Here is a 1,101,697-nt window from a genome sequence, read left to right as displayed (position 1 = left end):
TGGCCATAAATGCACCCATCCTGGCCCAAGTCCTGATGAATAAAAATGAAGATCTTGTCAAATAATAAAGTGACAGGTTAATTTACAGCATGGAATAGTGTGAACGGGGAAAGCTCTGCGTTTCCAATCTGTATGAACGGTGCCACCTATCTGCAGATTAGCAGAAAGCCTCAGATACACTAATTCAGAAATCGGGATAAACACATGTGATGTTGCTTAGTTTTGTAAATATCAGAGGAATGGAATTGATGATAAAGGAAAATGTGAGATTAGACACACACAGTTGCTTTCGAACCTAAAAAAACAAGATTTCCAACAAAGGACTGCTGTATCAAACAGTAATAAAGAGCCTCAAGCAGTTGTCTGTGCTCATGCCAGTTTTCATGCTTTAATTCTGCTGCCCTGTGGTTCTTAGCTTTGACATTGAGATCTGCACGGCCACCAGAGATAATTATTTCAACCTTCAGGCCATCAGGCGCTCATTTTTGATCATGGATATGTAAGAGATTTTTTTTTTTTTTTTTTTTTTTTGCTTCCCAGGCTTGCCAAGTGGATATCAATAGAAGGGTAAAATAAGCAAAAATGGTAAGCATTTTAAGAGAAATTAAGACACTGGGCTGTATGCTTGCTTTTCTATGAGTTTTTCAGGCCTTACTATTGTTTAGCATTATTCAGTACACACTGAAAATACTGACAGAAATATCTGAACTGATTTGAATTTTACATTGCAGCACTGTTACAAATAGAAATTAAAAAATTAGCTTTGACTTTATAATACTGCTGTCAGTAGCGCTGTTCCAATACCCTCTAATCCCCTAACACAATTTGCACACCATGAATCCACATTGGATACACTTTTTACAGCAACTCATAGAAATCACAGTAATTTTTCTCATCCACACCTAACACACGTAAGTTAAAACACACGATTTGCGTTGTTACTACTCTATGGTAAAGTCGTTTTTGAAGAATACTGATTTCAAGAGTTGCATTATTCAGACTGAATCTGCCTTGCAACCCATACAAATGATCAATTATAAATCAAATCTGTCTGATCAGAATTTGGGAATTGGTGTATGTCAGATGTTAAACATATCGCCTAAGTACGAAGCTGGCACGCTATTTAAGTAAGACACAAACCCGATGATATTTGCCACTAACATTATCTTTGCCTAACATTTTAATACATGACATTTATTATAGATCAATGTATTTTCCAGGTATGGATTAAAATATCCGTGTATTTCTAAAATAACAGCATCAGATACTAGTATACCATCTCATTTTACAAACACTACTTAATTGCACCGTTTATCATTTGAGTCACTTATGTGATGCTACACCCATTTTACAGATGTACAAAGCAAAAATTATGTGCTTAAGTAATCAACCATAACACAACAGTACACAGATCTAAAATATTTTGTGTTATGCCACATTATTGATCCCATACGTAATATTTAAAGAAAAAAAAACACCAAGCAATAGTAGGTTAAACCTATCAAACATTCCTCTGAAACAGAGATTTACGGCTAGGAATATCTTTCCTGAATTTTATAGTGCTTCAAAATAAGTCTGAAACTAAAAATCCAAATGCATGCATATTCTAAATGACAATATTTTGCAGTGTGGGAAACTGATAAATGAAGTGGTTGTGCAACAAAAAGCCACTGGAGATGTTCCTGCCAAAAAGCCAGTGGGTATTTTTGCCTTAAGTATATTGGACTTGGTCTTGCAATTACATCTGCACAGGCAGGCCACAGGTGCAAGGGACACTGAACAGAATGTTGTCCACTTTTGAAGATGCAATTTTGCATAAAAATACTGGATAGTAGGAGCCTTTTTCTTTTTTTTTTTCTTTCTTTTTTTTTTTTTTTTTTTAAGAAACTGAAGAAAATATAACAACCTTACATATCCACAGTAACAGCAAAGAGAAATACGATGAAACAGCCTCCTTGGACATAGTCCAAAAGTGCAAATAAAATGTATTGTCTCTGCTTATTGTACATATATTAACAGAAAGATCTGGAAAGACAAAATATATTTAGAACATTTATCCTTAATTTTTTTTTAAATTCAAATTTTGAAAGTAAAATTTCTCATATTATTTCAAGAAATATATTTAAGAAAATGAGCTAGCTTTCAGAGATATCATGTTTAATGGTTTCTGCAACAGCTCTAGTGTGCATTCATTTTCTTTTATTAAACAGCAGGAGTCAAAGTTAATGCCATCCCCAGGCGAAGTAAACTTTCACACCTTCAGTTTTGTAAAACACTAATTTAATAAAAATACGAACTCCCCATACCCAAGCACAAGCCACTTCTCAACTCCACGTTATCCATTATCTCCTTGGATTTCATACTGCTTCAGAAGTCCTTCAGAAAACTGAATTCAGAGATTTAGAAATGTCACTGGCTGTCCTGTGAAAGGGAATGTTCTTTGAGAAACTGATGTTTTTAAGAGTCTGGAGTAATAGTGAGCATCTAAGCAGTTCACTCCAGGTTGGGAAGGGGCATTTATGTGTATTACCTACAAAACTCACGCAGAACTTGCAGGGATGTCTAGTAATGGAAGGAGAAGGAAGAAAGGCTGAGATCCCCAAATGCCTACGCTGCAATAGGAAAACATGAAGCTGTAGCCAGTGCTCTATAAGTAAATTAAAAAGAAAAATGATTTCTTGCCACTTTCTGTCCTTTCTATTAACAGCAGTAGCAAAAGGTGGATCTTTAGGTTAGTGACTGTGACTGCCACCGGGTAAGCTGGGTATCGCAGCTTTTCAGAGGATGTGGAGAACCAATTTGGGTACAGATGCAACCCTGCGGGTCCCAACAGCTTCCACAGATCTGCCTCTCTTCGCCGCTCCCCTCTTCATCGCAGCCTGCGCAGCCCCACGTTTTCTGCTAGCCCAATATGGCATACCCAGCAGTTGCTGCTTTTCTCTCCTTTCCAAGTGGGCACTATCCCGAGAAGCACGGATAAGAGCTGAAGACAGTTTCCACGTCCTCAGCGTTGGCTCCCGGGGATGATGAGCAGTCAGTGTGGAAAATTCTTCACAGACCTTTGCAAGCAGAGCGTTTCAGTAGAGCTGCGAGTATGATGGGAACAGAGAAACTTTTGAATGTTCTGCCCACCACAAGACAGCTGGCACACAATTATCATTCCTCCTATTCTACAGATGGAAAAAATGAAGCTCAGAGAATTGCCTAAACTCTTACAAGAATTGTGTGACAGAGGTCTGAACACAATCCAGATCTCCCAACCCTACTCTTTAAGTAACTATTTGGAGAGTATGAACAACAAGACAAGTAGGGAGGTCTAATTGGATTTTGCTGTCAATAACTCCGAGAGCCACCCGCCAATAAGCAGACCGGATAAAATGGTTTACGGTACAAAAAGGATCCAGTGGTATTGAGAAAGAGTAAGGCTTGTATAAATCTATTCTACTATTCCCCCTCCTGTAGAAATTCTGAAGCTTGGTATGGAAAGAAAAGAAAGGAGTAACTCTGATCACACCATGCCACTTGGGAAGGATGGGCAGAAAACTCACAAGAGTTAATGCAGTCACATTTGACTTAAAACTTTTTGATATTGAGATATTCAGGCAAGCAGCACAGGAATAATGAGATAAGAGAACGCAAGGGTGTGAGTGCTATGGAAATATACATGTTAGTATGCAGTACGAAAGAGCACCCTCTGTTGTTTTTGGTTAACAGAAGCAAGTCTCCCGATACCTCAAAATAATATTTCAGTTCCAGAAAAGATTGAGATAAATCATCACTACCGACACACAGATATCTGCAAACAGTTCCCAGGGAGTTCAGACACTGCAGTTTGTTTGGGAAGGAGGGATATGCATTCTGAGAGTTACTGGATTATGGAAGGAAGAATATGCTGTGCACTAGCAAACTCTAGTTGCCTGGACTACAAGCTTTTTTAAAATAAAATGATTAATTAGCGTATGGAAAATTAGCAAAAAAAATAATCCTACAAAGATCCCAAACTGATATGCTGGGTGATTTTTATTTATGATTTTTATAAGGCACTTAGAATTTTAGTTAAGGGTATACATCATCATTAAATACAGGAGTCGCCAGTACTAATTAAATCAAAGTACAAAATGTCCAATTGCATATTAGACATCCCAATCAGTTAAAAAGATGTGAGATGTGGCTGCATTCTAATGGAAGATGTTAAATCTATCAGTGACAACAGCGGAACTCTTAAGAATGTGCAACTTCTGCAACTGGGAATATGTTTTCCTTATTAGAGCTAAAAATCTCCTATAAATTGTAAATTTTCATTAATTTCTTTCCTGCAACCAGAAATTACTGCTTAACTTAAGGACCCAGAAATTACAGAGATGGATGATGAGCCACATGATTCAATTCCAATGATATGCCAATGATGATGTAACAGAATGAAAATAAATTGTGATGTTATAGTGAATAAGGTTTGATGCATCAGGTGCCTTCAGCAGGTTCTGCTCAAAGTAAAGAGTTTGAATATGAAGAGATTTTAAACACCTAAGTTCCTCTTAAGGTCCAAACCTTAGTGCCTTGCAAAATTATACCATTAGTTAAGAGACCAAATGGATAACCTTAGAAACAGCTAATAAAGTTTAGATGGATGGTAAGAAATATATTGCAAAGGTGTAAATAACACAGTATGCATTTTTTGTGAGAAGAGTTCTCACTGAAGAAATGTGCTGTTGAGAGTTTCCAGGAAAATTAATCTCAATTCGTTTGAGTATTGACCTAGTGAAAAATCCTCTATGATATATTTTACACAGTTTCCATGAAAAATTGTGAAATTTTGTAAATACGGAAAACCACATTGCATATGTATTCAGAGCTATGCAGCTTAACAGTCAACACTTTCATGATTAAGCTTTGCTTTACATAATGTATAGGGAATGAGAGAAAAGTAAAATTTCAAAGAAAAAGGGTTCCTTCCCGCAGATTTCAAAGATGCTGAAGCAAAGAGTTCCTCTAACACACCTCCTGTCTGTTGAACAAGATTTTTTTCACTGGAGGTAGTATGAATATGTCAATTACAGGATCATTTAACAGCACTACCTTGAAAGAAGCTGCTTGCCACAAGACCTGACAACGTACATTTCTTTTTTTTTTCCTGCTTGCCCAGATTTCTGAATATTGAGGACCTATCTTGAAAGGGACACCTAAGAGTTACAATAATAATGATAATTAATAATAATAATTATTAATAATAATAGGTATTCCTTTTACTAGTTTACTTTTACCAGTGAAATATTTTGAGAATATTCTGCCCCAAAATAATATTAAAGATATATTTTGCACAGTAAATGCTAAAAACCAAAAATAGGCAATATCTGAATTGTGTTAGCAACCTTAACATGGTCCCCATGGGGCAATATATTGTAACAATCAATTACAACAGTGCGTATTGCAAGTTCCTGCAAAAGTTCCCAAACAATAGTGGGAAATACATGTTTTCTGTACTACTATCCATAAAACAAATTGTTAATGATTCGACATGTGCCAGAAAAGGGTCCGTCAAAGTACAGCATCTAAGAACTAAAACTACTGATTAGTGCTTAAACAGCACCTTTTTATCCATCATGTTATAACTAACATCCAGTGTTATTAAAACTGCAAGAGGCTGGAGAAAAACATTTCCCCTCTGTTTTTCTAATATTTTTTTTTCCTGTGTTTCTGACATCATCATTATGTGCTATGTATAATCAGTTTTTCTGACTCCCTTCATAAATATTCAGGTTCCAGTTTAACAGGTAGGCAAATGCATAACTTTATACACAAAACTCTATGCAGAGAAATCACGCAACATTCAAGCGTTTGCATGATCAGATTCCCTCTATAGCTTCCCTGAGATTTTGAAGAGATTGGAAAAAGCTCATATTCATTAGAAAACATGACTAAAGAGCACAGTGTGCTGTTTTCTATAAGTGTCTAAATGTTGGGGTTTTTTTTGCTGGTTTTTGTTCTTTTTTTTTTGTTGTTGTTGTTGTTTGTTGTTTTTTTTTTTTTTGTAAATTGACTACAGTCCAAGATGGCAGTCTCCCTTTAAATAAAACAAGAGTAAAAATTAAATTAGCCACTTAAGTTTGCAGCTTCATTAACTTCACAGCTACCTTAGTTACCTGTTCGCTTCCCCAAATTACACCTGAGAAACACTGGACTGCACATCCATGCAGTTAAATAAGCTTCAGAATCAGCTTCTGCATCTTCCAAAATGCCCTAAAGGAATATTGTTCTAGCTGGAAAAAATGCCTGCATACTGCATGTTCTCAATCCCTCTGCTGAAATCATCCCATTTTTTTTACCATCAGCAACATAAATTACAAAGTTATGAGACATGAATTCCTTTTAATTATTTGTCCAGTTTTTTGTCTGGTGTTTCACAAGCTTGTTCCTCTCTTATCCCTCCTGCAGCATCGTTAAAACCACCTATTCTACCCAGGCAGAATTGCAAGAAGCAATTCCGTATATAAAGGCTTCGTATGCTGTGTTACTACTGTTAGTTTAGGTCCTGGCTCGAAAACAGGTATAGACATGACATACTACTTTTCTGCCTACAGCAAACGATTATTCCAGCTGTGGCAGAGGCTCAGAGGCTGCGAGGACACTGAACTGAGCGAGGACAGCAGCTCAAGCTCTGGCATGCTGCTGTGTCCCCTGCCTTGTTTCCAGCCCACGCTCTCCGAAGAGGGCAGAGGCGTTTGTGGCGGAGCTCGGGCCGTCCCCAGCGGGCAGCATGGAGAAGGCGGCCGCCCTTTGTTTTGGAGAACAGTGGGGAGAGGAAGAAGTTTACCTGCACGCACCGGAGTCAGGGCATGTCATTTGCCCTCGGGGCCAGAGAGTGGGCTCTGAGTAGGTTTGAGTACAGAAAATGCCAAAGCGCACCCGGCTCAGAGAAAGCCGAGAGCGAGACACCCATGGGGAGAGGGCTTTGTAGAACAGAGACCGGTCCTGCCCCATCCATGCAGCCGCCCGAAGGAAGGCTGGGACCCATCTTCGTGTGCTCTACCCAAGCATGAGCTACCTTAGGGGAGATTGCTACCCCTGTAGCCACGTCCGTGTGCTCGCCTGCGAGCACAGGAAAGCAGAGAGGCCAGTCTGCTGCAGATCACACAGTGTTCCACAGACCACATCGGCTCACCCTGAAATTTTATTTTCGGGACAGCAGTCGGAAAAGTGGAGGCTAACCTGCAGCTGACTAAAGAGCTGACTGCTCTTGGCCTCAGTGTTTTCTCAAGCATACAGAAGTCTAGAACGTCCTGTTCTTCCCCATGTAAAAGCACACAGCTTTAAGTTCGTGTATTGTTAAAATCTGGCTTGGAGTTTTTGCAACCGTAAGTGCAAGCTCACGGCGGCATGGACATGAGTGTAGCAAGCACAACATATCAGGCCATGTGGAAAAGATGGGCAGTTCTCCCCAGGAAGTGGTAACAGACAGAAATCTTGGGGTGGAAAGATACTTAGCTACTGTGCCCCCACTCTGAGAGCTGCCAATATTCACTACTTAAAATTTAAGCACTTTCCTCACATCCCTTCAGGAAAGCTCCTGAATTTTCTGCCGTGTGAAACATTCATGCATCTACATCATCAATTAAGACTTTCAATACTTTCAATAATGCATTTATTATGTGGCTCTATGCTACTGGCTTGCAATAAAAAAAGTAAATTGAAAAGGAAAAATGAGATAGGGGAGACGATATTAAATGCGGCATATGTTGTTCTTAGGTGTATGTAGAAGTTTAATACAATATTCATCGACACTGCAATTTTAACCACATCAAGAACTATAAATTTTGTTAAGAAATAACTAACAAACTAGTAACTACTCTTGAAATGTATCATTTTTTTGTGTACTTCCTAAAGACACTGCAATTGAATTTCTTCTGAATATGAGCTTTAGCCTGATATGAACAGTAATTTTACTGGATTTGCTACACAACTGTTTTAATAATTCCCTGCGTGGCAACCTTACAGTATATTTCATACCACTAAGAATAGAAGAGAATCTCTGTTTTTTGGTTGTGTGGTTTTTTTTTTGTGTTTTTTTTTTGTTTGTTTGTTTGTTTGTTTGTTTGTTTGTTTTTGTTTTGTTTTTTTTTCAGTTTTATATCACCAACTTCTTTTACTGGTAAATCTAACTTTTTAGAAGAGAATGTTCTTCCAAAGCCTGCTCTGGCATTTACCAATATCTCCATTTATTTTAGCACGGCTATACCCACTTCTTGCCAGGTGCAATTCAATGAAATCAGCAAAGCTAACGAACCGTAGACAATGGTGACCCACGACAGAACTAGTCATGTGAAGAGGGTTTCCACTGGCAGGTTGACATCAGCAACTAGTGCAGCCCAGTGGCAGGGACTTGTAGAGCAAAACTGTTGATGCTGAGGATCCCACACCCACCACACTACACAAATTTGAGCGAAATGCACCTTCTGGCTCAGTTTTATATGCACGAAATCCAGTTTGTCTACTCTTAAAATGCGCTGGGATGACTGTGAAGGCGCGGCAGGGACAACCCAGAGAAATGCTACAGAAGCACTCTACTGCACCAAGCTAGAACACCAATTAGCTGCACTTACCAGCTCCGTTTCTCTAGATATAACTGAGGTCCCAAAGAGCTAATATCCTGAACAGATTTTCACAAACTGATGAGAACCATCAGAAGAAAGGAAAATGATGAAGACGATTGCCTAACCTCGCTATCAAGGTCATGGATGCTGTTTGGCCTTGGATGCCCAGTGCTCTGCAGTGATGAACACAGGAGACAAACTGGAAAGTAAAAATCATCCCAAGCTGGATGATGTGGAAAAGCAAGAGAGGAACACGGGAGGGCTGAAGGACAGAGGGAAGGAATAGCAGAGAGCGAACACCTGGGGGGATTAAAAAAGGAGAAATAAACAAGAGAAACACTGCAGAACACATTCTTGAAGATCTGGGAATAAAATAATAGTAATAAAAAAGTATTTCTGACCTTCACATACTGATTCATAACTGATTTTTGTTGTTTTTAAAGAAACACCCAGCTCAGGGCAGTCTGGATTTCATTCTCTTTAAAACTATGAAGAAAACAATTCCAAATTTCACAGGATTTGTGAACACACTACACCTCTCAAAACCGTACTCGGTGTAACAAAATCAGCATTTGCAAACGCAGAACCCCCTCCAATCAACAGTGACTTTGGTAAAATACTGGCTTTACCTGCGTGCCACAGGTCAAAGCCTCTGAAAGCCAAGGTAATATTTTACTACACAATAAAAGAATAGTGTGAATAAGTGTACTGAAACTTGCAAATAGCTGTGATATATACTTTGGCACCAAGTACAGTCAGCAGGTCAACAATAAAAGCAATAATAATTATTTACGCACAATGGCATTGCAGCAGAATGCTGACAGCTCATTGCATGTCTGTTTTCAATCTCACAGGAGACAATGGTCAGCCAAACGCAGCACCTTGAGGCTTTAATTTTAAAAAATTAACTAAACTTACACTTTTTACAGAAATCTTACACTGCTGCTGCACAATCAACTGACAGAGTAAACCCAAATAATTTACTCTTTTCTGTTACTCCACAAAATTGCAATCATGTTGTCAATGTTTCAGCACTTAAGACAATCATTCCAACTTACAGAACTGACAGATAAAGTTGGAGTTAAATCTTAAGTAAAAAATTGAGATAACTCCTGTCTGAATTAATTTAGCAAGCCAACTTATATTACAAAATTAAAGCATGCAGAGAAAGGTTTTCGCTAATGGTACTTAAACTTTCCCATACTTTATTTTAAAAGATCTGCATTTTTCTTTTCCACTATTCTGAATTGAGTTAGGCAGCAGAAAGAGATATATAATAATAAACAGTCGTGAAAATGTGGGTTATCACATGTTTTGAATTTCTGATTAATCATATTTAAAAACATCAAAAACCACTTTACATGCAAGAAAACTTACAATCTGAGAATGGAGACACCAAGGATGAGCGACATGAAAAGATGCCAGGAAAGTCCCTTTAATGTAGGTGTACTTCATTTTGGAGATCTTTAACTCCTGGCAAATATTTGCGGGAAGATAAGCCCTTGTGAAGGATGGGCTCTACTTGATTGGGAACTGGTGCTCTGGGATGGAGACTGAGCTTTGAGGAAATGAGGTTGGGAAGAACTAATTTGGAAAAGCTCCATTCCTGACTCAGTCCTGTCACCACTGAGGTGCCACGCTCCTCGCCAATCTGTGGCAAACCGTTTTCAACAGGACCCTGCAGCTTCAATGTGGGGAAGAAGTACATGGGATGCTTGAATCACAAATAAAATGTGAGGTAGATTTATGAAAAACAACGAATTAATAAATCAATACCAAAAATGCAGGAGAAATAACTCATCAGAATTTCAGTGTAGACAACTTACAATACCATACTGTTAAAAATAAATTTGTCGACAAAGTCACGTTTTAACATCACTACAAACTGAAAGAGGATAATGACTATGTTAACATAATCAAAGACGGAAAATTCTGAACTGTCCACAGATGTAAATACCGGAAAGAGCAGACAAATAATACAAAACAACCTACAGGGCTTTCAGATTCAGATCTTTGTATAGAAAAATATAAAAAAATTAGATTAGGATCATAAAAATGACACTGAATAAAACAGGGAAATAGATCAGAGACCATACATGTAACCAGAGAAATGAATTTAAAAGGCAGTAAGTGACCTTGGGATTGTATCAGTTGCTAAACTTATATTAAGTTTGCAGAATAATAGAGCAGGTTTGCAGAATAACAAGGGTAGAAATGAGGAAAAAAAAGAAAAAAAAGCTTGGGAAATCACAGGTAATAGACCTCTTTTATATTCAGTTCTGCAATTTTCCCTATCACTTTCAATATCAAGATACTGAAATAAAAGATTATTAAAAAAAAAAAAAAAACAACAAAAAACAAAAATCACAAAAAAATCATTAAATGCTGAATCACCAGTAAATTGTTAGCTTAGCTGAGAGGTAGCCATGCAGGAATGCTTGAAACGTCCAAACACACGGTAAGAAACAGAAATATTGAAATGATAGGAAAACATAACTAGGAATAGTCAGATTGAAAAAAAGGAAAAATGCATGCTACATATCAGGAAAATCTTCCTGACAGTGAAATTGTGGAATAATTTCTCAACAAACTAGAAGAAACACTCAGTGGCATAATGAAGGGAACAATGCTGAACTAGCAGGGGGGCAGACCAAAAGATCTAAAATGTATTTTCTCCATCTAATTCTAACAGACTATTAAAGGAGACAATCAATAGTCAGGGAGGTAAGTTATTTTGATAAGCTCCATGGTTTTCGTTCTTTCAGAGGAAAGACCATGGTTGAAGTTGGGAGAAGAAAAAAAGAGGAAACACCAAGCTGTGTGCTTTCTTACAGTTACTGTTTCCCATTGTGGATGTTACCATTATCTTTACATATGAAGAGAGATTGAAATAATCTAGAGAGGTCCCCCACACCACAATACTGAGATAAAGAAGAACTTAAAAGAAACACCACATGGTTTGGCATCAAATTAAATGGGGAAGAACAGAGTCATGTTTCCTGGGGGAAAGAGACTGAATATTATGAGGTTAGTCACACTATTAGTGGGGCCAATAATGTCACTTAGAAGAAAAATAAGTGTGATATATAACTAAATTTTTCACATCGTTTCAGTTTGGCAGAGAGACATACTGCTGTACTTAAGTTAAAGAGCAACAGCACAATTCTATCAGGTAAAAGCAGTGAATAAGGAATCCAGCCATTTGTGCAGTTTTTTTCAACAATTCAGCAAAATAGCTGAACGGTAGGTGAAATTAGAGCCTAAAACATAACTCTCACAATTAAAAAATACAAACAAAACCAGTATCTGATACTTATTTTAAAGTATAATACAATGTCACAATATGCTTGTATTTGAATATTGTATTCACATTATATTCCACATGATTTTACCCGCAGTCAGAGCACTAACAATTTAGACTGAATGGCTCAGAAAACAGCAGGTTTTCTTTATTATAGATGCTCTTAGTGCTTAATATAATCAGCTGCTTCAGGAACAGTGTTAAGATGCATGAGCTACTGGTAAGTAGTTTAGAAATAGACTGGTTAAAAATATTGCCTACTGAAAGATACAGAAAAACAAGCATGGTCAAATGGCTTATGCACAGAACTGAAAAACACAAACTCTGTAAACCAGCTGTGCTACTGAATTAGCATCTGTATTTCAGTCAAGTCACAAGCCTGTTGTGTTTCAATATCTGTGGCTGTGAAAGGAGAATAAATGATATTTATCTTTTTATTTCATGAAGCTTTGGCTGGAAACTCTTCGGGGCAGGTAATGGGTCTCTCAACCTACTCTTCCAAAAACTGAACAAGTGATAGCACAAAAAAAAATAAAATTACTATTTAGGATGCTGCAAAAGGAAAAATATTTGGGCAGTACATTAAATTAAGTTCTAAATGCATGTCTGGCATCTATCTTATGTCTCAAGCATCTAGCACTAGTACATTGTATTGTACTCAATACCAATCTTTTCTATTCGTTTTGTTCCATGTCACCAGTCCAGAAATTAATGAAAGAACATACTCACTTCTTGAACTCTTCTAAATGCTTTGTAATGATTAAGTGAGTACTTTGTAGACTCATAAAGAGCAGTAATTTCAGGACACTGATTATTAAACGAGCAGAGAGGAGCAGGAAAGTAATTTCTCAAAAAACAGCAATGAGATGAGCTTGGTGGACAGGAAGGGCAGTACAGTTTTCAAGGTATCTGCAGAGGGGGCGTGGGAAAAACATAAAAAGAGGAAAGGAGAATTTCCTATGTGAACTGCGAGGGTGTTTCAGCCAGTCCTCCCAAAGCACCTCAGCCAGGAAGAATTCTGCTCTATGTTTGCACTTACTGCAGGGAGGTCCAGCACCCTTTGATTAGCGACATACATCACTGCTATGCAGACACTTTAGGCCTCCTTGTCCTCCCCTGTGATGGTAGGAAAGGAAAGATCCCTCTCCTAGATCCTTCAGAGTTCAGAAGCAGTTTTGGGAAGGCATAGGAGAAGGGCTGCTTTGGAGAATACAGTCCCTATAACATCTTGAAGAATCACAGTTGCAGCATGCAACCGTTCTACTTTGTGCACAGATTACTACAAATTACACTGTAATGGGCAAGCGCCTTTGGGCAACACCTGTACTATTCAAACAATTATTTGCTAGCCTGAACTTGGCATGAAAACCAGCCCTCCTATCACAGGCACAACATTTTATAAAGTCTGCAGCTTGCTTTTCTTCATGCTTTGCAGACTTCACATTCTGGCATGTTTCTGAAGCAAGCCAAAGACAATGCATATTGGAGTATGCCTTGATGTTTGGATGGAAAGGTTCACCTTCTAACTGATAACAGATGGAGACACAATGCATAACCTACTGCATGATTCATTTAAAGACTCTCTCTCACTAGGCAACTTAGCATTTCAATAATCAAACTACACTCTCAGAGAGCTGGGGAGGGTATAAACGCTGGCTCCTTCCTAGATAACAGTGCCAGACTCTGCAAACAAGGTCAGCAATGAAAGTGGCTTTGGAAAGAATACCAGAAAGGTAATTAACTGATTCAGATAAAACTCTGAACTCATCTCAGAGATGAACTTAGGCTGCCAAGTGTCAAGAAGGGAAAATGCTTTCATATGTTTTCTGTGTTTAGCTTCCATTCCCCAAAACCTCCAGGAACTCACAAGATCTATCACTGTTTTGACGGAATGCTTGGATGAAGAGTACAGAAGACATCAGCTATCAAGCCACACACAAAGTTTGACAAATGATGTCACATACATGCACAACACTTACCTAGCAGCTGCAGACACATATACACCACTGATACTGGGTTCAAGCCCTTGTCAATAACTGAAGGTAGCAAAGCCTGTCTTTTGGCAGGCAGGAGCTGATCAAAGTTCCTATGAGCACTCTCATCTGAAATGCTGTTAGGAGATTATTTCTTTGCTCTCATAAGGAATTCAAGCTGAGAGGGAAAAGAATGGAGTAGATAGTCCACACACAGACAGACCAACAAATGTTCCCTTTGTTAGTAGATGCACTTCCCTTAGTATCCTCGATTTCGTGCCCACTTCCAGTGACGTGGCAGTGCTGAAGGGTGGTAGCCTACACGAGCAGGACCCTACTGCAACTCTTCAGATACTTCATGTGGGTTAGAAATATTCAGCAGTTAAGTCAAAACCAAAGAAATAGCTGGAAAGGTGGAGGCAAACATGGTAATCTCAATGGTTTGGAATACTTGTTGAGTTCAGGTCTAGGACACAGTGAAGACCTGCGTTTTCTTCCTGTGAATTATGATGGCAACTCGTCTGAGGAGTCTACACAAAGCAACAAGACCACTTCTCTTGTAAAAGGCTCTCATGAGAAGTGTCCTTCAAGAGGAACGTGGAAGAGAGGTGGATTAGGGGTAAAAAGTGGATTTACATAGTGGAACAATGGATAATGAACGTTATACTACGTCAAATAAACGGGGCAAGGTGCCTTTGAAGGCTGTGCCTTTTTCCCATCAGATCTCTCAGTGAGGCATACGCATGGCAGCCATTGCTGAGGAAGAGGAAAACCGGTGACTTTTGTTGTACTTTGGCTTTTCTGAAGCAATTTACCTGGACAGACAACAACATTCTCTACTTCAGCTCAGGGCAGTTGAGCTCTTACTTTTCAAGCAATTATCTGTAGGTACCCTTCCATTTATACCAGAAACGAGCCTTCAAAATCCCGGGCCCTCAAAGCCTGACTATGGCACCCGCTTCCCTGGGGATGTCATTATGTTGTAGGTACTATCACCCAGCAACCACTCATTTGAAAGTGGTGGACATGGTAACCCTTGCCATTTCTACAGCCATCTTTGCTACCATCTTTCTTTATTTCCTAGAATTTCTCCTTGATGCCACAAAAAAAATCCAACAGCAAAAGTGCCACTTAGTTCCAGATTAAAAGGAAAGGAATACAACCTTTTTCAAAAGTATGTCCAGCTCTACGGTTTTTGCAGCTGGGATACCGCTGAGTGTTTTCTCCCCTTCCCTTTTCTTCTACCCAACTTTCAACCCATTGCTGAATTAAAAAACTGATCTTGGTATTTGTGAAAAAACTTAGCTTCAGTGACAGAATATAAATATACACACATATAGATGCATCTGTATTACACACAGTGAAAAACTATGTGGCTAGATACATTCACCCAGCTGTATTGTCTCTTACATTTTTACCAAACACATAAATTCTCAGTTATGAACTTGAGCTTTACAGGCCTACATCTTCACAAAAATAGACATGTTTCAAATTCTACTAATAAACTTTAAGGAAAATCCCTTAACTACATTATTATTGTAGTCTGAGATAAACGTTAACGTGCAGTTAAGAAGTGACATAAGATAAAACCTGTTACACTTGCTGCTTGTCTAGTCAGAAATCCCACCACCTTTATCTCTTAAAAAAGATATATTTTTCATGTAAAAAGACACCTATCTCTTTAATAAAGCAAAGATGTTATTAAAAGTAAGCCCATGTCAGCAAAGCTTATCGACTATGTGATATAAACCTTAAATGCAGTAGTAACTATTTCAGAAAGAATACAAAAGCCACATCAAAATGATACAAGACTAAGACTCACAAATGTAAGGAAATTATTTCCAACTGGCCACAGAATATGGAATTATCTTTTTCTACAACTCACCGCATTTTACCTAGGTAATGTGGCTCACATGGCAAAGTACAGTTCTAAAATAATTCATTGTTCAGAGACCCTTATCAGCTGCAAAGCCAAAGCTGGAGCAGGGCCATATCAGCTGCAGAGCCAACACATAACAGAGTGAAGAGTGGAAAGGACAGATTGCAGTGTCTCCCCATTCTACTGCTGCTATTGCAAAATACCAACCTCTGAATTTCCATCCTGTTTGTTACATGAATGCCAGTTTATTATTCAAATGGAACTATGGCATATTAGTATGGAAAAGAGCGATACAGAAAACAAATTTAAGAGATTCTGCTACAGCCTTTTTATCCTTTTAGGAAGGTTCATTTTTGTATGAAACCTTGCACAGTAAGATTTCTAATATTATACAAAGATAAGAGAGCACGAATAGTCTCAGCACCATTTGTTTAAAAAACAAAAAAACAAAAAAACAAAAAAAATCCCAAAAGGACACTGCATAAATCCTTAACTTTCATTTAGAGCTTGAACAAAACAAGCATGCACACCAAACAAGAAAGCGGATGGCCCCAAACCCCAATTCCCACCTCAGTGTCAATCAAAACTCAGCATCTGTAATGTATGTTTTGATTTTTTTTTAAATGAGGAAGGAATGATGCAAATGGTAACATCTAGACTTGTCATCTGTACACCAAAGCTCTCATTCAGCTGAACATATGCTGAAATTTAAGCATATTGAAACAAAGCCCAAGTCTCAGCCAAACTGAATTCAAAGCGGCTGAGGTATTAAGGCCACACTTCTGCAAGGCACACGAGCGCTATGACAAAACTGAAGCGCGACCTTAATTCTCCAGGAGTACGAAAACACGCGTTAATGCGTCACCTTCACAACAATCGATGCTGTTAACGGCGGCTTTCGCCATCAGGCCTCAGCAGAGTTTTACACGGGGAAATGGCAGTTCCCCCGCTGCAGAGCTGGGAGGCCCCGCGGTCGGCCCGCAGCTGGCGCAGTGGGCCGTGGCGGGGAGGCACGAGCCCAGCCCGTCTCTTCCGGCGCTGACCGGGCCACGCCGCGATGGCTCGCGAGGCGTTTTCACAGGCACCCGGCTGCTCCACCGTGCCCGGGCCTACGTCCGTAAAAACCGACGTTAACGCTGCGAAGAAACGCCACGCGGAGATATTTCGGTTCTAGAGATTGTTCCCAAAGAGTAAACACGGGGGGGGGGGGGGGTTCAACGCATCCTTGCGAGGCAGAAGAACGAGCGGACCCCCTGCGCCGTGGCCCTCCCCGAGGGCGCAGGACCCGGCCACGCTGACGGGAGCGAGCGGAGAGACGCCCCCCCCGGGGAGCACGACGTGATCCCCCCTGGGGACACAGCGCGCCCTCTCTCAGGCTGATGCGAGGTTTGGCCCGACCAAGCATTAGGATTTCAAAGTGCGATACAACAACTTCGGAAGCGCCTGCACGCAACAGCATTTCGCTTTTTTGTTAAACACGGCGTCATTTTCTTAGTAGCTCTGAGAAACACCTAACTGCTAGACTTAAAATAGCAACTGTACCCAGTGGTCCCCAATCCACCTGCCTAATATGCGATAGCTATGTATTTTCAGCTACATACATAAAAATGTTTTTTTTCTGTAAGAGAGATCCTTACTATTGGCTGCTCTTTTTGAAGTTTGTGAGATTTCACAGCGTAATCATCAGGCAATAATGCATTTTCGTTTCAATACTGTAATAAGGATTTGGTGTCTAGGTGTCTATGCATCCAAAAATGCTGATCTAACTGCATACCACAGAGCATAAACCTTTACCTAAAAACCCAGGCTAGGTATGTTCTTTATTTCAGTCATTCAATTTATAATTCAGGTTGCACATAATAAAAAGCACATATACACATGATTGGCAACACCCCACACCCCACACCCCTCCCAGTATTTATTTATAACTAATCAACTTTAGAAGTAGAATTCGGAAAAATAAAAACCGCTGGAAACCACTAAACGGCTTCAGAAGTTCAGTGTGTCTGAGCCAGGCATTTTAAGCAGAGCTCGCTCCGCAAGGCAGCTGAAACCCCAGCACAACACGGGGAACCCCTGAAAACACTGGCAACCTCCTGACAAGAGCAGCGCTATCAAGTGACATTAAAGGCAGGTTTCTCCCCTCCTTTCCAGGGCTGGCTGGGATGCGGCTTCTCCTCGCCAGCACCACTGCCAACCAGGACTGCCCTCTGCTGACCACCTGCCTTGCTGGGTCCCCAGCTGCAGCAGTAATTAATTAGCAGACGGATTAAGACGCGCTGCAAATACCCGGTCTGGAAACAAGGTGTTAGGTTCCCGTTCAAAGACGAAAACTTTCGTTGTGCATTTTAAAGAAAAAGGAAAATTACAAATTTTAATCTGTTCTAATGCGTCACACCTGAATAACAGCTCTACAGTTATAGAGCAATATTGCCACTTTATCTGTAGGTGACCGTAAGACATAAACCTAATTTACTGAGGAAGCTTATATTTGAAGGAAAAAAAAAAAAAAAAGCCAAATATACTAACATTAAAAAAATCTATAATTATTAAAATAATTCATAAATTAAAATATCCTCTAAGTGGACTCTTGAAAGATAAAAACCATTACTTTCTTATTTTTCCTGATTAGTGTTAACCTGAATTAAAAAAATTGTTCTGCTCTGTAGAAATGGTAATAGTACATTTTAGCTGCGTATTTAGAAATAACGCATACAAGAATTCACAAATAAAATTTAAAATATACATTACCAATATGATATAAATCACAAAGGTAAATCCAAATAAACATTATAAAAATAAATTATTGAAGCATATTCTGAAATATATACATGCACTGTACCTTCAAGTTACTCTTTATTACTCACTCTATGGTAACAGTACATTTCCCACAGGGATCGATTATGTAAATCTATACATATAAAAAAATGTATGAGCACAGTTGAAACAAAAGACCAGGATTCAGACTCAACTTTAATATATCTAAAAGTAAGTTATACCAACTACTATTTTCCCTCCTAACTTCCTTCAGTCTCTAATTATGTGACAACAGCAAAACCTATGAATATAATTTGTGAAACTGTCTACACTTTAAGACTCTTAATAGAACTGTAAATTGAAAGAGCAAACAAAAAATTCTCCTGCAATGAGTCATACTTTGAGGTAGTATTTTAGAACGAAACATTACATAGTAACAGATATAGGTTCTGATATTCTCTTTGGAGCCAAATTCATCACAAACATCTGAATATTTAATCTACTGACAAACAGTTATGACAACATCCTTGTTCCTATCACACATACAATTTCTGAAGATGGTGGTCTTAGCATGCAACTAAGAAAGTAAAAATAACAACACAGTATCTCGCAGTCTGTGTTCTTACCAAAATTCTCTGTAGTTTTATGACTGAGGAAATACACATCAATCAAGTATTCCTAAAGTGTGTTTCCACCTTTCACACGTCTAGAACTTGATAAATATGTTAATGTTGATCTGCACCATGAATACACACATTCACAAAGACCCATCAAAAGTTAATACATCTGCTATTTGATTATTGTCTGCGTGCTGCAGTGTGTCAATTTTCAACTCTTTAACATCATTTGGGTTTGTCTTTACAGCCTGAGTATTATTTTTATATATGGGAAGGAAGTAGGTGAATTGCTGCCAGAGGTGATACAAAGAACAAAAAATGAGTTCTTTCACTCGAAAGATTTTTATCTCCTCTGTACTGCGTTCAGAGGCAGGAACTTATTCAACAAGTTGCTATCAGTGTTTCTTACGTTGGTAAGGTTGCTTAAAATATTAATCTGATGAGGAGTTAAAACCATAAGCTTACACACATAACGCAGGAACTAGGCTACTTTTCCTTTGTACCTCAAATGAAAAAGCAACCTGTGTTTATCTTGAGAGATTTTCTTATCTGGAATTTCTGCTGTGTACCGTAGGTGTTCTGATATAGAATCTGGTACAAAAATATTGCCCAGCATCAATCTGATCTCAGATGAAGTAACATTAGTACATGTACAAACCGATGTTTTTAGCTTCTCATCAGATTAATATATTGTCGTTTTAGGGAAGACCTCTCATCATTTCAGTATATATTACACTCCCTGAAGTGGATTATGTAAACAAAGAAAGAGATAGCAATGCACTAGCCACCCTAATGCACACAGAAGCTGCTGCAATTTTTCTTTCCATTGAAGAAGCAGTATGAATTACAAGCGAGAGATCTGACAAATTATTATCTAATTTTCTGCTGCCGAGCATTTGTTACGATCCCCGCAAAGCAACATGCCTCAGCCTGACGATTTACCGATTTGGCTGCAGCATCGGCGTTCCCCCACCAAGACGGTTTCCGTACTCCTCTTTCTGAGTTTAGTTTATTTGACACTGCTCTTCCCTCCCTTTGATCCTGCCTGGTACGCGGCTGGCTCGGAGCTACCCTGGGTGGTCTCCTGTCAGATCCCAGCGATCAGTGTCTCTCTCCACCGGTTGCCTTCTGGGGGGACTCCTATCAGCTGTGCTCTTACACGCATCTGACAACTTTATTAGCCGGCTCCGATAGCGCTTCAGAACATCTCCATGGCGCGCACACCCTTCCTCAAACAATCCCACCTTTGTAGTTGACTTAGAACAAATAATTCTATGAGCACTTCAGCTTTTATACTCAATAATAAGGTTGGAATGAAGAGGAATTTCACATTATGTGCAAGCCGGGGGTTGGTTTTCATGTTTGGGCTCAAAAAATCAATCCTGGATTGATTTTTGTGTATATATCGTTATTGTCAGAGGATTAATTGATGAATTTTTCATTTGATGAGTCAGGTGGAATGGGCTCCAAGGCACACAGTGAGGAGAATTTTAATTTACTCTGCTTCTTGGTGCTAAGCAGCAAAATTATCAACTGCGACACTTACTCTGGTAGAATTTTCCTGCTCAAAAACAATGTTTAGAGTATCTTTGAGTGGAAAGCCGAATTCCTGAGTGTATGTGCATCCCACATTAAAACTTGCTTAAATTAGAAGTTTCTGAATGGATTTTCATTTTTTTTTTTGAAAGCACCCTTTAGTTTTAGATCTTCCTTGCAGATTTTCACACTTACCATCATTAAAACATATTTGGAATTCAGACTTTGGAAAAAACAAGCCAAGATTAACACAAAAAAATCTCAATTCAATAGAAGGTATAGCCTCACAAGATTCACTTGCACTGTACCAGATATTTTTTTACCACAGCTTCCAAATGAAAAAAAAAAAAAAAAAAGTCACCACATTTTAAGTTTACCTTCTTGTTTCAAACTCCACAGTAGAAGTCGATCTTTTCACACACAATGAACTGGAGTGGCTTGGTATAAAAACACACAGCGGATGAAATTCCTAAAGCTCAGAAAAAAGCCCCTCTAGCTCATCTGCTGAACACAACGGGCCAGAACTTTTGCGTACAGGTAAAAAACACACGGTGTCTATTTTTAAGCTGGTGCCAAGGTATCACTAACACATTAAACTCCCCCAATCCCGGCTGGCTCCATATGAAATACTGTTTTTGATGCAGCAGAAGGGTTCACTGCTTGCTCTGATTTCCAGACAAGTCTGCAAGGCTTTATTCAATACCTTGGCATGTCTGGGGCATAGGAGGTGCAGCCGTATTTTCCCAGGCCAGGGAAGAAGGCAAAAAGATGGCATGTGAAGTGCCCTTATACACCAGCACAGAACCTCTTGCAAAGCTTTGGCAGGTTTGCCTGAGCATTAGAAAGCAAATCCAGTGCAGCACAGCCTTCAATCACAGCCAAACACCAGCAAGGTAAGGGTGTTTTATTACTGTAGATGAAAGGATATACAGAAGCAAAGATCATCCCATAGCTAAGACAGAGAGCACAAAAATACACAGATCCTTCCCAAATTCTGCCACAAATTTCCCTGGACTCTGTTCTTCCAGTACTCTTCTACAGGATGATGCATATACCACAGAGATGGTGAACAGCCCTTCTTAATTGCTGTTTAATATGGGCATTTCAGCAACACTTAGGAATGATGCAATGCTGCTCTGGATGCAGTGCTGTAGAAACACACCAGAAGTCTTCTCTCCTAGAAAATCAGCATCTGAACTTGTGCTGTGAAAGCCACAGAAGTATCATTAAACGAGACAAAATGAGAATGACCAAGGCAAACAAATAAATGGAAGAAAGAGGAATAAAAGACAAATGAGATCATATTCTAGAAGTATAACCAGAGTTTAAAGATCAAGTTAAGAGCTGGTCTGCCAGTCAAGTATTGGAGGGACAGCCATTAACAGGGGATAACACTACCACCTAAGTAACTAGTGCCTTCTTTTACGGAAAATCATCTACACTTCTCCCGTAGCATTTCACCTCTGCAACACTTTTACATAACCACTCATTTTCCTCCAACCAAAAATGTCCTAGTGGCTCATCTCAGTCCTGCTGTTACTTCTCAGACATGTTGAATATGGAACTGATTCTAGTCTGGAATCTCTTTTCCTGAGTGCTCTTTTTGATCATTTTACTATCTGGCTTCTATTCCTCCAGTGAAACTGTTCTCACTCAAGTTACTCAAACAACATATTGCCATGCCAAATATCAGGCCTTGTCTGTACTTCTGCTGTGCATGACAGTTAAATGAAATGAGACACTACTCTTACAGCTCTCCTTTCACTTCCTTAGCAGCCCCCTTCCTTTCTGAGTTATAATCCTCTCTTCTACAGTGTCTCACTATTCCATTAGGTCTGTCTACATCATCCTCCCTCATCACCACCCAGCCTCGTTCATGCTCACGTTATACTGCACTCAACACTGATGACACCCACCTCTGTATTGCTTGACCCCAGCATCACGCAACACAGCTATTCACGACTATTCTGTTAAAAACTCTGTGCACCTACCAAAGGCCCGCGTTACAGCACCTAAATTGAATAACCTAAGTTCTTCCCCAAATTAATAGGAATTTCCAGAAACAAGATTAAACTCAAATTTCTAAAGTTATACAGGGAAAAAACTGCCTCTGTGTCCTAATTCGTACCCCAAAAATTTCTTGTCCAGATGCTGGCAATAAAGCCTAGCTTATGAAAAATGTCTACCTTAGCTTTGGCTTCATTCATAGACTGGTTTCAGCATTATCATGACCAGTTTATTTACACTTGTTAATGTACTCTTAAAGAACAAACGGAGACAGAGTTTTGACCACCAAATCTGCAGCATCAGCCTCAGACTATCATGACAATGTGTTGACTCCTTTTATCCATCCTCTGAAAGACTCAGACTCTTTTTGCTTTGCTGACCTACAACCCCCTATTTTTGGCCACCCATCAATCCAAAATTACCATTTTTGTAGCTCTCTATCATCATAGAAATCAACCTTAGCCAACTCACTCCTGCCTTTAAGATTTCACTTGATTAACGGCTTCCCATCTTCTCACTTTTTTCTTCCATGTTCTCCTACAATACCGTTCTCATTTTCCTCACCTTGAGCCTCTCCTGCACTCTGACAGCCAGGTCATTTTGTCTTTTTCATATACCTCCTGATTACAACAAAATTCTGTCATATGTCCACCTAAGCATGAAAACCACTTTGAGTAACGGTATTATGCAATTAAATACGGCATGTATTAAGTAATCAGATCTATGTATGCAACCAATGCACATTCTTTGGATCCTTTACATTATTGCCCCCCAATTCACAAATACATATGTGAATTGGGGGGAAGAATGTCTTTTTTTTTTTTTTTTAACTTGGCCTGTCATGAATTGACTTAACTGTGTGTCTTGGAAAACACAAAGTAGTAATAGTGCAGGTGATTTCTCAATGAGAAACAGGTATGTAGTCTTAGGAAGTAAATCCTCCTGCAAACTGGACACCCATTTTCTGGACAGAAATACACTTCATGTATTTCTAGTTTTTTATAGTTATTTTTAGTTTTCTAAAGGGTTTTGGTTTGTTTTTCAGTTTTTGTAATTACTTTTAGTTTTTTAGTAGTTAATACAACAATGTCTATAATAATTACACAGTGCCTATTAAGAAGAGAGGAAATTTACACAGAAAAAATCCAGATGCATAAGATGAACTCCATATATATTCAGTATATGAAAGGTTTTACTCAGTGAGCTGTGTGCTGACAGAGACTAAAAATCTCTCATCTTAACACCTACAGCCTGGAAAAGAGCCGTACAAGACTCTTCACTGCTTTTTTTAGATCTGGAATGACCACACACCAGCGTAATTAAGATAATTCAGTCTCCACAATCATTCACTCCTTTGTCTCTGTAATAAAACCGTTACCAGGAGTGGTACCTGGGGAAGCTCAGCATACTGTTCCCTTTATGGCCAATGAAGGGAGACGAGGATCTCGGGCAGGTGATTCAGAGCACCTGATATTGGGTAGCTGCTCGGCAGTACTCCTGAAGGAGCCTCTCTCTTACCACAGGGAAGATTAGTCTTCACAGCAGCGGCCAAGCAGGGGCCAAAACTGAAGCAGCCTCTGACCACCATGGTCCTGTCCCCTTCTTTGTGCTTGCTTTAGCATCCATCACGCATGTATAAATCATCTGATACACCGCAAGCACCTGAGCGAGGGGAAGGTACCGCCGGAGAGGGGGGAGAAGAGATCCGGTGTCTCTTCCTCTCTGCCATCACAAGCTGCTAATTTACTGCAAGCAGAAATGTGAACCCCTGGTCTCGACCTTTCAAGGGTAGTCTGGATACCCCTCGTAGTGTCCACTGGTGGTGTAGATTTCTGGGATCATTCTTTTAGTGTGTGTGTCTGTGTGTGTGTGTGTGTGTGTGTTAAATATTGACCGATGCATCTACATGGGTAACATCAGGAATACTACAAACAAAATCAATGGTGATTCAGTTCCTAAAATAGGTAGCTATAAAATATTCATATAAATCACTTCATAAATATTACAAGTATTTAAAAAGCAGTTTTTACCCCACGTAAGCAACTCTGGAACTTCCATTTTCCACACCAGACATTTTGTAATTATTTTTCACTATTAAACGAACACCGAGAAGCACCCAAAAGTAGGACAAATATTACTGTACTTCTCACAAAAGAGAACTGAAGCAATTGAATATACGCTTTGTCAAAAATGTCACTGAACTTTTATACATAATACAAATACTAGCAGTGAAGTTGCAACCTGATAAAACTGAGATTTTAAATGAAAGTACTACCCTGCTACTTATAATTCAAAAGAGAGTGACTTCATGAAGTTAAGCTGCTTGTTATATAAAACTGAATCAGTCCAGCATGGGATTTCATGCAGAATTTTCTGGAGCCTAGCTGTATAACTTTAAAATTCACTACAAAATTTTAACTATGGAACTTAACTAATACTAATGACCTGATAAAATTTCAAGAGGCTGTTTGGGGTTCAGGTTTTCAGAGCTGTAATCCAATTCTGAGGGGCCAGACATTTGTCCCAGATGTCAATTCTGCCGAACGGGACACTTACTTGGAGTGAAATTTCTGTCTTTGCACCATTTTCAGCTGAGGGATCCATTTGAGTTTTAACCCAGGCTGGTAATTTTGCTCCGTGAGCACAACTTGCCATCAGTCTGAACTGATCTAAAGGGATGGAAACCTTCAGGGTGGGAGGAGAGGGGAAAAGAAAGGAGAAAAGGTGCTTCTGAAAGAGATAATATCAAGCTAAAGAGAACTGCCACCTGCGAGAAAAGTATTATTTAACAGCCTTAAATTAAATGTTAAATGCCATACACTATTTTTTAATGTATTCCCACAAGAAGTCCCAGCTGCCCTCTTAAGACATACAGGTGTCCCATGGCTGTGGATCTTCACTGATTCTGAAGGCAGAACCTCTGACTTCTTCATTACTATCAGCAAATGTGAGAATGCTGAAAGAAATGTACCATATTACAAACTGTCAGGGCACGGGTCAAGCTTCAGTGCCTTACCCCTCATTCTCTAAAAACTACACTTCATAAGAGATGCCCAGATTCGTAACTATACTTAATGCAAAGGTATAAAGGAAAAAAAGATATAATTCATTACAATGTCTCAACAGAACCAAGAAATTACTATTGTAAACAATACCTATGAGATGGAGATAGGCTGGGCACAAATAATCTCTAAACTCTGATAGCAGGCCTGAGAGATGTAGCAACAGTGTTCTCACCCACTTAGAAAAAAAAAAAAAAAAAAAAAAAAAAAGGAGGATATAAACTGACACTAAATACTGACACTTGAAAGCATAAAAACATCTCTATTTCCTTCATAACACTGTTACTTCTGATGACATTAGGAGAGAGTCATCCTTTGTAACCAGGTTCTTAGAAAATGCCTTCCCTAAGCCCCTGTCTGGCGCCAGGACTGCATACACAATCCACCTCCTGAGATCAAGCCACAGATCTCTCTCTCAGACCAGGTGAGGGCAAAAACACTGAGCTGAGAGACAATAAAAGACAGAAACCAGGTGAGAGGAAATACTAAAGTCAACAGACAATAAAAGACTGGGAAAAAAGCATTTGAGATAAGTTTTACAGAGGATTGAAGAATATATGATTTTAATGATAAAATTGGGAACATTTAGGGGGGGTGGGGAATGTAATCTCTTCAAACTTTGTTACCTCAAATTTCTAAAATGAGTATCACAGTTCTTAGTTTTTATCGAACGATGCAGTTGCTATTGAAAAAAAGGCCTAATTTGGAAATTATGTTACTCCCATAAGTGCAAATGAAAAACACATTTCTCTTGTATCTGTTATTTGATATTTGTCGTAAACTATCCATTACTAACTATAACATCACTGTATTGTATTATCAGTAGTGTTCCAGTCACTGGATTTTACTTAACAAACTCAGAGCCCTTCTTCAGAAGAATGCAATTTCTAATCATTATCATGAACCATTACCCAATAAAACTTTTAATTAAGAGGAAAATCCCTTGATATATCCAAATAATCAAACAGCCACTCCACAATCTCACAAAATAACCTGTGCTGATTTTAACAATCATGTTTCAACCTGAAAAAAAAAAAAAAAAAAAGGGATTCTTTTCCAGAAGCATCAATAACTGCTCTCACTCTTCCATTGCACAATCTGTTGTGAGGCAGACATCCAAAGTCATCTCAAAACACTGCATGAGTGTTGATTTAAAGGTTAACTAGTCATCTTTTTTTTTCTTTTAATCTTTTTTTTTTTTTTTTTTTTTTTTTCTTCCTCTCCCCATGTCTTCTGGTGGAGTTGCTCAATTAACTTCCAAATATCATCTGATATGCAGACTTGGAGTCGACGGAAGAGCACAAAATACGCAACCGCTTCCGCGGTAACATCGGTTCCGATTCCGTGGCCTCTGAACCCAACCTCTGGCGGAACGTGCCGCAGCCTGGGTTCCTCGGAAGAGGACACCTCCAAGGGCACATCTGCGGGTAGTCCAAACGGTGAGTACCGGCCTGGCCTGGCGGGATGCTCCAGAAGCTGCACAGCTCCGTTGGCCCAAGCACGGCGGCCCCGAATTTACATGCCACCAGCTCCGACCATGGGCAGAGGAGCACCCATCTGCGCCTGTCAATCCACAGACCACTTCATTATGGTCTTCAAATTCCTTGGCAGGTCTAGATTGTCTCTCCCACACTAAACTTTCTGTACCATTTGCATCTAGCCGTATACACCAGTCATGCTCTGGACCCATGCCTAAAATCCCATCTCCGGAGTGTTCCTGTTGCACGGTACATTCCCACCAAATACAGAAAGAAGACACTGGCCAGATCCAGGATTTAGTATTAAAATATTCACCGATAACAACATGTTATTTTTTGCCTCCAGGTTCCTTACTTCCTCGTTTTTTTTCTGGTTCTTTACAACAGAATTTCCAAACATCACCTAGCTCGCCTCATTATTTATTCACTTGTTGCCTATCAAATTAGGTAAGAAAAGACACAGTTATTCCAGTTGGCTACAGGTACATCTTCTTGTTCACAGGGTTTCCTTAAAACACTGTAAAGACTTGGCCTTTAACTGTGTTTATAGAATCATTTAGGTTGGGAAAGGCCTCTCAGATGAGGGAGCCCAACCGCTTCCCCAGCGCTGCCAACCCCCCGCCCCCAGCACCGCACCCACCCGCCCTTTAGATGCCTCCGGGGAGGGTGACCCCCCCCCCCCCCGCCCCGGGCAGCCCGTCCCAGGGCTCGGCAGCCCTCGCAGCGCAGAAATTTTTCCCCAGCCCCAACCTAAACCTCCCCCGGTGCAGCTGGCGGCCGTTTCCCCTCGTCCTCCCGCGGGTCCCTCGGGAGAAGAGGCCGACCCCCCCCTCGCTCCGGCCTCCTTCCCGGGAGCTGCAGCGAGCGAGGAAGGCTCCCCTCAGCCTCCTCCTCTCCAGGCCGAAGCCCGCCGTCCGTCCCCTCGGCCGCTCCCGCCAGCCCCGGGGCTCCAGCCCCCTCCCCAGCCCCGCTGCCCTTCTCTGGACACGCTCCAGCCCCTCCCCGCCTTTCCCGCCGCGAGGGGCCCGCAGCTGAGCCCGCTAACGGCGGGGCGGCCTCCCCGGGGCCGGGGCCGGGGGGCCGGGGCCGGGGGGCCTGGGCCGGGGGGCCGGGGCCGGGGGGCCGAGGCCGGGGGGCCGATCCCTGCCCCGGCCCTGCCGGCCAGGCCGTGGCTGACGCGGGCCGGGCCGCCGTTGGCCGCCTCGGCCACCCGGGCGGGCTGCCGGCTCCCGCCCGGACCCCCGGGTCCCTTCCCACCGCGCAGCTCGCCGGGCTCTGCCCCCCGCCTGTCGCCTTGCGGGGGCTTCTTGTGCCCCCGGCGCGGGACCCGCCGCCCGGCCGGGCTGCCCCGCACGCAGCTGGCCTCGGCGACGCGACCTTGCTCCTTCATTCACTGCCTTACAGAAAAACTGGTTTCTCCCATCTCGTCCTTGGAACGGTCAATGAAAAATACTCTGTAGACTGCTGCTAGCGCTGCTGTCACGGATATATTTTTCCTCTCTTTGCTATTTAATGCCTTTTGCTTTAACATAAGGTTTTTAATTTACTAAGAAGCAGCTAGTTATCTTTCCTCCTTCTAGAGACTTCTAGATAAAGGTATTTCAGTACGATGTGTCATTATAACATCATTGTTCATGTATGTATTACATCATCTTAATATTCAAGATTTAATCTGAAGCGTGAGCATACAAAATTCTGAACACACTGTGCTAGTTAGTTAAAAGTTAAGTTTACGTCCTGGAATAAGCCTTTTTCTGTTTTCCTCTAACTTGCATCCACCACTTCTCTCCAAAAGTGAGAACATCAAGAACATTCATGACCATCAGAGCAGGAATGTATTCCTTGTTTGGGTGTTGTTTTTTTTTTTTTTTTTTTTTTTTTTCAGTTTTCTACAAAATCCCTTGGAAATTATTTAGGACATCTCCTCAGTGTAAAGTTTATTCAGATAGTTTTCTCCTAAGATTTTCATAATAATTTGCAGAATTGCTAGCACATAACTCTTGTCTTTCTCATTCACTACATCTCCAATTCACAACGTTTTTATGTACGATCAGTATTAGATTAATTATACAACTAATGTCCAGTAAATAACACAGGAATAGAGAAGAGAGAAACAATATAGGAATTTTAATACCTGGTTTTGGGCTCTCCTTCATTTCTGCTCCATGTCTTACCCACACTCCTACAAAATCACAGTGGTAGGGTTTGGGCTTTTCATTTTCTTAAGCAAGCTGCACTGAACTATTCTTTAAATTCAGTTTGGAATTTATCATGAATAGCTGCAGCAAAAGAAAACAGACTTTTTAAGCTTTAAGAATAAATCCTAATCATCCTATCCAGATCATCCAACACATTTTCTAGTCTTTGTTTACATGGACTTTAAACAAAACATAACTTTTTTTATTCATAGCGAGCAGAATTTTTCTGTGAAAGTGGCTGCTGATTACAGCACTTCTTCAACAACATTTGGCTTGTGGTTTGGGTATTTTTGCAGATCAGCATAACTAAACTCTGGCTTTGGGCAGACACCTTCTATGATTCAGGATTTCTGTATCTAAGAGGTGATACATTTTTGCACAGTAAATCGACTGTAAAATCAGCAATAGGTGTCCAGGAACAGAATAGAGCAGCAATTTTTGCAGTAATTTTTAAGCCATGGAAGCATACAGCACCAAGTGAGTGAAATGCAAAGGATGGTAACTGCTGATCTAGCTTGTCATCTATACAGAATACAAAAACTGAATGACAAAGTCCTCTACTAAATAGAACTTAAAGGAATACATTACATTCTACTTCAATAGTCCCTTTACTCTCATTGTAGACTTGTAAATTATTTTAAATTATTGGCTCTAAAAATATCCTTAGGTGTTTATAGGGACTACAAGCCTATATTTCTCCTAATTGTTTTCAAAAACCAATCTTCTGTAATTATTTAAGAAATAATCTCAGCTCAAAAAAAAAAGCAAAGCACTTGATGGGAAGGAAATGTAAAATACATAGTCCAACAACAACAAAAAAGACAACCAACACTTATATTTTTAATTAATGTTTTCGGTTAGAAGCATAGCAAAGTAAAAATGTGAAAATAAACTTGTTTCTGAATTCTGCTGAATATATAAGACAACTTGTACTTCATAGTTTAAAAAGCAAAATAGTCACTTGAACACAATGCAAAATGTTAAAAAGGAAAAATTATGGATGTTAAAGGTGAGGTTTTCCTTTAAACTGTAACCAGATGCAAATGGCAGTTTTGTGTGACTGGTCTTTGGTCTGTTTGACCTTCCCGCATTTCTGACAAATTTTACTGAACCTCTCAACTGTTTTGGCTCTGACAAAAGCAGTATCAAGGAAGCAAACTCCATTTCACATACAGAATCCATACATCCCTCTATAATTAAGTTTAGTTACTAAGTACAGTCATATAAAAGACAATAAAGTGACTGCCAGCCAACTATTAGAGAATGGAATCTGATAAACAGTAGCCCAGTCTTGCCAAAAGAACCTCTTTGAATGCTGACAATCAGCAGTACAGGGTAGTCAGAAAGGTATATCTCTACATTTTAGAGGACTAGCAGCCAGCAAAGAGAGTTAGTTAGAGCTTGATTGTGCCTGAATCGACAAGTGTTGAGTCAGTCAAGATGTAGCCTCTCAATACCATTTGCTTTTTCAAAATAAGGCAAAACATTGTAAGAACCTATTATTTTCAGATCAACTTTTTCATTGATCAAATATATATCTGTATGTTTATCACCATCACATAATTCTAAAGTACCTACCTGAAAAGTCACTCATGAAAAGTCACTTCAATTAATTTGTTTTAAATTGTAAATTTCTGATCTGACCTGTTTTCAAACAGATGATACATCTCTGAAAGTTCTCCTAATAAAATACAAGTTCTATTCACTTGAAAGGAACCTGCATTTCCTGGGACAAAATAAAGACTTCCTACATTTTCTAATATTTTCCTGATACCTGATTTTCAAAATACTAGCTGGCAACCAGGAAGCCAGTATCAACAGCCAGTCCTCATGCACCCAAAAAGAACACACGTAAAACCAGAAGTCATATAAAAGAAATTATATGTGTCCTTTCTTTTCATAACAAGACTTTTCTGGAGATTTCAGAGGGATTAACACCTACCCTGTGAAGGCTAGCTTGCCATTCTTTTGTCAAGACAAGCTTAGATACTGCACTGAAATAAATTTTATCTTGCATAGGATGCTGTAATAAAACATTTTTTAATTAAATATTCTAAACTCAAGTCAAAAACAAAGGTAGTCTTTCCAACATTTGCTGAAGAGATGCCAAAGACATTTGCAGTGCAAGCTAAAATTAATTTTATGGCAGTCACCTATTCTGCTAAAAAAATCTACTCATAAAGTTTCTCTTGAAACACTGCTGAGCTGAAAGTTGGTTCTTTTACTTGTTAAGAGGATGAATATTCTAAAATATATTTTTTAGCCTAAACATAGATACACACAGAAGTGGCGGCACTGCAGATTTGTGCTAATATTTAGCAATTAATTAAACATAAATTTCCACCTTGCCAACCAGGATGAGATTTTACTGTTTTTTGACTTAACAGTTCAAAGTAAAAATGGAATAGCACGACATTATGATTAAGTTTGTACAGCGAATTGCAGACATGCACTCTTAAGTTACAATAACTGGAAACATGATCGCCAGTATGCAAAAATCAGAAAATTCCTGGGCAAGATATGCATAAGCTTGACCAGATATTACCTACATTTGTGATGAAGTATCACTGTCAACCCCACAGTCAAGTCAGCCACACTGAGACCTCTGGGATTAAGAGAACACTGAAAGCGTTGCTCCTGACACATTGCCACTTTTGAGAAGAGTTTTCAAAGTTCCCTCTCAAGCTTCTTCCCAGCACTGAGTGCTGTTCTAGCTCTGCTTCACAGGGGAAAGCTGCGGAAAAGGCAGGGTCCATAGGATATCTTTAGTTACTACTATAAATCCTACATCATAACAGTGAAAGTTTTAAGACGCAAAACAAGATAAATGTTCAAAACAAAGTTGTGAAGTGCTAATATAAGAATTACATCAATAAATTATGATATGATTTTAACCCTCACCTGATAAGTAACATTCATAACCCCTCAGAGTGCAATAAAATTATTTCAGTAGGGCAAGAATTTGAGCAATGCCTACACACTTCCTCACCCTTTTTACTGCTACTACTTTTTCTCATTATTTTTGCTGGTACGTTTGCACTAAGAGAAATTATCCATATCTGTTTTAATACTAATTTCATGCCGCTGTTAGATTTTCTAAGCGAAGTATTGAAAACCAACATCTGTAAAAAAAAAAAAAAAATTACCCACACTCAGGCTTAGCTGGGTTTATACAAACAAGCAGACAAGAGTAGCGGTACAAAGCTTTTTGGGAACCCAGATGGGTGCCTTTGTAGTGGGACCACAGCAGTCCTGCAAGTCTTCAAGGTGACATGGTTGCAGAGGGAAGGGGGAAGCACCGCATCAGCGGCAGGTGCAGAATGTTTAATCTAGCGTTGAAAGGCCACCATTCCCAACACATGGCAACTGGGCTAACAGGATTGACATCGGGGGACTCGCTCAGCAAGTACACCAACCTCTGAATGGTGGGGGCTTCTCCCAGCAGCTGCTGGAACGTCAATCAGCCGAAGGGGAATGTTACAGGGGTCACCGTTTGGGGCTGGTTCTCTATGCCTGACATTTCTATCCGTTAGTCAGAAAGACAATGAGAGAGCCACAAAGCCCAAGCATTACCATAGTCCCATTCAGCGGCACAACAAAATTGAGGGGAGTGGGAAAGGCCTTCAGACACAAAATGATCAACAGGAGAACAACCCAACCTACCCTCCTCAAGGGAGAGATCAGGAGAGCACCGCGGCACCAAGCAGTCCCAGGCTACAGAGACAGCCACAGCTCCGTGAGGGAAGGTTAATCCCACACAAAGACATCATTTTTCAGTTCAACACTAAAGTTTAGTACAGCTTATTTCTAAGCAAAACTGAACGTCTGCATCTGACCTTGTGGGCAATGACCTTTCAAAGTGAACAGCCCAGGTTTTTTAAAAACTCAGAGGAGATTACAAGTCATAGGAACAGTTACAGAACATTACAAATTAAGAGATTCATAATTTGGTTGTGCAGAATAATTAATATAATTAGGTTAGGATATCTATTAACCCATAAATCCATAACAAGATGGGACAGAATCTTACCTGGGAGATAAACTCTAATATCCAGGGAATACGTTTCTGACAAAACCACAGCTAAGGCAGCATTTTCTATCAATCACATAGGTTGACAGTCTTCACCTTTGTACAGTAGACAAGCTAAAAACAGTGAAGTTTTGCAAACGATTAAAATAAGAGAGACACCAGCATTTAGATGTGGAGCGGGGTTTAAGTAACCTAAACAGAGCAAAATAATTTGAAATCTGCTTTTGACTTTGATGCTTCTCCAGTGTTAAACATATCATAGAATCGCAGACTGGTTTGGGTTGGCAGGGCCCTCGAAGCCCCCCCAGTGCCCCCCCTGCCCCGGGCAGGGCCCCCTTCCCCCAGCCCAGGGGGCTCCCAGCCCCGTCCAACCTGGCCTTAACGTACATTGCCTCTACATTTTACTTTCAAAAAAGGATTTGTAACTTTTACTAAAATACATGTATATACAAAAGGACTGAGGGTCATCCATGGTACAAGTGCTAGCATAAACTCCACGGTTAATACAGGCATATAGTTTAAGAAAAACCCTGCATGAAAAAACTGAGTAGAAACTGACATGAAAACTTGAATTACCTACAGAGATAGAAGATCAGGATCAATAAGTAAGAAGGAGATACTGGTGAAGAGACATGAGAAATTGAACACTGCCTGACAACACAGTTTGTCAGGAGCTGGCATTCCAGTTACACTGGAAATGCATGTGCAGAAGAATATCATGACACGAAAGTGCAACTCCAGCCTTTCTCTTAGAGGAAGGGAGGAACACAAAGGTCAGTGCCACTCGGAAGAATTACTGACCAATTTATCAGCCTGTCTTCATGCATAAACAAGAGAAAATCTAGAAGAACTGCACTTCCACCTGAAAGAACCCAGTCCTGAGATCCACATCTCCTTGAAAAAATGAATACAGCATAGAGTGGCTTATTACCATAGCACTGCTTATAGATTTTGTTCAACACTGTCCCTCATTTGTGATGATTTTTACCCTTCAACCTCTCTTTTTTCAATTAAAAAGGGCTCTGAAGCTCATGGTACTCAAGCAGGTTTTTTCTTAATTCAGTAGTTGAATTCAGCAAAAAATCTTCATAAACCAAACACATAAGAGACATTAAATGCTAGAGTGTGAACATTTTGTGGGAACATTTCTCAGAGAAACTAAAATTGGATTTCTTAACCCTTTAACCTAAAATTCAGAACAAATAGCATACAATTCAAATAGGTGAAAGAAAAATCTCATTCCTCTCTAAATAGTACACTGACAAACACAAAAATATCAAATTCTGATTAAAAGAACATGTGAGAAAAAAACAGAGCAGTTCAGTTGCTTCAGATTTGTTCCTCTTTATAAGATTTTACTGCACATTCCTTTTCTCCCTGTGCAGTGGCAAATAAAGCTTTAAAGGTTTGAATGCATGGCACACGTGATGTAATGTAAAAGCACTATCTTCATAGGGTTTGAAGGGGGGAGATTTTTGCTTGGTTGTACAGTCACATGTTTTTTTTGGGAAGGAATATTCTGCCAGTCTTTCAAGAAAGCAGAGGTTGGCATACGCCCATCAGTCAGGGTTATGGACTATGTGGGTCAAAAAAATATCCTCAATAACTTGTAATAAAAAAAATGGAAATCCAGTAGAAATATTTTGGATTAGCATCCACCATGCATACACTACACTACACAAGTTTTATATACAAATAAAGTTGTTAGAAGTTGTTTTTTCATCTGTTATTGGTGATACAGGAGGAGCCAAGTCAAATGATTCCAACAAAAAAGTGATGGAAACTGAATATTTAGTGTACCACACACTTACAAGGATACATACAAGTACTACCTGTGGACTCATATGATCTATAACCATTCATGATTTAAAGACATGATTAAAAGAAAAGGAGGGAAAGATCCACTTGTGTTACAACGAACCTTGCATACAGAAGAAATCAGGTCAGTATTCTTCATTCCTCACTACAGATAAATAATAAAAAGTTACTCTCCTATCTTTCAAAAATGAGGCAATAAAATAGCTCTTGAGTGTACTCATTTATTTGTTTAGGATTTGTTTTGGCCTATTCATACTATCTTACTAATCTTCTATCTTTTTTTGTTTATTTTTTTCTAGTTAACTTCTTTCTGAAAGACTATTCCCAAACTATTTACAAGAAAAAGTATTTTTCAATAATGTTGCTGTAAATGACAAATTCTTTAAGGAAAAATAAATTATTATCTTTGAATACTATAAATGTTACTCAGAACTGTTAAATTAGTTATTATCAGTACCTAGCATTCACAAAGTGGTACTAGGAAATGTCAAGGAATAACTTAAAACGGATGCAGGTTGAACAGCAATGCAAAGGTAAGCATTATAAATGGGTACCTTCCTATTGCATAAAGTGAATATTCTGTAGCTGGATATGAAAGAAAGCAGGGCTAGACTCTTCTTTTGCACAGTTCATTTTTTACAGCTGACCTTCAGTTTGCTCAAATATATAACATCACCATAGTCTATTCATTTCCCTGTAAAAGCAGATTGCTCAAGTATAAGATATTACGTCTCTGAAAAAAGTAAATCTTCTTTAGTTAAGAACCAGGCAATGGAAAAAAATTATTTAAGAGCTCACTCATAAAGGATGAAATCAAAGCATGAGAAATGACTGGCTACAAACTAAAGCAAGCGTATATCCAGTAACTTCTCATATATTGAGAAAAACAGAACTTCAGCCCTGGTTTTTGGTAATTTTTGAATAGTATTACTGTTTCCCTTACTGTACACTCTTCCACAAAACTGGTCATTACAAATCTTCACCCCATTTCAGAGCTACCCTGTTTCACTGAAATGGCAGATAGGCACCTGCAGACAAATTGTTCCACTTTCAGTGATGACCCAATTCAGCATCCCCCTGGATGTTGAGGGTTACCTGGACAAAAAGATGATGTTGTCCTTTGGGGACAGAAAGCAGTTTCACAGTTTTATCCTAAGAAACTAAAAAAATAAAAGGCATAATATTACACTTAAATGATCCTGTCTTTTCATAAGATTAATATTGCATGACACATGATCTTCCATATAAGTTCACTGGTAAAATTTTATTTTTTTTTAGATTCTGGACAATGAAGAATTTCTTTTCATAAAGCAGTCAGAATATTCTAGAAACTTCAGCTTCAGCTTTAATAACAGTAGTAGAAATAAAAAAGAACTATGGACCTTTTCAAATATCATTAGTACTCAGTGTTCTTTTCCACAAGACAGAGCAAACTGCGTAACACTACAGATGGGTGAACTACAGTATCTTGAGGGGAAAATGCAAAAAAAAAAAAAACCAACAAAAAAGCATGTTTCCCTATCAACACCCACAGTTTTCGTTTAACCAAACTGGTATGTTGGAAAGAATATCAACATTGAGACACTGGCCAGGGTGTCAGAAGAAAGTAGTGTCATTTCCAGGCTTGCCACAGATTTTTTGCATAGCTGGTCTAACAGGCTTAATTCCACTGCACCTGTTACTGCACCTCTGTTACCACTATATGTAAAATACGCTTAATTCTTTTTTTCTTCCCTTTGGGAGTCTTCTCAAAAGTGGGGCTATATGCATTCACTGCATTGAGCGCAGTGAATTCTCCTGCCTTGGCTGTAATCTCCCCACAGATGTAACACAGGGCAAATAGAACAATAAAAAATGCACTTTGAAATAAGGCGATTCAGTTTCAGATTTGCAATCAAAACAGTCTAAGCACCACCATTTTGCACAGCTGGCCAGACAGATAGGCTCAGGCGGCAGAATGCTTCCTTTTAATGTAGGCATTTCTGAAGATTTGTTTTCAGTCAAAAATTCAAAAATCTAATCAGCCTTGCCAAAAGCCAAAGTATTTTAATTCAGCAATGTTGACAGAGGGAAGAGCAGGTTAATCTCTTCCTGGTGGCATCTTCTGACAACAGTAGACTTGGGTCTTTAAAGGCTGTGACCTCCGCTAGTTCAAACAGGAACCTCACTATGTACAGTTTGGATGTCATCCACCAAAGACAGTACCAAGTATGGCAGAGGCTTCTAGACAGAACCCCCCCCTGGGTCTGTGGGGGCCTGAAGGGCTCGTTCATGTCACCTGGCCACCTGGATGCAGCTCTCGACTCCCTTTGTCTCTCTCCAGAGCCCTGAATTTCTTGCTGCTCCTTCCAACAAGCAATGCCAGCAACAATTCTCTCTCTGTGGCAGCAACATCCAAAGCCACCTGTGAAGGCAGCACAGCTCTCAACGCTGATTATTCTTGGTCAATCAATGACCACACTTCTAAACTCTGTTTCAGACTGCACTGATAGGCACAGCATTGTTTTCTGCCACCATTTTTCCCTCTGTGTCTGGACAGCTTGCATTAAATTCTCCTTCAAAAGTAAGGATTTCCTGGCCTCCTCCAGTGACTTTTCCCAAGGCTCTGCTGTTCTATCACTTTCCATCCCCATGCCCTCTTCCTTATGGCTTTATATCAGTATCACACAACAAAGTGGGATCCTATCTTTTCCTTACATACAAGGGGTAGCAGCCATACCCATCCATGCACTTCAGGAGTGAAAATTACACTCTTTGTTTTTTTTAAAAATTTGTCCTTTGCTTGAGCAATCTGATTTTTGCAACCACTGAAGAAGCAACTTTATTCAGAATCTGATTCTTTATGTCTCCTCCTATCACGCAGTAGCCACAAGGTATTACACACGCCATCTGCCTTCCTACTAATCTTTATTAGAATGTCCACACCATCCTTCTCTGCGAGTACCCATTCAGCACATTGCACATGATAGCTGGTGGAGTTTGTAAATCCCATAATTATACTTGAGATGTCCAGAGGCATGTACTGCCTTGCCGTTAGCACACTATAATCATTTAATGTAACAGCTTTAGGCTTAATTTCCCCTCAAATACGAGAAGTCCTCTTTTGGGAACTGTGGTTAGATAGGTCAGCACTGAACTATTTCAGGGTAAGATTTTGGAAGCACCTAGGAGCTGCAAGTCAGAACTGAACCTAAGCACCTTATCTTAGATGATCCCAGCTAAGATTATCCAAGAACTGGACAGCAATCAAGTTGTGGCAGCCTTGCATTGTTTTATGTGGCCAAAAGGTAAACCACAACTTATGATGTACTGCACAGGGGAAGGGCAAGTGACTCTCAACTCATGCTCAATAATCCAGCTACTTCAGTGATCATCACTTTCTAATGTCACATCTTAATGCTTAGTCTCTATCCTCAGGCCAAAGAGTGTCCCAGCAATTCTCAGTCTATGCAACATCAAGACACATGGACATTTAGAAAAACAAAACAAAACAAAAAAAAAACAACCGAAACAAAACAAACCCAGCAAACTGGAAGAGAATACAAAACGAATTTCCAGAACAGATTAATTGAATCCAGAACCTGGTCAAGAGGAGATATCACAAAGGTTTTTTTTTTTTCTCCTGAAATAGCTCCACTGTATTACTCAGAAATTGATATAACTTTCTGATCAAAAATCAAACAGCAAGAACAAAGATTTCAGTCTAATTCGTCAGGTAAACAGTGAACTGTATCCCAACACAGAATTTTTATGGTTAAAGGTAGAAGAATTTCTTGCAGCTGGTCTGCAATTTGATGATTAAGGAACATTCATACTGCAGTGAGGGGTGGCTAGAAATCGATTAATTGGCCAATCCTTAAGGCTGACAAAATTTCAGTAACTTTCCTCCTACTTACTTAAAACTTTACCAAACTTTAGCTATATTTTATATCTGTTTTTGCCTCAGGCTGAACTGTGTGGAAAATTTCACAGTAAACAGTTCATCTATATCGAAGACAAAATATAAATACATTTTTTGCCAACTTTATAAAAATCTAGCAAACTTTGTTACGAAACATTCTAGTGCACCTATGTTTGGAATCAGGGACTTGAAATTTGCCTGGGTTTCACTCCTGTAAGACTCTACTCAAAACTGGGCAACCTATAAACTTTTGAAAATTTACAATCCACATAATCTCAATAGACATTTAAATTTTAGCAGCCAGAGCATATAAAGACTTAATGAGGCAAGTGCTTGCTATGCAGATGAAGGTTTGCACTTGGTAATTCCAGCTCTGGACTTGTGAATGAAAAATTCAGAGATTGTCTTGCTGTGTAATCGGTGTGTCCCTGAATCAGTGTGCATCAAAAAATACATGGCAGAAGAAAGCTATTCAATATAAATTCAGGAGGAGAGGAAAGAATAGAGTAGGAAGGAAAGCAAGCAATCATTTAGATGTGGATATTAGGACACAAAACAAAAGGACTGAAAACTGGCTGGAGGGAATGGCAGACAGAAACATCCCAGGGGATTTACCTCTAAACCAATAATAAACTGTCCAGAAACAAAAGTCTGAAAGACTGTTCCTCCACAGACTGTCCACAGTCACAACTGCTGGCAAGAATAGTGATGCTCCATCCTCAATCCAAAAAGCTGATTTCATAGACATTCACACAACACACATCCTATATATAATTTTTAAAGAAAAGCAGAACTGAGACTACTTCTCCAGACAAGTATCACCTTCTACTGCAAGCAATGAAGATGTATATGCACTTCAGAAACAGGCTGGGAAAATGCCTACAATGGAAAGTGTTTGAAAAGCTACTGCTTTCACATAATCCATTCTGTAAGAAGACGACTGAGTAGTACTGCAAACTGAAACATCCTTGAGTCAAAATACCTGAGCTGAAATAGATTGGCCTCCTTCTTTGTGTATTTGGGAAGATACCCATAAAATTTTATTTGACGCAATTGATACTAAAGTATTTATCCGTAACATTTAAGATGAGGGACTCCAACTTCAGTTGTTGTTACCCATCATCCCCCAAATCTATGTCAGGATAACAATATCCAGAATCTTATTTAAAAATAATATTACTGTTTCATTAGCAGCTCAGAACATGGATAAACACTGTACTGCTTACTCTACGAAGGTAAAGACCTTCCTGCTCCAGGAAAAAGTAGGTCATATCTTTCAAAGCACATTCATAACTTTTATTGTACACAAAATTAATCAGGAAGCTGAAAGAGGACCATGTCACTAAAGGCATACACACAAAATAGTACGGTAGAATATTCTAAAACAGATGCAAAATGTGGTTACAGATGATTCTTTCTAATTCTTAGTGCTTTATTTTGCTACCTGAGCATTCATTGAGTTGATTATATTAAGCTTTACTTTTTAACTTAATTTTTAAAATTAAGTACATTTAACAGACACCTCAGATGTTTTAAACAACACAGCCCCACAACTTGTACAAAATGCATACAAAGAAGCCCAGATTGCATCAGAACCTTATCAGATTCCATGCAGGTACTGATCCCCAGGGGCACGCCCCTCTCCATCCATAAAGGCAGGATCATAATTACTGCAAGACATCATCAGAGGGGATAAAAAAAAAAGCAACAACAATGTTCCAAAACTTTAAAAAAAAAAACCACCCTCACTATCTAACCATCTTTTCTATGTGTTGAAATTTTCTGCAGCTAAGCTACCGGACCATCTTTTTTATTCTTTCCTAGGAGGTTTGGAGGAGCCTTTTCTTCCCAGTAGAAAAACTAAGAACAGTAAGAGAAACTTCCCATTAAATCTGTTGGAGGACTGGATTTAAATACTACCTTCCTAAACCTCAAACTTGTGTTACTTCAGAAAGAGAAAGGTGACAAATTTGCACTGTTTGGTTTGAAAAAGAGTTAAATAAACCCTTCCTGGTAGGATGCTGTAGAGGAGGCCTGGAGTGCTATAAATGCCAGGGGCTGGGGGGATACTGGGCCAAGGGCTCTAAAGATTCTACCTGCCCTGACAAGCAGCAGTTTACAAGCCAGGCTTAAACCACTCACTCCTACTTAGTTTGGACTTTACACAGGGGAAGGACGACCGTGTAAAGCTTGCATAAAGCTGCTTTATGGCAGTTTCTAGAAAGGATCATCCACCCAACAACAAACCTCACCTCACCCTTGCGAGCAGCCTCGCTGCAGAGGAGGAGGGCTGGAAGGGGCTAACGCAGAGCCCCCCCCTTTACCTCCAGTGCTGGTCCTGAGGAGCCAGGCTTCGGGGGGGACACCGGCGGGGCTCTGCCCGCGTGTACCGGTTTGCAGCGATCTGCTCCCCAGGGCTGATAGCCCGCATGCTCTTTACAAGCCAGAAGTTTGTTTAAAATAGCATTAAAAATAGGTCTACTGCCAAACCCAGCACTTACAGCTGTGCCTCAACACCAACTTCATGAAAAAAATCAAAAGGAAGTACATTACAGCGTCACTATTAGCATAAATGTCTTGTGACGGTATCTCTGAACATTAAAAGAAAGCCAAGACACTTGTAAAATTGATAACTGCTGTCTTCTCTTTAAATTTTCTTTTTTTATGTGGACATACTGTATTAAAAATCCCTAGTCTTATGAGTAGTATCTCAACAAATATAGATGCTGAATGTCACCACAGTAAATACCTCATATTTTTGACACTGATCCAGTACTCTGTTATATAGGAGCAGTAGACAGATTTCATTTAACTGAGCACATGGTGCAGCAAGGATATTTCTCCAGGTTCTATATAGTTTTTCTAAGGCTATGTCAACTGTCATTCTTATGAATCTTTTGTTTCAGAGAATTATTACCTATTCCTAATGAGTTCCTTACTTAAAAGTACTTCAATAAGGATGTCCAGAGGAAAAACAAAACAAAACAAAACATACAACAGCTATATTAAATTAAATCACAGTGCAAGTCAACCTGTATGACATTTGAAATACTATTATCTTTGAGGAATAGTCAGTACAACTCCTTTTTAATATATCGTAAATTACTGGGTTCAAGGAAAACAGTAACCTGAAACAGTATTTTTTCAGTGCTGTAAAATATAATCAGAATTTCCAAAAGAGAATCCACGTGCATCTTCCAAACCCCAAAGTCATAAGAAATTAACTACAATTTTCCCTGAATGCCACACATCTTATATTAACATTTATACAATTGAAAAGTTACAACCAACTAGACAATTAAGATGCATCTACCCTTCTCTACATGCACATGTATATACTTGCATACATACGCACAGAGGCACTTCAGAAAGCAGTACTTTTAATTTGAAAAATGTGAGCTAGAGAAAAAAAATGGCCGAAAAAGAAGTATTTGCGTAGCTGTAAATGGAAAATGATCACACCATAAAACTACCACGAGGAAGTAGAAACAAGGTGAAAAACTACTGTTGGGTAAGTTCTCAATTACCCTCTTGAAGAGAAACAGAAGGACTCGAGGGACATGAATAATGTTTTAAAAATATTAATTACATCAACTGGTAACAAACCAAAGTAACAAATACTTACCTTGATCATCTTTGGTGCTTTAAGATTATTTTATATTGGAGCTCTTGTCAAATCCTAGATAACCTCCCCCAAAATATTTGGTACAAGTAAGGCTAGAAGTGACACCATTTCCAGCAGAAAAGCATTAAAGTATTTCTTTTTATCTGAGAAGGGAGATATTCAAACTCTTGCACATAGTTTATATTTAAAACTCACTCTACTCTCCTGTCTTCATACTTGCATGAAACTACATTTAGAAAAATGAATGAAATGTACAGAAAACCTCATAGGACAACACAAGTAGAGAAGGAAAACATACAGTATGGGATCTGTATCAAAAATAGCTGAATGTTGTTATTTTAAGAAAGGATCTGTTTCACAATAAGGCAGAAAGTCAAATATTGATCTAACATGGTGAGTGCAAATACAATGAACAAAATATGAAATGTCAGCACCGGTAAAAAAGACCAAATTAATGACACTCTTTTGACACTGCTTATATAACCAAAGCCCGTAAACGTTTGACTCAACAAGAGGTACTAATTAATAAACAATGTTTTAACTGGTTAGTAATAACTGTTTTCAGTATTTGCTTGACAATAACAATACTGTATCATTAAAATGAAATCCCAGAATAACTTATTTTTATCATCAGTTAGTATCAGTTGAATATCTGCACTCAGACAGTCCTAAATTCAGTATAAATATCACTGTTCATGAGCCAGGGCTGTCAAGTCTTGAAAATCCTGTATCTGATCTCAACCATGCGTGATGTGGAAGATGCATATTCCACATGAGTAGCTTCTGTATTTCATGGAAAAGCCTCCTGTTATCAGCATTCAGGAACTCATTCCAGAAGACTCAATCATATTACTCCCAACGCTGGGGGAAGAGCTGGGATTCAAAACACAGGCTCAGTTACCGAGCGTCAGCACAAACTCAATCACCTGTGCACTGAAGCACCATGAACACTTTCTGCCTAGATTTTTCAAATGATTTTTAGAGTAAAAAGAACGTTTACTTATTAGCGAAGTATACATGCTCTTAAGGAAAACTTAAAATGGCAGTAACTCCCAAGAAAAAAAACTTTAAAATAAGTGATAATATTTAATCCCTTCACTTTTTTAAGGATTCTTATTCACTGGAAGCAAACAACAGTATAAGACCACAGCACTATCAAGTACAACTCTGTCTTTCACAGCTAAAAGAGCAATTAAAATTAATCACTACCAAAAAAAAAAAATATTGTTTTCCCTCATGTATCAGCAATTATTTACACCCAAGCTTCATTATCTGTTCTACCCTCCAAAGCAATCTGAAGTCTCACTGCCTTTGGCATAATAGAGATGGAGGCTGCATGTAGCACACAATATAACAGGTTAGGCTATCCGCGCCAATCTCTCCCCTTCCTAAGAGGATTAGCACTGCAATATGGTATAACAAATGGTTGTGAATAAGCAAGATGGTACACCTGGACTTCCCCAAAAATAATCATCCAACTGAATAGCCTCAAAGCAAGGTTTACTCTTTAAATGTTGCTGAGATGAAAGGCAACTAAATTCATAATCCCAGAATTAAAAAGGAAAAAAAAATCTAAAACCCACCTATGCCTTGACATGTTTAAAAATTCTTAATATTTTATGACTTTAAAAAAAAAGTTAATCAACATATAAGGGATTTCCACTCTTCTTTTTTTTTTTTTTTTTTCCCCTCAAAAGAAATCACTGGAAATGGAATAACTCCACTTTCGTAATGACATATTTCCCACTATTTGTGTACTTCCACTGTTTAATTCTATGTAGAAGCGTAAGGTTTTTTTAATAAACATATCCTATGCAACTCAACTTTTCTCCAAAGGGAACACAAAGTGAATTGCCTGGGATGGGTGATAATAAAAAAAGCAACACCACTTATTAATTTTGTATAAGTTATCTGCCACCCTAGAGATTCCTTGGAGGGGAAGAACATGTCTGAATTTCACCATACAGCGCCACAGGCACAAAGTGAGAGAAACTAAACAAGCACATCCTGAAGGGAGAGAAAATGCCTGCAGCAGCAAATGACCTACTACATACCTCACTCTCAGATTTTTTGATGTTATAATTTGTTAATTTCAGGAAAAAAAAGACAATTACCCACAGTTTTAGTTTGTTCTAGCAGAATTATTAAACTTTTTAAAGTTTTTGATCAAAAGTGACACATATCGTTCAACAGATCTGTGTATTTTCAAAAGATTACAATCCTGAGTAAATTTGCATGACAAAGTCTTTGCCATATCTATTTCCTTATTACCTGAAGCAGCAATGTGCATTATTAGAACAGTACTAAACTATCTAAGGATGAAGCATATCGAATTTTTATTTCAATTCCTATGCATTAAAGTTAATATTTTCCAGCTCAATGCACAGTAAGCAAAAGATAATTTTATTCAAATATGCATTTCATGGCATGAATAAGGAAGTGTTCATCTCCCCATTGAATTGGTAAGTCTTTTAAGTAATGAATCATTTGAAAAATCAACAGGGTATTGGCAATTTAGTATAATATTAAATACATGCATATACCATATCTATACTGACATACATGTAATACTGTTTCTCTGCTATAATTATAAAGAATGCCATTTACACATTATAATGTATTAAGATTAGTTAGGTGATAGTTTAACCATCTGTACATGTAATAAATAAGACAAAAGACAAGTTTAGTATTTTTAAATATGCACTAAATATTTTTAAATGTTAGTGAGTTAACTTCTTGAAGGGATATAAAAAACACGCACGCCTATTTCTCATTCCTGAATTAATATGCTCCTGAATGAATAGAACAAAGGTGTTGGCTACTGATTTTTGTTCATAAAGTAAAATGAAGCTAATAACTTATGATTTAATATGTCACCTAATGAACAATTAGCAGGTCACCCTATCCTCTATGAAAGCAATTTTATCGTTAAGATTATCCCTGTTAAAATTACATTTAATGAGGAAGAAAAAAGTTTGTGTGCATACCTGTACCACTGAGCATGGTGCCAGTCTCAAAAGTTGGCATTTAACACAATCATTGACGAGATCACCCCAACAGAAAAAGTTGCCAAAAAAACCTATATGAGTTATTTAAAACCTCTGTTCCATGATCAGACAAGCATACTTATAAGATAATCACAGTTTCTCATACACATACAAAAAAAAAAAAAGCCAGCCAAGTTCCCATGCTAAATGGTAATATCCTGCGAAGGCACTGGAGCGTTGTGTGAGCTGAGGTGCTACCCTACCACATCTGTACTCAACCACCCCAGCTTGAAACGTGAGGTAAAAATGCTCTATAGCAAATCAGCTGAGATAAATAGCTACTCCTATGTACTGCTCTCAGATATAAATAACCACAAATCTATGACACTTCTACAAACCCAAATTCTCTGAATCAAAACAATGCTGGATTACAACTTAATTTTCTTCTAAACAGGATTCGTACAAAGTAGCCTGTATGGAGTAAAATCCAGGCCACAAATAGCTACTGCATTTCCAAGTACAGTCATACCAGCATGTATTTACCCATTTCTCTTACAAACGCTACACATATCGCAAATTTAAAATTTATATATTGAAGACCTGTACCACAACAGAAAGAGCCTCATCACAATTTCTGAGAAATTAAAAGGTCACGTTTCCACAGCCAACTTCCCACAGGCAGATCCTCAAAACTTCTACATACAGGAATAGTAGTACATTGCTGAACTGAGTCTAGTTAATACCCCCTTGTTAAAAGTTTTGTTAGAACTCTGCATGCAGAATATTCCCTACCAAATAAACTCATCTGTTCAGTTGGTACAGATCTCATTTTGATATAACCCATCATTTGTACTTCTGAAAAACATCGATTATGTATTGGTTAAAGTCTTCTTCAGTTACTGTCCAGTGTGATGTCAGTAGTTTTACTTACTTTCCTTTAAGAAAAATGAAAAGTGCAAATAAGTAAATAATTAATGATGGGTAAGAAGCTTTTATTCCAAAGACATTCATGCATTATTTATCAATACTTTGCACGGTGTGCATATACTACACTGTGTATTGAAATCACCATTTTTAGTGAGATTTTGCCTTTCAAAATAGCTGTTTTAACAAAAAACATGATACAGAATAGTCAGAAAAACAATAAATTTCTCATAAAACCTGAAATTGTGAAAAGTAATTAATGCAAAGTGAGATGAATTTAATTTCATAGAAAAATTGTTCATCTCTATAGAAATCAATTATCCTATGCACTGGATGTTCATTTAATGGTATTTAGATCTAATTTTTAAAATTAGTTAATGTATATTATGTTTTAAGCTTATTTATTTAAGTTCAAAGTTGCAAATGTTTTCAGTTAGCTAAAATGGCTATCTGCAGAATAAGAGAAAGTTAGCAAATCTGAAGTTATATTTTTACGTAGAATTTTTAATCTGTTACAATTATTAGACTACACAGACAATAACATGCTACAAAATTAATGCATTGCCTTAAATAGATGACATTATTTTTGAAGCAGACTGATTTTGTAATACTGCACACATTTACACAAAAGCTCATAGTTTAAAAAACAAAAGGAAGGGAAAATACAATAGAAGTGCAAACCTGACCTATCTCTAATCTTTTCTTTTCAAACCTAGGCTCCTCAAGAATCTTCAACTAATTATTCCATTTTATTGATGGCATTTTTCCCAAGGGAAGTTATTTAAAAAGTTTAACCCCTGAGCAAGTCATGGCTTCTCCTGCCTTTGAAAGTGTCAAGTGCATTGATTATAACTGCAGGAAGTGTTACCTTCTACCCAGAGAATCTCACCCTGCACAATCTTAAACACTGTCTCTCTCCCAAAACGGCTTTGATTCAGCAATTCAGACCGCTTCAGCTGATATTAAAGGCAGAAGCACCACAGAAAAGGGATCAGCAGTTAAAACGAAATACAAAGAGGAAAAAAAACAGATCTTGGATATAGTACCACAAAGCTTGAGAGAAAAGCAGATTTGAAAAAGACATCAGAGTGACTAAAAAAAGAACAACATGACAGAAATTAAACAAGATTTTTATGTTTGCCTTCTATGCATTTAAACTCATCTCAACCTCTATTGAAATTCCGATCATACCCAAACCCCAAGGCTTTTGACATACTTTCAAAAATCCACACCCCCTCTTACTCTTTTCTACGTCTCCAGAGTCACTGTGAGGTATCCAACAAGTTGAAGGGGGGGGGAAAGGACGAATCCTAATATGCATATGATAAAAAGGCCACTTATATTAAACTTTGTTTCTAAAATGAGTGTGATTATTTTAAATATTCAGTGTGTGTTCTTAACCCCATACTTAGCCAGTGAAAGGAATGCTCAAATGGTTTAGGGAGGAGGGAAGAATATTTTCAAGCCGCATTTATCCAAGTATCTTGAACAGTGATTTTCCTAGGTCAGTGACAAAGTAAGAGTAAACTAACTCAAGGAGCTACAGGGTTCTAAAACACGACAGCCAGCAGAATGAAGGAAGACAAAGCAATCTGTAAGTATCTCTACATTATCCAATTAATGTAGCACATAAAACTCAAAAAATGCAATACGCACAATTAATACAACAGTAACATATATCCTGGAAAGGATGCACTAAATTCCAAAGGGTAATTGGATTTTCAGAACTGCAAGTGGGTTTTTTTGCAGTTCAGTCATGACAGGGCCAGAAGGTAATGATACATCTGCCATGATGCAACAAGCAGACCTGTCTTCTGTCAAGAGTTGAAATCATAAAGGAATAAGCTGTCGTTAGCAACCTCTCTCCAAACAGTAGAGCTGTCATCTCATTGTTTTCCTTTGCTGGCATGGGGGCTGGTGTGGGCTTATATACCCTGTCAGCTCAATATTAGGCTAAGCTTTTAACCTTTTCTTGAAATTCTGACTTAATAATTATTAACTCCTACACAGTTTATTATGTATTATTACGTATTTTGTGATCGATTAGTATTGCTTTCAACTAACTATGCAACTTTTACTTCTATCTGCTTGGTGATCAGTAATGCAAATCAGTATTTGAGAGACTATCAATTCCTCATAAATTTTTTTAGAAGGTTTTAAATATATTGCTTTTTGAATTTTCTTTCCAGAGTATGGTGTATTATGCCAATTATACGTGACAAATTATTTAGTAATATATTGTAATATGTTTACATTTTCAGAAAGATCTTAAAAGACCATCCAACTAACTATGTAACTTAAGTTCTCTTAATATTACCCCCCACAGAAATAGGAGTTCTAAATAAGTGTTTTCCTTATTATAAAGTACTTTACAAGCAGTGTTAGTTCTGTGGTCTAATAGAATGAGCAAAAGCAAATACGTGTACCAGAGTCAAAAAACTAGTATTTGAAAGAAAACAATATAGCACATTATTGTCCATTTTAGTGAAATTTTACTTTCATTAATATATTAGAACGCCCAAATAAGACTATGATTACTCTGGCACTGTTACTGATTATTAAATAAATGAAGTATTTTAACATCTTTCTGCAACAATATACTTAGGAGACATAAACAGTACATAAATATTAGTATTCTGTGCAAGAATTGTAATTGCAGTGAAATGTCAGCTCTGGTTTGTTTGTTTTTTTGTTGTTTTTTTTTTTTTGTTTTTTTTTTTTTTTTGTTGCCAGAGTGTCACTTGCCCATGTTATTGAAATTATGCTAGGCATATAAGTGTAACCTGTAAGACCAAATTTTAAATCTTAGGTTCCTAAAATTTGACCACTAGAACAAGAAGGATGTTGTCTAACATGATATTCTATGCTTAAAAGCAAGATATAAAAGTTTTTCAGTAAGAATTCATGTCTGTAAACAAAGCGTAATTTCTTGAAATGATGTGTAAATATCCACTCATGAAACTGACTGATTTTTACAAAATGAAAAGACCAAAATGTGCTACCATACCAGTTACTAACTAGTAAGGTTACTAAATCACAGAAAAGTTATGGTGGGTAAATTTACTACTGCTACACTGAATGATTTTCTTGTTCCATTCAACTGAGTTACAAAACTAATGACATCTTATTGCAGGATGAAGAAAGTAACCACCCTCACCAATTCTCAGTAAATATTACCAACCTGACAGTTTTATACAAATGAATTACATTAATATCAGTGAATAAATCCAATATTCTGACTAAAAATATTTTTAAGAGCAGAAATTGTTAAGAAAATGCAGTAGGAAAAGTAGGATAAACACAAGAGGAAAACTAAATAATGCTTTGTTTGTTTGTTCATAGAAAGTCAGATTTTTGGGTGCTGTTGCGTTTCTTCTGCAAACCTCATCCAGGTTCTCTGAAGAAGCTGTTTTTCTGGTGCTATTACCCCTTTGTCAAATATTAATTCTCCTTTAAATACTAATAAAAATATCTAAGATATACTAAAGTGTGATGAATTTGAAATCAGATGAAAATTCTTAAATGGTTTTAAAAAGTATTTTTTTTTGAAAAATCAAATCACCAACAGTTGTTGTGGCTGAATTTTATTAGCATCCTTTGGACCATGGCTATCTTAGGTAACAAAGGTGCTGAATTTCCAAAGACGCAGAAAACATCCAGCAGTTTCTTTGTACTCACGCAGTAAGGTGATGTCCTCTTTATTCCCTAGAGGAAAGGTATCAAAGGTAAGAGCATTCCAAAACTTGTCTCAGTGTCCAAACTTAGGTTAACCGAGCTCCTGCTTCCCCAAGGAACAAATTTCCTCCGTGATTAGATCAACTTCAGCTTCCCCCTTGCTCAACACTCAGCGGACTTTAAAGCACAGAACCCACTTCTCCAGCCGCTAACGAAGGAACGCTACCGCGCGGAGCCAACTTCTGCACCCTCCCTGCTCCTTCCTCCGTATCACTAGTACATCTCCCAAACCAATCTTTAGATTACCATCCATGCTGTCGGACGGTAATCTAAACCACAGACTCAACAAGGAACCAGGGAAGAATACATCCTGGTAACCTTCTCCTCATCAAGAGCCTGGTGACCGAGGCCCTCACAGGGAACAGGGCAGCCCCTGAACTACCTAAATGAAACCTGCAACGTAAATCCTTAATTCTTGATACCCCCTCATCACTGAATTAAAGAATTTACCTCTGCCTCTCACCATCTCCTCCTGGTGCTGCTTCGGTCATTGTATATATGACTACACAACTGATCTCCGTCATCGTATACGACTAAATAATAACTGATCTGCAAAGAGCCTGCTTCTATGGACAGTGAATGAGACATTTACGGAAAATGTAGAAGAGACAAATTAAAATTCCTCTTCTAATTTACATTTATTTGTTTATAAATTTTACATCTATATGTTTATAAAAAGTGGAATAGCTTCAGTGTGGTATTGTAAGTGCAACAGACCCTCATTCCCAGAGGACGGACTTGAACTTCAGTCTTTCACACATCAGATGACTGTTTCTGTCAAAAATCAGTATTTTCCACTGCAGAAAGTTTCAGTAGGAAATTTCTATTTTAACAAAACAATAAACCTATGCAATACTTATTTTGTACCACACTTACAGGAAATGACCGTCTTTTTTGTTTGAAATATCTTTGTAATATGTATTTGTTTTATTTTAATTAAGCTTTTGTTACAGTGTTACTGCTTTATATTATCACATTTGCCTTTTTCATACTTGTTTTTTGAAAGTAGGTCTTTTACTACAGTGTTTTAACGTATTTACACATATCTGTCTCTCACATTGTATACACTTTTCTCCCTCCTCCTTTTCCTACAATCTGTTCTCTATCTAGTGGCTTGTTTGTTCTCTTCTTTCATATTTCAAAATCTCTTTTACACTATCAAGTTTGAATTTCTGAATTAACACATTAATCTTACCTCTTCACATAAAACCTCGTAAACTGCTTCCAACACCTATTACACAGAAGACTGAATCTACACAACACAGTTTGATATAAAAGATGGAAGGAGATGCATTACCTACAGGAACTACCCAGATGAAAAGAAAAAACACATTACTAGCTACTCGAATTCCCACCAGGTATTTCTTCTTGGATCTTTTCTTTCCAATGTGTATCAGCCCCAAGCCACTAGAAGCATGATAAATTTTAAGCCTTTAAATTGCTCCCTTATTCCACACATGAAAAGTTTGTTGGTTTGTTTTTTTTTTTTTTTTTTTGAAAGTGTTGTAGCATAGTGAAATAGTTTCTTTTCTTTCCTTAACTCCCTGGTTAGGAGAGCACTATCAGTTCATTCTGCTCCATCCACTGCTCACTCATAACTCCAGCTTTTGCATCCCTGTTTTCAGTTTTTCTAAGAAATTAACCGAAAGTTGCTTGTGGTAGTGTCATCATTCTCCACACAGAAAAAGCAGTAAAGAAAAAGATACGTTTTTGACCTACCTAGAGGAGTTTTTTTGTTTGTTTGTTTGCCTGATTTTATTTTAAGGAACGCATAGGTGACATTTCTGAAACAGTTTCTGCACAAAGGCATTTAAGCACTACTTTTTCAATTTTAATTAAAAAAAAAACCAAACAAAAAAAAGAAAACCTAGTCTCCAGCAAATGTTTTGAACTACCTGCATATGTTTCATACACACAACAGATCACTGGAATTTTCAAATCCCAGATACTATTATCCACTTCAAATTCACACAGTTTATTATATTAGAAAAACAATGCATGTTCTCCTGTCATCAGCCCTGTAATCTTATGCTTTGATAAGGTCTGCTGGTTTCATTCAAGGATGAGACCTCCTCTTAGAAGAAACACTGGAAGATCAAGGAAAATAATTCCTTACATCAAACCGGCAACGTTTTATGAGGAGTTACCACAAATTTCATTCAGACCATTTATTGCCTAGGCCAGTTATTTTCACTTTATAAGAGACAGAAGTGCCTAAATCAACTAGAGGAATGAACACCAGAAAACCGAGAAAAGGATGCAATTTTTATTATTATTAACTGAAACTGGAGTCCTTAATATTCACTCTACCATAATTTCTTGCATTTGGAAGAGCAAGTTATATGACCTGTACATGAAGTAGACATGATATCAGCATGTAACTATCTGTATTCTCTTTTTAGTCATAATATAATAATTCCAAATACCTCCAGTGGGGTTTGACTTCCATAAAATACTGCCTTATCTAACCAGATATACACCCAGTTCCCGCTACAGCAATTACAGGATACAAAAAAATTGTACTTAATATAATACAATTGAATATGATCTAAACTTCATTTTTCATGAAAAAAATAATTGCAAATAGTATGTGTTCTAAACTTGTACTACGTTTACCAGAATTTTAAGATCCACAAAAAAGGAGATTGCTTTTTACAGTAGCTGGAATTACTCAACTAAAGAGAACTACGAATTGAAAAACCATGCTAAGAAAGAAGTCAAAAGAGAAGAGCACAAAGTCTGATACCCTAACATGATCAAATGATTACATCTTAAAGAAAAGATATTTTCTCAACAAACTGGATTTTTTCCTGTTTTTTTTTTTTTTTTTTTTTTTTTTTTTTAAAGATGCATTAAAGAAGCATACAAAATGCAGGAATACATAGTATATTTTTGAGGATAATAACCATTTGAGGGAACAGACATCTGATCTCTGTCACACTGGCACGATAATTCCATAAAATCAATAAAAATAACAAAACAAGAAAAAGAACTATAACTCTCCTCTACTAGAAATAATATCTTAAAGATTATCTGTTAATTTAGAGATAGTATTCCAGTTTTAAATGCTCAGCCTCTCACGTTAGTCAAGACAGCAGCATCTCTAGGAAAGAACAAAAATGCAGGCAATCTGAGCATTGCTACAAAAATTTAAGTACAGCTCTTTGGGTTTCTTGGGAAAGGTTTTGGAACTTCTTCTCTAGAAATTAACCTCCTACACTGATCCTACCACACACCTATATTACACACAATAATCCTAAAGTATTTTTTGCTCTGCCTCTGAGTCTTGATTTAAAATGAACAAAAACTTTACGTTAGCAGAAGGCAAGGATCGCCTTCACAAGACCAGGTTTCTTTTTCACACAAAGTGCAGTCTGGTTCTTTGTTAGTGGATCATACAAAATGAAAATAATTTAATGGCCTAAAGTTTTAATATGTTTTCTTTATTTGCATCATTAAAACAAAAAAAGAAAATGTTTGAGGAGACCTGTTTTCCATACTGAATACTTTAAAGCCAACTGCAAAAAGCTAAACTTCATCTAGCAAAATGTGTAACCATCACAGTGACAACACTGATATTTAGAGTAGGACATTAGCTTAACTTGGTAAATATACTAGAAATACTGAGTCTTAAATAGTCTATTCTACAATTTACTACAGGAAGTTTCACTTAGGTAGCAGGATGCAAGAGATTAATTACACCTACAAAGTTCCAGTGTTAAAAACATTACACAAATTGTGCAGTCTCTCACATTGATGTGAAAGTAACAAAATAGTGTCCATAAAATGTAAATGCTTTTTACTGTCAAGTATTGATAGGTGAATCAGAATGAATCAGTATTCAGTGCAAAACTGAAAAAGACTGTGCCTCTAATAAATTCAGTACAAGCCTAGCAAAAAAGCCTGCTGTTATCATGAAAGCTCATGTTATCATGAGATTACAACAGACGTTGAGTGAGAATACGTACAAATTTAATGAAATGTAAAAGAAAACACTTCAAATCATAACAAATTTCTGTAGTGCCTTCTATTGCATCTCATCGCCTGCTAAGGGCTCTTGTCACATTAGCTGCCATATTAAACTACATGGCAGTACCGCCACAACAACATGACATACAACTAAAATTTTTTTTACTGTAAGAGAAAAACTTGGTTGCATCAGAAAAAAAGTTATGAAAAAAACAAGCCAGTATTCTCATCATAAATAAAATTATCATATAGGGAAATACCGAACACTGATTAATAAATTAAAACCACATATTTAGAGCTCTCCATACACAGGTACACACATACACATGCATATGCACACACAACCGTACATACATCCACTTTCGCTTACCTCAGTAGCTCTCTTTATATATGGTATCTGCGTGCCACTGTCCAGATCTTCATTAATTATAAGTCTCCTAGCCCACTGACCTGCTCTGACCACACCATTACCATGAATTAGAACCAACACCTTGTCAGGATTTGTTAATGCGTCTTCACTCATAAAGATAAAGCTCTTTGGTTCACTCTCTGTTGCATCAACCTGCAATGACAGATGTAACATGCACTTTCATGCATCAATAAAATTTTTAAAAAGAAAATCTGTAGTTATAAAGGTAGCCACCAAACTGATATAAAAGCTTTCACCATCTAACAGCTATTTGTATACTTATTATAAGGATGAATTTGTACCCAGTACTAAATAAAAATTAAGCAAAAGTTAATATCTGTGCAATGTACCTTAGAAACATAAAAATATACTGCAGTTTAGAACAGTAATCCAAGGGAGATATAAATCAAAAAAAGGGGGTAAAAAGTATGCTAAAGCTTTGAAACATAAGTTGTTTACACAAATTTACTGGCAAAAAAGAAAGTCCATAAAAGAAAAATCTGTGTGGGGGGGAAAATAATCAAGTAATTTGTCACCTCTAATATGCCTGAAGCAATAATAAAATTCTTACATAATATGAAAAAATCCTGGAGAGTTCTATCTCAGCCACCTCAATGTAAATACCCAATAAGCCACGTATAAGCCAGTACTGTAAATCTGTCTATTATAAATTTAATAGGATAGGCCTAATAAAATATAGAAATCCAATTTGGGTCTAAATAATTGCTTCATTAAGAGTCCTGCACCTGGGTCAATGCTTGCTGTAGGAACAGACCAACAACCAGCTCTGATATTCAGTAAACCATAATCCAATTCCAAGTTTTGTCCTTACTCCAGAGGGTAAAGCAGCACTTTTTGTTCAATAAAACCAGAAGTTCTATAAAACAGGTCTACACTTGGTTTAGCAAGCCAGGCTCAACGCGAAAGAACCGTGCTGGTATAAACAACATGAGGCCAGGAAAAAAACATGCTGTCTTCTTGTTCTTCCCTTTCTACCATATGAATACTTAGAAAAGGAAGAACGGAACAGGCAAATCTCCCTGTCCTACCGTACTCCACACCCCACGACCCACACAGGTTAATTGTACAGCTGCTAAGAACAACCCTGGATTGTTTTATGCTCTGCGACAGTGATGAAAGGCAAGTTGGGATATAAGCCTTATGCTGAGACAGGAGGAATGGATATTTGGATTCATAGAATCACAGCATGGCTTGGGTTGGAAGGGCCCTCAAAGCCCCCCCAGTGCCCCCCCTGCCCCGGGCAGGGCCCCCTTCCCCCAGCCCAGGGGGCTCCCAGCCCCGTCCAACCTGGCCTTGAACCCTCCCAGGGAGGGGGCAGCCACAGCTGCTCTGGGCACCCTGGGCCAGCGCCTCACCCCCCAAACAGGGAACAATTTCTGCCTCAGAGCTCACCTAAATCTGCCCTCTGTCAGCTTAAAACCATTATCCCTTATCCTATTCCATCACCCCCTGACCCAGAGTTCCCCCCCCCCCCCCCCCTCCTGCCCCCCCTTTAAGCCCTGGGAGGCCACTCTCAGGGTCCCCCCAGAGCCTTCTCTTCTCCAGGCTGAACCCCCCCAACTCTCTCAGCCCGGCCCCCCAGGGGAGCTGCTCCAGCCCCCCCAGCATCTCCGTGGCCTCCTCTGGCCCCGCTCGAGCAGCTCCGGGTCCTTCTGCTGTTGGGGGCCCCCGAGCTGGCCCCAGCACTGCAGGGGGGTCTCCCCAGAGCGGAGCAGAGGGGGACAATCCCCTCCCTGGCCCTGCTGCCCCCCCTGCTCTGGCTGCAGCCCAGGGCACGGGTGGGTTCTGGGCTGCCAGCGCACGGGGCTGCCTCACGGGCAGTTTTCCCCCCCCCCAGCCCCCCCAGCCCCTCTCCTCGGGGCTGCTCTCCAGCCGCTCCTCGAGGGCCCAGCCTGGGTCTGTGCTGGGGATCGCCCCGACCCACGGGCAGGACCTTGCCCTTGGCCTTGTTGACCCCCATGAGGTTTGCCCGGTCCCCCCTCTCCAGCCTGCCCAGGTCCCTCTGGGTGCCACCCCTGCCCTCAGCGTGCCCCCCACCACACAGCTCGGGGTCGGGGGTGAACTTGCTGAGGGTGCATCGATCCCACTGCCCCTGTCACCAACAGAGATGTTAAACAGCTCCGGGCCCAACCCCGGCCCCCGAGGAACGCCACTCGTCACCGCTCCCCACTTGGACATTTTGTTGTTGACCGCAACTCTTTGCGTGCGACCCTCCAGCCAATTCCTCATCCTCCGAGTGCTCCATCCGTCACATCCATCTCTCTCCAATTCAGAGACAAGGATGTAGCGTGGGACGGTGTCAGATGCTTTGCACAAGTCCGGGTAGACTTCTGCAAATGATTATATCCGTTTTTCTCTCATACATGGGTATGTATTCTTAATTACCCTTACCTTAGGAAAAATTAATTCTGCATGGATCTCCAGACTTTTTTAAATGCAAATTGTACTGACTACTTTTTTAATTAAGTCAGTGAGGCTACTTGAACACAAGTAGTTCCTAACTGGAAGAGTGGTCACATCTCTCTTCAGCATCTGCCATCCTGCTGAAGACCTTATTCCCTGCTCCAAAATGACTTAACATCTCACATATCTCAGCTTGCACTTTCTGAACCAGGAAATGTACTCACCTTCTCTCACACTTTGTGTGAAAATAGAAAACATGGTAAAAAATACATTCTATTTAAGTCCAACAGGTACCACACTGGGGCTACACTCAGATCACGTTGCTGCTTCTGAAGTTGCAGTATTGATATCTTAAAATTTAACATGGCTTAGGTAAAAAGTCAGATAATACCAAACTTCAGATAGTGCTTGGCAAGATATAATTGACTTTTGCACATAAACTGAATACTTTTGAGACTGTAATTAAGAAAAAACATTGTGAATTTGTATTTACACAAGGATAGATGTGTGTTTTAGTATTTGTAAACTAAATTCATGAAATACTAGCACTTAGCAATCTTATGCACTGAAAGATACAACTATTTCACACTTCTGCATATACGTTAATTTTTAAAAGTTAAAAATTATCTACAGAGATCATAAAAAATAACTCTTCATTCTCTTCCTCAAATTAATTACATTTGGAAACTCTTCTTCAAGCTAATTTATCTACAAACAGCAGTAATTCATTAGATCATGCTTTCACTAAAGAATGCACATAAAGGTCACTCTTGTGCACAACCCTACTTTATTGACAAATCAACTTAGAATACTACTTAGTGCTAGACATACTGAGTGTACAGAAAATCATTTATATTTATTAGCCACTTTCTCCTCTGGACCTACTCATGAACACTTATTTCTGATCTTTTATTTAAACACAAATCAAACAAATTCCGTAAAATACTGAACTTCAATTAGTTTAATTTAATAATTTGATTCAATATCGTTATTCACATGCAACAGCAACCTTCCAATAATCTGTAGCTAAGAATGTCAAACCAATCTAAATTCTGCTGATAATTTACTGTTTAAAAGTACTGTTTTAAAGTTTAATTTTCCTTTTCTCAGATTTATTTTTCCAATGCACAACTATACCTTAAGGTTTATTAATGTATGCAGTTATGGTGAATTCTCTGAGTTATGCACTCTACATATATTATGATGTTCTTAAGGTTTTCAGACAGTGAATTACTTCTTCCATATGAGTTCTGTCTCAGATGAGATATCATCTAATACAGTAGTACCAGCCTACAGAGCATTTCAGCAGCATACTAGTTAGTATTTTGCACAGCTGCTGTCAATATATAGGGTAGGATCAAACTGTATTTGAAATCTAATCTTACTGACATTCATGCTACCACGTCAACATTGACTTAATTTTCAGTTCTTAGCTACTACCAACCCAAGATGCACGAGACCTAACTAGGCTCTGGGGGTCTTTTATTTAGTACGCTAGAAGTTTTTAAGTTTAAGATTGAACATTAAATTTTTGAAGGGGAAAAAACCCCACTAATATTTTTCTTATTCCAGTTAAGAAACACAGTAAAAATTATGAACCTAAAGCCTACAAACAGGTGAAACAGGTATAACTTGTGACTGCAAGAAAGAACATGGCAAATAAATGGAACTGAAACTGAAAAGACTCAAAAAGATTGTGGGAACTGTGAGCAGCTGGTGGAGAGATAAAACTGCTCATTTGCTTCACAAGGTAAGAAAGTCTTCTGTTATGCGGTTCTACATAAAGCTTGCTAATTCACTTATGTTACAGTCTTCACAATATTGAATACCCTGGCTTATAATTTTTCACTCAAAATTGTAAAAAATGAAAACTGCTGATCAATATTGCAAGGAGCTAATTAGCATTTGGTCATTACCACCACTAATTTAACAAACCTACTAGTGGAATTTTTACAAAACAAGTATTGACTGGACTTAGGCAACAAAATAGCCAAAAGGAACATGTAGTGGAGATAACAGACGGTTGTATCTCATAGAAAAGCAGTTCTTGGCTGTCTAGTAGACCAAGAGAACTACTGAATGCAGTTTTACCTACTGAAGTGAAAGAGCGAAGCATTGATAAGTTGGAAGATTCTGCAAAGTGAGACCTTTCAGTGCCATCGTCAATAAACCATGTTAGTAATTATTTAAACTTCCATCTCAAGCCTTCCCAGAAGCTGTTAAAGATGCATTTAATTCAGAAGCACCCTCTACTTGTCCTCAACAGATAAAGAATAGCAAAGATCAATCACTGATTATGCCATTAAAACTAGAGAAATACAAAGACTTCATCTGGATAAAAAAATTGCAGTCGTCTTTATATTCGTAATACAACCTTCAATGGAGCACAAAATGAGAAATTTAAAAGAAATAATTGAACGGCTTCTCCCTGAATATGAGTCTCTTCATTTAAATTTTCAAGTCCAGTAGTATATGTTGAACATTAAGAGAACTACAATACTTTAAAGTAACAATAATGCAATATGCATCTCTGCTTTGCTGTGTAGGAAAAAATGCTCAGATTTATGTTTTGTCAGAGATGCTGACATAATAAAAAATAGGTTAGCTTTCCTGATTCCCAAACTGCTCTTATTTTCGTATCTGAAAAGGAATTTACAAATAATTTTGTCCAAAACTGAAGCTGCCACCTGAGAAAGCAAAATAAAGACAGCAAGTTGGGCTCTGCACAAGGTTGAAATTAAGAAACATGTGAGAACATGAAATGATGTCATCCTAAACCTTTGAGGCGTAGCATTTCCCTACACTAATAAAAAAAAAAAAAAAACAGAAAGTACTCCACTTAACACATTTCATATATGCAAACACCTTTGCACTGTCTACTTCATTATCAGCTAAAAGAAAAAGGAAGGCAAATACATCAAATTTCTGATCACCGGTGATGAAGTTTAGAAAAAACATGGTTTTGTCTTCACCTCTCAAATGTTCATATAATAAGGTTGTATTCATCAGATGAGCCAGCTTGATAAAGGTCCCAGCGTCCTGTTTCTGACAACTGGTTCATTGCTTAGGGGAACAGTGAAGAACAGAGTGGTTATAGAGTGATTCTGCCCTGGTTTTGGCAAACAGTAACTTCGGAGTCTTCCAAGTCAGAGTTTATAACTAGACAAGCATGTAGAATAGTTCAATGCACATATCCCACCTTAGTACTGTCAAATGGTTTTTTTGAATGCATTTATACCTTTCTCCTTGATAGTATTCTGTGGCAATGAGTTCCACAATATAATTGGGATGTATATGAAATAGTACTGTCTCTCTTTCAGTAGGGATCTCCTGCCTGATAATTTAAACTTGATGCCCCTTAGCTCCTCTATTATGAAAAAAGCAAAAAACCATTCCCTATTCATCTTCTCTACACCTTTCATGATTTTATAGATTTGTCATATTCCTTCCTCAGTCATCTATTTTCCAAGCTGAAGAATCTTTGTCTAATCTTTCTTTGTCTGAAAAGCATTTCATGCCTGTGATCAGCCTTGTAACCCTCCTCTGTACTTTTTTTAAAAATTCCTCATATCCTTTTTGATATGGTGTCCAGACTCCATGCAGTGTTCAAGATGAGGGCCCACATAATGAGTGGAATGATGATGTTTTTCTGTTTTGTTCTCCACACCTCATAATTCCTAACATCCTATTTGCTTTGAGGGTTTTTGACTGCCATTGAGCACTAACTGATGTTCGCAGAGGACTATTCACAATCACTCCAAGCTCTTTCCTGAGTTGTAATAGCTCATTTAGAGGCCACCATTGTGTTTACAGAGCGAGTTATTTTCCCCATAATTTCACATTTATCACATTGAATCTCATGTCATTTTATCATCCAATCATTCAGCATCATGAAATAATCCCCCAGTGTGTCACAATCAGCTTCAGATTTACATATTCTACATAATTTTAGAAAAAACATCAAAGTTTGTTCACTTCTATTAATTCCTTTTTTCCTTTTATTTACAACTATGTCAGTGCAGGCCTTAATAATGCTGCACTGGTAACAAATTATTTAATCTGTAAAATATGAACACCTTTCTTCCCTTTTAACCAATTATTAACTCATAAGGGGACTCTCTCCTCCTATGCTGTTTAAAAGCATTTGGTAAGCTTGTTGACAGCTTGTTGGAAATTAACATACTCTTCTCCTGACAAGATCTTCTTCATGTGATCTCTGACTCCTTCAATGAATTCTAGTAGTTTTTTTAAAAAGAAACCTATACTGACTTTTCCCCCCAATATATTATTTCCTCCTTATACACAGTAATCACTAAGAATCGCTCCTGAGGCGCTTCAAAGACTACTGCATTTTCTCTTTTTGCATTTCTCTGATTAAAATAGTTGATTTCAGCAGTAAGTTACATACTAGTTGGTTGTTCTGCGGCTTTGACTTCTTATAGAACCCTGGACTTAAAAAGCGTCACATCCTGGAATTTGATTATTGTACAACATATCAATTTGTCCTAAGATCTCCTCTAATGATGCATCAAATTTCAGACACTTCTTCAGAATTATGTTGTCTTTAAAAAAAATTTAATAAGAATCAGTTGTGGAAACTGGACAAATAACATTGGAAATAATCATGCTAATTTTCCTTAATTGCGCTGAGCATTCCTTTTGCATGCAGCTCATCTATCAGCCTCTTTTATTACTAGCCTTTACAACTGTAACAAGCTCCTCAAATTCAGTTTTGGGTGATCTTACTGTGCTTTTATATGTAACTTGCCAGCATTTATACTCAGTTCTATTTTCCACACTCGCACAGGACTTCTCTTGCTACAGGCTGTCTTATTACTTCTATTAGTCTCCTTTACTAGTTTAAACTAGTTTTTTTTTGTGTTGTTACTTGGATGTCTGTCAGTGGTGATTTAAACATAGCCTTTAGACAGCTTTAATTTTTCAGCTTCTACATACATTGTTTCATTTTTCTCATTTTTGTAGGCCTCTTCATAACCTATTTTTGACTGTGGCGAGGGCTTCCTACGCATAATAGTCATTACTAAAGAATGGTGCTCATACCTTGTGCCAAATTTTCCACACTGCTCACAATTAAACAGCTGCATATATTTTGTGAGTTCTTACTTTGCTCCAAAATGCAATTAAATTATGACACTTTGCAGAAGCTAGAAGTAATACATTTGAGAATAGCTTGAATGTACTACTGACAAACTGCATCAGTACATCAGTGCTTACTACATAATTTATAAATAAGAGTAAACACAGATTAATTCAACAGAGGGAGCTAGACAGGGCCATTCTTCTCCCAGGCCAGACACCCAAGTCTCAGAGCCCTGCAGATGAGTCCCCATGTGTGTGACAGAGGTGATGGAGGTGTTGTAATACTTATTCTGAGTTTGTTCGCCTTCATTTTTTTTGAAGCTAATAGATCAGCCTTAGCATTACATTACTTACATGCATACTCTTTTTTCACAAAGGATACTGGAAGAAAGTTCTATAGCCTCAAAACTCAGGCACTTGAAGGATTTATAAATGATAGCTTCCCAGTTTCACAGAGGGAGGTTGACGCGGCTTGGGGAACTCTTTCGACACGCTACCCATCTGGACCAAAACCTCCCCAACAAAGAAAACTAGTTGTGCAAGGAAGTTAAAAGATCATGACCAACGCTGCAGCAGGTGGACTGCCATGATGAACCCTGTCTTCTGTCTGCACAGGTTGATCTGAAGTGGGGAGATGCCTTCTCAAGCAGTCTCAGGTCCTGGGGCATCAGTGCAGCCTACGTGGTTTAGCTGCTAGCACAGCTCCTTCTACCCTGACCGGGAGATGCTGGCAAAGCCAGGCTGGTAAACCAGGAGTAGATCGGGCAGGTTATCAAAAGATTCACTAAACAAAACTTAGGGAATGGATAATGGGAACTGTGAAATGTTACAGAACTGCTAAAGCAAAGGGCCTTTTCCTTCCTTAGCCCAAATGGGCTTTCCTTGACTGAGTGTGAAGGACTGGCTGAGGACCGCATTAATGCAAAAGCTTCTCAAAGACCCTAAGGATCCTTTATGATAGCAATGGGAAATCTTGTCCTGGGTTTGACTGAGTTGTGCGGTTTTCTTGCTAGCAAGGGAGGCGGCTATAGGGGCAGCCCCCTATGAGAAGCTTCTCGAAGCTCCCCCAGCTCCAAGTCAGCTCCACCTCTGCACCAAAACTGAGCCCATCAGCTGCGCCTCTGCGATAACGTATTTAAGAAGGGACGTGGTGAGGAGCAGTGGGACTGGTGAGGAGGAGTTGCGGCAGCTGTGTGAACACCAAGGTCAGTGGGGGAAGGGAGGAAGAAAGGAGGGGGGAGGTGTGCCGGAGCAGAGACCCCCCTGTATCCTGTGGGGAGACAGCAGGGCGGTGCCCCCCCGCCACTCATGGAGATCTGCGGTGGAGCAGACATTGATTTATGGCCTGTGGCTTCCACCTGATTGATCAAGGTGCTGTGCCTGAAGAAGGCCGGGGTCTTGTGGGAAAAGGCAGCCCTGCTGCTGTAATTCAGCGCTGGGAGGATTGCAGCATGCGGGGGAGTCCCACGCCGGAGCAGCTCGGGAAGGGCTGCAGCCGTGGGAGGGAATCCAGTCGGAGAAAGTTGGTGAACAACAGAGCAGTGTGGGGAACGCTGCGGCCCATGGGAGGGACTCAGGTCAGAGAAAGTTTGTGGAGGACTGTCTCCTGTGAGAGGGGGACCATGATGGAGCAGGGGGAAGAAGTTCCAGAAACTCCCCCCCACCACAGATGGAAGAAGCGGCAGCACTGACTGCACCCCCCATTCCCTGCCCCTGCGCCACTGGGGGAGGAGGTAGAGATATTGGGAGCAGAGCTGAGCCCAGGAAGAAGGGAGGGGTGGGGGGAAGGTGTTCTCAAGGTGTGGCAATGCTTCTCACTGTGCTACTCTGTTATGTGTTGTTAGTGTCTGTAATAAATGTATGTTCTTTTTTTTTCTTCCCCTAATGAGGCTGCCTTTTGCTCGTAATCATAAAGGGGGATTTGCCCCTCCCTGTCCTATCTCAAATCCCAAGACTGGCTCATTTGTCCCTTCTCATCACTGGCAGAGAAGGGAGGAGTGAGTGGCTGTGTGGTGCTCAGCTGCCCTCTGAGCTCAAACCACAACAAATCTACACAGTGCTGTCTCACTATGCTCTCCAGTATGGTATATAAAAATACCTGAACATCATTATGGTATCGCATGTATTTACAAACACTCTCATATGTGTTATTTGGGCCATATTTCACCACTTCCAAGGGTTGATCAAGTATTTCCACTAAAAAGCAGCAGCACTTTATATTACATACATCTTACAAGTTACTGAAAAAGTGTGTTTTAAAAAAACAGATTTGGAATAGTTTACTGAAACTCAATTTGAGTTTATTCCTCTGCCTCTAAAGGCACGTTTGTTCTGTACATCCAGCTGTAGAGGTCTCAGAACATTCACAAATATTTTTCAAAAAGCTATGGTTCCTCTATCAAAGCTACCACATTTTGATAATTCTGGTATCTGGTAAGGCAAGGAAGGCTCATCTGGAGAAATCAAACACGTGAGAAGTGAGGTGGAACCATGTCTCCAGATGCACACACATGCTGCATGCAAAGGCAGTGTCCTGAGACAATGACCTGCACAGAGCCTTGGCACACCTCATCTTTATCTGAATACTGGATTGCAGGCTATGCTTTTTATAGATCCAAACAAACAACATATTCAGGAAAAAAATAAATGTATACTTACTGGGAGAGTTACTTTCTTCAAGTGGCATTCCTTTTCCAGTAATTCATAAACATATTTAGTAATGATCTAGAAAAAAAGAAAAAAGAAATGCAAATAGATATTGAATCACTTACAGTAATGACATATCCAGGGAGACAACTTAAAGGCTAGTTGGTTAAACTTCTAAGGACTTGTATATGTTTTGACACTTATCTGAATCCTTTACTACACAATTAATTATAGAACTTGGAGCTTTACACAAAAAGGTCCTCTTTCCCATCCGAAAAGGCTGCTTGCCAGTACAAAGAAATTGTAACTGTACCTGTGAACCCATCACGTGCTGCTTGTGAATAATTATGTGCCTCAAAACTAAGGATTATAACCAATTAATATATACTCAGGGGTACAAGAAAGGCTCTCCTTTGCAAAGAAATACTTTAAAAGCATTTTTTTCCATAAGCAGGACTCCTGAAACCCTCTCCTCTGCAGGTTCACTTCATGAGCTACATGGAGAACAGATCTTTAGTCACCCTCAGCACAAGTTGCCTTGCCATTTCTATTCACTGAACAGGGGAGGGATGGGTCAAAGGTTTCTAAATAGAAGAAAAACCCTGACTGATTCCCCACTATGGGTGAGTTTAAGTCTCTTGGCTCCATGTAGAAATAAAATTGAAATTTTAGACCTGAAACAAAGAGAATTATTTCAAAGAGCAACCAAAAAAAAAAAATCAACTTAGTCACAACGAAAAGACTTGCTGTCTCAAATATAACAAAGTTGTTCACACACTTCAAAGGCTTGCCTAATATTTAGGGAAATTTTTTTTTATCCTTATATATTCTAAGAAAAATGGAGATGCAGATGTAAGAACTTTCTAACTATTATTAATTTGGGAATTAAACTCAGGAACAAACTAAAGCACTTTGTCCATATGGGGCTGTAAAAACAGTTTGGAAGTAACTGCCTGGATTTCACTGGCTAAGGGAGTTACAAAAAAAAAAAAGAGGGGCAAATTAAAGAGGAAAAAAAGTGCTCATTAAGAGCCTCAGATGGTGCTTGCCTTCCCTTTAAAGCTTGGGGAACTATGTTTAAATTCCAGACAGGACAAGATCTAAGTCCCAAAATATTAATCCAAGAATATCTGGGTACAAACCCAGCTGGTATTCTTTAGTCCAACCCCTCAAGGCCACAATTACAGCCATCTGAACCCACAGCATATTAAGCCACAACAGAAACGTCGCTGTAACAAAGCTCTCGAGTGATGGCATCTTAACAACACACTATGAACTGAGCAAGTAGGAGCCAGGGTATCATAAACTTCAATTTTAATTTTCCAAATGCGCAATTACCAAATAAAGTTTCAATGAAGTCCAAAAGTTTTCATTATGTACATGTGAGCAAACACAATATGCAAACGTTTGGAACACATTTGAACAAATTAGAGGTACTGATGAAAGCTAATTAAAAATGTTGGCGCGTGCCCCTCCCTTCCTTTCACAAAAACCCGAAATCTTTATTAGGATTATGTGAATTCTCTGCTACCCTGCTCAAATACGTTTATTGATAGAATTATGTTCAAAAAACTTTATGGTTTTAAAGAAAATCAGTCTTACTGAACATTACTATCTACCGGGAAACTCCATTTGGAGAAGGAATTTAGCTGTGAGCGATGAGTTGATTTAAGACATGTTTATCCCCAAAGCAGTATGTTAGGAACATGCATACAGTGTAATTTTACCTTCAGGGCCAAACTTTTTATGGTTCACCAAAATCAACTTCAGTGTAATGCCAACAAGTAAAGCAGTTAAGTTCCTGCAGCCTCAGATGCTGATGTTGTACAGACATTAAAATGAGTATAATGATAATATGGCCTCAAACATAGAAATTTTATTTTTCACTCTAAATCCAGGCATCCACTAACAGTCAAAAACACTAAAAGAACACTTGGAAGAGAAAAAAATTGCTACGAAGAAAATCTGTATCAGACACCACTTGCAAAAATCTACCCTTTTTGCAGCTATGTGTTTGTATCTATTTCTTCTATTCTCCCTCATCTATTTAGACAGCAATGTCTTCAGGGCTGAAGTAAACCTTTACTCATTTTTTTCCACAGCCTGGCTCAATAGGGCTCTGATCCTAACTGGCTTTTATGCACTACTCAATTATAATAAATAGTGATATCAGCCTTAAAAATGGGACCGTTCAGTGAGTAGAGGACTCTGGTATATCGAAGATTTAACCTAATGAATGCTTTTAATAAGAGTAAACATGCAGACAGATATAGTAGGCTGGAGGCTCGGATGCAAAGTGTGAGATTACGATCCTCAGGCAGCTCAGCACCTGGATGGTCTCCACGGCCCAGACAGGCTTGAGGAAAAACTGCTGTAATCTGCCCCAGTATATGCAAGATCATAAGAGGGTTTTTTTGGCAGCAGATCAACAACTTCAGGGATATCCTAGCAGTGGCTGGTACGCTGTCAGCTTTAAAGGATGGAAGGTGATACACAAGATTTCTTGAAGTACCATCAGAGTCCCGAATTACCCAGATTTGAAAACATCATTGTAACGGCCAGGCTTCCTGCACCTTGCATGGATGTGCCTGGACAATCTAGAAAAATCCTGTGCTATCTAAGAATATGGCTGCAAGTACTGAAAATGCTACACATCCAACATTACTTTTGGTATTTTATGCTTTTAATTACTTCTTTTGATTTTATGGTTGATCTGTAATTTTGAAAAATTAACTCTTAAAATATCTTTTCTATAGGCATTGAAAGGAGAAGGGAAGTTAGACTTTCTATTACAAATCTATACAATTTAAATAGCCACAAATTATTTAAGTAGCAGTATTAGCTTGTGTATGCTGGCATTTTACCTTTAAGATCTGAAAAATGTTGTAGGATGTTGAAAAGTGTCTTGTGACTTTCTGAATGAGAATGTGAGCATGATTACACTCTACAAACTCTCCTGGACTAATCAATGGTCATATGGTTGCTCACGAGAGCAGGTATTTAGTGACAGAGACTGTTCAATCCAGTCCAGTGTTAACAGCTCATCTGGAACTATCAAGCAACAAATTGTGCAGCACAAGCCACTCTCACGGCAAACTGTAACACTTGCTAGACTGTCCTACTCATGTAATTCATACTAACCTGGGATATTTATGCTTTTTCTAAGGCTCTTGCAACTCATAAGGTGTGCCAACACTGTAAGCAGTACACTGCATTGTAATTCAAGGTAATAAGGTTTCTAGTGAGCAGGCAGCACCATGTCTGAGATGGGAGAGGAAAAAGAACCAAGAGTGAGGCTTGCCCAAAGTGTGTGAAATTAATTGTCTGGTGAATGGAGGCAAAAATAGTATTTCTGCACTTCTTTTATGAGACACTGGAAACTTCAACCCTATTTTACAGTATCTCTGCTCTTCATTCACTTCCAAGTGCAGGCTATCAGGAAAACACATCCCAAATAGTGTAAGTATCTGAGCAAAGCACTATCAAGGTGCTCTTTTTGCCTGCTCTGAGAACTGGGGGGAAAAAACCCAAACATAACACCAAAGAAATTCCATGCCTCTCATCACCTATTCCAATAGCAAGGAAGAAATCCTTTCCAACAACAAAAACGTACTTTGCCTTACAATTCCACCCCGAAAAAGGTTGTATTAGAACTATGGGACAGGAGAAACTTTCTTCCCAGCACAAAAGGCTTATAATTTAATTTGCTTTCAGCAAGCTGAGGAGGAATAGTCCTGCTTTCCGTAAGCCTGAGGATCTTCTGCCCTAAATGAAGTCACAGCTTTTCTTACTTTCATTGGACTAGAAGAATTCCCAAAGTGCAGGAAGGATGATGAGAACAGGGACCACAGCCGAGTGGAGCACATCCTGAACTGTAAAAGCAGTAGATTATCCTGGCCATATTAAAACTGCGAGTACCTAAATCTCTGCAACCATTTCTTTGTTACATTTTTTTTCCTTCATTTTTCCTTCATCTACTGTGGACAAGGCTAAGACCAGTAATGGTTCAGGACAGGAACCAAATTTCAGGACTCACAACTGCCCTTCCAAGGAGCATAAAACAGCTAGTCTTCTGACTTATGTTGGATATAACCGTGTGAATACCTCCAGGAGTACATTTTCAAAGTGCCAGTCACCCCAGATATGACATCTGCAAAATCCAATAGTCTTATGGATAATCTGGGGATAGACCTATGTCGTAACAGTGATGCTTCATACAGATCCAGAATATAACCTATTTTAATTACAAAGAAATTAAATCGATGACTTGAATGGACAGCAGAAAGGACAGAGACGGATAAGACCACAGAAAGAAAAGAGAAATGTATTATCTTATGACAGAGCTGAGATTTTACCCTTGCAGTGCTAAATATCCTGTACAATGGCGGTATAATGCTGCATGCAGTCTGCAGAGGAAAACTGAAACTTCAGGTAGAAACACAGTTCTGGTACACATAATTGTAGTACACATTAACTGGTAAGGTCCTGGCTACATCTGGCTTGTGTTCTTTCTAAGATTATAATGTTCATATAGAGGATTTTCTTCAGGACTGTTTTCGATTACCAAAAAGCACTGAAAAATTCTGTTAGTAGCATAATTTGTAAAATCTTTGCAATACAGCATCCTAAGCTACCTGATTAAAAGAGGATTTAAACAGCCAAAGTCTGGAAAAGAGGACAACCAAAAGCATGCCCACAAAACAAGATGACAACTCCAAAATAACTTAGCTTAAAATAACATACCCCCATTTTAAGTCTGGAAGAAACTGAAAGAAGCCATATAACACATATCCAAAAGGTCAAGACCCAGCCTGGCACACGTGAGGAAGAGCAGAACTGCAGCTGACCCACGGGTGAACTTTTCCATAACAGAGATATCCAGGTATACAGACAACAGATCACAACTCAGCAGCTTGTTTCCTGACACCTACACCCTAATCCAGAGGAGCTGCTTCAGTACATACCACATCAAAAACCATGCTGGGAGGCAGTGAAGTGCACTGAGCCTTGCTCTTGCTCATTGAGCCCCCCCCCCCCCCCCCGGCCCTGTGCTTTACACCCAAGTCCTCTGAATTCTTTTTTTTTTTTTTTTTTCCCCTGAGCGTGCTCCCACTTTCAAAACCAACCATGGGTGATTCTACCCACCACCAGACTGTGTATATGAACAAAGCAGCAAACCCACTGCAGAGGGAAAAAAAGAAAAAGACCACGTAAACTACACAAACTTGCAGAATGTTTTCTCAAGGGTGAATTCTCTGCTAAAAACGTACTAAAGAAAAGGCACAGGCCCCCATGATTTGTGGCCTTTCGCTTCTAAACCGGCACCTATCAGTATTCACTGGAAATCATTACCATGCAACGAACATTCATGGATTCATGACAGATGTGAGGAACCCTTCGGTTAGCACAAACCACAAAGTCTCTTTGAAGACAATCAAATGCCACATGGTCCCTCTCTTCTCCCATATGTGCACCCCTCATGACCAGAACGCCAACAGCCCTGTCAAATGGCTGGTGTATGGCTAACACATGATAAAGAATACAGCACATGTGACATGACAAAGGATGAAGCGCATGAGGGCAGTTGACATTACAGCCACTCACGTGGCAGAGGATGGATTACAAAACCTTGGAGAAAGGATAAGGGAGCACAAACTGCTAACCCCAGTTGTCCATGCCACTGCTTGCTCCGACACCCTTCTAGCAGCTTTATGGGAAAAAATGAAATGGAGCACATTACCAGTTAAATGTATTCCTCTGGTGGACTAGATCCAGCTGGATAGAGCTGAGATTTCCCACATCTCGTTCCTCATTCACAGCTATTCAAAACACAAACAGAACCCCATCACCACCATTACTACTCTTGATACCACTTTTCACTACTCCAAGGATTAAATGCGAATGGAGACAGAACTACTCTCTCAAAGTTAACAGAGGGTACTTCCCACCAGAAGTGAGATGTGTTGGCAATGATACACTCACTCAGCAATAGAGGCTTCTGCCTCTGAGGATGTCAACTTGGGAAACAACACTCCTTAAACACCTTATCAGATCACTTGCTTTCATTAATTTTTAAAGACAGTTTTCAAAGCACATGAAAGCGTGGAGACAGAGAATGTAATGGCAATCATTTTCCTGGTATGTTTTTATTAATGGCCAGATTTTTTAGAATAATATAGATATTACATTTAAAATTAAGGAGATTGTGGCTAATCAAATGTAGGTGCGCTGGCACTTTCCTTCTTGCCTGACTTCCTGTTTTTTCATAAGTCATATAATAAAAAGGGTTAGTACATTATTAGCATCATTAGTAGTTTATTATTCCTCTGTTAACCTTACAAATTAACTATAATTTCACCTTAGTTTAATCTCCTAAACATGTATTACAGAAAAAAGGGAAAAAATTACAATTAAAAATATTAGTGAAAAATAGTTGCTCAGAAACCACTGAAGCCTGACCATCTCTACTTCCTATAATAATTCAATTATAATTTGCTATGCTTTGAGTTGAAGTAAAGAAAAATGAAAGGATTTTTTCTTTTGGGAATGCAGAACCAATTCAACCTTAGGTTCACTTGTCAATTCCCACCCTGTGACAGAACTGCTCTTGAAACATGTCGAACATTACCAGTTTGCCTGGCAAATCCACATACAGAACAAAACCAACCTCATTTGCCTTTGTGTTCTTTTCCTAAAGTAGCCTGTTTGACTTGACGTTGCACAGTACAGCAAGAGATTCACCATCAGCTCCCCAATCCTCTAAAATGCTTTAAACCACAAATTCAGACCTAACATAACAAGTTACAACCTCTTAAATCTAACCTTTTCAAAAACTGGATATTTCATGGGCATAGAAAGGATACGTTTTTCAAGTAATTTCAATTCAGCCTAAAACATTAGGCCCCTCAGCACTACTATTATTTTCTAAGAACTTCAAGGCAGTGTACACAGGTTGGAGGTTTTATCACTAATCTTAATAATAAACAAGTATAAACCACTAGAAGCAATGCCATTACAAGTAATCGATTTTCTTGTTCTGTAAGATTTGTCTCCTCACTGGCAATAAGCACTTTAATGCAAAAAGAGAAAATAAGCACAAGAAGGAAACAATCCTTACAACATACCGTAGTCTACCCACAACTTTTCCTCTTTGCAGTTTAAGAGCAGTAATGTTCAGTGAAACAAATGCAAAATGAATTCCAACTGACTGCCCTGCGGCAAATCTCAAGTGGTGGGACTGACCCGAGGCTTGCGACTGTGGCTGCCATAGCCTTGGTTGAATGAGCTTTATTTTGACCCTCAAGTGACAAACCTGCCAATAAGTAACAATGAGAGATGCAAAGGAACTTTTTGACATATTGCTCTTGGACAGAGCCTTACCTAAGAACTGGGACAAACAAAAAAAATATACCAACGCCATGCCAGAACAAAAAAATCCTAAAAGCTGAGTGGCCTTTCTAAAGGCTCTGTTCACTGCAAGCTAAAATAAAAATCAATGGCATTTTTAAAATCCACAAAAGACCTCACTTGGATTATAGTGTGGGAGAACAATTCATTAAGAAGGAATTGACATTACCTCTAAGGGATTTCTTGCGTTTTCTACTGAAAGCAATTCAATACAATCTTAACACATGGGTGTGATATTCTGGATTCTGAGTTGACTGATCATAAATAGGATCTGAAGATCTTTTGAGAGAATTAAATGAAAAACAACAGGGATTTGTCATGAATGCAGCATATACTGTTGATGTGATTTGACCCAATGTTTTGTTACACGGTCTTTGCTGACACCTGTTGGTTTATATTTTGTTTTTCTTTTTTCTTTTTATCCTTTTAAAGAAAAGCATCTCTAATTTTAGAAATAGCTTGGCAATTAATTGGCTTCAGAAATGGCTTAATTACATAGCCCCTCTTATGAAAATTCTCAACTCTTTTTAAATATGCATACATATACATATATGTATGTATTAGTACTAAGCAGAGGCTTCAAGCAAGCACCTTGTACTAGAAGCAATTAAACACCTGCAGAAAGCATGACCTCTATCCCCAAGATGAGATAAGAAACAAAAGGATGAAAAGGTTACAAAACAAAGAAGGAAACTAAAAAAAGCCCAAAAGAGTAATGGTGGAACAAATATAAATGAAGCTTATAAACACATTTTAATATTCCAATCAAAGAACTGAAACTAATGATTATTACCTCTAAATTTCATATTACAGATGAGTTATGAAAAGGGATCTGGAAGAAAGAGCGGTAGCAGTTTTGATTATTCCAACTACTAATGAAGAAAATGTAGTTTAGGGGGAGAGGTGGTGATATGTAGTTTTCAAAGGTTAAAAATCCATGCCAAACCCAACTGACATATCAGATTAACATAGTTAAAGCATACCAGCTTTTCTAGTCACAGACAAAAAAGTCAGTGGTGTGTCAAGCATCTCATTTTACCACCTTTGATTCCTCAGCAGAAATGACCAGATAAATATTCACAGATGGACTGAAGGCTTAATTTTATGTAAATCCAGGGCAGAACTCAAATTAACACCTTCTTTCCATAGCAAGATGTCTTAACCATTTTGCCACCATGCTCCAGAACAGTACTGGGTAAAAATAAATTGGATTTACATAAATTTAGCTCAAAAGGGCCATGGTGCTGATCATTAGCAACTTCCCCCCACCCCTCCTTTTCTTGGCACTAATAGTAGTTCATACCCTCAGGAACACAAATCACAAAAATGTTTATAGTTTCACTATTAAATAATACCTGCACCTCTTTTTACTAGGTCAAGTAAACCAAATAGAACACACTGGGGTCATTAAATCACTGCATACTTAAGTGTGAAACTCAGGATCCTCAGTTGCTTTTGAGTAACTGACAAAAGCCAGAAGTTAAATTCTAAGAGAAATGGCAAGCTTGCTTTCTGCTTTTCTAGTCTACGGTTATGGTATCTATCGCTCTGAAAGAAACTTTCCCTTAAGGAGAGAAAAACCTGCCCTGAAGGCACTGTCTCTTCCGGGGTTACAAGCTGAAGGTTAAGAAAACATGCTGGACATTGATGAACCTTTTTCTCTTCTTTTTCCTCATTGTTTCTCAAGAAAATATTTCATTTTTCCATTCCATATGACTGAGCTCATCTAACTGAGACTTGAGTTCTGCTGGCAGGCAAACTCAAAGAGGAAGCAAACTACAAAAAACTCCAGGTATGGCAAATGCCAGGAGAACTTTCGATCAAGAGGTAAGGAAGATTGCTTCATATGTGGCATGTAAAATCCTGGTGCTTTCATTCTTGTATAAAATACATGAAAACATTTAATAGAACAATGAAATAAATTATTATTTAAAATGTCTTAATTAAATCAAATTTTGAAAGGTTAATTTATGTGGTTTTTCTGCAATCCTATGAGGAAGAAATATTTTTGTTAATTGAGGTTTATGAAATAAACTTCCTGGTCCATACTACTTCATTTACAAGAAGACAGTAAGGATATGATTAGTTGCTCAGGAATATTTACATTGATGATATCCGGAAAGCATAGCAGATCTTCTCTTCCCATGAAACTGTGATTGAAAAGCTAATGTAGCCAATAATGCAGCACACACATGTCCAAAAACAGCACATCAGTGTAGCTCTGTGGGTACAAGTATCAGAAGAGGAGAAACAGCTAATAGTGAAGCTCTGAAGACTACAATTTACTGTGTTTTAATGAATGTTACCTATAAACTTTGCTTGGGAAGGAATCGCATCTTTCTCAGTACAATTACCAATATACAGTCCAATTACACATAGAATTGATTAACATGACAGTGATTAAGAAGGATCACGGCAATTCATGATTTTATGCAAACTTTGAGTATTAGCTTGTGTCTTTGACCTTCTTCTACTGAATACAAATATTGAGAGAAGAAAAGCCTTTGTCAAATGGGACATTTCACATGCTCTAATGGAAATTTTGCATTAAAGCAGTGTAATACTTTGCATGTCCAACTAATTAAACCGTTATTTCTAAAAAGTCTGCTCACAGGCTATGAAACAGCCCAAGTCAGAAAATACTGTGTAAAAGCCTGTTCTGGTATCCATTTACACATCATGTGACCAGGATTGGTTCATGTTGGTGTTTGTGAATTTCCCAACAGAAGTTTCCATGATGGGACCCTTTGTTCTTTTGGAAGGGTGAGGCATGTGGAAGTATAGCCACGTGGTTCAACACAGTCTTATCAATAACAAATATATCAAGTAGGAGGTAATAGCAATTCCTCCTGAACAATGATATCAAAATATCGTCTGAAAAGGAAACTTCTTCCTAACATCCAGTTTCTGAAATGTTATAGTATTTCATAGGGACGTTAAGCATGGCAGTTTTATCACCTAGATACAGATAAAGGAAATGGACATCAACAACAGTGGGCAGCATGCTTGTGTGCAATGGGTAATTATACCACAGCCACTAGCCTGCAGAGTTCTGCGTTTCGTGAAAGGGTATTATAAAATAGAAAGACATATGAAAGACATTTTAAATTCATCATATATCAAATAAAATAAAGTTAACACAAATAACAGTCAAGAGAATAAAATTAGAAGATGAGATTAGGAATCAGACAGATTTTTGCCTAAAAGCAACTTGTTCTGTGACAAGAGAATTTGATACAATTGTATTTATGCCATGAGAACAGAGCAGAAAATCTGCATTGAGGATGACTTGCGCTCCATCAAATACAAAACTGTATTTATTGGTCTTTACAACATGCGGTGCTGTGATCACCGGCTGACTGCCTGTCTTCATCGCCACTGCTATTATCAATCAGTAATCTGGGCAATGGGCACACAGGCTGATGGGCCTTCCCCCTTTGTTCTGCTCGAGGCCTAACCCAGACAGAAGAGGCAGGAGGAAACCAGCTTGTCACCAGAGAGTTTGGCAGCAAGCGGGCTGACAAGTGACAAGCCTACAGTACCATCTACAGCTTGCCTACAATCTTCTTTTCCACGCTGCTTCTTTTCTGTTTTTCTCTTTTGCAAACCGAGACTAAATTGTAAAGGCGGGACTACCTTTTGGCCAGTGTTCACAAGGTGGCTCTAATCTGGCTGAGTTACTGGGCACTTCATCACACCCAACAGTAGGTCCTGCTGCGTTTGTGACCCGGGCTTGGGAAGATGCTGTTGCAGGCTGCACCTGCACCCAGGAGAACTGGAGCTTGCAGAGGGCAAGCAGCTTCTGCAGAGGCATGGGGAGCTCCCAGCAGCACCCACACCAATTCATGGGCAACATCAAGGCACAAGCAGACATCAACCTACAGCTTGCCACGAGAATCCCATTTTTGTCCCCTAATTGATGGCAGAGACCAAGCCTTTCCTTGAGCTAATGAAATGGAAGCTCTGGGTTTTTTAAACAGCAAAATGCCTCCACTGATACTGGAAACAATTACTGCTGCTCCTTTTGATAGTCAGCCAAATAATTTGTTTTTGGCTGGGTTGAGGGGAAATGAATATTGTGGCTTCTCCTGCTATTTGTGCTGCTGGCTAATGTGACTTATTTTCCCAACACAATATTCCTAAAATTGTGAGTTGTAATGAAGGATCAGGAACATATGCATTCCTGAATATTGGACGTCAGCCCAAAATTATGTTACTACAATCTACGTTAGGACCCTTTCTGTTACGGGATGTAGCCTGTCCAAAAAAACTTGTATGAAATGGTACTAAAAATGTGCATCAGCCTTCACTTCCTACAAGTATTCACCTTATGATTTACTTAATTTCTGTTCACTTTACCCATATTGTCTCTAGGGTTACAGCCTATTTTCATGTCAAAAATTATTAGTAGGTCATTTAATACTGCAGCCAAATGAATTCTGCTTTCTAATGTATCTGACAATATCCTCAGTTGGCTTCCTGTGGAGGCAGAAAGGTAAGCCCAAGAAACTTACAAACACAAGAATATAGTGAGCATTGCGCCAAAGCATTGCACTGTCTAAGACAGTGGAAGAAAAGATGTTTCTAAATTCTTAGGCAGACTGTGACCTGAAATCAGATTTGTCTTAAAGAAAGATCAACGAACACCATCTTATGGATTTACTTTGGAATTATCCAATCATACTCTGTGTATAAAGAAAAATTTGTCTCAGAGGGAAATATTAATGATATATTCTATTACTTTGCAGTTTTAGCTTACTGATATAGAACTGATCAAACCTGAAACCATATACTTAGAACTCAATATGCACCTTGATCAATTTCACAAGCTGCTTTCAGCATATCCACTGTGCAAATTATTTTATCTACCCACAACCATACCCATCCGGAAATATTTCTGCATACAAGACATCACTGTGGCCAAGAGCACTGAATTAAGTCGACATCTCCAAGAACTGATCAGACCTCTCACTTTATGATTAATCCTTACATGGTCCCTAGCTAAGTAGTATCTAACACTCCCCAACATTCCCAAAATACTTAAGTGACAAGAGTTGCGACACCGTAAATTGAATAGTAGATTGAAACCCAGAACAAATGAGAGCTCTGTTCCTGGCTGAATGCTACCAGTACAAGCTCGTGTTATCAAACAAGCTGATTCTTTTCTATTATAAACTGATCACAAGGCAAACACTCTTAAAGTGCTCTTTTGCCACACACAGTGGAGTTGAGCAGGGGTATATATGCTATTATGTAATACTTTTTCAAGTGTGTCATGACACGTGCCTTGAAAAATTGGTTGGTGGAAGGCAATATGCACTCTAAAACCTTGAACAATAGAGGAATCTGGGATCAGGTGGCAGGATCTGTACTAATAGCAGCACTTGACAAAACCACAGCTTTGATACGGCAAGCAACTGTTCTCTATGTCACGTCCCGACTGTAACATTCTGACATTCAGTACCTTTCCAGAACAACCAGTTAACAACAGCTTACGATTCATGGTGCTCCTTCCGAAGTTTTCATTCTCCACCTCACAAAACTTCATTGAATCATTACACCTGACCACTTTACAAAACTTGGAAACCAGCACACTTTCTCCCCTAGAAGTCAGCTTCACAGCTGTCTGAGCCTAGCCGCATCTACCGTGGTAATTTCTCACACCTCAAACGAGCAAGCTTCATTTAGGGTCTCCTGTCTACCAGGAAGCTCCACCACAGGAGCATGCAGACAGATCTCTAGCAACCATTCAGTTAGGCTGCCCCTGCTTAAGGGCAGTTTGCAGTTTTTTAACTGACCAGCCTGATATAAATTCGAAGCTGCCCACGCTTTGAGCAGGGGAGATGACTGCAGAATCCCCACAGGTGTAATCAAAATTATTTCTGTGATTCTAAGACAATATCCAAGATATCAATACCACCTTGTACTGGTTTTGGCTGGGGTACAGTTAATTTTATCCACAGTAGCTGGTAGGGAGCTGTGTTTCGGATTTGTGCTGAAAACAGGGTTGGTAATACAGGGATGTTTTAGTTACTGCTGAGCAGCACTTGCACAGCTTCCAGGTCATTTCTGCCCCTCACACGTCTCTAGCAGCGAGTGCCTGGGGGGCACAAGGAGCCGGGCGGGGGGACACAGCCGGGACAGCCGACCCCAGGGGTGTCCCAGCCCATCCTCTGCCACGCTCAGCGGAGAGAGCTGGGGGAAGAAGGAGAGGGAGATGTTCAGAGTTATGTTCTGAAACGGCGTTTGTCTTCCCCAGTCACTGTTACATGTGATGGAGCCCTGCTTTCCTGGGGATAGCTGAGCACCTGCCTGCAGGTATAGAGGCATGGAAGACTTCAATCTAATTGTCCCAAACTCTAAAACACATAACTTTTGACTGCCTGGGGAGAGTGTGTCTCCCCTCTAAAGATGAACCAAGTAGGTTTCTTCACCCCTCACAAAGATCTCTCTCCTAAAACACATCAAGACGTAAATGGAAAAGACATTGCCCTTTTCACATTAATGGCTTTAGCCACAGTGTAAATTCTTGTAGCCCTTTGTTGGGACAGTGTTATGCCCACACGGGTATCTACAAGAGGAAAATCTGGTCCTCAGCCATTACCATAATAGTGCATGCCAGCCTGAGCTTCACAAGTACAAGCGTGTATGGATCACTATGATCAATCTTGCCTGCACATTTCATACACAGGACAGAGAGACTTGCCTCTGTCCTGCTGCACTTGATTCGGGTAGATAGCACATGTGATATTTACGGTATTTATACTTCAGTAATGCATGTGATGGCTATCAGTCATTTGGCTGTGAGGAACCCCCAAAAGGTGCATTTACTACACCGACTGCTGTAATCCTCAGCCTAAAATCAAATGTAATGACAAACCAGTATAAAACTGGAAAAGGATTAATGAGTTCTGCTGTACCTTGGACACTTATTTAAAAGCTATTCTGGCCATTCACATCTTTTACGCATCTTGACTCTGAGGGTGGTTGCTTTCACAGAAATAGCAACATTTGTGCACATACGTATACGGATGGACACACATTGAAAGAGCTCAGTTTGCACCTCTTGAGTGTGGGTACATGGGGTATGCTATTTTCCAGTGAAGTGCTTGACTCCTGTGAAAAGCATACTCTTTCTGCAAAAAAATGCCAGATCCTTCCCTCAGTGAAAGATCTATGAAGTTTTAGGCTGAAGAAAAACAACGAAGAACTTGTGCGACTATCAGCATTGTGTCCTGACATCTCTGACACTTCATTCTGCCTCAACAAGAGCAATTCCTATCCTAGAGTTTCATCGTTACTATTTTGCTGACAGCTATTTTAGCATTATTCCCCACCTCAACCGCTATCTGCAGTTTCATACAGGTTTTAAGCCAGTACACAGAACAACATTTGTTTTAAAACTTAGAGGTTGAAAGTCTCTGCAAGTCAGCTGTAGCAGAAATGTTCACTTCAACAATTTGATATGCATTTCCACAGTAGCAAGTAAAGCTGAATTAAAAAGTTGTTTCAATAAAAATAATTTTTAAAAATGCATTTTTTGAAAAGTTGCGATCAACTGTAACAATCAATCTTGACACATTTAATGACATAGAGGAAACTCAGTATCAAACCCCTGATGATCAGGCAGTAAGAATGCTTAGCACTTTCCAAGTACTTTCATTTAAAACTTTTTTCTGGTTATGTGTCCTAATTATTTTTTTCTTTTGCTCGAACCTTCTGCCTTCCTACAGTCTTCATAAACTAAGAGCAATTTCCTTCTTTCATTTATGTCATTATCTTCATATGGTGCAACCAACTACAGCAACACTCCCTTTGTGCCTGTTGTATCAATATTATAAGAAAATAAAATACTTAGCCTCCATTTTTCATTTAAGACTATATTTTTTTTTTTATTTTTCTAACCAAATTCATAAAATCAAAAGTACACACAATATCCAGAAAGATGTCTCACATGGAACTGCAGCTTACAGTGGACAGACAACCCCATTTCTTATATTCAGTATTTTCCCCTCTTGTTTAAACTTCAGCTTGAAGTTTTACTGCACCAAAATTCTTATCAGCACATGATGAAGGTACGTGTCTAATATATGAAAATTAATTGTGTCTAAAAACAAGTTCAAGTTCTACAACTTAACAAAACTACTTTCAAATATCTTTTATAAATTTATTTGTACTTTCATGTGAAACTCCCACATGCATTCCGACTGCAATGGAGGTATGTCAGGTTTTATCTTAAAAAGTCCTCTTAAATAGAGCCACCTATACTGGAAATGAGGACAGAAGCTTCATTCCTGAATCTAGAAATTAAAAACATTTTTACATACTTTTCCCACTCTGTGTTATGGGGTTCCAAAATCTGTATAATTTCCACTGCTGGAAAGAAGGTAAAAACATATGCACACTTCCCCTACCCCTAGATAATTCAGTGAAAACAGAAAAATTATTTGTTTTTCTCCTCAAAGATCTTTCATATCTTATTACCAACAACATACTCAGAGTATTCACTCAAGAGAGGAAGGCAAGGATTTGGCAGATACACTGGGAAGAGTTGAGAGGTGCAACCACCCAAAGAGCACAAGAGACAAATCTGGAAACTCGGAACGTGAGAAGGAATTGACATGATTTGTGGAGGAGCACGATGCTTTCCTGAATCGTTACGGACAGGACAGTGCATGAGCTAAGATAAATAACTACGTATTAAGCCTCTCAAAATCCTAAGTAACCAACTTATTGAACTGATCTTCCTTAATAGTCATAACTGCATCTAACAGCTCCAAGCATGCTAACTGGGTATCTCTGCTGCAGCGATCAACAGAAGATAACAGATACCAAAATTCAGTTGTGATTGAGTTAATGAATTGAGCAGCTGGAGCATCTTAAAGTAATTTTAGGTTGTTTGCACATACAGAAATACAACGCTCTATTGATTTATAATTGAATTTTTTCCTTTCAAATTATTCCTATTAAGGACTGACACAGCTGATACAGCTTTATTAAAAAATATCACTATTCTGCTGAATTTTAATAAAAAATATTCCCAGAAAACTGAAAGATACAGGTCTCTTGTTGAAAACACAGAAAGTGTTAAATTCTTTATCTTGGAAATGCTGAAAATACTGTGAAAGAGAACTATCTCTTCCAGAGTTCTGCAACTGAGGTAAAATAAACATATTTTAAGAGAGCTGATTGATGAAGGCAGTAATCTACATATCTCTAGTTTTCAAAAAACTCCTGCTGAAACAGTAGGAAAATACTTTGCCTTTCATAGAAACTTCTAATATCACTGACGGAAACATAGCTGAACATTCACAAGACAAAAGTGAACCAACTGGTTTCATCACATGTAATAAGCCAACTATATCCCATCTTAATTCCTTGCTGCAAACTCTCTGCTGATTTTGGAGTTCACCATTCATTGTTTAAAAATGGGAATAATTGATAAAACCAATGATAATTCAATTTTATTCTGATGTACAATAAATCTTGTCTTTTTCCTATCAGGAAAAAGGAGAAATAAAAGGAATGAATGCATTTAGATAGAAGGTAAATTAGTTGTATTTTTAATTTCAGCTACATGAAAATGGTTGGTACAAAAGTTTATTAAGAACTGAGAGTCTAAACTTTTGCATATAAACTCAGGATGGCAAGAATGGTTCTAATTGAACTAAAGCTGCTGAAGGTTTTATTTTTAAAAAGCTCATGATTAACTCATTGAAACACTCCCCCTACTCCAATTTTTGTCTTCTTTTTAACAATTAGTACCATTCTTTGAATTGCAGCAACTTGCAAGTGCTTTATAAACAACCATCTGCCTTATTGTATCTTCTCTGCTTTTCACTGTTTATCAATTTAAAAATGTAAAACACATTTATCAACACATTTATCAACAATGTAACAAATTCCCATCTGGGTTTATGAGATGCTCATCATTTCTTTCAAGAATCATGCTAACAATAATTATGAAACTATCTCTGAACCTTTCGAGTACTGTCATGTTACTGTGATGAACCAACCTACTGCCAATTGCTGCCTACAAACTAGAAGAGTTCACTGAAGCACATCTGACATAATCATTCCAGTAAAAAGTCTTCACAAACAGCAGATTTTGAAAGCGGGTTTAGCATATGCAAATGAATATATTGCATGCAACAAAGATTCATATTTAAATTTAAATTTCCTTAGGTACTATTAAGTAGTCTTCAGTCCTTGCTGTCTGTCCATCTACTTCACTCACCAAAAAGAAATGTTGAAGATAAACAGATTGTTAAAAGCTGAAAACTTTCTAAAATTCTAAAGATAGTACACATACACGATTTAGATATTTTTTGTGCTGCCCCAACTAGCATTTTCTTTCTGTTATCAAAGGCACTAGTTCAAAAATGAGTGAAGTAAAAGAAATGGAACCTTATGGAAATGTATCACTTACGGTTTAGGCACTGCTCTTAGAGAGAAATTCAATATCCTGCCCCATTTTCAGGTGCTTTATCTAGTTTGCTTAAAGTGTCCTGCATCATGTTTCTGTTTCACACTTACCTATCACAAATTGAAAATAATTAAGTTAGTACAAAAAAAACTATTCCAAAAAAAATTCCTAAAGAATTGCATATATAATTGACATCAATGTCCAAAAATGAAAGGTGTTATTTAAGCTCTTCCTCCAACTGGTGCATTCAAAAGTCTCTATTCCACGTGGATTCTTCTCTGTCTAATAAGAAATGAGATCACTCCTTAATTTATTTTAAAGATCTTGCCCAATCTCTCTTTTCTGCTCAGCTCCCTATTTTTGTCCAAATAGCACACCTCTAAAAACTTTTGAGACATTTACTCCACTATAAAATTCTGCTACAGCAAAAACCTTCTGCAACATTCATTAGTAGATAGGACACAAAATGCACAGAAATAATACTACCAAACTGCTTCCGAAGAAGACCACCCAATATGGTATTTAACCACTTTCAAGCGCAAGGATGGAAGAAATATTTCCATTAGGTTGTTTCACTCTGCCTTTGAAACAGGACATAAATTCAGGAAGAGTTTGTTATGTTCTCAGTGAGGACTTTTACTATCCACATGGAAGTTTACTCTTACTTGACTGTAATACAAGACACTGAAAAAATTCAGTTCACACACGCTCAACAGACACCTGTTAAATATCTGGCATCTAATCCTCTTCAACAGCCCTAGCCAAGCAAGCACCCTATGAAAGCAAATGTCCGTGAACCCACCTATTACATCACTACCAATTTATTTTGTCCTCTCAGTAAAACAGATTTTTCCAACCATTAAATAACTAACAGCTAATACCTAATAATGTCGAGGTACACAAACATAATTTTGCTTAATCCATGGTGTGCAGCACATACTTTATTACATCAAAGTCTCACTAGCCAGAGAAAATCTGGAATATTTAATGATAAACTGTCTGTGCAAAGAAACTGAAACTAGAGTGTAAGGATTTCTACTAATCATCTGCAAATTTTATTTGGAACTTGATCCTGCAGCCCTTATTCACAAGATCAGACCTATTGAGTTTATTCACATGAGCTTCGGCTGCAAGATTGGACCTTAAGTACTATCAGGTGCACGTGCAGCCTATCATCAGATTTTGGGTTATTCATGTAAGAAGCTACCCTTTCAAATGCAGACTACTTAATGCTTCCTTCTTCATTAACTTACATGTCCTCTTCTGCTGCTCTATGCTTTCATTTGTGCTATGTAAATAGCTTCTTTCTCTCAGTCATCCAAACAAATAACGCTCTTTGCAACCAAGGAGGAAATTAGTAGCAGGTGAACGCTTATTTTTTAAATTATGTTGAGACCAAGCTGTTTTTTAACTTAAAGGAGATCAGGAAAAAAAAAAATCGCATTTTACTACTTAGCGATCTTAATTATGGGTTGTCATTGTCATAATTCTACATACTTATTCTTTTTCCTCCACACAAATATTAACCTTGGTGGTTAATCTACTTTATGATGAGCTGGACCTAACATTCTGCACACACTTTAAAGCAGTTTATTTAGTGGGATAAGACTTCTCTGATGATGCAAAATTAACTGTATACATGAAACGTGCAAAGAATTCCTGACTTAGGTGTTCTGTATCTTTGCCTTCTGTATCTGTTCTACATATATATAAAGTATTTTCTTGTGATAGGGTATGGTAACTGTAAAAAATAACCACAATTCTTCTGCTACCTGTTTATACGCTTCTGCAGGTCATACAGTCTGCAATTACAAGACAGGGCATAAACCACTCCTTGAGCAGGACCACAGCAGAGGCATTCATATCATGGTCCTCATTATAATCTACATATTTACAAATCTTGTTTGACTTATTTAAAGACATGGGTAGCCAAGCAAACTGTCAGTACTGGTAAAAGTCTCTTCACTAGTGATGGCACTCACAAAACCATGTGCAAATATTAAATGGCCTCCAAGCAATCACAATCAAATTATAATTACCCAGTGCTAGAGCTGTGAAAGACATGCCGAGGGATAGACAATAACTGCCTACTGTAGGGCTATGGAAGGAGAATGTCAACATAATCTCTCTCATACGAAATCTCATTATCAACACAACCTATATGACTGATAAAATGCAAGGTAAAATTCCAGCAATGAATTTTAGTAGTATTTTCTCTATAATTCCAGGTAACTCCAATGTCACGATGAAGCAAGGCTGAAGCTGACTGTTGGCAATTTCAGCAGCCATACTATCAGTTGAAAGTACAGCACAAACAGTAAACACAGACATCTACTTAAAATGCAAGGAGACATACATCATGTGCGTCTAATCTGGAGTTTAACCTAGAATTCAAATCTCCATAAATCCTGGACAGAAAAAAAAAAAGTAGAATAATTCAACTTTGAACTGGAACGGTACGTCTGCAACAACTGAACTGTTGTCACAAAATTGTTCTCAATCGTACTTCAAACTTGCCACATGGATTAATCGGCAGTTAGAAGCAGCTGCAACACCATGTTCTGTGCACTTCTGTTGCCATTTTAATTTTTAAAAAGCAAATGGAGAGGCTCTCCACAAAATTCAATGCCGCAGTAGCAATGACTGAACCAGAATCACAAAATTATGAACAGTTCACTAAATTGTCTATTAGAAGCACATATCAAGAGGCTGCAGAACAAATTGTGTGCCTGAAATAACAGATCAATGAATGAAGAATAAAGAGATGTAAGAAGTGGAGACGTTGACGAACCATTGTAATTTGTGAAGAATCAATTTCCATACAGCCAGAGTAATGGCAGAACATCACAGATAGTGTATTCATGACTTCTAGCAGCAAAAAATCATGGATTACCAAATGGAAATTTATTAATGCTCCAAGAAAGAGAGAATGATGCTGTAACACGAGGCCAGGAAGTACACCCTCTTCTTAAAATTAGTAAAATACAACAAAAGCAGACCACAGTATATATATACAGTAAAAAAAAAAAGTTGCCTTGGGCAAGATGGGTATATCCTTTAAAAATGAGAAACCCAGCACACAATGACTGAGCTAACAATGGAAACACTGAATACATAAACCACTTCTGTCCAATGATACAAGTCTAGCTACTTTATCATCTTGCTGTATGTCCAGCTACATAAATGTTCAGCCACAAATACATACTAGAGATCTCCTAAAGGATGATGTTTCAAAGCAAAGGCCTAAGGCCAGATTTTGCTACATCACCTTACGAATTACATGAGCTGCTGCTTCTTGAACTATCACAGTTTGCTAAACACATTTTACCCTAGACTACAAAATGGCTAATCAGAGGGTAATATACTGCTTCTGTACTTTTCAATATCTACATCAGTGACCCACCGATCTATGGCACAAAACAAGGTTTTATCTATGTGAACAAACGCCAAAGATTTTTCTGGTCAGTGTCCCCTGTGCTCTCAGATAACTATATAAACACTCATAGTGCCAAAAACAGACAATAGAGCATTCATAAATTTGTGGCTTGTTGGAAGAACTGTGTAGTATCACGCATCTAGCAGACAACAGACTGAAATACAGATGAGTTTCTTTTTTCTCTTAAAGCATAAAACAAATAAATAACTTAAAGCAATTCACCCTGTCAGATTCCTGACCTCAAACCTTCTTTTCCTTTCACCTACCAATATAAACAAAGTGCATTTTCAAAGATCACTCAAACCTGAACATGGAGGATGATTATAACTAAGGCAAAATGCACAAGACAGATCACAGATACAAGGCATCGACTCCCTGAATACACCCCACCTCCTGGTTAACCAAAAATCACAGGAAGTCATTCATACTGTTATGGGCTGAAGCTGTGGCACTCATTATTCAGATGCACAGAATGAGGAATTCAATGATGTTGAGAAACATGTAAAAGAAGGTGTAGTGGCACAGGAACCCACACGGAAACACACTAATCTTTATACTTGTGTCTTGTCCAACTCATTTGGAAAATGGGGACATTTGAACAATACAGGCACACAAAGGTCTGCACACACAGACCATGGAATACATGCCAATCTGTTTCCTGTTGGAAGAAATATGTACCAAGAAAGACAAACAATGCAACAGATTGGGCAATAGCACATTCTCTGTTTTGGAAAACATACAGTTGAGGTGAAAGAAAGGATGCGAGAAGCAGCAGAAGTAGTAGCCCCCATCATCCCCCCCATGACACAGATCTTGCAGGAACGAGGAGGAGGAGGAGGAGGTAAAAAGCAAGGTTCTTCAGTTCCCAATAACAAAGCTCTGGCAGGATAAAGCAGTGCTCAACAGCTGGGCAGCTCCAACACAACCTGCACAGAGCCCAAGCTACCCCTGCAATGAAGTGGAGGGGCTGAGCTCACCACGGAGCACCAGACCACCACTCTGCAGAGGCCTGGCAGGGTCAGCAGTAGCTTTTCATCACCGTTTCACAAGCAGAAAGGCTGTCTCCATCACAAAGCCTCTTTGGGAGCCGCAGCAGGAATTGGGAGATAGACTAATCCATGTTATCTGTCCTGCTAAAGTCACAGCAGTCTGGCCTTCAGTGGTTTTTCATTTTACCTGAATGAAAAAGTAAAACCCGCACCACTGAAAATCCACTATGGCTTGCAATTATTCTCAAAGAACAGGAATTCTTTGTAACAGAACAGAGTACGTGTATTTAAATGGAAGCTTGTATGTGTAAAAATACAGCACTGCACAGCCCTGTGGTGTTACACCATACACATGTGAATCTCCCTCTTTATTTCCTCTCCTGGTGTACTGCTCTCAACTGAACCTCTTACTTCCACTTCTCTCAGGCTGACAGTATCCAAACTAATGCTGGTGGGGTTTCTTGGACCATACCTCACTCAGCTACATGGGCTAAGGACAGATGGAGTGCTATTCCTGTTAGTCAAGACAGGCATAGTACTTCTGCCATGCACTCCTTTCCTGAGCCTGCATGCTCAGTGCCTACAGAAGTTCCCAGAGACTATCCTGCTATACCTAGAAAAGGCCACATAATTAGGTATTTCTTCAGCTTTAACAAATGCACTCTTGGCAGCACAAGAAACTATATGAAAGCACTTGGTGATAAATTTAAGCATATACTTATTTATCCATCCAAGAAACTCAATCAAGATGGTTTATACTACTGACTTTGCAACAGTGTAGGACTAATTGTCATTTCAGACGTTTTGGTTTTCTTTTTACTCTTTAGTACACAAATGTACTGGATGGGGGTGCACGAGAAGTTGGGAGGTGGCACAGCCAGGACAGCTGATCCCAAATGACCAAAGGGATATATTCCATGCCATATAGTGTCATGCTCAGCAATAAAAGCTGGGGGGGAAAGGAGGACGAAGGGGGGACATTCAGAGTTATCTTCTGATAAGGTGTTTGTCTTCCCAAGTCACCGTTGTGCATGAAGAATCCCTCCTTTCCTGGAGATGGCTAAACACCAACCTGCCCATGGAGAGCAGTGAATTAATTTCTTATTCTGCTTTGCTTGCACGTGCAGCTTTTGCTTTACCTATTAAACTGTACCTCAGCCCATGAATTTTCTCACCTTTACCCTTCTGATTCTCTCCCCCATCTCACGGGGTGGGGGGAGCAAGTAAGCAGCTTTGGGGGGGCTGAACTGCCCACTGGGTTTAACTTACGAGAAGAACATTTGAAAGACAAAATGTCTATAAACAGGCACAACCAAACATCTCTCTGAGTAGCCTGAATTAATGTAACAGAAAGAGTAAGTGGGGAATAAATGTGTTTTATCCTTACTAAAACAATAACACTAATGAAAGCAGACAAGCCACAAGGCAAAGGCAGCTCTTGAATGACATGCCATAATGACTCCAACAGAAACCGCTGGGCAACATTATATAGTCTCTAAGAAAAAAGACCCTAGTTTGTGTACAGAACTGTGCATCCCCTTCCCCCAAAAGCCACTCTGACGTGAGCAGCATGACTACCTAGAGGTCAGAGCGCAGCGGCTGTTCTTCCTGTTGGGCAGGGGAGGCTGTGCCTGTGCAAGGGGGACCTCAGCACACGCTGCTTTGCATTCACTGGGGTCAGGTGCCTTTCTTCTCCAGTCAGTGCTCTGACTCCCGAAGCATTATGGTAAGCGTGGTACTGAAATCAGTCATTTTCACATAGAAAAGGAACCAGGGTCAGTCGCTTCTACACCTCATACATGCACAACATCCCTTCAAAAAGCCTGGGAAGTACCAGTAGCAACCAAATATCCAATACATCAACAAATATTTAATCAATTAATCATCAGATCTCTACTTAACCAAACTAGTGGCTACTGGTATCTCCTGGTAACATGAGAAAACCAGCCAGTACAAACATCTTCAACTAGAAGATAAAATGCCGATTTTGTACCTAGCACTTTGCCTTGAGGAGAACAAATTTAAAGAAAATCCTGCACTGTACAATATTCTCTGATTTGTGTAATCTACATGATACTCTGTTTTGAACACATACTGAAGTCAAATTGCAGTCTATAACACATCTTAAGCTATACAGCAAATAATGGGGATTACTGTTAAAGCATTAACACATAACAAATCCTAAAATACTTTTTGTTAAATGACTGCAGACTCACTAAATCTTTATATATAAAAGTTTAATTTCTACAGAGAAATACAACAAAGACCAGCACACCAATACACAGGCATACATGCACACAATTAATATACCTCTCCGAGAGCTTCATAGCGCTTTTGGTTCCATCTATGCAAATCTTCACGATAATTAAAAACAAATGGCTCCCCAGTTTTTATGTGTCTCAACTGCCCTTCTGTAAAAGAAAAAAATCATTAAATTTTAATATACCTCTTCATTAAAAGTAAGACACATTTAATTGCCAAAAATTTTGAAGGAAGTCTACATCTAAAAATTGGTCTATTATGAATTCCTTCTCTTTTGGTTATAGCATTTTTGAGGGAAAACAACTGTAGCATAACAACAAAATACATTCCCCCCTGAATGGTATATATTGCTAGATAAACCTAAACACAAGTGATGACAGTGAAATTATATGTAGATATCAAATGTCAAACTGCTTTGCAAGTTTGTTATGAGTTAACACTGAAATGTAAACATTAGCAGTTACTATTTGATCTGCAGTGTCAATTAGGTGGTCTAATTGTAGCTACAAATCCCCTACTTCAAAACCAACTGCATTTAGGAAGAAATGTGAATACAAATTAGGCTGGAGGCTGGAAGGAAAGGAAACATTTATGTTCAAGATTAACAACATTCCAAATTAATCTGAAAAAACCCACATTCACAATTATGGTAAATATCCCGACTCCTAGGCACCGTGCAATCTGGTAAGAGCTCTTAGATTCAGGGTACTCTGAGACTGCAACAGTAGGACAAAGGAGAATGCTTGATCAGAGCAAAACCACATGCTGATCTGAGATACCAATGCAACTTTCTGCAGTTGGCCTTGTTTATAGCAAAAGTTTACATGACAACACAGACTGAGTTAAAATAACAATAATAATAATAATAAAATGGCAACCAAGTAAGAAGCAAACTGCAGAAAACCAGTATCTCACCTGTGACATTTCAGTTTATCGGACAAAACTCAAGTTATGGTCTCAGAGCATCACAAAATTGCAGTAAATCAGAGAAACATTAAATCCAGGAATATGTACAAGTATCTCCTTTGAAAGCTCAAATGTCTGCATGATGAAAGCAAGGTTTCTCAGCAAAATGTTTCCTCTTGAACAGTAAGAAACTGCTAATTTAGTTCACACCTTTTCAGGACCTTTATATTTTGATTCTTGATGTTATAAATAAAATATTTAACATCTGATATCTGTAATAGTTCTGCTTATCTGCTTATTTAACTTTTTTTCAAGATCTGTCTTACCTTATGTACTAGACATCAGGGAAATATTTCTCCCCAACGTCATATCTCTATCCCAGGTCCAAACAGCATTCTTTTCATATTTTTATCATAACTCTATCTTCAGTTCTTCCTTCTCAACTAATTACTTTTTAAGTGTGCCATTCAGCAGTACATGAAGTTGCTCTCTCCACAAGTGAAGTGGAACAAATACCTGTTATATTTTTAGTTTGGTCTTCTGGAACCCTTGTTTTCTTCAGATTCTTATATCTGATAAAAATCTTCCTTACTTTTCTATCATAAAAAGAAGCATGACTATGACATGAGAGTACAGGACTGAACATCTGAATTAAATGTACAAAAGCAAAATGGAGACCTTTTTGCTTTGCTGACCAGTAGCATATGTAATAGGTTTTGCTACATTCTATGGAAATCACTCAGGTTGTTGAGGTTAGTGATGGAATATTCAATAACATCATTCTAAAACATCATTCCCCAAAATTCAAATTTCAGCCCTTTTATCAACCACATATGAACCATTAACTCTGAAGTCACTAAGGAAGACAGTAGACACTGTGCAGATCTAAAAATAAGGAGCTGAAAAGTGACAGAGCTGAACCCCTCCCATCAAAGAAAGAGCATCACTTTCATGACACTTTTAGTCTCTAAGTACCTTCCTGTGAAAGCCATCAGGGTATTAAAAAGCTAAGTGTTGCATAAATGACTATCATTTAAAGGAAAGATCTTTTTTTTTTTTCTTTAAAAGTGGAAGATGTAAGACAGGCAGATTTAGAAACTAAAGTTCCTCTGTTCACAGAACAGGCACTGCAAGGAAGTAGAATTGTAAACGTCCCCATTTGTCCTACAGGTTTCAAACAATCTTGAAAGAGCCATTTCCTGGAGTCTGGTATTACTTTAGCTCAGAGGCTTATTTCTCATCTGGATTTTAATATGTGTGCACTGGAAATTATAAATACTACTAACTCATTTAACACACAGATTCAGGTAACTGGAAGTACTTGTCACCACACACTTAGCTGTAATGCAAAACCGTGACCCACACCAGAAGAGTAGGAGACAGTCTATCACATTGCTCATCCTTCCATTTATACAAATAGGTGTCTTCCTATTGGTATTAATGAAATTGGAGGGATAAATTATTATCTGAATAATAACTTCTTTATATACATAAAAATTAATCAGAAAATAAAACATTTCTTAAATGAGTGACCACTCTTTATTTTTGCTTTTTAATGCTACTGCTACAGAAATTACTGTCAGAATTTTTGTATCAACACTTCTGTAATAGAAAACAGGATGTAGTACATACAGTACAAACCTACAGCACTGTATAAAATGAAGCATTTTTGTGGCGATTTTATGAAATAAAAAAAAAATATTACTTAGCTAGATTTACAAGTCTGTTAACACTAAGGCTTAAAATTTTATTCTTAACAGAAAAGTGTGAAATTCTAATAGGGTCTTATAAGGCATAATTAAAGTTCTGATAACCTCTCAACATTATTCTAAGTATAGCCTTTACAAAGCATATATGACTTACTTTCATTAAAAATGTACTCAAATCCTTCCAGAGTATCAGGAAATTCAAGTGGTGGCTCATCTTTTTTCATTAGTTCATCCAAGTCTATTCTAGACAATAAATCTAAAAAAGGAAAAGAAAAATTACATAATGCATGCTATGTCTTTTTTACTTCACTATTATCACTGACAAAATGTGTTTGTTCAGATTTGCAGATCTTGAGGGCAGAAGGACATCCTACATATTACTAAACACAGGGCTTCATTATGGGAAATCTCATTCCACATTGAAAAGCTGGGCCTCATTGTCAGTGTACCTTTTTATTTATTTTTTATTTACCTCTCTAACTCTAATGTTGATCAAAAATTGTCCAAGGACAGAGAAGCCACCAAAGACATAGTGATTTGTTTCAATGATTCTTTACCGTCAATGTTAGAAATATGTCTCTGGTAAGTTCATGTTAAAACCAAGATGCATATCTAGCTTCAGTATCAAGTCATTGACACATCTTTGTTTGTCTTCTTGAAGAGCTCAGATTATCAAATGCACGTCATCTCAGAGGCATGTACCAGCTGTGTGATCACAACACTCCTTAACCTTCCCTCTGATACCCAAGTAGACTGAGTTATCTGAATCCTTCTCTCAACCACCCTCCTTTAATAGCTCTCAAGGTAGAGAAAGCTGCCATCCATTTTAGAGCAAGCCATGACATCCACATCCTTTTCCAACTACAATGATATAACCTGGTACAGCCCGAACCCACTAATGCAAGTATGCTGAAATAAGTAGAGGCTGCATTCTTTGACACTAGAGTTAAGGATGACATGGTTTAAACCCAGCTGGAAGCCAAACACCACACAGCTGCTCATTCACCTGCCCCGGCCCAGGGCATGGGGGAGAGAATTGTGGGGGGTGAAGGTAAGGAGTCATAGGTTGAGATAAAAACAGTTTAATAATTGTAATAAAATAAAGCAATAATAACAGTAATAGAAAGTATAAACGGACAATGCACAATGCAATTGCTCACCATCTGCTGACTGATTCCCAGCCTGTTCCCGTTATTTATTATATAATAATAAATGTAATTCAGCAATTCTGAAATAACAAGATCCCAAAAGCACAACCCCAGAAGCGAGAGAGAGCCCCCCTTCCCAGCCACCCCTCCTCTATACAGTGAGCGTGACGTTCCATGCTGTGGAATATTTCACTGCCCCGTTTGGGTCTGGCACTCTGGCCGTGCTCCCCCCAGCTCCCTGTGCGCCCGCGCACAGGCAGGACGTGGGGAGGTGGGGAGTCCTTGAAATCTCTGCAACAACCAAAAATGTCAGCGTGTTATCAGCATTCTTCTCATACCACATCCCATATTGAGTCCAAAACACAGCACTATGCCAGACACTGAGAAGAAACATTAACTCTGTCCCAGACGAAATCAGGACAAATGATTTACATTTAACCAGAGGCAAGCATATAGGAATATGTTTTGTTTACATCTGACTACTAAACAATTACTGCATACACAGGTAATAGTGTAGAATCACCTCTCCTCTCCTCATTGCTCATCGCCCCCACAACCCAGTGCTATCCTTTCAACATACTTTCTGATTATTAATAAAAAAATCAAGAAACGATTCAGCAGGATTCCACTGCAATATATCTTCCTGCTTCCTCATGGATGAATTTGAATGCCACACAAACATTCAGTTCAGGAGTGCTACCCTGACTTTGAACTATTACTGTTTTATAAATCAAGATACCATGTATTACCAAGGAAGTACACTGAGTATTCTAAGTATTTTGGTTTATTACCTTTACCCTCCAAAGTTGCAGCTCAAAGGAAACAGTTTGAAAAGACACGTTTTCTTTAAACTTGCTTTGTTAGACATTAACTACACTTCCACCCTTTATTTACTTAAAATCATTACTTGAATAAATTTTGCATCCCTATTTTTGCTTAGTCTTGTCACCAGTAACCAGCCTACAGGTTACCCACGTTACCCAAGCTTAGTATCAGTACATTAATCCTTTGAAATTTCTACAGTGTTTAAAATGTACTGAAAATTAGCTTCTGCATTCCTGAGAGTTCCTTGGCCTACTCTTTTATAACTGTTCGTGTTCACATGACATTTGCTCCAGCATCCGTATGATTGTCTCCAGTTTCTCCTTCCTGAAGTGATTTCACTCGGTAAAGCTGGAGGACCAAAGGCCATCTTGTATGGCCACTGTAATTCAACATCTCTCCAACCTATACTACAGTATCTGAGCACCTCTGTGATATCTGAATAGCTATACAACATCAGATGTTGACTGGAAGATTTCTAAATGTGGCTTTCTCAACCATAGCTCGCTTTTACATCAAATCTGTTTTAACAGCAAGTCCCATGACATTCAATACACATAAGCAATCATACACTTGTTCTTGTCCATTGTCCTCTGAAAGTTCTGGGGGAGCTGCTTTGGTCCTCAGCCAAATGGTAGGAGAAAGAAAAGAACTTTGTCAGAGAAGTTTTTCAGAAAAAGGACGTAAAAAGCTTGTCCTTTCTTCCTCTGTACTTTCACAACATGAAGGTAGCAAAATAATCTTTAGCACGTCTTTCTCTCCTTGGTGAAGAGACTCCAGTCACACCACACCTCTAGAATTTAATTTCACCAGAGTTTTCATGTCTTCTTACTGTGACCTAGTTGGAAATGTGTTTACACAGAAGTGTCAGTTACTATATAATAAAATATCCATCTTCTGAGTAGCAAGGGCAACAGTATACGAACTACATTAAGCTTATCTGCAGTATGTACAGCTTGTCATGATTTACAGCTGCCATCAGAGTCACTCAGGAAGACTGCAATTGGTCTGTGCTCCAAGCACTGGCACGGCTACTTTCTTCCTGTGCAAATTTTCAAGTTAAAATTAGCTAAAGTGTTCTCATAACTTTGAGATTCTTTCAAGATCTGATCCACCGTTCTCACTTAAGATCTCGGACTCTCCAACTCAATTCGAGACTAGATCAACAGAGCCCAAAGCTGAGTGCTCTGCAGGAGACCTTCCATAGCTCAGTGGGAGTTCACTAGATCCCCTGAAGAAAACATCCTCACAGAAAGTTTTCATTATGTGGATTATTTCTTGGACACTAATCCTTAATGGAGATCAAATTAATGCCAAGTATAAAATGGGAGTTTTACCTTTCCAAACATGAAGCAAAATTTTCTCAAAATATACAAACTTGACAGAATTAGTACAATGTTTGAAAAAAAACACCACATAGGTTTTCACCAAACATTTCACAAAAACACAGTTGTAACTGAAGAAACACCATCTACTATCACTGTATAACAGAAGAAGTATTTCTAATAATAATTCGGTAAAAATAAAATTTTTACACTGGAGTTGCAAGGTATATTATTTTTTCTGTTTTGAAAGACAATTTAGAGAGTGAGTGTGATGCAAGCACTTTAAATCCAACACTTGGTTAACTTACCTGTAGGTCTAACCAACTTCATGTACTTCCCAAACTGAAAAATGCTGTTTAAAAGGTGTCATTTATTTAATTTATTCTTTCCTCAAAAAAATCACTCTGCTAAGTCACTTCAGTCCATTTATTTTTTTAAAACAAACAATACAAAGAAACTTTATAAAATCAACATGGAAATCAGTGTCCTGAAAATGTTCTCCCTGCTAACATCCTAGTCAAACAGATTTTTAAAAGCTGTAATATTGTTGTATAATTATAAAAGTGGCATAAAAATTAAATGGTAACTCCCAGAAACCAAGAACACAAAAGCACCAGTGAAATTCTTCAAAGGATAATTGTGAAAATCTAAAAAATTAATGCATATCTTAATCTGTTACTCCTCACCACAGATCATCATTTTTTGTATCATTTTCTGAGATTACTTATAATGGACACACCATTAGACAAAAAGCATTAGCAGATGGACTAGTAGTCTCTTCCAGTATTGCAGTTCCCAGACTCTCACCCATAGTTACATCAAATTATTTTCCTTTCCTTAATAATTGTTTCTGAAACATCAATATATGTAAAAAAGAAGTCAAAAAGACTCATACCCTTTAATGCAGTAGTCTTCTCTTTTTCATCTGGGCCTCCTTGCTGAAGCTGAGCCATCATTACCCAAAGTGTCAACAGATTTAAAATACTGAGGTAAATGTACATTGATTTTCGAAGTACAATCTGAAAATCAACAGGAGTTGGAAATTAACAAATTTACTGACTTCTTCAACAGATTCCATTTGCTACTGCTTACATCACAAAAAAAAAAATCAGAACTTGTTCCAAAAGCAAAACCTCCCTGAGTATTATAAACCTTTATGATATGTAAGGCAAAATTTAGATATTTTTCCTCTCCTTCAAAGCTTACACTGAACACTCTAAAGTCTCATCCTGGATTAAGACATTTTACAACAGTGTGACACACACTCCAGTATCAAGTTTGGTCAAAGATTCGAGTTCAGAAGAATGAACACTAACTTCTCCCTGACCCTAAAAGGGCATTTATCTATTAGATACTTTTTTTTTCATGATTCCAGTGTAACATCAGTAAATGACACGCCTTTTGGAGAAGCACCACACTTGTAAATCCAAGTAAAGCATACAATTAAAACCAAAATATAATCAACAGAACATCCACAATCTTTCAAGATTTTCTTCATCAGTTAACTCCACTTTATTGTTCTTACTGTGCTATTACAGTTTTGGTTTAGTGAGATTACACAGAGCAGTTTTAAACCACTATGATTTCTACAATACGTTATTGGCATTGAAATGTTTAGAGTAAATGTCCAGCTGTAGAAAGAACTTCAATATATTCGAGGTGAGAATCTACATACAAAATATTTCTAAATTTCTCCTACTGCACAGAAGGCAACCCAGACATTCGAATCTGCAGTCTCTTTCATCTTGAATCTGACACCAAGAGAGCAAACTACATCACAATCACCACTTCTTCCTTCTCAATAAAAAGACTTCTGTGCATTGAATTCTTTTTCCCTTCGTCTTTTTTGGTTCTTTGTTTTATCTGTCAGTCATTAACAATTTGTTTTATTCTTCTCCCCAGTATACTTTATCATAGATGACTTCAAATGAACTGTATCTCTGTAGCAATTTGTAACTTTCAAACAAAGAGTAATAGAATTCACCAACGGTACTACTGGCTCCCTAATACTTACACTTGTAAGAAAGAACCCCACAATTGTTTATTTTAAGTAACAGTAGCTCACTGTGAAGGCAGCAGAGAAGAATGAAAAACAAATAAACAGTATTTTTCCGTTGTCTTTAGAGAAAACCTATTATATGAAACATTTTCGTGTAGATTAAGGAAATATACAGCAATTTAAGGGGGTGATAGTTATTAACTAAGGGGAAGGTTGGGGGTGTGTGGGGTGTTGTTGTTTGTTTGTTTTCTTAAACTGGGGTTCAGGAAAGTTCAATAATCCATTCTACAGATTGGACCTATGGGAGACTGACAGCTTCCTTTGCAGAAGGCTGTTCAGATTAAGCTGATGGGAAATGACAGTACACTGCCAAAAGTCTTTTAAAGACACAACTCGAGCAGGAGAGCTCTGCTTAGACTGTGTAATTGTTAAATTATGACACAACTCAACATGATTCAGTTAAAATGTGCATCTTTTGGATAACACTTTAACCACATTAGCACTCATAAGAAAACTAATCAACAAAAATAACAACAAAACCACAAACTTTTTTTTATTTTCTAGGGGATAACACAGTTAATGTAAATATTAAAATTACTCAAATGTCAATTCACAGATGTGGATGTTATTAAAGACTTTTCTCAGATGTTTCCAAGTAGTTCACTGACAAAAGATCACCAGATACAAAATTTTGTCCATCATCAGTTTGTACATTTGCAGCACAAAATCATGTACATTCTAGTAAATAATTCTGAAAAGAAACTAACCTATTCCAGTGATAGTGTTTTGTGATAAACCCAATGAAAACTATTCTAGTCATACAAATTGGGTAGTCCTCCCCACACATTCGAAAATTCGTCAGTGGGTATAGGTAAGTTAATGCAGTTGTAAAATACATACAGGTGCTCAAAGATTTGTTATTACCCCAGGGAAGAAACATAAAGTTTATCTGAACAGATTTACCTTGATAAAATAACTCCCATCCCCATATCAGATAAATCAATGCGGAGATCAAGAATCCCTAGCATTCTTGTCCCTACAATGGATACTCTTCTTCTTCCTTTAACAGATTAAGACCCTGCCACTCGCAAGAATAGGTAACCTAACGGGTTTGCTTGCCTAGCTAGAAGCACCAAATTAAACAAACAAATAATTCTGAATTTAGCTTTGAGAGAGAGAATTTCCAGTTCTTTCTGACAAGTAAAAAACTGTTACAGCAGCCACTGGAGGGAGGACTTGATATTAGAATGAGGATGAAACAAGCACACAGTATTTTATGCATTGTTTATGTGAACACAGCATTTTGTTGAATCCCTCACTGATATTTGTTTAAACGACAAATAGAAGAAATTAGATGAGAGGGTTGGATTTCCTTTCTTTGACAGACAGATGTCGAATCAACTATAGTCTGATGGTGCAGAAATGAACAGTGGGAAAATCATGAAGCTCTCTGAATGGTTGCTTATAGGCAAACACAGGAATTGCAGTTTATTCTAGGCATCAGCTTCAAGCCCCAGTGATCTTCAGCTGACCATTTCACATAATTCATAAATACCATCATCAAGTTTCTCATAATAAGTACAGATTATTTTAAATGTGTTGTTCTATACAATTAGTAAGATGACTAAAAAAAAAGCATCATTTCTATGACTGTGTTTTGCATTAGCTACAGCAAACATAATTCCTAAAAAACAAGTTATTTCACATGAAGAAATACTTACAGTAAATAAGTTTAGTGCCAAGAGAATATATATTTATTTGTATGTATCTTGCTTTCCCATGCAAACTTAAGTATTCTATCACAAAATATCTTACACATATTCCATGCCTCTTCAACTCTATGCCCAGCAATACTTAAAATAATTTGACAGCAGAAATATTCTGGTTTCATGGTTTCACATGAGACAACAAGGCTGCATTTTCATCATACTCATATTGATGCAACTACAAAACTGTTGTATTCCCAAACAAATGGTCATTTAAATTGAAAAAACAACCCCAAAAAAACAAAACACAGCACACACACACACCCCCCCCACACACACTTTTGTACACTGAAGGGAATATACATACATATTTCATGTTCTTGTCTGTAAAGTGGTACTGGAAGTTTGGACCACCGAGCTTGTGACTGCAACAGTGCTAGTCTTCAAATCAAACTAGACACTGCATCACATATTACAACTCTGAAACAAATGCACTCATACACAGATTTCTACAGACTTCAATTATTCTTCATTGTGTAGATGCAGCTAGAGATGTAGCAAAAAAATGTAGTACATAGATTTTGCTCTAACTTATCAATACCTGGAATTAAATCAATGCTAAAAATGTTCCGAATCAAGACTATAAATAATTGCAGTGCTAACCCATCACAAGTGCAACACAAGAAGAAAATACACAAGTATTTTCAAACAGCACAAGTCCATCAAGTTTATCTGGACATAATCTGAACAGAGGTCATCAGAAAGCTTCTCTGTACAGCACTGCTTTATTAGAATACAGCTGAATCAGAGTCTTGTTCTCTGTAAACTGACATCCCAAGCAAGCTAGGGACATGTATTGGTTAGATTTGTGCAATGTGGCTGATGACTGTGTAAGACCCAGTTTTTCTTCAGAGATGGCTGGGTGACAGTTTGGCTCTAGTTCCTTCTCTCTATTGGCTCAACAAAGCAAAAAATACAAACTTTAATCTTAATAGTATTCTCCTGCTAATTAGATTTTATCTATTCCTGCTTTTAGGGCACTACACATGACAGCAGTAACAACTGCTACAATTAAGTTTGTAACTCACCTTCCTTCACTTCCAACACCCTATTTTCAGCTGCTTATAGGTTTGCCAAACCTCAGCTCTGAAAGTCAATTATTTCCAGTCTGATTTAGATGAAACAGTTTTGAAAAAGTTCAGCTAAAATGTCTACCTTTTGTATAAGAGGGTTCAGAGACAGTATCTTCTGCTCACTACTGCTGATGTTAATGAGCAGCTACACCATCTCCGTGTTGCAGAGATCAGAAATTTAGCCAGAGGATCAGCTTAGCAGTGTGTGCCTCCTGCCATTACCCTTAAAGCCTGCCCAGACCTGCTCAAGTAAAAATTGCTTTCTGCACACATTTAATATAGACTTACTAAGACTTATCAGAATTTCCAGAAACTTTACCTATTTGCCTAAAGCATGCTCCATACAGCTGCAAAAAGCCAGAGGGAAGATGCACAGGGGGGGAGTAATAAATGCTGTAAGAGCAGGATCTTTAACCACTAGAACACACTGGCAAGTGTCCCAAAGTCCCTGAATCTCAGTAGATCTTCATATTCTACCAAATGGTAGTGGAACCTGCTGATAAAGTACATGACTGCAGCCGACACTAAAGGTCGATTTACTTGCACAGCAGCTACTTTCCAGTTTTATTTACCCCGTAAACTTAAAAAGCAGAGGACTACAAGCTATGTGCATTAGCGTCACAACCATGTCAGCAACTCAGTTGTTTACACAAGGCAGAGTCAACATGACTCCACACACTGAAGTTTTAATTATTTCAGTTTAACTTTCTTGAAATGCTGGAAATGACCTCCATCAACATATGCATGTAAACATGATCAAATAAACATGTCAAAATAACACAGAAAGAGGCAGCACAACCCCAACACAGCCTCTGGGGGGTTTACAACCCTATGGTCTTATCAGCTAAACACGAAGTTCAAAATGATCATCAAAAATTCTTTTGTAGTAGCAAAAGCTTTGAATAAATGTACTGGGTTTGGCTGGGATAGAGTTAATTTTCTTCACAGTAGCTTATACGGAGATCTGGATTTGTGCTGGAAACAGAGCTGATGACACAGGGCTGCTTTCCTTACTGCCGAGCAGGGCTTGGGCAGAGCCAAGGCTGCTCATCCCCCCCAGCAGCGAGTGCCTGGGGGGCACAAGGAGCCGGGGGGTGGGGGGACACACACAGCCGACCCCAGGGACATCCCAGCCCACCCGGTGCCCCATGGAGAGAGCTGGGGGAGAGGGAGGAGGGAGGGGGGACGTTGGCAGCGACGGCGCTTGGCTCCCCAAGTCCCTGTCGGGCGTGATGGAGCCCGGCTGGCCCGGGGGAGGCTAAATACCTCCAATGCCTTATTCTGCTTTACTTGTGTGCGCAGTTCTTGCTTTCCCTATTAAACTGTCTTTATCTCCACCTGTGAGTTTTCCCACTTTTACCTTTCTGATCCTCTTCCCCGTCCCATTTGTGGGGAGTGTGAACAAGTGGCTGGGCAGGGTGGAGGGGCTGGCTGCCTCCAGGGGCTAAACCACAACAACACATAATACAGTACTCTCTTAAATACGCAGAATAACAATAATTAAGTGTGCAGAGAACCCTAATTCTGTTAAGGCAGATGGATGGTTATCTAGAAAATCAGGCAAGCAACTCTGGGGACAGAAAAAGTGATCCTGAAATGAAGGCAGAACACTGCCTGGGAGAACTGTGTTCACAGGAGGAATCTGCAGTTGTTCTTCTGGACTATTCAAGTCCTCAAAACCAAAATGTTCTAAGAGAACCTCTTTTTTTTATTTCCCATTTTCTGGGCATTCAGCCTGAATGTTTTCCTTCAACGCTCAGAACTACGGACCATTGCATTCCTGTTTTGAGAAGAACTTCAAAGAACCTTCCCTAGCTTTCCCAGTCTCAGTACCCATGATGAACATACACTGAGGAGGAGATCATTAATTTCAAGACAGCTTTTCGCCACCACCTTCCTCTAAAAGGCCAATAAGGATCCTCCACAAACAGCAGATGCTAGGGAAAATTCAAGGAATTAACGTTTATGAAGAACTAACACCCTGCCACTGAAGCCACGGGAAAAACCCATATAACATGTAATAAAGCTATGTTCAGTGCAAGATTTGTATTGTGTTGTTCCATTAGTGCATGGGGCTACATCTCCGCTGATGAGGACACAAGGAAATTCTGAAGCAATGTAATTATTTGGAAAACAGTTGTGAGAAATGCTCTGTAATAAAAGAATCAGATTTTCCTCTCAAGTCGCAAGGATAAGTCACAAGGACTTGGCACAATATTATTTCATAATATATCTGAAATTGCCCTGTGATAGTTTATTAAAAAAACCTGTTTTGGATGAGATTTTAAGATGATTGTACTAGACTGTTGGTTCTAACAGGATTCTGGCTTGAAAGATGGAGTGGAGAAGACTGGCTCTCAATAGCCTCATCTCTGTACATACTAAGCGGTTACAGGACAAAGCCAGGATTTTTAATCTTTTTTCTAATGTCATCTTCTCTCAAGCAATCCCCTGGGTCAGCTGGAAGAGAAAAAGGCCTCTGAACACAGAAAAACTTGAAGACTATTAAAAGAGCCTTCTCTTAGGAGAGACACCAAAGTAATTTGCAGGACAGCCATAGAAGAAGAGGGAAAGCCTAGAAAACTCTAGGGAAATGATTTCTGCTTAGGGTACCATCAAAAGCTGCTAAAAAACCCTAGACATATGCATATGTGTCTGGTACTTTAAAATCACTTTTTTTTCCCTCTCTTCCTTTGCTCTTAAGTAGCAGTGTGACTTTCAGAAGGACTGTCTGCCATTAACTGAAGACTCCTGAAAAGAAGACAGACAAATCAGCTGGAAAGTCAGTGAAGCCAGGTATGTAGCCCAGAGTCTCGTACTCAGCGAGGTATTTCTAATTCCACTCCAGATTCCGTGCTCAGGAGGTGCACAAAAAGAGGCTAGGGAAAGATAAGAGGTGCACCCAGCATTCTGTGACATACTTGTTTCCTCCAACACCTTCCAGAATGTGCACGTAAAAAGAATAAATATCACCACCCCACCACCTAAGTACTCTGCATTTAACACAGATACTCTGATGACACAGAAATATCCAAAACAGATGGATGCTGTGTGGAATCAAGTCACGTACAACAGAAATGAGCATGCAGGGCCACTGAAGACATCAGTTCATCATCAAGATATCTTATTTCAGAATCAGATTAAAATACTCCAAATTCCCATAGTGTATGTGCCTTCTCTTTGCAGCAGCATCTGCCTCAAGAAATCTGCCTTACAGCTCTACCCACTGCTTTTCCTGATGTAGGACACCTATTTCTTGGATTTCATAATTTCTCCCAGCTTTACTAATACATTATCTCAAACGCCTTTGCTCTGCCCTCCACCTGAGAGGCAGCACATGCCATTTGGCCAGCAGAACCAAGAAATACTGCTTCTTTTCAACTATCTGGAGGGCAAAGCAAATAGCCCTGTGAAACACATGCAGTCCACATATTTGCTTCTGCTGGATTGTCATAAAGCAGCACTACATTATAATAGATAAACAATGTGAATAATGTAAACACATTATCCTTTTAGCTCAATATTTAAATTAACTTGATCTTAAAATACTGACTGCATCATGCCTGTATTTTTAATTTTTTCACATCAATAAAACTTCTTTTACTTTCTATTACAAAACAGTAAAAATAATAAAGTTAAAAAAGTAAGGCAAGTAAATTTTATTTTCCTTACTGATTCAGCTTTAATAATTGAAAATCTAGTATTTATATTTAAAATATTCCATTAATTTCCTAAATCAGTAACTGTAATCAGACTTCTTCAGACAGCTCTGCTACTGCCTAATCTACAGCCTCACTATCTCTGCCCGGAGCCAGAACTGCCAAACAGCTCTAAGTGTGGGACCATAGAGCAGTCTAGGTTGGAAAAGATCTCTCGAAAAGATCACGTTCTGTTGGACCTTACTTCATTAGGCTTTACATGGCCTTATAATAGGTAGGCTGGGACGCTCAGAGGATAAGCCTTCAATATTTCCAGTTAGGGAGATTCCACCATGCCTTTGAGGAACTTACTCCAGCGTTTAATATTTCTAACGGATTTTCTTTTTCTTATACCCAGATGAAATGCCTGCTCTCACCATGCATCCCTGTGAACAGAAAACTTCCTGACAACCACCTTCCAGGTATTAGATGACTGATGAAATCCCTACAAGACTTCTCTCCTCTACAAACTTCCTTGAACCTTCCTCCAACATGCTAATCATCCTTCTAGCATACTAATCATCCTGCTGACCACCTGTTGGACCTTCTCCAGTTCCTCAATGTCTCTACTGAAGTCTGGGGACAAACCAGACACAGCACCTTAGGTGCTGTCACTGTCACGAAGGCGCAGTGCTGGCATTGTTCAGCTTGCCACCCAACAGCGCCTCCCGCTCCTTTTTAGCAGACCTACAGCCCAGCCAGCCCTAGCACAGCCTGCACTGCTGTTTGGGAATTATACCTTTGTCAGTGCACTACTTTATATGTAACTTTCTTAAAACTGAGGCAATTCCTGCTGGCCTAGTCTACCACCCTGCATGATGGATGACGCATTACTGCTGTGCACAAATACAGATAAAAATTATGTCAATGAATCTGGCAGTTTCGGTTGCACCTGTGATTTGAACTCCAGAAGAAAAAAATGGGGAACAACTGTTGTTCTTATTCTGGATCCTTTTGCCATGTGTATTGATAGCTTTTATTTGCCATGCTATTAAGAAAAGTTGCCCAAACACAGTCCTTGAAAAAAATTAAATTCTACTAGTTACATGAACTACTCCAGTGAGATTGAATAGATATATCAAATGGCTTGGTTTAGCCTCAAGCCTGAACACTTGGTCCTAGTAGTAACTACTCCAAGACAAGGGCTAAAGAAACATCACAAACCATTCTAAACCACCCTTGTTAAATTGTCTGTTTTGTGGAAAACATTACATTTCCCAGCAGTGTGAATGAATCCCTACTAAGGAGGAGAACTGTCTTAAATTTTGTAGGTGCAGAATGTGCGATAAAGCAGAGTTCAGCCAAGTACTGCCAAACTTAAAGGTGTAGATAAAAGCAGCAGATGAGTAGAAAGAAAGAGACTGGAGATACAAATCAGTTTGACAAAAAAGCATTCATGACTTTTGCTTGGAAGGTTCACAGTTTCAGGCCAGATGGGCCCACAAAATCAATGAGAATTACCTCCTCTTTAGCAGAGGACTTTTATTTCCTTTAGCTACCAATCTCAGACCGGTAACTTGTGCTTGACCACATCACTTCTCCCAGAAAGGCATTTGTGGGACCGGTTTTGGAGGACAATGGCCATGTTGGACAAGAGCAAGACTTTGGCTATATCACAATACAGTACGCTGCAACCTTGAAGAGCCCTTGAAGATGCTAAAAGAGGAAGAAGAACTGAGAGCGCTGTACAGCTGGGGAATGATGAGGACATCTTCACCCTGGTCGTCCAGAAGCCTTGGGAGCAGCAAACAGGAATGTAGAAAAACAAGATAAGGATGCTGAGCTTTGTCTGAAGAAAACATGCCAGGTGACAGTTAAAGGAAAACGTCTGGCCGTTTCTTAAACAGTGGAAAGTTTTCCGCCTTGAGCTAAAAGTGTATAGAACATTGTGTTTGTGCTTGTAAGATTTAATTAACCAACAGGCTTTAGGACAGCAGTAATGAACTTATGTTCGTTATATGGGTGTATTATGGACTGGGGGGAGTGACCAATCAAACGTTAGCTTTAGGCGGGTGACCAGTGCGTGGAGAAAGCGTGTAACCAACCCAGCCTTCTGTTTGCGGGCGATCAGCTGATCGGAGGAGTTATAAACGCACTTGTATCGGCAGTAAAGGTCTTTAATTTATGACTCTTACAGAGTCGCCTGAGTCCGTTAGTCTCCTCAGGCATTCACTCCTGAATTCAAGTTATTAAGACCTAAAGAGTCCATCATCTGCTGTCATAGTCTGAAAGGCCAGTTTCTGTCTTTCGTACTTTATTTCCAGTTTGAATTACTCTGGCTTAAGGCTTCAGTCACTAGTTATTACTATGTCTTTGTATGTTAAGTTTTGTCTCTACTTTTCCCTTACTTGATTAGATGCTACAGTCAAAAGCTATCTCTTTCTGGTAAACTAAACAAGCTTAACAGAGCCTCTTTCTATGAAATTTTGATTCTAACTCAAAGTAATTTCTTCCAGTTTCTCTGCCCCCTTCCATTTTTTAAATCCCAATTGACAGCATTATGCAAGCCAAACTCCATAGGACAAACACCACTAGAGTGGCAGCTCCTCAGGAAGTTCTCCATTTTTCCCTATTTCCTTGTTTCTGTTCTGAAAACCTGACCTGCTTTTTTAATTTACTTTTTTACACTGTAAACCTAACTTGCCAAATAACTGGATAATACCAAATAAGTTTTTCACTATTTATTATTTTACTGAGCTTAGGTTTAAAACAAATGCTACCAGTAACAATTTGACTTTATTTCCCAAGACCACTCCTATGGTATTTACAGAAGACTACCACACCTAAAATCTGTTACTCAGACCATTTTCAGAAAGGCATTAAGTGCCTCATGATGTGGCTATTTTACTGATACTAAACAGTCTTGAAGTTTGAATAAGGTTTATCTTAAAGTACTCCCTTTACAAAATCTTAAATCTGTTATACTGAGGCAGTAACTGTAATCAAACAAATTAATCATCTGAACAAACAGAGTTTATCCTGTCATTTAATTATTAATAGAATTTTCCATTAGGATCCCCTTATTTTACCCAAGTCGTGACAGTCAGCTAAACTACTATTGTCTGGATGAACCACTCTCTTCTACCAACTGACACACCATCTGCACTTTTCTCATCTTCTAAGATTTCCTTATCATTCCAAGTATTATTTAACATGAGTAACAAAGGGCCTTCCTTAAAACCTCTTTCGTCATTCTCTGGGTTAACATTAATAAATAATCACTCTAAGAAAAGACAATGACTAACGATAAAGTTACAGGAAGTAGTGGACTCTTCATAACTCCTTCAGACTGCAATTAGATGTCTTTTTAGAAGGAATGCTGCTGTTAAGCACAACTTACTGATTTGAATAGTGTGGTAGCTGAAAAATGTAACAGCTACAACAGAGTTTATCGATAAAAGAGCAGTAATTACAGGACAAGGGTAAACAACCCATTGAGTTATTCTACCTTCATGTCACCTTACAATCAGATGGATAATGTCTATCCCTAAAAACTCATGTAAACGAAATCCACGTCTGCTATGGTCTGTCCATGCTAAAGTTCTTATTTTTATGTCAACCTCCATACAGCAGCTGATCATATTGCTCCCCAAGACTGCACAAAAATTAACACAAGAAAAGCAGAGATACATTATCCAGTCTGTTGCACGGAAAAAATACGAACCAGCACCAGCCTCACTGAGTGTAACAAAAGACTCCTGAAAATCACATTATAAGCAATACAAACATTTTCTCACATAAGTGACGATGTTCAATAAAATCTGCACTGAAATAGCACCACCTTTAAAGTATCCTTATGTAAACAATAATTCTTTTTTGTAATTAAATGAAAGCTGTACTGAGCACTAAGGACACATTAGCAGTATAAACACAGGACAAAATGAATCTGGAAAGAAGAATATCAAACCAACTGCCAAGAACCCCACAGTAAAAAAAATATTGCAAGAATCCACGTTAATGCAGCTATCCTCCAATCCTTTATGTTTTTAACCTACTCTCAAATGAAAGCAGAGAAAGATTTCAGTTACAACAAGATGTGATGTAGTTTGAAGAAGTAAAACCCTCTTGTCCTAAATTCCTTGTGCTGAAGAAGGAGAAAAAATTAAGAGAAAGAAAATCTTAGTGAAACCAAAGTTTTCAGGCTCTCTATGCTTTGTTACTAAATTCTACTATGAACCATGAGAAAGGATACACAAAAAAAAAAAAAAAAAAAAAAAAAAAAAAAAAAAAACAACCTAAAGAAAAAGAGAAGGAAAAGCAAATGGCAAATGGAAAGTAATTTTACCAAAAAAAACCCTCAAACCGTGTTAATAAAAGATCAGCCATGTTAGAAAAAATACATGCTTTCTTGACTTAAATGAAGTGTAGCAGACTTGGTACAAGTCTGGAATGTGACACAAAAAATATGATAAATATGAAAAAAAAAATATGGGGAGAGGGACAGGGGACAGAGCATTGTCCTTGGAGACACTAAAAACTAAAAGCACCTAAAAACTTAAGTGGCATGAACTCCACATCAAAAATTATTTCAAATATTAGGACTCAAGTGTTTTAAAAACAAGCCCAGTATAGCAGACAAATATTATTTTTATATTCCCAGTAAAACGTGTCTTAACCAAGCAAGTGTTTAACTATCATGAGAATTAGGTATAGGCTTCAAACTACATGGAAAGCAACTACCAAAATAAGTCTATACCTAAAAACTACTCAGTTTCAAAATATTTCTCAATCTTGCAAGAATCAGCTGAAGCAAATTTCTCCATTCCAGTGGATACACTTTTTGTGTTACCATTTCTGAAACTCCACAAAACATAATGAATATTATTTCAAGCTACTGTAGTTTGGAAAGGGAAAAATCCATGTTTCAGAAGAAAGTAGGAAACATTTTCTAGACTATGTATCTTATGTTGCTCAAAAGTTTAAAATGAGACCTGAATAAGAATATCCTGGCAATGACATCCTGCTTTAGGAAAACCATTTCAGGCAGAGGGACATGAACCTCCTCCTCTACTCTGCACTGCTGAGACACATCTGGAGTGCTGTGTCCAGTTCCAGACTCCCCAGTCCAACAGCGACATGGACATACTGGAGAGAGACTGGCAACGGGCTACCAAGACATTTAAGGGCTTGGAGCATCTGACATCTGAGAAGCTGAGAGAGCTGGGACTACTCATCCTGGAGAAGACCCAGGGTAGGGTGGGGGGCAGTCTTATCAATGCCTATTAAATGCCAGAGGAGAAGAGGCAAGACCACCGAGCCAGTCTTCCCAGTGGTGCTCAGTAAGAAGGCAACGGGCAATGGGCACACATTGGTCATCTGAACAAAACAAAATACTTCCTTACTCTAAGGGTGGTCAAACACTGGAACAGGTACCCAGAGACGTGACAAAGTCTCTGACCTTGGAGATACTCAAAACTTACTGAACACAGCCATGAGTGATCTGCTCTAGGTGACCCTGCTCTGGGCACGGGGGTTGGACCGGGCAATCTCCAGAGGTCCCTGCCAATCTCAACCACTCTGCCATTCTGTGAAGATAAGAAAATTAAAAGTGCACCACAAATGACTATGCAAAAAGTTCGTGTGTGTGTGTGTGTGTGGTGCAGTTGAACAAGAGTTCATGGGCTCAAGGCTTTCAGTTCTGTGTTCTCAGGAATTTCTTTCTGATTCCAATTCTTCCGTGTGTGTGAAACAAAGTTTATCATCATGAAACTGTCAAAAGCACCAGGGTCACAGCCACGACAAATTTGTGAAAGCTGACAACACTGGATATTACTCATTCTACTGGCAACCATTCTTTTAAGTGCATTAAAACATCTTCAAGCTGGTTAAAATCACCTTGCAGATTAACAAAATCTTAAAAATTTCCATAGATAATAGCATACACTTAGTATGTGCATCTTCCTTACAGAAAGACACTATTAATACACTGTCAAGTCTACAGGTATCAGGAAATATCAAAACCAAGATTGCCTGTACAAACTTAGTTCAGCACCCATGCACTAAACTCCAGTCTCATACAAAAAAAAAAATGTGGAAAAATAAAAACAAAGAGGAAAGAAGTCACCTCATTCTCTCCTACTTCTCTAAATTAGTGTCATCTATATCTAAGTTTTCTGTCCACTGCGGTCTTACCTAAATTCTTTAAAAAAAATACCCATGATGATAACTCCCCAAAAATAAGTTCAAGTTGTTAACTAAGTTCTCTCTTGATCCTCTTCTTGTGCCCCAATGGACATTCAAACTGTCATACCTCCTGCCTTTTGCTCTGCTTCCCCCAACTGCAGTTGACATCCCTGAGGAATGGAAGGCAAGGGGAAACCTCCCCCACCAATGCTGTTCTCCCCTCCATGCAAGGTGGGTGGTAGTGCACACTCTGCAACAACTACAGAGAAGCCACTTCCCCCAGTATAACTGACAACTAAACCATCCTGTTTGACCTAGTATGAGTATTTTGGCTGTTAACAGAAATATATTCCAATGTCAAACTACCCTTTTCAGGAAAGCAGTTTTTCCTAACTTTTGCCACAGCCCTTTACTTCCCGACACATATGAAGTTTATGCCCTTTCTCTTTGTAGTATCCCTTCCACTGCTTTCACGTCTGTCTTAGTCTCCTCAAGTCTGAGCAAACTACTCTTTCCACCTTTCCACATTGCACTTTTTTTTCCCCAAAACTTCTGAAGATTCTTGTTGCTTTTCCCTAAAAGAGTCTCCCACGGGCTCAAACCATTTCTTAAACGCAATGCCCAAAACTGCTGAAGCCCAAGCAATGTGGAATAGACTAAAATTATGTGACATGTATAAATATGTCCCTTCTAACTATACATCCCAAAAGAATGATTATCCTTACTGCAACAGAACAGTGCTACTGACGCATGTTCAGACTATGATTCACCTAAAATATCTGGGATTCTTTTTTCTAGAATTATTGCTGGTTTGTATTTATGTAGGGAACTATCTAATCTAAGCAGTGTACTTTGCATTTGTCCTTTAAAACAGCATTATTTCTTTTATGTTGTTTCTCTATATTTTCTAAGCCATTTGAAATTCTAAATTTATTCTTCACAGAACTTAAATCTTCTCCCAGCCTGGTACACTCTGTCAAATAACTGTACTTTCTGTGACATCATCATCCAAGTAATTAACAAAATGATGGTGTGGTGGGTGGACCCTGGCTGGACCCCCGGTGCCCCCCAAGCCGCTCTGTCACTCCCCTCCTCAGCTGCACAGGGGACAGAATACAACGAGAGGCTCGTGGGTCGAGATAAGGACAGGGAGCGATCACTCACCAGTTAGCATCATGGGCAAAACAGACGCAGCTCAGGAAAATTAATTTATTAGCAATCAAATCAGAGGAGGGTAATAAGAGGTAAACCCAAATCTTCAGACACCTCCCCCCCACCCCTCCCTTCTTCCCAGGCTCAGCTTCACTCCCGACTTCTCTCCCTCCCCTCCCAGCAGCGCAGGGGCACGGGGAGTGGGGGCTGTGGTCAGTCCATCACCCTTTGTCCCTGCCGCTCCTTCCTCCTCAGGGGGAGGACTCCTCACACTCCTCCCCTGCTCCGGCTCGGGCTCCCTCCCACGGGAGACAGCCCTCCACGAACTTCTCCGAGGTGGGTCCTGCCCACGGGCTGCAGCTCTCCAGGAACCGCTCCAGCGCGGGTCCGTCCCACGGGGTGCACCCTTCAGGCACAGGCTGCCCCAGCGTGGGTCCCCCCCGGGGTCACGAGTGCTGCCAGCAAACCTGCTCCAGCGTGGGCTCCTCTCTCCACGGGCCCACGGGTCCTGCCAGGACCCTGCTCCGGCGTGGGGCTCCCCACGGGGTCACGGTCCCCTTCGGACACCCCCCTGCCCCAGCGTGGGGCCCTCCCCGGGCTGCAGGTGGGCATCTGCTCCCCCGTGAGCTCCGTGGGTGCAGGGCACGGCCTGCCTGGCCAGGGGCTGCGCCAGGGGCTGTGGGGGAACCTCTGCTCCCGGGCCTGGAGCTCCTCCTCCTCCTCCTCCTCCTCCTCCTCCTCCTCCTCCTCCTCCTCCACTGACCTGGCTGCCTGCAGAGTTGTGGCTCTCGCATCTTCTCGCTCCTCTCTCCAGCTGCAATGGCAAAGCAGGTGGTTTTTCCCCCTTCTTACACACGTAGTCCCAGAGGCGCTACCAGCGGCGGGTCTGTCCTGGAGCCGGCTGGCCTTGGCTCTGTGGGACGTGGGGGCAGCTTCTGGCAGCTTCTCACAGGAGCCACCCCGGAGCTCCCTCACTACCAACACCGCGCCGTGCAAACCCAATACAGAAGACATAATAACATTTGTTTTGCTCAACTGCATTCTGCCTTTGTCAGTGTGTAAAATGAAGATGCTCACTTGATAAGGAGCTCCTCATTTTCTTGCCTGCCCTTCCTCTTGAGCTTTAAGTATGACCCTAACATTTCTGCCATCCTAAGTTCTTCCTCCCTCACATTTAAGTGCCTCTCAATCATCCACTCGTATCTCTCTCACAAGTTCCCAGTCCCACTTGGCCTCATTCCACATGGAGAGCTTCCAGTTCCATTCCACCCCCTCCCCAAGCTGTCCTCACTCGTCCTTTCAAGTGCTTTCACAGAGACACCGCCAACTCAACTCCTCGTTCCAAGCTTCCCCTTGTCCACTCTACTCCAGTCCCCTGGTTTCATTCATCCTGCCATTACAGAACAATCATGGCAATAACAAAGCCACTAAGCATTTTCCTCAGACCAAACTGCCTGTTGTCCACTTCTCCAGGTCACTCTCACCACAGTCATCACAAGTGGAACAAGCATGCTCAGTTGTTCCGTGCGGATGGTGGACACATCTAGGTTACGGTTAGGGCATAACAGGTCTTGTAGAATCACAGGAGATTTTTACATACTAAAACTTGATACCCAACACAAAAGTAGACCTTGCCAAGTATCATGTTTCTCACCCAAAGCAGAGGCACTGCACCACAGCATTATGTATACTGGAAGGACCTTTGGAAGTCAACTTGTCCAACCTCATAAAAAAAGCAAGTCTTACCAGAACAGGCTGTTCGGGCACTTGTGCAGCCAAGTTCTGAACATGTGCAACGACGGTGATTCTACAACTTCTCTGGGTCCCACTCCCATGTTCAACCACCCTCATGGTAAATTTCTTTGAGGGTGTTTTATCTACCAGCATTTCCCATAAAGTAAAACATTAAAATGTATTTATCTGCTATCCCATACTGCTATAGAACAGCAGATAAATGCAATTTAGTACAAGCACACACACACACAAAATACTATGTTATCTATACCATACTCCTTTTCTGGAAAGCTAGATACTTTAACACCACCAGTGTACAAAGCTTTCTTACATTCCTGTTGGTAGTACTCCCTAAAGACTGTAATTCTCAGGAATTTTCTAAACAATGGTCCTTTAAATGTTTCCTCTGGAAATCACTGGGGAGGCAAAATCTGAGCTTCTCAGAGGAATGTGCTACTAGCTTTGAAAATTTCAATTTCTGTCTGATACAAACTAGGTCATAGTTTTCTCTCTCATCCCAAGAAAATGCATGTATGGGTTAGTAACAATAAGGAACTGGACTTCACATCTCAGCACATTTCTATTCCTCCTCTCCTCCCTCAACCAACTACCTCACACAGGCAAGAATTCAAACTTCTGGTTATTTTGGTGTGGTCCTTTCAAAATTACTCCTTAGGGAGTTACCCTGATATTTATGACTTCTTAAATATTCAGCAGAAAGAAAGACAAGGAGAACAGAACTAAGAGAACAAAGAATGAAAAGACAAACATTTTTTTAAAATCTTTTAATTGCCCACAGAATGATGTTGGGAAGATAATGAACAAGAACTTACAGCACTCCTGCAGGAACATAGGTTCAACCTATCCAATATTAGTGAAGTTGGTGGGATGATTCACATGAATGTAATGCTAGAAATCAAGGTACAACCTATGTAGAAAGAGCAACAATGGGGAATAAATGGCACTGTGTGCCAAAAATGTCATTGTCCATTTCTGAGTCACTGACAACAGAAAATCACGTCTTAAGAAATAAAATACAAGTCAGGATACTAGCTGGGGTTTGCTACAGATACAAAATCTCACATTGCACGGTACTTCAGCATCTATTGCATCTTGTTGGAAATAAAAGTTTCATTATCACAGTGGACATAACACTGAGTGAGATAACCTGGAGCTTTCATGCTGCCAGTATCAGAACATGCTTGAAATTTCTAAAAATTGAGGACAATTTCTTATGCTGAGAAATGTTAAATCCACCCCAAGGGAAAGCTGTGTTCGACTTCATCCGGACAGATAACAAGTACCCCACTGTGTCATAGAGAACAAATACAGTACAAAGACTGTTCCTGCCCCCAGGTCTTAGAATCAAAGGACATATTCCCAAACACATCTTTGCAAAACGACTTACGTGGTCCCACCCCCTGCCCACGCTACCCCCTCAGCTGTGCTGACAGTACTGTTTGTAGCAACGCATAGCGAACAGGTTCAGGGAATTAGATCTAAGTTAAAGCAGAACAGGGACCTAATCTGAGTTAAAGCCACCTTCCTTTCTTTCCACCCCTGCCCGCACCCCACTTTTTTTTTTTAAGAGCATACTTTTAACTTATCAATTCTCAGATTTAGTTCATTACCTGGTACAACTGAGGTGACAGAACAAGGCAGCAACATACAGCTGCCACCTGAAAACTTTTTAGATTGATTTGCCCACGTGGGCAAGAAAGAAATACAGACAAAGCAAAATAAGGAGTCAATAAATGATCACGGTGAGAGGCATTAGTTTATTCTTCTAAATTTCAAGCCCTGCTATTCCAAAATACAAACATGTAAAATAAAGTATCAAGAAACCTCCACTGATTTTTGACTTATTGACTAGCATGTTCACACGTGAGTCTGTATTTATAATAGCTTTGATTCTGATGGCTCTGCTTGCTCTGAAATATTTTGCCTTGGCATGGAGGTGGGTAGCTATGTTAACACAGACTTGCAGCTTGGGAGTTATCAACATACAGATACACAATTCCTGAGCGTTCAGATTTTATTTCACAAGATTTAATCGTATGCTTCAGTGGGGAAATACTCTTTCACTACGCAGGCAATTATTCTTCAAGAGAGATACAGTTTGTGTGCATGAGCACACCTATTTATCCCTCATTTCACCATATCTCCATAATGACTTTATATAATGGCTCTCCCACTACCAAGTCTTCCTGTTAACATACTTCTCCTTTGAAAATACTTCTAGTTTTGTTTTTGACTGTGGTACTTGTTTTTATTTAAATCTAGTCCACTTATTCAACATCTTGTTTCTTGAGATGGGTTTATAACACATATGTTTTGCAAGAGGAATTACATGCTTATTTGCTAGAAAAAAAGCTGGGTGTTTTCAAGGTTTCTTGGTTATATTCTAGTGCTTAGGACAAGAAGGAAGAAAGCAAAGAAAGAACATGGTTTAACATCTTCAGTTGAACAAGGATACCCAGATTTGCATGTATTATACTTTAATGGTGCCATGCATAAATAGCACATTCACTCAAATGTGTATTTTGAGGCTTTGTGGAGCCTGGCATGCAGAACTTTAAAAGAACTATAACCACTAGGTTATCTGTTGGGCTTGGTCTTTGATGCAACATGCAAGGCAACCTGGAGTGTACCTGGCACACTGACAGCACGATCAACCAGAATTGGCTTGTCCATCTTCTCAGACAAGCAGTTATTACTCTAAAAACCAAGACAGTTTTCTGTCAAGCCCAGGGGTATACAACGGCTGCAAGTACAACTGAGCTATTAACTCCTAGCATGTAGCAGAAATAAACCAAGAATGAGGTCCACTATGCCTGTTCCTAAGCCAAAATATACTTCAGTTAAGAGATGATGAGAAACAGGAGAACCCATTTTGCCTGTGTCCCACCAGGAGCTTTCGTCATGCATGCTGCATAAAGCTGACATGGTGAAGAAAGCTCAGTAGGCCAGCAGAGTATGTTCATTGCAGCTGAAATGCCTAGAGAATTCAAAACAAATATCTTAAAAGATTTAATTGCAAATGGAAAATGGCAACTTTATGAAGCTTATAATTTAGACAAATCCAGACTAGCTGTCTTGGGAAATAGTTCACAATTTCCAAAGCTATCTTCCTATTAGATTTCATATTTCTTATCTACATCTTGGAGATGCCTAGGGGTACTTAAGAGTAATCAAGAATATTTTCAAGACAGTCAAAATCATTTTTCAGTATGTCTCTCTCAAAAAAAAAATTAGCTTAAACTTTGACTTGAAATTGCCAGTAAAATGGAAAACATCCTTATTAACAACTAGCAATAAACTAAAAAAAAAAAACAAAAACAAAAACCAAAACACAACCAACCAATCAAAAAAACCCAGAAACTGGAATAATGTAGTATGCTGGGCCTGACTTTAAATGCACAAGCACCAAGAAACATAAACACTAACAATTCAGTATCACTGGTGCTTCAGGTATGGATCTGCTTCCAGTCAACACCAGAACTGGCTAATTTGCAGACCAACTGACAACATGTACAACTAAATCTCATTGTCACCATTGTCTCTCTATCTAGACATATGATAGAGAACATTTTCTTTCATTTCCCTGCCTGAGAAAAAAACGTATTTACTGACAGAAGAGTTTCCTAAATTTACCACCATACTAAATATATTGATTCAGCTAATACTACAGTTGCTAAGACAATGCCTATTTCAGGAGGGTATTAAAAATCAGTATCTCCAAGACTCAAATGTCTGTATCGCAGGCTTAGCACAGATTGGTCCCTTCAATTTCTGCTGGGCAACAGGAAGCTGGAAGAATGCAGAAACTACAGTAACTATGAAGAAGAAACACCTAAACTTAGCCTCTACACACAGTTTATCTCTCCTCTTTGGATACCCGCTCAAGAGAATACCAGCTGCTGTACCAGAGAGGTTCCACCAAGCTGGAGGTCAATACTCTGCAGGAGAGTGTAATGGGAATAAAAGCGGTTACATGAAGACTGCACTAGCCCACAGAGGAGGACACCATCCTCACCAGAAGTATCATTAATAATTAACTCACAGGAGCAGACTGCTCAGGGAACTGGTAGAGGGGCTTTCACCATAGTCAGTTCAAGAACAAGGTGACTCAGGCTGCAGATCCATGATCTGCTGAGCCCTTCCTCTCCACTCCCAGCCACAGTCCCACAGCTTTTCTCACGATGGCACTCATGCTAGCGAGCAAGCTGATGCAACCAGAAAGGAGAATTTTACATCTCTAGCTCTGTTCCTCACCTAGCCCACTATGCAGCCAGGTGACCCCTCATACGGCTGGGAGGGTTGAGCAGGAGGAAGAGGAGTGCTACCCCTTCCAGCCATGGGGATGTAACGTGAACTGGCTGTGAAACTGCACCCTGGGCACTCTGGTAACAGTGGAGTGGGTCTGTAGCTGGAGGGAAATGACTAGTGGGTCCCAGTCTAATTCCTAAAAGTAGTCAGCCGTAAAACCAAAAATCACTACCAAAACTGGCACTAATAAGTATCTAATGGTGAGCTCAGCAGAAAGGTAAGGATAATACAAAATTGAATGCTGTATCTTTTTACATTTCAATACGACTCCGTCACACTGCAACAGTGTAAGGAATACCGTGAGTAGTTAAACATTAAGTTCTCGGAGTCCACAAGCCAGGGTCATCCTCTAAAAAAAAAAAAAAATAAAAAAGAGTGTGTATGTGTACATAACGCACATCCTAACCACAGCACTTAAAATATTTAACAACTTCCATGGAAAATAACCATATTAAACCCATTAAATTGTGCTTCAGGAATTCCTCTCAGTGCAAATCTGTAAAACTGGTCTACAGGCTAAGTAGATACATGTACGACCACACTTATAAAGAAAAAAAAAATGCCTTTTCTGAAGCACAAAAAGATTTCATAGGGCAGCATTAAATTTCATAAGCAGATGTTTTCATACCCACTGTTAACCAATTTGTTTCAGTAAGTGAGTGAAAAAAAATAAGATATCCATTCATTCTTTGTATGTATGCTTTACTTCAAACAATTCCAGGAATCTATTGTAAATCTAAAGAACTCCTCAGTCACCACAGCACATTGTTCCCCAAAGGAACAGTGGGTCAAATTCAAAGTACCAGCAATAGAGTCGCATTCAGAACTTTTTCTATAGAGCCTGGAATGGACAAAACCTCCAAAGTCAGTGCTGAGTCTTCAGGGGAAAAAAAAAATAAGGTTGTGAACTTAAAAGAAGAGAGACCAACAGACAAATCCCCACCGAGTAATTATAAGGAGAAGCTCTCCCAAACATTAGCTAACTAGCACATAAAAGGCAATTCAGTAAAAACCATGGTCAAGTCATCTAGCAGATTAACATACAGTCATAATTGGCTACAAGCACTGAAAAAGCAATCTGAAGAAAACAGACAAAATCCAGGCACTGGTGAGAAAACTCAAATAATTAGAGGTATTTCAGTAAGGCAGATACCACTCTGAGCATGCACTATGCTTCTGAAATGATGATGCCCTCGTCCACCTCCAGCTGCTCAGTACTCTTGGCCTGCTGGAAGTTTTCATCTCACTCCTACATCTACCAGCATCTGCTAACCTACTTCAGACAAAAGGAGTCAGGTCAGCTTAAAAACTATAAATACTACATCTGTCTTAACGCACCACGTTTTGGCTGGGGAGTGCCCAGACGAACACCAAGGGTGGCACATCAGACCTCCAGCAGCCAGGCTGGCAGTGACCTCAGCAACGGGCCCAGCCATGGCCTGGGCCTTCTGTCAGGGGACACCCCATGAAGGCCAGTAGTCTCACGAGCAAAGAAGGTGAAATAATACCTGAAACACTCAGAACACCAGATCTGTTCAATTCCAAACCCAGGGGAGCACACAAAGACGTGCTTCCTGTATTTTGCATTGTTATCACACTGCGATACCCTCTAAAACATTAAGCAGCTTCAATTGCTAAGATTTTAGTTTTCCCTACACAAGAGCATTTTTGCCTTTTCCTACATATTTACAAAATACCTAATTTTAACATCCTGCAGGCATTCTCTGATCAATAGGCTATCATCAGGCAGCTTTACCATCAGCAGTGTAACATGCTGCCACCCTCTTTCACCCACAGTGTCATTAAATTCCAAGAAATTCCAAGAAAGCATTAATGATTACCAAAAGGACTGCAACTTTTTGCTGTACTAGTGGTATTTATGCTTCTTTGAAAGCAAATACTGTCACCACCCTACTCTTTATTGTGTCACCAAATCACTGTGCAGTTAAGACCAAAGATAGCCAGTTAGCTTTGTAATTGCTGTTGATTTTGTAACACCTCTTTTGCCAGTGACTGTATGTCCTGATGAACACCTGCCCTGAATAAGGACCTGCTTAACCAAACTGCTTAAACTCCTTAGCCAAAAACTTCATGCAGAAATAGTGTAAAGTGGATGCTACATTTTGTGAGGTCTTGTTAAGCCAGATTGCATGAGAGCAGCTTGGCTCATGTAGCACCACAGTTAAAAGTTAACTACCTGGAAGGATGGAGGTACCTTCTCTAATCAAAAGTTTCAGTATTTAGCTTTGAAAGAAAAAAGAAGCCAACTTTTCTTCAAAAAGCAATGCATGTGTTTTTTTGAAAGGAACTATAGATGTGTAACACCTGATGTTTCAGAATGACGGATTTTGAGTTACCTCATTTCCAAACCAAAACCAAGTAACAGTAATAATTTAAACAGAAAGTTACCTCCCTACATTATGTCTGGATAACTCAGGAATGACAAATGTTTCATGCAGCTTTCTAAGCTGCCAGACCAACTACAAGCAACTTTACTCCAACAATGAGTGTTCAATCACACATAACTGGGAAGGCGAAACTCAGAATGAAAATTACCACTCCAGCCCAGCTGTATTATGAAGTCAGGAGAATTATGCTCACGCAGTAACTTTTAGTCATTTATGACTGTACAGAAAGCTTGCATTAGGTAAAACTGACAAGTCTTCTTTCATGAAAGCAGCTGACAGCACCAAAGAGCTGCAGCAAAGGCTGCGAGCATGCAATTTGGGGTGAGGGGGGATGGGTGGGAAGCTTTAAACTGTTTGGAAAATGTGGTGATGGATATCCTGTTTCCAGCTCACTCCCCACTGTCAACACCAAACACCCGCTCCGGAGGTGCCAACACATGGCACGGCGACAGGCAAAGCGTGGTGACCCTGGGGGGGACACCGGTCCTTGGGTGAAGGGGACGCTGTGGCCACGTCCCCCCCTGCCCGCACAAACACGGGGTTGGTCAGGGCTCAGCGTGATAACTCGGGGGGGGGGACACCAGTCCTTGGGTGAAGGGCCACGTCCCCCACCTGTCCGCACAAACACGGGGTTGGTCAGGGCTGGTGGCACCTCTCCACTTTTAAACCCGCTCCCGTGCTGAGGAGCCCTGGCTGCAGGTACACACCACCTCCTCCTCCTCCTCCTCCAGCCCCGCTGCCTCACACAGACAAGGCCCCACGGGCCCAGCGCCTTCTCCCGGGGCAGGTCTGCGAGGGGAAGCTGGGGTGTATGGGAGGGACAGGCCGGGGAGTGTGTGAGGGGAGGCTGAGGCGTGCGAGGGGAAGGCAGGCCGTGTGTGGGGGAAGCCGGGCCCTGTGAAGAGAAGCCGGGGAGCGTGAACGGAGGCCGGGACGTGCGAGCGAGGGGAAGCCGGGTTCTGTGAGGGGAGGCCGAGCCCTGTGAGGGGGAGCCGGGGAGCGTGTGAGGGGAAGCCGGGACGTGCGAGCGAGGGGAAGCCGGGGTTCTGTGAGGGGAGGCCGAGCCCTGTGAGGGGGAGCCGGGGAGCGTGTGAGGGGAGGCCGGGACGTGCGAGCGAGGGGAAGCCGGGGTTCTGTGAGGGGAGGGCCGGGGAGTGTGTGAGGGGAAGCCGGGCCCTATGAAGAGAAGCCGTGTTCTGCGAGGGGAAACCGGGGTGTGTGTGCGAGCGGAGGCCGGGGCGTGCGAGTGAGGGGGAGCCGTGGGCCGCCACCCCCCCCCCCCCCGCCGCCGGAGGCCGAAGCAGCCGGTTGCTCCCCGCCTCCCCCCCCCCCCCGCCCCGGAGGCCGCACACACGTACCTGGCGCCCGTCGCTGGCGGGGGCGGGGCGCGCGCGCGTGTGCGTCCCCACCCCCCCAACCGCCGCCGCTTCTCGTTCCGGGCTCCGCTTCCGGTGACGTCAGCGCCCGGAGGGGGGGGGGGGGGAAGAACCCGGAAGTGTGGGAGGGTGGAGGAGAGCGGCGGCGTCACGGCGCGGTGGGGCCGCAGGAATTGGTGAAAAACGGCGAGATTTAGGACAAACCCGTTCGTGCCGGGTGTTGGGAGGCGGCGGCTTCAGAAGCGCGCGGGGACGGTGGCCAGACGCCAAATCCGGTGATAAACAAATGTTTTACCATCAAATCCCAGCACGGGTAGTATTTTATTTTTTTTTTTTTCCTTCCAACCATCAGCAATAATTAGTAAGAAACTCCTAACCGGGAGCTGCTGCCCTTAAAGAAGACGGACATTGCGGAACGCGGAGGCTTGTTCAGAATTGTTCACTGTGAATCAGTTTAATTAGGGGTTGGAGTCTCCTTTGCAGGAACTGCCCTTATTATAACAGTAAAAATTACACCCACCGCTTCGGAGACCCCCACCCGAATAACGGCCCTCCCCCGCTGAGCTTCGCAGAAAATTAAAAACCGAGTTTAAATCGAGAGAAGGCACGTGGCTAATCGATGAGGGGGAAAGCAGCTAACGGGCAGTCATTATAGTAAATACGGAATTGTGCGGTTTGAGGCGAATCAAAACCTTGGGAGTTCTTTTGCGTGTTAACACCCGGCACCCACCTCTGCGCATCAATGGAATAAACTGGTGAGACTGGCTTTTGCACACCAGTTAACCCAGTTTGGGGTTCCAGCACCCCCTTGCCCCGGCCTAGCAAGAGGAATCGCGTCGAGTTTCACTTAAGGGGCGTGTGGTCTTGCTCCCTCAAAAAGCTTCCCGGATTTGGTCGGACGGCTGCCAATAACCTGCAGGATGAAGCTTCTCGGGGGAGTTTTCCCACCTGTCGTGGCTCTGCCCTGGAAGGCTGCAAGCTGTTCCTGCCCTGAAACGGGCCGCAAACCCTGCACGCAACTGAAATGTCCCATCACTGATGGCCACGTCCAGGCAAAGGGAGCCACGGACAGGTCTACGAGGGAGAAGATAAAGCGTTTCTCATCCAGGCTGTTCCCAGCTGCTCTGAGTGAAAACATCAAGCTCATATGTTTTGCTCACAATGTCTTTCTGCAACACCCAAGCAAAGAATAAGCAAAATACTTCTTTGCTGCAGAAGATGTTATAATGTCCTGGAGAACTTGTCTATTTAAATTTTACAAATATTGTGCCTCGTTTATTGAGACAGTATTTTCCCTGTATTTGCTATGTTAAAAAGAAGTGCTTAGCTGTCTGTCTTTTGAGGAGGCACTTGTGATGCCATATGACAGCACTGTGATTGAAGTGTAGCCCATCAACTGTATTATCTATAGCAGAACAGAAGAAGTTAGGGTTGGGAATCATTTAATGAACATTATTTTGGTAAATGTATTGATGTTAGCAACCCTAGCCTCTCAATGTTCATGCCATCTGTCTGCTAAGCTGCCAAGTGAACCCAGTTGGGACTGACTCAGGTTAAAAGTAGTCAGCATTTTCTGTTGGGGTCTTACCTGGCTCACCATCATCCTCCATCTCCTGCTGTGTGCAGCAGAAGCAAACCAAACAAAACCCAAACAACAAAAATAAACTGGTAGAATGTAGGAGTCGGGAACAAGTTTCAGGGCTGGCTAGCGTGAGCAGTACAGCTAAAAATGTGCCCTGCCCATGATCTCGATACAGCCCTTTATAACTACAGGGAAGGAATCAAGGAGGAAAAGTTTTAGCAAAACAAGGAGGTGTGTGTGGGGGGGAGGGTTAATGATTTTGGAGATGTTTGACCAGCAAAGAACTATTGACCATAGATTTGATGCTCTTTGTATTCCAAAGAGGTAGCAGGTTGAAAGAGGAGGTTTCCAAGCCTCGTTAGAGGACTGACCCCAAAATTCCAAACATCAGCAGTGAAGAGGAAACAGGTGATGTGTGGCAAATAGTCACTATCTGGAAACTGGGCTTTTTTATCTTCTACTTGAATGTAGGACTGTGGAGTTCTGGTATTTTTAGAGACTCCTGTGACCTACAGTAGTACCAGCAATAGGCTAACTCTAGTAAAAATACTAATCTGCATGCTTACTGTTGTACCTAAACAAATTGAGTGTTTTGATTCTTTTTCAGAATCTCAGTCTATTTTCTTCTTCAGTATTCTGTTCCTCCTAATGCTAGAGCATTCATGGATGGCAGTGGATACTACAGATATGTTACTTAAGCCCAGTGTTTTAGACCTATTTATTTGATGCTTGTTGAACGCCCAGTAAGGTTCTTGAGTTCAGTTTTCAGAAACAATGTGTGAATAGTTACATCTGAAATAGATGGAAGCTGTGATTTGCCTACACAGGGTGCTGTAGAACGTCGGATCTGTTGTAAGTCAGGTCTGCATTATTTTCAATTGAGCACCCAAGATTATTAAAACTGCTTTGCCTTAATTTCAGTTCCCAATTTAAGCAAAACCACCATTTACTTATGTGGATTATGTGAAGATAAAGTTTGAAACACTCAGATGTAGTAGAAATGAGTTCCATAAAATACCTTCAGAAACTATGATTTCACCCATGTCTGGTAAAGAGGGCTGGATTTCAAAGAATGTAGATAAAATAAAGCATTGAACTATTGGTTATTATATTAGCACTAGTCATCCTGTGTGACATATGAAACAACAGTCCCCTGCAAAAAGAGTGTGTGGTCATGTAATTAAAACTATGTTGGGCTGCATGTTGTTAAATGACTGCCAATGTGTCTCGAGTCTGTAGGAGGTGACAGACCTAGTTAAAACTGATGGGATTCAGCATTTGTTACTTTATTCTTCAAACCTAGATCTCCTCTGTGACTCTAAAGGAAGCATAAGGAACATAAAGAGGTTAAAACTGCTTAGAAAAAGCATCCTTTTTGTATAAATTATTTCCAAATCAGTTGGATTGCACCAGCTCATGCCCAGGTGGGATGACTCACCTTGCACTGCCAGGTTACTCAATACTACACAGAGTTAGACCAGATTTTGACATACTTGTGAACATAGACATGAAGGGCAAGTTGCAGAGTGGTGATTCCTGGAGCAGATCATGTCATTCTGGTACCATTGCATTCTCTTTCACAAGAGTAAATCAATGCCCTGGTGTATCTGAACTGAAGTGAAGGAACTGATTCCCCACAGGAGATATTGCTGAAGGTGGGGGTGATGATAATTCAGACCAGAATCACTTGGTAAGGTGGATGTGGAGTGGCTGAGGAGGAGATTGCAAAAGCCTCAGCTGAAGGGCAGTTACCAGGTAAGAGAGGAATAAGCAGGAACACTCTTTGGGGACTGTAATTAGTTTTTGGACACAGTATGTGCAATCTAGTCGTTAATGGACAGAGATAAGAATTGGATGTGCATCTATGAAATTTGAAGATGACACTAAGTTGAAAGGTATTATGAGTAATGATCTTCTTGACTAGCGTGAGAGAAATGGGATAAAATTTAACAGCATAAAGTTCAAAACCATGCACTGAAAGAACAGAAAACATTGTCTATGAACTCATTAGTTAGGATAAATGAGAAGGAAAGAGGTCTTTTTTAGAGACATTAAGATTTCTTGAAGGCTTCAGGATACCTGATTTTCTGTGTCTTGCCACAGTGGTTAAGGCAATAGATGGTCACAGATCTCCAGGAGAGAGACATTTCTCTTTTTTTTTTCTAGAATTAACTAGACATCCATCATGTGTTTGTCTGGACTTGATCCCGAAAGGAGTCCTTTCTGTTGCCATGCCTTTGTTTTTTCCCTCCAAAATTATAAATAATAAAACAAAGGCCAAAGACTCTGTTCCTTTCCCATGAAACAATTAGGAAATTGAATTTGAAAGAGAGGGAGTTTCAAAGAGAAAAATTGTCAACTGCTAGTCATGTGAAATAGTGGTGATACTGCACTGAAAACAGCACGGGGGGGGGGGAAAAAACCTCAGAAACAAGACCCAGAGACTTTCAAGAAAGCCACTAAACTAAAAATGTTCTGGAAGGAAGAGGCCTGGGATGCGCTGGGAACATGAGATAAGCGGGCCAGCCAACTGATGACGGAGGCACCAACCTGGGCGAGTGGCTGTGCAGCACGGAGATGAGAAAAGCTGTTCTTACCGAGGGCTGCAGTCTGCATGACAGAGCATGAAATTTTCAGTGCTGTCAGTATGAAAATGCTTTTTTTTTTTTTTTTTTTTTTTTAATTTAGAGGCAAAAAATGTAACTCAAAAGAACTGTATCGAAGATGGGAGAAGTTATTTTAAGACTTCATCATCATATCTAAAGAGGAGCACACCAAGGGAACCAAATATTTGTCGTGTCTATGACAAGTGATCATGGTCTGAAGACAGTTCTTATTACAGTAACATAAATACTGCTTTAACGAGGCTTATTTCAAATGGCTGAAAAAAATGTCAAGTCTCATCAACTCAAAAAATTGAACAGAAAAGCTGAATGAAAATATTATGAATGAAACCATTTTGAACCCCAAAACACTAGCTTCTGGTGTTTAATAGTGCAGCTTAATGGAAACAGGGAAGAAGCTCTTAAGGTCATAAATATAAACACAGAATAAACAGACTAAAAGGGAATTTGGTCATGGATACCAAGGTAACTAGGAATTATTTGAAACTTAGGTGAGAAAAGAGTCAAAGCATAAAAGAGGAAAAGCTGCAATATGCAGTATTTTTTATTCCCGTTCTCTGCCATACATTCTTTATGGTGTGCTCTTTGTTGTCCTAGATTTTATTTGTTTCTATTGATTTTATTTATATTTTTTGTCTTTTTAAAAGCTGCCTGTAAAACTTCAACTGGCACAAAGACACTGAAACAGAAAGCAAGATAGGACAAGAAATTTGGAATGACAGAAGGCGCCTTGTCTTTTTTTTCTATTTTTTTTATACCACCCGCTCACAATTAAAACTTTATCTCCTCCAGATGACACACAGAAGGTGGGCAGGATTTTAGAAGCAGCTGATAGATGATTGTAGCAAGTAGGATGTCTGATTTTAATAGCTATCCTGCAATGCAACTTTCATAAGCAGTTGTTAAATCCTCCTGTGGTTCAGTGCTGGTAGAACACCACAGCCCTTTCTTCAGAAGTACATACATTTCTGCTTTCAGCACCTGACAGTGTGAAGTATGAACATCTTCAGTTCTCAGTCAGATTGCTGCTGGTTAAGAGCACGCTAAAACTCACAAATGCAGTTCTCAACAGGGGCACCCAAGTATGCCGAGACTGATCACTTTTATTTTACATGAGTTGGGTTTACCGTTGCAGTAAATGTGGTCTATGTATTCCACTTGAGCTCTGCACTGAATCCTGAAACTGAAGGATGTGATCCATTTTAGGAATCCCTTGCTGTGACAAAAAGATGCAAGAGGTATCAGGGTAGAGAAGAATCACATGAAAAAATACATTATACTCTTGCTCTGTCCTACTGACCATCCTATGTCAACTACTTTATGAAAATCTCGAGATGGTATTTAATGCTGAGCAACGTGTTTGTACAATAAAGGCCTCACTACTGAGCAACTTCAACCCAGCTCTCATCAGACACAAATGGGGAAAACATATAAATTTATTTAATCTTAATTTTTTTTTTTGTCAACAACAACTGCTATTTCCAGAGGTTAAAAAAAAAAAAAAAAAGGCATAGCCTTGTCATCTAGCAGTTGCATGTAAGAATAGCAACCTTTAGGATGTGTGATTCTTGGGAAAAGTTATCCTGTGTCTTTTGGGACACAAAAATTCCTTCTGAGGCTAAGCCCAGAAGAAAAGATAGTGGGAGAAAAAAAAAAATCTCTTTAGAATTCCCTTTGTAGTTTCTTTTCATTTGTTCTTTTGGCTTGACACCGATGGAATAGGCTTTTTGTGTACCGTATATAGTGCATAAATACAGAGAATGCATTTCATGAAAAATAAAAATGTTAGCTTTCCTGACAAAGATGATGTGCTACCTTTTGAGAAACACTTTTCACAAGAATTAAATTAGAAACTTAAAAAAAAAAATGTGAAATACTGAAAACTCATGAAAACCCAACATTATTCTGGAGTGCTCTGCAAGGCTGAAAAACCTCTCTTTTGGCTTGAAAGTTTTCTTTAATTCAAAATTCTTATTCAGCTTGTTGTTTACACCCTGAATCTGTTTCTTATGTCTTATTCCTGGATAATTTATTTTGGTTCCTGCTATTGTGCCAAAAGTATGATACACAAATATTCTCAAATTTGTCTTCAGCAGTTTTTGCTGAAACTCGAACATACATAAATCTGTCGTGACATTCACTCTTATGCTTCATTATATGTTCTGAAGAGTTTTACAGTCTGTTATGTCTTTGTTTTTCACTTACTGCTTTTGCATTTGTTGTAAAGATTAAATATATATGATCTATATTTCAAGTTACTACTCCTAATTCTTTGGTCCTGTATATAGTTGTTCAAAAAAATGCCAGACTGATATGAAAAGTTTTGGTGGAATGAAACAAAGATTGAAAGCAATGCTACTGACAGAACTTTATGGTCTGTGTTCTACTATTTACTCTGTAGATATATGGGTTTATGATGTAAACCTTGCAAAGTTATTTCACTGCTGTTACATGTGCAAACAATTTAATTGTACTTTGAATTTTGAAATACTGGATCTCAATATATGATTGCATGATTTATTTTTGAAAGAATGTACTTAGCATACCTATAATTTTTCTGTTCCAAACTATTAATCCCTCAACTCCACAAATGATTTTTGAATAAATTATGCATGTTAGAGCAGATGACTGCTCCAGGGTATTATATAACTTTTTAAAAATTGTACAACTGTCATCTAAACAATTTGTGTACACATAAAATGGAAAAGCAAATACATGTACCTTTTCCATTATGTAATTTAAGTGCACCTTTTGGAACTCAAGTTGGGAAAATGAGTTCCCTAAAAAGGCACAGCACATGAAGTACTAGGATTTTTCTGTTCTTCCCACTTCTAACCGTAGAAGGAATACTGTGGTTATCAGGGAGAGACCTGACAAAGCTTAACTAAGGAATCTTGTTAATGATAGACCATTTTAGTAGAGAGATTTAGATTGAAGTACTTCCTATCGTGCTTATTGCCATGATAGACACTTTTTACAAAGACTAAACTCACAAATTACTGCTGCTACTGGCAGTCAAAGTGACTTTATCAATGCTCAAACTACTTAAGCAGATTGTAACCGTCATGTATTGACCAATCATCAGTCCAGATGGAAGGAAACCAAAACAGCAACAAAAGCAATAGAATTAACATAACAATATAAGCATAATAAAATGCAAAAAAAAACCTTCTCCTTCATGTCCTCTCCTTTAAACAAAAACAAACCCAAGCCACCAAGCTCCTACAAAATAACCAGGTGTGTCTCACTATGAAGCTTGTCAGACTGGAGGTCTGCCCGAATGTCAAAGAGCCCAAAATCAAAAGCATTGACCAAAAAGTGCTTCGCTACAGGTCCTGGAGAACTACTCATTCGTATGCACTGTATGCTCTTTGAGACAGTTAATCACTTTGTATGTATTCTGCACGCTGCTGTGTCAGGTGTGGTCACAGCCACATCTGCAAATGGCAGGAGTGATCATAAATCTTGACAGCTGAGAAAAAATTGGTGAAGGGTGCGAAAGGGAGTGAAAATGAAAGGGTTGCAGGACTGGCCGGTTTTGGTTCAAGAATCCAAGAACAGCACCAGGCATTTACAGCACTTTTAAAACATGAAAAATTAAACCCCATTTTCCAGCTCCTTGGCTTGGAGGCATCGGTGCTCGGGTACCAAAGCCTGGCAGCGGTACGGTCTTGCTCCGGGGTGTCGATCAGGACCCTGGATAGTTGCTGGAAATGAAGACCAGTCTACCGTGTTCTGGTTAATTATTCGGAGAGAAGAGGAGGCTAAATGATTAGCATTACACATTTGCATTAATGCAACAACCTCCATCAATCTGTCCCTACATAAAGTGGATGGGCATGTGTGAAATTTGGGGGCCTTAACTGGAATAGAAACTGTTGCTGTTTGAAGAGACCTCATCCATTTGAAGAAAGTCTTCACAGAACATGCTCAGTCATCGGTTTCCTGAAGCCAATACATACCTGCAGGTAGGATTCCTGCCCAGATTATTTCGTTCCCAAAGCCACATCTGTTTTACTGTAGAAGGTAATCTGTTTGCTAGCCCATATGCCAGAACAAAGATCATGTGCCATTTTAACTTCTCACCTCCCCAGTGTTCATTCCATTCTCTAGAGGGAAAGCATAATCTTAATCTACATAACAAAACCCATTTAAAACATGTTTATTATATAAAATGGAAGATACCAATAAAGAGTCCAGAACATAAACAATCAACTCCTTAAAGGTGTTATTTCTGAAATGTACAGAGAAGTGAAATTCCAAGTGAAAATGACTACAGCATTTCTTGAATGATAACCTTAGAAGTGGTTGGTTTGAATTTTACATTTATTGAATTCTTGGTTCTCTAAGACTCTGTACTGGGTTTGAGAAAGCATAGGATTTATTGATAGATATGTAAATAGGTGTTTGTAGATTATGAAAACAGATATGCTATGGATTTCCAAGTGTAAATTACAAGTTCAGAGTACCTGAAATAAAACCCAGGGCAAAATCCCTTAGTTTAAGTAAAAAAAAAAAAAAATCACAAAAAGCAATGCATACAAATAGCTCCCACTATCCCAGGTAACACAGGTAGCTTAGAACAATGGAAAAACATAGATATTACAAAATGCATGTGGAATATTAGGAGCAGAAGCGTTCAGACAACCCTAAACCTGAAATAATGATCCATATAGGTCCTACACTTCTGTATGTCTGTATGACAGTTAGTCTAGAAAATGAATTATCTGCCCATGTATAACTGAGTGCCAGCAGTACCCACTTTCTACATTATAGCAAACATTAACCAGTAAGGATTTTAAGAATGGTTGAAAGACAATATTGAGGTGGAACACAAAGCTGAGTCAAGATGACATATGAAGAGCTATGTGATACTATTTCTTTATGGAGACCAAATATCCAAAAATGCTTAGACTTTTTACATAGAAAACACACATTATGGGACAAAAAAAATAAAGTAGTTGGATATTAGGTAATGACAAACTTACAAAAGTTACTTGTGTAACCATATTTCTGTCCCTTAGTGAATTCATCTATATGACCATGTCATTAACAGTTATCTTAAGGAACACACATGGGTACATTTGTAATCATTCACCAGGTGTTTTCTAACGACGGAGTGCTTGCTTTACAAGAGTAACTTTAATCAATGTATTTATTTACTGGGATAGCTGAAAAGAAATTATTTTTCTAAAAAAACTGTGCTGAAAAAAAAAAGACTAAGTGACATGCCTTACCACGAACAAAGTTTGAAACCTGAGTTTGTCATGGCAGACGTGGCATGCTCTTTGAGCTAGTAACTGATGAAGATCATACCTGTTGAATATGAGCACCATTATGCAGTTCTTTGCCTCATTTCTAGACAGAGAATGGATGTGACTCAGGGCTGTGTAGATGCTGAGACTGTTTTCTGTTGGAGCTTGGATGGCTTTACCGCAGAAACTGGATAATGAGCTATTTTAACATTCAAATGCTTTCTTCAGTAGGAGATATTATAAAGTATCTCCTCAGAGATGGTTGAAACCTACTCACAGCTGAAGTTCTCATGGATCTAAAGGGCTCAATCTGGTAGTCATTAAATTTAAACTAGCCATGACTTGAGTGGCTCCTTGTCAGCTTAGGGATAGTCATCTACTAAATTTAAATGTACAATCTTAATTCAGATGATCACTTTATTTCATTACTACTCGGTGATTGGCAGTTCTTCCTGAAACACTTGTTCAGGAAAAAGAAAAAAAAGGTTTGGATTTATATTTCTTTGTCTACACAATTCCTTGCTTTTTAGTGTTTTTTGCCACCTCTATTTCATTGTTTCACTTGCTGCAATAATAGCTACCAGTCAGTACTCAAATGCTGTTGCTAGAGAGGAGTAATCTCATTCCTTCATCATTTTGCTGATGGGTGTTACCAGGCCCTCAGTGATACACAACCTGCTCAAGACGTTGCATGCTTTCCTTGTGCTGCCTGCCTGGCAATGTCGGTCAGCTCAGTCTACTTCCCAAGAGCTGGGAGTCCAAAGGTAGAGCAAAAAGCAAAGTCACCCTTGCCCGTTTCCTGGGCCTTACACTTAAAATAGTTTTAGAGCTTCTGCTTCCACTCATACCACTGTTTACAGCATGGACCATTAATTACTACGGAGAAACAGCTTTGCATCATCCAGGATCTCCTCAAGATCTATATGCTCGCTTAGAAATCTCCCCGTTGCCATCAAGTTACTCTCTCATTTCATGCCTAATTGGGCAATGGGTCTAATTCCTCAGTCTTTCGACTATTGCCTTGGAAGTTTGAATAGTGTCTGTCACTAAAAATGATGGTGCATATTTTTAAGGAGTTCCATAAAATAGTTTTATATCAGCATATAATTGGTATCCCAGCTGAGAGAGAAATGGAATATTTCTGTCAGAGGAAGCTAATTGGAAGAAGCCAGCCTCATGCCTACCTTGCACTGCTGTGAGGATGTGGAGATGAATTAGAGAACATCCATTTGCTGCCGTGCGTATTTCCTGAACAAATACCTTTGTTGCCTGCAGTCTCTACTAAAGCCCTCTCCTGGAATAAAAAATCATGATCTACAGGACACTGTTTGTCAGGACAGCAGTCACTAAAAGTCAGGGCTATGTCTTAATGCATATCTTTTAGAAAATTCTCTCTCTCTCTCCTGTCTTTCTGAGTTTCATTACTATTAATGCTATTTCAATTTTGCCCTGCTTCTAATTTTATTAACTACCTTTCAAAAGTAGCAAGATGTTAAGATTTGGAGCACTCTGAACTGGATACTAAACTAATGTAATTAGAGATATTCCATGCCATGAAGTCTTCCATTTAACCCTGTTTCGTAAAAAAGGCTAAGCATACTAAAATGTTAAATTAAAATAATGTATAAGCATTAATCATAATGCACAGTTAGCTAGTTTGTGCTATCTGATCCAATTCATTTCTATAAATATAATAATTTCCATTTAAGCTAACTCAGCTGAGCCAGCTAGGCCAGCTTTTGCCCATTCAGGAAGGTCTGCTGTACACAACAGACTTTAATCCTTATTTTTGACTACCTTTCCAGGGGCGGTTAACATGGCCAGGTTGCACTGGTCATGCAACACAGGGCCCAGACTGCAGCCAGCAAATCTGGCTCCCGTTGGCTGCATTTATTGAGGTTAAATGTAAATGTGAGACATTCTTGGATCCATAAGTAGTGACAAAGAGCCAGGACATAAAACACAAAAGCAAACCATTGAACAAGATGCAAAACAAGAGCCCGTCACTCTCCATAATGAAATTAATCTTAATTTTAGAATCAGCAGAACTTTTTAAAAGAATACAGAACTATTGTTTTATTAAGAAAAGCCAAAGAAAGCAGCAATCTGTTATACAAGTACCCTAATTTTACACACCTTACAATGTAAAAATTATCAGCTCTTTCAAGTGTCTTTCATTTTTCTTCAATTAAAGGTTTAAGTTTAAAGTAAGCAGTCTTGATAAATTAATGGTTAGCAATCTTAGTTATACAACTGTTATTATTACTGCAATTTTATTGAACAAATGTGAATGTTGCAAAAGTATCTATTCAGCATAAGTGATGTTGCCAAGATGATGTTTCTTTTATACCCCGAAGGTCAGTTGATACTACATTGCCAACAGACCGAGCCCTGCTGTTTCTCAGTAAGGACTGAGAACAAGTTTAATTTCAAACATACATTAGCTTTCATTCAGATACTCTAAAAGATGTATATAGAGAGAGGTTTGGATAAGAAAAACATTAAAAAAAAAATATTGTGTAAAGGTTCAGCTTTTATTCCAGCTAGTTATTCTGCCCTTTCAGCTCCACATTGGTAAAGATTATAAAGATACTCTTGCTAAGAAAGACAAAATTGTCCTAGCGCAACCCAGTGGGTTACTGCTGAATTAATCTGGCAGGGAGGAAGGGGCATAAAGAATTTTTTTTTTTTTTCTTTTTTTAACATGACTGTTTACAGGTTATTCCAGAACCAGGTGTGTTGTGAATTTAAAGGATAATAACCAGTTTGGAATAACTTCCCATATGGGCATTCCCATTTCAGAGTAAGTGAGGAGTTTTATTCTGGGTTACCTTATTTCACTTGCAAAGTTTATCCTATTCAGAATAACTGTTTCCCAGAAGGGGAGTTTTTTCATAAAAAGTATTTCAGTCAGTTTCATCACATAGACAGAAATTCACTTTATGTGACCATACAAAAAAGTTAATTACGTACAATGGATTTTGATAAAATAGGAGAGAGTATTCTAAACTCCAGCTTCCACATACACTAATATATTATTAGTACGACTTGGAGCATATCTGCCTTATTTGCCAGAATACTATACCTGACATCACAGGCAATCACTGTAGCCACGTTTTAAGCCTTAAGACCACAACTAATCTTCAAAGCAAAGAAAAATTGTTTTTACACTTCATCACTTCTTTATGATCTGAAATTACTATACCAAGCAGCAGAGAAAAAAAAGTCCATTTTATTATTTAAATAATATTTGTAGCATTTTTGAAGCACCAGTGCCTCACAGCCCTTTTGTTGATGCAGTGTTATAACAAGATCTTTGGAGATTTGTAAGATGCAGCAGTCCCATTTTTATTTTAAATGGTCTGATATTTTATATGCACGATTAAAAAAAAAGAGCAATTAAGAGTAGGAAAAACTGCATTTCAGATTAGACCCTGCGGCAGCATTAGCATTATGGTTACCCATGATGCTGCTGAAGTCTTTAGGAAAAAAATGTGCCTTCCTCCTATTCAGGTGGCCTGAGTTATGTCCATAATAGCATCTGTGAGAAGAAGTGGTGGGAACGGGAATAGCTGCAGCTCAGATTGCAGCCTTAGCAAGATCTTGCCAGGGTCCTTCATCAAGCAGAGGAAATAGTTCCCTTGGACTTCCAGTGCAAGAGACAAATAGAAAAATGATGGATTATTTCTGTAGAGCTAAGGAAATACTAACCACACCTTCTGTATAAAAATTATTGTGAGAGTAGCCACCTGTCAAACTCAGCTATTAGCAGCCTTTGATGAAGAACTTTTTCTAAAAAAGAAAAAACATTTACTGTTTGGAAAATCTGAATATCAGACCGGGCTTACTTTGAAAATTAAATTTTACTATATTTATCAGAAATAAATATTGCAGTCTTTACCATGTTCTCTTCTCAGTTCACTGTTAAGATAGTCCTTTGAGCACTGCCTGTCGATAACTCTTTTAGATAAAAAGATACTTCTCAAAACTTTAAAAGCTGCTAATAAGTTTCTCTATAATGCATCTTTTAAGCCGTAACATACACTGGATGTTAAGTGAGGAGTTGCGAGGGCAATAAAGCTGATGCAGTTTTGCTTGGGAATAATGGCTAAGCATGCTCATCCTGGAGCAGCTCACAAAGGACTGCAGTCTAGGGCCTATACCTGTCCTTTTTCATCCATTTTGGGTGATTTAATGGCAGGGATAATTAGAACACAAGAACCAAGGGGGAGAATAGGTCCTTGAGTGATGCTAATGGAGGGCAGGCTGACTCTGACTCCAAAATGTTTGATGGAAGCAGAGCATAGATGTTTGCTTAGCACGTGTCCAAAGTTGCATTATTTTCAGAGTGATTTTTGTACATTTAAAACAGTTCTTGGTTTGTCATTCAGGTTTATGCCTCCGCAGTATCGAGATACACCCTCCTTGTTTTGTGACATTGACATTTTCATATATTGTTGCTCGCCTTATGCATGTGTGAACAATTGCTGCCTGGATGGGGTGACTAGACAATAACAGGGGAACATTCTTTAGCTTAAAACTCCTACTCAGGATATATATTCCTGAGCTTTCTAGTCCTGTCAGTTATAACTAAGCCATTAAGTTAATCATGTTGAATTCAGAAAAAGGTGCTACCCGAAACCTGTCAAGGTAATGATTCTTCTTTATCCTCTGAGATAGGAGTGCTCTGTGTCAAATAAACATTTTTCAAGTGTTCCACCATAACTTTCTCCTCATCTTCAAGATCGGCACCTTCTTTCATCTCCCACCTGGAAAAAAAAAAAAAAAGAACTTTTTATTTATTTTTTAATGTGTTTTAAACCAGTCTTTAGAACAAGTAAGTGAAGACAAAATCCGTTACTATGAATTCTTTGCCCCCCTCCAACAGTGAGTTATAGTAGTTGAGATTACTGAATCATAGAAAATACAACCCCCAAAAATCTTGCCCCACACAACTGGCATGGCCTTGAGACAGCCAACACAAATTGTCAAAACTACCACAAAATCTTACTTATATTTTTGTGATAGTACTTCCTTTTTTCTGTTTTGTATCATGGACATTGGTAGAGTTGGAAACCTTGTAAAACTAGCAGAGAAAAAGTGGAAGAGCTAACAAGTGTTTTGGAAGTTAAGCAGATGCTCTCTTTTTTAAGTTTGCAGTGAAAACTCAAACACTACATGATGTCCAACCTAAAAACTTAATGTTCCTGGTCATCATTCTCTTGCAGTGACAAGACCGTATTACAAAATGCCATAAAACTGACTGGCTCTTTGTTTCTTTAACCATCAGGTATACCTATCACACCAAGAAATATACATATCAGATTCTTCCCTTTCTCCATGTGAATACTCAATTCTAGTTTATGATAAAGTCCTAATACCATGAAAACTGAAAAACTGAAAAAGTAAAGGAATATGAAGATGATTTTGCTTTTCTTTAGTAGTTAAGTAAATATAAAATGTTAAGAGTCACACAGTATTCCCTTGCAGAAAATCAGGATAATAAATGCAGAAATAGTGCTGATACATAGCGTGATAAACTTTGTATCGCTCTATGCCTACATAATGCTCAGTAATGTGACCCTATCTCTTTTTACAAATTTTGTGTATATTTAAGAGTTATTATATTTAGAGATATTTAACATTAATCTCTTTCTGTTCTAAGTAGATAATGAAGTGTAGGCTTCCAGTTCAGACCAGCTGAAGGCAAAAGGTAAAGTATGAATGCCGAATACAGAAATCATATTTTCAAGTATTAAATCCAGTAGATTATAAATGACCCACAGGATGATCATGTAAAGTAGGAGACATGTAGAGGAGTAGCAGAACAAAGGCTGCCTTTAGGAAACTAGTGTCAGCAGCAATATTTTAATCCTGTCCCCACCTTTGTTAGGTCCTCATTCAGACTGCCAAAACCTGAAGCCACATACAAGTCTATGTTGGTGAATAAATCAAACATAATACAGAATGGTGGGAAGAGTATATATCATCATATTTGCAACAAATGGACAATTGTTATTGGCAATAGAGCATGGCGTGTACTTTTTGTAACTGTATTTTAAACCTTACTAAAACCAGAAAAAGAACAAGTGCTCTGTAGGCCAATCGGATATTTAAAATACAGTTAGGAAAAATATATTTATTGAACTTGTATAAATTAGCATATATCCATTATACCTTTACCTTCAAAACTGAATCTGACAACCCACATTACTGCCTGGAGTGAAGAAGTATCAGAACAAGCAAAGGATAATATGAATAAAATAATAAACACTGTACGTCCATGATCAAAGTTTTGCAATAAATAACTTCATATTACTCCATTCATATATGACCGCTATCATACTTAACTTTATCTGAATATTAACATTAGGTACAATTAATTGCTGTTACATCTGCCTGCCTTATTCTCTGGTTTATGATGTGGTTGTAAAATCTGGCTATATGAGCACAGTTACTTTTGCAAGCATCCCAGGCGAATGCTGTTAAACAGGGTGACTGGTTTCCCTTTTTCCTTTTGCTAATATACCAAGGAGCCTCTTCACACCTAGGAAGAGGTTGTGCAAGCCTTAATTTGAATTTATGGTCCTCAGAGTCATTCTGAAACACCACTTTACCAGTCGAATTGATTCATGTTAATTAATTTGATTTGTTGCATATTTTTAAGTAGAGGAGCTGTTTGCTTAGAAGGACGACAACTGAAAATGCTAAATGGAATGCATTCAAAACAGATATTGCTGGAGGTATAACATAGAAATCTAGCAGTCTTGGCTAATAGAAGCTTAACAATAAATCAGCAGATTCCTTTTAAAGATAGTGACTTCATACTTGTCAGCACATTTCATTGAATCTCAAATGTTAGTGTTGGTAAAAATCTTCAATGTCATCCAGTTTGGACATTCTTTAGTGTTCACTTTATAACAAGTTATTACTAATACATTACATTATCATTTTATCAAAAAGTAGTCTATTTTTAAAGCATTTAAGCAGGTCCAATGAGGATAAGAATGTCTTCTATGCATTCGCTTAACAGTATCCATGAATTAAAGATCTATGAAATGAGCTTGACAAACACCTGGTCCCTCATCTAATTTAGAAATTTTTCCACTCTTATGCTTAAAGTCTGGGGACAAATACTATTTTTCAAAAGACTATTGGGCAGCAAGCAAGAAGGCCGCAGCATATCTTTGCTGTTCTAAATGGGATGAGAAATCAGGTGTTCGTGTTCAGGTGGAAAAAGAGTCAACATTTACTATTCAAAAATTTGTCCAAAATGGAACATGTTTTTACTAGCATATCTAAAATGTGTGACAATTGTTTTGGCAACAGTAATTGGTACAAATCCAACTAGCCAGTTCAAGTAATGTGAATGTGAATGAAATTACCATCATGAATTACTTTCAAAATGCAAGCTTCGTCAGTTGAACTGCCAACCTGCACACCTCTGTTGTTTCAAATTACTAGTAATGTAGCTCCTAGAAGAAATTTCCAAATACATAGGTGGCATATATTTTATTTTAGTCTGGCTATATCTTGGAAGATTAAATAAAATCAGCATTTCAAAAGGGTACTGGAATTATCTGAGCCAATCCATCATATCACCAGCTACATTTTCCTTAGAGTTCATGTAACCACAGTGAGTCCAAGTGTCCAGAAAGCCCAACTTTCTGTATATTCTTCATATTTAAAAGCAAGCATATGTTTAGAATAAAATGCCATCACCTTTGTAATCTTCAGGGCAGAGCTGTAAATTCTCAGGCCAGTGCTACTTCTGTACTTACAGAATGAAACATTTGAAACATTTTCAAAAAATGCTGAAATACCAAATAATGTAGATGACATATTGTGTGCACCTGAAGTGAATTGCCCCGAAATTTTTCTCTGTATGCCATTCCTTTCTGTGCTCCATGTGGCTAATCAAGGGGAAAAAAAACCTAGCAGTATATTTTTTCAGATTGATGCAGCAAAATGCGCCAGCACAGATAAATACAAGAATCACTGAAGTTTTCTGCTGGTCAGCCCAGACCTTAGATCATGAGGTCAAAGAGGATAACTAGCACTGGGAGGGCCCCTGTTTCTCCTCATAAATATGAGGTAAGAGAGGAAGAAGCCTTGGCTCGCACATCCACAAGCTGACAGAGTGCAAGGGGAGACGAGTCCAGCGCCCCAGGAGGATCCAGTGACTCCAGCCCAGGTTTCCCTTGTGCCGTACCCACGTGCTATGTAATCAGCACCAGTACATCCATTTATATAAAGGGGCACGCAGGACTATGGTTTGTGATACTCTTGTCTCTCCACTACGCTGAATTATAAAAGGTAAGGAAACAGGGTGTTTGCGACGGTGCACAGAAAGATCATCTTCCGTGCATCTGTTAAAAAGCACGCCAGACATTTTAGCAGGGCTGGATTTAATCCGTGGTGCTACATGTGCTGCTTTGATTTTCTGTTGCAATATTGCATATATTTTGTAAACTGTAGATATATTTCTATGAAGGTGCTTTTTAAAAACCATATTAGGGACTATGTATTACATTTAGGTGCTTGTTACGTATCAAAAGGAAGTATATGCAGTTGATACCAAAGCAGTAGTGTATTAAATCAGAAATAAAATACGTACAGTAGTATGCGTAAAGAGGGTACCAAAAGTGACACAGATTTTATCTGTAGCAGATTCCCACATTTTAGGAAGTTTCATTATGAGTTTAATTTAATAGATGCTCTTTGATTAGTTACAAAGTTTTTTTTATTACAGTTTATTAGTGATATTGAATGTGTAAAGATTAGAGGGGGAAAATTACGTAAAAAATTACAAGCAAGGATAAACATGAACAAAATTGAAATAAAATGTAAGAATACCTCTCAACTGAGATGTATTTTGAAATTTGAAGAATCTCCTTATTTGTATTATTTGAGAGACCTTTTCTAAAGCTTATACAAAACAATGTCTAAAAAAGGAACAGTTTGGGCCACCCTAATATAATTTTATAGTGGCATTTTATGCAATGTTATGTAGTATTTTGATATCTATTGCATTTCTTACTGTCTTGGAAAATGTTACATCACACATAACTCTATGGAAGGAGGTTAAAAAAAAAGAACCAATGACACCATTGTTATTTCCTATGGAAAAGCTAATATCTCAGGTCCTCTTGTAGGGAAGTGTTGGCAAATGATGAAACATTAACTGTACAGCTGTACATTAGATGGCTGAGAATATGCATTGCCATATTGAATAATAGCTATACTTAATAGTTGCTATATATCAAAAAATAGCAAAGTATTTGATACTGAGCTGAGAAGATGACATAATTCACATCTAATCTAAATCAGACACAGACAGTGCCACTCAAACATCCTAACATGGGTAAATATTCAGACTTCAAGCACTGCAAGCTCTTAAGCTTATCTATTTTTAATGTGGTGAATTACCACTGGAAAGGTTTACAGACACACTATTTTCAAGAGGAATTTTGATAAAAACAGTGAGCTCAAGTAGATAAAGTCTTTTGTTTGCCAAGTATTATGTAAGAAGGCAAGAGTGTGAAAAGAACACAAAGAAGGTGCTTGAACTTAACTTACATTACCTTTCATCTTTATGTGATATGAGTCGTTTCATGTGATTTACATTAAAATATTTTCCATATAGTCACCTTCAATTTCAATAAACTGTTTTGCTGTAATTTTCAAATTTCTGTCTAAATGCATTTATTTCTAAAAATGGCTATAAACTGAAGGGGGCAAAAGAAAGCAATAGTTTGTGCAGAAACCAAGTAATTGATGCAATTTTGTGAAATCGAGATGAAATTCACCCCATTGTTTAATAGGTGCAAATTTTCTGCAAGGGACTTAACCCTCATATGTGCTGCCAGCTGTGGCATGTTCTCTTATGTTGTGTGCTTGCAGCTGTGGAGCCCTCCCAGTTCACTTGGTCCTGGGGTCCCTTTCTGTTTAAAGAGTATTTTTCATGTGCAAGTACTTTTTGTAACCTTTTAAACTTGAGCAGGTGTGAAACAATTAGTTGTATTTTCTCCAAGAGAGGTCTTCATACTTGTCCTTATGCTTGCTCCTTGTAGAATATAATTATGATAAATATTATTAGTGGCTTGGTGAAGATGACACTGACCATTTTTTTGCCAGCCATTGACAGAGAAAGAGGAAAGTGACAAAGCAGGCACGAAGCAGAAACAGGTGTTTTGGTGTTTTGCTTTTGCCTTTTGCAACCTCCACACTGGTTATAAGCCATCATCACACATCCCATCCTCACACCTGTGCGAGACCTTTATTGAATTCAAACACCTTTGGTTGAAACAACCGTAATCCCTCTGTACCAGATTATACTGGTGTTTTTATACCCGAGAAGGAAAACATGTAGAGACTGGTGGTTTTGTATAGTTTTTGAGATTTCTTATCATCAATCAATACATTTAAATTTGCATGTAAATGTTTATTTTAATCCAAAATAAGTTTACGTGTTTAAATGTATTAGAAAACTGCCAATAAAGTCAGCAGTGTTCTCTACACTGAGCTGCAATGGGTAGAGAAATCATGCAGTTGTTAAATAAAATGTAATATATTGCTACCAGCTCATGGAGCATTTTAATGAATTACCTTTTTGCTTCCCGAAGTTCATAAGAGGCACAGCTGTGGATTAAGCTCTTGCAGGCAGTGAAACAATTGTTTTATCAATGTCTAGCATGTTATACTTCACCACAATACAAGAAATCTCAGCAGCTGGTATCTTGTTTGGTATTTTTAAGTAATAGTAGAATATACATCTCTGTAAGTTTCACTTCATATTTCAGCTCTAAATACACTTTTTGTAACATGAGAAATCATAGACCATGAAATGCATTTCACATCAATGGTAGATAGACAGCTAAATCCAATGTTTCTCCATAGTCTCAAATCCTGAAAAATTTTTCAGTTTCTTTGTGGGGCAATGTTTTATTTTTCTAATGGTATTATTAAATTAAAAGGGAAGTCTCTGGTAGTTTTATCGGATTGCCTTTGGTTAAAATAATTTAAGACTGTGACTAACATTTTAACTCCTTAAATATTAACCGTTCAAAAAATGTCTGCATTGTTTCAGTTATTTCTGTAGTAATCTCCTCAGATTTTTTAATCTCTCTTTAATCTAGCTACAAAACACATACTCCCCTGAAGGACATAAAACAAAGAGGGGGGTGACCAACCATCAAGTACAAAACTACTGCATTATTGAACAAGACCCAGAGGAAGAATGCGATGCATGTAAAGGTTCTGGTAGTGATATTCACGCTGAAATCACACCAACAGGGACAATGTCTCCACGTCTACCTAATGCAAAACAGTTCATTTGTCTCTCTTCATCCAAAATAAACAATATCCCCCTGTAGCAGAAAGTTATATTGCTTTCAGGGAAATCTACGTGAAAATCTGTGTCCTTCATCATATTCAGAAATAAATCAAACCTGAAAATTTCAAAAGAGTTTTCCCAAATTCCTCTTTCTTACATATACATAAACACCATGAAAAATGCCCTCCCAGAATTTTCCCAACCAATAACATAAATTAATTTATTTCCCAGAGTATAGGGAGGAAGACACCACAAGAATTATTATTTATGTTTTTAATTATCTATATGCCACAAAAATAGGAGTGCAGGGAAAAAAATTAAAGGAAAACACAGCTATCAGGGATCAACTGTTATGCTCCTGCTTCCAAAGAGCAAACCAAAAGAAGAGACAGTATTTTGATGTACTGAAGAAATCACTACATGGGAAACATTCTTAAAAGTATGCCATGAGAAGAGAATAGAGCTCTGACTTACAGGTTAACCTGTCCCAGCTATGAAGTTAAGACATTAGAAGGATATTTAAGAAGTTTTGAACTGAAATAGAAACTTCACAAGTGTTGGAATAAAATGATGAAAGACACTTTTCCAGGGCAAGAACACAGCTACGAAGGATGTTGTCAAGGGCAGAGGAAGGCACACAGCAAAAAATTTTAGAAGCTTTCAGGCTGCAATAAGAAAGGAAAGGTAGTATTTACCCAGCCTCCCTGTTATTGGTGTTTGCTATCCCACATCTTTGAAAAACGGTGAATCAAGCCTCACAGACACAAAGCCATGAGTTGCAGACAGCAGGAACATATTGCAGCATGATGAAGCTTTCTCTTAGGTCTTTTTTTAATTTAACCTTTTTCGTTCACAATTCTAACACAGCAGAAAATTGAAAGATATATATCCTCAACACTCCAGTTGGTTCTTTTCAAAAAAACATTAAATTAAATTTCCACTTTTCAGTGCATTCTTACAACTCTTTCTTAACGGCACAGCTTTAAATAATGGACATCTGAGAGAATTAGGTTCATACTGACCCAGCTTTGTTGAAGCTGTCACTGTATCTTATTCTGAAGGTAGCCCAGTTTGTTGGGTTTCTGTGGCAGCAGGATGTCTCTTTAATACTACTTTTCAGTTTTCCGAGATTTCTTGTTTTATATAGAACTTGTATACTGCTCCTCTAGGTCCAGCACCATTTACATCACAATAATGTTGGTATCATAGTCAGTGTGTCAAAAACCAGAAAGATGCTCTTAGTAAGGGTTTGACAAGTGTTTCCACCTTGGGTGAGAAATAATATATGTGTATGCCTATGTGTATATATATATGACACTTTAATTAATTAATTAGAACTATAAAGACTGATAGAGAAGAGAGGATGTACTAAAAAATTAACAGAAGACTAATTATACACTTCTGAGAGTGGCAAGCTGTCAGTAGATGAATACAACTAGATTGAAATGAAATCAGAAGTTTCAGGCACCTAGATTCTTACTCCCAAGAGCAACTTGGGATTTCAGTTTGCATAAATCCTACAGTAAGAAAGGGACACAGAAGGGATAAATCACAGATTTCTAACAGTTTTCTTCCACACTGATCTAATCCACTAATATTCCTCTTGGACTGAATTCCCACGAGGCTTCTTGTGTCCTGGACCTTGTCGCTCTTGGTCATGGAGTAGGGGTCTGCTTAAAGAGGGACTTGGTACTGCATCTAAGCGGATTCTGGGGTCAATTACATGCTGGAATGCATAAAGGCATGCAGAAATATATATATATATCAGCAGGATCCCAGAACTGTAATGCTTTTGCGAGATTAAATGAATGCTGGCACATTCCCTGAGCTGGCAGGTTTAGGGAAGGTGCCTGCCACTCTCTCCCTTGCATTTTAATAAATAGGGGGTTTTATCCTAATTGGTGAAAAATTTTGGCTGAAAGATACAGGGCAGATTTTAAATGACCTGTTCATTGTCGACTAATTTTGCTTAAGGTGAGCCTTATACATATAAATGGAAGCATTTTGTTTCAGTGTTTTGTCATTAAATGATGCAAGTTTTTATTCAAAATAATATTTCAGTATGTTTTGTTTTTTGTTTGTTTGTTTGTTTTTTAATTTGACAAATTTAATTTTTTAACCCAAACTGCTATTTTCAGCTTTTCAGGTAACCAAGTATGTGTAAAGTATTTTATGCTAAAAGCATTTTGATTTTTTGCTGTTGCTTTTAAAGTAAGTTAAAAAAAAGAAAAAAAAAAAAAACACAAAAAACCACCCAAATAAACAAACCCTAATAACAAAAATTTATACAGCTTCAGTCTGATGGAATTGTGCCTTACTCAGACTGGGACCAAAACACATTTTATCTTAGTCTAACTTCTTAGAATCTTAAGTGAAATTTATTCACAAAGGGTAATTTCTTACAGTGACATTTACAGAAATCATTGTTCTAGGATCACATGTGCTTACTGACTGCAGATTGTAACCTGGCTGCATTCTCTTATTTCTTTAGACTATCCCCAGCATGCATGAAGTTGCTTGAATTAATATGTGAAATATATATGCATATATCATACCTATATATACCTATTTATATACATACATATACATATACTTATTCAAGTAACGGAGTAATGATGCAGGCATTCAAGAGGGCAGATTTTATGGAAGAATGTGATCAACAACACTTTGTCTAAGCTAAGTGTTTGGAGGTGAATATTCAAAGGATTTAATATTTTCAATAATTTTAAATAACTTGGTAATCATCGTATGAAATGAATGCAATTATTTTGAGCATTAATATAAATTTTCAAGAAAATCAGGAGGCCCAGATTCACTAAAGGAAGTATCTCAAGATCACAGTGCTGGCAACATTTCAGTTCAGTAAACATAAGTTTTACCTGCATATGATTACATGGTAGATCTTAGGAACCAAAAATGCATGTACTAAAAATATCCTGCTCTTCAGATCATGCACTACTTGTTCCCTCTCTTCACCCCTCCCCTTTTTATTTCAATTTACAAAGGCTTTCTATAATGAATGTTGAAAACCCAATGTAAATACTTTAAAGGATTAAGCTTTTAAATGTGGTTACTGTGGCATATGTATGTTCTGTAAATACAAACACATATCTGCTGAGAAATTATATTTGATAATTTGACAGTTTTGTGGCTTAGGAATATAAAAAATTCATATTTTGTCAACAAGGAACTTCCTCCATTTGTTAAGAAGGGGCTACTATGATAGCATAGAAAGATGAATATTTTGAAAACACAGATTATTATGGGAGTAATATAATCCCCTATTTTCCCTATCACATTGAATTTTAAAAAAATACTCATTTTCTTTCTTTTAGAAGAATTCCACTCAGCTCATAACTTGCAGAAAAAATGTGCAATCTAAGCAGAACATTTAGGGGAGCCAGGAGGCCGACTTCTTTGCTACCAAAAGGTTTTATTGAAATTTGAGCAAATGATGTGCTGCTGAAAAGTCTTATGTCCTTCCATGTTTATACCAAAGGTAAAAAAAAAAAAAAAACAAAAAAACCCACTTCTGCCTGGTCTGCAGCCAGAATCCCCCAGTCCCCTGTGAGGACCCGGCATGCCCCATCTAAGGTTGGTGTTCATCTAGAGCGGGGCCACCTGGAGTGGGTTGCTCAGGGCCATGTCCTGTTGGGATATCTCCAAGGACAAAGACTCTGTTACTTCCTTGGGAAACCCAGTCCAGAGCTTGACCACCCTTGGAGTAAAAAACCACATTTTTTTTCTTACATTTAGACAGAATCTCCTGCGTTCCCGCTGCGCCCGTCGCTTCTGGTCCTGCCGCTGGGCACCACGAAGAGACCATCATCGTTACTCCCTCCATCAGGTGCCCATACCCACGGGTAAGGTCCCCCTAAGCTTTTTCTTCTCCAGGCTGAGCAGTCTCAGCTCCCTCCGCCTCTCCTCGTTTCGTCGTATTTCACTGTGCCATGTGGAGCTACCCCAGATGGCACACAAACACCACGTCTCCTTCACACCTATAGAAATCCTAGCAGGCAGCCTTACCAAAGGAAACATTAGTCCCATCATTAGCGCTGTCCCATATGGCATAGTTGTCCCTCCTCGTGCACGCTGCAGCTGCATCTAGCTCCGACTACTACACGCTCGCGTAACTAAAGATGGAATGGTAGGATATTTCTACGCGGCGTGGCAGAGCGCTGCAGACAAAACGCCAGCGACAGCGCCCAGCGAGCTGCCCCCCAGTTCTGCAAGCGGTGCAGCTTAACGGCCCGGCTCAAGGGAAGGATTTAATTTTGGCAATTTACACATTCTAAGCCTTCAGCTTGCAATTTGAATAATTCTTGAAGATAGTACATTTATACACCGGCTTAAAAGTAGAGGGTGCCTTATGGAAAATGCTGACAACAATCCAATACAGAATATCACAAGATGGTACGCAAGCAAAACCGTGTTCCAGGGAATATAATCCCAATACCATAGGCAAGTAAAATAATTATATTTTGTTGGTATTAAAAGGACACCCACATATGTTTGAATATAATCCAGCTGCCACCGGAATGTACTTATTTCACTCCTGACGGGTATATTTTTGGCACGACTGTGTGTTTTTCAGTAGGGCTCCCTGGGAAGGTGTAGTCGATGAAGGAAGTGTCCCAGGCTTGGTGGCATGGGAGATGGGGTTCCCTGGGCGTCCTGGCCTCCTGCCCAGCTCACAGCTCACAGCTTCAGACAGCCGCGGTCATGGTTCTTCTGCCATGCGTCAAATTCTCCTCCCAGTGAACAAAAACTCACTTAACTTCCCAAGGCTTTGGATGACCCCATAGGAATGACATCTAACCACTTCACAGGAGTCACCTGTACCCCGAGAAAACGAAGGACATTGCCTTTACATTACTTTATCCATGCAAACGTCTCCTTGTGTACAAAACCCAAAGTGATTATGACTTTTGCAATAGCTAAAATACTGAAGTAAGCCCAAGCCAGACATCCATACTGCACATCAGTACTTCATTTCCCTGTCTGACACTCACAGAGTCAACGTGCTCCCTCCAGGAAAAATCAGCATGTGAGTAGTGCCTGTATGTGTTTTCCTACAGAAAATAGATGTCTAGTATAGTAAAATCCACAATAATTTTTTTCAGCTACGAAGTACATGAAGTACATTATTGAAAGGCAGCTGTATGGAAACTGTGCACTAAAAGACATGACCGTTAATGGCTAGTACTGAGTCAGGATGAGTTCCATAATGGTAGAGATTTGGGAAGAATATGCCCAAAATAAAATAAGTGATGGAAAGGTTGGGATAAATTGGCTGGTTTCCACTGTTAGATACAAAAAAAAAAAAAAAAAAAAAAAGAATTCAACAAGCCCGGAAGCCTAGCAGCTGCTTCTTATTTTATTTTCAAAACTTAGTAACTGGTTGTATAACCCTGTCTCACTCTCCCTGAGGATTACTGGGGCCAGGCTGAAAATGCAACAACCAATTGATGCAGAGATACCATCTCAAAGAAGAATAAAATAAACTGTAGATAAAAATCTACATAGCCTAACAAATCAATTTCAGACTAGCAAACAGGTGAATAAACAAATACAGAGGAGGAGATGAAGTTGTATAAACAGGATCTCTGTCCACAATATGCTTCATTGTTAGTCACGTAGGTCTTTCACTGCTGTATTGCAACCCTTTACAGAAAGGTTCATGCAAAATAAATAAATAAAGAAAGTATTTGTTTGTGTTTGGAAGTGAAAAAACAGTTATTTTCCCCAGTTTGTTCCATGCAAGATAATATTGCCTATATCAGTGTAACTAATATTTACATCCAGAAATGAGAAAGCCAGAAATGCTAAGAAGAGAAAGGTATGTGAACAGAGGACTGAAAATATTGGAAATTAGTCATGCAGACCAACATCTTGCAACCAAGGTAAGGGAGAGAGCTAGAAGAAAATTTCCACAATAGCTCTTCTGAATAAATTGGCAAAGAGCTTTGCTTTCTCTGCTTAGCTCAGGTCCATTCCTTAAACTGCTGTTAATTGCAAAAAGATGAATAAACAAAGGCAAATTTCATCTGGTTTTGACCCATTGAAAAGACTGGTGACTCGACAGAACAGCATGGAAAGCCGAACAGAGGAAAGCATCTATTAAAAGTTCACTTCATAAAGCTGTGATTTAAATACATTTTAAAATCATGTTGATTAATTAATTTACTCAACATGCATACACATGGAAATCTTTTAACTGTAAATAGTATTTACTATATTTCAAGATACATATTTAGAATAGTTGCTAAATACAGGGTTGATTAAGCAGAAATAGTACATGATGAAATGTCTTAATATACCTCGTATTTGCTGTAGCTTTTTTCTACTCTTTCATTCTTTGGAAAGTCAAATACTACTGTGTAAATGTTGTTTTAAAGATTATGAGGCTCTAATTTTCAAATTAATCCGGTAGAATAATTTAAATTATAATACTGGCTTTACCAATGCAAGCAGTGATTGAGAAATTTTCCTCTACTTAATAGAAATACTAAAGGAATTGGCCTATTACATTATTGTTCATTAATCTGTTAGTGTTGCAACAGTCAGAACCTTGTGGTGCAAAAAGAAAAAAACAAACATGAATATAATATGATAAATAATTTGAGGACAATATATTTAATGCCAGTTTTGTAAGTCCTCCAGTGAAGATTTAATTAATTGCCTGTCGGTCTAGTGAGAATAACATATGGCAAATTACTTTTCAAACTTTCTTGCTGGTATTGTTTTGTAGGGCACATAAGGTAAGGATGGTGTTATTCAACAGAGAATGTAAAAAGGCAGTTTTGCATCTCGTTATGTAAGATACGTATGATGTCAGGAGTGGAAGTCACAACGCAGGGAGGACACAGATGAGGGAAGAGACCTGTAAGAGAACAGTAACACCATGCAAAGGCTTGGTTGAGAGATGTAGATTCAGCTGAACTGCACATGTTTGTTGTTGCTGTCTTCTAAATGATATTGATGCCCCACTGATTGTCGGAACTGGGAACTTGCTCGGGATTACATGGCGTATATCTGCAATCAGGAAACTCGTGAAGACCTACGTTCACAACTTTTACTGACGCAGAAAACACCAATCGGGCGAGTGTTTTTCATGGACGTATACCCATTTTTACATCATTTTCAAAAGGAATACACATTTCAAATCTAGAAATGAAGAAAATCCCTTCGGAGAGTTTAACAGGTTGGCCTTTGCCAGCCGGGACCAAGGCTCACATCCTTACCCTGATGCCTTGGCCAGGGACATGGGGAGAACGAGGGACGATGTGCAGCACTCTATCGGGCTGCAATACAGTGATTCAGCGAGGATTTAATTAATTCCTTAGCACAGGAGAGAGAAAGTGTCGCTGTGGGACGGTCTGTATCCTTCTAATTCAAATGACTCAGAGGAGACATGCAAGACTGACAGAGGAAGGGTCTCCCATGTGCTGGTGAAATCCCCACCTGCCAGGCTCCTGGCTTTGTGTCACTGGGTAATGAACTTTAAAAGGTTCGGATTTCATCTTGATGCGGGATGGGAACATTTTCTAAATCTCAGAAATCTTCTCATGACAGGAATATCATTTCCTCTCCTTTATCTGCCAAGTATATCGAAATCGAGCCGACAAAATCTATGTATCATCCAGATATCACAAATGAAGTTTTGGAAAATGCCCAAAAAGGCAGATACAGGTGGAGCCTACAGTATCTGGCAAAATGCCTATCAGTTAATGCAATTTTCAATATTTGAAACAAGAATCCATAGCCTATTAACTTCTCTGCAGCTGCTTACACATTTGAGAGAGCATAACACCAAGCAACAGGGTTTGATCAACCCTGAATAGGATAGATCTGAGGTAGCAAAGAGTTAAAGAATGTAATAATTCATTGCCATATTTGAACTCCTAGTAATGCACTTCTTATTTTTAAAAATCAGAAATCGGCACAAAGTTCAGTGCTTTCAGAAAAAGAATAATTCCTGCATAAAGAGCTGCCAAAGAAATAAAGAAATTATGGATATTACAATAAATGAGACCATGAAGCCAAAGTTAGTGCAATGTTTCTCTCTTTTTTGAAATTCTAATTCTCTCTATATTTCTGCTCAAGGCAAACAGCATTCTTACTACATATTTGTGGATCATCATATGAACTTTGTTCTAGGATAAAATATTAAAAGAATAAATTGTTGAAAATGTATTGAAATGGCTTTAATTATTCAGTATTTTTAATAAGAATGATAGATTTAGAAATTATAAAGAGCCTTAGGATCATAAAGCCTACAGTGTCTGCTGCAGCTGGCACTTGCAATGTCTATTTCATCCTAAGCAGAGGTTTTTCTGTTTCTGAATGTCTGAAGCAGCCACAGATACGGCTGCAAATGTGCAGATAGAGTGGGCACCAGGTAAAAGTATCCTTTTTTTGTCCACTTACAAGATTTTTTAGTGACTGAGTCACTTCAGAGGAAGAGATGAAGTGCTTGTAATGGCTACATTAAGATTTTTGCGAGCACCAGAACCTTTGAGAGGTCAAGCACAAAATGACTACAGGCCTGGCTCATTTTTATCCTATGCTCATACAAATTGTAGTTACATATATGCCACACATTCTTCTCCTACCTCACATGGCCACTCACCACCAGCCTTTTAACATCACCTATCCTGCCTCCCAATGCATGCACACTAGTGCATCAGCGTTTAAAATCCAACTGTGGTACTGCAGAAAACAGACATTCTCCTGACAGAAAGACTCTGACCTCTCTCTTAAAAAAGATGAAAAATAAGAACAAAGGGTATTTTTGTAGAATTTCATTCTCTGTCTTGAAATTTGTTTTCACTGTGAAGCTGCACGTCCTAAAGTCCACATAGAGAATTTATTAGAAGACCAGGATATGTAGGTATCATGGAAGAGACTAAACCAGGGCAAGTATCTGTAGCAAAAATATAATGGAGTCTGTGTAAAATGCCTTTAAATAGTCACATAAAATTTACATTATGCCAAAATAGAAAAGGCAAGGTTTACGTATACTGCATGAAATAAGTTTTGCCCATGTTCGTGCCAACCACAAATAAGCTCCTCTCCTCCTCAAATCCACAAATTTAAATTCTGTGACCTGGTCTGGGAACTGTGAGAAGCCAAAATGGAAGTGATAGCGCCGGTGACACTGCAAAATGGGAAAAAGGAGAAGGCAGAAACATGGAAACAGACACACTTAAGCAGTTCCCTTCTTGTTGGCAAAGCTGGTAGATTTACAAACAGAGCTATCCTGAAAAATTTATAAACTAGGAATATTTTCACTTGCACAGAAACAAGATGCAACTACTCCCTGCACAATATAGCATCACCAGCAAAGGATAAGGGAATAAAGGATAAGGATTCCTTGTGGAAGCTGTTCAACAGACAGACTTCCCAAGGCTGGGCTCTTCTGGGATAAGTAAGTAATTTAAGTATTTTAAAAGTTGGATACTGGCTGAAAGGTCAGCACAATATCCGAAGATAAAATAAGGGGTTAATAAATAAAAGAATCACAAACAGGTAAACCATAGAACAGAGATTTAGGAGAGTATCTTGGAGGAATATACTCGATGGATGGGAAGATAAGTAAATGAAAAAAGTAAATTATGCAATTATTTCGAGGATGAAAGTATTTCTAGGATATTTTACAACCTCATGGAACCAGCTGAAATCACAAAAAAAGAAGGAATGAAGATAAAAAGAACAAGATTTACATACATAGAAAGTGGAATGAAACAAAAACATAAAAAGTGTAAAGGAGTTCCCAGAAAAGTTTAAGAAGGTGTTAATACTGTTTAAAAGATTATTTTCATAAAAAAAAAAAAAAAAAAACAAAACACAAACATTTTGTTAAAACATAGAAGAAATTAAAAGAAGAAATTATCAGATTCTTATATTCTAATCTTAATTATGTTCATGGCAGCTTTATATCAACGATATAAGTCAGCACAGTTTTTTAAGCCTGAAAAAATAATGTGATGATTCTAAATTAGTACTCTCTATATCAAAAAATGCTATTGCAGACCATAAAGCTGTTTCATGCATGTAAAAATCAGTGTCTACTAGACAGACATACCAACTGAGGAAATGACAGGTCATAGACTACAACTTGATTTAAACTCAAAACAATTTTTCACAGAAAGAATATTATTTTAAGTCCAAGAGGGCCACAAATAAATGGGCTCATGAAAAATTGTAAGTGTGGTTCAATATGAAAAAAAAAAAAAAAAAGAAGAAAAAGTTGTAGTAACACATCCAGAACTATATTTGGTACTACTAAATTATACAGCAGTGCATGGCAAGATAGAATTAGCACCTGCTGGAAAGTTGTGTAGAAATCTGAGAGCCAGACTACTTGACTATGTAATAAATTATGTTCAAAATAAAAAGTTTAAATACTTGTAAGTCCAAGGGACATATACTGTGACAAAAATTAAAAGATCTTAAGACTTCCCATATGACAGCACTCATGAGCTATGAAGATGACAGCACATATGTGATGTGATGCAAGTGTCTGCTTGCAAAGCTTGAGCGCGAGTGGAGTTTCTTGTTACACTTAAAAGATGGACACCGAAGGAACAACACCCAATTAATAGATGTGCCGGTTTTGGCTGGGGCAGTTAATTTTCCCCGCAGTAGCTGGCACGGGGCTGTGATCTGGATTTGTGCTGGAAACAGAGCTGATGACACAGGGCTGCTTTCCTTACTGCCGAGCAGGGCTTGGGCAGAGCCAAGGCTGCTCATCCCCCCCAGCAGCGAGTGCCTGGGGGGCACAAGGAGCCGGGGGGGGGGGGACACACACAGCCGACCCCAGGGACATCCCAGCCCACCCGGTGCCCCATGGAGAGAGCTGGGGGAGAGGGAGGAGGGAGGGGGGACGTTGGCAGCGACGGCGCTTGGCTCCCCAAGTCCCTGTCGGGCGTGATGGAGCCCGGCTGGCCCGGGGGAGGCCGAACCCGCCCGCGGTGGGGCGTGGGGAATTAATCCCTGGCTTTGCTTTGCGTGTGGGCGCGGCTTTTGCTTTCCCCCTTAGACTGCATCTATCCTCAAACCCCCCCACGTGTTTTCTCGGTTTTACCCTCGTGATTCTCTCCCCCATCCCAACACGGGTGGAGCGAGCGAGCGGCTCGAGGGGACTCAGCTGCCGGCCGGGGTTAAACCATCACAATAAACCAGGATACATTTTCATATTTTCTTGCAAGAGGAGGAGGAAATTTTCTGAACCTAGCATTGCTGACACAAACCAGAGTTTGCATTAACTGCTGGCTAATGCTGCAAGATGGAAACCTGCAAGCGGATCCATGTAAAGCTAGCAGCCATGAGCTCTATTTGCTGGGCATGGGCAAGTATTTCAAGCATCATTACTTGTTTACCCTTTTTTTAATAGTCTTTTCTGGGTAAGACACTAAAGCTTTGCTACCTCACGGCCAGTGATCTACAAGTCAAAGTAGATCAAATTAGGGAATGGGAATTGTTGACGTGTGTTATGTTATAGTGAAGTGTTTTCTCCCTGAAGTACTCATTCGGTAAGTAAATGTAAAGATCTGGGGACTGTGGGGAAATGCGACCCTCCGGAGCACTCCAGCAGAAGAGGTCTGACCTGATTGCAGAGAGGTGTTGCAGTCCTGAGAAACAACATGTAAAATTCTTGTTTGCTTCTTTCTTTAGGCTGGTTGCACTACTATTAGCTTATCTATTCTGTATTAAAAATTTGACTAACTATGAGCTCGGTTTTCATTAATAAAAATATATCCAAACACTCACACACACACACACACACACACACACACACACACACAAAAGCGCAATGTAACAACAATTTATTAGATATGCAGGAGCAAATGTGTACTGTTTCTAAACAAGGAATTGTAAGGCTCAGCATGTGACAGTTAGTGGTCTTCATGTAGGCTGTGTGATAAAGTACACGATGCATTTAAAAGCCCATTTTTTTTCCTTTAAGAGGCTAGTTCTATAACCTCCTTATTTTCCTAAATTTGCTGAGCCTCTCTCTTTCTTTATGTTATAGTGAAGGAGATTGCTGATAGCACAATGCCTAGTGCAACATGTCTCCTGCAGCAATTTTTCAGGTAATTTCCTCAAACACAAAAGAGACAACACATATAGGATGGAGCTAGTCTGTAATTTACTTCTGGTTAACAAATTATCAATTTAGTCACTTCTCTAACAAAACCAAAATAATTTTCCTCTCTTAGATTGATTTTTAACTGTGCTATTACAATATTATCCAATACTACTAGTATCATGCATATTTAATTTTATTTCAGAGATAAAACATTTTGTGGAAGGAAGAGGAGGATAAACTGACACAAAATGAAACAATTCTTCATGTTAAAAATAACCGGCATGAAAACACAGTTGCGAGGAAGGTAAATTATAAAGTATGCATTTATCCAATCATTTTAAATACCATAATTACACTGACTGCTCATCAAAAGACTTTTAAGACTCATTAAAATTATAAAACATTTCTAATTAAATCCATATTTAAATGAAGTTTCTATAACGAAACTACATGGTACTTTAAATCAAACAAAAAAGTTCTGGTGAAAAATCCAATTAATTGAAGTTTTTGTAAGAATTACAGCTTAATGATGGGGGCACAGCAGTTGCCTTTTAGTTAAAATTGAAGATTAGAAGGGGAAGAGGGCTTGTGTTCTTATTAGTCAAAATCAGCCTGAAGCATAAGCATCCACTCATAGATGCTCTTAGTCACCACGTTTTACCAGTTTCAGACATGGATGCCTGTTCGCCAGCCAAGGCACTGGGAGAACTGGGCTTTTGTCCAGTGCATTGGGATGGTCCATCAACACTCGTGCAGGGACTGCCTTGAATCACCCTTCTTTTTTTGGCTACAGTCTCCAGTCTTTGAGGATTTACATCGGGCTCCCTCTTCTGATCTCAAATGGCTTCACCATTTCTTGGTTTTATCAACAGCATTGCTCTTAAATTGCATCGCTCCTTCTATGCTTCCTTGTGGTGTTACTCTGGTGTGAGATTAATTGTCTGCCGAAGCTCTTTATTGTCTAAGGTTGCAGACCACACCGATGGGCTTTCACAGGACCCCAGTCTTCAGCCAGGTTCCGTAGGTTAAAGCCGCTTGATACTGTACACAAACATTCTCCATCACAGTCTGAACACATCCATTGCCATTGACCACTGAAGTTGGAAGGAACCTCTAGAGGCCATCTAGTCCAACCCCCCACTCAAAACAGGTGTCACTAGACCAGGTTGCTCGGGTCCGTGTCCAGTCAAGTGTGGAACCCCTCCAAGGACGGAGCATCTTTGGGCAACCTGCTCCAGTATTTGACCACCTCAGCTCCAGCACAAACATGTGCAACTAACCCCAATTTACAAACTTTGCTGAACTGCATATAATGATTTTTTTTTTTTTTTAAATTGTAGATCCAGTTCTAACAATCTAGAAAATATGCAGCTATGGAAGAATTTCCTTTGAGTAAAAAAGGAGAGATGTGGCAAAGTTTCTGCCTTTTTCTCCATATATTTCAAATAAACATCCGCAATTCAAGCTGTATCTTTAAGGATGCAGAAACCCGGTGTGGAAGCCCTCATTGGCATTTGGTGGTACTCAGGAGTACGAAGGCTCCCTCCTGAGATCTGATGAAACAAGGGAAACCTCAGGGAGCAAAGTGTAAACAAGAAGAAGCTTCCTTGCTACTTCTCCCTGTGGAAACATCACCTGCAAAAGAGGTGAAGACATCCTTTTGCAAAAAGAAGAACCTATTCAAAAGAGGCTGAAATTCATAGAGCTCCAGAGGCATAGGAGGAAAGCATGTAGGTAAGATGGAGAAGGAAGAGTGACATGGTAACGTGAAAAAGGAGGAAGGTTTGTACATAGGTAAGGGCAAAGCTTCATTGATCTATACAAATGGGAAGAAAAAACATAAGTGTCTCAGGGGCTCAGAAGAAGGATATCCAGTCAAGAGACTTAAAACTGTTTCCTTATAAGAGTATTGGCAATGCAGTTTAGTTTTCTGTATGGAGATTTCCAGTGGTGCAAGAAACCCATACAGCTGATTTTTTTATATATTCTTCTCTAAATAGCCACGTAGAGAAATATATCTCTATTTAACAGACTGTGAAAACAGGGCACAGAAAGGTTACAGTGGCTCAGAGTCCAGAAACCTCTGAAATGTGGTTTTCACTGAAGAAGTAAAGGAAGGAAAGAACCTTTCAGCTCCAGCCTTTACCATGTGTTCCACTTACTCCCTTTGCTGCAAATGATTTCCTTAGAAACAAGGAGACATTATGTTCATAAGGATCAGTTTGCGCAGTTTTACTCTGTTAAGACAGTGGTGATTAAAGAGATGTTTTCCCTGGCTTCCCCATCCCTCCTGGACGTGGTGCCAGCCGAGGTTCTCTAAAACTGGTCCACGATTCAGCTGGGGGGAAGCTGGTGAGGCAGCATTTCCAGAACTTGATTTCAGAAGGATTTTTAATAAGGGTTCTCAGCACATGGATACTGCGAGAGGTCAGAAGTTTTCTCCTGCCCGTCTGGCTTTCGAGTGCCTGTATTCCAGCAGCAAGAGCTCTGCCCTGACTGAGCGAAAAGAGGGACACCACCTAGCAGACCTCGTTAAATGGTCATGTTTACCAGAATCTGACATTTTGGACAAAATAAAGTAACATACAGAGTAAATGATATCTTGAACTATTCTGCAGGATTTTCACCCTACATTGTTTGCAAACTATGTGATTGTTGCTTTCATATGGGATAGTTACTTTGTCATTTGCCCCACCTCAACCCACCCATGTTTGAAATTGCTGCCCTTCATATTTTTTGTTTTTCTTTTCTCTTTCTTCCCCACCATTCTTTTTTCCAGATGCTCAAGGGGCAAACAGGCAAGAAGTTACACCTGTCTGCCTCTATATGCACCTTCTTATGCGCGTGTTTCCAATCAGAACGCTAAGAATAGTACAGTTTAGCACAAAAAGAACTACAGATCTGAAGAAACAAAAATGAGCTGCAGTTTTAGCAATCAACACTTGTAATGGACTACATAAATTCTACTGTACACAGAAATAACCAGACCTTCTTGAACCCTCCCAGTGATTAATTAGAAAGTCTGTCTTACAGATTTTTCTCTCAGGTGTAGTAACCTTGTGGACCTTACCATTAAGAACTAATAAATAAATGCTTGGTTAAGCACAAACTGGTTGATAGGCAGTGAAAAAGAGTGATGATCTTGGTTTTTATGCAAGACAGTTATCCTGTCGTGTTACCTTAGAGGGCAAAATAATACCAAATAAAAATAAAAGTTTCAGGTGTCTGGTATAATGAATCATTTAGAAAAATTCATTACTATACTTTCAATATTAATGTAACATGCAGGAAGTATAGAGCTGATGCTGCATACAGGGTATACTGCTTTCATACTATTTTTAGATTAGCTGCACTAAAAATCTGAAATGAAAACAGAGACGAAACCTACAAAAATTATTAACTAGTATAAACAAACTCTCTGTATTTTATGTCATAATATGTCTGTATATTGAAAAATGTTATTTTTTTACCTTTAAACCACTGTATTTTCAGTGTGCCTCTAAGTGTGATACGATTACCTTAAAGGAGGAGAGGAGATGGAGATGTCCCTTTAAAGGAAGCTTGACAGTTTATAAAATACTCTGACATAATTAACTCTTCTCACAGATTACCTGGCACATTAAATGTTATATATTTGCCTTTGTATTGCATGTTATGATAATAAACCATCATCACTCTTGACTTTATTTTACACAAATCTCCTGACGTAATATACAAACAGGAAATTCAAGATTACCTAAGAGACATGATAACTCTAGTTCTGATCCCTTTGTTTTGCCTTTTATTAAGTAAGCTATAATTTAAGATGATTAGAAGAAAAAATAAATACAATTCATAGACATTTAGATTGCCAAATATGTATTTGCTCATTAAATTTGGCATCACTTAAGATGTATTACTAGATTTGAGAGCCTTAAACCAATTATGAGTAAATAAAAAAATACTGTCTTAATAGATGAAGTAGGACAATTTTTTAGAGGCGTGACACAGGAAAACCTTAATTCTGTATCATATACATCTCCTGTCATATAGAATCCTTACTTGTATAAGCACAATTTACTTTTTGTGTGTTCAGCAGGGCTTAAGCATTGAATTTCCAGCGCCACGTTAGGGATGCCTGTGTGAGCAGAGAAGTGGGCCGTTACACCCAGGCTCAGGAAGAGGAAGAGGAGGAGGAAGAGGAAGAGGGAAGAGGAAGATGTGCACAGCCAATGGCTATGGGTGCCAGTGCTGGGGATATCACGATGATGGCCATCAGAGCACGGGTGACACAGTGGAGTACGGTATTCGTGATAACACTGAGAACTCCTGCTCATTTACTAATTTCTGAAGTGTTTCAGAGATATTTGCGCTTTTCCTCTCAAGTAACAAACCCAGATTCTCCACTTTTCCAAGTTAAAAATGGAGGGAGACACAGGAGGCAAAGGAGGGGGCTGCTGCGGGAGATTTTGTTCCAGTGCATGCCAGACAGGAGAGATGTCTACTTCACAGTTTTTCTGAAGATAAAAGGAACTTTGCCCCTCTGGTTGTTTCTTCCCTCTTTTCTCCCTCCAGGGCAACGGACAATATGAGAAGAAAGTACAAAACCCCACAACATCTGAAGCAATGCTTAGCTGGTCAGGTCAGGATGCTTGCATTCAGAGGATTCTGCTGCTTAAGAGGATATCTGACTTTAGATACAGACAGCAGAATTTCTTAGGAAACAAAAATCATATTAAAAAAAAAAAAAAGAGTAAAATGTATGCAAAACCCTTAGAGTCAGATCTCAATATTTTTTTTTTTTCTCTCTAGAAATAAAATACAAATAGGGTTAATAAAATAAACGGGGCAGGATTTTCATATCCTGCAAAATAAATATCCATCTGTATTCTGAAACAGCATGAGATGTCAGATGCTAAGCACATCAGTGGGCCTTGGCAAAAGTAAATTTAAATAAGATATGAACTGTGTTATGCACTGGTAGGAAGCACATAAATTAATTTGACCTGTCAGCTGAAAGTTGAAGGGGGTGTGCCCAAGCTTAAATAAATCCTCATGCTGCTTTTACTAATTAACATCTGTAAAAGCCTACCCCTACTGAAAGCACCCTTAATATTTCACTTATTTCTTCTCCCAAGCTCTTTTCCGTACCTGGAGTTATGTGATGGAAATTATATTCCTGAATTTCTGACGTGGCTGCATTTTAATCCCTCTTGTGTTCCTTAATTTTGAAATCCATGTTTTGACAGCTCACACCCCCTCCCCCCCCACCAATGATTAATGCCTTGTAGGAACCCCTATATGCCTCGCCTGTAAGTGATCTAATTTTGTGCGGGAATGCCTGGGCTGGTACGTTGAACCGATTCACCACCCAGGTGGCTACATTTGGACTAAATGAGCTGTGAAGAGCTTCATCTAGGACCATCGCAGTCTTTCTTCATGTAGCCCCACAGTATGCAGCCACTGCTCCAAACATGATTTGTCACAATCCATCAATACAAAATAAATTATTGCCATTCTCGCTTGTCAATGGGCTTGTCTTCACTTCGGCTGGCCTAATGATTGGAAGCTCAAAGGGAACATTTCCAGCCTTTGTGGAGCATGATTATGACTGAGCACACTACTCCCCTATGCATCCTGGCCAGTAAAAACATGTAGGGAAAGCAAATTATTTCAGTGTTTTGCACTGATGATTAGAGCATTAGCCATGAATGCTAGAGGAGCTTATATTTGACAGTCAAGACTTGTTCAGTTCTGACATTTATTCGCTCATTTTAATGCCACTAGTAAGTGCAAGGTTGCAGCACTCATGTATGTGCAAAGAACATATCATAATGCTAGAGTGCAAAAATATGAGCGAGGAGAATGACCTTGGCAAGATCACAAATCTTTAAGGCAAAGAGATAAACTATATGTAAAAGTGAAAAAGCTAATTTAAATTTGTTTTCACAGTTGTAATTTTCTCACACATGTAAATAGATCTGAATAAATATGGCTGCAAAAATGTTGAAGTGGCAAGCTTACTACTTAGAATTTTTCTGCTGAATTTAACAAGAAGTTGTAGCTGACCTCTTTGAATGAGCACTGTAACAATACATCAGCTTTTAAAAATCACTTCATTTTCCTTAGGCCACAGAAAAGAGAATGAAAGAGCTCAAACAGATGGTATTAATTTGGATTTTGAAATTCAAAGACTGCAGGTCAGAAGGTACCTGCTGTAAGTACATGGGCAAAAGCACGGATACGATGTTCTCCATAATGAATACATCTAGATCACAATGGAAAGAAACGTCAAATTGTCTGTTCTAATCTGCAGTATATAAATAGTGTGGCTTGAGACCATACCTGATATTATTTTACATTTGAAATATTATTTATAAGAGATTGACCAGTAGCAGTGTTAAGAAAAGAAGGAGAAATGTCTCCTGTTCCTCTTAGTCAAAAAGACACTGTTGCATTCAAAAGAGATGCATTAGACAAAATGAGGGATGTTCTTTAAATAATTATATGTGCATTTTCAACAATGGCCACCTAAACTGCAGTTTTAAAAAAGGTCAATATTCAAATTAAGGGATTGAGTTTTGCTAATTGAGCACTTGGAACTGTTAAGGGGGAAATCATTGTGTAAGTGATGCACTTAATAAATCGTTACCTGGGATATTTCATAGAAATGTATTTTTTCTTGTTTCTTCTGAAGACAGCAATTCAGGCAAATGTCTTGTCTTTACAATACAATCGTGAAATATTTACTGTTTTTGTTAAAACGGCGGTGCCAGCCTACAACCCGCCAGCCATCGTGAGCCACAGAAGTCGCGCAGGGAGTGGGTGTTAGGCGTGGGAAAGGGCTCGATAGACGACAAGGTCTGTGCTCCCGGCTGTAGGAACCCCCAGCCCCCCAGCGTGGCTGTCACCCACCGTGACCCACTCCCGTCGAAAAAGTGAGCACGGCTCATAGAATTGTGCTCCTCGGAGCGATGAGCCTGGGTAACAAAACCACTCGCGCACTTTGCAGAAGAGGCTGAGTGTGTGCAGGCTAGAGACTCAGCAATAAGAAGACAAGTTAAAAGAAACTGAAGTGAACTATTTCTTTAAGTCTCAATGTACTCAGCTGCTGCTTGGGACGGTAATGCTTTAGATGCAAAAGCAGTATATAAAACCGTAACACAGGAGGTCACTATTTTGCATATCTGTAAGACTGTACAGATACATATTCTGCCGCAGAACTGCAGACAAAAACTGAGCTAGAAACTATATTAAAGAACCAGACAAAGAAATGTCTTCATATATACATACCAACGCAACTACTTCAGTAATCTGAAGTTGTTGAAAACAAGGAATGCAACAGAAAGAAATGGCTAGACAAAAGTTATATTAAAGAGAAACTAAATCCCTCTCCTCTTTTATAAACACTTTCTGAACAGCCTGTCCAGAATACACAGTGTCCTGGTTTCAATTCAGCCTACAAAATGCTAATTCATTTAAAAGTGCTTTCCCCCCCGCCACCTACTAGATAAAGCTACAGCATAATCAGATGCGTACAAATTCCCTCACAGATAGAAACATTTTGATAAAAGGTTTAAAGTCAGGTACTTTAAAAGCTTGAGAATGATGGAATTAAGGTTAACTATGAATTTTAATGATTAAGTTTCATACAACATTTTTTTGGGGGCAGAACAGAGACAAGTCTCTTACTGCATATTATTCAATATTGTATTTTCTGCCAGGCATTAAATGGATGACCTTATAGCTAATTTACCACACATTTCAAAGTTTGTAATAATAATAATAAAAATAAATAATAAACAAGTAATAAATAATAAATAATAATAATAGCAACAACAACAATATTTCTATAATAATAGATAATAGGCAATTAATATTTACCTTAAAAATAATGATAATAACATCAATACTTTTTCCTCGTATTATCATTAATTTTCTCTCATGCTTTTCTGTTGCAGATATCACTCTCCGAGTGTTTTGCAAACACTAAAGAAAATATCTATACAGTGTACTGTGAGACGAATAGGTGCTACCCTATTTAATGTATCGCCAGACTGGGACAGAGATTAAAACCAAATTTGAGGTCCCAGTTTGAGACACCACTAATGCACGCTTGCAGAATACTTAGCACCGCAGAGTGGTTTCCCTTTCTGAAAGAGCATTTTCCAGTGATTTCATCTACATCCGTGGGTGCTCACGTCTGCTCCAGATAACAGGCCGCCTTGCCCCCACTGGAGGGCCCTGGCCCCCACCCTGCCCAAACTGCGCGGACGAGGGGAGGGCGGAGGGGTGGAGCGGGCGGTGGGGGCACGGGGATGCTGCCATGGGCGTGGGGAGCACTCCGTGAGCACGGTCCAACCACGGCACGGCCCGTGCTCTTCGCAGAGCAAGGGTGCCCTTACGCGAAAACGAGGGAGAAGCACTGAATCCTGGAGCTGAAGCTCTCCCGTCCTGCAAGAAGACGCTCGTGGGTCTTCGTGTTTGCAACACTCTGCACAGATGGATGCATCTGAGGATAACAAAGTTTTGCTCAGGTGTCGTGGTTTGAGCCTGGTCGGCAGCCAAACGCCGCGCGGCCGCTCACCCACCCTCACCCCTCCCCTGGGAATGGGGGAGGGAATTGCTGGGGTGAAGGGAGACCCGCAGGTTGAGATAGGAACGGTTTAATAATGGTAATAAAATGAAAACAATGACAGCAACAGAAAATATAAACGGGCAATGCACAGTGCAGTTGCTCACCACCCACCGACCAGTACCCGGCCCGTTCCCGGCCAGTGACCCCGAGATACCAAGATCCCACAATCGCAATCCCAGGAGCGAGAGAAGGAGAGAGCCCCCCTTCCCGACCACCCCTCCTCTGTATAGTGACCATGACATTACATGATATAGAATATTTCACTGCCCAGTTCAGGGTCGGTGCTGTGGCCGTGCTCCCCCCAGCTCCCTGTGCCCTTGCGCACGGGCAGGACGTGGGGAGGTGGGGAGTCCTTGAAATCTCAGCAGCAGCTGAAAACATCAATGTGCTATCAGCATTCTTCTCATGCCAAACCCCATGCTGAATCCAAAACACAGCACTATTCTAGTTACTGAAAAGGAACATTAACTCTATTTCAGCCCAAACCAGGACATAAGGGTATACCAGGGATATACCAAATATCTAATCATGTATTTGGGTGAGCGTTTAACTTTAGATGGTAATCGGATGAAGCTGAATTGGGCATTTATATCTTAATATAGCAGAATTTTAAAAAAATTATCTGATAACAATAGTTATTCAATCTCTTGACATAACAAAACAAAATGTTAGGTATTACTTTTCCTATTATATTTTCCTAATACCCTGCTATTGTCATAAGAAGCATAATAGAAAAAGACTTTACTGTGCATACATTATTTCCTTTTGATTAAACAGGTGCACTGGAATTTCAATCATTTTAAATCATAATTAAATGCCCCATTTTTTTCATTACTTTTTTTTTATAAATACATTTTGGCAATTAAATTCTGAAAGGAGAGGGGGGTTTTCCTCCTTCTTTTTAAAAGTTATATTTCTAAAGAAATAGAATAGACAGATTTATTCACTCTGGAAAGGTGGAAGACCTTACCCAGGCTGATCTGATTGTACTATTCATAAAGAGAATGACTCTTCCACATCATCCTTAGTTTTACTTTCTACCTTCACAGTACCCCTGAGTTGCTTAAAGCTCATAATTTACAGGCTTCTAGACCAAATAAGAATGAAAATTCTAAAACACTGAGGTGAAATGACAACACATTAATATCCACATTATAAGGAAAGTTTGTTTGTGACAATCGTCTGGGTAAAAAAATGGAAAGCACAGCTAAATACTATTCAGGTAAGAAGTTGCTGCAGTAAAATAGGATTCATTTAAATTAATTTAATCTGAAAAAGCCCCAACAGGCTATATGTTCAGAAATTACTACAGACTTTAGAAATTCTAAGAGATCTTCCACAAAGTCTGCATTCTGTGGTTAGGTGCTCAACATCATTTCCTCAAAGGCTCAAAGTCAAGCCTTTTAGAAGGATCTGGAAGGTAACACACACACAAAAAAAAATTCAACAAAAAAGGACAGACCAACTTGACAGCAGTCTAACCACAAACAAAAGATGGGAGCACTTTCTCATTCTGCATTACGGTAACGTGCATTGGCTCTGGACTGAGTTACTGCAACCAGTGTTTGCATACTGTGTTCATAAGGATGCAGAGTTTAAACTTTTGAACAATCTCTGGTTGGCTCATTTGTACTGCCCTGACTTGTGTTATAAAGAAGAAGGAAAAAATGAAATAGCTACCACTGACGAGGCACATGATGGTCTTACTGTACTGGGTTCAGTTAATGAAAAATATCTTACATTTTTATCACAAAAAACCATGATCCACCTCCACCAAGAAATAATTTGTGGCTTTAAGCTTTAGAGGGAGGCCATCATCTCATCTTCTCTAACAGCAAAGACTACTAGTTCTGTGTGTCTGACTATACATGTTGCAAGTTTCATTCACCTGCCTTAGGGTACAAGCCACTACACTTTTCTAAAGGCAAGAAATTTTAGGGGAAGAAATTAAAGAGAAAATTAAACTGGAAAAAAATAAATTACTTGTACTGGCATCAGAACAAAACATCAGTGGGTTGAAGTGGCATGATAATTATAATAAGGATAAATACTCAAGAGAACTTTTGCTTCCATGTCTGAATTTTAGCAATACATAACAGGCTGATCGTGTGCATGAGCAATATCATATGATGAATATATGGCAGCTAAATTAATTGGAGAAGACACATTTCTGATAACACAATGGTCTAGAAAACCTCAGGTTTAGCTGTCCCTGTTTCTTAGACAGAAATGGATTGGTTAATCTTGCATTGTGTTAAAAAGGTCATCTTGCTTCTTGAGATTTTAAGAAGTAATAGAAAGAAAGTACAGGAGGTTATTTACAGGCATACAATAATCACATTGAGAATGGCATTTATGGACCCACCAAAAATAATTATTTCACTGTAACATTTAAGTCTTTTGTTGCAAATTTCAAGTTATGAAAGGTGTAAGTATGTGTTTATACAATAACAACCTAATCCTGAATAAGTAGCTAAAAAAATTAAACTACAAGCATTTCTTCTTGCAGTATTCAGGTGATTTTCAAAGAAACAAAAGAGTCTTTGAAGAACAGTGTGCAGACTGAGACTATTCAGCCTATGTGTGTTTTTCTAAGTAAGATTTTTAAAGGAAACAATTATTCTTCTCAATGTAATGAAATTGAATGGTGCATGGATGCTAAATCCCTTACACCTGAGACTGAAGACAACCATGTTGTTGATATATATGTTTTTATATATGAAATACAAATATGCATTTAAAATAATGCTATTGTATAACATTTACTTGTAAATATACTTCAGGTTTAAGCAAGATCAACCTTTTTGTGATTTGAAGAGGTACCTATAGTACTCTCAGCAGTTCTGAGCAAGAGCTCAGATATTAAGACAAGAGTTAATCACAACTCTCTTTTAAAGGATAAAACTACCTTCTTTAATTGTTACACAGAGGATTTTGTAATTCAACAATATAGTCCTACTAATAATTCTGTCTAGAAGAAATTTGCATGTTTTAAATTGGAGACATTTTAAAATACCATAGTTAAATCCTGATTGTAAGAGAAAGTTCTTTTTTAGATTTATTTCAGCTTCTATCAGGTGGCATTATTTTTCCAATAGTCACTAACTCCATACATCTGATTTGAAGCAGCTATGTCCAACCTATAATTATGTTCTTCTAATTAGAGTAATTCATGGTTAATTATTCAAAACGATTCTTCTTCAAAATCAAACTCATTTCTTGCCATGGCACTTTTAAAATGTAAGATACAAATAAAATATTCCTCAATGCAAATTTTTGCAATAAAAGAATGTCTATTTTGCTTTCCTAAAATAGCATAAAAATCTCTGTATAGCAGTAAGGTCTCTGATAATACCAAAATCATAGACAAAATTATTTGCTGTTGTATAGGAGCACACATTTCCATGCATAGCATCCTACACAGAATTGGTGACTTCATTCTGTAGTGACCAGGCCAGAGTGTTTCTCTGTGTATAAGAAGGCACTGACAATGGCAAGTGATGTCCTGAGACCTCCCAAACACTGCAAGAACTCGGCCTTCCCTACAGTCTTGTGTAAGAGCTCATTTAACTACAGCTGAGATTATTCACAATTGCTGTAAACTTAATTTGAGGTAAAACCTTCACACCTTACATGATTAAGGCTCCAGAGAGATGTTTTTTGTGGCCTTGCAGTATATAGCGGTGGCTTGTAAGAAAGATGGAGAAAGACTTTTTACCAGGGCCTGTAGTGACAGAACGAGGGGGGACGGGTTTAAGCTGAAAGAGGGCAGATTTAGGTGAGCTCTAAGGCAGAAATTGTTCCCTGTTTGGGGGGTGAGGCGCTGGCCCAGGGTGCCCAGAGCAGCTGTGGGTGCCCCCTCCCTGGAAGGGTTCAAGGCCAGGTTGGACGGGGCTGGGAGCCCCCTGGGCTGGGGGAAGGGGGCCCTGCCCGGGGCAGGGGGGGCACTGGGGGGGCTTTGAGGGCCCTGCCAATCCAAACCAACCTGTGATTCTGTGATGTTGTGGGTCACTCTGCATTTTGAAGTGTTACTGGAAAGTCCAAATAGTTATTCACTGTAGGGATTCTTTTCTGACCACCTTTAAGCATGAACTGGTGAATGAATTGAAATTATTCCTTCATTTGGCTGGCCCAGCTGGTGAGTGCTGCTGATCCTCACTTGATGTGAAATATAAATACTCCTGTTTTTCACGGCTAAAAATCCATCACATAAATTTGATAAAAACTTTCAGGAGCTCTGTCCTGCAGGTTTCAGTAATTAAATGATTGGCTGAAATGTTTTACCATATTCCAGTGCACAGTCATCTCTAAATTTACAAGGATGTTACCACTTACAAAGACAAAATTAAGCACTGATTTAATAACCTTGTTTTGACAACCAATTGCATGCTACATTCCTGCAAGTTATTTTTGGACTGTATGTTGCAAAACAGTGTAATTTGCATGACCAAGTCTAAATCTGCGGAAAACAGTTTAAAAAATGGATACACAAAGCAGAAGATACAAACTGCAAAATTGTATCATGTTGCATTTAGTAAAATAACTTTTCTGACTGATTTTTTGACAGATTGAATATTTTATCACATCATTTCCAAAATCCAGAAGCAGCATGCTTTGAGGCACTTTTGATATTGTATTTCTGCTTGTTTTACATTCCATTTCACCTATATCTCTCAAAGGAGATCAAATTAGTCATGAAGATCCAAATTTCAGTAGCATATGGAACAGCATTATTACATGGATGAATTTCTATAGGAACTCAGTGACTTCAGTAGAATATAAGATGATTTCTATTTTTTCAGCCAATTTTAAAAGATGATGTATATCGGAAAACTACTTGTAGTAACTTGTTAGTGCAGTGCCATGACAACTGAATTCAAGAAGCCATGGCTTGTTTTTTTTGAAAGTGTTGATGGTGTTTATAGTCTCATTGACCAAACCTAATGTAAGCACATAAAAATCCAAGCTCATAAGCACATACAACAAACCAAAGTACTGCATTAACAAAAGATATGCAAGAAAAAAAGTCTATGCTATTATCTAGTCAGAAACCTCCTGCATTGTCAGAATTTATTTACAGCTGCACAATAAAGCACAGTGATAAGGCAGTCCCACATATTTTCCAGATAGGTAATATATTAAGAAAAACAGTCAATCTCTTGTCCCAAAATTCAAGTAAATCTGTGCTGAATTTTATTCTACATTGCTATATGTATCTGAGTTATCTAGCAAATAAAAATATTGCTAAGTCCTATAAGAACATGATGCATAACAGAATTTACCATATCTTTTTTGGAGCAAACAGAACTTTTTATGCTCTTTTGAAGCAGAAATACAGGTTATTTCAAGAGATCAGGCACACTGCAGCACATCCGTTTTAAACTTCAACTTGATGTTGCAAAGACCCAAAATAATGAAGATCAAAAGACCCAAAGACCCAAAAATAATTACAGCAAAAGATCCAAAAAGCTACCTTCAAAAATTTCCATGGTAGTATCAATATGAACATTTTCCTCACACTTCTGAAGCACATAATTGCTTGTAAGAAAAAAAAAAAGGAAAAGCTTGTAAGTCCCATATCCTATCTTGGAAGTATTTCTCCATAATTATGCACACACAAATGATGTATGCGCCTGCCTTCAAATCTGGCCCTAAATCCCCAGAAAAATTGAGTACATTTTTAGTTTCCTTGTGGAGTAGCTCTTTTTTGCACCCAAATAAGAGGACTTGCTAGATATCTGCTACTTCTTCCTCTGAGTTGCAGAGTCTTGTAGTTGTGCTCCAGCCACCAGAATGCTTCTCTTAGGCTTTTTGCAGTGAAAGACTCCCAGTAACAAAGCTTTCCCACAAGATGCCTTATATAAGCAGCATATTTTAAACAAAGTTGTTCAGCTTCTTTTGTTACTAGAGATCAACTACTGCAGGAAAAAGGTAAAAAAAAAAATCACTTTGCAGAGTTAGTTTGCTTTAACATTATGGCCCACTCTTATCTATTTAGCATCTGAAACTCTTCCATTACTATGGTGCACGTCATTCCCTGATGTTTAGCCTCTCTTTTAATGCCTTGTGTCCCCTCCCAGCCTTCAGAGGCTCTGGACTTGTCCAGTCTCTAGAGATGTCAACATTTCTTATCAGAATTACACAGTATGGTAAGAAAATGAAAATGGCCTCTGTCCCTGACGAATCAAAGCAAAGGACCCACACCAGATGTTTCCAAGAAGAAGGCTCCAAGAGAAGACCGCCCTGAACTGTTGCTGTCAGCTCTTTTTAAATCCTGACTGGAAAAAAAATGCATCAACCAAACATCTGGCCACAGTCGGTACTGCTGGAGACTAGACAATCCCCTTGACTAGTGGGTTAACAAACCCCAGGTATACAAGAGCTGGTTGTTCTCTACTATTTATCATGGCACCAGGCTGAAGCAGCATTTCTGTTTAACATTCCCTCCTTTGCCCTCACTCCCATCTGTCCACCTGAATTCCTGTCCTAATTCACCTTTCTCCGGCCCTGAAATATTCTTGTCCTGTAGCACATATGTCCAGGAACATTTTGCCTTAAGCTGGTCTCTGATAAAGTTTCCCACCTCATCTTTCTGTTTGATATACCCTTTGGCTTCTCCAGCTTCCCATCCCTGACTTTCATATTGCCCCTGAATAAGAGAAACCTTTGGCTTCTTTTGTAGATAGCCATCAAGGGTCTCTCAAAATCAGATTCAACTCTCAATGCAGAAAGAAGATCCCTCAAAAATCCCTAAGGAAGACAAACAGAGAAAGCCCATGTATTGGTTCCTTTCTACCCCCCGACAAATGTTGCTAGCAGCTAAAATATCAGGAAGCTGGTAAAGACAACACACATAATTATCAGAATAAAACAATCTAGACTCGAGGAGAGAGAGGCTTATGGAGGAGCTTCTACATCTTTTTCGTGGAGAAACTCTCTATTCAACAGCACATGCCATATTATAATATCTCTCACTGTTTGGGGTATGAAGTCTGTCAGTGATAAAGGAAAAATCCCGATATTTTTCTGTGGCTTATTCAGTTTTCTGTTTCATTTTCCGTTTGGCTCATTGTCTTGCCTGTTTATTTTTGCAAGCAGATTAACCCGGGATAGTTTCCCGAGGAAGTATCACAGCACTGACATGAGTCACACCAACACAGCAGTGTGAGAGGCACAGATTTGGGAAGGAGCAGACCCCCCGGTGGTGGTCTCCTTAGTGAAAGAAATGTCAGTAGATTCACATGTTCGGACCCGCAACAAATCATTATGTGTGATTAGCAATATCCACAGTAAATAAGACTCACAAGAGTACGCTCAGACCTGCTTTGTGCTGCTAATTGTCAAGAGTACTGATTTACAGGTCCAGCAGTCAATGGTGGTCAGGGAGACAACCCAGACAACTTCTCAACTAGCCTTTCTTTGCCATCAGATAATCATTATTTCTCACACTCTCTTTCATATCCACAGGTAGAAATGCTATTGCTAAATTTCAGTTACCTGAAAATATCTCTCCAGAGATGTTTTTTAAGGCTTGACTAGTCATTTGACAACTTGCAAAGAGGCAAATGCATACTGATGAAATTGAGAGCTGGGTGTTGTCCAATGGCAAATGAATTTGGCAGGGAAACAGAAAAATCATGGCAAAAGGTTTCGGTTGCAACCCAAGAACAAGCAAGGATGCTGGAAAGAGAGAAGGCACAGGTTTGTCCCTTTCAGAATATAACAAACCATGCTCTGCACTCAGAGGCTGTTGACTACAAGAGCAGTATTTTAAAGAGAGTTGGGGCTTAAAACTGGACCTCCAACAGTTTAAATATAAAACAGGCAAGAGATTAAACTAATGGATTTTGACACAGGCAGATGTAAGTATAACAAAACATATGTTTTATAGATATAAATATATTGAAAGTTTTCTAGGACCTCCTTTCATTATAATTTAAGATTATTATGCTGGACATAAAATTTTAGTCCTGCTCAAACCACCACCATTTTTTGTATTTGCCACAGCAATCTTGGATGGCGTGGCCAAATTTGGTGACCAACTGTAACAAACATCTTCACAGGAATTGTATTTAAATCTACCAAACAACTGGCTATTGGCTGCTAGCCATCAGGGGGGTGTAGTAAGTTTCCAGATAGAAAAGCTGACCAGTAAGGAAATCCTACACTGATTTTCTGACACAGCAGCTCCTGGGAAATGATGTCACACACTTCAGCAAAATGGTCTTCATCCACCCTATATCCTATTGGCGCTGGTAATTCCACTAGTCCTTAGTGCTTAGCTGAACAAACCCAAAAGCTGCTGTTCATCAGGTAAATTTACTCCATGTTGCTTCTCCCTCCCACTTAGCCATAAAGGTGAAGGAAACATAGATGCAAACCCATCCGCCCATCTGCTATCCTACAGCCCATCCATGACTGCTCCATTCATCAGTGAGACCAATGACACTACCCAGGACATCTGTAGGTTTTGATAAGTACCTTGCAATACATCATAGGAAAAATCACAGACAATACTGCTAAGGAAAGGAATGTTGCAGCATGAATTATGTGCTCATACTACTAAACGGTTAATAATTCAAATGCTTACTTGATGGATCCAATGATTAACTGACTCAGTGATCAGTTTTGTTAGAACAATGAAGTGGAACGGAACCAGTTCTCTTTGATACAGTTAAAATGCTGCATTTAGAGCAAAAAATCCTGAACAGATGAACGGTAACATGAGGTTAGTTCCATGTAGGCAGATTAATGGTGGTCCGTCATGTATTTGATACTTGATCCACTAATAATCCTAAACCAAAGATTTACATGGTTCTGAAAGTCCGATAGGAATCAATGAAATCTGCATAAAATTCTGAGTACCATATTTTCACTGCCTATTTACCTAAATTGATGGACGATGACTTCTAGTAGTATTTTAAATCCTTATATTACTGCATTGTGTTTTCGATAATAGCGGTTAGATGATATGTAAGCAGTCTGGCTGAAACAAAAATTGGAGTGAAAACCAAGATGCCCTTCAGTTTTCACAGCAACTGGCAATGCTGTTGTGGTCACTAGAAGCAGAGGCTGTGCGGTCTCCGTCTGTAGGGGTTTTCAAGACCAGCCTAGACAAACCTGAACAACCTGGTCTGAGCTCACAGCTGACCTCCAGAGATCCCTTCCAACCTGAATTAACCTATGAGTCTGCAAGGACTCCAAGTGCTTCACCTGTTACTGGTGGATTATACTATACATATACATATATATAGTTTGTTACTTGATATTACTTATTTTTCCACAAGTCTGTTATTTAACTCATTCTTGCCTTACTAAGCACTGTGCCAAACAGAAGGCACATCTTTCTATGTTAGCAACATTCATTCTCAAGTACTTACAATGATCTTTACATTTCTTCTATGCTAATTAGCCCACATATTCCAGATCCTGATTCCAAGTGGTGGGTGTGGGAGAGAAGGGAATCGCCATCATTTATCAAAGGTTAAGACTACATTCTGAGATAATTTGGCTTGCTCCGTTTAAAAGAAAGTTACTGCACAACTGAAAACTGTTAGTGGCTTGTAAGACATATAAACGAGGAATAAATAATGTACTTTCCAATTTGAACTTTAGGCTAGCAATAAATTACCGAAGAAAGCTGTATACAGTAGAGTGCAGGGTCCAGAATTTTCTTGCTTTTTCATGTCATGAACCATGTTCAATTACTGCTTACTGGAAACAGATTATTTCAGATAATAGGAAAACTTAGCAATTCTGCCTGTTTTTCTGAATTCATGTGCTAGGTACCTTTTTAACTTCTCTGCTAAAATGGATAGCCAGTCAATTTATCCCTCTAGTTTCTCTCTTAAAGTGTGTGCCACTGAGGTGCTTTTTGGTATCTACTGTGATTTTAATTTTATATTTAAACAAAATTAAAGCATCGACAAGCTGTATTATGAGTGCCTTTGAAAACACCATGCCATTTTATCTCTTTCAGCAACAGTAGAATAAGGTTCTGAAGTTTGTAAAGGCATGCTATTTTAACATGCATTTTGACCATTATGACTAAAAAGACTATTAGTATTTGAAATACAGTTCCAGATATGGCAAAATTAAAAAGCTACTGCAATTTCTGTATTTTTCTGAATCACTCTGTATAAATCAATTTTATAATATTTAGCATTTTGATTTAGAGAAAGAAAACAAAGGAGTCAGAACCCCACCTCCTATTTTTACAAAAGAAATATAATAATTAAGACAACTGTTACAATTCCTATGACTTTATAATCAATATAATCTGCGTGCCTATTTCTTAAGAATAATATCACTTAAATTGTTTTTCGTATTTACCACTACTTAACTACTTTACTTTTCTAAAAATTAAGGTCATTGAAATCATCTTGAAGCTTGACTTAGATTTCAGAACTAACCTGCAAGTTGCAAAACCTTTGAGTATGTTCCATTTAACGCATTTAATAGATGTAAAAGCTCACAAGTGATGATATAAAGGATAATTTACGCTTGCAATGCATTTTTGTCCAATTAATAGATTGCCTGTGTGTTGCATATTTTGCATGACAAAAGAGCAGAATATTAAACTGCCATTCATAATGAAAATGCACTTTGCAAATTAAAAGTGCCGAAACAGAAATTTTTCACCCTGTTTAGGAAATAAACAGTCCTTAACCAATTAAACTGCATTGTAATAATTCTATGATTTATTGCAAGTTGTTTAACTTTCAAAACTCGGCTAACCCATATTAAGGTCACAATCCATCATGTCTTGCTTGGAAAGCCAGCAAATAATGGCTGTTGTATTAGCTGCTTTTGATGATAGTATGAAAGAAGTATTAGCACTTGTCAACAAAACTGCTTACAACATAACATTAGCATGCATGGGCTGCTGTACCTATTTATTATTCTGGCAGCTTCACACATATTGTTACAAGCTTATAAAACATTTTGTCGGGTGGAAACCGAATGTACACTGTTTGGTTTTCTGATAGACTGGCAGCATAAATGTCTGGGCTGACTTAGTTTAGTTTAAGTGTAAATAGAGACACAAATTCTTCAACCTGTTCTCTTATTGATACTGAAAAGTGCTGAATTATTCAGCATCCAACTCTTCTGTTTGTGTCTATCACAGTTATCAATTACCCATCAGTCTTCTTGTCAAAACAGAATGGATTAATCTGGCTGAAAACAAGACAAATAAGTGGATACTATAACAGGGGTGCAGGGTTGCCAAACTGTCAAAGGGAAATCCAGGCAGTGACATTTGCCGTCAAAAGTCAGATATCTGGCTTAAGTGAGCAAATTATTTCCCTTTACGAGCCAAGAATGCACTTAGCTTACCGTAAGTAAATTAATCTGCCTACTTTGCCTACTAATGCATTATCAACGGTGATAGTCACAGCAATTTTGTACTTACTGCTCATATGCCTTTATGGCCCAATGCTTTGTCTGTAAGTTGATTCATGAATATAAATATACACAAAATACTGTTTTATTTTATAAATTAAAAGGGGATTACTTGAATACATGAACTTCTCAGTGTGGTGACTTGTGTTAGTTTGATCCATTGTACCCATCACTTGATAAGAGATCAAGTAAATCTTTGAACAGCAGGTTTGTGGAATACACCCAACTTCTCTTAAGTCTAACCTTTCATTTTCCTCCTGAGGTTTAAACTTTGAAATCTTGCTTGGCAAACTCTTTAGGTCCATCTATTACTCTTGAAAAAGCATAAAAATGCATGTGATTTCGTTTGTACTTTTAAGATAAAATGTTAGTAATACAGCACCCAATTTGGGACAAAGGTTTGGCACCCACTGAGTCATGTCTTGGATTCCCATCAGAGGTTTCTGGTTTGTTTGCCTTTTTTTTTTTTTTTTTTTTTTCCCCCTTCTGCGGTAATACTATCAGAAATGACTCTTCTAAACTATTTTAGCTGATCATTGCTCATGCCTGGAGACTGCAGTCATGGCACCAGACATCAAGAACTTAGTGCAAGCCAAATTCTTGTATTATATGTTGCAGTAAAACCTTTTATATTTTATATTTTTTACACTTATTTTGGAAATTATCTGCTACCCTATTTAAATTCCTACATAGACATGTATCTTTAAGTGTCATGTTCTGGACTTCAAAATGCAGGTTAAAAGTTGCCAATATTTCCTGGTATGTACAAAATAATATAAAGAAAGAAGATTATTCACAAAATCTTGGACAAAACTTGCACTGTCTGTTAAACAGTTTGACAAAACAAAAAAATTATATCCACGCATTCCTACAGCAATTAATGTAATTCCAAAAGTTAAAATACAGTCAAGAGTACTATAAGGTTAATAAAATAATTTATGTTCTTTCTCTTGTTAGGTCTCCATTTGTAAAAAAAAGAGACATAAATTAGCAAGGGTATTTTGCAATTATTTCCCCAGTATGCTTGGCTCACTGCTGATCTCTCTGAATATTCACTGAATATACAATGAAAACCATTATACATCATATAATTTCAGTAAAGCAGGAAAATTTACCTGTTATATGTTAATTTTCATTTTTTTCATTTCTGTTAAGCATGAACAGTACACAGCTGGCTCTGTTAACCACTTGATATTAAGCATCAGGATTTACTGACAGACATTTAACAGTCAAGAAAAGATTGCACTGGATCTGCTAGTTATAAAAGTTATTCAGACTGTATAATTCAGCATTGCTAGACATCTGCTCAGTTCTTTGACTTTTAATAACTCTAAGACTGTACTGTCAGAATTGATAAAGAATATATATATTCTAATATTTCTTGTTCTTCTTTTGGAAATATGCTCATTGTGATCTGTGAATTTTTTTGTGAAATTAGTGTCAGGTCCATGTCTGATTTAACTCTCTTGATCAGTTCTAAGTGAAGCAGTGTAAAGAGATCTCAGACATCTTTCAGAAAGATCATACCAGTTCCAACCAGGAAACAATATAAACCTACCCATTACTTAATTCTTGACAAAATGATTCTGTTCTCTAGCAAATTAAGGAATCATTTTTTCCCTGTGATTGGTGAGAGCAACTATTGTTATTATAAAAGATACAAAATAATTTAAACAGAAGAAATTGGTTGCTTCATGTCAAAGGTTTTAAAAACTGGTGACAGAAATCAATCATTACAATGGAAAGAAAATTACAGCAGAAACACTGCTTCTCCACTTTGGATATGTCAGAGAATAATTTTCGTTTTAATATGAGAGTCTCTGTCTTCTTTTTAAGATCCAGTGTATTTATTTGTTTGCCTAAAAAGTTATTGATTATGACTTATGAGACCTATCTGAATGCTTGAAAAGTGCCTCATTCTTTTGCTCAATGACCACTGGATTTCCAGCATAAAGAAAACTAATGTTTCATTACTGTCTGTCATAGGAGAAAACCAGGAGAATAATAACAGTGGCATTATCAACCTATCGAAACACCAGCCAAGATAGAACATTCTTTTAAGGTAAAATTGCATGAGTCAACATCACTCCTGTAACTTCTTAAAATGGTTTCCTATGGTAAGCATCTTTCAATTCTAATCTCACTCTGCTTTCCCACAAAGAAAGGCACATACCTGACCTGGCCTAGAGGAATTTTTTCTTTTAATACCTAACCTTAATAAAGGTTGCTGCTCATGAAGCATTATCTAGATGTGAATATCAAACAACAAAATGGCTATATCTGTTTAGTTTTTATTCAACAATTCAGAAAAATTTGTTAAACTAAAACTAAGGGATGAATGTACATCTGTCACTATTGTGCTTCTGCAATGGAAGCAGAAAAATCAGAATCCAGGTTTCCCTTCAGTGTCAGGGACTCCTGGATGACAAGGCTGCTGGAGTTGCCTTTGTGGCAGTCAATAGCCTGGCCTTGGCATCCGTGCTGGGGATGAAGACACCGCACAAAGCTGCAGAATGCAATGATCTGACCGAGTCTCAACACCTTAATGGAAACATGCATGAGGTAAATACATATCAGAGCAGTTGACAGCAGATTAACGTGAAACAAAGCACATCTTGCTTGATGGTTTACTTCCATGGATTGTCAAAATGTAAGGCAAGTTAAAGCACACTTCATACAAGCCACAGAATTAAAAAGAACTACCTAAAATCTTGCATGCATGTTATCAAGGAGCATTTGAGATCATCAAACTTTCTATTTAGATACTTCAAAATAATATTTTGACATTTTAAGTAAAATGATGTAAAAATAAAAATAGCATTTTTCCTGTTTATCATGAGGTTTCAGAGGAATTTTCTGACCCTGAAAGATGAAACAAAACAGAAAACTGAGGTGATTCCAAACTTACCTGTAGAATTAAAAAGATTGGGATGCTGCTAAAGAACATTTTCTGAGTCCTTACGAACTTTTATTATCTCACTTTCAAAAACTAAGCAAAATTAAATTGTGGCAAATTATATTATATTTCCAAAGTTTTAGTTAAGAGATAGTTTCTGCAAAGAATTAAATTAATTATGCAGAAAGTAGTGGCATTAATGTTAAAAAAGTTCTAAAATGCTGACAGCTCCCAAACGGAAAGTTGTTACAGTACATAGACATTATATTATTGCTTGTCATTATTACAAACCTACCAGGTTAAGAAAGTGCTGGATTTATGCAATGCCCAGAATACCTGGTCCTGTTACTAACCTACTTGTTTCAGTATGGTAGAATCTGTCCTGCTTAAAGCATTATGCCAAGCAGAATTAGTATCAACTAGTTGGTGTTTGAAAACATTTGTGGATTCAAATGGCCAGAAGATATTTTAAATATTTTCTTTTTTTTTAACTTATTTTACAATCATCTAATGTGTTACTTCAAGTTAATTCTATGTATTTTTCTGAGGAAAAAAAGTAAGCAAGTTGAAGAAAATAGAAAATAAACTATCATGAATTGGTACATTTGAATGGTGCTCTATCATAATTCAGTTAGTGCACTTCTGCCAAATCTTCAGACAGGCAATTTCCTTTCTGAATCCCATAAAGAGAGGACAAGGATTGGAACTCCCTCAATGATCAGGGCTTCTGCTGATTTTCATCTTAAAAATACTGATCTCTGACTCTTGAAAGCTTGTATGGAGAGAAAATCCCAAGAAGGGTGGCCTAAATAACCCCTGCTCAGACTTTTAGCGTGTTATAAATGATATAAACAAGATCCTGGCTAAGAAACTGACATTCACAATTGCGGTAATAATGAGATACATGAACTGAAAATTACTTTTTATAAACCACACTGGTCAACTGACCACAGCACTTTTATCACAAGTCAATGTATCCTTTAGGGAAAAGGTGGTAAGCAAAATTTCTCCTTCAATCCAAAAGAAAGTCTACTTAAAGAAAGAAGACAAAAATTTCCTGCTGGGTATTGGAAATTTTGGGTTCTTTTCATGAGGAGCCCACATGGCTATTAATACTGTGGGTTGCATTGAGTCAGAGTCACAAGTCTCTGGAACCATATCTTTGTCAATCTCAATAGGAAGGTCTGCTTTCTCCTACTCATGCTTTTGACTTTAAATGTTTTATTTTGAGCTGTTTCCTTGGCCAAGAGGGGAAACAAATACCACTGTTCCTAATTAGCACTAACTTTCTGAGAATGAAGTGTCTGAGATAACATCATCGTTATGAGTAAGTTGCTTTCAAGAACACACCTACGGGTATTCAGTAGTACAAGATCTGTCTACTTTTGATAACACTGTTACACTTATAATCATGGAAACATTCCAAACTTCTCTCAAAATGTCACAAAGAGCTACTTAGAAAAATATCATTGAAATGAACAGCAAGTTAAAAATTACAATCGTTGATCAAAATGAAAAACACTGATAACATTAACCATCATTAATGAGTAGAGCTGACATGGAGTTTTATAGTTTCTGCTGAAAACTTATCTTGATGGAAAATGTTGTTTAAGCAAAAGTTAAGTCATACACAGAAAATCTTTTTTTCACTGAAATTTCTTATTTTTAAAGTGAAGAACAGAACTGAAAAAAAAATCCCATTTCTGTCCATTATTTTGATTAAATCCAACTGTTTAATTTTACATCAGTTCAGCTGTAATGTAAGCTTATTTCAGCTGCTTCTACACCTTAGATGGACTGTGGACTGAACGCCTCATATCTCCCATTTTTTATGGGGAAGATTTTTATGCTGAACATGAATCTTTGGTTTAGTGAACAGAAGACTGAAGTGCAACATTGCTAAAATGAACCACAAGAAACATTTCCATTTAAGTCAAAATGGAACAGAAGCTATGCAAAGATCAGCTCAGAGATGCTCTATACTGAACTGTGCTTGAAAATGCTTTACAATCTCCTGGTCTGGAAAAACAACAGCTTTCTTTCTCAGTATTGATAAAAATTGCCTAAGTAAAGATTATCACAGATCAGAAGACTAAGCATTGTAGTATTTCTATGTGTAAGAGCAGAAATACATTTCATTTCTCAGCACCCCTTACTGTTTGGAAACTCTGAATCTGACTGGACGTTTCTATTGATCCTTGTTAAAAAATGATCCCAAATCTTATCCCTGGAAAGCATGAATTTTTGGGAAAAACAAAACTCAGTCCATACAGACATTACAGACTTCTATGGTTCTTTTGGATCCATGCAGGTTATGATAGATTTTCTATATTATGGTACTGATAGCTGAGAAAAGTTCCGAATACATCACTGAAATCTGTTGTATTTTCTCACCTTTATCACCATGTAGTCATTCTTAGGAAGCATGCACTTAAAAAATATATAAAAGCACAAAAACTTTTACCCTATGTGAACTGAACTTTTTTTCTGAATAGCTCATAGGCTGAAAAAAATTAGTTGCATTGAATTTAGTAATATTACATTTATAACTATTTATATATTAAACTTTTAATGGATAATACAGATAGCTGATTATTTGATCTATCTACCTAGAATTGATCAGTTTTTTTACTTATCTTAAATTTGTCCTTATCAAGGAGAGGCTAGCAGACAAGAGTTAAAACCCATTTTTCTTTATCCAAAAGCTAGTGTAGGTTTATGCTGAAGTCAAGAGGTATGGTGATAGATTTCACAGTCATAGGTGAACTAGATTTCAAATAGATAGCATAAGTATCAACAAAACCACAGTTATATCATATTGGACCTTAGCAAGAAATACAAAACCTACTGCAGAACCTCAACAAGGACAGCAACCTTAATCTGTCTGCTGCTGTGGCAATGCTGCTATCAGTGCCTAGTTAATGTAGTTTAAAACAGATTAGAATATAGATGGTATGCAACAATAGTCTTGTTTTGGTAGTAGACAGAGATATTAACAAAATTATATGTATGAAATATATACAATAGTTTGCATAAACTGCAAATGGTCCACAGTTTTGGAGCGGAGCAGAAAACAGATAGCAAGGGGTGTAGAGAGGCCACTGGGCTAACCAGCCACAGAAGACAGGCATGGTGCAAAGCTCTACTCTGTGCACGAACATATTTTAGGAGATGAAAGAAAGAGGAGTTTCCTTTCCAAGAAAATTTCCAGAAATATTTTTAAAAGAAAAACCTAGAGTGAAGGCACATGAAACCAAATGTAGGATGCTGACATCCCTTTCTACAAAACACCTCTTCTAATCCTAACTACTTAGAGAAAGGCTACCTTTTATCCAGTTTGTGCCTCCCTTATCACTACCTATTAAAATGCACGGTTCTGAAGAAAAAAGCTTTCTCTCCTTCCAAGGCCTAACTTGCTTACTAACACCATTGTGTGGCAGTTACACACAGGCTAGTTTTGTGCTGTAGGAAAATGTATTTTACACCAGTTAAGTTATGAATTTGCCATCTTTCCATTTCCCTTGTGTTCTTTTCTGATAGGGAAAACAGAAACTCTGAGTGTAACCTCTATACATTGGTTACACACATATTTCAAGTCTGACGAGATACTGCTTTCAGGTACAATACAGTCTTTCTAACCTGGCACCCCTCTTTCTGAGCTCTCCCCAGTCTGGCACATCCATCGTGAGAGAGGTATCCACCACGGGAAGCAACATTCAAAATGAAACAGAGCTCTGTAATGATATTTCTGCTTTATTATCTAGCCTATTCTTTTTACATACCCTAATTTCTTTTTGACAGCAACCTCAGTTTTAACAGAAATTTCCATTCTTCTTGTAAATTAATATCACTAATACAGTAAGAATTAAGGAAAGGATGTGAATGCTTCACATTTTTCCCCTCCTTTACTTTGCACTTCATCTGACACTGTACCTACTATTCATTTAACTTAGTCATGATTCTTCTCTGGACTTGAGTAAAAAACAGGAAAAATGACTAGATCCTCACAAACAAAACAAGACCAAAGCCAAGCTCATAAACATCAGTAAGTTTAAAACTTGTCATCCAAGAGCTGAATAACAAGTTTATTTGAAAGTGTCAGCAAAACCATTTTGTGATCTAAGGATCTTTTACATTTGGAGATCCGTGACATAGGAAACAACTGCTAATACCTGGTTTAGGTATATACTGCAATACTGTATTACTTCTGTGATGACTTCAATGGTACATAACTCATGTATAGGCACAACAGTACTAATCCTGCCCTTATGGCAGCATCACTGGAACTGGGCCAGGCCCACCATCCATGTAAGCCACCATGCAGAATCATTAGAATAACTGACCAAATTTCAAGGTACAATTTAAACAGCCTCTTTGGATTATCTCTTTCCCAGGTCCCCTTCTCAACAAGTAGCATGCTCTATTTAATGTGACATTAAAGCCTGAAACCTCATTCTATTGAAATTAGAAACAAGACCTGCTTCTTTATTCTTAAAGGCAATACATATCAATACATATATTTTTTAAAAGCAACAGGATCTAGCACCAAGGCCACTTAATCAGCTGGGTACTGGCACTAGGTATCTTTAAAAGCTTAATTAAAAAATAATGAAAAAGCACATAGCTGGATATTTCCTGCCATTATTTCACAAAGTATAATTCAAGTTATAATCTTCCTCACTGGACTAGAATGAACAATAATGCAGAGTCTGATTCATCTCAGCTGTTGCTCTTTACGAATTATGAAGTGTAACTGTTAAAAGAAAAAACCGCAAGTTTTATTCAAGAACACACAGTTCTCTCCATACAGTAATAATTTGCTGAAAGTGTACTCTAACACATTATGCGCATCAGCTTTAACTAATTAAATAACACATAACTGAAATAAACATATAATGACAGAGAGGGTTAGAGACCAGCTTCCTCGTTACCAGTCTGAAGATAATTGTGTTTAATTGTGAGTTAGCTTATAGCCCATTTCTACACCTAAAATCCTTCTCAATTAAAGAAATATCTGTTGAGGAAAACAAACATTTTCCTTTTGGTTCGTTCAGACTCACATATTCTGACTGTTTCAATACTTTATTTATACTAACTGTATGCCCATGAGTTCCCAGGTCCATTTAATAAGTAGAATTAACAAAATAAACATAAACACTAGCTGCCTGAATAAAGTCAAGATATCAAATGTGATATTCTGTGCTAACTAAATGGGAATGTATTTGCAATTTAAAATATAATTCATCATAATGAAAATGTAAAGTAGTAGTTCTGCTTTATTCGGTATGGCAGGTTAGGGATCCCTGTGAAGCTACATTGAAGCAAAGAGTAGATTAATAATTTAATTTGGTTCAGAATTGTGCAAGTGGGGCACTGCGAGCTTTTATTCTGTAACCAGCTGCTGACCCTAATATGGATCAACCAATTAGACATCTCTATTTAATTGTTGGGTGACCCATCTAAAACTCACTAGGAATTTTCATTATAAACAAAACTCAGCGGCCTAAAAGAATCCCAGCTATCCCCCTGGTGGAAGCAGTTGGTTTGATAGAGGCACACAAAGGAGCTCAGCAAACGAAAAAATTGCAAGATCATTTTAGGCTGTGTTCTGTGAAAGAACATCTTAATATAATGAGCCTTTTTTCGATATCCCTTGGCGAAGCATCAGCCCTCTCAGATAACCCCACACAAAGCAAATACCATTCGTCTGAAGTTACATTTGCTCCTTGTTATTACAACTTATGCCACTTAATTCATTATTCAACGAATTCACTTTCTTGTTTATTAGATGCAAGGTAGCCGCTCATCCCTAAAGGCCATGTATGCAAAAGACTGCTTGTAATCCTGTCACTTCAAACCTCTCCAGGCTTTTACATTGCTTCAGGAATTAGGAAGAAAGAAGCAAACAATTTAGATTTATTCATGCTGATATTAAATCTGTATATGATAAAGGAAATGAGAGAAATGTTACATAGCTAACTTAAAATCTATTGATACAGATCAACAGAATATGTTATTCCCTGTATTTGTGAAAGCTAGCACATTCACTCCTGTAGTATAAAAAACCCCCTAGACTGTATCTTATGTCTTTAAAAGATCTGATTAAAAAATAAAAAAGTATTTGTTTCTCACGTTCCTTCCTCCCACTGAAAGGTATCTCAGCGTCTTTTCTCAAGTGCATTTGATATATTCAGTCTACCATCACTACCAGAATTATCTGCTCAAGTGCTGAATGCTTGTATTAATATCAGAAATCAAATGCCACAGATATCAAATTCCAAAATGTTTTAAATATCCTTTGTTATATAAATGGACTTTAAGATATATTTCTGCTGATTTTGGTAACTCATTGCATGTGTGTTTTCCAATGCTTTTAAATATGAATTTTGCTAATGATATATTTAAGAGATTTGAGAGCACAAAATAAGAGCTTCAACTCTTTTCACACTGCAGTAACAGTCATCAAGATGTTTCAATTTTACTCTGTAACCTTATGCTGTTAGAATCATTAAAATGCAAATGAATTACTGAATTAAGCAGACTTTCAGTACACTCTTAGCACAATTAATATTGTATAAAATTATCTGCATAATTATACACACTAACGTTTATATAAGGCATTGTAAAAAGCCACAAATCAGAAACTGGATGTAAAACTGGTAAGCACTAGAGAACAGGCTTCTACATATGAAAATGTAATTGGTAGTTTACTGTTAGTACTCTACATGACTGCAAATAGACTTGTACATTTCACATATCAGTTATTAAAATATTTTAAAAATATATTATTTTTCTTAGTACATCAATCTCACGATGCACAATAATGCACTGCTCACAAAAGTTCAGAGCAATTATTTTCTTGATAATAATTTTAATTTCAAAATTATAATTAGTGACCTGGCATCACATAAAAAGTAAAAGCAACAACAACAAGAAAAAACACGACAAAAAACCCATTTCCGGTATGTATCTCAAAAATGATGAACTGGCTTAAAATAAAACATCATTTCGAATATAGCCATTTATGGCTAACGTTACTACAGTAAAAATTATTTTTAAAAAACCTATTTTATACTTTTCAAAGTACATGTTATATGGATTGTCACTTTAAAAACATACATATGTCTCTTAGTAATCCTGCACTTATTACAGAATACACGCACTATGACTGTCACAATTCAGGAACTGATTCACCTGAATAATTAACCTTTTACTCTAGCAGTATGCAAGTAAAAGTTGTATGCCTTTCATTCAGTTTAAAATGAGGCAAGTACAGAAATCATCTTCATAAAATGTAGTGCAAAACCCAACTGTTTTCTCTACCTCACGTAATAGTGTCTGTATCTGGACTGTGTAGGAATGTGTATTCGCACTCACCTGATGTTCTGAAATAATTCTGAAATATTAGTAGTGAATAATAATGAATGGAAACTTTTCTGGTAATATACAGAGTCCTAACTTTATCCTTTATTGTGCAATGTTTGCATTTTTGCACATGGGAGATTTTAAAAGTCACCCAGTGATTTTTATAGTGCAACCGTATGCTAGATAAAGATATTTAAGCTGTCAGTATAAACTGCTTCTGTTTTCATTTTGCATTTAATTTCAATGCCAGACTCAAGGCATAAATTTTTCATCACCTGCAATGCTATGAATAAAAGATTAAAAAAAGAACTGAGAAGAAATTCTAACACATGCGGTGCATGCAGCACATTGTGCAGACACACTGTGCATAACTAGATGTTTAATTTCCATCACTTTTTCCTACGTCAGGAACACTATTATTTGGGTTCATACATCATGCAGCTAATTTCCAACGTTTCAGCTCTGTAGAATTCAAATTTATCTAGCTCTGGACAATAATCCATTCAACACTCTTGAAATCTGGAGTTGATACACATATTGGTACATTCACATAGTACTTTCTTAACATTAAATAGAATATGTCTCTTGCCATCTAGTGTTGGCAAGTTAAGTACTATTAAAATATTTCAACAGCACATATACTTGCCTTGCTTCTTGAACTACCAAATGAATTACTTTTTTCCTAAGTTCAAAGAATTAAGAACTACTAAAAATTTCCAAGCTAATTTCAATTCCTCATTAAGGCTTACTTCATATTTTAAGCCAAAGGATGTGATCAATCCCAAGAGGTGAAGTTATGGGCTCACTCTGACAGAATTTTTTATTTAGCACTTAATAGTGTTATAGTAACACTATGCATCTTCAGTTTTACTTTATTAACACGCAGAGGGCCTTGGATGAAATTCTGTTTATCTATCTCCAACAGCCTCTGCTGGATAAAGAAATGTGCTGTGGAATACACCTTTTTTAGCATTAATTGTAGCCTTCTATTCATCAGAAAATATCTGAGATTCAGAGTTTGACTTTTGCCTAGCAGCAAACTCTCAGGTACACCACATATTCAATCCAGTCCAAAGTAAAAATTTTTTTTTGCTTTCGAACCATCTCTGAAAATGTACATCTGTACACTAAACTCTGTACATTTAAATTAATTTAAGGGAAAAAAATTACCCCATACAATACTTACTTTTAATATAATAGTTAGTCAAAATGTGTCATGAAAACTTTGGAAAATAACTTCAGACAATGGCTGGTAGTGCTTCAGCATCAAGAAGCACTGAAACATCTGTGCATCTATTTCAGTCCCTGGCCTTCTCAAACTGGGGTGAGCACTTTCAATTAGAAAGATACAGTTAATGGGTGGTGGCTGCATTAATGTGATTTATGGCTGCTGGGACTGGTAGTGGGGAAACAGAGTTTCACTAGTTGCTTCTTTGACTTGTAGCAAAGCTGGTGCAAGTCACCACTATTGAAGAACTTTTAGGACTCTGTATAATAAGTTGTCATAAAGAATTTCTAATGCTTCTAAGAGCTCAAGCAGCTAAAAAAAGGTAGAATATGACTACTGGGCTATTTTCGCATCCGTTGAAATGTTGTACATTTGCAATGGACTGTGGCATACTGGTGGAACTGCATGACATCTGCACTCACGACACCCATTTCCACTCACTCTGTACTTTCCCTAAACAAACTGAATTACTTTCAGTATTTCAAGCTGGCAAGGCACAAAAGCAAAATTACATATTTATTTTTAATGGAGCAACACCAATGACAGCAATGTAGTTACTGGCAATTCGCTTCTTGGTTTCTGGCATCAGCTCTGCAAGGTGCTACGTACTTTAGCCTTGATCCAGCAGAGACCTTTACTTCCTTAACTTTACTTCACACTGGATTAGAGAGCAGCACTTCTGAGGATCTGAGCTCTCTTTTAATCAAATTTAGCAAATTATAGTCTGCAGTGACCTTACCACACAAGTCAGCAGGCGATGGTCAAATGTGAAAATGTGGTCATAGCCATTTGCATTTGGAAACTTCCATACGTTTTGCCTTTTCCAATTTAATTTGTGAAGACAAGATATGCAGTTATGTTACAATCTCATTTTATAACGCTGTCGAAGTCTATGAGTAACCTGGACATGGTAACTGTGAGTTTATATATATATATATATATATATATATATATAAACAGAAACACAAAAATGCAAACACAGAAGTGTTGTACTTTAAACACCCTTAGGAGTGTAGGATTCAAGGAATTAAAGTAACAGTGGAAACACATATAAGAAAATATGAGAATCCATCATGTAAAGAATATCTAAAATCATCTCTAGTTCTTTACACCACTGTTTTAAATCAACAGTGGTTTGAAAATTAATTGGTATTTCGAAGGCAACACACTTTTTTCCATGCCACATCCTTAGAGAAACAACTTCAATGTACACTTTTGGACTGTAGGTTCTTTCCTCAATTTGCAGAAAAGACTGGAATTCAAAACTGGGAGGGGGAAGAGGAAGGCATCGTAAAACATTTATGAAGAGGGATGTGAGCAGTCGAAGAAAACAGACCATTAGGCTCAAGGCACATTCTGTTTCTTATATTTTTTCCATCACCAAGACAATTTTTTTCCCAAAACAAGGAAGTGCAGTGTGACTTTTATAGCTGTTATCTATGGATGAAATCAGTACTGCAGGTAGTCCTGTACGTGATGCGACCGTCCTCAGAGTGAACGTGTAGCTGACCCAATATAGATGGACAACACGCCCCTTCCCCGGGGTCAGCTACCAACACCACGTTCAGAATATGAAACCCACCCAGTTTAACCCAAAAGGTCATGAGCCGTCGATGACTTTCCACCACGTGATGTGTGCAGCTTGTCTTCTCTTGAAAAGGATGCTGAGAAAATGAGACGAAGGCACGTGTTCCCACGATGAGTGCTACCACGCGCCATTCACATTGTTTTAGTTGCTTTGAGGTGTTAATTACAACTCACACACACGAACTAAATACAGGCACCCAGCTCCTTTCACAAGATAAGAATGATGTAAAAGTTTGCCTTATTCTCTTGTTTTCCTGGGAAGGTTATTTTAATGTTGCTTAAACAACATTCAGTTCTGAATTTTCTAAATATGAAATTGGGTAAGTTGGAAATTTTAGACATCTTTTGAGTACTTTTGTGCAAGGGTTCGTTTTAGATTAAGATATTACAGATTTATCTGTTTATAACTTTAGAATGATATTGAATATTGGTGGTCAAACAGCTATACGTTATCATTTAATTATAGCATAAGCACTTAATTCCAGAACTCCACAATATAATAAATCTACAGACAGTCGTTTACTGTATTCATAGACCTATTACATCAGCTGGGTACTCATTTTAAAACTGGTGAAGATCTGCCTTAAAGTGTCTAGGCTAAGTGGGATGAATTTAGGAGCTAATTTGTGATCTCATTATGAAGGAGAGCCACAGAGCTTCGCAGCTTCTGTCATTTTGAAATGAATGCTTACAGTGCACTCCTTTAGTTTACACTGCTTTTTAGCTTTTACTTATTCTTAGCACAAGTTCAGGAGACTTCCAAGCTTTGAGTCTAGTAGCAATTTCAGCAAAACAATTCAATTTCTAAAGCTCCACCCTGTCTCATTGCTAAATTTTACTCAAAACCACTATATAGTGATAGTTTATCATACAGTTTAATATATAATTAATATTAATTTAAATTGATAATATAAAAGTGCAAGATGAAGTGCTAATAATTTGAAAAAAATCATTTTTCAGTGTTCTGAATCTGCTTGCCTACCTACAACTCAAAGATTTTCTTTCTTTCATAATACACTATAATATGGTTACAAGTGCATTGAAATTCATCTTGTTAGAATGGTAGTAATATATCCCACCAGGACTACTGTTCCTAGTAGCAATTTAAAATAATTATTGTGAGACTTGATGCTAGACATCAGGTTTGCAATAGAATTACAATGAGGGAAGTGTATTAGAGACAAAACATTGCTGGAAGAAAACTTCATAATGGCGCAATTTGGAACTAAGCCTCAATTTTACAGTAATAGATTCTCTTTATGATGGCACAAAGGAGTAAATGCACTTAGCAAATTTAAATCTATTATTAATCACACTTTGTGGATTGCAGTGCAGAAAGGAGAAAAGAAATTAGCTTTTTAAGTATGTTTCTTATATAAAACAAGTTCTACTACGAAGAACATTTTACAAAAATCTCCTTGTTATAGCTCAGAAATACAGCAAGTCTTCATAACTGCAGAGAGTTAAAGAGATTCAAAATCTTTCTAAAATAGTTTTGCATGTCTTCATTTCAGATTAGAAGTTACTCAAGATGGTGTACTCTACATCATCAAAACACTTTTACTTCTAGGAACAAAATATCCACCAAGAAAGGTGAAATAAATTTTATGTTTCTGTTTGCTTACTCTAATCACTCTTTCTAAATGGATGGAGAAATTTGTACTATCTTTATTTTAATTATGTCAGTTATAGAAAAGCAAAGTATACACATTTAAGTATCTACAGATTGATTCACACTTCTACAGACCACTGGCTGTTTTCAAAAAGATATTTCAAAGAAGGTAACAGAAAGCAACTGAATATGGATTTTAGGAAATTGTCATACAGCAGTGGAAAATAGCATTTCTTATGCCGTCACTGTGAAAAGCTCTAGTTTTTATAGCCTACATTGCAACTTTACATCTAACTTAAAAAAACCCATATAAATTCGGTGTCTCTTTTATTTCATGAATCACATTTTTAATAAAAATTGATATATCATTATATTAAACAGGCAGATGCAGGGTTGTTTTTTGGTTTTTGTTGTTTCTTTTTGTTTTGTTTTGTTTTGTTTTTTCTGTATCACAAATCCTTTAAAAAAAACGTAAGTCTAGCATAGACAGTTCAGATGAAAATAAAACTTCTAATTTCAGCATATGGCAATGGGATACAAATACCTACCAATACACCAGCATATGAAAGCAAGTAGTCATTGTAAATGTTTGTTTTAAACAATATATTTTAGAGTTAATTGGACATTTATTTTACGGTTAATAAATAAATAATTTAAAGTAAACATTTATTATCCTTAATAAATTTGTATCTGTTATCTCTGGGAGGAGGATTTAATTTATATTCACTACATTTTACCTTCACCATTTAAACTGTGTTTAAAATTACTGATAGGCAGAGTGTCTTCTGATCTTTAACTATACCAGTTCCATGCATGCCCCAGCCATCGCCAGACAATAAACGCATGCCCACACAGCAGCTTGCAAAGAATAGCGAGTTCCCAAAGCTATTTTTAGATGAACTAACTTGGATACCAGAAGCACTCTACTCTCAGCAGCACAAGCTTCATGTGGGCTAATTTACTCTGCTTCAGCCCAAACCAGCACAGAGGAGCTCCGGGCTGCTTGAGTTTCCACTACCTAAGGTACCTGATTTATAATACCCCTATACTACTTTTGCTGTCTTGCAGTCTGTAGCATAGACACAGATGGAGAAAGGCACTCAGTGGGTCTACGAGGCAAAAATCAAGAAACGGTTCCGTGTCAATGGCCTAATATGAATGAACGCACATTATCCCACACTTGCCCCATCATTTTCCTGGGGATGCTGCACGTTTATTGAACCAGATGATCATAATAAGGCCTGCAGAATATTACATGCTATAACATTGCAAAACAAAAGTTCAGTTAGTCAAAACAGCTTTCTAAAAGAGAAGAGCTTAAGATAAGCAAGCCTATTTCTTTTTCCACTTCCATCTGCACAGGAAGACGTCACTTAAAGGAAACTGGACAGATGGAACTACCTGATCTTTACCCATCACCTAGAAGAGGTGGTATAGTATTACTTGCTTCAATAATTATTTGTCAAGTCTTGAGATAGTTCATTCTACCAAACGGAAGAAAAAACATTTTAATTTTTCTTAAAAGGAAAATTTTAAACTAGCAGGAAAATGTGACTCACGCACATCGTAGACTTAAAAGAATCACACAAACAAAAGGAGAAAAAACCCCATAAATTAACGTTATCTTCAGATAAATTCATCGCTTTGTGATGTCTGATTCAGACTGTGAATGTTTTTTATTGTCCTTATGCCTTTCCAGAGCCCAGCTAAGTTTAAAAAAAACTACACAGCCAAAATTATTTGGGGATGTTAGAAATTCCAACAGTTACCTCTTCACTAACTTTTCCTTTTTTATGCCAGCATGTCAGTGTCAAATGATCATTTCCTTAACAACAACAAACACTTCCTATAAAGATGTTATAAACATACTGTTATAAATAATCCTATTTACTGTCTTTGCTCAGTCCATATACAGTCATTAGCACAGTTTATGGCATTGGTAATGATGATGCATCTGTGTAATTATAAAGCCATGCCTTATGGCTACTAGATAGAATATAAGAAGATCTGCAGTCTTGCAATAGTCTTTACATCATTAAAAAGTCCAGCCCCAGAGCGCCCTTAAAAAATGCAGAGTTGACCACAGCTGGTGCATGATGTTTTAAAGTCAGCCTGTAGTCAAGGATTACACCCATGCTGTGTGTCACACTGATTCCATGAAGCATCTCTTCATCAAAGGCATCAAAGAATGGCATTTCTCACAGACTTTCATTCTCTTCTCCTCTGAAATATTCTGCCTAATGATCAGAGGTCACCAAACTAAAATACTTATTAGAGAGAAAACAAAAGCCTGTCAGTTTCTCACGATAATTTATGAATTACATAATGTTATGCTAAAGAACAAGAAAAACATAAAATAAAATCTATTCCAGTAGCAGTTCTCAAGATTGATGAAAACAATTCTGATAGTATGCAACTTTAAAGCCCAACAGTGTAATCTTGAATAATACAGAAGAAAAATGTTCCCATAGTGTTCACCTGACAAAATCTATTAAAACATGAGTATACCCTTAGAAGACCATCTTACACAAATTCAAGGCTATCTGTGCAATCACATACTTTTAGGAGACTGCTCTGAATTTTTTTTTTTTCTTTTGACACCATATTGTTTTCAAAACAAGCAAATCAGAATTATTTCTATTTATACAATAGCTACTCCAGGATAGGGGTAGTTGGTCTGACTATATCTTCGAGACTAGACACATGGCCATCCACAATGTATAAAAGGAAAAAGTTTCAGTTAAATCTGGTTTAATAATTCATATAATCTTAGCATATGTTGGTTCCACTTGAAATCTCCAACATTGGTTCAATGACAGCACAAATTTATTTTCCATAATTAAATAATCTTGGGGCAAGTCCAAATTATGTGAAGCAGAGAACCCCACCGAGCCATTTCTGCAGCAAATGTCAGAGGTATTAGACTCTATATCACTTAGACAAAGGGGTATAATGCATGCAGATTATTAATTTCTAATTGGACTAAGAGCAGGACACTTTTTGTCTCACATTATCATAGATTCCAATTCTTAATGTAAAAGTGCATCTGTGTATTTCCCGCAGCACCAGGAACCAGGGTATAAGACAGGACAAGGAGGTTCTGTCACCCTGAGTAACGCTTCTATATATATGAAAGTTGTAAGCATCAAAAAACAGACACTGAAATTAGTTTGGCTTTCCAGTGAAACAGAGTGTAAAGCTTGTTTAAACAAGCTTCATATTTCCAAGCTTGTAATGAGGAAAGATGAGAGATTAGTTTTGCCCCTAAATGAATATGAGTGAAGAATGGATCCATGGAGAATTAGTGGCTACCTATTCAGTATTAGCAAATGTCTTCATTTCTGAAGTTTAAAAAGATGTAGATTACAAAATAAGTCATCCAAAACTTTGCACGTGTGTGATACAGTAACAGTTGAAAATGCAGATGATGTTACCATCCTGAATAGATGAATGGAAAGGCACACAATGATTCTAACTGGCCATCAGTTTAAAACTTTAAAAGGAAAATCGGTGAATAGTTACCATGAAGCTCAAGATCATAGGATAACTGACGCTAATAGATTGGTAAAATTTTAAAACAGATATTGCATGAATAAAACAGTTATCATTGGAAAAAAAGTATACAAACTAAGTATTCTACACAGGACTATTGTGCTGTGGGTTTAAATGAACCACTGTCTTTATACCCAGAAAGATGCTTCCTCTAAAATCAGATTGTCCTTTACTGTCTCTCTTCAATGAGGTAAAAAACCACATCAAGCTGGCCCTTGCTGAACACAGGCTCTTTGTCATGGTGGATCTCTAGCCTCTTCCCATCTGACAGTTAAAAAAAATTCTAAAATATTCCTGTTATGTGTTCCTACATCTCTTAAGCTATATAACTTGTACATAACAACATCCCTAAGTATATCCACTGTACTCCTACTACTCTCATCTTCAGTACTGTGATCTGCTTATTCTTCTCCAGTGTCTTTCCCACCTCTGCTGTCACAACTGCCTTCTCACATGCTCCTTCTACTACTGAATGCTCTTCTCTAGTATCTTTAGTCTGTATCTGTAATGTCTTGTTTCTTCATGTCTTCCCTTTCTTTCTTTCACGGTTGCACCTCTAACAAAATCTTATTACTCTCAATATCATTCCTCTGTTTCTCCTCTCAGGCCTAGTACTCAATTTTGACCACTGCCTCAAAAAAACCTTCCTTGCCTATCTTCTTCTGTGTCTTCTCTCCAATTGTCCCTTTATTACCTCCTTATGAATGTCATATTAATATACGGGAATTTAGGTAAAAAATCATGCTATTCCCTGTAAGAAATCTCTCTCCCTTTTCAAACCCACCATTCTGCCAGCTGGGTGACTATCCAGCTTTATTACCTCAACATCCTCTACATAATTCTTGTTATTTCACTGTTTTTCATCCAGATTGTTACTTGTTCCTGGCACATGCCACTTATATTATCACCGAGTCTTTCTTTTCCATGGCCACAACTGAAAAAATTACAAATTTTCGTACACATCTCACTGCAAGAGGACTCTCATGCAGTGATGTGTCCACTGGTCACAGTGCCACTTTCTTCTGTAGACAGGGACAAACTCTTTCTATTCCAATGGCCCCTTCCAAATCAGGAAGTTCAGGACAAAGTCTTCTTACCTCTCCACTCTCTATCGGGATTGAATCCTCAAAATGGTGCCTCCTTATACCTAGCTACCCTTCTTTAATCCTAATTCATGTGCAATTAAGATCATATCAACATTTTAATAGCATCAGCAGTGCGTTAACCCCTTGGCTGATCCCCTTCTTACCATGTGAGGAAGAAAGTCACACACAAACTCTTTTAATGTTTTTTAAAGGGCTTTTAAAAACTCAATTATTTGTAGGGCATTTTCTGAATTTGACTGTAAATGCCAAGATGGGGACAGTCCTTCAGAAGCACTGTTCTTGTCTGTAAAGTGCCGTGTTACTACTTGTTACTCTGTAAATGAGCAGTAAGATAGAAATAAGAACAGCAAAAGAAGTTAAACTCAGGTGATTACAACTGAGAAGAAGAAAGCAAGGTTCTATGGGATAAAGCTTCAGAATACATCTACTTTTACAGACGCTGCAGTTAGAGAGTTTTGGAGGGATGCTGAGAATCCAGGTTAGTCGGGATATTGGCTCAGCCTGCTTACAAAAAACAAACACATTTGGTCTTGACTGCAGTTGTCTGAAGAAAGATAGATCCTCTAATGATTGAAATTCAAGACCCAAATGGGAAAAAGTTAGTATTGTAATGATGTTGCTGACTGTCTGACCAGAACTGGTGACACTGCCTGTGATATGCCGAGGGAGAGCAGGCAGCGAGAATGCTGCAGTAATGGGAGACTCGGTCTACTCTCTCATGCTCTGAATTGGAAAAATATCACATTGTGACCTGACAATATGACTAAATTTGTAGACATGGTTAGCAATTGATTGATGGAGCACTCTGTTTAGCCGCCTGTGAGAGAAGAAACAACCTTTGACTTGGTTTTGAGCAGAGCAACAGACTTAATCTGAAATGTTATTGTCAAAAATCCACTCCGTAACAGCAGCTACAATGCACTGGAATTCAAGCTTCTTGGACAAACCCCCCAAATACCACGCTACTATGCCTCGTCTCAAAAAGCTGTGCTCAACTTCAGCAACGCTGTAGCTCTACTACATATGAAAACAGAAAGCTTTATATCCCTGAGAGGCGGTTAAGAGAGTTAAATCCTTGTAGGCAGCGCAAAGACAAGGGGCATCTTGTTGGAGGCAGAAAGCAAACCGTCACTTCAGAGAACAGCTATGGCAAGAATTACTTAAAATAATTAGACAGGAGGGGAAAGGAAGTTATTAAAAGCAAGAAGTCATCATTTGGAAAGTTGAAAATAGGGAGTATCATAAACTGTAGTAGGTTAGTTATAAAAACACAGTGAGGCAGTCCAGAAGAGTTTGACTAACAACCCACACAAGGCATTAAAAGCTTACAATACAATAATGTGTTTTCAAACACATCAGGAGCAGGAATTCTGCTTGAATGTTCACGCAGCTAGAAGACTATCAGTGTGCAACTGTCACAGGTTTTTTGTTGTGATTTTTTTTTGCTTCTGAATAAACTGTGGAAAACTTGAGAATGTTCCTACACTTGAAGCTTTCTTAATAAAGGTTTCAGCACAAAATCTATCTCAAATTGAATGTCACTAGAAAACATTATGTGACAAATAGAGGGGAAAAAAAAAAAAAAGATAAGTAGCACATTGCCAGGACCGAACAGTATTCACGTTATAGTTTCAAAGGAACTCAGGAATGTAATAGCTGAACCACTAATTGTAGTGTGCAACCTACCACTTAAAGTCACTTAATTAAGGACTGGAACGTGGTAAATGTGCCACCCATTTTCAAAATGTGTTCCAGGGAGTATCTGCAAACAGGTAAGCCTCAGGCGTGCACTTGGCCAGTTAGTGGATACTAAAATAAAGAACAAAACTTGTGTACAGATAGATGAATTGCCATACCAGGTAAGAGTCAGCCCACTCCTGATAAAGCGAAGTCATGTGTGACAAAGGTATCAACAACCAGGTTTGGTAATAAGATCTGTTCAATATAGCCTGCTTGTGTTTTCAAAAGCTTCTGACAAAGTCTTCCACCAAAGCCTTGTGAAAAAGTAAACAGCCATGGTGGAAAAGAAAGGGATGAGACATGGATAAATCTGGTTAAAACACAAAAGACAGGTAAGGATGGGTGGTCAGTTTGCATGGTGCATGCCAGAGAAACTCCACTAGGACCCACACTGTTTAACTTAGAAATGATGAGAAAAGGGTGAGTGAACTGTGAGACAACGAAGTTTGCTGATGGTACAACACATTTGTCAGTGCTGAAGTCAAGAACTGATGCTGCTAACATCATGAAAGCTCTTATGGCTCTGAACTACTGGGCATTGAGATCGTAGACGAAATTGAGAAAGACAAATGTGAAGTGGCATACAAGAGAATCTCAATCCTAACTGTACTGGTAAAATGATGAGCTCTGAGCTGGTCATTACCAACCATGCATAAGATCTTGAAGCCTTAAATAGTTCTGGGAAAGTCTAGGATCAATGGTGAGTAGAAGGGGGGTAGAGGGGGGAAGAAAAAAAGCAGCCTTCTGATTTAAGCATTTAGATTTAGCAAGAAAATGAGTATTATACTGTGCATGGATATAAATCCATGGCTTGCTCACATGTTGAATATCATATGCATTTCTGGTTCCACATCCTTCTATCTAAAAAAAAAAAAAGGCCACGGTGGAACGGAAGAAGGTACAAAAATAGGTGGGGTTAGCTGATGCTGGAAAAAAGTTGGCAGAACAGGGTATAAAAGAAGTCCATAACACCTCAAGCAGCATGGAATTGGAGACAGAGAATCCACTTTACACTGCCTCTTCCAACACAGGAGCTGGTGGGCCTCAAGTTCAGAGAACTGCAGCAGGTTAAAATGAAACAAGAGGGGTTTCTTCACGCAACGAGCAGCGAAGTTACGCATTGCTGCAGATGCTTAAAGTTTATGTGGATTGAAGTGGTGAACAGACAAGTTCATGGAAGAGAAATCCTTCGTTATCTATTAAATATAAAGACATTTCCTCTGTTTAAAGGAAGCCTTAAGCCAAAAGTTGTTGGAAAATGAATGAATATTCTGGGGTATTTCGGTATTTCAACTGGCTTTCAAAAAGCGTGCTACACCTGAACAATTTTCATTGTAGTAATGGACAAAGTTGAAAAAAAAAGACTCAGTTTTTAAAAAGCCTGTTCATTCAGTAAACTATAAATGAGATATTTTATGTCCTCAATTTTCACAATAGAAATGTGTCACTAAGTTTATTATGCAATATTCAGGGTGGCATCCACTAAAGTCTTCTTTATTTTAATACACGGAGAGATATTCGTACCATCTACTTTGGCTGCTTTAGGCATCTAATTTAGATTAAGAATACCTAAAATTAGTCCTACCTACATATAAAGGAGAAGAAGTAAGAGTTTCCAGATGGACCTAAATTAAATGCATAAAGAAAGAATCCATAAATATTCCTTCCAGTGTTTCTTCTACTTTATTTGCTACGTATTAATATGGTCACAGAGAAGAAACAAAATCTGAATGCTTCCCACATATATACCTACTCAATTATCAAGAAAAAAATTCTTACAATCAAGTATTGGCATTTTTCAATGCCTTCTGTTGACATTTCCATTACAGATCTATCTCAAGGCTAAACAGATTCTGACAATGGCATTTTATGAGGGAAATAAATTGCACTTTTGTAATTCTTTCACTTCCAATATATTTCCTCATAAGCTAACTAAATTAGCAGAGTACTTAAAATATCAGTTTAAACAAAATCTTTGCCTTAAAAAATAGAAACCAAACCCCACCTTTTATATTTTATTTTTTCAAGAACTTCAAAATAGAATAATCTGCACCCTTCAGGTTGTTCTGAGGCACATCAATAGCACCATTTACATGACATGTATCACATGAAATTATAGAAACGATGCTCCACTTGGCATCTGCCACAATTTTAGCTTAAAACAAAGTGCAGCTTCTCCCACATAGCATCCTGATTAAACAAATTAACTATGGCGCTGACTGCAAATGTACACACTAGAGTGTAAAAAATGAACAGATACAATGGCCAAGTCTGTATTTAATTTTAATTAAATTTCATTCTGTAGCTCAATTAATCCACAACTCCAAATGTCAGCAGGACTTAGGCAAATGGAATGACATCTGCTGCACTGCACACTGACTATAAAACCTTCACTGCATGCTAGAGCTCTGGAAATGTACCAGAAAAAAATATAATGAAATGTTCTTATTAAATACATCAATGTATAGAAGTCTAATTTCAACAGAACATAGGAAAGATACTTGAAAGAAAACTTGGGAAAGTTTATTTCACAACTCTGACTAATGATACTGTCTATGTAGAGCTGTACATTGATAATGATTTATTTACAAGGGAATTGTGACGTTTTAAAGTGGTCTACCAAGAGAGATCTCGGAGCGTACTGTGCGACTAAAACAAATCATATCATAAACATTCCATGCTATTATCATTATTATTATAATGATGTATCTGCATAGAAATATTATCCAGAAGCTTCTGCTCATGCTTGAGAGCTATAGGAAGACATTATTTCTGTGACAGAGAAATCGATGCACACTTTTAATGGCATTAAGGTATTTCAATGGCAATCTGACGTCTAAATATGTTTACAGTGCCAGCCACATGACAGGTGATTAAAAGAGGAGTTGAAGAATTTGAGGAAGGGAAAAAGATGACACAAACAGGGAAAGTAAGTTCACAGACTTTCTGAGTCACATCACCATACTGATATCCGTGTTACTCTTTTATCTCCTCTTATTGCTCTTTTTTTATTCTAAAAGAATGGCCCCATCTTAGCCATCATTTTTGATTGACTTTTATTACAAATGACAGACAAAGCAGGTATGGATGAGGGAGCTGGGGACAAGGCCTGCACATCAGAGATTAGGGAGAGGTTTCTGTAATAATGGTTCTGAGGTAAACAACTGATTTTTAATAAAACATCACTACCCATTTCAGTGGACCTTTTAAAACACACAGCCAAGGAAAAAAACAAAAACAAAGGGAAAAGCCTGTCTGCGTTTCACAGTGCTTTAGGCACAAAAGTATATTTAGACGTTTCAATTTTCCAAATAAGGTCCACAGTTTTATTCAAAAAAATATCAAATAGTGCTGACCTGCATGATAATGGCTGCTCTGTTGTAGATCTTGGTTCTGCAAATACTTGAGTCAGTCAGATACTGTGTTCACAGGACAGAGGCTGCCATTTATTTTTCAATTTAATGATTGCTATAATTGTTTCCTCCCCCTATTGATAACCAAGTCATTGAACATGCTAAAAGTGAAACAGAAGCTTCCATGTTTTTCCTTAAAAAAAAAATCATTACAAATCCTTCCAGCACTATTAACTATGTTTTGTGTAGCTCTTGAATATTTTGGATGGTTGTAAAATTATCAGCTGAAGAAAGGAATATATAAAATCATGTATTGAAAACTGAACTTTATTCTTCAAACACCTATTTTTAATTCAGGTGAGTAGATTAAATGACTGTGATCAAAGTGCTTATCTATAATAAGAATACAAATTAAAAAAAATATATACACACACAGTTTCCCGGACTAAATTATTGTTGAAGAACCCAATTATTTCTATTCCTTTTTTCCTCCAAAAATTTGGAGCTTATTTTATGCCAAATACATTCAAGAGATATATTTAAATTTTAATCATTGCACTAAACAAATCTAAATATGATTATACTAAATTATGATGATTACAATTATATAATTAACTAAAGTACTCTCTGAAGTTCCTTAATTCATTTTTTTCTTTCCTTTAACATTGCTTTCTCAAAGACTGCTCTCATGTTTAAAGAAAACATTTCCCTAAAATATAAACCTGCTTTAGAGGCAGCTGTATCTATTGATATTGTTCAACTTTTCAACAACAAGTTTAGGATCGCCATCTAACAGAATAGCTTTAGAATGGCCTAACATTATACAACAATGGCTTCACAATATTTTATGCATATATTAACAATATAAGATTGTATTTTTATGACTATATGCAAGGGTAATATCCCTAAACATTGTAAAGAAATATTTTAGAAATAAATTATTAATATATCCTTAAACATAAACAATATATTCTTAAAACTATAAATCTATGTAAAGTGTTTAACTACAAGTACTTTATCCTTAAGGTTATATAAAGACATAATTATCACTTCAGTTTCTTCCGTGATATTCAGAAGACATGAATCCCAACACCACTGAAGTCAATGGCAAAACAGCTACTTATGTCACCAATATTTAGGTTTGCCCCCAGATCCTGCAAGTTTTAACTTTCAGATCCGCATCCGCATGATTCTATTGTCTGTAAATCTATCCCCTCATCTCCACTGACAATCTGACAGACAATTTTGCTTTGATGACTGATCTAATCATGCTGGGATTTTTTAGAAGGAAATTACGTGACTTCATGTTACTAGCATAGGGCACACACCTGAGCCTGAGGAAAGTACCAGCTTTTAGGTTGAGCATGGCAGAAGAGCCCACGGAAGGATCTCACTGACACTGATTTGGCAAGTGCAGATACACACTTTGTTATGTGATTATTCTGTAATTTTCTTTCCAATGTGGTTTCCCTGTCGTACTCCAGCTTATCCTTAGTATTACATTTTTTTTCTACATCCCTTTTAATTTTTTTTAGAGTATTGTCTTACCCGTTCTCTTCTCAGGGCTTTCTTTTACTCTTTTGACTTCTTGCTTCTAATAATATATGTAACCATCTCTTTTCAAAGTTCTATTTCAAAATTGACTTAGTCACTTTGGAAGCTTTTTGTTAGTGCTCTCAGATAATCATTCCATTGTTAGGAATTCAAGGAAAATTTCACCTGAACATTTAAGAGATGTGACACTTTCTAGAGGTCCTGCTCATAACTCAGAATTAGGAAAACCTACTGAAAAGGGAAGAAAACAAGTGTAATAAAAATACATATCTCCCACTTTCTAGCCGGGTGCCTATTACTCATTTCCCTGAATATCCAGAAATCCCCCAGCTTGGGCACCTTAGTGTCACTGCACGCTTGCATCCAACTGGGATCCAACTCCCCTCCCCATGTATACATCTAATTATGTCTATTCTTATCTAAAGACTGGTTTCTATAAAAATATAATGCTCAGGAATGCTGATTTTATGGTATGTTTTGGTACATTACCCAAACTGAAAATCAATATTCATGGAAAACATAAGTGCATTACTGGAACAGCAGGTAAGACAGTCAACAAAATACTTTCATTTTTACCTTGTGTCACCACACTGCACTATACATAAATAAACATGTTCAGCTATTCAGCCTCCTCTATGACAGTCAACGAGACTGCTGATTAGTAGTACACACCAAGTACACACTTCAGATGTGTGCTTGGTTGTCCTCTTACCTAGGTACAAAGACTGCAAGCTATCAGAGCGACAGAAAAACCTGGATGATATCCATCCATGCTGCTCCAGCCATCAGCAGTCACGAAGGAAGAACTTATTAATGGCTACAAGGACTGCAGTGCCTACTCCAGCAAATACTCCCCGAGCTTCCACTGTGGATATCCAGAAAGCTGCTCCACCACTTCCCCTGCTGTTGTGTCACTGTAAAATTTCAGGTAATGAGGTAAGGGGCACACTTGGGTTCGTTATATGCCAAGATGAGCAAAATTAATTTTAATGCTAAAAAGATGGGAGTACTGGTACAGACGGCCACTAAACACTTCCAGCTGCTCTACAGTTCTCGAATCTGGAAGGGGAATCTTGTTATAAACACAATTACAGAATAGTCCCTGATATTCCATTAGTGCAAAAGGAGCATGGGGTAGAGGATAAAGAGGGGTGTAGGAAAAATAAAATATAAATCAAAGCAAGATATTTCTCTGTGATAGCTGCAACAAATGTAATTGCTCAGGGGAGAGGGGAAAAAAAAAAAAAGTGAAATAAAAGTATTTCTGGAAAGTGTTGTGGAAGAAGTTCATCATCATCATCATCATCATCATCATCATCATCATCATCATCATCATCGTCATCATCATCATCATCATCATCTAGTGTGTTATTAAGGTCAATCTCCAAAAGAGTCTTCTGTTCTTACAGTATAGTTCTACTTCCTAGTTCATAGTTAATCAGAGAAGATCTAATTTGTGAAAAAGTACTAATGCTTTAATGATCTTTTTGTTTATTCATTGACTGGTATGTGTGGACAATGGAGCTCACTTAAAACTAGACAGTGAAAACTTCTGAATTAAATGTATTTCTATTCTTGGTCTTTTGTCAACTTGTTTTTTTTACAATGACAGAAGCAAAAGAGACAGATCATGGATCTGGGTGCTTATTTTTTTCTGTAAATATTCTTCCTTTATGCTTCATATTATGATTTTTACTTATTCAAGAGAAAAAAGTTCTTTTTAACAAAAATTTCTGGGGGAGCTACAGCTTGATATTATCTACATATGCACCACATCATCATTTTTATTGATAGGATGGACAATTTTGCTTCTAGCTTCTAGAATTCTGTAATGATTTAAAAACTGTTGCATCCCTTAGAAAATTTCAGAAAGACTGTGACATATACTAGTGAATTCAAGCTTTATAAATGAAAATAATGAAACCAAAAAGATATTTTCAGAAATTTGCTGCTACCAAGTTTTATAGTGTTGGAAGGCAAATATTAAAAGAAAGATCTCATAAAATACCAGACTTCTACAATTTTTTTTCACGTAAAAACCAACTGATCTGTAAAAACAGAATTAAAACAAATATATTTCTCAATTATTAATAATAAAATTAGTGGACTGGTTAGAAGTCACCAAGTCTAGAATCTAAAAAGTACATACTAAGAAGCTGTAATTTGCCTCTTGTCCAATTTCAGTATTATTAGCAGTAATATTAATACTATAATTGTGGCATCTAAAGTTTAGTAGGAAGGATCCAAGTCTTTACAGCATATGTAAAAAAACAGGTATAAATCTCAAGCCATGAAAGTAATCTAAAGAACATTTACAAGCAGAGCTCATCTGTATGCTTTCTTCTGGTTAAAATTTCACCCTTCTGGATTTTCATTGTTTAATTATTATTTTTTTTTCTCCAAAAATTAAGATAGAGAGGAGTTGTTTTGATTTTACTCTATGAGTCATGTTCTAAATCAATGAGCTGTGCGTACTAGCCAGACAATAGCACTACTACTAATCTGCCTGCCACTGACTGTCAAACTTCTGCCACTCTCAGTGTGAAACTCAGGAGGAATATCACAAACTAATGTAAAGACTGATAAAACGAACACCTAATTTTCAGTTTCAAACTCGCTGTGTAGCCACCATTATGCATTTTGTCAAACTGATTTTTACACTAAATGTTTGTTTTTTAAAAATATGAAACCATTACAGTGCACTATGTGAAAACTGAACTAAGCTGTTCATAATAGGTCAAAAATATGTAGCTCTCATTTTGACTATAAAAGCAATCAATTCTTACTACAAGATACTATCTTTTTACTGTAAGACTCCTAAAAGGCAAACAAAGCATGAGGGAAAAAGAATGAAGTTTTATTTTACTATCTGTTTTCTTCTCTTCATAGGAACAGAACCCAGATAACCAATTGTCCAAATCACTGTGAACTGCATAATATTTTTCATGAAGGTGACAGCTCCAGTTTGACTAGCAAAAGCCCCACAGTCTTCCCAGCAACTCAGTCAGCTTTGGTTTGGAGCTGCCAAATTTGTGAAGTTCTGTTCTGGACTTCAAGCCCCAGTGTTTCACGGTGCCCCAAAATACTTCTAATTCTATTAAACCCATTTTCCTAGGAAAGCCTGTGCACGCTGACTGCAAAACAATAATCCCATTGAGAACGTGATGGCCACAGTGGGCACGCAGGGGCACCTCCACGCAGATCAAATCCACGCCCATGGCACGTGCCGGAGAAGGGGGCACCTGGGTGGAGACAGGATGGTTCACATCACAGGGGACGTGAGAAAAACCTGGAGAGAAGCACACCGAGGGAAATCTCAGCCAGAAATCACTGATGCAATGGCAAAGACGTAGCAGGTTTTACCAGCAGGTATTTGGAATCAACATTTCATTCAGAAGTTTCAAAACAATAAACAAATTTCCCATATATGGGATCAAATTATATTGACGTTACATTACTTTGAGTTTATTTGTGAACAGGTTTTCTTACTGCTTTAATAGTTTTATTGATGTTATTGTCTTCCTTGCCTACTGGTAAACAGTAGCTTTGAAGTTTCTTGGCTCTGTAGACACAAAAGTTTATTACTGTTTTAAAGCCAAATTACATTCTTCATTTGCCCAATCTCCCTGTCTTGCAGACTCTGATAATATTACTCTTTTCTCCTCATCCAGAAATCATCTAGGTTCTTGATTTGCAAGAAAAGTATCAGATTTAAGTGAATTTTCACAGTGGAACCATGTAAAGAGATACAGTTCAAAAGCAACACATTCAGTCTTTGGATAACAAATAACTTTTATGACAGCTGTCCTTATATATGTGTGTGTGTATATATGAGTGTATGCATACACATATAGTTTGAAGTCAGCAGAAAGCTATTCAAGAGTCATATACAATGCCTTAAAATAGTAGTAAAATGAGAGTGTAAAGCTGCACTGTGAAAGAGTCAAAAGGATCACCAGTATGAAGGAAATTGCAACACCAGCAGTACACGGGGCAGAGTGAAAAGATGCCAAAAAACGTCTTCAAATTCTGGTTGCCTCTATGACTCCTATCACTGTTTCTCAGCTTTCATTTCTGCTTCAGTTTGAGCCTTCTGCTCTGTTTTTAAGCAAGCTTCTTATCATTACATCGGCTTAATTTTATAGTCTGGTTCTCCCACGTGTGCTGGAACAGAGTTACCTATCTGTCCTGATGGCAGCTTACCTCAGTAAGTGAATGTGAAGATGTTAAATGTCCTTGTGCCATATTGTTTTATTCAGGAGAAATTTGTACCTAACATAGTGTAACAACGTTAATGGACACAGTACCCACAGACTGCTAGAAGTTAACTGTACAGAGCTCAAACTGTGAGGGGAAACATGAGGTGGACTCAACAAAACAGTGCAAAAGCAAGAAATAAAGAAAAGATAGTCTGCTCACACCAGCATTTTGTTCTGACATCACAGGATTTTACAGTAAAATATTTCCTTTAACATGTTAGTGTTGTGGCCTATGCAAAAAAGCTGTCATATTAAGACCCCCAGTCCAATCGTAGGAAGGATTTTTTTCTGTGAAGAAGGCAACATAAAAGAATTTATGCAGTAACCTATTTTTTATGCACGAGTTCTGAGGACAAGGAACTTCTACCAAAACCTCTGTGACCCCAGTCCTGCTGTCAAAGCTATGCAGGCAGACCTGTCCCGTCCCCACAAGAAATCTGCTGGGTTACGAGGATGCCCCACCTGCAGGTTTCTGGTGTGAATCTGGCTAACAGATAGAGTCCTCTCCAGCACAAAGGATCATATACTGGACTATTATGCCTAATCTTTTCTGTTTCTTCTGAGTAGCTGTTTTTAAAAATGAGACAAAAAGTGTTAATAACATTTATTCTAAGCCTGAAACTGTTGGCTGAAACGATGCAGAGGAACCACAAGAGATATGTAGCTACAATGACCTAAGAAGAAAATACTTTACACAGAACAAGTAGCTTGCATTACAGAAGCTATTGCTTGTCCTTATCCATAGCTGTAACAATAAAAAATTATTCTGTCTCCAGAGGTGAACTGTCTGAAGAATCTTTCTAATGAAACCAGATCCAAACAAAATGTTGGATACCATAAATTCAAGTGAGTAAGTCTCTAGTACGTTCTTAGAGTTGTGCTGCACATGCTACATGGCATTCAGGTGCTCTTTTACACCAGAAAGCAAGACCTGATGGAAGATTTATTAATGTCATATTAGAATTACCACAGATTCTTCCTAAATAATCACTATTGATAGATGATAATGTATCTATACACTGTCAATATGCCAACATCTTGCTAGGCAATAACTGAAAAGTAAAAAACTTACCTTTCTTAACACTTTAATTTTTTACTACACTAAAAGCAAAATATACACAAATACAGACTCCCTGAGGACTCTTTTAGAGATATAATTGTGGCATTACAGATAAGGACATCATCAAAACAAATGCCCCTCAAAATTAACCAATAACTATAAAACTATTATCTCAGCCTATAAGGATGAACCTTGAATTCAAGACAAAAACACACTAGAATCATAAAAATGATGTAAGGAAAAATTTCTTCTGTTATAATTGAACATTCAGTGTGACAAAGGATGTCTCAGCTGTAAATATGTAGGTTTTAATAAAATAACAAAGTAAAATTAAGTACAATTTTAAGTATTTTCAACCTTGTTTTTATTATTAATAGTACTGTGAAATTAATACCATTAAGCATCATATTTCATAAAACACATTTAAATGTCTGAGGTATAAAGGTTATTACTCATTTATACCTTATTAGATGCTTCCCTTTCTTCCATAACACTGTTCATCTGGCTTACACTTCATGCTCAAGTCATGCAGATTGGAGCTGACTCTCAATTACACAAAGTCTTTCTCCAAAGATGACAGTCCAAATACAGTAGAGATAAAATACATCAAGGTTTAAAATAGGTCCGTTCAGCCCCACTGCCGCTTCATCATGAAATGATATAATTCACTGATGCCTCTGCCTAGCCTAACATATGTTCTATTCACAGCCTGCGTCACTCTTCATTTGTAATTATTTCCCTTTTTTTCCCCCCATCTTGTAATACTTTGCTTGGTTGAAGACAAATACTGAAAGGAAAAAAGAGTATTATCATATGATGACCTGTTCCAGGGTGTTAAGTCCCTGTCAAGGTTTGATTTTAACATGGGGTATTGATGACAGTACATCAATTCAGGCATCATGTCCAGAATTAGACTATATTAATTATCACTTGAGTGCAGTATGCATGAAAGTGCTGTTTCATTGACGAAAAGGATTTGACTGAATAAAAATCCATTTCTCATCTGGTTGCTTATGGATAAAGACATTTTTTCTCTTTCCTGTGGATTGTTCTTTATTAAATATGATATTTATAAGATTGAATAGACTGTCTCATGCAACAACAGATATGAATATTTTTAAACAAAGAATATTAAATCCATTGTTTTGTTGACAACTGCTTAACAATGTATCAGAGTTTACAGTTTAGACATTACATAGCAAAATACAAAGATTATATATAATGCATATATAATATGTATATGTATGTGATCAACATACTATTTTAAAGCAACAAGGATTTTTAAAAAAATAAATTTTATAATGACATGCAAGTCATTATTTCATTTCCACTTAGTAAGTAAGCGTATTTTAATGATGAGAATTGTTCCTGATTGAACTGAAGTTCAAGATCACTGAAAAAACTGTCAGTGTAACCTAGTTGCCCAGAAAAATTCCACTTTATAGCACTTACTGTGTAAACTATGAGTGAGCTGCAGAGTAACTGCAAGGAGATCTGAACTTTCAAGTGTAAATATCCACAGAGATAGGTAAACCAGTGTAGAGTAATACAATTACACTCAAAAAATTACCTCTCTGTGATTTTTTTCTGATTTATCATTTTCAGTTATCATCCAGAAAAATGAGTTTCCAGTCCTCACTTTATGTCAGGTTAGCTGCCCCCTATATTTGCATTGCCATAGTGAAGTGCCATAAAACATCACCACATTAAGGCCATTGCACAGATGTTGCTCACAGTACCTAAACTTTCTCTAGTGCATCAGAGATTCTTCCACCCTCTTTTTACCACCCAGCTATGTTGGGAGATGATGTTGGGAGAAATAGAAGTAAAAAGAGTTGGACTTACTGAAGAGCCTTGTACTTAACTGCTGACGTAAGCTGTTCATACATCATACCATTAGAATTATGAATATTTTTATTAGTTACATTTAATTAGTTATGCAACTTGTATCTATCTACTGATCTATCTATATCTGTATTTAGAGTTTTCCTTAGAAACTCCAAACAGAAGAGAACCATATAATGCTGTTAATTTCTAAATCCCATGTTATAGAATTAGAGATCTATGGAAATGGAAGAAACTAATCCCTATATTAGTACCTATCAATAAATTTTGTGGAGACCCTCCAATACGAGCATAATAAACATACTGAAATTAAGAAAGTTACATTCCAAACATTTTAAATGTTGCTTAGTCACAGTACTCAACTACAATCAGAGATCAGCTTTAGCTAGTTTTAAAGAATCAGAAGGATTAAAAATTATAGCCAGAGAGGTACATTAAATTATACCTTATCTGATGTGTCAATAAGCAATGAGTTTCAGTAATGATAACTTTCACTAAAGGGAAAAGCTAGAAGATGATGCTGATCATTAAGAAGGCATCAGAAAAGGCATCACGAATCCCAAAGATCTGCCCATCAGCTAGGAGATAGTATCTTGTATTGCCATAGCAGGCAATGCAGGGATTTCTTTGCTTGTAAATCAGGTAAATTTTATGGATAATATTAAACTTCAAACAGCGGAGCCTGTGGGATCAACAGTCAGTGCTTTTCTGTGTTTGGTAGGAAGCGGGAGTCACCTCATTTTACACTTTCATCTTTTCTAGCACTCGCCTCCCCTTCCCTTTCCAGGCCACAAGCAGCAGCATGCGGGAACTCTTGGCTTGCTCTTCTCAAACATGTCATGGCCAGTTCCTCTGTTCCCACAGTCCTTTCCTAGAAGCCTCTCGCTTCTCTCACGCTTACTACCTTTGCCTGAAGAAGTCACTCTGCATTCCCCCAAAGGGCTTCCAGGCTGCGACTGAACCCAAGCTATGCTGAGCGTGGCTAGATGTGATAACAGCCTTGGACAGTATCCAAGAATTTCAAAAATTACCAGAGGTTAAAACTTAAATCTTGGTTTCTTCCAGAAGAAATTAAAAAAAAAAAAAAAACAAAAACATGTAAATGTGTAGGGCAATGTTTTCATAACTTCTGAATACCTGAAAGACAAAAAAGCCAAGACTGCTTTCCCCTTGTAGAGGAGCACGGCACGTCAAAGTGGCAGATTAATGTGATTACGCTTGCTCTGCCTTCTCCATTGCATGCTCGATGGTGAAAAATTCATTGCTTCTAGCTGATGGGCCTGCAGTAGCAGAGGTGAAGTTAACCAGTCCGCTCCCTTCCTCTCCCCCACCTCTTATTTGATTTGCACGCACACCAAATCCTTTGGCAACAATGCCTGACAATTCCTCCACATTAAAAGCCAACCGCCTGATCCTTGCTTCTGAACGGTACCTGCAGAAAAGTGCGGCGTGAACGAACGGCACCGTTCATTCAAGTCGAAAGAGAGCCAGGGAGCTGAAGGTACAAATCCCAGGCTGACTGACAACAGAACGCTGCATAGGTTATGCAAAATCATCAGGGAGGCGACAACGTGGGAATGAATGAAGGGGAGCTGCGCTGAATGGGTGACTCACCACACCTACGCCCCGCGGCGAGGTGCTTGCAGAGAGCTTAGGAACAGCCTCAGTAAAACATCCTTATGCCAGTGGTTAAACTCCACCACACCGTAGGAAACTACAGAGATTATTTTAATAATTTAAAATGATATTAGGGGCATTATTTTAAAATACTTCTCCTGATTAAATACCAACTGCAATCTGCTACCTCAGAAAAACTGCCAATAGAGCTCCATGGTTATTTGGATGACTCAGTGATCAAATTAAATCACATTATCTTTGATCTTTTGGTTACGGTGATGTAATCAAGAAACTTTTGATCTGGGAGTAACATCTTTTAGCTTGCAGCTGTCTTCTATGAATATTTGCTACATATCCATCTTTGTATGTATAATATAATCATTGCTTCCTGATGAGAAGCAACATGTTTTCATATCTTTCATGAAGTAAACAGGGCATGATATTCAACCAACAGTTCTACAGAGGCTGAAGGAAGATGACAATATGGTTTGGGGTAAGAAACAAAGGTAAACAACCATCAAGACAGGCCGAGAGAAAACATATTCTGACTGATTCAAAATGTCTGAACCCTGGGCTGTTACAGTTGTAGAAACACTGGAGACAAAAAGGATCAAACCTGGAATAAACAAGACAGCTCACAACTCCTTCTCACAGGACCCTGCACTAAAAATGAATCTGAACCCGAGATATAAACATACCAGAAATTTGGGGGCACATACAAAATCATGCACCTGAGACGTCAATCATCTACACTGTATGAAAGAATGAAAGATACTAATATTGTTATTAATATTTCTATTAAATACACAATATAAAACCAAATAACTGTTCACCAGATATATAATGAAAGGGAAATGTGCCATCAGTGTCCCAGCTGCAGCACAGATTATAGGCCACTTCTATCAGCAAGCAAAAGTGGAGCTGAGATAGTCCACATAATTAAATTTTCTTCTGACCTGTTCTCCTTCATTCCAAAGATATTGCTGCTTACCTTCCAACATGTTGCACTACAGGCGAACATTTGAAATCAATGAATCTATAATTGTGTAGAAAAGCTTATGGGAGGGTCAACACAGAAGAATAAGACATTGATTACCCCACTCAAACAAAATCTGCTGGCATGTATACAGGACTTTTGTCCACAGTGTGCTACACATTTTCTTTTGTGAGACACACAAATGGTATGTTTTCATGGAATCCAGCTTCATGTTGAATTTCCTGTCATGCTAGAATTGTAATTACTTAAAGTTGCTGATTTCTGTTGAGGCTGTTTGAACTTTTTATCATGATTCAGGACGGTCTCATCCATCCCAAAATGTTTCTGCACTGTGCTGGCAGGTTAATAATAACAGTTTGCACAAACCTGTTCCTCTGACATTTCTGATTTGATTAGTATGTCTAACAATTAAAAACTTGGAAGAACCATTAAATGATCTGAAACCTACTCCATTAAACATTAAGACACTACTCATTTCTTTACTGGCTAATGACAAGAAGATAGGGATGATTCTTAAAACAAGAAGATTGACTGGCAGCACTGTGGGTAGAAAAATAATAATATTTCTGGACCTGACATACTCAAATCTGTAGTGAACAGGCAACATCATAAGTCGTAACAGAAACCTAAATAATTATGAAGCCTATATTAGCAATGTTTTGAATTCCAAAGCTTAATATGAAGCTTTATGAAAAGTTTGGGTTAACCAATTTGAAATCCACACCAAAAATACTTGGCCTGTTTTAAATTTCCATCATAAAATTATTTGAAAGTCCATACTATTACTCTATTGTTTCCCTAAGTAGTTCTAACAAAAATGCGTTCTTTTGTTTCTTCACTATTCTAGTAGTGAAATTCACATTTTCTTCCATTAAAGTAAAATAAATGGTTGAATCCATGATAATTCTTCAGCAGTTATGAAAAGCAGAACAATCATATAGGAAAAGCAAGAACAGAAATTGGGCAGGTTATTCAAGAACTTATTTGTGAGGTTAGGGGGGGGCTTACAAACCTGGTCAATAACTCTGATCTCACACTGAAGTAACAAACGTAAAATTGCTGCAGCAAGATCAGGTTGAGACATCAGATATTTTTATCTAAACTACTCCTATGAAGGCTTTGAAAAAGAAAAAGCAGAAGCATTTCCAACATCTATATGGTTCAAATACTTCCACACTTAGTTCTTTATATGAAAGCATGTACCCCTTATATTCACATCCTTCATAGTAAATGGATCAAATCACATGCGCCTTTAGCCGTGAGAGTTCTCTATCACTCCGAATATCAGTGCTAAGGAGCTGCCTGGTTTTGCAAACAAACAGAACTTCTCAAGACATTTATGCATCTGCATTCTTATTTCCTTGTTTGGCACCTTATGACTTTATAAACTAACTTCTGACTCCAAGCAAGCAGATAGCCGAACACTAGATCAAATGATGTTTATAGAGATCAAGATCCAGGATGTTACAATCCAGCTACCCTTTTAAACAGATTATTCCCATACTAAAATAATGGCCAAAGATTATCCTCCTCCATGACAAGAAAATCAATTAGTGATTCTGGCTTGACCAGAAATCCTCAATTTCAATACATTCTTTTTGCTTGCTAGAGTTAAACATCATTAAGCCCATAAAAACTAAGGAGCAAGAACCTACTGAATAAAGTAACTCTTGTACACTGGTCTCAGCCATCACTCTGTTCACACTTTGAATGTATTTTGTGGCATTTCATAAGCAGATGATTTTTTTTTTTTAATTTACTGATATTCTGCATTGAAGAGGAATTGTGACAAATTTGTATACAAATATTCAAAAATAAAAGCAAGGATGCAGTCACTTTCTCAAAGGTTGTGTTGAAGCTTCATTATAGACCGAGATATCAGCCTCCACTGTATCCAGCAAGGTGTACATCAAGGAGTTATTTATAATATGTTTTTGTATCAATCAGCTTGCACCAGAGACAAACATCCACCATTATGTGAAACTTAATCTAAGTAGAACAGTGAAAGGGTATTGAGGAAGACTTCTCAAAAAATTGTTTTTCTATGATCTGACATTTTCACAGTTCCTTAACTTCATTCTTCAGGTAGTATTACGCAAAAAAAAAGGTTTCAGTCCAGTATTTGTCAATCTCACTACTGTCCTTCTGCTTTACATCTGAGCACACATACTGAGTACTGACTGGAACTGTGAACACACTACTTCAGGAAATAAAGCTTCCCTTTCTCTTTCAAAAATGAAGGAATGCCATAATGAAAGTTTGGCAAGAAATGCACTGAGATTATACTAATTGATGTTAACTGTTGCTCACCGTTAACCTTCCCCTTCTCAGATAAACTCCTGGAAAGCTTACTGGAAAGTCAAAAGAAGTGGATTTAATGAATAATGTTATAGGGTCAGTACAGATGGGACAGGCAATAGAGATGGCTGTGACACTGCTGTGTAACATTCTCTACAGGTAGATAGGGGTTGACATTCATTTTAACTTTAACTTTGTGATGTCTTCACAGCATTAATGCTATTGCCATAATTCATAATACCATTGACTATAGCTATCCTTCTCAAGAGATACATGAATTCCCAGTTAACTTACCAAAAGGGAGTAAGTCATTCCTCAGTGTGCTTCCCTCTATTACCAGACAATATACTAAGTCCCATAAGTTTCTGTTTCTTTTCATTTCTGCATGCACCTATTGAATGATCTGGAAGAAATATCACAGAAGGAAGGACCAGCAGTATATTGATGATGCTACAGTGCTACCTATCCATCACCACCTACAGCTATATCAATATCACCTACCAGACAGTCAATGGATGAAATCAGATCAGAAATAAGAGAGAACGAGCTGCGTGGAGGGGAATGAAGAGCATGACAGATGAGCAGAGAAAAAGCATTTCAAAGGATTCACAATGAATGTACAGTTTCCTTTGCTTTAAGGGAGACATACATAATATCGGTCAATTCAATTCATAGATTAGAAGTACTCTTGGATTTTTCCCTGACACTAAGTTTCATCCATTACTAATGCCTTCAATTTCTTGTTGCTAGGAAACTTCTTCCAATCCTGGTGGACGATTGTAAGATCATAGGAAAATTCAGGTTGGAAGGGACTTTAGGAGGTCTTTAGTCCAACCTCCTGCTCAAAGCAGGGTCAGCCATGAGGTCAGACCAGGCTTATCCAAAAATGGCTGAATGAGTGATGTCCTAGCCTCATTACATCTACTTCTTGGCTAGGCTATATGCAATAATTGGACACAACATTTTCATTCTAAAAACTGGCTAGTATAGTACATTTTTCCTTAACAAGATATGCATTCTTAGCATTAGGGTTCTTAGCTGGTGTATTCTTAACTCTGACCATCTCCACTTGCTGCAGTGGCTTCCCCTGGAGTTTAAGTGATGTTCAAAGTCTGTTCAAATATTAAAAAGATGTCAGCAGCTTACCTAAAAGACTGACTAAAGCTAGACAGTAGTTCTCTGACCTAAAGAAACTCTCACAAAAGGGAAAAAAGCTTTCTTGGGGTTAGTCTGAGACTGCGAAATGCCTTCCCACAGGAGCTACAGATCATCAGAAATCCCATCACTCCAAGTATAAAGTTCACTTCCGTGATACCATATTGTTATAATTAATAAGTATACTTATATATACTTCAATATGTAACAAACACTATCTATATATATTGGTACATATATCTTGCTCCATAAATTTACAGAGCCTAGTATGTTTTCAGACAAAAACCTTCAATAACATTATAAATATTCAGGTGTTCCACTGAACACACATATTCTTTTGTAAAAGAATGAGAGAAGAAACACACTTAATACCTTCGGAGACTGATACAGTACTAAAAAGTTCTGCTTTGGGTTTCAGAGCCATGACCTTCAGCACATAGATATATTTATATATACCTTGACTCTCATTTACTTCCTGATAAAAGCCCACATTTATCAGGAAATAAAGATTTCATAACTAAAACTTAGAAAAACCTTCACAGAAATGAGGCAAATTTCCAGGGAGAAGCATCAGATAATGAGGATATTTTAAAACATCATATCTGGAATAGAAATGCACATTAAAATATTAGCTTTGCCATCCAGTGAAGTCACTCATAGAAAGAAAAAAATTATTTCTACAAAGTCCTAAATATATATAACTTTGTATCCTAATACATACGTACATCCTTAACTTTTTCTTTACATATTTTGGTTTCGTAGCTATGATGTTCTGGATAAGGAGTAAAATATTGGGAAAAATGAAGGAAATCATCGAGTACTGACAAGCCATGTACTGTGAAATCTAGAGCCAGATTAACCTAAATGTTACCTGTACAACTGTCTTATTCACATATTGAATAAAACTACTAATATAACGTCATCAGCATTTTTGATAAATCTGATGCAATTAGCTGGCATGAATGACAGTGACAATGGATTTTTATTCATACTTAGTTTCTTCCCTATTCTTATGTGTCCATAATAATGATAGACTCTTTTGCAAAAATAATCATTTCGGTTGCCATGCAGACCAGGTAATAATTAAATCCACTTCCACCATTATTAAGTAGTTTTGTTACCTCTTCCTTATGAGCTTCTTCATTCAGCAAAAATGTAACTTATTTCAACATCTGCAATCTTTTACTAGAGTTTCTCTTGTCTTAAATTCATTGACTAGCTCAATTCTGTTGTAAGGGCGTTATTGTCTACTTACATTCACATTTTAGTTCTAATTATGACAATTAAACACTGAGGAAAATACAATTTAAATTGTGGATTATAAAGACTGGAAATAACTAAAACATTGGCTAAGGATTTTTCATCTTAATATGAAGGGAGAACTCGGAATACCTAAAAATAGATTTGATGTCATCCATGGCTTTTTAATGTGCTATGCATCATAAAATGACAAGTACCATAAGAAACACATAACACATTCTTTTAAGTTCTCATTTCTCCTCATTGTCATAACATCCAGAAATGATGTTGATCTATCTATGGGTTTCTGATTATTTCTTGCTGTGATGCAGTTAAGTTCTATTTATAAAGAAATTTTAAGTATCTCAGAAGCTTACTTAAGATGAGAGATCATACTGTCATGGAATATGAAGATTCGGTATGATGTCCTTCCATATTTTCCCATAGTTCCATATTTTCTAGTAATCTACAATTAAACTCTTAATTTCTTTTCCAATACTATGGGTACACTATAGATTCTTCCATTTGTCTAATTTTTACTAATTGTATGTATCTGTTGTCTCTTCTGAGTGAGAATACAGATTGATTGTATATCTTGAATACAGTTTATTTAACTGTGTTACTTTTCACAGATTTCATTCTGGTTTTAGGCATGACTCAGTGATCTCAATGTATACACACTTTTAAAGAAATTACAGATTAAGAATTTTAGTACAATTTTATTTAAATTCATACATTGAGATATCACATTTCTACTGATCACATGTAATCTCACCTTCTGAATGCATTCTGTTGTGGGTTTTTTTGTTTGTTGGTTCAAGTCAAGGAAAAAAAAAAAACCTCATTCTCAATAGTCTAGGACTCTTCCAAAGAAAGTGTTTGAACTGTGAATACTTTTGCTGGGCCACTACTTCATTTTGGCAAGGAAATGGACTGGACTGCTTTAATTGGCAGCTGGAAAGCCTGACTCGCTCATTTTGGCGTGCTGCCAGAATATTAAAAAAAAAAGTCCTTGTTTGGGGAACTGGTGGGAAGGAGTGCATTTCTGTTTCTGAGTCAATGACAAATTCTCCTCCCATCTTCCACCTCTTCATTATCTGTTCAGTTGAAGCTACTAGAAAGGCATCTTTTACTAATTGATGATGATAACATTACATAACATTCACAGGCCTCTTTCAGCATTGTGACTTTATTGTTCCATCCCAACAGAATAAATTCATGGTGAAATTTTACCTTGTTAGCACAACCATGTTGACAGTAGCACATCAGCTACAAATCAGGACCAACTTTATCCTCCAAAAGAAATTCATATTTTACTGAAGACTAACCATGAGTTATGGTGACTTAGGAGAAAGACAAAAAAAAAGGACATTTTCCTGATACTGATTGCACTCTGACAGCTACAGGTTATGGTAATACAAGTCTTATGTAAAGTAATTTTATTGTATGCTTGAGGTCCTTGCTACAGCTCCAGGTTTCTCCTATTTCTATGTCCTGGCTAAGTGGGGGGCTGGTCACACATTTTTCCTGAATTACTTCAGACATTCTGTCCAGCAGTGAAGGTTTTCCCTCCGGGATGCTGGTGGGTTCAGGATTCCAGGTATGTATGTGGGACTTGAAGCTCACTTCTCAAGAAGGCTTCAGATTTGCTTCTAGTACACAAGTTGGATTGCTCGAGTTTCACACTGCTACCCGTAGGTTCCAAGAGTAACTAACACTACCTGAATTTGGTACAGAAGAGAGCTTGGATAAGAAAACACAATTCAAACTTTCAAGTATTTTTTCCAGAGACTATAAGAAATAGGATGATATATCAGAAATTACATTTTGAAAAGCAATGTAAGAAATACAGTCTGAAATACATAGCAGAGGGCAATGGGTATCAGGGAGAACTTTACTATTACAATTACCACCCAAGTACAAGGAAATAATCCTTTAGGTTCTGCAATCCTATATAGATTTTTAGGCAGAATGATTTAAACTAATGGCTTCAACTAATGCAAATAAAGAGCAAATCAATACTTTGGGTCAACTTTGATCCCTTGGCCTCTTTTCCTCTACACGGCTGTCCCACTGAAGGTGACTAGTAAGATCCCATCTAGGATTCACCCAGAATTATGGAAGAGCAAAGAACTGGGATATTCAGCTCCTACACGTCTCTTCACACAGACTCTACTGCAAAGTGAAAGCATCATGTGGAGCAGCATGAAAAGTCTGGATGACAGGTGTTGAGTGATTAAATATCTCCAGCTGGAAAGTCCACAGGATCCTGAGCTAACATGTGCTAGGAAAGACAAATGACTGCCTTTATTGTAGATTAATTTATAAGACATGCTTTGTTTACACTAGAAGTTCTTTGTGGGCAAGTATTTTTTCAAATTTGTATTGCAGTCTAGAGAATAGTAACTGGTGGTACTGGTAGAATGGTAGCTTTCTGCTCTTTCTGAAAAGCAAGAGAAAAGACCTTTTATGGATTTGGACATGAGAAAGTAGCAGGGAATATTTTGTTCTTGGCTAAATCCTCCCAGAGACTCAGGGAAAGCCTGTAGAGACTATAATCTGCTCTCTCTGAGACTTAAAAACCCTGGAGAGCAATGGTGCTACACAGCACTTGTAGCAGCTATTGCATTATACGCATTGGGGGAGCTGCTAAGTTGCTAGGGTAGGAAAAGGCAGCTAATTCTTTGAGTGCATCCAACCAAGGCTGACATTTAGGGGAATGCAAGGCAGCTGTGTCCCCAGTTCCCAACAAAGAAACACAAACCTAGATGACTCTGTTTAAAAATCACAAGATTTTCCAGTGTATTTTCCAATAGATTAGCAATACAGTTGCAATACATCTGCAATACATCTTTTATTATGACAGATATTTTTCCCTGAAAAATTAGATTCAAGTACGAAAACACAGAACTCGGAGAGCCACAGATGGCTCCCCAAAGAAAGTGAATTACTCCTGGTCAGGAGGTCAGTAAACCTCAAAACCTGGGTCATAATCCTGAACCTCACAATGGCTAAATCACAGTTAGCTTATGAGAAAATCCATCACAGCTTCCTCTGAAGTCACTGGAACGAGGTACTGTTAGAGGCAAGATAGTGGTGCCAAGACCAGGAGTTCTGACTCAGTAAAGCAGCTCCTACGTTGCACGGCTGGGCAGGTTTTCCCATGCTGTACTACACTCCTTCAGCTAGCTGGTTGCACAGTCAGATCGTGGAGGGATACGAGTTTGACTTAGCGTGAATTTGTGTGTCTCACTCTCTAAAGAGAAAACACTTGCCACACAGCACCAAAGAATTTCACAAAGGTTTACGGGGTTTTGTCAATTAGTATTCGCCAAGTGTTTTATCTCCTCTAATGGAAGGTACTACACTATGTTTTAGTACCAAATATTTGTATTGCATTTGTTAGAAATGATTAAGATGGACTTTCCATGACTTTAGATTTTTCTGTGAGTCATAAACCTGTCTCTCATGTGACTGACCAAGAGAATATTTTGCTTTAATTTCTTTCTTTCCTTTTTTGTTCAGATCTTGTAGAATGTAGGTTCTCAGTTTAAGACCTTGCTTGGCTGTAACCTGGCAAACACGCCATTTGCATCCTGATCTATCAGAAGGATTTCTGACATAGAAAAGATTGAAAATATAAGGACATTGATTTAATTTTAAACTTCTCCTTTGAGACTCCCATGGCTACAGTGGACGGGCTTTCTCAAGACCTTTCAGCTCTGTTCTTATGCTAATCAACAGTAAAACTTGCACTTTGCTCATCAATTGAATAAAACATTTAATTGTACCTATCTAAGGACATAACAGTTATTTTGATGGTAATTTAATACTTCTATACCGCTATGGGTGGGTCCTCATGGTAATCCTGCAAAGTAACGGCAATTTAGCTAGATGTCCTAGAACCAGCTTTAAACTAGCTTTCCTGGAGAGCAATAAAAGCAATTGCCAGTAGCAGAGGTTTCAATGCAGGCTACAGAATCCTCATGGGACTTTAGATAAACATACTGCCCCAAAAGTTTTTCCAAAGGTCTATACCTATACTGCATATTGCTTAACAAATTAAAGAGTTAACACAATTCCAAACATATACTTGTCTTATTGCTTGAAGCACAGCGTGCATATTAAAAGATACACAGGCTGCTTGCCTTTTTTTTTTTTTTTTTTTTTTTAGAAAAATATAAAAAAATTTGGAGTAGCAAGGGTGACCTCCAGTGTGCAATAAGTTTATGTCATTACATCGTATATCTAACAAAATACTTTCTTGGCCTACTATTAATTTTGATCATCCTGCAAAACCAAATTTTTACTTTATTTCTTGTGCACAGCACAGAAATTCAAAACGTTGCCTTTGAACTGTGATTTTCAGATAGTATTCTGAGCTAGTCTGTATTATAGGGAACACTATAAAAAATAACTGGCTAAACAGAAAAATTGGAAAACTTATTTTGTGCTCCTGTCCAAATGCAGATGATCACAGACTGAATTTTTCATCTAGACTAAGAGTAATTAAAGTTAATAAATGTATTATAGAAGCTTCTGTATATTTAAGAATACAAGACCGTTACAGATAAATAGTGCAACTACTGTGTACAAAACACCTTAGCTCACAGTTCAACTCACATGCATTTCACAGCAAACCTGTGCGAATCTGAAAATATTCAGGAATTAAAAGAAGCCAAAACTGTCATAAGAACTCATGCAAAAGATACGCACATGTATCTTAGTAAGCCTTTGGTACAGTATCTAATAAACCTCACAAAAACCTATGCTGAGTATCCTCTATTCCAGAAAAAAGTAAAGCCCATGTTCCTAAAGGTAAATTCATTATATTGATGAGTTGTGTCAGATGGGTATCTTTGAATGAAACCTTTAGTCAATGGGGTGACTTTAAATGAAAACCTAACAGACGTCATCATAATGAATTCAAAATTACGAACATTATTTTTACATTCCTTTTTATTTCCATCACCAGTACACAACTTACCTTTTGATGATTAATTTTGAAATAGTTTTTCTAATAAACTAGGGAGCATTTTTTAGCTAACTGCAAGCACACAAAAGATCTAATTATGGGTGCCTAGTGGTGCTACTGTCTGTCAACGTAAGTGTCATTCAGGGTCTGTCAGTGTTCCCATTATACATCCCTACTTTCAGAGGGTTATAATGTGAATGTTAAAATTTGCTTCAGGCTGATTCCTGGCATATTGTGCAAGGTATCAGGCTAGAACTGTGGGGTTTTTTCCTTTTTAAATAATTTTTTTAAATTATCAAGTTTAGACATTTTAACCCATACCTACAGAAAAGGAAAGAGCTAGTAGGAGCATATGCTTTTCCAAATGACACTAATATAAAAGCAGCTTATTGTTTTAGAAACTTGAATGCTGCATACTGATTATCCAAATGCAGAAGAAAGACCACCATTGCAGCTTTTAAGTCAAATCATTTCATTTGCCTTCCTTATTCAACTAATCACACTATAGACAAAGAACCCAATTTCATGATTAAGGATAGAGGGAGTTGGCCTTATGGTTTCATTGATCAACAGATTACGTATTTGTACATAGCCTTAGAAATACTCCACTTTCTAATTCTTCCTTTGGACTTCTTGCATACTCTCATTAAAGCATCTTTACACATCACCAGGAGTACATAAATACTATATACCATTCTACTGTAAGCCCTAGGCTTTACGATGTTTATAAAGTGGATTAACATAAAGTCACAAACTTTGACTTTCTCTACACTAGAAAGCACTGTGTCATAAACTCAAGACATCGGTAACAGCACACAAACTGTCCCACACTAGCATCAAATATTCACATTATCCGCAGTGCATACTAAATGCAAGATGTCTGGAGCAAACAGCAAACTGGTCACGCAAGGAGCCAGTGCACGTTGGCTAGTGCTCTGCGAAATCCTCCCCGAGTTTGGCACACATGAACTCGTAGAAAGACCTTCAATCTCAATAAGAGTAAAAGGAACACTGGTTCAGTATATTGTATCAAGATTAAGAAAGATTTAAATGACAGCATTTGAACAAACTTTTTTTTTTTTTTTTTCAAAGACGGACATCTAGTAGCATTCTCAGTATGAAATGATAAACTTATAACTTTAATTTTTGTTAGAGGTAATGCTTTTCTGAGTCAAATTAAAGCAAAAAGATATTAAAATAACTAAATATGTCTCTAAAGGAGTGTTGTTCTCTTACATATTTCTTATCATAATACCTATTTATAACAGGAACCATCACATATTTAAGGCAAGGAACCTGGTTCTTATTTTTCACAAAACTAGGATTTGAACTTGTGTTTCTATATTTTCTTAAACAATAAAACAATCAACAACAAACAAGTAATTGTACTTATGTTTTGGTTTTGACACCTGAGTGTTATTTATTTATTGGGTAACAGGGGGTAGAGAATTCAAGAAAACACACTTTTCCAGTGTCTTTACAAGCTGGATATTGTTGTTTGGCCTACAGTTTCTTGAAGCGTTTGACACCATGAAAATGCTGTAAACTAAATGCACAGGAACATAATAGTCTATTATGAACTTAAATACTGGTTACTTTATTTTCCTTTTACTGGCTTCTTTAGTTTAACAGTGGACATACATGTACATGCATTCACAACATGAAACAAAAAAGCACTGAATTCAGTATGTCACAGGTCTTAGCTGAAATCAAGGCCCAGTTCAAGTCATTATGAGTTGTCTTCGAGTAATATTTATAAGATTTGAGAGTTTTAATTTAATTGCATTATAAACTGCAAATTTGTTGCTGCAATATTAGTAACACATGTAAAAATAAAATTGAAAGGTTGCTCAAAAACTTAGGTGGAGTACTAGAAAAAGATGTCCTAGCAACAAGTTTAAACTATTGCATTAAATTTAATCACATTAGATACTCGCGTGTGCCAGTCTATAAATACCTACAGCAATTTTTGTGCATCCATTTTTCAGAAAACAAACGTTTCTTCATTTTCTCTGAAATAAGTTTATGTCTAACCATTGACTTTAATGCCGGGTTTTAGAAATTTGCAGGTTTTTTAAGGGAAGATCTTCCCCCCGCCCTCTCTCCATGTGTCAGGAGACCATTTTAATTCACTCACCAAGAAATTCTCAAAGGGGCTGGTATATGTGGTAACATAGGAGCCAATATCGCAGCTATCACTTTTCATACAGCCTGGCTGGACCTTTACATTACCGCTGCCCCACATTTATTGTTCTTTCATTGCAGCTGTCAGCATTGCCTGACAGCGTATTATGGAGTACATGGCTACCAAGTCAGTATCAATCAGGCCATGATCATGCAGATAAAAGTAGCAGACTATTGATAATAGGCCTTAAATCAGATCATCATGGCTTAAGTATAAGATTCTTAAAAGCTAGTAGCCTTGCGGGACTTCCTGCTCACTTCCATCTGCTGTAAACCAAACTAACTTAGGTAACACCTACAAACTTTACAGGACTGTGTAAATAACAACACTAAAAATAAGTGACAAAGCCCTACCACATTCTTCAAGTCAAGGTGAGAATTAGCAGAGATTCTCACTAACTGCCTTCTAAGTTATGTACAGGAAAAAAAGTACAAAATACCTGCCATTACATTAATGCTCTTTCCCCCCCCCCCCCCCACTGGTAACAGCAGTTTTGTTGTGCTTTGAAACTCTCTCACTTCAAAAGCACTTCAACTTGATATGGCCATTTAACAAGAAAAACGGGAGAATGCGTGTAGTTTAGCGGCATTCTTCACCAAACTGAAAGCACCATGTTAAAAACAAAAGGATCTAATTTGTCCTAGACATAAATAATAAAACAAAACAAGAGTCGCATGCAAATTTAGTAACATAAAATTTTAGGTGATAAACAGAATGGAGCCTGGCTTCTTGTTTAGTATTCCTTAGTTATCACCATAATTGCTGCATGTCTGTCATCACTAGGAAAAGAAAAAAGTGTCTCTCTCAGCTGCTCCCCTGCTTGTTTTGTTCGCTGTATTCTTGTAAAGTGGGAGAAAATAAGTGTCATTTAATGAATAGTGCTATTCTTTGTCTGACAGCTTCATATCTGTTAGGTGTAGGAGGCCTAGTACTTTCCTTTTCTGATAATGTTTTTGACAGTGTGCTAAATTCCTCCCCCAAAAGGCCGGCGTATATATTCTGCTAAAAGAGGCTTCATCTATCCTGAATGGATGCCCTCTTTTAACCCCCTTCAGCTTCTGTTCTTACATTAATTGAGCTGATCAGATTGAGCATATGAATTTGTCTTTGATGTATTCGTATGTTTAGTTGACGCTGCTCGCGCTCCCATTGGCAGCGGGCAGAGCTCTCAGACAAATAGGGCTGTTGCCATAGTAACAAGCGATAGCTAGGGATCTCTTGAAAAATATTTTTATTTCAAAATTCAAACTGGAAAATTCTCACTGGGTATGGTTCTCGGTTCTAAACGTGTCATATCTAATGATGAATGCAATTAGGAATCCCACCAGTGTTTTAAATAATAAATTAGGCTAATTTTCTAGGCCTGGCATGATGACATACAAATACTAAAAAGGAATCTCTCTTTTTTTTATCCATGACAAAAGACTTATTAATGACTTTTGTTCTTAGGATTTCAAAATTAATTGAATGGTGGAATAGTGATATAGCTGCCTATGTGCTGAAGATGAGAAGCCTAGAGGTAAACTTTTTTTTTTTTTTAAGTACTTCAAGCTGCTCCGATATTTGGTTATTCCATGTAAAAGCAGGTGAAGAAATCATTCTACAAATGCTATAGCAGTTGGTAAATCTCAAAGGATGAAAAATGCCCATAGCCATTTTTAATTACTGAGCATGAAAAAAGGAGAGATGTTGAACATAAGTTTTGTAGGCCCTTACAATCTGAGAATGACAGGATTTTAGCTCTTACTAAAATCTCATTTGAAATACAAGGAAACAATAAGAATACGTAACAGTTAAAAAAAAAAAAAAAAAAGAAAAAAAAAGAAAAAAGAAAAAAAAAAAAGGTCTTCTGATGAGTAGGCTATGATGGTTTGTAATTAAAATACGTATTTTGTATCAATCTGTCTACTATTATTTTCCCTGGAAATTAGCTTCCTGACTTTGGCTTTTAAGATACTGCCTGTCAATGTGCAGTAATAGAGTTTCAGGGTTCTGCTTCAACATATAATTATACTACATTGAAATCCATTGATATTATCATCTTTTATGCTACTTCCAATTAGACTTGTTCCATCTTGAGGGGTCAATCCCTTATATCTCAGCATTCAGAAAAATTCAGTTAAATGTTAAAATTTGACAATTGCTTGAGAAATGAGGTTATGTTTTAAGTACTTCACTTGAAATCTACAGTATATCTGCAGTTGTTGTAAGGGGAAGATAGTTTTAAGAAGTCTCAGGGTCATAATCACACAGAATGAGTCACAATGTGGTGAAGAAAAACTTAAAAAACCTCTTGCACTACATTAATTCTGTGAGTCTTATGTATGGATTTATGTTCTGGAGATGCTGCTTATTGGGAAGAGAAAGCAAGCGAAAAAAAATACCTCCTATGTTTTCTGAATTGTCACTCTTCCCTCTGCTTATTTTACATGTAAGGAATTTTCCACATTTTAAATGCGTACTACAGTTTCAAATAAAATCTTTACAATACTTCAAATGTTAAAAGAAAAAAAAATGCAACAATTCAATAATCCTTTGTCACCTGAAAGGAAATCATGGCCTTACTGAAATTTTTGTCATTGTTTTCATTAGACTCACACTTTCAGTCTGAAAACGTCTCCTATTAAATCACGAGAAAACAAAGTCCCAGGCCATTGTGAAAGTTCATTTAAGAGCAAGGCATTCTGCTTTACCAGTTTGTTGTCTTCTAATGGTGAGATTACAAAATTAGGCTCTAGATTGGTGTCAGATAATTAATTTTCAGTTCTTAAAACAGATTCCCAACATAGTTATTTGTTATTTTGTTGTCTTAAAAAAGAGACATAGATGACATTATAAATCTCTTCGTTTCAGTTTAATAAAGTGGTGCTTGTTTTAGAAATTTCTAGTATTATACTTTTGATCATGGTCAATTTAATCTTTTTTAATTCTACATATAGAGATACCTAGTCTGTTGATAGTTTTGAATGATACATTCTGTGTTTTTAATAAAATAGGGGTTGCTTTATCTCAGCAAGAAAATCTCTTGCACATCATCCTGCAGTGTGATGCAACAGCTGACGTGATATCTTTTCAAGCATCACTTACCAGAGAGAACCCAGTAAAACAACTAATTTCTGGTCCATGTAAACATTAATAATAATTAACAAGGTGGAAGAGCAAATGTAATTTATTTTATCTTCATTAGTAGCGTTCATCAAATTGCAGGGTATAGCCACCTGACTGGATAACGGTCAGAGCCATCACTAGGCTGGAGGCAGTCTTGATGTTGGCCGGAGAGAGGTGCAGGCTTGTGTGTCACGGGGCTGGGGCACACATCCCGCCAGGTAACGCCAAGGGGTCCACATCCCCTCATGCCTCGTTATAAACACACCATCACAGTCCCTAGCAATCTAATTTTGAAATCAGGTAAATTTATTTTGTCCTGGTACAAAATCCAACAGTAACATTATTAGCACATGAGACTGGATCTGAAAAGGAACATGAAGTCGTAATTTATTTCATGAATATAGAACTGTGTGTGTATTTTGTAAGTCTGAATCACATACCCCTCCTTTACAAGAAAATGAATCTCTCAGTAGGGGAAGAAATACCTCACGGCAGTCAAAAGAACTGTTCAAAAATACATTATGCTAACTATTAACAGCAATATTTCATTATACTTGAAAGGTATTTGAAATAGGATGGAGGATTAGGGACTGATTCTGTATCAATGAAATCAATGTGTAACCTACAAAAAATATGTGGATGCTTAATTAATTAAGGCTATTCATAAACCAAAAATATTTGTATTAATTTAGCAGATATAAAAATATTTAAATCATAGTAAAAGTCAAAATAAAACCATCATGTATACAACACAGGATCGGATGCTTTGAAAAAAAAAATATAAGGTACTGGATAGATGGAGAAATTTAAATTTATAGATAGTAAAAGATTATAAGACATATGGTGATGGTTCTGTTTTCTGGACTTAATTTCACTAATTTTATTTTGGTGTTTTGTTTTAAATCGATTCCATCTTGAACTTTCCGTAACTATTAAAAATAGTAGAGGATATTACTGTAATAGGAATTATGTACTATTCATCGTGAAATACAACTACATAATTAAGATAAAAGCACTGCAATTTACTTCTTTCCAAAATGATTATGTGAAGATTAGAATGTGTTTTAAAAGTTGCTGTAACTTTTGCCTGACCTTGCACTAAGACTACACAGCCTATCCTATTTTCAGAAAAATCATCTAATCCAAAGATTAATGGATTTAGTGAGACAGACTTTGGAAAAGAGCTGGGGTGATGATCTTGCTACAATGGAATAAAAGATCCATTCACTATTAAAATGAATCCCAATCAATATTCAGTACTATAATAATAAAAAAAAAAAAAATGGAAAGAATGTCCCTTTACAAAGAGTAATCAGTAGAGAACTTAAATCCATACCTGAATTAGTTTCACCTAAACAACCTTTCAGAATTCACACAGTTAGGAAAGAAATTAAATGACACCGAGTGAAGATTGCTGACAACACAGTCCTGTTCAAGGCCCTTTTAAACAGAACAGGTTTTTAAAAAGTGAAAATAAAAGTTCACTGGGTAAGACAGGGTATTGTGCAAGGCTGAAGTTATCCCAACAAGCCACTACTGATGCATAGTGAAAATCAATAAATTAATTAATGAATTCTTTGATGTCATATTAAAAAAGATTCTGGATTTCAATATTTATTACAAGACCACAGAACTACAGGAGACACCATCCTTAGACAATGAGCCTGTTAACTGCTAACCTGGGTAGAATAGCAGTGTGCTTTTTAGGATACATTTACATTGAGTTATAAAGTTTCAAAACAGGAAAAAAAACTCAGAATTGCATTCCAAGTCTGCTTAACCCATATTTGAACTTGGATGTTGCTGCTCATTCCAAGAATAGTTAAAAGTATGTTGAAATGATGAAACAGAAGGGACATACATCACAGAAAATTCTTGGAATTAAAAATGTATTTCATTGTATTGTATTTTCAGTTCAGTGCAACTATACCTTCCTACAATTTACCTAATACTTACTTTACCTTTCTACCATAACCTTCTTAATTTTCTTAGGATAAAAAATTGGTGTAAGTTGGTCAGTTAGCTCCAAATGTTTCTCTTAAACCCTGAAATAGGGTTGAGATACCCAATTCAGCAACACATTTTTTCCATGTGATTAAATGCACTAAAGTTACATGCCTGAACTTTAATCCAGAAAATATATTAACTTGGTATCAACATAATTAAATACATGTTTTAGGTTAACCATCTGCTTAACAGCTTTTTGGAACTGTTGTCTTACTCAAGCCCTTAGCACGGGGGTAACTAAGTTTTTCCTTACTATTTCTTAAACTTTTATCCATTTTATTATGTGAGTTCACATAAATTGCAATGTAACATTTTAAGATCTTAGTCTATAAATAGGTCAAGATCCACAGAATATTTTTAAAATACACTGTATAACAAATATATGTTTTTATCTTTACATCAAACATTTATTTCCTTGAAAGTATTTAAAGCCAATGGGAATTTTCATTCTTGTAGAGTGTGTAACAACCTCTATAGTGTATAGGCACACTTTGCACTCCAGCTGTAGCAGTAATATTACTGAAACTGTAATTCTCTTAATATTTAAATAATATATTAAAATTTAATTTTCAGCACCTGGAAGAATCTGTTTGTGTGCCAGCAAATGAGGTAGTTGGGCCTGGAGCTCCTATACATATGGGACTCAAAAACAACCTATCACAAATAATTACTAAGCTAGAGCAGCTGTACTCACCACACTAGTCATTTAAAAATCAGGTCAAAGTTGCCTCAATTCTTTTTCCATTTTCAAGGATTTCTGCAAATCAGTTCTATAGTCTTCATCCTTTTGGGTTTTTTACATGTTACAATCATTTTTACTGTTAATTATTATAAGGAAATATCAGATAGTTTAGCTTTCTCGATAATCCAGACATTAAATAGATGTAGGTTTTATGAGAGATTGTAAAAACATGTAATGTTTGTTTTCCAGTACATCTTTCACAATTTTAATAGGACTACAAGCAAACACTGTAATATGAAAATGCGTTTACTGATATAGCACATACATGCATATACAAGTGGTACTACAGCACAATTCACCACACGTGCACACACAGAAAAATTATATACATGCATCTTTTTTAAAAACAAAATATGTCATCTGGCTCACAAAAAAAAGATGACTTGTATTGTAGGCTTTAATTTATTTTTATGTTGGCAGCCTTCATGTGGAAAGTAAGTATTTATTTTAAAAGCATTTTCCAAATTATGTGCTTTCAGACATACTTTGTTTCCAACTGATTTCAAGAAGTTGCTTTCTAGCAACCATTACCAACTTTATGATCATTTGTGAAAAGGCCTATGTGCCACATTTCTTTATCTCATACCTTTTCAAAATTTATTTAGAATAATATAATCTGAGATCACATTTTTCACCACTCACATAGAAGTTATAATGTTTGCACTGAATCTGAAAATTTTAAAAAGTTCAAAAAGATTCAGCTAGAAGTCTTTCTATTCATAATTTTAAAATATTCTAACCTGCATTCCTTTACATAGAATAAAAAGACCCACAATAAAACCCATATATTTTATAATGACATACATAGAAATAAAACACACTAAACTTCAGGGGGAGAGAACCAAGCATTTATACACTATTACCTTCAATCACTTGAATGCAAGTCATTCATACCACCACTATTGCTAACAAGGCATCCAATTTACTAAACAATGAATATTGAAATTACGTTTAAAAGGTACAAATGACTGTCCAAAGAATGACACTGAAAAATATTAAGTAACAGCTCTACCTCAAGATAAGCCTCACAATTAAAGAGTTTTAATGAAGAGAGCCTTCAAAGGCTAAATCAGGAGGCATTGATTAGATTGCCTCTAACTTTGTGTTTTGACACCTTCGTCTTTCATGGCATTATATTGTCTCTGTGCATCTTACAAAGGAAGCATTTTACTAAGCCCACACATGAACAGGAGACAGCAGTGCTTATAAAAGAGACTGTCAAGGGTGTGAGCCAAAATGGGTCTCATTTGGATTTCAAGTGAAGAAAACTCCTAATGCATTTCATTACAATGTATGTGAACCTCTGAAAAGAACGATGGATTGGGATTCTCATCCCTATTAATTTATTGAAATGGATTCAGTTTTTTTCTTGTATATCAAGAGGGACCATGTGTTTCAAGCAAGGTAACAATATTATAGTACCAAATAACCAAATATGCTATGATGCAGTATACCCTTCTGTGAGATAAAGAGGATGCAATTTTCTTGATAATTGGGATATGAGTTCAGAAATAAATCCTACAATAGCTTGGCAACAAATAAATATTCTTTGTTACTATCAGGTTTAAAGATACGATCAGGAAGCTATGCAACATAGGGATGGATTCAGTCTTTGTTACCACAGCAGGTTTTTACTATTTGAAATCCTGTGCCCCCCCACCACACTGCCATTCAAGTATTGATTTTTTATTTCATTGAGGAATTGCGCGTATGATGTAATTAGGATAACGCCTATATAAGTCATATTTTATTAAAAGATAGCAGAACGGGATGGAGAAAAGTAAAAACATTTCAAAAAAATTGTAATACATTCCAGATCAACTTAGCTCGAGAAAGATGCCATAGCTACCATATCACCAATTATCTTATTCATAGTAGAAAAGTTTATATAAATGTCTTTTCCCCCCTTCAACTTCGATAATAAAACCTATAATCTGCTATTCAAAAACTGTAAATCCTGATTTAGCACAAAGAACAGGATACAAATTCTTTATCTATGCTAAATAATTTTACTAATATAACAGTATTAAAAATAAGACATATGTTCTCATTGTTTTTAACACCATTAACCTTTAGAAATGATTGATTGTGCTACACCAATAACATTCAGTGAGTTCAAAGCTCATCTATTTTTTATGGAAATCTTACAACCTGCTAGTTAAATTAAAGGTTAAATATACATAAAGTCTTAGAACAAAACACAAAGTATTCCATATGTATGTAGCTCATAAGCAGAGTACACAAACACACACGTATATAAATCTATCTCGGTTTAAAAACCCATGACCAAAAAAACCTCTCAATTGCCACGTAAAGACTTGAAAGACAGAGTTAAAGAATTTTATATCTGTGGAACATTATGCAACTATGTCTATTAAGTTAGGAACTGCCTTTTAAGTTAAGAACTCCACTGACATCACAATTTTAAGAGTCAAATGTCATCAAAGCCATAATCAGAGATAAAGATGTGCTTGCTTCCACACATCAATTCTCAACAAGAATTTTTCTTGAAGTTAGAGTAAAGTCCAGGGCCTGTTTAACTTGTTTAACAAAAATTATGAAAATAAATATATGCATAACTATATCACTAATTTATTTTTTTAACGTATAACATGGAGAAGCAGAAATATATGTTAAGCATATATATTCCATATAAATTCAAGTAACATTTTGAGCATCTTCAGTGTTTAAATAAACATAATTTATATATATTTATGCATTGTGTGTTTGTGTGGTATATACACATATACCCAAGCAACAGAGAAATTAGCAGGAATCACAGAAAACAAATTCAAATCCAATCTTAGCAATAAAGATTGCACATTTCCACATACAACACAAACACATACGGACACACATTTATTTTATTTTTAAAGAATAATCATAATTGAATTAGAATGATTCATGTTCCATATTTTATCTTGACAGCTTCTGTATACTCAGGCAGAGCCCATTAAACGCAAGCGTACAGCAGGTTACTTGTTGAATAATGTATTTCAAGTACTTAAAATTACTAGGGATTTGACTAAGATCTGCACATGAATACATATTTTGGACTTAATTTTCTGCACTGGCATTTCTTCAGCTGAATATACTTTAAATGCGACAATGAACTCCGTTAATATTAGGCTTTTCCAGGACATAACAAAGGTAATAACACTATCTTTACAATATAAACTTTATGACATTATGAATAAAACTGACAAGTGTAAAATTTGATCCATAAACTAAGTGATATACTTATGTTAATTTACCTTTTAAAGGATATTATGTGTTGCTCAGTTTTTTTGACAGGGCTTCCATTCATACTGAAGACATGTTGAAAAACACTATATTTTCTCTCAATAAGGAAAATCACTTTATCCACTATCATTCTCGTTCTGTCTCAATAAAAAATCAATCATCAAATACTTGTTTCCAAGTTCTACTTGTTAAACTGCCAATTTATGCACACTGTTCAACTCAGCTCAAATTCTTTCAAGACTACTTGTTATTCTTTTTAATGTTTTTTTATAGTATTCAACTTTTACAAGAACAAGGAGAAAATAAAACTATATACACATTATAATAATTTTACATTTAGAAGTTTGTGATCTGATGATGTTAAAACCTTCATTTTTATAAGGAAAAAACCCCAAAACTAAATCTTTTATGTGGTTTTCAAAGTAATAAAGGTCTGATTGATCCCACTGACTAAGGCAATTGCATCGGTTGTCTAAATGGTAGTAACGTCAATGTCAGATATGTGGTTATCTTTTCATCTTGGCCTATTCTCAAATGTAAAAATCAAATGTTTGAAGGACATTTCACTGACCTGTTATGGCCTCTGCAACTCTCAAACACAATACTACTATTCCTCATATAAGTGCCACATTTTGGGTAAAAAAACACTTCATCAATGATGCCTTTGCGACATCTGGCGGTCCTTATTATACACAAACTTCAGGTTTGTTTCTTTGTTGAGTGCTTTCAGTTGCCGTTGGGTACTTGCCGTATATTATTTTTATTCCATTTATTTATTTATCTGCAAACCTACCAGTATGTAAAACTTTAGTCCAAAAGGCTTTGATACCCCCTAGCGGGGGGACAAAAGCAATCTAGTCTGCAAAAACACAACGAGGTCTACCATGAATCCATATGGAGCAAAAGGTCACAAATCTTGAGACGCAGTGACATCATGACAATAAGACACTTTCGAGACAGAAGCTGACTCATTTTGAATATAAAAAGGACGCTGATCAAATTCTCCCACGCATTTAAAACTATGGAGAGAAATAAGCATGCAAAGACCTCAATGTAGATGCTTAACAGAGGAGAGTTAAAGCATACCTTTAGTTTCCACAATTATAAGATGCCACTGAGAACTTGACAAGTTTGCTTCAGAAGATATAAAAGCTTTGTTTTTACGTTATTATCGGATGCTGAGAAAATGCCATTAAAGAAAAAAACGCTCAGTTCACAGGGTGTGCACTCCCTATAGCACCCCAGCTCTTTTAAAATTAATTCAGTTATACCAAAGCTTGTTCTACATGTTTCAGTTTTATTATTTATCATTTCAATAAACTATAAGAAAAGTATTTTAAGTAACAGAAAAATGATCTTCCTTTCTTCATCCCTCTTCCTAAGCTATTTCAATGCGGTAGGAAAAACTCATTCTAATTTCTTTATTACATTAACCACAGGAATATTTGACATCAATTTTGTGAAACCATGACTTTGCTAATCCTTAGCCCAGTGGGAGGAACTAGTATGCTGTTTAAACTCAATTTTTCACTTGTTCTAACAATTAGCATTCCAAAACAACAGATGATAAAATAACCGGAGGATTTAATGTATATTTCTAAATGTTTTTATTTAAAAAAAAAGTCAACAGAATATTTTCTTCAGACTATAATAAAACACTTCAAAATATTTTCCTTGAGATATAGAGCATTGCTTCTTTAAATACTATTTTGCTTCCTCACATTAAATATTCACTTAAATATTTTACTGTTCTGAAACAAGTAACACAGTGTCTTGTATGGACATAGGCTTGTCCTCATATGAACAGATATATAGTGTGTGTTACTGACATTCAAGAATAATTTCTAATAAATCATAACTGAATAAAATTGAAAAAAATAGTCTCAGAACTGCTCCTGGGACTAACTAGATTTAACGGATAGTCTAATGGTATAGTTTACTATTGTCTTATTTTACAGAAAAAAAAAAAAAGTACTGCACCCTCAAAATACATAGTAATCCCCCATAAAAACTATCATTCAACTTTTAGATTAAAAATTATATAGCCTATATTTTCAGTGTACTTACAGGGACAAGATACAGACCATGTACTGTGGGGCACACAAACGTTTTTTTGCAGACCACAGGTAGGCACCCACAGGACAAATAGATGGCCAAACACTTCTAGGTCCAAGTAGTCTCCTTCTCAAGACCCAGAACAGCAAACATACAAGCCAGTCTAACGTGTTGAATTCCAGTTATTATATTGAATTCACAGAGACAACTAATTAGATTACAGATATGAATAAACTATTTCAGGACTGTGTTTTAGTATAGAATGAAAAGATTAATCACTCATTAATTCCCATGTAGGAAAATTCTGCATGTGACAGCAAAAATAGATTGAAATGAGAAAACTAAATTTGACAAAGTTAAAAAAACACAGTAGAAAATGTCATGAAAAGGCCATCATGAAAAGGAAGAATTGTCTCCTAATCACTGTAAGTGAGACTGTTAACATGAAAAGAAGAAAAATACATTTAGGATTGGTAAGAGCGGTAGAGTTAGCAATGTAAAACTCAGGAGTAATATATAAAAACAGGCCTGAAAAACAAAGCAGCCGTCTCCCCATATTCAACAAACTTCTATACGTACTCAGAGAAGAAAAAGGGAGACGCTCCACCTCAGTGCCCTCCCCTCAATATAAAAGATACTACATAGTCATAATGGAACGGTTCATATTTTTGGGAGACAGAATACTCACTTATAAACTACACAGATTGCAACATGATTATGTAGCAAAGATGAACATACAGTGATAAGTCTACTAACTTTCACAAATGAATATCACTCTAGTTGAAACTATGGACAGATTACACGTATGTTTCTAGAGCTACCATACCAGATCCAGGCTTACCAAAAAGGATACTGATTACCTAAAAGAATCAGACCAAGAAGACAAAGTCAATGCTAGTTAGAATAATTTTAGGTTTTGTCATATAAAATGGTCCAATAATATAGTGGTAAATAGTTTGGAAATACAATTTCAACACTTTGAGGGATTATTTCATGGAAGAATTGGTTGCACAGCAAATAAAAGGAAAAGTTGTTGTTAAAATAATCTAATTAAATGCAAGAAGCTGAAATCAAAAAGCAGAAAACTAAGCAATGGGGACTGTACTATAATTCAATTCTATATTCTGCAGAGGTGAAAAATACATCACTCAATTTCAGTAGAAGGTATGTATTAGGTAGCATCAAAAGACTGAAGGTCAGAAAATCTTAAACTGAAAACCTAAAAACATAGCAATTTATCAAGGCCAGAGGGAACACACAGGAGTTTCTGAGAATTGTAAGAACAAAATAATTCTTAGAGGTACAGAGAGTAATAAGATTGATTTCTTTTGAAATAAGAAATGTTTGGGTTTTTTTTTAAACAGGGCTGGAAAACCACTTGCAAAAACAATTAAAATAAACTGATGGAAGAATTAAAGGATCACAGTATAAGGAGCACAGTTTCTGCAAAGGAAACACAATCCTTACTGATCTAAGTATCAATGAAATAAACAACAAATTGGCCACATTTATACTTCTAACAGCATTAGAGCAACTCCTTTATGTTGCTGTAAAATAAAGTATGGTCTTAAGACTTCAGAATTTGTTACTTTTCTAACAGAGATGTTTACCAGTAAGGAAAACTATGAAAACTATGATAGCCTCATCACTCAAACTTTGTTCTATGTTCACTACCTTTACTGGTGGGAAAGTAATAGTGAAAAGTAGTACCCCTTGTCAGCTGGCTATCATGTAATCTTTCTTACTCAGAAAGTTATAGCCTGAAGCTGGTTAGCTCAGGCTGGTTAATATCAAATCATTCTGTTTTGGGCGTGATGCCGGAGAATGATCTTTGAGCCCAACTTCAAAGTATCTGAATGTCACCAATTACCCTGATCTATGACAATTTTGGATTGAAGTTTGGATCGACAGAGGTCAACGATCCCTTTATGACACACAGAGAACAAGTGTCCAGAGAACTGCTGCTGTACCTGTCACCCACAGTCACTCCTTGAGACATTGTTAGGCTATTTGCAGATATTGGCAAAAGTGAATAGAATTGCAGTCTAATAGTCTGTAAGTCTAATACATCCAATTTTGAGAGTGCTTTTAAGTTTTCAGTGTCTGATAATAATTGAAATTACTCCTTTTCCTGCATAGGTCTCACGTTTGGAATCCCATAAAATGCCATTCTGTTATTGCTAACGTTCAAGACAAACAGAATATTTTAGGAGGTTATTAGAAAGAAAAGAGATAGATATTTGCTGTTGGCACTGGCTATTTATATTTGAAAGACATATGACCATGTGTCTTTCGCTCGTCTTTGCTTAATAGAGGTTGATGCTTCAATTAACATTGAGTAGAGTTGGGGCTGGATCTAAAAGAATGAGACTGGCCTTAGCCTGAGTCATACGTATGATTTATTCCGAATAGGGAGCTTCGGCTTGTTTCTCTGAGACCACGTTCAGGGGTTGTGGAAGGAAAGAGCTGGTGAACACGTTTCAGCTTGTGGCTATAATACAAAACAACTAGAAAAATTACACTGGCAGCAAGCATCAATTCACTTAATGAACAGAGTATATGCTTATCAGATGTTCTGTAATCATCATGAAAACCCCTTGGTCTCTGGATGAGTTTAAGGTGATGACTATGACCTAATGAAAGTAATAAATAAGCTGTGCCTGGCCTATTGGAGAACTACCTTTCCCTCTGTGAATTGCAATTTCTTCAGTGCAGCAGAGACATGACGGAGAAGAATCTCTTTTCTCAAAAAAAAAAAAAAAAAAAAAAAAAAAAGAAAGAAATTAATGAACATCTACCGACTAGACTGATTTCTGTACATGGGGCAGTCACACTGTCTGATGACCAGCATGCAAAGAATCAACAAGATACCAAAGACCCGTAATACTGTATTACTGTATTAATGGAAAGTCAGCTCACATTTTAAATTTTGGCTTATTTCTTTTGAAACAGAATGCCTATAACGTCACTGTTGCACATTTTTTCTCCAAATTAATGTATTTACTATTCAAATGCCATTCTTTTTTATTGCTAAAATTCTGAAAATATTGTATCAAAATTTCTTACGCAGCAACCATTTTTCCACTGAGCTATGCAAGAGAACACCCAATTGTCTATGCATTCACTTTGAGACGATTAAGTACATTAAATGCTATTCCTATAGCATGATCTGACAGTCACTCCATATGAAACAATTAACAATGCGATGTTGAAAATACAAGAGAAATGAAAGATAAATTTACTTTTTAAGAAGAGCTACTACTTAACATTTTTAAAGATTTCTTTTGTACTTGAAAGACAATAAGAAAGCCTTTGATTTTCTATATACCATTTACAGAGGTTTAACTATATATCACATAAATGCTTTCAGTTTTTATCCAAATGTGCTGTTAAATTACCCATGTAATTATCCCAAGAGAAATCATTATACTTTTTTATTGTTAATTTCATTAACACTTTAGTGGGAAGAGTTTGGTTGTATTTAAATTCAGCTGTCACAGTCTTTATTAGTACAATTAAAGGGATCATTTCTGTATTATTCTAGAGGGTGTTTTTTTTTGTGGGGGTGTTTAATTACTGAGTTAAAGCATCAACAGAAAGTTAATGGGCAAAAATATAGGCAACAATATATGGTCAAACTTGAAACAAAATACAGTTCTCCTTGGCCCCAACAGTAAAATCTGTTTTAAAATACCCTGCCATTAAAATGAAATTACAACAGTTCTTCCTAAAACAGGTGACATGACATGACAGCTGTATATACTTTAACAAGCCCTCCAATAACAAGCCGTAGCACTACACTGAGTAATCAGATAAAGTCTGTTACAGATATATCTTAAAGACAGGTATATTCAAATATCTGCTTACATAGCCTTGTAAAGGAAAAGCAGATTTCACTTTTGATATACCACTATTATAATACCTTATTACTTCAATAAATGCAGCACCATTGCTTCCTTGCCTTTTGTGTGCATTAGTGTTGCTGAGCCAGCAGGCATTACCCTTATATACGGTTCCATTGATTTAAATTGAGTAAGACCAAAATAACTTCGCAACTGGCAATCCAGGCACTAAAAAAGTGGAGAATATAGAATGAAAACTAAAATATAATTCTAGATATGAAGTTCAAAACTAAGACAGATGTGCCAAAGAGGGAAACAGAAGATCTGACTACTTCTATAAAGAAATGTCACATCCCAGATGAAGGCTTCCTATTATGGGTTTTTCCCATCAATGCAGGTGAAAAATCCACTGCAGGTTGATTAAATAATAAAAACTTCTAAATCATTTCACTTTAAACATTTTATGACCTTCTGTCTACCTTGCAGCACTATGGCATAACTGAATAACAGTTATAATTGAAATCAAAACTGTGTGCTCATTTAAATGAACTTCTTATTGTATTAAAATAAGGAAAAGATGAAAACAGTGTCAGGTTTTTCTTTTGTTTCCTAAACTATGTAGTATTGCTTGGAAAACAAACAAATATTTTTGTTTAAAAAAAAAAAGGCAATAAGGAAAATAAGCCAGCGTTGTGGTTTTCAGCTAAAATGGAAAAAGTTTAAGAATGTTTTTAGATGTGTCTAGTTTAACAATTTCATGTGTTGGATGTGACTTTCACAGTCTGTTGGCAGTTTGCAGGAAAGCCATCACACCTGTGACTTGGTTGTTGATTAATGAGTCTTTCAATTCATCGCTACCATCTGAAGGAGGGCCATGGCCTTTCTAAGCTTCACTGGTTCATTCGCCTTCAACTGTAGTCCTACCAAGGTATCTTCCATAAAGAAAATCACACCTGGTTAAGGCTAATGAAAACCTCAATATGTCATTTTCTAGACAAGTCAAAAAGCATGTAAAACTAGACAAAAGATGTATTCAAGCAACATGAATGCAGTTTTGTCATAACCTGTCAATCTAAAGACTAACATAAAAAAAAAGCCTTCTTCAATGACATTTTCCAGTGTCAACTGTTAGAATGACAATTCTGAATTCCCTCTTTGCTACATGATGCAAGATGCATAATGGTTTCCCACTCTTCACAAAGACTAGATTGTGTTGTTAGATCCCAGAAAGAAGTTTACAGGGAAAAAAAAAAAAAAAAAAAAAAAAAACAACAGACAGTTTTTCAGGCCCAGATTATCAGTCAGGATACATCAGAAGCCCCAAAATCACAGTGTCTATGCAGATTTTAAACTGACTACTCACATCGCAGTCCCTATTAAAAGCACACGTGAAACTGCCCAACTCTGGCCGATCTTCAAAACTGCATCACGACTGTAAAACTTTCGAGGCCAGTTCGACTTTGACAGCTGGGCCTGGGGAAGAGCAAATAAGATCTCTGGGATTTGCCATCCTTCCTTGTTCAATTAGCTGTTGAATCAGGGTGAGCAGGGCAGGACAGAGGAAGTTCATCCAGGGTAGCCATGTGACAAAACCAATAACGTGTGGTTTCATCTGCTAAGGTCTGTTAGCTGCACCCTAGCAGCCACCAGTCCTTACTATTTGCTTTGTGGTAGCAACCACAAATGTTTCAAGGTCAAGAGAAAGCACACAGTTGTTTCCTCATCTCCTTTGGAGGAAAACTAATGTGACTACCACTTCCCAAGAAGACTGTAAGGTAATTAAAAATCAGCTAAACAATTAAGTGGAACTAAAGCTGAGCCACCTGGGACTGTGAACATCAACAATTACGCCAAACAGCTACTATATGGTAACATTTTATCTTAAAATTTAGTCAAATGAGCTAAATTCTACTCTTGGCTTTGCTACAGACTAATCTGTCAGTGTAGAAGAAACCTTAAAGGTGACTTGTAGGACCAGATTTTCCATCTGTTTAACTTTTATATTAATACTTCCCCCTCTACCTTACAAGGGATTTGCATGTCTCAACTCATTACAGCTTGCAAAGAAATTGAGATCCCTGTATGGAAATTGAATTACTTTGCACTACTAGCACTTTTATGAAAATCCCTTATCTAAAAGCAGCAGAAGGAAGAAACAACGGGTTGGTGGGCAAAACAGACTTCTAGCTTGTTGGCTTGTGTCCTATAGCCTCTTCCTTTGTAGGTGTAGCAAGAAAGCCTACAGATGAAATGAGTAGCTAAGCCAGTGTGTACAGTTAGGGTAGTCAGCACTCTGCATGCATTAATACACATTTAGAGCTTTCGTGCACACTCACGATCACTATATATCCATTAAGAACGAAAACTCGGATCAGAGAGGCTCAGAAAGAGGAAGAAGAAAAGAACAGATAAGAAGACAAATGTGATTATCTCCAATTAAGAATCCTTAGAGAGCAACGGGATGTGAGACAGAGTTGAAAGAAAAGCAAATTATTTGCAGATAAAAGGAAGTATCTATTTTTAAGGAAAGTCAGCCAGGTCATGGGATGCCAATCACCAGGCTAATTAAATAGTGACATAAAATGTCGAAATGTCACACTTCCAAATAATGATTTGTGGTTGCAGCATACAAAAATATCTACTTAAGAAGAGTTACATACTTTTAAAGAAACTAGGGAAATGTGAATCCTAACAATAAATGCATATATGCATTATTAACACTAATACATTGCATCTACTTAGCATTTTTTCCATCAAAACATATCAAAGGACAAAAAAATGTGGACAAATGCTACCTAATTTTAAATGGGGAAACCAAGACACAGTGAGACATTTATTAGGAGAATAGGGTTTAGCTCACAGGTCTATGCTCTAGCCAAAAAGCTGTGCTTAATACGTTTTTGAATGCAAAACACGTATTGCCAATAATGTTTGTTCTTTACCTTTTTCTAGAAGCCAGGAAATAGCATCAAATTAGAATGAAACCTTATTTAAGCAATGTTATAGTTGTTACTTCAAAGAGAGCTGATAAGTACGTACTTCCGTATCCTATGTAGGCAAAGACCTTATCATAAAGGACTTCTGGGTGTTAAAAAGGAGCTCACATTAACTCAGGTTAACTGGGATATGGCAGTCCATTCCTTTTTAGCATCTTTTGTTGGAGACTGTTGTTCGAGAATATTGTTTTATTCATAGGATTCATCAACATGTCTGCGGGAGAGAGAGACTGCTAACAACCAGAAAAGTCTGAAGTGTACTGCATATGGGAAGTCTCACCTTTAGCCTCACTTACTTGCAAAATTCATGCTACAACTGTATACATAATAGTGGTTGGAGTGGTATTCAAACAGTATGTAATATAGAGTATCATCTTCCCTCTTGCTTACCCATCTACATTCTGCCACCAGTGCTTTAAAACTGCCAGGCAGGGAACTAAGCCTACTTCTGACAGATCCTTTAAGGTGAGAGTACAGTTTCATTAGGTATGTCAGAACAGGATAAGCAGATGGAGGATACTCTTTACGTTGATGGCTGTGACGTATACCTTGTTACTGACCAACTCATTTATGGAAAAGGGTCTTTGCTTATCCAGAAGTGTCAAAATCAGATTTTCCTCAAAATCCCAGTGGCTTTTTTTTGGTACATCTAGGTATCTTTTTCTTTTGATACACTGGGGTCTACACCTGGCACCATGATCAACCAAGAGACATACTATAACGGATTAATTCCTTTCACCTGCTTTTTTTGATACAGCAACAACGGCACACTGTCTTTCATAGAATCCCATGCATTTTAGAAAGCCTGTTCTCACATGTATTATAAGGGCATCCATTATAATCTCACCAAGCAGGTGGTGATTACTGCAGTATTAATGGCATCCCAGTTCTTCACCAACACATCATTAATAGTTGACTTGTAGCTGTAACAACAATATGGATTTCCAATATCCAGCGATTTGGATACAAAAGGTCTAGGAGCATGTGCAGTTTAGAAGAAGGGCTGACTAACACATCCAAAAGTACACTAGACATAACACTGGCATCATCTGCCATGCAGAGATGGTCTCTGTCTTGGCATCATGCCAGTAACTGCTCTTCCACCATTTGTTTCTTCTATGAAGAAAATTTTTAGAGAACTTCCTGCCTTTTCATACCCTGGGTACTTTCACTCATTTCTCAGACTTGGGCTTTTATAGAGTTGCATAAAAAAATTTTTCACATACAACAAAGCACATGCAGTTTGCTGACATTCTTTTCAATTTCAAAACTACATAATACATTTTTCCATGTGTTGATAAACTGGATTTTAAAGGAGCATTTTCTGGATATCTAGATAATCAACAACACAATGAATATAAACATTTTCTATAAATAGTTCACCATATGGCTACCATTCTCAACAGATGGTGTCTGTGTATCCACTAGAATATACAAGAGCTATGCAGATTTTGCCCTGCAATCATTCAAAATTCTAAACAAGAACTTTTGACTTAATTTTGGTTTTATTAAGCTTAATCAATGGCAAAACATACAATTTTATCACCTAACTGTAGTATGGGGAACAAATGCCACAACTATACTAACAAATTTATTTGCAAAAAGCAAGTAGACAGTCCTCACCCAATACAGTCAGAAGGATTTAAAAAAAAAAAAAAAAAAAAAAAGCAAAAAAAGGAGAGAGACACTAGGTACAAAATCAGCTTCCACATAATAAAGGGATCTTCTTAATCTTAGGGCGGAACCCTGATGCCAAGAATAGTCTTCACCTTCCTAAAAAGAAGTTTCACTTGCAAACAGCCCAGTGGCTTGTCAGAAAGAATTCAGTCTGGGCTATGTTTAAGAAAAATTCTGTAGTCTGAGGAATGTGAGAGTTTGCATATATTTTGCTGCAAATGCTACTAAAAAGTCTACATATTTTACCCAGTTTTAGTAGAAAACAAACTTATTAATTTTTTATAGTTTTCTTAAAGCCAACATGTAAACAATTCCAGGTTTTCTACTCTGCTTTGAGAAGCGGCTGGGCAGTTGAGAATATTTATCAAAGGAACACATCACTAGACGTAAACTACTTGGTCTATCCTGTTTAAACTACGAAAGCTCATGTCACCATGCAAACACTTTCTGGAAAGCTCTTCTTGAGATGCACTGGTTTATCTGTTGGGAAACATCTTCTGATTTCCAGTCTCAGCGTTTTTCGTGGCATTTCTTATCTACTTGAACAAATATTGGTTTTAACATGTATATTTTTTCTAACTTGGTACTGTTTCTTACATCATGCATTTATGGTAAACCAACATATTCCCCTCTCAGTTATTAAGTTGCTGTGCTTCCTATTCTTAAGATCTCGTACCTGACTGTCATGGACTTTGCCAGCCATGAGCTCTTCTCTGTCTGTTCCTGTAGCTCCCAGGGTGCTCCTGGAGCACATGCACCTCCATGCCCTTCCAACCAAATCACTGTTTACCACCCTGCACTGGCACCAGTGCTCCATGAAACTTCCCTAAGCACAGAAGAGGGAATCCTGGCCACTCCTCCTCAAAACAGCAAATTACCACGATATTGGAGAATGGCTTCATATGTTGCAAAAATATGTTGATTGTTTCTTCTAATTATAGTGAGTGGAATGTAGTTACCTTCTATAGTAATGTATTCAATACAACTGAAAGTCATGTAGAACTGCAAAAGGAAGGTCACATCTCAAACCCTAGCAAAATATTAATATAACTATGTACATGTTGCTGAGACACTTCTCTGAAAATAAATGATCAGAAAGTATTTAACTGACATATCTGCATAAAAGAGAGTACATAAACAAGAAGGATAATGTACAGTGCTTTGGTTTGTGCCTCAGCGTTGACAACTCACCAGGTTTTTGGCTATTGCTGAGCAGGGCTTGCACAGCACCAGGGCCTTTTCTTGTTCCCATTCTGCCCCCCCAGCAAGTGGGTTGGGGGTGTGCAGGAAGCTGGGTAGGGACACAGCCAGGACAGCTCACCCAAAATGACCAAAGGGATATCCCATGCCATACAAAGGCCGTGCTAGGCAATAAAAGCTGGGGAGAGGAAGAGGAAGGGGGAACATTCCGGGCTACAGCATTTGCCTTGCCAAGGAACCGCTGCTTCTGATGGAGCCCTGCTTTCCAGGAAGGAGCTGGACATCTGCCTGCCCATGGCAAGCACTGAATGAATTCCTTGTTCTGCCTTGCTTACGTGTGCGCAGCTTTGCTTCACTTATTAAGCTGTCTTGACCTCGACCCATGAGTTTTCTTACCTTTTCTCTTCCAGTTCTCTCCCACATCTATCATGGGGGGAAGAAAGCGACCAGCTATATGGACACCTGGCTGCTGGCTGGCGTCAACTCACCCCCGTTACTAAAGTATTTTCAATTGTGATAATATGCACAGATAGAGTGGCTAGACAGTAAAAAAGAAGACATAGTTGATGTGATAAACAGCCAAAACAGTTTCAACATGCAGATTTAGCCAGACAATAACAATTTTTCCTTTACAAGCAGGACAGTGGTTAAAAGTTAAAAGATATGCAAATTAAACAATAACTAAAAGCACATAGTCTTCTTGTCTTAATATATGTATCAAAAAAATCTCATTTGGTACAGAAATATCTAAAGATGTGGAAGTACCTGCCAAGATTTGAAAAAGCAGCATGTATCTGTATAAGGATGCAGGACATTTTTAAAAACTTGGGTAAATCAAGTGATATAGATTAGCTGAACATTAATGGGCTTGTTATTAAAAGATATTGTTTCAGGTATAATTGAAAAGTATGTTTTAACACTCAAACTACATGTAAAAAAAAAAAAAAAAAGAACCAGAAGCAAAACTAAAAAGGAAATGAATCCATCTATATACCCCTTTTCTTTGTGTGAGGAAAATTTTTTTACAATTTCTAAAGGTATGAACTGTAGATAGGGATGAACATGGAGTTTTCTATGTTACTGCTTACTGCTCAACATTAATAGGCTTTTCTTGATAGTGTTCTATATTTGATAACCTTGAAATAGAATAGTATCATTAACCATCCACATATTTAATTTGAAAAGTTTCCTAGACACTTTGAAGATCATCAGAATGCATGGATTAGATTCACACACTCATGTGGAGCCAACAATGAGTAGTACACAACAGTTCATTCCCTTTTTAACCAGTCCTAAAAGCATTTTACTTTCCCCTAACCACCAACTAATTAATTTGCCTACCACTTGCTGGCTCTGGGACAATGCTCCCATAACCCCCTCCCACCTAACTCAGTCATTAACTAGGTTAGGGGAGCATTTCCCTTGTAAATGAGTCCCCTAAGCATTTTTACTTTTTTTCCACTGAAGAGAGAGCAGAGCATACTTATTTTACTTCATATGCAACAGACAGTATTTCTCTTTAAATCTAAAAAAAAGGAAATAGAACCCAATATTACTGTGAACAGGTAAAAATATTTTTGCCAGAACATAAGTAACTGAAAAGGGAAAGTGTTAGTTAGCATGTGTTAAAGAAAGAAGTAATTAGAGTATTATGTCACTCCACTTTACAAACTGATGGTTTTGACTCTTTTTAAGTACTGCCCTTAGTTTTGTTTAACTCATCTCAGGAGGCAAATAGTAGAAACAGAACACGTTGATCACGAAGCAGAGGTCAAAATAATAAATATACCTATTCCACTTGAAACTTACTTAACTCCTGAGTACAAGTAAGGCTGATGATTACGCAATGTTAGGAAGGAGCATGAAGAATCACTTAAAGATAGGGCTTACTTGAGTCATTGCAAAGCTTACCTGAGTTGCCACGAGACCAGCTAGAATTGGCCTAGCCAGTTGGAAAACATGAACAGACATACTGTAGCTATGCTAAAAATTAAGTCATATAAAGACAACATGTGTTGGAGATGCTGGTCATTACAGCAGATATTGGATTAGCAATTTACTTAATGATCACAATGGGTTTAAACGATCTGTAAAGTAGAGAAGAGTGGTTTAAATAATAAATCCATGAGATAATCATTAATGGCTTGCCTAATGTCACTTCTAGATGAGAATTTCCATATCATGTAGAAGGGCAATGAATGGAGAAATTTTCAAATTAGGAAGGACGACAACAATTAGGGCACTTATTAAACAAAAAAAAAAAAAAGCAACAATAGGTGATATGACAAAGTTGTGAAATACAAAGAAGGACAGAGAAGGCATATGTATGACTTCTTTCTAAACTCGATAAAGAGATCAAAAGAAAAATGAAATGTGTTTCAAGATATCAGAAAAGATGAAATGTCCACAGAAAATGTTCCCTCTGCAATTCACAGCAGTCCTCTCTGCTCCCTTTGGCTCATATTGATGACATCAACATGAAGGGAAGTTCAAGAACCAGCTTGAGCCTAAGACTTTCTATTAGAATCTCTTTTAAAAGGGCAAACTACTTCATTTTTAATGAAGGACAAGTGTTAGCAATCAGCAGGAGAACTATCAAAGAAAAAAAAATTAGTACTGAATTGTCTCTGCAGTTTCACATAAAAACGACACTACTGGTACAGTCAAAAAAAGTCCCACATTCCGGCTGCTAGTGGTTAACAGAGGACATCAAGAGGACAACTGAATGGCACATTTTTGCTAGCATCATCTTTCATGTAAATTGCATTAAAATTTTGGAAAATAAAAATTTGGGTGGGGAAAGAATTAATTATAGCACAATTAAGAAAGAAGACTAGAAATAGTCATTACAAATACTTTCATATGAAATGAAGGAAGAATTAAATTTTTAAAACTAACTGCTAGCGATAAATTGATAAAATGGTATAAAAAACATCAAAACATTTTTGACATGCAAATTCACACACTCTTGAAATTGTCACTCTAGTTTTGAAAGAGAAAAACATTTCAGTTTAAAAGATAAATGATATGACCATATTTTATATCAGGGGGATTCAGAATTAATAAGGGAACGTTAAACTTTTTAGTTTCCAACATGTAAGTTTTCCAGTTTTTGTAAGGATATAATTGGCAACTTTTAGAAAAATTCCCATTTTTTTCAACTTACAATTTTATGAATTTAGCAAATCACTATTTCTGAATTTAACAAGTATCAATTCTGCATTAGAGATATCTCCTTATCAATTAAGCAGTTAAATTTTACAAGTAAAAAAATATTAAAATATTAAAATAAGTTCAATCAGCTCAGAAGTATTAAGGAAACACTTTCTATTTCTAGCTACACTTGTCATGCCCGCAGCTGAATTTAAGATTCATTGCAACTTGAGTAAACATCCCCTAAGTTCTGTGCTACACAGCTGAAAACTCTCTTGTGCAGTATAGGTCTGCAAAAGTCACTAACTTCTTTTCTTCTTTTTTTCTTTGCCCTTAAAGCACTATTTAAGGGCAATATCAGCATATATTCAGGTCTCAGACAGAAAGAACATACTAGTTTCCTCAAAATAGGAATGGAAAGCCATCTTTGTATGAATCAAATACAACAGACAATAAGTAAAGTACCTCCTTTTTTAAATTGCATATTTAGAAATACATGTCTAACTTATTTTATGCATTTCACAGTAGAATCTTTGTGTATGGACTATTATAAAGTAAGAAAGACAACAGAGAAGTGCAATTATTTGCCAAAATCCCATTACCTGTGTGCCAGCAGCATCCTGAAGGTCATCTGATTCACTCCCAAATAACTTGGCAGCAAGTTTGACCAATCCCAGTTCCATTCAGTAATGGTTGACTGTTGATACATGGCAAGAAGCTATTGTTAGTTATTAATCAGTGTTAATATGATCAGTAAATTAAAGCTCCAGCTGTGATATACTAACCAAGAAGGAGGGGGGGTCTAGAACAAGGACTTAGGCAGATGATATCAATCATGTCCATAGAAGAAGGTTTTTATTCCAATAAGATAGCAATTAATTTATAAATCCATTTAGGGATGTAGCCATTATTTATAAAAAGATAAATCAATTTTTTGAACCGTTATTCTTCCAACTGTTAATGGCATTCTGCCCAACCACTTTGTCTGAGAGCTTGACTCTTTGTTTGAAAAGCAAAATAATTGCCAACTTTTTATGTAATAGCAATTTACATTTTCTGCTGCCAGCAAAAAGTTTGTCATGAAAAACTTGGTATAGCTAGAATTCAAGATGTAACCTGTATCATAATTAGAGTGAGGGTTTACTTGTCTATTGTTTTGTAAGGCACTCCAGTCACCAGATGGTTATTATAAACAGCAGTAAGTCTAGACAATATGAACAAATACAATTATTGCTTATTTAATGAATAAAAGCAATCTACAATAATAGTGGGTAGACAAAAGACCATACACAATGTTTTCTGTTTACAAAACAGTAACTCCTGTTGCATAGTATTAATTTTTATTGTCAGTAATGGTCAAGTAGTGACTACAATTCAACATTTTTGGGAGCAAATGATTAAAAAGTTATTGTTGTAACACCAAAATAGCACTGACAAATTAAAAAAAAATAAGCAAGTCAAAACTATGGAAATGAGCCTAAATAAGAAGAGTAAAGTATACCTTGCAGTGCATCTTTTTCTTCTGACACACAGCACTTGGTTCTTCTGCAAGAGCAGAATCAGTGCAACCCCTCCCCTTTCTTCCATCATTATTTAATTCCCTTCCTTCTTTTCGTTTAATTTTCTCCCTAACCCTCATCTTTGGCATGCACTTAAAAGTAAACTAGAAAAGTAAAGGTGAAATACAGAGTAGGAAAAGGAGATGAGGGTAGCTGAAGAAAAAATAATACAGGTGAAAGTGGAAAGTGAATGAATAAGTAACAGTGAACATCTGATAAACAAGAACTAAGGGAAAAACAGTCAATTGAGAGAACAGTGGGAGTAGAACACAGGGGAGAAAGTGGGCAACTCTTCTATACACTGAATTAAAAATGGATAAATAAATATGGAGGAAGCACTTGTAAAATCAAGAGGGGGAAAAAAAGGAGAAGCTAAATAACCAGTAGCAACAGTCATAAAAACAAATAGGAAAATTTAGAAGTATACCAGATAAAAATTCAGTTCGCCAGACTGATAAGTTTCGTGAAAAAATAAAGGATGTTTGAAAAAAGGTCCCTTTAGGAAAGGAAAATAATTTACTTGTGGCATTTTTCTTCATTGATACTGCTGAGGAGTTGCATAGCCTCGAGTTAATCCTATTAGACAATAGAGGAGCAGCAGTACTGGCAGAGATTGAGGTGTCAGGACAAATTGATAAAATCAAGAGCAACAAGTTACTAGGACCAGATGGTGATTATTCAAGATTTTTACAGGAATGTAAGAATGAAATGGCTGAACTGTTAACAGAAATGACACCTTCCTAGAATCAGCTACTGAACTAAAAGGTTGAAAGGTAAGAAATTTACATATTGTTAATCAAAAATGCTAGAGTTCATCTCAAAATAGCGGTTCAGTGGCCTTTGTTTCAGGAGCAGTAAAATTTGTAGAAATTATGATTAAGTATCTTGCTAAATTTGACATGATAGGGACAAATTAGCAAAACTTCAGAAAAGTCAATCACCCTAATGTAGTGCAATTTTTACATATACTAACAAATAATACATGGAATGTTTATTACAAATTATCTTTTAGAAGGTTTTTGTAATAATTTATTTAAAGAAATCCCCTACAGAGGAAGCTCTTATATTGTTTTATATTACATTATTATGTATTATAACATGCTATATAGTACTGTGTAACATAAACACTCTCTGTTTAGATCTGAACCAGCTCTCTGGACTCACAAGCAGTATTGACATGCCTATTTCAACTGGCCCTTCTGAGAAAAAAGTTTTAAAAATAAATACATCATTAACTCATTGACAAAATCTGTTGTGAAACTAGTAGCTTCCTGGGACTTAGGATTTATGAAAGGATAAAACACTAGTTGATGTATTAAAACCACATCTAGATGCAACAGATTTAAAGAAAATCAAGAAATTAAAATGGATTATATATTCCTAAACTTCATGGCAGTTGTCAACCAGTAAGAAATTAATTAAGAAATATACCCTTTGAGAAGAATAATTGTTCATTGACAGTGCTCTGGCATCTTCTATAGGCACTGGTAATGGTCTTCACAGCAAACCAGACACTGAGCTATAATGACCACTATTTTATAAACAGACAGTCCCACACCACTAAATAAATATTAAATTTTATGGTAAAGAGAACTACATTATCTAATAATATTATTAAGCTCATTAAATGTCTGTCATTGTCAACAACAAGGTTGGCACATAGTTCTTTAAGGTCCATGATCTACTCCTTTTTTCTTTTAATTTTAAGATACTTTTCCATATTCAGGTAATAGACTTTATGCCAGAAGTTTACAGAATCCAAAGCAATTTAATACGAACTATCCCTTGTCATCTGTTGATTAACAGAGCACTGCAAACCTGTCATCTAGCAGCAGAATTCTGCCCTGAGTTGTCACTACTTGAAGGTCTTATTCTACCACACTATTAATGAATTGAGAATTGAGGCATGATAAACTATTTTCTGCATTTCAAATTGGAGTAAGTGATTCTGTAGCCCCTTAAATTCTATCAATTTAGATAGACATAAAGGAACTAGTGGAATGAAAAAAAGATACTTTGAAAGCATGTTTCTCTGGAGCGAGAAGCCTTGTGAAATTGGTATTAATCTCCTTTTTCAGATATTAACACTGTTACTGCAATATGACAATGAAAAAGCATTCATTAAACATTAAGGAAAAAAAAAAATACAAGAAAATGAAAAAAAAATAAACAAAAACGGATATAATTTACAGCAATACAACTGGTGAAGTACTCCAAATGCTCAAAATTGTGAAAGGAGATTACAGTATTTAAAAGCAGAGTTGTACTGAAAAAGGACATCTTTCTACCACAAGTAGTTTAAAGTGAATTTCATGCCCCTGTAATACCATTTTTTCTTTCTAAGTATTTGAAATTTACAAGTAGAATCAAAACTGTAGATGATGGATGAGGAAGACTTGAGAAATGACGGTGTAAGATTTTTTTAACTGTCCAAGCACTACCAGAAACTACATACCATTTTGTATAATGAATTGGTCATGTGGTGCTCTGGCAGAGATTTAGGCAACTAGATGTATTTTCTTTAACTTTTACATTATCAGGAAAATAATTTCTGTAAGTAAATTATAACCCTTTACACATCACTAACATGGCTTAATGAAAAACAGAGAAATGGATGCTTTCATTTTTTGGTATGTTTTTTCCACTGCTTATTCTCATTGTTCTGTTAAATCTTTGTATTTCCAAAGCATCCTTTACTTTATTGTTCAACATCACTGTGAAAGATTCATCAGGAAGATTCTAAATGTACACTTGGGAGTTTTGCCATGATTTTCCAAAGGACTAAGATTAGCCCTATGTACCGTTACACAGGTGTAATAAATGTCATTGCCACTAATGGGCTTTCCTTCACTATACTGAACTAACACAGAAATTCCAAGTAAATGCAAATTGCCCTTACATGCAATAATTCTGATAAAAGAAAAGGACAATAATGGCTTTTTGAACATCATGCTATTGTAGAGGGTGTCCTCATTAGACTCCCGAGTAATAATATTCCTTTGCACTTCATCAAAAGTGAACGCATGTGATTAATTTGGTTCTCCTAATTTCAGTCTCTGTCATTATCATGATTATAATAAGACCTGCAAGTTAAAATTATACCATAGCCAAGGTTTACAGATTTTGACAAACCTGATTGAACACTTTTGCACAAGATTGCCTGTACACCTGGAAAGGGTTGAAGACAGGCTGCTCTTCCCTGCACTTCAGTGTCAAAGACAGGCCCGGACCAGGGGCAACACCATCTTCAGAAGAATTCTCACAGGACAGCTGCTCTTTCAAATATTCCTTTTAGAAGAAAAAACAACCACAAAACAGTATATGCCATCTAATTTTCTAAGTGAAACTTGTGTAAATTTCAAGCATAACTTTACAGTGTACTTGAGAGAAGTTCCTTATATTAAAGGAAGAAATAAGTAATCTCTTACAAAATAGAAACTTTATTAAGAGTAACATAATTTTACAATAAATAACCTCTATGAACACCCATCCTGCTGAAACAAATCAGTATAATCTAAGATCTTGTTTTGAAATTGTCATCAGTTATCATTTTATATATATATATATATATATATATGTTAGGTATACATAGAAGTAAAAAGCAAATGTTTTCTATGAGCTGTTCTAATGTAAGATGGCTATTATATTATTTATTTTACATGATAAACAATGAACGAATATTTAAAGTGTTTTTTGGACCGCATTAAATAGTTACTGCATGACAATAAATTAATTGTTTGCTGAACGTGTTCAAATCAGTTGTTCAAACACAGGAAATAAATATTCTCCCACTCTTCAAAGTTATTTTTAATTGTTTAAGCATTCAGAGACTATAAGTCATTTATGATTTACATGGCAATTTTAGAAACTATACTGTAACAGACGCATGATTATTTTGGCCACAATCTTTTCTGTTTTCACTTCTTAAACTACTGTGTAAATAAATCATCATTGCATGCCAATAAAGTGTTTTGATTAAATAGAACCATTTTATGAGGAGCTAGATAATGAAACACTTACAGATCTATTTGCTGGAAGAACTACTGTGATTAAACAGTTTATTGTTATTAAAATGAATCCCATAATGATAGGATTGCCATAACATTGAGCAAGTACTCAAGGTGAGTCTTCATTAAGATTGGTGGATGCAAATGCTCTTACTTTGCAGTACTACTGAGATGATTAAAATTTCCAGAGGCAGGTGAGGGAACATGTAAACTACCTGCCAAGGCATCCTGTGCTCCTCAGTGGGTCTTTCTAAAAGAATAATTTCATCATCATTTTAAACTGATCCAACTGTGGTCTGGCCCGAAAGGCACAAGTTCCCTCCCAATCCACATAGACTGTAGCTGTTTCTCCCTTGTGTTGTCACTAGCATATGTTGTGAAATCAGCCAGAAAAAAGAAAGGTTTCAGCCAGATAAACAAGCCACATGATTTCTAGTCCTTGTACAAAGGGGGGCCTAGGAGTGGGAAAGCACAAGGGCAAGGGAAAGAGCAGGAGGACTGTATCTGTCTGCTGATTGCAGCCAATTGTCAGAACTGCCCAAGACAGTAACGAAATCATCTAAGTGTATTTAAAAACTAAAAATAATGTTAAGAAAAAAAAAGTCAGAGCTTTTTTTGCTTAAGACAACAGCATAACCCAGCTGTAAAAACACATCCTAAGTCTTTTACCTATATTTTCTCACCCTACAAAAATGTCTGTTTTTTTTTTTTCCCCCTATTCATTCATGACTCCACACCATAACAAAGATTTTAAAGTTGTGGTAGAGCAGGTTATTTAAAAGCTACTTCTACACATTTACCATTTTTTCATAAAGGCACTGCCTTCCACGCACATATTTTCACCAGATCTGTAGGCAGCTCGAATGTACATATTGTAGACCCTGAAAGGGTCATGTTTCAAAAATGTGAAAATAGATAGAAATTAAATCACGTTTGTAAACATGTGAGCTATATCCTCACTATGAGACTGGGCATGAAACCAAGTAGACAGTATTATTGAGCCTGACAGCTCAGGAGAGTTGGTTACTCTTTGGTAGTCATTAGTCAAAAATACTTCTAAAAATGATTATGCTTTTTGATAAATACATGAAGGACTGGAGGCTGTTTTGAATTCTACAGTCTCTATTAAAGATCTTTACAACATCATAGCTCTATTTCCAAATACAGCTTCCAAGAATCTGTATCCCTTTTCACCTGCTTTTCTAAGGAAAATTATCAAGAACAACAATTTTCTGTCTTGTCATTTTGTTCTCTATTCACACACAATTATTAAATGGTGTAGCATAAAAATCTCCAAACTAATTTTAAGAACATGATCCCTTGATAGTCCAAGGAATCTCCAAACAAAAGGATGGACCTTTGAACAGACAATCAAGTCTATTTCTTGGTTGTCAGGCACACTAAACATAATGTAAGTTCTGAAAAATAATACTGAAAAGTGCATTATCGTAATACTATGCTAAGCATTAAAATGTTTTGCAATGGGTTCAAAGGCAATTTGAAGTAACATGGTTAAGTCCTTCTGTGAGTCAAGCTGGTCAGGATTTTTTTTTTTCTTTTTTTTTTTTTTTTGGAAAACAAGACAGTTTTTTCCACCGAGAAATGTTCTATATTTAACAAAGCTCTTACTCGCTGCAGAAATTCAAGGAGAGACACCTGGGATATGGCAAGTCAGGCTGAAGTCCCTCTTCCACCTAATTCTCTTACCTCCTCTTGGAGCTGCTCCACTTTGTATAAATAACCAAATACCCACAGGAGTCAGATCTTGGATCAGGGTCTCCAGAACCCAATATGGGCATTCTACCCCTTCAGCTAGAGTATGAGTCTATTTTTGCCCCTAGAAGTTACAGAATGGATTTTTACAGCAATTTCTACAAGGCGAAACAACTCCATCAGGGGAAAAGGACAGAGTTCTGTGCTGGTAGCTAATGGTCTGGTGGAGCGGGGAGTTAGCTTGGATGTGGGAGATACGGATTCAATTCCCTGGTCTAAACCAGGCAGAATAAAGATTTGAGCTAGCGTATCCCATCCCCTAGGTGACTGCCCTAACTACTGGATTATATGCTATTTTCGGAGGTCTTGCTCATCATCTTTTCCTCACTCCGTTATACTTAGAGTAATCCTGAATGTGCTCCAGGTGAAAAGGTTTTGTTTGAACTGTATTACAGTAATAATTTTCACTTCACTTCCTGAACCATTTAATTGTTTGAAATGAAACTTGAAAAGATTCTGTATTATATTAATATTAGGTTGCCATCTCAACATACATGCTTACATTGCTTCTAAAGCTTCCAAATGCAGATGCATAAAGGTTGCTTTTAAGCCTATACTTAAGAACTAAACAGTTGATCTGATTTTCAGAAGCACAGTACCAGCACTGAGCTGTTCTCTGTTGCCTTCATACAGACATAGCTGCCTAACCGTTGGGTTGGGGATTTTTGCTATAATTTTTTTTTTTAAAGAAAAATCTTGGCCTATGCCTATATTTGCATTATTTTGCATTTTATTATAAACACTTCTGTACACTTGCAATGATCTTAACAGCACCTGCTTATGCATTCAAGGAATAGTAATTTAGTAATTAAAGCTAATAAACAGAACTTTCTTAATTAAGCTGTGTAGATCTGTGTTATCATACAATTTAAGCAAACCTGTGTTTATTTCTATGTATAAAATCAAAATGCTTTTGGTAACTTGGGGCAATTTAGTACAGCCTTAGAAATAATGAGATAATTCTTTTACATTGCCCAAATTTCATGTGCAGCAAACAAATCTGAATTTGTTTACTGTAATTTCGAAAGCACTTTAACTGAACAGAGTTATCTAGATTAAGTAAGGTTTTCATGTGGATGCATTTACTTCCTCCGTACAGCTGTAGGGTTTGTTTGGTTGGTTTTTAAATCAGGGGAATTGATTTACCACATTTAATTTTACTTCCTGTAACAGTCAATTTTTCAATAGCCTTGCTGATCTTTTTTTTTTTTTTTTTTTTTTTAATATAAATTTTTTTCACTGTGTGCAAACTCCTAAAATGTATCTATGGTCTCGAATATGAATCTGAAGGAAGTTTATGAGCCATACTACTGTTTAAGTACATAAATAAAATCTACACTGTTTCCCATAAAGTAATCTTTTCTGTACAAATGCAGAAAAGCCTAAACTGAATGGATTCTATTACAATACAATATAGGATTTCATATTGACTTTAAGAAGCATTATCACCTCCTTGACTAACCCTTAGCTGCCAGCAGACGCTGCCTCAGGCCAGTACACACCTAATTGCTCGGTAAAAAGGCCGTTTCCCTACCTCATTGAGCCGGATGATGTGATAAATTTGCCTCAGGTACTCGCTGCCACCTGGTTTGTGGCAGATATCCAGGACCATCATGTTTATTTTCTGCTCAGTGAATCCAAGTGCAATACCTCCTTCCCCTAACGTTGCACCTTCTACTGTGACTGAGGCACTAGAATATAGAAAAGATGCAAATATTCTTAAGTTAAATTTCTAAAAATCAAACACTTATACAAAGTCAGTTAAAACTACATGCTAAAAAAACTTACAAAGATTTGGCTTGCACAAAACAAATGTTGCTGTATATGGACCTCATAAGCCTTTATACAAATACATAATAAATGCTAAATAACATTTTGTTATTATACAAATTTTAATTATTTTAGTCTGAAAGATGAAAACATAAAATATTCTTTACCTTAAGGACATACAAGTAGCAAATATTTTTTAATTTTCTTTTCCACTAGAGAAGTATCTTTGCTACCAGAAATGGTATTTGCATTCGATCTTTTGTACATTTTTCTTTGCCTGTCGCTGCACATGTTAAAGCCTAATTAACATGTCAGAAAGGTAGCCATTACTCTAAGTATAGGTTAGAAGTTTTAAATTGAAGTCTTTTTCTTCCCATTGGTGTGGTGGTAACCATTATAAAGGTACCTATTTGCCACTTGTTGCACTTTTTGCCCTGTACTGTTCCTTGGTTTTCTTCTTAAAAGTATTTATGTGGTGCTGCTACAGAAACATCTGAAGTTTACAGGCCCAAATGACATGAAAAATATGCATTCAAAACTCTGACCACTGTTAGAATGATGTCTCTTCATACAATCATAAATTACCAGCTCTGTACTTGTTTAGTATTGTACATTGATAAAATATTAAGAAAAAAATTAATAAAACGAATTATTTTCCTGAGATAATATGCTGGCACCTTGACACATGTGTCAAGAACTTGAAAGGCTAACAGAATATATTATCCCTTCTACAGTCACCTCCGGATTAATTTAAAATATACCAAAGAAGCATTTTGAATTTTAAAAAAACCTCAGTATTTTAATTTTTTAGAAGTAAAACCAAAAAAACCCCAGAATACTTTGGTACAGTCAGCTGTAAGTTGCAGTTTACTGTTGAAAGTGTGCCATGATTACAAAGTTAGTTCTGCTGAAAGTTGCTGTTTGACCTGCAAACTCACTTAAATGCTACACAGCTGCTGGACATTAAAGCCAATATTGCTTCCACATGCAGCTCCAGAACGTCCTACAGAGCAAATAGTTTCAAAATATAAACTATAATTTTGTACTTTGCTGAATGGAAGTAAGCGATACTCTGTTATTATGGTTTATTTTACAGAAAAGCTCCAAAGAAATTGATCTTTAAAATTAAAGCACGCTTAAGGCTGATCTTTCAATGCCACATACAGGCACAACCTGAATTTCTTGTCAAACTTCTTAGCCACTGACATTGAAAAAGTTGAGGACCTCTGACAAAGGAGTGTATCAGTGTCAGCACCCAAATTGTATCCTTTCCTGTCCGTCACTGTGCAGGTGAAGCAGATGATTGGATTCAGTCAGCGCTGTGATTAATGAGTTCCTCTCTGGATTTGGGACTGCCTATCAATCATGTCATTAGGAAGAATGTGCCCTGAAAGAGACAGACCTCAGCCAAGGAATAACTGCATTCATCTTAATCTGTATATGCACCCAGCCAGCCAAGTCAGGGTCACCATGATGAAAAACAATAATCTTCAACTCAACAAATTACTTTGCAAAGACAGACATTTCTTTTCTTCTCGGGAAGCGTGTTCTTCAGAATCTAACGTGACTGTTTACAGCTCTGGTGCTACCATAAAGTGAAGGTAATTTTAATGAATAGTAATGCTTTCAGGCAGTACACAAGACAGGCAATGCGTACGACTGCCACTTTCTCAACCTTCCACTGAAGATTATTTTTCTAAAAACTAAGCTAAATTTGCGTGCCACAATGGAAGAACCTACCTAGTATTTAGATTTTTTATGTAGCTAGCAGGTCTGATAAGAATAATGTAGCACAAAATCAAGCTTATAAATATCCACTGCACTTCAAAGATGTTTCCACAACTGTGTAGGTGAATCCCAAATAAATTTTTGAAATGTATGGTTTTTATTTTCTTCCACATACTGTATCTATTAGAAGTCTATAAACATTTATAAATAATAATATATATGAATGCATGTACATGCAATTACCCATAAAATCCTTTAATTATGAAAAGGTTATACAGAACATAATTTCACACCAACTTAGATTTTCAAATATAATCATTCCTATTTCAAACAAATCATGCAAACTTCACAAGCCTCCTTTTGAAAGATCTGCTTTTAGTTTAGTGATTATGTGACCAATACTTAGTTTAATTGTTATTTGAATTTCAGCTTTAATATATTAGTTTTATAATTTGCATTTATAATAATAGTTTATCTCTACATTAGATATCTCAGCTATTTATTAACTACATTCTTTTTTTCCAACAAATTGAATCATGATATTTGATCATAAAATGGAAAAATGACATCTATGCTTGAATTGTATTGCAGAAATCCCACTGAAGTCAGGGGACTTAATTTCATAACTGCATCATATAACTACCCACTTGGAGAACAGGTAATGCATTCTTCAGTTTATTAAGCTCAAAATTAGGAGCCTCAGTCACAAAATAGTTCTCACTTTGGTTGATACTACACAGACAGAAAACAATTTTCCCACATTCCTACAGTCTGATACCTGATGGATAATACAGAATTTTTGCTGTATGTTAGAAAAGAAAATGGAGTAGCATATGAATTTAAAATTCTCAGCTTCAGAAGAAGTGCAAATACTAAAGTTTTAGTTTTTAGAGTTTATCCACAATATTGTCTTACCCTGCATTTGTAATTTTTAAAAAATACCTATTCTCTCAGTGACATTAGAAATTGTATTATGGAACCATTCTGCTAAGTATCAATTTACACATTATCATTATGGGGTTTTTATTCTATGACTCTTTCAGTTGCTGGCATCTGGCTTCAATCTTTTAATCACTGGATTAGAGCTTGTAAATTAGTATTAAATGGAAATATAAAGATTACAAAGGTCAATGTCAATGAGCATTTGTGTGACATTATTACTGCTTAGTGCTACTCATGTTAACTGACTGCTCGTAGAAACAGGATATCGTCCCTTAAAGCACTGCTTGAAGTCTGCTCACTGTTATCAGTGATTCTGACCTACAATAGCCATATCCTTTGTTTGTATGGACAATTACTGTCAGGATAGCAATGACTGCAACCTTCAAGAATACTCATTAAAAAAAAAAAAACCAAAACAATCTCACTTGCAGTACTCAACAATTTAATTCAGTAAGTCATGTAGCTCCAATAAATCTAATATTGGAAAGCTGATGAATAGTATTTTTACGGAATGGTACACAACTTCAACATTAAAACAGGCTGGATTAGGAACACATTGACACGTACACAACTCCTTGAAAAACCATTCTAAGGATTTAAAACACTCAAACCTTAATGTCAAATCTGCAGGGAAGGTTGGTATTTCCTCAGAAAGGCACAGCAGGGTACTCTCCTTGTCCTGTTTTGATATATCCTACTTGCCCTCTGGGTTTGTTATGTTTTAAAATGAAATATGCTTACTTTTTAATCACAGATGAACACTGAAAGCTTTTCATAGTCCCTCTTAATTTAACCACCATAGCGAAATTAATTTATAAATAAATCGTGGTGCCTTCTAGTCAGTGTACCTGTTCACATTCTTAAAGATACATCAACTAAACTGTCCACATTTTTGGATCATCATGAAAATATGAAATCTCCAAGTACAATGAAGATACTGTTCTGATGAAACAACCATGGTTTACTGTTTCAACAATGCTATTAAGTGGCAAAAACATTCTATAAACCCATCAATATTAAGGACTAACTCATTTCATATAAAATCCCTGTTCACCTATTGTTTTTTAAACTGAACAATAGCCATGTACATGCCAACAATCCAGTAAAATAAAGAACAAACAACAGCATTTGAAAAATACTACGTACTTACCAGTCTGTGCTCAATTTTCTTGCCTTCAGCAACTGGCTTTCAATCCAGTTTGGTCTTTGCTGTTCAATGCTTTGTATAACCTTCTGGGTCACTTGCTTAGGACCACTTTTCTGTTTTCCCATAATACTTTCTAAGCACACACGAACTAAACTGAGTTTTTCTTTGCTCCATCTGTCAAGTGTTGCACCTGTTAAAAGTTCTGCAGTATTTCCATCCTCAAATATCCGACATATAATTACAATCAAGTTCCAGACAAGCAGGCCAGCTTTCTTCAATTCAGCAAAGTTTCTTGACATTTTTCTCTCAGCCAGAAAAAAGAAGTACTTAATTGGGGGAGGCAAACATGCAATCACTGTAGGTAACTTGCTGATTACAATAGATACTGCCTGAGCTGCAAGCCTTGTGAAGCCTTAAAAAAAGAAAGAAAAGAAGATATGATTAACATTAACATTCTAGTTCTATCACAGCATGCTTCTGAATGTTGTATGATAATTTCTAACTTTCTTTTGTACTGAAAATGGGAAAAAGCTTAAGTACTCAACACTCTAGCTTGACTTCCATTGTGCTTCCTCCACATAATCCCACGAAATCTAAACAATAACATGAATTAAAAACTGAGAACCTAGAAATTGTGGAATTCAGACTGTGACTCTCTTAACAATTAGTCCTACTGTGCACAGTTATTACAGAATAAATGAAAAAGACAACAACCAGGTATTCTGAATAGTAAAAAAGTTGTCTTCAAAATTGTAGTGTAATGTTTTTTCAACTTCACAATTGGAGCATTGCACTAAGTGTCTCAGCATATTGCATACATTCATAATCTTTAGTTTTCTATCAATCCCTTTCAAACCTATAAAACTTCAGTTTATCAACTTTCATGTAAGCATGCACACTAGCACTGCATTTTAAACATTTCAGATATTAAAAGTAGCTATGGAAGTAACTACAGAAAATTTGCTGCTTAAAACCCAAGACATATCTAAAATGAAAAAAATTGTATCAAAATGTGATCTACATCATGGAGTCAAGATTCAAAAAAACACCAAAACAAACCCCACACAAACCAAGGAAACCCCTGACTCATTGCACCTGTATTCTCAACTTGTTTAAAAAAAAGAAAAAGAAAAGCCAGCTCTGTTCTAGGTGCCACATAGCCTATTTAATTTCTCATTAAGTCTGAGCCTCACCTCTCTGCTTGCATATCAGTTCAGGCTTAGTGATAGCCTAGAATAGCCACACAAATTCTAGATTAAAGTGAGATTGCAGTGAGCACACTACTGCATAAATGTGTCTTAACGTGCTGAGAAGAAAATATATGGAAAGAAAGAAGGGATTGGTGCCCAGGCTTGCCCACAATCTACATATTCAAAACTTCATGCCAGAATATACTACAGTGATATTACTGTACTGAAAATAATCAGGTAACATTGTGGTGGCAATAAATTTATGGTGAAATGTTTCCAAAAGCTAGCCTTTTGAAATGGAGGTTTTAGGCACTGAAGACTATGAAAATATATACCAGAAATAATCTTTACATCAATTGCTTTCAAAACATCTCATATTACATATATAATTCTTATTTCTTCACTAACTGTTTCAACAACCAAGCAGTAGCAAATTCCATACCAGTTTCAGTGCTATTCATACATAAATTGCTGTTGTAAAGTTGGGATGAATAAGTAGTTATCATTTCAGACATTTAAATTTAAACAATCTTGACTGAAAAGACGATAACTAAGAGAAGAACTGGTTACAGCCATTAAGACAAGAGCATAAGACATTATGCTTTACTCTGCCTTGAATCCCATCTTGCTACTTCTAGATGCTGAAAATATTTTTCAGTACTATTATTATCAGTACTACAATACTGATTATTTTAAAAAGGTTGTTTGTGTATGCCTGGGTGTAAGCCTCAAGAAAGAGGTACTGAATTTTAATGCTAAGTACTTTAAAAAAACACAGGATGCTTGGAAATTGTTTTGTTTATTGTCAAACTGCATTGTTCATGAATTATAACTTCAATTTTGATATGTACTTATTAAAGGGGTAACAAGCTTTTACGGCAAATTTATAAAACAGTATAAATTTCACCCACATTTCCCAGACTCTTTCCTCTTCATTTCCTGAGGAGTGTAATTCCATTCCTTTGGAACCGTTTTCAGTAAACTTTCAAGAACTATTTGCTTGTGCTGGTACATTCCATAGTTTTCTGTTGCCTCCCATGAATGCATCAAAGAAATCATCTGCTTCACTATACCCTTGACTGAATTAATCAAAGTCAACTTCAAGCATCTGATAACCTCTGGCTCCAACTCACCACAACTGGAAACTTCAGAAGGAAGAATTAATAAATATTCAGTAAGTGTAGTAATTTGTGTAAAACTGTTTCAGAAAAAAGTGTTTCAGAATTCTTATGGAAAGAAAAGTGAAAACATTATGATTCATAATAACTTAAGCCTCTTGGTCTGTTACAAATTAAAGAGAATATAAAACAGAACAATATAGCATCTTGTACCATCTTAATACAGTACTGACAAAAAAAATACAATTTCATTTATTTCCATCATCTTCATTTCTCCATCAATATATTTCTAAAAATTTTATTTAAGGTAACTGATGTCTTCCTTTTTTTATGGAGTACATTTAATTACTTGTTAGGCATCAATAAGGCAAATGGATATACCCATTTTCTTCTATTTCCTTGTCTTAATAGTATTAATGAAGTTACGTTTATTGGATACCGAAACTGTTACACTAGAGAACATCGAAGGAAAAAAAGATATTTTGAAAACAAAAATGCATACAAATAATAGTCATCAACAGAGACATAGCATGTTATCAGAGATTGTATGTTGAAAATAGACCATCCTAAATACAGTTATTGACATTACAACAAGTATCAATCTTCTCCACATTCTTAATGTCACGGAGAATTGCAGTTTCCTCACTGCCATGGAGCAGCAGTTGTCAGGCAGAGTGCTGCAGGACGTATCAGAGGTGTCTTTTGATGTGTTGGGTCCTTCGCTCATACTTTTGCTTGTCTGTACTTTCTGCTGATCTAAGTTTAATTCTTCTCTGCATGGCCTTTCTGGAAGCTTCCATGCAATATTTCGGTATTTTGCTTCCTCTTACAACTTAGACTTCTACTTTTTGCAATCCTCTATTTCTCTTAGGAATACCTGAGCACTTCTACCACCACTATTTTCTATTTTGTGATATTTGTAATTCTATTTCCCCTCTTACATTCTCTCATTCCATTTTCTTCCTTTCTATTTTTTTTTTTTTTTTTTCCCTGATCCTTCCAGCATTGTAGTCATCAGTTGCAAGATCACCCTTCTAAACCTCACCCCTCCTTTCTGGTTGAATACTGTTTTTCCTTGGGGGCAGAGTTAGCTGCTCTAACTGTGAGTGCAGCTCTCCCTCTCCATGGAAGTTCAGGAGCCTGTCTGTCTGTTGACAGCAGAGTCTATATGCCCATCAGACTACATCTGCCTCAATAGGAGTCCCTCCTTTTATTTTTCGTATTTAATCATTTCGTACTTTTAAATCATGCGAAGGTCTGCAGCTATTAAATACACAGAGACAGAGAATATGTATTGGTAGAGAGCTACAGAAACATCTGCTGCCAGCCTACTGGTAAGACAGACACCAAAGGAAATCAGACTCCTGGTTGACCACACTGCTCCATAACCTCTGCTTTCTTCAAAATTTTCACCAATCGCACCATGACCTGGTTGCTCAAAACACTTCGATTATACTATAATTTAAAAGTAAGCGACCATCAGTTCATCTTATGTATTAAGGTAAAAATAATATGTGCTATATGTCTGAAAACTAACAAGATTTAACATCAGATTTTAAATACTTATTAATAAATTAAATACCTGTCATATTGTATAAGTAATTCCACAAGTGCTCTTTTTCCATGTAGGTCTCAAAAGCAATGCCAAGAGATTTGGGTGATAAAGTGCAGTAAGACAATACTGTGAAGATTGTTTCAATCAGAGTAGGCTCTCTGTTATTTATCTGTTCTAGGAGAGAACTTTTTTCATCACGATTCAATACTTCATTTCCTTCAAAATAAACAAAAACATGGTTACAATAATTTCCAAGTAATTCAAGTTCACGGTAATAGATAGTATTAATCAAAACAAACTGCAAACTATATCTGAATAATATTTCAAGCAATAATACTTACAGACACTAAAATCTGATCTTTCTCTGCATAATGACACTTGACTGTCTTCCTGAATTATATGTAGTCATTATAAAAAAAGACTGAAACATGTTTACAAACTATGGAATATGCCTATTTAGTTCAAAATGCACTCAGTATATAATTGGAACTTCATTATTTACTAAATATTAATCAGAAGTAAATTGTACTACTTCTGTAGAATCAGTCAAAAGGTTATTACTGCTTAACTCCTCTTACCAATATATGTCACGTGAAATAACAGAACTCTATTTAATTAAATAAAATAAAATAAAGTATCAGCTGCATACTCCCCAAAATAGGTTGTCTTTGTTTTTCACCATAAGATGAAACAGAGAAGGAATCAGTTCTGCCAAACAAAATCTCAGCCCTGCTAAGGCACAAGATACTTATGTTTTTAAAGACAACTAGTGATTTTCATAGAGTGGTAACAGATTACATAACATGTATTTCTAAATTTTTTTCATAATCATTATAAAACATTCTCCTAGCTGAAAGGTAATGATGTGCTTAAACCTCTTTGAACCAATGCAACTCAATGGCTTCGACCCGTGCTAATGTCAAGGACCTCAGCTTCCCACATTTTTGTGGAATATGCTTTTGATGTTAACAGTCATAACAAATGACCAGAGACAGAATCAATGAAACACATTTTATTTTAATTTCTAGTTTGCAAAACTGAAAGTTTCTGTTAAACTCATTTAGATAAAATCATACTTGAAAAATGTAATTTTCTGATGCCAGTTTGGCTGCCCTTATCTTTAGCAACCTGTGAAAGAGAAAGATGGGAGAGACTAAATTTCTAGGCTGAATTTTTCTAGTGGTTCAAACAGCCTTCAAAATCTACCACAGTGGAAAATTGCTGTTTTCCACCCAGCTCTGAATGACTTGGGAATGTAAAATTCAAAAATCTCATTTTACTCTCCTCTGAATTACTACAATCTAATTCACAGATTATTGTAAACCATTCAGTCTGAGTAGTGTGCAACCTTAATAGAAACAACCCATAGGATGTAGAAAGCTGAAAAACAAGATCAGTGATTTCATAACCAACAAGCTGTGGGTTTTCTTCCTAAGGCAGGAGACAGATCAGCAATAAGATTTTTTTTTTAGTCAGCTTTTTTCTTATGAGTTGAGTGAGCTGGCATATTTTGCTGAGACACCTTCCAATGCCAGATGCTTCTGAGTGAAGAATCAAATGGATTCTGCTAATTCGCTCAAACCAGTGATATGTTGTCTAATAGGGATATGACAAAGAAATAACCAGGAAAGCAGAAAAAGCAGTTCAAAAACAAAAACCCAGAGGTATTCAAATTGTGAGATGAAAATTTGAATTGAATTTTGATTATATGTAAGTATTTTTTTTTAAATTAATTTAACCAAATTCTAGGGATGAGGATTTGCTGAGATTGTAAATATTATGTAAACTGCCTTTCCTGAACATGATGGGAAATTGCTTTGTTTAAAGGGGCTTTTGACTTGAAATGAAGCCTAAATTTGCTTTGTGATTGTGCCATATGGAAATTCTGAGTCAGAACTTATTAATAACTTTTGTAATCAACTTAGCGCTACCAACACATTTAGAGAAATAGAAGAAAGTATGAAAGAATTCTGCAGGGGCTTGTATCTTCTTATAACTAGTGTATAATACAAATCTTGTGCTTTTAACCTTCACAAAGCCACTGGGAAACCACTCTGAGGCTAAACATAACAAGATATGTAAGCTTCCACCAGCTTTTTCTTGTTTTACCCTGTCCTGGTTTCAGCTGGAATAAAGTTAATTTTCTTCCTAGTAGCTGGCATAGTGCTGTGTCTGAATTTAGGGTGAGAATAATGTTGACAACACATGGATGTTTTAGCTGCTGCTGAGCAGTGTTTGTACTAAATCAAGGACTCTTCAGCTTCTCTTGCTGCCCTGGCAGCGAGTGGCTGGAGGGCACAAGGAGCTGGGACGGGCCACAACCGGGACAGCCAACCCCAACCAACCATGATATCATGGTACTCCATACCATATGATATCATGTCCATTATATAAACTGGGGGGAGTTGGCTGGGGGACACGACGACTCGGGGAGTGGCTGGGCATCGCTCAGAGGGTGGTGAGCAATTGCATTGTGTATCACTTGGATTTTTTTATATTTTATTAGTATAATTATCATTCATTTTCTTCTTATTATAATTATCTTCATTTTCTGTCCTCTTAAGCTGTCTTTATCTCAGCCCATGAAGTGGTTTGTTGTTTTTTTTTTTTTTTTTTTCCTGATTTCTTCCCCATCCCACTGAGGGCGGGGGGGGAGGGAAGGAGTGAGCGAGTGGCTGTGTGGTGCTTAACTGCTGGCTGGGGTTAAACCATGACATACCCTGAAGTAAATATTGCCCCTGTTGTAAGAATGTCTGACTCTTCAAAGCTCAGGCTGAACTGTGTTTTCTGACTGATAAATGGGCATGGATCATAACTATTGTAGAACATTTTTGGTTGGAAGGGACCTTGAAGGATAATGTCAGTTGGTTGAAAGGTTTAGCTAGCTGATCAGTATAGCTGGTTAAATATTATGAATTAGGAGTCTACAGAAAGATATGTAGACTTCTCTTGCCTTAGAATTTTTCTTTAACTTTTATTAGCTTACCTGTCATAACATTAGTTTGAACTCCAGTGCAGCCTTCTTGTTAATCATCACATAAGAACAGTATTTATATGATAGGCATCATACTTATTGCCCACTGATGCTTCCCTATATTTATTTCTCTTTTTTCCACTCACTGCATTTGTGTATCAAAAGCTAATCTGTGAAGGGAATCTAAGGCTGCTATAGGTAGCTCAAAGGAGATACTCCTTTTCATTTTAGCAGGACTTACATCCATACATAAATATGGCTATATACTTATCTTAGGTACCTGTTAAAGAAAATCTGCTATTTGCTATTTCCATATAGCATAATGTTCCATAAGCACAGAGGATGCCAAAATATATAAAAAGTTATGAATATTATTAATATATATCTTTATAAGAAAATTATGTATCTAGTGAATAACAGCTACGTACTAACCAGTCACAATGAATCATTCTTCCTATGACAAAATAATGCACTTAACCTCTTGGGATAGTACCATGTATTTTAAAAACATATCTTCAGAGAGGCAGGCTTACAAGTGTAGTTTATCCATATTTCTTTTTTACTGATAGAAACACCTCCCAGTAACTTGCTGGCATTATCACACTCATCCAGCTCTTATCTGCTACCGGTTTAACCATGAAATGAATCTTCCTGAATTTAGAAAATCTTGTTACTGACTCTAGATTTCTCCTTCCCTGGTGAATCCTTACAAGACAGACAAGCTATAAACAGTTATGTTGTCTTTTTTGACCAAGAGAGGTAGTCAAAATTCAAATTTATACATGCTGTTTCATTTAGGAAGAGAAACGGAAGCTGGAGCAAGTTATTTCTGATACAGTTCTTTTATTTGCAAAGAGCATAAAGCTTCTGCTTTCTTTATAGTTTATATCACAGCAGCTGATGAGGATATAAAGAATGCAAAAAGGATATATTTTATTTGTTTATAGAACCAAATCTTTCAGCAGACACTCTATACTACTTGCTTCTTTGCACTATATTCTCAGTGCTCCTTCTGTCACTGGGTTTTTTTTCTATTATTTTTCTGTATCTGTTCTGGTAGATCATTTTACTCGTCTCTCATAGAGTTGCACCTCTCCAATGCAGTCATTCTCCAGTCAGTCTTGACAGCTAGAATCTATTGTAACTTTGAATATGACTTCATTTTGGCAGAAAGTCTATTATTTTAGTTTTTAATTCCAAAAAGAAATTTTAGATCATATTACTTCTATCCTGAATGAAATGCCGATCTTAACGCTACCCATGTCTATTTAGTAAGACCCAAATAGTAATATCCCCTCTATTAGCTGCTGCCTGTAAATCCAATGAATCCTAAATTTGTGACAACTAAAAGCTCAATGCAAGACAAAAAGACTTAAACAAACTTTGTATCACCTGCTCATAAATTATTAACATATCAGCCAACTACTTCTGTGCCTATATATTTATGTGTCACAAATCCCATAGTGTTTTACTCTCATTCAACTCCCTTCAGAATTTTTTCTCCCTAAATATTTCATTTTCAACTATCTGAGAAGAAGCTTCCTCTAATGAATCCCTGGGTAACAGCTTCTGTGAAATCTATTTACCTGTGTCAAATAGAAAAAAATCATTAATATTGGAATACCTCCAGCACTGACTTTATGGGATAGTATGCTGAAACTGTGGCATTGTGGAAGGCAAAATTTGATGAGGCAATATTGAATTTAGTCCTATGGCCTTTGTATTACTCCATGTATTGGGCTGATACTGAACAGGTTATCCTCTTAAAATGTATTCTGTCTAGAGCTCTACAATAGGAAGAAGTTCCTACCAGAAATGATGAGGTCTCTGAAAAGCTATCCGTATGACCATCTACCCCAGTCACAGAGACTATCTTCACACTTTGTCAAGAGGAGGTATATGACTCCTAGCAGGGCCCTATTACAGTCACAATTGGAAACTCCTATTCAATAGTTCAGACATTCTATAAAATCTGTTTACTGTTTTCTCTAGTTATCACTGGAAAGCCATCAAAAGAATAGGATATCTGATTAAGGTCCTTTTTCTATTGATCTTTCAGCTAGAAGTACATCATGCCAGTAAACTCCTCTACCATTTTAACACATAGGTTATGCAGGTATAGTATCCAGTAAATTTACTGGTCAGATGGATATGCTGAGGAGATGCCACTTTAAAAATAATTTTCTAATCTTTTGTTGTTAGGCTACCACGATACAGTTTGCTGTCATGAAGAAGGTAAGAAAACTTCCAGCTGTTCTGAAGTCTGTACTCACAAGCTGCATCCTGATGATCCACAAATATCTGGAAGAGAGAGCTATCTGCAGAAGCATATAAATTCCTCTAAGAGACTTACTTGTGCTCTCCTAATGAGGACAGTGTTGCAGATTAACCCCTACATTTTGTGAAAAAACCTGCAAGACTGTATTTCCCCAAAATTGTGTGTGGTTGAGCCATGGGACTAGCACAGTTGCTGGTTTTTGCAGCTGCCTGATAGACTGCATCTCAGGATTATTAAATCCAAGAAGTTATTACTGTAGTACAAAAGTACAAAAATAATGACCTTCAGGTACTTGAATTAAAAGATTTAAATTGTTATACAGATTTAGCCAATAACAAGATTTTAGTGGAGATGGCAATTTATTTAAAAATGTACATTTTCTTTTATAATAAATCACTGCTGTTGCTGAAAGTTCAGTCTAAGTGACATCAGTTGGTAAAGTTGCCACCTTTCACTGTTCTTTCAGGGTAATTTACAAAAAATCAGTTCTATTTACCTTTAAATACTTAAAATGTATTAAATTTAAGGAAATGTAATTAAATTTAATGAAAAATTAATTAATAAAATTAAGTACTATTTAATTAGTTCTTAAAATTTACCTTAAAATGCCACACTATACATTGTTGCAATTAAAGAGCTGCTTCACAGTGGGCAAAGAATTGAAATGGGGAAAAAAAAAAACAAAACGTTTCCACTCTACAAACATATTTTGAAGTAATTTCTCTTCCCCAGAAAACAGTTTCTAAAAGTACAGTCTTAGAAAACTCTTCATATTTATTGGTGTCTAGGGAGCTGGCTGATACTGCAGCACTGTTTTATTTTCTCAGTGGAAATCCTCCCTTCCCCACCCTCCTTATGTGTGCAAGGTAAATTATCTCTTTTTGAAGCAACTCACATTTCTTTGGGTCCAATTTCAGATCTGCAGCCTTAAACTTATCACAGAATATTTGCAAATGTTACTATCAGTTCTCATTTCAAAGTTTTAGTGGTGACCAGGATATCATCTAGGTTTAACTGTACAGGTTACACAATACCCTCTTCCATTAGTCTCTCAAATATGCACTGTGCAAGCCAAAAACATTAGGTGAAACTGCCAATGGCCTTGTACTGCTGTGAAAGCAGTTTTCTTCCAGTTTATCTCTACATGCCAGTATTCACTTTAAAGTTGTGTGTAGAAAATGAAATTTAATTCCTGTAACAACTGGAGTCTCATGTATTCATTGTAATGAATAAGATTTTTTTTTTTTTTTTAAAAAGGAATACATTCCTTTTTCTGTTGTACATCATTAACTTGGTGCTACCACCTCTTCTTCTTAAATAAAAGTATACGTGAGGCCCAAGGACTGACTGAAGGCCTCGGATGTGCCTTGTTGATGATTTCTCAGTGACCTTTGTCTTATCTCTTATTGGTAAACGGTGAGGTGTCTGTTGACTGATGAGGTTCCCTTGGATATTAATGCTGCGTTGGGCCAGTGTAATTCAACAAAGAAATTGTTTTTTGCTTTATTATGTAAATAATAAGTCCTGCTTCCTGGAAATAAAGAATGTCAAATGAGAGGTCACAGACTGATCTGCTGGCATGTTGTGCATTTAAAGCAAGTCTAGCAGAAATCCTCAGAGTTCACTTTCACCTCTCCTGTTTCCATATCAGCGTTTGCTGGATTCAGTAACTCATATTGTGCAAGCACTACTTTCTTTGTTCCTCTATTATTTGTTGCTTGTCAAAATAATTCATTTCTATTTCATATCCATGGATGATAAAGCAATTCTGGTAAAAAATTCCACCAAGAAAATTGCAAAACAGTTTGTTTTGTCTGGGTACATAATTCTGTAACTTTGTATAAGAATAAAGAATACAATAATTTTATCATTAGATAATTAACCCTACTGAAATTAATTTAGCAGATATGGATCATCGCAGGTTTCAACTTTATCTAAACTGAAAGTGTATTCATACCAATATTGTAATTACAATCATAAAGTTTGTGTAAATAGCACATTTTCTAATTCCAGGTAGCATATATTTTCCCCGAAGCTCAAGAGGTCGGTCAGTCAATAGATTAATACGTTCTGTCACTTAATACCTGTGATAATTTAAGCAGCTAGTAAAATTCAAGGTAAGAATATGATCCTGAAAAAAACATTTGTCAGTCTTTGTAAGACATGACAGGTATTTGAATAGGCAAGTGGATGCAGTGCAGCTCTCGAAAGATGCATGACAGAAGTGGAAGCAGTGTTGTACCTCTGACAAATGTTAGACCACTTTAAAGTGACAGAACTAAATTATGTTATATCTAATATTATGTGGACCCAACAGTTTTGGGGTTTTTTTCTAAGAAGGAAGAATTCTTTTGCTAAAGAAAGATAGAAACTGAGACTCTCGTTCACCTTTACTGCAAAATTATGTCAAACAGGTGATCACACCACTAGCTTTTCAACAATCTGATTATTTGATCCCAAAGCTATTAAAAGGAAAGATGTGATAAAGTTTATTGCTTCAAACACAATAATAGCAGAATGAAAAGAAAACCTTGTAGGGCCATTCTTTCATTTGTTCTACTTTCATAATGGCATCAATGAGAGTATTAACATGAGGAAGCATATAAATGCACTTCTAGAGTGCCTACAGTGACAAACTTATAATAACTTAAACAAAACCTCTAAGAAGCTTTTCACAGTTGAAACATAATTTTGAAAGTGGTCTTTCAGACTACTAATCCACACTTTTCAAAATCTGTGTAAAGCAGTCCTGGTATCAAAGCTCTGTTAAGTTCAAATTCATTTTGACTCCTTTGCATTTACAATAGCAGCCTATTTTATCAAATTGTAGACTGCTTTAAAACTACGAATACTCAGATTGACTGCAAAACATTCTCATTTAAAAAGCAATGATTTTTTCTGTCTTTTTACACATTCAAGAAGTGTCCTACTGATAACTGAATGGCTACTGAAAGCCCCAAAAAATTGTTGACAGCCCTCCTTCAGTATTTAAGTAATTAAAAATTAATTTATGTTTCTCACTGATAGTCTTATAAGGATTGACAGTATAAATACTTACTTGAACTTCTCAGTAAAATTTTCACTAAGAGACAATCATGATGTAGCAATGTTTCCAAAAGCAAGTTCAAATTGCAGTACGGCTGGGATAAGAGCAGTTTCAGCTGACCCTGGGCTGCCATTTCTCTGGCTGATGGAGTCCTTTCAAAATGTAAGATAAAGACAGAATAATGTAGTTAATTTATCTATGAAATTAATATCCTTAAAGTGCAGATGTAATGCTAACTCCCTTAAATGTCAATTCCTCCCAGATTACTCTGAAAACGCTTTCATGCTTGCTTACTTTAAGGCAGCTCAGGGAAAGAATTACATTTAATCTCAACTAGCTAAAAGCAAATTAACATTTGGTAGTCTGCCAAAGTTATAACTGATACAAAGCAACCTTACTTATCTCTTTCATGGAACCATGTTTGCCTTGTTCTACCAGGCAAAAAGGATTATTTTTGTTTTTTGTGCTTGAATAAATTTAAGACTATTATTCGTTAGTTCACTATTACATTAATTGTTTAGTAAGAGCTCTGAATTGTCCTTGATGAAGTATATGAAGCACTTAACTATAAAAACAGAGGATGTTCAAAGGGGCTGCACAATTCCATATTAAGTTGACCAATTCTTACACATCCAGAAAAGTCCACCTGAAATATTAGACTGGTTGGATAAGTGCTTGGCCAGCAGGGAGAGGTGAGAAAGCACAGTACAAATTCATTTGCTTTTAAGGTGACTGCAGTTTGTTTTCTGTTTGCAGTTTCCATGTTCTGCAAAAGTTTAGGTTTCCAAACAAAAATATTTTAGGGCTTCCTCTGAACTCAGCCAATGACCCAACATCAACTGTTGAACTTACACTGGAGCAATAAAATTAAACAACAATAGCAACAAAAAATAATCTTGTCCTACAAGATGTTTATCAACCATTGTATTTACTATTTTCTTCCCCTTGAAACATTTTAAAAAGTTTTCAAAATTGGGTTGTTGGTAGTTTTTTTTCCTTGAGAGCTTAATTTTTCATTATTTTGAAGGTTTTAAAATGAAACTTCAACTGATGCTATCCATTGTACTTATTCATTTTGGCTACAAGTTTATACAACAATAGCTGCTAACCGTGAAAGGTTAGGCACCACATATGTAAAATTTTATGCACATAAATTTTACATGCATTGGCGTAAAAACCACATATGCACTGACGCATTGACTATGCAGGCATAAACATTATCTGCCAGTACACACACACCTTCAGCATCAGTTAAAGCCTTCTTCATCAGGAGCTACATTTTCCTGTCAGAGAAGAGCTAAAATGGGTTCAGACGGCTGTTCTAACGGAGGGGAACTCCTCCGTTGAGTCGCACACTTCCACGACTCAGCCAAGTGTGCCACCACCCAATTCTGCTTGTATGCATGAAAAAAAACCACAGATGACTGCATAAAAACTCTGCTGTTCAGTCCAGGTTGCTAAATAGACAATACACCTAATTCCAACCTACACAGCCTGGGGAGGGAAATCTCAGCTGGTACACTCCTCCAGTTGAGTCCCTCACATGTGTGTAGGTTTCCACTGTCAGAAGAGCAGTATGCCACATACCTTAAAGGGCGACCTTGAAGTAACTTAAGCAAACCAAGATCCCATAACCTCATTTCCCAGCAGGACTTCTACATCACACTGCTATGTCAAAACTTCACAGTTAGTACAGTAATAGTCATCTTAATGACCTCTGCCTCTGGGATTTTAACAGTAAAGCAAACACCTATGAGTTGATAAGCAACATGCCGTGAAAATTTATGTACAGCCTTTGTGAGTTTCATCTGGTACATTATATGTAATCACTGATAATGTAGCATTAGCTTGACAATTGTATATTTGTATATAAGAATATACTGGATTCTAATAAAATTTATAAAAAATATACACTTAATAGTTATCAAAAATATACACTCAAATCTTGATAGAACTTGCAGCCAAAGTAACTATTCCCTATTTAAAACACATATTGCATTCAAACTTTCAACATTAGGGCTTTGTATTCTTAATAGTATTATCTTAATTTCTGTGTGTTCAAGATTAGTTATATATATCTATAAACTCTAATGCATGTTAAGAACTAACCAGTAGCTTGCAATTCAAGTTTAAATTAAAACAGTTACTATATTCACACTAGAATTAGTGCTGTGGCTGAGAGTAAACTCAACATTTCACTAATTCAGATGAAATACATGGGCCAGTCTGATTTTCTTTCTCCCTTGAACGACACATTATCACCTCTACCAAGGTCACTCATTGCCTTCAAACTCTAAGAAAAGGGACAAATATGGTCAATTAGATTTATGAAGGATAATATTTTAAATGACTTTAGAAATAAATGCCATTTTTAGAATATTTGAGTTGAAATAAAACTTGTCTGTCATTGACCAGATGGGAAGTTATCATGTTGTAATATACACCAGTTCTTGGCTCTTTAAGCCTCTTGCAAATTGAAATGTACAATGGTGTGACTCACTTGGAGGAAAAATAAAATATAGCAGACATTCCCTACAGCCATGAAGCTAGCACCAATAAATGCACTGAGAAGTTTTGTAACGTGCATATGGAGAGGCATATGTTCTCCCATCCTCGTAGCTCAGTACTAGTGAAAATAAGACTAGCCTCATAAAAAGTGACAAAAGGTGAAGTACATATAAATATCACACATATAAATGTTCAGTTTTGTACAGTAAAAGAAAAAAATCAGAACCCTGATTTGCAAATGGTATGATTATAAATCCCAAATGAAGCAAAGAATGAATCGCAATTACCACTAAAGGAACTGTAATACAAATGATCAGTAATTATTTAGTTTGATAACCAACTATGTTATTTTGGTTAGTATCCAAGATAGAAAAAAAGAAAACCTCAAATGATAAGTTCAAGATTTTATAAGACAAATAAACATTAACGCTAATTTATGTTAACAACATTGACAAAGATGTTGAAGTCAAAAGAAAACAGACTGTAGCCATTTTTCCACATGAAAAATAATGTAGTAAATCTGGTTAAATAGTGAAATTGTAAACAAAATAATTTCAGGAACTAGCAAAACTTTCTCTTGAAATATCAATCTTAGGAAGGGCAAATAATAGGTGCATTTTTTCCAGGTTGAAGTCTTCAGTTAAAAATTAGGTGGCCACAGCTGGGAGGTGTAAAATGGCCTCTGCTTCCAATTTTGTTATGCATAGTGAAGATACATATTTTTATTAAATGTAAGAAGTGGAAACATAGAACAATCCAGGAGGAAGTAGGATGCTCTAAAAAACAGTTTTCTGCAGTACTTAAACATAATGTGTATTGTTGATAATCTAAATGCAATATTTCAAGAAAGAAAATCTTCCATGACATAAATATGCAGTGTAAAACCTATAACAAAATTAGAACACCTCAGAATATAACCCTCAAATTATTTCATTACATACAGAGTCTTTCACTGTTTTCTTCTGAACAGGTGAAAAGTGTGTTGTTAAACAAAAACAGTAAATATTTTACCAACATAATTCACTAATTATCACCAGGACAGTACACATGGCTTTATATATATGGACCATCCTCACACAGCTACACTAACTATATCTTCTTAGAGGTGTGCTTTCTTTGGACCCATTTTCCCATTTGGTGGTCAAAGAGATGTATATTTTCTCACCTTTCATTCAGGGAAAGTATATGAATGCTGGATAGCTCTGGAATAGTTTTCTGCTATTTATTCAAGACAAATCTGTCCTAAATAGCACCTGTAAAATCTTAATTCCACCTCAAAAAGGAGAATTATGTCAGAATGAAAGAGTACCAGCATTTGCTTTACATACTTTAATGCAGAAGAGAGTACTCACTTTGTGAAGTCATCTTCCAAAACTCATAATTCACGACATAATTCACATTTTGAGTACTGGCCTTGGATGAGGGCATCAAAAAGCTTACAGTCTTTTCTACAATGAGTCTTTAATGAAGCATAAATTTTCCCAGAAATAGAGAAGATCCCTTTTTAAGTGATCATGCAGTCATTCCCTCTCCTATATCCCCGCCTTCTCCTCTCCTTTTTCTCCACCCATGCATAACTTATAAAAGCCACCGACAAATTTCCTCGAAGCCCAACTGAGAGGTAAAAACACATAATCTTTCAATCTTTAGAAAAACTTAAAATTACTGTTTCAAGCAGGGAAAAGGATATATTTTGAATTCAGCAGTTACTCGCTCTGGCATTTTGGTTAGCCAGCCACACAACTCAGCCTCAGCCCCGGCACCTCCCGGCTCTGGCTCCGCAGGTACTGGAGGCGCCGGCGAAGGAGATAACTACTACTGACATGGAGGTAGGGGTGAGGGCTTGTGTGGGGTGATCTGCAGGCTTTGTGTCGTAGGGACAAAATCATAGGGAAGACACGGGGATGTACGAGGCACAAGATACTGCGTGTGTAAGGTAAGAGGTAATGAACCCACAGCACATTGGTCACCAATGGGTCACCAGGGGTCACCACTCATGATAACGTGTTCCTCCAAAATATAAAAATACTTTCTCAGAAAACACAATAACAACTCTCAGAAGCAGCTCTTCATGAAGCTGGAGAGTGAAAATCTCTCAGGAAATAACTTTTGAAGAGGAGGAGGAGGTGAAGGGGTTAGGAGAGGATCTACACTGGTGTGGGAGTGCTTCAGGTTCAAAATTAGAAAGGGAATGACAGCACAGCTGGTAGCATATGTCTCATATGTAACTTGTCATTATATGCAGTGACACAGAAAAAGAAATTAAGCTTTTGCCTCTAATCATGCAGTAATCTCCCAAAAAATCAACTACGACCAAGCAGCATATTTTTCAATGAGTTATTTATATATCGAACCTTTTTTTTTAACCAGCCATCATAAACAGAGGCATACATTCTTTATCTCCCCTTTAATTATAAGTCTTTCAAAACAGCAACTGTGCTGAACTACACTATTGTCAAGAGCTATATACTCTTTAATTAAAGCAAGAAAATCTCACAGATAATTCAAATATCAAACATAATGAATATACTAGCAAAAAGCTGCACAGTGCACTGCTTTCAGCATGACCTTTCTAACAGATCCTTAAAGTTTAAACATTAGGGAAATCTGCAATTAGTTTTAAAAATGTTTCTGTGGTTTTTAAATCAGAATATTAATTAACATTTATTAAGCTATACTCTTTTCAAAATGTTGTAACAGTATTTGATTAATATTGACTATCTGGTGATTCTTTTACTACAATCAACTTTTGATACTCACTTAGGTAAGGAAGAACAGGATGATGGTATGCAAAATAACCAGTGTAATGGATGATAAAACACCTTTGAAAAATCTTGAGGAAGATGTTCATCAGAATTGTTCAGAAATGTCCTGAAAAAAACCAAATACTTCTGAATTACATGGAAGACTGAAAATCCCTTCAGATCACTAGCACTAAATATATATATGAGGAGAAGACAGAAAATCCCCTAAGATACTAATGTATGTATGCATACATATAATTGCAAATTTATTTATCTTATGAACTGTTAAAAATGTCATTCTGTATCTTATTTACTTTTACTTGCTATCTAGCACTGTTAATACTGTTAAAGCAGTTTTCTCCATATTTTTACTCCCATACAGTATGTTTTCAAACTATGAAAATACATTGAGTAAGCAAATTGCTCTTCAGTCATTCATTTCTATAGCTCTGTTCTTTCTACATAATACATGTATCATATTATCAATACTTCTATCATAAGTAAAATACAATTTGAAATGATAGTGGATCTCTTTTGAATAACATGCAAGTACAAATACACTTTGGATTAAACTGGACAAAAATTTGAACCAGAAGCTCAGACAATTACTGGTTTATGAGAGAGAGAATACTGGTTGAAAAAAACACTCATTTCAAATATAAGAACTGGGGAAGAATTAGATAAGGTAGTTTTATGTAATTTCTGCATTACTTCTCTTACCCAAAGGATGTGAAAGGCAAAAATCAGATATGTCTAATCCACTAATACTAAAAATTAACTATTTTTATTAATTAATTATATTATATTATTATAAATACATACAACTATAGTTATGGGATTATAGAATTTAATGTTTGCATTTAAATATTATTTAATAATAAACAATAATAAATGTATTAGTATTTGTACAATTCAGTAGCAAGCACTAGGATGCAATAATGTGTGATAGGAATGGATGTTCCCCGGCCTCTTCCCTTTTTATTGTCTTTACACTGAATACAGTTCCAGCAGAGAGGAGATAGTCTGTTACATCCATCCTCCATTAACCATAATCAGTTATCACTTCTTTTGCACCTTACTTTTCAACTTACCTGGCTGTGAATTTTCCATCTTAATGACTTTCCTTCTTGGAAGCTTGTTTCCTTATGTATCATGGTTGGGATTTTCTAAGTTATATAAAGAAGGTAACTAACTTTAAAAATGCCACTTCTACAGAACCCATTTATGGAATATTTGTTTTAATTTCTGGAGTGATTCAATGTCATTCCCACTTTTGAGCCAGTACTCTTTCTATTGCAGTAAGAGTAGGACATTTAAAAATACCTCAGGAAAAGACATGTGGACTTCCTCAGGACAAGGCTGTCTTTTTACAAGACCTAAAAAAATCCGCTGCCAAGACATGGAAACAGTGAGAGTGGACCTAAATGTTTAAAACTGGAGACAGAATGGAAACTCATTGGAATACAGCCTTCAGGAACTCCTAACCTAAAAAGTAAAATCTCCTCTTTTCTTACTGGGTGCTTTGTCACCATGGTATTAATAGTATTTCTGTTTTGTTATTTAATTATTTCAAATTACTTTTAAACTCTTTTTCACAGCTGCATGTAAGTAATTTAGAAATGTGGCTTCGTGTCTATAAGGTCACTGTCTGCCTGTAAGACCCCAGATGAAAGAAGAGAGAATTACTCTTGTTCAACAAGAAAGACAGGTGTATAGCTTCTGAACTCCTCCAAAAGATAGTGTGATTTATTTGGAAATTAATTTTATTAATCAAATAAAATTAGTAGGAAGAATTGACTTCACACTTCAAAATGATCTTAAGTAAGCAATATCTGAGCAGAAGGATTAGCACATAGTGAATTTGTGCTCTTTTAATTCATGAAAACCTGAAGATTAAAAATAAAGCTGAGATTTCAATATAGATAAACAGATAACTTAAACTAGAAAATAATTATTTTAAAGACAGTAAGTTCAACACTGTGAGCAAATTAAAGAAAAAAAAAAATCTCGTGTCTCGTCTGCTGAAATATTTTTCTAATATAGCAAAGCATAGAGACAATTTCCTACAAGAAAGTCTCCTAAAGACAAGCATAGGACAGTCTTTTGGACTCTGAGGCTTATAACAAAACCACTACACAAATTTTTAAACTGAGATGGAGACAATCTGAGGGTTTTAAAGATTGTTTAAATATTAGAATAACTTAAAATACTATTAAAAATCAAGTGTCTAATGATAATACAATAATTCTGGTGCCAGCATTTCTCAGTGTCCACTGCTGGCTATGCAACTCTTGCCAGGAAAACCCAACTCTGTGCCAGACAGTTTAATTCAACTACTCTTGTGACAAAAGTATAATAATAGCTAGTAGGAAATTTGTTTTGACTACAAGTTATGTTAAAGCAGCTGACTATAGTCTCAAAGCAGTGGATAGCATCTGTGAAAGTATTTAATACCACAGCAAGATTCCAAGTTACAGTAGTTTTATTCTTCAGTAGAGTATGACAAGGTGAGAATTGATCTTGTAAGCCTCAGTGCAGGTGTGAAAAAATGAGATGCCAACAAGAGGCATCCTAATGGTATTTCCTTGTAGACTTTGAAGGATTTGGCTCTGTATAGGGAATAAACATGACTAAAAAGCAACTTCATGAATTATAACTCTTATATGTTCAAATTAAGAGAAATATTTTCAGTTTTTAAAACTGAATGACAGATTTTTACCCAATAGACAGCAATTTTACCAATCGAATCTCTAAATTCTTCTATCGGCATTCAAGTCATTCACCTGATTTCTTGTTGAGAAAGTAAGATATAGCAATTTGTAGTATGAAATCATAAAAAGGTGCATCCACCTTAGTCTTTATGATCTTCCCTAAGAGAAAGATTGTCATCTACTCAGTACAAAAGACTAAAAGACTAAAGAATATAGAAAAAAGCACAAGAATAGATCTGCTCCAACTTGGGCAGCCTTTAAGCTGGTGCAGAAGACAGTCTTTACTCTGAAGGCATATGTGGGTTTGTTGTACTGCACATTGCCAACCTCTTTCTCCTGAATAACCTATTTTGTAAAAAATAATGAATGAAGAACAGCACTGGATTCTCCTACAAAATCCACAAGGAGCATCGAAACTATTAGATCCACTGCACAAAACCCAGCTACTTGAACTGAGTAACTGACAACAGCCTCATCAGTCAGTAAGACTACGATGACTGGAAATTCTGAGGGATGAAAAGCATCAAGAAAAGAGCAACACCTGGTAGTTTTGAGGAGCATGTTGTGGAGACTGCTGTTGTCCAACAGCTTCCTCAACAACCAGAACAAAAGCAGACAGACAGAACATACATTTAGGGCATTGGCAGGTGACACAAAACTGGAGGAAGCAGGCACAGCACTCAATACAACAAACAGTAGAGTGCAAAGTCATAGATGACTGGGCCAACAGAAACTCACAAAGTTCACTGAGGTAAAGTGCAACTTTTTGCTCCAGCAACAGAATTATAATAAACTAGGCTAGGAACCGACTGTCTTAAGTACCAACCCTACCCAACCTCAAGCCTGAGGTTTTATGGCCAGTTGAGTGTTGAATAGAAGGCACATTCTCACTAGAAACAATGCAAACCACACACTGGGCTTGCATCAGCAGGAGTACGGCAAGCAAACTAAAGATAGAGGTTTGCTCCATCTACATGGTAACAGTTAAGTCTTACCTAGAATATTTTGCCCAGGTATCTGGCCTACGGCTCAAGTAAGATGTGAGAAAACTGGAAAGGACTAGACTGCATCATCTGTAACAAGAGACTGAGGGATCTAGGCTCTTTTACTCTGGTGAAGAGGTGGCTAACGTGTCAAGTCATCTAATGGCAGCCTACCACTACCCAAAGAGTAATTACAAAGACAATACTGACAAACTTTTCTCAGTGGGGGGCTGGTGTGATACAGCAAGTCACAGCCAGCAGCTTTGAAGGTTCAGTGCAGCTGTGGAAGAGGTTGTAAAATCTCAGTTCCTGGAGGTTTACATGGGTCAGCTAACACGGTCACATCTGCCTACTCTTGGTGATTGTCCTGCTTTGGGCAGGAGGTTGGACTAGATGACCTCCACCAGTCTTTTCCAACCAACACTTCTATTATGCTAGAGTTACTTCAGCAAGGCCAGAGGAAGTTGGAGGAAAATAAAACACAGAAAAATGAGTATTAAAAACTGATGACCCAAGATTCACAGATGAATTTAGGACTGGGTCTAAGTAGCCCTGTCATACAGAAAAGTGATTGCAGAATGCATGTTTGATCACAAAATTAGGAAGTAGAAAGCACATACCAGAATTGCTTTGTTTGAAGTTAAGGATATTATTAATTTTTCAGCATCCCTACTATTTTGTTGCATTTCAACAACATAATAAAGAATCTTGAATCACTTTAATTCCCTGGAAGCAATAGTTAATACAACATCTCTAGTAAGTTGGAAATGAGCCAGTCCTATTATTAGACAACCCCTGGAAAACAATGTTCTGTCATCACTGCTTTTATGATTACAGAAAACTTTCCCGAGCAGTCTAAAGATTAATTTAAACCTAGCCCCTGCAGGGAAATCTTCTAGTACCAAAAGAGAGCATGATAGATTTAAAAGAAAAATCTTTATTTCACTTTCAGTTAATTTTACCAAAGTTTTGAAAGATACAGAGCCAAGTTAACAGATGGAAATTTTTATTATACAGCTGTAATTGTATAGAGAACTGATGAAGGATTAGCATTCCTTTATAATCATGCATAACTTCTAAATTTGTTATTGAAAGATTCTTAATGTGATGAACTATGCACAACCTAGTAAATAATGGACCTAGGAATTCAGCATAAAATTCAGTACATGAAAGTGTTTCTAACTGGATATAGTTGTTCAAGGAGCTAATTTGGTAAATCTGTTTTTATTCTGTATTCCAGATACTGAGTTAGGTTACCTGACAAATATTGGCTGTAATGAAACATACAATATAGAAGAACTGTTTTGATAACAGAGTCTCACAGGTTTTGAAAATAAAAGTTCTGAATATGGAGTTCATAAAAAATATCCCTTTTTACTTACACAAAAACATGCATCATCTCTCTAACAATGTTTTTTAGTGTTAATATTATTTTTGAAACTATATAACAAAATATGTCATTTTTTTGTATTCTTCTTGAACAAAGCTGCCAGATTTTGGTTATGATTTGCAGAGTACTTTGTAGTAAATTAAATGAGCTGCTACATCATGAGCACATCAAATTTTTGATCCCTAGAAAAGCAAATTAGGATACTGAAATTTATATGTCTAAATATGAAACCTATATCGCCAAGTTGTTAATCTATAGCGTTATACATAAAATAAAAAATACACTGCCTCACTCTCTCCATTTGCACTTTTTTTTCTGAAATTCAGTGAGTTCTCCAGTCTGCACACTTTTTTAATCATTCCAGGTATAGATAAATCTGTAAACAACATGGATTAGTGGAGGAATAGCTAGAAGTAACAGACTATACTACATATTTTTTTTAGTCCAACATTCTAAGGGCTTTCATAAAGGAAAGGTGAAATGTCAAAATTGACAGTAGAAGCAGTTACAGCTACCACAACGTCCGTTCCTGCCTCCATTAATATTGCCACAGCAATCTGTTTTTTGCCACCCAATCTGTTTGTGAGTCACCTTAATTGCTATTTTTTCATGACCCTGCATTGTATAAGATCAAAATCCATTAAACTGAGCCCACACATGACAAAAAATATTTTGTTAAAGAAGCTTAAATGCAGGTCTTTATCCCTCTCTTTGTACCACTAGTATTACCTAGAATATTCTTATTCAGAATAATAAAATAAAAGCCAGCTGATTAGGATTTTACTTCCTTAGTTTTGGGTTTCGTTGCTGCTTTTTTAACTTGCGATCTCACTTTGTGTTGTCTCTTACACCCAGTTTACAGCAGAATTTTCAGCATGAATGTGCTGGTTTTGGCTGGGGCAGTTAATTTTCCCCGCAGTAGCTGGCACGGGGCTGTGATCTGGATTTGTGCTGGAAACAGAGCTGATGACACAGGGCTGCTTTCCTTACTGCCGAGCAGGGCTTGGGCAGAGCCAAGGCTGCTCATCCCCCCCAGCAGCGAGTGCCTGGGGGGCACAAGGAGCCGGGGGGTGGGGGGACACACACAGCCGACCCCAGGGACATCCCAGCCCACCCGGTGCCCCATGGAGAGAGCTGGGGGAGAGGGAGGAGGGAGGGGGGACGTTGGCAGCGACGGCGCTTGGCTCCCCAAGTCCCTGTCGGGCGTGATGGAGCCCGGCTGGCCCGGGGGAGGCCGAACCCGCCCGCGGTGGGGCGTGGGGAATTAATCCCTGGCTTTGCTTTGCGTGTGGGCGCGGCTTTTGCTTTCCCCCTTAGACTGCATCTATCCCCAACCCCCCCCACGCGTTTTCTCCGTTTTACCCTCGTGATTCTCTCCCCCATCCCAACACGGGTGGAGCGAGCGAGCGGCTTGAGGGGACTCAGCTGCCGGCCGGGGTTAAACCATGACAGTGAAGAAGTAATGAAAGACTCAGACCCAACTTCAGTGCAAGTGACGTGTCCTTTTGTTTACAGTTGTGACTTGTGAAGACATAATTTTATAAAGGTGGGTATTCTAAAGTCTTTCTCTTTTAAATTGTATTTAATATTTGTTTAGGTATACTGCTCATGTAACCAGATGACAATTTCAGTAAATTATCTTTAAATTTCAGGAGTTATAGAATTATTATGGGATGACAGCAGAATATTCTAAATTAACTAGAAACTGAATGTAGATAAACCTGAACTAGTAAGAAGACGAAATTCTTCCAGTTGTATCTGTGACTAGGTCCTTGAGAACCTTATCAAAGACTTTTGTATCATAGTAGTAAATGTTTTTAGACTGGTAAGAATGTGTTTCTAACAAAATGTGTCCTAACTGAACAGTAAATAGCAAGTTTGGAATTATTAATGAAATTCTACTGTCTGTGTTACAGAGGAAATCAAATCAGACTTTTACTGTGGTCTAGGTTATGACCAGCCAAAAAATGCACAGCAGAGGAGTTTGATCCAAAGCTAATAAAATCCCAGCACATATAATTGGGCTTTAGGTAAGATCATATATATAAGTTCAATACCAAATCAAGATATGGTCAAAGGTTATCAAAATGTGTCAGCACTACACATTCCATTTGTATTTCAACACAATTATTCAGCTTGTAGATCTATCCATGTAAGCTCAAGAACCAATTTTATCTCAAACTGAATGTTTCTTTCATACTCACTCATACAAATTCTTCAGTGGTGCAGTTAAAATAGCCAGCACAGAGAGCAGACTATTGCAGTGGCTATGTATTTTACAGATCTTGAGATCTCTGTCTTCCTGTGGACTCAGAAACTCCTGTACAGAGCTGCAAACTGACCAGAGCATATCTTCAGTAGACATCAAAATTGCTGCAATATCAATTCTGTTGGGAAAAAAAAAAAAGTGAAAATGTATTACTTAGGACATCAAGATAGTCATAAATTTCAGTTAAATAAAACTTTCGTCTGATAACATAAAATACCCAAATCATGGACTTCAAATTTCATCTTCTGTCAGTGATGTAGGAATTCTGAATCCACTACAGTGCAAAAATTTAGTGCTTCCACAGAAAAGTTGTTACTGAAACTAGTCAAAAGAAGACTCAAAAAATGAGGAGATTTCCTCTTCCAAAGTACAATGCCACTAGACAGGAACAATTTACCTTCTAAACTACAACTCAATAAAATTAAATATAGTTTTTTCCTTTCATTTTATAAAGGGAAAAAAAAGAGCCCAAGGAAGTATAGACAAGTCAGTCTCACTTCTGCCCATCAAGATCATGGAGCGGATCCTCCTGGAAACTATGTTGGGACACATGGAAAATACAGGACACAGGAGGTGACTGGTGACAGCCACTGTGGCTTCACTGAGGACAAATCATGCCTGATGAACCTGGTGGCCATCTACAACGGGGTAACAGCATTGATGGATAAGGGAGGAGCAACTGATGTCAGCTACCCGGACTTGTGCAAAGCATCTGACACCGTCCCACGCTACATCCTTGTCTCTGAATTGGAGAGAGATGGATGTGACGGATGGAGCACTCGGAGGATAAGGAATTGGCTGGAGGGTCGCACGCAAAGAGTTGCGGTCAACAACTCAATGTCCAAGTGGGGAGCGGTGACGAGTGGCGTTCCTCGGGGGCCGGGGTTGGGCCCGGAGCTGTTTAACATCTCTGTTGGTGACAGGGGCAGTGGGATCGATGCACCCTCAGCAAGTTCACCCCTGACTCCGAGCTGTGTGGTGGGGGGCACGCTGAGGGCAGGGGTGGCACCCAGAGGGACCTGGGCAGGCTGGAGAGGGGGGACCGGGCAAACCTCATGGGGGTCAACAAGGCCAAGGGCAAGGTCCTGCCCGTGGGTCGGGGCGATCCCCAGCACAGACCCAGGCTGGGCCCTCGAGGAGCGGCTGGAGAGCAGCCCCGAGGAGAGGGGCTGGGGGGGCTGGGAGGGGGAAAACTGCCCGTGAGGCAGCCCCGTGCGCTGGCAGCCCAGAACCCACCCGTGCCCTGGGCTGCAGCCAGAGCAGGGGGGGCAGCAGGGCCAGGGAGGGGATTGTCCCCCTCTGCTCCGCTCTGGGGAGACCCCCCTGCAGTGCTGGGGCCAGCTCGGGGGCCCCCAACAGCAGAAGGACCCGGACCTGCTCGAGCGGGGCCAGAGGAGGCCACGAAGATGCTGGGGGGGCTGGAGCAGCTCCCCTGGGGGGCCGGGCTGAGAGAGTTGGGGGGGTTCAGCCTGGAGAAGAGAAGGCTCCGGGGGGACCCTGAGAGTGGCCTCCCAGGGCTTAAAGGGGGGACAGGAGAGGAGGGGGGGGGGGGACTCTGGGTCAGGGGGTGTGGGGATAAGATGAGGTGGAACAGTTTTAAGCTGAAAGAGAGTAGGTTTAGGTTATACATAAGGCAGAAATTGTTCCTTGTGCAGGGGGGAGGCGCTGGCCCAGGGTGCCCAGAGCAGCTGTGGGTGCCCCCTCCCTGGAAGGGTTCAAGGCCAGGTTGGACGGGGCTGGGAGCCCCCTGGGCTGGGGGAAGGGGGCCCTGCCCGGGGCAGGGGGGGTGGGACTGGAACATCTGTAAGTTCCTTTCCAACCCAATCCAGTCTGTGATTCTATGATGTTTCTTTATGATAAAGTATAATTAGAATGTACGCAGTATTTTCAAATCCTTCTGCAGCAAAAAAGTAATGACAAGCAAACTATATTTTCAATTTGCAAAACTTTAACTGCCAGGAAACATATTATGATGTGGAATGTTTCTGAGTCAGTCATCTGTTGCTTGTTGATATTGGCTGGCAGAGCATCATGGGTCATTGGCCTAAAAATAGCAAGAACCCAGACTACAACAACGCAATCTCACAAGACTATGCTGACATACAACAGATAGGAAACAGATGGATAACACAAAATATATGGCAGGAATGAAACTGGTCTGAAGAAAGTACCTATGTACCTAAAAGCCAATGGATGCATCTGTGATCATCTGCATTTTTAAGGATCATCTTATTTTTGGAAAATCTAGTCAAACACACATGAGCAGGTATTTTTCTGTATCACAGATCAGATCTCTAACATTTCAAGAGCAATTGAGAAAAAATAAACCACCTCCCCCCTAGAGTATTATAGAAAAAAGTATGTAAAATCTCTGTGATAAAAATATATTGAATGATATTAATTAAAAAATGTTTTTTGTGCATGACTGGATAATTCAACTCATGCAGTGAGAAATTCAAGAATCACCTTATTAAATAAAATAGCTTCTCTATAAAACGACAATGTAGAAAGAACTTTCTTGTTCAGTATTTTGAAGAAAATTTATACAGACTTTATTAATACTACATTTAAGAAAAACTGTATTTCTACATATTCTTCATACTTCGGGGTATTTTTTTTTTTCCCAGGAAATTTCCAGGAAACCTCCATGTACCTAAAAATATAGAAGGCCCTAATCAGGTAAATTAGTGTAGGAATAGAACATACAAATAGGTATTTTGATACATAGAGTAAAACTTTGGGGTTTTTCCCACCTATTCCAAGAATGTGAACCTATACAAGTTACCTAAGCTTCCATGACACTGCTCCTTTTCATAATAAAACTTATGATGACAGCATGTAACTCTTAGCTCACACAGAATATATCTCTGCTGAGTGTGTCACATCTACAAATGACAAACTCCTAATTTTTTAACTTGCATGGCCACCATGGACTATATCACTTCCAAAATCTATAAAGAGGAACATATTCATAAAGGAAATATATATATAGCAAAGGGCCAGGATGAGAAATGCACTGATTTCTCCAGCAAAACAAGACATGGAATAGAAAGAGAAAGGACAGAGGTAGGGTAAGCTTCCACCCAGAGACAATTGCTTTAGTATTTCTTAAAGAGACCTTCATCTCCAGCAAAACATAAGAATCCCAACAAGAACTTCCACTTTCATCTTTCCTAAAATGACAGGAGAAGGAATAGCCTCTTCCTCCTCTCTCCTTCTGCACCACTGGCTTCATCCTGGCAAACCTTCTGATGTGACCTCACAGGTCTTTCACTTGAAAAGCCCTATGAAAACCGAAATTCTATTGCAACACATGAGATTTCTTCATGAATTAATGGCTTGATTCTAATCCTGATGCTGCCAATTCTGCCCACATTTTTGTTTGCGCCATGACTCTGCAATGCACTGTTCATCATGACACTTTCAGCCCAATCAGGCAGTTTATGGAACATTTTTATCAAGAGTTCAAAAGAGGGCTTTGATTCTTCCTGGTTTAGTATATGACTACCAAATGCACTTTAATATACAAAATATACTGAATTAAAATGAACATCAAAATACACAAATTTTGTCTATCTCCTCTACTGTGTTCATTAACATTTAAATTTGAGTCAAAGCAGTGCATAACAGAAAACCAAGACTCACTTATTTTATTCATTAGAAGTGTGCATTAAATATACAAACATTACCTGATCTGTGGTGTTCTCTTGTAACTGGGGCAGGCCTGACAATATCTGGAGCACAGCATAGCCAAAGATTGTTCTAGTACATCTGTAAGAATCTCCTGGGCTGTCTTGGGAGGTAGAATAGTCCACAGATCATGATGAAGAGCACAGCAGAAGTAATGCCACATCTGGACAGAGAATGAGCATCTTTCCCCCTAGCAAAACCACCACACATTAAATAATAAAAACACACCTTCCAAAATGTCAATTTAGTTCCTCCAAGTCTAATTAATTCAATCTGAAAGGAAATAGCTGAAGAGTTTCAGGCACATGATGACCAAAAAATGGTCCTTGACAAGATGTGAAACATCCTTATTAGCAAGAAAACACATGTTCTATTTCAGTTACAAAACTAGAGTTCTGCCACAAAACCAAACCACAGCATTTGACCTCTTATATCCTTAATTAACCTATTCTCAAAACCCATAGTATTGTAAGTCTAGTTTAAAAACATATCAGTATTCTGCACTCACTACAATAGTCAGATGAAATTAATATAACAGTTTCTTTGTCCTCAAAAGAAAATAATTATTTAAATTATTTAAGCATATGTATTATCCCAGATTCATAATTGCCACACATAACCATGAATATGAAACTTTGGTCATATATAATGGATATGCAGTAAGAGCAGAAAAACAAAGAACAACTGAACAATTAAACTGATAATAAGAAATGTCCAGAATTTTTTAGTAAGATATTTTGGTCATGTTATAATGGTAACTCATTGAAAAGAAATATTTTCTATGAAGGAATCATCATTAATATTAATATTTCATTATCTATACAGAACCACCCCAATAAGACACAGAGGTAAATACAGAGGAGTAAAAATCACAGTGGTTAATCTATAATATCTCTAAAAAGTACATAGTTCAACTCATATTTAAATATTTCAACTAATAGAGATTCAGAAAATAGCATTATGATGAAGCTGTATCAGAACAAAGACTTGAATCTTCACTTTCCACCTTCCAATGGAGTTGAGAAATATTTTAAGAATTTGTTGATATTTTAAAACACTGTTAAGATTTTGATAGGCATTCTCTAATAATAGTAGGACAAAATAATCTGGCTTCCTTTTAAACTTACCACATTATCAGACTACTGGAAGTTGTCATTATGCAGTATTTCTCTGCCATAATATTTGAAGTGTATTTTATATTAAAAAGTGGTAAATTGTGACAAAGAAGAAAAGTATCAAACTTGCGACTGCTGCTCTAGTTTTAAAATTTATGATTGGCATAGGCACCTTTAAAACCTCATTTAGGAATTAAAAAAAAGAAAAATCATTAAGATGTCCAATTTTCCAAGTTTCACTAATGCAGATGAGAAAAATGTAATAGAGTTAAGTTTCGAAAGAAAATTACATGACTAATTTTCTGTGTACATACAACCATGGATGTATAATAACTGCTTTAAGCATATTTCTACTGGTAAACCAAATCCCATCACTCTGTTATTTTGAACAATCAAGCAGCTGACAAGTGTTTCCACACAGGCAAAATAGGATTGTCTTATATTGACCAAAAATTGATATAATAAAATAATGGACATATTAAAATAATTTCCTATCTTTCTTATATGAAATAAAATCACAATATTATTGCATGATATACTGAAACACCATCATAAGAAAGTACAGGTCTACTTTATAACTTTGTATAACTCAAATGTTAATACATTTCTGTAAGTTTGTAAGTTCTGGGTTTCTTAGATATATTACCTTGACTATCCTTGAGATATCTTCCAGTAGAACTTATCCAGAAATAAACCCCTAACCCTGCCTTATAGACATTTTACTAACATTTCCCTTTCTTTGCAAAAACATTTCAACTGTTACAGAATCAACTTACTAGGTGAAAAAATAATTACTTTGAATGACTAATGGCAGCTAATTTATTTTGATCATACCTTTAATTTACAAAAATAAGTTAAAAAAATTGCAAAAAACATGAATACTTGACAACCAGGAATATAATTCTATATTGACTTTCTAACATAGGGTATTTATTTTTTTAAGTAACTGAATGTTGGTGAGTTTTACTTTTAAACTATGTAAACACAAACACAAATCACTTCATTTTCCCTGTTTTATTTAATTTAAAGCAGTAAATTGAATAATACCCCATTTCTAACATTGTACCTCCACTGCAGAAGCAACAGCTTCACTGAAGATTTAAATGAGATTCATTCCCCTGTTCTAACCTGTTTTTCTATTTGTTGCCATTTCTAGACAATTCTACTGGTAAACATCTGCTATTTTTGCAGGCTTCGTATAATACAAACAGATGTGAGCTTTTATTTAGCTTATATATCAGGAAACAAGCAGCTGCGCTTTATTACATAAGCCACTCAATATTATCTTTGAACAGACAATTCTTTATTCCTCGGCTATTAGAAAACATAAGTTCCCAAAGCTACAGCAGATGTCAGCCGCACTAAAAGCGGCATCCGAAAGCGTAACCTGGAGAGCCGTCCCTGCGGCACGGGGGGTGCTCGGGGGGCTCCACCCGCGAGATCCTGGACCCCCTGACAGCTCAGACTCGGTGCCAGGTGGGAACCACGCTCTCGGAGCTCCGCTCAGATCTGGCATTGCCACAGATTTGCTACTCGCATCTCACAAAATCTCTGCTTAACTTTTCCTAAAAGGTATTGAAAACTTCCTGTGATCTCGCAGTGACTGTAATCCCTGTGTTTGTCCCCTAACCATGATTGCTCCTTCGGCTTTTCTTTTAATTCCAGTTACCGCTATTGGATGAGTTGTATGTCAGAGGGAGGATGGGTGAGCAGGTACTCAAATCAGTTATGAAAGTCCAAAAACATTTTAAAATACATTATTCTTGCTTTAAGAATGTAGAAAATTCTTTTACAGAATGTAATAACCATTTGCTACCAATCTTGTCCTCAGATGTTGCCATTGTTCAAATAAACAGATAAATGGATATGGAAACTGCAGCTCTGTGTAATTAAACACAGACACTGTCCCCTGACCCTTCCTCCCTTCCCTCTGTCTTTCAGTGGCTTTGTCTTCTTTCTGGATGACTTACGCATCAAGTAAGTCGAGCAGTTTTATTAGTCAATACGTCAATAGTAGGGAATGGAAAGGAAGGCTATCACCTATGCTTTCTAATACCACTTGAATGTCCTGTATTATTGGGGAAAAAGAAGGTGATCCCTGAAGTGTAGGACTGCCATTTAGTTTGTAATTAAGCATCCAATAACAAAAATCAGGAAAGAAATGTTTCTTCCTCTTCCATCTTCCGTACTCATGCACACAAAGCAAAAGGACAGCCAATGTTTTGCTTATTTTGTGTGAACAGAATGTATTTTTTTTCCTTTATGAGATTTCATTCAGGATCTACAGATGAGAATGGAATCTTTTACAGTTGCATGTAATATTCAAAACTGGGGGACAAAGGGAAAAGGGCAGTGAGGGTCCTGACCTAAACCAGATTCAAGAGCTAGGCTACCCAAGAGACAAGCAGAAGAAGACAGCCAAGCGCAGCTTCCCCTTAAAGAAGCAAGATGATGATGGTGATTACAGCAGTGGATCCCACAGAAAATGCAGGAAGGGCTGTGAGCCACTGACTCTCACAAGCACAAGAGCGTGTTCCCACTGAGAGAGGAGGAGATCACACCAGAGCCTGCTCTTGATGACTGGCAAGGTCTTCCGGCGCCTGGCTCCAAGCTACTCTTTTTTGCTGAGCTCAGCAGAATCTGCAAGACTTAAGAGGCAGAGCCTCACAGTTCCTGCTGAGCTTAGACCTTAGAAGGAGCCACCTCTCACTGCCAGAAGTTTCATCAGGATGTTGCCTCTGTAACAAGGTCTTAAGCCAATCTCTTCCATTTGGGATGGATACAAGAGCTCGGTGGAAGTAGCAACTGCTCAGCATCATGCCTCCTGGAGGCACCTGGAGCAGATCATGGTCCATGCTTGGGCCATGGCCCATGGCCCAGTAAAAAGAGCAGAGGGATGAGGTAAAATGACATACTTCCCACTTCAAGTCATTCAAGCATACAGAGCTGAGATACCAGCTTTATTTATCCCTTCCTACACACATCAGTTCTGATCAGATGACAAAATTGTTTAGCAAATCCATGCTTTCTTCTTGAGACACCTATTTCTGACAGCTAGGTTTCCTCCATGGAGAGTAGCTACTGGGTCACTACTAAACAGGACACATCATCATATGGACCACAGACGGTGAAGATCATGTCATGATTTATCAGTTGCCAAAAGCCACTAAATTTCTCATCTTCTTACTAACCCAGGACATCTGGGCTCACATTCAAACAGAAGTAAAATGCTTATTTACTTGTCTTTGAAGCATGGGCATTTTGATATATTACTCATATTAAGGTCTGCATCACCTGTCTAGTACAGATTTTTGTCACTGTCTCTGCAGATTTTTATGTTACACACGTAGAATACATGTATTGCACGGAGTTTTCTCTCATGCAAGAATTCCAGAAAATATTTAACAAAAACACCCTGATTCTCTCACAAAGAAAATGATATAAGGAAGCTCAGGACTTTGTCTCCAGGAGATCTCAGTTATTATTGATTAAAAAATATAATAATTTCACTTAATCCTGAAATTAGTGAAAATAATTCCAAACAGCATATGTCAGTCTATGCCTGCATTTAACTGGGATGAAGAAAAAACCCCAATAAATTATAATAATTCACTTGATCCTTAGGGTTTTTTTTCACATAATCATTAGGATTATAGTTTAACAGCAGACGTGACTTCAAAATGTAGGTGAAATGGCACTAGTTATTTCAGAAATATATTGTTGAATGCTGAAGGTAACTATATTGACCATCTTTCTTTGGTACATCCTTCACTCACAAAAGGTAAAAATGGGAAGAATTGAAGATAAGATTCAAATAATCATATTTCAAATTTCCAGGAGAAAAATAGCTGTCTTTCATTTTCATATGTCACACTTCCTATAAGAAGAAGATTTAAAATGATGGTGTCTTCTTTACAGAGTTCTGTATAAATGCCTTGAACTTGACACACAATATTTTATTAAACAAATGACACAAACACTCCATGGTAATGATTTATCTCATCCTTAAATGACTATGTTTTCCTACATCATTTCTACAGAGACATTTGCCTGCAATCATGGTTATTTCAAAATAGTACATTCCAGTAATCTCTATGTAAAAATAATGCTGATCTTATGCTTCTAATTAGTCAGAGAGCTGGCAACCAGTAAAACACATTTTGTAAAAGGGAGGCACAGTAAACTTAACCTCACACCTCATAAAAAGCTTTGTAGTCATCCCAGTGGTGGCTCTCGGCATCCTGTAAAATGCTTGTAGCACAAACTCTGACGCAGTAGTTCGTAACTTGAAACTGAAGAGTGTTGATGAATTCCTGATATTGTTGGACAGGCACTAGGAACAGGGGTCTGTTCAGAGAGAATGATCAAAGAGGCAAAGATTGAAAGGCTGTGCAGTAGGAGGTAACAATCCCCAGTACTGCAAATGGTTTTGATTATTAGGTATCAATCATTCATTTCCTCTCAGTCCTGGAGTCTGAACTTAGCATTCACTTTTGAAAAATATCTCGTCTTAGTTTCACAAGTTCTTTAAATATATCTGCTCATCTATAAATTCTCATTTAATCAAGTCACTGAGAAATATATGACTTCATCCTATTTTCTGAGATAAAAGTACATTTGTCATTCAGTTATTGGGAGATTCTGGGTTGAAGCGTAACTGCATCAGCACTGAGTGTGATAAAGAAAACATAAACACAGAGTCCAGAGATTATTTCTGTTAGGTATGTACTAAAACTCTTTCATAATACACGTAAGTAGAATTGAGCAATATTTTGGCTCACACTTCCCATTCACAAAGATACACTTTGTGAAGGAGAGAGTAAAACATCAGAGGGAAAGTAGCTCAACAGTGCATACAACCCCTTAGAAACCATATATTCCTTGAAAATTATGCTAGTTCAGGTGTCCCTCCCAAAAGCAGTTTCTACTTTTAAATTACATAAAGCCAGAAACACATGGACCAGTAAAGAGATTCCTAGTATCTTAAGTCAAAATCTCCTAAAAGCACAGCAAATGTAGTTACATTGCCCCCCACGTCAACTACTGTCTTAGACTTTACAGTACTACTTCATATCTCCCCTAATTTTTATTCTGCAGGCAATGAAAAATAAATTCTAAAACTACATTGGATGTGTTTGTTCACATTTCTGAATACAGATGGTATAACGAAAAAGTGCAGAAATGTATATTCATACTGTCCTCTAAGATTGCTATGTGCTAAATCAGATTTTATGAAAATTCAGCTATTGCAAAGGTCAGAAAAGGAAATTAAGGCCTTAGCTCTCTATTTATATGAGAGCAGAGTACATCCAGTTCACTGGACAATCCTTTTTAATCAAGTTTAATAAATAAAAAATATTGATCTGAAAATCAAATGCAGATCTTAAATATAAATAATTTGTTTTGTAATGGCTGCTTTGGATTATCAATAGCTTTGATGCAGGTCTTTTCATAAGTAGTACATGCAGTGCATGTGCTAAAAAATATGACGCAATTTGGAAAACTACCACGATATTGTATCACCAAAATGGAATGAGGTCCTTTATTATTTATGTTTGAATTAAACCATTACAAGTAAAAGGGACTCACTTTTTGCTCGTTTCTCTCATTAAATTGCTATACATTGTAAAATGCTGAGAGACATACATCGCTGTGGAAAGGGCAGCACACAAGTCTTGCAGGGGAGCCTTGGAGGGAACATCTTTGCTTTTCTCCTCCAGTCTTGCCAGGACAGCTGTTGCCACTTTGCTGCAGGCCTCTACAAAGTTTGCTCTAATTTCCTGAAGAGAATCATCTCTGCATGCCAGAGCCAATGGAAGCAATGTGTCAAGTTCTTCCATGATGTCAGAACAAAACTGAGAGAAATAAACATGGCATCAAGTTATTTGTATTCTGACAGCACTGTTTAATTTATACACACTAGGGTCAGATTCTTGAATAAAGAAATTGGCATAAAACATAAATACATTAAATCAGCTTTACAAACATTTCATTCTGTTATACAGGGGAGAAACATTTATCTACATTAAATGAATTATTATTTCATTTCTTCTTCCTTTAAAGCTGTATAATATATGGGAAAAAAATTAAAACAATTTTATACTTGTAACACCTTCATTTTGTTTATGATTTCATTATATGTACATTCAAAGCATAAGGTTAGTTCCTTGTAAACAAAGATAATTTTCCAAACTAATTTACTTTGAAAAATATACAAACATATTTCTTAATACTGAATTTGAAAACAAACTTGTCATCTCTTAGTAAATTCATACATTGATCTCCCAAAAATTTGTATGTTATTTTAAGCAAACATTCATTAACAGCATTCCAAATTCGCTAGAACAGTTGCAAAGCTTACGAAATAAAGTAATTTTCAAACACATATTCCCTTAGAAAAACAATTTAATTAATTGTCATAAATGACCTTTCAGCCAAATCAAAGAACTCTAATTTGGCCATATTAATGGTTATGCTGATTACTTAAATGGCATGTCTAAGGATATGAATAGAGTAAATCCCTTTATAGCTACGCTTCAAAGCTTTTAGCATTTTTTCATCAAGCAACTTGGTAACAAAGCAGATACTAATCAGAATGTTTCAGAACTTTCTGGATGAAAAAAATAATGCCAGTGAAGTTTAGAAGTTAATTCTTTCAAGTATAGACTATGGGCTATTGTATAAAACTCTGTTCAGCCTCATATTGTAATGCCTTTCACTCTATTCTTAATTCCATTTATATAAGATATAGAATATTAATGGTACTGTAAGTACTTCAAAGTGTAGATGGCAAACAGCCTTGGCATTCTGTCTCCCCTCAAACTTCAGATCTTTTGATACCTGCCTTAGCAATTCGTTTTGGTTGCTCCTCCTGTTGGACTGCTCCGCAGGACTCCCTCATTTGCTGGTTGTTTACAAGACTCATTGCATAGCCTGAAGCTGAAAACTCTTCTTTCTGCTCATGTTGAAGAATTTTAGTTGAAAAATCCTCGACTGCTATTGTTATACAGCGAGCCATAGAAGCAGACAGGTCTTTAAATGCATTTCTCCAGCCAAAATTCAGTAAAATAGGCTGAAATACATATTCATGTTAAATCAACCCAGATTCATTATTAAGTGTTGTTATTGTCTGAAACTTACACAAACAATCATAATTAAACTAAGGACACCATCTTTTTTAAAATTAATTTTAATAACTTAAAATTTAGTCTGTTAGCTTTGAAACCATATTAAAAGCAGTATATACAAGCAACAAAAATGAACATGCATAACAGTATTAAACTTGTCACCAAATTTTTAAGAAAGAAATTTATAAAAAACCTTGTTTAAACAAGATTGCTTTTTAAAAGCCACGCTTCATCTTTACATTATTTATAATCTTTAATGGAATATATTTAACAAAGTCAAATACACTTATATTCACTTTCAATAGTTTAACAAGTAATCCAGCAATGGATACCCCATAATAATTTTCATTGGAAGGTAACCACTGGAAGCTACTGACCTTGAATATTAATGGAAAGCATTTAGAGAAGCTGGGTTTAACACAGCCACACTGGATTTCACTCCTCTAGAGCTGGATTTAGCAAAGATTAAAATGTTTAAATAAAGATTTCCAGTTTTCAGCTAATGCTGGCTTTTCCTATCATTTACATAGTAAGTTTCCTGACTTCTATAAACAGACTTCTGAAGTTATCTGAAGCATAGCAGTTGAGAGAAGAAGACACAGTAGGACATCATTACTTTTCCACTAATCTTGCTTTGCATTGCTCGTATGACATACAGCAGACTTAAACCTTACCAGAAGTGGCCAAATGAGAATTGCACCACTGGAAGAAAAATACTTTAATGACATAAGATGTATAGTAAAGATATGTATAGTAAAGATACCCACCATAAGGCATAGTAGGAGAAAAAAAAAAAAAAGAAAGATTCCTAACAAGCTGCAGCTATAATACTAACTGGGAAGACAATGAAGGACTATGAAGTGAACCCCTTCCATCTTACTCCAAATTAGAAGTTGCCTCCTCCTTTCCCTTTCCCACTCCCAACACTCCGCTCGAGTGAGCACAGACAGCCCCCACAGACACCCATTTTTGCACTCCCTCATTTTTTTTATATTTTTTTTGATCTTGGTTCAAGTAAAGCTCGATCTTCTCAAAACATTATTTAAAGATTCGTATCTATAGATATAAGATTCATATCTATAGATATAAATCTCTATATATCTTTAAATCTTTATGTGTCTTTATATGTTTATAGATTCTTCTTAATCTACAAGATACAGAAACATGAATAGCACAAACTAATTCAAAGCACATTTTGAAAAGTCATTTCAGCATTCAAATTGAGCCATTAGTAAATTAAACTCCACTATCGCAAAATATCAGACTTGTTAGGGCATGTAGGTTCCATAAATTCAACAATAAAAATTTGTTTAGTAGTAAATGGAAGCCAGACTAAAACTTAATCTTGTACACACATTCTACAAAGCATAGTGCTTACTACACAGTAGTTGGCATCAATGAAACTGGACAACATGTGAGTACTTATGAATATAGGAAGCCTCATTATAATGAAACACTAGAATTTGATAGATTTTTTTAAGATTCTGCTGTATTTGAGAATATATTTAATACTTAAGAAAGCTATCAAATTTTAGCATTTTTTTACTGTTTGGTTATGAGGTATCTTATACTTCTGATGTTAAATCCGTTCTGTTACTAAATCTTAAATAACAACCACTTCTTCATGAATGCTGTAAGATTTTATTCCATCTTAACTGAGACTTTGCACCTAAAATTAATTGCAGTAGCTAAATAATGAAACTATGGCAAAAGGTGTTTATAATGAACATGGTGACAGACTACACTAGAGACACAGACAAAAGAAAATCGCCTACAAAGTGTAAGACTCTTTTCATACTCACCTCTTCTACCTGAAGTAACTGTTCAGGAAGCACACTGGTTTCATTTGCTCTAGTTTCTCCTATTAAAAGCTCCCCACTAGCTTTCTTCAGAACTCCTGCACAGTATGATAAAAGGGATCAAAGTTAAGATTAATTCTGTAGAAAAGTCAGCAGCCTACCACACCTTCTGATATATCAATATGAAGCATAAAAAAACCCTCAACAAGATGTAGGGGAATACTAATGTTATGATAAAGTCAAATTCAGGTTATACACAGCTCCTTTTATATAACATGATGAAATCCACATCCCATTGTATTCATATTTTATACAAACGCACCTATAATGTGTAAAATATAGTTTCTTTTGTCATTAATTCATTTTTATACTGATTGTGCAGTCACCTATTCCTAGGGAGAACAGATAATGTTACAACAGCTGTGTAGAAATTAATTTCTATTCTTTGTTCAATAAATTATATGAATTGCACACTAATGTATTTTTATAGTTTTTACTTATTTGGAAACGCCAATATGATAAAAATAAAAAGACAGTTAATTAGTACAGTTATTATAAGCAAAATAATGACGACAGGAACAAGAACAAGTGAAGCTCCTTAAGAAGGGTTGTACAAAGCTCACTCATGAATCTTGGATTAATTGGAATACTGCCCCAGTTTTGACATGGACAAACCAATATCAGGGGTAGATATCACTTTCATCAGCGTTTCAAACAATCCAGGAGGTTCCCAGAGTGCACTGATGATAACTTCCTCCTCCAAGTGATAGAGGAGCCAACAAGGAGAGGTGCTATGCTGGATCTCATGCTCACCAAAAAGGAGGGGATAATTGGGGATGTGAAGGTCAAAGGCAGCCTTGACTGCAGTGACCAGGAGATGGTGGAATTCAGGATCCTGTGGGCAGGGAAGAGGGTAAAAAGCAAGCACACAACCCTGGACTTCAGGAGAGCAGACTTTGGCCTCTTCAGGGATCTGCTTGGAAGAATCCCATAGGATAACATCTTCAATGGAAATGAGGCCCAAGAAAGCTTGTTAATCTTCAAGGATCACTTCCTCCAAGCTCAAGAGAGTTGGAAAAATAATGCCAGGAGGCCTGCATGGATGAACAAGTTGCTCCTAGACAAACTAAAACACAAATTCAAGCATAGAGAGGGTGGAAGCAATGATAAGTAACTTGTGAGGAGCACAGAAAGAATGTCTGAGCATTCAGGGATGAAGTCAGGAAAGCTAAAGCCCAAATGCAACTAAATCTGGACAAGAATGTCCAAGACAAGATGAAGGTCTTCTATAAGTACACAGGTGAAAAATGGAAGACTAGGAAAAAATGTGGGCTCATTGCTCAATGAGATGGGGGACCTGATTACACAGACATGGAAAAGGCTGAGGTACTGAATGACTTATTTGCCTCATTCTTTACTACCAAGACCAGCCTTCAGGAATCCCAGAGACCAGGGAGTAAGGAGAGAGCAAGGAAGATGTACTCTTGGTGGAAGAGGATCAGGTCTGGGAATACTTAATTAAACTGGACATACATAAGTCCATGGGCCCTAATGGGATGCACCCACAAGTGCTGAGGGAGCTGGCAGATGTCATTGCAAGGACACTCTCAATAAGGAGGACTCAAGGAATCACAGGTCAGTCAGACTCACCTTAATCCCTGGGAAGCTGATGAAGCATCTAATCATTTCCAGGCACATTATGGACAAAAAGTTCATCAGGAGTACGCAACATGGCTTCATCAAGGGGAAGTCATACTCAATCAACTTGATAAACATCCATAAAGAAATGACTAGCCTGGTAGATGAGGGAAGAGCAGCGGATATTGTATACCTGGACTTTGGTAAGGCCTTTTCACACTGTTTCTGGTAAGATCCTGTTATGGGAGAAGCTGTGGACAAACTCTTGATGTATGGGCTAGATAAGTAAACAGTGAGGTGGGTTAAAAACTTGCAGAACAACCAGGCTCAGAGTGTGGTGATTGGTGGAACAAAGTCTAGTTGGAGGCCAGCAACTAGTGATCTGTCTCAGGGGTCAATACTAGGTCCAGTGCTATTTAATATCTTCATTAATGATCTGGATGATGGGGCAGAATGTACCCTCAGCAAATTTTCAGCTGACAGCAAACTGGGAGGAGTGGCTGATACACCAGGTGGTCTTGTGGCCATCCAGATGGACCTCAACAGGCTGGAGAAATGGGCACACAAAAACCTCATGAAGTTCAACAGGGAGAAGTGCAAAGTCTCGTACCTGGGGAGGAACAACCCCAGGCACCAATGTATGTTGGGGGGCCACCCAGCTGGAAAACAGCTTTGCATAAAAGGACCTGGGAGTTCAGGTGGACACCAAGTTAAACATAAGCCAATAACGTGCCCTTGTTGCCAAGAAGGCTAATGGGATCTTGGACTTCATTAAAGCGTTGCGAGCAGGTTAAGGGAAGTGATTCTTTCCCTCTACTCAGCACTGGTGAGGCCACACCTGGAGTATTATTGTGTCCAGTTCTGGGCTACTCAGTACAAGAGAGACATCGACATACTGGAGAGTGCCTAAGAAAGGGCCATGAAGATAATTAAAGGACTGGAGCATCTTTCCTATCAGGAAAGACTGAGTACTGGAACTGTTCAGCCCGGAGAAGAGAAGGCTCGGGGGGGGATCTCATTAATGTATATAAATACCTGAAGGGAGGGTGCAGAGAGAACAGAGTCAGGCCCTCTTCAGTGGTGGCCAGTGACAGGACCAAAGGCCATGGGTGCAGATGGAAACACAAAAGGTTCCCTCTGGACATCAGGAAACACTTTTTATACTGTGAGGGTGAGTGAGCACTGGAACAGGTTGTCCAGAGAGACTATGGAGTCTCCTTCAGTGGAGATACTTAAAAGCTGACTGGACATGGTCCCAGGCAACTGGCTGTACATGGCCCTGATTGAACAGGGGCTGCTGCACCAGATGACCTCCAAAGGTCCCTTTTGCAATTCTGTGAGTCTGTGTTTCAAGAGGAATATGAGAATAAAACCAAACAATATGGTATTTTTAAAATCTGTCTCCAGGCATAAAGCTAGTAAACAAAACAGGTGCAGATATTCCTAATTTCATGCATCTCATGTGAAATTAAAACCAATAAGTTTTAAACGATTGGGTGCTGTCAAGCATTGTTAAAGATTATTTTCTAGGCATACATTTATAGGTCATCTATAAGCTACTTCTATGAAGCTACTGGCAGTACACATGGCCAAGGTTTAAAGAGTTTTTCTCTTTCTATGAAATAATGAGCATTTGCACATACATAGGATTTCATTTACCCAAAGTGGATTTTATCTTTCTCCTAAACAATTCAGCCTCTGAAAATGAACACTGCTTTTCATACACCTATATAGTGTTCTAAAGCTTCAAGGTTTTTGTGTTGGGTTTTTTGTTGTTGTTTTTTGTTTTGTTTTCCTTCCCCAAGCACTGTTTTCATTTGCATTTTCAAAAGACATATGGAAAATCAGATTTGAGTTGGGAAAAATGAAAGATAAAATTGTGGAATGTAAAACCAGGTCATCTAGCTCCCTGACCATTCAACATATGTTACAGACAGCACCATAAACTTAGTGCTTTTTTCAAAGTTTTAACATGCTTTACGACGAAGTTTCCTACAGTTTTCTTTAGAAATTACTCCAGAATAAAAAAACAAAACCTAACTGACTGGATATTATCCCTATTTTTTATTCTGTGCTTTCCACTTTAAATTTGACTTGTTTTTCCTTGCAATTCTCCTTTTTTATAGATATAAGATCTAACTAAAGCACAATTCAATATCTATATATTCACATTCTCTTATTGTCACTACTGTAGATCAGCTATCTATATTTTTTAACATCTGGACTATAAAGAAAACCTTTAACATTTAACCTAAAATCCTTCTGTATTCGTGGAATTGCTGCCTTACCTGTTGAGAACTCACAGCTGAAATAAACAGGTATCTAACTGATGGTCGATTTGTGCCTCCAGGACCTGAGCCAAATGATGCTTCTGCCAGCATCAGTTATTTTAAAGGCTCCTTCATTTTTAAATGAACAGGTTCCACTCGATCTCCCCACCTCCTTTTCTAACTAACAGCCTGGGCACTCTTGCCCTATATCCACATATATCTATGTGCATGCAAGCTCACACACGTATAAAACTTTTTGTGGTCTTCCCAAAGAAGCCCCAAGGTCAAGCCTCCTATCTTTTACTGAGTGCCTTTGGTTTCCCAAATTTTTGCTTTTCCCAAATCTCATCTAGGTAAAGTTGGCCTTAATCTTCTTCAGTTTAACCTCCAGCTAGCAAGGGCTACCTTCATGCTTTCCACTGATCACTGCATACTACCCATGGCCTCCCCAAAGCCTCTGCACTTCAGATGCTACCCCAACCTTCCTCTCAAACATTGCTTCCACAGAGACACATACTAAATTATCCCCTTCCTGTCCTGCCACTTCCTCACTTGTCTTCTGACTGTCTTGCTCTAATCAGCAAACTCCCCATGGAAATAAAAGTGTAGCTTTATTCAAGTACAGCTGCTGTAGTGAAGCTATTCAGCCCAAATTAGTTTGCCATTGCAGACAGGAAGGCAGGCAATGGTACAGAAAAAGCATCCCTACCTAGATAGCCACAGTTTTCTATACAAATTCCTTGACTCCTCCCAAATTCAAAACCTCCAACTCCATTTGCACGGTTGGACAGAAATGCATGCAATCCTCACATGGCTGCCTAGAGGAGAGAATTTGCAGAAAGACGGCAAAAAGAAGAGAATGTCATGAAAGAAGAAGATGGAGGCTGAAGGATAACTTCTCAGTTTTTTGTACTTGTTCCATTTCCAGATCATATTCTGCACCTCCACTGTTCTTGATTATTAGGGAAGATTCGATCAATCACAAATCCTTGCTATATCTTTCTTGAAACTCTTGACACTCTTGAAACTTTCTACAAACTTGATAAACTGCTCATACTTTGTGTGCTTTCTTCAGTTTCCAGCCAGGCAGTTTGAATCATTTAGATAGTAAATTTTCAAAACAAGATTCTATCAAGTGCTTCACTTAAAATCAAAACTCTTCAACCAACTTTCCTTACATGTATTAAAATTTGTCTGCGATTACTGTTGTCTAAAGTTATTCTTTTTGCCTATGTCCCCTTTTTTGTCAATGTACTTAATTCTTTCTCCAATTCAGTATTTTTTTGTTCTCATAGTGATGATGGCAATGAGGACCTCTTGCATCATTAATATAATTATTTTTTTCCTTTTAAGAAGTTCTATTACATTATTTTTTCAACAAAATTCTACAGCTTTCCTATTTTTTTCATAGCATTTAGGGTCATAAGAACAGTCATTGTGTCATCATCTTCCATGCAGCATGGAATAGCAAAGCATCAAGGAAATCATTTGTATGACAGCTCACTAATTGTGCATAGGGTAAGTAACAGTGCCATCAAAGTGGCTCACTAGTTGGATTCATCTGCTTCAGCCAGAACTGTTATTGAAACTTTACTGGAAATAATGCATCTTGCAGAAATGGGAAATACTACCTCCCAGAAAATATAAATAAGCAGAAGAAACAAAAAATATTTTACTAGCTGTACATTAAAATGCTCCTCCTTTCTGTCTTCAATAATGGACTTTTTATTTGTTGTATTATACTGAGCAAACTGTAATAACACAAATACAGAAAACGTACATCTGAAATCAGACTCCCTCCTAGTATAAATTTCATCTTCACTTTGGATTGACCAGCTGAAGCTATATATTTCTTAAAGAAGCTACTTGAACATCCTGCTTTGAGACCAAAGCAAAAATCACACTTTCTTTTCTTGAATCTTTGTAAACTTCAAAGTCTATTAAGAGGATGCACCTCATAAATTTGACTCCACACTCCTTTTATTGCACTTTCCAGAAATGGAAAAAGAGTAAAAGATTTCTTCTTATGTTGTAAAGGAAAGTCCTTTGCAAATCTTCCCAGTCCCCTGAGGCAAAGCCTGAAAACCTAAGGGTTTGACAACTTTGCCCACAGTGTTTTCAAAGAGCTCCAATGGAAAAAGCTTTTCTTGGTACTCATTATCTGATCTGTCCAGAGTTCACCTTGCTCACTGGAATGGGAAAAAAAAAAGTGAGACAGATGAAAGTATGTTAGATGTTTTTTTATTTTTTAAAAGTCTCAACAAGAGGCTTCTGAAAAGCTAGAGGGAAGAGAAATCTACCTTAGAGATGGGAAGAGAATGCAATTTGGCAGGATTCTAAACCAAAATCTCCTGCTTAACCCTTGACTGCAGCTGAATGTTCCAGATTCCTTCAAAGAGAACAATGCCTGTGATGCTGCATGTACTAGGTATGCCAGAACATCTCAGGAATTTCAGCTGACTGTATATTGAGAAGTAGACTATCCCATCACAGTAGGCATAACAAGATACCTGCAGAAGAAAGGGTTAAATGCCTAGTCAAGAAAAAATAGAAGGTGGTTACTCCTTTAATTTTCTTAAACTTACTGCTTGTAGTGGAATGAGGTGTGGTTATGCAACACTGAGAATACCTGTTTTGTAAATGTTAGAAAAATAAGGATATTCTTCCTGAGAAAGGTACAGTAGCCATCTTGTCCAGGTGCCACATTAAAGTTCAGGGATGGAACAAACCCACATCATCATTTATTTGTCCAAGAACTTTTCATGATTATCTCCTTTTATTTGATGTAAGAGAAAACTTGAAGACTACAGTGGTAGTAGATAAAATGTGTATTTATACTACCTTCTCTTAAGTTGTGTTTAGATAACAGAAATATAATCTGAAATAAAGTGCAAAACTTGGCATGTACATAGTGCTCATTGGTAGTTAGGTCTGGTAAAGGACAGTCAAAAAATAAAATCAGAAAGAACTGGATGGAGAATAGTGAAAAGAAGTTAGAGTGGAAAATGCAATTCATAGAATTTTTTTCAGTCTATGAAAAACAATTTGGGAAAATGAGGATTTAGAATATATTCCAGAAGATGCTGGATACATAACTCTCAAACTGAACTCAGAGAACTATCCGTATCACCTAAAAAAACTCTCTACATCCATCTCCCTACAGAGTTCACTCTGGTTCACTGTTTCCTTTGGTGCTATTGTCTGCCATGGGGTTACCATCAGAGAACACTGGTAGGCAGTACTTCCCTCTAACATCTATTTTCAACCGCCTAAATTGGTCTTCATAGGATTCCATTGTGCACACTGCAAAGAAACTTGTCTTGTTGCCAGCTAGAACTGTGAACTACATGTCTTTCTTTTCTTCACTGTTCTTTTTTTGGTTCACAAGCAACCTCCTACCAAAAGCAGAATCCGCAGAAGAGACTACATCCAAGCGATAATGCAATGAAAAAGTATGAAGAGAAGCCCAGGTGGCCACCTTGCAAATTTCCAATGTGGAAGCCTTCGACCTCTCCGCCCAAGAAGCAGCTATAGTCCTAGTGTAATGAGCTTTACAAACCCTGGGAGCCTCTTTACCCTTAACTACATACGCCTCCCTAATACAATCCCTTAACCATCTAGCTAAGGAACTCTTAGAAGCCATTTGACCCCTCTTAAGACCCCCTAAGAGTACAAACAATCTGTCAGAAGATATGAAATCTTTGATTCTTCTGTGATAAACCCTAAGTGTTCTTCTTACATCCAATTTATGCAGCCATTGCTCTTTGTCATCGCTGGGTTTAGGGAAAAATGAGGGCCAAGAAACCGTCTGGTTTAGATAAAACTCAGATGCCATCTTTGGGACAAAAAAAAAATTTAAAAAGAGGAACCATCCAAAGAACTACTTTGTTTCTGATGGAACTTTACACATGTTCTATATATCAAGACTGAAGTACTATGGGATATGCTGAACAAAAATCAACTAAAACTGCCATTGAAACAGCTATACACATAAACGCAACACTTGGCACAAGCACATGAAAAAACATTATTTTTATTGCATCTCTGCGTGAGTTACATAGATAAAAAGGCTCCCGTGAATACTAAAAGCAACCAAAAAAGAAAAGGAAGCAAGTGCAAGGTTCCAATCTATGTGATGCCTAGGGAAACTTTAGCTCACTTGGATATTAGCCTACTTTTTATGAATTGGCCAGCTTCCCTTAATTTACCATCAGGACTACTTGCAGAGGACTGACACTTCAGATAGGCCCACTCTGCAGTGAGCGCAGGGTAGTTTGGGTACACCCAACCTGGCTTTAAACCAGCCAGAGAGAGTACGGGTAACTGTCTAGCAACAGCAGCACGCCGTTCACTCTGGGCTAATTCACTCTGCTTCTTAGGCTGGTTCTGCAGCCTGTGCTGCACTGCAAACCTGATACTGGTAGCCGAGTTAATTTAAAGCTGCTTTGAACAGATCTGCACTCTAGGTCTTGTTAAATTAGACAAGATTTCTATTAAGAAGGCTCCTAAATAAGTACAGGAGACGGTCATTGTATTTTCTAGTGACATATAATGTGTTCTGATCAAAATAAAGCAAGGATTCTAACCAATCCTTCTTATCAAAACTAAGCATTCATCAGTGAAAAAAAAAATAAGATTATCAGCCCAATATAGGACATTAACAGAGAAAATCTTAAATCCCTTCTGGTACTTAACAGAACCTGGAACTACTGGGAACATAGCTCTCATTCTCCCATATCAAATCATCTTTCACTTCATCACTACAACTGAGATTTCTGACAATATGAAGTGAAAATAACACCAATAAACCCTTCTTTTAGTCAGACTTCTTAAAAAAAAAATTTCTCTCGCCATGTCTTCTCTTCACATATTATCCAGAAACTGATCTATCTGAGCAAAGTTTTACGAATAAAACCACCTGATCAGAACAGCAACAGGAACAAAGGTATGTCAGATGACTTCACTAGCATCACCTGTAAAAGATTTACCTTCACCTGTATTTCGTGGTAAAAGTCATTTTAAGTTTTCTTTAGAATAGGCCTTCTGCCCAGAAGACTGCCTCCTCCAACAAGATCTAGTCATATTTCCCATTCAGATTTGATTAAGTAGAGTTACCTTTTTAAGAACTGACATGTATAGACATGATTACTCTAAAAGAATATTTTGCAAAGAAGAAGGCTTAACACACTTTTGAGGAACAGTTCTGAATTTAGTTAAGCTTGGAGAAATGTCTACAGGATAAAGTTCTAAATACACTTCCTGGAAAACATTTATTGTTAATGGTGAAATCATTAAGTACTCTGAATTATTTGAGATCACGTCTTAGAGTATAGCTAATCATCTCAAACAAATTTCTAATTCAAGAGTTTTTCAGGTTGTTTACATTTTATCACAGAATATACAAATAAAAAGAACACTTAACATTACTCTTTCTGAATGTACACCCTATCCTTCACATTACCCCTATGAGAAATAACACTTCGTACGATCAAGGCTATAAAATGCAAAACCGTAGTGTATAATAGTTTAACATTTCTTGAAAATTAGTAAAACTGAGATATTAAATGAGGCAGACATACATTGAAACCAACAGAAAAACCAGAACTTGAATGCAAGTTTCATTTGAGCTTTGATGTATATTCTAAAAATACATAGGTTAACCTGTATTTCTTTATTTCAGAGTGTCAGTATTTCAGATGAAGAATCCATCAACAAAATGTGTGCCTCAGAACTCTTCTTATTTAATCTTTTTTTATTTTTTATCAATTTAGTACTCCGAGACCACATTCCCCAAACACCTTTCTTCTCAGCCTGCAGCTTGACTACAGAGATATCGAATATTTGACTCCACCTATCCCCTCTCCCTAAGCAGCCTGGCCTCATTTCTAGTCTGATCTTTTCCTGCAATATAATCAAAGCTCTTGAAACCACTTGCTCTCTGGTGACCTGGAGTCTCTCTACTGGCAGAAGTAGCAGAGCAGAAGAACATTTATGAGCATACTGTGACCTGGAAGGTGTTATTCACCTGAATTTTCAGGATTTCAGGTTCTGCTCATATGACATGAATGCAATTAGATGAAAAAAAGAGTGAGCTTGGAATTTAAAGCAAATGAAAACTTGAACCTTGATTGCAAAGCAGTTTACTTTCTGATGTAGAGCATACTTCTACAAAATATCCACTGAAGCCAGTGGGATAAGCAAGAAAGTAAACACAGTACATATTAGTGTTTGTGAGAACAATAGGTAAAGGCAGGACTATATACTAAAACACTTAGTTGCAATACATTAAGATCAGTTAAACTTCTGTTCAAGTCAGTGCTATTCTCTCTTGAAAAAGGAAGCTTTCAAGGACAAGTTCAGAAACAAAGTTTCAAAGAATTCAGACTTGATGTATTGCTTTGTCCTATATGAAACACAGGATTTTTTACAGATAATTCAATAGAAGTTATTATGTTAGCGTTTGACAGTTTTTCATCATGATTCCCCATCAACAACTACTGCATAACACATCTTTACATACAACCATCAGTTCTCTTCCACAAGTCATTGTGCTCAAATGTAAATCTGCATATTTCAAAAAGATTTTCAGTGCATATGGTAATACACTTGTTTATGAATTACAATGACATAAATTAGGTAATTAATGTTGAAAATCATATAAAATTATCCTTTTGCACAAAGTAGAATCAATAAATAAGGGAAAGCGTTCATTACCTTGAACATTCTTTTTCTTCTCCGTAAGTGAAGGCACCAACAGAATTTCTGCAGAGACCTCTTCCATTTTTTCTTCCATTAATAAAAAGAGTTTGGTAATTTGAGAAAGACATTTGAGTTGATATAATGTTAAGCAGAAGTTCCTTCCTTTTTTGTGGTGTTCTTGGGAGGCTGTTCAAGTAAAATCATAAAATACCTTTTACTATAGCTTAAAAAATGAACCTGCAAAACTGACTATGTAAGAAAGTAAAATATATCAAGCAATTTCATTTTTGTCGTACCATAATGTGTTTTTTTTCTCATTATAAAATGCTGTTACATTAGTTCTTCCTTAGTCTTTTGGCTTTTCTCAACTATCTGGGAAATTACAACTGAATTCCAGCCTTTTTTCATTCGTTAACTAGGATTTCTTCCAAGCAACACATCTACTCAGAAACCTCCTCACCTGTGTTTTACAGAAAAACCACTGTGTTGCAAAAACTGATTGAACAAAAGGAAAAACCCACGTCATTACTGTATTTTAATGGTTTGGGACATCACATCACTACACTGTCACTCTGCAAGTCACCTTGTCTGTTTAACAATCTGCTAGCACAATACAGTTGATGAATATGACATTTGAGTGAAAAGAAACATCAATCTAACACTCCACAACTTTAAATATGTGGGGTTTGAAAACAAGTGAGACTGTCAGTGAACAAATATCAGCAAGTATTATACCTATAAGCATTTGATATTTAAAAGAAGAAACTGAACATTTTATTTTGAAAGGTTAACACCTGTAATCATAACATATAATCATGTCACATCAACCAGGGAACTCTGATTTGAGCACAGTCAGACTATAAAAAACTGTGAGCTGTTTCAAATTCAGTATTACCAGACCACATGGGTTTAAGTATTTTAATTGTATAACTTCTTTAAATGTAACAAATTTGCACTTCTATGCAAATTGCGGTGAGCTGATACCATGTTCCTATGCATTTCTGTTGCAGATGTAACATCAGCAGAAGAGTTTACGTAGAGTGAGAGCCAGAGTAGTTTGAAAGGGAAACTCTGAAAGACGAAAACAAATAGAAATTGATTGAAATGTACTTTTATGTGTCAAATCTCTCTTACCTTTGCAATTTTGAAGTACTCAGTACCTCCCTTTTTCCTCAAAGTTCCTAAATATTTTTTTTTAGGTATTCATAAATCACTTTTAAATAGACATAGATCTAAGTAGAAGAGCTGAGCCCTGAATACAAATTCCCTAATTTGCTATTCCAGTTTTGCAGCCTCAGAGATTGAACTGTGAGTTTTGCATCCACATCTGAATTTCCTCAAAGTTCCAAACAGATGTATTCATGCTAGTCCCTTGCATTTCTAAGAATGGCAAAAGAAAGCGTTATGCATAATTGCCTCTGTTAGTGCCTTTACTCTATGAATAACAAGTAAATAATATCTGTATCACTGGATTTCCAATTTTAAGTCTTAAATTTCAAAAGACCCCATCCTGCTATTCAGAGAATTTTTCTTCTTTATCTGAAAACTAGATAATATAAAGTGAGTTTAACTGACACGAAATGACTGCCCGAGTCTGCAGACAGCCAGAAATAACAGACGCAAGATGTAAGAACCACAAATCACACCATAAAAATCAATGGAACGTTAGTTCTGTCTCCTATAATTTTAAAACCTTGTGATGCTCCTGCCCCCTCTCTTGAGGAACAAAGAAACCTTCCAATTATTTGATTGCTCCAAATGATATTGTCCTCATTAGACTGAAAGGAAGTGGACCTTGAAGACAAAGATGTACCACAGTAATACCAATTTTAGAATATATTACCAAACTCAGAAAAAAAGTCAAAATTTTAATTTTTACATTCCATGACCATTCAAAGTATATTTCACCTGCAAGCTGATCGTTCTTTCTTCATGTCATTAAGAAGCTGAGAGACCACTTTAATATATAACAAAACATATTATAGTATGTGCAAATGAACACTTACATAATCAGAGCAAAGGCTTACTATTTAATACTACATATGTTCTACAAGCACCTAGAAAAGTCCTTCAGACTTTTGGGTTGTGAAATATAGACAGATTTCTGGATGCTTGAAGGTAGTGAAGAATAATGGGTTAATTTCAAGGCTGACATAAAATTTTGATACAAAATTAAGAAAAAACCCAGAGGTAAGCACAGAGGAAATTCTGTCCTTCATAAAAAGGCACAAACAAAAGTGCCGTCATCTGATAAACAGCCAACCCTCACATGAAAGAGGAAAGGTGGTAAGAGAACAGTGGTTTAAGTGCACTAATAAAGGCCTGAATCATGAAGTTGAAACCACTTCAATCGGTCAGATTTGGAAGGGTGGTGGGAACACTGTGATCCAATTCAACATAAAGTGATGTGCAAACCTCTGTGACCAGAAGATGGTCAAGATAAAGGCACTAGAAAACAGAAAGGGAAGCTGAGATCACCATGCAATAAATATTATTCTCCTAGAATTGCTGACACTAGCAGAGGAGGGCTAAACAACTATCTTGTACTAAAGCTGTAAAGCAGAGAATCTTGAAGATGGGATGTATCACATAACCCAGATCCTAAAACTTCTCTGGAAGGAGAAACCAACCAACCAACCAACCAAAAACCGAATACCTATATGGGATTTATAGAGAGTTTTTGGTTTGTTTTTTTTTTTTTTTTTTGCTACAGGTAAGCAATTCTGAAATTTTATTTTGTCATTAGGCTTTGTTGTAATAAAGAAAATGTAATGTGACATTTGATATGAAAGTATACCAAGGATCTGGATGTGACAAAGATGTGTGCATTATTACACAAGCTTTTTGTTACAACACTACGGATAGGTAGAGCCACATACTCTCACAATAGCATTCAGCACAAATCACACTGATGTATTGTTGAACCTGGCTATCAACCAAAATTGATGGCAATAATGCAGTAGGCATTTGAAAGGACAAGTGCTGGTCCAGTAACACCTCTCAACTGCTGACCCGCACAGCTCACATTAAGTCATGTGTTATTCTGCACAGCTCACAGTTTCTGAGGTTCTTGACTCAGGGCAGTAATCTCCGAACTACTCACCTGAGGTACCCAGAAGTATCACTGCAAGCCACTGCTCCACCTCATTTTACTCATACAGAAACCAGGGGTCTTACTAAAGAGTGCAGTTTCTATAGCTGCAGAAGCATAAGCGTGCCAGAATCACAGACACAGACTAATCCCTGTGTAAGACTGGGGCTATTTCTTGGGGGGCTGGATAACAAAAGCACATTATTGGACAGTCCAACTTTTGGAAGCAGTTAGCTTGAACCTCAACTCTGCTTAATTCATCCACAGCCGTTTGGCATTTCTCCTCAGACATTGATCTGACTGGACAACCACAGGACAGAAACATTTTAGAACCGTGTAACAGCAAACAGTTAAGTAGGCAATGCAACGACACACAGAAAATGTGTAAACAGGTTTGTAAGTCTTGTAGAAGACTGTCATGAAAAGTACAGGCCTCCATAGGGACAGAGTCGAAACAGACATGAGGATTCACTGTGATACATGTTCAACCAATTCTTATTGTCGTGCAACGATCTGGCCGGAGGAAAATCATCCCTACTCACTGAGTAGTGTATAATTATTCTGAAAAAGTTACTGAGTGGATCATGACTTATGATGTTAGGCCAGAGAACTAACATAACTCATTTACCCAGGTGACATCATATGGCAAGAAAGACATCCATCTGTGATGAAAATGGTCTAAAGCTGTGGATGGCACCCTACCCAGTTCACAGAGGACCATGCGCAGGGTGACTGGAAGCACATGAAGCTGATCTCAGCCAGCCACAAACCAGTTAGCAACAGCATTCCAGTCTAATTGCAGATTAGAAGGAAGCATGTAGCAAGTTACATGATACAAACCAATTTTCTTCATGAACCACCTGCAGTTTACTACTCCCATTCTTCTGAACTTGATTTTCAATGCGTGTCTGAGTTTAACTAATGTAGACCTTGTGCAAGGAAATAGCTCCAGCAGAATCTTTAGCTACAGGCATACATCAGCAGGACCTCACAGTGTCTCCTAACAACAGAAATGTTGACCTGTTAAAGCACTACCTTGTGAGAAGAATTTCTGAGAAGGGGCAGGAAGGCTGGTACAAAGGCTACAGAGAGGCAAAGTGGACCATACGGCCATTGTCAATGTGCCGAGCTGATTTTGCAAGTATTGCTCTAATCAGAGGTGAGGTCAGGACCAAAATACCTAAACAAACCCAGTGGAATAAGAAAAGGTTCTGAGGTCCTGAACAAAGCCTCAGGCTTCCTTCTGTGCTGAACAAGAATCACAAAAATACTGCTGTACAAAACCATTGCCTATACTGATGACTTCTGAACTGCTCTGGAGGCCAAATCTGCCAGCAAACAAATTCTAAGCCAGTATCTTCTGGCACAAGAGACCCCAACCAAGCACAGTGTCAGGGACCACTGAAGGCTAGATGCTCCCTGAGGGACAGAGAGTAGAGCATAATAATAAGACCATCAGGACAGGTTCTACACCAGCCAGGGCCCCATTCCACAATCCCCAAGCAAGGCAAGCAAGGAAGGCCCAGAGATGACAGTCAGGTTTCGGCCAAGAATCCAGATCATCAGCCAAGCTCATGGCACAAATCTGAGGCTGAGCCAGGAGATTAATTCACAGCTTGGAGTCAGGATCAGGTCTGGTGAGGGTAACCAAGAGTCAGATACTCTTCAGTGATCACTAGGTAGGACCATGGTAATAAGGCAGGTTCAAGCTCAAGCCAGGAAATCTGAATCAGTGGGGTCCATGGCTCTGATGGAGATGGACATCAGGACACCTGTGATGTACCTCAGGCAAGGACTGACGACCCAGGCCTCAGCTGAAATAGGTTTCTTGGGCAGGCTGTGGTGGAGGCCCCAGAAGATGCTGGTCAGGACCATTAAGGCCCATTAGTGCACCCAGGGTTTTGTTGCATGGCGCATAAGGAGCTTCAGTTTTCAGACTAAAACCACAGAAGAACAGGAAATTTCTGCAAAACTGTCTTTCTGCTTCACCAAACACAACATAATTATTTTGCTAAGAAGAAAGAACAGAAAGTACTTTAGGCTTCTGCTACCTAGACTGTGGTCCTTTCTGGGGGGGTAGAGGGAGGATGAGGGGGAAAAGACAAAAAAATTTACTTGAATTTATTTGAACCCGCACTGCATTTACTTGTAGCAAGTAAATAAATGTTGATGGTTCATTACACAAAACTAGAAGGAATCAGAGGAATAATCTAAAAACTTTAATCTTCTTAACATCCCTACGTTTAGAAAATTGGTACCCTTGCCTTCCTATCACACAGAGGCAAAGGGGGCATAAAGGTTACTTCATTTCCTCTAGCACACTGATTTACCACCCCAACCATCAAATGAGAGGCAGCATGATTCCGCCATCCCAAACAAGGTGACTCTTAGAGAGCTTTGCTTATAGAACAAGAAGCCCGAAGTAAAACTAATATTGAATATCTATCAAATTGTGCAAGGTTTGCCAGACTATGCTGGTGCCGAGGCAGCTGATGCAGTCGTGCAGCATCAGAGAAACTGGGAGCACTGATTGGCAAGTTTAGCCTTTTGCTTTAGCAGAATGGATTGAAGTTGAAGAAATTTTCCTAAGATCCGAAGGACATGCCACATTTGTTGACGAATGAGGCAGTCCATCACACCAGAGACCATGTGGCTGGTTGGATCTGGACAGAAGCACACTATTAGTTCTCAGGAGGTAGGAATGAAGACTCTGACCTAGCTGATCAACCATCCTGCTAAACTAGGGGTTAGAGATGGACTACACCAGATCTCAAGTTTTGGTTCAGATCTAATCAAAGCCTCATGACATCAAAAAAGTGGCAAATGCACAGTCCTTTCCAAAGCAGCAGGAAAGCCTCAAACGCTGGCAAGTCTAAGGATGAAATATAGCCATTGCAAATATTACATACCTAAAAGGCCCTGAGGGAAGGCATCAATGCCAAAACCATATGTAGTAAAAGCTATTCACTTGCAAGGGGACCGTGGAAAAAGCCTGGTAGTAAAAAATGTAAAAATACATGAAACAAGCAGAACACTTCAGGTCCCATGTCCTCTTAATTAAGATAATTATTCCATACATCAATAATAAAGCACAAATCATGATTGATCTACCTTTTTTTTATACAGCCTTTCAAAACAGTCTAAGTTTCTGCTCCATCCTTGCCTATTATGCAACCTAAATACTAATCTAGTTCTCAAAATTGTCACAAATGTGCTTTAACATCTTAACATAAAATCTATGGGTCTTGCATTCTTTAACATACAGTTAATCCAAGTTCTTATAAGTTAAAGACAAAACTGTTCTACCATCCTTATGAAATAACTCTTCAGTTGCATTTTCATATATTCTAAACCCAAATGAGTTTTCTCAGCTGTTGTGTAATTTAGAACAGAAAAAACACTGTAGCCCAGGTTATAGGTCTTCTTCCCCTGTGCTAACTTGCTGAATCCCTCAAAACCTGAAATTCTTGCAATGGTCATCCCACAATTTCTTGCTTTTCTCCCTCCTTCTTCAGACTAGAAAATTCTCCTGCAACTGGAGAACCTATAAAGAAAAGATTATGAAAGAACCTAGATAGAAAGAGCATAGGTAGCAATCAGAAACAAATTTCTGCTGAAACAGTCAAGAATCAGTAAACATACACAGGGTTTTGCTGTTTCATGGCATAAATGACATTTGGTTAACAGTAAATATTTAGATTCAGATGCTGATAATTTGAGATGAGCTTGTAGTGCAAACACCTCCTACAAAAATGTAAGCACTCTCATTATAATTTTCAACAAGATTTTGTGATACACTTATGAAGAAGATTAATTAGAAAACAGCAAAAATGGCATTTGTTTTATGTAGATGAAGTTACACATACACAGAAAATTCAGACAGCCTTTTATTTAGACTTTTAATAGTGTTCTAAGGCTTCAAAACTTCGAAAATGCAGATAAGCATGCTGTCTTAAATTATTTGTATTCTTATATCTTAGGCTTGAAAAGCTAGAATGAAAACAATTTTAACTTAACTAGTTGGCAAACCACTCTTTCTACCAACAAACAATATGCTTGCCTTTTCCTGGAGTATGAAAAACACAACACTCGAAACAAGTAAATGGCAACTTTACTGAAGTTTTTAATACAAAGTCCTAAGAATACAGAGTAATAAAATATGATTTTCACTTAGACTGATTATAAGAAATGTTAGTGAAAAACATATCTAATTTGAAAAATTACAAGCACCTCAAATAGGGGTGGCTAGGAAATGAGAGTCTCTATGTGTCATAAACATAAGAGCATAATATTGTAAGAGTAGCTATACTGGCTTCAGCTACAGAGCCTTGTATCTCAGTATCCTGGGCTTGGGCGGTGACTGAAAGAGGAAGACTAAATAAAAATACAACAAGAAAACCATATACAATATTTTCTCCTCAGAGATTACCTAGCTCTTGACAGCTTGCAGCTGGGCAGCTCACACAGACAGATGTGGCATACATTAGTAATCTGTAGTGGGTTTCTATTTCATCAATTTCTCCAGTTACCCTTTCACCCCACCTAAATTTTTGTCATCCATAATATTTGTGGAAAGAAGTTCCACACTCTACTTATACTCTGGGTTAAAAAATACATAATATTGTTTGCTTGAATATTTAATCTTCTAATACCTATTTATTTTTATAATGCCACCCTTCATTTTATACACATCTACAGTATCCTACCATTTTTTTTTTTTTCCAAACTGAAGAATTGTAGCTTGCTTATTTCTCCTCATATGGAAGATGTTCTACATTTTTTATCAGCTTCCTGCCCTTCTCTAAATCTTTTCTGCTTTATTCTATTTCAACAACTGAAAAATATGTGTATATAGATACAGTCCAGTGAGACAGTATCAATACTGTAAGAAGAGACACATAAGGATTATTAGTGAAATCAGGGGCAACTTTGCAATACTAACAGTTAATACCTCATCTTCTAGTAAGATAAATTAAATACACTGAAGAGCTAATTCTACTCAATTCTAACAAAAAATCAGCATGCCATTCAAATGTCAAGGTTAAATTCAGTGTAGATGAAATATGTCTTAAACACTGAATCTCAGTCTTCTCTTACATATTTGTATACAAAGATACTTTCTGCAAGATAATGTGACCACTTGGGACTTTTAGGAGTAAAAAAAGATGGTATTAGAGAATTTCACTTCACCAGTGATGAAGCTGAGATGTGCCCATATGAATTCTAAACCAGCTAATAAGTTAATTAAAGCATTTTTCAAGCAACATGGAGTGAAAGACAGACATTCAATAAAGGACTTGATCATAGTATCCGAGCTTCTCCTAAATACTTAAATTCAGTAGCAAGGTATCTGCCTTTATCTTACCACTTAAAAAGATTTGCCCTCATCTCTAAAAATGAAGCAGCATGAGATATAAGGCTGTGCTAGATCTAAATGACCTGTGTACACCTGCTAACTTGTGATTTTACAGAAAGTTTCAAAAGTGGTACTTTCCTCAAAGCTGTAGCTCTTGAAACCATTAAATAAAGTGTTTCAAATTTCCTTGGTTATAGCCTGGAAGCATTTAAAATTTCAAAAGGCATAAGAAAATATGCATACGAGTGAATCCCATAACTTTAATGTAACTTTTGAGATTTTTTTTTTTTAATGAATGTAGCACCTTATATGTTTTAAACAATGACACATTCATAACATCTCAAAAAACTGAGTGGCTAATTCTGATCGTTTCAACCCATCCAGGGATGTGACACAGTAAAGTGTGGTACAGAAATCCCTGCATCATAGGTGAGCTGGCTGTGTTATGTTCAAGAATAGCTACACAATGACAGTGTTGCTCTCAGATTAATTATCCTTACTACTCAATGTACAGAGCCACATGGCTAAACTGCTTCTGAGACTCATGATGGAATCCTTGGAAAGCAACCTGATGACTGTCTTCTTCAGTGATTACAGTGGGGATTTCTCCCTCAGCAGGAACCAAGGGTTTAAAACCCTTTTAATCAATTTTACTATAAAATACCTTCCCAATACATTAAATATAATTCCCCTGCCCCCATTTATAAGGCTTAATTTCATATAAGATAGATCTACAATATTGTTCTACAAGGGACACAAGTAAGCGATGTCAGGGATTTCATCCAATAAAGCTATATGAGGAAGAAAATTGAAAAAGTGTAATACTAAACTTAAAATCTAGATACAACTTGTCTACAAATAAAGTCTTTTCATAAATGGAACTAACATTTTGTTAAAATCTGAAAAGAAATAGCCTAATAAAGCAACAGAAACTCACATGCTGATAGTCACTGTGTATAGGGATATTTCAAGGGGTAAATTTTCAAAGCAGTGCACAGGGAGTTACATACATAAATTCCATTAACAATAATGTGTTCCTCAGCTCTCACCGATATTAACTTTTAAGTGATGCTATAACTATTATAACAATCTTGCATTTATGACAGCATTCATCTGCACACTATCTCCTAAACAGAGCTTGTATATAAACTGCATTATTCTTTCACTTGCATTTAGTAATGATATATTCAATTTTTATGGACATCTGCTCACAGTTTTCTCAAACTGCATGTTGGTGTATGTTTTCTAATGTAACTGCTAGGTTTAAATAATTAGTATAGCTGGATATAATCACTAATTTCCTCATACTGTAAGAGGCAACTTAATATTTCTGCATAGCAGATGTAATACACAATATTACACAGAACTAAATTATTGCAAACAGTGCCAGCAGTTTTCTATACACAGTACTTAAGATAATTATAAAAAATCATCTTCATTACTGCATGCTAGCATTTTTTTAACAGTTTAATTTGGATAGGTTACAAGATACATTCAAATCACACAGATACAATTACTGCAAACCCAAGAAGCTATAAAATGTTCCTAACCAAATCCCTTTGACCCTGTTAATGTCTGTTCCTTGTTAATCTAAGGCAAACATTGTTTGTAGCATGCATTTGTTATGGAATATGAAAAAAAGAAAGGAAATCCCTTAACAGTTGTTATTGATTCCAGCATTTACTGACTGAAAGTTAAGTGCCGTTTACAAAACAGAACAGATGCAGATGCTGACAAAAAGGTAAACAATTGTTGCGTGGCTTACTGCCAGATTCTAAGCCAATATATTAAACTCCAAGTGAAGCACATTTCCCCTATAGATTGCACTTATTGCCACTTCATTTCCTATGTGCTCTCTCTCTCTATTGCTGTGCCTGGCACTAAGCTATTTTCAGTTCTTTGGTGACCCCTGAGGCCTACTGCTACCTCACATAGCCATTAGTGAAGGGAATTGCATGTGTCTGACATGGCCTGAAACCAATTATTTGATATTTTCTTCAGAATGATGCCCAACTCTGTTGGGAATGAGCAATCATGAAATAATTTACCTCCTGATTTAATTTTTTCCTGCACAAATTAGTTGTAGCCTGAGCTAGCTATACACAGCTGCCTGTGACATATCTCTGTCTTATCAAGATTTTACTTGAAATGATGAAAAAGGGAAGAGGGGGTGGAGAGCTGAATAGAATAGGTTGGGGAATCCTGCTTTAAAAAGGCATTGACAAGTTTATCAGATATACTGATCACACGTGCTGTCTGCTGATTGAAACTGACAGACCCATAAAGAACTATCAATGCAGCAAAGGAAACCACATGGATGCAAACTGTTACCCAAGTGTTTAAGGTTTTTTAAACACCTGTCTTGCTTTGCAGCTCCCTGTTAGTTCCAGAGAAACCCAGGAGTGCCAGGAGAATCTGATAAAGCAGCTTACGCAAACAGGCTACATGCTGGCTTATTTTTGTCCCTTTAAAAAAAAAAATGGTCACAGATCCAAAGATAGCAAACATTTTTTTATTAGACATCACCATTAACTTGTGACTTTTGTAAGTGTTTATACTATACATCCATACTGTGCACGTGTCAAAAAAATGCAGTGAAGGGATCTCAACTTATGTATAAACATGGCAAGCATGTATAAATTTACATATATTTAATCAAGAGAGCATGTCTGTCATAGTAAGAGATATGTCACTGCCAGCTATTAAACAACCTCAGTGAAGACTACACTAATCTTTTGAAAGAGGTTCGCTACACATGAAATTTTAATCAAATCTGCTCCATAATGTCTTCCCAGTTAAATGAGATCACTTTTCACCTCATCGTGAACATTGATTCCATATCAGATTGCTAGATGTTTGCTACCAAATGCTTAAGTCTTTTGTTGACACTGAGTGTATAGATCTGTCAAAATTAAATCTTTACTTGAAATCATATTCACTGACCAAGTGATGAAAGGGCAGACCACTGCAGGAAACACAGGTTGGAGAGCAAGAATATCAGATCATGCTCTGACACCAAATTTATGTACTAATCTTGAGCAAATCATCTCACCAATCTGACTCCTTGACAGCACACAGCTACTTTACAACTCTGTTGAAAAAATTACAGACTTCCTCAAGTGCTTTGAGGATGAAGTGCCCTGTAATAACATTTAATAAAACTACTCTATACACAGATACCTATCTTAGCTAGTTCTGAAACCAGACTCAACCTGCTCCTTGATTTTCAAAAACACATGTATCCTCTAATAAATTGCAAGACGTTCTGATTTTACACTGCAATTTCTGTTAGACAATGACATTTTAAAGAATTCAAATGTAAACAAATTAATTAGTCTCTGAATTAAAACTAATTAATGATGTGTCCATTTAAGGAACATAGCAGCTGGTATCCAATCATTTTCTGATAATTATCATAATAATGAAATAGCAGACATTCTTGAAACTTCCCTTTAATTAAAATGGTCATGAAACTCGTAGATAGAGTACATTTGCAGTTGTTTATAGCATTTATGGGGTTTTTTTGGTGCTATTCTGTATTTGACAATTTCTTCTGAAGTAGTGACTATAAACAAACAGTCCTCTTTAGAAAACTGCATGAATTAACCAGTGACAAAACGCTAGTCTTTGTAATATTTCTCAGTAGAACTGAAGCCATGTTTTGTCCTTACCAATGACAGAAACTGGTTCCACACACATTTTTTGAATTTTCTTGCCTACGCTGTGGGCTGAGGGGGTCATTGCATTCCCTGAAGTCTTCATGCACACACAGAGGAAACACCAAAGTAGAATTTTTGAAGAAACCATAAAAGCTGAGGGAGCTTGTAGCAAACTGGAGATAGCAGCTATTTTGAAACAGAGGAGTTCTTGAAGAACTCTAAGAGCTTGATCTTCAGTCTATGCTGAAAGAGAAATTAAGTACTGCCAGGTCTGTCAAACCTCCTCATGAATCCTAACTTTGATAGGACTTGCGTATGTTTTGCTGTAAACCATTTAAAACACTTGGTTGATAAAAGACAATTGTAATTTGTATTTGAAAACACAGTAATTAACATATTTATTTTAATCTGATATAAATTTCTTTAATGTCTGCAAATATAAAAATGTCTGTTAGCTTTGTTTCTGCCCTCTGCATTTACATTCACAGTGGAATGGTTAGGCGTCTCACAGATTGGTTCACTACATCAGACCTACTCGATTAAAATTAGATTGCTAGAAACTTTCAACCAATCAGGAATTTCTATCAAGTGTTCATCATTCCTTTGTGTAGTCTACGCGTGATATTATGTATTTCCTTAAATAATAGATTAAAGTGCCTCTGTCATTTTTGCTTCTCTTACTCCTTGGAATTTCCAAGATATAACAGAGGCAGATGGTGACAGCTTTTGTTCTAATAAGAGAAAACACCTGAAAAATTACTTATAAAGCTGGAGTCAATACTCATATTACTGCTTCCTTTCTCTTTATATTTCAAAACCCTAGTTAGGCAAAGTCACCACAAAGTTCTCATGATTACTTTTACAAGGGACATAAAAACCAGAAATATGTCTAGGCATACAGAAAAAAAGGGCAGACACTGACATTTTAAAACTTCTAGAGAAATAAGTTTGGAAATTCATAACCTTTTAACAAATATTTTATATAAAGGCTAGAATACAAATGAAAGATTGATCATATATCAGCACATATGTACATATTCCTATTTACTGAGGTGAGACTGCATTATTAAAACACTTCTTTATAGATAAACTGTTAGTATTGTGTGTTACAGAACATCTAATATCTGAGTTACAGAAATTGCTGGACCTTCCTAGCACATGAATAGCAAATCAGTACACAGTCTTTTGTACCTAAATACAAAGATTTGGATCTTAGCCAGAAAGACTGATCACTGCATGAAGCTACCAAGGAAAAAGGACCTCCTCTTGAAAGTCTAAGACCAGTAACTCATCCAATTCCAGACAGTCCACAACGTTAGGGGTACTAAAACTCTTCAGGGCACTATCTGCTAAATTTCTAACTAGGAAGTTGGACTGGGTTATAACCACCCTCATTCTCTCTAGTTCAGACAGACAGGAGTATCTCCATCACTTTGCTATACTCAGCAAATGTAGTGAAAAGTACTATAAAATGACTGAAAACATTATTTTTGAAAAACTCAGTAGATACAGCAGCCCCTTGATTGAAAATGGAAAGCTTTTTAAAATTTCTAAGCCTAAGGTACAGTGAAAAGGAGAGTCATGTTCTCACTTAGCAGGTAACATCCATCTTGCAGATGTAAAACACCTCCAATTTAAACATGTAATTTTTTGCAAAACAAACTATTGTGACTAAAATTATTTTACCCTTTTAAATTTAAATTTGCTCTCTGGATACACATTTGCAGCAGCAGAAGTTCTCTGTCTTGACAAAAATCACAGCCAGGACAATTTAACTAACTTGTGATGATATGATGATAGATACCTATATTCAAAACTCTCCTGTAATAATTTTCTTTTCAATCAATACTGCAGAAGCCTCTTTAAAAGACATTTTTGAAGTCATGTCTGTCATAGTTCTACACACTTTTCTTCATACAGGCCTAGATTCTGAAGTGAAAGAGAGCTTAGTAATTCTCTCTCAGATTTTGTCACTTTTTATTATTAAACAGGATGCTACAGTACATAAATCTCAAATTGACCTCTGATCACTCAAAAAGTATCAGACTGGAGAGTAAATCACTTTCATCTTTTAAACTTGGGAGGAGAACACAATAATTAGAGGACATAGTGAGTTAAATGCTCTCTTCATGCTGAGGAAGAACATGCAGGTGTGCTTAGAGAGCAGAAAGGAAGATAATTAGTTGGTGTTTGCTAATTGTGGCCATTTTGAAAGAAAAAACCCTAAACAACAAGAATGTAACTATGCCCCTTTCAACCTCTACAGAAGTCAGAAAACAGATTTGAATTCCTGTTGGAAAAGATGAAGTGGAAGAACTTCGTTAGCACACTGCAGTCTAAAAAAATATAACCCAAAAGAACATCAAGAATTTAATGCTTTTAAAAAAATACATATATACATGTAATTTGAAAAGTAAAGTTAGTGTTTATTTACCTTACTAAATAAACAACATGACAATAAAATTCAGGATTGAGCATCTTTTCAATAGGACAGAGTCAATAAAGAGATTTCACTGCCTGTCTTCATATTATGGGCTTAATAAGTAATTTCAAGTAACTGCTCTAAAAAGAAGGAAGATATTCAGGCATGCTACCAGCTTTGAAATTCTGTCAGTTCAATTGACATTTCAGTAACTTAGATACTGTTATCTTACCCCCTACTATAAGCTTAAAAAGTAACAAGCTTAATGCTTTTGTAATCTTCACGAAAATGTCATTCTCCCACTAGAAACACATTTGTGGTCCTAGGGTATTATGTTCATATGGCCTTTAAAAGAGTACCTCTTTTTTATTAAAACTTCAACTCTGTATGTTCAAACAGATGGTTTTATTTTCTCCTCAGTACTACTCATATTTCCATTTAATATAATTGTGCAGTAGAAATCAAATACAATACTTGCAAGGATAAGAAATAAATAATATGTGACAAAGAGGCTATGAAACACATTATTTCCTATATTAAATGCAAAGACATTTATATTGTTGCCCCTGAGTAATAGGATCTTGTTTTGGCTGTCAAAATTTTATAGCCTTCCCAAGAAACAAAGAAAACTGCAGAAATCTGCATCATATCTGTATGTCCACTGGCTTTCAGTTTTAACTTTCTATTATATATTCCTTCTAACACTGTTTGCTCCATTATTTTAAATAGGTGACAATTAAACCTATTGAATATCTCAATATTGATTGGCTCATAATACAAAATTAGGAATGTTTGGTATTTAAAAGTAAAAAATATAATGACGACATCTGTATTTTTACTCAATCCATATGCAGCACCCATGCCATTTTTGCTGATGTCCTGATGTTTTCTGTGAAGGTTATATATGCATAAGAGAGAAGTGCTATAGTTTTACCTGATACGTGTTACTTCCCCATCTTTCATGGATCAAAATGGCAGGATTTTCCACTCCACCTGTGTAATTATGAGGGAGATTGTGCCATACATAACCATGTGCAGTGCAGCTCAAGGAGTCATTAGCTGCAAAGCCCATCTGCATACAGGTACCATCCTTTCCAGCAACTGCTCCAACTTTTGCTTTACACAGGTGCCTAAAGCCCTGTCCCTAAAAAAGCTATGTTACCAGGCACTCTGCAGAGTGACAGAGCAAGCAGAAATAGCAGAGAGAAGGAGATGCCAAGCAGGAAGAAATACAATGGATGCACAACAGCTACTGCTGTCGTGCAGAAGCAGAAGCAAAACCAGCATGTCCATCAGAAGGGATGAACAGGTTACTCTGGGCCTGCTGGAGTAAGAAAAAAGAGAAAGATACATAAGGAAGTAAGGAGGGTGAAGTACCAGTTTCTTTTATCATTCCCTTACTTTTGTCTTTATAACAACTAAAAATCATTACAGTAGGTTTGTAGGTCTCAAAGTATTTTAAAGCTTAAATTAATGAATGAAAAAACCCCTTTAAATAAACATCCATAAATATGTTTTAAAATTGTGTTTTTCTAGAACATTTGGCCCCTACCAACACATTACCTGGATTAATGCAAGGGTGTGGGCAATATAATGAACTTGAACTGCTGAGGCAGGATGTCATCCTGGATATTATAATCTGTAATCCATACGAGCTATTTTACATCAGCATGCCTTACCAGCACTTCAGAAAGACATAACAGAACTTTCTAGGGCAGTAAGCCAAGTGCTGAGACACTTCTCTCTCTTCTTCCTAAGTTTCCTATAAAGCCAGATTTCAACAATGAACTACACATAAGAAAACATGATGGAAAAGGAATCATAACTACAACATAAATATTGTAAATTATCTGCTATAGATTGTAATCTGGACAGAAATCTCAAAAAGGTGCAAAGACATAAGTATTAATTACATGAAACCAAGCCTGGAATTCTTTAATTTCCAGATATAAATGGGAGGATAAATTATAGTAAAGTTATTGAGTCCTAATTATTCCCAGACATGAATAACTGTTTTTTTTTTTCATCATACAGTCACTGAACCAGCAGGTATCAATGCTATTTTAGGCATATTTTTGATAGATAAGATGAAGATCATAGAAGATTGGTTGCAGGCAATAACTGTGGCTCAAGAGATCACAAACTGAGTGAATTTAAATTAAATGGAAGGATAAAAGCAAGTCTGAAACTAAGGTTCTTTATTTCAAAGAGAGGAAATGATAAACTAGGGGAAATAAAGCCATGTGCACATGAATGTAGAGGAGAAATCAAATTTAAGTCAAATGTGCAAAAAACAAACCTCATATTTCAAGTTAGCAGGACAGTAAATTGCTGGGAAACGTAAGCATAAGTGACCTCAAAATAGATATTCCTTGCCAGGTATTTTCATTTAATATCCCAAAGTTACCGTCATTTCAACAAGTTACTCTAAAGCCTGTTTCTCTTCTTGTTCTCAACTCCACTGCACAAATGCAGCTCCTCTAAACAATATAGAGTCCTTCTATTCAAGTTTAGATATATGCCATATTCACATTAGGTGTTCTATGAACACAATATATTCCTTAGGAACTCATGAATATTTAAGGAAAATAAATTAAGACTTTCATAATTTAAATCACAGTTTGTATTTGAATACATATGTAGAATAGAATGGAAGTTGGTCATATTCTGGAGAAAGGCAACAGAAAGGAAGTCTGGTGGGCACGTAAGAGGATGGCATACTGGGATAAAAATGTAAAATATTAATATTAAAATACATCAGTGAAAGTCATTTAATTACTTTGTAGCTAAAAATATACTTATTCAAATCTGCATCACTTCAGTTACATCCGCTTTGCAATAATATTTTCTTAAAAGTAATCAACTACTGATTTTGATGAACACACTATGTATTGCCTCAGATTTTAAAAACAAATTTTATTTAAGATTTTTAAGGTTATTAGTTATATAAATATACTGAAAATATATTTTATTGGCAGATGCCATTAGATTTAAGAACCTATTTAAGGGTCTTTGGCAAGTTTGTGACTAAATGAAAATATTATGACGCTGAATTTGAGTATGTCACAAAAAATAAAACTCAAAGCTCTGTTTAGTTTTAACCTTAGGAAATTTTAAAATAGGCTAATTAGTCTACAAATCTTTATGCTCTCTCTCTGTATATATATATAAAATTATATCAATAAAACCAAAGAAAATCATCCACTAATACATAAAATGTGTATAAATTAATGGGGTTTAAGTTTCTTTGGCTGATGTCTTATCATTTACGGGAGTAGCTGTTTCTTCATCTAGAAGAGACAAAGGATTAAGATAGGTTAGCAATGCCTGATTAAAGTATCTTAACATTTTTGTAAACAAAGGAACATGAAAAAGGTCCAAAAGGTGTAAGTGCAATCCACATTTAACAGACTTACTGCAAATAATTTCTGAGAAATATCACACTGAAAATCGAAGCAAAAAATCATAAGAGATAAGCTGAAAACCAGCTGTCCGGATCACGTTATAACATAAAACCACCTGCCTCCACTAGAGTTGGCAATCAAAGATGCCAAGTTCCAAAGAATTTGCCTCTCTTCACATACCATTTTGCCAGCTTCTCTCTCAAACCATGCTCATCCTCAATCCTGATAAATGGATACAATCTCATTACAGTACTTGACAAATAACTGTTCTAATACAGTATGAAAACAAAAATGTTAATTCCTTACTTCACAAATAGATTGTTACATATGAAATATTTTAAAGATTTATAACTCTGTTAAAGCTTGTTATAGACTACCTATATTTTCCTGACAGAAGTAGGTCATCTATGTAAAATTTTCTGAGGTTTTAGCACTGTTTTGTTATTTTCTGTTATTTTCTTTTCTCCTATATGGTAATATCAATTACAGCATTTCTTATAAAATAAAAATAAAAATAAAACAGAACAAAACAAACAAATAAAAAAAAAATCCAAACCCCACATTTCTCTGAGGGTGGACTAATTAAACACAAACTCTTTTTTCACCTCTGGGATAACAAACCCAACTGAATGCCCTGGATTAAATAATTTTGCCTCTTTGAAATGTGCTCATTTGGTGCTGTTTTGGTGGTTCCCAGAGGGCAAAGGCAACACATATAAAAAAATAAGAAACACATTGGTATAACTGTCTTTCAGCTAAGAAAAAAATCTCCTTCCTCTTCTCCCCTTCCCTCTGTACTCCAGCATGGGTTTTTTGATACTCAGCAAACTGAGTATCACTGTCAAGGCAACCTATTAAATCTGTCTTTTAACTTAACCTATGTATAAATACAGACTTCCACTCTCAATTGTGGGAGAGCAGCAAAGGCATGAGAATTTAATAAGAGTTCCAAGCAGGAAAATTCACTTGACACTAAGAACTTGCCTACCATTATAAACCTCCCAAAATAGTTATTCTCTAGAATTTTTTCCAGAATAGTTATTTCAGGGTGAACTGCCTTGTGAACACTTTAATTCCAAAGGAAAAGTGCTTTTTTCTGGCTTAGTGTGGTACAAATGTGGTATATTCAAACATTTAGAAGACAGAAGTCTCTTTCCAGAAAAGGCTCTTCACACATGAGCTCATATACAACAAAATATTCAATAATAATGGTTTTGGTAACGATGTAAGTATAATTTTTTCTTGACTTGGTTGTTTGAGTTGCTTAATAATACCAAATAATAGGCTATGACATGTCCACAAAATGAAAAAAAAAATCCCATGTAATTTCAAAATGCTGACACCCTATTTTGCTGTAGCCTGTTGACTTCACTATTGTCGCTTTATTGTTTGGCTGACTGCAGTCTATAAACACAGATCATCTAGAACTGTCTGATTCTGCAGAAAACTAGCAAGAGAGACTGCAGGCAAATCAGTGCTTGCCTCCCAAACCAACCTCTTGAAGTAAAGTAACATGGAGTAGTATACAGTCAAGAGATGATCCTGAAAGCCAATCTGAAGAAAGTAATTTTGAGAATTAAATGAGGTTAACAAACACTACATCTAAAAACATTTTATGAGTGCTCAGGGGACACCTGCTGTGCCTGCAAATCTGACCTTTAATATAGTTTGAATAAAAATAAAAATCTTCTGTGGGATTTATGAAATACAGAGATCTTTTTCTTGTTTTAAATTAACTGCAGCAAAATTTTTAAAATTTGCAAGTAGATCCTAAGATTTATTTTATGTATTTTCATGTTCCACTGTTCTTTTGAATATATAATAGAACTGTGCACTGTAAATCTGTCCTGTTATATGTGCTAGCACAAAAACACGTAAAGACACATCTTGTGGCAAAGAAAATTTAAGCAGAGGAATTACTGTCTTAATAGATTGAAGGACTGTTCTCTTCCTTGTTCTAATATAGAAACGGTTAATGTGTGGGTTTTTTTAGAAAGCCACCCTTGTGGTAACTCTAATGTCCATATTTTAGATGTAAAATGGAGATAACTGATCCTCCCCATCTTTGTGAGCTGTTTTGAGATTGAAATGAAAAATAAGTTACAAATTTCCAGTTGCCTACCAGTCATCTTTTGTCAGTGAATTCTTCCACTAACTCCCATCTTACTATGTAACTCACGATACACCTCTTCTCATTTATTTCATAAGTCAATATTACTCTCATATTACTTCTCCTTGTTTCCCACCAACACTCCATCCAACTAATATATCAGCTTTATGTTGAACTTCTCATCCTTTCACATTATTTGTCTGCATGCCTTTTCCCTTATCTTTCATATGTTCCACATATTCCTCCATATTTCAGCTCCTGCTGAAAAATTATTTCTGCATTTCTTCCAGTGGAATTTCTAGTTGACTTGCATTAACATGTATATTGATTTTAAAACTCACAAGAGTATAATTTTCATCTGTGTAGACCTGGCAAATCATCACCTCACTCATCTTTTGTGTATGTTGTACAACCTGAAGATCTATCTTCAGTTTCTGTATTTTTCATATGATTTGAAACTTTTAATATTTCCTGTCTGCAAACTACTTCACCTCTATGGAAGGCTATGTTTTAAACATACAGCTCTTGCACAGAGGAGTGCTCAAAACACTGCATTGAAAAAGCAATTACATACAATCATGCAATTATGTTATGAAAGTTTCCATCCTGTATGATTTTTTCCTAAAGCTCTGAAGCTCTGATTCCTCCCATTGGAAATTACTATGTCAGACAAAACAACTGTAAAAAGAAAGCACAGAGAATACCATATCACATCAATAACAGATAATTTTCCAGCCTTAACTTCCTTACAAGAAGAAATGACCAGGTAGCATTAACTCCAACTTACTGTACTTTCACAAGACTAGAAAATGTAAATGAATTTTTTTTTTTTTAGAATTAGAATCTGCATAGAAATCTTTTGGGTCAGCTCTGATGTATGAATCTGTGTCTATTTCATGGTCACATTATTGCCTGATCTTTTCTATAATTTCCATTAAACTTCTGGGAATTCGAAAAAAGTGGGGGTAAAAGACTGAAGATTTGTGTTTTTTTAAATCTGGATTAAATAGTTTTTATTCTATTATAATATCAGCATTGGGAAGAAGTTAGACTGAAAAACTTTACTATGACATGACAATTATAACCATTAAATTATAATGGGGTTTCTATACACATAAGATACTTTCCCTTACTTCAAAACCCTTTCCATCAGTCACAATTCTGACACAGTCCATAACTCAACTGCAGTAATACGGTTAAAACATAAAGACGTAATTAATAATCTCAGGCCTCTCTCTTCATAGGAAATAATCAAGCTTATTGAAAAAAAAGAAGTATAATTAAAATAATATCTAACTACAATAAAAATAAAATAAGGCTACTAACCCACAGCATGAACTGTTCCTCTATGCTTCTTTGAAATCCTGTTTGCTTTAACTACATGTAGAGCATTTTCTTTGAACTGCAGCTCACACAGTCTTTCAAGAAGAACTGTCATTTCTTCAGTGATGGTATCCAGGTAAGTTTCATTAATAAACTTCAGTGATGAAGAAGGATCAATAGTTCCACTTAGTATACACAAATCCTCTTTTATCATTGAGCACAACGTGGGTACAGAGCTTTGGTAACCATGAACCACCTTATCAAAATCTGTTTCACCACAACCAGACAAAATACAGTTCTGTAGAAGATCACTAACCAGTTTATTCTGCATACTCTGATACTTCATTAAAACTTCTGATTCAGGATAAAGAAACAAAAGTTGCTGTATGCACTGAGTTTTAAACTCCACTTGCTGTTGCAAACCATTAGCATTTGTTTCTCCTTGACTCTGCAGTCTATTTACTAAATATCGTCGAAGATGCAATCTCACATCATCCCAGAGAGATTTCACATCCATAGCTGAATCATCCTCAATGGCATGAAGGGAAGATGTTAACTCAAAACACGTCCCGCTTGGAGTACAGGGAAACGAGACACCACACTGACTCGCGAGATCCAGAAGGAAATGGAGTATCATTTCTTCTTGATTTTGCTCATTCTTCAGCAAGTTTTGCTAACAAAGGTAAATCAGACAGTATTTTAGAAAAGTTTTGTTAATTTTCATTCATAAAATGAACAGCTTCATGCTAAAGTATCAATTGTTTCCAATGCTAATTTATTACCAGCAAATAGACTTACAGAAACTGCTATAGAAACAACAGAAATAACAAAGCCTGATTTCCTATGGATTTATGTGCCAACTGATCTCTTTGTCTACCTGCTCCAATAACTCATGTTCCTCACCCTGTCTTTCTTACACCCTCAAACTCTTTTCTCAAACAGTTCTAACCCACAATTCAAAGGAAGGCCTTGGAAAGCTCATTAGGTAAGCCTTGGCAGCCTGCTTGTTGTGGTACACACACACATCTTTGAAAGAAAATGGTATGAAAAATTGCTCAAATTTACACATTATGACAGGGTTTGCTCATAAAACCAAGACAGGAATTTATGAAATTAAACATTGTTGCTTTCTGTGTTCTTGCTCAGCAGACAACTACCAAAAAGGCCATTCTAAGGATAAAACAATCTTCCTACAACCCCTTTCAGAATAAAAATTGAAAACTTGTTAAAAACTGAACAGGCTTAGGTCTCACCAGGCAGAAGAATAAGAAGCTGTGTATCCTGTCAAACCAAGAAGCAGACCAATACATTAACAATATAGTGACCTCTACATACATCTCAGCTACATGTGTTGCAGAAAAAAGAAGCCAGTTAACAAAGCAGGTGAAACCACACTGATGCACACGCTATTCCTACTTCATCTGGGCCTGAAGATCCCTCTTGGTCCAGGGCCAGGATCTCCAACCTTAGAGCTGCTTCAAGTTCAGGAGGCCATACAGCAAGTAGCAGGTCCTCTTGCCACAGCTCAATGCTTTCTACTTGGCCCAGAATGACACAGATTTAAACAGCACTGCAGCTTTCCTTAATATCGATGAGATGTATCATTTGCATGAACAAGCTGTGTCCAATATATGAGAAGAAGACAACCCCGAAGTCCAATGATCACTGGACGCCAAAATCTCCTTCCTCTCTCAGAAGAAAAAACTTGCCTGCTATAAACTAATTTCCCATTTCCTCAACATCTTTCCTACTGCTGACTGGCTTTGCCCACAGTCCTAGGCCCATCAACTTTTTATTTGTAAAGACCTGCTCTCCATACTCCAGCTGCACTAGAGCTGACTACAGATTTCCCCATCAGTCACAAGAAAACTGAGTGAAATTGGTGCTACTCTTGGTTTTCTGGGTTTCAGGAACCAAGCAGGCAGGCCCTCAGTGAATCAGGATCTAGAAGGCCTCTCACTTGCTCCCCCCACCTCCTATTGCTTCTCTCCAGCAGAGAAAAGCATTGTGGCTAATCAATTAAGGGTAGCTCTTTCCATTCATGACCTTTATCCGGGTCTCTCCACTAGACTCCATGCTATGAAGTGAGGCTGGTAAAGAAGCTGTTGGAAACTTTCCACCTTCAGAACTACTGATTTATTTAAAATACCTGAGGAAATTATTAGCTTTATTTCTTTTCCTATTTTTAAAAAGAGAGAAATAAATAAAATCTGAGTATGGTATTGCTTAAATATAATAATTTCCAACACAAAATGCTCATTTTTTCTACTGTAGCAAGCTTTTATCAGTAGATAATTTATAAAAATACAAAAAAGACAAAATTTAGAAGAAACACTTCTGTGGGCTTTTTTTTTTTTACCCCCCTCATGCTTTTGAATCACAACAATTTTCAGTATCAGAACTCCTAACCTTTGTTCTGGATGATTAAAAACTCTTGGACTCTCATGGGAGAAAACAAGAGTTTAACCTTCCTATTGCCCTTTACTCTGGAGTATTCCGTGATGAAAAACAAAAAATAAAAGACTTGCACCACAATAGCTAATTCTGAACAAAAGATAGAGCATGACTGCCTCCCATAAAGGGAAGTCTTAAAAATAACCGACTAACTATTTTTCTTCCATTTTACATCTTTATTTCAGAATGTTTCCTATGAATTTTTTTACTTAGAACCAGGAAACACATGTGGAAATTATCAGTCAAATATCATACTATAAAAGCATGTACATGTGATAGAAGTATGTATAACTAAAATTTTAAATCATACATATCAATATGCACATACATAAGGCTGACCTGATCTTTTATTATCTATTGAAGTATTCTACAAAGTTTCGTGTCCCCAAAGAGAATGTGTCTTAGTGTGTAAACTGAAACCCTGATCACAAACCACTGTGTTGAAGAGTTGAGTCTCCACAGGTATAATTCTGGAGTTCAAAGGTTAATTTTTTATATGAATCATGCTCAAACACTGTATACTGAAATTAACAAAACAAGAGAAGCTGTCAAAACAGTGAATGTAACTGATGCCTCTGGATGATGAATCCAAAATGTCTTCGAAGTAAATCCCTACTGTTGTTTTTTAAGGTTAAGCAGAAACATTTTTATTCATGAAAGTCAGTCAGAAGCTAAGTATTGTTTCAATCCCTTTGCAACTTAAACTGAAGCATTAGAAAGAGGGAGCTTGCAGATGCCATCTTAGACTTAGTGTTACTCAGAAAAAGAGCCCCTGAGGTGAACTTTGAAGCTCTGAAAGCACAGTGTCATCACATCTCTTTGAACACTGCCTATATTGACACAGGCTTTTCTATTTGAAAATTAATCTGTAAAAATACTTCAAAAGATGATGCCAAAACTATTCAAGAGAAAAAGATCCAAATTAGTACCCAAAGGTTTTAGAGAAATATGAAAGGTTCTCTTATGAGTACAGAAAGTTAGTGACAATAATATACCGGAAAGCATTTGTGGTCTACCAACTGGACCACTACCCACTATAGACTACTACATAACACATCAAGAAACAAATCCAATATGATAAAGACTTTGTTAAAAAAATGATTTTGTCATTAGTTTAGCAGGAACAGAATTTCATGAAGATGTGTTCATGTACATATTCAGTTTTTAAATATTTAGAATTACAAAACAGTACACTGAAAGATGAAATTTCACATAATTAATATTTTCAGGCTTCATAAAGAACCTCTCAGCATTTTCATGAGAGTTCACAAATGCATGAGAATACCACACTAACAATAAAACTAAATATAGCACCTCAGCCAAAGAACTTACAGAACTTTCTATTGTTTTTTTAACTGTTCCAGCAGCTTAAAAGATAAATAAAATCCCTAACAAAATAAACACATATAATAAGCAATAAAAACAAATAGGGATATTGTCCTGAAATAGAAGGAAGGTTACTGTTATTGAAGATGTATTATATGATACTTAATTAAACGCTTGCAAGTGAGAAATTAAGTCAACGGAGAAATTAGTTCAATGGATGGAGATACACATTTAAGAAAGGTTAGACTGCAATAATTGCATTAATGCTGAATATTACTGAAAATAGTTTTCTGCAGATCAGCTTATGGAGCTAAAGATTATCTATTGCGAGTATAACTTCTTACAGATGGATTGTCCATGCTAATATATTCACACTTCTCATCTGTAGTCTCATCTACACAATAGGCTGGATTATCTGAGAAGCCATGAGCCTGGAAACAGCAGTGCCCCAGTTCCTGAGCTCCACAGATATTTTCCTGATAAGTTGTGCAGAACTGAGACTTTAATGTCTCTCACACTTTGCTGCCTGTTTAGCAGCCTGCTCAGAGCCACTCTCAAGGCCTAACTGGACTCTACAGCCCACAGCCAGGCTGCCATGCAGTCAGTATGCTCCTGGGAAGCCAGAAAGCACGTTTTTCTATAAGATATACCCGAAGTATTCCAGAGATGGGGACATTTTGGTGTTTCCCAAACAAATGCCGCCACCTGGTGTTCAGGTACATGGCTTGAATAGACCATGGAGAAGGAAGAAAGCAGGGAAAGGATGCAAGTAAGTCATCATGGCCATGCCCTCTTCCTAAGGAGGTTAAATAAGGATCTAACTCAACTAAGAGGAATAACAAAAGACCTCATACGTCAGCATTTTTGGGTATTCTCTCATTTTGTCTAGATCCAGTACAACATGTAGCAGTCTCTGATATCCTTGAGTAGGGTGATTATTTAGAGCAACATTCATACCAATCGCCTGTGTTAGAAGGGGACAAAATCACTTCTTCAGCATGTGAACGTGAAAGGCCCAATGTTTCTGGAGATTACTTCCTCATTTGACACAGCTTAATATCCAGTGGATTCAAGGGTGACTGAAAGATCAACAACCAGTTTTAAGAGCTAAAAACTGAGAGGTGATTTGATGAATCTTGAGCTCTAGCCAGGAGATAGTGTCAAAGGAGAAAATATTCTGCTTCTCCACAGCAGTTTTTCTCTGCCAATGCAGACAGTCTTAGCCTAAAGGTGTTCATGTCCCACAACTAAACCATGACATGGAAGTGACAAAGAACAGTCCACTGGATATTGTTTATTTGGTTTGACATTCATACATATGTACATCATATAAACACACATATACATAGTTCATATATAAATGTCCAAGCTGTTATTGACTAAGGTATCATCCTTCACTTATATAGCCAATTCAGTTTTCTAGACTTCCATTTCCACACATATATTCTAAGGTTAACTTTTAAAAAAAATTTTGGATAAAAATTCCTAAATGATGGAATTTTTCATTGAAGTGAAATATGATTTCTGGTTACATCTAGTTGTACAACTTTCTAGGACAATGGATGTTGTTACCACATTTCTAATTAGAAAAAGCAGATATGAATTTGTGGGAATACAATGGAAGATTGGCAAGGAGCATTGTAAACGTGCTCAAGTCACTTGCAGCTGGGATGTCAAAAACCACAAATATCATACTAATTGTTGTTTAGCTCTGTGTGCTTGATGAGTAGAATGTCTGCATTTAGGTAACACAGGCCTGAGAGAGACTCAGAGGCACCTTATTGAACATCCTTGAGATTCCTGCCCTGCTGTGGGAAAGATCAAAGCACAGTGGAAAACTACGCCTGCAAAAATCCCTGATATATACAGGGGAAAGCGGCAGGTTCCAGGTTTTTTCTTTCTTCTCCTCCTTCTGGCTAGCAAGGACCGAGCTCCACGGTGCTTGTGTCCCCACTCACGTGCCTCTGCCCAGGTGCTGCTGTGGAGATCCCCTGGGTTGCAAGGTAATGAGAATAAATTTACTCTTTGTATTTCACCCGTGGTTTTGTGGCTGTCCCTGTGTCTTGCCTGTACCAGCTCACACAGAAGTTAATGCTTAAATAATGTGCAAAGGACAACAATCTGTATTAGATGAGTTAAATTCATACTGATACAAGTGAAGAGCAAGCAGTAACAGTAACAGCCTGGGTATAGGCAGATGTTTTTTAGCAACATGTGTTTATAAGATAGTTCTAGCAGTGCTGAACATGTGGTAGTATCAGTGAAAAGATTTTGTCCCAAGTTTGTCCATTTAAGGCATGATCAAAAGGAAGCATAACCCCCTGCTGCAGACATAAAAATAGTACTAAGCCTTATAATAGGATTTCTGAACTATCCTCACCACAGTGAAGACTGAAATGAGAAAACCAATGAACCTCAACACTCTCCCCACCTCCATCATATAACCAACTTTCCCAAACATTAAAGTCTTTAGTAAACAATTTTTACCAGGGTCCTAAGGAACTCCAGCAGCTCTCCGTGGTGTGTAGAAGAAGGTCTGAGAGAACTAAAATTGCAGTTGTTTAGCCACTGAACGCAGTCAGTTGTGCTTTGTAGTATTTCATCAGCAGATATTTCATTTACTTCTGATTGCAGGTCTTTAAGACACTGTTCTATGCTAAAAAAAAAAAAACAAAAACAAAAACAAAAATCACAGGCTTTTTTTTTTCATGACTTGGAGATAAAACCATTTTATATACTCCATATTTCAAAAAGAAAAACTATTTCAAATTAATGTAACACTAGTCTTTCTTCTTTATAGATTAAATTACTTTCACAAAATGAGGCCTGAATTTGCAGGGTTAACATTTAAATATAGTTGAGCTAGAGCTAAAATAAATTTCCTTCAGGCCAGACTGTACCATCCTCAGTAAGAGTAAGTGCTGCCTCAATTCTCAAATAATCTTGTTCTTAATAAAATTGTTAGTGAATAAGACATCATCCAACCTAAGATCTGGTCCTCAGTGCTTAATTAGATAAAGCAGAAAATATAAAGTGAATCAACTACCATACTCAAAGGTGAATGTGTCATTTTGCCACTTCAGCAATCAGCAGTTGTTTTATAATACATAACATATATTAACAACTTCCTAAAGACCCATTGGCATCACCGAAAATGCTGAAAAGAATTTGAGTCAGTTGTGCTGAGAAAGCAGATCTTTTCTTTCTTGATTTTGTCATTAGAATACTTGAAAGAAAACAGAGTTTGTTTTCAAGGGGCTGATCAACTCCTTAGCATTCATCTAGAATCATAATCCTGTTTATGAAATCAGGTGTAGCTGGTATGGTTATTACAGGGATTTCAGCTGCAAAAATAACAAGAACAACTGAATATCCAAAATTATTTTATTTTTATTTGTATGGACACTTGAATGAAAACAAAACAAAACCAAACAAACAAAAAAAAACAAACCCAAACCCAAAACACAGACACAAAAAACCAAACCAAAACAAAACCAAACTACAAAAAAACCAAAAAATCCAGAAACAATCTAACTCTATATCGTTTCCTACAAAAATATGTTTTTAGTATTTCTGGATTATTTTTCTTTTTTAAAGGCAATGCTTAATATTTTATATGGTTTCATATGGAAATGTAGTATTGACTAGATCTAGGCAGATCTAGGTTTAATATAAACAGAGCCAACAATAAGACTGATGCCAGTTTTGGTTTATTGAAGTGCAAAGTGATTCTCACTACTACTTGAATTTTATTTTGGAGTATGCTAGTTATTCCATTTATGGTCTTACAGCTGATAAGAGATGCAAGGTTTAACAGAAATTAAAATGTAGTTCTTTCTATCTCTGAAGAGTTACGGGATTAGACGAGACTCAGCTCTTTACAGTTATTTCAGTGTCTGATACTTTTGATCATATTACTTTCTATTTTCCTGACATGAACCAAACAACAAACTTGACTATTATACTGCCACTTGCCTCTATTTTCTAGAGATGAAGTCTGGCTGTTAGTTCTAACTGCTCTCTAACGTTTTCAAACTTGACTAGTTTTGGCAAAAGAAAAGAGAAGATTAGAAAAGAGGACAGGAAGAGGAGAAAAGGGGAAGGAGTGGAGAGGGAGGAAAAGAAACTGGAAAACAAATCAAATTATAAATTTGTATTATAAATTGAGACAAAAATACCAAATTAAAGACCTCCAGTTTTGTTTTGTTTTTTTTAAAAAGAAAACTGGATTTTCTCCTTTATCGAGTGACTTGCATTTTATTTTTTTACAGATGTTATGAATCTACCCTAAATACCTACAAGCTGTCTCATACTGATCAACATCAATAAAGTAAATCAGTGTCAGCCACACCTCTGGGAAACTAAGTCTGTTAGTTTGAATTGACATTTTAAAAAAAACAGTGGAAAAAAATAAGCAAACAATCACACTAAATTAAGGTCAGAGATAAACAGTAGTCTGCACTTTATTTTTAACTTACATACAACAATCACAAAAGAGAGAAGTATACTTTTTCTAAGAATGACATCAAGACGTATCATCTATGATAGGTTTTGCTTTGTGCCTTTTGTTTCTTTAAAATACAGTACTAAATAACAACCTGAATATGAAAACTGCATCAGTTACAATTATAGAATTCAAGCAAGATCATAAGAATAAAAGTGCAGAAAAAGTGTAGCATTTTGAATGTCAGAAAAAAAGAAATATAAATTGTTTCCCAAACTATGACTATGAAACTTCTAAAAAAAGTTTCAGCAAAATATGTATGTCCTTTAGAACAGTTTATTTTCCCATACTTAAGTATATTCATTAAAAACTATGGGTGTATTTGTTTTATGCTTAAAAGACATAAGATAAACCATTCAAAGTGTATCTACTCTATTAAAATGAAGTCACCACATTTTACAGCTGTATTATCTTCAGTAACTAAATTCAGTAACTACAAATAATGCTAAAATAAATAAAAAGTTTTAAAACCTATGAATACATAGGTGACCTGTAAAACACTTCTATAAAATTGATGTAAAGGTCATAAGACTTTCCTGAGCATGACTGAGTTCAACATTAAGTGCATTGTAACAAGTATCTTCCCATCATCAAAGGACCTTATCAGGAGCACAAAGGACCTCCATGAAAAACAATCGTCCTCTGCCTGTGGCCCACTCAGGTTCCTGATGGGATAGCCCAGCCATGAATGCAAATTCTAAACCTGACAAAAGATTGTCATGTATCTTTTTAACTTGTGAAATCTGTTCTCAGCACTATGAAACTAAATGCCTTGTTCATACACCTTGACTCCTGGGACACTATCAAAGGCTTCTATTGTGGTGTGTGGATGTGTCTCATTCAAACATATCCAATAGATTACAGCATTGTGCATTGTGAAAGGGACTACTGTTAGTCTGTGCCAATCTGCTTCAATTACAAACCACTTTTTACACTCATCTTTAACATACAGATTTGTGTGCACGCCAATAAACTACATGCTATGAATAGGCTACAGCCTTCTCAAAATGAGATATTTTGGTAATTTGTCCCAGTGCTGATAAGGGGATTAGGTGGATATGTTTCAGTGGCCCTCCCTGTAGGTACAAATCATGATAAATCTGTTCATTTTATTTAATCTTTTTACCCCAGTAAAGTAAACATTGAATTAGGACTAAAACTAGTTTTCATTGAATAAAAGTATTTTCACCCTGCCTACTTAGAGCATACTGTCGGTAAACATGGTCTCAAAAACACTGCTATTTTTTTAAAGGTTTTTGTCAACACTTAGTATTACAAGGACATGGTTAATTATAGGTATTTATTCCTTTCCGTGAATTACATCACTAAATTAAATATTTAGAATTTGGTTACTGCTGAAAAAAACATTTTAATGTCTATTATCTGGGTTTAGAAAGCAATCATTTTAAATAAAATACTTCTGTCAAATAGGATTAAAATTATTCTCACTATGTAGGCTAGAATTTAAAATTTATATTTCCTATCAGTGTAGGGAGACTGAGAATTTAACTTCCTTTCTTAGAAAGGAAATTTGCTGAAGTTTTATAAACTGTAAACAAAATACGTAGTTTTGATGTGAAAAATGTGCTTAATGTATTTAATGAATTTTATTCTTAAAAAAACAATCACAAAAAGCCATTTAAAGTGCTAAATTCCTTTTTTCCCCCCACAAATTATCTCTTTTCATTAAGCTTTAACTACAAATACATTTTATTAAGTTCAGTGCAGTAAATAAGCTCCTTTTTTTGAACAAATTGAGGCATCAACCCAGATGATGTCAACTGACAATATCTGCATACAATGGGAACATAAATTGTCTTAAAATCATTTGCAGTCAGTGTAAAAATACAACCGTGTCTGTGTGCAACACTACCTAAATCAGGAATACAAGACCTGGATTACAACAGGGAAATCAGACATAGCTCAGTATATAATGATTTTTCCCTATTCATTATTGTTAACTGGTTCTATGCTCTGTATGTATGTTTTCTGAACATTCTCTGAAACACTAAACCTTAATGATGAGGTGGGGTATACAATTCATGTTTTTGTGCTCAGGTTTTGAGACACTGATGAAACTAACGACAAGGTGCTTAACTCTTCTATTGGAAACTAGTCTACTGGAACTGCACTAGAATAGCTGTTTCTGGTCAGGTGGAAGGTCTTCAGGCCTCTGACAGCGGTCATTAGGAGATGCCAAAGCAGAACAAAAACCACCAAGATAAAAAAATATGTTAAGATTTCCCTGAATATTTTCATCGTCTCTAACAGTTTGTGACATAAGAACTTAAATCAGATAGTCCTAGTATTTAACAGCCCTCAATTAATTTTTCTTCTACAGATGCTTCCACCACTCTTTGAACCTGTGGAACTGTGCATAAACAAACATAAATAAAAAAAATAGTCACCAAATTACTAAACAAGGAGTGGAATATAAAAGCTCAAAGAAAAAAAATAACCTTTCTCTGCAGCAAAGAAATCTGATAGTTATGCCTACACAGATTTTTGTAAAATTGACAGATTTTTCAAGAAAGAAATATATAGCCCTACACAATATCTTGAGCCTTTGTGGGAACATCAAAGCTTGCAGTTAGTACTATGATATGCCATTGTGCCAGTGAAAATTATTTCACTGAAACAGTTTATCTGTTTTATGGGTGAGAGTTGGTTTGTTTGTTTTTTTATTCACAAACTAAGCAAAGTCCTGTTATGTCATCTGTGTCCACACTGGAGTGCTCTCCTGGAGTAGCATGACAATACCATTTTGCAAGTATTCCCACTGTAGACAGTCAGTCTAAATTTGAGAACTCCTAGGTGCTCTTATTTATTAAGTTAATGACAGTTTTTAGGAATAACTTAATCATGTGGAGAGACTGCTTTTTAAGTGGCTGCATCAATGGACAAACAGTTACAAACCAAGTACTATAACGGAACTGATAGTACAAGCACTGTCATACAACATTATTTCGAAAAGCACAGTATCAAAATGAGGGTTGCTGTCTCCATATATAATTTTCCATTGCCTAAGATTACTATGAGTAAGTTGAAGGATGATCTTCTAACTTGTTTCAATTTCTAACAAGCACTGTTTCAATTTATTTCATATAGCATATGGAACAGCTATAAAATGACAATGAGATTGGTTAAATTAAACTGCTAAGCTATAAAGTGAAATTATCTTTAAATCTCATGTTACTTATGCTTAAGATCCTCATATTCATGGAGATGTGCTTTTAGAATCAGTTTACATGTCTTTTACTAAGGACAGTTTGTTTTAAAATTAATGAAATAATTGTTTCCACTGTTTTTTCAAAATAGAAGCACTAACATAATACTACTTTGTTATTATCACATTATTAAAAAGCTTGACTGCTAAAGATACAGGGCATTTTGTGCAAAATCGGTCATATAATTTGGAAACCTGTGTGTCAGAGGACCTGCTGCACACTTTGAGAAGTAAGAAATCTTTGAGAAAGACTTAACAGCGTAATTCCCACAAGCATTTGCATTGTTACTTTCTTCCATGATGAAACAGCTTATCTCATGAAAGCTCACCTGGCAAAAATTAAATATTAACAAAATTTCGCACAATCTACAGACAATTTCATGAGGTTACTGCTGATGCTTCAGCACTACTGTGGGTTAATAAATAGCAATTTAACCAAAAATATCAATAATTTATTTTCTAGTAACCTTTAAACTGGTAGATACAATCTAACTGAAGAAACCAAAGATTCATGCAAAGAATGTTTTGATAACCTTATCTTGAAAGGAAACAAGAGGTTTTACCAAAAATTGAGATTTATCATTTTGCATGTTCCTGCAAAGTTTATAACCTACAGTAGCACTCATGGTACAATATATCTCTTAGGTTTCTAAAATTCCGAAAAAATTTAGATTATTACAATTCCAGGTCAATAAAGTTTATGATGTTCCATTCTAGTCTAGCTGACCATCATGTTATTCTTTCTGGCATGTCCATTTTCTTACTTTCATTAAACCAACTGCATAAACAGATGAAATTCCTTTCCATGTTTTATGTTCTTTACAATGGTTACTTCAACAGCACAGGAGAAAACCAGAAAGTAAACTGTTACTGCTAATAACAACAACAATAATAATAATAATAATAATAATAATAATAATAATAATAATAATAATAATAATAATAATAATAATAATAATAATAATAATAATAATAATAATAATAATAATAATATATGTTTTGTTATCAACTCATATTTGTATGTCAACATTTTTTTAATTGTTTGACTATATTATTCTCTTATTTGTATTTTGTATCTAAGCTCTACTGAAAATAAAATAAGATCAATAAGAATGAAGTTAAAACATTATGTTGTAAGCAACAATACAAAACTGATGGAAAGACTGATTACAAAAGCTTTACATCTTTAGAAAAATAATGGTAAGACAAATATGTCTTGATACCTGTTTTTAAAACCATCAATTCTTTAAAATATGAGTCTGAAAGTTACAAGGTTATTAAAAAGCTAAAAGCCCTGAAAAAAATTCACTTCCTCAAATTCTTCTTATCGTGCTCTTGGACCTTAAGATGTAAAACAAAGATGCAGCACCTGCTTTAAGGGCTTTGCGAGCTACTTCATATCTCTAATTTAGCTACTTACAAAACATATCCACTGAAACTGTAAAGTAACTATACCATTGAAACCAAAAAGAAATAGAATGGTGATGACTTTACTACACCTCAGCAAGAGAAACTCAACAGCTTAAGCATATGAGAACTGCCAGTTCTAACTGAACCAATGCCCACCTTTAATTTCCAATTTGTTTTAAAGACTTGAGATATTTCAGTCCATAAGATGTAGGCTTTGCCTTGATAAGTTATTCCAAAAAACTGGCAGTGAAACACAGGAGTCTTTCAACTCCATTGACTAAAACATGACAGTGACAAACAATGGCTAAAAAAAAATATTGTCTCATGTATTCTCATATGAAATGAACTGGGATATTTGGAGTATAGTCAAAAATCTGATTACAGCTTCCGTAGATGCATGGGACAGCTAACTAACTACCTAAGATACTGACACAATTATAATCACCATATATTGGAGTAAAGAAACTGTGTAACTATTAAAATAGACAATCTCTGAGAAACTGCTGTCTAGCTAGTAAAGTTTTAAGATCTATTCTGAACTCAGTGATCACGCACAAAGACAGCACAGGCTGAATAGGAATAAAACAACATTCCTGTCTCAGTTTAATTGCTTATTCCTGGCAATTAGTCCAGGGTAGTGGGTAGAAAGATACTATTTTGACAAAGATTTTAGTAACATTATTTTAATATCTTTGTAGGTACTAAATTCTCAACTAAATACTACAGTATGCACTTGTACAGCAAGCAGGTTACATTCACACAGAAGTCAAATTCTTTTTAAGAGCTGTGACAAATATTGGTCCCAAGAAAAACTGATAATATTATCAATTTTATTTCTCTGCTATTAGCTCTAGTTTGACATTCTCCCAAAGACTCGACCACTACTGAGATTTTGGAATTAAGATGTCAAGATTTTGTAAATTCTCTTGAGTAACAGGAAAGTGAGGTGTAGCTGCTTCCTGAAAATTCCAAAGAGGAATAAGCCAAGATTTTCTCCAAAATAAAAGAGATAGATAACTCTTGCAGCACATCTTAGTTTAAAAACACAGGACACCTTGCACACTCCAATTCTGACACAGGAAAATGGAATAAGACAGCAGTGCTTAACACCCTGTATGAAACTCTTCCACCCCTTTGATGTCAGGTATTTATAGTCGGAAGTATTTCCATGCAAATCAGCATATTTATGATCAACAACTGAAAAATGTCATACAAACATCCTTATTGATGTACTTTCCTGATAGCCCTATTATTTGCAAGCTAAGTATCTTGTTAGTTGCTCAAATGATTACAATTTACATTGAACAGTTATGGGACAAGATGCAACGCTATAAGCATTTATTAGTATTGACCTCACTGAAGCCCTTCACCAAAATCCCAGATGACTGAATTACTGTTAATTAGACAGAGGGTGAGGTTGAAGTTTATCAAATTGAAGTCAAATTAAGCCTTTGTGAAATGCCTCACAAAGATACAGTCTCCAGTGTATTGCAATTATTAGTAAATTATTTTGTTGAGTTCAGAGTAATTGCTCTGTTGAAGATGATCTAGAATACCTCACACTGTCCTACAGCCTCATAGAATCTATCATCACTTTATCATCACTAAAAGGGAGTCAACACTCACTGAAGAAAGAACTGAAGACACAAAAAAAAAAACCAACCTGCTGAAGAGATTTCATGCTTAGAATCACTTTCAAGTTACGCACTATAAACTAGGTTTAAAGCTCTGTACCTTAATTTCTGTTCAGGAGTATTAAATACCAGCTGAAAGTTCAGCTCTGTGTATTGTTCAAAAATTAACTCTTACTAATTCTTAATCCTTCAATTAGGGAAAAAAATACAAAGACTCGGTTTTGATAAACAGTAAGGTCAAAGCAAATGTGAGGGGAAAGACTGAAGACAAATGGCCGTTCTGATGAAATTATGAATACAACTTCATGCTTTAGAATAACCTGAGACTATCACTGCACATAAAACTGGCCAGCAATGACAATAGTTTTGAGAGTTCATATTCACCTGCTTCGATAAACTGCTGTAAAAATAAAGTCAACATTCAAGTGTAATAAGAGCTCTGTTATATAATAGTGAATGAATGAACCACTTACTGCCCTAAAACTTACAAATAAAACGATTTCACACAGATGGGCTTTTTTTTTTTTTTTTGTTATAGCACCAAATAGAATTGGTACAATACAAAAATACTGAAGGTAATTCAACTGCTGGAAAGCATATCTGATTTGTCGTGTCACACAATTTTATAAAAGCTATTCAGTTGGAAGGCAATAAATGAGCATTCAAGTGATTTACACACTTTCGGATCATAATTTTTTACACAATGTTTTATTTTTAAAAATATATCTATGCTGTATACTATTATGTTTATTCTCTGTGGTATAATAAAATCATAAATCTATCTGATGAAAAATGGATTGTATTCCAATTGTATCACCATAGCGCATAGAGCTGCTCTTATCATACCACTTACAAAGATCAATGGTAACTTGAAAATGATTTCATTCCATGCTACCTCTAATATATTAGCAATAAAAGGACTCTTTTTAATTTAAAAGTCACATCAGCTGCTGTCCATCTTCTTTTAAACTCCTCTCCATTTCTGAAACTGACATATTACAAGAGCAAAATATCACCTGGTAACTACAGGGCTACTTTCCGATTTTCCTTGTGAAAATTAGTTTAAAAACTAGCTTAAGTGTCAATTCAGCAGAAATATAAAGCTTTTCCTGACATGCGTTGCTGTGTACCACACCCTAACCCAATTTCCTGCTCTTTTTGGATAAAATACCATTTGGATCTTACAAAATGTCCAGTGAAAGGCTCTTCTAATTTGAGGAACTATGTACCTAAACCAGGGACAATCAGCCTTCTTGAACATGTACAAATAGTTCCACTGTGATTATGTTAACATAAAATGTAACATAAAATGTTAACTGATTTAAAATACCACTGAAAGGAACAAACAGCTGGCCTGCTTTCCCACAACCAAAAGTTTTCTCAACCAGCAGCATACATTTTGCACACACTAAAAACAAAAATAGTAGCAAAGCATGCATTCCAAACACTCATCTTGGTAATAATCTTTCTAACTCTCAGGCTGGCTCTGGATAATGACAACAAAACCACTTTTATTTGGTAGCTGAAGAGGTGACAACACATCTGTCAAAAATGCTGATGCTGTTTTTTCCCAGATATACAAGACCATAGCAACTCAAAACTTCAGTATCTGTAACTGTTCAATTGAACTTCAAGTAAGTATCTACATTTCACTGATGTCAACAGCTGGAAAATTGTAATATGAAATTGCACTATGCAGGGGTCCACAACAGCATATTTCCCAGATCATCTTTACCATTGCTACTTTGGGATTATTACTATCACAACTACATAAACACCAAGTTTTTAAATGAAAGTGTTCAAAATGTGAGATAAAAGTAATATAAATAAAAAGCCTGAAAAATTTCTCAGCCTGGCATAAGCAATATAATTCAGAGATGACCTCGATCAGTTTTCAGTGAGATACAGTAATGGTTTATCTACATTCTTCAAGAAGCTGTTTGGGAGCAGACAAAGACCTCTCACAAATGTGGGCTACATTAAAATTACACAACCCTAAAACAGATGTCATGAAGGGCATTCTCTGAAATCATAAGACTCTGTAACATGCACTGTTATCCAAAGGTGAGCATTTTCAAAATTTAATCCCTAATTATGCTATTTCTTATATCTCTGAAGGTACACTTATTTTTTTAAAGGGGCAATTAGTTTATTTGCTTAAGAGTATCTTCCACAGATCAAGGTATTTTAAAGGTCCTAAAGAGTTCAGCCACAAAACACTGTCACCACTTCTCAAATAAGGCACAAAACCTTGAGCTGGATTTTTTGCAGTCATGCAAATTATCCATATCAACAAAAAACTCTTTCAGTACTCCACCGTTTCTATAGCATTGATTTTTGGAAACCAGTATGTTACAAAGAAGTGGACAAGGAAATATGTTACAAAACAAGTTCTAGTTAGAAAATCTTCTACTGCAGCATAATAATTTTAACTGAAATAGGTAAAATAATGGCTTATATAATAAAGGTTACATATATTAACTTACTTGCTTTTTCTACTGCCATTAGAAATGCTTAATGAAAATACTGAGTGCAAATTTTGCTTTTTTGCAAAATTCTGTAGCTCTTTTAGTGAATAAAAATTCTATCTCATAGCTGTAGGAAATACAACTGTCATGGGTATACACATTTTCTTCCTCCACTATCACACCTACTGCAATAATTCCTAAGATTAAGATGATTCAACTGTTAAAAATACCATACAGAGAAATACTATAGCACAAAAATTATAGTGCATTAAGAATTTGTTAAATGCTCAAGTGGTTAAGGTAAAATTACTACTGAAATAATTATCAGAATTTTAACCTACAACTAGAAAAGGAAAAAAAGAAAATCCACATTTCTTCCTAAATGTAATGACTTTCACTAATATTTTGGATACAAATAAAATACTCTTTACCTAGAAGAGTTCTTCTTTATTTTTTCATCAAGATCACTAAGGATTTCTTGAAACTCCAATTCCCCAGGAAGGACATTCAACAAACAGTCTAAATCAGAAGAATCAGGAGAACACTCTCCTCCCCATTCCATTTTCAGAATCTGTAAAACAGATACAGAAAAGTAGTTAAATAATGAAAAAAATCAGTCTAGAAGTACCAAAATAAACAATATTTTGTTCCTTGGAAATACTTAGATTAATAAGAGAAGCATTTATGTAGGGAATTATAAAACTGTGTTGAATAGTAACCCTGCTTCATGCTTCTGAGTGATACAGAGGGACACGTGTAAAATAAACGTAGATAAATTTCATAATATCTTCAATTTTGTTTTAAAAAAATCAGTTCCTGTACTTTAATCAGTGTAGTAGACTTTCTTTTTTTTAGATTTAGAAAGAAAATTCTCACTATTGTAACTGAACACTATAAAAATAAATACATTAGAGAGTAAATTCATTTTCTGTGTGCTTATAATTTCTGTGCAAGGAGTAACAGCTTTCTGGAAACTAAGCTCATTATTGCAAATAATTAGAATGTAAAAATCCAGACCAAAACACTACAGTCTACCAGAAAACAAGTATCATCTTGCTTTGTGCATATTTCACTCAACAAATACTTTGCCAAAACACAGATAAATCCACTGGCTTACACAAACTAAGACACTAAATCCTGGGAGTCTTTATATCAGAAGCAAAACATTAGCAGAGTTATTTTTTCCTGTTTTGGTTTTTTTTTCCTGTATTCTCTTTTTGGAGAAATAATGAATTTGATTTTACAACCAGTAATGGCTTGCTACTGAAGTTAAAGAAAAAATTATATAAAAAGTGGAAACTTCTTAATAACCAGTATATTTCATGTCTACTATTTAGTATTTAATAATACTATTCATACTGCAGTAGCAACACAAGGAAGAAACATAACTATTCAGATTCATACAATGTTTGGGCAACAAAATATAATGAATTAATAAATACAGTATTTTTCTTACAAGCAATATTCTTTTATGAAGCAATTACAGTGTTGGTTGGTAATTTACCTAAAGGCATTACTAGGAAAATGGATTGAGACTTTTTCTAAGTGAACAGTCTACAAGATATATGCTCCAAAAGAACATCAGGTTAAAATGCAAGGTCAAGATGATATTTTTTGGTCAAATGAGAGTGTAGACGTACAAGTAGCAGAATAGCACATTTCTTCAGCAGAAATTACACTACTGATTCTGGTTTTGTTCTTTCAAAACAAAGTTAGAACAAACGTGACCTCAACCCAGGACATACACATTTTATGGATATATCATTTTCTTGAACTCTCAGAAGAATACCCCTTTGCAAATAACAATTCAAAGACTTTCAGTATTTTGGAATGTAGCTGAAACTCAAGTCACCCTTCTGGTTAAAAAGTCTGGATGTAAACCAAATACATCATGTATCACATTGAGGGAAGATCAGTCTTTGAATATAAGACTCAAAGTATCTTAACAGATGTTGCTGCAATTAAAGACACTGTAATTAAAAGTAGAAGTTAAAATGCACTCTCGCAAATGCTGAAACACTTGTCAGTTACTCTGGCAAAAAAACAGTAGGCTAACTTAGGAAGGTTCTGCAACCAATGGAAAAACATTAAATAACACTTTACAGAATTGAGATAAAAGGAATACTGAAAATACAGTTGTTCACTCATGTATGATACTACTTACATTCACACATGGTCACACAAATCCATTCCCTTTTCTCTTTAGAAATATCTCAGAGTTTATAAAGAATGTGATGCTAACTCCATTCAATACCTATAACTCAAACTCATCTTTTATTCATCTGTGCTTGCAATGATTGGTGTAAAATGTACTGTATAATAGATACATGTAATGCAAAAATAATAACAGCTTGGAGTGATTCAGTTTTCATAAAATAGCTGCACAATCAAAATTTTATATTTATTCCAAACTCCCTTACAGGATAGCCAAAATAAGCTTGTGTTCCTCAGAAAAATATCAGTATAGTTTACAGACCACTTACTGTTTGAAAAATTCATCATATGAAAAAAATCACCTTGTAAACATGACAGCCTAGTTTTCATGTATGTATTCCTGTAAGACTTCTATGCTATACTTCTTCAGTTCACTTGTCAAAACAACGTAATTATTCTTTTCAGTCTTGGTTTATGGGGGAAAAGCAACACTTCATTATTTAGTTTTCAAATATTGTTTGATGGTCAATATTGGTTTCTTCTTATGAAAATCTAATAATTTCTCTAATATAAGACTATCATATGAAGGGGAAAAACACACAAACGTTTCAAAAGTAAAAAATAAGTACAACAAGATACAAATTAATAGATATTGAGCAGAAATTCTACTGTTATTTAGAGTAACCAGTGTCAGGGCCCTGAGTGTACTAATAGGCTTTAACTGCCTGATGAGCTGGACTAGACTACCCCGCCGGTGCCTGCCCCACTTGCTTCCCTTGGGGGCAGTAGGATGGGGGTCACCTGGCAAGGTCCCTTCCCCCGCACTTTGGGGTTTGCCCCTTCTCTTCCAGCCCTCAAAGAGCAGCCAGGCATCGCTGTCTCCTGATAACCAGTAGGATGCAGTCCTCCTCCGGTGGTGAGAAGCCAGTATCTCTTAAGAAAGAAATACATTTCCAAAAATTTTTATTATTTGTAATGACATGAGGGGAAGAACGCTGTTCTGAAACTCCAAATTCTTTCAAAGTAGTTTAGACAGTAATAACCCATTTCTTTTGCAAAGGAGATTTATTTAACACTTGTTATTTTGCTGCATAAAAAGTATCATTCCATCATATTTCTATTTACTATTACAGTGAAATGTTGTCTGTTTTGAGACAAATGGACTTAGAGAACCTGCTTCAGATGCAACTCAATGTGTCCCTATCTCTAACAGGTATAGTTCTTTCCAAAATATACCGGAGGACCATTCATCACCATTAAAATGATGCAGCTGTCAATCTTTTTGGGAGCTACTCAAGAAATTTAACCTATGTACAGCATATCTTAAAAGGAAATTATTTTCAGGTCTCTCATTTTAGCCCACAGTATCAATGCAATTTAACTTCACTGTAACAATTTCCCAATTCTGAGAAGCCTAACTTTAAGAATCTATTTTTATCAAAAACAATTAGGCGTATTTGGAAAAATATGATGGAACATTTAAGTTGATACAACAGACGCTTCTTGCTCTTTCAATTCATATAGTGTTTACCGCTGAAGAGCACTTTTCTTTTTTTAAGTGTTTTCTTTTTCATTGTCAATCAAAAGGAAGCAGTCTTCTCACAGAAGTCCTATATAAAATTTTACTTATTTCAAATTGGATATTTCTTCATTCTGATAAAATAATTTAATAAGTATCATTGTGAAAACCTTCCACCACAAACATACATGGGATATTCCACAGGATTTCTAAGATTAATTTGTAATCTTTAACTATAATAACCATTATTTCTCAGACATACAGTTTGTAAAAGTTGCAAGGACCTAAAACTTGAAAAGATTTTTGTATAAGCACTTTTGTTGAATTTACACATGTACAGTATACATCTGTGTATGTACAAATTACAATATTTAACTAAAGATTCAGTCTAACATACTGTAGACATGCAACTAACAGACGTCTCTCACTTTTTGACACAAACACTATTCTTTTTAAATATAAATTATGAGTCCTTCATTATACCGGGTAAAACATTACTAGGTCATGCTTACAGCATATAAATCCATTCCAGCATTTTTAGAAACTTTATAAACATTGACAGACTTATTTATTGGTAAATACACAGTACTGTAACTCCTTTGTTTCCCTATGGCACTTCAGACAGTTAAGATTCTAGTTTTGTCTTCAGTGGGTTTCAGATATCACAAGACAGCATCAATCATGGAGAATTTCAGGCAAATTTTGTATTACAGTTACACAGAACACCTTGAGGGGAAAAAAAAAAAATTTAATACAGTTTTAAACTTCACCTGGAGTTTCCTCTGAGCTAATTGCCTAAGTCTAGTGGAAAATTAATCAGATGAGCTGTTAGGCCCTTTGAAAAAAAATTATAGTCCATATGTTTTCAAGAAAATCATAGCAGAAGTAAAGCAGTACATGTAAAGTTAGACATGATTTCTCAAAATAATTGATCACACTTTGTAAAACTTCCAACTTTAAACTTTAATGGGTTTTCAAATGCCCTGTACACATTTTAAGTAAACTAAGAACCTTTAGGCAGTATATCATTTCATACAATTCAGATCCAAAGAGATCTGTCTTTGAGCACTATAGGACATACTTGAGCAAATTACATAGTATGTTTTCAGAAAGAATACAAAACAAACCATTAAGGTTTCAATAAAATCCAGAGGTAGGCTTTTATACACACACTACTGTGTATGAAATAATCTAAAGAAGTTATCTAAACCTAAACAGAATTTACTACTTAAGCACTGATAGATATTTAATGGAACAAACAATTTATGGGGTGTCACATTAAGTAAATGATGTATACTTGGGTAGGTGGTCTTAATTCCCAGTCTTTCTAACCTGCTAAGGCCAGAATATGAGGCAATATATAACAGATTTATTCCAGAAGACTGAAAATTAACAAATAACAATCTTAATTAAATGAAACCCAAATAATTTTAACATAAATGGTTTGACAATTAGAGAACTAAATACCAACTTTGTGTCTAAAGCTGAAGAATAAAATAAAATATCTTAAATTTTGTTATGCTAATTTAGGTTGCTGATGTACTACAGAAACAATGTTTTGGTTGTATCATAATTTCTGTTATTCACCACAACCAGCATACATGTGTAAAGAAATGTCTTCAGTAGATAAAGAAACGCATACTGATACTGTTGTGTTCAAATCACTGATTTCTAAACCACGATTTGTATAAACTGAATCTCATTATTTTACAACTCCACAAATCAGTCTTTACAAAGTCATTCAGGAGTTATAGAACTCATGACCTGCCATTAATTTCATTCAGTTAATGCCAATGTACTATTTTAGTTCTTGTATAATGAGACACTTATTTCTAAGTACTTCAAATATTACCTTCAGTATATTTCAAGACAACTTTTAAATAACTATTTATATTTTGAATTTAAACAATAACTTGTACATATAAAATATTTAGAAACTATTACCTAATACATATATTCATTTAGCAACATTTTTTCCACATATAATATTCCACAATTCAGCACAAAATGCCTTGTCTAAGTGCAATCCAAGCACCATGGCAATCAAATTTTCTGGACTGTTACTTTACAGTCAGTCTAAATATTTGAAAACTTACTTTAACATTATATGAGTTTTACCCCTAGAGCTCTCATTCCACCCATATCCAGGACAATAAAGGAAAATTGTTACCATTAGAACTACTTTAAAAAGAGGATGTCAATGTACTCGTGATTTGAAAACAGGGATATTTCAAACTGCAGCACTATATGTACAGAGAGCTAGACAAATCATTGAAGCTTTTTTTCTGATACTGCTTCTTATCTTGCAGGAGATATCTTTTTATTGCCCTAGCATCCTTGCAAAACTAAAAGGGGATGAGAGAATTGACAAGATTTTTCATCACTCAGCTTACACTTTCAAACCATCATCTTAACAATGATTTCCTTTATCTATCTTTAGTTGCACAACTGTTCCCAGCCGCTTTACAGCACAGAAGATGTCATCTGCAATCGCACAGCAGGCAGCAACAGTGATGGCAATGGCTTGAGATAATACTATTCAACGTGAAATTCCTACTGTTCTGGACTCCACATCGTCTGAATATTTAAAGTTTTTTTGGAAACCACATAGAGCTTACATAAGAAATACATTTAAAAATTATCATTTCTTGAGCTCTACTCTGACACAGTAAATGCTTCTTACACAATTTTCTATGGTAAATATCCTTTCAAACTTGTACCACTGTTTAAAATAAAGACTGGTAAAAGAAAAGGAATAAATTAAAAATTCTATCTATAAAAGCACATAACCCATTTTTGGTTCTGCTAATAGGCAGGTACTGAAGATCTCTATTTAAATTTCCCAATTTACATTTCATATTCACCTGTTTCCCATACTTCACTGACGCATACTCAGCTTTTACAAAAATACCATATTGTTCCTGTAAAAAAATATTTAATGCATATGAAAAATAGTCTTCATGAGGGTCATATTTACAAAATATTTTGAATGCCACAAATAATATTGAAACAAGTTTTACTAAAAACATCTTGTAATGTTTGCCCTACAGACTTTCCATATTTGCTGTTGTCATAAATGTATATTTAAATGTTTTATATTCATCAGTTATTATTCACCACACACATAACACATTTTCCTTTATATCTTTCAAAGAGAGATTCTAAGTCTCTATAATTAAATTTGTAACTGTATTGAATACAGTTTTTCTCCGAAATTTCGCCATTATAAGAGACAGCAAATAAGAGAGTGAGAATAAGATACAACCCACAGAGAGACTGAAGAAACACAGTGCTCATTGTGGATGAAACAGCAAGCTGTGCCTTCTATCTAAAGCAGTAATATCAGAATGCAGTGCTCTGATCTAGGGCAGCTATATCAGCCATTGAATCATGAATACTGCCTAAAGCCTTGAAAAAGGAATGTGAAAATGCACATTTCTGACAAATAGCATATGCTATTATTTTTAATACCTGTAGGTTTTTTCAAACTATGTTGCTTAGTCTTGTTTTGTAGGCATATGTACATGCAAGAATTCAGAACTAAGATCGATGAGTTCTCCCTACTGCCTCTCCCCCATTCTTTGAGTCACAAGAAGTGAAATGTTGGGAATATAAAGCAAAGGAATCAGCACTGCTTTTTTAGATTTCCTGATACTTAGGACTGGTAAGGGATGTTCAAAGACAAGGAGAGAATTCTCATTTACATAAACTTAATCAAACACTATTGGTCAAAGGCAGTGACTTCAAAAGAGGAACATGCCATCTGGAGTTGCAAGGAAACTCCTGAGGAGTTATGTCAGAAGAAAGGAATAAAGCATAACATGATTTCATAACCTTCAGAAGAGAAGAAATGGCCATTTTCTGAGTAACTCTTGAGTGAAACCATCCTACACCATCCCTGTCTCTCTGCTAGTTACCCTGTAGCTGGAATCCTATGGTGTACAAGATACAAGATTCAACATTTATAAACAAGCCATTCTTAAACAAGAAGTCCACAAACATTAAGCATCCTACCTGTGAAAAGTCAGTGGCCTTCCCTACTTTATTATTCTTACAGTTACTAAAACCATTAAGTGTGACAACAACTGTTTGTATACAAATGTACTTTTTTTTTCCTTTTTCCCTTTTCTGGCTTTCTTTAGTAGAGATAAAAGAAGGATTCAAGATGCCTCTCCTCACAGAATTCTTTTTATGTGCCTGTAGTTCTATTATATTTAACAGGCTAAAAAAATAGACAATCCTAGTGCAATGTTGTATTCTTTAGATATGGTTTAATGCCTTACCAAAAAAAAAAAAATCAGTAATTGACTTTTCTGCCATTACCACATACACACAAACACAGCATAAAATTCTCTTCTGCCATTGTCCTCAGTTAAGACTACTTCAATCAACCTCACTGTCAAACGGATACACTTTATGAATGATGGATTTTTAAAAATACTTTTCATTTACAAAAACAATTACCAATCAGTAAAGTAATCGTTAATGCAGAGACAAGAGATTCTTATAAGCCTAGTAAGAAATACCTACTGTTTTTTCTTATCAAACTTTTTTTTTTGACTACTGGTATATGCCAAGAAAATATACAATAACTGGAATAATTTCATATAGCATATAGTATTTATTTTCTACAGCTACAGCTGAAGATCACAAGTATTGAGTAAATTTTGCATACTAGTATGAGAAAATGGCCAAGACCAATAATTACCTTCCCCAGAAAGACTGCGTAGCATTGTGTTTTTTCATGAAGGACAAGAATATAAATTATCTCCTACACGTGAGAGAAATGGTGCATCTACTGCAGAATTCTCTGACCAACTGTGGCAATAAGAGATGCTGTTTAGGGATAATAAGTGAATTTTCTCATTTTCTGTCACTTACCAACTCAGAAAGAAGAGGCAACATCTTACAAACCCTCAAATCCTTCTCAGAACTATGCTCTCAAAAACACCTGCTTCAGCCTTCCTGTCTTGCTTGTCATTAATGTCTAAAACTGCACAGATTTATCAGGACTGTACTGAAGGAACTAATCTTTTAACACACTGGCAAAGAACCTAACATATACCATTTTCAACTAAAAACTTTACAAATACATACTAGCTACTTCTATACTAGACCATAAAAGCCTTTTATCTTCTTGTTTATTGGAAAAATCCTCCATCTTGACACAATACTCTTTGATGACAATGGTATTTAAAGGAAAGAAATTTCAAGACCTTTGAGGTCTTACAGTTCAGTAGATCAGATACAGAGTTGTTAGAATTTTAAGAGGAAATAGCCTTCCAATGAAAGTATTATATTTAAAAAGAGTTACAAAAAAAGTCTGTGACCACAGCTTTTATACGCTAGGCTGCATTATAGCCCCTTCACTCCCACACATTCTATTCCATTACTTCTCAATTTAAAGCCCAGAGTTTGAAAAATGTCAGTTTTATAAAAATGAAATACAGTAGCTCTCCATAGAGATGTCTCTTAAGTGGGTCCAAGTTTGTAGTTACAGTCTTAAAGGCTTGTTTAGTAGTGTAAATGTCATGGATTTTTTTTTCCCCAAATACTATTATTAAACCTTCTTACAAAATTCTACACTGGGTCATATGAAACATTTTATTGGCAACTGTAAATGTCCAATAAATTTCCCTTTTTTTTTTTTTTTAATTTAAATCTTTCATTTCTTAAATCAAAAGTTTAAATTAGCTTTTCCTGGTATAACTTAACTTGTAAAGTTTCATGCCATACTGCCCAATGCTCCTCAATACATCATTAAGACTATAGGGTAATGGAGTCACATACTGCTTCCTACTCATCTAAGATTTTCAACTTCAAAAGCACCGTTATGCTTCTGTTTCTTTCTCCTTGAAAAAGAAACCTGTAAGCAAAGTAATGACACTACTTCCTTTTAATATGTACAGAGGAGTACATATACTGGAGTATACATGACCTAGAACGTGTTAGGTATTTTCAAGCTTGCAAGACAAGGTCTTGCTTGAATGAAAAACATCTGCTTGCTTCCCCCATACTCCACATCCAGGAGTATGAAATGGAAAAATCAAGCTGCTTAGTCTCTTAGCCAAACCTTCAAAGCAGTCAATATATCAAATCAGACTTATCTTTCCATCTCCAAATTCAAAAGAAACCTTCACTACTTATTCAAAGTATACCAGCAAATTCATGATGAAGCCCAGAAGTGAGAACTATTTTGGCTGAGAATATTTGTTTACATACAAACTGTAAGAGGACAGCAAAGCAAGAGTAAATAATCTTAAAGACATCTGCATCACTTCCTTTCTGAAAAAGGCTTTACACCACAGCATAAGTGACAACAGTGACACACCACCTATAATAACATCTTCCGCCTCAGTGTCTATAGCCTTTCCTCCTTTAAAGCACAAATATGTGGAATGTAGGTTAAAAAAAAAAAAAAAAGTTATTTCCCACTCTTTTTTATACAAAACGCCTTTTTATTTAATACATTAATTGCCTTCTCACCTTCTATTCTTCTACTTCAACTTTTTTTTTGTGTTCCTGCTTTTCAGTCTACTTTCCAAAGAAAATGGGGCTTATGCAACCATTGTCTGTGCATCTGTCTTTCTCCACACTGTCACAGACACACCCTATTCTCAATTTCCGCCAAGTTTTTCAGAGGGGTAGAAAACTCAGAGATAAAGTTATAGTAAGCTTCAGGAAAACAGTTGCACAAATGGAAGAGAAATTCCCTGTAACTGACTGCTGAATTTAGCCAGAATTTGTAATTCAGTATAAGAGACAAAGCCTTAAAATATTAGGTGTTCCTAATTAAGGATGCAGTCATGCTGTGATGCTGGCAAACATGGAAAGTGATGACCCTAGATCCTTAAATGTTAGGGAGAAGATGAGGTTTGTACTTTGCAAAGATGTATGACAAGCATCAATCCTCCTGGAGTAATCACTATAAGACACACAGCTGTGTCCTGATTTCAGCGTTCAGTAATAACAGCCTGTACCTTCTGTGTAGATAATCCTTATTCTGATTTGTGCTATCTGGAGGTCTCGGGAAGCAGGAAAAGAAAGTGAGTCTCCAAAGACTTTTTGCAAAAAGGAACGGGATGAAAGTGTGAGTGAGAAATGAGCAAAATGTGACTTACGGTAAAGGCATCTACTAGCTAGGGACTGCAGAGACATCCAGATAAGGGCACTTGGAAAACACCATACCAAAAATGAGGAAACATCTCTAAAAGCCTCCCTATTGTCTAATTGCAGGAAAATGAAAGGATTGTCCTAGAACAACTCAATTGCACATAGGATGCTAGCTGTTTGGCAGATGAATCACACTTGGAATGTTTTAAACAGGAAATACCTCTGATAGGCAGAAGTGGAAAAGGCAAGATGATGGAGAATCTGAGACATTTTGGCACCATTTATACTAAACATGTAGGTTCTAAGTGGTTTTAAATACTGATGTCTAACTTCTGTCACATCCAGGAGCATCTGCCTGACTCCTCTCCTCCTTGTACCAAGGAAAACGATGAGAGGCTATCTGTGGTCCATCAACTTACTCAAAGGCATGATTAACCTGAGTTGCAAGTTCTGTGTGAACAAATTATACTCAGAACACAGCATGAATGACCAGTGGAGTTGGGGAGACCTCAGCACACTCAAGACAGTGTTTTAAAACAATCACAGAAGGTATTTCCTGACATGAAACCTCTTTGAAAATGTCAGCTACTGCAGTCAGAATGGTCTGCTGACCGAAAGGATGTGGACGTTGACAGAACAAAGTCCCAAGGCAGGATTTCAGGACTCAGGTTATGATTAAATCCCGAGGTACAGCTTCATCAGGCAGTTTTGAAACCTCACTCAGAATGAGAACCTGAGTGAGCAGCACACAATATACTAGTCAGAAAAATGCTTCTCCGATGGATCTCAGAACCATGTCACCCTCTCCTTCTGTGTTTCTGAGTAAGTTCTCAAACCATTTATTTGCATATTGCTGCCTCATGTTGCATAATAAGTTATGCAGAAACACAGGCACAGAAGAAGGAATAAAACAACAAAAAAGTCAAGAAAACGATGGAGGTATGTGTGGATTCTTCTTGAAAATAATGAGAAAATTAAGTGCCAAAACGGCAGAAGACGTGAGACCCCCCTGACTACGATGCAGTTGAGAACAGCATCATTGTTTAACATAACCGAGAGAGACTGAAGCAATGCCAGGTACACAGTGGCCTAAACATTAATACATAAAGTATGAGAAATGGGAGGGCATAACTGCAAGGGATATTGCCTTCCACTAGACTGCTTGCCAAATGCTGCCCTCCAGGTCTCTCCCACAAGAATTCTAACTCCTTCAGCTGACAATTAAAAATCAAATCTGGGTTGCTTAATAAAAGCTGTTCACTCGAGGACTTCCACCTTAGTCATCACTAAAGTTGGAAGATACATGAGAAATAATACAAACAATTAAAAAGGATGATCTGGTTAAGGCCTATGTGTTCTTTCTTATAGAAATTCCTGTGCAAAGTTGGATAAATTATCAAAATAAAAATGTCGTTCTGTGACGGAGGTTGTTACTCATTTTCCAGGTGCTTAAAATGAAACATAATCATGTTACATTTCTAAAAATTGCCAGATGACTTACTAATACTTGTCACACAAATAAGATTTTAAAAAGATTATAAAAGAGATTTTTAGATAGTACTATTTCTCGGTTTACCTAACAAATAGGCAGCTTTTAATTACCAAAATGGAACAGTACTTTCATTTTTACTTTGAAAGATCGTTACTGAAAATATTGTTTACACCTTAACTTAGATATATTCTTCAAAACAAGTTTTCCAATATCTTTGTAATTAAGCAGTATGCAAGATGCAAAAGTGAGGAGGAAGGCAAGGGAGGAAAAGGGAAAGGGAGTTGTATATCCTTCTGATTTGTTCCTCTTGCTTTCATTTTTTCCCCTTTAACAGAATTCTTAAAGCCTACTTAAAAATCATACTATTGTACTAAAAAGTCTGTATTATGTCACCTTCAATTATATTGAATACATTATTGATTATATTGTGAATGTTTTATCTAATACTTTGCACATCAAATTACTTTAAATAATCAACTTTTTGTTCTCTTAAAAAATAATATTTGACTACCAATTTTTTCAGTGTTCACTTTTTTTCAAAAAAGATGAAAGTGAGGCACCGAGAGTAGTTCTTTAGATAAGTCAATTTTTCTTTAAAACTCCTGTATTACATAAGAAATAGTACACTTCTGTAAATAAAATCCAATTCAGTAAGTCATATACATTTTGCAAATAAAAATTTTAAATATTTATAAAACTTTTTTTTAAAATTAGCATTTTATAAATAAAATGTCATTTCTTTCTCTCTTCATAACCAAATGTTGCCACACTGACAGAACCATCCAATTACACCAGTTGTTGGCATTCCCCAGGGTTATGGAGCCTTTCAAATTATACGATGCTTTTCACTGGCTGTGTTCCTCACATCCAGCTGCAACTCTACTGAATACGGCAGACTAAATGGGCAAGCGAATCCTCAAAAGTCCAGTTTTCTTGCCTAGCATTTCATTCTATCTACCACAAAACTCTATTCCCTAGACTTCCATGTTAGCCAAAGCATAGGTAAATTGGACAACACACTCTGGTTGCCATGGTATGAAAGATATAAAGCATGGGTGTTATAAATAGCTCATCATGAGAAATTAAGATCAGATGTTTCTGTGTTGGGAGCCTGAATATTGAAAGACCATTCAGACATAATCTCAGTACAGTACTTAATAGGGAAGATGTAAAAACTAAGAAAAATTAGATAAACTATAACTTTAAAGAACTATTACATAGTTTTTAGAAAGATGATTACAAGAGCAAACATTGATAGTTCATAAATACACACTTTCTTAAACTTACACACTTACACACTTAGGCTTTCTTACACTTATACACTTAGTCTTTCTTAAACTGTTGTCGTGGTTTAGGCCTGGTTGGCAGCCAACCACAATGCAGCAGCTCTCTCTCCCTTCCCCTCCAGCAATGAGAAGGGACAGAGAGCCAGGCTTGGGGTTCGAGATAGGACTGGGAGGGGGAAAAAATCCCCCTTTATGATCACAAGCAAAAGGCAGACTCGTTAGGGGAAGAAAAAAAGACATACATTTATTACAGACACTAACAACACATAACAGAGTAGGACAGTGAGAAGCATTGCCACATCTTGAGAACACCTTCCCCCCACCCCTCCCTTCTTCCCGGGCTCAGCTCTGCTCCCGATATCTCTACCTCCTCCCCCAGGGGCGCAGGGGCAGGGAATGGGGGGTGCAGGCAGTGCTGCCACTTCCTTCATCTTCGGTGAGGGGAGTGTCCGAAACTTGTTCCTCCTGCTCCATCGTGGTCCCCCTCTCACAGCAGACAGTCCTCCACAAACTTTCTCCGACATGAGTCCCTCCCACGGGCCGCAGCGTTCCCCACACTGCTCCGTCATGGGTCACTAACTTCCTCCGACTGGATTCTCTCCCACGGCTGCAGCCCTTCCCGAGCTGCTCCGGCGTGGGACTCCCCCGCATGCTGCAATCCTCCCAGCGCTGAATTACAGCAGCGGGGCTGCCTTTTCCCATGAGACCCCGGCCTTCTTCGGGCACAGAACCTTGATTATGCCGAGCAGGAGCAACAGGCCATAAATCAATGTCTGCTCCACTGTAGATCTCCATGGGTGGCAGGGGGGGCCGCCCTGCCGTCTCCCCACAGGATACAGGGGGGTCTCTGCTCCGGCACACCTCCCCCCTCCTTCCTTCCTCCGTTCCTCCACTGACCTTGGTGTTCACGCAGCTGCCCCAACTCTTCCTCGCAAGTCCCACTGCCCGTCACCACATCCCTTCTTAAATACGTTATCGCAGAGGCGCAGCCAATGGGCTCAATTTCCCAAACAGAAGTGGAGCTGACATGGAGCTGGGGGAGCTTCGAGAAGCTTCTCACAGGGGGCCGCCCCGATAGCCCCCTCCCCTGCCACCAAAAAACTCCACCACTCACTCAACCCAGGACAACTGTGTAAGTTAAAGATCTGGAAAAATAATTTTTTTGTAGCACCGATTGTTTTTTAGATTATTTTAGAAAGATATCTGTGTTGTGTTCATGTTATAGTCAGATCATTTCAAATAGCTGACTAGAAGAAAATACAGGAGGGGAAGGTTTTAGCAAACCTGTGAATCCCATTCAAGCCACTACTGGAGTTCTGTACAACTTTGTCGTTCAGTAAAAAAACCACAAAAACTGTCTTAAATATTTCCAAGCATAAGTGAGCAAATTTTCTGTTCCTTATTTTGAGACATATTTATGAAAAGTGTATTTCTGTTTGAGAACATCTATAAAGTCAAAGTAAGTCTCCTGGATTTGCTAAAGTACCACAACAAAGGCAGAAAGAATACAACTGTTCTGAATCTCCTAGTTTGCCGTATGTTGGGAAAAAATAGATAGTAACTATCAAAAAAGAGGCAGCCCAAAAAGATATGTAAGTGGTTCTGAAAGGGTATTTGTTAGCTCTCTAAACATCCAGCTAGTATTTCTACCTTGGAATAGCTGCTGTATGACTGAATCTCAAGATTTTTCATAGACAACCATATATTCTTGTACTCAAACTTAACTGGAATCACGGTTTAAAGAAGGAAGGCAATAAGATTCCACATGTAACTTATCTTGGCATCCTAGACCACAGCACAGTTTGTGGCCAACAGCTTTTCAATCTACAGGCCTATTTCAGCTTCAAAAAGCTGTGTCATAAACCACTATCTGAAACTGAATACCCTCAAGGACATGGAAAAAGACAAGTTAAGCTAAAGATAAACAGAAATAGAAAAGACAACTCTTGACAAACTTTACTAATACTTACCTCACTTATGTGGAAACTCAATCTCCTTGTTCATGTAAACTTAGTCTTCCAGCACCAAATAGTAATCAACACAGATTACAGTATTTTTTGCATTAAGCTTACATTTTATTAGTTAAAGTTCAGCTTTTAACTGTAATCAAGATAAAATGTAAGACTTGATAAACACAAAGTATTTGTAGATCAAACTTTATAGCTCTTTTCCAAAAATATAACATGAAACATGGTAAGAACCCACACAATTGGTATAAACAAGGAAAAGAAGAAAACTTAGGCCTTGTCTGGGTTATAGTCCAAAGGACTTTATCCTTCAAATTTTAGTCCATTTACTGACAATAAAGTCTACTCTCATTTGAAGCAACTCTATCTACTAATACCACATATTCAATGCCATCTTTTTCACACATTCTCCTGTTGATTTTGACTCAGTTTTTAGACTTTTATTTCTCAGATCTAACATAAATCACCTGTAGTTTCAGGCTGCTACTCCTGATCCCTTCTTAACATGCAAGTTAGTTATCGTGCTTGCATCGTTATAATGGACACCAGAATAGGTGCCAGAAAATAACTGTAATTCTCTCTTGAGTAACTGGTCAAAAAAATGTAATTAGAGATTTTTTATATTATAATTTAGGAAGTCAGCACAGGAATCCCTTCGTTCAGATACTAATTTTTAGAGCTTCTCTGTTTCAATAAAATCTCAGTTCAAAACTATTAAGAGGTCTCAGCATTTTCTCAAAATCCTTGTGACATATACAGGAGTCCCTGCTAGACAAATAAGAAGCAGAGCCTCTATGATACAAAAATAATTATGATGGGGCAGTAACATTTAGTAGAGAAAAATACAAAATGCTGATGTTTATCACTTTTTACTCAAATTCATTTAAGCAAAATTTCATTTATATGGCTTCCAAAATGTGGAAATTTATTTCGTCAGCCTACCAAGATGTTTTAAAAATACTGAAAATGTTTATTTAGTATAATGCCCTTGCTTTAAAATTTTTTTTCTGCTCACATTACTTAGATATTTCAATAAGCTTTTAATTGCTGGTATCACAAACAGGCAGTAGATTAACATGCTACCTCACAAAAATATAGCATTAGTTTCTAGGTCCAGTGGTTCTAGAAACAACAGCCAACACATACTATCAAAGCAAATCGGTCCTTTGCATAAAACACTGACAGAAACATAAAGGGTAGGTTATCCCTTAGAAATCATCATGGAGTGTTTAATCACTGTGTGTGCTAGATTTAGCTGACCATGGCCTCTGTAAGGGCCCACCAAAAGCCTTTGGAGACCTTTTTCTCCATTTCTTAGGAGATGTCTTTAGGAAAGATTCCAGGCTCTTGCCCTTACCTTTGGCTGAATGAACCTTTGGGGAAAGGAGGGGGTGGAAAGTGAACTTTTGCTAATCACAAATACCGGTACTACGTTATGATTGTTTCTTTGGAAAAAAAAAAAAACAAAACACCTTTGCCACAACTGAAAGCTCTGCAATAAAAATTATTTATACAAGAAAAGGTGTCTCAGCTAGTAACTGAACTACACATTTCAGTAGGAACTGAAATGCTAAATTACATCTTCATAGAATAACCTATGCCAAAATGTAAGCAAGCACATGTATCACACTTGCAGTAAAAATACTACATTGTATAAACTGTGAAATGCATTTCTGTTGCTTATATTAAGAATAACTCAGTACAACCATTTTGCACTAACATGAACAAACAATGAGAAATCTGAAATTAGCTCTGGAACTACATAAAATAATTCACATTCACTTTTGCCAGGAGCATCTCTTCTGATCTGCTGTGTTCTGAATCTCTAAACAAACATCTTACCTTTTGTTCTTGAAAGCACTGTAAATACTGAAATGCTCAGGTTTGAGTTTATTATTTCTCTCTCCTTGCTCTTCAGACTAATTCCACAGACAGCCATTTGAAATGTAGCCTGATCCAACTAAGCTCCCCTTTGATGAATACTAGACACCAGGAGACAGATATGGATTCCAACAGAATAGCGATGTTTTCAAAATGATGAGTAATATGGTAAAATCTGCACGTTCAGGAAGGGCAGCACTCCTCCAACACTATCTAACATAGAGGAAGTCCACGCAAACAGTAAACTGAATTCTAAATGTTCCTCTAATTAATTATCCTGTAATTTGTGCTATTTTTTTTTTATTTCTGCACTTGGAAGTACTTGTGCACACAAAGCAGTTCAAGAATGCCACCACAGAATGACAACATGGAAATACAGAAGTAAGCATGTAGATAAGTAGTTAGGATTTGTCACTTTTTGTCCCCAAATGAAATTCATTTACCATGGGGAAAAAAGGAAAATCCTTCTGATTTCCTTCAAGATGACTGTCTTTCACTTGTACACTTTTATCACGATTAATAGTTAACAATAGACTACATAATACACAAGTATAACACAATGGTGTTTACAATGAATTACTCCCTAACAGTAGCTGAGGGAGGTAACAGAGCATCTGTATTTCTAAGAACCAGTAATGGTTTGCCACGAAATGGCTGATATCTGGCTTGCTTCTCCCTCTCTCTGGGTAACCCCACTTGTCTCCAACTTCTTCATTATTGTTTTTTTGTTGGGTTATGAACTGCTGTGGCTCAAGTGTACTCTGTCACCTCCCATTTGGTATTAACATCAGAACACAATCTCACAGCTGCAATCTACTGGTGAACCCATGCTTCTAGGCACAGCAAACCCACCTCTACCATTTTAAGTACAACATAATTAATAGTTCCTTGCACTGAAAAGAGACACAAGGTCACTAAAACAGCATAACTGCTGACAGTGAATAAGCATCCTACAGCACTGTAACTGCTAACTACTACCTGTGAAAATGTGTAAGCATTTTGTAACTCAGCTAAACAGAAGCACACAACTGCAAAGGGGAAAAAAAGAAACTTATGGTATGGTTGCACTCAAGAAACATGTGTAAACAAGAACATATGCAAGATTAGACAAAAGTATACAAATAAGGCTGGATATATGTCTGTTGGAACCAGAAGAATCCTGCAGAATAAACAGAAAAGATGCCTGGCAAAACCAGAACCAGTCCTGATCCTAAAAAATAGAACCAATTATATTGAGAGCAAATGAGATCCTCCCTATCTCTTTGAGGAGGAGGCTAAGAAGCATAAAATACAAAGGAAAAAATCTGGGGGGAAGTTGCTTATTGGGTTCATGCCTTCCCTCATTAAGAGGTTGAGGCTGGCTGCTTCAGTAAGTAAGACCATCAAGGACCCAAACCATCAATGCTAACTATGCTTTCTGGTACTATATACTCATAGTTTAGTAAAACTTGTTAAGGACCAATTGTTTTAATCTTATGTGAGAATGACTGGTAACAACTAAGAACTATGTGTATTGTTTATTAATGTCAAACTATTAAAGTATTCCTTCAAAGCGTGAAACTGGCCTGATTTATCTGTCTTCTATACATTACCAACACAGCCATCTCTAACTCCTTAAATGACAAATATACACACACTTATACTCAGTTGCAAGGGTCACACTCTTGTGAGTAGAGTTCAATTTCTACTTCTGCTAGACATGACTAACTCCACTAAAGAGCACAAGTTGGGTAAATCGCCAACACCTGTTCTTTAAATTTGATAAAATGGGAATACTATTTCCTTCCTTCTCTTTCATTTGTCCTACTCATATTGTGAGATCTTCTGATTAAGAACTGTCTTGTACTATGCCTAGCATCAAGCACAGCTGAGGCACGTCCTCAGGTTGGTAGGTACTGTTTTTATCAAGACAGAAAACTGTAAATTCTAATCTGACTTCTTGATAGTACAAATGCATGCTTCTGCAACTGTGCATTTCTCACACAGGAGTAGCTCACTGCTGCATCTTTTACCTCCCTCTAATATTGTCATGTGGACACATTTTCAATCCTCTCCCATTTCAGGGTGGTTGCCTGTGTTTCACATTCTCCCCCTCAAGCCCACATCAGGGTCTGGCACCCTCCCCTCACATCACAAGTTTCATGTGCTCTATTATCAGAGCACTTCCTTTACCACTGTCCCCACTGTGTTTTCAACACCACCCTATTCTCTCATGACAGTTACTTTGCAAGTCTGTGAACAATTCTGCGTAACCTCTTTTCCCTCAGTCATTCTGCTCCCTTACCCCTTTTGTTCTGGGAGATGAATCACTCTGGATGCTAATATGCTTCACTGCTGTAAAGACAGGTGAAGATGAGAGACAGGACTTGCTATACTGACATGGCTTAACTGTTCAAATGTTGCATGACGTTGTTTGAAACAGACGAAGCTATGGCTATGTTAAACAACAGCAAAGGCTTTCATGTGTCACCTATTTTCCTTTCAGTTCTCTACTTTCCTATGAAATCCTAAACTACACTGAAAAGTGCCCCAAAATTGAATTTTTTGCTAAGTTCCCTTATGGGAAAACAGAAAAGGAAACCATATAGAAATGAGAACAACCTTCAAACTTGACTAATCTGATGTCTTACTTCTGAACTAAATTGACTATTCAAAAATTGAAAGTTTACCTATATAACCAAGAGATAAAACAAAGGATTAGGATTAAATAATACATTGTATATTCACTAGACACCAAAAGATGCATACAGTGTGCGGCTAATGTATCTTCAGCAATTAAAAATTCAGTTATATGAATATTGCAGTAATTTAAGTTTTTCAATTATTTATCTCAAAGTGGCAGAAAAGATCACTATTTAAAAATAACATGCAAGATGCGGGTCATGCAAAATTGATGTGAAACAGCAATCTTTAAGACTTGTGCTCAATTCATGCAAAACTATTAATGCCAAAAAATTCCTACAAAAATTCAAGTCATTGTAAAAAGAAATTTGATAACCTGTTCCATCAATTCTTAATCCTCAGTTTTATTCCCACTGAAGTATACTAGCAAGCTGTATGAACTCAAAAAAAAGGACAGAGAGTTGCTCCTTAAATCAAATCACAAAGGAGAAAATTAAATTCTTTCTGAACCACTCCCTTTTTCCTTCCATTTGTCCCTCTAGTCTTTCATTTTCTGCTACACTCCCCTTCTCAAATTTCCCAATGAAAATAAATGCTGGAATGGCTTCGTGTTAAGTCAGGAAAATCATCTATAACTACATTTTACTGTATTTGCTGCTTAACATATCCCAACAGTGAACCTAACATTTAGAATCTATCATATCAACATAGTCATCATGATCCAAGCTGCAAATAATAGAGAGTGTCACTGTCAATTTTGTTTTCTCACACTTCCTTCCCTTCACTTCATCTGATTTTAATAATCCCTGTCAAACCACAAACAGTCCAAATTACCTTCTTGACACAGAAGCTTTCAAGGAAGAGACAGAATCTCAACTTTCATTTAGCGACTACAAAAGCAAGCTGTCCGACTGGACAAATATTATTTCCACTCTTGACAATCTCTACAGTAAAGCATGCTTTTTAATTTTCACTGAAGCTGCCAAGGGTTTGAGATAAGCTTCCTGTTTAGTGTAGACTGACTCACAGGATTAGCAAACCAACAACTGTAATTGTATTTAAAGAAGCCAGCATTTTCAAGTCAAAGAAAAAATTGCTTGCAAAAGGTGACAATTGCATGTCATAAGCTAACTGAATTAAGAAAAAGATTATACAAATAATTTCAATTTCGTAGATCTCATAGGATCTGTTTCAAGATCATTTTACATTTCTAAGATTGACCAAATGGCTGCTGCTAACATGTAATATAAATCAGAATTTCAAGGAAGACAACTTTATATTCAACTACATCAGCAACAGTCTAGAGAAAGGTTAGCATTTGACAACAGGAAATATGTTCAAGGCAAATAAGCTTCTGCAGAAGGATATGATCTGTAATCATTTTCCTCTCTGTTGGCTTGTCTTCAAAGTAAGGTTGATAACATAACTCGCTACTTCACATATATCAGTTTAAAAATAATTGATTTCTCTGATGAGGCACGGTATTGCATAATTAGCATTCTTTTTGAAGTTTATGTGGATTAATCAAAGCATAATACATTTTTATAGAAAATATTTTCTTCACATAGACACACCAGTCTCTCTAATCATCTGGAAGTCTATTGCTTCTTAATATTTTGACTTATTTAAAGTTGCAATCAGGTTTTGAAGTGTTACTAGCTATGAAAAAAGAAAACAGAATAACCAAGATGCTTCCCATCAGAAGCCTTATCTGAAGTTCTTGTTTAAATATCTCAGACTCCCTGTCCCATGCACAGGTGAATTTAAGAATAAACAAAGCTGTTGTAAAAGATTATTTGGTAACTAGTCAGAATACACTAAAACAGTAAAAGCCTATCTTTGAGGAATCCATAAAATCACTATGAAATACAGATATATGCCTAGATGGTATTTAGAGTTCTACATCAAGAGAATTATGCTTTCGACTAATACATCAGCATTTTAGTGTTTTAAAAGTTTGGGCTGGCAAATGGCTCTCCATAATAACTCATCTTCATGCCCTGACAACCTCCTGCTTGCCTTTTTATTTTGTTTTCCTTCTTAGTGAAGAGTAAGAGATTTAACAGTTTACTGTATTTTGCTCCTTTAGCACTGCTAGTCAAAGTACAGCAGTACATTGATTCTACCATGGGTCTGCATCACATTGGACCTCTAGGTTCTTTTATTCTAAAAAAAAGGGTCTGATCAAAAGATCACTTAAAGGAAGAAAAAAACTTATATAAGTAACACACTGATGAATGGTATTCTCAGTTCTAATTAAGAGGACATGGATTTAAGCCTCTTTATGCGAAGTGCTTAGTCTTGACTTCTAGTAAACTACCAGTTTGAATCCAGAGCAGAACTCATAACTGATACCAGCAAGCTTTATTCACTAAAAAAAGCACAGATTATATTTCATTTAGGGTTTAAGCACTACCAAACACAAAGGAAGGAGTAGATAGGGAAGACATCTATATAACAATATATTGAAGTACAAATATCCTGGTTGATATGAAAGTATGTCTATACCACATCAACTTAACACTAATCAAAATAATTGTACAAAACTAAACCTTGTGTCTAACTGGTTTGCAGTTCTGTAACTATCAGGGAAGATAGATTTTAAAATTATTTTTAAAGACAGGATCTTCTTACTAATTCATAAGCCATATATAAATTGTTTTTTTAACTAGTGACTCAGAGGTAGCCTTTACCTTCCCAGAGCATCCCCTGTATTTCGATCCAGTTTTGTCTCACTTGATGACTTACATTATCAGATGTTACATCCTTATTTATTGGCAGGAAGTGCAAGTCAGCACAACTATCATGCTACAAAAGCAAAAAACAATGCATAACCAAGTGGCACTTTTAAAGGATATTTATCCACAATACCCTTTCATTGCTGCTGAAGAAGAAAGAAAGGGAAATAAAGAATAGTTATAGTGAAATGAACATCCATCTTCTCAAGGATGTCTTAAACTATACTCTCACACTCCAGCCTGAAAGTCCTTATTGCAGGGCAACTAAGCATCCTGCAGCTGTCAGCTCATGAAAGAAACATCTTGTACTCCATGGTGAAGTTCATTTACCCCTATACTGTTAAGTCTGTATATACCATGGAAATGCCATGCAGGTATGATTCAAGGAGAGTCATGGAGAGCTCTAATACATTTTACCATATCTTCTGGAAAGATGTGTCAAGAATACTACTTCAAAATATGATAGAGGCAACAGTGTTAAAAGTTGGGAGAGGGAACCATAACAAAATGCATTCACACAGGGGAAAATAGATCTTTCTTTGGAACCAGACCAGGTCATAAATTACTGTGTAAAAAGGACAGACAATCAGCTGATTTGTGATGCAGAAAGGGCTTCCTTCTCCCTGTCATCTTAAACAACTACTGTAAAGATATTATATTAAATTCTCTAGTGCAGAAAGCACTTAGCCTTTGGTTTCATGATTAAGAGGGCAAGTGTTCATAAATATCTTACGAGTGAACACCATGCGGTGTGTTATTTCTTGCATAATTACAAGGCTCAAATGAGTTGTGCAACCAGCCAAGAAGTGGAACTACAGTGTAAACAATGTGCACTACTTGCCTATCATGAAATAAATCTTTTGCTTCAGTACAAAACTGGACTGAAAACTGAAGATCTAATTTATTTTTTTTAAGTAAGACTACATTTCAAGTTTCTAGAGGGAAAGAGTGGGGACATCACAGACTGAAAAAAAAGGAGTAAAAACTTTTTTCTAGGGTCACAGTAACATTTTTCTAAATTTCTTTTGCCTTATATTAATTTTATAGCATTTTGCAGCTTTTTTAAAGTTAAAAATTAATAAGCCATATAAGATTCAAGCTGGAAACGTACATTACAATCAAATTTTTAAGGTTCAAGCTATATATTTTTTAACTGCCTAAAACTAAGTATAGTAACAACTCTAGCAGAATATCCTTCAGAAGCATGAGCTGTGACCAAATCTATTTTTATATAAGAGTTCTAGAGTGAACCTTGAGTACAAGTTTCAAATCTATTCTATTAATCTGTAAGATAAATTATGCTTGTTGTGACCCAGCCAACAGCAGGTGGTCCCAGCCTAAGATTCCCTTCACTGGTAAACCACCAGGGAACAGTGTGGAGGATGTTACAAGCACAAACAAAACATCCAATGAGAAAAATAGTTAATGGTATATATTCTGAATAAAGAAGAAAGAGTTCAGGGACAGAAAAGGGAAGAAGCATTTACTGAAACAACATATTCTTCCTAGAGAAGCTGGTAATAAGTGACATTACAATATCCCACCTCATATTAAACTTTGGACCTGAATATTATTCAGAAACTTTAAGTTTATTCCAAATAAGAGAATCAAAAGTCTATTGCTTTGCAAGTGCGTATCACGGAATGGCATGGAACAAATAATTTGATTTTTAATATTAAGGCAGACTGGAATGATTTTTCCATTTTTTTCTTCTATCACAGTATGCACCACGGATAAGTTTATTACAGGAAAAGAACTAAGCAGGCTCTATTCCTCACCACCCTCTCTGTCTGCATTACCTGACATAACTCACATGCTCCCAGTCAAACTGGCATAGTAAGAATTAAAAACATTGTAGAGCCTACTATTTGTATTTCAAATAATCCACTTCTTTATCTGTACTACTGAATATAGGTCCCTAAACCACTTCTTCCTGGAATGATTAAAAGTTTTAATTCAAGTTAGATCTTTGTACTACTAGGCACTAACAGCAGCACAATAAAAAGAGTGGAGACAAATCAATTGATTGTAGAGAGAAAAGAGTTTCAGACAACTTGAGAGACAGTCCACATTTTCTGACCCTTTCTTCACAGGGTCAAGAAAGCTTCTGTATATTGCAGAACAGACTGTATTCTGCTCTAAGTGTAATAAATATTAGGGACTGTTGCACCTAAGCAAATGCGGCAAAGTATAATATGCATTTTGGTCTCAATTACCTTCTGCAATAACTGTGTAAGTCCTTACTACAAAGAGATACCTTATTCAGACTTCTTACAAAATTACACTAATCCAAAGTTCATACCTATCCATTTCTTAACAGTTAAAACAGCTAGTCAATTTTTAGAGCTGCTGTAAAGAGCAAGAATTTACAAAATGGTTAATCAGAACAAAGCTTGTTTGGAACTTTTTTTAAACTCCTAAATTTAAATCTCCTACATTTTCTTGAATCAATAAAAATTCATATATATCCTTGATTAGTACCAACAAGCACTTTCTTATAATCTTCACAGGTCTCATCTAACCATCCAGTTAGAACTTTTTAAGCATTCATAGTTTATAGCAAGTCAATTTCAGAACTTAACAATGTACAATTTATATATAAACATACCTTCAGTCAATATGTTCTCGCTGTAACTGAAATCTTGTTTTCATTTTTAAGGGACTATGCATAACATTCAGTTAGTTCACCCATGATCCTATGTAAAAGGAAGGTATTAAAAATTACTCATAGGTAGCATTTGAGTAACAAACATTTTGACAGATAAAAATCCTAATTGCTTAAGTATTATGTAAAATTGCTTGTACAGCATAGTAAGCTTCTTAATTCCACTGGTAAATAATAGTCCACGTTCAAAATGTTAAAAAAAGTTTTAACTTTAGGAGCCTCCATTTCTCTTGATACTTATTATACAAACCACGGTGCTACATAACACTTCATTTTGTTGTTCCAAAGGTGTAAGAGCAATGGAGAGAAGATACGTAGAAGATGGGAAATTATAAGGCCACAGAATACCCCAAAATAGCATATGGCAGCTATAAGAAATGCTTAGGGAAGATCCACATAGCTCTGTAGTTTCATTGAGAATAATCTACCTTGTGGTCACCCACCTGTAGAACAAGCAGCTTAGAAAACAGAAGAGGTAGAAGTTTGAGATGAACATTCCATATATAAAGGTGGCTTATAAGAAAGATGGAGACTTTTTACCAGGACCTGTATGACAGGACAAGGGGCAAGGGTTTTATATTGAAATTGGGTAGATTTAGGTGAGATCTGAAGCAGAAATTGTTCCCTGTTTGGGGGGTGAGGCGCTGGCCCAGGGTGCCCAGAGCAGCTGTGGGTGCCCCCTCCCTGGAAGGGTTCAAGGCCAGGTTGGACGGGGCTGGGAGCCCCCTGGGCTGGGGGAAGGGGGCCCTGCCCGGGGCAGGGGGGGGCACTGGGGGGGGCTTTGAGGTCCTTCCCAACCCAAACCAGTCTGTGGTTTTATAACTCTATGACTGTATTAGAAGAACTGAAGATTGACTGCTGCACCTGGTAGTGGCTGTGGACACTAACCATAATGAATCAAATCAGGTAGCTAAAAACTAGCTTGGCAAAAATATCCTACCAACCTTCTGTACCAGGCACTTACCCTCTGCAAGCCCATTTATCCCCATTTACCAGGCAGCTGTATAAGCACTGATGGTGGCATGGAGTGTGCGACTGCAGTGAGTGGCTGGTGCAGGCCTGCCCACTTGGCAGCAGTGCCAGTTTGTGCTAGATTTAGTTAATAAAACTATGATGTAAATGATAGATTGCCTACATTAATCTTACAGACCTTGAGAGATTATCTCTACAGAGGAATTGAATGGATTGTGTTTACACATGCATGCTAACATACCTGAATAGAAAAATCCATTTTGTTTAACAGCAACAAAATAGGAAGCATATATAAGAAATAACAGGAAGTATCCTGTTCACCTGCTTTTGTTTCACGATACTTCAAGTAATTAAAAATATTTTTACAAGGCTTTCTACATGTAATAAACTCTTGTTTTATTAAGTACTGTTTATTGAAAGTGGTTCTTTATGTAGTAAAGGATTGGGAACTCTTAGCACTTTCCAGGGTTTTAGCTAAAGTTTCCCAGAACTAAAATTCCTGTAGCTCAGAAGTTCTGTAGAAGAATCAGCAAAGACAAGAGCAAAGGAAGTTTAAAAGAACCGTATGTAAGTTTGACAATGGGGTAGCCCCCGTTCTTTGACCAATACTTTCACATCTGTGTTTTAAATTAAGAACAAAGCCTGTGCTTTTTCCATTGCTCTTACTACTTTTCTGAAAACAGAGGCTATGCAAAAAAACTGTATCAAAAATGACAGTAAGGTTGTAACTCCAGCCCACAAAAGCCAAGAAATTTAAAGTTAGTCTGACATTCAATCCTTAAATCATGCAATTGTGCTTCTTTTTTAAAAAGCAACAATGCAAGTTAATGACAAGTTGTCAGCCCTAACTTTGAATTGCCTGAAGTTTGTCATTTGGTGTTTGTGTCACAACCTTAATGTTATTTAAATGTAGTTTTTAGTATCTATTATTTAAAAAGGTCTACTTTACGACAGCAAAAAGCTTTGATGGAATAAACCTCAAAGTACACTGTAGTGCTGGTATGCCACTTCATTAGAAGTAGTGCATAAAACATATGCTGTTGACAAATCTAATTCATTGAAGGTGAGGTAGATGTACTTTAAAACAACTGGATCGCATCATTATCTACGGTTCCTTTTATAAATTATTCTTCTTTTCCCTTTTGACTGAACTTGTCAGTGCTCCCTTTTCAGACTGTGAATGTTTTTGCCTTAAAATTCAATACCTTCAACATGTTTGGACAAGTTAAATAAGTAGCATATTTGCTAAAACTGAAATTGTAAGCAGAAACATTCACACTGATAATTTCAGCTATATCAACTAATGAGAAATAAAATTAAGCAATGGTGTATAAAAGTTTCAGCTTTATCAAACATAAAATTTAAAAAGGAAGAACAAATTAGAAAGTACAACAGAGTAACATTCTGGCAGCATTTTGCATTGCTATTCAGATGACTTGGATCTGATACTGAATTGAATTCTGCAAGAGAGAAGATCAGGCACATCACAGAGCTGACAGCTAGCTGACATATTTAGTTATAAAAGGAAGAATTGCTAACTATATCACTCAGACTTTCAGGTAAAGACCAATATTGCTGTAGGAACTAAAGGCTATAGAAGGTCTATAAATAAAGTTAACTTGGTATTTGAAGCATGGCCCGTAAGGGGTGAACTCCTTGAGCAGCCCTCCAACAGATAAAACACATATAACTAGTCAAAAACTGATCAAAATCAATCTTAGAATATTGTTGTCTGTGAGAATGTGTAAATTTTTCTCCTCGGCCCAGAAAGAATTAAGTCCTTCTAACACTGTGGTCTTTAAAACCCAAATCACAGTGCAGGAGTTTCACTGCATCAATTAAAAAGTAAAGTGAGAAAGAATGCTTTTGAGGACTAAATATAACACTAGTTATGGTTAAATTCCACTAATCACTTATTCAACAGAATTCTAAATTACACTATAGACAGGGAAACTGAAAAAAGAATCAAAGATTCGTAATCAAGGATTCTTTCTGAAACATAATTTTCTTTTTAATTCCTTATAAAGTGACCTAAATCTATCCATTAAAAAAAAACAAACAAACAAACAAAAAAATCTTTGCATAGAATGCATTATCATACTTCAATACGTCAATACTCTGTACAAATACTTTGCAATGAATTAGTTGGATTAGAAAAAAATTTACCTTGTTTAAGAAAAGCCCATGTTTAGCACATAATGCCATGGTATGTATTTCTATACAGACACATGTACACATACATATTTTTAACTAGATGTGGTATCTCAGATTAACTCTATATTGTCTCTTGCAGAGACAAATTCATTCCAATACAACATTTATCCTGAAAATGTAAGAGGTGGACAATTTGCTTAGAAAAAAAATAGTATAGGAGTAACTTAAATATGGAAACACCTCTGAATATAATTCACTGAGGCCTATTTTCTGCCTCCACGGATTGCAGCAAATCAGTTTCTGCAAGCAACTCTAAATGTTTAAACTGAAACCTGACAGATTAATTTACCACATTTCAATCAGCATCTACGATTTACCTCAGAATATTTACATCATGTGTGTCCAATATGCTACACATGCAATACTCCTAATTAGTCTTCCCATTAATCCTCATCCTGCTCTTTTTTTGTTTTGTTCCCTCTCCTGCCATACCGTCTTTACAATCCCATTAGTAGAAGTCATCTTTGTTTAAGCTTTCCGCCACCAAAACATGGGAAGAGTTGGTTGCAGATGGACAAAAGTACAGCAGTACCTCCGCTTGAGGAGATACATCTCAACGGCCACCTGTCTCTGGAATTCCTCAGTAAACCGAATTCAAAATCATTATAACATTCCTATTACAGAGATGATCCCCATCCCATTGACTGCTGGTACTAGCAACTCTTCTTGTAATTTTTTAGATTCTGTGCAGGAGGCTTGTGTTTACCTCTAAACAACAGGGAAGTGGGTACCTGAATTCTACTCTGGTCTGCCTAATAAATCCCCAAGGATGCTGCTGGGAGCAGGGAGGCAGGAAAAGGAGAGAAACGGGGATTGGCATCCTTAGAGAGCTTGTGCTTTTACAGAAGAGCCCATAATGCCTTCCCAAAGGAAGTCTTCATGCTCCCCAGCGTTTCCCAAAAAGATGCTCTGTTCCCAGTCAGGGATTTCAGTCCTGCTTTTACTTCAGCCCTTACTGATGATCTTTACAAGCAATAATGTTGCTAACCACACAGCCCTTCTGTCAATACTGGCACTCCAGATGGGAGAAACCGCTGACAGCAAAAAACTTCTACACTAATAAATGTCATTGCTTCATTGGGAAAGTGGAAGAAAAGAGGGAGAGACCTTATCTATGTCACTGCTTCAAAGGAAGACTTTTATGTTTCTGTGCATAAGGGACTGCTGAAGCACTTCTGCAAAAGGTGTAGCCACTTTTTCTGCAATCCTTAGGTTATTTTCAGGGAGATGTTTGGAGGACTTCACCAATTCTCATAAAGCTCCTGGGACTACAGATCACAGAAGGATATTGCTGCCCCTTTCCTTGAGTGAACATTTCCCCATAGCATAGAGTGGTATCTCTGGATGGGAGAATGACATACATGTCTAGTATCTGGGCATGCTAAAGCCAAGCAGAATCACACAGTAATCTTCATGGTAACAAAACTCCACTTCTCTTAACTCCCAACCCTATCAGCATGATAGGAAAAAGTGATTAAGCAAAATTTCTTGTTCATCTAAATGAATTCTTCACAAGACAGTGAGAAAAATAAAGATTATGGATGTTCAGCTTATTTTGCCTTGAAAGAGACTCAGAGCCTATCTAAAGAGAAAACCACTTCCTTATGGCAATAGATTACTACATTAATATGATCATTTTCATTAATTATATATTCATTTATACTATTTTATATTGTCATTGATATGACATATACCTACGGCTATTACTCTGACAGTTAATTTCAGATGTATTCTTTGGTAAATGCTGTCTGCTTTTTGAGTCTTGTAGAGAATGATTTCTGATAAAATAAAAAAGCCACACCAATTAACATATTATTTTAGTAGTGAATGCTTCTACTACAACCTTCATGAGACACTAAAGAGACACTGATATCCCAGGGTAAGTTGCTTTTGGGCAGCAACCTGGAATTCTTAGGGATGGATGACAAACATCGTTGTAAGAATACAATAGATATCTGCAAGATCTGCCAATGACAGGAGTTTCACCTTAACTTAGGGGACAACTAAACAGTTACAAGGAACTGCTACAATACTCTCTTAACCTTACCTTAATTACCAAATCTATGTCTGATACCTGTACATCGCAGTTTTATACAATCTTCCAGTTACATATTGATAAAATGTAGATAGAACTGCAACGTAATATAGGGTATTCTGATACTAGATTGTTCTTGTTGTACCTTCCTTATCTTCCCTATTATAATCTATGACATACTTTCTCCTAACTTCTTTTCAGTATTTTTCTTCTCTCCTTCCATCCACAATCACCTACACATTTGCCTACCCTCTGTACTGACCTCAAGTACAGTGAACAGCAGAGAAGGTAAAAAGTGTGCATGCAACACGTTATCCCACTGCTTACATCATGTCTAACTCGGTTTTCTAATGTCTGTAAACCAGGGTTCATGTTTATCTGCATTGTGGAGCATCAGTTATGCTGTTAGCAGTTGCCTAATAAGAAATAAAACTGGGGGAGAGAGGGATCATTGCAGAGAAGAAAGAATTCTAAAATATTCTGAGTATACACATTGCTATTTAACAACATACAATTATTAAGAAAAATTTATAATTTCTGATACCACTACACACATTCACCATACTGTCTGCAGTTACTTAGGAAAGGATAATACAGAAAAGACAAAGAAAATGCATCTTAAAAGACATCTCAAACAAATAATAATTAAAAAACAAAACAAAAACAAAAACACAATCTGAATGAGCTTATGTAGATTCTCAAAAAAAAAAAAAAAAAGGTGAAAGGACTTTGATGAAGGAAAATTTGCTGATCACATCAGAGTGGATCTACTAATATGAAAAAATACTAGAAGGTCAGTGCGGGAATTAGGTCAATTAAGTATTCCAGGCAAGTATAGCTGATTTAGGTCAGGGCAGAACAGTAATATGATTAAGAAAGAAGGTCCAAGTAGCCAGTGACTAACTTATGTCAGGTTAAGACAAGAAATTTGAACTTTACATGGTAGGAAAGGTAAGTATTAAATGCAAAATTAAACCATTCCACTACCTATATTTTAAAGGAAAGAAACAAACAAACCCTTATTTCAAGTCATGAAGTGCAGCTCACTAATTCATAAAGTATATAGCTTGGCATCATTTACAGAAGAGCTATTGAAGAAGCTGCTGAACACTGTCCTGTGCTCTCTACATTTGTCCCACAACACTGATTTGCGGACACACATTAACGGAATGTGAGTCGGCAGAAGGGCAGTCGCATGCCAGGAGGTAAGAAGATAGGCTGAGCTTACAACAATCAGAAAAATGAATGTTCTTCCTAAAAAACATAGTTACACAAAAGAAATACGTTACTTCCTGAAAAGACCATAAAGAAGACATTTACAAATAACTACAAAGTTACGATAACAGAGAGTTTACATAATCAGCAATGCTTGAAGAAAAGCAAGAGTTTCCACAATGTTTGTTCTGCCATTCCTATATTCATCAGCTCATGAAAGAAACTACAGGTACGTTTACAGAAGAATGATTATTAAGAAGCTATTCTAGCTTCTGTGGATTTATATTATGTTTACATTATTTCTAATTCTTGTAATGCCTTATCACTATAGAAGAAAATTTAAATTCCTTCACTGTTGCAACAGCTAGTCAGTGCTTTGTACTGAAGACAGACTTACAAAATGGACTTAAAACAGGGCACAAAGTTAGATTTTTCTCCACATGAAGGCAGTATGGAGACACTTCATACTGTTTTAGTTTTTATGACTAACTTTTCAGTGTAGCTTCTGGGGTTTTTTTTTACAAAGCTGTGATTACTAAATGTTCGACCAAAATTTGCCTACAGCATTGTGATTTTTGTTTTGTGAAAGGATATCGCTTAAACAAGTATACACACTTTATGTTGAGGCAACAGGAGAAAAATGCTCTAACGAATACTTTTTCAACTCTGAAATTGTTAATCAGTCAACTGATAAGCTTTGCACAATGAAGAATATTTTAAGAATATAATGCCAAATATCTTCCACTAGATACAAAAAAATCTATCAGATCATATTTCACATTGGAAGAGATGTTTATGCATGGATTATATCACTATCACTGCACGAAACTATGTATCACTTTCAACATAGGAAGTCAAAAGGCTAGTGATGGACAAAAAAAAAAAAAAAAAAAAAACCATGAAAAAAACACCCAAATGCTAAGTTGTAAAGTTAATGATGAAGTGGTGAAGTCTTGCAGAAAGAGGTTGTGAGATTTAAGGACAAGGTTCAACAGCATTCACATTGATCATGGCAACACCAATGAGGCCCAGTGAAAGAAAAATGCACATATTATGTAAAATAAAATAGCTATCTACGGGAAAACGTAGGAAGTAACATTTCAAGCCAAAAGACAGGGTGGTAATACAATTATGTGTAGAAAATAAAGGAAACAAAAAGTATAAGGCAAAAAATCTAGAACAGTGGAATGAATAAGAAATTTCTCTTTCTAGATCTCTCTAGAAAATAAAATTAAGAAAGAAGCAGTTACAGAAGTCTGAAAGAGATGGGCACCTGAAACAGTGTAAGTAAACTCTTTCTGTAAAAGAGTAAAAGGAATACTTATTCCTCTGATCTTGGCTTCTTAAATAACTGAGGACATGGGAGCTGTACATCCATTCCTGATAGACCTTAAAATGTAATTAGAAATTTTACAAGTGAAATACCATTTCTATAGCACTGGAAGTCACTTCCAAACTTGAATAAAGATGTCACGTTCACTGTAGCAGTGTAAAAGTGGATATCCATCTAAGACCCAGAGACAAACAGCTTAAATGTAGTTTATAATACTGAGCAACTGAACCACATATTTGACAAACACATTACAGGAACAAAGAAACTCAGAGGTACTGAAAAATACACCAGTTAAAAAGACTGCTCCCTAGACCTCTAAGACTTAATATTAACTCTTGTAAATAAGAAAAACCTTAATGAATTAAGAGATACTCAGCTACTGTAGTAAGATCACAACAAGGATGGAAAAGAAGAAAATATTTTAGGCTTATTATGAAAAAAATAATAGCAGGAGATGCTAAGCGAAATCCAAACTTAGGAGACACCCCTAAAATGAAGGTAAAACATGTTCTTAGTTTCTTAAAGCTACACTTCAATAACAATGTATTTTAAAGTGAAGATAGGCATGAAATGTTTGAGGTCTCACTTATTTTGATTCCACATATTTCATGTGCCAGAGACAAAAAGATAAAGACTAGGAAATATTTAACTCTCAAAGGTAACAAATGGTCATCATATAAGTATGCAACTTTTCACTGGTAGCTAGTTCACAGTTTCGTGTGCTGAAATTTATGGTACTGTATGCTGAAGACTTCTCCAGCATGTTAAGAGCCCTGTGGCATAAAACCACTATTAATTAGCAGTTAAGTAATGGTTAGTAGTTAGTAGTAGCTACTAAGAATTAAATTGTAAAACTTTAACAATATGAATCCAAAAATTATTTATTTCAGCTTTACCAGAGAAAATAAACCCAGAATTATTTATTTATATGAACTGTATTGCTAGTTTTTAAATAAGATAAATTTTGATTATCAAATAAAAAAAAATCAGGGACAATAGATTAAGTGTGGTCTAAACTTTAGATTACATCTATAAAACAAACACATTTTTTATTTTCAGCACTTCAGTTACAATAATTAATACCCTTACAGTGCAGACAACTCAACAGGGAAGGTGTAAAGGTGCAAGAGGTACAAAATAGAAAATGCAACTAATCATCATTGTCAATCAGGAAATGCAAGCAATAAATACTGACATTCAACTCTGAATGTTCAAGTAGATGTTTAAAGATTTTTCAGTACCACTCAATTCAAAAACTAATGAGACTGTGTTGCTGGTTACTTCTTCATGCTCACATACAACGATATAGTGGCAATGTTAAGGAAAAGGAAGAGGGGAAAAACTTCAGTAAGAGTTAAGGGCACCAGAATATTTTGTAACAGCAACACAAGACCCATCTGAGGTACAGCAGAACTGTTTATTTATTCTGATATCTGGGAAACTCAGACAGATGTAAAACCAAGTGTCCAACGTGCTAGCAAATTTTAGATGCCTGAAGCTATGTGGGTTTGATTTTCTTTCCACAGGAATACCTATGTTGTGTAGTACAAGTAAGTTCAAAGTATTGCTTCTATTGATCTAAACTGCAGTGACAAATACTCAGCACTTGTAAAAGTTTTGCTGTACATATCTCGGTTTACAGGTCTTAAAACAGAAAGCAGCTACCTCTATGAGTACAAAGTGACACGTCCACTAGCACGTAAGGATTTTATGGAGGGGGAGAGAACATCATTCAGTTCTCTAAGGAGGCAATTCAATCATCTGTTTTTTGCTTGAATCAGGATGTGTGCCTTCTACTCTCCAAGTGTATCAAAAAGGAATAAAAAAGAGTGTTCTACAAAGCTAATTTTATTCATTATGAAGCACTAACAGATCTCTTGTGTGCTATCCATTCAGTGCATCATATGACGCATGAATCAGGTCAAAAGTCACCTCTCAAATACGCGAGGGATCAAAATAAAGTTTCACAAGCAATCATGACCTTGGCATTTTTAAATTCTAAGTCGAGTCCTTGAGGTACAATCTGAATAATGTTTTGTCCTTCCCCCGTTGCTTTGTGATTTAAAAATAAATAAATAGATAAAAATCAAGCACAGACTTCCATAACGAAGAGTCAGTACCAACTTGGTCAGCGGGCCAAGTTCACCAAAATATGTGGGTTATCTGGGCTGCAGCCGTACCTATAAATCTTCCCTGAGGATCAGCCATCATGGGGCAAAAGACACTTGGAAAGTTTCTCTGGGAACCAGAGAAGAGGGTCCCGAGGATGAGAAACCCCTGGCCCCTTCCCTGCCCCTCACAGACAGCCTGCTCCAGAGGGGAGACGCTTCACCTACACCGAGCTCCGCCTGCTTCCCCTCTCAGTTTCCTCTACTCAGCGAGGTCTCTTCCGTCTTCCAGCCCCGCCTTCTACTCTTTTAACTCTGCTGAGCAACAGAAACGGTGATTTTTTTTTTTTTTTTTGATTTTTTTTTTTTCTTTTCTTCTTCCAGAGGCTCTGAGGCGGCGCCGGCGCGTTTCCCATCTCGCCCCCCCTCCTATTCGACCACACACCCCCGGCTTTCCCTCGCCCCCTCCCCACATCTCCCGCCTCACCCCATCCCGGCGGACCCGGCTCCTCTCGCCCTGAGGGAAGCCCTCCCCTTCCCGCCCCCTCGCCGAGGCGCGAAGCCGAGCGCCCACTAGCCCCCCTCAGCCTCCGGGCAGCCTCGGAACTGCGCAACGCCCGGCCGAGCCCCTCCGGGGAGACGAGGAAGCGGCCGCAGGGAGCCCCGGAGAAGGAAAGGTGGGGAGGGGGGAAGCTCCGCGGCGGACCCCCGCCCCGAGCACTGCGGCGCTGCGAAGGGACCCTTCCCGCCGGGGCCACTTACCCGGGGCCGGGCTCCGCGCCGACAGCCCCCGGCGACCGCGGAGCGTCAGTGACAACGGCCCGGAACGGCCGCGCCGCCACATCCGGGGGCGGAGCGGCGGGAAGGCGCGGGAAGAGGGGAGCGGGAAGCGGGGTGAGAGCTCGTCGTTTCCCCCCTCGCAGCTCCTGCCCCGGGACCTGCGGAGAGCCTGCCGGGCTTCCCCTGAGGGTGAGCGGCTTCTTCACGGGAGGTGGTGTGGGGGGCGGGGGGTGTGTGGGGGGGGACACGCTCGTGCCTACCCCGGCGGGGCTCAGCTCCTCGCAGGCCGGGTTTTGGGGGGGTCTATCCCACCCCGTCACCACATTTCGGGTGTCCCGGCTGTGGCAGGCAGCCCCAGCTTCCAGTGTGGCACACTGCCGCCGGGCAGTGTTGGTTCCTCAGCGGTGTGTTTTCCCTTTTTTTTTTTTTTTTTTTTTTTTTTTTTTTCCAACGAAAACAATTGGGAAATACTAGTAACATCACGCATGCAGCGTTTCATGGTGTACGTCTTGAGTCCTAATGTTTCCTTCTTCGTCTGTGTTTCTTTTAACAGATGGCAAGTGGTGCCAAGAAACCGATAATCCAGTTAACAGGGTTTAAAGAACAAGAGAAGGCGGCACTACTCCAACACCTATTCAAACTGGAGTGCGTTTTTTTAGATAGTAAGGTATTGTTTGCTAAAGTACCTGGTGGGAAGAGCGGAAGGAAAAAGTGCAAACTTGAAAAGAAAGGACTGTGCAGTGGTTTAGAGTTGTGTATAAGTAGCCAAGAAAGTTAGACAGTTTCTTGTGATACAAGTGTGTTGTTTCATTTTTGTTTTTTAGAAATACAGAAGTTGTACCACACATCTTATAGCAAAAAAGCTGTGCAAGAGTGAAAAGTTCTTAGCTGCCTGTGCTGCAGGTGAGTAAAAGATTTACTGTAAAATGTCGTAGGATCACAACACAGGACTGGAAAGGACTCTTAAAAGGTTTCTAGTTACCTGTTTTCATTTTGTGCATGAACTGTCTTATGAACCCTCATTCTTGTTCTATTAACTTTGATTTTTAACAGTATTATGTTCAAGTTCTGATTTACATATATTTGTTTTGGTCTTTTTCCTAAATTATGTTACTGCCATCTTCTTTTTTAAAATCAGCACCTGCTCCCAAACAGAAAGATTTGTTATATATTAGTTACATCTTGAAGTCATACTGAAATTATATGGGTGCTAAAAAATGGATTGCTTGAAAAGGAGGCAGAGAGAGTATGGACACCTGTAGTCAGCATAGATTTTTTGGCACCAAATTCACACTCAACATTCAGTGGTAAAAGTCACTGTCTGCAAGTTTCTGTTTATGCAGAAAATTCCAGGCTTTTGCCATTTTGACACAAACCTCTGGTCTTTCCTCTTGGTTGTTTTCTTTTTGTTTTGTTTTGGGGTTTTTTTGTTTGTTTGGTTGTTTTTTTTTACCTAAGGCCTGGTGCTGAAATCCCATACGTAAGCAACTAAGATGCTTTCAGAATAAAAATCCTGCATTTTAAGATTTCTTTTATAGACAGATTACCTGGAAGGATTTTATGATGAATTTAGAAAATCTTATGGCGTTATGAGATTTCACAATACCGATCTATTAACTGGTTAAATGTGATCTTTATTTTCCCTATATCATATTATACAAGTTAAAGTGTTAAAGCAATTTTTAGGATGGATAACCTTAGCAGACAATAGACAGAAATAACTGAACGTAGATTTGGATTTAAAGATACATCTAAATTCCTTGATTTCCTATTTGTACTTACATAAAATATTAGTAGGCACTGTCAGTCATTTACTGCTGCTAGAATGTAGGGATGTGTGTGTTTTTTTACATATATATGGATGATTCCTTGTACTAGTGTAAAATTCTGATCATACTCCAATAAAAAAAGCAAATAGACCAAAAGTTTCCATGAGGGATACAGTATTACAGTGCAGGTACGTTTGTGGCATGGCACTTCATTTTAACCGTTATAAACGTTTGAGCTAATGTTTTCTTATTTTGGGGAACTTAAAACATCTAGAGATGTTGTGTTGAACTGAGTAGAAATGATATGTGTAGTGTCCACATGGCAATGCAAAACTCTGTCATGTTTCTATACTTGCAAATCTTCCCCAATACCATCTAGTACTTTTTAATCGCGGAGGAGGTGCTATTTTTGTGTAAATATTGCTCTTGCTCTTGGTGGCAGAGATAGTGTGTTCATTCCTACTCCAGTTTTTCCCAAGTAAGTGTAAAAGATCATGTTTAAACCCATTTAGAACTCTCTAGAAGTGAACAGAAATACTAATAAGGATGCCAATCTTCATGGACCTCATAGCTGACAGAAGTTTTGAGATGGAAACTTTGAAATGAAAGTGATTTTAACATACAGGTTGTGCACAGCGTACCTTTTCCAGTCATAAGTCTACTGGTACCTATGCTAGGTTATGTAGAAGTACCATCTGTGCTCCTGCACTGAGACATTTTGCCAGTCAACCCTGCTGTTCTGTGAAACCAATTAGGTTCACACAATTTGAGTCAGTTTCTCTTGCAGTATCTTCTGTAGGTAGTGTTTCTATACAGGAGCAGGGTACTAACCACAGCTCTTGACCTGAACCTGTAAGAAGAGAGAGACAGAGAAAAAGGGGAAGATCATTACATTCAGTATCAAAAGCATACATGCAGAAGATGAAAGAGGAGAGGCAGAGGAGGTGGAGCCAAGGGATGAGAGAAAAGGATGTGAAAAGAAGAAAGGGGAAAGACAAAAGTCTAAAACTGTATCCCCCTAATATTGGTATTCACTACACTCGCAGTGCAAGTAATATTAAGAATATATGAAAGAAACAGCTTATGTGCTAAAACCTTTGTACCTCTTTAATCATTGGTGGTAAAATATTTCTTCATTTTACTACATTTTGATACATTTGTGAAAGTGTCAAATGATACTAAAAATAAAGGATTAAGCAAGGTTCTGTAGAAGTCATAAGAATAAAATCTGGGAAGCTGAAAAATTCCATTTGCAGATTTTCGAGGAGATAGACAAGTGTTTTATCTAGGAAGGGTTAAAAGGTACTTCATCATTAAAAGAAAACAAAGCGATCATTTTCGGTGGCATTGTGAGATTTCTGATTCTAAAGTGTGAAGAGGAGAACTCTTATAGTAGGAAGAAGTTTTTAAAATGGTACTTATAATTCCAGCTTTTATTTGCACAAGAAAGGTTGAAGTTAATTTTATATTATATCTTCAGTTGATTGCCATTTGTCTGCACAAAAAAATCTTTTGTGGTTGACAGTTCATTTGCTTTTTAGGAAAGTGGATACTAACTAAGGAGTACATAATTAATAGTGCTGAAAGTGGCAGATGGCTTGATGAAACAACGTACGAATGGGGATATGAAATTGAAAAAGACACCGATTATTCACCTCAAATGCAATCTGCACCTAAAAGATGGCGCGAAGAACTGGCACGCTCTGGGGCTCCAGGGGCCTTCCACAGATGGAAAGTTGTCCTTACTGTTATGGAAGGATATAAACAAATGGAGTCTATTAGAAGGTAAGAGGATATGTTTTAAAGATTAAGTAATAAACGATGGAACACTTATTGTATGGTTGAACACATTTTTGGTCCATAACAAAAAAAAGAAAAACGTAAGAAAAAAAACCCACTTAATTTGGTCCATAACAATCTCCAGCTCTTCAAATTCTGAATTGTTTTCAATAATATACGTCCATATTTCTTATAATAAAATTATTTTAATTCTTTAACATCACTGCTTTTCTTGCTTTCTTTTAGTATAGTGTCAAAACTAACATGCATTCACATATGCTTGCATCTTAAGTAAACTGGTTACAGAAACTTTCCTCTTGAGGCTTACATAGGCTTCTGTTTTTTATGAGTAGTTGTTTATTTTGTGTGGATGTTGTAGTCAGATAGCAGCTGGAACAATATTTTACTTGGATGAGTGAGCTGAGCCAGCTGTGAATTGTCTCTTACGGATCTGGGCCACACTGTGACTGATCTGGTCGGGTTTTGCGTCCCATCTATGTCACAGCTTCTTGTAGTTCTGAAGACCTGGTTTATACCGTAGTAGATGTTTCTGATACAATGTAAGTACAGATAGTTCAGAAGGGAAAGGGTAAAAGTGTAAAGGAAAAGCAGAGAAAAGGAAAACAACTGAAGTGCAAGAATTCTGTGACTGCGTTTTTTTTCCCCCTGTACTCTTCCTACACATTTAGATTCCATGGTTTAAATACTATACTGAATTGCAGACAGAGTATTAAGTAATGTTTGCTTCTGGTACCGCAAAAGCAAACATCCCCTGACACTGTTTAGAGCTTTACATTCATTTCAGGAGCAGACACTGTCCTACCCTCCTCTGTTGGCCCAGTTAGTTAGCAGTACTGGGGACCGGGCATGCCACAGATGCACAGGCAAGACGGGAAGCACAGTTTGTCTGGTTGGTGATGGTACAGGGCTGCATGCTGCATCGCAGAATGCCTGTCTGTCTACAGTTCATAAAGACAAATTGAGGTGTAACTGAAGTTACCATCTTCTGGTTTTGCCAACTGAAGACATTCTAAGTATGCTCTTTTCTTGGCTGAGCAGAAGAGTTTACTATGTGCTGTCTTGCAGAAAGATGCACTCATCCTGCTACACTTGTGAAAAATGCTGTTTCTTTTTCTGTACAAACTGCTTATGCAGATCTTCATCATAACACTATTGAAATGCTGTGTTGCACAACTCTCTCTTAGCAATAGAAATAGCCTTTAACAGGCACTACATCAGAAACACAGGTGAAACAGGTGTTTTTGTGGAAGGAATCTCTTTTTCCAGACTCTTTTCCATGCACCAACATTGGGATCCTTTTACTCAGTCAGAAAACATTGCAAGGTAGATATATTTTTGTCTCCAGCAAGTACTGTTTTCAGTCATAAAGGCCACTGTAGCTTTGGGGAAAGATTGATTTTTCTCTAATATTTACAGCACTGTGCCTTTTTTCCCCCTTTTATGTTTTTCCTTCCTTTAGTGCCTAGCTGTTGGATGGTTGCGTGAGAACAGCATCATTTTCTTTCTACATACCCAGATTCTGAAAAACAAAACTTGTATCCAGCAAGTAAAGAGACCTTATTTCTTCCCCCATTTTTTTGTATGGCATCTTTTCTAAAAGATAGGAATAACTGGCAGTACAACTCTGGAAATTGCCCCTGGGAAACTCATATGTGTAATGGTGTCCCAAAGACAAACAAATCTGTTTTCTGTGTATGATACTGGGCAGCACCAAATGCTGTAAATGACTCCAAAATGAAGTGAAAAAGTGTATTTGCATTATGAAAATTTCATGTTACAGTTCAGAAAAGCAGTGTTCCAATTTTGGTAAACCACTTAATGTATTGCAAAACGTAATTGAAAGACCATCATCATTGTAGGGAATGTAATGCAATAAATTATAGCTGCTGTCACCAAATTTGATCTTTGAAAAACTGCACAGTAAAGCCTTCTATCAGATAGGTTGGAAGTATACATTGATTTTAATTAATAGTGTTAAATTGTGAAGAAAAGGATGTCTTAAGTGGGTTCTTTCCTTTTCTGAAGGCTATTAAGCACTTTTTTATCCTCCTAATGAAGGTTGGGCAGTGCCATACACCTAGAAACCTTATTCTCTTGCACTTGCATGCTTGTAGTTTGTGAATGATAATGGAGCTTTAGGCACTTATGTCCTGGTTTGGGCTGGAATAGAGTTAATGTTTCTTCTCAGTGTCTGGCATAGTGCTGTGTTTTGGACTCAATATGGGATGTGGTATGAGAAGAATGCTGATAACACGCTGACATTTTTGGTTGTTGCAGAGATTTCAAGGACTCCCCACCTCCCCACGTCCTGCCTGTGCGCGGGCGCACAGGGAGCTGGGGGGAGCACGGCCAGAGTGCCAGACCCAAACGGGGCAGTGAAATATTCCACAGCATGGAACGTCACGCTCACTGTATAGAGGAGGGGTGGCTGGGAAGGGGGGCTCTCTCTCGCTTCTGGGGTTGTGCTTTTGGGATCTTGTTATTTCAGAATTGCTGAATTACATTTATTATTATATAATAAATAACGGGAACAGGCTGGGAATCAGTCAGCAGATGGTGAGCAATTGCATTGTGCATTGTCCGTTTATACTTTCTATTACTGTTGCTGTTTTATTACCATTTTTAAACTGTTTTTATCTCAACTTACGAGTCTCCCTTTACCCCTTTGATTCCCTCCCCTCATCCCCAGGTGGGAGAGGGTGGGCACGTGGCTGCATAGTGTTGGGCTGCTAGCCAGGTTCAAACCACGACAGTTCATTTTGGCCCGCAATGTGGGGCTCAAAGGGTTGAGATAATGACAGATGACACCACAAGTATTAATATAATGCAGTAAATACATATTTTCAAATATGTTTGTTTAGAGTTCTTCAAGCTGGAAAGGCAATCATACGTTCATCTCAGAATGAGGACTGTGATATAACTCACCTATTTACCAGTAATAAAACTCTTCCTATACAAACCAGAAAGAGTCTTTCTGAAGCTCGATACTACTCTTTTCAATATATAGGAGATTATCTTTTTCAGGTAAGTAAATTAAATTAAAAAACATACATAAAATCAGTTTTTCATTGTCATTGTTAGCAACTGATGTCAGGTTTACTGATTACTGTAAATAATGTGGCATTAATAATAGAGGGGAATACAGTCATCCTGAATGTTTTGTAATTTGATTAAAGGTAACACAACTTACTGTTGCACTGTTTATCCCAGAGAAGAGAAGGCTCATGAATGTATATAAATACCTGAAAGGAGGGTACAAAAACTACAGAGCCAGGCTGTTGCCAGTGGTGCCCAGTGACAGAACAAGAGGCATGGAGCACAAACTGAAGCATAGGAGGCTCTGTCTGGAAATCAGGAAACCCTCTCCTTTTTTTGTTTTTTTTTTTTTGTGTTTTTTTTTACTGTGTGGGTGATGGAGCACTGGAACAGATTACCTGAAGAGACTGTGGAGTCATCATCCTTAGCAATATTCAAAAGCTGTCTGGGCATGGTCCATGGCAGCTGGCTCTAGGTGGCCCTCCTTGGGCTGGGGGTTTGGACCAGGTGGTCTCCAGAGATCCCTTCCGACTTCAACGATTCTGATTCCATAATAGAAAAATTGTCTTTCCAAAAGTGGTATTTTGTTTCAGACTGGGAGAAATAACACCAAGGAAGCATACATTATTTCTTCTTCCTCTTCATGTTCTTCTTTGGCTCCTGCTTTGTGGTACAATTACTGGAAAAATTAATTAGACTTTGTTAGGAAGTACCAGTGCAGGTGACCATCAACAAAACGGTTATTCACAAAATACTAAGAAAAAAAAAATATTTTTTCATTTATATTCTCTTTATTTTGGTAAGGATTTCAAATGTGCAAATGTATCTATCTATCTTTCTACCTATGTATGTGAATATATGTATTTTCTACTTTGTTTGGCAGTATTATAATGGTATCTTCATGCTTTAAATTCAATATAATTTCTTTTGTCAGCTGACTTCAGTTATTTTACCTTATTTTTGTAACATTATAGATAGACTATGGTAAAATAGTCTGTAGCTTATTTTGTTAAAATTCAGATTCTTGACTCAAAATCAGTTTGCTAGCCATTCTTCATAGCTGGGAAGAGCTGGTGGTTGCAGTGTGAGTTTTGTGAGGGAATGGTACACCAGGCAGAGAAAATTCACTTGGACTATTTCTGTGCTAGGAATCTAATGTAAGCTGGTCACCTATATTCCCTTTTAATGTACTGAGCCCAATGCTGCAAGAGTAAAATTTCGTAAAATAGTTGTATGAACTGCTATTTGAGTGTACATTTAACTTTCCATTAATGTAGAAAGATAGTTCCATACTTGTAGACAAAATTAAACAAAATTAAACTAAAGGATTCTATAAGCACCAGTAACTTTATGAGAATATATTAGCATGACTGGAGGACTTGTTAAGAATGTCTTCTATACCAACAGTTTATATACTGTAGGGTTCCTTCATTTGCAGAACTCCCATCCATGGAGTCTGAAGGGACGTTACTGTCTGCATTTCAGAAAATGTTAATGAGTCCTTACAATTCAAATCCCATGCTCACATGTGTAAAGACGAGACTCAACTTTGTCTCTCTTCATGTTAGAAAACCTGTTGCCAATCATGAAAAAAACGTTCCTTTACTAGTCAAAAGTGTTAAATTATTGAGAATGCAAGCTCTGTATTTCCTGTTTGGTAGAAGAGGATTCCCTGTAACAGCTTTCTTATGTTAACTAAACGAGAACATGAGACAGTACATCATCATATCCACTAAGATGTGAGAACCTGGATGGACCTTATTTGAAGAGAGAAGCCACACTAAAAGCCATCATTCCAGAGAGACGGAGTATTTTGTTGGAGTGGCTAAGCCAGATGAAGCATACAGCACAAATGGTTCAGTGTTAGGTTTGCCATTCAGCTCCAAAATTGGATCAGAAGCTAAAATTACAATGATGCAAAAGATAAGGCAGAGCAGGAAAAGCAGCTTATTTCTCTTTCATCTTTCCATCTGAAGTGTGAGGGGACATGTCACTGTTCAGTGAATTTTCTTGTATGTTCAGAATTCACTAGAATTTTTTTTTACTGTTTCCCTTGAGACAGGTGTCTCGTGATTCATAGTTGTTTGCTTACCAGATGCACTGTTCACCATTGATGCAAATGCTCAGTTCAGAACTTCTTAGCATTTTGACCTGGAAACTACTCAAAGGCCTCAGAAGATTGTTTTTAGTCTGGTAGTTTCTGAGACTATGGGATGATTTTAGTCAACTGCTAATTGAAAATGCTACCTTTGCAAGCAAGTAGGAGCTAAAACTGCGTTTGTTACTGGGAGTGCCTTACTTCACTTGAAAATCCTTTGGATTCTTCAGATTAAACCATATACTTTGCTCTTCCTGTTTTAATGACCAGTAAAGCTGTTACAAAAGGGTGAGAAGAGGGTTGAAAGGTCTTAATGTTTACACCCTGAACAAAACACTCATCAACATGGGATGTTAGTCTTGTGCTTACTCTCTTAATGAAACCTGTTCAGGGAAGCTGTTCTCTATTACACCTTTCAGCTAAGATAGACATTTACATTTATTAGAGGAATGAGTGTCAAGTTTTTATGGCTACCTCACCTTTTATTGATCTCTATGAGAATAAAGTGTTTCTTACTATGCACCCTGAATTCCTCCCAGGTGTGATAACAGGTTTCCATCTTAACCAGTCCATTAACTTGCACATATCTTTTTTTTTTCCTTAGATTTCATTAAGTAATTCACCTCAGAGGCCAAGAGAGCATTACCTTTCTATTTAAATGCATCTAAAGAACTCTGAAAACTGCCAAGACTCCTAGTCTCTGAAAAGGAGAAGAATAAAACATAGGCAATCAAATCACAGCACTTGTCCAAATGTATTAGGCATTATCAAAGAATGCTAGACATGCTCTCTTCTCCCCCTCTCAGAAGTTCTTGGCACATAATTCATTAGAATGTTCTAACTTTGTAAATTTGTAGCCCTGCTATTTGACTGCCACTTCTAGCAAAAAATAAATACCCCTCTTCCTCTCCGAAACCACATATATGTCCAGATGCTGAATTCAGCAAAACAGTATTATTTTTTTTCAGTGGAACTGCACTGAGGTTCAGACTATTCTTGCTGTGATTTTTTCTGAACCAAGTCTTTTCTTCATCTTTATGTTTCAGTATATGTTTTTATAATCTCAGTCTCATAAATCTAGTGTTAAAATACTCTGTGAGATTGTCATTAATAATTTCATCATGCAAGGTGTCAAATTTATTGGTTCAAGATAATAAAGCACATGCATAAATTTAGGGAGATAGTCTCAAATTTCAAGAGTGACTTTAAATGCTTTGTTGAATACATACTGGAATTCATAAAATTTTGCTAATATGGTACTATAAATTGTTTGAATATACGTATTTTTATAAGCATGTTGAAAATAATGTTCAGAATATGCTATAAGAAGACTAGTTAATACATCAGAGCTCAGTTACCACTGGCTTATCAAAAGCTATTTGGAGTTCTTTTCAAGTTACCAAAAATACTTAGATCTCTTCTGTAATGTGTGACAAACTTAGTATTTGTTTAGAAATAGTTATGCACATGCCAAATGCTTTTGATCTGAATAACACATTTAAGGGAAAATCTGCAGACAGGATGAAACGTGTGGTGTTTGAAACTTTATCTTAAAAATATAAACTCTTCATGGCTTGCATCTTATGATTGCATCGCTAGTGTGGTTTTTGCCTACTCTTATTTCCTAAGCTTAACTCACCTATCAGATTTAGGTGTTTGAATTAGATGGCAAGCTACCCTGAGCCTTCTGCATCTGTTCTCAATTAAAAAATGCCCGTCAGCACTGCAAACAAGGGGAACACTTCACTTGTATCTGCATTCTTAACTCATCATGCTGCAGGAGGAGGATGGTTCTGTAGCTATATGTGTGCTTGCCTAAAACGAACATGGTATTTTATTCTTAGTCTGTGCATATTTGATTAAAAGGATACAAAAAGTATACGTTGAAGCCCCTATGGAAATGTGCTGTTCTCATATCCTGAAAAAACATTTAAATGTTTTTTTGTAGTTATTTTTTTACTAACAAAAATGATGTGGCTTTACTAAGAACCTTTTCAGAATGAGTTGGTAACCACTTTGATAAATACTTCCTCATTCCCTGGGCTGAAGAAGTAGCTGGAGACAATAGGTGGACTTAGAGAATAAATTGTTGAAAAAAAGAACCTTTAAATTACTAGTTTGGTTCAGGCTTATAGCCAAGAACTGAAAAGTTTTAATTGTAGTAGGCTTTATAAAATAAATGCATGGTCTTAGTCAAACTGATGAAAGAAGTCTTAAAAAATCCTTACTAAATTTTTGACTAATTGAAAAGGTGTGGGCTTTGTTTTTAGTTTTTGAAAAGTTTAAAGAGAAAATCCATTATGGAAACACATCTCTTGTTTCAGCCACAGGGTTTATGTCAGAGTTAAAGTCAGCTAGGAAAATAATTATGGGAAGTTTGCATTGATAATTCCTATGGTATAGCTTCCTACAATGTCAGTGGTTTGTTTCCAAACCACCCGTTGTTGATCTGGCACATCATGTAGACCCTTGAACAACTACATAAGCATGCACATGCACTCAGGGGTTTACAACAGAATATATAGAAAGACTTAGCACATAAAAGCTGGTTTAGAGCATTAGCTTTGAAACTAAAAAAGTGGTATTTTTTTTGCTCTGCACAGGAAGAAATGCAAAATACTGAAGTTATCCAAATGAATCCTTGCCTAGCTGCACAAGAAACAGACCAAATCATACCTAACATGCAGCTTGCTGAAATGAAAAATGCTGTTATAAAACATATGTATTTTTCTGTGGTAAGTAACAGTTAATGCTTTCTTAGAGTAAAATGTATATTATTAAATTTATCCTTCATTACAGTACTGAGCTAGTGAAGTAGATATTTTAACATCTTTTGAAATAGTAATAATGCATTTTAACCTGCAATGTTTAATAATCCCACATTTACTACATCTACTGTTTGTTAAAATACAATTTTGTAGTGGTAACTGGTAGGCATGGGTGTGTGGAAGACAGGGTTGGCTACTTGAAATCTTGGCGTAATACATGAGATAAGTAGTAGCTAATATTGTTTGACAAAATTTCTTTGGATTACAGTGTTTCTGTGAATTTCCTGTTATCTAGCTGAATTACACTAACACATTTTTAACACTAACCATATCCTAGAGGCAAGTATTTTGTTGATTCATATGAATGCGTTTTATTACAAGTGAAAAGTAGAGCTAAATGCACTCCTTTATTTTAATGTTGTCACATATCTAATCCTGATAAAGGTGCCACATTAGTAATTAAAAACACTGTATATAGAAAAAACAGTTACTTTGGGTTAGGTTATATTACCTCTGTAAGTTACAGTGATGCAGGTGATGGTGTGTCAGTATTTTTGTAGGAGCTTGCTTACATGAAGTGCTGTATGGTTTTGTAACTGCAAAATCAGGTCCTCTATGTATATTAATATTAAGTTCTTAGCAGCAAAAGAATTAGAACTTTTAAGTCCTCAATATTTAAACAAAAGGTTAACAAATAGAAGACTCATGCTGCTTAAGTCTATACCCCTTCAAATGCTACATCTTCTATCAGTGACATTTTATCAAGACTTTATGCTTCAGACCTTTAAAAAAATAAATGTGTTGTTGATTTTTCATGTATACTACACACAACGAGCGCACTATCAGGTTATCTTTCCCTCAAACTATGATGTTATGTGCAGATGGAGTGATCATCATCCTAAACACAATCTCTCCTAAAAAGACTTTTTTTGGTAACATGTATTAGTAATATTGTAACACTAAGCCATAACTAAATATAGCAATAATAGTAAAACATTTTTGCATCTACTGCCATATCTTCACGTTATAGGTAACTTGCAAGAGGAATCCAAAGTTGGCATTTTGCCATAGAAAACCTGAAAACCCTTAATATTTTTTAATGTGGTTAAGTGGACCAAATCTAGTAAAACTGTCCTTAAACATAAACAAGAAGAAGAGGAATAACAGGAGAATAACAAGAAAAATGGGGAGAAAATTTTCCCATACTATTTTCCTTTTTGTTCACTAATCCTCTGTTTTATAATTTTGCCATCCAAATGTTGAAAAGATAAATATGAATAGATCACTATGTTGAATGTTTTGGTTGAACTGTGCTTAACAGAAGTTGCCATTTGGGGGGTTCATACAATATTTATTTAGTATGTTTATTGGTATCCAGTGTGCAGGCTGACTTTATCCTGTTTTACAGGCTATTATGCACAGGCTCGCTCAAAAAAACGGCCTGGATCAATGCAATTTGGAGGTAAGGATTCTCACAAAGAGAACAAGTTGCCTATATGGAATTTTATTATGAAGTTAGGCAAACATACTTTCATAGTGAAGTATTGATGAAACATTCAAAATTATTTGTTATACAAAACTCTGACAAAATTATTGAGAGTTATAGAGCACCACTGGAATATTTTTGAATTTTGTTTGTTCTTCCAACGCATGCAGGGTTGTCGCCTTTATTACAAAGAAACTCTTTAATCCTGCTGGCTAAGAGAACTTTACCTGTTAATGTTAGAAGAAAAGAAAGAAAGATGCCTTAACGTGATTTAGAGCATCTTTATATTATTCAAGAACTGTATTTATGCAGTAGCAATAAAGAGAAAGTATACACAACTGTTTGCGGTGCTCACCTGGTTTTGCTAGTAGGGACAGACTTTAGCTAAAGTCTCACTGCAGAAAGAAACAGTAGTTGTTCTGGCAGCATAAGCCTTAAACATCATCATGTGGGTTTCAGAGTCCACAGATTGCAAGTAGATTACATTATGTTTTCCAGTCCTATTTTCATAACAATTTTGACTTAATTTATTTTTTTTTTTACTATTTAGCTAATTTCTCATTTTTCTTCCCATTGAGCCAAATATATGCTATAAACCAGATACAGGTCAGCAACAAGTTTTTGTCGTGGTTTGAGCCTGGTCGGCAGCCAACCATCCACTCTCTCTCCCTTCCCCTCCGGCAATAAGAAGGGACAGAGAGCCAGGCTTGGGGTTCAAGATAGGACTGGGAGGGGGAAAAATCCCCCTTTATGATCATGAGCAAAAGGCAGACTCGCTGGGGGAAGAAAGAAAAAGAACATACATTTATTACAGACACTAACAACACATAACAGAGTAGGACAGTGAGAAGCATTGCCACATCTTGAGCACACCTTCCCCCCACCCCTCCCTTCTTCCCGGGCTCAGCTCTGCTCCCGATATCTCTACCTCCTCCCCCAGTGGCGCAGGGGCAGGGAATGGGGGGTGCAGTCAGTGCTGCCACTTCTGCCATCTGCGGTGGAGGGAGCTTCTGGAACTTCTTCCCCCTGCTCCATCGTGGTCCCCCTCTCACAGGAGACAGTCCTCCACAAACTTTCTCCGACATGAGTTCCTCCCACGGGCCGCAGCGTTCCCCACACTGCTCTGTCATGGGTCACTAACTTCCTCCGACTGGATTCCCTCCCACAGCTGCAGCCCTTCCCGAGCTGCTCCGGCGTGGGACTCCCCCGCATGCTGCAATCCTCCCAGCGCTGAATTACAGCAGCGGGGCTGCCTTTTCCCACGAGACCCCGGCCTTCTTCAGGCACAGCAACTTGATCATCCAGGCAGAAGCCACAGGCCATAAATCAATGTCTGCTCCACCGTAGATCTCCATGGGTGGCAGGGGGGGCTGCCCTGCTGTCTCCCCACAGGATACAGGGGGTCTCTGCTCCGGCACACCTCCCCCCCTCCTTTCTTCCTCCATTCCTCCACTGACCTTGGTGTTCAGGCAGCTGCCCCAACTCCTCCTCACCAGTCCCACTGCCCGTCACCACGTCCCCTCTTAAATACGTTCTCGCAGAGGCGCAGCTGATTGGCTCAGTTTTGGTGCAGAGGTGGAGCTGACTTGGAGCTGGGGGAGCTTCGAGAAGCTTCTCACAGGGGGCCGCCCCTATAGCCCCCTCCTCTGCCACCAAAAAACTCCACCGCTCACTCATCCCAGGACAGTTTTATTAAGCTTTTGTTATCTCTTAAGTAATAAATACTTGAAAAATTTTCCCTTTTCTATTTATAATACTAAAAATAAATCTTTAAATAATGTTGAAACATTACCTCTTAGTTCTTAAAGGGCATTATATGTAATATCTATGAGCTACTGTATGTTATATGGTAACTTGTGTTATTTAAAAGATAAAACAGGAAACAAATAATATCTAGTAGTTTCCTGTATTTCTTGGTAACTGAAGATTTATTATCTTCATGAGCTGTACTATGTAAATAGTTACTAGATATATAAATGAGGTCCCAGTCTGACAAAATGAGCACTCAGGCTTCACAGAAATCTCTTTTTATCAGATTTCTTTCTATTGACACAATAGGGAAGGGAGGAGAAAAATATTTTTTAAATATGAGCACTAAAATACCTTTGTAATCATACAACACTGCTACTAATGGGAAAAATACTGTGTGCATTTCTGTTACTGAACAGATTTGCATTGAAATTTAATGTTGATGTTTAGTTTATTGAATTTATGAGAGAAAACTGCAGCTTTCTTAACACATGTAAGCTGAAATTGTTACTCTGTACTGTTAATATAATTTTTTGTTTGGAATTTTAAGCCAAATTCTAGTACTTTTCTTGTGCATGACCTGCCACTGTCTTCTGTTGTTTGGTGGAATATCCATTGCTATCCTTTGCATCTGATATGGGTTTTTATAGGCAGTTTATTTATGATTTTCATAAACATTTCCAATAATGCTAGTGAAGTAAAGTAAAACCTACAAACTAAATTAACAGGAATGCATACTATATTCGGTCATCTCAGCTTGCATCTGCTAGGAAGGCTTAATTCGGCTAAATGTTCTGTTATCTATCATCTTCCGTAAAATAAATATTTCTCTTTTGTCAGCTTCTTTGCTACATTATGCTATATAAAACACAACTTATTGTCTGTGGACCTTCAATTCTTATTTGTTTCTGCTCAAAGTTTTAATGTTTGTGCTAGCAGTGCTTCAAAAGAAACTGCTAGTTCCTCATCAGCTGGAACGTGGGCCAACGCAGTGTCGTACAACTTGCTGAATATTAAGGCCCTACAGTAGGTCTCTCCTGATACTGAAGGAAGTTTGTCACCTCAGTTTCCTATCATCCCTTCTTACTCCTTACAAATAAGCTGAAAACTGGTTCTCCAGTTCCTCCTCCTTGTCTTGAATGTAATGCAAAAGGCCTCACACTCTCCCAAAACAGCTTTGTTTCAGTGCACTTTCCTAATAATGCATTGATGTTGCTGTGTCTTCTAGTACCAGAATTTTCAAGAGATAAAAGTTTCAATCACAATATAAAAAGAGGGACTCTGGTATGATCACTGGACGAGGGCCAGGAGTAACGTGCTTGTACAAGCACAATATACTCAGTCATCTTCACACATCTTAAATCCAGGCAACAGAGAAGTTGTTCTTTGACTGCCATTAAACAGTTTATGATTGCTCTTTAGATGTGCTGTTTGCATATAATTAACATTACAAAAGTATGAATGCAACCATTATTTCCAAAGGAAATAATGTGAAGATTTTAATAGTGCATATATGAATGGGAAAATTGAAATAAATGTGAGTTGCAAATGCCAGATGCACAAAGACTTGATTAAAAGAAAATTGTCTAGATGAGCAGCTTTATTTATTGCTAATGTAACAACGGCATACATTAGGAATCTGAGAAGTGAAACATTTGAAGAGAAATTAAGTATCTAATGCTAAGGTAGAACTCATTCACTGAGACTTTAGCTGTGATGTAAATATGATTAAAATTTCTATCAGAAGTTTTTCAGGTTTGACCTGAGCTCCTAATATTCTTAGTTTATAACTGAAACACTTAGGAAAATGTCTTGCTAATATGAGTGTACTCCATAAACCTCAGAACCACAGTTGCACTCAAAGTCTGTGTTAATTTAAATTTTAAACTAATTTTAAAACAATTGTTATGATGTCTTGAGTAGCTTTATCTAATGTACATTAAGAGTCATATTTTTTTTGTCAGAGATCATAAAGTTGTCAGGGACTAGAGCAACAATAAATTTATATAACTGTTTAATTCCCAGCAGTCCAATCAATAAGCTTCCTGACTCTACTTCTCAGTTGTGACTCCCTATCCCAGTTTCTTTGAATTTACTAGAGCCTCAGGCGGTATGATCAAACAAAATAGCTGGATTTCAAAACAGAAGTTACCAGGCAGAGGGAAGCTGTTCTTCAGTTAGCAATACGGTTACAACTAGTTTGTGCATCTTAGCTTTGGCTTGAACCTGGGCTGAAGGAAAGGTGTAAATAGCAGTGTAGCTAAGATCTTCAATAGCTCCTCTTTCATATCATTCATCCGTGGAAATAAAGGTTTGTAAAGCTGAGAATAGAGACAATAACAGGGAAATTGCAGGGCAGATACAGCATTTCATGAAAGCCATTAGATCCTTCTGGGTCCTCTGAATGCTCGCAGAGTTAAGTGTTTTGCTGTCATGAGTGGCAGAGAATAAGAAGGAAGCCCAGTGCCATTAAGAAGATCTTCAGAGCTTTGAAATCCACTGGGATCAATACTTGTGCTGTCTGCAGCGTTAGCTGCCTCTCTGACATGCTATATGGGAGTAGGACAACTAGGGAGATAGAACAGTTATATGGTTTATAGGTTTATGATATGTACTCATAAAGGATGCATTTCATGATTCTATATTTTTCTCTATTTTTTTTAGCTATTCGGTGGTACTAATTATATTACTGCTCTGGCCATATACTGTGGGATTTACTCTGCACTTCTAGAAATATTAACATGCCTTTTCATACCCTTCCAGAATAAATTATAGAAAAGTTATTGTGTGAATTGTAATTTGTTTTTTAAAAGGGTAGATGTATTCAGATCTTTTAAGAAGAGAAGCACATTCTGAAGCCTACTATCTTTTCAGTGAAAGCCCAGGTCAATGAGAGTGAAGGCCTTGCTAGATGACAGCAGCTTATTGGATCAGGCAACAAGTAATTCTCCTGGTTCAATATATATCCTTCTCCCTGTTTTATTATATTACTGACATTTTACTTAGAGATTTCCTGTTATTTCTTGTAAGTTTTTTTTTTTCCAAGATGTTCTTTTACTTACAAAGGTGTCTCATTCCTAGGTTAAAGGTACTGTTGTATCCAAAAACAGGTGGTATATACTTGAAGGATTAGTGGAAGAGTATTTATTTCATGATGTCATCACAGAACTTACTGCTGCTCAAAAGTATGCTACACCTCCTGTGCAAGTTCTTCATTCTCTTCTAGAATATGCCCTACTGGTGAGTGATAAAGGCTAAAGCATTATAAATGTTAAAGCAAGAAGTTGAAGTATTATAATCTTTGCTTCTGACATTGTATTTAGTGTTTTTTAGTGATGTATTCACCCTTCACTTAGTGTTCATCAGTGTGTTTGTGTTATAAAGGGAAGAATACTTAAGGATTTTTAAAAATTATTATTTATTTACAAGCTGTGTGAATGTAGTACTTTAAATATTGTGGGAAAATTGGCCCAGAATTCTTTTTTTGTTGCTTTTAGAAGCAGCACTTGTATGATGTTGTTTTTTAACCTAGTAGGCCACAGATAGCTCAGCTGAGAGGAAGGTTTGTTCTAAGCACTGATACATTCAACTAGAATAGCTCACTAGAGCAAGCTCTCCTTGTTTTTTTTTTTTTTTTCTTGTAAACTCTGAATTTTGATGCTTGTAGTTACGCATTAAATTGCACATCACTGATTAAGTTTGGTCCCTTGGGATTGTAAGGAATAAAGAAGATGTATAAACTCTTAGTGATTATGGATCTGTGGCCAGTATAGAGCCAATATTATTTTCTCATTTTATTACAGGGAAATACTGATGCAACATTTTGTGCTAAACTTCAACACATTTTGAACCTTATTCTCCAAAATGATCCTCCTTGGAAGTCCCCATCTATGTTAAAGTACTATTTGGATCTTCTTCAATGTCCTGTCTGTAAGGAAGGCACATGGTCCTTTTTACAGGTGCTTGTAAGGTAAGAAGGTTTAATGATATGTTGGATGCAATAGTTATGTTACTCCAAACTCAGGAAAGGAAGAGAAGGGCTGGAATTCTATTGTATCAAAGTTGCATTTTCAGCAGAACAAGTTAATTGTATGTGAAGATCTAGAATTGTAACTGGAATTTGGACCTTTCACTTTATGTTCCGCTGTTAGCTCACAGGCAAAGAATTTTTTTTTTTTAAAGAAAAAAAAAATTAGATTTTCTTGTCCTCCTTCCTTTTTTAGAAATTATTTACTTTATTTTTTAAGCTTTCCACAATTTATAATAATCTATGTATTATTGCTGTGCTGATGTATATGTATATATACACACACACACGTATGTATCTGCAGTTACAAAGCAAATCACAGTCTTGTTTTATCAAACATGAAGCTTCATGCTGTATTTTGATTTTAATCATAAACTTTATCATCTTGTTCAGAAGGTCTGATTATATCCTACACATCTACAAATACAAGACTCAGTACATAGGAGCCGTTTGGGTCGTTAGTCTATGCTTTAGCTTGACAACTCATTTTTTGTAATTTACATCAGTAGAAATCTTCTGATCATTTGGAAGAGAAACTCTACCTCTTCTTATTGCTGTCATCAAATCTTAAGTAACACTTAACTACTTTGATACAACTGCGATAACATATATAAATGTGTGTGATTGTAAGCATGTCTGAAGTCTTAAAGGGCATTAAATCACTGTACTTCAATCACTGTAATTGGACATTTAATAGTTTTTATTAGGAACATGTTGCATGGAATGGAAGATACTTTATCTTTTAGATAGAGTGTTTTATCTTTTAGTGCTTACTAGCAGAATGTGAATGCCCAACAGTTGTATACCTGGTGGTTCCAGTACTCAAAAGTCTAGCTAAAAAAATGTGTTTGCACTTTATTTCAAAATTATCTCCATCACATTAGACAATCATTAGGCTTGATCACAAACTGTAGTCCCATCAAATACTATGTGTGAACTGGTTTCTGAACTAAGGTTTGTAGGATGTTATGATGTTTATAAATTATTACAAGAGTAGCTTGTAATTAAAGGATTTTAAAGAAGTTCTGTTCAATTCAGTAATTGTACAGAACCTCAAGTAGTGACAAAAAAATTAAATAGGGTTAAATTGTTTAGTTTACGCTATAGTATAAAATCTTCATCTGCAACAAAGCCCGTCACAAATGTGTTAATTTTTTTTAGGAAAATGCAGCTTTAAACCTGCAAAGTTAGGCTTTAAAATGATGAATGTTGCTGGGGAGCAAGGTATTTCCTTGTCAAAATTGTCAAAAGTCAAAGCTGACTTTTTTGCCGATAGATCAGGCTATGATTTCTGTCATACAAATGGATTTTTCGGTGTTTATTTTTCAGGTCTTGCCTTTATTGCAAATCCATTTGTCATGCAGTCCCAGTTTCAGGGAAAGAAGATGAACAGAGGATAGTTCACAAAACATTATTGAAGTTTTTCTTTGATTTAGTAAAAGCTGAAGTACAGTTTCTGACAAAAAGGTGGGTTTTATAGGATAATGCTTTCTTATTACTTTTTCACAATTTCACATGGATTTCTGCATCTACAGCAGGTTGTATCCTGATTTTAGTATGTCCCTAATAAGATACTGTTCTACAGAGTTGGCAGTTTAGCATTTCCTTTTGTATTTCTCAATTCTTAGTTTGTGTATTGTAATGTGTATATGGTTTTTTCTAGTCATGTTTTAAGGCCTCTAACTTTTCCCAGCCTATTATCTTACTATATTACAAGTTTCAGTGAGCATTGTGATTTTGCTCATAAATTTGTATTTTAGCTTTACAATGCTTCAGTATTTGTTCTTTAAAGTAGACAAGCAGCATTTTGAACATACTGATTTTACTTTTTTATTAATTCAATTAACTGCTATCTTCTGCTGCAGAGACAATTATCCTTCTTTAGTTTACGAAGTACAAAAAAGTTTTGGTTTCGCTCTGCCTTTTATATAGTAAAGTGTGGTGGGTGGACCCTGGCTGGACCCCCCCAAGCCGCTCTGTCACTCCCCTCCTCAGCTGCACAGGGGACAGAATACAACGAGAGGCTCGTGGGTCGAGATAAGGACAGGGAGCGATCACTCACCAGTTAGCATCATGGGCAAAACAGACGCAGCTCAGGAAAATTAATTTATTAGCAATCAAATCAGAGGAGGGTAATAAGAGGTAAACCCAAATCTTCAGACAACTCCCCCCCACCCCTCCCTTCTTCCCAGGCTCAGCTTCACTCCCGACTTCTCTCCCTCCCCTCCCAGCAGCGCAGGGGCACGGGGAGTGGGGGCTGTGGTCAGTCCATCACCCTTTGTCCCTGCCGCTCCTTCCTCCTCAGGGGGAGGACTCCTCACACTCCTCCCCTGCTCCGGCTCGGGCTCCCTCCCACAGGAGACAGCCCTCCACGAACTTCTCCGAGGTGGGTCCTGCCCACGGGCTGCAGCTCTCCAGGAACCGCTCCAGCGCGGGTCCGTCCCACGGGGTGCACCCTTCAGGCACAGGCTGCCCCAGCGTGGGTCCCCCCCGGGGTCACGAGTGCTGCCAGCAAACCTGCTCCAGCGTGGGCTCCTCTCTCCACGGGCCCACGGGTCCTGCCAGGAGCCTGCTCCGGCGTGGGGCTCCCCACGGGGTCACAGTCCCCTTCGGACACCCCCCTGCCCCGGCGTGGGGGCTGCAGGTGGGCATCTGCTCCCCCGTGAGCTCCGTGGGTGCAGGGCACGGCCTGCCTGGCCAGGGGCTGCGCCAGGGGCTGCGGGGGAACCTCTGCTCCCGGGCCTGGAGCTCCTCCTCCTCCTCCTCCTCCTCCTCCTCCTCCTCCTCCTCCTCCTCCTCCTCCTCCTCCTCCTCCTCCTCCTCCTCCTCCTCCACTGACCTGGCTGCCTGCAGAGTTGTGGCTCTCGCATCTTCTCGCTCCTCTCTCCAGCTGCAATGGCAAAGCAGGTGGTTTTTCCCCCTTCTTACACACGTAGTCCCAGAGGCGCTACCAGCGGCGGGTCAGTCCTGGAGCCGGCTGGCCTTGGCTCTGTGGGACGTGGGGGCAGCTTCTCACACCTCACCACATGAACCCAATACGTAGAGGCATCCTTTGCGTTATATAATATTAGCACAACATTAGAATTCCTTCAGTCTGACTGTAATAGTCATCATTATTTTACTTATTATTCATCAGAAATTGTGTCTGATCTTTCCATACTTAAAAATTGCCAAACCTGTGTCTGTTTTGACAGAATACAAGGTTTCTGTCTGGTAACTATAGTAATCGAAGTGGCATAAAGATTTAGGTTTTTCACTTTACTTTTTTTTACAGTTTGGTTGAAGGGACCAATTCACAGAATCAGCAAGTCATGGCACAGACAGTTCTTCTGAGGACCTTTTGGCTGGAAGGTGAAACCTCATTGCTTTTTACCAAACACATAAATATTCTAGCAGATTGGGTCATACTTTCCCATAGAGAATTTAAGAGAAAAAATGTGAGTATGAATTTTATACTTTAAAATAATGAAGACTGACATATTTTTTTTAAAGGTGTTCCTTTGTTCATTCCTTTGTGAGGAATTATATGTAAGTATCACAGCTGCTTGTTATAGCTGCCTTTTGTTGTGAAGCATGCTGGTTTTTGCTCCACTAAAGGAAATGAATTGATCCATAAGATTCTCATATTGATCTGTAGAGAAGAAACGAGTCATGAGTAGCTTGTTGGCTACATTCAGATGTTCACATGCCCTTACCAGCAGGTATTACTGTAGTCATTAGGGACACCAGCTTAACACATCCTGTCAAACAATAAGGTGTATCGAAAGAGGTGATTATCTTATTTCACAGCAATTGTATTCAGGAAATGTTGGAAGGAGAAAGCCAACAAAACTAATAGTTTTTTGCTGTTCTCTACAGATATGCATTATTTTATTTTAATAAATGTCCCAGTTTTCTTCCCAAGTCCTTTAGTTTCATTTGGTATCTTCCCTGGGTCTTTTCATAAAAATGGAATTGAAGGCAACTTAATTGCTGTTCTGTGACCTGCTGACCAGCAGGACACTGACCTGAAAGATACTGAGTGTCCTCTATACCACCTCTTTCTTTTCAGAAGCTAGAGGCCTTGTAAAACATCTTTGACTTCTAGATTCTCACATAAAATACAAACTTACTGCTGTCTCTGCGTTCGCTTTTAAATTATTGTGAAAGCACAGAATAAATAGGTACTTCATTCACTTTTTCAATACAATAACAGAACAACAATAGAAAATCAAGTATTCCAGAGAAAAAAGCACTTTCAATATAATACCTAGTAGTTCTTCATTATGTTAAGAAAGCAGAAAGATTAAACATAATGAGAGTTTCAGTCATCTTACCTAGCCAGACCTCCTACCTTTTTTGAGGGCTATCAAAGCAAGACATTCTGAAACAGTGCTGCCTTTTATCCTTGGTCAAGATATTTAAAAAGTGCCTAAAATTAGGCTTCTATACCCATATTTATATTTAAACAACCTACCTTTTCAAAAGTACTGAGCACCAAGCGGGCTTGCATTCAGTTGGTGTCAGTGGCCATTCTGTTTCTTTGGAAAATGAGACTGCTTTCATATGTTTCCTGGTGTTGAATCTGCAGTTAAGGGTAGGCACCATTTTCTTTTTTCTACTATGCCTTCTTTTGACAAGTTCCAGCACTGTAAGCCATACCTTTTTCATAAACCATTCTTTGCATAAGCAGAATAATCACTTGTGTCAGATAGAGTGTAGTACAAATATGAAAAATAAACTTAAAAGAAAGAATAAAACATAACATAAAACATAGAGGCCTACCTCTTATTTAGATCCTGTTTTCTTTGTATAAATATATATAAGAATTGTACTTTCAGCACAAAACCCAGATGCCTATTGCTTTCCCACTTTGATCTTATGCACTGTAATGTACAATATCCCTGCAGATAGGAATTCTAGCCTTAAAAAGCAGCTTGTTGCCTCATAATATCTTTAGTGTTGTATGTTTTTTCTTACAGCCTTATTCTTTAACTTCATATTTATATACTGCATTTTCTTTCCCTTTGCATTTTTGGCAAAAAATAAACTCTGAAACAAAATACCATAGTTTTACATTCAAAACTTGTCATTATCCCTTTCTGCAGTCTCAATTTTGTTAAACTAAAATTTTATATACTGATTTTTCCATATATTCAGAGACTCCATTTAAAATTCTATGACGTAGTTGGAAAGGTCATGCAGAAATCCGGAGAATCAGATCCTCCCCAGCTATGCAGGCAGAACTGTGTTTTCTTTTCTCCTATTTTTATTATTTTAGAGATGCATAAATGAAGCCACAGTATTTCCATGTCATTAAATATAGCATATTGAGTGCAAAATTTTCCTTCCTGTCTTCAACTTAAGGGTATGAGTCATTGTTACCAGTTTTGTTTTTTAAAAGCTGTTTGCTTTAGCGGCAACACATTGGCAAGAAATGCATAAGCCCATTCAGGAAAAAAAAAAAAAAAAGGAATGACTTTGAGTATTCTTATTCTTACTATCTGCATGGGCACAGAAATTTATTGTTTTATAGCACAGTGTAAAGGGGTGACCATGTTTCCCACTTTACACAAGCATATTAGCTCATGGGAAGAAACTAACATGCCAATTGCGATATACCAAACTTCTGTGCAATTCTCTAACGAAATTATCTGTAAATAAAAACAGGTGAATAATTTAATTTAATACTTTTTTTTTGTGTGTGACATATCTAATGTTTTTTCTAAGTGGTAAAAGTAGGCAATTGTGGGTTTTTTAGCTTTTTAGAATTAGATTATCCTTTTTTGTGATTCAAAGAGATGACAGCAAATCAGCACTAGGGTGGAGGGAAAATACCTGTATATGTTTCCTCTCTTCTAATGGTGATTTATTACAAAATTATGGGGTTTTTATATATGTGTGTAAACACAGATGTGTGGGTGTAAAAAGAGTAATCTAGAAACAGTTATAATATTCTAGGTGAGAAAATCCATGCTGAAATTCTGAGTTACTGGTTTCCTTGGTTTACCTACTCAAAAGGTATTTCACTTTTCAGGCCTACTATAACCTACATCAGAAAAAAAAAAAAAAAGAAAAAGAAAGAATTAAGTGCTGTAAAAACTCAAGTTACATATATGAGCGCATTTGCTTTCTTGTGTTAAGATAGAATTTATCTTAAAAGTAGCAGAATAAAATTAGTGACAGGAAATTGTATGCCCTCACTCATCACTGTGTCAATGTGCTGGAACAACTTGGTGGAATAAAACTGACACACTATTCTTGTAGTTCAATATGTACTGCCAAAGAACATAGAGGTTTTTAATTCACTTGAGATATTCAAATCAATACTGAATATGATTTTAATATAAATAGCATTTTTTATTTATTATTTAAATAGGATTGATGCAGAAACTCCTGGTCAAGGTTTCTTGAATCAAAGCTGTTAATTCAATTTTAGAATTTACAAAGGAATGTGTATATTGCTTGTAACAGGGTAGCATTGACCTATTGCATGGCTTTTCATGATGTCACAAATAGTATCAGAAATGGTTTTGATCCCTGATTCTACTGGTGTTTTTTTTAAAAAAGCTGTCTTGCATAGCCTGACAAAGGAGTGAAAAAGACATTCATCCCATTTTTTAATTTCATCATCTTGCATATATCTAATTTGTTTTCTTCCGTGTTTCAAGTATCATTACCTGGGTAAGTTTATGTGGTGTAGATTTGTAGAACTAAATGTCTTTCCGGTCTATTTGTCACTTCCAATAGCTTTCTTGGAAGTACGTTTTAGTCACTTTTAGAGTACTGCATAACCCTAAAAACATATATACCATGTGAAAGAGATCTCTAAAGAACAACTCTAAAATAACTTTAATTCAAAGTGGAAAAGTTAAAATTAATTTTCCTCTGTCTTAAAAACTTTCTTATAAGAACTTTTATGTTAGTAAAATGCACTGTGAAACTTCTGTCACTGTAGCACTGTACTTGACTTGGCAAAGCATTAAATGGAACAGCAATGTAGGAATTGCATTTGCTAAGCTGGCAGACATCACTTGTACTGATGTGACCTTTGTATGCTAACACAGTCAACAGTCTCTTCCCACTTCAGTGCTTTTCTCGGTGAGATAGCTTTGATTCTCAACAATAAGAACAAGGAACAGAGTTTTGAAAAAAGGCTTAACTGGATCTTGCTTACTTTACTGTGCACGGTGTAGTGGGTTGACCCCAGCAGGCAGGTAAGTCCCCACCCAGCTGCTTGCTCACCCGCCCTGCAGCAGGTTGAAGGAGAGAATTAGAAGGGCAAAAACTTGAAAACTCATGGGTCGAGGTCAAGACAGCTTAATAAGTGAAGCAAAGCTGCGCACACGTAAGCAAGGCAGAACAAGGAATTCATTCAGTGCTTGCCATGGGCAGGCAGATGTCCAGCTCCTTCCTGGAAAGCAGGGCTCCATCAGAAGCAGCGGTTCCTTGGCAAGGCAAATGCTGTAGCCCGGAATGTTCCCCCTTCCTCTTCCTCTCCCCAGCTTTTATTGCCTAGCACGACCTTTGTATGGCATGGGATATCCCTTTGGACATTTTGGGTGAGCTGTCCTGGCTGTGTCCCTACCCAGCTTCCTGCACACCCCCAACCCACTTGCTGGGGGGGCAGAATGGGAACAAGAAAAGGCCTTGGTGCTATCATACATGGTAGCAGTTCCCATGTTTGATGGAAATGCTTGCTTCTTTCTCCTTTTTAAGATTGCATGGGCTTTCATTACTGCATTTGTATTGTTTTGTGGTTGAAAATTAAAATAGTCTTAAGATGTTGTAGTGGTTTGAGCCCAGAGGGTAACTGACTACCATGCAGCCACTCGCTCACCCCTTCCCCCTCAGGAATGGGAAGGAGAAAATAACACAGAAGGCGCAGGAATCGAGATAATGACAGGGAGGGATGACTCACCCATTACAAAAAACAGACTCTTTAGGGTCCAAAAAAAGAACATCAATTTAATTCAAACAAGAACACTTAACAAACAGTGTAGGACAGTGAGAATTATAACCAAATCTTCAGACACCTTCCCTCCACTACTCCCTTCTTCCCAGGCTCAGCTTCACTCCCGACTTCTCTCCCTCCCCTCCCAGCAGCGCAGGGGCACGGGGAGTGGGGGCTGTGGTCAGTCCATCACCCTTTGTCCCTGCCGCTCCTTCCTCCTCAAGGTGATGACTCCTCACACTCCTCCCCTGCTCCGGCTCGGGCTCCCTCCCACAGGAGACAGTTCCCAATGAACTTCTCTGATGTTGAGACCTTCCCACGGGCTGCAGTTCTTGACAAACTGCTCCAGCATGTGTCTCTCCCATGTGCTGCAGTCCTCCCAGCAACAAACTGCTGCAGCATGGGCTGCCCTCAGAGTCCCAGCTGTCTTTGGGTACAACTACCTGCTCTGGTGTGGGCTCCTCCACAGGCTTTAGGTCGGCCTGTGCTCCACTGGTGACCTCCATGGGTGGCAGGGGGGCAGCTCTGGTGCACCTCCTCCCCTTCCTCCTCTTCCTTCCAGTGATTGGTGTTTGCAGAGGTGTGTGTCCTCCTCACAGCTCCCCACTCCTCCTGCCAGGTTCCCCTTCATAAATAGGTTCTCGCAGAGGCGCAGCCACCGTCGCTAATTGGCTTGGACTTGGTGCAGAGCTGGGTCTGATTTGGAGCCAGGGGAGCTTTGAGAAGCCTCTCACAGGGGCCACCGCTGCAGTCCCCTCCCCTGCTACCCAAAAACCTCAGCCACGCACAAAAACCCAACACCGATTTAAATATTTTTAGAACATATTTTAACACAGATTTTAAATATTTAAATATTTTTAGAACAGATGATACTTTCAGTAAATTAGAGCATTTCCCACTCATTTGTAGCACTGAACCATTTATTTCAAAGTATGAAGGAGAAGCTCTTGGTTTGTGCTACCGTTTTTCCAAAATGTCAACCAAGCCTGTAGTAGTTGACAGTATCTGGTTTGTCTTTGTCAGTGTGCAGAGGTAGTTAGCTGAGCAAACATAGTTGCAACTAGTGTGTCAGCTATGTTTAGTATGCAGCTATGTGTCCAACTGCAAAACATGATTGATACTTGCAGTATTAGCAGTCATTATTTCAGTCTGCTGCCTCAAGGTCAGTTTTTGTTCCCTACACCTTTCCTTGAAAAACTTTCATAGATTAAATAATACAAGCAGGTGATTTAGAAGCAAGAAAAAAAATGTAAATACTCGTGCTTTGCATCTGTATATACCTCAGAATACATCTGTATGTCCTTGATCCTGTCACTTAGCTCTGTTAAAATTGTGCTTATTTGCTGCATTTGTGTAATTCATTTCCTGTAAAGAACTATTGATGGAATTAAATTATTCACCCAGTATTTTGCTGGGTGAATATACATATTCAGTTCAATTTCCCTCTTATCCAAAATTGTGCATTTTGAAATACGTGTTCCCTTTCACTAGGGAACTAGGGGACTATCCACCGGTGCTCTAGTGTACCAGCTTCTCTGGTAGAGCCTCAGGCAGGTGTCTTTGGGCACATGGGTTTCTTGTGTTCCTACTACAGTGCATGTATTTTTCCAATTTGCACTCTGAAAACTGCCATACAAATACTGAATTTTCTGTGGTTGTACATGTGACCAGAGGATTAACTTATTTCAGAATCATTGCATAAAGTATTTCTATATGGCACAGAAAGGTGTTGAGTAGACAGATTTGACTTTACTTTGCACAGACTAGCTCAGACACTAGGAGCACTGCTTTACCCAACCAATGCTTGTCAAGGTGAACAAATATTTTCATCTACCTCACAGTACTTTCTGGACAGCATGTTAAAGTGCTGTATATTGTCTTGATGCCTCCTGAAGAAAATAGGCTTTGGGTTTTTTTTATCTACACATGACCATTTTTGTGCAGGTTTAAGGGAGAAAAAGGTTAGGCTAATACCCATAAGTATGTTCCTTCCAAATTTGCAGCTGCTAGTCTCTTTGGAATTTCTGGTAGCAGAATAAAGTTTCCCAATCTCACAAACTGGCTGCCAAAGTTTTTTCTGTGCAGGAAACTAACGCTTTGCATCCTTGTCTCTTTTGGCACAGTCCTACATGGTTATCACAAAAGGAGCTTTAAAGTCATGATGAAATCTTTAGGAAAAGAGAATCCTAATAGAGCAGGAATAAGATCCCTGTAATTGTCAATTAAGCTCAAGGTTAACTAGCATAAATGCAGTACTTAAAATCTTACAGTTAAACAAAACCTAATTTAAAAATAAATCACTTTGTACTTGTAAGCTTTCATCCCATTTTGCATGTTGTTTTAGACAGGATGTTTTCAAATTACTTGTATTTCTCCAACACCAAATCTTAATTAACGACATATTAATTTTGCTGACCTGGCTGCAAGAGTTAGCAAAGAAAAGCCAGTGAGAAGTGATGTGGCAACAGAGTGGGCTTTTATCTAAAGAAGGTCTCTAGTGGTATTACTGATACATTATCAGTGTGAATTTGTTATACAGTACAGGTACATAGATATTATTTTTTTCTTTTTTTTTTCATTTAGGCTTTCAGATGTGAAATAACTGATCTGTTAAATTCAATTCTCGGAACTGTAGTGGAATATTGGATCATCTCAAATTTGCTTATGGACAGAAATGTATTTCATCAAATAGCTGATGGTTTGGCACAGCACCTTGCCATTTCATGTGATGGTGAGTGTTTAAAAGGCCTTTCAAAGTCTTTTAATCAGGTACACTGAAGTCCTAATTAAAATCCTTCATTTACTTTCAAGTTGTATTTTACCTTCTGTTGCAGCTGTGCAGTCTTATGGTGTGTTGTGTACATATGCAGGAAGCTATTTTATTGTGCATATGTGTCTGTGTGTTTGTCTGTCTGTCCCAAGCAAAGACCAAACACAACAAGCTTTCTTACCAAAATCCCTCTAAATAAATCTCAATATGTGTTAGTGCGAAAGCAAGATTACACAGTGGGAGAGGAAGAACAATCTTTGGAGCTCTCCTGTCGGTTTAGGAAGAAATTTAAGCATATCATAAGCCATAACTTCAGAGAGGCAATTGGCAACACCTCAGCTCAGGCCAGTTCTCAGTTGAAATTTTTTACTCCACAAACTTGATCTTGTTTGTTAAAGACACTTCAGCCATAACTCCAAAAGCTACGCTGAACTCTTTGAACCATACAGACTTCAAATGAAACATATCAATGTCTCATTCCAAATCCTTAGAATTAATAGACTTTGTTTGGAGGGTGGGGGAAAATAGCAACTCATCCCATGAATCACAATTTTTCCTGTTCATTAAATGAAGAGAAACGTCATGATTCAAATGAACCATTGTCATTTAACATGGAATGTCTGTTGAGATATTGGTCCTTTCAGCAGCAAGGGGCTAAGGAACTGAAAAAATAAATAAAAGAGTAATCTCAAGAAAACTACAGAATGTTTTAAATTTCTTTTTCAAACTGAATTATCACCAAAGCTGCTCTTTTTTTTTTTCCTTCTTCTTCTTCTTTTTCTTTTTTTCCCTACTAGGAAATAGTCAGAAAACTGTAACTCAGCTGTTACACCTGCATGGATATCCTGGTTTCAGTCACCATTTTCCCTAGAGACAGGTGTACGTAGGCTTCGTTTAAAGTGTGTCTACCTTCTCCTACCTGAACACTTGAAAAGAACAATCCTGAAAAAATTAAACTAAAATTTCAGTCTTTATACAAGTAGTCCCACTCCAGACTTACAGAAAGCAAATTATCAGAACCATTATAACCTGCCTTAGATCTTTGAAGGCCAAATCAGTTGGAACTTTATAATACTTAAATCAGTGGAGCTTTTAGTATCTTACTACTATTGCTGCCTCTCCAACAGAGTTTCTAGCTTTCATATAATAGGGAGAATCTTGGATAGTATTTCTGTAAGACTTTCTTACTTTCCTGTGCATAAATGGAAACTTACCCGTTCTATGTTGTCCATTCATTCACAAGAACAACATTCACAGTCTGGTTATAAAGAGTAAATATTCTTTGACTTATTTTTTTGGCTTACTCTTTGACTGCCACTTGATTCAGACCACAGCACTTAAAGCTCAAAAAACTGTTGCAGAGTTCTTCTAAATTCTGTCACTCTTAGAGCAGAAAGTGCCTGTAGTCTCAAAACTATGTTTATGTTTTGAGTCTACAGATCAGTTAATGTATGAGTGCTTCTTAGCCAAAAGAATATTCTCTTAATGCAGTAAAGACTTTCTTCCTCATGGCAGACCTTGCTTTCTTCACATACTGAGATAGATTTAGGTATGTATTCTTCTGCCACTGTCTGTTTTGTGGGTTTTTTTAAAACAGTATGAACTGTTCGGTACATCTGAATGGAGTTGAAATTTGCTTACAGTCACTTAATGTAGAATTTGTTGGTCACCCTGCATCACTTGCAGATTTATTTGTTCATGTGTTATACATTGTGTCTGAATTGTGTTTGTATTGTGTCAATTATGGATTTTAAAGACGATCACCTGCATAACTTGCCAAATACACAATTTTATTCTCAAAATCAAGGTGTATAGTTCATAAGATTGTACTTAGAGCCTTTTAAAAAAAAATCTATATGAAAAGTGGTGCTTTGCCTTTTAAAATCTTGACCATTTTCTTGGAAGCTAGACTTATTATCAGATGATGGATAGAATCTTTTTTAATATGAATATTTTTAGTAATTATGATGGAGAATAGCTTCTGAATCTGCAACAGTAGGGGAAAAAAAGTCTTGGAGAGCTATCTTCTAGACAACTCTAGATGTACAGGTTTGTATATTCTCATTTTAAGGCTTTTTTCCCCCCCCCCCCTTTGTTTTAATCCAGTTTTTTTGGTAGATGAATTTAAAATGTTCATTTGTTCCATACCATCCCCCTGGCTTCAAATGTTTGTTGCAGAAGCAGTTTTTAAAAAAATGTGTTTACAGAGGAATATAACTATTTCTACAGAACCACTTTCTCTTCAAAAAATAGTAAGTAACTCTTCTTCTCCTTAATAACCTATCATACTTAAGTATTTTATAAGTAGTTGGATTCATGAAAGTCTTGGAAAATCTTTCTTTTGAGGTCTAAGGTCATGCTTATTGCACATATTGTCTTCCACCTGTATATAGACTCTACTGTATTTAAATTTCCCTTGCCCAAGATCTGGATTCAAAGCAATAGTAAGATTTTTCTTGCCAAAGAATTTGTAACACCTGATAAATCTGTTTTTCTGTAGTTAACATGAAAAGTAACACTGTGAGCTTTTTGAAATAATCTATGATGTAAATACTTTATTGCAATCTTACATTTGTAATTAAGGAAAATGCCAAATACAGTGTGATTTTCCTGGGTTATCTCTTCCTTCAAGTTTTTTTGAAACTATAGCAGTCTATTATTCTGCTGAGTCCAAGCATTTGTTACATGCAAGATTTTATGATTTTGAACCACACTGTATTCCTGTGAATTTCTTCTCTTAAAAACTTTCTCCTGCTTGCAAACCTTCTCCTGCCTTCAAATCACAATTTGTGATAGCTGGTGATGAAAGCTGTGAAAGAAATTCTCAAAACCATGACTGCTGGCAGGATGCAGGCAAGTCAAGGAGATCTCACAGTAATGACGTGCCCTAGCTTAGAGCATTTCAGTAATCTCAATACCAACAGCTAAATAGAACTGTTTCTGTAAGTCCTAGAATTCTACAGGTAGAGTCAAAGAAAAACAAATTTACACTTTTATACATTTTCCATACATAAGTTTTCCTGAATTTTACAAGACTTTGTTGTGAACAGAGATCATCGTTTATTAATGCATTGTGTTTAAACAGAGTTTGAACAAAAGACTGTCAGAATTTTAAAAATAAACCGCCTATATATCTAATATTTAATGTTTGTTGCCAACACATACGCAGCAGCAATTCCTATTTTTAGTATTGCCATGACTACTGATCACTCTCTGCAAGTACTTAAATGTGAATTTTTGTAGTGCTTGAAACAAGTTAATGAGCTTTTTGTGTCTTTCCTTAGCATTCCTGTGCCTCCTTTCTTGATCCATACAATAAATATTATTTATGATCCAATTTTGCCAGCTAAAGAGCATTATCAACTAGGCTTTTCTATGGGTTCAAATAGTGACATCCTACTCTCTGGTGGTAAATGTACAGTGAAGGTGCAAGTAAAGTGTCCCTCACCCCTTGCAAGTTGCCTGCAGAATCCACGGTGATCTGATAGATACCGAAAGCCTTCTTTAATATCTTTCTTCAGATATTGTGTAATCATTGAATGTGTCCCCCCACTGGACTTTTTCCCATGCTTTTGCCAAACTGCAGAAACTTTTATGACTTTTTAAAATGCATGTTACAGGTGGGTTGGAAGGTCTGTATTACTGGAAAGAAGCCAAAATATCTACAACATCCAAAGCTACCCTAATAAAGAGAGAGCACCTAAGAGATAAGTAGCTTATTGCCTTCACAAGGCTCAAAGGCTTAATCCAACTCCTCATCTTAGAAGAGATGAAGGAGAGGATAGTGAGTGTTTCTTTACCAAATTGCTCCCTGGGTTTTGCTGCCTGGGTTGGGAGCAGGAAGCTTTAAAATATTTTCATTAAGTACCTGAGAATCAATTCTCTTTACTTCAGTCTTAGGTCCAGCTAAAGTGACCAAAATTTTCTCAGCTACCAAAAACCCAAGAGAGAGGTCTAGAATCTCCCACTTTCTGGCCCAGACACATTCCACTCATCTCAGAGGCCAGCAGAAAGAGTGAATTACAAAAACATAAAAAAAGATTGCAGAAGACAACTTTCAACAATCTCTACATGCCATCATTTAGAGATCATATTGTTAAAAACTTAGATAGAGCAAGCTATGGGTGGTGGTTGACTGCTTTGCATGAAGTACAACAAAAGAAAATGACTGCACTTTACTGGATACGAAGTTACTGAAAATGTTGCTTTTGCAACAGGTCTGCTCCTATTCACCTGCTTTGCGAGAGGTAGGGATGCATGAGACAAGAAAGAGAAACAAGGCAAAGCAAAAGGAAACAGGGAAGGGGCCGTGCCTTGAGTCTCAGAGGACATTACAGGTGCTAAATGGCAATAAGCAGAACCAAGTCAAAGTGCTGCCCGATCTACCGTAAGTAATACCTATAACATCACCAGTTCTATTCTGCTTTGGGGGACAGCTTCTGACCCAACACATTTCTTGAACTTTGTGTGACCTGTTTTGTTGTCTACAAATTACTGCAACTGACAGAAAGCTCCATTGTAAACCTGTAACACCGCTGGGCTGGGGTTCCCCCTTCCTCCCCATCCTCCATCTCAGTGTATATGCAGACTGATGTAGTTATATTTTCCCAATATCAAATTTAAAGGGTTTGAACCTTTCATAGAATTACTTTTAAAGAAAGTTTAATTGTGGGTAATTTAATTTTATTACTGTTTTAAATACAGCTATAATTAAATGACATGGAAATTAGATAATTAAGACATTTCAGAAATAACTCTGAAATGGATAGATCTAAGTATGCTGTACATACACATTTAAAAATATTAAGTACATATTCATTATCTTAAAATACGAAATAGTGATTTTAGATGTGTCCCCTTTGCTCTCTTTTAAGTGGCTTAAGCTTTAATAAGCACTCTTCATTCATGAAGCTTAAAGCAAAACCAGAAGTTACAGCTGTACGCACCAAAGAGAATTGCTACCCTTTGGCTGAAGAGGGACAGAGAAATATTAAAGGTACTCTATGTATCTAATCTATGTTAAGAACTCTATACAGTTAGAATCAACAGTGTCAGGTTTAAAAATCTTGTCCTGATAAATGCTGAACTAGCATGGTGGCTTATGCCCAAGAATTATTTTCTTATGGTTCGTGTTTCTTTTTTCCAACGTCTATTTAAAAGGAAGAATTGTATATATGGTGGAATAAAGCTGCCTTCTTCGTTCCCCTCCCCCTCCCAGATATTAAATACAGTGTACAGCTTGTGTGAGCTCATTCCAGTCTTGCCTGCCTTACTTTGCTAATCCACCTCAACCTGTGCTTGGTAGGATCAACGTCTTCTGATTTGAAAGTATAATTCAGTCTTCATCTCTTTCAGTCCTAGACATTTTGTGAACAAAGACTGAGGAGTATGCTATGTTACATAGCTGTGTTAAGCATATGGACTGTTTTCTTCCAGGCATTCAGCCCAGACTATGAAAGGCATTTGGCTTTTGTCTTAGCTATACTGGAACCCAAGTACCTAAGGAATAAAACAGCACTGCAGTAATTCATTCGGTTGCTACTTACTACACAAATTTAATAAATTGTACTTTACATGAGCCTTTACCTGAACAGAGTTACTTGCTGGAACTACTTTTTGTCATCTGCATCATCAGAAATTTACCTATATCACTTAAAACACAACTATATTAATATGACACCCAGGAGAAACCTTAGAAAAAACTGGAAAAAGCAAGCTGGGATTGTTCAAAAAATTAAAACCAGAATTGTATCACAAACACTGAAGGACAAAAAAAACCTCACCGTCTTTTGGGATTTAAGAAAGCTTCAGTAACAGAGCCAGACCATGCATTTTTAAAATTGGTTCCCTTTCTCTTTATTGCTTTTGCAAGTAAAATTGATGTGAATTATTACATGCTGACTTCTACAAAGAAAAGTGAGCTGAAGGACTAAGGGGAAAAAAAAAAAAAAAAATTACTTTTTTTCTATTCTTCCCCTGCCAAAATTGTAAGTAGTATCTTCTGTTGAAAGAATGAGTATGGAGCTGACAGATTTACATAGTGAAGGTATTAATATAACAAAATATACCATGTAAATCTTATCTCAAAGACTGAGAGATTTAGCCTGAGATATTTTTCATTTCTAAGATGTTTGTTGCATCATTTTTCACCTGGCATCAAGATTTTCCTCTGGCTCTTGTTCAAACCTAATCATTTAGTGAAAAGAGAACTAACGTTTAGAATGGGTCTCAAGTTTTTATCATGCAGAAACTAATGGTATCTTTACGTATAAGCAGCAGTTCTCAGTTGCTTGCTGTTCAATTCTTTGCACTTACTTCAGCTTTACATGATACTAAGGCTTGGGGTTTGTTGTTTGTTTTTTTTGTTTTGGGTTTTTTTTTGGTTGGTTGGGTTTGGTTTTTGTTTTTTTTTTTTTTTCCCAAGGATTTACTTAAAAAAAAAAAACAAAACAATAATAACTATTATTATTATTATTATTATTGCTATTATTATTATTGTTGTTGTTGCTATTATTATTGCTATTATTACCCCTTCATTTATTTCTCTCTCTTTCCCCCCTCCCCTGCTACTGTAGCCAAGGCAGACAGCCTATTGAGAAACAGCAAACCATCTGTTAACAGATTTGAAGTTCTGAATTATAGTTGAGTGTGTAGAGGCACTCGTGCTTAGCCAGAAACATTCATTTGAATTAAGCTATAAATGCTGTGTAAAAAGAACCATACATTTTAACGTAGGTTCATGAATAAATTTAAGGGAGGGCAACTGCACTCTAAAGTTTTATTGCTTCAAAACCCAGTATTTTTGGTGTTCTGTGATCACTTGGTGCTTTTATAGTGTGATTGAAGCTTTAAACCTTGAACTGGGGGGAGATAATTCCTGTGTTAAACCGTTTGCAATACAATTTCATTGCTGGATCTCTGGTGGAACAGAAGCTCTGTGGGTTTTTTTTGAATTTTCTTAAAAGATGGTTAAACAGGATAAAGGAAAATCTTACTCATTATTGAATTTTCTGGCATATAGCCAGGTCTCCTAGTTCCAGGCACTTTGATTATTTTCTTTAGTTGCTATCTTGCCTAGTCTAGTGTAATCTATTAATTTTTTATGGTAGGAGAGGCAACCCTGCATAAAGCTTGCATAAGTAACAAAGTGGAGAGATTGATTCAGCTTCTCTCTATCCCTGGAATAGACATTAATGTTAAAGGTAAGTTATTCATTTTCTCTACAGAACTAAGAAATTAAGCCAGATAAAGAACTGTATTAATATCTGTTTGACAATAAAGTTTATATTTATACTATTAAAACTGTCTTTGTTATTTTAAACAACACAAAATGAGGACTTTATAGCAGACATTGAAGAAAGGCTAATTTATGACTAAAGTATGTTTTAACATCCCATTTTCTGGTTTTTTTTTTAAATGCTATTTAATTTTTTCAGATGTTTTTCAATAGAATTTCTTGTTTTGAAATCAGAAGCTGCCACTGTGCCACGATGAATACTAAGAAGTGAAGTGTTTTGCTGTCTAATGAAGTACATTATTAACGTTTTAATACTACTTCTGCTGTTTTAAAACTTCCCTTGATTTATAATTCAGACTATGCTGGCTGGACGCCTTTGCATGAAGCCTGTAACCATGGCAGCACAGTGTGTGTCCGTGAAATTTTGCAGCGTTGTCCAGAGGTAGACCTGCTCAGTCAAGTGGACGGGGTGACTCCTTTGCATGATGCACTGTCAAATGGACATGTAGAAATTGGCAAGCTGCTACTTCAGCGTGGGGGTGAGTGCATTTATGCTAAACTGGTTTAGGGAAACTATCCACTGTTCCGAGTCCATATGAAGTTCGTGGTGTTTTTCTTAATGGTTGCTTAAAATACAATGTTATTATGAAATATTTATTTAAAAACAATTTTAAGCCAAGCTGTTTTGGTCACAATAAAAATAATACTGTTTTCACACTTATCTTGATCAGCTGAATATGAAATCAACCAGGATTTTCACATTTTTTTCCAATATGGTAATGTTTTTATTCTGCATTTTACACCATATGCATTGTAACTATATTCTCCAAACTCATTAATGAAGATAAAGATTACCTAGTCACCAAGCAAAGCTCAGGATTTTCTTTTGTTTTGATCTATTTTTACCATGATGCAAAAATAGATCAGTAAATCTCTATATAATCATGTATTTCAATATAAATTTGTTCAGCATTTATGAAAATTGATGTGATAGTCTTTGAAGAACACAATTAGCTTGGTAATTAGTTTAAGAAAGGAATCTATATTGTAATCGTGATAACTGCTGTTTAGGGATAATAGTGGGAGGGATGCCTTAGTTTCTAAAAAAAGATACATTGCCCCTTAGGCAGACACATGATAAATGTTTTGAACAATATTTTCTGTTCAGTAACAGGGAGCTTGTATCTTGTCTTGAAATACACTGTATCAATATAATTAACTTAGCATGTTTTTTTAAAAACAACTGCAAAGAATGGTCTTGGATATCAACTATTCCTTCTTTTAATTCATTTACTAAAATGAGTATTTGCGATATCCTTACCATTGACCTCCAGTGTCAGTTTAATCTCTACGCAGTATATGCTGAGTCCAAATTTTTTCAATAAAAATCATTCTGCGTGTAGCCACGAGGCAGAAGAGTGCACTGTATTTAGATGGCCTATTACTTAATTAAGGTAGAGAAACAAAATTTTATTTAATTCTTGGCATAAGACCCTCTGTATTTACAGTCTTCTCCTGCCCCCTAAAGGCTATTTCTGTGTCTGTTGTGCAAGCACCGGCTCATAATCAATACCTTTCTCGGCAGTTCCACCTCTGTGTTTGCTGAGCTTCACTTCTGTGGCTCCCAGGTGTTTTATATATCTGCTGAACCATGTATCTGACATGCCAAGCCAATACCTGGGCTCAGTTCAATCGGTCTAAGTGATGCAATAGCCAATATTGTTGGAAGCCCAGCTCCTCAATTGGAAATGGCTTCGCCCTGGCAGATGTGCATTTTTCCTAGGCTGTTGTGAAGAATAGGCAGTGGATGATCCTGTTGTCCTAGGGGAAGAGCTCTACTTGCACTTGCATTCATCAAGGTTTTCTGGCAACTGTAAGGCTGCGTGTACCCTTATCTTTGCCTTTGTCACACTCTGGGTTTTGGCCTGTCAAGTAGCTGACAAGAATGCGGTAGAAGGCATGTTACCCATTCAGTGTGGATTTACTCAGCTCAGTAATCACCGACACATCTCCGCAAAAACTTTTCACTTTCTTTCTCTAAAAAAACCTTCAGCTTGCAAAATTTAATTATATAGCATATTCAGTGATGGAGTAAAACAATATAGCTTCAATCACGGCAAAGTTAAAACCTGTAGTATAGATATGTAATGCGGTGAATTAGCTATTGTAATGAAAATATATTTCTGAAAATGTATTCAAGTAAAAATGACATCATTACTTTAGCATAGTAATCCAAACTTACATAGGAAGATTCCTGATGCATTCATCTTTGAAAAACACCACCTGCAGTGTGTTAACTGACTTCATTTTTTTCTTTCTGATGTGGCATTTCTTAAACTTATCAAGGTGTCTGTAAACTGTTTAAATATTGATAGCTCCATTGTACTAATAAACAGAAAATACCAAATGAATGTAATATAACCTGAACCAGTAAAACATGTCCCATTTACTTACTTTAAATCTGTTTATTAGAGTAGTTACTTTTTGCATTTCAGACGTCTGTCAAAACCAAATTTTGAAACTCAGTTGTTGAGGGAAGACTAGGATTCCTAGTCTAACTAAACTCAATAGTTTACCTTGCTGCATAGCCTAGGATGAGATTGGCCACACAATCCAGAAGAGTAAAATAAAGACCATCACAGTAACGTGCCTTTAATTTGGAGTCAGTGTCAGCAAATAGCCTGGTCTATAATATATAATAGAATTTTACAACAGTAATAACATTACAATTTTACATACTCTGTGTATTGCCACTTGAAATTTTCGGATAGGCAACATTTTAATTTCTTTCCCATGTATATACAATAATCCTTGGCTTTCAACCTAGCATAACTGGGAAGAAAATTAAGACAGTATCATAACAAAACTGTTACAAAGGGTCTGTCTACATGTTCTAGATTGTATTGCAAGTGTGTAACTCATTACCTACATCAACATAACTTAGTACAAAAATGAATTTAAACAGACTCCTAGCTTCTGGCAAAAAGCAAGCCCAAAATCTTGTTCAGCTGCCAAATTGAATGTGCTGGTTTTATTAATGTTTATATTTTCCCTGCAGGACCAGTCCTTCTACAGCAGAGGGACTCCCATGGAAAAATGCCACTGGATTATGTTGAATCACTAGCAGTAAAGCAAGAACTTTTGCATATTGTTCATCCAGAAGAGAGCATTGAAAGCCTCTGTGAACACACAGAACAAGATTTTTGCCGTCAGCAGGGAGAACTGTGGTTGATTTTATTTAGTAAGATGCTGCTGAATTTTTGTTCAGTTTATAATCTGTCTTCACCCTTTAGTTTAACTCTCAGAGAGGTAGCTTGTTCAAAAGGACTTTCAGTAATGGCTCATGATACCTGTAAGATGAAAAATGAATTTTCTGCAGATTGGTTAGTAGGTGCATATTTTAGAGAGCTAGAAACTTTTCAGAAGCTTCCACAGTTTCTTCCAGAAATAGCTGAAAACATGGGTTTTTTCCCTGAAGAACAGGTGAAGGCTCTATTAGCAACTCTGAAAACTATGGTGGAGGCATATCAGCTCTATACTTAAGTCTTTTTAACAGTTAGGTTCCAAACAAGCTGCATGGGTTGAATCTTGACTGTCAACCCTTGGTATTGGGCCATTTTTCCAGCAACCAAAGTACAAGTTTCAGAGCCCTACAGCAGTGCTACATGTTATTATTGCCCATGTTGTTAACACTTCCCTCTACTAGAACCTGGAAGTTGGATGCATTGATTCAGTGCATTTTTTTAGGCAAAATTTTAACAATACCAATGCCTTCTGGTTTTCTGACAGATCTGGATGCCTGTGACCACCTCAGGAGGGTGCTATGTCATTTGCACTAAGTTAAACTTTGTATTTTCTGTCCTGGAAGTCTTTGATACAAGTCTTACGCCATGGTTCACTTTTTGGTTTCCAGAGGTAGTGACCCTAAAGTTAAACAATAAAACAAACAGTTTTTCCTTGGGAAAGGCATGTGCCTATATTTGTTAATATCCTCTAATAAAACCGGTGTTATACATATCTGGTTTTAAGCAAAAATATATGGAAAACAAATTCTTTCTATTTTTTCCTCGTTTATCCTTGACTTGTCAAAATTAAAATTACACTGTGTAAATTAACTACGTCTTGTAGAACTCAGCACAGCTCACGTCTATGGATAGATTGTAGAATGTACCCATACTTACAGAATCAGCGTGCTAACATTTCCCAGGTCTCTGTTAGCTTGATAGAAACGTTCACACGAAGGCGCGTGGAAAACCTTCTTCTCCCCCATCAGCGCCGCGGCGCTGGCGGTCACGTTCGTTTTGGTGCGGGGTCTGGCTTGAGGAGGCTGGCCCGGGTGCTGGGGCGGTTTGCAGAGCTCCGGTGGGTCAAACAATCATCTCATCTCGCCGATTCCCAGGCCGGGGAAGCCGCCGGCGAGGGGCCAGATCCACCCGCAGCATAACTTGCGGTGTCCTTGGCTCTGCTCTGACTCGTGGTGGCTGGCAGGGGTTTGATAAATCCATTACAGTGGCAGGGTACGAAATGATCTGGTAACGCTCCTGGGATTCCCTCCAGTAAAGATGCCGATGGAAGCAGTGGCACAAATCTAGTTACGTTGGCAGGGGAATTTACAAAGGATTAGGCAAGACAGTTTAAGTATGCACTGGGCATCAGATTCTGACGCTAAGTATGGATCTCCTTAAAAATGACACCCCATTTAATGTGAGAATTTTGTTCTCCATTCTGAGAATACATGCAAACTACACGTGATAAATCCTCTAAACTAATCCTCTAACCTAATTTAGAATTGTGTGCTACATATTCTATCAGATGGTCCTTCTAATTAATTAAGAAAAAGAGAAAATCCTGTGCTGTTCTTTAAAGGTATCGAGGCTCGTGAGGCAGCTGAACTACATCACTGTGCCGCACGGGGCTGGGGATGCAGGAGGGCTGTGTGTGTTGGAGAGTCCTTGTTGCACATTTATGCAGCAACGACTGCTCTTCCTGCCTTGCACCTTTGCAGAGCTCCAGTGCAAAATTCATTTCAGACTGGGGTCTGGGAACGTGAGACACACTTGTAAGGGAAGTTTATCCCTTCCTCTTCCAAGGGAAGAGAAGGAAGTTCTGCTTTAAAATGAGGATACCTGATTTTTTTCTAACAGATTCAGTAATAGATCGGTTTAAAATCTTAGCCTTCAGAAGGAAGGTACTAATTAGCAACGCTTCCAACTCCAATTCTTCTGTAATAGCAATTTATAATATTAAAAGAAGAACTCTAAAAGAAAGGGTGTGGATAATAGCTGCTTCAGAAATTGATGTTGCTTGACTAGAGGGACTAAGTTACGTTGATGCAGCACATTAAAACTTCCATTTAGCCTTTCTGCAGCTGAGATAGATGGTCTCACTGTAATCCACCAGAGATGCTCAGACTGAGTTGGTTGTGGAACCAGGCCTTCATTACAAATGTTCAGTGTTTATTCATGGCCGATTATTATTTTTATACATGCATGCAGAACAGCCTGCACTAACAGAATGAAGGGTCAGCGCATACTGCATTTGTTTCTGTTTGTGCAGTTTTTATTTTTCTCTAGTAAGAAAACAACACCAAAAAAGCCTTTGTCATATATGAGAGGGACTAATAAACATCAGTATTCCTCGTTGCAGGACATGCTGAAAGAAATGCTACACACATATTTTGTAAAGAATACAAAATACGCATTTAAGTTGGCAATATTAACATTTTATTTAGTCATTAATTTAATAGTAATTGGGAATTTAAAAGAATTGGGACTCAGAGAACCACAGAAGAAGAATTCTGGTGGACCTGGAAAAGCAAATGCTTCAGAATATTCATATATATTCCTATATAATACATTAGTGAATGAAATTAAAGCAGGAAAAGCATTATTTTGGTCTAATAAAGAGAGTGATTCTGCTTATATATCCAAGATACTTTCACAGTTATTTGTTATCATGTCATTTAGATAGCAAAAAAAAGCACATAAATCATTTATAAGTCCTACTTACCTACTTAAACTAATTTCAAGTACATCCCTCCAAGACACTGTAGAGAAAAGTAGATAACGCACACTAAACGAACACTATTAACATTGCAAAATGAAACACTGAAAAGTTAGCAAATGTCTGAATTAATACTCCACATGTAGCCCCAACTTAAGTATTGTCTGTGTGCATCATCAGTCTTTAATTATATGGTGACACAATTTTGTTCTCTCTAATGTTCTCTCAGTTTAAGGATCATCTACTGAAAATTTTCCTGTTATTTCCCAGTTACGCTCTTAACAAAGTTCGGTTTTATACATATTCAGTTTTATATATACTCAAGTTTGCAAACTCTGTGCCCTTAAAAAATCTTAAATATATCTCAGTCTTATTTAACATAAAATTATGCGCTTCATCTAATTTATTAGAGAGTACCCGTTCTCTTTCAGAATGGCAAAACTCTCCTGTTAAATCATGACTGCAATAAAGTGAGATGTATTAAGTGATTAAACTGTCTGCTTTTTAAAATCCCTCTTGGTATGTATGGTATTTCCCACTTCCTGCCTTAGTTAGAAGAACAAACAAAATCAGCCAGCCAGCCCCCTCTCCCCTTTTGCTCTCTCTGCCCACGATTCACACGCCGACATGCTTCACGAGCACGAGGGAACGTCTTCATCCTCAATCAATCCTATTTTTCCCAGCCCTTTGAAACGCTCATTATTCTCCACCTCCGGCATACAGTTGGAGAAGATCACCTCTGCGCGTGTACCAGGAAGAGTGGCGGTGCTCAGCAGCACCGTAACCGGTTAGTGCCAGTAAAACAAAAGGTAGAGCAGGCCGGGGTACTCAGTCGGGAACTATAACAGCGCGCAGAGGTGTTGGTCAACCTTCAAAAGTTGCCAGAAAAGTTGCATTAAGCAGAATTTCAGTGCCGCGTGTTCCCCGACACACACTCTTTCTTTCACACTGCTGCCGTTACTAGATAGGAAGCACATCACTTCATGTGCGGTGGTGTTTGTGAGATGCTTTACGGAGTGTTTCTTCATTTCCAAATGGTCAAGCTCACTGGCGAGTAGATCGCTACTGGCCGCATGAGTCTGGGCTCAGGGGTTTTGCTGTTGATTTGTTTTATTTTTGTTTAGGAGCAAAGGTTAGCCTACAACATTTAAATATTCCTGTGGCTTCAACAGCCATTTAAAATTTGTTGTAACAGGGAGGAGGTTCAAACCTCAGGCCCTGAGCTCTCTAAACTGGGCAAACAGCCCTGAAGCTCTTCCCTGTGCCACCCACGATCCCGAGTGATGCCACATCGCTGCGCTGCCGAAGGGGCCGCGTCACAGGCGCCCGGTGCAGAGTTAGTGCCAAACCGCTGCCTCGGCCCCCCCGGCCCCGGCCCCCCGGCCCCCCGGCCCAGGCCCCGGCCCCGGCCCCGGCCTCGGCCCCCCGGCCCCGGCCCCGGCTCCCCGGCCCCCCGGCCCCGGCCCCGGCCCCGGCCCCGGCCCCGGGGAGGCCGCCCCGCCGTTAGCGGGCTCAGCTGCGGGCCCCTCGCGGCGGGAAAGGCGGGGAGGGGCTGGAGCGTGTCCAGAGAAGGGCAGCGGGGCTGGGGAGGGGGCTGGAGCCCCGGGGCTGGCGGGAGCGGCCGAGGGGACGGACGGCGGGCTTCGGCCTGGAGAGGAGGAGGCTGAGGGGAGCCTTCCTCGCTCGCTGCAGCTCCCGGGAAGGAGGCCGGAGCGAGGGGGGGGTCGGCCTCTTCTCCCGAGGGACCCGCGGGAGGACGAGGGGAAACGGCCGCCAGCTGCACCGGGGGAGGTTTAGGTTGGGGCTGGGGAAAAAGTTCTGCGCTGCGAGGGCTGCCGAGCCCTGGGACGGGCTGCCCGGGGTGTGTGGGGGGGAGTCACCCTCCCCGGAGGCATCTAAAGGGCGGGTGGGTGCGGTGCTGGGGGGGGGGGGGGGGGTTGGCAGCGCTGGGGAAGCGGTTGGGCTCCCTCATCAGAGAGGCCTTTCCCAACCTAAATGGTGGTTCTGTGACAAGACCGTCCCTTTGCCCGTAGAGCCTTTTTGGCTGAGCACCGCGCCGGCCGTGCTCCCCTGGGGTCAGCAGTGCCCGGTAAACTCAGAGGAACCCATCTCCAGTTCATTGTCAGGTAAGTACAGCCCTCATCGTGTGGTGTTTCAATTTAACTCGCACTGGCTGCATTAAGACACTTGGCAGGGCTCCACTGCAGTGACCGAGCCAGACCAATCTGTGAGAGTGGTCATTTCATCACCTCCTGTGCCACGTGCAATGCAAACATAAATCTGGATTGCTGTATATTTACTCTGTTGGTGAAACATGCCAGTCTGAGTGCCAACCCCAGAGGAACACCACGAGAAACATTTCATGCTCAGTGATCATTCCCAAACGCATACTCTATAAAATCTGTCAGATAACTCCTTTTTTAATCTGTTAAATGCACATTAAATAATTACAGACATCAAACTGTAACACGTAAAGATCCTTACAAGTTCATAAATTTGTCATCATATTTACCAGGATATGAGATGATGCTTCTTCAGGAAAACATCTCTAAAAATTACACTTTGCAAAATAGTTGTCTCTTCTCATATTCACATGAAGATAGTGAAAAATGCACCTAATTTATCAAACTTGTAATCTCTCTGAAAAAAATAAAATGCATTTTGGTTGTCTAAGAAGTTGCTTTAGGTCAGGTTATCAATAGATACTATTATAGCAGCGTATTTTAGGCAGTTGAGTAGATGTAAAATGCCTTCTTTTTAAAAAGGATGAACTGAGAACTATTTAGCAGACTTTGTCCTGCAGGCAGGTTGGGAACACCATGCAGAAGAGACGAAACAGAAAAGCTGCAGAGCTCCGGTAACACTATCTACACAGGCACCTGTGAACCAGGTGCTTGGAGACCATGATTAAATTCCTCCAGAAATAATTAGGAATATTAAGAAACAACACTTCTATTTGCCTAAAGCTGATGATAACATACATTAAAAAAAAAAAAAATAAAAAGGAAAATGAGATTGTTTTGTTGGTCTTTAAGAACATCAGGAGTTACTGTTACCAGCCACACTCAAAGAGACTGCTGGCTGGAGAGGGAAGAAGAAAGAAGGGCACAAAAATACTTCATTCAAGTTCTGTTAAGAAATTGAGATCCAGCTTCAGGGTTCTTTCAGTGCGAGTTTCATTAATCTTTCAGGAGAGCTATCTTATTGATGCTGGAAAATTATCATTAATCTTGAATGTAGGAGAAGTGAAAATAAAACAGTGGAAGAGTGAACAGTCAGCTTATACAAATTGTTAAGGAGTGCTGACACAGGGAGGTTTACCTGTTGTGGCTTGTCACTTGCACACAGCCGAAGTCTAATTAATCTAATTCTTGTCGTACCTAAATGAGCATATATACATTTGCTAAATGTCACGGTTTTTCAGAAGAGTCATGTAAAGAAGGTCTCATTCTTCTTTAACTCCCAGTGCACCTTCCTCTGGTATTTAAAAGTAGTAGATGTTTTGCTAAGATATGTAACTGTCTGTATACCAGCTCACCTGTAACCAATGGTGATTTGGACAATTTAGGGAAGGCAAAGCTAAGTTAAAAAAAAAAATATATATATATATATATATATATATAAAAAAAACCCTAACATAAAGAGATCTATATTAGAAAATCATAAAACTGCAATGTCAATAATTCAGCTTGTTGGCTTGTTTTTTTACCTTACTTACCCATTTAGTCTCAAAATTTGACATTTTCTAATTCTCACTAATGCTCAAACCCCAATTTCCTTTAGGGATGTTATGCTACCTACCCCAATATACGCGTGCTCGCCTGCTGTGAGAACAAATATGATCTGGCAGTCTGAGGTGGTCACCACATTCACCTGTTTGCTGCACACCCTCTCTGCGCAGGGGACGCGCTATCTGTAATGGCTCTCGAGCTACTGAAGATCGAACTTCATATGGAATCCATGTGGAGTGACGATAACCTATCTTCTCTATCAGCCCCTTCTGATTTCAGGAGTGTTCATAGAATGTGGAGAGTTTCTTGTTCCCTGATGTGCCTTTGCAAACTACACACACACAAAAAAAAAAATAAAAGCAGGGAGGGAAATGATAAGATTAAGTGATGGGCGCAATTATCAAAGGCTCTACCACAGCTACGTTTGCAGGGACTCCACCGCCGTTATTAAGCGACAGCTCAGGTTAGGGGTTGTTTGGTTTTGGTTTGTTTTTTTTTCCACAAACCCAGAAGACTCCTTTCACATGCATGCTGTGCCCACAGCAGCCCCGGGTTTAAGACACAAATCTCTGATGTGGTGTTACCGTGTTCGCCCACGGCGGCTGCTCGCCACCCCTGAAACAGGAGTCTGCTGTGCTGCTGGGGGGGCCGTCGCGGGCTGCCCAAGGGGAGAGAAGGCAAACTCCTGCTTCACACGGCAGTCTACATATAGGCGAGCAGGATGCCATTTCAAATATTTCCCTTTCACCAATTTGAGCGCAAATTTTCTTTTTCTTACCCTCTGCAGCATCCTGAAGTTAAGGCCTGTAAGTAAAAGATGAATAGCACGCCTTGTGGCTAACAAGTGCCAGAGCCAAGGTAAAACTTCCAGGTCCCCCCTAGGCTTCTGTGTAATGACACTGGCAAGAGAGGTCCCTGCAAAGCACAAGGATTATACTTATCCTTCAAAACCGTACCCTCCCCCATAAATATCTACAGGCCATCTCCTCAAGGTAAGGCGACATTTGCTTTATTTTATTCTGCAGGGCAGCACATACACATTCTTGTCTCTGCAATATCTACATGAAAATTGCATAAATATATAATGAAAATTGCATAAATATATACCAGTTTTATTTCCCAGTTTTTCTGTTACCTGCTGAAATTACCACCCTCGAGGCTCCAGGTCATCTCCTGCCTCTGCTGTCTCTTGTACAAACAGCCCTGGATCCTCTTCTGCACTGAGCTGCAGCTGCAAGAGGATCAATCAGAACTCTTAATTAATTAGGTCCCCTCTCCCCCCCCATCTGAACAGCTTCATGTCTACTGCGTCAACCTCTTTGGAAACGTGCAGCGTGGGTTTGAAGCCCAGTCAGACTAAGCAGAAAGCAAAACTGAGATCTCTGTTCCACCTCGGGCAACCGCCCATGCCCACCGGCCCGACGTTCGGGTGCTGCGCCCGGGGTCAGCTCCACGTTGCCCGAGCTGTGGTCGTCACCATCGCAGCTCTGAACGTCTGTACCTGCCCTCCGGCCGCCAACCCACCACGCAACCCTGGCGTGAGGCAGGTAGAGGTCAACACTTGCAGAGTGTTCAGGGCCTTAGCAAACACCCCTCTCAGCTGCTGGCCCCCGCCTCTGTTAGCAGAGCCAGACCTTTTTCTGACGTGGGAAGGTGACCCCAAAAAACCTTTAAAGTTTATGAGAAACTCTAGGTATTTTATCAGTCCATATGGGGATATGGTCTCCACTTTAGAAGATGTAAGAATGCCTTTCCCATCCATGTTTCTTTTGATGAGTGGAAAGTATGGAAGCTTTGATGTCACCTGCTCTTCTGTCTGACCCCTTGTTAGTGTTTCAGCAGTGGGGTTGGGAGGTAGGATGCTTTCAGATCCACTCTGAACATAAACCCTGAAAGTTTTTAAGATTTCTCCTTCTTCCATCAGTCAAAAACCACTTGTTTTTGAAGATCTGGTATGCATTCTACAAAAGTCTTGCAATGACGTTTGCTGCACATCTACCTGCTAAATCCAACTGATTAATGTTTTTATGTCAAGTACCAACCGGGAAATAGGCTTCCCCTGCCAGATGTGCCAAGAGCAGTCATAAATCACAGACGGGTTTGGGTTGGAAGGGCCCTCAAAGCCCCCCCAGTGCCCCCCCCTGCCCCGGGCAGGGCCTCCTTCCCCCAGCCCAGGGGGCTCCCAGCCCCGTCCAACCTGGCCTTGAACCCTTCCAGGGAGGGGGCACCCACAGCTGCTCTGGGCACCCTGGGCCAGCGCCTCACCCCCCAAACAGGGAACAATTTCTGCCTTAGAGCTCACCTAAATCTGCCCTCTGCCAGTTTAAAACTGTTAGCCCTTATCCTATTCCATCACCCCCTGACCCAGAGTCCCCCCCCCCCCCTCCTGTCCCCCCTTTAAGCCCTGGGAGGCCACTCTCAGAGTCCCCCCGGCCCCTTCTCTTCTCCAGGCTGAACCCCCCCAACTCTCTCAGCCCGGCCCCCCAGGGGAGCTGCTCCAGCCCCCCCAGCATCTCCGTGGCCTCCTCTGGCCCCGCTCGAGCAGCTCCGTGTCCTTCTGCTGTTGGGGGCCCCCGAGCTGGCCCCAGCACTGCAGGGGGGTCTCCCCAGAGCGGAGCAGAGGGGGAGAATCCCCTCCCTGGCCCTGCTGCCCCCCCTGCTCTGGCTGCAGCCCAGGGCACGGGTGGGTTCTGAGCTGCCAGCGCACGGGGCTGCCTCACGGGCAGTTTCCCCCCCCCCAGCCCCCCCAGCCCCTCTCCTCGGGGCTGCTCTCCAGCCGCTCCTCGAGGGCCCAGCCTGGGTCTGTGCTGGGGATCACCCCGACCCACGGGCAGGACCTTGCCCTTGGCCTTGTCGAACTTCATGGGTCTCCCATGGGCCAAATTCTCAATCCTATGGGTGACATCCCTTCCCTCTAGCATATCAGCTGCACCGTCTGCAAATTTGCTGAGAGTGCACGCAATCCCACTATGCCACTGATGAAGGTATTAAATAGTATTGGTCCCAGGATGGATCCCCTGAAAGACATCACTTGTTACTGATCTCCATTTGGAGATTCATCTGTTGACTATAAGTCTTTGGATGCTGCCATCCATGATTCTTTATCCATCAAACAGTCCATCTGTCAAATCTCTCCAATTTAGCAACAAGGTTGTTGTACTGGTCATTCCACAGGCCTTATAATACTCTCTGTCCACCTTCTAAGTGTCCTCTGGCTTAAGTAGACTGATGATGGGTTAATATTGAAAATTTACTTCCTCATTTAACATCAGAGTCTATTATATGGAGTTTACACATGGCTGATGCCTGTAGATATTCATTCCATGGCTAAACATCTGTCTCTGGTAGAGCCCTGAACAGGGCTGAAATTGAGACAAGCTGCCAACCGCAATTCACCACTGAATGTAGGGACTGGGATACATATTATTTGGAAATAACAGAATCTACACGTGTTTCTCATCATTGGATGTACTTGATGAGAAAATTTGAGACGCATGGGCTTTCCTTGAATGGATATGTGATGTAAGGGGAACGGCTGCTCTCCAGCGTCACTGGATGCGCGCTCTGTAGGGATTTGTGCAAATGAACTGAAGTATCAGTGTAGGAACTGATGTTTCTAAAAGCTCAGAACTTCTCAAATAGCTGCAGTGGTGTATGTCACATTTCCTCAGCTGTGTATGGAAAGCAGAAAGAGGGTTTATCATTCAGGCTAAGAGGTAGAAAACCCAGGAAACTCAAAATTAAGGCTGAGAGTCCCTGTTTCCCTTGCATTTTCCTATTGCAAATTGGTCATTTGAATTAGTGCTCACATAAACGATGAACTTACGCACCCATTTGAGACAGGGCAGCAGGGCAGATGCTCTATAAAGCTCTTCACGGAAAGACAACAATGCATCTCGTGCCTCCCCTGTTACGACCCTGACCATCTTGTCTCGGTGTCTGCGGCTCCGGCACCGTCGAGCACACAACTCCCTGTGTCCTGCACTGTACGTGAGGCCAATTTCCTACCACTGCCAGGTGGGTGCAAACTCATTGCCTGGCGCCAGCTCCTCTCTGCGCCTCTCCCTTTGCTTTATCACAACTTAACCCAAAAGTTAAACTGGCTTTAAACTTCCTGGCATTTCGCAGCCTCAGCATCAAGGATAGGTGTCCACTACTTCAAAAATTGGTTTCTCTTTAAAAATGGCACTATTTGTTCTGAAATCATCTGGTCAAAGTGCAGCCCTCACATTACCCTGTAGAGAAGGAATCCAAAGTGCAAAAATCATAGCACTGTGTTTAATTTTCAACCATAGGACTTCATAAAGAACTGAAAATTGCACAATGAAACCCCATCTTCCATGATGAAGAATACATTAAACCAATCCTCCTCCACCCCAAACAATCCATGCTTACTTGCAATTGCCAGTTTTAACCATAACTCCCCTTCATAAACTACAAGGTTTCTGCTTTAGTATTACTTCATGATTATTTTTTTTTTTCCTCCAAATAAAATGCCCATTATGATTTGATGCAAATCACATGGAGGTCCAAATCCTTTAACTCTAAGCTCATTTGTTTCAGAACCAAGAAACTGACAGCAAGATGCACGTATCTTGTAGAAACAGTTATACAACTTCCAGAAGATAATTCCTTCCTTTAAACTCAGATTTTTATTTCCCATATTCTTCTTTTCTGCACTGACTTTCATGGGAAACAGTTTCAAAATATGCCACAACCAGGGAGTGGGGAGTCACCAAAGCCTGCATGTAGAGTAGCAAGAGGAGTGTGGTGAAGATGGGAGTCACTGGAGGCCCAAGAGGAGCAGGACTTGCTGAAAGACAGGAATGACTCTGGTTAACACAGTGGCGAGAAACCAAACAAACATTGAGCTTCAGAGGCAGGAGGTACATAAGGAAAACCTGAAGTGTTGGCAAAAAAAAACATCAGCTGAAGCTCTGTGACTATATTGCTGAGTAGGTAGATCTATAAGAAGCAGAAAAAGCTGAAGAGAAATTGTGGTTGAGGAAAAGAAGCCCAACAAAAAAACCAAACAAACAAACAAACAAACAAACAAAAAAACCTAAAACAAATAGGGAGAAACAGTGGGAGAAAGTGCAATGGCAAACTGCAAGATTTCCCAGTCAGGTTTAATTGCTAGTATCAGTGGTGGCCAGGAAGCAAAGACGACATATGGTGCAGCAGCTTTGAGTCTGCTCACCTAGAGACCGCAGGCCATGGTGGAAGGACGGCCAGAGCAGATCTTCACACCGTCAGGTGTGGGACCAACTCCACAGAGTGTCATCAGCAGCGTCTGCAGTTGGGAAGAGCTGGGAAACGGGGCGGTAGGTGGAAAGGAAGGACTGGATGTGAATGTGGATTTGAGCTGTGGATCTCCATAAGGACGCCCGGAGAAAGGGTGTGTCTGTAGTGTGAAGGGAAAATGCAAACCAGCTGGTTCCAGCGTCATAATGCACTGTAATTCTTCCCCAGCTCTTCCCCAGGGTGCCACCCAGTCTCCCCAAAACTGTGCACTGCCTCAGCGAACTGCAGTGACTGAACTTTCTTTTAAGACATTTACTTCTGGCAACATAGTGCAGGAAGACTTTCATCCTTTAAATAAATCCCAGTCTTTAAAAAACTATTCCTTAAAGAATTAAAGTTATATTTAATAGTTATCCAATTTATGAGTAAATCTTTTATTTAAACAACCCTGGCCCTTCTCCATTTCTCCTCCTCCTTCCCCAATAGATGTGTTCAGGGAGTCTCAGCCTGAGGAATAGAAATGTAGCTGAGGGAAGGAACCGCTTTAGTCTCCAGGCCCATTTCTTCTGATCAAACCATTATCTCGTGCCCGTGAGCAACAGCTCCTCCCGATACGAGTATGACTGCTTGTCGAGCTTGTTACGTGTCCCAGGGCTAGCAACCCTGCGGGGAAGGAAAATATTTTTTGCTTTTGTTACCATATTTGTTCAGGAGGCAGCAAAAAAAAATCTTCCTTTGTGTCGGAATTCAAGGATAGATGTGCACCGAGCAGGCTGGTTTCTGAGATGTAAATTTTTGCAAGTGAGAGAAACGGCCAGAGCGCCGCACTGTGAATTAGCGAGGCCAGTCCTATAATGCAGTTAAAAAACACCACTGGGAAGGAGATTTCCCAGCACCCAGTTCAGAGGAAAGACAATCCTTTTTTTTAGCTACCTTTTGGTGGGGTGGTGGCAGAGGCTCAGAGCAGCCCAAGGGAGCGGCGGTGCAGATTAAATTGGGTCAGTGTCAACTGGGGAGCTTCTGCTGGGAAGCCTTCCAGCTGCACCAAGCCACCAACGATACCAGTTAGTTAAACCCCTTTCCTTCTTTCTTCCAGTAACATCTAGGAATGGTATGATACGACAAGATATTTATTTGATATTTTCTTTTAAAATTTCTGGTACTTGCGGCAGTTGCAATGTCGTGCACCAGGTAACGTTGGGAAGATCCTGAGTTGCAGCTCTTGTTCTTTTCTGAGCAGCTGCCCGTTGCTTAACACTCCCTACAAAGTTGACCATGTTTTTGCACAGTTGTTCAATATGTTTGACTTTACTACTTTTGACTGGGGAATTTTCTTCATCACTTGCAGATCTAAAAGGGTCTTGTTTTATTTTGTTTTGTTTTGTTTTGTTTTGTTTTGTTTTTTTGTGACATGCCTAAAAGCAGAGCATGTGCAACTATGCAAATCTAAACTTTTAGGAATGTGTCTTCATGTCAGGATAAAGCAGGTCAGGCTATACTGACAGTAAATTATTCCAGAAAATACTAATCTCTACTCCTTAATCAAAACATATATCAACGATCAACATTTCAGGCTTCCTTTAATCACCCTCTGTAATTTAAGTAAAAATTGATCCAGAAAAGTAGTTTTGAATTTATTTTGATTATAATAAAATGGGGAAATATTTATTACCATATGATGCATAACTAAGGGTTTCAGGCATCTATATTGTACAATGTGAACCATAAAAAATTTTTGGCATTTAAATTTTATTCAGTATTAAGTCTGATAAGGAGAAACCAACATGGCTATACTCTTTTTGGCCCCTTTGGTAAAAGAACTCAATTTGAAACTTCCAGAAATTTAAGTTGGACACTCCCATCATTCATTGCTAGGGAATTCGTCCTGTTTGAAGAATGGCTAAATCTGACTTCATCTGAGCATTAAACTCTTACAGAGAAAAAAGAAATCATCCAGAAGGACAGTGTCCTGTGCAATGGATAGTTTAAGATTTATCTAATTTTTTTTTGAACAATGATAGTTTGCAGATTTTTATTTTTTTTTAATTAAGATCTAAAATCCTTGGTCTATGAGAAACAACCCTTCTCTTGATTGATTACTATGACACAAAAGGAGAAAACTTCTAATGCCTCTTGCAGCAACAAGTATCCAACCTCCTTGAGTTGGGTGTGAGTGAGTGGTGGGGTTTTGGGTAGCAGGGGAGGGGGGTTACAGCGGTGGCCCCTGTGAGAGGCTTCTCAAAGCTCCCCTGGCTCCAAATCAGACCCAGCTCTGCACTGAGGCCGAGCAAATTAGTGATGGTGGCTGCACCCCTGTGATAACGGATTTAAGAAGGGGAACCTGGGAGGAGGAGCGAGGAGCCACCTGTGGAGGTCACCAGTGGAGCAGAGGTACCTGCGCTTAAAGGAGGCCGGGACTCTGAGGGGAGAAGCAGCCCCCACTGTCGTGGTTCAGCACTGGGAGGACTGTAACAAGGAGGGGTGTCCCATGCTGGAGCAGCTCTGGAAGGTTGTGCCTGTGGGGAGGACTCACTGCGGAGAAGGTTTGTGGAGGACTGTCTGCAGTGAGAGGGGAGCCCCGGGGAGCAGGGGAGGGATGTGAGGAGTCCTACCCCTATGGAGAACTGACTGCACCCCCTCGTCCCCTGCCCCCTGCACTGATGGGGAGGAGGAGGTAGAGATACTGGGAGCAGAGCTGAGCCTGGGAGAAGGGAGGGGTGGGGGGAGTGTTTTTGGGGATGTGGTGGCACTTCTTATTGTCCCACCTTGTCTGATCAGTGTTGTCTTTTGTTAGTGTTTGAATTAAAGTGATGTTTTATTTTCTTCCCCTAACAGGTCTGTCTTTTGCCCATGACCATAATGGGTGAGCACCCCTCCCTGTCTGTAGCTGGATTCCTGAGCCACTTCTGCTTCATTTTCTCCTTCCCATTACTGATAGGGGGAAAGGGTGAGTGAATGGCTGAGTGGTGCTCAGTTGCCCTTTGCGCTCAAACCAGGACACTCCTGATCTGATGACCTGACCTACCTTTTGTCTCTTCTTCTGTGGTGTTTTGATGACCCCGAGCTGTGTGGTGGGGGGCACGCTGAGGGCAGGGGTGGCATCCAGAGGGACCTGGGCAGGCTGGAGAGGGGGGACCGGGCAAACCTCATGGGGTTCAGCGGGGCCAGAGGAGGCCACGAAGATGCTGGGGGGGCTGGAGCAGCTCCCCTGGGAGGCCGGGCTGAGAGAGTTGGGGGGGTTCAGCCTGGAGAAGAGAAGGCTCCGGGGGGACCCTGAGAGTGGCCTCCCAGGGCTTAAAGCGGGGACAGGAGAGTGGGGGGGGACTCTGGGTCAGGGGGTGATGGAATAGGATAAGGGCTAACAGTTTTAAACTGGCAGAGGGCAGATTTAGGTGAGATGTAAGGCAGAAATTGTTCCCTGTTTGGGGGGGGAGGCGCTGGCCCAGGGTACCCAGAGCAGCTGTGGGTGCCCCCTCCCTGGAAGGGTTCAAGGCCAGGTTGGACGGGGCTGGGAGCCCCCTGGGCTGGGGGAAGGGGGCCCTGCCCGGGGCAGGGGGGGCACTGGGGGGGCTTTGAGGGCCCTGCCAACCCAAACCAGTCTGTGAGTCTGTGATTCCATGGCTGGCAGCTGCTGTGCTACATGAAGTTTCGTCCCTTTCCCAAGAGGGAGGTCGCTCTTAAGGGAAGTGCTGTAGCATTCACAGCAAAGGCCAAATCCAGCCAATTGAAGCAGCTTGCCATATTTGCGATGTGGACAAATACGGAGAGCTAAAGCTACATTAGTCTTCTGGTATAAAGGACCTTTTCTTTCTCTACCAAGAGCAGAGGGACAGCACTGCCTCAAGGCGAGCCCTTTTGAATGTCTCTGAGTCTAAATACGCTTCTCCAGGCTGCTCCTCACCCTAACTGATCACCGATTTCATGACCCTTTGAACCAGCTGCATCTCACTCAATGCTGTGAGAGAGTAGAGAACAGTATGGTTTGTTAGATCCTTCACATTTTTCTAGGTTGATGTCTAAAGTTTGCATTTTACCTGGGAGTAGCTGAATTTCCCCTTTGAGAGTCAGAAGCTACACTCCTTTTATGCTATACCTTAATTAAGCAGAAAGCAATGGAAATACGGTGTTCCGCACTGAAAAAATAGCTATAATTGCAACTGTGTTTGATGTAAAAAGTTCTGGGTTTTCACTTTTGCAAAATTTCAGAAAAAATCTGGAGGAGGTATTTATTGAAAATTTGCAATACTGGTTTTGGGGTGTGAGGGGGGTGGGGAGATGAGCTGTCTTTAACAAAGCATCTGCACAGCAGTCTGGAAATTAGCCCAGCTGGGAGGGAAAATTTGCCCTCAGAAGAGTCTCAGAAACATAAAGAATTTTGTGTCTGGCTGTCAGCAAGGCTCCTGCAGCCGAGCAAGGAAAGGAGACATGGGTGGAAGCTGCCCTTCTCCTGCAAGGCAGGGATCCCCGGGTGCTGGGCAGACAGCTGCAAAGGTTTTATTAGGTTCTGTGTGGTGGGTGTGTGTGATCTTGCGCTGATGAGAGAAATAATTTCTCCTTCCTCTCCTTTGCTTTGTGCTCCTGGGCTCTCCTAGACTGAAATACTTCAGCATCACGTAGAACATTTGCTGGCAGGTCAAGCAGCTCTTCCTCTTCTTGGTAGAGCCAATGCTTCTCAAGGCCCACATTAGCAGATACATGCTATGCAGCCTGCTCGATTACTTCCTCACTATTCCACTGTTGTTTTGATTACAATAGTAAAAACCTGGGCTTTATTCCACTTGAATTTAAAATGCCAAGTTGCAGTACAGTAGCTCTTCAAGTTAAAGCTCATTGCTATTATGAAAAAAACATAGTTGTTGCTTGCTACAAAGATAAACAACTGTAAACACAGGGCAAGCAACCTCTGTACTCTGAGTGATCAGCAGAAATGCAACTAGAACCTCTCAGACAATTAGTCTTGATGGATCCTGAGTGCTCTGACACCTGCTTGAAGTGTGGACCCCAATTAAGTCAGCTACTCATTTTCACTGGACACAAATAAAGTTGTTAAATTTTATTTTCTGAGAGCAGAAAGAATTTCATGATCATGAGATGCGTTATCCTTTCATGGTTGTTTATGAACGGGCAAGTTGCTTAGGGATAAAACAGGGCGAACCAGTTTAGAAATTTACTTCAGAGCTAATCTGGAATTGGAAGAGACATTGAAATATTTCCAACATAAGGCAGGACAGATTCTCTACAGAGGTCTCCCACACAAAGCAGAATAGACAAACTGAAAACAGAGAAAATGGGTTCAATGACAAATTATTTTAAAATGTCCTATTGTGGCAGGAGAATCATATTTAATCAACATGCATTCTTATCCTTGCCTCTGTGCGTTTTGTTTTCAGTGAGATCAATTTTGAGTGACTGAGGCATTAAAAGTAGTTCACCAGTTTTAAACAAGCAGATGTTTTCCTCCACCTGACCCCTCCACTTACATGTTTTGGGTCTTAAAATACCAAAATCCCGCACACAGAAATACGATGTTGTCTTTTGCTTGCCCTTCACATCACTCATGGGAAAATGACCGCACAGGACTTCAAAGAAAGAGGCTTCCTAAAACCTAGTAGAGAGATGCTTAAAACTGTGTTTAATGCTGTAAATGTGTATAACTAAGTCAGACATTACCACCAAAGTAGACATTTGAAATTGAGTACAGAAAAAGAACACAACAGGAAATCGCACGCAGACCGATGGGCAACATTAGGAGGGCACAAGGCTTGCAGTGTGTCAAAGAACTCTGCAAAACTGACAACTGGCAACAAACATTTGCACATTGTCAAGTCGGAAATTTGGCTTTTTTTAAACAAAATAGGCTCATCAGTGATTCTGACTTCACCAACAGTACGTTGCTGCTCTTCAGGTGGCATACAGTGGAAAGGTGGTTACACAAGCTTTGCAAGTAAGTTCTTTTAAAGTCATGATGTAACAGGGGCATATTTAGGTCCAAGACTTTCTGCAGAACAGTCATATTTGATTGGCATTCTTTCAAACATACAAACAGAAAGATCAAAATAACCGTCACATCAGAAACCAGCTACCAACATGTCTGTAAAATAAACAAACCCACGATGATCCTTCATGAGCAATGCTGCTAACATAGAATTCTTTAGACAAATATATATACATCTGCTTGCAAAGTATTTCTAAATAGTATTTTCAAAAAGTATTGTTAGAGTAGTGCAATATAACTTTATCATCAATTGCAACCAATGAGAGGTAACCCAGAGGGGACCACAGGAACACCTCCCCTCGAGGATGCAGTCCTGCTGTTCTCCCCTGGGCAAAAATCCCCTTTAACATCACCGGGAGCTACGACCAAGAGCTGTGCACGGGTACTCCCTTAGGAATGAAATCTCTGCTCACTACGCGGGGAGCTGAGCGTGGAAGTCTACATGCAGCTGTCAGAATATATCCCCAAGTACTCGTTATGCAGTGGCCACTAAGACATTTGAAATGTAAACGTTTCTCCGTCTATGTTCCATGTAATTTATAAAATAACGCAGTTTCCATGCAGTAGGGCACAATTGTATCAGAAGAACTGACTACATTATTAACTAAGGAAATAAAACCGGTATATCAATCAGTTTTACCACAACTGCATTTTTTCCTCTACACTATATTTCACATTGGTAACAGGTAATGTGTAATATCATAAAGCGTATTAATACGACCTTGTGATTTGAAAGCAAAAACACTTCCTGCAAGATTTCCATGTTAAAATAGTTATGTGCACAAAAGGTGTTCATAGCATGACACCCAAAGCAATATGGAGTTCGTCTGATAGTATTTCCATCACAGCAGAACTATGAACTTCATTCACTAAACTATGTAGTACAAATGAAGATTACTGGTACATATAGAAAAATCAGATAGGCAATCAGTTACAAACCTGGCAGTATTTTGAGAGAGACAGAGATTTTTAGGTCTTATAATGGAATGATAAAAACGGCAGGAACTTCTTTTGGGAGCTCCAGGAAAAGATTTGCACTTGGTGTTTCTCATTATCTTATAAGCAGCCCCACTGCACAGGAAAACATTGCACCAGGAGTTAACATCAGGGTCTGGAGTTCAAAAAAATCTACTAAAACTTAAGTGCAGTAGGCTCTACTACATCGTATTTCTCTTGAAATGTATAAAACATAGAAAATTGTAATGGTGACTTACTGGATAAAAATATTAATGCTCACAGATAAAATCTGACGGAATTTTTGTGTCAGATTTAAATTTACACCTTTTGTAGATTTAGTCGGCATGATTTGAGTATTTCAGGTAACTGTGACCATCAAGTAGCAGTACATATTTACCATTTTGGATCGATTCTTCTAATGCGCTATGCTGTTTCTAACAAGGCTTCCAAACGGCAAAAACCCTACTCGAAACCTTCGTCAAATGTGTCTTTACAGTGTGAAATATATCTTCAATGAGAAATGCCTTTTTACAATATTTACAAAATCTCCGCATTAGATAAAAAGGCAAAATAAATAAAAAGCTCAGAGAAAGGAAATGTTGCTTAGGCCGTAGGCTTTTTCTTTTATCTTCCCCCAGCAGATGCTACGCTCCTCAACACGTGAAGTTGGCTAGCCAGGATTGTTTTTCTTCCTCTTGCTCGGGCTGTGACTGGGATCTTGTTTCAGTTCATGGTATTGCACCTGTTTAAACACAATGTTCAGAAAGAAACCAGTCAGGTGGTGCTTGCTAGAAAAAGAAATATTTCTATTTTTTTTTTCTTTTTTTTTCCAAGGCAAAAAAAAAAAAAGAAAGAATAAGAAAACTATCCCCCTGCAAGCTACACGGCATCTGCAGCTGTGATTCAACATCAGCAGAAGGACAGGTCTAGAGTAAGAAGGAAAAACAGCACTAGGAAAATCCTGCCAGGAAGTATCACTGTGTGCTGACGTAAACTTTAAGAAGGCTATTTTTTTTGTTTTCTCCATGAGCTCTAACAGACAATAAACAGTATCCTATTTAATGAATTGGATGAATAGTCTTTGTAATGTTTCTTAAATTCTTGCTTATTTTCAAAGGCCTACCACAGAGGGGATCAGATTCAGAGTGAGTACGTGCCACCCATATCTCCTTTTTATTCCAGCTCTGAACTGAAACTGTTACCTAGAAATATGGAAAATATATGATCTTTGTGATACTGGAGGTGATTTATGCGCCTGACATTATCTTAACGCTTGCACCTTCTCTAGAGATTGTGCACTGCATTACAAAATCTTGTAATTCATAACCAGCTTATTTTTAAAAGGGTTTATGAGCACGGTTGAACTGCGGCCGCAGCAGAAACTTTCGCCCCGGGACCAGCAAGGCTGCAGTGCTCAGAGAGCTGCCACGAGGCACTGGGCAAAGCCCCAAATCCGTGTTGGTGCTGCTCCTTCCATCCTCCGACCTCCCCACTCCCTCTCGGCGTGTCCCGACAGCCCCAGCTCCAGTTTTTGACGCACAGTGCCTCATCCCGGTCACATTCAGGTGGTGCTGGAGGCTGCTCAGTGCCAACTCCAGCACCCGCTACCATCTCCTAAATATTTGTGGTTTTACTGACTGCTCCTAAGGCACGAGCAGGGTAGTAACTACTTCCTCACTGGAAAAAGGTCTAGCAGCCCCCTTAAGGTTCACAGACTGTCCCCAGCTTGAGTTTGCAGCTTCTTTGTGCCAAAGAATATAATATTGAATCAAAATAACTGCTTTAAAATCTGTTTAAAAAACAGCAGAAAGTCATGATGCCATGGATCAAATTAACTACCGTAAGGACACTTCAGAAAATACACATACCACTTGCACATCTGAAGGAACTCTGGACAGAAAGTCGAGTAGCTCATTGTTATCAATTGCATATGGACTTCGAAGCTTCTTTGTAAATTTATTGATGCCTGCAAAAGTCAAACTTCAAATGTTACTATCATCATTTAAAAAAAAAAAAAAAAGTGTATGTTTTTCTGAAAAGTTCTAAAAAAGATTTTAAGATCCATTTCAAAGTCTGATATCAACACTGAATTAATGAACGAATGAACTGTAAACTCAGGGTCTAAAAGTCAGAATGTGCTGCTGCGGTTCCCTCTGCTTCAAAATGCCAAAGTTCTAGGGGCATTTTCAAACTCCTCCAATACTTTTTTTTTTTTTTTTTTTTTAAGTATCAGAAGCTGTGGTTACTATGTGGAGGTTGCAAAAAGGAGAGGAATTAAGTGTACTCCATTTCTGTTGCAGAGAGGATGAGCAGTACTGGCCTTAATCACAGGACAGAAGATTCAGGCTAGAGGCATGGAAAATCTTTCTGATGCAGAGGATGGTGAAGCACAGGGGGGGCAGTGAAAGGCTGCATCACGTGAAGGCTTTAGGATGAGTTTAGACAAACCTCTGCCTGGGAGTGACAGATACAGAGGAGCTGATGGCAGTGCAGAGAAGGGATGCGATGTCTCCCTTAGACAATGCCCGTTGACAATTAGTGTTCAGAAGAACCAAGAAAACCCTCCCCAAACTAAGCAGAAAGCAGGCTTTTAAATTAAGACTCATTTTATTATTACATACCAGGTCCAATTCATGCACTTTTCACGTGAGAACCTTGTTTGTGGCCTCTGGGAACACACCTCTAAAACACGGGCAGGAACAGTACAAACTGCACAGACCCTCATGTGAGCAGGAGAAAGCTGGGACAGCATTAAAAATGTGCTGCTCCGTGTAATTTATCCAGGCTGTATCAGAGATAAGATAATACAGTTTATCTTCCACGAAGTCTTTGGTGCCCAGGCCTTTCAGGAAGCTTTAGCAAGGACATAAAGCTTCGGGATGGAGCGTGCAAGCCGCGGTGTCAGTAACACCCACGGCCTCCCACTGCATGAATTCTCAGTTCTGCGGTGCAGATAGGAGATGCTGCCTCCCCTTTATCTGGTGACTGAACTGTGAGTGTTGAGAAAGGGTATCTGAGATTCAAACGCCCGTGCTTAAGAAGATCCCTTGCATCAGCAAGTGACTGAGAAATTCAAGGTCTGCTCCACTGTTCTTTGCACGCTGCCACTGGACCACCCACGGGTGAATTCAGGAGTTGATATGGTCTCACCTTGTCACATCTGATAAAGAAAAGTACCAGTCACCCCGTGAAAGTAAATGCATGAATAAATCATGGTCAAGGCTCAAGAAAAGCACTGAACAGATGAGATGGGACACTCCAGGAGAAGTAAAATATAACAAGAGGATTAGGTCTTTTCCAAAAGCTTGGAAATTTTCTGATTAAAATAATTTTCTTTATACTCTTTTCCACATAAACAGTTGTAGCTGTTACCAGGACTCTGCACTTTAGAGAATGGGATCAGAGTGCAGAGGTGGTTCCTGCTCCACCATGGTTAGCACACCCCATGTTCAAAAACCAGTAGTCTCTGTGGGGAGGAACACGGCCTGGAGGGAAAGAATAGAGAATTTCTTGCCAGGGTGGTCTGAAAGAGGCAGTTCCTATGGATGCGTAGAAGAAAGACAGCTATACAAAAGACCAGCCATTAAATGAAGGAATTTTCAGATAAAAACCCCCTGTCTTCTCCAAAAATGAAATGGGCAGATGCTGCTACAGACCAGCTCAAACTTTCCTACGGACAACAGCCAGACAACAGAGGTCACTGGCTTCCAAGAGAAGGATGGACGAAGGGGGATGAAGAAATGTGTATCGGCGGGAGGAGGCTGGCAACACGCAATAATGGGGAAAACAGGCAGGTGTTTGCAGCACTGCCTTTTTTGAAGGGATGGCCGCTCAAAGCCCCACGCAGCGCAACGCGGCACCGTGCGAGGGCATTTCACCCCGAGGAGGTCGGGGCTGCTGGAGCTGCAGCTATGCGGTACCCGTCCCGTGTCCCGGCGCAGGGGAACCCGGAGAGGGGAGCCCCGTGCACTCGCTGGGTAAGAACCCACCTGAACTGAAACGCAGGAGAAAAAACGTGGAGCTGAAACCTCTCGTGAACGAAGGCGCCTGAAGCCGCGTCTAGATTGACCAGATAATTTGTGGGCAGGGAGGGAAGATCAGGAGGGAAAGGGGGCCGGGTGCATTGCCAATGCTTGGTGCGTGTGCTGTCCACCCCTGGTCTGGGAGGCACGGACTCCAGTTTGGGAGTGGGGGCTCTGCCTCACCCGAGCAGGAGTTTCTGGGGGAGTGTGACCCCCCCCCGGGGTATCGCAGGGGTATGTGTCAGGGGCTTGTCAAGGGGTATTACAATTTTGTGGGTCTCGGAGGGATATTACAATCTCAGGTTCTTGTATGAAATCAAGGGGATGTATGAAAGCAAGCGTACAAGATGCCAGATCTGTCCGAAAAATGACAGAAAAAGGACACAGACCGAGTACTTCAAACTCCAGTAACAAGCAGCCTACCATCGTCTGTGCGCGCTAGGAAGAACGAAATTTTAGGAACAAACTAAGAGTCTGGATTGCACACAAAGTAGGGAGTAAGTAAAATTCCAAGACTGGAAAGGACGGTAAGCCCACACACTTGCTTCTTCTGGTTCCACAGAAATACTTTTGTTCAAATCCTCCTTACTGCTTCTTCTCCATTTTGCATATTCTGCTACAATTATTTGTGAAGATTCTGTAAGAATATTACTAATACTGACTGAGATATAACAAATATATTCTTTGGAGTCAGTTCACCAATTTTATGTTGTCTCTTGAGTTCAGGAGTTTTTACAAAAGCAAGATTGTTATTCTTTTCTTCAGAGAGAAAATCTAGCCATAGATTTAAATGGGACAGTGCTCCTCAGCAGTCTGAACTACTGAATAAGGCTCCAGCTGCTGGTGGCGTCAGATGTATAAAAAATGTACAGATGAAAACTCGGAGCATTATTTACAACAGATGTGGTAACGGTAGCTGTTTAAAATCAGTATAAAAAATAAATATAAGGACAAGCAGTGAGAGCTTGGATCAATCACAATTCCACCCCCCCTGTCCGCCCCCCTGTTTCTGTTCATTATCAACCAGCCAAATACCACAAATACCTTTCTGTCCGACTAAAGGTGACCCTTTAAACAGGTTTCTTGTTGCTATGTTTACATACGCTTTCACAAGATAAAGTACTGCAGTAAAAAAGGCATATTGTGCTAAATGCACTATATAGATTGAAATGCCTCTGTTTGTGTATAAGTGGTGAAAATAAATCAGAGTAATATCTAGACAAAGCTACACTTTGATATATGAAGAATCCTCATGGCTACATGTTTATAGTATGATGAAGTCTAGAATGCCAGCCAAGAAAATGCATTTTGCAGGTAGGCCTAAATCTTTACGCAGTTGTGATTTTTAACTAACCTGTCTGTTTCCATCATGGGCCGGCTTCATGACCATAAATACAGGAAAGTACTGACAATGTAAGTCATCCCTTAAAAACCATTTTTTTCTAAGTGGCACAGACAGTTAAAGGCGGCTTCACTTACCCCAGACAAGGACAATGTATCTCAGGGGAATGAAATACAGGATGATGGTGAACACGGAGAGGGCAACAATCGCCAGCCAGCTCAGGAACGGGACAGTCCAGTTGAATGTACTAAAAGCAAAATTAACAGAAGTCAGAACTGCGGTCACCCGACAGAGCCAACAGAAGAAATAACGGGCAGGGCAGGGGGAGAAGTGCCGGTTTCCATCCGTGAGAACAAACTGAAACTACAAATGCATGTGCTGTTTAGCTCCCCAGAGGTACCTGGACAGGCAACCCACAATCCCTTCTTCAATACCAGTGTGGAGGTAGGATATAACAGTTTTCTAGATAAAATAAAATAAAGATTATTTCTTTACGGGTACAGGAAGAGAACCTCTGGGATCCCATCAGAACTTCAGGACATTGCCTTTCCAAAAAAAGCCTCAGATTAAAATGTCCTCATTAACAGTCCCAAACTCTACGCTGTGATAAAAAACTGCTGGTGACCTCATTTTGCAGAGGTTGAGGTGTGGGCAGAGAGGAAGTGAAAGCTAACGAGTCTTGAAACAGCCATGCTGTGGCTCGGCAACCTCTGTGTGCAGGGAAGAGAGAAAGGCCAGATGGCCAGTCCCTACAGATGTCCCACAGGAACGCTGGCTAAAGGGAGCTTGGCTCAACGGGATTGTTCCATGAAGGCACCACCACGTCAAAGGTGTTGCATGACATTTATCCAGAAGGAAAATGTGGCTTTGGCTGTCAATAGCCTGATGACACTCTTTAAAGTATTACGACTAGCTACATCCCCAATCAGTGTGATTACATTATTTTGGCTTCTCTGGCTGAATAATTGCAATTATCTGAATTGCTAGCCATATTTTTCATAATGAGCTCTGGCTTCCTATGTTTATTTGTCTTCTTTTCTCCCTGGCAATTTTGACATGTCTCCAGAGTGAACATTATGTTAGTGTCGGTTGGTGTAGGATCACTCTCTTTCTCCTCAGGGGACACCTGCTCTTTTCCCCTCTTCTGCATAGATTTGAGATGAACAGAAGGTTGAGGGTCTGCTCATGTTCCTGTGACTCGGCTTTGTGCAATGGATCACAGACACACCATGTGTGGGAACACTGGCTCCTCACTTCAGCAAACCTCCTTATGTGCTGTGTTAGCACAGCACTCAGTACAGGTTTCCCATTATAGTTTTAGGAACAAATTACAAAGATTTATAGGAAGATGCGGTCTCAGTCGGTTTAGAAAATTCTGTTGCTCTCATCTGGTATATAATAGAACAAACCCTACTTCCAAAATGCACAATTAGAAAAACTTAATCATCAAGGCGACTTCCACGAACAGCCCTTCGATAAAAGACTACTTTCAGAGAGAGGCTCATTTTGCTTCTCTGGAAAACCCGTGCGATATAATGTGCTTGCACCTGCTGTGAACATGGCCTGCCTGGAAGTGTCCCCACGGGAATGCTTCCCGGGCTTTCCTATTAGGGACTCTGCTCTTAAACGCATAAACGGCAACCTCCTCTTCATTCTGATTCTGATACGCTTGCCACTGATGCTAGATTTGGGAAAAAAAAAAAAAAAAAAAAAAAAAAAAAATGGGTAGAACAGCATCATGAGAGACAATCCTCATGTTTCCTGCAGGCTGACCTCCACCCGATGCATCAGCTCCCCAGAATTCGCTTCCAGAAGTCAGTATTTGTTTTGGGGCCGTACCCCTTGCGCAGGCTTCGGTCTCGTCGGTGCGGTCCTCCGTTACGCCCGCAACGAGGGAGCGGACGGCTCGAACGCTCCTGCAAGATGCCCTGCCTCCTCGCAAAGCCCCCCGTGAAGGTTTTCCAACCCCGGGGTCGCCCCCCTGCCCGCCCCCCTCCCCGCTTCCCACCCGGCGAGGACGAGATGCTCTCGAGGGGTGCCAAGCCAAGCCCATCCCGCCCCTGCTCCGCGGGAAGACGTCTTTCTGGAACCCGTCTGATCCCAGAGAATAAACCTCACACCACTGTTCACCGACCATCCCAAAAATACACCAAACCTCCTGCAGTAAATCTCAGAACCTCTCCTGCTTCAGGCCTAAATTTGTTCGCCATTCTTATATATCATGTATTAGGCGTTACAAATACTCTAGAAGGAAAGGTTTTAACTCACAAAAATATACCACTTCCAGCAAATGAACGTATGTACATCCTTAAAATCCCTAAAATTCAGCTCTGCTTATTTCCTTTATCAAAGCTGCATTTTTTATTATTCCTTTTAAATAACTACTGTTAGGCCTCACAAAAAGATTCTCATACTTCAAAGCCTTAGTTCTGATTTTTTTCCCCACCTAATATATTTCTAAATTCCAAAATTAATATGACAGGATTTTCATTAACTTAGGGCCTCCACAAAGGCCCTTCATAAAATAAAAAGTAAATGTAGATGAGTTTCACCAATGAATCATCCAAAACAGGAGTCCCCTGCACAAAGTGGAAAAAAAAAAAAAAAAAAAAAAAAAAAGGTCTAACGCTCGTACCTCAGCTTCGAAAACATTTGAACAGTACTGAAGAGCAATCCAGCACCTGTGTTGGAACTTACTTCTTGATCCTTTCTCCAAAGGAAGCCACTTCATCAAGAATATTCTGGACACTGACACACACCTCCTGGATGGCATAAAGTCTATTCATAAATCCTTTTTTTTCACTGTCCTAAAAAAAAAAGAATAGGAGTAGTTGAATAAGAGAATCTCTGACTGTAGGAAAAGGACCATCTATCCACCCGTTAGGTTTGAAAAGTACACGCGTTACAGATTCATCCAAAAGTAATCGGCAAGACCTGTCAATCATAAATTGTCTTCTTGCCCTTAAAGCAGTGCATATTGACAACAGGTATGTTTTAGTGTATATGCTGAGCACCACACCATTTCGTTTGTCACTGCATTAGTTTCTAAATGCACATTCCAATAAGCCAGGCCTCCGGTTTAAAAACACGTTGAAGGTGCCAACCTCGCAAGCTGCGCGCACTTTCAAGTGGTAGGAGTGAAAAGGTGGAATAAGGGCCGTCGGTCGAAATGCTGGTTCTTGAGCTGATGCGGGCACCAGGAAGACAAACATTCCTAGTGGGAGGCACTGGGTGAGAAACCAGAAGCTCCTCAGCTCCTACCGGGATGATCCCCTCCGGCTCCAGTATGCGTTTAAGTTGTCAGACGTACCCGTGCCCCCCATCATCATCTACCTTTCTGCTTGGCCAACGAGCAGGCACTCTCTCTTGTTTTTCCTTACCAATACTCGAGCGCCGCCACGCATGAAATGTAAGAGAGGTGTAACTCTGCCTTTACAATATGATTAGTGCAGACCATGGCTTCAGAAGCACACCGAATGCCAGCCGTGGCCAAAATGAAAGATGCAGGGGAGGTGTCATTGTAGGAAGTAATTTAATGACCTCCTTACTTACTCAGGTTTCCATACACTACTGGAATTTTATTCACAAAGCCATCAATTTATGGTAATGTAAACATCTAACCACAATTTCATTTTTGTTAAATTCATCAAGATTCCTTCTGCCCCTAAAAATGTGGGAGTTTCTTCAAACGCAGTGGCCATTCGTTCCTCAGAAGCAGGAACCACCCTCAATAAGGAGTTTTTTGGGGTCTTTGACAGATTTGCCATCAGTGGATGTTGTCCTTTCTGCCAACTCGAGTAGACTTTGCCTCCTAGAAGAACCCAACAAGGTGCTGCCTGGGTACATCAACACACTCCATGGACCGTTCCTCAAGGGAGCCTCCTCCCGCTCTGACAAACGGTTCTTTCCCCCAAAAAACTTTCTATCTCTAAATCCAGTCAGGCTGCAGCATCAAAGCCACGTAGAGCCAACAACACTCTCACAAAAATGCTGTGTTAGATGGGATTAAAATGAAGCATGGAAAAAAAAAAAAAAAAAGACAATTTCTCTTCATTTTTTTCCCAGACTACACATAAGTCAGAAGTTTATCTTCAACATGGATCAATGCCATATTACCTTATCTAGTTTGAATGTGATTAGTGTTTTCTCAAAATAAGAAGCTGAAAGAAAAATATTTCAGGATTAGCAAAATATTTGATAAAAGAAGTTGTTCCACATTTTGTCATCACAAACCACACTCTGTAACTGACTCCCAAGTCCAGCACCCAAGAAATTAGTATATGTTGCATTTAATTTTTCTTTTCTTCTCGTGATGCTTAATTAGCATACAGTATATTGGTTCACTTATTTTGTTGTCATTTTCGCTGTTTTAATAAACCAGATAGGATGAGGAAAACAACATTTAACATTTAATCATCTGAAGTTACTTCAGTGACACTGGTTCTGCAACTGTGTTGTCAAGTTTTCTGTTAGGATGTTGAAAGTATTTAGCTACAGAACACAGACTGTCTAAAAATAAACAATCATGAGAGACAGACAGACAGAGATGGCAAAACTACTTCCAGTGACCGAGTGTAATTTAAAAAAACAAACACTTCAGAGACAGCAAACTCACCAGTTTCTCAGGCAATGTGAAAGAGCTATGTTCTCAGTTAAGTCTCAGTTAAGATTAATAATTATTCGTATCAAAAAAGAGTATTTTTGTTTCTTTGAGGATGACCATAGCTGCAACCACTGATACCAACTACATCCAGTGCTGCACAGCAACGCCAAGTCATTTGTGAAGTAATTTCCTTAATATTTATTACATTCTTGAAGCCTTGGCAATGAAAGCATTATTGTCCTCAGGTACACAGCTGCTGAGGAGGTGCAGCATATATCCAGTATGTTTCACTTGTCATCAGGAAAGAGATATCTGCTCTATTCCTTCACGTAAAACACATACTTCCAGTACTGGAGAAACATGAAAACAATCTGTTTTCTTGTATAGCAGAAGCAAACAATAAGCCATACAGAAATCACAGGTATTTTTCCGTTTTTCAAATATGTATACACTTTGCCTCTTCAGTTTTATTTAACAGACTCTGACCTCTCAGTAATGTTACCATGGTTTATAATTAACTTGTGTGAGAAAAGAATTATGTCACTGTAACAAAACCAGTACCCTTCATGACATCTCCAGAACTCAACTGGGATTACGTTCAGAGGTCCTGAGGCTGTTTTGCTTTACAAATATTTTACAAGACAAACTTGTACCTTTTTTTTGAAAATACATCTGTTTTAAATCATTCCCCTAAAAAAAATGCAGAAAACCCCCAAAGACAGAGAGACAGAGAAAGAATCACTATTTCCACCCCCCTGCACCTTCTGAGCTTAAAGAAAATTTGTTGACATACTCCGAGGCAGGAATAGACAAAACAGCACAGGAAAGAGGAGGCGGTCAGAAGGATCAGGGTTCGGCTTTGCTTAAACTAATTCCACATGCCCCACAACTATTAGCTGTTTTTTATTTCCTGCTCTGAAGATTTGTGGAGAAAATAATCTGGGCTAGGGAAAAGCTGCACTTTTTTTCTTCCAACAAGATGCTGCGTTAGCAAATACAACATATGAGCCACCTTGAGCAAACCCAGGTTCTTAATAATCCATTTTTCAAACACTACTGGTATTTCCGTTCCAAAGAAAGATGGGCTGTGACTGGAATCAATTTCATCATTTGTACAGCTACAATTGCCAAGTTTCTGGAAATAATTGCCATTTAAATAGTGGATAAAATTTATTATACAAAGCTAACAACAGCTTTATTACTATTTAATTTCCATGATTTGTTTGTTTGCAGTAGGCTTAAGGTATCTGAAAAGCAAGATGTTTGCTAGGGGATGGCTTTAAGCATGAACTGTGAAAGTAAAGTTAAATTGATGTTGATAGTCTGACCTGAGTTTACAAAAGTGAATGAACCCAAAGTAAAGACTGAGTCCACATCCTCTTCCTCCTTCATAGGAAATTGTAGATCACAGATTGATATAACGCTTGGCCAATAATAATACTTAATTCTTGTACAGTGATTTTCAGCCATAGCCATATTTTACGTTTTGTGAAATCGAAGCAAAACAATTTACTTGCTCTAGACAATGTGAAGCTAATTCACATGAAACCCTGAATACAACCCATGTTGTGTGAGTCTCTTTATTTAGTGGACTATGCATCCAATCTCATGATAAAATAGGGTGATTTAGGAAAAGATTATATCTTTAAACCCAAACCTCTCTCTTCTCCAAGTTAAAGTGCATTTACAAGACAAACATTTCAAGAGACAGGGAAAGCAGAAGAAATAAATAAGACAGACTCAAAAGTAAACTTTGATAAAGTTAGTGAAATTAAGCCAGCAAAAAAAAAAAAAAAAAAGAGCTTTAAGTGAAAGGAGACATTTTTAGTGCAGAGAATAGAACTCTGAACATTTTATGGTGGATAACTGTCCTATTAATAACTGCTAATTTGGTGAGAAAGGCACAGATCATAAAAACAAAGTCACAGCAGCGTTTCAATAGAAGTTAATGTTGAAATTTTTAGGAGATGCTGTCTTGGAAAGACAAAGCCTCCAGGTGGAGCTTCCAAAAACACCCCTTGTTGCCCAGGCTGGTATGATAAAGCTCCTCTGTACAAACCGAAGTGACCGAGACAAAGCCAGACTAACTTGTGATAGGTACAGAGAGAGGACACGAAGCCACCACCGAGAGCAAGAGCATTCACCTGGTATGCAGTAAATGGTCCTCCTGCTTGGCCACCAGAAGACACAAGCACTCTTCTTTGCTCGTGTCACACTGGGCTACCTGTGGCCACAAAAGCATAGCCCCACAGCTATCGGTGAGGAACCCCTCTAGTCACCCCTTGACCTTTAGTAACAAACCTGTAAACCTCTTATTACTTCGACAGAAGAATACTACTTCCATGAGGAAACACTACAGATTATTTCTACTAATAATTGGTCTCCAAAGCCAGGCCCCATGTCGTCCCCTGGCATGAGTCTCAGCCACACACAACGTTCCTGGTAGACCTCCCTTTGGAGACTAACAAAGTAGACCCAGAAGTGTAAGCAGGAAATCCATTAGCCCTTTACCGGTAGGACTCGTTAGTAACTCCCAGGGAGGGCACTCAGACACCAGCTCTTGAATTCTGTCCTATGGTCTGGCCAGTTCTCAAAAACCTGTCACTGGGGATCAATGGCCTCAGCAATTACCTCCCAGATTCTAACCTCTGCTTTCTGGGAAGGTCACTAAGAAGAAGATAGTAAGCCAACACCATTCCAGCTCTGGAGTCATTTGATCTCCTCCAGATTCCTAGCAAAAGGCTTCAGATCCGGTGATGAATACATGGGCAAGTCATTATTTTATCATTTTCTCAGGGAAATGGGGATAGGTCAGACACCCATAATGATATTGTTATCTTAAATCGGACTGTGGAAGCATGGTCATGAGCTGAATGGTCTACAGGACCTGGAAAGGTGCATGGGGAGACCTGAAACTGGCCTCCTCCATTATGTCTATAATAAACTGAGAGGGCCAGGTTGTTTTAACTGCTCTTCCCTCTTGAAGGCTGCTACTTGTGGAGTACCATAACCATCTGGTCTTGCCACTTCTTAAGCTGAAAAAGTACGGGAAGACTCTTGCAGACATGAAAACCTTTCAGTGGGACCTTAATGATTTAGCAGTTTCCACCCTTCCAGTAAGCCAGCTCACAAATCTTCAGGCTTTTAGTTATTTTAAATAGTGACTGATGGCACTCCAGGCAGATAGGTACCAGCATATATTCTCCCCTTAACACCAACAGAAGAGAAGGCCTGGCTGGTACTCACACCATCCTGAAAACTGGCAGTGGGAGCTGACTCCTTTCATTTTGGACATCAAATCACGGGGTTGCGCAGATAATCAGAAATGAGATTTTAAACCGTGGCCTTCACTTTTGCCCATATACCTGGCACCACACCTTCAGTGACCACACTATTAAGACACAAATCAGTTGTCTACAAATGCTCAAGATGTCATCTCTGAAGTCTACTTGCTGATGTGGGTCTTTATGCGTGTGTGGAGAATAAGTCTGAAAATAATTGCTCTTGCTCAAATGGAGGCTGAAGACTTTAAGATATGGAGAAAACCACATAATTATTAAAAGATCAGGGTTTCACAGAGAGAAATGGCATTTGTGGTCAGAGTTATTAAAGAAAGAAGCAATAAAATGTTATTGCCTAGTAAGCATTCCATATTTAAAACAGCAGAAAGTAGGCACAATAGAAACCATATAAACATGCGGACGAAAACACTGAAGATTCACTGTTTATGAAGACACCATGCCTGTGAGCATGAATATTACAACAATCTGTTCTTCCTCAAACATACACTGAGAGTTGATAAAAATCATTTTGAACCTTCTGTGACTTTTTGGCACTACCACCTATATAATGAATTAGAATTTTGCGTGTAATGAACTGCTGCAGTGCTAGAACATAAATATAAAATCAGAAAAAAAAAAAAAAAAAAGTCAAGAGCTACGGTAATAATTCTAGGGAAAAAGATGAAACTGCAAGCTTTCTACAAAGTAGAGAAATAACACTTTAATGGCAATTCTTATGTAAATTCTTACTGAATGGAAAGTTTTTTGCCAACGCTTTTTATTTTCTCTTTCTCCCTGCCACATTCCACAGTATTGCCCAATGTTCTTGAAATCTCTTCCTTCCTGATCTCTCCTTCACTGCACGTTTTCATACCGTAAAGATAACACTCCAGATGAAACACAGAAACATGAACGCAACAGAGCCAGTTAATGGAGTGACTGCCATTTCACCGAAGGGCCATCTACTGGGGGGAAACAAAGCCTTAAATTTTCCTTGCACGATACCTTTTTGGCTAATGCTAAACCTTTATGAGGTGTTCATTCTATCAGTATTCTCAGCAAATACGTTACTCAAAAAGGATGGAGGCTTGTCTGTTCATGGTGATACATGCAGGGGCAAAAAGTCAACTATGCCAAATACTGCTGTGCCTTTCTTGACGTTATTTTGGAAGGAAACTTAAAGAATTAATGCACTGTAGGGTTAAGCATTGCGGTGATGAGCATCCACCAGGTACATCTGCTTTATGTTAATATTTGAAAAACCTAGAAATTTTCTCTCTGCCATCTCTTTTTCCCCCTTCACCCTGTTCTACTGTATTTAAACAAGGCAAGAGAGAGTTTCTTACTTTACGCAAGACAGAACTACACTGGACCTTGACAGTGATCTCATTAATATTCCTCTTGCATCCTGTCACACTGATGTCACCCAACAGAGGTTAACCCAGAAATCTCAGTATATTGTTCAGCAGTTGTTTGCAATAGCCAATTTTGCTAGAACATAGTCCTGAGTTTCTACTAACAAGCAAACTTTGACCATGACTTTAGAGTTGGATTTGTGAATTCCAGTGGTTCTAACAGTGTTCACCCGCTATGTACGCTGATGGCAAAACTGCAATTAACAGTTCATTAAAGCAGATCTTCAAGTCTTGTGATACAAATGTGAGGGATGACAAATTTCGAACTTAAATTTGAAAGCTTTAATAATCTTAATAAGGTAAGGAAAGGACCTGCTAGTTCTGGAAAGGGTTATTTTAAATAAGAACAGACCTACTATACAAGAGCCTGGAAGGATGATGGGGTGAAAACAAGTTGTAACAGTTATTATAAAAATTCTGCATTCAGGTGGGGTTGAGAGAAACATACAGAGAAACCAAAAAGGGAATGCTGAAAGACTGTGGTTAGCAAAACACCTGAGTTTTTGAGATGCTTATCTAAATCATACCCGGACATTTTTGTTGTCTACTTGTTACCAACAAGAACCTCATCAAAATAATGTAGTGCTCTGTTTTCAAAGTTTAAAGTAGCCTCAAAATTTATCTTTCAACAAATGTCTATACAGCTGTCACTGACTGTTATGAAAGGAAGATTATGGAGTTGTGCTGGAGTTAGAGTAATTTAAAATTTCAGTTGCAGTGCTGGAATACATCGGCTTGAATGTTGCAGATGTAAAATTTAATTTGATGTTTTAGTGTATGTAAAATATAATTTTCATTTTTCCTTATACAGATTATGATAACGATAAACATGCTTTTGGGCAAAGAACAATGACTGACTATTCAAGACCATCTCCATACCAGGCTAGGACTCTGCCTCTGCACCAAAGCCTGCATTTAGATTTACTTCACTGTCTTTGGATGTTTCCCAGTCCCGTGTGGATAGGATGTTATGATCTTGTAATTCTTATCTAAGTCATTTACCTAAACAAACAGAGGTAATGATTTTACACTAAATTATCAGCCGGACCTGTCAAGCCTAAGAGAGCAGCAGTAGCTGCTCCTGCTGCCAAAAGACCTGCACCTCCAACACAGGGCTAACGGGGTAGCCTCAAAGGTGTCACCACCACGATATGAACTGCCACCACGAGAGCCCCCAAAAGGAGTCAAATATTGATCTAAAAGATGATTCAGCACTCCCGCCTCAGATTTCTGTTTTAGAGTTAATATGAACTATTCTCTAGAAGTGCTTTCCCTCCCTAGGAGGAGGAATGGGGTCTTCCCCTAGCCTCCTCCGGTGCTGCTACCCTGGGTTACACACCTAAATTGCGTATCACTAAAGATCGGTGGCAGGAGTCTTGCTCCCTCCCTCCTTTGGTTGCCAGGCTAAAATATCCAGCTCCTTTTTAAGCAAGGCTATTGCTCTGACAAGTTTCTCCCACACTCACCTCTATTAACAATACGTTTAGATCAAACGCATACAAAAATAATTTTCTATTTCAAAATTCATGTGATTGCGCCTTGGAGTGCTGGTGTTTTTGGTTCGCAGAAATTAAAAGGGATTTCTTCCCCAGAATTTCCTTACCCAAACTGGCACACACAGTTTTAGTACTAAATTACCTGGGCCTGGTCAAGCAGGCTGCTGAGCAGAGGACTACAGAAATGCCTTTACCATTGGCATTTGCTGCCCAGACAGTGCTCTTTTGGAACAATCAATCCAAACTTTCCAGCTGCTTTGGATTCCAGTGACTTAACTCAATGGCAAGTTGCTATGAAAAACATTAGGCCTTATGCTCAGCTAAGCCAGCAAGTTTAGGTTATCTGAAATATTTAATTCCAAACATGAACCTATAGCAATGAAGATGAAAACAGTAATAAGTGAGATCTGTGTGACATTCTTTGCATGAGTTGAATGTTTAAAGAAAATCATCTTGAAAGCAGTTTAGGATTGGATTCCAAACTGGTGAACAAGGTGATGGTCAAGAGAACCATGAACACTTGAAACCAAAAAGCACAATACCACAATCTTGTCACTATCTCTGCTACTTCAGCTCAGAAGAAATCCTACCATGTCTAGAGCAGGAAAGATTAAGTAATGTTCCAAGGACAATGCATATATAAATACTTATTTCAAACAGCAGCTACAATTATTCAAGGAACCTATCAAATATTAATAAATTGAAAAAAGAACGAAAGCCTTTCAAAAAAACCCACTTTCAACAAAATTCCCCTGGATAAACGTTCAAGCTGTGCTTTTGCAAAATTACATAGTGTAGAAAAATAGTTTGGCATTTGAGGCAAAACAATATAAAAAGGAAGAGAAGAGTAGCAGCTAGAATATAACCCTGCAAGTGGGTACAGTGGGCAATGAGTGATGAGTGAACCAAGAATACTACTGTCCCTTTGGAGAAAATCCAGAGAAAAGCCTGAAAAGGCTCCACTGCCGTTTTTCTCTGTATGCTTATTTCACTGAAATGGGGGGACACCCCCACACTTTTTTTTTTATTAGGAAGTACTGAAATTCTGGAAAAGATCTAAAGCTGAGCCATGTAGTGAAGATGGGGTGGGCCCACGGGTATGCAAAATCACAATGAAGGGCAATTTGTAACAATGTTATTTTAAGGTCTTAATCACTACAATAGTCTGTTCTACATTCATTTTAAATATGCTTCAGCATGATAACGTCTCAGAAGGAAAAAAGCACATATTTTTGCTGGACTATGGTAAATGATACTCTGAAAACTTTGTAAGAGGTGCTCACATTCTGGTAATGTACTGCAGTCTACAATAACAGAAAGAAAAAGAGTAGCTGAACGGCAAATATTTACATAAAGCACAAGCTCTGACCTTGTACTGTATGTATATATCTGTTACTTTACAATAAAAGACATTGTAGAAAAAGCTACCAGCTTGTCTTCAGTCACCTTAGGTGGATTTACTGTTGAGAAATGAATAATGAAACTTGCTTAGCTGAACAGATAACGAATGGATATGCTTTAGAAGGAAAAAGGAAAACAAAGTGTTGTTTAAAATTAAATACAAAATACAGATGATTACTGTAATGTTGGAATGACAGCTGAAAACATAAATGGCAGGAAACGCAAAAGCCTGTCGTTCTTCAAGCAGTATTAACTTGACCACTGAGCACTCATGACATAGTAAGTATAGTGGATCACAGGTGATACTATTTATAATAAATCCTGAAACCAAAGAAGAAAAAAACAGCAGAGATGCCTAATTTGCTGAAGATGAAATCTAGACATTCAATGGAATTTATCTGCTTTCCTAAAGAAACAGATAAACAACATACTTTAAACAGCCACCATGTGACGTGTGTTTTCCCACTTTACTTCTTTTTCTCATCACCTCCTAACTGCTATTTAAAAATATTAAAGTACCAAGATCCACAGATATAAAAATGTTGGCAGAGGAAGGCTGGGAAGCCTGTAGGGAATAATGAGCCTGACAGCAAAGTAACAAATCCTTGCTGTTTAATAATTCAGAATGGATATTGGGCATTAAGCACACGAATGAATGAGAGTGACTCTAGAATGAGCAGAGGGGGTCACCCAACAGCATCTAGCTTGAAAAGCTGCAGAAAGAGTCGGCACTCAACCCCCATCCACCCCTGTTGGAAGTGGAACCTTTTGAACACAGAGTCATTTTCAGGAGAGAAAACAGGAAATTGTAAAGAGGATGGGAGAGCACCTCTTGCTTCCTAAGCCCCTGACTCTTTCCTGACATTTTCACAAATGCCAGAGATCCATGTAGGATGGCATCAGCTCCAAAGGTTTCCTGGCATCAGATGTTTGCCGATGCACGAGCGCCGTGCCACCTCCTGTTTCTCCAGCACCACCACTGCCCCCTAATTGAGGGTGTCGTATAGTGCATGATCTCTAACACGGCAAAGCCTCTTTGGAATAACCTATTTTATTCCCATAGGCCTTCTCAGCAGAGAAGACAAATTAGACCTCCATATTAAAAAAACAAAACAAAACAAAAACAAAACCAAAACAACAACAACAAAAAAAAAAACCAAACAAGCAAAACTCCAGGCTGTTTCTTCCAAAGCTTTAAACTCATTGCTTATTTTAGTGACACTCAGAAAAGCAACAACCACCAGCCAGAGTGCAAGATTTCAACGACAGCTCCCTTCTACTTTCAGCAAACAGCCTTTGTATTATTTATTGTCTAGTAAATAAAGTTTAAACGCTTTTCAGCCTTGGTTGCAAACTCGGTACCCATTTGGAGTCCAACAACAGCAGGGAATAAAGCTGCCATCGTAAAATGTCTTTTTTCTCCTGTATGCCTGCTTTCCATAGATTTCATTATTTCTCCTGGATCTGCACACATTGTCGTATCTAGGGCACAGCGACACTAAGTAAACAGGGAGAAGGGTTGTGAAATTGTTATCATCACTGAAACAACTGGCTGGGAGGTTATACTGTATTCAACCTTTTTTCAAAGAAAACACAGACGAGAGCAGGAGCCGTTCCTCTGGAAGAAGAGCTGAGCTATTCTAGCCTGACCGTTTGAGATTAAGCACACAAACACTTGAAGTATTTAGACTTTGCGGCCCAACGGTTAGCAAAGGGAGCGCAATAAGCAACCGTGCTGGATTAGAACAGCTTTTTATAAAGGACCAGATGTGTGTGGTATTTAGAAATACGCAGACTGTTAAACACAGTGAAGCATCGGATGGGCATATGCCTGTACAGAAACAGAGTGGTCAAGTGCAGACACCCACAGAAACGGACAAGCAGAGGTCAAACAGGTACTTCCACCTCCCAGAGCATTTCTCAAGCTTTCAGAGAACCGTGTTTCAGAAGCTTCTGGTGCAAAGGGACATCACCTTGTTCCTAATCACTTTCAGTGGGCTTGTCTTCCATGAGTTCGTCCACTCTCGTCTTGGACCTGTGTAAGCTTGAAGCACCCACAGCACTTTTAGTGGTTCAACCATTATTTCCCCCCAGGTTCCTTCAGAGCTTCTGGGCAAACACCATACAGTCCTGATAAACTGTTATTGTTCATTCTGTTGATTCTTTCTGCAACTTCTTTTACCAACACTTGATGTGGTGCAGATCCTCTGTCACAAACCCTGTGGAAACCTCTCCAAGCTGTTCCACAATGAATACGGATGCAAGAAATTAGGAGTAGGGCTTAAATCCAAGGCCCTTGGGTAGCTTGTTTTTAAAAGTCCCTGGTACCGTACACAGAACTTTTAAAATTATTTATGACGAATTTCTTGAAACTTTCTAGAATTTAAAATCAGCCAGATCAATACTGGGAAAGAAAATGATAAATTACATTGTGCTTAAAAGAAATCTTTTAGACTGTTCCTAAAAGGATATTAAAATAACTAAGTGAGGAGAAAGAGGTAAAAGAGTAGATATATTTCAAAAGATTAATAGTAAACCATCGTAAAATTTGGTACTGAAGCTGGTATTTAATATATTTATTAATCTAGACTAAAAAGAAGGAAGGTTGAGATGCCAAGTTTATAAGGGACAGAGTTACTTAAGGAGGTGATGTCAAATTCTGAGGAGTATAACTGGGTTAGAATAATGACTAACACTGGTGGCTTAACTTTGCCTACCACCATTATACAACCTGATGAGATAATGTGAGCTGAAGTACTGAATTCAAGTTAAAAAAATAAAAAAATAAAAATAAAAAAGCAGACCCAGAAAAAAATGCAGACACAAGCTGCTGAAATAATGAAAATTTTGTGGGGAAAAATAAGACAATGAGCAACAGAAAATACTAGGACATTTTAATTTACACAGAAGATGAATGAACATAATGAAGATATTTAAAATAATGAATGGTTTAGAGAAAGTAAAATGGGACTCTTAATTACTCTCATAAGGCGCTAGAGAGAAATGTTCCATGAACTTGAAAGGCAGCAGAGGTAAAACTGATAAAAGTATATTCGTTTTTCCATACTGTGCAAAACTCATTGGTGGAACTTGCTGCCAAAACAGCATTAATATGAAGAGCCTATAAAACTAGCAGCAGAATTAAGCACATACACCATAATTTTCCTGGAAATTATCAAAACAGTGAGTAGAACAACTATCCATCATTTCAAACAAAAAAAATGACAGAGTTAAAATCTCTTGTGGAGCTCAAGCAACAAGAGTTGGAGCCAGAAGAGAGTGCAAAGGTTACGATGAAAATTAAGCATATACGATGCATACATGAGCTGAACCCCTTCCTGTTTATTATTTGAGATACCTGCATCTTTGTTAAAATGTGTCAGAGCAGGAGCAGGGAAACAAGAAATCAATAGGTAGAATCACAGAATCAGAGAATCACAGAATGGTTTGGGTTGGAAGGGGCCTTAAAGATCACCCAGTCCCAACCCCCCTGTCATGGAATTGCTAATACTGTAGACTAGAAAAAAAAAGTACCGAGAAGTGCAGTCCATTGCTTGCTAAAAAGAATTGCACTGATAGGCACAAACACACACACACACACACGAAAGTCTCCTTTTTTCTTCACCTCAGCTAAATAGTGAAAATAAACTTGCAATAAACCTTCTTAACAAATAGGGTCACAGTAAGTGTCCTCCAGCTACAGCACTGATTTCTTCTAGAATGAAAAAACCTTGTGAATTCTACTTTTGGCTAACCATTCCTATCCTTGGTGCATAAATGGTTAACTTTACTGTGTTTTTTCTGGATGCTGGAGACTGGGGCTAGGAGAATTCATGGCATGCCCAGGGTTGTAACATTAGTCACTTACACCAGTGCCTATGTCATAACAGCTACTTCATGTTTCCCTCTGTTGAACTCTGCCATTCCATGCTTTGAAATAGATTCATTTTTATTACATGGTTGTACAATAGCACGTACGAAAACAAACATGTAAGAAGATCTCCAGCGTTCTCAGGGAGGAGGGGAAACCTGAATACCTTCAACCCTACCTCAAACTGAAAATCATCCGAGAACCTCCTCTTTACAAAACACAAGATCATTTTCCTTTGAGTTTGCTTACTTTTTATTTATACTATAGAAGAGCTTAGGAATCAGCTGCTACCAGTCAGTGCCGTGAAACTTTGCAGGAATTTCGTCCTCCTCCTGAGGCATTCAGCTTCCCTCTCTCTTGGATGCCAAGCTTTGGAGAAGCTGGCAATCCTGAGCACACAGCTCCTGCCCGGCCCCGAGATCTCCTTCTCTTTGTATCGACTTTAGTGCTTTTGATTCCTGCGCAGTCGAAAATGTTAACGTATGCAGTGGAAAATATTAATACAGTGCTACAGGGGGGAGAGAGACAGGGAATTCACTAACGAGGCTTACTGAAAAAACAGGGGAGCATCAAGGTGTGTGGCGTGCAAAGCATTTCCCTCCAGAACCTGGCTGCACCTGGGTGGTAACTACCCTGCTGTGTTATGGTAATGCAAAGGGAATGTAAAGAAGATCCTGTGGCAACTGGAGGTGGCACCCCCTGACTGGGTGCCCTTCCAGGGCTGTGCTGGGGGTTGCTTCCCACTGCAGGGAGATGACTCAAGGTCTTTATTAGTAGCAGAATTAACTTTAATAAGTGATAATATTATTAATATTAATAATTAACACCATCATCATTAAGACTTTTTTTGTTGTTTGCCCTAGGAAGGGGAGGGGGGACCTGTCAGGCCAGAGCTTGGTCGGTCCCAGCATCTCTCGAGGATGAGTCTACCTTGAATCAGAGGGCAGAAAAACCATCAGCTGCACCAGAGAAGGCAGGTGAAGAAAGTGAAAGAACATTAAATACCAAGTCTTCGCTTACCTCTGAGCGTGCAAGGTAACAAAGCAAGCCCAGTTAAACTGAAGCAAAATGGGCACCACTTTTCAGAAAAGTAATACAAAAAGTTAGACACCTTCACAGATGGTAATCATAATTATTTTAAATATTTCATGCACGGGCTCTATTTACCCTCGGTTATTTCCATGCTGTGTGTCCTTAGCTGTATTTTGTGAGTGCCTAAAAGACCATTTCAAGTATGAAGGCACAACCATGTGCAGCACTGTGTCCTTACATGCAGTCCCAGAGTCAGAAGGGTTGAGATCTGCTCAATGGCAAGAGGTCATTGTTTATTACACCCTTTCACGTGGTCATTTGTTTCCAACTTTCTGATATTCCATTTATGTGGCATAAATCCTCTTGGCTGATTCCAGTGACAGAGTTGCACTGAACTCTCCCCTCCCTACCTTGTCTAATATTAAGGAGCAAACAGAAGTATCTTAATTAGAAAGGATGTATATTATTAAAAGAAAGATCCAAATTATTCACCTGAAGTATCTTTAAGAAGTAGTATGTTTTAATCTCATCCGCACCACATTCAATTTTCCTTACTGTTACTAAAAACGTTACTTTCAATAAACATTTTTAAAAACTCGGCCGCCATTAAAGCGGTTTAAATAGACTTCTAAACCTGTAAAACAACAGCAATAACTAAATGCTGCAAATTATATGGTGGAGATAATTTAGCATATCCAATCAGAATTCCAATTTTCTCCTACAGCGTAAGAGTGGGAAGAATTATACGTGAAAAAGAGGAGAGAGAAGGAAGGAAATAAAGATTTCCTAAGCATGAAAACTTTCAGAAGTCCTAGCAGCAGATAGCCTGTGTAGTATATCATACTTTATCAGCTCGTGCCAGGGCTGTGGCGATGCTGCTGCCTTCTGTCCTCACACACTTTGCCAGAATGCAACTCTGAATAAAGATATTAATAGTGCCCAGAAGAAATGTATAGCGTCTGGATGCTGTTAACATCTCCGCAGGGAAAGAACTCCACTGCTCGTATCGAGGTGGTGGAGCACTCCTGGGCTGCTCCTCATCCTTGACCAACCCCTCTCTAGACCAATGATGGAGAAAGCAAAGCGGAGTATTATTACTAGAGCATAATTCTAACAATATTTCTGCTGTTTAGTTTCATCCTTGAGGAAATACATCCTTTTTGACTTCCTGGAAGGCATTAGAGACCTCCTCCTTGTAAAAGACCTTATTCAAAATGAAAAAATAAAAAACATTAGAAAAATTAGAAAAAACATAAGAAAATATTGAAATAAGAACATCGGGTAGGACTCCAATGTCTGCAGATTCTTGTTTTATTTAAGAGTGTTTTTTTAAAAGATAATATTATATTTTCTGAATGTTCTTCGTGTTCAAATCATGAAAAGTATTTCCTCCAACTCTCTTTACCTTCCTGGGAAGCTGACAGGAGGCACAGAAACCACCTTGGCTGTACAAATCCTGATACTGATTTTGGGGACCATTTTGATCAAGAATAGTCATCACAGGCTTTACAAATAGAGGCATAGATTTATATCATAATAGTGGTGACTGGGATTGTAAATATGTGCAGTAAATCTCACGATCTGCAAATAATTTCAGGCTTTTGGATACAAAAGTGCATTTTACGATGGGCAGCACACACAGAATGTGAGGTGCTCGCTGATGTTAGTGGTCCCAAGGGTTCATCGTGAAGTGCTCTGAGTTCCTCTGTCTGAATATGGGAATAAACCCACGTTTGCCCACTTTTGTCTTCAAGACTGTTCTATCATTTACGGAGAACAACAGATTAAAACGATAGTATTTGTGAGGATCAATCCCCTCTTCGGTTTTAAAAATGGAACTACAACACACTTCAACCTTTCAGCACTTTTGTATTTTGCCGTGACTTTTGAATAATAAACATAGCAGTAAGATTATTAATTTCCTTAATAGTCTAAGCATCACTTCCAAGTATTCCTCAAAACAGTATTTAGAAATGTAGCATGCTTTCTTTACAACTGGTATTTTTGACTGTTTTCTGTTGTTGAAAACATATTTAAAGGATGTCCAAAATCAGGTAGTTTTTAAACAATTTTCTTTCCTTCCTCATGCAGTAGGGGTACACTGGCATTTTCTTTTTCTTTGTTAAAGCAGAAGTCCTTTCCTATTCCCGTTATGTCTTTCAGCTGATGAATTTGGCCTCTTTTCACGATCCTTACCTCTTTTCTAAAAAGTCTTAATTGACTCTGTAGTGCAGTTTGGTCTAGTTATTTTTATGTATTTTCAATACAATTTTGTTTTAACCTTGGTTCTTCATCCAATCTGTTGTGAAACTAGAGAGACTGGATGCTTCTGGCCATCCTTTCCAGCCAAAGGATTTGTGCACAAAGACCACTCAGGGTTTCTGAACTTCAGTGTATTTTATGGGGCAAAACCCCCAAATCTCTTGCATACTGAATTGTATTAACTTGGCCACAAATTCCAAGTCGCTATGTGCTTATCATCTTAGAGACGTAACTCACACAAATTATATCTATACATTGGAAATGCTCTACAAATACAGAGCTCTGCAGACCGTGTCCTCCTGAATTCTTCATCCACTGTCCCCACCTACCCCAGTGAAACACAAGAATATAGCTATTTTCTTTCTTTTCTCCTCTCTGCCTTCCCAGTACCTTTTCCGCTGACTCACCCTCCCCGTATGTGCTCAGTTACTCCACTGTGCTGCTCCTTATCAAACAGTAATTTCCTAAAACTATTAATACTTCTGACAAATGACACCATTTCACAGACTCGCTCCCCCAGGGCTTTGCCACTGTGCTTAGCCAACGCAGAGGAAACAGATAGGAGAAGAAATGTTTAAAGGAAGGAGAAAAGACCTTTCTCCACTCTAGTTCAAAACACATGGATAGAGTGCTGAATCTTAAGAATGTGAAACCACACATGAAAACGTCTCAGGATTAAAATGAGAATAAAGAAGGAAAGTCTGTAAAGCATTCCTGTGCGCTTCAGGTACTTCCAGTAATACTTGTGAATGACCTGGAAGTACAATATTAAAACTGTTTATTTTCCCCAACAAATTTTGAAGAAAATAGATATTCCAGTGTCCAGGTTAAGGACCTCAGCAGCTGGCATCAAAACATGAATTGTGGAACAAAAATCTGAGGATTTGGGGGTTGGTGGGAAATCAATGATTTGATCCCCAACCCACAGAAAAGTAAAATAGCATCAGCAAATGAAGTTTCCTCCACTGTTCTTACAATAAAAAATAAACACTGTGCTAGCAGGAAAAGTAACTTAAAAACCCAATATATTTCATTCAGTCTCTAGGGTTCAAGAACTACTTTCTATCTTTTATAGCTACACTTATTTGGCCATCTGGAAAAAAAAAAAATCTGGCTCCGTTCTACATGCTTCATCAAATCTTGTTTAATGTTCTACTTTTCCTTGCATCTTGATGCTGACCTGCTTTCTAAAGCAGGTGGTATTTCTTCAAACTCAATAGACTATGCCTACCAGTGGTGACACCCAAGGTCCTTCTCAAAACAGTCATGTGGAGATATAAAACACGTGGAACTTTCCCCGTATGACTCTTCCAGCAGGCTCCTAAGGAGGGGCTGTGCTGTTTTTGGACACTAGGTCAACAGACGCAGAGTTGAAGAGCTGATTTACTAGCCCAGGGGTTTCTCACCACATTTTTGGGGGGAGCTTCGACGGTGCGAAGCGCTGCTCTTGAGCCTGCTGGCTTTGGTGTGGGGCTTTGTGGGGCTACGGCCCATGAGTGAGCAGGGCCTGAAGCCTGACTGGAAAACACAGTCCTGGTCCAAACTGTTGTGTTTTCCACTCAAAGGCAGCCAGTCTGAAGAACAAGGAGCCTCCCATGGTCTCTGTGCACAGGGTTCCAGTCTCCTGAAACAAGACGTCCCCAGAAGACCGGCATTTTTCACCTTCAGGTGGCCTTTGCTTGGTGGGCTGTGCTCCAGCACAGTGGGAATCACAAATCACATTCCCGATTAGGTTATTTCAGTCTTGTTTGGAAACAGCTTTCGGTGTTGAGCCACTGCGGTTCCTCTCCTCAGTTTGCTGGCATTGATTCACAAAAGCAAACCAACAAAAGGACTATATACAGCTGTCATCTGAACGCTTTTAGTCCATTATCAAATAAACAGACAACATTTCACTGGGGAAAAAAAAGTCCTCAGCACTTTCAGGAAATGACAGTTCTGTATTTATGCATTAAGACTTTGAAATTCAGCACAGAACTTTTTTTTTTTTTTTTTAATATCAGAGTGTTGGAACACATTTGCTTTTAAATCAATATATCCTGAGGAAGATGGGTGAAAAGGATTACACAGCGTAAGAGCTGTTTGAAAAAAATATTTAGTAACAAACTGGCTCTTGGCCTATAGCATTATATAATGTAATTTCTGATAATGCAGCTTCAAGTGTTCCCTGAACACACTATAAAATCTTAATTTTTAATAGACTGTCCAGAAACCACACCTATTACTATGCAAACCATTCCTCTATCAAAATGCAAGGGTGTGTATTATACTTCAGAAAAATAGCTGAGTAAACTGCTTCTCGATCTTCACTATATGCTATATATTGATCTAAAAACATTCAGGCAGCGTTTGTTTTTTGAGAGTGGGAAGGGAAGTAACCCTGGGACTTCACAGAATAGACAAGAAGATGCTTTGGTGCACACAAACTTATGTACAAATTTCAAATTCCCCGCAAAATTAAAAAAAAAAAACTAAAAAAAAAAATCCAACCACAAATTAGCCTTCTACTCAGCAACAGAGAAGGTATTCCAAAGGATTTCTATCTACTGTTTCCCTATTGGTGTTTAAAGTTTTAATCAAACAGTAATTAAAGGCCAACAAACAGCTTTTCTACACTTAATTTTAAATAATAGCTAATATCATACATTAAAGGGATAACAATGCACTGCTGCATATGCTGAAGGTAGAAGGAATTGCACCATTCTTTTGTGCAAAATACTAAAAAGCACATCTGCTGAGCAATCGATCTTAAATTACTATTTCTGATTGTAAGAAAGCTTCAGATTAGAAACGGTGTTCTGACTTTTTCACACTGCTAAAGAAAAACAGAAAGCAATACTTTTTCGATAGAATGCCTTCCTCTCAGACCTCTCTGTTACCTACATGCCATTAGATATCTGTGACATTACATAAATGAGTGGTGTCCATTTTGTTTTTCTAAACTTGTTAGCCTTCAGAACAAAACCAGTTTGCTAACATAAAATCTGTTTTTCCCATCCTGCACTTTGTTACTTTAGCACTTAAGCAGGCCAAGAAAAGATAAAAAGGGAGAGGAAATAGGAGAAAGAGCAAGAAGGAAGAAACAATACTTAAATATTTATTAGCTATTTTTCTTATGTGTTTTTTGAGACATAGGAAAATAATCCGTATACATTCCTCGGCTCAATTACTTACAAATAACTTTTATCTGTAGAATCAAGTAAATCTGTCAGTTGTGCAAGTTTATTTTTCCATGTGCTATCTCGAGATAAGCAGGTCTGTAATATTAGATTTCCACTGACATAATTGCGCATGAATTCTGATCTGATTTAGTATTACATGGTGCAAAAGGTGACACATTTTCTTTAATATAGCCCATTAGAAAAGGAAAGGAATTGCCAGTGTATGAAATCTGAGGAGTTTGATTGAAAGACTCTGGGACTTTGGGGTCAACTCAGTGGAAAAGTAACTTGCTCAACTACCCCAGGCACTAAGCACTGTGACAAGCAAACCTAATACCCGGTGTAGTTACTCAGTTAGACAATCAATAAAAACACTGCATTATCAGACTGCTACAGCTGTATGTTAACCTATCGTATTACCTCGTCTGCTCCCAAACCAGTCAAACATGCATTTGCTGATCATGCAGATAACACAGATACCACCCCAGTCCTTAAGTCACATTTAATACTAAGCCAGAGCGCTAAAACAACCTTTTATTGCTTTTCCATATGCCATAAATTCTCATTTTCGCGTCTATCTAAATTGTACGCTGAAGACTACATTCAAAGCACTACTGAGATGGTGAACCCAACTGCTCCAAGATTAACGTATGTGAGATGTAAGTTAAGGTCTGCACATTCCCACAGGGATGCTCAATCCACCCCCGTACCCCCAGCCACACCTCTCCACCCAGGGCTTTGTGGACATTCCCCGACTCTCTGCCTTCCCCGTGCCCAACACCCAGGCACCCCTGATCCGTAACTTGTCTCTGTGTATTTTTCTTTTTTTTTTTTTTTTTTTCTTTTTTTCTTTATGTCTGCATTTCTTTCTGCCTGTTCCAACTCTTGCCCCCGCAGGCTCCCCGACTCGGAGCTGCTCCCACAAGGCTCACGGGTGGGCATCTGTCCCCTCGGTGTGCAACTCAACAGAAAAGTCAGTAAAACCACAGAAAAAACACTGCCCTCCCCAGCACTTGGTTCCAGTGCTCAACCTCTCATGAGCCCACACCAGGCAGGAGCACCCGTGGCAGGTCCCTGCCCAACTGTAGGGATGCTCTGAGAGGATACAAGTGGGAATTCATAAATCAGCTACTTAGCTTCAGGAAATTTCTACTGAGGGTTGGCAGACTGCTGCCTCCTCCCTCAGCCAGACCTCCCACCAAGCCACATAAACTGTCCAAACAGAGATAGAATTTCACAGCAATTAGGGAAGTCTCATCCTTCACATAGCAGTCACCTGTCTCTCTGGTTATTTTCAAGCCTCTGCTAGCAGATGGGTAGATATCAACAGAAATATACACCTTTTTCCACACTGAAAACCAATATATTCTTCTCTGCACTTACGCTTTAAAACCTACAGAGCTTTTTTAATGGAAAGTTCCCTTGATTAAAGAACCATCTCTAAAGCTGGATTGTGAATACTGGAAAATAAACACATTTCATGTGGTTCACACCTGATGCCAACAGACACCAAAACCAAGAAGCTAGAAAAACGAAGCAGCAAAGGGCTGCTTTAACCTCGATTCCAACAGAAAGTGAAAAGAGATAGTGTGAGATGGAAGACCGGGCAAAGCTTTTTTTGGCAGAGATGATGTCATCGGACTTATCAGTACTCTAACATATTATTTTTTTTTCCCCAAACAGCATGTATGCTACAGGGCAGTGGAGGGGAAGATGCCTGGTAACAAAACTCCTGTTGGAAAGTCTCTAGGCATCTACAGATATCTGCTAGTTACGAGGTGTATGTCCACAAATCTCTGCTGGAACCAGTTGCCTTTTCTGAATGGAAGTGTAATTTAAAACTTTCTGAAGCAGATGATCACAGTAATTCATTTAGAGGACAAACTGCTCTGGTAAACTGCCACAGCTTAAGAGCTTTTCTAGTAATTATCAGTAAATGCATAAAACTCGTATCTATGAAATGAAAAGGAAGTAGAATGAGGCTAGTTATATGCTCTGTTTGTCCACAAGCTTTATTTATGCCAATTTTACCTCTTTATTGCCAGCAGATGAAACCTGAGTAGAGGCAGACTCTGCTCTCCACCACGCCGCGTTGTGTCCTTTTGGATGCTGCTGCACAACGCCAGCTTTGTAATTCCACACCACACTGCTCCAGGAGCAGCTCTGCACTTCAATTCCTCGGGGCAGGGGTGCCTCTTTCATTTTGTCAGGATTATATTTTGCCTGGATGATCTGTCCAGCAACTCCATCACCGTTCCACACATCAACATTAAGTAAACAATGTAAAATCTTCTACTGGCACTTCAAACTGCACACAAAATACATGCATACTGTTTGCAAAAACTTGCCATTTGTTCTCTCATATTCCTGTAGCTTCCTCTATAGAGCACAGCAATGGCTGATTAACTGTCATGGCAAATTTTTGTAGTTGAGATTGCAATTTTTCTTACAAGCATTTCAGTGAAGTCAAAGGCACACACCTAGCTGAAAAGGTAGATTTTTCAGTTGTGCTGTGCTGAGAGCCTCAGCATCCAACCTCAGCTGAAAACCCAGACCATGACATGCCATCCATCCGGCAAAGAGACGTGTTACTGGGCACCATCCTCTCCCACAGCACCATCTCTGCCGGTCCTTCATTCTCATTCACTGAGTTGCTGCCTGGTTGGGGTTGGAAGGAACCTTTCAAGGTCATCTATTTCGACCCCCGTGCCATGAGCAGGGACATCTTCAACCAGATCAGGCTGCCCAGTGCAGGTTGGTTCACGTGTACCGTGTCAGCCACACGGACTGGGTCCATGCAGCACTCATCCTCACGCTAGAACATCTCAACCATCACATTTCTTCTACTGGGCTTCTGAGGTTCTGCCTTGCCCATTACCATCTCTGCTTTCTGTGGGACTTCTCAGGCAAAGACTCATTCTGTATGGTGGGCTCTACACTTCGCTGTGGAACAAGTTCAAAGGGCACCTCTCTGAAACACGTGTGTGGGGCTGTTCTTTGGAAGGCTAAGATGGGGAGCTATGAATAAAATGGAAGAAATACTCAGGCAGCTGGCAAAGACTCATGTATCAGTGACCGCATGGCTTGCTCAGAGTCACAAGTGGTTCATGGCAGCAGCTTGAGAAGAACCCGGATTTCAAGATTCCTTTCGAAACTACGTTAAAAAATTCTGTTAGAGAATGAGCAATGGTCTACTGTCACCACTTCCAAAGCCACAAAGCAGATGGATGACTCTGGAGCTAAGGAGTAAACCAACCTGCACACTTAGGAAAGTTTCGAACGGAACCCAGCAGTAAAAGCTTTTGGTTCTTTCCTTCAACACTCATCATTTCTCTCCCATGAGTCACAGAGAAGACCATACAGACATTTTTACTACACGCCAGTTCATAAAGTTACTTTTTGAGGAGCTAGATGAAAACAAATCTTTGCTTGGTCTCAAAGAATTTCAATCTACTTAGTTATATTAAGAAATAATATTAAGGGTAGAGGAAAACTGTAGGGCAAAATCATGTCACATTCTGACACAGCTAACATAATTAAGACATATTCTTCATTTGATTTAATAATTTATTGAATTATACTTGAATTACTTTATAAATTAGGAACATTACCCACACTATATTAGTCACAGGTGAAAAAACCCACGTACATGGATGAGTGTAATTCATTCAACAGTTTATAGACCCACGGTCCCCCAGGGACTATCTCACACACATCTCCTTGAGTGCCAAACTTCAGGTATAAATCTCAGATTCTGATCTCGCTAACACTCATGTTACTCCACTGATTTTCACAGTATTTCAGGACTGCGCTGGGATGAAGAAGCCTGATCTTGCTAAAACCGAACCTCTCAGAGGGCTGCCCGAGCTAGCTGTTTTCAGACACGAAGCCCGTGTGATGCCCCAGGACAGGGCGGGATGGAAACTGCTCTTCGTGGGAGCTCCTGTGCAAAGGCTCCACGTGACCCAAGGTGCCTCCAGGCAAAAGTCCCTCCATGGCTGTGACTTCGGGGTGATCCAGCGATCAGAAACAGCACCAACCGATATTCCAAAATATGAGTTGAAGCAGTCTACACCATCCCTCCTATTAAGTGCAATTTTGATAAAACCGACACGCCTCTTATCACCATCTCTATGTGAATAACTAAGTTGAGCTGAAACCAAACTGCACTGCGAAGTTTGACTTTGGCAGCTGTGTACTCCAGGGTGCCCTGTGGTAGGTTGGTTTGATAAGCACACAGAGTCTAGCTGAGCTTTTAGGGAACAGCAGTTTCATATGAACCTACAGTTTTCACTAGAAGCTGTTGTTAGTTTTTTATTTACAATTAGTAATTAGGTGCTGTGTTCATGCAGAATTTAATGGTGGAATCAAGCTGTAGGTGAACCTACCGATTTATTCGCCCTGGAATTTTCTCTTCACCCCACTCACTCCCTAATTCTTTATTGTTTTTCCACCATTTGTTTTATAGGAAATAACTGCCACTACAATAGATTACAATCTTCTCTTTTATAGAATATAAAAACATAGGCTACATCAGAGTTATCTTTCCTCCTCCTCATGATCTACTCTTGCTAAAAATGCAAGGCATGCTTCTGAGACAGGTTACAAAGGTGTCTTGGCATGAAAACAAAGTTGGTACCTCTCAACAGGGATGATTAAAAGCTTTAAAACATATTTTAATTTGACTCAACTATCATTCATTATAAAAGCTTCTACTTATCTCGAAACATACTAACATTGACTGAGAACTGCAAAGAATTTTTAGAAGAATGAAAGCCTAGAGATAGAGTAGCCGAAGGTGCAAATGATTTGAATATTTCGTATTAATAAAATATTGTTACAGTTAATAAAAAGGTAAAATAAAATACTGCTCATACTGTGCATCTTCTGCAATAGTAGCATTACTTACTGGCCTGATTCTGTGGCATGCTGAGGGCTTCCCACAAAACGCTGAGCTGAAATTCTTTGTGATTATCTGAAATCTTATCTGGAGCTTGTTCAAAGAATAAAGCTATGTGAAAAGCATACCCAAACTTCTTAAATGACAAACTAAAATTTTATATACATAGATTATGCATATTGACCGCTACATTATTATAACATAACTGTGTAAAAATCCTTTTGATAGGTTGTTGATAACTTGACTTCATGTAATTTAACTGACCCTTATTTGCTAAAATACTGTGTAAGCCAGTGTTTGGAAGGGAGCCAAAAAAAAAAAAAAAAAAAGAAAGAGAGAGAGGAGAGAGAAATCAGATTAAACTGTAGATCTGTGGTTGGCATTGGTTTAGCAAGTGGTACAGAACATATGGAACGCAGAATCCAGTGCTATTTCTTGGAAAAACTAGTATTAAACTAAGGACAAATGCTTGAGCGGAACAAACTACAACATCTTTTTCAGTCTCTACATACATAATATGACAAAGAAATGAATTTAGAAAAAAAGTGTTCCACTGCTAAGCACCACTTTGGAACTGATATAACAAGAAGTATACTTGACATTTTAGTTTATTAATCATATTGCAACTGAAGATGAAAGTTAATATTACCCAGTAAAAAAAAAAAATACCATCCTATGACCTTAAATTGACGGTCCTGTCTACCTTAATTGCAGCAGAGGTTGAAAAAAAAGTTTCTGAAATCCAGAACATTAGAATCGGACTAAGTAATAAGTTAAGTGCAAATCTGCCTTGTCAAACTCCTCTCAGTATTACACACCACCACTAATAAAATGCATTACTTTAACTAATTACATACATTTGAGCATTCATCAACCTCGGTTTATTGCTCCTCTAACTCTACAATTCAGGGTGCCGAGCAGCGTCCCTCCATCACACATCCCATAACCTACATCAGTGCATGCCCACATGGACCTCATCAAGTAGCCAAAGAGTTGCCCTTTCACTGTGAGCAAGTGACTAATATCTAAGCTGGCTCTAAAGAAAGACACTTTTCATAATCGCCCAGCAATCTGCTAAGTGAAAACATATGGATAGGCTTAGGTAAAGCCTGCCAGGGGTCTTTACTGAATGGAAAACAGGTGCTCCAGTTCTGTGCCATGTAATACCCCATTTACCGTTAAGTCCAAAGGTTACAGGACTAATAGCTGCCTTGTGGTAATCAGGGAAAGCAAAGACACTGGCCATGGTCAAACATCTGGGACATATTTTACATACTCGCAACATATGCTTCAGTTTGAATTAAAGTGAGGCTTTGGCACATTTATTAATCTTTTTACTTTTATCGCATAAGAAGACCCATTTACCTGACTTTTCTATTATACCATATGAAAAAACAGAGAAATAATAAAAGCCAGAAGCCACTAACAGCTGGTGTTACAAAATGTGCATTTGTTTTCTCACCAAACTTCATTTTGCACATAGCTTTAAGAAAACACATATATGAATTAAAATAATACAAAACTGCACCCTTCCATTTTGACAAAAATATGTAAGAGGAACAGCAGTAGTTAACAGTGTCTAACGCACCAGAAAAGAAGAAACACCCTACCAGCTTCTAATAACAAACAATGCAGTCCTAACTATGCACTTATATTTCACCGTTTAGCCCAGTGCAAATTAATGTCCACTGCGAAGAGTACTGACTATACATGGCAGCCTATACATGCTTATTTTACAAAGTGTCATTTTCTTTTCCATTCAAACAGCATAGTCAATCATGAGATCTCAAAATGTTTGCAATAATGAAGACAGCTTTGAATTTGTAAAAATCAACCTAAACACCTCCTGTATAGAAAGACAGCTCTTAAATATCCAATAAAAGGGCTCGCCGAACGCACACGGTGACGTCAGTACTCACTTTTATTCAACCTTGGTAACTAGAGCTAGAAAAATGCTTGAACTCTGGTGTCAATTTGAGAAAGATTAATATTAGATCACAACATCGAAACCTTGAATGATATTTCTAATTGGGTATGTTTTGCCCAGCATCTGCTAATCGCCAGAGAATTGGAGGGTGGAGGGGGCTGATCCCCACCCTCATCTTCCCTTTTAAAGGAGTTTGTTTAGCAATTGCCAAAAACCACTAAGCAGTAACTACATAGGGTGCTTTAAACTACAAGCAGTCAAGCACTATTCTTTGTGCACTAATCACAGTGATTAAAATATCCAGGAATACACACTCTACTGGGATGATACTTTTGCACCAACTCTAATAATAAAGCAGGAAGAAACAGGAGAAAATGGCCTCAAATGGATGTCAGATCAGTGTTTATCAGAAAAGAAATGATGATTCAAAGCCAGCATGTTGAGTTAAAATACAAGCTCTCCACAGCTACATGACTGACCTTTTCAATAAATCATATATTTTATTGCCAGAAGTGTATGCTCATATCATTTAGTGTTAAAAACCATCACATACGTGTTTTGTAAAAGAAGGTTTTGTTAGTACAGTGTTTGCTGATTCTGAAATGATGTAGCTAACTATTTAAGTGATGTATAGAAGAATTTCACATAATAACTTTCTGTCAATTGTAAAATGTTTGAGCTGGCGATGGAATGAGGAAAATACTCTTTTTTTTTTTTATCATCTCACAGATCTTAGGTGTTAGCTAACAGAAAAATAATCATTCAGGGGATTAACTAATCACAGTGAATTTTCTGACATTTCAAATGCTGCTGCCAGCATATGAATTCTTACAGTGGTATATAACTGTACATCTCAACTAGAAACAAAGGTCAAGGGCATAAATTAAGATACACTGTTTTTCTCCTCTCAGAAAAAAAAAAAATAGAATTCATTGCTTTACTACAACAGAAGTGGAGGAACATCTGTGAAGGTCAAAATCGTCTGTGTTTTAATTCAGAGTTCTTGTAAAATTACTGATTTTTTTTTCCCCTTTTCTTCCACAAATATCAGCTTCCTGGTATGAAAATACCAGCGACAACGGGGCTGCCTTCACTGCACTCGCCTCACCAGAAAGCTGTCCCGCCAGCGCCAGCCATTGCTACAGCGGTGCAAGGTCATTCTAATTTCTTTTCTCTGGTTTTTCCTTCTCCCTGGGGGACAACCAATCCAAGCAGTCCCATAGCTTGGCTCAATAAGATGTGGAAATGAGCTGTTATTTACTGTGGTTGCAATTCTCAGCCCAACCAGCAGCCTCCAAACTGAACCGCGTTTGGTCAAACAGCTGAATGATCCGCAACGGTTTCCCGTCTTGCTGGGCCACAGTGCCAGCTTCAAACCAAGTGGACGTCTACAGGGATTGTGATTATTTAAATGTCATACAGAGTGCAAAACATTTCAGCTGTTCTTCTATCAAGTAACTCTTTGAAAATTATAGATGTCAATATCCCATCTTTAACCAGTATGGAGTTGCTATTTCTACACCATTTTTCCCCGAAAGTGCAGCCCTATTTGTAATACTCAAGACAGGACAAATTTTTGTCCTTCAAAAACAGTTGTCACTGCAGTTATCTTCACAAGAGCTATCAAGTTTCAGACAGGCTGAATTATTTTTGTTCCTGGCAGAAAAAATATTTGACCCAGCTCTGGACCAAGGAAAGAAAAAAAAAAAAAAAAAAGCAGGATTTATAGTCCTCTATCCTTTCCTGCAACACACTGTAGCATTGTTAGGATGATAAACAGCTCTGTCCAATTTTCTGGACTAAAACACTTCAACTCCTTTTTTAACTGTCTGTAAAAACAGTGTCATGTCTAAATTCTCCCATCCCCAGATACCCAAGTGCTAGGAAAGATAATTACCTTGTCATCTCTGTCATCCTCTTCTTCCTCGTCCTCTAGCATGTCCTCCACTACCTGCAGACAGAAACAGTAGTAGTTGTCATGATTTAAAAAGGAAGAGTTTTGTTCTGTCAATTCTAAACCTTTTGTAGATGAAAACTTTATTAACATTTGAAATAAATGCACAGAAGGAAAATGTATAACCAGGAAAAAACATCTGATCTAGAGATTCAAATTTAGGAAAGCGTTATAGCTTTAATTGACCTACATTAGGGAATTACATACTGAAAACCCTTCCTGTACAAAATGCTTGCTTGACAATTTAAGTATTTAAAAGGTAGTTCAAAATTCAAGATATGATTGTTTTAACTAAAGGAATCCTTTGTCAGCTCCACTGGTGCCTGTGCAGCACACACAAATGCTTGCTTTAAATTTACTGTTACCTACAGAAACATGCAACATTTTTAATAGGATTTACAGCATTCACCGAGAGATTTTTGAAGAGCACAAAGCTGGGAATGAATTCATACTAGCTTATCTCCTTATGATCTACAAGATTAATATATACCATATGATCTATCAGCATTAGCACTGTGTTTCTTAATAGTGATTTTATACAATCTGTGCATCTAACTTTATACACATTCATTGCTAGCTGCAGTTGTCACATGTCTGCATCTATGTATTTTTCCATTTAAACATTTTTTTCAGTCTAGCACTATGAAATATACATTCAGTTCATTCTATAAATGTTCATCATTATTAATCACACCACGAGCATGAAATGAACCACTATTAAATCTAGTTTACAAAGAGATTATATGACTTTCTAAAGTCTAAAGTCAGTGGCAGATTCATACTTAAAACTCACAAATACCTCTCTCATAACACTGCAATCAAGTCTTCAGCCTAACCTTTGGAGAAAATGCTCTGCTGGTGGAATTGAAGTAAAGTTTCACCTCCTTATAACCAGATATAGATCATTATTTATATGTAAGCACATTTTGGATATGAGAACAGCCATAATGAAGGTCAGCAAAGATCCACCTAGCCGAGTGTCATGTTATGGATGCAAAAAGTGTATATTATGTATTATAAAACATGCATAAAAAGGACAAGAGAAGGAAAAATTCGTTGACACGAAACATTAATACTTTGGCCTATTTTACAGACTTGCCACCAACTATAATGACAGTTTGTTGTACAGGTGAAACTAGAAATGGTTTTAGCGTACTCGTCATTTAAGACAACACATTAAAATCGTAACCTCGTAATCACCCCATCCAAACACAGATGCAAGGGTACTGTCATCAAGCCCAAATCCATGTCTGGGAACTAAAGGAACTTTAACGCTATCCAAGAGCCAAAATCAGGAAAGAGAACTTAAAGATGAAAAGCGTGTGTATCAGATGTCTCTGAGTTAGCTCAACCATCAAGAAGATCCCAGTTAACCATGTTACATGGGCCCGCACAAAATCTAAACAACACGTGCACGTCCAGTAGAGCACTCTGCATACACGCAAGTCAACTGCACGGTTCAAAACATCAGCCGTTGCAGCTGCCCACCCTTGTTTGGGCCCAGTCCCAAAACACCTCTAACAATGAGCCTGGGACTTTGGAGGGGAAGGAGCCTCCAGTTCTGGCTGCTGGCTGCTCTGTCACGGAGCTTAGAAACGAAAGAGAAACTAGAAACAGTAAAGAGTGAGCATGTCCAAAAGCACAAGGAAGAAGCATGATCTGAGCAATTAAGGAACAATCACTCTTGGATTCTTTTCTGCCCAGAAGAACAATTTTATCAGGAGGAGCCTGACTGACCAAATCTTCTGCAGCTTCTGACCTGATGCCAGCCAGGCAAGATGTATTTGTGAGTTCTCACAAGCTGAAAAAGGAATCAAGGCTGTGCTCTAGCCATGCTCCATGAGGAAGAAGCCTCCCTTACCAGTTTCTCCTCTGCTTCCTTTTTAGGCCAGCTCTACTCCATTTCTTAAAGAAAGGGGATCAGAGACAGTGCCCAGCGAGTTTGGGACAGTCAAACCTCTCAGCACCGAGAGAGGGAAATGTTGAGAGCATGTTGCTGAAATGCTTGTCAGCTCCTGCTTAGCTCAGTATCCCATTTTATGCATCCCCTCTGGAGGTGTCTGAGAGGTCCTGTCTTCACAGACCCCGATGTGGAAGCAAAGGCTTTTTCACTTCCCCACGCACCTGCACCACCTCCTTGCTCCTCTCCTCCCCTGGTAGCTCACTCTCATCTTCCCTGGGCTGTTCCAGGTGTTTGGGGGACCTGAGCTGTGAATTACATCAACAGACTGATCGAGTTCTTCCAAAAAAACCACCCTAAAACTTTTACTGCTTACCCAGTTTACAGAGCAGCTCCAGAAATGCTAGCATCAGCTCTACCAAGAAAATGGTAAGCTGAGAAGAGAGGATGAAAACAAGCTGTTAAGGGCTGCAGTGAGATGGAAACTCTCTTAAATCAGTTTTACCACACACACAAAAGTCTGTCATTACATCATTAGGTGACTAAAGCCCAAGGTATAAACCCGAATCTGTTGACTCAGATACTGCCTACGCCTGGAGCTGACTAAACTCAGTAGGTCTCTTACTTTTCAACATTAATATTCCCCAGACACTTAAAGATCTCTTTTATGTACATCCAGAAATTCCTTGTCTTGACAGGATTGAACAGCAGAATGCTTATCTCACATTAGTGCTAACGTTAGCATGGAGACAATTAGTTGAATTAGAAACCTCTAAATTGTTGCAAATGATGGCACCTCACTGAAATCACTTGCATGACAACACCCATTCTAAATTATCCGGATAATAATACTTCAAACTCACATTTTTTTTTCCTTCCCCATCTAATGATCTCAAACTACTTTACAAGCTCCTATAGAGTGGCAAAATGTTAACTTGTTCAAAGGACATAAAAAGTCATTTGAAATTGCTTGAAGCCCAGGACTGAGCCCAGATTTCCAGCTCCTCCATTCCACTTTTTAATTCAAAAGCCACTATCAGTCTATGCTTTTGTTCTAGGTTAGTCATATCACCAATTACATTGAGTTTCGTAGTACTGAATTGTCTGGAAAGGAAAACAGAATTCAATTATTGTAGCAAAATAAAATGCAGTAAAAGTGTTCCTATGCCCAAGATGCATAAATGATTCTCTAAAGTGTGTGAAACATACCCCATGCTTTCACTTGTCTTGAAAGTCAAAAGGAAGAGTTAAAAGAAGAAACAAAACTTGTACATTCAGACAAGATGGACACAAGAATAACATTTATTAAACCACCAAAGCAAGTGTTTTCCGAACTCTGAAATAAATTAAAAGAAGGAGAGTCGATTCTTCATAATCATATGATACATGAAGAATCAGTATGCTGAAGCCTTACAAAAGCAATATACTCAAGTACAACCTATTTCTGCAGAACAAAGCAAGGCTGTTCAAGAGAGGTACAGTGAATCTGAGCAACAGATTTCAGTTTAACATTGTAGTAAGAATACTGTAGAAAAAAAATCCACAATGGAATTTTTTTTCTCCTTTGATTCTGCCTCATTGCTGCTCAAATAAAGTGCACGTGTGCTGCTTTGGTTTGGAGGAACACCGTGGCTATTCGGATCTCTATGTCAAGCCTCGTACCTGGGGGAGGTATGATGGGGGGAGGGAGGAGACAGGGAATGAGAGAGAGGAGAGAGAGGGAGGACAGGAAAAAGCGTATGAAGATAAAATGAAACATTAGAGTTATTTTATTAAAAGTTCTATGGCAAAAATCTTAGATTGTCCCTAGAATACGCACTCTAAATTATGCCTTCCGATACCTTGCTTGAAATCAAGTAGTATTAATCAAACAAAGGAAGGGCACTGGGGAAATCAGAAAGATCTAATGCAAGCAGTTAAAAGTGACATGACCTTCTGTAATGTCACTTGTCACAGACTTATATGCCGCATACTGGTAGAAGGTCTTGAAAGAACCTGTTTCTTGGTACTGTCCCTTGAATGTAATACTAATACAGATGACATTTTAAAAAACACACGTAGACGGCCTCAAATACGGCATGTCAGCCACTTCACGGCCAAACAGTAAGCAGATGACATTCAGATGTTGCAAGGTAAGATCTTTCCTGTGCAAAACAGCCCTACTGAAAGCTTTTTAAGGAGAAGGAGCATGCGGTCCAGTTCCGACGTACCGCCACTGCTCTGGATCTACTCCCACCCTCTTAGAGGAACTCAGTGCACAGATTCTGCACGATTCACAGCCCAGGGGTGGCCAGAGGATCACCAGCTCTGTCGCAGCATCACTGGGGCACAGTGGTGGGGCACCAGGCTGCTGGGAATAAGGACAACCACCACGTTGGCACGCCGAAGAGAACCCCCATGCGCGCAGGACGGAGACCAGTCTTCTGAGGAAGGCAATTAAGTACACCTTGAGCTTGTTCTAAAGGTTGTTAGTCTATTGACTAACAAACCAGGTAGGATTCCCAAGAAAATAATTCATTTTGACTTCTAACCTCAACACCTGCAAAGCCTGGTTGGATACAAGCGCGCTGAATCAAAACCCCGCGACCGCAGAGAACTTTAAAATACCTCCTGAATCTAAAGACTCCGTGGAAAAATGACACATTGAAACCTAACACCACTTTTAATGAAAGGTCCTTCTCTCTTAGTATCAGCCTGCCGTTTCTCTACAGAAAGTGCAAACCGCAAGTCACTCCATGAATTGTCTTCTGTTCTAAGTTCTTTGGCTGATCCAACAGAAACACCTGCACAGAAGACACTTTGATGTCTTTACGTGTGAACAATACCAAGTATCTGCTCTTCACTCATATGCAAAATAAAGAAAAAATAAAAGGAGAGGCACTACCTCTGCAGATAACCCTGATGACTGTTACCTTAGTACTTTTCTTTAATGTGAAGCAATGCCCCCTCCCCCTGCATTAGCACTTCCCCAGATTTGCTGCTATCTTCCTTGATGCAGTCCTTTGAATGTAGGTGGTTTCAAATGGAAAACAGAAGAAAACACTTTTTAGGTTCTATCACATGTTACGGTGTCAAAGTAACTGCAGACATTTGTATTTTCACGTACAGGTATTAAGTTTTGTAAGACAAAGTGAAAGAGAGAATGAGACTTGGTTCCGAATTAAGCACGTTATAGATGTGCAGTGAATGTGGTCAGAATTGGGCTGTTCAGGACTGTTTGGATTTCATGATGATTCACACTGTCCAGACATAAACTGTACCGTATGCTTGTGTGCCTCTCAATTCAGTGTTTGTGTGTAAATGTAACGTAAAATTGTGCAATGTGTACGGATTGAAGAAGGATGCATAAAAGCACTTGGGCTCTCTCGGGCCATTTCAGGTACTTCAAACTGAGGCAAAGACATCCGTTATCAATAAGCCAACTACAGCAGCAGTTTTGTGCTTATTTTCACAACACGACGTCTGCATCCTTCATGGAATTGCCGCAAAGAAACTTTACAGGAGATACAGCTTAATTAAAATGTCCACCTTTTTTATACCATATTTATAAGGAAAATAAAAATCAAATTAACAGATTCTGATTTAAGAGTGGAGTGTATCTGGAATACAGCCGATCTTGATTTATACTATTAATGTTTTGACCTTGGGGTGTTTCATCGGCAGTAATCATCAAGATAACTGAACCACTAGATGTAATAATAATTAGTGTGATAAGCTTGCCAGTAAGGTTGAATATATTGCAGTACAGAAGACAGCAGATTAAAAAGAAAAGCATTAGTACTTTACTGCTAAAGTACTTCCTGATTTTTACAGAGACACTCAAATACAATTATTTCTTCTTACAGAATGCATTTTGTTAGCTTATTCTGGGAAGTGCTCATGTTGTAATTTAGTCTGATTCTTAATAGGAAATGAGACTTTAATATGGCTATCAGATGCCTTTTGATGCATGCTACTGATTACATGTAGTTCTGTAATGTCAACAACAGAATTTTTATTTGCAGTATAATAGATTTCTTGGCAATATGCATGGGCAGTAAATACAGTTTATTATACAAGAACATGTAACCTTTTTCCTGTTGTCAGCTTTATATGCCCTCAATATTCAGTTGCCAATGTAGTTAAGACTAAGACATTTTTATCATAAAAGTGGCACAAGCAGTAGGCCTTTTTCTCTATATTTCTTTCAATATTTGGTTCTTATATATTTTAGCTCTTTCTTGTATTTACACAATGCACTGTGAACTGAATATTAGGTGTTTATTTGAAGTATGTCTCCATCTAAAGGCTTCACCATGTAGTGTACACTTGAAATGCCAGATGTCTCTCAGAATGCTTCATTTTCAGTTCAGCAGAATGAAAGAAAAAAAAAAAAAAAGGCAAGCATTCTTTGCTTGACAAAATACCGAAGGCAAGTTTACTGTGCAGGACTATTAAAAATAAAATCTTCACAAAATTTTGTGAGCTAGAATTCTTGGGCAAAACCTCATGATACACTATCTTATTAACAACACAATGGCTAAATATTGGCTTTCACTGTTATTACCGCTTCTCTTCAAATAGTTTTCAGATTCTAGCATGACCAGATATACTTCTCGTATAAAACAGCATTTATCTAAATAATTTTAAGGTTGTGGGCATGACACAGTCTGTTACATTCAACTTTGGAGCTGACAAGCTTTTTGGCAGAAAAAAGCTGTGTTATGTATTTTAGGTGACAATGTAAGTAATACACATATTATTGTAATTCCAGTTAATTTTTCTCTTTGTTCCAGGTATCGATACTTTGGTAAATACAGTATAGATACAAATTGATATTTTGGTAAATACAGTAAAACAGCAGTACAATCCCAAAGTCCCTAAAGTCTAGGCTGAATTAAAATGTGCTAAAGCAAAAGAAAACCAAACCAAAGATGAATGAAAATCTCACATAATAGTGGGAATTTTTACTAGAAACTCAACTGATGTTAGTTTATATAATATTGGTTATTTATAATAGCCACTACAAACTGTCAAGTGAGTCTTGTTGCCATGTAAATCTTGATACAAATGCAAAAAAAAAAAAAATCATTAAAACAGTCTCACAGAAAAAAAGTCTCTATGTGCATTGAACTTCAATTTTATTTCAGATGCCCACAATATTAGAAGAATATATTTGAAAAAAAAGGTGGCAAGATTTAAATTAAAAAATCAATTAATTTATGATTGATAGAAAAAAAAAATCCATTTCCTTTAAATGCTGGGGGATTAGCTAGTGCAGAGTTTTGGTTTGAATGTTTTGCTTTCAGGTGACCAAAACCAGCCAAAATATTCCCATTCTGTAACGCACTGGGTTTTTGTAACTGCTACTGGGATGAGAACAGCCACGTAAAGTTTTAGCAGGGGGTTACTGCGTAGTCTGGTACTGAACGTAAACCTCTGGTGCAGGGACTGCGACTGCAGTGCGGACAGTCTCGTTTAACGGCAGCCCAGAGAGCCACTCGCAGTTTTGCATTCCATTATGCTGCACGAGAGAAATGAAATACTTTCTGCCCAACTTACATCTTTATACAGTGTAGTGTGTGACTGTTAAATTAGTGCATAATGCATTTAAAATATTTATAGTACCAACATTTAGTTAAATAACCTTTATGTAAGATTTATGTTGATTTGTTCATTTCTCATTTAATGGCAAATTATGAAGAGCATGTTTCATAAAGATAATTCTCCATTTAAATTCAGCAGGCCATTAAATATTAAAATTATGTTTCTGATGCAATCTAGAGCAAATTTGTCCAGCTTCAGTGATTATTTGCACTCATAAAAATTAGACTTGATTAATAAAATTTAAATGCTTGATTAAGCTGACATTTTCATGTTTCTTTTCTGATTTATTAAAAAAACAAACCCTGCCCCGTCGTGGGGCACTATAGTGTATTTTTCCTCCCTGGCTATATGGAACGTATAGCGAGAACAAACAGCTGCGTGAAGATGGCAGTGGTTGTCAGCAGACCACTTATAACATTCAGGCACGTGTTGCTGGGGGTCTCCGTGCCCTGGCAGCGCCCGCATGAGCGCACAGACAGACTCTGCACAAGCCTCCCCAACTTAACTCTGTTGGTGGTAGCGAATGCAGAGCAAGCGTGAGATGCTGAGGAATTTGGCAAAAGTAAGGCAGGCTGCACGTTTTGAGACGAGCCCCACGGACTGCTGCACCGCTCGGAGCAACGTGCGAAACTCATTCTATAAAAACTACCGTATCTTCCTTACTTTTCGAGGCATCACAATCGAGATGGGTTTTGCCCATAGGCTGTTCTACCCCTAACTCTGCGTTCTCCCGCCAGCCCTCGCGCTTCGGGGGTTTTGTGGCTGCTGCTCTCGCCATCATACTGGAGGCAGAGCTTCTCAGGAAAGTACGGTCAGAACGAAACCAAGATGTAATTGCCAACCTGACAATGTCCTTTTGTACAAACTGTCCGTCTTGTGCAAATTACGCATTCCAGACGCTGTCTAGCTAAATACGGGGACAATGATGTTTATTGTCACCATAAATTCATAGCAAGAATTTAGTCCTCAGCTAGGAATCACTTCTGACTCCCCAGCAGAAGAGGACTTCTGGACGTGAAGCACAAACTGCACTGAATATGGATCTGAAACGCCTGGTGTGTGTCCTGTATTCACCTGCAGATGAAACCCTTTGAGGCACTTTCAAACTAAGAGCTTTACAGATTCATGCTTCCACGCTTTAAGACCATAATGCAAAGAAACACAGAAAAATCAAGTTACTACCTTGCTTATTTGCTCAGTAACTCAGTTTTCAATTTGCAGGAAAACAGGTGGCTAAAGTCATGCACTTTCCTGGTGGGGTTGGTTTCTGTATTGAATGCAGAGCAAAGTGGCACTCTCTGCCCCAAAAAGGAGCAGCCACAAATTCACCAAAAGCTCTGACAGACGTGGCTGCCTTGCCCCCAGAAGACAGTGATGGGACTCTAATCCGAAAAGCCCTTCTAGCTGCAACTGAGCTGGGGTTGCACAATCACCTCAAGCTCACTATGCTTAGCACCCTCCCTGGAGGAAAGAAAGAACCCAGTGAGATGTATATCACAGAATCACAGAATGGTTTGTGCTGGAAGGGACTTTAAAGATCATCTAGCAATAGATGACCACATAAGATCATACATTCACAAGCTTCCTTCTTCCCGTTCCCCCTTTCGCTTCTCTTCATGTGGCAATTTCCAGAAGACATATGAAGATAAATAAAAAATCAGAGTATATGTATTGCATTGGGGACTTTATAAAGAGTACCCACAGAAACTGGTTAAAATCTCAAAATGAAAGGTTGTCTTTAACAAAAGTTATTTTTCTTCTTTTCAAAATTTCATCCTAAACGTGTCCACCCCTAACTTTTATTAGAGACATATACTCTAGAAACATAAGTCATCAAAGCCTACTTTGCAAAAAATTTCCAGAGAAATTAAAAGATGTATCATGCCATTTTATATCACTCTTACAAGATTAATAATATGTGTATATACTCTATTCTACAGATTCATAAGAATTTGTGTATGGTACATTAACTCCCAGCTGCTCACCATCATCTTCTATGCAATGACATGTGCAACTTGAAATTTCAAGAGGAAATTAGCTATTTAATATTTCCTTAAAGGCTCTAAGTATTAACTATAAATGCAGGATGTGAACCGAAGTGACTAAACCTCTTCTCCATAGGGGTATATATGGCAGAAGAACATTCACAGGTAACTCCAGGCATGTGCATTGTTCTTCAAATTTTAAATTGTTTAGAAAAAAAAAAAGCCTAACAAATAACAGATGAAAAGGAGAGAAAGATTAGTATCTTCAGTCAGAGAATCACAGAGTGGCAGAGGTTGGGAGGGACATCTTGATATCACCCCCCTAATCAAGCAGAGATCATCAAGTCCAACCCCCCTACTCAAGCAAGGTGAGCTCCGAGCAGCTTGCCCAGGAGCATGCCCAGTAAGGTCTTGAATATCTCCATGGATGGAGACTCCACAACCTCTCTGAGCAACCTGGTCCTGGGTGCGACCACACTCACAGTAAAAGTGCTTTCTTGTGTTTAGATGGAGTTTTGCGTAATCTGGTTTGTGTCTGTTGATACTGCCCTGTCACTGGGCACTACCGAGAAGTGCCTGTCCCTCTCTTCTGCTCCCTTCAGGTACTTATGCACATTGCCACCATCTCCCGGAATCTCATCTTCTCCACCCAAAGTAGTCCCAGCTTCCTCAGCCTCTCCTTGCACGCCAGGTCCTCCGATCCCTTCGTCATCTTCCCTCTGCTGGGCTGAAGTGCAACTCCTCCTCCTCACCTTCCCACCCAGTATACATCCATTGCATGACGGTCGTGAGACCAGTCCCACCACGCCTCGGCAATCGTGCACGTGTGCAGCTGCACATGGACCTCTCAACTCCTACTGTGTGCACTAATGGACAGGCACTTCATGGAGAGACCCCCCCCTGGCATGCTGGCTTCTCAGAAAGGGTGTGAGAGCCTCTTCCAGCTTGGTGTTCCCTTATTCCTGTGCCGACACCTGGGGTGGTGGGCCCCCTCTGCCCTGTTTGGATGGTCTTGAGGTCTCCTGTCCACCTCACCCCCCCTGCACGCTCTGCTTGCCAACTCAGACCACCACTTCCTCACACGACTGTGGGTCACCGTCACCTCCCTCCCCCATCATTTCTAATTTAACGCTCTCTTCATCAGGTTGGCCAAGCCCTCCGGGAAAGATTTTGCCCCACTTGGTGAGGTGGATCTCGCCTCTTCCTGGCAGTCCTCAATCCTCCATAGCTGTAAAAAACAAGTCCCTGTTGTCAATAACAGCTGTGTAACTGGTTGGTGACCCACCAGATCTGTCCACCCCTCTTCCTTCCCTTCCTCCTCTATGTCAGGGTTGAGGAGAAGATGGGCCAGGCTACCTGTCTGCTACCTATGCAGTCAAGGAAGAACAAGAACTTGCAGTGTCACCAGAGGAGATCCAACGCTCCTGCTACAGCAGTTAAGTGTTACGGCCCAACAGCTGAGAGACTGTCACAGTTTGTCCTAATTGTGGCAGTCAGGCTTACATACACGGGGAAAAAAAAAAAAAAAAAAAAGAATTATAACTATGCAAACCAGGTTTCATTCACCATATGACGCACTCCAACCACACAATCAACTGTTTCATCTCAGGGAAGGGGACAAGAGCAGCTGGAGAGTGGGAACATTTTTAATCACTTTGAGGGATTATCTGACCATTCCTTAAGTTAGGCAGCTCCAGCAGGCAGTCAGAACACAGCCTGAAGTAGAAAAGCAGAGGGGAAAAAAAAAAGACATTTTTTTCCACTAACTTCCTGCAGTTCTAATAACTGTGACTTTTGCTTAGAAATAGAAGTGAAAAAAAGACCTCAGACAGCAGTGCTGCTGTTTTCTCCAAGCTATAGAAGTGAGGGTTTTTTGTACAACACATTTGAAAACATCAAAATATTAAGTAGTTTCTTAAAAAGACTGAAAAGAAGCTTTAAACCCCGGCATACTTTCTGTTAGTTTGGATATATCTGGAAGTCTTTCAATTACAGCTGTGTGGGATGATCTTTTCTGTTCATCCATCTATTGTAAGATGTGATTTGGGGTTCCCAGAGAGTCCAGGCTGCTATGAAATAGGTTGATATCGCTCCTCTCCCTTAGAGGATGTGAAAAAATGCTGGAAAAATAGTCAGGGCCGGGGGTGGGGGGGAAATAAAAGGAGTAAGATCCTCTCAGTTCTAGTCTTGTGTGTTTAGGTGGTGATGGTTAAAGACGAGAACGGGAGTTGTGCTAAAAATACATTATTTCACAAGGTCAGATATTTAGGGGTGCGGCTATGAGGAAGTGCAAGGATCCTCCAATAGAGCAGCTAGGTAAGCCTCAGGCTGAAATGCTACTGCAAAACTCAGAGGCAGGCATTAAGAATGCCGTTTTAGTAATTTTTTTTTTTTTTTTCCTTGCTTAACACTGGAAGGAAATATTTATTCTGTGATTTTTTATACCTGCCACATGACTCAATGCCATAAGTTAATTCATTTTAGATCAGTTCTGAATTCTCACAGATTCATTTAGAGAACTGTCCACTAATTCTACATCTATCTGCATCTACCCACACAAACATTTAATGCAAGAATTCGTTTTTCATGAAAGCGTATCTTTCAGAAACACAACTAATCTTGATCTAAATGCATAAAAGACAGGGAATCCAATGCTTCTCTTTGAAGTTTGTGCCAGTGTTCGCCTAAAACCACAACGATGATCAATCCCACAAAGAGTCCAGCTGAATCCATGAAAGCAATAATGCCTAACATGCTGCTTCACCTCTCTCTTGGACTTTCCAATAGACTTATCTGCTATCAGTAAATACACTTGGGGCTCCCCTTTACCTCATCTTCATTGCACTTTTAATTCAAGAAAGGACTCACGCGTACAAGTTATTAGGAGTCAGAATAAATGGCAAAATAATCACACTTGCACTCAAACAAGCAGCACGGGCCCACGTTATGAGAAAGTAACCCAGACTGTTTGGCAGGTGAATTATTCCACAAGAAAATAAGTTCCAAACTACTCTGAAGAAACAGATGCCCAAGAGAACACAGCAAATGATACCTTGTCCGCAGAGACCATCAAACCAGGATGAGGTAAGGCTGGCCCGTCTGCTCTATCTGAACAGAAACTCAGTGATCACTATTTCATTGACCTACAGAAGAGTGCCTGAATTGATGAGACAATTGATAATTGTTTTCTTGTAGGGGCATTACAATGGAAGCTAACTGTTCTGAGATACTTTTGAAGGTCCCAAACTTAAGTATTTTCCATAGACATTAAACAAGTATAAACTGCATACGAATTTTAAGTATACTTGTCTAGTGCTAACTGAGTAAGAAAAGTTAATAAATATATTTAAATTTTTATCTTGTCATTAGCTTGAGGATTTCAAAGTAACATCAAAAGACAGATGATATTCCTAAGGTAAGTAGTCAGTGATGTCACTGAGGCACACAAGCAATCTCTGGAGACCTGGGAACAGAAGCCAGATCATGTGGATCTTGAAGCATTCTCTAGCCACTAGGAAACACTCCTTAATTAATTTAGTTAATATTTACATGCTGCATAGGAAAACAGAAATATTTAAATGACTCCTAATCTAATGATACTGTGCTAATGACCTGAGCTAAGGACTTGTGATATTACTGAAGATTTGTGAGTTAATTAGAAAGGCATCCGATAAGTCTGCAGATCACTTCATAGAAGACAGATGCTCATAATGATGATAACCAAGCTCAATTCATTAAAAATGAGGAGGCCCAACTTACTTGTGGTAAACCTAAACAAAAAATATTAATTAATGGCACAGATGTAAACTATTTGGGAAGAACAGGACTGGCTGATTTAAGCTGTATAGCCTGGTCTGAAGCAGTCTCAGCAAGAAGAACATTTTTAGAGCAGAATTTGGTGTCCTCAACAGAGAGCCCATCAATAGCTTCATTATTTTGTTAGAAAAGTTACATGACCCAATTAATCTCCACAGGCAGGTTGTATTTCAGAGAGAGAAAAGAAGTGCACTGCAGCTCACAAGTGCAATCTTTCCTTTCACAAGGGATTTCAGTTACTCATAAAATCTTCAGGTTGAGAAGCTTTAAGCGTTTCAGGCAGCAGGAGACTAAGGGCTGCGATGTAAGTAATGCCCCTTTTAAATCTTGATCTTAGGCTTTTTCCATAAGTGTAACAACCTTTGGGATTAGAGAATACCTCTATCACCCCCACCCTTAATTTCAGATGACCCTTGGAACTGTAACAGCCTTAGTGATGCAGACAGGTAATACCAGTGCCAGGATCAGTTCCTCTGGCGACTAACAATGGCAGTTGCTGGACGTTAGTGACACGGCATCATGCCGGTGGAAGGGACCCCCAGCCTCCTGCCCAAAGCAGGGTCAGCCGTGAGGTCAGATCAGGTTGCTCAGGGCTTCATCCAGTTGGGTCCTGAAACCTTCCATGAGCAACCGCACGACCTCCCTGGGCAACACCCTCTGCTGCTTAACAATCCTCACAGCAAGAAGTGTTCCTCCAGTCTCAGACTCTTTTGCCTCCAGTTGTGCCTGTTGTCTCTTCCACCATGCATCACTCTGAAGAGTCTAGCTCCACCTTCTTGCTGACCTCCTTCTAGGTAGAGGAGGGCTGATGTCCGGGTCACCTGAAGCCTTCTCCTCTCCAAGCTCCTTTGAGCCCATTTCCCTCAGCTTCTCCTTACAGGGCAAGTGCTCAAGCCCCGTTACCATCTTGGTAGCTCTCCACTGAACTCGCGCCAGTTAATGAATGTCTATCTTGAACTGCGGTGCCCCAAACTGGACACTGTTCTAGACGTAGCCTAACAAGTGCTGGGCAGAGAGGACGATCACCTCTCTCAGTCCCCTGGCTGTGCTCCTGTCAGTGCAGCCCAGGGTGCTGGAGGACCCCTTTCCTGCTGGGGCACACTCCTGGCTCATGTTCTCCACGATGCCCAGGCCCAATTTAGGCTGATGCTTCCCAGACGGTCAACCCCCAGCCTGTGCCATTGCAAGGGGTTACTCCTCCCCAAGAGCGAGACTTCAGGTTTTTCATTCTTGAATTTCATGAGGTTCCTCTTGGCTCGTTTCTCCAGCCAGCCCTGGTCTCTGTGGGTGGTAGACCCAGGGTATCAACCAGGGTATCACACACCTGGTGTCACCCGAAAACGTGATGGGAGTGCACTCCGTCACCTCCTACAGGTCACTGACAGAGATGTGAATCCAGACAGCTCCTCGTGCACGGTGGTACTCCACTTCTTCACAAACCCCAGTAATCATGATCCTCTGAGACCAATTATCTAACCCATTCTATTTTTTTTTTCCACCCATCCAGATCATAATGTCCTAGACACCACACTGCTTTTGGAATACCAACACCGATACAACTATAAAATTCATCAGGCTCAGCAATAAAACACATGCAAAATCTTTAAGCTGCCTGGATACTAGCAAATTTGCACAGCATAGAATACAACTTCAACTTTTGAAATGTGCTTATGAAAATCTGAGCCATGCTTTTATTATTAATAAATGTCAGTTATTAGCAAATGTTTCCTACTTTATATCCCAACTACATGCATTTAATTAAATGATGGCATTAGATGAGAAGAAAATAAGAAAAAGGCTTATATTAAGCTCAATGAATGGTAACATATTAATGATAAACTGTGAAATCCAATAAAATGTGATACATTCTGAAACTGTTAACAAATTGCAATAATTTCAACCTTTAACTTCAATGTGTGAAATTAAAAATGCAACATAAGGACGTAACCACACAAAACCATTTTCAAAGAATTTGCTTTCTCCTGACCAATAAGCCTCTCATCTCTGCTCCCACACAAACCAGATTCTGAGGATAGTACATGTTCTACTGTATTTTTACATGACATTTTCACCAAAACCAGACACATTTATTGGACAGCTGGAGAAAAATTAAATTGCAGGTGAGAAAACTGTCCATCGAGCATTGTGAACTGAGACATTTTCAAAAAGATGTCATATTTAAACTCAGTTACAAAATTTTATCTAGTTAAAAAAAGAAAAGGACACATATGCGCTTGAAGTAAAGAAGACTTACTGTATCATGTTGCCTGTTATCTTTCCCTGATACGATCAAGAAGTAGTTCCATGCCAGCAGCAACAACAAAGCCAGTGGTATCATGTAGAGCTCAAAGTTCCAGACCACAAAAAGAAAAAGCTAGAAGACAGAGCAGGAAAAAAAAAAAAAGTGAATCCAATCAGCATTACATTAAACTCTTGTGCACAGCTAAGACCAATAAATTAAAACAATTCTAAAGAAACCCACCTCTCCTTAGTCAGGAAAGTTGTTAAGCCACTTTGCAGACTAGCCACCTACCTGGATAAAACAACTGCTACACTTCCCATTGCTTTGTACCTTAGTTCTTGCAAAAGGAAAATTGATGGAATGTAGTCTAAGAGGAATATTAATTGTTCTCTCATAAAATAATGCTTATGTCAACAAAATAGTGTGAAACGGCATAAAAATAATGCCACAATGTAAGAAAGAAAAGCTTAGTTATTTCCATGGATAGAAATTAATTTGCTGTTCAGGAGAAAGAATTTGGTCAGTAATGTCACACAAACGAGCAGAAGCCATAAAGACCACAACTAAATCTGAAAAAAATCTTTTGCATAGAGAACTAGCAAAAAAAAAAAAAAAAAAAACCACGCTAAAAAGGTGAAAACGTACAACTGTTTTAGTGCAAGCAGAGCAAAACTGCCCTGACCACGGAATCGTGGGAAACGGGATTAATAGCAATGCTGAGAGGCCACCGAAGTCCACCCCTCTGGGAACTGCGATTTGCTGGAGCGTCTCCTCGGAACACCTCGAGCGCCCGGCACAGCCGGGTCCCTCTCCCAGCGGTGTGCGCCCCAGAAACTGGTGCTGCCCCCCAGCCCGGGGTGGGCTGCGTGTGCTGGGACGAGGCCTCGGCTTGCTCAGACCCACCAAGCTGGGCAGAGAGGGATTTTTCTGAAGCCTGGAAGTTCCAAGTGTTTGTCAGAGCCCGCGGCTGCCTGGCGGAGATGTGTCCAGCTCGACACCGGTGCTGGTACACCGAAATTATTGGCTTGCAGGAAAGAACTAAAAATATTGGGACTTAGATGGGCTCAAACTAAAACTGTTTTTACATCCAGTTTTCCCTATGAACAAAACACCCTTTATTTCAGCCAGCTCTAGCTGTAACTTGGGTTTGTTTTCTTCTACACGTTCTTCCCAAAAGTGAACGTATTACAGCAAATCACACTACGTGCCACAGCTGGATATACACCCAGAAACCTTGCTAAGCCTTTTTCACCCAAATAGTTAGGCTTTTGAATGCCTGTCTTTTTAATAACTACTAAATTGAATGAAGGTGTGGTGCCACAGAACTAGCAAACCTAAAGCAACACCAATACGTGGGTAAACTAAAACGCGGATCATTTTCCCAAATCAGTCACTTATACATACATATAAAGCCGACTAAGAATAAAATGGGGATTTTAATAGCCTTCTGCTGGATTTTTGTTTGGAGTTAAAACAAAAATCTCTTATCAAATGCAAGCTCCCACATAAAAGAAAAAAAAATCTGGATTTTAAGTAATCTTCTCTCTCAAGATCAGCTAACTTATCTCGCCCCCCTGCTTTCTACCACTGAATGCGACGTATATGGAAGTCCTGTGAGACTGCAAGACAAACATGATAAATACTGAAAGAACTGAAAAAGCAGTGTGTGACTTACATAAGAGGATATTGGCACTTCTAACAGTTAATATTTCATTTGAAAGAAAACTGCCTTTTTTAGGTTGTTTAGTTTAAAAGGAAATCTGCTAGAAATGGTAATGAGTAAGAAGCAAACAACAGCTCACGGAATTTGAGAGTTCTTCTATGAGCTTGCTAACTACCCTTCTGAGAGCAAGATCTGTGGGGATTTGATGTGGTAAACTTGATACAGCCAACTTACAACAGAATTCGCATCTCTAAAGGAAAGCAAATAATCCTTGTACCCTTTAACCCTAGAAATGCCCTGAGTCAAAGGATACATGCTGAAGGGAGCTCTGGAAGTCGGCAAACAGCACCCAAGTGTCAGAAAAGCAAATACTAGAGATTACCTGTTGAGAAATGGCAATGCCAACAGTCTTTCTTATGGTCCCATCTGAACTTTGGTCAGAAAGACAGAAAGAAAATCAAGTAATACCCAAACGACCCCTGGCTCCAGAGAAAAGAAGCCAGCAACCTAGACAGTCTCAGGCGATACAGACCTGGCCGGGGACTGAGGAACACAGTCATCAGGTACCCTGTACCCCAGGACATCAACAAATTCTTGTCCAAACACTCCTTACTTTAAGTTTTTAAGTGCCAAATGATCTTTAGGAGTATTACTTACTTACAGTACTGTACTCCGTAGGCCAGTAAAATATCATATTAAGACATTAGCTCTTTATGACTTGTATGGAGATACCTTTCAAAAATGTGGATATTACACCCACCATCTCCTGTAGGTGACTTCACTGACCTGCCACCTTAAATTCCACCTAGTCTGGTTGAATTTTAACCAGCTCCTCCTTTCAGGCACCTGTCTCAGCCAGGCAGTAGGAAAACGGGGACCCTGTATTTGCAACACAAATGAGATGTGTGCTGAGCGAGACCAGCACAGCGATGGCACTGCAAGTGAAACGGCCTCACTATCTCCCCCAGAAGAGAAATGCAGCCATGAAACGCGCGTGGGAGAAAACAAGCAGGTCCCCAGCATTAGACAAAACTTTTAAGTAAACATGAGCAAACCCAAATTCGGGTGCAGAACAGCGAGAAAATCCAGGGACTCAGTCCTTAGGCATAAAGGGCCTCATAGCTGGGGGAGAGGGAAGAAGGGACGTGGTATGTAGAAACCTTTAGTTCACTTCATGCATGAAGGGAAGGAAAACCTACATATCCACCCATTAAACAAGTACGGGGGAAAAAAAAAAAAATCCAGAAAAGCTAAGGAACAAGTATGAAAGGGCAGTTCTGGGACTTGCCCATGCCTATAAAGCATCCAGTGGAACACGGACTGTATCTGGTACGATCTCTTCCAAGGAAATAATGGCTCTAACTCTGTCTAAAAAAAGGATCCTCATCACTACTGAAACAAGCCAACTATTTTAAGGGAGGAGTGGGAGTCTCAAAGGTTACAGTTTAATATAGCTGCCATTTCCTACACAGAAGAATATAAGGGAGGACTTTTCTTCTTCTCCCCCATGAGATCAAGATTTTCAGAGTCACAGGCATGAACTGGCCATTTACAACATCACATCAGTTGATACTCTTAGTCAGAGACACATGCATTAAATGATCATTCAGGGAGACACACGGCACTATCCCTGGTGTACAACACTTCAAAAAATAATTTAAGTTAGAATATTGAATATCCTATTCTTTTGCAAACTACAGTATATTTTAAAAAGAAATCTCATCCAAAATGATTAACACTTCCTACTGTTCAGAAAAAAAGCCTGCCCTTTCAGACTAGCAGCTGTGGATCATTAGCTTTCCAGTGATGAGATGTGTTTGATGAGTATTTTTCTTTCTAATTAAGAGATGAGATTCTCTATTTGACGCTCTCTTCAGACAGGAGTGAAGAGAAAGATTTCTGCCTGTGTGGAAAGGCCATATTCTACAGAACAATTATTTCAGATTTCCTTTTATCTACCTCCACCCAATTCCATCTAATTTTTAACAGAACCCTGTTTGCCCCTACGGGCTTCGCGCCATTAACCCCCGCGTTCCCCAGCTCTCTTTATTTCCCCTTTCGCCCCCGCTCTGACTGCCAGCCGCGGCGAGCGCTGTGGAAGGAGGAGCACCCCACGCAGGAGCCGCTCGACCCACGTCCTCTGGAGCGGGGTGCAGCCCCCGGCCCGCGAATCGGCGGCCGTTCCGCAGCCTCCCCTCCGGGCTGCGCCCCGCTCCCACCGTCTTCAGGGCAGAGCCCCTCGCGCATCGCAGCTCAGCCGAGCCCTGGCTGCCCTGCAACGGCGAAGGCTGCCCGCCCCGCGCGCTGGCACAGCCACGGAGCCGACGTCCTGCAGCCCCAGCCACCGCGCCCGACGCACAGGAACATCCCTTTACCCTTTAAGCTTGAACGGACAACTGCATTTCCCGAGGCTTTGTCCCTCGGGTGTACTCTCAGAAGGCTACAAAGAATGAAGGAGACCCCACGCATCTGCACGGTACGGGCTGTCTACTAAGTACGGCGGGTTTCAAGGCCCCCGTAAAATCCTGCATGGTGTTTATACTACAAAACACTTGAAAATACTTTTCGCTGTACCTTGACCAGCCAGTAGCTCCTTCCATTACCAAATTAGTCAGTTACCCCCTGGTGATCACGGCTCCTCTCGTCTTCTATGACACTTCCATTAAAAAAATTAAAAAAGGAATTATTTCTTTTAGCTGTATCAGATCTGCAACACGCTAGTATTAACGTAAACACTTATGGGAATCCATTTCAAATGCGTTGCCCTCGTTCAGGTAAGTCGGGAAGAAATGTGCCTTTTGAACATATTCTAAAGCATCCTCCAACAGTTTTTTTTCAGCAGTCTTGCAATTTCAGTTCCAATTACATGAGTGCCAGGAGAAGGTGCAATCTGAAAGATCTGAATCTGAAACACATTATCTGTTACTCCGTTTCTTTAAATAGTCAAAAGTCAACTTGAAAATAGCAAAAGCATTGAATGTATAAAAAAAAACGCAGAAAAAAAATCACGTCATTCCTGCCTGCATTATTTTGACAGATTACCAGTGCAACCTTGGGTTAGGGTTGGTTCTCTTTTTTAAATGACTGAGGTCTTGGTAATCTGAGAAATACTGAATGATTAGTATTTTTGATCCTCTAAGAACTTTTTCTTTAACTCAGAAACAAACTGACAGGATTTCCTGCATCTTTTCTCTCTTTGCTGGAATCAGAACAATCCAGTTTACTGAAATTTAGATTTTAACTCTCACTCTTTCTGTTTATTTCATGTAGAAAAAGAAAATTGAGATATTTCCATGATGAATAATAATAGGGTCTTAACAGACTGGATGAAGTATTATTTTAAACACAGTCTCGATGCACTATTTTTTGGTGTATTGAAAGACCTATGGTAGTTCTCATTACAGCATATGGGTCCCATACCTAGAGGAACACTCAGCCAAAAAAAAAAAAAAATCTATTTCTTACTAGGTAGGACATTTCTGGTCATGGTTTTCCCATGCTGATAGCCTGTACAACAAACCCACGGTTCTATTTCTTCTGTCTTCTTTCATCTAAGCATGGTGTACCACTAGTTATTAAAGAAACTAGTCAGACAATTGGATATGACTCACTCGATGTGTTTCAACCCACCCAGCTTGTTTCTGAAACACACCTACAGCTAGTTATTTCATCTGAACAAACTTCACAATGATACTACTGTCCAGTCACATCATAATGTAAGCTACCTGATTCCGTACAAGATTGTCACCACCAATAAAACGTTCTAGTTAAAAGCTGGAAAATTTTAATTTAGTTTTTGTTTACTTTTCTCCTTGCAAGTGTTAAGTGACGTTTCGCATCATTTTCCGCAAGTGCTATGACTTTGCTTTCAGAATGCCAACAATTCCAAGAACGCGAAGCTCAAAGCAGGAATGCAGCGCCATTTTAAGCAGCACATGAATTACGGATATAAAATTTGTATCACTAACCAGTTTCACATAGCAAAAGTTAGGTGGAAAGAAAAATCACACACACACACATTCGCCCCCTCCCCTGTAAATATTTACAAAATGTAGAATCTCTTGGGTACATTTTTTTCCCTTAAGATTTTCTGAGCTGCGTTATTACAGCTGTGTAGTCATTATCCAGGTTAAAATTAGAAGGGCAAAATATGGTTCATTGAGGCCATTCCCGTAACACAGCCTCTTGCCATTCTCAGGGCACTTCAACACAGATTTGTTCTCTCAGACTGCGAGAATGCAGACAAACTAAGAGAAACTGATAGTATTTTCCCTATGAGCAGTAACTCCTGGCATCAAGTAACAAATGCCCAACTAGGATACTTTAGATCAAAGGCATGTCTGAGAACGGGGCTATTAGGTTCATTGAACCTCCGTCCCATTTTAATACTGCATTTTCTGAACAATACCCAACTGTTCACTGAATGACCCATGTCTCTGTTTCAGCGACATTACCTGCAAGACCGTTCTACACATTAATTATTTTCCAAGTAAAGAAGTGCTTTTAAAGCCTGTGCCCAGACTGATTTTGCTCTGATTTAATATATAACTCTTAGGTTGACCTATTCTTTTTAGCAGAGTTCTGCTGAGAGGGATAGTCACCAGCTATAAGATTCAATCCATTTTGTAACTCCAAGTGTCCAATTTTACTCTGGGTTTTTTAAAAAGATGTACTTTGGGCCTCTCCTCATGGCACATACCTCTCCCTGTCCTGGAAATCAATCCCATCCTTCCCAATTTTAAAATTCCTTAAAAAGTGGCTAACTGTTACAGAACCGTACTTGCCATTTCTGTTGGAAGTGTCATACTATGAAATGTATTTCTAAAAAATATAGTTCACGTAATTCTTTTTTTTTTTTTTTTTTTTTTTTTTTTTTGCACACACAGATTTTTGTCACAAATCTATGTCTATGTTCCTTTTATACAAAAATTTGGAATCTGGCAGATTTCTCCTCTGTTACAATTGCACTGCTATGTTGAAAGTGTAAATGTACGTGTCACTTTAGAAGAAAAATCTAAAGTGTTGACTTTGTGAGAAGCGTAAAATCACAACATGGATCAGGCTAGATAACTACAGCTATTTATGTGTAATGGATTGCCCCCTTCCCTTCTTACAGCTTGAGATACTGAGCAGGAACTGATGGGCTTTGAACCTGCCTCCTGTTCCTCCCAAATTCCTGAAGACTGTAAAATTACATTGTCTGTCAAAAGTTATTAAGCTGGGTGTAGTGAAAAAAAATTGGGTATCTTCTTTAGCTTACTGAGAATAGCTTCATTGTATGTCCACTGTAGACCAATCAACAGATATATGCCCCAGACATCTGTATGGAAGTTCTTCCAAACGTTGTGTTCTCATCTACATCCCATACTGCATCAGATTAACTTTTTCTTGACTTGCTCCCTTATGTCCATTTCTGCAGATGAAGGAAAATCATCCAGCATTTTAAGAAAACACTATAAAAAGTTTAACAGGGTAGAAATAATCACCATTACCCAAATACTGGAAAATAAAAGGCTTGCAGACTTACTTAAAAAAAAAAAAAAAAATAGGTCACTTACTTTAGAAAGCTGAATGTGAACTACATAAACCTCACAAGTCTCTAAACTGTGCTCATCTTTATTGGTATTACAGAAAAACTGAACAACCCCTCCTCACTATTAGTTCACAAATAACCACCATCAAAATAAATGGACCATTAGGATATTAGGAAAACTAGCCATTGAAAAAGTGAGTCCTTTGGTTGTAGGGAAACCTACACTTTGCCAACTGTCTGTCAGAAGTCAAAGGGACAGCAATAAAACTTAAATCGTATGAATGAAGACTAAAATCATGCGGTTAAAGGTATACGGGCAGTCTGTGATTTCCAGTGATAAAATGTAAAAAAATACTGACTTTTGGTTTGATAACCACCCACAAGTCTGGAACAAACAGAAATACTGGCTTCCACAGAGGAGCAGAGACACTTCCACAAGCTGTTCTGAGGGCTCATTCCTTTCACAGACTCGAACTGTACGGCCCTTATTATATTAACGGTACACTGGCTGAAACTTTTAGTTAGGGCTAAATCCCATAATTTTGTTTTCACAACTATTTGGAGATAGTTGCATCAACAGACTGGTTTCTCTGTCCAGGAGATGTCCACTGTTCACACCCAGAAATCCCTTGATGAGTCTGTCCCCTCACTCAGAGCTGAAGTTAAGGTAGAATCAAGCAATCTTTCTGCTGCTTATTTTTTTTCTCTGTTCTTAAAAACAGTCTGATACGGTTTGGGTTGGTTTTTGCTTTGGTTGTTTGTTTTTTTTTTTTTTTTTGGAAGAAGACATAGAGGCACAAAGGAATAGGATGACAGAAGAATCAACAAAAGACAGGGTCATTGCTTTTCAAAATGATAAGAACTTGAATTCATTAGAGCACTAACACATGTAGGGATTCAGATTTCCCCAGCGTTTTCTTTAAAATATTTTTTACATATTAGGAGTGATTTTAGAAGGTGCCACTTGCCATCAGCTATCACTCAGTATCAACTAACTTGGTCTAATGTTGGCTTACTTAACTTTTCAAGACCATTAGTGAGCTCTCCAAGCTGATTTTTGTACTTGTGACTGATCACCTGCTTAATTTTGTGGTTCTTTGATGTCTGAAGTATTAGTTGGATATAACTGTAAAACAATAAATAAATAGAAGCCTAGGATTTGTTTGTCTTTCACTGATCAGCTTTTCTTAAGTACATATGGCCTAACCCGCAAGCTGTTCACACAACGTATGAAAATGTCTTTCTAGTTTTTAATGTACTTCCTTGTAAATAAATTTTACCGAATAATAATACATTTCAGCTACCTTACCACTCTTTGTAACTTCATCTTCCAGTCTGTCTTGTAATTTTCTAATTTTCTCCTTCACTGATCTCAAGACTTCCCCCCTCTAAGCTTCAGTTCCGAAAACTGGCAGTTACATGTAGCATCTTTAGCAATGCGAGCCTGTTTCTGTTTGCAAGTCTAGTATTAATCCAGGACTGATATTACCTACTTCTTGTTTCTTTACAGTGTTCTACTATTTCCCTATGGGCATCATGTAGTATTCTCCCTCTTCTGCCCCAAATGATTTGTTTAAAGTTATTTAGATGCCAGAGATAGCTACACGTTAGCATGCCAGGTACGTGTTTTCCTTCAGTATTTACCAAGTCTCTAAATTTCCTTGTGCAGAGTAAGACTGTAGGTTGTAGAAATGAGAAGTCAGCAGAGAATACTGGTTTAGACAGCAGAGCAAGGCAGCTCCAGGTGTTTGAACAACCTGAATTCTGTAGTTATAGACTGTCCCTGGGCTGAGGCCACTGAGACAACTGCGTATTTTTACTTTGCTGGTAAGATAGCTATAATTATATTCTGCAATGCTTTCTTTAAACGAAATGAAAAATACAACTCGCCAAGTTCATTTTTAGCTGGCAGTTTCCTCTAGTAAGCTACGGTAGATCCCAAGAAAGCTAAAGTATGTTCACATCCTTCCAGGTAGAAGTTAAAAAATTGCACTATAAATAAAACAATGACTTCTGCTACTAGCATAAACAGTATGAACTCAAAACATTTCAATGAGATAAATATGACAGTAGTTAGAATACAGTCCATCAAATGTAAGGCACCCCACACATTTTCAGTTTGACTCTCTTAATTGTGAAATGCAGCACAAAGGAGTGGAAAGGTGGCTATCAGCAATCCCTTTACAGTCTGGTAGAATCAGTCATGAATGAATAAATAAAATTAATTTCAACCAAAACTAAGATAGTTACCACCGTATCAACCTCTCAGTCTTGGGCTGAGTTTACTTCTTGATGCCTTTGCTAAAGCTCTCTGGTTTGAGAAGCTCCTTCCAGGCGCATTTAAGAAGTGGCACGAGATTCATACAGGAATTCCTGCAAGAGCATCACCCTGAACTGCTGAGAGTTGTACAAGAAATGGCATCAGACACCTGGTTAAGCACTACTCTGGTCACACCTAATGACAGCTGATGCAATTCCAGTCTCGTCAAGAGTTTCTATCAGTGCCCACACAACTGCCCCGCTTAGCGAGGGCAAGCGCAGAACTGACATCTCAGAGACACCAAAGGTGCTGCATGAAGAAAAAAAACGTCAGGGGTAGGCTTGCAAAACAAAACTGAATTCTTTTTGTTAAGAAACTACAGGAAAAAAAACCCTTATGTTCTGGCTAGAGTTAAGTAACTGTTCAAATAAGGCGCTGGGAAAACACAAGTGAGGTGAAGGCTGAAAGAAAAGTAAAGGTGGACAGCAATGAGAAGTTCACAGCAGTAACAGCGAGCTCTGTGGGTACCGGGGAGCCAGGTAGGGAACAACCCACCCAAAACAAAGAAAAAGCATACCACGTAATTAAACAGCCTACAACATTTTTGTGATTTTGAATCTGATTTTTAAGGTTCACTGTTGACAGATATATTGGGAAATACATTTTGTTAATCTATAATCTGTAATCTAATTTGTCAAAACAAACAAATTCAACAAAACAAGATTTTCTTTCTTATGATCCTAAGTGGAAAACTGCTTCCTGCTGCTTTTGTTGAGGTAATGCTTCTGCGGGGAAAAGTATATTTTCATGCTATTAAAAAACAAACATGCCCTTCCAATTGTTTCTCTGTAATAAATTTAATTATATTTCTATTTCCACAAACTACATTAAATCGTATTTAGCACAGAGAGGTGTGTCCTGGCAACTCTCCTATTGTTTTTACAGGTACTTTGTCCAGCCAGTAAATGCTGCAACCCAAGCTGTCTCCCTTTTTACAGTCATCTTTCTCCTTGCTGTATTAGCTCGCAGGAAGTGCAGCTGTGCACTCTGAATATATGATGTTTCACAGAATCTGCCTCACCTTTCGGTAGTTCACTGTTTCAGCAACATTACACTTCATTTATTTAGACGTCTGCCACTCCAACATGTTTAGCTGCACTTTAACATAGAAATGTTCCACAGCTCTAAAAAACCATTTATTGAGCCAGAGGCATCATCAATAACCTTTACTAACCAGCGAAGAACAGTACATTTTATAGATGCTCATTTCAAAGCACATCCTTAAAAGGTGAATAGGGGAATACAGAGTATTTTATTGCTTTCTACAGAACAGTGTATCATCATTCTTAATAGCCATTGCTACATTCTCAACTTTTTTTTTTTTTTTTTACAAAATAACGTAGCAATGAGAGCACTGGTGTCAAAACAAGGACAGAATTTTTTGGTGTGTGTTTTTAAAAGTGCTACACCTACCAGGGAGAGAAGTATTCTCCTTGAAAGGACCAGACTCTGGAACTAGACATTTCATAAATTCAAGTGAGCAGAACTCAAGACTTGGAATTACAAACACATGGTTTCTACACCTTAAGAGCCTATCCAAGCCTCAGAATCTTTCAGTCAAACCAAAACAGCTGAATATGGTGTTACAGAAGCCCTCATTAAGTTGCCTACAACCTCCCTTTCTAAAGGATTTTTTGCAATTCTATACAAGTTCTAATGCAGTTATTAATAATAAAGTGTCTTTGAAACACAAGAAGTTGTCCTTGGGGCAAAAGGAGTACATTTTCTTTCCCTAACACAAAATCACCAACGCTTAGTTGATTTACACCCTTGTGAAAAACCTCACTTCCCTACACCCTTTTGCTTTGCTAGTGAGCCAAAACAATGACCTTGAGAACCCAAGATGGAGACCTGACCCTGTGATTCTCATAGCTGAAGCAGCTGAAGTATGTGTGGTATAATTACAGACCTTGTATTTTTATTAATATACAGCAGACCAGACTTGAGGTTCGAGCAGACCTTCCTTCCTTTCCTAACTCCCCAGTGCCTGACTCCCACCTAAGCTTTTGCTGGCGTCAGGGAGAGGAAGGCAGGGGTGTTTTCAGCTGGGATTTTAGAAGCCCTGCAAGGTACCGTTGAACAGACCCCGAAGCAGGGGGGCTGCTTGTGTGAGCAGCCCTGGGCTCTCCAGAGCTGCCGCTCAGTGTTCACCCACCCGCGGCAACGCTCTGCGTAACGGCAGCGCTTGGCCGCTGTCTTCACAGCAGCACGCGAAGGTGGGCTAGATCTTTTGCTGATGCTCACCAAAGGTATTCCCAAGACCTGAGAATTCAAGTACCTGTTCTCTAGGGAAGTGTAATCAAGCAGGTATGGACCCCTCTACCCTTCTACTGCTCATTCTCACCAGACCTCTCACCAGCTCTGATTGACGCCTTTTTTCTACCCATTCTGTCTTTACCTAACTCCTGGGACGGAGAGTTAGGTAAAGGAAAAGGGGGAAGGAAACTGGCTCACTCTTCGCTGCTGGGTCTCTCCTCACTAACTGGATTCTCCTCTCTTTCTCCTGTTCTCACCTCTCTTCCCAGATTATCATGATGCTCAGCAGAACCCTACCTTGTCCTCTTTCCCATCCCTTCTGTAATGCCACGCCTCTCTGTTCCCTTCCTCCCCCCCCCCTCAAAAAAGCCCTAATTTCAAATCAGGATCCCTATTCTTTTTCCTTGCCCAGAGATGAGAAAGAAAACAGGGGATTCTGTAGTTCTCAATTCCTGCATGTGGCTGTCCCCCACCCTGGCTCTGGAGGAGCAGCTCTTGGGTGTTTGAGGATGGGCCTGCTAGGAGGAGAAAGGTGTGTGTACAAGAGGATGGTAGCCAGATGGACACGTTTAATGTGTCTCTCGCCACACACAGGCAGGGCAGCCTTCAAGACCTGGCCAAAACGTGTCAGTGCACGGGCAGAAAACAACCAGCAAAACACCAGTGTCAGAAATGGACCCCTTCCTAGGAGGCCCTTGTAAGTTTAAAAATGTAGGAGTACATCCTCAAAATGGTTGCAGATACGTTAAGGTGAGCATAATTTTTGTACATCAGAAACAAATAAGCTACATTACTGTGTTGGCTTAATGAAAAGCATCAACCCCAGAATTCGAAGACTGACAAAGTCAAAGGCAACTGAGGAGATTACAGACGGATCTTAACCGCAGACAGCACTGCTGAAATAACCTATAATAAGCATCAGGCAGAAAGAAGGAATTTGGGTGTATAACCAGAACAGGATCTGAGTTATTGGAAAAAGTCTCTGTGGAGATCTGAGATAATCACAAAACCTGTCTTCCTCATTAAGGGTTTCACAGCTGCACTGTTCGTCCAAAATAGAACAAACTACCAAGAGTCCCTTCTCACAGTCTCTCTTCACATCTTAAAAGCATGAAACTTCTTCTTGGGTCTTTGAAAACCCTTAGTGGAATTTAACTAGTAAAGTTTGTTCTTGGTGTCTGATTCCACATTTTCTTCTTTTTTTTTGAAATACTGGTGAGGTGGAAATCACCATAGCTGTAAGATATCTGTCATGGCACCAAAAATAACACATACCAACTACAAACAGAAATTAATGAGCTCCAAGTAGAGACATAAATATACATTATGTGCATACATAATTTTATATGTATGCACACAGAGATACAACTATATATTTATATAGCACAGTAACCTTTTCTCCACACATTTTTTAATTCCATTTCTATACCTTTTACATAGGTCCTTTGGGTCACATACATCATTTAGTAATATCATTGTTGGGATGAGGTTTCACTGCTCTGTGCCTCATCTGATCAGTTACATCTTTGCACAGTTAAGAAATGAGACAAAGTAGAAAACCTGTCTACTACCTTGTACTCATTCTGCTGGGGTGAAAATGATACATAACATTTACCAAAAATAAAACAACTCCAATTTTACAGACAGGGCTGGAAATTTTTCTTTTGGTCTCATTCCTTTTTCTTTATTAGAGTATCCTTTTTTCCTACAGGATTCAGAGTGTGTAAGGCAGTAGTAAAATGTCATGGGGTTTTTGTTTCAATGCTGCATCTACTAGTCAGTAGTTAATTTTGGAACCTTGTATGAAAACATCAAGGGAAAGACAACAGATATGGGTAAAGACTGATAAAAATACAAATTGAATGACAAACAATTGGTATTTTACCATCTTCTCTGAACACTACAGGGTTTTTATCGTGATACAGGCAACAAAGCTCAGTGAAAATCTGTCTGGATGCCCTTCCATCCTGCAGTGCATAGGTAAAACCATCCATAAACTACTTGAGTTTCTTAAAACGCTATTTAATTACTGTCCAGAACATTTTAACATACTTCTTTAAATATTTATATATATCATAGTAAGTTATAAGTTATATCAATAAGTTATATCAATACCAATAAGTTATATCGAGGCCCACTGCAACAAAGTTTTCTATATTGAGGGAACGTGAATAGTTTAACAATAAAGAGTTGTCAGTAAGGTATAGAAACAAGGTAAAAAACCTTTTTTTTAAAATAAAATGTAGATCTTGTGAAAGCATTATATCCTTCCAGGCTCGCTTATACAGCTTTTCTACCTTGAATTTCCCACCAGTGCTTCTCCATGTGTGTTAACAGTACAACTTCGAGGAGAGAAACCACCATGATGTCTAACTGACCGCTACACAGGTGGAAAAAAATTAAAAAAGCCCAGGTCCCAAGACACAATCCCACTACGGCCCGTAACAGCGGAGTGTAAAATCCTGCAGCACCCGCAAGAAAGCGCCTGCCGGAGATGTGCGACGGGACTCGCTGCCACCTCCTCCAAGGCCTCCCCCCACACCCCTGGAAATCTGCATAACCCCTTTTATTTCTGCATTGGAGGGACAAAGGCATGTTCTGACTGTGAAGCAGGCTATGTAGGGATGAGACAGCATGCCGTGAGTTATTCACCTTGCCTTCAAATCATTCAAGACATGGCTATACCTCCCTGAGTCTGTACCGCCTAGAGCACTGCTTCTCAAGCTTTTGAAATGATAGGCCATTTTAAGTTATCACATTTTCTTCCAGACTACCACACATCCTTATCATCAAACTTTTAAACACATGCTGCTTAATATGGATTTATAACTGGGAAGCACTTGCTATGGAAGGCGACTACAAATCACAGCCTGAGAACTAGTGGTGTGGCAAGTCGTTATACAGCACAACAAAAGAAAAAGAAAGCAACAGAAGAAATACAATCTGAAACAAAGGAGGGCATAATGCTGAAGTAAAAATGAGAAGTAACACCAGTAAGTATAAAAACATGCTGAAGCAACAGACGCTTTGGAAAGTTGTATGTACTCCTTATGTTTTAAAACTAATCAACCCATGCAGTTACAAAAATAAAGGCAGTGTCAAAACCCCACCAGATAATTATATCACTTCTTTCATTCCTGTCACATTATTACATACTATTCAGTACTACTACACAGTATTCATTATTTGTGAAATAACATTAAAATTGATGAGGTATAACATCTTATGTTGAATGAACCTCAATTATGAGATACTTCCTTTAATTTTCCTTAATACAACTTCAGAGCAGGTAGTGTCAGAAGCTAGAGAAAACCAAATTTTTATGTATGTATATTTTGCAACTATGTCTATGCATAGGTTTAGTTGTATCTCTCCATATGAATAACAATTTTGTTTCCAAGAATAAAAAGAAAGACAATTGGTTGAATTACTTCTACAGTGTATTTTTATACTTGAATACATTACTATTAGTTTTACAGAGCTTCTTCTTGAGCTGTGATGGTAGTCTTTGAATACTTCAGCAGGTGGGTGTTTTTTGTTGTTTTTCTTCTGCATACCACCACCACAAAATTGTCATTCCCACCTCAAGCAGAAAAAAAAAAAAAAAAAAAAAAAGCCGAACAAATTTTCTAATGGTACACTAAAGTGAAAAATAGTATGGCAATAATGACGGCTTTTTAAGCCCCGAAATGCAATGTGAATGACAACTAATTGAGAGGAAAAGATTTACTGAAACACAACTTTGGCATACAGGTAGACCAGAAATTCCAGAGAATAAAATTCTCATAAAAAGTAGTATTTAGTGGCTGTATGAATTCCCTGTCTTAAAATCTCTGCAACACCTCTCTCCGTGTTTCTGGAATCTCTGTTTCAAAGTTCTTCTGGAGGGTGACTCTTGTGCTACCTAGATTTAAACATATAAACCAGCGTAACGGAATGCTGGTCTCGCAGAGATTGAGGAACGTGTCCCACCTCCAGTCTGGGACAAGGGTGTAATCCTTTCCTCTTGCAATTCCCTTCAGCGAGAGCACGCACCGAGGAGGAGGAGGAGGAGGAGGAGGAGGAGAAGGAAGAGGAGGAGGAAGAGGAGGAGGAGGAGGAGGAGGAGGAGGAGGAGGAGGAGGAGGAGGAGGAGGAGGAGGAGGAGGAGGGGGCCCGTGGGTACGCCGTGCTGCGCTCTGTGTTACAGAGCCTGTACACAAACGCTGGTGTCCAAGCGCCCACGTCGTGGCTACTGCCTTTGAAAAGCAGAAAGGAAGTTAAGTTCGTAGCTCTTCAGCGACTCCCAGCCTCTTCCAGAACCCCCAGCATCAGGGAGAATTCACTTCAGCCACGAAGATTGTGACATGTCTGGAGAAAGCTCTATTTGCGGTAGCTGGAATATCGCTTGCGCTGACTGTGCCCTCTTCAAACGTCAGAAAACAAAAGCCTATCTCCTATGCTCTTGCTTCTCGCTACCATATGAAGGCATGAAACGCCCCAAATGCTGTAGAATTATTTTCAGTGTCAATTTCTTGTTTATCACATTTTCCACCCTATCTATTTTTCAGTATCTGATAAGTCTCCCTGGGATCTAGCTACATCTCAGATAAAGAGCTGTTTGACGACTGCATTCTTGACACAAGCTTTCTCACACACATTTTATCTATATGTAAATACACAAAAAGGGCATAAAACATATTTACAAGTAAAGGTGTTCCCGATACCATATTCAAGCACGTACACAAAGTAAATGCATGTATGCGCTCATATACATACAGTAATACAATGGGATTTCCATAGGGAAATGTGAAAGTTATTGTTAAAATGTCTGTCATTCATGTAAGAGAAACAGAAATGAGCTGGGCATTAAATTTGCATACAGCCCCAAGCAGAGAGGTTCCTGCATGTGTAGTGTTCTCCTGTTCTTGATGATGGGCATATCTGGCAGGGAGAGTCTGTCAGGATTAGCTCAGGAAAAAACACCCCCAAGGAGATAATTTGAAGACATACTGAGAATTTGCCTCACTACATGAAAATAAACATGAAATTCACTGCAAACTATGCACACTAAAAGTTACCACAAACACTGTGCCACACACCAGGGGATAATCTATTTCAGCTAATTAACACACAGCCGCACACAACACTGTGAGAAGTGGTTGCCACTTAGGATTGATTTAGGTCTTGCATTGCTTAAATAGACTTGGAAAGAAAAGGTCTTTTTAAATGTTCAGTCAGAGAGGGAAAAAAAGGTAAAATTAAAGTAGCTGTGAAATAAACAGCCTCAGATTCACTTCATGGCTTAGCTTTCTAGTGAGCAACAAGACAACGTAAAGACGTTAATACTTCTTTTAAAATAAATATCCACAAGGAACAGTCCCCTTCTTGATTTTAATGCTGCTTTTGACAAAGTCAGTACTAACACCCCTGCTCTGAGTTACAATCAATATTAATTCTTTACTTTATAGGCAAACCTGTGTTAAGGGAGTGTATCTTTTAACAACAGTACTGGCTGCTGAGCTAGAAATTACTGTAACTTAAAATTCAGGTAGAAACCATTTAGGTATTACACTACATGCGTTTTTTTTTTAATAAAAGATTATATCATCAATATGTGAAAACAACTTGGCCTGAAACCTCCTAGCATAAGAAAACAAAGTATTACTCTTTCCTTTCCTTCTCCTTCTCCACAACCCAATCCACTTTTCCTTTCAATTTTTCTTGTTATGAGTGAAAGCATGATGCCATTTCATAACTTCTACTTTTTAAACACGTACAAGAAGGAAATGACTTGTCCTATCAAAAGTAGGACATGAAAGCACGTTTCCAAATGTTCACAGCTATACATCTTATTAATTGTCTTTACTACTCTTAAATAGTAACTGAAATTACTCCGAAGGTCTCATGCACTTCTGCACTGGCCTGCTAACTTAACTCTAGTTATATCATGGACAGTTCACAGATACTGCTGAGGAGTAAATAAAATAGCTTTGACCGAAAAAAACCCCTGAAGATTGCTCCCCCGCCCACGATCAGTCTGAAGAAGGAATGTACACCAGGGCAATACGGGGCGGGGGGGTGTCACAGAAGTATCCAAGGAGAACCGAGGAGGCATCTGCAGCACTTTTGGGGTGTGCTCAGCTGGGGTTGGCTTCTGCAGCGTGGCTGCAGGGGCAGGGCTGCGGTCCGAGCCAGCGACAGCCACGTCCGTGTCCCCCCCCCCAGGCACCTCCGTTTGGCTCATCAACTGTGCGCTCAGGACCAGGACACCCAGACTGACGCCCGGCCCACAGCACGGACAGGGAGCTTGGGCTGGACTTCGGGCTTGAGACCCCAGCAAACGTGAGAGCACCACGTGCATTTGCAGCGGAGACAGAGAAGGATAAAACTATCTGCTGCACGAGAACGCCGAGCAAGTCTAAGTACTGCCAAGCCTCCTGAATCGAAGAGGGTATCTTCCAACACATGTATGCAATGCTGAAACGGAACATTAACGTTCCAGTACTTAAAGGGGACCTACAGGAAAGGTGGGGAGGGACTCTTTATCAGGGGGGTGGGGATAGGACGAGGGGTAATGGTTTTAAACTGGCAGAGGGGAGATTTACATTAGATATGAGGAAGAAATTCTTTACTGTGAAGGTGGTGAGGCGCTGGAATGGGTTGTGCAGAGGAGCTGTGGTTGTGTATTTTAATGCTTTGTCTTACTGAACTCTGAAATTTGACATTTTGGACATACGGAATTCACAGAATCACAGACTGCTTTGGGTTGGAAGGGACCTTAACCCACCCTCCCGCCCCGGGCAGGGCCCCCTTCCCCCAGCCCAGGGGGCTCCCAGCCCCGTCCAACCTGGCCTTGAACCCTTCCAGGGAGGGGGCACCCACAGCTGCTCTGGGCACCCTGGGCCAGCGCCTCACCCCCCGCACAGGGAACAATTTCTGCCTCAGAGCTCACCTAAATCTGCCCTCTGCCAGTTTAAAACCATCACCCCTTGTCCTATCCCTTTGCACCCCGATCCAGAGTCCCTCCCCCCCTCTCCTGTCCCCCCTTTAAGCCCTGGGAGGCCGCTGGATGTCATCCCTCTGGATGCCACCCCTGCCCCCCACCACACAGCTCGGTGTTGGGGGTGAACTGGCTGAGGGTGCCTCGATCCCACTGCCCCTGTCACCAACAGAGATGTTAAAATAAAAATTTGCTAAGCACCTCTGAAGGTCTATAAGCAACCAGTGGGAAAGCCAATCCGTTACGCTTCAGTCCAGCAAATTTGTTCCATCAGAATTTGAGCCAGAGCTGATTGCCCAACCAAACTTTGATCTCCTGTTCTCATATCTGGGACCATCACTATCCCGTCACTTCATTTCACCACCAGCTGTCTTTCACTTCATGTCTTTCTTCATGTAGTTTCTAAGAACTACTGACATTTTATTTTGTCAGAAAAGCTGTTCCTTCATCATAAACAGTCTGAGGAAAAAAATATGGTCAACAAAATGAACGATGCTTTGCCATTTGGTCAGTTAAGGCTAACAATGTGGGGAGAAAAGAAGAGTCTGTTCCGGGTAACCAGGATGAAGGGGAACCATTAGTTTTCATCCCAGTAGGAGGAAAAAGTAAACTAAACTTTTTGCTGGAGGGCCCATTTGATCTTCCCAGTAAAAGAGGATTAAAAAGAGGATGTTTCACATTAGATATATATATATAAAGAGGACCAAGGTTTAGAACTAGAAAAAGCAATTTTGGAAAAGCTGTTCTGCTAATTACAGTATCATTAACTATGATTATCCTTAAGTTAACTAAAGGGTGGGGCTATTTCTGCACCTGCAGGGAGATGTTTTACTGGTAAAAATGGAAAAGCTGGATAGCAAACTCATTGACTGATGGCAGAAATTAATACATTTCATTTCAGAGTAAAATGATTGCTCTGGTCTGTGAGCAGGACAATTTATAACATGGTAGTACTGCTGATTGGTTTTCTTCTGACATCAGGTTAGTAAAAAGTTCAGTAAGTAACTGGCAAAAGATTTTAAAAACAGGAACACAAGGTTTTTTGATTCCATCATGAAGAATTCACTCAGCTAAAAAAATAATTTTAAGATTTCTTTGGTGGGATTGCATGTTGGCACCCCCAAGACGCATGGTAACTTCCGCACAAACACCACGGATCAAGGAGAAACTGGATAGGAATGCTCTAAGAAAGGGCTTTCACAGATCAATGTGTAGTAACTTTTAAGAACTGTGAGGTTTCCAAGCAACCCTGTTTGTTGCTTTTTTAAATAGCTGAATATTTTACAGTAGGGGCTCTTAGTTAATAGATTTCTCGATACAGGTGGGTGAAAAAAAATCTGGTGACCTTCCTTTTATGAAGGCACAAATAACCTGAAAGGGTCCAGCTATTTCAGAGAGCAGAAAGACAAAACCAGAGCAGCGTTTACATCCCACTCTCAAATACCACCACACTAAGATCAAAGATTTCAGATCACAAAGAACTGCCTGTAAGCCTCTTCAGTTCTCTTCTCTTGGATCTTTATTCCACTGCAGTACAACCTGAGGCAGCAGCATCCCAACTGTAGCACACGAAAACCCCTTTTCTAGCCAGGGCAGCACCACGCAAATGACAGAAATGCACATGGTGGAGGAGACCCTGCCACAGCCCTCCCGAGGTCAGAAATCCAGAAATCTGTGACTTCTGGATCCCGCCAGCACTAACCTGAACTGAACGGAGGTGCCCCTGCTAAAACATGTCTCCCTTTCTCCCCGAAGAGAGTGACACCAACTGCAGTCTGCCCCAGCAAACCGCTCACAGCAACAAAGCACCTGAAACTTGATCAAAAAAGGGTGAAGGCAAGTGGAGACTCCAATACAGTTAAAATCCTGATGTTAAAGTAGCCTAATGAGAACAGAATCCGGCCGCGGGTTTCTCACATCATACAACAAAGTAATACCAGTAATCCCCTAAAACAGTATTTCAATAATGTTTATCCGTGTCAGATTTCAAAAAGAAAAATACATTAAAAGTAGGACCACAATACTCAGTGTCTGCTTTGTGAAAGCTTGTGATTGCATTCCAGTTTTCTCCTTTGAAAATTTGATCTTGTGTCTTGACAGTGACAAATCGCCGGTTCTTCGCTCAGTGGACCTTCCTGATAATAGAAGATATTCTTCCCCAAGAGAAGGAATATTTCAGGTAAACACATTCACATGGACTGAGCCTGCCCTTTACTGAAAAGGAGTTTGATCTAATTGCTTGAATGTCATCATAGGACAGAACACCTTACAATAGATTACCAGGTAAATTTTAAATGACTCCAAACATTAAAAATGCCTATTTTTGTTAACGTATTCTTCACAATCATCTGTGAAACGCAAATTTTACACCGCTGTAATACCCCATGCACAGTAAGAGCTATGTAGTGCTCATATTCTGAATAATTCTTGAAAAAGAATTAGTCCACTTTAAAAAAGTTTAGAGGAATCTACTGTAGAGGCATATAAGTGTATTTCTCTGTAATCTTTTTGTCACAGACCCCAGCAGATTTCTACCTAGTGCTATCTAACTGTGAAAAGGTAAAAAAGATACTTTATAGCATGTCCTCCAGACAAGCAGTTAAATGGTTTCCTGTCATGTTTTGTGTAGCCTTACTTTTGCACAAACTGAGAACAGAAATACAGAGAATGCACTACACAGAAAGAAACCCTACCAGCCACACCTGCATACGGTTAGTTTCTCCTTGCTACACAAATTGATACCTATGTACAACCAGCATATAAAATATCTGACATGAAGATGTGCATTGCTGTGAGGGCGTAACAGAAGATTTAAAAAATAAGATGTCATTAAAACAAGATTTGTTTTTTAATGTATAGCCGGAGAAGTCTCCTTCCCTCACACTGATTTTTTTTTTTTCCCTTCTCCTATAAGAGTATATGCTTCAGTTGGAGAGAGGTCAGTCGCGATGGGGTCCTCCTCAGGGACCCCCACACTGGAAAATGACTCCCTTGCCTAACGAGTTACGGTATGAGCATTTGTTATGAACTGCAGATGTCTTTTCTAACTCGGCCACTGACACGACAAATTGAAGCAGGGCCTTCAGAAACAAGTCAGCTTTTCTTGTTAACCACGCGGCACTTGCCCAGGCAAAACAACCAATAAAAAAAATACTCTTTTCTCAGTTTTTTCTAATGCTTGGGTTCCTGTAACAATTTGAAAGATGAGGAGGTTTGCGTTTTACAAAAAAAAAAAAAAAGCCAAAAAAAACCCAGACAAAGAGTGGCTCGGTGTGTGTGGGAACTCAATCTGTGCCTCTCTCCTCCACGACAAAAATGCCTTCTATTCTAGAGAAAAAGGGAAAGGCTGGAAACTCCCATGCTGATAGTCCTGATCTTTTTCTGCTGCTACAGCGAGTCAAAGGTTAGTTCACTCCCACCTGCATCGCACTTTGCTGCTTCTAATACACAACCAAGCATTCAGACAATACGATTAAAAACCAGTTTGTTCATGGGAGGCTCTCTCATACATTCAGTGTCCCCTTCTCAAATATCTCAGTCCAGCACACGGACAAAATCATTAACTTCTACATTAAGAAGAGCTTTGTATGATTTTTTTTTTTAGTTAAACTCTGCTTACTGACTCAGTAATATTAAATACAATCTCAGTAAAATAGAGTAAGTGTCAAAAGTTTTATCCAGCATCCTGTGATCATGGGTAAGAGTGATATTCTGATCTTCTTTGGTGTGACCTCTTAGGAAAAACATAAACCTCCAGATAGTCTGCATTAAGCGACATGGGAGAAACTCCGAAGGAAAATAAACTGTCATTTTAAGAGATGGTATGCTTTCGCTGGGTTCTGGAAATGGAAGCAGTGATATTATGAAGCATATACTGAGGAAAAAAAAAAAAAAAAAAAAAAAGTAAAGTTAAACTCTGAAGATAATTTGCAGAACAATTTTCTAACTGAACAGCCCTGGATTTAAAAATAATGCCTATATCACATTTTTTTGCTGCTGCGTATTTTACAAGTCGAAAAAGCGAGTGACAGCAGCACCAGCAATGGGTCACCTCCCCCGTGCTGACAGCAGGGCCCGTGTTCTCCCCGGGCGGCCCGATCCTGCCCAGCAGCGGTTCTGGGGAAACGCGGTCACCCCCCAGCCGGCACCCAGCAGCTGCAGGGACAGCTCCTGAGCTGGACAAGTGACGGGTCAACCCCACGGCGAGGAGGAGGAGGAGGAATAGAGTTTGCTTACAGTCGCGGCGTTCACCTTACCAGCCGGCTGAAAGAGACCGCGGGTGTCATGGATTTTGCAGAACACAGAAGAAAAGGTGCGACAGAAATGTGGAATTATGCTCGTGTATTGCTACCTCATGGACAGCACGTTAAAACAAATAATTATGAGAGAACATTGGACCTCTGAGGTCTCTCGTGAGAGAGATCTGTTGTGCCTTCCTCGACCCATCCCACATTAAAAAAAGGATATGTCTTAAGAGAGAAGTGAGTCAGAAGGCCAAACAACTTAATGCGTAATCTTCAGGCTACTGTTTTAAGATCACAGATTGTCATCAAAGTCTGGAAATTATGCAAATAGTACTAGCTACATTTAGAGGTCTGCACAAGTAAAGACTTCCCGACCTAAATAGTAATTGTGTCTCAGAAAAGGCAGTGATTTTTTGCGTGATGCAAGGGTGCTACCTACAGGCTTGAGTGGAGAATGACATCCAGGGAAGATTAGGACAAACTACCATATCTTCATGAGCAAGTATCAGAGAACCAGCATGAGCACTAAACTAAATCCTTCTTAATTTCAGGTTAAAGAACATATGTTTTACCGAATTTTTTTTAAAATCCATAATGCCACAGCTTTTGGTTAACCCAATTTAATCCTAGATCTTACAACGGTGCTTATGTTTTTCCATTTTTCCGTACTTAAAGCATTTCCAGTATCATGAAAAATAGGCTAACTTTCTTTTTTAATCAACAAAAATTAAATAAACTCTGCACTCTTCTGACACACATATTTCAGACATATTTTTGCTGACAAGTGATTTTGGCCATAACTATTGAAAGACCACATTCAAAGATCACAATTAGTGCTTTGTCTTGTAAACACGTTAAGTTGCTAGACAGGAGGCATTTGTTGCCATATTAGATATATTTCTATCCCACACCTCTTGTGTAATCAATGCTTCATTCAATACGGTGCAACTGTACTGAGAATTACTTAAAATAGCCTAAATGCAACAGTATTTTCAATATTTTTGAGAGAATGAAGCGCCACTTATCTAACTGCATGCTTTTTCCTCCCTGCGTCTTTTACACAGTCATCTCTTCCCCAAGCAGGTCAGATACAGCAAATACTTACACATATGTGTAAATTTACTCCTGGGGACAGCCCTACTGAACTTAATGATACGAATTTAACAGCACAGGCTCAGTTTGTTAACTTTTCAGAGCCAAGGTCCCTACGGTGCGCCCACCACCCTGCAGACACCACTGCAGTGCGCAGCCGGCAGGCCATGACAGCAGCAGCAGCAGCATCCTCCTCCTGCATTTATGAGCTACTAACACTCAGGCAAGCCATGCAATTCAGGAAGACTACACTCTGGACTTTAAAAAAATTCTGACATCCTTTCTCTTTTTTTTTTTTTTTTTTTCCCTTGGAGGGGGGAACAGTTTCACAAGTAGTATAAAAACAGAAAAAAAAAAAAAAAGATGAAGATTATTAAATGCATTTTATATTACATTTCAGAGTAATAACTGATAATATTTTTCTTTCCAGATACAGAATTTAGCACTTCTATATTTAAAGGCTGTGTTTTTATATCCATAGCGACAAAAGGACATCACCCTGTCAAAGTACAATTAGACACATTTTAAAATCACTGCAATGCTATGAAAGAGGCAATATTAAAACAGGTCTTTTTTGCGACCATTTGTCCGATTCCTGAACACCTTTTAGGGAGTAAATGTCAAGATATATTTTTACTTGCATCAAATAATTATGACACTCAAAGTTAATAATATGATGAGCTGAAAAAAAGCTTGATTTTACTGTCTCAGTTCAACAGAGCATCTAGATTAAAACACTCTTCTGAAATAGTTAGGATACATTACTAATTAATTCTAGCTTGTCTAAAAATGTTATTAGACAGAAAAAAAAGCCCCCCACAACATAAGCTTTGGTTATAAAAAAAAAATCTCAAAGAAGAGTCAACAGTATTGATGTACGCTATAGAATGAAATAAAAAGCATTCGGCAGTGATGCGGAATTTTTGTTTTATTCTTAGGCAACTAAAATATCTCTTAAGGACAAAATATATTGAGTCTATTAACATTATTACGATTTGAGATTGAAATTATTTTGCAAAATATTCAATTATTCATGATTTTCAGACGAAATTTAAAGAACAGTTTTATCAAAACCTATCAGCTATTTTTTTTCTTATTTTTAGAAACTGGGAAAAAAATGTTTACATTATTTTAATGACTTTCTACATATAATAATATAATTACATCACAAATAAATGAACTCAATTCTATTTTAATTAAAAAGATAATCCTGAATCATTTTTTTAATAGAAGTGTCTCACTATAATTAAACTGTTGAGAGGACATTTAAATGAATGTTGAAGAGAGAACCACACAAGCTGTAACATTATACCCATAACAACTTTGCTCTGAAATTAATATTTAATTAATTTAAAAATACTTTATGCCTCCTATATAGTTGTCTGTAAATTATTTTAAGTTGCCTTTCCCACTGATTGAACTTACTCATATTTTATTCAGCTCACCCAATTTTTAATTGCATCAGAAAGTTCTGTGAGCACAGTTAACGGTAATGTTCACGGGTAGCTAGAGAAAGGAAAAGTTTCTACTAGCTTTCTCATTAGGCTAACTAAACTTTAAATCATATGCCAACATCTTTTTATCAATTACTTGCCTGTGGCAAACTGTTGTATCAACATATAACCTCATTTGGTCCCTTCTAATTTTTTAGATGGAAAAATAGGTTTTCCATCCCCATTAGATTTCCTTAACCTGTATCCGATACTAAATTCTTCTAAAAAGTGGGGATGGCACATGTCTACAAACCTCCTAGTTTTATGGTAGAAGGGAAACAGTGGCTTGCTGATCACTGCAAAAATATTTCTGATACGGGAAAAAAATCAAAATGAATCAGTCATATGCAATTATCATTCTTAATTTTGCTTCATGCATATGCCATACATGCATTTCTCACTTTTAAAACTTAACCACTATTACATAAGTCGTAACTGACTTTTAATGTAAAATAATTCTAGTTAAGCATTTTTACCCTGCTGTAGCACTTCATGTGTGTCCTTACATCCATTTGTTCTTTGAATGGCTGCAACATTATGTTGCATGAAGTTCCTACCAGGAAAACCGCTACCACTTTTTCATTTTGTACTTTTCCCTGAAATGATCACAAAGTTCTTCAGAACACCAATCAAAAGTTTAAAAATAAAATAAAAAACATTTCCTTTATGAAAGCTCGATGACCTTTGACATCATTCACTATTTAGAGACCCATAAAAGAATAGATAACAAATATATGACTCACAAATTATCAATTATGAAAAACAATCTGGGGTAGAATGCTGCACTAATGCAAAAAGATGGATTACTTGTCATAAACCAATAAAGCTTTTGTTTGCGAATCCAATATCTCATTTCTTTCCTTCGTGCTGGGAAACTTAAAATGATTTTTAAACTGCATTAACTTAAAAAAATACAACTATCATAAAGGTGAACCCTGAAAACACCCCACAGAAAGAATCTGTAATTTTTTTAACCAATTTGTATTTTATATTCGACTATCGGTTCTAACAACCAAAGGCCAGCAGAGACCAGATCCATCACTGAGCAAGTGGACAGTCCTGCACTTCAGAGGTGCGTGGGGGTGCTGGCTCTACCACCCGGATCGTACCGTGGTCTCAAAGAAGTGCCATATTTGTCATGGCTAGGCAGACAACAGAATTTAATTAGCCCGTAACTACATTTTAGAGTGCAGACAGCCCGTTTTAAAGCGCTCCTCCTGCATGAGAATTCTTCAGGTTTTGGGGTTTACTTTGCTCTCTGTAACCTGGGGGAGGGGAGTATTTCGGGCTTTTAACAGGAGGAACGCAGGAAAGAGTGGATGTCTGCGGAAAAACGAAATAAATAGCAGCCGCAGAGTACCCCAGTGCGGTGTCGTCAGCTGTCGAGGGGCTACCTACGAAAAACGCTGGCCGGTGATGGAGCAGAGAATTCATCACACTCGCTGACCTGCAAATGACAGGACGGCTCAAACCAGGAGATAAACCGGGGTGAGCGTTATTTCCATCCAGAAACCACAAACTCCCTGCTCAGCCTTTCCCCCTCCCGGCCAACGGCGGACCCGGCGCTGGTGGCACAGCGTGGAGAGGTATGCGCCGGCAGGAATGCCACGGGTGTCTGTGAAAATAACTGCTATGACCCTCAATCCGTGTGTTTTAGTTTGTGACTCTCTTCTCACGCGGACCTTTTGCTCTGCCCTGCCAGAATCCAGAGGCACCCCCGGCTCACTAACTTTGGTCCCAGCAAGCGGAGACACCCGACTTAAAACGCCGCCAGCTACGGTTCTAAGCTACCTTGCACTGTGAGAAACAGTTGAATGATTTAATTAAAATAATTTAATTTAAATTAGGCGTATTAGACATTGTAAGTAAAGGAGCAGAAGGGTGAGCGCAGTGATCCGGAGGCAATGAAGCATACTAACCAGAGATTCCCAGGTTCAGATCCTGGGGTCAGATACGCACCCCCAGCTCCCAGCTTCAGCTGGGAGTGTGCCTGGAGGTGTCTGCCTCTGCTTTTGGGAGAATGGAGGAGCAGGGTTGTGTGTCGGGGGGGGGGGGGGGGGGGATTAACTACATTGTCACTCAGTAATGACAGCTGCCAGATGATGAGAAACCACATTCTTAACTTTAACTTTGCTAATCAGCAGGATCAAACTCCTACAAGTGGATTGGATTTATTAAAAAAAAAAAAAAAACAAAAAACAACAAAGAAAAAACCAAACAAACAAATAAACAACAAAAAAAAAAAAACAGAAAGAATATGAAGAATGTAGTTTGCACATTTGCTACCTCATCAGGCTGTACGGCAGCAAACAAGCACAGTCGTAAAAATGAACTTTGATGGAATAAAGTACTCAACCGATTTGGCCCAGCTTCAGCAGCACCATTTGCAAAGGCTAAGCTTTCCTATGCGTACCGCACAAAGGTTTTTAAGGATTAATATTATTTCTTCCTAACAAATGCTGACAATCAACAAAAGGGAAATGTTATTTAAGAATTTTGACATCATATTCTTCACGACAGTGGAACCTGAGAACCGCAAAGCTCTGGTACATTTACTGTGAGAAAGGAAAAAGAGTAAGCCCTGCAGAAAGAGATCTGAGTAGCCCTTACCATCACCATTCACTGGGCAGGCTGTTGGTCAAGGCAAAATACGGACATTCACTTTCAGGAAACTTGCAATTTTGCCATGCTCTCCATATAGACAGAAACCTTATTTCTTCAATACTGCTTTTAAAGCAAAATCAAAACAGATGGTTAATGGTAAGGCTGAGACTTTTTTTTTTTTTTTTTTTTTTTTTAAAGCTATGACTCTGATAAGGCCGCTTTCGGAAATATAATGGTTAGCCAACCCTTTTTTACGGCTTTAACAAACCCCCACTTCTGCCTCCTATTCCATACAATGTCGACTCTATTTGCACCCGTGCAGGACTGAATTACAGATAAAGTTACAGCAAATTTGTTTTCTCAAAAAATCAGTGAGGCCTTATATCCCTAGAGTAATAACAGCCTTGTCTTTCATTCAGGAGCGGGACCGGCCTAATTTCCCCCCAGAAACAAGCGCTTCTCCCCGCGACAAAGGGCCCGTTCTTGCGGGGCTGAATGGGAGGCGGCTCGGCTTGCAGGTGCGGGGCGTCCCGCCCGTGCCGCCCCGCAGCCCTGCCAACCCGGCAAAAAAATCCCTCAAAACGTTAAAAAAAAACCCCGCACCCCGCACCCGAAGCGACTCAAACAATGAACACAGGAGCGAGCCACCAGCGCGCCCAAGTTATCTTCCGAGCGCGCCAGCTAATAGGCTGCGATGAATAAATAACTTTTTAATGTCTTTCACTGGAGTTGCACTAGGGAATATTAATACCCAGTCTTAAAACCGCTACTCAGATTCATGTGAAGCCGTAACGCTACGAAGATAGTGACACAGCACAGAAACAAAGCTCAAACAAGAGCCCTCATTCATCACCTCTTCTTTAAAATAAATCACCCCAAAACGTTTCCATGTTTACTTGCTACAGTGTTGTGACACTACTCCTAAAAGGTGAAAATCAAGCGCATTCAGGGAATAAGCATTAAGTGTTGCTAATGTGGCCTTGCGCTGTTAATCATTATCTTGGGGAAATTATATTGTGTTTTATATACTAACACTATGACATTTTTATTAACTCATAATCCCTCTGCTAACAGTGGTGCTTTAAGCAAGTAATAATTAAGATGGCAGCAAATATTAAAAATACCTTCTTTTAAATTTTTCAGTCACATTAAAGCGATATGGTATCTACTGGTACTAGAGGTTCTTTAAGGGCAAACAGCAAAGAGAATGCTGTATACCAAGCAAAAAATATTAATTCTTTCTTTCTTAAGGAGAACAGGCTTAAATAGTCATTAACAGTATCCCTTGCAGTACTGATGAATCATCTTCAAAGGAATTGGCGGGTTTTAATTATTAAAACCACACCTTCCCCAGAAATTGAAGAATCTGTCATTGGAAAATAGAGTTTCAAATATGTACACCTCTGCCTTCTGGTCTGAGATAAGGAAGAGATTTTTCCTCTCCCTTACAAATGAGCACCAGAAACAGACCTCAGGAGAGACACAGTGAGAACAGAAATATCATACAAGCTGACTTTATTAAGGTGAGAATAGTCCAGAAAGGAGCATCTCAAGCTAAACAGATACCACACACGTGTATACTCAGACTGAGAAGAAATACAAGGAAATAGCAAAAGCTCATGCATTAGTCCTGCCAGGGCTACTAGCAGAGATTTACCTTCAGCTTAATATGTTTACCCCTCCAGTTACGATTTAGAGGAGATGGATAGAGTGCAGAGAATCACAGATATGTATTAATTGTGGTGGTTTTTGTTTTTTTTTTTTTTTAAATCACAGCTTTCCCAAGTACGCAATGCCACTTCCTGTAGCAATGAATGCAAAATATGTATTCAGTGTATCAAACCAGAATTAATTTTATTAATTTTTGAGCACATTTCTTCACTACCTTTTTATTTTTTTTAATGGGGTTAGGAAGTGTCTGTCTCTGTTCATTAATGAGCAGTGTCTACTGACGAAGGCCAGTCAATTAGAACTGGAATACAGGCACGTCTAATCACAGCTACTATACAACTGTGGAGAGAAAATCATGTCTCCTGTTCAGCCAGTGCTGCACGCTAATTGCCCAAGAAGTTCCAATTGCATAATACCGGTTTTAACAGATAACTTTTCAGGGATAACAATAGCTGTGAGAGCAGCGGTCAATCTCAAACAAACAAGACCAAACTATGCCAATTTTTTGCTTTTGCAAATGACTGGATTCTTCTTAATGAGTACTTGTATCTCTGGAAAGCAGTCGGTATCTTGTAACTTCAGAGCTACAGTAATTGTGTGGATGTTATTAATGGAAATGTTCAAACTCCGACCTGCCATGCAGTTGCACGTCTATTCGATATCAGTCGCAACCATTTGGCTTACAGTTATTAATTTTTTTTTCTGTTCAGTAACAATTCTGGTCACAACATTAGTTACCTCTACTGGAAGAGTGCTAGTACTTATTCTGGAATAAATAATACCTACCAGTGAAACCAAAATAAATTATGCTTTTAAATGATGTCTCCTTGTTTATTGCAAAGTAATAAACTGATTTTGGGCTACCCACACCTATTACTTTGCTTATTTAAAAGTCAAATTGAAAATTAAATAGCCTAAACTGGAAAAAAAAAAAAAAAACAAAAAACAAAGACTGTTTCTATCAAACAAGTGGCTACAAGATTTACAGGCTTTTTATTTCAAGGTGACCTGAAATTCTCCTTTCCTCTAGAAGCTAAGTCACTTAAGCATGACACTTGGTAAAAATTTAATATTCTGCACACACTCTGATTGTTTCACGTATTACCAAACTAACTAGACAGCGCTGTTTCTTGTATTCATACTTAACTAGAAGGATCTTCAAGGCAGTTTTTGCTCTTCTTTACATCCCTGTGACCTGTACAAAAAGCTGCTCTGCAAGACAGGCCACTGCAAGCACCCAGCCCTTACCAATAACACGGCGAAGGCTATGTGAGGATTTTCTTCACAACTCTGCAACCATCGGTTTGGTCTTTAATTAAGAAACTAAAGCAAATATTCTGCTTAGATAGTAACCTGCTGGATGTATCCTTGTCACCAAGATGTGCAGCCACAGCCTCGGGCCAACACCCATGAGGGAAAGCACGTGGAAAGGTAGTTCAGGGAAGCATCATTTTTTGGAAAGAATGGATTTAATCCTAGTTCTTCAGGTATGGAAAACACCCTGTGTGGAAACAATGTTTACCCTGACTAAACTATATAATAAAATTCACATTAATAATGCGCCGTGTAACTCGTGCCTTATTTAGAACAGAAACAAAAAAAATCTGCCACTTTTAAACTCAAGTGTTCTTCTGTAAAATCACCCTTTGTCGCCTGGAAATTAAGACGGTCCACTCAGTACACAAAGGAACGGACACAAAGCATTATCCCAAGCAACGGACAACTTCTGGTGCTACTGCTTTTTCACACCCTGTCACAAAGAAGTTTCCCTAACTGTGAAAATAAGCAGCTTTCCTATTTCAGCTGTAAATGCCCATTTCCTTCATAGGACTTTCCTGCATAAATCTTAATGGAGTTCAGGTGAAAATAAAGCTTCTTGCGTGGAAAGTCCACCTCTCTCTTTTGCCAGAAATGTAGGGCAACGCTGTGTGTGGCAGACAGTCCCTCCTTAGAAAAAAGGGACAAAACTTCCCGTGTAACTTTTGCAATGGTTACTTAGGGGCCGTTTTCTTTTGAGGCTTTACTTACAACACCAATAAAACCAGTGACTGTTAGTCACATAGCATGTGTGGCACTAGTAAAAACAAAGTATGTTCTAAGACTTTTTTATATTAGTGCTCTGGTTTTCACATTCTGCGATCAAAACTGAAATTATAAAACTGCGTGTTAAATAATATAAGCAGGACAAATATCTTCATGATGCATATTTGAAACGTTACGAAGGTACCCGAAGTGTTTTCACTCCAGTAAAACCCAGAATGTTGAAAAGCACTTGTTTTTTCTTAATTCTTCCACCCAGGAACAGATGCTTTTAGAATTACCTACTGGCTATACACCTACTGAAAAAGCAACTACTCTACAGGGATAAACACACTGACTGTCCCTGAGGAGCATTAGGAAGAGGCTGGTAGCTCCATTTCTGAACAGGCTGTCCTTTCCAAGCCTTTCGCACATCACATCTTCAAAAGCTTTGAAACACTGCTTCTCTGTTTGACTTTTCTCACTAGCATGCGACATAGCTGGTTATTGCTTTTCTCTTTACTGCACTGAAACTTTTTGCCAAACATTACATTATAGTATTTTAACTATTGAAGGGCTCAGTAAAATCAGTGTGTCCCATAGTCCTTCCACTTCAAAGCAAACCACTGTAATACCTACTGTTGCTAAACAAAAAGTAAAACACTCTTAGTAACATGATTTTATAATGTGTTAATTCTCATATGACTCATAACTAAAAGATGATGAAAAAATAAGCTATTTTATAATCCACCCATGTCCACTATTTAAGTTACGAAAGTTTAAACGGCCAAGATTTCCTGCAACGACTGTGAAATGGCAACCCATGATGACAGGGTACACAACTACTTTCTCCTGACAACACCACTACTAAATAATTATCCAAATGTAGTATCAATGCTATCTGAAATCTTTCAAGCGCGAAGTTTTTTATTTAGGAGAGTTTTGTGCACTCAAGAGTGTAAGTGTGAGTAAGAATACACGATGCAATGCCGTGCTGGGTCCAACTCAACCGCCCTGCAACTCTTCCAGCAACACAGGGCAGCCGGGGATCGCCTTGTACACGACTTGGGTGGTGGGAACGTACTCCAGAGCAAGACTGCAACTCAGGCAAACCAGCTGCCTAGGCTTCTAGCCACACCACTGTCTTAAGAGGGAAGCTAAGGTTGGTTTTGGAACTTTTTAGGCAACACTAAATACTGGACAGTAACTAACAGTTTTTCCTATTTCTACGATTTTTGATCAACCACATTTTCGTGCGTCAGATCTTTTGGCGTATCAAGCTATAGCAGCGTTCTAAAAGCTCTGATAATTAAGTATTTCCAGTGCAAAGTTGTCAGTTTTCTAAGTATGGGGAAAATGACAATAGGTGGGAAGAATGATCTGGCAGTGAAGGGAAAAGTCCGAGACTTTGGATACCGATGCTCTATTCTGCTACTTCCTGTTTGAGAAATCATAAAGCAAGGAAATATTTTCCCACACCGCATACATGTTTTTGAGATTGAACACTTAGGATTATGCAGAACTCAGAATGGAACGTAGGTAAGTACCTAAGACAAATATAAAGGTAAAATAAACACCTAAGGGATCAACTAAAGTAACTAAAGGTGGAGCTGGTGCCATTTTAGACACCCTGGGTTGGGCACCCCAGAACACAGGGGTGACACAGAACATAAGACAGACCCACGCCCTCCTGGAGCAGCAGCTGGGTGGCACACGGGATGCTTGAGGTTACCAAAACCAGCACCAAGCCTGCTCTTAGGCAATGAATCACACTGCTAAACTGGTTTAGCAAGCATGTACTCACTCCATGAAGAATGTAAAATGAAAGCGATTTTTTTAAAAACAAAATGAAGTACTAAAAGACATTTTTAAGTATATTAATATTGCCTAGTCTTTCCTTGTATCAGATTTGTATACACACAATGTGTCAGACACAAGATGTGGATTGATGACACCCAGTAATTCCACACCAGCACCATTCCTCAGTTGCTATAGTTGAGTACACAGGGTGGTTTTACTCACTGCTGGTGTTGGTATGTTCTTTAGGTGTGAACGGTGAATGGATCTCAATGGTCATATATTCCAGGATCTGCTGAATTATTGTTTTTTTTTCTTTCCTACCCCACTTTCTAAAACCTGGCGCACAGTAAAGTGTTGCAGAAAGCTCAAATCCCACCGAATTTTTGCAGCAATCTCACATTAGTTCTGCTGGTCTACATAAAATCAGGAAAGAGGAAACAGGACTTAGATCACATTTCTTTCTGTCTGCTTCACTTCTGAAAGCAACAAAAGCACAGCAGACTGGTCTGCTTCACTCTCTTTCCTGCTGGTGAAGATGCAGCCGACAAAAAACTGGAAGACTCTTGCACATGTGTGCAACCTGCATCAGAAATGAATCTTGTTCCCGGCCTTGCCACTGCCATGTCACTTTACCTCTGCAAATCCCTCTTCTGAGAACAGGCAGTTTTGACAGCAACAGGAATTTCCAGAAACACTCTTTTAGGATGTAAAAAGTTTTTGAACTACCTTAGCAGCACCAGTTTCTTCCAATTTCCAGTTCTAGACAACAGGTAGCAAAGGCAGCCTGATGGTCCACTTTACCCAGGTTTACTAAAAATAAATTTGAAGACGTTTATATGTTATATCCTCAATAATGGTATCGACAATGGCAAAATCTGTGAGCTCTTAAATAAATCTGCAAAATTCTAATTCTCCTACAATTACACTGTGGGGAAAAAAGGAAAATACTTAATAACTAGCCCAAGTGTATTGCTGCTCCTGATGGTAGCATATCAAGTCTCTCCCAAAACGTAATTTCTGTCCCTCGACTTTGAGTGAAAGTTGCTTCTGAAATACACAGTAGCGACCATTTCCCTTTTTAACAGGGAAAAGCTAACCAAGTTGAAAAAATTACTTTAGTGCCTCACTTCCTGCTAGGGACCAGCTCGTTTTTCTCCCATTTCCTTCTCAGTTTCCATTAATTAGCATGACACCGCCACAACTAAATGGTGTACGTTCAAGAGAACTAACACTTAATCAAAGGCTAGGGACACTATTATGTCATTTTCACACATGAATTGTGCAACGTTAGAAGACAAAGTGAGGGTGAGTTAGACCTGACAAATGACTTGGATGCAGGGAGAGTCGTTTTATCAATATTTCAAAGCCTAAGAAAGAAAGTGTTTTCTGTGAGCAGGCATACACACGTATAGCAGGTTTCAGAGGAATAACAACAGGAATAGGAGAACATGTTCATAGAAAGCTTTAATTTGAGGACATACTGAAAACTATGTGTGATTGGGTGTGGACACTGCTTCAAAATGAGAAAGGAAACAAGTTTATTTTATGAGTAACAGTTAAATGTTCAAGCAGGCAATTACAGTGCTTTACTGAGGCCATTTTGGGATACCAAACACTTTGAGGATTATATATTCCCTCATATTTCATGTTCAATGTTCCTATAAGTAAAATATGTGGTTCCCTTTAGTTACTCAGTTATGAATTGTACTTTAAAGGCAAGGGGACATTTTTGATAATGCACATCTTAAACTTTTCATTAAACTACCAAATTTAAATTCTACCTTTTTGTGCACTCTGACATTTTTGTCTGGCATTTTCATTAATTTTGCGACATACATAAATGTAGCTGAAATGTTAACTGATCAATACTTTGTCTCTCTCATGTAGCACTAGAGCGAAGCTCCCCAAGGACCACGCAGCAGTACAGAAATTAAATGTGTAAAATATCAAATGTTAATGTTAAACACAGCAGCACTTACTGTATAACGACTGAAAAGGCTAAAAGAATTCCAAATGGACAGATGGTAGCACAAATTATCTACAATCACATTTAAAGATTAAAGTTTGTCCCGTAAAATAATTCATTGACTCACGTTGAAGTGTGTCCTTTTACTGATAGCTCAGTTGTCCAATTATTTTTGTGCTCATTACAGTGAGAAATGACAGTATTGGAAAAAAAGAGTGTACACTTTTTTCCCCTTACATTGCATCCACTGACATCTGCAAGAACACAAATGTCTGGTCAAGAAGCTGATGGAAATTAGGCCCAATTTAGTAGACATTTCAGTTCCCACAGTAGATTAATCTAAAGAAAAACCATCCGCTTTTGCATACTCTAATATAAAGTTCTTCTGCCTGAAACATACCATATTAATTACTGAATTTAAAATTATATAAAAATTAACTGCTAAATAAACCAAAGGTCCGTTTTAATTATAGAGTATCATATGAATTTACAGCAAACGCTCTCTCTATGTATTCTATTCCTTTCCATTGCATCTGGGTGCTTAAGAAGCATAAACACAAAAGTGTTAACACATTCCTCTAGACAGCCCCTAGACATAACAGGGCTATATGTGATATAATAAAGCTGTTCTGGAACTGAAACATTAATTTAACGTTATTGCTATACACTTCCTTTATTTAATAGAAAATAGACATGGAAAAGAAAGTGGTTATCAAATCTTCTGATGGTTTAAGTCCAAAGTCCTATGCTAGACAGATCAAACTATGTTTCATGAGCTATTTATAAATATCTTTGAATATCTGAAAAATAAGGTAATTACATCATGGTTATATTAGCACAAAAATATTAAAAATTATGTCTGGATAGCAATTCTTCTGCTGTGAATTACTGAGGCACAGAAAAAAAAAGAAATTGGAGTCAAAACCTTAAGTTATTTAGACAAAATCACCAGTGAAGGCAATGAGCTTATGAAGTTCAACATAAATGGGTAAAATGTTGTTTATTCGAGGAAATGCATGAACTAGAAACTGAAAATTTAACTTCTAGGTTTCTGTACTTCTAGGTACAGCATGGGCAACAGCGGTCATTGAGCTGGTGCCTTTGGACAGACTCAAGAAAGAACCATCCTAAACCTTTAATAAAGCATTTCCTTTAGTAAAATGTCCCCCATAATGTAAAGGTTTGAGACAGCTAAGTTCTGGAGTATAAATAATCAGCAAGCCCCTTCGATGAACACTTTTAGTCTTGACGACTAATATGGTGACTCTCCAAGGAGAATGACTTTAAAAAGAGCTGCAGCGAACACTTCAGTGTGCGAAGAGCATTAAGCAGGTAACTCTAGCTTATTACAGAGTCACCACATTAATCAAGGCTTCCTGTGCATTTCCAAGAGTAGTCCTCCGCTTCAGATCTCTCATTAATTACACCTAACTTACCACATTTATGAAAACTGAGCTAGTCTGTCAGAATTTCTTCACTTGTGGTCTTCTGTAGCAGTGGCCCCATCAGAAAGTAAAGACACGGGGTGAGGAACAACCAAATGGTACCCGTAAATTGTAACGCCAAGAACTTGTTTGAATGGGACACCTGAAAAATCAACCCTCATGTGTAACTTGTGTAAAGTGGCTGTAAACACATATCAGGACATTACCCATCAGGGTACGTCTTCATATCCAACATGGAAGGAAAAAAATGGTTAGTTTCAAAGTTTACTTCTCGTACATTATTTATTAGTCTGCCTACAGAGCTGGAAACCTCCAGAATGGCCTATTTCTCATCTCCTTTCTGGCACTGACATTTCACTGTGACATTCTCCAACCTCTGGGAGTCAACTTCAAGAGGAGATACGATTTGTATGATAGTGAAGAGATGAAAATGATACATATAAGTAGAGATTTTTTTATAGAATCTATTAAATTCCAGCGTAACCTTAGTGCAAGCATAATTCAGCATTATACGTGTGAGTGAATCACTCTCAAGATTTTTCAAGGGCCTGTGATAACTGTGGAACTCCAGAAACAGTCTAAATCCAAAGCTTACAATCATGATAGAAGTTCACGTAGATTTGACTTGGCTAGCAAAACCTTATGTTTTTCTCAGCAGAGGGATGATTTGGTCCTTGGATGGAATAACATCAGGTTGAAAAGCACGGGATGCACTTTGGATGCAGAGCAGGAACACATCTGTGAAGTCAGAGCACTGATGCAGATGAAATGTGTCCATAACTACCACAACAACCACACAGCAAAACAAATACTAAAAGGAAACTAAGAAAAGCAGGCTTTTGAGTTATATATATAAATATACATATGAGTGTATATATAAGTAAAATCACAAACTCGATTCTGTTGTAATACAGTATAACTACAATAATGATGTCTACTCACAGCAGACCTCCCCACTCAAATTCTGTTTTTTATGTATTTCCAACTACTTATTATGACATCAAATTTCTTCTATGATCAGAAACAATTACATTTTCACAGCCACACCACTTATTCTATGGCCACAGCAGCGCACCATGAGAAAGAAGTAATTTCATTTGCCCCAAAGAGTAGGTTGTCTTTCCATTTCCTTTCTTCCACTGACGACAGGTTGGTGTTTCACATCCACATTAAAATCAGATTTGGACAGATGAGTATTTACTAACTGGAGCAGTAATAGCAACATGAACATTTGAGTTTTGCGTAGAAACACGTATTTTCCTATGAAACTTTGATCATTTTAAACTGAAATTGTAACAGATCACCTTTCTAAATGCAATGGTAGTCAGTGTATTTAGATTTCTGCACACAGTGTAGTTATGACAGACATCAGGAGAAGTATAAAAACTCTGAGAGTTTGAACAACATGTGTATCTCCTGTACTCTTGATGAACACTGCAACCAAGGACTGACAGCTTGCTGCTGTCCTTTGACAGGATACAGTGGGGTTTAACAAGCCACTTTGTGCAAACTGAGCCCTGACAAAAGAAACTTCCTGCAAAACAGCAAGATTTAGTGACAGACCAAAGTGCCCCATTTACCACTCCCGTGCGGCCAGCTCCAATGCCTGGTTTGATGTCTCCAAATTTGAGGGAGATGAGCTTTAGGTACCCAAGCTCAGGGTACTGACAGCAGACTCTCTCTTTAATTATTCAAAGAAAGAGTGAAAACATTCCCTGTTCATATTCACGGTGGAGAGGCTCACAGCTTCAGTATTTCAGCCAACTTAATAAATTTAGATGTTCCAGAAAGTGTGTCCATGCATACATTTTTACTCCTAGTGAGACTCCCCCAGGCAAAAAACAAATAGGGACTCTGGTCTTGTTTGTAGTTCATATGATTTTGGAAAAAAAAATAAATATATATATTCATCTGGGAAACACAATGTGATCTACAATAATGCTTGGAATTTTCAAAATTTAACAGGAAAATAAAAGTTAATATTAATGAAGCTAATGTTTATGGAGAAATAGCAGTTTCATTTAAATCGCTAACAATTAATTCACTAAATAGTGAACTATGACTTCACAGAGTCTGATGTCTGAAAGGTACTAGTTTGTTTGAATTAACGCTCCTAAAGTTGGTTTTATTTTATTTTGGTTTTGGTATCGCTTTTCTTAACCAATAACACTAAATATTAGTAACAAAGCAACTCCTTGGGTCTAGAGCTTTGTACTTCTAAAAAAGTTACAGGTGTAACATATATTGATATGTGGAAGTGAGAACAACATTAATTTTATATTCATGATATGTAAAGCATTCTTGAAATATTCAAAACAAATTTCGGAGTAAATATGCAGTATACAAGGGGGGCGAACAAAACTTAACAGAGGTAATGTGTGAGAAGCTCAAAATAGATCCGTAGTTCCCTGACTGCATTTTGAGTTGTATCACTTGCTTATGTTATTTGTACAGCCGTAAGTTAAAGAAAAAAAAAACCAACTTTCCATCCCGTTTGTGTGACATTTAAAACTTTTTTTTTTAATGTGAATAAACGTGATTTGCAGTATCTTCATAATGCAAAGTTTTAAATACAAAAAAAAAAAAAAAAAAAAAAAATCAGATCCACCCCCCTACCAACACTGTATTACCTCTCAGTCTAGAACACAAGTACACCACAGTGACTGACAGTAATATGAAGAAGATCATACCAAAAAAGCAGCGAGACTTCTTGGGGGAGAATCCCAGTCAAAGCAACTGCTAATGTAGTAGGCGGCATTTATGAGCACCATGATACAACGCTTCATCCGGATAAAGTTTCTTAACAGTAGCTGTTAAACAAATGAAAGAATAAAAATGTGTCACAACTCCAAAAGCTTCAGAAAAGGCTCTTGCTTACATTACCGTCGTCCTTAATTTCAGTCACAACTGAGAAAACAACATGTGAAGGTCTCTGGCTCACAAATTGAGAAATATAGTTTAAAATTTGAGAGACTTGGAAGAGAGTTGGTTGTGTCAATTGATATTTGTTGAATATAATTCTAAACGGTACACAAACTGTTGTTCAGTGTTAAAAAGCCACTTGCAAAATTTCACAAATTATTTTGTTACTGAGGTTTTGGAGTTTTGTTAAGTAGGCAAGACTTTCCCCATTCTCAAGTATATAACAAATGTTGGCCTTTCATAATGAAAAGATGCTATAGGACACTAACCTGAAACCATGCAAAATTACTGCTCTAATGTAATTAAGATCACCTGCTCCGTTTACATCCAATTTTTCCTTCATTCATAACAAATTTGTCTGATGTGATGTATTATGTTTTTAAGTATTTATCAAAGTAACTTTAACTGCATACATTCAATCTATATAGAGATGAGATGCAACAGCACTGGGCTTTGGTTCAAGATAACCCTTAAATCCTCTAAAATGGCTATAGACTTGACCAAAAAAAAAAAAGTGAAGAAACCAGTGAATTATTTAATCTGTGTATTGAGTAGCATAAAAAATGCTAGGTAGGTAAGACACATTCACTCTCAGAAAATGTGGATGTTTTAAAATGCAATCACATCAGTCATACATAAAGATTCCTTTTTTCCCCCCACCATAAGTGGTATTGTGTTGGGGTATCCCTTGCAAGCTAATTTAAAAACAAACAAACAAACAAACAAACAAACAACCCCGAAAGTGAGTATTTAAAGTCTACTCCTCCTGCCATCTGCAGAAAGCACAATTCCATTTTCTGTTATGAAAGTGGTTAGAAGAATGAATCTTGAATAAAGGGCCTTGCTGTTTCTTTGCTGGAATATTAGCGCAAAATGCAGATCTAGCAACCACCTTACAAGAGTAAAGAAAAAAATATTTTGCCTCTTGAAATCCTTTTTAACAAAATACAGCATAGAACTGATGCAAAATTCATCCAGCAGGTAATTTAGTTTATGCTCAAGTCTATAAGCTTTCAGGAAGATAAAAAACTGTTTTGAGACCTCTGCCTTTTCAGTGAAAACAAATACCTTGCTCCCACAGTCCAACCAAAAGCCCAGCTCTCTCCATTTAAAATACATCATTTGTGGAACATGAAAAACTGACTCAAAAGTAGACTAAGTGGAGGAAAAGGTAAGATGTGTGTTTAAATATTCTGTACCAAAAGATTTAAAATGTGAGTGGCAAAAATATCCAGGAAAAGAAGAAAAAAGGTTCAGACATTCTGTACCCACAGGACTCTCAAAAGTAATGCAGAGTCTTAGTCGGCTTTCACCATTGATTCCAACCTCACTCAACTAACTTATTTAAAATTTGGCTCAAAGAATGCTGAAAGACTCTCCACCCTGCAACAAATGGAGATCTTTCGGGTCAAGGTTAACAGCAAAAATTTATGCAAGACTTAGTTTACATGCACCTGTGCTATAATCTGATATGTGTGGAACCTGATGGTTTCAACTGTGTTCTTATTCACGTATTTCATGGAAATTAAGCTGCAATTTATAGAGGAGACACAATAAACCCATGTATTTTGTTTCTGCCTTTTCCGACCTATCATATTCTTTTGTAAACAGGTAATGAAAATGTTATTCTTTACCCTCAGCAGTATGATACCAGATATTTGGATGTGCACACTTGATATTAAGGCTTTCGGAAAGGATTAGTGTTTCCTTACTCTTTACCTGCTTAGACAGTCTGTTTTCCTCTTCAATGTACTTCTGTTCTTTGGGCATTAAGGTTCGTATGCTGGCTTTCACCTATGCATTGAAATGTGTGTCAGTATTTCAGGCTTACTCGCTCCTTACTAATAACACATGCTTCAATTTGCAAAAATTACGAAGTTTCAAAGTCATGGCTGCCAAGCTGGCGACACACAAACGTACACAGAGGCATGAGTTGCTGCTCTTTACATTAGCAGCAATAGCAGCGGCAGCAGCAACAAAAAGAGTGGGTGTGCCAGGCAGTGGCAGAAGAGTATTCTGTAGTATACATCAAGGTTTAGAGAAAATGAGGAATGACAGAAATTCTCTACAAATCAGGAACAAAAGCCTTCATGAAACTGAAGTCTTTAGCAGTACAAAAAAGCCAAAGTTAAGACTTACAGCATTAAAAATCACATCTATTTCAAGATAGATGACCCCCTTTGTTGGCCCTGTCAGCTGCTTGTTTTTCAAGACGTAGGCTTTCTGTTCACCATTTTGAATCTGCAGGAAAAGGACATGACAGCCGTCTGTCTCGCGGTCTCCGCTGAATACACCCCCCCGGTGACCCCTGACCCCCAGCTGCTGAAACTGACAGAGAACCCAAAACAACTGTGGCAAGTCTGACAAGTACCTGTTCATTACCAGGACCGAGTCTGTCAGGAAAAATTAACTATCATGGGATTCAACATGGCCGTGAATTGAGTATGTTAAAATTTTAGTGTTCTTATTACAGACCTTGGTTGAGAAATGACAGACACAGAGCTGCAAATCTTTTTTTTTTTTTTTTTTTTTTACCCCCCTTTTTTTTTTTTTCCCCCCTCACCCCCCGCCACCCCCCTCACCCCCCCCCTTTTCAGCAGGAAAAATTCAGAGCGCTATGTCAGGTGAATGAAACTTACAGACAGCAACGGTATAGCAACTTTGCCTAGAAAGTCAGCACTCCGATCGCGGTCTTCGTCATAAACTGTCACTTCAAGCACCGAGTGGATGTCTTTAATATTGCTGCAAAGGGAGAAGCGCACACAGAAGACAGAAGTCACCTACACCAGCGGGTACCAAGGACAAAAGCGTGAAAGGTTAGCAAAAACAGACACCCGTCCGTTTTTCCAAGCCATGGCAGAGAACAGAACTTAAGTAAACGAGGCACATCTATACCCTCCCTATAACCGAAGCGCTTCCTAAGGGCTGCGGCGACTCTCCCTGCGAGGCTTTCCCAGCAGAACTTCTCCGAAGGATGTTGCTTTAAATCTCCTACCTGGGGTCTGCGCCGCCAGAGCTGCAAGGAGAGCGAGCGCGGGGGGATTTACAGCCGCCAGCAGCAGGACCGAGAGAGCCTTTAAACACTACCCCTTAAGCGCTGCTGCCCTGGCAGCAATTCTTGCTGCAAACGCTGCGAAATCTGCAGGTTCGTAAGCGAGGATGGTTACGAGCTCGGCCAGCGCATCCCCTGCACTGGGAACGAGCGCTTTCGTTCCGTAAATCCTCGCTTAATTACAGATATGCAACGGTCATTGCAACGGATCGGGAACCAGCAATACGAAATGATGCATTTTTTTTTTTTTTTTTTTTTCAGCCACCACTGTTTTTCGCCTGTGAGCAAAACCACACAATGCACGACAAATGTCACTGTACATTGTAAACTCTTGAGTGAAAAATTCACATTCCTTATTCATTCAGACAAAAAAAAAAAAAACAGAATTGTTTGAGAGAACTCATCTTTGATCAAATGGCTGATCCAGGAAATATTAGTTCAAGCAAATCAGTTTATCTTCAGTAAAATACACACCTCCAGATGAAACTGGATTGCTAGCCCACAGTTAATGAACAAATCTGAGGACAAATAAAATAGTCAATGCGAACACACGTAGAAGAGAGGTGAAAACTCTCCTTGAAGGCCTTTTGAGTTTTTATGTTTGATTCCTGATTAGTCTTTTGTCCTCTATAAAACCAGGCAATTTCTTACGCAGAGGACACTGGTGAGCAGTAGAGGTTGATTACTTATTGGCTCTATTTGTAGATAATTAAAAATAAATTAATGAAGAATTTAGTATGGTTTTGCAGATACGTAAATGAGAACTATGCTAATAAGCTAATGAGAAGTACAACTGTTGTGAGTGTTTTTCTTTTGTTCCGAGTTCATTCCTGAGAGCTCACTGCAGGGCAAGAAAAGCTAAGGATGCCAAATACATGAATGACAAATTTAGAAGGGAAAAAAAAAAAAAAGAAAAGAAAATTAAAATCAGACTGAGTCTTGAGATCATGGGCAAAGTATAGCATTTTCATTCATGATAAAGTGAAGTAAATGTACACAAAGTTAAAGCTGCTTTTGCAGTGGATTGTTAGCCCATTTCAGCAGCAGGGAAACCTGCAGCTGATCAGCCTTCTACCCATTGGTGTCACGCTGCAGTCACATAGAGACGAGCAGGGAGAAAAAGAAGGCAACTGAGCAAGACAGAAAACAGGAACATTTTGTTTGGAAAGGACTTTTTTCTACTGTGTCAGAGCCTTCTACCGTCTCCAAAGTAACAGAAGGATAAAAAAAAAAAAAAAAAAAAACAACTGCATCACTTCCCAATAAATTAAATGTTTAAGACTGCATTTGACCCAGCAGCAGTATTGTACTTGTATGGTATTATATGGTATTGTGAGAACTGCAGTTGGTAAGTGGGAATAAGAAGTGGAAACTAGCTGATCATAATTCAGAGAAGTGTGACTACATTTAAAATTCCTTCCTTTATATCGTTATCTAGTGTTTATTAGAGTTAACAACCACATTTTAATGAAGGCCATAATCACAATATCCCTTTTTTCCACCCAAACCCCACCTTGAAACTCTCACTGAAGCTGGCAGGAGTGCTTACCATTTCTCCTACCCGGTTTCCAAGAAAGAAACCTTGCTTTTTTACTTTTAAAATGGTACCTCTTCTCTAATTTTCTTCATGTTTTTAATCCTCAGGCAAGTATTAAGCTGTTTGGTTTAGAAATATCAGTGTGTCATCGCTATCCTTCTTCGGAATCAGCAGTAGGTATCTTTGATTCACATGTATATCCCCTTCAAAAAAACTCCACCCCCCCCACACTCACAAAATCCGAACACCTACAATGTGAAGATTTTGTTCCATTCTGGATTGAGGTTCTTGTAGACGGTATGGGTCAGCAGTCTGTCATTGTTCAATTCAACTACACAAAATGGGTCACTTTTACCTGTAAGAGAAAATTTGGGAAAAAATTTATGAACTAAGAAAACCTACCATGAGCAAGGTTTAAATCAAAATTAGTTTGGGGTTTTTTTTCTTTTCCTAAGCTGCATTGTAATACTCTCAGGAATTAATTCACGGAAGTCCTATGGTCTGCATTATATTCAAGATGATCGTAACAGGCTGTTCATCTCCGTAATCCTAAAAGAACATCTTTTTTGTCTTTAAAAAAAAAAAAAAAAGAGAGAAGAAAAGGAAAAAAAATCACCATACAGACTTTTCTGATGAAAAAACAGCATGTTCCTAAAAGGTGCCAAGCACCCTTCTGAGACAGCTAAGAGAACTTTACTTTAATGGTGCCAATCCTACACTGACTGTAATGATAACATAATTAGAGCATTTTGATATGTAGGAAATGTATTATTCTGTATTATTTGTAATAACATAGCACCTATGATACTTATCCAAAGATTACTATGCCCTACATGTTTCATGCTGTACAAATCCTCTCCCCAAAATCAAAAAGCCTTAAAGACAGTCTCAGATAAAAGCCTAACACCAGAGAAAACGGGCAAGTACAATTAAACAATGAGGCGATATCAGCTGGAATGATGGGCTGTAGTCTCAGCACAGCAGAAGCTCAAACGCGGTTGAGATTTTTGTATACATTAAAGCACAATGAAGTAGCTTTGCATATATTTACACGAAGGTCCCTCAGCATGAAAGCCACCACAGGAGAAAGTATGAACACACTGCTTTGAAAATGTAATATGTAGATAATGGAAACGGTATCCTAGACTGGATATGGAAGTTGATTTTTTTTTTTTTTTCCCCCTAAGCTAAAGAATGGGGAAAGGAAGTATGTGTGTGGGGGGTGGGGGGCAGTGACCCTGAATGTGAAATAAGCAGCTTATAGCCGATGACTGCAGGTGAGCAGTGCTCAGACACCAAGCAAAGAGCAAGAAAAACCATCCTGACCAAACGTTCAGGGGGAAGACATGACACCCATCCTGGGCTTTTTCTTAGATATCCACCAGGCCAAGGTTTGTGTATGGAAACGAGAAGAAGGAAAGTAGACACCTGAATCTCGTGCTTAACAACGGTGTGTTTGTGTAAATAAGGAGCTCTCTGAAGAGGGAGCAGGCAAAAGAAGGGAAAATTGGTATCTCCAGGGTTTCGGAGCAACCCTGAAATTTCCGGGAAGGGTAAGAAGGTGCTGCGAGGGAGATCTGAGGAACAGTTATGATGGAAGGAGGAGTAAGGAAAACATGAGGGGCATGGTGAGAAGCCAGCTGCAATACAGAGGCAATAAAGGGAAGAAATCACAGTGTGGAGTAAATTATTTAACTCGTATTTCAAATTATGACAGCAATGACAAACACTATAAATGCTGGCCAAGACAGAGAGATGCTATCCTTCCTACCTATTTTGATTTCCTCCAGTAACTGAAGAGAACAACATTTGCCTTCGGCACAAAATACAGAAGCATGCACTATTTTCATGTAAGGCTACAGATATATAAGTAGAAAGCTGTAGAGTAAATTGCTGCTCCCAGAACCCAGGGGAACTTTTCTGATGGGAATTAACAACTGAGTTGCATGCTACAGAGTGGTTCGTTCTCATCTGGACTTTCTCTGGACAGGAAAGTGTTTGAAAGTTATTGAGTGTTGGCATTGGCCTTCCACAATCAAATCTAGCACACTAAGCAATTGTATTTCACAATGTCTTCAATAATTCTGTAATGCTTTGTCATGCATTGTAAGAAGCCATAAATTGAGTAGCTCAATAGGGCTACATTAATGATATTAGGGAGGCATGTAATTTGTTTCATACCTTATACAAATGACAATGAAATCAATATTTAGACAAAGCTGTCTAGGGGTCACATCTCCCAAACTGCAGTATTGATTCAGACTACATCAGAGGTTAATGTGCATATTATTAACTTTAATGATAAAGAATAATTGTTTTAAACACATTGTGAATTACCGTTAGAGTTGATGTTTACCTTCTCTAGCAAACAATATAACACTGAATCTTTCCCATTAAACTTGAAAAATTATTAATTCATTAGTCAGCAGAGATGGATATATCACACCTCTCAATGTTTTCCTATTTCACAAGCCTAAAAGGTGGTAGGAAAGTAAAACATGTTTATTTAGGTTCTTCAGGTTTCAGTACTTGAAGAAGAAAGGCCCAGAAGATAGCTAAAACAACAAGGCAGAACTGACACAGCAGGTGAGCTAGGTGATATTTTTTTATCTCCTTTTTTAAAGTATCATCAATCATATTTGCATATGATGGTACAATGTGATTTGTGCTTATTAATCACAGACAGACACAGGAAAATGCACTGCAGTGTCTAAAGGCCACCTCCTGTAAACAAAGAGAAAGTATTTACTACATTCATTTATTTTCTGCATCTGTTGACATGCACTTTTTCAATGACTCTCCTTATAGATTTATATGGATATCAATCCACTTAAGAACGATAAATAATATGTAACATCAATCACAGAGGTCCTCGATCAAAACAAAGACAGTGTTGAGAAATAAAAAAAATCCCCCTCTCACACTCAACATTTCATGCCTCCTCCCCCCTATAACTTGAAAAATAGTTCGAGGTGAAATATGACAAAAGGAAATATTGTGAAATGGTACCAGGGAGGGCCCAAAAACCATGGTTGACAAGTAGAAGGTTCTCCACTAGAGAACACTGATTTTACCATAGGAGGAGGCTATGAAGTTCCCATATGCAAAGCCCTTCACCATTGCCTATGGGCACTTCTTCCATATGCTAAAACACTCATAACCAAGCTGGGTATCTGAAAGGCAACACTCATTGCTGACGTGCTAAACATATGGTATGTGCAAACGTTATTTGGATACCAACCCAAATAAGTGAACATGATCCAGAAAGACAAAGCCAGAGCAATGCACAAGTACTTGGTGAAACTCATATCCATCTGTCATCTTTCAAGTTCTCGTTATTAGAAAGAATAACTGCAATCTTAACTCTCACTGACAGCCATGGCAACCTGCTGCATCGCAAGCGTGTTCAAAATAATGGGATCATTACCAAAGAAAGCCTTAAGAGAGCACTAAAATATTAAAAGATGTTGTCTTTAGGTCTCCTTTGTCTTTAGGAATACCAAGGAAATCCGAGAATTTACACTATATTATTCAGAACCAGTACCTTAAGCACAACACATACTCTAACCAAGGCAGCCTCAGATGACTTCTGTCAGGTTAATGCAACTAGCAATTTCAAACAGGAGATAAGTGGTTTTCCTCATTTTTATGTAAAAGAACCATGTGTTCAGAAAAGTATGCACTGTCCATCTAGCGGGTCTAAAAGTACACTTGAAAACATTCAATTAGACTGCCTAAGCTCAATTACATCATTCTAAATTATGTTGTCAGCACAAGTATGCCTTTCACTACAGACTGAATCACGACTGTCAAATATCACCATATATCACCTGTCACATGTTAAAAAATTCTGCCCAAATCCCTGTGTCTGCTGAGGATCTTCCAACTAGCTCCCTGTTCCATGAGTTTTGTAGGCTTCCAGCTGCTGTTCCAGGGACTTCAGAGGTGCTTAACTCTACTGACCAGGAGGACATCCACAAACTTCTCAACACAGCCCTAAAAGTGTGCTCAGTGCTGTGCAAGGGTAAGATGACCACCACCTACTTAAGGCACTTACACATTAAAAGCGTGCTCCACCACCGCAGAAAACAGCACCTACCATTTTGAGTAATCCCATGACCTCAGTGGGACTAATCACTATTACACCTAGGACTGTTTGAAGGAACTCATGATGCAAGTACATAGTAAAAACCAGTGAAGGACACCTTCCAACTTACTCAAATCAAACCTGCAGTAAACCTCAATAAGAAGTAAAACAAGTCTCATTAATCCATTCTGTTGCTGTAGTATCTTACGCTTTTTGGACTTTACTTGTACAGTCCTAAGGGCTGCTTAAATGACAGAAATAAAGTGGTAATTTACATAATATGCATAATGATCTGGTAGGGAAAGCAGCTTCTCTTTTGACAGATCTCCCTCACCTTTTTTCACCCTTTAGCCATTACAGACCTGGACTATCTGAGAATGTCCCCTAGAAGGAATTCTACTTTGTAATGTAAGCTACCAACAAAAAAAATTAAAGAACTACTTACCTTTTGAAGCTTCCCATTTTATTCATCATGCCACACATTGCATCTAGTTTGACAGAGATCCTTTTTGTGCTATGCTGTATTGCATTTAATCTTTAGATAGTTGGCAAGACCAGAGACCAAACTGAGATTGCTTTACTTAGATCTAAGTAAAGTATGTTACTTCAATCACCACCGTGTCCCTCGCGTTGCACATTATATACACATTAATTAAAATGTTAGCCTTTTACTTGTCACCTTCCTTCTCAGAACTACCGCATGCCCCTGGATGAACTGTACAGCCATCAACTGAATCCAGACCAACCCTAAAACAGTGGTGAAGCTGCAAGAGAGGCTAACGAGGAACTAGCAAAGTCTTATGTTATTTGCTTCAAATCTCAAAGTCCCCCACAGCCAGGGAAGTCATTCACAAAAGAAATGAAGTCAGTTTGGAGCTCAGATTCATTATCCGGATCTCAGAATGCTGGCTGCTGGAACAGCTTTTTTCTCCTACAGGTATATAAAATGCATTTTCCCACCATAGAAAAGAGACATAAATAGTGACAGTTTTTAATTGCTTCTCAAAAAATTTAGGATATCAAAACAACAAAACCTCAACCTCCACACAATTTTAGCTTCTGAATTTTCGTACCAAGCAGCTACAGGACCACATCACCTCACAGTTTTGCTGTGTTTTTCACTTAGAAAAGTTTGGGAAAGGCCGTTTCCACCAGCTGCAAGGCCACGGGACTTCCACATTTATAGATCAGCTGGCTCTCTCTGCTGGAACTCCTCAGCAAGCACGAAAGATGTTAGGCGGGTTGTGAAGCCCTGTGCACTGATGCTTTAGGGCTGGTGGACCCATCTCAGCCCATCTTCCAGGCTGGAGGTGAGCTGGGCTCTGCCCAGTCTGGTGGGCAGCAAAAACAACAAAATGTTGGGCGCCATCCCCAGTTCAACTCTGAAAGTACCGCTTTTTCATAAGAAACCGAATGAATGACATGTGACCAATTCAAGTATCTTTTGTTTGTCTAAATATGAACTTTACTGGAATATTAGACCTGTCAAACCGCAATACAATATAATTTGTATTTCTGGGCAAGTAAAACAGATACGTCTTTCAATGGTCCCCGAGAGGGAAGCTGTCCAATAAACAGTTTTGATTCTTGGTTGATTGTTTTCCCAGCAAAAATTCATTGTGGGGCCCAGCAATTCTTCCAAACAGGGACTTCAATTCAACATAATTGCGCTTTTGCGCTCACTTGCTACCTCCAAGTGTACACAAAGCAGAGTTTTCCTTGATGAAAAGCTATCAAAGCTTAGTTTAAATCTCTTGCTTGCCATGTTTTATACAAGTTAAACTACGATGTCCTTTTATTAGAAAACTATTAAATACATGCACTTGTCTCCAGAAAACTGCATGTCATCTGCATATTATTTGGTTAATATTGTAAGAAAGGAGACTTTATTAAACATATGGAAACACCCATATTTTATGCAGTAAGATGATTCGCTGTTTTAGAGAGATAAAAACACCTGTGTACAGCCATAACCATCACACTTTTCTGTTTTCAATCTTTGAAAACCCAGACTGTAGGAAAGAAAATCAAAAATCAGAAAGGCCATCAGTCACTGTAGAATGCCTCTGTCTTTCTTAATCAGGGCTGCCGTGGGCTCTTACAATAAACTATCACTGATGCAATTGCTTTTCAGAGTAGATGCGAGCCGGGAAGCATATGGCAGACCTACCTGTCTGCTGAAAAACTTACTGTACTTCATAAGGATTAACTCGCAAGGGACAGCAGAGAGCATGGGGCTGGCTCCCCGCGAGCCCTGTGGAGATACTCCTACCATGGTTATAGAAAGCAAGCATTGCTTCAGCCATACGTCCAGAGACACAAAAAATTTCCTAGTTTTGCTTCTTCAACAGTTTTTCTCAACAAAAGGAACCACGTGGCAGGATAAATACAGATTGGCATTTAACATTTACCCACCACTGATCAGTCTGTAAAGTTATATAAACTGACAGAAAGTCAGCTCCAGCACTGGCTAGACCATGAACTCATTTTAAGCAAACCGCTAACTTCATTCTGAACTAAGTATTACATTAATTTCTGCATTGTTCAAATTACATTACCAAAACTGAACTAGAATCACAAAGACTACTAAAAACGTTTCGGATAGTTTGAAAATTCAATATGAGATTTCGATTCCACTTCTACTTCTAAAAGTCAAGTTCACAAACCACAACTGCACAAAGTTCAACCAAGTTTAATGTGGTTATGAAAGCTGAAATATTGTTTGAATATTTCATAGGCTATTACGGCTCTCCCCCCACTGCTGGCCATGCCTGTCCATTACAGATCTAAGTCTCCACAGCCAAAAAAAGGCCTTTATTTTTTGGGAAGACAAGACAGCCAATTCATGACTCTGGGGGGCAGTGCCACTCATGCAGGCGCTAATGTCACTAATGTTGTTCCAAGCTCCCTGCCAGCCAGCTGCTTGCAACAGAGCAGCCAGCCTGACCTTTGGCCAGGAGGAGGAATGGCTCAATAGCATGAGAAGCTGCCTTATCTAATGGATTAAGTACAGGACCCAAGCCAAATGCCAACTTTGACAAGGACTTGCTCTGTCGGCCTTAGCTGAGTCAGTTAACCTTTCTTAGCTTTCCATCTTTAAAATGGAAATTATAATTCCTCTTTAACAGTGCTGCTGCAAACATGTTGCAATGGACTGACAGCATGAGTGTGTGAGGCATCTTACCAGGCGGTTCAGTCCGGTGCTATGGTTCGTGTTAAACTCATTTCCACAGAATATTTGCAGAGAAAAAGAAAAAGTTAATAATCACAAGTCATCCTTTCGCTGTATATTTAATTCCAAATGCTGTGGTTAACCAGAAATGTCTTTTAAATCCTGATCTTGCCATTAGTAGACTAAACCTGCTACTTCCTTAAAACGTAGCAGTTTCTCAGTATAAGATATTGGACTGATGTCTTCAGGCAACCTACGTGATAGGACCAGGTGAGATTTTATCTACCATAGAATACAGCCCGTCTAGTAGATTTCCGTACTTTGTGAAGATAATTCAAGTGTATATTGAAATCTGGTTGCACTAATTGACAGAGAAAATTACTTCTGGAACCATATTTCCAAAGGGCCTCTGAATTTATTCCTTCAATTTTACATGCATGGGCTTCCATACCTTTGTGAATTTAACGTTTGTGTACATCACTCTGACATTTCCCAGCATTTGAAGAACAATTTCAAAGACTATTTTTGCACATGTGGTATTAGGACATTTTAGTAGAACAGATTTTATAAAACTCATTTACATTCTGCACATATAGCCATCTTGGTATCTTCATCCTACTTTCAAGTACTTTAATCAAAATTTTAACATGGAATTTTCTTAGAAGAGAGACTGAATTCCAGACATAAAACTGAAAAATAAGAAAAAAAAATTCTGCCTCATTTTCTATGCTTAGTTTCTGTTCCTCAGAGGAGGAGAAGCCTGAAAAGCTTCTGACTGTAAACAGAAATATCACTGAGCTCTTTAGTAAAATCTGTCTGATATACACCAGCTTCTGAAATGACGGTACCCAAAAAAATAACGCAGGCAATTGATTAATAATGAGGTCAGAAATACAAATAAATTTACTTCTAATGAAGACTGGAGACACAGTAATCAAAGTGTTAAAAATTCATTTCATGCACATCTCATTTGCCTCTTAGCTGATATTTATCACATAATTCTGTGAGAAAGTAGAGGCCTAAGATGCTCCAGATAAATGTCTCAATTAATTGTACAGAGGTAGCCCTCTTTGAGCTGAACCAGAGCTGTGAGCTCTTTATTAAAAGCACTATTCTGTAGCCTGTAACCTTGTTCCTTGACTCCTCTCTAGTTTCCAATTTAAACAAGTCCCCATGCGGCCCGCTCTAAAGGGCTTTGTCTCCCTGTCATTGTTAAGAGAGCCGAGGCATCCTGGAAGTGTGAAATCAGACCTCATGAGCTGAACGGTTCCCCAGGGAACGCCGGACCGCGCAGAAGGTCAAAGTCATGGGCTGGACCATCTGAAAGGGTCTGATCGCCGGCCTGTGACACAGCAAGCGGGGTGGGGGCCGGGGGAGAGGGGAGCCAGGGGGCTAGAATGGAACACGTCTTAATTAAAGTCCGAAGACAGCAAAACAAACTGTTTTCTAGGCAGGCCTTCACATGGAGCTCGGATGGCGCTCTGCTAACGAATCGGAGTCGCTAACTATTATTCCTTAAAATAACAGCACTTTCGCTGAAGTTGGTCAAACCCGTGGCGCGTCTCTTCCCACCCTGCTTGCCTCCCAGCAGCAAGGCGGAGGTTTGGAGTTTTATTTGGTGGCCCAAGGAAAAGGCGGCCTGCACCCGCCGCAGTAAAGGCGATGCAAGCACGGCCCGCAAAGCCAGCAGCCTTCCACCACGACCCGCCTAATTCTGCTGCCGGAGGCGCGCGTTCACCCGACTGAACCGGCGCTCTGTCACGGGGAACGGCCTGGTGCTCCCCCAAAACTCACGCTCGTCTGCACCATCTGAATATTTCCCCGCGCCCTCGAGAAGGTCTGCCCGTCCCCCCGGGAACCACAAGCGAGCCAAGACGCGGGGAACGGGGAAAACATAACTTCTTCCAGCTGAGGAGGCAGGGAGAAAACAGCCCTGCTCTGCGTAGCTAAAACACCGTGGAGGATTTAAACGAAACTTTCTTCTCAGGAGGAGAAGGAAAAACTAAGCACCACACCCAACGTCTTTCCATTTGTTAGACTGTAGTTTCGAAAAAACATACTAATACATACATATTCTCCAGGTAGGGCTATTTGCTGCGACCACAGTTTCCAACAGAACGGAACTTTGCATTGGTGGGAGCGCTAAAAATGTGTTTTGGCCGTGGAAAGATGTTTTTTTTTTTTCTGGGAGAAACGCCCTCATAGGCCTGGCAATTCTCTCAAAGGACCCGCTCCTAGAAGATGCTGTATTTCAGCTGTCCCCAAAATGAAGGTGAGCTTTCAAGCTCCATCAGGGAATCTCTCAACTCCTCAGCATCCCTCCCTTTCCTAGACTTCCTTGCAAGCGGGCTGAGCGAGGAGAAGTCTCACTTTGTTCTTTTTTCTGGGGCATTTTCAAAACCCAGTTATGGCACGTTCCAGCAGCGCCCCATTTTCAAACTGGCAGTGCCCACCTGCTCCCCTGCCCACGATTTCACTGAAATTTCAGCCCACCCTGGCACCTGGTTGAATGCATGCCTACGGGGCGGGGGGGGTGTGCTGTGTGTGTACGGTAAACCGAGGCCTGAACCACCGCCTCGATCTCGCTCTCTTCCCAAAAATAAAATCTGCACTAACCTTAACGATTTGAAGTGCACTGTCCGACACTGAGCTACTGAAACTGGAGGAAAAACTGCCCTCAACTATCAACAGTTTATTAGGGGCTTAACTGAAGTGACCTACTGTAGCAGCATTCAGGCTATGGGCTTTCTGTGGAAAGGAGAAGAATTGAGGGTTTCATTAAAAAGTAATTTGTGCTTTTTACTCATTCATTCAACGGGAGTCTCAATTGCTCTTTATTCACACAGAGTTAATACAGTATTACAATGCTGCTCAATGAATGTATGGTAACAAAAGAAAAATTTCACATTTTGAAAGGAAAAAAAAATCCTTGCAACTCTACTTAGATTGATGACTACTTAAAACATTACAGAAGTCTTTTTCCGTCTATGCTTATGCTTGATCATGGAATATTAAGGATTGTTTAAAACCATTCAGCCCAAACTAATCAATTTTTATTTATTACTTCACATGAAAAGATTCCTGAAAGGGAAATGGGATACGTTCAGCAGACATGAAACAGAGAAAACCACACAGGTACTATACAGGTGTTTCAGCTACTTTTCAGACTCTGGGGAGGGCAAAAGATTAACTCTGAAAAAACAATATAGTAAGAAGAGCAAACTAGTCCTTAGCTTTTACTAACACAAGCAATCCTTAGTTGTGTAAGTTATGCCACTGATGACAGCACTCTCCACACTAACTAATAAGCGTTGCTCAGCTGAACAAAGGTGGAGGGTCAAGCTTTATACAAGTTTTACAAACATGATTTATTGGCAATCATCAAATAACTATTTTGAGTTATTTCTGAATATTGATATTCAAAGTTTAATCTGAAATGAAGGATCTGTACATACACACAAGTTACTAAAAATAGCTATAAATTCCCGTGGTAGTTAATAAAACCCCTTTGTCCTCTTTTCAAAATACCAGGTATTTTTTTTCTACAAAATATGCAAAGATTTCTGTAATTTCTGCAATGCACAGCTATCTTACAAAACATATCTGCCATATTAATGTTTCTTCTTGCTAATGAACAGAGTATGTGGGACATGGGAAGGTACTGAGTGTTTTTCCCATCTTCCTGACCGTCATTTTAAATGTAATTTCTGGAAATTTTTGGTAGCTCTGTACATCTTTAATTGAATCCAATGTATTTCCAAAAAATTTGTTCAACCAGCACAAATGACATGTTGATCTGGAAAAGTCGAAGACTGAACGAGGTCAGGGACTGAATTATCCCATTTGCCCCTGAATAACTTAATCTCTCTCTCTGTTCAGACCACATTGGATTATAAGGTCAAAGCTGAGTGAGGAATCTTTTTAGAAGCATTTCTCCAACCTCCCAAAAATAGAATCTGTTGTTTTGTATGCCACAAACTGGATGATCCGTTTCAGCAATAAAATGTTTGCTCTGTTACCTTGTCTGAGAAAAAAAAAAAAAAAATACCGGTACTCATGTTAATTTACAAAAAACTGTTAAAAGGGGAGCATGTTGCTATGTATCTACATCTGCTCCTACAACAGAAAGTTTATGTCCACAAATTGCACTTCAGTTAGCTAAAACAGTATAGTTTCCTTTTCTTTCCCCCCTTCCTTTTTTTTTTTTTTTTTTTTTTTTAATTTAAAGCAGAGATGGCTATTTTCTGACACAGAAGCAGGTCATTTTGCTCCACTCAATTCGTGCAGTGTGAATGTGATTGTACTTACAGGAGGTAACTTGGACGTTTCTGAAGAAGTATGGTCAGTACAGCTCAAATACTTTATTTTCAAAAGCAAAAGGTTAAATTATCCATTCAGCTGATAGCACATAAAATAGAAAATAGTTTTTTACTTCCCTTCTTAAACAGGTAAGTGATAGTTACAGGAAATTGCATTTATTTGAAATGTCTGAAATCAACAGCAGTCTTGCTAAATATCTGGAAGATATCAAGCAGTTATTCTGGCAACAACTTTAAAGTAGTATCTAAGTCTAGCACCTTTCATTTCCCTTGTTCTCTTGAATACAGATTTAATTTGGATAATTTTGTAGATTTTTATCTACCAGAAAAAGAAATCTTTTCTATGACTTTTTTCCAGGAGTTCTGACGGAGAAAAATGTGTATTTCATCTTTCTAAGAAATAACCTATATAGGGCTCTGCTAGCATGAGAGCGACTTGCTGTATTGCTTAAAAAAGTTTTGTTTGTTTTTCTGCGTATTTATTCCTTAATGAGCAGAAGGTGGGGCTGTACAAACAGACAATAACCTTTAGATAAACTTCTGTTCTAACTATTTTTATTTTTTTTTTTCCACTTCTGAAAAGGCTCGGTCTTACTATGGTATTTACTGTCAACAGAAACTAAATGAATCCTTGCCTGTGACATCAGCTGCCATCAATGCTTCTGCCCTGATGACCTTCACCTGAAGAAATCCTACATCCTTCATGTTACGGAACATCATCATTGGACTCTGAAAAATAATAAAAAGAAAAATAATTCTGGATTGCAAAAAAGACAAACCAAAAGCAGTATTAATAGCCTCCTCCCTAGGCCAGATATAAGTCAGTGTAATTCTGTTGAACATACTCATACTTTTAAATATTATTTTATGAACAATGTACAGCTGTCAGTGTTTCTTTCAGTATTTTGCAACTTACCAATGAAAAATGCAAAGGAAAAATTAGAATATGAACGATTAAATCTAGCACTAATTCTACTGAATTAATCCCCTAATAGTACATGAACAACTGTCCATTCAAAAATTTAAGTGATAGCAGTATATTAACAAAATTAATACAAACAATAAAACACTTCCTCTCCCTGAACACTTCTGTGAGATCTATGTTCACATTTTCCCTTTGGTCGCTCCAATAATATTCTGAACAGTGTCTTAGGGCCAATATTGTTTTTGTTGCAGTTGACCATTATATGCAAGCTTGCATATAGCATGTATGCATATGTAAGCTTGCAAAGAACATTAGCAAAAACAATCAAAAGACGATTATAACAACTTAATAATTTTCATAATAATCACATGCAAAAAAATAAAATAAATGCATTCCAATTCCATGGCAGAAAACTATTACCATAGATAATAAATTAAAAAAAAAAAAAACAAAAACAAAAACTTAAAATTCTGCAATATCTACATATATTAAAAAAAAAAATAAGAGAAAATTAAAGAGTAGACTAACACTTGCATTTGTTCATCCACCACAGTTTTAGAAAGCTGCTTGGAAAATGTGTTCTGTTGCTGCTCTTTTTTCAAATAACTAAAAGTAACAAACTGGGAGTATTGCACCAGTTAGGTGTGATATGCTAAAAACCTACAGCTCTAACTTTGAATATAATTTAAAAGTTACAGAATTTCAAATGACAGAACATCAAACGGAACTTTAAATCTGCAATCAATTAATAAGAAATCTGGTGTTATCATTCAGTTTTTAGATAACCTAGGGGAGGAACTCCAAAAGAGGAGACTAAAATTAGATTTTCAAATCCATTTAAAATCATATATATAGAGAGATACATGGCCTAATTTCTGGCTGGTTTTGCAAGTCTTGCTCATAAATACTAGCATATACCTTTATTGTGAAGTATTTTGAATTCTGGACTAATGCATTTAATGCCTGTGGCCTTTTCTAAAATTTTAATGTAGTGCAGGTGAAACCTTTTCTACTGCATATGATAATGTCCAGATTTCTAGAAAATGCAAACATCAGGTAGAACACCAAGTCAACTATTCTTTAATTTATTATGAAGGGAAAACTGACTGGCATGGAAAACCAGAATAAATAACATCACTGATCTGAAAACCACATGTGCTGCTTAAATGAAACACTGAATGTCAGCTGGCACAAACTACAGTACGCTTATGCATAGATAACCTATCCATTAAAATGTTAAGACATATCATATGCATCCCTGTCTCTACACTAATAAGACAATTCTAACAGTTAAATCACCCTCCGATATTAATTTGACAAGCCCCAACTGACCATTTTCTGTTTACAGTGAAGGTCTGACCTACCGAACTGAGGAACCCAGTTGAGTGTAGCACCCCACGCACCACACACACACAAATACACGCATGCATGCTATCACGGGATAACGCTTAATAAATTTTTGTGTCATTTTTAAGATGCCAATCATCAGAAATACGGCTTAATATTACCGATGGTCAACTTTAATCAACACACGCTCAGCCCCCTGCGTATGCGCTTACGAGCTGCGGGTGGCAGGGACGGTGCTACAGATAGCGCTGGTGTAATTCAAAAGCGTGTGTTGGCACCAGCCCTCATTTATTACAATAACGATCAAGGTTTGGAAGCTTCTTATCAGAACTGGTACCACAACAGAGATAATTCTGCCCTAACACCACGGTGAAAGTGAAAGGATTCACAAAACTGTTCCCACATTTTACCCAAGTTTCCCAGTGACCGAAACAAACACCAAGCTGCAGAATGAAAACAAACACACGGCAAGCCAAGCAACTGCCTCCCTCCCTGCAATGCCGTACAGTCCCCTCTTTCCAAATTTCACCCTGGTAAGCTCATTCTGCAAAGAGGCACCAGTGCTGTATTTCACTCAGCTGCCTTTGTTAGCATCCCGCAGGATAATTATTTTTGAACTTTTAGTTCCAGCAAGTCGGCTGGCTTAGATTCATTTACTGCACATCGTGACTGTGGAGACCGCTGAAAAAGTGTACAGTGCCACAGCAGAGACTCTGGGAGAAGCAAACGACTTTACTACATTACTTTAAATACATAACTTTAAGTAATGATTTATCAGATGATACTCTGTCTTCTTATTTATGATTATTGTTGAAGGCCTCAAAACCCGCATGGTTTCTGAAGCCTGAAATTTCCATAGCAGAGGAATTCGTGATTTGCTGTGAATCTTTTTCAGCCCTCAATAGATGGGAAAAGATTGAAATGCTCTGGAGATGAGTCCTCTTTATTTTTTTAATGAAAGGCTGTATAATATATTTTCTGTATGGCTGCAGCAGCTGTCAGGGAGAGCATCTCAGTTCAGCTCTATTATGGGAGAAGCAATACCCCATCCTATGGCATCGAGATACACTGAGGGGCCAGTACTGATTGACAGCTTGTCACCATGACGTCTTATTCCATCTCTGTTATGGAGAAAATTAATGTCACACCACCAGCCTTATGACTCGCTGTCATCTTAGAACTGCTCACCTTTTATCAATGCTCTAAATAACATTTCAAGCCCATCGTCTCACGGTGGACAATCTGGTCAAGGGACATTAAATCGGATGACTGTGAAATGTCATAATAAAAATGGAATGCTAACAACTTCTTCTCTAAACTAGCTCCTCTGGTTTTTAAACTGTGACAAGGGGGACCGCGGGTTCAGCACACCCGTTCTGAAAAGGTCATACAATCTCTCTTGGTCTGTACCCATTAATGCGCCCCCCTCCTCACCCCAAAAGGAATTAATCTTTTCAGACAATTGTGGTAAAATAATGGTTCAAACAGTAATGCCTGTTTAATTTGTAAGGCTCTGATGTTCAGCTACAAATGGTTAAATGACAGTAATAGAGTCATTTTCCAAGGCTATTTGATCTGATGGCAAGGTCAGCTCATTAACTGTTTTTGGCTGCAGAAAGGGTGCAAAATAAATTTCTCAAATGGAAGCTAGATTTTGTAAGAGGACAAAAAATAAACCCCAAAATACAGCCACTCAGTGGGGAACAGTACATCTTGCTAATTGCGTACTCTTTCTTTGTATCAGTTCTGATGCAGAGATACGAATACAAAAGACAAATCAGATGTCAGTGAAAAGAAACTATCTGAATTTTGTTGATACTCGTCATTTCTTTCTTCTGCTGTCCACTGGTCACTTTAATAAAAACAGTAAAATTTATAAAAAAGATGTATTGATGCTACAATTTTTAAAAACACATAATGAGAAATTCATGCCTCTGCAACATGAACATCTGCCAAAAATATATTTTCAAATGCATAGTCATGTAAATATAAGAAAAGACACATATCCATGAATATGCAAAAAATGGAAATAAATAGATCAATCTTACACCACATAATCATGCTTTACACTGGGGACAAAATATTGAGAATTTAGGAAAAGCAATTAATAATACACAGTCGTAACATGTTTCTATACTGCTACTAAATTATCATATCCATCAGTATCACTTGACTGCCATATCTTCACACACAATAATCCACAGAAATACAGTATTGTTGCACTTGGTAGCAAGAAGTATGTCACTTCAAAAACGTATCCATCAGAAATTTATTGTATTTATAAAGATCTATTCTGACAACCACGGACTGTCTTGGTGAATTCCATAATGTGCAATAACTCTCTTAATTGTAATTATTTTTCAAAGATGGTGCACAATACCTTAGCTCTCAGTTGGTTTAGGAATATTATGTTTAGCCTCACTAAGTCACCTCTATTAAACTGTGTTTATGATAACACTATTGGTGTATGAGTTGTACAAGCATTAGCAGACAGCTGATTCAGTGGAGATAGCCAGAATAAATTTGCTGAAGCGCACATCCTGCTAATCTGTTTGAAGAATATTGTACAGCATTAGTACTAGCACTTCATGTTATCTGCACAGCCTGATAAGGTACATCTTTATTAAATTCAGTTATTGAAAGGATGTCAGTCATGGAATAGGAATATTTTAAAATCTAAAAAAAAATTAAGCGGCTCTTTGTTAGTCAGAGCTTGGTTTAATGGCTGAGTGTCTAGAGAAGCCTTTCTAAACACCTGGCAGCATTGTACAATAAAAGCTTTGTAATTTTAAGTGGAAATAGCTTTTTTTTTTTTTTTTTTTTCTCCTTTCTCCGTGTGTAGTAAGACAGTTACTTTTAGTGATTTAGGTATTAGCAAATGCTGGAGTAAGAGCTCCCCTCTCTGTTGCTTTGATAGAACTACACAGAGTCTGTGTAACATGAGGATGCTGGGAAATGAAAATAATTTGCTTCAGAATATTCTGAAATGGAAATATTGTTTAAAACAATTATTTTGATGACACAAAATACTTGATCCACCCTCTAACCTGCAGACCAAAAAAAAAAAAAGTTTCCTTGCTCTTTAGCAGATGCTCAGAAAAAGGCCAAAAACTATTGGCACCTCAAACCATTTGGCATAAAAACCCACCAGAAACTGTACAGTCACCGAGTGACCCCTTAGTTATTTTGTGCTTGACAGAAATTATCTGAAAGGCAGTAAAATTAACTTACGTCACATGATCATACCAAATAGCCGAATTACTGTGTAAAAAAATACCTTACTGAATAAGAAGTATTTGTAGCCTTCTTGGTGTCACCTGTACCAGCTGCGACAATGTTAGTAACTGCTTTAAATGAATGTCACTGGCTGAGCGTGATAAGAATATAAGGGATATATTTAGAGTTTTTTCTGCCGATAATTAGCATTTATATAAGCAAACATTTTGCAAACAAAGGGCAAAAGAGAAGAGCTCCATACATATCTCTTCAGTATCTCCTCTCGCTCCTTCTGGTCCTCCAGGGAGTTGACGGAGAGGTCAGAGATAGTGACGGCAGCTGAGGCTGTGAGAGTGACCAGCAGCACCAGGCACCCCTCTCCCTCCTCCAGCGGCATCTCCAACTTGTGGGTTTGTTCTTTACTCAGGGTCGACAGGTCAACCTGGCACCTGGAAACACATTCTCCATCAGCATGTGGTTTTCTTCACATCAAACAGGAGCACACTGGCTTACTTGCATTCAGCTGGACAAAAAGCCCAATCAGTAGAAATTCCTTCCCAGCTCCTGGAAGGATTTCTCTTCAGCTTCGACCCATGCTGCTTGCTTGACTTTTTTAAATAAAAAGTGATAACCTGTTATGCATGTGAACAATAAATACTAAAAAGCACATACAGACACTAGAAACAAGGTTATTATGCCTGATATTATGGCTAATATGCCTGACTTGAATGCAGTCAATTTTAAAAATCCAGCTTTGGATTCAAATCGTACTTTTTAATCATGCCTCTTGTACAAACACAAAACGTAAGTTTTGATGTGAACGTTTTTGATACCATTCACCTAACGAGAGTAAAAATCCTATCTCTCTCTCAAAAAAAAAAAAAAAAAGAAAAAAGAAATCTATGTGGACTCGATTGTGATGGAGTTAACGTGACTGAGCGAGCACCACCCAAAAGGCTCAGCTCTCTTGCAGTAAGCTGCGCGTGGCTCAGGGTCAAAGCTTCATGCAGGCATCCAGGATAAAATTTGATGCTGCAACCCCCGATATAATAAGATGTCTCACGTTGTAATGAGCAGGGAGTGCTTATAACTGCGCAGAGTGGCTGAAGCCAATCCACACTGCTTGATCCCTTTCTGAATAACCCTGGCTGTACCATGCACTGAGCTAATGAAGAATGGCTCCGTACGTGCTGGCCAGCAGAAACGGCTCTGCAACGTCTTTAAAAATAAAAGGTAGAGCATGGATGGAAAAGCAGTATCACTGCTAACAAAGAGCTGACCGCAAGCTTCTCATTAAAACAAGAATACCTTAGGGTTAGTAGTAAGTCTGTGCACAGTTCAGAAGTTTAATATCTTAATTTGCCTAATTCACAAGTTTCGACTTTCTTAGGTTGCAACTCTGAGCATGTCTGGAAATTCAACACCTGTGTCAAATGCAATGCCAGCCTGCACTGCATAGGAATTTCTGTGAAAAAGCACTGTTTGGAATACTTCTACTTACAGCATCCCCCAGTAATGCTTTGCCAATTCACTGCTCTAAATAAAAACAAGAACAATATTGAAATAAAGCAAATGAATATATTCTATGTATAGTTAAGTCACTGAATAGTCTACTTTTAACAGCGATTATTTAATGTGACAAGCACATGTTCTATATGCCACTCTCACTAAACTAAACATCTAGCAAACTCGTTTCATAAAATGTCAATTGATTTTAAATAGAAAGATAATGTGGTGACCACAGGGCCAATAAACTGAGAAAAAGGTGGCAGACATGAATAAATAGGCATTTAAGGACAGGAAATAGCCAATTATGAGAATAAATGTGGCCTCATAAAATGGGTGCTGTGCTATCACAGGCAGATTAAATTTGCTACAGGAGAATTTCCTTTTAATTTTTTTTTTAAACTTTTACTGTCTGTTACACAGCCACCAAGATTAAACTACTGCAGAGCTCATACAGTAGCAGGGTTCTACTATTTTACAATGAAAACAATTTCTAACTTACACAGCATTCAGATCTTAACGCTTACCTTTTATTTGGAACTCTTGGGATGATAAGGAGTGAGAAATGACATTAGCAACAGTAAGGAAAGATTAAAGCTGTTGCTGTCAGTGCAGGCTGAGGGTCAATACAAGTTTTGTGCACGTACATAGGCTGTCAAATTTTTATTTAGGCTGCAGGGAGGAGCACAAAGCCCTCCTTAAGATAACAAATATAGTAATCAAGCATTCAAAGTTGGAGTAGGTTAAGATGCTCCTGGTGTTAAATATTCTTTGATAGCCTCTTTCAAAAGAGATATCCCTCAGAAATATGCCTCTGCAACAATATTGAGTCTTTAACCAATAATCATTGAATGAAACCATCTAAACTCTCTTAAAGTCAGTAAAAGAATCAGGATCTCATTATGATACAAATAAGGCAGAAATATTCCATCCCTCGTGCTAAAATAGGCAACAAAAGCTACCCCCACTGGAACAAAAAGACCCTACATGCATCAGAAAACTGCAATGGCTGTAAAATTACAGGGTTTACATCAAAGATAGAAGATCAGAGTTCTCCAATTCTTGAAGTTACAGCACTTCTGCAACATCAGTAGTCCGTACTATTTTTTATTTCGGTTAAATGAAGCAACCGACAACTCGGTTTTACCCGTGCACTATCCCTACAGCTATAAAATGTTCCTAAGAGCACCACATCTAGAACAGACTGCCAGAGAAACACGTCTCTATTGTCTGCTCGACAGATCTCCATGAACAGCCCGTCACCAGCTTGTTATTTCCTAGAATCTTACAACGGGTAGGGAGCGATCTGGAAGCTTTTTCCAGTGAAAGCCCCAGCTACTTTTCAGGAAAAATATCCCCTGGAGGCCCCTCAGATAATCTGCTGAGGGAGTAGGGTTGTTCTGCTGAGGAGGGTCACCACCACGCTGTACAGGAACCCCGGTCACGCAGCTCGCGCCGTCTCACTCGGGGCCGGTGCCCGCGCGGCGCACTCGGCGTGCAGCCCAGTCGGGAGGTGAGGGAGACTTCCCAGGTTACAGGCACTGTGAGGTAAAAAACTGCCTCTTTTTTCCTTTTTTTTTTTTTTTTCCCCCTCCCATTAATAGTCAAGTTTTTCACGGGGGCGGGGGGGGGGGAATTAAAATTAACTTTGTTTGCTCTCACACCACGTTTTCCTGCAAAAAAAAAAAATTAAACCATTTTTTGTTAGATCTACTTTGTCCTCACCGTATATTTTCACGGGACCTAAACAGGGAAGGAAGCCTGGTTTTATTAAAGTATTACCTAAGCACTCACACTATCCTAGAATAACCTTTACAGACATCAGTAGGAAACTCACAAAACTCCTTTTTGGATTAGATTTCCTTACAAGCACTGAAGTTAACAAAGTATTTCTAAAGATAAATAGCTTTGGAAAGTTCAAGTTGACAATGCCCCTTTACAGAGTATATACAAGTATTCCAAGCTTTAAAGCTTTAGCAATGCTGACTTTTACATCAGTTAAGATGTTCTCTTAAAAGACATTTGTCACCTACAACTGTTTCCATGGAGAACAAAGATGCTTTGAGGATGAAGGTGAACTTGAATGTTACCAGAAAGTGGTGCAGAATGAGCACTGTGGTGGTAGAAATTTTTGTCTTGCATTCTCAAATTGAGGACCATGAAAGATTACAGCCATTTCGAGGAGGCCATAAGTAGCGTATGACCGGCGGCTGTCACGCTGAAAGCAGGAGATAATAGTAATTTTGGAAAGTTCAGTTTCTTAAAGGAATTATTATTTACAAGCTGCTGCTAGAAGAAAAAGTTCTCCACCTGTGTTGAGATCAGCCTGAAGAATTACGGCAAAAATAGCCATTAACTCCACAGACAGATTTTCAAGCACAGCTATAAATCACATTTCAGGGAATTCTAGTGCTTAGGGCAGTCTGAGTATTTTGCATTACTGAGCTGTTCCACGCTGTATGGTCCCTTCAGTGGAGACTGCTGGGCACTCGCCAGATCAGGATTTTCAGCCCCTGAGAGATCAGAAGGCAGAAAAAACACGCGAGCACCTCAAGATCCTGCGCCAAAGCATCACAGGTAAGTCGCTGCAGAAACAGGGAACGGCTCCCAAGGAGAAAGATTTGAAGATTCAAGGGGGATCCACCACTTCTCTGAAACTGTGTTCAGTGTGTTAATCACCCAAACTGTTAGAAATACATTTCTGATTTATTTTTAATTTGAATATATCTGGCCTTTGGTTCTTTTTATGCCTTTCTTTACTCGGTTGAAAAAGCCTTTAGTGCTCCGTATTTTCTTCCAGTGAAGGTACTCATATACCATAATCATATCTCTTCTTGATCTTCCTTTTGATATGCTAAACACCTTCAGCTCCCTATACATTTCCTTGGAACACATCTCCTACAGCCCTCAAATGACTTTTTGTAACTTTTCTGATCCAGTGAAATTCTCCTGCATCCTTTTTGAAGTGTGGAAGCCAGAACTATATGTAGTATTTTATTATCAGCATGTCTAAGAGGTAAAAATCACCTCCCCTCTCTAGTTCTAACAGAACCTGGAATGTAAGACCGCGTTGGCACCCTGGTGAAATATCCTTGCTAATGAATGAATTACAAAGGTAACGACATGACATAGAAGGCCTCTTAAAAGCCAGGTGGCCAGGCAAGGGAGAGACAGCAGATAGTGAGATCATTTTCTCACATGACAAAATAAAGCATAAAAGAGGAATTGGCACAATCCTAAGTGATAGGGACAGAAAAGCACCACTTGGCTACAACCCAGGCAACTTAATTATCATCATGACTTGTTCAAGAAGACAGCCTTTTAACTCCACTGTGATCCAGGTCTATGCTGCTCCAAAGGATGCCAAGGAGAGGAAACTGTGCGATTCTGCAATTAGAACTGAGCTGGACACACATCAGAAGCAGCGAGGCATGAACTGCTACAATTTGTGAGACTCCGTATCCTTTATCAGAGGAGTACAATGTTCCAGTAAAACCAAGAAACAAACGGAGAGGGGAAATTCTGCAAAGCACCGAGAGAAAATGACACGGCTCAGAAAGACAGGACTGCAGTAACGCGAAGTTCTTGGAAGAACGAGAGCGCGGCATTTTTAACTGTAAAGATAATGAGAAAGAAATAAAATGACAGACCCCACACGATGCTTGAGATAGGTGGTGGATAAAGGTGATAGACTGAAAACCGGGAAAGCTCCCTAAGGAGCTGGAGACCGTAGCTCAGCTGAGTAGGACAGTGAGTGAGGGGGAGCGTGGTGGCACGCCTGGGAGGCTGTGGGGGATCACTGGGAGGCCGGGGGGGATCCCTGGAAGGCCGGGGGGGATCCCCAGGAAGCCAGGGGGGATCCCTGGGAGGCTGGGAGTGCCCTGCCTCGCTGCACAGCTCAGCAGCACCTGGGAGCCAGAGCTGCCCGGTGCCACGCAGCAGCGCGCGGGAAGGAGGAGAGAGCCCTACAGCTTGGGGTAAATCCGTTTTGGAAAGGGAAACGGGAGAGCTGCACGAAGCACGGGGCAATCTCACCGGTCACCGGGCAACACCGGAGTGCGGAGTAGTGTTTATTGCTTGCTAAAAGAAGTAAGGTCTGTGCCACGAAATCCCGTTGGTGGATTTTGGAATGACCGATTAACATTTTTTTCCCACGCATAGCTCTCCACAATAAAACTACAGATTTACTTTTGAAATTGCACGGACGGAGAAAAGTACCTGGAGATGTTTCACGCTGTGGCACTTCCTGTGCTGTCCCGGCGGCACAGCCACACACCACAGACACACGCTGTTCGTGCCCTCACAGTGCAACTTCCCCACAGCAAAATTAACGCTCTCCGCTGCTGAACCAGCCCATTGCTTTGATGAACATTTTGTTCTTCTACACAGTTCTCCCCTCACTAGTCGGTCCGGGCGACTTAGCAAGGGCTTTCACACAGCTCCAACCCGTGCCTTCCAGAAATCCTCACAAACCCCCACCGACATCCCTGACCACTTTTTACACTGACATGCTCCTCATGCCTACGCAGCCATTCCACTTCTCCTTCTCCCTTCCTCTTATTTCTCCACTCTTACTTCATGCAGTGGAATACATTTCCATATGTGGGAGTCAGAAGAAGGATCCATAAACATAATCAAGCTCGTGTTCAGCATTCTGCATTTCACAAAACACTGGGGAATACTATTAATTTTGCAGCGGTATGTGACAATAACAACTGTCAGTAAAAACTGTAAATACTAAAGTATCTGTTAAGAGAAAGTTACTGAAGATTTGTCAGCCAAAACTGGGCCTTTTTTGGCTTTCTAGCAGGACAGCAGTGTCTCTGCATTAATAGAAGTTGTTAAAATGGGAAGAGATAGGAATAAATAAGGTGTGGAATACCCAAAGGCCAAATTTTGAGATGCAGTATTTACCACTAACTCCCTTTGACAACAATCAGAAATGGAGATGGCTCAGCACATCTCAGGATTTGTCAAGGGCAGGCCTGCCAGTAGCATTTTTAGATTCCAATGCTTTGGGCAAAACCTTCACTTTACATAGAGAAACGCATCTGCAATCGTGTAAGTTTAGTCATCATGTATAATCAACAAACTATTATACACACAGGCTGCTGGTTGTGTGCTTGTCTGTGTTTGCACAGAATTACTGTGTGACTCACATGCGCACACAGTTCAAAACTCAAATTACAATAGCATATTGACCATTATGTTTAAACTTTGGAAACAATACATCCCTCCAGAGTTACTTCAACATGCAGAAAATTTCAAAGCATCATGCGAAAAAAATATTCGAAAGACCAGCATAATAAAGTACTATTTACAATTCCAGAGGAATCCATTTTGTCTCTATAGTTTTGCAAAAAATCAGAAAACTTCAAGATTCATCAATTTCAACATTAACACAGACCTTCACACCCACTAGTCAAACCTTTTTCTTCCGCAACGGTATTTAAAAAAGAAAATTGCCAGTATTTCAATATAGATCACAGTCTCCGCAACATCTCTAGAAAAAATCTGGGAAGAAACATCAGCAGCAGCATATTTAGTGTCCTTCACTCAACTTTATATGCACGCTGGAGTACCCATACACAGCTTTACAGCACCACTCAGTTCTCTCAGATAACATTCAGTCTCTCATAGTTAAGTTACATAAATTTCAGGGGGAAAAAAATGAAACCAAAAGAGACATAAATATTTTATGTAAAAAAATCTCACTTCAGTTTAGAACTTTTGAGTGGTGTATACCTGTGCTTTCAGATTAATAATGCAGTAGCACAGGTCGCATACTGCTTGTATTTCTGTGTACCCAAAAAGCCCTCTCTGGCTTCACGACTATGAAAAAAAACTAAACAGACAAGACATAACGGATTAGGTATGGAAAACATAAATACTTCATTTTCAACATATTAACTTTTATATTTCATAATATCCATTATATGGTGTGTTCCCATACACAAACACAGACAAAATCAAGTCTGAATTTTCATGAGAGTATTCAGATTGATTATAGGACGTTCCAGTTTTCTACAGATAAAAATTAATACATTGCTTTAATGAATATACTACAGACAAGGTCTCTTGTCCTTAATTTGCATCAGATGGGAAAAAAGATAGAAGCATCTATAAATACTGATGAAAATAGATATAGATGAAGTCAATGGTGATTTCCTGGCGCAAAATATGAGTAAAAGTCAATGTCATTTTAAAGATAAACACGCATTTTTCATAGCAATAAATAATGCTATAAATCCTGCCATACTGGATTGCAAATAACTTCAGCTGAATAAAACTGCATGACATGGGATTTACTTATCCTGTATGTTCACAGAAACAACTTGTTCTCTGACAGCACTCATTCTTGGCAATTTATTGCAGCTGTCAGCAGCCAATTTGTTCAGATTACTGCTATGCATAAAGGTGTAACAATCATGAGGATTTATTAGCTGATTATCGTAAAGGTGACAGTCAGGATCGCCTTCAAAAACGCAGATGATAGGAAAGTTAAATAATTACATGAAGATTAGAATCATTTCACCTTCATTTTCATCTTAGTATTACCTACATAAACTTACTGCACTATATGTTTTTAATCACGGGAGTATATTGACTCAATACAGAAGAGAAATGATTTACTGATAGCAAAAACGTGAATACTTAATGCGAACAATATACACACATACATATGTATTTCTACTTATCAGATGAAGTAATGACTAGTACTGCTCATGCAAGTCCACATGCTTACTTGAATGTAACAAGGCTGTCCCTGTGGGTTCAACTCCTGGTGCTTTCCAAAAAAAGAACTTCTAGACCTCACGTCTCTGGTCCTGTAATGTTGTGGGGTTTTCTTCAAAACCGTTGTTCAGAAGAATGCCAGAGCTTAAACTCCTGAATGATGAAACTCAGCTCTGGTCAAGCCCAGTGTTTCCTCTTACAAATAACTATATCATCGGAGATACGTTTTCCTTGAAGCTACTGTACGAGGTCTTTTCCCAGGCTTTTGAAATCCCCAGATAAACACTGAAATGGCTCTAGGATTTTGGTTTGGTAGGGTATTCTAAGATGGAAGTTCACAAGGCACTACACCCTTTAAACTCTCATGGAGAATGCACACACGTGAAACTCAAATGAATTGTGCAAGCACACAACGCCCAAGGTTCAGAATGGAAATCCATCCATCGGTCACCATCTCATTTCAGGACCTGCCATGCTGAACGAGCCTGGGCTCCAAGGTGAAGATGGAGCTTTATGCTGGTTCTGTGACAGACCTAGCTTTCTCCTTCTCTGAATTAGGATGCCATGCTGTCACCTCCCTCTTGCCAACCACCCCTCCCAATTCCACCCTCCTCCTACCACGTCATCCCAAAGCCAGAATCTCGATTCCGTGTCTTCAACCTTCTCAAGGATCTTCCCTTCATCTTCCTGCCCTCAAAACAGGATCGCAAGCCCAAGCCCTCGCAGTCTGAGCACACATGCCATCGATGCCTTGTCACGTTCCCAGCTTCATCCTGGCCCTGACCATGCTCCAGCCTAATGAGTACGACAACACCCGCAGGGCCCACTGAAGTCTACGCTCCTAATTTCCCACTTCTTTTATTTCACTGAAGTGCAGCTGAGACAGAGTACCATTCCAGGAGAAGCTACGCTCTGGAATAAAATTTGCAAGTTACAGAGCTGAGCACAGTAAGAACATTTCAACCCAAGGGGTTTTCCTGTGGTGTTTTCCAGAAGGAACCTGGAGTTTGTCCCTTCAACCTTCAACCTGCCAACCCTCTCCTCCTGCAGCCAGCTCTGTTTGGAACTGTTGAACCAGTTTTAGGGATGGCACTCTTGAAAGAGGTCCCCTGGCAAACCAGCTCAATAATGTCTATTTTGCACAGGAAATTCTGCTGACTTTCATGCGTGCTCTGCGAGCAGGTGGATATGGAGGACAAAAAACCCCAATACTGTGGCTGAGAGGTGAGAACTGCTCCTTAAACAAACTCTTTCCTCTGTTTTCTCAATTTGGTCCCTCAATGACTAGGATCTCACTCAGGCAAGCATGGCCTCTCCCTAATCATGCTTTGGCCGGGCAGGACATCTTCAAGAAATCATTATTTTCATTTGCAGTTAATAAAAATATTCCTATATAATGTAACAGCTGGTGCTTGCACATTACTCAAGAAATTGGGAAGATCACAGTAAGATGAAAGGGATTACTCTCTATCACTAAGCGATGCTAGAATACTAGCAGGAACTCTTCTGTTTCCTTCCCACACCCTCATTATCACTTTTCCTGGAACCTGAATGGAAATACTCAACTTATTACATGAGCCTTGAGAGCCACAGAGCCCTAGTCATGGAGCATGACTCAGTCATGCTTTACAAAATTAATATACATTTAGCACAACACACACACATACAGAGTATTGTCTGTACCAAAGTATTTCCAGCTTTTAGAGGCAGCCTCGAAAGGAGAAACTGGGGAAAAGAGGTCAATGTAAAGCAGAGCTGTCAGATGTCGATGATTTTTATCCACAGTGACTGGAAAAGAGTATCAGGGAGGGGGAATATTAAGACCTATTTTTGTATTCAGATTGAGCTTGACAAATGACAACGTTTTTCATGGAAATCTTCACGGAGAGGAATTTGTTTGCAGGTTGCATTATCCAGAGATAAGGTACCAACAGAAGGTGAAATGAGAGAGTGTCTGAAAGGACAAACTGAAGAGGGATTATACACACACCAACAGCAGAGAGGTCACAAAAATCAAGAGCAGGAAGATTTGGGGAAAAACACAACTGATTTTGTTAGTAACAGCTATATATTGAAGAAACACTACAGATTAGCTTTGTACAAGAAGTATCTTTTTCGGTATATACAAGAATTACATCTATTTAGGAAAATTACAGAAAACAAAAGGAAACAAGGTTCTCCCATTGAAAAATGCTAAAGGCTTCAAGCATTGTTTTTAGACAGATTTCTCATGCTATCAATTTGATGGGGCCTCAATGAAATGTAGAAATAATTTGTTACTTGCATAATATCATGCAGTTACTGAAAAGAAAGAGATGCACACTTAGGACAAACAACATTTTAAGGTATCTGAAAAGTTACCTAAGTAGCTCTTGTGTTTGAAGTTACAAATTTTTCGTTCGCTAATTTCTCTACTGCATTCTTATTTAGGTTTCAAGTGCCTTGGAGCAAGGCTCTTAAAAATACTTTATAATTACTGGTAACAGTAACAACGTAAGTGCTGCTTTGATGACAGTGTTCTGAAAAACCACATGTGAAAACTCTGAATTTCACCATCTTTTGGATAAGAAGGCTGAAGTTAAGCAGAAAACAGGAATAATTTCCCAAGGCATATCACGTGTTGACATAGGACTAAATGATTGTTACTTCAGAAAAATAGTTATTGTTACCATATGCACCAAATGAATCAAGCAAGGGAAAAAATGCACTGTAAACTTCAAATATAAACATACCATCCTATCCATCGGGTTTTGTCATACAAAATAAAATCTTACTGTGTATACTTTTGAAAAGTGGCTTTGTCAATATTAAAGCTGTTTGCTTGCCACAGACTCTGTATGTATTCTGAGTTCCCACAATTTATGGTAGGAAATAAACACAGAATATTATCCAACTGATCTAATTTGATAAAGAAAGCCATTACCCTAAAAGGAACGAGAGGGAGGAAAAGGTCAGTAGAAATATAACCACACTGACAATAGAAGTACATGGCTCAGTCTGTGGGTTTTCCATTCCTGATTTTAACTACCAAAAAAAGCAGTTTCATTAGTTAATAGTATCAGTGTCCTAGCGAAAGCAACTACAACCAATATTCTAACAAGCAATCAAAATATATGGGATTACTAATAATTAATATTGTTATGACTGTATGGATAGCAATTAAAGTGTGATGTAAACCAATATGTGAGCTTTCCAAATAGCACCTACTTTGTAGTATCTATAAGCACAAGACAGTGTCTTCCCCTGTGAGCTTACAGCTAATGCCATTGTTAAAAAGCAATAGCATCTTTCTTCTTCCTACACAGTAAAATGGAGCATAACCACACAAATTTGTTCCGTTTCTTGAACTCTAAGACAGATCCCAAAGATTCACTTTTCCTGGAAATGAATTAGGTGAATGATCTTATTTCTTTGCCCCAAAAGCTGCACGTAGTCTTTTCAAGACTCTCATTTCATTTACCAAATAGATTAAGTACGTAATTCTGCTCTTATGCACCTATTACAAGTCACAGCTGTTATTTCTCCTCCGAGCCGGACGTTGCCGTATGGAACCTCCTGCATCTTGATTATTGCTCTAAAAGTGGGATTTTTATTTTGGAAAACCTAAATCTATCAATTGGTAAAAGCTGCCACCTACTGGTCAATAAAATTTATTTTACACCATTAGAGTAAAGAATTGCATCAATGCAGCAAACTGTACTGATACTTTGTAAAAAATTCTCCCCCACCTTAAAAAAAAAAAAAAAAGCAAGAACAAATGGTCACAAGAAATAGTTTCAACAGCAAGGTTCATTTTAATCATCTGCTCTCATCCCCAGGGAACAAGAAGGCTGTAATTGCACAAACCTGCCAATAAAATCATCCTTTTTGCCAGCATCTTTGTCCCACACGGTAATATCAATAATTCCACCTCGTTCTTCATAGAGATGAAAGTCAAACTGCTCTCTCCACTGAGGATTCAAAGTTTTTGGCACAATCTGAAAGAAGAGCAAAAAGAAAGACATATTGCATTGTGCAGGCATACACTTTCTTGAATTGTAAATTTGATCTTTAGAGTCCATTCAGGAACTTTTTTCTATTTGCAGTGTAAGTACCTTAAGCAGTGAGAATTAAAAAATAGTAATTAGAAAAGAGTACTGTCCAGCTCTCTCATGCCACTCTAACACAACAACAACCTCCAAAATCCTGCAACCTGTCACCTTCAAAAGCCTCCCGAACAAAGGATTTACCCTGGGAATGGTTCCATTTTTCTGTAGAATAATTATGCCCTCTCTTAAGTGACAGTTAGCTTCAAAGTTATGTGTCTGAGCCTAAAAGAAAACAAAGCATCTGCAATGACAAGTAGATGGTGACTGTAAGGTATTTGAACCCACATAATTTTATCACATCCTCTTTCCCCAGCTGCACTAATACTGGGAGAAGGATGATACTACCGTTTACTTTTTATGGAATAATACTCTCTTTTTTTTTTTTTTTTTCCCAAAACGGTACTTTACTTCCTTTCCTTTGCAACTGAGATGAAAGTAGCTTTCTCAATCATTTTCAGTCCAGTTACTTCTGACAAAAGTAACTTCAATGGATTTCAGTCCATGTACTTCTGACCACAGTCTTGAGAACAGAAAGCTTGCAGGTATTTCCACCATAACGCAAAAGCAGTAGTCACAGTAGTCACATCTGTCCCGAGCAAGAATGGAAACTGTCTAGTACCTTCCCTATGAAGCATTTGCTACTTTCTACATCCACCAGTTCCTCTGGCTTGAAAAAAAGGAAAAATCAGGGAGGATTAAAACATAGAAATGCTATGACAATTTGTAAGTCACAAAAGCATTAAATCTGGTTTCTTCTAATTTCAGATGACGAGGCCCTAAGGGGGGCTCAGAGGTCTGCAAATGTGGCACCTACGGGCTCATGGCCTCTTCTTCACTCTGCCCTTTGGCTGTGAAAACCACGTGGGCTGTCGTGGGCGTTGAGAGAAGAAGGTCATGTGCATCACCAGCAGTTCCAGCATCTTCCACAGACAGCAATGCTCAAACCGAGAGGGATCAGGGAAATAAAAGATAATGGCGAGAAAGACAAGAAAGTCTCCACAATCATTTTCTCCCTGATCAATCCTCTCTGCCTGCTAAGCTCACACATATGCAAAACTTCAATGACGCTTGCTGTAAGGACATGATGAGGAAAGTGAGAATGCAAGTATGACATGGTTTGAGGGTAAGACCAGGCGAAGGGTCCAAGAGGCGACCAGCATCAAGCCAGAAGGCACAACGGTGATATCTACTTGTCAGAGCTACTCCACATCTCTTTCCTGCCATGAATGACCCATAACAGTAAATAAAAGCCAACATGCTCTGTATGGAAAATCAGGTGTGCCTCCCAGCACCCTGCCTTTTTCAGTGCTATATTTTTCCCCATCTAGTATGATTTTTGTTTATAATGAAATAAAAAGAAACCATCAAAACAAAACTTCAGGTGCTCTGACAGCTAATTAATATCATGAATATCTATCACTATTTAAATAGTCACACAAGCCAAAAAAAAAAAAAAAAAAACCACAAAGAATAAAACATTACAAGCTCATTTTAGGCCACAGCTAAAATTACCTTGCTCTTGTACTTCTGATGCCCCAGCCGGAACTTCACATAAGGATCGCTCAGTCCATTTGCATCCATCGCCTTCAGTTCACGACCTTCTATCAAGGTAACACTAACTATCCCTCTCCATAGCTGAGATTTTCTGTGCAGGTCTGAGAGACGTAAGCTCTGGGTCTGAAACTTTAGGGAAATAAAAACACAGATTTAGTTAAAACTATTTCAAAAGCTTCCCCTGCATTTTAATGTTCAATTTCATATAACTGTGAATGAAAATCAACCATCCTAAGCCATTCTGAAGTTATTTGAGAGTACAAATGTAAACTATATTACAAATAAGTACTTGGAGAGAAACAAAACAGTGACAAATACGCAGGTAATGTCATATGCTGCACTTGAAGAAGCAAGCAGTACAAATGCTACTTAAGGAAGTGTTCAGAAAAAAAAATAAGTGGTTTTTCCTGCTTCACTTCTCCCTCTGCTCATAGAAATAACAACATCACAAATAAACGTTACAGAGCCTCTTCTGTTAGTAGCATACGATTGAATGAACTTGAGCAAAGACTAAAATGAACATGAAAAACGGTGACAAAATGAAACTTTCATTAAAAATAATATAAACACACCATGCATGGACCAAGGGAAAATATGTCAATAAACTCCCGTGCATATGACAACTATCTCAGCCTCTAAAATTATGTGGTATTCTCAGAAATAGCGTGGAAAACTGAATTAAATACGAGGACATTAGTTCAAGAGTTTCAAAGTGAGATGCTGCAGAGCCTCTGATCGAAACTGCGTGGAAACTTGTGGACTGTGAGCCCTCAGCCGCTGACTCTGGGGGTTAAAAGAAAATTCACACGCACCCTCACAAACCAGATGGCCACAGCATTCATCAGTGAACCCCCACCGTGGGCGGGTTATAAATTCGAGTAACTTCAGATCAGCTCCAGTTTGCTCCCAGCCACAGGGCGTACAAGGTACCAGAACCGGGAAACCCCCTTTGCACTCCTGAAGCAGGCAAATGCGCCTCGGGCGCATCTGCAGAGCAAGGTTGCCAAAATCTCTCCCTTTTGTTCTGAAATTTTATTCGTTCAAGGTTACCTTATCTAATATCAGAACACTAGGTAGCTGAACAATATTTAAACTCACAAACTACCCTTTCTAGGAATCAAAATAAGCAAGTCTGCATGTATACACAGCTGTAAATACATCAGACATACGCATTTTCTTTATTATGCAATGTAGTTTGAGCAACAAAGGCTTCATAGGCTCAGCAACCCTTCATATGTGAAGGGCTGCATGGTTGGCTCCATCACTTGCACACCTCCCGTATCTCTGTTACGAGGTTTTCAGTGCAAATTTGTCTTGAGTCAAAGAGGGCAAACACTGCTCGATTGTTACAGCTGTGCAAGTGCCCAGAGCAGGAATTTACCCAGAGAAGATTCTAGAAAGTACACTGAAGGATAATCACTGGATTATAATCTGCATTCACCAGACTCCAGAATTAAGTGTTATACGTGAGGACCGGGGCCACTGGGGATGGATCAAATCTGAGTAACGTGCTTTTAGCAGCATTTCAGGTATCACAATGGCATGTATTTGTGTTTCCTAACGGCTATTCATTCCAAGCAGTGTGGTTACTCCCAAAATATTTCACTATGTTTATTAAAGATTTCTCTTCCTGAAGTGACGGATCTGACTGCGGAGAAACTTCTCACAAACTTAGTGTTTCTCCAAAAACAAACAAGGAACTGTGCAATAACTTTTAACTTAACCTGTCACATGAAGCAGCAGTGGGACACCAGAAAACAGAAGCTCTACAAAAATTTGGGGACAAGTGGGAAGCTCAGTTGCCAGAGGAGATTTCATTTACAACAACATGGGAACATTATTAAACTTTGTAATATTTTTCCTGGCACAAATACTCTGTCACTGCTGGTATACAGTTAACATTGCCAAAGACTTGTGAAGAAGCGGTAGATTTTTTTTTCCTTTTATTTCTTTTTTTTTTTTTTTTTCTTGTTTAGAACAAAAGAAAGACTGAATAGTAAATAACCAAAACTGACTCTGCCCTGAATAAAGGGTGATGAGAGACACTGAAAGAAGAGACAAGGCATGTTTAGGAAGATATTTCATATAAGGACAGAAGCAGTGATTAGTTGAGACTTATTTTGTCAAAGAATACACAGTTGTTGGGGTTTTTTTAAGAGTTGAGTGGGAATGCAAATGATTTCCAGGGTACTATCATGGAAAATAAGCATGAGTTTGCATTTACAACTCTCTTCAAGTAAAGCTTAAGCACAACTGCACAGCTCTCTACTTCACTAATCGCAAATGAGACAGCGAATCATTTACAGACTATACTCGATCTGAATTCTGTAGTTTCAATGGCTCTTAAAATAATTTGCTGCATTACAGCAGCTGCCACCATACAAAACATGCTGATTTTTTATGACCAGTAGGGAGTTTCATCAACAGGGGTAATTTACATGCGAGGTGGCAAGGCAAGATCTAAATGGCCAAGCGTAAAATGACAGATGGGTCAGACAGGAGTTCACAAGAATTGGGGAGAAAACCTGGGAACAAGCATCCAAGTCTTGCTGGAGAAAGCCCTTCAGGTCAGAGCCAGCTCTCTCAGCCTACGACACGCGACGTGCCTTGCCGAGCCCGGCGGCACGTTGACCGATGGCCAAGCTGCAGAGCCTACGCCTCAACCTGCTGGAAGAAAAGCAGCCGGCTGCTAAAAGTGAAGTGGTGTGGGCTGGATGTGGCTCTTTCTTCCCCGAGGTAGGGAATTTGGGCCACAGCAGTGCTCTTTTCTCCCCGTCTTTATCAGCAGCAGGCAGATCCGTGGAACAGTAAAAGGGAAACATACTGAAAGGAGCAGGGCACAGCTCGCGGGAGCTCAAGCTGTTCAGATTCCCTGGACACAAAAGACACGGGCTACGTGGCCTCTTCCAGCTAGAGCAACTTCCAGCTGGAATTCTTCTTCTTTCCAAGTGAGACTGAACAGTATCTGAATAGACAACTGAAACATGCCTTCCTTCCAGTCAAAGTCATCCTTATCCTCAGAAATTACAGATACTGACATAATCTCTAACTCCCTATAGTCTTTCCCGAAGGAAGTAAAATAAATAAATACGAATGTTTAGATTTAAAGTCAAATTTGGGAAAAAGCTAATAGCTGAAAAAATGGGAAAACAAGACTGATTTCACATTTTAGATTTCTTTTATGAACTTAATTTCACAGTGTGAGAGAGGTACATAATTTCTAGAGATGCCTTTAGTAAATGATTTTGAAAATCCTGTAAGTATTTATCTTGGGTACCTAAGTGACCTTCACAACTCCAGCCCATAATGAGTCGGAGAAACCCCACCATCTGTCCTCTGCCAGCCTGACCTCACCTCTTCACTGATCAGCCCTCATGCCCTGCAGAGCAGCACCCCTCCCGCCTGCATGTGCTCGTGCCCATGCAAACAGACTCTGCTTTTACTAAATCTCCTCCTTGTTGCACACACCGCCAGGACACACTCCTCCTTCTCCGCGCCCTTGAACACCAAATCTGTTCTTCAAGAATAGTTGAGCAGACAGAAATAGAACAGTGTGCCTACCACAAATTTATGTAGGGAAAAAATAAAAGTTTTAAAAAGCAAATGAAGCTCTATGTCCTGCAGAGGCACCTCTATCCAAAGAGTTACTTTGACTTGGAAGCTTTAAATAATATACCAGTCAAGAAAACAATGAAAGAATGTAGGAAAGAATGATACTGCTCTCCATTACTGAACAGGGGGCAGATGAACAAATACAGCAGAGTGAATCAAGGACAGTGCTGTAAATGACTACCGCAAACTCAAGCAAAGACAATTCTTCTCCCCCAGTTTCTAGGATGCTTGCATGGCATGGACAAAACATTTAAAATAAAGATTGAGAATGTCAATAGAGACAGCTGCTAGTTCTACATACCTTGTCCACGTGATGAAAACATCAAGGGACAGTCATATGCCTTCACGGTGCTTTTCCTCTATCAGAAACCACACAAAGCGTAACGCCTTGCAGAAGTCATCAACATGTAAACACAGAACTACAAAAATGCCTTCAATGCAATCACAATGATTCCTTTTTAATGTTTGCTCGTTGTGACTAAGCAAGTTCTGTAAATGGTAAATTCTGTAAATACTATTGATAATTACTGTATGAAAGGACATTTACCTTAACTTTCTATCAACTATATTTTAGGATATTTTAATTCTAGGTGAAGCTAACTGAATTTCTGTAGGTGAGAAATTTACAATGCTCCGTACCCTGTGTGTTTCCAATACGAATGACATGTCAAATCTGGTTCAGGACGTTTGCTTTAGCAACTCAATACTGTCACTGCAGTAGCAATCGTCTGGTGGCGTTACAATATTTGCAGTAAGAGCTGATACTTCTGCAGCACTTCACGCATTTTTTGTAGTTTGCTAAACCCACCTGTTGTGCATTCTACTTAAGTGCACTTGCTGGAGCCAGCTCAGGTGTAACACGTTGAAGGTTGTGACTCTATTAAGCACTCGCCATGGTTGTGTTTTCTGGAAAACAGTGGCAATATTTACGCGGTGTTCGGGCAGGAGATGTCAGAGATGTCAGAGTGGTAAGGGTTAGGGTAAGGGTTAGGTTTAGGGTTAATGTTAGGGTTGGGGTTAGGGTAGGGTTGAGGGTTAGGATTAGGGTTAGGGTTAGGTTTAGGGTTAGGGTGGGGGTTAGGGTTAGGCTTAGGGTTAGGGTTAGGGTTAGGATTAGGTTTTGCGTGAGTGTTAGGGGGTTAGGGTTAGGTTTAGGTTTAGGGTTAGGGTTAGGGTTAGGGTGGGGGTTAGGGTTAGGCTTAGGGTTAGGATTAGGTTTTGCATGAGTGTTAGGGGGTTAGGGTTAGGTTTAGGGTTAGGGTTAGGGTTAGGGTTAGGGTGGGGGTTAGGGTTAGGCTTAGGGTTAGGGTTAGGATTAGGTTTTGCGTGAGTGTTAGGGGGTTAGGGTTAGGTTTAGGGTTATGGTTAGGGTTAGGGGTTAGGGTTAGGGGTTGAGGGTTAGGGATAGGGTTAGGGTTAGGGTTGAATTATTGTAGAATTATTGGGTTTAGGTTTTTAAGAAGAATCTTCTAGGATTGAGAAAATACTTGGTTTTGTAAGGCATGAGGTTCTAGATGTCAGTTTATCAGCTGTAAAGAGTGCTTGATAGAAAGCTACTAAATAATGGAATAGAAGCAAAAAATGTCTTAGGGTTAGGGTTGAATTACCCAATAATTCGTCAGTACAACCCCAACCTTCGCCCTCGCCTTCCCCCCAGCAACTCCTCTTGGAAACTGGCTGCAGCACGGGGAAGTCAGCCGGCCTCCTGATGACTCCGCTATGGCCCGGTGTGACCGGTGCCACCACGGTCCTGACCCTGACCCTGACCCTGACGTGAAGGTGGCTCGCAGGACAGCGGCCACCGGCGCTCGGGGACTCCCCGCGCGTTTGGAATTGCGGGCGTGAACCCCGGGCGCCTCACACTGAAATGCTACTGCACCCACTGGATCGTTAGCGGTATCAGCTGTTAACGCTCACGTACAAGTAATGCAAATATGAGCCTCACCAAATATTTGCATAATTTTTATAACCAGATGTCTAACAGACAGGTGTATCTATTCTGACATTTTTTACTTCTATTCCATTATTTAGTAGCTTTCTATCAAGCACTATTTACAGCTGATAAACTGACATCTAGAACCTCATGCCTTACAAAACCAAGTATTTTCTCAATCCTAGAAGATTCTTCTTAAAAACCCAAACCCAATAATTCTACCTTCTATTCTGAAATCTCACGGAGTTTTGGTTGAAAGACCGAACTGATTGCAAATTCCTTCAATTAAGAAATATCATACAAATCTATGTTACTGCTTGTCTTTTCGACCCTTAGACCACGATTTGCTATTTCCAATTCTATTCTCTACTCAAAAGGCACCGTATTCCAGTGGAAAAGCATTTGTTTCAATTTTAACAGTAAAAAAGGCTTCACAAGGCCTTTGATATTAGGAAATGGCAAATCAGGAGTTACACAAACTAAATATTTTGAGTTGGGCATAAAAGCATCAGTTAATAAGGCCACAGCTTTTGGCACTTTAGTTTGTACAACTAGAACACATATATTTTTAGAAAAGTTTCTAAAATAAATTTTGAAAAGTCAGCAGTTAGCAACTGAGAGCCTTACATTCTTCCATTTGGTTTTGTATACAAATCATGAATAGAGACAGTGAGAATATTAAGTAGTTCTCCAGGAACGTAGGATTTGTTGAAATAAACTATTAATATGGGATAGCACCTCACTCATCCTCTAGCTAATCTGGCCCAAACTTTTCCAGATAAACGTCAGAAAATACTGTGCAGGGAAAATCAAACCTCTATGTGGGAACACACCAATTTCACCAGATTTTTTTTTTTTAAAAAGCGAGGAGTATAAATAGCTTGGTCAGCCAGTATATTATGGCTTTTGGTTACCCATCCTCCCTGTGAGTTAACTAACTCATCAGTACATTGTGTAGTGAATAGAGGAGCTACACCAGGGTTACTCTTCAAGTTCACAACCGGGGGGGACAAATGTTGCCTAAGAGGCAAAAATTACACTGACACCTTCTCATTTTCAGTTTGGAAGACCTAAATTAATATTGAGACAGAACTTGATCACTCTCATACTCCTGTCTTGTAAATTAAGTAAGCAGAAAGGGAAGACATGTTGACAACTGATCAAGCCAACCTTAATTTCCAAATGTTTTCCACCCTGACATCTTAGGACAAGAAGACTCAGGTGTTGCACCTTCCTCTCAACTATTGTGTGAAAAAATGGGTATTTTGCTCATTTGAGTAGCACACTGTATGTGCCCTCTATAAGCTACCAGAACTTTTCAGCAGGTACCAGAGCTCAGCACTCTCATCTTAGATGGTGTATTCTGTTGTCCTGCAGGACTACAAACACAATGAAGCTTATGAAGGTTGTCTGATGAAAGCAAAATACATTTATCTGACGCATCTATTTTCTCTGGGAATGGCCAGTAAATCCACATTGTGTCAAGTCCCTCTATGCTACAGCAGCAGTGGGAAGACATATGGAGTATCTGTGATTGCTAGTGAAGTCCCTGTCCCTAGGAAGAGGCTTCCTCCCCCCTCTGCAGCAATCAGCGAGCGAAGGTCCAGCAATGGTTGTCAGCAAACCAGTCTGACCACAGAGCTTCGCCAGACCCTGCACTGGGTCTGGCTGGGATGGAGGTCTCTTTCCTCACAGCACTCTGGGCGGCGCTGGGCTTTGCATCCGCGGCTAAACCAGCGCTGGTGACACCAGGTCTTGGCTCCTGCCAAGGCTTCGTGCTGGCCGGGCTCAACCCACCACACTTGCTGATTTCTCCCATCTTCTCACTACTCACTCTGACCTATTTCCTGCTCACGCTAAAACTTCATCCCAAACAGCGCTGTTTTGTTTCCTCTTACACGCCCCTCATCGTTAGCACCTGAGCACCCAGACCTTCCCTGGGAATGAAGTATACACAAACACACGCACATGTATTTCAAAGGATCGTTTTTTTGCAGACTCACTCTAAAATGTGTATACAAATTGCGCACAACTCACTGTGATCAAACATATCCATCTGTGTTGTGGGAAGAGATGAGCTTAATCTGCACCATGGGAGATACTGCTAGACGCAAGGGAAAAAAAACAGCCTTTAATGGAAATGATAGTTAACCACTGGAACCGGCCCTCTGGGGAGGCTGTAGAATATCCATCACTGCAGATTTTTAAGGACAGATTAAACAAACACCTGTCAAACACAGTTTAGTTGTCATTATTCCCACTTTAAGGTAGGAAGACAACTTTTCAGGCTGTTAATCCTATTTTCTGTCTTTTTCATACCTGCCCTGCACACAGGTAGATTTTTAAATACTCCAGACACTTGAAATTCTGGCAAGTGAGGTTTGGTCTGTGCACCAACACTGCCTGCCTTGACATCAGCCTCGTCTTCCAGAGATGTTCCAGTTACCTTCTGAAATTCCTTGTCTTGTATTTTTTTGTCTTCCTTTTCTCCCACCCCGCACAGCAAGGATGAAACTTTCAAAGCGAGCTCTGTGTGCATTACCCTGTAAGTAACTAGCACCAGCTGAAGCCACTACCCCTCACCCTTTTCTGAATTAACCTCCTGTAATATGTACAGCAGCAGAGGGAACAGGAGATCTTTCACAAAGTATTTATGGGTATCTTCAGGTTCTACGCAGAAAAGTGCCCGCTCTAGATAAAATGGAATGCTCTTTGAGAGAGGTTGTCCAAATAAAGGCTTCTGCTTAAGCTGAAGCAAAGCATTAATTGTCAAATGCAAGCAGAATTACTTGACAACTCTAAAAAAAAAAAAAAAAAAAAAGTAAAAGCTGTGGGTTGTTTTCTTTTTTTTTTTTTTTAAAAAAAAAGCATATAGGTTCTTCCCCTTCCCCATTTCCAGCTATAATCAAGGGGAAGTTTTGATTTTGGCTGGAAAACACATTTGTCAGTGCTGAATTGTAACTGCAGCTTCACTGACCCCAAGTTTAGTATTTATGCTTTTGATTTTACATTTAAACACCATTTCACATTAAAAAGTTTTCGAAGCAGTAAGATTTTATCTTTTAAATATGTTGGTAGTAAAGGCATGGCAACAGTAATGAAATTTCACCGTTAAAAGCTATGAGAAAAATGAGGACGAAGTACTTAATTAAAGAGAACACAGTTTTTACATGAGAAAAAATAGTGCATTTAAACAGTCTCTTCTTTCCTCTGTTATCACCTTTAGGCTTCATAATGGTAAAGAAAACTCTAAGATTTTTTTATTATTATTATATTTGACGCATTGCACTGAACACTAAAAAAATGACAAGGAGAAAGAGGGAAATATGTGCATTTCCAACTCAATTTTATGCTGCCAACATTTTAACAAGCTCCCTTCCTACACCCTTTCCTCAGCTATTGATTAAGCCCCTGTGTTGCGGAGAATTAGTAAATAAGAAGTCAGACCTGATTTTTTTTCTTGTTTTCATAACCAGAAGAAAAAGGAGAAAACAACTCTTCCCAACTAGTCTGCACTGGCTCGTGCTGGAAATAGCAATGATTAAATTCTCATCCCATGGATAGCTTGCACCTCAAGGATTTTGTCATGGAAATCACTTCAGCAATTAGCACTACTCATCTCGCCCTCAGAGGTGGTGTTGACTATTAGTAATAAATTACCTCTCTTGCAAGCGTGGTCTTCTCTGTGCTCCTTTTATACCTAGACTGCAACAACTGTTTCAGCAAATTAGATCTGGTATCCAGACGGTTTAAAAAGCAAGAGAGAAGCAGGAAGTTTGCTTCCCTCAACCCAAAGAATGAGAGCTGTCAGGGAAGTCTGCATCTTCAGCAGAGGAAATAGGGCTAAAAGGCAAATTGGCCCTAAAGGAAAACTGCAGTGGATGTGGAGAAGCACAGAACCAGAGCATGTCAGATCCATGCACAGAGAGGAAAGCCATTCCGCACACGTCAAAGCTCTTCCAATAGCTTTTTTAAAATAAAAAAGACGCTAAAAAATCCTCTGTTTGGTTTAACGGAGCCTACAAGCACTGCGAAGCCGTGATCACTGGCCACCAGTTTGCTTTAATGCAACACTAAGCTTGTGCTGAATGAAATAAAGCAATCAATTCGAAACCAAATGCAAATTGTAACTTCCCAGCAGAAGTTGTGGTTCTGGTTGGTTTTTGTTTTTTAAATAAGTAGCTTTGGGTATTTTAAATAGCCCACCAGGAGTCTCCTCCACTGAAGACAGGAAATTTGTGTTTCCTTTTCACAGAAAAAAGACATAAATGCTCTGACTTCAAAATTGTTTGAATGCAATTTTTGCTAGATTCAGTGAAAGATGAGCATTCCCTCTGACCTGGACAGTGCGGGGAGTGATGTCGCTCCTGTGAATTTTGATGAAGAGTATGTTTGGTATAAAGCAAACATGACAGGGAAAAGTAAAGAAAAAAAAACCACCAAAAAACAACAGCAACAGAAGAAAAAAAAAAAAATAAAAACAAAAGCAAAAGTGGTGTTACAATTTTGCAACGCCACTAACAAATGTTTACAACACTAGTAAGTTTAAAAAGACTGGTTTACACACAAAATAAGTAAAATGACAAAGCTTCATTGACCTGGGTATTTCATGAGACCTTAACTTCATCTCTAGGGTGCACAGAGGGGCAGTATTTGAAGTAGAGACTCAGAATTTGGCCAGAGTAATTGTCTGCAAGTACGTGAATACCATAATACAGTAGTAGAGATGACTAGTTACGGTTCTTTTCACAGCTACTACACGTGCCCAGGGAACCATGGGCAAGCAACGCAGCCCATGAACACAAGCAATGCCAGGGTGGTCTGCACTGCTATGTCTTAACTTCAAGCTACGTGTGTCACAGAAGAGGTCGGCTTCAAGTACAGGAATTTGAAAAAGTAAAATATACTGTCATAATCTGTAAAATCAAATTAATTTACTAGAAGTGCCATTGTAAAGACTCTAGAGAGCTAACAGGTTTAGAAAATTTTATAACAGTATCTCTAAAAAGTTTTAATACTCTGTTTTTTCTCAGATCTCAGGAGAAGCAGCATCTCCTGAAGAAGAAGGATCTCAAACAGGGCACTTTCTCTATTATCTATTAGCATTAAGCACCTATTTCTAGACTTTTTTAAAATCTGCAAATGATGTCTTATTTAATATTGATCATCCTGCACATCAGAGAACAGCATTTTTTGTGAAGGGATTCTTTGTATATAGAAGATTTTTTTATTTGTTTTCCTGACAGCAGACCAAAGATTTGGAACTCTGCGATAGACCCACGAGGCAAATGAGCTCCTGTGGTTTAACTGAGATACTTCTGTATATAAACTACACACACAACAGTGAATGTAGTACGTCGTACATACATTACATCTCCAGGTAAAATTACTACTTCAGCAGAGATAGATGTAGAAAAATACAGCATTTACATTCATACATTCGCTCTTTGCCAAATCTTCTGATACAACCCTTTGCAAAAATGGCAACTACCGCATGAGTTGTTATCACATGAATGTAACAAAGGAAAACACAAGATAAATAATTCACTTAAACAGCTCTGAAGAATTCCAAACTATCGTGTTTCAGGAAAAGCTACATGAACCGTATGAGAATCAAAATTCTACATATCATCACTTTACAGATTTCAAAAAGGAAACAGAGATTGAATACTTTTCTGCACCACAGAAGCAGACCGTGTGAAAACCCCATCCATAACCCCAAAATTATGAACCCTGCTCTCTTTTTTTATCGAAAGGTTAAAAATACCGTGCAAATATCTGTCAATGAGTACTATATACAACACTGTTTATTAATAAACTTCTATTTGAATTTGTGCATCAATATGCTAGAAAAGTAAATCGCTTTACAAAGTAGGTGAAATCACCCCACATAGCTATTTATTTTTTCCCATTTTAATACTTTTCCATGATAATGTCTCAAAAATACCCAGATCTACCACAGCAGCTCAAGACTTTGAGAAATTTTAATTCTATTTTTAATTATGCAAATAACAATAAGAAGGCTTAAACCTTGAAAGCTGCATAGCATCATTATGGAAGAGTGGCCAGGAAACTACTGAGAAACTATACGCATTTTCTCTACCTTTTTGGAGACATATACAGGAAAAAGGTAAAAAATGGACTGCATCCCGCTACAGTCAAACTCCCAGTCTTTCCCTAGTGGAAAAAAAGCATACACTGCCCCGTTTTTGTCACTTTCATGACTCCTCCTCAGAGGAGAAAAACCAGACACTGAATTTGCCTGAAGAGGCACCTACAGAGCTGTATGAAGCGGGGATGGAGAACGGTTTGTTAGGTTGGGAAGCCGCTGCCATCTGCGCACCACCAGCGACCAGGCGGATCCACCTCTGGGAGGCATCGGGAGATAACTTCCACACCCAGAAACTCTAATCAGTAGTAAGAGTAGGCAACATGAAACCTGAAGTTACCCTTTGGTGTGAATCGCCTGTTAACGTCAACAAGTAAGCTTCAAGGAAATTGCTTCTGCATGAGAAGGGTCTTAGAAAAAGCATCAAGATACGTTTGCCACTTACAGGAAGTTACTAGATGACTTCAAGATAGGCTAAAATGCTGTAACAAAGTTGAGAGGTTTCATGATTACATTCAAAGCTCAAGTGTTTCATGATTTTGATTTGATGAAACATGAAACAACGTCATTAAAACACACTTTGAAGGAGAACGAATCCTGTGCGACAGGTTTTCAGATCTAGATGGCATGTTTGGTAAAACATCATAGCTCTTCTAAAAAAAAAAAAAAAAAGCCAGAAGACCACATGCTAAAAGTTACCTTACTTGATCTTTTCCAACTCTTCCTCATTAGCATTGTCTGAAAATAAAATAGAGCATTTTAATTACCTTTCCTCTGCAATACAGAGAAGGAGGCCAACTGTCTCCAGTGGGACAATCCACATTTAACCACCACTACAACCGAAGCAGCAACACGTACACTCCAGTGACAACTACACAAGACTGAAATAAATCCAGACAACTAGCAGCACCGTTCCACCCTGGCATACTTTCCGGCGTGGTATGAACGTCTCATTTCCAGAGATAATGCATTACGTGAAATCATTTTTTTTTTTTAAAAAAAAGAAAGAAAGAAAGAAAGAATTACATAAGCAAATGAAAAAAATTAATGTGTCATTACTGATAGTGACTTCAGTTTTGACTGATACCTGAATGATAGTTTTTTTAATATTAATGTACTCCAATTTTTTGGAACACAACTGTTTAGCTCACAGGTTTAGCCATGTAAGAAGAATCCTGTATAGGGCTCTTTGCAGAACATGCATCTATTACAAAATCCTTAAGGTTACCACTGCTGATTAGTTTCACAGCAGTAAAAATAGCTCTTTGACTTGGTAATTATGCACATGGGGTAGAAAAAAATTCATACCTTGACTCTTTAAAAACAAAACCAAAATATAGTAGCTCCATCCCATTACCTAAATAATCCATAAAGCCTTGGCACTGCTAGAGACAATGCTCTGACATGCTGGGAGGCAAAGTGTCCAGTGCCCACTGACACAGATTCTTAATCATTAACTAAAAGAGACGTATTGGTCAAGATGAATGTGGGCAATTTATCTGTGAACACAACAGCTGCTTAAAGCAGTTATGTGGAAACACGTTGAAATTAATTTATACAGTTCAGTAACATTTAGCAGCCTGCTGTTGACACTGAACAAGAATAAATCAAAGGCCACTAATTTCTGTTGAAACTTTGTCATGTAAAGCAAACTTAATTTTTCGTTTTTATTAACTACTGCAAAAACACTTTTTTTTTTAGATAATGGAAATAAATTTTGAAATGCAATCATTTTCCTTGCAAAGAAATAAAAGCATTACGTGGGGAAAAAATGAACATGGGAGAAAATATGTGGGTTTTATATTTTTGAAATATCCAGAAATTCTTCAAATAGAAACAGGCTTTTTTTATACAAGAAAAACAACTAGCTGCTAAGGAAAATTTTTAAGATGCTGTGGTCAGTTAGGCTCGGCCATAAGTTAATGATAACTGTAGCACTGTGGCTTTGGAAAATACACATAGATAGTAAATGTTTTATAAAGCTGGAGAAAGCCGTTTAACTCATTTTTACAGGAGAGGCTCGTAAGAATTAAGCAGCTTGAGTCCCACAGCTGGCCCTGGAGAAAACCTCCGAGGTCCTGGGTCCTGTCCAGCACAGCACAGCTCCTCCCTTCCCCGTCGTTGCTGAATCCTACGCAGCTACAAGTCAGAGCTCAGGCTCACTGGGCTCCGGACCAGGCTGTGAGCAAGGAGGAGGATACGGCCTGACAGCTGAATTAACTACACATCGAGTGCTATTTCAACTCCGGGGAGTTCAGTTTGGGTAGCAGCTGCAGAAACGTATGGCCATACTTCTTGAGTGCATCAGCATCACCACCAGCTGCAGCAGGACAAGCTGAAGCCATCATAACCATCCTCAGAAGCCAATAAAACAAATCTATAGCACGTGGCAGATTAGGATGGATGATCTACATGGAGCTTTTCCATGTGAAAACATTCCATGCCCCGAGTCCATCTCTGTCATTCTTTTTTTCTACAATGCTATTACCCCTCTGGCAAATTAACAAAAAATAAATATTGCATTGTAAGATTTAAGACAGCAAGGAAATTGACAGCATATGAATGTTGTTAATACTTTCATATGAAACAAAAAAATATTAAGCATCACTTGGGATAAATTATTTAAGGAAAAAAGCAAGGCTGTGAAGCTGTGAAAGTTATTAAGTAACAACATCCAAGTAGCACTCATACGTTTCTTTCTTTCTTTCCATTTTCTGTGCTGCTCAGGCCGTTGGCAGCGTTGGAACAGCAGTCCCCAATCCCTGCTGGCCTCAAGGCAACAGTTCTCATCAGTTTTTTCATATCCTGTAGCTGAGAGTTGCCCCTAAGGCCAAGGTTGGAAACAACTGTTGTGGAGTAGCCAGGGGAGGCGTGCGGCTCTGAGGAACTCAGAGTCACTCTGCAAGTTCCCCAGGGGCGAAATCTGCGCGCCAAAATCTGCCGGGGAAAGAGCCGGAGAAACCCACATGCGCCCCGGCACCCGTGGCTGCACCACCAAGCACACGGTTCTACACCAGCATGCATGCAAACGGCACACGGGCATGCACAGCAGTACATGGATCCGCAGGGAAACATTAGCAGAATACTGTCGGAATTAAAAGAAACAAAACGAGCTTCACTGGAGAAGGTCTAAGGAAAAAAAATCAAATCGTTGCTGGTTCTGACTTCTTTTAAACTGGTCATCCAAAGGAGAAATTAATGAAAAATACAGAAAGTACATCATAAACACATTATTTTTTAAAAGAAGAGTTAAAAAATATTGTTTAGCGCTCACAAGTTTTAAAGTTTTTATATATACGTACTTTTCCCATACTTATTTACTTCGTGTCTTCTTGGTTTACTTATCTAAACTATCTGTCCTCCCAAAGCAAAATAATTAAAAATGCTGCATTAATGTAAAGGACAACTGTTATTAACAGCACAGAGCAAATGCAAATGAATTATTGGAACTAGTGCTACTGCAACTTAATCGTGTTGGGCCAGAAATAGATTATACTTTTCGCGAATACTAAAGACATTTTTACAGCTGTAAAGGAATAATTCATTCATCAATTTTGCTTTGTGATTTATGATTCTTCAAAACTCAGAACAAATCAGATTCCCTTCATTTGTCAAAAATCAAAAGAATAAGACTTCTATTCATGTACACAGTTTAAATGAGATATTACAAGATTCTTACTTTTAAAGTTCACATTTTTATGCTGTTAGAACCAGCACTGGGTTGCAAAAGACAAAGATAATTATATACAAGGTTTGCTAGAAATTTTCATTTGCTCACCTGCCTATACTCTTACATTAATATTCAGCGATAACTGCAGGCTACTTCTGCATTTTCTTCCAATAAAACACACCACAAAAATCAAATAGTGTGTTCTTATTTAGGAAACTATTATACTGGAAGCCCTTTAATTGAAACCGTGTTGAATATTCTTCTACTGGAAAAACACAAATTGTAAATTACTTAAGCACTGTTTTTCACCATCTACCACGACTCAAAGATAAACACTCCCGTCTCCTAGTCTATAATACATTTTTACATACAGTTATACATTCTTAATTGATATCTGAATCCAGAGATGTAATCTATTTTGTTCCTAGGAAACTGGACTGTCCGGTTATAAATTCCAAAGAACACCTCATCAGTCAGCACACAGAAAATCTGCATTTCATCAGAACTTCTTCCAGAAAGATGAGAAAGAGAATGTTCCTGTGTGTACCAAATCTCCCCCTCATCACTCTGCACACCTCAAGACTTCACAGGAGATGGTTCCACCCAAAACAAAATCAGCTATTACTCAGTGTGACTGCTTATTTTTTGAATCATTTGTAGTAATACCTCTCTCACTGACAGGCAGCAATATACAAGGCCCCCAGCTTTGTACCATTTAACTTAAAATTTCCAACTGGAGTATCTTATCATCCACCAGCATCAGTATTTCTTGTGCAGTGTGACAAGATGCATCTTCCTGTAATACACAGCTGCATTATTCTGACATGCCAGTAAAATTCTCTGCTTCAAGACCTGTCCTCTAGCTACACAAATGCATCCCCGAAAGACTTTGCCTTTATCTGCGCATCAGCACATGAACCCCAGAACACCCTCAGTCGCCCCAGGTCAGGCAGTGAAGGGGGATCTCCTTCGAAAGTCTGATCCGCACCAAAAACTCACCCAGCAAACACATCGCAAACAGCAAGTCTGGTCAACGGGACTGGGGCTGGATTTCGGCTACAGAGCTGCCCAAAATACAGGATCAGACACAGTGCTGCTTCTACAGCTACGTGGGAAAGCTGACACTTCTTTTGTTGAAGTTGCTTCTTTTTTTTTTAATTTCCCCAATGGTCTTAATGAACACTCTCATTTTAATTATATAGAAATAGGGAACCTGAAAATCTAAGTACTATCAGTTAATTTCTGAATCCTTCAGCTTGATGATTTTACCATTTCACACCATTTACATGGGATAACACGTACAAGCAATTTAGAGTTATCACCTGAACAAACTAAAATTTACTGAGAAGAAAATACATTTTTGAAATGTAGGCTATATAGGGATATCAAACCAACCGGATCTGAATAAATTTGCAGTGACTTAGGAAAAAAATGCATGTGCTGTAAAGAGACAGTGTTTCTGTGTCTTCTCTGCAGCAGTCATTAAAGCCTATTTAAAGGTGCTCACAGGTTTTTATCTATAACTTTCAACTATACTATTTGAATTATTACCTATATAGAGATATCCAAGTAGAAGGGAAGAAGTAATCATTCAATTAGAATGCAGCACAAATCAGGAGTAAGTAAAATTACTACTTTATACAGTGTACATTTGCAGAGTGGACAAGAATTAGCCTCGTTCCTCTAACATAACATTTGAAAATTTATTGATCTCAACCATATTAAAGTCAATAAAAATTATCCTCATTATTGCAAGACCTTTTAAAAATAACCAAGGATGACAGTTTAATTGAGGCAATACATTTTGTAATATATCTACTCCTTAGAGAGTAAATAAAATCTAATAAATAAATAAATAAGTACATGTGGTAACTGAATAAAAGATAATTGCGCCTTGAATTATTAAACCCCTAACAAATTCATATACAGCAATTTGTTATTAATTTTGTAGGCCATCTTCCCTGTATTGTGACACAAATTCTTTGATTTTACTGCAACTGTGTCAGAACCACTATGAGATCTGTATCTTGGGAAGGCTGGTTTCTAACAAACTCAGATTAGGAATCAGAATTTTAATCTGAATCTTGGACATTTTCAGAATGAAGTCCTAAGTAACAGTTCGAATGGGAGGAAAAATTGGTCAGTTGAGCTAAACTAAAAGGATTACCTTACTAAGTAGAAGGCAAATAATGAAATGCGTAACAGCACAAAAACAATTCTTCCTCCTACTAAAACCAGTCAGCTGGATATGAAAAAACCTGCTCTCCAGCAAGTCAGTGGCGCTCCCGTTACTTCAGATGTCCAGTTGCTAATTCATCAAGTAAATACCCATACGAAAGAGACGTTACACTGTAGTGTCTTAATTTCACTTTCTCACCTGTCACTTTCTTGAGCTCTCTCTGTGTAATAGCTGATAGCACTGAGCGGCACAGCAGCTACCCTATCTGTATCATGAAAAAAGAAAACTAACTTGCTGTCCACGTAATGGTTTCCTATGTAAAAATATAGTATTTCTGGGCTGCATGATTTAGAATTATGGCAGGACAGTACCAAAGCCACTTGGAAAAACAAGGATGTTACCAGCTGACTCAGAAATGCTGGTCTTACCCAAACACACACAAAAAAACCCCGTTAATGAAATATATTTCTCAATTTAAGTGATAAACACTCTTGTGGTACAAATTTGCAAGATAGTGTTCTGAGTTGTCTGGAAAAAACATATTGCTAAAAGAAAGAAAAATACATCATTTAAATAAACTTCCTGCATATTACTACCATATTCCATTATTTTTATCAAGTTCTAACAGAATGTCATGAAGAAATTTCAAAACTCTACATCTCTGTCATACCAAATGCCAAACACCTGGTTCTAACAACTGACCTACTAGGCTATTTAATAAACCATAGCAAGCAGAAACACAGAAAATGAACAATATTACCACCTACCAATACTCCTCAGGTATGAAACAGGATGATGTGTCACACTGCAGCATACAGAAACATCGGTGCTCTTACAAAAGCCATATAGTTGGCCATATCCATGGAAAACTAAGTAATACTTTTTTTCTTGGCCTCTCTGAAGCCAAGGGAAACCACGTTATTTTACAACCTCTGAGTGAGATATCACCTCCTGCCTTTCTGCCATAGTTATACTACTGCTGCTTAAGTCAAAAGTCAACTGACAAAAAACTAGTAAAATACATCCAGCTAGAGACAGAATTTGTCACAACTAACAGGATCTATAAAACCAGAAACCGTTTTCACTTACAACTAAGCAGCTCAGAAAACTAAGATTGATGAAGGAATTACAATAAAACTAGAAAACCACACAATTTTGTAATTGAAATCTAGTCATTACATTGAAAAACATCAAATACTACTTCATCATTAGATGCCAAAAAGCAGAATTACAACCTTTCTTCAAGTTTCTTTATTTTCAGAGTGGAATAGGATTCAAATGTTCTTATCTAGAGATGGCAGCACTAGGTCCAAAATTCTTCACCAGTGGTTTACTGATATTTTCCCATATTAATCAGCACCGTTCAGCTGCAACTGACTTTATTGGAAACTGCTGAGCATTTATGATCCATCTGGATCCCTCAGTCCTATCTCAGGGAGGATTTAATTCATATGAACTATGCTGTACTATACCAGAAACACTGTTCACTGTTATTTTAAGAACTGGAAAAATCAAATTAATCTCAGAATATGTGGTTTACTCTTGTGCTTTAACTCACGCAACCACAGAACAATCACAAGGGTGATGACATGTATTAAAATATTTAAAAGTACCACTTCTCGCTGTTCTTCTCTAGGAGCCAACAGAACTGATAACAATATACTTCCCAGGTCATGGTCAGGGTAATGAGGATCCTTCAGGCTCAACGTAACATCTGTTTGCCTAGGAGACAAAAATGTATGCATTTATCTTGATGTCAGGCTCTCACATAATGAAATTTCTGAATCATGAGAATTAAAGGCATCTGCATTTATTTGAAACTAGTTGAAAACGATGTCACAGATTTACCTTATTTGTACATTTAAGTTTTGCAGTTTAAACCCTCATAAATAAATACTAAAGCCTGTTAGTCCGTGTTAAGTACTTAAATGTAGTGAAGTAATTACATCTGAACTGTAATATTAATGGATTAAAAAACAGAAAAATAAAATTTAAACGCTAAGTGGTAATGCTGTGAATGAGGGTAATATAAAGACAAGATTAAAGTGGTTGTAAAACTAATGTTTCCGTAGACACTGTAAAATATGTGGTTCATTATCAGTTAATATATTAACATTCATATTACAGTAATTCCCTAAACAAAAGTGGTTTTCCTCAGCTAGTTGTATGCGGTGTAGGCTTGTATAGTTATTTTCTAGCATGACGTTCTACTTGCAATTCCACAAACATGGTGTCAGCAGATAACCATAAAGAATTACTGCATAGGCTTGTTTGTGGCATACCTGTTTAATTCCAGTGAAGTGAGATCCAAAAATGCTGAACCAATAAAGTCATCTTGAAGTCCAAAGTCATAGTCAAAGACCTAAGATGCACAGGAGATAAATGCATTTTTCAGTATTGGAAACATTTTTTTGATGCTTTCTGGCTTTACGAATGGTTCCGGAAACTCCTTTTCCAGAGTTAAGCCACGTGTTTCTTGCATGTCAAACCAGGACTATCAGAAAGTAACCTGCAACTTCCTGGCCACAGAATCAAGTTTGAAACTGCTTATGTAAAAGTCAGAATGCATTGTGTGCAAGTACAGGGGTATACTATTTCCAGATCACGTATGTGAACATCAACTTTATAAAAACAAAACAAGCATTTTTATAAACATAGGCACCAAAGGGAAGAAGAGCAAAAGAATAACAAAAGCTAAGCAGAATCATTGATTTGGTATACATTCATTGACATCCTTATCAACTTTGCAAGAGGACGACATATTGTGAAGAGTGGGTTGTTACAGCACTTGCATCAGTATTAGGAATGATAAAATTGTAGGTTTTGCAGGTCGTATAAATTTCTAGGGGTTTAGAAATACTGTAATCTAAACTGAAAACTTGGTGGATATATGCAGGCAAATAGTGACATTTATTATGCTACTAGGAGGATCCTGCTTGCTAACTTGCTACCTAAAAGAGAAATCATCTGGACAAATTTACTGACATCCAGACAGGAATCCATGGCCAGTAAATGGAATAGTATCAATGATTTGAGATGGATTATGCCTTCCCAAGTCAGAAAGAAAAATAACAAATAAACTGGGGATGACTTTTAGAGGGAAATAAACAAGGAGAGCGGATGGCAACAAAGAAAATTTGTGATGTAAAATTACCAAAAAAAAAATGGGAAAATGTCAGTTATCAAAATCAATTTTATTGGTAAGTTAAATCTTCTTGACAAACATTGAGGACCAGAATATACCTTCAGCTCTAAGTAACAGTGGGATCAGTGAACAGCCAGCAATGAGAACATTTAACTGAGATGTGACAGGCCTAGCTTCAAGATCTTCAATTCTGATGTAAATACTTCAATTTTTGTCTTAAAGAAACTCTTCCAGGAGGCAGACAAAGCTGTTCCTCTTCTACAAATACCTTAGTATGGACTGGGTTAAAACAGTAGTAACAGAAATCCTATGGCCCAAAGACTGCAGCACTACTGTGGGAATGAAAGGGTTGAATGCAAGAATCTGAGCACAGGTCTCTCATATGCATTGATCCACCTGAGTGTACCCTCATATTTTCTGTCTAATATTAATACTAATGGAAAAAAAAAAAAAAAAAAACACAAAACTAATCATGAAATCTAAGGTCATGTTGCAAAGTAAAATTGATTTCTCCCCCTACAAATTATCAAGATGAAAAGCCAAATAAATATTATCAGATGACTTAGTACAGTTTAATTATGTCTTAGAATACCTGAAAAAGGCATAAAAATTGAAATATTTCACACTGTGTTCAGAGAATAAACATTACTCCACTTGACACAACCTTCCTAGAAAAAAAAAAAAAAATAATACACACATATATTCCCTTGTGACCCTACTGCAGGTTTGGTATTTGGCATAAGTAAACCAGAACAGGTAGCTATGTTGTAATTGTCCTTTTTATATTCTCCTCTCTTTCACAGTGCTGGGCATGTGCTCACTCATTATGAGTCACTAAACTTAATAAAGGCAAGAAAATGCCAACTGAGAATCGAAATTAACGTTACGCTTTTCTAATAATGATGTACTTTATCTGATCAGAAGACATGAAACACGTTACAGATCAATACTCAAGGGCTGTTTAAGTGGCATTGGTCTACTAAAAAAAAATCTACAATTTGGTGTTTCCATTAAAAACTTGTCATTTGTTTGAGATTAAGACTGGTACTGGTCTGATGTATTGTATCATTTCAGAGCAATTAAAAGGATTACGTAGGTAAGACTTAAGTTTCCACACCTTCTTGAAGTACTTTTGATCTATGTACGTTCTAACTAGAATGTTAAGACTATGGTTTTTCCGATACCATTTCTAGAGTTTAATCTTTACCTACTTTGTTTTACAGATTTAAGGAACACTGTTGGATATAGATCACCATAAACTATAGCAGTCAGAAAAGCGCCTTTTCATTCTGTGCCTTATAAACCAATGATCACAGCTTTACAGTTTCCATTCCAGTAAGGTTATCTAGAAAGTACCCGTGGCACCGCTGCTAACTACTCTGGGCATTGATGGCCCCTCTTTGATTTAAACTCAAGCTATCTGTTATTTCGGAATGAGTAATGACTCTATTATGACACAATCATCCTCACCTGCGACATACTAAGGAGAGTTATGAAGTTAGCAAAAAAAAAAAAAAAAAAAAAAAAATGCAAGCACATAATCAAAGTTAATGTGTCCAGGTAAAATAGAAAAAACCCAAAACCTAGGAAAATTGCACACACACATCTTGGTAACTTCTCAAACTAACCTCAGCAAACAATTGCTATTAACGGGACAGATTATGCTTTATAACAGAATTATGCAGTGATCTTTCCATAAATAAAAGGGATACCATCATCACGAAACACATTTTACTTCCTCTGTCTTTCTCCTGAGATGACACTAAAGAAATATAAAACAATTATGGTATGAAATAAACATAAATGCCTGTATTTACCTTTTTTTTAAAATTTTGACATCACCATTCTACAGCTGTAATTTAAATAATTTTCATCTCTAAATAGTCTCTAGTAAAGCAATACTGCACAATAAATTTTTCAGTATACAAAAAATTACAAAATAAAAATGATTTCTATCACTCTTCTGTTGTAATTTGACAGACATAAGTAAGATAGTGCCTCACCTTTATATACAACGGTTCTCTTGGGTTATCTATAAGAATGCAAGCTTTTTCTTCCCACACTGGATTGAGGTTCTTGTGTATTGTTTTACTTCTAAATACTTCTTTTCCTCCAAGTTTAAACTTGACGTACGGATCACTGGTTCCTGTTAACAACACAGATATACTGTTAATCATGTCCTGTTGGTACGGTACATTAAATGAATGAAGATGAAGTTACCTTAAACATAACTAAATATAATTTCTACTGATAGTCAAATCGAAAACAGCAGTTAAGGAAAGAACTTTTTATTGACATAATTTACTATTTTCCACAGTGTCATTACTCAGGTTATTCACTGTGGCAACATCAAATGGGTGTTTGCATCACCTTTTGTTGTTTGCAATCCATACTCAAGGTCATACATGAAATATTGGCTACTGCAGTGCAGTTTTTAGCTAACAGAATTATGCCCTTATTAGGACTAGGATTTTGTCTTAATGCAATCACAAAAAATAAGATTATAAAGTTAAAGTGACTTCTGTAAAATATTAATCTAATTATCTTATGCCTTTGAAAATGCACAGGATCTACTGACACCACTAGTGTAACTCTTCATTGACTTTGTTGTGTCCAGGCTTCCCCATTCCATGAAGACACATTTCCTACAACACTCACGATGGGCAAATCAACTCTAAAGTCAGTCCACAACGTTCACACTCTTCCTGCAGCAACCACCTACCCGCAGGACAGCACGGGTCTGAGCCCCCTGGTAAAAATGAGGAACAGCTCACTATGACCAGAAAAACAACCCTGAAGGGAACTATAAGAGAAGTGTTGAACGTGGCATGAGCGGAGGATGGGTGGGACGTGGGTGTGGAAGCGTCGGAAGGCACAACCGGTGGAAGGAGGACTCTGGGGGTGGCACGTGTTGGGGGGCACGGAGATCAGCGGCCGTCCAGGAGCTCGTCTGGGTCCTCTTCTCAAGACACCCACGTGGGGAGACAAGGAACAGCAAGCAAAAGCCCGATGGCACAGAGCGAGGCGTGACTGGACGGAGAGATAAATCAGTGCCAGCTGCCGGAAGGTATGAAGTGGCACATCCAAAACCAGCACAGACACGTACTGGAGCTCCACGGGCGTCTAGCAGGAGCCCCAGAGATGTGAGGAGGACCTGCCGGCTGGCATCCGTCCTCTCCCCATCGTGCCTGGCCCAGCCAACACACCCGTGCTTGTGAACGCGAGCGTGCAGGCCTGGGAGTGCGAAAGCCAACGGCCGAAACCAGTTTGGGTTTAAAATAAAATCACTTTCCCGTTGCCACAAGGCTTCACACCGAGACCTGTTACGTTGCCCCTCCACCAGCATTTCAGGGTCCGGCCAGCAAACGGACGCGGGAGCTGGTCCAGCTGAGAAGGGCGGTTGTTTGGCGACGGGGCGGGCTGTGGGGCGCCGCTACAAGGCACGGCGGTTGTGCCTGCAACAGTCCTCACGAAACCACCGCCTCCCTGGTGGGCTGGGGAGAGGCTACTCGTCCTTTCCCACTTGTTTTGATTACAAAAAAACACAGTCAAGTTTTTAAAACAAACGAAAAATGCTGGACGGGAAATTCAAGCTAGTTAGTGCCTTTCCTAAAATCCCAGTTGGTAAGATTTCGTTGTCACAGAAGTGAAATTCATTTCAGTGAAAAACACTGGATGGGATTCATATTTCTGTTTCTCCCCCAGCTACCTCTGAGCCTCAATAACATTTGAGTCTAATTGTTCCAAGATATAAAGTAAACAATAATTCAAGCATGAATAATAACTGCATCTTCATAAGCAACGGCAAAATTATAAGACAGACAGGCTTTTTTTTTTTTTTTTTTTTACTTTTAACACTTTTCACGAGACTGGCACATTCTAGCGGCTTCTGTTTATATCCACTGGGAAATGTAGTCATTAGCTTTTGTGAAAATTGCAACACTCTCTTCTAAACATAAAGGCTGGTGTGACCAGAGCTCTTTGCACTATTTCATGCAGCCACAAGATGTCAGTACTCCTTACCTAAAATTATACATCCCTTTCAAAAAACTACAGTGGTGAAAAACTGTGATCTCCAGTGTGTGGGGGTTAGGGCATTCCCTTCTGTAATTACTGGGGCAGAATTTCAGTGGCATAAAAATATTTTGTCCAACACAATTAAGTTGGTCCTTGGTTATTCAAGTACTGGTGATGCTTTTTAAGGCAAAGATCAGACATTTGCATTAATTCTGTAAAATCTGAAGTATACTTTGAACATGGACACCAACAAATCAACAGTAATACAAGCCATAACTCTCCCACAAGCTGCAATTCTCACACTGATTTTCCTCATGATTGCCTTGAAGCACAGATATCTGTCCTTCAAGCACTATCTTTTATTGAGCAGACTTCACAGATCTCAAAAACTCTTTTGAAATTTTGAATGGATGTAAAATACGGTTGTGAGATACTATACCCAATGCATAGATGAGCATCCAGATCTCAAATAATTTAACATTCACTCTTTTTTATGTGTAAATTTAGTAGTAGGGTGGGCCAAATGTTAGTTCCACTTACAATATGTTGCAAAACCTCAGGGTTTGCATCTCTGCTCTATGAATGCTGAGAATCAGTAAGAAGCTTGCTTTGACACATCTCTACTTTAAAGCTGAGAATTCATTCAGTCCCCTTAGTTAAAAGCTCCACGTCCTTCACAGACCTCTCCCATTCCTTGAAGAGACACCATCAAATTTTAAAAGCTACATGTAAGAAGAAAGGCATGATTAAAAAAAAACAACCTAATCAGCCACGCAATCATTCAGGAGGAGCAGAACAGAAACCAAAACTTGGTCCTCTCTCAGTTCTGTTGAACTGCACCAAGACACCTCCAGCAGTGCTGTGTCACATGGTTCCAATTTTAATATACAGTAACAACTGTTCTCACACATATTATATAATTGTAATATTATAATTGTGTATTAATATTAATATTACACTGTTAATACATCAAACTTATTTTAATGTATTTTTAAATGTTTTATGTTTATTTTAATGTTTTAGAAGTTTTATATACTAATATAGAATTTTAACCAACAATTTGATTCACATATTTTTGCTCTTTCAGAAAGAATAATAAATTCACTTTACTTGCGATCTTATTGCTAACAGTGATTACGAGTTCAATACCAAAAAAAAAAAAAATTTTAGAACCTCTTAGACTGAGCCCGCAAGAACCTGGTATCCATCACAGATTCTTGTTATTCAAGACTCAAGACTTTTCAGTGGTTTCCTGCTTACCGAGCCACTGAGATGAACCTGACGCACCACGGCCTAGCTGCACAAACATCTGTCTTATCTACAGCAGTTCAGATCACTGTCACGAGCCTTCAACGCACGAGCATCAAGCCTTCCCTCAAAAAATCAGATTTTCGAGACGCCGCCCCCTTGCCGAAGCACCACGGCCGCCGGTGTGAAGGCAGTAAGGACTCCTGGCACAGGGTGGCAGCCTCTCTTTTCCTAGGAAGCATCATCCTGGGAGACACGGAAGGATGCTGCCAAAGCCCAGGAGAGAACCTGCCCATCACCGCCCGCACCCCGCCCGTCCTGCAGGTCCAGCTCGAGCACCAGCACCAGGGCCTGGCACTGCTCCCCCTCCCCGGGCAGACACCCCCTAAAACGGATTTTGCTTTCCAAGTTTAGGACACGGATTAGGTCTTGTAAGGAGACAGGAGAGAAGATTAAGAAAATATTTTGCTGGAGAAATATTCAAGATGTTTGTTCGGAGTAATACTAAACTGCTTTTCAGAAAGAACCAGAGCTGTGTAATGGAGTGGAAATACAGCAAAGGCAAATTTACTCAGAAAAATAATCAAAGTTGTATCGGATAGAGAGAACATGCATTCCCAATAAATTGTATACATTTACTTAATTGGTTCCCAAGGCTTCATAACAGGCTTTTCAGCATTATTAGGACACTTGTTGAACAGCCTTTTTGCCTTAATGAAATCCTATTTAATATAATGTGATAAACTGCTAACAGAACAAAACTCAGCAGTGAACACAGGGGCAAATGTAACCGTGAGACGGAGTAATGAGCTTGAGACTGTTCCCCCACACCTGGTGCTAATGAGACAGAAAGGATGAGTCAAAAGTCTCCATTCTCCTCTACAGTATTTTTGCACTTCGCTCAGTGTGAACAAAGTCAGACTACCAGCATGTCTAGAACACCTCAGCTGAAGATCTACCTATAGCATACGGTAACCAGACACTGAAATCCTTAAGGCAAATTTTAAAATTGTACACTAAAAAGAGAATACAGGCTGTAAAAAGCCCAATATAATACAGATGAATGTTACTGAAAACTGGCACTTCCAGCTGTCGCTTCAGGTAGACATGTTTTTATACTTCATATAACAAGAAAGAAATTTCATTTTAGAAAAATAGTGAGTTGGCAAGGGCACTTACTACACAATCTAATTAAAACTGTTTAACTATAGCATGGTTAAGTGCATTCATATTTCCACCACTGCTATTCACTCACAGTTTAACTCTTGAAACAGAACTGAAAGCCATATGCAAGTCCATTCTGAAAAACAAGTGACTGTGCCATAAAACTTGTTGCTCAAGACTATGCAATTCAAACTCTACTTTAAATTTTTTTAAAAACTTAAAGAACTAACTTTTCCCGGGGGAAGACCTGGTTTCCAGCCTCCTGATAAAAAGCTTTCAGAAAGGAAAACAGAGCAAATCAGTTACATTTTCTTCTTCTCCTCTCCCTATCACCCTAGTCTGGGGAAAAAAGCAAACCAATCAATTCATTAAGGTCTGCCCTGTATCACTGCTGCAAAGAGGACCACTTGGACACAAGACCTTTTTTTTTTTTTCTTTAAACTAGAGAAGTAGTAAGGCTAGGCTGTAATAATATAGAGGTTGCAGCCCGTCCAATTCAAAACATAAATCACGAGTCTCCTTTGGATTCATCACACATACACAATAAATAACACACCTAGACCAATTTCAGCCTAGTGGTTTGAAAAAATAGAATCTTCAAATAGTATTATCTGGAAATCACAGTAATTAAATAGGATGTGATGCTGTGCAGGACATGGGAGGAATACTTCAGGGATAAGCTCAATCTAAAAAGCTGTAAACACCCAATAAATATGGGGGAACAGAAGTTTTATCACTGCAAGTAATTGGGCAACGCACACATTTCTAAGAGCAAAAACAAAGTAGAAGCATGTTCTTAATTCTTTTATGCTCAGAACTATAACTAAATCTGTCACAGCTTTCTACTATTCCTCCCATTTTACTTTCAATCTTGGAGTTGCTTCATTCGCTCTACAATTATTTGAAAAGAAAGGAATTCACTAGAGATGTGCAGAGATGCACAATAACCTTGATGTCATAATTCCTGAGAAGCTTAATTATTAATACAAGCATTTGTTCCAGATTCACTGCATGAAGAGCTCTTTCACTGACACCCAGCTCCTTCCCCTTCTCTCTCATTTCATCCACACTCATTCCCTTCTTAATAAAGTTTCTCAGCCTCCGGTTAGTTCCTTCGTTCCAATCCAGGTAGAAGAAAAAGTGGGTGGAGAGTTCTCAAGTATGTCTCAGGTATGTCAAGCAAAACGTATATCAGTTCATTGCATTTTACTTTTTATATTTCCAAACTGCAACATGAAGCATCTCATAAAACAAAATACAGAAGAATACGTCTGCTCTGTCCAATCTTTTATTCAGAAAAGTAGGGAAAAGACTTACCACAAATTGGTTTATATTCATTTAACAAATAGAATAGTAATTGTTATTATTTATCTTGTACAAGAGCTGCCAAGCCTATCTTCACGTTGGTCTTCAGCAACCCCCTAAATACCACAACACTAAAAACTACAGCTTTTCTGTAAATAATCCTACTTTCTGCCCTTCTACCCACCTAGCAAAGAACTATCCACCCAAATAACCTAAAAATAACACTAATTAGTTTAAATGATAGAAAGCACTTCTGGAAAACTAGTATTGTAAGAATGAAGATGCCAATTACAAATTCACAGTGAGCACATGGATGCTACAAGATGCAGAGAAGTTCTACTCAAAAGTCAACAGGGAATACAAAATTTTAATTATTCAGTGCCCATTAAAAACTACTGGTCATAACAATCATGGCTTTTTATCTTTCTTTTGAAGACTCATTCCTGTCACAGAAAATGCAGTTTTAATATTATATTTCAGTGTAGCCCATGATAAGTACTTTTGCTTATTTTAGTAAATACTCAGTTAAGCAAACATTAGTTATGTTTGTGAAATAGAAAGAATGAAAAAAAAAAAAAAAACATACTGGCACAGAACACAACAGACAAAAAGCAAATGTGCAATGGTCAGCCTAATTACAAGAAAACACATTTCAATTTGAGCATGGATGAAGTGAGATCCATTTAAATAGGATTCAAGCGTGCTACAGAAATGTTTTCCTTGCAACTCGAATTATTATTCTAGTTAATATACTTTAATACAAACAGAATTACAGCCCTTACTCAAAGGAAACACTATTTGCTCTGCCCCTAAGACCTTAGGACTGAAATTACCATCTTCCTGAAATTGTTTAAAGCATGACCTTTTGTTTTTCAAGACAGACAGCTTTTGTAAAATCAGTAAGAAGTTTCAGCTCTTCTGGGACAAAGACAAGAGAACTCTGATTTGCTTTCTCTAAAAAAGCGCAGCTCACTGTTGGTCCTACGCATTATACCTTCCAGTTTTACAGAAATAATCTTTTTGATATATACTTGCAAGTGACAAACGTGAGTTGCCCTTGTCAATGTAACAATGCGGTCAATGATCCTTCTCTCCAGTAAAATGTGCAAGTTTTTCTCCATTCCCCAGGGAAAATTTACTTCACATTAAATGCAAACGGAAATAAAAGCAGAATCTTAAAATGTAAAATATAAATGCTAGGTAAAGCAAAAAGAGAAACCTTAGCAGCGTGAAGCCCACATATGTTTGGCACAACAAAAAAAGGTACCTTGGTTGAAGCTGATATTCATTGCATATGCAAACCCAGTTAAACTCCCACGAAGGGAAACCTGCATTACAAAGAAACATTAATAGAAATATACTGTGTGAGTCTTGCCTTAAAGTAACTTTTGGACTTAGCTAGAAAACATCAATGTTGGTATTTCCTTATTTGCATACAGTCATCCAAAAAAAAAAAAAAAATGACATAGCAGAATTGTGCTAACAAAGCAGGACTTTCTGTTGTCTTCCAGCAACCAGACACAGAGGTGTTTGCTGCCTTCTAATGACTTTGAATTAACTGACCAGAGTCCTCTGCCTGAATCATCAGAGGACAGTGGTCTCAGAGTCCCAAGCCAAGCTGCTGCTACCAACCTTCTGTCAATTTACCTGCATTAGCGGGTCAAGGCTTCACAGGGATTTGGGCTACTGGAGTAGCAGAGACCACTGAGGTGCTACATGGTCTTCCCTGGCCGACAGGTCACCTGACTGGAGGAATCTCTCTTTTTAATCCTGGCATAAATTCCCACTGCTATATTCTACTCGGGAGCATCACTCACGCTTTTGACACCAGCATCTTCATTTGCCATAGCAGTGCAGGGGCACGGTATTTCAATCACTAATTTACTAACATATTATGCATTTATGCATTACCGACTATAGGTGACTTGACAGTCTACTAAACTTTCTTTTTGTACCCTATTGTAGCACTGTCAAGGTCCTCCTGCTTTACCTCCACTGCTTTATAGCTACAGGAACAAGATGATTCCAACTTCCCGTGAGATGTTTACAAATTGGGAGGACTTAATCTGTGATCACCTACATTCATCCAGGGATCCAGGGATGCATCCAGCAACATACATGCTTTTCCCCCTCTTATGAATATTCTTGAGAACAAGAGCTACTAAAAAGAAATGAAAGCTTAGCCTCTACAAATACCAGTGGTAAACAAGCACATTTTGTAATCTGCAATGTTAGCACTATGCTCCACATGTCTGGCAAAGAAAAAACCCATTTAACTACACAATACATTGACATGTGACATTGATGATAAACTTGTTCCTACAACACTTAAAGCAATAAGGGACACAGCAATGAAACTGAAAGGGAAATAATTTCAGATTCATTACTAAATAAATTTATTTGTGGAATAAGCAATTCCCTGGTGCATTTACCATGGAAGAGAAAAAGAAGAAACATGCTTTATTCTCAGTACTGATCTTAAAGCAGAAATAGGTATTTCTAAGCGATGGTAAAAAAAAACTGACTAAGGCTAAAAGAGTAAAAAGGACTAAAAAGGTATAGACAAAAAACCTTGATCCCTACCGTTACTACTAGAATCTGCAAGCAAGTTTTGATTATTCTTATCCTTTTTGAAACTAATAAAAATGAAATCACAATTACAGTTTTATAGTTTGGGAGAAAAGAGTTCCAAATTATGCCTCTAAACTATGACAATTGGCAAGGAAGAACCTGAACAGGTACACAGCCATGCCATGCGTGCTTTGGACGACGTGCATTGGTCAATCAGCAGGCAATTAGCGTGACTCCCACTTCAATGAGCCCTGAGGGACTGGAACAATGGCAACACAACAGGGAACCTCACCTTGCATCCTGTATCTCCGGCTGCTCCTAAGTCACTGGTAGGAAACTTTTTGGCCTCCAACAAGAATCTGTGCTCACCTCTAGTAGATTGTCCTCACCTAAACCCAGCTCTTCCTTCCTTCTCAATCTCGTGCCACATAGTTCACACCTAAGCCTCCATATGGTGCTACTGCTATGAAAAGTGGGGCTCTCCTGCTGATTAAATGAAGTTCCTTACAGTTCCTCACCTGCCTGCATCTGTCTTTGTCACATGTCTCTGTCACTGGGGAATGGATTGTGCCCATGATTCACTTTCCTGTTTGGGACATGTCAACAAATAAAGAAAAATGTAAGCCTACCAGGAGCTTTGCATAATTTCAGAAAAAAAATACAGCAAGTCTTTTTCATAAATCTGAGTAGTCCAGTTAGGGCTGTATTATAGAGAAACACAGCAGTTTGGTTTTCCTGGGTTGAAGTCAAATTCTTAGCACAGTCAATGCTGAAATCATTTTTAGGCAAAGAATAACCAGCTCTGAATTTTTACAGTCACAAGACTTCAAAGATGATGACACAGCAGAGATGGAAACAGCCTCAGGAATGCAAAGTTCTCACTCATCTAATTATTCTGCCAGGTCTGAACGACAGACTTTTATTGCTCCGAGCCAGAAAGTTCACTTCCCATGATTGCTGTTCTTACATTACAGCTTAACTTACATGGCAACATTTGTTCTCCATCCTCTGTAGGATAAGAAAATAACCGTATCAATGACAGACTGCAATCAGAAAAGGACTACTTACAATAGAACCATTAACCTCTCCTACTGGCAAAAGTCCTATTTCTTCTTATAGCGAGAGCTACCAAGAACATGACTATAGCAAGTCATCTAGAAATCAATCTAGAAGGCAAACGTCATCAGAAGTCAAGATACAGTATTCTGATTGAAAATTAGCTAATTTCTTACTCCTGATATGAAGACGAGTTAATACTCCCAGACAAACTCATTTTCGTAACAATGAAAAATAACTACCCTGCTTATCATCTTGCCTTGGTTTATTTCTTAAACATTTTGCAAGGATATTGATGGAGAAACCTGTCCAAAAAGACTGTAGAAGCTGGGATTAATGGACCACATTCTTTTATTAAAAAAGGCCTTCTTGAATGCAAAGAAAAGGGAAGAAACATTTTGCAATTAGAAATGCTATTCATAAAAGTGTAAGTAATAAAAAGTGTAAGGCGGTGAGAGACTGGGATAACAGACAATCTTTGTGTGGCTCACTGATCTCCACACATACTATAGTTCAAAGTACTGTTTTAGGTAGTATTAAAGCATTAAAAAACCAGAAGCATAGGTAGGAAAAGGTACAGAGGGAAAACAGGGTTAGGTTACAGGACAGAAGGATTTTTGTCTCATTCACTCTTCTGCAATACTTTTTTTGCCTTTAATTACAACAGCATTTGCTAAATTATCAGCTTAGACCAGAATGACTCTGTTCTAAAAACTGCTCTTGATAATTTTTCTGTATTGATCTGCTAATCCAAAAGCATTCTCCATCTGTAATTAACAACAGTAGCAACAATGTGATTGCAGCAGTGTCATCTAATAGTTACACTGTCAGGAAAGTTTCGCAAACAAAATCTGAACATCAATTTCACTCTTCCTCACACTGCATCGTGAGATCAGATGAACAGGCACTCAAGACCAGTGACGCCTTAAATGAGGGGAAAGAAAATCCCTGACTTCATACCACGGAGAAAACATTTTCAGGGAGCTGGACTCCTCTAAATTTCAAGTTACAGTATACTTGAAGTTGCAGCATAGCATCACAGACTGGTTTGGGTTGGAAGGGTCCTTAAAGCCCCCCCAGTGCCACCCCCTGCCCCGGGCAGGGCCCCCTTCCCCCAGCCCAGGGGGCTCCCAGCCCCGTCCAACCTGGCCTTGAACCCTTCCAGGGAGGGGGCAGCCACAGCTGCTCTGGGCACCCTGGGCCAGCGCCTCGCCCGTGTTTTGTCACCTCAAGGTATGCTGCTGTACCTAGGTGCATCATTTCTTGCTGACGGCTCATGTCAGTATGTTACACTCTATGTGTACTTCAGCTTTCATTAGCATTCCTTCATATTCTCCACTCCTATTCTTCTAAATTGACCTGTAACCAAAACACAAAAAAAAGCCCCAAAGATCACCCCTCAGCAGCTATTTATGAGTGATTACTGGAGAGTTTCTCCAGTTTCTGTTGTGAATTGTAAAACTCAATCCCCTCAAACGGCCTTTTCTAGAAAAAGTGAGAAACCTATTGACAGCATTTCTCTCAAGTCGGTAAGGTTTATTTCACTGCTTCCTTTCCACTGCATTTGTACAGGATGCTAGTATATTTTACATACTATTTTACACATGTGACTGTTACAGAAGAGGAAATTCTGGCCCACTCAGACTGGTGGAGATTCTATTACCAACTTCAACAGAGCGGAAAAAAATCAAGTATTCACAAAATCTAGAGTGTACCTAAAATGCTCAGGAAGCCTGCTGTTTAATATGGCCTGTGGTTTCTGAGCTTACAGTAAACCTATTTAGCCTACAGTCCAACTCAATACAACTGCCATCTTTGCTGCATATGAATTTTCCCAGTTTACTGCAAACTGACAGTTTCAATTTTGAATGCCTAAAAGCAACTAATCAAAAAATGTTTGGAAAAACTGGAAGCTTTTTTGTACGTTTCAAAATCATATTTTTTCAATATCCACTGTGTCATACCAATAAACATTTCAGCGTATGCTCCGTAACTGTCATAAAGAAATCTCCATTTGGGGAATTATTATTGTTGCATTTTTTTATTATGCTTTTCACTAAATTAAATAGGCTGATATGCACAGTGGTAGATTCTCGCTGAAAGCACTCTGCAGCTCCAAGAAACTATCTTTTATTTGTATGCCTAAATAGCAGGGTTGTGAGGAAGCTGGTAAAGTGTATGAGCCTACTGACAGCAGTGTTTGAAAAATGCTTGTACTTGCCAGTTTCTGCTAAGGGTGGCACAGAGCCAGCACTCGCAGGCAGCTTCTGCCAGACCTTGCCATGAGGAGATTCACAGCAACTGCTGCTGTCTACAAAGGTATCAGGAATTAGTTTATTTCTGAATTCTTGTAGAAGTTTTTATTGTAAAATGCCAGTGTTCTCAAATTATTTAATAATCCCACCATTTACTGAGGCCAGTCCAACTCCTATGGGAGTAGACTCCCCCTTAAAAGGCTTAGGAAAGGGCATTTAGTCACCCTCTTAGAAGGATTCCATGAAGTTTCTTCAAGTGTTTCCTTCCTCTTGGGATGGAGAAATGAGGAGGAAAACCAAGGGGCACTGTATGTTAAGAGAAACACGACAGGTCAGATGCTCACCGAAACACAAGGGAGAACAAGAGATCTGAAGGCTGCAAGTGACGGACTGACTTTTTTTTCACCTTCCCATGCAAAGGGGAGAAGCTGTTCCCTCCGGAGTTCTCAGGTAGGGTACCACCAACAGGAGAGGGGCTTCCTAGAGCGCGTAAGCATCCCCGGCTATGACAGAAACAGAGGAAAACGCTGCGTGTAGACCTCATGCAAGCTGCCTGCCGGGGGAGGAGGTGCGGTGTCTCGCTGAGAGCAGGAGGAACCAACCCAACCCACTGAGCCCGTCCTGCAGCGGACGCTGGCTTTTCCACATCACGGAAGGACACGACTCCCCATCACCATCGGGGGGGGGGGGGGGAACCCCGGCTGCCAGGACCCTTGCCTGAGATCAGGCTGCCTTCCCCCCAGCAGAAAGCATCGCTGCCGGCCCCCCCCGGGTGCGGCGCCGCGGACGAACGGCACGCCGAGACGGGTTCAGTGTGGGCGATAGAGCATCAATCAGCGTGTGTGTTTATTGGCCCAGGGTACATATATTTATCCAGACAATGATAATTATTATGCCTACTAGTCACTAGCTGATTGACTTAAGCTCTAAAGGTCGTATTCGCACGGTCCACCTACTTGCAGTCAGCTAGCAGCACAAGCTTCTCATAACACTAAGTTTCTCATGCCACTATTTCTGATTCCTCTTGACTTGTTTTCGATACACGACAGTACCGTAACACAGTGTTTCTCAGACCACCGTTACCATAACACTGGGTTTCTCAGACCACTATTCCTAATTCCCCTTAACCTGCTTTCGACACACCACGGTACACAGGGCTGAAGCGTCCTTGACATTCCCCCTGTATCAGCAGCTGCCAGCAGCTGCAGGCAAACCCTAGTGAGGCTCAGCATCAGCCCCTAGAACAGGCTCTGATCATACAATTGCTCGGTGGGCTCAGGACCCTTGTCTCTGAGCCATTCTCCAACAATTCCCCCTTTTTCTTTTTGTACGAGCAGAGCCTGCGCCAACGTTCGTTCAGAGATTTTCTTAATACATGACAAGGCACAACTCAGGCACGCAGGCTTACAATCTACTGGCTAAAGGCACAGGACCCTTGTCTCTGAGCCATTCTCCAACACCCGGGCTGCAAGGGGGAGGGAAAACCACTGCGCCGCTGCAGAGAGACGAACAGCGTCGGCGAGGCTCCTGCGGGGCCGAAAGGGAACTGGGAAAAAGCGTCTTCACCAGCTCCCGTTTTACACTGGGCAACGCTGAGCCGTAGCTGCGGACAACCGGGATGAAACCCGGGGTCGCAGTTCTCCTCAACAAAAAGCTCTCTGCAGCAAAAAAGGAGACACAACTCCAGCGGCCTCCTCCCAGATCTCAGGCATCTTTACTCAAATACACACAAAACGCACTGCCTGTTAGGTAGACATACACCTTTAAATAAAACATCCTGTAAATGTTTTTTACACGCTGTGAATGCTGCCACACTTATCCACATATATTTTCATGAATTCCAGAGTAGCAAGCACGCCAAGCTCTCATTTCTTGTTTCAGCATCTTACCCTCGCCACCTCTGTAAGATAAGAAGGAAACTGAGCACTGAAAAATTAGTTCTTCCAGACGTTCGCATCCCCAAGAGTCCTTAAAAAATATTAAGTGTATTTTTGATTCAGGTAAAACTTATTATAACACTTCTGAAACACCTTCATATAAGCTAACATTCTTGCCCATTTTGATTTAAACTAAATATAAACCCTTTGACTTGCATTCAAAACTAATGATAGCTGATGATTTCCCTTGTGTTAAAGATTATTCAAATTCCATACCTAATTATACGCTAAAAAAATTATCATTAAAGAGCTACTTTGATGAATGATCACAATTTGTAGCACGAAAGGCCTTTTAAAAATAATGTCGCAACTGGCTACCTGTTATACCATGAATAACATCTCTCTTTGGTTATTGCCTTGTGACATTATTTGCCACATTCAGAAGATGGTGCAAGCACTACACTACTGATTTACACCAATAATCCTCTCATCTCACCTCTCCGGGAAATGGAACTGGAGCATGTTCCTGTCATCCTCAACTGCGTGACAGATTCAGCAGTATTTCACAATTAAAAAAAAATTATTCCATAATCCTGGTCTACCAGGAATCATAAGTATGAAGAGTTTCTCCATCTGCAAAGCCACACTGTGTATACACTGCAAAGGACTGAATTTCAATACCCTACATCAGTGAAACCCATAGTTCAAACATAAACAGCATGCTCTGTAGTTAGGCTTAGATGAAAAGTCTTTTCAATAATTTTAAATGCAATTTTAAATACATTGGTTTGCTTTCAATATTGTGTCGCCGCCCAACATTAGGAGTATCTTAAAGAGTTACTCAATCATCTCATTTTACTTGTTATCCCACTGGCATTTACTTTTCTTCTAGACCCTAAAAATGTAGCTTTATACAGAGTTATACACCAGACAAAATGAAAAGTGTATGTTCTTGCACTATTACAGTTCTCCAGATTCTTCTGGTTTTGACAGTCATCTCTCCCAAATATTCTCAATTTAAGCAGCTAGTTTCTTACTGATATAAATATTTCATATCGGAAATGGTAAATTTATCAAATTGAAATGCAGTCTTTGCACTGCACAAGAATACTAATTGCACACTATTTCTGGCTTACTTCTTGCCATCTTTGGGTGCAGGCTTCAGTACCAGAGTCAGCCACTTAAGGATCAACCCCTCAGCTGTTTCTACACAGACTTTTATGAAGCATTACTGAATTGTCTCCTGCAGAGAGAGACACAGATCTGGTGATATTATCCTTTTAGAGGTCAAGGCCTTAAGACGACGATAAGCATCTGTTTTTAAGAACTCTTCCTGTAAGATTTCACACAGAAAATACACTACTTCTGAATATAATGGAAAAGCTAACAAATGTTTCACTTCAGCTCAAAGAAATACTTTCCTTCTGCTATTTGACAAGATTGGGTCAATCTTCAGGCATCTTGTAAAAAAAAAAAAAATATAAATTTTAAAGCCATAATGGATCAAATTCATCATGTATCTAGCCCGTTTTTTGACATGACACAAATCCCTGGGATTAACCTGTTCTACTTATTTCCAATTTTGTCCAAAGTGGAGCAGCAAACCAGCATTGCACATTCCTCAAAAAACATGGAAGGGAGTGGACTCCAGGTACCAGTAAAGTAAGACCACTGTGAGGAAAACGTATTTAAACACTTTTTGATGTCTTTCTTTTGACTGAAGAGAATCATAGAAAAACAATGACTAAGATGAAATTCCCCTCTTCATTAACTGTGCTATAGCATTTCAGTTTGCATCCCAAAATGAGTCTCTTTTAAAGCAAAAACGGATCAATCACAAACCTTTTCTGTTTGTTTGTTCATTTAAAAACAATATTTAAGATACTGTAAAACATCTAGAGAGGCATGTTACCAACATGAAGTAGTCACATAAACTCCACGTGCAAGAAGTCAGAGACCAGCAACAAATCAAAGGGGTCTTTTTAACCTGAAAATTTTTACTCCAGAAAAAAACTCTTAAAAAATATACATACTCCAGACACTGTATATGGCAAAAAGCAAATGAGAAATCAAAACCAAAAAAGAAAACATAAAGATGTAGGTGATACAGTTAACTTGTTAATATTACCAAATTATCAGGTCCAACATTACAAAGTTCTTCCCAATCTGATGGGAAAAGGTCTTGGAAAACAAATTTTTAAATCTAAGTATATGGTTAACTTTAGGATGGGCTTAAATAACCCATATTATAAACCACACTTGTGGCCACTACAGGATTTTGCCAGGAGCCAAAACGTAAAGTGGTTCATCACACAGCTGAGATGGAGTTATGGTACCACAGCTTCACAGTACTTGGAAGGAAAGCTGGATCAGACTGAAGACAGGATTTCTTGTGAAGATGAAGAGTAAGAAAATGAATAGTTAAATTTCCTTCTGTCATACTGCACACACCAGAGCATAAATACTGCCTGTTAAAATGAAGGATTATTTTCAGACATTTGAGAGGACAACAGCAAGATGTTGGTCCTCTCATGAAGAATGTTCTGTTCGCCTTTTGTTGTGACTATCCATGAGGCTATTTATCAACTAATAGCCATGATTAATGCTGGCACTGACAGCTACAGAAATATAGCTTCAATCTTTCTCCTTTTACTCTGAAAATGCTGTGGTGTCTCTTTTTATAAATTTGGGGAAGACAAAGTGTGCAGAACATTCGTGACATGAGAATTCAACTTTGAATTCCAAGACTGCAATATGTTCAGCAGCAGGTTTCTAAAAAGATATGTGAAACTGCAGTTCAAAAATTAAAGAACAAAAAAGCTAAAATTAAAACAAAATTATTTTCTACCATGTAGTTTAAGTATTCTTTTAGTGTGAAATTCACAGCTCTTAAAGAAAATTCAATTCTCAGGCTTTAAGCAGAAGACCTGGAAAAAGTTTTGGAGGAATGGGTTGTTATGCACTGATACAGACCTGCAGTGTAAGACTCCCCAGAGATAGTTCTGGGATAAATCTTCCAAGCTCTGGTTTTAATATCTATATCTGTCTTAGCAGCTCCATTTAGCATTTGGATATATGTTCCTACACAGTGTTTCCCACGGACTGTCCTGTAATCGCTTTCTGGCTCACAACCCCTGACACAAGCACTGCTGCAGCATGCAGGCAGTGCAACAGGAGCACTGGTGATGGATCAGAGCTCTGGCTCCACCTGGGCTATAAACAGATGCTAACAGAGAAACGAGAGGACACGCACATACATTATTTCCCTCCAACGTCCTCCTAGGCATCAAGAATTTGGAGCAAAGATCCTCTGAGTTAGACGTGTTCTCTGCGCATTCCAAAGCCCTTCGTGGATTTTTCTTCCATGGACTCACTGAATCTCCTCAGGCATCCACACCAACCTCCAGCAACAATTCAGTTTTGCACACCCAGTTTCATAGTGAAACATCACTGGGACTACCACAAGCATACTTTAAACAATGAATAGAAAAGAACTGTTACACTCAAGACAGGATTTACAACAAAACTGACTTAACCCAATCAAGCCTCGTTCTGTGCACTTCCCATTCAGCAGCCATCTAAATACATTAAGTGCCAGCCTAATGCCTGTAATTAATTGAATCAATTAAAACACTGCAGGTGCTCCTAAAATCTCACTCCGAGTAGCTCCAAGAGAAGAGGAAAACAAGCAGAAACACAGTGGGTGGCAGCCAGGACATTCAGTCATGAGTGGATGGATCCTAGCTTGGAGTCCCAGTACAAGGTGCTGGTTCTGTATTTTCCCCCTTAGGAAACAAAGGCTCAGTCCTGGAAGCCCAAACTCAAATGAGATCTGAAACCTGGTCAGTGCGGGAGGGAGCACACCTGTAGCTCCCCACCTGGTCTGAAGGATATTCTACACTTCACTAGGACGTAATGCACATTCTCCTTCCTGACAACCTTGCAGCGGCTTAGTAAAACATTCCCTTGGTTGGTCAAGATGGGAAGGCTGAGCTTTTTCAGGGGCAGGAAAAAAAATTCAGAAAGGGAGCAGAAAGTAACCCAGGCATCTCGCTTTTTTTGGCAAGAGTTCAATCTACAAGACTAGCCTGCGAAACCAGAGCCCAACAACTACCTTCTTCCCCAGTATCTTTTCAAAAGAAAAACCAGTACCTGCTCAGCCTTTTGAAAGGCGACAGGTATAGACCATCCAAAGTGAGCTACAGGCCACGAAACAGGGTGGGCCACAACCTTGCACCACAACCCTCACGTCTGGGCTCCAGGACCAGTAAATACTGAGGAAGCACCACTCTTGCCCTGTTGTCTCCCGGGTAGCTTGAGGAGGTTCCCTCGCTGCTCAAGCAGCAGCAATCTGAACAGACCCTTTAAAGCACCTGGCCTTTTATACAGCACCTAATATTCATTTCACACCCTGGGATTCCACCTCAGGAGACAGATCTCCTACCCTGTGTTTACTCTAGGCCTAGGCTCTTGTATTATGTGGGAAAAAAAAAATCACAGATTTTTTTCCTTGCATACAAATAATCACATTTACATTCACATTTTTGTTCATTTATAAATAGTATGAATGGCAGATATGACTGAATTACAGCATGTCATTCAGAAACCGGGCAAGTCTCCCTAGCTCATGGAGCAAAAACATTTGACTATCTATTTTAATGAATGACAGGCAAAGCTTGGTAGAATATCAATATATCTAGAGGAAGAATATACATAAAAGCTCATTCTTGCAACAGTGAGTATATTAAAATTTCAGTTTCAGTGATATAAATATCAAGGGAGTAATTTCCTACCAGCGTAAACAACCTTCCAGGTTTATGCTACCATATCTGAGATCTGAAATAGGTCAGGTAACTTCATCAGGTAAGCATGGAAATGTCCTGTGCAATACTATTTTTGCAGTTAAATTTTTACTATGGCTTTTTCTCTCTCACAAAGAATATATTACAGCAAATCCAAAATAGGCTGTTAGATTTATCACGCTCACATTGCTGTTCAGGAAATGAATTACTGATTTATCTAATTTTAAATATGAGCTGCAGTTGCATGTACAGAGTCACTGAGTCAGACTGCTGCATTCCCATGGGTCACAATACCTTTCAGGAATCCTTTCTACACCTGAACTGCGTGTTCAGTGCATGTCTCAGAGCAGACAGTAAAATGCCAGTATGTGATCAGCAGACTGGACAACAGGTAAAGCCTGGACACATCTAATAGCAGGAGTTTACCACTTCTGTCTTTAAACACAGCATCAGTATTTATCAGTTAAGCAGTCAACAAAAAAAAAAAAAACAAGTAGAAAGACAGCACTTGTGTGAGCAAGACAGCACAAATGCACGGTTAAAGTACATCTATCATGCTTTTCTTAGTTTGAAATATTCAAAAATGGGAGGAAACTAGCCAGCAGAAGAATTAAACCAGTGTTAATAGATCTTATTTCTCTTCCTGTGTGGGTTTAGCTGACCCTAGCTCCTTTTACTTCATGCTTTGCAGTCAAAGAATGTCTACACAGTTTTAAGCACAGTTTAACTAACTCACTTACAATTCAAACCTGAACTATAACTTTAATACCCTCATATAAATTTACCCAATGGACATGTAACTTCCCAAACCTTAGGGCAGTGTTTACCAGCACGCTTACCTCCACGGTCCCGTGCCGCTAAATTGTGTCCTCTTCTTAGAGTAACGTCCAACTGGTACATTCCGGGATCCCCAGAGGGAAAATCCGCATTACTCGTTCCGACCAAGTTTGTCCTCTGGAGTGGGAAAAAAAAAAATAATGCGATAGCCAATGTTAGTAAAAGCTTCATGTAAGGTGTATTTTTCTTTTGTATCCCCATTCTGCTGAGCTAAGACAAGGCTGTATCCCATTCCCTCACCTCAGAGCTAATACCCCAACACCAAGGAACCTACTCCTGTTATGACAACTCCTGAGCATCCTTTTTTTTTAAAAAAAAACCAAAAAAACCTGGTTGACATCTCAATGATTAATTTTTTTATTTTAAAAAGGTGGCTGAACAATGATTCTTTGATACATGTATTTATTATGGCAACTTCCATTTTTAATTACATTCACATACAATCCTGGCCCACTAGAGCAGAATAAGTAAGGAAAAATAGAGCTGGACCTTACAGTACCATTCGGACTAGTCATTTTTAGTGCTCTCAAACTGTGCATCTATTCAACAGTGATAATCTAGGCATTGAATGAACATATAGGAGTTACAATTTTGTCAGCCACTGCAGTACTTTGCAAGATAGGTGTTTTTTTCCACAGAGTTATGGGGGAGACTGAGGAAGGGGGGAAGGGGCAGTGGAATCATAAAGACATTAAATGCAGCTGTAGCTCTTCATTTCTAATATATGCCTTCTTAGTTTGCTGGTATGCTAGGGCAAAGACTCATAGCGTAGATATTTGTATAAACAGTATCATATAAAAATGTAAATAATAATAATGAAGTAAGTCAGAAAGCAAGAAACTCTCTGGACTGCATGAATAGTAAGCACATTTCTGTCCCAAATGACAAAGGAGAGAAAATATATTTATCAGTTGCTTTTAACACATCTCCCTGCAAATAGTGTCTAATTACAGTGCATGCTTGGAACACCACATTTAATTCTAAGACTAGAACAATTGCATCGATTATACCTTCACAGTACATGCAGGAGCTTCATATATTATATACACTGAGCACCATGGTTACATAGCCTCATGCTAGGAGCTAAATCTTTTAAGACCAGTGTTACTAATATTTTACTATGCGATTAGGGGTCCTCTGCAAGGAAAAAAAAAAAATGAGCACGGTGGAAACACCTGAGAGGTCACTTCTGTACTAAGTGCTACACCACTTCAACAAGCAACTTTCGCTGTTTGTCCTCCTACTAATCCCCTTTTCTTTTTAAGGTAGTAATAAATCTAAAGCACAAAGGAAGCCACAAAATTAAGGCATTTTAACGTATGGGTTATTCTTGTTATTCCAGAGACAGAACCCTGAGCCTCAGCATATTAACCTTTGCTGCAACATGCAGGATGCTGGCCAAACCTCATACAGACATGCTCATGACTTTCGCAGCAACGAAACTGTGCGAAACTAGTGCAGTTTAGAGAAAATGGTTCCATCAGCTTTGATTTGGCAGGGGATGTCATTCTTGAAATCTCTCAACATTTATCTTCTGATTTTGTTCATGTAAATTAACTTGCTGAGGCACGCCTGAAACAATCAAAAGACCTTGCACAACTCTTTCAGAAGGCACCTACCACCTTCTTCTAACTGATGCCTCACTCACCATCTATTTTTTTTTTCCTTAAGATTTTAATGCACTGACTGCAGACAGATACAGGATTGGCAATAGTGAATTTCCACTCCACCCCTGCAGTGCTTAGTACCTAGTCCGGCCAGACATAAGGAGAAAATTACATGCCTGCCTGACCCTCAGGCTCACCCTAGGCCCTGTTGTTCATCAGGGTATTGCAAAAGAATCATCTTGTGTTCTGAAGTAAATAATAAACACCAAAACTTTCCTTCCCCTTTCTTGCCCTTCTACAAGAACTTGCAGGCACAAAAGAAACATGAAGTCTTCCAACATTTATAAACTCCATCTCCCTTTTTTCCTTATGGTGTCCCCTCTCCCTTCCCCCCCGAGGTACAGCACAAGCTCTACATCAAAGCTCCTTGCTTTAAACAGTGCCATGCTGCTCCACTCTTTTCCCTTTCACCTCATTTTCAAAGCTTTTCCTTCCTGTTTTCTTGCAATGATACTTCACTTTCTTTTTAACCTTTCCGACCTGATCAAGGAGGCTAGGCACACTTAGGTGAGCAATGTAACACGCCTACAGGCCATAAACAGTTACACAAATGAAATAAAAAGCAAATAGATACTAATCATCCCTAGGTATTAGAAAGTCAAACCAGTATTTCTCCATCAGAACAGCAGCATTTGAAGTATGCAATTAAAACTGGAGATTGCCATCATAAATGCAACTATCAGTAAGTCATTTTTCAATCACCTTTTTTAATTAAGGAGTTCAAAAGCTAAAATGGCAACTGGTAAATAACAAAGAACCACTTCTGTGTGGTCTGTAGTAATAAACTAAAGTTAGAAATGTTTAGACGAGAAATGTGAGAGCATTTACGAAAGCCTACAAGTGCCCTAACCTTAGAACAGTTTCAAATAGAAATTTTCCAAATTTCTAGATTGCATCTAACAATGTCAAGAAAACAAGTTCTCCATAGCTAGAAAAAAAAAAGAAAAATAATCACAACTAGAAGTACAGGGCTGATTGCTGCAGGATGATGACGCCAAGCCTGACAAAGCAAGGGCATGCCTTCACTTTAAGTGTGTAGAATGTATAGAAGGTCTAGGAATTACTTTTATTAAATTTGTAACAGACATGTTGAGATGCTGGACAAAGACCATAAAGGTAGTTAACCATATTTTCACATTTGCAAAATTGCCTGTGGGAAGGCAATGCCTGAATTAATTCCTTTGAATTAATTTTTAGTAGTGGTCTGTCATTATTTTACTTTAGAATATTCTTTTCAGCTAAACTAAATCTAAATTCTTGGACTCTGGAATTTCCCGTAAAATCCAAATTATTCTGGTTTAAGGGAAATTTATTATTTGGCACGAACACTGAAGCCTTGAATGCAGTGAATTCAATGCAGAGGGTAAAGAATAGTGATGGTCTTGGAAGCAGGCCACGTGCTGAGGTCAGGGCAGGGGTCGGGACGGCCGTGCCCATCCTCGCTCGCACCCGGGTGTTTCAGAGACAACAAACCCTCCCGGGCTGCTCTTACCCGACAGTGACAGCAACAACAGGAGCTGCTTTCACTTTCAGTGAGACCTGCGGGAGAGGTGAATCTGCAGCTCCAGCTCACTCCTGACTCGTGGCGTGTCAAGTGATGCTCAGGCGCGCCCAGAAAATCATCACTGGGTCGAGCCGAGGTGAACACAGAGCTCACGCTGGCCACGCTCTGGACGGACCCCACAAGTGGCACTCCACCTTTAAGTGTCCATTCTTCCAAGAACTACCTCTGCATTTTACAAACTCATCCGAAATCTGAAAGACTATTTTCAATAAAGCCAGGAAGCAAAAATAAATTAATTTTTCCATTCTGTTCCAAATTAGCCCAACAACCGTTATGCAGCTGGGTTATTTATTAGCTGTAAGTCAGCTTTACATTAGAGGGGTACACAAGGCAAGCCCATGATGGACATGGGATGCTCTATTAGAACAACTGCCAACAAACAGCAGAATGGACAACTCCTCTCTGGAAAACACTCAGTACTGTATTTTAAGACCAAAAACCAAAGACAGCATTACTACATGAGCGTGTATTAAGCACACGTATGGAGCTAGACTGTTAGTCTAACAGCATGAAATAATATATTTGCTCACTTTTAGAGAAGCTCCAGGGCTTAGACATTTACTGAGACATCTGACATTCTGGAGACAGACAAGACTGAGAGGAGCTGAGGAGGAACATGCCCTTACCTAGGCCGTGTGCCACTATCACATTATGGGCCACACAAAAAAAAATGCAAAGTCTGTGCATCTTAGCACCAAAAAAAATTGGTTTTCTGATGCCTGTGACTAGTATCCATGAGGAGTTCCTCCGACACAAAGCCTGAACTGTTGTCAAGAGGGTAATAAAAGGTTTTGAATTTTTTTTAAAAATGCCCATTTATGTGGCATACTTATATATAAAAAAAAAAAAAAACCAACTTCTCCAAAAAGATTTCTAGAGCAGCTGGAAGCTCTGGCTGCAGCTATGCAATGAAGCTGTTCTCTGCTAAACCATTGAAGATATACTGACATGAAAAGTTAGGCAAGTACTTTCACTTCTGTTGTTCACACCATGAGAGACACTTCTCTGTGTTTTCCAGATTTAGCAGCTTAACGACTAGATGAACAAACTATTTTTTACAGCTGAACAAATGCTGAGCATGTAAAAGGACGGTAAGCTAGCTGATGGGTAGGTACATGAGAGCAGCTGCACCCAGCATTAAAGGAAAAAGCTATCCCAGTTCTTGTGCACCCAGTGCTTCCATGGTATGAAGTGTTCACTGGTCAGAACCCAGTTCCACCTCAGCATGCTAGAAAAATGATGCTGCTTTGAAACTGACAGGGTGGCTAAAATCACCACCATTCCCACATGACTTCTTTTTTCACAGTTAGTTAAAAACATACTTTAAAACAAAAAGACAGTGAACTTGATTCTGGTCACTAGACATTACCACAGCCCTGGGTAAATCTGTTGAAGTCAGACTAGGAATTTCCAGCTAAAAGACGAGACTCAGTAACATGATTTGTATTATCTTCTTAGAAACCACAACTTCAGGCTAACTCATTAACTTCTCCCAGACAAACACGCGGAAGATTACAACTATTTTCGACCCTAAAATCCATCTATCGCCCTTTTATATCACCATGAATACTGACATTCTTCTCCAGAGCTCTTAATTATTTCTAACAATTAATCAGCTAAACCAACCCAAGAAATCAATGGCCTTGCTGCTCTCCCACAGTTTATATACCATACCATACACTAGCATGACTCTGTGCCAGCAATTCAGGGGATACAAGAGATTTATGAAACTCTCTGCTGCAGATAATAATTACCACTTCATAGAAACAGATCCTAAAATTTGATACGGTTTATTCAATGACAAAACTGAGAACATTCTGCAGGTTTTTTAAAAAAAAAAAAAAAAATCTACACCTGTAACACAATCTCCTCTTCCAAAAAGGGGAAAAAAAAAAATCTTTAGCAATACAGTTAAAAAAAAAAAAAAAAACTGACATTTTCCTACAATGAAAAGTATGTTTTGGAAATGCATATGAACTAGATTGAAGTAATACTCTTATCTGAGTTAATTAAGCAACAGGTTACAGCTCTGTTGATTTGCTGTTCCTCTGCAGTATTCTACCAGAACACACTGATAAGAAAAGCAAGCAGCATTTATTTTTGCCAGCATAAAACAAAGGCATCAACATCAACACTTCCTTCAGTAGGTGAAGGAAAAGGAAAAGGTAACGAGTTGTATAAAAGGAGTGGAAAGGGGAGCTGGAGATCTGGCAGCACCAACTGTCCATGTGTCGGGGTCATTGTCAGGAAATGGAACAGTGAAATAAACTGACATTCCTTTCATAGTTGCATACAATAGATGAAATTAAATCAAAGTGTCCTTCAGGGAGGAAGCAGCAGAACATCAACAGTCAAGAGTTCACAGCATGGCATGAAATATTACCAGCTTTCAGTCAGAAAAAAATAATCAAAAACTTTGAAGTAATTTCAGTATTGCATAAGCAGAATTTTCCACTTTATTACTGCCTGCCTCAAACTGGTTTCTTCAGATCATTTCCATTTGTCAAAGCTTCATGGTTTGCAAACACCTGCTTGCAAGAAACTTGGAAATTCTGAATATCCAAGAGGCTGTCAACTCCTGTTGGTGCAACTAATGGTAACAGACTGTGCTTCAAAGTTATGACAGCAAAGTCAAGTGACAGGCAATTTTTAATTTCACTGAAAGTATTTACTTACCTAACAGAAAAGTTATAATGATCATGTCCTAAGCAACACTTTCTATGCTAGTGGTCTGGTTGATGGCAAGTCAGGAAGAATTGAGGAACTTCTGAGTAAAAACAATTATACGGATCATTTCATCTCATTCACTCTATTTTCCTTATTCCTTGAATAAGAAGGGAGGTGTATAATGTGAATCCATTTCAAAAGCAATATAAAAGAACATTCTGAGACTTTAAATGTTAGAAAAGTGCAGAAAGTATTAGTAGCCTTTTATGTGCACTACGTGGTTTTTTGATTAGCCATCTATGTGCTTTGGAGGAGACTTGCTACTTTCTTAAAGCTTGTCATGAAACAGATGCTTCTCATAGACAAGGTAGGAGTATTTATAACACATGTGAAAAGCCTCCATTGTTGTTGTGAAGATTTTTAATTGGATAAAACATACTGATGAACTGTGAAAGTCAGATTTTGCACATGTATGTATCCCATAATGCCAACAGTGAATACATGATAGTCTGGAATGTCTCAGTTATGAAGAACTATGAATTCAAGATTATTTCTGCAGAATAAAGCCATTTTTAAAGTTAGCATTAATCACATACATACTCACACACACACTCTTCTTTATATATCGGTATGCTCTGAATATGACCGTCAGTTTATATTGTCAGGAAGTATGTGGCTAAATAAGAGTCATGAGAACATGAAAGACTCACCCTCTCTCCTGAGCTTTTTGGCTATGGCTGAAAAAGCTATTTAATCTGCTTATTAAAGAATCAAATAGCAATACTGGCCATTTTTATCTGCATAATAATGGGAATATTTTTGGTAACCTCTGTACTAACTGTTGCTCTTTGATTTTATTTGAAAGCAATCAAAACCAAATGCTCCTTTTCAGTATCAAACTGATCACTGTTAATAGCTTGTTACATTTTCTTCTGAAGACATAATGAATAGATGAAGAGATAACAATAAAAGATGTAAACATGTTAACATTTCGAAAGTTCTGATATTCAGAAATACACTTCGAATCACTTATTTCAACTGAAGCACCAATCCTGTCTGGCAGCAAAAGAAACCAAACAAATATCAATATTGACAAAGCAATCAGAAGGGATTCCACCAAGTTGTTCCTCCTTCCATCTGTCTCCATATCCTGTTTTTTGGGATGGAAAAATCAGCTTACTGTCACTTATTCATTCAGAACTACTATAAAATGTTATTTCTGCAGCACCACTTATAGAGTTTAAGATAATAACACAAACAGAAAATAAAATAATCCCTTCTCCACCAAGATTATAAACGGAATCTTAAACAAAGCAACCACACCCTCACTCCTAGTTTTGCTGCACTTCATAGTGGCTTCCCCCACCCTCCCCCCCACGTTATTATCCTCCCTTGTTATATCACAAATTAAAAGCGCTTGTCTGGTCTCTTCTGTGCAGAGCAGCTGCTGTAACCATGCCAAACCCTTCTGGGGTTATCAGTGTTTCTCACAGACACAATAGTTCACCTATGTACCACGAACTGTAAACACGGGGATTTAGAGTGTAAGCTTTTCAAGCACTGAAGAAAGTCTTTGTTTTCATGTATTAGTAAGGATGGATAACTCATTGCTGTATTTCCCAGCTCTTACTCCTCTATTTATCCTCAGAAGTATATTGCTTCAACCTCTTTGTAATGGGTTGTGTGACAGTATTTTTGAAAGTCCAAATACATTTTACCACTTTGTTTCCTCTTGTCTGGTACTACTTTGATAAATCCAAAGCTTTTTAATTTCTTATTGATGAGCAGTTCTTTTGTAGACGACATGTTTTAAACGACTATGTGTGTTACTTCAACTACTGAGTTATGAGTTTGATCAAGATCGTCAGCACAGAAATGTCAGTCCACTGTCTTTCAGAGTACCTATTTTTGCCCAGCACTCCAGTACAGCTACTGATTCTAGCTGAACACGCGCTTGCTACGAATTCTGCTGCTTTGACACTCGGATTTTACTCTCCGAACAGAGTGATTTGTCACAACTTACTGGTTGGCTCTGGAACCCTTTCTTTTAGCACCTTTTTCGCCGGCAACGCTTCTTCCCTCAAGCCAGGAGACAGCACACCCAGCGCAGGCTCCTCTCCCACAGCTCTCGTGGCGGCGGTGGGCACAGGGCAAGCCCTGCACGCTCGCCCGCGGCCACCGAAGGCTTCCCCGACCCTGCCGGCACCTTTCCAGGAGAACCCGGCTCCCCCAGATGCTGAAGGTGAAGGGAGGGGTGGGCTGTGCAAAAAAAAAAAAAACTCCCTTCTCAGTAACGCCGCAGAGGAGACCGGGAATAAGTTAACCAGGTGAGCGAGGAAAATCAGCACGCTTCTGATTTTACCTATCTAATTACAACTGTAGATCAGCACTAGGGTATTCCTACTGCTTTCTCGTCAAGAAATCCGTCGTAACACAGCATGAGGAAACTACCCACCCTGTTTAAAATAAAACAAAACTGATTTCTACAAAATACGCCCGCAGTTCCAAGTCCCGCTATTGGCTGTTCAGCAGCAAACTACACAAAACATTCAACAAAAGTAGCCCCAACCCTGCAAACGTGTATACAAATAGAGACGCACCTGGATACAGCCAAACAGGGGAGTATCAACCCTCTGTCCTTCCACAGCACTGAGCTCTTCTTATGTTTTTATTTGCGTGAAAATTGACATTGTGAGCCACCATTTCAGAAAATGAGCAACAACAAAAGAACACTGACCCACAACACGGTTGCAACATCCAGTATAAATGGAAACTTCACATGTATTGGAGGAAAACATTTCCTAGATATATTATCTAAACTGCTTTACCTTTACAGCCGATTGCTGTAATACAGCTATATGTATAGCGATAGCTTGAAAGCTACGTCAACAGAAATATAATTTATTCCTGGCTGTGTATAGTTACCTGGGGTTATCTCTATTAATGAGTAAGAAAAAACTTTCTTTTCTGGCATCCAGAAATAGCTTGCTTTTCAGAAGCAAGACATAAAAACTAGGAGGAACTCTTTTTGATATGTTCCCAGTGCAAAACTCCTCCAGTTAAACTGATACCTGTGAACTTAGAAAATAGATATTTGTGGAACAGAATTATTAAGATCAATTTAAGCTGGTTTAGCTATTTAACCATTGTGCTGTAGAACAAACACTGATCTTTTGAGGCATAGTTGGAATAACTGTAGGATAAGGCACTCATAAATAATCTTACCGGAGATGGTTTGGCCTTGTAGTGACAGCTGCAAAGAAACATAAAGAAGCTGCAAATTAACAACAAAACCAGAGCAGGCCAGCCTGGAAGGACAAGGTGTACGTGACCACAGGGCTGAGTTTGCACAGAAGTCAGGGTCAGCTGGCCAACACAGTGAAGAAGACTACGAGCCTTCATCTGAAGACCCCCAACCACCACCTGAAGACTCCAACACACATGCACGAGAGACATTAACATATGCCAATGAGTTCCCAGAAAAGTTATGAATATGATAAAAATGCAGTGAATATGTATGATTAAGGTCATATAAATGCTTGTTGATTTCATTCTCACACACACACATCAGGAGGAGCCACCCCTGTGTGTCCGGCGCTGTAATAAAGAATGCCTGCTCTCTAAAACTCCAAAATTGAGTCTTAGGGAGTGAATTCATTACCACCTTCCAGTAGCAAAACCAGTACTATTGAAACGTGCTAGAGATACCTTTCCATAAGTATGTTTCCTTGCTGCATGGAAACTAGTAACGGTACTGAAGACAGAGTACAAAAGTTTTCAATATAGTGTCATAAACATAATTACTTGCCGGGGACTTCAGCTGTACAGGACAAAGACATCTGCAGGCAGCAATTACCAAGATCACTCTGGTTTGACCTGAAGAAAACATTTCCAAAACCTGGAAATTAAATTAATCTTCACCTGTATTCAGGTAATGTCTACTCTCAAAAAACACAGAGCAAGATTCTCCACTAATGAAGATTTCATAGTCTCTAAACAAGACTGAGAGTGTCTAACTGGCCTTGTTTCTTTAAAGGCATTTTCTTGCATGATTTTTAACAGTCTTCGTATCAGCAGGTCACAGAAAGGCTTTCTGCTACCAACAGTTAAACTGGTATGTCCAGAAATAGTTAAACCAAAATCCAGTGTAACTACTGCAACAAATAATGGCAAAGAAGAATCTGCTAGAAGAAAACAACTTGCAGTGGGAAGGACAGTCATGTGCTAAGCATGCAACTTTTAGGTTCCATGGGAAAGCCTATAAATGTAAATGGGTGTTAGTTCTGAAAGGTTTATGCACATTATTTTTTTTTTCTAAAAAACCCCAAAGCCTTACAGCTATTATATTGCTCACGCAAGCTCCTTAATTCAACAAAGGCATCTACTGCATAATCTTTGATACAAGAATGAGATGCAAAGTCATGACCACAGACACATTTTCTGCAGTCATCTACACAACAGCTATCTGAATGTCTCTTATCTGAGCATCTTGGAGGATGGGAACCTCATCATGACCTGCAAGATGCCAGTTAAGGAGTAATTCAGGGTCTCCAATTCTGAACATGGCAAAAAGTAGTTTTTTTGTATTGAAAATGTATGTAATACTATTAGGCTTAGCAGTCTGAAAGAAGTTGTTATTGAAGCCACTAGGTTTTCTTCCTGTCTACAGATACTTTTAGATATTCTCCATTTGTCTTGACTAATGCAAAAAAAGATTTAAGTACAGAAAAAAAACCCAAAAGGATACTTTCCAGAGATAGAAGCTGCAGTGGCCAAGGATGCTGTAGCTAATTCTTGTGTTACTGATGACCAACAATGCAGAACTCCACGCTACGAATGACGACTGATGATGACATGTGAGACCATGGTCCCATTCGTAAGATTTGCAGCTCTTCACGAAGGTGAACATTTTCACAACTGTAGGCATGGATTTACTGCTGAGGCCCTTCAAGAACTTCATGGAGGCTCCACTGATGGCAGCCAGCTGCTGTAGTCATTCCGTGGCCCTGAGATGTGGTTGGGGATGGCAGAAACCACCAGTTTCAGGGTGGATACAAAGGTGGTGAGATGAGAAGTTGTAACCACCTTGGAGGTGTTACTGTAGGTCTGCTGTTCTTTAACCCAATTCTGATATATGCACACAGTTCCCAGGAGAGATATCAGCGGCGGGATGGAATACAGTTTGCAAAGAAATGTACCAGTGGTGGTTTTGGGTTGGGGAACAGGAGGAGAACCAGTTCTCTAATTGCAAACCTGTTGCCTGGTCTATACCCAACACAGAAAAATCACACCTGTCTTCCAGGGACCTGACAAACTGCTCACATTTTAGCTCCATCACTGACTGCTCTACGATAAAACAAGTGAGAAAGTAATCTGCTCAGAATTTCTCAGAAAGGTCCTGATACTCTGTGAAAATGGGGACTGGACTGTACCAATCTCCTCAAGAACCCACCTGGATCTTGAATTGATTCATCAAATATCAGAGGGGGAGAAATACCTTCTCAAACAGAACAGACAAGCCCCACTCACCAGAGTCATACTGATTTCCTAAGCTGAAACGAAGCCTTTATGAGCAGTGGTATCCACCATGGGGCACAAGTCTCTGGCAGGGCAGATGCCTGATTAGGGGCTGGTATCACCAAATGCCAGATAAAATGGGAAAGTGCTTTGCCTGTGGGCATTACTCAGTGTGTCTCTGGCAAGCGTCAGAGGCTGACAAGAGAAGTCCCAGCTCCAGAATATACCCCTACCATCATAAATAACTAATCAAGGGCCAGAAAAAATGAAACAAAATGCAGGTAACTTTCCAACAGAATGCCAGTTTGCTGACTGGTGGGGCAATGATGAAGCTGTTCAGGTGGGACAGTAGCAAATGTAGAGCCTTCTCCCTCAAAAGTTTTACTACTCCTTTCCCTCTGGTAATTTTCAGTGGTAAGTTCCTTTTCCAGAAAAGATGTAAAATCTTTATGAAGCTGTGCATTACAATGCCCAAGTTTCTGGCAGGGAGCTGATGCATAACTTTTGATAATTCTTGGAGGCCGGTTAACCCAAGGCTGTGGATCAACCAGTGGCTGCTGCTTTTTTGGGAGTCTGTATTGAACACCACCAGTAACTGCCCCCTCTCAGGCTGCTTCAAAGCTGCCTCTTTTTCAGGCTGATGCTGGTTCTCTTCTAGCCATCCAACAGTTTCTCAGTAAAACACAATCTAAAAGAACTTCATTTATTGACGAGTGTGGACAGTTTACACGGCCTTAGAGCAAACAGTTTTTCAGTGGGTGTATGAGGCAGGGTCACTATTCTCCTCTGTTGGTTATAACATTGTCCAATTAGGCAGCATGGTCTGTTACCACAGCTTTGTCAGCCAGAGACAGATGAGGAAAAAGGAGTTATTAGCTGGTTTAGCCCTGGAGCTTTTTATGGGGGCAGCTCACAGTTTAGGAGTTGACTCTTCAAAGATGTTTCCCTTCTCAACTCATAAAGAGATACAGCTCTGGTTTGTTAGCAATCTGTAAATGTAGTTTGTTCTTACAATGATGCCCAAGGAGATCCAAAAGTTTGCAAGTGCTGGAGACTATTCCTAAATTACACTAGAATAATGAAGCATATATGAACCATTATCACATTTATCAACTCTCAGTTTAAGAAACTTCCTAGAATGGGGATGACAAAAATAGCTGACTGTCATCTTTGAAGTGGCAACCACTCACTTTCTTGAGTTTGTACTATGAAAAAATTTTTGGTTCCCTCCTTAATGCAAAAAGTCCCCTTATCACAAAAATCATCACACACAACTCTCAAAGGATTAATTTGTTTTAGCATCTTTGAGTAAAATAAGAGCATGGTAATAAAAAAACTTCTGGAAGAAAAATAATCTGTGACCCCCCACAAGGCATCCTGACCACTCAGCTCAGTAGACCCAGTATCAGCACTGGTGACAAGTGATCATGTCCTTCCTCGCGGTGTCTTTTGTTCACACCACCTACACTCTCCCCATCTTTGTGAAGCACCCAAATGCTGTGACATTATCCATCCCCCCTGGGAGAACGTGTGACCATTACAGGGCTCCACCGTACAGCTGGATCAGCACAGTCCCTGCCCAGACACAGCCAGCACGGAGGGAGAGGAGGACGCCTGGTGATGGGCCCAGGAGAAACTGAAATGACAGACACCTCTTCTCCACACCCCAGACGCCTGCCATGAAATCCACCAGTGTGTTGACCAGTAGCCTCTGCTGAAGGCTTTTCTCCCAGGCTTGAGCTGCAGGCAGACGACCTGCTGTTCCACCACAGGCACACTGGTGTCCCATCAGAGGAAACAGAGATCTGGTGCTTCTGTCACTTAGCCCCACAGCGCATCTCACGACAGGAGACACAACACCAGTTCCACAAGGTAAAATAGAAAACAAAGCGTCCTGGGAGTGAGGCATTCTCCTAAAGCATCAATGTTGGGTGTGGTAGCTCCAGGTTTGACTCATTCACCACTTCCAACTAGGAGGTTCTTCAATCCAAGTGGACCGGCACATGCCCGAACACAGGAGATTAAGAATTGATTTTCTCCCACAAGCAGACAGCTTGCTAGAAATCACACAGATGTTCCCAGGTAATTAGAGCTGTCTCAAATGTAAGCAGGCTCCCAGAGGAGATGCTTTCTTTGCACCATTACTGATATACCTCAGTTGCCCTACCTATATGTGCATCTTGGTGGTTTCTCCACCTGGGTTAATCCCTTCAAGGAGGACGGTTAAACAGAATGGGAATTACTTTGAAACTCAAGGCAATTTGGTTAAATCTGCTGAAATTTGTTGCAGCATCCTTCTCCCTAATTTCATTCCCTACCTTGTCCCCTTCATTCGTTTTTATTTTTGAGGGAAACTGAGCAAAAATTGCTTATAATGAAAATCTAGAGTCACAAGGGAAAAAGGTCTACTCATAGCTCTGGAGAAAGGAGGATACCACTCTTCATTGACTCTTAAATAAAAGATAGTATGCAAAGTATTTTTAGAGTGAATTTTACTATCAGATTATTCATTTTACTTGTGAAAAAAGTTACCAACAGGCTATCTTATCCCACAGGAAAGTGAAGCTGATTACTGGCCTCGCTCTTTAGTTACCAGAATTTCCCACAACTGTTTACAAAATGACCACCTCTAAATGAAACGTAATTTTTAAAACAAACTAAATGTGTAAAGAGTCTTGATTAAGTGATTAAAGACTAACACTCGAAAATCTGTTTCCAGTGTGAAATAAAACCCTAGAAAAAATTAATTAAAAAGTGAGTTTTTCATGGCCCTTCCTCCTTTTTCAGCAGCTTATATTCAGTTTTAGGAGGTGACTCGACGCTTCTTTCCCTTCTACTCAGCACCGGTGAGGCCACACCTGGAGTGCTGAGGCTGCCTGGCATGAGACAGACACAGACGTACTGCAGCAAGTCCACCGACATGTCACAAAGGATTGGAGCATCTGTTGCATGAGGAGAGGCTGAGAGAGCTGGGGGTGCCCCACCTGGAGAAGAGCAGTTTCCTATCCAAGAGGGGGGTCCTACTCATGGATGTAGTATCACCCGGGCTCTTCTCAGTGGTGCCCCATGACAGAAGAGACAATGGTGTTACACTGAAATATAGGATATCTCATCTTAAACATGAGAAAAAAACATTTTTCCTCTGAGGGTGCTCGAACACTGAGCACAGGTTGCCCGGAGATTGTCCCTGAAGATACTTGAGACCTGCTCTGACATGGTCCTGGCAACCTGCCTGAGATGATTCTGATCTGGGCAAGAGGTTCAGCGGGGCTATCCCCTGCAAACCTCAGCCGTTCTGTGATTCTCTGTTGCTTTGAAATATCATAATTAATAACGTATATGCAGACCTCCGCTACCTTTCCTCAAAATACTGGTTTGCCTCCCACTTTCTGGTTGCACTGGTGCAGCAGTGCTGCAGTCAGCATCCACAACGAACATCCACCCCTTAGAGCAGAGTATGTCCAAGATATCGACATACTCTCAGATGTTTATCGACATAAACCCTGAACACTTCAAAGCAAGCTTATACACAAATATGCCTTCAATTTATGCTGGAGTGCTCACATATGTTGTAACTTAAACCCTTCCCCCCTGCACACTCCAGCCTTTTCTGTAAAGAAATCCATTATTTTCAAAGGTACAGCAACACATTGTGTATGACTATATAAACATGAAGCTGCTTCCCTCATGCACTTGAGAGTGCATTTACCTGCACTCTCAAAAATCCCAAGACTATAATCTTTTTCAAAAATGAAAAAAAATGTGCTTCTTTAAGCAGGATAAACAAAAGCCATCATGAAATGCAGTAGATCTGACTTTCATCTGTGCAGAATTACTCAGTCCCCAGGACAAGCAAAAAGAATGAGTACTGTTGGGCCATTCTGATTTTAAGAAGATTATGGGAAGTTATATGGGCTGTGTGAGTACATTTTTGCAAGTACACGGGCACTTTCACTCATGAACATGTGATGCATACACAAAGTAAACAGGGAAATAGAAGTAGTCTGTAAGGGGATGAAAATACACTGAAAATACAAAAATCACATACTTCTGTCCAAAATAAACCTTAAATTCCTAACTGTAAAGCATTTTTTAAAAAAAGCATTTACCAAACTGTAAAGCATTAAAATCATGTCTGCATTTCCTTTTTCTGTTTTTTTTCAAAGACTCGGTTTCGGGCAGATGCAGCAGTATCCTCATTTCTGACAGCTAGCATTTCTATCACCGCTAGAGAAACTTGCAGTATCACACACAAAAATCCTCTCATTTGCCTGAAGAGTGCAGAATTACACTGCAAGTTATGTCAAACATGGCACATGAAGAATAACTCAACTGGGAGTTAGAGACAGGTGTCACATCCATATCAAGGATGATATGTGAACAATTAGCTGTCTCCATTTCAAAATGAGATAAGTACCTGAAGTCAACATATATGCCATATGCATCATTCCTTCAAAAAAGAAGAAATCTTCAGTCACTGTATTTAAAAATACACTCTCCACATTTTCACAACAGAAAGCCATACTAAAATTTTCCCAACTTAATTTTCCACAATAGTAATCATAATAAATTATATACATAAATATACACACATTTTACATAACCTCGGTTATTCAGAAGTAGCTTTATATTTAAATCATATGACAAAGATATACTTTAAATTTTGGGAAATACAACTATCAGAACACGGCATTTGAATTATTCTGAATTGATTTTAAAACAAATACAGCGACAGTGTCGCTAACAGTAAAACACTCAACTCCTTCTAAGATGAACTTCATTAGTGCTTGTTGTACTCGTACTTCAAAAGATCAATGTTATGAGGATAACACTGGTCTGTTAAATACAAATGGCAAAAACATTTTAAAAATAAGATTACAGTTTTACAGGCAACTAGATTTACTGGACTATGTGCTGCCTAAGTATTTAGCAATATTCAGTTGCCATTAAGGAATAACAGCGTTTTACAGCCACAAAAATCTATAAAAATCCACAAACTACTCAGCAGAAGACAGATATCTGAGAGCAATTGAAAAGGAAGAAGAATGGTCTTCAAACTACTGAACCCTCAAGTAATTAAATAGACACATTCTTCTGTTAACATGGAAAATTGAGCTAAAGAACGACAACAGTGAGATTTCAGAAAATCTCCTGTATTCCAAACTACTGCAGACATCAGTCTATCAGTGAGTGATGCTTCTCTCTGTGTCATTCTGTAAACTCTAAACTGAAGAAACAGTTTTCTTCATTCTGTATTATCAACTTAGGGCATGCAGTTTCCATCAAAAGCAAACATTTAATTATTTTCAAGACAGAATTTTAAATTACCTACATTTTAAAGCAGGACGCGTATAGTACTATATCACAGCATGATCGACCTTGTAAAAAAACCTAAATTCCTACCTTACCAGGTCCAAATTGAGAAGTTCCTCCAGCTTTCACCTATCTCAAATAGTATTACAGGAGTGAGTTAACTATCTTTTGCTTCACAAAGACACTTGCAAATCTGAATTAGCCTTTCGAGCTGACAACTGCTCAGTAATACTGCTCACCTCCATCTGGTAGCAACAGCTCTGTGCAAATATCATTTGACTACTGCTGTGAACTGCAGCTACTCAGAACGAAAGTAAGATAAATCTTGATATGTGAATATGTTTCAACACATATTCAGAGGAAATGACTCAACTATCTCCACATCTTTAAACACTGAAAGCTGCTTCCTCCCCGCTCCCCCACTGCAGATGATGGTGTAAACTGAAGGGTTCTGTGGTTTATCTATTAAATATTGGTATCAAACAAATATTAAAGTTCAACTGGTGAGCACTACATTATAGATCATCCCTACCGTGACTTTTTTTCGCATAATACCTTCAGCAGAGAAATACTAAACTTAAATGTTTGTTTTAATAAATGCATATGTAAATATTCCATGGAAATAAAAGAGAACACATACTTTCTATCCTAGGATGCTTTCTATCCCAGTATATTAATTCTGAAGATATTCTGAGATTTAAAAGCAGTATTCAGATACCACATGACAGTAATCTCATAAAATTTCAGAAAAACTCCTTCTTGACAGTTATAGAAATATCAGGAGCTGAAAAAGAAGGAGTTGAGATAAGGAAGCAATAAAAATGCAGATTTCATCCAACTGAATTTTAGTATGCATTCAGTTATAACTGAAGAAGTATAACTATTCCACAACCAGATATGTATTATTATTTGTTTGACATTTCAGCCTGTCCAGTCTTACATACCTTTAGTATGACAATTTATTCCTTCATTCTCTACCCACTGAAGAAACTTGATTTAATCTAGCTTGAATCTTGAATATAGAAGAATCAGCTCTCCTTGAAACCTCTACATGTCCTGTACATTTTGTAGTCAGTATCAGACTGCTTAGGATCTATGGGTTCTCAGTTTTCTGGGGTTTGGCTTCTCTGCAGTAAACATAATATTTCACAGGTGATGAGAAACAAGCACCATTTGGAAACACGTATTCTCTCTTTCTAGACCTCTCCATTCCACAAGGATGCCTCTGGATGCCTGGGACCCCCTCTCAGATTCGTGCAGTTCACCCAGGAATATGCAAGTCTAAATTTAAATCCAGTGGTGTGAGTCTGAAATACTACTTCTAAACTTTATGCATAATCAGAAAGCACACAGCAGCCTGCAACCAAGCAGGCAAACCACTTTTCTCAGGAAGTCATCTTTTAAACATTGAAATAACTGGTTTAACGTGTATCGCTAATGGCTGTAAGGAAACACTGTTAAGGAATTCCAGATTCTTCCCTCAACAGTCCCTTACTACAAAGCAGAAGAGTTTGGTCAAATTACTTATATCACATAGCAGCCCAACTGTACACTAGACTTGGTCAGAGTCTTCCACCTTTTTCTTAATTTCAGCTTCATTTACCACTTCAAAGTTGTGCAGTTAAATATGCTTTTGGCATTCACTTCAGGAAAAAAAAATATCACTCAAAGAAAAAAGAGCATGTATCAGAATCACTCACCTAAGACTGTGACTACAGGTCTTGATAGACCTGGATGAGGTGTGAGACACTGAAGTAACAGAAAGGGGTGCAGAAGGAACCTCAAGAAGACATCACCCCCCTGGCATGAAGAAAGATTATATAGGTGACATATATATGACACACATGTGACTATATGTATGTGACACTACCAAAATCTCCATGCCAACAGGTGAAGACAACTTCCTTTTTGGCAGACCTCTCTTCACTACCAGCACCCAGAAGAAACTGAGGAGAACAGATTAGTAAGGAGTAAAGCATCTCCTTTCTCTACTATAAGATATATTTTCCCAAAACCAGCAAAGTTTTATTTTAAAAAATGATAGGGACTTATGGTTTTGTTATTAAGATAAGTATCTGAGTAGCTTTTATGGCTTCAGATACAAGCACCTGCCCTTGCCCATATTATTTAATCCCTCTTATGCCTCATTTTCGACCACCAGAACCAGCATAATAATTCTCCCTTACTTTGCAGACGAACGGCAGAGCACTCAGATATTGCTGTGATAGGGTCCACAAAAGGAACAGTAACATTTGTTATCTCCCCAACTGCAGCTCTGGAGAACAATGAATTCATTTTTAAATAGCACATATGTTGCCATTCTCATTTAGCAGCAATTTCCAAAGAGCTTCACATATTTTCCATAGAGGAAAAGCAAGCAAATGAGGATAGAACACTACGGAAAGCAGGAATTGTAAGGTGCACGTTTTTTAAAGCAATGTCACCTATCACTGCTGTCTGCCTTCAAAGCAGTGAACCCCATCTGCTCCAAACTAATAAATATTAAAAGACAGATTCTTATATATGGTCAAAAGCCAGCTGGGAAGAGCTCTTTGCAGAAGTGGCCTGAAATACGGCAAAACAGCCATCACTTTTCATGGTAAAAGAAAGCAGTTTTCCACTCAAGACCAGAACATGCTGGAACAGGGGTGCTGCTGATGAGGACCCACCCCAACGAGCCCCTCAGACACGTGGATAAAAACAGGGAGGTGGAGATCAGCACACTTCCCATCAGGAAGGTATCCCCTCCCTGACTGATGCCTTCTGGCCTCTCCATCACCTGGGCAGTCCCAACAGCCACTCTCCTGGGTCCTCACGCTGAGGGCTTCCCCCCAAAACCACTGATGGCTTCTCTTCCATGCCAGCAAAGGGACAAAGGAAATGGGTATGGACTGAAATGCCATCCAGAGCGGTCCGATGGATGCTTGGATGCAAAGCTGTGATACTGAGCGCCCCACGCTACCACATACACACAATAGCGTGCATCTCCCACAATGGTGGGAGAATATCTTTCTTTTTGTCTCTTTTTTTTTCATGTGCCTCTCTCCTTAGTTTCTAAAGGCACATGACGAAGTACTGTTACACCAACAAATGTTTTGCAAATTTAGTTTTTGAAGCCCTATTAGGATCGATGAGAAATCAGTTATTTAGAATGAAAAGCAGGTCTCATAGCTCTCTGCTATGAGAAATTAAACAGCAGACAATGGACCTGCAACACTCAGTGAAGTGTGTTTAAAATGTGCATTTTCTGATGAAGCTCATATGCCAATAAACACATAATAAAAACACTTTCTACAGTATCCACGTGCACATTTCAGTTGGATGACTTAGCTTTGGAAACAATCATCTGAAAAGGTTCTTTAGTCATATTAAGAAAAAATAAACTCTGATTAACAACGCCCTAATCTAGTCATTTGAGCAACGCATTGTACATTGACCTGAAAGAGTGGAACAACTTACTTCAGCTGTTCCACTTAGACAACAGTGGTGATGCTTTTCTTCAGAAAACTTTACAGCTTCGTGGACAGCATCCAGTTTCCAAGAGTTTGCTGCACCATTCAAAAGGAAAATACTACAGACAAGAGTTTTGTAACGTTACTTCCTGATTTAGAATTCTAAATTATTACAGAATTAATGAGAAAGCTCTTGTTAGTATTGGTATGGTAAGGGGAAATAATCTTCAGTTCATGAAAAGACAGTAATTGTAACACTGCAACGATGTCTGATTAGGATAGAAGCATATTGAATTCAGTATTAGACTGACAAGTACTGTATTTCTTTCAGCTCAAGAACTTTGTTTAATGTGATAGAATTTTTTTCTTAATTTCACAGAACGCAGATACTTTCGCTGCTGTTGAATGCTTAATCTTCTAATCACAGGCACATTGAGCAGCACTTGAGCTGCCCGGTGTGCAGCAGAGCAATGCTTCAGGCTGGCCACCCGGCCAGCGCTCCTTCCTTCGTTCACTCTGTGGAGCCTTAATTTCATAACCAAGAGACAGAACAGCAACCATAACCATTAGCGACAATGGTTAACTACAAATAATGGCACCAAAACTATGATGCAGCCAGGGTGAATAATTTACATGAGTTAAACTGCTAATGCCAGTTTCCCTATACCTTGACTAATGCCTCTTGTTTTTCTCTGCATAGTGACAGCATACTTCACATGAATTTCTTATTAATTACATCTGCCTACATGAATTATTTCTGCAGATGATATCAAATACACTTTACTAAGATACTGAGTTTCCTACTGAAACGTGAAAAAAATACCAAAAAATAAGTAACAATTTTACTGAGTATATAGGCTCCAGCCTTACCCCTACAGACCACTAAGGAGTCAGTAGCTGCCAGGTGGAAAGAAAACTGAAGCTGGCTACTCCTTGTACGTGTGGAAGTGTGGAAGCCTTGGAAATGATTGCTCTAGTCCTGCCTGTTGTGAACACACTTCTCCACCCAAACAGCAGCCATGAGAGTGCATCTTCCAGGACGAGAAGACCAGGCTTCTCATGCCTGTTGGCCTGTTAGACAAAAGAAGGGTGATGAGGATGAAGAGGCCCTTGATGTAAATCAGAACAAAAATTTCAAACACAAGGACCACAACTGTCCTTCCAAGAACATCACTACAAACCCGGGTAGAGGAGATTTCTCTAGAGATAGGGAGCAGCAAACCTGGAATAGATACAAATGATCATCTGTGAATTTCCCTGAGAAAATACTGTCTACCTGACAGCCTGCTAGAATGGAGTTATCAGGCACCATCATTTACACTTTCACACTACCAGCCAACAGAGAGTAAAAATGCTTCTCACAATATGCTTTTCACAAAAGAACTGCCTGAGGCAGGGATACTGGAGAGGCTGTTAAATCAATATTTAAGAGTGAAAAACACAAATAACACAGTATTTTGACCAACAAGAGTCCCAGAAGGACTGGAAGAGCTGCTGCAAATGGGCAGTGACACCAGCACCCTGTCCTGTGCAGAGACCACAGCTTCACTGAACTTCGGCAGCAAGCCCACTCACCTGCAAAGAGTCAGCAGCCAATGAAACAGACAAGCTGACAATAAATCTTTAAAAATCAGAAAGACTGTATGGTAATATGCTTGTATAGAGAGGAATATGTGGAAGAATAAAAATGAAAAACAACCAGAAAACCAGACAGAGAGGTGACTTGTTTTTCCACATTTTACATTACTAATGCAGGTTATACCAGGGATTAGATCCTCTGTGGTAGATAAACACTGAAAGATTTCGGCAATTCCACAGGAATACAGCAGTTCTGCTCCCCTACTGCTGGTACAACTGTGCTTTCCTCATCTGAAAAAAGTGCATTTGCATGCCAGATGCACCAAAGCTGGTAAATTCTAAATGAGGTCACCAAAGCCAAGCTGACGGCCTGCTATGAGGAGAGGGCTGGCTTGCTGGGTGAAGGGAGGGCAGCAGGTGGAGTTCATCTCCACATTAACAAGGCTGTTGGCACCATTTCCCACATCTTCATCAATGAGCTGACAAAATATGGACTGCCTAAATGGACAGAAATTTAGTTTCATTGCTCATGTAAATGGTAGATAATATCTATAGTATTTATATCAATTCCTGGAAATATTCCTCCAGGACTTTCTAGATTATGTCCATTGAAACCCATTCTAGAGCATCATTACAAAAGCAGTTTTGATTCCTGGCTGTGAGACAACTAAATACAACTTCAGGTGATTTTGGTTACACTAGTGCCTCGCCGTATAAATGAGGCAATCTGCTCAGGTATGCCTACACACAGGGCAAGACCTGTCAAAAATCCCTAGCCAGCCATGAACAACCTGGTTCCAAAACGAGGAGCTCAGAGTTGGGCATGGATGAGCAACTCAACGATACAACACATATAAACACCTTAAACATAGACACCTTAAAATGTTATTTTTCTACATTGTTTTTTGATGATCTATGGAGCTCTACAGTGACATGTAAATGGGAGCAGCTAATCCAGGACAACACTTACAGTTTTTATATTCTCCCATAACTACACTCTTGAATCTCTATCACAGTCCCCATGCAAACCAGGTTAGTACCTCTTTTCACATCTTCACGCAGATGGGCTAAGGCAATTCTTATCGGCTGAAAGATCTGGCAGCATTTCTGGCAGAATTCACATCCCAATTTTTTTTCCTGCCCTGTGGCTTGGAACGTTTCTAGCGCAACATACTTGATATGTTTCTTGTAACCTCCTTTGGGTATCTGTCTTCTGTGTATTCCTTTTGCCTACCCTAACATCTTTCAAATCGTGAGAATTCCTGGGGAAAGAAATCTATTGTGATAGCAGCTTGACAGGCAAAGCTACTATATGACTTTACACTTATTTCACCTATTGTATGGAAATTACAGCTTTCTTCCCCTTATCCAAGAGCTGTCTAGCTTTTTGCAGGTGGATTTGATAGTCAGACCCGTAAGTGTTCACTTGGTAGCACAAGTCATCGAATTCTGCCCTGAAGACCTGAAAAAGTCAGTTTGCCCTCAGGAAACTAAGTGGACACCACAGATAACACGCAACAACACAATATCAGATTAAATCCTTACTCTTCCCATATTAAAAAGCACATACTTTATTTGAAATTTCTGGTTCTGTTCCTGTCACCTGTAAAATACATCTCTCATCTCAGCTGAGTAAAGAACTACCCAGACACCACACAATAAAGAGCTGTTGAAGTACTTATGGAAAAGGAACCCCTGGTAAAGAATAAACCCTTATGCAAGCACTCATTTAAAATTTACTGATGTTGTATTTCCCCAAATGAGAGATTATCTGCTCAACAGAAATTCTAGGTCTATAAACACAATCTTGAAATAAGCAGTCATTCATGTAAATGAGAGACTATCCACTCATGTACTTATGTACTAAGGGAGCTACCACCTTACTAAATGATAATGGAAGTTAAGAAAAAGCTCTGTGAAGAACTGAACCACCCCGGTTTAGACTCGCAGCCCTGGTGCAATGTAACTGCTGAAGATATCAACTTTAAGAAATATTCTGAACTTTACCGTCAGCCATATCTGAACTGGACATGTGTTATGACAGATACTTGGTTGTAACAGAATCTCGCATCAAGAGGGAAGGAAGGGGGCCCAGAAAGTGGCATGACATGGGACACTTCTGCTTCAAAAAAGGCACACAAAAACAACAATAAAAAAGAGGTCTTAGTGCTGAACTAAAATATCCTGAAGTCATGCTAAAGCAACTGAAAGTAGGGGGTTTTGAGTAGCCTTTTAGACTTGTGTAGACCCCCTTGCAGAATACACCCTGTCCATCAGTTACAGTGCTTATAAACTTAAGACAACTATAAGACATCTTTCCAGAACTGATTAAACAAACACCTCAGGCAGCACATTCAGGTGCCCCTTTGCATCCCTTGACTTTATAAAGGGGGTTATACTTTGCCCTTTACTATAAAGCAGTTTTCTTCAATACATCAAAGGAATGACCACCATCAAAGCGCTCCAGTTAACCTTCAGGACTTTCCTTTTATAATAACCACAGTAAAGGGGATGAAAGCTGGGACACAGCCACTGAACAGAAAGGGACATAAAAACTGTTAGAAGTAATACAAAATTCATAAACATATTTCCTCCAAATCAATTTGGCACCAGATTTTCACTTCTGTATTAAAGTGCAATTTTGTGTTCAATTCTGTGTGCAATTTTGACAAGGAGGGCGTTATAAATAGCACTGCATTGTGTAGAGGTAAGGAAGGAGACAGTTGAGACTTCCTCTAGATGTGGTATTTTTTCCATTGTGTCTCTTTTTCAAAGAGAGAGCAGAGATGCCCACTTGCAGAAACAGTCCTAGTCTGTGACTTCCAAGGGCACCTCTCTGACATTCAGCTCTTCAGCTTACGGAGGTGCAGGGTGTTAAGTTTCTTGTCAAGAAAATATTAATAATGAGATGTTAATACTGACTAACAGGTTAGTACTAGGTGCCTCGCTGGAGCCTCCTGTGCTAGAGAGCCTAAACGTGCAACTCAGGACCATGCATTCTGGCATCAGGCCAGGCACTTCTGGAATTTGCCGTAAATATTTTCAGAAACATTTAAGTGCTTCAGTGACTTCTGAAATCTATGTGTACTGTTTAATTGTTGTTACAAAGCTCCAGTATTACAATGCTTAACCTTCTTTCAATTATCACCTTTCGATGAATTTTTAGGTAACTCCTCTTGGACAGTATGAACCATGTAAGTGCAAAAATGTAAAATTAATCTACCAGAAAAATTTATTTTCTGTGCTAAGTCTTATTCTTGAAGAAGGGAATGTGCATTTTCTCATTTTAGTAGCTTGAATACTTTTGGTTTTCAAAGAGTTTCTCTATGATTGTCTGTATGGCTTTTTCTTTATTTCCGTAATGATTTCTTCCAAACAATCAAAGAGCAGAATTTTTCATGAGCTCTGGGGAAAGTCTGGACCCAAGAGGTTTCAATAATTGAACAGATTGAGCAAAGCTTTGATTTGCAACAATAGCCATTTCCCAGTGTGGAAACCTGAAAAGCAGCTCCTTTTTCTACTCATATAAAAATGCATTTATGATGCTTGCCCAGTCTTCGTTCCCAAATCTTCCCAAATCGTTGTAAATACAAATATTAATGATGGACTGTTGGAGACAGCACCATATCAAATAGTTGCTTCAGTGTTTTTCAGAGCAGAGTCACTGCACAGTACAGCAGATTTTATTCACTGGAACACTGCAGGCTTTCCTGGAGGAGAACAGAGTGCAAACCCTCTTCATCCCTAGTGAAGTAAGACACCTTAGAAAAGCATCATTTTAACTGGCTACATTTTAGGACTGCATTTTAATTTGTTCTTTGTAGGTAGGAAGGCATACAATTTGTACAAACACTTCATCTCAGGAAGAAATGTAGAGATCGCTTTTGCTTGAAAAAGTCCATAGCTTATCACACTAGTAATCATTTACAAAAGTCTTCTGAACGTGTAAGTGCATATATTTGCATCTTTTCTTGAACAGAACTGAGATTTTATTTAGAAAGAAAACATTCCTACCTCATGCACAGCTTTCATCTGTCCTCATGCTCTAATGAGCCAATTAATTTAGCAAACAAGACTTAGAAGATATCAAAGAGCCACGCAGGCAGTTTGTTTTGTGGTCACATGGCAAGCTTATATTTACACTTCCAAATGTAAGATTTTGCTTAAGAAACAGACCAAACACAGAAGGATTCTTGCTAAGATCAGCAATAAGTACTAGATCAAAATAAGAATTAAGTCCTCTGCAGCAGGTGGGAATTTTTCAGCACGTAGGCTGAACTCAGACCTCGCAGACTGAAGCGCATTGCAGCCCCATGGGCCCTCCAATTGCTCCTTCCCTGCCGTCAGTCCTGGAGGGCACCTGCTCTCAGTTGCTACCTCCTGCTGTCCTTCTGAAGTCAGACGGAAGCACAGACCCTCCCACCTGCCCTGACAACTGGACACCTGTGTCTTGCCCCCGCCACCCAAACCCGGCTTCTCCCCTGCGCAGTTCGCTCGGCGCTGTCAGGACTCACCCGAGACTCTGGCTTTCATGGAGTCATCTGAAAAGCGCGGGAGGTGGCTGGGATGGCAGGGGCTGACTTTCCTAACACGGTGTCCCCCACCCCCGGATCCCTCGCAGGGCCCCCCCAAGGGGCTCCGCTCCCACGGCTTGGCCCCGCTGATACCACCCCAAGCGCCAGCCAAGGGGACCACCGCTCCCAGCCCCTGCAGCGGACACCCGCAACCCGCCCCTTCCTCCCTCCTCTCATCTGCCTCCTCCAGCTTACTTCAGATTCCCATCCTGGGAGAGGAGAGTGGAAATCAGCATCCCCTCCTGGGAGGCACGCCACGCCGCCCGCGAGTCACACCATCACGCTTTCCCTCGCGCGCTGCTTCCCTCCCCGACTTTTAAGCCTGATCTGTGCAGAATGAGATCCATCCCCTTTAACTTGGCACAAGGGGAAGGAATGAGAATTATGAATAACGTGGTGTGACCAAGGGTAGGTAATTCAAGAATGCGACTGAATTAGGTATTTCATAATTGTGGTTGACATTCTCACAGAAATCACTTGCCCCCACATGAAACCTGACACTGCTAAGAGATGTGTGAGAATAGCAACTTTTTTAACAAAGAAAATAGAACTGTGTAAGAAACCTTGGGGTGCTAGAAACACTTCAAAGAAGTGTGAGCTCTTCAGCCAAAGCCACTAATACGCGATGTATCTTTCATTAGAGAAAGAGAATTCAATAAAAATAGGAATGTATTTCTTAAATTATGATTTTTACTAGATTTTTCAGTAAACACATACTGCAACTACCAATATTTTGTACAAACTATGATCACTCTCAGTAACAGTCAGTTATTAATGCTCCACTAATGTTAATTAGTCCAAACCCAGAGCACTACTACCATTTCTCTATTCCTTAAGGCACAGGAGTCACATTAGATTTCCTAGCATTTTTCTATCATTTAAAAGTAAAATTAATTTTCCCTGTCCTCTTTTTATTCACACAAAAAGCCATTTCTGCAAAGAGTTAGTCCAAATATCTGAACACAAAACATAAATCGACTACTATACAAATGTGAAACTTACAACTATTTTCAGCAGCCCAAGGTGATGGAGAAGTAGCACAAGGCAACTACAGGCAAGACGCTCACAGATCATACCCAGCTCCTTGTTTTACCTAGAGTTCATACTGGCCAATCATGCAAAAATCACCTGTTAGTATGACCAGTAACTGCTAAGATATACAAGAAAAAGCACACTAACAGTCTCAAGCTTCTCTTTGTTGTATCTAGGTAAAACTGCAGTGACAGTTATTGCAAAGCATTCTGTTTTAAAAAAATACAAAGTTAAAGGATTTACCACCTCTGTACATTCTTCTTGAAGTACAAATTTGGAAAAAAATAAAAACAAAAACAAAAACCACAATAGTAGTACAGGTATACAGCAGTAAATCACTACTAAAGGCACAGTTTGAACACTCACTGCTCAATGTGCAAGCTGTCACATATCTCAGCATCTTGTCACTTAAGCATCACATCTGAAGGACACCTTATCTAAGAAAAATACCTTACAAAAACCATCAAAATACCAAAACAAGTTGCCTACAATCTGTTATATTGCTTTCAACCACAAGCAATTGATTCAAAACCAATATATGCACCTTGCAGACAGTATAAACAGGCAATAGTTGTCTAAATGCTTCCTAACTAATACACAAACCTCGCCATCTCAATACAGCCATTAGTGAGAGTGAAAAGAACAACTGGGGAGGAGATATTTTGTCTATATTCCAAGTAACACTGAGTCTCTTCTTGGACGGCAAAGCTGAGTTTATTCCAAAGTTGTGGTGATAGGCAGGAAAGAGAAGCCAGTGTCTTGATGGATTGATGACGACGACGACAATAAGCGATCTTAATGACTAGTTCCAACCTTTCATTAGGGTAAAATGAAGCGATTAAGAGTTTGAGCAATGGATTCAAATAAACCTAAGAACCTGACAGTCCAGCTTTTCTACAGTTCACAGGACAGCTTGGCATAGACCTGCAGCAAGGCTGAAACTGAGAGGTAGTTTTCTGGCTAGCAAAAACCCTTCTTACGACTCCACAGTCCGCAAGGTGCAAACTCTGTGTAAGAGAAGCCCAGCTTCGTGTCTTGGGGCACATCCTGCAGAACAATACCAGTTCTGCGTCCAACACCTGTGCAAAAAAACCAAGACTTCCATTTTTGTTGGATATAACTTATTACTGTCCCTAAGACATTTGAGAACATAGGCAAAATTACTGAAAAAGCCAAAGAAATAGAAAAGGCAAATGTATGACTTTCGCCCATATAATGCAGGAAGGGAGACCAGAACCACCCTGCAATAATCAAGGCCAAGTCGTTCAGAACTTGTCCACGGGGATTATAATGGCAAACCCCTCTGACGGGGCACTTGTTTGGAACAGTACAGAAGCAAGCAACAGTTCTCAAACACTCCTGGGCACAGTCTTTTTGATACGTTTATTTGATCTCCTGTGAGGTCAGACGCTGCTCAATTAGGTAATGCTTTACTGGGAAACTTTTTGATGTGTTTATGTAACCAATTCAGTTTCCCAGAAAAGCATTACCTAACTGAGCAGTGTCTGACCTTACAGGAGGAGTTTTGCCATGATCTTCACTATCAGTTATGAATTACACACCAATATAACAATGGATTATCCGGTTCTTAAGGTACAAAATAAAATAATAGGCTGCAAGCTACAAGGTACTCATAAAGCAGTAGTAGTGACAGCAGCCTTGTGAGTGAAATGGGAAGTTTTCTGTTCTAGGGCTTCCTGTCTCCACTCTGTAGTTGTCCTGCAGACAAGTCTGATGAGAAGCAGCAACACATCAGTAAGTGGAAGGGGGGGAAAGACAATTATTTTCTCTCCCCATCCATTGTTTTTTCAAGCCTCACTGACTCTATGCCTGTAAGTTTTAATAATATTATACTTGGTAGTGCCACGATGCCTTTCGTTGGTTGCTCCTTCCAGGAGCTGCCTCTCGTCCCAGTTCAGGGCTGGAACTGCTGGGGACCACAGTCACCACTTGAGCTGCAGGGTAGAGTAAGGCACAATTAGCTGTTCTCAGGCCTGTTCATCTCCTCTCAAAGATCAGGCTTGCTTGACTTTAACTAACCACACAGCTGGACTTCACCCCGGACGTGGCAAGAAGGCTTTGGTGTTGTATACGTGCAGAATTCACCTTGAGATGCTACGCCCATGACCAAAGAGCACACAGTGACCTCCACCCACCCACCCAACAATTTGAACCCAAAGAATGCAGCCTATCCTACCCCTCTGTGTATGCTCAGTAAGTACTTTGTGCACCGCATCTCGCATTTCTTACTGCTTACCATCATCTGTTGTGTGTCAGTCAGTTCCTAACTGGTTAATTGCTGTATTCAAATGCAAACCACTGGCTTTAGCCTGTATTTTTGGTAACCATACCACGAAAACCAAACTCGTACTTGCTGTCTCAGAAAGATGTGGGAAGCCTGATTACAATCTTGCTGGACATACTGTTTTCTCCTTCTCCAAGGCAAGGCAAACAAGAAGTGAATGAGAAGAGCTGCCAAGTCTAAACTTTTCTCAAGGTCTCATCAGAAACAATGCACTGATCTAGCAAGATTCCAAAAGAAGCAAACCGCAAAAGGACACTGTCAATCTCTTTACCACAGACCGAACATAATCTCTGTAAACCCAAAACCATTGTGTTCTATTTCAAAGTTTTCAGAGGACACAAATAAGAAGGTTGGCACTGATCCTTTATGAAAAGTCTGACATGATTCTTCATTTTCTAGCACTTCAAGAACTAACAGACAGTTGTGTGCTAGCCAAGACACAGCAGAGAGATCAAAAAAACCCCAAACCCCAACAACCTGCTACTGCAAGCAAGTGCATGTCTTCTAGCAAACGAAGGGATAGAGATCAGGAAAAAGTCCACATGCTGCAAACATCTTTTAGTCATTTATCACCAACAACATATTCTCTTTCAGGATGTCCTCTGTCTGAAGGAAATTAGTTGTTACACCGACAATCCACATTCCTGACTTTTTCCTTGGTGAACAACTTTCAGAGTCACCAACATTTACCAAAGAAACTTTTCAAAGTCACTGAGATTCCCATCTAACGCTCAACTTCTCAGTCTCAGCTCTTTTGATTTTTAATTTGCTTCTGTTCTACCTTCACTTTCTTTCACTATTTATTGCTCCACTTCCAGCCTTTCAGACGGTCACCCATCAGTCTTACATTTTATAGCATAAAACTGGGCTAAGGAGGGAGTGGGGGAGATAAGAGCAGGGAAATAATGCAATCCGTAACATCCATTATCACCCAGTTTGGCAAAAAAGTTCCTGTATTTTATATATTTCAAAAATGTCTATGCACACTTGACAGAATCTTCAAAATTACAGTATAAATGCAGAATGGTTATAAACTTTTGCACTATTTTTTTTTTTTTTAATCTGAACATCCAGAAATCAGTGCTCTTTCATACTAGCAAACTGAAATTTTGCACTATAAATTAAAACTTTTAATACATTTCATAATTTTGTTCATGAACTGCTATACTTTTCATTGAAGTGATAAGACTTTCATATCCTAAGTGACTAAGCAGAGAAAGATTGTATATATAATACTCTTCAGAAGTACAGTTTAAGTGATGCATCTGTTCCCAGTGACAATCAACCAATAGGTTTGCATCACTCCCTGACCAAAATAGTTCTCAAAGGCAAACAAGCCTCCCAGAAGCAATCTGAGTTGTCTGTATTAAGGCCACTGAAACTATGGGAGAGGCAGGGCAAGAAAGGTACTGCCAAAACCCAGAAGATTCACAAAAGTCTGTTACATGAAACAGCAGTCTTAGATTACAGGTAACAGGCAAGACATATACCGGTTTACCAAATGCTACTCAACAAATTGCTTTTCTTGTCTACTCTTTTGTCTGGAATAATTAACTATCAATAATAGTAGATTTGGAAATGAAACATTTTAGTTCCATCTTGTACCATGCTCACAGCATGCAGGCTCATGTAAAAAAGGTAGATTAATGTCTGTTATTTAGTTCATCAGCCAAGAATTGAATTTGGAACTCATCCTCAAGTGTAAATACTGAAATAGTATCATGCACAGATAAACAAAAGCACCAAGTATTTCTTTGTAATAATTATACTATGCGCTTTTATTTTGACAGCAATACTTTCTTAAGATGTCTCATTGCAAACAAATACCTATTTATGTGCACGCACACACACTTACATATATTGTGACACATTTCCAACAAAGTGGATATATTTCTCCTGGTTTCCTATTATTATATATATTCTAAACAACACAAACTTTGGTCCTAAAAGATTAGTTTCTATCACAATACCACCTGCATATTCTTATTTCATTTGGAGTTTAAAACGGTAAGATTTATAAGCAGAGAAAAAGATAATTTGGAAAATTAATCACTGTCCCTTAGATTTACAGTAACAGAAGCTTAACATGGATTCGACAGTTTGCCTCACAGATGGAGAGAGTACACGCAGTAGACAACTTAAATAAAGCACACTGAATTACTCCACAGCTCCATTTTGTATGGGTGAAAGCAGCTAGCACATGAATAGAGATTCATTTGTTTCATAAAATGTTGGGGTTATGTGGATGCAGTTGTCTTAAGCACACTGCAGATACTTGCTATCCCCCTTAAGCAAACGCCCAGCTCTGCAGAAAGTTGCACATAAGCAGATGCCACGGCCTGTGTGTGGACGAAAGAGTCTGCTTGACTAAATCTCATAGGAAATGAGAGATCATAGCCTAGAAATAGTCTGCATGGATTTCGTTCTGCAGAGTGCTAAGAAACAGTAGTTATCTCAGCAATTAGAAGTGAATATCCCTCACCGCTATTATGCATTAGTGAAATCTTTTTATTACACTGCACTGACTTCCTCTTAGGGAATAAAAGTCATTACCAAAGCTATCACTGAGATGACTATTTTGGAGTGCTATCCAAGAGTCTCAGATGTCTGGCAAGAAAATATGTCATATATTGTAACTATCTAAACTTCTATGATACTTTTCATACTTATGATAAAATGTGCCACAGAGTTTGTAAAATACTGTAAAAATCTTTGCTTTCACATTCCTAATGCTTACTTCTATTCCCTCCTTGAAGAAGCCTAGTCATTTTTTCCTATGTATTAGGAAATGCAGAATCATTTCTCTCAAAACAGACATCTGAAGTGAAAAAGAAAAAAATCAAGATATATCAGGGGGGGCCTGCCTTCTATTAGGCCTCTAGGTCTCATTCCTGAAGTAAACACGCATCTATAAAAAGCAAAGTGAATCACTGAAATGCTATTGCCATATAACTTTTAAGTCACCAGAATGTTTTGTCAGTCAAACAACACTCAAATATATTTTGAAGTCTGGAGCATGAAAAAGGATGCACAACGACTGTTAAACTTTGCAAGTTGTTATTCAGGGGTCTTTTCTTCATGTGCATTTACAATTAAGAGAAAGCTGAATGCTAGAAGTACGTAACTGCACATCAAGATTTCACAAGATCATTGTACTAGATAAGGTAAGAACATGCACATAAAACCATAAATTTATACACCAAAAATTTGTGACAGTAGTCTTAAAAAATCTCTTCTGAGACAAACTGAAGTGTAAATTTAACTCATGCATATGAATTCATAACTGCTTATCTACATATACATATAATTTACCTGATATTCTACTCATTGACTGCTACCATCCAGTTCTTGACCTTGGTGCCCAACAAATCCACTGCTTTATCACTGCAGTGGATCTGTTCATTTCTTCCATTAAATCTTGCCTAACACAAGAGATTTTTCAGGCAGCTACACACCAACACGTTCCAATCCTATCTCCAAATGGTAGAATCAAACATAATGGAGACACTTTATTTCTGTGTTTCGTTAACTTCTATCTCCTGTCAATGTTAATCCACTTAAATCTCATTAGTCATTCATGTTAAATCACTTATATTTCTGTTTTACACTCTCAGCACTATAACACTTCAGAAGCCTCTGTAAGCTTCTGGAGCCTCATCTTCACTGTGCTTAGTTCAGACCATTGTTAAGTATATCTCAGATCTTGGCCAACAGTCATCTAGACAGTTTTCTAGCTGTAAGAATGAAGACGAACAGTAACAGTTTTAATGTTTCGAATCTGCAGTTGCTCAAGTCTTTCACGCTCCTTTCCTGCATTCTTTCTATTGACAAAAAAGCTTCCTTGACTATTAGATTTTTTAGAAAATATGATAGAATGAGACTGAAGAAAACGCATTCTTCTGTAGGGCATTTTAAAATCCAACCAGTATGTAAAAAGAAGAAAACAATGATATTATACGAAAATTACACTGATTTTCATAATTTCTTTAAATAATCTTTTTTCCTGTATGATACAAGAGTCTGCAAACAATCTTAAATACAGAAAAAAAATAAGCAGAATTTGTCTTTAAATCAGGCCATTATTTTAGAGTATACAGTGTAGTAAATGACCAAGCACTGTCTTACATTCAAAATGATCCAGGGAACAAACAAAAAAAATGGGTTCTGTTTCCAATAGTTTTCCATAAATTCCATTAGATTTCTCCATGGTTTTCCTACATACCTATGATTGAGAAATCATGATTAAAACCTCAGTGAAGCACGTTATGGGGGTTTCTTGTATCAGATAGCAAATGCTAACTCATATGTGCCTGTCAGTACCCACTACAGAGAATACTCTTCAAACTTGCTAAACAGTAGAAAATCTTCTCATGAAGCAACTATTAAATCATTACTATGCTTCTCTTTCTACCCACACTGCATTTAATGCAGTTATTTTAAGTGTCTATGAAAAACCATGAGGCGAGATCATCAGAATTCACAATTACTGCTTTGCTTCACCCACACATTGTACCTACACTGTACTTCCTCCACTCATCTGAGGACCGACTTCAGAGTCAACATCCTGATCTTAGATGTTCCAGCAAAGGCTAAGCATTGCGCTCCTGGCCAAGACACCTAGAGTGCCCGAATATTATCTGCAGTTTAAGCATAGTGCCAGTTTAATAAATAATGTCTAAACATGTACACAGAAGACCTAATATATCACACAATTCCAGTTACTGTGGTTTTCTACAAGAAACACTGCCTACACACCAAGTCCAAAAAGGTCAGTTGAAGACCGTGCCGTAAGAAGCCATGCCAGAAGTCCTGCAAGGACCTTAGCTCTGCTTCACTCAAAAAAAAAAAAACAAATGTCAACATTTAACTATTTCACTGAAGTCTGTAACAACTTTCAAACTACAGTGGCTGCCTATTCATCACTGCTGCCAAAAGGACCTGCTGCACGCTTTGCCATAGGCCTCTGGCAAAAAAACACCAGATATTTAATGCACTCCTCACCCTCCAAACAGCAAGTTCTGTTCTGGAGCGGAAAGGAGAGAATTTTCCCTTGCCACACTGAAAACCTCAATCACTGCTTTGGTGCCTGAAGCCTTTTACTAAATATAAAGCAAAAGCATGCCATAAAGTACAAAATGATAGTAGTATTCATATTAAACTCGGCAAGTAGCTGGCACGCTGCTTCCAGCCTGCCACACCTCTGTCTTGGAAGAAGAACAAACTTCACACCACTTCGATTTTGCTGCCAGGTGCCGAAGGGCCGTGAACAACACTGACACAAGATGCTTCCAAGACCCTCCTGCAGAAATGGTTTGCGAATGCTCCAATACAGTATCGTTCTTTAAGAGCCAGAGATGCCTACAGGAACTCTGAGAAGTACCCCCTAGTACAAATTAGTTGAGCATTTTATTGAAGTGTTTTGGAGCAATCATCTCTAAAGTGTTCACGTTGTTGCCATTCACAGTTACATTCAGTGAAACTCAAGTACCTTCAGCCCTACAATGTTACTAAATCCTCTCAAGTACAATTTTTCCTCAGCCACCTATCCTTTTCCAGTCTCAGTATTTTTTCTACTATCCAAAAGTAATTCACGCAGCATTTAATAATCTTCATGGTTAATTCTAAACAGCAGAAAAATAAATATTTGATACTTAAAACCTGCATTCCACAAAAGCAAACTTTGTAAAAGAAACTGTGCCTGGATACAGAAAAGTGTATAAATTACCCGTGAAAAAGCAGGCAGCTATCAGAACACACTGATGCAGGCAAATAAGCACTGAATGAAACGAAGTAGTGGTGTTTTAAGTCCTGAGGAGCTGTTTGCTTCCAAACAGTACCTTAACAGCGTATCTGTTAGAAAGTGCTACACAAAAGCTATACGCTAATGAATACTCTCTCGCACGTACATATCAGTAAATTACAGAAATATGTTTAAATGTATTCTTATTAAACTCCTACTAAACTGCAAATTATCTCAGATGTTGTCCAGACTTTTCAAATAGCACAACCAGTGCACACTGCTTAAATAAACGGACGAAAGGGGAACTGGGCGGACGGCAGATGTCAGAAATAGTTTCTTTACCTCCGCCTGTAGCTGCCGGCAGCAGCGGGCAAGGCCAGGGTCCCACAGTAACGTCCCAAACACCAGCAAATCTGACACCAGCAAATCCTTATGTCCTCCTTCTCCGGCTCTGCTGGCTCTGCAATGCCTCTGCAAACCCTCCGGCCCTGGCAGGGGAGGGTCCCCCCGCCAGCAGCAATCCCCGGGGGGCAGAACGCCAGCTGTACTGGCCTGGAGACCCCGGGGAGGAGGGGAGCGGGGACCCGGGCCCCGACAAAGGGCCGGAGATCAGCCGTGCTTGCTGGCCAAAGCCAGTCCGAAAATACAGGCACGAGCACCTCGGTGCCCACGGTGTCACCACCGGCCAGGGCAGCAGCCCTCAGCTCCTCACCGCTGAGCAGGCGTCTCCAGGGACGGCCACACTTCTGCTGAAAGCCACAAATTACTCTTTTTATAAGTCAAATTCAAAATAACCTCAGCACCAAGAGGAGGTAATTACTCACTGAAGCATCAAGGCTCAGTTCTTCACATCTCTTAATTAGCTGCCACTAAAAATACAAATTCCTCATGTGAGAATGACACTCAATAGCCCTCAATCCAAGATATTACAGAAGACTCCATAAAAAAAACAAAACAAAACAAAAAAAAAAACTCAGATCAGTGAACCAAACACAAGGCCATTGACAATGGCAACATATGTTTTCTAGCACTTAATCTTGGTACAAGTAACAGTGACCCTAAAATTTGAACGAGGCACAATAAATTAATTTTCCAAAAAATTAATTTGTGAGATTAAAAAACACTGTGGGAGTTTGAATCAGTCAAGAGCATGAACCAACAACTAGAATATTCATAATTCAGAAATTAAAATAATGTCATCATTTATTTCAGAATGTGATATTATTATTGTATATATGTGGACTAACTTTACAGCTCAGTTAAATTGTGCTGAGATCATAGTTCCATCTAAAACAAGAAAGAAACCTTTGAAGTGTATGGTTCTTAAACAACTTTTGATTGAGAGAATAGTGCAGAACAGAGAGCTTTTTGCCTTTAAAAAGATAAAGACAGCTAAAGAAACTTCAAAAATGGGCAATTAGATTTTAGCCTTTATTTGAAGTAGTAATGGAAAATGACGGTGAGTAATTTTCTACAACATTTATTTCTTCCCTGTCTTCACTGCCCATAACTTTCCAGCAAACCTCAACAATTATCAGATCAGCACTTAAACATAAAAAGGTCGTAGTGGCATGTAATAAGAATTTTAAAAAGCATTTTTAAAGTTTTTCTAAAAGATGTTTTCTTATTTTCCTGTCGAGAATTCTGATTAGACTGCAAAAAGAGAATTAGTTAAGCATAAAGGCAGAAAGCATTATTTAAGAAAGACTGTCAGAAAAATCTCTTATATTCACTGCTGCTTACTCCAAACGTACAAATTGAATTACACTTGTAATGAAAACATGAAGTCTCCATAGCTCATTTATTTTGTATAGGAACCTGTATCATTTCTTCAGAAATAAGCTTACCTTGTAAATTATACTGCTAAACCATCAAATTCACACGGTAGAGTAGGTACAGTTTTATATTCATTAGGGATTCACTTATAAAACTGACAATCTGGCACAGTTTGTACTCAGCATAACAGGACAAGTTAGAATAAAAATTGAATCATACAGAGCGACAAGTTCAAGTCGGTGAACATAAAGAATACTGACAGCACAGCAATAAAAGGATACTCATTTTTTTTCAGTATCTGGCTTACAACTCTCCGAACTCATCTATTTTGTCTCAGCACTGGTATCTTCAGGATTATACACTAAAATGAAACTTAAAATGTTCCTTTCATAAATATTTAAATGGCGATGGTCACAATTCTGGAGTGCTTGGATTCAAACTGAAATTTCAGCATACCTACAGAGAGTCCTTGGGATTGAAAATACTTGCTCCAGCACAACAGAGGGCCAGAATAAGGCTGAAAGGAAAGCTGTTCCATTACAGGCAAAGAGGACGGCAGAAAATGGAAGCTACGCTACAAAGGCAGATACGTGGATGCATTTGGAAATGTAACTGGCAGCCCAGAACAGAACTTCTCTTTCAGCTGAACACCTCCAGATACATACAGAGAACAGATTAGTTTGGAGTTTCAACTAGACAGGAAATTCTACCTTCTCCCAACAGCGGAGATGAGGCTGTGTTGATGGATTTTGTATGCTGTTCTTCTTAGAAGAAACCTTCAAAATTTAATTTTGGCTTGAGCTGATTTTCGAGCCCCTGTATAGAGTTCTATCTGTCTGTTCAGAAAGATCATATTGGAATGTCCTGCATTACCTTGATGGATTCAGCTACAACTTTCATTTTACATATTTTTGATGGTTTCTTTATATTTGTTTTTTTAAAAGGCTGACTTCAGGAAGTGTGTTACCTTTCAAAGAGAAAGTGATGTGTAAGGGAACCTAATTAATTTCTCATCTCATTCTCACTCTCTCCAAAACTTAGTATGTTTAAAGTTTATGCAAATTCAACATAGATTCCCAGCCGAGGAAGCAATAAAAACAGCAAGAGCAATACGGTGAAAACGCTATTACATTAGTGAAATAATCTTAACTAGTAAATTATGTGCATCTTTAATATTCTGTAAGTAAGTAATCTCACATGCCTTAAGACAACGTGCTTGTTCAGAAAAGTCAGTCTTCTAATCATCAGCTCAATTAACTCAAACCCACCATTTGCTGTGTTTGAACATGCTATTCATTCTTCCACCGATGTGATGCAGAACAGTCAGAAATGTGATGAACCACTACAAAGGAGACACATTCAGAATCACTTATCCAACTGAAAAGTCAACTAAAGCTTCCTCCAGGAGGTCACTGACCGAAGAAAACTAGACAAACAAAAAGCAACTTGTCCCAAACACACACAGAAAGTGAAACAAAAAAAAAAAGTGCTCATTTAGAGGGCATTCGTATCCATTCCCATCCCCCAGAAGCAAGCATCAGCTTTTCAGTTCCTCGGTTCTGTATTAGTAGCTCTGAAACTGCTCAGAGAGGAGAGATTTTTGAGCTGCTCCGAAGAAAAGCAAGACCCCCCAAATGGCTTATTCATCAAGATCTCAGTCTCAAAGGGACACAGAATACATCAACACCCGTGGTAGCCACAGTTGCTTTTACACCCCTCCCAGTCAAGCTTTTCACTAATTATGTCATGACACATTATCCAAACCCCTCAGCACCTTTTTGCACTTCTCTACTCCCCAGGAAAGTCTTGAAGCTTTCTTATTTTTCTGGCTTCATTTTCCACCAGAAAACACACACATCCAACCACACAAAACACAACCTCAACTATAAGAATATTCAAACCTGAGTATTACCTGCTCACGTGACTCTTTTCCCTTCAAATAAAAGTAGGCAATTGATGTTTACCTCAGTTTCCATATGAACTCGCTCAATCCACTCCATCTTAATTACATAGTCTTCATATCATCTGGTTCTGATCGAAATAAAAACCTTGCTGAGATTTTCAAGACTGACCCATAAAGACAGAGGAAAACAAAAAGGAGTCAAACATATTCACTAGCCTCAGGAAAACCTGCTCTGTTTCAAATCTTTCCTTCCAATTGCATTTCCATAGATGCCTTCAAGATGCTCTTCCCTAGGAACATCTAACAGAGACCTCCTCAACAGCAGTCATACAACACAATTAATTGCCTAATAATCTTCGTTGTTAAAATAGAAAAAATAAAATTTAAAAATACCCTTTATTGTGTTAGATCCATCTCTTTTGTTAACTCTAAGTGAAAGAGTTTAGAAAAGCCACTGGCCTTCAGTATGGATGCTCTGCCTGGCATTATTCATTACTGTCAACTTAGCTTTATCACAGGACACTTAACCTTGAACAGGGCAGTACAAAACATGCACAAAAATACACCTAATATAAAGATGGATAACTAACTTAACTACCTAAATTCTCAAAACTGTCATACTGGGGTCTGTGTTTCACTCATTTATTTCTCACGGGTGAAGAAGGCTGATGTAGCAAATAGGTTAAGCCTTGGATTCAGAGTATGCAATCAACCAGATCCTATGGGTGACAGAACAAAATAAATATATTCTCCGAAGGAGTGGTTCTGAGTGGTTTAGAAGAACATTATGGAAGACAATGTGAGGAGAGGTGTATCATAGTGTTGCAGGAATCCTCACCTGAACCATATACATCATGTATATCCTCCAGCAGGAGAAACATGAACTCAGTTTGCTCTTCCCTGTTCCCAAACTGGCAGAAATGAGGAAAAAAAGAGACAGAGATGTAGCAGGGCAGCACACCTGGTCAAGAAGCAGGACACATACTTCATGATCAGCCTTCCACCCCCACACCAAAAATACCTGGCTTGGGAGTGTACTTGCATTCTGAGCTTTTTCAGAAAATTCATGGACAAGTCATGATGACTATTCTCAGCAATTTGTAGTAAAATTACATCTGTAGTCAAATGTGTAGTAAACATAAATAGAAAGGTGAGGAATTTAAGTATGAGTAAGATTTTACTTCAAAAAAAGGAGAAGCAGAGGGAAAATGAGAATATTTTCTAATTAACCTACTAGAAGTATTTAAGAAATAATTTACAATATATCTTTGAGTGTAGCTTTTTAGACAGTTTCTCCAGTGAAAAACATGTAAACAGCTGTATTTTTTTAACCATTTAGAGGCCACAAAACAGATGAGACAGGAGACTATTCTCAATGGGCAGAGTAGCCAAATCCATGTAGCACCACGGGCACTGCTGCTTTGCAGAGACGCTCTGCAGCACCTCTGCCTTAATTTGGCAGAGAAATATAACATTCCCTAAATGATACAATATCTAAAAGCAAAAATATAACCATCGCAGAAAAATAGCTTATTAATATTATTCCATCCTTTAGTGTGATGTGGAAAATGGTAGGAGAGCTGCAACTAGAGGAAGTGTCAAGCGGCACAGAGTTTTAGCAAAAGAGAGGAAGGAACAGCTCACGGGACAACTACAGACAGATGCTTTCTCATCACTCTGTTCTCACTGTTTAACCGCCGTTTCAAAAGCAGAATATCCTCCATTCTGGATGGATGCTCTGTTATAGAAAAGGGATTAACACCACATTTTATTTGCTGGGTAGCTATGGATAAATCCTATGTAACAATGCTCTCTGGTTGCGTACAGCATGGTGACCACACCTGACTTGTGCATCTCTACTTCCTTCTACTTTATTCTACTCTAAATTCAGTTCACTTCCTAGCTGACTTGAATGATGACGTTACTAGGAGAAAACGAATCATAGTAACAGATACAGCCACTTCGGATTAATACAGTTTGACAAAGGCTTGGTCTGACCCACAGGACCACTGCCTCCGAAAGTGCCGTCCCCCAGCCACGGCACGAGCGGTCCTGGATCATCTGTACAGATACAGGACAGAAAAGGTGACAGGGATGACTTTGAGCTGCCCTCCGGGGAAGAGGGGCAGTCACCCGAACCCACCCTGTGACATAACTCGGTGAAAAAAGCCGGGAGCATCCCTCCCAGGCTGCGCCCTGTCTCTGCAGGCTGGGCATCTTCACCAGGGAAGCGGGTGGCTCTGAGCACGATCGAAAGATCGAGCAAGTTTTCAGCACTGCCAGAACCCCCCCAGAATATATACAGTTCATGTACCTCCACCTCACTTCACAGTTTTCATATATGGTGAGTATTTTTGCCAAAATAAATTAATCTCTGTTCCCCCCACCCCACCCCCTTAAAATTGCTAGCAATATACTAGGCCTTTTATTCGATCACTCAGTAACAAGCTGCTGGTTTTGATGTTGAATCCTTTCATGTCTTTTTGAAAACGTGCTAGAACTTAAAAGTGCTAATTTCGTATTCAAGTTGCAGAGGCTCCATATGCTTCCATGTACGACCAAGTAATTCATCTGCAGCTGTTTAAGCACCAAATTTGTCAGTGACTAAACACTGAGACCAGTTTATGTCATATACAACTGTCTTGTTTATAGTCTAATATGTTCAATTACCATCCAGACCAATTTAGGGCCCACATTTATGCTCCACGTAAACTTTATTCACTTGAATATTGTCCTTGATCTTAGACATAAAAAATAGCAACAGATGCAATCTCCCCCTTTTCTTTTTTTTAGTGAACATTTTGTCTACATTTGTTAATTTTCCTATTTAACATAAAAGGATAGACATACACTATGGTTTGATACTGCAAACATCACCCCAGGCAAATGAATAATTTTACTTAAAGAAGCAGTCTTCTTGGCACTAGAAGATGCAGCATCATGCCTTAACACACAAGAAAATAGAAACACTAGCAAAACTGCATGACAGTCCTCCTTCTAATCAGTTTTGGAGACAACTGAAATCTTTCGGAAAACAAAAAAAAAAAAAAATCCTAAAAATTGAGGAAGAGAAGCATATAATGCACTGGCTGACTTGCTATGGGTCTGACCAGAAGTTGGGTGAAAAAACTAAACGTACTGATGCTACAAGAAGCAAGCTATTACAACTACAATACTTCAAATTCAGATAATAGCTAAACCAGTAATTTAAGCCATAAATTAATGCTCACAGCCTAAATTATGCAGAGGAATGTATTACTCAGAAATACTGAAAAAAAGTCTAATTCTAAGAAACCTAGAAGTTTAATGTTACAGAACAGGAGAATAATGCAGGAAAGACCTTGTCAATTACAGTAATTCAGAATTATAACAGGACATTTGATATTTTGCCTGGAAAAACAGAAATAAACGGTTGAGCTGGACAGCATTCAGTAGTCAACCAACTTTGGAGACTACTGGGTCCTTTTGAGAAAGTAAACTGCACAGGCCAAATCTCCCGGGATCATACTGTAAATGACTACCACAGATCTACATAATGGTACTGGAACATGATTATCTAAACCAAACAGATTTCTACAGCTGCCTTTATGAGTTCTCTGCACCTCTTCATTTACTTGCAACATTCTTTAGTCATGGCAGAGCATCTTCTAATAGCTTGGTGCTTTACCAGATAAAATTTAACACGAGCGAAATGCAAACATTTTCCTCAATTTGCAGTCAAAGCAGAGTCTCCTATTTTAAAGAAGCAAGCCTTTGAATTGTTAGTAAGAGCTTTTTTATTTCATGCCACTGGGTGTACTAGTAGGAGAATTACATTTAATTACCTGCATTTGCAATAAAACAATAGTTTAGCATGGCCAAGAGCATAAAAAAATTACATTATTCATTGTATAAGACTAGCATATAGAAAAAAAAAGATTCCATCAGGAAAGTTAGCTGAAGGCAATATGCTAGAAAAAATGAGTTACAGGGAAATGTGTACAGATAGATATTCCTGTCAAAATTATGGTGTATCTACAAACACTTCTATGGTATCTTAAAATTAATCTGTCAAAGGCAAGGAATGGCCAAAATAAAATGCTCATTCAAATTTATTCTTTCAAATTTTCCTCCTGATGCATATTATCCAATAGGCACTCAGTAATTATTTTTTCACCACATTATTTTACTGTCGCAGAAACTCTGTGACAAATTAAGGTATCCGTATTTTATGGGTGGAAATTTTCTGGACCAATGAACCCTGTGTCACTGGTGCAAATGAGAGTCCAGGCACTCCAAATTCAGCACGTGGAAAGAAAGTGAAACACCTTCTAGGAACTCTGCAACAAAGTAGGAAAGTAATATATTCTCCATGTTAGCACTTAACTACTTTAACCTTGTCCATCACTCTCTTCATGACCTCCTTTTCTCATTTGCTTCCCTATCTCAATTTTTTCAACAGATAAAGGATTTACAGAAAAGCATCAATCATAGCACCCCCAGCTCGTTTCAAACTACTCACTGTGTCTTTAGTAAGTGTGGCATGATACCACAAGAAGCAAAAAATAAAAAGCGCATGATCTTGTATCTAAAGATAGTATAACCCATAAGTCATTTTTGAATGCTTGACTGAAATTATTAATATGCTTTAGTTTTTTAAATATTATAAAAACTAACTGCACAGTTGCATAACATGCCATATTTTATCACATTGTCATCTTCATGTACAATTACTAACAAAATACTTCTGCTATACACATGTAAGTATTTTATTAGAAGTATATATAAAATGTAGCTAAAAAATAAAAAACTAATTGACTTATTAAAATTAATACTTCCAATCTAATATGTGGTCATAAATGTTTCACTTTTAACAGTAGGTTTTCATTTTTACAAGTAATACTTGATGCTTGCTGCGTATTGCATTCCAATTACCACACAAAATAAGTCATTAATTAAATCAGACAATAATTGTGAGATAAGAATGCCAATAACGCTGCAGAGTCTCATTATTATACTGTAATGTTTGACCACTCTTAGAAAATTCTGCAAAACCTGTGCTATCAAAAGTCACATATAAGCATGGTACTCTCTTACTTTGCTTTCTACAAATGGCCACTCCTGACATAAATCACATTTATTTGATCTGTGTGGCCAGAAAGAATCAGGAGTCTTCAGCCACACCCCTCTCCTCAACAGCAATACCCCTGAAGGGCTACAAGATAGAAAAGTGATTGCCAACCAGCAAAAACAGATGAATGCCTGGAGAGAATACTTTTCCTGATAGTAATTAGTAAGTAAGTAAATAATTAAAGAGTTTACAACAGACAATACTATTCACTGAGTAAGATCTGGATAGGGTGCTCAGACACTCTACTTATGTTGAACACCTGACGTATCTTGGGGTTTTGAGCGTATGGATTCTGGCAAACTGCAGTTATCCAAGCAGCCTATTGACTTCTGAAACAGCTGCCCCATTCCTGTACGGAGAAAAGAATCAAAGGGTTATATGGCAGGGAAATTCTGGTAAGTTCTGCTAAATGTGACTGCACTCAAAACTCATCGCTCAACAATGGCAGTCATTGCCATGCAAAAGCCTCACCTGCCACAACTTTCATTTCACATTTTGTAGGCAGGCTAGCCAAATTTCTCCTTTCTAAGTAAACAGGTCTCAATTTGTTTTAACAGGAGTCAATTTTTCATGTTTTAACTACATCACAAAGGCTGATTAGAATGACAAAGGTTGTGACTCCGCCTCTGGGGATGAACGTTTTTGTGTGCACTGGTGTCTCTGCGTATGGGCTGGAGAGGAAGATCATAGCTCACCCAGTGGACACCATGAGGGAAAAAATGTCCCAAGCCACATTCAGTCTTTCCTCACCACCCAGAGGCTGCAGAGGCTGCTTAAACATGAGGACAAAGACAAGACACTTGACATTTTGTTTGTTTTAAAGGGAGGTTTGGGATGGTCCCTCCTTTCTCTACAGGTGAGTAATGATTTACTGCTAGCACATGGTGATTTCAAAAGAGGCCAAACAGCTCTCCTTCAAAGTTAAAACTTTTCTTCCTGTTCCTCCATCATGTGTCTCCACCATTTTTCATTCCCTGTAGCAAGACCCTCCTTCAGACTGTACTTCTACTTCCTTATATAAAATGGTAAGAGTAACCAAGGACTATAATTTCATACTTCCTAGAGGAATACTTCAGAAAGATTGCATCTTAGAGTCTTGCAGAAGTGGGTGCAAACATTAAAAAGCTCTGTTGTCCTAACCTCTTCCTGGTAGAAAATAGTGCATTTCATGTTCCTTTCTTGTTCCTCCCTCAAACATGAGCTGCGAGTCTGGCAGAAGATTCTGAAAAAGGATAGGAAACCCATCATGCAGCTATGCAACAAAAGCAAAGGCACACTCAAAAATCCAGGAAAACAAAGCATGGACAAAGAAAACAACCAACAACCAAGACGGATACAAAACAACCTACAGAAATTAAAAGCTCAGTTGTATTCTCGTGGCCACAGTACTGAGGAATGCAAAAGTCTGGGGAGTGGGGGGAAGTAAAATTTCGTGAAGAACATCTTTCCTATTGAAAAGAATTGAATGAGTAGAACAGAAACATGACTAGAAAAGCCTCTGCTCCAACTTTCACCTAGGACAAAACAGGCAAGACAGACAGGCTGCTGAGCCAGTGATGTGAAGCTTGGTGCCCAGTTTTCTGAGCTGCTGTAGACCCCAAGGCAGCTACTGAGGGGCTGCCGAAGCAAGCTTTGTTTTGGAATAAAAGGATTCGAGCACATGAAAAGTTCAGTGCTTCTAGAACAAGATACTTGACAATAAGAGCAGCAAGAAAAATCCCAAAGTAAGGAAATTTACAGCAGGCTTTTTTCACAAAGTGAAATCTCATTTCCTGAAGTGCTTTGAGGTCTTCTCTGTACACAGAACCCAAGTTTCATCTTAGGTAGACAAGTGTGCTTTTCCCACCTCTGTTCATATGTTTATATTTAAGGCATGTCCCATTCCTCCTTTGGAAATTCCTAAATTCTATGAGTCTCTTGATGACATATGCACTCTGGTACCAGAAACAGCTGTAGTAACTGATAATTGCTAAAAACACATATGTCTGCAAAATTATTAAGTAGGTTGAAGCAAACCTCAAATAATGCATGTTTTATTTACAGACGTTTAGCAGTATGGGCTCTTGGGCTCTTGACCTCTTTTTTTTTTTAATGACAGCTGAGCTTTTTGAATAAAAATTTTACCTCAGTTGAATGTGAGATGAATAATAAAACTTCATAGTACAGAAGTTACCAGATTTCAGACAGTGAAAAAAAAAAATTGTTAAAAGTTACTTTAAATCCCTGAAGTCATCAAAACACCCCTACCTTCTCCAAAACCACAAACTGTTATACTTCTCATATTCTGAACAAGCTTTCTTTTTTCTTAGCAAACCTCAGCTCCTTGTAAGTTCTCAGAAACTTCCAAAAGCTTCTTTAGTGGAATGTGCAAATTTTGTAACTGCCATGTTAAGTAAAATGTCAACCCACACCTGAAAAGGAGATTGTAATAATTCTTTCTTTTCCCCCTATATCTTGGACTACACCTACATTAAGACTTTCATTCAGTAACTATTAAGTCCTTACACTGATTACACAGTGAGAGAACCAAGCAGTCCAGGAAAGCACACTGCAATTTTCAACATAAAGCAGATTCTTGGCCAAACCTAAAATTTATCTGTCAACCCAGTTTTTGATCTCCCTCAAAACAAACTCTCCTCAGAAACTGGTTCTGTGTTTCCAATCATACCCCCCTTAGCTTTCCTTACAAGAGCTCTTTAACCAATCTCAGGCAAAACTGCTGCCTCACTGACCACCAGAAAAACAGTCTGCGCCTCATTAATACTGCACTGCTGCAGCTGAGTGCACACACCCTGCAGCCACCGCTCCTGTGAGCAGAAATACACATGCACCTGGAGTCTGGGGACAACTGAGCATCAGTGATGCATTACACTGCATGTCCTCCCTACATGGTGTTTGCAATAATTTAGCAAAAGTAAAAAAATTCTTCCAAGTGTTGCAGCTGAATGCCGCTCCACACAGAACGATGGTTTCTTTACAAGGTAAATTCCTGTATGCCCGCAGAAGAACTTTCAGTTAATTCACCTTCAAATCTTCTCCAAATACTTCCCCTACATTAATAGACAAAAATTCAGAAAGCAGTGACATTCATTCTGTCTTGACTTCCCTTTGAACAATGGGTTTTGTATTTAATGAAAGACTACAGTGTCTGAAAATAAAAACTTTTGATACACTTATACACTTTAGCTCATCTATAAACTATCTTAATTCCTAGAGGACCAGTAAAGCCCATTAGCAAAGCTAATGCTAATATTCTGTGAAAAACAATACGGTAAAACTAAAAGTTTTATGAGTGTTTAATTTTATACCAAAAGCAACATTACCATTATTAAAACACAGCCTCTACAGTACATTAAATGAGCTATTCTGGAAGTTTATTACCTGACAAGTGACTAGAACTGATATTTAAGCTAAAGTATGTTTTCTGCCTTTCAATTATGAAACACTGCACAGAGGCCAGCAATGCCATCTGAACTGTCTCCAGTACAGGATGCAAACCGCTGTGCTCACACGTACGGATTACTCTGAGGTAAGGATGCAGTAAGACAAGAAGCATGCAGAATCACTCTGCAGCTAAAATGATTACAGCCAGATTTAGACATGCCAGGGCCACAGACAGTGATTGGATCGGAGCCTCCCGTGCACAGGAACAACAGCTGGGGAGTCAGCTCCATCCCGCAGCTCACACTGCAGCGAGGCTCTGCTCCAAAGACGCCCGCAGATTTATCTCGCTCTAATTATTCATTCCCACAGTCCAACTGGAAACAGACTGACTGTGAGTAGCCTATGCTAATTTTAGGACCTTAGATCCACTAACTGCATACCCTCCAGTACGTTTTTTCTGTCCCCCCAAAAAAACTCTTACAAATATTTTTTTATGCTGCAAACCAGAAAAGCCAGCACATGAACATAAATAGAAGCCACAATCATTAAAAAGACAAGACAGACTACAGGAAAGAAGTACTTGAATGGATAGGGAGGAGAGTCTGTGTGAAGGGAATCATAAAAAAAGAAAATAAAATTCATTTTGATTCACTACAGCAACGTCTACTGTTCTGTACTGGTCTGTGGAACGCACAACCCTGAACTACTTAACATCTCACTTCCACGATTTAGGAGAAATTTAAACACCTCTGCCTGAGATTTCACATTAACTGGCAGCTAAGTGGGAATTTTTTTCACAGCCAGTGCTGGAGGGGGAAGGCAATTGCTTATCCCTTCTCATGGATCTAAGCACCTCATCTGGTGGTGCATGAAAGCCCCTGGCATGGTCCAGGATCCAAGGCTCCAGAAATCTCTTCCAAGTTGATGCACCAGACTCCCTGTAGCTGGAGGGAAAGGGGCCTCCCCCTTTTCCCTGGAGCGTCTTCTCTGATAAAGTTATTCACCTGAGCAGCCAAAGATTCTGACTTAAGTGATTTCTATGTTTGAGGAACCTGAACCTGTAATTCCCATCTTAAAAGGGAACTTCGAACCATCAATCTAATAAGCAGGTTAGTATGAAACACCAGATTTACATGTTTGGACCGGGCAGACCAAATACAGAACCACCGGATCATTTAGGTTGGGAAAGGCCTCTCAGATGAGGGAGCCCAACCGCTTCCCCAGCGCTGCCAACCCCCCCCCCCCCCCAGCACCGCACCCACCCGCCCTTTAGATGCCTCCGGGGAGGGTGACCCCCCCACACACCCCGGGCAGCCCGTCCCAGGGCTCGGCAGCCCTCGCAGCGCAGAAATTTTTCCCCAGCCCCAACCTAAACCTCCCCCGGTGCAGCTGGCGGCCGTTTCCCCTCGTCCTCCCGCGGGTCCCTCGGGAGAAGAGGCCGACCCCCCCCTCGCTCCGGCCTCCTTCCCGGGAGCTGCAGCGAGCGAGGAAGGCTCCCCTCAGCCTCCTCCTCTCCAGGCCGAAGCCCGCCGTCCGTCCCCTCGGCCGCTCCCGCCAGCCCCGGGGCTCCAGCCCCCTCCCCAGCCCCGCTGCCCTTCTCTGGACACGCTCCAGCCCCTCCCCGCCTTTCCCGCCGCGAGGGGCCCGCAGCTGAGCCCGCTAACGGCGGGGCGGCCTCCCCGGGGCCGGGGGGCCGGGGCCGGGGCCTGGGCCGGGGCGCCGAGGCCGGGGGGCCGATCCCTGCCCCGGCCCTGCCGGCCAGGCCGTGGCTGACGCGGGCCGGGCCGCCGTTGGCCGCCTCGGCCACCCGGGCGGGCTGCCGGCTCCCGCCCGGACCCCCGGGTCCCTTCCCACCGCGCAGCTCGCCGGGCTCTGCCCCCCGCCTGTCGCCTTGCGGGGGCTTCTTGTGCCCCCGGCGCGGGACCCGCCGCCCAGCCCCGCAGGCAGCCGGGAGCCGGCCTTTGCTGAGACTTCCTATCCTCAAGCTGATCAACACTCCCGCTCAACTGGAATTTGTAGAAACAAATCAGGCAACTGTACAACTTTTTAATCTCTTTATTTCTCTCATTAGCCCCTGCATTTGAGAAAACTCTTTTAAGCAGCAGGTAACCAACAACTGATGGTGAAAGTACAGCATTCTCATTTTAAGCTCATGACTGAGAAGTCTCAGGTGCTGAAAATTTATCCTCAATTATAGCAAACAGCAACTGACAGAAATGGAAACAGAAACTGCTTCCTTTAAGAACCAAATCCATTAGAAAAAGTTCTAACTATCTTATTTCAAATCTTCAATATAGCAAAAGATACAGTAAATCAATAATCACTTTGCTCTATTGTAACTTTACAACAGTTTTGAGGTAACAGTGAGTAAAACTACATGTCAGGGAGCAACGGCTGCTGAAAGTCTCAAGTTAGCTTTAAAAATAATAATGCCTTTATTTTGCAGTAATTGTAATTTAAGAAGACACTCCCACAAATCTTTAGCACCTCTTAGAAGAAAACATGTGAGAATTCACAGTGGTGTAAAAATCATGTATTCTAAGAAAATAACACAACATGAGAAATTAGTGTGAAGTTTTGCCTAATGAAGAAAAATCAGAGCTCAAAAACACACAGCTGACTGTCTCCTTTGGTGATGAAGACACACAACAGATACACTGAGGAATTACCCATCTCATACCTTTGAATTTCTAGTCAACCTAGAACTAACACATTTAAGCCCTGAAATATCTTATGTTAGTGGTCCCTAGAAGCCCGTGTGTATTTTTAACATTCATAATGTGCCCTGCTGATTCCTCGATTCCCAGGACTTCTATGGAGGACTGCTGTCAGTAATTGCTGCTCTCCTGCCACTCAGCTAATTACATTCTTATGCCCAAATGGAGTTTGGAAAGGTGTAATATCCTGCAACATGTTTGTTGCCAAACAGAAGTCATACCTTTGAAAGAGTTTTTTGGTGATGGTTGATGAAAGAAGCCCTTTAGGAAGGTTGATTTCTACACTTCAGAACCTAAAAAGGTTCCTCTTTAGCATCGTCTACAGTCTGCACCTGTTACCTGCTGTACTAACTTTGCTTTCTGTGAACTTCGGACTAGAAAACAAGACTAAAATAGCACTGGGAAATCCTGAACAAAACCCTAAAGTTTAAAAAATAATATTCTGTGAGAGTACTAACAGCTTTAGGAGCTTACTCCTGAATACCCGAGCCAGCTGATGACACTTTTGTTGTAATTACACGCTCTTATATTTGTATTATTATCTGAGTTTTCTGGAAATTGACAAAGTAGTATGTGAAACAACCGTTTGTTCTCAAACTTTAAGGACAGATGCAAATTAGCTATCACGGACAGTTTCCAATCAAGCCAGCAGAATACATCAGAGAGGCCTGACATGTGGGAACCAAAGGAGATTGCTGAGAGGTGTTTGCATTTGGACCCATCAACCGCAAGATCCAAAACAGACTCAACACCTAAAGCAGCTTGTGTCAGCTATGCAAAAAGGACAGAGGTAGCAACAGGGAGCAGGTCACTTCAGTCAAAATGTACATTGAAGTGTCTACACACAGGACGTACAGACAGAACACAAGCGGGTACAGAGTTACAATGCCTACAGAAATACAGGCCTATGTATTTTACTGTGGTCAAGCAGTCAGTTCCACTCTACATACATTTATAACAGGGGATCAGTAGATGGTAGAGTCAACACAATTATTTGGTAGACTTGTAAGTACAGCTCCTTTTTTTACTCTCCTGAGAACACTTGAATGCTAACGCATGGTATTTTAATAGAAATGATACACACTTTTAACCACCATATTAATAGAGCTACATTCATACTATATTCCCAACGATTCACCAGATGAGTGGCCCAAGGAATCATTAATCTTTCAGCATTCTCAAATGTAAGTTTTCTGATAAGGTGTTTCGAGGGTTGACCACAATAACGATTCAAGAACTCTGGGAATGTTAACAAAGCATTAAACCTGGCAACTGATTATTCTCAAGCACAGATTAAGAACAAAACTGATTAGAGGCAAAATGCTAAGATATAGTAAGTGAGATATGTCAGCTAGTACTGAACAGAGCTGAATTTTGAGACCATTCAAGCTTATTTATACTAATTTCCACACAGAGGGAAAAAAAAACTGTCCCAAATCCAAATCTCCTACAGGTTTTTGTTGTGTTTTTTTTCCCCTTTTTCAGGCACTGAATTATATCAGGCATTTCAGGGTCTTCATTTACAAACCCTTCCAAGTCTCTACTTTCATGTATATAAAACTGTAACATATTAAAAATTAATGCCCTTGCTCTTAAAAGCTAGACTTCTAGTCTGCATTGTCTCTGAAAGAAGCTGGAGATGAACAAGAGTCTGTCATATGAGTTTGGGGAGTCCTTATCAAATATTCAGTTAATCTAATTCCTGAGAGAATGTGAATTTTTGAATATAATTTTAAATGTACTCCTCTGCTAAAATTTTTATGAACCACTCATTTTGAATATATACATGATGCATTTGTTTATGAATAGACAATTCAAAGTGCATTATATACGTATACATTTTAAAGATGAATTAAAGTGAGCTTGACACACATACTAAAAGTGATATAAAAACAGTTACTGTAACTGTTTAATCAGTAGTTCTGGACAGGGAAGGGGCTGGGTTTGCTATTTTCAATTCATTTACTCCAGAGGTATAAATTTAATTATGATATACCAAAACAGCTACTGCCCGGTAAATGCAAGAAAATTTACCATAACAGATAGGTGGACTAGACAGAGAATTGTAATTGGGCATTTAAATAACAGATGCATCTCTGATGCTTATAATTTGTGATATAATTTGATCCTCAATGTCTATAATGGATCAAACAATGAAACATCTGTAAGATTTCCTCACATTTCAGCAGAAAGGACACAAAAGAAAACAACAAATCAGTTTTGGAATTAGAGTGCCTCAAACACATTTTAGGCAATTATAGTTTTGAAGTATGTATGAAACTGTGATGGCATAAACTGTGAGTTGAAATGTGCTGTATTACTGTTCTCTTTTCTTACCAAGCAGAAAGAAAACATAGGACAGACAGCTTTTTGTGTCGAGATATCACAAAAACCTCTGTGGAACAAATCAATGGAAAACTGTTCAGATTGCCTTACCCAGGCAGTGAGGTAACCTGGGTCTCATGACAACGCTGTGAGATCCTCCAGTACTTGGGGTATCACAGGAACTGTATGAAGCAAGTGGATCACAGTTTACAGATGGCAGACACTGGAGCAGATCTGACAACGGCGAGTCCAGGAACAGATTCTGAACTGATTCCTGCTAGAGTCCCTACAAACAGATCTGCTGGTGAGCGAAGCCACTCCTGAGGGAAGCTGAACAAATCCAAAGTCCTTTCATTTCTATACATGGGTGAGGGAACATAGAAGGGAGCTGCTCTGATAAGAGATAGTTTTAAAGGAATTACATTATCCATAATAAACTCACTTGTGCTGATGAATTCCCAATCAGCTGAAAAAGCATAACTCCTGCAAACCAGAATAAATTCCAACGCTTACAAAAATGCCAGGCCTAGATGGGACACTGTAAGTACAGTGAAGGACAGTGGGCCACACCTTCTAAGACTGAAGATTGAGCTTTCTGACCTATCTTTATTCTGCTTTTACCTGTTCCTATTATTAACTGTTTATCTTCTGATCAGTGCCTAACTTTATTTGAATGTTTTTCTGGCCAGGCAACTATCAACTGTGTATGCTTCTAAATGTATCTAACCACTAGCCATAAACTGGGCACAAATTTATGTATTCAACTCAAGTAATCTGCATAAGGTACAATATAGGCAGTAAAACTCATTATATGACCTAACACATCCAGAATGCAGGATATTAATTTAAAAACACTGCATCACCAACCACTGAAGCAAATGCTTTAGCAAGCGATATCTTCCCAGGTGCTTTTTTGAGTGACAGTTACACTAAGTAAACATAGTTGAGAATGACTCTGTTTGCTGTTTACTATTTACTAAATAGCTGATTACTATTTAAAAGGGTTATTCCTCTAAACTCAACATGCTTATCAGTTCCACTTTGCTGATTCATTTGAACTCATGAGATTGAATAGGAAAATAAAATGAAAAGTGGTAGCAACAGCTGGTGGAATTACCTTCAACTGCACAGTCTGCTCTGCTTGAAGGAGCACTAAGTGGGAATTGGGCATTTGTGGTGTTTTCATGCTCCAGTCATCACCCAAGCACCAGGGTGATACTGACTGGTACTCAGACTTCCTCACACTATAAACAACTGCTAAGACTCCTTAGGTATAGTTGCCAGGTTTTTGTTTATAATTCATTAAATAAAATCTTAGAAAACTTCAATACCATTAACAGATGGATTAAAAAAAAAATAAAAATAAATAATACACCTAACAAATAAAAGATGTTGTTATATATGCAGAGAGGGAACCATAGTATTACTGTTTGTACAGAGCCCAGCAATATGCAACTGTTGCTCCTAAGCATTATGCCAATATGAGGAAACATGTATGAAAAACAACCTGTAATAAGCTATCCAATATCAAAACATTTCTTCATCTTGCGGGGTGTGGGGTGGAAGTTATTTAGAAAAACCCCAAAATAATGAAAACTCTGCCATATACATGGTGGTCTGTATACAGATCATACAGGCAAAGACTATTTTTTTAAGTAAGGTATAACACTGTCCATGAGCAGGAACAAATCTGGGCTGTAAAACTTCAGTGTCTCATTACCCAAGGAGTATGGTTCTAGGACAAGAGTAGAAACAGGAGATAGAAGATGTACCTCGTTTCCCAGGTAGTCTCTTAGTTCTCAAATGTGGTAAGATGACATGGTTATAAACCATACTTGAAGGACTGCATCCAGGAGGTATCTCCCAGTCCTGAATTTCAGTATTTCTGCTCTACTTACTCTACTAATCTCAGGTGTACTGTATGCCAATTAGTTACATCTTTGATAAAGTGTAATAGCTTCTCCTCTGCACTGCATATGCAGTTTGAAATTTCTTTCCCACATTCCTTTGTTTTGCAAAGATAATGCTTTAAGTCCAGTCTCTTTTGTAATTAAGTCCCAACTGGAGGCATGTTTTCCCCCTCAGTTCAGCATGCCTTTGTAATAGGAATTTATGAACACAAATTGTAAACAAATACACCTACGTATGTGGGAAATCCATCCTTTAAGAGTCCAGCAACACCCCACTAGTGTCAGTCCCTGTGGGTGCTCAGCACCTCTCTGACAGGGCCCTCAGCAACTCACAGCTTGGGACACCGGGGGGGGGGGGTGGGGTGGCAGGGGGCAGGGAAACAAACAAACAAACAAACAAAAAAACAACAAACCAAACAAAAAAACAAGGAGTGTATTTCATAGTCCAAGCTCTTAAACACAGAATGATTTATCATTGCTGTAAACAACTACTCTGTTTACAGCGCATGAAGATTTCTTGCGCTCCAAAGTTCTTCTGACTTGGGTATATAAATTGCAGGATTAAATGTTATCTGCTTATTTAAGTAAGGTACAGATCTGTCAAACATGCCATGTTGATATCAGTGAGCAATGCAAGTATATACCTGCTACACTCAAGTCATTTTTAGAAATGTCAGAGAAAGTTTCTGAAATAATGCGGCTTTTTTAAAAGAATCCCCAAACCTATTTAGGGTTATCCTATGCCTGATGTAGAAGAATGCCCTTTAGACACAATCAGGTTTAACATACATTGTAATACACACATAATGAAAAATAGAGCAAGCAAGCATGGCTTGATTCAGTAAGTTCCATGGTATAACATTTGGGGGGGGAAAAAAAAAAAAAAAAAAAGAAATAAAAAAAAGAAAAGAAAACTGAAAAAAAAAAAAAAAGAACCTGTACAAATTTCCACTGACCCACCAATTTCAGAACTTAAGACTTCACAGGACTACAAAATCAAAGATGATGACCGCTCTGCAATACACTGAAATATATTGGTCTGACACTGTGTCCATCGCGTTGCTTGAACAAAACAGATCTTCCTGAGGTCCAAAGAGACAGGAAGCCTGCTGTACACCTTGACAGGTTGCTCTCAAAGCTAAAATCCTAATAAGATAGATATGCCTTTTTACGTAACATAAATCAAAGGCACTTGATTGACATGACTACATTTATGTAATGTTGCAGAATCAAGCAAGATACTGTCTCCCTCTCCCCTACTCTCATCACCAGCAATCTTGCAGGGAAAAATCTACTGAGGTGACCCTTTTAGCTCTGCTGAGCTACTCCTGGATTACAATCATTCTCCACCTTCTTTAAGGTAAACTGAGTATATTGAACTCTAAGGTTTTCTCTGTTCAGCATTTTCTTCAGCCTGCGAATTGTATTTACGACGACCCAAGACAACCCTGGTTTTCAACATATTTCTAAAAATGCAGACACAGCGTGCAATATTTTAATGCCCTTCTCCTTACACACAGGAGGAAATTAACTCTCCTCAGAGTCAGGATTTTCAGTTTTATAAATCTCAAGGTCACTGTAGATCATTTTGCTGCAATGATTACATTAGGTTCTCTTGCTGAATTGCTTGCTAACTATGACTCCTTTTCAGGATACTGTTCGCCTCTTACAGACATGAGATCTGCATTTCTCATCACTCAGTGTATAGGCAAATACCAATTTTGACTGTATTTAAAAACTGCTCTTTGTTTAAATGAGGCTAGTTTCTAAAGTCACTCAAGCTGTCAACTATGCCTTTCTGCAATGTGTCGCCTGCCAGTTTTATTAACAGCAAATATATTTACTTCTGGATCATAAAATAAAGTGTTGGAAAGCACTGGATGGAATGCCCTGAAAAACCTCAGTGGAAATATTTCTGTTCAGTCATGCTAGAATATGACTGTTTTTTTTGTGCATGACTATTTTTAACATGAGTTTTAATGATACTGTGCAGCAAAAACTTTTAGATATAGTTGTGCGGTATTAGATCAGCTCCCCGTACTGCTGTCACGGGCACGGAAGGAAAAGGCTAAGTTTATGCCCCAGATCTCCCACTCCTGCCCTCAGCACGAGCTCACTAACATCAGAAGCAAGGTAACCGAGCTCTCCCACGCAGCTCCTCTCCTCGCCCCTGCCCCACCAACCACCCCCGGGCTGCGGGCCCCGCATCCCCGGGTGGGCTCAGGGCAGCGTGGCTGTGCCTTTTTGCACGTGCAACGCTCAAGCGCAGCAGGCGGCACTGCAAAATACATCCCGACGCCTCAGACGTGCAAGGGGAGGACTGCACCTCGCGTTTTAAAAAAATCACACTGCCAATAAACGCCCCGGGCATAAGCCTCAGTGATCCCTTTCCTGATACGCTTCAACAGCGTTACCAGATATATGCCAACGGGAGCATCAGTCACGGACTTCTGCTCAGCTTGCAACCACATACTGTACTTAAATAGACCAGACTTATAACACAAAGGCACTAAAGTTTCTTTCATGTTTATCTGAATAACACACTCCAAGAGAACTGCAAGTCATGTTTTGCTTTTGTCAACATTATTTATCATACAGATCGTTCTTTAACACCTGATATTTCTAAGTGTTTCAGCAGTCACTTGAACATATGTAATTAAAACCAGTTTCTGCTCCCAGACAAAAAAAAAAAAAAAATTGTAATAAGCTACATTACCTCACGAACTTTACGTTAGTGAAGTATTCCTCATTAGAGAATGTATTCCTAAAGTCGCAGCAGAAAACGTTACAGGCCATGAATATCAAATTATGAACTCCAACATAACATGTTGAGCACATTTTGGCACATTCAATGACAAATCCATTTCAATTCTTTATAGAAAACTGCTCTGTCAATGAGGTTTTCTTTTCCTAATTCATCAGTGACTAGAACAAAACTTACCAAGATCTCACAATGAAGATGCTGTCTGTGGATGGTTTGGTTTATAGTTTCCTCTACAAAGGTCAGTAGCCTACAATTACCCAAAGGGGTAGCATCTGCTCTGTGTGAAATGTGAATGGGTATCACATGCAGAGATTTGGATTTTTTTTTTAAATATTTTTTAAATAGTAATAATAATAAAATGCCCCCTCCCCTACAAATAACCTGAAGAAGTAAAAAAAAGTTAGAAACACTATGGTAAGATTGAAATACTGACAAATTTCAGTCTCCCATCAGAAAAGCTGAGGTCAAACCTAAATGAGCATGCACCTCCAAAACATCTTGTAAAAATCTGCAGTTGTCAAAACATGAAAGTTTCTGGGATTAACCCCATTTGACCTTGGCTGCCGCCACATCATCTTCAAAGACATTCAATACGCCCTCAGCGCTGCAGCGTACGTGAAGGACTGCGTGCTGGAAAACTGGTATCAGGGTACGGGGCAGCATGGCAAAGTCCATGGCCCAAAGGAAAATAACAACCAGGCATGAATGAAAATGAGAGAGAACGTGAGGTTGAGAGAAAATCCTCTTGTCTAACAACAAGAAGCTGTGACTGGATGCTACCAATACAAATCTTGCTGGGAAAATACAGCATCCAGACACAGGGCCATCCCCACGAGACCAGGGACACTGCAGTAAAACACTGAACATAATCCAACCAGAAAAGGAATTCAGAGACTAAAAGAGCTGACCAAAACCATCAGAGAGAGTCTGCAGCAATGAACGCAGCATGTGTTTAGACTAGTTCCCATCCACTACCTAGTAACTCTGGTTACGATAAATTTCCTATGCAAATGTAAGGAGAAGCACACCACCTATACGCATCTGAAATGTTGGCTAGTGCTTCAAAAAGCTGCTTAATTGTGCTTGCCAGTAAAATATACAACTAAAGAAAGCAACATGCTTGTTCTGTTAAGAGTCCGTCCAAATAAAAGATGTATAAGCATCAGAGAAATAGAAAATCTGCAAGCAAACTTTAAAGACTGTTATTTTCATGTATTCATCCCTCAGGTAATTTTAAATGGCTCACGAGATCTTTTTCTACTTTTTCATGAATGGTGTGAGTTTATCTAGTAGTCTAATCAGACCTAACACCTCGAAAATCACTTTGCGGATGGGTTTCTATCTTATTGCAGATATTCTTATAATCAGATTTTTAAAAGAAATAAGGAACAAGAAAGAAAAAGTCAGCAATCATAGCAGCGGAAGTTGAAATCCCATGACTATAGTTCTGCTTTTAACTCCACAGGTCATCAACAACTTAGCTTCATACAAGAAACCGTGCATCACATCCGCTAGCTAGCACTGGCTGTAAGGCACACACAGCCCTGCAGTCACTTCAGTAGGCACTTAGGGAACAATTTCAGTCATCTGCTCACTGGTGGCACTGAAAGACACAGATGTGTACAACAGTAAGAATTAATTACTGATGCTTATTAAAGTACTGCTACAGTGTGACAATTTTGAAACTGTACACATTACCAGTAAAAGCATCATCATTCACTTATAAATTGCCACTGAAACCACCATAAGAATAATTTAAAAAGCAACAAAACAAAACAACAGAAAAATGCCAACCATTCATTTGCTAGAAACGGAGGATAGAAGTAACAGAAGGGGTGTCAGATTAAAATTCCAGGGTCAGCAGCATACTCTTTTTAAGGATTAACATCTGTGAGTTAGAAGAGAGTAATGTTAGTATTGTGCTCCTCATCAGTCACAAGAAAGAGTCTGATGACTTAGTCCTCTATGGCTACCCAAAAAGCACGTTCAAAATATTTTCTAGAAATATGGCTACAATACAGCTTTGCTCCTTTGAAAAGTAAGTAGTACTTCACTCTGCTAATGTTAATCTTCAGGTGACAGGCAATATAAAAGAGCTATTTGTAATCACTCTTAAAGAACTATTTTCTCTGAAAGACTTCTAGTAAATTTAATTAAACAGATAATTAGGATGAAGAAGCATAACTTACATAACACATTAGAGTTTCTTTCAGAACAATTATGTAACGATACAGCTAAATTCAACTGAAACAATGACAGAGTTTATTCATGTGTATCACTGCTCCAGCAGATCTTCATCTCCCTTGAACATGCTTTACGTCCTACAGGAGAGGAGAGTAAAGCAGTGGCTGAAAACCTCTCCATCACTACTACTGCACCTTGCCCATACAAGTGAGATACTTGCTAACTGGGGTAATACGTGGCATCTACTCTGCTCATTCTAAACTATTAAATAGAATAACAGCGGATAAATCACTGATTTAAGAATGTTGTGGTCAAAAGAAAGAACCAGGAGATATGGGAGTTACTCCAACTTTGTCCAAACAATGCATGTCTGGCTAACACTAAAATGACTGATAAGCCTGGAATATCCTGCCCCAGAAGTTGCCAAAAGATTGATGATTATCTGCAAAAATTGGCAGTAACTGGAAAAAAATGAAGACAAAACAGGGGGAGACTACAACTACCGACTCAATGTAAGACCAAGAAAACAGTGCTCCCCCCTCACCCTTTGAGTTTGTGCAGGAAAATTAAGACACTGTAACTTTAAATTGAGATGAGGCATGCTGCTAACCAATAAAGGGGCAAAGTGTGAAGAAACTAATCATTGGTTATTACAGTAAATGTGTATTCATGTAGTCTGACAAGTATAAATACACTGAAGTTCTTTTGTGTGGTGTGCTAGCTTTGTGCAATTACCACCTAGCACCTCACTCTGCACAGACGTGGAATAAATAAATACCTTTGCTCTGTGTGTACACTGGTGTCGTGCACACTGGATAACCCGACTGTGCTTGTGGGACTGCATTACTAGGTTAGAAATGTCAAAAAAAGTTTTGATTTTTTATTATAAGTAAGGCTCTGGTTTAAATCTTGCCTATTTAACGTTTCTCCCCATCAGATCTAGTTTCTGAGAGGCAGCAAGCTGCGCCTGTCCCTTGTTTAATTTAAGGAGATTGCTGCCAGAGTATTCTGCCTTCACACACAGGATTGGCTGCTCAAGGATACATGGAAGAACCTTTTGCTTTCACATCCAGTTATCCATGGCATTAGGAGCATCACTGTCCACAGAGCCTCTGGATCTAGGCAAACTTAAAAGTCATGTCACTTCTCCCTCATTTGGACAGGCAGCAAGTGCATCAGTTTCTCCACTTGCATGATTTTACCACTAAAATCCAACCCAACTGTATATATTTAACGTATTAATTTATATTTTAGGACTGCTCACCTGTTTTCCACTACACTTAAGATATATTAAAACGTCACTGGTGAACAGAGCACTCCAGCTTAAACAGAAAAACTATTTGCCAGAGGTTGGTCCTGGTTCTCTGAGGACCAGGTCTAAATAAAAACAGCACACTCATGAAACACAGCCACCTAAATTATACAACAGTTACCTTGGGGTAAGGTAGAGAAGACTGGTGGGATGTCTCACTGCCCCCCTGGTGTCACATGCAGCATATGCTCTTCCTCCTCAGTTCTGTAATAAGCCATTTTCATTTCTTGTTGCACAAAAGAAATTCAGAGTTTGACAGTGGCACAGAAAATAACTAATAAAAACATGAAACCACCACTGAAAAGAGACAAAGATTTAGAGTAGACTCTTTCTAATGCCATGTAACCGAAGCACAGTGAAACCTCAAGTTTAATTGTAGCACACATGTACAAAAATGAAGATAATTTATGCATATGCACATGGATACCCCGGCATGTAAGCATACAAACAGACATGCATACTAGTTTAATTATTTCCAAAAACCCCCACATCTGAAAGGGCCAGAAATCTCTCAGTGGAATAAATTTAAATTTAAGCACATTGATTACCTAGCTGTCACGTTTATATGGCACAAAAGCACTCGGGCTTCCCGAGGAAGCGCTCCACTCAGACACCTTTCTGTTGCCCGCTGGCAACTCAGCAGTTAAAGAAAAAGCCTGCATTCCCGTGGAACACTGATCTCTCCAGATTCCTTCTATCGCAGGAGACAATCGCCCCCAATACAAACCCGTGGGTGAACGCATTAACGCCTCCAGCACTGCAACAAAGACTTAAAGAACGCTTCTTAATGAACTACTCCAAGCAAAAGGTAATGGAACTGGAGCACCTCCCCGCAAACAGCGGGGTACTGCAATCACCACGCTGTCACCCATCACCAAAACGCCGGGATGGAAGGCACCTCGAGACACCCGTCACCTGTGACTTGTGCAAAAAGCGCCGAAGGTTTAACTATGAGAGATCCAGAAACTGTAGGATCACTCTTAGCGAAGAGCATTCCTTCTCTAAACAGCAGACTTTGCCTTTTTCTTAGAACTCGGACAAAATGTTTGCTCTACTTGTTCCCAACTATTTGACCAAATTCTCAAAATCTTAAAAGATGGTGTAATTATAGTCAGGTAAAATAACTAATACAGCATATACTCAATTTGCCACCTCAGATAAAGAACAGCCTTGAAAAGTGAAATAATATCCTGACTATACATTTTGCACACTAGAAGAACAACAATATAAACCTAAATTAACAACCAGGATCTGGAATGGATCTGCTTTCAGAAGCCGATTGTGTGATATGTCATCTTATATAGAAATTAGCAACACAAACATGCATATATACTTTTTTTTTTTTGTGATATTCCTGCATTGTAAGAGATTATATACCTCTTCCTGGAACTGAACATTAGCGTTGCTTTTGGGGACTTTCTTTCATAGATAACATTTGTTGAAGAATTATTTTAAAGGCTTTCATCCCCCAACTGCATTATTCTTAAACGAAATAGAAATGCTCTAGCTGTTACACATAAAGCTGGAAATGTCTCAGGTGTTACACGTAAATCTGAAAATATGTGCTACACGTGCATTTTTTTAAAAGCAATGTGCATTTGTTTCAAGTTACTATTGAGACATTATGTTTAATATAAACTACTTTTAAATTAACTTTAAAAATACAGAACCAAAATTTCTCTGAAGCAGCATAAACAGAACAATGTTTGCTTTCAGGGAATCACCACAGCAGAATTACTGTAATTCAGTGAAATTCACTATTTGCATCATTTATCTATTCAACATAGATTCAGAATACACTTACTGGGTTTGAGTAAAAAATCAACAGAATCAAAAATACCTCTCAGAGTGAAGAAACAATGGGGGACTGCTGTTGTTTGCCAGAATACAAATCCATGCAACTCCTCCCTTACCTGCTTAACATTAAGTACCTGTTAAAGCATTTTACTAGACTGAGGTCAAAGTCATAAATTAAACTTCCACAGTGGAGGACTTGCCTCATTCAAGTAAAGATCATTATTTTGAGACTCTATGCCATCTAATGAAGTAAATCTGTACTGCACTTCATTTTGAATGCTGGTACACTGACAAGTTCAGCATTTATTGTTATTTAAGGAATACGCTACACAGTTTTCCAAAAGCAGAATCAAGTCTCCTAGTTTTGGCTGAAATGCCACCAGTTTTAGGTGTGATGAACCTTGCAGTGGCTGCAGCTGGCTGAGATCTAACTCGAGCCAGCTCGGTAGCTCAACTGTGGAGCAAACTTAGCCCCAGATGAATAAACTGCCAAGAGAACCTGCAGCAATACTTGCGCTGCTTAACCCAAGCCGAGTGTCTTCCTGTTGAAGCTACAATACTTCATAGAGAAATAGGTGGTTAATAATTAACTGATATTTACCACTATGACACCGATGAGGAAGGCATACTTTTATCATAGAAACAGCAGCAAAAAGACAGGACTTGGTGAAACGATTTCAGGGAGTGAGTGGTGGCATCCAGTTTTCCCAGCGTGTGGATTAGCACCCTTCCCACAGAAACCCACAACCTATTAAGAGCCTTAATGCTACTGGAATCTACACAAAGAAAATACATTCATCACAGCACAGGAAAAGTGTAGGAGAAAGATTTAAAAAATAATAATAAAAAAAAAAAAATCCCCTAAACACCAAACAGAGAAACAATTATTAAATTATTAAGTAAGTTCCTGTGAACGTATGAGCAGGAATATTCCGACAGAAAAGTTCACACAGGCTCTCATCAGAAGCAGATCATACAGTTATTTCAGTTTACCTACTGAAACCACTTACTCCTCTTAGCAAGGCTCTTTTCCTCATACGTGCCCGTAAAGCCCCGAGAACACTTCTGGCAGCGCACATGTATTCGTGCACATTCATAACACAGCTGCTCCCTGCACACACTGCTTCCTTCCTCGTTCGGCAGCGCAGCCAGGGTAGAGGCTTTCACTTATCTCGTAGGCAAGAAAAAATAAAATTAGCTTGAGCCTATGGAATTAAAATTCACTAACATACTCCCAGCACGGTTTGAGTGGTGTTTGTCTTGAGAGCAAAGGAGGTACAGGCTCTGCTATTCATGCTCCGTGCAGCAATCTGACAACTGTTAGGTTCTGGCTGCTCAGCAGCAGCTGTGACCTTCAAATAAGCTAAACTTGGCAAGTGAGCCACAGAGCCCACCTAGGAGATGGCGTTTGGACACAGCGCAGCCCAGTCACACGATGGAGTGAGAAACTCCCTACACAGATTCTGTCCTGCGAGTATTTTTTTCTGAAAAACACTTTATAAAATAAATAAATGAATAAATAAAAAATGCTAACACAGAAATTAAATCCCTGGGAAAGTTCTTCATAAACAAGCAGACACACAGTCACCAGGTTGTATTTTCACTTCTCCCAGCTGGAAAAAAAAAAGCAAAATCATAACTGCAGTGCTTGGCTGATGCAGATTTTTAAAGTTTCACTCAAATGCAAAGGTGCAGACAGTAATAAACTTTGCCAAATGTAATTCTGATTTTCTGATACAGAACTCCACCTGGCCATGTGTGCTATCAGCAAAGACACGTACATGGCTGCTAGCAGGTGAAGAGTTCCGGACTGTCACATCTTCCACCAAGGGATGATCCTGAGCTCTACACAGTGCATCACTAAAGCACTTTTAGGCACACTTTGTCAAATCGTCTGCTGAAGTGGGATCTATTGCCATCTCTTCCGAATGAGCTGTTCAGGGGGAATTATATATATTGGGGCTTTAGAAACAGCGGTCAGACACTTTCCAACACTTACCTGACACTGGTATGTGAAAAACGGTAACAAACAGGGACTCAGCTCACACAGATTTGAGCTGATACAAACAGGAATGCAGGCAGATAAAAACAGTGCTGGAAATTTAACAAGTACTCCCAATCTGAAGAATGTCTGTTTATATTACGCAGGGTAATGTCCCAGTCTTCAGGGTCCTATAAAAGTCTAAATACCAGGGGATCATTCGAATCACCCCTTCTGTTCATTTTCTTGGCAGGGTTCTTTCTTAAACATTAATAGAAGAATTCAGAGAAAATCCCCTTCCATTTGTTTTAAAGCTTGGTTATTTTACTTCCTTAAGGTCAACATGTTTTTCTACATGTTGACCTTAAAAAACAAACCAAGCAAACAAAAAGCAAAAAAAAAAAAGTAAAAGGTGTTTGAGTTCACCCTCACAATGAAGGGTCATTATTAAGTAATGAATTAGTAGTATTAAAACATTATTTTGCATATCAAAATTCTAAAATATTTTTCATTTTATTAATTTACTTTTTTTAACAACAAAAGCATAGTCATGTTTGGATTCCTTTGCCCTTATTTACCTCTACAAAAATGTACAAAATATCTCTCATCCCTTTTAACATGTTTTATGTTTTGTCAATATCAGTTTTTATGAACTGAAGCTGGAAGGGGGACCTTCAGAAGTGTTACATTTTTAAAACAGCTCACTGAGTTTTAGGGCACAGACTTTTCTTCCTGCATCTGTCATGTCTGGCCTCTTGGCCAGATGTGTTCCAATCTACTTATTTGTTTTTAATTGCAGTTAATATTTCATATTTCATAATATCCAAACAGCTTATGTTCTAAGAATAGATGTGTTTGCTTGTGTTTTCAAATCTAAATAATTCAGGAAAATGAAGTGGTAAAAACTTTGCTTTCTAGCACATAAGAAAATGGTTGAAGAAAAAACATTCTCTATGCTTTTTAAAATAATTTTTCTTCTTGGGCTTGCAAGAGATTAGCATACCACATACTTATTTTTAGGCATTTATCTTCAAGTACACGAGTTCTCCTTTTTTCTATTTCTTCCAGAAATTTAATAATGCATAGTACTGGAAAGTATGACAGAATTTTCTGATCTTCGATTTTATTGATTTTCCAAAACTAAAGGACACCATTTGCTAGTCATTGGTGAAGTAAGTCCTCTGGATTTCTGCTTCTTGCTCAAGCATACTGCAGGTGAAAGTGAAGCTATAAACATTATTTCAATTCTTTTTGGTTTTGTTTGGATTTGTTTTCTTCTTTTTTAGCCATCTCCTTTAAATCCTTCAGGACACAGCAGGAGGTCTCCTAAAGCCACATACACCAGTCTCTGCCTCCACATTACTAAAGTTTGTATCAATATTGCTTTTGCCTCCCCTGCTCCCCTTCTTTGCACTTTCTTTGCTCAGAAATCTCAGCCTCCCCCATTGCCAGGATTTCCTCCACAGTTTATTGCTGTTGCTTAATGAATCTTGTCTACTTAAAACTTTCAAAGACAAAAATAACTCCTGGTGTTACATTAGCACATCAAAAAAAGGTGACTCAATTTGAACACAATCCCCTCACTCCCCCCTCGTTCAGAAAATTTCTGAGTCCAAAATTAGTGGAGACCAGTAGGATTTACCAGACTAAACTGTAATTATTTATTAAGATCAAAGTTCTTTATTTCTGTTGGCTTTGTCTTGCTAAATGACCACATGAAAATATTACAGGAAGTTGAGTTTTTACCATAAAAATCAAAAGAGTTACCCAAATTCTTTGTCTAAATTAAGGTCAGAAGCAAGGTACCAAGACATCACCTGTAAGAAGAGCTTTCAAGAACCACTCCAGCATCTCCCCCCCTCAGCTACCATATTCACCTATTCATTGGTTAGTCACATATGGTATATATGATCCACAGTAAATTTGGGATAAAATATTCCATTGGTTTAATCTAATGTTTGCATGAAAACCGAGTTCCACTTAACTTAAACATACATGCCAAATATGTTATCAAAGTAATTATCCTAAAATTTGATCCTCAATGCCAAATTTTTTTCCTTTTATTTGATATCATAGGCTTTATTATCCTAATAATAAAAAAATCCCTTCATGTCAAATTATTCATATAACAGTATCTTATATTCATCAGATTCTAAAACTCATTTTGCTTTTGCATTTCAAAAGCCAAATGTTTCATGAATTTTAACAGAATGAAAACTCTTAACAGCAAAATTTCAAGCTACGATTTTGAAATATTATTCCATTTGATTTAGATGAATCTTCAGTTTGAACTGCCCCAGTAGTCCTCACTTTACCAAGTCTAATACAGTTTGTACATCGCCATCATGATATATCCCACATACCAAATTCCTCCCATATATATGAGAGTTTGTATAAATGGTACTTAACAAATTAAACATCAAGATTTTAATCACTGTTTTTCTGAAATCTTGCATTCAATTACTATTTTTGCCACACTTTGTTTTTATGCCACTCCAAAAATTCACAGTACAAATCAGTACAGGGAGTTCATACAAGAAAGCTGGGGGGGAGGTGGTGGCCTTAATGTCATCCTGCAAATTACAGGGTAATAATCTTCAAGACTGAAATTTTGTAACTTCTCCCTCCAGGAGATTAACTGAGAGCAACCCTTACAGATCAGCTAGTGCTCAGCACTTCCACAGCTGGACACGAAGACCCCCACATTAATGACAAGGAAATAATTGACACCCTGACTGACAAAAGCAGATTTTTAACCCATTTTTGGAAGAGACTTTTTTTTTTTTTTTAATGTCAGAAACTGGAATTCTGCTCCCTTACCCCAAGTTCAGAATAGAGAGAGTGACCCGAACATCTTTTGGCCCTGCTCCCGGACCTCAGGGGCTGCCCCCGCGGAGCCCCCAGACTCCAGCTCCCGTAAAGCTCTGGCCAACAGTAACTGCAGCTCCTGCCTTGGATTCTGCTCCTCAGACAAGCAGCCTTCTCTGGGCAACCACTACAGCATCCACCAGAATACAAACACATCTCCCCTTGGTCTTCTTAGGAAATGGACCCGGGCGGGGTGGGGCAGGAATATTCTTCCTAGACAGTAACGCCTCATGCTTTCCTTGGAGCATAGCAGCATACAAATGAATTCCAAAGTCAGACTGCACAATCATTCAGCCTTGAGTCTCTCTGCAACTAAGACCAACAGTTCATATATTGAGCTAAATCACATTACTTGTAAGTTTCCATACATAAAGAAAATAAATGTTATTAGAAGTCAATGTAGAGTCTTCACTGTCCAGGTGGGGCTCAACAGTAGGCAAATGCTGGCAGGTACCCGTGCTGAATGTGGAAATTTCTACATTACAGTTATGAAATGTATCTATCACTCAGTTTATCCACACACTGATACACTGTGTAACAGAAGGGTTAAAATCCTTTCCCTTGGACAGAGAACAAAAAAAGCAGTGGGTAACACCCAGCCTGATCAACTCCTGGCTGACACTAACCGGTCTAAACTATCTCAAAATATAGCTGCTGAAATATTACTTTTTATCATCTGCTCAAAGAAAGAACATGCAAACAGACTTAAGACATGAAACCCGTATCTGGCTGAGGATTTGGCTGCTCCGCATATACCAAGGCAGACAAAATCCTGGACAAATCTGTCAGAGAGGCAGGTAACACTGCCAGCACAGACAAAAGTTCTTCAACACTGGCTCAGGAATGGAACGTGCTGTATTCAAGTTGACTAATAAACATCGGCTTGTTTTGAAAAGGTCACCATGTGTTGCTGCAAAATTTCTGCTCTCTGCACACCTCCCAGCGAGGCTAAATCTTGCAGGGGAGCCCAAGTTCTTTTGCTAGAAGAATCGTGAGGTGATAAAATGAAGCCGCTAAAACCAACGCCCAGGACTCTGATTATGGAGTTCATCCTTGGGGGAAAATAAAACAGCATGCCAGGGAGGGCCCCAAGGCTAAAAGAGCAGGTTCTCAGTACAAAGACCAGGAACACAGTGCTCTCTCTGGCACCCTGACAATCACCTAGAAAGACTGCATTACTTGGCAAACAGAAAACAGAATACTTTCCGCTACTACCCTCTATTCCTCCTTGGTGCTTCACGTGGCCATATTGCTCTGCCTCTTCACCTTCTTCCTATTCTTCCACCACTTCTTTGCTCTTGATGAAGGACCTTCACCAAACAAAACGTATGTGAAAACAGCCCAGAACCTGTAAGCATCAATTTAGGACAAGTTGGTCTTCAAAGTTTTTAAGAAAAAAAAAAATTTAAGGAAACTGGTATCTAGGATAGCTATTCAGAGAATTCACTAAACGTGAAATTGTGGTCCACTAAAATCCCGATTAATGCTTAAATGAGAGCTTTTGCAATTGCTAAAAATCTCAGCCTCTCAAAAGCTTTATGTGAAATTTGAAAATACAATCACCAGAAGCTGGTATGATGGCTTATTTTCTTCTTTCACATCACTTTTGCACTGATGACTACTTTACAACATTAAGCTTCCTGTCCTTGAGTTCCTGTCCTTGATAAAGTTTGTTGATCTTTATTTTATATTTATGAGACAGAAGGTCGGGAGGGGTGACATAACACGACACAAGAACTTGAGCATTGAATGCACATACCTTGCCTCACATAAATAGCAAACCCAAGTTTAGGAAGTTAGATGTTGTCACAGCAAGTTAAGCATCCGGCCTCACACAGTGCTAATACTCAGCAACTGTCAAGTAGTATCTTTTAAGGAATAATCAACAAATATTTTAGTAAACACCACTTTATTTTCTGAAGAGGAAAGCAACAGTATCTTTGCAAAAGAGAGAAGCAAATTCCTTCTCCAGTTCCAATCTTGTTCATCTGCACTTTGTCACGGCACTGCACACGTGTGGACCGACAAGATACGAAGACAGATTACAGAAGTCCAGAAGCCAGCAAGGGATGGGTCTATCTTTGTTCCTGTCTTCAGTCTACTGGTGAGATGGACAGGCAAAAATTGCTTCTGCTTTGTAAGTATCTTTCTGCCTTGATTTCATAAATTGTATCTGGAGCTTTATTATGCTGATTCATTCTTACACTGGCAGCACATTTTTTGGTTTTGTGGTTGAGGAAGTTCCTTCTTTCTGGTTCGTGCCATGCAGACCTATTTCTGTCTTTTCTTACTAGCCTCAGACAGTTTGTTTAAAAACTTTTAAAAAAAGAAAAAAATCACTCCTTTTGTCACCTCCCTTGGTTAATATGTATGTACCCAAAAATGTAATTGCCATAACTTTGCAATTGATGTAATGCAAAGAACAGAAAGAATCCATCTACAACCAGAAGTGCCTGAATTACCAAAAATTCCAGACAGTACAGGTTTGCCATGCTAAGCCTACTAGAAACAGGTGGGATGATTTCAAACTGCAGTTTGTGAAAGCCAGAAGGGTTTCCAAGGGTATTTTCCGTTTGTTTTAACAAAGCTCCTTCTGGAAAGTTTTCCAGTCTAGACAGCCCAGGGGAATAAACAACAAAACACTGTAAAGCCTAGAATTTAACAAGTCTGGTGCAGTCTGAGAGGACATGCTAATTTATTTAAATGTACACGGCTATCAGAAAAAAAAAGATGCTTTGCTACAAGTTCACTTTCAGAGAAAAATTTTATCCTCAACTTCAGCTCACACCCACTTGCCTCTGGTGTGCTGCCCACATTTGACAACCGTTCGAACCTTTTTCCAAGGGTAAAGAAAGATAACATCATTAACACCTGCTTGCCACTGCAGTTAAATTCCTTAATTGTGAGAATTATTTGTAATCCAATGCTTATTTGTGACGCTTTGCTTTACAAGAGCACAGTAACTTGCACGAGCAAATGCAAACACTTTTTGCTTGATGATCTGCTAACCTATGTAGCATACTTCAATGGAAGTATGTGCCGACCTGTGACAAGCAGTTTATATTTTTTACTGACCGTGCTTACTTGTACAATAAATTCTGAACATGCTTCTTGTATGTCCCTGTCTGCTGGGCAGACACACCAAGGTAGCATAAAGGTAAGGGATACTTGAGGAGGAGGCAAGGGCAGCAGTGCCACACTCCACAGCCCCGTATGCATCACCCCAGCCTCCCAATCCACAGCAGGGCCAAGACACCTCCAGGAACTTGGAAACCCTCCTCAGCAAGCAGCCAGAACTCAGAGGGTAGGGGCAAATTCTGTGCTGCTCCGCCCTCATCTGCCACCCAGAAACAAATGCACTCTGCATTTGGAAAGCACAGAATGACATCGAGGAGCCACAAAACTAGTCTCTGAAACAAACATATAAACCTTTTTCAGGGATTAAAAGACTTGAGCTAAATGCCATTCTGCAAAGGTAGTTGGAAAGCTAATTTTTCTACTTCAATAGAAAACAAAAGATCTGCAATAGTCAGACTGCAGCACACACCCTCTTTCTTTTATGTGGTTCCTGATAAAAGGAAGTCCCCTCAGGGGCCTCACCAACAGTCCCACGGTCAGTCACTCACAGAGGTTTCTCCAGACTTCACCCCTCTTTAACTAACCTGCCTACTTCAGGAAGATCCATATTGCCTCAGAACTCAACTGATCCGTTCCTCCACTTGCACTGATGAAACTCAATCTTTCCATTTCTTCTATATCCAAAGTAACACAGAATTTAGAGATTCTAATTACAGTAATGAAGGAGGTCTGAGATCATGACTTAAACTATCTTCCAGTTTCTCCTTTCTTAGGACACGCCCATACCTTCCTCTGGATGTTCTGACCCTAGTGTAGAGATCTGAACTACTTTCGCAGGACAACAACAACTCCAGAACATGAGATAATATGTCTAAAGATTGCATGAACATGTCCATTAGCCCTTTCCAAGGCAGGACTTTTTTTTTTTTTTTTTCCCAACCCCAAACATGAGCATGTATCAGAGTAAATGGATGTTTCCACTCTGCAATAGCATTGGAGGTCTCTGTCCTGTGCCCCACTGTACAGGAAAATATTATGTCCCTACTTACCTTACCATGCCACAACAGGCTCTGGGCCTTATCGGCAAAAACTGCACGCTACCTATCTCCATCAGTAATTTTCAACAGAACCAAATCTCACAATTTCATGCTTTGCTGTTTCAAATATCCAGCTTCGATTTTAAGACAGAAAACACATTTTGACCAATTTCTACCTTATTACATCTACGGTAAAGAATAGTGCAAGAAACAACAATTTACCCCACTGCTCCTTTTCCTAGACGGACAGATTGAAGCAAGAGTTAAATCCATGAATTTATACCACCCACATCATAAGAGTAGTTAGGCAAATGAGTCATGTTCATGGATACAATACAGATGTCTTCCATGTTCTCCACATTACTACACAGCAGCCAGAGTCAACTGTCACCTTGTAAAGCATCACAGTTATTTTTTCAGTGCCATAAATAGCGCAGCAGTGTTTATAGAAAGCAACTAACTACAGATGGTCCTAGGGCAATCTGTGTTACTCTGCAGACATAAGCAAGGTAGACATTAAAAAAAAAAAAAAATCCCATAAAGTAACTGGAAAAAGTATCCCCTTGATGTATAACTAGTGGTCCTGAAGTGAAAATACCTCAAAATTTACAGATCTGCTAATGTTGCTCAAAATCCCTGGGAAAAACACTGCCATATTTTGCTGAACAAACAGCTCAAATCCAGAAAGAGACACATGACCTCATCAGCTCCTCCAGCTGACCTGGTTCATTAAGATATCCATTTTGCTAGTTGCAATTACAAAACACACAGAAAATTGCTAATGGCCAGCTGGTATCAACTAAAATAAGAAACATGGCATTATTTTCCTTTTTCCACCATGTGAAAAATCTGTTAATGTCTGAAGACATGCACATCATCTTAACCTTTAAAGGAACAAAGTAACACAAATATTTCAACTCAATAAATAAAGGAGGTCCAGTATCTGATGCTGGAGATAGTTATAACAATTTTACACTGTTAAGTCTCATTAAATGTTTAAGGTGTATTTTTATTTTTAAAAAATAACATTCCTTGCCTGCAACCTCTTTGTGGTTCAAAATTAGTCTGCACAAAAAAAAATGCAAAATAACCTTGCATCACAGGCACAAGAGATTAGCAGATTAAACCATATATCCTTTTCTCAGACCACCCTAGAACATACTAGGTGAAATATGCCTCTAAAGCATCAAAAGCTACATCTTCAAAAGCTAGGGACAAAAGAGACCAGAAGTAGTGAGTAGAGAATTTCAGGGGTTTTGTTCTACTGCTTTGATTTCAGTGTCTGTGCAATGCACTGGAATCTTTTTGGAACTCTTCTTATGTTCAGCAAGAAGTAAAGATAAAGCTGACAAAAATTAAATGAAGGCTCCTACTATCTATAATAAAATGACAGCTGCAGCCAACCTCAAATAAAACTTAACAACAAACTTGCCACCCTGAAGCCTTAAGATAGCCTGAAAATCTTCAGCTCCACAGCTGATCAATACAACCAACAAAATTTTTTAATTCAGTCCTTGGTCTAAACATGTACCATATTCTATGGAGTGATTGGTAAAGTCTTTAAAAACTAAATTACTCAGTTATTTTCACTGTATGAAGTTTCTGAGCAATCGTCAGGAGCAAGAAGGAAGAAAATAACCAGGTTAAGGGGACAAGGAAAATGAGTCTGTATCAGCCACTAACATGAGCAGCTAGCTCCCTTTCCTTCACATCTGACTTGTTCTCAGAGCTCAATTTCACTATTAAAACAAATTAATCCCTGGCCCCTCTAGTCTCTTAACACTCATCTCTGCAAATGTGGTATTTATAGAGTCATCAGTAACAACAGATGAACAGAAGCAGCAATTCCCTTGCATATTATTTGAGATACAGGTATGTCTACCCTCTGTTTCCACCATTCCCAGTCACTAGAAGAGGGCAGCAAAGGGCACTTTGCAACCTCCACTGAAAGCAGGAAGCACAAGGAACTGAGTGCACCTCAGAGCTGCTGGTCTTTCTCCTACTTTACGCTTTCTGCTGCCTCATCAGCAATCCTTTCACTCTCCTCAGACTGAATAGGCAAAGTTGTCTTGCTCAGCAGTTCTTCCTTCTCTCTCTTCTCACTGATGTACATACAAGTCACTCAAATATTTTTGACTTACTGTGGTTTAATAAGGGGCTCTTAGCTGACCTATATTAACTGACCCATGAAAACATCCTCAGCCCATTGCAGATGTAAAATAAAATACGCCCTAGTAACCTCACTGGCTGCAGCTGTCTGTATTCTTTCCACAGTTTTGCAAAAACATAACAGCGATTTTCCCACATACAGAGGTAGGCTTTTTTTCTTTAGGGTGCTTGCTTTGTTGACTGTTCCCTGCACTAGCAAGCGTATGGCATTGTCAAGCTGAATGATGCAAGGCCTCAACAAGGCTTGTGGCTACCTGTGATCCATGAGCAGCCACCAGCCTTGGTGAAGCTGAAAATGCAGTAACAGCATTCGGTGTGGTTAAATGACAGAGAAGTTTGATGTCTATTAGCCAAAACTGTGTAAAGTACAACCCTAGGGACTCTTGACAAATGCCACATGACTAGGCTGAATACAAAACAGAAGCTAGAAACTGATTTGGATGCAGCTGTATGTGTGTGTGGCAGAAGCAATCATAGAAACAGAAAACCAAGGTGACTGCCAATGAAGATTTGGGAAAAGTAATGGCTAGCAGAGCTAGCCTGAAATTATAACTAAGGAGATCATCTCTTTTCTTTGTTTTGGCTCCTACTTTGTCCAGGAAAATGGAAGGGCAGAAGGGACTCTCATACATTCTTTATAAATTAACAGGATCTTACCTCAGAAATACCTGACTCTTACTAACATCCCCCAAGGCTCCAAGCAATGGGCAGGCATTCAGGTCTAAAGAATGGTAGAATTTGGATTGCATCAGGTTTTTTTTAAAACTCAAAAAAATATTTCTAAAGCTTAAAACAAGTTTAGACCAGAGATTTGGACTCTATTATCTCTGGGATTCACACTATTATGGCTTACCAGCACCTACTAAATACATGTCTTCCATTTACAGTGTTATGTGTAGCCCATATATGAAGTGTGCAATGGCATTAAGCATCATACATGATATGTATACATACCAACATATTTACTTGTATTATTTGCACAGCTCTGTAAGTATGCAGGGAACCCAGCAAGCACACATATAAAATAGAGGCTGTATGATAAACAACAGTATATATTTTTTTTTTTTTAAATGCTGTGCTTGCATACATAAATTTATGCCTCTATGGTTCCATGACTCCTTGCAGCTCACATTATTGTTATGTATGGCTGCACTGTGGTCTTTGCATTATTTATAAGTTTTATTGAACATTTGTTTCATTTTTCTCCATAAGCCTTTTGATAAATCACTTCAACTTGAATAGTTCTGGCTTAATTTTCTTCCCTTTAGCTCCCTTCTTAACAAAGTCATTTCATGCTTTAAGATAAATCAACCAAGATAAACAGCTAACACCTGGTTAAGAAAAAAACCCCAACACAATAAACCAAAAACCTCAAGAACTAAAAAAAAAAACCCAGAACCTAACTGGCTTTTCTCAGATATCTTTAACATGATTACATGCAACAGTTTAATACTACTGTGTAATCTAATAATTCATTAATGTTACTTTAGTTAATGATTACAAATATTTAACTTAGGCAGTTATCTGCAGCATCTGTAGCTTTGTGTTCAGAAATGGCCTAAGAGACAGAAAAAGTGGTGGCTAACCTTTGACCTTGGGCATATCGACACCATCAGTTTGAAGGATTATATGAACTTCAAACCAGCACTCTAACTGGATTTTAAATAAAGTGCTCGTGTGTTTAAGGACGTGAGGCCACTGTGCAGAAGAAAAATTTGGAAGCTACTTACAAATACTTTTGAGATTTCCTATAAACAGGGTTTCTGCAAGGGATCCCTCAAGCTCTCCTTCCTTCTGCTTAGCTGAGAAAATCCTCTGCCGCATGTGTGTTTTAAAACTTTTTCTTCCCCCCTTCAAAAAGCTGTAATTCCCTTCCGTCCCCCTCCACAGCCCAGGGATCAGGGTGTGTGGAGTGGGGCCCTGGCAATCCCTTCAGGTTCCACTTGCAAATGAGCGAAGGGTCTGAGCTGCCAGAACCACTCCGGGGCCCAGGTGCGGTGCAGTGGGAGCCGTACGGACAGCAGGGAGGCCAGGACTCCCCCACAGGCAACGTACAGTAGCTGGTGGCACAGAAAACCTCAGCAGCTGCATGAGGGCTTCATATCTGTGCCCTTAGGACATTACTGGGTTTTTTTATGAACAAAGACACAGCTGAGACAGCTCCCGTTCAAAGGTTACACCAGATGAGAAAAAGAGTTCTAGCATGGAAAGCTGCAAAAATGCATCGGAAAGTTCACCCTGACCTGTGTTTCATTTTTATTCCACTAAATGCTTTTCTACATCTCACTCATAAGATTTTCATGAGTATCTTCTTCAGAGAATATACTAAAATACCTTCAGTCTGTCTATTAGCATTTACTCAGGGTTTTCTGTGGAATTTCCTCTACTGTACCACAAAGGATCATGCACTACATGCTTGTTCAGTGTTAAAGATGCCTCAATTGTTATCACAGGTCTTCTGATATTCTGAGGTTTTCTTCAGAGCTCCTTAAATCAACACATTACAGTGAAATATTAAACCTTAAGTAAAAAAAACCATATTTTTTCTTTTTTTTTTTTTTTTTTATGCCCATTGTGCTTCTGCATCTGAAGATTCAGGAGAAATTAATGTTTCCTGAAAGTCAAAAGGAAGCCTCAGAATGCAGACAAAACAAAACATTAGTTCACTCTCACAGTTCCTAAGTTCTAAGAAGCATGAGTCATTCTTGAACACTCAAGGACAGCAGTGCAACACTGCACTTCAAAATCAATGCATGATTACCTTTTTTCTGCCCAAATTAGTTCTAAGAGCACTCATGGTGCCTGCAGTGGTTACTGTTAAGTCTCAATCTACCCTGTAACAGGATAGCACTTTTGCTCCATGCATTTCTAAGTAATTGTTTCAATAAGTCTTTTCCCAGCAACTTATTTCGTCTTCCCAGTGACAAACATGTAGCAAATGTTTAAGAGGAATGTTCCATTTCTATAACAGTAAGAAACCTGACACCTCTAAGCACCACTGACACAGTGGAAGTGTGCTCCACAGCACACCTTTGACAATTACCTTGCACGCCCATACAAAGCAGCTAGTCCACATGCTACTCCATGTGAACAGCATGAGTTTACATTTTCCGGAGCGGTGTGAGAACAACTTTTACATATACAGCGAATTTTAAGACCAGATTCTCTGGACTGGTGAGCTGAATGTGCTACAGGATCTGTCAGACAAAGGACATGCAGATCGATAACTTTATACCCCTCTGGCTCGGGGCTAGCCACACCAGCCACACTGCTGCTCCAAGCAGCCTTAAGATCAAGTTGCAGGCTGATTTCTGGGACAAGAAGAGCACTGAGGACAGCAGGGGCTGCCAGGATACACAGCTGCCTATGCACCTTTTTTTCTCTGCAAACATCTCTTGTGCTACAGACTTAAGAGCTGACAGTGCTGTGGGCCTTCAGCACCCAGGAATTCCTCATGTGCAAGGAGTTCGCCATGAACTGGCACGGATCATTCCAGCAGCTTGATCCCATTACAGTAATGCAAAACAGCAAGACTTGAATTTTAAAGACTTTAAGTAACTGACAGTCACAGCAAGAAGTCTGGATTAACAGAGGTACGTTTTTAAAATCAGGATGTGGATTGCTCAAAAATTAGATAATGATAACATAAATGTTTAGAAGTGTAGTAAGTAGGATTCAGTAACCTTTTGTTTCATTCTTACCTATTTAGAATATCCTACTAGATCCATGTAAAATTCTATCTTTCTCTCCTATAGGAATGCCTGTACCAACTAATTCCTTCTAAAAATCAATTTCTGGTCACATACTGAGAGGCAGGTGTTCCAGAGAAGGAGAGAATAGCTGAGGATATATCTAAGAGTCTAGAGGGAAGAAACAAGTAATTCCTTTTGGCTCTTTCTTCCTCTATCCTTTCCTCTTTTACACTCACACCCTCCTACCTCCAACAAGAACTTTTTCAAAACTTCTTGTGCAATATCAGAGCTGGTCCAGACGAACGTGTCCCATGTTAGGGCTCTCACTGCTTCAAGGTGTTGCTGACAAACAAGCAGGAAGGATACCCGTTGGCCCCCCTGTGGTAAACAAAAGAAAACGCTTAAAAAAGCATGTCAAGCCTTGAAACAGCCACACAGGACTGTGGAAAGCAGGAACTCAAAGATCCTAAGTGGTGCCTCTCGTTTTTGCTTATGAAACCTCCAACCTGCTCCACACACTGACACAGGTATGGACACATCTGCTCTCTGGCCTCAACTTGCATCCCTGTGGGCTGAGCTGCCAGGGGGTCCCCGAGTGTGACGACCCACACTGACTTTTCTTCCCCAGATGTACACGGTCCCATCCTGACCCCAAGCCCAGCACCCCTGGGAGGGAGCATTTGCCCAGCCATCTGCCCTCCGCACCCTGCACCAGAGTGCTCCCTTTCCCAGCAGCTGCTTCCAGCAAGGAGTTTCCCTCACTACCCCCTGCAAAATCCACCCCCAGCACAGACACCCTCTGGGACCTGGCCCTGCTACCCAGCTTGGCCTCTCCCAGACAGGGGACAGGACATTCTGGATCAGAAGATCTGCCCTGCAGAGGAAGACAGGAGAAAATACAATGGGAGGAATAATGCCTGCCCAACACACTGCCTTACTGCGTACACACACACACAAAGTATACCAAGGCTTGAACGTAGCCTTCCTCCCCTTCCATCCTCACACCAGCTCAAAGTAAACTATGCACTCTTCACAGAGGCTGTGGGAAAGAGAGGAGAGGAAGAGAGCACAGGAGAGAAAGAAGAACACGGGGGGAAAGGCCAGATAGATTTTTCTCACACCTCTCTCCCCTAAGCCCTGGCTGGATCCTGGTGGTCACTCGCATACGGGAACACAGAGACCTCTCCCAGCCTGACTCTGAGTGGAAGCGAGGGGAGCAAACAGCGTGGGATGCACTGGGTGGGGAAAAAGAGACCCAGCCCTCCCCACACCGCTACAGCATTAAACAACACTCATTATGCTCTCAGGTGTTGAGGGATACTTTTACAAAAGAAAAAAAGAAAGAGAAAGTCAGTACCACTGTAGCAGAGGAACGCTGTTCCACTGAACTGTATCAACTGAAGTGAAAAGGAAAGCTGAGAATGTCAAGGGGTATCTACTCCCTGACACCTTCTTTTTTCAGATTCAGTGTTCCCAGCACCTGAAGGGATGCAAAATTACTTATACTACCCTTTTTCCTAAGAGTTCTGGCTCCAACAGAGGGCATTTTAACCGATACTTCGGAGTGCCATGCTTACTGGGGTCGTAACAAACCAGCAGCTCCAGGTACAAAACAATGTAATTGATGTGACAGTGGAAACCACTATATTCTGCATATCACACTCCTGCCACAAGCTGTTCCCTTCTTATTCTGTGCTGCAGTTTCAATACATTAATTGGATCGGCTGCTCTAAAGGTAATTTTCCTCATAACATAATTTTACTTCAAATATAGGATGCAAATATTGATAGCAACTGATTAAAGCTTATGATTATATGAAGTATATGAACCAAACTGTGGAGACAGTTCCTTATTTTTTTTATCCATTACTGCTCTGCCTTTTCACTAAATAGTTAGCTGTATTACAAGGAAAAAAGAAAAATTAAAAATTTCTGTGCAACCCCTGCTAGCACCAAGGGCTGCCAATTTATCTCTGGGGTAAAATTTCAAGGCAGGAAAACATGTTTTGGATCAGTTACAGAATTTTCTAAGAATACTTTTCTTTTTAAGCAGAAGTACTGCCTAACAATGAGTACAAATTATACATAAGATCTGGCGTTTTTCAAATGAATGCCTAAGTCAGACATGTCTATATTTCAGAGCTTAAACAAGCAGCTTGATTTTTGAAATTCAGAGCCCTCATCAACTGCATTTGTCATACAAGTTGATGAACACTTTTCAAAATCAGGTCTCCTAATGAAACATTAAAACATGGAGGTACAAACTTAAACAAACCACCTCTATTTAAAGAGTGTTTCACATCTAAATAGGTATCACAGTGTCATAGGTAATAAAGAGCGTACATATACTAAACACACTGAAGTTTAATAAATATCACATGCATATGCTTGGTATAATACATTAAAAAAATCACTCTTCTTTTGAGGTATCATATTTGTGGCTCTTTGGTACACACATATCCCTGGTCCAAGGTAAAAACAGTTATTGGCTTCACAGTACAGAAAAAGAGCCACTGTCTGGGTGAATGGGGTAAGTAGTCTGAAAATACTTTCCCCAGAGAAATAAAGCTACTTAAAAATAAAACTTATCCTAAAAAAAAACGGCTTTAGCTATTTTTCATTTTGTCCTCTGCAACCCATTACCACCACATTTTCTATGTAATGTTATCTCAAACCAAGGTGTAAAAACTCCATAATACTTAGTATTTAGTATTTGCAACATTCACCTGATATTCTTAAGGATCACTCAGCAGTGAAAAAGAGAAAACCTATAACACCAAACTTGACATTCTGATATATTATTACCATATTCATTAATTAGTACTATGATAATATAGAATGCAAACAAGAAAAGTTATCAAAAATACATCTACTTGAAGAGGTTACTATGCTTACTTAAGTAGTTATCCACTAGATATAAACAGCAAACAACATTTAGGTAGACAAGAGCTTCAGTACCTCAGCAACTCCAGCACACAACTTACCTCGCTTCAGTTTGCAATTAATTTTGCATAATGTATCAAGTGACATTTTAAGTTGAAAAAAAAAAAAAAGTGTGTGTGTTTGTTGGTGTGGTTTTTTTTTTTTTTTTTTTAAATGGACTCTAAGTCATAAGTAAAATGGGGAAGAGAGAAGAAATCATTCACCAGAACACGTCACTTCAGCAACAGCAGTGACACACTGAAAACTAGCTAAAGAACCCATGCACGTTTGGGTGGAAAAAGGTTCATGTAAGCAAAAGCAGAGTTTCTTCAAAACTCAAGTTTCTGAAATTGAGGAACAAAAGAACATTATAACTGGTGGTACAGTAAAGGTACATGAAATTCATGAAGCTTAAATAACTACAAAATTGGGGAAAAAAATAGACGACTGCTATGTAGTGCTAGTTATCTACAAAAGACTGAACTGTTTCTCTGATATTTTTAGTTCAGCTCTTCCTTACAAGCCAAAGCCTTTTTCCTAAAGCTTTGTAATGAACATTCACAAAGGAATAAATTAGGGAGATTAATCTAACTCTGCAGCTCAGCTCTGACCTAAAAATGCAATGATTTTGAATTGATTGAGATGAAACATACAGCCTTCAGAACAAATCCTCATAGACCATTGGATTAAAAAAAAAAAGTCTTAATCTACAGACCTTCTGCTTCTCAATATATTATAGTTTTGGTCTGTCCCTATTTATCACTATTCCATATTCTTAAAAATCTCACTTCAATGTACTCCAAGACAAACCCCAAAATGTTGGCTTTTTTCCAAATCTCCAAGGCTATCTACCAGCATATTTCCAGGTGAAACTCTTCAAAATCAGGCTCTGTACTTTTTTCTTAAAAAAAAAAAAAAAAAAAAACAAAAACAACAAAAAAAAACCATAGAATTGTTACTTGTTCTTCAATGTTTATCATACACAATGCTTGCAGTTCCCCCCCAATCCTATAAAAAAAACTTCAGACCAAAATTAAGTTTGGCTCTGCCTACTGCATTATTAGCAGCAATAAATACTGTTACCAAGAAGAGAATGACCTTTTTGCCCCAATAAAATTAAATAGTAACAACCAACATAAGGGGTGGTTCTTCAGGCCAAACTTTGGCTGCCAAGGATGCAGAACTGCCACTAGAGAAATATGCAGGCAGATGGAGATCTCCTTGAACCAGTCTTCTCTTCCAGCTCTGGCTCCCAGACAAACACACCACCAGACATCCTGAAACAGGGCCGGGGCACTAGCCAGATCGACACACAGGCAAGGATGGAGGCACATGAGAGGTCTTCTGGCACCCACACTGCAAAAGTAAGTTGCAGAAGAAAGAGCCTTGTTTGCCTGAGCCTAAACGCGTGCACTTCTACGAGTAACACCAGAGAAAGGAATTTGCTTCAGCATCTGAAGTGAAAATAGAGACTAAAAGACACTGATCAGTTTGAACACTAATGGCAGTGGCCAGCAGGCCCCAAAATCTGCCTGCTCGTCTTAACTGCTACTATGGTACAAAGGCAGATTTACTGAGATATGTACGCTACACGGCTATTCTTTCTTTTTTTTTTTTTTTTAATCAGAACTCAGTATTTGCCAATAATATTGAAAGGTAAGTATGACTAGAACGCCTGACATAGCTAAATAAAGGGCAGGTTTTGGAGCAGGTAGAAGATACCTGAACATATCGCTCAGAAAAGAGGCGCATCAAGCTGCTCAGTGATGCTCTACGATTTTCAGAATGGTGCAAGGACACACAAACACCACGGAAACCTATTTCTGGGCTGCCTTGATCACCTAGTGAACACTTTACCAGGATATAAAAGGTCATGAAAGGCTAGTAATAGGACATAACCCACAGATAAAAAGAAAGGCGACTCTCTCCAAGTTTCTCCAGGAGGAAAAAGAGATGGACTCTAAAAATAAATCAGTGGCAATTCAGAAGCCTCTTACAGTTTGTCACTCAGCAGCTAGCTTGTCATATATTGCTGGGGGGGGTGGGTATGTTGAGGTTTTTTTTCTTTTTTTCCCCTGGTTTCCAGTACTAAATCATATTAAAACAGAGATAAATATGATATAAATATTTTCTTTTATATGCAAGCAACTGAAATTGCCATAAGGCTGTTAATCATGACACAGGTAAGTGAGGCAACATGATAGTCTAAACAAGGAGACAGCAGTATATTCTCTCCAATAAAATATAATATAAAAATACATAAAAACTTTAAAAGCTAGATACTAAGAGGGAAAAAAAAAAAAAAACAAAAAAATGACAAAACAAACAACTCATCCAAATAAGTAGCTCTCCACATAGATGTGGAGGAAAAAAAATAAAAGGTTTATTGCAGCCATCCACCTTTTACAAACACCAAGCTGAAACACATTAAAATGACAAACAGGCTGCCTTCAGCAAAATACTTTAGAAAACTACTCATCCATGACAGGACAAGCTTCATTTGATGGCAAAGATTATTAAATTGTACAGGGTTTGTTACTTAAATTGCCTAGTTTTAGATAATGTGCACACACAGGAAAAAAAAATTTAACCATTCCAGGTATCACATCCTAATCAAATACATAAGAACAGTTATCAAGAATTACCTACATGTAAGTGGCAAACAAGGAAATTAGTCCTCATTTTTCATTACTTTGTTATAAAAGTGATAATGAGAACACTGAAAGTTGGATGTGAGTATATAATTTCTTTTCCTTCTGAATGAAGATATTTTAACTTTGAGTAAGTGAAGCGGGCAAGCTCTAGCATTAAGACAGAAATAAAAACACATGGAAAAACCTATTATTAAGTAGGTGATAGCTTTGACTATTAATTGGCTACGCATGCATCTGATGTCACGTGTACGTACCAGTGACTAACAGACCACTTCAGTGACGTCATAAATGAAATAAAAATGTATCTTCCTTTTTTTTTTTTAACATATAGAACTTAACATACAAAAGAAACAAAGATTATTTCACCTGTCTTGTAAACTGGTATTGAAATGGTAAGACAGGTACTTCCTGCAACCAAGCTTTTCCTTCAGCACAGTCTTTATTTTCTTTCCTGCAGACTACTAAAAATTTCAGTATCATCTTGCACAAAAAGGTAAACCAAGATCTCTTCCTTAAACCAATTCTTGCTACATTTCACATTAAGTACTCTTGATGGGAAAAAAAAAAAAAAAACACACACAAAAAACCAAAACAATGAAACAAAAAAACAAAGAAACAAAATACCAAACCAAAGAAATAAAACACCCAAACCAACAACCCCACCCCCCAAAACCCCAGAAATAATTAAACAAGTATTAGCATCTACATTCTTAGTTTCTAGGTGATGGATTAATGTTTACTCATGTGTCTTCTCCAACAACTTCATCCTTAATTTTTTTCCTTTATTGTAGCATACCTTTAACCAGAAGCACATAAAATGACTATCTAGGAAAGACTTTAGCTTGGCAGAAGATGAGAATTTCAACATATTCTGTATAGGAAGGCACTGAACCATGGCCTCCCAACTCCTAGATGACAGGTTTTACCTCTTACAACACGACGGGCTGAGAGGCAGACACAATCACATCCTTTTCCACCACATGATTTAAAAGACTGCTTCTCTAAATTTCTTTCAGGGATCCCAATCTCACTGCTGGGCACTTCCTAACAGTCCATCAAAACAAGCTCTTCAGGACACTTAGACACAGACCCACTTTTTTTTTTAGGCCCACGGTTCAGATAAAAAACCTTGCAGGGAGCTGATCAGACTGCAGTAATTCCAGAGTAGCACAGTGCAGGCTCACCTGCCTCTGGAGAACTCAGAAGCCAAACAGAACTACATTTCATGGCTTTGAACACCTACTATGAAGGGACTCCTTGGATATCGGTTCCTGACTGGTGGAACTAAATGCCTTACCCTTGCTTATAGTACCTGTATCCCTAGAGCGTGACTTAATTACACCAAGCCCAGACCGAACCGTGAGCAGGTATAAACTGGTCTTCAGCCTTGTGTATCACAGAAGTACACCCATTAACACCAGCTGGAGGTCTAACCTTATACAAAAATTAATTCCAAGTAATAGAAGCAGTCTACACTAAGAATAGTAATTAATGTAATCAGGTCAGGCATAGAAGGGAGTTCTTCAACCCATAGTGAATAAGCAGAAGCCACTTAAAATTCAAAACAATTAAAATGCTAATTAGCTTTTCTTCAATTGCCTGCTAAGATATTCCTCCATTTCATCTGTGTTTCTGCTCTGCCTAGATCAACCACATGAGGCAGAAAAAAAAAAAAGAAAAAAGCATACACACATAAATCAATGTAAATCAAGCCTGTCTGAAGCTGCAGACCAGGAAGAGATGACCTGCAGTAAATCTGCCAAATGCACAGCAGCATCACAGGACAGGACCAGTCTGAAACACAAAGACCACAATTTCCATGGCTCAGTCTAGGACCATCAGAGGCTGAACGCTTTGCTGTCAATGCAACTTTTTACTTCTAGCAGGGAAAAAATAAAGGGGGGGGGGGAGGGGGAAGTAGGGTGGTGGTAAATTGTAAAAATGTTAATCGTGTATTAAGTAAGTATCATCTTAAACATAAGCATACATTTAAACCACTCACCGTATTTTCATTCACATAACCCACACCCGAAGTAATAAAACTCAGGAGAAAAGCAAATTATGAGAAATCCGTAAATCCCACACAATGCAAACAAAACTTAAGATGTGTAGGTGGAAAGGAAGGGCAAGGAAAGAGAATCACTGAGACTGAACAACAGAATATTAGAGCTCAAAGGCAAGAGGGTCCCCCAGGTTACCAGAGGCATGCAAGCTCCTGGGTGAAAAGGCTCTGGAATAAATTCTCTATATTACCTGCACACACGTGCTGTCAAGCTACTGCTAGATCACAGGGGAGAGAGAGACAGTATTGTTTCATTTTTGCAAACAATCCATCGCATTTTACACATAAAAATATTGAATCTTCCACTTCAAACCTCCCAAGTTCCCCTCTGACCAAGAATATATGTGATTAACTACAGCAACTCCTTTGTTTTAGCAGAACATTGCCTGCACGACAAACAATAATATTAAAAATGTCAGATACTACATCAGCATATAAAAACCTACAGTTATTTAGAAGTGAGATGATATTAAATACAGTGCACACAATACTACAGACTACAAAAAAATACACCCTCTCAGGTTTGGGTCAGAAATGTGACACCAATTTTTTTTTTTTTTTTTACAATCTTATGGGTCTGCAATAGGGCAAAACAGGTGATAAATTGTTGATGAAAGACTGCAGATATCAAATTTTTGAAAGTCTTTTGTAGGACAGGGTCATTTCAAATTCCTGACACAATCTAAAGATGATGCTGGCTAAGTAAAAGCTCTGGGTGAGGGAGGCAGTGTAAACCAAGCATGACCTGTGTATCTCTCATATCTCTGCAGGCACTTCTGTTATACTGAAGCGTTAGAGATTCTGGGATTTGATGTTACTCATGTTCATACCTATTCTTTCTCTTCATGTCATAAGTCCTTATACATTACCCTCAACCGAACCCAACAAAAATAATTATTCTCCTATTTATCAAATTATATTCCTGACAGCCTTTTGGCTCAAGGTTGTGTCTTAAAACTTACCCCTGAAGGAATTTCATGAATCACAGCTGAATTTGAAGGAATTCTTATCCAACACTAACATCAAGCATCTCTGGTCAAGTGCCATCTAAATGTAGGTACACATGAAGTCTGCATTTTGATTTCCAGCAGCAAAGCCTTCCAGATATCCAGGTTTGAGATAATTGACACCACAGAGCTGCTCTGAACCCCAACCCTTCTTTGAGCCCTCTCAGTACTTTCACAGAAAGCATCTCCTCGCCCAGGCACCCTGGGCAAAGCCATAAGGCAGGAATGCTTGGTGTATGCCTACCCTTCAGAACATCACAGAAAATGAACAGGAGGAGGTAACATACTCACATGCAGCTGAGACATGTTCAAATGCATCTTGTTCTGCCAAATAGGGGGCTAGAATTTAATAACATTGGCTAACACCTACCTAACTGCCCTAACCATCAGACGGAGATACCTCCCAGGAGGGGTTTTCTTCCCATGCATTAGATCAAACAATTTTGTGACCACTAAATGAAATGGACTCATTTTCCAGCAGCTCAAGTGGATTAACTCATCCCGCTGGCATAAAATGGATCCTATAGAAGGCACCCAGAACATGCAGACAGATGGGAAAGTGTAATGAATGAATATATCCCAAGACCAGTGATGGATCCAGCACTCCACTGGTTGAAGCACCCTTTTATATGGTCCAGTTTTGAAGAACAAGCACCCTGGGGCAAAAAGCCAGGTTTCATTCAAATTAAAATCTAGTTTTCCTTACTTATCAAGAAGTCCATCATTAGGTTAGCAGTATCTTTCCGATCCTGAAGGGAAAGTCTGACATATTTTCCATATATCCTATTTCACTGGCAGACAAGGAAACAAATTAATCACAGTTTTACATAAGATATCACATATGTCAGTTTCTAAGCAGCTTCCTTAGAAACAGAAGTTACTGAACAGAGTAGCTGTTGGCTGTTTATTCTGCTTTTAACTGTCTTGCTGTCCTCCCCTGCTGTTTGCTTGTGACTGCTATCACATTTCATGAGATTACATCTCACCTTAAACTTCTGTGGACAAAACCTTCCACTTCCCTATATGTCTGTGCCTTACCATCCCTATGTAATAACACAAAAATTGATTACTTCGGTTTGAAATTTAAAATAAGAACTTGGTGCACATCTGATAAAAGCTTTTTAATTGGATTTATTGATCTGCTATGAAACTAAAATGCCAATTATCAGAAAACTTCTCTCCCTTAAATGAACCAGTAAGAAAATCCATAGGTAGTTATTCTTGACAAAACATGTACATTATCACCATTCAAATCATATACTTCAGGAAGCACAAAGATTTTTCCCAAACCACAGCTCAACCTCATAGGTACAAGCAGAGCACATTAATCTCATGCTGCCATTACTAGGTCATTCAGCAAGTATGTTTTATGTTTAGAAAGCAATTGTACTGGAAAGCTGCTCTGTAGGCTGGAAAGTGCTTGACTTGGAGAGTAACTTATTCCCAGGCCAGTTTACTACATGCCTAATTTTCTTTTCTCAGCATTTTACAGAGATGGAGAACTCTCAGAAGATCTCACTGAAAAGTATCAGAAGACATTTAAGAAAAGTTCTGCTAGATCAGCAGAGATCAACATGCATGTCTATTTTAAAAATTACATTAATACAACAAAGATAAATTTAATATTCTTGTAAAGAGAAGTCAACCTCTAAAACAGAAACATTTTACATACAGAGACAAGCAGATCAGATGAATCATAATACAATCATAGTGGATTGCAAAAAAAATTCTTGCCACATGTTGGCATAAAGTACTATGAAAGCCAAACCTACAAAAACAGTGGAAGTGGTTGGGATTGAAAAAAGGCGGGAAGAGAGACAAGGGCTGATTTTCTGTTTTTTAACATTTGCCAATTAAAAAAGACATTATATCTGGGCACCAAGGTTTTGGTTTTTGAGGTGATGCAGAATCTAGTTCAGATTTGTAAGGAGAGTAGTCTAACTGGCCACTCTTTACAGAAACTGCAGCTGCACTGCAGAAAACAGTATTAGACATCTGCCACAAAGAAGCACAAAATATTTCTCTTCCTGCTTATTGTTATAATGACTAGTGCAGTAATAATCTTGTCTTTCACTTTTTGCAATCACTTCACCCCGACACTGCTTGTGAACTGATGTGACTTCCACATGGGGAAAAAAACTGACATATAACTTTGTTCAATTATTTTTTTGGAAGTCACAGACTCAATTTGAAAAAAAAAAAAAAACAACCCTAATGTAGTTTAGGCCTTAAGACATTTTGCCATGATAGGCAAGCAAGCAGCACAATTAAAATGTAAATGTTACTTACAGCAGGTTGGCCCTTTCTGGTATTAAATAAATAAATAAATAATGCTAGTTTATTCTCCCATGGGTTACAATATTAGATTATTAGATTCCTAAACAGAAGAAATTACATTGGTTTTCTGTTTAGCTAAGCAAACTAAAACACAGTGGATTGAGATTCACAACTCAGCTGACATTTAGCTCTATTTAGGAAAGCAATTCCTCTGACAGTCTAGGAGGAGAACTTTATTAAAATGCTTCTTTTTCTGATGAACAAATACAGTGAACACCAGAAGCCCCTCATTTTGCTGAACAACTGGAGCAGACCTATTTTGCTTGTTATTGTCATCAGTGCTTTTGCAATTTTTCCCACTTCTTTAAAATCAAATTTAGAATAGCATAAAATAAAATAGCATAGAATAGGCTATTTCATTTGGAAGAGGCCTACAATGATCCTCTAGTACAAGTGCCTAATGACTTCAGGGCTGACCAAAAGTTAAAAGCTTGTCATTAAGGGCATTGTCCAAATGTCTCTTAAACACTGACTGGCTTGGGCTGCTGACTGCCTCTGGAGGCAGCCTGTTCCAGTGTTTGGCCACCCTCTCAGTACAGAAATGCTCCCTGACGCCAAGTCCAAACCTCCCCTGATGGAGCTTTGAACTGTTGCCAGGCGTCCTGTCACTGGGTACCAGGGAATTTTTGAAAACTTGAAGATAAGCTATGAAATACAACTACAGGTTCCCACCTGTAATGAAGAGACAAACGATTATTTCCATTGAATTATATGACATAACAAGAACCCAATAACCTGGAAAATGAGCAACACATTAACCAGAGTAATACATAGCTAATGAGAATTAAGTAACAATCCTGGATTTTGTGAAAATTTATACTCTTGCCCTGCAATAGCTATTGCTTCTTTTAAACACGAACATCACCATGTGACAAGGTGTATACATGATATAAGCACATATAGCACAGGACAAATTATTTTGTACACCTTTCACAAGATAGGTAAGCTTTTCCCTAAATATCAAATACGTCAGACAGAATACAATATATAAAATCTCAAGTTTTTATAGGTAGTGGTCATAAATAACTCACTTTTCAACAAAATCTGTTAAAAAAAAAAAAAGCACGCTCACGTTGCTACCTTCTCTAATCTCAATCTCCATTTTTAATACCAAGAACAAGGATAACATCAAATAGTTTTACACTGTAAGTCTCTAATACCCCAGTCTTATGCCCAACAACAAAGATTTCAGCAACATGGTAATAAACCTTTCCATATTTTAAAAATAAACTCATGGGTTGTAGTTCTGCCCTGCTCCTAACAAATTTAGTCAATAAAAGATGTCAATCCTTTTTTCTGCCAAACCTCAAAGTGCTGAAATATTGACTTCATCATGCACTATATATAGCTGAAAACCAGTCCATTCCCTGATGAATTCATAAAAAACAAATGATGACTGCCTCTGCCAAGATGCCCTAGAAAGTTGCAGTGAAAGAAAATCTCTCCTGTCTCCTTTCCCAAGTGCCATCCGAAGGACAACAGGCCTGCAGATCCTGGGCAGTGAAAGGGAACAGACCAGTAGCTTCTGAAGGCTGTACCCAAATAATATGACAGTGACACACTAGTGCAACCTTTCCGCAATCTGGCATCACTATGCCATCTGTCATCACACTCTTGTGCAGCAGAAGCCTGCACTGTTTTAATAACTGAGACCTACAGATCTGCCTTACCAAGCAACTAAATTGCAGGGCACATATGGAAACCCATAACCTGTAACACTAACTGTTAATAAGGGTGTTACATAAATAACACAGAAAGACTGAAGAGCCACTGATGCTTTAAAGTACTGCAGTACCACTGCAATGCTATTAAGACAATGACAACATTTGAGATAAATGGTCCGGAATGGGCCCTACTATAAAACAAGATTAAACACTCATGATGATAACAGCTGGTACACTGAAGGTCCCCCATTCCATCCAGAACTTTGAATTAAGAGATGAAAACAAGTTACCAGAACAGCTGCTGGAATTCACTAGGTAAATCTCTTGGGACTTTATTTTCCCTTTGCTATTAGCACACAAACCATTAGTATAGAAATTATCGCACCAACGAAGACAAACGGCAATAACAGAGTGCAGCAGAAGGGACTTCTGTCTAATATCAAAGTTCCTCCTCACCTTCCCTGTGTGTTCCTCTCCCCTTCACCCACTTCTCTCCCTCTTCCATGCATGCAACCAGACACATGCATAATGTTTTCACCTAACTCTGAAACCAAATCAAACCTGTTTTGCTAAAACAAATTTCCCTGCAACAGCTGACAGCAGTCTTACAGACCAAAGCACCTGTCTGTGACTGGCCATCTCCCCTTGCAACCCAAGAATGGTACTTATAATCCCACTTTTACTACCCCATCTCTTTTTCACTTCATTGCTCTTATTAGCTATCTCAACAGCAATAAAAGTAACACACATTACATCAATCATATCAGAATAAATCAACAGAATGAAGTCATTCTTCTTTGCTAAAAAAGGACTGAGTGATAAAGCAAGCAACTGACTGATATCCTTTTCCTTAGAAAGGGACTTGCAAAGATTCTGAGTTGCTCTGTCTTGCAGAACTACTCCATCTCAAAACGCTTTTTGTGTTGTTAAGGACCCATTTCTCCTGGGTGTCATGATCTCTCCAAGTAGTAACTCTCAAAAAAACTTTGGTATGGATTCTCCAGTGCATCTGTCAAGGAAATAAATAAGTCAAAATCTCTGTGCTTAGAAAGACAACAACCCATACTTAACTGTAGTTAAGTCATGCCAACACCTGTTGTTCATTTGTGTCACTTACTACACCAGAAGTGAACAAAATACACTACTGTGCACAGTATGTCCTCTTGGTGAGGGCTGGACTACTGCGTCTGCAATGCTTTCAGTGCCTGCTCTCAGACACATACCAATCAGATCTAAGGACAAATAAAAGTTCTTCCTTTTCTGCCAGATATTTTCAATCACTCGTAAAAATAGAAATATTCTTATGTTCTATAAGCAGCTGCTTCTCCTTCCATGACCAAAGCAACTGACATCAGAATTTTGACAAAAGCTGTCATCTGAGTATAGAACATGTAATATGGTAACTGGTCAATAAACCTTTAAGTGGCAGTGCAAGTGTTCATTTTTGAAATAGTAAAATGTACCACCACCCAAGTTTTGTCATTTGTGATCACCATTACAGCAAAACAAAAGTATCAGAAGAAACAAGCAGGAATAATCATAAAGAATGCTTTTTTATGCTTCTGCTTTATTTTTGTTAGTCAATGGTTTATCTACCATATGGCAGGTGTTGAATGCCAAGATATGCATAGTTAAAAACACTATCTAGAAAGGTCAAGTAAATTCAATATTAGCCTGCAGTTCCACAACTGGCAGAGGCTTCTGGCAATACATGACTCACTACAGCTTGTATTACTCAAAATGTTGTTACAAATAGGCCTGAAGTTAAGGTTTGTGGGGAGGACCAGCACATCAGAACACCAGCAGAAAGAGCAGAAAACTGAACAGCTGCAGTTAATATTTGGCTTCTAAACATCTGAAATTATTTAACAAGGCTTGACATACATGCTGTCCTTCAATATACCATCTTTGGGGAACCTCAGATGTCCTTGAAAAGCTCCATTTCTGTGTATATATTATTTTAGAGACAATTTTTTCTAGTGCTTTATACTAACAGGAAAGATATAGAATTTTCTCAAATTTCCCAAGTTTTAAGGAAAATTAGAAAGCAAAAGAAGCAACAATTTGGAAACAAAATAAGGCAGCACCTTGCATGTTGACATAGTGCTAAAAAGGGTCTACTGGGTGTTCCGAGTTTGAGTGGTGGGGTTTTTAGTAGCAGGGGAGGGGGTTACAGCGGTGGCCCCTGTGAAAAGCTTCTTGAAGTTCCCCCAGCTCCAAATCAGACCCAGCTCTGCACCAAGGCCGAGCCAATTAGTGACGGTGGCTGCGCCTCTGTGAGAATGTATTTGATGAGGGACCTGGGAACAGAAGTGGGGAGTTGTGAGGAGGGGTGGGGAAATCTGTGTGAGCACCGAGGTCAGTGGAGGAACATAGAAGGAAAGGAGGGGGGAGGCGTGCCGGAGCAGAGACCCCCCTGGATCCCATGGTGAGACAGCGGGGCGCCCCCCCCACCGCCACCCATGGAGGTCTGCGGTGGAGCAGATGCCGACACACGGTCTGTGGGGGGCCCCACGCCTTCTCAGGTGACAGCTCCCAAAGGAGGCCGGGACTCTGAGGGAAGAAGCAGCCCCCGCTGTTGTAGTTCAGCGCTGGGAGGATTGCAGCATGGGGGGGTGTCCCACACCACAGCAGCTCGGGAACAGCTGCAGCTGTGGGAGGGACTCCAGCTGGAGAAAGTTGGTGACCCATGAACGAGCAGTGTGGGGAACACTGCGGCCCGTGGGAGGGACTCATGTCAGAGAAAGTTTGTGGAGGACTGTCTCCTGTGAGAGGGGGACCACGCTGGAGCAGGGGAAGAAGTTCCAGAAGTTCCTTCCCCCCACCGCAGATGGAAGAGGCAGCAGCACTGACTGCACCCCCCATTCCCTGCCCCTGCACCACTTGGGGAGGAGGTAGAGATATCGGGAGCAGAGCTGAGCCCGGGAAGGAGGGAGGGGTGGAGAGAAGGTGTTCTCAAGGTGTGGCAATGCTTCTCACTGTCCTACTTACTGTCTCACTGACTGTTAAGTGGCAATGCTTCTCACTGTCCTACTCACTGTCTGTTAAGTATTGTTGTTGTTAGTGTCTGTATTAAATTTATGATCTTTTTCTTCCCCTAACAAGTCTGTCTTTTGTCTGTGACTGTAATGGGTAATTCATCCCTCCCTGTCCTATCTCAAATCCCAAAACTTGGCACATTTTCTCCTTCTCAGAGCTGGGGGAGAAGAAGGGAGTGAGTCACCCCATGGGGCTCAGTTGCCCTCTGAGCTGACACCAAGACATGGTAAAAGCAGAAAGAGGTCTAATTCATGGTACTACAAACATACCTTTTACTATTACATCGAAAGTTTTAGGACGATTCCTATTTCAGTTTTCTAGTCTTGATTAACATACGGAGGTATCTGTAAACAGGGAAGTTGCTCAGTTCTTCAGCATTAGGTGACTAAGAAACACTACCTCTACAGGAGAAATACAAAAATTCCAGATTAGATGACTGATAAACTTTCTAAAGCTGAGGAACCTATTTTCAGCATATCAAAACAAACCCTTCTAAATCACTTATACCTAACACACCATCTGAAATCCTAGATGCAACACGCTATATGCCCAAATACTGCTACAGCCTCACACCCAGTGTGTCTTCCCCACACAGAACCACATAGCCATACACCATATGTTTCTAGTCTGAAAGCCAGGCAATCAAAGCATCTGACTGCTCTAGCAGAAAGAAAAAAAAAAAAAAACAAAAAAACAACCAAAAAAACCAAACCAAAACAAAAAAAAACTCCCAAGTCCCGCCCCCCACAACTGTTAAGATACAACTTCACAAGGAAAATCCCTTCATTCTGTAGATCATTTCAGAAATGCATATTTCCAACACATCATGATGATTAGACAATTTCTATTGTTATTTTGCACTAACTCACAGAAAACACTGGAACATAAATCTTAGCAGTATATAAATTGTATGAGAAGATTAACTGTTATCTTGCATACTGAACTACATTTAGTAGCTGAATCCTAGATAATAAAGAATAAAATTCCCTATTCTTGTAACTTAGAGAGGGATTTTTACATATCACACAAGGGTTACATTATGAATGTGCATTTATTCCTCCACATTTCCTGGACTCCAGCTGATTCCCACATTGTATTACTATTATTTTGATAAAAATGTAGTAGAAGGCCAAACTGCAAAAGCCAGGTCTTGTGGCAGGAAACAGTTTTCACATTACTATACTGTCTACAGTAATGCAGAACATCAAAACACTCAACTAATGTCAATAATATTCAAAAGTTAAAAATGGAATTATTAAAACAGTAACAGAATATAAAAAGTTGGTGTCAAAGAGGGCAAAAAGCCTTTAATTTTAAGAGCAAGGATGTCCTTAAAATGAAAGGTGGAAGCTCCATTTCTTACCTTCAAGTAACAGTTTGATAATTCTTTCTACATTTCATCAAGCATCCTAGAACTTCAGACTCTCTCTGCTGCACGTGAAGTTTCATTTGATAATCGTTCCTCACCCAAGAAATACAGCAGTAGGAAGTTAGAAACTGCTTTTTTCTGCTGGAAAGAGTTTTGTCCTCTCTCTCCAAGAATTTAGAGCCCTTTGTTAGACAGAATCAGCTACAATTTTTTCACCCAGTGCTTAAATTAATAGGTAGAACTTTCTAGCTTTGAGGATCTGAGAGTTCCTGGAAGGTACTTACATTTTGTGGACGGAGAACAGGAGCTTTGCCATAGCTGAAAATCAAGTCCTGTCCCAACTGGACAAGAACTAGTTTCTGGAAAAAGCCTCAAGTTCTTCCCCACACATTGCATCTGACAGCATATAGAGAACCAGCAGAAACTGAAACTACATTTCAAGCAGTAACCTCTGCCATGTACTTTGTTCTGGGCTCCAGAACTGGCTAGAAAACACTTGGAAAGAGAACTTGGCTCAGTTACCAACAATAGCATTAGGTGTAGATCTCCTTTTCTCATAATGAACTGCAGCATAAGCCACCTTAACCAAATGCAGCCAACAGTATCTGGCTTCTCACTGCTCTGGCACTGCACAGAAGATTTGGGTATTTGTCTAAAAAACTCCATAAAATATTTATTATTACCTACAGGGCAGTCTAGCTGCTGATTTAAAAACATGTATCAGAAGCAGCAAACAAGTGTCTCACCGGTACGTGCATCTCTTACATGAGAGATATGAAACAGAACAGCTCGCACAAGGTGAGAAACCAGTAAAGATATTCATTAACTGCAAGGTAATGAATGGTTTAATTGGTTATACTGCACAAAGACTCTGTGAGGCACATTAATTTTATCTTGTTCATCAAATGTTTGCAAGCCTTCAAAGGAATATTCATCTTTGCCTAACATGATCACCTGATCACAAGCACAGCAGAAATAATAAACTGAATGCCTCCAGATCACATCCATCAAAACCAAATGGCATCCTACCCATAGCACGCCTGGTGTTCTGACTAAAGCCAACTTCCTTATGTAAATAGCACTCAGCTTTTCTCAAAAAAAAAAAAAAAAAAAAAGCATCTAATCCGCCTGATATCACATTTCATGACTCACTCTTGAATATGATTTTCTTGCGAAACAGTTGCAGAACTTCCCCAGAATAGGACTGAATGAGGAGAGCAAAAGTTTGAACACTGCAGCATTTCAAAAGCTGTTTTGATACTGAGTTTTATAGAGCATCTTAAGAGTGCCAGTGGTTAAAAGAGTAGTTAAACAATTGACTACACTGGCTTTGTTTTTCTGGAAATAAATTTACTTCCCCCTTCCCCTTTGAAATGAGCAGAGTGAAGCTAGAGAAAAATTACAGAGCTATAAAGAATTAGATTTAGACATATTTGAGCACAGTTTGAAATATTAGTATTTCATTTAAAAGTATGCACTGTTGTTGCCTCTGGACTTTCTGCAGCAATTCATGATCTTAGTACGAAGGAGGTAATACAGATGTGGGAAAAATAGGAAACGTCTGATCTAAAAAAATATTTATAAAAAGACCTAAAAGAATAAACAGCCAAGAATGACAGAGAATACAGGCTGAAGAAAGGAATAAATTCTGCTCACAGACATTTGCACTTCCCAATATCAAAATGAAGAGACAGTTCAGAGAAAGCGTTTCTGATACTTGTAACATTTTGACAGCTCAGCAAAATCTGTCCCAAAGCTGAAGTTCCCTTCCTACTGACAGCAAAAGCTCTAGATGTGTTTCTGCTGTGCCATTACCTGGCCTCAACATGGTCCAACATCCATGGCATACATTTCACCTGTGAAAATACACATTATCAGAATAGCATGTCTGTAATTCAACTCGGACTCTTGCTCTACTACATTTCTGAGGGAAGAGAGGGGGGGAAAGGAAAGCAACAGTCCTGAAGACATGTACTATTTATCTACATAAGGTCAGTAAGAAAACAACATTTATCTTAGTAAAGCAGAAGCTGGGGGGAAGTGGCAGAAGAAGGGTAAATTAATGAAAATCCCTTTGACAAGAGGTGGTTGAAACATCAGTCATCTATTCTAGAATTTCCCCACTTAGTGGGAAACAAAAAATTGTTCGGCCTTGCAATTACATAATCCCAACGAACAATAAAGTCAATAATTTCACCTTTTACCCCCCCATCTTATGATCACCAAACAGAACTTGCACTGTGTTTAGAGTTCCCAGCATAAACAACCTGTCAAAATGCTCTTTTAACCCATGTCTTCAGGTCAGAAAAATTTCACTAGGGACATGAAACACTGGGATAGGATCTTTCTGTGATGGCATTTACACATCATCCTCAACTCCCCTGTGGTGTTAGGCCATATCACCTGGGGTATAAGACACGGGTCCACAGGGAAAAATTAATTACCCAATGAAGAATTCAGCAGCCATTGCTTGGTACCTGCTAGTTATAGCACCTGCTACCCAACTTGGCAGTTAAAGGCTTTCCCTGCTGAAGTAAGTGGGAACATGTAAAACACGAAAACCACATCATATCCAACAACAGCTGAAAGTTTTTATTTTAAGCATAAGTGATGCTAAGTCTCAGATGCATCAGAGCAAGAACAGGGTTTAATGGGAAAAAGTATGCTCTAAACACAAACCCTCATTTGTAAGGATAAAATGTCAAGTAATTAGCATGCTGCTATCAGTGCTAATGACTCTTCTGACCATCCACAGAAAAATCTGATGACAGAGCAACACAAATAGATCCATAAATCATCACTCTCTCGTGGAAAGGTTAGCACAAACCTTACATACATTTAGACTTTTCTTTAAAAACAAGTTGAGAAATCACACCACTCTAGAAGCAACAGGATTTAATGGACAATACACCAAAAGTATTGATGCAATGCCCAAACATGGTATGGTGTACATAGTGCTATTTCCTTTCCCATTTTCTTATTGAGATGCAAAACTGAACCTAACCATTTTAACCAAGAAGGCTACAAGTATCACACAGCCCTTCCCATGACATGCTCTACCGATGGGCCAGGTCAAGTTACTGGATTTGTCCACCTGGAAAATCAATACATTTTTTTTTGAAGAATATTGTAGTATGCTTTGTTAATGACTTACTGCTGAACCTCTTCTCAGAAAAAATGCAGAATTATGTCAGCTCCACTTGACAGAAAAGCACAGAGAAGCTACAGAAGACCTCAAAGAAGGCAGACCTGGATGCATTGCTACACAGACAAAAATTAACTGCTTACCTTACACCACTGCTACCCTGTGGTGGTAGATACAGCATACAAAAGAAATACGGAAGGAAACATGAAAAAAGAATAACAAGAAGACAAGTCCTTTCAACATTAATTCACTGCATATCTTTCAGCACAGTGTTAAATACTACCCTTCAAGAAAATCTTTATCCTATATTGCACTGTTCCATGTTAACCACTGTAAACCGTTCTGTTTGGAACAAGCAAAGGAATCTATTTTAGGGGTTTTATATATACTTATCACCCTCCAGTCACTTATACAGTTAATTCTTGCTCTTCTCTTTAGGGAAGAAATTAAGCGCTTGGTAACTTTTAAGAACTGAAAACATAGATTTTATTTGGTCAATAATCTGAAGCTATAGATTTGGTCAAATGACTACATGGGAAAACATATCAGCAACATCCAAGCAGAACACAGAGGAATGGAAGACTGCTTCCATCCTTATTATTTACTTGATTTTCTAAGACATATTCTTCCTCCTCACCAGAAAAATCATTCACATGAAACATGAGAAACAAGGTGGCTTTACTGACAAATATGCCAGTACTGCAATAGCTTTATCCCCTGGTCCCACTTCTCACATGCAGAATCTGAAACTTTCAAAACTAGAGTTTTTGACAGTGATGCTCTATCATAGTTCTAAGTCTTTGAAATAAGAAACCTCTGGTTTGGCGGCAAGGTACGAATCAGCTACCCCACAAGACTTCAATACTTACAAGTTCAGGGGCATCATTTTTCTATGCACTTACTACGGTTTTTCATCAGTTCATCAATACAGAAATATGTGGAACACACACTGCTATTTCTGCGAGCAGAACACAAACTCTACATGAAACTAAACTCCATACTGAACTAAAGGTGATCTAGTTTGTAGCTTTGGTAAATTAAGTCTACCACAGATAAAATTTGGGGGAATTCTGCCTTCTTTTACAAGGGAAGAGGAAAAAATTTCTTTTTTACACTTAACAGTTTCAGGGCTTACATTATAGCTACCTTCTTAAAATTCCCTAGAAGATAACACTTATATTATCTGAGATCTAGGATCAATGCTAAGATTAGAAAGGAAAAGCCAAATTCAGTCTTCAAATCAATGCAGAGTTCTCAGTCGTCTTGCCAAAGACCATCAGTTCACCCAAGAGGGAAAAAACAGATGACACTTGGGTCTGTTAACATGTTAGCACCACATCACAAGACAGAACAGTTAAATTAGAACTACCTACAGAGCTGGGTGCTGAATTACATACTGGCAGTTTTAAAACTGCTTTAGTCATATTATTTCAAATACTAAAAAAGTACTCTCTTTGAAACAATATAGTAACTGATGGTAACTCTTATTGGTATGCCTAATAATTTTCTGCATCCAACATTTCAACAAGAGGGAAAGAACATTTTTCAGCACTTCTTGGAAAAAAACTTTAATGCTGTAAGCATGCTTAGGTGTTTGTCTTTTTACATTAAAAAAGTTCAACAGAATTCAGTAGGTTATGAAATACACACATGAAGTACGCTGAAGTAACAGAGTTTTGACACAGTCACTCGAAATCCAACTAGAATCCCTATACTGCAGAATCACTTCACAGCAGAGTCACTCAGCAGAAAATAAGCATTTTTTTGTTGCTCCAGTGTAAAGATTGTTGTAATTCCTATTCACCAACCATGTATTATTCTCAATACGATTATTTTACTATGAATACCTTTCCACGAGACCAGTAAAGGCAGGGAAAAAAAAAAAAAGGAGAAAGTAAAGCTCACGTAAGGTCATAGATAAACAGTAAATCAACAGCTGCTACTAGTTCATTTTTAAATACCTAAGTACTTCATACAAAGATAAATGTAAACTGGCCAATTCTGAAAAATGATGCAGCCTACTTTGAAAACTCTGGAGAGATTCTTTAGTTAATTAAGCAAAGGTTACTCAAGAGATAATTAAATACAATTCTGTTGTGCCATCTCTTGATTTTCATGTTAGTGATATACACACGCTGTATTAACATACTGTAAGTTGACAGAGTGGTCAGAGGCTGACAGAGCACAAGAAACAGATTAATGCATCTCAACCTGCTGAAAGATAAACCTTTTATCAGAAATTAATACAATGATGAAAAAGGGCAATGTAGAACACCCCTTGATAAGATCAGATGTCTAATTAAACTCCTGGAGAAACAAACAGCCTTGAGAGACTGCAACAGCTTTCTTTAAAAGAAAATAACTTTAGCAACAGCTTCTTACTCCTGCTTGCTATTTCTACGTAATTTCTATTAACAAGCTCCAGGCTCTTCTGACCCAGCCTAAACATCTACTCATCTGCTTACTCCCTATGTGTCAGTAGCCAGATTCCCAAAAGGAAGCTTTCCCCTGTTCTCTAAAATTTTGCCCTCTTATTTGCAGAACACTGATGCCTTCAAATCATGCTCCAAACACCTATGCAAATTAGCTCTCTCCAACTCTTCTTGTTTTATATTAGCAATATCTCAGGAAAAGGTAATCCTTGACAGTCAGGAGTGTTCAATTTTCCTCACCACCTTCACCTTTCCCAAAGCAGTTTTCTTAGAAATCTGAAGTAGCAATTAAGATTCTCTTGGGTGACATTACATTTGTAGCTTTTCACTGACATTGTCTGCCTTTTCTTTTGTCTTTATTTTGTTCTTTTGCCTTCATTGGCTGGATCAATTAGTGAAACATGGCCTGTGACATATGCCAATTAGAACAAACAAGCCAAATTTTTCCCTTGTGTAACTTCACTGACTCTGGTGGTTCTAAACCAGATACAGATTTATTCTGGTATAGGCAAAAAAACATGCACGGTATGCCAGTCAGGTTTTCATTGGCTCTGCAACCCTCTCCACACCAAATTCAAAATTATCCTCTCTTCTCTTCAGGCTTCCTCACAGCCCTGCCTCTGCCCCTATTCCACCACTTCTCTTCCCAGACATCTCTACAGCACCTTGCTCTTTGCCTTGAAAGTGCAACCTGTCTTCATACAAGCTGGTTCACTAAACTTCCCTTTTTTCCTCAGAGCCCTCATGTGCCACACAGCTAACCTTCTTACACCAACTTTAGTGAGTAATACTTACATATTATCAAGAGAATGGGTGACACCCTGTATCTGGATGCATTATCTCCAGTCTTTCTCCTCTCAACTCTTTCTTGCATCACGCTGTGTTACATAATCTAGGCCACTGTTATCCAATCTCTGACCCTGAAGACCCACAAATGTAGGCCTGAATGATGCTAACTAATTAAGCAAATAGTTCTGTGTGCAGCAAAGATAACAAACCTTCATATACTATGGCTACGCATCTAGAGGTTGAGCAGCAGCCCCAGAATTCTCCACCTCCTCCCTCTGCAATAAACCAGGAGCTCTCCCACGTCTCCTGTTTTCCCCCACAACCACAGAGCTGGAGAGGAGACAGGGAGGGAAGCAGTTAAGAACCAGGTCAGTTTGGTGGATCAACCTATGACATACTTAAAAAAGTCACAGAGCTCATTGCTACCAAATCATTACTTTCTAAGAAAATACACCACAGAAATGTACCCACAAGAGCTCTCATTGCTGTAGCAGCCAGACTGCAGCCTGGACACCCCTTCAGCTGGCAACCCTCTCCTTAAGTGCTCTTCACGTCCACTGTTGAGTAAAGGTGACATATGCCTATACCCATGTTCTCTGATTAAGATGATGAAATGCTCACAGGTGAAGTTCCCACTGACTGGAAAAGGAGAAACATAACCCCCAGTTCTAAAAAGGGGAAAAAAAAAGAACCACCCAGGGAACTATAAAACAGTCAGTCTCACTGCTGCCCAGCAAGAGCATGGAATGGATCCTCCTGGAAACTCTTCTGGGGTGCATGGAAAATAAGGAGGTGATTGGTGACAGCCAACATGGCTTCATTAAGGGCAAGTCATGCCTGATGAACCTGGTGGCCATCTACAACGGGGTAACAGCATTGATGGATAAGGGAGGAGCAACTGATGTCAGCTACCCGGACTTGTGCAAAGCATCTGACACCGTCCCACGCTACATCCTTGTCTCTGAATTGGAGAGAGATGGATGTGACGGATGGAGCACTCGGAGGATGAGGAATTGGCTGGAGGGTCGCACGCAAAGAGTTGCGGTCAACAACTCAATGTCCAAGTGGGGAGCGGTGACGAGTGGCGTTCCTCGGGGGCCGGGGTTGGGCCCGGAGCTGTTTAACATCTCTGTTGGTGACAGGGGCAGTGGGATCGATGCACCCTCAGCAAGTTCACCCCCGACCCCGAGCTGTGTGGTGGGGGGCACGCTGAGGGCAGGGGTGGCACCCAGAGGGACCTGGGCAGGCTGGAGAGGGGGGCCCGGGCAAACCTCATGGGGGTCAACAAGGCCAAGGGCAAGGTCCTGCCCGGGGGTCGGGGCGATCCCCAGCACAGACCCAGGCTGGGCCCTCGAGGAGCGGCTGGAGAGCAGCCCCGAGGAGAGGGGCTGGGGGGGCTGGGGGGGGGAAAACTGCCCGTGAGGCAGCCCCATGCGCTGGCAGCCCAGAACCCACCCGTGCCCTGGGCTGCAGCCAGAGCAGGGGGGGCAGCAGGGCCAGGGGGGGGATTGTCCCCCTCTGCTCCGCTCTGGGGAGACCCCCCTGCAGTGCTGGGGCCAGCTCGGGGGCCCCCAACAGCAGAAGGACCCGGAGCTGCTCGAGCGGGGCCAGAGGAGGCCACGGAGATGCTGGGGGGGCTGGAGCAGCTCCCCTGGGGGGCCGGGCTGAGAGAGTTGGGGGGGTTCAGCCTGGAGAAGAGAAGGCTCCGGGGGGACCCTGAGAGTGGCCTCCCAGGGCTTAAAGGGGGGGCAGGAGAGGGGGGGGGGACTCTGGGTCAGGGGGTGTGGGGATAGGATAAGGGCTAACAGTTTTAAACTGGCAGAAGGCAGATTTAGGTGACATCTGAGGCAGAAATTGTTCCCTGTGCGGGGGGTGAGGCGCTGGCCCAGGGTGCCCAGAGCAGCTGTGGGTGCCCCCTCCCTGGAAGGGTTCAAGGCCAGGTTGGACGGGGCTGGGAGCCCCCTGGGCTGGCGGAAGGGGGCCCTGCCCGGGGAAGGGGGTGGCACTGGGGGGGCTTTGAGGTCCCTCCAACCCCAAACCATTCTATGATTATTGCAAATCTTAAAAAACAGTGGTATTTCCACCCTCCAGGTTTTCACTACATGAGTATGACAAACTGCAAGTGGCCTAAAGCTTTTCATGCAAAGCTACATCTCACATAGAGGAGAAAGGCCATGCTGGCACAGGCACTGCTGGATAAATCCAAGCTCCTGCTGGCAAGGAGATGTAAATTGTAAGGGGCAAGTGTAAAAACCCTTGCTGCATTGCCTTGGGGCACAGTAGCACACTCAGCCACTTCCATGGAGCAGCAGAACCCCTGGAGGGCTGCTGTCACCTCCTGCCCATGAAGCACTCCAGGAAGCTTCCATCACCCTTGGCTTGCTCCCTCAAGGATCCAGCACATGTCCCGCTGCTCTTGGCTAAATGAAGGTGACTAGATGCCATGTCTAGGGTTAGGAAAGGTTTGGCCAAGCAAACCTGCCACAGAGCCTTTGGAAGCTGAAAGGAGGATGATGTTTAATTCCATAAATGTTTATTTCTTGGTCCTAATAAACAAAATTTACACTTTGGCTACTCTTTAAAAGGAACCTAAGTTTCCTGCTAGCAAATATAGTAATTATGATGCCCTGCTCTCCCCAAAACTATCAAGGACAGCTTTGAGAAGTATTCAGTCTTCGGGGGAAAACTAGATCAATATTTAGTGCTCACATGTAATGGTTATTCTTTGCATAAGACTCCACCCTTAAGTGTGCACTTTTACTCGAACCAAGATATGAATCCTGTTCACTGCAACAGAAGCATTATTCAATGCTGAGAGAACTAGGCCTCTGCTAGATTGCCCATGTCCGATGCTATATCACTATATCACATTTTATTTAGTTCAAATTATTTTTAAATCGTTTGACTATGCCAAAAAGTACATTCCAACATTAAATCCACAGAGTACAGAATATTACATTGTAAGTCTTCCCATCCACTAACTTGTGCTCCCTTTCACTGATGACAACTGTATTTAGCTTAAAAGCACAAGAAATTTGAATTCTCATGAGATCTTATTTTTCCCTACCATCTATCTCCCTTACAATATCTAGTGGGTCTTCTTGTATACAGATTTGCTAAAAAATTCAAGTGTCTTGATCCAAAAGCAGCACTAGTATTTGCTACTGTTTTTCAATCAAATTTTAAATACATTTTAAAGCAAGTTGTAATTCTAGTATTTTTTTCCCTTTTAGATAATTTAATCTTATTTTTGTGATTCTGTTAGTTGCTAGAATTTTTTTTGATCTTTGGATATGTAAGGCTGCTGGGCAATAGAAATCCACACACTGCTGCTGCAAGTAAAACACTGATTTGGAAAATATAAATGATTCCAAACTCGTATTACCAGACTTCTAATCCCAAATACTCAGAGGGGCATTAAATGCCAACATTGAAGTTAGGCAGGGGTCTTACTGACCTGGGGTACATCATGTACGTGTACCAGACTTGACTCCTGAAATATACTGAATTGGAAAGTCCATCTGCCCACAGTGGAAGGTACTTGCTCTGTAACAGACCACTGAAGAATAACAGACACAACTGAAAACAGCCCAAGAGACCTTCATAGTCCAAGTCTCATTTCCTCAACTATCCCACAGCTCAGTGAAGCTGCTGAATTGTATCAGATTTAATAATCTGAGTGAGAGTATACCTCTGGAGATGAGAGGAGCAGAGTATGTGCTGATCATGGAATAGCAGAACAGCTGTTTCAGATCATCTCTTCAAAACAAGCATCATGATCATCAGCTCTGCAAACTCCACCAACATGCATGCAAGGGACAAAACGAGCTTCATTTAACATCAAAACCAGCAGGTTTGGTATGCAGGCACAGCCCAAGTTAGTACTAGAAACTGATTGGAGGAATTGGCCATAATCCTGCTAATTAAAGACAAGTGTTAGAAAGCTGGGGTACCACTTTGTCCTTATTAGCACTATCCTTTCCAAATGTTATGACTGTACCTTGTTCAAAAAAAAGAGTAATGCCCTCACAACTAAGTAACAATTGACATGTTTTGCAAATACATGTGCTGTTTCTTTGCTGAACACAACAGCAGAACTGTAAAAAAACCCACATTTTCCTATTTATTAATTGCTAAATGTAGCAGTTTTTAAAACAGAACAATATCCTGTAGTCCCAAACAATACTTAAAATGTGCAACACGTTTTTTGTGAGCCAGTGTGGAGAAAGGGACTGACTAATGAAGGGAAGAACCGACTTTGCAAACACCTCTCAAAATAACCCCACCTCAAGAAGCAACGATCTAAAGCATTTACAAACGTGATTTATCCATGGGATAACCACAGTAGGCTCAATTCAGCACGGTGCTTATCAACAAAACAGCACCCTGGGACGGAAGGCAAAGTTAGGTCTAGGTCCCAGGTTTGTAAAGACGAGGGCTGAACTCTGCAGAGGGACATGAAAGTCCCGCTGACCCCGAGGGATGCTTGCGGGTCGTCACAGAACCACCAACGCTCATTGCTGGACCACGACCACAGGTTCTGCAGCCCTGACAGACGCCACATATTCACACAACTTCTTTCTGACAGCAAACAGAGCGTGCCTTTTACTTCAGTTATTTCTTCCTAATTATGACAGAAGACAATATATAATAATACGTGCTAGTCAACTATTCCTGCAAAAAGTGGCTGACAGCTTAGAATTACACAAACTCCAGAATGACTCATGTGTTTTGCACTTTTCTCACTGGAAATTCATTCCAAGATCCGGCAGCCCCTATCAACGCTAGCTTCACCACTTAATTTCAAAACTGACAGTCGGAAGAGCTATGGCTGTGTACACCGCCTCCCCCCAACGACAAGGGAGGAACGACTACTTCATCAGCCTGAACCGACGGCTGCGCGCGACGGTGTCTGGTATGTTCTGCCAATTCGCTTATCTACTGGCTTAAATTTGTACTAGTGGTCATCGTGCGGGTGTCCTGCAGAGATGAGAAGAAACAGATATTCAAATGGGATAAGCAGGCTAGTAACTGAAATGGGGTTAGGCAGGCAAGGAAAAAGCGGAGGTTACCTGAGGAAAAAGTGTGCTGGAAGCGCCAAGGGCAGGAACCAGCAGCGAGGGGCTCCCACAGAGGTTAGGAGAAATAGTAATTCAAACTGGGGTAACCAGGCAAGGAAAAAGAGGAGGCTGCCTGAGGAAAAGCTGTGCTGGAAGTGCCAAGGGCAGGAACCAGCAGCGAGGGGCTCCCACGGAGGTTAGGAGAAATAGTAATTCAAACTGGGGTAACCAGGCAAGGAAAAAGAGGAGGTTACCTGAGGAAAAGCTGTGCTGGAAGTGCCAAGGGCAGGAACCAGCCGCGAGGGGCTCCCACGGAGAAACCAGGCGGCTCCGGGGGTAAAAAGGGGGCAAAAGCGAGGGAACCAGCGCCACGGGTACGCAACCCCAACCTCAGCCTCGGGGTCACCTTTTCCCCGCGCGGTTGACCCAAGGAAGGCGTGAGGGAGGGAAGGTCGCTCCTGCTCCGGAGTACGAGCGCACACACTCCTCCCCAACCCGCCGCGGCCATGTCGTGCGTGTGCGGACCCCCCCCCCCCCCCATCCCGACACCGCCTGTCGCGACAGCCGCCACACACCCGCCCCTCCTCCCCCCGAGGCGACGCCGTTTTCCCGCCTCCCCCCCCCCCCCCCCGCCGAGGGGCCACCCGCGGGGGGCGACGGGGTCCGGGGTCTCACCTCGCCGCCCTCCGCCCGCTGCTCCTTCCTCCGGCCGGCGGTGGGCGAGCCCTGCAGCAGCTGCTCCAGGCAGGCGGTGCTGGGCAGCGAGGAGCTTTTCTGGTGGGACAGGTGCGCTCCGGGCCTCCGCCCTTCCTTCCCGCCTTTGGGCCCCTCATCGCCGGCGGCCGGCTCTTCGCGGCGGCCGGGCGGCGGCCCCTTGCCCTGGGGGAGCAGGTGCTCCCTCAGGCGGCGCAGGGCGGAGCCGGGCTCCCCGCCGGGCTCCAGGGGCTCGGCGGCCGAGCAGCAGAGGTTGGGCTGGGAGGAGGAGAAGACGCGGTCCAGCACTTGCCGCCGTCGCTTGAAGCCGCTCCGCTTCCCGCCGGGCGGTAGGTCCCCCTTGGCGCCGGGCGCCGGGGCGGGGGGGTCCGCACTGCGGCGGTCGGCTCCCGCCCGCCCGCCGCCGCTCCGGCCTTTGCCCCCCAGCTGCAGGTTCTTCCACAGCCGCGCCTGGAAGGACACCGCCGGCTCGGCCTCGCCGGGTTTCTCCCCCGCGGCCGCCCGCGTCTCCTTCCCCGGCTCCATCCTCCCCTTCTTCCCCCTTCCCGACTGCGGGAGGCGACAGCAGCGGAGCTTCCCGCTCCCCTGCGCCCCCCTCCCCGCGCCGAGGCGCTGGAGCCGCGACGTGGAACCGAAAAGGGAGGGAAGGGGACGGAGCGCCGACCCCGACAGACGGAAAGTTTGAGGCCGGGAAGGGAACACACACACACACCCCCCCCGCCCCAAACCCCGGGCGGCCCCTCGGTGGCCGCGGCGGGGGCGGGATGCGCGGAACCGGGCTGCGCAGGGGCGCGGAAAAGTTAACGGAGGGGCGCGGAGCGGCTACGGCGGTGCGCGCTGCTGCCGGCTCGCCTATATATACAGGCGGCGGTGCAAGGACATAGCGGGAGGGGGCTTATCCTGCCCCCCCCCACCTCTTTCTTTTTCTTTTTTTTTTTCTTTTTTTTTTCTTTTTTTTCTTTTTTTTTCTTTTTTTTTCTTTTTTCTTTTTTTTCTTTTTTTTTCTTTTTTTTCTCTTTTTTCTTTTTTTTCTTTTTTCTTTCTTTTTTTTTCTTTTTTTTTCTCTTTTCTTTTTTTTTCTTTTTTTTTTCTTTTTTTCTTTTTTCTTTTTTTTCTTTTTTTTTCTTTTTTTTCTTTTTTCTTTTTTTTTCTTTTTTTTCTTTTTTTTTAAATTTTTTTCTTTTTTTTTTCTTTTTTTTTTTCTTTTTTTTTTTTTTAATTATTATTTTTTCTGTTGTTGCTGTTGCCTGTGTGGCAGTCGCATCGTCGCACCTCGGGACTGAGGGTGTCCGTGGACGAATCTGTGCTTTGGCGGCTGTGAATGCAGCGTGGGTAGCAGGTCCCTAAACGTATGCGGAGGAAGAGAAGAAAAGAAGAAAGACGAAAAAAAGTCAGTTCGTCTGCCACGCTCGTATTTTTAAAGGAAAAAAAAAAAAAAAAAAGGAAATACATTGTTTGCTCATCATAGTGCCCCCATCACTGCATGTTTGGATGTTTAATACCATCTGCTATCTTAATACTGTATAAGATACACTATAATACTATATAAGAAACCTTATGCTGCTGTCTTAATACTGCTATCTTAATACTGCTTATTTATCAAGCACATATAATTATATGTATATTTCTTTTCCAAGTTAAGTAAAGGCGGCTTGTCCACCTGGGTCCAGGTTGGTAAAATTTAGTCAAGTTCAATAATAAATGTCAATTACCAGTTTTAAAGACGCTTCATAGAAGAACAAGATGTAAATCCCTACATACTATCATATATTTTCAGTAATCCTAATCCTTTCCCCGACTGTTCTGATCCTTCCAAGATCCTTCAATATCAATCTTCCCATCATTTTTTTTTTCTTTTTTTACTTTAATATAACTTTTATTTTAAAGTTTCTTTTTAAATTAAAATAATATCAGCAGGATGACTTGAGAACAGGTTTCCACACTGCTGAAACAAAATATTTCTTGCACACAGTAACCCATACCTTTATCCGGTGTACTTCTGGGTTTCATTTCCGAAGTTGCTTCTTTATACCATACAGGATTTGGCCACCCATCTTCTGATTCAGCTTTCCCCCAAAAAGTTTGCAACCAAGCATTTGACAATACAACTTTTGCTGAACAGAACAGGAAGAACACAAATTAAAAGTAGTGAGATAAAATGATGCTTTCATATCACCAGGGCCTTGACAGCTCAATCTACAGTATTTGAGAAAACAGCCAGAATAACCTCTGAACCACTGGAGATTATTTTTGAGAAGTCCTGTCAGATAAGTGACATTTCAGGACCAGAAAAAGCCAAACATGATTATAGCCCAAAAAATTTAAAAAAAAAAAAAAAAGTGAAGATAGAGAATCACAGATAAGTCAACCTACTTGATCCCTTGAAGTGAATACACATAATCAGGTTCTAACCACGTAAAAGCAAAAGCATCATATAGAAGAGCTCAAATGGATCAAAGCCTGGAGGAAGCTTCTATGTCTCAATTTCTGAGATGACGTCTTTAAATTGAAGAAATGTGCTGAAATGGAAGCTCTTTGAAAGGTTTGCTTTCTTGTAAATAATGGATTTACTCAGTGAGCAGGAACCAAAAGAGTAAAAGGAAAAATTAAATTGGTTCTTCATCTATACTGGGGAGTGACAAATGCTATCAAAGTATTTCAATACGTGTATCTGCCTTGTGTTCTCCTCTTGATTTTCACGTTACAGTTGAAACAGCTGTGAAATAAGCAGCTTTTCAGATAAGGAGTAATGTCTATTAAAGTTATGGAAAAGTGAATACTCTTTTCACAAAGCCAATAGGTATAGGAAGAACACAACATTGTATTTCGAAGAACTTATTTGACAAAAGACTGAACTACTCCAATATCTTTAATTGACAGTTATTTTCAGTAGTGATCACACTTTCCTATCCAAAAAAAAAAAAAAAAAAAAAAAAAAAAAAGATCAGAAATTTGTTGTTTGTATAGCTACAGATTCCTTCCAGCAGCCAGTCTTGTGAGTGCAATACTGCATGGAAGCTGGTGGCCTAGGAGGAGTGGACAAGCCGCAGTACTGCAGGCTGGTGTTTTCAGTCTGGCTTCTGCTGCATTTTTATGACCCCCTGCACTGAGTGGTCCCAAATCACATGCTGGCAGGCTTCCTGATTCTTTTTCCACAAACACCAGCATAAGCTTTCCTTACATTAAAATTGTGTCATTACATCATCATTTCCAAATCCATCTAATTCAGGTCCATTTTATCCAACCGGAAAGTAGATTTACTTGGAAAAGGTCAAAGTAGCTTAGGCTGTTCAGTTGCAGAAACACTCATTGTCCTGGGGGCGAAGTGGATGCGGGACCGGAAAGCATGTATGGCCACACTAACAGGCAGAGGGGGAATTTTCTAGAACTAATTCAAATCAATTCACCATAAACAGTTTTATAATAAAATGAGTCATTCTGCACATTCTCTGAGCTATATTCGTTTATTAAAGTTGAAGCTGAACCTGGCAGAAAGATCACAGCAAGACTTCAAGCAACATTCAAATGGAAATCTCAACATTTAACGGGAGTATGGGTATAACACCTGTATAGATCAGAATGACACTTTTCAAACTGTACAAATAAGCCATTATTAGCCTTGGAAATAAAAGTGGTAACATAGAATAATTTCAGCTGGAAGGAGTCTTTAAAGCCCCCCCAGTCCCACCCCCCTGCCCCGGGCAGGGCCCCCTTCCCCGAGCCCAGGGGGCTCCCAGCCCCGTCCAACCTGGCCTTGAACCCTTCCAGGGAGGGGGCACCCACAGCTGCTCTGGGCACCCTGGGCCAGCGCCTCACCCCCCGCACAGGGAACAATTTCTGCCCTAGATCTCACCTACATCTCCCCTCTTTCAGTTTAAAACTGTTAGTCCTTATCCTATTCCCACACCCCCTGACCCAGAGTCCCGTCCCCCCTCCGCCCCCCCTTTAAGCCCTGGGAGGCCACTCTCAGGGTCCCCCCGGAGCCTTCTCTTCTCCAGGCTGAACCCCCCCAACTCTCTCAGCCCGGCCCCCCAGGGGAGCTGCTCCAGCCCCCCAGCATCTCCGTGGCCTCCTCTGGCCCCGCTCGAGCAGCTCCGTGTCCTTCTGCTGTTGGGGGCCCCCGAGCTGGCCCCAGCACTGCAGGGGGGTCTCCCCAGAGCGGAGCAGAGGGGGACAATCCCCCCCCTGGCCCTGCTGCCCCCCCTGCTCTGGCTGCAGCCCAGGGCACGGGTGGGTTCTGGGCTGCCAGCGCACGGGGCTGCCTCACGGGCAGTTTTCCCCCCCCCAGCCCCCCCAGCCCCTCTCCTCGGGGCTGCTCTCCAGCCGCTCCTCGAGGGCCCAGCCTGGGTCTGTGCTGGGGATCGCCCCGACCCACGGGCAGGACCTTGCCCTTGGCCTTGTCGAACTTCATATATGAAAACATTTACATACACCGTATTGCTTCAATGTTTTGTAAGCTAAAACAAAACCTAACTTAAATTAAAAAAAAAAAAAAAAAAGAAAGAATGATCTGGTATTTCAAATGTGAAACCAACGAGATTCATAATAGAAAATGTTTTTTTCATTTCCTACATATCAATTATACATGTCAAAAAGGAAGAATGTTTTCTGAGGAAAGCAACTATCAATCTCAGAACTCTTATCTGATCTATCTATATATGTCATTACTTTAATTAGTTTAATTTAAACTGATAAAACAAATGTACCACTCTGTACTTAGCACTGTGCTTTTTAACAAATTTATTTTTCAACAGCTTTGCAGACTGACCCAAAGACCCAGATTTCTGCAGAAATTTGGATCAAATAAAGATCTCTTGGTTTGGTTTTGATTATTTCTTGAAAAAAAAAAAAGTTACTTCGTAGCTTCTGACATTTAGGGCATTCTCTATATATGTTTATATTTGGAAATATACTTCATTTGTCAGTTAACTCCTCATGAAACACCCTCCCTTCTCCCATCACTCAGGATCTAAAATACAGCAAAGATGATAATATTATGATACAGATACCAGACAACTATGGAGGCAATATTTCCTTGAAGATGGCCTTAGGCTCAAAGGCTGAACATGATTTTGGCCTTCTCAGCCTGGAACCACATTTTAACACCATTTGCACATCTTCACTGCTGTAATTTTGTCTTATTCTTTTTCAATGTCTCTTCAGTCTGAATTGTTATGAATTTCTGTCTCCTTTTTTATCTGAGTTATGTTACAAATGGCAAAGTTCTTGTCAATAATGTAATTTTTAAGTACAGCCTTGAATGTTGTTTTTCGCTTGTTTTTTTTCCCCACAGTAACAGTGAAACTTAGGCATCCCACTGATGAATTTTATGTCTTGGCATAATAAGCAATATCTCAGGCAACTTCTCCCCAACTTGTAAGAAGTTCCATATTATGCAGACAACCACATGTTCTTTAACTCTTCATGTCTGTGACTGAAGTATTTTTACCTGAAACTTTCTAACTGGGATTCAGCAAAAGGCGGAAAACCAGTGTAGAGCACTGTATCCAAAATAGCTAAGAGCTCAGAAATTTTAGAAGTATTGAAACCGTGTCATATGATTTGAAGCTTCAGTCAACCTTAGCTATAAGCAGTACTACAAGTCCTGTCTTCACCCACAAGTACACAGTAATGAGTACATTTCTTCTTGGATTTTATACAGATAATTATGCTTCTACCACATATGGCTCTTCTAATTTGACAAAACACAGCATCTCACAAAGCCAGTCGAAACTTAGCTCTGCAAAATGCTTCATCGTCAGTGCAGTTTTGAGTATTTTTAACTAGCTATGGAGTTTTTTGGGTGTAGCAATGACAATACAGATTCAGCCATTAATCTGGGATAGTCCAGGCTTCAAAACATTTTCCTGAAGTGAGATAGCACGCTTAACATATCTGCAAAGTACCATGAAGATTACAGGATGCACTCTTATGAGAACTTCAGTCAATTTAGTGGAGATTGATTTCCTTTCATTTTGTGTGCACCTTTGTCTCTAGTATTTTAACCACATTGCTAGCTTTCTGCTAATGTTCCTTAGCTATGTGTGTAATTGTTGGTGTTGATGCCTGACACGGTTCCCCTATCAGCAAGTGCGGGAAGGTCTAATGCAGCTCCTGGGACTAAAGGGAAGGAAAAATAAGAGTCCCATCACCGGCATGTCATAAGCCACGTGCAGCACTCCAAACCACGTAGCCAGACCACAAACCAGTCCATCTGCAATGGTGGGAAATCCAGCGAGACATCCTCACAACTGGGAAGAAGCTCTCTACGAGAGGACAGAGCATCAAGACACGGCAGGTATTTTTCCCCTTCAGATCCTCACCGCTGAGTATACAGCTTTCCTTCAAGTGGCTTCCAGCTCACTTTTTCATCATTAACATCAGTGCTAAGTTGCAATAAAGTTAGTGCTAAATTGTAGTATTAATTCTGAAATGTTACAAGGCTTCAATGTTATTCTAAACTTGTCTGACATCTTCAGTATTTCCCCAGTTAATACATATAAACATTGACAAGCAAGTCTTCGTTTGGTACAACATTTCAAACTACCTTCTGAAAGCTCTTTCTAAGGGGGTTGCTTTTAGGCCTTTGCCTAGCTTCCAGGGAAATTCCATGATTCTCTCTCAGGCTGGGACCTGTGTCTCCGTAACTCCTGTGTCTCTCTGGGTATTAAGATCAGGCTTCTTTGTTTCCTTCCTTCGCACACACTAATAGTAGCTACTGAGTTGAGAGTCTTGTTAGAACCAGAACATCATTTATTTTAGCATTAGAAACAAAAAGAAATAAAAAATATGTTTCAAAACTGCAGATACTCTCCATATTCATCTTATTATAGCATCTTCTGTTGCTAGGCATCTCATTCTTCAGATCCTGCTTGGTTCCTTAGCCACCTTAACACAGTGCCTCTTAAATCTTCTTACAACAGCTTTGCTTTTTGTCACTGTCTTGTATTTTTATCCTTATGGTCAAAAAAGCATCTCTGCCGTTTTGTCTGGATGTTAAGCATCTCGGATGTTCAGAGTGAATCTTTCTGGCAGTAGTCCTTGACAGCTTTCACGACTCTGTTGAAGCATCACCAGTGGTGAGCCCTTTTTCCCTGTGCTGCTTGTTCTTTCAGGTGTCTCCTGTTGACCCTGTATAGTTATACAGGGAACTGACTACACGTATCAGAAATGAGGGTTCCAAATACTGCAATGCCCAGAACATTTACTGACCTTTGTAGTCAATTCATTTCACCTATTTCAACTACCATTGAACAAATTTAGAGACTAAGGATTTTTTTTTTCTCTCTTAAACTTTTACTTATTTGCTGGTCATCTCTGCTTAAAATCATCTCCCTTCTCAAAAGCCTTCTTACTTTGTAAACTCTCAGTATCCCAAGAAGATATAATCATTATGATTTCTTTTTTCACACTAACGTTGTTCACATTTAGAACTGCTTCCTGATTCCTAAAATGGCAGTGGGGTCCTGCAACACAATGAGCAATTTCAATTCCAGTTGGAATGAGAGATCACAGAGGGCTCATATCGTCTCCTCCATTTCCTCCTCCGTGCTAGCACTGGCATTAGGAAGAGCAGGAAAGGAAAAGCTGATTGGAGAATCATTTGGAGCTTACATACGAGTATAAATATATATATATATCTAATCTGAATCATACTGCCTTATTCTGTTATTTCAATCACCAAAATGTCAAGCTCCTTTAATTATAATTTCTCATACAAATATCTTCTTTGGTTCCCTTCTATTCTGGAAGTATTAATAATCAAGGAAACAATCTATATGAACTCATATTATCGCTCTTTCTGGGTTTGAACATATGACTTACATCTTTATATTGTACAGACTGCCTTTTACTGAATAAATTCTTCCATAGACCATAGTGATTTCAGGCACAGAATGTAAATATTTCATTTTTTAAGTCTTTGGAGCTTTTTTGCTTGATCTTATGTTATGCTTTATATAAGACAAGTAGTGCATTTTAAATAACAAGCAATACTTCTTGACTGCTGGACTTTTGGAGTATGAGTTTGACATACAATTGCATCAACCCTAAACCCACATCTTGTCTAGCCTTCTTAAGCTATTTTAATGAGTTCAGTACTATGTCTGACTGTCCCTGTTGTTTGACCACAGATACCTCTCTTTACTGCTTCTCAGTCTGAACACGCTATGATCCAACAGTAGACTAGCCCTGGACCTTCCTTGTTTATCTATCCATCTGCTCTGCATTTCCCAAAATACCTAATTGCTGCTTTTTTCCTAAACCACTCCACTATTTCCTTGAGTCTACCCAGGGTCTCCAACACAGTGATTAGTATTCTGTGTAACTTTTTTCCTCCTCCTTTGCAAAACTTTTGTTCTAGGAAGACTCTTGTCTGCATTTCTACTGCTGTTGTCACGTTTTTAATTTCTTGGAGCAGCAGTTTAGTAGCCATGTTACACTGCTTGTACAAACTATAAAGCTGGTTGTATACAGCTGCCTGATTTTTTCTCAAATTTTTTGAGCTGTTTTCATGACTAAAGACATAGGAAACTGTCTGGTGTGAAGTTAAAAAATGCCTTGGTTCTTAATTCTGATTGAGAGGTTTAGTGTCTTGGTTGCCTGTAAATTCATCCTTTTTCTTACAACTGCCTATCAAGTTACCCAAATAAAAGAATACTTGGCTGTCTCTGTGCTTATTTTCTTCAATTTGGCTGTCTCCATACTTACTTTTTTCGATTTTCTGGCAGCACTGAGAATCAAAAGAGGTTTCTATAACTGTATAAATGCGCTCTAATTGAATGTATTCTAATAAAGTTTTTGTTCTGATCTATCCTACAATTGCAGATTATCAACTGCAATTTTATTTGACTGCCACCTTCCAGGCTTTGTGAACCTATGTTTCAAGCTGCAGTGTGGACGATTTGCTCTTGGCTGCTTGTAGCAGTCCTAGAGTAATAATATTTTCATCACAGCCCTGAAGTTCCAATATTTGTCTCAGATGCTCCAGAGCTATTATTATCTTTATATCTTATAACTCCAAAGTCCTCTTCAGTACTAGGAACCATCTTTGTCATTGTCATGACTAGTTTATTCAACTGAGTATTCACTACTGTGAGTTTTTCTTTTTTTTTTTTTTTTTTTTTGTAATTCTCATTTTATTTTTATTTTGTTCTGGCTCCCAAAACAACCGCCACCTTGTCAGAAGTTACTGATGCCACACTCATATTGCCCATCCCCACAGCTACTGAACCTTGGAACCTCTGCTCTAGCGCAATTTCCTGAGTTTACCTCGTTGCTTTTCTGCTCTCCCTGGTCTTTGCATCCTTCGGAGAGGCTGATGATCACCTGCATGATGAATAAACGTCTGCCGCTCCTCTTTGGCCTGCAGCCGTTATCCATCTCATTCGTGACTGCATTAATCCAAACTTAAAGCACATTTGGGAAAGTGGACAGGAGGGAAAGAACTATTTCTAACAACTAAGTCGTTATGACCATCACATCCACTGATGCCCTGTGACCATAGTGGTCCCCCCTGTTACCACAGAACTAGCGAATTTGGGAGAATACGGGTCGAAATAGGCCTGAGCCTATCTTCTGCCCCCAGAGACTAGAGAAGGAAAATAATAACTTTATTCTTTTCTTTAACACTCAAACATTTAAGAAGGAGGCTGCCTCCATCAGCTACGCTAACACTGAATTGGATGTGCCAGTGGCGGCAGGAGGCAGAGCCCTGGTCCTGGCACCAGCCCTCACCGGTCCCGCACCAGCGGGAGATGCTGTGGGGCGCTGCACAGGTTTCTCCAGGAGGAACACCCGTACGCGTGTGCCCCAGGAGGGTTTCCATCCCAGTGCATCCTGACCGGTACGCCCAGCTGCTAACACGCAGGAGGGCACAAAGAGCCTCTCAGTCACCGCTCTGCTCTGTTCTCTGCACAACGGGGAGACCTGGTCTCCCGCAGCTGCGCTATCGCCTTGCCGTCCCTCCTGCACTGCGTTGGAGCCTGGTGAAAAAGGCGAAGCTCTCTCTTTCCCCTGCATACTCCAGTACTGAGGAAGCTCAGCCTCTTCTTTCCTTCTCAGTGAACATGTCTTGCAGGTTGAGGTGGAGTTCGAAGGACTCCCACTCCCCCCCCTCACGCCGTCGTTCCCCATCCTTGTGTCCCCCCCAGACCTAGCAAGGACTTCGCCGGGAGCACGCGGAGATACGGAGCGGTTTTGGAGGTCAGTGAAGCTGCTTCCTCAGCTGGGAGAGGACATTCAGAGGTGAAAAAACCCCGGTGCAGAGTACAGCTGAGCCAGAGCCACCCATCAGAAGTCTGGGCAGCACCAAGTGGCAGACGGACAAGCCTCCAGCGGCGCAGGGGGGTAAGATAATGCGGTGCTGCTCCTCCTGCCTGGTCAGGTTGCACCTCTTGTGTGTTGCCTGCGCCCACTCCCACGCGGGCAGCGTGGTTGCCCGCTGGGAATCCAGCAGCTATTCCCCACGGCTCACCGTCAGGTGTTCCTTGCTGCCATAGTTTGGAGAAGGTAAAATCGGAAACAACGTCGTGAATAAGTGTCCGCAGGATGCCTGCTTTTTTTTTTTTTTTTCCTGATGGAACTGCAGTTAAACATGAATACATACTCTGATGGAATCCCAGGGAAGCTCATGTATTTTGTAAAACTGCAATGCCATATTTAAGATCATAAATAGTAATTTTAAGTGCTGAGAATTGATTTTTTTTTTTTTTTTTTTCATGAGAAGTAATCGGTACACAACTGCCTAATGATCTGAGTTGCTTTAAAGTGACTGCACTACGGTTTTTAACTATTTTTCTGCTGTGGACCTTGATCATTCTGTTGGTATTTTGGATATTTTCTCTTTACCTTCTGGCATCTGGGTAAGCTTTGTAATGTTAGATCTTATTCTGAAGTTTCCCTATAATTTATATTTCTCTGTCTCCATGTGGATGGCATTTGATCTGAGAAAGGAGAACACTTACTGACTCATTAAATGACTGACACTGGAAATGTAAGAGGTTTTCATCATGCTTCCTTAATGTGTTTTTGTGTAAGCCACAACTATACTGTGTTCTAATACACTAGTAACATACGTAAAGCTTTAAAAAAGAGGCTTATTTACTTGTCTGAAACATTACAGTATTGTGCTGCTCTTAACAGAGTAGAAGAAAAATATTTTATTATTTTACTGAAAATGAGATAGCAGATAAACATAGATATTTCACTTACACATTATTTCTTTACCAGACTTCTCACAAAAATCTCATACAGCCCCATTTAAGAGTTACCACTTATTGCAGCGATGAACATAGCATTCAGGACAATGTACGTAGCCAACTCTACATCTATACTGTATGCTTAGAAGAGTATCAGAGCTTTCTGAAAAAAAAAAAAAAAGCAATTTGATGAACTTGATTATTGGGGATTTACAGGTGTGTTACAGAACTTCAATATGTCAAAGCTAGCCTACAGAAACCAATAATAAAAGAACCATTATAATCTAAAGATTGTTTTACTGCTATCTGAAACAAGGTTGGAGACAGCCTAGTTTTCATCACAAGACAGACCAAAACAAGTGGCTTTATTCAGCACCAGCCATTCCCTCCCAAAGTGTCTTTAGACATTGCTCCCTCGGGAGCATTTTACAGATAAAAAAAAAAAAAAAAAAAAGAAAAAAGACATTTTCTGAATTAGCATGGGGATGACAGATAATAATCTCAGGAAGTGATTTGTGGTTTGGGGTTTTTTTAAATAAAAGATCTTCTAAAAAAATCATACTACAACAGGCAGGCAAATTAGGCAAATGTATTTTGCCTAAATTTGTGGTTCAGTCAGATGGGATTCAAAACTGTAGCTCAGCTTTAGATGTCATTAGTCTTTCGTGATTGTAGATGAGAAAGACAAAATGAAACAAGAAGTAGGAGATTCAGTGTTCATGAGGCAGAATCCAGTGAAAAGAAGTGGAGAGCAATAAGACTAAAAAGTATCACAAAGAAGTCTGTGGTAAGATATTAATAGGATGTTAAAAACGACAGGGGAAGAAGGAAGATATTGGATAATTTGTGAGGTGAATTTCTAGGAAAAGTTAGTATAAAATTAAGATGTGTCTAAAACACTAAAATTTCTGTAGGAAGAGTAACTGCAGTCACAGATAACTAACTCCGGCATTGCTTTTGCCCGTCTCTGAGAACGGCAGTGCATCGGAGGTGGATGGAGCAACTCCTGACTGATAATTCCCCCTTACGTCTGGGTGGGAGAAGAGGCACGAGTACACCTTACGCACGCAGGACATGTTACACACTGGGAAATATATATATACACACATTGGATCCATAGCTTTATGGGCTAGACTTGTGGTTCTTGACTGTGAAATGCAATGGGCTTGCTTTGAGCCTTACACAAGTGACTCTTTAAAAAGCTGTTGCTTTTATCTACAAGGAAGAGGATTCAAAAATAAACCTAGTTTCTATCAGATGTGACATGTGTTTCTGGATCTATTTAGTACTATATTGCACAGGCTTGCCCATTTCTGAACAATAGACACTTAACCTGATAGAATGAATCTGATTTTGTTGGACCAAGTCTATATCCACAGTACTCACTGGGGACATAAAACATATAGCAGCAGATGAAAGTGAAACTTCTGATGTGGATGCAAATGCAGTGGGGACAGTCTTAAAAATACAATCCCATGTTCGTTCTGCTTTGATTGATTAAAGATCCATATAATCCTGACAGAATGCACACGTGCAGATAGGGAATCAAGTCTGTAACTACTAGTGCCTGCATCCACAGACAGCGTAAAATAACCAATGGGAAATGCAGGTGTCATTTCTGATAAAGAGAAACTGCAATAAACAACAATAACATGGAAATGGTTTCCTGTGATTGTCTAGACTCCTGGAAAGCAAAGACTTTATGGTCTTGCTGGACCAACCTTATTTTCCAACTACATTGCTAGATTTTTCCTGCAGGTGAAGTCTATATTGCCTATCCCTAGTTTAGACAAAATACTTTAGAACGGCTCACTATACTTTCAGTATACTTTCAATGGACAAGGATACTTAAAAAATAATAGGTATTTCCCTTGTATATAATGTTGTCTAATACAATTTTGACCTTGTTTTTAATTTTTTTAATTAATAACTTCATTATGAAGCTCATAATAAATACAGTGTTTATGGGCTTGATTTGTTCACTTGGTTTTACTCTACATTTTTTTATATCAACTTTGTCAAAGTTCACAAATGCATTTATTCAAGGTGCATGACTGAAGAACTACAAATCAAGAGAGAGTAACAAACTTCAAAGGTAAGCTAGTTACCTTAAATTAACATTTTTACAACATTGATAAAATGCATAGTAATTTGTGGCCAGCTACTTGAGAGCCAAGTTCAATAAAAGTGCCATCTGGTGCACAGGATCCTGCACAAGCCTATACAAAACTGATTTTTTGAGGGTTTGCAAAGACATCTACAGCGCAGAAGCCAGATGGCAGATTTAATGTTCATCGACAGGCAGATTTTCAGAGCTGCGAGTGCAATCTCATACTTTCTGGGTATTCTTTTTGCATTTGGACTTTTAAAATGAGGGATGCAAACAGTAGTAACTTGTTACCTAATTACCTGCTTGCACATGCAAACTTCTAAAGAAATGTATAGAACATACACTTTTTTAGGGGTTTTTATATTTTGAATTGAGCATTGAAATTCTACAGCTGGATGTCTACCAACCCGTATTTGCACACACTTTAACTGCACGTGCATCTATTTGTAAATGACGAAACTGCAAGCCACATTGAGAACTGAACCCAAAAAGTACAAGTCTGGGAGGTCTGAAAATTTAAGCATCTGTTGAGCCACAGACCTTCTACTATTTGGGCAATGGGAATAACTTTTTTTTTGAGATCCCATCTATTTGAGGAGGACTTCTCACAGGAACTAGGAGACTTTGTAGCCCATATTAATCCTGCCAGCTATCTGTTTATCAGCTGGAGATGATTATGTATACAGTTCATCTGAAATTCATTTTGTAGGTATTTAATACCTCTGAGTGTTAAAATGGTTTTGTATGTAGGATCTTATCTACATTGTATACATTGAAAAAAATGAGTGTCCTTATGTTGAGGGAAATATTTTTTTCATCACCAGTCCTTTCAATCTGTAGCAATCTCCTAGCATAAACAAATTCATTTCCCTGCTCATGCGAGATGCTGTAATCTGAATATCTTATTCTCCAACTCTTATTATCCACTCACCGAGATTAGGATTTCCCCATCAAGGAAAATGTTTCAGGAAGCTGATCGGTGTCATGGAAGTGGCCTGTGAGCAACTGAGATCACACTTTTGTCAAATCCAAGGAGTCTAACGTGCAAAAAGAGCGCTTCATTTTGCATGTTGAGTCCTGGGTATGTACGTTCTTAAGTCAGCTTGTTTCATAACGTACAGGTAACTGCAAGCGAATACTTTCTATCATGCGGCTGTTAATGCAGAATTTTGCCTTACACAATCAAGAATAGGTGTACCTACTAATATTCAGCACCTGTTTTCCTTGATGTGTTATTAGAACTACGGCTTATCCTTCTTTGTACTCATTACTGATTGCAGATGGCTCATTGTCAGGCGGGGATAACTTCTTGTCTTGTACAAGAAGGCACCAATAAAAGACAAAAACCAACGTAATTGCCTTTATGCTTAAGCAACTGTTGTAATTACTGTAGGTTTGTCACATAGGCAGCTAAGAGAGCAGGATTTTCACATCTGTGAATAGAAGTGAAACACTCTGAAAATGAAGCTGAAAAGCCTTTTAACTTCTGGCTGAACAATTTTATATGCTAGGGTATACTATAAAGCTTCAGAAGGCAGTACTCAAGTGTTGATGGAAGTTTCTGGCCCATTTACATCTGTTGAATTGTGAAGCATCGTGGAGCTGGGCTGATGCGTCATGGGTGTACAAGTGGGGCATGTGGCAGCTGCAGTAACTCATGGTTACTTGATGGAAAGGAATTCAATGTCTTTATAAGGTCATATGTTTTTATAAACATATTTGACACTTGTATAAGGTTTATTATTTACATTTTATAAGTTTTATATTTGATTTATTGTCTTTATAACGTTTACAATGAATTAATAGAGGTAGCTCTGTCTGATATTTTCCTTATCAATTTTAAGCATTTAAGCAAAAACGCACACAAATACAAATTTATTTCCTACATCTAAACTTCAGCATTTCAGAATTTATGCTGTCTTTGGAAGCCCGTGTGGTATCTCTGTATATCTCTGTTTATCTCTGTATATCTCGGAAGAGCTGATGCATTGCAAATGAAAACATTTCATGAATCTGATTTTTCCCTAGGTTTTGTTATAATCTGTTTTCAGCAAAAGTAGAGAAGACGCAAAGACGACTGCCATACTGCTGAGGTTTCTGCTGCATGAAATGCAGTCAGACAGTACTGCAAATGAGCAATAATTTGGCTTTCAGGTTTATAGTGTGTTCACTGGAAGATCATAAAGAGATGCCAGAGCATTTCACTTATTTACCTGGTCTTGGGGAGACAATAATGAAAAATCGGGGATAGTCAAAGAAGAGGAGAGGAGCTGTCCCGGTAATCTGGAGGCAGACTCATCATTCAATTCAGGTAAACTAATTTTCTGCAGAACATATAGGTCATTTTTCTTGTAAAACTATTAGAAGGAAATTTACCAGTTATTCAGCAGCAGAGTAAGTATTCCCAACCCCTGTCTGCTACTTTGCAGAACAGCATTCTTACTTTGAGGAAATATTTTAAGAAATCCCTTTTGTCTAGAAAGTTATGATCAGAGAAATTCAGTTGGAAAAGCAGAAATTTAGAAAAACTAGAGTAGTGGAAAACGAGGAGTTAGGGAAAAAAAAATAAAAACATTATATATCTGTGCAAGATGACCTGCTTGGTATAGTAATCTGAATTGATGCTACCTGTAATGGGAATATTCTCAAGTGAAAAAAATTAACCTTTATTCTGAAGCAAAGAACTACTTCTTGAATATGATAGCTTATTATTTGTCTATTATTTATATAAAGGCACATTTTTTTTTCCACTAAATATGTGGAATTATACCCCTGTATGTGTGCATATGTATATGTACACAGAAGAAACCCAGAACCCAGAAGGGTTCACCTGTTTCCCCCTCTTTGTGCCACGTTTTCTGCTGAACAAGGGCCAGTTTTGAAGAGAACTGAGGATCAAAACTGTTGTCTGACAGCAGTGCTGTGTGAGAAATCAGTCCCACACCTTTCCCTGGGAAGAGCCACCCCTAATTGTACATGCTGCTTATGGCAGGACTTTGTAATTATGCAAAAAGCCAAAGTAGCTGGCATTTAGAGTACAAGCATGCATTATCTCTTCTAGGACCAGCTGAATTTGGTTGCCCTACAAGAGGTTTCCCTAGCACCCGTCCTTTTATGGACTTTGTAAGGATACAAGACATCAGTGTTTTACTTGAAAGATTTTCCATGCCTTACGGTTTTCACAGGAAGAATTTGGACTTTCAGGGTTACTCCGGTGCTGCCCATTCTGCTTTTATAGGTCGAGGGGTTGCAGGATGACGAACTGCCCCGAAGGGATTTGTTCCTTCCGCCAGCCCCCGTGGAGCAGCATGGTGAGCGTGTGGTTCCTCTCCTTTGGGCCGTCGTGGGCAGATGTGGGGTATCACAGGCGTTCAAGGGCACATGCTTGTGTTGAGCTCCAACTCCACCTTACAGCGCGGTATGCTCTTCCAACAGCATCCCAAAATATGGGAGATGAGCAAGCTGCCTTCATCCTCTGGTACCCAAATTCCTCGTGTGATGATACGTTCTTACCCACTGTAAGTGCTCTCACTGCCCACATACCTCTCCCATCACTTCACTCCCACTAATCCTTTCGAGCACTGTGATTACTCTCTGCCTTTTTCTGTTTATTCCTTTCTGGGTGTTATTTCATCTCTCTCATTCACTCTTCTTTTGACTTGTTTGCGTTTTCAGAGTTGTCTTTGCCTTTTCATTTCAAGCGAAGTCACAGATTCTGTCAGATTCAGTCCTACAGTCTGTCATACCACATTTTAACTCTGAGTGGCAGATTTAAGAAGTTTAAAGTGTCAGAACACTTTAGGGAATATTGTGATAAAAAGTAAAAAAATAAAATCCATCTAAGCAACACTTGCACATTTCCCTGCTTGATTACAGTACATAGATATTTAAAGATATTTTTAAAAAAGATATTTCATTTGTTTCTTACTTGTGACAGATGTGCTTTTCCTCTTGGTTATTTTTGCTTTACCCTTGAAATTATCCATGAGAAAACCCAGTCTTTGGTGGGAAATTAGAAATGAGGTTTAAGGGTTTTTCTTTCATAATTTTAATGTGGTTTTCTCAAAGAAATAGTGACAACAGCTGGTCAAAGAGTTAATTATACATAGAAAAAAATATTTTTTTTGTCTAATGGAATTAATGTGCACATTCTCAAATAAATCAAAAGGGATGATTGAATTTTGCTGGAAATCATTTGATGCATAAGGCATTCCTGAAATGGAGACTACAGTCTATGAAACAAATTGATTTTAAAATATTTAATTGTGTTTAAAACACACGTGTAAGTAACTACGAGCAAGGATCGCAGGTAGCTACTGCAATGTTCGTTTTTGTAGACTTTGCACTCTTGAAGGGTGGTTGGGTATGCACTGTTCACATGACGACTTGCAGAGCTACCATGATATGAATGCCGGATCATTCAACCTTGAGGCATTTAACTACGCGCTGGCACATACGGAAAACTCATCCAGAAAAACTTTAGGAAAACCTGGAAATTATTTTCAACCAAGGATCCGAGGTGCCAGGGTCCCCAGGTCCCTGCTGAGATGCTGCGGGAAGCCTGCAGCCCGGGGAGCCCCAGCGAGGGCACCCCGAATAAATCTCACCTGCATTTCCACACGCTTTTGTCAAATCCGTGCATCCCTGTTCCCAAAGGTCTGGTGCACCCCGGCGGAGTGGTGCCCCGCTGACACCACCTCCCGTCAGCTTCCACAGAAGAGCAGTGGCGCTTCTAAATCCGGTGTGAAGAAAACCTTGTACGTATGCCCCCAAAATACCCCATCTGTTGAGCAGTTGCAGCATCTTCAGTAAGCCCAGAAATAACTACAGGACACGGGAACACTCCTTTTTGTCTGATTTTTCTTGTGCTGCAATGTGGGTTGGATGTATCTTCGTACCAACACCGTATTTTAAAGGGCTTTAAGGATATAGCATCCCCCATCTCTGATATTTTGGGTTGGTTTTAATACTACCCAGGCAGTAGTAAAACCCGTAGTATTACTAACCCGAAACAGCTGAGATGGAAGAAAATGTAGACTAGCATCACTGTTCTCTGAAAAAATCCCTTGGCATGTTGTTGAGCTGGCCTGAAACCAGTTTATGAAAAAATGCAATATGAATAAATAATGTTCTTTATCGCTGATCATAAGGAGTGGGATGCTGAAGTACGCCTAGTCTGCCATGACCCTCATCTGCTAGCCTCCAAAGCTAATTAATCCACCTGCCTCTGAGGCAGTCATGGTTTTAAACACAAAGAGTAAAAGGTCTTGTAAAATTCACACTCTCTGTGACACGCATCATTTTTATTTTTAAATTAAGACAGACTGACCAATTAGTTTCCCAAAAAAGAACCCTAGATGGATGTAAAAGTACATATTTTTCCTTTTTATTCTGAGGTTAACAATAGCTTGCTCTTTCTAGTGTCTTGTTATTGGTATGGATTTCCGATGGAAAATGACAGTGTGGAATAGAGACTATAAAAAGCATTTATCTGCCTTTGACTTTGAGCTCTTTATTAAGCTGCTGTGCAGATCCATTTCTCATTTTGGTTTCATTAACGTACAGAAAGCTGACCTGCGTTTTGTCCTGTTACAATATGAGTTCTTAGATGTGTTGTAGCCTTTCCGGGGTCACGCATGTTTTAATTAATATAACACTTACTTCATAGGGATGTTGAGAGGCTTAATTAATTCAGTCTTTCACAGTCAGGTGGAAAACAATGAGTAATTGCAAAATACTGCCAACAATTATTTTGTCCAAAACTTGATGGCTGTGTCTCTTGGGAAAAGGACTACATTTTTATCAGAAATATAATGTGAGTACATAATACTGCAAGGGGAGACTAATAAATTCACTGCTACAACAGTAATTCTGCAACAGGAACCCGCGTCCACGTCTTTCCCACCTGAAACAGCCCCGCGACCCGGGGCTGAGATCAGCAGTGATGTGCGTGGGCCAGGCTGCGGGCTTTGCTTATTTAATAAAAGCGGGCTGTCACATGCTGAGAAAGCCTGCTGCCCACATCCATCATTACCGCCGCTCCGCAGCTCCTGTAATTAGAATTCACAGGGGATCGCGTACAAATGCCGCTCCCTTGCAGAGACCTACATAACCCGCCGTCCACCGAGGCCTCCAGACTGCCCGTGTGCGGGCAGCAGGCGGGATGATGCCTGTTCGGACTAAGTCAAAATGACATTTCTCTTCGCCGAATTCAGGTCAGCCTGCACTTCGGGGTTAAGCCAAGCTGGGGGAACAATAAAAGTAGCAACGTTCTGGAGGAATTTCTAGTGAGTTTTCCTGTGCCTCTTCTCTTGCTGCAGCTGATGAAACCTTCCTAGGCATCTTCAAGCATTCATCTGAATTAATCTGAAAAAATAGACATTTTAAAGCAGGACCTATTTTCTTTAGTGAGTATGTACGACGCTGCTCACTGTCACGTTATGTATAGGAAGATAACCATATCCAATATCTACATAAATGTGTGGGCCACCTCCTGGTACTAAGTGGTTTGGGACAGCATAAAGAAGCCATTAAGAAGACAAATGCAGGCCTTTACAGGTTTCCTAAATAGAATATTGATCAAAGGATAAAGAGGTGTCAAGACAGTAAAAGAGTTTGAGTCATTTTGTGCCTGGAATGCTTCAATGTTCAAATATTTTTTTAAAGTAGATCTCCATGTTTACTGTTATCACAGCGTTGGAAAGTCACTGTTAGGTAGGAAAAAATAATATAGCCCTCTGCATTGTACTTTGCACCAGGAGTCAAGGTTACCCCAGCAGCCTAGCACTGTTTGGGGATGGGAATGGGAATATGTCGGTTCTTCCTGAACGCCAGAGGAGGCTACTGGCAGCGTCTGGTTGTGTCCTACGTGGCCTTCTGGAAGGGACACCGGATCAGTGGCCTCCACAAGTCTGGAGGAATGAACCATCAATTTCTTTTGGAACGACAGTTTCACTGAAAAGTTGTTTGACGCGTGGTGAGTAGATTAAATATCCTAGATCTCCGGGGAAACGTGTTGTTGAGATGTTTACTTAGTAATGTTTAGCAAAACATCAGAGTGGATTAGTAATAAACACCTCCATCTGAATTAAATCCATAATACCTACATCCTTCTGATTTTCATAAGCCAGTGATCTGTTGTCGACAGGGACTTAGATGCTCCAAGCAGTGTAATAAAAATATCATGTCATAAGAAGAGCTAAATAACATTATCTTCATTACACTGTATATCATATATACTTTGGTATGCTTTTTTGTACAAGAAAAGTATTAATTTACATTCACAGCATGTTTCATCAATTTCAGCAAAAATCAACTGAAAAGACAGAATCTTCTGAAGCAGTATTTAGAAGTGCAGCAAGACTCTATATGATTTTCATCACAGCATTTTCCTCCTCTGGATTGCATAATTCTTGCTAAGCATCACTATGTTCAGCCAAAAAACACTGAACTATAAATGGAAGAACAACGTGAAATCAATACACTCAGAGGTGTCTCCTCTTTTTGAGCTGTGAGGAAGGTTAATGTTTTGGATACCCATATGTAAGTCTGGTACTTTATTTTTTCTGGAACAGGGACAGGATTTGAGAGGTCTTCTTTCTTCTACTTTCATCTAGCATGATGGCAATGGGCAAGCTCCCCTTTTCTTTGGCAGCTTTCACTACTTTCGTGTCGGTGGTGTCTAGGCAATGCTCCCAGGCTCCCCTATGTTTATCTTTCTTTGCGCTTTTTTTCATCCTGGACTCTGTGCCAGTTTCCATCAAATTTGGTTTACTCCATTGGCAACAAAATGTTCTATATTTTTTGACTGAAAATATTTGAACCAAATATATTTAATTTCTACCATCAACTGTAAGCCAAATTGCTTCCTTCAAATACATTACAAGGTACTTTTCTCTGAACCAGCTCCTGCTTTCTGCACTAACCGAAAAGGGCTCATTCCTGTCAACATTTTTTTTGTGAGTCTCATGACGTTCAGAGGAACGTGACTCATGTCCACTCTCTCTGTGGAGATGATTTCATACTTGTTTTACTCCAAGCTTTAAATTACATTAATTGTTCTTCTCCGTGGCTATCAAGAGGGTCATTTTGCACTACAGTTTATACAGGCTGCCTCATGCTTTCACTGAATCACTCAAAAAAACGATACTGAAATACAAGTGTTGTCCAACAGCAGAGATCACACCAAAACTGACCCCGCCTCAGGCACTGCAAGTGCTGCAATTTATAAAATAATTGCAGCATCATTCTTACAATAAATATTAGGGTTAACAAAAAATTCAGCTGCCTAAGTAAGCAGCAGAATATTTGAGTTATAGCACAGAGATGTCCTCACACACGCAGGACTGGGTTTCGAAGCCGGAGCCGCTCGTTACCTGCAGCAGCCGGTGACGACCCGCCTGCTCCCATGCCACAAGGACCAGCAAGGATCAGAAGGGTGATGAATAAATTGTTTTTTTGAAATCAATTTAAACTCACTGCGCTGAGCTTCGTTGTATATAGCATTTTCCACTCCTAAGCATCAACTGGAACAATATATGATTTTGAACGAGAGCAGAGATTATGGGAAGGGTGGCCGGTTTTAGAGCTGCTCGGCCTTTCCCCTTACGTGTCGTAGTTACATGGCCAAAATTTAAAGTTATGTGTTTATATGTCCAGTGTTAATATCAGTACTCATTCAGAGACTAATAAATTACTGATAAAAATATGCTGTGGGATCAGTTATACAGGACTAGCAACTATAAACCAGCATATTAAAATACTTCTTATATTTAAAGCAGTCTATTTAACAACATTACTATGTCACTAATATGAAATTAGACCTTTATTACATCTCAGATGCAGAGCTCATATATTCATGACAGAGCACTCTTGCTGATAATACGGGGATTAGCCAACTGTGAGGTTTTTTACAGCATTGTACCAAACATGCCCTCCCTGCTACCTGTTTGCAATACCAGTAATGGCTACAATAGTTTTCTCCTTTTAGGATTGACTGAGGTTGGCAGCCACATTTTTTACTATTTCATCTACATTAGAGCTGCTAATATTAAACAGGTTTCATAACCATTTTTTTTTTTCAGAGATACATGAAGCTCATAAAGTGCACTCATTTTGATAATAAAACCAGAAACAGCAGTCTATGCTGCTGAAAGAGCACACTTAGAAAGAATCTAAGTTAAAGTGAATGAAGAAATAATAATTGAGAGCACATTTATTTTTCTTTCTACAAAATAAAATTATTTCCCAATCTCTTTGTCTTGGATGATGCTCAGAGAGGATTTTCCTTCTGAGAACACAAAGTGCAGAAATTATTTTCTTGGCCATCTACTGCAGACTCAGTGCTATTGATCAGAGGGTAATAAAAGACTGCGGGTGCTTGAACAGCCTGACACATGCCCCTAAATATCTGTTATTTTTATAGATCAATCCCTAAAATTGTTATCGCTATTACTCAATATTATGTCTTCTAATAAATATCCTGTTATTAGCATAAAAATACTAAAAATAGGTAGAGGCTTAATTACTTAGCAACTTCATGCTTACACAAAAATTTTAAAATTTGCCACCCTCTCATTCTATCAAGAAATAATTCTTGTTCATGTTTCTTACTTTCAAGGAGAATTTACAAGACTTTCATGGTGATAGAAAGTTAAGAGGAGGATAAACATACCTAGAGAAACAGGGTAAACTGTATTAGTGATATCTGCAAAAGAGCACAGTCCCAGGGAAGTTCTGTGTTAATGTAAATATACAACGATCTTTCTCCAGCAGCAACATGTAACTGACCGCAGGCAAAGTATCCCCTTCAGAAGAGTCAGGTAACAATAAAAAGGTATGAAGTCAAGTTCCTTAATCTGTTTACAAAGTGTATCTTATTCCTAACTAAAAATAAAAAAAAAAAAAAGAAAAAAAAAAAGAAAAAAGCATTAGCAGAATTTGAATTGCTCATTATGATATCATGTGTATAGCTATACTTGGGTTTTACTACATTTCATGTGCAATGTAAGTCTCCACTTAATTTAATCATGGGATAGAACAGTTATATTCTTGCTAGATTCTTTTATGGTGCTATTTATTTGATTATTTTGCTGTGTTATGTATGCTAGTGTATTTGATTTGGTTCACTGAATTTAACAAATATGTCTGTTGTGCTCATCGCTGAAAATATTACGATCTTATGTCCAGCTAAGAAAATTGAAACAACATTTCCTACTTATGTGGAGCTAATACGCTTCAGATAGGAAGACATGAAATCTAATTGGAATAACTGTCCAGTCATTCAGCAAATAAAAAACAGTAAAACAGCACACCACACTAGACCTAGTAGTCTGATGCATGGGAATAGTGGTATTACCATGCTACATTTGTCTTCCAGATGTTTTAACATAAAGTGACCTAGGTTGTCAAGTACTTAACACTCCAAAATTTTGTATTTTACACTGTTTGAATTTGTGCACACACACATACAATCTGCTGTGGTATCATCTTTGCTTCCACTGACACTCTCCTTTTTTGTATTCTTGCTACGTATATTTTCGTAGTTTGACATGTTCAATTATAAGAGAATGTCACGACTCTTGCTTACAGAAGCTAGAATTGCTGAAGTTTACATTGAACTAAGAGCAGCTATAATTTTAATTGCGTTTGGATTGTGAAAGAAAACCCCCAACCATCAAGTCCAAGTTCACAGAGCAGGTCTGCACTAATGGCCTGCTCCCAGATGAAGCCAAATACAATCTTTTCCTTTGGAGCAGCTGAAAGCCTGGTGCTATTCAGATGCAAGTAATCCATCTGATACCAGAAAAAAAAAAAAAAAAAAAAAAAAAAAAAAGTGTCTGTAATGTTTTTAGCTCACGCCCCAAGCTCTTGTGATTACAGCTGCAAGTTGGTGATTCCCATACGAGCGATTCTCTCTGATCCTTCCCCCCGAGGGTTTCTCCAGGGTCCCTATCCTGATCCCAGTGGTGGTGCTGGTGGACTCTGCTGGATTTGGGCATCCTGGGGCTGGAGGAGCTGATGGTGCCCACGTGGGTGCCCAGCCACTCCAGGCTGCCCACCCGAAACCTCTGCCCTCCGACAGCACCTCACCTCTCCCTCTTTCCTCCTCCTGAGACCATCCTGGGATGGAGACAGCCACCAGGTTTCATTCCCTTTTGTGGGTTTTTCCTTTGCATGATGTTCTCCAGTTTCACACACAAAACTGGGGTCCGCCTCTGAGCTAGCCATACTGTATCTAAGTGGTTTAATCACAGCATGCTTTTCTGAACTTTGGATTTTGCTTTACACAAATGGGAGCCCACACCCCATTTTGCTTCTCAAATCCTCCAACTTTGTAACTGAGAACTGTCTTAAAAGAACATGGAAAGAGTTTATCTGATAAATTTATATGGCTCACTACTGAAACACATATCAAAAATTCATATTTTTATTTTTGCTCTTACTGCATTTGTGGCTTATTGGGCTATCTACAATGAAAGAATTGCAATAATCTGCATAGGTAAAATTATTGAGGAATACAATACCAAAGGAAGTCCAAAGAACTGGAAAGAGTAGAAACAAAGGTAGAAGTACAGGATGCCGCGCACAAGAGTAGACAGCACCGTCTACACAGAACACAATGAAACAACTGAGAAAACTTCCAAGAAACCTGATTTCTGAGCAGCCCACCTTCCTGATAGAAGCGCACCACCAGTGAAAACCAGGCATGGGAAAAGCCAAGCAGCTCTTCCACAAGAATCCTTCCTGCCTCCATTTAAGCCAAGATCTAGACCAAATCTGCGTCATTTTCACGCTGAGGGAATCCAACCTGCCCGTGCAGGGGCTGCCTTCAGAAACATGGGGTTGCCCACCGGCTCCCCGAAGGGTTTGGCCAAGGACTTCAGAAGACTTTGAAGGTGCCGGTGGAGGACGGCGGCACAACCCGCTTCGCTGCACCAGCCCCGGAGGTGCTGGCACTCGCTGGGTGTGGGGTCGTTTTTGGAGGACAATGGCCACGTCAGACAAAAGCAAGACTTTGGCTGCATCGCAGAGAGGATGCGAAAAGGGGAGGAGGAACTGCGAGTGCTGTGCATCTGGGGAATGATGAGAACATCTTGACCTTTGTTGGCTAGAAGCCTTGGGAGCAGCAAACAGGAATGTAGAAAACCATGATAAGGATGCTGAGCTTTGTCTGAAGAAAACTTGCCAGGCGACAGTTAAAGGAAAGCATTTGGCTGTTTCTTAAACAGTGGAAAGTTTTCCGCCTTGAGCTAAAAGTGTATAGAACATTGTGTTTGTGCTTGTAAGATTTAATTAACCAACAGGCTTTAGGACAGCAGTAATGAACTTATGTTCGTTATATGGGTGTATTATGGACTGGGGGGAGTGACCACTCAAACGTTAGCTTTAGGCGTGGAGAAAGCGTGTAACCAACCCAGCCTTCTGTTTGCGGGCGATCAGCTGATCGGAGGAGTTATAAACGCACTTGTATCGGCAGTAAAGGGACTTTCGATTTCTGACTCCTATAGAGTTGCCGGAGTCCGTGATTCTCCTCAGCTGGGCACCTCTCGTTATGTCTGTTAGGGGTCAGGGAAAGCGGCTGCTCCCTGGGGAGCGCGGGGACCTGCCCACCCAGCCCAGCGGCTTGGGTGCCGCGCCGCCAACCCCATGTCTGAAAAACAGGGGTTTCGGTCACTGACTTAAGAAAACAGGGACTCTGCCCCGTTATCTTCTATCCTACCTGCTTTAGGATAGACTGCTCTATCTGATTTCAGTAATACTTACCCTGACATCCAGATGTTGGCAGGTGAAGTTACAGCATTGGATTATTTTCCAGTGCAAATAAAATATTGCATTGGAAATATTTTCCAATGCACAGTAAGTCCACAGGAATATTTGTTAAAAGTACATTCCTGCTCCTTTTGGGAGAGGCTACAAAAGAAATAAAGCCCCTTCTCAAATGCTGAACAAGTCTTGATATTTCCTCTTTTTAAAAAGACAATATATCAGTAACAATGTATATTAATAAGAGACAAACCCAATATCTTTAAACTCTCAATACAGCTGTTTAGAAGTAAATTAAGAGAGATAATCCTTCTTATTTGAAAACACAGATTTTCTAATGTAACTTCAGGGTTTCCAGTTTAATATCTGAGTGTGATTAATTTTTTCTTAATTCTTTTTTTTTGGAAAAAGAATTTCCACCACTGGATTCGAGCAATAAAAATTTTTGTCATGAAAGAGAGACCAGCTCTGTAAATAAGATACTTTATTATGATAATTATTTGACTCAAGCATTTCTTATGCTCAGTCAGTCAGGATTTCCTGATCATCACTTCTCTCGGTTTTGTTGCAAATGTTGTCCAAAACCCGTATGATCCATTAGGAGAACAACAAGTTGAGGACATATTCTGGAAAGCTCAAATGCGTGTGGTTCACCTTGTAATTCTCAAGGTTATTCTCTGCTAAAAAATCAGAATACAATAGCTATTGCCACATTTAATAACAATTTTCAGTTACTCTATCTTCTCTATGGATTCTCCTTAATAAGCAAAATATTGGCTTTTGACTAGATTTCAGGTTCTCTGTTCAGCACTTTTACTGGGTTCTGTTTGCCACCAAAATATAGTTGTCGGGGTTGAGAACACAGCTCAGATTTATTCCATGGTTAGAGAAACTGGAACAAAAAAAAATCAAAAACAAAACAAAACCACTTTCTCCTTTTGCAAGAGGCAAATAAATAAATTAAGTGTGAACATCTGGCTTCCCATGAAAAACTACTCTAACTCTTTATTTTTGAGATGATTTCTCTCAGGGCTTTCCTTGTCTCAACCTTATCATCCCACTACTGACCATTGCCTGTTATGCCTCTGCAGGGTGTTGTTACTGAGAAAGAAGTATATATGTACATAAAAGAAGCATAAAAGAATATTTTTATATATAAGGAAGAGGTATATATATCTCTATATACCAACCTTCTGTCTGAGAAGTAGGTTAAACCTTCTGTTAGCTGCAGAGGTGCACAAAGAGTCTTGAAATAAGACTTGGAAAACGTACATAAATAGTTTTAACTCCTTATTTAAACATATCTTTTTATTTTTTTATATTGGTGATGAATTAACTTTTAAAATCTTACTTTCTATTCACAAGCTTTCCTTGCAAGCTTCTCCTTGCAAGTTCTCAATGGATCTGAGTTTCTAATAATAACTACCCTTCAGTTTGGTTGGTAAATTAGGCAATATCTTTGCTTCTAGGATGTTCCTTTCCCTCAGCAACTGATGAAGTACATATGGAGTTCCTCTTCTGGTCACCCTAAAAGGTTGTATTTTGGAGAGAGGAAAGGAGGTCCCTGGGGATCAGATAGGGCGCAGGGATAAATTTGAAGCAGTCAGAGAGATAATTTTGAAGCACTGTATTTTGGATTTGACTCTGCTCTATCCAAATTAACGGCAAAATGCCGTCTGTCCTTGGAGAAGAGACAAGCTCCGTGATGCTGCCCAGGGGGTGCGTCACCCCCGGCAGTGTCACAAGGCAGATTTTACCTCAGCCCGGAGGCTGATTTCCACACCATCCTTCCCAAAATGGGTGCTACGAGGCAGAACTCTCACCTCTTCCAGAATTCAGCGCTGCTGAACTTCCAAATGCTGAGCTGGGGTGTCTCCGCGGGTGGCTTTCCCTGGAGCAGCACCGAGAAGGGCTCCAGAGCATTTCGGCTGCCACCATGAACCACTTTGCCTCAACAGTGCCACGGGGAGGATTTAAACTGATTTGGGGGCCGCCTTCCCAAGCTAAAATATCGCCTGCATTCAGCGGTATTGCCCGAAAGGACTCTTAGCTTTCTTACGTATTCATCTCTTGCTTTTGACACGTGCTTGTAGAAAATCACAGTTGTTTTCCAGCCGCAGAAGCATCAACAAAAGGGAAGGGACTGCTGTTGCACATTTCACATCTTGACGTGATCAGCTCTGTGGTGTCCCCTGCGGGTCCACGCTGTGTAACACAAGACACCGCAAGATTTCGCTGACAGGGAGGAGGCGGTTCAACGCGATCCTCTGATCACTTACGCTGTGATCTGTCCGGGGCTGACCCCTCTCTGTACCCCGAGATGCTGATGGTGACATGCACCATCTACGTGCAGCCCTGCGGCCGCCCCTTTACCACCAGCTGCCCCCCGTGCAAGACCTCACGTGGAAACAGCAGCATTTAACATTTCTTGGACATCCATCTCACGTATACCGGCTATGGCTTTACATTTCTCCAGACCGCTTGGAAATGAAGAATCGGCCTCGGGTGTTTCTGCCAAATCCCCTCTCAAGCCCTTGGACGAAGCTTTGACACAGCAACTACCTGGTGAACAGCAAGGACAGCAGTCTTCAGGAGGGGTTCTTGTGAGGTCTTGGGAAACTTGTCTTGGGGAAATCATCCGCAAACGTGCCAACGTGCTCCCTGGATCACCTGTAATTTATTTACCTGTGAACATATATTTCACTTGAAGGGCAGCCCACTGCGCCGAAGCTTTGCCATGTAGATGTTGAACATGGAGATGAAAGGGTCTTCTCAGCTGGAGGTGGAGGGACCCACACGCCTCCAGAGATGGGGCCAAGCCCCCACCATGGAGCCGTCAGTGTGGTGCTGCTGGGGAGGGTCCCTCACCCCCAGCCCCCCCCATGGCTCCTCTCCTGCCAGGCTCCTCAGCCCCACCACCCTTTCCTGGTTGAAGACGAGAGATCTGGACTCACGCAGGGCAATTTAGAAGGGTTGGGCAAGAGACAGGCAGCTACAAATCCTCAGCACACTTCCTCCTCGGAGCAGGCACTGGGGTTTCCCGGAGACAAGAGCAAACACAAACCTCCTGCCAGCATCAGTCCCCATCGGCCGGGGACCCGGTGGCCCCTCTGCCCGCCTGCTTCTGCTGCAACATGCTAAGGAGGCAAGTTCTGTGCACCTTCCGAACCTCACTTTTCCTTTAAAGCGTTTTGCCTGCTCACGGGGGACACAGGATTTTGGGGAGGTTAGCAGCTGGCGTGCCTGCGGTTTGCTTGCTGGTTTTCTGGCCCGCCCAGCAAACCTGCCAAGTGGGGCTGCTGGCTGGGGTGGGGTGGGGGGGGGGTGGGGGGAGAGCAGAGTTTGGTGCGGTTTGGGCATGACCTTTGCTGCCTTGGCAATGGCTTCTGGAGCTCCGGCCGGCTGCCATGAGGGTTAGTTGAAGTTTTAAAAGATAAATGGAGAGGAGACTCTCAGTTTCAGGGTAAAGCAGACATGCTTTGTAGCTTTCCTGAGGCTTTCGGCTGCTCCTGTGGAAGGGGACAATTTGGGGCTGTTCTGGCACTAGGGTGGTATTTGCACAGGAAACCCCAGTCTGCAGCTGTGTCATTCTCTACACTTTTAAAAACTTTTTTTAAATTAAGAAACTGATACATAAAACTGCTGTTGCCTCAGCAGGTTTTACATATGCAGCACCAGCTCAGACGTTTGAATTCCAGAAACCCTTTACCATTGTTTTTCATACAGAAGCATAACTATGTGCATTATCAAGCTTAATTTATGCATTTGTAGTTCACAACGCAGTGCAAACAATGCTGTACAGACAGACAGAAGTGTGTTATGTTTATTTACTCAGATTTCTCATTAGCAATGTTAGGAAAATGTTTACTACCCAGTCTAAGTCTTATTAAACACCTGTATAAGTTTTTACAGTATTGGAGTCACTGTAGATGTTTATGGGACAGAAGTGTTGTTTCTGACAACACTGGTGCAAACATACTGGTTTTGAGACAGTTGTTTCTGAATGACTAAGAACAGAATTTCTTCCTGGTACAAGTGATTTTAAACCATGATTATTTGCCAGCTTTACCAATCTGAATATTCTGCTCTTTGATGTGCCTCGTCTGATGTCAGCCAACACATTTTGCGATGTTTGTGCTATCTAATGAAATCTTTCGCTGACGCTCTTTGAAGACGAACGCGTCTGTGGGGTTGGCAGCCCTGGGAAACGAGGACCTCGCTGCTTGTTTGCACAACAGGTACACACCCTGGAAAGCTGCACCTCTTCCTCACCGCGTGGCCATCACCACCAGCATCCTCCACGTGGGGAGGATTCAGCTGGACAAAAGCAAAGGTCATTCCTCCTGGACCTGAAATCAGACTTTTCCCTGGGAAACCAGCCCCGGTTCCACCAACATGCTGGGTCTGGAGGTGCTCATGAAGTCATAGGAGCGAAAGTCCAGGTCGACACAGACACTGTCCTGCTCTCAAAAATGTCCAAAACATCTTGTGGGTGGACTGAAACTCACCCAAAACTGTCGAACACATCACTGGAGTCCCAGCCTTCGGTGTGGGGGTGAGGATGGGCTCTGTGCCCCGGGCAGCAGCAGGCAGAGGCACAGAGGAGCTGGCACCCCCAGGGCCAAGGCACAGACATCTCCTGGGGGTCTGCGCACGGGAGTGCCCGCGTCCAGACACTACATGCAGAAAACCACAGAACTCCTCTGAGCCTCTCCTTTTCCCGGCCTGATCGGCGATCCCTACTTCCAGCTGCATTTTGAGAGGCTTTTCAAAGGTCGCTGAGCACACCTGTATCTTCTGAGCGTGCCCACAGCCAGAATAAGGAAGACTCTGACTCCAAAGCATCTCTCCTCAAAAAAAAAAGAGGAAAGCCCTGGAAGGTGGCGGGGTGGACGGCTGAAGACAGTCCTCTTTGTAAGTGTTTTACATTCAGCGCTGGGACGGTCGCAGGCAGGCAACGGGATGATGTTTTGCAAATGCAATTAATTGACACAGCTAATAAGGCCTGCAGTTGGATTTCTTAGAACAGATGAGTTAAAAACATTTGCAGACAGCATCCTCCTCACGCTCAGGCAGAGATGTGCAGCCTCAGACTAACAGAGCCAGCTAGTTAAAGTGCTTGCAAGTACTAATTATATTTCTACCTTTGACTTTGTAAATAGGGACTGAAACTGGTCAAGGAAAAATTGGAAACTACCTGCAGTTACACAATTTTGTACTAGCTGAAGCCATATTCTGCACAACATTGCAGACTGAGTTCTCTCAAAAGACTTTCTATTTTAAAATGATCTGCATGCGTTTGGTATCTCTGCTTTGAGATAATTCTAGGCATATGTGCCACCAATTTGCTGTGGTGATAAAAAAGTGAGGGGAATTATAGCATTAATGTTTTTATATGTTGTGGACAGGCAATAAAATGTCATGTTTTGGCTTCAGTTCTGGAGATTTGATCCTGTATCAAAACATAGGTTGAGATCGACTGCTGAAGGTTGTCTCCTGTGTTTAGCCACTGCAAGATGGCTTGATGAAACATGTTATATGTGGGAAGCCCAGCCAGGCTTAAAAGTCCAGCCAGTTTTAAAACCTAGGGAAGCTGGAGTAAGCAAGCTAATGGATGAACCAAGAATGATACCAAGAAGGAGAAATCTAATCCTCCCAGCCTGACGCCCATGTTCAAACCCCACCAAGCAGCTGCCCACTGCCCCTGGAACACAGCTTTCAACTTGACAGCAGAGTATCTCTCCCAGTCTGAGCCATTTTCCCAGAAAGTTCTTGCTGATGATAGTTTTCCCTGCTGTTAAATGGTCTTCCCAATGATGCTTGATGTTGCTCACTAAACTCAGTAAACTCAGCGACTCTAAACTCAGCTCTGCAAGGCATCCCAGCTTGTCAGGGTTTTATTTGGTATGGGAAGAGACAGCTCATGTTTCAGCCTGGTTTAAATAAAAATTCAGGAGACAGCTCTGAGCACAGTAGAGGGCTGAGAAAGCCGTTTGCTGAACTCCTTAGATTGTTATCATTTCTTAGAAACCTCCTGTTCAACAGATGTTATCAAGAAATTGCTAACAAGAGCACCAGGATTATTTAATTCACGACAGAAGCAATTAGGCAACACGGACGAATCATTATTGTGGATGCGCTGCAAAACATTTGTTATTGGTTTTTAGCAAGGAACATGCCTGGAGTTAAACTCGTCAAATATTTTCTGCTCGCCTCCGCGTCGGGTCGCCCGCCCTTCGCCCACGGCCTTTTCTCCTGCGCCCCAGACTGCGCTCTGCTGCTTCTTGAGAAACAAGGTGGAAAAACAGCTGAATGAGCCCAAAATCCCCACCCTCGTTACTCCAGGGTGGCCAGGAGCCCCCCCCCGGGAGCGTTGTGGCATGGGGGTGGGATGGAAAAGCTGAGACCTTGGCTCTGCTGCTGGTCCAACCCATCTCTCAGCATTAGAGCCCCGTGAGATAAAAGGACATCGGTACAAATGAGTGCACTACTGAAATCGTAGCTGAGCTGTGCTGCACGTACAGTACTGCCTTTCACGTTGCTTTGTGGTACTAATTTTATGAGGAATTTCATGCATTTTGTTCTGCGCCGGTTATTTAAGAGAGGTATGCAATTTTGTGCTTATTTTATAGTCTCTTTTCTCTCAGTGCAAAGGCCTTCATAATGATTTGTTTGATTAGCAGTAGAAATGAGGTAAGGGCTCTGTAATACGTAAAATAAAAATCAGCTAGTAATTAATAGAATTTATATATAGATGAAATTTAAAAATGCACTAAATGCACATTCATATTAAATATATTAAATTAAAAATAAACTGCTTGACGAATTTTTCCTTGTCTTGTTCATATAAGGGATAATAATTTTAGAAGAGGAACCTTAAAGTCTGTGTTCTCGGACATATGTCACCATTTACATCCCTGTTAGATAAATACCAAGAGATGAGTCGCATCACCGATCATTTTATTCAGCAGGTGGTTCCGAGGACGACGTAAATAAATTCAGCTCACCGCCTCGGGAGTGTTCACTGACTCCCAAAGGTGCTTCCCGGGGTAACCCGGGTTATCACCCCACGGTTATGAGACGTGCTGCTCCCTGTACGTGAGCGTTTGGGTCAGCGAGCTGGTTTCTGCAGCGTCCCTCCCTCCGCGGGGATGGGGGGGAGGGGGGGGGCTGTTATTAAGGGCTGAGTGATTAACTCTTGGGCGCTACCAGCGCCTGCAGCCCGGTGATGTGTGTTCTCAGGACCCCCCGAGTCCCCCCTGGAGCTCCGCCTGCCGCTCTCTCGCCCCGCTTGCGGTTCCCACGCCCATCAGATGGGTTTCAGTCCCCCCGGGGATGAACCGGTGCCCACGCTGCCTTTTCCCACCGCCCCACCCGGGGCTGCCCCAGGCTCTGCTCCTCTCACTGCTGGAACCAGCCTGGAGGTATTTTGCTGAAGCCGAATCTCCATCATTTCCACGACCTGCGCCTCCGGGCGAGGAACGGCTTCCCACCCCGTTTGGGGGAGCTGGGGGGCACGCGAAGCTCCTGGCGCCCCGGTGCGCTTCACCACCAATGCCTTTCGCGAGCTTTTCCCAACGCCGAGCTCCCGGGCGGGCTCGTGTCTCTGCACCCCCCTCCGCACGCCCGCACTGGAGTTACTGGGGCCACCTGCGTGGCCGTCGGTGGAGCAGCTGGCCTTTCCACCCCCCCGCTTCCCACGGGCCACGCGTGTCCGCGTCCGCAGCGGCAAAGGCTCCGCGCTTCGCGTTCCCGCTGGAAGCGTCGCAGTGCTGGGGGCAAGGCGGGATCACGGCACCGGTTTCACACTGGGGTTATTATCAGAAGCCCTCGCCGGAGCTCCTGCCCTGCGGAGAGGCCAAAAGCTGCTTCTGGCACCGGTTGTCTCGGCGCCTGAAGCTCCAGACTCACGAGTCCATGCTTTGCTTGGCATCCTGCGGCTTCTGCTTTGGGGATCAGCACTGCCTCAAGCCCTTACCGCAGACACCTGACCTGCCAATTTCACTAGCTGGGAGGATAAGCTAATAAGAACTTTTCTTAAAATGTTGGCGCTTTTGGTTTTTTTTTTTTTCATTTTGTTGGCCAAAGTGGGATGCTTTCAGCTCTTCGCCTCAATGACCCTTCAAGGTCACCTCTCTCAGAGCAGCCAAGTCTCTCAGCTCACCCGGCTCCTTCCCTCTGGACTCTGGAGCTGCTGCAAGCACAGAAGCTGCTGTGGGTAATTGCTGCAAGTAGGGAAAAAAAAAAAAAAAAAGAGAAAAGATGATACAGGGCCAACTTTGCTGTTTTTCATCCAGACATTTTTTCTCCATGCTGAAGTTTGGGAAATGTTTATAGAAACCGAGCAAGGAGGTGAATAGCGATCACTGTATTGCAACAGCAACTGTGCATAATTTACGCTGTTGTGCAGTAAATTTCTACAAGGTTTGGAAGGCTCCTTCAAGACTGGTGTTAAAATACTTCCAGTGAAACTATTCTGCGTGGCCAGATTTACTGTGTGTTTCAGACAGTTCTTAAAACCGGCCTTTTTTTAACAGAGCTGCCGCACAGCAGGTACAGTCCTTGGTTCTCAGGAGGGATAGAAAAAAAAAAAAATCTGCAGCGGGGTTATAATGAGGGAAGAAGGGGTGACTGTGGTGCTGCAGGAAGGGTGCAGTGACCTACATCGAAAGTGCAAACTGCTCTACCCCCAGCAGGTGAAAATATTCAGGACACACAGCCGCTGGCAAACCGTTCATCAGTGCTTATAAAAAAAATCCTTCCTCGGATATGGATTTCCAGAAGCCAAACAAAAATAAATGGTTGATACGATATATGAATTAATTCAGTCGTGCAATAACTCGGGTTGGAGGGGAGCTGTTTTTCAGCTCTGGGGAACATCTCTGCTTTCTCAGCCCTGCCCTTCAATCAGGGAGCACCGTGCAGTGCAGGACTCGGTTTTGGCATTAGCACCATGCAGGGGTGGTGGAGGTGACTGGTCAGGGCAGGACACGCTGCTGAGAAAGTCTCTGTGTCAGGAGTGGCAGCAGCATCCTGGAACAATGCACAAAAAATATATTCTGTGTTCAGGTCAGATGTATTTTCTCCTACGCCCCTATCAGCAGCTTGGCCAGAAAAAGTCCAGATTCACTTCGAGCTGTATCCTTGCCCGCTCTTTGCTGAATAAGCAGAGAAATGAGGATGGATTTGCATCTACTGCAAACATTCAGGGTTTATGTGAGTTGAGGGTGCATGTTGATTACTCACGACCGTGAAGTGCCATGGAGGCAGATTACTCTTTTTTTTTGTTCCATGGAATCAAGGGAACAACTTTAAGCAACAGCAAATTGATTACCTGCCCTTGATGTCACATTTGTAAACATTTCTATTCAGATTTTTCTTGATATTTTCTTGCAGTCTCTTTAACCCTGTGGGCTACTGACTTAACTTGGTTTCCCAAAGTTGAAACTGCAGCTGTGCCACCAGAAGAGTCTGTTAGGAAATGCTTATAGTCTAACTGGCAGAACAATGAAATTCTTTTCTAGGAGCCAAATGCCCCTCCTTTTTTTTTTTTTTTTTTTTTTTTTGTGTGTGTGTGACTAAAACACTCTCTGTAGTAACAAAAATAAAGAAAGCAAATCCAGGAAATGCGGCACCCAGAAGTATTTTCCCCATTTGAATCTTTTTTCTCCCTGTGTGCAATAGTTCCCTGCAAGTGTCCCTGCATTGCTGTTAGTCTGCTTTTCAAGGAAATTAAGGCAGCTCTGCTTTTAATAATTTTTCAATTCCTTGGGCATTTCAAGCAGATTTGATGGAAGGTTTGTGCTCAAATTTTTGAACTTCCTGCAAGTTTACAGAGAATCAGTAGCCTTACAGAGCTGCAGAGAAGCGTCACTGCTGATCTCCAGTGTGAAGTGAGGGTCATTTATTTAATTTTGTTTCATTTTATTTGGTCTTCTGACCAGCAGCACACAGAAGCACAAACACAGCTTTCTCCTACCTGATAAAATCAGGGTGTTTTGACCCATACTGCCTTCGGCTACCTCTTAGGTCCCCTCTTCCCACCTCCACCCAGCTCCCATCACCTCTGCAAGCCTCAGTCTTCAGACCCAGACTGTAGACTTGATCCAACTAATCTTGCTTCCCCACTTTGTTTTCTTCTTCCAGTTTCTTGACATGCTTTCTCTTGAACATCTCATGAGCACCTGAGCTCAGGGTTGAGATGTCTCCTGATACAGCCAGTTCCTCCTGGCTCTCTAAACCCCAGCCTCATGGGAGCAGCTTTCTCAGGACCAGGGAGCTTTTATTCAGTCAGCTTCCTTCATTTTCTAGCAGTATCTCTGCTGGTAATACCTGGATACTCAAGGCAATTAGTGTGTATGCTTTAGCACTTCAACTGCGGACTGGAGCATCTCATCCGCGTTGGCCCTGAGCCGCAGGAGATGGTTCTGTCTCCAGAAAGCGTCCTGACATGGTGGGAGCGACTGGTGGAAAGTACTTTTAGGGTGTGAAGTCCTTGGAATCTGAAAACCTTCTTGGCTTCTCCACTCAGCGGTCAATTATGACTGAAAACAATAATGGATGTATTTAGAGCAGTAGGTTGCAGGGTGCCGTGGTTTAGGCCTGATCGGCAGCCAACCCCAACGCAGCACCTCTCTCTCCCTTCCCCTCCAGCAATAAGAAGGGACAGAGAGCCAGGCTTGGGGTTCAAGATAGGACTGGGAGGGGGAAAAATCCCCCTTTATGATCACGACCAAAAGGCAGACTCGTTAGGGGAAGAAAAAAAAAGAACATACATTTATTACAGACACTAACAACACATAACAGAGTAGGACAGTGAGAAGCATTGCCCCATCTTGAGAACACCTTCCCCCCACCCCTCCCTTCTTCCCGGGCTCAGCTCTGCTCCCGATATCTCTACCTCCTCCCCCAGGGGCGCAGGGGCAGGGAATGGGGGGTGCAGTCAGCGCTGCCACTTCCTTCATCTTCGGTGAGGGGAGTGTCTGGAACTTCTTCCCCCTGCTCCATCGTGGTCCCCCTCTCACAGGAGACAGTCCTCCACAAACTTTCTCTGACTTGAATTCCTCCCACGGGCCGCAGCGTTCCCCACACTGCTCCGTCATGGGTCACTAACTTCCTCCGACTGGATTCCCTCCCACGGCTGCAGCCCTTCCCGAGCTGCTCCGGCGTGGGACTCCCCCGCATGCTGCAATCCTCCCAGCGCTGAATTACAGCAGCGGGGCTGCCTTTTCCCATGAGACCCCGGCCTTCTTCGGGCACAGAACCTTGATCAGCTGAGCAGGAGCCACAGGCCATAAATCAATGTCTGCTCCACCGTAGATCTCCATGGGTGGCAGGGGGGGCTGCCCTGCCGTCTCCCCACAGGATACAGGGGGGTCTCTGCTCTGGCACACCTCCCCCCTCCTTTCTTCCTCCGTTCCTCCACTGACCTTGGTGTTCACGCAGCTGCCGCAACTCCTCCTCACCAGTCCCCCTGCCCGTCACCACGTCCCTTCTTAAATACGTTATCGCAGAGGTGCAGCTGATGGGCTCAGTTTCCCAAACAGAAGTGGAGCTGACGTGGAGCTGGGGGAGCTTCGAGAAGCTTCTCACAGGGGGCCGCCCCGATAGCCCCCTCCCCTGCCACCAAAAAACTCCACCACTCACTCAACCCAGGACGCAGGGTTAGCTTACTGCACACACTCAGATCTTTTGAAGGAGGTTATTAATAAATCAAAGCGGCTTAGACTTCCTAAACCCATGTTAGTTCTACTAAAGCCAAACAGAACCACACCTAAAATTTTCATTAAATTAGAAGGCCAACGAGGTTTGCAGCAGAAGTTAATTTCTGTAAATGATGGATCTAAATCTTTGGAAAATCTCCCACTGCCGACAGAGGATCGAGGGTGTTTTACTGCCCTGAGTATGCAAATGAGCCTTCAAAGTGACACAAGGTGACAGAGTGAGGGTAGCCCCAGCCTCGTAACGAGGAGGAAGATATTTATGGGAGCTGACGAGAAGTAGCCCTCTCCTGTGCTCCCAGACATTCTCATTTAGAGATGCTGCCCGAGCCGACGGCAGCTTGCTCGGGGTCTGGCTGGCCGGCGAGGGCTTCCAGGCCGGTGACATGAAAAGGCTCAGAAATCCTCAGGATTCGGGTGCTGGCTGTGACAGGCATCCTGCAGGCTCCATCCCTTCACGCAGGGCTTGAGACAGCAGTCGTGACAGCAAAACTTCTCGTTAGCCTGATGAGTCACTGCTGTTTTCCAGGTTTTCTGTGTATTTTTTTGCTTTCTCTGCCTCCTCATCTCTCCTTCCTGTGCTGATCTGGATGCAAAAATGGCAGTGAGTGGCTGGGAGCAGAGAATAGGGGCAGAGGAAAGAGCAGGAGAGAGGGACAGGAGAGCAACCCCTGTCTCTTCTGGTCATGGGAGGCACTGGACCGTGTTCAGATCTTGTTGTTACCCGTGAAGGGTCTGAGGGGAATTCCCTGGGACTCCTCAGAAGGAACCTGGTTGCAAGGCAAGTGAAAAGGCAGAGAGAGTAAGGGGAATAAAGCTTCAGAGATCATATATTTAAGTCCTTTGCAAGTCCTCAGCAGGGCTCAGGCTCAATTCGAGTACAAAAGAACTCACACAGCCTCAGCTGGTCATTTTGATATTTAGAGTTTTTACCAAGATGAGGTTGAAATTAAGGATTCGGATCTTGTTGGTACGTCATGGCTGCCAAAGGCTACGTTTATTTTAAAACCTTAATTCCTCAGACAAATATGACGCAGCTCCTGGTACGTGCAGATGTAAGCCAGCTGCAGAACATCATTTCAGCCCATATGGCTGAAAAACTTGCCGCAGAGTATCCTTAGGCACACTTCAGTCACTAAACTGTCATCTTTGCATTTTGTGTATTGATTGGGTAGGGTGCTCGAACTCTCGTCTCTTCGCCTTTCTTTTTCAAAAATTATTTTTACATCAGAACTTTTATTTATAGCAGTCTAAAAGCAGAGATCAAGAGAAAACATGTATGACTTCTTTCCCAAATGACTAACCGGTTATTTTTCTTCATCATTGAGCTGCAGGGTTTAGCTAAACTGCGTGATGAAAGGGTATTTTAGCACTGAGAGCATAAAAAATATGCCATTCAGGTTAAACTAAGACATAAAACAAACTTCATTTTCTGCATAACAGGCAAAACCAAAGTTCTGCAGTTATTAAATCAATCTCTGGATTTTTACAAAAAAAGTGACTCCAGTTTCCCTCAAACTCCAGATTGTGCCTGTCTAAATTGAGCTTCATTCTGTACCTGCCAGTTTCAGATCCTTGCAACATCCTTCCTCTCTTCTATATTTATATGCAGTTCCACTGAGTGTATCTGAGCCCCTGGCTCATTCCCCTGGGCTTCAGCAGGCGGATGGGGATGGGGTGGCTGTAAGGAGACCGTTGGGATTTCAGACTTCTTTCCAGTGTGTAGGTGTAAATAACGCAAAGGAAAACCAAACACAGGCGTTGCTGTACTTGGCACGAGCTCTCCTTCTGCCCGCTCTCAGCCAGGGCGTGTTCTGCACGCGCATCTCTGTACGTACTGGGGCGTTTTGGAAGGAGGTGGCTGCGTGTGCTCACTGTTGCCTTGGTCTAAAAAGAAACAGGAAGAACTTAAAATGAGGATTGCAATGACAGCACATCATGGGAGTGCCTCGAGGCTTCTGAAAATAAGCCCAGGTCATTAAGCCGCATGGGTTTTGCTTAATTGCTGCAAAAATGTCGTTTGCATCTCCAGGGTCATTACTGAGGCCGGTGCCCAAATGTTCGCCCCGCGTGGAGAGGTTGTTATTGCCAGGGGGGTTGGCAGGGGTGCACAGGAGCACCAAAGCCCCTGGTACAAGGGACGATGTGGACACAGCCCCGGGCTGGGGCTGGCCCCACGGTGGGCAGGGGATCACCAGCACCCACGTCCTTCGGCTTGCGTGCCGTGACCGGCGTTTTTTGGTGTTCGCAGGAGAGACCCTTCCCCTCCTCCTCGCCCCAGGGACAGGACTTGCCTTCTGGAAAAGCGGTTATCCAGCCAGGAGAGGACCACGGCTTTCCTCCTCCATCAGGCTTTCCAAATCCAAGATGACATCGTCTCCTACCTCCGGGGAAGCAGAGGTTACCGGCACGGGGAGGACGCTGCCCGGCAGCTGCTGGAATATCACATCCAGACCATTACGAGCATCGTTAAAAAGCTCAGCCAGGACATTGAGGTAATACATGCCGAGGAGCATTTCCCTGCTTTAGTGGTGCAGCTTGAGCCCACGTTCCATTCAGCGCTGATATTGGCCTCAGGAGCAGGAAAGTACCTGACGTGACCGCTGTGTTCTAGTTAAATTTTGATTTTTTTTTTGTGTTGTGGCACTTGAAGTTGCCTCTGAAAACAAAAAGGAGGGGACTAGAGAAAGCAAAGTTGAAAAAAAAAAAAAAAAAAAAAGGGAAAGGAAAATGTAGTAAAAAGCAGACTAATGAGTTTTGGTGGTGTTTTCATTCAAAAGTCCAGATTCTATTTGCTTTCAGTTTGGTTGGAGTGCCAGAGACTGAGTTCAAGGGAAATAGGAGAAACCTGTATTTTCATTTTCTCGTCTCATGTATAACATCAAGACTCAAGTTTGGGTTTACTTCTGAGTTTTCCTGATGCAGATTTCTACTACTTTATATAAATGTCTGTATGCAAACATAACCAAATATTGCGGAAACTCTTCACAAAGCTCAGTGCAGCTCGGAATGTAGGTTCAGCTTCACTTTTTCTTTAAACCGACCGATGGCTGTATGCTGGAAATGCATGGGATACCTCTTTTCTGGCTAAAGATCTTTGATTATTTGCTCTTGCCAAATTTGTATGTGAAATTTACCAACACCTTCTTTGGGCAAAGATTGAAAATACAAAAATATTTTGAAATAGACTTCTCCAGATATTTGTTTTGTCCTTTGAAGTGTTAAATGTCTTTCAAATGCCACTAAATTCACAATACATTTGGTTTTTCATGTACTTGAGGAAATATTTGATCTTCTGTAGATTTATTTTAAGAAGCATGCAATCATGGCTCACCTGAAATTAGTCTGAATTAAAACTGAGCTCTGTGTTCATTTCATACTGACTTTATTTTTGAGATTGTGATACTATGGTGATAAGCAGTGCTGTAAAACCACTTATTTATTTTAGATCATCCAATTCCTCTAACCCTATCCAGATCAAATAAGTACAGGACTGTTTTGACAGAAAAATGCCTAAGATGCTATCAACATCTAAATCTAATCTTTTCCCTTGGTTGTAAATTACTCTTCTCTAGGTCCTAATCTCAGATGTGTGTTTGATTTGTGTATTTTGGTTGTGAGGATTTGATAAGGGCAGAGCACTGGCAGCATAGAGAACAGCACAGTGAGACGTGTCAATCAAAGCCACTACAAAATTTTGGAGAATTGCTCCTGGCGTGCAACAAATGAGGGTGGTTGAACAATGTCGATTTCTCAAGCACTTGAAAAAAAAAAAAAAAAAAAAAAGAATCTGCCAGGAAATGTGACTCACTCGTACTCCAAATCTTCCTCAAAGCAGGAAGAATGTCCTTCAAAGAAGTCTGATTTGGGCAAGATGCTGGCTTGCCATTGCCACCAGGAATGAAGGTGAGCCTGAGTCAGCACCCCTCTGCCAGCGCCGGGAAAACACCCTGGCTGATGCTGCATGAGGGACAGCAAAGCGATCAGTGCCGGGTGGGAAAACAACCAGACCCTTGACAAAAACCTCCCGGGAGAAGATTAAAAATTGCCAGAGAAAAACATCAATACTAAAAACGGAGGGGCGGAGGGGAAGCCGCGCCTGGCTCCACCTCTGACAAGAGGTGCCCGTGTCCGAGCCGGGGGGCTGCACGGAGCGGGTGGTCATCGGTCACCTGCCCCGGGGAGGGGCTGAGATCTGAATTTGAATTACCATTTTACTCCAGAGTTATTACAGCTTTCTCCACTCGCCCGTGCCCCACTTTGGAAGGACGCTGAAGCGTCTCCTCTTGCTGGAGAAAGCGGGGACAGCAGTGCCGCGCGGTGCTGGGGGTACGTGCATGTTCCTTGAGTGCAGCCGACCCTGAAATGTTTGCCCTGACCCGGTTTTCAGGGGCACGGCCGCAGGGGAAGGGGCCCTGGCACTGCCTCCAGACACACGAGCCACGCTCCTGGGACCCCGGACCACCCTGCGCCCTCCCGCAGCCCCGGCGGTGGGACGAGCCTGTGTGACCCACGGGACAGGCAAACCCACCTGCAACAGCTTCGATAAACTTTAAACATTTACAGTTTACATTTTCCCTCATGTTTTTCCTTTCCTGTACTTATTTTTTTTATTTTTTTTCAACTCACTCAGTGGGGAACATTTCAGATTAAAAGCCAATAAAAGCCACTCTATTTTTGCACAAGTAAGACATTTGCATAAAAAAAGAATAAAAGCTGTGCTTTGACCAGGTGAAGAGCTGTGTGGTGCTGAATGATGCTAAAATATCAACCCCAGGACTCTCCTTTCAATGGGAGAAGTAAAATCTGGAGATTTTAGTAATTATGCCCCCCCCGCTCTGCTTCTGCATCCTTGAAAGGTCACAGTAGCTGCACAAGGGCTTCCTAAAATTGATGCTTGTGACACAGTCAGACACCACCAGGATGAGCCACTTCAGAAGACTCTGCAGGGTGGTTACTCCTTCTACCTTTATCAGACTTTTAGTACGGTGCAGTAGATCAGATACCAGGCCACATACTGGGCAACAGGGGTGGAACAAGACATGGAGAAGCTGATTACACTGACCCACATCCTAGCTCAGGGCTGGGTGGGTATGTCTGTAATGCAGTTTAACAGCAGGTCCATGCTTTTGCTGCAGCCAAAACCTGCCCCGTGCAGGGCTGTCTGTGTTAAGAGCATCTTTTTGTGCATGCCAAGTGCGGTGAGTTAGCTTGGACGTAAGGATTCGTGCATTTGCAGCACGGGCAGGCTGGGCTGGGGGCAGAGGTCCTGCGCCCACCTCCGCGCCGCGCCTCGCTGCAGAGCCCCCGGGCTGCTGCAAAGCACTCAGATTCGCTGTTGCCTCCCTCCTCGAAACACCTGGCAGACCCTGTTGAAAGGATCCTGACTTGGAAAAATTGTGTTATTTATTACGGGCTGCACTGTACTGCGGCTGTGAACAGTACTGGAGGGAGAGAGTGAAATTAATTTCCCAATTTTTACATTTCCTAATTTTTGCGTGCTAGACTTTCCATCATAAAGTGCATTGTTAAGGGGAAAAATGGGCATATTATTTATGCAGATATAGATTTTTGAAAGAAAAATACACTGCTACTTTCTCCAAGAAAGGAAAACAAGATTTCAGATATGCTGTCATAAGTAGTGCTTTGAGCCCTATTGTGAAATGAAAAAAAAACCCAACAAAGTAAAAAACCAAAATTGCATTAATGGTCTTTAATTTACAGGTTTTGGAGAGGCAAATAAGAACGAGGGATGGTGCCGCAGTGGAAACTAATTTTGCTGTTCAAAGCCTGGACAATAAATACATGCAGGGTTTTGGAGACCTGCGTGGAAGAGTGGCAAGGTAAGGAATGCGTCCTGGTCCCATTTTCATCTCTGATAGTCCACTTGTGCAGAGCAGATTCAGAGTGGGCATAAATGTCCTTTGCACTCACTTTATATCTCCATTTTAGTGCCAGATCTGTGATTCTCACTCTCTGTGTTAGAAAAACTATCAAGCCAGGGGAAAATAACTGCATTTTCTTGTCTCATTCTTCATCACACACTTACCATTTTAGAAAATTTTTTCTTCTCCAGTCTGGCTAGACTTCAGCTGAAGTGGTTATTTCCTCCTACTGAAACTCTCCTGTTGTTTCAATAAAATCTTCACTTCCTCTCTTGGAAACTAGGTCTTGTTGAGCAAACTTGATTTCTTCCTTGGGTGAGATGATAAGTTTTCGTCACTACAAGTAATTGCACGTACATAACATAGGTGGACTTCCATGGGGCACTTTGTAGCACATTATGATTAAAAGAAAGACAAAGTTGAACTCTGCCATGTAATATCAAGAGAGCACATGGATTAAGAGCAGTATGAACTGATACATCAGAAAAAAAAAGTCATTAAGGAAAAAATGTCTCTGAACTGGCATATTTCTAATGTGTTTTGGGTTTTTTTTTGGTGTTTTTTTTTTTTTTTGTTGTTGTTGGTTGGTTGGTTTTTATAATTTTTTTTTCCTCCAGAGGTCAGTCATATGCTTTTCATATAAAACACTGTTATTGACATTTAGGAATAACAAAATTTGGTCAAGTGAGGAAAAGGGGGTAATGAATAATATCCAGGATTACTGGTAATGTGGGCTGATTGAGAAAATAATGTATTTTATAAACCCAATGAGAGACCGTTCCACTACTGAGTGCCCCTGAAAAGTTTGGGGAATATGTCAGGTAAATATCTTACCATGATCTCTTACAATGACACAACATCAGAAGTGCCAGGAGTATGGTCTTGGACAAGAGAAGCAGAGGATCAGTAAATAGGGAGGTTATTTTAGTTCTGTGTATGGCACAGAGATTGATAGCAGAATACTGTACCGAGCCCAGATCCCCCTTTTTGAAATGAAAAACTTGATACGGTATAAAAAAGAGCCAGGAATGTGATAGTGGGAATAGGAAAATTTCTGGCTGCGAGGAGTATACATCTATGTATAGTTTACAGAAAAAAATAAAACCAGAGATGTCTTAATTTCCATGTATAACTACTGGGAGAGAAAGGAAAAAAAATCACAGGGTACTGAAGGGCTCCAGACAACTGCAGAGAGACCCAAGAATCCAAAACGAGAAGCTGAAGCCAACGCTTTCAAAGTTGGCAGGAAAAAGATGGGGTTTTTTTAACCTTGTGGCTGATTAGCATGGGAACAAAGTAGGAGGTGATCCTGCAAGAGCCTCCTGATGTTTTCCAATGCGGGTTGGCAGACTCTCCAGACGATATGCTCTTCGTGAAGCCACAACATTCCACGGGTGACGTGTCTCGCTCTGCTTGTCCCGGCGTTTTCCCTGGCGTGATGTTTCCCTCCGCCAGCTGCGCCCGGCTTGCTCCCACCCTCTGGGCTTGAGCATTCGCCTGCAGCAGAGGAAAGCAAACGCACTTGGGGGGAAAGTGGGAAAATTGTGGGGAAAGAACTGACCACTCCACCTCTCCTTGCGTAAAGAAGAAGAAAACAACTGGAAGAAGCAAGAGGTCAAGCACTCACAGACGCCCACAACAAGACATTTTATTGGGTCCCTCTTTTCCCCTTCCCCTTCCCCTTCCACTTCCCCTTCCCCTTCCCCTTCCCCTTCCCATTTCCCTCCCCCTTCCCCTTCTCCTTCCCCTTCCCCTTCCACTTCCCCTTCCCCTTCCCCTTCCCCTTCCCATTTCCCTCCCCCTTCCCCTTCCCCTTTCCCTTTCCCCTTCCCCTTCCCCTTCCCATTTCCCTCCCCCTTCCCCTCCCCTCCCCTTCCCCTTCCCCTTCCCCTCCCCCTTCCCCTTCCCCTTCCCTTTCCTCTTCCTTCCTCGCCCATTTTTCAGGTGCACTGGTTGGCCTTTCCCACGGGCAGAAGGGAGGATCCCAAAACACATGTGTGCAACCACACATAAAGAAACTATCATCAGGGGACCAAGGTCATCGTCATATGATGCTGGAAACTAAGTCCTTAGACCCCAGTTATTTTTAAGGAGAGGAAAAGGAAAATGGCAGTTTTTCTAGCTTCATCTAAACATACTGTTATTGCAGAGCCAGAGCTGGTGTTTTAGCAGCATTCCAACATCAATATTATAATGTAGTTTTCGGTGAATGATTGACTTTAAGCTAAAGCATAGTATAGATTTGTGTGGTGCATGAACCACCAGCACTTTCTTTTCTTGCTGCTGAAGTTCAACTTCTGGAAATGCCAAGCCTTGGCTGCATACCTGTCCCCAGCTCCGTGGTTGAGGAGCGAGCCAGAACTGACAGGCATTGCCATTACCTTGACAATTAATATTCTGATTTTTTGCATTTCTTTGATCTTGACTTTCAGGACTTTAAATGCCTATGTATATTAGAGAGAGACCGGAGTGGCTGGAAACAAACGCATGTGTTTGTATAATTTACATTTACTGAATGAATAGAAATCTTCCAAATGCAAACATGCAATGAGAGTTTTCCTCTTGATTTGTGGCCTAACCTTCATCCAAGGCTATCTGGGATGGAATGAGCCTTAAATGGAGCCACTGATCTTTCTCACAGCAGATGATTCATCCTCCTGTATCCTGCCATGTGTAAAGGATTAATGTGGATTAGCTCTTGTAATTCAAATTGTGTCTGTTCTTTTACTCTACCTTTCCCTGCAAAGTAGACAGAGACTTCTTGCCAATTACTGATGTAATTATCCATTAATTCTTGGACCTTCTGACTACATTTCTACACCGTGTAAACATTTATGCGTCAGGTAGCCGTGATCTTTAAGAAAAACAGCCTTCAGCATCTCAGCAATAGTGGCTTTCCCATTGAATTAACTATATTTTATTTGTATTCTAACTCTTAATGAGAATTCCTGTGGGCATGGAAATATGTATTACAGTAATAAGACTTAGGTAATCAACTGTAAAAAAAAGGCACACTTCTGATAAATATTAAATCATTCTCTTCAGCCTCACCAACAAAAGACTAAATGAATGCACAAATGCATAAACAATGCACTTTACACAGATGGTTATATGGTGTTTACTTTTCTTGTGAGCGTTTTTGTTTCTCAGAGAAAAAGTCCAGCAGGAAAAGGACCAACTAGACAGCCAAAAGCCCTGGTGTGTATGCGTGAGGTTACACGACCCTTCGCAAAATTCAATACTTAGTCAAGTACAGCAGCCCATAATATACTGCTCCCCCCGTGACTTTGGAGGATAGAGCCCCTCGGGCATATAGCAGGTAGCTGTGTTCCTCTCCGTAAATGCTTTGATACAGCCATCAGAGCCTTTTAGTTCTTCACGCCCCATAATTCGTACGCAAATCTCCGGGGAGCACAGCCTCCGCCCCGCTCCCAGTGCCCCCGCGCTGGAAGCCGGGACCCCCCACCCCCAACCCCCCCACCCCCCAAAACTGCAGAACATCTCCAGCCTGGCGTATCGAATTAGAGCAAGACTTCAGCCGTCCCCAAGCCCCCCGCTCCCCTCCTGACGGCTGTGCGCGCAGCGGTGAGGGTACGCGGGGGAAAGTCAGCTCTGAGCAGTGCTGGGGGGGTCTTTGCAGAGACCCCCACATCTGCAGGCCCCCCGGGGTACCCAGTCATGCACCTGTGCTTGCACTAATCCCACGCTGCAAGCCTGGGGTTTGGGTCCTGTCATCAAATCCTCTATTTTTGAGTATTCTCCGTGTAGAATATTCAGGTTTCTTTCTCTTGTAACTGAAGCAATGTCTTGCTACAGCTACAGAGCCGTTAATCCTCCTCCTTCTCACACTCTGCTCTTCTGGCAAAGCCTTGCAATTCTTGCCCTCCCTCTACAGATCCATGCTCACGCTTGCAGATATTTTGTACATGTTTTCCAAATCAATGTTTCTTTTGATCAAAGGTCTGACCTTTGTACAAAGCCTCTAATATCTGCAGTAACTTTTGTTTTGTTTTGTTTTGTTTCCTTGAGCTACACGCTCTGTAAGGTGTATCACAATATCTAAGCATCATCAGGAGATGACAAAAGGCTGGTCTATTTAAGGTGTCAAAACTTCCCTTTAGAACTTTTATCTGTCAACAGCACTGGATTTGTTCTGTGGTGGTGCTTTGGAGGGTAATTTCTCTGGCATTTTAAAACTTAGCTGTTTTCCTCGCTCAACTTCTATTCTGTTATTTATATTAAATTGTGCTCTACTTTGTGGCCTGAAGGTATTTTCTCCCACACTCTTGTCCTACCTGCAGTGGGGCTGGCTGTTACTCCTGGGGGCACAGCGTGAAGGAGGGATGCAGAGAGGGAAATCTGTGTCTCCTTGTTCCTCTTAAGTGTATGTATAATGTTATATGTATATTTAAATACACACTGAAGAAAACCTTCTTGCTCATGTTAAAAAATTTAATATATTTTTATATATCTATTTACTTATATACATATATACTATACATACACAATGTGTGTGTATGTATATATATACACACACATATAGATGTATATACACACACATATATATACACAAATTTTTATATATATATATATACATATACACACACACACGCACATACACACACGAAAGACACGGGTTGAAAGTCATTCATTCTACCTGTAAAGGATAGCTGGTTGACTGTTATTCAATCCCTGGGCTACTCAATTAATGCCACCACTCAAATAATTCGTTTGTCCATTTTAAATGCAACGAGGTATTTCTGTGGATGCGACCAAAAGACTTCAAACAGCAAATGTCAAATGCCCCTTACAAAAGAGCAGGTTTGTTTTTTTTTTTTTTTTTAATCTAAAAGTGACCTTCCCCAATTTACGGGTCCAGCTGGTGGAGGCTACAGGCTGGGGTGCCTGTGGCATCCAGAACCTGGCGGTGCTTGGAGTCCAGATTAGCTTCTTCATTTACTCTTCGGGTTTAATTTAATTTATTGAGATTGGACGGTGGGAAGTCAGGGGGGGACTCGTTTCGGCGGGGTGAGTTTGGGCGGCTCCTGCAGCTCCCCTGGACCCCGTGGGAGCTGGTTTGTGGTACGAGGAGCCCACGGGCATCACGGCCGCAATGGTGTGCACACTGTGTGTGTCCCCCCCCCCCCCGCTTCCTCGCTGCCCCTTCCAGCAGCATTTTAACCGCCAGTAATACCTGGCAGCAGACTGGGGATCAGGGATGTTCCACCGGAGTGTCTCTGCCTGTTTTGCCACTCGCTGGGGTGGTCCGGGACGGGGCTGGATTCGGTCTGGTGGCAGCACGTGGAGACCAGCATCTGCCTTGTGCCGCCCCCCCGGCACCCCCCCCGCAGAGGCTCTGCTCCCCCTGGTCTGGCTGCAGATGCGAGGCGAGCATGGCGAAGCTGGCGGGAGACGTCGGGGTCATCAGCCGCGAGGCCCGGGAGACCGATAAAGAGATTTATGGCCTTCGCTCTGTCCTCAAACATTGTGTCGGTGATGTCGAGAAGAAGGTGAGTAGAGAAGCCGGCAGCGAGGCACTTGGTGAGTGGTGACCGTGCGTGTATAGGCGTGGCTTCTTTTCCCAGCTGCTGAACAGTACTGAAGACTGATATCAGGATTTTTAATTAGAAAAATATGTTTTCCGTGATACTGTGGAGGCAGAGAATCAAATAATATTTTCAGTTCAAAGGGACCTCGAAGCCCCCCCAGTGCCCCCCCCCACCCCGGGCAGGGCCCCCTTCCAGGGGGCTCCCAGCCCCGTCCAACCTGGCCTTGAACCCTTCCAGGGAGGGGGCAGCCACAGCTGCTCTGGGCACCCGGGGCCAGCGCCTCACCCCTGCACAAGGAACAATTTCTGCCTTATGTATAACCTAAACCTACTCTCTTTTAGTTTAAAGCCATTACCCCTCGTTCTATCCCCACACCCCCTGACCCAGAGTCCCTCCCCCCCTCTCCTGTCCCCCCTTTAAGCCCTGGGAGGCCACTGGATGTCATCCCTCTGGATGCCACCCCTGCCCCCCACCACACAGCTTGGGGTCGGGGGTGAACTGGCTGAGGGTGCCTCGATCCCAGCGTCTGTGTTGTTGACAAATCCAGTAGACAGTACTTGGTCCCAGTACGGACCCCTGAGGGGTGCCACTTGTCACCAATCTCCACCTGGTAGTGGCATTGTATAATAGACGTAAGGCAATAACAGCTAATAAAAATATTCCAGGATTTGAGGGATCCTCAGATCATAAATAACCCATTACTGCTTCTCAGTATGATTAATATTCAAGTGCATCTGGAAATTTCAGTTGCAGGCATTTTGGAGGTAAAAAAGGCCATTTAAATCCTTTGTTTTTTCTTTGGTTTTAAGGTGGTGGCAGGGAGTCATCTAATAGCATACATCTAATTCCATATTAATTTTGGTAGTATTTCAAAGCCTTTTGAGACAGTAATGCTGGAAAAGTTTTGTCAAATGGTGTTTTATGTGAGAGTGGTTTTTTTCCTCCATCGAGAAAGCCAATAGCAGGTAACAACTGTTATTGCCTACTGTTCCCTATAACTTGCTTTTCCTTGCATGAGGATCACTACGCTCAGTAGCAGTTTTGGAGCCTCTAGCAGGATCAGGAGCATTAGCAGTAATATTGTACGAGAACCCAGCTGTACTGGAAAATTCAGCTTTCTAAACCTGCAGCATGATGGCTCACTGCTCCTGCTCTGAACTAAACATCTCCCGTACCTGCCAGGATGGAGCAGATGTGGGACACTCAATTTCTCACACACTCTGGTATTGAATATAATCTCTTTAGTATATTTTTACTGCATCTTCTGCTGCACAAGACACAGTCCCAGTCATCATGTAACGTGCCTACCCAAGGACCAAGAAGGTGCTCTTCTCCAGGGAAAAATTTCTCATGACAGAACTTAAACAAAGATACCTTACCTGGACTTCTGTTAAAAGACACTCTGGACATCTGTCTCCTTGGATACCTATGAAAAACATTCTTCTTCACCTGGAAACAGGGAAGAGAGCAGGTGTGTGTGTGTGTGTCAGAGTTGCATGAAACAGCACGCAAAGTAATGTGAAAATGAGGCAGGGTAGACATGGAGCGGGATGCAGAAGTAAATTGTTTGGCTGAAAAGCAAAAAAATTGTCCTCACTTGATTGTAGGAGAGAAGAAAATAAAGGATTTATGAAAAGGAGTCGTTCACTGCATTCAAGGAAGAAGGTACCAACTCAACTCAATGAGTCTTTTTGACATTGACGTGCCACAGCTACCAAGCGGGCGGTGGCATCTTCTTGCCAGGAATTTTTCTGTTCATTTGGTGTAAAATCTGTGAAGAAAACCACTGAGATTTCGCATCCCCTTTCATTTATTAATTAACCAGGGGTAGGCAGGCTGAATCCCTCATCCCTCACATCAGACTGCCCTTCAAGGTGAAGTGTCGACTTGCAGCAGCCGGTAACGTAGCCCAGACTGCACAGGAAAAACTGCTGGAGGGCGAGGTCGTGTGAGAAATGGGTTTCTGGTGGCCTCCAGTCTCCCGAGTCACTCGCCCTCCCTCTTTCAGAGGCACACGGACACCCAACTTCTCCTGAAATAGCGGCTGGAGTCGCTGGAGCGCCCAGTGTTTCCAAAAACTGTGCTGCATCACTGATGCGTGGGGGGCCCCTCAGCACCACGGCTTGGCACTGACTGCGCAAAGTCAGATGTGTGCAGGTGGTGGGCGGGCAGCTCGGTGCCCTCGACTCGCCAGACCTTCCATGGGCGGGAACTGCAACTCTTGGGTGGGGTGTTTCCAGCTTTTCCCGGCCCGTAGGGCCCAGTGCCCTCAGGCCACCCCACCGCGTGGCCGTGGCCGTCCCTGCAAGACGTGGGCTGCTCGGCTTCGCCTCTCGAGTCCACCTTGTCCCCTGCCTCCCAGCTGAGGGCCCTCAGCCCGTGGGCCGTGTTGGTGAAGCTGTCTCTCTTCCTCTCACCCCAGCAACGGACGACCCCATGAAAGGGGGCATCCCCAACCAACCAAGAAACGTGGGAGAGCCTTGGGTACGTGGGGAACCCCCCACGGGGCTGCGCAGGATGGGGATGCAGACCCCAGCCCGGACATGGTGGGGTGGGGGGAGATGCTTTGAAAGGGGGGTTCCCCCAGGTGCCATCCTAGTGCTGCAGCCACCGAAGCATCTGTCACTGCGGGTGAGCCTCTCCTCCCTCCGCTCTTCTTGGGATGCCCTTAGCCAAGGCTTTGCAACACACGCGCGCTTTCAAGGGTTTCAAGTTTTCAGCCTTAACTGAATTAAATTATTTATCAGAAAAGTTCATTTTTATGTAGCTGCACCTCAGTGTTAGCTGTTTTTTTTTGCTTTTTTTTTTTTTTTTTTTCCATGCTTGCAATCAGAGTGCGTATTTAAATGTAAGTGCTCACAGTCTGGCTCATAAAGGCATTCTCTGTTGAATTCTCATTAGGTAATGCAGCTATTAGGCAAGATAGAGACATCCAACTCTGATCAAAGCTCAAATTTAAAGACAGTCCGGGGAGATCAACATCATGAATTGCAACTTCTGGATTTCAAGTAGGTGTTGGGGGGTTTTTCATTATGATAATTCACACTGGGTGTTTTAGTGTGATGAACAGGTTGCCATGAAACAGCAAAACAAACCTGTTAATTAGCATCCATTCAAAACACAAAGAGAAGGTTAATGAAGATCTGTGCCATAAAATAATGAAAATACATAATGAAAGTATATTGTCTTGCAAGCTAATTGTTAAAATGAGGCACTAAATGCCACCCTGTAAGAAGAAAGGTATGAAACCAATTAACTTTCCATACTTAAAAGAAAGGCACCAAATACAAAGACGCTATTTACCATTATAATTGGGGATAATTTGTGACTTGCCTAATGCGCAGAACATGACATTTTCTTTTGCACCCTCTGCCCATTTCTGAGAGAGATGCCCGGGGCAGGGGTGCTGCTGATGAATAAAGGTGGGCACAAGGCTAGTGTAGCTGCACAGCCTCACGTGCCCACAGATTTGTAATTTATTTCCTTCTTTCTTACCCAGTACGTTTTTCCTATTCTATCTGCATAAATATTTTTAGGGTGCCATTTTAATCTTGATGGGTTTTAGAGAGAAGGGAGCTCCAGGGAAGGATGTGATGAACAAAAGTATCCGGCATCCATATTCAGAACAGTGCAAAACAGCCCAGCATTGAATAGCAGAGCCAGCACAAATAATTGAAAATCTAATAATCCTGCAATAATGATATTTCAAAGGCAATAGTTCCACTCCTTAAAATGGTGAAGTATTTGAATAAATAATTATTTTAATTAAGATTTTATCTGAAATGTATTCAGAAGTAAAAAGTCAAGAACTTTAAACAGAAGAAAGTTCTCATCAAGAGAAGAGGAAAAGGAATTGGGGTTAATGGGGAAATAACAGCTAAAGTGGGCAATGAATTAAAATAGGGAAAAGGGAAGAAGGAAGAGGGAGACAGAGATCAGTGAATGATGGAGATCAAGGTGATGTGAAAGGGACAAGAAATGACCCCAAAATAAGAGGGAAGGAAAAAACAGAACAATGCCAGAAAAGAAAGAAATTGTCAAACTGAATTGAAGCAAATGCTGAGTTTCGCAAAAGTTAATGAGACCTTACTGAAATTATCAGAAATAAGAAGCTCGAAAAGATATGGCCTTCAAGACACTGAGATGTGCTGGCATTGTGCGTTTAACATAAAATCAAAAATACTTATTTACTAAACGTTGAGCTTTTATTCCAGTTAATATAAAATTTAATTAAAGTAGCATGCCCTTTGGGGAATGTCTGTCTCCTTTTTTATTGCTCCTTTAAAAGTCTACCAGATTTATGTATTCTTTTTATAGAGCTGAAATAAGATTTAACTTCTGGAACAGACTGGAGCTTCTGCATATAACTGGCCATGTTTAAATCAGCTTTAAAGCTCAGAGTTACTTCTTCAGTTGACATGTAGCTGTCTGGGATGCAGTCGTCTTTGACTGCGGGCTGGCAGCTGTATTGTAAAAGTGAAAGTTTATATTGTTATTGCAAACCAGATGAATTTTAAACGTATTCCTGGATTTCATGGGAGTTGTGTCTTGCTCAGAAATCTGGTCCTTCACAGAGGAGTGGGTGCTTCTCTCTCAGGGTAGGCTAGGTTGGAATAGCTGCATTCAGCTGCACAAAGACAATTCGGTTGCCAATAGGTCTATTTTCACATGGGAAAACTTATTGTAGCACTGCTGGAGTGTGTCCTTATTAAATATCCACACGTATCCCCTTATTAATATTTCAGGGCTTTGCTGAAAAATGGCAAAATCATCTGCCTCTGGAGCGTCACTCCTGGTAGATATATTTCTGTAAGCTCCATGCAGGAGGGGTGCTAAACAAGGAAAGAAAAGAAAACATGATCGTTTTATTATTAAGAATAAATGATGTAATAATACAAAATATCAATATTACTAATGATAATTGTATTATTAATCATCATCTTGTCACTGTCAAGCCTGTCCCTCGAGGCAGGCCCCAGCCACCTTCCTCCTCCTCAGCAGAGCCTCACACCAGCTGCGTTTTGCAGGATTTGCATCCCAAAGAGACTGTTGTGATCTTTTTGGCCTGAACCACACAGGCCGTGCAACCTCACGTAACCTCTAGTGCTCAACGCAACCACTTGTTAAATAACTTTTTTATTAAGTCAGGAATTTTTGTAGTTCCCCCTTTTCTCCCCAAGGCGGAGTTTGCCAAATCTTTTCTAAGTTGCCTAAACACAGGCTCAAATAATTAATTTTTATGTTGAAATATTTCTTTCTTCCCCCTTTTCCAGCTTCGGAGAAACTGAGGCAAAGTCAGACGCTGGCTGCCAACTACACAAAGTTTCGTTTTGAGCCTTTGAACAAAGCTGTCACTCATGGTTAATTCATCTTCACCCGTTAAATGATATTCCCTCAATTTGCTCAGTGATCTTAACACGAAGAATGACGTGACAGCTTTGTTTTGTGCCTGACGGATTAAAATCTCCCGATTCTCCCTCTATACATTTGAAAATGACCACACGGAAGGTCTGTCTGAAGAGGTGCCAGCCCTGTAACTGCCGGCTGTGAGCTGGAGCCCTCGTGAGCACCGGCCCGTCCGCTCCTCCGTGGGCACGGACATCCCCCACTCATGACCATCAGCCACGGGGTGGGCAGCGGTGGCTTGGGCAGAGCGCTGCCCCCATCCCTGCCTGGCCTTCCAGAACAGGGTTTGGGTGGAGATCCCCCTTCTTCCCGGCGGGTGTCTCGCCGTGGGGTCTGAGAAAAGCTCAGTGCTGCTCCCTGTCCCGCGCTGGGGTCGGATCCTGCTCTGGACCTTTGGCGGACTATCACAGCATCCTTTTATTTCCTCGTGAGCAAAGATTAGTGCTCCAGGAAGCAAACTCTGCGTGCGTGTTCACACGTGCGTGGTAGGACTAAAATTAACAAACTCGATACTGAAAGTTTTTATTCTTGAAAAATCGAGTCTTAGAACTACTGAAATGAGTAATAGTGATAAACTGACATAACACGCTGCTTATGTAGAAGATCTTGAATAGACACTGTCTATAGCAAACTGCAGTAACGTATCACTGAGAGAGATTTTGCTATCATTAATTTTTTTTTTTTACCACATTTACAGTGACTGCTGATGGTAATTATCACCTCATTAGACTGATACAGAGCTGTTATCAATCACCAGGTATAAAAACCACTTTAACTCAAACACCCTTTCAAAAATTGGTATCAAATATTAAGTATAGCTATAAAATCCTGCTCTTTACCTGCTGGTTTGTATCCCGAGGCCTGAACAAATTTCCAGTGATTGTTTGCACACAAGAGTGTGTTAGAAATTAATACAATTACATTAAAATTTTTCCCGACACTCCTGTAAGTCAGGTCATATGGATAAGCATGGAAATTTAAATACATGACTACAACTTGGACCTAAGCTCACGTCTTGCCATGGTTCATGCTGTAAACTACATGTTGCAGCATAAGAAAAGCAAAATCTAAATCATATAGTTCCCTTTAACTTCACATTTTGCAGATTTGATCCCACTCTTGCCTGCAGTTCCCTGTCTCCTCCAGGAGCCGCCTGCCCCATTTGCTTTGGGGGGGCTTTCATGCTTCTATCCAACTGCTGCCTCAAAGGCAACACTTTATTCTCTTTTTGGTTTAGTTATAAACTTTTTTTGTCCTTATGAACTTCATTTTCAGACCACGAGTGATTTTTGCTGCTCTCCCCAATGCCCAGCAATGAAGTCAATGTTCAGTGGGATAGTGTAGTTTCTTCATCCACTTTGAACAGAGTTAATGCAAACGGGAAATTAATATTTTTCAGCCCTCAGATATTTTCCTAAAGTAGACCACACTACAGAAATAACATTCTGGCACGTAGGTGCAACCTTCAAGGTAAGGATTAATAAGATAATTGAGTTTAGGGCTTGTTAGGAAGCTATTGAGGGGATTTGGAGTAATTTGAACGATTTACTCAAGTGGCTCAAGACTCCACCATAATATTGACTAAGCCTTAGTCTTGTTACTGAAAAAATGATCATAATTTTAGGTTGGCGAGTATCCTAAGTGACTTCAGGGATCAGATGCAGGCCCATCGGAAGTGGACGGAAGCGCAGCTGGCACGGTCTGAAGAAGATCAAGCCCAGCGCAGGCACCAGCTGCTTAACTCCGTGCAGGAGAGACTGGTAAGAGCCCCCAGGACGGCAGCGCCGGGCACTGGGGTGGCTTCCAGCCCCCCCAGGACCCGGAGCGAGAAGCACCACTCCTGCCACCTTGACCCCACCAGGCGCCAAATCACACACACACAAAAAACGAGATCTGAAACACAAAACCAGGTGCCTCGGGGCACGGCCAGAAAAAAATGGAGAGTTATGGAAAGCGTGCAGGCTATTTTATTTTGGAAGGGACACCTGGAAGTCATAAGGTTCAACCCCTGGCTCAGACAGGGCCAGCAGCAACGTCAGGGCTCGGGGTCTCGTCCGGGTGATTTTTATTTGTGAGGATGGAGATCCTGCAGCGCTCTGGGTGTCCCGGGGCATCAAGTCTTGCATCACTTCACATCTGTGTAACCCCAGCGTACCCAGCAATGGCATTTTCCTGTCCCAAGGTGAGCACCGGTGCCACCACGGAGCACCACCCCGTTTCACTCATCGGCAAGCTCGGAAGACTAAGGGATGGTCTGCGCAAATTCTGAAATTCTGCCTGGTTTTAAACAGGGACAACCCCTCCCCACCCTTTGGCTGGCACATGGAAAGGTGGTGTGTTTCGGCTCCACAGCAGCGGTTACCACTTGGCACGGGACCAATGCCTTTTAATTAATTCCTCCACAGCTTTTAAAGCTTCTCCTCCTTTGCTGTGTGCGGTTCATTCCGCTTCAGAGTTCAAAAGCAATCGAAACACCATCGTCGTGTCTCAGCACCAGGACGAAGGCTGCTGATCAAAGACCAGATTCAGGAGTTGCTTGGAACTCAAACACTCCTGAACTTTAATCTCCGTTTCTTGTACTCAGTGTAACCAATACTTGGCGCGGCCAGGAAGATATTAAGAATATTTCTGACTTGTCTCAAAGCTGCTGTTTGAATTCCCTTCCTCCACTAGTAGTTTTTGTGGCTGTTTCACAGAAAACACACCAATATATGTGGTTAATCTGGCTTCAGGGAGACCGCTGTGTCAAAAAAAAAAAAAAAAAAACCAACCAACCAACAGAGTTAAAGGAGTGTAAGCTTTCAAAGCCACTCTTAAATAGGTCGAATAAGGAATGCATTTATTTTTCTGTGTAGGCATGCCTGTACAGAGGCACGCGTGGTGGTTCTCTGGGCGTTGTTATCTCAGTGGAAGCCCAGCTCAGAGCCCGGGAGCTGAAGGAAACCTCAGCATGGAGAAAAGCAGTTGGAGATGAGCTTCCACCTGCGCCGGGAGGGCGCTTGGCCCTGCTCAGCCGCGGGCCCTGCCTTCAGCAGAGCCCCACCGACATCCTTTGTCGGGCTGAGAGGATGTGTGGGGCCGGGGCTGTGGGGCCGGGGGGGGTGATGATGGACCCGGCGGGCTCCGTGCTGGTGATGGAGCAGTTTTGGGAACGCCGAGCAGCAGCCCGGTTATTTCCCGCAGCCGACATCAGCCGCCTGCACCGCGCGGCGATGTTCGTAAACGCGGGGCCAGCTTCACCCCCTCCCCTGCCAAACCCCGCTCAGGTCCAGGCGGCTCTGCCAGGTTGGCAAACACCTTCCTCGGGAGGCAGAGCCGGTGCCCTGGGGCCACAGGAGTAAAGACAATCGGGGGGGGGGGGTTGTGACCACACTGACCAGATTTATTGTTGACCAGGGAACTCGGTGCGGCTTGAAGGCCAAGGAAGGGGTGGGAGGCTGGGCGGAGCAGGTTTGAGCATGCCTCCGAGGAAGGGGAACTGCCTCCAAGAGCTGTGCTGAGCTCAAAAGAGGGAGAGGAGAGCTCGCCACCCCCCTGCTAGGCAGCTCTGCCAGGGGCTCAGCCTCCTTGTGCATGCCAGCAGCTGAGCCGGGTTTACACCGCGGGGCTGCACCCCGTGAGTCGGGAAGTCTGGGCTCGGGATGGGTGCACGAAGGCCACCTGAAAGGGGCTGCTTGGGTTCCCAGCCTCACAGCGCAAAGTGTGACAACCAACCACGGGGTTGAAGTGAATCGATCAATAAAACAGCAATTTAAAAAGTGCCTTGGTCCTGGCCCAGCCCCAATTTCCCAGTTTATTTGGTTCAACGGGGAAGAGAGGACTGACACATCCTCCAGGGTATCAGACCTCACCTGCGTTTATTCAGTGCTGCCACGCATGGGATTGGGAAGCAAGACCAACTGAAAGGCTGGTCGGCAGGAGGGAGGTTAATGTGGGCATACATGAAGCGTCTTACTATAAACCTGTGTTATATTTTTGAAGGAAAGAACAGAAAAAAGAGTGGAAGAAAAGCTCCTACTTCTGTCACTAAAGCTAGAGCAAATGGATAAGCCGCAGAAATACGAAAAGCAGTTGAACCAGATGAAAAGTGATGAAAAAAGCCTGCATGCAAGAATCACCAGATTTGAAAGACAAATGTTGAAGGAGCTTGAGGAAATCCAAAATGAATACAGATCAGGTGAGGATGCGCTTTCATGCAATTAGTTTTTAAAATAAATTTCTACAGTAACTTGCTGTTCCAGAAAAAACTTTTCAGTCAAGACAGAAAGACATTAAAAATGATGGTTTCTCTCTCCCAGAGCCCATATACAGAGGTGTGTGGGCTAGCTGCTTGTCTTTGCAAACAGCCAGCGTGACATTTGCATTCAGGTTGCTTTCTCTTCCTAAGAGTCTCAAGGTAAGATAATTTAAAAGGCAATTTCACAACCAGCTCTCAGACTTTTTAGAGCACCTGTTTCTTCTGTAAGCAAGGAAGGCACAAGTCATTCCCTTTTGCACAGATCCTGCTGCTGAGACTGTGTTTGATGGTTTTGTACCGTTTCCACCCTTTACTCCCCATTCTCAGCCAGCAGTAGCTGGAAAAAGAGGCACCTGGATGAGTTACAGCTACTGGGCTCTGACCCCGCACTGTGGAAGTGGAGAGGGGAGCGGTTAGGTAAGACAGCAGCTGCTTCTCATGGGGACAGTCACGTTGGTGGATCTCTCAGAGCACGAACCACTTTACCAATCTGAGATGATTCTGGCTGTTCAACATTCGGCAGCAATGAGAAAGGCTTTCACCTGGCACTGCGCACATGGCCTTCCAAGGAAGGTTCTGCCCACTGTGTAACCCATCCTGTGTCACTCAAACCCAAACTATTGTAATTCCCTCCACTTGCAGCTGATCATGGAAATACTGTGGACACATCAGTTTATCCCAAAAAAATAAAAAATAAAAAAAAATCACTCAGCCCTCTCTCCAAGGGAACAGATGGCTGAAAATCATTACACAAGGGCTTCACATCTTACACGTTCTCACTTGAAACTCAAGCGTCTGGTTGTCATCTTCCAAGCTGTCTGTGATCGAGGACCCCAGCTCTTTACTTCAGCTCCAATTCCTTCATCATCTGCAGCCCACCTACGAGCCCTGCTCCAAGGCTGCAGCAAACCAAGCTCTAAATTAGCCAGGGTCTGTGTGCAGCTTGACACGGGAAGGCTTGGCTGTCTACAAGACCGTCTGAGTGAGCACAAGACAGCATCTCAAAGAAAGCTGTGGCTAAGAAATTTCAGAATAAAAGAGTCTGGTGCTGAAAGGGGAGAGTTCTTAACTTCAAATTCCCGCCTGCAGAGATTAATGACAGAAGAGATCTGTTTATACCAAACTCCAGCCACGCATGTGCTCACACTCAAGTCCAAGGATTGCTCTTTCCCCTGCCCTCTGGCAGGGGCTGACCCCCAAAAAGGTGGGAAAAAGGGCCAGTGAAGAGGTGCAGAGCAGCATGAAGGGCACAGAGGCAGCCTCTAGACTGCCTGAGCAGCTGTTTGTGCTTCAGCACAGATTGGCATCTTGGAAATCAGAGACATGTCTGGAATTTATAAAATTCTAAGCACTATGCAGTGATTTGGTTGGACACTATCTAGACTGTAGCAGCGACAAAATTAATCCATATTAAACAACTGTTCCAAAAAGAAAAAACAGGTCATCAGCTGTCTTGTTAGGACAAGCGCTTTAAGAAAAAAACAAAGAGCAAGAGAATTAATTTTAATCCACTGTTAGGCTGCTTGCTTGCTAATACATTAGCACCTATGCGACACAGTGGACAAATGTAAAGAACCACTATGTTGTAATTTGTAAATTACTGCAATCTGGAAACAGCAAGGTATCAGTAGTTTACAATTCTACTATTCCAGACTTCGTTGACAATATTTGACAGTACAGTGGTCCCAAAAAGGTGCATCAGGTGCTCTGTAGCTCTCTTGGAAAGAGCGTGTCTGTACACTCCCACCTTTCTTGTTATACACCCATACACAGACGCACAAACACTTCACCAGTGAAGCTGAGCTCCCATTCTCCCAGAAGCACACGACGAAACTGTGTCCATCTCAGATGAAGCACAATTCTTAATTACAGTTGCTACAACTCTGGGAGATCGTGGCACAAACCCTGGTATCTGGTGGGCAGACTGGAGAGCAACAGTGTCAGTGGCTGATGGGAACACACAGACTTCAGCCCAAAGTAAGGACTGCAGGCGTAAGAAAAACAAACCACAACAAAACCTCCAAAGCTCAATGAAAGAACAATAAGCTTTAAAGCTAACAATACCCTTGGTTTTAAAGGCAGACATAGTATTTTCTTTAGTCCGTACCACAAAACTGATGTCAAATGCAGTTTATGGCTATGCATAATCATACTTGGAATTGTCCAAGGTATTGGGAGATATGACTCCTACAACAAGGGGCTTGCAACCCAAGCAGATAATGCATGTCTGCAGTATTCAATAAAATGATGAAATAGATTGGATTTAATGTGCCCTGTGTTAAACGTGGCTCAGAAACTTTTGCAAAGAAAAAAGAAGAATCTTTTAATGTATTGAAAGCAGCCACTCTTTAATTAATTGTTCCTATTCTTCCACCAGGATTTCAATCCATCCATGAGTCTCTGGAGCTGCTCAAGCAAATACAGAACACAAAGCTGAAACTTGAAAAAAAGAAAATTCAGAAAGACATGAAGAAAGTCCAATGAAAGTGACCTCCCTTGGCTGAACAAGAGCAAGCCGTGTCCACTCTTGCAGGCGCTCTCTCCAGTGAGAGGCAGCACTGAGTTAAAGGAAGAAGTAGGTTTTACACTCATCTGATGTTGTTTTTCCCTGTCCCTGTAGGATGTTATTGCTAGCTATGGTATTGTGCAACCACAAAAATAACAACTCTGTAACACCAACAGTAATTTTCACACCAGTTTTACCACGGAGTACTTCACCGTAGAAGAAAAGTTAAACTTTAAGTATTGACTTAAAATTTTACAAACGCACTTCACAAAAAAGCATTCATAGCATTTAAAGGACTTCCAGAAGACAAGCACTCAGTCATCAGTGATGGCTATCCCAGTCCTGACATAAGCTAAATCGGTTTTAGATTAGTGTAACTACTGAAATCAGGTCTAGTAAATACCTCCAGCCACACACAAGGTTTATGTAGTAATAGCATTATGAAAACTGGTATCAGAATATCTACTGATGCATGATTTGCATCTATTATAATAAATTACTGGATTAGCTAAAAGTTGCTAATAAATTGGGTACAGGTGACAAAATGCAAGTTAATTATTAACAGATGCGTTATTAAGAAGGTTTATTTCTCATCTTCTCTGTTTGACTGAATAAAAGTTAGTGGTAGTTTGCAGCGGAATGCTCAAAAACGTAACTGACATTGTGAGTTTTGTGTTGCTTCAAAAACCAGGAACAACAATCTAGAAATAAGGAGAAAATCTCTGGGAGTAGGGCAAAAGAAACACAGCAGAATAATTTCTCCACAGAAGCTAATAGGAGTTCTTTGGCAGGGAGGCCAAAAACGGTCACAATGCAATTGCAACAGAAACCTGAATTTCCATAGTACATTTGTTTCCAGAAAGCCCAATACCACGCAGTGTCCAGAGAAGAAAATTCAAAAGGGATCAGACAATCCTCCCGCAATAATCCCAATCTCCAGCCTGTTGTGCTTTTTGCTTTACAGAAAAGCAGGTTTCTCAAAGCCACGGATTTCACGTGGCTTCTCGGAGAAGCCAGACCTGCACGGCGTGACAGCCGAAACCGAAGGGGCGCGGTCAGCCGGGAACGCCACCTCGGCAATTAATCACGTCGCTCCCGCAGGCAGAAACTTTGTGTGTGAACGTATAAAACCTCCTCCAGTGAGTAGGAAGTCCCAGAAATCGCTCCCCTCCTGCAAAAGCCAAAGAACAGCCGCCCAAGCCGCAGACGGCCTTTCTGCACGGGAACGACCCCCCCCCCAGCCCCACGCCCGCCTCCAGGGCTCCGCATCTGTCGCGTTTCCCACGAGCAGCAGGAAAACAGCGACTCCAAAACCCCAACGACTTCCAGCAGTTTCTGAGCTACTCTGAATCCGTATTTCGGTCTCACTCGACATTCTGCCCGTTACGGGGGGGGCTCTGCTTTCACTGTAGATGTAATGTCCGTTACTCACAGCGAGACGTTTGGGGTTGGGGGCAGCCTCCCACGCTCTCCCTCTCGAGCTGCTTTGGGGAACTCCTGCTATTTTTTGGTCCATGTACCTGGCTGATGGTGAAGCAGCAGCTATAGCACGGCTTGGGGTGCATCTGCCTCCCCACCGAGCACCCTGGATGCCGCGGTTCTCGGTATACCGAGGAACAACAGAAAAATGAAATACAAGGTTATTGATGAACTTGTTTCTAAAAGCGCACGGTATCAAAAAAAAAAAAAAAAAAAAAAAAAAAAGAAAGAGAACCAGCCAAAACAACCCTGAGAGTCTGAACCTGTAACAAAGGACAGAAGTATTGCTGCACATTTCCTAATTTATCCATCCACCCACCCATCTATCCATCCTTCCTTCTACATGGCAGGACAGCACAACCCAATGTCGCTTTGTCCAAGCACTGACTCGTGTGACTATGGCAGAAGGGTCTGAGGGCCTAACTGTGAATTCAGATCACACATGAATATATATTTGGAACGTTGCTATTGTTTGGATGACTTCACCGCATGAAGGAGTTATCTCAGTAGTCATCACTCCAAACTGCGACCAAACTCAAAATCACCTCTCTCCCTTGAGAACACTAACCTTACTAAAACTTTTATTTAACTGTCGGTTGTTCAGATAAATTAGTGAAAAACAAATTAACTGGGAGAGAATGAAAGCTAAATTCTGGACATCCAGGATGATATTCAACTGGGCTATAGGATTATGGATATATTTTTCCTTGCAAAGGTGCACTTCCAGAGCATTAAAGCAATTCTCGAGGGTTTTATATCTAAGAATTCATATAAAAGGTATCAAACAAAAGCAGCGGGGAGAGAGAATTACAGTTCTCTTGTTTTTCTTAAACTCCCAAGCTTAGGAAGACTATATAAATTAATACAATTGCCCACTGTATTTTGTGAAACCATTTTGAGAGAAATTCAAATGTTGAGTAGAAATCCTATCCAGCAGTTCTTGGGAAATACAGAGAATGAGATGAACACACATAACCCAAAGAAAGAAATAAAATTCTCAGGAGCCTTTGTCTCACAGCCACGTAACAGGAAATGTAAGAAACGTAAAATCCTTCATATCTAAAGCAGCAAAAGGTTCTACTTTGAAATTAATTAGATCTCATTCCATTCTGCTTTCAGCATAAGCCAACAAAATAAAACAAATTACAGTTGGGGAATGTTGTTTTTTCCCCTTCAGAGTTACAGCAGCTGAACATACGACTTCCCAGGCAGCAAAATCCACAAACAACTCTCTGTGCCCCAAATCAGCGATGCATATGTGCCTTTGCACAGTACTTTGCATTCTAAAGCTGAGCTCTACAATAGTATAAAAAATAGGGCTGTCTCAACCTGAACGAATTTAGATGTGTTTTCAGTGTTACAGCAGACTTTCTACAAAGTGCTGATTTTGTAGAGGCTGTACATTGTTAAAAAAAAAACGAGGAAAGTAAGACTTTTACCTCATATTGTTGGATCTTATAGAAGTTTAAATTTAAACTCATGTTCTCTGAGCACTTTTCACTGAGTAGGTGGTAGCGATATGTGTTCGCTTTTTTTCCTGCAGGGCATGTAATACAGCTTTGGGCTGTATAATTATCTTGTTCGAGGAGTTCATCTCTGATCACAGTGAAAGTAACTTCATGGTCTTCTGAAGAGAAAAAACACTCTGCTATTTTTTTTCCTTCCTCATCGGGAATATTCACAGTTGAGTCTATTACTCTGGCCTGCTGTTACTTGCCTGTTCTCCTAGGTGTTAGAGAGTATTTAAGGTTTAGTGCTGAACAAAGCCCAGGCTAACGCTCAGAGGCATTCCTGCCTGGTGCATTAAAAGGGCAGGCAGCTGCTTAGGGTGCTGTCGTCAGGCTGGTGATGATGGCTCTCCCACCACCAGAGTAGGAGGCACAAATATCAAGACCATACGCCAAGGATACGAACAACGGGGCTGTAAGAACTCTTCCAGGCTTTTAATAGCAGCAAGCTAAAAAAAGTTACAGAGAGCCTTGAGAGTCACGAGTCTGGCTTTTGCAACGTTCCCTTTTAATATTTGCAGTTACTGATAGTTCAAGACTATGTGACAGCAGGCTGTGAAGGGAACCACAGTCAATCTAAATTTACCAAGAAGAAGTCTTTTTAAGGAAGGTCTTTTGCACTGAGATGGGTGGGAGAATGAAAGTGTGGGAGACAAGGAGGGATTCTTGCCATTCAGAGAGGTTTCTACTCACCTCCGCAGAGCAGAAACCCCGGCCTACCGAGCTCAGTTTTCCTCTTCCAAATGCGAGTGGCACGCTTGTGTCTCTCGCCTGCTTTCCGGAGATCCCTGCACGTGGCCGGTCGCAGGGACGCACACCCACACCCCCGGCGCAGCACGCCGCGGAAGGGCCCCTTCTCCTCTGAAACACGGGGCCGTACGAGCCATCGGGGCGGACAGCCAGCAATTGTAAGAAACCAACCCAGGAAACAGCCGTCGTGACTCTTGTCATCGGCGTGAAAACCCTAATGGCGACACTAACAGAATACAATTGTTGCTTTTTTTTTTTTTTTTTTTTTTTTATTTTCACATACATAAAGGCAAAATAACATCACGTCTTTGGAACCACTGTCATGTTTCATCCAATTAAGCAGTCAGCAGTAGAATTACCGAGACATAAATAGAGCCTGTTATACACATTTATAAATATGACCCTGCCCGTGATGATCACAAGTTTTTTTTGATGGGAATGTTTACTGAAGCCTGCAGTTAAGAGCATACACTGATGTAATGGAAGATTAGCTAAAAAAAAAAAAAAATTTAGAAAAGTATGAACTGACACCACATACAAAGTTTCAAGTGGACCTGGGTCTCAATTGCAAAACAAAGTGTATCAGAGGAACACAGGCATTTTAAATCTCTGAATATTTTACAATACCTGGGAGAGAAGAGTTTGCTGCTACCTAGCTAGTAAGACTCTGTGCCAGGAAAACCTTGCATCACTGACTGCGCAGTTAATATTGTAGTTCTCTATGTGGCCCAGGGGGAAATACAGACAAGCACTCTCCGTTGTGAATAGCAATGAAGTTTCAGTGAAGAAGAAAACAAAAGCAAAATTCAGGGGTTTCCTTCCAAATAAAGTACATTGTTATGGTGGAAGCCATGTCAACAAGAAAATAACCTACTTTTGTTCAAGAAAAAGTTAAACTAAAGACAAAGTTGTAGATGATGCAACTAAAAAAACAAAGCCAGACACAAACAAATAAAGCCCAAATCACATACGCTCCTGGACGATAGACTGATTAAGTTACATGGATGGAACATTTTTCACTTCAGATAGTCCATACTAGGCACTTGATGACAATTTCTCATTTAGCTCCAGAGTTCTAACATCTCCATTAGCTTTGGCATTTTCTACAAGTACCTGCAGAGAAAAACAATGAACAAATGAGACGTTCATAATTTTATTGTTAGCATTTTACTGGCAATCTCAAATGCATTTCACTTTCTGCTATGCGGTTTCCCTATAAGATTAAGTAACCCATAAGCCCGGATAGGAAATATTCAGCATTACACATCACCTTGCTTAAAACATCAGGCACTTAAAACCCCCACCCTGCAGTGACTTGCTAAACCAGCAGTCACTTGCAATGCACTGCTACAGCACCATTTGTTACTTGAGGCTGAGAACAAGTTTGACAAGTAAGTTACCTGCTGACAAAGAAACAACCTGAGCTAGATGAGACCTATCCCCCTGCCAACACACACTTGTCTCCTGCTAGCACATTAGTATAAATCTAAATTTGCCAAACAAGAGCATTCCCTGCAGCTACTTAAACAAAACTGCCACGCTATCCTTTTTCCTCCTCCATTTAAATTTACCCTTCCCTGATTTATTTTCCACAACTTGTATGTGCAGCTTTTCTACTAGTTAAAAAAGCTCCCATGACAGCCTAATGTTCACAGATGTTCATAAGCTTCTGGCAATTCTCTTATAATCCACTCACATTATGCATATTAAAAAGGAAAACCATTAGGTAGCATCAAGCAAATCTTTACCCATTATTATTATTGTACTCATTGGCAGAAAGTACAATGACTTTGCAGAAGGCAAGTGATCACACCAGGATCATCCAAACTCATTAATTCTAGCTTTTTTATGAACCTGTATGTCTGTGTATGGATTTTTGTCAACGCTGAGCCCACGTGATGTGCTGTACCTCAAAATGTACTTTGTTACAGATTCAGAGCCTCCCCAGGGAACAGCAGTTAATCTGGGCAAAAGAGCTCACCATGCCAGTGGCAGCAGTGAGGTTATTAGGAGTTTGAGTAGCAAAGTGATTCCAATTACAAGACAAAATGAACCACCTGCCTTTGCATCTCCTGTAAGAGCTGTGCGGATTTGTGAGTTTGACCAAATCCCTTTGTGAAGTACTGTCAGAAACTAATGTGCCATTTACTATGTACTGAAAATAATGTACCATTACAGTTATAATAGAAGGCTTAAGTACAGAAAGTACAGCACTCTAGTGTTCAAACCTTCTGGGTCAAGGACACCACACTGTTCCAGAAAGGCTAGAGGAAATTAAATATTTTAAGTGCATTAATAAGTTCTGGTAAAATTCTGATAAAATGGTCCTCATGTCTACTGGAGAGTCACTAGTATAATTCTTGCCAGTTTGGATTATAGAGAGATTTTACTGCTTGTTTTTCATTACTATTGCACAGAGGAATGGAAGACTTTCAATCAAACTAGATGCTTCAAAACAGGTACGTTTTGTCAGTATAGAATCCTTACACATTGCAACCTCTACAGCAGGCAAGCCAGCAACTCCCTGGCTCCCCTCTACCCCACTTTCAAGTGGCAAGCACAATATTTAATGTAAACAGACTGAATTTCTGTATAAAATGAACTGTCTTACATCTATTAATTCATAATCATCTTTGGCATAGAGATGTCGCAGGAGGTACCAGCGTGCCACTGACACTATGGTGTCTGGATTCCCCGGTTGATAAACCACTCTTTCCAACATTCGACGAGTCTCCCTGGAAGCACAACCAAAACACAGACCGAAACACATGTAGCTGAGGAGGCTGCATGTAAGGTACCAGTATCACAGAGCAAGCAGCAATGACCAAGAGTAACATAAGGGAAGGTCCTTCTTTCCATACCACCCAGGAAAGTGAGGGAGTGGATTGTACATTCCTTTGTTACCTATGTAGTTGCATCTAGAATGCGGGGGAATACTGCCACCATTATTGTGCTTCATACTTTACACTCAGGTTAGTGCTTCAGCTGGCAAGTAACCCAAGTTAGACTGACATAGCAGGTTTTATCACTGCTGCAATAACATGATAAACATCAGGATATCTGTGAACTCATCACAATCTCCAAATTCGGTATGTGACCTGCTGAACAAGTACAGCAGGTATTCTGTTTAAGACATTATTTATGAGATAAATCTTTTGAAAGACAGTGCACCTGAGAGAAGTAGGTACTACAATAGATCTTAATAATCCCAACAGAATTTAATATTATACACCAATATATTTAATCCAGGTGTTCACAAAAGGTACTGCAGTTCCTGCAATCACAGATGCAAGATGTGAAACTGCTGAAGAGAAGGAAGAGTGCTACACAAAGGCTGAAATTCCATTTGGCTGATACTACCTTCCAACACCACCAGGTTACACCTAACCAAGACATTTTCAAATTCACCGTGTCATTAGAAATCTGCTAAAAACTGGCAATTAACTTTAGGGATGTCACATTAATTCAGCAGGAGTGCATCAGCTTGGGCTCTTGTTTCAAGAATTCTGTCCTTTACAACCAATGTGATTTACCAGTACACTGTGATTTAACAGGCTGTTGAGAGACTACATCTGGTTTTGGTTTGCTATTTGTACTCCAGATCAATTTCTTGTTTCAGGATTTTGAAACACCTAGGCAGATCAACTAGATCTGATATACCTTACTGTTCATGTAAATTAACATCTAAAATTGTAGCAAGATTGATGTTAATTATGTTCTCAGCCCAATTTTTTTATAATCTACAACCATCACAGTCACATTAGGCTGCCTAGAACCTTCGTAAAAGCCCACAGATAAAGTAAACCAGTTTGTTAGAACTACCTATAAAACCAGATGAAATTATTGAACAAAATCATCACAAATATTCCAGTTTTCCATAGCTTAAACACCATAAAATACAAACTCGACTTAATAAACAAACCCGCAAAGCAGGAGGCTTCCAGCCTCTGTCCCCCAAATCTTCCTCCCCTTCCTCAAAAAGCCACAGTGAGCACCTGGCTGTTCAGGAATGAACACAACTGTGACTGTGAACCCAATTTGGGATCAAAATGAATCCCAGCAGTAGACAGGGTAGTGATGGCTGTTTCGACTGTGCTATTTAACAAGATCTTTGAGAATGTATAGCCTTCATGATTAACTTATTTAGGCAACATGCTATTAAAATTAAAGCTGTCTTACAGCTGCTTTTCTCTTGGTATGAAGGTCATATACCTTTTTTTGAGAAAAGAAGGAAGACTGCTGCTTCCTGCTCCCCACACTATTAACCCCTTCCCTGCCCCCCCTCCTTTTTAGCTGTCAGACTACTTCACAAATTAAATCTTGTTTTCAATTTTCTTTCGGTTCTTGGAGTTAGATCTGGGGATAATGACCACTTGTACTTCTACACAGTGTGTTCCACTTCAACTTAACAGATCATGCATACCTTGCTCCCATTTTGCGATTATACTGCAGCAGCGCTTGTAGGAGAACTGCCAGGGGGCAAGAAGAAAGTTTCAAAGCTTCAGTTGTTGCCTCCTGAACCAAGGATGGCCAGTGCTCATCTGAAACATTAGCCTATGATAAAAGGAAAAAAAAAAAAAAAAAAAAAAAAAAAAGAGAGAAAAAAATAAAAGGCTTTATTGTTATGCGCAGTTGAAATCAGTTTTTGTTCCCAGCCCTCTAGAGAGCAGGTTTAATTCAAGCTATTCTGAGTTATATAAAGTATTTGGCATGTTAGAAGGAGATTTCTTAAACAAACAAACAAACGAACAGTGGTTAGAAGAGGCTGGAAAAGTCACATTAAATATTCTAGGACAAGCTTTGCCAGCAAATCACTTGCTTGTTTATGCAAATAATCCTTTTATTTTCTCCATACATGTTTTAGTAATGCTTGTTTTAACCACAAACCTTTGTCTGCTCTTCAGCTTGCCAATTTTGATCCCATGTACAAGACTACTCTAGAATACAGAATTTATCCCCAGAAGTGACATCATATTTTACCAGAAGTGAAAACCAACTCCAAGATGGTAATTACCTAATAGAGTAACTATTGAGCAAACCCCTGCATTTTTTGGCTTAAGAAAAGTCTTATTATCCCCATTGTGTCCAGATAGCATTAAAATTACTGTATTTGAAGGGGTGCCCAGATTTCAATTTGGACAGATAATTGGGAGACAAGCAATTTTCAAACACAGAGTTTTCTTGGATCTAAGCAAGGTTTTCACCAGGCTTCTGCACATTTCATTAAGCCACTACAGATTACAGAGGCTGAACAGAAATCCACTGATCAGCTGTTCTGCTCATGCAAAAAGTAGAGATGAGATAATAAAATTCATACTAATTACATTTTTAATCAGTCTTGTATATTCTCAGACAATTCAGGCCAGCATTTGAGGAAGTAGTGTTAATTAAGTTAGAGGGTACCTTGTGACCTGTGGAGACATTTAGGAGCTAAAGGAAACAGGGATCAGGCCACTAGAAAATGGACAGAATAATCACAGGAGGAAAAATCCTGACATTTGTCAAATTCTGCCTTTTGAAGCACACGGCTTGTGAGAAAGAAACTTGTCTACACTGAGGGGAATACCTTTCCCCACCAGGAACAACAGCATTGCAGCTTTATCCTTGGTAAAACTGCCTTTTCTTATATGAGCACTCAGGATATATGGGGTTCCTTTGCCCAACTTTGATTAAGGGTCTTAGCTCGACCACCTGTTAAAACACATGAAAAAGCATCAGCCAAGATCACAGGAGCATCCACCTTTCTCACCAGGCTTTACTAAAGTCTGGTAGTGTACTTCAAACTTCTAGAGTGACAATGCTTAAAGAGAACAGACACTCGCCAAGAATTTCAGTTATGTTCACCTGGCCCCTCTGTGCAAGGACTAGAATAATTTTCTTTATACTACAAGGTAAACTTCCTTTAGATTGTCTTTATACTTCCAGGCATGGCATCACCATGTCTAGAAATGACCATACAGCATAAAGTTACATGAAATATGACTGAAGTCTCCAGGCACCAGTGCAGGAAAAACATTTATTAAGGCAATTGTCTGAACAAGAGGATATAGACTTGAAGGATAAATCAATTTGGATGATCAAACTGAATCTGTTATTAGAGAAATAAGCCTGACTGAACAAGTTATTCTCTTTATATACACAGTTGCTCTATGTGTCTATTTCACAGCAACTTCTCTTACAAAGAGACATTCTAAAATCAGTCCACTGCCCCTTGCAGTCTCATTTTATTCTCTAATTGTCATTCATAAAATGCAAAGTCATTTAAACAGAGGCTTCATTTAAATACTGCAGAAGCCCTACATCCCATGAACTCCTGTTAAATCATGCAGTTATGTAATTCTGATTATCCTACCATGCAGATTTCCAGTGCGAGCATAGCTAGCCTGAGCAGACTGGATAACTTCCCATTCCAGCTGCCCTGCTGTGACGCCAACTGCAGACTCTTTCTGTAACACATCTCTGCTGCAATCATCATTCTTTGAGATTGATATATTTTTGCCAGCCACTGAAAATAAACATCCAACAAAATCAGTTATGGAGCCACCAAAACACACATCCATTAGGTAATATCATTTAGTTCAATTTATGAGAGTACCACTGCATACTATTAGCTAAAACACTACCACCCACCCAGCTCTTATTCCAACAACATACTGCACGCTGCCCTGCAGGAAAATGTAGTCTGCTGCAGAGCTGGCAGTACGCCTCACCGCAGTGACTTATTTCAGAGTTCCCTTGACCACCCATGGACAACTGTTTGACAGCTGTCTTCATCTAGAGCTTGCTCACAGGTGAACAAGTAACACAAGTGGCTTTGTGAAAGTCATCCCTCAGACCAAAAGAGCATCGTGTGGCGCCTCATTTGTCTCTAGAAGTTCTGTAGAGGTGAAAAGGCGAATTTTCGTCCGGAACAGAAGTTTTTCCAGCCCATCTGAGTAATGCCAGGAACATGAAAGACATTACGATGTGAGACTGAACTCAGATGATGGGTTGGGCTACACGGTTTCTGACCCAGCAGGGTCATGCTGGAGGACGCAGATGGGGCTAAGGAAGCAGACACTGGGATCTGTGCAGAGTTTCGTGCTCCTGCTGCCTGCTCTGCCAGCACAAGATGCCCTGGATTTGATCATGAAAAGAAGGAAAAGGATTCTAACTCCTCCCTCTTTAATTCTGTAGTCATGTCACATTTTTGAAGCAGATATAGCCACAAGTTTGCAAATTCCTGACCTATCAGGATGCATAAACCACATTTAGAAATAGCAAACAAAGCAACTTCTTATTAAAAAACCAATTCCTTGCTTTTAAGCAAAGGCCTTTAGACTTCTGCTAGCTAAAGACTGACTGGTGTTAGAAGAGGCAAAATTCTTAACCCTTTCTGATGCATGGAAGATATTAAGAGGAGACACACTAGGAATTATTTATTAGCACTAGTGACATTGTGCATCCTTGACTTCAAGCTGCAGGACTTCTTCGTAAAGTAAAACATCCATTCACGTGCAGAAGAAAAAGCTTTCCTTGCTCTCAGTTCTGTGCAGCTGAAGATATCTAGCACTGAGGATGTGAAGGAGAAGAGAACACTCATGCAAAGGAACAACGGCAGCTCTGCCAGATGAGCTTTTCTCTATTTTCCTGGTAAGCCACAGCAGAAAAAGTAGAACAGCCATCAGAGAAGTAGTTCAGCAGCACTCTTAAAGCTTGCAAAACCAGCACCTAGACAAAAGCCAAAAACTCAAGCAAAAAGCAAAGTTGATGGCCTCTCTAACTTTGTAAACCTGTAAGCATCACGATGGATACTTCTGAGTAAGACGAAAACATTTATCTAAGTCTCAGGAAGTCTAGAGCCAGAAAACATAAAAGCATAGACAGATCTATCTATTAGGAACAGATGTAGCAGCCATGCTTTTTCATCATGCTATCCAAGCCCTGAGAAATATATTCTTTTAATTAAAGACTGAAAAGATCTTTCTCAGAGGTATCTTATCCATGGCCTGGATTAAAAAAAGAAATCATAACAACCCTTCCCCCCAGCCCCAAAACACATACACTTTCAGCTGACTTCCCACGGCTTGTAAGGAAGATGACACTTGGCTATAAAAGGGATGCTTGAAGATTGCATCTAAGCCCTAATTCCGTTTTCAAAATGTATTACTAAAATAGAGGACACAGTCATGTCTTGCATGCCCCTGTATTTTGCAAATCCAATCTGAATGAGTTCAGCAGTTCAGAAAGATGAAGTCTCACAAGCCAAAGAAAAATGCATCAAAAAAACCCATTGTTCCACAAATGATACTCATATGTTCCAAAAGGGACGAAGATCTGCAGCCTTCTAACAAGCAATATAATGATCTCTGCAGCAGCCTCACACTGATTTTCTAAGACTGAAATCTACTTCAGTGAATTGTACCATAAGCAGGGTTTTATTTGTTTGACAGGCAGAGGGAGCACCATAAATGCTGCAACTATATAATGGACTCTGAAAGCTCACAGAATTTTTTTAAATACTGTGCTGCTAACATTGGTAGAGATACTAACTAACTAACAGCAATGGTTAGGAAATAAATATGCTGCATCACTAGAAGGCTCTCTTGGCATGTGTGAGACAGACTTCTCAGATTGTCTCACAGAAGCAGCAAACGAAGCAAGTTATAGCACCTTCATATTAACCAAAAACGATCTTTCATGATGCTGTGGAAGGGAATGAGTGAACACTGTTACTGGAAGTGATTTCTCTTCCCTGCAGACTCAACTTACTCAAAAGAATGGTGACACCTGATGTCAGGAGATTATGGAGATTTATTTGGATTTTCAGATCCCAAACAAGGAACTGTATATTACTACATTAGGAAACCATTTACTTCCATCTATTCTTATGAGTTATGAAGTATTTCACTGGTTTCTGCTCACATGCCATATCACAGGTCCCTAAAGACACATATGCCAGGGGTTTATCTCAAGTTTTTAATTCTGCTGCCTCCATGGCTGCTGGCTCTTACTAACAGTCCTTATTATTTGTGCTATTACATTAAGTTATAATGTCACAACTTTATAACGAACTGAATATAAGCTGTTTTTTCTGTCACTGGCTACCGGTGAACAAATAAAAGCAAACAGTGAAACAAACTGTCTCCCACTTACAGTGCATAGTTTGCTGAGAGTAGCACACAAAGACAGGGAGAGGATCCACACTTACTTGCCAGGCTGCAACTGAAGTTGAACTGGTCATGACCGTCTTATGAAGCTCCTTCAGGATGTTGTCTGGAAGTTCTTTGTGAGACTGCAAGAGCTGCTTACACTGAACTTGCCTCAAAAGCAAAAACAGAGCTGGGTGCTCAGGGAAGCTTTTTAAACCCTAAAACCAAAACAGGGTTCAACATGATACCAGAGTTATCATTTCCAAATATCAGAAGATACTTTGATTTTTCCATTTCAGTCTTTACAGAAAACTGCATTGAAAGTGTTCTCAGGGTGCTTGCAACACGGCATTTTCCTCCTACTCTGCACAAAGGAGCGCTCCAGGAACTGACACATGAAAATAGGTAACATTTTTTTCTGCCCTCCAAATACATTTGAAGTCTATTCTAAATTTTGCACCTGTCCTACCCTTAAAGGTTTCTTAAGATAGATAGGTAAATGGCAGACCTCTAGTTCTCCTTTGGTTTCACAATCACTACAAGTTTTGGGCTAATGGAGGCAAAATATTTTGTGGCTAAAAGTGATCTAGTACATGTTCCAAGCAATTTCAGTTCTCTCAGCCAAGGTGCTTTATTCTCACTGGAACAGAACCACTTTACTAGACATTTCTTGTTCAGTAACAGCAGATACTGAGAGAGTAATTTTTGGAACAAACTCATGCAAAAAAGCAAAGACAGAAAACTAGCCATCTGCTGCTTTATCCTTCTCAGGTAAAGTATGTGAAGCTTCTGCAAATCACGTTACATGTTATTTTACCTGTTCAAATCACAATATTTCCACAAATTCTAACTCAAACCAGATCTATTCTGACGCTGGTACTTTTCACCCATTTTTTAAAATATATTGTGAATCCTGAAGTAGCTGCTACTTTGTGAATAATGAACAGACATAGACTTTCTGAAACACAATAAAAGCTGTAAGTATTTGCTGCAATTTCCACCCATTAGTAAGTGTGAAATCATGTTGTTTGTCTCAAATTGAACAACTGCAGTGCCTGGCTCATCATACCCAGTTATACTACTTTCTGAGAATCGTGGGGTCCAAAACTGTCAGTGAGAGTTTGTGGTATCAGTGTTACTCTTGTTCCTACCCAAACTGCCCGTAACGACTGTCCTCTCCCCAAGTAATTTAACTAACAAAAAAAAAACCCAAAACCCACCATAACCTTCCCCCATGCCTAGATACCACCTTGTATGTCTAGAAATCTCTGATCCTTGCTAATGTGAGACAGGTCTGTAGACATGCTACCCAGAAAAGGAAAACACCTCCTCACCAAGCAAACAAAGAGACGAGAAAGTACTTCCCCCTAGAAAGCCAGTATGTTCACTGAATCTGTTTGTTTTGGGTTTGGTTTGGCTTATTTATTTATTTTTTAACTCCCCCATTAATACAGAAATGCCGTAAACAAGGAGCACATAATTTTCTTTAATGAAAGCTAGGGAAGTCTGCTGCTGAGCCCAGTTGTTTTTCTGCTTATCTTTTGCCAAGTCTTCTGCACATGAAACACACACTTGAGGCCTGTTAACATCCCACTCCTCTTCCCCAACTGTGTTGCCTCAAGACTTTTCTTTCTAATAGTTAAACCTGTAGCATCCACTTGTGGCTCTGAAATGGAGTACCAACACAACAGAGCAGAAGACATTGAAGCCCCCTGCAAGTCTCATACTTTGACATCTTGACTTGAATTTCTGTAATGTTTTGCTTAATTCTGTGTTAATGAATAAAGGCAGGACGAGCAGATTTAGCTTTGTCATGTCATATGCTGATTGTTTCAACTATTAACACAGTTTTGATGTTGCAAACAGAGTAAGTATTTTGGGGAGGGGAGGAAATTCCAACAACTTTTGCATCTTGTAGCTCTGATGGAACAGTCAGTTGCTATTTCAAAGTCGAGATAAACCGTGATTTTTATGCAATGCTACTACAATCTGTCAGAATGATGCCACCATACCTTGGTACAAAGAGCTGCAGCTTCTGAGAGCTTATCAGCCTCCTCTAGACTGGTAATAGCTTGACATAGACACCAGTCTTCCAGAGTCTGAATATAATTATGTGGAAGGTTATTTTCTCCAGCTGCAAAAACAGATAAAGCACTTAACCAGATTACTGTGTATGATGTAGTGCCATACCATGTCACATGGTCTAGATCTGCTAAGTGAGAACTTTTAGGAGTAATTCACGTGACATAGCTTCTTTCATTAGTAGGATCATTAAAAGACTGTAAAATTGAAAGCAAGAAGAGGGGAAAAAAGAATGCACTGCTTGAGTTAATGGTTTGAGAACAATCAATCAAACACGGAATTTTAATGCCAGTTTTCAAACACCACGGATACTGAGCAAAACTGAGACTGAGGTTATCCCTCTACTGGAAAAGTTACAGAACTCAAGAGTACTTCAGCTTTCCATTGTAAGCAGTGTTCCTGAGCTGCAATACAACCATCCATCCATGCAGGCATCAGAGTTCAGAAGTCCTATGCTAAAAAAGCACTTGAGGCTTTGGAAGGGAAAGCAAGCTGCAATTAAGTAATTAACCCTATCTGTGCATATTAGGATTAGCATTTTTATATGATAAAATACAGTTGCAGCTCAAACCACTATAGAGCAATTCTCAGCTTATTTGCAAGTTTCTGAAGTTAGAAGAGTATTGCAAGCTTAGAGCGTTTCAATTTTATTTTACTTTGTTAAGCTAGAAAACTTGTGTAGCTTACTTTTGGCTGAAACTGTAGATAAAAGTATCATCTCCAGATTCATTCGCTTTGGCTGAGTGTTGTTTAGACTGGCAACAGTGTTTTCAGCATGACAGGCAGCCATTAGCACTGCCCAGGCAGCAGGATTATCTAGAAAACAATGGTTAAAGGCAACTCGTGCCCATTCTAAACATGCTGGTAGTTCATTTAGAATGGTGTTTTCCAGATTAAACATAACAACATAGCCATCAACGGGAACTACATACTGTAAGTAAGAGATAGCAAGAACAAGGCAAGGAATTCAATCAGATCCTTACACCAGCTCAGCCCAAGGCAGCTGGTAACTATTTGTCTCTAACTAGTAAGATTCTTCTAACTCTAAGATGAAGATGTGTTTCTAAAGCCAGCTAATATGCTCTTCACACAGTCGCTGTTGTGCTAACCCGAAGCTGCCAGTTTACTTCTGACTACACAGATTAAACTTGGCTGTTACCTAGTGCGGCGTAACAGTGGCAGCAAAATCCCAGGATGCCATCCACAGCTTTCAGTCATACAGACTGAGTCTTGCCTGACCACCAGCATGACAGTTACAGCCGTAGGTGTCTACTTCTAGTGCTACTTCAGCTTTATCCTGACCCAGCCCCGTGAAGAGCACCTACGACTGGAAGAGTGTTCTCTGTCCTGAACTGGACAGAGGTCAGTTAAAGATTTCACTCGTGTAAATCCTCATTCCAAAGATAATTAATTTTGCCAGCAAAATGAAACAAAGCTTGAAGGTCTAACACAGTAAAATGTAAAGCATACTACTTTTGAACAGCAGTCATACTTTGGTGTGTACCTGTAGGAACATTAATTGAGATTTTTTAACTTGCAGCCACACTAACACATCAGAGCAAAATTACTGCAGAAGAAACAGAGTTTTGGTATTTCACCATCAAGTGCAAATGAGCACTGGAAAACACCAGCAGATTTGTACTTTATACATTTAATGAAGAACACCATTTAGTAATAGGAGAACAGTTGCCTATAGTTCATAACCAGCATATTGTAACAGCACATTTCCAATCCAGTTTCTCAAGCTAGATGAATAAATCTCTTCTGCTTGGTGTAGCACACTGACTCCGAGTGAAAAATGTGTTTTTCTTTTTTGTCTAATTACTAAATAATACTTTTCTCCTGATGAGGGATTAACAGATTGCTCATGTTTTCAGAACTTAGTGACTTTTTTCTTCCTGTCTGGTTTAATTCCCCACGTATAAACTTGGAACGATACTTGAAATTTCAACTCTAAGCATTCTCCCCAAATTATACATGGATAACACAAAACAACAAAACAATCCAAGAAAAGTAGGGGGTTTCTGTTAGCACAGTAATTTCATTTCTGATGGGTAAAATAATCACTGAAGTGTTTGAGAACAAGACTAACCTGGACAGAGATGGATTGCCTTCTGAATATTTTTCAGAGAATTGTTTTTCTCATCTTCTAACATGTGGCATCCTGTTGCCAACTGATTAACTGAAATATTCAGCAGGGCTTCCTATAAAGCAGAACATAAAAGTGACTTAACACTATAAAGTGATCAGGTGGAATTAATTTTAGGATTGTTTATGGAATGATAAACTCTGCATTTTAAGAAAGCCAAACCTTTCCACAGTTTACATCAAGTACATGTGCGACATTTCCTGCCACAGCTCCCCCCTGAAAGATTAAAAAAAAAAAAAAAAGGTGATTTGGTTATGTGATTGATTAATTAAGGGATTTTATATAAAATGTAATGCCACAGTCTTTTTATCTTTGTTAATCGGAAATACAAAGTTTGCACAATGAGATCTTTTCCTTGCCTTGAGCACAATCTCTTTATAAAGAATTAGGAAGAGACATTCAGGTTTGATCTTATCCATACCTTGTGTTTCTAATTTTAGCCCCACAAAGAAAGGAGTTTCTTTTCAGGTGCTATTTCTGCTTACAAAATTGACATAAAGTAAGACAAAGAGTATTTATTTGGAGAAGAGCTAATAATAAACATAGAAGCAGCAAGGAAGTCTGGCTAGTGCAAAAAGTTAAACTGACTAGGCTAACCAAATCCAACATATGTAAATCCTAATACATATTTATATGCATGCAGACATACATACAAAACTTAAACAAAAAAATCATACATAGTACAGCCTTTTCTTGTTGGCATAATTCTAGCAGATTTCTCCCTTAAGTTTATTTCAAGAAGATAAAGAATTGCTATTGCATGAAAGACGCAAGTAAGTGGATATATAACTTCAGTATGTACCTGTTCATTGCTCTGTATGCACTTGTGTATGGAAGCCTGAAGCTTTTATTTTAACTAGTGAATGTCCATGTACTTTAGAGTGGGGTTTTTCTTTAGTTAAGATACAACACGGACTACTCAGGTTGTAAACTGTGCATGTACTACAGCAATGCACTTACTTTTGCCTTTTGTGATGCATACAGTGGAACTAGTCGAGACAGAAGAGTCCAGAGGGCAGGATTCTCGGGGTTACTGGGAAAAGAAAAAGGATATTAGAATTTCCGGTTTAGATATGAACCTGGTCTTCCATGATTCGGCAGGCAGTTGCTATAAATCCCCAGTCAATCTTTTTCTATTAAGAAAACAACCCAATGTGGTTGAAAATAGACATGGGTAGTCATTTAAAACGAACAACATAATACTGATGTTATATTGCTAGCTAAAGAAATAAAACGTACAATATGCATATCAATATTCATGGGAAGTAAACAAATAAACTTTATGACCACAGGTCTTGTCCTCACAGTGTGAAGAACAAGCAATTTTAATTGCAGTTGGAGAAAAACAATTTGTGTAAGAAATAGCTTCCAAAAACGCCTGGAGAGACGATGAGGTGTGTCTTGTTAAAGGCATTAAGTTCCCCCTTTCTAGAATGCTAAGGCTAATCAAAACACATTTAAACACAGACATTTACCTAACGGAATGACAGTTTTAGAGGCTGTTAAATATGAAATACAAGCCCTGAAGACTTTTCTAGGTTGAAGGTTCTGCTACATATGATGAAAAACACTGTATGATGAACTTATCTAGCTATCAAAGTCACCAAAACAAAACCCAGAAAAGTGCAAACAAGCCATGAAACTTCTGCCATTTGATCCCATAAATCAGAAAGTAACCTTCTGTCAGCTGATGCTACAACCATAAGTGAGGACTTCATGCTTGAAAAACAATTTTTATTTTTGTTTTTAGAAGAATGCTGCGAGTGAACAGAGGTTTGCTTACTATTCAATGTAATCAAATCAATACATTTACAAGGCTACCTAAAGAAAGACAAAACGCATACCTGTGTATTGCTCTGGAGACTTCTCTCTGGACCTCCACATTTTTACCTTGCAATGCATAAACAGCAGATGCAATAAAGCACCTCTCAGAAATCCTATCATTCCCTTTTTCATGCTTCAGTAATTCTTTTAGGGCTGCTGTTGCAAGTGTAGCATCCTGCTTTACCAGTCCTAGTGTGCACAAAGCCATCAGACTTTCCGTACTAGGATCCTTTAATGAGCTGTTGAATCAGAGGAAGGGAAGAAGACACTATTTTGGAGCACAAATTAAACTTACTGTTAACATTAGTGTACTTGTTACTTCTGAGCCCCCTTTTATCATGCAAGGTATACAGAATTAACAGCCTCTCACTGTGGGATCATGGATCAAGCTAGATCAGTATCCTTGAGGTCTCAGGAAATGGAAAACAGCAGTGGTTATGTGCCATTTCAGTGCTCACACTTATAATGTGCAATGACTTGGCAAGCCTCTGACACATTAATTGTCCTTCAGCAGCAGCCATAAAATGAATGGTAAGAGACTACATGTAACACTGATAACTGTTTTCTTTAAGACATTTGTACTTCTAACTAGTAACAAAACAGAGTTGTAGTGTGCCTATTTACAGCTTTGCAACAGAAGTTCAGACACAAGCCAGAAATGAGCCTGCTGCATAGAACTGCTCTGAGAACAGAGATATTCTGAGAAATTATGCTTTGTTTACATCAAGTTTTGTTCCAATGTAAGGTAGAGCATGGTTTCCACCATCTATCAGTTTCAGTACTACTATCAGTGTACTGTTCCATTCATTTCATTATAAAAGGCAGTTTAACCTCCTTTCAAGTATTCCAAGCTTTACTGGAGACCTACTAGATACAGTTACTGATTTTTTTCAGCAAATTTTTCTAGTATAAGTGAATTCTTAACTCAAGTTGATCCCCTGGTCTTCAACTTCGGTGAAAACAAATGGTGAGCTCAGTACAACCAACCAAAATCAAACACCTTTACTGATGTATTAGGTGAAGGTGTTCTTATAATCAAGGCAATTCAATAAACTGCAATACAAACTGAATGGAGGCAAATAACAAAATAGTGCATGGCAAGAGCGGTTTGGAGTTACTTCACTGTAATGTCCTAAACATAACTACAGAACAAAGTGCTGCTTACTTTCACTTATCAGGTAACTACAGGCTTCGAATCACGATTCTAATGATTATTTTTTCCTTCAAACAAAATACAAGAATGTAAACTTCCAATTCTATGTTTTGTTTTCAGTCCCTAGAAAGAGAAATTTCTAAGAACTGTTAAATATAGACTTGAATTGGCAGCACTATATTATCTGTTGAAAGGGAGCTGTCCTTTGATGTGTAAGAAGTGGGATTCTATCATATTAGCTATAAAGACACACTCATTGCTAAAAATCTATGTGCCAAGCTGGCCATGAGAAAAGAAGAAAGGCAGCTTCTTGTTCAAGGTCCTACTTGGGCCCTTTAAGTCATCTAGCATGAATTCCACTCAAAAAAGACATCTGTCTATCGGGCTAGAATGCAACACTTTTGTTCTTATTACTAAAATCCACTTCATACCTTTGCAGCACTGTGCTTCCAATTCAGATCTAGACATATTCACTGTAGTGGTACTTCCCTAAAGCAGTTATTACCTTTTTTTTTTAGTTAAATGGAAACGACTAAAGTAATCTAGAAAACTCTCACTGTTGATGTTTATGACAAAAATAGAAGTCTGCACTGATTAACAGGGTGTAGGAAATACCATGTTCCTAGCTAGTTAATCATCATTTACTCAGGATTTAGAGTGTACTAGGTCCTCGACCTTCACTCTTTCAATAACTTCAGGAGTCTGCTGGCAAGATGGAGACTGTACAGCCACTATCGGAGTTTTCTATTGACAGAGAGTTGATCCTGGGAGGCTGAGATGTTAGTTCTTAATCCATAGCTACCAGGGAACTAACAATGATGCACGAGCTTTTAGCCTCCACAGCTCTGAAAAGAAAAAAGATTCATGACTTAAGAGAACAACTGATACAGATCTGTTTCTTTTCATGGTGAAGCTACAAGATTGTCCCTGTCTATGACACTTGGAACACAATTTTCTGGAGATTCCTGACTATTTAAACTGAAATTGCTTTTATTAGTCATCTAGATTTCTGACAGCTAAAGACCAAAAATACTGCTTAGTGATGAGGACAACTACAGATTAACATTATCTTAAAAGATAAACCTATTGAAACTACAATTCAAGGATATTAGACATCCAAACTGCCCAGCCCACTAACCCTTCCACTCCACACTGCTTTAAGATTATGGAAGATGACACATGCCATAAAGCAAAAGAGATATATCACATGAATAAGCTTAGAACAATACCACATCCACTCCCATTTCTACTCTGCAACACAAAGAGAAAATAAGCACCTGAGATCCCCCACAAATTAAATCTGAGGATTCAGCAGTACAATAAAACATCACATACTGATTATTATTCCCTCCACTCACCATTTAAACAGCAGTGCCTTTGCAGCATCAACTTTGTTCTGTTTATACTCGATTATTGCCAAGGCAGTCTGGATATGTGCTTTATCTTGTTCAGACTCAGCAACAGACAAGGCTTTTTCATATGCTGGTAAAAATTCAAGACATGGAATTGAAGTAGGAGAAGAAAACTATATATTTATAAAGCCTCTAGAGAGGCATGGTATTAGAACACACATGCAAGTGCACTTTGGTTTCAGGTTCATTGTATTTTCACACCTCAAATCATAGGTGGAAGACAAAAGTTGACTAAGACTTCAGAAGTAAATGTGTTGGTAAATGCTGGATTTACAGGGCTGTTTAGAGCCTAGAGTTGTTTAATATGTAGCAAATGGAATCAGAACTGAAAAGCTGTGTTGGGATATCCAGAAAAAGCCTGAAAGAACACAGTGTTAATACTCCTCTGTGATAGTTTATTTATGAAATAGTACTTCAGATGGGCATATATCATTCCAATTAAAAACTAAGTTATTTGAAATGCTGAGCTGGCAGCTCCTTTGCAAGTGCTTACACTTCTACACTGACAATTCAGGATACCTTTCTGTGAAGTCTCACATCTTAGCAGTGCAGGATGTGACAATATATCGCTTACTTTTATCACCAAAGCTAAAGTGCTTTGAACGACACATTAATTTCCTACCCAGAACTGATTTTTCCAGGAAAACCATTTTATTTGAGAACAGGGGAAGCTAAGAGCACAACAGCTTAATGGACAAGAATTAAAACACTTGAAGAAATGTAGCTTCCCTGTGTACGTTTTAAGAGCTCCAGCACCCTGCTGAACAGCCTACTGATTATAATAGTTGTGGAATTTGTACTTATGCATTAGGACTGAAAGAGCGAAATAAACTGAACTACAGCTAGGTTGATCAGACAAATTTTGGTAAGATTCATCTCAAGAGAAGTGTCCCACAATGCTCTCAATTAGGCAGATGCTTACCTTTGATACTTTCTTGTAAGAGTCCTTTCTTGAAGTAAGCTAATGCTATCCCCACAATTCCATCAAACTCAGTTAGGGGTGTTGATGTGTAAACCTCAATGGCCTTATCACACTGACCAAGGGCACTGTAAAAACATAAACAGTCACTGGTATGAAGGATGTACCAACAGCTGCTATGATTCAGACAAGCTATCTTTGCAGACCAGTATCCTTTTTTCCACAGCAGTTGTAAGCAGATACCTGGAAAAGAGCAAGATTAGGACAAGAACGTACAATATTCCCCACTTTCCTTCTGCTATAGCAGTTACTCTCTCCAACTGTCGTATGAAGGACAATGATTCAAGAGTCCTCCACATCTGCATGTCAGCTATATATGCAAGGATGTCACTTAGTGGTCAGTACAACAGAGTTAAAGAAAATAGTAAAGGAGAAGCATGAGAAAGCAAATCAAAGTATGCAAGCACACAGACAGGCAAGAGCACATACAGAGATACAGCATTGTTCTAAGACCACTGTCGAAGAAACAGTACAGGATTGTTTTTATTAGAGCTAGTTATTAGTTACTGGAGCTTTGCTCTTGTGTAAGTTGCACACAGGAACCACCATACATACAGCTTGGATGTGAGACTACTGGAAACTGAAGACTTGCTTCCAAAATCTTCCCTGAAGTTGAAGAATGAACTATCACATTATCACAGCCTAGAAGTTTCAGTGTCATGTACATAAATTTAAGAATATAGGAAGTTTCCCTAGAGAGCTGACAAATACCTAACTTGCAGAGCTTGACCTATCGCATATTAAAGAGAAGTTTGAAAGTCTTCATCTGTTAAGAACTGTGTCCTGCATTCCCTCAGGACCAGAAGGGAACTGTGAAGGGAACTTACAGTTGTGAACAGGACTGCAGCAGAGAGGGTCATCAGCAGAAAGATCACATGCAGGTAACACAACACCCCAACACCACATGTTTTAGGTTTTACAAGTCAATACTGGTTCAAAGGTCAGGTAGAAGGGATTTCAAATAAACCCTGAAGCACCTATTTTATTCACACTAAGCCTACTGCATATCTGAAGCGTGGAGATTGTAAAAAAAAACAATGTATTCTGGTGACCATAAAACAACTACATTGCGTAGACTATGTTAAGGCACTTAAGTATCAAGCTCAGGATAAGGAAATCACTGATATAAACGTGAAGACATATAGCAATTCCTTGACATATGATTATTTACTTTTTTAAAATATAGTACCCATTTCTGGAGCACACACAAAGTTCAGTCAAACTCCTCTACAGTTAAGAGTGATGTTTAATAGATTATTTTTAGCAACTACCTTTCACCTCTCAACATCAATCACGTTTTGAGCCACTGCATTCACTACATCTGAAGCTGAAGTTAGGGGCTGGAAAAATGTGTCAACAAACACCTACCACAGTGACCTGCCATAGTTCTGCATTGCCGTATTGTATTTCTCAGTATCCTCAGAGTTTTTCAGCAATGAAGCTGCCCTGAAAATAACAGCAATTAATTACCATCTGAATATAACACACATGTTTTGACAATACTTCTCAGCGCAGAATAGACAAATGTTTTATGCAGAAGATTTTCTATACTAATTAAGCACAAACACAGCCTATTTTACAGTTTTAATGCATCAGCAAACATGTTCAAACATGGTTTCCTTCTCCAACTCCCCCTACGATTTGACAAGAAGAGAGAAGAAAAAAATAAAACCAAACTCAACCACCTCCGTCAGTTAGAATGGGGTAGAGACCAAAACTAAAACCAACCTTACCAACCCTCAAAATTTCACTTAAATACCATACAGTCAATTAGTTAAATGTCCTGGTAAGACACGTAAGCCTTGGAATGCCTTTACTTCTCTAGTTCCGTCTTCTGAATTTCCAAATTTGATATAAGAACATCTCCACACCTTCTCTTACAGTATGCTTAGTTGAAATACACTGTTGAATTGACAAAGTTTACTAAAGGAAAAGAAAAACCCTTAAGTTTTTCAGCTGCTGCACAGAAAAACAGGTTAAGGAGCTTCTATCAGTAAACTTTCCAAAAGTTTATAGTTTACCTCTCATAGGCATCTGCTGCCTGCCTTTTTAAATGCAGATACTCATTCAAATAACCAAGCATTGTGAAAGCAGATGCATCGTCTGGATTTCTTTCTAGAAAATCAGAATTGACATTACAGGAGAACGTGATCAGAAAGAGCTGTGAAAAAGCATTCCAAAAAACATTATTTCATTGATGCTACAGTGTATGCATATATATAAAACACATTGCCAAGTGTTTCTGTCAGTTGCTCACTGGACTAATTTGGACAGCCTGCAGGCAAACACAGGGGAGATACAACACCACATGACATCAGGTTAGCTCAAAAATGTTTAAAATCTTATGGCACAGCACTAATGCACCCAATATATTTTAAGTTTTTCAGCACACAGTGGGTTGGGGTTTTTTGTAATGAAATAAGAAACTATTCAGCTTGTACTGACTCTAGTAAATACTAGTAGAATCTTATGGTTTACTTCTAATGCTACAACTTTGAAATGCTTATTAGTAGCCAAGGCACAGATTTGTCAGCTGTCATCTCATCTCAGACTTCTAACCTTTTTTCCCAGACTAGGAAGAATCATCTAGGCCCTTCCTACAGTCCATTTAAGAACAGGGCTTGCAAAGACAAAGAAATACAGTCTCACATTTATCTCATTTTAAGTGCATGCACCTTATTTTGTAGATCTCAAAAATCAGCAACAGATTGCTCATCAAAGGATTTATTTACAGTAATAGATGCAGATTAAAGAAAATCCACATTTGCTCTATCTACCTTCCAGGCTAGACCCTACCCCAACAGGGTGGCCACGCTGGCTTGGAACGACGCCCAAGAACACGGTCTGTCTCCTGCTGAAGGTTAACACAATCACATGCCTGAGGTTATGGAGTTACACAGCATCCAGGAGCACGGTTCTGCCAAGCATCATGGCACAGGGGCAGAGGAGCTAGTGTCTGCCCGCACCTGTGCATACAGACACACTCAAAGGAAGTCTGAGAGCAAACACCTGATGACAAGCATGACAAGGCTCTGGACCTTATTTTGATCAGCCTTTGAAACAAAATCTACTGGAATGAGTAGGTAGAGAGAACTCACATCTATTTCATCCTTGTGTGATAATAGAAATCAGTGGCCCACATACCCTGGTTTAGTTACTTTACAGTTCAGAAGCCTTTCCCCAACCCAGCCAGATCACTCTTTGCCAGAACTAGTACAGATCTATCTGATCATTCTGAATGCAGCTGTTAGGCTTGACAGGTTAGTGAGATATTTAAATTACCTACCTGTGTATTTGCTCAAGACTACCTGGGCTGCTGGAATAGCATTCATTTGAACAATGTTGTACAGATATAATTCAGTGTTTCTGTTGCTTTTATCCTGCAGCGTTGAACATACCCAATGGGCATAACCTTTTGCTCCCTCGATCTCAAGAAACAAACAAAAAACCCCAAAATAGGAGTCATTAAACCTGCTCAAGCAACAGTGAAATAATTAAAGATTATAATAACAATTATGTGTTTTAAGGCAGAGTCTTGGCTAAAAATCTGCATCAGCGTTGAGGAGAAGAAAACACCAAACTGAATTACACCACACAGTTTAACTTGTCCTTTGGACAAGGAGAGTTCTTACATTAACATCACCCTGCTGCACCACTGAAGGGATGACAGACAAAAATAAGGTATAAGAGAACATAAAGTCCTCCACTTTCTCAGAACTCAGGGTACCAGCAATATCCTTGCTCTCATCTGGAATAGTTATAATTTATATGTTTTGATCTCTGTCCAATTCTGTGGAACACTAAGAATGTTTTTTCACTACTTACAGAGGTGATTTCTTGGACCACTGGACTCATACATTTAATAAAATAACTGCCTGCTACTCAGTGCCACCATAGGCCAGGAACAACATCGAAGTCATACAAACTCATCTGGAACATGACCATAACTGTTTCATCACTCAAGACGTGCTTATTTTTTTTTTAAATTACATCACCGAAGTAGACATCTTAGCTATGCAGAAACTTCATGACAACAGAACCGTTATACTTACATGCATACTGAGTTCAGTTGTGTGCCTGAAGAGATCCATAGTATCATAGCTGCCCACCTTCTCTGCAATAAGTGCCTGCAGAGAAGCAAGAGTTGCTGTGGTCAAGTATTTTAAAATTTTTGACATCGGTAAGAAACTCAGCACATGTTACTTCAGGCATGTCTCAGGTGTTTAACATGAAGACACTTTCTTTTCCTCATACTATCCAAGAAACATCAGTTTTATGAATAAAATGAACACAATTAAGGGGAACACAAACAGTTTCCACTTGTACTTGAAACTTAAGGTTTTCTGCTTCTACTTCATTCTTCAGGACAAAAACCTAGTGTGTGTTAACGCAACTTATCATCTAAGAGGAGCTGAATTTCAACATGTGGTGATGCTAGTTCTTGCCTAGAATCCAGTTTCAATTGAGTATTATTAGCAGGTCAGCATTATGAAGATTACGATTACAAAGTGCACCTATAGCAATCATAAAAGTATGAGTCACAAGTATTTCTAATATTCACGGATGGCTTAGACCCCAGTGGGAGCATATCCAACCTTCAGTGGTAGAGGGAAGAGGAGACCTCCCAAGAAGTAAGAACAGCTGCTGTCCCAGGTACAATGGAGACTTTCTAACAGTGGCATTAGAAGTGGGGTGCTGAGAAGAGAGTTAAGCAGTGCCATATAATGAGCTAGAGGTAGAGCCAAAGCTAGAATAACTAGCACCTTATGAAGACAGTACTTTGTTGACAATGCTCAATAAAAAGCTTCAGAGCACAAACAGTGATTGCTTTTTTCGATAGCTAGTTTCTTACAGAATTTGCAACATCAGCCAGAAAAACATTATATAAAGACATCTGAATTAATGTAGCTTCCATAGTACTACCAGTATGAAAACAGAGGGTCCCATCCACCCTCAGGGGAAACAGAAGCTCCTTTTACTCAAATTTTTTAATTTTCAGGCACATGCTTGAGTGCCAATTATTAGGACGAAGTCCAAGTCCTCTCTTTGACTAACAACTGGTTTTGGTGCACAGTATTATATTTTTCATCATCTTACCTGCCCAATCCAACACAGTAAGTAAGAAGGCTCCAGAGACTGGGCTATCTTGAAGGCTTCATGAGCTTGCTGTAGAACCAAAGATAACAGTGCTATTGTACTGTCTGGTGTCATAGCAGAGTACTTTTCAGTATACACAGGTATTGACATGCAGCAGTATTGGAAGAGATTTCATGGACAAGATTAGGTCACTACCAAAAATACCTATTGTGACGTAGGGAACAACACATCACCCAGAGAAATAAACCAATTTAGTCTTATTTAAAAAAAAAAAAAAACAAAACCAAAAAACTTTACAACATCCAAGTTCTCCTCCTTTCCAAATATATTTCCTTCTTAAAACAGTCCAGCAGCTAGACTACCTCTTAGAACAATTACTATTTTAAATTTAAAATCTCACTCTTAGAGGAGCCAGTTTTGGAAATTTACTTTTCCTTCATGAAAACAGTTAAAGAAACACATTTTCAAAATGGTAAAACTGATTAAGACCCACAAATTATCTTCTCCCTATGAACTGCTTCTGTTTAGAGTTCCTTCCTCAGTGTGGTGTAAGGTGACCAAACTCTTAGCAATAAGCAGTATGCAGTATGAAATTGTTTTTATTAAAACTAATTCTGATCATCACATTTCCAATTAATTACAATTTCTGTAATTCTGACCAGCAAATAGGATAGGATATAGTTCTGGCTCCATGAGAACTCGACTTCACTTAAGATGTACTCCAATTCTTTTCCAGAAAAACTCTGAATTATGGAGTTACACAGATTTACAGTAAGACATATAACAAGCTAATGAGCAGAAAGTAGCTACCTATGGGAAACTCAAAGTTCAATTTGTGATTTACAATTAAAAGAGCTCTTGGTCAAACCTGGTGTGTACCAGTTTGATTAACTACTTCTCAGTCCTTCCAAATACTTTTCACTCCCATCCACCTGGGTGGAAAGCAACCTCACCAATTCAGAAAAAGTTCACTTATCTCCTCCAGAACAAATATTTAATTACTTAATCTGTGTGCCTCAAGTAAGGTATAGGTGCCAATTCAAAAGAAGTAAGTTTCTCAAATCTGAGGGGCGTTCTTCACTGTTTGCCCACACCCCTGCCTCCATATGTTCCCTTAAAAAAATAAAAGGAAAGAGAAACTATATTTGAGGATAGGAAAGAGAGTTACCTCAATGTTTTCAGTTGCCAGATACAAAACCCCCAAGTTGGTCCAGGCAACAACATTCTAGACAGAGCAAATAAAGTTAAAATCAACGTATTATTACTATATTCAGAAATAACACTGCATTGGGGGAAAAGAGTTTTAAATGCCCACTTAAAACAGATGGCAGCTGCCTACAGCACTTACGATTTGCTCAGCTTGAACAGATTTGATGAACGAATGTTGAGCAAGTGCATAATTCCCAATAGCTGGGGGGAAAGAGAAAAAAGGAGAGCTAGTTCTAACTGATTTTCATAAACACCGTTAGTCAAGTTGCCTTCTAATTTAGGATAATAAGGAGCTAGGGCTTTTCCTGAAGACTTACCACTACAGGAAGCAACTACACCAAGTGCATTCCAATAAAGATGATTTTTGCTGTCAAGCCTCACTGCTTTTTTGAGACACTGGAAGAAAATCAAGTGTGGATTATATCACTAGAGGAGCAAAAATTAAGACCTTACACACTTACTTATTCAGAGAGGTAGGCTTTACTGAGGACAGAGAGAGTACGCAGACAAGAATGAACACCAATTTAAATTTCAAAGAATTTAACAGGAGAACCATGCAATACCTGTAAAGACTTCGCTAGCAGTTCACTGATCTCATTCATGTCAGTGCCCACTGCTGTAAGGTGCTCTGCTTGTCGATAAATATTTATTCCAAGATCACACCATATGCTAGGCAAAGGCATCAGTTTTAAAGCTGTGCCATAACACCTACAGAGACATGAATCACAGAAGCATTATTCCAAGCTCCTCTACATGAAGAGCAGAAAGCTGAAAAAACATTCGAAAGAGCTTAAAAACCTAAACCAAGCAAACATGCATAAATACAAAAAAAACCCAGACAAGAACAGAGAGCAAACAACAACTAACCAATTTTCATTCAGACAGTTATCTTCACAGAATCTATCCTGGTCTAAAGGCAGCCTGTAGTGCCCACCACTTGTGAAGCCACAAATATGCATTAAATCAAAGCTGTGTCAGTTGCAGTATGCATGCTTTTACTTAAAACAAACATCAGTCATTTTTACAGTTAATCAGACTTCCCCTAGGAAGTATTTGACTTCATATAACATGGATTTATTAAGCAGCTGCATTTCCTGCCTTACACACCTAACTGCACAAAGCTTAGAGGGAGTCACAGAAGAGGCTACAGAAATACTACAAGTATTTTCTACCATCATGAGCTTCCAGGGCCAGAAACAAGGAACTCCCTCTTCCAATGTACTCTAGTCCCCATACCTAGGGCAAAAATTGATGACATTTTTGTAAGAAAGTACTAGAGACAGAAAGCTTAAAGTGTTATCTTGGACTTTAGCAGTCCTGGGTGAATTAGTTAGCAAGTAATGCAACCACTCCATTTAAAGAGGTGCAATTTGTTGCATGACAGGCAGGGTGTAGCCTTGTTGAGACAGAAACAAGGAGAAGAGCTTATGCTAGAGGAAGTAAGTGCTGGCGGCCACTGTGGCAATCCAGGAAACCCACCCTGAAATGAGTAGTGTAATTTGGAAGAAGCATGAGACTATTTACCACCTCATTAATCTTTGCTCAGTAGGTACGTGTTGACAGATCAGCATGTCTTTCATTTTTTAGAAATGAAATAGTCTAGAATACTTGAGACTCTACACAGTCTCAAGCTGCATAGAAGCTCTTGATAATAAAAAATTACTACCTTTCTCCCAGTTTGAGCAGCTCAATTTTCTTCAGTGTCTCTTTGCCTGTATTTTTACCCAGGAGGGATCCTAGAACTTGAATATTCACTTTGGCTGGTGAAATAACATGCACACTAGTACAGGTATCTCCAAGCAGTTTCCAGAGGCAAGATATATCAGGACGGTGCTTTGTTGCTCTGTAATTAATGATATTGAAAACACACACAACACCCATTCAGACACAACAATATTATTTTCTGAAAGTTAACCATTTTGAGCAGTGGCACAAACTCAAATGTAGTTAATCGATGAGCTGTGTGAATTGTTTTGATTCAGTTTTCTTCCTATGCAAGCTATAGGTCTAGAAGGCCAAAAATAACAAAAAAAAAAAGAAACTACAGATGTATCCCAACCTTGTTGGGACTAAGAGTCAGTTCTGAAAATTAACTATTATCTATCAAAATATCAGCTGACTACACCCACTCTTGCATTTCAGAGCACTACCATGCTATATTACAAGACATGACTCATCTGCAGAATGGATGGACCTTCTCCTGGAACAGCAACTATCCCAAGGTTTAATTCAGAACAGTAAAGAATTCTCTACAAAATGCAAAACAAAGACTGAGGAAGGGAAGGAGCAATTTCTTCTCATTCACCGTTTTTAGTAGAAATGTCCTCCTGCCAGACCCATATATACACGATGACTGCTATAGAGAACTGCGCATCATTTCACACTTGTGTTATAATCAAATGACTCTATCTTTAAACATAAAAAGCAGAACTCTTGATTACCCTTCATTTAAGCAGCCTAAGTTCAGAGTGTATTATTCAAAATATTTTCAATAAGTATACTTACTTCTAGATTAGAAGACTGGTCCATTCTATTTAGTTTAACTGAAAATCCTCAAACGCTTAACTCTTATTCTGCCTGTCAACCCACAATCCCAGTGGAAATTAACTGAATATTTAGTACTAACCTGGTAAAAAATTCAAGGGCCTGCTCTATGTAATCCACAGCCTTCCTATCAAGAAAGTTATCAAGGGCTGATCTTGCTAGCATGAGATTGCACTCACCAAGTCCTGAAAATAAGAGAAAATATCCTCTATGAAAAGAGACGCTTTTATGATTACGCTTGATAAAGAAGGTGGGGTGGGAGGGTGGAAGCCTGTTCAGTGTTCTGCTTGATATAAAGCTTTATACCCTGTGCAGGTTATGCCAAAATCAAAAGACCCACAGTGCTCACAGCAGAGCCTTTGCTTTTAAACCTATCCGGTCAAGTATGAGCTGTAGAATAATTTGAATATTAAAATAAACCTAATTAATTATAAAAACAACAGTGCTTAAGCTTTGGGTTTGTCCTCAAATATTAAGTAAAGCCCTCCTGAGAAATCTGCTCTGAATTGTTAAGTCTTTGGCAAATACACCAACTTTCACTTCACATATGAGTCAGAAATCATTGACAAAACAGAAAAAGAAGAATGTCAAGCTAGGCATAAGGGGAAGTCTTCTTTGAAAAATACTTGAAACCAGCATTATTTAATCCTATTTAAGTAAGATTTTACTTCATATGGTGTATTGGCCCTGGCTGAGATGGAGTTAATTTTCCATACAGCAGCCCTCATAGTGCTGTGGTGTGTGTTGGCAGCTAGAAAGGTGTTGATGAGACAGCAATGTTTTGGCTACTGCTGAGCAGTGCTGCACCAAGGCTCTCTCTAACGTTCCCCCACCACACACCAGCAGGCTGGGGGAATGCTAAAATCTTGGGAGGGGACTCAGCCAGGAGAGCTGAACCAACCCGGCCAAAGGGATATTCCAGACTGTATGATGTCTGCTCAGCAATAAAAGCTAACAGAAAGGAGAAGGAGAGGGGCATTTATTATTACAACACTTGTCTTCTGGAGCAACCACCATGTGTACTGAAGCCCTTCTTCCTGGCAAGTGGCCAGACGTTGCCCACTGATGGGAAGCAGAGAATAAATCTTTTGTTTTCCTTTGCTTCCACACACAGTCTTTGCTTTTGCTTTATTAGACTGCATTTATATTGACCCAGAAGTTTTTTCCATCTTATTTTCTCCCCGGCTCCCATCCTGCTGAGGAGGGGAATGACAGGGTGCCTTGGTAGGTGCCTGGCATCCAGCCAGGGTCAACCCAATCACATAGAGCAATAAATCCAACTGTTAAAAAGGAACTGCATCTAATGTCACAGGTTTCAGCATTTTGTGATCAACAAGAAAACTGCTTGGTTCATACTCCTGCTGGCACCAGCAGTGATTCTGTCTGGCAGTAAGTCACTGGTTGAGTATCCTTCATTCTCAGTATTATTTTTACAGTTCTGAAGCTATCTTTTGCATGCTATTATACCCTGTACCTATACCAAACTACTAATCACAGAAGTCATGTTTTGCAAGCATCTTTATCTTGCCCCTGCTAGGTATTTGTCTTGACCACACAGAAGCCCCAAGATCATGAGCTTCTCAGATGGCAAGCATCTCTTATCTAAAAACAAAATTTATTTTATTCCCCAAAGTTGTACATTGAAAGATATGCTGAAGCAGAGACAGAAGAGGTATACCACTTAGTAACAGGAAAATGAAATACATCGAAAGGATCCATTCAAGTAACATCAGTATAGTTATTCTCTCACCTACTAGGAGACTATGTTTCCAACAATTCAGAAAATAAACTGATCAGCAGAGTACTGAAAGAACACTGACATATCTTTCAGAGAGTTTTAAGAAGGCCCACAAAAGACAGCATACCAGACTAAACATCAAACAGTCTCTAAGAAGGTGAAGACTGTTTTGAGACTCAAAGTAGGATCTGGAGCTAACAACTCAGAGATTAGGATAAAAGGGATTATGACAGAAGATTTAGGAGATTTAAGAAAAGAGTAAGTATAGAGGCAACTAGAGGGGGGGAAGCCCTGATACTGTGTGTTTATGTCCTCTCTAAGCATTTTATTCCAGGTAATGCTGTCAACTGTCACCTACAGACACTAAAAAAGACACATACACATGCACACTTCTATACGACACCTCTGCAAACTGTTGCTGCAGAGAGCTGTTGCCTTCTTGCCTGACAATTAGGACAACTGCCTATCCACAATACTCTAACTCCATCATGGAGCTTCTGCCATGTCACTTCAGTCTGGCAAACTCTAAGAGACACGAATATCCTGGCAGAGGTAAAGGGACAACCATGCTGTAGCCCTTTCAGATGAAAAACTTACTGTTGCAACAGTAACCCATCACTTCTGATTTACGTCTTACACAAATCAGCTGACATTCACCCCAAAATCAAAAGGCACAATGAAAGAACACTCTCTAACTTAAAAATTCATACCAGTACCAAGCAGCAAACAGCACCTATTTCAGATGGATGTATGGGGTGCAAATGACTGAAAACTAAGTGGCAGGGAGAATGTGAACCAGTTATTCATTGGCTATCAAAATGTTATATGCTCCCAATATTATGTATCTTGAGAATCACAGTTCTATCACCAGAAACGAGTTCCAGTCCCCCTATTTCCTCCTGCTCCCAGCTATATACTGAAGACCTCTACCTATTGCCACCTGTAACACTTGTGAACCTCTTGGGATACTTTACCGCAATTTTTCATCCCTTAAAGAAGCTCAGAAGGGTCTGAATCACCAGAGCTAACACAAAAAGTGAGGAATGCATGGTCAAGAGCAGCAGAAAATTAGTATAGCCCAGCTTTTTGAAATGGCAGCCTGACTTCATTGACTGCTGAGCCAGTGTTTGACTGCTTAGGTGACATTGCAGCACTGTTAGCTGGCTTCTTCTGTGTCTCTTCAATTCTTCCCCACATGTGACCTGGTACCTACACAGGAATAATTACCTTTCATACCTGGAAGAGAAATAATCACTCCCATGCATCATGATTTAAGAGTTTGCAGGCTACTACACATTAGCTTTCATGCAGGGGATCACAGTGCTCTACACACCCAAAATCCAACCCTATCCTTCCATGCATAAAAATCTCAGTACACCAAGAACCTCTCCACAAGATTGAAGCACTACAGTGTGTGGAAGGAGAAAGAGTTAACACTTTCAAATTCAGACATATTACCTTTCAGTGCAGGCACATAATCTTCTGTCTTCTTCAAGATTTGCTGATAGGTAGCTATAGCATTTTCGTATTTGCCTAGAATCTGCTCAACTGCTGCAGCTTTGTAAATGCTGTACACAAGCTCTGGGTTCAGCTCGCTTGCTTTCCTGAAGGATTTTAGAGCTGTTGAATAGCTACCTCTGTTCAAGTAAGCCTCTCCTAGAGACTCCCAGCAGTTGGCATCCTTTGGATCAGCCCTGAGAGCTGCCTGCAAACTTAAAGTATCAAGATACAAATTTATTTAAATAAAAGGCGATACACTTTAACATAAACAAATTATTTCCTTGAATTATATATTCTCAGGACACTAAGGCACAGTTATACAAAACTTTAAAACACAGCGCAGTGTTTTCATCTTCAGAGCAGACTATAGAAGTTTAGACATTGTACCTAATCTTGGCTCATTATTCAGTGCTATACCATGCTTGTCTGTGACAAGCCTGCCACCAGGCTTGTTAGTACAGAACACTGCTATGCTGAAAAGAGTACATTGTGCTAACTCTGGAACTGAAGATAGGCACAGCTTGCTCAGACCCATTTCCTATTGTTTAGTGTGAGCCATCCTATAATCAGGCAACTTATTTTCAAAACTTGCTAAGATCAAAGACGGTTTTATTGGCATTTATAGAAAATGGCTTAAACCAACCACTAGTTCTCTTACTCAGCCACTGCTTGTGACGGCTGACCAGTTCTCAGGTAGTAAAGTCCACGATGAAGCCAGGCCCATTTTGCTGTACCAGTACTTGCTTTTTCAGTTACCTCATTCAGGATTGACAGAGCAGTGTCCTAACAAAGCACCAAAAATGCCAGGTTAGTAAATATATGTATGTGTAAAGAACAAAGTTCTTGTTAAAGACAAACACTCCTAGTCCAGAAAACCATTAAACTGTCTAATCTGTTAATTACTGTAATGAAGAAATGTTACAGGGGCTTTTTAAAACTGGCAGGCTGAGTGGCAGATTAGAGAAGGAAATTATCACATCTAAAGATGTGATTATTTCTTATGTTCCTGTCTTTGCAAATAGACAGTAGCTTCCTGAAATTTTGCAGAGACAATTTCTTAAATTTTTTTTAAACCAGGAAAGGATACAAATATTTGCAGCAAGTCAAATACTTAGCCTGACTTTCTAGATGTTCCAATGGAGTCTGTCAAAGTATGGGTTATGCTTGCTCTGTAGTATCACAGGCTAAGAACTTTTTATACAATGCTATATAAGAAATATTTTTTAAAATATTCTGATGACTTTGTATGCTTTTCCTGAAAGGAGCAGGCTGGAGGATGTAGAAAAGAAGTGGCACAAGCTAAATATGAAAGGAAAATGAACTTTCTCTTCATGCTCCCTACTGAAAAAAATCCTTCATCTAAATCACACATGTGATGACTACAATGTTATGCTTGGTACCCCCACCCTTCTCCCCAGATTTAATGTGGCATTAAAGCATAGAATTGAAGCAGGTCAAACTATGAAAACCGCTACGCAATGACAAAACATCTGTTTTCACATCTTAATTCTCAAATACAGAGGAAACCTGAAGTGATTCCTCAAAGAGCAGAATTAACAGAAAAACCAAACAGCAGTAATCCAAACCCCCGAATGTACATTACCATGTCTCCAAGTTCCACACTTAAGTCTACAGCTGCTGTTCCAGATTCTTCATCGGTTCCATCCAGTTCAAAAGCCTTTTTATAGCAACCACAAGCTCTACTTTTGTCTCTGGCAATGTCTCTGTAGTAGTTACCTAAATAATAAAAGACACTTCCCAAGTAGCTGTCCAATTTTGCAGCCTATAAGGAAATATGAGTAAAATATAAGACAGCGTTTTGAAGGCTTATACTGATGGACAGGTCCAGTGATAACTACTACTTCAATCTCTGCTTATCAACTTATTTAAACTCCTTTGGTGATACATCTGAGTAGTCAAACTTTATTTTAAGATTTCAGAGATAACTTGAGCTTCAAATATTTGCAGAATCTGCTACAAACCCCAAGACACAAAGCATTTTGTACATGAAGTACTAACAAGCTAGTTGTCCTAGGAAAAAACAGTTCCTTACTACCTCCCATCATTTTCATATTCTACTCTGTTTCAGCTGTTATGGGCATACTCTTACCATATTACATCACAATTAATGCCAGCCTTTTCTAAAGTACAAGTTTCTTTTTAGATACACTTGGCAGATTTTTTTATACTTAAACACAGAGCCCCCAAGCAGCAGAAAACAGTTTTGACAATAATAATTACAGCACTCACATAAAACAGTTTAAAACCCAAAGTATTTTTAATTTCAACTACATTGTCCAGTATACTCTGCTGCTACATTGCTGTAGGCAATGATTTGATTTGCCAACACCTATCATGAAGCTATATGGTGAGTTTACAATGTCTAGAGTCTTATTTTGTATATTTCCATGTTTATAATAAAGGTGTCAGACAATCTTTTGGATTCACATTCTTACCTATGTTCAGAGAAAAAGCCACAACCACTAAAACCACAAAGATCAGGACAGGTATATACGTTGTGGGGTTTTACAGACTTACTTCCTTGGGCAGACACTGAAACTTTAACTCCATTCTCATCTTTTTTCCTTCCTCATTTTTTTTTTTTCCCAATTTCAATTTTTCCCTCCCCTTTTCAAAGATCTATGCTGGTCACCTAGAGGCCTTGACTTTACAGCCCTCAAAGAGAGAAGACTGAGAGAACCACCACTCCGTTTGGCTAAATCAAAGGCCTTAAGAATTAGGTAAAAAGAGGAAAACAAAAGCAGGGAGATTCCAGGTAACTGCACAGCTCCCTGCAATGCCTTTTTGCACAGTTCAACTTGGTTTACAGGCTCTGCAGGCTTGTAAATGGTAACAAGCAGAGCAGAATATTCAAGTCTGCTATTCCAGTCAGTGTACTTTCCATATTCGGTTTCTGACACATGGAAACATTAATTCTACATGAATAGTTAATCCAGACTTTACCTTCAAGAACTGAGTGACTGTTTTTCCTTTGTCTTTTTTTGTCTCATCACTCATGAACCAGTATGTGAGCCCCAGGTACTGATGATACTCGGCAGTTTCAGCATTTCTTTCAATAGCATTTAGAAAGCTAAATAAAAGGAACAGAGGTCAGATCAGACAAATTCTCAAAAGTTGCAAAACACTATATTCTATTCTCCCCCAACATTTCCCTGTTTGAGGAAACAAAAAGAAAACAAAAAAACAACTACCTTCTTTCTGCCTGTTCATAGTTCTTTTGGGAATAATGGATGAAACCCTCTAGAGCATGGGACTGAGCCAGATCAGGATGGGACAACAGAAGCTCCTGTGAAATCTGCAAAAGGATGTCATTCTTCCCTAGTTATTTACTCTATGAAACCAAGAATGCTACTTAGCTTACAGGAATGACAATACAGTACTAACCTCTGAAGCTTGATCCATTAAACCTTTGATTAGATAAGCCTGACCTTTGATTGCTAAAACCACTGGATCACTGCTTGCATCCACAATCTAGAAAACCAAGTAATAGACATGATCAAGTTACTCTCTCCCCACATTAGGAAATCAAAGGTGCCAAAAGCAGGCTGGTGGCACGAAGATAAAGACAAGAAAACATTTATATAGAATACCCTTGGGAAGCCTTAGACAGAGTAATTTTGATGGAGAACAGGCAGAAGATTGTAGAGAGCAAGGACAAAGGTACAGAAGACTAAACAGCAAAGAATGAAACTATGAGACAACAAAGAGGGGAAGTAATTTCTGCTTAAAGTTTAAACCATTCAATTTTAAAAGTAATATGCTCTGTTCATGACTAATGACAAGTGAGTAAAGGACATGGGAAGTAGGATTGTAACAAGATGAACAACAGCCACAGACCTAGCAAGAACCCATCAGCACTAAGCAAGACCAGACAAGGTCAAAAGTGACAGCTTCTAATATTAGAATTACAAGTGAAAAAGAGTTGGAGCAAAGCCTAAAAAAACAGAGAAAGAATGAGTGTTTGGATTACACCATAGCTGGTAGGAGTTGTCTAAATTACACAGAATGTAAAAAGGAGGCAAGAGGAGAAATACACAGATTGAATTTTTAGTACAGAAAGTTGAGAGCACTTTTTAAAGTTAAAACAAACAAACAAACAAACAAACAAAAAAAAAAAAAAAAAAAAAAACAAAACCAAACCAAACATATTTTAGTCAGTGAAAATACCTGTTCAAGTGCTTTAATGGCTTCTTCTGCAGCATCAGCATTAGCTATTTTAATCAAAGCCTCTGCTTTCAGCTGAAGGATAAGATTCTTCCACTGAAGACTAGGACTCTCATGAGTTCCAAGAGCCTCAAGAGCTGTTGACAAGTGAAAAGTTTCATCAAGTAGAAATAGAAAAAGGAACTACAAAGAGCACTCCTGTTCCCAGTATTTTTAAAATCCTGTTAATTATAATTTTTCAGTCCAGAAGAGCAACACTTAATAAAACAATTTTTTTGACCGCTTTCCCCATGTTTGAACAATCTTTCTGTAAAATTTCTACCAATTCAACTTTAAAAGTTAAATCAATTTTAGAAAGGTCCTCTCAGACACATGGAGAGACTGATTGCTTTCTAGATGCTGGCCTTATAAATGGAATGTTACATTTTTCTAATCCATGTTCTGAAACAGTAACCTTTCAATAAACAAATTGGTTTACAATTCAGTGTCTAAAGAAAAAAATACTACTGAATCCAGGGATTTAACTCTGCGCCTGTGCAAAGGTAACTTTGTACCTTTCTATGCAGTATTGATTATTTCTCTAATACGCAGCATAATCTCACCTCAGAGATTATAACTCAATTAACTGTATTTATTTTCACATATGATGAACTTCTGTCTGACTTGATACAGTCAGTAAGACAGGTCAAGTATAAAGCAATGCTTCCCAGAATTCTCTCCCGCTTTTCTCACATTCTTTGGACTCAAAGAAACTTTCTACATCAACAGCACCTTTTAGCAAGGCACAACATCTTAACTTATACCTTGCATTGAGAAACAAAACTTACTTTTTTGTTTGGAACCTGCCAGCTTTTAGTTTGGTACTAACTAAACCTTGCACAGGAAAATAATACACTTGACCTTTATCCTCCACATCACTTGCAACTTCACCTATTTCAGAAATCATCTCTTCTGCAGGCTGCAGAAGGACTTTACTGGGTATTCACTTGTTCCCACATGCTGCATTTTCCACACATTTGATCACCATTATGACTAGCCTATTAACTTCTACTATTATCCTCTTTTTAAGAAGGGGTGAATGGGTACAAAACTGCACACAGATTTCACCATGGTGTTAAAAGTTCGTAAAACAACTGCATGTTGGTACTATGCTTCACTAGCCATTGCCTTTCCAGTAATTCCTAATATTTGACTTTCCTATTAAGCACAGAAGGAGAAAGAAACAGTCCTATTTTTTCCATGCAAAATTAGGACCTTTCTGCTCTCTACTTCAACAAGACTGTAGGATAGCTTTGTGAGAACATTTCTTCCCAGAACTGCATGATTTTTCATTTAAGACTATGGCATCTTGTTCATTATTTTAATACCTAGTTATCCACTCCAGTAATTTCCTTTTAGCTTTTTAATCTGCTTTGAGTAGCAGCAAACTTTATAACCTTATTACTCAACATTCATAGAGGTCTAGAAAAGTGGATGAAAACACAGGTACCAATGAAAGTCTCAGAGACTTCTCCTTTCAGTCTGAAAATAGATGTTATTACTATACCGTGCTCTAGCTTTTAACTTATTTAAAACTGACAAAATCCACTCAATGCTACGACTGTACATCTTAATCCAAAGCTGCTTAGCTTCTATAACAGTCTTGAAAGAGATCTTACATATTACCACCTGGAAATCAGAGTAGACTACATCCCATCTCCCTTATCCATGTGCTTATAAACTCCTTCAAGGAGTTCTAAAAAAAACAAACTTTACTTTACAAAAGCCATGCTGTCTATCCCCCAGAATAATTCTTCTACATGAATTCCCCAACTCTGTCCTTTCAGTTTTAACCAATTTAACCACTAAACATACCAGCCTTGTCAGTGGCTTCCCTGATCTTTCCTAGGAACCTTTTCAAAAGTTTGGGTCACACTACCTACCTTCAAGCATTTGGGTGCCAAGACAGTTTAAACAAGCAGTTACATAAATCACTTAGTACTTCAGCAATTTTAAGTTCCTCAGTCAATTCTGAGGTCAGTACCTCTTAGTTCGTTAATGCTAATTTTTCTTGTTTTATTTATAGCATTAATAGAAGTCGCTGTAAATCACAGACAAGTTGTTTGATGAATCCCCTGAAAAGAAAGGTCATGGTGCAGAAGTCGCACTAAGCTCTTCTACATTGAACACAGATGGGAAAAGATTCACCTAATTCTCATCCCTTCTGCAAGAAATTTCTTTTTACCTGCTTTGTTCTGTTTTCACATTTCCTCCACTCAAATTTGCCTTCTGAATCTCCCTCACTAGCAAGTACTTCCCCCTGTTTTTAATAATTTCTCATGACTGTTTAGCCACGTCTGCACACTTTTACCTCCTCAAGTCTTTCTTGAGAAGTTTTTCACTGCATTTGTCGCTGTCAGAAAAAAGTCGACTTTGGCTGTCCATTTATAACCATGAGATAATGGCTCTATTCAGGTAAGTTATGATCGCTAGATTTTAACAGCTGCCCTCATTCCCAGCTAACACTGATGAAGGTTTACACTCACAGTGAAGTTCCTCAAGATGCAGTTGCACTATGCAACATTTCTGCGTTTTACATTAACTTGATAAAAATATTATCTTTTACGTCTAAATATGAAATCTACCAGACTAAAAATTTGTGACACCTACCCTTGTGGTTTCAGGCAATTATCTGCCGTTTGGTGGAGTTGGTCAACCACCAACTGAAGAAGCACATCAGAACACGCGAATCTTCTAAATATTAACCCTCAGAAGGATTTCTAGTTCTGACTAGCCAAGCATTTTTTTTCCTGAAACTAAGCAGCACGGGGTGCTTTTCAGCTGCCATAAACCAAGAGAATCAGGGTCACCACCACAAGCTGTGAGACTACAAAAAGCAAAGGACTGTGACTGCTGCTAACTGAGACCTACCACGCAAAGGCCACACTGGCTGGACTACAGAAAGTGGTATAACCCTGCAGTTGCTCCTTCAATTAGTGGGCAGTTACCTTGATTGCAGGACAGGACAGCATCCTTGTATTTATGAATTTTTATCTGTGCCTCTGCCAAATAACGCCATGCTGCTGGACACTGGCTAGTCTTCTGCAAACCTATTAAAAGAAGAGTTTAAAAAAGGCACAAAAAAAGTTACTTAGGGCTGCAAAGACACTGTAGCTCGCAGATGCTGTATTGCCATATGCTATCAAAAATATATTATCAATCAGATAATAAGACATGCAGTTAATTTTTTGAGTCTTTAAACTGTTTTAATCATACAGGCCTCCACTAAGTAAGACAAAGACTAGGAAGCATGTGAGCTTCTGTTATGCCTAATTTTCATATAGCATTACTTACACATAAAAAAAAAAAGGGGGGGGAGTGAGGAAATATACACTAGCTCAAGGTGCACTTTTGTTTCAAAAAGAAAAATGTCCTTCATTTTGATCAGATATTAACATCAGCATCCTGTAGACCACTTTATGAAGTTTTTCTTAGAAACCAGAGAATGCTATAGAACTTCAAGGCAGAAAAAAAAAATTATTTAATCATTTAAATAATTTAAATTAATTAAAGATTCAGTAATAAAACTGAAAAAGTCTTCTGAGATATACAGAGATACAGATATTTATCAATACCAATATATGCCTTGAAACTTCAATGACTAAAATGCAAACACTTGGCTTAATGGGCAAGACATGATTTCCAAGCTTTGTATGTCTACACATATTTGTACATACTACACATTATACACATCCTTGCCTTCTGCATTTTCCCCTTCATGATCAGACTATTACACATAAAAATAAAAATTAAAAAAAAAAAAAAAATTGGGAGATGTATCTTTTGTCAAAACATCCAAGGGCTTTTAAGCTAGAAGAATTTGCTTTTCGTGGAAGAATTTTTTCCTCTTAAGCATCTGAAATTTTTATTTCAGATTTCAGGCAAGACATGTTATTTCACTGTGTGTAAGCTACTGTACAATAGTGGAGAATATTCTGAAATCGAGTTTCAGAAACAATCTTATTCTAAACCTGGGTGAAAGGATGCAGCATATCTCAGCATAGCCTGACTGACTCCCAATTGCTTAGATCCCAAATGGTTTGAGTTTTCCATGGCCAGCAAAATGAGAGTGGAGACTCCTATTTTTCCATTAGTTTATTTATGAATTGTTTTCAAAGTCCTTTCAATACAAGCAAGATAATTACAGATTAGTAAACCAACTCTTCAGAAAATGTGACTACTGTAAAAAAAAAAAAATCCTCCAATATTTTTTAGATACCCAATACAAGTGTTTATCCAATGTAGGTGTTAAAGAGGTCTTGAAGTGATGTAACTCTCAAGGGAAGTCATCTTTGTTCAGGTACAGAAATGCAGTAACTAGATTAAAGGAACTGCATTATATTTTACTTGATAATTTCCACATTCCTTTATTAATTGCTATTTCTGTATTTACTGCTTCATCAATTTGCCCAATAACAGTCAGACTGGAGAATCAGTATTTCTCCAATAACAGTCAGATTTTAAAAAAAGTTTAAAGTTGATCACATTAAAATACTACAGAGCTGATTATAACAGCAGTCACAGACTAAAAAGATGTTATACTTAAAGCTGTATTTTAAAAAATTTCAGTACCAATCAGAGGAACTGTTAAGTATTCTTTTTAAATCTAGCTGGTCTTAGAACTAGCAAAGAACTATGCAAATGTAAGGTTCCCAAAATATCAATCATAAACTACCCAGTGTTCAAATTATAGAGTACTTATACCTCATATTGCACATTTACCTTCAGTAAGACTGTTAACGGCCTCCTTGTATTTCTTTTCCTGGAAGCATTTTATACCAAAACCAATGATGCCTGCACCACTACTTGTGTCCATCTCCAAAAGCCTAGAAAAATTGTGCATGACCTCTTCTGATAAAGTACCTGGTTTCAGAAAAATAAATATTCTGTAGTGGTTTAGATTAAAAAAAATACAACAGCATAACTTATCTACATAAATGTGACCCTTATCCTTTGAACTCAATTTAATGAATTTATTAACTAAACCTTTTTCCAAATGTACTACATGCTTATCACCCTTCACCGCCAAAACCAAACCCCAAAACCAAGCAGTGTTTTAAATAGCCAGTACCACCAAACAAAATAAACTGTTAGTCTGAAACCTGAATTTTTACCTACTCGTGTTAAATTATTACAGGTATACTTCCTTTATTAATAAAAACTAATTCTTTCTAATGTTTCTCACGTAAGCCCAGCTGAATGCCCACATCTCAAAATCTGCCAAATTTTCCAGATAAATCAAAGTAATTTCCTTCTGAAGTAAGCCTTGTGTACCTCCAAACTTACTCTGATGAGCTTGCTGAAACAGACTTGTTGTGAAACCACGTAATTTAATGTCTTGGCTTAATTTTACCTGATGCCACTAGCTTTTTACACTTGTGTTTAGCTGCGATTGTGGACTTCGCAGTCCTGGCTTAAAGCAACTGTTGTGACTTGCAGCAAGTCTCTAAACCACTGTTTTCTTTAAAAAGTTATGGACCCATTTGACATAAGGGTTGCCTTTGATTTTGCATTTGGTAAAGGTGACTAATAATGTATCTAAGTTACAAGTCCCAAGTTTGGGACATGAAGAACTATGACGTGATTGGAATAACTCAGATATAAGCAGCCTTACTGAAATGTAAGCATCATCCTTCCCACCCCAAGATGGCTGTGGGATGGCGACATGTTGTCAGAGCATTGGTACATAACTGTGACAAACAGATGCTCCTTTTCCTTTGGAAATTAGTTTCTGCACGTTTCTCTGAACTGCAAAGCATTCTCATGTAGAAGTGAGTATGGGCCTCATTTGCCTTCACACTTGAGGGTGAAGAAATTCTCTCATTTTATGTTGTTACATTATTTCATGAAGCCTACCTTCAAAACTGGAGAAGGCTTTCTTCTGCCTAAGCTCAAAGCTATTTATCTTTATATAAACCAGAAGGGGTTTTTTCCTGATTTTAAAAATAAATCAATCCCTGGTTTTAAAAGGAAATAAAATCAACTTCTGACATCTTAAACAATAAAATCAAATAGCAAAATTTACCAGCTATCTTTCAAAACGCTGAGAAAGCGTCCAACACTATTACAGTGCTGTTCAGGGAACTACTGAAAATAGCAATTGCATACTTTCAGATCCCTGCACTATTGAACACAACCATGGTATTTTTTTTTCCATGGAGATTCTCCTTTTCTACTTAGAACAAATATCTAAATAGACCTATTTATTCCCTATGCACCAGGCATTCTTTTGAAGAAAGTTTCAGAAATGTTTGTTTCTTTTGCCAAGAAAGATTTCCTGTGTCAAGAATAACCAAAGGGTAGCCCATCCTCAGCAACAGAGCACTGGTCAACATTCTCCATTCTCTCTAAGCTTAGGAAACTAGCCTTCATTTATCCAGAGTCTACTTTTGAGTCTTCTAAGGGATGTTTCTTTGTGACTTTGTACATTACCTATCTCACATAAGTTTTTTTGCCAAGTCACCACTTAGTTACAGAGCTAGGAAACAGCAAATCATAGGACCACTTTTCATTTCCAGTCAGGCAGAAATATAACACAGAAGTAATTAGTGCACATGCTTCGAGTTGTGAAGGGTAAAAACTTGTAAAAAGATTGTCACAAAACTAACTATAAAAGAACTAATTTAAGCCCCCAAAATGTCTAAATTCATCCTACTCACCTGACTGAACAAAGTGCAAGCAAAGTACTTCTAGAGGATAACTCACAGTAGGATACAAAGCCATCATATCATTACAGGCTTTTTCCAACCTAGCTGTTTCATGAGGAAACTTGAAAGGAAAAAAAATAAGTAGTTATTTGTGTGAACTATCAGACGTGGAATATTACATCTATTCACTGATGAAGACAGATCAACATAACCTTACTTTTGACAAGCACTGGATAAAGTCCTTGTAAAGGTTTTGGTGGTCTTCACCAGGAACAGTATCAGCAGAGTTCACCGCTTGTTCAAATGCAGTCAAAAGCTGAAATAAAAAATAATTAGGAGTGCCACAAACAATGACTCTAGAAAATGTTATCTTCATGGAATAAAGTATTTCAGTTGGGAGGTACCAACAACAATCACCTAGTCCAACTGCCTGATCACTTCAGGGCTGACCAAGAATTAAAGCATATTGTTAAGGGCATCGTCCAAATGCCTCTTAAACACTGACAGCGACGGGGCACTGACCCGTTCCAGTGCTTGACCACCCTCTCAGGAAAGAAATGCTCCCTTCTGCCCACTCTGCACCTCCCCAGATGCAGCCTGGAGCTATTCCTGGACGTCCTGTCCCTGGAACCCCGAGGAGAAGAGCTCAGCACCTCCCTCTCCACAGCCCCTCCTCAGAAAGCTGCAGACAGCAAGGAAGTCACCTCCTGGCCCCCTCTTCTCCAAACGAGACAAGCCTCATGCCCTCAGCCGCTCCTCTGTCATGGTTTAGGCCTGATTGGCAGCCAACCCCAACGCAGCAGCTCTCTCTCCATTCCCCTCCAGCAACGAGAAGGGACAGAGAGCCAGGCTTGGGGTTCCAGATAGGACTGGGATGGGGAAAAATCCCCCTTTATGATCACGAGCAAAAGGCAGACTCGTTAGGGGAAGAAAAAAAAAAAAAAAGAACATACATTTATTACAGACACTAACAACACATACCAGAGTAGGACAGTGAGAAGCATTGCCACATCTTGAGCACACCTTCCCCCCACCCCTCCCTTCTTCCCGGGCTCAGCTCTGCTCCCGATATCTCTACCTCCTCCCCCAGGGGCGCAGGGGCAGGGAATGGGGGGTGCAGTCAGTGCTGCCACTTCCTTCATCTTCGGTGAGGGGAGTGTCTGGAACTTGTTCCTCCTGCTCCATCGTGGTCCCCCTCTCACAGGAGACAGTCCTCCACAAACTTTCTCCGACATGAGTTCCTCCCACGGGCCGCAGCGTTCCCCACACTGCTCCGTCTTGGGTCACTAACTTCCTCCGACTGGATTCCCTCCCACAGCTGCAGCCCTTCCCGAGCTGCTCCGGCGTGGGACTCCCCCGCATGCTGCAATCCTCCCAGCGCTGAATTACAGCAGCGGGGCTGCCTTTTCCCACGAGACCCCGGCCTTCTTCAGGCACAGAACCTTGATCAACTGAGCAGGAGCCACAGGCCATAAATCAATGTCTGCTCCACCATAGATCTCCATGGGTGGCAGGGGGGGCCGCCCTGCTGTCTCCCCACAGGATACAGGGGGGTCTCTGCTCCGGCACACCTCCTCCCTCCTTCCTTCCTCCGTTCCTCCACTGACCTTGGTGTTCACGCAGCTGCACCAACTCCTCCTCACAAGTCCCTCTGCCCGTCACCACGTCCCTTCTTAAATACGTTATCGCAGAGGCGCAGCTGATGGGCTCAATTTCCCAAACAGAAGTGGAGCTGACGTGGAGCTGGGGGAGCTTCGAGAAGCTTCTCCCAGGGGGCCGCCCCGATAGCCCCCTCCCCTGCCACCAAAAAATGCCACCATTCACTCATCCCAGGACATCCTCACAGGACGTGCCTGCCAGGTTCCTTATCATGAAGTAGGATCCAAAGCATGTTAATTGTCTAGTACAAGGTGAAGCAGTAATATATTGTTTCAGAATGTAAGATGGATACAAGGAAGAGAAAATCTGTGAAAACATCGATTCTTATTCATACCTAATCCCAATTCAAAGAAAGACTTGGTATCACGAAATCTAGGTTTCTGTCCTCTGTGGCTAGCTGTCAGCCCTCTGCACTGCTCTGGTCTAGAAATACAGAGTTTTATTTCACGACTCCTTGTATGTTGGAGAAGACAGGCACCAGAGTGCAGGCTATCACCCAACAAGCACACTGAACAAAAAGTTGTCCACAGCTTGTCACAAGTGAAACACTGAATATAACGTTGCGTTCAATGCCACTTCCTTCCAGGTTCAGGTGCTTTACTTAATGCTGTAGCAAAACGAACAGGAGATCGGCACGCGAAACCCACTCCTCATACTTATGCAACTTTTTTTGTTTTTTAGACTTGTCCCCAAGAAAGAAAGAAAGCAGTGCTGCCTTCAGCACCTCTTTTCTATAATAGCTTGTAAGTTAAAGCATTTGCCTGCTCAAAAAGAAATCCAGATTCAATTTTCTGCTGTCTGAAATTATTTCAATTTATATTTTCTACCTTTCTGGAGCACTGCTATCAACCAGAGTGGTGAAATTTCTACCCTTGCGGTTGAAGGAGGTTCATCTTGCAGGAACAGATAAATCAGATAAGATTAACTTCAGCCATAGAGAACATGGGATCACTGTAATTCGTTATCATTTAGTTTGCTCCCAATTAGCTTTGACATTCTCCTAAGAAGAGAAGGATTAAAATATACAAGACAAAAGAAAACTTGAACCAAAAAAATTTCTATCCAGGGTAAGCACTAGGTATGAAGAAGCACACCCCAGAGGAAAGCTGGCAGGGAGTTCCTTGTTTTGAAGAACACCTGTATTGGTCTTGTGTGGCGCGGTGTTGGTAGCAAGGGGGGCTGCAGGGGTGGCTCCTGCCAGAAGCTGCCCCCACGTCCCACAGAGCCAAGGCCAGCCGGCTCCAGGACTGACCCGCCGCTGGTAGCGCCTCTGGGACTACGTGTGTAAGAAGGGGGAAAAACCACCTGCTTTGCCATTGCAGCTGGAGAGAGGAGCGAGAAGATGCGAGAGCCACAACTCTGCAGGCAGCCAGGTCAGTGGAGGAGGAGGAGGAGGAGGAGGAGGAGGAGCTCCAGGCCCGGGAGCAGAGGTTCCCCCGCAGCCCCTGGCGCAGCCCCTGGCCAGGCAGGCCGTGCCCTGCACCCACGGAGCTCACGGGGGAGCAGATGCCCACCTGCAGCCCGGGGAGGGCCCCACGCCGGGGCAGGGGGGTGTCCGAAGGGGACCGTGACCCCGTGGGGAGCCCCACGCCGGAGCAGGCTCCTGGCAGGACCCGTGGGCCCGTGGAGAGAGGAGCCCACGCTGGAGCAGGTTTGCTGGCAGCACTCGTGACCCCGGGGGGGACCCACGCTGGGGCAGCCTGTGCCTGAAGGGCGCACCCCGTGGGACGGACCCGCGCTGGAGCGGTTCCTGGAGAGCTGCAGCCCGTGGGCAGGACCCACCTCGGAGAAGTTCGTGGAGGGCTGTCTCCCGTGGGAGGGAGCCCGAGCCGGAGCAGGGGAGGAGTGTGAGGAGTCCTCCCCCTGAGGAGGAAGGAGCGGCAGGGACAAAGGGTGATGGACTGACCACAGCCCCCACTCCCCGTGCCCCTGCGCTGCTGGGAGGGGAGGGAGAGAAGTCGGGAGTGAAGCTGAGCCTGGGAAGAAGGGAGGGGTCGGGGGAAGGTGTCTGAAGATTTGGGTTTACCTCTTATTACCCTCCTCTGGTTTGATTGCTAATAAATTAATTTTCCTGAGCTGCGTCTGTTTTGCCCATGATGCTAATTGGTGAGTGATCGCTCCCTGTCCTTATCTCGACCCACGAGCCTCTCGTTGTATTCTGTCCCCTGTGCAGCTGAGGAGGGGAGTGACAGAGCGGCTTGGGGGGGTCCAGCCAGGGTCCACCCACCACACTGTCAAAGCTTACGAGTGACGTTTCTTGTAACATGCAAATGTAGAACTGTGCTACAGTGCAAACCTGGACTTGCAGAACTTAGGAGACAGTTAATGAAGGAGTTCCAGGACAACTGCTTGGATTTAGGTGCCTTATTTCACCTAAGGTCCATCTCAGGCTGCTGCACCCCAGTTTTGACAGAAAGTCACCCGCCTTTTCCTGAGAAGTTTAGTACCACTGAACATTAATGAGACAAATAATCACAAGTTTTGCAGTTTTTATAGATTCATTTGAAGTCTAGCTGCACTGTACAAATATATGTCTCTAGATGAGTAGGAGTGAGAAACATTACCGACTGCTCAGTCTTACTATCCTGGTTCCGTGTACTGTCTTTCAGTAACTGGATCATCTTCTTCCAAAGCTGATGGAGCTCTGCCTTTTCTGCACCTTCCTCCTGTTTCTTTTGTATTAGTTTCTGCCATGTTTCAGCCACCTATCAATAGGAACAAATGAACCACGCTGTCATTAAATAACTGGAGGTCTGAGACAAGCTTTCCAATTACCACAAACTTTATCATACTAGGGTACACAACAGAGTAATGTTTAATTAATTACCCAGATTTACCTGCTTTCTGATTAAAATATGTAAGTCCCAAAGCATTGTGTGGGACCTGCCCCCTTTCCACAGTGCAGTAAATAAGGGAGGCAACATCAAAAGTTTGAATTCTGACTATCGTTCCTGGAGGAAATCAACAGTACAAACAGACCTAAACAGTCCTCTGACAAACTCTGAATTGAAAATGGAAGCCTGGCTTGATCTACAGCACTAAGAACAGAAAGAGAGCAGCAGCAGCCCATGCTGAAATCCCAGTGTGTAAAAATGAACAGAATTGAAAAAGAGAAAATAGAACCCTGAAGTCTAACTTGCTGTTTATTGTTGAACATAGAGATAGCCTGCCTTTGTATGCTAAGCTATTAGCATTGAATTTAGTTTCAGAAAGTGGTATACAAAGAGGCTTTGGAGCTAATTAATAGTCTTGAGCCTGATACTAAGTGGTACGTAAAATTTTGCATTTTCTGTTGTTGGAGGAAAGGGGAGGAGAGGACATGGAGTAAGATCATGCACCACTTGCAAGAAAACAACCTTTTTGAAGAGTAAAGGAAGAGTGAACAGCAGAACTGCAAAAATACGTATCCTGTAACATTACTACAGAGACTGCAGGCAGTGTTACTGTTGAACCATTCAAGCATTTAACAGCTCCACCTCCTGGTAAACTCGTAAGAGCCATGACTATTCCTGCAAGGGTCACACTGACGCAGACTTTGGGAGTGCTAGGTGGGCTGAAGCTTGGGTTGCCCTGGAGCAGCTTTGCTTGTCTTCATCTTTCTGTGTGGGATGCAGTATGTGCACAAATTCCACCTTATCCTTTGGCATTAAGTATCAGGGACAGTCTAGGAAGGTCTATCAGGTACCTAGAACTGGCCAAGCCAGGCAAAGCACACTTGACTCACACATACTGCATGTCAATGCGCATTTAGGATCATGCTTGATTTCTAGAAATAAAACAGAAGAATGATGTTCCACCTTTTCAGCCTGTATACTAATATTCTTTATTGAGCTTTGTGATTTTAATGGATTGCATCCAAGTTTTACACAGCGGAAAAGTAAATAATATAGTTAAAATCACTTCTTTCTGGCTATGGTTCACAAGGAGATCTTAAGTGGTCTTCACCCTAAAAAATTGCAGATTGCTTGGTGAAAAGTAATTAGTTCTGATCAAATGGAAATTTCTTATTAGGAGAAAGTAAAGTACTCAACCTACCTCTGAATATTTCTTTTCTTGATGATATAGTTCTACAAGCTTGTTGCATACATCATACCATTTCTGCTTGTCATCACTAGAAAGAAGGAAGAAAATCCCACAGAAACAAGCTAAATTTTCCATAAAATAGTATAATGTTTTTCAAGTTATGACAAATAATTTTTTAGTAGATTCAGGTGACAAACAAATATTTAGAATAAATACTTCAGATTGACCTAGAAGTTTATTCATTGATGCCGTAACTGAGTAAAAAAAAATACTTTTCTTTCTGAACAATTTTTAAATTAATGGAACAAAATAAACACTCTAGTCAGCTACAGTGACAGCTGAGAGTTAGATTTATTTAGAACTGTACCTACATGAATTGGGTGACATATATTCTGTGATCTTAAAGCAGAGAAAAATAAGACCACTTATTATTGCAGACAATAAACCACCAGAACCAAATGCTTCAAGGCAGTGAGTTTAGACAGAGGACACAGGGTAACATTTAATTCTCTAAACTACTAACCTCAAGTACAAGTATTCCAGTAGGTTTTGCCCTATCAAAAGGGACAACATCAAGAAATCTTATACAGGTACAGAAAACCTTAGTAACAAGTGCTGACCCACTGATGTGACAAGGCTTTAAAAAACAAGAAAAGCCTATCCTGTCTATCAGCAATGGCATACGCTGAACTAGAATCTTAGACTGAATTATGGTATTCAGCATCCTTTACCTTTCATAGAGCTCCAACAGCTTTTGGTAAACATCTGCTAAGTCACCCTTGACATCTGTTTCATTGGATTTCTCATAGAAATTTGCTAATCCCTTTAAACAAACAAACAAATAAACAAAAGATAAAGTCAGATTTTATGTCAACAGTTACGTGTTATGAGAACACTGCAAGTTCCACCTACAAAAATTACTCCACTGCCTTCAACAGGATCAAATGCAGTAATCTCTGAGCAGAATCTACACTGATACTTCTGAATCTACCTATTTTAAATGAAAAGCTTTCCTCACTTTCTTAACTGATATAAAAAACTATTTGAAACTTGTATGTATTGAATAATCTTGTTTGCTTAATAGGCAATATAAAAAGCACACCATGTCATATGATAGAAGTTTGATAACCAAGTATCATACTGTCTTACATAGTAAGAGAAAGCCAGAATCTGACTGCAAAACTGAGGAAACTTCAATGCCTTGAAACCAACAGCTACACTTTAAAAAGGTATTCATATTGGAAATACCAAGAACCTTACTACCTTAGAAAAACATCGGTCGTTGGTATCAGAGGCAAACAATATTCAATCTTATGCTTCACAAGTCTCCAAATAACACAGCTGTACGTTTTAACTATATACTGTTCTAGGTGGTCATGTACACACCACCCAGCACACAGCTATTTAAAATACATACTATTGTTTTAAAGTAACAGTAACAAAATTCAGTAACAATACACTTGATGCTTAAAAAATAAGTTACTAGCCAAAAGACTTTCTTGCCTATGAGAGAAGCACTATCAAATGTTTCTTGAGCATGGAAAGTCCTAAGTATGGACAAATTTACTGTCATGGTCTCCCCTGCATGTTTCACTGCTATTTAGTCTACACAAGAAATACAAATTTAAATATAATGAAACTAAATTTCATCCTGCTACACATATGCAGCCACCCATGGCTGTACTTTGGACACAAATAATACGAACCTCACCTACTCTAAAGCTTTAGCAGAACTAAGGGCCTCAAGAACACAATGCAAGTCTCAACTCTGCTTTGTTCCTGTATCTCACTCCATAGTGACACTTTTCAGGGAAAGAAAAAGTGAATCTGGACAGTCACATACCTGCCATGCCAGTAACTGGTCTGGTTCAAGTTCAATAGCTTTCATATATGCTCCTTTGGCCTGATCAGGTTTCTGTAACTCAGCAGCTGCCAGGCCAATAAATACCCAAGCATTGTAGTTATTTTTTTCTTGCTTCAACACTGCCTAGAAATACACAATTTTAAAGTGAATGAATGAAATGTATCGTATAGATTGGCATATTGAATTTTATCATTACAGTTTGGTGAATTAGTCTGTATGGTATACATGTTAAGTAATTCTTAGGAAAAGGCTAATATTAATAGCTTCAGCTTTTCATGCCAGAGAATGCTTCATATCTGAACTGTTCTGCCAGTAACCATATCTGTAGCTCGGCAACTAGAACACTCATGTTGAGGTCTGGACTAGGAATGGATTTTTATCTCTATCATTCTAGAATTAATAATCTTATTGGACTAGGAGTGGATTTTTATCTCTATCATTCTAGAATTAATAATCTTATTGCCACATATAAGCAAATGCAAAATGCAGGGAAAAAAGTTTACGTGTGGGCAACTAACCCGAATGACCAATGAAGTTAAATCTGAGAATCAGTCTCAACTATTATGTCAGTAAGGTACTCCACACTCTGCATTATTATACAGCTGGGATATGGGGTATGGGAACAGCAAACAAAATGTGCAAAAAATATTACCTTCCAAGTAAAAAATTAATTACCTTGCAATGTTTTAAGGCTTCCTTATATTCTTTATTTCGTATTGCTTCTCTAGCACTCTTTAATGCTGCCTTCACCTCCTTATTTGACATTGTGGCTACCAAGTAAAAAGGACACATAATCAGTTTTTATAAAAAGAAATACTGAACTCAAAACATTTATATCCTACTGTAATTGCAAAGAGAGCATTTTAAACACAGAAACATAGTGAAATATGACAAAATGCATACGGAACCAAAAACTGCTGAAATGAATATTTACTTATGCTTAGCCCCAACATTGGATTAAGTCAATACTCCAAACAGTTAAATGATACCATGTAGCTACCCTAGAGTGAAATTTTGCTGAAGGTTTAAGCTAAATTTAATTAGGAGGAGCAGTGTTACGTGACAGTCACAATTAGACTCCTAGGAAGACACCCTGCATAGTTTCTTTTGCAAGAGGAATTACTGCATTGAACTGTGCTTAAGAGGCGCATTGCACTGGACGTGTTCCTAAGGATCACAGTTTTTTCTTGTGTGCTATCTACACAGTAGTCTTGCTGTGCACAGGCAGCGATCTGCATCTATCCACTGGGACCAGTCTGACAGTCAGGAGTGGTCCACAACGCTCCTCTGCCTTCACACACACTTAGGGCAGACCCTGTTTATAACCACAGCCGTGTAGCGAAAAAAATAATATGCGTTTAAGGACATAGCAAAGACGCCTTCACGCTTTTGAAGTCTGACATCATCATGCGCTATTTTGATGCAGACGGTATTTTTGCCTCAAATGAAGTCCAGAAGCTGCCTAAATGGGATGAGGCTGAGAAACAACACTGCTGATGCAGGCACTGGAAAAGACTGAAAAAGCGACAAACAAGTACAAAAAAAAAAGGTTTTAGCGGCTGAAAGGCAAAATAGAAAGAAGGGGGGAGGAGCCTAGTGATAAATTTGTAATGAAAGCCCAACGGAAAAGAGCAGATTTCAAAAATTCCCTCAGAGCCTAAAGAAAAAAAAAAAAAAGTCAAACTTACACGGCTCAACAGCTCCTGGAAACAAATCTCCTTCCTACGAGGGCACAGGCACCCCGACCATCACAAACATGCCCCCTCGCTGACATTCCCAAGCCTGAGCTCCATTTTCCACCTACAGAGAGAAGAGACACGACGTCAGCGCCGAAGCGGGAGAGCCAACCCCCGGCTCCGCAGCCCAGCCCGGCAGCCGGGGGCCCACGGACCGTGTGGGGAAACGGCTCCGCGTCCTCCGGGCGCAGCCGCTCGCCCCGCCGGGGGGGCAGAAAGAGCGGGTCAAGCTGTGCCGCCATCCCCTCACCGCCGCCTCACCCTCGCCACCTCAGGCGTCCGCCCCACGCGCATGCGCGCTCCGCCGCCATTTCGCGGGTGGGCGCCGCCGTTGCGGCGGCCCCGCGGCACGCCGGGAGCTGTAGTCCTCGCGGGTCACGCTGGGAGCTGTAGTCCGCGGCGCCGGGGCGGGAGCGAACGGCTCCGCTGAGGCCGCGGCCCCCCCCCCCCCCCCCGCCCCGGGATCGGCGTTCGGGTGCTGCCGCTTCCCTTCTCCGCCCACTCCAGGATCCCGGCGCTGGGGTGATGCGGGGCGGCGGGCCCCTGCGGCGGGCCGGGCTGGAGCTGCCGCTTCTCCTCCTCATGGCCGCCTCGCCCTGGGTAGGGGCGAGGCCGCGGCCCACCGCCCGCGGGAGCCAGCCGCGGCCTAGCGTGGTGCTGGTGGCCTGCGACTCCTTGGTGAGTGGCCAGGGCGGGATGGCAGCGAAAATAAGGGTGTTCTTTCACTCCCCACCAACCTCCGCAGAGCGGGGCGGCTTGCTTGGGACAATGAGGGCAGGCCTCCCCTGCGGCTGAGGCAGTCGGTAACTCCTGTACTCTGAACCAAACTCGGCTTTTTTTCCCAGGAGCGTGCTGTACGTTTTTATTTTACTATTTTATTTTTTTCCCCGGTGCACCACAATAGTCAGAAACTTGTGCACAGGTCATTCTCGCGGTTGGCTGTGGCTCATACGGCTTGCCAGCAGGGCTGTGGGGCAGTGCAGCAGTTAATGGGACAGACCCGGTGTGTGAAATGGACTCTTATATCTTGGCTTGAAAAGCGAAAAGGAAAGGGAGGTCACTAAATCCTGTTATGCTTGCCCTTTTAAATCCTAGGAACGTTATGCCTCCGCAGCAGATGGGATGGGGGTGTTTCTGTAATCGTGGATTAAATGATGGAGTTAAGGTGTTGGGCATCATATATTGACTTACATTGACTTTTATTAGGTATAACAAATATTACAATGAATTATCAAATCAATATCTAAAAGGATACAGGAACTAGTAGGTATGGGTTTTTTAAATTTCTAGTGTCTTTATTACAGTGATTCATTGTTACATTTAACGCCCGGAGGTGTAGAAAAGATTTTTTTCATTCACAAATACTAAGTATCTTTCCTTGCTCACAGCTAAAGACAGCACATTTTTCACCCTTTTCTCACCTTGCTTCTATCTGCCCGCTCAGCATACTGGAAGTGTTTTTATGGGGGTTTTACTCTGAGGAAAGGAAAAGCCTTGGTTTCTCTGTCTCATCTGAGCTCTCCTTCCTGTTAAATCAAACTTAAGCTCCATGGTATTATTTCCAAGGACTCACGTCTCATGGCTTCTCATTTACTACTGAGAAATCAACACTTGTCTCCCAGTCATCTCAGAATTCCATCCTGACTGCGCAGGTAAGAGCACTTCTTGCCTGCTGCCTGTTACTCTTGGGATGGATGAATTCTTCCTAAGTATTTGGTAAACATGTGTTTCCTTCTTCAAACCCTTTCTTAAAACATGTTTGCTGTGATTTCAGAGATAAAGCAATAGCTCCGTATTTACTTTACTTCCTTTGGCTCCATTGTTTGTTTATTTTGAGAATATAATCTCTTTTAACATTCCGAAGTAATGTGTGGTTTTTGTATATGAGACTTTTTCTCCAAACTTTCAGCTTTTAGTAAAACTTATATTTACAAATAAAATGCTGAATTTATAGAAGTGTAGCTTCTGGGAGTTCATCAATGGCCAGTTTGTCTCCAGATACTAACAAAAGCTGCAGATGAATCTTTGTAGGGCTTCTATATGTCCTGTAGACATGAGGATTCTCATGGCTATCTTACAGGGATTAGTGAGGTAACCCTTACAAAAATGAAAGACAAAGACCCAGATGTTTGTGATGTTCTTACAAAAACAGTTAAGAACAAGATGCTGTGTCTGAAAAGTATTGTATTTATGTAGTGCATACAAAGAAGAGTATGTTAAAAGAATCACTGTGTTGCATAAGTTTTTTATGAGATGGATTTGAAGACAGATAAATCATTTTGGTTACATTGCTAGTAGGGAACAGGAGGAGGTGGGTACTGTTGAGACTTGACAGTTTGTCTGGAAAAAAACCTTAAATCCTGTAGGCTCTTAAAAGGTATGAGCTTTCATTAGAAAGTGTGCCTGCCTCTGTTGTGGGTGATGCTGTCTATGAAAGACTCACACCAGTTTTGTTCAGTGTGACAAAAGTTTTCTTGGTGATGCTGGACTGCCTGTGGTCTCCAGGGCAGTAACCTCTTGCTTGAACAACCACAGCAAGTGACACAGAGCACTGTGCTTCTTGCAGGGCTTGCTGGTGGAATGTGCTAGATAGTAGCCAATTCAGCTCCTGAATTGCTACCTAAGGTTCACTGGGTGATGACAGGCTTTCTTTGCAATGCAGCTCAAGTTCTTGGATGAAATGCGCTTGCTTGTGTAACTCAGAATAACTGTATTTCCTCAGGGACTTCAAAATCTGCAAGTCCTACACAGTTCTTGGGGAGCGGATTTCCAGAAATAGCTGTAGAGCTTTCACCTTCTCAGCCTGTTAAAGCAGCTTACTTCTTTCACTGAATAGACATGTCACTTGTCTGTCCAGTATTGAAAGAATGAACTCTTGTCTCCAGCTGTTCAGACAAACAGTAACTTTGTTGGAGAAACTTGTGGATGTGTTGCTGGCAGGATGACACATCAGTCATGTATTTTCTAAAAAGCACTTTCAGCCCCAAGTTCCATTCATGTTGCAGATTACGGCTTTATTTCCAGTTTGTCCTACTGAATGCTTGTTCTGATTGCCATTTGTTGTAGTGTCCAAAATTAGGTGATCAGTCTTTTACCGTTGTCTGATCTCCAGTGGCCTGGTTTACTCTGTAGTTGTCCATTGCAGTGTGGTGCTGGGATGCCACAGTTAGCTCTACTGGTGGCAAATGAAGCTACAATGCCATGTTATCCAATAACATTTTCTGCCAGAAAACAAATGGAGGGAATTGTTTTCTTCTGCATGCAGTCCCTGGATTGAACTCTAAAGAGTGAAGAAAAAGACTTTAGTCTCTGATTGTGGACTTAATATATGAACGGTGGCTGGGTAGCTAGTGAGCTAATGAAGTTCTTTTGCTATAAAGTTAAAATATTTTAAACAGTGACAGAATAATTGTAATCTTAAAATATTTCAGTAACTTATAATAATTATTTCCTACTGTGGAGCACAATTATGGTGTGCTTAACTATGTTTTCTGGGTTCTTTCTGAAACCTTGCAAAATCTGATTATGTATGTGCAGTATTCTTTGTAAATTCTCACTTGGACGATTAGTGCCTACCTCTGCAGAATCATGTGTAACGGAAGCAGTAGTAACACAGCCTGTGAATTCTTCAGGTTTGCTCTCACTTATTTTTGGTGTTGTTTTTTAATGTCCTCTCACAAATAATTTCAGAATATTCAACTAAAGTCAAAATTTGGGAGTATATCTGCTGATGTGCAAAACAGCATAATATGAAATTGGTAAGTCATCTTGCATTGTCTGACCTGTGTTCTTGAGAAGCTGAAGATGGAAGGAAACTTATTGTTCTTTCCATGTAAGCTTGTGTAATGTTTCATATAGGGGAATATTATGTTAGGTACGAGGTTTCAAACAGCTCTTTTCAAAACAAATGCAGTCTGTTTTTTTAAAAAACCATTTTCTTAATTACAAACTGTAGCATCTAACAATTCTCATAACTCATGCATCCATATGCCTGTTTTTTTCTAATCTAATAGCATTTTCTGTTATATATTGGAGTTTTCACTGTGACTCGGATGCCTAAGAAGTGTTTGTACCTGTTTCAAATGTACTGTTATTTAAAGGTGAGATTGCACAGAAGGTTAGGCCTTCGTCCTGCATCCCTTGAGACTGTACATGTTCTTTAAGTTTTGAAGTAGATGATCAAAGGTCTCCATCTGAAGCAGTCATGGAGTTTTTATGAATAAAACTACCTATTCAGTATGAAGAGAAAGTAACTGCCATGATTCCCCACTGGTCAAATCTGCTGATCTTTCGTTATGATCAGCAGGAGCAAAGTGGTTGCTCAGTTTAGTATTTTCTGTTGAAGAGGTCATATCTCACTAAATAATTGTTTTCAAGATTTCTCACCTAACAAAAAAAAAATACAGTAACAGCCACAGTACAGTTTTGTACTTAATGTCATGTAATGATGACTATTATCTTCAGCAGACACCAAGAACCCATTGTGCCAAATTAAGCTTGCTCAATGTATGGTGTGGAAAGCATTTTTTGTAGGCTGCTGATGCTGATAGGCTGCATGTGGATACAAAGAAGTTAGTGCAGGGTTACAAGCAATCACATACCACCTGTTCTGCTATGGTTTCTTGTATAGGAACTATTCTCACTTAATAAAAATAAAGTAACTTGATAGGATGGTCCACTGACCATATATGGATTAGAGGGAAGAATTTTCATGCTGGCATTTATTGTGCAAAGGCTGATGTGGTAGTTTGTACACTGTTTTTGGAACAAATGAGCTGGTAGCTGGTGAATTGTAACTGGGGTTTGATGAACTCTTCTGGCCTTCTTGTCTGACTGTTTGAATGCTCTTGCAAACTAAATGCTGTGCCAAACACAACTTCTAAGCTACCCATGCTTTAAGGTGTTTGTGCTTCTATCACAAATCTAGACAAGGACTACTCAGATGCCCACATCTGAATAATGTCTCTGACTGGGAGATCTATTAAAACTGCAGACTCACTTGAAGAGCTGACCGGTAAGGCTGAGGCTGAATTGAGACATCTTTCTGAACCGAGGAAAGACATATGACTGACAGAAGACAGTGACCTGAAACAGGGCAGTCTGCATGAAATATGGCTTCACGACATCATAATTTTGTACAATAGAAATACCAATTCAAAACTCTGGATCTTTTTAAAGTTTATGGTTAAATACTCTAGCTAAAGAAAAGGTAAAATGAAGGATCAGTAAAGCATCAAAAGGGAGCCACTGCAGATGGCATTTCAGTGGGAAAATAGCCTTCCTTCAGCTTGCTGATCACTTTTCCAGTCCATAGTTTAAAATAAGTTCACAGAGACATGGTGTAGATAAATGTTTAGAAACAGAAGACTGAGAAATCAGTTCTGTCTTCACAGAAATATGGTCCAGTGCACACATCTGCATTAGGATTCAGACTGATTCCCTTTCATCTTTCACCATACCTATCCCTGTTGAATGCATCATGGTAGGACCCTTCCCCCGCAAGAACTGGAGGTTAGAATATGTATAGAAGTGGAAGGAAGTAATCTTACCAGAAATAAGTCCAGTTATCTTTTACATTACACTTTTTCACAAGTAATCCATTTTATATTGATCTAATTAAAGATTCTCAACACTTTATTTTCCATACCTAAGTAGAATTGCCAACATTTGAATAATACAAGTTCAAGGTAACAGGCCTATGAATTAATGCAGCCAATATTTTGAGTTAATGCTGTTTATATACTGGTTTTCTCTGATTGCAGGATGGACGCTTGACATTTTATCCAGGAAATCAGACTGTGGATTTGCCTTTCATAAATTTTATGAAAAGATATGGCACTGTCTTTCTCAACGCCTATACCAATTCTCCAATTTGTTGTCCTTCCCGTGCAGGTAGGACCAAGCAAAATGTCAGATAAATACTTGCACCTGTCAATTTAAATATGTGGTAATGATGGGAAATTTCAAATGATTTAATTCTGAGGAATTTGTTTTGTTTTTCAATAAGACTCAATTTTTTTAGTTTGTGTCTGAATTTATACAATTTTCTCATCTTTTTTTTTTCCTCCTTTTTCCACCTCTATGTGAGCTCCCAAATATTTTTGCAAATTCCACTGAAGCTTCATTATATTTGAAAAATCTTCAGGAGTTGTAGAGAAATCATCAGTTTGTCTGCTGCAGTGCTGTAGCTGCATTCAGAACTACTCTCCCTTCCCCATACAAAGTTAATGAATCTTTCCTGTTCTCAGGAAACAGCTGAATAAAGCAGTGACTGTTAGCACTGCCTTCCAATGACATTTATTCCAAACACTCTTAAATACATAACATGTCATTCAGTAGCTTTAATTTAATGCTTCAGTATTTTTCTTTACTTTTTGCAATCATTGTCCTCTGTTCAATTTCACACTTGCAGAATTTTCTGGGAAGTTAGAGGGAAGATATACTATTGAATCAAAGGTTACATCTTAAAGCATTTCTAGCCTTTTCAGTTGTTGCAAAGACCTTCCAGGGGTGAGGTAAATGAAATTTCATCTGTATCCAAAAGGGAGATCCCCCTTTCTCTCAAGTATATATTGGAAGAAGCAACCTGTCCTGACTGCAGCAGGCACAGATTGTCAAATTTAGTGTTAGTATTTAGTACTGCATTTATTAATAAACTGGTCCCCTTTTCTGATTCTGAAGGTCCCATTTTCAGTGACTGAGGTTACATGAACATGCTGTCAGTCTTGTTTTCTTTTTCTTGATTTTTGTGTCTTTCAACCAGTCTTCGTTGCTGAGAACAGTAACCTCGTATTAGGTTATTTAATTTTAAGAAGTTTTGTGAAAGTAGCAGCTAGTCCTCCCGGTGAGAAAGAGGCTGCATGATGAATTCAACAGTTCTTCAGTTCTGTTTAGCATTTTAGGTGGTCCATCAACATCATCGTGACCACTGGTCAGTTACCACAAGTGCAGCTCTGAACCAGTGGGTCATCTCTTGTTTAGCCAGTAGCGTAGAGACCTGCAAGGAACTGAGGGTACATCTATTGTGGAAGTGTCAGGGATGACACTAGAGGAGATGGTAGGAAGGAGAACTTTGGGGTGGGGAAAGTCAGAGTATGGCCATGGTATGGGATTGGGGTTGGCACACTGTGGTTACAGGATATTTCCATTGCTTATAGAACAGCTTAGACTCTAAGTTAGTATTGGGAAGAGTGAACGATTCTTGATAAGCTGCAAAGAAACACAGGAATTTGCTAATAAAAGCTTTCCTTATAGTTCCTTTGCAACTCTTCCTTTGGTTTTCTTTCTTCTTGGCGTCTTCTTTAATAGTCTCACTTTGTATCTACAGCCGGTAGTGAAGTAGGTTACCTAAAAAGGATAAAACTGAGGGCATATAGTCTTTACAGAAATAATATACTCTAATTCCCTCTGCAAACTTACTTAAATATAAATTCACATTAAAATCTAACTGAAGTAAGGGGAGGTAATACTCTGGAACACGTGTAAATACATGACTGCTTCATGAGGATCTATAGTACCATGACATTTTCTTTCTGCAATCAATAAGAATGTTTCCTGATCTACAGACAGCATTGATTTAATGATTATATAGCACTTAGAATGATGGCACCTTCTGCGATTCTGGGGAATATTTTAGTAAATGTTATTCATATTGATGATGAAAATAAGATTTGGAAGAGTAATACTTTGTATTCCCTGTTCTATTGGATCACAGCCTGGACTCCTTACCCCTAACATAATAAAAAGATTGATCCCATCTCAAGTATATTCAACTTATATTTAGATAGGAAGTACCACCTACTGATCAAAAACTGTATATCTTTTTTTTTTTTTATTTTCCTTTTTTCCCCAGCTATGTGGAGTGGTCTCTTCACTCATTTAACAGAATCTTGGAATAACTTCAAAGGTCTCGATCCAGATTACATAACGTGGATGGATCTCATGGAGAGGCATGGATACCACACACAGAAATATGGGAAACTGGACTATACTTCTGGACATCATTCAGTAAGGTAATGAGAGAGATTCTCCTGCTATGAAATGAACAGGAGTGAATAAGTCATGTAATGGTCTGGCAAGGGGTTCCTGTCTCTGATTGAAATGGCAGTAGCTTTAATTTAAAAGAAATTGTGTTAGGAAGCTAGTGAGGGTCTGTCCTGCAACTTTATGCTAAGGCAAGCATATCCCATGCAGATGCACTTTTACCTGTAACGGTAGGTGAGTATTAAGACTATGGTTTTGCTCAACAGGGATGAAGGTTCTTTTTGATCATTGGTATTGCTCTCTGACAGAAATTCATGAAATGTTTTTGCCTTACCTTGAGACTTCCTGGCTTGATTATGTTAGCAGTGTAGGCAAAGCAGAGCAAAGAAACATATTTGATAATACTTGAATATTAAATCTGCCATCACAAAGCATGAGTTGTTTGGGTTAAGACACCTCCCCCCCACCCCTCCCTTCTTCCCAGGCTCAGCTTCACTCCCGACTTCTCTCCCTCCCCTCCCAGCAGCGCAGGGGCACGGGGAGTGGGGGCTGTGGTCAGTCCATCACCCTTTGTCCCTGCCGCTCCTTCCTCCTCAGGGGGAGGACTCCTCACACTCCTCCCCTGCTCCGGCTCGGGCTCCCTCCCACGGGAGACAGCCCTCCACGAACTTCTCCGAGGTGGGTCCTGCCCACGGGCTGCAGCTCTCCAGGAACCGCTCCAGCGCGGGTCCGTCCCACGGGGTGCACCCTTCAGGCACAGGCTGCCCCAGCGTGGGTCCCCCCCGGGGTCACGAGTGCTGCCAGCAAACCTGCTCCAGCGTGGGCTCCTCTCTCCACGGGCCCACGGGTCCTGCCAGGAGCCTGCTCCGGCGTGGGGCTCCCCACGGGGTCACAGTCCCCTTCGGACACCCCCCTGCCCCGGCGTGGGGGCTGCAGGTGGGCATCTGCTCCCCCGTGAGCTCCGTGGGTGCAGGGCACGGCCTGCCTGGCCAGGGGCTGCTGTGGGGGAATCTCTGTTCCCGGGCCTGGAGCTCTCCTCCTCCTCCTCCTCCTCCTCCTCCTCCTCCTCCTCCTCCTCCTCCTCCTCCTCCTCCTCCTCCTCCTCCTCCTCCTCCTCCTCCTCCTCCTCCTCCTCCTCCTCCTCCTCCTCCTCCTCCTCCTCCTCCTCCTCCTCCTCCTCCTCCTCCTCCTCCTCCTCCTCCTCCTCCTCCTCCTCCTCCTCCTCCTCCTCCTCCTCCTCCTCCTCCTCCTCCTCCTCCTCCTCCTCCTCCTCCTCCTCCTCCTCCTCCTCCTCCTCCTCCTCCTCCTCCTCCTCCTCCTCCTCCTCCTCCTCCTCCTCCTCCTCCTCCTCCTCCTCCTCCTCCTCCTCCACTGACCTGGCTGCCTGCAGAGTTGTGGCTCTCGCATCTTCTCGCTCCTCTCTCCAGCTGCAATGGCAAAGCAGGTGGTTTTTCCCCCTTCTTACACACGTAGTCCCAGAGGCGCTACCAGCGGCGGGTCAGTCCTGGAGCCGGCTGGCCTTGGCTCTGTGGGACGTGGGGGCAGCTTCTGGCAGGAGCCACCCCTGCAGCCCCCCTTGCTACCAACACCGCGCCACACAAGACCAGTCTACTTCTTATGCTGTAAAGCTCTCTTTAAAAAAAAAAAAAATTACTACAATTACAGAAATTTATGAAGAAACATTTAGAAACTGACTGCTTTATGTTCAAAAAATAGTAAGTATAGTATGTCTGCACAGTGGGGACAAAATGTGGTGTCGCCTGTCCATGTGTTTTTATGAAGATGCACTATCTTCCTGATTAATAGTGATGTCCATTGTTGAAATAATAATAAAGAGGAGCTTTTTCTTTGTTAAAAAGAAAAGGTTAGAGTTCCTTAAATTTTCCTCACTTCTCTCATTAAAATGAGCAATCAGAAGTTGAAAAGTCACATTAGTAGTTAATAGTATGTTGCATGTACATACTGCTTTTCATCTACAAAATACTTATAAATAGTATCCACTTTAGAATCTGGCCAAAGTAATAATTTCTTCTCCAGTTTAAGACTGTCAAAGAAGAAAAGGAAGTTCTTTTCCCTTTCTCAATGTTCCAGTTGTACACTGTATGTAAAAGATTATTCAAATACAGACTTAGAGCAAGAACTTAATGTTTACTTACTTTACCAGGCAGTGTATTTGTGTACTACTGATGCTTCTCTCCTGTCTCTGTCTGCAGCTCTTCTTTGTGACTTAACATCAACTATAACAGATGCATGTTCAACCTCTGCTTTTCTAATTTTTTTTTTCCCAAAGTCTGTATTATTCTGCATTATTCTTAAAACTTTTTTTTTTTTTTTTCCAGTAAGACACAATTACTTGTACAACATACTGAAAATTCATCTGCTATAGGATTATTCTGATTCTTTATGCTTGCTTGTATGAATGTTGAGAAAGTTTCCTCTCTGGCAAGAAACAGCTAAACATTAACACGATTGTTTACAGGTGTTTGTATTACTGTAATGTAGAGATGATTTATTGTGATTGCTTCAGGAATTCATGGTTTTCAAAAGAGCATAGTTTTAACAGCACACTATAAAGTGCCAGTAACAGACCATTCTTTGAGAAAGCAAAGGGTCAGATTTTGTTCTGTGTAGTGAAGCAAGACAGAGATGATTCTCTGGGTGCATCATTAAGCACGTCTAGAACAGTTTTTCATTAAATGAAAATTACTCCAAAAAAAAATAAAATTATCTGCATTATTATGCAGATCCTTACACTTTTCTTCTCAATCACTTTTGTGCAGAGAAAATTCTGTATTGTCTAACTAGTATATAGTATGCACTCACCCTGCCCTTCACTGAGATAGAAGAAATGTTTAATAACTTTGAAATCTGTTTATCTCTAATCTAAAGTCACTTCAGGTTTAAAGAAGAGCCGCTCTAATTAATTCCAGAAGTTCCTGGCTGTTCATATGATAACTGGAACACAAAGGTGGCACTGAAAAAAAGGTTAGTTGCATATAAATATCTTGTTTCCAGAAGTCTTGCTTTCATTTGCCTGAGCTGAAGATCATAGGTGAATTCTGGTTTCGGTACAAAGGCCTTCACATGGGGAGTGCAAAGCTAAGCAAACATATAGTCTTTAGTTCCCAGATAAATTTTAATGTGTAGGAATTAATGCAAAGAAAACTTTGATGTCAGACTATACAGAAGAGGAACATAATTTTTATGTTGCTTAATTTTCTAAGTTGGTAAACTCTGCCAACTCACAATCTCATATCCACAAACATACTCACAAATACTAAGATTTGTGTTCAAGTAGTCTGAACAGGATTGCTAGCATGCGATAGGGCAAGGGATGTCATCTGATAAGCTCTTTCCTATTTTTCTGCTGATTGGCAATGATGAAATGGCATATTGCATAGGTATTTTACACTCTTTAGGAATGAAAAGTTGCTAATGTGCGATACTTTGCCTTGAACTCCTGCTTACTTTGGTCTTCGGGAGCATTAGGCAAATAGCCTTTTTGTTTCTTTCTTGTGGCTATCTAGCTGTATTTGGGTTTTCTGTTCCTGTTGGAATACACACAGTGCGCAGTGACCCGGTTGCCATCCTGCTATGAGGATGCTGCTGATAAGTTGTCTGTAAGGTGATCTTAACACTGACAGCCCCTTCTTCAGTACTGACCTGTTTTGCTGATGTCATTCGTGTTCTTGGCTATCAGTGCACACCTTTACTTTAACCTTGATTTATACTTATTTTGCCTGGTACCCTCACATTCGAATGGTTCTACTTGTAACATTCTAAATATTTTTGTTACGGATCTCCATAGATGAGAAATAAATTAAGATAATTCAGGGTTTTTGCAAAACTGTAGCAACACCAGTATCAGTTGAGCTACAATCATGTACTCTGATTCCTCTCATTCTGCCCTGTTCATCTACTTTAGTGATATGGTTAAAGTCTCACAAACAGAAATTACGATGTAACCATATAATCACATTGTATTTGCATAGCTCTTGGTCCCATGAGGCTGAATTCTTAGCCACTTCAGAGATAACAGGAAAATACTGCAAAGTCTATGGTGTTGCAGTTTTTTAATTGTCTTTTGCCCTAGGCCTTTATCCTACATTTTCACCTGGTGCAAATTTTTGATATTTTTTTTTGCTATCTTTCTCTTCAGCGAGAGATTGAGATCTGTACTTAACCGGATCAAATCCTTATTGCTGTTGGAATAAGTGTGGGTAGGGGTTGAGAATAAATGAAAACAAACACATGGTTAGTCAGCCTTTCTGTGCCTACATAAGAGGAATTTGAAAATGGCAGTTTACAGTTTTTAATTCAAAAAATGAAAACTGCAAATACAATTCATCAGTCAGAGCAAAACGTACATCTCATTCCTAGCATGCCATCTGTGTAGAGATTTAAAAACCCTCAGTAGCCAATTAAGCAATCTATAAGTAGTGTAGAAGAGTTATAACTAAGGTTCTTGTTCATTGTGGAGATAATTAAAATGTCCTGCTATTTTAATTTCTTGTTAAAAAGGAGACTAGCAAAGGAATATAGAACATTTCAGCTAGCTCAAGATTCAGCGGGCGGTATTATCTCTTTAGAAACTTTACTCGAGCATATGTGTTGTCTCTTTAAACTACAAAACCACCACTGCTCCCTGTTCCCATATTTACCTAATAAAAAAAGAGTTGTCAGCTTTTCTCCTGCAATACTGCAGTTCTGTAACATGCATTGATTCTGCTTTGTCCTAACCTATTGCAAATAGTGCATTGCTAATACAAATCATCTCTGTAACTAGGAGTTACACATATCTTAAAAATACAAACACACAATGGAATATACTAAGTATACATTTGAATGTGACTTATAAGATAGTTATAAGTTATGCTCCATGCTGGAGCAGCTCTGGAACGGCTGCGGCCTGTGGGGAGGACTCACTGCGGAGAAGGTTTGTGGAGGACTGTCTGCAGTGAGAGGGGAGCCCCGGGGAGCAGGGGAGGGATGTGAGGAGTCCTACCCCTGTGGAGAACTGACTGCACCCCCTCGTCCCCTGCCCCCTGCACTGATGGGGAGGAGGAGGTGGTAGAGATACTGGGAGCAGAGCTGAGCCTGGGAGAAGGGAGGGATGGGGAGAAGCTGTTTGTAACAGGTGGTAATGCTTCTCATTGTCATACTCTGTCTGTTAAGTGTTGTTGTTGCTAGTGACTGAATTAAAGCCATGTTCTTTTTCTTCCCCTAACGAGTCTGTCTTTTGCCCCAGACCATAACCGGTGAGCACCCCTCCCTGTCTTTGCCTCAATGCATGAGCCTTTTGTTTTACTTTCTCCTACCCATTCCCGAAGGGAAAGGTTTGAGTGAGCAGCTGCATGGTGCTCAGTTGCTCTCTGAGCTCAAACCACAACATTCACTCTGGCAAAGAAACAAGGGCACCTGCAGCTCAGATTTTTCAGGGTTTTAGAGAGGCAACAATTGTCATGATATTAGAAAATCCATTCCAAAAATATTTTGTCATCAAAGTGTTATAAGTGTTATCTTTTTTTTTTTTTTTTTTTTTCTTGTTCTTGCTTTCTCTACACCCTCCTCTGTTACTCCCTTTTCTTGGTAGCGTTTATCAACTGTCAAAAGCAATTGTACAAGATAAATCACACTTAAGAGGCTTTTGTCATAAGTGTTTAAAAATGTTGTAATAATACAATTCAAAACCAGAATGTTGCTTCTAAAGTCAGCCTTTCCAGGCAAGTTATTTCCCACGGGACTTTTTCAAATAACAAAAATCTAAGTCTCTCTTTACCAGGTAAACAGCGTGTGAATCCATGCCTGAATGGGGAGCAGGGTCAACAAGATGGAGATGCTATTTCTAAAAATTATTTTGTAGATGTGAGAACTGTTCTGACATGAAGTTATAATAAATAAGAAAGAAGATTCAGAAGCAGAAAAAAAATGGCTAAAACTTTGAGTATAAAGTAGATGCAGAATAGCTATTGATCAATTGAATGACAATTCTCCTTTATGTAGAAATTACAAGTAGATTGCAGCTACAAGTATAGGGAAAGTTCTTCAGGAATTCTTAACTGTCTTGACTTGGAGGAAAAGTGAAGAGAACATTTTCCACTGAGTATGTATCTTGTGTATGTATTTTCAGTAACCGTGTGGAAGCCTGGACTAGGGATGTTGACTTCCTGCTCCGGCAAGAAGGGAGACCCATGGTAAATCTTACTGGTGATAGGAAGCGTGTGCGAGTGATGGAAGCAGATTGGCGGAATACAGATAAAGCAGTAAATTGGCTAAAGGAAGAAGCCATTAACCTTAGTGAACCGTTTGTTCTTTACTTGGGACTAAATTTGCCACACCCATATCCATCACCCTATGCAGGAGAAAATTTTGGATCCTCTACATTTTTAACATCTCCATATTGGCTTGAAAAGGTATATGAAGATGAAATTTAAATATAAATTTATTTATAATTGTACTTACTATGAGCAGTATTTTATTCCTCACATGATTTTTCAAGTCCCACCCAGTTCTGGTATTTCAGTACACAGTAAGAAATTACTTGGATGAGATGTTAGATTTCTGATTTAAGTCTAAGCAAATAGAAGTGAGGATTCTCTGTCGTAGGAAAGGGTTTGTTAGCAGTAGTCACAATCAATAAAGAAATTTGGAGTTCAGTGGCTGGAAACATTAAGTGGAGATTGAAATTTTTGCTATACTTAGCTGTAACTTTTTTTCAGTAATGGTCTGAAGTTCATTGTTTATGACATTCTGTATAATACTTGTTATAAGTGATGCTATATTTGATCATTCTGTCTGAGTTTTATAGTGAGAGATTGACTTTTCTTACAATATGAACCTAGAACGTGAAGTAGTAAGACACAGCGGAAGGCCCTCTTTTCTGTTAACTTCTTTCCATGCTATTATGGCTTTTCAATGGTTTTAGAGTGTGGAAAAGTCCCATTATGTCCATATGTGGAAAGCTAACAGATAGCGCTTCATTCCAAAGAAGTAGTAAATATTTTTTTTCTCTGTCTTGTGTGGTCTCCAGATGCCATTATCTGTCATAAAAATTTAAATGGGTTACAACAGCTTTCACTGCATAAAGGCATTAAGATTCTCTGCAGCTGAAGAACTGAGAATTAGGTTGAAAAGATTTTATGCTTCCTTTGAAAAAACACATACACAACTTATATCTCATTTGACCTTTTCAACTGGGGAACTGCAAAATCTCTTTTTCTGAGTGCAACAAAAATACAAAGACATAGGAAAATGGGTATACAAATGAAGGTTGAGAGATGTGAATTTCTTTGTAATAGTGAGGGTTGTGGGTTCTTTTCTTCCAGGGATAGGGAGAAATTTGTGAGGAGAGAAGCATGGGGGAAAAATCCTTCATTTGCAGAAAACAAGATCTAGCACTGATATCTCTGACAAATTTTTGTCATCCTTAAACCAGTTAGAGTTCTTGAGCTGCATAGTTTATTGAGGTCCTTTCTGCCACTACATACACGTACTCAGTTATGTGACCCACATTTTACCGTTTCTTGACCATTAACTGATTCTTCTGGAATGTATCTGTGTTTTGACCATGGAAGAAGTAGTGTTTGAAAATGGCAGAGATCAATCTCATGAGGAAGTTTGAGTGCATAGATGAAGAACTTGAATTAGATTATGTTTACTGTGGAGCTAATACAGAATGGAGTATCAACATGGTATGTTTATGAAACCCTGTGTTGTTAAGCAGATGGTCCCCTCTATTTTGCACAAGGTGGCACTTTTTCAGGGCATGTGGCTTCTTTCCTAGCTATGAATTATTGCAGACAGGCAAAGGGATTATGACTTTGTGAATCCTTAAAGCCCTGTAGAAGAGGGTTCAGCCTTCTGACAAATTGTGGATGGAGAGGGACATTTTTTGCTCCCATTATATCTTAAGCAACTAATAAATAACATTTGAGGAGTCCAAAATGTGACTACATAGCCAAGGGCCTTCAGTAAGAGGAAGATGACTGAAGCAGTTGTCTGCTAATACTTTATCTTCCATGATTTCTTCTTGCAGCCTATTTTCTATAGAGCCTAAAGAAATGTAGGTTTTGGTATGTCTGTTTGAGTATTACTAAGCTGGGTTTTATCCCTGTGGGCATTTTATCTCCTGCTGTCTTACCAGCTGTTTAGCTGCCTGTCTCTTCTCCCAAGTAACAAGTGACAGGATGAGAGGAAATGGCCTCAAGTTACACCAGGGGAGGTTTATGTTGGATATTAGGGAAAATCTCTTCACTGAAAGGGTTATCAAGCATTGGAACAGGCTGCCCAGGGCAGTGGTGGAGTCACCATCCCTGGAGGGATTTAGAAGATGTGGTGCTTAGGGACGTGGTTTAGGGGTGGAGTTGGCAGTGTGAGGTTGGGCTCAGTATTAAAGGTCTTTTCTGACCTGAATCATTCTGTAATTCTATGACTTAATACATCTGCTAGATAACTCAAGAGGGAATATTGACAGTTGTGGAAGGTGGAACTTTGTGGGTAATGGAACACACGGCTGTAACAGCACTGGTGGTCAAAGATACACCATGTGCTTGACAGACAGACACCATGCTAGTCGCTGCCCAGACAGCTCTTAGTTATCCATGCCACAACTAGGAGCAAAACCGAATTGGGTTCAGCAGGGGCCAATACTTAAATTGCTACACCAATAAATAGGGATGTAATGCTCCTAGGGACAACTTTGGTCTGATTGCTTTTGTACTGCGTGGAGCCCCTTGGATGGTAAGTGTGCCCATATTTTATCAGGAACCAGTGCTGCCCGTGTTTGGGGCCAGCCCAGGCGTGGAGCCCTGGGAAGGTGCTGCACAGGCACTGGAGCTGCTGTGCCATAATCTAGGTCTCAGCTCTGTTAGAGAAGATTTTCAGAGATAAGTGGGAGCAACAGGTGTGGTTTTATTATTTAATAAACTTGAGGTTTTCCTACTGAGCTTATATCTTTGCTATGTAGTTTGTGCTGTAAGACTACAATATAGAAGTAATTAACGCTGTTAAATGCGGCACTTAATTAAGGGTATGCTTACAAGTATGACTGCCTAGGCTAAATGTGTATCTCAAACTTTGAGGCTCTAAAGCTGGCACTGTAGCACACAGTATCTCTGGCTATTCCAGTTTCAATATACAAATCCAGCATTATTTGTAACCGATTAGCTCCTGCTTTTTAGTTTCAGACTGATCTTACACTTTACAATTAAATGGATTGACATCTGTAGAAACAAATAGAAAAGTATTAGAAAATTGGACTAATGTAGAGAGTTATTTTTATCACCGTGTCAAGACCTGTCATCCACTGCTGTGGAGACCTTCCCAGCTGAAGTGAATTTCCATGTTGTTCTGTAGGCTCACATAACACCTGATATTTTTGATACATATGGTTTATAGTTATCCCATAGTTAATGAGACACTATGCTGATGCTTCTGTACTTACTCTAGAGTACAGTTCTAGAAGGTTGTTCTGCAGTATCTCTCTTAAAAAAAGACATCAGGTGGTAAAGCACATATTTCTGGCTCCAGGTCTTAGTTTCTAGTTGATTTTTATAGCTCTCTTTTAAAATGACTTGACACCTGTGGAAGCAGAGGGGAAGTATGGAGGAGATAGCAGCACCATGTAACAGGTAAGCAGCTGGTGTTTCCTGCATTACAAAATGAGAACAGTGAATTTATGCTAAAAAATTTTAAATTAAATCTATTTTTTAAAAATTTGTTTAATTCAGTTGCTAAAGTAATGTTAATTTCTTCTTATTTTAGGTAACTTATGAAGCCATTAAAATACCCAAGTGGTCTTCTCTTTCAGAGATGCATCCAGTAGACTATTACTCATCTTACACCAAGAATTGCACAGGAGAGTTTACAAAGCAAGAAGTGAGAAACATTAGAGCATTTTATTATGCTATGTGTGCAGAGACAGATGCCATGCTGGGTAGGTAATGTTTCATTATTCAGTGGGTTTTCTTGTTTAGATTTTTTTTTAAGAAAATGCTGATAGAGTTGGTCTGGAAAAAAAAAAACAGTTCAGACCTGGGAGTAGGTCATATGGATGTTGCTTAATCAGTCTATGTGATAAATAACTGGGTAGCTTTTAAGGCTATTGCAAAGTGAATTCAGAGCAGTCTGAAAAGTGATCACAACCACTAGTCAGAGACCCTGTAAAAGCCCATGAACTGCAGCAAAACATTGTACAAGAGGAACTAAATACTCTTTGATTTGATTAAGTGCTAACTGAAATAATGGAAACGATTATGAAGGGGACAGACCAGCAAAGCAGAGCTGGAAGGAAAGATAAATTTTAGGGCATAAGCAGTTTCCTTAGAGATTGATTTCAAATGTGTAGACTGGGTGACAGCCGTTACACATAAACTAAACAATAAAGTTACCTTTGAAGTCTCCCTTAGTAGCATATTATTGAAAGTTAGGGAGAAAAATTAATTAGGCATTCAGAAATCTTCCTACTTTGCAGTAAGGTCTACATACATAAAAATTATAATGCAAATTGGTCTTCATTTACAGTATTTTATTTCTTAATTTGAAAAGTGGTCGTGGAAGAAGAAGAATTTCATTGCATGCTAATATGAAATTAATGAGTAAATAAGCTATTTTTTTTAGCAATGCTAGAATGATAAAGTAATTTGAAAGACACAGACTTACTCTTCCACATTTTATGGAAGGAAAGAGATCAACAGGAGCTTGACAGTTTTAGGGAATTAAAGTGTTGCAAAGTATGGAATTACCACAGAATCATAGAACGGTTCAGGTTGGCAGGGACCTTACAGATCATCTAGTTCCAACGCCCCCCGCCATGGGCAGGGACACCTTCCACTAGAGTAACTGCACTGGGGTTTAATTTGGTAACATATTTTTAGTTTTTAACTAGTCTGTTTAAACAAGAATCATTCTGGTGTTTTAATGTTAAAGCTACGTAAGTGCTTTGTTTAATTACCAACTTCACTGATCTTGGCCCTGTGTTTGTTGCACAAATCTATGTGTGAGGGGCTCCTGTGGGGATGTGGCCACAGGAAGGAGCAACTTCCACTGATTATGTGTGAGGTGGATACTGTCAAGAGTCTTTCACCCTAATTCTAATGTCAGGGCTTCTGCTGGCCTATTTTACTGCTGCTGAAATAACATTTATTACTTATGCTAGAAATTAAGCAAAACTGACAATAGCAGAAATGCAGCTTGTCCTGTGGTGCATCCTTGCCTTTTGAAATGTTTATGGTTGTTGTTCAGTGCCCTTTACACTTTGTTGGGAGCCAGACCCTTGCAACTCATTGGCGACTGTACATTATTCTGGGCTGAACATTTCAGGCGCTGCCTTCTGTGGCAGAGAGTTTCCAAACCTCTGACTGGGATTCCTCAGGGTTTGCATGCTGCTTTACAGGTACAGAAGTTGGGAGGAATATTTTGAAGGTGTATCTTTTTTCTTGTTGCAGGCGAGGTTATTTCAGCTCTGAGAGATACTGGGCTTCTTAAAAAAACAATCGTCATATTCACTGCAGATCATGGGGAACTTGCTATGGAACACCGGCAGTTCTATAAAATGAGCATGTATGAAGGAAGTTCCCATGTTCCTCTTTTAGTTATGGGGCCAGGTGTAAAAGAACAGCAGCAAATACCAAATGTGGTATCTCTCGTGGATATATATCCTACTATGCTTGGTGAGTTAAGGGAGTTTCAAACTAAAATCTTTTTTCTCAGTTACAGTTATTATTATACATTTGTATTATAGTAAGAATTATGTTTTCACTTTGTGAGACAACGTAGCGACACAACAGGAGATAACAATTTATCTGTGGAGCATACTTACAGACTTCACACAAAATGCAAAAAAATTACATAAAAATTACTGTTACTATCATCAGCATAATTGCAGTGAATGTTTTTTATCGTCTTTTTTTAATAACAAAAAATCTTATATATAATCAATCAGATGCATTTTAGATATGAATAATCCTTGCTAGCCTTCATTCCTAACAGTTTACTGTAGAAGTTACAGTGTAAATGCATCCAGAGATGAATTTAAACTTGAAAGGATGGCAGGTTCACTAGTTTATCAAAGGAATGTTCTTTATGAAGGGTCACATGGAAGAAACATGATAAAGACTTTGTATAGGAAACATACAATTGGTCTGGGCAAGCATAATAGATATATAGTAATGGATATCCATTATGACCTTCTTGGACATGGAAATACTCATTATGGGGCATAGAACCATATGGAAAGAACTGACGTCAAATTACATACACATGGATGGAAATTACTTTTAAGATTAAATTTTTGAACAATAACCTGTGGTGAACCGTACAGGAGATGAATCTTACTGGAACTAAACATTAGGTGAAGTTGGCATTCGAGGCCTTTATCTGGGATCTTTTAGGCTACTGATCAGAAAAATGTTCTTTTCAAGGCAGTCTACAAAGCTTGGTCTTTAAGAAGTGTCACTTGTACACTGCAATTGCCTGAGAGAACATGGGACAGTAGATAAAACTGTACTCCTAGCAGTGAAATTCAGTGAAAAACCCTTTTCTGTATTAAGTTGATTCTCTAAAAACAGAACAGAAGATACTCACCTGCCTGTCTCTTCTCAAAACTTTTGAACCAGTTATGCAGTTGAAAATAGGATATAATCTGAGTAGCTTTCTCTTCTAAATTCTGATATAAAGTCTTTTATATATATATAAAGTAATCTGTATTAGATATGGCTCTTATATATGTTGCAGTATGGTATGTAGAGTTAAAAATCTCTTTTTTTCTCCTCTGTGTGCCATTTCCCCATATGACATAAATGGTCAGGTGGTTTAACAGCCTTCCTTCTTGTTCTTTTCCTCCTTTTCTTTTTCCTTCCAGAACTTTGTATTTATAAGGCCTTTCCTTCTGTTCTGGCAGTTCCCCTTTCCTGTAATCTGAATGTCAAAAAAGGCACATACGTCAAGATGAATGTAAAAACATGAAGGATCATCTCTGTCATCTAGTATCAATTCAGGCTGCATGCTACTGCTGACTAGTGAGGAAACAGATTTCAAGTCTTTTTGTGATAAATGTAATCCCTCTGCTTTGGGTTGTCTCAGGGCAGTAATCTCTCAAGACATCATCCAAATGCTTTGCTCGAGACTTCCTCCTTTACTGACTTTGAGATTAGGTGCACCCTGTAGCAAGGGCACTCCAGATGTTTTGATTCCAGCAGAATCTGTGTGATACAGATAATTCAGCCAGAAGTCATTTTTTAACAGGATGTAGCATAGCCTTTCCTCCAGACAGCACTGGCTTTGTTGGTCTGTGTGGAAGTACCTTCGGGTCTCTGTTGGAAACGCAGGAGCTACTGAAGGTGCCAGCCTGGAGCGTTGGCATGTGGAGAAAGCAGTTACTGCAACTAACAGCATTACTGGATTAAGATGTCAGAGGAGCAAGGCCTATACCCCTTTTTAACTTGTTCAAATGTAGTATGTATTTGTTCAAGTTTTGAGTCCACACACTGGAAGCTGCTGGGTTTACATGCTACAGGTCTTCCTAGTGCTTATTCAAATGCTGGCCTTTTTATTTACTAGAGGAAGAACTACGGATTAGTGACAGGTATATATGCTGCAGAAGCAGAGGAGAAAAAGGAAGATACATGCTGATAAAGGAAAAAGTCACCTGTGGACAATTTATATGCACTGAGTATCACCACTCGGCATAGAACAGAAGATAAAATAGTACCACAGTACTCCGTGAAGTGTTGAATTTTGAATGGCTATATGCTGTGTTCAGTGGAGTGATTGAAAACAGCGATACTGTCATACCCTGTTTTTAGGACACACCTAAGATTAGGTAACATCCCTGGGATTCTCAAGTATGTTTTTCAGAATGTCTCAGAGAGATCTTTGCAGATGCTTGATATTGACCTGATCTTTGGGAGCTAGAGGCACTTGTGATGTAAATTGATACTGAGGAGCTTATTCAAGTTATAGCATCCTCTAGGGGCCGCCAGTAGGCTATAGAGTCATCCAGTGTTCCATACGTGCACTGTATTGGTACCACCTCTGATACCATCTTCATCTCCAGCCCTACCAGAGGAGCAAGTGACCCTGTTCCTCAGTTTCCCCATCAGTTTTAGTTGGTAACCATAATGGCCACCTTTTGTAAAGTGTTTTGTTATTCACCGGTGAAGAATGCTAGACAGGAGCTTAGCACCATTATTATCAAAGAAATGCATGGTTAGACCATGTTGGATATGAAACTTTTAGGATCCTTTCATGCTCTGACAATCTGTTTCTCTTGCCTGACGTAGTCAGAGCAGAAGGGAAGGGCATAAAATCATGATTGGAAAAAACAAACAAACAAACAAACAAACAAAAAACACCACCCATCACTGGAGGCTATTGCAATCAGTTTTAACATCTGTTAAAGACTGACTTGGACATAATTGATACTGCTTTTGGTCAAGGTGGTGGGGAGCTGACCTTGGTTCCTTAAAGCTTCTTTAATTGTGTATTTTGGGGTTCCTGTGATCTACAAGGAGAATAATTTGGAACGCATGTTTTATGACTGAAATAGAATTTATGTTCAGCGCCTGTAGCATTACATTAGTCTTTCCTAATCATGGTAACTGCAGTACCGTTTTGACTTTGTGTATCTTTGCTTAGATATAGCAAGAATTCCTGTCCCTCAGAACCTCAGTGGATATTCTCTTATACCACTGCTGCGTGAGAAGGCTGAAAACGAGGTGTCACCCAGAGGGCCCCGGCCCTCGTGGGTGCTGAGTGAGTTCCACGGGTGCAATGTGAATTCTTCCACCTACATGCTGCGAACTGGAAAATGGAAATACATCGCGTACTCGGACGGCCGTTCAGTACTTCCACAACTGTTTGGTATGTTACAACTTCTGTGTCCTAACTGACTCAATAACTTACTTAAATGCAAGTTGGCTCTTCACTGACTTTTTGTTTGTTCCAGACCTTACTGCTGACCCAGATGAGCTGACAAACGTCGCCATAAAATTCCCGGTAATTGTTCATTCCTTGGACAAAATACTCTACTCTGTAGTAAACTACCCAAAGGTTTCTTCTTCTGTTCAGGAGTATAACAAAAGACAGTTTATCATCTGGAAACAAAGTTTGGGTCAGAATTACTCAAATGTTATTGCCAACCTTAGGTGGCATCAAGACTGGTTAAAGGAACCAAAAAAATATGAGAATGCAATTGACAAGTGGCTTAGTCAAAGTACGTAAATAAAAACAACCTAGATTTAATATGACTGAGGATATGAAAACATTCTGCATTTGTAATCTTATACTGTGATTCAAGGGTTAGAATTATTGTCTTATATAAGCTACTGAAAGCAAAGATGCCCAAACAATTACTGCTGTGTGTTAGAAAGCCAGAAGCATTTTATATAACTAGCTGGCACAGCAAATCTAGGTTTTTACACGTTATACTTCTGTAACAGTTATGCACAGGAAGGGATAGTACCTAAGTACTAATTGCATGTATGGAATATTTAGCTCTTTGCAAAAATGCAGAGTATTAAGCATTAGAACTCAACAGGAATTTCCATTTCTAAGAACAAACTAAAGCAAGGATTACAAAATTTAGTGTAGTGGGGTACCAATTATGGTGGAAAGTGCTGGAGCCACCTTTGCATCAAGGCGGATTTTAAGCCCACAGTGGACGCACATTCATTCACCTTAGAGAAGCTATAGTGGTTAAAATATAATCCAAAAGTTAACAACTACTGTTGGTCTGAATGTAGATGCAGTTTATTCAGGTACTTATTATGTCAACATTCCTGTTTTATACATGATTGACTCTCCATCTTTTCAAGATCTGCCTTCTAATCTTTTGGTTTCTGATCTGGTACTTACTACTCCTTGCTGTTTAAAATTTCATGGTAGGCATTGGCTACTAATTGGACATGTGTGTAAGTGAAGAGGAATCTGGTCTCTGGTCACTGCCAGAAATTAAAAAACAAACCAAACAAACCCAAAGCAAAACCCTCTGACCAAACTGTGAGTAGAGCAGTTCTCTGAAAAGGGATGGTGTGATTAACATAGCACGAGATGAAAACTGCTTGTCTGAATCTCCATCATGCAGTTAGATTGTGCAGGTAAATGTGTTAATGTGCATCAAAGAGTGGAGAACTGGAACCTGCAATGTACATAGAGGAGATGCAATTGTAGCTTTCAGGAGAACTTAACGTAAAAATACCATTTCACATTTTTCCAGGGGTGTGACAAAAAAAACAAAGCTGTTTTGGAAGAAGGTAAGATTTAGCTAATAACTCTTCTGCTGAAGGAAAAATGTAATTGTAGCAGCACTTAGATTTGCTTATTGTTGATCACGGTTGTTGCTGCTATAGTAACAGTTCAGGATGACATTATACTTCATACCTAAATGCGTTCTGTAATGAAATACTCAGTGGTAGGAGAAAACAAGTAAAATAAACATGAAAAATACATGTATTTTCTGATGGCTAAGCACTCCCTATGCATTTCGGAAACAGCTTGCCACGCTACAGTTAGGTACATATGTATGAATGCTGTAGCTGTTTTATATTTTTGTGTTCATAGAACATTAAAGCTTGCCTTCTACTACTTAGTGCTATGGTAGCATTTTTTCTTTTTTTTTTTGATAGGCAAGGAACAAATTAATAGTTAAAAAAACTTTGAAACACTGTAGCACATGTCATGATAATTTTTGCTAGAATAAGTTCAGACAGCAGTGAAATTATTTAGACAAAATCCACATCTTAGCAGTGTAATGTATAAGTTGCACACGTAAAAAAAATAAATATAGTCATATGAAGGCTTGTTCAGGCAGAAAAAGAATTTAAAAATTGATCACTTTCCAGAGGTCTGGACAGAATGAAGTATGTTGTACAGAACACAGTAAAATAAAATTGTGGTGAACTATATGTGTTTTGTGTTTGTGCTTTTTTTTTTTTTTTTTTTTTTAATGACTGTTTACATTACTAGGGAAAATTGTATTTTGTCAGTTCTGTGCTTTCTTTAAAGACAAGAGCTTTTGGGATGTACTTCCCCTCACAAAGCGTTAGGCTTACAAAAGTGCGGTTTGTGGTACTCCGTGAAACGGGGGGGAAAAAAAAAAATAATTAAAAAAAAAAAAACAAAAAAAAAAAAACAAAAAACAAATTGGGAAAACAAACTTCTTACCGTAGCTGCTTGCAACAACTTCTTGTATGACAGGCTGTTGTCCCGGGACAACGGGGGCAGGTTTGCAGAGGATGCGGGAACCCCCAGGAACGCGCCGGCTCAGGGAGCGGGGTTACCGTGTCGGGGGGTGGGGACGGCCCCTCGCCGGGTGACGCTGCAGCGTGAGCCCCCCGGGCATCGCGTCCTGAGCCACTGTGTCTAGGCTGGTGCTTCTTTGTGTATCTGGGCTTCTTAAAGTGCTCGTTTAAAAATAAGGCAGCGACTTGTTCGTTGAGAGCAAAGATTTTTTTTTCCAAGTTATTTATTGGTTTTGTATGAGCGTTTGTCCTGCAGAGTTGGAGAGAGACAGCAAAAGCCCCCCGGTGCCCCCTTCCTGCCTTCGTCTGCAATAAACAATCTACCTGTGTTGGTACGGGACTGAGCTAATTTGAGTCCAAGGCAGAATACATTAACCATGTGATGGTGCTCAGTTTCTCTGCATTATTATGACACGGATCAAACGAGGTTTGCAACACCCAAGCTTGGCCAGCTAACAAGGGAAAAAAATCTGCTTTCCCAACATGCTGAGCATGTTACGTGGCATTAACACTGCGGAGGTGTTGGGGAGTGAGAGGGAGAAGGGGGCAGGCTGGAATTCCAGCAGGGTCAAGCCTATTGATTAGATGTAGGCAAGTCAACCCAGCCTCCTGAGGTTTACAGGAAGCTACCAAGGGCATTGGCCGGATCAGCTTCTGAACCTTTCTTCTTCCCTTCAAGCGGTTACAAAGGCAGGAGAGGTACCACTGTCCTGGTGAAAAAAAAATGGGAGTTACTGTGGCAGGTGCAAGGTCCTAATGGTCACTGGAGAGGCCAAAGACCGCCACTGTGAATCTGCTGACAAATCACATTAAAATAATCATCTCCTGGCTTTGTCAGGATAGCTGGCCTGGTGAGTAAGGAAGAAATCAGTGGGGAAATCAGGACTTCGAATGCACAGTGGCAGTGGCCTCGCTGATCTGATCTTCCGCAAGCTATGGAAATGGAGTCTAGATAAAATTACTGTTAGTTAGGTTCACAACTGGCTAAAATCAGACTCAGTAGTAGATACCAGAGATTAAAAAGCCAGAAGACTGATCAAATAAGGTCTACAAGAATGATGTAGAACTGTTTGGTACTTTTTCAGTAACTTGAATGCAGGAGTAAGTGCTTTTTTGTTTAACATGAGAAAGTGCACCCTGGGAGAGCTATCAGTGCTTCTGAGAACAGCCTGAAATTCAAAAGTACTCTTGATTAGCTGGAAAAATGATTTGAAATCAATCAGGTAAAATGCAGCATGGGTTAATTAAAGGTCGAAATAAAAGGGAAGGGGAAAAACACTGAAATGTTGAACAACAAACTGTCTGGTCTGCAGTTTTCCAGAGGAGGAAAAAAAAAAAAAAGCAGAAGCCCCACACACCTGGAGATTTTAGAGAACCAGGAGCAGTGCATGAATCAACAGCATGCTGTGATGACAAAGGAAACAAGTGAGGTTCGAGGGTGATTTAAAGGAGCATTGTATGTAAGACAAAAGAGGCAGTTATTCTTCTTAACACCAGTGAATCCTCAGGGGCTTGCCTGCGCTTTGTGGCTTTGTCTTTTAAGAAGGACATAAACAGATGATAGAACAACTATAAATGAGGGACTTCTGAATCATATTAGATTTGTTTCAGCCCTCAGAAAAACACGGCCACGTCCTCAACTATGAACAAGGCTCATGTAAGAGCATGGCAAATGCTGCCACTCAGAGCAGAAAAAGAAGTGTCTTTTTCAGACAGGGCTGTTCTGATGAGCTGTTTGAAGGAAAAAAATAAGAATTCTTAGGTGGTTAAACATTAAAACCACCTGTAAAGTTGTCTAAACTCCATCACTGGAATTTATTAAAAATAAATTGAGAATATTTGTCAAGAATCGCCAAGGTGATCAGGGAGCAGGAACGAGTGCCCCCGGTGTTCTCTTTACAGCCCCTTTCTGCGTGCTGAGCGGGGGTTTAGGAGCCACCACTATTTATTTCTCACTGAACACTTCACTCCTGTTCACACAGCATGGTTTCAGCTTCAACCCACTTCTTCAATCACCCTTTATCAGCAGCAGTAGTGATGAGCGCGCGTGGGCTATCGTAACGGGGTTCTGTGGAAACGCCACGCGAGGTCACTGCTTTTGGCGGTGTGTCATCTTCTGGGGAAAGCCACCCCTCTCGGAGGAAGCCTGTTGAGGCTGAGGTGCCACGGGCTGCCTCAGGCAGCATCTCGGTGCCTCTGCCAGCTGCTGGCACAGCACGAGCTTTGATACAGGGCGTGATACCCGTAGGCAAGAGTGAGACTCGGAGAAAAGAAATAGAAGATGCCTGGGTAGGTCGGTGAGAGCTAGAGAGCAAAGAGCCTCAGGTCCCGTGTCCGTGGGCCAGTGCTGAGTTGTCACTCGGAATAAGCGAGGAAAAGCTGGAGAGCCAGCGAGACCCTGCACACGTAGGAGCCTTGCCCCGAACCGACCTCCCAGTGTCCGCGCAGAAAACCACAGCCAGGGCTTTTGATGGGGGAGGAACAGCTTCACGCGATCGCACCAACAGCAGTTTTGAGCTCATGTTCAGCCCCTCGGACCCCCGGGGGGGGGTGTCAGACCGGGAACCCACCGCGGGCGCGGGGATGGGGGGGAAACTGCTCTGTCAGGTATTGGTGGGCTCCCCCCCCCCCTCCCCGGGTCCCACAGACACGTCCAGCAGGCACAGAGCTCCCGCCGCTACCTGCTCCGGGTTGTCTGTCCCTTTCACACACGTGGGCCATCACCAACGTTCTGAGGGTACCGACACGCAAACATTGTGCATCGTTCGTGCCCAGCCCTACAGAAACGGAGCCTTCAGACCGCGGGAAAAAACGTAGGTTCAGCTTAATTTGTAGTGTCAGGCTGACAAAAAAATAGCTGGTGAGGTGGGCGCAATGGAGATCCTGTGAATACAACCAGAGCCAGCTGAGAAGGATACAGCCTTACAGCAGCATTCCTTCATTGCTCTGCCTTAAAACATGCTAGGCAGGAATAAGTATTTACAAGATTTACAAGCAATGATTTACAAGACTTTTGGCACGAGCGGGGGTGTGTTTTATACACGTACACCCCATTGCAGTGTGCCTGTTGCAGCCCCCTGCTCAGTCTGTACAGCTAATTAGTTAACTAACACAAGAACTAGAATGGCCTGCCTGAAACTAAGTAGTTTCATAGTGGATTTAAACAACAGCAATGACCAAAAAAAAAAAAAAAAAAAAAAAAAAGCAATTTCTTGGACTGACCATGACCAGTTTTATTTCTGAATGAGGTATCATGAAATCCATGACCAAAATACTCATATGGCTTTGTAAGGACAAGTTGGGCTCTGAATGGAAACAACGTTCCAGCACTTTGCATAACAACAGCCATCCAGGTGATTTTGCCCTCTTCTGTAAGCATGTTTGACATGAAAACACACCCAGAAAAGTTAAAAAAAAAAAACAAACAAACAAAAAAAAAAGTATGTATATATCTGCCAAGCTCAGCCGATGTTAATGTCAAAGACCAGGGGCAGGGTCCTGCGGCAGCCCGGGCGGTTCCCAACGCACAGCCCAGCCCCGTCCCGTCCCCTCGGGGGGGGGGGGGGGGGGGAAAAATGGCCATTTTAACTTGCTTTTGATAGTCAGGTGATTCTCACCAGCTCACCTATCTCTGGATCCACACCTAGTGCCCATGACTGTCCTGTTTAAAGTGGAGGAGAAAGCAGATCTTCGTTTGTCTGGTTCCAGAGGAGAAGGTGACGTTGGGTGAAATCCACCTCACTTTGGCGGTCTGGTGCCCTTCCCTTATGCTGGGTCCTGTCCCAAACTCAGAGGACTCCCCTAAGCAAAAAACTGCTGCCTCCTCCTGAGCTCTCACTGCTTCCCGGGCTGCTCTAGGTTGGCATCGCTCATGTTCTGATCATATTTGGCAGGTACATCTCCACTTCATGGGTGAGGAGGTGGCCAACAGTAAGGGGGTCTAGTTACAGGTCTTTCATGGTGAGAAGTCCTTAACTGCACTCCTTTTCTAAGGGGAGAAAGTCTTTTGCCGCTGTGAATTTAACAAACTCAGTTAAAATTAGTGTCAAGTGCACGTTGCAGCAAGGGCTTTCTTCTGGGGGACCTCCGACGTGCCACGGCAGTTCTTCATTCGCAGCTGGCTGTAGATAAACATGCAAATCTTGACTGTAAAATGAAGCTGTGGGCTACTGATTGCTTGCGTCAGTTGGGCCGTGTAAGGCCCACAACGTGCTGATAGTCTGAGCCAGGTTGCAGAGTGTAGTGCCTGGATAATTAATGTGTAGGAAATCCAGGCTGACTGTAGAAATGTCATTGCTAAATGAGCTGGAGGTTTGGTGCCAAGTCTGATTTTAATATTCATTTGGACATACATATATATGTGTGTGTGTTGGTGTATGTAGATACAGGTATGTGTGTGTGTCCATATTTCTATATGCATATGCATATAGAAACACAATGTTTTAGAAGTGTCTTCATAGGAGCGTTGCTAACTACAAGCTCCTGCATTTCAAGATTTCGGCCAATTTGGGAAGTTTATGGGCAGCGTCAGCGAAAAGGTGGTTGTGAAAAATCAGGGATTTCCTGCTCTGGTTCTTGTGGTTAGCTTGCTACATGCTATGCTTATTTTCCAAATAAAATTTTAAGCGTGAACGCCTCACTGGGTTGTGCTGTGAGTCTGGCAGTGACATTTCACTTTCTGGGTAAGGCTGGGTGGAAGTCCCTGTGAGCTGGGAAGCAGAGAGCCGCTCCTTCCGTGGGGTGAGGTACAAATCAGAAGAGAGCCGGCCTCGGAAGCGGCACGCCGTTGCTCGTACCAGCCTTCCCGGCGTAACGGCTTGGGAGGGAGCAGGCGGCTGCTGATCCCCAAAAAACCCGTAACGTCGCGCGCGGCCCCGAGCAGGGCTTCGTCCCCCCGTGGAGGAGGTGGCGGCGGCCCGGGCTGATGAGGAGGATGGAGGCAGGAGGAAGCTGGAGCTCTCTTCGGCTGTTATCAAGCCAGCCCCAGCGCGTCCCCGCTCCTTATCAGCCCCCGGCAGAGCTGTCCCCTGCCCCGCTGAGCCTCCACGCGTCCACCCCGCCGTGGGTCGCGGCGTCACGGCGTGCGCGTAACGCGGGGGCCGCGGCGCTCGCCGCCGACACCGGTGAGCGAGGCGGGACGGTCGCGATAGGCACGGCGAGGAGAGGCAATGCTGGACCTCGTGCTTCTGGGCCTCCACTTCTTCCTCTGCTTCCTCATCTCCGCGGCGATCTGGCGCGGGAGCAAGGTACGGCGCGGCTCCGCGGGGCTCCGCACCCCCCCTGCCCGAGGGTCCCCCCCCCCCGCCCGAGGGTCCCCCCCCCCGCCCGAGGGTCCCCCTTCAGCCTCAGGGCTCGCCAAGACCCTCTTCAGCCTGATTTTCTGAGGAAGAGAGGGTAGCATGGCTGCACTGGGGATTGGGGGGCAACTGGAGCACTGTAGCTAATTGTAAGCAAATTTAATAGGAGGGCAGGTTCCGTGGTAAAACTACTCATGTCCTCAGCGGGGGGGAGGGAGAGACTATTACACATTTGAAATGTGGAAGAGGAGGAAGGGAAAGGCAGACACATTTGCTAAAAAGTCCGGGTTGAATACAGCTTCTAAATAAACATTTTTTTTTTTTTTCTGTTTTGCAGGTCAAATTTTTTAATCAACTGGTATCAGTTTGTATTTCTAGCCATAATATTATTTAAAGAATATTGGATTGGGATGTAAATGCTGCCCATTGCATAACTAAATTGTACAGTAGTCTACATTTGCCATCCTTGTGTTTCTTTGCACGTAGGTTTTGTGGGGAGGTGGCGATTAGCGTGCAGAGTAAATGAATAGTGATTGAGAATTTATCTTGCCTCAGCCTCAGGTATCAGGTTTGCAACAGCCGGTTTTCCTAGCCCCGGTTCTGTTAATGAACACGTTGGCCAAACATTATCACCAAACTCCTGTGCTTTACGTCGTGTGCATGTTGATAGTCTTTTACTAAAACTTCTGCTCCCGTCACCTCACGTGTTGAACGGGTTGGGGTTTTCTCTGGGATCGAGACATCCATTCTACACGTGGAAATCCAAACGTGAATTGCTTTCTAACTGGATTTTGGGATTTTTTTTGTGTTTTAAGGATGTGGATTTGCACAGCTCAAGCCCAGGAACTGCTGAAATGGAGCCAGATGGTCTTATATTAATTGGCAAAGAAGATGACATTAAGAAGTCCCAAAGAATAACAGCCAAAGTCAATGGCAGAGAAGTTGTTGTTTTCTACCATGAAGGGAAATTTCATGCGTTGGACTCTCGCTGCTACCGTAAGATACTTACACATATGATCTCAGGGTTGCAACAATTAAGTATGAAATCTTCTGTATAAATTAATACTGTGTTCTACCATGTTTCAGATGAAGGAGGCCCTTTATGCCTTGGAGAAATAGAGGTACGTAAGCAAAATAAAAATAATGTAGCAGCATAGAATCATGTGAAAACTCTAATGCATTTTTAAAATACTTCTATGTGAACATAACATAGAAAGAAATGGTTATGTATGTAAATACTAGGCAGCCATAAAGCCAAATCACCAGACACCTCTTTTGTCCTAGAGATTCTTCCAGGAGAAGATTCAGAAGCCAATAACTTGCTATTTTTATCTTCTTTTCCTTCTTGCAGGATATCGATGGTCAAGCATGCATTGTTTGTCCGTGGCATAAGTATAAAATTACTTTGGAAACAGGAGAAGGATTATACGAAGGAATAAACCCTTTGGAGCCATCACCAAAACCACAGTGGAAGTCAAAAGGAGTCAAACAAAGGATTCATAAAGTCACAATAGACAATGGAAACGTTTATGTGAGTCCTCCAGATTTGTCTGTAAGCTTTGACTCCGATTATTTTGCTGACAAGCACAAAAATAGTGGTGATTTAGCTGCGGAAAAACAAAGCAATTCACAAACAACAGAATAAGTCATGGCCAGAAAGCAGAATCCTAGTGAATGCCCCAATGAAGAAAGAACCATTATCGTGAAATAAAAATGTACCGTGGCTGTGAAGATTGTCTTCAGATTAAACTCTAGCGCTAATGTTAACTTAAAGCACTGAAACACATAGAATTGAGCAAGATAAGAAACTCCATTGTCAGAAATGTGACTGATCTTGTGCCAAAGTTTTTTTTTTTTTTTGCACGTGCATTTGAAAAAGACTTTTTTACAGCAGAATGCTTCATAATATTTGATATTTTAGAAATCCTATTTTGATAGAATTATTTTGATTTTTAGGAGGGAATGTAGTATATTACAGTTTATAAAATACATTATGTAGTTTAAGGCAAATAGTCAGGTGTAAAGGTTATGTTTATATACTTAACAGTTTATACTTATAATGCCTTCGGTAGAAATGATATGGAAATTTTAAACTTTTTAGATAGGCAAACAATCTCTAGATGTGTATTAAGCACCACAACGAGAAGTACAAAACTTGATCATATTTTAGTGACTTCCTTCATGCCTATTTGTGTATTGCTACCATGAGTCCACAGAAAATTTATTTTCTTTCTCCTCGCTGAACTCATTTTGGTAGTCGATCAAATAATGCGACAAGCATTTGTCTTGTATGGCTTGTTCTCCTGAATTCTGTTGGATAAAGAGGAAGCTGCTGGGTAGAAAAACCTGATACATAACACAGTGGCTCTGGTTTGGTTGGTTTTACTTACTTTAAGTGCATTTTCATACATTCCTTTGAAAAAGTGTGCTTTCTGCTTAGAGCCAGAAGTTAGGTGTCTCTGTGTGTGCTCACTGTATAACATCAGATTTTCTCTGATAAACCCTTCCAAGAAAGTTTCCCCCCGAGCTGTGCGGGGCAAGGGTGGGTGCCCCTGCCCAGCCTGCGGGGTCCGGAGCGCACAGACACCGTGCAAGCTCTGAGCATTGTCTTGCGTGGCCACAATTGCTTGGCTGCAACACTTTGGGGTGCATTTTGGGGGGGATTTGTTGGCCATTCGCAAAGATCGGTCATAATCGGGTTCAGTTTGAAGTTGCCTGGTCTCTGCCTGTAAGTTTCTCTTGTGCATGCGGTGGGCTGCCTTGTTTTCAAGTAGGTCTGTGCCAACACCATTGTTCGTATAAATGTCTTTAAAAGTAGTGAGGCATGGGGAGGTATCAGAGGAAAACTTCTGCGCCCGATTGATTTCAATGGAAAAAGCAAAGCGGACAATCAGTTTATTTCACCCCATTCAGACCTAGATGTCTACCTCTGATCATGCCTCCTAACATTGTTTTTGTGGTTGACAGGGAGAAGTGGCACCTTCAAAGTGCGGTTGACCTGACCTGTTTCAGTTTTGTGTTTTATAAGAACTACAGCACAGAAATGCTTTCCTTCTCCTCCTCCTCCTCCTCCTCCTCCTCCTCCTCCTCCTCCTCTTCCTCCTCCTCCTCCTCCTCCTCCTCCTCCTCCTCCTCCTCCTCCTCCTCCTCCTCCTCCTCCTCCTCCTCCTCCTCCTCCTCCTCCTCCTCCTCCTCCTCCTCCTCCTCTCGCTGACCACTCAGCCAGCCAGTGCTGATGAGATCCGATGGAAATGCCTCCTGTCAGATGAATCACATCTCAATCATCTGCTAGAAAATGATGTTACCTACTGACCAGTTTGGGGGGCGGGTGTTGTTTTTTTTGTTTTTTTTTTTTTTTAAGGAACACATACATTTCTCTCTTGCAGGCGCAGGGCAGGATGGTGGGGCGGGTGGGGAGGGATACGGGTGACTCTCCAAGAGGCCTGGAGCACACACCCCTTTGCAGAGAAGGATGGAGAATCTCTTCCTTCCCTCCCTCCCCACCCAGCTACCTGCGCCTGCAACAAAACTTAAGCATGGATGTCTTGTCCTATTGAGAGGCACAGATCATTAAAATAAAAGTATTGTAAGATCTCCAGATACACCTGCATTGACTCATGTGACTGCTTAGATAGTATTCTTACTGCTTTTTAAAGTTTTTTTAAAGCACTGCATTAATGTAAATTGACTATTTAAATTAATAAAGATGCAGTTCTATTTACAAAAGTACCAATAATGAGGAATATATACTATTGCCTGTACGGCATTTAGTAGAATGTTAGTAATAGGAAATCTCACCTGAAAGTTTCATGAACATGTTCATGTTAGTGGAAGAGTGCTCAGGCTTTTGCAGAATTTCATTTTCTGGATAAAATCCAGCAAAGTTTTTAATTGTATGTTTGCTGTTAACCATATGAAATCAGTGGAGCTGCACATCCAGGCTTAGATAAGTTCCTTTTCTTCAGTACTTCTCAAGCATAATAACTGTCTGCAAGCTTTTAAGGTGTTTTTGCTGTTACTTTAAACATGTTCTCATTCTCAGGGAGAGTGAATTAATTTAATATCTAAAGTTTGTCAGTTAGTTGCCTTTCATTTCAATTCTCTTGTTGATGATCACAGAAGAAACAGAGAATTATTAGCGCAGGTGTCTGTGAACAAAGGAGGGAGAGTTGGCTGGCTGTTAGATTTCCTTTTTTTTTTATTTAAATTTTCTCTTTAATTTTTTGACAGCAAAGAGCAAAACCTAGTGTGTTAAAGCTCCTACCTTTAAAAACAATTATATGGGTCATTCTGTTTTATTTGTCTGAGCTTTGAAGTGCAGCAAAAGGCACTTTTGGGAGCAAGGAGACCGAAGCAGGGTGGGGGACTGAGGGATGTGGCTGTTTGCAATTAGAGAGGAATGGTGGGACAAGGAGGGGGATGAGGGGTGTTTAAGTCAAGGCAGTGAGACTGGGGTGGCATTTAAGGGACTATGAAGAGACAGAGGGAATGTGTGGTTGTGGGCAAGAGACCAAAAAGTCACTGGCTGGGTAATTAAAGCTTCCTGTAGAGACGTGTTAATGAGGCTGATGTTAAGATCAACCTTCCAAATCATTCAGGAGGGGTGTTTCGTTGGTGATAGATTTGGGGGTTTAGCTTAATTTGACAAATGAGCAAACACCATCTGTTTTCCCATCATTAATCAGCCAGGCAAAGAACAGAGAAATATATTTTGTGCTTCGGCTTGAAAATTTTCATGATGACTCTGCGAGACATTCAGTCTCTGTAAGCTGCTTTCACAAGCAGCTTGAACAAAATAAACAAGTTATGTTTATCCTATCATGGAACCATCTTTTCAAGGAAGCCAGGTGAAAACTATTACTGGAGCAGTTTGGACTGCAGCTTGAGCCTTCACCTGATGTAGCTGCGCCGTGAGCCTTAATTAGACAATATTATCTGTAAGGCTGGATGCTGAATGTTTTCCTTCTGCGTGTAGTGCCTTGCTCTGCAATGTCCCCTGGGCTTTATGCCCATCAAATAGAGGACACCTTCAATGTAAAAAGTGTTGTAAAGTCAGGATTGAGAAGTTCATGAAGGTACCCCGTGTGGAGCACATATGTTGGTGAGAGCAGTCTTTGCAGGATAAGTCAGGGAAAAACATCGAGGTGGTAGGAAAAACATCTTAAACCCAACCTTTCACTGCTGAAGATCTTTTCAGGAGCGTTGTACAGCTCCCAATTTCATGCTTAATTTTGGAATTAAACCAGGCCTGAAGGTCACACCTGTGCTTTCCAGGATGATTAGGGAAAATAATGCACCTTGTTCCCCTGCTGATCACACGAAGGGGGGCTGCCGGAGTCAGCGCTCACCGGGTCCCACGTGTCCCATCGCTCTACCCACTGGCCTTGGCAGCTGCTCCCGAAGGTTACGGGGGGAAACAGGGGATGGGGAACGGGAATAATATTGCTGGAGGTGTGCTTGAGGCTCCGTGAGTGCGTGGGGAGAGGGGATGTGTGTGGGGAGGCTGCCCTTTGCTGGTTCCCTGACAGGCGCCGGCTCTGGCGCTTGAACTCCTAAAAGAGATGTTTGAGAAGTATGGTTTGTGGTTGCAAACCACAGCAGTCAGAAAGCCAAGGCTTATGAAGGAAAGACTACTCCAGAAATAGTTATCCCACATGAAAGTTATGGCAAAATGTGTGTTTACCTTACTTTTTCAAAAAACTTATAATCGCTTTAACTCTTCAGGTTGCAATGAACTTTTTCTTGAGGCCGTGGTTGACTAAAGACCCAGACAACACAGATTACAAGCAAAGGCAATATCTTTTTATTAAGTCAGCCACTGTAGTTGGGAAAACTACTGGAGCTTTTAGTCACACTGAATTAGGACTGTAGTGCTTGAAGGCTTTTCTGATTTTTAAATGTATATGTGTGATTTGTTTAATAGGATATTACCACTGCTCACAAATGTCCTGCCTTGATTTCAGTTAACATCCAAGACATACATACATCCCTATTCAAGTAAAAATCATATTTTTTTTTTTATCATAGTATATACTGATTATCCTGGTAAAATTAGGTGATTATTCGGCACAAATAGCTCCAGGAAAAAGCTGCATAATTCTGTAGCTGAATTTTGGGACAGGAAAGCAGAGCAGAGCAGCGCAGTGGTGGCCTTCCCCTGTACTGCTTATATGGCCTTGCAGTGTTCCTGGCACTCTACTGGCTCAGCACCCCAGAAACCAGCATCTGAGTTTGAAAAGCAGTAGATGTTGAGGATGAATTGCACCTCCCGGGAGGCTGTGTCACCTTGCAGTGCTCATGGTATTTTTCATGAGACTCAGCACTGAAAGAAAACCTGAAGCTCACTATCGGTTTGGAGATGCAGGTGTCCACATGAATTTTCAGTATCAGTTTGCATGTGCTAAGCGGAAAGGAGGTTTGATGTTAGCTAAATTCATGTGCAAGGCCAAGGGCAAGGTCCTGCCCGGGGGCCGGGGCGATCCCCAGCACAGACCCAGGCTGGGCCCTCGAGGGGTGGCTGGAGAGCAGCCCCGAGGAGAGGGGCTGGGGGGGCTGGGGGGGGGAAAACTGCCCGTGAGGCAGCCCCGTGCGCTGACAGCCCAGAACCCACCCGTGCCCTGGGCTGCAGCCAGAGCAGGGGGGGCAGCAGGGCCAGGGAGGGGATTGTCCCCCTCTGCTCCGCTCTGGGGAGACCCCCCTGCAGTGCTGGGGCCAGCTCGGGGGCCCCCAACAGCAGAAGGACCCGGAGCTGCTCGAGCGGGGCCAGAGGAGGCCACGGAGATGCTGGGGGGGCTGGAGCAGCTCCCCTGGGGGGCCGGGCTGAGAGAGTTGGGGGGGTTCAGCCTGGAGAAGAGAAGGCTCCGGGGGGACCCTGAGAGTGGCCTCCCAGGGCTTAAAGGGGGGACAGGAGAGGTGGGGGGGGACTCTGGGTCAGGGGGTGGGGGTAGGACGAGGGGGGACGGGTTTAAGCTGCCAGAGGGCAGATTTAGGTGAGATGTAAGGCAGAAATTGTTCCCTGTGCGGGGGGGGAGGCGCTGGCCCAGGGTGCCCAGAGCAGCTGTGGGTGCCCCCTCCCTGGAAGGGTTCAAGGCCAGGTTGGACGGGGCTGGGAGCCCCCTGGGCTGGGGGAAGGGGGCCCTGCCCGGGGCAGGGGGGGCACCGGGGGGGCTTTGAGGTCCCTGCCAACCCAAACTGTTCTATGACTCCGTGATTCTATGATTTTATGTAATATTGTATTCCTAGTTGTTTTTTCCATTTATTTTTTAATAACTGATAACTGATTAATTTTAACTATAGAAACAAAACATACTGGTATTTAAAAACGTGTGTTACTCCTGCATTGATCTCTTATCCCAACGGGCTTTGCTTCCATAATTTGGACAATGAAAGCTTTAATGGTAATTATTTGCTAATTTCTATGGACATCTTTTACAAAATTTTTCTTTGCTGAGTAGAATTGAAGAATCCTTTCTGAGAACATTCATAGCAGATAAATACAGTAAATCAAGATTATTACCTCATGTAGCCTGCATTTTAAAATTTAATCAGTCAGTTCCTTGGTGAATAATACTATCTGTACTTCATAGCTGTGAAACTGAGGCAGAAATTAACATTTGAAATGGTCCCTAGTTTTGGCGTAGATGAGCATTCCTCTAGGAAAAAAGCGTGAGTAGTGAAAATGAAACAAAAATACTACTATGTTTTTGGCATTTACCCAATCACTTTTCCCATATCTCCCCATTGCAAAATGGAAGCAAGAAGGAATCCAAAAGTTCCATTGGGCTAAACAAAATAAACGTGATTTCTTGTCTTTTTAAGTTCAAAAGTGGCAATACCAGGGCTGTTTTAAATCCTCTTTCTGCGATTTCAGGTAAGCAACATCGCGTGTAGTTGCTGCCCCTCGCAAAGGACAACAGTTGTGGTCCTTAATGGAGATGACTAGCTTTCCCATTACTTAAGCAATAACACGTTTAGCCACTTTTTACACGCAGGAGGCTTTTTTCCAGCAAGCTCCCGAACCCTCCCCGGGCCCGGCTGTGCAGAGCTCACCCCGGAGCTGTGCTCAGGACGGAGGGTTCAGCGTTTTCCTTCGCAGAGGGTCACCGAGTTGTGACGGAGTCCGTACACCCCTGAGAAGTGGCAGCTCCTGCTCTCGCTGCAAACGGGCCCGGTGGCCACCGGCAAAAAGCTGGAAATGCACACGGATGCTGTGTGTGCCCTGCTCCTCGGGCGACGTTGCTCGGGGTATTTTGCAAAGAGCTGGTGGGGCTGGACCTGCTGCAGGGTCCTGGTTGATCACAGAGGAGGATGGGGCTCCCCCAGACCCCACCAAGTCCCTTCAGAAAGGCGCTTTAAAAAGGTGGTGTAGAGCAACAGTGAGAATATCAGTTTATTTAGGCAGGGTTGTTCCAGGAGAAATAAAAAATTGAGCATCACCTTTGGGCCCCGGACGAACTCCCGGTGTTTAACCTAAAACAGGTTCCTGCAATGTCATCTCTATACCCCAAGAGCAACATAAATATTAGTAAAGAAGGAATACTGCTAATGCAGTCGCTGTCAAGGTCCTTCACATCTCACTCACCTCCAAGTGCCCTTGCAGCCAGGGACGTGGAGCAGCGGAGGGCAAGGTGCCTGACAGCCAGCAAACTTCAGGTGTTTATTTCTAAGGGGAAGAGCTGCGTTTCCAAAACAAGCAGCCCTCCCTCTTTGGCACAGCAGCCCTCGGCAGCGTGCACGTCTGAGAACCGACCGTAGCTGTGTCCTGCCCTGCTGGACGTGGCACTTGCATGATGATGCTTACTCTGCTGAGATGGGCTGTGAGGGGCCTGGGATGGTGCCTAGTCACAGGCTTCTTTTAATTTGGACTAAGAGGAGCTAAGGTATATGGCTATGCATATGTGTGCATATTATACAAACTTTCTCTGCAAATAAAGCTCTAGCTGCTAGGCTTTAGCACATGGTGAATGGCAGGTGAGGTAGCTGCAAGATCATTTCTTCATTCAGATGTTCATCCTTTGCAGATTTTGATAATCCAGGTTCCAATACAGAAACACAAGCCTTGTAATTTAAGAGTATTGTAGCAGCTGAACATCAGTTATTGTTTATGAGGGCATCACTTGGCAATACTTTCTGAAACAGTGCTTTCACTTGGCTGCAAAGCGCAACCTCAGCTGCGTTAGAATCCCGCCAGATTAACACACACAGTTCATCCTCTCCTGGTGTGATGCAGTAGAGCAGTTGCATCTCACACCACCTTTTTCCCAAATGCAAAACCATGACAGCCTTGAAGTTAGGGGCAAAACTTGCAGACCGATAAGAAGACTAGGAGATTTTTACAGAAAGTTTGTATGCCAAGGTATGGGAATCTCATACCTGTCCCTAATTAGTTAGTGCTTGCTGATCCCAAGGCAAGTTTAGCAAAATTCATTAGGTGAATAAAGACACAGGTGCATATGCTGTTTTGAAGGATTAAAGACATAATGTCCAGTAGTTTGCTGCTTTACTTATGCGTTAAATATTCTCTGACTGTTGAGCTTTGTTTTACCTCGATTGCTCTGTGTATGTCTCAAACTCTACCACTGTGATATTCAGGTTTACATTGAAAAACACATCACAATTTTCTAGCAAGATCAAAGGATAATGACCCCCATTATTCCTGGCAAATGAAGCAAAATTGAAATAAACGGTGCTTGTTAACTTCAGGTCCAGCCCCATATCTCTGAACCAAGATACTGAAAACCTGGGTGTTTGTTTGTTTGTTTGTTTTTCTGAGTACATAACAGCATTCAACTCTTTTATGTGAAACAACAACTTTCTTCAGTGATGGTTTCAGGTAGGCACTCTGTACTTAAATGAATTATATCATGAACTCTCAAGAAAGTGAGAAATTCATAGTTAGTCATTGCCCATTAAAATTTGTTTCAAGTGACTTGCCTAAATTTATTTCAGAATTCTAGCAAGGAAAAAAAATTTTTAACAGTAACCAGGAATTTTTCACGTCTATAATGACCTCAGGAACTCAAGCAGTAAGTGACAGCATACTGGAAAGATTTGAGAAGAGAAGCTTTTTAATGCTGTCACGGTCACAGCTGCTGTCCCCACCCCGTGCTATCACCTTGGTAATGGATTTGAGAGGCTTCATCCCCATTTCCTCTTAATCTGGGATGTAACGGGAGCTTTAAGAAGCTGCAGAGAAGAGGAGAAGGTGGAAGATGAATGTTTGTGGAGACCCAGGTGGCTTAATGGGAGCTGCAGCACTAAGGGATGACCCAGGTGCCCTCTGGTCCCCGAGCATCCCCCAGGCCCCTCGGGAGCAGCCGCGGCTTCCCGGGACCTGGGTGCAGGGAGAAACTCTGCTGGAGGTCTGGGGGTGAGGGGGGGAGGCCACGGTGGGGGTCACAGGCATACAGTGAACAATTAGTGTGCAGATAACGACAATAGAACGTGTAGCCTCTCAAGAAACAGAATTCCGTCCGCAAAATGTCTTTGGCGTGCTCAGGTTGTTCAGCTTTTATTTTAAACTTGCTTGAAAACACGCAGCTGTGGAGGTGCAAGGCGGTCTGGCCAGAAGGAAAGGAAAAAAAAAAAAAACAAACCAAAACAACCCCAAAGCAAAACCCCGATACGGGCAGTCAAATGTACATTAGTTGATTCTGGTAGAACGGAGTTTGGAGAAAGTCTGGGAGAGTCAGGTGGGAAATAATTGAACAAGAAATAAGAGCACAAGATCTCTTTAAAACACAGATAGCATTTTAACACCACTCTGCTGATGTTTCCCATTCTTACGATTAACTTTTTCACCTGCATTTCCCAAAATTAATGTTAATTACCACACTTTTAAGCCCCATTTTTACCATTATGCTTAATAATCAGAAATAAGTTTAAAAAAAGAATTTTGCTATCATTTATGGTATTACATAAGAGGCCCTCCTTCTAAAACATAAAAAGTGTCATTTAAGCTATATGCAAGACCTCTCAGAAAATCCTGTCATTCTTCTAGCTGGTGGCATTACATCCTAACCAGGTGTCTGGCATGATTTCCAGTTTCAAACCATCTGATATTACTGGCCCAAATCCACCAAAATTAGCGGTAGGACCTTATAATGACTTAGTAGATGAAATGATAATTACAATCTATTTTCTGGTAGATGGTGTCAAGAAAGAAATCAAGCATAGATTCATCTCTGCACAATGCAAGATGTTTCAGTGCTAATAAATGGCAAATACATTACCTTAAAACAAACAGTGCAGAATCTGTTTGAAGGTCTGAGAATTTTTATTTCATTAATTAAGATGCAGTATCGTTCAGAGATTTTCTTTAGGCTTGTTAAAAGCAAATACTGAGGCTAAAATAGCTAGGCATGGTATTTTTACACTTCGTTATTTCCTTTCAGTACACTAGATTAATAAAATGCCTTATTAATTCTGAGCATCCTTAGTACTTGTAATGAGATAGCTTACATCTGTGTTCTTACATCCCTTACTTCAGGCATCAAGACTTTTAGCTAACATCAGTGGCAGGTACTTGTTCAACATCAGATATGTGTCATTTATTTAGGTGCTTAATTTATACATCTATTTCCAAAAGTCCACATTACATAATGGGACCATGAATCTATGTGATCCTTCCTTTTGGCAATTTTCCTGACGTGGAGTCTTTTCTTCCTCCTCTCCATAAGAAGGTCACAGATGAAACCAAACTGATTTTTCAGACCGAACTTTTGGAATGATGTTCTGAGAAGACAGAAGTGCAGAGAGACGCACTAATATTTTATTTTTCTGCCATCTGGGGATCTGGCTAGGAGAGCCAAATAAACTGTTCTGCAGGGTCTCCCTCTGGGAGCTATGGCGTTCAACAGGAACCTATTTGTAAAACAATGGTGTTTTCCCAAATGCATCTCTGTCTTGGCATGACTTTATTCTAGACCAGCACTTACCTGAGAAGCCTCTGAGGAACCACGGTTTTGTAATAGCCTGTAAGTATCCACTGAAGATAATTTCACAATACGGGTAGCTCATCACCCAAAGGGAGACAAGAGAAGCGAAACTTCTGCTGGTTGCAATCATAGAAAATGAATGTGCTAATCTGGTTGTTTATTTTGACACAATAAAGCTAGTATTGAATTACTTTTAAAGTCACAGAAGTAAAGATGGATTGGTTTGCCCGCCCCTCCTTAATATTCTAATAAGAAATGACTTTGTGAACTTGTTTTAATTCTCTCTCAACACCGTATACCAGTGGTTATACCTTCTAAATTGATATATTTGAAGTTTCTTACTATTTCATCATTCTTTGCTGTACTCCATTTGAATTTTTGCTCGTGCATCACTGCTGTTCTTCTGCAGAGCATCATATGGTTTGTGCAAACAGAACCCACCCCAGTCCTCATCCTCACACAACGTTGTACAAAAAGACCCTAAAAGGTTGATCCATACAGAAACTGATGCCATTCTTCAGTTACTTTAAGTGTCTCAGGCTGTTAAATAATGAGTCCAGATTCTGCAGGCTAGTGGGGAGAATTTCTTTTATTGATATCAAAAATTGTGGTCTTGCCATCAGAGTGTACATGGCAACTGAAATGAGACCGAGGACAAAGAATCAAAAGATTGGCAATTAGGAATGAGGGAAATCCATCTTTACCCTTTGCAGCCTGCCTGATATGAGCTTAGAGATCAATATCAACGAGAAGTCTTTGTATTTAAGTCCCTGGCTTGTTGTTTTAACGCATACATTCTATATACATCCACGGCGACCGTTTGGATATTTGCTAGGGAATAAGGGTCGGCGTTCCGATGCTCCTTCAGTAAAATCCATCCTCCATAAAAGTCCGTTTCAGAATTTCTGTACAGACCACGAGGCAGCAGCAGGGCACAGCCCCTGGTTTTGGAACACCTCCTGCAGCAGCAAGGGCTGAGGTCTGACCCCCCCCCCCCCCTCCCAAACCTTGCACCCCATCTCAGGAGGGTTTCGAACACCAAGAGAATTCTGTGATGTTGGTAAAATTTCTAAGATTCATGGGAATACTCCACTTGCAGTGGAGTAGCAGGGTGTCTGGTACTGCTTCTATAAACTTCATTTATAAAAGGGGGGCCTGGACCTCCATCTCCCCAGGAGTGCTCAGGGTTTGCTTGTGAATGACCATCACCCACAATAATCAGGCTGAAGGATTTACCATCCCTAATGAGTGATGTGATTTTCATGAAGATAACAATGAAGGGCTCATCCTCATCCTTGCAAAAAAATACTGTCTCGTCACAGGCAAGATATTACACTGCCCATTTTCTTTTAAGTTTTCTTCATTACCCTCTTAAAAAAGTTGTTTTACTGTGAGTGAGACACAACTTCAGACAGATGCAGAATACTATCAGCAGAATTCAAAACATCAAAACCATAAAATGTTCATTTCTCATCACAGGCAAATGTCTTGATCACTCACTGTGGAAAGTTCATCTTTGTTCAGTCTAGAAATTCTGGAGCTTCTGAGGAGATGTTGTTAATGGTAGGCAATTACCATATATGCTCCATACCGTGACACAGGTCGCAAGAAGGTGGGTAAGGTTTTTGAAGCGCCTACTCTCACTCCATCTGAGGTTCCTGTGGAATATATCTGGCTTGAACTAATTACTTTTTAGAGTTCAGAAATTTTGTAGGTGGTATTGTCAGATTTGTTGATCTTACTGACCGGTTGTTTCAAGCTTCTCTCGGTCAGGAATTAAACTCATAAAAGGAGTGGATTATAAAACAACAGGTTTGCTAGTGGAGAAGTACATATTGAACCATAGATGTCCCAAAATAAGATTAAAACTCAATTATTTAAATCCCATTTAGCAATCTGTAGACATGTGTCACATAAAATATTTCTATATACTAACTCATTACTTTGCTGACAGCTTAGTTTTAAATTAGTATGAATGTTTTGACTGATACAGAATGTAGAATATGCTTAAAGACCGAATCTTTTCAAATAAGTTCCATTTATGTTTTTTCTTTTAAATTTTGATGTTTTCATGTAATGGATAGGAAATAAGAGGAAAGGCCAGACATTAAGTAACTCCATTGCTGGACTTAAAGCACAACTTATTTTTGTTTTAGTAAAGATGCTGTATAGTATTTTGTTTTGAACTCACTTAAAAATGCTTTCGTTAATAAGCACAAGCTGCGTAAATCGTTGCACACAGACTTTATTGAGCATTGGCTCTCTGAGGGGGAAACTAAATGTAAAACCAGAATATATTTTCTGGGCAGAACACATTTTTGCCAGAAGCAAACCAAAGAAGAGAATAGAACTGTCTCGTAGGGATGTTCTTGAATAAACTACTGTCTGTAAAGTCTATGGGAAAGTCTATAAACCTAGAAGATAGTAGAAAACCCCTATTGCTATTAAAGACAAAACACAATTGATATTGTTCTTTATAACTTATTTTACACTTCGTTCTACCTTGCTCCCAAACGTTTTGCCCTGCTTAGTCTTTTCTGAACATCATGCCCCTACTTTCCTAATTTTGTTAGACAAAAAAGCATTGTTTGGCAACGCTGGCAAGATTTCTGGAGATACCAATCTACATTCAAGACTATAGCATAAGTTGTTGCCAAATACGTAACTGAAAATTACTATGTAATTAAAGACCTTCCCTGTAGAAAACTGAGTGAAGATCACCGTTGGTTCAAATATATATAAAAATAATCACAACCAAACCAAGAACTGCCAAATCTTTTCTGGGAGAAAAAAAGACTGAATTTTATTGTAAATCAGTTCAGAGAAGGAAAAAAAAACATGTCAAATGTGTGCCTAAAATCTTACCCTTTAACAGTATTTACTGTTTATACTTACACTGTAAGAATGCCAGAACATCTTAATTATCTGGAGACTTATCCAGTGCATCTGAAATGAAAGTAAGGAAAAATAGGACCTTTGCCATAATAAAATTGATGCTATTTGTTATATGCAGCTTCTGTCTTCAGTTTTAAACTGGGACGTGAGATCTTAACAGGCTATGAACACGATTTTTGAAGACAATTTTATTCTTTCTTATGATTCAATAGAGAAAAAGTTAAGTTTAAGAAATGAAGAAGAAAGATTCAAACAAAGAAGAAAAGAGGGGAAAAGTTCAAATAAAATCACATTCGTCTATATTAACAAAGCATAACTTTTTACTGTGAAGTTAATAGAAGAGAAGTAGATGGAAATTTATAAAGCATCAGAAAAGCAACACACCTGCCATGAAAAAAGAAAGCAGAAGTAGTAAAAAAGAAAGTTTAGGCAATGTACTGATTGCAATGTTTGCTAGACCTTTGTAGATGCTAAGTGGAAAACAAACCTGACACGTAACTTGTATGTGTGTTCTTTTTATCCAGCTCAACTAACTCTCTCTGCAATTGCTTGCTAGCTCCTTTCCCAAACTATTTGACAATTCTTTCCATTCTTCTGCAGTCGCAAGAATAGTATATTGCCACAATACACGAAAATTCCTCTTCTTGCTCTTTTCTGTAAGTGATTTTTTTTTTTTTTAAATATGAAAAATGTGGGTCCTTAATGCTAATCTATTTTTATTGTCTCTGAGCAGATCATCTTTCACACTGTTCAGTCTGGCCTTCTGGTCTCATTTTTCTTGCAATTATAATACTGTTAATAAAGCAATAAACACTAAAATTAGTTACCAGCCAGTATCTAGTGCTAATCAGTCAGTTTATATCTATGCAAACTCTAGACCAACAGCAAATACAAGGTAATTTGTGGTTACTTTTATTTACCTCAACTTAGAGAAAGTAAAGCATAAAAGTACAGTACTGATTTAAAGATTAAAACAAGGTTTCATATTCCATTTGGAGAGCTGGAATTCAGACATGTCAACTTTTTATTGAAAACTTTTAAAGTGAAAACTTACCATATTTGTCCTGGTCCTTGTCCTTATTCCAGATGTGCACTTCTAATACAAAAAAAAAAATTAAAAAAAAAACCAAACAAACCACAACCCAACCCCCAAATCAACAGCAATAAAAATTCAAAAAAAACCTATTATGAAAATAAAAAATGACACAGTGCTGTGACTTTCCATCTCCCTCCTCTTCAGAAGGGTCTACTGCCAGCCTGATTTCCAGAGGAAGCAACGCTTAGAGAGCCACCTTGTCCATACCATCCATACATCAGCCCTTAGTAGTAAACTTTGGCCTCAATTAACACCCAATTAACACCTCACTTAACACTCCTTTGGAGACAACAGCCAAAACCAGAACACTTGTGTGACTATCCATAATATACCCAGGGTCTGTGTCAGGAAAACAGTCATTCGTTGGCTTCTGTTCTTAAAAATAATCCATTTATAGAGACATTTTCATTTATGTCCTTTTATCTCGTGCCATTTCTCACATCACATGCACAGTTGTCAGCCAGCAAGGGCTCCTGGACAGCCAAATACCTCTTGAGAGTGGGCTGCCATTCTGGAATAAGTAATATAAGAGTGCAGGAGAATGAGAGAGGCTATGAGACTAAGAGTAAGTGATTTTCTGTTACAGTGAAAGAAATAAGGACAACATTCGAATCCACGACGAACATTCAGCTACCACACACAGATCATCCTCGATACATGCCTCCGTAGTTAGAGGTATGTGGAGAGCAGAGGAGGCTGAGAACTAGGAGTATTAAATGGAAGTGAAATCGTGACAGAAGGGAAAACAAGAAAGCAGAAATCAGCAAAATAGAAATATAATAAAAAAGAAACGGCCGATTTAAAGTCTAGCTCTGAACTGGGTCTTTGGACTTTTGGAAACCAAAATTGCTTTTTTAAATATGAAATGGCCATCCAGTGGCCACTTGGAAGATGCTTAACATCTGTATAAGAAAAGGTAATTAACAAAGTGTTCTGTCTTTTAATTCTGGGGTTGTATAGAAAGGGCTAGAAGGTGACTTTAAACAGGAAACTTACTCGTGATGAAGTTTTATTTATGATTCATTGAGAACTTACAACTTCAATAGGTGAATAACTGTTTTTGTTATCTGTATACTATATGGCAGATATATGCATATCTAAATATGTCCTTTGTTCTTTAATTTTCTTATGCACATTAACACACATGTTTAGCTGACATTATTAGATCATTTTCATTTACCTGATGTAATGAATGCTACCCGCACACCTGTGGTATGTTTTTAGTAAGAAAAACCAGAAACTTTACGCATTAGTGGACAAAACTGTGGGCAGGCAAAGGGCAGAGCCTCTGCAGGAGCACGTTAAGCAGTCTGAGGCACGTCTCCCTGCAGAATTCACGCGCTCGGTCACTCGGTCTTAAGCGCTTATCCAGGGGATCATAAAGTGGATTAAAATAGTCCAGAAATTTCAAAACACGCTGAGCGTATGCCATCCCTCCCCTGCCCCCAAACTACGGCAGCATCTCCTGCCGAGGTGCTCCCGCCTCCCCCCCGCACCCCTCGTGGGAGGGGACACCCAGGCAGCAGAGACCTGCGGAGCAGTTTGATCCCCCACCCCAGAAGAGACCTTTCCCCCCCGCTCTGGCGGGGAGCACCTGCCCCTTCCCCAACCCCCTTGGTGCTCGCTCCATCCCCGCCTCTCCCTGCAGCTCAGCCTCGGCACCAGCCCAGGCCAGCAAGCCTCGACCAGGAGAACTGGGCCAGACTGGGGTGGGGATGGTCCTCCTCTGCACGACGTGATGGTCCGTACCCACCTTGGGGCAGTGGCTTCTGTTTCTAAAAACAGCAGGAATAACAGATAAACTACTTTTTTTTTTTTTTTTTTTTTGATCCCTTGAGCTGTGTTCCAACGCAACTAGTGACACTTCTTAAACAATGGCGTGAGAATTACGTGGTGCAGCTGTCCACCTACCGCTGGGGATTCTTACCACTGTGGATGGGTTGTCTTCTTCTTCTTCCGCAGCAGGCAATGTGTTCAGCCCTTCATCCCTGCAGCAGGCTGGGGCGTGCAGGCACCAAAGGGGTCCCCTCCTCCTGACGCTGGACCTCGCTGCCTTCGCCGCTGCAGGGGGCAAGCTCGGAAGGCAGTCCTCGGGCTGGACTTCTGCAGCAGCAGACCTGGCTTCTGGTAATCCACGGCTCACCCTCACAGCGTTAGCAGCTTTCCACAACTCAGTAGTTGCTTTCGCAGCTCTGTTCTGCTACGAACCGGATCTGGTTCAAATTAAAAAAAAAAAAATGTCATTTTTCTTCCGCATCCCATCTTTTTCCGCCTCCTTCATACTTTTGATTCAATATTGGGCTGATACTACATTACTCAATCTGATACAGGAATGCTAGAAAAAACCCAGTTAAAGTAGATATTAATAAGTGGCCAGCAGCACATAACATTTATGAGCGTGTTCCTCAGAAACTCAAATAAGAATCCACAAACTCTGTCTGGGGTCTGTGTATCACTGGAAGTGTCATCGGAGGCTGCCAGTATGTCCAAAAACTTCCTTAGCAGGGTCTGGGGAATGCCAAAGCAACGGGGCTTGCTGCCGTTCCTGGTGGCATGACACAGTCTGTGGTAGAGACTGAGATCGAGGGACATGTGGTGGAACATAATCTGTTGGGAAAGTGTTGGAGAGTCTGCAGTGAAGTCCAGCATCCCTGGCATTTGGAGGAAGGGCGGTAAGTATGCCAATAAAGAGGGTCGTGTGGGCATAATAATCCTCTTGCATTTTCAAAAAGCCTTTGAGAGGCTTTTTGCAAAGCTTATTAAACTGTGCAGAGAAACTAAGTTGCCACAAGATTGGACGAGAGGTTGGTTTTCGGGTTGAAAGCTGGTGTAAGAAGAGGAAGTGAAGGACAGGGTTTAGTGGTCACTCTCCAGGAGGGAAGGGATTTGTGGAGTCAGGAAATAATTCAGATCGGAAGAGACCTCTGGAGGTCATCTAACCCAGCCTCCACTCCAAACATGTCTAATGACCTCAGATTGCACAAGGACTTTTCCCATGAAACCTTGAATGCCTCCAAGGATGGAGATTCCACAGCTTGGTACAACAGTCTTGAGATCTGTGTTGTTTTCTTTTGATGTCTCCACCAGTGACTTCTAGAAAGCAGGCGACAGTGAAATCTGCTGGGCTGGAGGGACAGAAACATCTGTCTGCGAGTGCCTGTGCCATCTCTGGAACTGGCTCGAGTATTCGTGTGGGGGAAATAAAAAATGTGCTTCCAAGACCAATCCACCCTACACCACTTTTCTGGCACAGTTGTACAGAAAAATAGTAGTGGTCCCACCGTTCATTGCTCACTTTCCCACATGCAGGAGGGGTTTGTTGGTTTGGATGTGGCAGATGGCTATATCAACAGAAGAACTCCTTTTGTTTGCTGGTGCTTTGTCCGTGCAGGAGGTTTTGGCTGGCAGATCTCGCTGCAGTGAGCTCTTGTGTGGACAACCACCGATAAAGTCCAGACTATCACAGCTTGTATTTTGCAATGTTAGGAGGAAAAACCTCTGTTCAGCAAACTGTACTACTGTTACCCGGGGCCATCTTCTATCTTTGAAAAAAGCTGCTGGAAATTTACCTCTCCTAGAAAAACGCAGTTTCTTGTGCATCTGAAGCTGCTCAGAGCATCTTCATCATCAGCTCTGTGCAGTGTGCAGACTCAGCTAACGAGTGGGCTTGGCAACAGCTTGGATTCCAAGTGCATTAAATCCCCTCACTGTCGTGAATACACGGGCCTGTTAGTCGTGTGTGGATCAGTACAACTAAGGCTACATGTTCCACAAACTGGAAATCCTTCTCCTTGACTTGGTGGCAGTTATCTCTTTTCATCAGCAAGGACTGCGTATTTGTTTTCATTGCTTTAGCTGAGGTACTTGCTAGAAATCTTCAACAGAAATGATTTGAACTCAAATAATAGTGTTCCAGTGTAAAGTGCACAAGACAAAATTTGCCATTGTTTTCTGAACCTTGTCAAAAACTCCCTCTTCTGCAGGTTTGTCTTTGTATGTCAATAGCAATGGCAGATGCCTGCTGGCCGAAGTGTTTGAATATCCTAGTTGAATATCCTCAAATGGGTATTCAACTTCTAATTTTCCAGAATTGATGCTTCTGGCAGTCCTAATTAGTTTCCCAGGTGGTTTGCGGAAGAAGTGAGAGGAAAACCAATGTTTTCTGGGATTCTCCATCTCTGTTGGGACTCTTGACCGTCGCACTGTTGGGCAGGGCTAGGTCCGCAGGAAGGGCTAAGGTGTGCTAATTGGCATTCGCATTAATTGGGTCACTTTTCACTAGGGCTGCCTTATTTACCAGCCCAGTTTTTCTTGGTGTTATAATTCTCTGTGTGCGTGCATGCCTGCCTGTGTATATGTGTATGTATTCATGTATGTTAATATATGCATGGATATATATTTGTGTATGTGTAGATGTGTGTGCATATTTCTTTGTTTGTTTAGTTACACGAGGTTATGCTCGCTGGTGTTGTAAAGAACTTTTCTCTCAAGCATTTCCTCACTTTCAATATCTAGAACACTACAAGTTCAAATTTAAGGATTCCCAGGGATATCCAGTGCCCTTTAAAGAGTACGCTAATAGACATGTTTGCAAGGGTGTGATGTCTCTGAGTATGCTGGCTTTCACAGAACGAGCCTCATATATCCAGTGTTTGGACACTACTGAGGATTTGGATGAGGAGGACGATGCATCCCAGTCTGAGGGTCATCTGGGGGAAAAAACAGTGGCTTCCTTTGACTGCCTACTTTTTAAACTCACCTGAGAAACATTGATTCAAAGTTGTTTGGGGGTTTGTTGTTCTGTATTTTTTTTTTTGGGGGGGGGTGAGGGGAGGGGAGAGAACAAACCCAGAACCTCTACCTGTCATTTGTCTTTTATGTTTCTAAGCAAAGCTAGGCTAAAGAGGAGGAGAAGCTGGCATGTGATAAAATGTGGGGGAAATAATGTTGATAAACTATCTGTCGTTGTTTTCTTTTGTTTTATAGTGTGGGTTTTATTGTTTTTTTTCTTTTTTGTTTTTCAGTAGGCACTGCAGAATTTATAATAAAAATATAAAACCTATTTGACTTAATTATCATACAACAGATATTAATGCTTACTATTTTTTAAAATGGCCTGGCCATTCAATACAATATAGGTATGAAACTTTGTCAGTGACATCAGTTGTTGTCTCCCACATTTGCCAATAGTGAAATAGCACCTTTTTCGGAGTATGGGCTGCTGCAGGGAAAGATCTGTTAATTATTCTGTTGATAATTGTATGAAAACCTGTGTTGAATGAGTTCTTGCCCGCGGGATTAACAGCAACTTGTGTTCACCTAACAGAGAGTGTTTATTTATGATTTAGTGTGCCTCAAATATTTTTACTCTGTTTTTTTACTCTAATGTGTATAGTGGTATCTGGCAGAGAACATGCCATTTTAGAATGGATTTGGTTCCAGGTATTTGTGTTTGTTTTATTGTAGTTACAGATTTTTAATTTTTTTTTTTTTTTTTTTTTTTGAAGACAGTGCTTTAAACATTACATGAATGCTAAGAAATCTACGTGGCGTTTAGGAAATTATCAGCCTGCTATTGAAAAAACAGATAGTATTTAACTGCAAAAAAAAATAAAAAATAAAAAAAAATAAAAATAAAAATGTTTAAATACTTTAAGAGAGGGTCTTCACGCCGCTCTCCCCTTCAGCTGTGGCGGCCCCCCGGGGCTGGATGAGCTGCGCCAGCGACCTGGCATCGTGATGCTTCGCCCCTTTTCTGCAGCAGAGTCGTGCCCCGCCGTCACGGCCCCCATCGCCGACCCCCCCCCCCCCCCCCCACGGGCGGCGTGGGGGGCTCCGCGGGAGCATCATCTCGCTCTGCCCACGGCGGGTGCGGGGCTCCTGCCTCCTGACGTCAGGATGCGATGGCCGTGACCGAGCGGCCGAGCGCCCCCAGTTCACCCGCAGCCGCCGAGGAGCGCAGGGACATCAGCGCCCGGGCTGCTGCCACCGCTGCTGCTGATTTTACTGCTGCCACTGCTACTGACTCTACTGCTGCCACTGCTATTGCTTCTACTGCTTCTACCGCTCCCGCTGCTGCCACTGGTGCCACTGCTGCTGACTTTACTGCTGCCGCTGCTCCCGCTGCTGCCGCTTTTACCGCTCCCGCTGCTACCACTGCTGCCACTGCTATTGCTTCTACTGATTTTACTGCTGCCACTGCTGCCACTGCCACTGATTTTACTGCTGCCGCTGCCACTGATTTTACTGCTGCCACTGCTATTGCTTCTACTGCTTCTACTGCTGCCGCTACTGCCGCTTTTACCGCTCCCGCTGCTGCCACTGCTGCTGACTTTACTGCTGCCGCTGCTGTTGCTTCTACTGATTTTACTGCTGCCACTGGTGCCACTGCCACTGATTTTACTGCTGCCACTGCTGCTGACTTTACTGCTGCCACTGCTATTGCTTCCACTGACTTTACTGCTGCCACTGCTATTGCTTCCACTGATTTTACTGCTGCCACTGCTGCCACTGCTACTGCTTCTACTGCTGCCGCTGCTGCCGCTTTTACCGCTCCCGCTGCTCCCGCTTTTACCGCTCCCGCTGCTGCCGCTGCTGCCACTGCTGCTGACTTTACTGCTGCCGCTGCTGTTGCTTCTACTGATTTTACTGCTGCCGCTGCCACTGCTTCTACTGCTGCCACTGCTATTGCTTCTACTGCTTCTACCGCTCCCGCTGCTGCCGCTTTTACCGCTCCCGCTGCTGCCACTGGTGCCACTGCTGTTGCTTCTACTGATTTTACTGCTGCCACTGGTACCACTGCCGCTGACTTTGCTGCTGCCACTGCTGCCACTGCTGCTGATTTTACTGCTCCCGCTGCTGCCGCTGCTGCCGCTGCTCCCGCTTTTACCGCCCCCGCCGCCGCCGCTGCTGCCGCCTTTACCGCCGCTGTCCCTGTGGCCGCTCCCAGCCCCCCGCGCTGCGGCAGCCCCGGCCGCGGTCGGTGCCCCGGGGCCGCGGGGCCGCGGGGCCCGGGCCGGCCGGAACGCGGCAGGAGCCCCGGCGAGGCGGAGCGCGGGCGACAGCAAGCGGGGCGCCGAGCCAGCCGGGGACTCGGCATGCAAGCGGCGTTCCCAGGTCGCTTTTCCGCTTTGCTCCCATCCTGCCGTCGGATTTGAGAACATGTATGTGTTTTGCTGTTGGTCGTGGGGGGTGGGTGTTGAAATCTAGGGAGGGAGGAGGATTCTGAAGGATTAAGGTGTTAGTTTTGATTTGCGGGGATTTTTAATTTTTTTTTTTTCTTCTTCTCTTATCCCTGCACTTCATCTTTTCGAACACGGCTTTGTCTTTATTATTTCTATTTTAGGTTGCTTAATATTGTAGCCTTTGGGAATGAGAGAGATGGGTTTTCTGAAGACAATCAGCAGTTGAGCCTGATCCGGAGCTACCTCGGGAGAAGTGCTCTCGTTTCCCAGATCGACAGCAGCTTGTCTGCCAGTCACGTTGGAATCCCAGTTTTCACAGAGTATCAAGCCTGCGTGTTTGGAAATGTCAGACTGGTGGTGCGCGACTGTCCTGGCTGGGTAAGATACTGGTCTCAATATTTTTAACCCCTTTTAACAGTCTAAGCAGTTTTAACCAGATTAAAATGCACCCCCACTTTAAATTATTTGCATTACTGTGAGATTTTATTCATATATTAATTATTGTAAATAGGGAAACCATATAAATTGTAACCAGGAAAATGCTGTGAAGTCTTGAAGGTGCTACAGAAAGTTTCTCATTAAAGAGCAAGTGCCCATCTCCTCTGTAGGAAGGTGATATTTTAAACTGTGCCGTTGAGTGAAAACTTTATTGAAGATAGTCCACAGGTAAAGAGAACCCTCTTTTTTTTTTTTTTTTTTTTTTTTTTTTTTGTCACACTGCCTCACAAACGTTGTCTCCAAATACTTGTCAACAATAAAACAAAATGTATAGATTTTTCTGTAAAAATTAAAAGGCAGCCAGTTTTTCAGCTTTGAAAAATGACAGATTATAAGGCTTGGTATCTCAAAATACAGTATATGGGGTCATTTCACTTCAGTTATAATGAATAATCACGGTTTAGTATTACTTCCTTTATTTAAAGGTAAATAAAGAGGATTTGGGCACTGCTCCAGGTTGCCAGCACTTTTGTCACTAAGTGAGATAACTTAGTTATGACTATGAGCAGATCAATGATTATGTAAGAATTGATACTGATAATCTAAATTAAAACATATTTAATGACTATTTAGTAGCCTTTTAAAAAAATAAAGCTTATCAGCTTTTAGAAATTAAAACAATAATCAGTTTCAGCTCCATAATTCTACCCTTATATTGATTTTTGCAGTCCTGTAAGGGAAACTTGTTTTGGAATCTGCAGGAATCCAAACAGTTCCAGAAATACACGATCAGATGTTTGTAATCTTAAAACGGAGTGGTCTAGTTTAGCTATCAGTCTGTTCTCTGTTTCTGACCCTTTTCTGTCAGCTGCACGTACAGACACGGGTTCAGATGGATGGGGGGGACCCTGTTCTTAATCTTTGAAGCTGCATGTGACCTGCACGTGCAGCTTGCTGGAGTCATTGGAGCGCAGCAATGAGTGAAACCTCTGAATATAAATTAAGGCTGTCGGACTTCAAAGGGAGTTTCAGGGGATTGGAGATTGGTAAGGGAAGGCAGGCAGGGATAGCTGGGGAAGGGCAGAGGAAAGGACCTAGGGTGGAGACGAGGTTCATGTGTTTTTATGCTGTTTTATTTGTATTTGCTCTTAAACCAGACAAGGTTCTTCAGTTCCGGGGACCTTATTACTTTTACCCTTGAAAAGCTAGCTCGTTACTGCCCACAGCATTATGTTTCTGAGCCCTCTTGCTTTCCTCCTTTCTCAGCTAAAGGAGGCAGGAGGTTTCTTACTGGGAATGGTGAGGAACAATTGGCGTTTTTTCCTTAGCAGAAGGCATCTCAGATAGCTGCACTGGACTCTGCAGGAGGTTATTTGTTCTGAGCAAAGCTGTGTCCTTGCTGGGGTTAGGCAGAACAGGATTGGTTTCCACAGTCCAGATGCTTGAGGTTTGCTACTTCGTGGTGGTCTTTTCCTCTGGTAGCCTGGGGAAATGGTACAGCACAGTCCAAAATGCTGACTGACATTGCCTTAGGTCACATTCCTCATGGGAATGATTCTTCTGGCATGTTACTGAAACGCAGAGGTGGTGGTGTGCTGGGCCCTGCATTATTTCTACCTTGTCTGAGCATAACATGAAGGTGGATTTACATTTTACCTGAGATCTGTATCTCTCCTAGATTGAATCCTTATTATTAAGGCAAGTCAGTCTTTGACATAATCTTGGCAACTGAGCATGCTGATAGCTGTGAGTCTCCAAGCTCAAGGGTGCCCTTGAGCTCTTTGTCCTCTACAGCTACCAGCCTGGAAAAGCAGCGTGGATGCAAGTTTACCAAGCAGAGCTCCCTTGTGCTTGGGGGGGGGGACCCTCTCGTGAGATAGATGGTGGTACAGGGTGAGTTTGCTCGTGTTTCGTTCTGCTGCTGCGGTGTCTTTGTCAGCCCAGGACACCTGCTCAACTTCTGGAGTCTGCAGGAGGAGCCAACGGCTCCGAGTGACTTTGGTTGGACTCTTCCTGGTGGCATTATGGGCATTTTACGACGTGTTGCATGCCTCTCTGGCAGTGCTGCAGCAAGGTTTTCCAGCAGCTGCCGAAGTCCTTATGCAGTGATGGGCTGGAGAAGCACGAAAGGTGTGGACCGTGGGGTCAGCGCTGCCGTGGTGGCATTGTCCCGGCGGGCACGTGGTCGGTGAAGTGGCAGCAGCGGTGCCGTGAGAGCACGGTGTTTTATAAGCTGAGGGTGACTGAAGGCAGATGCCAAACTGCAGGGAAGGCAAGCAAGGCTTCTGCGTGATCACCCAAAGCAATGCCCATCAAATGCTACAGACAGGCGCGGGGGAACCGTGTTTCCAACCTGCCGTGGGACTGCTGTTTTCACACAGCGGCTCTGTAAATATTTTAGCCACCTGTCCAGGTACTACATTCTTTGGTATTGCTTGCTTGGACAATTACAGGGATAAATTCATGTTTGCCAACGTGCAGAACAGCGGCAGCATGCTGTGAGAAGCTCTTTCCCGTGGCAGTTGCAGGGTGCAGGATGGAAGTGCTGGCGTGGGAAGGATGTTTTCATTCATGCAGGTGACTCGGGGTTGTAGAGAAGGTCATGGGGCATACTTTTCAAAATCTGGGGGCAAAATGTCACTGTTCACAGCGGTGACCTCCGTGTGTCAGTCACTGGGTATGTCACTACGGCCCGCCGTGTCCAGCGCTGCGTTGGCAAAGCTGGATCCCAGTATCTCCCACACGCAGGGGACAGACACGTGAGTGGCCTGACATCCTTGTGATTCACATGGCTGGAAAACATTTTCATAAAAAATGCAGACCCAAGACGAGGAGAGATATAAAGAGCTAGGGAAAATGTATATGTGTGCTAACATCGATGCTGAATATTGTGATTTTAATAGCTGATCAGTTGCTAATGCATGCTTGAGTTGTGCTCTTGTAAAGCATGTTGAATTATGATGTCTAATTTTTGGGGGGTAAAACTCAGCATGGGAGTTAGTATCTTAGAAGGAGTAATTTGCAAGAGGAATTTTAAGATTTGCTTTAAAAAAAGGTGGCTTTACTTAGCACTCTGTTTCAAATTTGACAGTTTTTGGGACTGAGTTGCCGTTCTATTGGCTTGCATGTAGTTTGCGTCTTTGGGCACTTTACACTGAATTTTGTTACGCTTCTGCATATGTACAAGTAAAAACTGAAGAAAAAGTGCAGGCAAAGTTTGTAATATCTGATGGCAGGTGAATCTTCCTCAACTTTAGAATGAAGCATAGCATAAGAGCTAGAGTTCATATTGTGATTCATTTAATTATGATGCTGGAAAATAAATGGCAGAATGAAAACTTCACTCTGAGTGTCCCCTACCCACGTCACCTCTCTTGATCTTTCCTCCCTTATGTGGATCAGGATTCTGAGGATATGAGAATGTTTTGATCCTGGGCTGGGGGTCTTGCTGTCCTTTTGAGATTTTTGCCTCTGTGAGCCACCTTATTTTGTGGTTTTATTTGTTGTTTTTGTCTTTGTTTTGTTGTTGTTTTTTACACACACACACACACACACACTCCCCGGAGGAACCATCTCTGGAAATTTTTTGTTCTCCCTGCCCAGTTTCTACAGAATCACTGGCATCATCACATTCGCAGCAGCAAAAATGTCACAAAAGACAGGCTGAGAGAGTTGGGGGGGTTCAGCCTGGAGAAGAGAAGGCTCCGGGGGGACCCTGAGAGTGGCCTCCCAGGGCTTAAAGGGGGGGCAGGAGGGGGGGGGGGGGGGGACTCTGGGTCAGGGGGTGGGAATGGGACGAGTGGGGGGACGGTTTTAAACTGCCAGAGGGCAGATTTAGGTGAGCTCTAAGGCAGAAATTGTTCCCTGTGCGGGGGGTGAGGCGCTGGCCCCGGGTGCCCAGAGCAGCTGTGGGTGCCCCCTCCCTGGAAGGGTTCAAGGCCAGGTTGGACGGGGCTGGGAGCCCCCTGGGCTGGGGGAAGGGGGCCCTGCCTGGGGCAGGGGGTGGCACTGGGGGGGCTTTGAGGTCCCTCCAACCCCAAACCAGTCTGTGAGTCTGTGATTCTAAAAGGAGACAGCAGAGCAGCGGGGTTTTGGAGAGTGCCTGGTGCTGGGTGAGGCTCTCGCGGAGGGAGGGATGCTGTGCTGGGTTTGTGCCTGCTCAGAGGCTGGCACAGAGCTGCAGACCTCGATGGGACTCTACAGTGCTCAAATATATTAACTGTGATTTTAAAAAGCTGTTCTGTGAATTATTTTTTTCAAATTCTACCTTTCAACAATCTCTTTCCATGAGTGTTTTCTTGTTTTTCTGTCTCTTTTAGATTTTTTTTTTTTTTTTTGCACCAGCAGTACTAGTTCCTTGAACTCTGCGAGCTTCCTTATCTCCATGGTATTATCCATGGTGTAGTTACTTGGGTTTCCTTGTGCTTCTTGCACTGTCTAGGCTGGCCAGCCCTTAACATGTCTAAAGGTAAAGGAATCTGATTCACTTTTAAATTTTATTTATTACTTTTAGTAATCCAGTACAAAACCACAGCTTTCAACTTTTCATTCTTTAGTATGTTATCCCTTTTCATTTTTAAGCTTGATTGTCTGGAGTTGGCAGCTTACAACAAATGATCATATCCTAGTAAATGTTTTTCCCTACTGTGTTCTTTATTTTTGCTTTTTACAAATATTATTAAATTACTTTATGAGAGGACATCACAGGACAATGCTATCCTTCATTAATTTTGTTTCTGGGTCAACTCAACCAGTTAAAGCTGTTTTGGAAAGCCTCGAGTGAAAAACAAATTGGCATTCCAGGGTTGTGGAATAAATTTCATTGATTTCTGAAGAAAATACTTCCTTCTATGCTTCGTGTTACTTAGCTGAGTAAGTTCAGGGGTCTAGTAACTTATGGAGAGTACACCTGCAAAATTTGTTCTGCTGTGGACCTGGCTGATGAGAAAATGCAGAGAAACCTTGAAAAACCAGGGAAGGGTCTGATATGTCATGCGGAAAGCGTTGCTGGAAAGAAGGCTCTGTTAATGGAGAGTGGGTTTGTAGGGGGAACTTATAGAGGGATGAGTTTTCTAATATTCCCAGTGCAGCCCTCTTGTATCCCCGGGAAATCCCAGAGGAATGGTCCTCAGGGGTGTCCAGGCTCCCTCGTCCCCCCCAGAGAGCATGTGCTGCCCCAGATCAAGGGCTGGGCTGGATGGACATGGGGACATTTGCAAGCAGCTTTTAGAAAGAGTGTGGGCATTACAAGGGCACAGTGGATTTCACTGCCGTTCCATAAAGGCATTCATAAATTATTTTTAACAAAGCAAGTATTGTCCTCTCGAGAGGTCATGTGATTTTGTAGGAAAATCGGGTCTTCATTGCCTCTGGAGGCTTTATTTTCAACGTTAATGCTTGAGAAGTATGATTTACTAATGGGAAGAATATATTATGAGGCGTGTACAATGGAGACATGCAAGGAAAGAATGAAGCTTTTTTCTAATAAGTCCTCAGAGGAATAGTGGCAGGAGTATAATTATAATTACTAAGGTCATATTATAATAACCTTAGCTATGCAGTTACTTTTCCCTTTTGTCAATGGCTCTCTTGGGAAATGACAAGAGCAGGAAGAGCAGTGAGAAGTAGCTGCTACATAAATTTCATAGAGGGAGCCTGGAATTAACATTATTCCTGGATCTGAACTGTTGTTCATCGTCTAAAGAAATTCCCTCTGTCATTTCTGCATGAAAGCTTCCCTAAAAGTGATAATCAAGGGGGCTCCAGATGCTCTGTCTCGGTGATGCCTCGGGCAAATAACCCTTTGTTGTTGGGGATGTTTTTGGAGGATTTTCCCAGCACAGAGCAGCAATCCCAGCAGTCTATGTTACGCTTGATGCAATGTGAAAATAATTGCAACAAGACCTCTGGAAACTTGTCTTTCTCCTCTGTGTTTTTAAACATGACATCCATCTACAATAATGGGCTTTTGGGGCTGTTAAATCAAGTAAGTGAGGGCACTGGGAGACATCACGCAGTAACAGAAATTGGGTGTCTTGAGACGTTGGGTTGGCATATTCTGCATTTTTCACTTCTCGACGTACGCAGGGCTGGCCCTTGCCCTGGGAAAGCGGGGTCCATCCCCACCAAAACTTCATAAACTTTGGTAAAATCCTTCTTGATAGGATTAACAGGGACGCACAGTGGCGGCACAGGGCTGTGACGGAAAGCACAGACCTCCACAAGCCCGCTGCAACGTGCAGCCACACACACCTGGGAAGCTGTAACAGCCCTCACCACGTTTCCGTAGGATTTATTTTCCCTAACAGTTAAACAAAGGAGCACATTTGCACACCTGTGAGGCTGTTTTCAGTAAGGATTTTACTGGTTTTCCCCACACCTCCAGAGATGGAAATGTACTAAGCTGGGCTAAGTACAAAAAGGGTAGGGGAATCACACGAGGTAATGGCCATATTTTCTTTTTGTTATTGTTTTGTTTTTCTAAATGCAGCTATTTTTCTGATTAGCATTATTCTCATTAGAAAAATAAAAATCACAAAACCTTGATGTGGCTTTGCTGTACGATATTGACCTCTTGAGTCACTCTTGCGTGGTGTGCGTGAGCAGGCACGCGCAGACCAGCGCCAGTCAAACTCCGTTGAGATTCCCATCAACAAGAAGAGCATTAGAGCTGCCCCTGGTTGAGGTTAGGGCATGGAGGGTCTTCCAGGCTGGCATTTTACTGGATGGTGCTCTCCCTGGAGAGCCAGGATGAGGGCTGGGACCACAGCAGAGTGCGTGTCTGGGTGGTATCAGATACCTGGTGTCCTGTCCTCTGGTGGGGCTGGTGCCAGGATGGAGCCACAGCTTTGGTACCCAGAAGCCCTGTCCTCTGCTGTTGATCAGGACTAGGCTTGTACTGAAGCTGAACGTGAGAGTCAGAGCTGGTTGTCTCCTTGGGAATAGGTGTGTTCATATGGACCAAAAACTTGGAAATCTTTCCAAAATATTTCCGTTTGGCAGCATGAAATGGTGTCATAATGCACCGCATGTTTAGCTCCATTGTAAAATGGAGGGAGCTACAAATCGTATACAAACATACCACTACCTGTTAAAAAAATACCTATTACGTTCTCTAAGAAGCTTCCACAAACATTTTTTATTATTAATGCTTAACGTTGCGGTTAAGCTCTTCTGTATTTGTGCGCCTGTGCTCTAGAGCTCGCTGGTGAAACTGCTGGTTATCACCAAGCTCACAGAGGTGGGCATGTGCCAGCCTGGGCTGAGCTTGAAAACCAGGAGCTAGGAGGAAATTACAAAGCAACAGGCGTGCTTTCTGTCTGACGGCACAGAACGACTAAATATTCTCTATTAAATTTTGGGTTGTGTTGCATTTTTCCCTTAAATCTTTGTTGCGTTAAATGCATACAACCTTACTAAAAATCCTCTTGAGATCTTCATCAGCTAAAACATATCAAAGCTGTCTCTTGACAATTCTCAATTTTTGCCTGACCATGTGATCAGGTTCTGCAAATGCCCATCTAGCCGGCTGTCTCAAAGCACTGGAGCTGATAGTTCTACTACTAGAGGTGCTAAATATGTGTTTATGTGTTTACTTTATATTCTTAACACAGCCTAAATGATTTGGTTAAATGCTGGAGGAGATTTTCCTCAGTTTGGGATTATAATAGTCTCTGACTGAATTGACTGAAAAAAAGAAATACCAGGACCAGTCCTCTTAAAACTCTTGTCAACATGGTGAATCATAGACTAGCTATTCTTGATAATTTCTTATTGTCTGTGGTTTTCTTATTACAGAACAAGGACATATATTAAATAAATTAATGGGAATGCCTATTATACTTTAAGTTTATTTCCCGATTTATTTATTTGTAAAGGCAAGACCTAAACTGGGTATGACGTGCAAAGACAGTCTAGGCAAATATTTGCTGACTAATACACTTCTGTCAAGTTCATGCAATCCTTGTAGCATTGCAGCTACCTCACCACAGATTTGAAGGAATGACTCCTCTGAAGTGATCAAAAATAATTATATTGGCAATGCAAGCCGCTTGTTAATATTAACAAACTTTTATATATTTCTCTGGTTCCCATCTGTAATAATCTTATTCTGTGGCCTTCAAAATCATAGTGACCATTTCCAACCCCAAATTTGTGTCCCTTTTGTCACTTCTTCCATGCTCACTTACTCCTCTCTTTCACATCTTCTTTATTTCATCATTGTTAATTTCCATTTTTTTTTCTCAAGATCCCAAGTTCTTCTAGCTCTGCTGTGCATTTGTACAGGACTGTTACAAAATCACAGAAAGGTTTGTGTTGGAAGGGACCTTAAATATCATCTAATTCCACCCCCTGCCCCGGGCAGGGCCCCCTTCCCCCAGCCCAGGGGGCTCCCAGCCCCGTCCAACCTGGCCTTGAACCCTTCCAGGGAGGGGGCAGCCACAGCTGCTCTGGGCACCCGGGGCCAGCGCCTCACCCCCCAAACAGGGAACAATTTCTGCCTCAGAGCTCACCTAAATCTGCCCTCTCCCAGTTTAAAACCACTACCCCTCGTCCCATCCCCATCACCCCCTGACCCAGAGTCCCCCCCCCCCTCCTGTCCCCCCTTTAAGCCCTGGGAGGCCACTCTCAGGGTTCCCCCGGAGCCTTCTCTTCTCCAGGCTGAACCCCCCCAACTCTCTCAGCCTGACTTTTGTGACATTTCTGCTGCTGAGAACGCCTTATAAGGCCTTTTCAAGTATTGAAAAGCTGCAATAAAGTCTCTGTTCCAACACATCATGGTATTTTAGGTTTTTGGGTTCCAAAATTCTGTCAAGAATTTTCAATTGAGTATGTGTGCAAACAGTGGTTTTCCGTGGTATTTATGAGCTGCCTGTAGGTAAAGTAGAAATGATGAAATTATAGTTCTCATGACAAATACACAAGTAATAACTGTATATTACATGTGGATACAACACAGTTGTAAATTAACAGGATATGAAATAATTTTAAAGTGTAAGTCTTACACTCGTAACACAGAACAATGTCAAATTGAATGTGAAGTCAAAAAAAGAAAGTTAGTTATATGATTATAAGCCTTATCCTGGAGACATTAACACTGGTTGAAGCTACGTGGAAGCTCTTGTGAAGCAGATAAAAATGACACTCAGCTGATGAAACTTGTATTTAAATGTTCTTAGGCACATAACATAGTTCTGTGTAACCCTTTCCCTAAAATAATATGATAAATAATGGTTTTGTATGAAATGCTGGAATCCTGTACCACTGAAGCGGCTTCTATTTCCTTAATGAACACATTGGAAAGTTAATTAAACCAGTAAAGTTTCTTCCTGCAAAGTATATTCTTAAATAAACCCTATTTTTCTTCTTCCTGAAGAATTCCTCAATTCATAAAAGAGATTTGTTGTTTATTATAATGAACAACTTGTTCTCCAAACAAGGAAATGACAAAGCATGAATTCTGCTCTTTGTTTCATGTCTTCAAATAAGAGATTAATTTATCAGTTAAAAATCCTTCTGTAAGGTTTTGCTTTAAGACTGTTGAATAGTTTACCTTTTCCTTTATGGACAGGAGATTTTTGATCAGTGTTTTTTCTGTTTAGGATATATTTGACAGCGACTGGTACACCTCTCGCAATCTCATTGGAGGAGCTGATATCATCGTGATTAAATACTCTGTCAATGACAAGACTTCATTTCAAGAACTAAAGGACAGTTACATCCCAATGATAAAAAAAGCACTAAACCATTGTTCAGTTCCAGTAATAATTTCTGCTATTGGTGCAAGAAAAAATGGTATGTATCCAGTCTCCTGTAGAAATTGTTAAAAATATCACTTGGAAGTTAAGAGATTGTGTAGTTTCTCTAGGAGGTGGTTTTTCTTCCAAGTCATTAACAGAAACCATTGGTCTGTCACGATGACAGTAGAACGTGCATGTATTATGGTTCTGTAGACGGGGGTATTGGCAAGAATATTATGCTTAATTAACCCTGGTGATGAAAGGCATCCTATCCTGCTTTGCCCTCTTCTTGAGGAGCCATCACACACAGAGATTAAGTCCAGTGCTTCGGGTTAAGCAGCGTACGTCTGAGCGGAGGAGATGAACCCGATGGTTATGAGTTCTCTCGGGCCGCGTCCCAGGTATAAAATATCTCCAGTGTATGAGGTGATTAAAGCTAAGCCCCGCAGCGTGCAGCCACTGCCGAGGTGGTGGGAAGAGCCTCGAAATTCTCGAGGGTGTCACTGGATGAACGGACACACCGTCCCCCTGGGTACCAACGGAGTGCCGCGCGCTGCCGCGCCAGCGATGAGAACGGTGCAAACTGGTTTTACACTGAATACTTAGCGAGCACAGAGCTGTGGTGGTTGGTGCCTAACTGACGTGAAAAGCGGAGCTGCGAGCGTCCAGCAGCCCGTGCGGGCAGTGCTGCTGAGAACACCGTCACCATTTGGGCAGACGTCAGAAGCTCCTGCCTGCTCACGCCAGAGAAGCAAAGTTCAGAATGAGTGCTGCTGATACCGGTAGAACAAAGATGCAAACTGTGCTCTGCATTTCCAGACGTCTTGCGTTGGGCTTTTCTTGATTTAGTTTAAACCCGTCACCCCTCGTTCTATCCCCACACCCGTTGGGCTTTTCTTGATTTTCACGTCGTCTATTTAGACATGGGGCCTGATTTTTCATATTTTTATTTTCCTAAGACGACGAGTGCAAAACTCGAGCCTGGGAGTTGTCTTTTACTTTATGAATTTGATGGAAACAAGTGTTTCTGAGCATCCCTCCTCCTGTGAGTAAGAGATATGATGGATGCAGGTGTAGACATCTATTTTATAATATACAAAGAAAGATTAAGCTTTATGAAGTGTGTCTTCTGGGGATGTAATGCTTAGTTTTGCTGGTGTCTACTTATATATCTTTTTCTTCAGTGATTGAAAAAGGACTGTTAAAGAACTCTATAAGAATTAAATCTTTATTTTCTTCCCTTTGGTAATTAATTTATAATGATCAAAGGCTTTTAGGCTCTGACTTACACAGGGGTAACAAATATGCCATTCTAAGTGCAAGGTCTTGCTAAAAGATTGCTTGTCTTCCCCAACACCATTTCCTGCACTTTTTATTTAAGTGCATGATATCACCAATCTGCGTGACTCCACTACTGGCATTTTTCTTTTCCACCTTTTTTTTTTTTTTTTTTTTTTTTCCCCCCCTGTCTTCCTCCCTAAATAACGTGACTGTGGGAGAAGTCAGGCTCTGCAGCCACAGTTTCTCTTTGGGACCTGCCGGAGCAGACTGCTGTGCACACACAGAACCCTTTTGTTTCTAGGAGGTATTTGTGAACACAGCAGTTTGCTCATACAAATTACTAAGATCTTAATCCTCTGTAGTAACAAATGCTGCTGCCAAAAGATATATAAAAAAAATTTCTGCGCTATTACATGTTATCCATAGGTCTGAGCAGAGGAAATTAATGTAGAGCATGCACAGCACATTTGAGAGCACATCCATGGCCAACAAGTTCTTGCCCACCTGAAGCAAAGTTGAGCTGGGGCGGCTAACAGATTTTTATCGGTTAAACAGCATAATCTTAAAAATACCTATTTTGACTTAAAATAGTTTTAGGCAAAATAGGTGCAGTTGAATCCTATTCTGCAGTACGTACATGCCTGTAACAGCTGGGACTGCAGTGGAAATTTTTCCCTTCTTGTAGTGTGCGTGCTTCCTGCATGGACGGGCCACAATAATTAAACAGGTTTAAGGGTGACATTAATGAATGGTAGCACCTGCAGGCTCGTACAACACCTGTGCATATAAGGATTCCGAGGCCCTGAGGCAAACCTGGCCTCTGGAAATTCTGCTTGACTTTCCCACCTTAGCAAAACTCAGTGTAAAGTAGTGTATGCTGAGCACTGTATAGCAGCTAGTATTTTGAACCGAGTATTAAAAGTTTGAGGGTTATTGCATTAATTATAGATTTCTTACCATAAAATTACTCTGTTACCATTTCCCTCTTTGTTCTTTTCTAAATAATACATCTTCACAATTATTTAGGAAGCTGAGTATTCTGGATTTTTTGACGAAAGTGGCTTTCTTTGCATCACTTTTTCCCCCAGGAGTGCCTTGCACCTGCCCCTTGTGCGCTTCAGACAGGAGGAGCTGCGTCACCACCTCCGAGGGAGTTCAGCTTGCCAAGGAACTCGAGGCCACTTACCTCGAACTGCACGCTCTGAATGACTTCTACATACAGAAGTACTTCGGCGGAGTGGTGAGTGGGAAGCCCCGGGTGCCGAGAGCAGGGCAGCACCCGTGGGAGGTGCGTGGTGGGTGTCAGGGCTTTGGGGAGTGAGTGCCCGGTGATGCTAGGTTTAGGTGAGCTCTAAGGCAGAAATTGTTCCCTGTTTGGGGGGTGAGGCGCTGGCCCAGGGTGCCCAGAGCAGCTGTGGGTGCCCCCTCCCTGGAAGGGTTCAAGGCCAGGTTGGACGGGGCTGGGAGCCCCCTGGGCTGGGGGAAGGGGGCCCTGCCCGGGGCGGGGGGGGCACTGGGGGGGCTTTGAGGGCCCTCCAACCCCAAACCATTCTATGATTCTATCCAAATTGTCACTACTGAGGTTACTCTGGTTTTAACTACCTTCTAGAATTTCCCCCCCACACACACTATTCCGTTCCTTTTATCTCGGTTGGGATGGGAAAATCAAAACCAGCTTGATGAGGCACTCACCAACCCAATCCCATTTGAAGACAAGTCCGGTTTTGAGCAGATGCCCGGAGTGGGTGACCTCCACAGGTTCCTTTCAACCTGAATTATCCCATAATATTCCAATATCTTAAATTTTATTTGCTGAAACTCTCACAACTGTTCTACTTGTAAAGTAAAACAGGTAAGATTGTTGAATAGCCTGATTTTTTTAGCACATTCTTGTGGTTGCTCCGTTTGCAGTCGTGACACAGTTTGCAATCCTGAGCAGATCCTGGGGTCAGCCACAGTGAAGCTGAACAAGGCAGAAGCTGTGAAGCTTGTTAAAATGTTCCACCTCTAATGAGCTTATTCTTTTTCCACTCTCCTGAAGACAGGGAAGCCCACTGAGCTGTTTCTAAATAGAAGTCTTTCAGATTTATTCGCCTTCTCCACAAAATCATTTCACACTGGTGCTTCATTTTCAGTTTTATGAGGTTTTTTTAAGCTCAGCCTTTTTTTTTTTTTTTTTTAACCTTTTGGTTGCTTTCCTGGTGGCATTTGGGCTTGAACAAAAAAAATGCAGTTCTTTTGGCACAGTAATTTCACCTGGTCTGTGCTGGTGTTGTCCCTGGTGCGTAAGTACGTTGTGTTTCCATGGGATTTGATAGTAACTTGGAGTATCTGGCACAACAATTGGTTTTCATTGGATCCCTTCCCACTAAAAAGGAGGAAGCCACTCAACACCTGGTCCAATCAGAGTATTTTTCTAGTTCTCAGAAGCACTGTGCTACAGTATTATCTTGGGTGATAAAAGCATTTAAGACATGCATTAACTTGTACTAAACCACCATTTGGGCCTTTTCATTCCTGTAAAAGGGAATGTTTCCCCTCAGGTACATTTTTTTCTTTTTTTGCAGTGATGAAGCTCGTAGTCTGTCCCAGTGAAACAAACCTTGCTCACAAAGGTTGCCCAGTAATGTGACTTTTTCAGAAGTCACGGTAGCATTGTGTAGTGGTGGTGGTTAGCTGCAAGCTGAAGGGCTCCCATATGATTTTGTTATTTCCAGCACTTGCACCTGGTCGTTATCCATCAAGTCTTACTATCCTCTGTAATTCTGTAATTAGCACCTATGGAAGTTGCTGAATTAAGTGTCTTTGTGCCTGTCATTTCCAGGAAGGTTAAATACAAGAGGATTAGTCACCATTGTTTGAATAAGTAGACATTTAAATTGTGCTAATTCCAACTATATTTGGTACCTGCTCTTAGCAAAGGGGTGCTGGGACTCTCCTGGATGACTGTTGATGGTGGCAGTGGCCTCAGTCCTGCAGACAGCGCCCGCTTGTTCTCCTCAGTTTGCTGTCTAGGTTGTTCTTAAATAACTTGGATTTTTTTTTTTTTAAAAATACATTTTGTGTTTTAGCTGGAATATTTTATGATCCAAAGTTTGAATCAGAAGTCATCTGAAAAAATGAAGAAGAGGAAAAAGACGCAGAAGTGCCATCGAGTTCAACCGCCTCAGCTTGAACAGCCAGGTGCTCGCTGGTGTCTGGGCTCCGGTGTCGTTCGTTATGCATGTCATGTCCTTTGTGCAATTAGCATTTTGTAATCATTACTGCGAGCTGTGCTCATCAGCTATTCTGGTTATGTTGCTCTAGTTGCATCATCTTTCAGTGGTGGTTTAATTAATTTGAGGAGATTTGTATAGCAATATGTAACATGACAATGGACTTCTAATTTATTTTAGACAAAAACAGTAGGAGTGGTTTTTCTGGTGTGCTTGATGAAGTAATGCAAAGGTGGATTAATAAAAGCTTTACATAAAAGTTTTACAGACAAATTAGAAAATCATTACATCGTTCTTTGATGTTCTATGATATCATCAAGCAATATTTTTATTTGCTGCACATGAAACGAGAGGTGTAGGCCCCTGCACGTGATTTCCTGTATGCAATTTCTGAGGATCTGATGCATTTATTCAGTGAAATAACTATTGACAAGTAGTCCTGTCTAAATACATGGTTGTCTCTTCTCACACATACTAGAAATTCGCTCAGATCGCTTAAGATTTGGATTCAGAGGCGAGGTCTCCTCCCAAGGCGAGTGCCTAAAGAGGTGTTGTGAAAGGATGGGCGCTTTTTACTAAGCTAAATATTTCCTGTGTTTCTTATTTTACCCTGCGAAGCATTTCCGTTTTTAGAGTATTTTACTAATTGAATGCCCTTACAAGCCGTTTTCTCCTGGGATGCTTCTTTCAAGAGCTGTCCTTCGTTTGGGCGGGTGTCTGGGAATAGATTTTCTCATGGGATGCTTCTTTCAAGAGCTGTCCTTCGTTCGGGCGGGCGTCTGGGAATAGATTTTTCTCCTTCCCCCGCGGTCGGCGCTCGCTCCAGCTCTACAGCCCGACCCGTTGTCTTCCGCAGAGAAGATGCCGATCCTGAAGGGCGAAGCCTCGCACTACGAGGCCGACCTGCACAACCTGCTCTGCTGCTGCCAGTGCGCCGACGTGGCGTTTTGCCCCGAGGACCCCAGCACGGCGGCGGTGGAGGCCCACAAGGTCATCCTCTGCTCGGCCAGCCACCTCTTCATGCTGCTTTTCGGGGTGAAGAGCCCCGCCGACATCCGCGACGCCTCCATCGTGCGGACGGCGCGGAGCCTTTTCGCGGTGGAGGAGGGGGAGGCCCTGCCCACCCACCCCCACGGCCGCCCGCCCCGCGCCCCGCCGGTCAGGGTGGTGGTGAAGGACCCCGTCTTCTGCTCTTGCCTCCCGGACATCCTCCACTTCATTTATTCAGGTACCCCAAAGCCGGGCCCGGCTTACTCACCCCTCCTACGGCCGACGCCTCAGCCCGCGCGTCGCCCCACGGGACGCGCCTGCGCTGCGGGGATCTGGCGTCCCGTCCCCTGTCACCCTTGCCAACAACACCTACTTTTTAAAAAAAAAAAAAAACCAAAACAAAACACTTCGCCTAGATCTAACAATAATTAAATGGGTTGCCGTTCCAGATTGAAGCAACGTAAATCAGCCGTAATATTTTACCCAACAAAACCTGTGAGCTAACATCAATAATACCCACAAGCTTTGCCAAAAAAAAAAAAAAAAACCCACAACCCAAATCCAGAGTTTGAGACAGTTTCAGATTTTGGGCTCTTCACATATTTAAAATGCTTGTGTGTTCCAAACACATTGACAAGAGTGCAGGGTTACTTAAGAAAGCTCAAGTGCTTTCTTTTCTGGGCATGGTGCTGCTGAAGAGAAAACAGTGATAACTGGTTGGAGGACAGGGGGCTCTGACATGTTGCATGAATTCTGCTAGAAATTCAGCCCAGGCAGTGACCTCACCTACATAACTCCAGCTATCTATTAAAATGACACTGATATTTTTCTAAATTTTCAAATGTTGCTTAAGAATCCTGAAGTGAAAGTTGTTTTGTTTTGTTTTTGTGTTGTTTTTTTTTTTTTTTTTTTTTCTGGAAGTACCTGACACCTGTTTCTTCTTTCTAAAATGTTTTGCAAGCTGTTGGTAGATAAGAATATAGATTTTATAGCTGTTGAAAGAATCAGTAGGGTTTTTAATGATGCATTCTGATTTTAACTGAAATAAAAACAGCCCCCAAATGATTATAATGTTAGAGCTGCATCTATAAGGAAGCTTAGTCAATACCTGTGGGCTGATACCTGCCTGACATGTGAAAAGGATTTCTGCCTCAGTAGCTGAGACCTGAACACTGGCTTGTGAAGACACAAGGGAGAGTCTTTCAGCTTTCAGTTAAAGTTTGTGCACTGAAATCATCCCTTTCAGTTCTTTCCAAGCCAGTGTCAAACACAAAGAACAGATGCAGAAGTTTCTCAGTGTGAATGGATTTTTCTTTATTTATTTACTGGGGACATGAATAGAGGACTAAGCTTGGAATTTCAGCAGCTGATAGGTGAGTGCAGTGCCTTCGTCTGTTACCGTTTACAACTCGCTTCTGCTGCCGTTTGTGCACCGATTTTACTTTTTTGCTTCTGCTTATGTCAACCCAAGGGGTTGTGGAGCTGCGGGCCGCGTCTCACACAGCCCCCGGCCCGAGGGGCATCGCCCGAAGCCTCTGGGAATCGGCGAGCCCTTTCGAGGACGCTGGAGGCACGGGCTGAGGGGAGACCAGATCAGGAGGCAGGGCCGGCGTTTTCAGCTTTTCAGGACCGTGACGTTATGCCCCTGAGGTCTTAAGCACTCGCCATCCATAGGGTGCACGCAGGAGCCTGCACAGACGCAGACAGCCTCTTCTGCAGCAGAGTGCCACCAGCGCCGTGCTGAATCGTGCTTCACGCTGAGATTTACCTGTCCCTGACCCTTCCTTGCTGCGTGACCCCGGGGATCGGAGCTGAGTTACCAAAAATCCCCATGGGGTCTTTGAGACTTACTCCAGCAAAGCGTATAAAGATAAATAATAATGATGACAATGATAATAAATAATGATAATAATGGTAATGATAATAATTATGATAGTGATGATGATAATAATAATAAAACCAAGAACGATATTTATTACTATTACTATCGTTACTGGCAATAGCAATAGCAATAGCGATAGTAATAGCGATAGTGATAGGGATAGTGATAGCAACAGCAATAGTAATAGCAATAGCAATAGTAATAGCAACAGTAAAAGTAATAATAATAGAAGTAGCAATAGGAGTAGCAATAGCAATAGTAACAGTAACAGCAACAACAACATAATTATTATTATTATTTTAAAACTGATCAACATGTTTCACTTTTCCAAGAAAGCTATTGAGACACCCAAGAGAGTATCATGCTTTGACTATGAAAACAATAAAGAAAGAAATTCCCCTGCAGGCTTTTTAAGCTATCAGTGCTCCAGAATGAAACTGCGAATGAGACATTTCTGGTTCAGACACCTACAAAGAAATGCAACCAGCAATATGAGCAGAAGCAAAACAACTTCCACAAATACTGAAACTTTCGGGATTTTTTTTTGCTGAATGTCTACCTGCAGTATGTAGTGATTGAACTGGGAGGAATTCCGAAACTGATTTTGAGAGCAACAGAGGTACCCTAGTCTGCCTGTAATTGATTGCATTCTTGTAAAGTGCCATGGAAATTTTATTGTGCAAGAATTGCATCTTGCCCTTCCAAAGCAAGGGGATCCTGGCTGATTTATGTGCAAAAAAAAAAAATACAGTTTCTGCAAGATCTGTTTGTCATTGATGTCATCTTTTCTCTGCCTGCTAAGGCCTGTGCCTTGTTGATTTATAATCCAGCTTTACCTGCTCTTGTGACAGGTGCTTTCCAGTGGGAACAATTGGAAGAGGATATCAAAAAGAAGCTGAAGGATCCAGAAAAAACTGAACACGTGCTTGAGAAAGTTAAATGCATTCTGAAAACTCCAGGAAAGGTACATCTAACTCTCTTGGGGAAACTTAGTATTAGTTACTTAAGTTCTTGGGAAATCATTTTGTAGTCAAGGTTTCCTTGTCAGTCTTTGCTTTAAACTCACTTTGGCTTACACCGGTTTTATTGCTTTATCAGCGGGCTGTTCACAGGCGCGCACAAAATAAAAGCACAGAGATGCAGATGCAGTGTGCAGAATTAATGTAATTGGTAAAAAGCACACAAGTAGGTACCCTGGAAGGACTACTCATGTCCACAGCTTTACACATTGTCTAGCAATATGATTACATGTGGCTAATTCTCATGTAACAGAGGCTGCCCAGGAAAGGTTTGTTTTCCTGAGTATGTGCCAAAAGTTGTGCTTCTGTAGTAGATCAGGACAGGTGGTTTCTCTTAGAAATGCTGTGATGTGGAAAGCTGTAATAACTCAGTATATTAAATTCATCAGATGACTTCACAGTAAAATGTAATTCATATCAAGTCATTATGTTAATAAAAAATTACAATGTAGAATTAATGTTAACAGCTGTTTGCTGGTGGAGTTTATACATTCCTTGATACTATAGCACTTGCACAAAGTATTTCTGTCAATTTAAATGGAAAATAATCTTGGACTGTCTTGAGATTACAGAAGATCAAAAAGTTATTTAGCTGTTTAAAGCGATTTGGCTGTAGGCTTGTCAGTCCTAAGTGTCCACAGCTAAAACGTTCATGAGGTTGGACTTAGAAAGTCCCAAAAACTTTTAAGATAATGAGCCTGAGTTAGGGTTTTTTTGGTTGGTTGGTTGTGTGTTTTTTTGTGTGTGTGTATTTTTTTTGTTTTGGTTTGGTTTTATGCCTTTGGGATACTTTTATATCATGTTTAAAAGTTTTTCTTCAAAGGCATAGAAATTAATTATGCATTTTCTTGATAAAATTAAAAAATAATTAATAAACTGGATCGTATTTTAACCATAAATTCAACCAAATCTGAATTTCAGTTATTGCAATCTAGCAATATGACTTTTGATGTTTTCCCTTCCGGTAGCTTTAGATTCCATTTTTAAAGTAAGAAAAACAAAACTGAAAACTAACTGGAAGTGCTGGGTTTTGGAGGGTCGTGGTGCGAGCATGCCCGGACTATTGTGAGAGAAGTCTGTGCTCCAGCCTGCGAGCTCCCTCTGCGTCTGAGGAGGCAATACCAGGCTGATAACAAGAAACACAACTTTTAGCTGCCCTGCATCTCTGCAGATGTGTGTCCCGCCAGGGATCCCCCCCAGAGCCCTTGACCCTTGTGTTCCTGCAGCCGTGGGTCCGAACAGGGCATCTATGAAAATATGTGGAGCCCAGAAAATTCGTAATGCAGTCAAACCTGCCCAGAGGTGCTGGAGGGGGCGGTTTTGTCGGAGGGTACCAAGGGGAGAGCTGGGGTGTGACTGCAGGAGGCAGGGACACCTCGGGGCTGCTGCGCTGTGGGAAACAGGAAAATGAACAATACAGGTGGTTGCAGAGGGTTGCACGTGTGAGAGGCATGGCTGGGTGGCATTAGCAAAAGAACATAAAAGAGAAAGCAAAAGGCTGTTGTTTAGTTTCCCCATGTAAATGATGTCTTGTAAGCTTTTATTCTGTGGGCAACTACCCATGGCGCTGTTTCATTAATAACTTACTTTGCAGCTAAACACTGTAAAGGACTGCACATCTCACCCGATAAAGCGGCTGTGTAATAATTCCCTCAGGCTGTTCTTTAATACGCCTGTCCTAGCTGATGTCATCTTCAAAATACAAGGTACGGTACCTCTGCCTCCCGTGGACACGGGCACGGCTGTGCCTCCAGCATTTATCCCCTCTCCAGGATTGTTGTATCTCCAGCATCCCACCTCGGGAGGGATGCACTCGGGGGGGCCACGTCTCCACCCCTTGCCCTCGCTGAAAAGGCCAGAGATGCTGGCAGCTCGCTCCTGGCCGCCCTCCCTCCGCCCCTCCGAGGCTGTGGATGTGCCTTTCTCTACCCTCCAGAAGCCGACAGGGATTTCTGTCCCATTTCTGTGCCTCCTCAGGCTTTACTCACCGCCCCCTCCTCCCCCGGCGTGGGCATCCCTAGGGGCGTGTGTGGATGCGCTGGGGTTTCGGTGACCTGCTGATCTAGGCGCCACCAACACGCCCCGTATTTCACTGCTGCTCTACTGTTCCCTCCCCGAGATGCTCCCGACACAGATCTTCACGTTTCTGTCACTGATTTCTGTTCCCATTTTGTCTGCAAAGAAAGAGCTTGGGTGCACCAGTCTGCTGCAGTGCCACGGGTGTTTTTTGTTTTTTTTTTTTTTTTTTCTTCTCCCCTGGAAATTAAATGCATCCACCCTTAAAAATAAAAACACAGGAGGTAAAAAGTGCAACGCGCTGTTGTGACAATGAGACAGATTTTAAACGCTAACTTTTCCTGATTTGTGCATGCTCACCCTACCTGTGGAAATAGTTCTTTAGGATTAGACAACTGTTTAACCTTTTTCAGTTTTAAATCCCACAGCAAAATTTGAAGCATTAATCCCTCAAAAGTAAGCACACAAGGACAAGCAAACTTTTTGCTAGGTGTTCTGTGTAATACACAGAAAAAAGCAAAAAGATCTATGAAAATGAGAACAAAATTCCAGTGCTGAGCTTAATGACATGAACCATTCCTCTCAGGATCCCACTCCTGAGAGAAGCTTTGTGGGAATTTGATGAAACCATATCACTGCTATATACCTCACAGAAAAAAAAGTTGCTGTCGAATGGGTTGACATGTATTTTAACAAAAATAAAAATAAGCAAAACTAGCAAAGCGTGAGCGTTTTTCCCATATGCTCAGTAAATCTTCAAAGCCTTTTCCCCTAATTCATCAGCCACAGTAATTGTATTACAATTAAATAACTGCTAAGAGAAACTGAAGGCTTTAGTCTTGATTGGGCAGATACATTTTAAAGTCTCCAACTAGTTCCTGCAATACTGGGAGTTGCTTTGAGCTTTCTAGCTTACAAAAGTACTTGGGAGCCACTGAAGATGGAAGCCCATTATGTCTGTGTAAAACCTCATAATTTGGCTGAACCTCCTCGTTAGTAGGTACATACCCAATTACATGAACATACAAAACTCCATGCATATCTTACATCACGTCTGCATTGTGAATTGCTCATGTTACACGCGTAAATACATAATACAACTTACCTGTGTTCTCTCTACATAAATATATAGACATTTTTTATGCAGCTTAGACAATTTGGAAGTCAAAGCACAGGTGAATAGAAATATAAGGAAAATGAAAAAGTGCCAGATGTCTTCAAGGAATTAAGTAGGTGGCAGGGTTGTGGTTAAGGAGGAAATTAAGACAGTAACTTCTACCTAAGTATTTACAATATATTTACCTTGCATGTCAGTTGATCTGTTTATTATGATTTTGATTAAACAATTTACATCTGACTGTAAGCTCCCCCTCTGTCTTGGGTTGCTGTCCTGCCCGGCACTTGTTTGGCACTTTCTTGCTTGCAAGAAAGTCGGGTTCAGCTGGACTCTGCAGAAGTCCGAGTGTTGGGGATGGCAGCTCAGGCTGTCTACTTTTTTGTTAAAAGCCTGTAAGACCTCTGCCACCCCGGGCTGTTAACCTTACTAGGTCTTCCAAAGGCTGTAGTAAAGTAAATTGTTCACTTGCAAATATTAAAAAATGGAAAAATTTCTGTAAAGATTTATCAGCTGTATTTTTGTAAGATGACCCTCAGGAAATTCGCTTAGGCAAAATACTCAGCATGGTTAAATTCGTACTTAATAGATTGAATGGAATTTCATCTGGGATAATTTTCCTTTTTCTGCTTTGTGTGGCTACGTGTAAATTTGACTTCTGGAACACACATTCATTACCAATGGGATTACTGATGAATACAAATTACTCATATACATAATAATTCACAGCACTGCATATTTATGTAACGGGTCAGAGGTTCAGTTGGTGTAAATTGGTGTAACTACAGTGGTGTCAGATTTTTTGCTAGCTGAAAGTGTTTCTGACTGATAAAAATTTGCCCTATTTGGAGCACCTGGTGTTGGGAGCAGTGTGTCATAAAAAATCTGGTATTTTTTTGTGTTTGCTGGTGGCTACTAGGCAGATGTAAACGACTGGTATAAAGAGAGTATGTTATTGGTTATCTGCTGGGTATTGTTAATTTTAAACACTTTAACCATGTTCAGATAAGAAAATGGGAGCTTTATAAATCAAGCTCTTTCCGTCCATGTAAAATCTTCATAGTTTTTTGTCTGGTGTCCTGCAGATGCAACTGTACCAGCCCACAGAGCGGTTCTGGTAGCTCGCTGTGAGGTGATGGCAGCTATGTTTAATGGCAAGTATCTAGAAGCAAACAGTATTCTGGTTCCAGTACACGGAGTTTCGAAAGACACTTTCCTCTCCTTTCTAGAGTATCTTTATACCGACTCCTGCTGTCCAGGTAAGAAAATTTTTAAATTCACATATATCCGTTACTAATTTTTCTGCAGTGGAGCATTGATAGAGAGTAATTTAGCAGCATTTATTTCATAGAAAAATACCAATATTTTCATGTATAATGTCTCAAGAAAGAGAACTTATTCACATTGTGCAATAAAAAAATTATTCAAGCAAAACCAACTGCAGACAGAACAAATATCACTAATAAAATGCTGTATTTCTTTTGTGCTTACGTAGCAAGACTCAAAAAACTGTGAAATTTCATTTCCGGTCCATTAAAATTTTTGGAATTTTGTTTCTACATCAAAATAATACTGCTTTTTAATTTTAATTCTGGGTTTTATTTCAAAATTGTCATTTAGTTTAGTGTCTATTTTGTTAAGTTTAATATCAACAAGGTTAAATTTCAAGAGTAGCTTATTTATATACATAGATATGTCATTTGTATGTAAAACCAGAAAAAAAGTCTGTTAGCTGGAGTATTTGGCAAGAAAGATTGAGCCAGATTGTTCTTTTTATCTTAACCTTTGACTTTTTTAATGAGAAGAAAAATCTACGTACTAGATAAATATGAAATATGATTTAAATATAATTTTCTTTTGATGTTGAGTGAATGACGTTGTGATATGTATTTTTGCTTTTATTTTTTTCTCAAATAGTTCTACCTTACTCCCATGTTTTCCACATGTTTCTTTTTTTAAGTCTGTCTAACATTTCCTTGTCCATCAGCTTAAATGTGAATCCACTGTACCACATTTTTTTAAAAATACAGTTGTTATATTTTCTTTTTGGCCTTTTTACTATACTTTTTGTACATGTGTCATAGAGGTTATTTTTAGAAAGAGAAGTTAGAAAGCTAAATCCTCTTATTAATCATCACTTACTTTAAACAGATCAGCAGCACGTGACTCAGCATCTTCAAGATACAGGATATGGATAACACTTTATTACACTTAGCTTCTAAAAAGTACCAACTACTCTTTTCCTGTTAGTTAAGTAGTTTATCTGGAAAAAAAGAGAGTGATATAGCAAACTTATGTTGATAATAATGAAAAATAAAAGAAGATGATCAACAGCAGTTTGATTTTGTGTTCACTGTTAGGGGTTTAAAAGATGACTTGGAGAAAAATGGGTTTGATCCTGTTGTCAGAAAGGTAAAATACATGTAATTTATGCTTTCTTGTTTTTCAGCCAGCATTCTCCAGGCTATGTCTCTCTTGATCTGTGCGGAAATGTACCAAGTAATGAGACTCCAGCACATTTGTGAGCTTTACATTATCACGCAGCTTCAGAGCATGCCTAGCAGGGAACTGGCATCCACAAGTCTCAGTATTGTTAGCTTGCTCAAAAAAGCCAAGGTATGTGCTGCCTATGTCAAGTAAGAATACATACGCTAGATTATTAAGATTTTTTATGATCTTAATAGTTTCTGTTCCCATGGGAAAACACTGCTATACAGTCTGTTATTTAGAGATATCTGGCGGCACAAGGCTGGCTAAAATAAGGCCTTCAGCCTTTTATTGCAGAATGTGCAGTCATACCATAATCTCTGCAACTTCCCTCATCAAGGACACATTGCAGTAATTCAGTTTAATTGCAGCTTCTGCCAGAAAAGATGTGTTTTAGGCAGGTGAAGATGCACTACTTCCTCTGTTAGTCAAAAAGAAAATTGTATGATATGCAAGTGGCAAAGGAGATATAACCTGATAGAATACTGAGTAGAATACATAAAAAGCTTGAAAATAAAATATTAGAGGCTGAAAAAAAACCAGAGAGACACAGTAAAGACGGATTTAGAAAACAGAAGAGGAAAATAAATCCTGAACTTTTTACAAGTATCAGGCAGGATACTGTCTTAAATAAACAAGATTTTGTGGAGAAAGAGGAGACAACAAAACCACCACGCCGTGTTTCTTACCTTCCTTTTCCTAAAGCTCTGCTTCTGTGCAGAAGGCAAAAATTTCCAAGATTCATGACCAAAGGAGCCCCAGGGTTTAGGTCAGACCTTTGGGGAAGGGAGTTTTATCATTTATTCTTGGGTCTCCTCTGTTTATATATATATCCATCAAAGACTTTTCCTTTGTCATCTCCTACAATCAAAACCTTATTTGGTAAACTGCTATGTTGACAGTGAAAATCTAAAATATTTTGACATGAAAGGTGTGGTTGTGTTTTAGACATGGTAGCATTAAGAGCTATTTGTGTTTTCTTCTTCCTTGTAGTTCCATAACTCTGATTGCCTTTCAACTTGGCTTCTTCATTTTATTGCCACTAACTACCTCATCTTCAGTCAAAAGCCTGAATTTCAAGACCTTTCAGGTAATTTATCAATTAGTTTTAAAACAAGAAATGTTTTTCAGCTCTGCTTAGATCAGAAACAAGGTACTGGACAATACTATTTCACAGAATCGTAGAATACCAGGTTGGAAGGGACCTCAAGGATCACCTGGTCCAAACTTTCTTGGCAAAAGCAGGGTCTAGACAATATGCCCCAGCACTTTCCAGCTGAATCTTAAAAGTCTCCAATGTTGGGGGGAAAATTCTGCGTGAGAAGATGGTTAGGACTTCTTTAGGCTGTACCGTCTAGGCCAGTCCAGAGTCTGTTTGAGCTGGATGGGTCACCACCCTACGGTGGGACCAGCACGTGGCACATGAAGAGCAGCACAGTCAGCAACCCTCCCCTCCTGCATTTTGGTTCCTGTACTGGTGGCCAGGTTCCCACCCGTAACTGAATCAACTGGGACAATTTAGTCACCGTATGTCGACCCCTCCACCCTATGTATATGATTTTGTTTAGTTTGTACATTTGAATGAAGGTCACTCCCAATACCTGCTCTTTCAGGGTTGGGGTTTTCTTTGAAGAAAATAAGATTCTTACAGTACTCTCTAGCAGATCTCATGAAATCAAATAACAAATGTCCACTCAAGTAAAAAACCCCAGGTTCTTCCAAGGAACTGATATTTATTTTCCCAAACAGTGTACTTGTTTCCTGGTATGTGTCTCTAGAAAGTCTTGCTCCTTGCCTATGGGAATTTTCATCACCCTGATGAAGGCAATCTTAACAGATGCGTCTCTCTGACCAGTGGTTTGTATTCAGGCCGTTGGTGTGGGGACATTCTATTCCAGACAGGGATTTTTCTTACCAGTGAGCTGAAGTTCTGTTTGGTCCAAAGTAGATTGAAGGTCCTCCTTCCTCATCTGCAAGGCTCAGATGTGTCTGTGTGATGATGGGTGGCCTTGTAATTGTTATGAGCAAAGGAAGGAGAGCTAGATCCTCCCTGCTTTGTTTGGACATGGAATTTGTCTTCCCGTGGCCCACCTGTGCATCTTCAGAAACGTCCATTTTGTATAACCAGGTCTGGATTAAACACAGGAGAGCAGGGCAGCTGTGTTGGCAAGTGTCACCCACCAGTGGGTTTGGTCCACAGAGGAGTTGCTTTGCTTCCCCTCCCGCAGGATCAGATGACAGGGTGTGTTTGAAAGCACTTCATGGCATTTTCCTCGCTACGGGGCTTTGGTCTCAACAACCCTGAGGTTCTCCTGAAGCTGCAGGAATCAGGTTGTCCTTTCTGTTTGGGGAAGGTGGGAGCTGCCCCTGGCTTCCCCTTGGTGATGCAGGAGAGCACAGAGACCTTCCTGACTTGGGGTCACTGCAGGGCTCAATCTGGGCACATCTACTTACCCATTTTACGGTTCCCCCATGAGACATCAATTTATCAGTATAGCTTATTAAATATATTGGGGGTTTGTTCCTTTTGGGTTTTTCCTGCTGTGGAAAGTAATAGTAATAACACTTCTGTCTCCACGTTGCAGTTATCCTGATGGATACCAGGCTGCATATGAGCCTGTTGTGAAACTTATGCAGTGATGCTTCTGGTTGTATCAATGCAATTGGCTGTCAGATGAGATTTTTGCAGCCTCCAGTGGCTGGCTGACACCAGGCTGGCTGTTTTGGAGCTAAGAACCTTTGGGTTGACTTGAAGGAAAAGGGAACCATGCCAGTGGGCTGGTAGCCTTTGAGGTTTGGTGTCCACATGCCTGGCAGCCTGTCCTTTGTTTTCTCCTTTATCTGAGTCATGGAATCCCAGATTTACAGAATGATTTGGGTTGGAAGGGACCTTAAAGATCATCTAGTCCAACCTCCCTGCAATGTCTCCAATTCAGAGACAAGGATGTAGCGTGGGACGGTGTCAGATGCTTTGCACAAGTCCGGGTAGCTGACATCAGTTGCTCCTCCCTTATCCATCAATGCTGTTACCCCGTTGTAGAAGACCACCAAATTAGTCAGGCAAAATTTTCCCTTAGTGAAGCCAGGCTGGTTGTCACCAATCATGTTATTTTCATGTGCCACAGCATAGTTTTGAGGAGGATCACCTCCATGAACTTGGTGAACTTGGCAGTGCCAAAACCCGCGGAGCAGCAGAGGGGTGAGAATGTTCCGGGGTTCCTCTCTGCGCTCCTCACCTTGCGCTCCGTAGCGATCCTGAGAGGGACGCTTGGCAGGGGGGTTGCAGAAGCCCCCTCCTCGAGCTGCACCCAGCAAAACCCTCGCCCTCGGCGGCCGTGCCCGGCTACCCGCTGAGGAGAAGGAGCATCGGCGGTCAGGGCGACCCCTCTGCTCTCTTCCACGAGCGCCGTGCTTATTCCAGCAACTCACTCGCCGCTCGCTTTCCGGGGCGGGAGCCCTTCTGTCCGTGCCCTGGCGAGGTCGGGGCAGCTGGGCGGCCCTCACCGGGGGTTTCTGGCCGCAGCGGTAGCCGCCAGGATTTCTGACCTGTTCGAGAAGACTCTTTGCAGCCTGCGCGCTCGCGCCGCGCGTTTGGGCATCGCTTTCATTGCCTCCCTCGCTGTGTGCAGTGGAGGAGCGCAGCTTCGTGGAGACGCACCGATGGCCTTCCCACGTGTACCTGAAGCAGCTCGCCGAGTACCGCAGCTACGTCCACTCCCACCAGTGCCCCTGCACGGTCATGTAAGGAGAGCGAGCGAAGGCGGGCGCACCTCGGCCGGGAGGCCTCAGCCGGGAGCGGCACGGCGTGCCGAAGCGATGCCGGGAGCAGAGCCGGGTGCTGCTCTCCCCGGCAGCACCCTGGGCCTGCCGGGGGGCACCCGCGACCGCTCCCGGCTTCGGCGACAAACCCCGCTCCTTTGCTGCCGAAACGCTCGGAAACGGCTCCGGAAGACGCCTGGCAAGCCCGAGGGTCTCGCGCCTGGGGGTTAAGCGCAGCAGGGGACAGGGCCACGGGTGCCACCCGCCCGCCCCTCCGATTTCCTTACGGGCCAGGCTGCCGCTTCGCCCGCTTGGCTTCGGCTGCTGAACCGGCTCCGGCGGAAAGCGGATTCCCTGGGGAGCCGCGCGGCAGCAGGAGCACGGGCGCGGCGCCGGGGAGCTGAGCAGCCAACTCGCGAGTTCCCTCAGTGTTTCAGAAGGCAGGCTTTTACTGCGGTGTCTGCTGCTTTGAGAAATAAAGGTTAGGCTTGACAAGCATTTCAGTTACCGTTCATTTTCTGTGTCAGGTGCCGTGCTTTGGGCCTGGTCGGCACCCGACCCCGCAGCTGGTCACCCCCCTTCCCCTCCCCACCTGGGAACGGGGGAGGGAATTGGAGGGGTGAAGGGAGACCCGCAGGCTGAGATAGGAACAGTTTAATAACGGCAATGAAACGAGAACTATGACGATGATGGGGGGAAAACAAAAAGAAATATATAACCAGGCAACGCACAGCGTAATTGCTCCCCACCCGCTGACCAACCCCCAGCCCGTTCCCGGCCAGCGACCCCGAGGTACCAAGATCCCACAGTCGCAATCCTGGAATCGAGAGAGAGAGAGAGGGAGAGCCCCTTCCCCACCCCCCTCCTCTATACAGTGAGCATGACGTTCCATGATATGGAATATTTCCCTGCCCAGTTTGGGTCAGGTGCTGTGGCCGTGCTCCCTCCCTGCTCCCTGTGCCCTGGCGCACGGGCAGGACACGGGCAGTCGGAGAGTCCTTGGAGTCTCGGCAGCAGCTGGAAACACCAGTGTGCTGTCAGCATCCTTCCCATAGCACCCCCAAAGCTAAATCCAAACCACAGCGCTCAGCTAGTCCCGGAAAAGGAACATTAACTCTACTTCAGCCCAGACCAAGCCATCAGGTCAAGTCCAGGCTGAGTCTGCAGGTCCTTTTACTGAGACCCTCAGGGCCGTACGAGCAGATACTTGAACTCCAGAGGAAGGCTCGCGCACCCCTGCTTTGTCCAGCGCCTCCCAGTCTGCACCAGCTGGGAAAAGCCCTTTCCTCCCGCTGAACGGGAGAAGCAGGTCTGTTTGGGTAAGCTGCAGGACCCCGGGGCTGTTGCGGTTGCACTTCTGCCCACGCGGGGAGCACGCAGCCCGCGGGGTGCGGGGGGGCCCCGGCGGAGGGGAGGGGGCCGGCGGCCGCGCGAGGGGTCTGCGGGAGGGACCTCCCCGGCCCCAGTGACACTGCTGGGGGCAGCGGGTCCCGCCGAGCCAGGTCCCCCCCCCCGCAGCCGACAGCCCCGGCGCGCGGGGCGGCCCCGTGGGTGCGCCGGTCCCGCGGGGAACGGGGCGTCTGGGACGGGGCTTGGAGCCCGGCCCCCCCGGGGGGACCCGGCTCCGGCGCAATTCTCGCCGTGCGCTCCCCCGCTGCGCCCCGGGGGGCAGAGCCGGGCCGGGGCGCCGGCCGCGGGGACCCCTGCCCGGAGGAAACGGGGAAACCCTGAGTGACCTGCCGCGAGCGGCCCGTGGCGGCACGGCGGAGGGTTTGCTTGGCCGAAGTCACCCGTTTGCTGCGCCACAGCGGTCCCGGGGACCCGCTACCCCGACCTTTACAGAAGGGGTCCACCGAGCACGGGTGCCTCTCGGCCGGCGAGACCTTGGCCAGGGGCCGAACGCTTCACCATTCTTGGCCTTTTGGTTCTGCTTTTTCGGCTGCCTGCAGGTTGGGCGTGTGGTCCGAGCCTCGGAAGGGCAAGACACGGAAAGCAATTATTTAGTGTTCCCCCAACGCCCACAGCAGGCCGTCTCCACTGCACCCAGAAGCTGCAGCTGTGAGCTGAAGGCAGGACAGCAAACTGCTGCAGCTAAGTTGGGTTTTGGTTTGGTTTTTTTTTTTTTTGCTATCAAGAATTGCTTTTATCTTTTAATACACTTTTATAAGCAAACCGTTCTTTTCAAATTCCATGCTAGTGCCATAGGGATTTCCCGCCCCGCCGGTGATATTTTGCAGAGGTTGAGTGGGTATTTCTTTTGCTATTTTAGGGGACACACACGCGCGTGCACACACACACACACACACACACACAAAACCCCTCCCAAAAAAAAACAAAGAAAACCCCTCGTGCCTCCGATGACTGCTGCAGGCTCCAAGTTCTGAGGTCAGTTTTATGTAAGAATGACAATTATTTTTTGTTGGTTTTTTTTCAAAAACTTTTCATCCGGACATCCAAAACTTCTTTCAAAGATGAGATCCACCTACCTACATCGAGCATATAGAGTCTGAAACACAGAGCGCCACACTGATTTTTCAAGAGCACTAAAGAAAACGGCAAAGTGAAGGAATAAAGTGAAATGGAAAGCCATCTGTGTGGAAATTAAGTGCGAAAAAATGTAATTCCCCGTCATTACAGTAGAAATCTAAATTTTCAAGTTGACTGGCCAGATACGAACAAAACTTCCCGTGTTCCGAAGCCTAAATTCTTGGAGAAAAGCGAGAGCACAGCTGAACTGCAGCTTGCCTGGGCACCTGAGCGCGTCCTGGGCCACACACGCGCGGAAGCCGGCAGCCAGCGACCCCGTTCAGAGTGGGGACCAGAGGCCTCCGGCCGACTTCTTGGACACAGCCGGCACAGGGGTGGCGTGGGCGTTCCTCTGCATTGCACCCACCCCTACCTTTTAACACCTGGGTGCTTTCCCAGGTTTTTTTGCTAGAAGGTAGACGGGGAGCAATAACCTAAGTATAGGTAGCAAATAACAGCAGGCTATTTTTACCTTTCTGTAAAGGGTTTACGGGCATTTAAACACGGCCTTGATGGAAATACCAACACTTCATATGCAACCAATAGATCTCTTGTGCTATTCTCTATTTTAGCCAGTGGCAACCACAGGTTTTATGCAGAGAAGCCAGGCAGCGTAAGAAAATCCACTCTTTATTCACAGAACACTGCATACTGCTGTTCAGGCATTAAAACAGCTCTCCATTTTCCCGAGTGGCCCATACCGCTCTCTGTAGCGGGTGAAAACGTGCTGCCCCTGCAGACACAGGCCATCTGACCAACTGCAGTTCTCGGAAGAACTCTTACTGGAAATTCTTATTTTTATTCTCTCGGAGAGTTTTCAGTAGAAGTGTGCGTGACTGGGAGTAGCTCACGATGCTGGGGGAGTTGCCGTCGGCGAGTTTTTTTGGCGGAGGCTTTAAGACCGTACCCATCACGGAGAGCCGGGAGTTAGGGCAGTGCTGGGATCGGCATTCCTGGAAAACTCGGTCTGGTAGGAAATCAGAGTTGCTCTGGTATAAAACAACCCCCCCTCTATAGTTAGGTATAAAGGAAAAATCAGGAACCGGCTGGAGAAAAGGTTATTTGAGCCAGTGGTTTTGAAAAAAAGTAACATGTCTGAGGAGGAAGGCTTCCCCTGGCCCCAGCATCTCCCCGGGCACTGTCAGCGTTGGGGTGGAAGGAGGGGGGCAGTGGTGAATTCGTGGGTCCTTAGGCAGGTGCTAGAGGGTTTGGGGTTACCTTCCCAGGCTTGGGTTTAAGTGGAGTTCCAACTCCTCGCTCCTTCCTTAGGGCTAGCCCTCTAAATCCGCTGCTAGAAGACAGTTTTTTGAATCATGGATTGCACTGTATGATTCCGGCTCTACCGACACCCGGGTGCGCTTGTCCCAGGCGAGCACTACGCTGTGCAGAGACTAACAAAGAAAGCTTTCCGCGCTAACGATGCTTTCCACGTGGCAGGTCAAAAATCTCTGCCGGTCACCCGGTAAGCCTCGGTAGATCTGGTTGGAAAAAAAAAGTTAGGAGGAAGAAAAGCTGTTCTGTGACGCACGCGCTGAATCGCCGCAATGTTTCTCCTTTAGTGCGCCCTGACTAAATGTTTTTGGCGTGAACATGTAAGATTTGATTGCAAAACAAAAGCTCTTCTCTAGTCAGGCTCATGGGACGGTTCACCCGCGTGCATCAGGCCTGAGCGTTACGCTGGGAATACTGCTTGTAGCTTACGAGAGTCACGGGAGGGCTGGGGCGGGCGGGGACCCCTCCAGGCCACCTGCTCCACCCAAGCCCCCGCCGCGGGCAGGGACGTCTTCAGCCGCTCCAGGTCGCTCGGGGTCCCGTCCAGCGTGGCCGTGATGAGCCTCCACGGCCCGGGTGCTCCCCACGTGTCGCACCGGCCCAAGCAAGGCGTCTTGCTCAGCTCTTGGGGCGAGCACCCGCCGCCCAAGCACCCCGAAGCTCAGCCCGCGCGTCCCTGGAGCGCCCCGCTAACCTTTTCTCGCACCGGCGGCCAGTGAAAGCCACTCCCGGTTCTCCCCGCTGGCCCAGCCCGCGGCAGCACGGCAACTTTTAGGGAATCCTTGCCATTCCAGTCACCTCTCCCCCGACCCCGGTGGCCGTCCCCGGGGGTCTGCGGGAGCCCAGCAGCAACCCCCCCGGCCCCCGGCGCAGCCCTGAGCCGTGCTGGGACCCGCAGGCAGCTCCCCGAGGGCAGCAGCGTCTTCCCGGCAGCGGGGGAATTTGGGAGGGGGGGCAGGAGAGCCCGGCCAGCTTCGCTACGGAGCGACATACTGAAAGCAGAAACGGAGTTCCCAGCAAGAGGGGACTGGTGGGACCGGTAGCACGAAAAAGCCACAGAAAGTGGAAGCAGATTTCCAGGCTGACGACGACTGGTGGGACGTTTGCCAGGGAGAAGAGTCCCTTACTGGAAGCCGAAAGCGCTTTCCCGGCAGCAGCGGGATGGGGGAGAGGGGCGGCCGGCACCGGGGAGGACAGCGGGGCGGCGGGGGCCTCCGGGGACGGGGTGTCGGGAGAAGAGTGGCCTCGGCTGCTGCCGGGGCTCGGGGCAGCTTGGTGTCGGGGCGCTTTGTTCACCACGCCGGGCACGCAGGAGGAAGAGCAAGCTTCTGCGCCCTCTTCCCAGCCCTCTCCCCTCCCAGTGCCACCCGCAACGCAGCGCTTGCCCTGCCCGCCCAGGCGGGGGGGTGCTGCGGGGCTGGAGGCGGCCGTGGGCCCGCTCAGCCCCTCACCTGCGGGTGCAGAGTCGCTGCCCCAGCTCGACGCGCGGAGCTGGGGCAGGATTTCACCCCGCGGGGCTGGCTGCCGGCTGCCTCTCCCACGACTCCAACTCGACCAGGGACTGCAGCCTTCACACACGTCCCCTCTGCCGAGTTCGCAAAGTCGTACTTAACTGTGTCATCCTGTGCGCGTCCCGAATCCCTCTGGCTCCGTGAACGTGTTCCCGGAATGCGTTTCCCACACAGTACCTGCTAAAGTCACACTTTGGGACTTCTTGCCGATTCTGGCACTGGTTCTCCGGACGCTTTTGCTTCTCCGCTCGTGCGTGGGGTAAAGCACCAACCCCCCGGGAAGAGAAGCAAGGCTGCCCGGCTGTGTAGGCACTTGCGGAAACTCCAGGCAGGGAGTCCCACCCGCTACGGGGGGCTTGCAGGTAGAAATGTGGAGCCACAAAATGAGGGGGGGCTGGCTGGCTTTTTGTTCCCTTCTTTCTTTGTTTTCTTTTTGCGTTTTTGTTTTGGTTGGTTTTGGTTTGGGGTTGGTTGGTTTGTTTGTTTTGTTGCTTTTTTTCCGTCGTTGTTGGTGTTTTTCCCTTCTGGGGTGGGAAGCCTGTGTGGTGAAAGGATGGATGTCAGTGAACTCACCCGCAGGTCTCCTGCTGTCTGGCCTGTCCCTCCGAGGGGGTCGGAGCATCCAGCAGCGGGTGAGGTGAGGGGAGTGTCACGACGCGCTCCGGGAGCCCCGGCAGCCGTAAAGGCTCTGTCCTCCCTTTGGGTTAACTTCAGCTGAAAGGACACCAGGCGACCGGTTAAAATGCTCTGCTTGCTGTAGAAGCAGCTTCCACTCGGAAAAGGACACTAAGCGATGTGGTCTCTTGCTCACAAATCTGACGGAAAGGGAAGGGAAGGGAGGGAACGGAAAGGAGAGGAAGGGAGAGGAAGAGAGTCCGGCTGGCCACGCCGGTGACCGGCGCAGCCTCAGCGCCGCTTCTCCCGGGCGCTGGGTGCACGCACGGCAAGGCTCTCCGTCGCCTTTTACGTTCACCTGAGCGGCTGACGTGCAACTCGCCCGGGCGAGGCAGAGGATCCCGGGCCCTCCCTTCCAGGAGCGACGCGGTGGTCGTCTCCCCGGCCACCACCTTTCGGTCCCCCTCGGGCTTTTTGTCCCTGGGGAACTGGCCAGCCCTTGGCTCACCAGCCTTCTGGGCCCCAGCACCGCGTCCCCTGCGAGCCTCGTGCCGCGGCGCGAGCGCCGGCATGGCACCCGGCCGCCGAGGGCCCTCCTGCTGCTGCGCTGCCACTTGTCTGGAAACGCGGGTTTTCCAGAAAGCCCGAGAGGAAGCAAAAGCATCGCTGCTTCCCAGCGTCTGGCCCGGCGAGGAGCCCCCATCCTCCTGGGGAGGAGTCTCCGGGGAGGGAGGCACTGCGCGGCCCATAAATACCGCGGCCGAGGGCGCCGGTGGCTGCTGTCCCACCCGCGGGTGCCCTGCCTGGGGAAGGACAGCGCTCCTGCTCCCCCCGAGAGCGCAGCAGCATGGCTGAGAGGTTTGTGGAGAGCAGAATCAGGGATGACGCCGTGACCCTGTTCGTCGTGAACGGCTGCCCTTACTGCAGGAATGCCGTGGATTTGCTCCGGAATTACAACTTCAGGCCGGGGGGCCTGCAAGTGTGTGACATCACTGGCCTGGGGAATGTCCAGGATTACTTCCAGCAAACAGCCGGGCAGAGAGCGGTGAGTTCTCGCAGCCGTGCTCCGCGACGGGCCGACCGCTGGTCCCAGCCGCCCCTGCTCGGGCGAGAAGCTGCAGGGGCCAGGGCGAGGTCTCGCTCCCCAACACCTTCTGGGCTGGTTCCTGCCCCCTGCTCTGTGCCGATCCCTGCCCCCTGCTCCCTGCTGATCCCTGCCCCCTGCTCCCTGCCGATCCCTGCCCCCTGCTCTGTGCCGATCCCTGCCCCCTGCTCCCTGCTGATCCCTGCCCCCTGCTCCCTGCCGATTCCTGTCCCCTGTCCCCTGCTGATCCCTGCCCCCTGCTGATTCCTGCCCCCTGTCCCCTGCTGATCCCTGCCCCCTGCTCTGGGCCGATCCCTGCCCCCTGCTCTGGGCCGATCCCTGCCCCCTTCCCCGGCTAATTCCTGCCCCCTTCTCCACCTGATTCCTGCCCCCTGCTCCCGGGGCCCGTCGTGCCCCCTCCAAGCCCCTTTGCGGCGGTGACTCGCAGAAGCAGGGAAAAAGCCCGGTGTCGGGGCTCGCTTCGCATCGCCCCCCTGGCTCAGGAGGGGCTGCCGGAGGGGGCACCTTCGGGCTTCTAGGTCCCCGCCAAGGTCCCGCCAGGAGGCTGCCCGAGGCAGCGCGGATTTGCAGAGGGGGTCCCCTCCCGAGGGCGGGCTGCCCGTGGAGCGGGGGGCCGGGGGGAGCAGGAGGGCTTCCCGAGCTGCCGGCTGCCGCCCCCCCGGCTCTTCCTTCGCACTTTGCGCCCGTGCTGGCCCGCGGCCCTCGGCTTGGCCCCCCGGGCTCTCGCCCTCCCCCCGAGGTCACTTCTGCCCGCGTTTGCGCTCCCCTCGCCCCCCCCGGCTCCAGCTGCGCTGCTTTTTCCCAGCGCGGCGACGGTTTTCACTTCCTTCTGCGGGGAGCGGCCCCTGCCCGCCCTGGGGAAGTCTCGGACGCTGAGCTCCGGCGGTCGCTCCTCGTCTTCGGGAGCCGGCCGTGCTGCCTTCTGCCGTCCCCTTTCGCCTCGCTTCTTCCGAATTCGGCTCAGCCCGGGTGCCCGCCTGGCTGGCACCCCGGCGACGGGGACGGGCCGGGGGGCGGCCGCGGCCGGGGGGGCGCGGGAGGGCGAAGGGCGCGGGCAGGGCTGGCGGGGAAGGGGCTGTGCCCGCGGCGCCGCTCCGCTGCGCCCCCGGCCCTGCTTTTCCAGCAGCACGCGGGGGGCCGGGGGCGCGGCCGGGGGCACTGTGCGGATCCGGGGCTCCCCGGTGCGCAAGCGGGTCTCCGGAGCGGCCCCCCCCGCGGGCGGCCCCGCTCGAGCCGTGAGCCCGCGGCGCTGTTTTCGCCCAGGTCCCGCGCGTGTTCATCGGCAGACAGTGCATCGGGGGCTTCTCCGACCTGCAGAGCATGGGCGGGAGGCTGCCCGGGATTCTGCACCGCATCGGCGCCCTGCAGTAGCCGAGGGGTAAGTCGGGGGGGGCTCTCTGCCCAGCAGCAGCGCTTCCTCGCTCGCCGGGACGAGCCTGGGCGCCTGGGGGAGCGGGGCGCGGCGCTGTGCCCGCTCGCAGCGCCAAGGTGGGAATCCGTTCCGGGGATTCCCAGGGGCAGTGCAGACACCGCAGCGTGCGACCCGCAGCCTTGAAAGAGGCGTCACCAAAATCTCTGGCGACAGCGCTCTCGGCTGCGCGCCTTTGCCTCGGACCTGGGCAGAACGCTTCGGCTCCTGCACCTTCCTTCCACTTTCTTTTTTTTTTTATTTCCACCCCCCCCCGTCGGGAAATGGGGCCCGTTGCTCTAACACAAAGCGCTGGGCACGTTGAGTGCTGCCGGAGGGGGGGATGTGACCCTGCACCCCCCGACCCGCGATGCCCGGCCGTGCCAGCCTCTCACCTCGGGGATGAGAAGCTCCTTGGCAGCCGCTGCGCGACTCGGTGAGGAAAGGGAGAAGGGGGGCAGAGCCAGGGCAAGGGCCCGGAGGGGGGGCACCGCCGGCGCTCTCCCGCCCGGCTGCGCGGTCCCAGCAGGGTCACGGGGGGGGCCCCGCGCGGGCGTCCCCCCGCTTTGCGAGGAGGAGGGCAAGGGACGGGGCAGGGCGGATCCGCAGCCTTGACAGCCGCCGTGCCACCTTCCAGGAGGAGGACGACCGCGGGCTGTGACGGCCTCCCTGTGCCACAGGCGCTTCCCGCAGCAAATTCCCGGCACCCTGCTGCTGCGGGGGGGCCAAACGCTCCTCTTTGGGGGCTGCAGCTGCTTTGCCTCCCACCGCCCCGCGCGTCGAGACGTGAGCGTCCCTCCATCCTTCCCGTGGCTCCGGAGAAAGGTTCGGCCCGTGATCTGACCCAGCCCAATAAAATACGCTTGCTCTAGGACGCTGCGCTCCCCGTTGTGGTTCTTGCTCCTCCGGCCCCGTTCACGCGCTCATCCCAAACGCCTCTGTCCGCTCCACCATCCCGTTCCTCCCTGCCCCTCCCCAGCGGCCGTCGGGAAGCTCTCGGTGTTTGCCGTGGCCGGTAAGACCGTCGCTGCGCTGCGCGGAGCTGGTGCCAGCGCCCCGGCCCCTCTAACGGGGGGTCCTGCAGCAGCCCCCGCAGCCTGCGCACCCCCCTGCCCCGGCCGCCCCCGGCCCTCGGCTGACGGCCCACGGCAGGGTCGCGGCACCTTGTCTCAGCGGCGCTTTTGGGGGGAGGGTTTTGCTGCTGGCGGGCAGCGATACAGCTCGGTGCTTCGGACCGTCGTGGCTGGGAGCGCAGAGCTGCCTGGGACAGCAAACACCCGTGTCCTGGGTGTGAGCGAGTGGCGGGGGTTTTGGGTGGCAGGGGAGGGGGCTACAGCGGTGGCCCCTGTGAGAAGCTTCTCGGAGCTGCCCCGGCTCCAGGTCAGACCCAGCTCTGCACCAAGGCCGAGCCAACCAGCGACGGTGGCTGCACCTCTGCGAGAATTAATTTAAGCAGGGGAAACTGGGAAGAAGGCTGGGGAGTTGTGAGGAGGGGTGGGGACATCTGTGTGAGCACCGAGGTCAGTGGAGGAACGGAGGAAGAAAGGACGGGGGAGGCGTGCCGGAGCAGAGACCCCCCTGGATCCCATGGTGAGACAGCGCAGTGGCCCCCCCGCCACCCATGGAGATCTGTGGGGGGCCCCACGCCTTCTCGGGTGACAGTGCCCAAAGGAGGCCGGGACTCTGAGGGAAGAAGCAGCCCCCGCTGTTGTAGTTCAGCGCTGGGAGGATTGCAGCATGGGGGGGTGTCCCACACCACAGCAGCTCGGGAACGGCTGCAGCTGTGGGTGGGACTCCAGCTGAAGAAAGTTGGTGACCCATGAACGAGCAGTGTGGGGAACGCTGTGGCCCATGGGAGGGACTCACGTCAGAGAAAGTTTGTGGAGGACTGTCTCCTGTGAGAAGGGGACCACGATGGAGCAGGGGGAACAAGTTCCAGAAGTTCCTTTCCCCCACCGCAGATGGAAGAAGCGGCAGCACTGACTACACCCCCCATTCCCTGCCCCTGCGCCCCTGGGGGAGGAGGTAGAGATATCGGGAGCAGAGCTGAGCCCGGGAAGAAGGGAGGGGTGGGGGGAAGGTGTTCTCAAGGTGTGGCAATGCTTCTCACTGTCCCGCTCTGTCTGTTGAGTGTTGCTGTTGTTAGTGTCTCTATTACATCCGTGTTCTTTTCTCCTTCCCCTATCGCATCTGCCTTTTGCCCGCGACCGGGATGGGTGATTCGTCCCTCCCGGTCCTGTCTCAAAGCCCGAGCCTTGCTGCATCTTCTCCTGCCCAGTGCTGGGGGAAGGGGCAGCGAGCAGCCCTGTGGGCGCCTCGGTTTCCCTCTGGGCTCAGACCGCACCGGCCCGTGGATCAAACCCTTCTGAATTCTCAAATTCTCACACCCTTTTGTTTGTTCCCCTGTGTTCTTTTTTTTTTTTTTTTTTTTTTTTTTTTTTTTTTTTTAACAAAACACTGAGTGCTTGGGTTTTTTTCCTTCTCCTTTTTATTTTTTTTCTTTTTTTTTTTTTCTGTGAAAGTTCAGTTAATACCTGTGGTATTAAAACTTCTGTTTTTTTGTGGCCTGAAGCACACTTGGTATTTGATAACGAGTTTACCCTTTGGGGTTTGGGAGCAGAGGAGGCCCGAGGGGCAGAGCCCAGCCCAGCCCTGGGGCAGCCCTGCCAGCACGGCCCCACGACACCCCCGGCAAAGGCTCCCCCCAGCACGCTCCCTCTGTCCCAGGGTCGCGCCGGGACGAGGCAGCACCAGCCCGTCCCCGCTGCCGCCCAGAGCCAGAAGCCCTGCAACCTCTTCCTGCTGCAAAATCCCCCCGTGACGCCGGCTGGGGCTGCTGGTCCTGCTTACCCCCGCCGGCGGTGAACGAGAAGAAATCACGGGCTTTTCCCGTCCTTGGAAAGGAACAGGAAAGCCAAAGGCTTCATTCTTGGCAAGTGTACGGCCCCTTAACTCTTGGCAGGACAGCAACCCAGTATTTCAGCAGCCCCTCCAGGTCTTCAGCTGACCCGGGCTGATTTCTGCAGATTTGTGGTTATCTTAGCTCTCTCCCAGGCAAAGGGCAGACCTTGAACGTGAGAAGTTCACTGCAGACATTTCCTCGACTGCCGCTTCCCATCCTTTTCTGCAGCTCGAGCTGCCGCTGGGTGATCGCAAGGTTTAATGCTGTGACTCTCCAGAAACGCTCTCAGATGAGGCTGCTGTAGGAGTTTTCTCATTCCTGGGCACACCGTGCACATCGGGAGGTGCATCAGAACCACTGCTGGAGGGTGTGTCGGACAGAAGTTCAGACGATGGGCAGTAACTCTTGCTGTCAATGAGGACAAGATAAACTGCTCACTAGCAGTGACAACTTCTCTGAGGAAGAGTTTGAGCATTTAGTGCTTGCTGATGTAGGAGCGGGGCTTTCATCACACTGAAAGTAACTCCACATAAATCCAAATATTTGGAATTTTGTTGCACAAAATCTCCCTGGATCAGGTGTGCGCAGCATGCACCTCCCAGAGCAATTTCTTTGACTTGCACCACTCTCTTTTTTTAAAACCCTTCAAATTCTCTCAGGCTTACCTCGCTGCATCCTCCTTAGCTCCCTGGGCAGCAGCTCGTCGTCCCATGGTTGGGGTCAGCCAGGCTGTTGGAGAGATCTGAGGGCAGCTCCAAGGGTTGTTCTCTGCAGGCTGGGCAGTGGGGCATGGGAGCCCTTTGAAGATGGGTCGGGGGGTGTTGGTGTTGGACTGGTCAGATGGTGCTGGGCATGGATGGAGAGGTGAGGTGTGGAATGAGAAGAAGCAAGGTGGGAAGGTGAGTGGGATGTATTTATTGAATGTTAGGCTCTGCTGCAAGAAGAGGGATTTGGAAGAGAATTGGGAATTGATCTGGCTTACCAGAAATGAGAGGCAGCATGGAAAGTAAATAGAGAAGCAAAAATTGGGGAAGAATGTAAAAAGCCTCCAGCAGCCTGGGAAAAAAACAGGAAAGGGTTAGAGTGAGTGGTTTGTCCGAGGACTGAAAGAGAAGGCGAAGAAGCAAAGCAGGGGCTGAGTGGCAGTAGTGACTCACAGTGCCTCCGACCTCAAGTTTTAGAGGTATGAAGGGTGATCTCAGGGAAGTTCAGGTCGAGGTGCAAAGACAGGGAAAGCATCCTGTTCCTTTAAGTGGATGGGTTTTGTCTTAGTGGTATGGAAATAACCCAAACACACCCCAGAGCACCTGCTGAGTATTAATTATCATGCAGATCTCTTGCCCTCAAATTAAGGAAATCAAGAAGAATCACTTTATACTGGTACTTAATTTCATTCTTTTATTCAGTATTAAATTGTGACATTTACATGGTACTGAATTTGCCCAGAAATGACAGTTTCTGAGGAGGAGTCCTGCGCATCCTCAGTGGTGAATCACGAAGAGGAAAAGGCAAAAAATTCCCTCTCTGATCTTCACATAGCTTCCCTTGCCTTGCAACAGGTTTAACTGAAATCAACTTTGTAGAATTTGTTTTAAAGTCAAAATGGATTACCTTGGGAGATGTGAAAGATTTTGTAGTTCCATAAACTGCATGTTTGAACATGCCCCTTCAGTAGGGTGAATTTACAATTATCTACACTTCTACAGTTCATATCATGATAATCTCCTTCCATGGGCAACATTCTCTACCTACATTTATCTTTTAAAGTGGTGTTTCAGCTCTGTGTGTTGACTGTAAACTTTTCATAGTCTTAAGAAAATCTTTCAAAATCACTGTCAGTTTTCCTTATCTACTTTCTCTCTTACGTTAGTTTTGCCTACCGAATAAAACCAAGAGTTCTAAATAAGACTATGTCCAAATGTTATCTAATCCAACCATAAAATCCTTATCATGTAACAAATTTCAAAGCCTAACAGACTAATATGATTAATTTTGTCCTTGCTGGAAAGATGATGAAGCCCATGGCAAGTGCAGATCTATGTCTAGGTTTACTTGCCAGGTTGGGGTACCTTGCTGCACGTATTTCTAAATTACTGTACAGCTTCTGGAAGTTGGAAACCCTCTGCCATTCAGCTCGCTGAGCACTGTTTACCCAGTGAGTTACCGGTCTGAGTGGTGGTGAAGTTTGCACTCAGCCTGGTTGGCTGGTGGGGGTCATTTCTCTTTTGAAGCATGAAATGTATGAGAAGGGAGAGATTTTGCTTTCTTGGAGTCGTTTACCAGATGAGGCTGTGGGTCATGTAAGATTGCAGAGTGTGGATTTAACCTGTGAGTTTCCAACAGACTCATTAAAGTACCAGATATCTGCCAACGTGCTTTATCAAGATAAAAATGGTCACTGACCATATTCACTGTTGTGTTTCCCCTTGGCTATTAGGAATTTTGATTAATATCCTGATTGCCTTATCTGTAACAAATAATTCAGAAACTATCCTAATATCCGGATGTTTTGACAATTACAGTTTAATGCAACTCCTTGTGCATTTGTCATGCACACAAATAAACATTTCGCTCCAGATCCCCGAGAAAACTTAATTTTTAGAGTAAACCTTATAAACACAAACCTACCACTTGTCTGCAAAACTGGTGAAACCCAGAACACCTCCAGGCTGAATGCTGTGGTACCCAGGCTGTGAACAAGGAGAAGCACTGGAGGATGTATGCACCAGCACTGTTTAGTGTAAAGTCAAACTGTATTACACGAACAATAAGCATTAAGGCTTCATAGGACATAAAAACACAGTATTGCACAAGACTAAGGATTTTTGACCTAACATCTATATTTAGCTAATTATGATTTCCCGTCACAGTGCAGATTGCAATATGCATGCAGTCACATGGCTGAGTAGATAAACTCTTTCCTGTCTTTGGGAAAGAGTCACGCACCAGGAGCTGTTGGAGGCCAGACACTCCAGCTCTCCAAAGAGAGCTCCAATGCCAGAGTATTGGATCTATGGCATGGGATTTAACTTTGGCAAAATTATCCCCATATACTATTAAATGAGAAGGGAAACATCATGGCTTTTTCAAACATTAAAAATAGAAAACTGTGGCTGCATTTGTCACTGCTAGTGAGCAGTTTATCTTGTCCTCATTGACAGCAAGAGTTACTGCCCATCGTCTGAACTTCTGTCCGACACACCCTCCAGCAGTGGTTCTGATGCACCTCCCGATGTGCACGGTGTGCCCAGGAATGAGAAAACTCCTACAGCAGCCTCATCTGAGAGCGTTTCTGGAGAGTCACAGCATTAAACCTTGCGATCACCCAGCGGCAGCTCGAGCTGCAGAAAAGGATGGGAAGCGGCAGTCGAGGAAATGTCTGCAGTGAACTTCTCACGTTCAAGGTCTGCCCTTTGCCTGGGAGAGAGCTAAGATAACCACAAATCTGCAGAAATCAGCCCGGGTCAGCTGAAGACCTGGAGGGGCTGCTGAAATACTGGGTTGCTGTCCTGCCAAGAGTTAAGGGGCCGTACACTTGCCAAGAATGAAGCCTTTGGCTTTCCTGTTCCTTTCCAAGGACGGGAAAAGCCCGTGATTTCTTCTCGTTCACCGCCGGCGGGGGTAAGGAGGACCAGCAGCCCCAGCCGGCGTCACGGGGGGATTTTGCAGCAGGAAGAGGTTGCAGGGCTTCTGGCTCTGGGCGGCAGCGGGGACGGGCTGGTGCTGCCTCGTCCCGGCGCGACCCTGGGACAGAGGGAGCGTGCTGGGGGGAGCCTTTGCCGGGGGTGTCGTGGGGCCGTGCTGGCAGAGCTGCCCCAGGGCTGGGCTGGGCTCTGCCCCTCGGGCCTCCTCTGCTCCCAAACCCCAAAGGGTAAACTCGTTATCAAATACCAAGTGTGCTTCAGGCCACAAAAAACAGAAGTTTTAATACCACAGGTATTAACTGAACTTTCACAGAAAAAAAAAAAAAAAGAAATAAAATAAAAAGGAGAAGGAAAAAAACCCAAGCACTCAGTGTTTTGTTAAAAAAAAAAAAAAAAAAAAAAAAAAAAAGAACACAGGGGAACAAACAAAAGGGTGTGAGAATTTGAGAATTCAGAAGGGTTTGATCCACGGGCCGGTGCGGTCTGAGCCCAGAGGGCAACCGAGGCGCCCACAGGGCTGCTCGCTGCCCCTTCCCCCAGCACTGGGCAGGAGAAGATGCAGCAAGGCTCGGGCTTTGAGACAGGACCGGGAGGGACGAATCACCCATCCCGGTCGCGGGCAAAAGGCAGATGCGATAGGGGAAGGAGAAAAGAACACGGATGTAATAGAGACACTAACAACAGGAACACTCAACAGACAGAGCAGGACAGTGAGAAGCATTGCCACACCTTGAGAACACCTTCCCCCCACCCCTCCCTTCTTCCCGGGCTCAGCTCTGCTCCCGATATCTCTACCTCCTCCCCCAGGGGCGCAGGGGCAGGGAATGGGGGGTGTAGTCAGTGCTGCCGCTTCTTCCATCTGCAGTGGGGGGAAGGAACTTCTGGAACTTCTTCCCCTGCTCCAGCGTGGTCCCCTTCTCACAGGAGACAGTCCTCCACAAACTTTCTCTGACGTGGGTCCCTCCCACGGGCTGCAGCGTTCCCCACACTGCTCCATCATGGGTTGCCAACTTTCTCCAGCTGGAGTCCCTCCCACAGCTGCAGCCGTTCCCGAGCTGCTGTGGTGTGGGACACCCCCCCATGCTGCAATCCTCCCAGCGCTGAACTACAACAGCGGGGGCTGCTTCTTCCCTCAGAGTCCCGGCCTCCTTTGGGCACTGTCACCCGAGAAGGCGTGGGGCCCCCCACAGATCTCCATGGGTGGCGGGGGGGCCACCGCGCTGTCTCACCATGGGATCCAGGGGGGTCTCTGCTCCGGCACGCCTCCCCCCTCCTTTATTCCTCCGTTCCTCCACTGACCTCGGTGCTCACACAGATGTCCCCACCCCTCCTCACAACTCCCCAGCCTTCTTCCCAGTTTCCCCTGCTTAAATTAATTCTCACAGAGGTGCAGCCACCGTCGCTGGTTGGCTCGGCCTTGGTGCAGAGCTGGGTCTGACCTGGAGCCGGGGCAGCTCCGAGAAGCTTCTCACAGGGGCCACCGCTGTAGCCCCCTCCCCTGCCACCCAAAACCCCCGCCACTCGCTCACACCCAGGACACGGGTGTTTGCTGTCCCAGGCAGCTCTGCGCTCCCAGCCACGACGGTCCGAAGCACCGAGCTGTATCGCTGCCCGCCAGCAGCAAAACCCTCCCCCCAAAAGCGCCGCTGAGACAAGGTGCCGCGACCCTGCCGTGGGCCGTCAGCCGAGGGCCGGGGGCGGCCGGGGCAGGGGGGTGCGCAGGCTGCGGGGGCTGCTGCAGGACCCCCCGTTAGAGGGGCCGGGGCGCTGGCACCAGCTCCGCGCAGCGCAGCGACGGTCTTACCGGCCACGGCAAACACCGAGAGCTTCCCGACGGCCGCTGGGGAGGGGCAGGGAGGAACGGGATGGTGGAGCGGACAGAGGCGTTTGGGATGAGCGCGTGAACGGGGCCGGAGGAGCAAGAACCACAACGGGGAGCGCAGCGTCCTAGAGCAAGCGTATTTTATTGGGCTGGGTCAGATCACGGGCCGAACCTTTCTCCGGAGCCACGGGAAGGATGGAGGGACGCTCACGTCTCGACGCGCGGGGCGGTGGGAGGCAAAGCAGCTGCAGCCCCCAAAGAGGAGCGTTTGGCCCCCCCGCAGCAGCAGGGTGCCGGGAATTTGCTGCGGGAAGCGCCTGTGGCACAGGGAGGCCGTCACAGCCCGCGGTCGTCCTCCTCCTGGAAGGTGGCACGGCGGCTGTCAAGGCTGCGGATCCGCCCTGCCCTGTCCCTTGCCCTCCTCCTCGCAAAGCGGGGGGACGCCCGCGCGGGGCCCCCCCCGTGACCCTGCTGGGACCGCGCAGCCGGGCGGGAGAGCGCCGGCGGTGCCCCCCCTCCGGGCCCTTGCCCTGGCTCTGCCCCCCTTCTCCCTTTCCTCACCGAGTCGCGCAGCGGCTGCCAAGGAGCTTCTCATCCCCGAGGTGAGAGGCTGGCACGGCCGGGCATCGCGGGTCGGGGGGTGCAGGGTCACATCCCCCCCTCCGGCAGCACTCAACGTGCCCAGCGCTTTGTGTTAGAGCAACGGGCCCCATTTCCCGACGGGGGGGGGTGGAAATAAAAAAAAAAAGAAAGTGGAAGGAAGGTGCAGGAGCCGAAGCGTTCTGCCCAGGTCCGAGGCAAAGGCGCGCAGCCGAGAGCGCTGTCGCCAGAGATTTTGGTGACGCCTCTTTCAAGGCTGCGGGTCGCACGCTGCGGTGTCTGCACTGCCCCTGGGAATCCCCGGAACGGATTCCCACCTTGGCGCTGCGAGCGGGCACAGCGCCGCGCCCCGCTCCCCCAGGCGCCCAGGCTCGTCCCGGCGAGCGAGGAAGCGCTGCTGCTGGGCAGAGAGCCCCCCCCGACTTACCCCTCGGCTACTGCAGGGCGCCGATGCGGTGCAGAATCCCGGGCAGCCTCCCGCCCATGCTCTGCAGGTCGGAGAAGCCCCCGATGCACTGTCTGCCGATGAACACGCGCGGGACCTGGGCGAAAACAGCGCCGCGGGCTCACGGCTCGAGCGGGGCCGCCCGCGGGGGGGGCCGCTCCGGAGACCCGCTTGCGCACCGGGGAGCCCCGGATCCGCACAGTGCCCCCGGCCGCGCCCCCGGCCCCCCGCGTGCTGCTGGAAAAGCAGGGCCGGGGGCGCAGCGGAGCGGCGCCGCGGGCACAGCCCCTTCCCCGCCAGCCCTGCCCGCGCCCTTCGCCCTCCCGCGCCCCCCCGGCCGCGGCCGCCCCCCGGCCCGTCCCCGTCGCCGGGGTGCCAGCCAGGCGGGCACCCGGGCTGAGCCGAATTCGGAAGAAGCGAGGCGAAAGAGGACGGCAGAAGGCAGCACGGCCGGCTCCCGAAGACGAGGACCGACCGCCGGAGCTCAGCGTCTGAGACTTCCCCAGGGCGGGCAGGGGCCGCTCCCCGCAGAAGGAAGTGAAAACCGTCGCCGCGCTGGGAAAAAGCAGCGCAGCTGGAGCCGGGGGGGGCGAGGGGAGCGCAAACGCGGGCAGAAGTGACCTCGGGGGGAGGGCGAGAGCCCGGGGGGCCAAGCCGAGGGCCGCGGGCCAGCACGGGCGCAAAGTGCGAAGGAAGAGCCGGGGGGGCGGCAGCCGGCAGCTCGGGAAGCCCTCCTGCTCCCCCCGGCCCCCCGCTCCACGGGCAGCCCGCCCTCGGGAGGGGACCCCCTCTGCAAATCCGCGCTGCCTCGGGCAGCCTCCTGGCGGGACCTTGGCGGGGACCTAGAAGCCCGAAGGTGCCCCCTCCGGCAGCCCCTCCTGAGCCAGGGGGGCGATGCGAAGCGAGCCCCGACACCGGGCTTTTTCCCTGCTTCTGCGAGTCACCGCCGCAAAGGGGCTTGGAGGGGGCACGACGAGCCCCGGGAGCAGGGGGCAGGAATCAGGTGGAGAAGGGGGCAGGAATTAGCCGGGGAAGGGGGCAGGGATTGGCCCAGAGCAGGGGGCAGGGATCGGCCCAGAGCAGGGGGCAGGGATCAGCAGGGGACAGGGGACAGGAATCGGCAGGGAGCAGGGGGCAGGGATCAGCAGGGGACAGGGGGCAGGGATCGGCCCAGAGCAGGGGGCAGGGATCAGCAGGGGACAGGGGGCAGGAATCAGCAGGGGGCAGGGATCAGCAGGGGACAGGGGACAGGAATCGGCAGGGAGCAGGGGGCAGGGATCAGCAGGGGACAGGGGACAGGAATCGGCAGGGAGCAGGGGGCAGGGATCGGCCCAGAAGGTGTTGGGGAGCGAGACCTCGCCCTGGCCCCTGCAGCTTCTCGCCCGAGCAGCGGCGGCTGGGACCAGCGGTCGGCCCGTCGCGGAGCACGGCTGCGAGAACTCACCGCTCTCTGCCCGGCTGTTTGCTGGAAGTAATCCTGGACATTCCCCAGGCCAGTGATGTCACACACTTGCAGGCCCCCCGGCCTGAAGTTGTAATTCCGGAGCAAATCCACGGCATTCCTGCAGTAAGGGCAGCCGTTCACGACGAACAGGGTCACGGCGTCATCCCTGATTCTGCTCTCCACAAACCTCTCAGCCATGCTGCTGCGCTCTCGGGGGGAGCAGGAGCGCCGTCCTTCCCCAGGCAGGGCACCCGCGGGTGGGACAGCAGCCACCGGCGCCCTCGGCCGCGGTATTTATGGGCCGCGCAGTGCCTCCCTCCCCGGAGACTCCTCCCCAGGAGGATGGGGGCTCCTCGCCGGCCCAGACGCTGGGAAGCAGCGATGCTTTTGCTTCCTCTCGGGCTTTCTGGAAAACCCGCGTTTCCAGACAAGTGGCAGCGCAGCAGCAGGAGGGCCCTCGGCGGCCGGGTGCCATGCCGGCGCTCGCGCCGCGGCACGAGGCTCGCAGGGGACGCGGTGCTGGGGCCCAGAAGGCTGGTGAGCCAAGGGCTGGCCAGTTCCCCAGGGACAAAAAGCCCGAGGGGGACCGAAAGGTGGTGGCCGGGGAGACGACCACCGCGTCGCTCCTGGAAGGGAGGGCCCGGGATCCTCTGCCTCGCCCGGGCGAGTTGCACGTCAGCCGCTCAGGTGAACGTAAAAGGCGACGGAGAGCCTTGCCGTGCGTGCACCCAGCGCCCGGGAGAAGCGGCGCGGAGGCTGCGCCGGTCACCGGCGTGGCCAGCCGGACTCTCTTCCTCTCCCTTCCTCTCCTTTCCGTTCCCTCCCTTCCCTTCCCTTTCCGTCAGATTTGTGAGCAAGAGACCACATCGCTTAGTGTCCTTTTCCGAGTGGAAGCTGCTTCTACAGCAAGCAGAGCATTTTAACCGGTCGCCTGGTGTCGTTTCAGCTGAAGTTAACCCAAAGGGAGGACAGAGCCTTTACGGCTGCCGGGGCTCCCGGAGCGCGTCGTGACACTCCCCTCACCTCACCCGCTGCTGGATGCTCCGACCCCCTCGGAGGGACAGGCCAGACAGCAGGAGACCTGCGGGTGAGTTCACTGACATCCATCCTTTCACCACACAGGCGTCCCACCCCAGAAGGGAAAAACAACACCACCACCAACAGAAAAAAAGCAACAAAACAAACAAACCAACCAACCCCAAACCAAAACCAACCAAAACAAAAACGCAAAAAGAAAACAAAGAAAGAAGGGAACGAAAAGCCAGCCAGCCCCCCCTCATTTTGTGTCTCCACATTTTTACCTGCAAGCCCCCCGTAGCGGGTGGGACTCCCTGCCTGGAGTTTCCGCAAGTGCCTACACGGCCGGGCAGCCTTGCTTCTCTTCCCGGGGGGTCGGTGCTTTACCCCACGCACGAGCGGAGAAGCAAAAGCGTCCGGAGAACCAGTGCCAGAATCGGCAAGAAGTCCCAAAGTGTGACTTTAGCAGACCTGTGTTGGAAACGCATTCCGGGAACACGTTCACGGAGCCAGAGGGATTCGGGACGCGCACGGGATGACACAGTTAAGTACGACTTTGCGAACTCGGCAGAGGGGACGTGTGTGAAGGCTGCAGTCCCTGGTCGAGTTGGAGTCGTGGGAGAGGCAGCCGGCAGCCAGCCCCGCGGGGTGAAATCCTGCCCCAGCTCCGCGCGTCGAGCTGGGGCAGCGACTCTGCACCCGCAGGTGAGGGGCTGAGCGGGCCCATGGCCGCCTCCAGCCCCGCAGCACCCCCCCGCCTGGGCGGGCAGGGCAAGCGCTGCGTTGCGGGTGGCACTGGGAGGGGAGAGGGCTGGGAAGAGGGCGCAGAAGCTTGCTCTTCCTCCTGCGTGCCCGGCGTGGTGAACAAAGCGCCCCGACACCAAGCTGCCCCGAGCCCCGGCAGCAGCCGAGGCCACTCTTCTCCCGACACCCCGTCCCCGGAGGCCCCCGCCGCCCCGCTGTCCTCCCCGGTGCCGGCCGCCCCTCTCCCCCATCCCGCTGCTGCCGGGAAAGCGCTTTCGGCTTCCAGTAAGGGACTCTTCTCCCTGGCAAACGTCCCACCAGTCGTCGTCAGCCTGGAAATCTGCTTCCACTTTCTGTGGCTTTTTCGTGCTACCGGTCCCACCAGTCCCCTCTTGCTGGGAACTCCGTTTCTGCTTTCAGTATGTCGCTCCGTAGCGAAGCTGGCCGGGCTCTCCTGCCCCCCCTCCCAAATTCCCCCGCTGCCGGGAAGACGCTGCTGCCCTCGGGGAGCTGCCTGCGGGTCCCAGCACGGCTCAGGGCTGCGCCGGGGGCCGGGGGGGTTGCTGCTGGGCTCCCGCAGACCCCCGGGGACGGCCACCGGGGACGGGGGAGAGGTGACTGGAATGGCAAGGATTCCCTAAAAGTTGCCGTGCTGCCGCGGGCTGGGCCAGCGGGGAGAACCGGGAGTGGCTTTCACTGGCCGCCGGTGCGAGAAAAGGTTAGCGGGGCGCTCCAGGGACGCGCGGGCTGAGCTTCGGGGTGCTTGGGCGGCGGGTGCTCGCCCCAAGAGCTGAGCAAGACGCCTTGCTTGGGCCGGTGCGACACGTGGGGAGCACCCGGGCCGTGGAGGCTCATCACGGCCACGCTGGACGGGACCCCGAGCGACCTGCAGCGGCTGAAGACGTCCCTGCCCGCGGCGGGGGCTTGGGTGGAGCAGGTGGCCTGGAGGGGTCCCCGCCCGCCCCAGCCCTCCCGTGACTCTCGTAAGCTACAAGCAGTATTCCCAGCGTAATGCTCAGGCCCGATGCACGCGGGTGAACCGTCCCATGAGCCTGACTAGAGAAGAGCTTTTGTTTTGCAATCAAATCTTACATGTTCACGCCAAAAACATTTAGTCAGGGCGCACTAAAGGAGAAACATTGCGGCGATTCAGCGCGTGCGTCACAGAACAGCTTTTCTTCCTCCTAACTTTTTTTTTCCAACCAGATCTACCGAGGCTTACCGGGTGACCGGCAGAGATTTTTGACCTGCCACGTGGAAAGCATCGTTAGCGCGGAAAGCTTTCTTTGTTAGTCTCTGCACAGCGTAGTGCTCGCCTGGGACAAGCACACCCGGGTGTCGGTAGAGCCGGAATCATACAGTGCAATCCATGATTCAAAAAACTGTCTTCTAGCAGCGGATTTTGAGGGCTAGCCCTAAGGAAGGAGCGAGGAGTTGGAACTCCACTTAAACCCAAGCCTGGGAAGGTGACCCCAAACCCTCTAGCACCTGCCTAAGGACCCACGAATTCACCACTGCCCCCCTCCTTCCACCCCAACGCTGACAGTGCCCGGGGAGATGCTGGGGCCAGGGGAAGCCTTCCTCCTCAGACATGTTACTTTTTTTCAAAACCACTGGCTCAAATAACCTTTTCTCCAGCCGGTTCCTGATTTTTCCTTTATACCTAACTATAGAGGGGGGTTGTTTTATACCAGAGCAACTCTGATTTCCTACCAGACCGAGTTTTCCAGGAATGCCGATCCCAGCACTGCCCTAACTCCCGGCTCTCCGTGATGGGTACGGTCTTAAAGCCTCCGCCAAAAAAACTCGCCGACGGCAACTCCCCCAGCATCGTGAGCTACTCCCAGTCACGCACACTTCTACTGAAAACTCTCCGAGAGAATAAAAATAAGAATTTCCAGTAAGAGTTCTTCCGAGAACTGCAGTTGGTCAGATGGCCTGTGTCTGCAGGGGCAGCACGTTTTCACCCGCTACAGAGAGCGGTATGGGACACTCGGGAAAATGGAGAGCTGTTTTAATGCCTGAACAGCAGTATGCAGTGTTCTGTGAATAAAGAGTGGATTTTCTTACGCTGCCTGGCTTCTCTGCATAAAACCTGTGGTTGCCACTGGCTAAAATAGAGAATAGCACAAGAGATCTATTGGTTGGATATGAAGTGTTGGTATTTCCATCAAGGCCGTGTTTAAATGCCCGTAAACCCTTTACAGAAAGGTAAAAATAGCCTGCTGTCATTTGCTACCTATACTTAGGTTATTGCTCCCCGTCTACCTTCTAGCAAAAAAACCTGGGAAAGCACCCAGGTGTTAAAAGGTAGGGGTGGGTGCAATGCAGAGGAACGCCCACGCCACCCCTGTGCCGGCTGTGTCCAAGCAGTCGGCCGGAGGCCTCTGGTCCCCACTCTGAACGGGGTCGCTGGCTGCCGGCTTCCGCGCGCGTGTGGCCCAGGACGCGCTCAGGTGCCCAGGCAAGCTGCAGTTCAGCTGTGCTCTCGCTTTTCTCCAAGAATTTACGCTTCGGAGCGCCGGAAGTTTTGTTCGTATCTGGCCAGTCAACTTGAAAATTTAGATTTCTACTGTAATGACGGGGAATTACATTTTTTCGCACTTAATTTCCACACAGATTGCTTTCCATTTCACTTTATTCCTTCACTTTGCCGTTTTCTTTAGTGCTCTTGAAAAATCAGTGTGGCGCTCTGTGTTTCAGACTCTATATGCTCGATGTAGGTAGGTGGATCTCATCTTTGAAAGAAGTTTTGGATGTCCGGATGAAAAGTTTTTGAAAAAAAAAACAACAAAAAATAATTGTCATTCTTACATAAAACTGACCTCAGAACTTGGAGCCTGCAGCAGTCATCGGAGGCACGAGGGGTTTTCTTTGTTTTTTTTTGGGAGGGGTTTTGTGTGTGTGTGTGTGTGTGTGTGTGTGCACACGTGCGCACGTGTGTCCCCTAAAATAGCAAAAGAAATACCCACTCAACCTCTGCAAAATATCACCGGCGGGGCGGGAAATCCCTATGGCACTAGCATGGAATTTGAAAAGAACGGTTTGCTTATAAAAGTGTATTAAAAGATAAAAGCAATTCTTGATAGCAAAAAAAAAAAAAACCAAACCAAAGACCGACTTAGCTGCAGCAGTTTGCTGTCCCGCCTTCATCTCACAGCTGCAGCTTCTGGGTGCAGTGGAGACGGCCTGCTGTGGGCGTTGGGGGAACACTAAATAATTGCTTTCCGTGTCTTGCCCTTCCCAGGCTCGGACCACACGCCCAACCTGCAGGCAGCCGAAAAAGCAGAACCAAAAGGCCAAGAATGGTGACGCGTTCGGCCCCTGGCCAAGGTCTCGCCGGCCGAGAGGCACCCGTGCTCGGTGGACCCCTTCTGTAAAGGTCGGGGTAGCGGGTCCCCGGGACCGCTGTGGCGCAGCAAACGGGTGACTTCGGCCAAGCAAACCCTCCGCCGTGCCGCCACGGGCCGCTCGCGGCAGGTCACTCAGGGTTTCCCCGTTTCCTCCGGGCAGGGGTCCCCGCGGCCGGCGCCCCGGCCCGGCTCTGCCCCCCGGGGCGCAGCGGGGGAGCGCACGGCGAGAATTGCGCCGGAGCCGGGTCCCCCCGGGGGGGCCGGGCTCCAAGCCCCGTCCCAGACGCCCCGTTCCCCGCGGGACCGGCGCACCCACGGGGCCGCCCCGCGCGCCGGGGCTGTCGGCTGCGGGGGGGGGGACCTGGCTCGGCGGGACCCGCTGCCCCCAGCAGTGTCACTGGGGCCGGGGAGGTCCCTCCCGCAGACCCCTCGCGCGGCCGCCGGCCCCCTCCCCTCCGCCGGGGCCCCCCCGCACCCCGCGGGCTGCGTGCTCCCCGCGTGGGCAGAAGTGCAACCGCAACAGCCCCGGGGTCCTGCAGCTTACCCAAACACACCTGCTTCTCCCGTTCAGCGGGAGGAAAGGGCTTTTCCCAGCTGGTGCAGACTGGGAGGCGCTGGACAAAGCAGGGGCGCGCGAGCCTTCCTCTGGAGTTCAAGTATCTGCTCGTACGGCCCTGAGGGTCTCAGTAAAAGGACCTGCAGACTCAGCCTGGACTTGACCTGATGGCTTGGTCTGGGCTGAAGTAGAGTTAATGTTCCTTTTCCGGGGCTAGCTGAGCGCTGTGGTTTGGATTTAGCTTTGGGGCTGCTATGGGAAGGATGCTGACAGCACACTGGTGTTTCCAGCTGCTGCCGAGACTCCAAGGACTCTCCGACTGCCCGTGTCCTGCCCGTGCGCCAGGGCACAGGGAGCAGGGAGGGAGCACGGCCACAGCACCTGACCCAAACTGGGCAGGGAAATATTCCATATCATGGCACGTCATGCTCACTGTATAGAGGAGGGGGGTGGGGAAGGGGCTCTCTCTCTCCCGGGATTGCGATTGGGGATCTTGGTACCTCGGGGTCGCTGGCCGGGAACGGGCTGGGGGTTGGTCAGCGGGTGGGGAGCAATTACGCTGTGCGTTGCCTGGTTATATATTTCTTTTTGTTTTCCCCCCATCATCGTCATTGTTCTCGTTTCATTGCCATTATTAAACTGTTCCTATCTCAGCCTGCGGGTCTCCCTTCACCCCTCCAATTCCCTCCCCCATTCCCAGGTGGGGAGGGGAAGGGGGGTGACCAGCTGCGGGGTCGGGTGCCGACCAGGCCCAAAGCACGGCACCTGACACAGAAAATGAACGGTAACTGAAATGCTTGTCAAGCCTCCTTTATTTCTCAAAGCTGCAGACACCGCAGTAAAAGCCTGCCTTCTGAAACACTGAGGGAACTCGCGAGTTGGCTGCTCAGCTCCCCGGCGCCGCGCCCGTGCTCCTGCTGCCGCGCGGCTCCCCAGGGAATCCGCTTTCCGCCGGAGCCGGTTCAGCAGCCGAAGCCAAGCGGGCGAAGCGGCAGCCTGGCCCGTAAGGAAATCGGAGGGGCGGGCGGGTGGCACCCGTGGCCCTGTCCCCTGCTGCGCTTAACCCCCAGGCGCGAGACCCTCGGGCTTGCCAGGCGTCTTCCGGAGCCGTTTCCGAGCGTTTCGGCAGCAAAGGAGCGGGGTTTGTCGCCGAAGCCGGGAGCGGTCGCGGGTGCCCCCCGGCAGGCCCAGGGTGCTGCCGGGGAGAGCAGCACCCGGCTCTGCTCCCGGCATCGCTTCGGCACGCCGTGCCGCTCCCGGCTGAGGCCTCCCGGCCGAGGTGCGCCCGCCTTCGCTCGCTCTCCTTACATGACCGTGCAGGGGCACTGGTGGGAGTGGACGTAGCTGCGGTACTCGGCGAGCTGCTTCAGGTACACGTGGGAAGGCCATCGGTGCGTCTCCACGAAGCTGCGCTCCTCCACTGCACACAGCGAGGGAGGCAATGAAAGCGATGCCCAAACGCGCGGCGCGAGCGCGCAGGCTGCAAAGAGTCTTCTCGAACAGGTCAGAAATCCTGGCGGCTACCGCTGCGGCCAGAAAGCCCCGGTGAGGGCCGCCCAGCTGCCCCGACCTCGCCAGGGCACGGACAGAAGGGCTCCCGCCCCGGAAAGCGAGCGGCGAGTGAGTTGCTGGAATAAGCACGGCGCTCGTGGAAGAGAGCAGAGGGGTCGCCCTGACCGCCGATGCTCCTTCTCCTCAGCGGGTAGCCGGGCACGGCCGCCGAGGGCGAGGGTTTTGCTGGGTGCAGCTCGAGGAGGGGGCTTCTGCAACCCCCCTGCCAAGCGTCCCTCTCAGGATCGCTACGGAGCGCAAGGTGAGGAGCGCAGAGAGGAACCCCGGAAGATTCTCACCCCTCTGTTGCTCCGCGGGTTTTGGCACTGCCAAGTTCACACCCCGGCGTTTTCCGCAGGATTGCTCGGATGAATCCCCCTTGCCTGGGCAGAAAGCTGCATTCCCCCCACCCCACTAGCCCAGGCTTCCCCATCATCAGCCAGCTCCCATCACAACGTGCCCCAGAGCGCTGGTGCCCCAGCAAGCTGGGACAGGATGGTTGCCCCCCCACCTCCCTGTCCTTACTCACTCCCATTTCTTTCTCCCGACTGGCTCAGCACCATGCAGAGCCACAGAGCCTCTCAGCCCCGCAGTGTGATGTGGGGCAGGGACCCATACGGGCTGCTGGCCACGGGGAGAGCTAGCGCAGGGACCACCACAGGCAATCCGAGGGCCACCAGCCCTGGTCTTCATGGGGTCTGCAGCCACCCCTGCCTCTGTCGGAGGGACAACGCGGCAGGGCAGGAGCAATCCAGGAGGTTCCTGCATGAGAACTTCCCTCTCCCAGTGGTAGTGGAGCCAGCGAGGAGAGCGGCTGAGCTGGACCTTGTTCCCACCAGCCAGGAGAGGGGCTGGTGGGGTCTGTGAAGTTCAAGGGCAGCCTTGGCTGCAGTGACCAGGAGATGATGGAGTTCAAGGTCCTCAGGGCAGCGAGGACGGTGCACAGCAGTGTCACTGGACTTCAGGGGAGCAGCCTTGGGCCTCTTCATGGATCTGCTTGGCAGAGTCCAGTGGGGTAAAGCCCTGGAGGTAAGAGGGGCCCAAGGAAGCTGGCTGATATTCAAGCATCACCTCCTCCAAGCTTGGGAGTGATGCAGCCCAGCAAAGAGAAAGTCAGGTAAGAATGCCAGGAGGCTGCATGGATAGACAAGGAGCTCCTGGAGAAGCTCAGTCACAAAAAGAAAGCCTACAGAGGGTGGAAGCAAGGGCAGAGAGCCTGGGAGGAGCGCAGAGAAACTGTCTGAGCAACCAGGGATCAGATTAGGATAGCCAAAGGACTGATAGAATTAAATCTGACTAGCTACGTCAAGGGCAGCAAGAAAAGCTTCTCCAGGTATATCAGTGATAAAAAGAAGTCTAGGGAAAATATGGGCCCTTTGTGGAAGGAAAGGGTAGACATTGCTACCTGAGATGTGGAGAACGCTGAGGTACTCAATGACTTTTTTTTGCCTCAGTCTTCACCAGCAAGTGCTCCAGCTGCACTGGCCAAGGGGCAGAAGGCAAAGGGGACTGGGAGAAGGAAGAACTGTCCACTGTAGGAGAAATCAGGGTCGAGACCATCTGAAGAACCTGAAGGTTGATACGTATACATGTTGGAAATGTATTTCAGGAACACGTTGATGGAATCAAAGCGGTTCAACACACTTGGTAGGTGACACAATTAAGTGCGATTCTGTAAACTTGGCAGAGGGAAAAATCTAGACTGCAGTCTTTCGTAGCTTTAAAGTCGTAGGAGAGGCAGCCGGCAGCCAGGCCCTCAGGGTTAAATCCTGCCCCAGCCCTGCGCGTCGAGCTGGGGCAGCGACTCTGCACCTGCAGGTGAGGAGCTCAGCTCAGCACACTTTTCTTATACCATCCACTCACCAACATAAAGCTGCTTTATTACAGGGGTGGTAAACAACCATATGCAATGTATCGCACCATGCAGTACAGACTCAGCCTCATACTTAGCTCAGCTTTTGTTAAACTGCTTGGGCACACTCCACTTCCTTCCGAATTAAATTGGTTTATTGCCTAGCATTTTCCACCTGTTTAATTTGCACAGGGTGACAGAGAGCTCTGAACATCACCCAGGCTAAGCCCCTGCTCAGGCAGGGCCACCTCGAGCCAGTTGCTTAGAGCTGTGTCCCATCAGGGTTTGAATGTCTCTGAGGATGGAGCCTCCACAGCCAAAACACAGAAAACATTTTCCTTGTAATTAGACAGGGCCTCCTGTGCTTCGGTTGTGCCTGGTGACTTGTGACAGGCAGCACAAGAGCTCTGCCCCTACCCCAAACAGGGCTTTCCAATTTCAGTTTTCTGCAGCATCAGAACTGTTGAAGGAAACTTGCTCCACTGCGCACAGGAATATATACATTTCGAGCTCAACCCACTCCTCTGCAGTCCTCAGAAAACATAAATTCGGGCAGTTGGGTTTAGGCAGTTCTTTGTGCACCACCGTACCACAGCTCCTTGTCAGGCGCTGGGTGCGTGATTGCTACACCACAGAAAGTCCTGGGCAGCATAACTTCTCACTTCCAACTTTCAGTATTATTTTTCATTCTCTTATTTATAGGAAGACAGAAGAGTCCTGAGACCGGATGCTCTTCCCAGATTGCTTTCTCTGCTAGTACATTTTAGCCAGTGTGCATTAGCCTTCAGAATAGGTGTCATCTGGTTAAGTACCGGATTTTCCATCTTGAAACTACAGCAAAATTTAGGCACTACCTAAGTGCACCTATGAAGTCTGCATACATCAAATTAACCGATTTAAAATGTGTCTGGTTTTGAGAAAGCTCAGTGGGGAATGTTAACTAAGTAATCCTGCCTGCATTAATAGGAACACTGAACTAGTATTGCTTGCAATTTGTCTAATTTTGGCTACAAGTGCTTCTCTCCCTGAAGAAGACAAGACAGCTTCTGTTCTTGCCATCTTTTAAAAATATCCTAAAGGCAAAATGAGGAAAAGATAAAAGCCCAAGTGGGCTACCTAAATATTTTGTTATACCCTTTGCTCCTGGTGCCTTTGGGGGCACAGCCCCACTTCTGGATCCCTTGGTGTAGGTGTATTGGCAGATAACTTCCAATATCCCTTTTTTTTTTTGGGGGGGGGGGGGGGGGGGCGGGGGGAAGAGGGAGACGGAGCAGGGTGGGAGCGATAGATGATGAACATATCACTTATATTTGCTGTTTTTTTCTTGTATGGATTCAATAGTGAATTTATTCTTATTGTATTGTTTGCATAATAAAAGCACAAGGATCCTGGCTGGACAGATGACAATATCTGGTGAAAATTAAGTGAACAACAAGAGGGATGCTACTAAATCTCGATAAGCAAAATGTCATGGTCCGTAGCATCAGCTTGCAGCTTGGAGTTAACTGGAGCTCTAACCCTTTGTTTGACGATGTATAAATGCTGCCATGTCATAAAGCAAGAAAGTAGGAATTATAATCCAGTGGTGAAAAGTTTGTTCCTCCTGGCATGTGGTGCCCACACACGTTCAAATTGCAGGTTGTGTTTCCAGATGACAGGCTGGCAGCTCGCTCTCTGTAGAGAGCCTTGGGAAGGCTTTACTCATAGCTGGTCATACAAGACAGGTCAGTGTCAGTACAGGCATCATTTTTAAAAAAACACCCCTCAAAAAATAGTCTGCAGACATCTCCCTGCTGTGATGACTGCTAGATAACATCAGCTGGGGGTGGAGGTGGAGAAATACAACTGGGGAACAGGGAGAAGAGGAAAAGGAGGCCCGACATGTCCGAGGGAGAGAGGCTCGGGATGCGGTTGCCAGATATTTTCCTTTAGAGCCTGCAGACACAGTGGAGAAAATCAGGGTGCAGGAGAGTTCCCCCCTGTATGAGGTTGTGGTGTTAAATGTGTGCTGTGTCTGCAGGGGTGCACTTTTCTGCGTGTGCCGTGGGACAGCTGCATACGGTAACCGAGAAAAAAAATTATGGCTTTTGGTTTAAAATTCTCCAGTCCCTCCCGTGGGAATAAGCAATCCTGCTGAGATTGCAGGGCTATTTGATTATTTAGTGGGTGGTGTTCTGGAGCTAAAAAGTTCTGTAATAAGCACGGATTTTCATCTGTATGTATTTCTAGGTTCTATAATCTTGCCTAATCTATAATCGTGCTTGGCACCTCTCCCCCCAGTGTCCCGTTCCTTCAATAGACAGCTGGCAGGAAAATTAACAGTATCACCGGACATCCCAGTGACATGGCAGGAGTAAATATGTGCGTGTATCTATGAAAATATTCCCTTCAGCTGGGGGTGTAGGATTGCTGCCAGTCTGCACACACGGACAGCTTGGACACAGGCTCTCTCTGTCTCTCTCCCTGTAATGTCAACCACACTTCTAAAAAAATTATTTTCCCAGAAACATAGCGTGACAATTGTCTGGGCTTGGGAAATAACCAGTAAATTTTGTGTTTTCACCAGGGTTAGGCAAGCCTTCTGCCACCCCTGTGTGTGGTCAGGGGTGCTGTCAGGCCGTTCTGGCAGGGGTGACCAGGGGAAAAGCTCGTGGGGACCTCGGGGGGCCGTGGGGGTCTCACAGCATTCGGTGAACATCTCGCCCCTCGTGTCACTCTTTATACCTGCTTATAGCGAATTTCAGGGGTTGCCTGGTCAGGATGGCTGTTTTAACTCCTGTTGGTGGAGAGGAATGTGGCTGTGGGCTGGTGCAGGCAACGGGGGCTCAGACCCTGGGGGGGGGGCAATTGCAAGGGAGGGCGGGTGCAGGGAGACCCTTGCTGGGGTTCGGGCTGTGCCCCCCAAGACCCACAGCTGCCCCTGCCCGGGGCCAGCACCTGGCTCGGGCACTTCGTTTCTTGGAGGTTTTTATTTTTTTTTATTACTTTGTTTGTTTGTGGGGGTTTTTGTTGTTTGTTTTGGTTTGGTTTGGTTTGGTTTTTTTTTGTTTGTGATTTGTTTTGTTTTGTTTTGTTTTGTTCTGTTTTGTTTTGTTTTATTTTGTTGTTGCTGCCGGTTTTGTGGGGTTTTTTTGTGCTTTTTTTTTTTTTAATTGTTTGTATTGCTTTGTTTTTGTTTTGTTTTCTTTTGCTTTTTTTTTTTTTTTTTTTGTCCTTATTTTGTTTGGTTGGTTTGGTTTGGTTTTTTTTTCTGTGAGAAGCAAAGAGAGCCACTCAGAATATTTCAGCGCCCTCTCCTGCCCGCAGCTTCCATTGAAAACTCAAATCAAAAGCAATGAGAATTCTTTATATACATATCTATCTATATATTCATTATTATATTTATGATAATATTTATTATAATTTATCATTATAATTTATTATTATTATTATTATTATTATTATTATTATTATTATTATTATTATTATTATTATTATTATTATTAATTATTTTAGTACTCCTTTGTCGCTATCGTGGGTTTCTGTAACTACCATCCGCCGTGGTACCACAGCCCCTTGTGCTCTGACGCTGCCCCCTGAACCCGGGACAAAGCCGCCCCCTCCCCCGACCCCCCCCCCCCCCCCCCCCAAAAAAAAAATGGCCGGACGGGGAAACTGGGGGGGGACGGGGACGAGGGGACGGGGGGATCCGTGGCCGCTCCCGGGCTGCTGCACGGCGCGCAACTTGCGCCCGGCGGCTGCAGCGCCCCGCGCATCGCGCCCCCCCACCCCCCCCCCGCCCAGATCGCTCCGCGCGTCGCTGCGCGCATGTCTCCGCGCATTCACGCCGCGGATCTCCCCGCGCATCCACACCCCGCGCACCGCACCTCGCGCATCTTCCACCCCCCCCCCCCCCCCCCCCCGCCCACCCGCGGTCGCTCCGCGCATCGTGCCGCCCGTCAGCCCCGCTCCGCGCATCTCTCCGCGCATCACGCCGCGGATCTCCCCGCCCATCATAACCCCGGCGGCCGGTACCAGGCGTGGTCCCCGTTTCTGGGTGGGGGACGCCCCGTGTGTTGGGGGCGCAGGGGGGGGGGAAAGCCCGGGGTTCCCCAAAATGCCCGCTGCTGGTGTTGGGGGGCGCGACCTGGTGCCACGCAGGGGGTGAACGCCGGCCCTTTCCTCATCAATATCTCTGCAGCCACAATTCACCGTGTGTGACCCCCAGAGGAACCCCACTCTGTATTGCACTTCTATAGAGAACAAAAGGAAAAAAAAATAAATTAAAAAAAAAAAAAAAAAAAAAAAGGGAAACTGTTTTGTGCTTTCGTTTTCCCTGTCTGGCACATCTTGAGCCAGGTGCTTTGACGGGATGACTTGAGCAGGTTTCACACAGGCACCAGGACACACCACCTGAAAAATGGGGTTTTCTCAGCAGGTCACTGCCAGTGCCACACAAGCGAAGTCTGGTGGGTGGGAGGACACCACTTATGCTCTGGCATTGTGTTGGGCCCTTTTTTTATGAACTTAGAGCTAATCAAAACCGTTGAATTTCTCCTCCAAGTCTCCTGCAGGATACATCAAATAAAAAGCAGGAATTGGAGGACTAGGTGGAAACAAACAAGGCTGAAAAATATGTAAGCAAAAAGGGCATGAGCCCAACCTAATCTTGTCTTCCTGTGCAGCAGCTATTAAGTGCTGAGTGACGTGTCTGGTATCTTGTTTGGTTTGAACCCGGCCGGCAGCCCAGCACCACGCAGCTGCTCTCCCCCACCCGGGGCATGGGGCAGGGAATTGGAGGGGGTGAAGGGAGACTTGTAGGTTGAAATAAAAAGAGCTTAATAATGGTAGTAAAATAAAACAGTGACAATAATAGAAAATATAAACGGGCAACGCACAATGCGATTGCTCACCATCTGCTGACTGATTCCCAGCCTGTTCCCGTTATTTATTATATAATAATAAATGTAATTCAGCAATTCTGAAATAACAAGATCCCAAAAGCACAACCCCAGAAGCGAGAGAGAGCCCCCCTTCCCAGCCACCCCTCCTCTATACAGTGAGCGTGACGTTCCATGCTGTGGAATATTTCACTGCCCCGTTTGGGTCTGGCACTCTGGCCGTGCTCCCCCCAGCTCCCTGTGCGCCCGCGCACAGGCAGGACGTGGGGAGGTGGGGAGTCCTTGAAATCTCTGCAACAACCAAAAATGTCAGCGTGTTATCAGTGCTGTGCTCATAACAAACCTCATCCTGAATCCAAAACACAGCACAATTCCAGATATTGAGAAGAAAAACTAACTGTCCCAGCCAAAACCAGGACATATGTGAGGCAAAAGACTACTGGTTTCATCCCGTCTCTTTGAAGAATTGTTATCTGAAGGAATTCAATAAACCTTGGTGTAGGGTAGTTAAAAAACTGGTTTGCCTTTTTAAAGAAATAAAGCCTTTCTAGTTATAGTAATGTATATATTCACCAATCTTAAACCTATTAGTCATGATTATGAAATCTTGGGGCATCAGACTCATAGTCTCATTTAGGTGCTACATTTTTGTAGATTTATTTTATAGCACTTGCACCGGTTTGGTTCCTTCCCTTTTAGAAGACTCCAAACAGATGCAGAAAGGTTAAAGGAATTTACTACAGATAACACAAGAAAACAGATGGAGATCCCCAGACTCTTCCTACCCTATTGACACTGTGCTAACAGCAGATCTGAAGCCTTCTTTCCAGTGAACTTAAACCTTTGCTTTTTTTTTTCTTTTTTTTTTGTGCAGATTATTTTCAAAATCTGTGGCTAAGCCTATTCTGTGTTTCTTCAACAGTGTAAATAAACCTGATGTTTGTTCTACATATGTAAAAAAAAAAACCAAAACCAAAAACCCCATACCTTTCTTGTTCACATTTGCTGATTGGGCAAATGCCAGTGTTTTTGTCTGGCTGCACTGCTCAAGGCAGGAGCCCAAATTAACCTTTTGTGTCCCTACGTGGATTTCGGTGCAGGGGCACTGGGAATCATTCTGGTCAGGCACCTCCTCCTTGGCCTGGCTTTGGTTAGTGATTTCCCATCCTCTGTTTCTGGCTTGTGCTCGTCTTGCAGAGTAGATTTCCTGTCTTTATGTTTTTCTAAGTGTAATAATGTTCCCTGGGTGATGGAGTATTTGTTTAATTGAATAATATCGCAGCTGAGAAGTGCTTGGAATCATTTATCGCACTGGACTGCTGGAGGGCTGGAATTTACTATGTTTTCTCTTGCTTTTGTAATTCTATAGAAATGTCAAAGCAATTTCCTAGCGACAATACTTCTGCTCAGCAGCGTGTTGGGAGCGTGTGTGAGACTCTGTCACTGCATTATCTTGCAGGCTTCTTGCATCCACACTTCTCCCTTTCACTCCTGTGATACACATTGGCCGTGAAGTCAGCTGGGCTACTTGAGTGTAGAAGAAGAATTGGGGCCATAAGATTTGTAACAGGTGAATTGAACAGAGCAGAGTGAGAGGGAGGAAAATCTTGTGAGAAAAATAAACAACTCATATATCAAACTAGTATTGCATTTGAATTCTATGCCAATAAATCTTAAACCTGTGTGCGTTTCTGAGGGCAGCATAATTGTCCATAGTGCTATTACGTAGTATACATTTCTGAGAATTCTTGTAAAACAATCAAGTGGGACGACTTTTTTTTTGTTTTGTTTTGTTTTTTTTTTTTTTTGTTATGAGAATTACCATGTTGCTCTGGTAAACAGAGGCATCGTTCTAAAGAGAAAGAAGGAGACATGGTCCTCTGCTCTTTTGCTGTGGAGCACAGAGAAGTTATTTGCAAATCAGTTTGCAGTTGGAGCTGGGAGCTCAAAGCTAAGGATAATCCTTACTGTCAAATATAATTTTGCTTATGTTACCCAAGTTGAGAAGACTGGAAAATCCTCACAAAGCAGATCTTAAGTGTTTGAGATACCACCATCCTTGAAAATTGGTCTGAAGCTGGAGCATCCTATTAATATACTCCAAAACCTATGCTGATCTTTTTAATTGAGAAAAAAAAAAAAAAAAAAAAAGTGGATGCAAATGGGTAAGAGCGCTTGCATATGTCAGTTCTGCCTGTCTGGGCCGTGACTAATGCTTCCCACCAGATTTCCTCCCATTGCTGCCAGCCAGTCGAGAACAGACCCAGTTTTTTTCAAGGACGTGCCTTCAGCTGTTGCGAGGCATAGCACCTCCATGGGTGTTTGCTCTTCATGGTGGCTGCGGGATGTGCACCCAGGTAATGATGCTGTCACCGATGCTGGGACAGGGACAGCAACGACTAGACGCTTAGATAATATGCTAGGAATTTGCAAAATCCTTTAAAACCTTTTGAAACATGCACGAAGTTGGGATTTATTTTTTTTCTTTTTCCCTCCCCTCACGTTGAAATGGTAGGCAGGCTTCACTCTCGTCAGGTACATCCAGGAATCCCAGCCAGTGCTGAGAGTGGCTCAGAAACCTCCCAGCCGCCGGCTCTGCTGGCAGCGTAATGCCAGTGTGGTTTGGTTGCCAGTCTGGCTGAACCTCTGAAAAAAAGAAAACTCCAGGATCAAATAACTGGGTATGAAATGGCATTTCCCTTACTGCATTTGTTATTTGTTTTTTTTGTTGGTTTGCTGGCTTTTTTTTAATAATTTTTTTTTTTTTTTTTTTTTTTTTTTTTTACTAGTCCTTAATTACTGAAGCACCTGCAGTGATTTAAGGGGGTCCATCCCCTGGATGCTAAAGCATCCGAGCAGAAGGTGATGATGCAGAGGGACATGTCCAGCTGTTTCTGTTGCCTCATTAGGAAGTAAAGCAGGAGATTTCCCTGTGAAGTGACTGTTTGCTCTTTCTGAAAGGGAATGAGGAGGTTGGTTATCATCCTTGAAAACTCAGTGGATTGAGATGCCAATTTACTTGACTATGTCCTTGAAGATCTTAAACTTTATTAAAATGGAGCTTTTTCAGGATTTTAATGCATTACCAGGGACGGTGGGTCCCCTTGCCCCTGCCATGTAGGCAGGGGGGGAGAGCCCGGTGTCTTGGGGCGCAGCACCCCTCAGGTGCCACGTCAGCCCAAACTCTGTGCCCGGCTCCCAGCCGTGCTGAGTCCATGTTTGGCCCCCCATTTTTGACCATTCCCCCCTCTTTTTCCACTGCTGCATATCTCAAAGGAAGAGCAGAGCTCAGTGGGGCACTGGGAAAAAGGCTGAGACTAGCCAAATCTGCCTGATGTGTCAGAGAAATTCCTTTGCATCATTGCTGTGCAGCTCACAACACTCCTTCTGCGTTAAGAGGCATAAAGAATATGATTTTTTTTTTTTTTTTTAATTTAATCTGCATTTCAGGAATGACTCTGCCTGAGACATTGTCAGTGGGGAGGAGAAGGAAGCAAACCAGGTTTTTAGGGAGGTTGTCCATGGAGGGATGACCTGCTATTGTGCAAGGAGGCTTTCCACCCGCTCCTGCTGCACAGCCTTTGGCAGTCAGAGCCCAGCCTTCCCTACCTCCATCGGCTTGTTAGATCCCTCGGAAACAAAAACAGAAATTCCCCAAACTGACCTCAGAGTTGGAGTGCCCTGAAAGACAGCAAGACTGAAGAATTGGGGTGGCTTTTGTCCTCCCGTCTATCAATGGAGGGACTCCAGCATCATCCCAAACACATCCTGCTCCCCATGGTAAAAAACCTGGGAGGGATTTTTTTTTTTTTTTTTGTCCCAGCACAGGGTGGATGTGCCAAACTCCAAAATCATCCCTGCAGAGGGTTGCAGCGCCTGCAGAGAAGAAGCTGTGCCCACCCAAGGTCACACCTGGGAAAGGTTTTCTGCTGAGGTCAGATGCAATTCTGCTTTTTGACATCCGAGCAACGCGGAGGCGGTGGGTGGGGGGCTGGCTCTTTGCTTTCAGGCACAACAATCCCCCACAGAGCTGAGGCACAGGGTGTCCTCAGAGGCTATTTTAAAATTATGAAGCATTGTCAAAAGGGAAGGAGAAGACATGCTGTATCTCTTAGGGAGAGATGATGTTCACACTGAGAATTTCATTCAGTTTTTTTTTTTTTTTTCTTAGTATTACAGAGGGCTTTTTGTGTGACAGTGACTTTACCGTTACAGAGAAAATTACTTATTTTTAAGTATTTTTGACCAAAAAGGAAAGTTGTGCCCTACCAAGGTGATAAGCACTTTGTACATACAGGAATCAGAAGCAATTCAGATTGTGCTGTTGCTTAAAGTAATTGCTGTAGAGAGAGATGGTGTGTCATTCAACATCACAATGGTAAATGTCTTTAATGTGGAGATAATTAGGGGGTACGATCAGTGGCGGCGCCTACCTTTCACTTTTAGCTGGAATCAGCAGGAGAAAATACGTTTGGCACAGGATGTGGTGAGGTTTGGAGGAGTTTAATCACATTTCTCTTTGCCCCTCTACCATGACATGTCTCCACAACATGTCATGATAGAGGATGCCTTTCCAGCAGCCCATGTGGAGAGCCTCGGGCTGGCCTCAGACTTGTTTTAGCAGCAGATGTTTAAGTAAGTGGTCACGGAGTTCCAGAAGTCAACCTGTAATTACCCTCGAACAACAGGGTGCCCGCTGCTGCACAGGTAGCCCGGCGGTTAATTACCGACCGGCTCGCCAAAACCCCACGTGGGATTTCCTGGCTTGCCGGCATCTCGGGGCTGGGCACTGACGGCAATTGCCACGGCTTGTGTTGACATTTACTGCCCTGCTTCCTGCCGGGAACCCTCAAATGTGAAGCAACAAAGCCGCAGTGCAAGAAGTGGTAAAAAACTATTTCAGTGATTCCAGATCTCCCTGTGGCCGGGAAGCTGAGCCGCGGCTCCGGCTGGATCCCAGCAGCATCCTTGCTTTTCCACGTCCTCTGTGCTGCCAGAGCTCACTGCCTCGGGGTTTCCCGGAGCTCGGTGTCGCTGGCAGCAGCACAGCATCTCTGCCCGGAGCCGTCGGTGCCTCTGGATGTGGCAAAAGTGGTGACTCAGCAGGCAACGCGGTTCCCTCATAGTCAGTCCCCAAACCCTGATTTAGTTCTGGGGTATTAGGAAGCTGGAAAAATGAGGCATAGCTCAGAGATCCTCCTTTGTTCTTTGCAAGAGGTAAAAGCACTGAACTCCAGTCTCAGTTTACTTCTGATTTTCAGAACAAACTTCTGTCTAAAGTTGCCATGGAAATTCTGTAGATATCTTTAAAGTTACTCTTTTTTTTTTTTTTTTTTTTTTTCCCCTACAAATTTATACTCTTCTAGGTGTACCCAACAAAAATCTGATTTCTTCTGGTCACAGAAGGTTGGGGCTGAGATGTGAGGCAGGGAGAAGCTATGGGGTGAGTGCTACATATTTTGTAAAGGCAAACTTATATTGGGCTGAAGGTAGAAGCCCTGGTTTCTGATGGGGTAGAGTTAATTTTTCTTCTCAGTAGCCGGAATATTGCTGTGTTCTGCATTCAGTATGGATTTGGTATGAGAAGAACGCTGATAATACACTGATGCTTTTAGTTGTTAAGAAATCCAGGACTTTTCAACTCCCCACGTCCTGCCTCTGCGCGGGTGCACAAGAAGCTGGGAGGGAGCACGGCCAGAGTGCCAGACCCAAACTGGGCAGTGAAATATTCCATGGCACGGAACGTCATGCTCTCTATATAGAGGAGGGGTGGCCAAGAAGGGGGGGGATTCTCTCTCGCCTCCAGGACTGTGGTTTTGGGATCTTGTTATTTCAGGATCGCTGGCCAGGAGCAGGCTGTGTATCCATCAGCGGGTGGTGAGCAATCGCATAGTGCATTGCCCATTTGTACTTTCTGTTATCCTTATTGCTTTATCTTATTTCCATTATTCCACTGTTTTTATCTCAACCTACAAGTCTCCCTTCACCCCCGCAATTCCCTGCCCCATGCCCCGGGTGGGGGAGGGTGGACGAGCGGCTGCGTGGTGCTGGGCTGCCGGCCGGGTTCAAACCACGACAGTAGAGAAGTGCAAACTGCATCATTAATTTAAGGTACAGTATAGCAGGCGGCTCAGAAAGGAGAACCACGTTCCTCTGAAATTCTGCTTTTACACTACATCACACCGTGGTTCTGTAGAGGTTTGTACCCTGGACACCATAAGAGTTGATGTACTCTTTATCAAAGTTTTCCTCCTATTTCAGACCAAGCCAGGTTGCTGAGAAGCAAAATTTGTTTTGTTTTTAATGGCATTAATATTAATGTTCCTAATAATTAGTCCTGCGAGGCTCATTATCTGTAAAGAAAGAAGACAAAACTGCCGCCCGTGGGGGTTCATAACATACTTGGGTCGTTTGACACCTTTTCTCAAGCAGTGTGCAAACTGTAAGTATACGAGGAGCACAACGTTAGTGCAAAGGTGGTTCTGTGAATCTTATTATCACGGCGTCATTAGGGCTGAAGCACCCCCCATGATTCTGGTGTGTGGTGCTGCAGCAATCTGAAGTGTTCGTGTTACTGACAGCATAGCTGTCTGATGTGTCTGCGCATGAATAGGAAGAGTTTTTTCAACCAGAACAAAGCACAATTAATAAATTAGGTGATTTGGGTTTTCCTTTTTGTCCGTGGTGGAGCCGCATCACATCGCAAAGTGCTGCGGGTCAGGGTGCAGCTGAGGTAGGGCAAGGTGTGCAAATATTTATCAGTGTGGCTTTTATGTGTAAGAACCACTGACAAGAATAAGCTGGTTTTAATAATCATGGAAAAAGCACCTTTGCTGAATGGCCCAGGAATGGCCCCTTTGCTGCCCCTTCCCCTCCAGCCACCTCCACACAGTGGGATGGTTTCCTTCCATGTTGTGCATCACAATTTGCATTTTTTTTTTTTGTTTTTTTTTTCCCCCCAAGATTTTTCTAAGGCCTGGGATTTGTATGCAAGAAAGTTGCACTTGCTGTTCCTGTGGTTTAATTCTCTATACACCCTGTTACCCTGCCAGTTCCAGCACTTACTTACAGCGGGACCTTTGATGTAAAGTGCTTTTATGTAGCCTGGCCACCATTAGGCTGGGTGTCAATGGGCAACGGGAGATCTGTGTGTTATGGGTGCAAGCAGCCATTCAGCTTTGAAAAGTGAGCACACAGAGTTCGGGGAGATACAGCGAGATGCAGCTTGACCTCTACTCAACAAGCCATGCTGTCCCTCTCTGAGACTGACCTATTTTCTTTTTATATTATGCCTTTTTGGAAAGCTCTGGCAGTTTGTTTTTGTTTTTTGTTTTTTTTTTTTTTTTTTTCTGCAAGCGCTGGGTCACTGCCTTAAAACATCATCGGTCTTAGAGGAAACTTTCTATGGGTAAGATTCTAGGCAGCTTTTACAGAGAATTTTTGATGCCAGCGCTCTGGATCCAACACCACATTTTGAATCGGAGGAATTTTACTTTGACTGTGGGAAAAAAGCAGACGCAGGCTGACCAAATAGCTGTGGATTCCTGCTCTCTCTGCCGGAGGCAATCAGGGTTGCTGCAAAAGTACCTGCCTCCTCAGGAGGAACAGAATATTGCCCAGGAAAAATGGGCAGGGCAGGCTGGTCAGCATCACACCCAGCAGATGCTCAGCTTGTCCTGTGCCAGGCACGGCAGGAGAAGGGGTGAGGGCACTGACTCGGCTATCCAGCGCGGTGAGCTGTTTTTCAAGACCTGGAAAACGTGCTGAATTTTGCGTTGCAGGCGTTCTCGCACACCTTGGTGCTCTGGGGATCCGGCGGGGATCAAAGCTGCTGTTGTAACGCTCCTGGCTCAGCCGCAGCCCGAGCCTCCTGCACGGTCTTTCCACGAGACTGATCTTGCCAGCAGATCTTTGAGTAGGAACAGCCTGAACTGTGGGATACCTGGGGAAAATGGAACCTTTTGATAGTCAGCGCTCAGCTAATTTGTGATGAAGAACAATGATAAATACTGTTATAGCAGTCTGCCTGGAAAATCATGCAAGCCTTGCACATGGCTGCCCTGATAAACACTGAAAAAGTCTGGATTCTAGCAGGGAGCATGCCAGTTCTTGGCAGCGTGGCTCAGGAAGGCAAGCTACCGAGTGCCACTGGTGGGAGCAGGGAGATTATTGCTGTGTGCGTTTCTTAAACTCTTCTTGTGATTATCTTATATTCATTGCTCTTAATTCCCTTTTCCTATGGTATTTTTGTCTCTTGCTAAGTGCTTCTCAAAGCATTTCATCCAGCAAAGAGATGACCAGCAGGGCCAGGGAGGGGATTGTCCCCCTCTGCTCCGCTCTGGGGAGACCCCCCTGCAGTGCTGGGGCCAGCTCGGGGGCCCCCAACAGCAGAAGGACACGGAGCTGCTCGAGCGGGGCCAGAGGAGGCCACGGAGATGCTGGGGGGGCTGGAGCAGCTCCCCTAGGGGGCCGGGCTGAGAGAGTTGGGGGGGTTCAGCCTGGAGAAGAGAAGGCTCCGGGGGGACCCTGAGAGTGGCCTCCCAGGGCTTAAAGGGGGGGCAGGAGGGGCGGGGGGGGGACTCTGGGTCAGGGGGTGATGGAATAGGATAAGGACTAACAGTTTTAAACTGGCAGAGGGCAGATTTAGGTGAGCTCTGAGGCAGAAATTGTACCCTGTTTGGGGGGTGAGGCGCTGGCCCAGGGTGCCCAGAGCAGCTGTGGGTGCCCCCTCCCTGGAAGGGTTCAAGGCCAGGTTGGACGGGGCTGGGAGCCCCCTGGGCTGGGGGAAGGGGGCCCTGCCCGGGGCAGGGGGGGGCACTGGGGGGTCTTTGAGGGCCCTGCCAACCCAAACCAGCCTGTGAGACTGTGAACTGGACATGTAGTTGAATGCTCTGTGGTACTACAATGAGCAGGGGGGGTCATGTGAAACGGGTGAAGGGACCCTTGCACTGGCACAAGCCCCTTGGTAGAGGTTGTCTCCTCTACAACCTTCTGCGTGCTGTATGTGGGTGCCTGGACTCTCAAGGATGTGCCATCGAAAGTACCTCCTCATAACTTTTTTTTTTTTATTATCAATAATTTTCTTCCACAGCTGAGGCAAAAGGGGAGGGAACAAAAAGTGTTATTAGCCACTTCTGACATATGAGGTAATCTGAGTTGAAAAAATTCAGGCTCATGACTACTAGAAGTAATGAAATCTGACTTTCTAGTGATTTGTCTTTTTTGGCTGGTTATCATCAGAACATCCAAGGAGAATGAAAGCTCCAATTAAGATTTTTTCCTATGGCTAAAGGAAATTATATGGGGTTTTCCCCCTGGGTTTTCCCTCTGAAATGTAGTGGGGCAGGAGTGTGTCCTGCTGAAGTCAGTGCACAGACAACAGCAGTTATGTGGATGTCCCCAGTGGGAGGGAAATAATTTCTGAAACAGGCACCTTCAACAGGGAAGGGTGTCCCTGTGTAATCAATTACTTTTGAGGAGAGAGCATCAGCCTGGAAACGGAGGGAAGAAAAGAGATCTGGGAGAGGCATCATGCACAAAGGTGCTTGGAAGGTCTGGGGATTATGGCCCCTTCTCCCGTCCTTAAAAAATAGCAGAAGAAAGGGAGGATATCACTGTAAATGTTGTTAACATTTTGAGAAAATAAAGGGGGACGGCAGGCCTTGGGGAAGGGGTTTTGCTGTATGCCAGCTCGCCCCCGGCAAAAGCTTCCAGGTGGGGGTTTTCGCCCAGGCATCACGCCTGAGAGCTCCACGTTGGCTTTGCAGCCCTGAGCACTGGTCACCTCCATGGTGGGGTCAATATCGGCTAATTAAGGGCTTCCACTTTCTGTCCCTTCGGGGAGATCCCTTCCCTCCCATGGCTATGCGCTCTCACAGGATCCCTGCTCTAATGCGGCCAAAAATCCATTGATAATGAAGTTATCCTAGCGCCATGGTGGGGATTTGATGAATTAAGCAGGAAATCCTGTAAAAAAAAAGAAAAAAATGAAAGGATATGGAGATACTCTTTTTAGGAAGCAAAGCCACCTCATTTTCAATGAAATGCGAAGGAAGGAAAAAATAATTTCAGGTTTTCCATAATTGGTTGAGGTTGAAGGGGAATTAAATTTAAGTAGAATCACTTGCCTACTCAGATCTGCCTCTTACTGTCAAACGCTATCCCATTTGCTTTCCATGGTATATTTATATATATATATATATATATATATGCACACACTTGTGACTTGCAGTTCACACTTGTTCATGAGGTTGTTTCTCATAGTGATGCCCCTGTTCTGGTCTGGGCTGAAGTAGAGTTAATGTTCCTTTTCCGGGACTAGCTGAGCGCTGTGGTTTGGATTTAGCTTTGGGGGTGCTATGGGAAGGATGCTGACAGCACACTGATGTTTCCAGCTGCTGCCGAGACTCCGAGGACTCTCCGACTGCCCGTGTCCTGCCCGTGCGCCAGGGCACAGGGAGCAGGGAGGGAGCACGGCCACAGCACCTGACCCGAACTGGGCAGGGAAATATTCCACATCATGGCACGTCATGCTCACTGTATAGAGGAGGGGGGGTGGGGAAGGGGCTCTCTCTCTCTCTCTCTCTCTCCCGGGATTGCGATTGTGGGATCTTGGTACCTCGGGGTCGCTGGCCGGGAACGGGCTGGGGGTTGGTCAGCGGGTGGGGAGCAATTACGCTGTGCATTGCCTGGTTATATATTTCTTTTTGTTTTCCCCCCATCATCGTCATTGTTCTCGTTTCATTGCCGTTATTAAACTGTTCCTATCTCAGCCTGCGGGTCTCCCTTCACCCCTCCAATTCCCTCCCCCGTTCCCAGGTGGGGAGGGGGAAGGGTGGGTGACCAGCTGCGGGGGTTGGGTGCCGACCAGGCTCAAACCACGACAGCCCCATATAACACCAGGAAGGAATCACAGAAATGGTCACTACTGGAAAAGGTGTGATTATAACCTGCTCAAGTCCTTCCCTGAACTGCCAAGTTCATGAGGAGGACAGAAACAAATGCAAAAGGCTGCATTTACTTAGAAAAATGTCCTTACCTCCAAGAAAGATGCTGGGTGTTGGGTGCAACCTGAAGCCCCTCTGGTGGTATAATAATAAGAATAATATTAATAGTATCAGTAAATTTATTCTTCGTATTATTAATGAGAGTATTTTATAATACTATTTTTATAATGATAACTATTATAGTTATAATTAATATTAACTTTAAAAATCAATATTATTAATAAAAATAATAATAGAATAACAATAGAAAACCCAAAGAAACCCTCTTCAGCTTAAAAGCACAAAGATCAGTGTCTGGAGAAGGGACCACCGCAGTGCAAAGTCACCACTTTTAGCTAGTTTTTGCAGCAGACCCAAGTGGGATAAACTCAGCACCCTCCAGGCCAGGCCCCGTGTGATGACAGGATTTTAGCTTTTATTGGCTAATTTAGTTAAGATGCATTTTTTGTGTTGAGACATCATTGCTCCAGCTATACCTTAATTCTAACCACACGCGTTTCCACCGGGCGAATGGCTTTGAGGAGTTTCAGAGCTCTGATCAAGAAGGGCTGGCAGTTCCAGTCTGCTTTTCCTTCCCGAGTGCTTTATCTCAAAATTCTGTAATGGCAGAAACACTCAGAAATTGAGTTATGCTGTCTTGTCAGTCAGAGACAACACACCGGGTAAGAACATGGCTTTGTGCTTCATCGTAACCGCAGCTTTTAACTCAAGCCCTCAGCTAATTCTCTTAATTAGTGTGGTCACAAAGAGAACAACGAGCAGGCACAATTCTAGCTGGTGGCAGCAACGGGCGATCTGCATAAGCCTTCTTTGAGTCATATAAAACTTTAGTGCTGCTTGTGGGAATCACTGTCCTCAGATTTTAATGTTTCTCTTAGCAAACCCTGGAATGAAACATTTGCAAAATGTAAGGACATGATGTTTTGTTGTTTTTTTGGGGGGTGATTTTTTTTTTTTTTTTAATAATGTTGCTAGCATAATTTCTGGATTATCAATGGGACTAGGATGGAGGGAAAAAGGAGGAGGAAACAACTCTAACCAGCAGAAAACCTCAGAACAAAAATACCTAGTCTGAGTGTGCTTTGGGTGACAGATTGCTGATGTAAGAGGTGCTTGAGCAGAGCATCGGGAGAACAGAGGTGCAGTGCAGATTCTGTCATTCACAGGAAAAGCTGGTTATTTAAAATGTGAGCTGATACAGTGAGCAGCGAGTGAAAACTCCTTTTTATGAACAGTCATTGGCAGGAACCGGAGATAAAAATGCCATATTTTGGGGAGGCGCTTCTGATATCCTGCTCATAAGACACTGTAGTGCACGGGATGACCATGCATCTTTTTGGACAGTCAGTCTGAAGCAGCTGTTTATGCAAGATGCCGACTGACAGACTTTGAAGACAGACATCTCCTATTTAGTAACCAGTCTGCTTCCTCACAGTGCTTACCAAAGCAACCCCTACCCTTTTCGAAAGAAAAGGTAGGCAAAAGGAGAAACGATGTCTGTTCTCCATGTCTGCCTTCTTATCCTCCTCCCCTTCTAAAAGTCAGGTGTTTTGAGAGGAGAGAAGAAAACAGGCAGTGCCCAGGAGATTGCAGTCAGCGCCATCCCGTAACCACCTTCTCAGACGTCCAAGCCTGAGTGTCTCTTGTTTATGCTCTCTTCTACTCATGACAATTCTTGCTGGAGCTTACACACAGTGTGTTCTGAGCACGACTTGCTGGTGCAATGAGTAAGGGATGCTTCTGGAATGCTTTGTGGAGTGTTGTCTTACCCCAGGACCTCGGTGCTCTGGAGGCCAGCTTCCATAATTTGCTTTCTCTATCAATAGCTCATGTGTTTCCCTTATTTTCATACCAATAAAATTCCTACAGTCCTTCAGCTCTGGTCTCCAGCATGGATGCTGAACATCCTATCGGGTAGCTTGTGACTGCATCATACTTGGCCTCATCCTTTCGCTTTTGCAAACCTTGAAGAATTTTGTAGCTCAAGCAGGAGTGTGGCCATGGCCACGATCAAGGCAGTGGTACGAGCAAATGAACAGGTCATGTATAGTGAGAGCAGGTGCCTGCAGTAACCTGCTCCCTAGCTGGATGTGGTGGCGTGGCACTTGTGGGTGTGAGACATGATCAACAGGCCACCCCAGCTGTACCACAATGCTGATCTGGGATGCCAGCCAAACTTCTGAGACAGGAAAGACACTTCCAGATGCAGTTGTGGTCCTTTTCTCCCAGATAAGTAGGAAGATGCTTTCACTGGGAAAGCACACAGCAAGCCTGCCCCAGAACCTGACCATTGTTCTCACACATCACACCATTGTTTTGGCTATCAGTGTGCCTTGAACGATGCTAGAAGTGACAACTTTGTGCGTATTGCTCCACAATTCTCTGCCTTACCTGCATTTGCTCCTTACAGCACTGCAAGACATCCTAAGGGCCACCTTCCTTTTGCTTCTCTTGAAGCACTTGCTTTGTCTTTTCTCTCCTGATCTGCAAAATCGTCACTAGTTTCCAGTTCCCTGTTCTGCCCTTCTTATCCTGTGCTGGTTCTCCTAGCACTGTCCTGGGTGTGGAGGAGCTTTATGGCCATCACCCTCTCTCCATTTTTCATTTTCTGTCAGCCTTTTTCAGTGGTCCTGGAAGCAAGAGGCATCTCAGCCAAGGACACTGTTAAGACTGTTTTATCTTCTATTTGCTGTCACTAATCTAAACCCGTGAGAACCTGCTCATCTTCTTTTTCCTAAAAGCTTGTCTGGTGAAATTTTGGCCATGGTGTGACAGAAATGTGCAACTGCCAGTGATTTACTGTGGGAAGGGATGGATGGATGGATGGATGGATGGATGGATGGATGGATGGATGGATGGATGGATGGATGGATGATTAGAAATCATGCAGTGGATTGGCATTAAGCTTACTGCTGATCACAGTGATAATAGCTGGTATCTTGTTTCTGTGGTTCTGACATGGTATTCAGCCATCAGAGGTTGCCTGGGGCTGGTTTGTGCCCATTTCACAGCAGTGGTAGCAGGGGAAGCTCTGCTCATAGTTGCTGTCCTTAGCAGTCTCATATAGGAGAAGACCACAGTCTCTTTTAGAAAATGCTGCATGAAGTGTTGTCAGCAAAAAATCAGACATATCAGCCAGCCCTATCTGCTCCAGAAGCCTCAGGTTGCAAGACGGAGAAGACAAACCCCTTAGGCTGCGACATTTCAGCCAAGCATGATGGGTTGTTTGGGGTGAAAAACTGAATTTTGGTCAAAGCTTTATCTTTGAAAGGCTTGCAGTTATTCTTCCTCTCCAGGTCAGTATTTCTGGCTTTTCAGTGAAGACATGTTTTTGCAGATGTTTTTAGTGCAGGGGTTTAGTATTCAGTTTTATTACTAGTAAAATGGCCATTTTAAAAGCAAGCATTTTATTAAGTCTTGAAACCGCTCTTAGCCTGTGCACCTTGTCTATTCAGAAAGGAGGAGGAGGTTCAGTTTAGTGATGATTTTAGCTCAGTTTCCTTTTCCCAGTTCTGCTCTGCGCCCGGCTGCTCGTTCAAGCGCTGCCCAGGGAGAGCAACGAGGGTTGGTTTATCTCCCCCCATCCCCGCTGAGCACCTGGAGGGTTGCAGAGCTGGGTGCACCCAGGGTGTCAGAGGGAGCTTGGACTGACCGTGCATCTTTTTACAGCAGGGAATTGCTCGTCTGAGCTGTTCCCCTTCGTCAGAGCAGCACGGCGGAGAGCTTGCAGGGTTGCACGTCTCTGTCTCTGCACAGGCTGGGGAAGCGTGTAACGTGCAAGTGATCTTTGATGCTTTTCTTCTCTGCACAAAGTTGGAGCTGTGCACTCACGAGGGTGCTCTGAGGTGGACAGAGCCTTCAGCAGGGAAGGGGAGCAGTAGACCTGTGCTCTGCAGGACACCTGGCCGGCAAAATTAAAAACGACGTCTGAGCCTAACAAGGACATTTCTGCACCCATCTTCATCTTGTGCAGGACGCTGGTCGAGCCCCTTGCGGGTCAGGGTGTTGGACTTGGCCGGAGGAAAGCCAGCCCTGCTTTTGACTTCTGTGGCTGGCGGGGAGAAGGCTGGGTGTTTCTTAACCTAAAAGATTTTCCCTGTGTTCTGGAAATTGACCTGGGTGCTCCAAGGTGAAGAGGAACACACGAAGTTCTCAGTATTCTTTGATCAGGATAAAGACTCACGGGCTGGCTATGGGTAGCCAGTGCACAATCAACTACTACATAAATGTTTTTAAATGTCCAGCCATGCTCTGCTAACATGAAAAAAATATCTGGACAAGCCTGGCCCCCGACAGCCCCATCTTCTGTTAAGGGTAAAGAAGCTCCAGTTCATACATGAGAAATTTCTAAAGACTGGGTAATCTTTTTATTTATGTACGTGTCGCTATCTGCTTTTTCCTGCTCTGAAAATCTTACAGGTGTGTGACCACCTAGCTGTTTCTGTGATGTGATAATCATTTTTTGAGCCGTGAACTAAGGCAGTTGGAGCAGAACCGGAGCTGTCAGAGCCTCCCTTTATCAACCTGGCAGAAAAATCCCACCGTTTTGCTGCCAGATACAGGCGTGTCACACACGACCTGACCGCAGCCAACCCCAGGGTAAAGCTGAGGAGGGTCCTGCGACCTGCTCCGTGGCTGCAAAACCACCCCGTGCACCCCCAGAGCTCTCCTTGCTGGCAGCAGGTAGGGACCACCCCGTTCGTCGGAGCAGCATCACCCCCAGCGCTAAACGCTGCGATGCTCAAACGCTGTTTTGCACCACAGCTGGTCCCAGATGTGGGGCGGTGGGGGGCAGAGGAGAGGGGACAGCCTCCTGGTGATGCCAACCCCCCCTCACCTCCCCACAGGGACACTCTGCCCTGCCCCAGTCCTGGGGACCCCCAGCTACTACTGGGCATCAGCAGAGTTTGAAAGTCTGAAGAGTTTAACCATTAAAAAAAAAAAAAAAAAAACAAAACAAACCAAAAAACCCCTAAGCTCTTGATCACAGCTGTATCTTGCGGTGCTGTTCCCAGATAACAGCTTCACATTGTCTTCAGGTTTCATTTTCAACCAGGCTTTAGAGGAAATACTCATGGGGATGCCCTCGGCACCTGAGGAGATGATGCAAGCCCACCCATGCATCTCAGTGGAAATGTCCAGCTGGCCACCAAGTCAGTGAAAAAGGAGGAGCAGGGATGTTTCCTCCGGGATGTGTGACCAGCACCGAGCTGGGCAGCCGGGTCACAGCCCCCGTCCTGCTCCCAGCCCTCTGCTTTGTCAAAATGAAAAAAAATGAGCATTTCTATACCCGTCCAACATCAGACTTTGGATACAGCTTTCAGGAGAATGAAAACTTGCTCCAGGACTAGGTCTGAAGTAGAAAACTGTATAGAAATATACATGCAATAGGAGCACGGGGAGTTCAGGAGAGGAAGGGGTTAGCTCCAAGCTGCACAGAGCCTACTGAGCTTACAAAATTAGTTTTACCAGGGTTGTACAGCAGCTTCCCACCTTTCAGGCAACTATGACTTACTGGATTGGTGACTTTTTCACTGAAAACATTAGAAGTGTTTTCTGGTTTAGGGTTTTGAAGGCTGGTGATTTTTTTTTTATTCTTTGGGGCAGGGGTGTTTTGTTTCTGGTTTGTTTTTTAGGGATCTGGATCAAAACGACTGCCAGAAAACACACGGGCTTTTGAAGCTTGTGGAGATCACACCTCCTAAAGGCAGTTTATGGGCACAGTGAAATGTCAACCAGAATAAGGATATCTGCTTGTAAAACCTTTCTCCAGCCACCAGTTTCATATTTATAACCAACAATTAGCTGCTGGGGGTGATGCAACCCTCTTGTACCCGCAGTTAGTGAGGAACAGATAAGCAATATCTGCTGAAGAGGAAGGGCTGGGGATTCAGCAAACAGCCAGGTCTGGGAGAGCAAGGCTGGCTTCCTCCCCTGGGTGGTGGTGCACATTTCAGGGGGGGGAAAAAAAACCCCTGGCCTATGACAGTTTCCCAGATGCTTCAATTTGCTGGTTATGGAAGTGTTTTGCCAGGACTGTGCTTTGTGACGAAGGGCAGGGAGGAGCCTGTAGCTTGGAGGAGTGAACAAAACAAGAAACACAATTTAGCACGTGAACATGTTGCTGGTTTAGGTTAGCGATTGGTCCCAGCAGCAGACAAGGAACACGGGTCATCTGCCAGCACTGGGAAGGGAAGTGAAAGAGGCAGGATGTTAAACTCGAGGCAGAAAGAGGGAGGGCAGTTAGAAACAGGACAACCTGAAGGGGAAAAAAAAAAAAAACAAAAAAAAACCCCAAAAAAACAACAAAACAAAAAAACAAGACAAAACAAATAAACAACAAAAAAAAACCAAACAAAAAAACAAAACAAAACAAAAAAAAACCCAAACAAAAAACCCAACCAAACAAAACTAAACCTTCATGGGTTTGCTTCCAGCGCTGACTGAAGCAGCACGCTCGCGCGAGCGGGCCGGAACACTGCTTCACTGCAGAGACACCCCCAGACAGGGAAAGACCACAGCAACAAGACTGTAAATTTAACAATTTATTGAACTTGAAATGATGTAGCACAGAGGGGCAACAATGGCTCAAGTGTTCATTAACGAAACGCCCCAGAATGTTTCACATACAGTCTTAATACAGCTTATACAGAGACAACTGGAAAAGTTGTAAAACACTCTCGAAGTAAGAAAGGGGGATTCACAGCCCTGTTTTAAGCCTTCATGTTCCCAAATATTGTCCTCCCTTGAACAACTTCATATCCTTCACGGCCCCAAAAAAAGGTTTATGTCCTTGGTGGCCACATCCCTCCCCCATCAAGTACAGAAGCAAATAACAGTAAACTTACGAGGAGAACTATACTTCAAAGTAGCCACAAGTCTTTGCATGAATCAACACATATCTAGAAAGACCGTTTGCTACATTACTACTTTTGAAAAGCTAACAAATGAATAAAGTTACAATATCGATACTTGAATTTGATTTCCGGTTAAAACCTGCTGAAGAAAATTGCCTCTAATACTTGTCTACATGTTTTACAAAACACTTCCAAAAGATATGAACATTAGTTTGTTGTTTTTTTATGACAAGGAGAACTGAAGACTTAAAAGTAGTCAAGTGAACTCCAAGTTTAGAGTGTATATAGGATTTTATTTAAAAAAAAAAAAAAAAAGAGAAAAAGAATTACTTTGGGCACAGTTTTTTGCCCTCAAACCCCAACAGGTTGGAAACCATTCTTAACCTATGGTTTGTTTTTTTTTTTTTTTTTCAGTCAACTGTAAAGGGCTATTACCTCCCTTTCAACCATATATGTTTTTATAAACTGAAGTGAGATTCACAGCTTCCACGAAGGAGATGTGCAAAGTTGCCCCTTCTCTGCATCAGTCATTTGCTTCAGATTTGTAGTAGTGTATATCCCCATCCAAGTTGCCACCACGGGCAACGTTTGTTTCTCTGAGTGAGCAGGCCAGTTTCACAGGAAAGGCAACAAATACAGTCAGACACAAATACAGCCCCTACTTCAACGGGCTCTCAAACCTTTGCTGAACAGGAACGTCAACTCCAGGGAAACGAGAGATATGTGCATTTACAGCACTATTTTGCAGCACGCAGGCTGCCTGGCACGCTCGCAAGGCTTCAGAAACGCTCAACGCAAGTGGGCAAAACCTTAAATTAAAGGCCTTTACAGTAGCTGGTCAGGTCTGATGATGACACGCAGTGCTGGGCGGCTAACCTCGAGCTGCAACGGGTACGCAGCCTGTAAACAGCAAAACGCGGCGGGCAAAAGAATTAAATTAGCTGTTATTTAATAACAGGGGCCTCAGTTATGCGGTGGTAGCCCGGCAGGTGGTCTCACAGCACGTCGGGACGGCTGCGGCAGGACCGGGTGTCCCCCCCCCCCCCGTGTCGGTTAACCTGAGATCCGGGCACGCGGTTGAAGAGCAACAGCACCGCCAGAACACGGGTCCCAGCACCGGGAGCCTTCACGCTCGTTCCAACCTGAGCAGCCGCCCCCGTTTCTGGGTTGAAATGAAAGCCGCGCCGCCGCGTGAACCGGGGCGAGTTCGTGGTGGGTCTGCCCCTGCACTCGCGCCGGGGCGGCCGCTCAGGACCGACCCCAGACCCAGACAAACGGGCCCCTTAACGGCGGGCGACAAACCCTTCCCTCGTTTCGCCCTTTGAAACGCGGAGGAGTCGAAACAGCCGCGCCAATCCAAGGGGCCCAAAGTCAACCTGGCTTCCGCCGGGCAACACCGATACAGCCTTGTCGTGCAACAGAAAAGGAGGGCGCCTTGCCCGCGCTCCCACCCTCACGAACGCAACGTCTACTGAATGCACGGATTTAAGGCAAAAATTACATCGCTCCCGTTTACCCCAAAGCATGTTTTCTGCGAGGCAAGCACTTTCCGGCTTACAGTGGTAATGCAACGGGGTTCTTCTGATGCTGCAGATAAAGTCTATCAGCAATACTACCGAAATTTTGGCAGAAATTCCAAAATCGGATTTGTAAACATAATGCTTCCCTTTTCAGTTGCCAGTATGTTGGAAAATACACACAGTACGAAACACAAAGATTTTGCTCCATTTGACCAAGTAACCTGCGTTTTCATGTGACAAAGTAAGCAATGGTTTACATCAAAACAAACAAAAGACCTGCATGAAATAAAAGCTTGTGCTGTTTGGTGATCACAGTATTTTATAATTAAATACATCTGTTCTTTGTTATATTCCTGGCACCCAGGACAAAAATCTTTAAATATATATTTCATGTAGGCAATAGCTTCTTTGCATATCTCTCTTCAAAAAAATACTTTATAGTGCTATATAAATAAGTGACCTACATGTTTAATTTTATAATCTTGCCCAAAAACTATATATCTGTTTCAATTTTGTAAAGTATCAATTTCCCCAGTATTATTAAAGCTGACAATCTATTGAAATGGAAATGCTCTCGTCTTCCACAACAGAAGTGGCAATTTTGTAGGAAAAACCTACGGCAACACTTATCAGTTGTTTTAACCTGAGCATTTGGCCTACTTAAGAGTAGCAGCTTTTTGTTTGGTTTGTTTGGTTTTGGTTTTTTTTTTTTTTTGTTTTTTTTTTTTTTTTTTGTTTTGTTTTTTTTTGTTTTTTTTTTTTTTTTTTTGTTTTTTTTCTCTCCCCACCACACATGCTCACACCCACACATCCTTGCACACGTACAGTACAAACACATACTCCCAGCCACTGACAGGCCACATAGTGCTTCCCAGGTGCTTCAGCAAAGGAGGAAGCAGTGCAGCTAATAATTTAACTCCACTAAATATACATAACCAAACACCTTAAGGCAACCACTGAAATGGGAGGTTTAAGTTGCAGGGGTGAGTTTCTTTTGTAACAAAACGTGCCATATACAGCACATATACATGCCTCTTTAAACCTCCAAAACAATGTGATTTTTTTTTTTTTTTTTGTGCAAATTTCTAAACCTTCTACCATTTAAGGCAAAGAGTTTGTATTAATAAGAAAAGTCAGAAAACAGTTTATCCAAAGGCATTTCGCTTTGCTACAATATTTTCTTAATATGTGCGCAACTTCGTAGTAGAGGTACCGGATCCCGAGTATCTACTAACAAACAATATTATTTAAACGAACAAACGTAACTCTCAAAGAAATGAAGGGACTTGAAGAAAGCAGCTTCAAATATTCATATAAGCAACATCAACAACAACAAAAGTAGTTAAATCTGCTAATACTGAAACTTCTGTAATGTAAAAGGTCAATACTAACTTTTAGAATCTTAGAGGAAATAATCTTAAGTTTTAAATAAGTAGGCTTTGGTTCATTCACATGTCCTGGTCAAAGCAGGAGAGTAGTGCTGTAACTTGGCTTGTTGTTCGTCAAATTCCCCTATTAGTCTCTTAATGTGGGACAGCTTGCTGTGGAGGTACTTGCATCTACACTTCTGTTCAAAGTAGCTGGGTCTAGCCTGTAAAGCGAAGACAGAAAGAAAACTATGGCGTGAAAACTCTTCTGCAGAGTTTAATATTTCACGTCCTTTGCTCACTTGAGTGAGTCTCAATGATTACTATTTCTGACCAATCTGGTGTTACACATACCTCTTTTAACTTTTGATACTCTTCTAAGACTTCCCCACAAAGCATCTTCAAGAAAAAAAACAAACATGAAGACAACATGAAGCACGTTTCACTACCACCAGAAAATGCAGAAATAGACCTCAAACCCCCCATATATCACCCAAGATCTGCAATAAACCTGTAAATAGGAAACAAATGGAGCACGTGTTTGAAGAGTCCTTTCGACAAATCACTCAAGCTCCTGCGTCTTCACAGACAGCTCAAATAGGTGGAGTCTGAGGGCTGAACAACTTTTTGCATGGTTTTGTCAAGCTTCAAAAATCAGAGCTAGCCCACGCAGGGCCAGAACCTGCCTGCAAATTATGCATGTTTCACTTTGATTGAGTAGTACCAGGGATTTTAAAATACTCCTGCTCACAAATACATTTGCAATCTGGCCAAAAACTAAATAAAAACCGACCAAAAATCCTCAGCGTGCCCACAGAATTAAAGAATTCTGGTACTGAACATGCGGAATTTGTATGTCCAAATCAGAGAAGCCTAGGCCAGAAGAATATCAGGTTTTTAACACCCTTCTCTGCTAAAATCACAGCTAGGATCAGCCACCTGGAAGATGAGTGAATTGTGGCTGTAGGTTTAGCTAGCTGTATGAAATCACGGGAAATAGAGGGTCAGGAAAGCTTTGGGATTATGCCTGCTGACTTCCATGAGCTTCTCCCTGCTCCATGTAAGAGCATCCCTCACCTCACCAGGGTGCTGGGGTGGCCAGCAAAGCCTGAGCCAGCCTGGCAATTCCAGCTCTGAGACCGGTTGCTCCGTCTCAGACATTGAGCCTGGCAAGTCTTTTAGAACCACGTCCATATAATTTAACAGATAAACATACTGAAAAGTTCTGCCTGTGCTGAAAATGTGGACTTTTAGAAGGGATAAGAGGGAGATGAAACAGCCTCCTCAGTTTTATCCTTCCTTACCTGATATTCTTTGGACCCTGGAGGGAGAAGCTGCCGTTGTGCATCAAGACTCACAAATTTCTGGCTGATACTCTCCATGTGAGCATACAAGTTCCTGTATTCATCATACTCTGCAGTGAAGTCATCCTTGTATCTCTGGCGCTGCTCGTATGAGACTATAGTGGTGTATTTTCTAATGGAAGAATAAGCACACGTGCAATTCTACACCAAAGGCACAGTGACTATCAAGTACAGACGCCCAGGCTTTAAGTCAATGAGCTATGTGACTGACTGCTGCTACAAGCAAGCACACGTGCTCCAGGAGAATGTATTCAGGTAATTACAGAAATCTACTGTATTTCTGTGACAGTTATTTGCTAATATTTTACTTGTTAGAGCTCTTATTCAGAAGGTGCACAAAAAAATTGTAGCATACTTAGAAAACTTAAGCAATCATTCAAATATAGGAGGACTAAGGACTAATAAATGCATCAGTTTCAGTGAGAGAAGAGAAACTGCTAGATCATAATGTCTTTATATGAAAGAATAGGTTTTAATTAGGTTATATTTACTTTTGAAAATTCACTTTCATTACATTTTTGGAAGGGACTGCATTTATGGGGTTGGATGCAGTTGGGTTTTTGGCAACATTGGTGCCTATCTAACATCAAACCATAGTTAACGATAAGGATTTATTATTTTAGTGTATGCCAGTCCCATTGCCATCCATTCACCTGAGGCACCTGCAATACAGCAACAGAAACAAACTGCAGAGAAATGTGAAACAACAACAAAAAAAAAACAAACCAAAAACACCACAAAACAAAACAAAACCAAACACGTCACCTCCTGAGGAGGGCAAACCCCTTAAATACTTAAAGCCACCAATGCGATTGAAACTTTCGTCATTCCCCTCTACCTCAAATCAACATGAGCGGGTTTAATAAGCTCATTATGCAAATCCAAGATGAAGAGGCAATGCGAATAACAGATACTATTTCCCACCACTACCACACCAGTACTTCTGGCCCCCCTAGCCTAAAGACCTGGCTCTTCGTGGATGACACAGGCACCTCCACACAGGGACAAACCCTTCAAACCACCCTCAGATTAATTTTAACGAGCAGCGAAAATTTAACAAGTTGAAGGTCTGTACCAACACAGACGACAACTTTTGTCGGTGATGTAACCGAGGCACCTGATCAGTGCTAGATGTTTTTTAAAAGAAAACTACAAACGCCCTTCAACATTTTGGGAGGTACCTGTGAAGCAATAGTGTGGGATACTGGCTTATGCCCAGTTAAATCCCACAGCAAGAGTCCTATAGCACAGGGCAAGAGCCCAGCCAAGCGCTCGCAATGTAAGTGTGTGGAGGGGGAAGAAATGAGAGTAGAAGTGGGGAGAAATGTGAATCCGTTTTGTTTTTCTAGCTTTTTCTTCAACTTGGCTTAAGAAGCTTGGGTTCCTTTACTCCCGTAATCTTTGTACTCAGATAGAAAGTATTTTTATGCTGAAGCTGTGATTATAGTGATGAATTATGTAGCACTTAGACAGGAAGAGAATCTGCAATAAACTACCAAAGTCCTTTAAACTGCATCAAATTGCAGGTGCTCTCATGTTTCAATCTTTCTGCAACGATCAGGCAGATGTCTGAAACAGTGCAACCTAATTTTTTTCCAGGACACCGTGGCCAGCAGATTATCTGTGAGATTGCTCCAGATGTTGCTCCTTTCACAAGGAATTCTTCACTAAAAGTTTTTAGACCTAATCAGAACTAAACCGATCTCATGAAATCTTGCATGAAGGCTTTTTTCTTTTGGCGCTTTTTTTTTATTTTTTAATTACAAAAAAACAAAAACATAAAAACAAAACAACTTTTAACAATGGCTATTGGCATCCAACTAATATTAGATTACATCAAGTAACCATATCCCTTACTCCTCAGTACCATTGCCCTCAACTGATTGGGAAGCAGACAGCAAAGAGCTGAATCTGTCCATTTTCACCGAGCAGTCTGGGAATTAAAGGTAGGTTTGAGTTCCCAGCCTAACACATGAAGCACTAAACTGCTTCCCTGCGGGGCCAGACTTATTTCCAGTCTTTCCACGGAGCACCACTTACTGTATTAAGCGTGACACAGGGCACCACCACGCCGTGTGCTTTATCGCAGGCAGAAGATGCACCAAAGCCCCAGTGCAACGGGGAGGCCTGACCTCCCTTGCTGACGTGACTCCTCTGACAAGCAGCTGGTGGACCTGGGGATTTGCAGCCTTCTGACAGACAGCCCCCGCACTGCCAGCACGACAAGGGGGCTCAGCACCACGGCTGCGGCTGACGCTGCGCAACTGCACTGCCAGGAAGGGTCAGGCTCCTCCTGGCTCTACCTGTCGCGGTGCTTAATCCATCTCTGAGCTCTGAAAGCCCATCAAAGCCCTCGAACTCATCCTTCCGACTGAGGGGAGAGCTTTAGATGGATCCCCACTGTGCCCATTCCCACACCAAAAAAAGGATTTCATTAGAAACTCAGGTCGCACTGACCAAGTTACTCCCGTTATTCCACTGCAGCCTCCTTCAACTTTCAGATTTTTCAAAAAAGGCCACCAATAAAACAGTGGGGAAAAAAGCCCAGACATGGGGCATTTGCAGAAGCTATTTCTCTGGTTTGCAACAGTAAAGAAAAGTCCTCCTGATAGAAGAGTTCTAATATTCTAAAACAGTATTTAGGCAACCAAATTATTCTGTTACTAGAGCTACTGCATTTTAAAACAATTTCTTTAATGCTTGTCATGGATGAAAAACTTTACATAGCAGGTAAATTTTAAATTTTGGGAACGTTAATCTCGTATGTGACACTTGTTAAGGAGCTAAAATTAAGCTTACTGGGAAGCTCCTCCATGATTTTATGGACTGCAGTACAGCAGTCATTGTAGGTATATAACATTTCACATGCAAGTTTAATGCATTTTTATCTAGCTTTGTAGTCAAAATTAAGCACCTAAAATTTAAAATCTGAATTGAGGTTTTTCTATTTTCTCTAGCTCTTTGGTCTGCAATTTTAAGGTGAAATTGGATATTTCGCTGTAGCTTCATGTTAGTGCCCATTTTACATCAAAGCTTTAGAAATAACTCTGAGGGCTAACTCCTGTTAGGTCATATATGAGCTTTGTACGTCCAGACTTTAAAGTCTGCTATCTTCCTTCCCCACTTTCCACCTTAGATGCATTAAGCAGTGAAAACACAGGAAAGATGTTCAAATTTATGTATTCAGTATTTCAGTATTCAGCTTCCCTCCTGTATTGACTCAGCTCTAAAAAGAAAACAGCGCGGGTTCATACTCCTTTTTATTACGGCATTCTTGAAGAATTAAATTAAACGTTCTAAGTTTTCTTCTATAATATATATATATAAAAAAAATTTCTAACACTTCTCCTCCTCCGCAATAATTAAGGTACAACCCCAGTTTAAAATCTGCAGGTACTTGATTAAGGCAGCTGGGTGACTTATATGAAATCTCATTATTCTAAAATTACATTTTGGTAAACTTTCAATTTTGTAGCTAAACAAGTTTTGATAGGTGATTTTTCAGCTGCTTCAAAGAGTGGCAAGAGAGTTAATCATTATTTTACTCACGTTAAGTAGTCCGGTGGTTCACTTGCTGATGAAAGAGAATGTGAGGAGGCAGAGAGAGTTTCTTCAAATTCTACAAAAAAAAAAGCAGAATTTTGACACTTGCGATAAACAGATTTTTAATATAGCCAAACAATACCAGCTTAATGGGCTTGAAAAAACCCTTCGGAGTTTTATTCTCACAGTAAATTACTTGGAGTAAGCTCCGTAAGTTAATAATAGGCTCACAGGGCCTCCTCCACAGTAGGCAGTGCTGGGGTTTAGAAAGAGGGCACGGCTACTTTATTCTGCAGGTTCTGGGCTACCGCAGCAGTAGCCCAAGGTCAGCTTTTCTTATTTGAAGACATGACGTGGCATCTGCACAGCAATTCAAATTACGCAGCAACAGATGTAGCTGCACAAAAGACAACAGCTTGAGATATATCTATCACTATATAGATGTATCTCCACATCCAGGTTCCAGGGAGAAATACAGTAGAAAGCTGAAGTTCTTTTCATGCCATGCTTTTATCCCTCCTTCCCTGCCAATTACAGATATCCAGAGTTAGACTTAATTTCAGCGCTCTTCTAAGCAGGAAAGTCAATAGCATTATATATGGGTTACTGGCATTCAGGCTTCAATAACCTGCAACAAAGACTCGTTCCTCATTAACATGGCAATAGTGGGTTTGAAAGTTATTTGCTCTTGTAAATTGCTCTTTTGCTCTTTTAAATGACATTATGAAAGCACAGTACGCTTAATCTCTAATCCCTCTTTTAAAAGGAATATTTCAGGAGCCTCCTATCTTTTTGCTAAATCAGAAAAATAGCTGCCATAAGGAAAAGTTAGCTAGAACAGGAAGGAACGCTCACCATTTTGGTAATCTCTCTCTGCTTATCATTTGGGGTTTTGTGGTTAAAAAAAACCACAGTCCTATATATTCTTTATTATCTTACATTGCCACTGTTTAAACACAGTATTTCTGCTAAAGCTCAGACATTCTTGATATCTGAGCTTTAAGTCATGGGGAAAAAAAAAAAGTTATCATGTGATGCACTATTCTATTCTTTTGCTTTTAATATTAGAATTATTATGTGGTACAGCAGGAGTATAAAAAGAAGTGTAAAAGTGGGAACAAAACTTGAGAGAAATGCAAACAGCAATATTAAAAGTTGTATTGTACATACTGTGACTAAACAGTTTTACTGTGAGCATTTCATTTCCAAAAATTCAAGTGCATTTGTCAGCATGGCTCAGACCATTTGAAAGGTTCAGTGTAAGCACCAACTTCAAATGTAGTACAGATTTTTCCTTCCCTAGCTGTTCAGAATTTTGTTACTGTCTTCTGGAGAAAGATGTTCATGTTTATAAATTCAAGCATGAACATTTGCAAAGAAATCCCAAGCCACGTGGACACTGTGTCGTGTGTCCAGGGTCAATGTGAAAAGACCATCTCAAAGCATCCTTATCTACAAGCACAACCACCCTGCGCAGTCCAAACATGCCTGTGGGCTGTAATACAGAACGGCTAAACACTGAAATTAGACAACACACAGATTTGACAAAGGAACTGAACCCTGCCCTAGTGTCTGTGTCTCTGTTAAGAAATCAAGTATTTTTCGTGCATTTCTGTTTAGTTTTTCAGTACTGTTTTAAGTGTGCACCATTTCTACATCTTCTGAAGCAGTAAATTCTGCAGCTAAGATGGAGTGGAGCTCACAGCACAGTTCAGACCAAAACTCCCATAAACCACATGTCAGTTCATGTGGGTTTTAGACTTTCCATGAAAAGGCAGAGGTTGATGAACCTTGTGCTGTGATACACAATGAAATAAGTTTATGTCTGATCTATGCGTTTCAGGAAACTAGCATGCAATAAACATGTGACAGGTTTTTATCGTCAGCTCACAGACTTCAAAACTTGCTGATAGAAAAAGTAGAGTAAGTTTCAGTGAACTGCCATTTTATTGGAAATCAAGCAAAAAAAAAAATCCATTCCTTGTGTTTTTCTAGCACCTAGCTCTTCCTTTTAACCAGTTTCTGCCCAACCTCAATCCATTTAAAATTTCTTTCTAATGATTTTTGTGCTGCAGAGTGACATTTCTTAAAAATGAACCTAATTTTAGATAAGGTTCCAGCAGAACAGTTTATGGGTTTTGCTGTTGCTTTTTTTTTTTTAAAAAAAAACCAACAAAACAAAACAACAAAAAAACACCCCAAAAACCCTAATAATTATAATGCAATGCAACAGCAGAAAAAAAAAAAAAGTATTGATTCTTCATGACTGTAAAGCAGGGATAATGGCAAAGCACTTAATATGTAGCAAATGAAACAACAGACAATTTGTGTTTCCAGTCCCTGGTTTTACAGGTGCCTTTCCACCAGGGTTACCCATACAGTAGCACGGAAAAACAGCGTATTAGTACCTTCATCTGAATCCAGACAGGAAGGTCTATTCAGAGTGGCTGCTGTTTCTTTTCCAAGGTCTTTCTCCTCTCCGCTCGCGCTTGCAGCGTGCTGCGTCTCGCCTTCATCCTCCGCACGCTCCTCGACCTCGTGCTGTTGGTGCAGCGCCGGATGCTTCTTGCCCGTGGACTTGCGGGACCCCCCCCACACCGCGGCAGGCCCTGGGACCCCCGAAGGAGACCGAGAGGCATGGTTTTGTCCCCGGTCTTCGGAGGACTGGCTGCCTTTCAGACTGAAGCTGTCCACCGGCCGGTTTTGTGTCCTGCACCTCTCAGCGAGGCTGGGCAAGGTGGAGCTGGCAGTTTTCGGAGGGTTGGAAGTGGGAAGGCGTGCCCTACGCATGGAGTGAGTAGAGGGAATGGAGATAGCTCCAGGGCGGGGAGGGGGCGGAGGGGCGACAGTGGTTTTCTCCCTGAAGGCAGACAAGCGGTCATGGAGCGGTGACTGGACCCCCTTGGCCAGGCGAGAGATCCTCCTCTTTTTGTTCAGGGGATCGATAAAAGAGTAAGTCAAACCCCGCTTCTGTAACAATAAAGAAAAAATAAAGTTAAAAAAAAAAAAAAAAACCAGCAGAATTAAGTTTTGCTCCCATTCTGAAAAAGGAGCATTTACGAACTGGCAAATGTTGAAAACACATCTTATCTAAAAACAGCTGTCAAACAAGGAAGTACTGCAGCTAAAAAAAACCACCACCAGTGCTAGGCATGGGTCTGCGCCACCCAGCTGAAATAAATCCAGATTCTGTGTGTGTGGAGGCAGCTGTAAAGAGGTCCCTGGGACCTGCACCATCTTCCTGCTCTGGCTGGAGGAAAGTTAGGGAGAAAACAGAGGTGTGCCCTCCCTCCCCTATAGAAACATAAATGTCAGTGGTGAAAAGACTTTCTGTACACTGCGTGCACTGAAGTGCAGTCTCAGTCACAGAAAGTATCAAGTTTTTCCTTAAAGTATTATTGCCTTCTATGCAGAGTTTTCCAAGCCTCTTCTAAAAGGGTTTGCACTGTCCTCTTGCATTGATAGGAAAAAGGACATATGCATTTTAAGTCTGAAAAGGCTGGGGGAAGGCAGAAGAAGACCTGCTGATTCAAATCTGCCTTTTCACACCTGGGCTACCTTGAATCAAAATTCCTCCAAGTGGATCACTACTGTAATTCATCTTTATTCTAGACTTTCCTAAGCTTTACATTTCAACAGTAGCATAAGGATATTTGTGCTTACTTTATGCATTATAACTACCATATCACAAAAAAACATTGAACATAAGCAACCATGTAATAAAAACATACATATCTTGTCTTTAGAAGACCGTCCCATGAACCAGGATAAACAAGCTATGTGGCAATACAAAACAGCTTAAAGTATTTAACCAGAAGGTACAGGGTTGTGTAACAATAATGGGTAACCAAGAAGCTCATCAGGCAACTTTAACCTACAGGCAAGTCTAGGCTTCTGCAAGGTCAACGTGCTATGGATGGACAGTTATGATTTAGGCCAAAGTGTCGGCTGTTCAAACACAATAGAGGTTGTCTATTGGAGATCTATGTGTATTTACAAAATACTGTGTAGATAGGAATTGTTTATTTTCCTGAATATTTTAATAAACATCCTGAAATACAGAACACTAAATTTAGCAGCCCTTAAGCTACATGACTAAGTTTTCTGCTGTCCTTGACTGTGCAACCACATTTTAAAAAAATCCAATTAGAAATAAATGCTTCAATTTTTCACGTGTTGAAGACAATATTAGTGCTTCACATCACAGGTTTTACATCAAGATAAAGCGTGATCAATCTTAATACACTGTAAATAGCGTTAAAAAAATTACAGATTACCTGAGAAGTTGATGGACTATCTTTATTAGAAGTCACAGAAGATCCCAAATGATTGGTGCTGGTGGCATCCTCAGATGGTTTTAATTTTCTGTAAGGATGACCCAACATTTCAGGTTACAAGGCAAAAATGTCTATGTCATAGTCCTTTCATGACAGGGAAGGCAGACAGTCATTTCCCAGAAAAAGTGTTTTAAATGGCAATTTTCCTTCCCCTAGAGACTGAACTTACCTAGAAAGTATTAACTCCAATGACTGTTTATCTATTTCATTGTATCCAGGCCAATCTTTTTGAATGTCTTTAAACAGATAATCCTTCAGACTGTAAGAATTATCCTTTGTATTCAGGATGGCTACCTATAGGCAGACATTTAAGAAAATAAATGTTCATTATACCTAAACGCAAATTACAGAAATAAGATTGGTACTGCAAAGCTAAATTAAAGCTGAAAACAAAATCACATACCAGTTTTCCAGATTTTTTAGATGTGAAGATCAAAGTAGCTCTCATGTAACGAGCACCAATTTTAAAAAATGCGGTCAATTTGGGATGTGGAAATTTGGAGTTAAGAGAATTCCAAAGTGCTGCAAGCATGTATGAAACGTACTTTATGAAAATCTCTCTCTGCATCATGCATCTGACGTCTTGTCTTTAATACAGCATTAGGAAACAAGACAAAACTTTATGCCAAAACTTTAAATCTTCACTGCATGAAATACACTGAGAGGTGCCTACTTGTTTATTTTTATTTCTTTTTCAGGAACTGAAAAACACTACCTGTACATACAAATTCAGATTTGTTCAACTTCAGCAGGACACCTGCTGTTCCTTTGTTTTACACAGCTATACTGTGATGGCAGAGCACAGACTGTGCCTGGAACAATGCATATTTTCCATCATCACATTAACGGCCACGGTATGTTGTCATTTGTCTTGATAAACAGAATTGCTTTTCTTTCTCAAGTGCCTAATCCACAAGAAACTACAGCTTTCTACTGAACAGTTGTATGCGATAACCTAACCAACACTAAACTACTACTTTTGGTACAAAAATGGATTATTCATCTGTCCTATTAGTTTTAAGCCATATCAAATTTTTACTGATTGGGGAAAAAAGTAACCATACTCATATCTAACAAGGTATATTTTGAAAACAGGATTTAGTGCTAAAATGGTTAAGGAAAGGTGTACAGGCCCAGATGCACTCTTCATTTTGCAGACACAGGGCTCATTGTCATGAAAGGGTCACACGCATGCCTTGCTCTATACCTCTGAAAAGAAAAAGGGGTTTCTATTTTCCTTAATACAAATACAAAGTATACTCAAAAAGGTAAAATGAGCTAGTAGAACCTTGAGATCATTGACACATAAAGTGCTGGTTTAGACTTTATCATCTGACACCTGTTCGGAGTTTCAGAGAAAACCCTGAAGGAAAAGTCTCCATTTATTCGCACAATACAAAATGCTGAACTCATCAAGACAGCACCGCCGCTTTTTGCAGCTTTGCCTATTTTTTTTCCTCCAAAACATGGTAAATACTGCAAATTCGTGTATGTGCCCATGTCTGTCTGTCCTCAGCTAAAAAAAAAAAAAAAATTAAAAGTAACAAAGGTACCCTGAAACAGTAACTCACTCGTTAAAAATCTAACTAAAGCCATATACTAAGAGAAGCAAATCCGTGCCTATTACATCTTAGCAAGTTCAGGCTGCTGATTTTAAATTTGTACCAAAAAGCCCTCATTATGGAGCTAAGAAAAATGTGAGCAAGGTTTTTCTGGGTGTAGTGCTGCTAACATGACCACTTCTGAATGCAAATCAGTATCTCGAGGTAGTTCACACCACATACAGGAAACAGACTCCAAGAAAGTCTCCTTAAACATTGCCAAGCGTAATGGAACAAGAGAAAATTTTTGCACCTTTTATCCTCTAGGGAGCTGAGCTTTTAGATTTTATAACCAACTCGAAGTATAAATTGACTACTTCAATTTGTATGTGAGAACATGGCTGTTAAATTGCGTGTCTTCAGAGTGAAAAAAAAAAAAAAAACAACCAAACTTACCATTGCACTGGGCAAACAAAGTAATAATACTTAACATATTCACGGAATGAGTTTCTAGAATTCAGTGTAAGATCAACCAAAGCTGTATAAATGTTGAATTTACCATTTTTTCCTAAATAAATAGGAAATATTCCTACTTTACATATTAATATGGGCATAATTCAGCCACAGTCTATGGATACAGGGAGTATTTAAAAAGTAAGGAGGGAGTCACTGCAACTTATGATACTTTAAGAAGCCCTTTCTGAACTGTTTTAGTAGCAAATTAGTGACACTCTCAAACACACAGCTTAGAAAGTTTTACCTGTACAACATTACAGACTTACCAATAATTTTGATGCATATGATAAAGAAATACAAGTGGAACTTAACTCAAAGGAGCACTGGAAAAACTACTGAATAAAAAAAAAGTTTCAAGTAAGATGAAGACACAGTCCACATGACAGCAAAGAAACACCATGTTCAAAATTGGACCACCACCTTTATCTTTTATGATTTGACTGGAACACCTTTCCTTGGATTGCACTTCTAACAGATCCCAAGAGAAGCCAAGGACCATTTACAGGCCACCAACCATGTCCAAATAAAATACTAACTTATGTGATTGCCAAATTTCTCTCCTCAAGCTCATCACAAAAAGTATGAAGTACTATGACAAACTATTTCACACAACTGAGAGAATGCATGGTCAGTTTCTCTCAATTAAGCAGTCCAAGTAAAAGGGAGGAAAAAATAAGACACTAGGAATAAAAAAATAAGACATTAGGAGCAAAGCTAGAAATAGTTAACTATTGCCTGTCATTCTAGCAAAACTAAAACACTCCCTAAAAATTTTTAATCTGTCTTTCCTCACATTGACTTGCAGCTTGGGGCAAAAGCTTGTTGGAAAAATTAAACAAGAAGGATTACAAAAGTTGTTGATTATTTTCTAACTTAAGCACTGAGGTAAGACAGCTCAAAACTACAATTAACAGAATAGCAGGAGGGGAAAATCGCTGGCCCAAACTCCATGATCTCACCTGCTGAAGGATCATTCCAAGGCAGTCCTTGTCCTTTTGGTTGACACCATCTTTCTGCAAGCGAGTGAGTAGCTCTGGTTTCTTGTAACTCTTCAGTGCCAGTAAGTGAATCACCCGGTCCCTGTACGGCCGCTGAGTAACAGCACTCTGTGTGTGAACCCTCCGTACTGTGCTTGCAGGGTTCATGGGCATAGATCTCTTCCTCACAGGCACAGGATCTGGAACGTTTTGTGGTACTCTTCTGACCTGTGCTTTTCTTCCTACAGTAAGGGTAAAAGACAAAAAAAAAAAAAAAAAAAGTGACATGGGAGGTTGGCAGAAGACAAGGAAGTTGATTTAAAAGAATTTACCAAGACAGAAAAACTCTAAAAACTGTAGTTAGTTAGCATTTCAAATCTGCAATAATACAGGTAATGAAGATGCTTCAAGGCATTAATGAAGAAATACTCAATATTAAAAAAAGCTGGTGAGTGATTGATACTGGTAGGAAGACTTTACTGATTACTTATATAGATGGTTCTTTTATTATTTTTCCAGTTTATAAGCTCAAGCACTGAATACCCAAAATCAGGCATTTTTTAAAGAAGTGTACTCTAAAGTGTGATGCAATGGTCTTCCATATGACTAAAAGATTCTCCATTAATGCCTAGGGAGACCAAGGCTACACACTGAATCACATCACTGCTTAAAGAAACTACCAACACTTGGTGTTAATCACTTTTGAGTTACCATAAGTTACACCACATTTTAAGCTGAAATAAACGCTCCCCTCTCACTAAATAACCCCAGGCTTGTCAGAAACAATACGCCAAAAATTTAACAATTCTTGGGACCAGGGCTAGAGAAGTTTTAAAGCATGGTCTGCACAGCATTTTGGTTCAAACTCCATAAAAAATATGTGTTTCTCAACTGGAGAAACAATGCAAGTGTTTGCAAGCAATGCATCCACATTAAAAATAACACTACCCAACACGAATCTCAGTTTTCCAGAAGAAGACTCGAACTTCTCTACTCTGTGTTTTTAAATAGGATTTGCTATCAGGCGGGGGGGGGGGGGAAGATTTATCAGAATATAACAAAAAAATCATTGTAGTAAATACTGTTTGCAATCCAACAAAGAATGTGACACAGACCAGGCATTTTTTCTGAAACCAAAACCTCATGTTTAGTACATGAGGAAGACTTAATGGGTATGGGTGAGAAAATCTGGAGCTTGGTCTCTTGGATCAGACACACAGAGACTGAGCCGTGCTTATAATACTGCTTGTCCTCGGGAATGTCAGAAATTTGTTTCTATTTTACAGTGGAGGCCAAACCTTTATAACCTTCCCACCTTGAATATTCCCTGGACTTTGCCCTTCTGTTTTTTTGAGAACAAACCTAATCACGCAAACACACACATTTACACTTTTAGAACAGTATGAACTCACCAGCTGTTTATTGAACGCATTACAAACGTTTTGACAAGTTAAATTCAGTGCAGATACACAAACCTCTGGCACAGCCCATGCGTAAGCAGCATTTAAACAAAACACCTCAAAGTCATGTCTCTGAATCACTTAAAAAAAAAAAGGTAACTGAAAACATAACCAAGCATTAACATGATTGGCAACCGCAGTTCCTAATTTGTGCTGCACGAAGCACGGTGCAAAGTCACCCCTGTACCCTGCCAGCAGCTAGACCTGTCCCACCTGGCCTTCCTCAACGCCAGTCTGAAACAGAAGGACCCCCAGATACCATAACTGTCCTACTGCCCATCTTCAGACCCCATTCATTTACTGCTACATACTCGCTTAAGATCCCTTTAAACCACCAACAGGCGTCACGCAGATCATTCACATGTAAACTCGAACTTCCCCAGCGAGAAGTTCTGAAATACATGAAAGTGGCTCCCCCCACGCCGCTGCTAAAGAACAGTTTGGACAGCACAGGAGCAGCACTCCCAGTCCCGTGCCCTGGTGTCAACCCGCGCCGAGCTCCCTTAGCATCAAGGCCACACACACCTAGCTCTGTATCTGCAAAAAAAAAAGCCGTGGTGACGCTGGCTTAAAATGCCCTGCAGTATGTTGAGGCAGAGCAAGCGCTGCAGCGTCGCTGTCAGGGGCACCGGGGCGGGCGGAGGGCTGCAGCCACAGCCGAGGGAGAGCCTGTTGCACTTAATGAAGGTGGAGGTACCTGGTTTAGCTCGCTGCTGTGGGCAGGACCGCCGCTGCCTATACCAGCCACTGCCCATAAGGTGGGTGCTCGCCTCACATCTATCTGCAGCTGGCCCTGGGCTCCTCGGGGAAACGGTACTCACAGCTGCTGAATAATGGACCGTACCACCTAAACTCGTTTTGCTTTGTGGAAAATGAGGAAATCCATGGGAAGATGCCACCGTTACCTTACTTTAACTTTAAAAAAAAAAAAACAAACACCCAAACACAAATGAAAAAAAAAAAAAAAAAAAAACAAAACCCAAAGACAACCCCCCCCAAAGACAAAGAAACCAACCCCCCCAAAGACAAACAACCCCCCCAACAACCCTCCCCAAAGACAAACCCCCCCAAAGACAAACAAACCCCCCCCAAAGACAAACAAACCCCCCAAAGACAAACAACCCCCCCAAAGACAAACAAACAACCCCCCCCAAAGACAAACAAACAACCCCCCCAAAGACAAACAAACCCCCCCAAAGACAAACAAACCAACCTCCCCAAAGACAAACAAACCCCCTAACGACAAACAAACCCCCTAACGACAAACAAACCCCCTAACGACAAACAAACCCCCTAACGACAAACAAACAAAACCCCCCCAAAGACAAACAAACCCCCCTAAAGACAAATAACCCTCCCCAACGACAAACAAACCCCCCCAAAGACAAACAACCCCCCCAAAGACAAACAAAACACCCCCAAAGACAAACAAACAAAACACCCCCAAAGACAAACAAAATAACCCCAAAGACAAACAAACAAAAAAAATAGAAACAAAGAAACAAAAAAGAAAGAAAAACAAGCAAAAAACCATAAACCGAACACCCCCAAAACCAACACCACCAAAAAAAAAACCCAAACAAACAAACCCAAACAAAAAACCCCAAACCATGGTCTTGTGGTAGCAGTTGCTTACTGATGTCCAAGACATAAAAGTTAATAAAATTGAATCAGCATTAGCAAGTGTGAAAGTGAAGTTTTCCCTATTAAGCTTTTGAGTTTGTATATGAGACTTCCTCAGTAATAATTCTTTTTTTTTTTTTTTTGTGGTTTACAAATTAAGACTAATGGTTTAACACAGTATTTAGGTACTCAAAAGTGCTGTTACAAAAACAAAACATTAGCTACTAAACCAGAGAACCTCAGTGCATGGGGTGGTATAAATGCTCACCTTAATGATCAAAACTTCAACCAGTCAAGCAATATGGGAACAAGGAATGACTGGCAGGCTTTCTGGGGGAAAAATGGTTCATTTCTGAAGGCAGCCACAGAGGATTGTAAATCTGTAATGTGAGCGCAAGCTATCTGCACCTGAATTCTCTGAACACACCACCTTCCCCAAGAATATGCTGAAAAGATGAATTACTGAGTTTAAAAACTTAGACATCTAGTAAAAAATTAAATACCACCATACCTAAAAATGGTCCACCAGGTCTAGTAACCTTTGCACTTCCACTGCGCGACTCCTCTTCTGTCTGGGTCATGTGATCTTTGGACGTCACATAGGAACCAGTTCCACACACCGTAATTTTATTCTGTATAAATCCCAGGCAACAATGTTGCGAGGCTCCAAAACTACAAAAACATTGAAAAAGGTTGAGCCCAACCAAGCACCAGTTCACGTTTAGAAGTACGGTTGTGTCTGGAACTTTAAAAACCTGTCTTAACAGGAAAAGAAAAACGTTTTCCAGTTCTGACAGCTAGCTCGGGCGCAGATATATTTCAAATCGCCTCTGTACGTCCGAATTGTGTCAGTTTTACCCGTCTGCTTAATTGCAGTTTGCTCGTGTGACTGCGCTGGAGAAGCAGGCTCAGGGCAGTGTTGGTGGGTCTGCTGGCGATTGCTGCAACCACCGGTACAGGGACAGCTCGGGCACCGCAACGGTGGGAAGGTTCCGTCCCGGGGAGGCTTTTCTCTGGCTGCCTGGCTCTCAGCTCAGCACACTTCTCCTCTCCTCTCCCCCCCCGAGGTGGCTAGTGGTGGCCCAGGGAGGGCAAGCCCGTCTCCCCCCATCTTCCTCCCAAAGACGCCCACCCTCATCGTCGCCCGCCGTGCACCTTCGGCAGCGCCGAGGAGCGCTTGGGGCCACCCGCCCGGCTGCGTCGAGGACGCGCGTTGGAGGAGGGGGGAGCACTTAGAGCAAAACCCTCCTCGAGGGGAAGGACCCTGAGGTCTCCTCAGCGGCAGCAGGGTGGGCGCTGGGCTTCAGGAGCCCTTTCTGGAGGAGCTGGCCCTCCGTGGTCAGTCTGAACTCCAGTGCCTGCAGCGCGCTGCGCCCTTCGAGCAGCCGCTTCCTTCAGACTGGCCTAACGACCGCTGCCCTTAATGAGCGCGCTGTGCGGCGCCTGCCGCTGTAACAGCTCTGACCAGAGAGAGGACACCAGCCTCAGCTCACCTGAAAACACTTCGGCCACTCTAGAACTCCCCATCCAGCCTCAAAGATAAAAGGTCAAGGATCTCATGACTCAATTTACCACGTCATTTCTGAGAGTCAAAGCTGGACCAAGCTACTGACAAGTATTTCAAGATGATACAGCTACAGTTCTGTCCATAGCCTAGAGCTATGTATTGATTCCTTGCTCCGAAATCACCACATTTACAACAGAAATAAAGGTCCTTCTTGCCATCTAAAACACAGCTTTTACCCTTTGCCCGCTTACTTAAACGTCACTGCTTTTATGCGCTTCACCACAGGAACAGTCGAGCACTGACTGAGACACTGTGTAATCCCCCCCTCCTCGGGCTGGGCATTTTCAAAACCCAAGCCTGTTTTGAAGCTAGACCTGCCTTGAGCACAGAATTAGAGTAGACACCCCGTAAAGGTCCTTTTTGGTTTTATTTTTTTTAAGCGACTCTGCGTGTCACACCACACAAGTTTTGCATCAACTTCGCAGGCACTTTGCACAAACCGAGAGCTGGCTACAAACAACCTCACGAAAGCTAGTCTGAAGTAGATTTTGAAGACGATTAGTAAAACCACATTAAAACCACCTAGGCACGCTATTCGGAATTATTCAGAGCTGAAGCAGCTTAAATTTAATCATACCTAAAAAACACATTTTAATTCAACCGAAGGTATTCCTTCCTAAATAAGGGAGTGCCCTCAGAGATGCTCATGAGAGGCAAGCCAGGAGCGGAGGCAGGACCTCTCATTCTCAGCACACACTCCTGCAGCATGCTTTATACCAGCCCTGGCAGCTGTCTGTCCCCTTTCAGTTACAGTTTAATCAAACAAAAACCCCCAAAACACCACACTGCCCCAGGCTCGCCCAGCTCTGCCACTAAACCATTCGGCATTTTGCCAATCCCATCAGTTAAATGAGCTCACTTGAAAGGTTGCATTGTAGTAGAAGAGACAATGCAAGGGGAGAAAGAGAAGGATGAGGATGCTGAGAGATCTCCTGCTAGGCAAAGAGCTATTAAATCAGCTCATTTGCTTATTGCTCCCAAAACCCACTATCTAGACAAATCTCTGTTCTGAAATTGAGGGCAGAAGCTCTCCTGTGACTGAAAACCTGAGCAGCGCCTTTCGGAGACGCGTCCATGTGCCTGTCTGCTATCAACTTCCCAGATCAATACACAAACTCTGCCTATGATGTCCTAGTTAATCAAATGGGACAAATAGTTATTCAACACCACTGGACTACATCGATACTACGCTGAACATAATATTCCAGAAGCTGAAGCAAACTTGTTGTAAAAGCACAGTATTTTCTTGCCTTTTCGGTAGATGTTAACACGGTTCACTTCGTCTCAAAGGACCAGGACAAGGCACTGCTGCATTACCTTTGGGTTCTGAAGCACCATGGTCATGAAATTATGGATAAGGTCACTGATGTATGTGGTTCTTAAAATAAGATGACTATCCATCACAGCCACCATGCTAGCATGCTGGCAGCCATAGCCATGTTTACATAAGGTTGTAAAATGGATCTGGTCTAGCTTGGATGATGCCAGACTCTAATTGCTTTTAAAAATAGCATGAATAGGTGAGAAAGTACTCAAAAGGTTACTTTAAGAGCGAACCCCAAAAGAATTCTAGGTAAAAGCAAGTATTTATAATTAGCAAGAAATCATGCTGTTGCTGGGAATTAATTTTCTACTGCAGCTCATCACTAGGAGCATGCTTCTGTTAAAGGTTTTTGCTATATGGTCAAAGCCAGAAAATCTACTTAAATTTGCCATGAAAGAAAACATTAAGTACAACTTACCTCGGGTCCATTTGCTGGACACAGTCAACTCTTCCCTGAGGATTCTCTTTGCCAATATTTGACAACTGGAAGTTAAATGTATTCACTTCATTTGGCAGATCAACTTTGGGAATTTTAATAAGCTAAAAGAAAAAAAAAGTTTATGTAAAAACTTTGATCTGCAGTCCTTTGCCTGCAATTAACTAGGACCATAATTTTAAAATGGGAAACTGTATTTCAACAGTTTTAGTACTATTTCAGTCACGTCACTAAAAAAGCTGCTTTGCCAGAATCCTACCTCTGAAAGCAGCGCTGGCCACGTGTCTGTCACAGCAGTAACAGCACTGGAAAAGCTACTGTCACTCAGCCTCTAACTCAGCAAAGCATTTAAGTAGCAAGTCATCCTTTCCAATTTAGTGGAACTAATATGCACATGCTTAACTTTAAATGCAAGCGCCTGAGTATAATCAAACAGACTGAAGCTCAGCTGACAAAACAGACGAGAGAAACTCCCACACACTGCATCGGACACTGCCCCAGCATTGTGATTTATTTGGTCTTAAATGAAGCACACATGGGAGCCGGCTCCAAGAAGGGGGCTAAAAAAAAAAAAAAGGCAAAACAACCCAAAACAAAACAAAACCAAACCAAACCAGCAACACACAAAACTACAAGAGTAAAACTTCTTAAACTATAAAAGATTAATTTAAATTCCAACAGGTGCTAAAAGCATTTTTCTTTTAATCAGCTCTAGATGCAATAATTTGCATAAATGTGAAATGTAAATAGTTTTTTGTAAGCCTAGTAGGATCTAACAAAATTTGATTCCTTGGCTGAACTAATCACTTAGTACAGAGTGTGCTGCATTCTGCTGGAGCTTAAAAATGTAAATATGAGAAATCATTAAAATGTTTATTGGCATAAGCATATTTTTCATGTGCTGCTATACAAAACAATAGTGAAGCACAAAAAACCTACTGCCATCCAACTACTTATTCTGAGCATAAAATTAGCTTGCAGCAAATCTAAACAGCTATTATTCTCAAATTTGCTTGAATTTTTAATGGAATATTGAATACAACTGACAAAGAAAGACAAGTTCAGTAGTCTCTTAGAAATCTTTCTCTCAGTATTTTGCTTGTGAGATTGCCCGGTCTTCATAAACGTCAACATCATTTGCACAGAGTGCTACTATAAAACCATTCCCTTACCATTTATATTTTAATTGTCAGTACTGGCAGAGTTTACCAACAGCCTGGGACAGTGACTGGACATGAAGGAGGAAGACAAGTCACCTGAACACCATATTCTTTTACTTAAGCTTAAAGTACTAGTACACTTAAAAGATCAATCTGTGCACCCTGTGTAAAAATGGAAATAAATTGGTTAAGTTGCCAAAGACATCATCTTGGATTTTATAGGTATCTTTACCTTCTAATGATTATAAAAGTTACCATTATAATGGTAACTTTTATTATTTTATATAATAAGTTACCATAATGATTATAAGAGTAACCATCAACCTAAGATGACCACAGAGGCCTAAATGACACTAAAATTCATCTACATTCTATAAAATTAACTATGACTGATTGAATGTTTCAGCATACCGGTTTTAATATTAACACAGCAGGTGAGTATGTATGAATTTGACAATTTGAACTTAACCCACTGTACAAGAGCTAATGTTTTTTGGTCTGATATACTTTTTTAAAAGCCAATAAATATATACTCTGATTGACCTAAGGCTGGCCCTCAATAAATACAGGTGAGCAGAGAAAAGCAGGCAACTGTTGCTGTGTATGCTTGGACTTCATTCTCAAAGCTGATTTTGAGCAAATCTTTATTTCCATTGATCAGCCTAAAGAATGTATGTGCATGAAATCGCCTTAAACATTAGGAATTTCTGTACCTTAATATGCATATTTAAAATTCTGGAAGAATTGCCATAGCAGTTGCCAGGGTGTATGGCAAGCCACAGAGTGGCTCGAAGCGTTCTGACACAGTAACTTTGCAGAGAGAAGCCAGTCATGGAGCACACTTACAAGCACATTGTTGCTGTTCCACTAGCTTCAGCAAGGTCTTTTTTCTTCCAAATATTGAAAAACACACTGATAAAATACGGAGGAAACCAAATCTGTCATCTTACAGGCAGATGCCCAAGAACCTTATTGCAGACTCAAATGGGAACACTGAATGTTTTAAAGCTTCCCCCCAAGACATACAAACTTTGTGAGAAAGACACCAAAGGTCATGAGGGAACCAGCTACTTCAACCACCGTGACAGGTTTCTTTTTTTGCTTTTTGTAAAACTTGTTGTATTTATTATTCCATTAAATATTCAAGCAAATTTCAGAATAGCAGCTTTTTAGGTTTACTGCAAGCTAATTTTACGCTCAGAATAAGTACTGATGGCAGTAGTTTTTTTGTGCTTTTCTCATCCAAAGAAACAACTGTGTTACTTTCCTGAAGGCTGCTGAGAAGCCAGGCAGCAGTGGGAAGGGCAGTGAGGACTGCATGTGCTGGGTGGGATATACAGGGGAGCTCGCACTCTTTGCATGAGCAAAGAAAAGGCCTAGAAATTTACTTTCTTCCTCAAATGTTTAGGATATATTTTTCCACAAACATCAGAAGAACAAGACGACCATTACTCAGGCATTCATTAATTTGGATGAACAGAATGCAGGAATGGTGGGGGAATATTTCTCTGCTAGAAGATTTCAAAAGTGGTAGTGCACCTAAACTGAGAATAAAAAGCTAACTCTCTCATCCTCAGTTCCAAAGTTTTAGTACGTAATCTGTAATGCAGCAGACAACCTTTTCATTTTTGTGAACTTTTTTGGGGATCCATTCAGAATATCCACAGAGCCAAAAGCTTTGTCCCTCAAACAAACAAATTTAGTGAAGTCTGTCATAATTCAGATAACCCAGTGTATTAAACTTGGGATAAGCTCTGAGTGAAAAAAAAAAAAAAAAAATGACATTTTAAGTTATATAAAATGCAATTAAATCAGATAAGCCTATTTCCCATTTTATGGTTCAAAAGTGAAAGCCCAAACATTTATGAAACGGAATGTACAATAATTATTGAATCTGTGGGTAACACAAAGCTGGCAGGCACAAAAATGCATGCGTTAAAATTCATATCAGTCTTCAAAAACTGGAACGGAGGTCTAAAACCAGGTGTACAGTACCCTCCAAAGGGGCTGTGCAAGGTACCTCATTTGGAGTAAGAGCCCAACACGGGGAAGCAGCCGTATGGAAAACGATCTGCAGGTTACAGTCGAACGCCCAGCCGCCGCAGGCGCACAGCATCACGCTTTTGGGGGGGCTGGGGTGCACCAACGTGACCACAGCACCAAGGGACAGCAGGCTGAACTGCAGGGCGATGGCGTGAGACTCGGCTTTCCGGCTCGACAGAGGTTTCCACCACCTTTCCCCCCCCCCACCCCGTCACACACCAGTGCCCCAGAGAAGCACGGTGCTTCAGCAGCCAGCTCGGCACCGCAGACCCCAGCCCCCACGCACTGTCCTCCAAACACCACCCACCAGCTCCCTGCTTCTTTGCAAAGACAACCTCATCCCCTGATAAATCAAGTAAAAACTTATCTTAGAGTCACGCTTTTAAAGCCTGGGGTTCTTGCTAGGCAATATGCAGCCTAGTAAGTATTCCTAAAATATTAACACATTTTCAGCAACCTAGAGAAAACAATACTTGAACCACATAAACTTGCTAACAACAAGTAGGTTTGCAAAAACTACTGTCACCTCAAACCCTTAAGACAAAGTTTTACTGCTGTTGACATATTTGCCATTTCTTTCTGTATCTTGCAAGACAAAATAACACTAAGTAGTTTATGGACTCAGCAACTTCTGCAAATAAGCCCCTTCTTTTAAATAAGCAGTCCTATTTTTACATTGTAAATTTATATTATATAGTTCTGAAAACTTCCAATAGGCAGTTCAAAGATTTTCAGCTTAATCAGAATTAAGATACTCAGCTTGAGATAAGCACAGTGGTATAAAGTTTGGTTTTCTTATTCGAGTGATACTTGCAGAAGAAGGTCAAAGAGCCATTATTAAGAAAGTACTCATTGCAATGACATTAATCCATAATAGAAAATAAACTTTTGTTTGCATCAGGAAGCAGCGCAGCAAGCCCACTGTCAGCACATTTGTTTTGGAAAAGCTGTTTTTGATTTGTATTCAACCTTCCACAGATAAAGAGCATCCTGGCTGGTACACAGTGTGCAATGCATTGAAAAGGAATTTGCTATATTCTCTCACAGCCAAGAGGGAAATTTCTGAGCAGCAACCCCCCATCATTATTTATAGCCGATCTACACTCTTCTTCCAGAAACAGCGAAGTCCTTCATACAATCCTTCACCACATCTACCATATCCTCACCAGCAGAAAACTGAATGGGGCAGTGAAAGGAGAGGAGAAAGCCCTGTAGAGAAGCTGTCTGTTTGCATACCTTATCCAGAGAGCCACCCCGGTGTCCAGACAAGGCAGAGGAGGTGTAGATGAACACAGCTCACAACAATGTCTTCCCCTGGCTTAGGCACCATCCTAACGCATTCTTCCCTTCACATTGCCCATCTTCAAACACGTTAACTGGCCTGAGTTGGCAAGTCCACTGCCTACACCCTCCCCAGAATATCTACTGTCACATTTTCCTCCTCACACGCCCAGACACACTGATCCTTGCACGTACTTCTTTCCCCATCTATGTGAGAAGCCTGTCACGTGAAATACTCTTTCCACCACCAGAAGATGGATCCACACAGGCGGCTGTGCTAAACCCTGCCCCGGCTCCCCCGTACACCCCACCCACCACACGCAGCCCCCACTGCCCTTCCACCGCCGCCCGGCCGCTCGGCAGCTTTCAGGCAAGTGACCCAGATTCAGCCAACACCCAGCTCGGGTCTTAATACCCGTCTTACCTGCTACCTTCTAGCTAAGCCCACAATAGATCAACACTCAAAGAACATCAGTGATCTGGTTCGTAAGATAACTTAACACAGATAAATTGTGATGGACAGGGATTTACAAAGCAGTAAATAATGCCTACTCATGCATAAGAGTCTCAGCATCCCTGCAGTGCTATCAGTACCACCCACATGTGCTTCTCCTGCACGGACGGGAAACAGTATCAGGAGAATGCAGGCACCAAAGGAAAAAAACAAAACAAAACAAAAAAAAAAAACCAAAACAAAAAACACCAAAACAAAACAAAAAAACAAAACAAACAAACAAAAAAAAAAAACAACAAGAAACCCCACCAAGGTAAGATGCACTTAAGGCACAGACAGGTGAACACTCAGCAGTTTTCCCTACCAGGTTTGACCAAATTTTCTGCTGTGTAGCAGCCAGCTGTTTGTTACAAACCCTTCTCTTCTACATTTCCTCCATGCTTTGCTTCACAGCTGGCTTCTCAAACTGCTTTATCATCTGTACCATTGATGCCTTCCTTTCCCGATTAAGAAAAAATGTTTATAAAAATCCCATCTTTACACTGATAAACAGACTTTGTCAAAGGTGACATATGAGAAAGGTAGTGTCAGAAGCCACTGCAGAAGACATGCTTCCCAGTTTTGTAAATCAAGTAATCGCTTGTTTAGACTAAAGAATTTGCATTATTTTAACAGAATTGTGAAGGAAATCTTCTTACCATTAAGGTCAAATGCATCTCTCTAGGCTAATGGAAATGTGGAAAGCCTATTTTCTAGATCCATGCTGAAAAGACAAGAGTGGCTGAACAGATCATTCTTAATTGATGACAGCTGCAGGGAATTTGCTCTTTCTGCCTCTGTTCTAAACTTCCATAAAGAAAACCATTTCATCCATGTTTGCATACAATTCAAAGACAAATTTAATCAACCCCCAAAATCTTGCCTCACTGGCAGATTTCTCAACCGAGTTATGTAGTAGATGATAGGGTAAGGGACCTCCAGCTTTCAAATGCCTGAATTTCCAGCACTGATGTGACTCTTTAGGACACACATATTAGGAGAGACTTTAACAACACAGTTTAATAGGACAAGGTGTGCTCTTAAAACACAGTGAAGCCAACCTGGTGGCTGCCAGCAGGAAGCCTGACTCCACAAACAAGTTCCTGCTGCTTTTGCTGGTCTGGCCAGGGCATTTGACTGTGCCAGTCCCACACAGATGTAGAAAGCTAGCCTTGCAGAAAACCACAGAATATTAAAAAAAAAAAAAAAAAGAAAATTTTTCTTCTAGAACATCCTCACGAACAACATCACTGCAGCAAATGTACAGTGATGGCATTCACAGAATGGTCCTACTTTCCTAGAGCATCACTAGCTAAAACACAAACCAACAACTGCTTTGCTGCAGTTAGATTTAGCACCAAAGGGCAGAGAGAGGTGTTGATAAGTATAGCAGTGTACAGGACAGTAAGGACACCAAACCTACTTATAGATACACAGTGATGAAGATGCAAGCTTGGATATGCTGAAGGAAATCCCAGGAAGGAAGGACTGAGCTGGTACAGTGTCCTCTTGAATATATATATATATATATATATATATATATATATAAAAGGCCTTAGCACAGGATACTGAAATAAAAGTGGAAGAAGAGACATTCTATAGAGGCTAAGTCAAAATTTTTATGCTTTTGAAATTTGAGACTTCAGGATAAAATGGTAAATTTCCTTTACTGCAAGATGTTTGGAAACAAAACAATGCAGAGAACATTTCTAAATCCTCTCAAATGAAAATAAGCTTCCACTTTTAACTGACCAAAAAAAAAAAAAAAAAAACAAACAACCAAAAAAACCCCAAACAGTCAAGACTTTCAAGACTTAAAACAAACTCAGATGAACTCAGGCAAAGCTCTGATCAAGTGCCTGTGCGACCTGGGGAAAGCCAGGCAGATGAGGGTATCAACAGAAGCATGCTCCGTGGCACACAGGGGTGCCCTGTTTCTGCCTTTCGCCCCTTCGCAGGGGCAGTTTTCCCAGCACAACCCATGGCTGCAGACTCTTACACATGCTCCAGCACACTGGTCTGACACGCACATGGAACAGCGTGCTGTGCCTCGACCCGGCCCCGCCGGCCAGGCTGGAGCACTTCAGAACGAGCGTTGAATGCTCTGCAGCCTATTTTAAAATGTCATTTTAAATTCTACATCCTCAAATTGGCTCGCAATTTCTTATCTAATGGATTTAGTAATAGGGAATAACCACTAGAACAACTCAGACCCTTGACTTTAATCCCTTCCTCTTGGTAATTGATTTCCGGATCTATCATTACCGTCTTTTGGTCTCACAGATCACCCTCATTGGCTCTTTAACGTAAGAACAGTTTTCATAACTTTCTCCTAGAGCTCCTGTGCAGACTCAGTCCAATTTCTCTGGCTCATAGCTTTTTGTCACTTCTGTTCTCTGCTTTTCCATCATTCCCACTGATACCATGCGCTGTTACAGTACCCTCAATTCACGCCAGATGTATTTTGCTCTCCAAGCCTGACTCACATAATCTCTTCCCATTCTGAACACATCTGCCCACTCTCTCCTCTTGTGCTTCCACAGCACAGCATCACGAGCACTGTATTTTTAGGTGCCTCCGCTCAAGAGATGTATTCAAGTCCTCTGTCTCCTTTGTCTCTTCTAAGAATCAGTCCAGCTTTACCATCTCAGCAGTGGTTTTCCCCCAAAGCCTTACTTTTAAGGATAAGATTTGGTAGCTCACAAGCCTCAGCTGGAATCTGCTTCCTGCCCTGTGCAGGTAGGTATCCACACCAGCACCCAACTCATGCCATAAGCCTCAACAACAGGTTTAAAAGGATTTAAAAATTCACAGTTGCAGGGCCCTCCAAGTTAGGCTTTTGAGAGACATTTCCAATTAATCCATTTCCTGAACTGAAGTTTACTCACAGTTTCTCTAGAGCAACACTTTATTTGCCAAGAGGCAAACCCTTGCTACTGGGGAAAAGCACTGCTCTGCTCAGTAGGCACATTCTGCTATGTTTCATGTAACTTCCCCTTTTACAAATTCCAAGAGGGACATTTTTTGCCATAGTATCATCTGGATCTTTGCTACAGTGGCTTCTGCCCAGGTAAGCCTGATCCCAAGCTTAAAACTTTGCTCCTTTGTCTGTGTTAATGCAGACATCCAGCCTGTACCTTCAAGGAGACAAGTGTGCTCCAGAAACCCACTCAACAGCTTGAAACTTCAAAAAACTGCGTTTAAACACGAGAAAAATCTCGGCACTCATTTAATTTTAATACTAGTCGCCTTTTGGCAAAATGCTTTTTCCTTCAAGTACTAAACCTCCTCTTCTTCCTTCATTAGATCTAATCTGCAGAACATAAGTGGCTAATGTCCCTTTCAAAAAGGAAATTAAGATGCATTTCTACAGAAATAATGTGATTACATGTGGCTGCCTTGCAAAAAAAAAATAAATATTTTACTACATAAAAACCATTTCAAATGTATACATTTTACTGGTTATGCTGACCTGTAGACAAATAGATAGCCATGAGAGAAGACTTCCTTTGAGGTTCAGTCTTCTCACCATCTCCTTTTTTTTTTTCTTTTAAGAACTTAGTACTTGCTCCCACGAATCCATGCGGTTCACCTCCATGCACCAATCCACTCACGTGAACCCGAGTGCTGGGCACCACGCTGGTTTCATTGCCACCCAGCAGGAATTTGTCACCAACCTGCTGCAGAAAAACTCCTCGCTTGAGGGGGGGGTGGGCCGCGACCGCTGTCCCCGACACCCCCACTGCTGCACCATCCTCCGGCGTGGGGACCAGAGGTTTGCAGGGGGACAGAGAAGCCAGGCAGGCAACAACCACCCCTAAACTGAGGCCAGAGGATTCAGGGTTCTGCTAAATTCCCCCGGCCAGGAAAGAGGTTTTGTGCTCGCTGCGGGAGGGCAAGATGGCAGCAGTGGGACGATGTCGCCGGCTGCGGGCACGGTCCACGCTTCGCCGTTTGTCTCTCTAATAAGAAATGCATTCGAAGGACACAGATGAGAAAATTAAAAATACGGGAGGGAAGCCATACCAGGGAAAGTGCGGTTGCTTGAAACACTGTCGCTACAGAAGTACACCCGATTATAAACACTTCCCCCCCCGTTTAAACATATTGCTACCGCATTACAAGGCAATAGCCAATATTCACACTGGTCAGGGTAATTGTATCTAGCACAGCATAGCCGCTACATTCTCCAGGCTACCTAGGTGTACTCCAAAACGTTTAATTACAAGGTATTTCTTGAAAATTAATCTGTATCACTGCAGTGATCCATTCCTTGCAGTCCCCGGGGGTCCGCCAGCTATCCCAGCCACCAGCAGAACTCATCGTCCAGACTGTCTGGGAGTTAGGTGTTCCAGGATGAAAAGTTCTCGCTCTCAGAGGCCAACTTGCGCTCTGGTGCAAAAGTTTGTTTTAACACTCACAGATATTTTATTAATTCACAAATCACAGAGTTCTTAGATGTGTTTTGTGCAAACTGTTCCAGCACAGTTTCAGTGGTTCTTGTACCGAGAAACATGTAGAGGCCAATTATGCATCAAGCACAGATGATTTATGATCATACTGAATGCAAACCATCTTACTGCATCACTGGATTTGCCAGTGTGCCTTCTGAGACCACCTATATACTCCCAACATTTTTCAGATCCCTTCAGAGCAACTCTACCGTACAACAGAAAAAAAAAAAAAAAGCTTGCTTTTTTTTTTTTTTGGCAAAGCAACTGCAGAACCCCTTTGACACCAATCTTAGCTTCTTGTTAAACATATAGATGAAAAACCTCCTCTTTTAGTGTAAGGCTCCTTTTCTCAATTCCCACATCTAACAAAACTGTAAACCACCTCAAGCCAGAAAGTTCCTTTTACTTCTCCAGTCCAGCCCTCCCCATCATCCATAGAGGACTGGAACTAGAATGTGTGTAACTAGAGATGGATTTTTTTCTTAATTACCTTTTTTTTCATGCTAATATTTTATCCTCAGCTGGCAGTTAGATAGTTGCCTGGATTACAGAGGAAGTACTTTCAAGAGACAAATAAAATCATTATTTGTTTTCTCAGCATTTAAGGAAACATCTTGCTCTTGTAGGTAACCTGCAATGCCTTGGCGCTGACAAACGCATCTTGAGTACTCTTCACTCCAGAGACCTCCGACTGGAAACCAGTCCAGAAGAAGGAAGACCTTTCAAAAAGCCAGGTCAGTCCTCTGCCATGCAATTTGTGTAGTCTGGAAATACTCAGAACATGGCTGCACAATATACAGAAATAATAAGCTAACCATTTCCCTCCCACTGTATGTACAGTAGCAAAAGTTCTATTTTAACCTACCATCTGCCTTAATGACCTTAAATTTTTCTCCCTGTTGCAGAGACTGAGGATCTAGGAATCACATGCAATAAATTCCTTAGTTTGCTTTTCCTTCATTATGGACCAATTTGAGAAACACCGTAAGAGATTACTGCTTCTGCAGCAAGCAACAAAGATCCCTGCAGATGTTTCCATCTCATAGAGCATGGGAGCAGAGTTTCATAATGAAAAAGCACATATCTGGATTAACTTTTTTCATTAGAAAGAAGGGTGACACCATTGTAAGTTAGCATTTGGTTCTTCAGCAGTCTTGTGATCCCAAGATTTTGACCACTTTTGATAAAACCACCAGAATATTTACATCTGAGAAAGAGTATCCCCCAGGCTAGTAACATCTCAAATCTCACACAATACTGCTTTAAGGGTGCTACTAGAGAACATGGGAAAAAGCAGCACATCAACTTTTGCAGAGGAAGAGAGGGTACGGGGTAGACAAAGCGTGCTGGTGATTCTTCTTTCACAGCGTACTACTTGCAGAACTTCACGCTAACAGTTAGGTTAATTATTTACACTCCAAGAGCTTATTTTGAACTTGGCTCCTGCTCCATCCCGCAGCGCTCATGCGCCTGCTGCCATGGCCAGTGGGTCAGGAAGCTGGTCAGCAGGGCTGGCCAGTCTGTTTTACTGGGTTATGTCCCAGCCAAATTAGCAAATACGACTTCCCTCTTGATGGCAGCACAAATTCACATTGGTCTCTGCTCTCAGCCATCCTCTCCTCATGGAGTGATTTTGGCTGACTCTATTAACTAAGATGGTTATTCATTCTAGCAAGGAAATTCTTTTGCCAGTAAAGTTTAAATATTTGCCAGTATAGTTTAAATTGCGAATAAGATATAATGAGAAAGGATTTTCTTACAAGTGCTGTGTTAAGAGACTTTACTGCACAAGTGGCTTTGTCATAGATATGATTCCCCCTTCAGCCAAGCTGACACTGGACCAGGACTGTAGCTTCACACCTGTGGGCAGGAGTACCTCCTGACACCAGCATAACCCATCCTTCCTCCATCCCTTCCCAGCTATCTCTACACAAGCACCACACAGATGCATGGAAAACTGGATCAGTTAATGGATCTGAATCAAGGCTAACAGCATAAAAGGCACAATCCATACCTCAGTCTTTTAAAATGAGTCTTTAGGCATTCCTTAAAGTTTAACTATTAAACCCAAAATCTTAAATCATTCTATTTAGACATCATAGCCTGTATTTAAATTTACCTTCAACTTTACTTCTCCAATTTACACCACTGACTGATTGTTTAACAGGACCTGTGGCCTTTAGGAGGCCACATTTCCTCATATTTTCCTTCAACAGGCTTGAAATGTTCCATTTCATTAGAGTTTCAGAAAAGAGTCATGAACCATCAGTAGTCTATGATATACAAAACCCCACCCCTCAAAACTGCAGTTCTGCTTCACACCTTGAAACCAACCACTTGAAGTCCATTTTAAAATACTAAATTTCCACTGCTCAGCTGATGACTTACAAGTTATTCCCATTGCCTTCAAATGTAGGCTGAGAGGTGACAAAAGCAAGATAAAAGATAAGGATACCTGAAAGATGGTTCTCTTCTACTTTCAGCTACAACTCTTAAGTAAATATACAATGAAACATACCTGGCATTAAGCAGATCTTGATGTCTGTGGGATTTTTTTTTTTTTTTTTTAATGTGCAAATGGTTAATCTGCTCTGCATCTATTTGCCAATATAACAAGCATACAAAATGCTCACCGCTTGGGATCCTTGAAACTGAATCAAAGGCCAAGAACGAACGTGATTCTACGAAAGAAAGAAAATAAACAGAATGTCAGTGAAATGCCAAACCCCCGTGCTTCGGCAGAAGCTATTTTGCTGTACCCACAGCGAACTGCAGGGCTCCTTGTGCCTGTGCCATGGCGCAGACCCCACCAGGCAGCAGCGGCCAGGGCTTCTCACAGCACCCAGGCTTTCCATCGCCCTGCGCCGAGCAGACCCGGCGCTGGTGCTTTATCGTGCTCAGCAAGGACACCCAGGTGCCACGGGGCGTCCAAGAAAATGTTGAAAGCTGTACAACGGTATTTGCTGGCACGGAAAGGAAAAACAACCCCTCCTCTGACCAAAGCACCACTGGATGTGGTAGTGCAAAACAGTGCTTCCCCCCCTCCCAAACCCTGCCCTGCTGTCCCAGTTGCTTACAGATTAGGCTTGGCTTTGTTTCTGAAGAGACTATTCAGTTACACCATTTTTACATATACCTGAGCTCTCAGTATCAGCTGGAGTTGCATGACTAACACGCACAACCTGCTTACTCAAAAGGTCTTGATAATGATGGCTTTCCTCGTTAGGACAACGCTCAGGCCCCCGTTGCTCCCCACTGTCACAGATGACCTGCTCTTTGCCCAGACCCCCATGCAAGCACCAGTACTGCCAGCAGCACTTGCAGTGCTGGAAACCAAGCCTCCCACCACACCACCTTTCGTGCTACTCCCAGCAGCGCAGACAGCCCACCTGTCCTCAGGGAGGCAGGGAACAGCACGCCTCTCCTGCTCTTACACTCTTCAGCTAATTAACCTCAGCTAGCACATGTCTTAAAGATGAAAAGAGATTCAGTACAGTCAAACTGGCTCCAAAAAAACTTCTGAGCTCCCCCAAACAATCCTCACCTCTTCAGCTACATACCTGCCAAGAGAAATACGCAATATGGCCAAAAATAATAAAAGCCACCTGCACCTTGTCTCTATAATTTCACAGCACCAAGTGCAGCCTGTTCCTGACCTGCAAGAGTGGAAGTGTCCTGCACTGCTTCTGTGCTGACACTGCAGTCCATGAAGACTTGCAAATGTTAAGGGGAGAAAAAGAAAAAAAGAAAAAAAAAAAATAATCAAGGAGCCTGCTAGTTGGGAAACTACTTTTGTCTGTCACAAGCTGTCTTCTGGTCAGATCTGCTCCTTGACACAGCTCAAACAGCAACCCCACCAGTACCAGCAGGAGCCCACTGATAAGACTATCCCATTTTAGCAGCAATGCTGACTTTGCTCAGCTTTACTGAATCCTGAAATTACACTGCTGGACACAAAAAACATAGGGCAGCTATGCTGACAAGCTCAATTTGCCAGGCTTTGTCCACAGGGTGTTACAGGGAGTTTGCCAACCCACTGCAAACACTTATACTAAAGAACTTGCACCCAAGGATGAAATCCTCATGAATACAGGCTTTATTCCAACATAAGCAAATGCTAATGGACTTAAAATTTAGGTACCATTCAGGAGCATTCAGGACTTGGCATTGCTGGAAAGGCAAGTTAGATCCAACCCCTGTCCTCTCCTCCCTCCAGCCACAGGTTCCTCCTGCTTCCCTTGCACTTGTCTCACCCTTTTGCAATAAAATCCATCCCACTCATCCAGCAGAACACTCCCCAGGCTGAGCTGGGCAATGAGTTGATGCTGCTCACAGGTGAGCCTCACCGGTGCTCCACACTGCCTGTGAGCATCAGCCCACACTGCAGAAATAATACCACTGGAGAGCTGGAGTTCCCACACGAATTGGCAGTGAGGTCTTTAAAAATGACTACAGCTTGTTTTTCCACAATCAGAGGCTTAAGCCTTACAACCTTAAGCCCTGAAATGGTTTGCTGCAAATTTGTCTGCTCCACAAACCTTACGACTTAAAGCTAGGAAGTTTTAGAAGTCAGCCAAGTTTGAGATTACTAATATATGTGCTGGTTAAGCAGACAGGTAAAAGTAAACTAATTTAAAAAGTGTCATAGGTCACATATGCAAAGTCTGGCGCAGAGTTATGAATCCCAACCCTTATCCAAGGTTTTCCAGAAGGAAGCTTAATGCTCCACACAGAAAATAACATCTGAAGGCAATTCACAAAACACTGAGCCAAACAGGTGATGCAGTGACTGGGTAGGATCACGCAGCTACCATCACCTTCTTACAGCAGCTCACAGAATTTGACACAGGCTGGTTTTTGAGATGGAGAAACTGTGCAGGTGTAACCAGCCACCTCCCCCTGCTTCAGTGAGAGGAAATGTCATTAAAAAAAAAAAAAAAAAAAAAATCAATCTGAATTTAGCAGGGCATCAAGCAGAAAGGTCTCGCCTACCTGCTGGCAGGTGGTCTAGAGCAACAGGCTGCTGCAGCAGGGAGCAGGGCAGGGGACCCTGGCCCCCCAGACAAACCTTCTGTCACCCCCCACGTCCAACAAGCTGACTGCTCTGAACAACTACCACAAAGACCTTGGGCTGCAGCACAGATGCAGGAAGCGCTTCTCCAAATCCCCCTTCCCTGGGATCACCCAGTTTTCCTGCATTTCTTTTCTCACAGCAGAGAGCATGAAGTTTTAGAGAAGTGGCTCTCTGCAGGAGACCGGGACTCCCACCACATTCCCATGCCCGTTCCCCCCATACTTCCCTACCAACCACCCTCATTAGAAGTGTTAAGAGCGTGTATCCCTCATTAGCCCTGTTCTGCATCCATTTACACACTTTCTGTCCACAAATTAGCCTAGTGCCTGTGCAAACTCCCTGACGCTGCCTGGCCCCAGCCTCCTGTGACAGCAAGGTGCAGAACTCCACCATCCAACTGGTGAACAGAGACATTTGCTGGTTCTATCAGCTGCTGCCTCACTCCAGTATTGCAAGACACTGCGGTATCAGTTCTACCACCACATCACCACTGATTTCCCCAAGCTGCAGCCCTACATCCTTCACTCCCCAGTGTAGAGCCCGTCTCTGCAGTCCCTCCTTGCAAGGCAGATGCTACAGCTGGAGAGAGTAAGCAGAGGACAGCTCTCCTCCCTCACAAGCCAGGATTGCGTGGGGGGAGCTCAAAACATGGGTGCCCAAAAGCTTTACACAGCATGAACAGGACCCTCTCCACTACCCTTAACACCCTCTCAGGCAGTGCCTGGCTCTTTGGTAGCTTTTCTGGCTGATGCACGCTGAACAAATGATCTCTGAGGCCTAGAAACAGTGAAAACCCTATGATCCCACACCTGGGGCATAAACTCCAGAGTCCTACCTAGCTAATCCAAGGAAGTGATCCTGAAAGAACGGTTAGCACCTGAAAAAGCTGGAGCAAGGTGCACATCACCTCACTAAGGAGCAGGAATAATCTGGCATCAACCTAGCTGAAAAAACAAGCTACAGAGAGCTCCAGGCACACTTCAGTTAAGTAATTACTCTTTATTTGCATCTGAAGATGTTATTTAAGATAAGGATTAAGTTCCCCTACACAGGACTGGGTAAAAAAGAAAAAAAAAAAATAGCTAGAGGAGCAGTGGCAGACAGGTCTTAAATTGCTAATCTGGGGGACAGAAACTCAAGAGCTAGCAACTTTCTTCTCCAGGTCCACTATTTTGCTTAGTCTTTGGGCAGGGACTGAGTCTGCTTGTAAGACTCGAGATCCGCACACACGCTGCACACTGCAAATAACTCAGATATTTATAAAGCACCATCCTTGTGCATAAAGCTAATTATCTAGTGGGTTTTCAGGCACATTGACTCAGAGTGAGCAGAAGATGCCCTTCGTATCAGCACATTAGAGATTGTGATGTATAACAAAATTTTTCATATGCTTCAGTAATTTTCAAAGATCTGTGTATTATGTAGGAGGAAGCTAGAATAAGATACTGGTGCTCTCTGGCAATGCCATCCTAAGGATTTCCCCACTCCCCTGCTCCTCCTTTCAACAGCTTCTCTTCCCTGCCTCAGGGCTTACAGCCACCCACTGAGCCCAAAAAAAGTTACTTGTCAATTCAGAGCATGGCCCTGTATCAGCACAACTTCTGCTGATGAATTACAGAAGTCTCCTCACAAGAAGAAGAAAAAAGCATTTGGAAGGAAAGACTACCTGCACTGATGAAGTCCATTAAACTACTACAGACAGAGCATCACTGCCACGCAGGATCCCACACTGCAGCAAGTACACCCGTCACATCACACTTCCCCATGGCTGCAAGGACTGAGCAACCAAAGCTGCCAGCCAGGCTGCACTTAACGAAGTTCAGATCACAAACTGACCTCCAAATGTGTTACATATTGAAACAACCATGCTGTGGGGCGGCAGAGCCATTCTGATACGTGGATATGGAGACACAACAGCAATTTAGCCTCCTTTGGTGAATTAATTCTAATTAGTTTTGAAGTTAGATTGTTTTCTTTGTGTCTGTTTTCTTTTAATATACTATATCTTCACACGATCTGGGCAGCAGTAATCATTAAGCAGGAAAACCCCAAACATTGAGGAGACCTTAAAACACAGCTCGGTGACTTGATTACTATACAAACCCCAGACACAGCACTCATCGTTGCACCAAGAGCACTTCACAAATACCAGTGCATTTATCCTTCCATTCACCATAAGCAGGCACCACTACCATTTTAAAAGCAGTATCAGAAAAAGATGATTACAATCTGTGCTAGCAATCTGGTGTCAGGTGAGAAAAATCCAAGTCCTGATTTTCACTGAGGTTTGCTAGCACTTGATATTCTCGCCTGTAGCTTCCTGGTTCCCTTCACTATCCCCACGACCAGCACGCAGACATTGTGGTCTACACGAGGGACGCTGCCAAAGGGAGCACTCGACCGTCTGGTGCCAAAACCAGACGGTCAGCACTGGCACCGGGACGATGTAAGCAGAAGCAGCGTGCAGGTGCAGAGGGGAGTGGGCCTCCCTGGAGCATCTCATCAGCTCGCCCCATCTCCTGCAGCCACAGCACTGATGTTGCAGCCTGGGGGACAGACAGGAGCAGCCTTGGGAGAGGAAAAGCGTTAGAGGTGCTGTCTCAGGTGGGGCTGCCCTTGCTAGGGAAGCTGACAAATAAATCTACTTAGCTGTACTAGAAAACAAAGTTGTATTCTTGCTGCGTGGCCATCAACGCCTCAACAGGCCACAGTGCCTGAAAGAGGAAGGTCTGGCTCCTTCCTCTATCTGTTCCCTCCAGCACTTGTCTCTTTCTTAACCTCATTCAACTCACTAACTTAGAAGATGACATTCCAAAAAAAAAAAAAAAAAAAAAAAAAAAAAAAAAAATGTTAAATGGGTAGTTTTCTCCAATGGAAAGAAGCGGAATATGACTTTCCCCTTTCAGCAGTCATAAAACCTCAAATCATTTCAAGACATCTCAAAATTTCACTCTGGACATTCAGCTCAGTTGCGTCTCTAGTAATCACCTTTGCAAGGTGCAGGCGAGGCACTACGATCAAGCAGTCACATTTTCTAGGACATTAATTGGTCTAAGCTTTTCCTGCAGTCCCATGTCTCACCAGCCACAACCTTCTGACATCTGAAACGGGATACACATCTTAAGTCACTTCATGGCAGACCTGTGATTTATCCAGAGCCGTCCTGTGCACTAAACGAGGTAGGAAGTCTGCAGGAAGATTATGCATCAATACCACTGGAAGAACTACAACTACAGCTCAGCTACCCCAAAGAAACTGTAGCGATTAATATTTTTTTCCCTACTAACAGATTTGTCTGAAATTGGACTCAGAACTAATGACAACACAAAAGCACGCACAGTGACGTCACCCAGGCCTTGCTGCCATAAGAAAACAGGTTCAAAAGAGCTTGCAATCAACCAGTCACTGATGAAAATGTACTTATAGTAAATACTTGTGTTGCTCAAATTGATTAACTCTGCACTAGGAGTTACATCATACCTTAAGGTACATTCAATCTTTGATTTCAAGAAATCAAATTAAAATAGACACACAACTTATCATCAACTCTCTGTTAGTACATTTAGACTGGCGACTTGGAAGCAAAACCAGCTGTCACATAGGCACATTCTTTCACACAGAAGTGAACACCTCCCCCGCCCCAGCAGTTTGGATATTGGTGGCAAACATGATAGTGGCAGATTCTCATTATGTGCTGACGGCAGAACGGAACGACTTGGGCTCTCCCTGCTGCACTGTAGGCTCTATGAGTGCCCTGCAGGAACCAGACTCTCCTGCACACTCCTGTTCCTAGGAGGATCTTCAGTTTCTTCTCTCAACCTCCTCCAGCCATGCTTTTGCTCACTGTTGGCTCACTTCAGCCCATCCCCTTCCCCAGGAGATGGGAGCCAACCTCAGCCCTTGGCTGCCGACTCACTACTCCTGATAATTCCTGCTCACAGTCTCCTCCACCGCTCCCAGTTAACCTCAGTCTGCTCTTCTCTTTTTCTAGGGCTTATCTTCCCAGTCTTCTTGTGCCATCACTTTTAGTTTCCCCTCCAGTCAAGTCCCACATTGTTAATTTCCCCGTTGCTCATCTAGGGTAGTATCTCCTCACTGCAGATCCCAGAGCCCGTCCTTATACACCTTAATCTAAATTCAGCACAGCTGTGGGGACATGCAAGCTACAGTTTTTAAAAGACTAACAAGACATCCACCTGAGAGGTGACCTCAAAAGCAAAAAAGCAAAACCTAAAACATCTTTCCCACCTGTGAGCAGAAGTGCATCCTCATTCCCAGCAGGACACTGCCAGAGTTCCCTAAAAGGCCAAACCTTTCAAAAAAGTGTTTCCCAACTCCCAGCCCAGATCCTGGTCATCTGAGGCAGATATAAGCCATGGGAAAATTCGACCCTGGTAAATGAAATATGGCAGGGCCCTATGACTCCATTTCAATTGCTTAGAGTGGGGGAATATCAGGCAAAGATCCTGTTTCATATGCTTACTGACTCAGCAGCTCCACAGCTGGAACATCCCAATGACTGTTTGAAGAATAAAAACTTAAATGCAAAACAGATTCCCAAGAGTCACAATTATCCTTTGGTTTGAAAAGCTCAGATTTTACAGGCCAAAACCTTTGCTTTAACAGTATGCAGAGTAAAATATACACCCCCAGCTGCTTTTACCTGAAGAAGCAGAGCTGAAACATGGCTGTAGACAGACAGGCATCCTGCAAAAAGCCGCATCAGTCGAAGGCAGCGCTGTCCCCCATTGCTCTGCAGACACTACTCAGTGCAGTATTCTCTGATCTGCTTCAGAGTAGTAAGCAAATTACACCAGGCCACCACAGCAAGACTGAAATTATACACTGTAGCCAAGGCAGCTCCACCTGCACCAAGGTAAAACAACTCAATTTCTCTTCAGCCTGTTCTCTTTATCCAGCTTCTGAGGATCATACAGTAAGCCAATTATACAGCTAAGCCAGCAAAAAGCGATTTTCGCTTCTTTTGCTGGGCTAAATTGCTGCACAGAAGGTAGAGTTGCATGCTATAACTTGAGCTACTTTAATCAGTTAGCTGCCACTGAAAAAAGGAGGTTCTGCTCACACCGCTTACTCTGGCCATGTGCTCTGTGTGCACTCCCCCTGTGTTAGCTCTCACGCTTCTCCATCCAGCACGAAACCAGTGTGTAAGAAGAAATAAAAGAACACAATAACTAAATAAATTGTTTCAAAAAAGTCCCAGAGGACGACAGAGGGGATGGAGGGAAGTGATATCCCAGGGCGAGCAAAGCCACGTCCAGCAGCAGCGCGATGTCAGAGCAGCTGAGCCCCGGAGTGCGGTCACACCGGCAGGCATGGCTCTGCCCAAGGGGGGCAGGGACCCCTCAGCCTTGTTTTTAGAGCAGGACCCCGGACATCCTGCCTGCCTGTGGGACATAGGCACTGCACCAGGGCAAGCCATCCTGCACTGGCTGCAGCTCTGGCCTCTGAGGGCAGCACGCAACACTCAAACGAACTAAAGCCAAAGTGCTACTCCCTCCTAAAGAGAACTTCATTAAAAAAAAAAAAAAAAACCAACAAAAAAAAAACAACAAAAAAAACCAATTAGCCATGCTTTAAATTAATACTGCCACAGATGATGTTCAAGGATCTTAAAGCATGCTGCTCAATACTGTCCAAGGAAATCTAGGCAAGGATATCCTCCATCACCTGAATCCAGTCGACCCTGGGCCATGACGATGGAGCACATAAAGTGAGCAGGGGATCGGGATTTGTCCTCACTAAGCTGCAGAGATCAGGCCTGCCAGAGGTAGAAACACTATTTTGTATTTCTGGAGGTAGAGGTGAAGTCAGATATTTTTCATGTAAGAGTTAAAGAGCCTTTCAAGTTTTCTTCAACTGTCATGCCAGCTAAGAAAATCCTTATCAAACTTAACACAGAGTGAGCACCTTATTCTTTATGAAGAGTGTTTAAAATTGAACATTAAGCAATTAAGTATACAGAGCCTGATTATACTGTGCCTAGGTTCTACATACAGGTGACAGGATAAGCAGGTCATCAGAGAGTTATCCTGATTTCTCACTTCAGCACACTTTCTGTGATATTACTTGTGCTACACAGATAAGATCTTCCAGCACAGAACAGAGGCAGCAGCACAGCTGTAGGTTACCTTCCTTGCATTCCCCACTTCTCAGCAATGCTGATTTTAAGACCTCTTCACAAATTTTTCAGCTGCACAGTCAGAGCTGAAACAGGTCAGCAGCGTAGCCGAGCATTAAGCTAGAGAGAAGGAAGGTATCACCCTCTACAGATCACCAATCCTGCCCTCCTCCGGCACCAGACAGATATGCGAGCTAGCAGATCACAAGCAGACCCGGACCTGTTAAAAACGGAGACAACAGAGAGTTTCTTCTCCCTCCCTTGCTCCTCTCCCTGGTGCTGATATTCTTGTCACATACTAACAAAAGAAACCAAAAAGCATCTGCAGTAAGGTAACTCGGAGGACCACCTCCTGAACAGTGTCACAGGAGGTTTTTCTGCCAGTGCAAAAGTTAGAAATGTGTGATTTGGTTCAATAGTTTAAAATATGACCCTTTCTAAACCCAGAAGTTCCAGAGGCTAGAATAACAATGCTTGTTTTATATTCTATTATTCTTCCGCTTGTCACTGCTCAAACAGCACGTGCAAACTCCAGCAGGACCAGATTACAGAAAGCAGACCTGCAGGAAGAGTTGGAGTCTCATTTACAGTTAGGGAGGTGAAGACACGGTGAAATAGGGAAAAGAATTTCAATTATTTTCTTGATCATAATTACCACAAGTAGTTCTTTACTCAGTTTGCAATATTCTGATGATTAGGCATGTATTGCTCATTTTTTATGCAAAATTACACTAATGTGGTAATTGATCCTGGTTAAGAAAAACACAGGTAAATAATTTACCCCAGTTCTTTCATAAATCAGAAATAATTAAACCTCTTCCAAGATGTATTTACCTGCACTAAGAGAAAGCAGTTTTATTGCAGTCAGCACAGTTTCCAGCTTGCCACGCGTTCCAACATGCAAAACCGCCCGCTTTCAACCCGCGACACCGCATCTCGCCCTTCCCCAGGGCGCGTGCAAAGCCCCTTTTTCGGGACGTCTGCTCCCGAAATAAAGAGCCACGGAATACCCAGGGCGGGGAGCGAAAGCTCCTTGCTGCTCGGCTCCGGTTGCAAAGGCAGCGCATCCCACGGGCTGCCGGGCGAGCATCTCCTCCCGGTGCGTGCAAAACTTGCTCGTCCCGAATTAACAGCTAGGGCGGAGTGGGGGGGGGGGTGGGGTGTGGGGGGGGGGGGGGGGGGTGGGTTTGGGGGTGCTGCGGGCACCCGCGAAACGCGGCGGGAACTGCAAATACCAACTACCTGGAGTCGCTTTGACAGGGGGCTGGGACGCACGGCGGCTGCCCGCGGCGCTCGGGCAAACGCTTGTCCCAAATAACGCGCCCAGATGAAATTCGTTAATTTATATACAAGGGGGAGCGGGGGGGGGGACACGGACACACGGACGACACACGGGACACACACGCGAGCGAAGCGCGCCGCTGGAAGTTGGCGGAGCGCGGGGAAGGTGCCGCGAAACTTCCAACTTCCAAAGCGCGAGCTTTCCGACCCGCTCCCCCCCCCCCCCCAAAAAAAAAAAACAAAAAAAAAACCGCCCCACCGGGAAAACTGCGACTCTCGGAGTGGGGGTGAGGGGGGCACCCATCCCTGCGCAGTGTGTGTGTGTGTAGGTTTTGTGGTTTGGGGTTTTTTTTTTTTTTTTTTGGGGGGGGGGGGGGGGGGATGTGGGGAGGGCACCTATCGTTTTGCAGTGCGGGGAAGCGGGGTGCCCCACGCCACCTGCGCGCCCACCCGCGGGGCGAGCACTGAGGGAGCGGACCCACGGAGAGCGGAGTGGGGACACACGCACGCATTGGGACAACGCGGGGCGCGTTGAGGAGGGTCTTGGGGGGGGAGAGGGGAGGGGGGGGGGGGGGGCGAAGCTGAAGGCACCGCGGTGAACCCCACACCCCCCCCCCCCCCAAAAAAAAATACAAAAAGAAAAAAAAAAAACCCGCTCCGCGGGGAGGGTGCACCCCACGCGCCGCCCGCCCCTCACCTTGCGCGGCTGGCAGCTCTCCAGCGCCCGCAACGCCGGTTCGGTCGGCGCGGCGCCCAGCAGCGAGGCGCCCGGCTCCTCCCCGCCGCGGGGCAAGGGGTAGCACCCCTCTCCCCTCCGCCCCGCCATCTTACGCGCCCCCTCAGCCTCAGGCTCAGCCTCCCCCTTCCCCTCCGCCGCCGCCGCCGCCGCCGCCGCCGCGGCCATCCCGCCGCCCTCCTGACGTCGCGCAGCCGCCTCCTCTCATTGGCCCGGAGGGGCGGAGCCGCCGGTGAGGCTGGGGGGGGGGGGGGGGGGGGGGGGTGTCGGCGTGACGTCAGAGGGGCAGCCGCTCAACCGGCGGTTCCCGCCGCGGGACGGCGGTTTGCCTGAGGGAGCTGAGGGGAAAGGGGGGGGGGGGGGGGAGGATTTGGGGTAAAAAAACGAGGGTGCGCGGGTGTTGTGTGAGGCGCCGATCGCGGGGGAGGGGTGACCGGGAGCCCCCGCCGACCGCGGGGGAGGAGGTTGGGGGAGAAGGTAAAAAGAGAGGGGGGGGGGGGGGGGGGGGCGGCACCCCGCCTTCCAAAAGAATAAAAAAAAAAAAATTAAGAAATTAATGAATTACCCCGAGCAACGCTGCCCTCCGCGCGTTTGGGGCGCGCCGCCTTGCAACGAGGGGTGTCAGCGCCTCAGGTGCGGTTTGGCAGCTTCACCTGCCGCCCTGCTGCGGCTTCTAATTTTTTTTTTTTTTTTTTTAATTTTAAATCCTGCCCGTTCAAATGGTTGAGGCAGCTTTCTAGCACCGGTCAAAGATAACAGAGTGCGCCTGTGGAAAACTGCTCCTCTTTATCACGCTGTGGGTAAAGCAGCAGCTTAATACCACTAAACCAGAACAGCCCGTCCTATCTTGGGTAAGTCACTCTGTGGACTAGCACAGGCGCACAATCATTACGATTTAACAAAATCCCCCTGGGTCTTTCCTCACCCCACAGTTTCCTAAGAGGAGGCAAACCCCAGTAGCACCCAAAGGCTCCCATGTGCTTTGCAGGAGGAGCTGACATGAAAGTTGGTATAGCACCGACCAAAATTACAGGCTGATAACTCTTGCTGGCTCCAGGTTGCCATCTAAGTTACTTACATGCATGGAAAATATTTTATAGGCAGCTTAAAATAGTCTTACTTTCATTTTCCCCATACCCAATCTTACTTCTGCTCCACAATTCATCTCAGTCAGCTGCCACCAAAAAAAACACTTGTCCAGTCTTTACAGGGTTAGGGTTTAAAATGTGTTGGCTGTTATCTGCCAAAGCACATTTTTCATGTCACAAATTAAAATCTTGTCTTTACCTTCAAGACCATGACTGTATCTGCCCTGGTCTGGCCTGCTGGCTGTCATATTCAGATTATAATTTACTGTTTCAGTTTTCATCTCTACTATTTTTGTTCTTTACCTCCACTAATAGTTGCTCTTTCTTCTATATTGCCCTAGACCAAAGTATCTTTCTGATATGTACACACCCCCCCTCACATATATATGTATATATATACACTCTCATATATGCGTACATGCATATATTTCCATATATATATATACACACACGCACCCTCTTATAACCCCCCTTTCTTCAGGTCATTTCTCAATCTATACCTGCTTAGCTTCACTTTTTTTGTGATGATTGTTTCCTGGCCAAACTAAGCAAATACGAGAAGAAAGCTAATGGTCACGATCTCTTGACCATATAATGCATAATTCTACCCATGCTCTGTCATTTCTTATCTAAATAAGGCTTAAGTAAGTCCTATAAATGTTATACCTATAGGTGTGTCTATGCAGCGTGTTCTGTCGTAATCAAGGTCGCCTGTGTATGTTTCTTTGCAAGACTGGTTCCCTGGCGTGTGAATCTTTCTTAAGGTGACTAGTTTATTATATAAGAACATCTCAGGGACCACTAGAGTATGGAGAGCAGACATCACTCATTTCTTCAAAACGCCTCAGTGGGTACCTCTTGAAGTATTCACCAGGTCATAATATATGCAGCAAGTGGTAATGCAGAGTCTGTGCAAAAAATAAAGACAGTGAGGTAGAAGAAAGACTGTTTGTATGAGCCCCTTGAAGAGAGTTCATGCTTTTAGTAAGCCACTGCATTCATCCTCTGAGCTCTCTGTTCCCTTAACTCATTCTGCCATTGCTCAGCCCTTTAGAGTTTTTTTTCTTTTTGTTTTCCTTCTGGTTTTGTTTGGTTGTTTGTTTGTTTTTGGGGGGAGATGGGTGGGTGGTGTAAATAATGATTTTCCCTGTATTTTCAGGTATCAGGTGAATGAAAAACTGAGAATGGAGCCGTCTGCTTCAGCTCCCGACTTTGAGACTTTCCCATCTGTTTCCCCTTTATTAAGGTCCCAAACATATCACCACAGGAAGAAGGTGGCAGATCCTCTCCTCCGCCAACAGCCTCAGGAATAGCAGAGAGAACCTCGTCTGTGAGACACACAGCTAGGAGCTTTAGTAAAACAAGCCAAAGGTAATAAACACCTTCAGCAACTGCAAAAGCAAAGCCTAATTTATGCTCATTTCACCCGCTTGTGGATTTTCTTTCTGCTGCTAGTTTTCATATGTGAAAACACGAAGAGTGTAAATAATCTTTTGTAGGAAATGAAACATTTCTGGTCATTCAGTTAACTTAGGATCTCCTCCAGCTCCTGTTATTATCGGGATCAAAGTGAACAAGGATACAATATGAGACTGGCATAAAAATAATGGACAGTTTACCGGGTTGATGATGGTATCGCAGGTCGCTCTTTGGTTTCACAAAGTGAGATCGCAGGCCCCATTCCCCAAAACAGCCCCCAGAAGAAAACCCTGCATGTGTCCTGTGGGAGCCAACAGCCCTGCATTCTCTGTGCTGCAGGTTTTTGGGCTTGCCCATGGAGGGAAGAACCTGTGGTCTTGCCAATGTATGAAGTTGCACCTTTTTAGTTAAAGGTGTGACTGTATGCTCAGCTACTTCTACTGGTGCAGCTTTGTAAGTAGACACTTAGGCTAACGACAAAGGTTTCTTTCACAGCAAATTTTTTCAGCTGAAAAATTTTTTCACTGAAAAAGTGAATTAAGAAATGTTGACACAAACTGCTTTAATGACAAACAATAAGTGAAATAATTTCTTCCACCAGCACAGGTAGATATGGAAGAAGGCTTATTTTTTTCCCCCACTCATTTAAAATGCAAATTCCAACATTTGTGGGGTTTCTAGATCTTTTGATATTTAGAGTTTTTTCAAACAGTGTTCTGCAAGTGTCAAGGTGAGAAATCTATTTTTGTCTTTAAAAGCTTAAAGTCTTACTTCGTTCTGATAGTTGCTTTCTGTCAGCAGAGGCTAGTCTCTGGATGTAAGCTTTGGGGGGGGGGGGGGGGTGTTGTTGTCGTTTGAAGTGGAAAAGGAGAATGTATAAAGGAAAGGAGCTGACTGGACTGCTAGTTTTGTATACTATTTCCCCTCCCATGGTCTACTTTGCCCTGGAACTGCCGCTTGGAGAAAGGAGCTGTAAAATAAGAAGCTTGGTAGCTGGGCAACAGCGTCATTCATCCTTTGCCTGTTGAGGTGTGACAGAACAGCGTGTGTGCCGAAAGGAGGCAGGGTGTGCCTGTGGAAAAAAACAGATGTGGTTCAGAGGTGCGCAATTATGATCGTAAAAAATACAGCAACCAAAGGGAAACAACAGATAAAAGAAGACTATTTTCATTCCTTCGACTGCTTTTCCCATACTTCATACCAAATGAGCAAAAATGCTTTGCAGTTTTCCAACACTTTTGGACATTTATACGCACGCACACAGGCAAAATTAAAGAACAAGCATCAGCGATGATTTTAAGGCATATGGCGTGTCACCTTGCACACTCCTGTGGTATGTGGTTTAGCTGACAGGTGTCAGGAATCGGGCTATTGTTCTTGGGATGCCGTTGCCAAAAATCAGCATTTTGTTGATCTGCGTTCAGGAAGGGAGGAAGGAGATAGCGATGCTTGGCAAACCCTTCGCTTCTGGCAAGGGTTCCTCTAGAGCCCTGCTCTGATGAGCAGACGGCAGCTCAGCACTCCTGAAGTGCCACTGCTGCAAGAGAGCAGAGCACTGGGGACATGGGGCGGGCTGGTAGGTGCCTGATGAAGGTGACTAATTGCAAAGGACCTTCACAGCTACAAGTTTTTGGCATGATCTTCCTCCGGCTAGTGCCAACCGCAGGACGTCCACACACTGTTCAGTAGGATCAGATCTCACAGGTGGTTGCCATCACCCAGCTCGTGGGGTTTTGGTTATTTTTATTTTTTTGTGCTTGGCAACTGATGGAACTATAACCAAAACTCACATGGCTTCAGTCCTGCACACTCATTATGGTGCAGAATCGAATCCACTGAAACACGTGGCCAGCTTGGATAAACAGAACCCCTCAAGTTCTTATGGCTAGCACTTCCTCTAATGAACATACTTCAAAAAAAAAAAAAAAGTAGCCAATATGTGGGGAGAAACAGCCCCTTACTGCTGCAAAGCAAACAATTACATTATTTTTTCCTTCATTAATGCACTGTGGTCTCTCTGTAGTTTATGGAGCAACGGAGGCTGCAGTGATAATTCATGCTGCTGGAAGAGTGGTGAATGATGTGGATGTATTTTGTGGCCTGCCAAGAAATATCTCCATTTCCTCATTATACAGGTTAAAAATATACTTCCACAGATAGTGGAAATAAAATTTTTAAGTCTGCCTAAGAAATGGTTGTACTTGGCTTTCGTTAGTCTTCAATAGTAAATCAGTTATAACAATGTCAAAATATTGCTTTAAAATTCAGTGCAGTATTGACTTTTTCATCTACTTAACCACTTATGTGGTCTTGCACTGCATTTGTAAAATGTCAGTGTAAGTTAGTGAAATACTGTCTATCATACAAGGTATGCCAAATTACACATCGTACAGTCTCTGTTTTTATAGCTATCATTGTAATCCCTAATCCCTGTTCTACATGGGATCATTCATCACTGTAGCAAAAAGGGAAACACTCCCATCCCTTTCCGTGGACCCCACAACAAATATCGTATAGGGTCCAGGTGAATAATTCCTGTGCAATCCTACCTAGTCCTCTGTACAGCTGCCTTCTACAACTGCCTAGTGCCAAGGCTGAGCATGCATAATTTCTGGTTTGTAGATTATTTTTACTACTACGCACTGGCTGTGTGAGACTGAGAGGCGTATCATTTCCAAATTGCCCAGACGGGTTATTTAGGTATATTATTGCTCCGTAGGACACACAGGAAATATCAGGAAGCGTTGAGAAAGTAGAATTATTTTATTTAACCTCTATACAGTTTTAAGATGATGGCTGTTTTCCATCAGTCTTAAAGCTGTGCTTGTGCCTATGTGTGTTTGTGTATATATATATATATATATGGTATTTATTTCTGTGGCGTATCTATCAAAGCATAGGCAAGAGTTCTGTTTTCAAAAGCCTGTTGAAAATATACAAGAACAGAAAAATGTTTTGTGATAGCTTAGATCTACTAGTCATCGCTGTTGCTTTTTCCCCTGAAATTCAGCAGAATTGTGAAACAGAAATATACCTGCACAATGTACACTGCAGTCATTCTTGACTCTTGAGTTCTTCCCTTCCATTGAATACAATCTTTTCTTCATCCTGCTTAAAGAGGGAAAAAAAAAAAAAAAAAAAAAAAAAGAAGAAAAAAAAAAAGCTATAGGCAAAGAATTAGTTGGATATACACTGTGTACTAGTGACATGCCATGCAGGCATGGTAACTGCTAGGAAGCGCCCACCACGTACAGCATGGCATGCCGCCTTTGTTTTAGCAGAAGTCACACGGCTGCGATATATTTTAAATTCCCTCAGATAATGTGAAGTTGCTAAGGTAACTGAGATTTGGACAAAGAAGTGGGAGAACCACTCAGTAATTCATTTGGCCAAAAGACATTATCCACTTCTGTAATCAATTATACACAAACGTAATCGTGTCATGACAATCTGACATTTCTGAAGCAGATGATGTGCTTTTGTTAAGGAATAGCTTCAGACACAAAAGGATGAATGTGTATGCTTCTTGGAAATTATCTAGTGGTTTTTAACTAAATTATTGCTTATTATTAAATAGAAGGGCTAACGCTGGTATAATTCTGTATAAAGCTGAGACAGAAAGAACTATAATTTGTCTTTATGTTAAAACTAATGTTTGAAAGTGGTGAATAGAATGAAAGACTAGTTCACAGAAAGTTCTGTAAGGTTTTTGTTGTTGTTGTTGTTGTTGTTGCTGCTCTGTTTTGTATAAGTTTGTGTATTTTAGACCATGATCCCAAAAGACCATTTCCACTGTCGGTTCACTATGCACATAGGTATTTTCAGGATGAAAGGTAAGCTAAAGTCATGTATGTCTAAAGAGGAAGCACTGTCAAGTACTTGCTCTCTGCCATGAGAATTTAATTAACCTGGTGTTCATAATGTTAACATGCTGTTTCTCTTCCAACTTCATTAATTTTCTTGCTCAGTCATCAAGGCATTGACATTTGTTCCCCTGGTTGGTTATGGTGTTTTTACTGGGTAAAATGATACACCCATGTGCTTTTTCTTCATGGTCAAAGACATGGCCCAAAGCCACGGTGGATGCTGTGGACACCATCATGGGACCCCCCTGCTCGTCGTCCAACTTGTGACATCCCCGTGGGACCCCCTTCTTCAGTGCTGGGCCCCGGAGCGTGTGGGTGTTGTGGCACGGGGTGCTCGGCACAGCCCTAACACGGGCATCAGCGCGGTGGTGCCCGAAACTGAACCTGTTACCAGGCCCGTTTCCCCACACCTGAATTCTGCCTGGCTTGCAAAGCGACGCCTCTTCTCCCTCCGCTCCTCCCTGGAAAGAACGAGTTTTGCCCAGAATAGTCCTGCCTGGTTCCCAAAGAGAAGGAGGTCAGTCCGCTGTGTCCATCCCTGCTTTCGGGGCACGGTGCTGTTCGAGCAGGACTGGAGCATCACTTCAGGGCAGACGGCCGTCTAGGAGGGAACTCTCCCTCCACACAGCTGCAGTCAGAGGAAGAGCTCACGTGCTGCCCTCGGTGGTTTAGAAACCTTGTGCGTTCTCAGCGAAAATTCATCTAATTTAGTACATTAATTACTGTCAAGATAAATATAATTTGCGCTGGCGTATGCTGGCCCTAGAGGTTCACGCCGGATCAGCCGAATTCATCCCTAGCCCGTGGCTCTGTGTGATACGACGTCCAACCCTGGGAAGCCTCGCGCTGAACGAAACACAGAATCAGTGTGAGGATTCGAGGGAAATCAAATCTGGAAACTGTGCTGGAAAATGGTGTTTTCTTTCCGTAACCGGCTGGGGTATCCAGGAGCCAGCGCCAGTCCGGTGCCGTGTCTGCTGTCCGTGTGTCCATACAGTGACGCCAGCACTTGCACGGGGAGGGAAGGTGAACAAGACAAATACAAGCTGGCCTGTGTTCTGAAATCATCCGGTGGTTTTTAACTAAATTATTGCTTAAAGTTGTGTGGAAGGGGTAGCACTGGCATAGCACTGCTCTAGACTGAGCAGCGAGAACGCTGCAAATACTGGTTTTGAGTGAGTTTGGTTGTATTTCTGACTAGCCCGGACCGTGTTTATAGGGTTGGCTTGTCCACGAACGCTCTGGCGTGGCCACGCTGGCTGCTAGGGATATTCCCACTGAGCGGAGAAGAGCTCGCCTCTTCACATCTTCTGTCTTGTAGACATCGCTGATCGTCTTCCTGGTGTCTCTGGATCCTGCCTCGTATTTCCAGATTTAAAAACGGGCATAAAATTAAATCAGAAGAAGTCTTGTTATTTCATGAAAATTGGTACCGAGGACAGACCTAAACTTTGGCTTCCATTCACTTTAAAAATACAAGTAATAATCTGTAATATTCCTATCTAATGAATGGACTCTTTGTGATTATACTATCTGTAAATAGCCAAATACAAGTCTAATGTTATTAGAAGAAAACAAACATGACTTTTTGTGTCTCTCCTTAGTTTTGGCTTTAGAGATGGAAAAAGGCTATAATTGCATAATTTTCCCAAAATGAGGAAAATAGGACTGTAGTAGTGAACTTTAGGAAGTAAAACTTTTTTCCTTATGAGAGTGATGACACCTGACTTCCAAATTCCTCCCTTTATTTGGAGTTTATAGAATAAGTAAAAGCTTCCAGATTTCTTGAAGTTTATTTTTATATCATTTTTTATGACACTCCATATCAAGTATCTTTTTTTTTTCAAATACAGACAATTATAAGTATGACGGATTTTTTATTCTGCACTACTTTTACATGGTTTGAAACACACCAGCCTTGGTGGGTTTTCTTATGGAATAGTCCAGTTGCTAAACTTGCTGCTTGCTAAAATATATGGTTGAGTCTTTATTGTAGTTTGAGTCCTTATTGTAATTTTATTCTATAAATAGAAATACTTGCCTCTTTGCAATATAATACATGTCTTATATGCCTCTGTTATGCTGGAGAATCATTAAAGGAAATAGAGACATGTTTTTCCTGACTATAATTTCTTTGAGACTTGCAACCTGCAATTTATATGTAACTTAGTAGGTAGCAAGACATTTATTTTCTTTTTTCTTCTCTCTCTTTGCACCATTCTTAACATTGTCCCAGATGTTTAGATGCAGCTCTTGAAATAGGGACATGCAGCACTTGGTTTTTTACAAACTAGCAGTGTTAACTGCTGCAGTAATAAGATTTGTTTACCCTGCTTGCTAGAAATAGTCACAGTCACCATTCAGACGCCTTCAGCTCTGCCAAAATACCAGAGTTACTGTAATTTTGACAATTAGAATTGTGCATCCCACTTTGCCATTGTTTATACTATCAAGTAATTGTTAGCTAGTCACCTCCTCCTATTTTCTATGTTACATTCCACTGTTTAAAATGTTTTGTTTTGTTTTGATTTCTCTTACATGTATTTTAAACTAGTTTTTCTTTTTCTGTGTTTTTTTTTTTTTTTTTTTTTTTTTTTTTTTTTTTGGTGGGAGGGGTTCTTCTTTTAATTGTATGCATGGAGTTTTTTTCTACTTGGTTGAACGGAAGTTTAAATTTAGTCATAGGCTGGAACTGCTGAAACTAGCTTATTTATTTTCAGTTGGTTTTGGTTTACATTTGCTCTGTAAAGCTTATTCATTCATCCAGAACAGTTAAGTACGACTTGGAATGTTTGCCTTCCACATTAGTTTCCAGTTTTTAAATTTCTGTCATGCATTTGAAATGGAGACATGAGTTTTGGTGGAAGAATCAGGTACTCCATGTGATCCACTGCATTAGGCAATGGATTACACTGTCCTGTATAAATGGTAAATTAATAAATATATGTCCACACTCAAAACCACAGAAAGAAGGAAAAGGAGCCATACACCAATGCCACTATCATTTGCCGTTGGTGAGATTCTGGTTCCACTTACACCGTTGGAAAAGCTGCCCCTGGCTGCAGAGGAGCACAGATTCCATCCTCAGGACCATGAGGACATGGCAAAAGAAAATAAAACCAGCCTCTCCTCACTTTGATTCTTTCTCCTCACACCCCTGACCCACTGAAAGAAATGCTTTCTGGCTCAGACTGCAGCGGAGGCAAAGGCAATTTAGTTTCATGACAAAAGCAAACGAAAAGAAAACACCAAATTGGGGACTAGGGTTTCAGTGATGCTTAGTGTGAAGGAAAACTGGCTTATGATTAGGAGCTGGTAGATGCTACAATTATGCAAGTATATAATAGCAAAAAAGAGTCGTTCCTGCTCCTGGCAGTGACTTGCAAGGAAAGTAATTTCTTGGCACATAATACTGATTTACCTACCTTTGCAGTGTCTTGAATTACTCTAATGGAAGTTATTCTGTAAATGCAAAAATACAATTACTGTAAAATCTCTGCCTTACTACAAAACTAAACAGCAGAACAGGAGGTTGGGATTAACTGTATTTTTGTGCCCGACAATAATTAATTTATCCTTGATCCTGAAAACCTTTTCACGTATGATTTGTCATTTCTGGTAGTAGTTTCGTTGCTGGAAAGCCACTGAAAACCCACAGTGGAATTAATTTGTAATTAGTTCTCCAGATAACGTGAAATGAGCATGAAGAAATGCCCAGCCTTCAGAAAGGGACTTTCTGGCAATAACATTATTCCTGAGTGACCTGTGTTGCCCAGGTGGTGTGTGTTCTGGGGCAGGCACAGGGCTGTTTCACAGGGAAGGACTGTACGTTCACGACTGACCCGAGGTATTATTTTGCAAATAATTCCGAGAAAGGAAAATGCATGAGCTCTTTTCTGTTGAAGTATAAGACATCCCTTTTAGGCCATTCTGCAGATTACGCTGCTGGATGTCATTGCTGTGGCACCGTAGGAACTAAAAAGCAGCTTCTTGGGGAACTGCCAAAATGAACAGAGTAGAAAAATTAATCAGCGGCTGCCACTGAGTCATCCTATCTGTTAGCCCTCCTTCTGTATCCTGAGGCAAACTCTCTGCCGGAGTATTAGACTGACATAGTCCCAAGAACTATGTTGGACCGCTTCCTTGGAAAGCCCTTGCGTGGAAATGGCACGCTTGCAGGCTCCTGTTTAAGAGCCACCATATATATATATATATATATATATATATGTGTGTGTATATGCTTTCTATTTCCAGGACACCCATGGAATAAACCTTGCAGCTTCAGTTGCATAGTAGGTCCCGATGACATCTCATCAGCATCTTTCTAAGGCACTGTCATCCAAACCCATAATGACTTTGCTCAGGATTTCATTAAGTTAGGAGCAAATCTAATTAGCTTCTTGGTGTTAACCAGAAGGGCCCTGTAGCTCTTTCTCCAGACCAAAGGCTTCACTGACAAGATAAAATTAATGTCCTCACCATTCAAGGACACGTGGCATGCAGGGGACATAAATGCTGCCGGTCACTGTCCTGAAGGAATCCTTGCAGGGATCCCCAAATCCAGGGGGGATCCTGCCTCTCCCCATGCCTCCTCCAGGCGTGCACTGCCTGATTTCTCAATCTGAAGCTTTTCTGTGTGGAACAGACAGACTCTCCGGTCCATTTATGCATCCCTCAGCCATCCCGCCCGTGCGAGCAGATGGGCAACAAGTCTCCTTCCAGCTCATTCTCCAGAGGTGACAGAGGTTCAAACACCAGAAACTGGTATTTTTTTAAAGCTTGAGGGTTTCTTAGTGCAATTTTTTTTTTTTTCTCTCTCTCTCTGAGCAGCATTATATTACATAATCTCCATATAGTGGAGTTTCCTTTCTGGATACCATTCAGCTGCTCCCAGAAATGGTGCCATGGGGTGAGCCCTGCCAGGACGGCAGGCTTTGTCCTCGCGTGGACCGCTCAGCGATGTCCACATCGCCGGGGAAAAGTCACCCGTTGCTCCCTGAACGCCGTGACTTCTTGCCAGCACCTGAGATTCGATTTTTCCACGCTGGCAGGAGGCAACTCAACGGCAGCTGCGACGAGCCCTGGGCTTCTGCTCGGCGCACATCAGACGTGCAAACGCCGCCGTGGCTTTCCGTGCGGGTCTGGGTGTCACGGAGCCCCCCGGCGCGAGCCGATGTTCATGTTCCGTCGGCAGAGAGGTGCTGCTCTCCTGTCCTGGCTCTGAGAGTTGGGAGCATTGGCTCCTGCCACTGGCCCAGCCAGCGTGATGAAGCACGCGAAGCTGCAAAGCGCAACCTCATTTTACTCATGTATGTGACAAGAGCAGATCTACGCACACACCTAAATAACCTTTAGCTGGAAAACATGGTGGAAACATGAGCTATCAGTCAGCGGCTGTTCTCTAACCACTTACATCTGGCTCCTCCGAGGGAAATGCAAACACAGGTTCTCATGGTGGGTTTAGCCACGGACTCATTGATCGTCCTCCCCTCCCTCAAGCAACACATCGCTGGTGCCTCAGCGACGGTGCGACTGCGTGGTCATCCAGACCGGTTCACCAACCCTGAAGAAAACTGACCTCTCTGAGAGTGCCAGTTTTCACTTAGAAGCTGAGTCGGGTGACTGTGCAATCACGGGCAGAAGGGATGTAATTTACAGCTGGAGACTGGGCAGAAAAATGCATCCAGCCTCTTTACTAAATGGCCTTATCTGGGTTGAGTTGAGGTGATGGACAAATCTCAGACACAGAAAGAAGCAGGTAAGAGCAACAGCTACAACACTAGACATGAAAGCACTATCGAATAAACGAGATATTGAGCATTTGTACTTTCTCTTGTGATGTCACTTCACTTTATCTCCCTTGCGTTGTTCCTCCATATTGCAAAACGTGATCTTTCAGGCTTAATGCATTTCCAATCCAACAGAACAGCTTTTGCAGAGCCCCCTGAATCTCTCTGTATGAAAGAACTAACCTGACTGACTGCGTGAGCATAGTAAGCCTGAAAATATAGACTGGTGTGAGTAGACACCAAAACTTTGAAATGGTAGTCTTGTTTCAGGGAACTACACTTCCAAGAGGGAGTCATGGCAAGAGGCACGGTGGAGACAACAACATGTAAGTCCCACATTGCTTGTAGAGAGTGCTGACTCTGGGTGCAATGCACTCTCCAAACCAGAGTGGCTTATGAGCTAAAGCCTCTTCTGATGCTCTGGCAAGCTCGCGTCTGTCTAATCACTGACAATTGATTATTTTGGGACAATTGATTAAACATGGGGACTAGGTTAACAGAACAGAACAACCCAGAATTTAGTACTGCTACTAGAAGTATGTATTTGACACAGAGCTGGTAGACACTGTGGATCTTTCCAGCTTGTGCAAGATCCCCTGTAAAACTTCTGGTGCAACCAATTCCAGAGGTTTTATGAGACACTCTGGCAGATGGCTTTGCTACAGCCAAAGGGTGACCATCGCTTCGGAATCCCACGCTAGGGTCTTTGCGTAGGGTTGAGACCACAAAGGACATAGGGGACACCCTGGGGACTCTGGCAGCCTCTCACAAGAAGGAGACAAAACTGGTTCCTACTCTACGCTGGGATGGGACGGTGCTGACTGTGCACCTGGGTCTCCTGGGGAAGACGCTGATGTTGCAAGGAGCTTCTTCCCAGAGCTGGGGTGTGCTTTGCCCAGCAGTCCCCGCTGACCTCGTGGCATGACCCCGTCCGAGCTACTCACGAGCCCTCGTGACGCTCGGGAGCCCGCCGGCGTGCCGAGCTGCAGCAGTCTGCAGGTTGACATCTAGGTTTCTAGGCAAACCCCTGGAAACGCCTCTGCACCTCTCCAGGGAACACCAACCCGAGTGCAGTTACAGTGACAATACGGTCAGATTCTGGCTAGCCCACCACCATTTGATTGCTTGCAATAGCTTATTATTATTAGGTTTCTACTGATGCAGAAGGGGTTTTGCAGCTGTAGGAAATGTCTTCCTTCTGGCTGAGGCCTTGTAAGATTAATCACAGTGAAATTCTTTCAGGAGAGGGCTGAAGTGTGAGAGTGATTCCGCAGAGCTAGGCAATATTTTTAATAAAGACAGTGGTCTTTCTCTAGAAAATTCAATCATCTGGATGCTCAGATGCTCAAAACTGTAGATATTTATTAGTACTTTTAACAACTAAACCCTTTTTGGAGTTATGAAGTCTTCCTTCCATTAGCAGTAGAGAGCACTCAGCACAGTGTGATCTCATAATAATAATAAATATAAATATAGATTTAATTAAAAAGATGGCCATCATTTGCAAATACAGCAAATAATGTAAGTACGATTGTTAACCTTTTAACTGTGAAGTCCTTCTTTTGGGATCTGGTCCATAACCATAGCTGAATGAAGTCAAAATAGCTGTTCTTTGGAAACCTGCAATAGCTTCCACACTCCTATGTGGGTGTTCCTCATGGGAGCTTACAGTAGCTATATTACAATGAAATTCCTGTCTGACTATTTGTAGGAGGAGCCTTTGTTTGAGCGTGAAAACATCTGAGCGTTAGACCAAATCTTTCTTTGAGTTTTGGCCTCTAGATCACAGGTTACTTTGACATGAAATTACAGACCAGATAATGATGTTCCAGTTAGTAGGTCGAAAGTTAAGGCATTAATCTCCCGATGTTCTCCATAAATTCAAATAGCACATTGGGTAACAGAGGTGGAATTGAACAGTGCAACAAGCTGACCAGTGAGGCACCTCCGGATATACACGTGCCGTGGGGAATGTCGTGTTCCCGGGTATGAGTTAGAGCACAGCTCCTCTGATCGTTTTCCCTGAGCAGGAGAAGAGGAACCTCCTCTGCCCCGCCAACCCACGTGTACACAAACCCACCGTGTCCCACGGTGCCCACACGGCTTCACTGCCCCGAATTCTCCACTCTCTGTGCAGGGATGAGTAGCGAAAACCCCAACTGACAACCTTTCCTCTTTGTTTTTCCTATAGCCTGCGCTAAAATCCACGGGCACGTATTTGTACCTTTTCAGACAAAAGAACCACCACGTTTTCCTCAGCTGTGTCCATCCCCAGCACACCCACGGAGCCGAGCTGCGAAACAGTTAACATCTTTGCCAATTAAGCGGCCGTGATTAGACTTCAGAGCTTAGATCCCGTGTATGGGAGAAATCCACACAACTTGCCGCTGTTGTTTCAACCCTCTGGTTTGCCAGATGAAAAGACAACAGTGCTTCAACCTGAAAAGCTGCCAGGGACGGGCTCAAGGGCTGGAGGTGAAGGGATTCCAGAGGAAAGTTGCCCAAATATCTGCGGCGGAGCTGGCAGACAAAGGCCGTTTTCCCAGCAGCCGGTCCACTAACGTGTCACATTATTACGGCTTGGTTTGAGGTATGGGAGAATTTTTATGGCTTGCCACTGGGGATAGCTGAGGGCTATTGAATTAGCAGCTCTGGGCTGAGGGATTATTGAACTAGCACTGTCCCAACAGGTAATGGACCATAGCCCACAGTTTTTGCACTCAGAATACAAGTTACAACAAATTAATTTTCATTTTACATTTTTTTTTTTTTTTCCTAAATAGGAAAGATGGTATTTTGCAAATGCGCTGCTACCTCTCCATGAAGTAAACTCTGTTTAGAAAGTAAGTTCTTTACCTCGTTAGCCCAGCCACGGGCTGATCCCCAGCCAGCTCCCCCTTGCCCCCCCACCCCAGCTCAGACCTGCTTTCTCATGCGGGATGGCCCTGTGGGATCCAACCCAGGGGTGTAACTTCTCTCCATACACACATCTCTCTCTTTCTGTGCTAGATGGCAGAGGCCAGTGTGACTGTGGGTTGTTTTAGTTAAGTGTAAAGGTGAGGCCTTGTCATCTAACCGGCAATTCAAAACTGTTGCAAACCAGAAGTAAACAAATCAGCTGTTTATACTAGAAAAAAATAATTACTTTTTAAATTACCCAGTGGTATAAGCATATAGGAATAAATTCCTAAGCATCCTGACTGTGTCCCAAAGGATAATATTACACTGATATTTTATTATTATAATTATTATCGTTTATTAATCTTGGAAACCCTTTCAGATTGAGAGCTGCAAATCTGCCCCAGTGTCTGTCGCTGCCCCTTCCTCTGGGATGCTTGCAGCTCCCTGGTTAACTGGTCTCTGTGGCCCAAACTCCCCGGCCCAAGGGCGAAAGACTTTTTCCATCAGTGACGATGCCCTTGGCTGGGATGTCTCCCCAGCCCAGGCGCTGCGGCTCCGGGATGCTCGGGGGCACGGGGGGGGGGGGGGGGGGGGGGGGGGGGGCTGTGGGGCTGGGGTGGGGGAGACGGGCGCCGGGCAGGCACTGGAGAAGCTTTTGTGCGGCCCAGGAGGGGTGCTGGGCGAGCGGCTGGGTGGGTGCCCGGCATCCCCGGGGTGGGGGGTACGGCTGGGGTGGGTGGGATGCAGGCTGGAGCATCCCCGGCTCCTCACCGTGCCCCTCCCCATGAGTTCGGTAAAAGCCGCCGTGTTTTCCCCCCGCCGTTGCCCCCCACCACCTCCCTCCAAACGCCAGGGCAAACATCTGTGTGTGCCATAGGTGTGTAACATATACGCACACGTGCCCCAGAGAGCCCCCCCGGCTTGCACGTTGGTTTATAAGCTGTGCGTCCGGGCCCGTGTCGCCTCTGCACACCACGGAGGGCGTGAGCTGGGGTTTAGGGGAGTAAAGTTGGACGGAGCAGGGTCTGCGTTTGGTGCAAACGAGCAAACTGAGGGTAGATGTAGCATCTAGAAGAGCAGGTGGCATGGAAGAACAATAAAATTTTAACGGACGTATATTGGAGGATAGAAAAGTCGCACATACAAGAAAACTATTTGAGGGCAAAGCAGAGCACAATAGAGCTTATCCATCAGCAATGCCGGTTTGAAAAGGAGTTTAAAAATCAAAATTGAAAAAAAAAGAAAGAAAATGCACACAAAAATCTTGCTGAAACAACTTCGATGGATTAATCTAGAACAACAAAAGCCAGGAAACAGGGAGTCAAGATTAACTGTTTTTGTTTTGGCTAAAGATTTCAGTAGTCTACAAACAGTGGTCAATCTCACATACCATATGCTTCATGCTGCAATAATTAGAGACACACAACAAGGATGGAATTTCAGCCTCTTACTGAATGAAAAAAAAAAAGAAAAAGAATAATTACTTCTTGGCCAGTTATGCTTTTCATGCTGTACTATGGCTTTTAAAAATATTTCCATTGTGCCAGTGTGAACACTCATGAAATATGATTTATGGTTCATTTGGAAAAAGTGTAAAATATTAACTTGTGTAACCTCCTGGCTGTGTTAAAGTTTTGATGAGCTTTTTAGGGGCTTGTGTTGCTTTAAACCATTTTGCACATCATCTTTTTAAAACATGCTGTGTAGAGTAATTTATTCCAGCTGCTAGTGAGGGTTTGGATTGCTGTATACCAACAGCTCTTAAATGCTTCAGAAATCTTCATTCGGTGTCACGACGTGCACGGGAGATAAGTAGCAGCTGTATTGCAGCCTAGTGAACAGCCGGACAGCAGCACGCTATAAAAAAAAAAAAAAAAAAAAAAAAATCATTGCTAAATGTAAGCTTAAGCAAAATTATTTGTATTTTTATTTGTTTCAGCCTGAAAAATAATGACGGGTTTGCTGAGGGGATGTTTGTGTTGATGCTAGTTTTCGCCAGGATCTTTACAGACTTAAGTGGTAATTTGTGACCTGGCTGCTCGTGGGCTGCGTGTGGGCTGGTTATCGGCAGCACAGGGAAGTGTGTCGGGATTGCTTCTCTAAAAATGCACTTTAGTGGTGGAGACAGGGTGTAGGCGTGGCCACGGTGGTCCTGCTCCCCCCAGTCTGGGGCAGAGCAAAGCAAAGACTCACAGAGAGCTCTCTGCCCGGTGCTGCAGCTCTTTACATCTCTTTTGAAAGCTCTTAGGAGTTGCAAGGTTTTTCATTTTATGTTAGAAGAACATGTCCCACTCCATCCTCCCGTGGTCTTGTTTGTCAGGATGGAGGAGCAGCTCTGGGAGAAAGTGATGGAACGGGAGCAGCAATTGGCAATAATGATGTGTATCTGAGGAGAGAAAGAAACCAGCAATTAAAATTAAAAAAAAAAAAAAAAAAAAAAAAAAAAAGTGCTGTGATTCACACTCTATGCAAACAAACTAACCTTCTGTTTGTATTCATTTACACCCCATTTTAATTTTTCACAGTACTGCTGAAACTGGCAGAAGTTGCTAGAAGAATTTATGTTTGCTTTCCAAATACGACATAAGGTATTCAAAGCGAATGTTGATTTTTCAGACAAATTGTGCTGTTAGGCTGTATCCCATCATCCAGCAGACCAACATACCGCAAAGGCCAAAGGCGGGCTTCCTGCTGGTCGCGTCAAGTGGAACCTGGGACTCGTCTTGAGCTGGTGTCAGTCTGCTGTGCTGGCTTGCCAGCTGAAAAAATATAGCAGATAGATGCTATTTGATCACTGCTAAATACCAGCCTGAGAATTTGCATCAGCCGGGATCAAGCATTAGCAAGTTCCCACGCAGGGCTCAGCCTGCTTACCTGTCCACAGCATCCGCAGCAATGATGGAGGTGGAAACCCCCCCCCAAAATGTCAGTGGGTGACCAGCACCTTACAGGACATTTTAAATGAAGAACTGGGGGCAATCTGTACGCTAGAAGTAAATGGGAAAGTATTACGGTGCATAGGACTTGACTTAGCACATTCTCATTTGGCTAACTAAAAGGTCATTCTTTTGGTTCATGTTTATTTCATTCAGTTGTTGCTTTGTTGTCATGTGGTCATTTGTCTTGTGGCAGCTTATGTGGATCGCTGCGCAGTATTGTTGCTACCTTCATAATTCCCTGAGTTCAGACAAGAAGCCAAGTAAAGGCATATTATTTTTCTTTTTGCTTTGTACCGAGAAATACAAATACTTCTTTCAGTTTGTTTTGTTGTTTTTTGTTTTTTTGTTTTTTTTTTTTCCTGACACGCTTAGGACTTTGATTCACGGGTGGGGGCACCTTCCTTTTAAATAACTTAAGTGGCTCCCACTCGGTTGCTGGAGGTTTTTTGAGCAGTGGCAGAGAGCAGCAGCGGAGCTGCTTTAGTTTTCAGACTAAAGCGTTAATTATTTTAGGATAGGCTGTAATTTACATGGTTTCAGCAGCTGCAGGTGACAGCCCCACAGCAGGAGCAGAGTCTTGGAGATGCTGGGGAGAGAAGTGACAACACAGAAGCATGGACTGTAAGAGCAAAAACAGGGGAGTCTGTCCCCTCTCCCCATCCACCCAGGGCGGGAGGGGAGAGCCCGACAAAGAGAGACAGCTCCACAGCTTAATCTAGAAGTCTTTAACTTAAAATTGTTTGTTGATCTTCTGTGTCCTTTTTTTTTTGCTTCTCAGCAGAACCCAAATGTAAACACTCACGCTGAATGTTTTGAAAGCCTGGCTATTTATTTTATGTGTGACAATGGTGGGAGAAGGACTGCTACCAGAAGCAGCATGTGTGGGTCCAGAGCCTGGTGGGTGTACTGTGAGACTACAGCCTCGTGAAGACAAAACCCTAGCAAAAAAAAACCATAAATGCTATCAGATTTTTGCTAACAGATGTGTGTGCTGTCAGCGATCGTGAAGAAAATCTTGAAAATAGGAATGGAGGATAGATAGCCAGCTGCATGGAAAGGTTTGTCTAGGTTTGCCAACATTTATTTGAACAGTCCGATTACCCTGGTGTTGTCTTCTGTGGAAGTATGACTGCCTGCTCCAGCTGAGGCAGGGCTGAGGGCCAAAAGCTCACCCCCCTCCCACTGATACGGTCCTGCCTTGGGATGCAGAAGGTGCCCTTGTGCAGGGGGATGAAGCCGTCCCATGACATCTTCTGGCTCCGCTTCCTCCGGGGCTGCAGACCACTCAAGTGGTGGGATCGGGTCTTCTGCTGTGGCCACCAGCAGCCCCTTGTCATTGCCCTGCTCCAAGCAGCCTCTTCTGACTCCTCTGCCAGGGGAAACGTGGTTTTGGGCAACAGAAGAAGCTGCGGGCATCACTGCAGAGGAGACAGCGGCGGTTGGAACAGTAAAACCCCTGTGTGCATGAAATAAGAGATGTAGGGCTTGCAGGAGTAGTTCAGAGCGTCCTGGGACGGGCAGCAACCCCAACCCGGGTATCTTCGTGGCATTGCAGCAGGACTGGAAGAGTGGCTCTGCTTAAAAGCATGCTGAGGAGTCCTCAGCCCCGGGGGATACAAGAGTGAACGGTGGAGCCCCGATACGTCAGTGATGAAACCTGCCACTCGGGGAGGGTCACCAGCATCGTCCCCTTTTCCTTCGGGAGACCCGGGGCTGCTCACTGCCATGTTCTCCTTTGCCCGTGCCAGCGCATTAAACTGTGCAGTTTTCTCCCAGCACGGACCAGATCTGGAAAGCCAATCTGCCAAAATTCCCTTTTCCAGTCATTTTGCTGCTGTGCAAGTTAGAATTTTGTCCTCCTAAGGCCACTCGTGAGTGAAAGGGTTAAAAATTCAGTGTTGTATACATTTTTGAAAGACTTATTGAAGGCTTGTTTTTAATCTAAAACCTCTGAAGAAAATGCTGGTGTTAGTCCTGCCTGCCGTTGCTGAAGGACGTGGGGGTCGAGGTGGGAGGAACATCAGAGACCTGCCCAGGAGACTCACACACACCCACTGCAGAGACCGTGGGGTCTTCTGAGAAAAATCAGGTATTATTATTAGCTTTTTTTCCCTCATATTTCTCTCTCATTTTTTCTCCAAATAACTCATTAGTCACTAGGGTTTAACATGTGCTAGGAAAAAAGGGTGAGATTAAAACAGCAACTGGGAGTCTTCCTTTGAACTAACCAACTTCTATTAACCATCTCCGGGGACCTTCTGCAGGTTCAGCCTTGTCCCTTTGTTTCTGAGATGACTGCCAGGTACACAGTTGGTGAGCAGAGTTTCTAAACATGATGAAAAAGCTGATCATCTTTCTAAGACTTTTTAATTTTTTTTTTTCCTTCCCAGGTAGCGCTTCCACAGTGTAAAACTGAAATGTTGCTTTATAGGGTTGCATTCTTTTACTGATTATCAAGCTTACAGTCCAGGTTCCAGTAAACACATCTTTTGGTTTTAGCTTATACACCTGAAAAAGCAAGTGACCACCACAGCTTCAGAAGCAGTTTGTGCTTGCACACCCATCTCTGCCAAACAGATTTTTACTTCTAAGGCTTAACGAGCAAAGCGGGGTCCAAAACATGTAAATTTTTACATGCATATGTTGCCTGCTGCCTTACCCGAAAAGGAAGCAGATGCTCACCCGTCTTTGCTGCAGCAGAAGCTCAGGGATCTTTGACTTAAAGTTCCCTTATTTATGGCAAAACTTTCCCACCATGAAGTCTGGCAGGGGTTGTCCAAGAGCTGTGTGTCCCTCCTGTGCAAGCAGCCTGTGCTGCACCTTGCAGAGAGCTAGGTAGGACAGGCTTATGCATCAGGTGGTGAGACTTTAGCAGGAATTAGCAAGATTTCTTAGTAACAGAGACTTGTGTTTGTCTGTTTGTGCATTTACACGTGCCTTGATAAAAGAGCTTGCATGGGGAAAAACGATCTGGACAAGTGGAGTCATCACATCCAGCCAGGTTATAAACTTATTTCTGTTTTACTGCTGTTACAGCTAAATTAGATGCGATACACAAATTGGGAATACTAGATATCTGACTATTATTTTACAGTATTGGTTGGTTCTTAATATGACACAACTCAATTAATTTTAATACAACACTTTATTAAGCACTCAGATGCGGCTGGTTTCCCAGAAGAAAGCCACCTAGTACAGATGCGAAGAGTTAAATCAATCTTGAACATACTATTTAATTACTTGCTTTGTCATATGTTGCGTGGTTTTATGGCCTAATAAACCCAACGGTCTGTGACCCAGGATGCTCTGATGGTTTTTTGCAGTTTTCTGAAAAACTTCCTGCTCTTCCAGGCCCCTCTGTTTCATTTCTTAGTGTTTTATTGCCAGGCCCAGCTGATTTAATAAGGAATTGGGAAATTAACTGGTTTGCATCTTTCTGTGTCATTTCAGAGCCTGAAGTGTATTACTATGAAGTGTAACGCTGGCGAAAGCCTTGAAGCTGATGCTCTGAGCTGTCCACCTTCCTCTGGGAGTGAAGGTTATGGGAGGATGAGTGTGGTTCCTTGTGGGCTTTCTGCAGACCAAGCTGATCTTGGTCTCATACAAGCGCAGTACTAGAAAAGACTTAATTAAAAAAAAAAAAAAAAAAATTCCAATAATTTTTCTACGTATGAGGAAGGGGAAGGATCCTCAGGCAGCTTGAACATGAGATAAAGGAGGAAAATCACAACCACAAGAGCCGAAATTATTGGGACACAGTGCTTTCTAGTGCCTGAGATACTTGTTCCTTCACCAGCATGATTCCTGCTTGGGAGACATGCTTTTCTTTGACATTTGTTTGCACAATAATCACCAAGACAGGGTCAGGATTACTCTGTGTGTCTGTGCCTTGCTGTCTTCAGTAGTTTTGCTTTCCCCTGGTGTGAATGAGGCAGGTAAGTTTCTCTGATGCTGTTACATCTACAGAGGGTTTTTTGGTGGTACAAACTATTTTCTTCAGCTGGGGCATTAGTTTTTTTCGTTGGAATCTACAGTGAGTTGTCTTTAGAGAAATTTTATCCTCAGAGGAGGTCTGAATGAAAATTTTCCATCAAAACAGTTTTCTCCAGGGGAAATACTTATTTTTCAACAAAGTTTGGAAAAAAACACCAACGACATAACACTCAAAATATTTTGATCTGGCAGATGCAACTAGATGCATCATATTTCGTTTTTTTTTTCAGTGGAGCCAGCTGCCCTGATGTACCAAATCAAGGACTTCCAAATTTCTTGCAGGGGGAAGCTGCAGCCCGTTATGGGTGATGGAGAGGTGTTGGGGAGTCAGGCTCAGAGAGAGCAGGATGGAGAGACATGGGACTGTACTTCTGGTGGCTCGTGATGGCACCATTTCAAAACCAACCCCTCTGGTTTTGGATGGGGATATTTTGTTTTTCACCACAAAGAACAGCTGATCACCGAAAAGCACACTACTTTTCAAATGATTCTTTTGCCTCGGATCCATTCTTACAAATACTGCTGAGGAAATCTGACTTGCAGAAGGTGTGCATTTGAACTGCAGCAATGCCTGCTCCGTTAACCAGTTTTGTTTAGTTTTTCTAAATGTTGGTCTGCAAGATTGGACTGGGTTGAGTGAGTGGTGGAGTTTTTTGGTGGCAGGGGAGGGGGCTATCGGGGCGGCCCCCTGTGAGAAGCTTCTCGAAGCTCCCCCAGCTCCACGTCAGCTCCACTTCTGTTTGGGAAATTGAGCCCATCGGCTGCGCCTCTGCGATAACGTATTTAAGAAGGGACGTGGTGACGGGCAGTGGGACTGGTGAGGAGGAGTTGCTGCAGCTGCATGAACACCAAGGTCAGTGGAGGAACGGAGGAAGAAAGGAGGGGGGAAAGTGTTCTCAAGAGGTGGCAATGCTTCTCACTGTCCTACTCTGTTACGTGTTGTTAGTGTCTGTAATAAATGTATGTTCTTTTTTTCCTTCCCCTAACAAGTCTGCCTTTTGCTCGTGATCATAAAGGGGGATTTTTCCCCCTCCCAGTCCTATCTCGAACCCCAAGCCTGGCTCTCTGTCCCTTCTCGTTGCCAGAGGGGAAGGGAGAGAGAGCTGCTGCGTTGTGGTTGGCTGCCAACCAGGCCCAAACCACGACAAAGATGAAGACTGACTTCTGCATTAAGTAAAAATGTTCTTTTATGGTATACTTTTTATAATGTCTATAATCATAATCTCACCCTACATTTGAAAAAACACTTTCCAGGAATATCGCCCAGCTCTCGGTGGTAGTTTAAAGAACCTTGAAAAATGTTGTCTGAACCTTAGATGATTCTAATTTTAGGATTAATCAGATATGAAATTTCTGTCTGGAACAGCTCACAGACTTCCATCTTCAACTATGTTTTTAAATATGCAAGGCCTTCTTCCTAAGTCAAGAATGTACAAAACATCATTAGTTGCACAAAAAAGCGAGATAAAAAGTGATGCAGGATCCTTGTTGTGCCGCAGGAAAACCCAGGTGACAAGGCTGTGTAGTGGTGATGTCTCCGGTGGTGTCTGCTGGTGTCAGGAACAAAGTGCACCTCAGTTTCAGCAGGGTCAGACACAGCCCAGGCTGTTCTGTTCTCACTGACCGTGCAGCCAGTAAATGTGAAGGTGATAAGGGAAAGCAACAGCTAAACCCCACATCTTTCTGTATTGCTAAGAGGATGTGAAAATATTTGTGAATTTATCTCCTTGGTTTAAGTTCTCGTGCTGGAGACTCGAGCCCTATCTGTCTATTTTGCATTAATATATATACATAATTGGGGAATGATGAGGCTTGCGACCTTGTACATACCCAGAAAGTGCATGAAGATCTCTGTATTGAAGCTGAAAGTTAAACTCCAAGTTTACAATACCTGCTAAACCTGGAGCCACGCTGCTCTGCCTGCCGGGACAGCAGAGGATTTTCAGCATGGGAGACTGCAGGACCAGTAACCCACAGCACCGAGACAGACGTGAAACGGGGAGTGATGCTTTGTGGCTGGAAAAACGTTGTCTGTCCTGTTGTTGAAACAACTGCAGGCACACAGTCCCAATAGTAGACTGGACCCTTGGGAAAAAAAAAAAAAAAAAAAAAAAGAAAAAACAGGGCACGGAATTCAATGAAAAATTATGTTTTACTCTAAGATAGATCATGCCAAACTGACTTGACAGCCTTCCCTGATAGAAATGTTCATGTTTTAGGTAAAATATATGCAGTTGGTCTAATATGTTCTGGCTTAAATAAAATATTTTCTATCATAATGCACTGAAAATCACATGTAATATATATACAACAAATCAGTCAATACAAAGATTAGTAGAAAAAGCTGTAAAATGGGAAGGGAATAGGATAAAGAAGAGATGACAATGCTTTGTGCTGAAGGCACTACTGAGTTGAAGATTTGCCAGTGGAAAAGCTGCACGGACATTAGTTTTGGAAGCAGTGTTATTTAATACTTTCATTAATGATTTGTTTAGCACAAAAAAAAAAAAAAAAAAAAGGAGAATGAAATATTGAAATTTGGTGATAGTGATGCAGTAAAATTAGAAGCTGTTGTGCTTTTGGACAGCATCACTGTAAATATCATGCAAGTGAAGTGAATGGGTTTGAAGACTGGAGCAAGAGGTCCGGGAAAATGTTCTAAACAAACCTGGTTGTCCACAATAAAAGGATAAAAGTGGCACATGAGGATAGATGCATGGAAAGGTTCAGAGTGCAATGACAATTAGTTCTGTGAGGCAGAGTGGTAGCCTTGTGAAAGAAATGGCTTGCGTGGCTGAGCATGGTGCAAGGGGATCATGCCCTATAAATTCATCTGTATCGATGTCCAGAAGGAAAAAGAGCTGTTTAAGTGAATGGGCATTGTTGGAAAAAAAAAAAAGGGCTTGAATTAGCTGTGATAAATTTCATCTGGAAATGGTGAGAAGGTGAAAAACCCAATTATATCTTCTTTTGGGTCAGCTTGAACTGTAAACATGCAGAAAAAGCTTTTCTAGTGACCTTGGATATTAAAAAATAAACCAGGGCTCAGCTGTTCATGCAGCATGTTGTATTCTTATTGCTCTTATGGTTCCCTATAGTAGTTCAAATAACTGCAGAAGTGGGGTCTGGTGTCTCTGTTTCAAGCTGTATGTGCCTTATGGAAACAAATACATTAATTTTTATGATTGGCCTAGGTCACTATATTTTGTAAAAGCTGTGAAACATACCTTGGCTAAAGCAAAGAAAGAAAAGTCTCTCTGAGAAGCTCATGCGTGTTTGGGGTTGGGCTGCCTGAAGGGCTTTGGCAGTGGGGCAGTTTTTCAGCTGGACCTGCGTGGGAGCAGAAGGTTGGACCATATGACCTCCACGGATCCCTTCCAACCTAAATTATTCTATAATTTTAAATACTGGATTTTTTTTTTTTTTTTTGGCAACTGGGAACTGTGCTTTTTTCCTATGCTGGTGCCTTTCTCACCCCGAGTACAGATATACACTGGCTTGAACACAAATAGCTGTATATGCCAAACCAGGTGGTGTGAGAATACAAGTGCTGCAACTTTTTAAAAAATAAGAAATTATTCTCATCCTAAATAATTGTGTTTGTACCAATGCATTGTGCAAAGACATGTTCCTCATGCTCTCTGAGGGCTCTTTGCAAATTCCAGCCTGAAGCTGCTCCTTGTTTTGTTCTGGTCTGCATCGAACTCGCTGACACCACGAAGATGCTCCCCAGTGTTATTACTGAGTGAGCATTATTAGCAAAGATTGAGAGAAAACTAAAAGGTAATTTTAGTAGTGACTAGGGCCAAATCTGTGCAATTATTACGATCAGTAAGTAGGTGTTTCTAAAGAAAAAGATTTGTTACTCAAGCCCCTATGAATCTACTGATAGTACTTCAGATTTTCTGGTGTTTACTTTTGGTCAGTTGGTTCAAGAGAACTCCAAAGCCAGCTCAGTCAATGTTAAGTGATTTATCTCGAGTCCTCTGGGAATGATTTATAGAACGCTACACATACTTACTTTTCAGTGCCCCCACTGTAGCATATTGGAATTGTATTTCATGACACAAGGACATAAGTAGATATGTGGTAGAAATCGGGTGGTATTTGATAAGACGACTATGCTCTGCACGGGTAAAATAGAATTTCGGCCATGTTGCTTTTGCAGCTTTTTTTTTTTGCTACCTGGCAGGCAGTACTGAGCTGTGAAACCAAGGAGGTGTGCTCAGAGGCTACGCGTTACATACAGGCTCACAAATAGATTGAGAGGCAAAGAAGTTGTTTATATGCTAGCTACATTTATGCATTTTAAACTGTCCTTCAAAACATGCTTCAACTTGGGAGATTTTTATGACAATTTACCCCCATCTGAGTGACTGGAAACGTGCCACCTGACCACAGCTAAACTACCGAGACTGTTGTAAAATTCAGCTCAATTAAAGAGGCTAAATTTCAGCTGGCGAGCCACATCTTTTCTCCGGTGTGGAAGTCAAACGCCCTTTCGCTCTAAGATCAAGCGATTATGGTTAATGCTGGCAGAGAGACGGGTGCACGAGGAGATACGGGAGGTGGGCGCAGGACCAGTTTCCAGCTGTCCCAGTGCGTTTGGTGCTGCCAGACCCCGCGGCAGCAGCCCCGCTCCCCTGGGCAGGGGCACCCCGGGGCCCCGGCCGGGCTCTGTGGGGGACACGGGGTGCAGGGTGGGTTCGGTTACCTGATTTTGGCCAGGCCGACCGTGCCCGGCCGCAGGACGAAGGGCTCGGCGCTGCCCTGAGGGCTCGCCGGGAGGCGGCTGGATGCCGGCAGCGGTTGCGATGGCAAAGGGTGCAACGCCCCGCGCGACCTGGGAGGCGGCGAAAAAAAAACAAAACAACCCCGCTGGAAAGGGAGAGATGAGGGAGTGCAGCTGCAGAGGTGGGGGGAAGCTACCTGCCCCACGGCTTCCCTGGAAGTGCCTGCACGCACAGCACCGCGGGCAGAGCACGGCACATCCCCGTGCACATCCCTCTGCACATCCCCGTGCACATCCCCGTGCACATCCCCCTGCACATCCCCGTGCACATCCCCGTGCACATCCCTCTGCACATCCCCGTGCACATCCCTCTGCACATCCCCGTGCACATCCCTCTGCACATCCCCGTGCACATCCCCGTGCACATCCCCGTGCACATCCCTCTGCACATCCCCGTGCACATCCCTCTGCACATCCCCGTGCACATCCCCGTGCACATCCCCGTGCACATCCCTCTGCACATCCCTCTGCACATCCCCGTGCACATCCCTCTGCACATCCCCGTGCACATCCCCGTGCACATCCCCGTGCACATCCCCGTGCACATCCCTCTGCACATCCCCGTGCACATCCCCGTGCACATCCCTCTGCACATCCCTCTGCACATCCCCGTGCACATCCCTCTGCACATCCCCGTGCACATCCCCGTGCACATCCCCGTGCACATCCCTCTGCACATCCCCGTGCACATCCCCGTGCACATCCCCGTGCACATCCCTCTGCACATCCCCGTGCACATCCCTCTGCACATCCCCGTGCACATCCCCGTGCACATCCCCGTGCACATCCCTCTGCACATCCCCGTGCACATCCCCGTGCACATCCCCGTGCACATCCCTCTGCACATCCCCGTGCACATCCCCGTGCACATCCCTCTGCACATCCCCGTGCACATCCCCCTGCACATCCCCCTGCACATCCCCGTGCACATCCCTCTGCACATCCCCGTGCACATCCCCGTGCACATCCCCGTGCACATCCCCCTGCACATCCCCCTGCACATCCCCGTGCACATCCCCGTGCACATCCCCCTGCACATCCCCGTGCACATCCCCGTGCACATCCCCGTGCACATCCCTGTGCACATCCCTCTGCACATCCCCGTGCACATCCCCGTGCACATCCCTGTGCAGATCCCCGTGCACATCTCCGTGCACATCACATCCCCCTGCACATCCCCGTACACATCACATCCCCCTGCACATCCCCGTGCTGGCATGCACCAGCCTGTTTTTAGTGACTGCTGTCCCTCCGGTCTGCCCTGCCCCATTGTAGGGGTCCGGGCCCGGGCTGAGTGTGTGCATGTACACTAGCACCTACCCAAATCCAGGTGGCACTGTGGTGGGTCTGTGGGTACCAACAATAGATCCGACAGCAGTTAATCCCACGTGCGCAGGGTGAGGTGGTTTTTTTTTTTTTTTTTTAAGTGAAATCACTGCATTTCTATGTCTGCTAAACCACATAAGGTAGAGGTGCAGCTTCAGTTTTGAGTGTGCTGCAGCGAGGGTGGTGGCGATAGGGACTGTGAGCTGCTGTGCCTTACGCTGTGGCAAATGCACAGGGAGCAAATCTACAAGGTGTGATGCTGTTGGAACTTGGTGCTACTGAATATCCAAAGCCATGACTCAGACCAAGTTAAGTCTCCAACCGAAGCCACAGTGACAGATAGCAATTGTGGACTTCGCTAGTTAACAGGCTGTGAACAAACTTCTAAGGATAGAGTTTAGCCAAGATCAACTAAGAAGTGATGAAACATGTCCATTTCTCCTCTGAATGACAGGTTCACAATCAAAAGTGCATTAATTCATAGCTCCTAAGGGAGGTATTTTTTCTGCCGAAAATGAGTCCTTACGTGAAAAAAGATTAACTGACTACAGGTGTCTCATTACTTATCAACATCAGCATTCACTCCCACCTTTATTTTTTGCTTTAGGGCTCTTTGAATCTATTAACACATCAGTGCTAATGTGGACCATGTCTTGAGCAGTCGCTATTGCAAGTTGTAGAAAGAGTCACTCTTTAGCCCAAGAATCTAAGAAATTTAACAATCTATTCCCAATATATCCACAAAGTAATTGCAACAAGCTCTATTCCCATCACCTTTTAAACTGAAAATGCAGCAGCACAGGACATGATGTTCTTAGTGGGGAGAAGTTATGCTTAAAAATGATATCTTTCTATAATGTCAGGTTTCTTATCTGTGATTATGTCATTGTGAGTTTTGTGTTTAACCACCGATTTCTTGATGACTAATTGATCTTAATCAGAACACAATCTATATATTAAAAATGTCTACTTGCTACTGGGGAGCAATACGAACAAAACTTTGCCCTGCTTCTCTGTAGAACTGACAGATATGTCTGAACAGCAGTTAAACTGTTGATTTTAAGCAGCTAAAAGGGATAGAGTGTTTGTTTAGCAATCTGCTTAAGTTGAGAGCCATGGTCACAGGCAGACAAAATAAATTCTTGAATTTCAAGTCTAACCACTACTGCATCCACCTGTTTATGGCTTATGTCTGCCTCAGCTTTCAGCAATTAATGAACTTCTTCACTGCCTCGTTCAATTGGATGTGACATCAGGGAAGAATGCAGTTTTATGAGGCCAGATCAGTTCTCATCTTCCCTCTCCTCACAGACTGCTGGTCAGCTAGCAGGCGGGCCCCAGTCCTCTGTCTGCTGCCTGCCTTCAGAACGGTGATGTGGCAGTGTGCTCACCACTTTGGAAAACGCGGCACCTCAAGAGGCTTAGCTTATTTCACACACACAAAAAGACTTTTGCATAGCAATTCAGAAAAATTGCCGGCTTTAGACGCCTGATTTGGGAAAAAAAATGCCCTGCCTGAAATTGCCTTAATGCATTTTTCAGTGAGCAGCACTGAGAGGGGACTGGGGCATCAATCTGATGCAGCTATTCTACTTTATTTCCATACACTGCTGTATCCCCAGAGATGTCCTTACTCTGTGCTGCCCGCTGCTCAGTGAGGATACTGCCACGTGGGTGGGTGGCTATTACAGAAGTTCATGCCTTGGATTCTGGCAAACAAGCAGTTCCAAAAGTTGCTTACAGTGTTCTCCTGCCTGTCATTGTTTAGGGGGTGGCTGATCCCCCTTTCAGATCACCCAGCACTGCCGCACAAGGGGAGCTGCAGGGGGAAGCTCTGGTCCGGAGCATCCCTCCCCTGTTCACCCGAGGATAACCCGTGCTGTCTTTGCAATCCCTGAGACCTCAGCGCTGGGGGCCCTTTTTGGTCATAGACCTCCCCCCCCTACACACACACCCCTTGCTGGGAAATAATGCATCACAGAGCCGGCCGCCCGCTGCCGTGCAAAGCGCGATGCACACGTGGGAGCCGTTGCATCACTGGGGGCTGTCCAGAGGCGTCTCTCACAGTCCAAAGGAGGGGAAACACAACCACGTCAAAACTTTGTGCTTTGTGTCCAGCCCGTACGGGGATGGGCATTTCATTCAATAGTGAAACAGGGCTAAAGAGTCTCTCCCCTCTTCATCTTTCTCCTTTTCATTGTTCCCACCCCACGCCAATGGATCAGTTTTGCTGGCACAGTGGTTTGTGGGCTGCAGGTTGGAAACGGTCAAGCAATTAACTCTGTTCACTGGTAAAATTTTATCCCAAATCAGCTTCTTGCATGGCCAAACACATGGCTGAATAAAGAGGCAGCAGTCCCATAAGAGAAGTCTCAGAACTCCACTCTTGCATTGTCCTCATCAAAGTATCCCCAGAAAGCACAAAACGGGGGAGAACCAGATCCTCTGTGTTGTGTCCAAGCCACCAACAACGGGATGCGCAGCCCAGCAGCAGTGTGCAGACAGATGGGAAGGCATTTTATGCTGATAAAAGTTTATTAAAACTCCTGCTGAGCTTTTCCCCTGACTGTAAGCCAGCCAGTTTAAAAATAGGTGAAAAAGGAAGCTGAAAGTCTGGAGAATTGTGAGGCTTCCAAAGGATGCTGGGAACACGGGATGCTTACTTGAGCTATCAATAACAAACACTCTCAGGCAGGATAGAAGCTGGTAATGATTTTCCTAAGGAAATAACTAAAAAGAGGGGTATGCAAAAGCTTCTCTTATTTAAGGAAATGAAACGGCAGCTGTTAAAAATTGAATATGTACCAGCCTTTACTAGAGCTGATTCAAAGGACCCTCACAGGAATGCAGCCCTGCTGTGCTACCTTTGCTGCAGCAGCAGAAGAGGTTTTTCTCCTGGCAGGGTTTCATATTCGTGGCCTTGTACCTGCAGCTTGTTCCTGGTCCGGTCCCAAGTGGGAGTGAGAGGGAGAGCTGAACATGAAGAGCAGCGGGGAAAAACGGGGGGAAAAGGGAGGGGAAAAACAGTGCGGGGAGCACACAGCTGTACGGGCTTGCTACTCCGTGAGCCCAGCTATGTCTTTTTACTTGTACAATGCAAGATTCAAAATAACACCTTACTTTTAATAAACCTCAAGCCTTTCCCAGGCGTCTGTGGAGTGCCAGAAGCTCTGTCATCGCCCAAATTTTCTTCTCACCTCCTCCAAGGGTCGCCTGACTCTGACGGAGATTCCTTGCCGAGCCCGGGGGGTTTGTGCCGTGGAGGCTTGATCTGAGAAGCTGTTATTGTGCATACCGGGCTGGTCCCCCCCCCCCCATGCTGTCTGACAGCAGATACCAGCCCTGGGGGGCCGTGACCAGCTCATCACATGCCGGGTCTGTGCAAACTGGTCCCCAGCTCCTGCCCCATGGACGGGTGCTGTTCCACAACACAGCCTCTGTCCTGGTGTCCCACTAACCATCTCCCAGCCCACCCACCCCCTCACTCCCTAATTCCAAGGCTGCTAACATTTTTCTTCCCTGCTTTGGAGTAGGGAGGCTCCAGCCCTCCCCCCCAGCACAGCGCACGCCGCAGGCGTCGTGCATGGCCCCGCACAAGCGTGATCTGCCCCTTCCCCAAAACCACCGTGCAAGGGACGACCCCAGGGCTGTCTGGCTTTAATGTGGGTGACACATGCTTAGCAAAATTCTTCCCTCTAAAAAAAGCCTTTACAATTTTCCTCTGCATTCATCAATTACACTATTTTTTTTTGTTGTTTTTTAAATGTATTTTTTTGACTGGGCCGGCATGGCTGTACATTTCAACTATTTTTTTTTTTTTTTTTTTTTTTTTTTCCAGACGCTGAGCTGCATGAGGCATGACTCGGTGCAGCTGAAACTCTTACTACGTGCAAAATGCCTGAGAGCTGTTAGAGACACACACGCTCGCAGCCCATTTACAGAGGGGGTTATGTTGCTTGTTAGCTGGTGTGCAGCTGAAGCAAGAGCAAGGATCCGAAGGAACATGTACAGCTGCAGCAAGTAAAACCGTGCTCAAAAAAATCACCTGTCTCTTCCAGGACCTCTCATTCACCAGCAGCAAGGAGCGAAGTGTATACGCTTTATATTCATAACTATAAAACTCTCTTTCTTGCTGCAAGAGGTCCTTCAGCCAAAAAGGATTAGGTGTCCTTCCGTTACAGCAGCACCCAGAGATGCAAATCCCACCAGGCCCTCTTTGTGGGGGTGCTGCCACGACCCCCGTGAAGGCGCCTGTCAAGGCATGGAAAATAAACCCATTCCCCAAGCCCTGTCCTGCAGCGTTTCGGTGACCGGTATAGAAATGGTGCTAGCATCCCCCAAACTGCATTTTGACATTGGAAAACTACTGACAGCAGAATAAGGGAAAAACCCTCAAATATAAATTTGAGAGGTAGTTTTAATAACCTGAAAATAGCCTGGGCTGGCAGGGTGTCAGACAAGGGAGGCAAGGGTCTGGACATGAGAGGACACTTTATTTTTTTATAAAGCAGTGGTATTAGCTGAAGTGGAGCGTCAATCAGTCCTTGCATTTTTTATTCCCATTCTCAGCCTGGGATTTTATGCTCAGTTATGCAGTTTGTCTGGAAGCACGTCTCAAAAACCCTTCTCCACCCCTGGGTGTCTTAGGAGCCCCTCTGGGGTCACGATGCTGCTTTCAGCTGCTGGTTGTCTGTGAAGATTGTGATGGAAATCACCCTAAAACTAAGAGCAAAACGATTTTAAGATGGACTTGGGAATGGTCATTCTTCCTTCGCTCACCTCCTTTTGCAAGGAACCCACAGATTTGCAGCTGTGTACCGCTGTAATATTTTGCAGACTGTGGGCCAGAGGAATTGCAGGGCATGCCGCCGCTTCTCTGCAGCTTTGCACTCCCAACGCAGTGTGGCAGCTTCACAGCAGCTTGCCCTTTGTGGATTTTCAAATCTAATTGTTACATAATTTATTTTACTTAAAAAAAAAGTTTTCTTTTTAGGACATCTTAGAAAGAAGAACAATTTAAATTTGCATGTGGGACTTCCACGAAAAGTCACTATGCATTAAAATAGAAAAAAAAAATGGCTCATGTTATCTCTTTATGCCAAACTAGTGGGTTTGGTAGCAATACGTCTGTGCCTCGAGAAGGAAGAAGATTTAGAGGAGGAATGAAAAGGAAGAAAAAGCTAAGGCAGAATTAATAAAAAATGGTTAAACAGTTTTGGAGGGAGGACAGGGCATTCCCTACCAGGTACTACCTGTTCACATGCAGCTTTGAATCTTTTCTGATGTACACATTTCAGAAACAATCATGCAATTATTTGGACAGCTTTTATGGCAGCAGAAACCACTCTTTGATATTTTTTTCCTTACACTGCTTCAGCTCCTTCTGGACTGCTGTACACAATAGAGCTAACTTAGTGATAATAATAACATGTTCTTCTTATCCCAAAACACTACTTACAACCCCTCTTACTTCTGAACTACTCTACTATCTACCATGAGAGGTACCTCCTTTATACCTTCTGTTCCTGCTGGTTGCTGTGGTTAAAAAAAGAACTACCTATTTTCTTCCCCCTTCCTCTGTACTGGGAGAGGGGAGAAAGACAATATTTGCTAGGACAGCCGTTTCTTTCTGAAAATGTGAATGCAGCACAAGGATGGTGGGTTCTTGCTGGCCACCCTCCCAGGCACTTTCCTGTCCTTCACTTTCCTTTAACTGAGCATGAGAATTAAGAGGAGAGCTGCTGAGTGGTATGTTTATTCTTTGTCATCTTCCAGAAATTCAGCTGTCGGCTTAGGTTTTTCTCCAAAAATGTAGCTCAGATCCTCAGTAACTCTGTGCCACACCGTGCATTTTTTCCTGTAAGATTTCCATATCATGTGTTTATCCCCTATCACTCTCAGTCACTTTTCATCTCTGGACTGTTAAAAAAAAAAAAAATCAAACAATTCCCATAAAAAATCCATTCAGATGGAAAGTGCACGCATTCAGAAAATGTGGCAGAGAAGACAGCATGTGTTTTAATATTTTGCAACCAGCCATGAACATTTGCCGAAGCCCGAACTGGCAGATTGTGTGAATTAGTGACACCAAAGTAAAACTCCACTTTGGGCAGACTTCCACAGAGCAGAATAAATTAGCGTGTAGAAAAATTATTAGCACTCCACAAAAGCCCACGTGCTTCTAGGGGTTACACATGTGCATACCTAGCCTCCAAACAACATCACTTCTGAAATAATTATTCTGAACTTAATTACAGTGTGTGCATCGCCTTGGTCGGTCCTTGCTCAGGACAGAAAATGGCTCCAGCAAAGAAATGTCTCACAGATTAAATCCCTTACTCAGATGACCTGTCAAATTTAGTAACATCAGTCAATAAGTACCAGCAATTTCTCTGGTATTTCTGTAAATTTTTGAGGGTGGTAGCCTGCTTATAATATGGGCACAGACTCTGCAAAGCATTACTGAGAATAGTCCAAAATTTGTGGCATTTTGCCACTCTTTTTTTTTTTTTAAGAGAATGCACTACGTCATGGCTCTTGACATTTCCCCCATTTAAAATTGTTCGCCCACTGCCAGAGAGAAGCTGTGTGTGTCCAGATCCTCTCCTTCCGTCGCAGTTTTCAACAGGAAAGCCCTTATTCCTGACTTCTCCTGGAATGCTGCGCCGGATTTAAAGCAGAGTGATCCGCAAACGTGTCCTGCAGGGAGCTGCAGTGCAAGGAGCTGGGTCCCGTTTTTGTGCTCGGACCATGAACCTTGAGTGCATCTGTGGTCCAAAAATGATGTCTTGCCCAGTAAAGCAACTGCACGTCCCTGGTGCTCCGGAGCTCTGGGGAAGGTGGAGGACGGGTCAATTCTCCAAGCGACCCAGTGAACTCCCCGAAGAGAGATGAGGCTCGGTTGGTGTGCAGGGGAGGTGGTCAGGGACGCTCTGGAGGGAACGCTGGAGCAGGCACCCATCTGTGGGGCCAGGGGAGGGTGGCCCGTGAGACATACCTGGTGGCTTTTCTGAGCTTCACAACCATTGCTTCTTGGCCTCCTCCCAGGACCAGGTATTTCCCAACAGCTCCCCGCAGCCTTTGAAGACGTCCCAAAGAGAGGCCAACTTGGCTGTTTTCCTCAACACAACTCTTTTTCAATATTTTTTTTAACTGTTCTTTTTTTTTTTTTTTTTTTTAATTCAATTAAAAATGAACTTATTTGAAAGTCTAAAGACTTGCAAGGAGACAGCAACGATCATAATTTCAAAGGCAGGTTCTCTAGTTAGTTATATGTCAAAATACAGCTGATAACTAAACCTCACCCAATTTGGGGCTATTCATCAGCGATTCTGATAAAGCCTAGAGCTGATGGAATGGCCCCACCTTTGTCTATACACAAGTGGTCTCGTAAATAATAAAATAAAATCTCTGGGAACCTTATACAAAGGGATGCAAGCACAGTCAATCATCTTTGTGTAGCGTAGCAGCAATTTCTCAGAAGTACCCACTTTAGGGTGCTTGCTGGGAGGCACTGCCACTGCAAAAAACTGACATATTGGTTGAATATCACACAGCTTTGGGCAGGGTGGGAAGTTGCAGTGCTCTCTGATGCAGAGCCAGGAGATCACCTGCCCCAAACACCAAGAAAGCATCAAAAATGCCTAAAGAATGGGAACCAGGGAAGTTTTAGCTCAGATGCACAGCTTTAACAAGAGCTAGAAGGAGAAAGTATCCTCGTGAGTGTGGTTTTAGATGGACACGTAGCAGAACAAAAAACAGCATAGTGTCTGGCACAAAGACCATCTTTTCTCACTTGTTTCTAGCAAGTTGGTATTTGCATACGGCTGCCACGTCTGTGAGGGTGGCTATTGAAGTGTAAAGGAAAAAAAAAAAAACAAAACAAAACAAAAAAAAACCAATCCAAAACCAAACAAACATAACAAAATAAAACAAAACAAAGCAAAAAACCCATTTCAAACTTCTCGATTCCACGCTTCATGCTCTGCTTCACAGCTGTGAAATGCTGGTGAGCTGGAACTGACGGCCGGGGCAATCAAAGGTCTCTGTGGTTTTAGAGCTGCCCGGGAGGAGCGAGGCGCGAGGTGCAGATGGGTGAGCGCAGGAGATGCGGGCAACGGGCGGATGCTGGCTGCTGGAACAGCAGTTCTGCATCCGAGCTGCTGGAGATACACCCCTGTTGCTGTGGCTCTCTGGGCAGCATCACTGGCTTAAAGCATAAAGCAGCACTTCTTGAAGAAACGCGTCCTTGCACCCTCATGTTTGCTTCTGGGCTTTCCTTGGTTATTTTTTCTTGGCATCCTGTGCAAAAGAGTCATCGGGAGAGCAAGGACTGACTAGGTGGTGATGCATCCGTAGGCAGCAGCAACACTCACGGAAAACAGAATGTGCTTGCTAAATCGGGGAAAATACACAGATTAAAAAAAAAAAAAAAAAAATAAAGCTCAAGAAGACAGTCTCAGCTGCGTATTAGCATTCACCTGGCAAGAGCAAACTGCTCAGAAATCGCCCCGCAGTCTGCCTTGTCCTTTGTTTACTTATCACTACAGTTATGCTGACTGTTGCATTTGTCATTGTTGCTGTGAAATAATGATCTGTGACTCTCGGATAACACCATTTCTTCCATTCTCAGAGAGCTTATGGCAGGGTTTAAATGGTGGTCTCCTAACTCTTGCATGAATATCAGCTTGGCGTCTGGCAGGGACTGCAGTTGGACCCAAAAAACTTGGAAGCACTTCTTAATCCAATAATCTAAATACAGGCAATGAGTCTTCCCAGGAAGGACAGGTACCACTGACTGCTCCTACTTTTCTTGGGTAAGTGTTCTGCTCAAAGTATTTTTTAATTTACTTTATGACCTGTTTTGTGAAATCATATCTGTGCTAGTAGTACGGCTGACACTATGTCTTGTCTAGAGCATCAGTTTTTAAGCTGAGATGAATGTCCTAACAAACTGCTAATGCAGACCGATTTCCTGAAAGTGTTACAAAGCTTAAAATATAAATCCTTACATTCGCTTTCCGATTTCTTCCATAGTCTTCTCCAGCGTGTCCACAGATAGCAGAACAAGGACTGCAGCCAAGTTTAACAAGAGCATGAAGGAGCCATTTCTGTGCTTACCAGAAGACATCTCGCACACCGTGACAGTCTTGTCTCGTCATCATCCTAGGTGTGATAAGCTGGAAAATAACCAGGGGGCAGGGAGAGGTGATGGAGGGTGGTGTCTCTGGATCAGGACTCTTATAACTAGGCAGCAGCTTTCCAGGGTCTTGTTCTCCAAACAAGGAACTACAAGACACGCCCTCCTTCTCCTCCTCCTTCCTCCCTTAGTTTAGAGAGCAGTAGACACACACACACACACATATATTTATATGTATTTTTTTTCATATATATGTATTTATATATATATATACATACTTCCCCTCACCTAAACCCACTGTCCCGTTTTATCTCCTCTGCACATATGTCCGCTTGTGTTTTCCTTCTTGCCTTTTCAATGACAAATGGCAGCAGCTGACGTTGAAGCCAAATGCTAATAAGTCTCTATTAAGAACAGCTCCAGGCATCTGTAGTACTGGTAATAGCCAGCACGTTCTTTATCAGCTGGAGCCCCAGTGAGGTCGCTGAGATACCCTCGGGGATCGGAGTGAGCGGTGGTGACCCGGCTCGTGCTGCCGGTTAATGAGCTGCCCCGCGCGGCTGGGCGCTTACGGCAAAAAGCTGCACCGACCGGATTTTGTTTGACACGTCTACAGACCCTCTGCGGAGAAGCAGAGGAACTGCCAGGACGGATTAAACCACCATAATCTCTTGAATTCGGCCTCCCGACTCGGGTTACGAGGTCGTGTTGGCTGTTTTGGAGGAAGGTGCAAGGATCCGGGGTTGTAACGCGTGAGCGGGTGGCTGCTCGTAAGCCGGTGGCAGACTGAGCCGGGGCTGGGTTGCCAGTAGGACCTGAAGGGCAGGAAAATGCAGAATTTTCAAACAGAAATCTCAGGTTTGCTTGAAAGCCAGGCAAGATCTTTCATTAGCTTCTTTTTTTCTGTGCTGCAGAATAGAGCTGGGAAATTTCCCAAGCGGAGACAGAGGAGCTGAGGCATGTTTCAGCTTAAATATGAGAGTTTTCTCTCCCTGCCTCTCTTTTAGCCCCGTCCAGCTCTCACTGAGGTCACTGGAGAGTCTGGGAGGGCTCCTGCAGAGGACCAGCTTCCACCTCTGCTCCAGAAAGCCTGCAAGCTTTGCTTCCAGCGCAGGGAGAGGGGGCACTGGCCGCTGCTTCTCCCTGCACGTGTTTATGAGAGGCTGCGACCCGCTGCGGCCAGCCGACGGGAGTTTGGCAGAGGCTCTCCGTGGAGATTCCCTCTGTCCTGGGGACGGGACAGGCCGTGCACAGCAGCAGACCTGGCAGCTCGAGCCCTGCTTCGGATGCAGCACACCGGCGCGTCGCTCCCCTCCAACCCTGACCCTGGCCAAACGTCCCCACCTCCTACATTTTACCTGTCTGTGAAGTACGGGTGTTGTTCTGCTGATTCAATTAATGAGCTGTCTGGGGCAAGGACACATATACGCACGGGCGAGTACAGCTTCTAGCTCAGTGTATCCCCAATCTCAGCTTCATGCGCTACGACACTATGCATACCAGCAGTTATACTGAGCAAAAGCTGTTGGGAGTGCAGCTTAGGCTGCAGCTGTGGCGTTTTACTCGCTTTTCTTGGCAGATTTTTTAAAGTCTAGGTTCCTAACAGGTGAGCTCTGATTGTATTAGTTATTCCTCACTTGTAGACCTTTCCCCCCAGGGGCAACAAACACAGGTTTTGCCTTAAAATAGGTGTTTAACGACCTATGCATTTTGCTCCTCTCTTTGGGAGCAACCGAACAGTTTTCAGGGGGAGTTGCCCCCCAGGATTGCACCCCAACAATCACATACACCCGGGGGGGATACAGGAATCCGGTGACGCACTTGGGCCGCTCGGGGCTGTGCACCCCACAGCCAGCCCCCCGAGATGAGGCTGTCCCAGGGGTCCGACCCCACCAGGCCTCCACACCTCCACCCGTGTCTTCTTCATGTTCCTCCTTCGACATGTTAGAAAATGTGAGGGCAGGGCAGGTTTTGCCCCTGTCCATGCACTGCAAGAGGGCGAGCATTGAGAGAAATTTAACCTTTGAACACTGGCCCCGACACTTGACTGCTAAAATATGTTTTATTTCCTGGGCATCCCCACTTGTCTGGAACCGGCAGCTGCTGGAAATTTGTTGAAGAACTTGTTCTCACAAGAGTTCTTGCTGTTTTTTTTTTTTTTTTTAATCTAAGTGGTGTTACTAAATCTGGACATGTTATTGATAAGCATCTGAGTTGGTAGATTTATCTGATCTGGACCTCTGAACCTGCTGAGTAGGTGGCACCTTTGCTGAGTTTTCATTGTAAAAATGAAATAGATCAGCAGATTTCCAGCCATAAAAAGAGACAGGGCATTGTATTACCACCAGTCTGCAGAGAAATTTTTTACTGTTGCTTTCAGAATGAAACAGCAAGGAGACATTGCTTCATTCATTTGGCTTAACCATTTTACATGATTTGCATGTATTATGTTCTGGGGTTTTGTTTTTTGTTTTGTTTTGGGTGGTTTTTTTTTTTTTTTTTGTTGTTATTGTTCTTGTTTTGGGTGGGTTTTTTTGGTTGTTTTTTGTTGTTATTGTTCTTGTTTTGGGTGGGGTTTTTTTGGTTGTTTTTTGTTGTTATTGTTGTTTGGTTGGTTTTTTGTTTGGGTTTTTTTTTTTTTTTTTCTTTGATGCATTTTCATAGTTGATGCTATAGACATTGCAGTTTAATGGAAATTAATGGCATTTATACTAGTCAGTTGACCAGGATTCCCTAACAGGAGGAGAGTCTGGAAGGGTCCAGACTAGGGAAAGTCAGGCTGGGAGGGTGTGTGCCTGCTTTCTGTAAATACACAGGGCTATGTGCCAGGAGGGCGGGAGGTCCGGGCGAGCTGAAGGGGGTGTGTAGAGACAGTGGTGGCAGGAATTCCTGTGGTCTGGGCGGTAGAAGCAGCTCCCCAGCCCCTGCCCAGCACAGCTCTGGGACCGCCTCGCAGCCGGGATGCTGCATAACGACCTCGGCGAGGACGCGGGGAGTTTTGGGATGTGGATAGTCCGAGGTGGTGTCTGCCGGGGAGGGAAGCAGCAGCTGCTGCCTCCCCTAAAATATCTGGGGATGTTGTGCTACTCCCTGCCACCGCTGCCATTGCAGGTGGAAATAACTGGGAGCTTGCTCAGAGAGGTGTGAGCTGGAGACTGGTAAATCCACCTCCGGGTTTTACTGGGAAATTAATGGAATAAGTCTTATGCCAGAGTGGTGGCCAGTTCAAGTGAAATATAGTCGGGGCTTGGCAATTATTTGATACTTCTTTCCTCTCAGTCAGGAATCTGTACAAGTTTTTGTTCTTTAATGAGTTGAACTGATCTCTCAGAGTAAATTATGCGGCTAACACTTCATTACGCACCTCCTCGGCACTTCATATGAGGAGGAAAAAAAAAAAGAAGAAAGGTTGGAAGTGGAGCTGCCTGATGTGAGGCTTACCTCCAGCACCTGCAAATACTGTGGCAGACCTGCCTGCCTCACTAAACCCACAAAACAAACAACCAAAGGCAGGATTAATGAGGGGGAAAAACAACAACAACAAAAAAGCGTTTCATCATTCGGAAGAAATATCAAAGTCTCTAGTTTTAATTCTCATTCATAAAACAATGCTTCTAAGACAGTAAAGGATCCAAGTCATATTAGTCATCATTCACAATCCTAGCAGACTCCTACGGGATTAATAAAGTGTATTTTGAGCACGGCTGAGTGTCTCCCCTCCCCGGAAGAGCAGCAGCTCTGGGGGTGTGGGGTACCCCACTCGGTCGTGCCCCGCAGTGACCCTCTTGTCAAAACGAGGAGTGGCGGGGTGGCAAGTGGGTGACCAGCTGAGGCGGAGGATCCTCTGCCCGGGGAGCAGAAGGACAGGGGAAAAGCCGTTCTCATCTGTCCCAAATTCCTTTCCTCGTTTCCGTGGAGCCCTCCCGGAGTGCAAGGGGCTTGGGCTGCACAGATGTGGCCACCTCGTGCCCCGGACGCGCAGCTGAGCTGGTATCGGAGGTATTTGTGCCTCCAGCCCGCACCCCACGGATGCTCAGCTCCTGATCCCTGCCAGTTCAGCACCCCTGGGTGTCTGCTTAAATTTGGAGCCGCAAACAGCAGCTCATTTTTCTCAGAACCTGGGGCTGGGGGGTTCAGTCAGGCAGGTCGGGATTAAATCTGGCTGCGCGCCTAAGGGCTTGCTTCGCCTAGGCTCTGCCTGCCTGCCTTCCCCTTGTGAAACTGTGCTTCAGTTTTGCTCAAAGTTAGGATTTTTAACACAGCTGTTCTCGCCGCCCGTCACGGGGCTGAAGGAGACCTCGCACAGCTGTATGCCTCCTCCGAGGACCTTGTGCAAAATCCCTTTTCCCACGTGCTCTGTGTTGTTTCTGAGCATTCCTTTGCCGATTTCTGTTGAAAGCAAGAGAGGAAAGACAGTGCTGGAGGTTGTGAGCTACAGACAGGGTGACCCGTGGCCCTGCTCCACAACAGTCACCTTCACAGGTACGGAGAAGTGATTTAGGCTGCGGGTGCAAGCCTAAATATATAAGCCCTTTTTTTGACAGGGATGCAGGGGGTCCTTTGAGACCAGACTCCTTGCCTGTAAACAGCGAAATTAGGCTCCGGGTGTAGCTGGCAGGTACCTTCTGGAGAGATGAGACCCTGCCTGCCCCAGGACAGCAGGAGATTTATCACACCCCCATGCAGCCCCGGACAAGGGTCCTCGCTGCCCCCCAGAGTCACTTTTAGGTCTGCTGTAAAAAAACAGCATTTTTACTCTTTGTCTGCAAAGTGCAGACATAAGGACATACATTTTTTTCATAACATGCAGAGAGGGAAAAGTGGAAGCACTTAACTACCAGGGTAAGGTGACCTTTGCAAGCACTCTTAAAGGTGCTGGTCACGCCATCATGCATTTGTTCCCTGCCTAGGTAGAGGGTAACTGTGCTAGTATGGATGTGGGAGTCTTTCAGGATTGATAAACATACTTATCCACCCAGCATTCAAATAGAAATAACATAAACTCACAAATAGTGCCTCATAACCATTATTTTCTTTTTTTTTTTTTTTTTTCACTATTCTGACAGTTATTTTCACGGATATCCCAGAGAGTCCTCACCCAGATTACACACTGCAAATCCTGATTTTATACATTTTTAGAAACTGAGTGATGCTCTGTGTTGTTTCCACCTCTTGGTCACGACACCAGCGAGGGGTGTGGAGGCTGCTCTGCTTTGGTGCACGACTGCAAGCTCCAGGTTTTCCTGCAAATGGCCTGGGGGGGATGCTCTCTGACCGACCACTTAATATCCATCCTTCCTCACCACTAAATCTGGGTGTACTGTTTTTTCACCGCTGTAAGAAAGTGCAAAAAGCAGTTAAGCAGAGCAAAAAATCCTATAATCTGTGATACCTTGACATCTGTGTGCCTCCTTTTGGTACTAAACTACGGTGTAAATAACCATGGCTTGCATTTTGACTATTTCAGTGAAAGTATTTGAAATGTTATATCACAGCAGGGACCAACTTTCTATTTACAGCAGTCTGTTGTCTGTCTACAAGTGAACCATCTGCATGTGTTTGAATATCAGGTATGAAGATAAGAAGAGATCCTCAGATGAAAATATTTGTCCTACTACAATGATGAAATAATTTTTTCCCCCCTATCGTTGGCCTATGATAGATTTAAGCATCCAGCAAATCTTTCTGGTCCCCTGAAGTTTTGTATCTGTTTGGTTTCTTAAAATTTGATACCGGCAGTCTCTCATTTTTCTGCTATCATTGTGCTGTTCTATATGCAAAGAGCTGTAATTGCAATAACATTTCCTTCTGAATGCAGCAAAGACTATTCAAAGGGGAAAATACAGCATTGCGATCTGACAGAAACATTTAAGGGAATATTAATTAAAGCTGCCTTGAACCTAATTCATGTACTCAGAGTTGCCCTGCCAGCATCCTTCCATTTATTGTCTGAAGTCCTGTAAATGTAATCCAAGTGAGGTGTGCTAAAGGAGACGGAGAGGGGATCCTGTTGTAGGACCAAACTGTGCTCTCCTGTCACCTACGTGGGTAAAGTGAACGTTTCACCTTTGGTACAGCAGAGCAGGGAAACAGGAATCAAAGAAGCTGTGATGCCTCATTATTCAGCTTCAATAAGGATCTAAAGATAAACTATAAGCACTGAGAAAGCCAGTGTATGAAAAATTAACCAAAGTAATTATTTCTGAATTATTTCTGAAACATGAAAGCTCTCATTTACCTGTCTAAAATAGACTTAATAAGAACCACACCAGAATTTGAAACTCTTTGGAAAAATACACTAAGATTCTTCTGAGGGTCAGATTTTTTTCTCTTAGACTGATTTGAGATGATAATTAAAGAGTGCATGAAACACAAACTGCTCTGCTATTCTGTTTTGCGGGCTGTTTTTGACTTGTCTTTTATTGTCTTTGACGTTCCTAATTTTAAGATCTCAAGATCATTCTCACAAGCATGAAATGAAGTCTGTCTCTTAAATTTATGATACAGAGAGCTGCGAGGAGGCAAATGGGAGTGAGTATACACATTTGGAACTCAAACTGTTCCAGTACAGTGCATATCCACCCTACTCTAAAACCAGAAAAATGAACACAATTCTTAATTAATCACTTGACTGCTTGACGCAAGAGACATCCCGTTTGGAAAACAACTCGTTGCTCTCACTCTGCATTAGTACCATGTTATATTTCAGATCCACGGTTTATAACCTCTGGGAACGATCACTCTTTGCCAGCTCGTGAGCATCTGCAAGTCTGTGCACAGAGGAGACAGAAGGCAGGAGAAATTGAATTAAATTCCTTCCCCAACCCATTGCAGCGGAGGGAGAGCGGGGGATGAAGCATTCAGGGGTTCTGATCAAGGAAAACAAGGGTTACATCTTTGGTGACGGGAATAAAATGGGGCAAAACATTGTTTTAGGAAGACAGAGTATACAAACCAGCCCTCCCCTGCAGCCGGTAGGGAGCAGTGTGTTTCATTCACACCTTGGAGCTGAACTCCTGCAAAACACGCCTCCTTACCTTTAAGGCTAGTGAATCAGAAGAGTCAGAGGTTTTTCAAATGCAAGATGCAGTGGGCACCTTCAAGATGTGAAAACATCTGATGATGCTTCCTGTTGCCTACATCAGTCTTACAGGAGCCCACGGCACCCGGAGTTGCTGGTGGGATTATTTCTGCCTGGAGCTGCCTGTCAGGGTACAGAAGGCTTCCCTCCAGGCTGGGCTCCATTCCAGGACACATCAGCTTTCCCCTTAGATGCACCTGCTTCTCTCAGTTGATAGTGCAGGGAATCACACATCACCTCTGGCAGCAGAGGGCTTGCTCAAAACAGCTGTGCTCCACCTCCACGATGCAGCCGTGGCATCTCGAGGCAGGTGTGAACAAATGGAATTTCCTGGGGAAGATGAACTGTAGACCTCAGTGGGCACAGGTCCATGATTATGGGTTGCATAAAGCAACTTAGGATCCAGAAGACGCCTGTCAAGGTTTGAGCCTAGAGGGTAACTGAGCACCACACAGCTGCTCGCTCACCTCTTCCCCTCCCAGGAATGGGAAAGAGAAAATAAAGTAAAAGCCTCAGGAATTGAGATAAGGACACAGAGGGATAAATCATCCATTACGGTCAAGGGCAAAAGACAGATTCATTCGGGGAAGAAAAAAATATTAATTTAATTCAGACACTAACAACAACACTTAACAGACAGAGTAGGACAATGAGAAGCATTGCCACATGTTAAAAACAGCTTCTCCCCACCCCTCCCTTCTCCTCTACCTCCTCCTCCCCATCAGTGCAGGGGTCAGGGGACGAGGGGGTGCAGTCAGTTCTCCTCAGGGGTAGGACTCCTCACATCCCTCCCCTGCTCCACGGGGCTCCCCTCTCACTGCAGACAGTCCTCCACAAACCTTCTCCAGTGTGAATCCCTCCCACAGCTGCAGCCCTTCCCGAGCTGCTCCAGCGTGGGACACTCCCCCATGCTGCAATCCTCCCAGTGCCCAACCACAACAGGGGGGCTGTTTCTCCCCTCAGAGTCCTGGCCTCCTTTAAGTGCAGCCGCCTGTCCTGGAGCAGGCTCCAACACAGGCTTCAGGTCGGGCTCTGCTCCATCGGTGACCTCCATGGGTGGCAGGGGGGCAGCCCTGCCGTCTCCCCACGGGATGCAGGGGTCTCTGCTCCAGCACACCTCCCCCACATGCTTCTCCCTCCTTCCATTGACCTCGGTGTCAGTCCTTCTTGTAACTCCTCACAAGTCCCAACCCACTCCCAGTTTCCCCTTCTTAAATATGTTTTTGCAGAGGTGCAGCCACTGTCACAAATTGGCTCGGCCTTGGTGCAGATCTGGGTCTGATTTGGGGCTGGGGGAGCTTCAAGAAGCTTTTCACAGGGGCCACCACTGTAGCCCCCCTCCCCTGCTACTAAAAACCCCACCACACAAACCCAGCACAGCACCAAACACAAACAGGAGGACTGAGGTTGACCTTTCAGATGCCTTCAGTAGCACCCTACGACCCAAGGAGGAGCACAGGAGGAGAGCACAGGAAAAGAAATTGCAGTAAGATGCCCCCATCTCACATTTGTGTTGGCTCCTACACCTCTGCAAATAAATCTGAGTCTCTTCTTGCCTCTGTCCCTCTCTGCAGGTGGCTTCACTAAAGACTGTGTATCACCTCAAGGATTGAAGTGTGAATGGGAAGAAGTGGTGGAGAAAATGGTGCTTGGGTGTCCCACCTCAGATACGGGCCTGGACCACACACATCCCTGGGAATGAGGAAGCAGCACATGAGAAAAGTCATCCATCACTTTCTGAGCTGGTGGCCACATACCAAATGTTATTCTACAAGCATAACAAAACAAAGAATTTGCAGAAGTTAATCTTTTTCTCAAAAACAGGACTGTTCAGTGCCTGGTGTGCACACTCCTGGAACCAATGGACTACTTTTAATGGATTCGTGAAATATGACTAAGAAAGGCTGTTGTCAGTAGGTTTAGCTTCCCATGCAGGGATCCACCAGCAGAAAATTTTTAGGGATCTTCAGACTGAAGAAAAAGACTGAAAACTGTGGTCCTAAGACAGCGGTGACCAGAACCAGTAGGAGCTTGCTGTGAAACTGGCCATGCTGACCACACCGTGCAGGGTGGGTGCTGGTGGCCAGCGGCCAGTGTTTGCAAACAGCAGTGACCGAGAGACTTTGTCAGTCTTTGCCAGGACAAAACCCACAGTGGCAATCACTGGAGAAAGCAGAGCATCACCTGAATAGGAACAAATTAATATAAATTTTATACTGCCAGAGGGCAGATTTACGTGAGATCTGAGGCAGAAATTGTTCCCTGTGCGGGGGGTGAGGCGCTGGCCCAGGGTGCCCAGAGCAGCTGTGGGTGCCCCCTCCCTGGAAGGGTTCAAGGCCAGGTTGGACGGGGCTGGGAGCCCCCTGGGCTGGGGGAAGGGGGCCCTGCCCGGGGCAGGGGGGGCACTGGGGGGGCTTTGAGGGCCCTCCCAACCCAAACCATTCCAGGATTCTGCAATTAACACAATATTGATTTGTTGTAATAATGCATTCATGGTAAAGAGTAGAATGCCTACACAAGGTGTGTGCTCATAGGAACGAACGTCTGTGTGTAGGGGTGCTACCGCCTCGATTTAGGCATAGCACTGGTTTTGTCTGTGAATGTGCTGAACGTGCCGCTGACGTTGCCCAGGTGCGTGTTGCAGGTACCACAGCGCAGGGTTTTTCTGCCTGTAGGAGGGAAAACAGGGATGCGCTGCGCGGCTGCTTGGCTGGAGGGGAGTCAGGAGCACCCTGTGGCTTCTTTGTGCTGGGGAGCATGAGTTCTCCTGTGCACCAGAGCTGGAGGTGGAGGTGACTACCACTGGTTTTCAGTGTATTTATCAGGATGTGAGTCCTCTTCACATCATACTTCCCAACGAGCCCTTTGTTAACCTCCCTCTCAAATGCAAACCACAAAAAAAAAAAATCAAGTGCTTGCGGCACTGCCAAGATACTCTATTGGAAATATATTTAACTTCTTCCCTTGATTAAAGTTTTTTCTTCCACTTTCTCCGTCTTTTAGGGGATCCTCAGTGAAGGGCTCATTGTAAAATAATTTTTTAGTAATGGCATGGAAACAAATGTGTTGGAACACCCTTTGCCATTCAGGAGGAATATCATGTTCTTGACGGGAGGGCAACGATCCACTAATACCTTTTATGGTTGTAACATCATTGCTGTAGCCTTAATCCTGCAGTGATGGCAAACCACCAAGATCCTAACCTCTGCCCCATGCATACTTCTGATGCTGTGGTTGTTTTTTAATTCGGTGCCCAGAGGTACAGTTACTTAATTAGACTCCAATGCCTAAGCCTGAAAAGGCCAACCTTGCATCTGGAAACATTGCTATGTAATGTTTTCAACAAAATCATGCACAACTTCAGACTTTACTAATATTCTGTAAACAACTCATAATTCCTCTTATAAAAAGATCTTTAGTAGTAAGTGTAATTATAGTCTTTTAAATTAATTCAGGATATGCAAAAATGGCAATATTAAAACGGGCTCATAATGATGGGAAGCTACAACTGCTGACGCAAAAGAAGCAGTAGTTCCTGTGATGTTTCTAAAACAGTGAAGTTTTCATAGCAAATAGTTTTTTACTGGGGATGGAGGGAGTGACAGCATTTCATATGGAGCTGAGACTCCACCGGTGTAGGTGGTCTTACCCCCCGCCTCCCCCGCCAGCCCTTGAGCAATGGCCATGGCTTACCTTAGCTGATGACCTAGCTATATCAGTGTCTTTAGCTGTGTGCTCTCCTGGAACTGACCTATGCAAGAAGCAAACCCGGAGAAGACAGCCAACCCTGGGAAGCCCTGGCAGAGAACCAAACTCAGATTTCTTTTCTCTCCATTCTTAACTACTGTTGCAAAGAATGAATGAATTTCCAATGAACGTTGCAGAAGATCTTGGATTTAGGAAGACAAAGCAATTTCATTATGAACTAAGGTTGAGATGATCCTCTAGACAGATGAAGGTATCAGCAGTTTACCTTCATGTGTAGCTTCAGTAGAATTGTATCACCTTATCGGTTTTTATCTTAGATTTGTATAATCTACACGGAGCAGTAGCATGCACTCTCCACCATCCCACAAAGGAATATTCAAAAGCTGTTGCTAAACCACAGCACATCACTCAGGTATTTTGCTGTACATGCAGTTTGCCCATTACTCACTGACAATTATTTTATATGACATGCAAGCAATATAAAATATTTTGCCTAAACATGGTACACAGTCAGTGGGGCATACTTCAGACAAAAGACTTCCTCGGACACAATAATACCTTTATCACAGGAGGGAGGTACTTTCTGGATCAGAATAAGTCAGATCAAATAGCCTGTTGAGAATAGCTGAGCCAGCGTATCAGAAATGTGCACATCATGAACTCAGCAGCCACGCGAAGGACGCGCAGGGCCACCCCACCAGTGTCAGCTGGATGCTCCAACATCTCCATTCTCTTCACTGGGCTGTAGGAAGGAGGTATGCTATTTTTTTTCCCAGATGGCTGAACAACAGATCTCACTTTGGGAGCAGGCAGGAGTCATCTCCTTTTCACAGAAAGTCATGGACACGAAAAACATGGAGTTATAGACACTTTCCAAGTGTGTCTAACCAACCCTTCTTGCATATGGCATGGTTACCCAAAGGCACGAGCACCTGCAGTCTGCAATATAATGTCTTGCTGTGAGCACTACCTGTCCAACCCAAGGTGCGGTTTTATTAATTCAGCTTTTTTAGAAAGTATTCTTCTTTTCTGGAAGCCGACAAGTTAAGCTCCCACAAAATAAAGTCTACCAGGAGAGATGTGTAATGCAACACTCCTCATGTGCTTCTCCAGGATGACAAAAGTTGCCACATGAAATAAGATTACAAGAAACAGAAGAAGGACATGGTGATGCCAGTTCTTGGTCATTAGGATGCACTGCATTCTGGTTCCCATCCAAGCTTACAATGGTTGTCCCTACAATCGGCTTTGGAAAGATTAACAATTTATTGCCTAAATGGGGCAATATTAACTCACTCGTCCTTGTTAAGTTGCACAGGAGCAATGAGGGGATCCTGCAGGAAGCTGTAATCCAACATCTTATACCATCTTTATCGTGAAGTGTTCCGCTGCTGACAGAAACACTTGACTGCCCACGTAAAGGAGGATATTTGCTTCACCAGTTCATAACTGTAGGGGTTGCCCCAGGCAATCAATAGCACAATACGATATTTTTTCACCCTTCAGCGAAAAACTGAACATCTCCATGGTTTGAAGCACACAACTGGAAACTGAGATTTTTGTGGGGTTAGCCTTGACGCTGGTCTTGAATGGTTTGGTAAACTTTTTGCCTGACATGTTAATCCCTCTGTGACTAAATATGCTAATCTTTACATAGCTCTGATACTTCAGGACTGTGTTATTTCACATTTCAGGTTTGTAAAACACTTGAAGGTTTTCACATGAAAGAGCTGGTAAAATCTTCAGTGAGGATATCTTATCTTATATCACTAGAGGAACTGGCTAATACATTATTTTCTATTTATCACCTGTCCTCTGAAATGTCAGAGCTAATAACTTGCCAACGTCCAGAAGAGAAGGCTAAGGGGCAAACAGAGCATCTCTGTCTGAGAAAGCACTGCCGCAGCAAGGACAACACAGGGTGTGCATTTTCAAGGCTGTCATTATCTCAGCTGGCCAATTAGGGAGCCCGGAGACTTGAACACCACCATCTAACATTTTCATGCTGCTTTAAAGGAGACACAAAGAGGTTAAAAGCCCATTCATCAGCCTCTCAATGTCATCTTAATTGTCTTTATCTAGCTCCGTGTCTACTTCTACCTTCTTTTAATCTGCCTCCACAATAGCTATTGCTCCACTTGTACCAAAAGGCGTACCTCTGCTCATCAAGGTGGGACACTTCCTAGTAGGTTGGTAGGATAGCCAGGGTACATATACACAAAACTAATGAGTAATTGCTATTGGGTCAATCTAAATAATTTTTTCCGTTGCTGTGACAGCTCCGTTTTTGTTTGGTAAGCTTTAGAACAACAAAGTGCTCGCAGGTTAAGACTGGTGGAAAATCAGTGGAGATTCCTCGCCGTTTCAGAAAACAACAGTAAACGCCCGGTGAAGCCGGCCCGGCGAGTGCGAGGCACGCTCCTCGGTGTGACACGGCCCTCCGTGCCCCCAGCCGGCGGCAGGGAGGGGGTCCGAAGGGACGTCCCCCATCAGCGGGTCCAGTCCCCCCCTCACCGGCACCCGGTTCCGCTGCCCAACACCCCCGGTCGCTCGGTGCGACACGCCAAACGGGAGCATCGTGACACCTTCCCGGGGAGGAGAACCTCCTGCTCTTCAGAGGAAGACAAAGAATTCTTCAAGGAGAAGGAGAAATTAAATTATTTCCTGGCACCTGCTGAAGGCATGAAAATCTGTCGGGGGAAAAAAAAAAAAAAAAAAAACCAAAAAAACCAAACCCTAATGATCACGTTTTCAGCACATCTCCAGCAAACTCGATGTGCTTGACACAAAATGAATTCAATAGATTCAGAGGCAGACTCAGGACAGCTCTTGAAGTGCAGTGCAAATGAGTTCGGTGTAAGAAAGGTCCTCAGCTTTCGCCTCTTGACTTTCAACCTTCTACATGTGCACAGTGTAGAAGGGCTTTTGTTATCAAAAGATAGCTCCTGTCTGAATTCCCCTCCCTTCTGTGCCATTTTCTTTTTCTTTATTTTTTTATACATTTTGAATCTGAGCAGTGGGTTAAAATAGGGATTGCATTGTACATTATATTTTCTGGAAAAAAAAAATATGTTTAGTTAAAGAAGAAAAATATAAAGAAACCTAATTGGCTTTTATATACATATATATAGCATTTCTGGTTTGCCTGGTCTGTAACACTAGAAAAAAAATCCCATTTTTTCTGTTGAATTTGTTCCATATAGGGAGAATTCCTTCATCAAATGACTTTGAGCTTGTTTGTGTCCTTCACTCCAGTGGTAATTAATTTTCCTCATGAGAACCCCAAGTTTTCTTTTAAATGGGGAGAATTCAGTGACCATAATTAAGTTTATGTGTCGAACATAGCTAATACATAAGACATGTTCTGTGTCACACACGCTCCTCAATGACAACAAAGGTTGATAAAAGCAAGAGATGATGATGGTTGCTTTTACAGATAAGACTTCATATGTAGTTTGATATACTGATGTGTGCCTGGATAGACATGATTTTAAAAATTCACTTTAAAAGACCTGTGTTTGAAAATGAGGTTGATACTGTAACATATTTGTACAAAAAGAATTATCATTTCCAGTGCTGTTAGTGATGCATATGGTATTACACACACAAGCAGATGTTTTTCTCTTGGGCAAGCTTTTTGTTTTTTATTATGCTATTAGGTAAATCTTGTTTTCAGTCTTTTCAGGAACACGAGAAAGAGGCATTGCATTAGGATGCAATCTTTCATTATGTGTTTTTCTAGAATGTTTTTTTTTATTTGACTTCTGTCTCATTCCTAAGTTGTTGGAGGTCATCCTTCAGAGATTAACACAAAAAACTGGGAAAGATGCTTATTATCTATCTCAGTTTGGGCACCCAGAAGATGGCAAACACACACTTAATGATGTCTTGTAAAGTGTTTGGTGTCTCTGTCTTCCTTGTAAACACAAAGAAATTTTCCCCTTAATGAGGGAGAGCAGACAGAAGACACCGGTCCCCCCACAGCACACAAGTGCCCTTCTAACAAGTTATTGGTAACTTCAGGGAGCCCTTTATCTCTTCCTCTCTTCCCCAAATGTTCTGCTTGTATTGAACATCCTCTCCCAGATCAGGTCTTGCTGAAGTTACATAATTTTACATTTTTTTTTTTTAAAAGAATCTATACTTATAGGAAGGAAAATTCCCCACTATCTTAATTCTTAAGTTTTTTTAAGAAAATAATGTAAAATTCTCTGAGGATTGAGCATATATATATAGTGTGAATTAATAGTCACTGAGATGCAGATGGGAAAACAGCAATCTGCTATTTTCTTGCTTAAACTGTGTCAGTTATTAGATAAGAGAGAAGAAGCAACACAGTATATTAAATAGCCTACACTGAATAAATAAAAAATGCTTAAAATAACAGCTTGTAAGTAACCCAGAAATAGAAAAACTTTTGTCCAAATTATTTAATGAAGTCCTATGGCAAATCAATGCAGGAACTGAAATCACAGCACTTTTCTGAAGGACTTAAAAAGTTTTAAAAAAAATAATGACCTACACTGCTGTATCTGTTTGTCTCTGGCTTTCATTTGCACTTCTTTCTAAATTAAAAGGAAAGCAAACAAAAATGCTTTGCATTCCTATATTTACATCTGGCAGAGAGGTGTGATGGATGCTCTCGACCCCTGGACCAAAGTAGTGGTAGTTTGGTGCAGGCTCCAAGGGAGGTAAAGGCCTGGGCTGTAAATGGGCCAAGAACTCCTCAAATTTCAATCTGTTCTCTGAAAACCCACAGAGGAGCAGAGTGACCCAGCGAGCATCGGTGCATCTGAGCTTGGAACGCTGATCATGCGATTAACACATGAACAGCAGGTGGCTTTTCCAAGACTCATTTGTCACGGAACAAAGCGAGTTGTGGGCACAAGGAGCCTCGTGCATGCCTTTCCCATCACACGTTAATTTGCCTACGAGGCAACCACTTCATCTCATAAATGTGGCAGCCTAAGAGATCCTGCTTTGACGTGTCCCCGTAGGCAGCGTGGCTGCACGGCGGTGGTCTCCTCTCGAGCTGGGACACCTCTCGAGGTCGTTCCTCGAGGCATGGGGACCTTTTACCAACGATGGTTCATCGCATGGGCCCAGGCTGAGCTCCCCCCGAACCGCAGCTGGCCTGCACACCAGGCAGCTCTCCCCTGGAGCGAGGACGCCTCTCAAGGTTTGGGGTTCCTCACCTGAGACTGAGAGATCCTTCCCTACCCAAGGCGGGGAGATCCCCGACCCACGACAGATCCTTGGGAAGTGACTGGTAACATGTTGAATTAATACTAATGAAGTACCACTAATCCACATAGAAACTCAGGATTAACCATCGTAAATAACTCATATTTATAAGTAATTAATTATCTATACTTAATATCTATATAAATAATTACTATTTCTACAGATAATTCCATTAAACATAAATCGTTGTCCAAATCTAAGACTAAGATCGGACCTGGCCACACCTAAACTCCACCAGGACTTCAGAAAGCAAGGGGGCCCACTCTGAACCTCCTCACTCAGTGGGAAGTTTCCCCTTACCCCTTTGCATCTCTGGTCTCTGCGTAAGTTGTTCTAGTGCAATTCTAACTCGATTTTCCTTTGTTTGTTTCTTCCATGTATTAAATAATGGAGTGAACCTTGACACTGAACTCTGTTAAATTACACTTTCACAACATCACGTTAAAACCACTTTTGCTAATACCTTTGAATGGTGATTCTTTAAGACATCTAAGTCACTCATCCACGACAAGAGGGAACATCATAAAAAAGTCAAGTGCCTGCTCTCCTGCTTTCCTCATTACTCTGCCTTCTCACATCACAACCCTGGAAAGCCCAATCCACAGCAAGTTGTACCCAAAGTTGATCCATCGGTAGCACAGATTTTGAGTTTCCATATATGTCCCACTGACATCTGGATGGATGAAATCAGCACCTCTCAAGCCTGGATGTAGACCTGTGTCTATCGCATGAGGGGGCAAGTGGAGCAATGTTCTTCAGGCCTTCAGGGTTTGCCACTGAAAACATTCAGTCCTGCTGCGTGACTCACCGAGAAACCTGTCTCTTCCTTCAGCTTCAAATTGTAGAAGGCCTTCTTCTCAGGGTACATCTGATGATAAACGTTTCATTTTAAATTCACTTTAAAAAGAACAACAGCAATAAAAAAAAAAAAAAAATCACAATTAGGCTCAGCTGCTTGTTTGTTGTACTGAAACATGGAAATTACCACGTGGATTTAGGGCAGCAGCTACTTGTGGCCCTGCCTTTGTGATGTACTTAGACTTGATAAAATGCAGGTGCAAATCAGTTGATGCAGCAATCTCCTTCTAAACCAGTCATGAAACCTCCTCAGCACAGGAGAATACCTTCAAGATTGTCTTAATGGTTTTGGATAAAACCAGTCTTGCATCAGCACACAAGCGACCTGCTCCCCCACACTTCTTGTCTCGTAGCTAATTTGCTTTGGAAGGGACATTACTCTGTTCAAAACAAGCTGGGCTTCTGTAAATTCAGTATGGGTTTCAATAAAACTGTCGTGGTTTAGGCCTGATTAGCAGCCAACCCCAACGCAGCAGCTCTCTCTCCCTTCCCCTCCGGCAATGAGAAGGGACAGAGAGCCAGGCTTGGGGTCCAAGATAGGACTGGGATGGGGAAAAATCCCCCTTTTATCATCATGAGCAAAAGGCAGACTCGTTAGGGGAAGAAAAAAAAAGAACATACATTTATTACAGACACTAACAACACATACCAGAGTAGGACAGTGAGAAGCATTGCCACATCTTGAGAACACCTTCCCCCCACCCCTCCCTTCTTCCCGGGCTCAGCTCTGCTCCCGATATCTCTACCTCCTCCCCCAGTGGCGCAGGGGCAGGGAATGGGGGGTGCAGGCAGTGCTGCCACTTCCTTCATCTTCGGTGGGGGGAGTGTCCGGAACTTGTTACCCCCTGCTCCATCGTGGTCCCCCTCTCACAGCAGACAGTCCTCCACAAACTTTCTCCGACATGAGTCCCTCCCATGGGCCGCAGCGTTCCCCACACTGCTCCGTCATGGGTCACTAACTTCCTCCGACTGGATTCCCTCCCACGGCTGCAGCCCTTCCCGAGCTGCTCCGGCGTGGGACTCCCCCGCATGCTGCAATCCTCCCAGCGCTGAATTACAGCAGCGGGGCTGCCTTTTCCCATGAGACCCTGGCCTTCTTCGGGCACAGCAACTTGATCAACCAGGCGGAAGCCACAGGCCATAAATCAATGTCTGCTCCACCGTAGATCTCCATGGGTGGCAGGGGGGGGCGCCCTGCCGTCTCCCCACAGGATACAGGGGGGTCTCTGCTCTGGCACACCTCCTCCCTCCTTCCTTCCTCCGTTCCTCCACTGACCTTGGTGTTCACGCAGCTGCACCAACTCCTCCTCACAAGTCCCCCTGCCCGTCACCACGTCCCTTCTTAAATACGTTATCGCAGAGGCGCAGCCGATGGGCTCAATTTCCCAAACAGAAGTGGAGCTGACGTGGAGCTGGGGGAGCTTCGAGAAGCTTCTCACAGGGGGCCGCCCCGATAGCCCCCTCCCCTGCCACCAAAAAACTCCACCACTCACTCAACCCAGGACAGAACTGCACTGCCTTTGGTGGTCAAGCCCACTGTCTTGTGTTGGCCTCTGTGGTTGCCTCAGGTCTTCCTCCTCTTGTCTCAAATCTCTACTTGTTTGAAAGATGGAGGAGAAGCAAGGCTTGGTGCCCCTGTGCCTGTGAAGGATCTGGCCCTGGCTTCTTGCCCCTTGCCTTTTCAGTTGAAAATGGACACACCAGGAGAGCCACGGTTCCCTGGTGCTAGCAGGAGAGGTGCATGCTCAGTCTCCTCTTCCTGATGGTCACGGGAATATTTCGGTCCTATGGTATAATTAAATGTGTGCGGCTACCAGGGAAGAGACTGACATCCATCAGAACCATCTTGTGTAGAAAAGGCCTGACTTGATGCTGCCCCATCAGAGAGTTGCTCTTTTTGGAAGTCTTCGTGGCATCTAGTTATTCCCTAGCCTCAAAAGTGATGTGAGGAAACCGAACGTGCTCCTTTCCCCAGCAAAGCGAAGAGGTCTAGGCTCTCCTGACGTGACCACACAAAAGCATCGTTCAGTTACAGACTTGGTGTTTGTAACATGGGTACTCAGTGTCTCACAGAGTTGGATTCATTCAAAAATATCTTCAGCACTCTAATCTGAAATGACTAGCAACAGGAAGAAAGACTCTGTGTGTTATAATAAAAGTTGGTGTGGCTTAAGAGTGAATTAAATTGGTTAAAACAAGCAATGTTTTGGTTCCTTATGCCTTAGCGGGATTCAGAATGAAATAAGAAATAATGATCAGTATATTTGTACATTAATAAAGTTGATAGAAAATATTAAAGCCAGCAAGACAGAAGTGACTTTCATCTCTGTGTCACTGGCAACCTCTTACACCTCGCTTAGCTAGCTACTTAAATTAATCTTGCCAAAGTCAAAATAACCATGTGTTATCTCTGCTAGTTTTTTAGACAGAAAAATAAAGTTTTGTTTTGCATTTCTTCTTGAGTGGAAGGATAACCTTGTCCTTATGTCTACTAAAGAGATTTACAATTCTAGCACAGAGAAGGCTTCAACAAGTGCAAAGATGGTCCAGCTTTGGCCTGTGGAATGCTTTCCTAGATTCCCATAATGTTTTGATGGGACCGCTTTAGTAAATGTCATAGGAAGCAGCCTTATCTACAGTCCCATCTGAAGTTGTATTTGCATGGCAAATGGTGATGAACTTCCAGCTGTGAAATACAGAGGAACATTGTCATCAACGTGGGGCAACAAGAAACGGGTCTGTCTGAGACATGCACACCAGCTATTTCTGCACTGCTTTCATTGCTACTGCTTCCTAAGCTGACACTGGAGTTGACTTGGGTATGCTCACCTGTGTGCCCACCACACCTACGTTTTGCAGAGCTCCTGAAAAACCTGCTCATGTGTATAAGATAATTTACACTTCAATTGTAAGTCAGGAAAAATTATAAGAAGGTGGTTTTAAGATTTTTATCTGTGAACCTGTACAAATCTTTGGGTATTACTAAGAGATGCACAGAAGTTGACTGGGCAAAGTGAGTTAGAAAAAAATATGAAGGTAACAGATGTCATTTAGCAACTTGAACATGCAAAATTGCACACTAGCGTTGTGTAGGAATCAGCAAACTGGAAGAGATTGATCTAGTCCCATATTCTGGTGAGAATAAGCTTTGCAATGGAGACAGCCCAAAAGAGTAAACATGAAACAGCAAGAACCTAACTCTACACCCAGCATCTAAGGGTAGTCCCTTGGCTCCCCTTGGACACACTTGCATAATAGTAAACACAGAACTTACTTCTGGAAAGCAAAAAATTTCTGGAAAAAATGTCTGGTGTCATGTAGAAACACACATGTGATAGGAGAGGCTAGGTTATTATTAAGTATATGTGCACGATGGGAACTTGCTGTGCCAATAACCTGTTTTACCAACATCCAGCTTTCAGAACAGATTATCCACTTAAATTATTTCACAATGTCTGCATTTGTCAAACAAATTGTTCTGCTATTGATTCTGCTTCTGGTGCTGTTGCCACTAGGTGCACAGAGGATTTACACATCTCCTTTTTCTGGAAATGGGACACTATATGCCAACGATGGCTTTGGGGTTACAGGACAGCCGGTGGGAGACGAGGGAGGAGAAAAAGGCCTCCAGTTCACCCAGCCCCAGCATTTCTCCTTTAGAGTGTGCAAGTATCACCAGTTCACTTCTTGGACACCAAAACACCTTTTCCCCAGTCAGGCAGATGTAGAAGAGGTTTTACCTGGGAATACGGGCATGCAGAGCTCCAGACCCATTTCCCACCCTCCAAAACATAATTCCACTGACAGCCCTTCACCCATGTACTCATCAAAAGGGTTTCTCTGCATTTCTGTCGGTTTATGTGACCTTTTACTTTAACAGTGGTTTGGGTGTCCGCATGCCATCCACATTTCTTCAGACCATGCAAATGTTTTTCTGTGGTTTAGAGCCCCTCTTTAAAACAACGGCTCCTAGCTTTGCTTTCTCATAACCAAACTGATCATTATTCAACCCGGTAATGATTCCTGCAGAAGAAACATGTACAAATAGCAGAGGGCTGGGAGTGCAGACATCTTTCAACCACATCTGACAGTTATCTGGAAGACCACCTACACCTTGATGGCTTAAAGGCTCCTCAGAAGTCACTGCTAAAGAGCATCAAAGCCTACCACAACATCCACGTGATGAGCAAAACATGGTGAGAGGAGAATACTGCAGGAAAACATCGCTGAGTTGGAGTTACTCTGACCTTGTGGAAAAAAATATTTTTTGCATATGCCATAAGTGTTTCCTAAGAATACACTGGACAGCTTTGAAATATTTAGGCTCTGCCTCCCATGAATGAATGTCTGGCTTCAGTTTTTACAAATTCGGCGATCGTAATTTAATTGTAGGATTTAACCACCTGAAGAGTTTGTTGAACACCTTTCTGGCTGGAAGTAATTGGCAAACTGATGAACAAACACCAGGGCAGATACTGTTCAAAAAAATCCCTTTATCTGCAACCAACTGCATTGCACAGCCTCTTGCATGTGCAAACCCAATATAGGCATCATTGTTTGTTGTTTTCATTTTGCAATTCTGACGACATTTTTTGCAGATTTGGAGTAAGAGTTAATGAAAACAATAATTCTTAAAATTGAAAAATTACGGTTAAAAATGGAAAAAAAAATCCCCCAGTGTTGATGCAGCTGTGAATGCAGCTGTGGACATGCTCAGACTCCCAGTGAAACAGCTGGCTCGGGTCAGGACATCGGCTGCTGAGCCCACCACTCACCGTGGGCTGGAGGACCCCGGGGCTTATGGAAACATCTGGGCACCCCACCCAGGGGGGATGCTCCCTGGCCCAAACCAGCTAGTGTGAAGCTGATTTGGGTGCTTAGGTGGGCTGCAGGTCTGCTTTGGGTGCCACCAAAGATCTGCTGATGCTGCCGACCCAAGTCCTCCTCTTCACTCCGGAAGGTCATAAACTCCAGCAGGTATGTAAAATTAAGTTAGCCTATACAATTTCCAACAAAACAATTCTCCCTTGTCCATTTCCTGGAAGTAATTCTCTGCAGCAGAGGCAATGTAATAACACAACCCCTCAAGCATCTCCAGGAAAAGAGAAGAACTTTATTTCTGAACGCTCAGACGTGAAATGATTTTTATGGTTTTACCCCTGGCATACATAAATCAAACCACTGAAAACGGGAGCAATGTCTTCAAATACAACAGAAGGTAAATATACCCTTTGTGCTTCTCTTAGAAATAATCCTTGTAATAATGTGGGGGTTTTGACTTAATTATCTGGGGCAAAGGTTTAATGTTACCATGGTCCTCACTGGGAAAATCATTGTAAAGTTCCGTGTATTTGGGCTACAATAGCAGAAATAGTACTTAATATCACATGCTATTAGTGAGCTAGATACGGCAACACTCCTATTCAAATTCTGGTAAATTGCTTTCCAGACCACATAGCATGAGTGGCCATGCGTGTGTGAGTAAGTCCAGCCTACAGCTCATCTCCAGAACTGTTCTACTAAGTTCCAGGAAATTACATGGATGTTGACAAGGCAACTCACCAACTTTAGCAGGCAGAGCTGTGCTGAGCACTAAAAATTCCCCTTGACTTCAGTGAGATTTGAATGGGGCCATATCTCTGGCTTTTTAAATCCTGTGACCTGAGGTTGGCAGTGATTAGAGTAATTCTGCCGGTGAGTAAGTGAACTTGTTACTTTTAACCATGCCAAATGACTGGACCACTGCAAAAATTTGCAATTACATTGTATGTACAAGTTTCTCTCTGTTTGTGAAGTTCTGTGGTCACATCCAGAATTCTGCTGCTGACGGATGGTATAAAAATCTGCTTGAGAGGGATTACATGATATATTTTTCTTCTACATTCCTCCTCTTTGTTGTATATGCTGACACGCTCCCATTTTACTTCTCTGTGCCATCAGAATCCAACATATTATGGTTAAGGAGGTTGTTGGCAGCTGTGGTTTTTATTGGCACAATGCATTTATACAAAATTGTCTTTTAAATTTAAATAAGGGGGTGTCAGGGGGGGTGTTGAAAGAAGCCTCACTGTTTTAAAAAGCTGCTCACCTAATGGTAAATGCATTATAATTTGATACTGCAAGGGATTAATGAGATTGAGTTGGATATAGAAGGCTGGGGCAGGGGAAGCCACGGCCCATGGGGGGAGTGAGGATGTGCTGGAGAGGCGAGCAGGTCAGACAGGGGCTACATCCTGCACCCACAAGCACCCCAGAGACAGTGCAGGAGTCACGCAAGGACAGACATGGAATACTCTGCCCCTTAATGGAGCTTCGCCCGTGGGCTATTTAACAGCTACGTGGTGACATGAGGCGTCGTTTAATTTTGTGCACTATAACCATGGATGGAGTACACTCCCTCTGCAGATTGCCTTAAAGCACTTCACAGTGTTATGTATTTTGACTGTACGTGTTAATACTGTACACACACACCAACATCACCGCCGATGCACCAGCAAACACCCATTTCCCTTTATTGCCTTGAGGCAAAAGCAAGCTAGCAGGTGCCAGAGGGCTTTCTTTTCTGGGGAGAAAAGAGTTATTCTCTGAGTCCTGACAATCTGCAACATTCGTTTTGGTTTTTTTTTTTTTTTTTTTGCTTCCTTTTGAAGCCTCTGAATAACAATAATCCCACTTCTCCCTGAAGAGGACTGGATGTTCCCTGAGGAGATTGAAACAAGATTACTGATGAATGATAGGGGTGACAGCCAGAGGCACTCCGTACCCACAGCTGGGCTGAGAATCAGAGAAGTCTGGGGTTGTTCCTGGGATGGATCAAGCTACTTGGACTCTGTTGGAATAAATTCCTTATTCCTTCCCAAACAAGAGTGCAAAATACTGATACTGTACACCCAATTCAAAATGCCTTCTTCATAATTATCATTTTAATAACCGCATTGCACTGTCAGAATTGTGTGATGCCAGACACCAATCTGCTTGCTAGCCTAGTTTTAGGTACAGAAGTACACATTTTTGCACAAAATTGACGGAATGCAATGAAAATTATTTATGACTTACGCACCACTTTTTTGTGTGCAGATGAATTTTCACAAGTTAATTGTCAGGCGTATGCTCAAGAAGTGGCTTACAAAACTCTAACACATGAGAACTTGCACATGCAAATTCATTCGTACAAAGTTGAATTCCTAGAAGGCTTTTAAGTTCCTTATGAATGTGCATTCACCTCATCTACTTGGGATAACAATAATGTGCACATTATCTTTCAAAATATACTGATCTAAATTCCTTTTTCTTTTTTTTTTTTTTTTTTTTCTCCTTTCCCCTCCACCCCCCCACATGTGTAACAGATGTAGAAAATTCCTTGCCCTGATTTCTGAACTACACCTGCACTCATTTACAATGCTAGCTGATCTGTGTTAGAACATTTCCCTTCTCCTTTGGCATTTATCTAGATTGTTGGCTAATAAAAAGGGAATAAAATGGGGTTTTATTTTTGTATTGCTTTTTGGAGTGTTTTTTTTTGAGGGGGAGACAGTGCATATGTATAAATAGATTTACACATAGCTAATAAAATGTGAAGCTTCATAGAAAACTGGAAAAGTTTTGAGTTCTGAGTTACTGTATTTCATTGAGTCTTCAGTAAAAGATGAGCAGAAAAAAAGTTAATTTTCTCATGTTTTCTTCCACTCACTTTGCTTTATAGAGCGGTAATAGAATAAAAAAGCCTTAAAAGAAACATTAATCATCCTCTTTACTTGCTTCTAATGCATACCACACTGCACTTGACAGAGACTGCATTAGAGCCATAGTTCTCTAAAGAAGTCACCACATGAGCAGTGCTAAAGCAACTTCTGCAGCAGTTAAAACAGGTTAATCCTTTATTTGATAAAACTAGTTTGGGACAATTCCCAATAAAAATGAAAATTATGCCGAGCAACTAAAAAATTAATTTCTCCTTTTAAGCAAATGGAGAAAGTTCGGAAAACCCTACTGCCCCTCGCTGACCGCAATCGTGGCAGATTACGCAGGGGAAGGGGATGGGGCCGAGAGGTGGCTCGCCACGGTGGGTGTAGCTGTGAGCTAAGGGTGAAGCAGAGCTGTGCTGGTGTCCGTGGAGCTGCTGTGGCACATGGGGACGAGACGGGGTGGCTTTGATGGGGTGCCAGCACGGTCACCACCGTACCGGGGAGCCGCGTATCTGGCGGGTACCTCCGTGTGTCCTTATTAATGCAGCCCAGGGTGACGGATGACCACCCTGATTTCCTCCTACCCAGCCCACCTGGAGACATGGGAGATCGCTCAGGGTAGAGGGGACCCACTGGGCTGAGCTTTCCCAGGGCTGGTGGGAGCCGCAAAATAATTCAGTCCTGTCTGTCCTGCTGTTGAAGAGGCTTCACAGCACACCTCACCTCCAGAAAGCAATTCCTACCGCTTAACCTGAATTTCCCTACACCCTACGTCCAATGTTTCTTACCCTGCCCTCCACAGACAGAGAAATCTCATTGCTGTCTTCACCTTTGCAACAGTCTTGGAGGATTTGGAAGTTTTTGACCATTTCTCCTTCCCCTTTCCTCCAGGCTAGACAGTCCCATTTCTTCCAGTCTTTCTTTCTAAGCCAGGTTTTCCACATTTCTGACTGTGTTCGTGGTTTTAATGTGGGACCTCTTCAGCTGGCCCATGATGTTGCTTGAGATGCAGAACCGAAAACGGCAGAGGGTTCTCCAGGGGAGCAAGGATCACTGCAGGTACCTTGCAGTGTCTTTAGTGCCCCTGTCTTTAGTGCGCAATGAGGTTTTTCATACCTGGTCAGGCAGAAGTCTTCAAATTGCCTGGTAGCTGTCACATCCACCTCCAAATAATCATATTCCTGCCAGGATAGAAGAACCCCTGCTTCCAGCTCTCCTGGGACTTGCTAGCAGTAAGAAAATACTAAATATTTGTGGTGGACATCACCCTGGCTTATCCAGTGCTCTCGTCACTGACAGGCTCAGGGTCAGCCCCAGGCAGGTTGAGGCATCTCCATCCTTGGAGACGTTCAAATGTTGATGAACAAGGCCCTGAGCAACCTGCTGAAGGTGACCCTGCCCTGGCTGGGCCATCTCCAGTGGTCCCTGCCAAAATGAGCACTGTCCAGGAACTCAACAAGCAGTGGGTGGATCTTTGTAATACAGAGAAACTGTCCAAGCAGCCAGGGATCAGGTTAGGATAGCCAAAGGACTGATAGAATTAAATCTGGCCAGGGATGTCAAGGGCAACACGAAAAGCTTCTACAGGTACATCAGTGATAAAAAGAAGTCTAGGGAAAATGTGGTCATGCTCTGGGAGGAAATGGGAGACTTGGTCACCCAGGATATGGAGAAGGCTGAGGTACTCGATGAATTTTTTGCCTCAGTCTTCACCAGCGAGTGCTCCAGCTGCACTGGCCAAGGGGCAGAAGGCAAAGGGGACTGGGAGAAGGAAGAATCTGTGCTGGCTATCCCCATCTGGGTGGATCTTCCCTGGTTGGGACAATAAAGAATAGGATTAGTGGGAGGGAACACAAAGAAACTCTTGCTAGACTTTTTTTAACTTTCTTTTTTACTTGCGTGTGGAAAAACAGATGTTCAGGCATGGAGGATGTGAGCCATTGCTGGCTATATATAAGTGTTGTCTTTATTTTTTCTGCTAGCACACTAGTTAAGCTGTTAGATATAACACCTCTGTATACGTCTATCTAGAACGAGCTTTTGTCTGACTTCCCTCGTGCATGATGTTAAACTTATGTGTATTTGTAGATTCTGTACTTTACCCTGTAAATTGCTCTGACGTATGCTGAACTGAAGTGCACAAGATGAAGGTTGTAACATATTATTCATCTAATCAAAATAAACTGCATCCAGGGTTATGGAGATAAAACCAGTAAGAATTGAAAAGTTTTCCTTAGGTAGTTCAGTGCAAAAATATGGAATGATCCACGTAAGCTCAGTGGCAGACTTTGCTGAGTGGGTGTTTTATCAACAAACCACTTAAGCATCTAGTTCATATGACAGTTTTGAGGGGTAAAGTAACTACATTTGAAAAGTGAGTAATTAAATATTCAAGACCAGCATTTCTGTACATAAAAGGTTTTCTTCCAAGAAGTTTTTTGTAATACATTCTAAGTAAACTACTTAATTTTCAAAACTTTGCCTAACCACTGGGTTGCTAACACCTCTGCTTACTCTCATACTGTAATCATATTTGTGTCAGATTTTTTTTTTTTAATTCTAACTTACAATTTTTTGGACTACATTTTATTCCTTTTACTTTCAGATTATGTTGAAGCATCTATGACTGACACTAACATCAAGGTGATGTAATTGGACATAACTGAGATGAAGGTATGGGTCACAATTTCGTGATATATGCAAAATGGTGCGGAAGATTCGCTAACGTTACTGCACACTCACAGAAAACATTGCTGAAACATTTGGATGGGTGGGAATGCATAAGTCCTCTTTTAATTGGTTTGAAAGTCTCGTTTTCTGTTTCTTTTCTGTACTTTGCATTACTATTTCTAAATGGGCCTAATTCTGACATCCCTGTTGCAGACAAACTGTGTTAAAAACTTTTTTTAAAAGTTTGCTATTGTGTCCTCCATAAAAGCAGGTGTATAATGACTGCAATTCAGATGGGCTTATCCATTTAGTGAGGCAGACAGAAAAACAAAACCCATGATTTGAGCAGTGGGGTAGAAACCTAGCAGCAAAAGGATGTGCCTAGCCTTGGGAAAATCAGATCTTCTGCCTTGAACCTTCAGGATTCACATCGTCTGCATGTTTTTATCCTAATATAAATGTTAATGTAATATTACATATATAAGATTTTCCTCCTTCTTGAATGCTTTTTTTTTTTTTCTTAATTGATATCTTGTGATAATGAGCTTCACTGTTTATTTGTTGATTGCTTTAAAAGGTGTTTACTTCTAGCACTGTAAACTGCTTTTTTCTTTTAAGTTTATTTCAAAACTTCTAGGTTTTGAAATAAGGGAAAACATAAAGCGGATGTCCTTATTTGTTTTTTGTTTGACATTTCTTACATTTTTTTATCCCCTACCCTGTCTGGCCAGTTTTTAACAAGCCATGTCTCAAAGAATACCTTTCAGAGTGATTTCCACACTGAAGTATGTAGCATATTATTTTTTGAGTGTGTCTGAGGACGAAGACCAAAGATTGTCCTGCTTCTGAACTTACTGAATAAGAATTTCTCTTCCAGTCTAGTTTACTCCAGCTTTGGGATTTGTTTCATTCTGAGTATATCTACGACTTTTTTTCCAGTTACTTACTATTGAAGTGAAGATGGAGAAGCCCTACATGATCTGTCTTCTTGGAAACTTGTACTCCGTTTTGGAGAAATAGTTTGCATTTAATTTTCTTCCTGTGTCTGCAGCATTGTCAGATTTGAGTCTTACACCAAATCAAAACAAAGCAGACCAGGAAAGGCTTGGAAACATGTTTAGCATCATGCGACAGAGTATGAATTTCACACTTTGGACTGCACCCTGACGAGCGGTTGTCCCTGTGAGAGCAGAGGGTTTGTGCCCTTTGTGCACCACGCATGTTATTGCTGCCACAGGCAGCTTTTTTCACTATGCTTCCCATGGCTGAGTCTATAACCCTTCCAGAAATTCCCAGGTCCCCCCCGGCTGTTGAATCTCTCACAACACACTTTGATGAAGTTGCTGTTGCTGTAGAAGGTAGGACACGGCAACTGTATGGACAGTGCGCATTGTAAACTCCTGAACAGATGATTTCAAATGATGTTCAAGTGCTATTGGTGCTGCCTTCTTGATTCCTGGTAGAATAAATAAGGTGGTGTGAGATGTGCAGGAATGACAGTTGTGCCTTTATGGTGGAATGCACAGACAGGTTTTTTCTGTAACATAAGAAGTGATTACCTGGTCTCTTTGGGACTGAAGTCCCATATTTTGGGCATCAAATGCAAGAAGGATATGGACCGTAAGAAGAGTCTTTTCATACAATCAGTGGGGATGGTCAGAGGTTTGGAAAAGACACACATTCCCTGTGTTTGTCTTCAGAGAACCATGTCCACGGTAGCCCCAGGAGAGGCATCCTGATGGGAAGCCAAGTCTGGGAGATCTCTCGAGGTTCCCCCTAACCATCTTCACTAGTATTTCTGATATGAGTGATATTTCAGTGAAAAGATTAACTTCCTCTTTTAAATGTTAAGACAGGCATATTAACTGCACTGTTCACGTAAATAAAGTGTGTTGAAGAGATAATCTGACATTGAATTTTAAGTTTGTGTGCCATGAAGGATCAGTCCTTGAATTGCAACAGCCCCCAGGAAATGGTATTTTTGTTACGGTTGCTATAGCATTAAAATTGTATTAAAGTGCCCGTAGTCTGCTAAGTACTAGTCTTACACAAAGGTTATACGGTAAGAAAGAATAAAAATCCTAATGTTTTCTTCAAAGAGTGTTAGAAGGTGGCATAGATTTTTTTTTTAAAAAAGGCTCATTTTTTTTTAAAGCCAAATAATTTGTGCTTCTGTGCATTAAAAAGTTTCCCCCCCCCCCAAGTGTTACCATTTTACTCCAATGTGGTTGTAGTTCTGGGCTAAATCCAAGCTAGACATGGAACTTCTGACACAAAATACACTGAGAAATATCAAACTAAAATAATTCACAATCCAAACTCCTTTTTTCCTCCTTCATCAGAAATCTCATACTGGTTACAGACCGTATACCTCAGGGGGTGATCCCAATATGATTTTTCAGAATCAAGCAAGTAATTTTTTTCCCATGCAACGCGTGAGTTAATCTTTCAGAGGCGGGAGATGTTGTCTGCTGCGCGGGGGGTTGCGTTTGCCTTCGCACACCTCGGACCCTGCAGACCCCCCGCGCTGGGGTAACACGGCTGGCAGACACCAGAGATTACCTCCCGCATGACCACAGGTAATGAAATAACCCCCTCCGGGGACCTAAGCCATGCAATTTATCAAAGAGGGAGTAAAAATTAATTATTAAATCATTAAGACAGGTTGTTGTTTTCGCCCCTTGCCATTGACTTGAATTGCCTGAAACTGCAGCCGAAATTCCAAATGGATCGTCTGCGTGTTTATTGGGGAAAAAAAAAAAAAAAGCAAAACAAAACAGATTATGAAACACATTCTAAAATTAATACTTTAAAGTGTCATGCAGACCTCAGCTGTTAATGCCTGAGCAAATACAGTGCTAATAATAAATAAACAAGTCAATTGGAAAAGTAAATTTTGGCACAAGATCATTACTAAGTAGACAAGCCAAGTTAGTTTAAATAAAGGTACATCAGTATTATTACAAACTTGCCTCTCAGGGACTTTTCATTAGTTTATAGACACTGATCTTCAAAAACTGTCACAGAGATAACCTGTACCATCAGAAAACACAGACTTGGGGAAAGAACTGTATTTTATCTTGTGCGAAGAGAACACCATTTAATATTTGTAGGGAACAACGGAGAGTTGCACTACGAGGTGCATGTACATTGTGTTGTATACATATCTGGTCATGCTGCTGTCAAGTTACCTTTTTTTTTTTTATTCATTCCCGAGGCAAAAATCACCTCGAAGTTGCTTAAAATTCTTGTTGGTACTTAACGAGACGCAAATTCTGCTGCAGACGGGCAGCTCGGGTGGCTGTGCTGGGAGCGGGGGGCTCTCGGGGGTGACGGTGGCAGGGTCTCGGTCCCCGGGGAAGGGTGACAACACGGAGCTGAATCACGAGGCCGGGGCAACCGGGGACCCTCTTCTGGTGGGAGAATTGCTGAGTCTAAGATCCTGCCCTAGTCTTCCACAGAAATGCTTTTGGCATCAATTCCTCATGGGTTTTCACTAGAAAAAGTGAAACGTTTCACCAGAAGAGTGAAATACTACTGAAGGAAGCAGGAATTGTCCTTCCTCAACCTGTGACTCATTAACTTATTCTCATCTCTTCAATTTCACATGGATTTTCACTAGAAAAAGTGAAATGTTTCACTAGAAAAGTGAAATACTATTGAAGTAAACAGGTATGACCTTACTAAACTTGTGACCTGTCAACTTTTCTCATTCCCATTTCTTCAATTCCTCATGGATTTTCACTAGAAAAAGTGAAATGTTTCACTAGAAAAGTGAATACTACTGAAGAAAGCAGGAATTGCCCTTCCTAAACTTGTGACCTGTCAACTTTTCTCATTCCCATTTCTTCAATTCCTCATGGATTTTCACTAGAAAAAGAGAAAAGTTTCACTAGAAAAGTGAAATACTACTGAAGAAAGCAGGAATTGCCCTTCCTAAACTTGTGACCTGTCAACTTTTCTCATTCCCATTTCTTCAATTCCTCATGGATTTTCACTAGAAAAAGAGAAAAGTTTCACTAGAAAAGTGAAATACTACTGAAGAAAGCAGGAATTGCCCTTCCTAAACTTGTGACCTGTCAACTTTTCTCATTCCCATTTCTTCAATTCCTCATGGATTTTCACTAGAAAAAGAGAAAAGTTTCACTAGAAAAGTGAAATACTACTGAAGAAAGCAGGAATTGCCCTTCCTAAACTTGTGACCTGTCAACTTTTCTCATTCCCATTTCTTCAATTCCTCATGGATTTTCACTAGAAAAAGAGAAAAGTTTCACTAGAAAAGTGAAATACTACTGAAGAAAGCAGGAATTGCCCTTCCTAAACTTGTGACCTGTCAACTTTTCTCATTCCCATTTCTTCAATTCCTCATGGATTTTCACTAGAAAAAGAGAAAAGTTTCACTAGAAAAGTGAAATACTACTGAAGAAAGCAGGAATTGCCCTTCCTAAACTTGTGACCTGTCAACTTTTCTCATTCCCATTTCTTCAATTCCTCATGGATTTTCACTAGAAAAAGAGAAAAGTTTCACTAGAAAAGTGAAATACTACTGAAGAAAGCAGGAATTGCCCTTCCTAAACTTGTGACCTGTCAACTTTTCTCATTCCCATTTCTTCAATTCCTCATGGATTTTCACTAGAAAAAGAGAAAAGTTTCACTAGAAAAGTGAAATACTACTGAAGAAAGCAGGAATTGCCTTCATAAATTTTTGACTTGTCAACTTTTCTCGTTCCCATTTCTTCAATTCCTCACGGATCTTCACTAGAAAAAGTGAAACGTTTCACTAGAAAAGTGAAACACTACTGAAACAAGCAGGAATTGCCCTTCCTCCACCCGTGACCTGCCAACTTTTCTCATTCCCACTTCTTCACGCCTTTGCACCGAAACACATCACCCCGACGCTGCGGCGTGGCGCGGTGCGAGAGGCCACAAGCAGTCCCGGCGTTTTTCCCCTGTCCCTCCGACCTGCCCGTGCCGAGGTGCCAGCCCAGGGTGTCCCGGCGGAGAAGGGGAAGGCAGGCGGGCAGCCCCACGCTCCGCTCGGCAGCGCGTCCCGCGGCGCGGTGCCGTCACTCTCAGCAGGCGTGGAGCCGCTGGGTGCCATCCCTCACAGGCTGCCCGAGCCCCGGGGACAGGAGGAAATTTACACAAAAACACAGCCGAGCCCTTGCCTGCCTCCAACGCCAGCACCAGGAGAGAAAAAGAGGAGGGTGGGCTCGCTGGCCGCTACGTGAGCAACACACAGGGCCGCCTCGCAGGAAAAGCAGATTAATGCCCGACCCCCGGCGCTGCCCGGGAAGGATGCAGCATCCAGCCGCTGCCCAGGGGTGTCCAGAGGGGTGGCGAGGGCTGCGGGTGGGATGGTGTGCCTCCCCCCACGCACGGAGAAAAGGCAGCCACAGGGATGCTTCCAGGAACATTCCCCGGTATGGGATGCGCTCGGACTGCTTTGGGTCGGGCACATCGGCCGCCGCTCCCCAAACAGAAATAGCTGGTTGATCCCAAGGGGCCTGCGTGATCCCATCACCCCCTCCGGTCGGGCCCCCCCAGGCCCTTCCGCTGCCTGTCACTAAGTGAAGATGTCACCACCCCACTCAGCATGTGTGGCTACCTGGCTCATGCTGAGAGCCTCGAACGACAGCGTGACTCATTTGTTCAGTGTATTTTAAAAGCGTTTGTCAATCTCTATCTCTTTCTTTTGGGAAAATTTGGTGGGAAAAAAAAAAAAAAAAAAAAAGTAAGCATTGAAGATGACTACAGATGGTAAAAATCCAACCAGTGAGAGCTGAAGTTTCAAATAAATGTCAGGTCAAAAAAAAAAAAAAAAAAAAAAAAATCAGCTGTGGAACATGAGAAAGCCAAGCTGCAGACCCACCCTCCTGTACAGGACTTTCTGATACACTGAATTTCCTATGTTTGGGAAAGGTGCTGTGCATAGACATCTGGCTGGCGTGAAGCGGGAGAGGCTCTGGGAGCATTTGCACCCATCCAGAAGTTTCAGCACCCACAGAGAGCAAGGCCTACCCATTCACCAAACGGGACCTGTGGGCTGGGGGGGAAAGGGGGCAGAGACGGAGTGTCTCCTGGGGTGCTTGTTAAAGAACTGGATATTTACAGCTTAATATGTTCTGCATATAAAGTGTACATATTTCTGTTCAGCTAGGAGTTTGCTTCAAGGTTTCTCATGTTGCTGTTTTACCTTCATTATGCCCATAAAGACATCCTGCCTATGTCACCTGAAGCTGGTATTTAAAAGCTGACTTGTTTCCACTGTACTCCCTAACTCGGAGCGTGCAGAGGAGAAACACAGCAGCTCAGGACTCTAACTCCTGGATCCATAAGAGAAATGTTTGTTCAGCACCTGGGGAAGAAAATGTGCATATACTCAAAGATATCAGCATTTGCTTTACATGTAATGGAGCTAAAGAATGAGAGCTGCAGCAGCTGGTATTTCATTCCAGGAAGAAGACAAGCCTCTTCATGCATGGCTTAGTTTTGGAGCGTCTAGCATGATCAGGTTGGCTAATGAAAGTCCTAGCAAAGACGAAAACACACAAAAATGTATTATTCTTGAAAAAAAAAAAAAAACAAACAAAACAAAAAACGTGATGCTTAATACTGATTTGAATTAAGTGAAAGTCAATCTTGCTTAGGGACTGTAGCACTTAGCCTTAAGTGACCCAGCTGTGAAATAAATTGTTTTGGGTTTGACATAATGGCAATGTTTCTTCCAGTCCTTGTGGTTGAGGCATTCGGTAGAGAAGATGCTGCCTTTCAGAAGTATATTGTCAGACTGCAGCATATGCTGCATAGCTTAGGAAGTTTTCCTGTACAAATGCTCAATAATAATAATCAGCTGGAGACTACCTGCACAAAATTAATAGAAAGAACAAATGGTGTTCACTAACCCCAACTGTTGGCAAGCATACCTTGCTTTTTAGCAGAGGAAGTGTATTTAAACAGAAGGATTTTAAGGAAACAGACAGTAAAATTAAATCCTTGGCAGCTTTTACTTTAAGAATGTTTACTTTAATAATCAAGCAATTAGTCTGATTTAATAGTGACCTCATATCTATAAGAAAGCAGCAAAGCTGTGCTTGATAGCAGAGAAAGCAAGGCACACGGAGCCATGTTAATGGTAGTTTTAATTAGCCAACAAAAATGAAAAGTTCAGGGCTGGTAAGGAAATGAAATACCGACTCCTTCAAATAGAAAATTTTCAAGTGCATATGAATAAGAGCCTGAATTTCACTGTTCAGGTGCTGCTTTCCTGCTGTGAAGGACAAGGTCTGATCCCAAAAGGTTTTGTGTGTCCCTACTCCCACAGCTGGAAGAGGAAGCCTCAGGTGCAGAGCATCCAGGCAAGGACAAAGCTCCCAAAAAGGAGAATTTGCAGCTCTGTTTGCTAAAGACAAGTGATTATTTTCCTATGGAAAGTAAATCTGCCTGTAAGCATTTATTTCTAGGAGATATTTCCATAAACTTCATAGCAGCAACTCGCTGCCAGCAACAGGGTTGTCTAGCATTTTTTGACACCTTTTTCTCCCTGTTGCCTATTGTTATTCTGATATACTGGTGTGATCTGACAGCCACTGATGAAGCAGCTGGTGGATACCCATTGTCTCAAGGAGATGGGAATGAAAACTCAGCGCTGCAGAGGTGCATGCTATTGATAATTTGGGAAGCTGGAATAAAATTAAACAAATATCACTGTGGAGCTACTGTGCAAATTATGGTTCTGCTTATATCGCACTGGTTGTGGTTTTAAAAGGAGAAAGTGCCTCTTATCTTGGGCCAGCTGTTCTACATTTGATAAAGATGTATTACGGGTGGGGGCTACGGTCTGCGAGTAGTCAAGTTTTGGTTACTGCTTTATTTTTTTAAGTTTTTACTGAAACTATCTACCAGATCAGAGAAATAGAGGATTTTAGCTACACAACAGACAAAGAGATGATTTCCAGAGAGCTGTCATTTCCAGTAAGTGTTTAAAAATATCTGCCTGGCAAGTAGCAGACAAAAAAAAAAAAAAAAAATCAAAGTGGCAAATGGAGCAGAGCTGAAAACAACATCCATACTTACACAACAAAACCACGCAGGCCAGTTCCCAGGCCGTGACACTGCCGGAGCAGGGGCTGCTGCCCCCGTTGTTCCCCAAATGGGCTGACACCCCGTGCAGTGCTGCGTGAAGAAATCCTGCTGCCTGGTCCCCCATCCCATGCCCCCTGCGCCCACCCCAGGGTTGCTGTCACCACTGAGCAAACCGCTCAAAGAACCGGTGCAGGCTAAAATGGAGCCTTTTGCTGGTTTGTTTGCTGCTGGATCCGTCCCTTTGCCTGGTTAGCTGTGTGGCCAGAGGCTGGAGGGGGCACAGGAGTGTGTCTTTTGATTGAAATGCTGGCACATGTCAGCTTCAAGAGTCCAGGTGACGACAGTCCAAGTGACCTGAGCCACAGACAAGGATTTGCTGAGCTATCATGGAAGTGGAGGGAGACAAGAATTCTCTATTTACATTTTTTTTCTCATTTCTTGCTCACTTACAACCCCGGGAGACACACCCGAGATCTCTCAGGGATGTTGCAGTAGACAGCATCCTGCAATTCAAAGGACAATTTGGCCCTACATCTCCCACTCCCTCTCCTTTGCTATCCTGCGTGCCAGTTTAATATGAGCACGCTTGGCAGATGTGGAAAAGCACTTCTTTCCCTCAGCTCTTCCAGCTGCAGCTTTCTTCCATTTGTCACCAATTCATGCGATGGCTTTCAATTTGTTGTCTGGTGCTGGTTGTGTACCTCCTACAAACCACCACTGAAGAATTCCAGCATCATGGGATACCCAGCCGGCTCTTTTCAAAAAGGCTTCTGAAAAATGGACTGGGCTCATAAATGCTGGTACCTGATGGATCAGCACAGCTCGGATGCTCAGGTAGGGTTAGTCCAGGTTGGCTACCAGGACTGACAGTAGGATGCAGGTGCCTTTCACGTGTGGGTCACCACCTCAGAAATGCATGCCTGCCCGCAAATCTGAACCAGATGACGCACGGTTACTCACGCATATGAAGCAAATTTGACTGCTACAGCCACGCAAAGCAGCTGGAGCATCACTAAAAACATGAAACGCTGATCATGTTTTAGGGTTTCAAAGCTGGCACAATTAAACCTCAGACGGAAGGGCACAGGCAGCTCCAGCTGCCTCCACGCGTGGTCAGTGCTCACCCTTCATTAAGAGCAGGACCCCTGGGAATTAAAGGTCCCTTTTCTGGAGGGATTGCATGTTTTGCTGCAATGCTGCATTTGGGGAGGTGAACCCAGCAGCCCTCCCTGCCTCCAGCAGTGCCAGCGGAGAGGCAGGAGGGCGCAACCTCCTTGGTGCAGCGCTCGAGGGGAGGCCACATCTGATTCTCTGGTGCAGTAACTCTGACGACGGATGGCCGGTGCTCAGGAACCTGCGTGCTTTTGTGAAGCCTCGAGCTGGAAACCATCTGCGTATTAAAAACAGGCTAATTCCCCTCTTTAAAGTCATGCTCACTAATGAAGAGGCATGAGCCCCAGTGCCCGTTCACTGACCTTATGCTGTGGCGTGCGCAGTGGTTGCTGAACATTTCAAACGCTCAGCGTGACACAAGACCCAGTTCTTTCTTTTGGCAATTTTCTGCAGCTGGTTCCTCAGTAAACAACCCACAGGAAAGATGCGACGAGGCCGTGTGATGATGGTGTGATATTCAGTGTTTTGCTTCCGGAAGACTCTTCAACTTTGGAGTAAAAGTGGGAGGGAAAACAAACAAGCAAACAAACAAAGAAATAAAAGGTGGAGGCAGAGCCCTGTGTAATTAAACTGCTGGGGCACAGCAGGAGCAAGGGCTGTGTGAACCATGACTCAGCAAACCCTCTGCCCGCGGAGCATGACTCAGCAACCCCCACCCAGGCACGGCTGGGAGCAAACCCAGGGCAGGTTCGTCCTGCAGATAATCCCTCCCTGTCTCCAGTTTCCAGCCCCGGTCTCAGCAGATGTCCTGAGGCCCGCCTGTGGTCACCAGCCTTCGTAGACAAGATGGTTTTGCCTGACACAAAGGCAGACTTACTTCCCCCTTTCCCCCCTTTCAGCTCCCCCGTACACAGATTTTTTTTTTTTTTTTTTTTTTTTGTTCCTGATGTCACCTCCAGCACACAGGCTGCTTTCTGCCACCGCTGCTTGATAACGGGAAAGCAGGCACAATCCCTCAGAAACCATCGCTGCATATTTCTGCCTTGCAAAGTCAAATAAATAAGCTTTTTTACTTGTTTGCTCATCCTTCTTTTTAAAGGCAAGGAGGAGAGCTCCATGTAAGAACAGCATCTCGGAGCAGAGCAACTGCCCACCGCTGCAACAAAAACTCCAGAAATAGGAAGCTGGAGACTTTTATCGCACTGCACAGTTTGGGGGAAAAAACAAAAACAAAAACAAAAACAAAACCAAAAACAACATAAGCAAACCTCAGGGAGACAGCTAGCCTCTTCTCTTTTGCAAACAAAAAACAAAGGTCTCTGATGAAGGGCAATGTGCTGATCTGTTTGTGGTGCAGTGGGAAGGCAGGGGCCTGGGTGTCTGGATATTTGGCTTCTTTTTCCATCTTCTTCTTGAGCTCCTGAGAGACTTTAGCAAAGTCACTTTTCATCTTTCCTCTATGTAACTTGCCTGCAAATAATATTTCGAATAGGGTCTCTCTCAATACATTTTGGCTTATTCTCTGTCAGGATGAAGGGACTGTAATGTCAGGGAACTTATAAAACCTAGACCGTCATTAACTCTGTCAGTTTTATCTCTAAAGTGACAATATTCTTTTTTGGTTTGTTGTTTGTTTGTTTGTTTGTTTATTTGGTTTTGTATTAATGTGATTAGATAAAAAAAAAAAAAAACATCTAGCTTGACATTTCTTTATTTGACCTCATAGTTACTAAGGCATGGTTGCTAAAGCTAAAGCAAGAGCTTTACCTGTAGCTCAAGTCACAACCGTCTTAATACCCAAGTGTTGGTACTTTTTGCCACAGTCTTGCTTTTTAGAGATAAAAAACACAGCTCAGTTACAACTTCGTAACTTCATCCACGCATACTTAGCCCTGGTGAGGATGGCTAGCTATAACCCCACCTCCAGCTGATTGCCCGAGGGAGGACCTTCATCCTGAATTCAGCATATAGAAAGCCAAAGCTATATGAAAATAATTAAAATACCAAGTGTTGGCTGCAAGGTGGAAAAGCTTTACACCCGAACGTATGCAGACAAAATATTCCTGCACTGACGGCCGCCTAATCTGTCCCCACAAACCGCTTTTGGCTGTCTTCCCAGCGCACGAACCCTCTAACTCAGGGCTTTGTGAACTTTGTGCGTTTCTGACACAGGACCAAGTCCAGTTATAAGATCACGCCAGGTCCCGATTAGGGGAAACATCCGTCCATGCACTTAAATCTCACCCTGTGCAGAGGAACACTTCAGCATCGCCTTAAGTGCACCCCCTGAACTCAGACATTTTCCTGATGCAGTGCCAAGAGATTCTTAATATATTGCTGACTTGAAGCAGCAGTGAAAGCACAGAGAAACTGCTTTTTTGAATCAAAGAGTTAAAAGGTCAGTTTTATTTTTAATCTTATTATTCTTATTCTGTTATTCTTATGATTTTTGTGTGTGATTTTTTTTTTTTTTTCCTGGCTTAATGATCTCTTCTGGCAGTATATTTTGATTTCTGCACCATATTCAATACAGATTCACAATGTTTTCATTTCATATCTTTCATTTATAAATACCTTACACATGGTAGTACGCAGGTGTTCTTTAAAGGGATACTAAATAGACATGCAATTTCAAAACCTTTACAAGGATGGAGAAAGGCATGCCAAATTTGCCTTAATAACTCCAATTTCAAAATGTTTAAAAGAATGGTGAAAGCTCGGCTGAATCTGCTTTAATAACTCATTGAATGTGTTGGACTATCATTATACAATCATTCTGGGGACAGTCTGGCATGTATAGTTCTTATATGTCTTCACTCAGGTACAGGCTGTTACTGCTGCAGAGAGCACTCCTCGCCTGCTTTAGCGGAAAGTCTCCAGGTTGGGGTATTCTCATCTGGTCCTGGTAGCAGGACCAGACTCAGCAAATACCATCCTTTTCTGATCCCTCAGCCACTTGCTTCTGCTTTGGTGTCTTCCCCTCTTTCATGACAGCACCAATATTTTAGGGGGCAGCTGGTCAAATAACAACATAGCCATAGCAAAAATAATATTTAAAGTTGTTTTTTCGGACAAAGAAATCTCTGCATACAACTCTGTCCTTGGTTTAAATCATTTTGAAAATAATTCCAACGGCACTGATACTGGAGCAGATTATTGAAAGTGCTCCCCACAGTTGTCTGTGGAATCCTCCAAGCTTTGGGCAATTAGTTTTTACGCCACTCCCGCTTCACTTGGGAGTAGCACAGCTCAGGAAGTCAAAACAAAAGCTTACCTAGCACATTGTTACCCGCATGTGTAACAACCACAGTTTTTTCTGCAGGTTTCGTTCTGGCAAGTCAGGAAGAGCTAGAAATTGGTGACAATCCTGCATTTTGGACAGTTAGAACCCAAGACTCACATCTATTTCTTTTTCTGCTGGCAGCAACTGAAAACTACTCTTGGGGGTATAAAAAAAAAAAAAAAAGAAGGCTAATTGGGATAACTGGGCCAGTGCCTTTCTCCTTATAAAGGGAACTCATCTGTTTTCTTTTTTACATTGAAAATAGAGGCTCTTCCAGGCTCTAATTTCCTGTGTTACATCCAGCATTATCACAATGGTTGTGGTGCAAGAGATAAAAGAGTCAAAAGAGAGCGACTTAGAAAATAAAGGATTTTTAGTTACCAGTTCAGCTTTGTACCTGATTTCCTTTCCTGAAATATCTTGTCCAAATGTACACTGACAAGTGGTGTTGCATAAAGGACTTCTTTGTCAGAGGCACAATTCTACTATCTCCCGCTGAAGGGATAATAATAATTACCCCCTATTCTTCCCCAATGTTGCTGCAACTAAGGAAGGCCCAGGTTTTGAGTGTTTAGTACTTCTATACTGAAAAGAGGAAAACTAAACAATAAATCAACTCCAGCCATATAATCAATCTTTTTCTTTAATCAATTATTGAAAAAAAAAAAAAAAAAAAAAAGGAAAGAAAGGCAGGAAAACAGTGTTTTAAAATGTGCCCTATTTACAGGTTTCCTTTAAAAGGCAGAATCATAGAATCATGGAGTCATAGAACAGTTCAGGCTGGAAGGGCCCTCAAAGCCCCCCCAGTGCCCCCCCCTGCCCCGGGCAGGGCCCCCTTCCCCCAGCCCAGGGGGCTCCCAGCCCCGTCCAACCTGGCCTTGAACCCTTCCAGGGAGGGGGCACCCACAGCTGCTCGGGGCACCCTGGGCCAGCGCCTCACCCCCCAAACAGGGAACAATTTCTGCCTCAGATGTCACCTAAATCTGCCCTCTGCCAGTTTAAAACTGTTAGCCCTTATCCTATTCCATCACCCCCTGACCCAGAGTCCCCCCCCCCCCCCTCCTGCCCCCCCTTTAAGCCCTGGGAGGCCACTCTCAGGGTCCCCCTGGAGCCTTCTCTTCTCCAGGCTGAACCCCCCCAACTCTCTCAGCCCGGCCCCCCAGGGGAGCTGCTCCAGCCCCCCCAGCATCTCCGTGGCCTCCTCTGGCCCCGCTCGAGCAGCTCCGGGTCCTTCTGCTGTTGGGGGCCCCCGAGCTGGCCCCAGCACTGCAGGGGGGTCTCCCCAGAGCGGAGCAGAGGGGGACAATCCCCTCCCTGGCCCTGCTGCCCCCCCTGCTCTGGCTGCAGCCCAGGGCACGGGTGGGTTCTGGGCTACCAGCGCACGGGGCTGCCTCACGGGCAGTTTTCCCCCCCCCCAGCCCCCCCAGCCCCTCTCCTCGGGGCTGCTCTCCAGCCGCTCCTCGAGGGCCCAGCCTGGGTCTGTGCTGGGGATCGCCCCGACCCACGGGCAGGACCTTGCCCTTGGCCTTGTTGAACCCCACGAGGTTTGCCCGGGCCCCCCTCTCCAGCCTGCCCAGGTCCCTCTGGGTGCCACCCCTGCCCTCAGCGTGCCCCCCACCACACAGCTCGGGGTCGGGGGTGAACTTGCTGAGGGTGCATCGATCCCACTGCCCCTGTCACCAACAGAGATGTTAAACAGCTCCGGGCCCAACCCCGGCCCCCGAGGAACGCCACTCGTCACCGCTCCCCACTTGGACATTGAGTTGTTGACCGCAACTCTTTGCGTGCGACCCTCCAGCCAATTCCTCATCCTCCGAGTGCTCCATCCGTCACATCCATCTCTCTCCAATTCAGAGACAAGGATGTAGCGTGGGACGGTGTCAGATGCTTTGCACAAGTCCGGGTAGCTGACATCAGTTGCTCCTCCCTTATCCATCAATGCTGTTACCCCGTTGTAGAAGGCCACCAGGTTCATCAGGCACGATTTGCCTGATGCCATGTTCCTCAGCGAGGAATCTTGCAAGGAAATTAGTATGTTCCTGTGCAGTTTCATTTCCTATACTTGCAATACATACACCGAGGATGTATAGAAGGAAAAGGCATCACTAGAGTCCAGAGTTTTTCAATCTGCATGAATGGTTTTAGAGTTCTAGAACCATTATGTTTCCAGTTCATTTCCACCTGAAGTGGTTAGATTTTCCAAGTGGAAGTGCAAGACACTCACCCAGCCACAAGGTCAGGCCTGAATTAATTCTAAGGTCACACAGCTCCATTTATGTCCATCTGCTCAATAAAAAACATGCGTTCCTTTACAGGAAGTCTAAGGGCAGAAGACAAAACTGATGTGTGTAAAAATGACACATGCTGCACCGAAACATTTTCTGACATTCTAGTTTCATAGGTTACAGGCAGGTTATTCTAACCTAGCACCTTAATCCCCTCCTAATCCTGTTGCGTCTACCTGGAACTGCGTTGGCAGCCCAAGCAATAAGCAGCTCCCTGGGATATGCTGTGTTCCCACAAGCCAACCAGTTCATGCCTGAAGCAGATGTTGCTGCCTGGAAAACATTCTCAGCTTTATATTTTAAGGATCCAGATCACTACACTTGCAAAGAAATTTGCAAGAGATAATTCATGGGATAATGGGGGTAATTGATGACTGTTCTGGGACTGCTAAACCCTTTTCATTTACTACACTATAGGCAAGATTTTAACTCCTCTTCAGATGTACAAAGTCTGTTCACTGACACACTGAGTCACTAATTGCCTTTAAAGTTTCATTAAAAGCAGATGCCTTGCTAAAGAGCAAATATTAGTCACACCCTGATCAAGGTGCAGCTAGACATTTTGAACATGAACTGATATCACAGCTAATGATGTGGAAAACAGCTGCTAATGCCAGGACTGCATTCTCCTCTGTGCAGTCACAATTAATATTGATAAACATAAAGTGCCTCGTGGAAATGCATCCTCTTGGCTGGGTAATCAGAATACTGATGGGGAGGAAAGGAAGGATGGGTCCAAACATGAACCATTGCCATTGAGCTAATTTTCTCCTTTCCTGTTTCTAATACACAGTGATGAGATGGATGTCTGCCAGTGACACATTCGTGTGTGTGAGCTATTTAAGTTTTGCAAAATATTTTAGGCTAAGCAATATTCTACACAAACTAATAATGATACGTAGCAGGATGGAAGACCTGTCATAATCAAGGGTTCTGTTGTTACTCTGTTGTGTGTTTTGCGTTATATTACTGAGTTTGTGCAATTAAGTACTTCAAGTAATACTTTTCCAGTAGTCTAATTGCTTCTGCTGGACACAGGCTTGCTAGGAATTATTTTATGCAAGAATGCTTATGGCCTTAACAGGTTTGTCACAGCCTTATTTCAGACTAGTATGTTCTGGTGCAGCTAGTTAATTCAGCCGCTAATCACAAATTACGTGAGGATAAGAGCATCACGTCAAATATTGTAGAGGATGAACAAGGTATTGGTCCTCCAGAGGTCAGGAACAGGGCCCAGGGAACACACCTCGGGGCAGGTGAGGACTAAGTATGTGTCTATACTTTAAAAAGAACACAACTGCTATTCCAACATAATTTCTTTTTAACCATCTGCTTTCTTTCCATTTTATTCAATCTTCTTTGCAATGGATTTAAGACAGACTGGAATAATTCAAAGTCAAGGCAAGCCAGAGGTGGATAGGTAGTGTAAAGTAACTTCGCAGGTTATCAGCTACCTTGCAGTAACTGCCTTTGCTCTTCACCTACGAGAAGCACCAGGAAACTGTCCTCATTATTATCCCATTTACTGAGTAGTAAAAGCACATGCACAGCTGATTTTGGAGAAGAGAAGGTATGCTGGAAAATGTTGCTCCAGTTTATCCGAGAACAGCTTGTGGACAGGCATATGTGAAGATAACTTATGGCCAGAATAATTCAGAAGCAATTCATATATAGGCTGCATAGAGAGACTGTTAGAGAAAGGCCTTGCAAGCGTGAGCCTTTTCTCTGTCCCCTCAACCATTTAACTTTATTTTTTTTCAGGTAGTATAGAGAATAATCTGTGGTTTCTAAAGCTGCTTGGTGAACTGTAGAAGCAAAACGTGTGAAGCATCACTGATGTCCACTTAGAAGTGTGTCTGTCTTATTTTATGTGATCTACCCAAAATGTGGTGTTGTGTCAAGTGTTGTGCAAGGTACGGCCCTGGAGACAAGCCCTAATTTGGTTTCAAAAGAAAAACTGTTTTAGTGTGAATTCTAGGCCTGTGGAAATACACAGATTTCTCAAATGTTGTTCCTAACTCTTAGATGACATCCTAGAAACAGAATTCAGGAGGCCGTATTTGGAGATGCTCTTACAGGAAAACCCTCCAATAACAAATCTCTAGATCTCAAAGAACTACTGGTGTCCCACCAGCTTCTTCAGATCTCTGTTGGTCAATGGCTCGTGGTGTGTTTGTCTTCACATTGCTTTCTAAGCAGATGCAAGTTTCAGTGCAGCTGAGGAAGCTGTAGCCTCTCCAACTGTCTTTGTCAACACCGGCACAGATTAACCTGGCTGATGGGACTCACATCTAATTCAATATATAGGTGACAGGGAAGGAAAACTGAGATGTCAAAACCACCATTTTAACAAAAATTACCTTTATTTCTTCATATATTAAAACCTAATGTTCAGCTGACCTGTGAATATTTATGAACGTACCAAGTCAGGGTAAATTTTTTTTCAGTGCAGAAGTTATTATTGAAAATATCAATTTATTTTAAGCGATGCTTTGACTGGTGAAAAGACAGGCTACGTCAGTGCCTTATTCTGCAGCCGTTACTTGAACAGAACCAAGGGAGGCTTCATCCTCAGAGTCACGGTGGGGAACAGCACTACCTCTATCACTTGGTTTGATTATTTCTGCTTGGGAGGCAGGACCATTGCTTTGATGAGTTACCAACGCTCCTATATGTGTCAATAAGAGGAAAGAGAGAAACCATCTCTGTGAAGGTCTCAGCAGTGGCCACGGCCACCTACGTCCCTTGTGTGTTTTGGTGGGTCTCTCTTTCTGACTGGGGCACTTGGATGCTACAAGAAACAACCCAGCTCACCCGAACCCCAAGTAGAGCTGGGGGGTTCATCGCCAGCCTTCCCGTGCTGTGGGCTGTGGGCTCTGAGAGTTATCTGTGGAGTGTTGGGGTCTGAGCAGCTCCTCAAGGCCCAGCTGGCAGAGGGCATCCCCCCATGCAGCTCGATGCCTGGCACGAAGCTCTTCTTATTTCCACCTCTCTGGGTCTGCGTCCAGCTCTCTGCTCTCATCTCACATTCGTAATCAAAATTTCCCTTGTTTTGTCAGTGTAAGAGTAACACCTTTACGCTTCATGGTGCAACACACGTCATTTTTATATCTTGGTGCCAGGACATGGGCAGCAGCAGATAAGTTCTTTTAATTGGTACTTGTTTTCTCTATATTAACTGACCACCTCTGTTCCATGGAAACTGACCAAAAAAACCTGCCTGATGGTAAATGCTATTTATCATCATGAACACAGAAACCCCCCACATCTTCAAGAAGTCAATCTTCATCTGAGTTTCTGAAAATACAAAACTAATATAATGTCTAAAGCTATCGCCTCACGGCTCAGCACTTTGTTCCAACTGTTCCTTGTGCAAGTGGCTTGCACGAGAATGTGCACAGAAATTTACACCTGCAGTTAGAAATCAGAATATGAGCTCATGGCCACAAGCATGATTATTGGTGAATGATGTAGGTCTGGGACAAAAGAATAACAAGTTCTTAGTCCTGGGCATTCCCACTGAAGCGCTCATCAAATCCAGGACACAGCTGGATAAGAAATTTGTGCTCTGGGAGGAAACTGCTCTAAACTGACTATTTCAATGGATAAATTTATCCAATTTTGCACTTAGCTTTATCTTAAAAAAAAAATCTACATCTGTTTTAAGGTTGATTTTTTTGTGTATGGTGTTTTTTTGGGTTTTTGTTTTTTTTTTTTTTTTTTTCCTCATCACTGTTCCACACCTGCCCTGTCCAAAATTCTGAAATTCAGTGCAAAATTCAGTGCAACCAATTCACATCCAAAAATGTCAAGGCATTTCAAAATCAGACTGCGCCGGACTGTGATGCTGTAGTGCTTCTCGAGAGGCACGCCTGAGCAAGCCTCTGCCTCACCTCGTCTTGCACTTTGACCAACGGGACTCCCACACCTCTTCTGGGTGCCATGGGAGAAATAATTAACCTGGGAATTAGTTTGGTAGGAAGAAATGTGGGTGGCGCTGATACAAATACTGTAGGTCTCAAGAGAGAGGCAGAGGGAAAGGCAATCTAATTGTGATTTGATAGAAATCAAGTATCTCAGTGCAGCTGATTATCCTACCGAATGGAAGTCAAAAGTATTATTTCTTTGTTGTAAGATATTTTTTCACTGAAGTCAAGAGGAATGTAAAAGTTAAAATACTGAATCTCCATAGGGTGGTAATGTCAAGTGTCATTCATCATCTTCCAAAACTCAGACACCTGTATTTGGAAGAAAGATCAGATTGCAATTTTTGGCAGAATTAGCATCAGGTAGATGTAGGAGATCAGTAAAAAGTACTTAAAGAAATAACACTTATCTTTTAGATCTGTATAACAAGGAAATACCTGGAATCAGTAAGTTTTTCTGTAAACACAGAAAAGTTGTATTATATGCCCAATACACAGCTCATTCCTTGACAATCTCTTGGAGGCATCATACTGAGCATATATTTAAGAATTTGAGTATTTTGATTTAACAGTTTTTTAAAGGATGCCTTCCTTCACCATGCTCAGTGATCACTGGAGCTAAATAGAGACTGGAAACATTTCCACACAAGAAATGGGGTTAAAAGATTTCTAATTTTGACCTTTTTTTATTTTTTTTTCACAATTTCTCAGCTTTTAGCATCTTCGTTCTAATTATTCTCGTTGCTCACTGCTCTTAAAGACAGAAAATCTGAACATCCAAATATACACAGGAAAAACAATCTCCATATACTCCATATTTATGCCTTAAGCCCCATGTTGCTCAGCTCAACTTTAAAAACATCTGAAGAGACTATTCTTAGAAGATGTCCTTGAAAGCCTCTTCCAGAGAAACAACCCTTCTCAGATTTTGTTTTTTCTTTACACCTTTAGCTAAGAACACTGGGGAGAAGAGAAAGGAGGAGAGGAAAACATCTGCAGAACATACTATTCTATTGATAAAACATTTACATAATCTGCCAGCAAAAGAAAATCACAAAGAAAAAATCCATTTCATATAATTATAAGTTATTTCCTAATCTTGCTGGAGAGACCCTGAATGCCCACAAAAATAAAACTTATTAGAATCTCTTTTTCTCATGTTGATTACTCAAGCTAGTGAATGGATACTGTACCTCGCAATCCTTAATAAATCTCTTAACTGTGTAATGAATCAAGCAGACCAAAAGAAAAGATTTGACATTGACTAGCACTATTTCAGATGCTCTAACTGTGAGGAGGCTGATTTTCATCAAGACCTCACCTTGATCTGAACTCCAGCTTTTCAGAAGGAAGATGTAGGTGTCTCTCTCTCTGAATATTAAATAACAACAACAACAAAACCCAAACCCAGAGAATTTTTCAGAACTCCTTGATACAAGCACACCAGATGGGCATTCACTTAGAGGCATAATTTTTTCTGAATAATGATATCTCAGTGTAGGTTATGCTGATAAATGAGAGGGGCTGCACTATCACTCTGTGCCCTCCGGTTTTGGAAACACAAATGCCCCCATTTCCAGGTGGCTGGAAAAAAAATATTGTACCAGCAAGGTACCATGTCCAAATTCTAAAAGACAGAAAATCTTCTGGAAGAAGAACCATCTGTCCCATGGCCCTCACAGAGATGGCTCCCACAGAGATGGCATTAGGGCTGAACGTGGCTTCCTCAGGTCAAGGCTCAAGAGGACGGGTGACTTTGGGATGGGGGTGAGGGAGATGGAAGCTCTGGGGTCAGAGCAGAGGCACACATCACATGCTCAGGACCTTTACGTTGCTTATGCTCTGGCTGACCCAGCTTCCCTGTCTGCGCATCAAGATAGTTCTCAATGCCTCCTGCATATTTGCAGTTGGAGTAGATGGTTGTTGTAGGTCCCTTCCAACTGAAATTATTCTATATACTATTCTCCTATTCTATTCTATTCTATTCTATTCTATTCTATTCTATTCTATTCTATTCTATTCTATTCTATTCTATTCTATTCTATTCTATTCTATTCTATTCTATTCTATTCTATTCTATTCTATTCTATTCTATTCTATTCTATTCTATTCTATTCTATTCTATTCTATTCTATTCTATTCTATTCTATTCTATTCTATATTCTATTCTATTCTATTCTATTCTATTCTATTCTATTCTATTCTATTCTATTCTATTCTATTCTATTCTATTCTATTCTATTCTATTCTATTCTATTCTATTCTATTCTATTCTATTCTATTCTATTCTATTCTATTCTATTCTATTCTATTCTAGCCTAGCCTAGCCTAGTCTAGCCTAGTCTAGTCTACTCTACTCTACTATTTTTTACACTACATTGCCAAATTGAAGCAAAATTCATTGGTATTTCTCAAGAGTTCAGATTCTTTGGTGAGACACATCATTTGGAAGATATATGGGTTGGGATGACCAAGTTCTGCATGGCTATCATCTGTTACTTACACTTGGTTTGATTTATATTCCAATGAGAGGAGGTGCAAGAATCTTCCTCCACCATAGGACCATTTAGGAAAAAGGGCCACTACAGCAGCCTAGTTCCTTTTCCTGGGACGTAGTCAGCATCCTTTTGTACCCTACAGCAGAAAAAGAGTGTGCTTTTTAATTTTTTTTTAATATGAAGGGGTGCAAGATGTTTCTTTGGGCTATTTGCGTAGTAAAAAATTTAATATAACACTTGAAGGATTTATTACTGCACAAAGGGAGAGAAAAAGCAAGACCCACCCAGAAGTTACATGTCTAATTTAATGTGTTTTTTCTCACTTGGTGCACGAGAGACAGGCACTGCACTGACTAAATGCAGCACGTCACTGAGGACGAAGCCCAGAGCTGAAACCCTCCCTGCCACTTTCCAGGGCACAGGTTTCTGCCTTGCAGTTCCTTGCACGTGCAGCATTGTCCTCTGCACCGAGCTCTCAAACTCTTGCCTTTCCTCTCCTCTAGTGGCAGTTTTGGCTCACAACTCAATTTTTTAATTACAACAAAGCGCACTGGCAGAAACCCCCCATATTTGAAGCAGTGACGCTTCACAGTAGGAACTTCTCACCCTCCCCACCATCCCACTTCCAGAAGGACTTGACTCCAGAAATTAAAAAACCTGGGGAGATCATAACCAGATCAAGCTGACTGACAGATACACGGATAGGTCCCTCAGGCACAAGTAGTATTGAAAAAACATTTTTTTGGGTGGGGATGAGAGCAAGCCAGCACAAGTGCCTGACCAACAGCCATGACCAGCAGCATTTGTGCAAGTGTAAAGCTTTCCACCACAACCAGAAGAACACACATTTTCATGGGTGCAGTCTTCCACATGATCTCCTTGCATGTTGGGAACAGCCCCAGTAAATCCTGACAACACTCTTGCACATGGAACGCCAGTAGAGCTATAGGCTAAGTCACTGGCAGACAAGTATATGAAGACTGATTTACAGAATTAAATATTTCCCCTCTTCACTTTTTGGTGGAGACTTTCATCAGAAACAGTAATTATAGTAATGAACATTTGTAAGCCAAGAGAGTAAGTTTTCATCCATTTGGGGAAACTGAAGCGCTGAGGGTCAAACGTAATATTTATTTCATGGGACTCCATCATAAATAAGCTCAGCATATGGTCACAGTTCAGGCCAGTGTTGTGCGCAAGTCATGGGGAAAGCAAGAAGTAGAAATTGTCACCTCCATGCCTCATGGCTTAGTGCTAGCCTGGTCTCTGACATGAGAACCACCCTGAGTTTGCAGAGGAAACCCTCTTCCCAAGGCCCTTTTAGGAAGATCCTCAAAATCTTAGAGCCAGTCCTGCCTGGCTTGCCTCACACTTCGATGCAGGAATTTAGACCCAAGAATACGCTATCTGAAGATGGACAATTTCACATTTAGAGAGAGATGTTGATGAACCAATGATACGACTTGTTAGAAAAGCTTCACAAAAGTCCAGTGGGCCCAGTGGCTGTCACAAGATCTTGGCATAAGCAAAATGCGTTCATCTGGGTTGAGGCTCATCTTCCTAAACTTCACCTAAAGCTTAAATGAACCCAGAGTTTTGAGGTTTGGAAGCTCAGCCAAAAATTTTGAATTATTCATAGGATTTTATCTTTACTCCATTTTCTTCCGTGCTGGAAAGAACATTGAAGGTAGCAAGACAGCTTCACCTGCTACAAGTCTGGCACAGCTGAACCAAAACCTGGCCAGAACCTCCATAAGATGAGGTTTCTACACCACAGAAGGAAATCTGTGTAAGCACGTGCGTTGATCATTTTCAACTGCTATCTCCTCTCCAAGGACAACGATAGGTTATGATGACACAGAACAGAACACGTGGAGCAACTCGGGGGAAAGATGAGTGGTGTGTACGTTACCCTATAGATCTAGGTGGATCAGTGCTAGCTAAACCCTGCCAGGTGAGGTGCCACCTGCAAGGAGGAGAAAATGCCCCTTATAGCAGTACTCGTTCATCCCCCCACAGCATCATGATCACAGTCTTCATCCCTTTACACGGCCAAGCTGGTCCCACGTACACTGTGCTGGGCAGTGGCGAAAATCGCGGGTTGTCCTACTGGGATAGTTTCTGCTTCTTAAGTGCACAGTCTGCCTTCTTCTAGTTTGGGAAATTCTGGGCCTGTTTTCTTGATATAAGGAGGTGACCGAGTCTCCTGCATGACTGCTGAGGAATTAATACTGATGAAGCTGATGAGCAAATACCTGATAACCTGTATTTTTTTGTGCATGTTCTTTGATTTTAGCTTTTCACATTTCTATTCAGCTTTCTGGGTAACCCTTTCAACAAAATGTCAAATACCTTTAGAATTACATACAACTGAAGGCAGAGCTTTGGGGTCATCCACCGCATAAATCAGCCTATGAATTACTATATGCAGCCAAAAAATTCTCTGGTTGCCAGGAATTGGAAATAAAGTCCCTGCTTGTTATTAGAAATCAAAGTTAAGGAAGGAGAAATTGAAAGTTAAGCTTTTAACAAACAGCAGTACTCATTAACTAACACGCACAAAAAAACATTTGTTTTCTGACACTTATAAGACGTCTCTAAACTGAATTTCACTTTCTGAGACAGCCTATACATTCTGTAATGACTTACAAGTATTGACAAACATCAGCTGAGTATTAAATGTGGTCCCATTTTTTCTTTTACGGATGATGAAAATTGAGGCACTGCAGTTCCCAGTTTGCTAAAGGTCATCAAAGAAATCCCTGTCCAAGATGGGAAGGAGACCCACTCGTGCCTCCACCTGAAGGCCGTGAACGTCTGAGCTTTGCCCGTGTCTGGTGGGCATGACCTGTACTGGGCCATGACAGGACAAGACGCTGTGCTTTGAGGAATACAAAAATTTGGGGCTTTTTGGACATTCTGGGACCATCACGGTATCTGACCAAGGGTCCAGCACCATTTCTTCTCCCGTCATGCATCCAGTTTTATTCCCCATTTCATGGAGAGTTATGGCCGAACTGAGGTTCTGGGTTTGTTCAACCACTGCATTTATGAGACTGAATTTTGGAACTGCAGCTGACTGCTCTGCGGGGGAAGACACCTTGCCCTTTAAAGCCCATGGAAAGGTCAGCTGTAGGCTGGTGTTTCTGCACAATAAGCATCTTTACACACAGCTTTTTAACTGTTTTAGCAGCAAACTTTGGACCCCACACTATATATTACTGTTCCACAGACGACCTGGATGGGGGAAAGCGATGCAGTTACTTTGTAGTTTTAAAATGACTGAAAATTACTTTGGACGGAGCTGTTCAAAGCCGAGTTGACTCTTCAATCTGCCTGGGGACATGACAACATTTCTGTACTTTTTTTTGTGACCGCCTCTAAGGAATTTCATCTTAAAACAGCCCAATAGGAGGATTCCTGCTGAGAGGTCTTTTTTTTTTTTTTTTTTTTTTTTCAAGTAGACTTAATTTCCTGCTTTTCTCTCCCTTTGCTGCTGTGGGGGAGGGATGCTGGTACTTTATAGGAGACCCTAGTAACAAAGAGAGACATGAATGCTAATTTTACCCGTTCTCAGAGTTGGTCAAAGAAGGTGCTTCAAATAGTCTGGATGTCACTCTCATGCTGCTACTCAAAGGAGCTAATGGTTGGATTAGGTTTGTGAATATAAATTACAGGATTTCTAGCTTCACTTCCCCACCATCCCCATCAAATTGCTTTAGGTGCGGACTCAATGCCAGATGGCTCCTCGCATGTGTCAGATGTCCATGCAGAAAATTCATTTCAGGGTCACTTCTTTGTTTTGTTTCCCTGAAGACCCCATTGATTCCTGCTCCCCATGGAGAAGGATTTTATTGAGCTCTTGGGAAAGGGAATGCTGTTTAGATGAAGCTGCTGAAGGATCAAATCTGTGAAGAGCATGCAGCAAACTCAGCTAAACCAGACATGCAACATACAAGAGTGAGAGGGGAAAAAAAAAAAAAAAAAAGTATTCCAATTTACATTCCTTTAAATAGGTTTAATGTTATTGGAATTCAATCGAGACTTAAGAACTTGATCCTAATTTGCACTAAAGCTCTTTTACCATTGCTAGAAATGTTTAGAAGAGTCACCAGGCTTTATTGTGCTCTTAAGTTGAAGTTGATTTAGTTAAACCGGTGTAAATTCCTGTGTGAATATTTACGTGAGCTGGCTGAAACTGGCCATAGGATTTTGGCAAGTGCTTGGAAAATTAAAGTAATGATGCGAGCTAAACTGATGTAAGAGGTTTAAACTGCGTAAAGGATGTCCACTCAGGGATTCCTACGGTTCAAGCGTACAATTTAAAATTAGCAAACTGCGCCTGTGGATCAAACGTTAGCACAGAGGAACACCCGGCTGTAAAAATCGTTATGTCGACCTCTCTGACGGTGGGGCCGCCCTTCAGAAGCAAAAGGGAAAGGTACTTTGTGAGCCAGTCCAGTGCAGCCGTCCGCAGGTGTTGCCTAACCCCGAGCGACTAAGGCGAGCACGGAGGTGGCACCTCTCCGGCGTCCCGTCACCACAGCAGCTCCTTCTCTCTGCCGGCGTTAGAGAGCAGGGATGGAGCTGGGCGACAGGCTGGAAACCGTCCGTCGGGCTTTGCTTTCATACCAAACTGGATTTACACCTGCCAAGGCCGCCGAAATCAGAAGGACCTCCAGACGATCGGCATCGTTGACGATTTTGAAAGGTGCAGTCAAATAAGTTCTAATTGCCTCCTGCTTTACTTTAAAATGTTTTTTGTTTTGTTTTGGTTTTTTTTTTTTTTTTCCTTCCTAAAAAAGGAGATGCAGACTAACTTATGAAAAGAAATTGTATTTATATTCGCCATGGGATACGGTTATGATTAAAGAATGAAGCATAAAAGATTGTTTCTGAAAAAAAACAAATCTATATCTGTATACCTATGTGCCTATATGCTTATATATCTATGTATCTATATATCCATGTATCTCTGTATCTGTGTACCAATATGTCTATAATACCTGTACCTCTATGTATATATGTTATACACAGGTATATAGACACATTTAGATATACATATATGTATGTGAATAATAGAATATTACCAGTTTACTACTTGTATTATCCTCAAATTAACTATGTCAACAACTGCCTTGGCATTGCATTAACTTTATTTTTGGTTTAAGTATCAGAAGAATAAAGGGCTGCACTGAAATTTCTCCACCAATTATTTATCTGTTACTGCTTTTTTAAAAACTGTAACTCTCGCTTAAATACGAAACTTTTAAAAAAGTTGCTAGTGACATCATTTCTAACATGTAAAATGATTTATTCCAACGAGATGCTGCAGTATGTACGCTGCATTAGGAATAATAGTGCACCAAGGATGCCCAGGCGTGTCTACAGGAGGGGCATTAAAAAATAAAATCCTGTTGTCAGCAATTTTAGGAGCCCTGATACAGGCAGGATGCTGTGGCACCGCTTTAACCACTGTGTAATTAGGCTTGTCCTCAGCAGGATTCAACCCACCTGATGCTTCCAGTCTGCCTGCTGTTGCCCTGCTTTCTAATATTAACACTAAAAGAGCTGAACTGATGTGAGCCATGGGAGGCAGGCACGGGGATGAAGTCAGGTCTCTCCTGGAGCTCCTCTCCCTCTCAAAGCACCTTTTCTCTGACCAACAGACGAGAGAAAACACCCTGTGAAACAATGGAAATTCATTCTTTATAACTAGGAACTATTACACGTACATGTAGAGCTCTGTTGATATTTGTGCAATGGCTGCATTATTCCTCATGGGCCATATACAGCATAATGCCTCTCCTGGGAACAGTGTTTTGTGCTGTGAAAGCAGACTAGCAGTAATGCCAACTGTGCTACAGACCTATAAAACTTATTGCAAAGCAAAAATCGTCCCCCAAAGTAGCCAGAGAACACATGGCTAATGCAATTAATCACAGCTGCTTGTCATACAGACTTTTTAGTTATAAAAGTGCAGTCCTCAAAAACAAGTGTCAAGACCACTAACTTTCAAATTTCTCTTTATTTTCTTTCTCTGTCTCCCTTAAATCCTTTTACATGATTTTAACTGAAGACTGAGCTACATGTGATTAAGTGCTGGGTACCGATGAAGCCACTGTGTGTTTGGATTTCTATCTATAGAAATAGAA

General features: G+C 40.7%; 11 protein-coding genes and 2 long non-coding RNA genes across 29 annotated transcripts in view; 6 read left to right on the top strand and 7 right to left on the bottom strand.

Moving 5' to 3' along the window:
• The window catches only part of FAM172A (family with sequence similarity 172 member A), a 272,106-nt gene extending 150,954 nt beyond the window's left edge, over positions 1 to 121,152 (bottom strand). Inside the window, exons 1-6 of one of the 2 annotated variants that reach the window (XM_042787776.1) lie at positions 121,035 to 121,152; positions 96,290 to 96,413; positions 92,254 to 92,355; positions 89,533 to 89,633; positions 64,977 to 65,042; positions 54,756 to 54,947 (exon numbers count right to left, since the gene is read on the bottom strand). In XM_042787776.1, the coding sequence (XP_042643710.1) occupies positions 54,756 to 54,947; positions 64,977 to 65,042; positions 89,533 to 89,633; positions 92,254 to 92,355; positions 96,290 to 96,395 (567 nt within the window). In that variant the 5' untranslated portion in view covers positions 96,396 to 96,413; positions 121,035 to 121,152. The remainder of the gene's footprint in view (positions 1 to 54,755; positions 54,948 to 64,976; positions 65,043 to 89,532; positions 89,634 to 92,253; positions 92,356 to 96,289; positions 96,414 to 121,034) is intronic. The other variant, XM_042787777.1, reaches the window with a different exon arrangement.
• Positions 121,153 to 129,566: 8,414 nt separating this feature from the next.
• On the bottom strand, positions 129,567 to 382,181 carry KIAA0825 (KIAA0825 ortholog). 5 transcript variants are annotated; one of them, XM_032993075.2, is made up of 22 exons: positions 382,102 to 382,181; positions 371,406 to 371,493; positions 368,753 to 368,867; positions 346,457 to 346,596; positions 335,271 to 335,439; positions 329,007 to 329,676; positions 307,654 to 307,824; positions 297,035 to 297,129; positions 294,950 to 295,177; positions 293,695 to 293,960; positions 292,302 to 292,452; positions 286,990 to 287,180; positions 283,236 to 283,418; positions 275,964 to 276,074; positions 270,708 to 270,847; positions 262,425 to 262,613; positions 260,636 to 260,869; positions 258,538 to 258,946; positions 254,482 to 254,638; positions 250,300 to 250,455; positions 246,211 to 246,305; positions 129,567 to 135,282 (listed from the first exon to the last, which is right to left on the bottom strand). In XM_032993075.2, the coding sequence occupies exons 4-22, from the start codon at positions 346,585 to 346,587 to the stop codon at positions 135,159 to 135,161; spliced, it is 3,870 nt and encodes a 1,289-aa protein (XP_032848966.1). In that variant the 5' UTR covers positions 346,588 to 346,596; positions 368,753 to 368,867; positions 371,406 to 371,493; positions 382,102 to 382,181; the 3' UTR covers positions 129,567 to 135,158. The 5 variants fall into 5 exon arrangements, with proteins under 5 accessions (XP_032848966.1, XP_032848965.1, XP_032848968.1 ...); XM_032993074.2 differs by lacking the exon at positions 368,753 to 368,867; XM_032993077.2 differs by lacking the exon at positions 368,753 to 368,867 and having other exon boundaries at positions 293,752 to 293,960.
• Positions 380,247 to 425,305, top strand: SLF1 (SMC5-SMC6 complex localization factor 1). 4 transcript variants are annotated; one of them, XM_042787604.1, is made up of 18 exons: positions 380,247 to 381,673; positions 382,673 to 382,786; positions 382,944 to 383,022; positions 385,430 to 385,673; positions 388,550 to 388,712; positions 393,426 to 393,557; positions 394,999 to 395,052; positions 399,907 to 400,065; positions 400,629 to 400,795; positions 402,182 to 402,319; positions 404,127 to 404,289; positions 411,369 to 411,516; positions 413,662 to 413,807; positions 415,773 to 415,942; positions 416,430 to 416,551; positions 418,665 to 418,757; positions 419,149 to 419,331; positions 421,851 to 425,305. In XM_042787604.1, the coding sequence occupies exons 2-18, from the start codon at positions 382,673 to 382,675 to the stop codon at positions 422,333 to 422,335; spliced, it is 2,760 nt and encodes a 919-aa protein (XP_042643538.1). In that variant the 5' UTR covers positions 380,247 to 381,673; the 3' UTR covers positions 422,336 to 425,305. The 4 variants fall into 4 exon arrangements, with proteins under 4 accessions (XP_042643538.1, XP_042643539.1, XP_042643537.1 ...); XM_042787603.1 differs by lacking the exon at positions 380,247 to 381,673 and adding an exon at positions 382,198 to 382,308; XM_042787605.1 differs by lacking the exon at positions 382,673 to 382,786.
• Positions 425,306 to 438,869: 13,564 nt separating this feature from the next.
• MCTP1 (multiple C2 and transmembrane domain containing 1) lies at positions 438,870 to 717,418 on the bottom strand. 4 transcript variants are annotated; one of them, XM_042787788.1, is made up of 21 exons: positions 716,817 to 717,418; positions 610,249 to 610,363; positions 591,118 to 591,260; positions 588,252 to 588,331; positions 587,583 to 587,691; positions 580,820 to 580,858; positions 568,425 to 568,595; positions 566,671 to 566,801; positions 554,846 to 555,032; positions 549,731 to 549,824; positions 537,770 to 537,872; positions 535,568 to 535,670; positions 535,068 to 535,169; positions 534,648 to 534,722; positions 532,697 to 532,816; positions 492,931 to 493,050; positions 477,333 to 477,386; positions 448,784 to 448,893; positions 446,224 to 446,333; positions 442,591 to 442,688; positions 438,870 to 441,464 (listed from the first exon to the last, which is right to left on the bottom strand). In XM_042787788.1, the coding sequence occupies exons 1-21, from the start codon at positions 717,378 to 717,380 to the stop codon at positions 441,393 to 441,395; spliced, it is 2,700 nt and encodes an 899-aa protein (XP_042643722.1). In that variant the 5' UTR covers positions 717,381 to 717,418; the 3' UTR covers positions 438,870 to 441,392. The 4 variants fall into 4 exon arrangements, with proteins under 4 accessions (XP_042643722.1, XP_032848973.1, XP_032848974.1 ...); XM_032993082.2 differs by lacking the exon at positions 716,817 to 717,418 and adding an exon at positions 627,065 to 627,240; XM_032993083.2 differs by lacking the exon at positions 716,817 to 717,418 and adding an exon at positions 627,070 to 627,240.
• Positions 717,070 to 720,503, top strand: LOC122152885. The gene is made up of 2 exons (XR_006164855.1): positions 717,070 to 717,184; positions 718,114 to 720,503. It is a non-coding gene; the product is annotated as an uncharacterized LOC122152885 (long non-coding RNA).
• Positions 720,504 to 745,295: 24,792 nt separating this feature from the next.
• Positions 745,296 to 779,871, top strand: FAM81B (family with sequence similarity 81 member B). The gene is made up of 8 exons (XM_032993085.2): positions 745,296 to 746,073; positions 756,900 to 757,143; positions 760,373 to 760,491; positions 765,914 to 766,043; positions 768,984 to 769,090; positions 773,113 to 773,248; positions 775,470 to 775,665; positions 778,103 to 779,871. Exons 1-8 carry the CDS (start codon positions 746,063 to 746,065, stop codon positions 778,207 to 778,209), a joined length of 1,050 nt encoding a protein of 349 aa, XP_032848976.2. The 5' UTR covers positions 745,296 to 746,062; the 3' UTR covers positions 778,210 to 779,871.
• A 2,344-nt stretch (positions 779,872 to 782,215) lies between these two features.
• Positions 782,216 to 833,256, bottom strand: TTC37 (tetratricopeptide repeat domain 37). 2 transcript variants are annotated; one of them, XM_032993087.2, is made up of 42 exons: positions 833,201 to 833,256; positions 832,892 to 833,003; positions 831,879 to 831,973; positions 831,183 to 831,326; positions 830,071 to 830,162; positions 829,352 to 829,427; positions 827,881 to 828,021; positions 823,875 to 823,973; positions 823,670 to 823,778; positions 821,733 to 821,873; positions 819,959 to 820,060; positions 816,975 to 817,108; positions 816,192 to 816,278; positions 815,999 to 816,102; positions 815,751 to 815,877; positions 814,390 to 814,569; positions 813,445 to 813,569; positions 812,745 to 812,998; positions 809,631 to 809,733; positions 808,671 to 808,847; positions 807,568 to 807,712; positions 807,322 to 807,400; positions 807,144 to 807,205; positions 806,964 to 807,020; positions 805,796 to 805,864; positions 804,751 to 804,825; positions 803,985 to 804,126; positions 802,720 to 802,813; positions 802,067 to 802,144; positions 800,642 to 800,766; positions 799,666 to 799,789; positions 797,175 to 797,393; positions 796,291 to 796,363; positions 795,493 to 795,546; positions 795,274 to 795,385; positions 793,869 to 793,997; positions 793,112 to 793,233; positions 791,159 to 791,317; positions 788,321 to 788,473; positions 786,392 to 786,522; positions 784,580 to 784,703; positions 782,216 to 783,081 (listed from the first exon to the last, which is right to left on the bottom strand). In XM_032993087.2, exons 3-42 carry the CDS (start codon positions 831,966 to 831,968, stop codon positions 783,004 to 783,006), a joined length of 4,689 nt encoding a protein of 1,562 aa, XP_032848978.1. In that variant the 5' UTR covers positions 831,969 to 831,973; positions 832,892 to 833,003; positions 833,201 to 833,256; the 3' UTR covers positions 782,216 to 783,003. The 2 variants fall into 2 exon arrangements, with proteins under 2 accessions (XP_032848978.1, XP_032848977.1); XM_032993086.2 differs by having other exon boundaries at positions 833,095 to 833,214.
• Positions 833,257 to 833,304: 48 nt separating this feature from the next.
• On the top strand, positions 833,305 to 857,823 carry ARSK (arylsulfatase family member K). Of its 3 annotated transcripts, XM_042788031.1 has the most exons (9): positions 833,305 to 833,617; positions 838,702 to 838,831; positions 840,792 to 840,951; positions 847,053 to 847,335; positions 850,685 to 850,856; positions 852,367 to 852,591; positions 855,557 to 855,781; positions 855,867 to 855,916; positions 857,136 to 857,823. In XM_042788031.1, exons 1-9 carry the CDS (start codon positions 833,465 to 833,467, stop codon positions 857,181 to 857,183), a joined length of 1,446 nt encoding a protein of 481 aa, XP_042643965.1. In that variant the 5' UTR covers positions 833,305 to 833,464; the 3' UTR covers positions 857,184 to 857,823. The 3 variants fall into 3 exon arrangements, with proteins under 3 accessions (XP_042643965.1, XP_032848979.2, XP_042643966.1); XM_032993088.2 differs by having other exon boundaries at positions 833,306 to 833,617; positions 855,867 to 857,823; XM_042788032.1 differs by lacking the exon at positions 833,305 to 833,617 and adding an exon at positions 834,899 to 835,030 and having other exon boundaries at positions 855,867 to 857,823.
• Positions 857,824 to 863,230: 5,407 nt separating this feature from the next.
• RFESD (Rieske Fe-S domain containing) lies at positions 863,231 to 865,820 on the top strand. Of its 2 annotated transcripts, none has more exons than XM_032993089.2 (4): positions 863,231 to 863,405; positions 864,272 to 864,452; positions 864,543 to 864,577; positions 864,808 to 865,820. In XM_032993089.2, the coding sequence occupies exons 1-4, from the start codon at positions 863,328 to 863,330 to the stop codon at positions 865,099 to 865,101; spliced, it is 588 nt and encodes a 195-aa protein (XP_032848980.1). In that variant the 5' UTR covers positions 863,231 to 863,327; the 3' UTR covers positions 865,102 to 865,820. The 2 variants fall into 2 exon arrangements, with proteins under 2 accessions (XP_032848980.1, XP_042643967.1); XM_042788033.1 differs by lacking the exon at positions 863,231 to 863,405 and adding an exon at positions 863,899 to 864,171.
• Positions 865,821 to 878,557: 12,737 nt separating this feature from the next.
• Positions 878,558 to 882,046, bottom strand: LOC116961586. Its single transcript, XR_004407059.2, has 3 exons — positions 881,311 to 882,046; positions 879,342 to 879,383; positions 878,558 to 878,671 (listed from the first exon to the last, which is right to left on the bottom strand). It is a non-coding gene; the product is annotated as an uncharacterized LOC116961586 (long non-coding RNA).
• Positions 882,047 to 885,319: 3,273 nt separating this feature from the next.
• Positions 885,320 to 886,546, bottom strand: LOC116965298 (protein rtoA-like). The gene is made up of 2 exons (XM_042787984.1): positions 885,831 to 886,546; positions 885,320 to 885,773 (listed from the first exon to the last, which is right to left on the bottom strand). Exons 1-2 carry the CDS (start codon positions 886,544 to 886,546, stop codon positions 885,320 to 885,322), a joined length of 1,170 nt encoding a protein of 389 aa, XP_042643918.1.
• RHOBTB3 (Rho related BTB domain containing 3) lies at positions 886,401 to 915,006 on the top strand. Of its 2 annotated transcripts, none has more exons than XM_042787971.1 (12): positions 886,401 to 886,546; positions 886,729 to 886,945; positions 896,608 to 896,800; positions 899,115 to 899,266; positions 901,098 to 901,209; positions 902,098 to 902,469; positions 904,965 to 905,077; positions 906,727 to 906,838; positions 909,348 to 909,521; positions 910,712 to 910,878; positions 911,743 to 911,839; positions 913,875 to 914,485. In XM_042787971.1, coding segments are annotated over exons 1-12 (1,716 nt in total). In that variant the 5' UTR covers positions 886,401 to 886,544; the 3' UTR covers positions 913,880 to 914,485. The 2 variants fall into 2 exon arrangements, with proteins under 2 accessions (XP_042643905.1, XP_042643906.1); XM_042787972.1 differs by having other exon boundaries at positions 886,403 to 886,546; positions 914,379 to 915,006.
• Positions 915,007 to 967,904: 52,898 nt separating this feature from the next.
• ELL2 (elongation factor for RNA polymerase II 2) lies at positions 967,905 to 999,420 on the bottom strand. Its single transcript, XM_042787983.1, has 12 exons — positions 999,388 to 999,420; positions 999,258 to 999,305; positions 987,176 to 987,297; positions 984,378 to 984,538; positions 980,766 to 981,025; positions 977,919 to 978,043; positions 977,690 to 977,777; positions 975,821 to 976,382; positions 973,419 to 973,488; positions 969,810 to 969,981; positions 968,860 to 968,904; positions 967,905 to 968,729 (listed from the first exon to the last, which is right to left on the bottom strand). The coding sequence occupies exons 1-12, from the start codon at positions 999,418 to 999,420 to the stop codon at positions 968,583 to 968,585; spliced, it is 1,833 nt and encodes a 610-aa protein (XP_042643917.1). The 3' UTR covers positions 967,905 to 968,582.
• Positions 999,421 to 1,101,697: the final 102,277 nt, after the last annotated feature.

The sequence above is a fragment of the Tyto alba genome, unplaced genomic scaffold, assembly GCF_018691265.1.
Source record: "Tyto alba isolate M040663 unplaced genomic scaffold, T.alba_DEE_v4.0 Super-Scaffold_13, whole genome shotgun sequence".
Taxonomy (NCBI): Eukaryota; Metazoa; Chordata; class Aves; order Strigiformes; family Tytonidae; genus Tyto; species Tyto alba.
The sequence above is the reverse complement of the archived record's forward strand: the minus strand, read 5'-3'. Positions and strand labels throughout refer to the sequence as shown.

What these genes read in the sequence shown, in the direction of transcription:
- LOC116965298 (XM_042787984.1), bottom strand. Translation starts at nt 886,546, where the DNA reads ATGTTCTCAAATCCGACGGCAGGATGGGAGCAAAGCGGAAAAGCGACC. An exon ending in GGCAGCAGTAAAGTCAGTGG is followed by an intron (nt 885,774 to 885,830) that starts AAGCAATAGCAG and finishes TAAAATCAGTGG; the next exon opens with CAGTGGCACCAGTGGCAGCA.
- TTC37 (XM_032993087.2), bottom strand. Translation starts at nt 831,968, where the DNA reads ATGTCAAATAAGGAGGTGAAGGCAGCATTAAAGAGTGCTAGAGAAGCA. An exon ending in ATAGTAAGACTGAGCAGTCG is followed by an intron (nt 823,974 to 827,880) that starts GTAATGTTTCTC and finishes TTTTTATTTCAG; the next exon opens with CTTTTGACTGCATTTGAACA. An exon ending in TAATGGATCAAGCTTCAGAG is followed by an intron (nt 816,103 to 816,191) that starts GTTAGTACTGTA and finishes ATCCTTTTGCAG; the next exon opens with ATTTCACAGGAGCTTCTGTT.
- RHOBTB3 (XM_042787972.1), top strand. An exon ending in TATTGGTGCAAGAAAAAATG is followed by an intron (nt 896,801 to 899,114) that starts GTATGTATCCAG and finishes TTTTTCCCCCAG; the next exon opens with GAGTGCCTTGCACCTGCCCC. An exon ending in TACCGACTCCTGCTGTCCAG is followed by an intron (nt 909,522 to 910,711) that starts GTAAGAAAATTT and finishes CTTGTTTTTCAG; the next exon opens with CCAGCATTCTCCAGGCTATG.
- ELL2 (XM_042787983.1), bottom strand. Translation starts at nt 999,420, where the DNA reads ATGGCACAGGCACAAGGAGCCCTGCAGTTCGCT. An exon ending in AAGGAGCCCTGCAGTTCGCT is followed by an intron (nt 999,306 to 999,387) that starts GTGGGTACAGCA and finishes TTTCTTTCGTAG; the next exon opens with AATCACGTTCGTTCTTGGCC. An exon ending in TTGGAATGATCCTTCAGCAG is followed by an intron (nt 978,044 to 980,765) that starts GTGAGATCATGG and finishes GTCTGCCTATAG; the next exon opens with GTAGCCATCCTGAATACAAA.
- MCTP1 (XM_042787788.1), bottom strand. Translation starts at nt 717,380, where the DNA reads ATGGAGCCGGGGAAGGAGACGCGGGCGGCCGCGGGGGAGAAACCCGGC. An exon ending in TTGCTATACCGTTGCTGTCT is followed by an intron (nt 535,170 to 535,567) that starts GTAAGTTTCATT and finishes CTTTTCCTGCAG; the next exon opens with ATTCAAAATGGTGAACAGAA. An exon ending in GAAGTCTCGCTGCTTTTTTG is followed by an intron (nt 493,051 to 532,696) that starts GTATGATCTTCT and finishes TCTGTCTTCTAG; the next exon opens with CTTTTTCTTTTTGTGGTCTG.
- ARSK (XM_032993088.2), top strand. Translation starts at nt 833,465, where the DNA reads ATGCGGGGCGGCGGGCCCCTGCGGCGGGCCGGGCTGGAGCTGCCGCTT. An exon ending in TATATATCCTACTATGCTTG is followed by an intron (nt 852,592 to 855,556) that starts GTGAGTTAAGGG and finishes ATCTTTGCTTAG; the next exon opens with ATATAGCAAGAATTCCTGTC. An exon ending in AGTACTTCCACAACTGTTTG is followed by an intron (nt 855,782 to 855,866) that starts GTATGTTACAAC and finishes TGTTTGTTCCAG; the next exon opens with ACCTTACTGCTGACCCAGAT.
- KIAA0825 (XM_032993075.2), bottom strand. Translation starts at nt 346,587, where the DNA reads ATGGAATGGGGAGGAGAGTGTTCTCCTGATTCTTCTGATTTAGACTGT. An exon ending in CCACTGAAGAATTTGTATGA is followed by an intron (nt 276,075 to 283,235) that starts GTGAGTATGAAA and finishes GGTTTTTTTCAG; the next exon opens with GACATTTCTGAACAATTCTG. An exon ending in AGAAAATTGAGCACAGACTG is followed by an intron (nt 254,639 to 258,537) that starts GTAAGTACGTAG and finishes TCTATATTCTAG; the next exon opens with TGCCTCAGTCACAGTAGAAG.
- RFESD (XM_032993089.2), top strand. Translation starts at nt 863,328, where the DNA reads ATGCTGGACCTCGTGCTTCTGGGCCTCCACTTCTTCCTCTGCTTCCTC. An exon ending in CGATCTGGCGCGGGAGCAAG is followed by an intron (nt 863,406 to 864,271) that starts GTACGGCGCGGC and finishes TTGTGTTTTAAG; the next exon opens with GATGTGGATTTGCACAGCTC. An exon ending in GTTGGACTCTCGCTGCTACC is followed by an intron (nt 864,453 to 864,542) that starts GTAAGATACTTA and finishes ACCATGTTTCAG; the next exon opens with ATGAAGGAGGCCCTTTATGC.
- SLF1 (XM_042787604.1), top strand. Translation starts at nt 382,673, where the DNA reads ATGGCAAGTGGTGCCAAGAAACCGATAATCCAGTTAACAGGGTTTAAA. An exon ending in CACTTTCTCTTCAAAAAATA is followed by an intron (nt 413,808 to 415,772) that starts GTAAGTAACTCT and finishes CTTTTGCAACAG; the next exon opens with GTCTGCTCCTATTCACCTGC. An exon ending in AAAGTGCTGCCCGATCTACC is followed by an intron (nt 415,943 to 416,429) that starts GTAAGTAATACC and finishes CTCTCTTTTAAG; the next exon opens with TGGCTTAAGCTTTAATAAGC.
- FAM81B (XM_032993085.2), top strand. An exon ending in TCGGTGATGTCGAGAAGAAG is followed by an intron (nt 766,044 to 768,983) that starts GTGAGTAGAGAA and finishes AATTCTCATTAG; the next exon opens with GTAATGCAGCTATTAGGCAA. An exon ending in CCAAAATGAATACAGATCAG is followed by an intron (nt 775,666 to 778,102) that starts GTGAGGATGCGC and finishes TTCTTCCACCAG; the next exon opens with GATTTCAATCCATCCATGAG.